The following is a 1,153,433-nucleotide window of genomic DNA, read 5'->3' on the forward strand; positions in this document are numbered from 1 at the left end:
GGTAGGTGGCAATAACCTCTGTTTTACCCTCTTCCTCTACCTCTTGGGCTTCCTGCCTCTTCTTTGGTGGGGGGTACATTACACTAACTGTGAGTGCTGCTGGGGATATCTGTATCCTCATAGTAGGTTGGGTAGGATTGATTGTTGTATGGAATACTTGATCTTATTTTGACTGACTGTATTTACTAATTTTCCAGCTCAGGTATTTTGTATTATTCTCCTAAATAAACTATATTTCTGATTTCACTCTTCCACTCCCTCTTCCTTCCAAGTTTATAGTGGTGTCTTGACACGTAGTCAGAAGTTCTTGTTTGTGTGGCTCCCAGTCCAAATTTGGGACATTCCTTTAAACTCCGTGTCAGTGGCTCCTTTAGCATAGGCAGGAGGAGTCTTTTCTTCCTTTGTTCAAGCCATCCAATCCAACTCAAATTGGAAAGTGGACATTTACATCTCACATATACGAGCCTTCCTGAGCATATATAATAACAAAGTGTTTTGTTCGCATTAAGGATGCCAACTATTGGTTGGGAAATTCCTGGCGATTTGAGGATTGAGCCAAGGGAAGGTGGTATTTGGAGAGGGACTTCAGTAGGATATAATGTCATAGAGTCTACCCTCCACAGCTGCCATTTCCTCCAGAGGCACTGATCTGTTTATTTATTTATTTATTTTATGTCATTTATATTCTGCCTTTTTCACTGAAACTCAAGGCGGATTACACAGTGTGAGATTAGTACAGTCAGTATCAAGGACATTTCCATACAGTATCAAGGACATTTCCATAATCAATGCCACAGAGTAAATAAATACAAGTTTACAAAGACATAGCATTAGCAAGGATCCAATACAGAATTGAAGAAATGCTGAAACAGAACGTAATCAATTCTAGGACTGACCTTAGACAACATGATGCATAGGCAGTACATTGGAATACATATTTTTTAAAAAAAGGTAAAGGTAGTCCCCCTGTGCAAGCACAGAGTCATTACTGACCCATGGGGGGACGTTGCATCACGACGTTTTCTTGGCAGACTTTTGTTACAGGGTGGTTTGCCATTGCCTTCCCTAGTCATCTACAATTTACCCCCAGGAAACTGGGTACCCATTTTACCGACCTCAGGAGGATGGAAGGCTGAGTCAACCTTGAGCCGGCTACCTGAACCAGGCTTCTGCCAGGATCGAACTCAGGTCGTGAGCAGAGATTGGGCTGCAGTACTGCAACTAACCACTCTGAGCCACGGGGCTCTATATTTAAAGCAACAGATAATATGTAAGGTAACATAGTGGTGAAGCCTATGGTTCCTAACTCGTTAGCCGATGAGATCCCCTCCCTACAATGCAGCCCTCCTATCTGAGGGCCAAGCTACACATGACGAATGACACTTGAACGGCAAGTGGATTGAGTGGAGGGCAAGTGAACAGGGAGAAATACACTTGCTGTTCAAGTGTCATTCGTCACTTGTAGCTTGGCCCTCAGTAAAAAGCTTTTTTTGAATAATTTGGTTTTGCATTGTTTGCAGAAAGCCAGGAGAGCAAAGGCTCTCTTGATCTCATCAGGCAGGCCATTCCACAGGGGGCCACCACAGAGAAAGCCCAGGTACAGGCTGCTGTTGATTTCACCTATGTGCAGGGTGGCACCTGCAGGAGACCTGTTTGGATGAGCGAAGCTGCCATGAGGAGCATAGGGAGGGAGAACAGTTGTAATTCTGGGAGATTTCCAGGCCCCAGCTGTAGTTCCCATGTAAACCTGAGGATCAGAATTGGCCCTGAGTATGAATGGCTCAGTGAAGTCTTCTTGCCCTCTGCCTCCAGGAATTTGCTTATGATTCCACAGAGAGTCCAGTCGCATACCTTGAAACTTCTGGGTCAGCCTCCTAGCATCTACTACAGTCATACACATTTTATGCAAATGGTTTTCAGTTATGGCGAAAAAGAGCAGATTATGCAGATGCAGCCCCTCAGGTCACCATGATCGTAAAGCCCAGCAATTAACAATTTGTCTTTTTTTCATTTTTAATATGGGTCCGGTGCTTTTTGTAAAACTTCTCCAGTTTTATCCCCTTCTCACAATTCTTTTCTTTTAAAGGGCGCTATCTGTCTTGAGAGTTAAAATTCATTTAGTCCCCCTGCTTCAACTATTGAATTAAAATGCTCCATTCGGCTCTGCATTTTTGGATGTTTTTCCATTGAGATTCAGCTCTTCGAGCTTTTTGACCTTTTCAAGAAAGCCTGCTTCATTGTGAATTGTGGGTGTTAGGAAGGTAAACATATTCAGTAGTTGTTATTCAATGAGTTTAGATTTTGAAAGTCATTGTCAATAGGTTAATCCTTTTGTACAGACACTCTCGTTGGCAAAGAGGCATCTTACACAAATAAAGGTTTTACCACAATGCTAATTTTGCAGTCCTTCTGTCAATTGTCAGAGAATATTTCTCAGTAGAGGTCTTAAAATTGGTTATTTGTCGTTTGCATTCACCTTGTGTCAGCATAGTTCAAAGAGTGCTTCTGTTGCAGGCGGCTTCTAATCTTGACCAAGAAGTCATTAAAACCCCGGGCTTCTGTGCACTATTTTATGAGTTGAAATTTGTTCTTTCAAGTCTCTTGCAAATATTTATAAGTGTCACGGAAACAGAGCAGTTATGTTTTCCTGGGAGGTAAAAAGAAAGGAGCAAATGCTATTTAAAGGTCCTTTGGGAAGAAAAAAATGCCTTTCTCTGGTGCAGAATTTTCTTTAAATCAGCGAATTGGGAGTTGAGGCTTACTTGGAGAAGGATGGATGTAGAGATCTTCCTTTATCAACATAAGATGATTGCAAAGTGGGGCCATTTTCACATGGCAGTTTTATATACAAAAGTTTACACAGGCATGCAGATGTGACATCTCCCTTACCCTGCACATCGACTCGGCTAGCAATTTCTGATGAACATCCTATAGGTTCAAAAGAAGCTTTCGCTAATATACACTACAATTTCATCACATGTTTTGATTATCACCGGGGGGGGGGGGCGGAGGGGTGGTCCAGGTCTCAGACATGGACCATATCAGCATTGACCATTGGATTATGTTTCCATAACGGAAACTATTTTTACTTCCAAAGCAGTAACTCCAGTCACTGCAAATATAATCAAGGTTTTATATCTATAATGCCCTGACCTGGATAGCCCAGGTGAGCCTGATCTCATCAGATCTCAGAAGCTAAGCAGGGTCAGCCTTGGTTAGTAATTGGATGGGAGACCTCCAACAAAGACCAGAGCCACTATGCAGAGACAGGAAATTGCAAACCTGTTAGTCTCTTGCCACGAAAACCCCACCAGGGGTTGCCATAAGTCAGCTACGACTTGACAGCACCCTCCACTACCAATATCAGAACTGCTAATAGGATTGCCAATTCCATGTAGGGAATTTCCTGCACATTTGGAGGCAGAGCCTAGGGAGGTGGATTTTGGGAAGGTCAGGGATCTCAGCAGAGTTGTAATGCCATAGTCTGCCCAACAAAACTGCCATTTTCTTCAATGGGGGATGATCTCTATAGACTGGAGATCAGTCGTAATTCCAGGAGAACTTCAGGCTCCACCTTAATTAATAATATTTTTAAAGCAATGTATATCCCACCTTTCCAGAATCTTGTTTGAAATCCATGATAATGGGAGCCTTCCACCTAAACCCCTGGCAGCACGGAAGACTAGGTGTTCATGTCTACAGGTAGACACAACTCATTTCTCCACTTGCAAGCCTGACTTGTGCTTATTTTAAAGTGAGTTGCTGAATAAAACATTGAATTTTGCAACTGTAGAAACAGAAAATCATTATAGGCACTACGTCTTAACCTGTGGTGGATTTTACTTTCACTAAGAATACCAAAGTCTATCTTTTTTCCCCTAGGTGTGTTATCCATGCAGATAAACATGCAGGACAGACATTTGGAAACCTAAATAGCAATGAAGTGCCAAGGAACAGGCGCCCCTGCAGCTATTTATGGTGGTGTGGAATCTCCACATGTGATCCTAGAAATGACTCTTCCTCATATATGCAGCAGGGCATAACACTCCCAGAAAAATTGCAAGTTTTGTTTTGCAGTTGTGTGAAAATATAAACATTTTTATTTTCAGCATTTAATGTTTCTTATCTTGATGTTACCAGTCATTAGGTATTCTGTGGTCATCATTATTACTTGCATTTGCCATTATACTTTGCAACACATTTACATGATAATTTTATGTACTTATTTCAAAGAGTATTCTGGATATTTCCATCTGAATGCTAAGTCATTGCTTTCTGATGTAGCCAGTAATGTTATAAATTGTGTGGCAAAGTGAAGTAACTCAATGAAGTAAAGTGCAACCTCAACTTATGCTATGTGTATCCAATTATCACTATTTTTAAGGTGTAGAAGATACTGGCTGTTCTGAAAACACAAAATTTACTGTTAATGTTAATTTGTGGGGGGGAGCAACCTTCAATATTCCTTCAGGCTTGATTGCTAATTATCTCAATATTTTTGTTGTTTTTTTAAAAAAAAATTAAAATATTTCCAAAATAAAGAGGGTACAGAAAGAAGAGGGGGAGTTGCAAGGTCAAAGGAGGGGTAAGATTTTGCACTGCAAGAGTTATTAAAATACAGAGTACTCAAAACATATCTTAATCAGAGTTAATCAATATTAAAATAAAGAATACATATACTATTCCAGCTACTGAGTATTTTCACATTTACCTTCACAAACTAAATACATTATGCAATCTACCTCGTCATTAATATTTGACCATTTCCGTCTAATCATAGCTTTATATTCAATATTTATCAATATATAAACCTCATTCTGTAACTGCCGCACTATTTCATCTTAACTCTTTATATAACTGATTAATATAGCAATCCTCTCTACTTGTCCCTAACGTTATCAATGTTTCCAAATCTCCAAACTATTTTAGCAATTAGTAATAAAATATTTAATTATATATTCATACCTTTCTCCCCTTGTTAGAGTATAAGCACTAATAAGCTATATACAATAGGTTGGTTCTTTATAAAACGGCCACCTCTTATTTATTTTATTCTTTATAAGCAAAATAATTCCCCCATTTCTCTTCAAATTCACTTATTGGTCTTCTGTTTATATAACCTGTAACTATTTATATAACTCGTCAGTTTTGCTGTCAGAGTGTCAGTTTGCTAGTCAATTCTCAAGCCAAAGCTACGCCATGTTCTCCTGTTATAATCTGTAGTTGTTTAGTTCTCTCCCTCCAGGCCCAGGTGCTGCCCAGGCCGCATATATCCATGGGAGCGAAGAATTCTCATCAACCTGTTCCGGCCGACCTTCAGGTCCTTGCCTTCCCAGGCCTTCTAGACAGGACTAAGGGAGGAGGCTGGGAATGGGTGTTTGAGGTATTGTCGAAGGCTTTCACGGCCGTAGAACGATGGTTGTTGTGGGTTTTCCGGGCTGTATTGCCGTGGTCTTGGCATTGTAGTTCCTGACGTTTCGCCAGCAGCTGTGGCTGGCATCTTCAGAGGTGTAGCACCAAAAGACAGAGATCTCTCAGTGTCACAGTGTGGAAAAGATGTTGGCAGGTCATTTATATCTACTCAGGAGGGGTGGGGTTGAGCTGAGTCATCCTGTAAGAGTTTCCCAGGGTGTGGAATGCTAATGGCAGGAGGCTTCACTGTATCCTGAGGAGGTTCTTTTGCATATGGATTGGTGCTTGGTGTGCTAATCTTCTCTGCAGGGCTATTGTCGGGTGTAGAGTGTTTTGTTAGCCTGGTGTTTTTCAGAACTGGAAACCATGCTCTGTTCATTCTTAAGGTTTCTTCTTTCCTGTTGAAGTTTTGCTTATGCTTGTGAATTTCAATGGCTTCCCTGTGCAGTCTGACAAAGTAGTTGGAAGTGTTGTCCAGTATTTTGGTGTCCTGGAATAACTAACTCAAACAGGGCACAGTATCTTATTCCAGGACACCAAAAAAAAGGTAATTGCTATCACACTACAGTGTTAGATCTATTGTCATGACGATCTAAATATTCCTTAGAATTCCCATGTCATCTTTTTAAAGAAAGGCTCTAACAGTTTTCATTGTGGGGATCTAACAGGAAAGGTGTATCGTTGTAACAAAAGTTGCATTGTTGAATCTTTGGGGCTGCCATTGCTCTCCTAGTATTCTGGGTTGTTACAGCCTTCTGAAAAAAATGAAAGCTGAGAATTCAGAGGAATCAGTAGAGCAAGGAAATAGATCACTATAATGCTACGCTGATCTAGAAATTATTGATTTTTTGGTAAGTCTGAAAAAGCTCTCCAGTTACACAAAGGATGGCAGCTGAGGAGGGCTGAGGCAAGGAAAATAGCACCAATGTAGCCAAAAATATGTACCTTCCCATCCACATGGTATGCAAACACTCTTTTGACTGAGATCTTTCCAAAAATATCCTATCTACTTAGTCTTGGGCAAGATTAGAGGAAAACAGGAAAACCCTTAAAGTGGACTATTAGGAGACAGTATGGATGCTTAAAAAAAAAAATCTGCTTCAGTTTGGATGGATACCAAACAGCAGGGGGTTTTTTTGCTGGAACACAGTAGAACGGAGTTCTGGAACCTTTTGAAAATGGTCACATGGCTGGTGGCCCCGCCCCCTGATCTCCAGACAGAGGGGAGTTTAGATTGCCCTCTGCGCCGCATGGCAATCTCAACTCCCCTCTGTCTGGAGATCAGGGGGCGGGGCCACCAGCCATGTGACCATTTTCTCCGAGGGCAACCCACTGAGTTCCACCGCCTCCTTTCCCAGAAAAAAAGCCTTTCCAGGAAGGCAAAGAGGGGCCTTATCAGTGGAAGCTGTTGGCCGGGAGGGCTGTAATCTCTGTAGTCTGAAGATCATTTGAAATTCCAGTAGAAACCTGTTGCCCAATCTCACTCTGCTGTAGGGTTGCTGGTTGGACTGCCCATAGGGTACACTGTGCTTTGGTTGTTCAGCTCTTACTTGACCAATTGATTCTAGAAGGTGGTGTGAAGGACTACTCCCATACTATGCAGCCTACCCATTAAGATCTGACTCTTGAGGCCTGCTTTCTGTGTCTTCAGAAATGAGATGGGTGGCAACTAGAGACAGGGCATTTTCTGTGGTGGCACTACACTTTTGGAACACCCTCCCCCTTGAGGCTTGCCTGGTGCCTAATTTACTTTCTTTTAGGTGCCAAGCTACAGTTTATCTTTTAACCCAGGAATTTTATCAGGTTTTTTTTTAATGGTCTGCTTCTGTTTCAAGGATAGGTTTTATGATGCTTATATCCAACTGCTTGTGTTTTAATATTGTGTTTTTTAATTGTAAGCCACTTGCAGCAGGACTCTGAAGAGGCGACATATAAATATTCTAAATAAATAAATACATTTATTTATGTCCATCACAAATTTGGGTAGGCCTGTGAGGTGGAAATACAAATTTATGAGTAAAAGTCTTTTTTTTCTGATTCCATCAAGACATGCTCCTTGGCTTATATGAAAGAACTAGATGTTCTTATCTTTAGAATTAATACGCCTTTGATAGGTATTTTACTGATTACTTTGGAGACAATGTTCCAAAGGACATACTGAATTGGATCATGTCCTCCAAATGTAAGCAGTGGAGGTTTTTCGTTAGGCTACTACATGTCCTTTCATTATTGATGGAAGCAACCAAGCTTGGTTTAGATAAATCCGAGGATTAGGCTGGAATCACAGGAAACTTGTTCAATAGTTTGAAATTTGTTCTAGGGCACAGGAAGGGTCATATTCTATTGGCAAGACGAGGAAGAGGTCTGAAATCTGAGACAAGAGCGCAGTTGGCAGTGGAAGGCACAGTTAAAGCACGATTCTGCCAAGATCCGTGGGGGAAAAGCTATAGATCAGTGGCAGAGCAGAGCACATTCATTGCATGCAGAAGACCCCTGGTCCAGTCTCTTATATCTTAGGGAGATGGTGCCCAGAAAGACCTTGGACAGACACTGCTAGTAGACAAACGTGAGCAAGAATGGTTTGGCTCAGGTTGATTCCACACAGAGTCCCTGTTTGGCAGGGCTTTTTTTCTGGGAAAGGAGGTGGGGGCTCCAAGGGGTCAGGTGACAGTCTCTCGACTCCCATGTTTAGGTTCCTGGGTTGTATCGCCTTGGCTCCTGCCTTTCAGTTTCGCAGTTTGGCCACTGGGTTGTTGTTTCTTGACTCAGTCCTAAAGGGACAATCATACAGGGAGCAGCATGTTGGGGGTTAACTTTCCTCTTCAGGAAACGGAGGAGAAGGATGAGGTGGACCTAAGGAGGGGACAAGTAAATGAAACTTTAAAAAGTTTACTGCACCTGGGCCAGTCGGCTGCTAGCTGGCCTTTCTTTATGGGAGCTCCAGCTGCTGGCGGGGCACTGAGGCTTATCTCCAGGGTGTTGGCACATAGAAGTAGAGTTTCCTTGGAGTTTCCGCTGCCTTGGCGGCCCAGTGGCTTCTGGGTTTAGTTCAGGGGCGCTGGTGGGCTGAGCAGTGGAGTTTCCTTGGGGTTTCCACTGCCTTGGTGGCCCAGTGGCTTCTGGGTTTAATGCAGGGGCACTGGTGGGCTGAGCAGTGGCCCATTGACCAGTCAGTACAGGAGTCTTACTATAAACCATATATGACTGGAATTTCCCAATCCTCATGGCAGTTGGATTGTGGGGGAGGGAACTAGATAACCCCTCAGCCCACTTCATGTGGACAATTAGGCAGTGGTGCCCATACCTAACCCTCTTTCATCCGAGTGGCATAGGATTTTGAGGAGGGTTCTGGAGACTGGTCATGGCATTTATTTTTTAAGGCAGCGCCCAGTCTTGCCTGCAGATGGAATGGGGCAGCTTGTCCCTCGGATTTCCTCTGAGCAATGCCTCCAGGGAGGGCTATTGATTCTTGGCAACCGGGTGTGGCCGGCAGTCTCTAGGCTGGAGTACCAGTTGGTCTGTAGGAGTTATGGCTGAGCTGGTGGTTCTTTCCCAATTATGGGGGAGTGGACTGTTAGGGGGCTTGCCTCATATCCAGTGGTAGCCATCAGGCAGCTTAGGTGTATTTAGGTTCACCAGTAAACCTCCTAGTTTGATGTAAGCCTGGGAAGCTTCCGGGTTTGCGCGACATTACTGGTGGGCATGAGAGTTAGATCCTGAGCGTTAGCACAGTGATGACCCACATGTGCCAATAAAGGCTTGCTTGACTGACTGACAGTGATGACCCAAGCCCTTAAGGAAGGGTCTGGTTGACTCCGCATTATCCATGAGGAAAGTGATGGCTGAGCCACTACTTCTGTTTGATGGGATGTGGGGTCCTTTGCCTCACTCCTGGTCATTCACCTGGGGCAAGGCCGGATCGAGGGGGGGCAGGGTAGTCTGCCCCCAGCGCCACCAGGGTGGGGGCACCGGGAGCAGCTGCCAGCTGCCAGAGGGCGCAGGCAGCAGCGCGGGCAGCCTCACAGCCCGGGCAGCCTTGCAGCCACCCATGCTGCCTTTCGCCTGCCCCACAGGACAGAGGGTGGCCAGCTTGCCGCACACCCCCTGTCCTGCAGGGCAGGCAAAAGGCAGCATGGGGGGTGCGGGACCACCCACACCATTCGCCTACCCTGCAGGACAGGGGGTGGCCGGCCGCCCCCTGTCCTGCGGGGCAGGCGAATGGCCAGGGTGGCCACGCTGCCTTTTGCCTGCCCTGGAGGGCAGAGGGTGTGCGGCAAGCCGGCCGCCCTGTCCTGTGGGGCAGGCAAAAGGCAGCGTGGGGGACTGCGGGACCGCCCACACCATTCGCCTGCGGGGAGGCGAATGGCGCGGGCGGCTTCACAGCCCCACACGCTGTCTCCGCCATTCCGCCCTGCATGATGACATCAGCGAAGTGATGTCATCACGCAGCATGGGGACCGCGTGCGCGAAGTGGTTGGCCTAGGGTTGCCCCAGGTGCCGGCAACCCTAGATCCGGCGCTGACCTGGGGGTAATGAGCTGGGCTTCCCAAGGGCACAGCCCTTCCATTACAGGCCCCACAGATGTGCACGCATAGGCAAGGGTGGCCCAGTGTTCTCAAGGGGAGCAGCAGTCCTCCATCATTCACTTGGGCAGTAATGTCCTTGGCTGTGGGGCATGGCTGTTGCAGTATAAGCTTACGCAGATTTGCACACATAAGCATGGTGCTTGTGAGCTGGAAGGGAGGAGTGGCCTCCGTTTCATGTTCAGGTCATTCACTTGGGTGGTATGACCTTGTCTCGTAGGGCATGGCCCTTTCCTTACAGGCTCGCACAGGCTTGCAGCGCCCAGGCAAGTAGTGGTCTGATGGTTTGAGGGGAAGTGCGGTCCTCCGCCTCACGTTGGTCATTCACTGTATGGTAATGACCTTGGTTTGCTGGGCATGACCTTGGCTGCAGGGCATGGCCCTTTCGTTACAGGCTCATACAGACTTGCAGTGCACAGGCAAGTAGTGGCCTGGTTTGTTGATGATTGGTCCTCAATGCTTCCGTGTTGGTGCGGTGGGAAGCTTGGGACTCATTAGCCCCTGAGAGGGCTAGGTGAAAGGCTAACAGAGCCAATGAGAAAGCTTTGGGGGAGGGTCTGGGCATTTATTTGCCACACCCCTACATACTAGGCTGAATTTGCCAACCTCTACCGAGGTAATGGGGTTCACCTGGCCACTGAAAGCAAGGACATCTTCCTCAATGACCTACAGCAAGGGCTGAGGTTGGCACTAGGCCACCTGTGGGGTGCTAGGGCCTAAGCAGAGGCTTGGACCTGGCGGTGGCAGGATACAGTTTGGAAATAGGCCGCGGGCCAGTGAGTACCCTAGGCGCTTCTCCACTGATGGGAAAGAGGGGTCTGCCAGGAGCGAATGGTACTGCTTGTGACAGATGCCATGCTGCATGGGCAGACTGCCTTGGGGAACCCCACGTGCAAGTCCTTCCCTCACTGCTGTACGGCTGAGGCTTAGGAGCTTGAGCTGATCCATTTTGCCAGCCAGCCGGGTCTTAGCCATCCATAGGATGGCTCGCACCTGGGGCTTCGGGGCTCGCCCAGACAGGTCAAGGCGGAGGTCCAGGGGTGATCCTGTGGCTTGACCTGTACCGCTAGTTGGCCCTTGCCGTATTAATGGTTGATGTTGTGTTTAATAAAGTGGCCCTTTAGTTCCAAGCCTTGTGTCTGTCTCATTATTCCGACTAGGGTGGCAATAGTTCCCCTGGAGAAAACGGCTGCTTTCGTGCATGGACGGTATGGGATTATACTCTATTGAGGTCTTTCCTCTCCCCAAACTCTGCCCCTAAATCTCCAGGGAATTCCCAAGCTGGAGTTGGCCACCCTAGTCTGGAGGGGCAAGGACTGGAAACCCAGGATGCTCACATGCTACAAACCGGTTGGGGGTGGGCAGCACACACACTGTTATTGGCTCTGTTTGGGAAAACATGCAACCAACCTCCAGTATTTATTTATTATATTTATATTCTGCTCTCCCTGCAGAACAGGCTCAGAGCGGCTTACATCACAATATAAGAACAGGTAGCATAATAAAATCAGATTCAATTTATAAAACCCAGCAGCACTCACATTGTCTTTCCCTCACTAAAACCTCACTAAAAGTTTGCGCGGGCAAGGGGGGATTAATGTTGGAAAAACAAAACAAGTGCAAAGAGTTAACACACACACACACACACCGCACATACGAATACTATAACTCCAATCCAAATTAGTGGACCCTGCAGTGGTTCAGAAATGAAGAATGTGCTGAGGGCCTGGTCACGGATCTTCCAGCATCTCTTCTGGGTTGGCCGTGACAATTCAGGCGGCTGTGCTGGCGTCTTGGTTGGCATGCTTCTGCAATGCCTAATATTCCGTGTAATAAAAAGTTTGTTCCCACTGCATTTGTGTTCAAATGTCCTGTCCTATCTTTGCCCGCAGAAGATATTCCAAATGTTGCTGTCTGTAATCTCACAGTAGTGACCGATATTTATACGGAAGGACAGCGGGTCTTTCAGATTGCTACCAGGACAGGAGCTTTTTCTAGACAAATAATTATATGGCACAATCAGGGAGAGTCAATAAATACTCTGCAATTTTGCAATTAAGACTCTCGTCGAAGACACAGTTTACCAATCATATCAGCTCTTCAGCAATTTGAAAAGCCCTCATAATCTAATTAATACCCAGCAGAAATAGCAACTAGTCTTTATGTAAGTTAATGCATGTCTTTTTGTCCTGATGTTTTCCATCAAACTGTAACTGATACAGGAAGCAGGGGGGACCTAAATATCAACTTGTTTACTTCAAGATTGATTCCTCATCCAGAGGTACATCAGCCAACACTGTATTTGTGGTGAATTAGCTTGGAGCATACCGCTCAAAATCGTGGCTCTGAGAACTGAAGAATTTGCTGAGCTTGAACTATATAGCAAAAGTCTATAAAATGTATTTTATTTGTTTTAAAATATGCACTTACAGGCAGACCCAAGGACTTTTATATATCCCTTCTTCCTGTTGACCATTTTAACAAAACTGCCCTTATGATAGCAAGATTCTGTAGACTGGTGTGTTCAACAAGGAAGCAGTTGGTCTAGTATTTTAATAATCTTACCATTACCACTAACATGATTCCTACACAGAAAGCTTTTTTAATGTATTATTTTTATTTATTATGTACTGTTGACTTTCGGCAGTGTTTAGCTGAACATGGGTCATAATAAACTATGAGTATGACTAAGATACGGACTATATTCCTTGGCCCACTGTGGGGTGGGTGGGGGACTAAACCGGTTTCCATTAATCAGTAAAATGGTATAAGTTGTAAGCACTATAAAAGACATTGTTATCTATTTTTATCATTTAAAATACTATCAAAATATAATGGTTTAACTTTTTAAAAATCCAAACAAATATAGCACATTTTAGCTCCACCTGCCTTCAAACTGCTCTGGGCCTCCTCATATAGGCTTGTCCTCTCCCATTTCATCATCACAAATAGTAGGCAAAATATGAAAGGAGATTAGATTGAGAGTGTGACTAGCCCAAGGGTACCCACAGACTGGGTTAGGATTTGAACACAGGTCCTTGCAGCACTGGCCTGAAATTCCAAACCACTGCGCCATCCTGGTTCTTAATCTGATTCTTTGAAAGTATGGTAGAAGCAAATATTGTCAAAAGCCTAACAACAACAACAACAAAAGAACATGCTTTCTTGGTATGTCTAAAAGCTCTCATTAAAAGAGTTTAGTGTTCCTCCCTCGAGAGGAAGCTTCATAAATAACAGGAAAAGATGCATCTGACGAAGAGAGATATGGTTCTTGAAACCTGATGATGCATCTGACAAAGAGAGCTGTGGTTCTCGAAAGCTGATGATGCACATGACGAAGAGAGCTGTGATTCTCAAAACCTGACGATGCATCTGACGAAGAGAGCTGTGGTTCTCAAAAGCTTATGCTACAATAAAGTTGGTTAGTCTTAAAGGTGCTACTGGACTCTTTACTATTTTGTAAGAGAAGGAGACAGAGATATGTATTTGCTCAGCTTCCGTCCAGGCCCCTGGTTCCACCGCAGAGGTGGGTGATCTAAAGAAGGCTGGAAGATGTCTAAAAAGATAAATCCAGTAAAGCCTGGTGTTAAGCCCATTGGAAGACCTATGAAGTAGTGATGATAGCAGCAAAGAAACATTATTTGTCTACAACTGTTGCATCAGCTGGTTCATGTCCATCCCCCAACTAAGATATCTTAACATCTTTTGACTACTCACTGGCTCAAATACAGAAAATCAGCTGTGACACCTTTATAATTTTTTTTGCTTATAAAATAGCTTGAATATGCTCTGATCTGGATGCCAGTTGTAATATAGGAGAAGCAGAACTAATTATTTACACATCATCCAGTCCATTTCTGATTGCAGCCTAGCACTGAAGGCGGGGGAGGGAAGGAGGCAAGGCAACAAATTCTGACCCACTCATTGGCTGGAATGAAAACTGGCCACGACTTTTATTGAAATACAGCATATAGGAGCATTGGCGATGCATACGCCGGCCAGAGTGAAGAGCAGGGAGCCGGGGCCCATCATTCCTATTATCCCAGGCTGCTGGACTGGAAGGAAAACTGCGCCCCTGCAGTCTGGAGCCTGGCCCTGCCCCACAGCCAGCTCACCCCCGGCTGCACCTGATAGGGTCGCCAGGGATTTGAACTGATTGGGGCTCAGGATCTCCCACGGGAAGCCAGGCGAGCCCACCAACACAGCGGCTGCCATGCCATCTCCAACTGCCCATCGGCAGGTAAGTCTGGTGGCCGTAGCATCATTTTGAGTCAGTTTCAGTGAAGCATGTTGACAGAATGCTAGCATCTGTGAAGGCTGGACCCCTGCCCATCCAGCCTACTAAAATTTTGTAAAGACCACATAAGGGAGTCCTTAATGTCTATCATAAATCAGCCGCTAACTCAATGCACCTTCCTTCAGCCTCTCAAAGAGGCGGTCATCCACCTACTACTTAAAAGAACCATCCTGAGACAAAAATGACGTAGCCAATTATCACCCAGTGTCTACTCTACCCTTTCTGGGCAACGTGGTTGAGAGAGCAATAGCTAACCAACTTCAGTCCTTCTTGGACAATCCCACCCCCCACAGAATGTCTCTTGTCGTTCTACTCAGCTCAATGAATATTCTGCTTCTGGACTGTGAATGCAAAGACACAGTTGCCCTTCCCTTGCTCAAAGAAGGTAGCAACCCAAAGTCGGATGTGATCTCTCTCTCCCAGCCATCAATGATGTTGCATCTTTTGACCTAGACATTGCAGGCAGATCCTCCCATGCTTTATGACTACATAGCTCATTCTGACACATATTTCCCAGTTGTCAGGTCACCCTGTCGAAGAACAGATTCAATCTAGTGGCTTGAGCGGTGTGAAGAGACACCCTTGCTCAGGTTGTGTCTCAAAGCATCACTGATATTTTCTTTTTCCCCTTCCCTGTATTTCTGATATTACTAAGCTTCTACCCAGAGAGCTAATCCCTCCTCTTTGACCACTCTAAGGGGCACAGGTAGTCTCTTGCCTCTACTTTGTCATCAGAGGCTGGGGAACGTTACTTTCACCTAGACCAGTGGTGAAAATGCGGGCAAGTGATGAGAAAACAGCTTTGGGGAACACTCCAAGATGATTGAAAAATCCTATTAGAGTGGACTTTGCAATCCAATTTTGGTTCACCTCTCCTCAAACTGGTCTTTGGATCAGAGCTCCATCTTTTGGAATTTTAATAATATGTCTGAGGAGGTTGCATTTAGGAGTGTCCGCCCCCCTCCAATTTTCTCCCCTTTGTCTGCAAATACCATACACTGTAGGAAATTATTTTTAAGTTCCAAAAGTGCACAATTCCACAATGGCAAACTTCAGGGATCTCAAAAAAAAAAACATACTTAGAAATGGGTGTGTGTGTTTGTGTGTAGAGATAACCACTTCAACAGTAGCCCGCAAGTCAAACCTTTCTATCAATTTTATGTCAATATATTTTTCCCATTTTTACAGTGCAATCCTAAGAAGAGTAACTCTTTTTAGGATTGCACTATTAATAATAATAATAAAATTTTATTTATATATTGCCCTTCAGGACAACACCCCCTCAGAGCAGTTTACAACATATGTTATTATTATCCCCACAGCAATCACCCTGTGAGATGGGTGGGGCTGAGAGAGCTCCAAGAAGCTGTAACTGACCCAAGGTCACCCAGCTGGCTTCAAGTGGAGGAGTGGGGAATCAAACCCGGCTCTCCAGATTAGAGTCCTGCCACTCTTAACCACTACACCAAACTGGCTATCTATTAAAAATCTTCCAAGCACTTATATTGTTTTGTGAGCCCTTTAGAGTGGTGTGTTTAATAATCAGCAACCTATGCTGGCTTTATGGAATAGAGTGGGAAGTAAATGAAGTCTCCTTTCTGGCTTATTGCTTATTATCATACTAGATTTTCAGTAGATTGAGCTCAGTATCACTATTTCTAATGGTAAAGTGACTGGTTCCTTTAAGGATAAAGAAAACTACACAATAGGGCCACCCACAAGCAAGGCAGGAGTTTTTACCTATTAAGGGGACTCCCTAAGCATGGTTGTTTCCACACATCCTGACGTCGCACAACACTCACAGAATGAGGACCTCTTCCTGGTGCAATTTCTTTTTTTTTTTAATTTTATTGGATTAGAAATCAATCTATATTATACTCATTACAATCAATTTCCTTTAAATATTCCAGTTCTAACCCCCTCCCTCCCCCCCTTTTGTTGACTTCCAACAGTTTTCCAACCCCTTATCCATTTTCCCCCCTACTCATTTCAAACTTATATTATTCTATTAAACATATACTTTCACTCTCTTCTAAGCTTATCTATTATAACACAGTGCTATCTCTGTTCCCTTTCCCACTTAACTTATCAACTAAGTATTACATTCCTGGCATATATCCTTTAATGATAATAATCATTTATCTAATTTTTGTACTCTATACTCTATCTTACGCATTCTAATCTCATCAATATGGGACAAACAATTTGTCTCTCATTCTACATAACTTTAAGTACTTCTATAATCATTATATATATTCAATATAAGTCAATCAATTTAACTCATACTCTATATGTTACTCTTTACTTCCTTCTACATGTCTTATATTCATTCTATTTTGATTATATAATTTCTCCATTATCCAGTTGTCTGCCTGTAATAATCAATCAATTTGACCCATACTTTGCATGTTTCTAAGTACTTCTATAAACACGATATACATTCGGCGTAAGTCAAACAATTTAACTTATATTCTGTATGTTACTATACATTTCTTTCCCAATTATCTGCCAGAAATAAAACTAGTTAATCTCTAATTACTTAATACTATATGTAATAGTCAAATAAAATAGTTGCTTAGAATTTCTCCTTTAACTTTCCTCCCCCCGGTAAAGTCACTTCCCGCTTCTTTTGTTATGTTTCAGTAATTTTCAAACTGCCACAGTTCTCCTCCCACCTCCCATTTTTTCACCAAATATTGTTTCATCTTCTCCCAATCCATGTTAAATTGTCCTGGATCAAGGTCTCTCAGTTTCCTTGTCATTCTGTCCATTTCCGCCATGTACAGCAATTTATAAATCCAATCCTCGATAGTTGGCACTTCTTGTACTTTCCACTTTTGCACATACAAAAGTCTAGCCGCTGCTGTCATGTAAAATAACAATGTCCTATATTGTGCTGGGATGTCTTCCATTCCCAAGTTCAGTAGCAGCAGTTCTGGGTTCTTATTAACTTGAAATTGTAAAATCTCACTTATCACTCTAGTTATTTCCCCCCAGTGCTGCCTAGCTACCTCGCAAGTCCACCACATGTGATACAAAGATCCTTCATGCTTTTTACATTTCCAATTGCAATTTCTGATGTCAACGTGTCACGATTCCATTTTCGTGGCGCGATGATGTCAGAAATTGCGCCTGGAAGACATCTTCGTTCCATGAGTGTTGTGTGATGTTAGGACATGTGGAAATGACCCATGTTAAAGACAGCCCTTTGGTGGTTTCCATCTTTTCTGTCTGAGCAGACACAAAGAGTCTCCATGGAAGGTGTGGAACCAACTGGGTTGGATTTGTCTTGTGAAGTGCCACAGGGTTCGATTCTCTTCCTCTGTGTGTGTGTGTGTCTGCCAGAGGTTGTGCAGAGCTTGGGGGTTTGATGCCCTCAATATGCAGATGATACCTTATCTCTGTATTTCATTATCCAAGCATCCAGATGCATCCATCTTGGTTCTGAACCAGTACTTTGAGTCTGTGGCCTGGTGGCTAAGGCAGAACAATGTTTTAGAGAGACTGAACCCACTTCTTATAGATGGAGTGAAGTAGGCTTTCTCCAAGCGGGTCAATGACTCATGGGTGCTCATGGATGCTGCCTTGCTCTTTGAAAAGCCGGTTAGCATGGTGCTCTGGGGCGCCTTTCACCAGCTGCATCTGATGCACCAACCCTCTTGCAACCTAGCCGCAGCTGATCTGGCCACCATGATCCATGCTACTGTATCCTCATGGTTGGATTACTGTAATGAACTCTACATGGGGCTGCCCCTAAAAACAACCCTGAAATGACAACTGATCTGGAATGCAGCAACGTTACTATTGTCAGGGGCTAGCTGTCGGGAACATATGTTACCCATTTTGAAACAGCTACATTGGCTACCAGTTTGTGTCCGAAATTGATTCAAGGTGCTTCTCATGACACTTAAAGCCTTTCACAAACTGGGACCCATAAATTTGAATGACCATCTCCTTCCATATGTCCTAGTGCATCAACCACGATCCTCAGACAGCCATTTATTGGCAGTCCCACCATTTAGGATGGCCATTGATCATCAATTAGAGTCAGGGCCTTTTCCATCATGGACCGTGCTCTGTAGAACAGACTCTCTGAGGAGATGAGGGGGATGAGCCTAGGGTCCCCAGGTCCCTGCCATTGGGGAGCAAACTCCCAGCGATTTGCCTCTGGAGCTGGCAAGCTGCCCAACGATCAACATCCACTAACAGGCAACCTGGACAAATGTGTGGCACATCTGGGCACGATGACATCACTTCTGGAAGTGATGTCATCACACATGAAGACAGAAGACCCAGTGAGTACCAGGCCTCCACCTCCTGCCAGTTGCCAGTGAGACCTGGCAACACTAAGTGGGGAACATAGAGATTCCCTGGGGCTCTTTCAAGACAAGAAAATGGTGTGAGGGTGAGTCTTACATCCCCTTTCTCTCTGTGTTGCAGTCCTAATCCCAACTGAGCCCACATGTACCTAGGAACTAAGTTCCAAGCACAGAATTCCCAGAACATGGTTGTCAACAAGACCTGTGGTGGCCCAATAAGGAAACATAAGGACTTTGTAATGCATGATTTGGCCCAAATCCCCCTGTTCCCCGATGTGTGAAAACATGGTGGTGATTCTACAAAGCAAACTTCGGGGGATTCCAGACTCATGCGGGCTCTTACATCAGTTTCTACAGGAAGAATTGAACATCCATGGCAACCAGCAGTATTAACTTCTTGCGTCAGCGCTTGTTCATTCAGTGAACTCTAGGTCTCAGTTTGCTTTAATGTAGCCACCTGAAAGGAATTGAAAGATGGTTGTATGCAGCCGTAAGGGAACCGTTTTGTTAGATGTTCCAGTCATAGGTCACTGAATGGGTTAATTGCATGCACTTATCTTTTAAGGCTGAGATATGATGTTTAGACTAAACCCTTTTAAACCATTTAATCCTTGGGAACAGTGTTACAGCTTTTACTTTCTAAATGTACAAGGGCCATCAAATTTTATGGTATAGCAAAATTAAGGTGTCGAGCCTACCAGTGGGTCTATGCTTATTTTTACTTCTCTGAACTATAAATACTTAAGATAAAATTAAAGCAGAAGAGTCTTTCCCAAGCTATAAAAATAGCTTCTGATTTCAGATTTTAGAATGGACTTAGTATGATGATGTGGTATTTGGGAAAGTACTCTGTTTATTTATTTTAAAGCCTTTAAGGCCATCCTGCATACAGCTGGACTGTTTAAATCTCCATGACTTCAAAAGGATTTGAGTGGCTCAGTTATGCACAGGATTGCCACATCTTATCTCAAAACCCTATTTAGGCTGAAATGTGAAGTCTAAAACCTTGTAAAGATACAAATCTTGTTATATAAATTGTAGTTTTCCCCACCTCTACATGAACAAATGCAATCGGTATAACCTTGAACATTAGAGCCAATTCATGAAGTTATGAATCAGCTAGGATTAGTTTGAATAGCAGGTAAAATAAGTGGTCTGCTCAGGTGGGGAATGTAAGGAAGGGAGGGAGTACTTGTAGGCTTTGTTCAGATGTCGTAGATAAATGTGGTTTGTTCTTTACAAGATTGAGCCTTGCAGATCTTCTGGCTTGTATCTCCCTCATTTCTTCCCATTCTCCCCTAGAGTGCAGCTTCCATATTGATTTCCTAATTCCAGCAGTTCTCATAAGTTTTCAGAAGGAGCCCCAGCCTTGCTGAGTTTTTGTACAGTGTTGGGATTTTGAGAAAGAGTAGCAGATACCAGCACAGAATGACTGCCAAGTGGTGAGCCAAACTGTTGGGAAGTTCCAGTCCAAACATACCTCTTATAACTGGCAGATGCTTTTGAATGAGCAGTCCCTATATTTTCACACATGCTGAATAATGCACATTTGATCCACTTTCAGTGCACTTCCGCAACTCAATGAAAGCAGCAAAGACTCTTGGTTCTTGGTTCTTGGTTCTTCCTGCATTGTGGAGGAAGACTAAGATTAACTCCACCAATCTAGCCAGATTGCCAGGGAAAATGTGACATGAGGGCCATTTCCACACATCTTTAAAGGGATGGCCCAATCACCAAACACTGGCAGCTTTTTTCCTTCACTCCACGCGTATCCAATTTCAAAATTGCAGCAGGCTGTTTGGCTTCCATCTTTTTGGCACCTTTTGGGGGACGCAGGAAAGTGCGTTCTCAGCAAAGGCGCCAAAAAACCAGAAGCCAAACAGCCTGCTACCATTTTGAAATTGGAGATGTGTGGAGTGAAGGAGAAAAGCCCCCAGCATTTGGGGAGTGGGCCGTCCCTGTGGAAACAGCCAAAGTTAGGCCAAACTGAGGGCATATGCCTGTGATCCACCTGCCTGAGAAGTATGCAGATCACAGCTGGACTTTGTTAGATGTCAGCTGACAAAGGGTGAGCTGAAGCTCCATAATTTCCACCCCCTTCCATTCTGTTTTATCCCCAGGATGTGAGAGATGCCAGGGAACACTTTGTGTGGGGGGGGGGGGCCTTGGCCCTCCTGCAAACTATGTTGGAGGTTGCTGCTTTAGAATATTGTGTAGACTAAATTTTATTTTTAAAACTATTCTCTCCTCTCTCGTTCCTAAGATGACAGAGAGACATTAGCTGGTTTCCCCCAGCTATTTATTGTCAACCCACATTCTTAATGTAGCAACTCACACAAAACCAGCAAAAGTTGAGATATAGATTGGAAATTGAGTGGATTTTGTGGGAGGTGCCACAATTATAGTCTCTCTCTCTACTCAAATACAAGTGCACATAATTGACAGTGTTGTTCAGCCCCAGCTGTGTCATGCCGTTTAGTATCACAGAGGCTTTCCAGTCCTTTTAACTTCCTAATATGTTCCAAAGATACTTTTTCTTAGGCATTCGGCAAAATGAGTTACACTGAATTATTATAGTACAAACAGCAAGTGGCATGTAATTCCAAAGAAATTATGTGGTGTTTGAGAATTTAAAAGACCTTTCGTGTTTCTCTCTTTTTGTAAGTTTGCAGAAGTAAAAGGCAACCGTGGGGTTGGAAATGAAACTGTAATACTAATATGCTACTTGCTCTTGTACTGCTTCATGAAACTTGTTCTGTGCTCTTACTCAGATGCAGCCTAAAAGGTACATTTAGTATATTCCCGGTTTTTAATGGGATGTATAACATAAGTACTTGTTACATGCATTTATTTTTGTTGTTGCTGTTATGTATGAATTCTTCACTTGGCATTCTAGAGGCTGTGTAACCCATAAGTCATTGCTAACTTTCTAATGGAAGTGGTAACAGGTATATCCAAAGCTTTTACTCTTATATAACATGGCTACAATTCAATACGTTAATAGAAGAAAAGGTGATCTCAGAACAAGTGTTTGTTCCACTATTTGAAGGAGAACAATAGATATATACAGAAGGCTAGACAGTTTTGATTCTTCAAGGTCGTCTGAAATCAGAAGTTCAGAACACAATACTTGGCAGATACGTGGAGTCACTGAAAGCCACATATTCTAAGATCATCCAAATGTTCATGAAGCTGTAAAACCAAACAAATACTCCACAATCCCCCTCCCACCCTCTGCCTGGATTATAAAGACTCCTTCATTTTTCCACTTCTTGTATCTGACAAAGGTCGTTTCCACATGGCTTACCTTGTTCCGGAAAACAGCAAAATCTCGCAAAAAATCACACGAGAAGATGCTGTTATCTCACGAGAAGGCACAATGACAGCGTCTTCTCGCGAGATTTCACGTGAGATTTTTCTGTTTTCCGGAACAAGGTAAGCCGTGTGGAAACAGCCAAAGAGAGCTTTGACTCTCAAAAGCTCATACCTTGGAAATCTAGTTGGTCTTTAAGGTGCTATTGAACCCAGATCTTGCTGTTCAATAGTAGACCAACACGGCTACCCAACCGAAATTATCCAACCTCTGTGGAATTTTTGAGGATGATTCCTAAGATGCCAAGCTGGCAATTCAACGTGCCAAATGAATGTGGTAACCTTTACAAATGAAGAAAAATGCCATGTGGAACCAGAAAACTTCACATGGTAAGATCAAGATGGGTAGCTGTGTTTCTCTGTGTCAGGCTATGGCATTCCAGCTGGCTAGAATCTGCCTTACTCCCTTTTGCAAGAAGACAAGGTCTTTTGATTTCAAAAGGTTTTATTAGAAAGACAGCATTCAGGCCCAGGTGTCCATATTACAGGACCAAGCAGATCCTGGCTGAGCAAAGCTTTGTTAGGAATGAGTTACAAAATGAAAGTTGCTACACTTCAAACTCCCAGATCCCAGCCTCCCCCCAGAGTTCACATAGCAGGAAGCCTCTCTGTGGGAACGCTGGTTCATCAAGGTCGACTAAGAAGAAAACAGATAAGACACAGCATCCTCTCCCATGGAAATGCGGTCCTGGCGCTTGAAGGGACCTAGAGGGGGAGAAAGACTAAACAACTACAAGAATTAATATGGCGTTACACAGGTTACGCTCTCCCAGCATGGCAGACCCCGACACTCTGTAGCAGTAGAAAAGAGCAAGAGTCCAGTAGGACCTATAAGACTAACAACATTTGTGGTAGGGTATGAGCTTTCATGAGTCATAGCTCACTTGGTATCTCAAGAAGGACTCTTGCTCTTTTCTAATGGTAAGGTAAAGTTAGATTAGATTACAGATTTGTTATATGTTTGATGTAAAGAAGAGTCCTTGTTATTAAAGCAATCTGTAGTGGTTAGAGCATCAGATTAAGATTAGGGTGTCTGGGTTTCAAACCCTCAGTCTATCATGAAGGTCATTGAGTGATCTTGGGCCACTTGCTCTCCTTCAGCTTAATCTACCTCACAACACTGTTGTGAGTTTAAAAACGAAGCCTTGAGCTCCTTGTAGGAAAGTTGAGGTAAAACTGTAATAGAAAGAGAGCATATATCCAAACTATGGAACAGAGTTAAAGTGTGAAAGATATACTGTTTTTAATCACTCTGGTTAACCAAATATTAGTGCTTGTTCTCACATTCTTTTTGCTTATTTTATTCTTTTCTCAGTTTACTCAAGATATTCATCAAGGATAAATCAGACCATATGGATGCTGTTTTTTCTAGTTTGTATTTCGTTATTGTTATTCTTACAGCTTGCTTGCTTCAGTAATAAATATAGAAAGGTCTAGCATTTCTTTTAAAAAGTGAGGGGTTGTGTGAAACTTCCATGAGAAATATCTGCTTCCTCCCCACCCCGTTTACCAGATGGGAGTGTAGTTAGGCAGTGAATGTCACTAATTACCATCAGAAGGGGTTTTCTAGTAAAGATAAACAAAACACCCACATTTCATTCCTTTATTTTATAAATTGTAATCCACCTTGAGGTTCATTGAGAAAGAACAGCTATAAATAAAGTATAAGTTAGTAAATAAATACGGGTTCATGCATTTCTGTCTAGTGATTTTTATCCCTCCCTCCTTCTTCCCCAGAGCTCAGGACCTATATCTTGTTCCCTGTATCAAACTGTATATTTCCTATACCCCACGAGCAGCACCTCCATTTGTCAGATAAAGCTTTGCGGTTTTTAGCCTTTATTCATTCCAAAACTGCTTTCAGGCACCTGTTCACAATTTCCATAGCCTTCCTGGGATCTGCTGGAAGCTCGAGGTAGAATTGAGTGTAATCTACATATTGGTCACCACTCAGTCCAAACCTCTATGTGACCTCTCCCAGAGGCTTTGCGTGGATGTTGAAAAGAATGGAGGACAAGATGGAAGCTGGTGGAAACCTGTAGGCCAGAAGCCAAAGGAGGGGAGCAGAAGTCCCCCTAGGTTTGCCAGGTCCCCTTACTCTCCCGACAGGAAGGGGGGAGACCTGGCTCTTACCTTCTTCTTGCGTTCTCCATGCTTTACTTGTGCTCACTGTGTGCACATGGCTCTGCAGCTGCATGAAGATGTCAGTTCTGGTGACATCACTGCACCGGTGCAGGAGTGCACGTGTGCTTCACAGCAGGCTGATTTGGGCCTCAAACAGGCCCAATTCCATGCGTTTCAGGCCCAAATCAACCTGTGGAGAAGCATGGGAGTGCTCTTGGGGTGGCGCAATGATGTCAGTGATATCATCACACCACCCCGGGAATGCACCTGAGAGGCCCATTCCCATGCCTTCCTCCACCGCCAGCCAGGTAACTGGAGGCTGGGGGTGGAGAGCGAAAGTGGGGGATCCTTCACTCCCGTCAGGGGAATAGGATCCCTGTGTCCCCCAGCACTATAGTCTGCAACCTACCGCTGAGGCAGGACCAAAGCAACTGCAGAACAGTGCCTCTCACCTCCAATCCCTGAAAGGCAGTTCAGAAAGATATACATATGTAGCAGAGGTCCATCAGTGGCTATTAGCCACTAGGTATAGATGGAACTCTCTGTCCAGGGCAGTGATGCTCTGTATTCTTGGTGTTTGGGAGGGCTTCTAGTGTCCCTTCCACACTGGCAGACCTCCTGATGACACCTGGTTTTTTGGCCAGCGTGTGACACAGAGTGTTGGACTGGATGGGCTATTGGCCTGATCCAATATGGCTTCTCTTATGTTCTTAAAGATGCCACAATTGATGGTATCAAAAGCCACTGTGAAGACCAGGAGTATTAATAGGATCAGACTCTCCCTGCCCATCTCCCAGCACGTGTCAAACAAGGCCGTTTCAGTCCCCTACCCAGACCTGAAACAAGACTGAAACAAGAAATCTGCATCACCTAGAAATCCCTGGAGTTGCCCAAACTACGGTTGCCAACCTTCAGGTGATGGTTGGACATCTCCTGGAATTACAATTAATCTCCAGGCGACACAGTTCAGTTGACCTGGAAAAAATGGCTGCATTAGAAGTTGGACTCCATCACATTATACCCAGCTGAGGTCCCGTCCCTCACTAAACCATGCCCTCCCCAGGTTCCATCCCCCAAATATCCAGGAATTTCCCAACCCAGAGCTGGCAACCCTATGCCCAACCACCACTTTGCTCAAGAGTGGTATGTTTGAGACTGGATAATAGTTAATTGCCTCTCCTGGATCCAAAATAAGTTTCTTTAGGAATGAACACATCACTGCCCACTTCAAGGCAAGGGTGACCACCTGTTCTGGAAGACATTTACTGTCTCAGGTAGGCAAAGCTTTGTAACAGAGTAGAGATTTGGACCCCATCTTTATAGAATGTAATTTGACACTCTAACCACCACACACATGGACTCTTACTTGGCTGCACTTGACTTTCCCTTTCTGAATTCCTCTTCAAACCAGAAGCATTCCATAACTGGACTGTGCATAGTTTCCCACACCTTCCAGTTCCTTCAGTTCATTTGCATCCCTCTCATCACATGTGCCAAAAAATGCACGGCTTAAACACTGCAAAAGAGCAATCGGTATGATTGGATGCATTAACATTCTTTTTGTGTAGCATTTTACTAGTAAAACACTGCACACAAAGAATTTTGATGCAATCATATCAAGACTTGACAGGGCTGCTGTGAGGATCACAACATTATGGAAGTGAAGTGCTCTGAATACTGAAAGCAATATATATATGATAACTATTGTTATTACTGGTTAAATAATGTAGTAGCTGGGGGGGCGGAAATCACCCAATAAATTCCAATAACTGCTGGAGAAAATCCCCAAGTTTGCACACGCTCATTCCCCCTGCCCAAGATGCTCAGCTTCTAAGGCTGGTCTTTTTTACAGGGCAATCGAGGGGCTTTCATTGAGTTGAATGCATTTACTCTCTCAGTTTTGGAGTCGTCCTTCATTTATTCTTTCCCTTTGGAAGTACTGTCGAGTGCACATTGCTGCTATCAGAAGCCTTGAGCTGAGAGGCTATTATTCTCCATGCTCAGATTAAATTAATTTTGAACAGTTTAATGCAGCATGTCCGAGCTTAGAGTCCAAGTGGTGTCAAATCTATTTCTCTGCTTTTTTAAGCTGCACCTTCAAGGGCAGTTATGATTCACTGCCAATGTATTCTAATTTTTTTTTTTTTTTGCAAAGCACTATTATTTTTTTCTTTCATTTGCAAGTCATCAGGCTACTAATATTAACCATTTTCTTCCTGACGTTATATAAAAGAAGGCATCACATGAAACCACAATTAAACTCCACATTGGAATATTTTCCTCATTCTCTTGCTATCCAAATGGGGAAAATAAGCACCATCTTAGATGTATAAAAAACAAATGGAAAAGAGAGAAATTTAAGCAACAGCTTTGGTTGTTTATATGGAGAAGGAATGGTCTTAGACGGAAGTATATGTAATAAAATAAAGAGCTTTTTAATGAATCACTAGGTACTTCTGTTGGTTTTGTTGTGTTTGCCGAGTTGCAAAACAAAATCCCTAAAGCTCTCATAAATCTACTTGCTTTTACTCTTCAGACTGAAGCAATTGTATGTTTTGTCCATTCTCTCTAGCTGAAGTGTCATTCAGATATAATAATGAAGTTTCTTTTGTCCGTAGTCCAATACCTGTCCTTTGATAGGCTTCCAAGTGCCTTAATTTTTTGGAGAACAGCACAGTGAACAAATAGGGGAGAAAAAACACTGCATCACCTAGAAGTTTTTGGAAAGTAAATTTAGCATTGCCAACTCCAGATCTGGACATTTCCAGAGATTTGGGGGCGAAGCCTGCAAAATCTGGGGAGGGAACTTAGCGAAGTGATACCATTTTCTCTAAGGGAACTGATCCTTGTAATCAGGAGATCACCTGCAATACCAGGAGAACTTCAGCCATCAGTTGGAGTTTGACAACCCTAAAAAATATCTATTTCCAACTGGTTTGTGTGGGAGGGGGCCTGCAGCACTTGTGTGAGTTCTACAGATGTCCCTTGCAAATTGACGGGACCTGGAAGCAGTCTGTTTCTGCTAACTTGCAGGGCTGCAAAGAAACTCCTGACAAAGTTGCAAGTTGCACCATGCTGCATATTAAGGATGAGCTTGGGGGCCTAAATCAGCCCAGCGCAAAGCCCAGGAGCACTTCTGGGTCCTGAGCAATGATGTCGTTCCCAGAAGTGACATCATTGCACCATGCTGGGAGCACGCTTTGCCTGTGCGTGAAAATATCAGAAGGATAAGTGCCAGGGTCCACCCTCCTGCCACGAGGGTAAGGGGATCTGGAAACCCTATGGCCCTGCATGGACAAAAAGTATGCAAGATAGACTATGGCATTGTAAGGAACAGAATTTGGTGGGACTGAGAGCCAAGCTACAAGTGACAAATGACACTTGAAGGGCAAGTGAACAGACTCACGTGCATTCCTCCCTGCTCACTTGCACTCCACTTGCGCTCCACTTGATCACATAGTGAACAGGGAGGAATACACGTGAGTCTGTTCACTTGCCGTTCAAGCAGGCTGCCAGTATAGTCTTTTTTAGTACATTTCTTCTTGCACAGGGGCTCCGATGTACACAGAAATCTTCAACCCAACCATTCTGTTGACTTCTTGGTAATGTGTACATTTAATTCAAAATGTTCTGGAGAAAAGCAAAAACAAAATAATGAAGGGAGACAGCGATCCCTTCTACAGTAAAGACTGAGTTTTGTTTTTTGTTTTTGCTTTAAGAAATGGGTTTTTCTCCTCAACCCCCTCCTTTCCAAATGCAGAAGACAGTTCAAGTATCACAACTCACCTTTCAGATTGCAATTCTGGGATCGTAATTTTTGCATCTTTAACTCGTTGTCTTTAAAAATTAACATCATTTATGTTACAGTCCAATAAGTGCCTTTTAACATTGATATCCTGAGGGGGGGGGGACTCTCTTCAGCATCAACATCTGATTTATCTACACAATCAAGGACATAAATTCAGTGCTGACGTGAGTTAAAAGCCAGTGACGGGAAGCTGCGTCCTCAGCTCTTTTGTCATCTTGGGATAATAGACCATAAACAAGTACCAGTGTCAGCATCTGGGGTAGTTAATCCATTTACAGCACTGACGGTCTATGAGGGTTGAGCAAACTGGTTTTGCGCTACACTGTCTCATAGGGACAGTGCCTCTGTTCCCAGTGTAATTCCCAGTTGGAGCAGCAAGCTTTTCACAGGATTTTCAGAGTTCAGGTTAGGCATGAGTGAATAGTCCTTAACTTGTCTCTTTCTACAAAAATGTATATTTTCATTAACTATTTCAATTCTCCGTTTTTAGCTGACACACACAAAATATGTGCAGTAAATCAGCAGTATGCATTATACAAATTATATTGGAAAACGTATACATTTTATGGGGAAAATCCAGGGCAATGAAGCCGAAAATGAGGGAAGGGAGGCAGCATGGTTTAGCGCGATCTCGTCAGATCTTGGAAGCTAAGCAGGGTCAGTACTTGGATGGGCACCACCAAGGAAGACTCTACAGTAAGAGTGAAAGGTTTATTGTATTCAGCCATAGGCCTTTACATGTCACAAACAACAAACAAAACAGAAACACAAGCTTGAATAAAAGTGATGTGACATGGTCAAAGCATTAAAATTTAAAACTAGATACAACCATCAAACCATTTCCGGTTGTCAAATTCATATAGGACAATAAAAGTATACACAGTTAAAACAGTAAAAACAGTAAAAACAGTAAAAATCCCCCATGTTCAATGTTAATGTTACCCCTTAAGCACAGCATTAGCCCGTATTTTTTTTGCAGCCGGGGCATATAAAGCCATTTTGTAGAATATGTTAGCATCAGAGTCGGCTAATAAAAGTGCAATCTTCTCAGGATCTGAGTGGGTACAAATGTTGGACAACATCTCAGAAAGAAATTTAGTCCTAGCTTGGGCATACAACGGGCAGTTAAGAATATAATGAGGTAAGTCCTCAATTGCAGATGTTCCACAGGGACAGCAGCGCTGGTCCTTAGGTATTTTACTGTAGTGGCCTGCTAAAACTGCAGTTGGCATTGTTTCAAAGCGTAGGGATGTGAAGGCTGCTCTAAGATTATAGTTTGCAAAACTAACTAAGGAAGATGCTCTAGAATTATTGCGCTTGAAGAGTTAGGAAGACTGTACAGAGAAAGGCAAAGGCATACACCACCTCTGCTTCTCACTTGCCTTGAAAGCTGGGGTGGCCAGAAGTCTGTTGCAACTCGACAGCATGTACTCACACAAGCAGAAAATGGCATGACAATTATTTAAGTATTAGTTTGTGCAAAAGAAACGGGCTAACAGTAGTACGGATGAAAAATTTTAAATCATTCCTCATTTCAATGCGCTAGATCATCTTCTCTGAGCCCCGTAAGACATCTTCAGAAGAAACACTAGATGATTAAAGCAAACTTGATTAAGGATGAAAAAATTTAATAGTATGTTCTTGGGAAAGTATTTTAAATATCAACACATGTTCACATGTATGGTAAGTCATTTCTATAGTTAGATGTTTCCTGTTGGCAGGGTTCAAGAAATAATACAGTCCACGCTTTGGAATTTGCTTTCAATGAGTTTAGTGCAACAAGATTTTGGCCCAAGACAATAACTGACTTTGGGCCATTAATGCAACAGTAAGGCCTTCAAAACACAAGTACTAACACATACTAACCCACAGCACAGAGATCAAAACAACAAGAGGTAGCTTGAACTGCAAGAGAAAACGTTCAATAAACCCTAAACACTGGAGAATGCTCCACAGCTCCCCCTAGGGTACAAGTGGACTAAACTACTTTTCAGCAGGATTTACCAGGGCTCATTTCGAGGGGGAACGCTCAGGAACGCAGTTCTGGCAGTTCCCCAAAGAAGTCACATGGCAGGTGTGGCATATGCAAATCAGTTGTACTAATGACACACTTCCGGTGATGGCAAGGGGCGTGGCATATGCTAATGAGTTATGCTAATGAGTTCCTCCAGCTCTTTTTCTACTAAATGACCCCTGGTATTTACAGTAACTAGACTCTTAGCAGGCTGTTGTTTCTCCAATCTTTCCTTCCATGTTAAATGCAAAGCTTATTTATGTCACAAAGATTTAAATAAGGTTTGCACTGTGCATGAAAATATACAAATTTATGTCTGCTTGCTGTTGACTCGGGATGGCCAGTGGACGGTCCAATCCAATGGACTACTTATGTTCTAATTATGTAAAGGAGTTTCTGAAATCTGAAATATCTGAACAGTTCGACACTCTGTTCTGCTTTGCTTTCTCCATGCTGGAAAACTTTCCTGCATCGTACAGTAAAATTTATATCCTAAGTTTTGACTATTAACTGCAAAACAGGTCCAGTTGTGAGGCTTTCCTATTATCAAGGATATTTGGGGGTGCCTAATATCAGCTTTCTTTGACGTGTTAACTAGCTGGGAGTAGACTTCATAGACTTGAGGAACAGATATGCTGGATAAGTTCCATTTTAAGACTTTTCCAATGATCAGAAGCCAGAGTGTTGGATTATATGTGTAGAGGATTTCAGCTTCCTCTCCATTGTGGGAGTAGGGTTAACATACTTTGGTCCATTTCAAGTCTCATGCTTGAAGAAGAAATGTCCCATGCTTTGAGAAGAAATGTGCAAAATAAATATCCTATCCTGGTGCTTTTCTAGTAAGCATGGCATGTTGAACTGTGGGTTTTCCATGTTTCAACTTTCTAGGTAGTATGGGATTACCATAAGCATTTGAGGATACATTCTATTGAGGGAGAAATATATAAGTATATTGGATTCAATTCTACAGCTCTATTGAGCTTATGGAAGAATCTTGCTCTGGAAGAAAGTGTTGAAGAAAGACTCTTCCTCCAGATTTAGACTCCATTTTTAGCCGAACGAAGTCTTGTTTTTTTGTTTAACAAAATTTATACCTGTCTTCTACCCTCATAAGAGGTCCCAAAGCAGGTAACAAATTAAAACATATATAACAACAACACATCTTAAAAATCATTAAAATCAACAAAACTCATGACTAAAACAATTAAAACTAGTGCTAAAATACATGCAAAAACATCAAAACAACAATTAAAACATTAAGCAGGAAGGGGATAACCCAAAGGAAATGAAACATGATACAAGAAAAGTCTTCACCTGCTAATAGAAGACGGCCACAGAAGGGGACAGACCAGTCTCCCTGGTCCAGTCCACCATTTTCCAGTAATTGGGGTCTGTTGAACTATGTGGGTACCACATTTTGTACCCTGAAGAAATACCATACCAATTTTGATACAACTATTATGTGTGATTGAATGACTCAAGACAGATCCATGCATCTTTATAGATGAAATAATCTTCACACATGGACACACACATATGTGTGCACAGACATATGCACAAATTCATACCTAATGGTATCTCTTTGGGAGGGGGGGTTGCTGTTGCAGAGCATCTGCGGGAGAGTGATTCGGTAGCAAACGATATTACAAAAAAACAATAAACACTAAACTAAATAACAGCCTATTCCCTGTTAAAATAGCAGAGTTTCTTACGAACACTCTCAGCATCTGGTTAAACTATATTTGCTATGTGGTCTGCACAGCTCATAGTAGATACTACTAGAGTGAGGGAGCATCTGGTTCATTCAAAAAGCAATTCCTCTGGGCATTGGAGGAGTTTATATGATGAGCTTCTAGAGACGGTTCTTAAATCTCAGGTGCCTCAAGATGGAATGGGGAATCAGAAGGAAGAGCAATCCGAGTCCAGTAATGAGGTGTGCCCGCCTCTTCAGACGAATGCAGCCAAACCCACCCAATGTGAAACTAAAGCAATAATGTTTTATCTTCACTCAGGCGTACCCTACAAAGGCATTGTCTAAAAACCCATAGATGTCTAACAACATAACCTCTTTATTTCTATAAGCAAGTATTCCCTTCAGGGATTCATGTCGTATCTTTGTACAAAAGCTCTTGAGATTTTGTCTCTGTTCATACAAGAGTCTCTGCTTTGTGGACAAATCCTGCTTTGGGCAGCAGTGGATTAGGTAATGTCCCTTAAATTACTCTGATCTGGAATGGACTTCTCCAACATTATTTTTTCTCATATACCAGATCCTAGTTTTTGTTGTGACCATGATGCTCGGAGAGCAGGATTTCAGTCTTCCTTCTTACACCATTTCCCTGACTTGAAGTAACCCTTCAGGGCTATTTTGTGACAAGCAGGGCTCATTTTGAGGGGGAACGTGCAGGAACACAGTTCTGGTAGTTCTCCAAAGAGGTCACATGTCAGGTGGCCTCGCCCACCTGACTCTGCCATTTTGGGCTCATTGCGGTCTTGATCAGGGCCGAAACAGCCCGAATCGGGGCCGAAACAGCCCGGATCAGGTAGGTGCCAGGCAGAGGAACCCTCCCCTGCCTGGCACCGACCCGGTCCCAGCCGTTTTGGTCCTGATCCGGGCCCAAAATGGCCAATTTCAGCCATTTTGGTACCAAAACAGCCAGGATTGGTCCCCAAACAGCCCAGATTGGGCCTCTAATGGGTGATGGATCCTGACCATTTTGGGCTCCTTTTTGGCCATTTTCAGCCCCTTTTTGCCATTTTGGGCCCAATTTTGGCCCTGAATGGCCAGGATTGGGTCCAAAACAGCCAGGATAGGTGATGTCAGGGGGTGTGGCACATGCAAATCAGTTATGCCAATGACACACTTCCGGTGATGGGAAGGGGCATGGCATATGCTAATGAGTTATGCTAATAAGTCCCTCCAGCTCTTTTTCTATGAAATGACCCCTGACAAGCATACTGGGAACCAATTGCTGGAACCAATGCACATAGTTTATAATTTGGCAAAGGTATAAGAGTTATTAAGTTGTTATTCAGGTGCTTTTATTGATGATTTAATTTGATTTTGTAAGAAAATATGTCACGTACTATACCTGGTAAGCTATGGATGCATATGCAGAACGGTGCTCCTCCATTATCACTGGCCTTTAGGCAACCTAACAGTGAAGTCTTAAACAGAATTAATTCCTTCTGAGCCAATTGACTTTAATGGATTTAGAAGGGTGTAACTCAGGTTGCGCTATAAGCATACCACTTGCCTTCCCGACGTGCTTATCTCTTTGCCTTTTCTATTCCTTTTCTGCATCATACTAGAACCAATCAAGACAATGAAAGTGGCAGGGGATCCAATCAGCACCATTCCCTATCTTAACTTCAATTTCTTCACACTCCAAGTGCTCTTAGTGCCAAAACATTTATACTGCGATTACAAAAGAACATGTGGGAAAGAACTGGCCTACACATATGCGCTTTCCCACTGTGGTTTTTTTTTATCCAGTCCAGGCTAAAATGTTTTGTATGGTGTGAGATTCACTTTTATCATATTTCTATTTTAATCTTGGCTGTGCCTCTCATCTCCCTTATCACTATCTTCTGTTATATTTGATACAGAGTTATTGTCTTGAGAGACATGTATTTTTTATAAACTAGAACCAAGCTACTCTCAGTCAAGGAACTTATTGTTTTATTTTTAACTTTTCAAGAGAAGTTTTAAAATAGTCTTTGTTTTGAATCATCATTTGACCACAAATTGCAAGCGGCACTCACAAACAATTGAAAAAACTTGGGCTTTTTATTGAGCACTTGACATGGTTCTAACTTCAATTGAAACATTTTTGTTCGTGTAGATTCTCTAACATCTTTCCCTATCCGTCTGAAAGAAAAGGAATTGTTTAGTAAAGAAGTGTTTTCTTTACTTGTCCTGATTCTGTTGTATGTGGTAGAAATCAAGTAGCTGTTCTCTCTTCTCTCCCAGCCTTGTTCCTCGTTTCTTGCCTGGTTCTGAACACCAGCTGTGTATGTTCAAAATGATAGACAAATTCTTTTGTGTCTGTATGTCCCTCTGGGAATCATTGTTTGTATGAGGCTTCTCCCTCACTGGCATCCCCACCTGACAGTCTGCCATCCTGCCAGCTCCCCAGGCAGGTGTCCTCCAGCCTCAGTTGGCCAGGGAAGGGGCTTGCACCACCGTGCTCCTTCTGCCCTGGGAGTGACAGCACCCTCCAGTTGCTTCTCCCTGCAATTCCCCCTCAGTCTTCACGGCGACCTGACCTTAAAGTATCCCTCTTGCTCCTCCTCCGTGTGTCTCCCCCAATCCTCACCCAGCCTCCCTGAGTGGCCCTTCTCTCAGCCTATCCAATGGGAGGGCTAGGTAGACTCGGCAGTCTCGTGGCCCATCCACTCCATCCCCGCCTAGGGCGGGGCATTTGGTCTGCTCTCTGCCTGGCTCACCCCTGCTGCTTCTGAACCCTCCCCAGTGGCTCCCTTGGCAGCTTGGGGCCTGGGCCCGCCCGACTTGTGCTGCTGGCAATCTCCTGTGGGCCTGACCGAGGTGGAGCTGCCTGGGCAATTGCAGGAGAAGGGTGAGTTAGGTGGGTGGCTACAGGCTGTCCCCCAGGGTTGTACATGGGCATTGACTGCTGCTGTCCTAATAGGGAAGGTGACCAGGGGCTCTGTAGAGGCACCTGCAACTGAGGTACTGACAAAGGTGGTCCTGCAAGGCCTGAGGATGGTGTCTGCTGCCACCAAGATTGCGGGGGGTGGTAGACATGAAGATGGTGTCGCTGGACAGTTTATTCCAGTTAACCTTGAGCATGTGCCAACATAATGGGCCTCTGATAGGGTTCCCAGGTGCCTGCTGCTGGTGGGTAAATTCCTGAGGGTTTGCCCCTTTGCCTATCGATCCACTAGTGATTGGCGAGAGGTGGCAAGCCCCCAGAGGCCATTAGCAAACACTCCATGAACATGCACGGCATGCACACTCCCAGGGGGTGTGATGATGTCACTTCCAGAAGTGGCATCGTTGCACCAACCACGGGAGCACTCCTTCGCTTCATTTGGGGCTGATTTTGGCCCCAAACGTGCTGAATCGTCCCTGCATGGAGCACGGGATCGCTCCTGTGGCTGGTGTGATGATATCACTTCCTGGTGTGATGACATCACTTCCTGGTGTGCTGTCATTGCACAGCCACTGAAGCATGCAGACACAAAGCATGCATGCAAACAGCGACCACGCCACGAGTGCAAGGTAAGTGCTAGGTCCTCCCCTACACCGGGAGGGTGTAGGGACCTGGTGGGAACCCTAGGCTCTGACTCAGTGGCAGGGCATCTACTTCACATGCAAGGGGTTCCGGGTTCAATGCCCTTTAAAAGAGTCAGATGGCAGGTGATGGAAAGACCTGAGATCCTGTACCGCCACTGCCAATCAGAGTACGCCAGACAGACTTCAATAGGCTGAGGGACTGACTCAGTGGAAAGCAGCTCCACGTGTTCATGATGAATGCCACCAATGGCACAAATGTAAAAGGCAGACCCCATTCCAAACACGACTGATTTTCAAGTGACCTGGCTCATTCCCGGCTGGTGGCATTGCTGGAGGCAACATGTTTAGCATATATCTGACATACATTTATAAATATTTAAAATGAAAGGTAATATACTGTGTTAACTGGTGCGAGAGAATTGCATTTTAGGGTGGATAGAAGGAAAGCAGTGAGGAGTTACTTTGCAAATAGATCCTGAAAGGTAGAGTGAAACTAGGAGGGGTGTCCCACTTGAGGACATTCAAGAACTACTGGTCTACAGTAATGCAGAATGATGGCATCTGTGCACCATGTATCCACGTAAGACTCTTCCTCTTAAATCAAGCATGACAGCAATGTGTTTGATCGGGTGTTCAACTGAACATGCCGCAGCCAAAGTACAGCAAGTTACGTTATTTGCAAAAATCTAAAGCTCAGTCATTTGAAATTATTAGCGAGTTTGGCAGTACTGCAAAGCATTTGAAGGAAGGAGAGCGTATTTCCAAGGAAGAATGATATGCCATGTACTTGCAGTCAAGACTTGCTGACTGCAGGCTCAGCATAATATTTCCTGCACGCACACATAACAAAAGTGTGGGTGGAGGGGGGTAGGCAGTTTGAGGAAAGAAGCTTGAATCTGGAGTGGGAAAATTGCGGGGCAAAGGGAACCATTCCGAAGCTGTGCCCCCCCTTCAACAAGACACATCACTTTTTGTTACATATATTTACATGCAATCTGAATTTCTGCTCCATAGCACAGCCATGAGCAGACTTTTGCAACAGAGAAGTAAATTTCAAATAAGAGAAAGGACTAGAGGGGAAAGAAGCTGAGGCAGTTGTGTAACTGGGAATGGGTCTCCTTGCAAGTAAATGGGGGAATTAGCTGAAAGGACAAAGTCTATATGAGAGCGGTAACTGCGGAATAGCTCCACCAGTATTTATGAGCTATGAGGTCCCTTCCCCAAGGAGGCAAATGAGACCGGTGATCTTGAATAAAATAGTATTTTTAATTAAAGAGATTGTTTACAAACACACAAGATGCCTAGGAAAAGCAAGGGTGAAGGTGGAATAGATTTGAAGGATTTCAGGGAGATAATTACCTATCCAGAGAGTAGGGTAATCCACGGAGGAAGAGCTTCAAACATCTTACATTCTCTGCCAGGAGAGGGAGTCTTAGGGAGAGCAAACCTAAGGGAGCAGCGCTTGGATCCAGAAAGCATGCACAATTTTAATGGGGCCAGAGCCCTAGTTCTTATAGGACAAAACGTGTCCTGAGGCTGGGGAGCCCCCTCAGCCATTGGAACAAAGATCCTAAAGATCAGTTCCTGGGAATTACAAAGGTTTGATTACTTTGATTACTTACTGCTGGGGAGTGTGCAAAGTCTCTTCTGCTGCCTCACAAAGGGGCAGTTTGCTAATGAATCTCACCGGAGCTGAGATGATGAAGTTAGATAGAGATGGCATCATCCCAGGAACAAATTATAAACTTATCAGTGCTAATTGATTGCTCCTCTATCTTGGAGGGGGGATTTCATCACAGAAGGAGGGTATCGGAATGTGCTAAGAGGGGTGACTCAGCGAGACCCTGTCTTATTACAGCTCACGTCCGCAGCTGGGAAGGCAGTAAATGCAATCACTGTGGTCACTCTGTATGTGCATGAATGTCCTATTCATGCTTGATCTCCCAGGCGGGACTCAGCAACTCTGTCTGGGATTTCCCCCTGCTGCATTAATCCAGGGGCCCTGTGATTTTTATATTACAGGCAGTAATCAAACAATTATTAAATATGGCGGAGGCCAGGGCCGACTACTTACAGTGGTAGACCAATTTGATGGCAGCAATGAAAAGCAGTTTTTGTGAACTGGGAGTACACATACACATACAAAGAAAAACCCTCAAATGAAATCAAATTACTGCCAATCACATAAGGAGATGAAAGAAAATGCAAGCTACCTTGCTGATACTGTAGTGAGGCATAATGAATAATGCAGAAATAGACATCTCTGCTTATTTATTCTCCTTATTATATTTGATAGAGTGAGTAAATAGGCACAGGCAGCCAACGTGGGGTAAATTTATTTTGTGTAGAAGGTTGAAATATGCACATCATTCATATAACGAGCCCAGAGATTATAGATAGAAGTATAATGATGCAATCTTTGTAGTCGTGTCTTTCACCAGTAATTCAGTGGCAAGGTATCATTGGCCTCTGAGCCACTCCCTAATGCCTGCAAAAGCTACTGCTTTAGAGCTCTTGGCTATCGACCATTTCACACATAACACAAGCCTGAATTTGCTACAAGAGTCTGTCTACATGAGACACCTTGGCACGTGTTTGTCAAGTGTATGGAGGTGCATGTTAGCTGGGAAGCATAGTTTTAAAAGACAGAGCCGGTGGAGATCACTCCTCAGAGGGTTTGTTAATTTCATCTTCACCTCCCCGAAGGCTCAGTCAATTTCACCTCTCCAGTCTAATACTATGTGGAATTGTTACCAGAATGCAGTGAGGAATGGAAATGGGCTGGAGCTGCCTTCCAGAGCTGGGCTTGGACCTGGAGAAGGTATAATGGGGTGAAATTTCCCTTCTGGCATTTCATAGCCCCTTCACACAGCTCCAGTGTATAGCAAAACCTTTGCCCTGCCGCTGGCTCTGTCTTTTTAAACTACCCTTCCCTTCTAACATTGCACCTCCCAACACGTGCCCTTCATGTGTCAGATGTCTTGTTTAGAGAGACTCTAGGTGTTCACTTAACAAGGAATTTCATCCAGACTCCCTGGTAGGTGTACCTGCATGATGCATTAAGTTTGCAATCATACATTTGCTTCTTAATTAAAGAATTTCTGTCTTGCCAAGAACTCAAAATACTTTACAATATATTCAAGTGTGTGTTTCATTGACAACTGACAATTTTCTGTGAATTCTTCTAAGTGCATACACTTAAAAACGTCATTTACAAAGTGACATTTGCCAAAAAGGTGAGAAGAATTTCTCTGACAAGTTTCTCACCTTTTAGCACAAGTCAATGATTGTATTGACTTATACTGTGTAATCCGCCTGCAGTCTGAGCCAGAAATACAGACTATATTGTCTGGTCATTATTCTCAAACTCCTATAGCACAAAGGTTCTGTATTAGTAGATCTCACACACCTCATTATATCCTTTTTTGCTCCTTATATTCTGATCCCAGGTCTAAATTGTTGGTGGGGATTTTGGTGGTTTCAACTCTGTTTTTTGCTCTCTGATACTGATGCGTATATTTCATATACAGTATCACTTTTTGCTTTTCCTGCTTTGAATATAAGGTCTAATGCAGCAAAGAAAGAGGTCGTTACCTGAACTTGCAGTTCATCTATTGATTTCTGGTTTTAATTGACTTCTGTTTTAGTGGATTTCTCCCTGTGATTTGGTAAATTTGTCAGGGCTTTTTTTCAGCGGGAACACGGGGGAACAGAGTTCCGGAACCTCTTGAAAATGGTCACATGGCTGGTGGCCCCGCCCCCTGATCTCCAGACAGAGGGGAGTTTAGATTGCCCTCCATGCCGCCTAGCGGTGCGGAGGGCAATCTAAACTCCCCTCTGTCTGGAGATCAGGGGGCGGGGCCACCAGCCATGTGACCATTTTCTCCGAGGGCAACCCACTGAGTTCCACCACCTCTTTCCCCAGAAAAAAGCCCTGAAATTTGTATTGTGTACATAATTACATTTTACTTAATTTTTATTTTACTTAATGGGGTCTTTGTAATCCTGTGACGGCCATACACAATAAACAAATACTACTAACATAAATTAATTAAAAATAAAATAAATAGTCATCACACTAGTATGGAATGAGTCAGTACCATCATGTGAATTTTCCTGCCTGGAATCTGTATCAATGGCATTTGGAGGAAAGTTACAACGTAGTGAATCCAGCTGATGTAGTGAGTTGTACTGCACGATGCAGTTACAGGTGGAAAAGGCCAGTCTCTTTTATGAATGGACAGTCTTAGTGTCAGGCTATGGATGACAGGATACAGCAAACAGATCTCTGGACCATTGCATCAAGACACAGGTTCTTGGTCAAAATGTATTTTATTCAGAAATCAGATCTTTTCCATATACAAGTCCATAGGACTACTTAGAAGCAAGGTAGACATCTAAGCAGCATGAATAGAAGTTGACAGGAATGACATCGTGTGAGAGAAACTTCTCTTTTAACATTCTAGTTTACTCCTTTCTCCCCCCTCCCACCTGTAAACATTTCACATATTTGTGATATCACATTGAGTTACTAGGAAGCAAGACACAGCACTGTCTGGGAATGAGCACAAGGTCATAAACACCGGAAGCTGTTACAGTCCAACAGATAAACCCCTGTGAAAGCCTGAGAAAAGAATGGTTATGACACTAGCAAAGTGATATTGAACTATAGTTAGATACACTGTGTTCAGCAAAACAGAATCATAATTGGCATGGATGGGGCGCAGACATGACACTTAGGCCAGTTGTGCCTCATTTCTTCATGACTGAAAGGGAGAATTGGGATTCTCCATCTGCACAACACTGTGGCACAGTTCCAGATGAGGAGGTAGCCAGCCTACGTGCCTTGAGTCTCTTGTTGGAAACGGAAGGACTAAAACTACTCCAGCTAAATGCCTGGGGTGTTCAAACTTCAAGTTGATTGACTCAGTCGATGGAATGTCTAAACAAAGGAAAAATCCTGCGCACAGAAAATGAGGAGTCAGGAAGAACTTTGAATTAGAACTCTTCCCCCAATTTCTTTGTGCAGGAAATATTTCTGTATGGATGAGCCTTTGATACATACGGTTTGTCTTAAGGAGCAGCCTCCACCAGTAGCCTAAGTGGGAAAACCGTTGACCATTCTGCTACAGTTCCTTCCTCCTCTCCAATCCCTTCATGAACTTCCTTTCCACATTTCCACAGCAATCCCTTGCTGTTGCCTTCATGGCATTGCCCTTACCCTGCCTTTCTCCCTATATTTCCCCATACATCATTCCCCTGTTGCATTTCCTACCCAAGAGATCAGCCCATATGGCTGCTGTATTCCTTTTGATTTCATATGTTGTCATTTTCATCTGTTTTGCTTTGCCTCCCCTTTATTACTGCCATTGAGGATTCTTCTTCTTTGACATCATTTGGTGCCCTTTGAATGTGAATGCTGCTTTTCTGCCTTTTATATGCCATTATCACATAAATAATGCTGGAAAATTCATTGAATTGGATGGGACCCATTTGGGATAAGAGAATATGAATTTGCGTGAAAGTAAAGATCCAATGGATCCAATGGATCTGTTCCACTAACAGTGGCGCTTCCCCCTTGTTGTAAGGAGCCTCCCCTGAGCCTCTTGTGACAGTGCCACCATTACTTATTTATTGTATTTATATACATTATTTATAGTCAGCCTTTCTCCCTGAGTCTCAAGGCAGATTACAGTGTCAGTCAATGTGATCAAAGGCTGAGAGTTTCTATAAACTGTGGAATAAGGTATGGATTGGAGACATTTGAAAACAAGCGGAAATCTGATACAGAGTTGAAACAAAGCATAAGCGATGAAACATGATGTATTAAACAATGCAGAAGCTACCCAGTAGGAGCATACTTACAGACAGGGCTTTTTTTCAGCACGAATGCGGTGGAATGGAGTTCCGGAACCTCTTGAAAATGGTCACGTGGCCGGTGGCCCCACCCCCTGATCTCCAGACAGAGGTGGGTTTAGATTGCCCTCTGCGCCGCTCAGCAGCATGGAGGGCAATCTAAACTCCCCTCTGTCTGGAGATCAGGAGGTGGGGCCACCGGCCATGTGACCATTTTCTCCGAGGGCAACCCACTGAGTTCCACCACCGCTTTTCCCAGAAAAAAAGCCCTGCTTACAGAAAATTACAGTACACCGTAGAGTCCACTGTTCACTTTACCTGACCATCACTCTGAACCATTATAGTTATAGTACCTGTGTAAAAAAAATCCCCCTGAATAAATTTTACACAGTTTGTGGAAAGACAGGAGCATGGGAGACCCCCTAAATTCATCAGGCAGGCCATTCCGTAAGGTCGGGATACAGCAGAGAATGTACATGTATGGGCAGCTGTTGGTTTTGCCTGTTTGCAGGGTGGTGCCTGCAGAAGGCCCTGTTCAGATGTGTGAAACTGCCTGGGCAGAGTACAGGGAGAGAGGCAGCCCTGCAGATATGAGGGACAAGGGCCATGAAGGGCTGTGGATGGGAGAGCCAATACCTTGGATTGGGCTGGGTAACTGATGGGTGGCCAATGCAGGAACTGCAGAAGGGGCGTAGTATGCATGCTCTGCATAGCTCCTAATAATAATCAAGCTGCAGCTTTCGGCACCAACTGAATCTCTGAGCTGACTTCAAGGGAAGACCTGTGTAGTTTGCATTACAGTAGTCTAATCTCATTGTTACCATGGTGTGGATTCAGATGGTCAAATTGGTTGTGTCAGTGTAGGGGACCATCTTCCAGGCTAGTCTGAGTTGGTAGAAGGCATTTTTTTCAGCTGCATTAACTTGCTTCTCTAGCAACGCTGAATCCAGTAAAACTCCCAGACTCTTCAAAGAGTCTTCAAGGGTCAACTGAACCCCATTGAAAGAGGGGAGCACAATGTCCCTTCAAGATCTCCGCCTTCCCAATCAGCATCACTTCCATCTTGTCTGGGTTCAATTTCAGTTTGTTTGTTTCAGCCATTTGATCACAATTGTCGGGCAGTAACTCAAGACCTCTACAGCAACCCTTTGAGTCCATTCCATGAGGAACAATTTAAACCAGTCCAAGGCACATCTTTTGATACGTACTTCTGCCTCCAAATGCCTCAACAGGTTGGAATGATCTACTGTATCAAAGATTAAAGCTAACTCCAGGAGACGCAACAAAGAAGCATGGCTTTTATCTACATTCAGAGGTCATCAGCTAAAGTCACTAGACCCATCTCCATCCCATAGCCTGACCTGAACCCAGACTCAAAAGTGTCCAGAGCACGGGAATAATGCAAGAAGACTTGGAGTTGGCCTCCTTACCCGCCCCCCACCCCCAATCACTTTGCCTAGAAAGGGCAGATTAGAGACTGGGTGATAACTTGCCACATTAATTTTGTTTAGGGATGGTTTTTCAAGTAATGGATAAATATCTGCCTTGAGTGCCCAAGGGAAGGTGCCTTGAGTTATTGACTGATTTATAAGAGAATCACATGCTCCATTATTTGGTCCTTGCATGATTTTGGCAGCCAGGATAGGCAAAGATCCAGTGCACAAGTAGTGGCTTTCTGCGATGTCAAAATCTTGTTGATATCCATCACTGTAACTGGGTCATAACGGTCCATAAGTGGACCAAGTTATGGATTAAGCATTTCTTCTGCATCAATGGTCTTACAACTGGCATCTAGATCAGAGTGCATTCCTGCTATTTTATCAACAAAAAACTTTGCAGTGGTGTCACAGCTAATTGTCTGTTCCTGAGCCAATAATGGTTCAGATTCAGGAGTCTGAAGATGTGGAGATACCTTAAATAATTGGGATGGCCATGAACTAGATGATGCAGTGGTTGCAGAAAAATAATGTTTATTTGCTGCTATCATTGCCACTTCATAGGTTTTCCAATGGATTGTATAGCATTCTGTATCAGGTTCAGTGTGAGTTTTCCACTAGTGTCTTTGTAGATATCTTCCAGCCCTCTTTAGGTCATTGAGGTTAATAGTAAGACACGGGGCTGATTTCCTCTCAAAGGATAGCAGAATTCAATTCAACGAAGAGCAATTGTGTCAATGTCTTCGAGGAGCTTCATGTTCCATACTCCCACCATAGTCTCAACAGAGGATGTGTTTGGAATACCCCTAGAGCATTTTGGAATCCAGAAGGATCTGTGGACAGATCATTGTAACAGGTCCTCCCCACCCCCACCCCACCCCCACCCCAACCACACTTTTGCAGGGTGTTAAAGCTATATTCACCCTTGCCTTCAGTAGATAATAGTTGGACCGTGGTTCAGGCTGATCTCCAATCCCAAAAGAAGACCTCCCCTTAAAGGCTCAGTCTGGGGACAGGACCCAGAGCGCCCCCCCCCCCCAGACTCACCTGCCAGGGCCACAGCAGGCCCTGTCGATGGGAGGGAGCCCCCAGCGTGGGAGCCTCTGGAGCGCTGGCCTCGGGACTGATGACCCCCAAGCACACAGGGAGTGCAGAAAAACCAAATGGGACCGCCAGCAGGCGAGGGGAGCCGATGAGCGCTGTGGAAGGCTTGGCGGCAGCCCATGCTCGAGCTGCAGAGGCCATCAACGGGGCGACTAGACTTACCAGCTGCACCTGGATAGGTGCAAACTCTCCTCAGGGCCGGCCCCAGCTGTCACCTCCGAACCAGCCAAACAAGGCTGGAGAAACCACACCCAGGGGGTGGGAAGGGTGGAAAGGGGGCAGGGCCCAGGATTAGAGGCATCGGCTCCATATGTTCGCTCAGCTGGCAACCAGAGAGGGAAGAGGGAGGGAAAGTTCCAGAATGAGTGAAGCCTGGGGGAGGTGGGAGTCTGCTCCAGGGTGGCCCCATAAAAGCGGGCAGGAAGGGGAAGCCAGTGAGGAGTGCTGAGAGACAGAGTGGGTGAGAGAACATGAAGCAAGACAAGTGAGAGAGAGGGAGCAGAGCATGTTCTGTCTGCCTGATGGAGGGAGAGAGGGTGAGGGTGCTGTAAACTCCCCTCCTCTCCCCAATTCTACCCCAGGAACTGCTACAAAGGGGCCATCCTGGAGGTGCACCCCCCTCAGGCTCCAACGACCCCGGCCCAGAGCCCGACAGGCTCAGTGCAAAAGATTTTTCAGAATAAAGGAATTCTGTTACCGTATAGCTGCCACCACCCTACACGCTGACCTCTGATTTATCCTCTGGCTAAATACATGCAACAGAGGAGGAAACATAGCCCTGATCCCATTAAGTCAGCACAAAGATGTCCCCAACTTTCCTCCCCTTCACATGACATCTGTTTAATGCTGATTTCTTTTCATTCCTTGTCGGTATGATGTGGCATTCCATTTGGGGGCCATCCATGAGAAAGTCTGAGATGTCATCTTTCTCTGGAGCACGCCCAACAAACAATATCAAGACACCATCACTACATTCAAGAGCACAGCAGTCATTTTTCTCCCTTGAGCCGTGTGGATTACCTTGCACTTGTCCATGGAAAACCTCCCATGACATCTTACTGTCTGGTTTCTTATTTTCCTGTCCTTCTGGATATTGTCGCAGCATTCGTTTGTCATGTGCCTGAATAATTGGGGTTGTTCAGGGGACAGGCAGTGTGTGTGATTTCCCTTTCAGAATCTTAAAGCAAGAAAATAAGCACATTCTACCAGGCTAACTATGCTACGTTCTCAAAACAGATGTGACTATGGGTGCTGCTTTGCTGTTTTTCAGTATTGCTCTGTGTGTATGATTTAGGCTCTTGTTAATTATACATTCCAACAGCATGGAAACAGGGGGCGCCTACGATTCATTTGCATCACATGGACTGGATAAATGCATAAAAATAGGCTGGAGCAAGATATAGGAGCCCTGAGATTTAGAGGAGAGCTCAGCTGTGCTCGCAACATTCTCTACCAGTTTTGTGCATTCTTTCCATGTTGCATTAGCGCCGTGCAGGCAACTAAAATGTATGAATAAGAAATGAATGGAGGGGAGAGCAGGATCAGGTCCACTGATTCCATCCTTGACTTCCACATGTTGATTGAATCTCCATGCAGAAGAGCCAGTCAGCTCATGGAGGTCAAAATGGGTCCAGAGGGTGCAATCTTGCTTTCTCTTCCCCATATATTGTAATTCATACACTAGTAATCTTTACAGGTTTACTGGTATTCTTTCCAGATTCTGTGAATATAATTCAGTTAGAAAAAGGATTGGCTAAGTACATAGCATGAGAACATAAGAAAAGTCCTACTGGATCAGACCAGTAGTCCATTTAGACCAGCATCCTGTCTCACATAATAGCCAACCAGTTGCTATGGAGGGCCAACAAGCCGGGCATAAAGGCCAAGGTCTTCCCCTGATGTTGTCTCCTTACAATGGTGTTCAGAGGTTTACTGCCTTTGAATGTGGAGGCTCCCTTTAGTCACCATGGCTAATCGTAGCCCCTGATGGACCTCTTATCCATTGCTCCATGGTAGTAGTAGCAGCAGCAATACCACTCTTCTAGACAGATTAGTGCTTCACCTAGAGCAGTGAACAAGTTAGTGTTATTATTATCCCCACAATACAGCTATGGAGCTGGGGCTGAGAGGAGTGGCTTACCCAAGGCTACCTTCTGGGCTCATGGCAGTACTGGGATTCAAACCAGTGGAGTGCTGATTTGCAGCCGAACCACTTAACCACTGTGCTACTGCAGCTCTCCTTCTTTGGAGGTTTTTAAGGGTTACATCAGTGCTTAGTTCTTATGGCCCTTCTTACATGCTCAGAGTAAAGCAGATCAGGTAGCAATTTTTCCCAGACCAGTTTGGCTAGGGATCCTGACAGTGTTTTGCCATCTTCTGGGCATGGAGCAGGGGTCACTGGGGGTGTGGGGAGGGGAGATAGTTGTGAATTTCCTACATTGTGCAGGGGGTTGGACTAGATGACCCAAGAGATCCCTTCCAAACCTATGATTCTATTATTCTAATCTGTCTAACCCTCTTTTAAAGCCATCTACACTTATGGCCATCAGCAGATGCACTGGCAGTGAATTCTGCAATTTAAGTACTCGCTGAATAAAGAAGTATTTCTTTTTGTCCATCCTGATCTACTGTCCAACAACTTCACTGTATGCCCCTGAGTTCCAGCACTGTGTTATGCGATCCTCTCTGACTTTGCCGACCCTTAATAAATACAAGGCATTGGAGGGATTTTGTTCACAGGGCAATTGGCTTAATGGAGACAAATCTCAGAATGTGAATACCTCCATCACATCGGCTGAAAACAACCTGTTGCTAAACCTTTGAATTAGAACCGTGGAACAGATACAACGAAGATCGGAGAGAGGGGAGATTTCTTCCTTGATTCTTCTTTCAGCCATCAGGTTTTTGTATCCAAGGGTGGGAATTGTGCAATCCACAAGCTATATAAGCCTGTGTACTTATACTGAGGTGCTGAATTAGACTTAACAGGACATGTGGATCCATGCTTTTGTAAACTTGCTATTAGTTTACTGTAATGGACTTTGTGTTGAGAAGCCCTTGACATGGGATTTTGAACCCAGCGTCCCAGGTCCTGGCCTGATGCTCTTATCTCTTGCATTGTGCGGTATAATACAAACTGTTGCAACAGGCTGTGGACTGCATTCACACAATGCTCTTCATTTGATATTGCATTCTGGAGTTTGGTTTCTAATATTTTGGGGTTTGTTTCATCAATCTGCAATTTAGCCAATTTGTATTATACCACACAATACATGAGATAAGAGCATCGGGAACATTTGTATACTGGTTTCTGAATGTGTGGGTGTATTTGTTTACCGTAACTATTGTACAATTGACCACTGAGGAAGGCCTTAGGGCTGAAACACGTACGGTCTGTCTTTGTGTTGGTCACTGAACTGTATCATCATCTGTGTATGGAGAATGCTTTACCTATTTTTAACATATGCATGTAGCCTGCTATTCAGGCTCAATGTTTTTAACTTGAACTCTGTGTACACTGAAAATGAAAATTCCTATTTGGAATATATTTTACTCTGTAACTTGACCCCTGTATTTCCCCCCACTCTAACTATTATACCACACCGACTGTCTTCAGACACTGGCATGTTCTGGTTTGTTTGTACGGCTCATGCAACGCTGTGTAGGAACACCTTCCACTCTAGTCCCTTGTTTCCCAAAAACATCCTTCACATGTATCAGTTTGTAGTTCATCAGGCAACGGTGATGTCTTTTTAAAACATGCATTTGTTAAATGTCACAAAGGAAGTGGAAGCCAATTGTATCGATCACATTCAGGGCTAGAAAAAGGTAATCCAGTTAATACAGTTGCTAGCAGAAACCTGTCAATGTTGTGAATGTGTGAGAATGTCCTTGCATTGATGGCAGCTTTGCAGAGCTCCCTTGCATGTTACAAGGCTGTGCAACCCGGCATTCTCAGAGGAGTTCCAATTAGATGTTTCTCATTTTGGTTTGTTGATTACTGTGGCCCCATAGAAACTGTCTTTGGGTGTGTGCATGTAATACAAACAAAAAGAAAGGAATGACTGGATTTCTGAAGAGCTCCTGAAGAATTCAGATTCCAATGCTGCAGGAAAAAAGTTATAATAGAAGTGGTTTAATTATTGTGCCAAGCTTTTTAGAACTCCTTACAGTAATTGATAATAGAAGTTTATTTTTAATGTTGACCTTCACTTGATAGACTTCTTGTAATAAAGTCCTGGTCGGCCCCAGATGACTTTCCAGGTTACGGTGCCTGTTAGATTTTTATATTAACTTATATTGAGGGTTTTATACAGCTGGTCTAGGAGGCTATTTTCTCACTGGATTTAGATATTGAGAAATAAAAAACCCTAAATATGTAAATATAATATACCCATTACCAAGGAATTAATTTCAAAAACAGATGTGTTTCAGAGGGGCAGTTGCCAAAGATTTTAAAGTTCTTGTACCCGAGGGCTGTTTGCTCACAACAGAGAGAAAATTGATCCCATTAAACTTGTGGTGGCGGCGGGGATTCTTTCCCACTTCCCGAATAGTCTTTTTAAGGATCATTGGAAACATGGGAAACAAGTAACGGCCGAGTCCTACACCCTTGGGAGGACTGCGGCTTTCTCGTGTGAGGTTTCTCATTCCTCCAAAAGCAAAATAGGTACATGAAAAAAGATAGTCACTTTAATAAACATTACCCTGCCAAAATAAATTAATCCCAGCTCTCCCTCTTGAGGCTAAGAGCTCAGTGCTTGCTTCTGCCAAGCACATAAATTCCATATAAATGAAGCTGGGTTTCATTCGATGAGATGTTTTTTTGAAAACGGAGATACTGACTGAGATAACTGAGTGAAAGGCTAGTGGGCATGGCCGAAAAATCACCCTGCCCAATGACCCATCTAGCGGTACCCCATGGTCATACCTCAGAAGGGAGGGGGTCTTCTTCCCCTGTTTCCTTCTTCCCCTGCTGCCCTTTTATCAGGGCCTTTCGCATTTTATCTGTCGTTTCACATTTTTGCTCCCTTCTCTCTGACTTGGCTGGTGAAGATTGCAGAGGATTCCTCCTCGGCCTCTTCAGGCAAGGACTCAAACAGTTCCTAGCATGTCCTACAGTTCTGCCTTTCCCACTCCCATTTGCGGGGCTGCAGGCTTTTCTGCCCTCAGAAACCAGGACAATCACTTCACTAGCTCTCGGCTACTCTGTCAGTTGCTCAACTGGGCGGTGGGAATGGATCTCTCCCAGATGCTAGACCCAAGTGCCAGTTGCGCTTGGTTCAGCTACAAGCGTACGCTCTGGGCTGGGTGCAGTCTTGGTGATTCATTCACGTGCCCTCAGTAAGGCAAAAAAAGTCCATTCCTTTGATCACACTGTCACAGTCTCTCTTCATGAGACATCTGACACGTAAAGAACACGTGTCAGGAGATGCAATGGTAGCCAGGAAGGGTAGTTTAAAAGGGCAGAGCCGGTGGCAGGGCAAAGGCTTTGCTATACACTGGAGCTGTGTGGAATGCCAGAAGGGAAACTTCAGCTCATTATCACCTCGCCAGGTCCAAGCCCAGTTCTGGAAGGCAGCTCCAGCCCATTTCTGTACCTTACTGCCCTCTGGTTGCAATCCCACACAGTTTTAGACTGGAGAGATTAAATTGGCAGAGCTTTTGGGGAGGCAAAGATGAAATTAACAAACCCTCTGAGGAGTGATCTCCGCCAGCTCTTTTTAAATTATGCTTCCTGGCTAACATTGTGTCTCCCTACACTTGACAAACACGCACCAAGGCGTCTCGTGTAGAGAGACTCGTAGGGTGAGGAAGGAACACATATGCACATGAGAGGACCTGTCCTACCAGATCCTCCTCCCACGGCTATCTGAGGTCCGTGCCACCACCCAAGCTCTGCTGGTTTTATCTGGCCTACTGGTGGCTTGATGAGCCGGCAGGGGTTCAATGTGTTCACATTGGGGGAGGTTCACACCTCCTAGCTCCCACCCCACTTTCTCCTGCCTGCTATCCAACCTAGCCCAGCCTGAACTCTCTAGCCTTTAAGTGGAAAAAGTGGCCAGGCAGAAAGGTGAGAATCTTCAAACACAGTCCAAGCTCTTTAAAGAGGGAGATCTTTATTTACTATAACAGAAATTTTATCTAGAGCACAAGTACATAGGAAAAGTACATGACTGTTGTACAAGGTATTACAGAACTATGAAAGAAAAAAACATAGGAGGCTAATGTAAGCTTTACTGCTATTAACCATGGCACTACTCCTTGGGATGGACACAAGCCTACTAGAACATCAAAAATAGGAGCTGGTCAAGATGGAGCCACTCTCTTCCCTCCCTTGTTCCTGGTTCTGGCTTGAGCTTGAGTTCCTTTCACAGGGTGTCACGAATTTTTAACTCTTCCTATTCCAGCTGGGTGGCTTTCTCTTCACCCTATCACAAGTTTGGGAGTGAAATTCCACGATTCACTCCACACCCTTTTCACCAATCATCTTAGGGTACATGGCATGTCTCAGCCTTTAATGGCCCAACTGAGGTCATTCAAACAACCATCCATCTTGCCCCTTTCTGGCAGTTGGGCAAATGGTCATTTCCATGCAGGAAACTCATCTCCTACTCAGCAGGCCATTTAAACAACATATTATTCCACTACCTAGAAAGAATTCTTAGATTGAGGTCTCCTGGGTGTAAATCAAGGCATCTTGTACCTCCCTGTCACAGCAGATGCTACCAAGTCCTGTCGATATTGATATTTTTTCAGTCCATCTCAAATGTGGTCTGAGAAAAATAAGATATTTATTTTATTTTGATAACAATATCAGAGCACTTGGGACCATCTAGACACAAATCATGTGAGTCATGCCCTAGTTCATAAAAGAGCTTGCAAAAGTGTGTGTTGGGAAGGGAGTGAATGATTTTGGCACATTCTCCCTTCTCGGTACTTCTCCCTCCACCACATCTAATGCTATCCCCAAAGAACCTTCCATGGTCACAAGCTGTTTTGGGCCTATGGCAGGGTTCAGTGGTGAGGAGCTGGCAGCAATGGCCGCTCGGGCATACTTGCTTTGATTGTGCCAATCGAGTGGGTTTCCCATGAGCTGTTTACAGACTCGGTTCATAATTCCTTACACTACTAGAAAAAAGGAGGACCAAATAAGGACCAAATAAGCAGGAGGCTGGGAAAAAAATTCTTGGAACAGTTTTCAGTCATGAGACAAATATTCCATTGTTCATCTTAATATCAGATTTCAGTAATGGATATTGTTTGGTGTGAAAGCAATAACAAACCACAAGAATGCCGATGGTTTGATACAAAGGATTAAAATAACAGAGGGATGCAGAACACTGCAGATTTCATTGTGGCTTTCATGGATGGGACTATGGTATCTGCCGCCATTTATCGTTTTTGCAACAAATCTAATCAAAACCTTTTTGTTGTTGTTTTTATTGCTACTTTATGGACTGAGATAGGCACATTTCATTTGGTTGTGAAGCCCTGGATGTCTGGTCACACAGAAATGCAAATATTTGGCCACATACAAATATTAAAATGAAAAAAGGTTAACAAAATAAGACACAGAACCTGATGACTCAGTGACTCCATTCACGTGGGACAAGCAACCAAAACTTCTCTTTCTCGTGTGCTTGGATTCCCTCTGTCAATCTCTTTTTCTGGAAATCAGGCGAACCAGGATTTGTGCAAAACCCATGCTTTGCCTACAAGCCAGAACTGGAAGCCATGATCAGATCTATGATTCACCATTCTCTGGTTTGCATGCAAATTATGATTTGTAAAAACCGCCATTTGCCTGGTTGAGATGTAATAAAAACAAAAATTGCAGAGGAAGAAGAAGTGGTGAAGGATGGGAAGAAGAAAGGTGCTCAGAAGACCAAGTGTGGTCACATGTAGAGATGGGTATGATCAGCATTACGATAGAAAAATAACCATGATAATGGTGTTCGTGTGATCGGGACCCAGCGGATCGGTGCCGTCCACGGCGACCGATCCAGCGTTGGGGGGGGGGCTTCATTGGAGCTTGATTCGGGCCATCGGGATCTGATCGGGGATGCAGACAATCAGGCGCCAGTAATCTATTCCCGGGGCAACGGAGCCAGGGGAATGCCTGAGCTGTGTTTGCCCTCCTTCTGTTGCCCTGGAAACCCGAATGGAAGCCCAGCTTTCCTTGATCAGCAGGGCTTCCTTCCAACCACAGAGCAGCAACACACTCACCACCAGTTGGGAGAAGAGACCCAGGGGAGGAAGGGGGTGTTCTGTAGCCATGGGCATTCCAACCGTTTTTTGCTTTTTAAAAAAACGGGGCTTTGTAGGCGGAATGGCTGTTTTTCTATCTGTCACTCTCTGTTTTTAACCTGCTTTTAAAACACTGTATTTTGTGGGAAAACCTCATTCACAGCTCTCTGTGTGTGTTTAAAATATGCTTTTGGAAGACGGGCTGCTTGCTTTTAAAATCTGGTGGGGAGGAATGGAGGATTCTATCCTTGCTTTTTTTTTAAAAGCTGGCTGAAACATGTTGACGGGGTGTCTCTCTCTCTCTATTTGGAGAGGCAGGGACGGGTTAAAAACTTTCCCCCCCTCTGTTCTAAGTGTGTGTGTGCGTGTGTGTGTGTGTGTGAACGTCCCCTCCCTGAGGGGAGGCGGCTCATCACCGGGTTAAAAACATTTTTCCCCTCTGCTCTAAGTGTGTGTGTGTGTGTGTGTGAACGTCCCCTCCCTGAGGGGAGGCGGCTTGTCGCCGAGTTAAAAACTCCCCCCCCGCTCTGTGTGTGTGTGTGTGAACGTCCCCTCCCTGAGGGGAGGCGGCTCGTTGCCGCCTCCCCGTGCCCGCCAGGCCTGGCAGTCACCGCCACCACCCACCTTCCCACATAGCTGGGAACAGCGGGGCACCCCTCTGCTTTGGCCTCCCCGATTCGATCCACAGATCGGAAACGGGAGATGATCGGTGTGGATCGGTGATTTGAGGTCGTCACCAGCATGGATCCACGATCAGCTTGATCGGTAATTTTTTTAGAATCGTGCCCACCTCTAGTCACATGTTCAGATCTCAATGTAAACCCAATACGTACCATGTCAAAGAACTTGTCAGCACTCAATTCCAGGATGGACTGGGGGACTTGCCTTGTAATTATGTGCTTTAGAGTTTGATAGACTTTATCAAAGATTTGCTGTTCTGGGTAAATAACCATATGAACTCCCCAATAAAGTGGTTGGTCTTCTTGGGTAAGAAGAGACAAAGATCTTTACATTTGTATGTAACCATCGGGGCTTTTTTTCAGCTGGAATGCAGTGGGACAGAGTTCCAGAACCTCTTGAAAATGGTCACATGGCTGGTGGCCTCGCCCCCTAATCTCCAGACATAGATCTCCATAGCAGTGCGGAGGGCAATCTAAACTCCCCTCTGTCTGGAGATCAGGGGGTGGGGCCACCAGCCATGTGACCTTTTTCAAGAGGGCAATTTAAATGTTTAAAACCTCCCCCCTTGTTCCAGCTGACCCAAAGTGATGTCATTGGCCCTGGGAGCATGCATGTACTTTGCGTGCGCACATGTGGTACCAGGGGCACCACCTCCTGCCAAGAATTGCCCCCTGTGCTGGCCACCCACTGAATTCCACCACCTCTTTCCCCAGGAAAAAAGCCCTGGTAACTGTGAATATTGGCCAGCAGGACTTCCTCAAAGTTTTCTGTTTGCCTGGCTTAGAAAATCACAGAGCATGCATCTCTCTAGGAAACTACAGACCTTTTCTCAATACCTCACTAAAGATTACCACCAGAGGGTTGACTATAAAACCAAAGTGAATGTTTTGTAGCATTTGATAGGGTGGCCATTCCCTCTTGGTGTCTTACCCTTCATAGGTTTTTTTTAAAATGACATTGGAAACTACCTACTCAGCTATCAGTCTATTTAAAAACTCTTGCTGTTGATCTAAGAGGGTTTGATTAAGGAACTAGACGGACAAGTACCATTTTCCCATGAATATAACTTCATAGACAAGTCTGAAAAGGCATTAACAACCCAATTGGACCTGGAAACCACACACACAACCACTTTGTGAAGCTCATTAAGGCTGTAATGTGGCCTCCCTCTTGCTCCCTGAGCTTTGACCTCTATTAGTAGAAAAATCAATTTTGGTTTTCTACCAGTTTTCGGTCTGGAGGCAGCTTAAAAATAATAAGTAAATCATTCGAGCTAACTATTTTTCTCCATGCTGACTTCTGCATTGTTCAGTCTTTTTGGTACAGCTTTTGGACATTTTTTCCCCAAGAGCCCAACGAACCACCAGTTTTATCAGAATTGTTCAAAGCAGTGGAAAACTATGTTGTTGTGAATGGTATGAGGCATTCTACATGCCTTGTTAGCAGTTCTTTCCTTTGCTAAACCACAGTAATGAGAAGGAAAGACCAGTGAGAGAGGGACTGTATTGTGCTAAGTGTAACTGTATTCATATACCAGCAATGGATTCCTCAGTGGCCTTGTTAAAATGCATAATCTTTGTTCCTTAGTTTTACTTACCTGTTGAATGGTAAGAGTAGCTAAGAACCTCCTAGGGTTGTCGTCAGACCCAATTAGTTGTGTTGCATGGGGCCAAAGTGAAGGACTGCCCAGATGTGAGGAAGAAAAGAACAAATGGATAAAATTGGAGTGGAAGTTGAGAGCAAGGTGAACCAAGAAAAAAAAAGCAATAATGCAGCTACACAGAGAGAGCCAGGCAAAAGAGCATCCCGGGAGATAACAGGAAGGATGTACAACAGAAGGAACAATTACTGCAGAAGAAAATAGATAAGATGGAAGGATATTTTTTCCCAAACAATAAAGATAATGGACAGAAATGGGGGGGGGGGGAACAGGACCAGAAATGAACTGAAGGTGAGTGAAATGACACCAGCTGTAATTCTCTGCAAAATGCCTCAGGGGATCGGTGTCTTGGAGGGAAAGAACCAGAGCCAGAGGCCTGCAAGGGCTGGGTATAATCCTGCTTCAGCCCTCCTGACTGATAGACAACAGGTCCCAAATGTAAGTAAGAGAAAGCCTCTGCCAAACCCCTGAGCCTGGCGCTGGGCCCTGGCTCTCCTCCTGGAGTTTGAAGGTAGCAAGCAGGGGAATAGCACAGCTTCTCCAAGGCAGCGAGCACTGCATAACCATTAGGGCTTTGGAAAACAGCCTCAGAGGAGCTCAGCTGAGAGAGCTTGAGACATGCTCTGCTCAGGCCAAGCCACTCTTCCCAACTGCGACTGGGCAGGGTGGAGCAGCCTTCCAAGGCCCTTGTCTCTGCCCTCCCAGCCAAATCCTGGATTGAAAGGAAGGGGGGTGCTGCCCCCCTCCTTCTAGGGCAGCAACTAACGGCCCCCAGCTTTAGCAGTATAGCTGCATGCCGGGAAGGGGCCATATTGTCCTACGGAATCTGCCAAAAGCCCAAATACTTAGAGGTAATTTTTTCCCCTGAAGGCCTTAGGTACATTTTTTTTTTGTATGACAGCTGCTCTGGGAAACCACATTCAGGGAGGCATTGCAATTATCAACTGCAAATCTGGAGGATCTAAAATGTGATGCTGTTTTAATATATGACTAGAGAGTACTTTCTGTGTGATTCTCTGGTGTGTTATAATTTAATATTACACAGAGAATCCTACCACTGAAGTTGTTTTGTGATGTAAACTGTATCACATACGAGAGGAGCATCTAATTAATAATAGAGTATCTCAGTGAATCCCTTGATGTGTTTCCCCAGACATGCCTTAATTGTGAAAATGTGTACTTGGGGATGTCAAGGTTTCCCCCTCACCCCAACAGGTACTGCCAACAGAGACTGCAGAAGTACATGAATTGATACTTTTACAAAATACCCCTGTTCGCCATGGATACTGGGTAATTATCCACATATACTGGGCAACTATAAAAGAGCCATGGGGACGTTTTTGCTAGCTTTCAGCCATGATGGCTAAATGAACTCCATGTTCAGAAGCAGTATACTTGTGAATAGCAGTTCCTGGGCAGCAGCACAGAAGGGAACTTGCTTCCATGCCTTGCCATCAGGGCTTCCCACTAGCATTTATGGGTCCACCAAATGAAATAGGATTCTGGTCTAGATAGACATATGAAATTTACACAAACAGCAATAGTATATAAGTATTCCGGTGAAGCCCCTTAGAAAAATGTTAGATCTCTTCATTGCAGAGTTGTGATTAATGCAACTGTGCAGAGTAAGAGTGTATTATGAATTCTGTCTCATTGCAGACGTTTTGCCTAAATGAATATGCAGTTTCCCCCAACCTTGAATTGGTTATTGTTCTAAATTTAAAACAGAAGTCTCCTCTGAGAAGATATTAGAAATGGATATTAAAATGGAAGAGGAAACTTGGCCATTTAACATTTTCATTTGAATGAAGACACACGGAGGAAAGTTAAATTCTTTTGACTGACTGTTACCAACATTTTTAAAGGTAGCCGTGTTTTAAAGAAATATGGGAAGTGGATGCAGAAAGGACAGATCTCTTGGGACGAATATTAGCACAAAAAGTCCTACTTATATAATAACAACAACATTTTATTTATATACCGCCCTTCAGGACAACTTAACTCCCACCTAGAGTGGTTTACAAAGTGTATTATTATTATCCTCACAACAATCACCCTGTGAGGTGGGTGGGTCTGAGAGAGCTCCAAAAAGCTGTGAGGAGTGGAGGATAAAACCTGGTTCTCCAGATTAAAGTTTTGGGCTGTTTCCACACTACTCACCTTCATCCTGAACGGGGCGCAACGTTGCGAAAAAAACATGGAAGATAACATCTCGCATGAGTTTTGCACGACGTCATGCAAAATTCGCACGAAGACGCTATCTTCCGTGTTTTTTTCGCAACGTTGCGCCCCGTTCCGGATGAAGGTGAGTAGTGTGGAAATGGCCCTGCTGTCACTCTTAACCACTATTCCAAACTGGCTTGACTTGTTGGTCAAGGGTACTTTTGAATTTAATATCAGTGGATATCAAAATACAATTAAATCTTGTTCTATTGGTCCAACTGAAAACCCTCCTAATATTTGAAGCCAAGCTATGCAAGATGAGAGCAATCTTTTGTCTCTGGTATGTCTGCCCCAGTCATTCTTTGCTTGTGCAGTGAGCAGAACGTAAGCCGTATACGGATGTGTCACATCTGGTGACATCTTCGTGGCTGAATCAAGGATGACGCAAAACTTGAAGTAAGTTCGCACCCCTTCTTTGTTTTCAAAAAAAGGTTGGGTAAATCTTGGTCTGGGATGTTTTTGATCTGGGTTTGTATCCCAGGGTTAGCAGCTGGTTTGTAGATTGACCTCTTTTAACTGCCAGTCTTTTCCACATCTGCATTCGAAATGGAGAACGGCTGACTGCTTGGAGGCAAGAAGCTGTAGTTGCCTCAAGGAAGGCATAATGTGTCTTCTTCCCCCTCCATCTACCTGGACACAGCTTGCCAGTTGTGTATTATCCCTTTAAAAATAAAACAAGCTACTACCTGCCTGAGGGAAAAGATTTGGCTGGTTATTTGAAATCAATAGGTGAACTTCAGTTGTCCTCCACTCTAAAGCTTTGTTTTGTATGTTTCAATTTTGTTATAATCTTTTATTAGAATGTAATTGCTGTATTTAACTGACTTTAAAGGCCTGTATTTGGACTCAGAAAATACATGTAAACATTATGGGAAAGTGAAAGGGTAAAGGCCGAAAGCAAAATTGTGACTCATAGCATCAATTACAGACAAACTTATGAAACTGTCTCAGAGGACGTGAGATCATGATGGAAAACATTGTGACAAACTGCTTCTTTCTTCAGGATCATGTCCAGTTCCAGGAGGTGGTGAAGACCTCAGAAGAATGTGTTACCTCCCCACCCACCCCCAGTACAATGGCGTACTTTAGGGATCTCATTTCCCCGGTGGGAATGGGGGATCCCTCACTTTCACCCTCTGCCCCCCGCCTCTACTTACCTGGCCGGCAGGGGAGAAGGCACGGGAACGGGCCTCCCGGGCACACTCCTGAGGTGGCATGCCAACGTCACTGACATCATCGTGCCACCCCGAGAGAGCTCCTGTGTTTCACCACAGGCTGCTTGGGGCCCATTTGAGGCTGAAATTGCCCCCCCCCCATGAAGGGCACGTGCACTCACGCACCTGCATGATGACCTCACCAAGAGTGACGTCACTGGAAATGATGTCATCATGCAGCCACAGGATCACACAGTGAGTGAAACAAGAAGAGGGGAAGAAGGAGGTACAAGCCATGTCTCCCACCACCCCTGCCGTCGGGAGGGTAAGGAGACCTGGCAACCCTCGCCTACTTCCACCTCCCATCAGTAGGGCAGCCATCATGGATCTGCTGGGGTGAAGCAAACAACCTCCCCTTTCCACCAGTGGCTGGGTTTGGCTCACTTTCTCTTTTCCCACGAATGGTACTTTCTGGCCAGCCAGACTTCCTGTACTTTGGTGCAGTACTTTTGGTGCTGCTGCCGTTTGCACCCGTCCCTGGCAGCAGTGTCAGGTACACACCAGCCCCTTTTGTGAGGACCTCCCTCGCAGGTGTCAGTAGCAATGATCTGTGCAGCTGCTCTGCTCAGAGGTGGCACGCGCCCTCTGCACTGGTCAGTTGTTGCTTATTCTCCTGGCCCCTAGCTGCACCAGGCAGTGGGTAGAGAGGAGGCACCATTTCACTCGAGGGTGTGGCCAGTAGTGGCAAGGGGCAGGCAAGACTGCTTTCTGACATATTCTTCCATTCCTTTCTCCATTGGGAGCAGGCGGAGAAGAGTCCAGCCTAGCTAAGTGCAGTGCAGAATAAGAACAGGCTAACCTAAGCAGCTCCTGGCTGCTCCCTGGAGGAGTGGCAGCGGCAATGGGCCCTGTAGTGACTCACTCAGAGCCAAGCTACAAGTGATGCCTGACACAGGTTGGACACTTGTCAGTTTCCCTCAAGTTTTGATGGGAAATGTAGGCGTCCTGGTTTTACAGCTTGGCTCTCCATTACAGCTGCAAGACCAGGATGCCTACATTTCCCATCAAAACTTGAGGGAAGCTGACAAGTGTCCAACCTGTGTCAGGCGTCACTTGTAGCTTGGCTCTCAGGGTGCCTGCTCTTGAAGCTGTGTACCCTGTTTCCTCTCCCTTGCTTCAAGGCTCAGGCCTGCTCGCATTGCCCTCTGTGAGAGTATAGTCGAACACATCGCTGCCGGAAGCCTCATCTTCCCCGCTGCCACAAACTCCCTAGTGGGCTAGGATATAGATTTCAACTTGTATTGGCTTTAATTACTGTCTGTCTGCAGCAAATGCCCAATTAATTGCCACTGCACTTTGTGAATCTGAGTCTGTGTCAAAGAGAACCATATCTGGATGTTGTAGGGGGGTTTTTGGTCTGATGCGACTGAGACTTAACTCTATGGAAATGCCGTTTGAGCTGGACATGCATCTCTTCCTGCTTTCCTTCTGCTACCTTTATCGAGGCTCAGTATAAATAAACTAGTTCCAAAATCATCAGCAAATATATTCAGATTCCTGCTTAGATGCACATTTGTGGAGGAACTGGATGTGTGTGTGCTTAGGATGCAAAAAGAAATCTTATTATTTGCTTTATGATGAGCAGGAACTTACCAAAAGAATCTCAGGGAATGGGTCAAGAATTAGATTATTTTAAACATTCAAACAATTGATAATCCCTTTTTCTTTAGTTGTTATTCGTGCCTTTTCAGAAGGAGCAAATCTTCAGTTTATTTCTTTATTTATAGGCAAAATAAACCAGAAAACTCATCTTCAGCTGTTAATTTCTTCATGGTGGAAAACATTTCTACACAAGTTCTATGCAGAGTTCATTGTGCCCATGAGAGCCAGTTTGGTGTAGTGGTTAAGAGCAGCAGAACCTCAATCTGGAGAACTGGGTTTGTTTCCCCACTCCTCCACTTGAAGCCAGCTGGGTGACCTTAGGTCAGTCACAGCTCTTCTAGAGCTCTCTCAGCCCCACCCACCTCACAGGTTGATTGTTGTGGGGATAATAACAACATACTTGATAAACTACACACTAGATGTAGATGTGTAAATGACTGGGGAAGGCAATGGCAAACCACCCCGTAAAAAGTCTGCCAAGAAAATGTGATGTGACGTCCCCCCATGGGTCAGTAATGACTCGGTGCTTGCACAGGAGACTACCTTTACCCTTTTTTACCTACATGATAAACTAAGTTGTCCTGAAGGGTGGTATATAAATTGAATGTTGTTATTGTTGCTGTTGTTATATTAGTTTACCTGCATGAAGGATGGAGAGGAGGATGTGAGGGACTGAAATAATAGAATTTACCATTTAAAGATATTCCCTTATATTTTACATGAGGGGTCCCCAACCTTTCTGAGTCTGTGAGCACCTTTGAAATTCTAACAGGATGGGGGCCCAACCACAAAATGTCAACCATGAGAGGCAGAACCAACCACAAAAAGGTCACCATGGGAGGTGGAGCTGCGCACACACAATGCGCACAGAGAAAGCCCAAGTGCAGAGGACACGAGAAGTGATTTTTAAAAATGCACTAAGTGAGAGGAGTGTGAAAAAGAATAAAACCAAAACTGTAGTGGAGGCTTCCTCCCAAACAATGTTATTTTAATCTGCCCAGCCAATCAGATCTTCAGTGGCCAATTAGAAGCCCTGCTGGACAACGGCTCCACTTTGTCCCACCCACCCACTTTCTAAAAACACTTGGTGGGTGCCAGGAAAGGTGTCGCTGGGCACCATGGTGCCCACAAGCTCCATGTTGGGGACCCTCGTTCTACACAGATGAGGAATTGATAACTTGTGGACCTGCCCTAAGATCATACGGTCTTAGTTTGTCTAGAGAATAGATTATATTAAAGCTGTTTTGAGCCTCTGCTCATTCCTATAGTCTGTTTGAAGAGCCACAAACATTACAGGGATGAACATCAGAAGTATCGGGGGGGGGGGGGGATGGGAGCATTTTGAAGACAAAATCTCTCCACTGCTGAAAGATGATCCCAGATCTATTGGAGGAAACCTCTTCCAACCAAAATCTTAGAAAGAGTAAATGAATGTATTTAAAAACTAGCTTGATACTCATGCTTCGCTATGGTATTTAACTACTTTAAATCCAGTTATAATACTTATGGGTATGTAAGTATTATAGGTATGGGAGGTGCACTTGACCTCAGGACACGTTCAATGACTCCCAATAGCAACTGCATACTGTTTAGAATGGAAAGATGGTTAGGGAGGACCAATCAGGCTGCATACGCAAATAACCTCTGTGTTCCAACTGTCTACAGGGGGTGGGGATGAGGTGTGGAATGTTGTGAGCCCCAATCAACCCACATATTCAAATGTCCTTGAAAGGCTGGCCCAATCTGGGAAGAGTGGCCAAGCTGGCAGTGGGCAGGGGCGCAAGCAGGCAGTAGCCTGCCAGCCACACATTAAAGCTGTATCCCTTTGGGAAAACACATTTTATCCTTTTTTATCCCCTTAAAGGTGAATTTCTTAAAATCCCTTCTTAGTGGGTATTTTCATCACAAAAGGAATGTTCTCCCCAAATTTCATGTTTCTAGGTCCAGTCAGGACACTTCTCTTTGTGTGTGTTTGTGTTTGTGTGTCTGTGTGTACATAGCCATGAGGTTCCTGAGGGGGCAAACAGCACATATAAAGCCAGCCACATTCAAAACAAATTCAACACAACTACGTACACAAAGGATAGGATGACAGATTTTAAAAATTCAAATGCCCAAATGGAACCGAAATCAGCCCACCGAGGAGCACGGGAGTGCTCCTAGAGACGGCACGTGGCCTGTGCAATGATGTCATTTCCTGAAAGTGACATCATCACATAGCCCCGGGAGCATGCACATGCAAAGCGCGCACACGAACACATCTATAAGATGAGTGCCAGGTATCCAACCTCCCGTCCAGAGGGTAAGGGGACCTGAAAACCTTATTATGAATGCCCTCTTACTTCAGGTGATGGGGCTTCATTGCCTGGCTCATGCACACAATGTTGACATGTTGGTTCCGGCCTAACCATGTAAACATGTGGTAGGACCACCTAAGTATCATCACAGTTACACAGGTTCTGGTAACTCATAGGCCTTGGGAACAGTAGAAATTATCTTTTTGACTTTGGGCTGCAGCTCTGCAAGAATCAATTAAGAGCAAAGGATATACGAGGGAGAATTCTTTTCTAAAAGAAAGTAGACTGCATTATATAACTAATAAAATGACCATTGATCTGTGAAAGTTGCAGAGCTGATAAAGCAATCCTTCACTGGGGTTCTGGGAGAGTTTTGTCCTATGAAGAATGTACTTCAAATCCAGCAGGAAACATTTTTCTGTGCTGGTGATAAATCATGAAATATATTTGCTTATGGTCTAAAAGTTCCTTACAAAGATGAAAAGTTACCCGCCTCCAAATAAAGCCCAATATTTAATTCTCTTCTCACCACTCCAACGCAATGCCATAATTTGGGTAATGAATGATTGACATTTTAAGGAAACAAATTTGAAAATTTCAAATTATTAAAAATGTTAGATTTGTTTCCCCCACTACCTCTATTTAACAGAGCCAGTTTGGTGTAGAGGTTAAAAGCAGCGGGACTCTAATCTGGAGAACTGAGTTTGATTCCCCACTCCTCCACTTGAAGCCAGCTGGGTGACTCTGGGTCAATCGCAGCTCTCTCAGAGCTCTCTCAGCCCCATCCACCTCACAGGGTGATTATCTCAGCCCCACCCACCTCACAGGGGATAATAATAACATACTTTGTAAACTGCTCTGAGTAGGTGTCAAGTTGTCCTGAAGGGCGGTATATAAATAAAATGTTTATTATTATTATTATTATTATTATTATTATTATTATTATTATTATTATTATTATTATTATTATTATACTTAAAAGTAATATTGGTTGTGCTAATTTGAGAAATATATGATTTAATTTGTAGCATTTTTCCATAGTCCACAGATCTCATTGGCAGAAATAACATATATTTAAGAACTTTGTCCTAACATTTGTTTAATTATTTAGATATTTATTTAGATTATTTAGATAATTATTTAGAAAAGCACACTTTTCTCTCCAGTGGGGACCTAAAGCCACTTACAATATCAGAACAACAACTCTCACGCTAAGTAATCCACCTTGAGTCTCAGTGAGAAAGGAAGACTATAAATAAAATAAATAAATAAATTGGTGAGGTAGGTTAGACTGAGAGAGAATAACTGGCCCAAGGTCACCCGCAGGCTTCCATAGCTGAATAAGGATTGGAACTCGGGTTTCCCAGATCCTAGACCAACGTTCTAACCACTACTCCACATTGGCTCTAAGACTTCACAACAGAATTCAGTTCAAAGCATTTTTGCTGATATTAGGGGATCTATTCTAATATAAATGGTTTGAGAGTTTAAGTAAGGATACTTTTGGAATTATTGCTGAGATTTCTCTCAAGGTTTTAGAGTTCCAAATTACCTGCTATTGCTTCTGAAGGGGGGCATGATTCAGTGGTATAACTTTGCATGCAGAAGGTCCCACGTTTAATCTCTGGCAACTCCAGTTTTTTTTAAAAAAGGGATATAGCAGTAGGTAACATGAAAGACCTCTACGTGGGAGGACAGCCACTTCCCAACAGAGTGGACACTTGATAAACCAACAGTCTGGCTTGATATAAGGCTGTTTAATGTGTTCTAGTGGAACTGAGACATACCAAAATTTCAATTGTTCCATGTTTTATTTATTAATTATGGATCAAGCATTTTAATTTTATTTTTATTATAAAAAATGTATAGCCTGTCTTTTTGCTCTCATAAGGTCTTTTTGCTCTCATACACAATAAAATAGCATCTTAAAAACCATGAAAACCAACAAAGAGCATCAATAAAATAAGAACTAAAATGCATACAAAGGCATAAAAACTACAATTAAATATTGTTCCGGAAGGAGGGATCACCAAGGGAATGTTAAATCAAACAAAAAAAATCTTCACTCACTGGAAGAAGATGGCAACTTAAGAGGATAGACAAATTTTCCCGGGGAAAGATTTCGAGTTTTGGTGCCACATCCAGGAAAGACTTCTGGCTGAGGTGCCAGAACTCCGTTCCACCACATTCCAGCTGAAAAAAAGCCCTGATGGTCGGGTAGATTCATAGGGTACAGGCATTGTATATATGTGGTTGATTCCCTTTTTTAGTTTGCCTCTGTTTGCCTTCCTTCGCATTAGTGATGTATGTGGATACAGCACTGCAAAATATAAGATTGTACAAATATGTGAGAAATGGAAGCAACTACAGGAAACAGTTAAGTTGGAATTAAGGAGCATGATACAGAGAAAAATATTATAACAATTTAAGTAATGTAACAGGAAAATTGCTTCCATCTCTAGCTTGAAGCCAGTGGTGTTAACATACTCACAAGGACTGGGAAAATAATTATTGCATATCTGTGGTTGTGCCCTGACATCTTCATAGTTTTGACTTCTCAATTAGGTTATGTCCTTGTTCCATCCCCAGGGCTCCCTACTGTAAATATCAGAAGTCCCTGAGTGTTGCAGTGACAGTAATTAATTTCTTAAGTAATTATAACATTTTGAAATGGGATTGCTGATTCTGGCATAGGACATTTGTAGTGAAGCATATGAAGTGACAGGTGACGATGGTTTATAGAGAAGAGTTTTGTACACTTGCAACACAAATGCCTTTCATTTATACCTTTGAAATGCCGAGGGCAAGGAAGTGCCAATTGCTGTTACCACCTTTTATAGCGAGCAAGAATAAAATCACTTACTTTCCCATGCAGTAGTCAAGATATTTTGCAGAACCAAGATGCAACAACTTTGCCCTACATATTAATTCCTTATGTGACCATCACTGGCAGTTTGGCCATTAAGGCCACCAGGTGGCCTGGGGGAATACCACAACTGCAGGGTGGTACGCACAGGGCTTTTTTCAGCTGGAACGTGGTGGAACAGAGTTCCAGAACCTCTTAAAAATGGTCACTTGGCTGGTGGCCCCGCCGCCTGATCTCCAGACAGAGGGGAGTTGAGATTGCCCTCTGCACCACTGGAGCGGCGCGGAGGGCAATCTAAACTCCCCTCTGTCTGGAGATCAGGGGGCAGGGCCACCAGCCATGTGACTATTTTCTCCAAGGGCAACCCACTGAGTTCCACCACCTCTTTTCCAAGAAAAAAAGCCATGGGTACACACGAGCCGGGTGGGAGCTACCATGAGCTGATGGCCCATGCCTCAAGAGAGGTGGGCAAGAGCGGCCACTGCTGCAAGCCAGCACCCCCCCACACACACACACCCCTCACATAAGACCAGTGAGAGCTGCAGCCATTGCAAGCTGGCAGACCCTGCTTCACACAGCCACTGCGACCACAAGCCAGCAGCCCCTTCCTTGCATGGGATGGGCATATGCAAGATGGCAGCTCTCGCCATGCATAAAATGGGCAGGAGCTGCTGTGAGTTTGTTTATTCTTTGCCCCCTCAAATGGGGGGGTGAGATTGGTGGCAGGTGGGTGTTGGGCCCTTCTTCCAGGACTGTTTTGGCCTCCCAGTCTGCTCCTGGAAACCATCCTTGTGAAGTCTCCTGGGAAAGGTGTGAGTGCAAATATGCAATTTTAGAGAAGGGAGAAGAAAGAAGAGTCATTGAAAGGAACACAACAAAATGGGAGGAAAGGAACAACTATTACTCTTCTTTCGTTTTTTAATTCATGAACTGGACGTATTGTTTTCACTGGTTCTGATTATATGTCGTTGAGTTTTAATTTTTTTAAAAAAATTAAGAACTGGGAGGAGAGTGGGTTCTTTGAAGGGAAGGAGAAAGGCAACAGATGTGATACTAAATGGTGAAGCCAGAGTCGTCTGGACTAACAGCCTTCTGTGCCCAGATTTTACTCCATATTCTCTCTCGTGCATTCAGAACGGATAAGAGAAATTACCGTTTCTTGTTGATTTTCTGCAAAGAACTGACGTTCCTTTGGGGAAAGTACAAGGTGCACCTTGGTTCTGACTTCTTTATGATTTGTGCCTCATTTCCCTAGAAAACAGTACTGTGTCATCTGAAAAACTCCCTGATTTTGTCCTTGTATATATTATTCCTGCCCTTCTATATATGGGAAGGTAGCCCAAGAGTAAGAGCTGTTAGTAGATCCTGCCGTGGTCTGAGGGCACGAGGCAGCACAATTCCCATTGATTCAGGGTTGCTGTCACCCTTGTAGGCAGGTGTTGTACATCGTCTTCAATGTTGTTGCTGAATTTCAGAATTGGGAGCGGGTGTGGCTCTGAATATACAGAGCGTTGGATTCAATGAAAGAGTTCAGGGAAGGTTTTCACAGAGGAGATTTTCCCTTGTCTTCCTGTCTTTTTCAAACAGCTGAACATTTGTCCCAACATTTCTGTCTGGGGACCAGCAAAGCCTACCAAACAAAACAGGACAAGAGGCTGCAACAAGAGGAAAACGCCTCTTTTTTAGGTTGTTGTGGGTTTTCCGGGCTGTATTGCCGTGGTCTTGGCATTGTAGTTCCTGACGTTTCGCCAGCAGCTGTGGCTGGCATCTTCAGAGGTGTAGCACCAAAAGACAGAGATCTCTCAGTGTCACAGTGCCTCTTTTTTAGGTTTGGCAGATGCTAGATCTGAATTGAAGAGGGAGAACAGGTGATTTTACTTGATTTCCCCTCTTTGTTTCACCCCTCCTCCTCTCCTGTGGCTTGACAAATGCCAGGATGCCTGGGGATGGTGGGGAATATCCCCTCTGTCCAGAAGATTCAGCCAGGAGTTACCTGCAATTCATGCCAAACCCCCATTGAATTTTGGCTTGACTTTCTGTCCACCAGTGGTGAAGAGTGGAAGGGGGGCAACTTCTCCTTGAGCTTCCATCATACCCTGAAGCCTGTTCATTAGATCTCAGACTGCAGATCTCTGTCTGCTTCCTGTTAGTAAAGCTTTTGGGTCCTTTGTACTACTCTATTATTGCTGGAAAATAAGCTTTGGTGACATGGAATGTGGTGGGAGCTTGTAAATGGAAAAGGGGAAACAGCTTGGTGTAGCGGTTAAGAGCGGCTGGACTCTAATCTGGAGAGCCAGATTTGATTCCCCATTCCTCCGCTTGAAGCCAGCTGGGGGACCTCAGGTCAGTCGCAGCTCTCTCAGAGCTCTCTCAGCCCCACCCACCTCACAGGTGACTATAGTTGTGGGGATAATAATGACATACTTTGTAAACCGCTCTGAGTTGTCCTGAAGCAGCATATATAAATCGAATGTTGTTGTTGTTGTTGTTACCAGAGAGCAGGGGTGGGCAATTGTTTTGGCTTGGGGGCCACTTTGTGGGAGTGGAGGTTAGCGGAGGGCCGTACCTTTTAAAATGATTGCATTCATTAGTTAACTTTGCATTTCAGAAAAGGTATAAATTGTATCATAAAAATCACTAAAGTTTCACTAAAGTTGGACATTTATAGATTTACTGTTGCAAAGACAAAATTGAAATTAACCAGATCAGCCGGAAAAGCACGTATCTACACTGCGCATGCGTATTGACGTAGCCGTCCTAGTGGAAAATACGAGACGAATCTTCGGTCGCGCACGAGAAGGAAATCTCGGTTCAAGGCGGATTTTTCTGACTGTCTTGGCGGGCCACAAAAAACTCTGCAGCGGGCCACATGTGGCCCGCGGGCCGCAATTTGCCCACCCCTGCCAGAGAGGATAAGAATAGTGAAGGACTGGGAAGAAAGAATTTGGCATGAGATAAATGTTTCCGTGGAATTCTCTGAAAAAGTTCAGAAGGAAAGACCTAAACTTGATTTATTCATTTACCTCATTAATAACTCACCTTCCTCCCCAAAGAGGACTTTGGCTTACATTGTTCTCCTCTCCTCCGTTTTCTCCCACAACAACGCTGTGAGGTAGGTTAGGATGAGTGTGTGTGACTGGCCCAAGGTCCCCCTGCAGGCTTCCATGGCAGAGTGGGGATTCGAACCTGGGTCTCATGTTGAGAGGAGTTTGCCCATCGCAAATTGTGATGTGACCTATTGACATCATTTGACTGTTAAAGAAAAAAAAACCCAGCCCAGCCTATTTCTTCCTACTAGCAAGAAAATGTAATTTCTATTAATCAGTTATCCTATTAATCAGTTATTTAAAATTACATCGTCAATCTCTTTCTCACACACACACCCCAAATTTTTACATGTCCATGGAATGGAAACTTAACGTTTTTTATTCTGTGCAATCAGGGAACCAAATCAGAAAGGACTATAACGTGAAGTAGCTGACCAACAGGATGTATCAGGGACAAAAACATCCGTCCCTCGGAGTCTTTTGCTGTATCAGTAAATTTAATATAGTGTGATGCTGAAAATGTACATACTCACCTTGTGATGTGATTCATGTTGACACTAGGAAAGACAAATCTGCAAATTCCAGATTATCCCACACAAATCAGAATCATCTAATTTACAACTTGTCCCGACCATTGCATTAAAAAAAATGAGAAATGGGCCAGACTCTGTGTATACAGGGTTGTAATAATTTGTGGGAAACCGCTGCCGCCAACATAAAACTTGAGAACACAACCTTGGGGGTGTAAACATGAAAGGGAGATACTTAAGAGTAAGTTACACCTCTGACACCAGTGGCTGGCAAAGGACTGAATTACATAAACCTGATCCATATAGAGATTCTAACTCCACAGAGGGCTGGTCACTGGTGTATGTTATGTGCCATCAAGTTGCCTCTGACCCATGACGACTGTACAAATGAAAGATCTCCAAAACGTTCTATCATTCACAGACTTGCTCAGATCTTGCAAACTGGAGGACGTGGCTTCTTTTACTGAGTCAAGCCATCTCGTTTTAGGTCTTCCTCTTTTCCTTCTGCCTTCCGCTTTTCCAAGCATTATTGGCTTTCCTAGAGAATCTTGTCTTGTCATGATGTGACCAAAGTAGGATAGCCTCAGTTTTGTCATTTTATTGCAGTTTATTGCATATTTATTGAATTGTCTATCGTGTTTTTAATTTTCTTATTTACATAATTTGTAATCCCTGCCCTTTTCTATATATATACTGTTAAAGCTATATGTGTTTGTTAGGCTGCCAGTCCCCTAGTGGGAGTAGGGGATCCCCCACTTCCAGCCTTGCCCTCCACCACCATTCACCTGGCTGGTGGGGGGGGGGAAGCCCAGGGAACTGGCCTGTACACAGCAGGCATGCTCCCACTGGTCACTATGACCCCACCGGGAGTGCACATGCACCTCTGGTAAATGCCAGGTCCCCCCCCCACACACACACACACACCCACACCAGGAGGGTGAGAGGATCTGAGAACACTAGTATTTGTGAGTTTCCAATTAATAAGATTTTGTTAAAGTATACTATAAATAGAAGAAAATAGGGGCAGTGTCCTACCCACCAAGGGCTTTTTTAGAAACTGGGCAGGGCCAGGGAGAACGTTTGTCTAGCAGGGCTTCTGATTTAGCATTACAAATTGCTTTGGCAGCAGCTGCCATCACAGCACAAACTTCTTCACTGTGTTACCGTAGGCAAGTTGTATGTACACGACGAAATATTTTTAAACAATATAATGCACCCTGTTAAATCGAACTTCTGCTTGAAACGTTGAAGAGTTACTATGAGAGTTATGCATAACCTCATTCCCTCATGTTTTGTGGCTGGCCCTGCCTCCTGTGGCAGCCATTTTTTGGCTGGAACCTCCTCCTTCTATTGCAGCCATTTTGTGGTTATATTTACTACCCTGTGTCATAAAGGTTGGAGACCCCTGATTGATACAAGTGACGATGAAAACCTTGGTTTGCAAAAGTCCTAAAATTATTGCCCAGCGCTATACCAAAGGCTTTTCTTGCTTCCTCCTTTCCATCTTCAACTGGACAATCTCAGCAATCTTGAACAGTTCCACTGCTTTCCATGTTTTCTTTTGCAAGTTATACAGCAGACACACACCCTTCTGATGTTAACATAATTCCTGCAAACTTGAGCAAAGTTATGATTTTATCTGTCTGTGTTTTAAGGCCTTATTTCATTATTTTAAATCACCCTGGGAATGTTTGAGCAATGTAATTTATATTAATCCTTAAAATAAATTAATTGAATAATAAGATGTGGACAGCAGCTATGCCGTATAAGTGATGCTGAATGCATGCTGGAGGCAGTTGAGGGGTGACGGCACATTAGTGGGCATGACCCTCCTTCCCTCTCTACAAGCATTGACAGTAGAGGCAGGCCTCTTACTTTCTGTGAGTTTCCTATGACTATAGTGTGGGACAAGATAGTATCTCTCAACTTCACATCAAAGAATATCCTGATGGCAAGAGACAAAGATGGTTGCAGCGTGAAAAGTGCTTTGCATGCTATGGAAATATTACTATAATATTAGAAGTATCCATGGCTTTTTTTCTGGGAAAAGAGGTGGTGGAACTCAGTGGGTTGCCAGCACAGGGGGCAACTCCTGGCAGGAGGTGGTGCCTCCAGTACCACATTCGTGCGCGCAAAGTGTGTGCATGCTCCCAGGACCGCACAATGATATCACTTTGGGTCAGCTGGAACAAGGGGGGAGTTTTTTAAAGTTTAAATCACCCTCGGTGAAAATGGTCACATGGCTGGTGGCCCTGCCCCCTGATCTCCTGACAGAGGGGAGTTGAGATTGCCCTCCGCGCCGAGTGGCACGGAGGGCAATCTCAACTCCCCTCTGTCAGGAGATCAGGGGGCAGAGCCACCAGCCATGTGACCATTTTCAAGAGGTGCCGGAACTCCGTTCCACCACATTCCAGCTGAAAAAAAAGCCCTGGAAGTATCTGATTTTTTTTCTTTTATGACCCACACCTATGAAGATTTACACTGTGTCGAAGTGTTACATCTACACGATTGTATTACTTTTTTCCGTCATAATCTGTCCATTTAGGTGCATATGTCAAATTTACTATAGGAATGACTTTAAAACTTTGTTGTTAGCTATAAGGTTGGGACTTGATTTAGAACCTGTGTATTCTGATTTGAATCCACTTCTATGTGTTTGTGTCATAAATTACACTGGAAGCCGTAGGCATTGACTGGCTTTCAGCTTGTGCTGGATAGCTGCATAAAAACCTGAACATCTTTGCTTCAGTGCAACACTTAATACATTCTTGACTTCAAACCATTTCTTACTGTAATAAAGTGATCTTTAGATTTGTCCTTAGGGCTGTGATCAGATCACTTCAGTAGGCTGTGGAAAAGTGAAGACCTCTTTTATCATCATCTGTATTCATGCGCCAGATGTCTGCATATACATGGGTCCATCTGCCAATCTTTGTCCTCCTGGACAGTTTTACTGGCACGAGCAGGATAGGAACTGTCATAAAGTTGAGGGGGAGGAGAAGGCAACAACCACCCTATTTGGAAAATCTATGAACTTTTTACTGTAGAACCCCCTCCACTCCCAAATGCCACACATCCTATGAATCCCCAACAGTAAAAAAGTTTTCACTTCGCAGTGAAGTGTTGCTGTGACATCACTAGCTAGGATGATTCGTCTTCTGTCTGTTTGCATATCTAAGCTCCAGCACTGAAGCTGCCTCGTGCTAGAAGTAGAACATTTGCAGTTCAGTCATTCAGGAAGTTTTAAAAGGCCTAGGGTGATGAATAAATCGTATGTAGGCCCCAGAAATCTAATTAAAGGATTCCATGTTTGGGCCGTTAGAAGAGTCTATCATTTAAAAGAGAAAGCTTGATTATAGATGGTTGTGAGTTGGTTCAGCTGTGCAGGAGAGAAAATAACAAATCATACACTTGCTTTATATTTAGAAAAGAAATGAGTTCTTTATTGTAGGAACTCCATACTCTGATAGGAAAGGAGGAGAGACAGATCCTAACTACCTATCTAGTATGAGGATGGACATGGATGGCAGGACAAGGCCTGCATCCATGTTGCCAAGATGGAGGGAGAAGGAGAGAGGGGTTGCCTGGAACAATGCCAGGAAGAGAAGAAATGAGAGGGAGGAAGTCAGGAGGAGGAAATCCTGAGAATAGCGATCTACATATGAAAGAATAGTCAGAGCAGTAAACAGTTAACAGAGTGCCCTGACCTCTCTATCTTTCTAACTCTTTGGTTTTCCCCCCTCTGAAACCCAAGAAAAGGGACACCGGTAAATCCTCCTCTTCCAACATAAGGAGACTGCTAGGGAAGGGAAACAAGAGCCAAGAAAACGGAATAGGGAACAAAGTCAGTTCAGCAGGTCATTAGGGGCAGCCACTCGCTCTCTCTCTCACACACACACACACACTCAGAGCCAAACTACAAGTGACGCCTTACACAGGTTGGACACTTGTCAGCTTCCCTCAAGTTTTGATGGGAAATGTAGGCGCCCTGGTTTTACAGCTTGGCTCTCCATTACAGCTGCAAGACCAGGATGCCTACATTTCCCATCAAAACTTGAGGGAAGCCGACTAGTGTCCAACCTGTGTAAGACGTCACTTGTAGTTTGGCCCTCACACACACACTCACATGCAGATGATGAAGAAGAAGAGTTGGTTTTATACTCTGCCCTTCACTACCCAAAGGAGTCTCAGAGCAGCTTACAATCACCTTCCCTGCCTCTCCTCACATCAGATACCCATGAGGTAGGTGGAGCTGAGAGCACTCTGAGAGAGCTGTGACTGACCCCAGGTCACCCAGCAGGCTTCAAATAGAGGAGTGGGGGATCAAACCCGATTCTCCAGAATAGAGGCCTGCCGCTACACCAAACTGGCACAGATGCAGCACATCTGTTTATCTTCTACATTCAAGAAATATTTCAAAGGTTTAATATCTAGTTAAACTGATCACTGCAGTTAGATGGTCCAGCAATTCCCGTGTGAACCCAAGAACATTAGAAGAGCCCTGATGGATCAGACCAGTGGTCCATCTAGTCCAGCATCCTATCTGACACACTGGCCAACTAGTTACTCTGGAGGGCCAAGAAGAGAGTACAGAGGCTGTGGACCTGCTAGGAGTGCCTCTGGCTTTTATTTGTCGTCTCAGGCCTTGTTTTATGTGTCTTTCCCCAGCCCACCTTCAAAGATAAGCTGAATGGACTGGACTTTTTTTAGTTATGGCACCTCTGTGGAATAAATAAAGGGTACTTTACTTATCCTTTCTTCTGGAGCCAAATCTTGCTGAGTTTCGGTGGAGAGCTTTTTATCTTACTGGGTAATTTATAGTTGTTGCTGTTATTGATGCTTTACTCTTTCCACTACTAAGACTGGGTCTTGTTCTAATTTGTGTTTCATGCTGTTTAAATTGTATTAGTGGAGATTCGAATGCTCTGGGTTGTCTCCCAGGCTTTTTCATTTTTATGTCAATCTTTAGAGGAGGTGGTCTGCAGCTTTGGTCTGGAAAGCCATCGATATGACATTCTCCACTTTGGTGGCCCTAAGTTGGGTAGAACGGCAGCTTTAAAAGGTTTTAAATAAAATAAATCAAATATGACACCCGGCTCTATATACTTTCCCCAGAAGCAGCTCTGGTCACATGGCCAAGCGGCTGAGGGCACCGAAGTTGAAGTTGACTTCTGATAAGATGAAAGTAATGCTGGTCAGTCAGGCTGATCAGGTTGCCAACTATGGGTTGGGAAATTCCTGGAGACTTGGGGGAGGTGTATCCTGGGATGGGCGGAGTGTGAGGAGGGGAGAGAGCTCAGCAGAGATGTGATTCCATAGGAACTACTCTGCCATTTCTTCCAGGCAAAATGAGCTCTGTAGTCTGGGAGTTGTAATCCTGGGAGAACTCTAGGGCCCTTTTCACACTACATACCTGCTTCCAGAACATCGCAAAATGCAGCACAAAAACAGTGGAAGATAGCGTCTTCTCACGAGAGTTTTGCACGACGTCGTGCAAAACTCTCGCAAGAAGATGCTGTCTTCCATGGTTTTTGCGCTGCGTTCCGCGATGTTCTGGAAGCAGGTATGTAGTGTGAAAAGGGCCCAGGTCCCTCCTGGAGGCTGGCAAGCCTAAATTCTAATGTCTTGGCAGTGTTTGCACTCCTTCCATTTGATGGGGGTTCAATTGGCCTGATCAGATTCAGCGAGGAGCCTAGGAGTCATATTGGACCCTACGTTGTTATTGGAGACACAGGTCCGTTCTCGGGCTAAACATGCTTTTATCCCCATCTCCCTTCGGCACAGACCGTGTGGCCTTGATTCAGCTGACCTGGCTGCACTGATAGATGGCACAATGATCTTGACCTGAACTACTGTAACATGTATTGTTACAGTAACATGCTCTACATGGGTCTGCTCTTGAAGGCAATTTGGAAACTTCAGCTGGTACAAAATGTGGCCACTTAGCTACTATCTGGAGCTAGGCGCAACACACATACTGCACTGTACTATAAGCGCTGCACTGGTTGCCTTTTAATAATAACAACATTCGATTTATTTACTACCCTTCAGGACAACTTAATGCCACACCCAGAGTGGTTTACAAAGTGTGTTATTATTATCCTCACAACAATCACCTTGTGAGGTGGGTGGGGCTAAGAGAGCTCTGAGAGATCTGTGACCGACCCAAGTTTACCCAGCTGGCTTCAAGAGGAGGAGTGGAGAATCAAACCTGGTTCTTCAGATTAGAGTCCTGCCTGTCTTAATCACTACACCAAACTGGCTCTCTCTTTTAGTATCTTAGTTCAGATCAAGGTATTGGTTATTACAAATGAACATAGCCTAGCACTTGCATATCTGCAGGACTGCATCAGCCATTAAAGCAATCTCCAGTCGTTAACTTGGCCTTATTTGTATGCCTCTGTATGCCTTGTACAGGAAGCATGTAAAGCCAGATTCACAATTTCAACTTGAAATATGGTTTAGCTAGCTCTTCTCCTGCAGTTGGTATCTGCCTGTGAAAAGCAGAAACACTTGGGCATATATCAGTTTTCTGACAGGTGAGAAACAAGCAGTTTTAAATGTACTTGTGCTATGTGTCTGAATCAGTTCATGGTCATGTACAAAGGTTGTACACATCAGTGCATTATCTAAGAGCAAAGAATGCACAGGGAGCTCTTTTATTTATTTATTTTTGCTTCAGAACCATTGCTTATACTCGCATGCAAATGAGATTGATTAATTTATCAATTAAAACTGATGTGGCCAATTGACATAGATTGCTTTCATTGATTGATGGCCCAACTCTTAATACATATAGTTTGGAGACAAATTGAGCTGTTCCCATAATATTTTTTATCCTTGCTAGGCTCTCACCCATATTTAGAGGCATCCTTTCCTTCTTTTTCTCATTCTTTACGATGCTTCGTAATATGTTTCCTTTCTTATAAGAGTGATCACCATCCTGCCTGCCACGTCTGATCCAGTGAGGCGTCTTGCTGCGTTCCTGCTGTTGCTTTATGGCTGTTTTGCAGCAGTCTGTAGGGCCGCGAGTCAGCAGGGAAAGACACTTTCTGTTTCAGCCAGTGAGCTGTAATCTTCTGCAATACTCTTAAGTATAAGCCCCAAACCAGATGGGATATAGATAGTATACACTCCAACGGTCACCATATTGGTGGTGGTGGAGTGCCCTTAAGTCATAGCTGACTTATGGCGACCCCTGGTGGGGTTTTCATGGCAAGAGACTAACAGAGGTGGTTTGCCGTTGCTTGCCTCTGCAACCCTGATCTTTGTTGGAGGTCTCCCCTCCAATTACTAACCAAGGCCCACCCTGCTTAGCTTCTAAGATCTGATGAGATCAGGCTCACCTGGGCTATCCAGGTCAGGGCACTGTCTATATTCCCTCCCAGTTTCAGTCTCTTGTGAGGATGGTTTTGTAACCTTTTAGCGAGTTTGTGGTCCTCTTTACACATTACACGAACCCCAGCCAACCTGATATTTTAACTTGTGACCCCATGCTTGCCTTTAAAACAGTGGTAGGGAGCTGGTTCCTGTGTGTGCAGAGTGTAGGGATCCCATTCCCCCAGTGAGGGGTGGGGGATCCCCTGCTCTCACCCCCCCCCTCCGCTTACTTGGCTGGGAGAAAGGCGAGGAATAAGCCTCCTGGGCATGCTCCCAGGGCCAGCGCAATGACATCACCAACATCATCGCACCACCCTGAGAGCGTGTGCACACTTCGCAGCAGGCCAATTTGAGCCCCAAACAGGCCGAATCGGGCCCATTTGGGGCCCAAATCGGCCTGCGGCGAAGCATGCACACGCTCCTCAGTTTTGAGCAGTGACGTCAACGCACTGGCCCCAGTAATGTGCGCACGCAAAGTGCACATACGAGGAGAGTCCCTGAGCGACAGGAAGGTAAGCGCTGGGTCCGCTCTCTCCTGCCAGGAGAGTACGGGTACCTGGCAACCCTAGCACAGTGGGAGGAGGAGCATCTTCATTCCTTCCTTTGCACTCCACACATTTTAACTAGCACAGGAGGGCTGTGGGGGAAGGGCTCTTGATCTTGCAGCTTGTTCCATTTGTCTGCTGGGGGGGAGGAATTAGACAGTAAGGGCAGGTCATGGGTAGGTGCATAGAATCTGCTGTAAGACAAACTTCCTTCCCCCCACAACCTTCCTCTGGTAGTTAACGCATGTGGGAAAGAATGGAACAAAGATGTTCCTTTGGCCTCTGCACGTGCACGGGAGCCGTTCCCCCCTTCCACACACACACATTCTGTCTTAAAGGGTAAGCATTAAACACGAGGTGGGTTGGGGTTTCCCCTAACCAACTCACATTTGTGTAATGCGTAAAGAGGCCCGTGTCGCTTGCAGTGCCATGCTTCAAAGTACAGCTGCCCCCGCTGAATCTGTGGCAGTTTATGGGTAAATTAATCTTGTTGCTTGTGCACAAGCGGGCCAATGCACGTGCATGAATGATAAGACACCTTGCAGAATACAGTCTGCCATTTTGTACCCTGAGATGTCTTTTGATTGGTGGATACTACCATATGACAGCTATGCTTCATCACCCCCTGGCTTTTAAATCCCCCTTTAGGAAAGCAATTCGTGAGCCAAGCTACAAGTGAAGAATGACACTTGAACAGCAAGTGAACAGACTCACGTGTATTCCTCCCAGGTTTTTTTTTTGTAAAAATTTGTATTGGATGGGTTAACATATATTTATTATACATCTTATCAGATACTCCCCATTATCTTAATACATGCACCCCACCCCCTGCCCCCTTTTCTATGTTGACTCCCAACAGCACTATAACCCCTTTATTTCTTATCATTAACTCTAGATCTCGTCTGTCCCTATTATTAAAGGCAAAGTTCTTACTACTTCATTCTTAATTCTTAGTAATTATCAAGAGACCACAATTGTCCTTTTACATCCCATTTCTTTTCTAAATAATTTTTAAATTTCTCCCAGTCCATAATAAATTCCTTTGGATCTTGTTCTCTTAATTTCCTTGTCAATTTGTCCATTTCAGCCATGTACAACAGTTTTTGAATCCAATCTTCCACTTCTGGCAATTCTTCTTGTTTCCAATATTGTGCATATAGTGTTCTAGCTGTTACTATCATATAATATAACAATACTCTATTTTTACTATTCATTTTCTCCATGTTCAAACTTAATAATAACATTTCAGGGTTCATTGACACACTTTCTTTCAGAATTGATGAACATTTTCGCACAAATTTTAGACCAAAACATCCTAGCCTTGTGTATTCCTCCCAGTTGACTTGCACTCCACTTGCGCTCCACTTGATCACTATGCAAGTGAAGCGCAAGTGAACAAGGAGGAATACACGTGAGTCTGTTCACTTGCCATTCAAGTGTCATTCGTCACTTGTAGCTTGGCCCTGTGTCTCCTAGTATTCTTTTTCTAGGTTGTCCTATGCTCAAAAAAAAAATTTTTTTTAAAAGCACAGGGAATAATTCCAAATAATCAGCTGGATATTAAGAAAAGTGTCTTTCAGTGAAAAGATCTTCGGTGCCAATAGCATTGAACCCTCGGTGTGCTTCTTTTCATCTCTATAATATGACTTAAGGTGATTTTTCAAAGCCTGCCTCATTCAAGGGAGGGAGGGGGATTCTGATTAAGTACGCTCATTGTATCACCTGCAATGAGATACTTTAATATGTATTTTCGCTAGTTAGGCCAAAGAACAAAAATTAACTTGACAGTCCCCATAATAATAACTGCTTGATGTCAAGAAATGGACTCAGAAGGAAAAATGTGCGCTCGTTTTTTTTAAAAAAGATCTGTTTGGCTATGAACACCTTAAAAGGATCAGAGGATATAGCAATACTGTATGTAATGAGTTCAGTCTCCCACAGCTCCTGGCTGAGGTTGAATATGCTATTTGACATATGTCCTAAAGAAGATTGGAACAATTTTAAGAGTAGCTTAGGAAAATCCAGAACTCCATTTCACAGTCTGTAATACAGGCAGATGACGAGACCATTTTACAGGGCATTTGAGTTGAGATATTGAACCACTCTTAGCACCCTCTGGTGAGCTCAAACAAATGAAATCCTTTTTGCCAACACTTCAAGAAATATCTATAACTCTTCTTTCCCCTTCATTTATTTTACCCTTCATTTAATTGCAACTTAAGACAGCTGGGCATAGAAAGAGCAAGAGTTCTCAAACTGTATCACAGTCATCCTCCCCAAGCTCAGAAGGTGATATCTTTATATAACATATATTTTCAGGAACTGCAAGACAAAACAAAACATCACAGCTATGATGCAAGTGGTCCCGTCTTGGACTCAGGAGGACAGAAGATTGTTGTGGCAGTCTGCAGGATGCTTTAAAAAAGGGCTTATGAAAGTTAATTAAGGCAAAACTTCCTCAAGTCAAAAATAAGGCCATTTCCACACACCCGTAAAGGGATGGACCACTCATCCCTTTCCCCCAAGCTTTCCCCCAAGAATCCAGATGTCTCCATTTGCAAAACAGTTGCAGGGTGTTTGGTTTCCATTCTTTCGGCGCCTTTTCTGGGAACGTACTTTCCACGGTCAAAGAAAAGGCGCCGAAAAAACAGAAGCCAAACAACCCGCAAACATTTTGCAAATGGAGACGTCACCAGCATTCCATGAGTAGGCCATCTCTTGAAGGGCATGTAGAAATGGCCTAAATAGTGATGAAATGGCCTAAATAGTGATGAAACAAAGCCTCTATTGGTCATTTGGCAGAGGACACTATTGTCCTGATTTGACTGGCAATGCTAAAAAAGTTATCATTGCAGCTGTGCAAGAGTCTTGCTCAGTGATACTCCACAGCTCATGGAGAGCCACATTCTTAATTGTTACTTCCATCTAGTCTTGCCAGGTGCCCACTTATGGTGGGCAATCTCCAGGAAATTTGTTCCTCCCGTTGATCAGCTGATCACCGGCTGATCAGTGGGAAGAGATGGGCCAGCAAAATGGGGGAGATACACATCCATCATGAGAGCCAGTTTGGTGTGGTGGTTAAGAGCGCTGGGACTCTAGTCTGGAGAACCAGGTTTGGCTCCTCCACTTGAAGCCAGCTGGGTGACCTTGGGTCAGTCACAGCTCTTTCAGAGCTCTCTCAGCCACACCCACCTCACAGGGTGTTTTGTTGTGGGGATAATAATAGCACACTTTGTAAACTGCTCTGAGTGGGCATTAAGTTGTCCTGAAGGGTGGTATATAAATTGAAGGTTTTTATTATTATTATGTTAACAGCCCTGGCCAGTCCCTGGAGTATCCTACAAGTGACAGCCTCACACAGGGCCGATTCTTTAACAATTGGCCAAAAACATCAAGGAGATGCAAAGTTGCACAGGTAAATCATTTTACTTTGCTGGCATCAATCAGAGGGAAGAGCCACAAAGTAATTCAGAGGAATAGGAAGGATCTATGTGGATTCCTTACATACGTCAAGGCCTTCTAAAGGAATACCTCAGCTCTGCTTCCAGAGTGTTTTTTTTCAAATGTTCCATATGAAGTGCTCTCATTGCCTTAATTGTCCCATGAACATAACATTGAGCTCGAGATATCTTCCTTTACACCTGATCCTATGATGAAAGACTCGTATACAATTTCTCTGTCTCAAAAAGGTGTTTTTGTGCATATTTTAACTAGGTGAGCTGGCTTGGTCGAAAGACAGGATGTAAACAGAATGATTGAATGGGCAGATATTGGTGTCACTGTGTGTGTGTGTGTGTGTGTGTGTGTGTGTGTGTGTGTGTGTGTGTGTCATCAAGTTTCCGCTCATCTATGGCAACCCTATAAATGAAAGACCTCCAAAACATCCTAGCATTAACAGATTTGCTCAGATCGTTCAAACTGGAGCATGTGGCTTCTTTTATTGAGTCAAGCCATCTCATTTAAGTCTTCCTCTTTTCCTACTGCCTTCTGATTTTCCCAGCATTATTGTCTTTTCCAGAGAATCTTATCTTCTCATGATGTGACCAAAGTACAATAGCATCAGTTTTGCCATTTTAGCTTCTGGGGAGAATTCAAGCTTGATTTGATTTAGAACCCACTTATTTGTCTTTTTGGCTGTCCATGGTATCCACAAAACTCTCTTCCAACACCGCATTTCAAATGAATCGATTTTCTTCCTGGCTGCTTCCACACACGTTGGATAATCCACTTTCAATACTCTTTAGTGAACATTTGAAACTGATTTTCCATGTGTGGAACAAAAAATCCACTTCAAAAGGATTGCGAAAGTGCATTGAAAGTGCATTATTCAACGTGTGTGGAAATGGTGCCTGTCAACTTTCTTCACTGTCTAACTTTCACATCCATACATCGTAATGGGGAATACCAGAGTTTGGATTATCTTGATCTTGGTCCCCAGAGAGACTTCTTTATCTTTAAGGATCTTTTCTAGTCCCCTCACAGCTGCTCTTCCAAGTCTCAATCTTCTTCTGATTTCTTCACTGCAATCTCGTTTTTGGTTGATGATTGAGCCAAGGAATAGAAAAACGTGGACTATTTCAATTTCCTCATTGTCAACTTTAAAATTGTGTAATTCCTCAGTAGTCATTACTTTTGTCTTCTTGATGTTCAGTTGTAATCCTGCTTCAGCACTTTCTCCTTTAACCTTCATCAGTAGTCGTTTCAAGTCTTCACTATTTTCTGCCAGTAATGTGATGTCATCTGCATATCTCAAATTGTTACTAGAGGCACTTGAATTTTGACAGTAACACCCTCTAATCCAATATAATCTGTAAAACAGCATTGCATGCTACAACTGCCCCAGCTATACACCTCCAGCGTTCCCTATTTGCAGGGACCTATTGCAAGGCTATCCTATGGCAGGAGGTGCTGTATGCTTATAAGCATCTCTCTCTACCCACCATTGGCAGCATCTCTCCATACAGCATGACCAACTGTGGCTCATGTCCAGGGCTGGATCGAGGGGGGGCAGGGGGGGTAGCCTGCCCCTGGCACTGCCAAAGAGGGGGCGCCGGGCGCGGCTGACAGCTGCCCGGGAGGCTGAGTGCAGGGTTGGGAGACCCTCGCCAGCCCCGCCGATGGGGTGGCTGGCTGGCTTGCCGCGTGCGCAGGACCTCCCAGCCCTGTGCTCAGCCACAAGTGCGGCAAGCCAGCTGTCCCAGCACACGCCCTCGCCGCCGCCAGCTCCGTGGCTCACCGTGCGCTGGGGTGGCCGGCTTGCCGCGCAGGTGGCACAGGGCAGTGGGGCACGCTAACTGCGCGGAGGGCCTCCTAGTCCTGCACTCAGCTGGCCACGTGGCAAGCCGGCCACCCTAGCACCTGGTGAGCCGTGGAGCTGTCGGCAGTGAGGGCATGCGCTGGGGCATCTGGCTTGCCGTGCAGGTGGCTGAGCGCAGGGCTGGGAGGTCCTGCGCACGTGGCAAGCCAGCCCGCCACCCCAGCGCACACCCGCGCCGCCACCAGTTCCATGGCTCACCGGGCGCTGGAGCGGCTGGCTTGCCGTGCATGGCTCCCGCCCTGCGTGATGACATCACAAAAGTGACATCATCATGCAGCGCCGGGAGTGCGCGTGCTGCGCGCATGCGGAACACCCGGGGAAGGTTTGCCCCGGGCACCCACACACCTGGATCCGGCGCTGCTCATGTCTCATTTGAAATGTATGGACTGGTACCATATTATTAAGCAGAGTCACAAGAGAGCACTTTGAGGAACGCTGTCACAACAGATTCTTCACAGGAATGCATGGGCCTGCTGCCACTGATCTGTCAGGGTCAGAATTGTTTATTCTGACTAGTAGTGGCCCTTCAGGGTCTCAGGTAGATGTTTTTCACATCATTTACTATGAGATCCATTTAACTGGAGATGCTGGGAGTTGAACTCAGGACCTTCCGCATGCAAAGCAGTTTTCTATCACAGAACAGCCCTGGAAGTGGCTAAAGGCATATCAATTAATGGTTGAGAGTATTTGATTACCAATCTGATGACCAGAGTGTAACACCTGGATTATCCAGGAGGCAAAGTAATCCAGGAGTCTCCAACCGTTTCGAGCCAGTTGCCACCAGGTGGTGGGCACAACCACAAAATGGCTACCACAAGAGGTGGAGCCAACCTCTCCCCCACACACATAGAGGAAGCCTAAGTGCAAGGGACAAGAAGAGCAATTTTTTAAAAAATAAACTGAGAAAGAGAAGTGAAAGAGAGAATAAAAACAAGACTGGTGGCAGCTGTTGCCAAAACAACATGATTGTGATCTATATAGCCAATCAGAAGCCCTGCTGGGCAAAATCTCCACCTGGACCTACCCTTTTCTAAAATCGCTTAGTGGGCACTAGGGAAGGTGTCTGCAGGTGCTATTGTACCCACAAGAACCACACTGGGGATTCCTGACCTAAACTATGTCACTCATGGTGATGTAGTTAAGCTCTGTCCTACTTTGCTGCCTTTGGGTCTTGGCTTCATGTGACATGTCAAGAGTCCTATATCAAGATGTGGGGAGGGGAGAGAAATGTAAACCAATATGAGTGTAATCTGGCATCAAAGGGGACAATCTCTATTTGGCTGTGGGATTAGGCTTCCCAGGTGCCCTCCTGGGGGTTTGCCCCGGCGATCACCCATCCCCTGCATGCAACCTGAGAATGCACACACTGGGCACGCTCCCAACACAGTGCTACATCACTTCCCAAAGTAACATCTTTGCACCAGCCACGGACGTGCTCCCATACTTAGTTGGGGCCAGCTTTGGCCCCAAACAGGCTGAAATGGCCCTGCATAAAGCGCAGGAGAATGCCCATGGCCAGCACTATGATGTCACTTCCTGGAAGTGTTGTCATCAAGAAAGCAGTGGGAGAAGACTCGGAGATGTGCAAGGTAAGTGCCAGGCCTCCCCCCTGCCAGGAGGGAATACAAACCTGGCAACCCGAGGTGGATGGGGGCCCCCCGGTAAATTCACTGTGCCTCCTCAATCTCCCTTTGGGTTTGTCTCAGTTGCTAGAATTCTTGTCAGGGTTCAACTCTATCCCTAAGATCCCTAGAAGTTATATTTCTGAGAGGTGTTAGACGTGTCTTTTCTCTGATGAATATGAACACATGTACATGACCCATAATGTTCCATTCATTGCACAGCCTGAGACATATTTGCAACTGATGGACATAATTGTCGATGTTTTTTCTATTCCACTCCCAAAATAATTGTCATTAAATGGGTAGGAAAATAACAGATACAGCCTTCAGCGATGTGCAGAGAGGAGTAATCTTTGATTTGCAAATCGGGCTGTTTGAAGTCTGTCCTTAATTTCAGTTGTGAAATGTTGAAGGGTATGCCGCCATCACATTATCGAGGGTTGCGCTGTGTCAGCCGCAGCTACTCTGCGTGTGTGGTAGAGACTTGGGGAATCTGTAACGAATTCTCCCATGTTTTGCATAAGCCATCTCTTCTCTCTGTGGGTTTTCAGAGATTTAGCAGATCTTGGCAGTCCGTCAGCATGGGGGCTACAAACTGATTTGTAAATGCTGCCTATAAGCGGCACTTTTCCATACGTTTCCATTTTCTCTTGGTATGATAACTGCAATTATCAAACAGTAGGCTTGTTATCAAAAACTTTCATCATGAACGGGCTATCAGGGGTTGCTCAAATAGTTGTCTTCTTCACCGCGTGAAGCACTTGTCATGGAGATGCTATTGCCAGGCACACCTGTAGTGCAGATTTGCTTTGGGGACTCATATGACAAACAAAGCAGGTGTATTTTTTTTCAAAGTAGGATTCCTGTTCATTGTTATTGCTTCTTGGCAACTATAGATGGCATCTGCATTTCACTTCGGAGACTCGTAATATGCCAAGATGGGACCATCTGAGGCAGGATGTCGTATTTATGAGTAGAGCATGTTTTTGTTTCGCTGTCACTAGCCAGGAAGAGTTCTTCCTCTCTACAACAGCTGAGTGATAAGAACATGAATAATTATTATCCAAATCAATCAGTGCTATGACTATATGAAAATCATAGTGACACTCGAAGGAATCATTTGGCCTGTGGTTTTTATGCTGGAAGCGGGAGTTGCCTATTAAAAATAACAAACTGAATCATAATACCTTGGAAGGCGATTAGACACATTCACAGAGGAAAGGGTCCATAATTGCTATTGGCCACAATGACTAAATGGAACCTCATTTAGAGGTAGTAGATCCAGAGGAGTTAGCCCTGTTAGTCTGTAGTTGCAAAATACTAAAGAGTCCAGTAGCGCCTTTAAGACTAACCAACTTTATTGTGGCATAAGCTTGCGAGAACCACAGCTCTCTTCGTCAGATGCAGCTTTATTGTAGCAACTTTATTATAGCATAAGCTTTCGAGAACCAGAGCTCTCTTCGTCAGATGCAACCTGGCGGTTGCATCTGACAAAGAGAGCTGTGGTTCTCGAAAGCTTATGCTACAATAAAGTTGGTTAGTTTTGAAGGTGCTACTGGACTCTTTACTCTCATTCAGAGGTAGGGTTTGAGTCCACTGGCACCTTAGATACCAACTAAATTCTCAGGGTATTAAGCTTTCGATAGTCAAATCTCCTTTCTTCAGAGTTTGACTCTCAAAAGCTTATACCCTAAAAATGTTGCTGTTCTCTAAGGACTCAAAGCCTGCTATTCTACTGAAGATCAAAATGGATACCTACATGAAACTATCATTTAGAGGCAGTGAATATGCATTCTAAGGGGTGACAATATGGGAGAGACTTTCGCCTCTTTGCTTGGCTCGCAACCTTTCCAGGGGCATCAGATTGACCGTGGTATAAAACGAAATACTGGAGTAGGTACCCATTAGTACAATCCAGCATGGCTGTCTTACGTTTTTACTTGGAAATAGATATCCTGAGGCGGCACGTACAAGCATTCCCTCCTCTCTTCTCCAGACACTTTTTTATTCCTCCCGCTCACCAGGATGAAGACTGAACTGTAAATTCATAGCGATCAAAAAGTTAACAACAATGATATAATGTGATTATTCAGAGTTTCTTCTGGTATAATTTTGCATCACCCTGAAACATATTTTTTTTCAGAATTTAAAGTTTTTTTAGGAATTGTATATTTATCTCTTTTTATTGTTATTGTTTTATTGTTTGTTGTTATTATTCAAAGGTTAAATACGATGCAAGGTTCTTCTCCCTCATATTTTAAAGGAAATAGCAGCTGCTAGGGCTAATAATAGCTTGGGGGACTATCTATCTTTTTCTGTTTTTGAAAATGCTGGGGAGATCCATTAAGAGATCTCTGTCTCACACCTAACCCAGTGCAAAAAGAGAGAGAAAACTTCAATAAGCTACCAACTTTTTAAAAAATACACATGCAATAGGAAATGCGAATAGGAAATGAGAATAGTACAATTCTTATCTTTTACTTTCAACACTCAAGAGTGCTTCATGTATGCCTTCTTGCTGCAATTCATGTAACAACCTTGGAAAAGAGGCAGCATTTTTGCATTTGGGGGAATTAGGCTGGGAGGGAGTGGCTTGCCTAATGCCAGCTCTCGAGCTTGTAGCAGAGATGAGATCTGAACAGATGACTGTGATGATTCCAGGGTTTTTTTAACATTTCCACTTAAAAGAATAAGGTAGTGTATCATATGAAAGACCTCTGTCTGGGACCCTGGAGAGTAGGGATGCTAGGTCCTGTTACCTTCCCAGAGGGAGGAGGGGTGGACCCGGCACTCCCCTTGTTTCTTCCTCTTGCGCACACACAAAGTGCATATGCAGCACAATGACATCACTTCGCACCGAGTAGATTTGGGCCCCAAACGAGGCCTGTGGGAGTGCTCCCTGGGCCTATGCAATGATGTCACTCCTGGGAGCGATGTCATCATACCCCACTAGGAACATGCCCAGAAGGCCTGTTCCCTTGCCTTCCCCCCCCCCCCCGCCCACCAGCCAGGTGAGTGGCGATGGGCAGCAGAGACTGGGAGTGGGGGACCCCCGCCCCCCACTGGGTGACCTACTGGAGAGCCTCCACCAGTCACGGTACACAGCACTTACCTTAATAGACGAAGGGTCTGATTTTGTATAAACCTGTGTCGTGATGAGTCCACACGTGTCTTTTTGGGGCCCAAGCAGGGCTTTTTTTGGGTGGGGGAAGAGGTGGTGGAACTCAGTGGGTTGCCAGCACAGGGGGCAACCCTTGGCAGGAGGTGATGCCCCTGGTACCACATGTGTGTGTGCAAAGTGCACGCATGCTCCCAGGGCCAATGACATCACTTTGGGTCAGCTGGAACAAGGGGAGAGTTTTTAAAAGTTTAAATCGCCCTTGGTGAAAATGGTCACATGGCTGGTGGCCCTGCCCCCTGATCTCCAGACTGAGGGGAGTTTAGATTGCCCTCTGCGCCGCTGGAGCGGCGCAGAGGGCAATCTGAACTCCCCTCAGTCTGGAGATCAGGGGGCTGGGCCACCAGCCATGTGACCATTGTCAAGAGGTTCCAGAACTCCGTTCCACTGCGTTCCAGCTGAAAAAAACCCCTGGGCCCAAGTGTGGTCAAAGAGGTTTCCGTTTAGAATGCCTGCCCTGAAAACAAATGCCTCTGAATCAGTGAGTGTGTACTGAAACTACTTCCACCACAATTTAAAATATCTCTTTTTTCATCCTTAGGTTTTTGCAGTCAGAATGTAACTGGGGGGGGGGGGCAGGGATACAGATTAATACTTAAAATGACTTCATTCATATATGACAAGTCTACCATTATGGACTTACAAAGTACTTCAGATCACGTTTCTGCTGTTGTCAGAAAAGGCTCTGCATTTGTGGGTGTACTGCAGGCTTTGTTCGTTTGTGAAGTTTTTAGGCGCTGCAAGTTATGAATATTATAGCTCCATCACAATTGACAACTCTATTTAGTTTTTTAAAAATTCTGTTACCTGGGTAGCAGCTTTCTAACGAGATCGTGCTAGAAGTCAAGGTTAAGCAGCTTCTGCCAAAGGTGGGAGGAACCATAGATCAGTGGCAGACACATGCTTTGAATACACAAAGTCCCAGCTTTAGTCCTTGGCATAGCCAGGCAAGGGCTCTCAGACAGCAAGGTTGGAAGCTGGTAAAGAGTTTAGAAAGCAAGTCCATGGTGGCATAGTAGCCAAAGTCAGAAAGGAGGAAAGGGGAAGGCTGTCAGCTGGCTGCTTTGAATCTCCACTGGGGAGAAAGGCAGGGTATAAATGAACTAAAAAAATATGGAAACCAACACTAGTCTAGAGAAATCAATGGTCATTCTTTCTTGGAAGGCTTGGCCTCAAATTCTGGAACGTTGGACCAAGATAACTCCATAGCCCTGCCTGACTAACCCCAGAGAGGAAGGCAAGTTGGATCAGCAAGTACTCCTGTTTGCATATTTTTGAGGGGGCATGTGAAATATTTAGGGCCATGAGCTTAGCAGGGCTCCACTTGCTGAGACTGCCCCCATCCCCGAATCTAGGTGAATTTCCGTGCTGTATTGCAGCCATTGGCCAGTAGAAGCATACAGATACCAAATGGCTTTTCCCCCTGGGGTTGGCAAGGGAAATGTGCTTTTAGTAACGTATCCCTTAGTATTTCAATCCATTGATTGATACCAAGGGTTCTGTCCCATAGGAGAGCAGATAATTTGCTCTTTTCAGCAAGTTGGCATCAGGCTAATAACATATAGGTGACGAGCAAGACATAACCTTTTATGCTACTTAATGTTAGCCAGTGGAGAGTCAGCAATATATCCATACAGAAGCATGGTCTTTGCTGAAAAGGAAAAGTCTCTGAGCCAAGCAACAAGTGACGAATTACACTTGCATGGCAAGTGAACAGGGAGGAATACACGTGAGTCTGTTCACTTGCCATGCAAGTGTAATTCGTCACTTGTTGCTTGGCTCTCAGTAACACCATTTCACTCTGGTGGAAGAAGAAAATGCATCGTGTGTAGGCTTAAAGGACTGCAGTCGCTTTCACCTACGCATAAAGCAAACACATAGTCACTAAGCAAATGCAAAGAGGGATTTGTAGTACTTGTTAAGAAGCAAACAGCTGTGCAGGTGAATCTAATTACCTGTAGAATAATTGGGTGCAAAATCAAAAAAGGATAGAAAGAGGAAATGCTTCTGCCAGCTAGATATATAAAGAAGAGGAAGATTGCATAGGAGCTGCTGGGGAACTGCTGAACATCTGGAAACCTGTGATTGAAAGGATGAGGCTAATTATGTCATTGACTTGGGTGGCATTAAACTTTCTTATGATGTGATAAATTAGGTATAACTCCCTGGTAAGGGACATGGCTGGCAGCACGGATGCATGAGGCCACGCTGTTTTCTCAGACGGAGGTAGGTATGATATTGATGGAAGCTGAATAAAGCTACATGTTGACTTTATCAGACAGTTTGCCATGCTGTGCCACAGCAGGAATTGCTGCTCAAATTGGATCCCAACAGTACACTAGTCTAGGACTTGACAGATCCTAGGCACCAGGTCACCATGGTGCCTAGAAATTTCATTCTAGTACCTGATATTTTCAGTCTTTATTGGCAATCCTCAGTAAAAGTACAACACCTGCAGAAAAGCGAAGCATTTATACTTTTCAATGCCAAATAGTAAAATTTTATGCTCTTTAAGTTCTAAATTGTATACTGATGATGTTAAAGCAGTATAATGTTTAGTTTTGATAGGAAAGTAAGTACTGCATCTATTTCCATGAAACTCCAAATTTCCGTTTTTTCTGTGGCTTCAAAATTTCCTGAAATTTTACATCTCGAGCAATAACATGGTCATTAAAGTACAAAACCCTGAAGGCTGAACGATGACTCTGGCTCCTAGATTTTGTGGGCTGGCACTTACAGTTAAAGAAAACTTGTCAAGGCTTGCACTAGCTAGCTACTTTTCAAACTCCTAAATTTATTAGCTCATTATGCATGTTCAGAACGTTAGAAGAAGGGACTGGCGATATCTCTTGCTCAGGCCTTTAGAATCGCCAGCCGAGAAGGAAGGCAACAACCATAGAGTCAGTTCGATAGATAGGCTGCTATCAGTCTCCTTCCTGCCAGGGGAACTTCCTTCCTTCCCTTCTTTCCCCCTCCTCTCTCTCTTCTTCCCTGCATGCATCAGGGGAGGCAGCATGCTGTCTCCTCCTGAGAGAGATGGCCTACTTTCAATCTAAAGCCATCCTAACTAGTTAGATCAGTTACTAGTTCTTTCTCTCCACTAAGCTTACGTAAATATATTTCTTTAGATAAATAGTTACTGGTTCTCTAACTTGGATGAGACCTTTCTGCATGCAGTTTGTTTAGTTAACATGCCTTAATTAAGACCCAGTACAGAATGGGTTTTAGATATAAAACACATGGAATATGTGAGTGGGATATGTGAGTGTCCAATGCTCCTAACCTCCGCACACTGATTAACTTTGTGCACATAAATCCTATTGCATGAACAAGCTGTACACACGTAGGATCTTTCCATACGATCAGCAGTGCTACATTTTGCCAATGTACAACATGTTCATGCATTGTACACATAAAATTATGCAGAGGTTAAGGCGCAGAGACGGGTCCTGCTTCCCCCCTACTCAGTCTATATAATGAATGTGTCCTTGTTTGTACCACCCCTTTCAGTGTACTGCTAAGCCAGAAGTCAGTTGCATAAAATCAGGAACAAGGGTAGTATTATGGGATTGTCTTAATTTGGGGCATACTTAGTATAGCCTCTTCTTCATGAGCAACAGCCTAAGACAAACAGGCCAGCAATCCCACCGCCCCCAGATGCAGAAAAGCATCCGCAAGCAAGGCCCTTACATGCCATTGATGGCACATACCTGATGTTGGGCCTAGTCTGGCCTAGTGCTCCTAAAGGAATATACTGATCACAGGCGGGTACCGGAGGACATGTGCTCAACTCAACTTGTTTAACTCTTTAGACACACTTGTGCCTTGAACTTCATACTGCACCATTGAAATAGGCCAATTAGCTTGGATTACCATATATGGAATAAAAAGAGTCCAGTAGCACCTTTAAGACTAACCAATTTTATTGTAGCATAAGCTTTCGAGAATCACAGTTCTCTTCGTCAGATGCATGGAGGGCCAACAGAACATTTGACCAGTTTCTGTTGGCCCTCCATGCATCTGACGAAGAGAACTGTGATTCTCGAAAGCTTATGCTACAATAAAATTGGTTAGTCTTAAAGGTGCTACTGGACTCTTTTTGCTTTCGCTACTACAGACTAACACGGCTAACTGGACATATATGGAATAGACTGCCCTTAGTATAAAAGGGGCAGGAGCTTTGTTTTCTGAGAGGAACCTGAGGTAACTTTCTTTGTGTTAAGGACCTGTTCCTCCCTTTATTGCAATAAAGACTTTCTGTACTCCTTCTACTCCACCTGCCTTCTCCTTAATTGGGCCAGGAGTGGGTGGGGCCCTTTTGGGCTAACACCATGGTCACGGTTCGGAAAGTGTAGTAGAGTGGCCCATGGAAGGGATCCAGGGACTCCACACACCATCCTCTTGTCCACGATGGAGGCATTTATGTTTTGATGTAGTCCCACTGGTAGCATGAATTGCAGCCACCCTGTCTGTACAGATCCATGGGAGATTCTTGCAGTTGATAAATGTATTGTGATTGCTTATTGGAAATAGAACTTTATAGAGGTGTCCTTAATAATCCACATTGTCTAAATATATTTACCAAGAGAGCTGGTGAGTGTCTTTGGCCATAGATCTGCTAACAAGAGATGAACTCCGCCACAGCTACTCACCCTTTGAGGGATAGTTGATCTATCTATCCATCAAGGGGTCATTTCGTAGAAAAAGAGCTGGAGGAACTCATTAGCATAACTCATTAGCATATGCCACACCCCTTGACATCACTGGAAATGTGTCGTTGGTGTAACTGATTTGCATGCCACACCCCCTGACATCACCTATCCTGGCTATTTTGGACCAATCCTGGCCATTCAGGGCCAAAAAGGGGCCCCAAATGGTCAGGATCAGGCTGCTGCTAAACAGGAGAGTGATCCACCACCCATCAGAGGCCCAATCCAGGACGAAATGGGCCCAAAATGGCTGAGAGTCAGGTGGGCGGGGCCACTTGACGTGACCTCTTTGGGGAACTGCCAGAACTGCGTTCCTGCGTGTTCCCCCTCGAAATGAGCCCTCTATCTATCTATCTATCTATCTATCTATCTATCTATCTATCTATCTATCTATCTATCTATCTATCTATCTATCTATCTATTCCCTTCTTGCTTTTCACATCCTGGGAATGAGGCACTTGATCTCAGTCTTTACTTTCCAGTGTAAAATGTAGGTTTGCCAAATATATCGTGGCCAATAAACATATTTTGGTGGTCTTTGTGTTGAACAGTTGTTAGATCAGTGTTCCTAAACAACATTCAAAATGACACTTTTATTAAGTTGGCATGGGGCACATTGCAGAATCACTTTTAATATGATAAGGCTTGCAGTTTACAGTGCTGTTAAGTGCAGTTTGGCAGTTGTGTTTACATGAATATTTCATCCGCTTAAGTCCAGGAGTCCATAATTATAAATAGGCTTCCTCCAACAGAAGGAGACAGATGACTCTGTTGCCAGTAATTTTCAAAGCAAGCAATAAACTGGTTAAAGACCAAGAGCCAATATTTTTCAACTGGACAGAGGCATCTGTAGATCATTTTGAGGAGTTAAGAAATTTGTGTTGAAGACCTTGGTCAAATAATTCTGACCACGCATGGCTTAAAATGGATTACAGATTCTTTGAATAATCACTCTTGCATTTTGAAAAGACTAGCAATTATGTGCAAACGGGCAAATTACTGATACCCAGGGCTTTTTTTCTGGGAAAAGAGGTGGTCGAACTCAGGGGTGGAACTCAGGACCACACAATGACGTCACTTTGGGTCAGCTGGAACGGGCGGGGGGTTAAGGTTTAAATTGCCCTCGGTGAAAATGGTCACATGGCCAGTGGCCCTGCCCCCTGATCTCCAGACAGAGGGGAGCTTAGATTGCCCTCCGCGCCGCACAGTGGTCTTTTCCACATGGGGCTTTTTCATCAGTTCTAGCCCCATACTGCAATTTCCCTACAGACTTACTTCTGCACACACAGTATCTAAACTGCTTCCCACACTTCTTTGCATTCCACATGAAGAAAGGCTGCAACTGCCGCAGAATCGATCTTTCCACGTCTTTTCTGCAGCTTTTCTCCCTGTGCATATACCCTGATTTTTTTCCCCAGAAAAGTCAAACTAGGTTTTTTTTAAAAAGTGCAAAATGCTATCTTCCGTATGAAACCCTGGCCCTGCCTTTTGCCCTCCCCTCTATTCCCCTGCATCCTGATGGGTTGAACAGCAACCAATCAAGTTTTTTTCCTGATTTTTTTTAAAAAAAATGAAATGGCAACATTGCCACATCAGTGCCATTGTCCTTCTGCATGAGGACGATGTGCTCTGCCACTGAGCTCCGGCCCCTTTCCGATTGATAGGGTGGATGGCAATAGTGGATGGGTGGCCTGAAACAGAAGTGACAAATAACGGATGGGTGTGCCTGGATACTGGCCCAGACATGGACTTACTTCATTATTCTGGAGTCCGTTTACAAAGTATGTCATTATTATCCCCACAACAAAACATCCTGTGAGGTGGGAGGGGCTGAGAGAACTCCAGAGAGCCGTGACTAGCCCAAGGTCGCCCAGCTGGCTTCAAGCGGAGGAGTGGGGAATCAAACCCGGCTCTCCAGATTAGAGTCCCGCGCTCTCAACCACGACACCAAACTGGCTCTCATGGTGCTGCTAGGATTTATGATGATCTTGCTGTAGTCAATCTGTCTGATGGCGCCTGAATTTTAATGTGTTCATGTATTAATAAGGTTTTTGTTGTATTTTAACAGTATATTTGTTGGAAGCCACCCTGAGCCCGCTTGCGGGAAGGGCGGGGTATAAGTTGAATAAAATAAATAAATAAAAAGTAAAATCTGTCTGGGTCGTTGAACCTATGAAATCTAAAGTCAAGTTTCCAGTATCCGAAAGCAACGAACGATCCGATTAGCCCATATTGAGACAAAGGGATAAAATGAACCCTCCTAACTGTGTTATATCAGGACATGGTTTCTTTCCACATTCTTGCTGCAAGTTCTTGGGAAACATAAAACGGTCAGATGTTTTCTTTTGAAATGCATCCTAGTGGCTTTTCTCTGTGCTTGAAAGGGATTGGTATTAATACCTAAACTTTTAACACGAAGGGCTAGTGCCACTAATATGTATGCTGTCGGAAAGCTGATAGATAGTAACAATATCCAAAGGTACTCTGGGGCATTTAAAAAGCGTGGTTCTTTTGGCCAAATGTTCCGACACAAACGCAATTGTAAGTTCCCTAAATTGCTTAATGTGAGGTACATTAATAATACTATTGGCTATAAAGAGATAATACGGTGTGATTGAGCCTTCTGCTTCATCTTTTTTGCTCCTTGAATGCCTCTGAGACGCTCATAGTGCCATCCAGAGCAGAGTTTTATACCCTTCTCAGTCTACTGAAGTCAATAGGGTTAGAAGGGTACAGCTCGGCTTAGGATTTCAGTGTGAGAAATAGGACTTTCCGTCATGTAATCTATTTCTTTAGTCAACATCACCAAGAGGAACATTATCAGCCCAGACAAAGTCTCCCTTGATGGCCGACAAAATTGCTGCTTCTAGTTTTCCAGTAGCGAAATTTCAGCTTCTTCTTTCCAGATTCCATTTGTTCAGGATAAATTGGGGCCAGTTTTCTCTAGACCAGGGGCCAACTCCCTTAAATTGGGCATATTGTCCTATGTAAGAATGTGAAAATACAGACTGTAAAAGGTAACACAAGTGCAGAGAGGAGTATTCTCCAGTATCCACATTTCAGCTATGTAAGGGTGCCTCTTGGTGTCCCTATTAGGATTTGTGGGAGTATTTGCATTTTATTTTGCAACATGGATTTATTTGCTTTGATGTGTGACAGCATTCAGGTGACTATTTTTATTTCGAGGTTGTACTGCTACACCGATCATCAGTAATAGATATTAGTTAGAGGTTGGGAGGGGTTCTCCTGAGTTACATAATCATGTTCTTATTCAGGCTGTAGTTATCAAACAGGGAGCCCATCAAGGCGGAGCATAATAAGTGAAGGAACAGGGGTTAAAGTGGAAAAATCTGCTCTGCGATTTCCAAGTATTTGTGGGCGGGGGGGGGGCAGCAGCTGTGCACATTTCATGTTCAGCGTGCTGTATTCTCTTATATAACCAAACAGCCTATCAAGACACTGCTCCGGTGAACCCATTTCCTCCGTTTCCCCAATCAGTAATGCATATTTGTAGATGCAATTATGTGGCCACCAATGCTGATGGTAAGCACTGATCATTATGTACTCATATGGCTTTGTTCTGAATCTCATGCAGTTTTGAATTGTGCATTTTGCATTGAGGCATCTGCTCCTCCCTGTGTCCGCATAGTCTTCAGCCTTCAATTACAGTTGAATTTCTCATTTATTCTAAGTATGTGTTAAACTACTGGGATAACAAATTTGTAATGCAGGCAGTGGGGCTGATACCGAGGAATCTGTGCAGCAACAGATTTCTCCTAGCTGTTCCCCCACCTAACATCATTAGATCAACATCAGCTTTCTCACAAATATAGTTGGCAATGGTGCCATCCCTGTGGAACATCCTCCCCAATAAGATTGGGAAGCTTTAGGAAAGACCACACCCTGTCCTGGATAGCCCAGGTGAGCCTGATCTCATCAGATCTCAGAAACTAAGCAGGATCAGCCTTGTTTAGTAATGGGATGAGAGACCTCCACCACCTCTGTTCATCTCTTGCCATGAAAACCCTGCCAGGGGTCACCAGAAGTCAGCGATGACTTGACGGCACTCTTCTCCACCACCAGGAAACACTGCAAAGCGGTACTGTTTAAGATGGCCTTTGAAAGAGGCTGAAAGGTCTACCCACCAGTTACCTTCGGGGTGTTGAGAGAATGATGAAGTAGCTGATCATTATTGAACTTCACCTGTGCCTGTTTTCGAACATGCGCTTTTCTTAGCTGCTTCAAACCTCCTTGAATTAGGGGGTGGAGGGTGGGCTAATACTTTTTATACTACGGCTTCTTTCTTCATTAAAATAACAGACGTGTGACACACCTATGCATATACTAAAACATTTCCCTCCTGTTCACTCCATTCTGTTTCAGACTTTCCTCTCAACTTCTCACTTATTTTGTTTTTTAAGGATGGGTGTGCCAGTTTAGCTGTTTGCCTTTGCAATCAATGTTATGAATGAAGCCAGCAGGGTGCGTTGGTTAGAGTATTGGACCAGGATCTGGGAGACACAGGTTTGAAAATGACCTTGAGCCAGCCAGCCTCTCTCTTTCAACCTAACCTACCTCATGGGGTGGTTGTTGTAAAGGTAGAATGGAAGCAAGGAGAACAACGTTGTAGGCCGCTTTGGTTCCCTATTGGAGGCGAAAGAGGGATATAAATACCCAGGGCTTTTTTTCTGGGAAAAGAAGTGGTGGAACTCAGTGGGTTGCCCTCAGAGAAAATGGTCACATGGCTGGTGGCCTTGTCCCCTGATCTCCAGACAGAGCGGAGTTGAGATTGCCCTCTGCGCCACTGAGCGGCGCGGAGGGCAATCTCAACTCCCCTCTGTCTGGAGGTCAGGGGGCGGGGCCACCAGCCATGTGACCATTTTCAAGAGGTTCCGGAACTCCGTTCCCCCGTGTTCCCCCTGAAAAAAGCCCTGTAAATACCTGAGCGAAGAAGAGTACTGAAAGGAGGCATTCGTTCAGGAGGACTAAGCAGGTGGATCATTTTTTCTAACCTGCAAAGAATTCTTTTATGTGTGGTTTGTGTCCTAGCATTCTGCTCAGCAAAGTGTGAAGGTTTCATCAGACAGAAGTGGCTTTTCCACCACAGGAAGGCTTCTTAGGTTGGAGGAAGTTTTCAGACTTTGCTGAATGGTAACACACAACCCATTGTTTCCTTGGAAGCCAGGTATTTCCCTTGCACTTTCACTTTCATGTTTTTTAAAGGGCAGTTCTTTGAAAACTTCACTTGCAGCACAAGAAAATGCTAACCTGCTATTGTCCACTGAGAACGGAAGCAACTCAGCAAGGTCTCCGATCCTTTTAACTTTGGAGTGCTGGCACTGAAATTGGGACTTTCTATATGAGAACGCACTTGTTCTGCCAATAGACCACAGTCTCCGCAGTCACAGGCTATAATGAGAAAAGTATTTCTTTGGTTGAAAGTAGACAAACTATTGGTTTTCATCAATTGAGGGAGAATATAAAGGTGACGAACCTGTAGATTACTGACTAACCCTTCTCTGCTTTCTTAGCTGGGAAGTCAACTTGTCACAAATGGAGCTGGAAAATGTATTGAGAGAGGAAAGAAAACAAAGCAAAACAGACTACCATTCAGTTTTCCAAGGACATTTTTCTTGCCCTACTAGAAGCTATAGGGACCTGCTTAGGTGATGGTTACTGGAGTTGCCACCAGTTGCCAAACTACATGATACTTTTTTACATGCATTGTGTTTGGGTTCCCCAAACCCAACTGGCTTTCACCTCAGGGCCAAGCTACAAGTGACGAATGACACTTGAACCGCAAGTGAACAGACTCATGTGTATTCCTCCCTGTTCACTTGCGCTCCACTTGCACTCCACTTGATCATGTAGTGATCACGTAGTAGACATTCATCACTTGTAGCTTGGCTCTCAGTCACATGGCAGCTGCAGGGAATGCAGAGTTGCCGTCCCCCAGGAAGGCCTGGAGTTCTCCTAGGATTACAATTGATCTCCAGACTACAGAGATCAGTTCCCTGGGAGGAAACGGCGGCTTTGGAGGGCAGACTCAGCACCACGTCCCAGTTGAGCTCGCTCTCCGAACTCCACTTCCCCTTGACTCCTCCCCAAATCTCCAAGAATTTCCCAAGTCAGAGCTGGCAACCAAATGTCGCTTTCAAAGCCTGCAAGAGCCAATTTGATTCAGGACAATGACGTGGGTGGGAGGGGGCCTCCTGCCTCCCATCCCACACCTTTTTCCTGGGGTGAAAAGCCTCCCTTGGGGAGTTATTTGCATCACTTTGGAACTGTGTGTTCTCTGAATGCTCCCCATGCAGTTCCAAAGTGATGCAAATAACTCCCCACTGAGGCCATTTAGGCTCAAGAAAAAGTCATATGGGGAGAGAGGTAGGAGCCCCCTCCTCCCCCCACCCCATGCCACTGCGCAGAGTCAAATTGGCTCCTGCAACCTTTAAAAGTGACACTCCCTGCAGCTGCTGTGTGGCTGAGAGCTTCTCTACACGAGCCCTCTTACACAAGGATGCTCAAGTGAAGGGAGACGCAACGTTAGCCAGGAAACATAGGAATTCAAAAGATAGAGGCGAAGCCTTTGTCACTTTCACCTCCTTACAAAGAGGTGTTCCTGAAGGCTATGTTAATTTCACCTCACACTCAGGGAGGCAAAGAAGAAATATACAAACCCTCCGAGAAGCGATCTCCGGCTCTTTGTAGAGAGGTGAAGGTAAGGAAGCCTTCCGCTCCGTCTTTTTCCCAGTTAACATCGCCTCTCCCTTCACTTGAGCATTCTCCAGTAAGGCGTCACTTGTAGCTTGGCTCTGAGGCGAATGCCACTTGGGTCAGGAGAACACAGACTCAACTCATTAAAAAAAAGTACCATGTAGTTTGGCCCTAAGCATAGGCCATAAGAGGATGATAGGAAAGTACCTCTTAGCAGAAAGGCAGCCTGTTTTTTTACATGAAGAGGATCTGCTTGAGGGAGGGGAATCGGACCTCTTGCCTCATGTATTGTATCTCACTAACGGCCAAGCTTAATAGGACTCTGTCTTTATGTCCACCTTGAGGATGCCCTCACATTTAGTTCGGTTTTGAGTTCTGTGACTTTAAGTACTTTGCTTTCTAAGCTGGTACACTTCTACTATGGGGGGTGGGGTGGATAATAACCCTCAGTGCTGTTCTCACCTCAAGCTACTGAGTCTGTGGGGCTCCTCATGAGGTGGGACTTACCCTGCAGGTGTTCCCTGAAGAGGGTCCAGAGCTGGATTTAGCAGGCAAGGGCGAGGCCCTGCCAAATGGATGATCCAGCAAAGGCTTGATTTAAGTAGCCTGGGCGGGAATTGGCCCCAGCTGCACCACTGGCAGGAGCTGGGGTACCTGAGGCTGCTGTGTGTGTGCTGGCCAGCATCCTGCAAGGAACCACCCTCAGTGCACTGCTCCAGCAATACCGTGGGGTTACGAGCAGCCAGGCGGGCGCTTTGCCTCCTCTGTGCCACCTCTTCTGCCACTGGTGCACCTGCAAGCTGGGAGAGGGTCCCGAGGGATTATGGGCCCAGGTTTGAGTCCTGCCTGGCAGAGGCCTGGCGACTCTCTCAGGGACTGATGGTGACGTTTCCGTCACAGGCTCTGACAGGGTGGCCTCTGGCACTGACGAGACGTCTGCAGGCACCGCTGCAGTGCTGGGCCCTTCCTGGTCCTTCTGGTCCACCAAAGTCATTGTTAGGGTTGCCAGCTCCAGGCTGGGAAATTCCTGGCGATTTGGGGAGGGGGTGGAGCCTGGAGAAGGAGGGATTTAGGGAGGGGAAGGACTTCAGGTGGGCATAACATCACAGAGTCCACCTTTCTCCAGGGGAACTGATCTCTGTGGCCTGGAGATCAGTAGTAATAACAGGGGATCTCCAGTTACCACCTGGAGGTTGGCAACCCTAGTCACTGACCCTGACTACTTGATAGGGTTGCCAGGTCCAGGTTGGGAAATTCCTGGAGATTTTGGAGGTGGAGCCTGGAGAGGGAGGGGTTTGGGGAGGGGAAGGGCCTCAGAATGGTATAATGCCATAGAGTCCACCCTCCAAACCAGCTATTTTCTCCAGGGGAACTGATCTCTGTCACCTGGAGATCAGCTGTAATTCCGGGAGATCTCTAGTCACCACCTGGAGGCTGGCAGCCCTACCACTTGAGCTCTTCTCTAAGGATTCTGATTCACTGAGTGGGTCAGAGGGGGGCACAGCAACACAACAGTAGGGGCAGGAGTTTTCTCCACTCCCTCCATGTGTTCTTTTTCCTTCCAGTATAAAATATACCCTATCTTCCCTTTCATTTATCAATAAATACAGACTAGTCCCCCTCTCTTCTAGTTCAGCTGCAGAGAGGCAGCCATTCCTGGAGTCTGGCGGCAGAGACATTAGCAGCTTGTATCCGCCAGTGTTGTTTCACAAACCAGGGGAGAAGTCATTCGTTATCCTCCTTGAAGTTGCCACAAACCTTTAAAGATTGCCTCAGAAATCCATGGAAACAGACATTTATGTAGGAAATCCTGACAGACTTCTACCTGGTACAGCACGAACATGTCACTGTAATTATTGATTGAGAAGAAAAATGAATTATCGGGGCCAATTTCAGCTGGGAGTTGGGATGGTATATACTGTGAGAGACAGCAACAAATGCATCATAATGTTATCTCTTACTAAGCCACCTGTACCACGAACTATTCCACTGTTGTGGCTAACAGCCATTTTCAGTCTTAGTTTGTGGTTATGCTATTTGCTTAGCAAAATGTTTGGTGTTCCATTTATGTGTACATTTATTTGTGAAGATTTTTTTTTATTGCTGCCTGTAACGAGGATATTCTTTCCAGTTTCCAGCTGAAATGGCCCCAGATAATAATTTTTTTCTTCTCAGTCAATCATGTGCAAATGTTGTAGCACTGGTTGGGTTATCTATATCCAAAATGGGTGAAAGGATAGAACAGACAAGGCAGTGCAATAGTTGTCTTGGAGAATGAGGTATTGGAACGAAAATTGGTGTATACTTTTAGGACATTCTCTGTTTTAAGTATGACCCAAAGTTTCATTCCTACCCCTTTTTGTTTTCAAGAGGAGAAAGATGGATGTAACATGCACCATAATTGAGAAAGATCATGGATTTTTTTTTTTAAAAAAAATTTTTATTGGGTTAGAACATTAATATTTTTACATTACATTACATTCAATTTTCCCCTAATTTTTCGTTTCTAACCCCCTCCCTTTCCCCCCCTTTTGTTGACTTCCAACAGCTTTCCCACCCTCTGTCCCTTTTCCCTTACTTCTATTAACTTCCTCTGTCTAAAACAAATATATATTCTCCATTATATTAAGCAGTACATCTTTAACTCTTTTACTTATTATACATCCAAACTATACTTCTTTAGATAAACAATTTATCCCATTTTCCAGTTTTGAGTATTTCTATATATCATAAACCATAAAAATTTCCCACATTTAAATCAAACAATTTGATTTGTTCTCTATATATTAATCATTTCTTCTTTTTATAGTATTTCTATATAACTCATCACATAGTCAGTCGTTTTAACTCTTCTATACATTCAGTTTGGTGCATATAAGTCTTATCAAGTAAAAAAAAAAAAATATTGTTAATTACTCAATCCTCATGTTTAAACCGTTAATTATTCTCTATCAATATTCTATCAATTAACCTTTACATATCTATATATATCTCAATCAATTAATTAATCTAACTGCTTATAAATTCACATTTCTTTTCCTCCCCCGGTAAAGTCACCCCTCTCTTTTATACTTTTATTGTACTTCAGTAGTTCTCAAACTGCCACAGTTTTCCTCCCACCTCCCACTTCTTCTCCAGATATTGTTTCAGCTTCTCCCAGTCTGTGTTAAACTGCCCTGAGTCCAGATCTCTCAGTTTTCTTGTCATCTTATCCATTTCAGCCATATACAGCAATTTGTAGATCCAATCTTCAATAGTTGGCACTTCTTGTACTTTCCATTTCTGCGCATACAAAAGTCTAGCTGCTGCAGTCATATAAAATATCAACGTCCTATGATGGGCTGGAATTCCCTCCATTCCCAAGTTTAGCAGCAGGAGTTCTGGGTTCTTATTTATTTGAAACTGTAAAATTTCACTCATTTCTCTTATTATTTCCCCCCAGAACTGCCTAGCTACCTCACACGACCACCACATATGATAGAGGGAGCCCTCATGCTTCCTACATTTCCAGCATTTATTAGAAGTGTTCAAGTTCCCTAGCGCAATCTTCTTTGGTGTCATGTACCAACGATAAATCATTTTGAAAATGTTCTCTTTAATATTAATACATGTCGTTGTCTTCATTGTAGTTTTCCACAAGTATTCCCATGCCTCCATTGTTATTTCTTTATTAAAGTTTATAGCCCATTTCACCATTTGTGTTTTAACTATCTCATCCTCGGTATACCATTTCAACAGTACTTGGTATACCTTGGATATTCTTTTCTTGTCTTCTTTAAGAAGGGTCTGCTCTAGTTCCGAGTCCTCTGTTCGTATGCCCCCTTTTGCAGAGTCCGAATTGTATAAGTCTCTAATCTGTCTGTACTGGAACCAATCATAGTTAGGTGATAGTTCCTCTTGCGTCTTTATTCTAAGTTTAGATGCTTCAGTTTTGGTTATTTCTTTGTACGTTAAACATTGTTGTTCATTATCAACAGCTCTCAGATCTATCACCTCGTATGGAACCACCCACCAGGGGGTTCCTTCTTGTAGGTAAATTCTGTACTTCTTCCAGATTGTATATAAACTTCTCCTTACAAAATGATGCAGGAACATCGAGTTGACCTTTACTTTGTCATGCCATAGGTATGCGTGCCATCCAAAATTTTTTTTATATCCCTCTAGGGCTAATAGTTTCTTATTCTTTAATGTCATCCACTCTTTTAACCAAACTAGGCAGATTGCATCATGATAAAGTCTCAGGTTGGGCAGTTGCATTCCGCCTCTTTCCTTTGCATCTTGTAGAACTTTTACTTTCACTCGAGGCTTCTTGCCTGCCCAAACAAAATCTGATATTTTCCTCTGCCATTTTTCAAATTGTTTAGAGTCTCTGATGATTGGTATTGTCTGTAGCAAAAACATTACTCTTGGTAACACATTCATCTTAACTGCTGCAATCCTGCCCAACCATGACAAATTCAGTCTATTCCATTTGATCAAGTCTCTCTCTATCTGAGTCCATAACTTTTCATAATTGTTCTTGAACAAATCTATATTTTTTGCAGTCAGCTCAACTCCCAAATATTTCACCTTACTAGTTACTTCACAGTCCGTTATTTCCATTAACAATTGTTGTTTCTGCTTAGTCATGTTTTTGCATAATATCTTTGACTTCTTTTTGTTAATGAAGAAACCTGCCAAGTCACCAAACTCCTTGATCTTATCTATCACTTTTGGCATGTTCTCCAATGGATCTTCTACAATTAACATTATGTCATCTGCAAATGCTCTAACCTTGTATGAATAGTCCTTTATTTTTATTCCTCGTATTTCCTCATCTTGTCGTATTTGTATCATCAGAATCTCCAATACTAAAATGAACAACAATGGAGATAACGGGCAACCTTGTCTTGTTCCTTTACTAATCGTCAATTTCTTGGTCAGTTCATCATTCACTACAATTGCTGCAGTCTGGTCTCTATAAATTTCTTTAATTGCTCTGATGAATCTTTCTCCCAGTTGTAGCTTTTCCATAGTGGCAAACAAAAAATCCCAGTTTAAATTGTCAAACGCTTTTTCAGCGTCTACAAAGAAGAAACCAACCTCTTTATCACAACGCTTGTCATAGTATTCAATAGCATTGATCACTGTCCTTAAATTGTCTCTTATTTGTCTGTCCGGCAAAAAGCCTGCTTGTTCTTCCTCTATGACTTCCGAGAGCCACCCCTTCAGTCTCTCCGCCAATATCTTCGCAAAAATTTTATAATCATTGTTAAGTAATGATATAGGCCTGTAATTTTTCACGTTAGTCAGATCTTGGCCCTCTTTTGGGATCAATGATATATTCGCTTCGCTCCAAGTGTCTGGAATTCTTTGATCCCTGAAAACTCCGTTCATCACCTCTTTTAGGAATGGTGCCAGTTCGTTGGCCATTGTCTTATAAAATTTAGCCGTAAGTCCATCTGGCCCTGGCGCCTTTCCTAGATTTGCGGATTGTATTGCCTTACTTATTTCCTCATCAGTTACTTCACTGTTCAACTTATTTCTCCAAGCTTCCGAGATCTCTGGAAGTTTGGTTTTCTCCAAATATGATGCTATTGATTCTTTGGTTACTTCTTTTTTATTATACAGCTTAGCATAGAATTTATAAAAGGCTCTACTAATGGTAGTCTGCTCCAGGTACGTTTTATTTTCTTCACAGATTTTATTTATTATTTTCTTTTCCCTTTTCTTCTTCAATTGCCATGCCAAATATTTCCCAGGTTTATTAGCACCCTCAAAAGCTTTTTGATTCAGTCTTTTAAGGTTCCACTCCAATTCTTTATTACTCATTGCTGTTAACTGTTCTTGAAGAATTTTGATTTCCTGATGTATTTTCTTTTTCCCTGGTCTCTTTTTTAACTGTGCTTCTTTGGCCTTTATTTTCTCCTCAATCTCTTGTCTTTTCTCCTCTTTCTTTTTCCTTGCTCTGCCATTTAAGTCCATTAGTATGCCCCTTACAACCGCCTTGTACGCGTCCCAAACTTTACTGGTTGGTACTTCTTTATTCACGTTGTATTGTATAAAAAACTTTGTCTCTCTTCTCAATATTTCCATATTCTCACTTTCCTGTAACAAGTCCTCATTTATTCTCCAGGCTTTCCTTTTTCTCCTTTTTCCAAATTTCCACATAATTGGATTGTGATCTGAGCCTACCATCGGCATTATTTCTACCTCCTTAGTCCATAACGCTAAGTCCTTTGAGGCCCAGATCATATCAATTCTTGATAATGTAAGATGCCTTGCAGAATAAAAAGTAAACTGTTTGGTTTTAGGATATTCTCTCCTCCATACGTCTTCGAGAGTCTCTTGTTGAATCAACTCAAAAAAAAGCTTTGGCAATAGTCCTCTTTTCTTTTGTGCTGTTGTAGTCTTTTTGTCTAGTTCCAAATCTGTCACTCCATTGAAGTCTCCAGCAAGAATTATCTGGTCATATGCAAGATCGTCTAAATGCTTCCTTAAATCCTCAAAGAAGCTTTCCTTTGCACCGTTAGGTGCATAAAGTCCGACTACCAACACTCTCTTTAAATTCCAATTACATTCCACTGCTACAAATCTAGCTTCAACATCTCTCATAACAAATTTTGGCTGCAGCTCCTCTTTTATGTACAACACCACTCCTCTTTTTTTCGTGTTTGAGGCCGCTACAAATTCTTTGCCCAATTTTCCAGATTTTAAATATTTTACATCCTGTTTTCTAATATGGGTCTCCTGCAAACAAACAATATCACATTTTTGTTTTAGTAGCCAATGAAAAATATTTTTCCTCTTATTCGGTGAGTTTAGTCCATTTACATTCCAAGATAATACTTTACACTCCATATTCATGGTTTTGTTGGTAAGTCTTTTTCATTGTCCTTGATAAATCTCTCCATCTCCCGCTCAGATCTGATGCGTTTTTTTGCCCCTCCAAACTCAAAGGACACTCCTTCCGGTAACTCCCATCTGTATCTAATATTCATGTCCTTCAAAGTCTGAATTAGCACTCTATATTTTTTCCTGTCCAGTAACACTGATCTGGGCAGTTCCTTCATTATGATAATCGTCTTGCCATCAATCTCCAATGGATCTTGAAATTGTTTTGTCACAATCCTCTCTTTCATGTTTCTAGTTGTAAACTGCACAATCACATCCCTTGGCAGTTTCCTCTGGGTTGCAATTCTCGAGTTCACACGGTACGCCACATCTAGGATAGCCACAATTTCCTCCTCCTCCTTCCCCAGGTAATCAGCCAACACCTCAGTCATCTGTTCTTGCGCTGACTTCCCTTCCACCTCTGGCAGACCACGAAAACGAAGCTGCTTCTCCATGTGTTTAGTTTCTGCAACTGACATCCTCCCCTTCACCAGTCTCATCTCTGTTTGTTGCGTGTCTATTAAATTCTCCATCGCGTCTTCTACTGTTTTAACTCTCTGCTGCGTTCCTTGTAATTCACTACTAATCGTTTCCACGCCTTTTTTCACTTCTGACAGCTCCGACTTTACTGTCTGTGTAACTTCTTTGACCTCTTTAATAAGCTCCAATTTCGTGTCCTTAAGTTCTTTCATCATGTCTATAAGTTTTTTGTCCAAATTTTCTATTGCCGATTGCCACTCTTTTTTCGACATCGTGGGGCTTGCTTTAGCTCGCTCCCACGAATCTGCTCTCTTCCTTAGCTCCGTGGCGTATATTTAAACGTTTAATTTTTTTGTATCCAAAATGTCGGGCGTCTTTTCTCTATGGTTTCTCTATGTTATTGTAATCCAAGATGGCCTACTTCCTCTTCCGCTGAAGCCGCGACCCTTCCCCTTTCAAAAATGGCGATTCCCTACTTCCTGTCCGTCGGCAAGGGCCGCTTCCCTCCAGCCACTCTATTGTTGTTACGCACTTCCTGTCTCCCGTCTTCCCACAGCAGGTCTCGCGATGGTGTCTTTTTCCCACAGCTCCAAAACCACAGGTATTCAAAACAATAGTCCGATTCTTGCAATAACTTCTTTAAATTTAGTCTCTTTTAAAATACAACTCCTGCCGAGTCTTCGCCTCCTTTTCACTAGTCTGTTGCAGTTTAAAAATCTACTTTCTTTCCTCTCTGTTTTTATCAATCTGTCCCGTTTCAAGAGATAGCGATCTTTACCTTCTCTTCCACTTTCTCGGGTTGTAATCGCTGTTTCGATCTTAAATTCTCCTCTCGACTTCCCTCCCCGATCGAAGCTTGGGTATGTAGGTCTTATGCCAGCCGAATTGGCCCCAAAACTGCCGCAGAGATTATAGCCGACCCGTCGCAAGGTGGGACCTCAAGGATCGGGGGGGAGACTCCTTGAGTAGAGCCCCCCCTCGTCCGAGATCTGGCTCACCCTAGGGTCTTGAGCGTTCTTTGCCTGCTCCCCGCCTGAGAGCAGTCGGCCGCGGGTTATTTTCACCCCTCCGGCCGGTTAAAACGGCAGTCCGGTCAGCTCCGCAAATGGAGCTGCGTTAGACCTCCATGAATCCCAAACCGGAAGTCCCAGAAAGATCATGGATTTTGAATCACAGGCTCATGCCAAATAGTAATGATAATTGTGAAGATAATTTCAATTTCAGTTCTCCATTCTGCAAACAAATCTTTTTTTAATTCTCATGCTCTTTTCTGTTTCTTCGTAATTTCCCCATGTTTTAATATATAAGCATTATATACAATATATTCTGTTAATGATGCATAAATACCATATAAATTTCACATGAAGACTGTATAACACAACACAAAAGAACCTACAAAAGCAACAGAAAAAGTGGGAGGAATGAAATCTTTGACCAAAATGTAAGCTGCTACCAAAAAAAGAAATAAAAAATTGAGAGCATTTACTGATTGCTAATTACAATTTGAAGTCTCCACCAAGTCAGTTAGGAAAACAAAAACTTGTGTTGGTATGCATCATTCTATGTATTAAGCTAAAATGCCTATCCTGTTGTGACACTTTCAAAGGCTGCAGAGAAGATCAGTGATGTGACCCAAAATTGAAATAATAACAACATTCAATTTATATACCACCCTTCAGGACAACTTAATGCCCACTCGGAGCTTACAAAGTATGCTGTTATTATCCCTACAACAAAACACCCTGTGAGATGGCTGGGGCTGAGAGGGCTCCTAGAAGCTGTGGCTAGCCCACAGTCACCCAGCTGGCTCCAAGTGGAGGAGTGGGGAATCAAACCCGGCTCGCCAGATTAGAGCCCCGCGCTCTTAACCACTACACCAAACTACATCCAGGATAATTCCAATTTGGTGCACTAATAATACGTACCACTATTCTGAAATGAGTTTTCTTTTCCTAACAGTACTTCTCTAAACCTGAAAAGAGCTCTCCTTTCCTCCCTGAGAATGCTGGGAAATTAGGAGACTGTATTTAAGATTTCTTGGTACCTTTATTAGAACTCCAATGCTGAGGAGAGAGGCCTCTACTGAGATCTTCCTCCCAGCCAATACAGTTACTGCTACCAGGCAAGTAGAAAGAGAGTCTCTCAACACAAGATGCCTCAATGCATGTTTGTCAAGTCTTGGGAGATGCAATGTTAGCCAGGAAGCATAGTTTAAAAAGACAGAGCCAGTGGAGATCGCCCCTCAGAGGATTTGTTAATTTCATCTTTGCCTCTGGAAGGCTCTGTCTGTTTCTCATCTCCAGTCTAAAACTGTGTAGGATTGCAACCAGAAGGCAGCAAGGAATGGAAATGGACTGGAGCTGCCTTCCAGAACCAGCCTTGGACCTAGAGAGGTTCTAATGGGCTGAAGTTTCCCTTCTGGCATTTCACAGCCCCTTCACACCTCCAGTGTATAGCAAAGCCTTTGCCCTGCCGCTGGCTGTCTTTTTAAACTATCCTTCCCAGCTAACATAGCATCTCCCGACACATGTTCTTCACATGTCGGATGTCTCGTGTAGAGAGACTCAGAAAAGGAAGTTAATGGAGGGTTGGTTTACAAACTGCATTAGGAGTTTGACAGTTTTCTGAAGTTCGGAACTGGATTCTTAAAGGAACATAGCTCAGTTTTGCTCAGATTCAAACAAAGCATTTGCCCGTCACTAGGGAAGATACAAAATCGATTGTACAGCAACATCTGCAGAGAAGCCTCTCAAATCCTATGCTTTATTAGCGTATGATTAATAAAATTTATCCCTCAGCCATGCCTGTATAATCCAGAGATAATTAATGGAAGTTCCTCACAGAAATTTTCCAGCATACTTCAGAATGAGAATAACACAGAATTTTTGAAAATGCAGCCCCTGGGTACAAAATTGACTCTGTTCAAAGGGCCCCAATTGGAACAAAAGCATCTGTTTCATTTTGTGAGTCGGGGAAAAAAATAATTGAGTTTGTGAACTTGTGAAGGAAAGCCCACAGGAAATGACAGTATATGAAATAATAAAAATAGATGTGATCAGTGTTGGTCATGTAGTCATTGTGCAGTCTAATACACCACAAATTCCTAGGAGTGAGTTAAAACAAGAAAAAGTTAACCAGGAATCCAAATATTTGTCAAATATTTGTCATTTGAGACTTGCAACCCGCAAACACTATTCTTGAGTTGTGAGCCAGCTACAGCAATGATGCTCAGGATAGCAGCCACAGGCCTGGTGGTGTCACTGCCAATTACAGTTTTCCTGGTGACCATTAACTTGTTCAGGAAAGCAAAGTGCCAATCCTGTCTTCCCACCACCTCAGTAGAGCAGAATTTGCTTCCAAAGGACTCAGAAGTAGACATGGGCATGAAACGGGGGGAAAACCCGAAATGAGAGGTTCGTGTTTCATCATGTTTCACGAATCATGAACCATGAATTTTCACAAAATTGACCTGTTTCACAAAACGATTTGTTAGATTTGTGATTCGTCAGGACCAGGGGCATTTCAATGGCCCTCTTCACCCAGAGATGCCAGAGAAAGACAAGCAAAGAATAAACGAGGCCTCTGTCAAGCTAGGCCCCAGAGCCAGGCACAGGCCTGAGGATACGGGGGGGGGGGGGCGGGGTTGGAACTTGGAGGGGAAAAGGCCTCCTCAACCAAATGACATTCCCAGCAAGCTCCCAAATCCTCTCCCCCTCTCTTCCTAAAAAGCCAAATGCTTCCCCAAAACTCTCCACTCTACTCTCCCCAAAAGCTCCCAAATCCACTCTCCCAATTCCAGCAACAATTTCTCCCTCTCCCTCTGTCTACTGGAACTGAACCACGAGGCAGAGAGAGCTGTGCCTTAAATAAGAAATGCTCACATAGAACAGAACAGGAGCTCTCTGGTGGTTTGCCAACAGACCTGGCCATCAGGGTTTGGATGGAAGAGATTGGTGTTCCCATGGCTACGGAAGTCCCATCTCCTCAGTTGCCTAATCTTCTGCCCCTTGTGGTATAGGGCAAACTGGGAGATTTTAGCAGGGAGAGCTGCCTATCAGGGTTTTGAGAGCTAAGATTGGGGTTTCCAGGGCAATGAAAGGTCTGCAGACTTTCCTGTCCTCTGTTGCCTAGGGAATCACTAGATTGGCCCCAGTCTGTCTGGTGTTATGAATCAACCACAAAGCAAGTCAAGAGCAAATAAAATTTGATGTAACAAAATGTGATGTAACAATGCAAGTTAAATGCAAAATTTAATATCATGTAAATATGTTATGACCGTATAATCTTTAAAAATAATATAGGAGTAGAGGTATGGCGGGGTGGGAGGAGAGCTCATATAGGGCTCCCATTTATTTTTTTTACAGTTCTTTAAGTTTGGTATATATTTAGATACCAATAGTCTATAGGGTGTATCTCTTGGGCTACAGGGAACTGTTTAGCATAATTTAGACCATAGTTTATTTATTAGTATGTAAAATATTCATTATTTAACCGATCTAGGTATTAATATCATTGAAAAAGAGGGGGATTAGGGTTAAGTGTAGGAGGGGGGAATAAAGGAAGGAATTATCTTAGTTAATAAAAGTTCTAATAAAAGCTACATATCAATATTTTTCTTTTAAGAAGGAATAGAGTTAAGAGAGGGAGGGGGGAAGGGAAGGAGGGATTAGTTAAGAAGATTAATAAGTGTTTGAATAATGGTGACAAATAATTGTTTTCCTTTTTATATATTATTTTCGGTAACCAATCTACTGAAGAAGATCTGGCACTATGACAATCCTTATTTAATCACCTTTAAAAAAGAATCTGTTTTTATATATTATCTTTACCAATATACTGAGTATCATCAATATAGAAATAGAGCCTTATATCATTATAAAGATTTTTCAATAATAATGTCAGGCCTTTGGATAATGCTTAAGAAAAAAAATTACTCATTTATTTAACTATTTTTTATAGGTAGTAAACATTGGAAAGAAAACTAATAATATCATTGTATGCTATCTTTAACATCTGTAATAGAATACTTATTTGACATCATTGTGTAATATCTACCTTTATTACATTTGTAACTGTTCATTAAGCATAATTTAATTAAAAAATTATTTAAAAAAAAAACAACGAATCAACCACAAAGCTTACGAATCAGCCAAAAAAGTCATGGATTTCATGAAAAACATGGCCCCACAAATTACATTTTCGTGAAGCATGAAACGGCCCAATTCGTCACGAAATTTGAGTCGTATTTCGATTTGTGCCCATGTCTACTCAGAGGCATCACCTTTGGGTCCGCACAGAGCATTCAGGAGTTGTTGCTCCCGCCATTATTGGAAGATGCTTGTCTTGCAACTTCTCAATATTTTGTGATCGGCTGCAGCACCCCTGCAGCACAGGGGCATTGTTTTCTCCACAAGAAAATTATTCAAAACTGTAATAGATTGCGTTGAAATTTCAACCATAGCTTAGTCACTGTAGTAGACTACAAATGTTGTGTGCCGTGCCTACTGGTCACATGTACATGATTTGTGTGCCATGTGTGCCGTGCTTACTTCCCCCCCAGTTGGTTGAGCTTGCAAGGAATTACTAGGGCATTACTGATGCTGGAGAACCTACGTGTCAGAGCTTTCAAATAACCCTTGTTATTCTTGCCACTTGTGATATTACATCTCTGCACTGATATATATGAAATCTTAGCTGGGAAGAAAACTAGGTTCTTTCCTCCCATGTTATCCAGACATTCACATTGCAATCCAAACCATAGTCTATATCCTTCTAAGTCAATTGAGAGCTGCTGTGGTTTCATCATCATCATCATCACCACATTCGATTTATATATCATTCTTCAGGATGACTTAACGCCCACTCAGAGCAGTTTACAAAGTATGTTATTATTATCTCCACAAGAACAATCACCCTGTGAGGTGAGTAAGAGCTCTGGAAGAGCTGTGACTGACCCAAAGTCACCCAGCTGGCTTCAAGTGGAGGAGTGGGGAATCAAACCCGGCTCTCCAGATTAGAGTCCTGCTGCAAGTATCAGGCCAGGATGTGGGACAACCGGGTTTTAATCCCTATTTTGCCATGGAAGCTCATTGGATGACCCTTGGTCTGTCACAATTTCTCAGCCTAACCTACCTTATAAGGTTGTTAGAAAAGAGGATGTGAAAAGTTGTTTTGGGTCCCAATGAGGGAGAAAGGCGAGGTATAAATGTTCAAAATGATATAACTCTGTTTTGAGGCCACACTGCTGGTTCTTCGGTCTGCAGTAAGCTGTAATCATTAGTTAAAACAGGTGTCCATAGAGACTGAGCATTCGTGTGAGAGAGAACAGTGAATAAAGTGGGACTGTTTGCATTGCAGTCTCTATGGTAAAGGTAAAGATAGTCCCCTGTGCAAGCACCAAGTCATTACTGATCCATTGTGGGGGACATTGCATCACAACGTTTTCTTGGCAGACATTTGTTATGGGGTGGTTTGCCATTGCCTTCCCCAGTCATCTAAACTTTACCTCCAGGAAACTGGGTACTCATTTTACCGACCTCAGAAGGATGGAAGGCTGAGTCAACCTTGAGCTGGCTACCTGAACCTGGCTTCTGCCAGAATCGAACTCAGGTCGTGAGCAGAGCTTGGGCTGCAATAGTGCAGCTTACCACTCTGCGCCATGGGGCTCTTTGGTACTGGGTGACAATTTTTGGAGTGGCAGACGTTCTCAAATCCATGACGTTCTCAAATCCATAACTTTCTTCAAACAGAATGCAGTGCTAATGAAACTGTTCCATACTTTTAGAGATATCATGGATGCCATCTTTGTGACGTCTCTGTGTACGAATAAATCTCACATCCCAGGTTTTTTCTGGGTTTTTTAAAATTCTTTTTATAAAATGAAGACACATTTTAAAGCAGCAGAGTTCCTTTTGCTGTTCCTAAATATTGTTGTCAGAATGGTTGCAATATAGTAAAGCTGAAGTATGGAACATCTTACTATGTGACACTGTTTGTGACCTGGAAATGTATTCCAGAATTGGCGTCTTGCACAGATGTATTTGCTAGATTATTTTGTCTGATCAGATGATTTCTGTCGACGCTGGGACTTCTAAGATCAAGAATCCTTGAGCATCATGTTCATTTAACTGTTCTATAAGGTAGTGATTACTCTTCTTTAGCTATTACATCTTCACCCACCTTTCTAGGAAAGAGAAAAAGAAGCATTTCCTTTTCTATGTGACTTAAGGAAGAATGTATGAACAGCATTAGCCAGAACTGAAAAGCAATTCAGGTAGAAGGTGATTGGGAACTTGAGAAGTTCTTGCTTGAGTTCCCTTTGAAAATGAACCTCTTTATCACAATTTCTTTTGCTGGATTGTGGCCATAAACTGTATTGATGACATCTTTGCATACATATATGCAATATGTCTGTGCCTTCCATCCAACATGCTTGCACACAGGGCTGGTGCCAGGGTTTCTGGCGCCTGAGGCGATATACCTACTTGCGCTCCCACCCCGCTAGCCAACTTGATATTGTAGGCTTAAAAATGATGAATTTTAAATACATCTCCAAACTTAGACCTTTCCCAGCTTTCCCAGCCTGCTTTCAGTATTCTTGGTGATTGGGAGGGGCAGCAGTGTTATTGTGTTCGTGGGGCTCCTGGGGCAGGAGGTGGCAACACTTGTGATGTCATCATGCAGGAGCATCCCCTTCACCTGAGGTGGGCGGCAGCAGCGAAGGGACAGGGAGGCAGACCGCTTCCCCCTCGCTTCCCTGCTCACTGCAGCGCCGCCTGGGCGCCAAGCTCACCAGGAGCCGAGCCAAGGCAGGCGGCAGGCGGTGGCAGCGAAGGGGCAAAGAGGCGAGTGGGGATGTGGCCTGCTTCCGAGTCAGGGGGGTTGACGGGGGCCAGCACGGCGCCTCCTTCAGAGTTCAGCGCTCAAGGTGGCTGCCGGCACCGCCTCCATAGATGCGCCGGGCCTGCTTGCACACTTCTCTGTCATGCAAGGGATAGAGTTGTTGCATTGAAAATGCTGAAAGGTCACATTCATGCCCGCCCACAGGTTCATTATCCTTCTTGTTACAACCAAAGGCAGGCCAAGATTCCTAAATGCACCAAAGAAGCGTGGATTAATGGGGTCACTCAGCTCTCTTTGAGGGATGCAGGGCTTAGTCAGTTAATAATCAATGTTTTTAAATGAAAGCTTAATTTACAAATTAACGCACAAATGCTTTAAGTGGGGAAAATCAGTGCTCAATCGATTTCTCACCTAGAGATGACTCTGGTTAGTTTCAAAAGTTCAAGTCCCCACCCTCACACACACCCCATACATGCATTGAGAGGACACGATAGCCATTATTTTCACAATCTCTTTCAGAAAATTGACTCCCTTTTTTACGCCAGTTTGGTGTAGTGGTTAAGAGCTGCAGGACTCTAATCTGGAGAGCCAGGTTTGATTCCCCACTCCTCCACTTGAAGCCAGCTGGGTGACCTTGGGCTACTCACACCTCTCTCAGAGCTCTCTCGGCCCCACCTACCTCACAGGGTGATTGTCGTGGAGATGATAGCAACATACTTTGTAAACTGCTCTGAGTGGATGTTAAGTTGTCCTGAAGGGAGGTATATAAATTGAATGTTGGTGGTTGTGGTGGTGGTGTTACATAATTTACAGGGCACCTTTCTTGTTGAGACTCAAGGCAGATAACAAATTATATATATTTTAAAAGGTAATTCAAAGAGTGTATGATATCCAGTAAATAAAGCAGAAGAGTTAGGAATAGAGAACTGGAAAACAATGAAAACAAACCAAAAAAACCTCTATCTGCAGCATAACATACCATAAGTCAGAAAGTGGGTTACAACTGCTCAGGCATTCTCTGTTGTGGCCCCAATCTTATGAAATGGCCTGTCTGAAACAGTCAAAAATGCTTCCAGGCTGTAAACTAGAATTGTTCAGGAGGGCATTTTAATAAAGGTCTATATTGTAACAATATGGTTCAGGAAGGCATTTTTATTATAGGAACAGGACTGTGTAAGGCATTTTGAATCTATTGCTATGCAATCTGGGGATGTGGAACCTATTCCAAAACCACATTCTTTATTTTCATAGTGATTTTCAAGAGAAAGAGCCACTATTTTCTGAAGATGAATCAGAAACCAAAGTGAAGAGCAGTGCCTCTGAACAAAATAGAGGTAACCTTGTACTTACCTTTATGATTAGAACTTGAAGTGGTTTCAGGTTGAAATATGAATTATGTGCAACATACTCATTTATTTGAATGTATGTTCTTGTTGCTGATGATGATACTAACATGAGGATATTTTTCGTTTCAACTTCATAAAACACTTCTGTAATACATGTGTAACATCTATATATGTATATAGATGTTACATGCAAAGGTTTTTTTCTGGGAAAAGAGGTGGCGGAACTCTCAAGAGGGAAATGAGGAAGAAACACACAGGATTCTTTGAAATAATATTATTTTCACGCACTATTGCTGAGCATTTTCAAGAGGTGCCGGAACTCTGTTCCACTATGTTCCCCCTGAAAAAAAAGCCTTGGTTACATGTATATAGATGAGATGGCATTTTTAAAAGGTGTTAAGAAGGAATGTTACGTCCGTAAGAAGCGGAACAACTTTTAACAACTTGACTTTTCCCCTTCAGCTTCTTACTTAATTCCTAAAGTAAACAGAAAGAAAGAAGAAATCAGAGAAAGAAATTGCAGAGGCAGGCAGGCAGGCAGATAGATAAGTTAACCAAGGTTGGGTACAAAGTGAGACATTTTAAATAATGGATAACTGTTGGCAATGTGACAGATTTATTAGCAGTAGCATGCAATTAAAGTTGTAGTTTAACAGGGATACATCCTAAAGTGCCACTCTGCTAGGTTTGGCAGAGCGGGGGGGGGCTGGAGTTCACGCCAACTGTCGCTGTTGCCCATTGTTACTCTGAGCAGCAGCAGAGAGAAAATATAAATAAAAATGCTGCCAGTCTCTGTGCCAGTACATCACTTCAGGGTGAAACCTGGAAGTGACAATGAGTAGCTCTAGGAATTGATGGAAACTCTATGGCGAAACCATAGCTAGAGCTACCCACTATCACTTCTGGGTTCTACCTGGAATTGACATATTGATGCTAGCAACATCACATGTCCCTCTCCATGTCTTCTCTTCCCTGCTAGTTGCCAGACTCCTCGTGGCAACTTAACTCTGCACAAGGAAGACAACTTCCAGTCGTAAAGACCTGTTGTACACCTTGCATGAGCCCTGCATGAGAAAAGTAATGCTAAACATGATGGTCTGCTTATACAAGAACTTCTACAACCTCTTGCATAAACGGAAACATGAGAACTGCTACGAAGGTTTGGAACCTTTCAAACTGGTCCAGGACCTCCTGCTCTCAGATAGGTCTGCTTTACCAATGTGGCTGTTACTGTGGATGCTTTTACATGTGCCAAGGGAGAGGGTCTCCTCTGTGGCAGCAGAACTTTGAAACTCCCTCTTGAGGGAGGTTGCCTCACCCTGCCGTTGTAGATGATCTGCCTGATAAATAAATGGTATGCTGGCCACAGAAACTTAATTAAAGAATTCCGTGTTTGGGTCATTAGCAGAGTCTATCGTTTAGCAGAAGAAGTGTGATTCTAGGTGGAGGTGAGCTGGTTCTGCTGGCTGGTGTGTGTGCCAAGGGAGAGGAAAATAACAAAGCATACTCTTGCTTATATTTAGAAAGGAAATAAGAGTTCTTTATTGTAGGAACTCCATACTCTGATAAGAAAAGAGGAGAGACAGATCCTAACTACCTATCTAGTCTAAGGATGGGAATGGATGCTAGGACAAGTCCTGCATCCATGCTTGGAAGATGAAGGGAGGAAAGGTGAGAGATGGTGCCTGGAACAATGCCAGGAAGAGAAGAAGTGAGAGGGAGGAAGTCAGGTGGAGGAAATCCTGAGAATTGCAGTCCACATATCAAAGGGACAACTGGAGCTGTAAACAGAGTGCCCTGACTTCTCTATCTTTCTAACTCTTTGGTTTGTCACTCTCTGAAACCTGAAGAAAGGGACAGTACTGAATCCTCCTCTTCTAACACTGCCAAAGCTCAAACACATCATTCTCCTGTGGTTGGTTAGTAGTTCCAGTTTTCCAGTGCTAATTTTAAATTCATCAGGTGAAATGATTATGGTTTTTAACCTGACAATAGCTTTAAGGCAAATCACTAGCAGAGCTCAAATCAGAGCTGGGGAAAGTGCAGCCACGATGATATTAAGGAGTTACAGAACTTTTTCTACAAGGAAAGGCTAAAGAGTCCAGGGCTTTTCAGTTTAGAAAAAGACAACTTGGAGGACATGATAGAAAGTTATATGAGCTGCTGTAGCAAACTGGTTAAGTGGTTTGGCTGCAAATCAGCACTCTGTTGGTTCGAATCCCACTCCTGCCATGAGCTCAGGAGGTGGCCTTGGGTAAGCCACTCCTCTCAGCCCGAGCTCCCCAGCTGGATTGTGGGTATAATAATAACACTAACTTGTTCACCACTCTGGGTGGGGCACTAATCTGTCTAGAAGAGCAGTATATAAGTGCAGTTATTATTATTATAAACTTCTCTATACACCAAGCTGAAAAAATAAAGTTAACCACATAAGGGCATTGAAGAACTAAATTTTATGAGTATTTTGAAATCTCTCCCCACCCCGGGAAATTCCGAAATTATGAAGAGTGTGATGCCTTCTTGGAACAAGAGAACAACGTACCTGATGTCTATAGGGTCTTGACAGCAGTCTAATCACTGGACACTGACCAATCCAAGGGCCTGTAGGCGTGGTTAGCTTCACCCACCTGAGGGTTACAATGCATCACAAGGGAGATAAATCACATTTCGATAAATGGAGCACCAGCTGTAGAGCACGAAGTGTATGATCTTTGTATCTGGGGCTGTTTTCACATGTCTTAACCGCCACGCAAAATCGCCCCAAACTCATGGAACAACGGCGTCTTGATTCTGTTTCGTGGTGCAATGACATTAGAAATCGCGCCGCAAAACGGAGTCATGACAGGAAATCACGCCATGAAGACACCGTCGTCCTGTGAGTTTTGCGCGATTTTGCACAGCCATTAAGACATGTGCAAACAGCCCCTCCCTATTCTAAAGATCTTACCTGGGCCGTTTCCAGATGGCTTACTTGCCTCCGGAACGTTGCTCCATCTTGCGGGGAAAACGCAAAATATTGCGTTTTCTCGTGCGAGTTTTGCGTGCCGACATGCGCCATCGCGCAAAACTCGCGCGAGAAAACACGATATTTCATGATATTTCGCGTTTTCCCCGCAAGATGGTGCAACATTCCAGAGGCAGGTAAGCCGTCTGGAAACGGCCCTGGATACTGTAAATTTTTAACCGTTCTCAAATATAGAATACTTTTTACTAAGGACAGATTATTATTACTACTGATCTACTGATCTACTTGTATGCTCTACTTTTACCACTGTAATATTTTGCTGGTCTAGGACCATAATAAATTTGATTTTATTTGGTTTAGCCAGATTAAATGTTCTGCCACTAGGGGAGTTAGCAGTCAGGCTTTTAGGGATTCCCTTTTCTGACCATTTCTGTGACTGTAAATCAGAGAATCTAGATACTATTTGGCACCGTTTTACTGACTGTAAGAAGCATGCACTTGCCAGAGATAAATGGATCTCAGTACACATCCAGAAATGTGGGCACGTTTTGAAACATGAAGTAGTTACAAAGCTTTTAGCTGATACTGACCCAAGTGTAACTCTTGTTGTGGCAAAAATTTTATCTACGGTTTTTAATTATTTTTTCTCCTAATGACATATTTTATACTTTGTATTTAGCATTTTGGTTATTTGGTTAACCATTTTATTGAATTGTATCGTTCTGTATTTTGAATTACTGAACCTGTCTGCCTATGACCTGTTGGTCTGTGAGCATGAAATAAAGGACTTGGGCCTGGGAAATGAACCAACCTGCTTCCTTGCCTAGGAATCGCTCTGAGACACTTCCCTGCCTCACATAGCACATAAAGGTGTACTTTTCAGTATGTTTATAAAATATTAAACTGGTATAATTGAGCCTATAGTTAAACAGTGTTAGAAATGAATCTGCACGCTGCTGTAATCCAAGGTACTTAAGTGCATCTTAGTTTTTGCCATTGGGGGCAAAACAGAAATAGCAGAGCAAGAAACAAAAGACATGTTAGATTATCTGGGCAATATGCCAGCCTCAGTATTATCATGTGGAAGAAGTTCATGTTTCTGGAGGAAAAGCTTGGAAAATATTCATCCTTAGTTAAGGTGTAGAAATAAAAGTCAACCTCCATTTAAACTTCAAACTAAGACAGGACTGATGGTTGTTGTGGGTTTTCCGGGCTGTATTGCCGTGGTCTTGTCATTGTAGTTCCTGACGTTTCGCCAGCAGCTGTGGCTGGCATCTTCAGAGGTGTAGCACCAAAAGACAGAGATCTCTCAGTGAGAGATCTCTGTCTTTTGGTGCTACACCTCTGAAGATGCCAGCCACAGGTGCTGGCGAAACGTCAGGAACTACAATGACAAGACCACGGCAATACAGCCCGGAAAACCCACAACAACCATCGTTCCCCGGCCGTGAAAGCCTTCGACAATAAGACAGGACTTTTCAGTCATTATCAGATTCAGCAAGGCCACTGTCTTGTACACACTTACCTGGCCGTACGCCGCGCTGAATTCAGCAAGACTTGCTTCCGCATGAACTTGCGTTGGTTGGGGTTACCAGTCATCAAAAAGAAATGGCAGGTTGCATGAATGGAAGAAAACGTCTTTACTCGTGTTAGTTTGTTCCCACTTTTATGTCTGCCATGATATTTCTTTTAGTTGATGCAGAAGGGGAAGGAATCTGAGGACAGCAGGATACAAGTGTCCTTAGAAGTTGTGTTGCTCAACGTCCTGCCTCCTTAGAGGTTGTGTTGCCAACATCTTGATGGTGCTGCTGTAGCATACAGGTTAAGTGGATGGATCCTACCGCTGCCATGAACTGGGCAGGTGGCCTTGGGTAAGCCATTCCTCTCAACCCCAGCTCTCCAGCTGCATTGTGGGGATAATAACAATAACCTTGTTCAGCACTCTGAATGGGGCACTAATCTGTCTAAAAGAGCTGTATATATGGGCAGTTGTTAATATTATTGTTAATAATAATAATAACAACAACCAATTTATATACCACCCTTCAGGACAACTTAATGACACGCTCAGAGCGGTTTGCAACATGTGTCATTATTGGTGTAGTCGTTAGGAACAGCAGGACTCTAATCTGGAGAACTGGGTTTGATTCCTCACTCCTCTGCTTGAAGCCAGCTGGGTGACCTTGGGTCAGTCACAGCTTCTCAGAGCTCTCTCAGTCCCACCCACCTGACAGGGTGATTGCCGTGAGGATAATAACAACACACTTTGTAAACCGCTTTGAGTGAGCATTAAGTTGTCCTGAAGGGAGGTATATAAATATATCATCATCATCATCATCATCCTTCTCCTCCTGCTCCTCCTCCTCACAACAATCACCCTGTGAGGTGGGTGGGTGGGACTGAGAGAGCTCTGAGAGAGCTGTGGCGGACCCTAGGTTAATCGGTTGACTTCAAGCGGAGGAGTGGGGAATCAAACTCTCCAGATTAGTGTCCTGCCGCTCTTAACCACTACACCAAACTGGCTGTTGCTGTTGTTGTTGAACAATATACTCACCAGATTCTCAGGAAGGAACAACATGTTACATGCAGTTCCATGGATCTTTCCCCCAACATTTTATAAATGGGAATGCAATGTAAAACATGAGATGGGTTGGTGGAATGGATACCAATTGGACTTCTTTCCTGTTTCTCATTTTATTTCAAAAAATCATCACAGTTAAGCTGCTTTGAAACTCAGGAAAATTTATGGATACTCATATTCTCCCCCTCCCCTCCCAGGCAAACGTACCTGATTTTTCAGCAGAATGTCAGCAAGCAGAGGAAGAGTAAAATCGTATCCCTCCCACTCTGCCCTTCTTTGAACTGCGGCTTCCGTGACTGCATTCTATTAAAAATAATCATCAAGGGGAAGAAAATCTTCGCTGGAATGTATTCTTCCACGCTCAGAAAGCTCCCCTGCCCCAAATACCTGATGGTGATCTGTAATCCGGGATTTTTGAACGTCTTTTTTCCCACATGAAGTCCTTAAAATGTTTCTTGCTCAGTAATCCAATCAAATGTAGTAGCCATATAATCCTCATTAATGTGACTAACTTTGAATTTTGAATGGAAATTATTTGCAGCAGCACGAGCTAGCCTGGACGTTATTTTAAAGCACTGCTTCGGAAACTGTTTCATTTAAGCATTCTGAAGGAGAATTTTCCCCCCAGTTTCCCCCAAAGATTCTTATTTCCCATACCAGACTTTGGAAAGAAATCGGGGTGGGAAGGGAGGGAATATTTAGTGTTGTGTTCAAGCTGTCTCCTTTGGGGAGAAAACTCCTCTGGAAATGAAGTAAGGTGGACTCATGTGGAGGCTCTAAGGAGGCAGATGCTGATCTCTACCTTTGTGCAGTTTGGCTTCCTAGCGGTAAAAAGGGCCACTGATTGACAACATACTTCAAACTTGAATTGACTGAGATGGCTACAAAACACCATGGGCTCAATTCATGTTTGACTTGGTTTAAACCCCAACCATTTAGCCATTAAATAACTCCTATGCAGGGCTTTTTTTCTGGGAGAAGAGGTGGTGGAACTCAGTGGGTTGCCCTAGGAGAAAATGGTCACATGGCTGGTGGCCCCGCCCCCTGATCTCCAGACAGAGGGGAGTTGAGATTGCCCTCGAGGCCATCTAAACTCCCCTCTGTCTGGAGATCAGGGGGCGGGGCCACCAGCCATGTGACCATTTTCAAGAGGTTCCGGAACTCTGTTCCACCATGTTCCCGCTGAAAAAAAGCCCTTCTCCTATGCATGAATTTAAACTATTCATGAATTGTTTTTCTACTCAAAGCTGAAGGTTCAAGGCGACATAAAAAATAAAATTTAGAAATGACCAAATAGCAGTCTTCTAAGAACAGAGGGCCTTGGGCCTTAACTGCTTTCTGCTGGTATAAATAGGAGGAAAAGCCCATTTTGACCCCTGAAAAGGCTGGGGATCCCCGGTGCCCCCTGGTGGCAGGCAGTCTCCCAGAGGTTTAGCTGCCAGCAACTGGTGGGAAAATGTTTGGCCATCCAGAGCTCGCCCATCACTGGCAGGCACCCCGGAAACATGTGTGATGTGCACATGTGCAGACACAACGATGTCACTTCTGGAAGTGACGTCGTTGTGCCAGACGCAGGAGTGCTCCCGTGCTTTGTTTGGAGCTGAAATTGGCCCCAAACAGGTCAATTCTCAAAGAATCGGCCCAGTGCAGACCATGGGAGTGCTCTTGCGGCCAGCATGATAACATCACTTCCTGAAGTGACATAATCATGCAAGCATGAAAAAAGACATACAGAAGACACAGATAACTGCCAGGCCCCCCTCTTCCACCAGGAGGGTGCAGGGACCTGGCAACCATACCGCAATCTCAAAGGAGATCCTTGAATTTAATTATTGATAAGTTTTGCAACTTGTTTTTATATGCATCACAAGCCATATATTTTATTTATATTAGAGCTTGCAGTCTCAGCCTAGGGGTGGCCTGGGTCTCTGGGCCTCTGACAAGGTCTGGCCGCAAGAAACGTGCCTGCTGGCTCTTCCTGGGCCAGTTTGGACCAAGTCAGGCCCAGGAACGGAAGCCTTATTGCCTCCTACACTGCCAATGACCAGGAGCAAGCCAAGCCCTTGTGCAGCATCACAGCACCATCTTTGTTCCACAAGCAATTGCTCAACTGGAGAACCAGCTCTGTCCACCAACAGAGTGTTTCTGAAACTCAACCCTCTTAAATTCAGATTTTGCACAGTTTGCAACAAGAAAGTCTGCAGCTTAATAAGGAAAATAAATCCCCAAATTACTGCATCTCTGACTTTGCTTGTCTCTTGTGCAAAGGAGCATTTTAAATACTGGAAGGGTTTTTTTATGATAGCCATGGAGACACTTTTTTCCCCCTGGGGAAAGAGCAGATGACACCATGTGTTGTGCCCATTAGTTCTGAGGAATGAACAATAAAGGGGAAAAGGCTGGCTAACTGTGGGGGGGTTCTTTTCTTGATGAAATTTCTCCCCTGGCAATCATAACACTGAGGCAACCATATTGCTCTGTGTTTTGTCTTTTGACAGGTGGGCATTGCAGCGGGATCTTGGGAACAGAACAATGAAAATGATAAACAGGAGTGTGATCTTCGCTGCCTCCCATACAATGGCCAGTTCTCTCCAAATGTGTGTCGTACCTGTCCAATGGTCAGGCAGTGTGCCTGGGATGTTTTCTTTTTACAAAGGAGATGTGCTTTGTTTCTGATCATTGTTGCACATGTTAAATTATACATTGTTTAGCAGAAGTTTTAGCAAGGATTAGAGAACTCTTTCAACTCTGCTAGGGCGACAGAGCAGCTGTTTGCTGGATTTATGAACTAACTTGGAAGGACAATAAGGTCTCTTGTTTCCTTTCCCAACACAGTATGCTTTCTCTGTTTACCCACTTGGCAGTTAACATTTTCTACTGAGCGATGATGTTTTTGAGCTGTAAACTGCAACCACATCCTAAGTTGCTGTGGTCTCCTAAGTAGGGATGCTTTGGGATTCCCTCCTTAACAGGGATTCTTCCCAGAATGCACCATTGTCTCCTGACCTTGTTGTGTTGAGGGACTCGGGTCGCTGGGCTCCTCGCTATGGTGGGATGCAGCAGCAGCAGCAGCAGCAGAAAAATATTTAAAATGCTGGCATTGCACTCTGCATAATGTCAGTTCCATGGAAAACCTGGATGTGATGTCACAGTAGCTCTAGGAATCACCAAAAATGCTGGTTTTACCGTAGAATTTTCAGTGATTCTTAAAGCAATGTTATGTCATGGCCGTTTTTTCCTGGAAGTGATGTCATAGCACATGCATCATTGCACACGACCCCATGTCCCCATCCCCAAAGCTCGTGCCAGTTGCAGTCCTACAGAGGACAGAACTGCAAGGGTAGTCTTTCATTCATTCATTCATTCGTTCGTTCGTTCGTTCGTTCGTTCGTTCGTTCGTTCATTCGTTCGTTCGTTCGTTCGTTCATTCATTCATTCAATTTTTATCCTGCCCTCCCCACAAGCCTATTTTCTGATTGTGTGTTCAATGCAACAGTATTTATACTCTGTGCATACAGGGATGCTTCATGGACACGATTCCTCTCACCCACTGCCTTCAAACTTGTATCCTGTGGCATCGATCCTCTTCACCTTATGTTTGGTTCTTCAGGCCAACTCCCTGGGCCCCTCTGTGTGGCTGCCCCTCCACTCTCTCCCTCTTTGGCTTCCTCAGCGTGGGCCCATCTTTGTCTGTCACTCTTTCCTTATCCTCCTTGCTGTGTCTTCTCTCTATTACTGTCTACAACACATCCCGTTTTCTGTCTTTATACTTCCTGCTACATCACCTCCTCCTTGTTGCTGTTCTTGACCCCTCCCACCCCAAACCTAGTTGGTGAGGGGACATAGCTCAATGGCAGAGCATCTACTTGGCATGCAGAAGGTCTCAGTTTCAATCATTGGCATCTCAGGTTAAAAGGGCCAGGCAGTAGGTAATGTGAAAGATCTCCACCCAAATACTCTGGAGAGCTGCTTAATTTCACAAACAACCAGGGCTTTTTTTCAGCTGGAACGCAGTGGAACGGAGTTCCGGCACCTCTTAAAATTGGTCACATGGCCGGTGGCCCCACCCCCTGATCTCCAGACAGAGGGGAGTTTAGATTGTCTGGCGTGGAGGGCAATCTAAACTCCTTTCTGTCTGGAGATCAGGGGGCAGGGCCACTGGCCATGTGACCATTTTTGCCAATGGCGATTTAAACTTTAAAAAAACTCCCCCCTTGTTCCTGCTGACCCAAAGTGACATCATTGTGCGGTCTTGAGTTCCACCACTGAGTTCCACCACCTCTTTTCCCAGAAAAAATGCTGTGGGCAAACAACAATTGTGAAAGCTTACTAAGATGTCTAAGTCAATGCCACTTAACCTTCAATAAAATAATTACTACAAAAGTGTGCCTGTTTTATGGGTATAAGTCATATGTCCAAAATACACATTTGTGGAAAATACAAATCAGTATTCAACTCACTTTCCAACGAATCCCTCTGTAACAATAAAGTGCTAGTACTTGACATACGATAAATACATTTCATAAATTCAGTTCATAAATATATCAATAAATAATTCAATATCACACTAATCCATACACTATTATAGTCTCGAAATCCAAAACAGCATGCTAGGAAATATATGTAATTAAAGATCCACATTTTCCTCAGAATCTTCAGTGGATCATATCAAAGTCCAGTTTCAGTTCCCAAGCTGCTGTTGTATATTTTTGTCCATTCTTTCTTTCTTTGGAGAGCCCAAAAGACAATCAACTCTGACTAACTAACGGGTTGTCCGGTGCATTTGTCCCGTTTCATTGCTTTGAAAAAAAGCATTGATTTAGATCAGGGCTTTTTTTCTGGGAAAATAAGTGGTGGAACTCAGTGGGTTGCCCTCGGAGAAAATGGTCACATGGCTGGTGGCCCCGCCCCCTGATCTCCAGACAGAGGGGAGTTGAGATTGCCCTCCGCACCGCTCCAACAACAATCTAAACTCCCCTCTGTCTGGAGATCAGGGGGCGGGGCCACCAGCCATGTGACCATTTTCAAGAGGTTCCAGAACTCCGTTCCACCGCGTTCCAGCTGAAAAAAAGCTCTGGATTTAGATATCTTAGTAGGCCAGCCTGAGAAAGGCAGACTATAAATAAATACTTAGATACTTACTTGTTTATTTAATTACTTATTTATAATATAGAATGGAATGAATGAATGAATGACCTGCATTGAGCCCCAAAATAACATTTATATATTTTCATGTACAGTCTGCCCTTCTCACTGGGACACAAAGTGGATCACAAGTACATATCAGGTGCAAGTACAAGTAATAGCGCCAATGTTCTATGCAGTACCGCAAGCATTTCATAAGCACATAGTAGTGACAGAGTCATCGGAATTAGTAGCAGAAAGCCTGCAAAGAAGCTTCCAAGCTAAATCATGCCAAGAAAACATGATTACTCCTTAATACAAGCCAGCACTCAATACACAGGGAAAGCAGAAGGCAAAGATAACGTTTCTCATGAATAGATTATGGCACAAACCTTCTAAATATAGGCAAGAGGAGAATATATGGTAGAAACATTTTGTAGCAGAAAAACAAACCATGTGTTACAGTTAAAAGTGTTCGTGGTTCATATGTTGTCTGTCTTGCAGTCGTTGCCTCCTTGAGACTTTAATTATTGATTTGGTTAAACTCGAAGTGTGTAAGATGGTGATAAATATTGCAGATGGTACAAAATTCAGGAGACTGGTTCAGCTCAGAAAGATGGCTCTGGTTTACGGTGGATCCCTGGCATCTTTGTACAAAGATTTGAGAGGCAGAATATCAAATGGAAGAGGATCTAAATGATGCACACGGGCAGAGTAGACCATAAGTTGAACCCATTAATAGAGGAGAGGGGACAAATGCATTTGGATGGAAGCGTTTAAGTACTCATCCTGGTGTGCAGAAGGCTCATTTATCCAGAAGATAAATTCATATAAATGGGCATTAAAAATGCAGCCCTAAAATTATGGTGTTTCCTGTGTAACAAGTTAGGCAGGCATTCCCAAGATTCTACTTGAATTCCTTACTACAGCCAAGGGACAACCAGCTTGTGGCTGAGATTTATTGTATCGTATGCTCCTCTGTTTCCCAGGAGCAGTTCTCTTTTTCTCGTATCCATCCCTGGTAAATCACTGCCCTGCTTTTTGTCTTCGGGGATGCCTTTTCAAACAGTTTCTAGTCTGAGATGCCGGAGTTCATGAGTGTTCACCATCTTCCCCAGAGTCTCTAGAAGTTAAATCTCCGAGTACAGTAGTGGTTAGGGGTGCCAGGCTGCGGTGGGCAACGCTCTGCCTCTGCGCTCAAGTGCCTGCTGCCAATCAATTCGGCAACTGGAGGGAAAGGGGGTGTGTGGAAAACAATGTTGGCAATGCTGTGACATCATTTCTGGGTGAAACGCTGGAAGCGACATTATATTGTCCCCACCTCAGCAACACTCTAGGAAGTCCAGTGGACTCTATATTTTCCGTAGAGATTTTTGGAAGCATTTTTAGAGGATTCTGGGAGATGGGCTGGATCAGTCGTGCTCTTTTCCAGACTCTGCCCCTGGAAATCTTCCAGAGGTCACCAGCAGTGGGCTGTAATTTGTGGATACATCTTGTTTCTAATGTACCCACATGTGGCTGCTGTGGCAGCATGGACACCTCCTAGGGTGCTGCAGGACTTTCCCCTGCTCCCTGCATCCAGCATGATCAGGGTGGAAGGGATGGTGGAACACCAGTGGCAGGGCGGGGTCAGCTGCAGGGGCTTTAAAAGGCCCCGCCAACAGGCAGGAGGGAGGAGGAGAAGCGGAGGGCAGAAAATGTTGGCCTCAGACAAGGACGCTGACTGGGTGCTGTGCTCAAAGAAGTGAGGGGGCAGCGGCTTCCTTGCTACTGTGAGGACTGCCCAAGAAGACGGGCCAGACCCAAGAAAGGGTCAGCAGAATGGGCATGTGGGCATTGTACCCAGCTGCACTGTACCCAGAATGGGCATGTGGGCGCTGTACTCACTGAACCCTCCCCCTCCAGATTGTCCGCCAACCCTCCTAACAGGTATACCATCATCCATCCCATGGGATTTATGGGATTTATCTGATTGGGCCGCCTCTTGCACTGATTTGTATGATTTTTATGATTTTGTGTAATTAATGTATGTTTTAATGTAATTTTTATATAATGGATTTTATTGTGTCTTGATTGTTGTCTGCTGTTTTGAGCCTGCTTGCAGGCAGAGCAGGGTACAAATGCAAAAATAAATAAAAATAAAATAAATAAATATATATTGAAACTTTCTGGTAGAGTTTCATCTCTCTATCGGTGTGAGCCATCAAAGTCCATCAAGAGCTGGCCTTTGAAAGCATCTTGCCCAAATTCAGGAGGGTGGGAACACAGATATCCATGCAGTTGGGGATATTATCAAGGTTATTATTCTTTTTTAACTTTTTATTTATTTATTTATTTTAACAATAAATAACAACAATAATAGCCAAAAACATAAATGAGGAATGAACTTGAACTGTTAAATATTATAGCATCATATAGTAACAACATAAGTTTAAATTAAAAATTATACTAGAGATTACAATATAGAACTTTTTGTTTCTAAAATGCTGAAGAGTATTGCTGTATAGCAGCTTATACAGCAAATGCATTAGATGGGCATCATTTGTTAAACTTTGTATTTGATTTAGTCATATAACTGACAGCTGGGTTCCCATTCATGCATAACAGGAATGTATACACGTGGAAACCACGTTGCCCCCGTTGACATAACATGGCGACTGTATGTATTTGGGGGGCTGTGGATTGCACGTACTCATGTTGTGGATAGTTCATATACTCCTGGTGTGCATGACTGCAACATCTGAAAATGATTTATGCTAACTCCCTTTGGACAATGGTAGCCAGTTCCTCGCACCCCTCCTCCTAGGAGTGGTAGCATACAGCAATCATTGCTACACGCCTGGGCCCAAAGCGTGACCTGAACCCAGTCCAGACTCTGTATTAAAATTTCTGGACATATAGTAAGTAGGATGCTTAGGAAGTTAATCAGCTTCCTCCAGAGCTTTCTTTGACTGATCAGGACTGAGTTCAGCAACCACTACAACATCAAGACCAGACCTTCAACACAGATATTAAATTTCAGCTGGGGAATTTTGCTAAGTATTTGCACTTGAATGTTCTGCTACGTAGTCTATTTTAGCACCTAGAGCTAAGATCTGAGCTGTTGTGCTCTTCAATGGTATTTTACCATTCGCTCCTAGTAGAAGCCTCCAGCATTATATATATTTGCAAGTACAAACTTTTGGGAATTTTTATACACTGTTTCCTTTTATAACATCGAGACATAATAATGATTTCTTTTTCTATAAATTCTTTCATATATAATCTCACTGATGCATGGTGAACTTAGGGCCAAGCTACAAGTGACGAATGACACTTGAACGGCAAGTGGATTGAGTGGAGCACAAGTGAACAGGGAGAAATACACTTGCTGTTCAAGTGACATTCGTCACTTGTAGCTTCGCCTTTATTTAAGCAATGATGGACAAATAAAGTTACCTACAGGTGACTATTGTTTCCCAAATAATGCTAGGAAAAGTGGAAGGCAGTAGGAAAAGAGGAAGACCTAAAACGAGAGGGCTGGACTCAATAAAAGAAGCCACATCCTCCAGTTTGCAGGATCTGAGCAAGTGTGTTAATGATAGCATGTTTTGGAGGTCTTTCATTCATAAGGTCGCCATAGGTCGGAGGCGATTTGAGGGCACATAACACACTCACAGGTGACTAGTATCAACCTTAAATAAATACAGTGTCAGCTCAGCCCAGGAACTATAGTACCTTAGCAATGCAATTACATGCGGGGACCTATTATCCCAATTAATTAACTGATTGATGCTCTCTCTGCACTTTACGTGAAACATTTTGGAGGGCTGGCCTTCAACTAGCCATCAGCAAAAACGGAAAATGTAACATATAACTAGCTTTCATTTATGTAGATACATGCCATAAAATTATACTTTTAGCATAAATAGGCAGGCCACAGAGATGCCTATCTGTATTAAAGTCATCATACAAACAAAACGAAAACACAACAGTGCTTTCTATTTTTTCTGTAGGCTCTGTTATTTTTGCTTGTTTGTTTGCTGAGTTTTCGTTTGGTTCGTTTTGGGGTAACTGTCTTTTTATGCTTTTTTATGATATAAAATTCTTAATTTAAAAAGTCATCATAAAACTATACACTAAAGACCATGGAAAATACACCTATCTACTTTCCAGAGCCCTTTGGAAAACGGCAGCAGCATATCTATTCTGTTTATTGGCTTTCCTGTAGCCTTTCTGTAGTTCTTTTGGCAAAAGGTTAATCTTGATTGTTGTTAATTGTGTTCCTAATCCAAAGCCCAGGGAGAGAAAGAGCTGCCACCAAGGGACTTGGGCCGTGTTGGACGGGTGAACAAGAATATAATGGCTGGTTGTGTTGCTACTTTGTAAAGTGTCAGCCCTGGGCTACGCTTTATGGTTCTGGAATTTGACCACGAGAGTTTACCTTGACTCCCTCTGGTGGTTTCCAAAGCTGAACTGCCAACGCTATAAAATAAAACACAGTAGTAATTCTTCTCCTTATTGTAAGAAGCATTGATCGCCTCTGATTGTATATTATAGCAAAGGGGCAGTCCATTACACAAATTTATTGCATTTTCTTCCTGATAATTACTGGAAGTTATTGAACAAGGCAGGGAGTTATAGCCAGTAAGTTCTTGCTCTAGCTGAGGAAGCAAATCCAGATATTTAGTAGAACTGAACTGCTGTAAACAACACACCCTGCTTGTAACAAATTTAGAATTTACAAGTGCGTTGTTTATACACACAGAAAGAGAATGTGTGTGTGTGCAGGTATGTCTTCCCATTTTACGAATTCGTACATGGAAACCGAAAACTGTTGACAACGGTGCATCATTCTTACTGTTTTCTGCCAAGATCATTTTCGACCATTAGTCATCTCTTGAGTTCAAATGATGGGTGTAACCTATACTCCACACACCAGGATCAGGTTGTGTGGGTGCGTATGCACATGCCAGCAAAATCCACAGTAGAAAGGGGTAGCACTAGGGTGCAGGGGACCACGAAACCCCTAACGGGATGATAGTTTCAGGTGGGTAGCCATGTTGGTCTGTAGTAGAAAAGCAAGATTTGGGTCCAGTAGCACCTTAGAGACCTACTAGATTTTCCCGAAAATGAGCTTTCGCGAGTCAAAGCTCTCAATGGGCTTAGACTGGAATAACTCTGCTTGGGAATGTTTTGTTTATGTAGGAATCTTGTTATCTTAGTCATCAGATAGAAATCTTGTCGGGATGCTGAACTTCTGTAAAAGTATGCATTTTTCACAGTATTTGTTCATCAATATATATAATATTTATATGATACATAAATGACATGCATTGTATATATAAACGCCATATAAAATGTGTGTAAAAATTATTCAGAGTGCATACACAATGCAGACAAATCTGTGAAACCAACAGCAAAAAGTAGAAAATTGAAAGTGCTGATTAAAAATAGAAATGAATATAAAACAAATGAAATAGGAAGGAATTACTCATCACAGTGATCTGGCTGTTGTTAGCATCAGACACACAAAAGAAGGGAGACAAGATCTGATTCCAGAGAAGAGTGCACAAGAGGAAAAAAAATACTATACATCCAATAAAAGTATGATAAATTCAAATTATAGATAGTCACATATTTAATAGCATTGTGTGGCTGCACTGTGAGGATACAAAAATCTGCAAGGAAGGCCATCCATGGCTAAGATAATTTCTATAAACCCCTAGGTTTAAGGGGTCTCACACACACACACACACACACACACACACACAAAGCACAACAAGTCAAGTCTGTGCACATGCAGGCAATCTCGTGAGAGCACCTTGCAAGATCTCTAAAACACTGTGAGCCAAAAAGAGGCAAAGGGGTAGAGAAAGTGGGAACAGGAAACAGAAGAAAGGAAGGGAGACAGACATGGGGTTTTGTGAGTGAGGAGAGGAGGTGAACTGAGGAGAAGCGGTAAGAGGAGATTGAGGGGGAATGGAAGCAGAGCAGGATGGGGCCAATGAACAAAGTAGAAACAAAGGTAGCAGAGGACAACAAGAATGGTGGAGGAAAAGCAGGAGTAATAACAGTTGTAGTAGTAGTCGTAGTTGTAGTAGTAGTAATGTAACAACAACAACTGTGCTTATATACCACTCTTCTAGACAGATTAGTGCCCCACTTAGAGTGGTGAACAAAGTCACGGTATTATTATCCCCACTGTATTATTATCTAGGGCCGAGAAGAGTGACTTACCCAAGGCCACCTGCTAAGCTCATAGATCCAGAGGAGTTAACCATGTTAGTCTGTAGTAGTAAAATAGTAAAGAGTCCAGTAGCAACATTAAGACTAACCAACTTTATTGTAGCACAAGCTTTAGAGAGCCACAGCTCTCTTCATCAGATGCTAAGCTCATGACAATGGTGGGATTCAAACCAGCAGAGCTCTGATTTGCAACCCAACTTTTAACCACTATGCTCAGAGGCTAGGTTGGAAAAAGTTTGAGATGGCAGCTGGCAGGGAGGGATATGATAGGAGGGCAGAGAGATCCCAGTGGGTTCCCTTTATTTTTCATTCGCTATACAGTCAATATTGGCTAATGCTGTTATGGAGAGTGGAATTTCTTTTTCTGAAACTCCCTTTTTAAATACAGCCATTAATTCTTCTTATTCTCTTTTTCTCTGTCAAAAGAGGAATTTCTCTTTAATTTCTCTATGGATTTTCTGCCATACCACACAGTGATGCTCTATGACCCTTTTTGTAACTTCCGTTCTTGAAGGCTGGTTTTGTTTTGTTTTTTGATGTTATACTTCACAGGCTGGTGTGATGCTGTAGTGGGAGGACAGGGAGGTTTAGGAAGACTGCCTGCCTTTAAGCATCTGCAGAGTGAAATTTTCTGAAATTTTGCCTTTCCCAGCCTCTTCTCTTCAAATTTCTCTTTTGATTTAAATTGAACTGGTTTGAAACAGATGCCAAATTCCTAAAAAGAAGAAACTCATTCTTGGATTTCAGGGGGAAATTGGTTAAAGAGGAATACCTCTTAACACTAGCCATTTACACACATCTTAAACATCACAGAAAATCGCTCAAAACTCACCGACTGAGGCATCGTCATGGTGCGATTTCTCACATCATCGCGCCACAAAAACAGAATCGTGATGGGACGACATCAGAAATCATACCATGAAGACGCCTCGTTCCATGAGTTTTGCACGATTTTCTGTGATGTTTAAGACGTGTGTAAATGGCCAATGTTAATACTGGCATATTTGTCTGGCAATTTCTACTGAGATTCTGCTTGTTATATATTTATATCTGGTCTGATCTCTGTCTGCCTTCTTTGCCCCACCAAATGACAGCACCCATTGCCATGTAATCATCATCCTAGATGTATAGGATGTATAGGATTGTCGGAGAGCTCCCAGAATTACAGCTGATCTCCAAGCTACAGTTCCCCTGTAGAAAATGGCTGCTCTGGAGGTTGGACTCTATGGAATTATACCCTCCTGAGGTTCCTCCCCTCCCCAAACCCTGCCCTCTCTAGGTCCCCCATCCAAATCTCCAGGAATTTCCCACCTTTGAGGCGGCAACCCATCAACCATGTCATCTGAATCTCTGAAGCAGTAGAACGTTTTTAAAAGATCTGGGAGCAATTTTATGTCTACTTGGCAGGAAGTCCCATTTTTAGCCAACAGGACTGACTCTTAAAAAGTCTCTTTAGAAGTACAGCCCATGTATCATTTAGCTTGTGATTATTCTGGGCTTGAAGTTCCTGTATCGTTTTGCTGCCTCATTCTTGAGTAACTTGACCTGCTCTGAAGCCTGACATAGACCACAGTGGGAATCACTCCCTGACGGGTACCAGAATTCATTTTTGTGTGTGTACATACCGACGGACTAAAAATATCAAGGAGTGACTTACTAAGTCTGAATTTAGTAGTGCTAAAACAGGAACCCCTAGACACTTACCAGACGGCCACCATGCTTGTGGCAATTGCAGAACCTGTCCGCTTGTTATGGGTTCACAGGACTTTTAGAATCCTTACATTTAAAAACTTTGTATGCCTTTACTAATTGCAACACCCCAAATGTTGTATACCTGATTAAGTGCCAATACCCTTTCCTGTATGTAGGCAAAACGAACCGGGCTGTTAAACTCAGAACATTAGAACATCTGTCACGTGTTAAGAATAAAGTGGTTGAGGCTCCCTTAGCCAACCACTTTTTGGAGGCTGGACATAGGGAATTGGACCTGAAATATATCATCTTGTATATCTCAAAAGAGAAATATCTGGAAGCAATTGATATGGATTTACATAGGAAGGAGGCTTTTTGGATATTTAAGCTCAATGCCTTGGCCCCCAAGGGTTTGAACCTAAATATTGACTACACGTGCTTCCTCTAGTGGAGTTTCATTCCAGTCATTGTTACTTTAAGACAGTTAAGTTATCCACTAATTATCATCTGAGGTTTGGGCGGCACGCCACCTTCCTAGGAGCTTTTCTGGCGTCTGGGTGATTGAAGCTTGAATATGATGTAAGTGCATTATGCAACTCACATTTTTTATATCAAATGTACATATGTATCTTAATGTTGGATATGGTTCTTTGTGTAACGTAGTTGGAATAATGCAACTGATGTCGGTCTAACCATCTTTGACAAAGCACGGAAACGGGACCTTCCAAATGCCCGTTAGATGGTTCCTCCACTCTGCTCCATCGGACCTATACTTCGTTTTGCTCTTATGAACTTCGTTAGTGTATAAAATGGCTTATTGAAAAATGTACGAATATAGTTCATAGGCATTTCCATCAAGTACACTGTATGCATTTAGCACTTTATGTATAGGCCTGCTGCCTAGATTGTGTGCCTCCTTTAGGAGTGTGGATACTCTGCACATAATTTATGAAACAATATAAAAAATCAGTTTTGTAAATGCTTTATTAATTTATTTCATTAGTATCTCGCGATTTTTGTTACAGTTACTCCAGAGCAAGGCTGGAAGGGTCCAAATAGGCACATATATACTTTCACATCCCTCGGAGCATTGAACATAGGCTGCAAGCCATTACCATAATTTGATCTGGTTCCCATTTCAGAAGTAGATTTTTTTCCTTCTGTTACTCATTAGTTTATGGGATGGAATTGTGGGGCAGCATATTCCATACTTATGCTGAGCCTTGAGAATTTATGCTTGAGTATGATCTTCCTGTAGCTGCTGGTATTGCTGTTTAGACAGGTGGTGCTCACCTGGTTGCCTTGAACCGAAGGTTCCATTTTTGCAGAGCCTAGGGACATGTTAATAACAGGTAGTGGATGCCCACAAAAATGGGAGGCGCAACCACAAAATGATGGAATGTTCCAAGCCAGTCATCTGCCTTCAACGGATGCCGCTGTTTTCAAGTGGGCACTCCTTGCAGACCCAAAGGCAGTACCTCCTGGGTTGTCCTGAAACACCTCCTGCTCAACTGAGGTGGAAGTAAGATCTTGGCTTTGGGGAAGAAGCAACTGGGCACCAGAAGGCACAGTGCTGGGCACCCCCGTTGGGGATCACTGACTTACAGTACAGTCCTAAGCAGAGAGTTACTCCTGTCTAAGCCCACTGAAATCAATGGGTTTAGACTGGAGTAAATCCACGTAGGATTGCACTGTTAAAGTATTTTATGCCTGTTTGTGGGAGGGAAGACAGCATAGTATAGCCTGATGTCATCAGATCTCGGAAGCAAAGCAGGGTCAGTACTTGGATGGGAAACCACCAAGGAAGACTCTGCAATGAAAGGCACTGTCCAACCACTTCTGCTTCTCAGTTGCCTTGAAAGTCCCTTGCTGGGATTGCCATAAGTCATTCTGACTCGATTGCACTTTACACACTCGTCTGTTCTCATGTTATCCACATGTTTGCTCCCCTCTCTTTGTTTGTGTGTGCACGCGCAAATGTAAGCCTGTCAGGGCTTGCCGCGGCTGCCGCTGGGCGTGGCACTGGGCGGTCTGCTCCTGACGTCACAGGGGGGCCAGGGACTCTGCAGGACCCTGCTCTGTGGAAGGAGGGGCGGTATACCTCACCCAGACTCCCTCTCAGTCCACTCGCTGGCCTGCTCAACCTGGCCTGCTTACCCTCTGCGTCCTCCTTCATCTCCTCCTTCCAGAATTCTCCTCCAAGCCTCCACCCTTGCATTCTACTGCTCTCACTCCACATCATCACTCATCACTCACACCCACCACCCCAGAGCTCTTCCCAGCCACCCTTTATAGGGTTTCCTCTCTCTGCCCCGCCCTCCTTCTAGGCTTGTTCCTTCTCCTGACCGGGCCCAGCTGTGCGTCCCTCCAGGTGTTTCCCTCCAACCACTAATCCCTCCTGGGCTCCTTTGCTTTGCTGGTAGGGTGGGGTTGAGTGCAAGCCATCCCCAGCTGAGGGCTCCTTGGCCTTGCTCACGAGGAGCTGTCCCAGCCAGCCTCTGTGCTATTGAGCTTGCCTGGCCTTGCTCACGAGGAGCTGCCCCAGCCAGCCTCCGTGCTATTGGGCTTGCCTGGCCTTGCTCATGAGGTGCTGCCTTAGCCAGCTTCTGCGCTGCCAGCTCAGCAATGCTGGGCGGGGCTACCCATCTCCTCCCCCAGAATGCCTGTGGCAGCCCCCCCTGGAGAGGCTTCGCTTCTAGCAACTCCTGAGCCAGGCTGCTGTCTTCTAGCCATGGTGTGGCTCTGGGCTGTAGAGGCTGCTTCCTCTCCCTGCCAGGTAAGGGCTCTGCTTGGGTTGCTGCTGCTGCTGCTGCTGCTGCTGCTGCTGCTGCTGCTGCTGGTCCCACACTCCCCCTGCTGTGGCCCTTTCCCTCTGGCCTGCTTAGCCCCCTTTCTTCCCCCTGGAAGGTGGGACTGGCTGGTCTCTCCTTGCCCCCTCCACCCCTCTGGGGTTCTGGCCTTTTACCCCTTCCCCCTGGAGTAGGTAGGTTCTGGCCCTGGTCGCCGGCTTGGGGGGTGGGGTTGCTGCCACCCTTTTGTCCCCTGCTGTTCCCTCTTGTCAAGTCTGGGGGCTGGGGCTCAGACCCCGGACAAAGCCTATATGTCATGGGTCCCCAACCCCTCTGACTCTGTGGGTGCCTTTGGAATTCTGGCCCAGGCCAGTGGATGCAACCACTAAATGGCTGGCAACCAAATGGTGGGTGCAACCAAATGGTTGCCACAGGAGGCAGAACCAACCTCCAAATAGTTGCCACAAGAGGCGAAGAAAAACACAAAATGTCTGGGACTGAGGGCATGCAGAACTCTATTAGTAACTCTTAAACATTTTAGTCAGAAGCTCTGTTTAGCAGTATTAGGTGAGTAGAGTCCAGTGGCACCCTAGAGACCAACAAGACACCCAGGGTATGGGCTTTCAAAAGTCAGAGATCCCTTCTTCAGATACAGGAGCTCAGACTCTCAACAGCTTAAACCCTGGGGGTCTTATTGGTCTCTATGGTGCCACTGGACTCAGGTCCTTCTGTTTAACTGGATGCCTTTTAAAATGAACATATTATTTAAACACATTTTCTTGCACACACATAGCTTACCTCCAGTCACACAGTGAAGATCCTTGTGCTACGGTGGCAGTCGCTGAAGCTATTTTTAAAAAGTCTGCTCAGCCAATCAGATCTCCAGGGAACAATTGGAAGCCCTGCTGGGCAAAAGCTCCAACTGGCCACATGCATTTTCTAAAAACACTTGGCAAGAGCTAGGAAAGTTGTTGGCAGGTGCCATGGCACCCGCTGGCACCATGCTAGGGACCCTTGCTATATGTGGCCTGAGTTTTCTGGGAAGTCTTGCTTCCTAGTAATTGTGCATGGCATTGGAGCTTTCCTTGAATAGCCCATTGAAAATAATGAGATTTACTTGTGCATAAACATAGGATTGGGCTTCCAGTATGCCCCGATGCTCTGCAGCCTGAAGAAACGAATCAACTCTTGCATATTATTCTGCTACTGATTTAATATTTACCTTGAATAATCTTACCATTTGAAAAGAGCTGGTCTGATCTATTTTTAACTACCTAGTAGAATGAAAATTTGACTTTTAAATGATGAAGATGGCTCCAATGTTTGCCAATGAATATAGCTTTTATAAAAGAAAATGAACTTCACCGCCATGCCATTATTTTAATCAGCTTTGTCCAGGAATGCATGGAGATAGGGTGCCACTTCTCTTCGATAGCTTAAAGCCAGCAGGGCATACTTTTATTATACCAGAACATCTCTTTGTGTGTAAATAAAAGAGGAGTGCACCCAAATCTCAAGCTTTCTTTGTTTACTAAGCACAACAGAATCAAACACAGCCGGCACAAGCATTTAATTAAAGAGTGAAAAAACCTCGTCAGTTGCAGATAATATTAACTATGGGATAAGAATGCTTATGATCAAGTAGGCCTTGAATCTGGCAGAATGAGGAAAGGAGCTTTGAAGGGAAGCTGTACAACGTGAAGTTATTGAATATGAATTCATTGACACTTTTAGTTGTATTAGCCTGGGCTTAAATTGAAACAAAGCATTTCTCACCCATCACCCACGTAGCTTCACTAAACTAGAGTCTCTCTACACAATACTTTTGACAAGGGCTTTTTTCCCGGAAAAAGAGGTGGTGGAACTCAGTGGGTTCCCCTCGAAGAAAATGTTCACATGGCTGGTGGCCCTGCCCCCTGATCTCCAGACAGAGGGGAGTTCGGAGGGCAATCTAAACTCCCCTCTGTCTGGAGATCAGGGAGCGGGGCCACCAGCCACATGTCCATTTTCAAGAGGTTCCAGAACTCCATTCCACTGCATTCCAACTGAAAAAAGCCCTGCTTTTGACATGTGTTCTTCACATGTCGGGAGATGCAATGTTAGCCAGGAAGCATAGTTTTAAATGACAGAGCCGGCAGAAATCACTCCAGAGAGGATAGATTCTCTCACAGCCCTCCACCGCCTCTGGCGTGCTAGACTGTCTCCCCTTCCGAAGCCTTTGCCTTGCCAAGGCTCAGTTAATTCAAAGTTTTAAGCAGCAAGGGCAGCAGGGTAAAAGCTCCGGAAGGGGATACAGTCTGTCACGCCAAAGGTGGTGGAAGGCTGTGACAGAATCCATCCCCTCCAGAGCGATCTCCACCAGCTCTATAATTTAAAACGTCGCCTCCCAGCTAACATTGCATCTCCTGACACTTGACAGACATGCGTCCCAGCGTCTCTGTGCATTTCTTGTATCTGAATGCTGCATACAAACAAGGCACATGGTCTCTTGCATCATGGCATTTTAATCACCCATTTATACATTTTACTTTATGGCTGATATTTTTTTTCATACAAGAGGGAGAATCCAATTCAACCATCTGATGATGCCTGCGTTAGATCACAATATGTCACAATACATCGGTTCATTTTGAAGATGCCGCCCAACTCTTTTTAGTCTTTGCTGCCACTGACTAATGCGGCTACTGCAATAAACCGAAATGGCTACTTCTCTGGAATTTGGATCCTTTGAGAAAGATATGCGAGTTTGCAAGATCTGAACTTGTGAGTTAGCACTTTGATTATGTCTTCTAACCAGGGGTTTTTTTTCTGAGGAAAGAGGTGGTGGAACTCAGTGGGTTGCCCTCAGAGAAAATGATCACATGGCTGGTGGCGCTGCCCCCTGATCTCCAGAGAGAGGGGAGTTTAGATTGCCGCGGAGGGCAATCTCAACTCCCCTCTGTCTGGAGATCAAGGGGCGGGGCCACCAGCCATGTGACCATTTTCAAGAGGTTCTGGAACTCCGTTCCCCCGCGTTCCAGCTGAAAAAAAGCCCTGCTTCTAACAGTGCAGTCCTAAGTAGAGTTACAGCTTTCTAACTCCATTGATGTCAATGGACTTAGAATTGGGAATGTATACTGGACCCCTGACCTGAATAGCCCTGGCTAGTCTGATCTCATCAGATCTCAGAAGCTAAGCAGGGTTGGCTCTGGTTAAGTCCAAGGTCCCTATACAGATGCAAGCAATGACAAACCACCCTTGTCTTGAAAAAGGGGTGGAATGATGTGGTAGAATTTGGAGGGGGTAGAATGGGCTGTATCATTTCCGGCTTCAGGCAGGGAAGTCACATTCTTAACATTCCCTCATGTAGAAACTCCCTGGAAATAATACTTGAGCCCATAGGGGCGGGGATTCTAGGCTAAATCCATCACATGCTGTGCTAGTTTTCTACTCAAAGGCAATTATTAATGTAGGGAAACTTGGAAAGTGTTACCCTACCCCTGCAGTCTGAAATGGTACAATCCATTCTGTCACCTCATTACTCTTTTTCCTGCCGCAAGCCTAGACCAGGTCTTAATTTCTCGTTGCATGGAAAGGCATGGGTTCTAAAAGTTGTCCTCGCTTCTAGAAACCTCTGGGCACTTGAACTGGAATTAACTAGTGTTTTAGTTTTTTTATTGTTATTCAGTGTGATTTCATATAGATCCTTGTCATGATAAATTAGAACTACTGATTAACATTACTCCTTTAGCCTTTGCCAAAACAATTCACAAGTGTTGACAAGGGTAAAAAAAAACTCCACAGTTACCAAATTAGTGTGTGTGTGTGTGTGTGTTTTAGTATTCATGCATGTGTACAAGAGCAGCCCAATAAGGAAAAAATTCATGAGTAGGGTATCAGAAAACATCACCATTAGACATGAATACCTGTCCTACATTCTTTCACGATACATGAAAGTTCTGAATTTTTAGGTTTAGGGGACCCCAACAGGGAAAAATGTTTTGAGACTCTGTGTGTATGTGTGTGCATGCGTGTGTGCGTGTACATACAATGTGTGTGGTGTTCTGTCTGCACAATTAAATTTTGTATGCACAGTTAAATTCTGGTTACTAATGCAGTTTGACAGAAGTCATGAGCAATATATCATGTCTTATTTTCCACAAGAGAGAGAAAACATTGTCAAGGATTATATGACAGTTAAAATATATCCTGCTAGGTAGCATAAAGAGGACTCTACTCACAAGACATCAAAGTCTACAAAAAGCAGTTGTCAACAAAGGTTTTTCTTTGTACATGAATACAATTAAACACCATCAGAATATTGAAAATGAGATTAGGACTTTTCCTGGTCAGTCCAAGGCAAAGAAAGAAAATAAGAAGGGCGCTGATGGACTCTAGCAGTGGCCCATCTCGTCTAGTAGTATCCTGTCTCACACAGTGACGGACAAGTTACCCTAGATGGCCAACAAGAAGGAACAGAGGCTGAGGCCTTCCCCTGATGTTCCCTTCACAGCAGGATCAGGCAGCCTACAAGAACAGGATCAGGCAGCCTACAAGCCAAACAGTCTTCTCTGCAAACCTCCTCCGTATATTTAATCCTTTCACAATTTATATCACAGATATGCTGTGGAAAATAAAGTACAAAATATATTTGTCTATATGCCTGCACAAAGCATCTTGACAAGCATTTCTTTAAAAAAAAAAACTTTAAAACCTCAGAACCGTTCCAGTACCCTGAAACAATATAGGACAGGATAATGGTGGTGTTTTCTGATAGCCTACTAATAATAACATTCATTCAACTTATATACTACCCTTTGGGGCAACTTAACACCGCCTCAGAGCAGTTTACGAAGTATGTTGTTATTATCCTCAGGACAATCACTCTGTGAGGTGGGTGGGGCTGAGAGAGCTCTGGGAGAGCTGTGACTGACCCAAGGTCACCCAGCTGGCTTCAAGCGGAGGAGTGATGAAATTCTCGTTAGGATTGCTCTGTTATTTCATTTTCTGATGGTTAATTTTGGGGTTCTACTAACTCCAGTCTGTTTTTCTAGTAAACACTAACAGCCCAAGAAGGTCAGTGACGCCCCTCAATAAAATCCTGGCTTAGTAGGCCTGTAGCTATGGTGGAAACCAATGCTACATTCACCTGTTAGCCAGGCCTTCACCAGCCAAAACAGGCATGGCAGAGATCATGGATTTTTTGCCAGTCGGTAAAAGGTAAACTGTGTACCCACACAAGCACAGCTGGGATTGGGCTCCTGTGGGAAGGGGGATTTAATCTCTCAAACCTCCCCCCCCCCCCGCTGCGGCCCCGTTTTGCAACTTGAAACTGGACGTTGCTTTCTTTTGTCCTGACCACATGGAGACTCCAGTTTTGATTAACAAAACACCATGGCTTGAAGAAGGGGTGTGCCTAACAGGAAAAACGAGCCAAAAATACAGACAAAAATCACTGGTTCATCTCGTGGCATCTGCTTCTGGAATGCCAGAACAAAACTGGGAACCCAAGCTGTAGCAACTTATCCCCACAGAAAAGCGTATATGTTTCATTTGGGTTCAGTTCTTGCTGTGCAGTGCGCAGACAGACAGGCAGTAGTGGGAAGGTCGGGATGAAGAATGAGCATAGTATGCAACTGCATTAGCAAATAGCAACTCGCAAGTGTAAATTCTCCCCTTCCCGCCTCATCTGCTCAATTGAACTCCCTTGGAGGGGAGAGGGGAAGATGAGGTTTTTTTCCACCCACTTTCTGAGCAACTGCATTTGCTTCCAGCCAGCAGCCAACCACCTTCAGAAAGGCTCAGTTTCAGGAGTCCCACCCAGGCAGCAAAAAGCAACAAGCAACTGCACACAGCAGGATTAAAAGGCAAAAATGTATTTTCTAAGGCAGCAGACTTCTTATAAATGTTGTGTGGGTCGTTGTAAAAGGAAGTCAGGGAACAAGGGGAGCCACAATAAGTAAGCAAGGAAAGCTAGCAAGCATGCCATTTCTCTCCCTGCAGCTTTCAGGAATCTCTCCCAGGCAGAAACAAGCAACAATATACAGCAGGATGCAAAGGTAATAATCTATTTGGTAAGACGTGAACAGCAGACTTCTTATAAATGTTGTGCTGCACTGATTGGATCATTTTGAAAGGGAGTCCGAGATGAGGGACTGCAGCCGCACTGCATATACAAGGAAAGCTAAGCTAGTAGCAACTTGCAAACATGCTGTTTCTCTCCCCACAGCTTTCAGAAGTCCTTCCCAGGCAGAAACAAGCAACAGCACAGCAGAAAACTTGACAGAAAACTTGGTGGGTAGATGCTTCAGGGAGGAGGACTGTGTTCTGGGCAATTTTGGTGCTATAATATACAAGCCCCATTTCCTATCCCCATCTAGGGCTGCCAGGTCTGTATACCCTCCCGGTGGAAGCGGGGGGTGGGGGGACCTGGCACTTACCTCATGTCGCTTGCATGGTCATTTTTCACACAAAGTAAGGGTCATTGTGTGGGGGGGAGGTATTTGGGAGTTTCCAGAATTTTGCAGGGGGTTGGACTAGATGACCCTAGAAGTCCTTTCCAACCCTGTGATTCTATGATTCTATGTGCCCTGGCGCTCCCACGATGATGTCACTTCCAGAAGTGATGTCATCACACTGACTGCAGGAGTGCTCCCACGCTCTGTGTGGAGCTGATTCAGGCTCATTTGGGGTCCAAATCAACCCCGAATGAAGCCTGGGAACACTCCCATGGCTGGCACAACAACATTGCTTCTGGAAGTGATGTCACCATTTCCTCCTCCTGAGAGTATGCACACTATGCATGTTCCAGGGATGCTGGCCGGTGATGGCCTACCTCCGGGGGGCTTGCAACTTCCTGCCAATTGCTGGTAAATTGGTGGGTGAGGGGACAAATCCCCGGAAGTTTGCCCACCACCAGCAGGCACCTGGGAACCCTATCCCCAACCCCCAACCCCATAAGAATAGAAAGTGTCTGCAGAAGCATGGCTGGCTATTCACTTGGCCAAACTTCATGATAATGGGGAAATCCAAACGGATTACATCCCAGCTGGCTGTGGCTCTACCTGGAACCAAACAGATTTCATTTGGAAGCTCCGAATCCAATTAAAAATGACAAAATTCAAACTGCACCCCCCTAGCAATTTGCACCCCCCCCTAGCAATTTAACCCATGAAGGGTTAAATTAATTTTTCCTTCTTACAGAGCCCCAATCCAAATAGCATCTGCAGTCACATGCACAATGAACATTCTCATGAACAGAGTTGTGGTTTGTAGTCTTGCCAGGCAAGTCCCATTGCCTGAGAAAAAAAAAACCCAGTCAATTCCACTATTACCATAGAGTTTCCAGCCATTCCTAAAACTACCCCTTGTCACTTCTGGGTTGTACCTGGAAGTGACATAGCCACATCGCCAATGTCACACACACACTTTCTTGTCCCCACCCCAGGCCTTCCCACCAGTTGCCAGGCAACCCTAGTTATCTGAATGACAGCTGTCTTGGCCCTGAAGATCCTCTACCCAAGGAACTTTTTTAAAAAAAAATGGCTTGTAATTGTAATTTGTTTCTGATTTTGATTCCTGTGAGCCTTTTTTAGGATCCAGTTTTTGGCTGGAAAACAGGATACTGCATAATCAAGTGTGGATTTAATAATTGCCACTGTAATAAAATGATACATATTCTGAATATGTACAACAAGTTGTACCTGCCAGGAAAAAAAACACACACACATGCATAAAAAGCATTTGTTGTGGTTTAAGGGTATTTTTCTCCTGTTTGTTTTTTAAAAAGAGGATCGTAATGAGTGGCCACATGTCAAAATGGAAATCGCCAGGAGCAACGAAAGGCTCATCACCAGCAGAATGATTGCAAGAGGTGCGGTTGAGATATCCAGATGTTCTTTTCAGCTTGCCTCTGGCAAACAGCCCAATTAATATAAAGCAATTTGTGGCAGGTATTAAAAACTAGGGGAAAGATAAACATTTTAAACAAAATTTCCCTTAGGAATCTCATTATAATTATAATCATGTCATTAGCAATGACCTTAATGCGCCTTTGTAAATTAAAACGCACACACACACACACACACGACAGCAAAACCAAATAAAACAATAAGCCATAAAGACTGCATAGATAAACAGAACGCCGAGCTTCATATACATTCCTATATGACCTTAGTAAGACTCTACAGATATCGTGCCTGCTTATAATCGGCATGAGCATAATTATGCCCATGTGCTTGATAGAGGCATTGCCGCGCTTGTATGCATAGCTGTTTTATGCAGATGGCTCTGAAACGTCATGTTGGTTAGTTAATTTATGGTTCTTGGAGTCTTGAATGATCCAGGCCTGTTGGCCAATCAAGAGTCCAAGAACTGAAGTCACTGTTCCTAGGTGCTTACGTGCGGAAGGAGGACTAAGGCCAAATCTGCAGGTTTGGGTGCCACAGGTGCAAAATGGCATCATCAGACAAGAATGTTAATTGGCAGGAAACTGTACCATGGAAGGTCTACTTCGCTTGCAAGCTAGCACGTTATCTCATCTGCAAGGTCACTGAGTACCAGGAGTTTTTGTAAGCTCTATAAGTTTCTTGGGAGGATTTCAGGAAGGCCTGAAAGCCTGAACCAAAGTTTTAAGAACACGGCTACAGTTTGAATCAGAAATGCAAGCATGTTCTTCACAGACCTTAGTAAGACTCTTCAGACATTGTGCCTGCTCAGTATATGACAGTTTCATGTTCAGATCCATTCAAGGTGAGTTTTCCAGTGTCACCTTATATGGCGAGATGAACACACCTGAGCTCAATTAGGATGGCCCACCTTGAATGCACTGAAATGTCCATTCAGAGCAAACTGAACTGGAATGGGATCAGGCTGTACAGGAGACAGCAGCTTGCAGCTATTTTAAGGCTTTGCCTCCAGGCACATTTCCTGCAGCTGATTACTAGTCCTTATCCCACTGGGATCATTTAAAAAAGAAATCCTGTTACAGTTTTTGTGTGTTTTTCACAAGATGCTTAACACATTCTTTAATGCACTTCAATCACACTCTTTTCAGACAAACAACATGTGGCCAAAAGACTAGCATTCCCTGCCTGTTCCATTCCCCTAAAAGATTTTTAAAGGGCAGCAATTTTGAGGAAATGTCCACGTAATCAAAAGTAACACTTACAAATGGTAAAGAATAAATTGTACAAATGTACATAGGGCTCAGAACATTCTGTGCATTGAAAAGGAGGGGGAATTCCATACTTCTGACTTTTCCTATTTGTATGAGGAAGGTGTCCTGACCTGTGTCATTTTAAGGTTGTGATCCTGGGCATTGCCATCCATGTGGCAGGTTTCCACTTGTCACAAATGCATGTTATCTTTGGAATTTGACCCAAAGTGTTGAACAACCCATTGAGCTTCTGTATACCTCTGCTAAGTAAGCAAGGTTTAACCTAGGGCCACGCTACAAGTGACGAATGACACTTGCCTGGCAAGTGAACAGACTCACGTGTATTCCTCCCTGTTCACTTGCCATTCACTTGCACTCCACTTGATCAAGTGGAGTGCAAGTGGAGCGCAAGTGAACAGGGAGGAATACACGTGAGACTGTTCACTTGCCAGGCAAGTGTCATTCGTCACTTGTAGCTTGGCCCCTATCTAGTTCAAAAGAGATGTTGGAAATATTCGCCCATCCGAACTTCTATACATGCAAGAAGCAGCTGGTGCATCAAAATCAGCCATAGCTTCTTAGGGTGGAAATGCTAAGCACCTAGGGATGCTCAAATGAACCTCATTTCACGTGTCTCCCCTCCAACTTCTCATGCACTCGCTCGCACAGTCACACTTCAGTTTGCTCCATGTGAATACATTCATGCATTTGATATCAGTTCCTCCTCAACTGCTAAAAGTATCCCAGTTTCCCCCACCTCCCACACCCATTCATAGAAATGCAGATCTTGACACTCTTGCAGCAAAACCAGAGCTGAATTGGCGCTCTGCCCTCCAGACTCACTTGCAGATGCGATCACCCAAAGGGAGCTCCTGTGAAAGTGGCATGCATGTGCAACGAGCAAGAATAGCCTGCGTGTGAATTGAGAATCGCACACAAAATCCTGCCCTTGAGATCTCCAGGTAATTTGCAATGTATATTTCCACTCTTAGTAAAGGGAATTCTATTGTGGTGCAGCCTCAGCAGCCACCCTCCTTGAGGAAATTCAGGATACACCAGGAGAACAGATGCTATCAGGGGTAATTTCGTAGAAAAAGAGCTGCAGGAACTCATTAGTATAACTCATTAGCACGATTCATTAGCATATGCCACACCCCTTGACATCACCAGAAGGGTGTCATTAACATAACTGATTTGCATACGCCACACCCCCTGACATCACCTGTCCTGGCTGTTTTTGACCCAATCCTGGCCATTCAGGGCTGAAATTGGGACAAAAATGGCAAAAGGGGCTGAAAATGGCCAAAAGGGGCCCCCAAATGGTCAGAAATGGGCCGCTGATGAGCGGGAGAGTGATCCAGCACCCATCAGAGGCCCGATCCTGGCCTTTTTGGGACCAATCCTGGCTGTTTTAGGCCTGATCCTGGACATTTGGGCCAAATCCAGGCCAAAATGGGCCCAAAATTGCCAAAAATCAGGTGGGCAGGGCCACCTGACCTGTGACCTCTTTGGAGAACTACCAGAACTGCGTTCCTGTGCGTTCTCTCTCAAAATGAGCCCTGGATGCTATGCTATGCTAATACTTGAACACACAGCGCTGTATTATACTGAATCAAACATCAGTCCATTAAGGTCAGTACTGTCTTCTCAGACTGGCAGAAGCTGTCAAGGGTCTTAGGTAGAGATCTTTCACGTCGCCTACTGCCTGATCCTTTTTAACTGCGGATGCTGAGAATTGAACCAGGGACTTTCTGCTTGCCAAGCAGATGCTGTACTGCTGTGCCCTCCTTGTGTGGGAAACTAATGTAGCATTGAAGGAGACCAGCGTAATTCCGTTCCGGAGGGTTGCTGTGATTTTCCCCCCAATGTTGCAGCAGTAAGAGAAGGCAACAAAAAACCTGTGCCTTGTACATGTGTGTGTGTGTGTGGGGGGGATTTCTTTTAATCTTTCTGCATATTAACTGAATTAGATTAAACTCTCGTGGACATTATGACCATTACCTGTGGAGAACACAGTAGTAGTTAAAGTGGTGCATAATCAGAGAGGTAGAAGAGTCCAGTGCAGGGAACCTAATGTATCATTTTGAGACCTTAATTTTTCAAGCTGTCTGCTTTTCCTTTATGCTTTGAGTAATGCATGCATCATGTGAGAACATAAGAGGAGCACTGCTGGATTGGGCCAGAGGGTCTGTCTAGTCCAGCATCCTTTTTCCAAAAATGCCCAAGTGCAGGAGTATGCTACCACTGCATGTGGAAGTTCCATGTAGTCATTGTAGCTGATATCCACGGATAGACATATTTTTCATACATTTGTCAAATCCCCTAAAGCCACCATCTAAGCCATTCATTGCTATACCTTGTTCAATGCTATAGCTTGTTCAATGAGTTCATAAGTGCTTCTGTGAAGAATTATTTCCTCTTGTCTGACCTGAATCTAATGGTGCCGGTATCATCCCCTTTAGTACATTTCTTCTAAACTGTAAAGTCCAACATTCATTAGCTTTTCTGTCTACTATGTTTCTTGTGCATTAAATATTTGCTGCTGTCTCTGTGATGTCCTTCACATTCTGAGGTACGGGCCTTTCCCATAGAATCAACACCTCCCCTTTACTACTTGGGTTGCCGATTGAGTTTGTGCTTCCTACCTCGTGACAAACTCAGCAAAGCGACAAGATTCACGCAACTTCCTGACCTGCCTGGCCAATAACTTCCTTTTTCAAATGGTGGAGGAAGCTTCAAGGGGCTCGGCCACACTAGACTTAATATTAACCAACAGGGAAGAATTGGTAGATGGGGTGAAGGTGGTGGGGACCTTAGGGGGAAGTGACCATGTCCCTCTTGTATTCCAGTTGCTGTGGGGGGCCAAGGAAGTTCGTAGCCAGACTCATAGGTTAGATTTTCATAGTTCCAACTTCAATGAACTCAGAGGCTTGATGAGAGTCATTCCGTGGGGGAGTGTGCTGGAAGGGAAAGGAGTGAGTGAAGGGTGGGCCCTTCTCAAACATGAGCTTTTGCAAGCTCAATCCCTCACTATTCCAGCAAGACAGAAACAGGGCTCGGTTTTGGGCCCAGTACTTTTCAATATTTTTATCAATGATCTGGATAAAGGGGTAAATGGGCGACTCATTAAATTTGCTGATGATACCAAATTGGGAGGAGTGGCAAACACCTCCGAAGATAGAGTTAAAATTCAATAAGACCTGAATACTCTGGAGAAGTGGGCAGTTGCGAACAGGATGCAATTCAACAAAGATAAGTGCACAGTATTACATCTGGGCCACAAAAATGTGAAGCACAAATACAGGATGGGGGATACACTTCTGGGTAGTAGTATATGTGAAAAAGATCTTGGAGTAAGAGTGGACTGTATAAATATGAGCAGTCAGTGTGATGCAGTGGCAAAAAAGGCAAACTCAGTCTTGGGTTGTATCAAAAGGGCCATTGCATCTAAATTGCAGGGGATCATAGCCCCTCTCTGTACTGCCTTGGTCAGGCCACACCTGGAGTATTGTGTGCAGTTCTGGAGGCCTCGCTTCAAAAAGGATGTGGACAAAATCGAGAGGGTGCAGAGGAGAGCGACGAGAATGATCAGGGGTCTGGAGACTGAGCCCTACGAGGAAAGGCTGAGGGCCTTGGGAATGTTAAGTAGAGGAAGTAGAATGGACTAAGCCAGTTCAGGCTGCAAGCAAGAGATGACCATTTTTTTAGTTACCTTTCATTAATAATTCTCTGAAAAACTTGTACCGAGTGTGAAGAGTTCTGTTTGTTTCTGGAGGGATTCCCCCCCCCCAATAGGGAACCATTATAACCATGACACACTCTGAAATAGTATAGCCCATTTTAACACCCCATTCTGCTATATGTGTAGGTAAAGCTTGTGTCCATGTGGTATCCAGCACAGGGCAGTTGGGTGCACCACCCTTCCTGAGACGCTCATTGAAAGGAGAACTGTCTCTTTGCACAGTGGAATTCATGGTGGACCGAGGAACAGAGAGAGAGAGAGAGAGAGAGAGAGAGAGAGAAGTGACTGGAAGGAAGGAAAACCTAAGAATAGCATTCTGGGTATGAAAGGAACAGTTGCAGGAGCGGGCAATGTCAGGAAGCAGCCTATCTAGCCGTTTACTGACTCTACTGCCCTCCCCTGTGACTCTGATGTCCGTGCTGGCGTTGTCATTGCACAGTGCATTCCTTCCAACACTGATCCACCCCACTTGTTTAAAAAAACAGCTGTGGTCTTTTTGTCCTGCAAAACTCATGGTTGTGACTTGGCAACCCAGAGCATGCTGAGATCTGGGCTCAATTTTTGTTCCTCTTCTGTTTCCAGATATTCAGGGCTTTTTTTCTGGGAAAAGACGTGGTGGAACTCAGTGGGCTGCCCTCAGAGAAATAGTCACATGGCTGGTGGCCCCGCCCCGATCTCCAGACAGAGGGGAGTTTAGATGGCCCTCCAGCTGCTGAGCAGCACAGAGGGCTATCTCAACTCCCCTCTGTCTGGAGATCAGGGGGCGGGGCCTCCAGCCATGTGACCATTTTCAAGAGGTTCCAGAACTCCGTTCCCCTGCGTTCCCCTGAAAAAAAGCCCTGCAGATATTAAGCTTGGATGTGGGTGGCCAGAGGCACGAGAAGTTTGTTCATCATCTGTGTCCCTGAGTGAACTGGGCCAGCCCATCCAGGAGAAGTCCCCCCCCCCCATTTGTTTTCTGCATCAGAACAAAACAGCATGCTTATGAGCGGGGTGGGGGAGGATTGTGAAAGGCATGGCCGTCCTGTGGCAAAGACCTGACTGTCAGAGCAGGGACTGTTCCCTTTCTCAGAGCTCTTCTAAAGCCTCATTTTAAAAAATGCAATGTGTTGCTAAATGCAAAAAAACCCCACCCTGTTACATATCTCAGCATTTTTAAAAAGGCATGAATAAATTGTAGCTGTAACTCACGTGCTTGAAAAAGGATAAAAAGTACAGAATGCTTTAAAGTAGCCAGGCTGTCAGTCACAATTCCCTAAAGCCCCAGTCACTCCAAAATGTGGCACAAGGCTAAGGAATTGTACATTATTAAATGGTGAACACATCCATAATAATTCCCTCGGGAATCCGGAAGTTGTGACCAGTTAATGAGAGAGGGAGTGATTCTCTGTTGTCTTATGGGAATTAGATCCCTAGCTTGTAAATACATAGATAGATAAATAGACTCCGTCTGGTTCTCAATGAACTTCCCATTTACACACCCACACCCCAAAAATCAATATTCCTGTGCAGTTCCTCCTGCTCCCCCAACAGTTTACTAACTTCTGTGTCTGTTGTCCCGTGAGATCCGAATCAGAAGCATCAGCTGGTATATGTATGCAGATGTTTATTGGATTATGTATTGCTGTCACAGTCCTTGCAGAAGAGAGGGAAGAAGAACTAGTATGGGCCGGGGGGAGCATTTATAGACCAAATCAATTCCACCATGAGTCTGTGTAACAATCATGCAGGAGGAAAAACATCCAAGCTGGTTCCTGTAATTCTGTATTTTGGTGGACTCAGAGATGCATTTGCTCTTCAAATGCAAGACTTTTGGCATCTCCTTGTGTTTCTCCCTATGGAAAGGGGTGAGGCAGTTCTATCTGTGATGCTGTGGTATTTATGGCTGCCACTTCCTTTAGGAATGTTTGCCTCAAATTTCTTTTTTACCCATTTCCTGGGTTGACTTTTTTTAAAAAATCCCCTTTAAAATGCTGAAAAACTAACAATAGTTGTGTATGTAATAATTGATATCGCAGGCACCATCCAGTCAGACACCGGCTAGCAGTCATTCAAACAGGGAGCAATGCTGGCTGGACAGAACCATCAATCTGAATTGGGGAAACAATGTACATGCTCACACACTCTTTCTCTTGTGCTCACACACTTGCATTTCTGAAAGAGAATAGACATGGATGCCTGTATCCAGGGCTTTTTTTCTGGGAAAAGAGGTGGTGGAACTCAGTGGGTTGCCTTTGGAGAAAATGGTCACATGGTTGGTGGCCCCGCCCCCTGATCTCCAGACAGAGGGGAGTTTAGATTGCCCTCCGCGCTGCAGTGCGGAGGACAATCTAAACTCCTCTCTGTCTGGAGATCAGGAGGCGGGGCCACCAGCCATGTGACCATTTTCAAGAGGTTTCAGAACTCCATTCCACCATGTTCGAGCTGAAAAAAAGCCCTGCCCGTATCCCTACCACCACAAAACTGATCATACACATTCTGGTAGAAGAGTCAGAATGGCTTTATTGGGGGGGGGGAGGATTTGAGGGAATTTACCAAGACAGTTTTAAAGGAAGAATCAAGCTCAGGTAATTTTAAATTCTACCTCGAGGATCTGGAAGAAATTCCGTGAGAGAAGATAGGAGGCAAGCCAGGATATCTGTGGGTGATTAATAGGGAAAAGCAGTTCCTTGGGAGGTTTCTCCGGGAAGGGGGTCCACATATCTCTACGATAACACCCTAGGAACAAGGAAAAAACAAATCACGTTTGTCATTTTACAGCTTGAGGCAGTGAAGTGGCAGCCGGCCCATCCCTCCGGTGACATTTCCAGAATTTGTCGAAGATACTAAAAAAGCCCGAAGACACTTAAATGGTCGATATTTTAAAAGTGAGTAGTGCTTTGTGTGTGTTTTTTTACAAAACTTACAAGTACTTTAGCAGATGGCTTTTTTGTTTCCTATGAGCCAAGTTGCAATATGAAACTCCTTCTAGAAAAAATCCACTGTTCAGTCTGCATTTAACACACAGAAATGATATTGGATATTAAATGGGGGAGGGTGCTCTCCCATTAACAATATCTTTCTTGTCTCACATATTTATAATCGAATAATGAGAGAATGTCCTCTGCCCGTATTCAGATGTAAATTAGATGTCCTGATTATGTTTGGGGGAAATGATGTGCAATGCAATGCTATGCTATGCTATTATAAGATTAACACCCCGCCCTTCTGCCCTCATCAGGGCCACTGGGGCTAACAGATAAAAAACACATATAATAAAGACACACCTTAAAAACCACTAAAATCATATAAAAACACATCATCAAAACAATCAAAACCAAAGCTAAATGCACATACAAAGCCAGGAAATGTATGACTGATTTTTTTTTTAAATGGCAAGATGGTGGGATTAAGTCTAAAGTGTTCCTTTAACCTATATCTTTGTGTCCTCTAATCTGTCCCTTATCCCAGGATTGTTAAGGTTAGAGTTGTTAGGGTTGTGTGGGCCAGTTGTTATAATTTTTTGGGTAACACCAGAATTTATGGCGGCTTTCCAGATGGCTTTGAACCCAGGGCAGTCGTGCTGTATTTAACAGTGTGGTGATGGAGCTCCCCTGGGCACTCTGGAGTTGGGGCAAATGCTGGCCCAACTCTGATCCCGTTACTGTGAAATCCTAAACAGAGTCTTTATTGCTTCCAGCTGGAAAAGAACACTTAGACAGAGGGAAGTCTAATACACATGGAGAGGCTACAACCAACACCAGGCATATGACTGAAGTGAGAACCCTCCTATACAGGCCATACGGGGGGGGGGGGGGAACTAGTTCTTGAGGGCTTACTTACAGTTATACACACCTACATACATCATATTGAGCTGGTAGAAGTAGTAGAAGAAAAGTTAGCCCCAGATGAAGCCTGCAGAAAACTGGCTCTGCACTATAATGCCTTAGTGTTCATGTGCATGCATTTACATAAATGTGCCTTAGAGTTCCATGCATCTCCCCCATTTCTGCTCAGAGATTTAACTTTATGGTCAGGGAATTGAACTCTTTAAAAAATGGTAGTTCTACTACCAAGTCCCACAAACAACATGCCCAAATTGAGAGTGATTTAGCAAGACCAGCTACTGGAAAATTGTTCCTTGTAAATCAAGATTGTTTCTTGTGAACAGGGACAGTTGGAAAGTATGGGAAAACCTTGTAAAAATTACAATATTAGCGATTTACATGGAGGTGAATGGGTGTATAGCACCTGCTCCCGTTTTTAAGGCCAAGCTTATGGCTAAGATGCTGCAACTTAGGGAAGGTGATACGAACTGTGTAACCCATTCATGTACATTGAGGAATCATGGTGTGTACTTACATCCATCCAAAAGAAGGTGACACCGGCAGAGGATCTTTCACTGACAACGGCAGTGTCACTTCAACTAACCCTGGTTAGTACTGCGAAGCAGAAGAAGGCAATGGTAAACCACTTCTGCTAATCTCTTACCTTGAAAATCCTATGATGAGAAAATCCAGAATGAAAAAAGATACAGCTCTGGAAGACAAGACCCCCAGGTCAGATGGCACTCAACTGGTTACCGGGGAAGAACCAAGGACAAGTATGAATAGCACTATTCCTAATGATGGGACCAGATTAAAGCTGAAAGGACATACAGTTGCGGACATGAATAGATGCAAAAGGATTGTGTGACACATACAACAGGAACATGGAATGTGAGAAGTATGAAGCCAGGTAAGCTAGAAATAGTAAAACAAGAAATGGAACATTTAAACATTGCAGTCCTGAGTGTGAATGAACTAATGTGGACTGACTCAGGACATTTTCAGTCAGAAAACCACAAGTGTTTTACTGTGGAAATGACAAACGCAAAAGAAATGGTGTTGCCCTCTTACTGAGGCGAGACATAGCACAAGCAGTCAAGGGCTACAACGCAAAGTGTGATAGAGTAATATCAATCAGATTTCAGGGAAGGCTTGTTAACATAACCATCAATCAAATTTATGCCCAAACTACAGATGCTGAGGAGAAAGAAATCAAGAACTTACGCAAGTGTCCAAGATGAAATTGATTACACATCTAAACAAGATATGTTGATAATCATAGGTGACTGGAATGTAAAAGTAGGAGACAAAGCAGAATCAAACATTGTGGGAAAATTTGGACTAAGATCACAAAATGAAACAGGAGAGCGACTCATAGAATTTTGTGATGCCAACAACCTGTTCATTGCTAACACATGCTTCAGGCAACCGAAAAGATGATTATACATGTGAAAATCACTGGGTAACAATACAGATTACATAATTGGAAGCAGAAGATTGACAAATTCTATTCTGTCTGCTAAAACAAGACCAGGAGCTGAGAGTGGTACAGATCATGAGTTGCCAATATAAAAAATTAGAATAAAGGTGAAGAGAAACACTAAAAGAATCATAGTTCCAAAATACAATCTAAAGGATATTACTGAAGAATTCAAAGTCCAGGTAAGGAATAGATTTGCAATACTAAGTTTATTGATTATGAACCAGAAGAACTGTGGGCTAAAACCAGAGATATTATCAAGGAAGAATGTGCAAAGACTATTCCTGCAGCCCAAAGAAAAGAGAAGCCTAAATGGATGACAGAAGAAACTCTTAAAATTGCTAAAGACAGGAAGCAAAAGCAAAAGGTGACAGAAATAGCGTCAGAATTTTAAATGCATGCAGAGACAAAGAAATCTATTATAATAACCAGTGCAAAGAAATAGAAGACAACAACAAAAAAGGAAGGACAAGAGATCTATTCCACAAGATCCGGGAAACCAAAGGGAAATTCAAGCCACGGCTTGGGATGCTGAAAGATCAACATGAAAATACAGTATCTGATCAGGACAAAATAAAGGAAAAATAGAAACAATACACTGAAGAACTATACAGAAGAGATGGAAGGATGACAGATATTTTTAAAGAAGAGTCCTTTGATGAAGAACGAGAAATCTTAGAAAGTGAAGTAAAAGCTGCACTCAAAGCAGTTGGGAGAAACAAAGCACTTGGAGTAGAGGGGATACCAATAGAGCTATTTCAAGCTACAGAAAGGGAGTCCATCAAAATCTTAAGATCTGTCAACAAATATGGAAAACAAAGCAATAGCCTACAGACTGGAAACACTCAGTCTACATTCCAATTCCAAAAAAAGAGGATGCCAAAGAATGTAGCAACTATCGGACTATTGCATTAATTTCCTACGCAAGTAAAATGATGCTCAAGATTTTACAGCAAAGATTCTTGCCATTTATGGAACAAGAAATACCAGATGTTCAAGCTGAATTCAGAAAAGGGAGAGGCACTAGAGATCACATTGCAAATTTATAATGGCTAATGGAATGCACCATGGAATTTCAGAAGAAAATCAGCATGTGTTTTATAGATTACAGCAAAGCTTTTGATTGTGTCGATTAAGAAAAGCTAAGGAGAGAGTCTTAAATGAAATGGGGGTGACACAGCATCTGATTGTCTTGATGTGCAACCTGTATTCTGGACAAGAGGGTACTGTCAGGACAGAATATGGGGAAACAGAATGGTTTCCAATTGGCAAAGGTGTCAGACAAGGATGCATATTATCTCCCTACTTGTTCAACCTCTGTGCAGAGCATATCATAAGGAAAGCTGGATTAGATTTAGAAGAAGCTGGAGTAAAAATTGGTGGAAGGAAAATTAACAATTTGAGATATGCAAATGACACCATGTTACTGGCAGAAAATAGTGAAGATTTGAAACAACTACTGATGAAGGTTCAAGGAGAAAGCGCCAAAGCAAGATTACATCTGAACATCAAGAAGACAAAAGTAATGACTACTGAGGAGTGACACAATTTTAAAGTTGACAGTGAGGAAATTAAAATTGTCCAACATTTTCTATTCCTTAGTTCAATCATCCCCCCTTATCCTGCACCGGCTCAAAGTGCCAAGGGGGTGGCAACGTATGACTTACCATTCGTGGCTGTCGTACGGCTAAGTGTGTTGGGCTGGGGAAAGCGATGGTGAACTACCCGGTAAAAACTTCACTGCGAGACTCTGCGGATCTCTCTCGACGCGCTAGAGGAGAGAAAGGCCTGGAGGGGGACGATCTACGGAGTAGCCGAGGGTCGGACGCGACTGTGTGGCTTGGATCGGATCGAGAGTTCGATCATCAACCAACAGGGAGACTGCAGTGAGGAAATCAGAAGGAGACTGAGACTTGGAAGAGCAGCTGTGAGTGAGCTAGAGAAAATCCTTAAAGATAAAGACGTCTCTCTGGGAACCAAGATCAGGATAATCCAAACAATGGTATTCCCCATTACGATGTATGGATGTGAAAGTGGGACAGTAAAGAAAGCTGACAGGAAGAAAACGGATTCATTTGAAAAGCCGTGCTGGAGGAGAGTTCTGCAGATACTGTCGACCACCAAAAAGATGACTAAATGGTTGATAGATCCAATCAAGCCTGAATTCTCCCTAGAAGCTAAAATGACAGAATTGAGGCTATCGTACTTTGGTCATATCACGAACAGATAAGATTCACTGGAAAAGACAATAATGCTAGGAAAAGTAGAAAGCAGTAGGAAAAGAGGAAGACCAAAAATGAGATGGCTGGACTCAATAAAAGAAGTGATGTCCTCCAGTTTGCAGGATCTGAGCAAGTCTGTTCATGATAGGACATTTTGGACGTCTTTCATTCATAGAGTCGCCATAGTTTGGAGGCGACTTGACAGCACATAACACACACTTACCCCCATCACACCACGAGAAATTACAAGTTACATTTGTGTTTCCTCTATAGCCACTGTAATTCTTTCAAAGTAAATGCCTCAGATCCCCAGAACTCTCAGAGCATCAAGGGAGTGCTAATAGGCAGCCACTGGAACAGGCAGTACCTCACTTTGCAGTGGACAACCAGTTTGATCCCAAGATTCAACTACAAGCTTTATGGGGCACAAAACTGTCTGCACTAACTGATGTGTCTACTCAGGCAGAGGCCTTTTGCTGTTCTGCCTTCTGGGATCCTTTCAAACAGAGATGCTGGAGGCTGAACCAAAAGCTGCTTATATGTAAAGTGCATGCTCAGTCACAGACTGCATGCCCCTTCTTCACAGGTAGCGTTTGGCTGAGAGAAGGAGGTTGGAGTAACGTAGCAACATGGAAACATGGGTGCGCTGAATCACCTTTGCAAAAATATGTCTAAACCAGATTTATGCAGACACCTGACCACCTGCAGTGGGAAGGGTTTCTCTTTAGTCTGTAAATCCTGTTGAAGAGGTGGAATGGCCGTGGTTCATGGGTACAGCATGTGCTTCACGTACAGAAGTGCCCAGGTTCAGTCCCCAGAATTTCTAGTTAAATAGCTGGTGATGTGAAGGACCTCCACCTGAGACCCTGGAAAGCCACTGCCAGTATGAGTAGACAATACTGATCTTCTCAGCTCCACCCACCTCACAGGGTGATTATTGTTGTGGGGATAATAATAACATACTTTGTAATCCGCTCTGAGTGCGTGTTATGTCATCCTGAAGGACGATATATAAATCGAATGTTGTTGTTAATTGACCTGCCACGCATTGAACTCCTGTGTCACATGCAGTTTGGCCCCATAGCTTGTGTATAACAGAGGTAAGAGATCTAATTGATTTAGCTCTAGGCACCAAGTGACATAATTACCCATAAATCAGAATTTGTATATTTTGATTCAGTTCAGATGTAATGCAAAATCTGAATTCAGTTGAGCTAACTGTTGTTGTTACTGTGATGGTCTGAATGCGGGCCACTTCGATGACGATGGTTATTCTTGTCTTTCAAACAAGGATATAAAACCATGGTTTGAAGTTTGTTCATTAACCACTGAACGTCTTAATTATAGTTTTGTGCAATGTTAAAAAAAAATACATCCCAACAGTTATTCTCATTTGCTCATGGGCTGCAAAGGTGCCTGATGAAACCCGGATTTGTCAATGTTAACTAGGAAGTACACAATCATCTGACAGCTGATTCTGATTTCAGGCTAATTATAGTTAGAAATAAATAATATTTTCATGTTATGTTTGAACAGAGGCAAAATCACAGCCTGTAATAATACTGAATAGGAATTCCTGACACCCACTGCTGTTAGCAGTCGAACCCGTCCTCCCGCTGAGGGGCAATTTATAGATATAAAATCATAAACCCCCTCCCTCATATAGCATAAGTGCAAGGCACTGCCTGGCCTGGAATAAAACAAAATGGGTGCCAGCCAGGTGTCGACCTCTGGATGACAGGATATGGCAGACAGATCTCTGAATCATTATAGCAAGACACAGGTCCTTGGTTAAATGACTTTTATTCAGAAATCAGATCTTTTCCATATACAGGTCCATAAGTCTACTTAGGAGTAAGGCAAGCATCTAAGCAGCTCGAGCAGAAGCTTGACATGACAACATGGGAAAATACATTTCTTTTCTACCCCATTTTTCCTCCCCCTCCCAATTCTAAATAATCTCTTGCCGCTCTTTCTTTGTGAGAACATTTTACATATTTGTGCTATCACAATTCATTGCTAGGATGAAAGACACATCCTAGTCTGAGAGGAAATGCACGGTCATAAACATTGGAGTCCATCAGATAACCACCTGTGAAAGCCTGAGAAACAGTTAGAGCACTAGCAAAAGGAAATTAAGTCACATTAAAATCACATTTACAATAACCAGACTAAGCTTCAGAGTCAGAATTAAAATTTGCATGGATGAATGGGTATACAGGCATACATGACACAAGGTGAGAGGGCCTCAAAAACTCCCAGGAAACTCTTGGTTCACCTCATCAATGCCCGGCCTCATTTCCCCTCACTCATTTACCCTAATCAAACACCCAAGCTATTCAGCAAACCTAGTAACTTTTCCTATCTGGTACTCAAAGGGTCATCGAAGCACCATTCACACCTATAGTTCACCTCAAGTAGACCCATTAATCCTCTCCCAACTGCATTGTCCACCTTCAGAGACAGCCATCAAGTCATTGTTTTTGGAGCAAAGACGTTGTCAGGCCTGGCTAGGGGATTCTCTCAGACTTGTCCAACATGGTTGCATTTGTTAAAGGTCTTTATTTAGATAAAACTCCCTAGAAGTGCACTGATACATAGTAATTGCCTGCAATGCTGCAGCAAAGTCCTTCCCAAGAAGTTGTATCTCCAGTCCCCTCCCCCCAGTTCAAACAGGTCAGTTGAAGTCAGCGAAAGTCCTGAAAAAGATGCAAAGCTGAATTTCCCAAGGCCGGTTCCCAGACTTTCCCAGCTGTGCTGATAACCCCTCTCAGCAAAGCGTAGCCAAGATACGGTGAGGGAAGAAAGCTACACTATAGGAAGAAAGCCCATTCCCGCCCTGCCCCCCCCCCCCGCCCCAGTAGATATGCCTTCACAGTGATGGCAGGCAGGCTGGCTTGCCTGCCTGCCAGACGTCAGCTTGCCCCAGAGAGCATTTTGCTCTATATCTGAGCCCTCTAGCCACCAGTATGTGTATCTTTGGATCCAAACACACGCCCCAAATCTGTTTGGGCCTCTTCTCTTCTTGAAATGCTGGTCGTTTGCTGCTTCTGCAGACCCTTATCTCCAAGATGATAACTATTGTCCTCCCCAAAACTACGTTCTCCCCCTTACCTCCCTGATTTTCTCTTAGTTAGCCTTGTATGTTGGCTGTGTGCAGTTTTCTACGTTTCCCCTTTTATATTCTCTTTTAATTAAAAAAAACATTTTTGGTTGAAGATCTGCTTGGCTTATTTGAGAGTTCTCTAAGGGAATAATCCCTGTAAACATAGGTGGACAATCTCAGTTACCCCCTCTCGCTTCTCTCCTTTAAAACTAATTCCACCACTGCAACGTGGAGATTTGCTGCAGTATATCACATTTGTGTGTGTGTGTTCCAAGTTGTTGTTATTTTGAAAAAAATTGCCTTAATTTTACTTCCCTTCTCCCTCAAAACATTTTCCATGCTAAAGGGTTGTAGAACATTTCCTTTTTGTTTCCGCCTGGTTGGTAATTATTGTGACTAACTCCTCTGATGCAGACTTAGTGTTAATTCAAATACTAAACTGCATGACTTTTTATACTTTAAAGTCTTGCCTAATTAGGGATCTCATTAAGAGACATATCGAGAGATATTCAGGTAATGTGTTTGCTCAACAGTTGCTTGAACAGTTCTTCAGTTTAATTTCTGTAAGACAGATAGTTATGTTTATTTCTTGGAGAAGGAAAGGGATTATTACATCACTTGTGCTTCCAATCTCAACAGTAAACAAGGCTCACATCATTTGCTGCCAACTAAATAAGGAACTAAACAAATCTCCAGAACCAAGACTCTAAAGGATATGGCAAAACAAAATGTCTTAATCCACTTTTTCCTGTTTCATCTACTTGTTCAAAGGGTTAAGTTAACAATCTAGCTAGTTTTTGAGATTAAAAATCCATAGTCTCATGTCATTTCATCTAGGAACTTTTGGCTCCATCTCTGACGCCTCTGCTTCTCTGTTCTTGCAATTGCTTTGTTTTACAGTAGTTGCAAAAATATCTAACTTGGTTCTTTAAAAGCTAGTGTCCGGCTGAAGCAAGTTGGCAGCCTTTGGGCAAAAAGGCTTCTAGGACAACAGCATCTGTAGCTGCCATACTGTTACTTTAGCTTCCATATAAAATATTTACTTTTTCCGCATAAAATGAGCTGAAGAAACATTCACAACGTTTAAAAAAAAAAAAACTCCAGACGAATTCACCAGGCCATGGTTTGCAGATGTTACTTTTGTTGACTGAAATATATTTATTAGTAGTAATTTGCTGCTGTTTGTGTATCCCGTGTGAAATACAGCAAAGTAATTTGAAACAATATCTTTAAAATGTCAATAAAAATGAACACAACAAGCAGATTAAACGCTAAAATCCATAGTACTGTGATGCTGCCAGGCTCTTGAGGGTCATCCCTGATTAGCCAGGATGTCTATTTCCACAATGAAGACACATTTAAAACACACACACATACACAATACCCAAATGGTAGCTGATTGAAGAACAAAGGATAGTTAAGTTAAATGGTGCTTTGGTTGGATCGGGAAATATTTTGACCATTCTTGGAAGTACTATTAGTGCTCTAGAAAAACAAAATGGGTGGACAGGTGTAAGGGAAAGGACATTACAACTTGCACTGACGTACAGATGTCCAAAGCCCTCCTCTCCCAGGAAGAACAACATTTCCAGAGAGTGATTGATGTGGCTGATGTTACTGGATGAGCAGCCGTAGGAGCTTTGGTTCCCCCATCCCCTCCAGAAACAGCTCTGCTGCTCTATCAACCAACTGCCCAGAGACGTCGGCCGAATCCACACTACCTATTTGATTCTGCGGCTTTTTCACAATTGGCGCGCTATTCATGCAGATACTCACGCACTTTCCCATTCCGCGTGTTCCCCGCCATCACCGCACCACTATTGCGCCTTCCCTCCAAACCACATGATATTCGCGGAAATCCATTTTCTTCCCTTTTTTTTTAACAGTGCATAATGGTCGGTATACCGGTAAACCAACTGTAGTGAGCAGCAGTTTGCACAAGAAAAGAAACGGTCACCAGAGCATGCGCATGTCACACAGGGACCGTTTCCCTATTGAGTTCCCCAGTTTTCAAGAGTGCGAGGTGCTAAGCTGAGCAATCCTGTATTGTAATAAAGTGTTCTGTGACGAGAAAAAATGAGCCAATCAAAGATAAGGGGGAGGGTACATTGCCACTTCTCAAAAGTCAAGATATCGGTATACCAGATAATTGAACCTTTTTTTTAAAAAAAGGGAAGTGACGTGCGCCATCAATTCTGACAGCAGAGGATGGAACCGCCCACGGTAACACTTTACTCGGTGGCGTGTGGAGAACTGATTGCGCCATGAAGACGCACCAGAAGGGTGGATGTGAGGATGCACAGCCTGGTAGCGGAATGAAGGCGATTGCCACGACAGCGCAAGATAAGTGGAAGATGAATGAGTGTGGATTTGCCCGTAATTTTTGTCTCATGGGTTATCATGATAATGGCATCCAAACTGGAGTGGATTGTATGTGCAGCATGCCTCCAGACATGTAGGAGTTGGCCTCTGATACTTGCTCTTCTCAGTCATGCAAACAAGGCTACAAAAATAGCTATATGGTTTGGAGCACCTTTGCTGGATGTTGTGTTGCAGTTACAGTCGTGGCAATGAGAAAGTACTTTGATGCCATTTCCATAACCAGGGCTTTTTTTCAGCTGGAACGCAGTGGAACGGAGTTCCGGAACCTCTTGAAAATGGTCACATGGCTGGTGGCCCCGCCCCCTGATCTCCAGACAGAGGGGAGTTGAGATTGCCCTCCGCGCCGCAATCTCAACTCCCCTCTGTCTGGAGATCAGGGGGCGGGGCCACCAGCCATGTGACCATTTTCTCCGAGGGCAACCCACTGAGTTCCACCACCTCTTTCCCCGGAAAAAAAGCCCTGTCCGCAACACATTCCTTTTGCCAGACTCTCAGAGCAACCTCCCGCACCTGCCCTTTCCCCAGCCAGTCTGAGAACAACACCTCAATAAAAGGAGGGGATAATCTAAAACAGTCATAGCATCCTGTGGGAAGGATAAAGCAGCTCCCCAGATCTCCCATTGGCTCAACTGGACATGAGACTACTTCATAATGGAGAGGACAGCTGATCAGGCGGCACAGATGGAACACCTTAACCATAAATCAGTCTTCATGGAGAAATGGCTCCCAGTGATTTAATACCTTACAAAAAAAGATTTAGCTAACAAGCATGTCTCATCTCAGGAATACTATGATGCCTTGTTTTATTTATAAAAATTCTCTTACGCTACATAGCAACCAAGCCATACACAATTTATACCTTTGCTTATGGAATTTTTGACTGTTACCATTTTCATGTAATTGCTTCTACCTGATTACTCTTTCTTGTTGGGCTACTGTTGGGCTACTGTTTATGTCCAAATTTGTTCTCTTTATATTGCAACCACAGTTAAATAAAGTTAAAAAAGGAGGGGATAATCTCACACCCTGCCCCCCCCCGGGGGTCTGGCTTTTGTCCTTTGTCCTCAAGAGCATGACCTCTTCCTCCCCAGCTTCTTCCACATTCCTTTTGTCATAATAAAGAGTTGCCTGAACTCCTGCCAATGGCCTCAGGCCCTGAGCTGAAGCCTGCCACCTGATGGGCCTCCAGCCAGTGGGTTTCTAATCTGATCCTCCCTCTTTCCCAGGCATTTCTCTTCCCAGGAGGTTTCAAAAGCTCCCGGTTTCCCTAGCCCATTAATCCACCCCTTCCTCCTTCCCAGGTGTTTCTCTTCCCCAGGTGGTGTCAAAGTGTCCTCCTTGCTTCTCTATCCTAGTGCCAATCTAGGCCTGCTGGGCTGCTTGGAAGCCTCCCATCACTGGAGTGGTTGTTCCAGACCTGCTGGATTGCACAGGGGCTGGTGAGGGCAGCTACAGGTGTGGCCCCATCCCTGGACACCTTCAGGTGTGTTCATGTCGGCTGTTAAATGTGGCCTGAGGAACAATTTTCAGATTACATATCCTGTTGATCAGATGTGTACCTTGGAGCTTTGTGCCCCCCTCCCCCCACATTATAACTTACTCTGCATGAGGGAAATATACAGCTTTGATGCAATAGCATTCTCCTTTTCTATCCATCACTAGGATGTGTGTTTATGCACATGAGAAGGAGGAAAGGCAGATGGGAAAGAGTGCTGGTGCTATCAGTTCTCCATCCACAGCAAAGGTGTGCATATACTTTTCCTTTGCTTGAAAGAGAAAGAAGAGAAAAGCTGCTGCAGTAGCTTTAAAGAAGGTGACTACAGTGACACTGGAGGAGAGATGCAGAGTAAATTACATGGAGAGTGACTGCTTACTCCTAAGTAACCTGCTCACCCCTGATCTAGGGAGTCTGGTATGCAGTGTGGTGGGTGATGTGTCTATAGAAGTTTTAGTTTTTCACTCTGAACAGGAATAGACTCCAGGTTGGTTATAATTTTTCTTGTCTATTAGTCTATCCGTCAGTGGTTTCTCCATATATTTGCAAGAGTAACTTTGAAAGGGAAAGACCAGTTGTAGGAGATCTCTCTAGCATGTGGTTGTTTGTTGAGCTTTCTTGGAAAGTGCTTCTCCTAAGAATTCTTTAAAACAGCTCCAAAGATCTGAACACCTTTTAAGGTGAGTTGACGGGAGCTCCCCAAATTGCACCTGATCGCCATATCACATAGATCAGTTCTCCTGGAGAAAACGGCTGCTTTGGAAGGTGAACTCTATGGCTTTATACCACCGTGAGGTCCCTCCTCTCTCTAATCCCACCTTTCCCAGGCTTCACTAACAAATCTCCAGAACTTTCCCATCCTGGAGTTGGCAACCCTAAGAGAACCCCACTTGAATTATATCTTGCTGGTTTTATGGGGTAAGTGGCATTTGGATGTTTGCTGGGTATAGCATGATTTCTTTTAATTTTTTTCTGCCCCTCTGTATTTTATGACTGCTGTGTTCTTTTGAGTTTTCTTGCTGTTCTCTTGTCTTTTCGTCTGATTTTTTTACTGTTTCCTTATTAGCTGGGGTTGCCTTTGGCTTGCTTACCTTCTCTCCTCCAGATTAGTTCCTTAGAGGCCAATCCCTTTTCTGGGTTGCGTGCATTTGGGAGTAGAGATGGGCACGAACCACACAAACACTGAACCATGAGGTTCGTGGATTTTCACGAACCAGGAACCATGAACTGGGGCCAGGTTACGAACCGGTTTGTGGGGTTTAAATGGCCCTTTCCAGCCACTTAGCAGAGGCAGGGAAAAGGGCATTTGACAGTTTAAAGGGCCCTTTCCTGCCTTGCAAGTGGCAGGTCCCCTTAAACTGCCCAAACCCCATTTGGCAGCCATTTGAGGGGCAGGAAGGCCATTTTTGGCCTCCTTCACTGCCCTGTGGGCCCACGCAGGAGTGGAAAAAACGGCCTTCTCGCCCCTCGCGGGAGATGAGGGAGGACACTGCAGGCCCGCAGGGCCCTTTAAACTATCAGCTGGCAGGCGGCAAGGGGGGGAGGAATGGCCATATAAACTGCCCCTTTACGACCCAAACGAACCAGTAGACCAGTTCATGGAAGTTTGTGGAAAGGAGCTTCCATGAACCACTGGTTCGCAAACCACAAACCAGCCTGGTTCGTGCGTTTTTGGGGGTCGTAATTCGATTAATGCCCAACTCTATTTGGGAGTTGTCTCATCTCTGAAACTACAGTAAATGCAGTCCCCTTACAGACCTTTTAAATGTTCAAATGCCACTTCTGTGAGGCAAGCTCTGAGCAGAGAGGTGGCAGCAGGAGCAGAGGGATATGGGGCAACTGACTCTTTCCTCATCTGCCATTTCCAGCGGCTTTTCCAGCCATGATGTGCATTTAAAAGTATAGGAGTGGGTAGTAGTTGGGCAATTCGAAACCCTCTACTATTCCCAATCAAGCTTACAAAAATGGTTTTCTACTTTTAAAGGCACTGCATGCATCTGCATTTAAATTCTGTAACCTTTGGGTATGGCTGTGTATTCATTTTGGAAGCGCAACTATAAGCCACTCTGAGCCCAGGGGATGCAGTGGGATAGAACTCTAATCCGTTGATCAACCAATCAATAACGTGTGTTTCAGGCCCAGTCTTGGCGGCGATGAACCACATTCCATTCATCAGGCAGCGTCCCAATCATACCTAGGTGGGCTACAGCCTATTACTCGAGCTCAAACAAAAAATCCACCCTCTTTTGTTGGAAACTTACTAATATTTCCCTCTGTCCTTTTGTGATGCTAATGTCCTTTTAGCATGCCAGTCTCTTCACTCCTTACAAAATGAAAAGAATCTTGATTTTCTTTTTCTTCCCCCAAGTCCTTTGTTCTCCGTGTCCCAGTGGGAATTAACGTTTGACTCTTTTTTGTCAGGATAAAGTTTCTTCAAGTAAATAGTAGGAGAACTTAACTGCTGTCTGGAGATGAGATTTTATTTGTGTTCCATCATGGCAGTGTTCATCATCACTACTGATTGTTGACAATGTACCATCCTGTAGTTTCTCCCTTTAATGAAAAGTTAGGTAACTGCAATTTCTGTTTAAATTTTCACTGGTACATGACAAAAGTTCATTTTGGCTTTTCAGAGCTCTCTAAAGTACATCTTATAAGAAGGCTCTTTTATTATAAGTATAGAACAAAAGATGAGGGGGGGGAAACTGTGTCTAAAATTGTTCTGTTGAGAGGAGGTTCTCATGGAGGTGGGTGATATTTTCATCTATATCAAAGACATTTGTGACCAGTGGAAAATGAGCTCCTTGAAGTAGTCTTCATCAAAGACACTTGCAGCGAGCTGAGAACGAGCTCCTTGAAATTGTCCCCCTTTTCCACCTGTGATTATGTGAACATATGATACCTCTGGAATGGCTTTCTTTTAAGCTTTCAGTTGTATATGAACATGTGGTAGACAGAGACAGTTTTGTACCATCTAGTTCAGTTGGGGATATTTTGATACTCCAAAAGTTTACTCCAAGTTATTGCTTGCTGTTATGGGGACTTCGATAATTAAGTTTTGTTTTGTATTCCTGTGCGCTAACACGGAGCGTTGCTTGTTTATTGAGGATGATTGGTTTGATACTGTTATTTGTTTGTAGCTATTAGCTGCTGTCTTTTTTAGGTATATTAATCAATAGTTTTTATTATTGATTGTTTTAGTAATTATGGATCTATATAAGACGCATTAGAAGTTGTGAGTTGAGTGCGTGCTTTTAGATAATGGATTATTCATTGAAAATGGCAGCCAGTGTCTCCTCCTTGCAGTCTTCCTTGGCAACATGTAGTAGGATAGCAAGTATAGCATGGCATTATCAAACTGGAAGTGGGGTACCGTAGTGCCAGGGAAATTTGGAACTTAATAAAAACCGGCCATTCTCTTGTGTTATGGATTACAGAGAGAGGGAGGAGGAAGAGACCCAAAGCTGCTGCCTTTGGTGCCAGCCGTGCATCTCCTATAAAGTGCAATTCTGCCCTAAAATTAAGGCAAAATAAGGGAAATTGGGAGAGAGGGAGAATGTGAACTGGATGCTGGGATGAGTAATTGTTTTGCTCACAACAATGCTACGAGGCATGCATAAATAGTAAATCCCACTTTGATTTGTTGCAGTAATGATTAAGTAGGTAAGCATATGAGGCTGGTGCGACAACTAGAGACAGGGCATTTTCTGTGGTGGCAACTCACTTTTGGAAAGCCCTCCTCCCTGAGGATCGACTGGCGCCTACTTTACTTCCTTTTAGGTGCCAGGCTGAAACACACCTTTGTACTCAGGTTTTGAATTAGGGGTTTATCTTACCAGCTTCTTAATAGTCTGCTTCTGTCTTATGGATTGTTTTTACACTGCATATGCCCAAGTGGCTTGTGTTTCAACATTTTGTTTTTAAATCGTAAGCCATCTCAAGCAGGAGGTTGAACAAACAGCATAGAGAGCCAATTAGGTGTAGCAGTTAAGAGCAGCAGGACTCTAATCCGGAGAACCAGATTTGATTCCCCACTCCTCCACTTGAAGCCAGCTGGGTCAACTTGGGTCAGTCACAGCTTCTCAGAGCTCTCTCAGTCCCACCCACCTCACAGGGTAATTGTCATGAGGATAATAATAACACACTTTGTAAATTGCTCTGAATGGGCATTAAGTTATATAAATCGAATGCTGTTATTGTTATTGTTGTTATATACTAAATAAATAAATGGAGCATAGTACATGAATCCATTCCACCAAAAAATGCTAGCCAAACTGGGCATCCCCTGTTTGTATCATACATCAGCAACGAACCCTCTGGCTAGCTTTAGAGTAGACTAGTGGAGAATGCCCCCAACTTAAAGCCAAGCTAAAAGTGACAAAAGACACTTGAACAGCAAGTGAACAGACTCACGTGTATTCCTCCCTGTTCACTTGCGCTCCACTTGCACAAGTGGGAGCGCAAGTGAACAGGGAGGAATACACGTGAGTCTGTTCACTTGCTGTTCAAGTGTCATTTGTGACTTGTAGCTTGGCCCTTAGAGTTGACTTATGGAAACCCTTGGCAGGTCTTCATGGTAAGAGACTAACAGAGGAGATTTGCCATTGTACACAATCTTTTTTACTTCCATTCATTCTTATCTGTAGCATGGAAGGAACAATGTGATCCTTCCTTATATGGTGGCTGTCAGGAGATAATTCATTTGACCTATAAGCATGTAGGGAATGGCTGATGATAATAATTATAGTTGTAAGCATTTAAGAAAATAATTTGGTTATTGTTACTATTGCTCATGTTCCTTTAAAATATGGCAAAAGTGAACCGGCATATGTTTTATATTGGTGCTTACAAGAGACACTTTAGCCAGTTTGGTGTAGTGGTTAAGAGTGCGGGTTTGATTCCCCACTCCTCCGCTTGAAGCCAGCTGGGTGACCTTGGGTCAGTCACAGCTTCTCAGAGCTCTCTCAGCCCTACCCACCTCACAGGGAGTTTTGTTGTGGGGATAATAATGACATACTTTGTAATGTCCACCGCTCTGAGTGGGCATTAAGTTGTCCTGAAGGGTGCTATATAAATTGAATGTTGTCACCTATGTGCTATGTTAGACTGAGTTGAGGCTAAGAATCACACCAGACACTTGCTTGGGTTAGAAATGGCCACAACTTTATTGATTACAGCTGGATGGAGCATTGGCCTGGCATCTGGGCACGGATTCTTGTTGGCATCGTAGGCCTGGCTGCTGACTGATGCATCACCTGCCAGCCTCTCGCTGGCTCCTCGGCACACATGGTTCCGTTGCTGGCCCTGCCTGGCGACCCTTGCTTTCAGATCTCTCGGGGTGAGCAGACACAAAGGCCCACTCACCCTATTGGGATCTGGCCCAATGCCTCAAAAACTGCCAACCCATAAAGTTGTGACTGCGCCCCCCCAACAGTCCTGAATCAGCAGAGGGTGGGAGGGTGACCAGCTGTTCCTGTGGATGCTCAGGTATGATGGCGCTGACCATGTGGCTGGGCCAGCGCAGAAAGGACGCTCCTCCTCCTTTCTAATCCCGCCTACACTCCATCTTGCACCCGGTGCCAACCCAGCTTGGTGGTAAGTCATCAGCTTCCGTAGTTGTTGTTGTTGTTGCTGTTATGCTCACTGGTGTCACCAAATTTCATAATTCCAGGGTTCAGAATACAAACTTGGCCAGCTCATAGTGCTTGAGCACTATCCAAATTGAGCTTCATTTCTCCAAGAAGTTCTTCTGTGGCTCGTTGTAGGAAATGAGATTCTGCAAATGTATGGTGATCAGCATTCACAATGCTCTGTAGCTGAATTGTATGTATTGATATGCAGTAGAAAAGAACAAGAGTCCAGTAGCTCCTATAAGACTAACAACATTTGTGGTAGGGTATGAGCTTTCATGAGTCACAGCTCACTTCTTCACATACCTTTCTAAAGATATCTGAAGAAGTGAGCTGTGCTACTAGACTCTTGCTCTTTTCCACTGCTACAGACAGACTAACACGGCTAACTATCTTGATCTATGTATTCATATGTATTTCCTTTATTTGCACATATTTTTGGACCATCTCCTTTCAGAAGTTCTTGAACGCAAAAACCATGTTTAAAAATCCAATTATACTAAATATCAATAAAACAACATAAAATTACCAGCCGTTTTTAAATTCCTGGCAGTCTAACAAGTAACCATATGTTAATATTGAGCTATCTACTACTGTTCCGTGCAGACTTCAACCTGATCAGTGTATACGTTAACTGAGGTTCTTTGGAGAGAAACTAGCTCACTCTAGAAAGTAATTATTCCTCTTCATTGGTACACTATTTATTTATAACAATATTTATATGCCACCTTTCTCTGAAGCCTGAATAGCCCAGACTAGCTCGAGCTTCTCAGAGTTTAGACACTAAGCAGGTTTGGCCATGGGTGACCACCAAGGATAACCAAGGTTGCTGTGTGGATGAAGGCAAAGGCAAACCACCTCTGCTCTTCTCATGTCTTAAAGCTCTATGTGGAGTCATCATAAGCCAGTTGTGACTTCATTGCAATTAATTAATGTTCCCCTGTAACTCAAGGTAGCTTACAATTCCAAAATTAAAAGCATGGGATAGTTCAATGAAACCTGTTAAATCTCCTTCCCTCCCTCCCAACCCCACACAAGCTTAAACCCTTTAAAAGCCTTTGCAAATAAAACAGCTTTGCAGCTTTGTCAGTTTATTACTAGTGGGGTGTGGGAGAATGGTTCACACTCGCTGAGATGGGACTGCTTTCACTTTTGAATGCCTCTTGCTTTTAGTCCTATTCAGTATGTGACATGGATTGCTTGACCTTCTGTTAATCTGTCACATTTTTATTCTGCCCTTCCTCTACGATTCTCCCTTCCTCCATTTTATCCTCAATGATACACGAGGTATATTAATCTGAGAAGGACAGAAGAGCAAGCCTTGCTGAGAAAGGACCTGAAATAGGATTGCCAGTTCCAAGTTAGGAAAATCCTGGAGATTTGGTGGCAGAGATGGGGAGGGTGCAGTTCGGGGAGGGGAAGGACTCCCAGGAATGATGTCATTGCGCAGGCCCCAGGAATACTCCTGCTCTTTGCATCACACCAGTTTGGGCCCCAAATGAGGAGAAGAGAGAAACAAGGTGAGTGCTGGGTTCCCCCTCCTTCCAGGAGGGTAAGGGGAACTGGCAAACCTATGACAATATTCACATCCAGTAGGACCTTAAAAACCAACAAGATTTTTATAGTATAAACAAACAAGCACAAAGCACATGGCCCACATACAAGGTAAGCGACGAGAAAATTAGGAAGGAAAGTGGAGAAAGCAATTGCAGGGAGGGTGATACTGATAATTGCCAGTCTCGAAGAGGAAGGTATGCAGAGAAGCTGCAAAACAACCAGCATTTCATGAAGAGAAAGCACAAAATGCATTGGGGGGTGTATGTATAAATCTCAGGAGGACACACACAAACTGGTGTCTAGGAAGTCCGGATATAGGGCGCAATATGCCTTGTGGCTGGATGAGGTTTGGGCCTCAAAGACTATAACTTAATTTCTGTCCAGAGGTTGGACAATAAGTTGAGAGAGGTTTGATGAGTTTATCTAAGGTAGACTGTAGGTGAAAAAATTGCTTGATAACCCAGCAAGTACTGGATGGGAAAAGCTACCAGGTTTGCTGAACAGCTTTGATTAGAATAGGTTGGTTTGGAGAAGTAAGATAGGGTGTTGACAGGATTAGAGATGAGTTTCTTGGGAGAGCTCATTTTCCTGAGTTAAGAGCAGTTAGCCATATTAGTCTATAGTAGCAAAATAGTAAAGAATGCAGTAGCACCTTTAAGACTAACCAACTTTATTGTGGCATAAGCTTTCGAGAGCCACAACTCTTTTTGTCTGATCTGACGAGAGCTGTGGCTCTCAAAAGCTTATGCTACAATAAAGTCAGTTAGTCTTAAAGGTGCTACTGCACTCTTTACTATTTTCCTGAGTTAAGCGTTTCTCTCTGGGATGGGGAGGGGTGTCAGTTAGCCAGCTGCTGTGACTCACATTCTAGTAGTTTTCCAAGCTCCCACCTCAGTGGCATCCACTGTGGGCCAGGCAGTGGCTTGGGCTTATGGCATATGAGGAAGAGGGGTTTATGATATTCCATTTATAAACTGCCCTCTTAGCGTGAGGAGGGTCTGACTGCAAGCAACAGGGCCATTTATGCTGAGTAAAATGGTGTGTGGGGAGAGGCAGGAGCTCCTTCTCCCCCCTCCCCATGTCAAAATCCTGAGCCAAATTGGGCCACCCCGGGCTTTAAAAAAAACTGCGTCCCGTGGCTTCAGGAAAAGTGTGTTAAAAACATGTGGTGTAGCTTGACCCTGTAATTTGGTTATTGTGAGTTTCTGATGGGCGAGAAGTCAACCATGTATACTGCCCTAAGTTCCTTGTAAAAAACAGTATAAAAATACAAATAATACTAAATAAAACTAAACTTTCCAAGTGACTTAAAAACAGAAACTAGGCTGGTATTCATACATCATCCTCACAACGTCCTTTTCTTGTTATTTTTGCCATTTCATGGGTTATCTTTCAGTCCTTCAAAAACAAGCTAATATTAATGATAAGCTAAGTATTTTATTTAAAGAGTGAGAAATTCACATTCGAGATGTTTAAGAACTTTGGGATGAACGCAAAGAAAAAAAAACATAATAAAATTATATATTGTATTTCATTACACGTAAAAATTCTATGACATTAAGACTAGTAAAATTTTATAGGCGACAAGCAGAAAACAAGCTGCATCTCGTAAGAGCCCTCTGCACTTCTGTGGTAAATTATACCAATAAAAGAAAGGGGGAAATGGCGAGATGGAAGAACATGAAACTGTGTCTCTTGCCGAGTCAAATATCTTGATGAAACACTCAGTTAAATCTCTGATTGTGAATGACTCTTTCACTCTCTGCATTGAAGAAGCTCTTGAATAAGATGAAATAGAATGCCCCAGACAGAACAATAAAGATGTCCAAGCATATGCTCCTCAAAAAAGGAAACTCTCCAGAAATCAAGAATCACAATAAAGGAACAAAGGACTTTTTAAAGGATATTAAAATCAAGGAACTGAACAAAGTCTGCAATTCACAAACTAAGTACACTTGTCACTTATCACAGTTCTCCTTTTTTTAAAAAAAAATTCCCAACTGGATGGATTAGCACTTCATCAACACACACAATGCAGAGAAGGTATTTGCCATTGCAATTGCTTGGTGCAGTGATTCTTTTCTGGAAAGCTAGGGCAGGGATATGTTGCTCTAATATTTCTGTGTGTTCGGTCCCAAACTCAGTATGCTTTATGCTGGGTATATCTATGTTAAAATCTTAGTTGCAGAAGATGATAGGAAAATGTCTTGAGTCTCAGTGGGTGATCAAGAAAACAAATTTAAACACACAGATATTATTTATGTCTAATAGTACCTTAAAGACCAACGAGATGTCCAAGATATGAGCTCCTTTTGCTAGATACAAGGAGTGGAAAAAGGAAGGAATCTTTATAATCGAGGCAAAGCTTTAAAGTTCAAAGCCGTCTCTCATTGGTGGTAGCCAAGTCAGCAGGTATGAATGTGTCATAAGGAAGTCTACAGTTTCTTTTTGCTTTTGAATGCAGTGTAGCAGAATGCCTTTTAAGTGCACCACTTACTTAAGTGGTTTCCCATTGCCCATCGCAAAGTGATAAAGTAATTATGCTTGCTTTTTAAAAAAGCACACAAAGATGGGAGAATCCTTGGTACCTATCAACACCACTCCCTGCTGAAGATATTTAAAAGTCTAAAGTATTTAAATTGACAGCAGCCTTTTTATATGATCACCTGGTAAATCCAAAGGAAATTTTACTACTTACTTCAGTCAAGCATTTTTTTTATCTTTTATGTGATATGGTGCCAGATCTTTGAGTCCAATTATAAATTATAGCTGCCATTTTTTCTCAGAAGATGAAAGAGTCTGTGGCAAAAAGGAGAATTTTGATGATGTGCAGAGGAAAAGATTTTAAAACATGCTGAAAGAAATATAAGTGTAACATAACTTTGAAAAAAAAATAAATATTTATTTGGTTTTAGCATCCGTAATCTAAATTATGGATATGGTAACAATAAATATCGATAATATTTAAAATGTTCACACATTTTATTTCTCCTACAGAGTGCCATGAGTAAACATGACAAAGCAGTAACAAAATGTTTTAGAGAATTCTGTTCATGCTTTCAAGGGTAATATAACTATGTAACAAAGATTGGAGGCCTAAATAGCTACTACAAATAATATACAAATCTTAATGATTTTCAGAGGCCTATTTGGTGATGTACTCTTATGGCGCCTGTATGTAGGGCCAAACGTGGTGGGCGGATGAGACCCAAGGGGTTAGAGAAATGATGCAGGACAGGGAACGTTCACCTCCCCAGGGGCCATCCACAAACCTGGGTGACATTCGATTCTTTTTGACAAGAAATAAAATAGATCTGTTGTGCTTTCATGACTTCTAATATCTGGGATGGGATTATGAGTGGGAGGGGGAGGGGAAAGCTATAAGTTTGTATGAGGCTCGGAGAAATGATGCCCATATGTTTCCCCCATGAAATTAATAACAATTTTGCAAGGGGGTAATTTGCATTGGGACACTGATGGAGGAGAAAGTATTAATCCACTTCCCAGTATGTACCCAAACTGCCCTCCCTATTTGGGGCCATGAGTGAGACCTAAACTACATGAGACGAATTACATGAGGACACTCAAGTGAAGAGAGAAGCTATGTTAGCCGGGAAGCATAGTTTGAATTTCATCTTTCTCTACAGAGCCGGGAAAGATCACTCCTCAGAGGGTTTGTTTATTTCACCTCTCTACAGAGCAGGCAAAGATTGCTTCTCAGAGGGTTTGTTAATAATTGACAGAGTCTTCAGGGAGACAAAGAGGAAATTAACAAACCCTCCGAGGAGCAATCTTTGCCTGCTCTGTAGAGAGAGGTGAAATTCAAACTACACTTCCCAGCTAATATTGCATCTCCTTTCACTTGAGTGTTCTTGTGTAATTTGACTTGTGTAGTTTAGCTTTCAGTGGTAAAGCATTTGCATTGCATACAGAAGGCCCCAGGTTCAATCCATGGCATCTCCAATTAAGATCAGATGGTAGGTGATGGGAAAGACCCTGACCTGTGGCCCTGAAGAGCTGCTGCCGCTCAGAGTAGACAGTACTAGCCTTGATGGACCAATGGCCTAACTCAGTATTAGGCAGCTTCATGTGTTATAAGCTTTTCAAGGAAGAGCATGAAGTCCTGTCCAGGATATTCCACCATCACCTCCAATGTGACCCTCAGTCTCCTTGTAGCCCAGATCAAACTGAGAGCAAGCCTTGTAATTGTCACTTGTTCAGAGAACAGGCTGCACTGGGTTTGCAGAAATGTCACAGTTCTGGAAGGGTGTGATCCTCTTGAGTCCTCTTTAGGCTCCCTTTTTAATTATTGGAGGTATATTAGATGGCAGTTCATACTGTATCCTGTAGAGCCAGGGGAGTTTGATTTAAAATATAGCCTGAGGAAGGAGGATGCTGGATCTTTCCTTTGCTTGTGCCCCCCCCAAACCTAGTCTGGGGTGAACATAGACTTGGGGCCCTCCTTCTAGTCACCATGTACCAAATGTTGTCAGCAGGTAACATATTTAAGCACATGGAAAACTAGGAACCAAACTATACGAGACACCAGACATGTTCTTCACGTGCCAGGTCTCACAAGGTTCCCTGAGTAGTGTAGTCGTAAGCCGAATCCACACTTCCTTTTTGTTTCCGTGCCTTTTTCGCAAGCGGCGCTGTTCATGCAGATACTCACACGCTTTCCCATTCCGTGTGTTCCCCGCCATCACTGCGCCACAATTGCGCCTTCCTTCCAAACCACGTGATAGTGGTGGAAATCTGTTTTCTCCCTGCCTTTTTTTTTTGCACAGTGCAGAAAGGTCAGTATACCGGAAAACCAACTGTAGTGAGCAGCGGTTTGCGAGGGAAAAGAAACGGTCACCGGAGCATGCACATGTCACATGGGGACCGTTTCCCTACTGTGTCCTGCCATTTTTAAGAGTGTGAGGAGCCAAGCTGAGCAATCCTGTATTTCCTACAACGTTCGTCTCCAATAAACGGCAGGTGCAGAAAACAAATATATTCCTGAAAGCTTAGGACGCAGGTGGGAGATTCTACCATGTGCGAAAGACAGAATGCATCATCTCGTGGTGTCGCGTGGCTGTGCTGCGAAGTTTGCCAACCACAATCTGAGCCATCATCACAAATATCACGCTCTGAGCATCCATGTTGTTAACTACTAAAAGCAGAAAACCACTCTGAGCAGCAGAATTTCCGGACAATGCCTTTAATGCAACAATCCAATTTCAAATTTGCCTGCCATACCAACCAGCCAATTGTTAGAAAGTGGTCTGTGACGATCAAAAAATGAGCCAATCAAAGATGAGGGGGAGGGTACATTGCCATTTCTTAAAAGTTGGAATATCGGTATACCAAAAAATTGACCTTTTTTTAAAAAAAAAGGGGAAGTGATGTACGCCGTCAATTCTGATGGCGGAGGATGGAACCGCCCACTGTAATGCTTTACTCAGCGGTGTGTGGAGAAATGATTGCACCATGAAGACGCACTGGAAGGGTGAATGTGATGATGGACAGCATGGTAGTGGAATGAACCCAATTGCCACGACTGCGCAAGATAAGCGGATGGTGAGTAAGTGTGGATTTGGCCTTACAAAGAACAGCTGCTCAATGTGATTCTCCACCAGGAGAAGAGCGATGGGAGGGATTCTGTCTCTTGCAAAAAGCCTTGTCTTGGGTTTGCTTCTGGGAGCTCAGGGGCAGGGGGAGGAGGGGTGGATATAATAGGAGGTGGGAAATCCAGGGCAGTTTTTTGCAAGAGAGAGAGAGGGAGAGATTCCCCCCCACACACACTGCTCCTCCCCTTAGCAGACTATCGCATCTCAGATTCTCTTTCTCTCTTGCAAAAAGCTGCCCTGGATTTCCTGCCTCCTGTTACATTCACCACCACTGCACCACCTTCAAGCTCCCAGAGGAAAATCCAAGCCAAGACTTTTTGCAAGAGACAGAGAGAGAATCCCTCCCATCACTCTTCCCCCAGCGGGGAGTTACATTGAGCGGCTGTTCTTTGTAAAACTACACTACCCAGGGAACCTTGCAGGACTTGACATGTACCCGGACATCCCATGTTGTTTCCCCCTGAGATGATACATATTGCTTAGTATTTAATGATGACACTCATTAGTATCTATTGACTAAATAGTCAAATCGGCTTCATTTGATCTTCCCTGAAGGTCAAAGGTGAAAGGTCAGATAGAAGAAAAGTCATTGAAGGAGGTGGAAGTAAGCAAGCAGAGATTGCATCCAGTTAGCTCTTCATTGGAGATTACGTTTATGGGAACAAAAATGGAAACAATTGGAAACAAAAATTGAACCGGCACATATAACGAGAGCACATGCCATTAGCGATTTGCCTGATATGCATGATCACTATGTTGTGTGAACAGGGACATTTGTATTTGCTGTGTGTGCTTGAAGCCTGTTGAGAAAGATAGCAGTGATATGAAATTTAAATTACTTTCATTCCTTCATAGTATATGCTTAACATGCACTTAAAACATATACCATACAGGTACATTTGTTAGGGAACAATGATCAGTCGCAGTTCTGACGTACACTCCTTGGCAATAGATCAAGATGGGTAGCCATGTTAGTCAGTCTGTAGTAGTAGAAAAGAGCAAGAGTCCAATAACACCTATAAGACTAACAAAATTTGTGGTAGGGTATAAGCTTACATGAGTCACAGTTCACTTCTTCAGATACAGCTAGAATGATTTCTTGGCAAGCCTAGTTTTTTTTCTCTGTGAAATGTGTGAAACAGCCATTATTATTACTGTAATATTATTATTTTGGATTGTCAAGGTAAGAGATTAGCAGACGTGGTTTACCTTCTTCTGAGCAGTACTAACCACGATTACCATTGCCTTCTTCTGCACAGTACTAACCAGGGTTAGCTGAAGTAACACTGTTGTTATCTCTGAAGGATCCTCCGCCAGTGTCACCTTCCACTACTGCTGCCGCCCAGTGGCTAGCCTTCAGGAATTGTGTCACACAGCTTTGGATGTTCCTTTTGGATCTATTCTATTAAGTGGAAGGTAGTAGGAAAAGAGGAAGACCCAAAACAAGATGGCTTGACTTAATAAAAGAAGCCATGTCCTCCAGTTTGCAGGATCTGAGCAAGTCTCTTAATGATAGGACATTTGGGGGGTCTTTCATTCATAGGGTCACTCTAGGTCAGAGGCGACGATGGCACATAACACACATTATTTCTATTAATAACAATATATTTTTATTTCACTTGCCTTCATCCTAGGAACTCAGTGTTGTATTCAAGGTTTCTCTTTTCCCACTTTTGATCCTCTGACTGAAAGTTGATATCCCCAAATCATGACTTGAGTACGAATATGAACTCAGGCCCCTCCCAGTCCTACTCTAGAAGTCTCACCAATGCACCATATTGGCTGGATTTGACAATGCAGTTTTTGCTTTTTTTCTACCATTCTGATTCCCATAAACAGCTGCTCAGACCACGCCCAAGTACAGGGAATGGACGGCAGCGTAATAAAGCTTAATTTCAGTAATAAGGTTCCGCAACTCAGACACTGCATCCCGTTCAGTTCTCTTACAATAGAAGGATAGTTGCATCCATTTAGCCTCTAACAAGAAAAAGAGTAATGTATGAAAGACGATTGCTAAGAGCCTTTTCAATCGCTCTCATATAATGTATAAATACAAGGAAATGGGTATCCGGAAGATCACAGAGCATTAGTCTTTTAATTCATACACAGCTTATTATCAGATGAAAAGCTGTGGATTTTAGAATTTGATTTTAATCAGACTTGTTCCATGTGGAAGGATGTTCACTGCAGAGGGCATTTATAATCCATTTGTGTGCATCACAGGTAATGTTTGAGATTACTTTTTTTCCACCAAATGATAAATTGTTTCTCTGCTAGCAGAAATTGCTACCTCCATTAAAAGACTCTCCAAAAATAAACACCTCTATTCAGATACTGTAGTATTCATGTTGAGAAGCAAATTGGTCAAAAACGAGAGAAATGGGTTAAAAGCAGTAAAGCAAATGGATTAAAATCTGGAGTGGTTAAGGAGCCATAGGGCACAACCTATGAAAGGGCATCAATGCACAGATATTTTCTCCCTTTCCTGTTCCCCTGCCTGGGTAAGTAGATGATTCCTTGCAAATCCCGGGTCGGACTACATGACCCAGAGACTGAATGGTTAGAACAGTTGCAACCAGGGCTTTTTTTCAGCTGGAACGTGGTGGAACAGAGTTCCGGCACCTCTTGAAAATGGTCACATGGCTGGTGGCCCCGCCCCCTGATCTCCAGACAGAGGGGAGTTTAGACTGCCCTCTGCGCCGCTGGCGGCGCAGAGGGCAATCTCAACTCCCCTCTGTCTGGAGATCAGGGGGCGGGGCCACCAGCCATGTGACCATTTTCTCTGAGGGCAACCCACTGAGTTCCAGCACCGCGTTCCATCTGAAAAAAAGCCCTGGTTGCAACTGATCAAAACCAGGGAATAGGGTACCATAATACATTGCAAGTCCCTTTGGGGGGCTTGTGGCAACTCTTCCTACAAGCCACAATAGTAGTGCAAGCATTGTAACATGCAATATCCCGATATCAGCTGTTTGCTAGGGATTAGGGGCTTCAATGCAACACTGGGCACTGCAGCTAAACAGTATATAGGACGCTTAAAGTGCCAGATACCATTGCTAAAGTGGATGGCTGGAGAAGCATCCAAAACGCCAGTTCCAGATCTCTCTGTAGACGCCTATGCAAAGTTTCTCCCTTCTAACCCCATTTGTTTTGATGAATTTAGAAGGGTGTAACTCTGTTCAGACTGCTCAACCGCCACTCTCGCAGAGCAACATTAAGCATCTGCATTCAAGTGATTGCTCTTTAAAGCATGAATGGAATTCATTCCGTTCTTTAATACATAATGGTGTTTAGAAATACCTAGAAAACAGCTGGGTTTGTCTATTATTCAGGTGCGAAGCTAGAGTTAAAGCAGGGTGATGAGGCTGAAGAGAGAACGATGCAACAATGTGTAAGCGATGGGCATTTACTGCGGAGTTAACACAGAGATCTTGCCACCAAAAGGTTCCCTGGTCTGTGTTTCTAAGCCCTGAGACAGTGTGGCTACTGTTTACTTATTGTTCTTCTATATCTCAGAGCGGAACTACAAGTGACAAAAGGCACAGGTTGGACACTTGTCAGCTTCCCTCAAGTTTTGGCGGGAAATGTAGGCAGCTTGGCGGAATGTTGGACAAGTGACAGTTGAAAAGTCCATTGGACAGCAGTCAGAGAGCCAAGCTGCAAGACCAGGATGCCTACATTTCCCATCAAAACTTGATGGAAGCTGACAAGTGTCCAACCTGTGCCTTTTGTCACTTGTAGTTCCGCTCTCAGGCAAATGTGCTTGAACATGCTAACGTGTAGGCAGAAGATGCTGCAGACTGGGAGGAAAGGGATGGAAGCAAATGGTCCACTTGCCCTTTCCTTGGGGATAAGCAAGTGCAGTATAGTGGTTGGACTAGAATTTGGGAGACCCAGATGAATCCCCACGCTGCCATGGAAGCTTGCTAGGTGACCTTGGTCCTGTCACTCTCTCTGTCTAACCTACCTCACAGGATTGTTGTGAAGACAGAATGGGGGAGGGGGGAACCATGAGCACTGCCTTGAATTCCTTGTTTGGTGTAGTGGTTAAGAGCGGCAGGACTCTAATCTGGAGAACCTGGTTTGATTCCCCACTCCTCTGCTTGAAGCCAGCTGGGTGACCTTCGGTCAGTCACTTAAGAATGGCAGGACTCTAATCTAGATAATCGAGTTTGATTCCCCACTCCTCCGCTTGAAGCCAGCTGGGTGACCTTGGGTCGGTCACTTTAGAATGGCAGGATTCTAATCTAGAGAACTGGGTTTGAATCCCCACCCCTCCACTTGAAGCCAGCTGGGTGACCTTGGGTCAGTCACTTTAGAACGGCAGGACTCTAATCTAGAGAACTGGGTTTGAATCCCCACCTCTCCACTTGAAGCCAGCTGGGTGACCTTGGGTCAGTCACTTTAGAATGGCAGGACTCTAATCTAGAGAACCAGGTTTGAGTCCCATCTCCTCCACGTGAAGCCAGCTGGGTGACCTTGGGTCAATCATAGCTCTTCCAGAGCTCTCTCAGCCCCACCCACTTCATAGGGTGATGGTTGTTGTGGGGATAATAATAGCATACTTTTTAAACTGCTCTGAGTTGGCATTAAGTTGTCCTGAAGGGCAGTATATAAATCCAATATTGTTGTTATTACTATTATTATTATAAAAATATCGACTAAAATTAATATCTGTGCAATATCACTCTGCAGAGGCAAGCCATGGTCAAAAGAAGCAGGATGCAAGAGTTCCGCAAGAAGGATAGTTCTTTTTTTTTTTTTTTTAAATTTTTTATTGGGTTAGAACATTGTTATTTTTACATTACAATCAATTTTCCCCTAATTTTTCGTTTCTAACCCCCTCCCTTTCCCCCCCTTTTGTTGACTTCCAACAGCTTTCCCACCCTCTGTCCCTTTTCCCTTACTTCTATTAAATTCCTCTATCTAAAACAGATATACATTCTCCATTATATTAAGCAGTACATCTTTAACTCCCTTACTTATTATACACCCAAACTATACGTCTTTAGATAAACAATTTATCCCATTTTCCAGTTTTGAATATTTCTATATAAACCTATATATCATAAACCATAAAAATTTCCCACATTTAAATCAAACAATTTGATTTGTTCTCTATGTATTACTCATTTCATCTTTTTATGGTAATTCTATATAACTCCTCAGATAGTCAATCAATTTAACTCTTCTATACATTCAGTTTGGTGCATATAAATCTTGTCAAAGAAAGAAAATATTGTTAGTTAGTCAATCCTCATGTTTAAACCTTATCATTAATTATTCTCTATCAGTTAACCTATACATATCTATATATATCTCAATCAATTAATCTAACTGCTTATAAATTCACATTTCTCTTCCTCCCCCGGTAAAGTCACCCCTCTCTTTTATACTTTTATTATACTTCAGTAGTTCTCAAACTGCCACAGTTTTCCTCCCACCTCCCATTTCTTCTCCAGATATTGTTTCAGCTTCTCCCAGTCTGTGTTAAACTGCCCTGAGTCCAGATCTCTCAGTTTTCTTGTCATCTTGTCCATTTCAGCCATATACAGCAATTTGTAGATCCAATCTTCAATAGTTGGCACTTCTTGTACTTTCCATTTCTGCGCATACAAAAGTCTAGCTGCTGCAGTCATATAAAAAATCAACGTCCTATGATGGGCTGGAATTCCCTCCATTCCCAAGTTTAGCAGCAGGAGTTCTGGGTTCTTATTTATTTGAAACTGTAAAATTTCACTCATTTCTCTTATTATTTCCCCCCAGAACTGCCTAGCTACCTCACACGACCACCACATATGGTAGAGGGAGCCCTCATGTTTCTTACATTTCCAGCATTTATTAGAAGTATTCAAGTTCCCTAGCGCAATCTTCTTTGGTGTCATGTACCAACGATAGATCATTTTGAAGATGTTCTCTTTAATATTGATACATGTCGTTGTCTTCATTGTAGTTTTCCACAAGTATTCCCATGCCTCCATTGTTATTTCTTTATTGAAATTTATAGCCCATTTCACCATCTGTGTTTTAACTATCTCATCCTCAGTATACCATTTCAACAGTACTTGGTATACCTTGGATATTCTTTTCTTGTCTTCTTTAAGAAGGGTCTGCTCTAGTTCCGAGTTCTCTGTTCGTATGCCCCCTTTTGCAGAGTCCGAATTGTATAAATCTCTAATCTGTCTGTACTGGAACCAATCGTAATTAGGTGATAGTTCCTCTTGCGTCTTTATTCTAAGTTTAGATACTTCAATTTTAGTTATTTCTTTGTATGTTAAACATTGTTGTTCATTATCAACAGCTCTCGGATCTATCACCTCGTATGGAACCACCCACAAGGGGGTTCCTTCTTGTAAGTAAATTCTGTACTTCTTCCAGATTGTATATAAACTTCTCCTTACAAAATGATGTAGGAACATCGAGTTGACCTTTACTTTGTCGTGCCATAGGTATGCGTGCCATCCAAAAAATTTTTTATATCCCTCTAGGGCTAATAGTTTCTTATTCTTTAATGTCATCCACTCTTTTAACCAAACTAGGCAGATTGCATCATGATAAAGTCTCAAGTTGGGCAGTTGCATTCCGCCTCTTTCCTTTGCATCTTGTAGAACTTTAACTTTCACTCGAGGCTTCTTGCCTGCCCAAACAAAATCTGATATTTTCCTCTGCCATTTTTCAAATTGTTTAGAGTCTCTGATGATTGGTATTGTCTGTAGCAAAAACATTACTCTTGGTAACACATTCATCTTAACTGCTGCAATCCTGCCCAACCATGACAGATTCAGTCTATTCCATTTGATCAAGTCTCTCTCTATCTGAGTCCATAATTTTTCATAATTATTCTTGAACAAATCTATATTTTTTGCAGTCAGCTCAACTCCCAAATATTTCACCTTACTAGTTACTTCACAGTCCGTTGTTTCCATTAACAATTGTTGTTTCTGCTTAGTCATGTTTTTGCATAATATCTTTGACTTCTTTTTGTTAATGAAGAAACCTGCCAAATCACCAAACTCCTTGATCTTATCTATCACTTTTGGCATGTTCTCCAATGGATCTTCTACAATTAACATTATGTCATCAGCAAATGCTCTAACCTTGTATGAATAGTCCTTTATTTTCATTCCTCGTATTTCCTCATCTTGTCGTATTTGTATCATCAGAATCTCCAATACTAAAATGAACAACAATGGAGATAACGGGCAACCTTGTCTTGTTCCTTTACTAATCGTCAATTTCTTGGTCAATTCATCATTCACTACAATTGCTGCAGTCTGGTCTCTATAGATTTCTTTAATTGCTCTGATGAATCTTTCTCCCAATTGTAGCTTTTCCATAGTGGCAAACAAAAAGTCCCAGTTTAAATTGTCAAACGCTTTTTCAGCGTCTACAAAGAAGAAACCAACCTCTTTATCACAACGCTTATCATAGTATTCAATAGCATTGATCACTGTCCTTAAATTGTCTCTTATTTGTCTGTCTGGCAAAAAGCCTGCTTTTTCTTCCTCTATGACTTCCGAGAGCCACCCCTTCAGTCTCTCCGCCAATATCTTCGCAAAAATTTTATAATCATTATTAAGTAGTGATATAGGTCTGTAATTTTTCACGTTAGTCAAATCTTGGCCCTCTTTAGGGATCAATGATATATTCGCTTCGCTCCAAGTGTCTGGAATTCTTTGATCCCTAAAAACTCCATTCATCACCTCTTTTAGGAATGGTGTCAGTTCATTGGCCATTGTCTTATAAAATTTAGCCGTAAGTCCATCTGGCCCTGGCGCCTTTCCTAGATTTGCAGATTGTATTGCCTTGCTTATTTCCTCATCGGTTACTTCACTGTTCAACTTGTTTCTCCAAGCTTCCGAGATCTCTGGAAGTTTAGTTTTCTCCAAATATGATGCTATTGATTCTTTGGTTACTTCTTTTTTGTTATACAGCTTAGCATAAAATTTATAAAAGGCTCTACTAATGGTAGTCTGTTCCAGATACATTTTGTTTTCTTCACAGATTTTATTTATTATTTTCTTTTCCCTTTTCTTCTTCAATTGCCATGCCAAATATTTCCCAGGTTTATTAGCACCCTCAAAAGCTTTTTGATTCAGTCTTTTAAGGTTCCACTCCAATTCTTTATTACTCATTGCTGTTAACTGTTCTTGAAGAATTTTGATTTCCTGATATATTTTCTTTTTCCCTGGTCTCTTTTTTAACTGTGCTTCTTTGGCCTTTATTTTCTCCTCAATCTCTTGTCTTTTCTCCTCTTTCTTTTTCCTTGCTCTGCCATTTAAGTCCATTAGTATGCCCCTTACAACCGCCTTATAAGCATCCCAAACTTTATTGGTTGGTACTTCTTTATTCACGTTGTATTGTATAAAAAACTTTGTCTCTCTTCTCAATATTTCCATATTCTCACTTTCCTGTAACAAGTCCTCATTTATTCTCCAGGCTTTCCTTTTCCTCCTTTTTCCAAATTTCCACATAATTGGATTGTGATCTGAGCCTACCATCGGCATTATTTCTACCTCCTTAGTCCATAACGCTAAGTCCTTTGAGGCCCAGATCATATCAATTCTTGATAATGTAAGATGCCTTGCAGAATAAAAAGTGAACTGTTTGGTTTTAGGATATTCTCTCCTCCATACGTCTTCGAGAATCTCTTGTTGAATCAACTCAAAAAAAAGCTTTGGCAATAGTCCTCTTTTCTTTTGTGCTGTTGTAGTCTTTTTGTCTAGTTCCAACTCTGTCACTCCATTGAAATCTCCAGCAAGAATTATCTGGTCATATACAAGATCATCTAAATGCTTCCTTAAATCCTCAAAGAAGCTTTCCTTTGCACCGTTAGGTGCATAAAGTCCGACTACCAACACTCTCTTTAAATTCCAATTACATTCCACTGCTACAAATCTAGCTTCCACATCTCTCATAACAAATTTTGGCTGCAGCTCCTCTTTTATGTACAACACCACTCCTCTTTTTTTCTTGTTAGAGGCCGCTACAAATTCTTTGCCCAATTTTCCAGATTTTAAATATTTTACATCCTGTTTTCTAATATGGGTCTCCTGCAAACAAACAATATCACATTTTTGTTTTAGTAGCCAATGAAAAATATTTTTCCTCTTATTCGGTGAGTTTAGTCCATTTACATTCCAAGATAATACTTTACACTCCATATTCATGGTTTTGTTGGTAAGTCTTTTTCATTGTCCTTGATAAATCTCTCCATCTCCCGCTCAGATCTGATGCGTTTTTTTGCCCCTCCAAACTCAAAGGACACTCCTTCCGGTACTGTCCAGTAACACTGATCTGGGCAGTTCCTTCATTATGATAATCGTCTTGCCATCAATCTCCAATGGATCTTGAAATTGTTTTGTCACAATCCTCTCTTTCATGTTTCTAGTTGTAAACTGCACAATCACATCCCTTGGTAGTTTCCTCTGGGTTGCAATTCTCGAGTTCACACGGTACGCCACATCTAGGATAGCCACAATTTCCTCCTCTTCCTTCCCCAGGTAATCAGCCAACACCTCAGTCATCTGTTCTTGCGCTGACTTCCCTTCCACTTCCGGCAGACCACGAAAACGAAGCTGCTTCTCCATGTGTTTAGTTTCTGCAACTGACATCCTCCCCTTCACCAGTCTCATCTCTGTTTGTTGCGTGTCTATTAAATTCTCCATCGCGTCTTCTACTGTTTTAACTCTCTGCTGCGTTCCTTGTAATTCACTACTAATCGTTTCCACGCCTTTTTTCACTTCTGACAGCTCCGACTTTACTGTCTGTGTAACTTCTTTGACCTCTTTAATAAGCTCCAGTTTCGTGTCCTTAAGTTCTTTCATCATGTCTATAAGTTTTTTGTCCAAATTTTCTATCGCCGATTGCCACTCTTTTTTCGACATCGTGGGGCTTGCTTTAGCTCGCTCCCACGAATCTGCTCTCTTCCTTAGCTCCGTGGCGTATATTTAAACGTTTTCCTTTTTTTCAAATGTCCCAATCTTTGCCAAAATTAATTTTTTTGTATCCAAAATGTCGGGCGTCTTTTCTCTATGGTTTCTCTATGTTATTGTAATCCAATATGGCCTACTTCCTCTTCCGCTGAAGCCGCGACCCTTCCCCTTTCAAAAATGGCGATTCCCTGCTTCCTGTCCGTCGGCAAGGGCCGCTTCCCTCCAGCCACTCTATTGTTGTTACGCACTTCCTGTCTCCCGTCTTCCCACAGCAGGTCTCGCGATGGTGTCTTTTTCCCACAGCTCCGAAACCACAGGTATTCAAAACAATAGTCCAATTTTTGCAATAACTTCTTTAAATTTAGTCTCTTTTAAAATACAACTCCTGCCGAGTCTTCGCCTCCTTTTCACTAGTCTGTTGCAGTTTAAAAATCTACTTTCTTTCTTCTCTGTTTTTATCAATCTGTCCCGTTTCAAGAGATAGCGATCTTTACCTTCTCTTCAGCTTTCTCGGGTTGTAATCGCTGTTTCGATCTTAAATTCTCCTCTCGACTTCCCTCCCCGATCGAAGCTTGGGTATGTAGGTCTTATGCCAGCCGAATTGGCCCCAAAACTGCCGCAGAGATTATAGCCGACCCGTCGCAAGGTGGGACCTCAAGGATCAGGGGGGAGACTCCTTGTGTAGAGCCCCCCCTCGTCCGAGATCTAACTCACCCTAGGGTCTTGAGCGTTCTTTGCCTGCTCCCCGCCTGAGAGCAGTCGGCCGCGGGTTATTTTCACCCCTCCGGCCGGTTAAAACGGCAGTCCGGTCAGCTCCGCAAATGGAGCTGCGTTAGACCTCCATGAATCCCAAACCGGAAGTCCGCAAGAAGGATAGTTCTGAAACCTCTCAGTACCTTTGATTTTTTAAAAAGCTGCTATGCCATTCCCTCAAGAGAAATGACATGCAAATAAATGTGTGTTCTTAGCTCCGGTACTGGAAAAAGAGAATCAGCCTCCTGTTCATGTGTTAAGAAAATGGTGTAACTGTGTGTGTGTGTTCAACCAAAAGGCATATCACATAAGCAAGAAGAGCGAATTTCTACACTCTCCTGCCCCTTCCCTCATTGTGTGGTGGTGCTTTGAAATTTTCCTTTCAAACTTTTTTCCTTCCAGCACTGGAGCCAGACTGGGAGGTGGGGGGGGGAACATTTCAGGCACTGGAGCACAGTGAGGTCGGAGGAGGAGGGAGTTGGTTTAGCTACTGTCACCTGTGTACTCCATTTGTGTTTAGAAACAGACTCCATCCCTTAAGATACGTACCAGTAAATACATACAGGTATAGAGGCAGTGAGCATGGTTCCCGGGTTGAGCCCATGCTTTGCTCAAAAATTGCTTGGTTCAGGCCCTCCAGTTAAAGTATTTTATCTAGTAAGAGTTGGGGAAGACCCAGGGCTTTTTTTCAGCTGGAACGCGGTGGAACAGAGTTCCGGCACCTCTTGAAAATGGTCACATGGCTGGTGGCCCCGCCCCCTGATCTCCAGACAGAGGGGAGTTTAGATTGCCCTCCGTGCCACTCCAGCGGCGCAGAGGGCAATCTAAACTCCCCTCTGTCTGGAGATCAGGGGGCGGGGCCACCAGCCATGTGACCATTTTCGCCGAGGGCGATTTAAACATTTTAAAACTCCCCCCTTGTTCCAGATGACCCAAAGTGACATCTTTGTGTGGTCTTGTGCTGGCAACCCACTGAGTTCCACCACCTCTTTTCCCAGAAAAAAAGCCCTGGGAAGACCATTCCCTGTGTGAGAGACTGGAGAGATGCTGCCAGTCAGAGAAGAAAGTACTAAGCTAGGTTGGCCAATGAGCCAGTTTAGTATAAGATTTGTATGTAAGTCCTCCCTCTTTGCCTAGGAATTGCTGGCTTAGATTTTAACACTGGTGATAGCCCAGAGTAATGACTGGGAATTAGGATCTATTACCACAACCTTACAAGGGACAAAAGCCTGATGGCTGTGTTGGTGCCTCAGACGGGGAAATAATATTATGGGATCGCCTTCCCCAAAATGACAGAAAAATTCAAGATGGCACCAACAATGAGATCAATGAGTCTTTTTGTGTGTGTGTCAAGACATTCTCTATAACTATTTATCTCAAACTTTTTACAGATTAATGTACAACTCTTTTCATGGACCTGGGAACCCTAGGTCCCCATCCTCAGAGTTAACACTTCCATTTAAATCTGTATCGTCACTGAATAAAGCAGGATGTTGCCTGATAATGTCACTTAGGTTGTTTTGTAGATTGAGTTCGGTGAAAGACGGTGGCTGACAGATTCCTTATGTAAGAATCTGCTCGTGGCCTCTGGACTTGGGAGAACATATCCCACCTTTCTATAGCTGCTGGATGGCATCCATGAAAACTCATTTCATATGATAAATGAAGTGAAAGTATGTTAAAACCTAAAACCACATCATCTCCACCAAACACAGAATATTAGTCCTCCATACCAGCTGTAATCAAAAGGCCTTTTGTGCTGAATGGAAAACACGGCACAAGGCCAAGGTGTTTGGCCAATGAGACCAAAGTATGAGGTCTGCACGGTTCAAATGTGACATAGTTCAAAAGTTTGGGAAGTTGAACTATATACAATATACAATGACATCCATTACAAATTACATATGAGTGATTAGTGCCCTTTTTCTGAGAGGCTGTTCTGTTTAATAACAACAACATTTGATTCATATACTGCCCTTCAGGACAACTTGATGCCCACTCAGAGCGGTTTACGAAGTGTGCTATTATTATCCTCTCGACAATCAACCTGTGAGGTGGGTGGGACTGAGAGAGCTCCGAGAAGCTGTGATGGACCCAAGGTCACCCAGCTGGCTTCAAGTGGAGGAGTGAGGAATCAAGTGGACGAGTGGGGAATCAAACCCAGTTCTCCAGATTAGAGTCCTGCCACTCTTAACCACTACACCAAACTGGCTCTAAATCTGAATACTTAAAGACTGCAGTCAAGGACAGTTTTCAGGAAGCATTTAACTCAGTTATATTATTTATTACACTTACTCTATTTTTAAGCCAAAGAACACTGGGTAGTGACAGCATACATGGGATTTGATCACCTCCCTCCTTTTTTATCCTCCCATCAACTCTGTGAGGAAGCTTAGGCGAGTGGCCCAACATCATCTGTGCGCTTAACAGCCTTCTGGGTCTCCCTGGGCCTCAACACCACCCAGGCTTTCATGGTTGTGGGAGAAGAAAGACATTTCAGAGGAAGAGACACTTAAGCTGGAGGAAGGCTCCATAGGCTGGAAGAAGGCTTCCAACTGTGCTGACTGGAGTGGGAGGGAAGATACAGGCTGGTGCATTCAAGATCATGCTGCAAGAGACATTCCGGTGATTAAGTTTTGCTTCCAAACAGTCTCGAGGAAGTTCGGCATCCCACGTGGCTAAGCAGCAGGACTTCATTTTCTACTCTCAGGCACTTAATACATTTCCCCAGAGACTCTTGCAGGTTGAGGTGGTGCTCAGCTTCCTACAGTAATTGCTTGTATACAAAGTACTGTGGATATATAAAAAAGTATATATCAAGCAAATTAGATATATGTCAGAAACCTATAAATAATGAATTAAATATTGGTGCACTCATAAATATTGCAGAAAAGAGCAATAGATTCAAAAAGAACACTTCCCTTACGAGTTCTGACTTGAGCTGCCCAGGCATCTTGTGCTCAGGAGACAGGATTATACATTCCTAAGTATACAATTAGCCCAATTGTCAGGCTTTTAAATTTATCTGTAGAATGCAGAGCACTCGATTGCATGAGCAACGGCCATCGGAATAATGACATCCATCTTGGGCCTTTTAAAGACTTCCTTACAGCACATCTTTTCCCAAGTATGTTCTAATTGGCATTTCTAGCAGAAGCAGGGCTGATGTGAGATGGAAATGTCAAAGCTTCACATCCCATGGAGCCACACACTCTACACAGTGATTACTGTTATGGAATGGGCTCCTGTGGTTCTTAATCATCACTGATTAAGAACCATCACTGGTCTGGGGAGCTCGCATGTTGTAAGTTTACAGCCGCTTTAGACTTCGGCTTAATCTAGGGATCTCTTCAGGTTCACAGGTTAATGGCATTTGTGTAAATGCTTCCCCACATGTGATTTTAAAGAAAAATGCTTGAAAGAGCCATAGATTTCAGTTTCTCCCTCGGGATACCCTTTCTGGGATGAGATGTGAGCAGAGAATTGGATCTATGTGGAATTAGTTTATTAGCTTTTATCAGGGCTTTTTTTCTGGGAAGAGAGGAGGTGGAACTCAGTGGTGGAACTCAAGATTGCACAATGATGTCATTTTGGGTCAGTTGGAACAAGGGGGAAGTTTTTTAAAGTTTAAATTGCCCTTGGCGAAAATGGTCACATGGCCGGTGGCCCCGTCCCCTGATCTCCAGACAGAGGGGAGTTGAGATTGCCCTCCGTGCCGGCACGGAGGGCAATCTAAATTCCCCTCTGTCTGGAGATCAGGGGGCGGGGCCACCGGCCATGTGACCATTTTTAAGAGGTGCCGGAACTCCGTTCCACTGCGTTCCTGCTGGAAAAAAACTCTGGCTTTTATCAATCAGAACTTCTATCAAAGCATAAGAAGACTGCTTCCCTCTATTTGCTGCCTGTAAGGAGGGGCATACCACCTTAAATCAACAAAGGGAAGAAATGGGAAATGTGTGTGAATCTGGGAAAGGGTTGAAAGGAAAACTGCTAGCAGAATGAACCATGATATCTAGGAGAACAGAACAATAGAACCCAGGGAGGAAACAAAGAGAATATAGATATCTAAACAAACAACCATGTCAAAGAGATCCACAGGGAACTGATACCAGTGGGACTATAACCTCAACATAAGAAGAATGTATAAAGTGTTTCTTATTGAGTGACAGTCACATATCTTATAATATTCCACAGCTGACAACAGGAAACTCTTAAATGTGTGTATGTACACAAAGGATCACTTCTGACACCAAGGATCACTCCTTGAGCTCCCTCGCCTCTGCCCATTGGTGAAGGTTCTTCTCAGCTGCTTTCTTCTCTGCAAAAGCCCCTCCTCTGTTTACAAGCCCAGAAGTTTCTTTTTTTAATGCTTAGAAAAAATTAATGTCACACTAGTTGTGCCAGTTGAACTGGACTTAAACACATTTGAGAAACATTTAATATTTTACTTGATGGTTATAGGGTGGTGAAGAAAAATCATTAAAAGACATTATCTATGCCAGGAAAGGTAGAAGGCAACAAGAAAAGAAGATCCAAAACGAGATGGCTTGGCTCAATAAAGGAAACCCCACCCTCCAGTTTGCCAGATCTGAGCAAGGCTATTAATGGCAGGACATTTTGGAGGTCATTCGTTCACAGGGTCACCATCAGTTGGAAGTGATATCTCCAAAAAACCACCAAAACACAAAACAGGGGCAGTAATAATAATGCTACCACAAAATAGAGATTTCTCCTAGTAAATTAAGAGATCTGCAACGTAAGCAATCAACCTCATGGGAAATGTGGATCCCATCTTAAACTGCTCAAGGAAGTACATCTATATAATGGTTTGGATAAGGAACTCCAAACGTCCCATGGATCTTACTCTGTTCACATTCCAAAAGGGTTGCCCCATTCTTGTCAACATCACCGGAATCTACTCTGCATGTAAACCGACTTATGCAGCTCATTAAATAAATAAATGTCTTTGTGTAAACAAGAGGAGACCTGTGGGAAAGAAATTCAATTGGCGCATTTTATTGCTGCTTCTGTTTTGTTTATATCCCATTCTTCTTCCCTGCCTTTTTACTTCACATAAAACACAACGTTCTTTTGATCTTAAATATTGCTTACAACTTCTGTTTCTGTTGACGCTATATGAAACTGTTCCCCACATTTGAAAACTCCACTTTCACTATGCTGCTGTTACACTGAAGTCAGCTCCTGCAGAAAAAAAGAAGAATGCGCAAATATCATCTAGAGTCCAGTAGCACCTGTAAGACTAACAAAATATATGGTAGGGTATGAGCTTTCGTGAGCCACAGCTCATTTCAGTGGCTCAGCTGTGTCTCACGAAAGCTCATACCCTGTCAGACTGTGGCTAAATAATGCTCTTCCTACAGATTCCCCTTTACAAGCAAACAAGAGTCCATTGTTTGAATAAGGAAACTTTACTGCAGAAAAAGTCCATTATAGTCCACGGTCCTGAATAGAGGACTCAGGATGGTACACGATCATTGTTACCAATGAAGGGCAAAGCATGAGGTACAAAGTAACAGTTCCCAGCTGCACCAGCCTCCCCCCATAGTTCTCAAAACAACATCTTTCAGTCTTGGGAAGTTGCTCTCTCTCAAGGCCAATCCTTGGTGGAACGGTGTTAGACACAACAATCTCATCCGGTGAGAAATCTGCTTGGGAACTGGTGCACCTGTGGGGAAAGCACTTAAACACTAGAAGCATTAGAAAATGGAGTCAGTACAGTTTATATATATACTGGACCTGACAATACCCTACCACGTATTTTGTTAGTCTTATAGGCAGGGCTTTTTTTCAGCTGGAACGCAGTGGAACGGAGTTCCGGCACCTCTTGAAAGTGGTCACATGGCCGGTGGATCCGCCCCCTGATCTCCACTGGCCATGTGACCATTTTTGCCGAGGGCGATCTAAACTTTAAAAAACTTCCCCCTTGTTCCAGCTGACCCAAAGTAACATAATTGTGCAGTCCTGAGTTCCACCACTGAGTTCCACCACCTCTTTTCCCAGAAAAAAACCCTGCTTATAGGTACTACTGGACTCTTGCTCTTTTCTGTTGCTACAGACAGACTAACATGGCAACCCGTCTTGAAATATCATCTAGGAATGACATCGAAGTCTTGGCCATTAGCATGGCGGGCCATTTTCCACCTCTGTCTCTCGTCTTAAATGTTTGTCTGAAAAATGTTGATGCATATGTACCAAACAGTGTACATCAAAACGAGTGATGTGTTTGGCATTCTGAAATGCTCTGGTTTTTTAATATGCAAAGGTATTTTGCATGCTCCAGTTACACTCTCAATAAATTCTATCCCACTGCAGTTTTCTGTAATTTTATTTCTTATCTCTGCTCAATGAGCAGGCATTTGTTCAGAATGTTTCCCTTTGTAACATTCATTTCTGTGATAAATCTGATTTATTTTACAATGCTTTGCCCTGGTCTGTGGTGTCTGCAATGTATATATGTATGCATACCTCAGACATTCTCTCTTCTTTGCCTTTTGGCATTTCCTGATTTTTTAAAAATAACTGCACTATGTGTGTCTCGGTTACCTTAATGCCTGTGTGGGTAATTCATTCCATAGTACAAATCCCAGGTGCCAAGATACCATGGTGCCTCAAAATTTCATTGTGGCATTGAGTATTTTCAGCAATGATTTTATTTATTTTATTAAAATATTTTTATTCCACCTTTCCTCATAGTTCAATGCAGCTTCCAATAATAGATTAAAAACATTTACAGTTAAAATAAAAATATTCCCTAAATCCTGCCCCCCTCCCAATTAAAGATGCCTGTTGTTAAAACTCCTCAAATGTCTGGCAAACAGAAAGGCCTTGTAGTGACTTCTAAAGCTCTTCAAGATGGAAACTCCCCTCATCTCTTCAGGGAGCCCATTCCACAGAGACCACAATGGAAAAGGCCTGAGTTCAACTGGTCTGGTCAATGCCAGATGGGACACCCTAAGAGGTGGGATTGCCAACAGATGGCTGTCTGAAGACTGTAGTTGGCATACTGGGACATTGTAGTGTCTCTCGAATCTCAGCGATCCTCTGCAGAAGTACAAAATTTATTCATAATTTCACCTCAGAATGTTTCGCTGCATGACATAAAAATGCATGTGCGTGAAGTTCTTGTCATTGCTTATTTATACGTTAACTTTATACCCTTCAATTGTGGTGGATGTATTCATTTCTTAACCAGTTGCTTTCTATTCTGGCTCCAATATAAAATTAAATTGAGCCTTATAATGCAATAATGAAATAATGAGAGATTAGGGAGAGGTTAGGTTAGGGTAAAGGATATAACTCTGTACTCAAGCATCATTTCTTTGTGCCGAGTACAAACTTGGCGCACCCTATCCCATCCCATCCTAATGAGTTTGCAAAGAGAAGTGTCTGTGTTGCTTCTGAAATTGCATGTATAGATAACACCTTATTAATGGGAATGCATTCTCGGCACTGCCTGGTATACCCATTTTAACTCTACCCACACTTGATTCCTGAAGTTGTTATACGTGTATGATGTATCTTTCCCAACACAGTTTCAAACATTTCTTTTAGTTTACTTCAGAAAATTTCCTGAATTGTGTTTCTTTTATTTATTTACATATTTGTATCCTGCTTTTCTTGCAGGTGGGACCCAAAGTGCCTCACAACAGCAAAAACAATAACAAGTATAAGTAATTTTGGATTCTGAATTTCAGGATCCTGTAGCTGGCTTATTCAAAGGTACTGGCCATGAGACATTGTACTCCAGCCACACCTAGAATACAATAGGTAGGAGACAGAACAGGAACTCAGAGCCAAGCCACAAGTGACGCCTGACACAGGTTGGACACTAGTCGGCTTCCCTCAAGTTTTGATGGGAAATGTAGGCATTCTGGTCTTGCAGCTGTAATGGAGAGCCAAGCTGTAAAACCAGGGCGCCTACATTTCCCATCAAAACTTGAGGGAAGCCGACTAGTGTCCAACCTGTGTAAGACGTCACTTGTAGTTTGGCTCTCAGCTGAGATGTCAGGGAATTGGCTGGATATTCCTCCAACAATTCCCTTCCCTGTGCTCTTCTTTCATTCATCTTTGTCACGGTACTTTCAACTGTTATTAATACTTGGTAATATTTAAAACAAACCCGGAAAGGCACAAGAAAGCTAACCAGAGAATTCAAATAACTACATAAAAATAATCCAAATGCCACTATGCAAACAATCAAACAAAAGAAATACAAATCCAGTTCACAACTTCACCAAAAACAAAACACCTGCAAAAAAACAGCATTTCTCATCTTTAAACAACATTGTGAAAACATTATACTGATTGAATGTGGGGTATAGTTCTACCCCAAGCCAAATTCTATTATATCTTGGGGTAGAAACATTCCCACAAAACCAAAAAATTGTTTATGTTCTCAGAAATCATTGTGTTTCATCATACTAAACTATCCATAGCTTGAAAACACAGTTTGACATGAGACAGAAGTTTTGTTTCATGTAGATCTACCTCTGCCCTTTGGCATATTAAATAATTCACACTGGTATGATTCTTTTCAAATCAATTTTTTTAAAAAAAAATTGAAACAGCAAAAACCACATTTTGAACTTATATTAGACAACTTAAGATACACTTTCATAATTTTAAAACAAAACATCTAAGATTAATAATTTTGAATCTTTGGGGGGGCGGGGGCGTGGAGTGTTTCTGTGATGAGGTAAATATTCTCCAGGTTGTCAAGAAGGACCTTCAGGTTGTCACAATCTCGCCAGAGCACTTAAAATAAAATGGTTCTCTAAATCAGTGTTTTGTTAATAAAACACTGAGGTATTTTTTACCCAATAGATTAAATAGATTTGGGGTGGAAGAACTGCCCCAATGGCAAAATACAGAGATTTCTGGGGTTTCTTTGCACCCTGGGTATGTTTTTTTTTACTGAAAGTACACTGTAAAGGGTAATTGGCCATACTTCGGGGTCACCGTTTACTACTGTACAGGTGGCAATGTCCTAAGAGGTTGAAGTTGTACAGCCACTTCTCTATGCATTTTGCAAAAAAAAACAAACACAAAACCCCCCTGACAGGATAGCAAATTCACCCTCAGGTTAGTTTCAAAGTACAGCAAACATCACTGAACAGCTAAACATATTACCCCAAATATTGACAGGAAGCCCTTTGAAAAAGAAATATCTTCAGGCGCTCCTGAAAGACTAAAAGGATGAAACCTCTGTGGTACTCAGGCAGGCTGCTCCAAGGGCCTCGTTTTATACAAGGAAAAAAACCAATTTTGGATGGAGGCTCTGTGAGCAAAACAGGGGAAAGGAACCATCAGCAGAGAATACTGGATAGATCAAGAACTGGATAGAACTTGCTTTACCACTACCTTGTTTGTATTTTTCTGACATTTGGAAGGCTTATGGGTGTCCTATTATGCCTTTTTTCACTGTGGTTTTGGTCTCTGTTTTAAAAATATACACTATATTCTTTCATCAGGTTTATTTCATTACAATTATTAAATGTTAGCTGCTCCTTTTTTAGAATAAAACAGTTTAGAACAGTTTGTTTATATGTGGGACCTCCCACCTTCCAATTGGTGTATAAAGGCTCAGGGATTGCCATTCATACCTGCATCTGACGAAGGGAACATTGACTTGCAAAAGCTTATACCCTGGAAATGTTCTTGGTCTTTAAGGTTCGTCTGGACTTGAATCTCGCTCTTCTATTGAGGCTGAACGTATTTCTTCTCCTGGAACCTGTGGACAGTTCTCAAATGCGGCTCACTCATCTGAAGGATCTTCCAACTTCACAGTTTTTCCCATTTCATCTTTTTCAGTGTTGTTGGCTTCCCACCCCCACCAAATCTTCATTTTTCTTGCTTACCTTTAGGGTTTCCCCGATCAGCAGTGGCCGATATGTGTTGTTTTCCCTGAACCTATTTTGGTGCCTGTGAATACCAGAATATTCACATTACTAATACAGGGAGAGATCTGTGAGCTGTGGGATTCTGAGTTTTATTTCTATCTACTTCATTACTAGCAGTGTATTTTTGGTGAAAGGACAAGCTTTTATCCTAAGATCCATCCTTTCCTATGACATTCAATTCAGTTTATATACCACTCTTCAGGACAACTTAATGCCCACTCAGAGCAGTTTACAAAGTATGTTGTTATTATCCCCACAACAACAATCACCCTGTGAGGTGGGTGGGGCTGAGAGAGCTCCGAGAAGCTGTGACTGACCCAAGGTCACCCAGCTGGCTTCAAGCGGCGGAGTGGGGAATAAAATCTGGTTCTCCAGATTAGAGTCCCGCACTCTTAACCACTACACTAGACTGGCTCTGAAGCTCTGATAGAACATCAAATTAGTGATAAGAGAGATTGAATTTGTGATAGTTTTTTATCTGCTAGTATAACCATCTTTCCAAGGCAGGGGGAGTCCGCTGCTTCTCTGAATAGGTCAGATTATTTCAGGGTAAGCACATTCCAGACCCTCTGTTGTATGGGACAGGAGGTTATCTATAAAAATTATTTGGGAAAGGTTTAAAATCCTCTTGATAATTTCCACGTGGAAAATGATAGGAAGTGACATTCTGCACTAGATCCAGCTTTTAAATATTAATATTTTAATATTTGTTTTTAATAATGTTAAAAACTGCACTTGGTGGAGGGCTCTCCTACTTGGGAATGCCAAGCCCTGCTATTCTACCTATCAACACCTTCTACAGGTACGTTGTTGTGTGAGTGTGTTATTGTGCTTGGGGAAAAAACTCAATGGATCAATCGTTTAGACCAGGAGGGGACTAATGGTTGATACTGGTTTTGGTGAAGCATGAAAACAGCCACCCCAGAGCCTTGTTTCCCTACCACCCCATTGAAACGAACAGTGTGAGTTTATGCATGTGCAGCTAATTCACACGCAACAGAGCAAAACTCATGACAATGGGGGGGGGGAATGGATCAGTTCCAAGCCAGCACCAGCCCACCTGGGACAAACTGTAATGGAACCGAGTGATTCTGGAACTCCCTGGAACCAAAACTGAACTTTTCTCAGTGCATGCTCCTACTACCCACTCTGTGTCTACTTGAAATCCCTCCCCAAAGACTTCTTGCAAGGGCAAGTGGAGGACGCCTGCATCGTGTGCGAACTCTCCATTAGTGCTTCGCTTGCATTGGCTAACTGGATCTTCCCTGAAAACTTCTGGAGTAGAGATGCGAATTTTCATGATTCCCCGTGCCCCCCTCAAGCTCATTGACAAGCTATGGAGAAGCATCTGTAGTGATAATTATGCAAAATCAGCATTTCCCTAGCTTGTCTGTTTTCACGTTGGTGTCTTGTACAAATCTTTCCTCTTATTTTTTTAAAAATGGGAAAGACCCTTCCAGATGGGACGTGACTCCCTGTTTGAAGCTTGACTAGCACTCATTTGATTCCCCATTTTGAGCCAGCTTGAAAATATTCACCTGGTTGTCCATTTACTAACCTCTCCAACTTGCACATTCAATGTAGATTCCCAGTTTTCAGGTGGCAGACTTGGATCTGGGCTGTACCACTTCTGAGTGCTCTTGGAGGCTCCCATGACTGAGTGCTCATCCGTACAAAAAGTCCCTGCACATAGACAAATGTCAGGAGAACCTGCTAAGCTAGAGCCCGTCTCCCCGACATCTCATTTTCTCTTCATAGAGAATTTTTCATACTTCGGAGCATTCAGTAAAGGAAGCCCCCCCCCACACACACACACACACCTGCAGTCTAAAATGATATAGCCCAGCATAGGTTTTTCATCTTGGTGAGAATTAGGCCAAAGACTTCTGAAGTGTTGCTAGGGATTTTTCCAAGTGTAATCATAAAATGTGGGCTTATTTTAGAACTGTACACCATTGCTCCACTTCATTCTTCCATTATAATTGGCTGCTGGCCTTTTCTCGTGTTATTACTTGATGACTGCTCTTCAGATGTGCTACTTTCCCCCCTCAAAGCTCTGAAGGAGGAGAGGAAGAAAATCTTATTTTGTGCTTTTGAAGCTGCCAGACATGGTCAAGAATTGCCGGATGGATTGTAATAGGGGGACTGGAAGAAAGACACACAGAGAGGGGGGAGCAATTAAATGTGAGGTAGAGAGAGCCAGGTTCAAATCCCTGCTCTTCCAGGAAATTTCCTCAATTTCTCTTTCTTATGCTAGCCTACCTCACACATTTGTTGTGAGGATTAAATGCAGGGCTTTTTTTCAGCAGGAATGCGGTGGGATGGAGTTCCAGCACCTCTTAAAAATGGTCACATGGCCGGTGGCCCTGCCCCCTGATCTCCAGACAGAGGGGAGTTTAGATTGCCCTCCACGCCGCTCGGCGGCGTGGAGGGCAATCTCAACTCCCCTCTGTCTGGAGATCAGGGGGCGGGGCCACCGGCCATGTGACCATTTCCGCTGAGGGCAATTTAAACTTTAAAAAACTCCCCCCTTGTTCCAGCGGACCCAAAGTGACATCATTGTGCAGTCTTGAGTTCCACCACTGAGTTCCACCACCTCTTTTCCTAGAAAAAAAGCCCTGATTAAATGAAAGAAAGAGTAGCACAGCCTGAGCTGCTTGAATGAAGAGAGATTTAATTTTTTAAAAAGATGCTGCTGTTGTATTAAATACAGGCATTTTATCCAAAAAAGTAGTTACTTTCAGTCTTCCAACAATTGCAGTTGTTGTGAATGCCTAAACTTTTGCTTTTGTAGTAATGCACAGTTGGACATCATTTGCTTCCATCACTGCCCACCCCCCAGTACAACAATATTTTTTTCCTAACATTATGCTTTTCTGTACAATGTATATCATTGTACAGAACATTGTAACCAAAGTGCATATTATTCCCTCCCTCCAAATCTGTTTAGCCTTTGAGCATGCATGGAAAAGGGCTTTCTGGTGTGGTCTCTGACGTCCCATTCATCCCATCACAAATCAATCCATAGGAAAGCTTCTCAGCCTCATTTCTGTTTACAGCTGTTATAATAAAAGGTATCCCGGTCGGAAAGGTAATGTATGATTTCTGAAAACAACAGCAATAAGGGTGGGAAAGTGATACCCATATGGGAGTGAGGAATGTGCATGCCATTCTTTTAGTAATCCTCTTTTAACTTTAATGGGTTTGAGAAAGGAAAAGATTGTATTGCTTGATGTTCTTTCTTAAGGGTATTAATTTGAGAGCCAGCATGTGCAATGGTTAATGTCAGATTAGCACCTAGGAGACTTAGATTCAAATCTCACTGGATAATCTTTGGCCAGTCACTCTTTCTTTGCCAAACCTACCTCACAGGGTTGTTGCTCTAAGGATAAATTGAAGGAGGAATGAACAATGTTTGGTCTGATTCTGCTCGGGGGCAGCAGTAAAATTGATATGAATGCCATAAAGAGTGTGTGTGTGTGGGGGGGGGAACCTCAAATGATGAGAGCATCTTAGAAATGACTTAAGAACATAAAGAGTAGCTATGCTGGATCAGATCACTTGGTTTAGCATCCTGTTTTCAACAATGGCTAGTCCAAAATCACAGGAAAGCCGTTACTGTGCACAAGTGTTGTGCAGTGGTTAGTGTGTCAGCCTAGGATCCAGAAGACCTGGGTTCATATCCTCACTCTAAGATCTAAAACACCCGAAACGAATTCCACGTGGACACTCAAGTGAAGGGAAACGCAATGTTAGCTGGGAAGCTGAGTTCTAAAAAACAGACGGGAAGGCTTTGTCAATTTCCCCTCTCCACAGAGCCACAGAGATTGCTCCTCAGAGGGTTTGTTTATTTCATCTTTGCCTCCCAGAAGGGGAGGAGAAACTAACAGAGCCTTTGGGAGACAAAGATGAAATAAACAAATCCTGGGAGGAGATCTTCTTTGCCAGCTCTGTAGAGAGGTGAAATTGACAAAGCCTTCCCATCTTTCTTTTAGAACTCGGCTTCCTGGCTAACATTGCGTCTCCCTTCACTTGAGTGTCCTCATGTAATTTGTCTTGTGTTTTAGCTCTGAGTCTCTCTAAATGAGACAAAGTACACATGGAAGTCTCAAGTGAAGACAGGTGGAATGCTAGCCGGGAAGACAAGTTCTAAAAAGACAGATCGGAAGGCTTTGTCAATTTCCCTCTTTACAGAGCCAGCAAAGAAGATTGCTGCTCAGGGGATTTGTTTATTTCCTTTCCGGCTCCCAGAAGGGGAGGTGACACCGACAGAGACTTTGGGGAGGGCAATCTAAACTCCCCTCTGTCTGGAGATCAGGGAGCGTGGCCACCAGCCACGTGACCATTTTCGATGAGGGCGATTTAAACTTTAAAAAACTCCCCCCTTGTTCCAGCTGACCCCAAGTGCTGTCATTGTGCGGTCCTGAGTTCCACCACTGAGTTCCACCACCTCTTTTCCCAGAAAAAAAACTCTGCTTGTAGGTAATTCTTGGGCAGAGAAAATGACCTCACTTGAGAAATACGTGATGGAGGTGTCAAATTTGGTTTTTCTACATTTTTATCCCACTCTTCCACCAAAGGACTCAGGAGGATGGCATACATCCCATTCTCATCTTCGGCTCAGAGAGAATATTTGGGCTAAGGTCTCCCAGTAAGAGTAATGCCAGAGTGGGGATTTGAATACAGGACTCGATGGCCCTACTCCAACACTCCAATCAGTATTTTTAAAATTTTTTACTTGATTAATATTCTGCCTTTCTCTGCAGTGGGGACCCAAATTGGCTTGCCGTCCTCTTTTCCTCCATTTTATCCTTACAACAACTCTGTGAGGTAACTTAGGCTGAGAGGGTGTGACTGCTCCAAGGTTACCCACTGAGCTTGCTTGACAGAGTGGGGATTTGAACTGGGGTCTCGCAGCTCTTAGTTCGACACTCTAACCACTACACCACACTGGCTTTCCAAATAACATCCAGGCACTTATCAAGAAAACTTTGCCAGTCCTTTCCTCCTCTTTCCCAGACGATGCTCTGAAGAGCAGTGAGCAGATTCTATTTAATATTCCATTTCCTACAAACTAATGTTACCAGAAGAAGTTATTTGAAAGAGCTGAACCAAAGGAAGTCTTTTATCCCTCAAGAGAGCAAAGGGGTACTTAACTGACTGGTTTTTTAAAAAATTGTGTCCCCCCCCCCCAATAGAGCTGTACGCTCCACCATTATTACTTCTTGCTAAAAATATATCTGTGCATTTATTTCGGGGAGAGTGTGGAGAAATAGGGTGAGAAGGGTGTTGAAATTTGGTTATGTAGAACAGGCCTGAAATATATTTTATAAAATCTCCACCAAAACAAACAGATTCAAAAGAAACATTTTTTCTGTGAAATACGAAATATATCACAAGTTACTGATGGTTATTTTAAATTATCAATAAAACCTCCAGTATGATGAGGGAGGGATTGGGTCTATCTACTGAAAGTCCTAGGATTACAAGCCAAGCCACTCACAAAACTGGAACAGCCAATTGCCGTGATTATGGAGCCAGTTTGGTGTAGTGGTTAAGAGCATAGGACTCTAATTTGGAGAGCCGAGTTTGATTCCCCACTCCGCCGCTTGAAGCCAGCTGGGTGACCTTGGATCAGTCACAGCTCTCTCGGAGCTCTTTCAGCCCCATCGACCTCACAGCATGATTGTTGTGAGGATAATAAGAACACTCGTTGTACACCGCTCTGAGTGGGTGTTAAGTTGTCCTGAAGGGTGGTATATAAGTTGATATTATTATTAATATAACATTGTTATTGTCATTGGTGGGTCTTTAGAAGCCATTTTGATATGACTGAGGGTCGCACTACAAGTGATGAATGACACTTGCCTGGCAAGTGAACAGACTCACGTGTATTCCTCCCTGTTCACTTGCCATTCACTTGCACTCCATTTGATCAAGTGGGGAGCAAGTGAATGGCAAGTGAACAGGGAGGAATACACGTGAGTCTGTTCACTTGCCAGGCAAGTGTCATTCGTCACTTGTAGTTTGACCCTGAGCCTGCCTTCTGCCATGCATCACCCAAGGGCTGAAGCAGTCAGATATGCTCTTCTCTCCCTGTTCCTCAGGCATTTCTGAACAAAGCAGTGGATGCCCAATAAGGCTTCCCGAATTCTGGTGTCTCAGAAGAGCTTGCAGTGTTTAAAGATGCCTGGAGAAGACAGAAGGAAGGGAAAGATCTGCTCATGAGCTGGGGATGAGCTGATGACGGGGCAAAGATGGCTGTTGGGGGAGAAGAGACTCCCAAATCCACTGCCAAGCCTTTCCTCATTGTAGAGGCCAGGTGTCTCAATGGTCTGACTCAATCTGAGGCTGATGCTTCTGTGTGTTCACAGCCTGTTTCTGTGGCTTTTTCTTCTTCCTTCTCAGAGCTCTCTCAGCCCCACCCACCTCACAGGGTAATTGTTGTGGGGATAATAACAACACACTTTGTTAACCACTCTGAGTATTGTCCTTAAGGGTGGTATACAGGGGTCATTTCGTAGAAAAAGAGCTGGAGGAACTCATTAGCATAACTCATTACATAACTCATTAGCATATGCCACACCTCTTGCCATTACCGGAAGTGTGTCATTAGTATAACTGATTTGCATATTCCACACCTCCTGACCTATTCTGGCTGTTTTGGACCCAATCCTGGCCATTCAGGGCCAAAATTGGGCCCAAAATGGCAAAAAGGGGCTGAAAATGGTTGAAAAGGGGCCCAAAATGGTCAGGATCGGGCTGCTGGTGAGCGGGAGAGTGATCCCCCACCCATCAGAGGCCAAATCCAGGCCATTTCAGCCCCAATCCAGGCTGAAACGGGCCCAAAATGGCCAAGAGTCAGTGGGCGGGGCCATCTGACATGTGACCTGTATAATCATACCTAAATATTTATAACAGTGCACCTGTTCTATGCAAGTCTCATTTAGATACCATGAATATCTCCTAGGTCTCTCTGCAAAGGGCATTATTTTGGTTTTATTATAATTAATCTTCAGCTGATTTTGTTGACAATAGTTAGTAAGTGTACGCAGTGCTCTCTTTAGTCCAACTGGTGTCCTCGAGAGGAGCACTGCATCATCTGCATAAAGTAATATGGAAATATGCTTATTTGCCAATTTAGGAGAGTGATAATCTGGGCTATTTAAGCATTGCACCAAGTCATTTATATAAAAATTAAACAATGATGGCGCTAGAATGCAGCCCTGCTTTACTCCTTTCTTTGTTTTTAATCGGTGCTGTAAGATGGCCTTGTGGGTTACATCTGATTCGTATTGTGGTGTTTTTATATAAAGCTTGAATCAGAAATAACAGGCGTCTATCAATGGAAGAAGCCTTCCATTTTCCCCACAGTATGTTTCTAGAAATGGAGTCAAATGCTGACCTGAAATCAATGAAGGCTGTATCTAAGGACACTGATGTTCTTGTAGGATATTTTGCAGTTAGGTGATCCAGGATTATACATTGGTCTAGAGTTCAGCGACCCTCTCTAAAACCCGCTTGCTCATTGGCCAGGCACTGCTCCTGTTCAGTCCAGTCTCTTAATTTCCACTGCAAGTGCCTTGCATATAATTTGCTCAAAGTGCTGAGTAAGCTTATCGGTCTATAATTTGATGGCATATCTTTATTACCTTTCTTGTAAATGGGGACAATAACTGACACCCCCCAGTCTTTTGGTATTCTGCCCGTTTTATCAATTGCTGTAAACAAGGATGTTAATATTGGGACCCACCATTCACAGTTCTTTTTTATTAATTCTGGAGGAGTTAGGTCAATACCTGCTGCCTTTCCTAGCTTCAGAGTTTGAATAAGATTCCTCACTTCTGTAGCCCCAACTGGTGGCCAGTTTATTAAGTTTTCCATATTAAGGTCAAGTTCTTCCCGTTCATTGCTGACATACATTTCCTTAAAATATTTCTCCCAGTCTTCAGGTAATATAGAACTACCTGTATACTTAGAAGGCCTGTTAGAGCAATCAGATATAAGTCGCCAAAATAAAGAGGTATTCTTAAACTTAACTGCCTGTCTTAGCTGTATCCAGCCTCTTTTGATATTTTCTTTTTTCTTTCGGCGTATGAGTGCTTTATACTTTTGCTTTTGCTGTTATAAATGAGGCAAATAAAAGCTACACCAGACCCTCCAGAGGGCATGCCACCCAGTGGTTTGATAGCGAATGTAGAAAAGCAAGAAGGTGCTTAGAGTAAGGGATATTATGATTATATGTGGTAGGAAAAGTATAAATGAATAGATTTAAGTAATAAGAAGGGTTACGGGTTGGAAAGCTGTTGGAAGTCGATAGGGAGGGGGGAGGAAAAGGGTGGGGGATAGGGTTAATTGGATATTAAGGGGATGTATGTATTAAATTTTGAATTTATACTCACCAATAAAAAATTTTCAAAAAAAAAAAAAAGCAAGAAGGGAGCTGAGTGATAATTATAATAGATATAGGTATAAACCAGAGGATAATATGCTGATAGTATTAAAACAGCAAAAGCAAAAGACATGTGACCTCTTTGGGGAACTGCCGGAACTGTGTTCCTGTGCATTCCCCCTCGAAATGAGCCCTGGCGGTATATAAATCATTTTTTTGTTTACCTCCACGGCTTTTACCCCACTTGCCTCCATTTTCTTGTTCATGCTAGGGTGTGATAGAGATGGAACTGAGAAACTTGGGCATTTATGTCTATGAAGAGCACAATATCAGATACAAATGCCTTTACCTTAGCAATGATCAGGGCTTTTTTTCTGGGAAAAGAGGTGGTGGAACTCAGTGGGTTGCCCTCAGAGAAAATGGTCACATGGCCGGTGGCCCCGCCCCCTGATCTCCAGACAGAGGGGAGTTTAGATGGCCCTCCGTGCTGCTAGGCGGCGTGGAGGGCCACCTCAACTCCCCTCTGTCTGGAGATCAGGGGGCGGGGCCACCGGCCATGTGACCATTTTCAAGAGGTTCTGGAACTCCGTTCCCCCGCGTTCCCCCTGAAAAAAAGCCCTGGCAATGATACAAGAGTAAATCCTGAGCATTGATATAGCACAGAGGCTGGAAGACGGATCAGGCACAATCAGTCTGAATTTCGCCCCCATTGCTACAGTATCACTCACAGTGGAATCTTAAGTAGAGTTACACCCTTCTAGGTTCACTGCCTTCAATGGACTTGGAAGGGTGTAATTCTGCTTTGGATTGCACTCTAACTGGCCTTGGACAAGCCAGTATTTCTAAGCCTGCAAAGTGGGAATAACAATGCTGATCTACCTTACAGGGTCATTGTTAAGGATTTCAGCAGAATGCATCAGATTTCGATTTGAGCACTCAAAAATACTGTGTTGAACTAAAAAAAACACACGAAAACACACGCTTTCTGAGGGTTTGAATACATGTTAAAGATGACAACCCCTTTGTATGAGTACAAGGACTTGTAGAGTGTTTCAGCTCTGCCCTTGCTGATTATTTTGAGTCTTTTATGGCGAGAATTCACGAAGTTTGCCCACTTGCACTCAGCTAGGGAGAGCAATCGGCTGATTTTTTTTAAGGGTAACCGACGAAAAAGGCAAGCTGCTAATGCCTGATTTTGCTAGAAGCAACAACTGAAGGAGAGTCGCTCTCCGAGCCGGCCCTTGAAGTGTGTAAACACACACGTCTGAGTTCAGTCAGACAGAGTAGCAAGTCAAAGATTTCTTCTCCCAGGATAACTCATGCTGTACAGTGGCCCCTGGCTTTGGTACCTGGATACTCATTTTCCAGCGTTCATTAAGACAGCTTTGCTGCTTGGCATCTTCCAGTTTTACAGTTTCCTATGGATGAGGTTTACGGGTTCATTTCACAGCATGTACAAAAGCACGCAGTAAAACACACACACCCCACACAAAAAAACCCTTTTCTTGTTTAAAAAAGTATATTTGGGAAAGGGCCAGGAAAGGACCAGAGAAGCAGATTGGGAGGGGGGGGGGAAGAAGAGATTAACCCTTTCTTTGCCAGTCATTTTTCCACTTGAGGTGTCCCCTCATGTTTTTTTACCAACTTGTGACATACAAATTGATCTTTACCATCAAACAGGTATTTGGTGTAGCTGTTAAGAACCGCAGGACTGTAATCTGGAGAACTGAGTTTGATTCCCCACTCTTCTGCTTGAAGCCAGCTGGGTGACTTTGGGTCAGTCATTGCTCTCTCAGCCCCACCCACCCCACAGGGTGATTGGGGATAACAACAACACACTTTGTAAACTGCTCTGAGTGGACATTAAGTTGTCCTGAAGAGCGGTATATAAATTGAATGTTATTATTATTATTATATGAGGTGCAAACAGGCAGGAAAAAGTATGTGTAAGAGTTTGTAGGTGAGAAATATCTGGTGTAAAGAAGCAAACTTACTCTTCACCTTTCAAGTCTGCTGTAGTAGTGGATAAAACGGCGAGGCCTGGGGGTGGGGGAATCCCCCAAAACTCACACCAAGCTCTTCCTTTGGGATTATATTCTGGTGCCAGGTTTCCAATGTTTCTGGATGTGTATCATCAATCTGTAGTTCCAATCAACTTGCCAAAGGTGTGATTGCAGTCACCATGTGAAGTGATCCAAGGCCTGCTGCAATAATTTATATGACACCACACAATGTAAAAGTAAGAACATCAGGAACATTCTTATGCATGTTGATTTCTGGATGTGCGGGTTTGTTTATTACAAAAATTGTAGGACTGACCACTAAGGAAGGCCCTAGGGCCGAAACACATATAGTCTGGTTCAGTGTTGGTCATTTGGCAGTATCATCAACTGTATTTGGAGAATGTGATACCTATTTTAAGCACCTGTGTGTAGTCTGCTATTCAGGCCCTATTTTTTAATTTGAGTACTGTATACACTGTATAAAAAAAGGTTTTTGAATATATTTCAAAGGTTTTTAGCTTGACCCTTGTAGTATCTACAGAGTCCTACTTAGCCACAAAGCTCACTGCCATCTTAAACTAGTAACTATTAGAGGTGGGCACAAACCGAAATACGAACCAAAGTTAGTCACGAACTGGGCTGTTTTTGGTTCACGAATGGGCGGTTTGTTGGAGGGCATTTCTGACGAACTGCGATGAACTGCGATGATTTTTAGGCTGGTTCGTTTGGTTCATTTTTCAGTTCGTCACTGCAGACAGCCGGCATCGATCAATCAGTTTCCTAGGCAACAGGGGGGTGGGCTTTCTGCAGACCTTCTGCTGCCCTGTAAGCGACATATTCATGAACTAAACAAACTGATTCACGAACTGGGCATTTTCATGCGGGTATGTGGTTCGTGAAAAGTGACAAACCATGAACCACAACGAACTGCCATTTTGCTGGTTCATGCCCATCTCTAGTAACTTTGTTCTATATTGCAAGGTTGTTGTGAGGATACAGTGGAATGTACTTGCCATACAGTAACCTAGGCTCATTGAAGAAAAAGCAGAGTAAAAACATAATAAAACTGTGTATTAAAATGCTTTGACTGACATTATTTAATAAGCTTATATCCCATCCAAATGTTGAGGTTGGTATGTAGGTCTTTTAAAGGTTGTTTTATGCTGTTTTTATGTTTTCTTATCTTGTTGAACTGCTGTAGCACAGCGGCTAAGTAGTGCAGCTGCGAATCAACACGCTACTGGTTCAAATCCCACTACTGCCATGAACTTAGTAGGTGGCCTTGGGTAAGCCCCTCCTCTCAGCCTCAGCTCCCCAGATGTATTGTGGGGATAATGATAACACTAACTTGTTCACCACTCTGGGTGGGGCACTAATCTGTCTAGAAGAGGGGTATATAAGCATAGTTGTTATTAACAGCTTGTATATTATTTTATGCTGCCTTTTAATGGTTCTACTGTCTGTGGAATGAGTGTCTAGAGAGTCAACACATACATTTTCTGAATAAAAAATAAGAACTGGGACACAGCAGTGGGGAGGGGGCTGCTTCTCACTCCAGATACTAGAATCACCCCAGGTTGGGGGTGGGTTTTGTACCTACCCGAGTGGTAGCTCCTAGGACACATTTCTACTTTCTCCCATAGAAGTGAATGGCAGGCATCCTACTATATAAAAGGCTAAGCATGTTCCAGACAACTCACTTCCTACCCTGGTGCACCTCCAGAAGCCCAGAAGAGGCAACCTGTCTCTCTGAGAGCGCACTACGGCAGGAAACCCAGGCCGGGATCAGGCACAGAACAGGTGGCAATGCGCGCCCCATGCATTCACCTAACTGGGATCAGGAACGGAGCATGTGGCAATGCCTGCCCTCTGCATTCACCTAACTGGGATCAGGAACGGAACATGTGGCAATGCCTGCCCTCTGCCTTCACCAGCTGGGATTAGGAATGGAGCAGGTGGCAATGCCTGCCCTCCGCCTTCACCAGCTGGGATTAGGAATGGAGCAGGTGGCAATGCCTACCTTCGCCTTCACCCAGCTGGGATCAGCAGCAGAGCAGGTGGCAATGCCCACCGCTGTTCATCTGGCTGGCATCAGCAGAGGAAGAGGCAATGTCTGCCCCCCTTCACCCAGCTGGGATCAGTCACGGAGGAGGAGGAGGCAATGCCCACCTGCCCGCCCTCTCCTTTCTGGAGCCGGTTGTATTTCCCCCCACAATGGGCTTTGTTACTAGTGTGAAATGATATACTCAACAACATTGCAGGGGCAGCAGCAGGAGACAGAATGTTGCAGTGACCACCAGCAGGGACCCCATGTAGGGGGAGGAAGCGATGATCCCCTCCTGCTCCAGAAGGCAGTGGGAGCGGAGAGGGAATATGCTCCTGACTCCGCTCTGCGGTCCAAGATTCCTGTGAGTTCAACGAAAGAGGAATCCAATGGCACTTCAGGAACTAACAAAATATATTTCAGCATCAGCTTTTGTAAGTCAGAGCTGACTTCATCAGATGCATGAAGGGCACATCCATACAGTCCATGCATTTATATTAAAGGCTGCAAACAATGGAAAGTTACAGGTGGAATGAACAGGTTTGGGAGAAGGACGGAGTGAGAGACTATGCGGGAGATTGTCTTTCATCTCATGTTTCCAGAACGCAAGCTCAGTCGAGACTATTAATCTTGCGGGCTGTAGATCCTGTCTGTGTATTATATATTTAGCACCCAAGCAGGTGTCTAACTCCTATAACAATTTACCAATATATCTTAATTAATAAAGTTAAGTGATAAAAGAAATTCACAGTAGCATTAAAAGATTACAATATAGAATCTATACAAAATAGAAAGAGTAGCAATAAAAGATTACAATTTAGGTTTTTTAAAAGGTTGTTTTATGCTGTTTTTATATCCTATCTTGGTTTGTGTATGATTTTATCCTGCTGTTTTTATAATTTTATTGTCTGTGGAGCGGGTGTCTGGAGAGGCAACACGTACATTTTCAGACTACAAAATAATTACTGGGATGCACAGAGAGAGGATGAGGGAGAGGGAGAGGGAGAGGGAGAGAGAGAGAGAGAGAGAGAGTGTTTCAGGTGGGTAGTCATGTTGGTCTGCAGTAGAAGAGCAAGGTTTGAGTCCAGTTGTACCTTAGAGGCCAACTAGAAAAATAGAAAGAGGTAGAAACAAGCAGTAAAAGTTTCAAACAACAGCAGCCAGTCAAATATTAACCCCTAGCCTCCTCCCTGTATTTGAAGATAGAAAATAAGAAGTCAGGGAAGCATCCTAGGGCAAGGAGTTCCACAGTTCAGGTGCAACAGCTGGAAAATCCTGTGCTGTATGTGTCCACCGATCTCACACTTTTCAATGTGGACATGCAGAGGCAGGGTCTCAGCTGAAGAAGACCTCAGACCATAGGCAGGTTCATTTGGGCACAGGCAATAGGGCAGCATTTTAACTTTCATGCAGAAGCCACGTGCAGTTGTGGGGACAAGCAGAGTCAGGCTTGGAAAAGAAGACATGGTCCTGCCCCTTCCTCAGTTGGCAGTGGTCAGAACAGGATGGAAGGACGGATAATTTCTCTCTACCTTTGGTCCTTCAAACCCATAAAGATTTAGCTAGTAAAACATAATGACCGTTTTCACGTGTCTTGGCATAGCACTAAACTCACAGAACGAGGGTGTCTTTGTGGCATGATTTCTGATGTCATTGCACCATGAAAATGGCATCGTGGCGCAATGATGTCAGAAATCATGCCATGGAAGACGTCATCATTCCGTGAGTTTAGAGCTATGCTGAGATGTGTGAAAATGGACGATATATAAAGTACTGTTACTACTCAAGTATAAAAGTTCCCAATTAAGTTTACATTTTTTTATTATTTGCATTGTGTGACATTCTGTACATATTGATGGAGATATTATTCTTCATAAATTGGTACCTATGCTAATCCTGCAAGGGTACTTTATGTGTGGTTTGACTGTTCTCTACCGTTCCACTGATTTCCATCATGTGCCTGGCTGTGTAACATGAAAGATCACCAACAGGTAGCCACTGGGCCCGGTCTGGCACCCGGAGAGAGGTTACCCGCCTCCCAACCAGCAGTGAAGGATGGGTGGCTGGGAAGGGCTAGCTGTGTCTCTGGGAATGGCAGAAGACAGGGAGGGTAATCTTGTCCTGTTTGTAAAACTAATTGCCGAGAAGAAAAATCCCTAACTACCATCCTTTCCCCTCATCTCATGTATTAATAATACACAGACAGTATTGATATTCCTGCCTTGTTAAAAAGAGACAGATTTAGGGTGGTGTCTTCCCTCCTCTTAAAAAAATAAACCTCCGTTCTACAGAGACAAAACGAAATTATGCAGGCAGGCAGATTTCTTTTTCTTTGCATGTTCTCCATTTTCCTGTTAGATTATCTACGAATTTTAGATTTTCTGAAGTGCACAAAGGGATTAGGGGAATGTCAGCGGAGATATGTCCTAAATCTGTCAGTGAAGCATCGTTAGGGTTATGCCTTCCTAACCCCATTGACTTCGGCGGGCTTAGAAGGGTGTAACTCTGGGACTGCGTTGTACACGGTCTGCCCGAGGATGAGATGATCTTTTATTTATTGTTGGGTCCTTTCATTTGTTCCCCACACAACATATTCTACAGAGAAGAAAGGATGATGATAGAATGTCGGGACAGAACACTTCCCGTTTTTGATTTAAAAAACCCAGTTTGAACGAAGAGATGGAGGGGAGGGAGGAACACATTTCAAGGGGGGAAATGACAGATCTTGGTCTTTTGCACATACAGATGTGGACAACCAAATGAAAAAGGAATGCTACACATTCTTTTTATTTTTACTTGTTACAGAAATCAAGGTGGTGAGGACCCCCCCCCCCAATCCTTTGTATTTTTCAGCAGTTAATAGTATTCGTTTTTAATTACTCTTATGCTGCTCTGGGATCCAATTTTTTGGCCAAAAAGCCCGGCAAAAAACGATCTCAGGAAACCGAAAGGAAAGCAACAGAAAGTAACTGTTTGGCTGGGAAAGGACTAACCAGGGCGCCTTGCAGCGGTTCCACCTTCATTGAGCTGCCGTCTCTTGCGGGGACTTAGGCGGGGACCAGCTCGGCGAGGTTGGCTGCAGAGTCCCGGTCCGGGGCACGGAGGCGCGTCCTCGGCCGAGGCCAGGAAGGCGCCCCCCGGCTCGCCGCGCCTGCTTCTTGCACCAGGGCGGGGGCCTCCCGCTTGGATTTCCACCCCGCCCCCTGGCCGGCCCCGGCTCTCGCCACATCTCGGAAGCTAAGCAGGGTCGGCGTCGGTAAGTAATTGGATGGGAGACCTCCCAAGGACTGCAGGGGCAGGCAAGGGCAAAGCACTCCTGTTAGCCTCTTGCCACAAAAGCCCCAGCAGGGGGCGCTGTAAGTTAGCTATGACTCGACGGCACTGTCCCTGCCGAGAAAGCCCAGCCTGTTGCTCCTCGGTGAGTCCGCCGTAGGGAGAAGGCTACAGGGAAGGCGTCTCTCGCCCGCCCTCCTCCCCGAGGTTCTTCGGCCGCCCAGCCCAGCCTCGCCCGTCTCTCTGCGGGTGGGTGGGGAGGAGAGGCGCCGGGGAAGGCGGGCGGGCTGGCCGGAATTCGCTCGCTCGCTCGCTCTCCTTCCCTGGCGAGCCCGCGCCTCTCTCTCCTCGAACGGGCAGCCCCGCGCCGCGCCCGCCTTCCCGCTGCCTCCTCTCCGGGGCCACCTGCGCAGCGCCCGGCAACAGCGGCAGGTGAAGGCGCGGCGGCGGCGGCGGCGGCGCGAGCTGCAGCGCGCATGCCCTCCTCGGCTGGCGGGCATGCTCATTAGCAGCCCAGGCGCCCCAGCTGAGGCGAGCGGCTCGCGGGCTGCCAGTTGAGCCGGCGCGGAGCGAGCGGCCGGCAGGAGGCGGCGAGGCTCTCGCCCGGGCAGCCTCTCCGCCTCTCCCCGAGCGCAGCGCAGAGCGCCCGCCGACGCTGAGGGAGCGGCGAGGGATGCAGGCGAGGAAGCGCCGCCGCCGCTGCTGCCGCTGCGTCGCCGGCGATGTGGATTTATAGGCGCCTTGAGCGGAGCCGGCGCGCCGGGGAGAGGCAGGGCGAGGGCAGCCGGGCGCGATGGCTGGCGAGCGGGCAGGCGCCGGAGGGAGGCGCCGGTGGCGCGGCTGCTGAAACTTCGCCTCGGCACGCAGGTGAGAGTCGCGCGGCGGGGAAGGCTGGGGCGGCCGGCCGAGGGGGCGCCGCTCGCCTCTGCGCCCCGAAGGCCGCCTGCTGGGCGTGTGTGTGTGTGTGTGTGCGTGCGTGTGCGCGCCGCGTCGGGCTCCCTGCGCGCCCATCGGCGCGTGTGGGGAACGTCCTTGCCCGCGTCCCTGGGGCGCGGAGGGTCGGGACCGAAGGGGGGGGGCGCCGTCCCGTCCCCCCCGCCCGCTGAGGGGGATGTGAGGGGTGCGGACTCGGGCAGCCCAGACCGACCCTTCCAGTGCAATCCTAAGAACACTTTCCTGGGAGTAAACCCCATTGAATCTATCCGAGTAGACCTCCTTAGGATCGCGCTCTCCTTGGGGCCCTCCGCGATGAAGCAGCCGAGGCGAGAGTCCGGAGGCGCCTCGGGAAGGCTGAGGAAGCGGAGTCCGGCTCCTGTGCGCCGGGGCGGGCGGGCGGGCGGGCAGGGGCTGTGCGGTTGGCGTCTCCTCTTTTCTTTCAATATGGAAGTGGTCGGCTCTTGAGTTGGGCGCACTCGCGCAACTTCTGCGTTGTGATGTTTGCCCGCCACGGTGCACGGATTCGTTGGCTTAAGATCCGTTCCGGCTCCCTCTACAAAGCTACAGTAGCCCACCGAGGTTTATTAGACTGTTAACCTGGGTTCCGAATCTGGACATGGCAGTATTTATGACACTAATTTCTCTCTGCACGTAAGGATTCTACCAAAGAGATATAGTGCATGTTTAGTGAGATGAAAACTGGAGGGACACACATTTGTTTTGCCTATAGGGGGTCTCCTTTGCTCACAGTTGCTGTGTTGTCCTTTTATTACTGTAACAAGTGTGTCAGGTGCAGCGCTGGCTTTCTTCTCCGTTATTTTTCTCCGTTCTGGGGTACCCCCCCATATATGTTCTCCTGGGCCAGGTAGGTTATTTGTTTAATTGATGGTGTGATTATGATGGCGAGGATGACAGTACTTGCATTTTTATAGTGCTTTTGTGTGCCTGGTTTATCAGTTCTCGGTGTTGAGTACAACGGTCCTGTAAGGTAGCTCATTATTTTTATTCTCACATGGCAAGTGAGGTGACGAGGTGAATCCTTGCCTGCATAATGAGTTAGCAGCAGAGATGTGAGCTGAACGCTCTCAGAATTAACATTTCATACTGTCTAAATCCTGGCTGGTTTTCCTCAGCCTGTCGGTTCAAAAATGGTGGGAAATCGAGCCTTTCACCTAATTTAAATGGGTAGAAATGCAATATGTTTCGCTGGCAGCTTGTAGGTGATGGGATGGGGGGGGGATGAGTTTCGGTGTCTGCTTGCATGCTTTGCTGACTGCTAAGACTGGTGCTTAAAAACCAGCGTTTCTTCAAGGTGTGTTTAGCCCAGATCCAGGCCCTTTGTGGAGTTCTAACAGAGGTGAACGAGGGGACACATTCTGGGTCATGAGGTGACCCCTTTCTCTCCCCCCCTCTGTCCCAGCTGCCTGTGTTCTAGGTTTCTTAAGCCCCGAGTGTTTTCCTCTCATAGCTTACTATCTGGTCATCTTCATTTAATTCTTAAAATCCATCAATCCACATAGGTGCTATTTCTCTTTTCTAGCTACCTGTTCTGAGTCTGGAAAGCAGCCCAACGAACTCATTATTTGAAATGAATTACGAATCGCTGCTGTTCTCTTTATCGTGTTAGGGAGAGCACACATGAACATGCCAACAAATTTGTATTTTGTCTGTAGAAGGGGATAGGTACACTTTCAGGGTTCTGTTAAGCAACAGAAACAATTTTGGATTTTTACTTCAATGCTTATTGCTCAAAGGAGGAACAGAATTAAGTAATATTTCATACGTTATGCTCATAGTAGATCAAGAGAGAGAGAAATCTATCTTGACTGTTTGGAGCTTTTCTGTGTCATTTTAATTGTCAAGACGAAGACTGTGGTGCAAAAAAATAAAGCTAGCTGCTAATGTCACTCAGAAGAGGCATCAAATATATCTGCTTTGTCTTGGAATGTGTTTGTAGAAACAACCCCGAACCGCCCTTTTGTGTTTGTATTCCTCTGGTTATTAATTACTGAGCTTAACAGACATAGAGCACAATTGATTTCATATTGGCCCTTGTAACTCCAGCATTGGCAAAAAAGAAAAGCTTATGGATTCTATATAAATAGTGCGAGAGGTGGTGATGCAGTGGGGAGGAATGAGTTTTACCCAAGTTTCTTTTCCCCCTCTCAGATGCTGTTCTTCTTCCTTATCGTTCAATTTGCACTCTATAGATTGATCTAGTGAAGGGAAAGCAAACCATACCATTTTATCCTCCAGTCTCCTACAGGCAGATGTGAAGATTGGTGGAGCATGCGTGCACGTAATATATTTAGGATTCAGGTGCCAAATACGTGTTTGTGCGTGAATTATATGGAGCATGGAAGGAAAAATCCTTTCTGTCCTGTCCTGTGCGTGTGCGTGTGTGCGTGCGTGTGTGCACGCTTGTCTGTGTAAATATTATTTGAGTACACTCTATTAAATCTCTCTTGATACTGTCAAATTATAGCAGTACCACTAGGAGAAGTTCTGCAGTTGAATTAATTCACAAGGATTTGGAATGCGCATCTGATCCATAATATGTTTAAAATGAGAGGGGTGAGGTGGCGCCCAACTTCTTTCAGGTAATGTCAAGGTGTGTGAGGGAGAATTTTGCATTGCAGCCCTGCTAACATCCCCTGTTAACCTTTTTCCTGGAGATGTAAATCCTTGTTAATGTCACCAGTACTTCAAGCTAATGTGCTCAGCTGCTGCACCTTAGCCCATCAAGCTAGCACTGCCTGCTTTCCACTTCAGCATTTCTTGGCGGAGAACATGCTCGAGGTCTGTGATCGTTTTTTGGTCATATTTGATTTATATATACAAGCAGAGCATTGGTGGCAGCAAAGAGGCACCCCTGCAGGGCTGTAGGTCCATCACCCCACGTCAGATGCCAGAGAGAGAGAGAGTGAGCCTGCAGACCTCGAAAGGCTTCAGACGGCTCGTAGCAGCCGCTCTCTGCTTCATTCCCTGCCTCTGCTGTTTTTTCTTCACACAAGGCTGCAGGCAGTCATTTGCCTACTCCCTTCATGGGCAGAGGAGTAAACAAGCCTAATAGGTGCTTCAACTGTGGACCAGTTCTGGCACTTTAAACCTTCCCACCCAAATCCTGCCACAATAGTAAAGAAACATCAGCATTACGTTGCCTGAATCCTGCCCTTTCTGATCTCACTCACTTCGATCATCAGGAACCAATCTGGCACCCTTCTTGGCTTGCCTTTTCAGTCGTTTCTGGTGACGGTGGAACGTTAATTCTAATCCATAGAAAATCACATTCTTCCCAGGTGAGAAACCACTCTATTTTACAAGGATATCTCCCCCCCCACACACACACACTTTTGTGGGGAGGGTGTGTGTGCCCTTTTTTTGCACTATTAACTTTCTTTTTTTACTTTTGTATAGAGAGTCTGTTTTTTTCGAATCCCTCCTCAGTTGTCAGTTCCTATTGCAATATAGTTAGTAATTAGTGGCATAAATTGCTTTGATATGTAAATGATCAGAGGTGTAATCTGTAGTGGGTTTTTGAGGCTGTATTTGTATAATTGTGATACAGCTGGCTGTGAAGCTGTAATATAAAGCCTTCTAGCTCATCTGGGAAAAAAAGTCTATTTTGGGAATGGATTTTAATTGAGGAGAAATGACTGCCTGTCCTTCTGAAGTAGATTATGAAGACAAAACGTTTTCAGAGAGAGAGATATATAGAGAGAGGGAGTGTGTGTGTGTGTGTTGTGTGTGTGAAAGGAGATACATAACAAAGATGAATCTCCCTCTCTTAATACGTCTGCAATCTGGTTTTTGGATTAGTGCTGCGGAAGAGGCATGTGCGCTCGGTCTTGCGAGTCATTCTCCTTTCCACTCCTGTGTGGGTCCTGCACAATGCTGCTGTTACATCCGAGTCCATATCCTGTTTGTAGTGAGTTTTCTGTTGGTCTGTCATTTTCCTACACGGCTGGTTCGTCCCATGTCCTCTGGCATTTCTTTGAGATCGTGCCCTGGCAGGCTGGCCTCTGTGGGAATTGGCAATTGTATTTCGAGTTCATGGACCTAAATACGAGCAACTCCGGTTCTCCCATCTTCAGCCCGTATGTGTGAAAGGATACTGGCCTGTTTTGAAGGGCTGATGTAAATATTATTGAGAATATGAGTATTTTGAACTGCTTAGGAAAGACTCGGTTGAAATACAAGGTGATAGATGAATTTGTCAAGCATCAGAGTGTAGCCTAGCACATTTTTCTCCCCACCCTTACTCAAAGGAGGTCTCCTCCCTCCTTGCAAAGTGGGTTAGGCTGAAATAAAGTGCCTGGGCCAAGATCAGCGGGTGAATGTCAGGGCTGAGCAGGGTTTTGTACCCAGGTCTCTGGGATCCTAGTCCAACACTGCGGGCACTACCTTGCATCTCTCTCAGACTCGAGCCGTGGCACCACATCTTCCTGCCCCTGTTCTGACTCGCGTAGATGCGCCGCTGATTCATACATCCCGTGATGGGAAATCTCCACTAATTTTGGTTGCTGAACTTCTGCAGTGCTCTGGGAGAGCCTGAATGCATCATAACTTGTGAAATTATAAGTGGCTCTTGCACTGAATTTCTCTCCGTTCTGCCCTTCGTAGTTAAGTCAGAGACTGGGCTATACTGAAGGTAGTGCTTCTGAGCCTATGGATTCAATTGTACTGACGGCTGCTTGTGAGTTTTCTGTTTTTTAAATGAAAGTCAGTTGTATTGGGATTCCAGCCTCATCTGTTTGAAACTTCGTTGCCCTGTCTTGCTTGCTGGGGAACGCTGGGGGTTCCTTTCCCCCAATTTTGTTAGAGAAAAATATGCAGCCAATGCAACCTGGTCATTATTCTGGGATGAAAACGAAAAAGCATTGTCATGTTCTTAGACTAACTTAAATCTTATGCTGTCTTCAAATTCTTTCTAGTCCGAAATGTGTGTCCACCCTAGCAAAATTCGAAGGACTCCTCCACTAGCTATGAAACCAACATTTCTTACAGATGTATGGTCCAAGATGCCCTAATTATTGGTGAAATCTGAAAAGTGTACATGTAAGCGGGAAGAGAAGGAATTGTTTGTTCACCAGTTGCTAGTGAAAGGACTAGCACAGTCCTATTTTCAGTCCGTCAAAACTTGGGGCAAAACTTGAGCCAGTTTGGTGTAGTGGTTAAGAGTGACGGGACTCTAATCTGGAGAGCCGAGTTAGATTCCTGCTCCTCCGCATGAAGCCAGCTGGGTGACCTTGGCTCAGTCACGCTCTCTCAGAGCTCTCTCAGCCCCACCCACCTCACAGGGTGATTGTTGTGGGGATAATAACAACACACATTGTAAACTGCTCTGAAGGGGTGTTAAGTTGTCCTGAAGGGTGGTATATAAATTAAATGTTGTTGTTTATTATTATTATTAAGCTTACCTCTGAATAAAGGCTACAATTCCAGAGTGGAATAGGTGGTCCAGTTGTATTTTTAGAATCAATTTGGTATTGTGGTTAGAGCATCAGACTCTGGACTTCTGGAATAATGAGATTTAAACCTCTTCTCAGCCTTAAAGTCTGCTGGGTATCCTTGGGCCAGCCAGCCTCTCTCTTAGCAGCATCTGCTTCACAGTGTGGTTGGAAGAGGGGAGAACAATGTACACCACCTCTGAACTCCTTGGAAGAAAAACGAGACAAAAATGTACTTAACACAGAGATTGTCATTGGACTTGGATTTGAATGAAGAGGCACTCATGTGCTCACAGAATACCAACCTCCTTTTTGTGCCTGTGTACATTGATTAAATGTTCTGATGCAAGCAATGAATATTCACAAAAAAAGTTGGCCGTTGTTAAACCACCTGCACCATCTAGCCGGTCGCCTTAATCTCTCCTATTGAAACCGATTGGATTTCAGCGTTCCAGCCTCTAGATGGACTGAGCCTAATGTAGAGGGAAGAAGTTAGTTTGCGGCTGGCTAATTGGATCTTATTTCTCATGGAGGTAATTCACAGCAGTGAGACAGAGCAACCAACACTGAATAATTTGTATGCCTGCTTTCCCATAGTTTAAACAATGAAATGCTGAATGTCAACGATCTTCATTCTGCTTTTTGTTTGTTTGTTAAACAGTAGATTCAGCGTCATCATGGAACTATACCGATTGGCAAAGTATTGGTAATTTTTTGGTATAATATATTCTGTGAGGTTATCCTTATTTGGAAGCAGTGCACAAATCTTTTCTGGTTCAGGACCGATATACGCAAAACGGTGCCGCGTATGAGAGGAGAAGCTTGTCTAGTGTGAGTGACTCATTCTGGGTTGAGACCAAGCACGGATTGACAGCTCTTAAGAAAAATCTGTGCTGGCCAAGACCAAACATAATCTAAGGACCATAGACTTCACCACTGTGTCGCCTGACGTACCACCTGTTGTCTTAAATATGTGCTTCTATGAGCTACTTGTGCTTCATGGGGTCTACTGTCAGCCATAGAATTGCTTATGTTCCATTTCAGCACTTCTTCAGTTCTGTATTGGATTCTTACTAATGCTATGCCTTTGTAAACTTGTGTTTATTTACCCTATGGCATTGGTTATGGAAATGTCCTTGAAATCGACTGTACTAATCTCACTCTATGTAATCCGCCGTGAGTCTCAGTGAAAAAGGTGGACTATAAATAACATAAATAAGAAATAAACAAATAAGTACATAAACAAGTCTCTACCATGCATGCTGGCAAATACCACATGTAGCGCAGCCTGCTACTTCATGCACTGGCTACCAAGGCATATTTTTCAACTTCCTGGTAATCATTACTAATTTTTTTTTTACCTGAATATGCTTTGAGGCCAAGCTAGAATTGGGTTTGAATCCCTTCTCTGTCACGGAAACTCGCTTCATGACCTTGGGCCAGTCACAAATTCTTAGGCTAACCTACCTCGCAGGGTTGTTGTGGTAATAAAATGAAGGAAAGGAGAATGATGTAAGCTGCTTTAGGTCCCCATTGGGAAGCAAGGTGGGGTATAAATGAAGTAAGTGAATGAATAATACCTTGCTTTAGTTTTTCAGGCAGCATGAGACAGGCTATTGCTAGTGATCAAGTAGTGCTAACAGATTATGTTCGAGAATGGAGATCCTAACATGAAAAGCATTCCTTTAATTTCAGTAGTTAAATTTTGGAAGAGATTGAGACCATCATAATATCTCTGCTTGGTGGTGGAGAGTGCCCTCAAGTCATAGTTGACTTATGGCGACCCCTGGTGGGGTTTTCATGGCAAGAGACTAACAGAGGAGGTTTGCCATTGCCTTTCTCTGCAACCTTGGTCTTTGTTGGAGGTCTCCCATCAAGGCTGACCCTGCTTAGCTTCTGAAACCTGATGAGATCAGGCTCATCTGGCCTATCCAGGGCAGGGCAATATCTCTACTTCAGTAAAACCTAATCTTCTATTTAAAACTTCTGGTCCCCCTCCCCTCCAGACAACCCATGAAAAGTTTAGATTGAAGACACCTGAAACTTGCAATACTTTATAATAGAACTTTAATTTTGCCAAAATAATATCAGTCTTTTCCATCTGCTGCTTTACTCCTTGTTACCATGTGAACGGTGAGCAGAACGAGGAAAAATAGATTAAAAAAATTGAAAATAGGGTAAAAAATTTAAGTCATCCCTATTTCCTTCTGTCAGGCCCCGTTACCATGGGAACTGATTCAGAAAGGCAGCGGGTAGTCAGCAGTTGAGTGAGAAGAGTTACCCATTACTCTTAGATGCTGACTGCCTGTTGAGGGAGATTACAAGCCCAATGAAGCGATTTTGGGATAAAAATTGATTTTTTAAAAAAAGAGTGCTGCTGTCCCTGGTTGGGTAACCCAGATTCAGTGCTAGGGAAAACCAAATATTTTTGACAACATGTGCCTGCTAAGATCTGCATGGATTACTGTGTTTGGGGTAATTTGTTCTGCTAGTGTTCAAGAACACTAGCAAGTTATTAAGGGCTCAAATCCTATCTGGTGATCATTGAAAAGTCTCTTTAGTCATCTGCTGGTTTCCAAAATCTCATCAGTTAATACCTCCAGCTTTTCAAAGCTTTTCTTCACAGCCTTGAAGGGGAGACACATGTCTTGCGTGATTGTCAGGATGTCCTGGTTCCATGCTTCCGCAGTGTGACTGGATACAATCCAGCATGGAATTCCAAGCTGCTCAGTTTCTGTCTGGTTCTATAGAATTGAGAAATTTGCAAGCAGTTCTTATGCAGTGACTATCCTTAGGCCCCCTTCAGTATGGATGCTGACAGTACCATATGTGGAGAGGCCATGGCTCAGTGGCAGAGCTTCTGCTTTGCATGCAGAAGGTACCAGGTTCAATCCCCGGCACCTCTGGTTATAGTGGTTGGAAAGTAGGTGATGGGAGAGGCTTCCACTGGAGATTCTAGAGAGCTACTGCCTGTTGGAGTAGATGATACTGACTTTCATAGACAAATGGTCAAATGTTGGCAAGAAGGGTTGTGTAAAGAAAGCAAATGCTTTTCTCTGCCCAGATTCATTGGAGGCCTAGCTCAGAATCTCCCTACAGAACACATCTTACATGGGGAAGCTCAAGTGTAGGGAGATGCAATATTAGCTGAGAAGCATAGTTTAAAAAGACAGAACCGGTGGAGATCACTCCTCAGAGGGTTTGTTAATTTCATCTTTGACTCTGGGAAGGGTTGATGAAATTGACAGAGTCTTCGGGAAGTCGAAGATGAAATTAACAAACCCTCTGAGGAGCGATCTCCACCAGTTCTGTCTTTTAAAACCACATTTCCATCTCCCTACACTTCAGCATCTCTGTGTAAGATGTCTTGTGTAGAGAGACTCTATCCTCCGGTGTTTTTTAGATCAGTGTGGTCAACTGGCTGAAATGAGAAACAGTCCCTTTCAGCGGATACAGTTTTGCAGTAGCTGCAAAACTGTCCCAAATCAGCTGCTGAACATGACAGCGAACAAAACACTGAATTGACGGAGTTTTATACATTTGAAAGGAGCAACTAATTCTGTGCGTCAGGCGTCTGCGACTCTTGGAGGATCATTTTCGCCAACTGAACCTCTTCCAAGGGGTGGAGAAGGAAGAATTGAAAGTGGTAGTTGAGTGATGCAGCTGTCTTAATATTAAGTAATTACTAGATCAGTAATTTTTTTAAAAATCTGAAACCTCAATCAGTTTGTCTCCAGTGTAACATATGCCTCTCAGCGACACTAAAACGTCATGAAACTGCCTGTTAATTTAAATAATTTGGAGGTAACATGATCCAGTTGATTCCATCTTTATTTCTCCCAGGACTCTTCCTATGAAGGTCTAGGGGGAAAAAATGGATGATAAAAGGGTCATGTGTGTATTTCTGTCTTCTCCCCCCTCCATTTTTTTTCTCTTAAGGAATTAGGAGAGGAAAGGAAGGATGGGGGCTCAAGACAGACCTTTCACCCACCCAGCCCCCTGCTCCAAGCCCCCTGAATTTGTGTAGGCCTGTGTGCTTCTGTATCCCCTTGGCATTCCTTCCTACTTTTTCTTCTCCATTATTATCCAGTGTGCTCTCTCTCTTCTCCTGCTTTCACTTCCCTGGTGTCTGATCACATTTTTAGCCGTTGGGCAGAGTCACACCTTAATTTTTGTATGGCACATATAGGTGGGCAAAAGAAGGGAAAGCTAGGAGGAGAGGCTTCTGGTGAGCCAGGTTGCCCCTGGGAGCTAAAAAAGGTGACCTTTGTGAGTGCTGGCTGTGCAGTCAGGTTTGGGCAGGGCTGACAAACCCTCCAGAACCACCTCCTGGGGGCCTTGACGAAGAAGAAGGGGTTAGCAGAATCCTAGGTCTTCCTCCTCTCTTTCTACTGCCCTTTCGTGTAGCCTGTTAGATGGCAGGAGAGCGAACATGTCCACCCCGGCCTGAGTCCTTGGCCCTTATGAGGGAGACTCCGTGGGTTATGTACGGCTCTTTCTGCCTCCCTAAGGGCTGCTATACCTAACTGGGTTGATTGGCAGAAGCTATTTATTTATTTCATTTGTAGTCCGCCTTTCTCCCTGAGACTCAGGGCGGATTACCCGGTGTGTGATTAGTACAGTCAGTATCAAGAACATTTCCATAAACCGTGCCATAGAGTACATAGATACAAGTTCACAGAGACATAGCATTAGCAGGAATCCAATACAACCTAGTGGTGAAGTCTGTGGTTCCTAACTCATTAGCAGATCATCTAAGATCAGGTTTGGGATGGCCAGGCTGTCCTCCAGCCCCACCCTCACCTCCCTTAAATGGCTGCCCCATCTCTCCCTGGCCAGCTGATGTCCGAACATTAAGGCTCAGAGCCAAGCTAGAAGTGACAAATGACACTTGAACGGCAAGTGAACAGACTCCCGTAGTGATCAAGAGGAGCGCAAGTGAACAGGGAGGAATACACGTGAGTCTGTTCACTTGCCGTTCAAGTGTCATTCGTCACTTCTAGCTTGGCCCTCAGATCAATGGCAGCTGTTCTTTCCTCCCCAGCCCTGCTGAGTCAGTCATGCCACTGGCATCGTGGGCTGGCCCACCTTCGAGGGGACTACCATATGGAGGGTGGGCTGCCCTGTTGTGTTAGCTGGCAGGGGAGGGGCCATGTCCTGCTGTAGGCCAGGCAGGATGCTCCAGCTGACCCTCTCCCCTTCACCTCTGTGAAGCATGAGGGTGCCACCCCAGACATACTGGTATGTGGCTGTAAGTTCAGCATTGAGGGGGTAAGAAGGGAGAATTATTACCATGGGTTAGTCATTGTCTCTCAGCTAAAACTCCCCCGCAGGGTTGTCGTGAGTATAAAAAGGAAGGCAGTTTTATACAAAGGCTTGCCAACGAACTGAAGAAAAAAATATCCTGACCTGTGGACAGAGACTTAATGGGATTTTATTTACCAGGTGATGTTACCAACCTCTGTGTCATGAAAAAATCCAACTGCCCATTTCCACACATCAAGCCTGTGTTAAAGGGGCAAAACATCTTTGTTGGTGACCCTGATCATACACGATGCCTTGATCTCTGAAGATGAATGATGGGGAATATGAATAGTAGAATGGGGAAAACAAAACTTACGATGTATGTAGAGAATTATTGGCCTATTCATGCTAACAGCAGGATTCGTTTTCATAGAGTGCTGGAGTTGAGTCTAGGTGGCCTGTGCCTGTGCATGAAGGGAAGAATCCTGTCTGGGTGCCTGTGGTGTCTTTTGACAGTCCTGTGTAAAAGAAAAAAATAATTGATCTAATAATCGAGAGCCTGCGGGACTGAAACTGGCTGTGCAGTGTACCTGCTGTGCAGTTGTAGAAGTTTCTATTGATACGGCGATGCACTAAAATAAATTGCATTGCAAGTATGGCAGTGACAAAACCTTGAGCACTGCTTAGTACAGCTGATGCGGTGTCTTGGAATCACCATGAACATTCTTTGTAATATATAGAATGTTCAAGGATGTTTTCCTCTAAGCAAAGTGTTGAGCTGGAATTAAATCCTCACACTGACTCCTTGGCTGAGTGAAGTTGAACAGTGGAGAAACAAGGGATCAGTGATTGGGGGGAGGGAAAGAGTGAGTTGGGGCGGGGAGCTCATACACTGTCTAGGGTAGGAGAGTACTGGTCTAGAATGATGCTGGTTGGAGACCAAAGCGGGTGAAGGAAGCAAGAACAGCAACAGAGCACAAGGAAAATGAAGAAATCATGGCACGTGGCAAATGGAGCTGAAGAAAGGAAACATAAAGGTAGGGCTAGGAATTCTGGGAAGGGAGGAGTGCCTTGTACAGAAGCCGCCCTGCTGGATCTGCTGAATGGTCCACCTAGACTAGTATCCTATGTTCTGCAGCCGTCAACTAGAAACTTCCTGAGAGTCTACAGTTGTGGAGTAGAAGCTAGAGCCTCCCTCCATTGCTGCACCCAGTAAAATGTTTTGAGAAATATTCTCCCATTTGAACACAGAGGCTCCGTTTAGTCTGATAGACGTTGATGTACCTGTTTTCCCTGAGTTTGTCTCCTAAAGTCATCTCAGTGTTAACAAACAGAATTTCTCTTCCAAGACGTAAAACTCCTGGATAAATTTCAGGGGCTCTTTCAGCCTCGGAGCAAGAAAGGAAAGTAATTTGAAAAAGAACTGGACACAGATATTAGACATTTGTATTTATCTTTTTTTACAGCAATACATGGAATAGTTAATCACTTCTACATCATGCATTGAAGGGATTCTTGTGACACTGAGGCTAATCCAGGAATTTCTTTGTTACTGAACTCAATCTAACACTCTTTTTAAAAAGTAATTCTTCACTGCAATGATAGCCTTGCATAATATAAGACTGCCCTAGTGCCTGGCCAGCCTGTTTCACAGTGTCACTCGCTCTCTCCTGTCATCTCATACATAAGGAAAGCATATGGTCAGTATTGCTTCCCGTTGATTGGAAATCCTGTCATACAATGCAGCACCCTAACATCTTCATTTGGGAGTCCAATTAGCCAGATCTTGGCATATGCCCATCCCTTTTGGTACCAAGACCCTATTTGGTTTCAGTTAACTAATTTCTCTCATTACGATCAACCTGTTTGCCACTACTTCAGTGGGATGTTCTCAGTCTTGCTGCATTACAATGGGGTGAACAAAGAGGCAGGGAAGAATAATTAAACCAAAGAATCAAACCTGTTTCATATAAAGTCCCCATGCATTAGATTTAATGGCCTTGAAACTACATATATGAGTACAGTACAGCTGGGTAGATTCCATGGAATCTAATGTTGAGTTATTGGCCATTGCTGCATCTTGTAGCAGTGAGTTCCACAAGTGAATGATGTGTTGTGTGACGAAATACTCCCCTAATCTCTCCTGAATCTAGTATTCATCATCTTCACCTGCTTCTACTATTTCAGGTAGGGTTGCCAACTTTTAGGTAGGGCCTGGAGATCTCCTGGATTTACAATTGATTTCTGGATGACTGAGAACAGTTCCTCTTGAGAAAGTGGCTGCTTTGGAGGGTGGACTGTACAGCATTACACCCTTCTGAGGTCCCTCTCCAAACCCCACAATCCCCAGGCTCCACCCTCAGATCTCCAGGAATTTTCGAATCCAGAGCTGGCAACCCTAATTATGGATGGGGGTGGTGGTGGTGGAGTTCACTTTCTCCTCTCCATGCTTACTTACATAACCCTGTATCTAGATTGGCAAATTAAAAGCAGAGAAACATTCTTCTAATTTTTAGAACATCGTACAAGGGAAATGGTCTGATTCTTTAAAACGGGTTTTCTCGGAATCTGATTGGAAACTTATATGGAATCCCCTTCCAACAAATCTACTTGTTGGGATATTAAACTCCAATTTTACAACCTGTTGTCCAATTGGTATTTAACGCCACATAAATTGAATCAGATGAACAGGTTGTTGAGCCCTCTGTGTTGGAGACCTTGCAAGCAGGAAGGCACAACCCTACCTATGTGGTGGGAATGCCACTTTGTTCGGGAATTTTGGAGAGTGGTTCACAAAGAGATATTCAGCATGATGGGTCTTTCATTGCCATACTCCCCAGAGTTTCTTCTATTGGATTTTTGGACCAACTCTGTATTAGATAGGAATACCAGAACTCTTGTCTCGATATTAGTTGCCTCTGCTTGTCTGGTCATTGCTGGGAACTGGAAATCCCTCAAAGGCCCATTGCTAAAAAAATGGTATCAGAAAATTTGGGAGCAATATCTGATGGGTATCTTATGCATAATATATCTTATGCATAATCCGTTTTTTGGGAACTTGCATATGGCAGTCCCTTTATTTGAATACGATGAGATCTGGAAACCAATCTTAGATGTTTTAAATGCTCCAAAAGTAATCCCCCCAATGCAACAAAGTTTAAATGCATGTTTATTGTAATTCTTGGGTTTTTAACAATTTGCCAAGAGTTGTTTTGATCATTTCTTTTTTGATTTAATTTTAATCCCTTTCTTGTTAATATTTTATGGTTTTATCATTTCTTGTATTAAATATTTTTCTTCTTTATTAAAAAAATAAAATAATTTTTTTAAAAAATACAAGGGAGTTTTCAGACTACAACGAGAGAAGTCCCAACTGGGAAAGTGTTCACTTTTGTTCAATGCTTGCAGGTCAACTGGCCATCCTGAATCCATAAGAGGCAGAGGAGTGGCAAGGCCATACCTTTGCATGCTGAAATTATCAGTTTCCAGCTTTGGTGTTCCCAAAGGCAATGTCTCAAGTAGAAACTGTTAGGAAAAAAAAACCCTTTTCTACCTGTGGGCCCAGAGAGCTCAGCCAGTCGCAGTAGACGATATTGATATAAGTAGACCCAGTAATCTGATTTGGCGATGAAGCAGGCTTCTTATGTAAGATACCTGTAAAATCCACCTGGATCAAATTGCCAAGTCTCCTGCAGAAGAGGAAGTGCACGGAAGGGTCACAAGTCAAGCCTGTGTGGCTCCCTTCTGTTTCCCATTGAACGGATGTGGACACGGCCTGGCTTTGCCTCCTTGTATCTTGATAGTGAGTCAAATTGCTTGTAAAGCTGGATTGAATCATTCCAGCTCCTTGCAGCCAAAGGAGGGGGGGAAACAGATGCTCAAAGACAGTTGTGGTCCTTGGAGTTGGAAATGGAAACTAGAAGAATGGTTCCATGCACTTGTTTTATAGCTTTAGCTCTTTCTCTATATGTAGCAGATGCATTGAGGGTAAGGGCGGGTGTGCAGTGTCAGGAATGTGCCAGATCTCCTATCACCTAATCTGTGCATTCATCTGATCCTTTGCAAAGAGCCTACACACTAAGCTCTCACCAGAAAATTAGAGGAATGCACAGAAGATGGGAGTAAGTGGTGTAATCTACCCCCTACACACATGTGCGTGCACACGCACAGGCACATGCATGCACGCACGCATGCATGCACACATTCATTGAATGTGTGAAAACATGAGCTAGGGCAGTATACTGGGTGTGGTGCTGGATTAGGCCTGGGGAGACCTAGATTCATATTCCTGCTTGCTGTGAAGAAACTCACTAATGGTGCCATCCGAAGCAAAATTATTCCAATCTAAGCCCATTGAAATCTGTGGGCTTAGACTGGAGTAACTCTCCATAGGATTACACTGTAAATGTTCTTGTACCTGATTAGTGTACCTTACAGGGATGTGTGTGGATAAAATGGAATACTGAGAATGATACATGCTGTCCTTGGAAGAAAGGTAGGCATAAAGTACAGGAGTAAATAAATACAATAAAGTCTGGTTGGTAGGTTGCAGAAATCAAGTTAGTGCGTTGATGCCCATGTTACACAAAACAGGAGATGACATTTTTGGAAACTCTTTCATTGTCCTTCTTTACTGGCTACTTTTTTGTATTTCCATGTCTAGTTAGAGTGGATCTACCTCTCCAACTACCAGTAACATCTCAAGGAACTGGTATCAGGCTGGAAATAGGGAAGCTGCCCCAGGGATCTGATCATTTAAGATCAGTAGAGGTCTACAGACTAAGCCTTGATAGGTGACCTGTGATGCCACATTTCTTTCTTCAGGAAGTTCAACAGCTCTTCTTCCAGTGGATGGGCAATCAGCAGCTTGCCCACACACTCTGTTCAGATAGCTGCCTAAATGTCTAGAAAACCTTTGTGATGTCATGGTTGGAGTATCATTCAAGGATGTGGGAGACCAAGGATTGAGTCCCTACTCTGCTGTGGAAGGTCTCTGGGAAATGATAGGCCAGTCACAGTCTGAAGCCTTGTGTTCCTGGCATTCATCTACTTCCCAACTGTGTGTGGCTCATGGAAGTAAACAGAGGTGTTAATCTGAAGACAAAGCTGATGTGCCCAGCTTGGCTCTGCTAATTCATCCAAGTTTTTGGCAGTGTTGGAGGACTCAGCTGTTTGGGCCAGCTCCTAACAGCTGAAACGAATCAGGGGTGGAGTAATTCTGCATTTAATAAACATGAATTCGGGGGCATGCGGGGAGTTGTTTAAATGAGTATGAAAGTTCAAGCCCCGCGAAGAGGTGTGATACAAATTGAAATATATAAAATAAACACAAGACATTAATCTCATAGAGTCATGGTTTTTTGGGCAGTCCCAATAACCTGGTAGGATTAATGGAGTAGTTGAGTGAAAGGCAGATTAGTAATATGTTCCCGAGAGTTGTTTCACTTTGTGTGTGGGCAGGGCTTTTTTTTCAGCGGAGAACGCGGTGGAATGGAGTTCCGGCACCTCTTAAAAATGGTCACATGGCCGGTGGCTTAGCGGCGCAGAGGGCAATCTAAACTCCCCTCTGTCTGGAGATCAGGGGGCGGGGCCACCGGCCATGTGACCATTTTCGCCGAGGGCAATTTAAACTTTAAAAAACTCCCCCCTTGTTCCAGCTGACCCAAAGTGACGTCATTGTGCGGTCTTGAGTTCCACCACCTCTTTTCCCAGAAATAAAGCCCTGTGTGTGGGGAATAGCAGCTGCTCCACCTAACTTGCCTTCCGAATCTTAAAATGCTTCAAGTGCTATTCAGATGCTTATGTTTAAAATATTTGCTTGAATGGAACCTTCTCCTTTAACAATCATTTCTGTCTTCCTTTCCTAGATTAGCTTCATCTTAAGTGTTTTTTTCTGTCTTACCATCTTTAAAGAAACTAGTGTGGTGTTTCTTGCCCTCCTTGATGGAAATAATTAAAGCTGGGTGGGAGGTAGCAACCCAGAATGGAAAAAGAAGACCTCCAGCAACTAGACTACTTAACTTTCATTTTGAATATATTACTCCTATGTTTAAGAGCTGTTGGTATGAGGAATGTCTATTTTGGGTATAGCCCGTACATGCAGACATTTTTCCTTCTGAGGGTTAATGACTTGAACCATAGCACCTCCTTTCAGCTAGCTTAAAATCTTGGGTAATTACTAATTATATTGCAATTGTATTGCATTGCAATATTTTCCCCCTTCTCCCCCTTGAATTATAGAATGACTCTTAATGCATAAGTAACGGAAAGTTGATATGTTAAAATGACAAGGCGATGATTAAAAATTATAAGCACAAACAGTACTTTCAAAGCCAGGCATAGGAAGCGGAGTTCGTTCAATTAGGCATGTTTACTTGGTAGAAGATTGGGTGGGGGAGTGTTAATTGCCTTGTTGATGTAATGTTCACATGGCTTTTAGTGGAGCAATTCCCTGTGTTGGTAGCGTGTGCTGAAAGTATCTAATGAAAGCCAGTGGATGTGTTTCGAAGGTTCCTCATCAGTGCTGTTGAGAATGGCATTGTGCAGAAGCTGTAGTGACAGGTGTACTGGCCTGGTGCCATGGCCGGGTGTGTGAACTGGGAAGTCGCTGGTTCAAATGCCACCTCAGCCATGAACTCGCAGTGTGGCTTTAGGCATGCTGCCGCCGCCTCTGTCTCAACCTTGGGCTGTAACATTGGGGGCAACGTCTGCTGTGCAAAATTATTTGTATGGACAATTGATGCTGGGGCCAACATGTCAGGGCCTCTGCTGGGGGCCACCGTCTGATGGAGGACTCATGGCAGAGCAGACACTCTTGGTAGTCTGCTCCCGCTGGGATTGGGAGACTGCCCTCTGGCTGTTTTCCATTTCATGCTGGAGAGGCACCTGGAGGGGCCAGAATGTCACTTTCCTGGGCACCTTTTATCTTGTAGTCTTGAAGTAATTAAGAGTCACAATCTGCAGGGGTGCAGGTGGTGTGCTTAGGCAATGATATACTAGAGGGCATGTTATCAGTTTGATGTCGCTGTTAAGAGCGGCAGGACTGTAATCTGGAGAGCCGGGATTGATTCCCCACTCTTCTGCTTGAAGCCATCTGGGTGACCTTGGGTCAGAGCTCTTCCAGAGCTCTCTCAGCCCCACCCACCTCACAGGGTGATTGTCGTGAGGATAATAATAACACACTTTGTAAGCCACTCTGAGTGGGCGTTAAGTTGTCTGGAAGGGTGGTATATAAATCATTTTTTTTTTAATTTTATAATTTTTTATTTAGAAGAAAAGAAACAAGAAACAGTTGAAGCATAGAAACTTATACAAAGTACTGTAAGATACATCTAAAAGAGTATATATAATATATAATAATAAACTGAATAATAATAAAGTGAGGTACATGCAAGATATAATTAAAATATATAAGATACTTTTGCTATTCTCCCTCACTTCCATTCTAAAAGGGAAAAAAATGAGAAAAAGGAACAGATAAGCCAAAGTACTGCTAAATATAATTTTTAACCTATTGTTAAAACATATATATTCCTCATACCAACAGCTCTTAACAACAAAAATGTAACTTTGAACATTTTAATGAAATTAATATCAAATGTTAATATCAAATATTGTGTGATAGAATATAACGTAAATATAAAATATAAAAATCAAATGTTGTCGTCGTCCAGAGCCTCCTAATATCTGGAGATGGCCTTGTGTGAATTGCTTTGTATACACCGAAATATAAATGTATATTTATATAAATATACATTTAAATGTTGTTTTGCTGCATGTTTGAGGATGCACCAATCTCTCTGCAGCTATTCCCATCTTGATACGCTGCAGAGCTTGAGAGACAAATGTGAAGTTTCACTTTTCTTACCAAATCAACATTATGGGGAGGCTGGCTGGAACACACGGCAAAATGGTCTGTCCACAAGGCTCCACTGGTTGCCAGTTATATTTGATTTAAACCCTGAGACCAGTCTCTTCTGGTTTAAAACAGAAGTGACATCATTGGGAGTGCACTTTGTGAACACGCAGAAGAAGAGCAGCGGCACTTCTAGTTTCAGGGTCGGGGGGGCATGGCCACCCTGCTTTCCAGGCAACTGTGTGGGGATGAGAACTGCTTGAACCTGTTTTGTATAAGAAGTTAGTCATTCAGTCTGAGGATGCTAAGGACAAGGAGAGAGGTCAGTGCTCTTAGAATCTTTGCATTAACACTCAACTCTAGCTATTACCAGTCCAGCTGTATCTCTCTGCTGGTTTCATTTGCAGTCCCTTCTTTTGAGGGCGTCCCCATTGACCAGCAGAGGTGCACCAGACCTCCGGCACAAGGCCAGTCGTAGTAGCCATGAGGAAAGAACAATATTGGGTTGGGGCAGCCCAACCCAGGATCCTGTGAGGGAGTCCGCGCAGTATCTTGGAGAGGGCTGAGTGCTGCCCCGGGGAGCTGGGCCAACTGCTGTGGAAATGGATCTCTTGAGATGCAGAAATATTGTGAGGCTGGGGGGTGGGGTGGGGTGGGGGATGTGGTACCTACAGAAACTATTTAAACCCTTACAGCTTGAGACTGAGGCAGAAGGGTCAGGCTGACTGCAGTATTTAGCGAGAGAGAGCAACTTGGAGAGAGGAGGAGAAATGAGGTCCAGGGAAACCTCCTACCATCCCAAACGGAGACCTTGTGGGGCTCTCATTGAGGCAGGGAGCACTTGGGAGGCCCTTCCTTCCCAAACCCCAATGACTGCATACTCTCTCTGTACATGCACATGCATGCATTCCACAGGATGCGTTAAAGGAAGACTTTCAGACAATTTCCGATGGGTGTGTGTTGTGTGATAGCTGTAACGTAGGTTGATCAGCCAATTAAATGAGCAAGAAAAAGCATAATTCAGGACATTTCAATTACAGGCATGCCTATATCCCTCTTGCTTCCTGTTTTTGAAGGTGTGATATTGTAAGCGCCTAAAAGCTTCATTGTGTTAATTTTGGTAAAAGCCTTCAGCGCTGGCCGTCCAATGGCCATTCCGGCTGTCGACCCACACTGCTTACATTCTTGTGAAAAAGCATGTATTTATATTTCTGTGCAATGCTTTTAATCTGCAAAGTGCTTTTCATTTGCACTGCATATTTTATATAGGTAAAAAATCTTTAGGCCTTAACTAGTGGTCTTGTGAGAGTGTAAACGTTATCAGGGTGGTACTGCATGAGATAGAACATTGAAATTCGGTACCAGCGTCACCCATCTTACTGGGTTCAAGTTTGATTAATATTAAACCTGCACAAATATTGATTCCAGCCCCTGCAATCCCCATTTTGGAATGTAACCTCAAGACTGCATGTGTGTGTGTGTGCGTGCGTGCTTGCATGAGTGAAGAGACGTGACTTTTCCATATCTCCCCTTTCTCCTGTTTGTGCTGTTTGTTCTTAATGAAGTAGATAACGCTGGCTGTGACTATGCTGTTGGTTTATGGGTGATTATTACCCTCAACAGATAAGTCTGTCTCACCCCCAAATTCTGTTAATCCATGCGTTTGGGGAAATATGATTGCCCAGTTTCCTGAGGCTCAGGGACCAAGATAAGAAGTGGTGTTTCAGGGCAGTACCTAGTAGATAAAGAAGTTGGTTCTAGTAGCTTATGAATAGCCCAGTGGAGCCAGAGAGAGAAGAGACATTGAAATGTAGTGGTTGGGAAGGCAGACAGGCTGTGCCGAACCTGGCAAGGTGGTAGGCACGTGGTAAATCAACTCATGTTAAGCGGAAAATATCCCCCACCCCCATCTCTCCATCCCTGAGATTTTATTCCTTTCTCCCTAGAGGCCTGGAAAAGGACTAGAGATCCAATGTGGTGATTGTGGTTACAGTGCCGTACTAGATTTGGATTCGAATCCCAGTTGGGTATGAAACTTTCTGGTTGACCTTGGCCAGTCATTCTCGGTCAGCCAAACATACCTCAAAGAGTTGTGAGGCTGAAAAAAAGGAAGAGGGGCGAAATGTGTACCTTGTGTTCCGTGGGCTATAAATTTACTAAATAAATAAAGCTGAAATTCAGGCACTTTAAATAAACCTGGCTATCCTAACAGAGTCAGGTATCTCCAGCCAGTTGTGGTGCTTGGGGGAAAAAAATGAAATCCTGAAATCCAGGGGTGTCATATGGCTACTCCTGGTGGGATTTTCATGGCAAGAGGCTACCAGAGGTGGTTTGTCATTGCCTTCTCTGCAGCCTTGGTCTTTTTATGGAGGTCTCCCATCCTATTACTAACCAAGGCCGACCCTGCTTAGCTTCTAAGATCTGACAAGGGCCGTTTCCACACGCCCTTAAAGGAATGGCTCACTCACTAACCACTGGCAGCTTTTCCTCATGAATCCAGACGTCTCCGTTTGCAAGACAGTTGCAGGCCATTTGGCTTCTGTTTTTCAGTGCTGTTTTTGGGAATGCACTTTCCACAGTCCCAGAAAAGGCACCAAAAAAAAAAAAAGTTGCCAAACAGCCCACATCCATTTTACAAATGGAGACGTAGCCAGGATTGTGTTTGTGTGCTATCCCTTTAAGGGCGTGTGGAAATGGCCACGATCAGGCTCTCCAGGTATATATTTTAGCTCAAGTCTTTTAGGGCCCACTAGGTGCTTTCCTTTGTTATGAGATTTAGGTCTTCACAGATACTCTGATTTTCCTCTGCCAGTTGCAGGACTGATTTTCTTTTAAAAAACTGGTTCTGTTTGTGTCATCTCAATCCTTGGCATACCCTGCTTCCCGCCTCTGAATTACAAGTCCATCCTCTGTTGTTTGGATAGCTCCCTGTATAAATAGTCCCACACAATGAACTGTGGTGGTTGGCACTTTACTGCTTAGCACATGGACTTTACTCACTTGTAAGAGCTCGTGGGTTGCTTGCTTGCTTTCACGGATGCTGGAATAACATGGGTGCTGAAGAAGGATGTGTTGCAGCTTTTCTCCTAAATGCCTCAACTCGATATTAGTGTGTTAATATTAAGAAATGTTTCAAGGTGGATATTCCAAAGCAGGAATATTCTTTCCTCTGGCACAGAAAAACTTAGGGAGTGTAAGTCTATTGCAAGGTCACAAATGGTTAGAAGCTTACCATATGCAAATTTTATAAAGGCTATTTCTATTAAAAATGTGACCTCCATTTAAGGGTTGTTCATTCTCCCTCCCCCCCATACATTCTTGGCAGCTGAACTGCTTTGTCAGCAGATTAAACAAGGAGATATTCTTCTAATCGTTATTCTGGGAGCTTGGTTCTACATCTGAGTAGGCAGACATGGTCCCTTAATTAATGGAAGACTCAGATTGTAGTGGCTCCTCTTTAAATGTCGCCTACGAAAAGAATTTTTTTCTCCCAAAACGTTGACCATGTTTTAATCACTTCTTGCCACTGCTTCTCTGTAGCAGGTGGAATGGATGCTGCAGAACCAATAGTGAGCAGAATGTGTAATAATACCGGCCTGGGTTTGTAGATGGCCCGGCTAAGCACAGTCTCGACAAAACAGTTCTTTGAACGGATTGATCTCTTGCATGTCTACAGGAAGAAACAAGCTGACGCTTGTCACCACAAGTGTAAGCGATCATGTCTGCCCAGTTAATTTCACAGTGTCATGTTTTGTGGTGTGTGGTTGGAGAGGCTAGACGGGAAGTGGCTGTCCTGTCTCTCTCTACCCCCCCCCCTTGCTGTCAAAGCCAGGTCCATTTGTATGCAGGGGAAATGCCCCCATCAGTGCAGTAGTGATGCTTTATTATCTTACTTCCTGTATAATAGACTGCACGCTAGTTGCCAGAGACCTGCCTTTTCTGTTGACTTAGCTGCTGTAACCACATAACAGTTTTTATGAACATTTTGAGAGGAAGACTTAGTCATAGAATGTTCATGTTCAGCGCTGCATTGTTTCTCGGAGGGAAGCAGGAGGTCAGTTTTTGTTGTTACAGCTTCACACGAAGTGTAGATTCGGTCGAAGCTCTGCATTGGTGGGAGAGAGGAGAGGGTAAGTAAAGAGACCAATGGTTGTAAATCTGAGTAAAAGTGGGGGGCCTGGGATTTGACGGGATGAGATCTGTGGGTGGTACAAGGGGAGAAGAAGCCACAACCAAGGATTGCAAAACATGTACCTAAAACAGGGGATGGATACAATCTTAAGAACGCTTTACTAGGACTAAGTCCCAATTGAATAGATCTTAGTAGGATTCGGAATAGATCTGCTCCCTGGGGAAAAGAACAAGGAAGTAGTAGAACAGGTGACTGGAAAAACCCCATATTGATTAATTCATTTGATTATACAGCTTTTCCCCATGGAACTTGAAGTAGCATATGCAGGATTCCCACTTGTTCTGCATCCAGGTACTGACCAGGCAAGGTCTCGGAATGGAAGAGTCCGGAGATATGGTATGGCTTGATGCTATTTCAACCCACACATCCGGAGGCATGTTGGTTGTGGGGCTAGGAAAATAAGCCCTTCTCCAGTACTGATGTTGTGTAATTCCAGGTCCATTAATACCAGAACACTGCATGAATATTTTGCAGTGAATAATATGGACCTGGTATGTGTGACCAAGACCTGGGTGGGGGAAGACGAGACAGTTGCCTTGAAAGAACTGCCCCCCCCCCCCCGGTTTCTAGGTCTTTCACCAGTCCTTGACAAGTACTGGTGGGGGGCAGGAGTGGCGATGCCCATTCAAGAGTCTTTCTTCTTCAGGCTGTTCCTCACCCCAAAGATTGCTGGCATTGAGTATGTGGGCCTGATGTGGGATGCTGAAGAGCATTTGGCTATTTGTTTGGTGTACAGGCCACTTAGCCACACCAGCAGCTACCCTGTCGGAGGTGGTGGCTGGCTTGGCCTTTGAGTATCCCAAGCTCATGGCTTTTGGGGGGTTTCAATGTCTATGCCAATGATGCCACTTTCTTACAGGCTGCGGACCTGGTGTCTTCAATGACAGCACTGGGACTTTCTCAGTTTGTATCAGCTCCCATGCATCAAGTGGGCCCCACGCTGGATTTGACCTTTGAGATGGGGATTCATGTGGACCTGGACATGAATGAAGCAGTGCCGTGGTTGACTACTTCATCCTGAAGGCTCATCTGGGTGTACCAGCCCCTGCCCCCCACATAGGTAGCAAGGGGATTTATGCTTGCCCATGGAAACTGATGGGTCCAATTGGTTTCCAAACTGCTTTGCGGGATCCAATGCCCTGGTGGTTCGTTAGATGTGTTGGTGGAGGATTAGCATGTCTGTCTTTCCGAAACCATCAACGAAATTGCTCCCCGTTGCCCTCATTGCTCCTGTGCCAAGTTGGCCCCTCGGTACGTTGAAAAGTTGCAATGAATGTTTGTTAATTCAGACATCAGCCCTGAGTCTTTGGGGAGATCTTTTGTGGGCCAAAATTTTGTCTCTCCGCTGTGACCTGTAGGCCACAATTGATACGGTGAGGGAACTAGAGGCCCATCTTCTGGATCTACGTTAGATCAATTCAGGCTATTCTCCCAGGACGAGGTTGACAGTGTCCTGCAGGCAGTGAGGACCACCACCTGCCCCTTGGACCCTTGCCAGTCACAGCTGGTGAAGGTCAGCACTGATGGACTTTGGATTTCCCTGGAGGCCATTTTTAATCTCTTCTTAAGCCCCAGGGTGTTGAAGGAAGTGGTAGTGTGGCCTCTCCTGAAGAAACTATCTTTGGACCCTGCCGACCCAACCAGTTACTGCCCCGTCTTGAACCTCCTGTTTCTGGGTAAGGTGACTGAGCGAGTGGTGGTGGAACAGCTGCAGGCATTCCTGAAGGATTCTTCTGTCCTGGACCCAATCCTGTCTGGCTTCTGCCCTGGTTATGGGATGGAGATGGCAATAGTCACCCTCACAGATGACCACCACAGACACTTGGATTGAGGCGGGTCAGCATACCAACCCTGCATACCAAGCCAGCTCTTGACTTTGAGATAGGGGAGTAGGTTGTGTTTCTTGAGTTAGATCACCACATTGTGTTGGCATGTCTCCTCCGCTCTCAAGGCAGCAGAGCTGGACCCTCCACAAGCCCTCAGTGATGAGAAAAAGTCAGTGCAGGGCGAGGATGCTGGTGCCCTTCAGCCAGGGAGGGGTTAGTATAACAGCAGCTGATATAAACCTGGATCAGCTACCCCACTGGGAAATGCTTCTGCCATGCCTTGAGTGCTACACTATGGCGGTGGCAGCAGGGGTGGGGTGGGGGAGGAATAGGCTAGAGTCCAAAAGGTGGTCAAGAAAGCAGATTCTGAATTGCACATCCAAATCTGTGGATGAAGTTTTATAGTATGATGCAACCTTTGCTGTGTGTTAGGGGAGGACTCTGCTTCCAATGTATAAGTCTCCTGCTACCACTAACCCATATATATTTCAAGACACCAAACACAGTGATTACAGAGGAAAAATGGGTTTATTTATTTATTTCAATAACCTCACGACACTGCCTCCATTAGGGGGAGACATGTGCAAAGAGCTGTAGCATTGGAGGGCTTTAAATACCCTTAAGTACTGATTGTTTACAGAATAATTGCTATTTGTTTACAGAATAAAAGATCAGAGGTTAGGATGAAACCCTTTCAAAATGACACATTTTCCCGGAGAACATGACATCTGACAAGTTTGAATGATAAATGAATTAAACAAACACTTGAAAAGCTGGAGCCATATGTCTGAAATACTCTCGGGAAAGGAATTCATTCAAGGTTGAATTTTACTTTATTTAATTAGAATAATCAAAACAAAAAATGTTTACACATTGCTCCAGTGACCTGTCTCCACCAGAGAAGACACACGTAACAAGCAGGATATCTCAGAAGAAGGAATGTGACACTTAGAGCAAGGCTTTTTTTTTTACTTGTTCACAAATTTCTGTATGCTGGTAGCATGAATGTATGCTCAGAACAAGATTTTATAAAATGGGGCCTAAAAATTCCCTAACACTGTGTGGTGAACATAGAATGTTACATTCCCTCCTTACTGTTGTGGCCAGCAGGGTTGCTGTTAGGAAGAAGTTTATCTTCTCTCTTACCTTCAGATGTCTTTTCTTTCATGGATACAGAGGAGTTAGCCGTGTTAATCTGTAGTCGCAAAATAGTAAAGAGTCCAGTAGCACCTTTAAGACTAACCGACTTTATTGTAGCATAAGCTTTCGAGAACCACAGCTCTCTTCATCAGATGCATCTGATGAAGAGAGCTGTGGTTCTTAAAAGATTATACTACAATAAAGTTGGTTAGTCTTAAAGGTGCTACTGGACTCTTAACTATTTTCTGTTCATGGAAGACAAAGGCCTCCTTCATAGTGCTGCCCATCTATCTGTGAGCCTCTGATCTCTTGAAGTGAAGGTATGTGGAGCTTGTCCCCCTGGCTTATTTTGCTCAGGGGAGAGATTCATACAGACCACCCCACCCACATGGTTGTGGCATTTCTATGTGCATTGTGGCTGTATGGGGAAGTGCCACAAGGAAGTGGTGCCTAGGATAAATGCAAAAGTGTATGAGATGCTTGTGACGCAGGGGTGGGGGGAGGAGATAGGAAGCCTGGAAGATTCCTTCAAGAAGTAGACGCTTGACTGAATGAGGGGGGAAAGGCAGAGACTCCAGCAAAGCAAATATAAGGCAAGCAAAGAAAGAACTTGGCAATTGCTAGGGATATTAAACAAATAAGAAAAAATGTGTTTAAACACTTCAGAAACCGAAAATCAGCCAGAGAAACAGCACATTAATTAGGTGGCAAGGGTGTGACCTGAACTGTTTCCCCTAGAGAGCGCACTTGAAGAGCTGTGCTCCAGTGAAGCTACAGAAGGAGTACGCTTTGTAAATCAAAGACGGCTTCTAACCTAACGAACACTCAAATGGGAAATGTATTCATTCATCACATCAGTATCCTTACTCCTTCCATGGAGCTCAGAGTAGCATACGTGGAATGGGGAGGAGGAGATTATTTTCTGAGGGAAATATGCTGAGGGAGAATAACGATCAACACCATCCAGTGAGTTTTCAGCCTGTTACGATCCTCTATTTTTCAGTTAGATTTTTTGCCTTTAACCCTCTTCTTACCCCCTGTGGGCAGATTGCTGCCACCAGGAATTATATTCCAAATTAGTTCATTTAAATTTCCCCTTTAATAATAATGTCCAAGCATCAGGTTCTTTCATGGGACTATGTGGCCCTGAGGAAAGGAATGAGATATAGGAATAACATACACTTTTGGAAGGGAAAAAACAAAATACACTTATTTTTACAAGAAGCATATCAGTTTCACACTATTACTTAAGCTTGATGGTTTCAAATATAGTTCTTAGTTCTTAAAGTTTCTTTACATAGGCTCAGTCACACAGATATACATACACTTTCTCAGGCGCACACACAATTTGCTTGCTTCAGATAGAACAATCACTCACTGAAATGTACATAGACTTTCTCTCAGAAGCACACACAATTAGGATTGCTAGCTCCACATTGGGAAATTTCTGGAGATTTGGCAGGTGGGACCTGAAGAGGGCAGAGTTTGAGGATGAGAGGGATGTCAGTGAGATATAATGCCATGAAGTCCATCCTACAAAGCAGCCATCTTTTCTAGGGCAACTGATCTATGTGGCCTGGAGATCAGTTGCAATTCAGGGAGCTCTCCAGGCACCACCTAGAGGTTGGCAACCCTACACACAGTTTGCCTGTCTAAACCAGAAAGCCCCCTCCCCCCTTTCTCTCTCTCTCAGGCAAACAAATAATTTGCCTGCTTTAGATAGAATTACAATATTTTTGTAAGTGAATCTGCCATTAGGGTTTGAGCTTTCTGCACTAAATGTATAATGGTCACAATCCAGCTACATTTAAGCACTTCTAAGCTCCTTTGCTATAGATGGTGAAAGCTAAAGTTAAGATCATGTCTAACTCTTCCACTGAAACAAACACAACTTCAAAATACTTAACTTTGACTAGCTCTTGTCCAATATACGGTAAACATTTTCATCTCTATTCTTTCATCAAGGACCTCAAAGCAGCGTAAGTGGGGACTTCTTCCTTTATCCTCACAACAAATTTGGTATGACAGGTTAGTCTGAAAAACAGTTTAAGAGCACCTAACAAGCTTTATAATTGAGTGGGGTTTTGAACTTGTGTCTCTCGAGTCCAGTGCATTACGCTGGCTTCACTTGGCCAATTAATCAAATGAAAGAGCCACACTTACAGGAATGTGTGATCTGATAAAATAAATAGTCCTTTTGGCTTGTTGGGATTGCATTGGTAATGTTGTGAATTTGCTGTCTAATTAACAGTTTGACTTATAGGGACTAGAGCAGGGTTCCACAACATAGTGGCCGTAGGCGCCATAGTGTTTGCCAGTACTTCCCTGGCACCTGCTGGCTTATTGATTGATTGGTTTGTTTGTTTGTTTGTTTGTAGTCTGCCTTTCTCACAGAGACTCAAGGTGGATTATACAGTGTGAGATTACTGCAGTCAATATCAAGGGCATTTCCGGAATGTGAGATTAGTACAGTCAGTATCAAGGACATTTCCATAAACAATGCCATAGGGTAAATAAATACAAGTTTACAAAGACATAGCATTAGCAGGAATCCAATACAGAGGATTCCAATACCATGAATCCAGAACATAAGCAATTATGAAACAGAACATAAGCAATTCTAGGACTGACATTAGACAATGTGAAGCACAGGTAGCTCATAGGAGCACATACTTAAAGCAACAGATAGGAGGTAAGGCAACATAGTGGTGAAGTCTATGGTCCTGAACTCATTAGCGAAGCATCTGAGGCCCCCTCTCTACAGTACAGCCCTCCTGTTTGAGTAAAAAGCCTCTTTGAATAATTCAGTTTTGCATCATTTGTGGAAAGCCAGGAAGTGGGTGGGGCCATTGTAAAGCAAGGCTTGCTATTGGCTACCCTTTTTTTAAAAGAAAAGGCTTTCTACAGGTGCAATAGCATCATCATCTGCCAGAGGATCAGGAGGACTGATATAAGCACCCAGTCTTGTGTTTCCACTCCCCCTTCAAGGCTTTCTTCCTTTCACCCTCCTCCACCTGGCTTTCCTTCATTTCTCATGCCCTGATTTTGGGAGACCAGAAAAGCAGCCCTGAATCTGTTTGTTAGGTCCTGTTAAATTCATTGGGAGTTATTCAGAGTAAGACATTGAAGTTCAGGGCCTTGGATGATTAGAGGACATTTAGAAAATTCAAGGAAAATACAGCAGTATTTTTAGCAGGGCTGAGCTGAAAAGAAGTAGGAGGCATTTTTTGGTGAGGCTTTTTCGTGTGAAGAATATTCTCTCTGGAAAGGAAAACATTACCTCAAAAGGAGGTGGTTGTGGTCGTCCATTTACAGTGACATCAGTGTTGGTCCAGGAAGAATTGCACAGGCTCTCTCAATTAGATTATTAACATTAGCTCACGTAGTGTTGTGAGGTTTACTGTAGGATCTCTGACCAGCTTCAATAACTCTTCCTGCAAACAAGACACTTAAAATCCCCACACAGCAAAAGACGAGCACAAATATTGGTGAGCAGGTTAAATGAGGAGTGAGGAGCCATCAGGGAAAGTTTTTGGTTCCTTCTGAAATCATCATGATTTCCCCAAGAAACCAAAGTAGAAAATAGAAGTGAGGGGAAACACACTCTAGCATCTGCCACTGGGCCAAAGGATAGTTGGGCCACCTCCCTCCAAGTAAGAACTTTGGATTGAGAGTATCAGTGCAGTCTCCCTTCTCCACCTTTCCCTTCATTCCTCTTCCCTTTTGTGACTTGCTTTTTTAGTTTAAAGGCTTCTGACTACAGATGGGCACGATGTTCGTTGTTCGTTGCCATCCACGAACAGGGATTCACAAACATCGTGGGAGCCAGAACGGCCCCCTTGGGACTTAGCTGAACTTGAGCCAGAGAAAAGAGAATCCATGGGTCTCCCCCTTTCAAGTCATTTTCTCTTCACAGTGGCAAAAACTGGACTGTCTGCTGGAAGCTTATTGAGGAGTTACAAACTGATCTTCTCAATGTCCAATACCCACCAAATTTGCAGGGTTCATAGTCCTCACTGTCCTCTGAAGACCCCCCAAGTTTCAGAGAGATTGCACCCTGGGAAAGCCATGATCCATGGGTCCCTCCCTTTCCTGTCATTTTCTTTTCACAGTGGAAAAAACTGGACTGTCTGCTGGAAGCTACTTTGAGGGGTTACAAGCCAGAAGGGAAGCCAGAAGGAGTTCGGACAGAGTTCAGACAGTCCATGCCTATGTTGCCAGGGGAATTGATTGAAAGGTGCCAGACTGTCTGGCTTTACGAACGGCTGATGAATGCCACGAAGAGGACTTGGAACGAACTCATGTTCGCCGGGAATGGGGCCTCACAAACAGTTTGTTCGCAAACAGCGGATTGGGCTGTTCGTGCCTTTTTTTTTTGTTCATATTGCTGTTCGTGCCCATCTCTACTTCTGACTGATGTAAGTTGCTTTGGAAGGCAGTTGCTTAAAAGTGGGTATAAAATGAAGTAAAGATTTTGGGCAGCCCTAACATTTTTATTGCTCCCAACTCTCAACAAGGTGTCCACTCCAGTCGTTGCTGGTCGTGTTTAGCCTGCCTGATGTTTGGTCCCTCATTAAAGTATCCTTTTCTGTGTAGATTGACAAGTGAGCTGAGAAGATTTGCACCAGGTGAAGCTTTTGAAATATTAGCAATATTGGAAGCTCTTGATAAAGTATAAGGTAGAAGTCTGTACAATAGTCATTTAAGGTAGTGGAAATAAAGAGTTTGTGTCTTTCTCTATCTGCATTCCCAAGGGGACAACTGTACTTGCTGTCATCTCAAATGCAAAGTTGATTAATACTCAAAATATTAAAGCCCAATCGATTTTTTTTTTTAAAAATAAGATAATATGAAATAGCTAATTTGGGCCTTATTTCATGAGAAACGTATATTGATTTGATAGTTAGTAATAAAATAAATATTCTTCTGCAAGACAGTCCAGTACAATTTTTTTTGTCCTTTTAAGAGCTCATTCAGGGAACAGCTTTTAGAGTGAAATGCCTCTTAAAGTGCTCTTCAAAAGCAGAGACCCCAGTTGTTAATGTACAGTGGCTGTTAGTAGGTTAGCAGTGGGATTATTCTGAATGTATTCAGCAATTGACCCTGTAAATTTGACTGTTGATGTCTTAATTTTTGTGTCCAGTTTACCTGCTCAAACACAATCCTTCCTTTTTGTGATAATTAGTTAAGGCATTTCTTAACCGCTTCTCCATAAGTGGCTTCCTAGAAACAAGCAAAAAGCAACACAACTAAATGCAACAGCTTCAACTGGCACAATGAAACAATCTCATCAAGGGCCGTATAAAATGTAAACCCAGTCAATTCATGCTTTTAAAAATAGACACATTTTTACCTGGAACATAGAGCCAAGCTACAAGTGATGCCTGGCACAGGTTGGACACATGTTAACTTCCCTCAAGTTTTGATGAGGAATGTAGGTGTCCTGGTCTTGCAGCTTGGCTCTCCATTTCATCGAAGTTTACAGAGCGGCAGTCTATGAGAGGGAGAAAATGCGGTCGGGAAGGGAGGGCAGGCATTGGGCTCTCACCGGGTGCCCCCTTCCCCTCTGCTGTGTGTGTGTGTTGGGGGGGGGGTTCTGTAAACTTCAATTAAATGGAGAGCCAAGCTGTAAGACCGGGACGCCTACATTTCCCATCAAAACTTGAGGGAAGCTGACAAGTGTCAAACTGTGTCAGTCATCACTTGTAGCTCGGCTCATAAGAAAGGGCACCCAGCAAACTGCTGTGGGGAGGGCCTGAGGTCTGTCTGATGGTAATGAGAATGGCTGAGATTAAGAGTCTCTCAATACAAAATACCTCGACATGTTTGTCAAGTCTAGGGAGATGCAATGTTAGCTGGGAAGAATAGTTTTAAAAGTCAAAGCTGGCTGAGATCGCAGCTCAGGGGGTTTGTTCATTTCATTTTCACCTTCCCAAAGACTCTGGCAGTTTCACCTTTGCAGTCTAAAACCGTGTGGGATCGCAACCAGAGGGCAGCGAGGAATGGAAATGGGCTGGAGCTGCCTTCCAGAGCCAGGCTTGGACCTGGAGAGGTTATAATGGGCTGAAGTTTCCCTTCTGGCATTTCACAGCCCCTTCACACAGCTCCAGTGTATAGCAAAGCCTTTGGCCTGCCGCTGGCTTTGTCTTTTAAAACTACCCTTCATGGCTAACATTGCATCTCTCAACACGTGTTCTTCATGTGTCAGATAAGGAAAGAGATCTTGGGGTTGTAATGGATTTGTGTGTAAAGTGCTATCAAGTCAAAGCCAATGGCAACCTGTGGGATCTTCAAGGCAAGGGACAAATAGAGGTGGTTTGCCATTGCCTGCTGCTGTATAGTGACCTTGGACTTCCTTGGTGATCTCTCATCCAAGTACTAGCCAGGGCTGACCCTGCGTAGTTTTTGAGATTTGATGAGATCAGACTAGCTTGGGCCATTCAGTAGTGGACAGCTAAATGAAAATGACGAGTCAATATGTGGCAGTGGTGAAAAAGGCAAAAACTATGCTGGGAATTATGAGGAAAGGAATTAAAGATAAAACTGACATTGTAGTATATCAGTGGTGTAGAGTCATTTGGAATACTGTATGCAGTTCTGGTCATCACCATTTCTCTCAAAGGACATGGCAGAGCTGGGGAAATGTGGAAGAGGGCTGGGGAACCTTTCCTGTGAGGAAAGTCTGAAGAGTTTGGGGCTTTTCAGTTTAGACAGACAACTTAGGGGCTATAATAGAGGGTTTATAACATATGTTATGGGGTGGAGAAAGTGGATCGAGAGAAAACCCTCGAGAGAACCCTCCCCTCCCCTCCCCAATACCAGAACTAGGGCAGCAGCCAATGAAGCTGATGGGTAGTTGATTCAGGATAGACAGAAGATTCTGCTTTTCTCAACAAGTAGTTAAATTATGGAATTCACTGTCCATGAGCTTAATGTTGGCTTTGAATATAGACGGCTTTTAAAGTGGGTTGGGAAACTCATGGTGGAGAGGTCCATCAGTAGCTACTAGAGTTGGGTATGAACCAAAATATGAACCAAAGTTCGTCACAAACCAGGCCTTTTTTTTTTCTTTTTTTTTGGTGAACCAGCGGTTCGTCGGAGGGCATTTCTGACGAACCATGATGGTTTGTATGCCGGTTCGTTTTTCGATTTGTCACTGCAGATAGCCTGGTACCAATCAATCAGTTTCCTAGGCAGTGGGGGGATGGCCTTTCTGCAGACCTTCCTGTCCCAGAAGTGACGTGTTAATGAACCAAACGAACTGGTTCGCGAACCAGGCAATTTCATTCCCGTCTGTGAAATGCGATGATCCGCAACGAACCACCATTTTCCCGGTTCCTGTCCACCTCTAGCCACTAGTTTTAATGACTCAAGGGAGCTTCCATAGTCCGTGGTAGCAAACTTTTGAACACCATTGCCGAGAGGCAGTGTCAGTCTCTCTGTTTTGTTTGTTGGCCTTCCAGGGCATAGTGGTTGGCCACTATATGAAAAAGGATGCAAGGTTAGATGGATTCTGGCCCAATCCAACAGGGCTGCGCTTATACCTTTATATTCCTATGGCATTCTGCAACCAAAGCACAGCCAGAGATGGCTCCATCTATGGTCGCTACCCGGCAAACCTCAAATGCTGAAGACATGCAGAGAATGCCAGTTTTAATTGGCAGACAGGTGGCAAAACGGGGAACAACTAGTTCGTTAGGGTTGTGTTGCATTTTATACACTCCTTGCTTAATAGGTGGATTTGTTATGTATTTAACTGCACAGAAATACCGTTCTTACGGGCAGATGGGAGAAAACTTGGATACTGTATTCTTAACCAACAAAGCAATAGTACTGTTGGGAAGCATATTAAGCAGAAGGAGCCAAAATTTGGACAGTTGTTTTTGTGCTGTGTTTGGCTTACATAACGTGGAACAAAATTAAATCCACAGTTAATTGGATTTCTGTTCTTTTTTTGTGCATGCAACACTTTAGATTATCTTTATCAATATGCAATAGAAGTACAGCTTTGTGAACTGGAACTTCAGAGGCTTAAATCCTCTCCCTCCCTCCCTCTTTTTTGGAGAGGCTAATATTTTATTTAGTTTGCACACCGTGCTGAAAATATGTCTCTGTGTGCCAAAATGTAAGCTTGTGATACCATTTATCTGCTTCTTTTGCAGAAGAAATCACACAGCAGGTGATATAGGATGTGGACTTGGATAATTCAGAACAGGATGTCTGTTGCCTGACCCTATGGAATTAGCTTTTTTCTCCTTAAGTCTTCGAAGCTGTGAGTCAATCCGTTGCTCCCTTGCTCTGTGCAATTTTAAGTTTATACAGACTCCTGCAAAATGTCCTTCTTAAATGGTTGTTTTCATTATAGTCTTTCTCTTTTAGAGGAAGCTTGCAAATAGTTGTTGGCAGGGCTTTTTTCTGGAAAAAGAGGTGGTGGAACTCATTGGGTTCTCCTCGGAGAAAATGGTCACATGGCTGGTGGCCCCGCCCCCTGATCTCCAGACAGAGGGGAGTTTAGATTGCCCTCCACGCGGTGCGGAGGGCAATCTAAACTCCCCTCTGTCTGGAGATCAGGGGGAGGGGCCACCAGCCATGTGCCCATTTCCAAGAGGTTCTGGAACTCCATTCCACTGCGTTCTAACTGAAAAAAAGCCCTGGTTGTTGGCCTCCCTTAGTTGGTTGATTTCTGATTGTACTTTTGTCATCTCTAGGGTTGTCAGGTCCTCTTACCCTCCTGGGGCAGGGGGGAGACCTCCTCCTTCCCCTCTTGAATGTTTACTCTCTCTCACTGTGTGTGTACTGTCTCGTAGCTGTGTGGTGACATCACTTCCAGTGATGGCACCATGCAGGTGCAGGGGTGCGCGCGTGCTTCACAGTGGGTCAATTCTGCCCGTTTAGGGCTCAAATCAGCCCACAACGAAGCACGGGAGTGCTCCCGGGGCAGCACAATGATGTCAGTGATGTCGTCACGCCACCCTGGGAGCAGACTCTTGAGGGCAGTTCCCATGCCTTCCTCTCCCGCTGCCTAAATAAGTGGAAGCAGGGAGGTGGAGGGTGAAAGCAGGGAATCCCCCGCCCCCACTGGGGGATAGTGTAATGATTCCACAGCACCAGGTACTAAAACAGTCCAGAACTTTATTTGAACTTAAGCAAGGTTACATCTAGCAACCAGCATAACAAATGAAAACTGAAATAACATCAGTTTGCTTATATATTGCTCTTCTGGACAAATTAGTGTCTCGCAACAGATTAGTCTCAGGACTCTAATCTGGAGAGCCGGGTTTGAGTCCTCATTCCTCCACTTGAAGCCAGCTGGGTGACCTTGGGTCAGTCACAGCTCTCTCAGAGTTTTCTCAGCCCCACCCACCTCACAGGGTGTTTATTGTGGGGATGATAATAACATAATTTGTAAACTGCTCTGAGTGGCTATTGTCTTGAAGGGTGGTATATAAATCAAATGTTGTTGTTGTTGTTGTTATTAGTGCCCCACTCAGAGCAATGAAGAAAATCACTGTTGTTGTTATTGCCATAATACAGCTGGGGAGCTGGGGTTGAGAGGAGTGGCTTGCCCAATACCACACATTAAGCTTATGGCAGTAGTGGGATTTGAACCAACAGAGTGCTGATCCACAGCCCAACCACTTACCGTTATGCTACAGCAAAGGCCTATTCCTTAAGGGATCATGTTAAAATAACTGTACAGTACAATAAGGGAACATCTCTAAATTCATAGCATCCCATAACATAACACATAGAAAAGCCATTCAGTGAAGAGAGAGAGAGACTGTGGGCCTGCCTGTAGCCTCCAAAGCAGCGCTATGGGTGCCGCTGAACACAGGCTCATATAGTCCTGCTATAGAAGCTGAGCGTCATTTCCCTTGAAACTCCAAGACATCAGCTGAGATGCTGACAGAATAACAGAAAACACGTTTTTGGTGTAACTGTGCCTCAGGAGAGTATTGGGCTCTGTGCCCCCGTTCCCCCCCCCCCCCCGAGGCAAGAGAGAAGTGTTGGGATGAGATAAAACAGAACATGGAGAGAATTCCTCCCAATTCTTTCCCTGTCTTCACGGATGCTATGATTGAAGAACAATTGAGGGGAGTAGCAATGGTACTGTGGGGAAAGATAATGGAGGGTCGATCAAAGATGAGTGACCAATGTCTTCCATCTTTATATAACTTGCAAGAATGCTTAGGAGTCAATAAACCATATCCCATTCTGGGGACCCTATGAATTGTAAGTCTTGGTTGTCTAGACGGAGAATTTGAATTTCAGACAGTTATCTCCCCAAAGTGATTTGTGTGTAATGAAAAGTATGGAGGCTCATGCTTTCAGACATGTAAAGTAAAAAGCCACAAGGGAAGGGAAATGAGGAGAAATAGGAGAGTAGGGAGATCGAGCAAGTGACAGCTGTATTCTTTGCAGGAGGAAGGGGGTGCAGCTTCCAGATCATTCTCGGATCTCTTTACTATCAGATGCCTTTTCCTTTTCCATCCCTGGGCATCTGATAGTAAAGCCCAGTCCTGAAGGGATGAGGGTTCTCCTACTCTCTCTGATGGCTTGGACCACTCTCTCGCCTTTCCCTTGCAAGTGTCAGTCCCTGGCAGTTAGATCTCCAAGTTCTCCACAGTTAACACACAGGTGTTCCAGATGAAGTAACTTTATTAGAGATCCATTCAGTACAAGGTGCTCAGACAGTGGAAATTGGCAGAAGTGACGTAGGTGGGGTTATCAGTATAGGGAATATACCCGCCTTTGGGAAAGAGGACCATTAACTGGGGGGGCGGGGTTGGAGTGAGACATTGTTTTGGAGTAAGTGAGAAAGATGAACTTATCTTTGGTTCTCAGGAAGAATACATCTTGAGCCAGTTTCAGCTGGCAGTCAAGGACACTGGCTCAGCGGAGCGAGAAAGAAAAAGTAACCATTTGCAAGATAACCTGCTGGCTTTGCAGCAATAAAGAACTTCCCACACTCTCAGAGACCCAAGGCAATGCCAATATACATTCATGGCAAATATGCAGGAAGCATATATGACAGCAAGACTGTTGCGGGGGGGGGGGGAGTGCTACCTTCAAAGGGCTGGGGGCAGAAGTTTCAGTAGCCCCAGGTGAGGATCGAGATCAGATTGACAGTTTTGTTCCTGCAGGAGAAATAAATGGGCCATCTCTGCCTTTTTTGGAATGTTAATTGGGGGGGGGGAGCAAGATAAGAACCAGAATAGGGGACGGGCTGGGGGAATATGCCAGGACTGCTTGCCCCTCCACCTTGCTGTGGCCTCCCTGAGTGGAGAATGAGGAATCAGCTCCACTTTTCTCAGATTGATAGCCCTATCAAAAAGCATATCAGATGAGCTCTGGATAAACCTCTGATTTTTATCTGTAAAATCAATAACCATAAAGCAAACTTGACTGTTCTTTGGTAATTCCCCCCCCCCCCCCAATGATTAGTTGGGACAAGGTTTTTAATAACAAACTGCAACTCAGCTACAGCAGACCCAGTGTGATACTGGGGATGTAATTTATACACTTCTGTTGCAGCACTGTCATGTCACAATTATATTTCATTGTCACTCAAAAACATGTAGTGTTGATTTGGAAATTGTAGTGAATAGTTTGTTTCTCTGAGCAGTAACATGTTCCTGCCCCAACACATGTGCTATTAAACTCTTGTAACAATCACTCACACAACTGTGTCTTGTTTTAGTTCTCATTTAATCTCTTAGATTTTCCCTAATCACATTGTGCTCCCCCCTATACAAGTGATTGCCTATAACAGTGAATTAAAACCTTGTTGCGGCTGTTGTGCTCCTTTGCACAGAGTGGTGTAATTAAAACCTGGTACTGCCTGTTGCTCCAAACACATGGAGCTCCTTATTGTGTGTTTACAACGGGTTTTATTTTAATATGAAGGTGGATTGTTAATCAATGCAGCTCAACCTTTTGTTTGATCAGTACTATTAAAATTGGCTTTTTAAAAGGCCAAGCAGTCTCTCTCACCGCTGAAAGATGAATGTGCATGCCGTTCTGGGGAAGCTGTTTCCTGTGAAGACAGATTCACGTGAGGTGTTTGTTTAGTTTTCTATTCTCTGTAATTAACTATACATAGCAGATTTTAATGTTTTTGATTAGAGATGGGCGCACGCTGAAATACAAACCAAAGTTTGGCATGAACTGGGCTGGTTCGTGGTTCGTGAACCGGCAGTTCATCAGAGCCCATTTCTGATGAACCGCCGTTTATCAGAGCCCATTTCTGACGAACCGCTTTAGGCCAGTTTGTTTGGTTCATTTTTCAGTTTGTCACTGCAGACAGTCTGGCGCCGATCAAACAGTTTCCTAGGCAGTGGGGGGTGGGCTTTCTGCAACCTTCTTCTGACTTGGAAGTGACTTCCTGCTGATCCAGAAGTGACCTTTTGCTGACCCGGAAGTGATGATTTGCTGACCCGGAAGTGACGTTTTTATGAACCAAACAAACCGGTTCACGAGCTGGGGCAGGTTCGCAAAAGTTCATGGTTTGTGAAACGCAATAAACCACGAACCGCACAGTTGGTTTTTTCCCCAGTTTGTGCCCATCTCTGTTTTTGATTTCATATCCAGAATTCATCATTTCTCTCACATTTCTAGAAATATGGCAAGCTGGAAACGGGAGTTCGAGAAGATCCTGGTATTTGCTAAAAATAAATAAATTTCAATAGCTTGTTTGACTCTGAGCCCTGTACCAAATTCACAGAGTGCTATAAAATCATTCTGCAATCACCTCTCTTCTTCCCTTCCACTTATGGTGATGCCTGTCACTGTTGCCGCAGCAATAGGCTGGTGAGTAGCAGCCTGCAGCAGGCAGCTAATCAATGGGCAAGCAGAGAATCTTGCACCCACCTTGTATGTTTTTCCTTCCCACTCTGGATTTGATTTCCTTGGGGTGTTGTTTTGATGAACCCTGGAAAATTATGTCCCCAAAGAGCCTGACATAAGACTATATTTTCTAGGGTGCACCAACACACAGGAGAGAAGCGGGGGTGTAACAGAATGCTTATTTGCGTCTCATTAAGGCTTCCAGCTGTGCAGTGTAAAGATTTTATGTTTTATTCTGAGCAGCGTTCAGACCTTGAAGTGAGACCTGAAAACAGCTTTCACTCCTTTTAGAGAAACTGTTTGTCAGTACTAATAATTTATAGGGTTCTTGCAGTACTTTCACCACCAAGACACAAAGACTCTTCTTAAGAGTTTAATGACTTCTTTTATTAAAATAAACTCTAGTCTTTTTAATAAAGCAAGGTATCAAAATATAAATTCTTATTAAGATAAAACCTAAAAGATGGAACAGATAAAAGTAACAAGAATAAACAGTGCAATCCTAAACAGAGTTACTCCAGTCTGAGCCCCTTTGTCTTAGTCAGTGGGTTTAGACTGGAGTAACTCTGTTTAGGATTGCACTGAAAGTCTCCAAACATTTCTCAGTTAAATCAAAGTTTAAATCCATCAGATTTCCTTTGAAATGCATTGAAGTTCCCCGAACACACATTACAAAAGTAAGTTTCTCACCTACATCTTCATGAGATTTCTTTCAGCCAAAACCCTATCTGCTATCTTGGTTAGTACTTTTATATGTTACCTTATGCTGAAATTTAAGCTCTTTTGCATGTGATACCATAGATAAACTTTGATTGATTTGAGATTTAATTAATTATTCATATATTCAGTCATGTGACATTCTATCTAGCCAAAAAGTGACACTGTGTCCAGCTGCAAGATAAGAGATATAAATCAGTCAACACGACAGGAAAATTTAAGTGAGCAGATCATCACTGGTCTATTCTAACAATTAGAGAGCGTTTATCTGATACTGTCCACTATTTATAATTAGCTGTCAAATTTATTTATTTATTTATTTATTTAATTCGATTTAGATTCCGCCCAAACGCATAATTTCAAGCACAGGAAAACTTGGCTCGTATGACTAGTTTCCACATACAATATATCCTAGGTCTTTTTTGTGGTTAGATATAATTTTATTCTTGACTTGTGTGTTCTGTCATTTTAGGAATTCATTTCATTTTGTTTCAAGAAGCCTCTAAAAATAGGTATCCTCCCCCCACAAATTTAACTTCTGCTTAGCACACCTTGTTTATAACCATATACTAGGATTTCAGCATGACTTCATAGCGCAGTTTTTATCCTGGACTGAATCCACACTTCCCGGCATAGCGCTAAACCGCTGGAACGATAGCGTCTTCCTGGCATGCGATGACGTCAGAAATCGTGCCAGGAAGACGCTATCGTCCCAGCAGTTTAGCGCTATGCTGGGATGTGTCGAATCAGTCCTGGAATTAGACTTAATGGCATGATTGCCAAGGGGACTTTGTATTGGACTTCAGTTGTATCCTAACATGCTGTTACATCAGTGGAGGAAGGGAATTTCTGGTGATTTCTACCCTTCTGCTGCAGGCTCACAATTTGCTCCCTCCCACCCGCCCCATTCCTTCATCTTCACTGATAAGTAGCAACTTGAGAAGAGAGGCCGTGAACTTGCCTTCCTCTAATGTGACGAAGTTCACACTGTTTAGGATCTAAGGCATGATTTGCAGTAATTCCTAATCAGCTGAGTGTTTAGCCAAGACTCCTTTGTGCCTTTGCTTCTAAGTTAAGTATCTTTAGTCCCCAGGTACCAGCCAGTTTCCTCTGCTTAGGATGGTTATGGCTTGTCAGCTGTGAGATTAGGGCTGTGAAATTGTTTTTACTAGCTCAAGTTTGACAGGTAGAGAAAGGCTCAACTTCCACTCAGCTTTGCTTTATAAACATATTTGCGCTATCTGTTACTCCGGTTGAGAAGCTGGCCTCCCCACTCCCCAGCTTCTGTAAAATGAACACTAAGCAGACGTTCCTTATTCTGTTTCTATTTTTCCCTCCCCCGTGTTCTGTTCTTCCTTCAGGGGCTCAGGGCAGCTTTCTCCTTTCTTCCATTTATTTGTTTGACATATAGTCAAAGCAATTTCCACTCATCAAGATACCTAATTATCAAAATGTTCCTATCTGTGGGGACTTCAGTCTGAGGGTTGGAGCCAGGAACAGATAAGACACATCCTTCTATAAACCTGAGAAAAGCCCCAGGTTTGTGTAAAAATCTGAAGCCCAACAATCCCCCCCTTTTTTAAAAAAATCCAAAATAAAAGAATCAGCACCTATAGCTTTAAGAAAATAATGCTCTCGGTGGCTGTTACTAGGCAACCACAATTGTATTGCTTGTCTTCAAGCCTTTGTTGCTGTCAGGAAAAGACTGGGGGAGGAGCAGGACACTCTCCTGAGCCATTTTGGCCTACGAGGGAGACACTCATCAGGGCCAGGCTTGGCAGCAACCACCACCAAATGACTTCCAGGCCCAGCTACTCTCTGCTGTTCAACAGTGGCCACCACACAAAAGCCAGTGTGATATAGTGTCTAGCAGGGCTTTTTTTCAGCTGGAACGTGGTGGAATGGAGTTCCAGAACCTCTTGAAAATGGTCACATGGCTGCCCGGAGACCCCATTGTGGAGGAAGGTGGGGTATAAATAGGGTTGCCAGCTCCTGGTTGGGAAATTCTTGGAGATTTGGGGGTGGAGCCTGAAGAGGGTGGGGCTTGAGGAGGGGAAGGACTTCAGCTGGCTATAATGCCATAGAGACCACCTTCTAAGGCCGCCATTTTCTCCAGGGGAACTGATCTCTGTCCAATGGAGATCGGTTGTAATTCTGGGAGATCTCCAGTCATCACCTGGAGGCTGGCAACCCTATGTATAAATGAAGTAAATAAAAGTACAGCTGAAGATGTAGGGGGCAGATAAAAAGTAGAAGAGAGGGAAACTAACTATGGGGGTTGCCGGCAGAAGGAAAGAAGGAATAGTAGAGGAGGGGAAACGAGTGGCCTCCAACAAATGCTCATGGGTCCTCTGCTTGTACAAAGTTCCTATCAGACAACTAAAATGCCATTAATACATAATCAATGGAATGAAAGCAAAACACTGTAAAATCATCCATGGAAAGGCAAAATAAAACCCATCCAAAGCCTTTGTAAACAGTACTGCCTTACACTGACTTCAGAACCAAAACAGCTAAAGAGGGGCAAGCTCTCGCATCGCTTGCCAACCTGTTTCACAAAGAAGATAGAGAGGCCCCTGAGAATATGCTGACCCGCACAGTCATTGACTTCTTGGGTAGGGGACAGAACGCCGAAATTCACAAGGTCCATCTGGGCTCAAATGGGGAGAGGTTACTCCTTATATATGTGGATCCCAACATGGAAAGAGTTTTAAAGGTCAAAGCCAGCTCCAACAATAAGACTCGGAAACAAACTTGTAATTAATCCCATTGTTTAATATTGTTGCAATACAGTTAGCCCAGCTTATTCCCCAGCTGCATTCTGAATCATTGATCAGCAAGGGCAGCCCCCCCCCCCCCACACACATCACATTCAGGTTGTTTTGTCTACAGGTTACAGTAGCATGGATCTGTCAAAAAGGGTAGAGTTTTTTGACCCCTGTGAAGCAGAAAGAAGTGTCCGCACCAGCTGTGCCAGCCAGGATTTTTGTCTGAAGATCTTAACAGAATCTACTTTCATCCGTGCTACCTGACCTGAAATGTGTGTGGTTTGTGCTAGTTGTCAGATCTCAGAAGCTAATCAGTGTTGATCTTGGTTATTTATTTTTTATTATTTATTTATTTATAGTCCGCCTTTCTCACTGAGACTCGAGGCGGATTACATAGTGTGAGATTAGTACAATCAGTAGCAAGTACAAGGGCAGGCATTTCCATACAGTGTCAAGGACATTTCCATAAACAATGTCTCAGGGTAAATAAATACAAGTTTACAAAGACATAGCATTAGCAAGGATCCAATACGGCGTTGAAGGGTTTCTGAAACAGAACATAATCAATTCTAGGATTGACATTAGACAACATGAAGCACAAGCAGTATATACGAGTAAATATTCAAAGAAACAACAGAATGGTGGAGCCTGTGGTTCCCAACTCATTGGCGAAACATCCAAGACCCCCTCCCTACAATACCACCCTCCTATCTGAGTAAAACAGCCTTTTTGAATAATTCAGTTTTGCATTGTTTATGGAAAGCCAAGAGTGTGGGAGCTTTCCTGACTTCCTCAGGCAGGGTGTTCCATAGGGTAGGGGCCACCACAGAGAAGGCTCATGTACAGGCTGCAGTTGATTTTGCCCATGTGCAGACTGACACCTGTTGAATGAGGGACTGCCAAGGAAGTCCAGGGTTGCTACCCAGAGGCAGGCTATGTCATACCATCTCTGTTCATCCCTTGCCTTGACCTCGACAAGGTTGCCAGGAGTTGGGTGCAACTTGATGGCACTTCACACACACACACAGACATACACAGAGCTTCTAAGACACTGAAATGAAATTGAGACATCATCTTTTGAGGGGTGTGTTCGAGGCATAGTAATGTATTTCACATTTAAATGCCACATTGAGTTCTACATCTGCATTCCCAATAACCTTCTCTGATGTGTGTTATGGTGTAACACCTTTAACTTTGGGAGATCAAGTTGAAATTTGGTAGCATGTTTACTGCAATACTGTATGGAGGCTGAGCCCCCTGAAACAAAGGAAAGAATCCTTCCACGGCCACATTTTTTTCCTGGGACTACACTAACAGTGCAATCCAAAGAAGACTTAATCCAGTTTAAGCTCATAGATTTCAATGGGCTTAGACTGGAGTAACTCTGCTTAGGATTTCACTGTTAGTGTGTTAACCTACAGTAAATGCCCCTCTTTGGTATTTCCAGTAGCCGTTGCTAGAATTCCACATAAAGCTGCCTTATATTGAATCAGACTGTTGGTTTTTCAAGGTCATCACAGTCTAGTTTAACTGGCAGCAGCTTTTCACAGTCTTTAGTTGAGATATTCCACATCATTTACTACCTGATACTTTTAACTGGAAATGGCAAGGATTGAACCCGGGGCCTTCTGCATGCAAGGCAAAAGCTCTGCTACTGAGCCACAGTTCTTGCCTATAACAGCAGAATCATACAGCAGAAACTTGACAGTCTTGGTTGTGCTGTTGCTCAACCAAGTCCTATTTTGAATTGTTTCATATGGTTGAAAATATTGTAGTCAGTAGGCAGACTCAAGGCGCCCTGGTCATGCACATTGAATGTAGATGACACAGTAGAGCGGCCCTGTGAATTTAGGGTCTTTCGCCGCTGTTATTTTGCTGAGAGAGTGCATGCTTGTGTGTGCGTTCCTCTTTTCAGACAGCTTCCATGAATTTTCTGAGTTGCATTTCTTCTTGCAGAATATATCGTCTTGATACTTGATTGCATGGATTTTGTACTTGGGCAGAGAGGCGGGGGAAAGAACATTAATTGCTGTTGTGATTGCTGTGTGGCTGTAGCTGAAGAGCGCAACAGGCTCCTGGTGACTGTGATTACTTTTTCCCTATCACTCACTGTCATGATCTGGCTGTGCCAGGAAGGCCTAGCAAGGCCTCAGAAGCCTGTTAGCAGTGAGAATAGGCCTGCCTACACTTCCCAGGAGCCCCTGGGCCATTTTGGTGCCCTTTTTGGCCAATCAGAACACAGGGGGCTAGTGCTATATAAGTCTGGGAGAGAAAAAGCCTGTGTTTTTTCTCCCAGGGAGCAGGCCAGAGGAGGTTTCTGCTAGGGGGAGAGGCCCTCACCCAGGTAGGGTGAGAAGACAGGCCTGGCAGACAGGGACAGGGAGTTCAGTCGCGCTAGGGCCTTTGGTTTATTTGGCTTCCACCCATCTGTTGTTGCTAAGGCACCTTGCTTGTTTGTTTGGTATTAACTGACCTCCTTGTAAATAAACTCTTTTGTGTGTTGTTACTCTGCTGGGTCCTCATGCCTGTTTATTGGCCAAGCTACGGTGGTCAGAAGGGTTGGGAGGGTACTCTGGGCCTTCCCAAGGGACCCTGAATCCCAGAGTGGTGGCAGCGTAAGGTGGCTCACCCCACCTGAGGCATAACACTCACCCAGTATGCTTGATCAGCTTGGTGAATTTTTTAATTTTAAGTTCTTTAATTCTTTGGAACCGTACAAATTCAGCATTGAAGAATCAATGTTAATTCCACTTTCCCCCAAGCCATGGTAGCATTGCACCATTTTGTGAATATCAAGCTCTCTGTAATGCTTTGAGTGAGTTTTCCTCTGCTTCTGTATTGTTGCTGAGGGCTCAACTTAATGTATCCCTTGAGTTCCACAACGTATGGAGCTATCCATGGTGTTGGAAGGAGATTGTGATGCTGAGGAATTAGGAAAGCTTAAAGAGCTTTCCTAATAACACAAGAGCTCCTTGATTTGGAATGCTCTTTCTGGAAACATATGAAAAGCCTCAGGATTGCAAAAAAATCTGAAATCTAAAAAAAAATGCATTGGTTTTAAAATAAAACAAATAATTAAAGCTGTGCCAGTACCTCTTAAAGAAGGAGTTCTCAGTGGCCGTTGTGGTCATTGCTAGGCAACTACAGAAGTGTTGTCAGTTTTCAAGGCAGGGGGAAGGGGGAGGGAGTCTTTTCTATGGTGGTTTTGGCCTCTGAGGGAGGATTGAGCAGGGCCAGGCCTGCCAATAACCACTGCACAGCTTGCTTTCATGAGGCTTGTATGACTCATGCAGGCCTGGCAGCTTGCTTCTATTCAACAACAGCCACCTCATGAATACTAGTGTGGTGAGGTGATTAGATTTTGTCAGATTAGGAACTGATAGACCCAAGCTTGAATCCCCACTTTACTATGAAAGCTCACAAGGTTCCAGTCACATCTCTACCTCATAGGGTTGTTCTAAGAATAAAATGGAAGACAGGAGTATGATGTAAGCTCCTTTGGGTCCTGATGGTGGACAAAGGTGGAGTTATAAGTGAAGCAAATAAAATTGAAGGCGGGGGGGGGGCAGATAAAAAGTAGATTGGTCGGTGTAGGGCGGGGAGGATGAAGCAGGGACAGGTGAGGATATGGGACTACCAGGTGGAAGAAAAGAGGAAATAGTGTGGGGAGGGGGATATAGGGAAGTGAAGTGCCCTGCACGAGTCCTTGCACAAGTCCTGTACAAGTCCAGAAGGCTGCATGCAAATGGTGGGAATCTGAGGTGCAGGGACATGGGGGGTGCTGCTGTCATTTGATGGAGTGACATCACCCAGCAGTAATTTTTAAAATTGTTTTTCTCCTGCCAGCCATAGGAGCAGTGGTGGGAAACAGGGATATTCCTGTGTCTGGTGGGAAAATGGCAAGCCTGTGTGAAACTGGGCCCAGTCCAGCAGCTGGCACCTCACAGCTGGGCTTGGCTGAGCCTTTTGGCTGGCGCTACACAGAGTTTACCTGGGGAGAGATGCAAAGGGGAGGGAAATGGGAGATAAAGCTAGTACAGCTGGTAGTTAGGCAGGAGAGAAGGAACTGGGGAAATGGGTGAGGTTATGGTGACTTTCTGGGAAGGGAAAGAGGAAATAGTGGAGGAAGGGAAAATGAGATGCCCACTGCAAGTTCTTGTGGGTCCGCCACTCTTGTTTGTGTGTGTGTATACTTTTAAGTGGGATGCACAGTAGGTGTCCCTGCACCACAGGAAAAGTTCCTGCCTTCACATGTGACAATGGAACATTGTGTTGTTGCTGCTGAAAAGGGACTAGTAGGATATCATGTAGTGAGGCATTACTTTGTAACACTGAGATACATTCTTCCCTTTGGTAACCTGGGCCAGGTTTCACATGCAGGGTAACGGCCAATCCAGATGCAACACCAGGCAGTGGCTAGAAGTTACGTAGACGTTGGGGCTGGTGCTATTGAATTTGTTCATAAATGCATGCATACATGTGGTATGACAAAGTAAAAGCGGACTCGATGTTCTTGCACCACTATATTCGGAGAAGCCTCTTCACAGTCTGGAAAAAATATAAGGTTTACATGGAAGATGGAATTCCTTCATGGGTGGTTCCGTATGAAGTAATAGATCCGAGAACTGTCGATAATGAGCAGCAACGTCTAACCTACAAGGAGGTAACACAAGTACAACACTCAACGTTAAGAATAAAAACAGAAGAAGAGTTGTCTCCTTGTTATGGATGGTTTCAATATAGACAGATCAGAGATCTTTATAACTCGGACTGCTTAAAAGGAGGTATAAGAATGGAAAATTCTGAACTAGAAGAAGTGATGCTACAAGAAGGCAAGAAAGAAATATCTAAGATTTATAAATTACTTCTGAAATGGTATACGGAGGATGAAACAGTTAAAACCCAGATGGTGAAGTGGGCAATAAACTTCCATAAAGAAATAAAAATGGAGGTGTGGGAACACCTGTGGAAAAATACACTGAAGATTTCAACTTGTACGAATATTAAAGAGAATGTATACAAAATGATCTATAGGTGGTACTTAACACCAAAGAAAATTGCGCTAGGGAATACGAATATGTCAGACAAATGCTGGAAATGCAAAAAGCATGAAGGATCATTGTACCATATGTGGTGGACTTGTGAAGTAGCTAAGCAATATTGGGGAGATATAATTGGAGTAATTAGATTTTACAAATCCAAATAAATAAGAACCCAGAATTGTTGCTACTGAACTTGGGGATGGAAGATGTTCCAATGCAGTATAGAACATTGCTATTTTACATGACTACAGCGGCAAGACTTTTGTATGCGCAGAAGTGGAAAGTACAAGAAATACCAACTGTAGAAGATTGGATTTACAAATTGCTGTACATGGCAGAAATGGACAAAATGACAAGAAAGCTTAGAGATCTTGACCTAGGACAATATATTGCTGACTGGGGAAAATTGAAACAATATTTAGAGAAAAAATGGGATGTGAAAGGAGAACTGGGGCAGTTTGAGAATTTCTAAAGGGCGGTGTTGTAAATGGAGGAGGGAAGTGACTTTACCATTAAGGGGGAAATTTAACTATAATAATCTAAGCTAATTTTATGGACGCATTAGAAAATTTATACTATACACCATAGATAATATACTATGGTGTATGGTGCTAGTATATTATACTACATACTATATTGGGATGTTATGATAAATTATATTATAATGCATGCTACGTTATATTGTATGAAATAGTATATAACAAATACTATATTGATAGTATATTTGATAGAGAATATGTATAAAAGAACTAGAATATGTTTAGAGTAAGAGATATTATGATCTATGCGTTGCAGATAAATATATGTTATGTTATATTACAATGCATGCTATGCCATATTGTATGGTATAGTATATAATAGATACTATATTGATAGTATATTCGATAGAGTATATGTTTAAAAGAATTAGAATATGCTTAGAGTAAGAGAGATTATGATCTATGTGTTGTAGAAAAACATAAGCGAAATAGAATTAAGTAAAGATAGGGGGTAAGGGTTGGAAGTCAATAGGGAGGGGGGGAGGAAAAGGGTGGGGAACAGAACTAATTAGATATGAAGGGAATGCATGTATTAAATTTGGGAATTTAAACTCACCAATAAAAATTTTTTTAAAAAAGAATTTGTTTATAAATGATCTGGAACGGGAGGTGAACAATGTAGTGGCCCAGTTTGCAGATGACACAAAACTATTCAGCATGATGAAGACCAAAGCTGACTGTGAAGAGCTCCAGGAAGATCTCCACCCTGTCTCATAATCCTAGAATTCAAGGGCATCTGATGAAACTCTTGGGCAGGGCTGACAAAAACAAATGCCTCTTTACAGGATGATTGAGATGTGGAAATCACTGCCCGAGGATGTGGTGACGGCCGCAGGCGCAGGCAACTTTAAAAGGGGATTAGACAGGGCCATGGAGGATAGATCTGTCAGTGGTTACTAGCCATGGAGACTAAAGGGAAACTCCACATTCAATGACAGTATACCTCTGAATCTCAGTGCCAGGAGGCAACATCAGGGGAAGGCCTCATCCCTCATGCCCCGTTGTTGGCCCTTGGGAACAACTGGTTGGCCACTGTGTGAGACGGGATGCTGGACTAGACGGGCCAGTGGTCTGCTCAGCACAGCCCTTACGTTCTTACATGAATTAGCCTTGGGGTTTGTGCACTCCCATCTCCCATTTACACAACTGCAATTGCTTTCCTTCTTTATGGCAAGCTATAGGTGGCCCTTGCATCTAAATTGTTTAACTCTCTGTGGGTACCTGGTGCCAAGAGGCTTAAGAGCTGCTGGTTTTTTTTTTCCTTTTAAAACAGAGGCTTGTTAAGTCACGATTGTCAAGAAACCCTACCAGATAACACCTTGCTCACAAAAGGCTTTTATTTCTGATTCCCATGCATATATTTGGTAATTATATGTGTCTTTCTGCTTTTTTAAAACACAAATGGTAACTTTAAAAACTCGCCTGCTGTTCTTTATTCCAAAGCATAAGTCAGTGTTATTATTCAAAATATTGTACACTTGAGATGATGATAATGGTATATAATCATAAAGCATTGTAAAGAACAGTTTTATGCTGTTGGTATATACCGTTGCAGATTTGGTAATAACAGCTTCTGCTCCCAATAAAATTAACAGGGAATAGTTCCAATCCAACCAATTTATTTTATTTAAATGAAAAGATAAAGAGTTCAGTACAGTGGAGATGTGCTTCTTTCTCCTTCTGGAGACTTATGAATCACTAACAGGTTCAGGTTGTACAGACCCAGAGGTTTAAAGCCAGGCCTCTCCTGTTCCCTTAGGAAGCAAGGTGGTGCTCTGATCTTCTCTCTCTTTTTCTTTCTGTCTTCCTTTGGAGCAAACAGTGTGCATGGGTAAAGAGACCTCAGCATTCTCTGTCGCCATACCTTAAATTTTAATAGCCTTCAGCCACTAACTCACATGCTGGTACCAGAAGATGGGAGAGAAGTCCTGAGGTGTAGACAGTTGGTAGTAAAGCCACGGGTGTAGCAATGTGTGGTTTGGTGCTCTCTAGGGTGAAGAATTCCTTATTAAGCAGAAAAGTGATGATCAGAAAGCGAGAAAGGGGAGGGATGGAGGTACCTGATTGTACTCTGGTACTTGATAGATATCTTGGTCGACTTTTAACAAACAAATTTGTTTCTTGCACCTTCTTTCTATCCCAGTTTTTAAAAAAATCTTAGCCTTTTCCACAGGCCAGTTTGGCTAGGGATCCTGGAGGTGTTTTGCCATCTTCTGGGCATGGAGCACTGGGGCAGTCGTGGGGGGTGAGGTAGTTGTGAATTTCATGCATTGTGCAGGGGGTTGGACTAGATGACCCTATAGGTACCTTCCAACCCTATGATTCTATCCAAGCAGGTCAGGGTGGTGTTCTCATAGTCCCCCCCATGTTATCCTCACAACAACCCTTTGAGGTAGGACAGGCTTGAGGTCACCAAGTTGGCTTTATGGATAAGCGGGGATTGGAACCCAAGTTGTTTTAAGGCCAAGCTAGAAGTGACGAGTGACACTTGAATGGCAAGTGAACAGACTCACGTGTCTTCCTCCCTGTTCACTTGCACTCCACTTGCACTCCACTCGATCACGTAGTGCAAGTGTAGTGCAAGTGAACAGGGAGGAATACATGTGAGTCTGTTCACTTGCCATTCAAGTGTCACTTGTCACTTCTGGCTTGGCCCTCAGCCGAAACATTATGCCACAATAGCTGTTCTTGAGCTTTGCCTGTCTCCTTCCTGCCTGAGTCAGCATGCTGTGCCCTCATAACTGGTTTTGCTGTAAAAGTTTGACACTCACTTGCTACTTTCTATGTGGTTGCGTCAGATCCGGGTTTTAAACAGCTGTATCTGCTGCCTTGGCATCCAGTTTGGCCCTTGGAGGCTAATTCATATTATTAATAGCCATACACACTGCTGGAAATGTGAAGCAACAATCAATTTGTTCAACCCCAGAAGGACCCAGAGAGATAACTTCTTGTGCTTGAACAGTCTCTGCATGACTCTACCATTTTACAGCATTGTAAAGAATTTTCTGACACCCCTTCCCCACCCCCCTTCTGCATCCCACACTGCTGTTTCCATCTTGAGTTGCATCTGCTGCCGATGTCCTTTCAGGCATCTTAATTCTGTGGGCGGCTGCTGGTCCAAATATAAAGTAGCAACTGTTCCTGGTGTTTTACATTAGCCCAGTGATCTACTCCTGTTTTTCCTAGGCATAGGCCAGGATCTAAAGAGAACCCCTAAAGAAGGGCAGTCATATGCTTGTTTTGTTTTGGCGCACTGCGTCACACAGTGGAAGCTCAGGAGCTGTGATTTGGCATTTGCAACAAAATGGAAAGAGCATCCGTTTTTGTGTGTTTTCAATTCTGGGTCAGTGGTTGTTCATAAGCTTGTGTTGATTCCTGTATTTGGAGGCAAATCTATGCCAGCAAATTGTTAGAATTAAGGAGATTAGAGCTGTGTGTTATATGGTTATGCCTGCAGCTTGACTGTGATTCTGAACTGCTGCTAAATTGCAACAGCTCGGCAAGTGTAGATTAATGCCCTCTGTGATGAAACAGAATCATCTTGCCTGCTAAAAGCGCCTCTGTTAAAGAGAACACCTTTGCGCTTCAGTGGAACTCTTTTTTTGTCACCTTCTATTCAGTCTCTTGCATTTTGGTACCAGCCCACTTGGAAAGCACTGTTATATTCGGTCACAGTCCACTTTGTGTGCCACTTCCTCATAATACAGTTAACATTATTCTGTTTGGCAGAAATAATTTTTGGGCTTGCCATTTGCCTGCCTGCAGTGGGGTGCAAGGTTTCGTGCCAGTGCTTAGAGCAGCAGGGGGACAAATGTAAAATTTCAAAAAATGGCCATGGCATGACATCACTTTCAGGTTTGCCCGAGAAGTGATGTCAAGCCTCTCTAGGAGTTGGCTGAAAGTCTGTTGTAAAACCAGAGGTTTTTGGTGACTCCTAAAGAGGGCTAGTGCCACTTCTGGAGGAAACATGATGTCAGTTCTGTCTAGGAATCTCCAAAAACTCTGTGATTTTACTAAAGAGTTTAGGCCAATTCTTAGAGAGGTGTGATGTAATCTCTGGGTTTTCCCAGAAGTAAAGTCACGCTGATGGGCAGCAATCTCCCCATGTCCCCAACTCCTCAACCCACCCCACCCCCAGGCCTAGAAACCCTAGCCCCTACCTTACCCTAAAGAAATTGAGCAGCAAGAGAAAAAAAAATGGCTGGAAAGTGATGTTCTAGGGATAGTGATGCTTTAGGCATTTGCCCATGTCGCTATGGTTTTTACTATAGAGATCATGGTCTTTAACACAGAGATTAGCAGAAATTCTGAGGACATCACCGGGAATTAACACTACATCCTTCCCAAACTTCACTTTCCCCAGGCACTGCCCTCAACAGCTCCCAGCATTTGCCGAGCTCATGCTTGTGGTAACCCTAATGATTTTATTTCTTTAAATGAAAGAGCTCTTTCCATATTTACCATTTTTAAACATCATCTATATCCTGCCTTTCTCCCCAGTAAGGACCCAAAGCCGCTTACAACATTCTTTTCTCTTCCATATTTTTCTTCACATGTGAGGTAGATTAGGCTGAGGGAGTGTGACTGGCCCAAGGTCACCCAGCGAGCTTTCACGGTGAGCATGAATTCAAACCTGGGTCTCCCAGATCCTAGAGCTGCGGATTGATATATTTTTTTTATAACACAGAAAACTACAAAAAACTACAAAAATATAAAGGAAAAAAGGGGACTGAGGAAAAGGGAAGAGCAACATATAAACAGAAAACACACACTACATCTACATGTCTTGTATTCCCTTCATACTGCAATTTTTCTTTAAAGTTAACTTTCTAATATGCTATCAGATTGGTAGATCTTATAAAATACAGACTACGTTCAGGATCAGGTCTTCTTCCCCCCACCCCCCTGCGTCTCGGTCTCAGTTCTCTCTGCGCAGCTACAATAGCTGCGCTCGTTCCCTCCCCCCCCCCCCCCCACTCTCCCCTTCAGACTTTGGACTTTCTTCTTGCTGGAACTCCTGATGGTTAAACAAAAAGTCTCTCAGCTGTACTTCCGATATTATCTTGTAGGTTTGATCCTTGTATCTGAACCAGATGCCTTCCGGAAACAACCATTTGTATTTTACATCACATTTCCTCAGGAAAGCCGCAAGTCTTTTATACTTAAATCTTCTTTTACGAGCCAAAAATGGAACATCCTTCAATATTTTAACCTTGTTGCCCAAATAATCCAAGTCCACATTGTACGAATTATATAAGATGGTGTCCCGAGTCTTCTTAGATGAAAAGTCAATAATAATCTCGCGAGGCAGCTGACGCTTCATTACATACTTTGAAGATGTCCGACGGACTTCCAAAATATCGCTTTTTAACTCTTCTTTAGTTGCCTTTGCAAATGACGCCAAAAGTCCCGACACCAAATCTTTTTAAATTTTCACTTTGCTCCTCTTTTACATTCTGAAGACGCAGTACCGCTTGGGCACGGTCCACTTGCAATCCTATTATTTGATTCTCCAAGAGCTTCACTTCTTTACTTGTTGCTTTCATGAGTACTACGTTTTCGCGTGCAGACTGCTCTGCTCCAGACGCTGTTTCTTTAATGGTTTTCACTTCGCTTTCCACTGAATCAACCTTTTGCCCCATTTCATTTAACTTCGCTACAAAGGGCTGCATAGCTTCAAAGACCGCTCGTCTGACCATCTCTTCCAGGGTTTCCCCCTTCCCCTGTAACATCGCCATCACCGATTTACTCATCGCAGGGCTCTGCTTTTTCGTCGCCATCTTGGGGGGGGGGGGCGCCAGCTAAGTTCCGAAACTCCGTGAAGGGGAAGAAATCCAAGCCTTCTTAGCTTCAATTCCCACCAATCCTTCGCAAACGCTTAGAAATCAGAAGGGATTCGCTTACTTACAGGTTTTCACCTTAAATCTGCTTATTGCCGTTCTCCATGGCCTGGCAGCACGCGATGTGCTGCGCAAGTCTGCCGGCCTCCGTTGGAGCAAACGGGCAATTTACCCCCTGCATTGCTTTCAGGGGGTTCTTCCCGCCGCGCTCTGGACCCTGGCCCCTTCACTGGGAGTTATGGGGGTTAACCCTCGCAGGTCAACCGCCCGGTCAGGCTGCTCGGACGATTCCTCCCGGACCTGCGGAGAGGAGCATCCGACATGGCTGGGAAAATGAAACCGAATCCAAGCTGCAGATTGATAAATAGATGACAATTTCAGAGGATGAACCTGGGTCCTTTTGTACACTATTGATGTTTCTCAACGCTGTGAAGGATACTGGTCTTTAACTACAAGGCCTATCATGACCTAGATCCCACATACCTGTGGGGCCATCTCTCCATCTGTGTTCTACTGTGGCAGCTTCAGTCATCTGAACAGAATCTTTTAGAGGTTCCTCAGTGCATATTAAGTAGGATTGGCAACTCATCTATGTTCTCTTTGGTGGCATCTAACCTTGTGGAATGCCTGCCTGAGGAGGTCAGGAAGGCTGCCATAATATTGTAGTGCCATAGTACTATCATTTTGCAAAATGTGCGCAACATTCAGGAGGGCTTTTTTTGTAATGGAATTGATCTGTAATGGGACAGAATGGTCCAGAAGGGCAACTTCATAGAATCATAGAGTTGGAAGGGTCCATACAGACCATGTAGTCCAACCCCCTGCCCAGTGCAGGATCAACCTAAAGCATCTCTGACAAATATTCATCCAGCCTCTTCTTGAAAACTGCCAGTGAAGGGGAGCTCACCATCTCCCTAGGCAGCTGATTCCACTTTTGAACTACTCTGACCGTGAAAAAGTTCTTCCTAATATCCAGCCGGTACCTTTGTGCAAGTAATTTAAGCCCATTGTTTTGGGTCCTACCCTCTGCTGCCAACTGGAACAGCTCCCTGCCCTCCTCCAAATGACAGCCTTTCAAATACTTAAAGAGAGCAATCATGTCCCCCCTCAACCTCCTCTTCTCCAAACTAAACAATCCCAAGGCCCTCAGCCTTTCCTCGTAGGGCTCAGTCTCCAGACCCCTGATCATTCTTGTCACTCTCTTCTGCACTCTCTCGATTTTGTCCACATCCTTTTTGAAGTGAGGCCTCTAGAACTGCACACAATACTCCAGGTGCGGCCTGACCAAGGCAGTATAGAGAGGGGCTATGACCTTCTGCGATTTCGACGCTATGGCCCCTTTGATACAACCCAGGATTGAATTGGGCTTTTTTGCCACCGCATCACACTGACTGCTCTTATTTAGTTTACAGTCCACTCTTACCCCAAGATCTATTTCACATATACTACTGCCCAGAAGTGTATCCCCCATCCAGTATTTGTGCTTCCTCACTTCATACGGGAGTGAGTATTGTATTGCCTAAAGCTTTTTAATCCCATATTCTGCAGTGCTCACACTATGCTAGCCTGGGTAGTTGACTTATTCATATAATTAATTTTGCATTCCTAGTCCAATTGCATTGTTTGTTGTATATCTTATGCTGTGTGGTTTCACTGGCTCACTTTGTTCAGTTTTGTGCTCCTTGTCTTATTGCATTCCATGTCCTATACATTATGAATTAGGAGGGCTTTTTACTCAGGCTGTAGGGCTGTGCTGGAAGGAAATGGTTCAGAAAGATGCTTTGGTAAAGGGACAGGACTGTAGACTAGACCGCTGCGTGCTGTGTGTTAATGTTAATGCACTTCTACTAGGTAGTTGCTGTGTCATTTAAAATTACATAAAATTACTTACATTCTGTCTCAGTAGTGTTTCATTTCTGTATTCCTGTATTCAAATTGATGCTTCTTTTCTAATTTCTGCAATACAAACCCTATTGTATAGTTTGACTGTCTCAGCTGTTGTTCATATTGACTTACACTATGTAATCCGCCTTGAATCTCAGTGAGCAATGTAGACTATAGATATCATAAAATAAAACAATTACCAGAACCAGTTTGGTGTAGTGGTTAAGAGCAGCAGGACTCTAATCTGGAGAGCTGGGTTTGAGTCTTCATTCCTCCACCTGAAGCCAGTTGGGTGATCCTGGGTCAGTCACAGCTTCCAGGAGCTCTCTCAGCCCCACTCACCTCACAGGGTGTTTATTGTGGGGATAATAACAATATACTTTGTAAACCGCTCTGAGTGGGTGTTAAGTTGCCCTGAAGGGTGGTATATAAATTGAATGTTATTATTATTACATTTTTTCCTCTCTGTCTGTGCTCTGTAATCCACTTTAAGTCCTGGTGAAAAAGGCAAGTGGGCTATAAATCAGCTAAATAAAACAACACCGTGCCCTCTCTTGCCTCCTTATATTATGCTTTGATGCATGAACCATTGTTTTCCAAATAAATCTCTTTTCTGATACTGAATCTTGACTAGGGAGTCGATTACCAAGATTTAAGAACTTTTCTATACTGACTTGCAAGGCACTAACTGTCCTTGCTGGGGGAGCTTGTTTTTAATGTCACTCTGGGGGGGGGGGGGAAATCCGGAAGATTTCTAGTATCTATGTAGCTAGAAACTAGGGCTACATCTAATTGAAAAATTGTTCCTTTTAAGAAACTTTTATTCATTTATGTACATTATCATCAATGATCTGTAATGATTCTCAAAGCCATTAATAAAATATCAATTAACATCAGTTTAAACTAAAATATTAGCTAAAGTCTATTATTTTGACACAATTGCCTGTTCCAGATTGGGAAATTCCTGGAGATTTTTGGGGTGGAGTCTGGAGAGTTTGGGGTCTGGGGAGGGGAGGCAACTCAGTGGGGTATAATGCCACAGAGTCCTTCCAAAGCAGCTGTTTTCTCCAGGGGTACTGATCACCGTGGCCGGCGCTCACTTGTAATTCTGGGAGTTCTCCAGCCACCACCTGGAGATTGGCAGCCCTAGACACATAGCAAAGCAGGTAAAACAATGGAGCAGTTCTATGAGTAAAATCAAACTGAAAAGGTAGGGTGAAAGTGTCTCCCCTTCACTTTTGGAAGGAAAAGAGAGAGGATATGTACCAACCGGACCTCAAGAGGAGGAGAGTTCCACAGTTTAGTGCCTGCCACCAAAGAGACCCTGATTTCTGAACTGATAGAGTAATGAACAGGTTGAAGTGATTATTTCCAAAAATCCTTCACTGGGGACATGGCAGCCCTCAGTTCCTACAGAAACAGCTTTCTTGTTTATGCCATGGTGAGAAGCAGTTGTGGTCCCGTGTAAAACAAGCGTAGCTAGTTTCATCTGACAAGTGTTGGAAGGCACGTTACTGAAACATATGTCCATCGATTTTGAAGCGGGATTGGCTGCCAGCATAGATAAAGCCTGCTTTGACAGATCTGTTAACACTCTAATCTGAGAGAACATCAAACTCAAAACTTGCAGAATTAGGGTTTGTGTGGCTTTAAAAAATATACTACCCACTCTCCTTTAAACATGAACCATCTGCCGTTTACAGATGCGCCACATCTTGTGGTGGCATTCTGGGGATTTGCCTGTACCAACAAAGGCACAGTTTCTTACTCCTCTGCATCATTCTCAGGCGAGTTGATTTTTTGGACTTTTTTGGTTGCTGGTTTAGTCGCACTTCTGTGTTGATAAGACTGTGTCAACAAGGCTTGTGAAGTTTCTGCCTTTTTTTAAAAAAAGAAAAGAGCAAACCTAAGACAACCTGCAGCTCTTTCCTGTTCTCTGTGGATTATTGGAGAATTGGTGCATTCTGAAAAAAGGGAAGTCTTTTATGTTTTATGGATTCCCTGGCATTCAGGAAGAAGACTGGGCCCCATTTCAGTTGAAGAGTCATTGTACTGTAATCTCTGAACCATCTCTAGATTTGTATTTTAAAACTGATTTTGGAACAGTGTCTGCTTTGTTTTGGTAGCTAACAGTTCTGGAAAAAATTACAAAACTTATGGCTGAATAAGGGAAAGCTTCAAATTTTATTTTTTTTCGTGTGCATTTTGAAAGTGCTTTACGTTGTTCAGACTACTTAATGTACCTTGCTTGTGACCGGGATAGAACCTGCGACGGTTCAGTTCCATAGGATTTGGCTACATGTTAGACTTCTTCTGGGACCGATAACTGACTGAGAGGAAGTGACTTTTCTGCTGCCGCCTTGTGATATTAAGCCAAGATGGAATTGGACCTTCTGACAAGCTATTAGCTGTTACTCTGTACTCACTTGTATGCACAGTGTTTCAGTGCAGTTTTAAAGTTGTGAATAGCTTTTCAGCTGTGGCTTAAGTTAGCAAAGTTGGAGGCTGCAGAAGTATGCCTTTGTGCAGTGCTCTACCCTAACCAGTGGCTGTCTGTAAATGCCTGGATGTCGACTCCGTCAGGACCACGGCTTGCCTCATTAATACCACCGGAACAAATTATTGCTTCACAGCCCAGGAATTTTCTGTAGCAGTTGAGGTGATTGATGTAACAAGGCTAAAAAGTAATGATGAAGCGCACGTTCCAGTAGAGGGGATCTTCAAAGGCAATTAAATGTGACACCCAAGGAGAAGCTTTCTAAAATAACCTCCCCCCCTACCCCGAAAATAAATGGTCAGATAAGTATGATCTACCTTTTACTTTTATTACTCTTAATTACCATTTGTGTGCAGTAATAATCTTGAGTAAGAGAGAAGTCAGTTAAGTGAAAAGCCGTTAACTTTTTTTCGTTGTTTTTACTGTGGGCAGAGAAGGAGGTGGTACAGATGACTGTATTAGTTCTGCTTCTTGTGTCCTGGCCTGGGAATAGGCAATGTGTTGCTTGCAAACCATGCCAGAGTTAGAGCTTGATAGATCACCTGTCAATACCTCTGTCCTATGCTGTGTTTATGTAAGGTGGCAAATGCTTTTTAGCCACATCCTAGAAAGTATTATTGCTGTGTCAATGCACATAATTCTTACTGCAGTCATGTAAGCAAATCAACCTCAGGTGTTTAATCTGAAGAAGGCCACAGTAGAAATAAAGTCCCTGTTCCAAGACCTTACAAACTATATTAAGATATGGGTGACATTCTCTCAAGTTTCACAGATGGAAAATAGGGGTACATTATATGACCATGTGACTAGGTACAATCCAGGCTGACTTTTCCATAAATGTAATACGGCTATACTATAATAGAATAGATCGGGAAGGTGCTTTATGAAAGGAAAGGGACTGCAGACTATATTATTGTGTTTTAAGGCATGTTATCTGTTTGATTAAGCAATATTTTCTACTGATGTATTACTATTTTTGTGTGTTATGTCTGCTATACATATTCAGATTTCTATAATCTTACTCTCAGTACATTGTTTATTGTGGTGGAAAGTGCCATCAAGTCATAGCTGATTTATGGTGACCCCTGGTGGAGTTTTCAAGGCAGGAGACTAACAGAAGTAGTTTTTCATTGCCTGCTTCTGCAGCCTTGGTTTTCTTTTGAGATCTCTCACCCAATTACTAACCAAGGCCAGCCTTGCTTAGCTTCTGAGATCTGATGAGATCGGGTTTGCCTGGGCGATCCAGGTCAAGGTACATTGTTTATTAGAAGCCTCTAATTGTTTGTATCATATTGTTTGTTTTACACTGTTTAACCCACTTTGAATCTCAATGAGAAAGGTAAATATAGTAAATAAATAAAATTGAAATACAGCACTTCTCAGTCCAAGGGTCATTACCTGAAGACTTCTATAAATGCAGGCTTTAGAAGATTCTGTTGTGCCTGCTGTTTTAAATTGCTTTGCAATGACCAGCCTTTCATTGATTTTTTTAAAGCCAAACTATCAAGTGTGTGGGCTAGCTGACAGTCCTGAGATTTCAACCTGAGGTTTTGAAACTGAGGCCCAGAACTTGAATCTTGGGACCAAAGTATGCCTACGTTGATGAATTGCAATCACAGCATCTCATGCCACCAAAATTTTAAGAAGGCATCAACTAAAGGTTCAAACAAACAAACAAACAAACAAAAAACAGACGCACAATAGGAATTGTGCAGAATTGACAAAGTATGCCCTTTGCCCCTTTCTAGATGATACTTCAAAACTATGCTCTTCAGAGGGCCTTCAGCAGGGAAGGAAATGGATTATTAGTAAATATATGGTGAGGAAGTACATTTGCTGAATTGATAAAACTAAAGAATATATAAAGACTATTCAGACATTGTAATGAACCCTGCTTTTATACAAGCCTAGCTACAGATCAAGATTGGTAGCCGTGTTAGTCTGTCTGCAGAAAAGAGCAAGAGTCCAGTGGCACCTAGAAGATTAACAAAAAATTGTGATAAGGTATGAGCTTTTGTGAGTCACAGCTCACTTCTTCAGGTATCAGGTATGTGAAGAAGTGAGCTGTGACTCTCAGAAGCTCATACCCAACCACAAATTTTGTTAGTCTTCTAGGTGCCACAGGACTCTGGCTCTTTTCTGAGTCTAGCTATGACACCTGAATGTAGCTGATCCAGCAAACTGTGGTTTCTCAGTTAGTGCTAAACCAGGATTTCAAACTAAAGTTTGTAGTTGGTTTAACTATCCTCTTGTATGAATAATGGTTGTTTGGAAAGTGTTGCAGCTCAATAATGTCTGGACAAAGAGTGTTGGGGAAATGTCCTTCTTGTTTGGAGGGAGAAGGGAGGCCAGAAGCAGGCAAGCTGAGGATTAATATGAACTGGGGCTTGTTCCTTGTGCGTGGCAGATTAGTCAGGGTTTATTGCATAAACCACAGTTTATGGTGACCTTTGAATGCAGCCTGCACCCATGTGTTAACCACTCAGATAAAGGACTGATGGAAGTCCGTGTAATGCTGTGATGCTTGTATCAGGTAGGGTTGCCAGCTTCCAGATGGTGTCTGGAGTTCTGCCAGACTACAGAAATTAGATCCCCTCGAGGAGATACTAGCATCAGATAACAGATCTTAAGGCATTAGATACCCACTTTCCCCAGGCGCTTTTCCCAAATCCTTAGGAATTTCTCAAACTGGTGACCTTACTATCAAGATATTCGTCTTCAAATTTCAAAGCTCTTCACCAGTGGACTAACTGCAGCAGTGATATACCTCCTCTCCGTTCTTGTTTTTTAATCATTCTTTTCATGTTCAATATGTGGTTTGTGAGGGTGAGATACAAGTTCATGATTAACTGTGCCCTGAAACAGAAGTTCTGGCCCTTTTTAATTTCAGAAGAGCCTAGGCCATCTGTTGTGTTTGAAGCAGAGAGATTTAGTAATCAGCTGCAGTGGTAAGAAGGAACTTATCTAGGGAGGTTATTAATTAAGAAACTTGGATGGGATTCAGCATCTTCCAGACTTAAGGTCAAGCCACTCCAACAAGTCTTTTGAACAGTTAGTTTCAAAGTCAGGCTTAGTCTAATCAGAGCTTATCTTTGCATTGACCTTTTGAGTTACTGTGAAGGAAGTGTAAGGTTTTGTATACGCCAGCTGTCCATTATTGGCTTTTTTCTTTTTAAAAAAGCACCTGTAAATTTTCCTTAGACACATTTGTAACAATTTTAAGGAAACAAATGGGGAATAAAACTTTTGAAACTTAAGCATGTTTTTATTCCCTCCACTGTTTCACAGATAAAATTGGGAATATATACCTGCTCTCTCATTCTCTTGTCTGGGAACATACACTTGTTCTCATGCTAATAATCTCTGCCTGACCGATCTCTCTCCCCCTGGTATTTGTTTGTTATATATATAGTCTGCCTTTCTTCCACAAAACTCTTTATCTCTCTATATAAAGACAAGTGTCCTGACTGACTCATCAACGCCCAGCCCATACCCCTGGACCTAGAAACATGAAATTTGTGGAGAACATTCCTTTAATTATGTAAACACCCACTAAGAAGGGATTTTAAGAAATTCACCCCCTAAGAGGGTAAAAAAGGGTAAAATGTGTTTTCCCAAAGGGATGCAGCTTCCCTGTGTGGCTGGCACGTTGCTGCCTACTTGCACCCCCGCCCACTGCCAGCTCTGCCACTCTTCCCTGATTGGGCCAGCCTTCAAGGTCATTTGAATATGCAGCCTGATTGGTCCTCACCCCTCACATTCTAAACAGTATGCAGTGACTAATGGGAGTCATTGCTCGTGTCCTGAGGTAAAATGCACCTCCCAGTCTTCCCCTAAAAGTTCACTTGGTTTGCCAATCTCCCTGTGGGGCCTGGCTTCCCTATGTTGCTGGTAGGCTCTTGCCTTCTCTCTGATTGGTCAGCTGTGGAACTCTGTGTTCTGAGGTAAAAATTAGGTAAAGGAAATTGTAGACAGTGGAAGAAAGGCAGTAAGTAGATTTAAAGTAGTCAAAGCACGGGTATCAAGCTAGTTGAGTGAATAGGTTTCCCAAGAAGTCTTTCAGCCAGGTGCTGACGTTCTTAGCTTCACTCAGGTAACTTGCTGCATCATGCCTATATATTGCATCCATTTTCTGTGTCTTACATTGTTTTTTTTTTAAAGGGTACACTAACAAAATAATCATGAGTTTATTGAAAACCCTCCAGAATATTTCATAGAACATTTCATCTGATTGTGTTTCTTACTGTGTATCTATCTGCAGGTCCCAACATATGCTGCACTATTTGCTTCCTGCCTAGACAATTAAAGGCTGTGTCAACGTATAAATGTATGTGCACAAAAAACAATGCTGCTACCTTTCTCTATAGATGTGTGGCGGGACTGCTGGTTACTGTGCTTGGGGGCTAGTAATGGCTCAGGATTGTTGATGGCCAGGAGAATGCAACCCAAAGAACTCTAGCACGGACATGTGAATGCTAAGGAAATTGCACAGAGGTATCCCTGTTTCTTCCTAAAAGGTAAAATAGCAGTCGTCGCCATCGTCGTCGTCGTCATCATCACCACACTCGATTTATATACCGCCCTTCAGGACAGCTTATCGCCCTCCTAGAGCAGTTTACAAAGTGTGTTATTATTATCCTCACAACAATCACCCTGTGGTGTGGGTGGAGCTGAGAGACCTCTGAGAGAGCTGTGACTGACCCAAGGTCACCCGGCTGGCTTCAAGTGGAGGAATGAAGACTCAAACCCAGCTCTCCAGATTAGAGTCCCGCTGCTCTTAACCACTACACAAAACTGTCTCATGAATGGATACTAGAAAATAGGGCCCATCCTGAATAAATCGGGAGAGTTGGAGAGCAAGCCGTTCTTCACAACCCCTGGAGAGACACTGTTGCTGTCAAGGGCAGAGCTTTTACCTCTTGCTCTGTTCCCTTTCCTTCCCCATTGGATTAATTTGTTGTTGCTAGGTACATTTGTTACATTTATGGTCTGCTGCTTTGTCCTGTTGAAAGCCGCTCTGAGTCTACGCTCAGTGGAAAAAAGTGGGATAAAAGTATCCAAATACAGACAGACTGGTAATACTTAGCCACACTGTGTGTGTGTTATGTCTTATAGGTAGAACAATAAAGGAGTCCTGTGTTACCTTGAAGACTGATGAATTGATTGTAGCATAAGCTTTCATGAGACAGAGACCTTTTCTTAGAGTTACTTCATGTATCTGTTGAAGAGGGCTCTGCTTCACAAAACACCGTAAAGGCAACTCTGCCTTAAGCCTGGAAGGGTGATGCATTGCTGGTTCTGGAGCTGCACCTGTGTAACTTTTGCATACCCTGGTCTCTCTCCAGAAAGAAACAAAATGCCTCCCCCCTCCAGTCCCAAGGAGCCAAAAGCTCAGCAACTGCACTGAAAGGAGGCCACTGCACCCTCCAATCATGGCTGCACCCTCCAATCATGGAGTTACAGGTTGACAACACTCCCATGCCAGCCATATATGAAAGCAGTTTCAGGTGAGTAGCTATGTTGGTCTGCAGTAGGATAGCAAGATTCAAGTTCAGTACCACCTTGAAGACCAACTATATATGAAAGCAGATGACCAACATACATTGACACTGACACACCTCCTTGAGGTCAGCCTGCCCCGACCCACCTGTATAACACAACAAAAGAAAGGGCAGAGGAAATATAGTACAAGAAAGGTATGTTGGTCAAAGAACTGCAGGGCAGGACAAGACATTTGGCAACCCCACAGCAGGGCAGCTACATGCACACTCATTGCGACAGTTGTTGGTTGTGTTGTAGACTCGTAGGCGGTTGTTGCTGGGTTGTGAATGGGTCCATCTTACCCTGTTGGGGGCTTCTTGGAAAGAGTCAGAAGAGACACAAAGGAAATGAGTCACATGGCCCGGTGACAACAAACACAAGTGAACTTTAATTGCTGTGTTCATGGTATGAGCCAGAGATTTGACAGCATGGCACCACCTAAGAGTTCCTGAACCTCCCAGTGGGGTTTCCCCACATTATAAAATGGACCTGGGGGGGGGGGGAATAATGATGGGCAGATAATTGCCCATCCCTTCTAGGAGTTACACTGGAACTCTGCTCACCATTTCTTTAGGCTACTCTGTGGATTCTGAGCCAACAAGGCCAAAGCAATCATGGGTGTTTGGCCAACAAGAGCAAGAAAAATGTGGGACATGCACCTTGTTGCCCTGGATTGGCAGGAAGCAGGGGTGGAGCTGCTTGTTTTCAGCGGCCTTTTCAGCGGTTCTCAGCGGCTGCAGCCGGAGAGTGTGGGTGCTCCCCTGTCTTCTTGATTTGACCCTCGGCATTTGTGAATAAAGCTTTGGATTGCAGCCGCGGTCTTTTGGCGTGTCCTTAGTGTGCCTTTGCCTTGGAGTTTGGGACCATTTCCCCTATCTTTTTGCCTTGAACTGGGAATGATGTCAAGGAATGGAAGGCCCCTTTGCCAAAAGGAAGAGCTCTAGAGCACGCTCCCAGGCCCATTCCCCACACTTTCGTGGTCCCACTGGTGGGCAGGTAACTCTATATGCTGATAGTGGCACATGGCCTGAGGGGGCTTGGGATGTTGATGCTCTGCCCATTTCTGCCCCTCCTCTGAGTTATGCCGACACGGTCTCAGTTTAGAATTGCATGGTAAATCTGTTAGTCTTTTAAGGGAGTGTTTCTCCATCGGTGGATCAGGACTCAAAAGTGAGTCACGAAACCTCTGAAAGTGGGCTGCAGGCTGACCAGCCACCTAACGGCGGCTCCTGCCCTTTGCACCCTTCTCTTCTTCTTCCTTTCCAGCTCCTCACATTCTTTCCAGCTCCTCACATTCCCCCTTTGCAACAATAATGACGGGGATGGAAGCTGTTTGGCAAATAGTAACTTTACTGTTGGAAGTGGAAGAAGGGTAAGAAGGCTGGAGAGTAGACGGGAACTGTTTAGCACGTGGAAAAGTGAGAAAGAGATGTGCATGAGCGTAGGCTCTGTATTGGTGCTGCTCTTTTGGCAGCTCAACCTCTTGTCCAGCCCCCTGAAGTTCCTCACTGGCCTCTACCCGCAGTGAGCCACTTGCCACCACCTTTTTGCTGCAATCTGCCATCTCCTCAACTCTGCCCCCTCTCCGCAGCACCCATGGTGACCCGTCCCGTCAGCCCGGGAGGGGTCACCATACAAAGTAAATTTGGACTTGTGGGTCACCGTATCAAAACAGTTGGGTACCACTGTTTTAAGATGCTGCAATATTTCCCCACCCACACACACCCCGTCACTCTGGCATCCTCTAGTATATTAGGTTAGGTACTTTTTTACAGGGTTTTAGTATAATTCCTATGTGTCAGAAAGTACCCAGCAGCAGCAGTGAGATTTGAAGCTCACAAGCTTCTGGCCTCTGGCCTAGAATGTATGCTGAATCAATTTTTCCAAGCAAAACTGTGTTTACCTTTCCCCCACAATATTAGAGCTCATTAGAACAGAGTTAACCAAACTCTGATGTTTCTCCTCCTGTTGGCGCACAAGTTTTCTATTTTAGATTAGCTCAGTTTTTAGTTTATGGTTCAGGTTGGAGCAATAGAGTTCATCATATATATTTTTTAAAAAAAGAAAACTAGCTTTTCAATTTCGAGCTTCAAAAATCTTATTTTTATAACGGAAAATGTAAGTTCCAATCAGGTTGGGTGTCAACAAAAGGACTAGTTGGCCTACCATGATATAAATCTTTGGGGTAGTCGCATTTAGAATATTGCATCCCGTTCTGATTCTTCATTATAAAAGGGATGTTGAAGAGCTGGAATTCTATGGAAACAACCCAATCTCTTGATGTTTATTGCACTATCCCTGTGTAGAGTAAAAGGAGGGGCCTATGAAATCATGAATGCTATAAGGAGAGTGGCTGAAGGATTTTTATTCTCAGAATACTAGAAGTTGGAGTTAACCAACACAATCAGTTGCCTCTAGATGTATGAAGTGCTACTTAACACATTGGACTGTCTTAACATAATTTCTAAGAACCAGAGTCCAGTAGCGTCCATAAGACTAATAAAATTTGTGGTAGGGTATGAGCCTTCATGAGTCACATCTCACTTCATCAGATACCCACAAAAGCTCATACCGTACCACGCATTTTTGTTAGTCTTATAGGTGCTACCGGACTCTTGCTCTTTTCTACCACTACAGACAGACTCACATGGCTACCCATCTTGATATAATTCCTAAGATGTTCCCTGCTGGATCATGCTACAAGTCCACCTATCCCAGCGTTTCCTAATAGTCAACCTGGTGCCTCTGGGAAGCCAGCAAGTCAATAATGCTCCCCGCCCACTGTAGCCCCCCCCCACCTCTGCAATTGGTAGCTTGGCATGTACCTTGGCCAGCAGCCACTGCAGGACAGCCGGCTCAGCACCCAGCAAGCCAGCCGCCCTGTCGGCCGAGCAGGCGACCAGGGCACAGCAGGCAGCCTCCTGCAGATGCAGCGCAGGCTCTCCTTGCCGTAGCATCCCCTAAAAATTACGTGCCTGGGGCAACTGCCACTCTGCCCCCCATGCTACGCCACTGAATCAGTATAACAGTCCAAAATGGATGGATGGATATATAAATGATGTGATAAAACAATTGCTGCTAATTTTAAAAAATCATACTCTATAACTAAGATTGAATTAACTAATTGAAAGGAGAAAGTGAAATGGCTTGCTCAGAATAAGGGTATGACAGTGCAGTGCTGAGCAGTGTTTTGGTTCTAGCGGGATAGGGGCAAAGTCTGCTGTTTGTGTTTATACCCATTGTGTCCATGTAAAAGCACCATAGTCTATACTTTCTGAGGCCGACATCTGGAGTTGGGAGACTGCTGCCCAGATCATTATGTGAAAACGGTTCCAGGGGCTCGGACTACATAGTAAAATGGGAAGGGGAAAGGAATAATAGAATTTAGTGTAAAATAATTTTATAAATGATCTTTTTATACCTTAGAACACCAAATTGTACAACTTTTGTATATTTAAAAGTTCAGGAGCTTTCTGTGTAGCAGAAAGAGTACATATTCCTACACTTTTAATGTATATGCTTGCTATAATGTCTTGTAAACAAATGCCCCATGTTTGTGCCTTTTAATTAGTCTGTCTGAATAAACATAAAAAAAAAAATTACTGTTATTCTTATCGGGGCGGGGAAACATGTTTTTCCCTTTTAGTCTGACAAAAGCTAGCTATAAAAGTTGCTTTTCTCACTTGGCGTTAATAGTGTGGCAATTGATAGGAGTACACGGAGCAGAGCATGGCCTTCTAAACCTAAATATTGGTTTCTGCAAAAAGCTATCATGGTGATATTGTTTAGCAATGTATAAAAAAAAATGTTTTGTGAAAAGCATTATGGATGTCTTGTCGGAAAGCAACTCCTGAGGTTGAGGCAGTTAGCAATATCTGCAATTTAGAATGAAATGGGAGGAAGAATGATATGATTATTTTAATTGATCTGTTCCTGGAAGGCCAGTCTGCAGAACAAAAACACAGTATCTGTTTCTTTAGAGGCATTATTGAAATCAACTAGCAAGCACGGGTGAGCACTTTGCTTTCCCTGGCGTTCAATTACACGGCGCGCTCCCTGTGCCTCTTAGACTCATAGATTGGAAGGTGGAGCTTTTAAATGAAAAGTTGTACTGCGGATCTAAAAAAGATTAATTCTGTTGTAGATGTGAGAGCTGAAAAAACAGTGGCTCTCTTTAGACATGATGGCAAAACATGAAAGCCTTGAAGTTCATGGGCTCACACATTCCATTGTCAACAACCCATAATTTCCCATGATGTCCCAATTGGGTGACAAATCAGAGTCTGAGTCAATTTTTTTTTTTTAAGGAACATGTTGAAACCAGTAGCCTCTGTTCTGTGTGCTGATTAAATTGTAAAGGTGGCTGCAGTGCCTGCCCCTGCTTTTTTTAAAAAAATATTATTATTTAAAAAAAAATTCAACAACTTTTATTAATTATAGAATGGAGACAATAACAATAAACATTAAATAGCAAATACATGGAGTAATATAGTGGTTATAGAAGATTGCAGGTTTTGAAGAAAAACATTTAAAACACTTGTTTATTGTAATTTGTAGTTCACACACCACAAAAAAAAAGAGTCAATTTATTTTGATACAAGGTGAGCTTAATTTTTTTTAAAGCTATATAATTACCCCATACAATAAAGGGATAACATCTGCCATTATATTCAAACATTCCAAGATTTCAACACACATATCACAGTGTGACTTAACTAGCTGCTATTGTATTACACATCCCATTGCACAGAATGTTGCTACAGGAGTCTGAAAGAAGAACAGAAGTGTAAAAATAGCTCCAATCTTTTTGGAAAGTTTGCTATAGTCAGGGTAATATATTGATTGTGTATTTCATCATAATAAGGACACTATATTAGTGCGTGGTCAACTGTCTCTACCATTCCCCTTTAGCAAGGGCAAACCCAAGGAAGGAAGAAGGAATGCAAAGGCTGAGGCGTAATAGTGTACCAGAGTGAAAGTTCTCCGGTGCTTTCGACACTCTAGAGCAGTGAGATGATTTTCTGGCAGGAAATTTTTAGTGTGATGCACTGCGATAGAACATAGTTGTCACTGGGTCCCTATCTGATTGAAGGGCCAAATCTGAGATCCATTTCTTAATTGTGAAAAGTTTTGCTGTGGAGCTAAGAAAGATTACTGCTGTTGTAGATGTGAGAGCTGAAAAAAGAGTGGCTCTGTTTAGACAGGATGACAAAGCATGAAAGTCTTGAAATTCATGGGCTCACATGTTCCTTCTCCTTTCACGTTGAAGACTATCAGCAACCCAGAATTTGTCCATGATGCCCCCATTGAGTGAAATAACCAACCCAGGTTGCACTGTGGTTTGGAATCCTGGTTTTTCCTAACGAGAGAACAAATGACTGTTGTTTGGAATGCAAAAGACCTGAGCCATACGAGGAGAAGAGAGGGGGTATGCATGTGAGCAGCCCTATTACGACAAACTTGTGTTTGTCGATATAAAGATATGTAGCTAATCCATCCAGCTAGCTCAGCAAACTATTCTTTAGAGTCTAAATCGTGGTTTGGGTTTTCATGCATAGTTTTAGAGTTACTTTTCTGTTCAATGCTCCTGGTTTCTGTAGTGTCAAGTCTTGCAGGCTAGAGAGATGGTGACTACCATTTCAATGGTTTACCATTTCAATGGTTTACCATTTCAAATGTTGCACATAGCCCAAACTATGGTTTGCAGATCTACTCTAAACCTTAGTTCCTGGTTTGCTGTCCAGTTGCAAACATCCATAGTGAAGGCTCCTTAGCCATGGCTTGGCACTCTGTCTGAATTGAGCCAATATGTTTACTCCATAACAAGATCTTTGCACCATCAGGATAGAGTGTGTAGGGAGCAGTTGTTATAATCTTCATAGGGAAGGTGCAAGAAGCTGTTTTCTGAAGCTGCTTTTGTGTGATACACGGCTGGATAAGACGAAGCCACAAAGAAGCCATTTGAAGCCGGTGCTGAGCTCAAATGGATGGTCTTCCGAAATATACCAGTCAGCCGTGAGATGCTCAGTGAGTCAAAGCAACAGATGATATTTTGGCGTTGAATGTAATTGGAGTTGTCAAGGCTAGGATGAAATCCTGAAATTATAGATATTAGCATCTGCTCCCCTTTATCTAATGGATAGGATTCCATATGTATTAGTTTGGCAGCGGAACAGAGAAGAGGATGGTAAAGCTCTTTGGCAAAACAGAAATGTGGACACGCAGACGGAGATCTAGAGGCAGAAATAGGAAGGTGATCAAAGTTTTATATGCAGGAACAGTGAAGAGACCTGCGCACAGTGTATCTGCTTTGTGATGAGTTAGCAGCTGCTGACTTCAGTTTTCAGAAATGCTCTCTGTTAATATGAAGGTTGGGAAATGTTGTGCTCTCTCAGTTGTGGGAAGCCTCTTTGAACCACGTTAGCATTAGTCTTACTTTTCTCATGCCTCTGTCACAAAGAAAAAATTATATTATGATGCTTTTAATCTTAACCTGCCAAACTGCTTTGCAAGTGTATGCTCAGTCAACTGAGGTATCGCTCTACTCTGCTCTGGCTAGACCTCACCTAGAGTATTGTGTTCAGTTTTGGGCACCACAATTTCACAAGCTGGAACGTGTCCAGAGGAGGGCAATGAAGATGGTGAGGGGTCTGGAGACCAAGTCCTGTGAGGAAAGGTTGAAGGAGCTCGGTATGTTTAGCCTGGAGAGGAGATGACTGAGAGGCGATATGATAACCATCTTCAAGTACTTGAAGGGCTGTTATATAGAGGATGACACAGTTTGTTTTCCGCTGCCCCCAAAGGTCGAACCAGAACCAACAGATTGAAATTAAATCAAAAGAGGTTTCGGTTGAACGTTAGGAAGAACTTCCTGATGGTTAGAGCGGTCCCTCAGTGGAACAGCCTTCCTTAGGAGGTGGTGGGCTCTCCTTCTTTGGAAGCAGAGGCTAGATGGCCATCTGACAGCAATGCTGATTCTGTGAACCTAGGCAGATCATGAGAGGGATGGCAGGAAGGGTTACACCAGTGCTTAGTTCTTGTGGCCCCTTCTTAAATGCCCAGGGTAAGACCAATTGCCACCTTGGGGTCAGGTAGCAATTTTCCCCAGGCCGGTTCGGCTAGGGATCTTGATGAAGTTTTGCCATCTTCTGGGCATGCAGTAAGGGTCAATGGGTGTGTGTGTGGTGGGGGGGGGAGGTATGTTTGAATTTCCTGCATTGTGAAGGTGGTTGGACTAGATGACCCTAGAGGTCCCTTCCAACCCTATGATTCTAACTGTTAACATGATATAGTGGTTAGATCATCAGCCTAGGATATGGGAGACTCAGGTTCAGATCCCTGCTGTGCCATGGCAGGTTGTTGGATGAGCTTTATTTTATTTATTTATTTAAGACATTTCCTCCTCTTCAGAGTCCTGCTTGAGACATAGTGCAATTAAAGGAATGTGACCTTGGGCCATTCACATAATCTCAGCCCAACCTCCTTCACAGGGTGTTTGTGAGAATAAAATGGAGGAGAAAGACGGTATAAATGAAGTAACTGAATCTGCTGGTTGCAATCAGAGCAGCTGAACGTTCAACACACTCTTCAGTGTTCAGTTTGCATATGTTCCATTGTGCAAAAAAGACAATTGCGCGTGTTCAGTCTCATACTCTGCCGCAGTTCCCACTCATCTGCTCCTTCTGCTGCCTCCTCCTCTGCTGTTTGCTTTAAGCTTTTAAGTGTACAAAACATTGACATTTCACATTTAGTGACTTAGAGTGGTGAACTGTCTCCCTTATGGTGCTTGACTCATTTATTGTTAATAGCAAGGCGAGACACCTGTCCAGGTCTAGATGAATTCAGGCATTTCTATTTTTGGGAAATTCAGATTTTTTTAAAATGCCTATCTCAAAATTCTTGTTGACTGACGAATGAAATTTGATTGTGTCTTGGCGCGTGCATGGCTTCTTTCTCTATATTCATGCTACTTCATGCCCACATAATACAATGTTAATATGAAAGGCAGGGACATATGTGGATCAGGAATAATTTGTGAGTGAGCATGCTTGCGCTGCCTCATGGTGGTTGGAGGGTTCTTTTTAATCATCCACAAGTGGTGGACTCTTGCAAGCTGGTACCCTGGAAATCTAGTTGGTCTTTAAGGTGCTACGGGGACCCGAATCTTGCTTGGCGACCCACCTGGAAGTAGCTCTGTGATTCCCATCCTGGACTGGGGTGAAGAGCCGCTCAAATTGGCTGGCTTCTGGTGCTTGTGACCCTGCAGCAGAAGAAGCAGCATGCACCGGGAAGCCTGTAGATGCAACTTCTGTGCGGGCCCAGAAGCGTGGGGCTTGCAGGCGTGGGGCTTGATTCTGAACACGAAATGGAGGGGATTGGGTGAGAGGTACAGCTTACATGTAAACCAGCAGCTTGTTCGTAGTTAGTTTGGACATCGATTGTGTTCATTTCAAAGTTCTCAGCGCCCCTGTCTGGAAGCTAGATCCTCCAGTGGCCATCAGAGAAATCTGTCTACAAGTACTGGCGAATTTATATAGCCTCCTTGAGAGTAAGCCCTGTTGGACTTGGGGCAGGGTGGGTCATACTTTCAAGCAGGGCTTTTTTTATGGGGAAAGAGGTGGTGGACCTCAGTGGGTTGCCCTCGGAGAAAATGGTCACATGGCTGGTGGCCCCGCCCCCTGATCTCCAGACAGAGGGGAGTTGAGATTGCCCTCCGCGCCGCCAAGCGGCGCGGAGGGCAATCTCAACTCCCCTCTGTCTGGAGATCAGGGGGTGGGGCCACCAGCCATGTGACCATTTTCAAGAGGTTCTGGAACTCCATTCCACTGCGTTCCAGCTGAAAAAAGGCCCTGCTTTCAAGTTAACATCAGGCTGCAAATCTTCTTGCAGTTGTTCCTGTGTGGCAGTTTTTTCTTTGGCTGGTGTACTTCTGTTGAAGTCAATACCTTTAGAAATCTTCTGAGGTCACAGTAGAGTTTAAGAGTTTGGGAACCTTGAAGTTCAGTTAGTCCCAAATTAATTCACCATGCCTGCTATATTTGCTGTTCTGATCTTATCTGATACTAGAAGACTTGTAGTCAAGTGGAAAAAGTAATTAACATGTAAAGCCAGAGAGCTCTCATGTTTTCTAAAGCAATTAGGGTTGAGGTAGGACTTGCCATGATTTCTATGTATGATGAAGCACATGTAGGCTTTACTAAATGTGGCTGGAGGCCACGCTGAGTAAAGTCGCCACGAAGCTTTTCTGAGCTTTTCAGACTATGTCCTAGTTACCTCCTGCCCGCTGTGCTTTTGTCCTTGTTTGCGTTTCAACCCAACCTGGATATAATTTTGCAATGTGGTTGCTCTGCAAAGCAGCTCTCCTGTGGCCAGATTTCACACTGCATCCGTAGGTTCGTATTGGTCATGCGAGGAACCTGGAATGCATGGCTTTTATGTAAATCAATCAATTGATCAATCAATCAATTCTTTATTTATGGTCATTTGACCAATCTTACAACGTATTTGCACTGAAAAAGAAAATTCAACGAATGCAGTGGAGCAAATAAAACAATTTAAAATTAAGATCTTATCATAGTACAATATATCACAGTACAAGCAGTCTGCCTACTTGATGGGAAATTGTGGCATTCTTATCGGATAAGAGATAATCAAGTCTAACTTTTTCAGTAAGACCAGAGATTTTACCTAATAACGGTGTGATCATCTCATCCCGTGCTTCCTTATAATATGGGCAGCAAAGAAACATGTGCTTTATAGCTTCCACCTCTCTTAGGGGACGGGAGCAAAGCCATTTACATCTGCACCAGAAGCCCCTTTGGAGGGGGAAGTACATGACTGTCACCATAAGAAGCTCATTGGTGGCCATTCCTTCTGATGTCCGTGCAGGGGGTGAGTCTCTTTTACCCTCTGAGCACCTTAGGAGGAAAGAGAGAAATGGCTGGCCTGAGATCATCCAGTGAGCTTCCTGGTCTGAGTGGGAAATAGAACACTGTTCTCCCCCTCTGACGCTCCCTAACCACTACAGTACACAGTGATCAGTAAATAGTGTGACATAGAAGTCCATCAGTGGGGGGGGGGCGGGCGGAGGGAATGGGAATCCTCTGAATATGCGTAGAGGCACTATTCTTGACTCATGTCGCCGGGGTCAGCCTTGCAGTTAAAACAGCTTGTTCTGTCACACTGCTCCAAAACCGTGTGTAGTGTTGTTTTAAAGCCCAAGAATGATGGTCAGGAACCATGAAGAGAGCCAGTTTGGCGTAGTGGTTAAGAGCGACGGGACTCTCATCTGGAGAACTGGGGTTTGATTCCCCACACGAAGCCAGCTGGGTGACCTCGTGTCAGTCACAGCTTCTTGGAGCTCTCGCAGACCCACCCATCTCACCGGGTGATTATTGCTGTGGGGATAATAAGAACATGCTGTGTAAACCGCGCTGAGTGTTCTGAAGGGCAGTATAGATACTGAATGTTGTTGTTGTTGTTGTTGTTGTTGTTGTTGTTGTTGTTGTTGTTGTTGTTGTTGTTGTTGTTATAATAGAAGAGATCACCAGCAGCAGCCTTGGGGATTTTTATTGTTAGCCGTAGCATTTCTTGTATTTCACCCATTAGAAAGGACCTTGCATAGTCCATATTTGTTTTGGGAGAATTTCTTCCATATTTGGGAGAATTTCTTCCCTTACTTCCTATTGCTCCATGTATTCCATCAGTCGTGTAAATCAAAACTAGCAAGAAGGCTTGTTCACATTCACATTTGAGGAATAACCGATAAGAAGTTGGCAGTAAAAGGAGTGATGTAAGGCACAACTCAGTGCCTAGTGCAACGCTGTCAAAAAAATACGGCACCGTTTAATGTTAACAGCTGGCTGCTTCGTTCAGAACCGCATCCTCCCATGATCAGTGTAGGAGCTTGTCGAACCATTGCTGACCAGACTGGCATGGGTAGGAATGCTAGCCATGTTGGAAGAACTGGGGATGGGAGCTGGAGCCCTAGTGAAATGGCATCACTTCTGACTGCGTAATTAGAAATCTGGCCACCACATTGTGCAACATGTTCTGGATGACTCTGGTCAGGCCTGATTCTGATACAGCCATGCACTTATGAAGCACCGAGCATCTAGTTAGCTTTCCTGTATCAAATCATTTCACTCCTGGAAAGAGGTACCTCATGGATAAGTCCGTTACCGGGGGTTGCATACCGGGGGTTGCATACAAGTAATACAATTACAGAATCTCTGCCTCCATTCTAACCCTTTACTAATAAAACATGATCATTCAGCATTCTTGATATTAACGCCATCAACAGAAAATCGTACCATCCATTATAACTGCATAGATCTTACCTGAAGACACACAGGTCATAGGCAAGGATCCCCTTCTAGGAAGATACTCCTGATCTATTCAACTTCTCATATTCATAGAGTTCTCCATCCCCTAACAATAGCTGTGTGTCTCACTTCAAAAGCTCACATTCTTGGCTAAATTATTATCTTATAACTTCAAACACCAGACAAAATTATCTGTATTTGAAACATCATCTTAAAATATATAAAAATTGTTAGTTCATTCTTGCTACTTCTTGTTTTAACAGAGTCTATGTGAAATTGTTTACAAGCTTCTTATACATATGAAGATCTTTTAGCCCTCTGCCGGTATATCTGTCCTTGAGGAGTATCTCAACTTCTGTGAAGTTATACATTCTTGTCATTCTCAGATGCTCTCTGCACCTGGACCTTAATATATTGTATATATTGATACAAGTTAGATGGCTCTTCTAATCTACAGAAGACCATATAACTATGTTATTCCTGTTTGGGGCCCCTCTCCAAGGTAGTTCTATTCTAGGCCTCTAGACTCCCTTTCTGGCATGTCTAGTTATATGGCTGGGCTAGCTCTGCTTCTGTCTGCAGAGGCATTTGCTATGACTTCCTTGGTCAAATCCAGCACTTGTTCTCCTATATTTCTAGCTATACCTGTCACGAACACACCAGGATTTCATTGAAACTCTATGGTAAAATCTACAGAGACTCTGTAAATTCCCAGAGCATCATGTGATCCAGCAACATCATTTCTGGGTTCCTAGTTGGAAATGGTGTTGTGGTGTTGTGCAGTGCCGTGTTGCCTCCCCCTGCCCCTCTATTGAGTGCCAGTGGGTGGTCCCTCGCTCCTAGCAGGCATCTAATATAGTGGTTAAGTCTCTGGGCTGTGAATCACCACTCTGCTGGTTCAAGTCTCACTACTGCTATGAGCTCAGCAGATGGCGTTGGGTGAGCCACTCTTCTCAGCTCCAGCTCTCTAGCTGTATTGTGGGAATGATAACAACACTGACTTTGGTCACCGGTCTGAGTGGGGCACTGATCTGTCTAGAAGAGCCATATATAAGTGCAGTTGTTGTTGATGTCGTCGTCATCATCATCATCTGTCAACCCTAGGCATGGGGCCAGTTCATGAGATCTGGTGCTTCTGCTTGGACAGTGTATTTAAGGCATCCCAGGTTGCATGATGGAGAGAGAGAACACTTTTCAAGCCACCACCATCGGCACAATAACTGGTTACTACTGGTTCACCTGGTTCTCTGGCCAAAGCCCCTCACATTTCTTAGATCACACAGGACCCAACTCATGTACAAACTCACCCACAAATTGCAGCCCTTCCCAATTTTTTCAGGGAAAAAGGGGGCACATTGTAGCTGCCTTGTTCTTAGACAATGGACCATTTTGTGAGCTCTGTTCTTCTGATGACAGCCATTGCTGAAGGCTCTTTATTGCCTCTTGTGCTCTTGCTTATTTATATCCTTTGCAATCACCTTCCTGGCACTGCTTTAAAAGCCAAGAAGGGTTTTGTTCTTGACACTAAAATACACTAGAAAAAACCATAGTTGTCCTAGCATAGGTTATCAGCAGTGCAAAATATATTCCAGCAGCTGCAGTGTGTGAAATGGCTGGCTGTGCACCTTGTGGTGCCTTAGTCTGAAAACACATGTGCCTTGTGAAGTGCAGGGAAATCTGAAATGCAGCTGCCAATCAGTCTTCCTGCATAGCTACCAATCAGCTCAGAAATCCAATACAAGCACATTTTAAAATTGGCTTTCTTTTTTTTGTAAACATGTACAAGAGCGGAATGGGTGACAAGCATTTGCAGCTGGCATGTGTGCATTCAGCCTGTTCAGTGACCATATACAATCACCTACACATGAGTTACAAGCCCCCATTCAACCACTCGGTGGCAAACTTCTAGACTTCAAGAAGTGTCCATGCAAGCAAGTCATGCTAACCAGTATTAACAATCCCCCAAGGGCCTGTGGTTTACCAGAACACAGAACAGAAAGTAGGGCCAGTCCCTACTGAAAATGTATGAAATTTCATTTGGGGATTATTTAGAGTTTGGGATCTTGATTCCCCCCCCAATAATTCAGTCATTCTCATAATAATAACAACAATAACATTCAATTTATATACCACCCTTCAGGACAATTTAATGCTACACTCAGAGTGGTTTACAAAGTGTATCATCCTCACGAAAATCAGCCTGTGAGGTGGGTGGGGCTGAGAGAGCTCTGAGAGAGCTGCGACTGACCCAAGGTCACCCAGCTGGCTTCGCGCAGAGGAGCAGGGAATCAAACCCGGCTCTCCAGATTAGAATCCTGCCGCTCTTAACTACTACACCAAACTGACTCCCAGTTTAGTGATTTATATGGTGTTGGAAGAGTGAAGTACCTGAAAGTTGAAGCTTACAAATTAATTTCAGCCCTAATGCAAGCAAGGAGGTTTCTACAATAAAACTGTAATATGGCCATGCATTTGCAATGCATCTGCAATGAAGGAAAAGGTGGGGAGGGGGAAGTGGTAATTTACAGGCTAATTTATGAGCTTGAAAACAAATTTCATCATGTGCCATGGATAACAAATACCTGTTTCGCCCCTGAATGTAATTACCAAAGCAGGGTCTGGTGGAAATGGAGCAGAATGCATTTTGCATTCAACATTGTTAACCTATCATTAGTTGCTCCCATAAATATTGTTATACGGTCCTGCTATTTCAGCAAACTTTTTAATGGTAATTTTTATGCCAGCCGGTGGCTTTATCATTCAAGTTGTTAGCCATTCCCGTGCAAGTGAGGGTGTTCCTGGGTTCAATAAGAATGAAAATTTATAGTTTTATTTAAAGCGCCTGATGATATTGTAATGCCAGAATTCATTAACCTTTGAAACACTTCTGAGATGCAATAAAGTTGCATTATCATCTTCTCTTTTGGGATGCATATCCTGCAAGGGAAGCCACAGATCTCTGCCCATTCTGGCCACATGAGTTGGGGCTGTGAGTGTTTTGCATGTAGAAGAACCCTGGTTCTCGCCATCTCTGGGGCTTTTGTTAGGTTAACAGGTTTTGCTCCATCCATTCTGTACATGTTGTACCTGGAGTTTGTTGCATTAAGTACATGAATTGAGTTTTGCAAAGATAACTCAAGTGAGCTAAGCTGTAGAGGATAGATCAAGTCACACACGTGAAGAATTTGGTAATGGAATTAAGTGTGAGTGCACATATACAGTATATAGACCTGTTGTAGCATAGTGGTTAAGTGGTTGGATGGTAAATCAGTACTCCGCTGGTTTGAATCCTACTCCTGCCATGAGTTCAGCAGAGGACCTTGGGGAAGCCATTCCTCTCAGCCCAGCTCCCCAGCTCTGTTCACCACTCTGTGCGGGGTACTAATCTGTCTACGAGAGTGGTATGTAAGTGTAGTTGTTGTTGGCAGATGGGCAATGCTGAGAGATTACTCGTCCAACTGTGCAATCCTAAACAGAGTTTCATCCTTCTAAATACACTGAAGTCAATGGCTTTAGAAAGGTATAACTCTGCTTTGGTCTGCACAGCAAGTGAACCAGTGGAATTCTCAGGATAGCATGCAAGGACAATCAACTGAAAAAGTCAGCCAGGGGCAGACAGCCCAGCACAGAGAAAAGAGAGAGAAAACCGGAGCGGTCCTTTTTGATTCTAATTTTTTTTTTTACAGTTGACTCTGGGGAACAGATTCTTACCCAAAATCTGTTAGACTACAGCAGGTCATTTCAGTGAGCTGGTTCCTAGGATCTTGGGGGAAGCCTTTTCTCTTGTTTCAGCAGGAAGCAAGTTGCACGTTAGTGAACACTCTGAAAATTAAAAAAAGGTAAAAGTAGTCCCCTGTGCAAGCACCGAGTCATTACTGACCCATAGGGGGATGTCACATCATGAAGTTTTCTAGGAGAAATTGTATCTTCCCAAAAACTCCTGCAGGCACCACCGTTCTCCCAATTTTGTAAAATTTGAAGCAGACCTCTACTGAGAACATTCTCTCCCTTTTCCTGTATTTAGGAGAGCCATATTATCTTGTTGGTTGCTCCATATTAAACCTATTAAACAGCCCGGAAGACTCAGAGCCAGTTAGAAAAGCTTGACCTGTAGCCTTTTGCCTACTAGCTTGGACTGAGATTCAGGTCCGGTAGCACTTTAAAGACCAACTAGATTTCCAGAGTATGAACTTTTGAGAGCCAGAGCTCCCTTTATCAGTATCAGACGAAGGGAGCTCTGACTCTCGAAAGCTCATATTCTGGAATTCTACTTAGTCTTTAAAGTTCTGTTGGTCCTGAATCTTGCTCTTCTACTACAGACTAACATAGCTACTCCACCTGAAACTAGCTGGGAATGCTGCTTTATGCTGACATCTGAGTGTTGACGGAACGCAAATTAAACTTCTCCCAAAGTCGTAATTGTTATGTAAGTTACCTGAGGGGGATGATGGTTTTCACAAAAAAATGTGTCTGTGAATAAGTACCGAATGTGCTATACCTACATATTTGACTAGATTTACAGAACCCTTGATCTGAAGTTTTCATTGCCATATGACGTTTCCCATTGGAAGTAACTGGTTGTCAGACAATGACAAAATCAGTTCTCTGAAACTCAATCCACAAGACATACTTGTCAGTTTTGATGTTGTATCCCTGTTTACCAAGGTTCCAGTAAAAGACACTATTGCACTGATTAATCAGATTTTCCCAGAGGATGTAACAGCCTTATTCCATCATTGTCTGACAACCAGTTACTTCCAATGGGACAACGAATTCTATGAACAGATGGATGGGGTGGCCATGGGGAGCCCACTCAGCCCAGTTATAGCAAACTTCTACATGGAACATTTTGAAAAAACAGCTCTAGAATCAGCACCCCACAAACCCAGTGTATGGTTCCGGTTTGTGGATGATACATTCATCATTTGGAGCCATGGGGAGGAAGAATTGAGGGAGTTTTTGAATCATCTCAACAACATCCACCTGAACATACAATTCACAATGGAGAAAGAAAGTGAGGGAAAACTCTCATTCCTGGATACCTTGGTCATCCGCAAAGCAAACTTTCAGTTAGGTCACAAGGTCTACAGGAAACCAACTCACACTGATCGGTACTTACACAAAAACTCCAATCACCACCCCCGACAGAAAAGAGGCATAATGAAAACATTAGTGGATCGTGCAAGACGGATATGTGAGCCGCGCTTTCTCAATGAGGAAATTAATCATCTAAACCACGCACTTCAGGCAAATGGCTACTCCAGAAATGAAATCCGAAGAGCAATCAAACCCAGGACGAATCTAACAACCAAGGAAAAACAGTCACCTACAGGAAAAGTGTTTTTGCCATATATCAAAGGAATTACTGATCAGATGGGAAAGCTTATGGAAAAGCATAACCTTCAAGCAGTATTCAGACCCACCCGAAAAATACAACAGATGCTACGATCAGCAAAAGACAGCAGAGACCCCCTCACCTCTGCAGGAGTATACCGTATACCCTGCAGCTGTGGACAAGTTTACATCGGGACCACAAAGCGTAGCATCCAGACAAGAATAAAAGAACATGAAAGACACTGCAGACTTGGACAGCCTGAAAAATCAGCAGTGGCTGAACATAGCCTAACTCAAACAGGGCACAGTATCTTATTCCAGGACACCAAAATACTGGACAACACTTCCAACTACTTTGTCAGACTGCACAGGGAAGCCATTGAAATTCACAAGCATAAGCAAAACTTCAACAGGAAAGAAGAAACCTTAAGAATGAACAGAGCATGGGCTCCAGTTCTGAAAAACACCAGGCCAACAAAACACTCCACACCCGACAATAGCCCTGCAGAGAAGATTAGCACATCAAGCACCAATCCATATGCAAAAGAACCTCCTCAGGATACAGTGAAGCCTCCTGCCATTAGCATTCCACACCCTGGGAAACTCTTACAGAATGACTCAGCTCAACCCCACCCCTCCTGAGTAGATACAAATGACCTACATCTTTTCCACACTGTGACACTGAGAGATCTCTGTCTTTTGGTGCTACACCTCTGAAGATGCCAGCCACAGCTGCTGGCGAAACGTCAGGAACTACAATGCCAAGACCACGGCAATACAGCCCGGAAAACCCCCAACAACCTTCGTTCTCCGGCCGTGAAAGCCTTCGACAATACATCTGTCTGAACTCCTGCTGTTGCTTGATAGGCAGGTCTTCCTTTCAAGCGTGGATCTCCAAATTTGTTACAAGGGAACAAAGACCGGGGGAGGGGGCTCCCAGCTCTGGCTTTGGAGAGGGAGAGACAGCTGCTGTTGGCTAGAGTGCATTGGAGCTTGAATTTTCTTTGTGTGTGGTGGGATAGGGATTGACCCCTTCAAGTTCCAGGGCTGCTGCCAGGCTCTGGGCAAAACTATTATTTATTATTGGTACCTTTCCTGGTGCCTGCTCAGGTCAGGTTTCTGGGAGTGGTGCAGTAGGGATCTTGACTTGGATGATGGCTAGAGGAGAGCCTGCTGGCCACCACAAACAGCCAACCACAAACATGTTCATGAACATGGCCATGTTCGTGGTTGTTCATGAGTCCCTGTTCGTGGATGGCAATGAACAACAAACATCATGCTCATTTTTTTTCTGTTCGTGCCCATCTCTAGTCTAGATCCAGCCCACTGAACACAGCACAAACTCCTTATCAGACTTTGAGAAAATGAGGATATGCTTAAATTTGAGAAGTTGCCCAAATAAGCTGCAATCAGGACTCAACAGTTTAACTCTGGTTTATGGTGTCACCCAATAAACCTTTTTTTGTTAGACAGCATTGAATAAGCATTGTAAACCACAGCTTGTTTGTCATGACCTCCAGATGTAGGCATAAAAAAAGAATGGTGATTTTCAGAAAAAGGACAGCGTTGTGGATCTATGGCTCCCTTGATTATTGTACGCAGAAGACCTATTGAAAGATTCCAGATGGCTGCATAAGAAAGTCCTATTTTTATATTAACATTTACATTCTAAATGCCTAACTCCCCCCTCCCAAATTAGAGAGATTACTTGCCTTTTAATTTTTTGCTTGAATCAACTCAGTAATGGTATTGTTAGTATTCCGCATCTGTGATGGCTTCGTCAGAAACAAAAATAATGTTTCAGTAATGGTCTGTAAAAATATCCTGAAGATACAAATATGATTTTTGTACATAATCTTAGATTGCAGGTCAGATCACCATCCTGGATAAAAGCTGAGGAAACTCTTAAATAGAAATTCAAACCCTTGTGGATCGAGTATAGTATGTTTATTATTTAATATCTTAATATCCCATAATTCTGTTGCTGTTTTGTAAAACACTGAAGTCTGCCTATGTTCACTGGGAGAGCGACAGCATGAGAACATCCCTGCATGCGCTCCTGTACTTCTTGGAAGTTTTCAGTGCTGTAAATCATGATGACCTTCTAGAATAGCTGGCTGAGCATCTAGTAAGTGGCAGCAAGCTTTGGTGGATGCTCTCCTAACTGGCCTGCCACTAGGGGTGTGCACGGGGAACAAATTCGGTTTTCCTGCTTTGGGTTTACCCGAAGTGGGAAAATGATTTGTAATACCCCAAAAGCCAAAGCAGCAAGCTGTTTCGGCTTCAGATATTTAAATTGCTTTTGGTATGCCAGCTGGATGGTGGTGAAGCCTGGAGCAAGTGCCTCCGTGGCTCGTGCCACCGCCTCCGCTGCTGCCACAGCTAGCTGGGCAATGGGGAAGGCCAGAACCGGTGCCTGCACATCCCATGCCACCTCCTCCTCCACCACCGCAGAGGTCAGCTGGGCGGCAGGGAAGGCCAGAGCCACTGCCATCACCACCAGGAAGGCACAGGTAAGTGGGGTGGTGGGAGGGAGCCCTTTAAACTTCAACTGGCCTGCAGTGGGTTGGCATTCCCCTGTGGGCCAGCTGAAGCCCAAGAAAGGCCCTGAAGCTTCTGGAAGCAACCTGAATCACTTCAGGAACCTTTGATTCAGGGTTTCCAAATTGGGGCCAGCATGCTGGCCTTGATTTGGAACCCCTGAATCTTTACGGATCGGGTCCAATTTGGGTATTTTCCTCAAATAGGAAACCCAAAGCGCACACCCCTACCCACCACTATCAGAAGGTATTGCTGGGAGACTGTTGCTTGACCCTGTGGGATTTATACTGTGGGTCCTGCAGTAGGTTGAACTTGCCTTGCTATGTTGCTTGTTATCTGCATGAAACTGTTGGACAAAACCTATTCTGTGTTGGTGGTAGATCAATATGGGTAGCCATGTTAGTCTGTCTGTAGCAGTGGAAATAAGTCCAGTAGCACCTATAAGACTAAGAGAATTAGTGGTAGGGTATGAGCTTTCGTGAGCCACAGCTCACTTCTTCAGATACAGCTAGAATGTGAGTCCACTTATATCTTGGACAGTGGAGTGATTACAGAAGCTGAATTATAATAGCTGGTGAATGACAAAGGTAGGTGTGATTGGTGAATAACAAAGGCAGGTGTGATTGAGTAGGGTGGAGTATGCAGAGGGGTAGTGGGTGTGCAGAAATCAGCGTTGGTGATGAGACAGGAAGTCTAGATCTCAATTCAGTACAAGTAGATGCATAGTCGACACCTGAGCTTCATTATCAGTTGCAATTCAGCAGTCTCTCTAATCTACCTTTGAAATTCCTCTGCAGGAGAACTGCTACTTTTAGGTCAGCAACAGAATGTCCTAGAATGTTAAAATATCCCCCCACTGGTTTTTGGATGTTTTGGCTTCTGATGCCAGACTTATGTCCGTTAATTCTTTGTCAAAGTGGCTGTCCAGTTTGTCCAGTGTAGAGAGTGAAGGGGCATTGCTGACATGTGATGGCATACTGAGATGGTATGGCTAATGTTGTTGGGTACAATGATGATGTTGCTTGGACTGATGTGAGAGCAAACTTGGCATCATGGTTTGTTGCAGACCTTGGTACCAGAGTCCATGTTAATGTTAAGTTGTTTATCATTGTTGATGAGTAGTTTTTTCAGGTTAGCAGGCTGTCTGTAAGCAATACATAAAATTGGGTCATTTCATAGAAAAAGAGCGGGAGGAACTCAATAGCACAACTCATTAGCATATGCCATGCCCCTTGCCATCACTGAAAGTGTGTCATTAGCATAACTGATTTGCATATGCCACACCCCCTGGCATCACCTATCCTGGCTGTTTTGGACCCAATCCTGGCCATTCAGGGCTGAAATTGGACCCAAAATGGCAAAAAGGGGCTGAAAATGGCCGAAAAGGGGCCCAAAATGGTCAGGATTGGGCCGCTGCTGAGTGGGAGAGTGATCCACCACCCATCAGAGGCCCGATCCAGGCCGTTTCAGCCTCAACCCAGGCTGAAACAGGCCCCAAATGGCCGAGAGTCAGGTGGGCAGGACCACCTGACATGTGACCTCTTTGGGGAACTGCTGGAACTGTATTCTGGCGCGTTCCCCCTCAAAATGAGCTCTGCATATAATGCTAACCTGTACTGTTCTCATCTGAGACAAAGCTCTGAATTTTTGCTTTCAGTACTCAGCATAACTTAACACAGCTTCTCAGAGTAACTAAACAACGGTGAACTGCTTATAGCAGACACATAAGAAATCACTGCTTGTATTAGGTCCATCAGCATAGCATTAATTGTTATTTATTATAATTGAGCTTGGCCATGATATCATAATTGAGGGCAGAAGCTTAGTAGCCACTCCCGTTGATCCCTGCCAATTGTATTTTAGCTTGTGCATGTTCCCATAACAAAGTTCGACAAGCAGACATCACAATTTATGTGAAAGTAAGCCCTTATAGTACTGTGAGATCAAACCATTTCAGGCTTTAACAATTGAACCGGTACTTTTAATTGAGCCTTCAGACACACGCTGGAAGCCATTGCAGTTGATAAAGCATTGGTGGTACTTTTGTTGCAGTTTGTTGCAGTACATCTGTTCAGTGCCTGGATGGGAGATGACTCGGGAGCCATACATACCATTTATGGTTGCCAGTTGTCAGTTCCTGGCAGGTAGATCCCTCAGCCCCTCTCCAGTGAACACACATTGATTCCAGTAGAAAAGCTTTATTAGGATCTTTACAGTTCAGGTCTGAACTCCATCACGGAGCTTGGTAGAAGTGATAAGGCAGATAAGCATTGTTATACTTGATTTTCCCGCTCCCAAATAACTGTCAGGATTTTGGGCATGCAACTCTGCACGAGTCCTGTGAGAACTCTTTTTAGTTATGATTAAACAGTGAGTACACAATAACAGGTTCCCAGCATCTGAGCAAAGTAGCAGGCGTCTGGAGTCTCCAAGGTCATCTCTGGCTTGGAGACGCATAGTTCTGTAAGGTAACGTGAGAGGCCTGCTTTAGTTAGAAGTCTGGAGAATTAACAGTTATAATATGGGAAGAACACGGCTAAGGAGAGAACACATTCAATTAGCATCAAACATTCAATATATTGTGGCATCAGTGACATAACAACCAAACAATCATGGCATGCCTGTACACAGACATGTCACCAACTCTGGGTCAGGAAATACCTGGAGATTTAGAGGTGGATTTTGGAGAGGGTTTTGAGATGGGGAGGGACCTCAAAGGAGTATAATGCCATGGAATCCACCCACAAAAGCAGCCATTTTCTTCAGATGAACTAGTCTCTGTTATCTGGAGAACAGTTGTAATTCTGGGAGATCTCTAGGCTCCTTCTGGAGGTTGGTAACACTAATACTCTTTGTCCTATAATGGAAGAAAGGTTTGATATAAACACATTAAGTAATCTTCTGTTGATGTTGGAAAAGGCAGGGTGAAAATATTTTAATAAAAATAATGAGATAATCAGTGCTGATGTAAAAAAATATGAAATTGCACATGTTCGTGTAATATCAGAAATATTTTTAATGGTAATAGTGGGGTTGTGAAAATAAGGAATAGCCCCAAATCTTTTTTTAAAAAAAATAGCCCCAAATCTTTATAGGTATGTGCTCACATTCTTTAGGGAACATGCTGTTTTGAATTTTAGGAACGGTATTTTGAAAGATGCAAGAAAAAAATGGACCCCGTGTCTTTGTCTGTAGTTAAAGAATGAATGCTGGAAGCTTTAGTTCTAAATTTTTATGGTAGTATATGTAAGATGTGACAGAGGTGTGAGAATGGAAATGCAGAATATATAATGAAGAAAACACCTCTGAATTCTTGGCTCCCATTCAATGTCATTCATGCCGGGTCGGGGAACATGCCCCCCCCAGCAAAATTATGGAAATTGCCCATTTCAGGACTCCAGTGTGAAAACAGGAAGAGTTCTTTGATTGCTAATGCTAAGTCATCTCAGTATGGACTGAACTGGAGGAGAAAACACTATTTTGATTATCACCGTATGGCAGCACCTTTCCTTAGCATTTCGGGTGGATTACTTGGTAGCAGAGTTTTAAAATTTAATTTTGCTTGGCTATTCCAGAGACCTTTAGTATACTGAATGTTACCATTATTATTTACAACAGTTTAGACTGGGTAATAATGAGGATAGCTGATATCCAGATAGCCAGGCCTTGAAGGGATCTTTGCCTGTCTGGTCTCTCATTTGGAATAGCAGGGTCATGAACTGCTTGTGCAAGACACTCAGCTCCTTCCTTTAAAAAGGGTACTGCTGAAAATCACAACCTGTAACAACGAAACAAGAACGTAATATAAAGAAGGGGGCGACCAGGTTTCCTGAATCCATCTGTCTGCTTTTTCCTTCAGCCAAAAATGTCTATTTTGGGATCCACTTAGAATGCTGGCATTTTTTGGTCTGAATGCTTTCTGCGAAATGCCTTGAAAGGATAGCTGTTGGACAGATCCTCTCAGGTCTTCTCCGGTTGGTCTTTCAACATTCTTTTGGTAGCCAGTCCACGGTATCAAAATACATGTAAATTAAATAGCAAGGAGACTCGTACCACCTTAACTTCTGACAAATGTGAATTACTGATACCCAAATCATACTTTTGGTCGATCTAATCTAGTTTGGTTTCTTCTGACTGGCATATGACTTTCCTAAAGTCTGAGAATTTCCTGCTACTGAGATTGTTTGAATGGAGATGCCAGAGGATAAAATTGAGGACCTTATGTCCCAGTGAACTGTGTCTCCTTTTAATTACTATGCTGTGACCTTGAGGTTAGATATCCAGCGTCCTGAGAGTGGAATATTTGCTCACTTCTGGCTTTTGTTGTGCATTGTCAGTTCCATTATCTGATTTCTGTCTGTCTATTCCCTTTTGCAGATGTTGTTTTGTTTGTCTCATGTAAACTGTAGAAGGATAATGTTGGCAATTGATGGCATAGATCACATTGGGTGGGTGATGTGCAGGTGCGTAATTGATATGAACATACTATGCAGTACTGTAGGAGTGTTGCGTGAGTACTCTGAGCACAGAGTTGACAGTGTCTTGTTTTGTTGCCAAGACTTGGCTCAGTGGTCCACTGTTAAGTAGCTATTTCAGGATAAAGGGCCATATGTAAGTGAAGACAGGCTTATTTGCCTAAGGGCTCTGCAATAAAAGCATGACTTTTCATGATAGATTGTGGATCCTTAAGAATCTTTGGAGATAAGTATGTGTGCATAAAGAAAGAGAGAGAATAACTAGATTGCTGATTTGGATTTTTATGATAACTGATGCTGTTGTTGTTTTCATTGTAATTGTAATATATAAATTGAAATTGTTGTAACCCGTCTTGAGCCTGCTTGTGGGGGTGGTGGACTAGAAGTTTAATAAATGAATGATGAATGAATGAATATCTCTTGGTCATAATTTGAAAATGTGGCTCATGCTTAATATATTTCTTGGTAGCTTGCAGTATAAATTAAAACCAACAAAATACTTGGCAACATCTAAAATGCTGTCGAAGGCTTTCACGGCCGGAGAACGATGGTTGTTGTGGGTTTTCCGGGCTGTATTGCCGTGGTCTTGGCATTGTAGTTCCTGATGTTTCGCCAGCAGCTGTGGCTGGCATCTTCAGAGGTGTAGCACCAAAAGACAGAGATCTCTCAGTGTCACAGTGTGGAAAAGATGTTGGCAGGTCATTTGTATCTACTCAGGTGGCGTGGGGTTGAGCTGAGTCATCCTGTAAGAGTTTCCCAGGGTGTGGAATGCTAATGGCGGGAAGCTTCACTGTATCCTGAGGAGGTTCTTTTGCATATGGATTGGTGCTTGATGTGCTAATCTTCTCTGGAGGGCTATTGTCGGGTGTAGAGTGTTTTGTTAGCCCGGTGTTTTTCAGAACTGGAAACCATGCTCTGTTCATTCTTAAGGTTTCTTCTTTCCTGTTGAAGTTTTGCTTATGCATGTGAATTTCAATGGCTTCCCTGTGCAGTCTGACAAAGTAGTTGGAAGTGTTGTCCAGTATTTTGGTGTCCTGGAATAAGATACTGTGCCCTTTTTGCGTTAGGCTATGTTCAGCCACTGCTGATTTTTCAGGTTGTCCAAGTCTGCAGTGTCTTTCATGTTCTTTTATTCTTGTCTGGATGCTACGCTTTGTGGTCCCGGTGTAAACTTGACCACAGCTGCAGGGTATACGGTATACTCCTGCAGAGGTGAGGGGGTCTCTACTGTCTTTTGCTGATCGTAGCATCTGTTGTATTTTTCGGGTGGGTCTGAATACTGAATCTAAAATACTTTCGGGTGGGTCTGAATACTGAATCTAAAATACTTTCAGGTGGGTCTGAATACTGAATCTAAAATACTTTCGGGTGGGTCTGAATACTGAATCTAAAATACTGTCCTTAACATTTCCTGCAGTTTCCTTCTGCAGGTGGAAAGAAGAAGGTGGGCAGCTCTGCGCTTAATAAGCAGTACAAAAAAGAGCAATTTATATCTGAGTGAATGATAGAAACCAAAATTGCCTGATATTTATTATTCTCTTCACTATACCAGGTTGCTTTGAGTGGTTGTTTTATTTATTGATTGGTTAGGTGGATTAAAAATATTTAACATAAAACTAACACACATCCTTTTCTTCTTGCTCTGGATTAGAAGGGCTGTGTTTTCTTTCTGATGCTGTGTTTGAAATAGATAAATCAAACCATGGTTTCAGCTTGTGTTTAAAACGACTTATAAAGATAAAGAAATGTACACCCAGGACGATCCTATGCAGAGTTACGCTGCTGGACTAGAGTTACCCTGCATAGGGTTGTGTTGTAAATTGTAGCCATTACATGCTCTCATGCCAGCATTCCCTTTGAAAGAATCCACCACCATTTTTCTAATTCTTGACTGCATGGAAATGTACTTGATACTGATTGTACTAATCTTATACTGTGTATTCTGCCTTGAGTTTCAGGGAGAAAGGCGGACTATAAATGACATACATACATACATACATACATACACGTCGTTATATTTAATTTAGGTCCGAGGGATTCAGAAAGCACATTTGTGGGCTTATAATTTCATTTGGTAATTCATTGTTTGTTTACAACCTTGCAGGATGTATGCAGACAAACGTTGTAACACATTGACTGTGTAGCAACACCCTCCCCCCCCCTTTTCTGGACTTGCCCTCTTAACCACGAGCCGATTTAGATGAGAGAATTTATTTTTTCAGAAACTCCCGCAGCTTCCCCCATCTTCTCCTAGCCTCCCTTCTGCCTTGTACAAGGCTTTGCTTCTGGCCTGTTGGCCTCTTCTCTTAGCTGCGAGTTCTCTCCGACTGCATCCAAAGATCACTGCGTGGTCTCTAGCAGCCATTCTTGAGGCAGCGGTCCAAGAAAACCGAAAGCAACCGCCTGCCTTCTGTTACTTAAGGCATAACATGTAGGAAAGACGAAGCCGTGCCAGACATCCCATGTCGCATCAGCCTCATGTTTTTATTTCTTTACCCTGAGATCTCCCCAGATTTCATTTCTATCCTGACTCAACAATCTGGCAATTATGACTTACTGCTTTTTTTTGTTTTCTTTTTTTTTTACAGCTAGGCAGATGACACGTCGTTAATTTAACCACATATCTTCATAAGTTGGCTCTCTGCAGGTAATCTTGTAAATTACCGACAATAAGCTGCAGTTGCAATGCTTCTAACACAAATAAAAGAAATTGAGTGCCATATTGTCCAGTTTATATTGATCTCAAAGCCATCAGCCGATTGATTTTACAATCGTGGCAGGATAGAATGAATACAGGGGGAGGGAGAGGCTGGGCATTTTGTTTCCAGTAACGAAAGCATAAAAATAATAATAATAAAAAAATGCTTGTTGACAGCTCAGTTTCTAATTTTAAAAAGGTCACACTGCCACTGATGCATTATTATTTTAGCATTATGGAGCTGGAGATCATATTGTGGGTTCCACTAAATGGAAGCTTGGGCTAAGAAACATCCAGATCATTTTCCAAGTCTTTCTGTGGACATGGAAAGTTTCAACCGGCAGGGAAGGGGTCAGGCAGGCCTCAAATTGGCATTTTCCCCAAAACATACCGTAAACTTAATATCCTGCCCTCTTGCTTCCCTAATAGGTTGCGCAAATGCATTTCCTTTATGATGCGGGAATATCCTTGACCTCAGCAGTCGGTGCACGTTGCCCTTCAGCTTCCTTTGAGGCACTTCCTTCTGGTGACCTCTTTGGGGCCTAAGTTGCTTGAGCATGTTGGGAAGGGACTGTGGCTCAGAGGTAAGGTATCTGCTTGGCATGCAGAAGTCCCCAGGTTCAGTTTCTGTCTTCTCCAGTTAAAAAGATTGGGTAGCGGGTGATGTGAAAGCTTTCTAACTGAGAGCCTCTCCACATGAGACCTCTTACACGAGGACGCTCAAGTGAAGGGGGATGCCATGTTAGCCAGGAAGCATAGTTTAAAAAGGCAGAGGCAAAGATCACTGCTCAGAGGGTTTGTTTATTTCCTCTTCGGGCAGGCAAAACTGAGGCTCTCACCACACAGTGATGCGCCACACAGTGACGCACATGCTGTTTAAGTGTCAGCTTTCGCAATTTTACCTGGGAGCTGTAGTTTTAAAATAGCCGCTGGATGCGATCGCTGTGGACTGGAGGGAAAAGGATTCACAGATGGGAGGGAGGGGTGAAAAAAGAAACGAAGCTTTTGGCTAGCTCCCTTAACTCCTTAGTTGCTGAACTATACAGTCTCTCCCCCCCCCCCGCCCCTGGCAGATTCCACCCAGAGGGGGCAGGGAGGGAGAGGCTGTAGCTCAGCAACCCCTCTGGGTGGGATCTGCCAGATATTAAAATAAAGGGGGTGGGGGAGACGGTGTACTTCAGCAATGAAGGAGTTAAGGGCACTAGCCAAAAGCTTTCTTTCTTTTTCATTCCCCCCCCCCCAACTCTTAAAAAGAATTAATCCTTCTCTATGTGGTGAGACCCTGACTGGGCCTTTGTGAAGAGGAAACTAATAGATGCTCTGAGGAGCGACCTTCGTAGGCAATGTAGAGAGGGGAAATTGACAGAGTCTTCGCCTCTGTCTGTTTGAACTACGCTTCCTGGCTAACATTGCACCTCCCTTCACTGGAGCGTCCTCGTGTGGGAGGTCTCGTGTAGAGAGGCTCTGAGACCCTGGAGAGCGGCTGCAGATTGAGGAGACAATACTGATGGACCAAAGGTTTGATTCGGTATAAGACAGTTCCGTGTATTCATGTGTGTTCGTGCTGAGACGTCCTTGGTGCTCGGCTGGATCTTCTGCATTTGGCTTGGCCTCAGAAGTGTCTCTCCCCCCCCCCCCCCCCGACACACACACTGCTTCTCAGACGAGTCCCCCCCCCCCAAAAAAAAACCTGGTTTGTTTCAGAGGCAAGGGAGAAATCCTCCCCCCCCCTAATTTCTTCATACACCCCTCTCTGTCAGCACGTCAGTATCGGGAAGCTGCAATAGAAGGCCGATGAAGGGGTGGATCGTGCCCACTAACTCCTCACTGGGTAGACCAGCCACCACTGGCAGCATAGAGTAGAACCTTTTCTGAAGAAGCCCAGTCTCCAGACCTAGAAAGTAGAGACTGAAATTTCACACCCTACAAACAACTACAACTACTACTGCTACTAGTGCTGCTGCTGCTTCTACTGCTTCTATAATACTTACATTTTTATAATTGAGGCTTGTGGGACCTCTTAGCCTTCTAGTCCTCAAAGACTTGGACTCGAACTCCACCCAACATTCACTTGGCTTATGAGAGGATTATGGGCTTGAAGGACCCACACCGCAGCCTTGATGAAAACAATTAAGAAACAGGTTTATTTCAGTGCTATGCATGACATGGCTGTCTCTTTGGCCCTTTTAGTATTACAGTAACAAAGTTACTGAAGAGCTGGAGCCCAAGAAGGCATAACAGTTACAAAGCAGGTTTCTTGTTTGACTGATGTGGATTTATAACAGAACAGAAAAGCTTTTTAACTTGTCACTGTTTTTGACAGGAGCAGTACCCAAACCCTTATAATGCAGAGCAGTTGGGCCTTCCCCTTTTCCCAGTAACAGCCCCCAAACCCTACTTGCCTTCAAAATGCCTAAGGTCCCTCATGGACTCTCTGCCTAAATGGCGTGGCTCCTAATTTTTCTCCCATTAATATCCAGCTGCCCTCAACTGCATCCATTGGCCAGGAGTTAAACTGAGAAACTCCTCCCTTTTTTCTTTTTGACATTCCAGTCTAGCATTTGAAAAAGACTGGCTGAGGCTCCTGGAAGGTGGAACTTAAAACCATTCGTCACACCTTCCCTTTATGAAAGAAGCGTCTGTGGTGTTGCAAAGGATGTGTAATCTGTTTCCATAGTTCTGGGAAAGGGCAGGACAAGATTGGGTGGGGGGAGAGTCTTACCTCACTGTTCTCTATGACCAGTCCAGTGGCCTCAAGGACAGATGTGAGCGAGAGGAGTAGTAAGGTTGCCAGCCTCCAGGTGGTGGCTGGAGAGCTCCCAGAATTATAACTGATCTCCAGGCCATAGAGATCAGTTCGCCTGGAGAAAATGGCTGCTTTGGAAGGTGGACTCTATGGCATTATACTCTGCTGAGGTCCCTCCCCTCCCCAAACCATGCCCTCCCCAGGCTCTACCCCCCAAATCCCAAGGAATTTCCCAACCTGGAGTTTATTTATTTATTTTATCGTATTTGTATTCCGCCCTCCCCGCGAGCAGGCTCAGGGCAGATAACAGCATTAAAAACATTTAAAACATTCCATATAAAACATTTAAAAGCATCCTACAAAAATATAAAAGTAGCAGCACTCTTTTTCCTGATGGCGGCAATACAGTTAATAACAAATAATGCAACAGTACAGTTGAACATAGCAGAGATGGCAACCCTAAGGAGTAGGGAGGGATCCATTGAGGGAGGACTCGAACTCTCTGTCTCTTTTGCACTCAGCAAACTTGATGACCTTCAGCTAAACACTTCCAGTCATCGTATCCAAATTGTGTAAACACAAAATATTTGAAGATCCTGTTCCATATCTTTACGTTTCCTCCAAAAGTCTCATTAAAGATTTTTTTTTTTGTTACAAGGCGGAAAATGTAACTAAGGGATAAGCTTTCTACCAAGTAATCTATTTGCAAATAGCCATATTTTCTTCTCTGTCAAAAATGGGTTCTCATTATCTGTGTGCCCATCTATTTTGGCCGTTTTCACATGCCTGTAACTTCCAGAAAATCATGCAAAACTCACGGCAAGATGGGGTCTGCATAGCATGATTTCCCTTCATGATCCCGTTTAATGGCATGATTTCTGACATCATCGTGCCATTAAACGGGATCATGCCGGAAAATCGTGCTATGAAGACGCCGTCGTGCCGTGAGTTTTCCGCAGTTTTCCAGAGGGTTTACACATCTGTGAAAACAGCCTTTGTCTAATATAGTTGAATGATCAGCACTATGAATAATACCTCTTTTTAGATATTCTTAATGGGTGGGGATGAATGTGTAGAGGGAAGGAAGGAATGCAAAAATGCAGAGTATAATTCTGCCCAGTTCTTCGTGCATTCACTGGAGTCTAGGTCTAAAATCTTTCCAGACACATGCAGCTCTCGCTCGCTATGGGAAGCCTGAACTACATATTTTTAATTCATTTCACATATTTATATACTTTTTCTCTGCAGCAATATGCATGAGACAGTTCACAGTACAATAAAGTAATCAACAACCCCCCCATAAATCCAACAACTAGCAATATACATAAAATCATTTTAAAACAGCAGCAGCAACTTAAAGTTAACAGCACTGGTAAAACCAAGTGAGACAGAAAAAAATAACCATTCCAGGGGTATAGCAGTCAACCAAATTAATTAAAAACTTGCTGTGTGTGTTTTAAAGGGGTTGTTTTGCCTACTGCTAGAAGCAGTTCAGCAATGCTGCTACGTGCAGAGAGAGATCATTCTAAGACTTGGACAGGAGAAGCACTGCAGACAAAGTCCTATCCTTTGTGACCACGCATTCACTTGTGAAGGCCAGGGAATGTGAGGAAGAGTTTGACTATATAATCAAGGTCAGTGTTCCTGCTAATGTGAGCACGTGAGCAATCGCTCACAGATTCTGACTCCTCTGCTCACAGCTTCTCAGATGTAGCTCACAGATACTAACCCTCAGGCGGCCCCGCCCTCCCAGTCAGCCAGCATCTGCAGGTGGGCCCTATAGGGATGAAGCAGGGATCGAGCCTCATCCCACTTCTCTCCTCCCTTCCTGGCTGTGGCTGGTTTGGCCCCCAGCGTGGTGCCAGAGAGCGCCTCCAGCCACTGCTGGCTCTCTAGCTGGGGAACAGAGCAGAGCTCAGTGATCGGGTCTGGCCTGACCCATGAAGCCTGAAATCGCTAGGATCCCCTCAGCCCCAGAGAGCGGAGGAGAGGAGGTAGCGCCTCAGCCGCCACCGTGGTGAAGGCGTCATTTAACTTGGCCTTGGCACAGAAGGAGGCTGAAGGAGTAAGCACTGACTCACAAAAGCTCATCTTGACATAAACGTGCCAGTCTTTAAGGTGCCATTGTGTGTCTGCTTTATTTTGCAGCAGCAGACTAATACAACTACCCCTTTGTAATCAGCATGGACATATCCATTTTTATACAGAAGTATACTCTGATTTTTGTGGCCCTTTCACCTAATGGCTTTTATTGTTAAATTGTTTTGATTGTAATCAAAACAATTTGATTGTAATTTTTTTTAAAAAGGAGGTGCACTCAAAACTTTAATGAAAGTTGTTGTTTCAGCTCACAAAGTAGATTTTTAGCTCACAACTCTGCAAAGCTTAGAGGGAACATTGAGGGTGGGACTATATGGGAGCAGAAAACCCGACTATATAAGGCTTTGTAGGTTGAAACCAGCACAATGATACATTCCTTCATCTTGGAACCTCTTGATAGGACAAAGTCTCTGGATCTGACGGTGTTAGCTAAACTAATAATTCTTCAAAAGTAGAAACCTGTGCTACATGTTGAAATACAAACTGAAGGCATGTTAGACATTGCAAAAGAGTTGCCTTTAATAGACAAGAAATAAATGTGGGCTAATCAGGACGTTTGTAAGATTGCCAGCCCCCTGACATCCAGTGGGGGGGTCAGGGGAACCTACCTGATAGGGGCTCTCTGGTGATGTCATTACATCACTGGTGATGCACTGACATCACTCCCTGTATTCCTGCATTGATGAGTTTTGCCTAAATACCAGCGAGTCCCTGGTGTCCCTCAGCTACACCGTGACATCATCTCCGGGCACACAAGGAGTAGTATCAGTGTGCTGGGATGCTGCTGATGTCCCCCCCCCCCACTTCCCACCATTAGGCAAGTGGAGGCTTAGCAAATCCCTGGATATTGGGTATGAATGTGTGGATTTATTTGGACACTAATATGTGTGTGCATTAGACTGTATTCATTATAGGATTAACAGGTCACTTCATGGCCGAGCCAGAGTTTTGGGGGACTGTCTCTGACTATGAAAGAGTGCCTTTTTTGCTTGATTCTTACTGTATCAGGGAGCTTAAGTTTATTGAAATATACCTGTTTGGAGCAGACTGATCACTGAGGGGGCCAGTACGAACATGGCCAAGTCTGGAGCCAAGGGTAGATTCAGTCAATATTTGGAAAGACCTATGGCTATACGTCAGCTTTCAAATGCCAAGTGAGATTATAGCCCCTATAGAACGTATTACAATAAGAAAACTTTGAAGTGACAATAACATGGGTTACCACTGTCAGATAACACTTCTTGAAGAAGGGTTTGTATGATAATGTTGAGCCGAAGTCAGCTCCCCTGTGTGTTTTCCAGTCACCACACAGAGACAGGAGTAGGCAGAATGATACGAAAGCTTTATTGCAACAAAGAAGAGGAACAGAGCTCTCAAAAGCAAGCCACCATGCTCCTCTGACTTGGTCAGAGCATCCATTGCTTTTATAATGCTGCTACAGCAAGGCATACATCGCTGGTGATGCACTGACATCACTTCCTGTTTTTCTGGAAGTGACATCATCACATTGCATTGATGAGTTTAAGTCCACCAGAGGGGTTTTTTTTTTTGCAGGCAATATCTCTGGCTGTGGGGAGTGACTTTCCTGCCTCCCCCCTCCTGTGGCCAACCCAAATGCCCCCTGAAATCCTTTTCCTGGTGGGAAAAGTCCAGTGGCTCTAAGTGTTCATCTTCAGGGGGAGTAAATCTTTACTTCTTCGGGTGTCATGCTCCAAACCATGGACTTCCCCTTTTGCTATGCGTACCACCCCATGTTCAGCTGGGGTTTTTTGTCACATCTTATTGCAAAGTTTATTGCCATCATAAACCGTTAGCTTAAAGCAAGGCCGTTTGTCACTACATATTACTGTTAGCTATGTTGCAAAGCAAAGCTGGTTGCTAGCACATGTCGTAATTATTGCTACAAGAGTAATTGTGATTATTGCTACACTGGGTGACTGCTGCTACACCGTATCGACTGATGGGTGCTGGTTTATCAGGTCCATCAATAATAAGCATGACTGCATGGACGGTTACTTGCGAAGGCTCTAAACATAGATGGGCAACTCTTGATCAAATCCCAGGAGTCAGAGGAACTTGATATATAAAAATGCTGACAAGTTGGGACTTAAGGTTGCCAAAACAGGGGTGGAGGGGGTTAGGGGGCAGAGGGCAGCTGGGTACTCACTTCCCATGCTCCCTGTTTGAAGGTGATTTTAAATGAATTGGTTTTCAGCTTCCCTGTCATGCCAGAAAATGATATCATTTTCCAGAGTGATAGAGAGTTTGGGAGCATGTGTGCACGCACGTGCTCTCCCCCTCCCCCCCCCAGCCAGGTAAAGGGAGCAAGGAGGCTGGTTTTTGGGACTTCAGTGCCTTCTGTGTAGTATTTTGCCTACCCATGACTATCAGGCCCACGATTATTCAAAAAAGTAAAAATTGTGGAAGGATGCAAAGCACACTCACTCCAATTGTGCATAAATTATGCAGTCCTTGGAATTCACTTGTGCTCATAGAACTTTGATTACCTTTGCATTTGAATCTTGATTCCCCCGCCCCCCTGTGCTAAATATGTTTAGCTCTGCTTTGCGCCACCTCCCCATGAAGATTGCAGTTTTTCTTTCCTATAAATCAAAAATAAATCTCAATTCTGTGGTTGTATATGTGCATCTGAACTTTGGTGTCATCAGATACAGTTCCAAAGTAATGTAACAAGGTTGCGGCACTTAGAGATGATTTAATGTGACTCGAGTCATTTCGCATGCTAAGGCCTTTAAGTCTTTGTTCAGCTATCGACTTTTCTAAAACAGGTATTTTATCCTTATTATCCCAAATATCTCCTTGCTCATTTGCCAGAAGATTTTTGCTGAACGCTTCTTAGCCAGCTCAGAGGAATGTTTTTTAAAGGAATTCCCATACATCTGCATTGCAGCCGGGGATGTAAATCTTAATGAAGATTCATGTCAGTCTTCAGTTGCAAAGCAGTTTCTTAATGAAGTTACTTAAATAAGTGCAATGTTTGGCGTTGAAGTTAAGTAGCGTTTCTTAAGATTTTTCTAAAACTCATCTGCCAGCGCAATCAAGAAGACTCAAGTGGGTTTAGTGGAGATTTTGTTTTTAACTTTGTGTGGGTGATTTATTTAACTTTAAACCCCAAATGTTAATGACTACCTCTCTTTGACCTTGGATTTCTGAGCAAGAGAAAGCTAACACATAATTGCTGCATAAAAATTGGACTTGCGTAAAACAGTGAGTGTTGCACAGCATAACAGAGGTGGCGTTTTCTAGTGTACAAGTTCTGAAGAGGGGCAGAAGTACACTAAAAAGGAAAATCTCCAGGGCAGTTGTCACTCTGGTTATACTTCTGTGCATTCTGCCAGAAAAGAAGCGTCTCTACAACGTTGTCCTTTTAGAACAGTGGTACTCATACTCACTCTGCAGCCCATTGAGAGCCACATTTGCAATTACCACCTGCCAAAAGAGCTACGTTTACTTCCATCTCTCTCAAGAGGATTGCATCTCAGGGAAACTCACAGCTTATCTATTCCTCTGGCAGATGGAACCACCTGCCAACCATCAACCCCACCTCGCAGTGGCTCTGCCAACTTCCCTGAAATATGAGGCAGGTACCACTTTGGGCAACGGTGCTTAGAAGAGCCTCTGCGGGCTCCCAAGCCACTGGCTGAGGTTTGCTGTTTTAGGAGACTGTTACTGGCACATTAGTAAACAACATCCTCCCCAAAGGGCGCCCACATACAATTTTTCATCTGTAAGCAGGAAGCCCCATGGCATATATAAGAGCCCTAGAAATCAATTGCTTTTGCCATCGGATTGCTTTTTTAGCACAGGACATGCAACAAATTGGGGCAAATGTGTGTGGATATGTATTTTCGTTTGTTTTGCCAAGGAGAAGTGATTCAGGGAAGCATTATTGTTAGTAGGTTGGTTCAAACAGTGGGATTTCCCTGGAGAGCATTCATTCATTCATTCATTCATTCACTCACTCACTCACTCACTCACTCACTCACTCACTCACTCACTCACTCACTCACTCACTCACTCACTCACTCACTCACTCACTCACTCACTCACTCACTCACTCACTCACTCACTCACTCACTCAGTTTGTCACTTATAGTCCACCTTTCTCACTGAGACTCAAGGAGAAATACACAGTGTGAGATTAGTACAGTCGATTTCAAGGACATTTCCATAACCAATGCCATAGGGTAAATAAACACAAGTTTACAAAGGCATAGCATTAGTAAGAATCCAATACAGACTTGAAGAAATGCTGAAACAGGACAGAAGCAATTCTAGGACTGACATTAGACCACATGAAGCACAAGTAGCTCATAGGAGCACATATTTAAGACAATAGGTAGTATGTAAGTTAACATAGTGGTGAAGTCTATGGTCCTTGACTCTTTAGCGAAGCATCTGAGACACCGCCCCCCCCTCCACCTCTACAACACAAAAGCCTTTTTGAATTAGGAAGTGTTAGCATATGAGACTCTCTTTGGCCTATTGGGCAGTATATCTGAAAAGATTTGAACTGGCATTCCACCCATTTAAACTTACTTTGAGACCCCCTTCTCCTGTTACTGGCTCCTCATAGAGAAAGAGGGGCCAATAGAAAAGCTGACACAAATGGTTGAGTTCAGATGCCATAGCAAACCAAATTGTTGCCACCACACAAATGACACCCAGGCACGGTCATTCTGTGATTTCCAGTGCTGTTGGGGGGGGGGACTTCAAACTCTAGATTGCTGATTCACATGAAACTTGAGAGGAAAACACACAAACCTGTTCACACAACACCCAGTTGCAGTTTGGCATGATGTCTGAATCATACCAAGTTATGTCAGTTTATATTTTGGGTAACTATTCACTGACTAGTTGGACTTGCACTAGAAGATGCCAGAATGTGCGAGGTTTTTCGCCACTTATTTTATTTATGTCATTTATAGTCCGCCTTTCTCACTGAGACTCAAGGAGAATTACACAGTGTGAGATTAGTACAGTCGATTTCAAGGACATTTCCATAACCAATGCCATAGGGTAAATAAACACAAGTTTACAAAGACATAGCATTAGCAAGAATCCAATACAGAGTTGAAGAACTGCTGAAACGGAACATAAGCAATTCTAGGGTTGACATTAGACCACATGAAGCACAAGTAGCTCATAAGAGCACATATTTAAGACAACAAGTAGTACGTAAGGCAAGTAATGGTGAAGTCTATGGTCCTTAATTCATTGGCGAAGCATCGGAGAGGCCCTCCCTACAGTACGAAAACCTTTTTGAATAATTTGTTTGCAGAAAGCTAGGAGAGTTGGGGCTCTCCTGACCTCCTCAGGCAGGCCATTCCACAGGATAGGGGCCACCGCAGAGAAAGCCCGTGTACGGCCACAGACAGATACGTACTCAGGGTAGAAAACAGTGCCCCTCTCCAGTATAAAAAATGTTTTTGTGAATAACATATTTTCCGTCTTTTTCAAGGCATAAGCTTTTGAGGACCACAGCTCTCGAGAACCAGAAAGCTGTGGTTCTCGAAAGCTTATGCCTCAATAAAGTTGGTTAGTCTTAAAGGTGCTACTGGACTCTTTACTATTTTGCCACTACGGCTAACTCCTCTGGGTATATTTTCCTTCACAGGCTACGTTGGTTCGCTAACCTCTTGATTCTGACGTGTTCACTTCTGCTTCCGCAAACATAGACTCGCTTGGGATTGGGGATCGTGAATATACCACAAATACGTTTTTCACACTTGTAACGGATTAGAACTGATTTACATTTACAGCTTCTCAATTGGACACTAATTTATTCAAAGTGACACTGTTTTGGGGTTGAGAGCCCAAATTGTTTTTAAATGAATCGATGTTGGTCACATCATTAATATTGAAATGTTGGTATTTTAAAACTCTGAAAAACATCACTAATTGAATTTAAGACTTGTGAACTTTAATTTCAGAGTTTATCAGTCCCAAACCGAATTTCAATCTGTGGCTACAGGGCCATCAGTATAAAATTAATGAAGGATATTTACTTTAGATTTGCACCCCCCCTTTTTTTTTTTGCTTTATGTCCAGTTTTATGTCTTCTGAAAGCTAAAATTCCAGTTTATAAGATTTTCAAAATGCTGGTACTTAACCCAGGCAGGGTTTCACATAGCTCCCCTCTCATTTTTTTACCCATGTACACTGTGTTTCTGTACACCATTACTACATTGGTGGTGCTTCACTCTAGCAATGTGTGCAAAGATAGTGTACACAAATAAATATTGTTATTAAGGTGCGGGAGTGTGTGTGGAAAAGTGCTCTCCCTTCCATCCTTTGTCATACACAAATTATTTCTAAGGTCCAGTGTGAAGCTGTCAACGTTCATTTTGCATTTACTCTGGAGTGGCTTTCCCAAGCTGAGGTTGGTTCGCCTGCTGCATACTCCCCAAAGAAAGGTGTGTTGATCACAGTCACACATGAACCCTGGTAACATTCGGATTTGAGTGTTGTCACGGTACTACTGTGCAGAGCTGCCAACTATCCTTCTTAGGACATGCCTATAACAAAGATATCAAAACTATGCTTCTTTGTTTGCATTGGCATCTGGTTTGTTTCTGAGCTCAGTTCAGAGGGTTGGTTTAGATGTTTATACCCCTAAACACTACCTGAACAGCCACCTCAATATTTATCAACCTGCTCAAGTTTTCAGGTCAATGGATGATGTCCTGTATTCAGTCACATTCCAAAATTTTCTAAAACTCACACTCTTATCCATATAAAAATGTAAGGAAACCGAAAACAAGGGTAATTCAATTGAACTCTTCAGAATGCTGTGTTGCTAACAATCCTTAACAAGGGGTTGTGCCATTGGCAGCACGGATGTATTAAGGGAGAAGGCTCTGGGACATGTGGTTGTGTGCTGTTTGGAAATTATGGCGGGATTGTGTCCAGTGCTAAATATTACAGGATGCACTGGAGCAGCAAGTTTCTTGCCCTTGAAAAGTAAACAAAAATATAAGGTATCTGAATATTTCTTCATCTCCACAAGGGATTCTGTAAAGCAGAAATAAAAAAAAATCATAGCAATCTGAGTGTTAGCTGAGCAGGACATAGGCTAGGGTTCAGAATTGACAGGAGCCAAATTGAATGGAAGCCACGTCTCTTCCTCTTCAAACTGCTCTGCCTTCATAGATGGTAGATTATCTTTCTCCAGTCGTACGATTTTCCTCCGGTTATCAGCTTACCATCATGTACTGCCTATCTTTGCTTTTCCCAGTTCATTTTTTATGCATAAACTATTCAGTTATGATCAATACATAAACGCTTTATGGTGCAGTCCTAATAAGTCAACTATGACTTGAGGGAGGATTTTATTTTCAAATAGCGTTGTATTCTTCTAAGTCCGTAGACTAACAGTGCGGTCCTAGATAAAAATTACTCCAGTCTAAGCCCATTAATGAAAAAAAAATGTGGTTTCTCTTTAATGCTGCCCTTTAATAATAATAACATTCAATTCATATACAGCCCTTCTGGACAACTTAATACCAACACAGAGCTGTTTACAAAGTGTGATATTATTATCCTCATGACAATCACCCCATGAGGTGGGTGGGGCTGAGAGAGCTCTAGAAGAGCTGTGACTAACCCAAGGTCGCCCAGCTGGCTTCAAGCAGTGGAGTGAGGAATCAAACCCGGTTCTCCAGATTAGAGTCCTCCCACTCTTAACCACTACACCAAACTGGCTTTAAAAGTACGTAAATATAGTTGACTATGAGTTTGTGCTACTAAGTGGCCCCAGTACACCTTGGACGATATGTGCACCCTTTTAGTCCTTTCTGTCTTGGAAATCTCTGGCTCTGCTTTGCCCTGTTCTGAGTGGAATGAGAAACTTCTGTGTTCGCGGCAGTATGCTTGGAGCACCGACAACCACAGGGAAAAGTGGTTTGCTTGGCAACTTGCTTTTGACCCTCCAGAAACATCTTGTTGGCCATTGTGGGGAAACACAGTGCTGGACAGGATGAACCTTTGATCTGGTCTAGTGGTAGATTGGGGCATTTCATTGAACAATGAAAAGATACTTGAAACATTAACAGTTTAGATAATTAGGCTGATTATGAAAACTAATTGGCCAGCTGATGGTTTCCAAATGATTAGGAACAAAGATGATAACCTATATTGAATTATAACTTTCCACCAAGGTTATAAAGGCTGCAATCCTCAAGATACTTCCCTGGGAATAACCCCCTGGAATCACAAGGAGTTCACTTCTAAGTATCCCTGCTTGAGATGAATCCCACAGTGACCTTTTCCATTGGGGACAGTTCCTATCTGAAGATGCCTGCGAGGGATTGAGGGCTCTGATACATGCCTCAGTTTGCCCCTGGCTGTTGCTTTGCTAGGGAGGGGAAAGTGGCCCCCACGCATGCCCTTATTAACTAGTGAGACCGTCATGGAATAAAGCTAGTAGGCTGCCACTTACCCAGTGACATTTTTGGTTATTTGGGGATATTTGCTTGCAGTCAGACAGTAGGCTGTTGACTAATTTCGTGGGCTAACCCTTCCCAGCAGGACTCTTCTTAGATCCATGGGAGCCTGGAGCAGAGCTCTTTCGATGGTGTTGTTCGTCTTGCAGATCATCCTGCCCAGAAGAGTCCCCAGGACGCCTTTCGTTTCCTTTGACCAATCAGTGTTTTCAACCGATATGCTTCTTTTGCCTAACTTAAATATTTTTTCTCCTTTTAAGTTTTCATATTCCTGCATTTTAATCTTCAAGGGCTTCCTTTTTTCAGCTGCTTGACTCCCAAGTGGGCATGGCTGAGACGTTTTGCTGTACACTTCGTGTTTGCTCAGATGAGCCTCGCCTCCCCCTTTTTTTTCTCGGCAAAATATTTTTTATTTCCACTTTTCACCATGGGAGCCAAACTGGCTTGTGCTCTCCCTGCAAACCAGGATTCCAAATGGTGTTTTGTTCCTAGTTTGGGTTCCAGGGTTGTAGAGAAAATGCAAGCCCCAGTTTGTTGGTTGAGATATACCGGCAAAAGTGTGGTTTACTATAAAAGCTGCTAAGTATCTTGCTCTTCATAAGGGAGCAGGCAGTCTTATGGTCATAATAACCTATAGCCAGAGGCTACTTCAGGGATTGTGTATATAGAGGCGACCAGTGGTCCCCCAAGCCAGTTGAGCCACGCCTTTGTATCCGTAATGGTCTGATTTATTATGCCAGATTTTGTTGGCATGTCAATTTGTGTTGTGTATGTGGAATGTCTGCTGCAAACTGCATTAACTTAAAAGACATCTGCAAGTTAGTAGGGGTCATAGGGGACATTCTGTAACGAGCTTTTGCCCGTGTCTGAAACTAAGCTTCTACTAGCCAAAAGAAAGATGTATCTTTCTCTTGGAAAGCTTTCAGCAATTAGTTCTCAGACCTGTCAAGCAGCTAAGTTCTTTGAACCACCTGTTTATCAGTGCATTTATTTTATATAGGGTTCGATATTGCTTTGCAACTCTTTATCAAACACACAGACACCTGTCTAGAGTTTATTTTACTTTATTGAAAATACACCCTAGTTTTTTGATGAAGCAAGTAATTAAAATATAAATGGTTATTAATATAAATCCTATAAAAACAGAACACAGAAAGGCAATAAGAAATAAGTTTGCTAACATTTCTTAGTAAATTCCAAGTTTAACATAATCAAAGTTTCTGTGAAATGCATACGTAAAGATAAATTCTCACCTAAATTCTCTCAAGGTATTTCTTCCATCAGAGCTCTGCCATTCTATCTGAATTTGCAATTTTATAAGTCATCATATGCAAATATCTAAGAGCTTTTCACGTGATAGCACAAACAAATGATAATTGGTCTGATGCTCCATTGAATATTCATAGTTTCTATTGTATAACCTTCCAATTAGTAAAAAATTACGTTATACTCAAACTTGCAAAACAAAACTATAAATCTCTGAGAAGTGTCAGAAAAAGTTAAGTTGAGAGATCACTATTGGTTGCATTTCTGATAGAGAAACATTAATCTTGATAGAGTCCACTATTATAATTAACTGTCAAAAGATTAAAGCACACCTGTTAGAATTACCTAACACAGAAAAAAAAACAGATGGTTCATGCAAAGTTTGAAAGTTCATCTAGAATACAAGTGCTTGGCCTAGTATTGCTCAGTATTGATTATTGTCATGTGCTTTTATCTATACTGGTGCAACAATATGAACAGACAAAGTTGCCCTACGTTGGATTCACAACATCAGATCATCTAGCTTAGTGTTGTGCTTAACTGGGAAGGCTCTTCTCCAGCACCTGCTTCCTGAGATCCTGGAGATACGAGTGAGTGAACTTGGGACCTTCTTCATGCAGCGCCTGTGCCCTGCCACTGAGCTCTGTTCTTACCAGTTTCTCATCCGCTGGAAGATGCCTTTCAGAATCCTTCAATGTGTATGCTCAAGGTGATGGTATCTTTTATTACCAATTAAACTTTGAGTGCTCTAGCAGTCTGGCACAGGAGAGCACGCATCAGCTGAACTAGTCAGGATTGCTTCTAGAAACTGAGGGCATTTATAGCAGTAAAACTGAAATGAAACATAAGCGCAACATTGGATTGAGAGTACAAAGTCAGCTGTGTGAAGCATGTCTTTGCTCGCTCGCTCGCTCGCTCGCTCGCTCACTCACTCACTCACTCACTGAGGGTTCATGCTTTTGAAGAATCTGAATTTCTGAGACGGCTTGTAAGCTATTTGAGATCCAGTTGAGTCAAATGGTTAGACTGTAAGATTAGGACTGGGAGATCCAGACTTGATCCTCCACTTTGTCTTAGCAGCTTGGTGGGTGACCTTGGGCTCATCACACATTCTCCGCCTAACCTGTCTCCAAGAGTTGTTCTGTGGATGAAATGGAGGATGTTGTAAGTCACTTTGGGTCCCTTTTTGGGGAGTAAAGTGGGGTATAAATGAATTAGATACATAAATATCCCTTGAACTGTGTTTACAGAGAGGATTGTAAGTCTCCACTCTTGTATCCCTGTTCTTTGCTGCTCCTGTTCCATCACCCAGAACCATCTGAAGGTGTCTGGCTTCCTCAAGTGGTACCACTCTTTCTCCTTGCTGATCCTATACCAGGAACTGCCTCTAACGACTCCTTCCTCTTTGACTCCCATGAAATCCCTCCCTCTCTGTGAAGCCTCTGCCACAGGCTTCCTTCCCTACTGAGACAAGCACAGTTATCCATGCTCTTATATCTAGAATAGAGTACTACGATGTTCTTTCAATGGGGGTGTCTTTGAAGACTATGCAGAGGGCCTTTCTCAGAGTGGGAAGCCAAAGCAGACAGCCAGAAGTCCTGCCGAGACAGGGCCCCAGCCATCCTTTTGACAAATGCCAGGAATACAAGAGTGGAGAATTGCAATCCAGGAAAAGTTGGTGTTTACAGGCACTCCGTTAGGAAAATAGTAAAGAGTCCAGTAGCACCTTTAAGACTAACCAACTTTATTGTAGCATAAGCTTTTGAGAACCACAGCTGTTTTCGTCAGATGCAGTTACAGACTAACACGGCTAACTCCTCTGGGTCTATGTCCATTAGGAAAGGTTCCGTACATCCATTCAGCCATTACATCATGTTTGTCCAGTCACGTTGTAAACATAACTTTGTAAATAATGTGACTGGACATTCTGCTGGCCAAACAAGTACTCTCAGCTGTAAAATATGGACAACTCATATAAATGCTTCATGATGTCCAGCCAACCAAAGGTCCCCTTAAAGAGAATCGCCAAGTGAGGGAGAAGGAGGGCAAAGTAGTGTCACTGCAGCCCCTTGAAGAGAAGGCTCCGCCTGATCCTTGAGATCACCAACCCATCCTAAATGCCCCCACCTAAAGCTAAAATCAGAGGATCAGAGGATTTTAGCATTCCCCTTAAGTACTAGCACCCACTGCATTGCCTAGATAAACCTGTGCTATCCTCCTTGTTTTTCAGTCATGGATTGCCAAGGTCAAGCCAAGCTGAGGTCCTTTTTCATCTCCTCAGAATCCTAGAGCCTAAGAGAATATTACTTTTACATTTAGTATTGACAGCTTGCATTTACCACTTTTTGAGGGCAGGTTTCTGCTCAAGAGGAGACTGCTTTGACTGTGCTTGGGTGGGAAGGGGAAATAAAACTGGAGATGCCTTGAAAAGCATGGGGGACACTTCCTCCTCCAGATTATTTGAGGATGAGATTATCTCCCTTCCCTAAACTGTGTTTCAGTACTGAGAAGCCCATCTTCCACTAAAGCATAACTGAAAGCCTGATCCCCTATTATAATTGTTTTGCCTCTGTGACAAAATGGTTATCGACCCTGCGCAAAACTGTTGAAGATTCTGGGTCTGTTTCCTCTGGCCCTGATTAGTACTTGAATGGGAGACCGCCAAGGAAGTTTGGGGTTGCTCCACAGAAGCAAGCAATGACAAACCACTTTTGAACATCTCCTGCCCTAAAAACCCTACAGGGTTGCCATAAATTGGCTGTGACTTGACAGCACTTTCTTTTTTAAAAAAATTTTTATTGGTGAGTACATAGTTATTACATACACTCCCCATCATACCTAATTTATTTCAACCCCCAACCTTTCCCTCCCCCCTCCTTATAGACTTCCAACAGCTTTCCAACCCTTAACCTATCTTATTACTTAACTTATTTTCCATTAAATTCTTCTAAATCATATATGTATTAAATCTCTTACTCTAAGCATATTCAAATTCTCTTATATATCAAATCCACTAATATATCCATTCTCTACATCACTGTTTAAACTGTATATTTTTGATAAAGTCTCTTAATAGTAATACTAGCTTAGGTTAATTAATAGCTAAATTTTCCCATTAATGGTAAAGTTACTTCTCTCTTCTATTTAAGAAATCACAAATTAATAGTTCTCAAACCGCCACAGTCCTCCTTTCACATCCCATTTTTTTCTAGATATGGTTTCAATTTCCCCCAATCTGCAATATATTCTCCTGGATCAAGGTCTTTGAGTTTTCTTGTCATTTTATCCATCTCAGCCATGTACAGCAATTTGTAAATCCAATCTTCTGTAGTTGGTATTTCTTGTACTTTCCATTTCTGCGCATATAAAAGTCTTGCTGCTGTAGTCATGTAAAATAACAATGTTCTGTACTGCATTGGGACATCTTCCATTCCCAAGTTCAGTAGCAGCAATTCTGGGTTCTTATTTATTTGGGTTTGCAAAACCTCATTAATTACTTCAATTATATCTCCCCAATATTGCTTAGCTACCTCACAAGTCCACCACATATGGTATAATGATCCTTCATGCTTTTTACATTTCCAGCATCTGTCTGACATATTAGTATTTCCTCGCGCAATTTTCTTTGGTGTTAGATACCACCTGTACATCATTTTATATACATTCTCTTTAATATTTGTACAAGTTGAAATCTTCAGTGTATTTTTCCACAAATGCTCCCAAGCTTCCATTGTTACTTCTTTATGAAAATTTATTGCCCATTTCACCATCTGGACTTTTAACTGTTTGACTTGACAGCACTTTCCACCACCTCCAAAACTGCGGAATTGTTGCCTGTTGAGAGGAACTCGTGTCACAATGTAGACAAAGTTCTTCTGAAATAAGGCGTAGGGCACAGACTAAAATATGACCGTACATCTGTCTTTCACTTGGTTTGTCCGGTGGCACCGTGCCTCTTGGCCTGCTTTCTTTAGTCTGTAAAGCCTTGTAGTCTCAATCTAGGAGCTGTAATTGTTGTTTTAGGAAGGAACTGTATCAAACTTGAATCTTCCTGAAATATAGTTATGGATGATGGAAGTCATCTTCAAGGGTTGATTCTCCAGGATAGGGAAGGACAAAACTGATACTGGCAAATGGGAACAAAGACACCCCCCAAATACTAGGAATTGTAGAAGGACACTGCAGTGGCTTAGTCTATGCGGCATCTCCTGTTATGATTGAGAGAAGGAGGTTGGCAGAGGAGAGCCAAGGCACTGTCACAAAGAGCTGCCTGCCTGCTTGGCTTGTGTGTTGCCAGGCTACCTGCTGAAGGGCTGGGCAGGAAGGAGTCATCATTTCAGGGGCTGAGGAGCAGCTGAAGACATAATGTTGACGTGTTCATCTTCATGGGAGAGGGCTGGGGGCATCATGGCACAGCTGAGTCATCTTTTTTCTGTGTGTGTTTTGTATTACTATGTGAAGGTTGAATATTTACATCCACTGGCTTATATCCTGCCACTCTGCTCAGCGGAGTTGGAAGCCATCTTCTAGCCTAAGGAGCTGACCTATGTTGGGGAAGCCATTTCTGTCCAAGGAAGGCTCCTTAGGGTGGAGGAAGGCTTCCAACCGTGCAGTAAGATGCACGCTCCTGTTTTAAGCCAGAGACCCTTGACCAGTCAGTGCCATCATATATGTGATGGTGGAAAGTTCTGTCAAGTCATAGCTAACTTATGGCGACCCTTGCTGGGGTTTTCAAGCCAAAACACACACAGAGGTGGTTTGTCATTGTCTGCCTCTGAAACCCAGGTCTTCTTTGCACAACTCCCATCCAATTTCTAACCAAGGTCGACACTTCTTAGCTTCTGAGATTTGACAAGATCAGGCGTGCCTGGGCTATCTACATTAATGCATAAGTTTATGGAGCTTTAAAGGAAGCAGTATGCATCATTTTTTGTTTCTTTTTATCTATTTCGTATCTGTTTATTTTTATGAAGTTCTGTATGTTCAGGTACAGGAAAAACTTACTTCACAGCATTTTTTTGGCAGTCAACTAAATATGTCTAGATTCATGTAAGAATAAACTATGCCATGCAGTAGGCTCTCTAGCTCTATGCTGCTTCCGTTTAAACTTTTTGTTGTTGTCTTATAAACGGTAAACAAGATTTCACATTTTAAAAAAATCTCAAATATAGGAGGTCACTTATCACTTTCATAAATACGCCATATTCACGATAGATCGTAAAGCAGGGAAATTGCATCGGAAGACATAACACTTAGGTAGAACAATAAAAAGTGCATTTTCCAGGGGGCTGCATAATATAAGATTCATTTTCTGTATAAGAGACAAAAGTATACCACTTAGTGTGGAGGGAACGCATCAAGTTTGGTCAGTCCCCTGGGGAGCTGATTTTGATAGATGAATGTTTCCATAGTTACCCAGGCACACGCCCTCCCAATGCCGAGTTGCTAAGCTTGGATGTCTTTTTGGTTCTGTATAGAATTCCTCACTTGTACTGCTTTATGTTCCTCTCAAAGCACATACCAACAGTTGAAACGCTGGGATAAGTATTTGCATTCTGCATCCCTGCGGTCACCAACAATTCTATAGGCTTTGCCAATAAAAGCCCTTTTTTTTGTTCACCTTTTTATTCACATGCTTTTAGTTTTGATCAGAAACCCTTAAAACCCGAAGTAAAAACATCTAGCATTCTAGGGGTGCAGGTTTTTTCCTTTTAAAATAGAGAACAAAAAAGCAATATATCTGGCATTTCCCCCCAACCTTGATATAACTGGTATATCTTTACAAAAGAATGGAAAAGATCATACGGGAAAATTGCAGCCACGTTCGCACTGAGGTCTTGCATTCATGGAATCTGAATATATTCTAAAAAGATGACAACAATATTTAATCTTTTAAAGCACGCGTTTCTGTAGTGAAGAAATATGTAGCATTTAGGTCACAGTAGATGGTCTCTGCCTTATTCTAGCTTAATTTAAACCATAGAGGCCTGTTTTTTCTTCCAGTGCTTCACACAGGAACGTTAAGCAAGAGCAGGCTCTGAGCATGTATGAAGAGCCGCTTTCAACTCATTGCAAAAAAGGAAAAATTGCTCGGCAATTAGATGCACAGAAAGGCTGTTCCAGACAGGCACCGCAATTCCTTCAAATGTCACCAGCTTGCAAATCACAACCCTTTGCTGTTCAATCCATTACCAGTGACATGACCCCAGCGCAGGAAAAGATGGAAGGTGACTCAGACTCCTTCTTGAAGAGGCAAAGATTTTGCATTCATCTAAGAGAGGAGCAGTAATTGCCAATCCCTGGGCCATGAGAAGACCTTTGGGAGATGGGCTGTCTCTCAGACCTTTGGGAGATGGGCTGTCTCTCAGATCCCTCTGAATTTCCAATTTCTGTTTTATAAGAAAGTAACTTTCTAGACTGTTCTGTGAGTAGGGAGGTGTAGCAACAAGTGCACTGGCAGTATTCTTCCATTACGTATGTCGGTATGTATGTGCCATCCAGTCACAACTGACTTACAGTGACCACAGCAAGGGGCTTTCAGGGCAAGGGAGAAGCAGAGGTGGTTTGCCTCTGTCTTTCTCATCCTCTGCACAGTCTTCCTTGCTACTCCATCCAAATACTGACTCTGCTGAGCGTCTGAGATCTACCAAGCTCGTTCTATATCATGCCTCCTTCCATTCTTCCAGTTAGTAATGAGTAAACCTTTCCTGCCTTTTAAGAATCTGGCCAAGGTGTGTGAGGGTCATAAGAATAACAGGCACTTCAGCGCCCCCCTCCCCCCAATTTTAAAAATGTTCATTTCACTTTATTATTGAATACAGTGAAATAACTTTACATGTATTTGGCTACTTGTACTTGGATTCTGAGTTGTCTGCAATGATTCCTGTGTCCCTTGGAATCCCTTGCTACGAATTTTTGCCTGTCGTCTGGGGCAGCAACCAAGTCTTGGCTAGGCACGAAAAAGATTCCAGCCGTCGTGCTGTTTGCAAAAGGAAGCAGGAAGCAAATGCATGAGGACCAGAAACACAATCCATCCTGCACAGCAGTTTGTTTGATTTTTCAATAAGGGCTAGGATTCTAACTGTACAGTAGACCTGGAAAGGAGCTGCAGCGTTCCAGGCAGTAATGTCAGAATCCTAAATTAGGAGAGGTTGGGGTGAGATTAATTTCCAAGCACTGCAGTTGTGAAGGTGGCTCTGCTCCATCGCCTGCTGTGGGAGGGGGAGGGGAAATGAGGTTCTTGAGTTAGCACACCAGCCTCCCACTCCTATCAGGCCAGCATGCTTGGATCTTGCGTGGTCAACTATGAGACAGTTTCTAGACTGGAAAAGTTCAGTGCTGGATCAAGTTCCTTGTTTGTTTAAAAAAAGAAATACAGGAATGGGAGTTGAAAAGGTTTAAAACATATTAGGATTCTTTTGAGATGTTAACAACAACAACAACAATCAAATTATATACCGCCCTTTTGGACAACTTAATACCAACACAGCGGCTTGCAAAGTGTGTTATTATTATCCTCGTGACAATTACCATGTGAGATGGTGGGGCTGAGAGAGTTCTGGAAGAGCTGTGATTGACCAAAGATCACCCAGCTGGCTTCAAGTGGAGGAGTGAGGAATCAAACCCAACACTCCAGATTGGAGTCCTGCCACTCCAAATGGTGAGCCCAAATGGCTATACCACTACACTAACCACTACACCAAGCTGGTTCTGCACATTGTAAAGTTCCAAAGATCAAACTGGCTGGTAATCTCAGATCTCTGTCAAGTTTTGGAAATCAGATTACACGGTTGCACAGCCCTGGTTAGATCAGGGCTTCACAGGGAACCAAGAGGGGTTGAACCTGTGCAGTTACTGCTGCTTTAAAGTGCAAGAGACAGCTTTCTCTTCTATGCTGGTCATTTTTTTTTTTTTTAGAGAACTATATTAAGGGGGAGGGAGTTGATTTTAAATCCATGTGAAAGTTAAAATTCCTCCCCGAATATCCTCAATTTTAGCTGGGGTTGCCCTTATATGTTAGTTTATTTGCTTAATTTATCACCTGCCTTTCTCACTTAGATTCTCGGCAAATTACAGAATTATAAAAACCAACACCATACATAAAATAAAGAATACAATAAAACGGAATTTAGGCTGTGTCCACACATCCTTAAACGGATGGCTCACAGAACCTAATGATGTCTCCATTTGCAAAATGTTTGTGAGCCGTTTGGCTTCCATTTTCTCAGTGCCTTTTTCTCAGACCACAGAAAGTGTGTTCCCAGAAAAAGTGCTGAAAAAACAGAAGCCAAATGGTCTGCAACCATTTTGCAAACGGAGATGTCTGGATTCCTGGGGGAAAGCCGCCAGTGTTCTGTGAGTGGGCCGTCCCTTTAAGGGCAGGTGGAAACTGCCTTACACCATTAGGCAATTAAAAATATGATACAGTTGCTTTACCATTAGAGAAGAATGAAATAAAAACAGTGCAATATATCTAATCAAGAACGCAGTGGTGAGGAGGGGAGAAAACTGCTGATAAGTTTTCACAGACCATAAAAGCGGCAACTCCATTCTCAATATTAAAAAGTGCCCTATTTGAGCAAGCCTGGTTTTACCACACATGTATTCCCTTTATAAAAAGGAGGACCCTTTAAACAGCTCTGTTTTTATATGTTCTGTGAAACAGAAGAAGTGTGGGAGCTTTCTGGACCTAATAGCTGCAGTTGAAGTTTAGAAAATGCCATGAGAGTCTTCTTGACCCAGATCTCCCGAGTATCTCCTGTTTTGATTCTTAACATTTGTGTGTGTGTGTGTGTGTGTGTTGGACTCACAACTGGGGCAGAAAAAAATGCACGCTGGACAAGATTGAAAGGCATTGGTTCACTGCTCTGAATTCACCTTCCTCTGGTCTGCTTTTTGTTTGGCAAGGTGGGGACAGAGTTTGGGCTCAGTTGCACATCTTTGTGTGTAATTCATATTTCACCTCTCAATATTTCAGCATCACGATCACATCCCCAGACAGATGCGTCTTTGTCAGATGCATCTGAGAAAGAGAGCTGTGGTTCTTGAAAGCTTATGCTACAATACAGTTGGTTAGTCTTAAAGGTGCTACTGGACCCTTTACTATTTTGCAACTACAGACTAACACAGCTAAGTTCTCTGGATCTACCCCCCAAAATCCGTGGCTCATTGTCAGAACATTATTTTCTTTTGTAGAAGAGGATGGACAAAAATGAATGCATTTAAACAGATCCCCAAGTTTATTTCTGTGCTCTCCTTGGAAGCAGATAGATCCATTTATTGAGCTAATTTATTAAGTGTAAAGGACTGCTGGCTCTTTGCTAAAATAGTTCTCTTGAGCTGCTTCAAACGTATAGCCACTAAAGAGCTGCCTGGTGACATCTTACATTACACAGCCCCCCCCACCCGCCCCTGCCCCGGTAAATCAGAGTTGAAAAGCAAAATGCATCATTGTGATTTCTAATGTACCTTTTGAAGACTTTGTATTCATCTGCATGTCAAAGGTCAATCACACACATTTTTCTTGCTTTGCCTCTCTAAAATATAATAAGCATTTTTTATGTTAAGTCATTTATAATCTGAACAGGCATGTACTCCGTCCTTCCCCCCCATATCTTCCCTTCCAGTATTCTCAGGGCATTGTGAAGGTCAGTTTCCCCATCTCTCTCTGCTTCTGCCCTCTCCTCTTCTCGCTCTCAACATTCTGTACCTCTTGGCACATGCCCAGTCGCCTTTATGCTATTTTTGAGGCATTCCTTTTTGGTTAACATCCACATTAGTATTTTGCTGCATTCCTCAGGAGTGTGTAGAATCCTCTACCTGTCTATGGATGATGTGCTTTTGTTGCTTTCATAATTGGTACTAGCCGCTCCATAGTGATTGCTTGTATCTTTCATGTAAACTGCTAGATTACCCAGTCATTTTGCAAAAAAACCCCAGAAATGTTCAAGAGGATATTATTATAAAGGGATTAGAACTCTAGTACAGTGGAACAGCCCGGGAGGATGCTTTGATAAGGGAATAGGTTTGTAGTCTATCATAGTGTTTATTGTCCGTATCGCCTTGTTTTTTACTTCATTGTAATCCACTTTCCTCATTATGGTATGTCATGCCTTGGACAGCTTTTTGTTTTGTAATTCTATAATGCTAGTCCTTGTGCATTGTTTATTGGATGTCTTAGGCTGGCCGTTTCCACATAGCCTTAAGGGGATGGCACAATAACAGAACACTGGCGACATCTCCGTTTGGCTTCCGTTTTTTCGCCACCTTTTCTGGGACCATGGAATGTGTGTTCCCAAAAGAGGTGCCGAAAAAATGGAAGCCAGATGGCCTGCAGCTGTTTTGCAAATGGAAACATCTGGATTCATGAGGAAAAGCCCCCAGCATTTGGTGAGTAGGCTGCCCTCTTTAAGGGCGTGTGGAAACGGCCGCTGTCTGAGTTAATTTTATATATATAACCACCTTAACAACAACAACATTCAATTTATATACTGCTCTTCGGGACAACTTAATGCCCACTCAGATCGGTTTACAAAGTATGTTGTTATTATCCCCTAAAGTATGTTATTATTATCCCCTGTGAGGTGGGTGGGGCTGAGAGAGCTCCAGAGAGCCGTGACTTGCCCAAGGTTATCCAGCTGGCTTCAAGCGAAAGAGTGGGGAATCAAACCCGGCTCTCCAGATTAGAGTCCCGCGCTCTTGAGTCTGAGTAAGAAAGCTAGGCTATAAACAAAGTAAATAAATAACTAAATAAAAATTGGCTTAATTGTATAATGTAATGTATAGATTCCTCCCTCTCCCCAAATAACAATGGCTGGTTTGCTTCTGTCTTTGGTCATGTAAGTTAGAATGCCGTCTGCCATTTAAAGATGCTTCTTTTGATAGGTACATGGGTATTTTTTTTCCCTTCTGCTCTTTTCCTGGCTCCCCCCAGTTGTTATTACTTGCAAAGCTGGTACCGTTGCAGGTTCCACTGCAGTGTTCAAAAGATCCCCCTAAAATCACAAGGTGTGGAAACGGAAAGGGAGGCGCCTGAGTGATGACATCACAGCCATCAGAATCATGCTGGGATGTGCTTATGCCAAATGCGAAGTGACTGACTTGCCAAGAGCAGGCGGCAGCAGCCAAGCCGACTGGATGTTGCTGTGGCAAAAGCTTGCACTCCCTTTCCAGTAGCCCCTGTTATAGATAGACTGATTCGCCCCGGCTTACCCAAAGGCTCACAGAAGCCTAGCGAGATTAAGAAGCATTCTATCAAACGAAATGACGTGCCTGGTGCATGAATTCAATCTTGTACAGTAGAACGAACAATCTTGTGGTGGTGAAGCATCGCTGCAATCCATGTGTGGGGAAGAGGAGGAAATAAATGAAAGAAGCAGGAGAGGAGGCAAGAGAAGAAGAGTAAACCCAGGCTCGTAAACTGATGGCATTAGAAGCTGTAGTCACTATCTTAACCCCCCCCCCCCCAAGAATGTAAGCATTGCTCCTTGGCAATGGGAACTTTTGGCCTGGAGTTCCTTAATTCACAGATGAAAAAGGCACACCTCCCTCACCATATTATGGCACAGGCTGAGACCCTGCCGGTTGTGCATATGTACACATGCCTGCCTAGCTGCACATCTTTCTTACGACTTGGGCAGAGGCTATGTATGGAAGAGAGGGTTGGGATGTTTTTCTGGCCCTGCCCCAGCCTCCATACGTTAATCTGAAGTGCACAGAACTTCACCTTGGTCTGTGTGATCTTTCGCCTACAAAAATATAGATTGTGTGGACTGAAGCCGTGCACAATTTTGGATGAATCTGTGGAAGTTGGAGATAGGGCTCGATCTTGATCTGTGCCTTCCCTGTGTATATTGACGGTGGAACCGTGAATACTGTGAACACAAGGATAGTGTGTGCATGAACAAGAGGTGTGCATTGGAGTACAGAATTTTTTACCTTTTTACCTTTTTTACCTTTTTTACCTTTCTTTTATCAGCAAACAGTTTTAATCGCCATATTGTAGAGACAAACAACTAGGTGAAATTATTTTCTTGGTGGATACGAAGTGTTGCAAGACCTCTTTCAACACTTCCTTGCCTCTTGTAACAATGCAGAATCTTCATGCAATGCTGTGAGCTTTGGCCTCACTTCCTCATTTATTTGTGCAGTGTAGATTTACATACTAAAATTGAGAATTACTTATTGCATGGACATTTGTGTATTAAACAGCTACTCAAGCCATTGCTGCAATGTCCAAGGTCTTTTAAACTCTGTGTGTGTGTGTGTGTGTGTGTGTATATATATATATATATATATATATATATATATATATATATATATATATATATATAAAGCTAAGCTTTATAGGCTTTTCAACAACGAAAGGTCCGGTATCAACGTCATGCTCCAGTAATGATACCTAAATGAAAGAAGTCAGCTTTAAAATAGTGTCTCCAACCTTTTTTGATTGCTGCCTCTTTTTCTTCCCCTTTCTCCCCAATATTCCAGTTGAACAAGTCAAGATTAATCAGCTGTCCATGAGAAATCATGCAGCTTGGCAAACTTTATACATGGCATCCCTGCAGAGTGGTATCTAAGGTAACAGAGAACATTCTTTGATGCCACAACTAGATACCAATTTAGGGGAGAAGATTTTTTTTTCCAAATAATTCTTCCTGTTTGGCTTTTGTTACCAAGACTCCACAATATGTTTCCTGTCGCATAAGAATGCACATTTGCTCTGTCTTTTATGTTGCTGGCAGAATAGCCCGAAAAGCAGGTAAATATAGCAAGGGAATTATGCGTTAGAAATTAAAATTCAAGTATATATGTCCGGAGGCTTTGCTGTGCTTTATAGCTAAACTATGACATGGTCGCCCAGGCAAGCCTGATCTTGTCAGATTTTGGAAGCTAAGCAGGGTTGGCTTTGGTCAATAATTGGATGGGAGACCTCCAACGAAGACCGGGGTTGTAGAGGCAGGCAATAACATACCACCTTTGTTAGTCTCTTTCCATGAAAACCCCACCAGAGGTCACCATACGTAAGCTGTGACTTAACAGCACTCTCCACCACCACATGATATGGCAAAATGTTGGTTCTGTCTTAGCTACACAGCTCTGTTTATTTATATGGAATTTGCAGTTTGGTTTTATCTTTTTTCTTTTTTTTGCAAAAGCTTTTATCGGTGAGGCCTGATCACGGAAAAGAAAATGCCCATTACTGTGATTGACAATGACAATTCAGAAGTAGTGCGTTAGTTGTAAGAGCTACGGTGGTATAGTGATTAGTGGGTTAGACCCAGGATGGGAAGACCCAGGTTCAGATCTCCACATATTTCATGGTTGCTGCCAGTCACCCACTCTTTTAGATAAACTGATGGAAAGAATTTTTTAAAGCTAGAGTCTCCTTTGAGCGTCAAAAAGGACATGCTGAGGATCATAGATAAGACTGGTGTTGACAAAACCTACATGGTGTGCAATTAGGTGCCACTGAGTGAAAAAGCTGGCAGGGTCCTACCGTGTGTGCATGAATTTCAAGTTTGTATTGGATCCAGGGAAATCATACTTCGTTGCATAGTAGCTTGTAGAACTCATTCCTCTGTTTTGTAAGCATGCAGATTCTTCTAGGATATTGGCCATATCTCAGACTTAACTGGAAAGAAACAAATACTAGAATGTAGCCTGCAAATGAAAACCCTTATTGCAGTGTTTTGTGCAGAGAGTGACTTGTAACCTGCTAAGCTGAAAGCAGCCTGCCGGCTGTGTGCATCCAGCTTGACAGCCTCACTGTCTTTTCAGCCCCGGCAGCAAAGCCAGAGAGCTCATTAAGCTGCCGCCGGTCTGCTGCCATACATGGTTGGGCTGCATTCGGCTTTCTGGGGTGCATGTTGTGCAGACTTGACGTACCAGGATAATTTGTGAAAATAATTCTTAGCTTAACTATTTTAAATTAAATGCTTCAAGTCATTTTTTTTGTATACGACTGTTTAGTCTATTTTTGATAAATGTGTTACAATGAAAATTAGCCATAATAAGCAATGTAGTGGAAAATGATATGTTAGTACAAAGAGATCTTTTTATGGGCATTTTAAAACCAAGGGACTTTGTATTAAACATAATTTGGTCATGCAGTGGGAGAAGGAAGAAAGGAGGAGGGCCAGTGCACAAGGCTAGGGTTAGGGCAGGATCCATTGGTGTTAAATTAATCCCGTTGTCAAGAACAGCTTGGCCTCTAATAGCCACGGAGCCATGCAGCCCACTTATTGGGAGGAAAAGGGTAGTTATGTAGTCCAGCACAGACCAATAATTGTGACTCCTTCAGGATGCTGCATTTAAAGCTTTTGTGCACAAAGCCTGTCCTCCACCCCCCACCCCCAGCTTTTTGCCCTACCCTCAAGGATCCTATATGTCCCCTTCCATTTTCGGCTTTATGCCTGAGTCCTGATAGTTGTTAAAGTAGCACTGGAGGTAACCAGCTTATGGACTATTTTAGTCACTAAGTAAAGAAATGTTGCTGATGTTCCATTCAGTAGAGCCCTCACGGTTTTACCATCCTGTTCAGCTTCATGTTCTGGTCCTAAAATATGGGGTTGTCCATGAAGACATACAACTCTTTGTCGAATTTTCGGAGAATCCCATTGATTTTTTTTAGGTTGTCCAACTATTTTAATGACTTTTAAAGATTATTATTGATTTTATGGTTTTGATTGATTCACTGTGTTTTATGAAGGTTGTTAGCCGCCCTGAGCCCATTTGTGGGGAGGGCGGGGTATAAATCAAATCAAATAAACAAAGAAACAAATAAATAAAACAAAACAAAACCAGTTTACCTTCAGTAATAATGAAGTTACAATTCTAGGCTTCACTTTGCTTTGGAAAGAAAATTCTCCCCCAGTTGGTTGGTGGTAATGATGGTGGTAACCATTGCGGCAGTGGATTTTGGGACCTGGGTATGGCAGAATGACAGAGTTTAATTCTTACGGAATCTTCCAAAAGACTGCATCAGATTGCCCTAAACATTAGGGAATCTCAGTCGTTTTCCTACGTTGTCTTAAGATTGTTGCTGATTTTATAGTTTGTATGATAAATTTATTGCATTTTATGGATGTTGTGAGCCGCCCTGAGCCCATTTGCGAGGAAGGCAGGGTATAATTCAAATAAATAAATAAATAAATAGATTGATTTGGCTGTGGAAGCTTCACTTCTTTCCACAGATATAAACATTGGCTTAGATTGGTTTTACTCTTGTATTCTTCAATGCAAACAATATTCAGCTATGCCTGATGAGTTTTAATTTGCTACTCCGTAGTAATAAAGTGGTTCCCATGTAATATAAACTCTGGTGTAACAGTGTCAGCAGTTTATGATACCCACATGGCCATGCTTGCCCGTCACTCGTCAGGAGTTGACGGCAAAGCATTTTCCTTGCTTGTTCATTATGTTAATCATGGATTGGCATTCAAGTGGAACTGATTAGGCAAAATGTTTTTACTAATATTGGTGTAGAACGGTATTCGCCTGGAAGCTGCTTCCCTGGCCGTTTTCACATGCCCATAACCCCCAGAAAATCGCACAAAACTCACAGCACGAAGCGTCTTCCTAGCGCGATTTCCCGTCACGATCCCGTTTAATGGCGCGAAATCACGCTAGGAAGATGCTTTGTGCTGTGAGTTCTGTGCAGTTTTCTGGAGTGTTACGAGGGTGTGTGAAAAGGCCTCTGTGTAAGATAAGTGACCTGTACCTAAATATGAGAACCTTAAAGTCTGCTACCGTGATTTGTCAATCAAAGCTATCTATCAGGTGTACCAAAGCTCTTTAATTCCTAATTGACTCCATATCTAGATCCTTTTTCCTGCAAGTTCAGCAGAGAACGCTTTGCAGGTATACTGGTGAGGCTTCTGGGGATAACCATGGACTGGCAATACTAGTGAGGGCAGGAAGCCTGCTACCATTCCTCAAAGATACCAGTCCAGTTGCTAACAGTCTCATGAAGGTGTATTTGTATTGGGAAGGCCGGGCAGTAATCTATCGAGCAACTGTCCCAATTGGACATCAGAAAAAAATTCACCTTGGCGAGGATGTTCCCGTTTCCTAACAGGAGATGTACCTATTGGCTGTGGTACAAACAATACACAACTCTCGTACCTCCCTCCTTCTTGCAGACTCATCCCAGGAGATAACCAATAAAGTTGTGAAATGTTGCCTTTGGACATACGGGATATGCAAGTGACTGAGCCTCAACAACTTTATTTCTTTGTCAGAGGAAGGTATTATCTCTCCCCACCCCACCCCAACTGTGATCACTGCTCTGAGCTTGTCATACTGCACATGCCCTCCCTATTTTTATTTTATTTTCAATTTTTTATTTATTATTCTTACTCTATTTCCATTATTGCTGACTTTTCAGAGCTGATCTTGCATCGTATTAAACTTGCAATGTGCCCTCTTTTTGGCCGTGCCAGCATCGTCCTCCTTGTTTCTAAAGTATTCCTGAGAGAAATGGGGTATCACCCCAGAGGCCTTCTGGGGGTTGCTGAAATGATCTCTTATGGGTCAGGCATCTTGATGCAGCAGCAAACAATTTTCATATGCTCCATTTCTTCCTGTTTTCTTTAAAGCACTTCAAGAATGATTTTAAAAGCAATGAAGCCAGCATTGGCATGGTGAAAAGGAGTGCACAAAAACTGTGTTTTGTTTGTGCTGTGCTTTGCTTGTTCGTGCTGTGCTTTGCTTGTGTTTTGGGCATTTGGCCGACGTTATATGATTGCAAATAGCAAGAAATCTCTCTTGGTTTTAGCACATGGCCGAAAGTGGAGGCTTCTGTAGGGAATGGCCATTAAGCTTCCACATCTGGTTCCTCATGAGCTGACGGATAAGCTTTAAACCTGGAGACTTCATTCAGGCAGAATGGAAGCCGCTGAACCCTCTGAAGAGCCCTATCTGGAAATAAGCCCCTGCATGTGGGGTTCTGTTGTTTCTGAAGCCATTCTGGGTTGATAGTGTTTAATGAAAAACTTAGTTTGTATTTCATTTTTAATCTGGATTTTCTACCAGGTTGCAAAGCATTTCTGTAGACATCGACTCGAATCATAAAATCCTCTTGCGTTGGATGGATATGGGGGAGCCTTTGCTTATCTCTTTCCTGCCTTTATTAAAATGCTGTTGTGCTGTGAGAGTTCAAACTTCTACTCTCAATTTGAGATGTAATTATTTAATTGTGAATTAAACAGCATTATTGCAGCATTCAGGTAGGTGGGAAAACATTGGTTTCGATCTTCCTGCCTGTGCTTTGTAATGAAATTTAAAATTTATACTGCATAAGGACCAATTTAATAAACGATTCCTTGGGGATTTCTGTATAGCTGTTCCCTCCCCCTCAGATGCTGAAACGATTGCAAGTTGTGATTTAAGCAAATGGACGGCTGTGTCACCTAGCCTCATGTTTGGACATTCACTGAAGCATTCCCTGGGAGGATTCATTACACCCTTGTGGCCCAATGTGGGCTTGGGTACGCAGTGAAGATTTCACATGACCTCTTCATCCCATGCCCGAGGTCAGTCCCTGAGATAACAATAATAATTACAATCGATTGATATACTGCCCTTCAGGACAACTTGACACCCACTCAGAGTGGTTTACAAAATGTGTTATTTATTTATTTATTTTATTATTATTTTAATTTCATTTATAGTCCGCCTTTCTCACTGAGTCTCGAGATGGATTACACAGTGTGAAACCAGTACAGTCAATTTCAAGGACATTTCCATAAACAATGCCATAGGGTAAATAAACACAATTTTACAAAGACAGAGCATTAGTAAGAATCCAATATAGAGTTGAAGAAATGCTGAAACCGAACATAAGCAATTCGAGGGCTGACATTAAACCACATGAAACACAAGTAGTTCATAGGAGCACATATTTAAGACAACAGATAGTACGTAAGGCAACATAGTGATGAAGTCTATGGTCAATTCATTAATGAAGCATCTGAAACCCCCCTCCCTACAGTACGAAAGCCTTTTTGAATAATTCAGTTTTGCATCGTTTGCGGAAAGCTAGGAGAGTAGGGGCTCTCCTGACCTCCTCAGGCAGGCTGTTCCACAGAGTAGGGGCCACCACAGAGAGAGCCCATGTACAGGTTGCTGTTGAGGTGGGTGGGGCTGAGAGAGCTTCGAAGAGCTGTGACTGACCCAAGGTCACCCAGCTGGCTTCAAGCGAAGGAGTGGGGAATCAAACCTAGTTCTCCAGATTAGAGTCTCACCGCTCTTAACTGGCTCTTACACTAAACTGGCTGTTAACTTATATTTGTCTTGCCAGATTTGTTCCTTGCTCCATAGAACCCATACAGAAAGAGATTATACTTACATTTTGTTTGTTTAACCAATTTTATTGTAGCATAAGCTTTCGAGAATCAAGTTCTCTTCGTCAGATGCATGATAAAGAGACTGGTCAAATATAGAAGAGGAGGAAGGAGAAGGGGAGGAGAGAGAAGAGGCAATTAGGGGGGGGAGGGTGCAACCAAAACATTCATTTGCTAGTATATGTAAACATCTCCTTTTGGTGTGAAGCCAACTGATCCACACACCAAAAGGAGATGTTTACATATACTAGCAAAGGAATGTTTTGGTTGCACCCTCCCCCCCTAATTGCCTCTTCTCTCTCCTCCCCTTCTCCTTCCTCCTCTTCTATATTTGACCAGTCTCTGTATCATGCATCTGACGAAGAGAACTTGATTCTCGAAAGCTTATGCTACAATAAAATTGGTTAGTCTTAAAGGTGCTACTGGACTCTTTTTGATTTTGCTACCACAGACTAACACGGCTAACTCCTCTGCATTTTGTTTGTTTGTTTTCGATTTATATTCTGCCCTCCCTGCACAGGTAGGCTCAGGGTGGATTACACTCAAATCAGCATGTCCTGCCATCAAATGTGGCCACTTGCTTCCTGATACTAATCTAGAGCCCTAGGAAACTCACACCACAAAAGGAGATGGTAACCAGCAGTAAAGATGCGGCTATGCTAAACAATCATGTTTGCAGTTTCTGCACTATCCAAATTAATATGTAGAAGCAACCTAACCCAAATGAATTTGCAAACATTAGACAACTTCAGCATTTTCCTGCACCACCTCAGCAAGTTTGATTCACAGTTGCATAAAATAATACGAAGCATTTCTAATATTCCTTTGCAAGGCACTAAACATAGAGCTTTGGAGAGGAAATGAGTATATACAAAGGGAATTAGTGAGAGCCTGAAGGCTTCTTTTCTGGGATTGGAACATCTGAAATCTTAATCTTCAGTTTCATCATAAACCGTCCCCCTCCAACCAATGCCTACAGCAAGTATCTAGGAATGTCTGACAGGCAACATAACTCAATATATGTTGCTGCAGAAAAAAATTCAAAACTCTCTCCAATTATGTTGATTTTCCATGTTAAACTATTAACATCAAAACCAAGTCCCTCAGGAGAGAACAGTCTCACTTTCTTCGGGTCAGCCGTTCCTTTAGGACGTATTAGGGTTGCCAACCTTCAGTTGCAACCTGAAGATTTCCCGGAATTACAACTGATCGCCATCCAACAGAGATCTGTTCCCCTGCAGAAAATGGCTGCTTTGGAGGGTGGACGCTGTGGCATTATACACTTTCCCAAACCCTGCCCTCCTCAGGCTCCACCCCCAAATCTCCAGGAATTTCCCGTCTCAGAGTTGACAACTCAGATTTGTGCTCACAATCATTTAGATTTACCTAGTTATTCAGAAAACCCAATATAGCCTGCTTTTCAACACAACACCTCTCGAGGCTGGATACAACAACTAAAACCACAATACACAGCCCACTGTCAGAGAGTCACTATTTACTTACTACATTTTATCTCACCCTTCCTGGAAGAAGCTCACAACATACACTGGCCTCTCCTCCTCCATTTTATCTTCACAACCAGCCTGTCAATACATTTAGCCTGAGCGAGAGTGACTGGCCAAAAGTCACTCACCAAGCTTCATGGCAGCATGAGGCTAGTGTTGCTAGCCTCTAAACCTCACGCGGCCCCAGGGATTGTAGTGTAAGTATATCTTCAACCGGCAGTGCTGTTAAGTGGTCGAGATGCACTCTGCTGGTTTGAATCCAACTGTCGCCATGAGTTCAGCAAGTGGCTTTGAGTAAGCCTCTCCTCTTAGCTCCGTGAGGGAACCCCCACCAGGAGAAAAAAAAATTCAATATATTCCAATCAAATAAACTTCTTATTGCACAAGTTAATGTGATCAAATATTAAAGTGCTTCATACAGTAAACATCAAGTACAAAAATACTTAGCCCCAGCTGTATTCTGGAGATAATAATACTAACTTTGTTTACTGCTCTGAATGGGGTGCTAATCTGTGGTATATACACAGTTATTGTTATTATTACTACTAATAATAACAATAACTGCTTAGGGTTGTGTGCTGGCCCCTCTATTATTTAACCTGTACATTAATGATACCAATGAGACTCTGTCTGGTCCACAATTTATGCCGCCCTCTCTAGGACAACAGAAAATTTCAGTTCTCCTTCACGCGGATGACATGGTCCTAACCTCCCTGACCAAGATTGGCTTGAGGAGACTCTTAGATCAGTTAGGCCATTATTGTAATGAAGAAGCTCTCAATGTCAACTACACAAAGACAAAAGTAATGGTTTTCAGGAGAAAGTCAAAAATTTCCCGCTGGAGCATCCTTGGCAACCCAATCCAACAATGAAGCTTGGGGTAACCTTTAAAGACTCTGAATTGGAAGACACACCTGGCGATGGTTAAATCCTCAGCATTAAGGATTGTAGGGACAATCATACATTTTTTTCATACAAAGGGGGGGGGGGGTCGACTGATAGAGCCAGCACTGAAATTGTTTAAGAGCGAGGTCGTCCCACACCTCCTATATGGAGCCGAAGCGTGGGGTTGGAAGGAAGATATTCTAACCAGTCTTGAGGTAATACAAAATCAGTTTTTGAGACGGATTTTGGCTTTACCCAAAGGCACTCCTGCTGTCCTGATGAGAGCCAAAACAGGACTCCCCTCCCTTAGGGCGCGGGTACACCTTGCAGTTTTAAAGTACTGGAAAAGGATCAAATTTTCCAGTTCGGACTCCCTAAGCTGCCGATCAGCAAATGTATTGCTCTCTAAAGACCCCACATGCCCTGGCTTTCTTTCCACCATTTGCTAAAGGTACACCATCCCTGACGACCTGTTAGGGGTCTCGGCCAACAACTTCCCACTTATGGAGTGGATTTACAAGTCAGATGCAGTGATGGACCAGCTATCAATATTAAATCCAAGGCAGCTCCTTGGTATAAATTAATTACATTTGATCACTTAAGATCCACCTCGCTAGCCAGCATTTCTCATAATCTCCGAGTGTCTTTCAGTGCTCTGCACTTTCACATCCCTATGGAACACCGCAGCTGCATTTGTGGATCATGTACAGTGGAGAACCTTCCCCACTACCTACTTTACTGTCCATTATACAGTGTGCCCAGAGCTAAATTCTTGGCCAGAATCCTACCAGCCACAAACACATGTTCTGAAATCGAGAAGATTGTGTTCTTGTTATCGGACACAGATAATCATGTGTCTTACAGAGTCTCTCAGTTTGCACTTGCAGCCAAGAAGATAGGATCTAAGGTGGTACCGAATGAGGTTGTTTCATGACTCCTGGGATAGTACTGTTTTAATTAATTTTAATTAACCTTTTAAAATTGTGATACTGGAATTTAACTGTTTATTAGTTGATGTGATGTTTGGAAAATTTGTGACGGCCTATAGCTATAGACAATAAACTCTGCGACTACTAGGAAAAGGCTTGCTTTTAGATCCCTGTAGAAATAACAAAAAGGTGGAAGTCAGCTTGAAATAGGGATCCCATTCCCCCATTGGGAACGGGGGATCCTCCACTTTCACACTCCACCTCACACCTCCACTTACCTGGCTGGCAGAGGAGGAAGGCATGGGAACAGGCCTCCCGGGTGTGCTCCGAGGGCTGCGTGACAAAGTCACTGACGTCATTGCACCGTCCTAAGAGCACACACTTCTGCGCTTCACCACAGGTCAATTTGGGCCCCAAACGTTTGAGGCCCAAATCAGCCTGCTGAGAAGTGCAGGAGCCCTCCTGAGCCCGCACAGTGGCATCACTGAAAGTGCCGTCACCAGAACTGACGTCATCATGCATTAAGAGGGGCGAAAGGAGGTAAGAGCCAAGTTTCCCTCCCTCCAGCTCAGAGGATAAGGGGACCTGATAACCCTAGCTCGAAATGCAGATAAGGTACCATTGAAGCCTGCTCAGATCACATAAACCTTCATGTTTATACTGAGCAGCACTATGCTTATCCAGTCGGATCCAAAAAACAGTAATGTGTAAAAGGTTCCTGAAGTATTCCAGCAAAAGGCACCATTTTCTTTGGAAAGAGGACACAAAGCATAAAGAAACCTGAATTAGGGACTCCCCAAAGAGACTTTCCTGTTCCCCAATGAGTACTATTGAACAAGCACTTTCCCCTTATCTTCATGGCTTTGCAAAGCATGGGAAGAAATATGGAGTCTACTTGCCACTGAGGGCCAGTACTTCAAGCTATTTGCTAACCTTTACCCATCATTCAGAAACCACCCCTTTGTTCAGCACTTTCTTCCATTTTGCTTCCTTTCAACTGCCACTCCCTCATTTATTTATTTCTGAATTCTTTAAAAGTGTGTTGGTCCTAAACTGAAAGACGGTCGAAAGGGTCTTTGAGTTTTATAATCTTCGTGAAGGTGGCTAAGATAAAGTTGAGCAAAGTAATTAATGCTTTGCAACCTGCTTTAACAAAATTATCTTGATAGAGTTGGAATGAGGTTTGTCTTAATTCTGGCCTTATGAAGACTAGAAACTCACTCTCAAAAGCAGTTACATATAATTGGCATCCATTTCTCTCTCCTTACAACTTGAATAAAACAACTTAGTCTTGTTTAGGTACAACATTCTAACATTCATCAACACACCACTTGATTATGGTTTTGAGGCTCCCATTACTTGGCACCATTAGGTCCAGTCTACAGGAAACTCCTTCTGCACAAACCCATGTGGGCTAAGATCTTAAGAGAGCCAGTTTGGTGTAGTGGTTAAGAGCAGCAGGACTCTAATCTGGAGAACCAGGGGTTTTTTTTAAATGATTTTTTAAATATATGAAGCATTTTATTTAAAAGAAAGTAAAGTAAATACATAATAAGAAGATTATACAGGTCCCAGATTAGACATTAAATTGAAACTTTAATGTTTTATACAATCTCGTATAAACAATAAGTATGTAAACAGTACATATAGAATAGTTTTGAGAGTTATACAAGCAATACAAATAACCAAAAATCTTGTGAGACAAATATAACTTGTGAGACAAATATAAGTTAATAGCCAGTTTGGTGTAGTGGTTAAGAGCATGGGACTCTAATCTGGAGAACCCGGTTTGATTTCCCACTTCTCCACTGGGTCACAGCTCTTCTAGAGCTCTCTCAGCCCCTCCTACTTCACAGGGTGATTGTCATGAGGTTAATAATAACATAGTTTGTAAACCGCTCTGAGTGGGTGTTAAGTTGTCCTGAAGGGTGGTATATAAATCAAATGTTGTTGTTATTAATGTTTTGACTTAAAAACCTTTAATATTCAGCACACTACAAGATCTGTATAGCTAAACACATAGATGTAACAGAGAACAAAAATGTCCAAATTCAGTTACCTAACTAGTTGTTGCTTAATAGAACTTCGTGGTGAACTAAGTCCAACTTTTCTGGGCAACCCAGTGCCAGAATCTTCCAATATAGTCCTCTTGATAGAAGGGACCAGACTTCTGCCTTCAAACTGAAAATGCAGCCCTGCAAACATGGTATGATTCCAATAATAATAATAATACCAGTCAAACTAAATTTAACCCGCTCCCACCTTTACTCATTAATTGTCATGTACAGATTTTTCCGGTTACCTTATTCAAGGTGATAAGAGCACAGAAAATTTTATTGAGCTCCCCAGCCACTAGCCTCTTCCTCAGCTGCTCAGCTCCAGACATGGGGTTTACATAAACTGCCAAACTTTTGTCACAATTCGTTGTTGTGGATTTTCCGGGCTGTATAGCCGTGGTCTTGGCATTGTTGTTCTTGACGTTTCGCCAGCATCTGTGACTGGCATCTTCAGAGGTGTAGCACCAAAAGACAGAGATCTCTTAGAGCTAAGCTACAAGTGACGCCTGACACAGGTTGGACACTTGTCAGCTTCCCTCAAGTTTTGATGGGAAATGTAGGCATCCTGGTCTTGCAGCTGTAATGGAGAGCCAAGCTGTAAAACCAGGACACCTACATTTCCCATCAAAACTTGAGGTAAGCTGAGAAGTGTCCAACCTGTGTCAGGCGTCACTTGTAGCTTGGCTCTCAGTGTCACAGTGTGGAGTGCAAGTGAACAGGGAGGAATACAAGTGAGTCTGTTCACTTGCTGTTCAAGTGTCATTCGTCACTTGTAGCTTGGCCTTCAGCTTTCAGGCTGCCTAAGTGATTGTTGCAGTGAGATAGGGTCAGACCTGTGAGCCTTCTGGACGCAGATTTTCTTTCCCATCCAAATCTCAGAGATTTGGGGGGGGAGGCAGCAGATTCCTCATTTGATCTTTGAAATGTTTACCTTTAAGGTGTAATTAAAATCTAGCTTCTTCAGTCATAAAATACAGTGTTTTAGAATGCCGCACGGTGATTTTGGAGATGAGAGTTATAAGCTTGCCTTAGGCAAACTTCTGTCATTTCTGTTCTTTGGCTCCAACCTTCCACAAAATTAAAAGTTCTCAGTGCCATTTAACACACTTAAAGTGTTTGTTTCTCCCTTTCCCCCTTTTTTGCAAGAGTTAAAAAATTTCTTATAAGAGGTTTTGAGAGAGACCACGAATAGACTTCTAGTGCAGAATAAACGTAGAAGCCTCGCGAGGTGCTGACCTAAAGATCCGTTTGCATTTCCCCAAATACACTTGCCTTATATGAACATACCGAGGTACCTCTTACTGACTCAGAGTTGTCTACTTTGGCTGGCAGCTACTCTCTGTGGTCTCAGGCAAAGAAATGAGGGCAGCTGAAGACATTCTGCTGCCCCACTCTCTGTCCTCCCTACCATTTTGCACCTGAGGTCAGCAGCAGAGACATAGGTATGAGCGCAAGGTAAATTGCAGGAGTAACTGCCTTACACTGGAGGCCAGAAGCAGCTACATAGTTGTGGGGGTGGGGAACTCCTGCTGATTGGGTGCCCCAACACGTTACTTGGGTTTTTTGTCTGTCAAACTGGCTCTGTAGAGAAATGTCTTCCCCAACACTTGCCACCAATAACCTTTTCATGGGAAACGCTTGAACCTGGATCTTTCTGTACATATAGCAATATGTGCTGTATCGTTGAGCCAGGGCCCTTCCCCATGTATGCTGGTTTTTATGTAGGGTAAGAATGGAGTTCCTAGGGCTCTTTATGCCTTGCTTTTAAAAAGAAAGCAGGTGGCTTGGAAGTTTTCTCCCTATAAGTTCTCACTGAACCGGTTGTGGGGGACCAATTAAATAAACAACCCAACATTTCCAGAATTTTCCGGCGGGATTTTATTGTGGCCATACATGCCTTTGTGTGTTTAACTTGGTTGACATGGAAGAAGCCAATTTTTCATGACCACTGTTGCATCTGCACAATACCATCCAGCGGAGCTGTTCTGAATAGCGAAGCAGTCATTACAGTCGAGTGACACAGGCAGCCACCCTGTGAAAAAGAAAAGCTCTTCAGTTGCCCACTGTGACCAATATACAAAAGTCTTTGCCAACGTCTCTTACATGCATTCTGACTTGGATTCTCTAGTTACAACCATACCACAAATGGAGGCCTCTGATCTTGCTGCTTCCTGAATTATTTCATAGCAAAATGAAAGACCGCTTGGGGATGCTGACAAAGTTCTTTGGTGAACTGTAGTCTAGTGCCTGCTTGCTAGACCCTTACCCATCTTGTCTTGTCAAAGCCAGCTGCAAGAAATGGGCCCTTTTTATCATGCTGCTTAATATAAGCTTTGACCATTATGTTCTGGGATTGAAAAGAAGCTGTGATCCACTCTGTTACCAAAAAGAACCTCTTGCACAGCATGGTTCATAATAATTGTTAGTGACAGTTGTGTTTCCTTCAGCTAAAATTAGCTGCCAATTGCATGCTTTGTATGTGGGCACTCAGGAAAATAGTTATTTTTTCTTGAGGGTTCTGAATTGGCTCACTTTGTGTATTTGTGCGCATGCTGATTTTGTTTATTTGTTTACTTCATTTATTCCCTATTTTTCTCTCCAGTGGAGAGCCAAAGCAGCTCACATCATTTTCTTCTCCATTTTCACAATAACCTGGTGAGATAAAGTATTGAGATTACATTACTGGCCCAAGGTCACCCAGCATGCTCCAGAGGCAGAGTGGAGATTTGAACCTAGGGGTCCCGGATCCTAGTCCTACATTCTAACCCTGGGCAACTCTGCCTTGCAGTGTCTCCTTGAAGACTGCAATATGAAAACTGGGCAGGGAAAGGAACACATTTCTTATTTGTTGTCCATATTTTGCATATATTATTCCTGGGCCAAATCAATTGAGAGAGACAGGAGCGAGAGTATAATTTTTGTAAATTGGGTTCACATTTTTTTAAAAAGTTCTAATCAATATAAAAAATCTAAGATTGCGCCATCAGACTGAGTGGGGGGGGGGTAAATGATCCACCTCTGATCATGTGCCATCAGTGGTTATTGGCGTTGAGCTAGTCTGGTTGCCAACTGTGCAGGTGCAAAGTAGGCCCAGATGCCTGTTATGTATCTCAAACGGATTGAAAACCGTAGAAGAAGGTAGTTTGATTAGTGATTGAACTGAATATTGTGAAAGATAGACATTATTAATCCAAGCTAATTATTTTCAGTCATCAGCTACAGTAGGCCTGTTGCCGATTCCATTGCGGAGGAAAGCGATTACACGGGGGCAATTGTGGGGCAGCTCCAGCATCTCTGCAAAATAGCAGTGTCATTCAGGTTCAGCTTTTGATCATCAAAATTATGTTGGCTGCCCTTGTCAGTGATCATCTATTGGTTAGAGATGAGATGATCTTATAATTCTCCTACATTTTTCCTGGTCCTTGGAGAATCAGGGGATTGCAGATTTGCTTTACATCCTTCCCTTTACTGGGATGGCATCTGGAAGAGGATGTTGCTCTGGTAACTGTAATCTCTAGACTAACTTGGCTAGCAAGGTCTACTTGCCAGCCTCTGCTGAATATTTTTCTACTATGTCTATTTGCCTCATAAGTTGTTCAGCAAATGTGCAGGTCAACAACAGTATATCCGGTTCAAATGAACTAAAAGAACATGAGAAAGTTCTGTTGTCATAAGCTCTATTCCTTTGATCACATTGATTCTCCTTTAGCAGGTCTCCTTCCTTCCCTGGCTTGGGAATCCTTAGAAAAGATGGATTTGAGTCCAGTGGCACATTAGAGACCAACAAGATTTTCAGGGTGTAAACTTTCGAGAGTCAAAAGGTGTCTGAAGATGGGAGCTCTGACTCTCAAAATCGTATTCGTCTCTACGGTGCCATTCGACTCAAATCCTGATGTTCTACTACAGATCAACATGGCTACCCACCTAAAACCATCCTCTTGGAAAAGATGGAGAATGACGGTGCCTTGTGTGGATTCAAGCCATAAGTCCACCTTGCTCAGTATTGCCTGCCCTTACTGGTGGTGGTTCTCCAGGATCTGAGGCAGACGGAGGTTTTTCCAGTTCCTGCTCCCAAAGAACCTTCCACTGCAGATGTGAGGGACTGAACGTGTGACTTTTTCAAGGTTGCTTTACCAGTGAGCCGTGTCCTCCCCCACCAGAGCTAGACTTGGTGGCTTCTGCTTGCCAAGCAACACATGACAAAAATTAGAGTGGAAACTAAAAGGACAAAGCACAAAAGGACAGGTAGTGGAGGAAAGCAACAAATGAAATGAACATTTCAGTCCATTTGGGTCAGGCTGGTCTTTCCTAGTATGTAGCTTTTTAAAAAAATGTCAGCCTAATATTCATTATAGTAAAGTAAAAGTAATGTCACAGCCAAGCCCACAACTGGCAAGTAAATTACACATTTTTCTGTTTCTGGACATATTGACGTACATTATATATAATATATCCTTACTTTTTTTTTTAAGTCATCCTAATTCATTGTGTTTCAATAATTTTTGTTCTGTTGCGTTTGGTTTCCAGAGGCACTGAGTAAAATGAACAATATTTTAACTTACCTACTAGCAGCTAAAATTAAATACTATCTTGATTAATTTTAGATGAAGGCTGTAATTTAATATTTAAAAGAAGATTATCCATTTTACATCTGGTGAGATGAAAAGTCTACATATATGGCTGAGAGTAATCTATCCATTGCTTTATGAACCCAAAAATCCTCCAGGGAGACAATGTCAGATCCATATTACATCCCTGAGTGTTAAGCTTTGTCTTTGCATAACTGATATAGTCAAAAGATGCTTAAGAATCCATGTAACATGTTGCCTTTTTATCTATACATCTGCTCTCCTTATTGTGCATTCATTAATCCACCTCACAGCCAGAAGAAATGATATTTGAGAGAATTGCATCATTTACTCTCATCCGTTAGTAGGACTTGAAAACGTCTGTTTCATTGTTGTAAGAATATTGTGTTGGAAGTGTTGCTGACCGCTGTGCAGAGAATAATTTCCTTTAAAAAAAAAGTGAGTGAACTAAGCACACATTCTGCATGTTTTACAGTGCAATCTTAAGCAGAATTACTCCAGTCTAAGCCCACTGGAGTAACTCTTCTTAGGATTGCAATGTTAACAGGTGAGCTTGCAGATCATGGTTTGCCACGATATGAGCAAGGCTCCAAGGAGCCTTGGCATGGCTTGCCGTGATCCCAGCTTCCCTTCTCCCCCCCGTCAGATACATGGCAAGTGATGTGTATTGTATATTTATTCCTTGTGATTCTCTGCCACCTTTCCTCCATCGTGGATCTGAAGGTGGCAACCATGAGACTTCCAGAAGATCTATCATCCACACATTGGTCATCCCCATCCTTGATCTGCTTTGCTTCAAGAATGTAGTTGTGTGTCATGTGTCTCCCAGTTATGAGAACCAGTGTAGTTAGAGGTTAGAATTAGAGATGGGCACGAACGGGGAAAAAATAAACTATGTGGTTCATCAAATTTCACGAACCACGAACTTTCATGAACCTGTCCCTGGTTTGCGAACCTGTTCGTTTGGTTCATGAAAACGTCACATCCAGGTCAGAAAATCATCACTTCTGGGCCAGCAGAAGGTCACTTCCAGGTCAGCAGAAGGTTTGCAGGAAGTCCATCCCCTGTTACTTAGGAAACTGATTGATCAGCACCAGGCTGTCTGCAGTGATGAACCAAAACACAAACCAAATGAACCAGCCTAAAGTTTGTGGCGGTTTGTCAGAATTGGGATCTGACGAACCGCTGGTTCACAAACCGCAAACTGGCCTGGTTCGTCATGAATTTTAGTTCATATTTTGGTTTGTGCCCATCTCTAGTTAGAATGTCAGACAAGGGTCTGAGCAACCAATGTTGAAATCCTCACTCTGCCAAGGAAGCTTGCAAGATGACCTTGGGACAGTCTCATGCTCAGTCCATCCTATCTCACAGGGTTGTTGTGAGAAATAATGAGAGGTAAGCCACTTCACAGTATGCTGTCAGGATTTGTATTTCTGGTGTATCCTCTTTCCTCTTGGTACTGTAGCCCATTCTTTGTCTTGAACCTAGCACTGGGAAACATATTAGTTCATGACTTCTATGATAACTCCTTTTTCTAGGAGTCATCTCAGAACATTGCATACAAGTTTCCGCTGTGTGTATAAGAGTATCAGGGATTGTTGTACAGTGTGTGTAATGACAGAACACCACCAGTTGTTCCCTTTACTGATGTAAGTTAATTTTCTTATGCTTCAGACTGCTTCCTCTTGCATTAATTGTTGTTTATCCTACTCACTTACACTTTGTTCATCTGCACCCCTTTAGAGAGAGACCTGGACCCCTGTCACCTCTCTCATCATCCATTATATGTAGCAGCTTTATCCATTCCAGTCCCTTACATACAGAATCACACTTAACGAATTTATGATGGGATCACACCAAAGCTCTACTACCCCCAACTCCTCCCCTTTCTTCTCCCTCTTTCCCTATTAAAACATGGGATATCATTTCCTCTTCAAAGCATCTAAAGAAGTGAGTTCTGACTCACAAAAGTTGGTGCAAAATGTTCTTAGTCTTTAAGGGGCCACTGGCTACAGAAGACTAACACAGGTACCCCTCTGGATTATCAAATAGGATTGCCAGCCATAGCTGGGACACCCGGGGGGAGAATTTGGGGGGCGAGGACAAGGTATTTGGTGTTGCACCAACATGTAATGTCACTTCCAGTACAAAACGAGAATTTACATCATTGTATTGGAGCAACACTCTTAAGATTCATCTAAAACTCTATGGTTTAACCGTAGAGTTTAACCATAGAGTTTTCAGTAAATCAGAGGGTCATGCTGATGTGATGATGGTGCTTCCAGTTGTGCACTGGCAGTGACATCATGATTTGGTACAGCATTGAACACCCTGTTCCATTTCCTCCCCACCTTCCCTGGTGAGCAGTGATGGGAACAAAGGTCAGGCTCCCTTGAGCGCCATTATCAAAGAAGTTAAATAAATAGGAAGTGCTTCCTTCTTTTTCCATGCCAAAAGAAGTCATTTTGGCTGCGGTCTGAAGCATGCTTACTTTTAACCCATGAAGACTCTTGAACAGCCTAGCATCTGCTTTGAGCAGCAGCAGACCGCAGGCAGAGAAAGATCTTTCACCGTGCCTGCTGTCTTTGACTGGAGATATCAAGGACTAAACCAGAAGATCTACATGCATATAGCTTGTGCTCTGTCATGTAGGCACAACTCTCCAGTTTGAAGAAAGCATCAGTGGATAATGAGGGCATTTTTTTTTTACCAGGAAATGGAGACGATACCTAATGAAATAGGCAGAGTTGAATAGTAGGCAGCTGTAACCAAATCTCACTTGGACTCAGCATGTGAAAAATATATGGTCTTCAATAGATGGAAAAGAGATGATCTTTGGATACCACCACAGAGGTGGGCACAAACTGGGAAAATACCAAACTGTGCGGTTCATGGTTCATCAAATTTAATGAACCACAAACTTTCACGAACTTGCCCCGGTTTGCGAATCAGTTCATTTTATTTATTTAAAGAAATTTTTATTGGTGAGTACAAAATTAATACACATATTCCCCATCTTACCTATATTATATCAACCCCCACCCTTTCCCTCCCCCCTCTTTATAGACTTCCAACAGCTTTTCAACCCTTAACTTATCCTATTACTTAACTTATTTTCAACTAAATTCTTCTAAATCACATACGTATTATATCTCTTACTCTAAGCATTTTCGCGAATCAGTTCATTTGATTTGTGAAAACGTTACTTTTGGGGCAGCTGAAGGTCTACAGAAAGCCCCTCCCCCCATTTCCTAGGAAACTGATTGATCGACACCAGGCTGTCTGCAGTGACAAACTGGGAAATGAACCAAATGAATCGGCCTAAAGTTTGTAACGGTTCGTCAGAAATTGGCTCTGATGAACCACTGGTTCATGAACCACGAACTGGCCCGGTTCGTGATGAACTTTGGTTCATATTTCGGTTCATGCCCATCTCTAATCTAGGACAACATGCGGGTGAATGCAAATTTCCCCCATGACTAAGGTGAAAAGCAATAGAAATTAATATGTTTGCCAATATATGCGGCATACCATTTATATTTAGAGAGAACAGTAAGGAGATAGTTTTGTCTGTTTTGAATCCTTCATATCTTTTCTTCAAGCTGACTCATGCAGGTGAGACAAGCTTCTTCTCTCCCCCACCCCATCTTGAGTCTGGTTCATTTTCAGTGCCGCTGAAAGGCAAGCAAGGGATAATAAATCCAGCCAGAGACGTACAATAATTGCAACCTCCTGAATTTCACAGTTGAAAGGAAGGAAGACATTTTCCTCTATTAAGAGGTGCACCTGCTTAATATTCTGTTAAATTCAATACACATATGGCTACAATTTTCCTTTATCCATTTAAAATAGAAAGGACTCTCCCATAAAAATAATGCACTATATTCTAAATGCTAATTAGGCCACATGTAAGATATGGGGTTGCATCTAGCTAGCTGTCTAATCCCCTCTTAACTCTGTCTGTGCTTGTGGCTATCACTGTCTCCACTGGTAATGAATATCAGTGGATATGAATCATATAAGTGACCCCTTCTTGGACTAGCTACACAATCACAAGGGTTCAAAGGCCGCTTTGGTGGCTTCAAGATCTTCATCCCATTTGTCATGGGACAAATTCAGGAGATGCTTCTCCCTATGCCAGCTGTCTATGGCACTTGAGCCACCTGCGTAGCTAATGGGACATTTTCAGATTGCATCAGATACCCCAACATGGTATATCTTTGCAAGATACCTTTGGACCAGTCAGGTTGCTCTGGATCTCTAAGATTTGTCCCCTCCCATCCCTCCATCAAGCTCTGCCTTGGTGGTTTTCTGTTTTGTTTAGCAAACCCTGCCTTCTCTCCGAGTGGCTCAAGGTGGAGTAGATAGTTCATTGTATTTGGCAAATTTACCTTGCAATATATAAACCAATCAAAGGTATTAAAGCCTCAAGAGTGAACTCACATCATCAGCTGGGTAGACCTTAACAAGTCTACGTCGGAACATAGCAGTGTAGACAACAAATTGTGTAACATCGTTTGTTACAGATCTAAGTTTGCTTTCCTTCATTAGGGACAGGGCATATAATGGCCAATGGCTACTAGATCTTCAAAGACAAAACCTGACGATGTATGGCATATTACTTCAGCCCGTGTTTGTCACCAAGTCAGAAACTGGAGTGAATGGTGAAAGATTTACAGTTTTTAAGTCCAAGAGAGAATCTGCACAGCAAAGCAACTGGCCTCTATTGTGTGTCCAGATTGACAGAAAAATCCTAAACAGAGTTACTCCAGTCTAAGCCCACTGAAGTCAATGAGCTTAGACTGAAGTAACTCTGCTTAGGATTTCACTGTTAATGTCAGTAGTCTTATAAAACTGGCCTTTGAATTTTCTTGATGGTTCCTTTTTCTCCTAATTACTTGAAGAATTTGTGCTGCCTGTTTTTGTGCTGTTCTAAGGTTTTGTTTTCTTTTTTAAATATACTTTTTGCCATTTTTAGTGAGAGTCTGGAGATGCTTGGTGTATGTGTGGTCTTCCTACCATGTATGTAGTTAAACTGTCAATGGCAGATCAAGGGGGGGGGTTGGGGGGTCTTTGTGGTTTTCAGAGAAACAGGCATTTTAGCAGGGGGTATATTCTTTCAGTTGCATCTTGCTAAAAAGATAGTTCTCTGATACAGCATTGATCTGTGCGGTTGTAATCTTTGTGTTATCCCTGTGTGAGGCTGTCCTTAAAGATAACACAGAAACGTTGGTTTGTGTAGGAAGTGGCTACCCAGTTACTCTTTACTGCCAGCTGATTTGATTGTATTTGCCACGGTTTGGGAAGACATCCAGACTCAGTTTAAGGTGCCAATGTTTACCTGTTACCTGAGAGCTGCTCAGTGGTTAAGTGGTTGGGTTGTGAATCAGCACTCTGCTAGTTCAACTGCCTTGAGCTCAGCAGGTAGCCTTGGGTGAGCCTCTCCTCTCAGCTCCCCGATGTAGGATAAAGGTAAAGGTAGTCCCCCTATGCAAGCACTGAGTCATTACTGACCCATGGGGGGATGTCGCATCACAACATTTTCTTGGCAGACTTGTTACGGGGTGGTTTGCCATTGCCTTCCCCAGTCATCTACACTTTACCCCCAGGAAACTGGGGACTCATTTTACTGACCTCGGAAGGATGGAAGGCTGAGTCAACCTTGAGCCGGCTACCTGAACCCGGCTTCCGCCAGGATCGAACTCAGGTCATGAGCAGAGCTTGGGCTGCAGTACTGCAGCTTACCACTTTGCATCATGGGGCTCTTCCCTGATGTATTATGGGGATAACAACAACACTGACTTCATTTACTGCTCTGAGTGGAACACTGATCTGTCTAGAAGAGCCATATATAAGTGCAGTTATTACTATTATTATCTGGCAACCCTAGGCATGGGGGCCAGTTCATGAGATCTGGTGCTTCTGCTTGGACAGTGTATTTAAAGCATTCCAGGTTGCATGATGGAGAGAGAGAACACTTTTCAAGCCACCACTGTCAGCACAATCACTGTGGTCCGCTAGTATGGGAGAAGCTTGAGTCTCTGGCCACAGCCCCTCATGTTTCTAAGATCACACGGGACCTGCCTCATGTACAAACTCACCCACAAGTTGCAACCCCTCCCAAATTGTCTCAGAGAAAAAAGGGAGGGGACGTTGTAGCTCCCTTGTTCTTAGACAAATCTCACCAGCTGTATTGTGGGGATAAAAATAACACTGGCTTTGTTCACTGCTCGGAGTGTGGCACTGATCTGTCCAGAAGGGTGGTATGAAAGCACTGCTGTTGTTGTTATTTATTATTAAGCCCATTACTACCTGGGGGCAACATTTCTCCCTTTATGGACCTGTCCTTTCCACCTTTGCTTTTGGTGCTTTCGCAGGGATCCACTTGTTCCAGGAATACCTGAAGTTATGCATTTGGGGTTATTGGGCCAGTATTGTAGAACAGCTTGCTCAAGAAGATGAGTAGGCCACCTTACTTGCTAAGTTTCAGGACTAGTAAAGTAGTTCTGTTTCAAAGGGTTTTCTGAGTAGCTATGATAATTATCAGGCAGGCTTTTTAATCCATTTTGATATCTGATGGAAAACTTTTTAAAAAAATTCCAGACACGCAGGCGCTTTTATAAAAAAAACCCATTGTCGATTCTGATGGCAAACATGGTTTTTTCCTCCCATTTCAGAAACCTTAAAAGAGAAAGTGTTGTCCCGTTTTTTTTTTATGAAGGTTTTGTCCATTTTTGGTGAGACTATGGTCGTTTCCACGCGGCTTACCTTTGCTCGTAACGACCCGTAAGATTGCGCAAAAAACGCGGAGGATCGCGTTTTCTCGCGCGAGAAAATGCGATCTTCCGTGTTTTTTGCGCAATCTTACGGGTCGTTACGAGCAAAGGTAAGCCGCGTGGAAACGGCCCATTTTTCTTCAGGTTTTGTTGTGGGAGATACCGCATCACAACCAAGCTATTCATTCTAATCTAAAACATGCATAAAATCATTCTCTCCTGGATCCTTGCCAGACAGGCTTTTCCCAAGCAAAGCAGAAGAGAGACACGTGAGGGGTCTGCTGGGGAATAGTTCATGAATGCTTGAAGCCTGGGATTTTTCCTCCCATGGGACAGAATAGGTCTCTGCTGATTCCTTCATGTAGCTGCAGCTGCACCTGCTCTGGGCTAGCTTGTATTATGTGTTGTTGTTTCTACCCCATGCTGAAATGTGAAGATGTCCGAATTCCAGGTGTTAGCATTTGGAATGCCAAGCGTTTTAGCATATCCATAGTGTACGGATTCTCACACTGCAAAATGTCTTTTAAATTCTGCCGCTGGGTTTTATGTGTGCATCTGGCTTCTGCCGTACAAGTATTATATAACCTTTACAATGACAACTTCTTATGTGCCTTCAGAACAAATTGGACAGTTGTGCTCTTGCTTGATTGATGTTCCCCACACAGCCCGACTTTGTTTACCCTGTTGTACAAAGGGACCAGAAAATTACATCAGCTTGAAATCTCTCGATAACATTCTTGCGGTGTGCATTTTCCCTACTTTCTCCCTACTGGGTGTATGCAGGCGGTGATGCGCCCTGGCAAGAAAGTAATTTGGAGTCGCTAGAGGTAGGGCCATCTGTAACAGCATGGGAATTTACGGTAGAGATCTTCCTGCTCATGAATCCAGTGGGATGTAGAATGAGTTTAGGCAATTGACTGACAGTCTATCTCCATTTTGTTCTTCCCTCTGAACAAAACAAAATACATATTTGATTTTCCATGTATTTTCATGGGGTAGAAATTAAAAGCTATGTTGTGAATATATAGCAGACTAGGGTAGCATTTTGCGTTTGCTTCCTGAACAGTTCTGATTAGAATCCAGTCTTTTCAGTATTTGGATCCAAAAGGGTACCTGCTTCTGTTGTGGAAACATTGACTGTGGAAGTTTACATCCAGAGCTGAAACGGAAAACCCGTATGGTTTTCTTTGGAAAGATCTAGGAATCGACAGGAATCCTGCTCAAGGATTTTTTTCCCCTGGAACAATTCACATGATCTTTCAGTTAAGCACCTTATTTGTTCCTGTAGAGCAGGGTTCTTAAAAAGATTTTGTGCTGTGGACCCCTTTGGCAGTCTGGTGAAGCCTATAGATCCCTTCTCAGAATTATGTTTTTAAATGTGTTTGTAAATACATAATTTTAGTTAGATTAGTGAGAATAAAAATGTAATTTTTTAACCATCCAAGTTCACAGACCCAAGGTTAAGAGCCAGTTAGGTGTAGTGGTTAAGAGCAGCAGGACTCTAATCTGATTCCCTGCTCCTCCGCTTGAAGCCAGCTGGGTGACCTTGGGTCAGTCACAGCTTCTCAGAGGTCTCTCAGCCCCATCCACCTCACAGGGCGATTGTTGTGGGAATGATAATAACACACTTTGTAAACTGGTCTGAGTAGGCGTTAAGTGGTCCTGAAGGGCAGTATATGAATCAAATGTTATTATCATTGTAATTATATTATAACACTTGCTCTGGTGGAATTATTGTGAACACAGTCTGCTAGAAATGGCATTTACCCAATGCCTATACTAGTTGCCAAGGGCTTGGTAACAGTTGCTCTCCTCTTGATATTTTCAAAATGTCCCCATCTGAACCACCCCATGATGCTGAAGATGGACATGCACATCCATCTGCTTTGCATGTATGCTAACTTCTGGCCAATGGTGTACAATCGCCTTACATCATCAGCCAGATTTGGCCACCTCCAAATCCAAGTTTTTCTACCACTAGATGGTTTTTTCAGTCACCTGAGAAGGAGGATATTCACTTTGCAATCCACCCATGTGATTATTGCTGGGTATATTCAAAGTGTAAGATATCTGACATTAAGGAGGCTTGATGGGGGGATATGTATTGTTTGGCCTGTGCTTAACATTGATATGATCATGAACAGGGCCAGTGCCAGAGGTTCTGGCGCCCGAGGCGGGGGGCGCGCGCTCTGCGCATGCGCGCACACCACGGACTGCGTGATGACATCATCACAGATGTCATCACGTGCCGCAGGGGGGCTGGGCAGCTCGCAGAGCTCCAAGCAGAGAAGCTTCAAGCTGCTGCTGGGGCAGCGCGCGGAGGCTGCTCCGTGCGCCGCCCCAGCAACAGCTCACGGCTTCTGCGCCTGGCTGGGGCAGAGGAGCGTGCAGCAGAGCTGGCGCAGCTGCAGCCAGCCAGCCAGCCAGCCCCGTGCCGCCGCCACCACATGCCCCAGCCGAGCGCGGAAGCTGCAAGCCACTGCTGGGGCGGCGCGCGGAGGCTGCTCCATGCACCACCCCAGCAACAGCTCACGGCTTCTGCGACCGGCCGGGGTGGAGTAGCACACAGCGGCGCTGGCGTGGCTGGCTGCAGCTGCTGCTGCTGCTGCTGCAGCCAGCCAGCGTGCCGCCACCGAGACGCGCCCCAGCTGGGCTCACAAGCCACGAGCCGCTGCTGGGGTGGCGCCCGGAGGCTGCGGCCAGCTGGGGTGTGTGGCGGCGGCGGCAGCAGCACGGAGCTGGCTGGCTGGCTGCAGTAGTAGCTGCATCCCAGTCATGCCAGCTTCGCTGCGCGCACCTCCGCCCCCGACACCCCCTCCAGCGTCCCTCCAAAGCCCGAGCGCCCGAGGCCACCGCCTACCTGGCCTCCATGGGCGCACCGGCCCTGATCATGAATATCTACAATCAGGATGAAATCATTTTGTGAAGTTTTAAAAAATGGCTCTGAACTAGAGATGGGCATGAACCGAAATACGAACCAAAGTTCGTCATGAACTGGGCCGGTTTGTGGTTCACGAACCAGTGGTTCATGGGAGTTCATTTTTAATGAACCGCGACGAACTTCTGTGATTTTTAGCATGGTTCAGTTGGTTCATATTGTCAGACAGTGGCTTACTAAAAGTTGCAATCCAGCCTATCTCTTGCAATTAGGCATGAGTCCAGTGGTTCCAAAAGATTTTACTGAATATAAACAACCATTATAGTCCACTGACCAAGATGCAATATCTTGGCTGGTACACGAGTATTGTTACGAATGACAGGCAAAGGTTAAGGTACAGAATAGCATAGCCCAGCAAGTCCCATCCTCCCCCCATAGTTCTCAAAACAAACGGCTTGAAGCTGAGAGAGTGAAACTTTCACAAGGCTGGAAAGGTTGTAGTCATAACATTCCTCTTCTTTGAGATAACTGTTACTGGACTGCTTGTCACCTGCAAAAGAAGAGCTTAAAACACTGACAGGATTAAAATGGAGTCTCTCTGGTTAGATCACATAAGAAACATAGTCAGCCCTGACACATATTTTAGTTCGTCACTGCAGACAGCTTGGCACCAATTGATCAGTTTCCTAGGCAATAGGGGGATGGGCTCCCTACAGACCTTCTGCTGACCCGTAAGTGCTGTTTTCATGAACCAAACAAACTAGTTCACGAATCTGGCAATTTCATGCTGGTTCGTGGTTCATGAAACACTACAAACCATAACGACCCACCTTTTTTTTTCAGTTCGTGCTCATCTCTACTCTAGACTGTAACTTTATTCTTGGGCACAGGGATATTATCTCAAGGGTATTGTCTGATGGAAGTTCTTGTTTATTGTTTAATATTTTTGTACTGCTAACTGGCCAAAATATCTCAGTATATGTGGTCATTGTGCAAATATTTGTTTCCCTCTAGAAAGCCTATTAAACCAATCACTTGAAATTGAGGAAGACAGTCAAATATTCCCTTTGCTTAAAAGTGGTATTTTTCATTGAATATTCTCTTTCTTCCAGGATTGTTTCCTTAAGGAGCCGTCACTCTTTGTTTTCATGACTTTGGGCCTAATTAATCAGCAATGGAGCAGATGGACTGTAAGCCCTACCAGCCACTGTCAAAAGCTAAGCATGAAATGGATCTAGCTTACACAAGCTCTTCAGATGAAAGCGAAGATGGGAGAAAAGCAAGACAATCTTATGAGTCCAGAGAAACTCTCAATGACTACACCCAAGAACTAAGACTGAATTACAACAGCCACAGCAGAAAACGGAAAGCTGTTGATGAGCCCCCACAAGGTACTGTTACTCATTATGACAAACATATTGAGATCATGTGCATGTTTAATTTTATGGTGATAACCCACACAAATTTCCTACTATCCTAAAATCATTTTTTAGCAGACACAGTCATTTTGCTATATGTTTTCCAGGAACGAGAATCGCTGTAGGATTTTGTAGCCACTAATACAGCAATTGTTGATTAAGTATGACCTACATTCAGTGATAATTTTACTTAGATATCCTGATTAATAATTTTGAAACATTTGTATAAGCTAAGTATTTTTCCCCACATATCAAACTAACTATGGATTTGTAGGCTTTCTCACAAGACTTACTTAAATTTTGTCTAAGATCAGATCTCACCTCTCCAGCTGAGATTTATGAGTTTTGAAGAAAGGATTCCAGGTCTTAGAAGATACCTAGCAGGCAAGGTAGAACCCTGACATTTATGCATTCACACATTAATTGCTACTTTCTGTGTGTTTGCCTAATTTATTTTTCTTACATATTTGGCTATTGTTTATGTTTGAAAATAATGGAAAAGGGTAATCAATATAATTGCATAAGATCTACTGATGTCTGTGCCTTCAGAAGCCTGTCTCTGGTGCGCAAAGAATTACTTTGTCCTTGTTCTATATGGAGTTGCTTAATTAGATGCATGGGATTAGATCCAAAATACTAGAGTTCAGAATTTACCTTTTAGGATCTCAGGGCCAAATGCATTGAAGGGATCTTTAAATATTTAGCAAGAGAACAATGATTTCAGAGAAAGGGACCAGATGCCAGATAATGAACAACTTACTCTTATTTTATTTAGGACATACAAATCCCCGGTCTCCAATATAGGAGACCTCTGATATCATGCTCTTACAATCTTGACTGTATGTAGCACAATATTATACAATGATAATCTTATCAATTCTAAGAAAGGATACAAACAAACAAGATAGGTTGACCAGTTATTGTTTGCTTGGAGCAGTCAGGTTGGGAGGGCCTGTAGAAGTGACAGCAGTCCTCTCAGGAGAAAATGGAGGATCACTAGAAAAGAGAAAGAGGTGAAGGAGAGACCATAGAACCCGTACTGGCATAGTTCCCCAGGGGCCAGGGGCTGGAATGCAGAGGCCTGTAATGCCCAGGAAGCAAAGAGTAACAGAGTCCAGTCCAAGGGTCAAAGTTCCAGAGAAGTCAAGAGTCAGGTCCAGTCCAAGGGTCAGAGTTCCAGAGTTCGAGCAACAGCAACGACTTTGAAGCAGCCGTAAAGTGTACTAGTTGCGTCCACAAACTGCTGTTTCTTCCAGCCGTTTTTATGGCCCAGTCCTAATGAGCGGAACTATCAACCACTTACTGGGCAGACATCCCTAAACTGCTCACCCATCTTGGTTGTTTGACAGTTGCCGTTGGCTCATGAGTCGTGCACACACCTCCTACTTTCTTGAAGCTCTACCCGTCTCTGACAGCATCGGCAGCGCTGCAAGGATGTTGGTGAAGAGGGTGGGGAGGAACAAGGTTCTGCAGCCTTGTTGATTGAGTCAGAGTTCCCTGGTGCTGGGTCTGTTACAGCTGAAGGCTGTGCTCTTTGATTAGCCAGCAATTGGATCTGTTGTTGCTCTTCCTCTGACTCGAGGTCAGCTGCAGCTGGGTCAGTTTGAGGGCAAACTGCAGGCAGTTCTTCGTCTGATGAATCTTCACTGAGCACAGGACAAGGCTGACTTACGACAGAACCATCTCCTGGTACTGCTTCTTTTTTTATAATTTGTTCAGAATCCCCTTCCTGTCACCCAATGGCTCACTGACAAAGAAATATCGGGCACGATCAAAACTGATCATCTGGCCAATTTATTTAACAGCTAATCTTGGACCTGCAACTAGAAATTTTTGGTAGGACATTCAAGGTATTCAGGGTCCCCCAACTGATAACTGGCCATAGGAAACCACGAGATGATCAGACTGATAGCACTGAAGCATTATGGGTGTCTTTATGTCAGATGATCTTAAAAATAAGAGACAAACTACGTGTATCAAAAAGTTGTCCAAATCAACCTGAAACTTATCCAACCCCCCTTTTAAGACAAGAAAATGCCTGTAGCACAGAGCACTATATTATCTCCCCATAGGTCCCAAAGGCTGTTCCTAAAGGTTCCCAACCACATTACCCCAGCACTCCTTTATCTTGCATTACATCTTTTAAAAAAACATGAATTGCATCTGTCTGCATTGATTACATTGTCTCGGAATAACTACTTTGTTTGTTAATTTGTTTTTATTTATAGCCTGCCTTCCCCACTGAGATCCAAGGTGTATTACACAGTGCGAGTGAAAATACAGTATCATGGACAGCTCGGATATTCTCTGAGTAAAGTACAATAATGAACAATGGTTAGGACATTCAGGGAAACATACAATAGGGAATAGTAGCAGACAAAAAATTTAAACAAGCATAAAGCTGAGCACAGAGGTGAAATGCCTCTGAAACAAAGTATAACTAATTTCCATGGCATGTTCAGCAGTGTGGAAATTTCCAAGTAGGAGCATATCTACATCAGCAGACAGTACCCAATAGCCTAATCTATAGTCCCTGTCCCTTACCAAGGTAGCTCTTTGAGCTGTTTCTTACGACACAACCCTATAATCTGAGAAAAAAGCTCTCCTGAATAATTCAGTTTTGCGCAGTTCGTGGAAAGCCAGAAGAGTGGGAGCTTTTCTGACCTCCTCAGACTGGCCATTCCATACGGTGGGGCTGCCACAGAGAAAGCTTGTGTGCAGGCAGCTGTTGATTAGAACATCGAGTTTATCTCATCTTTCCTGTTGACCTTCGTTTCCTGTAAAGTTATACAGTTACCCAGGTACAGACCGGTGAAAAGCTTTCCCATCCATGCCTTCAGTCTGTCGAGACCTGATTGTCTCTGTATGAATAGACACTATTAATTATTGATTAATTAAGGTAACCCCATCAACTCAAGCATGCTTTTATAGCGGCATCTCTCTGTCTCTCCCCCTTCCATCCTAATTTGGCAACCTCTTTGCTTGTAAGTTGGCTTTCTTTCAGGCCATTGCCCGGGACTTGTTTGCATTCAGACTTCTTGGAAATGCCCGACTTGTCCGGCTTCTGGCCCTGCTCACTGTACATTTGGGAATTTCCATCTACCGGCTTATTGTCTTTCATAGAACGAATTTTTTCTGGGCTTCTTGCCCGAGCAAATACTTGATAGTCAAAAAGGAGCACAGACAATCAAGGGACAGTCCTGCAGCACGCCGCTTCAGGCATTCTTATGAATCACAGAGAAGTATGGATGTTAAAGTCCATAGGCTGAGCAAACCCTATACTATGGAATCAGATTCATGGAATGGAATTTTCCTACCTTCCCTTTCCCAGTCTTGTCTACTGACTTCCCAAAATGCTGCTCTTGGTGAACAAGGGACCCCAGGGAGCAGCATAGGGTCTGCCGTGGGAGGGGCAATGAGCCAAAAATGCCCCCTTTCTACTGACACGTGTCATCTTTTAGTGGAATATGTATCCCTAAGCAAATGAAAAGCAGAGCTTTACCTGTTTTTGGCATTGAGTGATTTGACGGGGAGGGGGACCTGCAGGGAAAGCCCGTACGAAAGGAAATGAAGCAGTGCCCTGTAGCCATCTCAGTCCAACTTAACAGTGCACATATGAAAACCAGGCAGAATGAAGATGGATGATTATGGGTTGGATCCAGCTTGAATTTTCCGGTGGTGGTGGAGAGTGCTGTCAAGTCATAGCTGACTTAGGGCGACCCCTGGTGGGGTTTTCATGGCTAGAGACTAACAGAGGTGGTTTGCCATTGCCTGTCTCTCAACCCTGGTCTTCGTTGGAGGTCTCCCATCCACTTCCTAACCAAGGCAGCCCCTCCTTAGCTTCTGAGTTCTGATGAGATCAGGCTCACCTGGGGGATCCTGGTCGGGGCAGATTTTCCAGTGGCAGAAATTTATTTATTTATATTCGATTTCTATTCTGCCCTCCCTGCATCAGCGGGCTCAGAGCGGATTACATCATGTACATTATAAAAACTTTAACGTTTCAGCTTTAAAACCAATAATAATACGTAATTTAAAAGCTGAAAATACAGAGTACAAAATGGGATTTTCCTGCCTTCCCCCTCCCACTGCAGCCTACTGATGTCCACAAAATGCTGCTCCTGGAGGATAGGGGACCCTGAGGAAAGACTTGGGAGGGGTCTGCATCAGGGGGATTGGTAGAAATTGCCAATTTAGTCTGGATCCAACCCTCTGATAGCTGTCTGGCACTACCAGCTATGGTGACTCCTCTGCCTTGATTTCTTAAAGGTTCTGGGAGGGATCCTGCCCTTATCCAACCACTCAACAGAACGAAGTCAATTTAATTATTAATGTGTTTATACCCCAGCTTTCCTTTTGGCTCAAGTTGGAAGCCTTCCATTGGAGGAAAAGCCACTTAAGCTGGAGGAAGACCCCATTAGGCTATGGAGGAAGGCTAGCAGGAGGAAGGCTGGATCCACTCTTCTCTCTTAAGCACTCAGCTGCATTGCAGCTGTGAGCCTCAGGGCTAGGTAACCCTGAGAAATCGAAAGCCGGGTACATCCAAAGCACCTTTCCTCTTTTCCTATCTGTTTATTTTTCTGCAGTATTCTGGGAAGTAGAAGTTGCTCAGGGTATATCAAGACTCAAGGCCTGATTACTAACTGAGCCCTTAGTTGGTTAGCGAGGGCTAACCACTTGTGAGCAATTACTTGAACTTAGCAGGGCTTACTTCAGAGTAACTTTGTAAATAATGCGGGCTGTCCTTAATTATATCTCTTTTGCATGAAACAAGAAGCGTCTCTTTTAAATGAGACATTCTGTCTTAACAGTTTGGGACCATTCCAGACAGTGTGAGCAAGCTAAGCTGAAGCAAGGAGTCATAGCGAGAAAAGGGTTGTCTAGACCAATAATTTTGCATAACTTTGCTGCTTGAAATTGTTAGCAGCCAAAGTTGTCTCTTAAAAAAAACAAAACTATCAATGTCACAAAAGGGGTTAGGTGATATATAAATTACATCCAAGCAACGTGTGAGACTGAGAATACAACTGGGTCAGAACAAGAAGTGATAACAACATACTTACCCTGAAGTCTTTAATGAGGCAATATGAGAAAAAGCAGCATCTTTGCTGAATAGTTATCAAAGAGCTGGAAGCTTTGATGATGATGTTTAATATTGTTATGTGCCAGTGATGTATCACCAAACGTGGAAACGTAACTGCTGTTTTACCTGGGTTTGGACAATCTATTTGGATCATGTCTAGTGTAGCCTGACTTGTTTCTGGGCTTAATGGAACTTCCCTGCCTCCCCCTTTTGCTTCAGCCCACAGCCCACTGAAAATGCTGCTGGTGGAGGGATAGGGAACCCTAAAGACCAGGGAGTCTCTTCCCCTTTCTTTGGCCATTTCCACACAGCCGGTCGTTCCCACCCTTTGCCTGCTTTTTCGGTGTGTTTTGCTGAGTCGCTCAGAAAATGCAGAGTCCGACTTCCGGTTTGGGATTCATGGAGGTCTAACGCAGCTCCATTTGTGGAGCTGACCGGATTGCCGTTTTAACCGGCCGGAGGGGTGAAAATAACCCGCGGCCGACTGCTCTCAGGCGGGGAGCAGGCAAAGAACGCTCAAGACCCTAGGGTGAGTTAGATCTCGGACGAGGGGGGGCTCTACACAAGGAGTCTCCCCCCCGATCCTTGAGGTCCCACCTTGCGACGGGTCGGCTATAATCTCTGCGGCAATTTTGGGGCCAATTCGGCTGGCATAAGACCTACATACCCAAGCTTCGATCGGGGAGGGAAGTCGAGAGGAGAATTTAAGATCGAAACAGCGATTACAACCCGAGAAAGCTGGAGAGAAGGTAAAGATCGCTATCTCTTGAAACGGGACAGATTGACAAAAACAGAGAGGAAAGAAAGTAGACTTTTAAACTGCAACAGACTAGCGAAAAGGAGGTGAAGACTCGGCAGGAGTTGTATTTTAAAAGAGACTAAGTTTAAAGAAGTTATTACAAAAATCGGACTATTGTTTTGAATACCTGTGGTTTTGGAGCTGTGGGAAAAAGACACCATCGCGAGACCTGCTGTGGGAAGACGGGAGACAGGAAGTGCGTAACAACAATAGAGTGGCTGGAGGGAAGCGGCCCTTGCCAAAGGACAGGAAGTGGGGAATTGCCATCTTTGAAAGTGGAAGGGTCGTGGCTTCAGCGGAAGAGGAAGTAGGCCATCTTGGATTATAATAACATAGAGAAACCATAGAGAAAAGACGCCCGACATTTTGGATATAAAAAATTAATTTTGGCAAAGATTGGGACATTTAAAAAAAAGGAAAACGTTTAATTATACGCCACGGAGCTGAGGAAGAGAGCAGATTCGTGGGAGCGAGCTAAAGCAAGCCCCACGATGTCGAAAAAAGAGTGGCAATCGGCAATAGAAAACTTGGACAAAAAACTTATAGACATGATGAAAGAACTTAAGGACACGAAATTGGAGCTTATTAAAGAGGTCAAGGAAGTTACACAGACAGTAAAGTCGGAGCTGTCAGAAGTGAAAAAAGGTGTGGAAACGATTAGCAGTGAATTACAAGGAACGCAGCAGAGAGTTAAAACAGTAGAAGACGCGATGGAGAATTTAATAGACACGCAACAAACAGAGATGAGGCTGGTGAAGGGGAGGATGTCAGTTGCAGAAACTAAACACATGGAGAAGCAGCTTCGTTTTCGTGGTCTGCCAGAAGTGGAAGGGAAGTCAGCGCAAGAACAGATGACTGAGGTGTTGGCTGATTACCTGGGGAAGGAGGAGGAGGAAATTGTGGCTATCCTAGATGTGGCGTATCGTGTGAACTCGAGAATTGCAACCCAGAGGAAACTACCAAGGGATGTGATTGTGCAGTTTACAACTAGAAATATGAAAGAGAGGATTGTGACCAAACAATTTCAAGATCCATTGGAGATTGATGGCAAGACGATTATTATAATGAAGGAACTGCCCAGATCAGTGTTATTGGACAGGAAAAAATATAGAGTGCTAATTCAGACTTTGAAGGACATGAATATCAGATACAGATGGGAGTTACCGGAAGGAGTGTCCTTTGAGTTTGGAGGGGCAAAAAAACGTATCAGATCTGAGCGGGAGATGGAGAGATTTATCAAGGACAATGAAAAAGACTTACCAACAAAACCATGAATATGGAGTGTAAAGTATTATCTTGGAATATAAATGGACTAAACTCACCGAATAAGAGAAAAAATATTTTTCATTGGCTACTAAAACAAAAATGTGATATTGTTTGTTTGCAGGAGACCCACATTAGAAAACAGGATGTAAAATATTTAAAATCTGGAAAATTGGGCAAAGAATTTGTAGCGGCTTCCAACAAGAAAAAAAGAGGAGTGGTGTTGTATATAAAAGAGGAGCTGCAGCCAAAATTTGTTATGAGAGATGTGGAAGCTAGATTTGTAGCAGTGGAATGTAATTGGAACTTAAAGAGAGTGTTGGTAGTCGGACTTTATGCACCTAACGGTGCAAAGGAAAGCTTCTTTGAGGACTTAAGGAAGCACCTAGACGATCTTGTATATGACCAGATAATTCTTGCTGGAGATTTCAATGGAGTGACAGATTTGGAATTAGACAAAAAGACTACAAAAGCACAAAAGAAAAGAGGACTATTGCCAAAGCTTTTTTTTGAGTTGATTCAACAAGAGACTCTCGAAGACGTATGGAGGAGAGAATATCCTAAAACCAAACAGTTTACTTTTTATTCTGCAAGGCATCTTACATTATCAAGAATTGATATGATCTGGGCCTCAAAGGACTTAGCGCTATGGACTAAGGAGGTAGAAATAATGCCGATGGTAGGCTCAGATCACAACCCAATTATGTGGAAATTTGGAAAAAGGAGAAAAAGGAAAGCCTGGAGAATAAATGAGGACCTGTTACAGGAAAGTGAGAATATGGAAACACTGAGAAGAGAGACTAAGTTTTTTATACAATACAACGTGAATAAAGAAGTACCAACCAGTAAAGTTTGGGACGCGTACAAGGCGGTTGTAAGGGGCATACTAATGGACTTAAATGGTAGAGCAAGGAAAAAGAAAGAGGAGAAAAGACAAGAGATTGAGGAGAAAATAAAGGCCAAAGAAGTACAGTTAAAAAAGAGACCAGGGAAAAAGAAAGTACATCAGGAAATCAAAATTCTTCAAGAACAGTTAACAGCAATGAGTAACAAAGAATTGGAGTGGAACCTTAAAAGACTGAATCAAAAAGCTTTTGAGGGTGCTAATAAACCTGGGAAATATTTGGCATGGCAATTAAAGAAGAAAAGGGAAAAGAAAATAATAAATAAAATTTGTGAAGAAAACAAAACGTATTTGGAGCAGACTACCATTAGCAGAGCCTTTTATAAATTTTACGCTAAGCTGTATAATAAAAAAGAAGTAAACAAAGAATCAATAGCATCATATTTGGAGAAAACCAAACTTCCAGAGATCTCGGAAGCTTGGAGAAATAAGTTGAACAGTGAAGTAACTGATGAGGAAATAAATATGGCAATACAATCCGCAAATCTAGGAAAGGCGCCAGGGCCAGATGGACTTACGGCTAAATTTTATAAGACAATGGCCAATGAACTGGCACCATTCCTAAAAGAGGTGATGAACGGAGTTTTTAGGGATCAAAGAATTCCAGACACTTGGAGCGAAGCGAATATATCATTGATCCCAAAAGAGGGCCAAGATCTGACTAGCGTGAAAAATTATAGGCCTATATCACTACTCAATAATGACTATAAAATTTTTGCGAAGATATTGGCGGAGAGATTGAAGGGGTGGCTCTCGGAAGTCATAGAGGAGGAACAAGCAGGCTTTTTGCCAGACAGACAAATAAGAGACAACTTAAGGACAGTGATCAATGCTATTGAATACTACGACAAGCGTTGTGACAAAGAGGTTGGTTTCTTCTTTGTAGACGCTGAAAAAGCGTTTGACAATTTAAACTGGGATTTTATGTTTGCCACTATGGAAAAGCTACAACTGGGAGAAAGATTCGTCAGAGCAATCAAGGAAATCTATAGAGACCAGACTGCAGCAATTGTAGTGAATGATGAATTGACCAAAAAATTGACGATTAGTAAAGGAACAAGACAAGGTTGCCCGTTATCTCCATTGTTGTTCATTTTAGTATTGGAGATTCTGATGATACAAATTCGACAAGATGAGGAAATACGAGGAATAAAAATAAAGGACTACTCATATAAGGTCAGAGCATTTGCAGACGACATAATGTTAATTGTAGAAGACCCACTGGAGAACATGCCAAAAGTGATAGGCAAGATCAAGGAGTTTGGAGATTTGGCAGGTTTCTTCATTAACAAAAAGAAGTCAAAGATATTATGCAAAAACATGACTAAGCAGAAACAACAATTGTTAATGGAAACAACGGATTGTGAAGTAACTAGTAAGGTGAAATACTTGGGAGTTGAGCTGACTGCAAAAAATATAGATTTGTTCAAGAATAATTATGAAAAATTATGGACTCAGATAGAGAGAGACTTGATCAAATGGAATAGATTGAACCTGTCATGGTTGGGCAGGATTGCAGCAGTTAAGATGAATGTGTTACCAAGAGTAATGTTTTTGTTACAGACAATACCAATCATCAGAGACTCTAAACAATTTGAAAAATGGCAGAGGAAAATATCAGATTTTGTTTGGGCAGGCAAGAAGCCTCGAGTGAAAGTAAAAGTTTTACAAGATGTAAAGGAGAGAGGCGGAATGCAACTGCCCAATCTGAGACTTTACCATGATGCAATCTGCCTAGTTTGGCTAAAAGAGTGGATGACACTAAAGAATAAGAAACTATTAGCCCTAGAGGGATATAAAAAAATTTTTGGATGGCACGCATACCTATGGCATGACAAAGTAAAGGTCAACTCGATGTTCCTGCATCATTTTGTAAGGAGAAGTCTATTTACAATCTGGAAGAAGTATAGAACTTACTTACAAGAAGGAACCCCCTTGTGGGTGGTTCCATATGAGGTGATAGATCCGAGAGCTGTGGATAATGAACAACAATGTTTAACGTATAAAGAAATAACTAAGATTGAAGTATCTAAACTTAGAATAAAGACGCAAGAGGAACTATCACCTAACTATGATTGGTTTCAGTATAGACAGATTAGAGACTTATACAACTCAGACTTTGCAAAAGGGGGCATACGAACAGAGAACTCGGAACTAGAGCAGACCCTTCTTAAAGAAGACAAGAAAAGAATATCCAAGGTATACCAAGTATTGCTGAAATGGTATACTGAGGATGAGATAGTTAAAACACAGATGGTGAAATGGGCTATAAATTTCAATAAAGAAATAACAATGGAGGCATGGGAATACTTGTGGAAAACTACAATGAAGACAACGACATGTATTAATATTAAAGAGAACATTTTCAAAATGATCTATCGTTGGTACATGACACCAAAGAAGATTGCGCTAGGGAATTTGAATACTTCTAATAAATGCTGGAAATGTAAGAAACATGAGGGCTCCCTCTATCATATGTGGTGGTCGTGTGAGGTAGCTAGGCAGTTCTGGGGGGAAATAATAAGAGAAATGAGTGAAATTTTACAGTTTCAAATAAATAAGAACCCAGAACTCCTGCTGCTAAACTTGGGAATGGAGGGAATTCCAGCCCATCATAGGACGTTGATTTTTTATATGACTGCAGCAGCTAGACTTTTGTATGCGCAGAAATGGAAAGTACAAGAAGTACCAACTATTGAAGATTGGATCTACAAATTGCTGTATATGGCTGAAATGGACAAGATGACAAGAAAACTGAGAGATCTGGACTCAGGGCAGTTCAACACAGACTGGGAGAAGCTGAAACAATACCTGGAGAAGAAATGGGAGGTGGGAGGAAAACTGTGGCAGTTTGAGAACTACTGAAATATAATAAAAGTATAAAAGAGAGGGGTGACTTTACCGGGGGAGGAAGAGAAATGTGAATTTATAAGCAGTTAGATTAATTGATTGAGATATATATAGATATGTATAGGTCAACTGATAGAGAATAATTAATGATAAGGTTTAAACATGAGGATTGACTAACTAACAATATTTTCTTTCTTTGACAAGATTTATATGCACCAAACTGAATGTATAGAAGAGTTAAATTGATTGAGTATCTGAGGAGTTATATAGAATTACCATAAAAAGTTGAAATGAGTAATATATAGAGAACAAATCAAATTGTTTGATTTAAATGTGGGAAATTTTTATGGTTTATGATATATAGGTTTATATAGAATTATTCAAAACTGGAAAATGGGATAAATTGTTTATCTAAAGACGTATAGTTTGGGTGTATAATAATTAAAGGAGTTAATGATGCACTGCTTAATATAATGGAGAATGTATATCTGTTTTAGACAGAGGAATTTAATAGAAGTAAGGGAAAAGGGACAGAGGGTGGGAAAGCTGTTGGAAGTCAACAAAAGGGGGGGAAAGGGAGGGGGTTAGAAACGAAAAATTAGGGGAAAATTGATTGTAATGTAAAAATAAAAATGTTCTAACCCAATAAAAAATTTTTCAAAAAAAAAAAAAAGAAAATGCAGAGTCCACACGCACTCCTCAAAAGTGCTTACCTTGCAGTTTGGGAGGGGAGGTCAGGCACTTTCATCATTGTCGCCCCCCCCCCCTTTTCTTTCTTGTGCGATTGCATGTTGAGAGTTTCGGGGCAGAGACTAGGCTGTGATGGGGCGATTCTTTAGAGCGCTTTAACCATTCACATGCCCAAGAATGCAGAAGCACTCTGTCAGCCCATGGCAAAAGAAAAGACCAGAGCACATACGGTCCCAGAAAAGGCACTGAAAAAACCAAAACCATGCAGGCTGCAAGCCTTTTGCAAATGGAGATGTCTGGAATCGTGGGGGAAATCTGCCAGCATTCTGTGAGTGGGCCACCCCTGTAAGGACGTGTGGAAACAGCCTTCCTCTCCCTTGCAGCTGTGCACAAAAGGAAGGGAATACTTATACATAGCAATATGCCAGATGGGTGCCTATTGCCAGCAAACTAAGGTTTGTTGTGACATTTGAGTATAACCTATGTTAGATGTAAAACACAAAAGAACAGCTATGTTTCTTGGATACCAGTAAATGTGTTCAAGCTCCTATATGATCAGGTACAAAGTGCTGAAAGTCCTTTTATCACTTGTTTGGAATGTGTTTTCACTGTGGCTTTAATAAATGGTGTGTGTGTGTGTGTGTGTGAGCACGTGTGCACGTGGGTAGACAGATTTTCCTCATGTTCTTGCCACAGTCTAAGTCAGGGGAAGGTGAAGTGGAAAGTTTGGTATGAAGCTTCAGAGAGGAACAGATTTCTGTATTTCTCTCTCCTTTCAAATCTTAAGGAGCTCTCTGTGTAGATATCTCCCCAACGTCTCTTGTTTGGAAGCAGGAACCATCAAAAGAGATTCGTTTTCCTTTTGCAGTTCAATAAACCATCTGTTATCTCCCACTGCTGAATCAAAGAATATGTTTGTCAACACAGAATATTTTTTAAATATACTTTTTAAAAAATAGCCTGCAATACTCCAAGTGTTTAATATTGGCATCCCTATAGTATGCTACTATTCGCGAAAACAATCTTAGAAAACAAATTGCATACATTTATTTAAATGTCTTTTCCCTGTGCCTGGAACAGATTTCTTTGTTTCCCTCCAAAAACTTTTTTTTGAAATGTTCTGCAACATTTTTTTTTTCCTGGCTGCTTTCTACCATGCTTGCTGGTCAGAATTAAAAAAGAATCAACATTGAAAACAGAATTGGTCCACTGGGAGAGCATTATTTAAGTTAACAGTTCCACAAGAGAGTTATCAAGGATCAAATGCTGTGCTGCTTCTCGAGTGCCCAACTCACAATAGACGAAAGCTTTGAAGGAGATTTCATTGGAGACTCAGCACGGTTGGACAAGCCAAGACTGAGCAAATAAGGAAATGACATGAAAGGACTGTAAATATTCCAGTAGGAATGTACAAGAGCCGAAGGCAGAAAGCACCGTGAGGCAATTGAACCTTGTAACACAAATTAAGAGCTGGCAGACCATTTTGTTTTATTTTCCTTGAGAATTTCAAAACCTGACTAAATACAAGCAGAGATTCAATAGTGAACATCTCCAGAGTCATCCTGAGCCATTGTCCGCTTGACCACAGTAAAGAACTCAGCTGATTGATTGCCGTTATAAGCAAACCCAAGCAAAAGCGCTTTGGTTGCCTGGTACAAGGGATGTAAATTATGCCAAGAACAGGGAATTAAGATAAGGAAGGGCTCAGCATGCACTCCTGCACACCAAGAACATCCCAAGATGGCAATGAAACTTGGAGTTGGCTTATGCTGTTTTGCTGGGGAGGGTGAACAAGTAGCATAAATATTAGAAGTCCTGTGAAGAAAGGTTGAAGGAGCTCAGTATGTTTAGCCAAGAGAGGAGACAACTGAGAGGTGATATGATAACCATCTTCAAGTACTTGAAGGGCTGTCCTATAGAGGATGGTGTGGATCAGAACCAATAGGTTGAAATTAAGAGTTTTCAGCTAAACATTAGGAAGAACTTCTGACAGTTAGTGCAGCCTCTGGGTGGAACAGGCTTCCTCGGGAGGTGGTGGGCTCTCCTACTTTGGAGGTTTTTAAGTTGCCATCTGACAGCAATGCTGATTCTGTGAACCTCAGCAGATCGTGAGAGAGAGGGCAGGAAGGGTTCTCATGGCCCCTTCTTACATGCCCAGGATAATGCCAATCACCATCTTGGGGTCAGGTAGCAATTTTCCCTAGGCCAGTTCAGCTAGGGATCCTGATGGCGTTTTGCCATGTTCTGGGCATGGAGCAAGGGTCGCTGGGTGTGTGTATGGGTGGGGAGGTAGTTGTGAATTTCCTGCATTGTGCAGGGGGTTGGACTAGATGACCCTGGAGGTCCCTTCCAGCCCTATGGTTCTGTGATGCTTGTATGTACTTATAACTATGCAGATGAAGAATACCACCTGGTAGGATCCCTATGTCTATCCAGCCAGGTAGACTTCTGGATGACTCCCCTCCCCGCCATAATTGATTGTTTATTGGTTCAATGAACAAATGCCGGCATTCACCAGGGCAAATGGTTTTGGTGTGCTTTTTTGGTGAGCTTCAAGTAGGGTTGCCAGGCCCCTCCTGGCAACTGGCGGTAGGGAAGGAGGTGGGGGGAAGTACCTCTTGTGTTTTTCTTATTAGAAGAGCAGTGTATAAGTGCTATTATTATTAATTAATAATTAAAACATCTGTATACCACCTTTCCACCCAAAATAGAGTTCCCAAGGTATCAAACAATAAAACACTAAAAATCACTTTTTTCCTTTGTGTGCCAATGACATCACTTCCAGTACAACCAGGAGCAACATCACTGAGTCCCAATCAGTCCAAAACATAGTGTCGGCATGATGATGTCACTTTCAATCACGTTGGAAGTGACATCATCAGTGGGAGCACACGTGCAGCCATTTTCCCAGCTTGTTTGCCGATGCTAGGCAGTCTCTGGGTGGCAAGCCCCCTCCCATTGATTGTCAGCGATTGGTGGGCAGAGGCGGGGATCCACAGGAGATTGCATATCACCAGTGGGCACCTGGGAACTCTAGCTTCAACTGAGATAATACCTAGTCTCTTAATCAGAAAAATCATTGCATTGAAGTCCTGGGATGGTCAAAGTTTTATTATAAGCAATTGTATTCTGAAAATATAGGGCATTTGTCAAAGCAAATCTTACCAGAAGGCTTGCCAGTTTTCAAAGAAAGCTATCGTGTTCTTAGGTGTATATACTGATCTGCTCCACAGGCTGGATTTTCATGTTCATTTTGGGCACGGTATGCCTGACCATTCGGCTTGCCAGGTGCCTACTAGAGGTGGGCAAACTCCTGGTGGCTTTCCCCTCTGCCTGCCAGTTGCTGGTGATCAGCGAGAGGTGGCAAGCCACCTGGTAGTTGCCTGCCACCAGGGCAGATGGGCGACGTGCCCTCCCAGCTGTCATGTGATGATACCACTTCAGGAAATGATGTCATTCCACTGTAGGGCTGAAATTGTTTGGGGCCAAAATTGGCCCTGTGCGAAGTGGGAGCACTCCCATGGCCAGCTGATGGTGTCTCTTTTGGAAGTGACATCATTGTGCACCAGCCAGGAGTGCACGTGCACAAAGATTGAAGCCCAGTAAGTACCAGTGCTCCTCCCACTGGTGGCCAAGTAGACCTGGCAACTCTGCTTACCATGGTTTGCCCATTATTGCCCCATTGCTTCTGAATACACCCCAAATGAAATCAGAAGTTATATTACATGGAGGCATCATCTTTAGAAGGAACATTAATACCAGGAAAATGACCAGTTATTCTCACAGTCATTTAAAATGGCAAAGCCGTCATAGGAGAAGATGGTCTTAAACGGTCATTGATCATCTCAGTTCTGATTGCTTAGGCCCTTGGCCTGTTGTGATATTATTACCCCACCCTCATTTATTACATGATCACAGGATCTCCCATCTTTCCCCCAGCCTTCCTAATAGAACGTTGACCAGAATTAGGACAGCAGACTTCTGTGTGAAAGCTTCACATTAAATCTGGAAGAAAAGCACCAAGGAAGAGAGAAAAAGACCAAAAAAAAAAAAAACAGAGAGAGGTTCCAATTTAAACAAACGACTGCTTGTAAATCAACTAGCTACTAAAAACAAATATGTAGTGTTCTCTCAGTGCAATGAAGAATGGGGACATGCAGAACAAATATTATGGATTTTCATTGAAGGGTATGTGAAGCCTAAAATACTAACATAAATTAGTTTCACAATTTTTGGCTAAAATGAACTGGGTAGGATAAGAATGAACCGAATGCCCCAGTACAGCATCAGAAAATACTGGATCGGATTAAATGAATTAAATGGGAAAGAAGGTCCTGGTCCAGATGGTATAGCGAATTATAAGAAATTCATTTGAATTTTAGATTCACAGTTAACAGAACTTTGGCTTGGAATACCACCTAAATCCTAGATAAAAGCAAAAATAGTTTTAATCTGCGAAGAGATTCAACAAAAACTGATTCCTTTAGACCCATACTCCTGTTAAGTACTTATTTTATAAAATATTAACAGAATTTTTTAACTAGGAAATTAAATGAGATGGGAAAGAAATATATCCATGGAGACCAAGCATGATTCATTCATAAGGGAAATGCTTTGATAATATACCAAGAGCAATTAACGGGGATTAAGGGTAAGTAATGAATTATGGGTACCCCTACATGTTTCTTCGTAAATGCTAATAAGCATTTTATTAGGTAGAATGACCACATTTTGCTTGAAGTGGTAGAGACCATTGAAATTATACATAGAAACCCGATCTAAGTGATACATTCCATTTAGTGGTAAATGAGACACAGACAGAGATATCGGCATTCCTTATCAATTGCTTTCACCATTGTACTATCTAGGGTTGCCAGCCTCCAGGTGAGGCCTGGAGTTCTCCTTGGTTTACATCTGATCTCTAAGACTACAGCTGATCTCTAGACTACAGAGATTAGTTCTCCTAAAGAAAATGGAAACTTTGGAGGTGAACCCTGTGGCGTCATACCTTTCTGAATCCCTTTCCTAGGCTCCACCCCCCAAATCTCCAGGAATTTCCCAGTCCAGAGCTGGCAACCCTATCCCCTGTTTTCATTTGTTTTCTGAATAAAAGCAAGCAGCAAGGGAACGAAAGCAAAAAAACTAGCACATAATGTTAACTGTGGAGCAGGCAGTATTTCATTGCCTCTGCAGGATTTTCTGAATAATTATTGCGTGACACAAGGCAGTGTATGAAGCAGTGTATTCTAGGGTTGCCAACTTCCAGGTAGAGGCTGGAGTTTTGCTGGGATTACAGTGGGTCTCCAGACTAAAGAGATCAGTTCCCCTTGAGTTAATAGTAGCTTTGGAGAACAGACTGTATGTCATCATATCCCTTGAGAGCTCCCTGTTGGCCCTGAACTCCACCCTCCTTAGGCACCAACAGCTGGTCTCCTGGAATCTTCCAAGCCAGAGCTGCCAACTGTAAATGAAGAGTTTCAAATAAAATTAAACCACTAGACTCCTTATAGATTAGTCTAATATCCCCCCTCCCCCTTAGATACACACCTTAATATGGTGATGGGATTTGAGTGTGCCGGTGAAACTGGGAGCAATACCATCAGGAATACTCAGTCAGGAGTTTAGCTGCTAGCAGGAAGAATGGTCAAAGAGGTGACACCGAACGGAGAGCTAACCCATACGAGACAAATTACCCAAGGACACTCAAGTGAAGGGAGACGCAATACTAGCCGGGAAGCGTAGTTTGAATTTCATCTCTTTTTACAGAGCCAGCAAAGATCACTCAAAGGGTTTGTTAATTTCCTCTTTGCCTCCATGAAGGCTTAGTCAATTAATAACAAACCTTCTGAGGAACCATCTTTTCTGGCTCTGTGGAGAGCCAGCAAAAGTGACGCTTGGCGGAAAAATCAGAGCCCTTCTCAGGTTGAGCCTGGGGGCAGATATTCTGTCCAGAACTCCTGTAAACTTCCCTGATGGTTGGGAAATAAGGACTACACTGACTTAAATAAACAAAAAAATAACAGTAACACGGGCACAGGACCCTGCCTTTTTCACCCTTCAGAATTTTAAGTTATTTGCCATACCGGCACTTAAGATTTACTCTAAAGGGTGGGGTAGTGGTGGCCTGGCAATGCTAGTCTCAGTCGACTTGAAGGTAGAAAGTCAAGCTATTGCACATCCTTGCTCAAATTACATACAAATAGTATCAGTCAAGGGCCAACATATGTTTACATACCACCAAGATGTTCTAAGGCACAGGATAAGGGGAAAATGTGGGATCACCTGTTTATCACCCTAGAGGATTTAATGTTCCACTACCCTGGTTATAAAATGTCCTTAGGTGGGGATTTTAATGCCAGGATTAGCTTGGGTACCTTTAAGACCCAAACTGACATCAAAGACCACCACTTTTTCTGGGACTGCCCTCGGCCATGTCCTATGCTCATATGTATGCCTATATACGGTCTCCCGACTGTTTATTTAAGTAACCTGTGGATACGATATCTGGAATATTGTAATGACTGTTTTAAGATGATTACTGATTTTATAGTTTTATGATTAATTTATTGTATTTTATGAACATTGTGAGCTGCCCTTAGCCCATTTGTGCGGAGGACAGGGTATAAATCAAATAAATCAAGCAAACAAGCAAGCCCAGGTTACTGACCAATCTTTGCTATTAGATCATTATGCATTAGAATCTGTAATTAGTAAGGCCAGTTTGAAGTTTCTAGAGCTACTTTCCTCATTTAACTTGTACAGTCTACATGGGACAAATTATGATAAGTCAGGGGGTTCTTATACGTATCTCTCTTCTCACTATGCTTGCAGTAGTATGTGGATAACCAGGGCTCATTTCGAGGGGGAACACGCAGGAACGCAGTTCCGGCAGTTCCCCAAAGAGGTCACATGTCAGGTGGCCCCGCCCACCTGACTCGGCCATTTTGGGCCCGTTTCGACCTGGATTGGGGCCAAAACAGCCTGGATCGGGCCTCTGACGGGTAGTGGATCACTCTCCTGTTCAGCGATGGCCCAATCCTGACGATTTTGGGCCTTTTTTTGGCCATTTTCAGCCCCTTTTTGCCATTTTAGGCCCAATTTTGGCCCTGAATGGCCAGGATTGGGTCCAAAACAGCAAGGATAGGTGATGTCAGGGGGTGTGGCATATGCAAATCAGTTATGCTTAATGACACATTTCCGGTGCTGTCAAGGGGCATGGCATATGCTAATGAGTTATGCTAATGAGTTCCTCCAGCTCTTTTTCTACGAAATGACCCCTGTAGGATAACAGACATGTTTGCCAACTGCGGGGCTTTGTTGCTTGGCTCCAAGTAATTAATGCCGATGAATGCCGCTCATCATTTTTATCAGTAAATGGGCTGGTACCTGTGAGGATGACAAAGCTTCAAAAGTAGATCACTCAAACAAGGCAGGGCCTTCTCTGTACTTCACTCCCTTCTGCCTTCTCAGGCTCGGGCCTTTTATGGTGACCCATGCTCACCCCCCCAAATTTATGCATCTGGGGAAAAAAATTAGCTCCCCGTGTATGGCAATCACTAGGGATGTGTGGGGCAGCTCACACTGGAGAATCCTGGATCAGTTCCAAGAATCTGGACTCTGACGGGCCAGGTGATTCAGCCTCAGAGGCCGAGCAGCATCAGCAAGCAAGAGGGCAGCAGGCAGTGCGAAATGGAGGCAAGCGCCACACAACTGCAGGAGAGCAGTGCGAGGCTGGTGGGCAGGAGAGCGGGAGGAAGGCAGGGGCCAGGAGGCGGCAGGCAGAGTGGATTCCCATCTCGTACTGCTCCCTCCACTCCTACCCAAACTCCAAAAGAGCCCTTCAAGCCACCACCAGACACTTTTTGAACTCTGGTGAGCCTCTCTCCGCTTGCTTCCGTTCGAGAGGATTCTCCGTCTTGTCATTGGGGTTCTCTGGTTTGACATCAGTTCCCGTGCCTCACTTGGGTTCTCTTGGGCTTTGTTGCTTCATTGTATTGTGAAAGGCTTTGAGCCAGGACTTGCTTTGCTTACAATTTCCCTTTGCCTGGAAAGCCTTGGAAATGTTTTCCCCATAGGAAACAACGGAGAGTGGCTTGGGGCAGCTTATTCGGGGGCCCAAAGAATTGGACTCTGGGGACACAAACTTCCTGAAACTTTGGGGGGGTCTTTAATGGACAGGAAGGAGTGGGTTACTTGCAAATTTGGTGGAGATTTTTTTTAAAAAGCTCCCCAATCCCTCCTCCCCGTGAAGTTTTCCTCAGAAGAAAGGATGGCTGAATAAATTTGGGATTCTCTAATTGAATTAGATAATCTGAAACAGATTTCAGGGGTACTGAACTTTTTGGGTATCCCTGAAACTCAGATCTCCTGAATTGTTTTTTGTTTTGCTTTGGAGCACGCCCCTTGCAATCACTCCTTCCAGTAGAGCCTGGCCCCTTTCAAGGTAACGAAAGGAGGCCGCTCACAGGCATATGCAGCAAGATAGGACAGTAAAGAAACCATGCTGGCTCCAGGTTTGGAATTTCATAAATATATTCTCTTAATGGCGTTTTATGCGATGTCTTCATAACTGCAGCTGCAAGAAAGGCCTTCTCCTGACTCAGACTAGCCTGGAGGATGGCCCTCTCCCTTGAGGGTGGCTAATATTCCCACACCATGATTGCATCAAGACTAGTGTATAGTAATGCCCTCTGTGTAGGTCTCCCCTCAAAGTTACCTTGGGGACTCCAGCTGGTGCGGAATGCTGCAGTGCCTTTATTTTCAGAAGCTGGGTGGAACATACATATTACTCGCTCTGCAGTCACTTCACTGTCTTCCCCTTAGTTACCAGGCTCAATTCAGGGTTTTGACTGTCACATGCAAAGCCCTTCATGACCTTGGTCCTTAGTATCTGTGCAACTGCCTCTCTCCCTATGTTCCACCATGGCAGCTTTGCTCATCTGAACAGGGCCTTCTGCAGATATTCCCTGGCAGTTGGGCAAAATCAACATCCATACATACATGCACTTTCTGTGTGGTAGCCCCCACTTTATGGAATGGCCTACCTGAGGAGGTCAGGAAAGCTCCCATGCTCCTGGCTTTCCACAGAGTATGCAAAATTATTCAAGAGGGCTTTTTTTTACTCAGGTAATAGGACTGTGCAATAAGAAACAGCTCGGTGCCTTGCTAAGGGATAGGAACTGTAGACTATTCTACTATGTATTCTCTACTGATGTCTTGAATGAATGAATTTATTTATTTATGGTCAGGGACCATAACAGTGGCAATACTGATGTAGTTATGCTTCTACTGGATAGTTTCGACATGATTAAAGATGTCATGAATAATTACACTTGGTTTCAGAAATGTTCATCTCTGTTGTTCGGATTTATACTTTTTTCAGATTTTTGCAACCTATGCCCTATTGTATTTATTCCCTGGATGTCCTGTTGATCACATTGTATTTTTGTTCATTGAATGTTCCAACTATTGATTATCTTGACTCCCGCTGTGTAACTGGACTCGGGGATGAATAAAATTAAAGAATAAATATTGTGGTACCAGTTGCTAAATAAACCAACAAAAATATTGAAGGTGGTCCATTAATGACAATGTGAAAGGAGAAGAAAAAGAAGCCAGTGTTCGAAGGAGTCAGATGACTGGGGAAAAGTGTTAACTGGTAGGAGACAGTAGATAATGAGTTCATAAAGTGCTAATGAGTCTCCGGTGACCCCTGGAAGCTTGTACAGAAGTGAGTTATAAGATAAAGGGAAATTTTCCTGGATGGATTGAAAAGGGCAGTTATGGATGCCCAGACAGAAATGGTAAGAGAATGAAGTAGAGCAGTGGTAAGCAATCTGTGACCTGCAGAGAGCTGCATTTGCGTTTATCATCAACCCAAAGAGCCACATGACTACTGTGTGCCACCCTACTGAACACTCGCACATACAGTAATATAAGATTTAGGTATGAATATTGAATATATAAGTATAACCTTTTAAATTACCAGAATACTTCTGGGCATATAGGGTTGCCTCTCCCCACCACTGATGAACCTTCCTAGAGTATGGGGCAGGTGCCGCACTGAATGAATGAATGAATGAATTTATTGTATATGGCCATAGGCCTTCACAATCCAAAACCATTAAAAGGAAAAAAATACAAGAATACAGATATAATTACATACATACAAATAAAATTATTATAAAATGCGTTTTACCTAAAATGTAAAAGTTAAAACCAAATAATTTCTAGCAGCTTATAAGACAATCTGTATCAGATGTTTACTCTCCTGGTTGCCTCATTTGCCCTTATTTTCCTAGCAGCCAGGGCATAAAGGGCCATCCTGTTCGAAATAAAAGGGTCTGTATCTGAAAGTATAAAATTTAGTTTATCAAAATCAGACCGAAGATGGAGACCAGGGCCGATTCCAGACGGCCTTCCTCGTCCCGAAATGTCGCGCATCGTTGCGCGGAAAATGCGAAATACCGCGACGTTGTGCAAAACTCGTGCGAGAAAACGCAATATTTCGTGTTTTCCGCGCGACGATGCACGACGTTTCGGGATGGGGTGGGCCGTCTGGAATCAGCCCAGGTAAAATATTCGCGAGAAATTTCCCCCTTGGTTCCTGATATAGGTGCCGCATTGGAGACTGTCCTCAAAAGAGCCACAGCGGGCATGTCAACGAGCCCCATGTGGCCCCTAAGCCGCTGAGTGAGTATCTCAGATACTGAGCCTTGATTCCAAGGCACAGTGACGGTGAAGAGCCCTGAAATGTAAATTCTCGGGGCTTATCGCTGATGTGAAATCCAGCAACTTGGCTTCAGTTGTGAGCCTTGCAGATAAAACAAGATCTACATGACCTCACCGGAGCTTGTATTTCTGTTCCGAAGATTTATGTGTGCAAGTTGAAAATCTGTGGCCCTACCAGAGTTCTTTCTGGATCAATGCATATTGCTGCATCAAAGTAAGCTGAAGGGAATGTTTTCTGGTAGGACGATATTTGCATCTGTGCCGTGACAATCTTTATTGATCTGTAAGAAGATAGACATCTGGTAATATATTCCTTAGAAAAATGTTTCTGATTTCTGCAAAAGCAGTATATTGTCCTGGACTGGAAGCCAACCATATATTTGCTTTTGCCATCTCTCAATCTCTCAAGGATAGGTTTATTAGAAACCTGGAAGATGAAGACCCTTTGAAGAAAGGTCTGACCTCTCCTCCTCCCCAGGGTTTCTTGTTGAAAGACCACCCTGTGTTCTGCATTCTCTATGCCTCTTGCCACTTTTCAGTCATGAGAAGATTATTATTGGATTGTTTCTGGGCAGCAATGGGAGTTTCATGAATTCCCCAGAGGCACATCTGTCACCTGAGCTAAGTTTAAATGTCCATAATGCAGGTAAATGACTTATTTGAACAAACTTTCCTCTGAACTTATTCATTCAAGAGTTTCCATGTACTATGGAAGCCATTTCTATGGACTCACCTTTAGCTGGACGAAACATCCGGCATATAAATAGCTACAGTTTTTGTGTTTTCTCTAACAATTCCTTTTTCATCAAGCTATGCACATTGGTCCCCCTGTCCAGCAATTGGGGCAGCATCCACGCGTAACTCTGTATTGTAACAGAAGCTAAAATCCTGCCATTCAGCTGTGAGTTGACCTTGGAGTGAAGTCAGTTTTGTTCGTTTGTTTTATTAGATTTTTAGTCTGCTCTCCTCACAAAGCAGACTCAGGTCAGAGCACAACATAGTAATGTATAAAGGATAAAAAAACAATGGTAGCAGTTGCATTGTGTTAGAACATCATAATGGAGTGCACATAGCGTGTTGCCGTTCTCCAAACATCAGGGCCCATGGGGCCTGGTGGCCATCTGCCTGATAGCAACTTAAATAGGGAGGGCACATGTTCCTCCCCACACTGGCGCGAAGCCAGTTGGGGAACCCACCCGCCTCAGCCCCCATAAGCCTGGTGGAACATCTCCGTCTTACAAGCCCATCGGAACGATAGTAAGTCCCGCTGGGCTCAGGTCTCCAAAGACGGAGAGTTCCACCGGGTGGGTGCGAGAGCTGATAAAGCCTTGACGCTGGTTGAGGCAAGACGACTCTCCTTGGGGCCAGGAAGCAGCAGCAGCCCATGCCACTGATCGAGTTGGGTGCGCTGGAACTAGGGTTGCAAACTTCCAGGTGGGGCCTGAAGAACTCTTGGAATTACTGGTCTCCAGACTGCAGGGATCAGTGTCCCTGCAGAAAATGGGCCGTTTGGGACGATGGACTTGATGTGTGATACCCTGCTGAGGTCCCTTCCCTCCTCAAACCCAGCATCCCAGGCTCCACCATCACCTCTTCAGGAATTTCCTGACTTGAAGTTGGCAACCATAACTGGAACCCTTTTCATTGACATGCACCAAGTGGTTGCTTGGGTGGCTTTGCTGGAAAACTCTCCGAATCACTCTCAGATTCTATTATCCTAACAGCAGAAAAGTTTTTTTTTTTAAGCTATGACTCTACGTTATCATGTAGAATTCATATTCCAGATTGTAAAATGGAGTAGCCAGACTGGTTTATCCCTGCATATTAGAAGACGAGCTCTGTCTTAGGAAAAACAGAAAGTGGCTTTTCCTCCGTTGGCCAAATTTTTGCATTGAAAGTGACATTGTTGTAACCATGTTAACTATTGGAAAGAATTAGTATTCCTCCAAAATCCCAAGTAAACATAGTTTTTTTTAAAAAAAGAAATATGTTCAGCTAACCCTGGTCGGTTTATTTTCTGGGAACTAGGTGAGGTTATTAGAAAATTATGTTTATTACATCAAAGGCAAGAATGTTGCAAAACTAAATTTAAAGTTGCTGCAATAACTCTGGATTAAGTCAGACTGCTGAGGGGTTGCTGCTTAACAAACATTGAGAGACTCAGAATTGTCAAGAGCCTCTTTGAAGTGCAAAATTTAAAATCAATACAATAATGTAATTTTAATTGAATTTAATTTTGGAGAGTTTTAGAGCTGAAACGGATGATGGAAGCATACCTAAGGCGGGATTACACCTTCCTTCTTTATACTGACCAAGAAGTGTTTTAAAAGGTTGTACTTTAAGATCAAAAAAGGAGTTCAGTGATCAGAAATGGAGGGAAATTACCTAAGTTTCTTGAGGATTTGGTGCTTGGCTGAGTGGGAAGATGGAAACTTAAGAGATTGTTTTTGATCTCTTTGTACCGTGGGTGCTGTTGGCAGCATGGCTGTCTTCCAGAATAGAAGGGTTACAGTAGATCTCTTGGGCTGTGTGTGACAAAGCTATGCTGCAGTTCTTCCTCTCAGCAGTTTCTGGGAGGAGCCACATTCGTGGAAGAAAAAAGCACGGCAAGGGCTCCTTCCATGTAGCCATAGGATTCTGGTGTTACTTCTTGCAATATGTGGGAAGAGTCCATGGCTCAGTGATGGAGCGTCTCTTTTGCATGTGGAAGGTCCAAAGTTCAACCCCCAGCACGATGTATGGGCTGAGTAAGAGAGGATGCACTCAGTACATGCTCAGAAATACTCATCTGTATCGTCACATGTAGTCCAAGTGTTCCAGTTTTTACGGTATTTTTTAAAAAAATTCTCTCACTTTTAATTTTCGAAGAATCCTGATATCCCATTTTTAACCACTGGTGCTCCCCCCCCCCACTGCCAGTACGCTTGCGCAAGAAGCGCAAAAGAGCAAGCGTCCAGTAGCACCTATAAGACTTACAAAATTTTTGGTAGGGTATGAGCTTTCATGAGTCACAGCTCACCGCTGGTATCTGAAGAAGTGAGCTGTGACAGCTCATACCCTACCAAAAAATTTGTTAGTCTTATAGGTGCTGCTGGACTCTTGCTCTTGAGAACTATAAGTTTGTGCTCATGTTTGTCTCCCATTTTGTGCATTCTTGTCTAACAGTAGCAATAATTTCTTACCTTTATTTTCCTCTTTATGTAAAAGTTGACATGTAAAGACAGACTTCTCTGTTTGCCAGAAATCAAGAAAAAGTTAGGCTAAAGCAGGAGAGGCTATATAATAGACTTTCCTGCCAACAGTTTCATAACACTTCTAATCTTTCGTTTCACATCCCCTAAGCAAAATTACTTATTCAAATCCTGGTAGCCTTCTCAAAACACTTGTGATTTAATTGTCAAATGTACTAGGAAAAAGAATAAAGAAAGTCTGAAGACAGGAGGAGTAGGAGAGGGAATTTACTGATGGTTTGTCTGCTTAAACATGGGGCCAAAGTGCATTTCCATTCTGGCTAGCGGAAACAGAAGTCCAGAATGAACAACGGGGCCTTTGTAGTGGTGGCACCTCATCTTTGGAACTTCTTTCCTGCAGTCATTCAACAAGAGGTACATCTTCTGAGCTTTACGTGTCTGGGGAGAAAAAAAAATCCAGCTGTTTGTATTTTGCTTTTTTAATTGGTATCTGCTTTTTTCCCCAGTTTTTCTGATTTCTTTTAAGCTCTTCGTATTGATTGATTTTAGCTTTCACTCTTATTTGCTAATACTTAATGGCTTTCTCTATTAAGTATAGGTTTAATGCTTCAATTGGTAGAATTATATCATTTTATGTTGGCTCTTTAATTTTACGCTGCTAATAATATTTTTGCTCTCATAGTGAGTTTTTGGTTGTTGTTGCTTTGGGGCTTTTCGTTGTAGTATTTTCTTAACTGGGTGTGGAATAACAACATTTTCATTAATGCATTCTATGCCGTTTTCATCTCTAAATAATAAAAGCTTGGGATGCAGGAAAGCTGAAGAAACTATGGTATAAGGATGGCTTTCTCTATAAAGAAGCCAATTGAGATAGTCACTTAAGGAGGCAGCTTTGGAGGGGGGGGGGTTACCACCCTCCCATCCCACCTGCCCATCACCAGCTTCCCCTTGCCAGCTAGCCTCTCTCTTGCCCCCATGTTTGCCTTGCTCTAGTTGCCCCCACATCGCTGCCACCCTTGCCTTGCCTTGCTGTCCCACCTGGGAGCTGCATCTTGTCTCCTCACATCCCCCAGGCTTCTTTGAAACCAGAATGGCAAGTATTACAAGGATATGTGCAGCCAACTGCACTGTAAGGTAAATTAGCATCTTCTGCTCCTGGGCAGGATGAAAGCAGTGAGGCGGGGTAGGCTTGCCAACTCTAGCTTGGGAAATTCCTGGAGATTGGGGGAGGCGATCATGGAGAGGGAGGGCAGCTCAGCGGGGATGTGATGGCATAGAGTCTGGTGGACTGGGGGAGAATGGCCCTGCCTCCCACCCCATCCTTCCTTTCCCGTCCAAAGCAGGGGGGCAGGCCCAGACACAGCCATCCCATTAGCCAGGTGTGGCCTCCCCATGTGAAGCTAGGTTCAGTCTCCCCACTTGCCACCAGCCCAGGCGGTGGGGGGACGTCAGCTCACCAGGAAAAGTCCCATTGGCCATAATGGCCAATCTGTCTGTAGAATCTGTTCTCTGTCTGAAGCTACCATTTCCTGCAAGAGAACTGATCTCTGTTGTCTGGAGAGAAGCTCAGATACCCGAGGACCTCCCATGCACCACCTGGAGGCTAGGAAACATAGGTGGTAGCAGCACCAGTGTGCAAAATGTCTGACTGCCACAAAGGTACATTTCTTTTACAGCTGCTGTTCACGAGTATAATTGGTCAAAACGTATACCACTAACTACCCCAACCACTGCCTAATGTTTTAAAAGCATCTCCAGTACTGTAGACTTAATCGTCTAAGTTGAAGGCCACCCTAACAAGCTTTACAAGCCCATTTTAGTTGAAAATTCTTTCAGCAACCTTCACCCTGTTCCAAATGAGCCTCTCCAATAATCCTAATCTTATGAACTGATGGGCTCCAAGCCAAGCTGTACATCTTGGTTTAGAAAGCTATCTCTGAGTATGTCAATGATCTCAGAAAATCTATAACATGCCATTACTTAACCAAAAAGTGCACTGACATTTTGACACTTCTAAGTGCTTTGGGAAGAGATGTCAGAAATGGAGGTAGAGGTCTGAGCTAATGTAGGAAGAGAATGACAAAGAACTAACTAGCTGACCGGGTACAGGGCACAGGAAAAGCGAGGGGAAAAACATCTAAGTAGCGTTACCAATTTATCATACTTCTGTGCTAGTTTCCCTTTCTGTCAGTGTTCTGGGGGGGAAAGCAGACTTGCTTCATGAAACGTGGAATGGAAGTCAACTTTACTTATTTTCATCAGTAGCTTTTCTTTCTCCCTTTTTCTCGATTATTTACTTGTGAGATATTTTGCTTTCTCTGCATTTTCCAGTTTAGTGTTTGCAACACCAAACTCGAACATAGTGGAGGGAGCTTCTCAGAGCCCAAATTAGCATTTCTTCGTGAAGTTTTTTATTGCTTTCTTGTCTTTTCCAGCCATGGAGTCCCACGGGGGCTTAACAGTGTAGAATAACGGTGGAAATTTCAGTGGGTGCAAGCCAGCAAAAAACAGAGAGCACAAGAGTAGCTAATGATCTGTTATCCCCATTCAAGTCTGAGTCTTTACCTTCCTACTAAATACAATAATAATATTAATAAAGGTGCCTGCTAGTGCTTTGATTTAAAATCCTAAGCCCTTTTTAGAGTTCCTTGGTTGTAGTTTAAATGCCACTTGAAATTGCTGTGTTCTCATATATGTGATCTCCTGTCAGCTATGTGACTCACTAAAAAATGAACAAGTCCTGTGGCCTCGTAAAGACTAACACATTTATTATGGTAAAATTTTTCACAGACTACAGCTCACTTTATTAATGCATTAACATGGAGCATGTCTTCCTCTGACAGATACCTGGAGGTTTTCCGCACGGGTATTTTCCTTCGGTTCTGAATCTGGAACCTTATTGTTTCCAGGGCTTTTTTTCAGGGGGAACGCGGGGGAACAGAGTTCCGGAACCTCTTGAAAATGGTCACATGGCTGATGGCCCCGCCCTCTGATCTCCAGACAGAGGGGAGTTGAGATTGCCCTCCGCGCCGAGTGGCACGGAGGGCAATCTCAACTCCCCTCTGTCTGGAGATCAGGGGGCAGGGCCACCAGCCACATGACCATTTTTTCCGAGGGCAACCCACTGAGTTCCACCACCTCTTTTCCCAGGAAAAAAGCCCTGATTGTTTCTATATATCCCCTAATTTCCAAGCACTTTTTTTTTGCCTTTAGTTTTCACTTTCATTTTTTTTGGTTTCCTGCATTTTTTCCCCAGTTCTTTTGAGACCACTTTTACCGTATTCTTTTTCTGGAAGCTGATTTTGAGTCTATTTTTTCCCTTGTGCGTAACATTTCTTTTGGTTTTGTTTTTCCCGCCCACTCCCATCCACCTCCAACCCATTTTTGATGACTGGACATTCATCATTATCAAACCACTTCTCTCCCCCTCCCCATCCTTCCTTTCCTCTCTACCTCCTCCTGGTTTTGTTTTCTCTCTTGTCGTTTTCATAGTGTTATATCGACAAACCGTTGTAACAATACAAGCAGCAGATTCTCTAAATCTCCAGATTTCTTTTTTTTTTAAAAAAATGTCTCTAACCAATTTTGTTGCAGTGATATACCTTTTTCTTTATAACTCTGCAAGGAGAAAGGGATAGAGGCTTACTTTTTTTAAAACAAATGAAGGATGAGAATTCAAAAAATCTTCTGCATGTATTTTAGAGGTAGGTAGATATAACACTATGAAAATGATTTTAAAAAAATGCAAAAGCCTTGGGTGCACAGGGAAGGGGGGGCACTTCTGGCACCAGAAAAAGTGGCATGGTTTGAAAAGTGCTTCACTGGTGCTGCTCCAGCCTCCGTCCCAACAGAGGTCAGTTTGCCTTGCTGTGGGTCAGCCCAGGTGAGGCTTTCCAGTTTGGACCATGGTGGGGGGACTTCATGAAGCTGTTTCCTTTTTAGGCTTCTCCATGCAAAGACCTCCCCTTTGTGGTCATAGATCCAGAGGAGTTAGCATTGTTAGTCTGTAGTTGCAAAATAGTGAAGAGTCCAGTAGCACCTTTAAGACTAACCAACTTATTTGCAGCATAAGCTTTCGAGAACCACAGCTCTCCTCATCAGATGCTGGACTTTTTACTATTTTCACCCTTGTGTTTATTTTTGATCTTTTAAAAAAATCAGCCCTTATATTGATATAACATTATAAAGATGCACAAAAAAATAAAAAGGGTGCTGTGACATCATTGATGACGCCACTGATGATGACAGCACCCTCACTTGGAACTCCAGATTATTTAAGGCATGTATAGAACAAAATAAACTGACTCCACAACTGTAAAAATGCAGACTCAGGGAAGACCTGTACCCAAACCAATTCCAGTGTCTGGCCCTCGACTGCTTAGAAAATCAAGAATAAGCTGAGTGTACAGGAAAGTCTCCGGGCATAGAGTGAGGACAGAATTGTCAACAGTGGAGCCCAAAAGGTTGTGAAATGTAAGACTTCCATTCAGAGCCTTACCAGATTGTGCTGGGAGTTCTGTGTGTCAGCGCTTGCCGTTGCTGCCGCTGGGCGGGGCACCAGCCAGGCCGGCCCTGATATCAGAGAGGTGCCAGGGATGCCGCAGGGCCCTGCTCCGTGAAAGGAGTGGCAGTATACCTCTCCCAGACTCCCTCTCAGTCCACTTGCTGGCCTGCTCAACCTGGGCTGCTCACCCTCTGTGATCTCCGCCATCCCTTCCTCCAACAACCCTCCTCCAAGCCTCTGCTCTCACATCACTCCTCCTCAAACCCACCACCCCAGTGCTCTGCTGAGCCATCCTTTATAGGGCCTTCTCTCCCCGCCCCGCCCTCCTTGCAGGCTCCACCTGCCAGGCCACACCCCTCCCTGGCCTCCCAGCATTGTTCTGGACTGTCTCAAGCTGCTGCAGCTGGGGTAGTTGGCTGGGCTGCACAGGTCAGCAACAGCTGTGTCTTGTTGGCTGGCTGCCAGGCCTCTCTGGCTGAGCTGGTTGCTGAAGTCAGGCCCAGCTGTGGCCCCTTGGCTGGCTGCCCCACCTTTTCAGCAGAGTGCCTCCAGCAGCTCCACCTGGAGGGGCTTTGCTCTTGGCATCTCCTGAGCCAGGTTACTGTCTTCTAGCTGAGGTGTGGGCTGGGGTGCGGCTTTGAGCCGTTGTGGCTGCTTCTCCAACTTGGTTGGTAAGGGCTCTAGTTGGGCAGCTGCTGGGTCCCTATTCCCCCTGTCTTTGCCCTCTCACTTCATTTTGCTTAGCCCCCTATCCTCCCCCTGGAGGGTGGGACTGGCTGGCCTCTCCCTGCCCCTTCTAGCCCTCTGAGGCTTTGAACCTTTGCCCCTTTCCCCTGGGATGGGCAGGTTTTGGCCCTGGCTGCCTCCCATTGCTTCCTCCCGGTGAGGCCGGGGGCTGTGTCTCAGAACCCAGACACAGTGTTCTTAGCACCCACTGATGTTTTTTAAAATGTAACTTTCAGGAGTGTATGAAGGGAGTTATAAGTCTGTCCCTGAATCATTTTTGTAACTTTAGATGGCTTTGTGAAGCTGTTGTCTGGCCTGTCAGACTGGACCCTTGATTCCCAATGTGGCACCCACCACTGTGTCTCCAAGTGCCCATTTCCTTCTTCCCCAAAACAAGAAGCCAATCTTGGCTTTCTTTCACTATGTTGGGTTTGGGGGTGCTTCAGAAAGCCCCAGAAGCATCATCTTTGTATTTTCAGAGAGCACCCATTTAGAAACAATTTCCTCTGCCACAACAAGGATATGAGGCTTGCAACTTGCCAGTGTTTTGTGATTGGCCTCAGCTCCCCATGGCAGCCATTTTGTGGTGGTAGGTAGCTACCACTTGTTCACAAAAACTCCAGTAGCATCCACAGGCTCAACAAAGTTAAGGTCTCCTACGTTAAACATGTATGTACCCGTTAGCTTAGCCCAATGGTGCAGTTAATTACTACCAAGAACCATTTCATCTCAGGAAAAAAGACAAGGGGGGGGGTGCACTTAAAATCCTTCTTGTGCCTGTCTGAAAAGTAAATTTTATAATTTGCTGGGAGTTCTGAAGGTGGAATTCCCAGCATGCATTTAGTAAAGTTCTCCATTACGTTATGTTTCTATGCAAGGCTCAAATGTGTGCAAACAGAACAGTCGCAAAGATTCTGGTGCCATTCTGCATTGGTTGAAACAGCTGAGTTCCTAAACTTATGAATAAATGGACACAAATCTGACATAAAAAACTGGCAATATTAAAAAATGAGTAGAAAAGCGTTACAGTTCTCCAGGTCGTCTGAAAGTCAGCGCACTTCAGCGACAAGAGGGGCTTCAGAGGGAGGCTGCAGCTTTGGAACTACAGAATTAGAAAATACCTTGAAGTTTGATGGAACAGTAATGGATTCCTCTCACATGACAGGTGTTAAATTAGTGGAATAAGTCTAGCCAGATTGTGTTATCGCCTATTACTGCTTTTGTGAATGGCTGCTGTGTTTAGTTCAAAGTATGTAAAATTTGCATAGCCATTTCACATTAGAGGTGATGGAGAAATCCTGCTAGAATGAGTTGTGTCATTACATACTGGATGTTCTCATTAATTTGGACCGATACGCAGTCTTTGGGAGTTCAGATGAGCAGTTGGAAGGAGCATGGAGTGCAAGTCTCTGCCCTCAGGCTTAAAAACTGGGGGCGGAAATCACAAGGGAAAAGGAATAGAAGGAAGAGGTAGAGAAGAGAGATCAGTAGGGCAACATTGGGAAAAAAGAGCATTTTCTGTCCAGTTAGGATTAAGCAGGTCTTCCACTGGTGGGAGTTATACTGGAAACAAAGGAGAGCAGTCTCTCAGTGACATTTGAATCCTTGTCCGAAAGTTGGGTGTCTTTCCCTTCTGTAGTACCTAGGTAGTTATATATTATTATGCTAACAGTAATGATCAAGTATCATAACCTCAGGAAAACACACACTGTCATCTATAAATAATGTTTTTATCCAGCCTATTTTGTCGTCCACATCTTTATATCTTGTCTTCATTTTTCCTTTGAATCCCACAGTGTTAATTTTATTAATATATGCAGGGACCCATGAGACTCGTTGGGGGGGATTCATCACACACAGAGACCACACACCTCTGTTTTAGGGGGAGTCAAACCCCACCGTGTTTACTTGAGTTGGCATTTCTCTGAAAATATGAGTGTTCCCCTTGGTTTGTAGTAGGCTTGCCAACCTTCAGGTGGTAGCTGGAGATCTCCCGGAATTACAACTGATCTCCAGGCTGTAGAGATCAGTTCCCCTGGAGAAAATGGTCATTCTGGAGGGTGCACTCTATGGATATGCTGCTGAGGCCCTCCCTTCTCCAGACCTTGTCCTTTCCAGGATCTGGCTCCAAAATCTCCAGGAATTTCTAAACCCGGAGCTGCAACCCTAGTTTGTAGGGAAATGAGCTTGGCCCCATTCATTGGCTCTGTCCGACTGCATGGGGGCCAGGTTCAGAAATAGGTATGTTAACTTTATGTATATGAGGTAACAAACCCTTCAAGCTTGCTGGTGATGGAATTTGTTGAAATTGTGACTTCTGCTATAGACTGTAATTTCCTCAGAATAGTGTATACAAAACAAATTAATTTGATAATATTGAAGCTGCAGAAATTGTTCTAATCTCAGTATTACTAATTCATAGGAAATAAAATTCTTAAAATGGAATTTTCCATGTTTATAGTCCATTTGCCTATTTGCAAAGTAAAAAATTGCTTCTAATTCATACAGCATTGAATTCTTGTTGATGTAATGCGGTGCAATAGATGATAATGAACAGCAAAATTGATACTCTGCTTGGTCTTAGTATTGCTGAAATGATAATATTACCCCTAGTTGTTACAGGCAAAGATGTGTCCTTTACTGCTAAAGAATATTCAAAAGTACATTAGAGATCGAGCTTGCTTTCTGTAAGCGTTTTGTTTTTGTTTAGATACGCAGCACTGCTACACTGTCTCCAGATGAATATATCCATAAAATTGTTTGGTTATCTCAAGAAGGCTTATTGCTCCAAATGTTTCTATTTATTACTGACGGTATTTGCAGGATATGTCAATGAAATTGTTGAAAAACAGAAATAAAACTTTAGCAGTGCCATTCTCAGTCCCAGATATTTACCCTATTCAAAATCAATTTGAATTGCTCCAGACATTTATTTATTTTTATTTTGAATTGTTTCCTAACGTCTTCATGATTGTCCTTTATATAAACTTTTCTTATCTTAAGATCCCATTAATCCTATTAGATCTATGACAGTGACAACTGTCATAGAATATTATGAAGACGTGTACAAGTCTGAGACGGCACAGTCGAACCCGAGCTCTGCATTTGCGAGTCATTAGATATATTAAAGATATACATTAGAGTAAGATGTTGTCACTCGGGAATATGCTGAGGGTCTTCTTAGCTAGTATAACATTATTCAGAATAACCTTTGAGAATTTAATTGAGAGAAGACCTTCAGAAACTGCCAAGGATGCGACTTCCTGTTTGGGATCCATGGAGGTCTAACGCAGCTTCACTTGCGGAGCTGACCGGACTGCCGTTTTAACCGGCCGGCGGGGTGAAAATAGCCCGCGGCCGACTGCTCTCAGGCGGGGAGCAGGCAAAGAACGCTCAAGACCCTAGGGTGAGCTAGATCTCGGACGAGGGGGGGCTCTATACAACGAGTCTCCCCCCGATCCTTGAGGTCCCACCTTGCGACGGGTCGGCTATAATCTCTGCGGCAGTTTTGGGGCCAATTCGGCTGGCATAAGACCTACATACCCAAGCATCGATTGGGGGAAGAAGCTGAGAGGGGAACTTAAAATCGAAACAGCGATTACAACCCGAGAAAAGTGAAGAGAAGGTAAAGATCATTATCTTCTGAGACGGGACAGATTGATAAAAACAGAGAGGAAAAAAAGTAGATTTTTAAACTGCAACAGACTAGTGAAAAGGAGGGGAAGACTCGGCAGGAATCGAATTTAAAAAGAGACTAAGTTTAAAGAAGTTATTAAAGAAATGGGACTATTGTTTTGAATACCTGTGGCTTTGGAGCTGTGAGAAAAAGACACCATCGCGAGATCTGCTGTGGGAAGACGGGAGACAGGAAGTGCGTAATAACAATAGAGTGGCTGGAGAGAAGCGGCCCTTGCTGGAGGGCAGGAAGTAGGGAATCGCCATTTTTGAAAGGGGAAGGGTCGCGGCTTCAGCGGAAGAGGAAGTAGGCCATCTTGGATTACAAAATCATAGAGAAACCATAGAGAAAAGACGCCCGACATTTTGGACTCTTTAAAATTTAATTTCTATAAGAAGACCGGGACATTTAAAATAGAAAAACGTTAAATTTTACGCCACGGAGTTAAGGAAGAGAGCGGATTCGTGGGAGCGAGCTAAAGCAAGCCCCACGATGTCAAAAAAAGAGTGGCAATCGGCAATAGAAAACCTGGATAAAAACCTGGACAAAAAACTTTTAGATATGATTAAAGAACTTAAGGACACGAAATTGGAGCTGATAAAAGAGGTTAAAGAGGTTACACAGACAGTAAAATCGGAGCTGTCAGAAGTGAAAAAAGGTATGGAAACAATACGAAGTGAATTACAAGGAACGCAGCAGAGAGTTAAAACAGTAGAAGACGCGATGGAGAATTTAGCAGACACGCAACAAACAGAGATGAGATTGGTGAAGGGGAGAATGTCAGTTGCAGAAACTAAACATATGGAGAAGCAGCTACGTTTTCGCGGCTTGCCAGAAGTGGAAGGAAAGTCAGCGCAAGAACAGATGACTGAGGTGTTGGCTGAGTACCTGGGGAAGGAGGAGGAGGAAGTTGTGGCTATCCTAGATGTGGCATACCGTGTGAATTCGAGAATAGCAACCCAGAGGAAACTACCAAGAGATGTGATTGTGCAGTTTACAACACGAAATATGAAAGAGAGGATTGTGACAAAACAGTTTCAAGATCCATTGGAGATTGATGGCAAGACGATTATTATAATGAAGGAACTGCCCAGATCAGTGTTACTGGACCGGAAAAAATATAAAGTGCTAATTCAGATTTTGAAGGACATGAAAATTAGGTACAGATGGGAGTTACCGGAAGGAGTGTCCTTTGAGTTTGGAGGGGCCAAAAAACGCATCAGATCTGAGCGAGAGATGGAGCGATTTATTAAGGACAATGAAAAAGACTTACCAACAAGATCATGAGTATGGAATGTAAAGTATTATCTTGGAATGTAAATGGACTAAACTCACCGAATAAGAGGAAAAATACTTTTCACTGGCTACTAAAACAAAAATGTGACATTGTTTGTTTGCAAGAGACCCATATCAGAAAGCAGGATGTAAAATATTTAAAATCTGGAAAATTGGGCAAAGAATATGTAGCGGCCTCCAACAAGAAAAAAAGAGGAGTGGTGTTGTACATAAAAGAGGAGCTACAGCCAAAATTTGTTATGAGAGATGTGGAAGCTAGATTTGTAGCAGTGGAATGTATTTGGAATTTAAAGAGAGTGTTGGTAGTCGGACTTTATGCACCTAACGGTGCAAAAGAAAGCTTCTTTGAGGATCTAAGGAAGCATTTAGACGATCTTGCATATGACCAGATAATTCTTGCTGGAGACTTCAATGGAGTGACAGACTTGGAACTAGACAAAAAGACTACAACGGCACAAAAGAAAAGAGGACTATTACCAAAGCTTTTTTTTGAGTTGATTCAACAAGAGACTCTTGAAGATGTATGGAGGAGAGAATATCCTAAAAGCAGACAGTTTACTTTTTATTCTGCAAGGCATTCTACATTATCAAGAATTGATATGATCTGGGCCTCAAAAGACTTAGCATTATGGACTAAGGAGGTAGAAATAATGCCTATGGTAGGCTCAGATCACAACCCAATTATGTGGAAATTTGGAAAAAAGAGAAAAAGGAAAGCATGGAGAATAAATGAGGACTTGTTACAGGAAAGAGAGAATATGGAAATACTGAGAAGAGAGACAAAGTTTTTTATACAATACAACGTGAATAAAGAAGTACCAACCAATAAAGTTTGGGATGCTTACAAGGCGGTTGTAAGGGGCATACTAATGGACTTAAATGGTAGAGCAAGAAAGAAGAAAGAGGAGAAAAGACAAGAGATTGAGGAGAAAATAAAAGCCAAAGAAATACAGCTAAAAAAGAGACCAGGGAAAAAGAAGGTATACCAGGAAATTAAAATACTTCAAGAACAGCTAACAGCAATGAGCAATAAAGAATTGGAGTGGAATCTCAAAAGACTGAATCAAAAAGCGTTTGAGGGTGCTAATAAACCTGGGAAGTACCTGGCATGGCAATTGAAGAAGAAAAGGGAAAAGAAGATAATAAATAAAATTTGCGAAGATAACAAAACGTATTTGGAGCAGGCTACCATTAGTAGAGCCTTTTATAAATTTTACGCTAAGCTGTATAATAAAAAAGAAGTAAACAAAGAATCAATAGCGTCATATTTGGAGAAAACCAAACTTCCAGAAATCTCGGAAGCTTGGAGAAATAAGTTGAATAGTGAAGTAACTGACGAGGAAATAAGTAAGGCAATACAATCTGCAAATCTAGGAAAGGCGCCAGGGCCAGATGGACTTACGGCTAAATTCTATAAGACAATGGCTAATGAACTGGCACCATTCCTAAAAGAGGTGATGAATGGGGTTTTAAGGGATCAAAGGATTCCAGAAACTTGGAGTGAAGCGAATATATCATTGATCCCAAAAGAGGGCCAAGACCTGACTAATGTGAAAAATTATAGACCTATATCGCTACTCAACAATGACTATAAAATTTTTGCGAAGATATTGGCGGAGAGATTGAAGGGGTGGCTCTCGGAAGTCATAGAGGAGGAACAAGCAGGCTTTTTGCCAGACAGACAAATAAGAGACAACTTAAGGACAGTGATCAATGCTATTGAATATTATGACAAGCGTTGTGACAAAGAGGTTGGTTTCTTCTTTGTTGACGCTGAAAAAGCGTTTGACAATTTAAACTGGGACTTTATGTTTGCCACTATGGAAAAGCTACAATTGGGAGAAAGATTCATCAGAGCAATTAAGGAAATTTATAGAGACCAGACTGCAGCAATTGTGGTGAATGATGAATTGACTAAGAAATTGACGATAAGTAAAGGAACAAGACAAGGTTGCCCGTTATCTCCATTGTTGTTCATTTTAGTATTGGAGATTCTGATGATACAAATACGTCAAGATGATGAAATTCGTGGAATAAAAATAAAGGACTATTCATACAAGGTCAGAGCATTTGCGGATGACATAATGTTAATTGTAGAGGACCCATTGGAGAACATGCCAAGAGTGATAGATAAGATCAAGGAGTTTGGAGACTTGGCAGGTTTCTTCATTAACAAAAAGAAGTCAAAGATATTATGCAAAAATATGACTAAGCAGAAACAACAATTGTTAATGGAAACAACGGATTGTGAAGTAACAAGTAAAGTGAAATATTTGGGAGTCGAATTAACTGCAAAGAACATAGATTTATTCAAAAACAATTATGAAAAACTATGGACTCAGATAGAGAGAGACTTGATTAAATGGAATAGATTGAATTTGTCATGGTTGGGCAGGATTGCAGCAGTTAAGATGAATGTGTTACCAAGAGTAATGTTTTTGCTACAGACAATACCAATCATCAGAGACTCCAAACAATTTGAAAAATGGCAGAGGAAAATATCAGATTTTGTTTGGGCAGGCAAGAAACCTCGAGTGAAAGTGAAAGTTTTACAAGATGCAAAGGAAAGAGGCGGAATGCAACTGCCCAATCTGAGACTTTATCATGATGCAATCTGCCTAGTTTGGTTGAAAGAATGGATGACATTAAAGAACAAGAAACTATTAGCCCTAGAGGGATATAAAAAAATATTTGGATGGCACGCATATTTATGGCATGACAAAGTAAAGGTCAACTCGATGTTCCTGCATCACTTTGTTCGGAGAAGTCTATACATAATCTGGAAGAAGTACAGAATTTATCTACAAGAAGGAACCCCTTTGTGGGTGGTTCCATATGAGGTGATAGACCCGAGAGCTGTTGATAATGAACAACAATGTTTAACGTATAAAGAAATAACTAAAACTGAAGCATCCAAACTTAGAATAAAGACACAAGAGGAACTATCACCTAACTACGATTGGTTCCAGTATAGACAGATCAGAGACTTGTATAATTCGGACTCTGTAAAGGGAGGTATACGAATAGAGAATTCGGAACTAGAGCAGACCCTTCTTAAAGAAGATAAGAAAAGAATATCCAAGGTATACCAAGTACTGTTGAAGTGGTATACCGAGGATGAGATAGTTAAAACACAAATGGTGAAATGGGCTATAAACTTTAATAAAGAAATAACAATGGAGGCATGGGAATACTTGTGGAAAACTACAATGAAGACAACGACATGTATTAATATCAAAGAGAACATTTATAAAATGATCTATCGTTGGTACATGACACCAAAGAAGATTGCGCTAGGGAATTTGAATACTTCTAATAAATGCTGGAAATGTAAGAAGCATGAGGGCTCCCTCTATCATATGTGGTGGTCGTGTGAGGTAGCCAGGCAGTACTGGGGGGAAATAATAAGAGAAATGAGTGAAATTTTACAATTTCAAATTAATAAGAACCCAGAACTCCTGCTACTGAACTTGGGAATGGAGGGAATTCCAGCCCAACACAGGACGTTGATATTTTATATGACAGCAGCAGCTAGACTTTTGTATGCGCAAAAATGGAAAGTACAAGAAGTGCCAACTATAGAAGATTGGACTTACAAATTGCTGTATATGGCTGAAATGGACAAGATGACAAGAAAATTGAGAGATCTGGACTCAGGGCAGTTCAACACAGACTGGGAGAAGCTGAAACAATACCTGGAGAAGAAATGGGAGGTGGGAGGAAAACTGTGGCAGTTTGAGAACTACTGAAGTATTGAAGTAGAGGGGGGAGACTTTACCGGGGGGAGAAGAGATAAATGTGAATTAATAAGCAGTCAGATTAATAGATTGACATATATATAGATATATATAGGTTAACAAACAGAAATAGAGAAAATAATTAATTATAAGGACTAAATATAAGGAGCGATTAACTAACAATATTTTCTTTTTTTTCTGACAAGTTTTGTACCAAACTGAATGTCTGAAGATATAGATGGGTCAAATCGATTGACTACGTGAGGAGAGATATATAGAACTATTATAAAAAGATAGAATGAGTAATATATAGAGAGAATAAGTCAAATTGTTTGATATAAATGAATGTATGATCTATATGGTTTATGATATATAGAAATACCTGAAATTGAAAAATTGGGATAAATTGTTTATCTAAGATGGAAACAAAGGCTTACAGTTTGGGCATATAATGTTAAAAATAGTTAAGGATGTACTGCTTAGAATAATGGAGAATATATATTTGTTTTAGATAGAGGAAGCTAATAAAAGTAAGGGAAAGGGGACAAAGGGTTGGAAAGCTGTTGGAAGTCAACAAAAAGGGGGGGGAAAGGGAGGGGGTTAGAGATGAAAAAATTGGGGAAAATTGAATGTAAATGTGGAAATAATGGATTCTAACCCAATAAAAATTTTTCAAAAAAAAAAAGAAACTGCCAAGGATGCCAGGGTCCTCGCCTTAGTGGGTAATCACAGCCCCTGGCAGCCTCCATATCCTGCCACTGCTCACCTGGCTGGTGGGGGAAAAGGTTTCTGGGAAGAGGGAAAGCAGGCTGGCCGACTTGTGCACAAAATGATTGTGTCCTTCATATGTTCCCTGGAGGGCCCTTCGTTTGGCAGACCAACAGCCACGGGTGGTCTCTGACCCCAAGGAGGTTCGCCTCACCTCGACCAGGCCAGGGACCTGGTGAAACACACTCTCTCTGTGGAAACGTGGGCCCGGCAAGATCAACTATCCTTTCGCTGAGGCTGTAAGACAGAGAAGTTCAGGCAAATGGTGGTTGAGGTGAGTGGACACCCCCCGCCCCCCATCGACCTCCTGCCAGGAAGGGGACATTGTTCTCCCAGTCTGCACAACGTCTAACTACTTGCCACCCACTCCATGGGTTTTGGATTTTGAGGGACTGCAGTGTGAATGCTGCTGGGTTTTATTCACTGGAATTGTTTTTTTTATTTATTATGCTGTTTTGTTTTATATTTTTGATGTGATCCACTCTGAGTCTGTTTTACAGGGAGAGCAGAATATAAGTGCAGTAGATAAATAAATCAGGGGCGATTTTTAAAAAAAAAATCGTTCCCAGCACAGAGCATTTTGAGCTGGCTTTTAAAGAATAGGCTCCTGAGATGTCTGATCACTTCCAGGTGGTCATGGCAATGATATAATCACCTGAGACCTAAATGGTCCTCTGCTCCTCGGTTTGGAAGTGGAGGGACTTGGCAGTCCTAGAAACTCCAAATCTGAGGTAGAGAAAATTCAAACACGTTTAGAATGAAGTGATGGAATACACTTATCTTCTGTCTAGAAGCAATTAAACATTATTTTTTTAAAAAATATATTATTATTCAACTATATTCTTTTTTAATCTCTAGGAGCAAATTAAATGGATGTCAAAAATTATTAAGGAATTACTGTGGTGGGAGATGAACCTAGATTCAGTTTCTCAATACTTTTTAAAATAAGAGACGAAGAAGAGACGTTAAAGGAGCGTATGGATACCAAATGTCATATTATTGCATGAAGCCATGGTTTTAACATACCTCGAAGGTCAATTTATGCATGAAAAAATGCTGGATTTATTTGTTACAAGAAAGAATATCAATTCCTTCTCACTGTGTTCTGTGAGTGGGGGGAAATGCTATTTTGCTGCGTACTTAAAGTCTTATTAGAAACTTGGAATAAATATAAAAATAAAGCAAGTCCTGGAACCTCCATATTGGAAGCATTTATTTTTCAAAAGAAATTTAATCCAGATAATTTCGTCAGATTGGGTTCATTAAAGCTGTTAAGAAATCAGAGATTTTATTAGTAGTAATTTGACTCTGATGAAGTTAGGGTGGGGTTTTCCAGTACTTTCAGACTTCAAGTTTTCTAATGAAATTTGTCACAAAATAATGTAAACAATGTATTGTATAAAATTCTCTTTGTCCAAATCCAAGAGAAGGGCAACTAAAAAATTATAGATGGTATCTGACCTCATAAAAAGGGAATAAATGCAGTCCTATGCAGCATAACTCCCACTTACAGTTATTGACTTCAGTGGGCTTAGATTGGATTAACTCTGCATAAGATTGCACTGTAAAACTAATAGGTTTAGTGGTTAAAAATGTCACACTACAGATGAATAATTTGAGCATACACTGTGGGTTAGTTTCAAGGTTGCAGATTATTTAGATGTTATCATACGTTACATAGATGAAATTGCAGCTCGGAGAGTTTGCAAGAATATGCAAGTTATATTGCTTTGTATGTTACCTGACCTTTGTTTGAAGGACAAGCCCTTTCTTGAGTCTGTTAGCAGCAGCCAAAGTGGTATATGTGAAACCGTGGGGATTAAATATTGTGCCAGATCAGAAACAGTTTATGAGGAAGATATTCTATTGTAGCAGAAATGGGGGGGGGGGGAATGCCTTGGATCAGACAAGCTCAAACCAGTGGAGAATATATTCTTGCAATTCCACCCCCACCGAAGACTGGGCTGTAGATTCTACAGCATTGGAATACGCTATATGAATACATTCCAGTTTAGGTTCTCAATATATTATAATTATTTGTTCTGACATTATATGCGCACTTTCATTTTTGTTTTTCTTTTCTCCCTTATAAGCTCCTTCTGCACCGGGGACATGACACCTCGCTATCCCTGAAAGGCATAGAATCGGCTTGCATGTGGCCATTCTCACCTCTCATGTTTGGTCTTACTGCCCCCCCCTCCCATTTGGTCATATTTGGCAGCTCCGTTCGTTCTGGTTCTCAGATTAAGAACTGAGGGGTGGGCATGGGCGATGACAACCTGCCTGCTCTCAACAAAGAGGTAGCTTTTTAAAAACTTTCTACTCACAAGTGTAGATGGAGACGGGGTGAAATTGATTGGCCTCCTCTACTTATCTAGGAGGTGAAATTCATGAAGGTCAGTCAATGTCAGTTGTATGGCCTCTCTGCAAAAAGAATGAAAAGGGAACTTCCCTCTCCTTGCTTTCAAACCAGTGATTCATCAATCCTACAATGGCCTTAACCAGGGCTTTTTTTCTGGGAAAAGAGGTGGTGGAACTAGTGGGAGGTGGTGCCCCTGGTACCAGGTGTGCGCACAAAGGGCACGCATGCTCCCAGGACCAGTGACATCACTTTGGGTCAGCTGGAACAAGGGGTGTTTAAAGTTTAAATTGCCCTTGGCAAAAATGGTCACATGGCTGGTGGTCCCACCCCCTGATCTCCAGACAGAGGGGAGTTTAGATTGCCCTCCGTGCTACCGAGCGGTGTGGAGAGCAATCTCAGCTCCCCTCTGTCTAGAGATCAGGGAGCGGGGCCACCAGCCATGTGACCATTTTCAAGAGGTTCCGGAACTCCGTTCCACCGCGTTCCAGCTGAAAAACAGCCCTGGCCTTAACATTTAAAAATAATGGAATGAGAGGATGGGAGGAGAGAGGGAGTGACTGGATAGACAAGAGTAATCTATCACAATGAAGTGGGCTGGGAGGGGACTGGATGGGGGGGGGAGGGTGGAACACCTCAAAATGGAATCAAGAGCATGCATGGGGAAACAGCAGACCACAAAGTGGATATATATTTTTTAAAGTCATGGTATAAGTGCTCCCAGGTAATCCACGGAAATGCCACATGGTGGCTGGAGTAACCTGGTGGCAAATCTGGTGTTGACAGGAAAAAAAATGCTGCAGTATGGGAACTGAACTGGCAAAATAGACCACTGGGATCCACTGGATTCATTCTGGTAACAGTAGTGCTCAGAAAGGTTGAGTAGGTGCAATGGCTCTTCTGATTCTTATTACTCCTATAGATAGATAGATAGATTACTTTGCTGCATCTGATGAAGAGAGCTGTGGTTCTCGAAAGCTTATGCCTCACTAAAGTTGGTTTATCTTAAAGGTGCTACTGGACTTTTTACTATAGATAGATATACTCTTAAATTCCCCAGCAGTGCATTCCTAAGCAGAGTTGCACCATTCTGCATCCATTGCACTGCAAATGTCCTAAAGAAGTAATTATCGGGCAGTTTCTGAGCAGCCTATTGTTCCTGCCTTTTCCCGCTTTAGGTCAGTGTTTTTCTGAGTCGGCCCGACAACTCATCCTCCACATGTAGTACCCACAAGTGCCTAGCTTTGGTTGTGAGGTTGCAGGAAAAGCTCCAACCCCCCAACCCGTTTACCCTTGATTTCTGATCAGGAATTCCTCAATTCATCCCGACATGCACAGAAAACTATTCAAGACAGAAGCACAGCTCCACGACTATATGGACTCCCTAAAATTCATAAGGATTCAGTCCCACTCTGACCCATCATGAGTGCCATTGGTTCACCAACATATGAATTAGCTAAACATCTGGCCAATTTTCTACAGGACCACATTGGAAAAACCACATCTTACATCAAAGATTCAGCACATTTCATCAACAAAATCAGTCCTCTGAAACTCAGTCCACAGGATTTCCTGATCAGAAATTGAGGGTAAACTCCCATTTCTAGATACCTCGATCATCTGCAAAGCAAACTTTCAATTAGGTCACAAGGTCTACAGGAAACCAACTCACACAGATTGGTACTTACACAAAAACTCCAATCACTACCCTCAACAGAAAAGAGGCATAATGACATTAGTAGACCGTGCAAGACGGATATGTGAACCACATTTTCTCAACGAGGAAATTAATCATCTAAACTACGCACTTCAAGCAAGTGGCTACTCCAGAAATGAAATCAGAAGAGCGATTAAACCAAGGATAAATCAAAACAGGAAAAACAGTCCCCCAGAGGAAAGGTGTTTTTGCCATATATCAAAGGAATCACTGATCAGATGGGAAAACTTATGAAAAAGCACAACCTACAAATAGTATTCAGACCCACCAGAAAAATACAACAGATGCTACGATCAGCAAAAGACAGTAGAGACGCTCTCACCTCTGCAGGAGTATACCGCATACCCTGCAGCTGTGGACAAGTTTACATCAGGATCACACAGCATAGCATCCAGACAAGAATAAAAGAACATGAAAGACACTGCAGACTTGGCCAACCTGAAAAATCAGCAGTGGCTGAACATAGCCTAACTCAAACAGGACACAGTATCTTATTCCAGGACACTAAAGTACTGGACAACACATCCAACTGCTTTGTCAGATTGCACAGGGAAGCCATTGAAATTCATAAGCATAAGCACAATTTCAACAGGAAAGAAGAGAGTTTAAGAATGAATAAGTCATGGTTTCCAGTCCTGAAAAACACCAGACTAACAAAACATCCGACATCTTACAATAGCCCTGCAGCTAAGATCAGCATATCAACCACCAATCCATATGCAAAAGAACCTCCTCAGGATGCAGTGAAGCTTGCCCCCATTAGCATTCCACACCCTGGGAAACTCTTACAGGATGACTCAGCCCAAACCCACCTTCCTGAGTAGATATAAATTACCTGCTAACATCTCCACACATTGACACTGAGAGATCTCTGTCTTTCGGTGCTACACCTCTGAAGATGCCAGTTGCAGCTGCTGGCGAAACATCAGGAACTACAATGCCAAGACCACAGCCATACAGCCCAAAAAATCTACAACAACTAAATGTATAAAGATCATTTCTGAATTCACTTAAATCACTAGTCAGATTTTTTTAATCTCTCAAGTGAAATCAATAAATAAACAAACATACAACCCTCAAAGCACTAACTCGGAGTAATCTCATAGAAATATTAAATAGGGTTGCCCGTCTCCCGGTGGAGGCAGGGGCTCCCAACTCCCACCCTCCACCCCCTGCCACCACTCATCTGGCAGGTGGTGGGGGGAGACGGGGGAATGGGCTCCTGGCACGGTGTACCAGCGTCACTTCCAGGAATGACATCATCACGCAGGCTGCAGGAGTGCTTCCACACTTCGCTCCAGTCGGATTTGAGCCCCAAATGGGCTGATTTTTAAAGAAGACCTTCGACAGGTGAGTACTAGGTTGCCCACCCCTCCTGCCAGGAGGGTTAGTGGACCTGGCAAACTTAATCTTAATGAAGTCTGTAAGATTGTTCTGGGTGAACAGAAAAGCTGGTGATTCGTACTCTTGGAGGCACCATGACTTACTTTAAAGGGTTTTCCGTACATTTGGGCAGTATATTTCTGTTTCTGAGAGCAGAGGCTGTCAGAATTAGGCTTTTTCTAATCATTGTTGTTTATTTTTATTTGTCTTGGGTATTACTGGAAGAACCACACAATGTAATTTTCTTCAATCCGTCTGTGAAAAGAGAGACAATCTGGCTTCTCAACCTTATAATTAGGGGGAAACCTGGTGAGGATAAATTGAAGGCATTAAGAAAATTAACATACCAGTAAATGACGGATCATTACAATTTACTGAATTTGCATTTCTAGGAATCCTATTTTTAAAAGGAATGCTTTTTCAGTCTTTTTCCCATCTGGAGGAGTCAGTATTTTTAAGATCTTCCTATGTGTGAAGCATAATATTTTACTGTCTTATTTGAGGTGCTGAAAATGGTTGATTTAATCTATGATTTTTGAACAGCCCATAGGAATGGTACCAAGTGCAGTTATTTGACGAGGAATTACGCATACGGCCTCCCCTTCACAGAATCACAGGGTTGGAAGGGGCCATGCAGACCTTCTAGTCCAACCCCCTGCCCAGTGCAGGATGAGCCTAAAGCATCCCTGACAAAGACTCATCCAGCCTCTTCTTGAAAACTGCCAGTGAAGGGGAGCTCACCACCTCCCTAGGCAGCAGATTCCACCTTTGAACTACTCTGACCATGAAAAAGTTTTTCCTAATGCCCAGCCGGTACCTTTCTGCATGTAATTTAAGCCCGTTGCTTTGGGTTCTATCCTCTGCTGCCAACTGGAACAGCTCCTTGCCCTCCTCCAAATGATAGCCTTTCTGTTGGATCTTCATTCCAGTCAGAGCAGAACATGCCATCACTCCAAAACGAGGGGCTACCCATAACAACTCTTGTCATTTTCTATCAATGGTTACAACAGGTAGAAAAGAAAGCTGTCCTCTTTTTTCTTCAAGTTTCTGTGGCATCCATTGCAATTAAGTGTGGCAGATAAATCCTCAAGCTGCCAGTGACCTTTCTTTTCCCTGCCTATGCAGGTTAACCACAACATGGGCCCAGGCTTTAAATCTCTCCACTCTGCGAAGGAAGCTCACTGGGTGACCTAGGGCCGTCACCCTCTCTCAGCCTCACCTACCTCGCAGGGTTGTTGTGAAAATAAAATGGAGGCAGGGAGAACAATGTCATAAGCTGCATTGGGTTCCTGTTGAGGAGAAAATTGGGATATAAACATCTACATAAATATATAAAGACACACAGACTTCAATGTCCTCTCAGGTAGGCAGTGTGGATATGTTTCGTTGGGTCCATCATTCGCTTGGGGAATCTTCATATGAAGGAATATAACATTTTGGTACAGGGGACACTGGGATATCTAGAAAATAATATTATGATGCCTTCAATCTTGTAGTTCATTAAAGTTTCCAGAGCTTTATATGGATTAGAAGCCATCTCCCCATTAATCTCTGGTGCCATGTTGACGGAGATAATGGGAAAATGGATAAGTTTAGACTTCTTGATTGAATGGAGCAATATTGCTAACAAACAGATATGCATATCTCAATATAATTTTATGACGGCTTCTGAGGAATTTCAGGGAGTAAAATGTCTTTCATTTTTAATGTGTAATAAATTCTCCAAAGGAAAAGAAGAGTAAATAATGTAGATCCTTTGTACAAATGCTACATTATCAAGATTAATAGGAGCCATAAATAAAAAAGCAACAGTAAAAGCAATGCCATTGATAAATGGAGATCAATTGCCATGTGTGAAAAGAAGCTCACGATTCAATATAAAAATAATCTAGCCAGTTGATGCATTCATTTCATGTTCCAAATTGTTTTGTACCCTTGCAAAAATTCATAACATTCCAATTGTTTGTAACATCTTCTTTCCAGCCAACCTTGTATTGCAAATGTGCCAGATAAGATAAAGACAATTCTGTTCACAGCAGTGAATCTAACTTTTATAGACCAAATTTTATAGTGCTTTTTAAAAGACAAAATGGCTGTTGTAGGGTGTAAAAACGTTTTGTCCATTTGAATGAAAGCACTCTCATACTTGTAGTAACAGGTTTGAAAGAGATTGGTAACCCATAACTGAGAACCTGTGTCCACAAGTCTGTCTCACCTGACTGAGAAGGAAAGTGTTGAAATCCTGAGATTTTATGTAGCTTCATATAATAACATAATAAGATTAGATGTGGTCAACAAGATCAAAGTATGGGTTCATGTACTCTCCTCTGGAGGTTCTTAAGCAGAGGCTAGATGGCCACCTGACAGCAATGCTGATTCTGTGAACCTGGGCAGATCATGAGAGGGAGGGCAGGAAGGGTTACACCAGGGCGTAGTTCTCGTGGACCCTTCTCACTCACCCAGGGTAATGCCGATCTCCACTTTGGGGTCAGGAAGCAATTTTCTCCAGGCCAGTTTGGCTAGGGATCCTGATGGTGTTTTGCCATCTTCTGGGCATGGGGCAGGGATCACTGGGAGTGTGGGGGGAGGTAGTTGTGAACTTCCTGCATTGTGCGGGGGGTTGGACTAGATGACCCTGGAGGTCCCTTCCAACCGTACGATTCTGTGATTCTATGATTCTACTCCAGCTTCCTGCTTCCAGCAGTAGCCGCCCAGATAGATCTGTTTAATCCATCCTTCCTCAAGGGACCTCAGGGTGGCATACATTGTTTCCCCTACTCCATTTTATCCTCACAACAATGTTGTGAGGTAGGTTAGATCCAGAGAGAGTGTCAGCCAGCAAGTTTAGTGGCAGAATGGTAGATGCTTCTGAGAGATGTACAAGTAAGACACAACAATACCTAGCTTTTACTGTCATGTAGCACAGAATTTATCGCTTTCAAAAATTCAATGTTTCACACAGATCATTACAACAATCCTGTAAGATAGGTTAATGTTATTCTTCCCTTATAGCAGATGAAAGGGTTGAAGTTTAAGAGATAAAGTGCTGCCTTTAGTCTGCCTGGCAGGCCAGTGTGGTGTAGTGTTAGAGTGTCACCCTAGGATCTGGGAGACACAGATTCAAATCACGACTATCATGGAAACATGCTGGGTGAACCACATCCACTTAACCTACTTCACAGGGCTGTGGTGAGGATAAAATGGAGGAGAGGCGAACAATGTAAACTGCTTTGAGTTCCCATTGGGGGGAAAGGCAGATTATAAATGAAGGAAATGACTTTATGGAAGAGCTGAGATTCCAACCAGGGATTTTCTGATTCATAACTTGGGCTCTTAGCCAATTTGCAACAAGAGGTCAATGCATTTCCCATGCACACCCTTCCCTGCGTGTTGGCCCTGGGGACTTATTCTCAGTGGCACAGTGCTTTTGTCCACGGAGAGTCCATTTAGCTCTCGAGGCTACTAGGCATGAATTTGTCTAATCCTCTTTTAAAATCACCTTGACTAGTGGCAGTTTCCACATCTTGTGAGAGCAAATTCCTGAAGTCAGTTGTGTGTTTTGTGAAGACGTGCTTTCTTTGCTTCACATGAATCTACCACCAGGCATTCTAGTATGCCCAAACTGGCACCAGAGGTCGCTGCTGATGAAATGTTGCCATCCCCCAACCTATAAAGCTGGCCTGATTCAGCAATCCTTGAGTCGATGAGAGAGAGGGAGAGAGAGAGAGAGAGAGAGAGAGAGAGGGTTAACTCTACATGCTCTCACCAGCTGGTAGCATCAGAAACCCAGATTGCTGTCTTCTCATTTTAAGTATCCCCGAACAGATGATTGTGTGGACTTTTCTGACCAGAAGTCTTTAAAGGTCTTTTATTCCACTTTAATGTGCACTTGCTCATTCCTATTAAAGGTCAGTTTCGGAACTGCTGCTCAGCCCTCGGGCGCTTTCCCAGCTCTGAGCGTTCTTTCTTTTGGCGGAACCCCCCCCCCCTTTCTGATCACTTTTTAATTACATTTCCAATCCCTTCAATGCCGCTATCTCTGCTGTCTCAATTAGTTCACCTCCAGCTGTGTCAAATTTTTATGAGGTGGGACTAAGTACGGCTTGTGATGACAAACTCCCGGTTAGCTTATCTGCTCGCAGCAGGCCTGCCTGCAGGGCAAAGATGAGTTTACAGGGCTAGTGCCGTCTAATTTGTTAGTGAGCTCCCTTGCCCTTTCGGTCTGATTTATTCCCTGTTAAGTACAGCTAGTTGTCTTTGCTGCTAGAAGGAGGGAAATCCTTCCCCGTTCTTTCTTTCATTCCGTTGGTTCCAGGGAAGTTACTTTGCACAATGAAAAACTGCTACAGGTTTGCAGGCCCCAGCATCTGAGAACAGAGCTCTGAAAACAGAGTGGTGATGGATCAGCCTCTCTTTCCTGTCTGGCATCCATGTTGCCCAATATCAGACAGTTTTAAGTGTTGTCTGGCTTCCATCCTAATCCATTATCCATCTGTCCTGCGCTTGTCTGGTACATTCTCGACAAGTTTCCACTTTGATTAGTCAAGGTCGCTGGGGCTAACTCATTTGAATGGCTTAGATTGGCATTTCTCAAACTTTTCTGGACTCCAAAACCTCTTCTAAACTTGCTCTGTGTTCTGAGCCCCGCAGCAGCTAAATCTTCATCAGGTGACCTCGCAGAGTTTTCACCAACAGCTGCAGACATGTGAGGAGGTAGCCCTGAGCACGTGACATCGCCACATGTTCAGTCAATGTCCAGAGAGGGTGAGATGGCACAAGTGCACCAGCCCTTCCCCCTGTCTCTGTTCGATTGCCCACGTGTCAGCACTGTGCCTACAGGTGGAGGAACTGTATGTGTGTCTGTGTTTGATCCCCATTATTGTGAATGCTGCTTTATGAACACTCCTGATAATGGGGAGGGAGTGTATACTTGCACACTTTTTCTACACTTCGGGACAGTGCTGACAAACCAGGGATTGCACAGAGGCTGACAAACACAGTGATTGCCCGCGCATTTGTGCTCACTCTTCCTCAGCATGCATTCATCTAACACACAGGGGTTGCATGGTCGGGGCCATAGGGGACTGGAGAACTCTTCCAAGATTGCTGTTGGAATGTGGTATCTCAGACCAGGGATGTACGAAAATGCCCTTGCTCATTTTGCTTCCTTATACATTATCGGCATGACCCATCTTGTTCCATCCATTTTCATTTTTGCGGTGTTCCCAAGGTTGTTAATTTTTTAAAATACCTTTTTAACATTGTTTATACAAGAAGTCATGCAAAAGCAATATTAAATGCATTCTCTTTAGAGGGACTGGAGAAGGGCACGCAGCGGTAAGATTCGCTGTTTGATTTGCACAAGAGATGAAACCCGATGAAAACGATGGGGTTGCATAACATTGCACTGAGGTGGTTCTCCTCTCTGCACACAAAGCCTGGGTGTGCCCAAAGGTGCAAGCCCTTAGGCACAAGTCAGAGTTCAAGATTCAAAAGGCACTGGTCCATCAAGCTCTCAGCCTGAGGGATGGACCTAAAGTGAAACAAAAGGTCAGCCCACAGAGAGAGATCTACTTGACCAGGAAAAACCTCCCCTTGCTTTCCTGTTTGGTTTGTTTTCTCTCTGCCCTGCAGCCCTCCCTCTCCAAGAAAAGAGCAATACAAAATAAATAAATAAATAAATGCCATGCCCTCAAGGGGTGGCAGGGAGAAGGATGCACTACCCGCGCTTGGCAATCCACTGAGCTAGACAGTACCGGGATAGCTCCTTCTCCACCCAACCTGTAAATGGGTCCTATCTCTCTTGTACAACTGCAAAACCATCCCTAATTTGTTTCAAGGGACTGCCCTTTGTTTAGACTAAGCGATGGGTAAATCAGTTCAAATTAAATGTGGGATCTTGCAAATAGAACTAGAGAATGCTTGTAGGGGAAGAAGTCATCTTGAGAGTTCTAAATTTGACTTAAGATTGCCTCTCCCCCGTGAGGTTTCAGTGTACTTTACTGTGGGGAGTGTCTCTCGGATGACAGGTAGCCTTGTCTGAAATTGCCTCACCACAGCCTACAAACTCCTCAATGCCTCATTCTGGACATGATTCAGCGTCTCCCAGTGGATTGAACAACATTGTGTTGGAGTCAGGGATATTTGCTGCTACAGTGGCAGTCAGAAGCTAGTTCAGATGCCAGCGGGCTGGTAGGAAGGGCCTTCCGTAGCCTGTCTTATAAGGAGTCCAGATGGACACATTCTGAACCAACTGACGCTTCTCTACAGCCATCAGTCACAACCGGAGTTTTTTGAGGAATGGAGCTTCTCTATAAACTCTCATCATTTAAAGCAAAATGTTTCTGGGGGCTCCTGTCAAGCAAAGCAGCATGACGTGCATCAGGTTAAAGTTCTGGGTTTCCATGAATTGATCCTATTTCTTAGAGTCTCCCTACACAAGACATCTTACATGGGGATGCTCAAATGTAGGGAGACACAATGTTAGCTGGGAAGCATAGTTTAAAAAGACAGAGCCAAGGGCTCTGTCTATTTCACCAGCGGCGTAGCTTGAGTTGAGAGTGCCCCTGGCAAGGCAAGTATCGTGCCTTGGTTTTTGCTTTCCCAGGCCTGCACAATGATGTCACTTCTGGTGATGTCAACACACAGAGCGCACCCACCCCTCTCCATTGCAGCTGTCCCCACCACCCCAGCCAGCTTGGCTGCTGCCGGAAGGCCAGCTTGGTACCCAGTGAGCCAGCCACCCCATCAGCGCGCAGGCAGCACGGGCAGCCTCCCCACGAGCATGACGCAGTCTCCGCCCACCTCCACCGCAGCCACCTGTTCCGCCACAGCCAGCTCAGCGCCCAGCAAGCGGCTGCTCCATCAGCACAGGCAGCCTCCCCACAAGCATGGTGTCGCGCACAGGGCTGGGCACAGCAGGCAGGAGGCTCACTGGTACTGCAGGGCTGAACACAGCAGGCAGGAGTTCAGTATTGCAAGACAGCAAACCAGGGTCCAGGAGTCAGGCCAGGTGCCAGGGTCAGGCTATCAGTCAGGGAGTGAGAGAGCGGCAGGCAGAAGAGTGGTCAATAGGCAGGCCAAGGTCAAGTCCAAACAAGCAGTAGAGCAAGGTACACGAACGTCCAGGTAGCAGGGAGTGGCGAGCTGAGTTGCTTCCACGCTTGGTCTTCTCAGCGTCTTCCTTTATTGCTGTTCTAATGAGGGCCAGCTGTTGCCTCTCCCTCGAACAGCTCTGCCCGGCGTTGTGCTATTAGCCGGCTACTCCTCCGCCTTTCCAGAAACGCTGCCTTATCTCTAAGTTTCCTCCTTTCAGCTGGCCCCAGAGGCTCGGATTTCGCTCTAGCCCTGGGGGAGTCTTTGTCTCTTACAGCCTCTGTGGAGGTTTCTGGCTGTTCCTCGTCCCTGACAGTCTCTGCAGAAGCTCCAGGCTGTTCCTGCTGAATTCCCTTTGGAGCAGCAGCAGTAGTTTCTGACTGCTCCTCCTCTCCCATAGCTTCTGCAGGGGCTTCCGACTCCAGAGGAGATTCTGCTGGCCCTTCCTGCTCATCCTCTGAGGAGGACTCTGAGGCAGTAGGTAAGGTGGCCAGTCGGGGCTGGGGCTGACTCATGACACCATCCCCCCTCCCAAGGCCCCCTCCACCCAAGGGTCCGGGTTTGCTAGGGTAGGTCCGATGGAATTGGCGGATGAAGCGGGGTGCGTGGAAGTTCTCGGCCGGTTCCCATGATCTATCCTCGGGTCCATAGCCCTTCCATTCCACCAGGTACTGCAGACGGCCCCGGTGCCAGCGAGAGTCCACGAGCCGTTCTACCTCGTACTCTTCCTGTCCGTCCACCAGGACCGGGGGAGGCGGTGGTACAGGTTCACGGAGGGGGTGTGGAGGTGCTACCGGGGTGAGCAGGGAGCGATGGAACACGGGGTGGATCCGGAGTGTTGGCGGGAGCTCCAATCGGTAGGCAACAGGATTGATCTGGGCGGTAATTCGGTAGGGCCCGATGAACCGGTGGTCCAATTTCTGGGAGGGCCGCTGTGACCGAATGTGCCGAGTGGAAAGCCACACCGAGTCCCCCACCTTCAAAGGGTCCCCTTCCCGCCGTCGCCAGTCCACGGTTGCTTTGTAGGCCCTTTTGGCGCGGTCTAACTGTTCCCGCAGAACCAGGTGTAGGGCCTGCAGCTCCTGGACAAAGTCATCTGCTGACGGTACTGATGAGTTTGGCGTTGTTCTGGGAAAGTAACGTGGGTGGCGTCCGTAGGTGGCCAGGAACGGGGTCTGGCGTGTGGAGGCGTGCACTGAATTGTTATACGCAAACTCGGCCATGGCTAGGAGGTCTGCCCAATCATCCTGCTGGTAGTTTATATAGCAGCGCAGGTATTGCTCCAACGTGGCATTGGTCCGCTCCGTCTGCCCATCGGACTGTGGATGATGGGCCGAGGACAGGTGAACCTGGGTTCCGAGCAGTGTCTGGAGGGCCTTCCAGAAACGTGAAGTAAATTGCACCCCCCGATCTGAGACCAGGTGCCGGGGAATCCCATGGTGCCGGAACACGTTTTGGACATACTGGTATGCCAAATCTTTGGCTGTAGGCAGCGATGGGCAAGGTACGAAGTGGGCCAGCTTGGTGAATAGGTCAACAAACACCGCAATGCATGTATGCCCTTTAGAGGGTGGCAGGTCCGTGACAAAATCCATGGAAACAGTTTCCCAGGGCCCCTCGGGTGTGGGCAGCGGTTGTAACAGTCCTGTTGGCTTCCCTGGAAGGTCTTTGGCCCGCCGGCATGTATCGCAGGACTGCACGTAGCGAAACACGTCCACCTGCATACGGGGCCACCAGAAATCCCTGGACAATAGGTGCAAGGTCTTGTATCTCCCAAAGTGACCAGCTGCTAGGGTGTCATGAGCAAGCTGCAGTGCCTCCCCTCGTAGAGCACCTGGGGGAACATAGACTCGGCCTTCATATGTAAGGAGGCTCTGTTGCAGGAGGTAGCCTGGGGGGTCTGGCTGCGCGGGGTCCTGTAGTCCCTGGGTGATGCGTTGTGTCCAGGGGTCCGTGCTTTGAGCTTGCCGGATCCGATCCCGCAGGGCATCTGGGGCATTGGTGGCTGCAAAGCACTCAGGAGCCAGAATGGTTGTGGCTGGTGGCTTCTCTCCTGCCTGCCGGCTGAATTCAGGTTTCCGGGACAGGGCATCCGCCAACTTGTTCTGTGAGCCAGGGATGTATTGGATAGTAAATTGAAAGCGGGAGAAGAACAACGCCCATCGGATTTGGCGTTGCGTTAGGTTTCGGGTGGTTTGCAGATGTTCTAGGTTACGGTGGTCTGTATATACCACCACCGGGTGCCGAGCTCCCTCCAAATGGTGCCGCCAGGTCTCAAAGGCAGCCTTGATGGCCAACAGCTCCCTCTCCCAGATAGTGTAATTCCGCTCGGCTGGGGTGAGCTGTCGGGAGTAGAAGGCACATGGTTGGGACACCTCGTGGGAGGAGCGTTTTTGTGCTAAGACTGCCCCCAAAGCGGTGTCAGAGGCGTCAGCCTGCACTATGAACGGGAGGCTCGGATCTGGGTATACAAGGACCGGTCCAGTCGTAAACCGGGTCTTCAGGGTTTGAAAGGCCTGTTGGGCTTCCGGGGTCCATTGGAATGGCAGGCGGGGCCGTGTCAATCGGGTCAAGGGGACGGCTAGTGCAGCAAAGTCAGGGATGAACTGTCGGTAGTAGTTTGCAAACCCTAAGAAGCGCTGAACCTCTTTACGGTTTCGGGGAGCCTGCCAGGAGAGTACCGCCTCGACCTTAGCGGGATCCATCTGTACTCCTTGGTTGGACACTCGGTGTCCCAGGAACTCAACTTCTTCCCGGTCAAATTCGCATTTCTCGAGCTTGGCATACAACCCATGCTGTCTAAGTCTCTCCAACACAGAACACACATGCTCCCCATGCCTGGCAGGGTTGCGGGAGTAAATCAGAATGTCATCCAGGTACACGATGACATAGTGGTCGAGGAGGTCCCGGAACACGTCGTTGATGAAACGCTGGAAGACCGCTGGCGCGTTACATAGGCCAAAGGGCATTACCAGGTACTCGAACTGGCCGTAACGAGTCCCAAAAGCTGTCTTCCATTCATCCCCTGACCGTATCCGGATGAGGTTATATGCTCCCCGCAGGTCTAGTTTAGTGAACCGAGTTGCTCCTCGGAGCCGCTCTAAGAGGTCAGGGATCAGAGGTAGTGGGTAGCGGTCTCTGACTGTAATCTGGTTAAGGGCCCGGTAATCGTTGCATAACCGCAAGTCCCCTCCCTTCTTTTTGACAAACAGGACTGGTGCAGATGTCGGAGAGGCTGAGGGTCGGATAAACCCCCGCGCTAGGTTTTTTGCCAAAAAGTCCTTGAGGGCCACTCGTTCTGGCTCCGACAACGAGTACAGGCGTCCGCTGGGGAGGGGTTTATCAGGAATCAGGTTGATGGCACAATCGTAGGGTCTGTGCGGAGGTAGTTGATCAGCCCCCTTCTCCTCGAACACGTCCGCGAACTCTGCATAGCGGGGCGGCAGCAGGGATCCCTGGACCTTGGCATCTGCGCTGGCGAGCAGCTTCGGGAGGGGATCCGGCTTCCTGGTCGGGAACTGGACGACTTGGCGCTTCCAGTCGATGAGCGGGTTGCTGCCCACGAGCCAGGTCAGCCCCAGCACCACCGAGAAGTGCGGCATGCAGACTACATCGAACTGGACGCGGTCCCGGTGGCCTTCCACAACTACCTCCACCAGCTCAGTCTCGTGGGTTACTGGACCGGATTTCAGTAGCCGCCCGTCGATGGCCTCCACTAGGGCAGCAACGGGTTTTTCGTGCAACGGGATGTGGTGCTGATGGGCAAACTGCCGGTCCATGAAACTCCGGGAAGCGCCGGAGTCGACCATGGCGCGGGTTTCCACGCGCCGCCCATCTGGCAACTGGATTTCTAGGTGGAGGAGGAGGTGTCCCCCTCCAACGTCAAGGGCCCCATTGGTGTAAACCTCTCGCCCCTGTCCGCGTGGGTCCGCGAGCCTGGGCCGGTCTTTTGCGGCACCTTCTGGGTGGCGCTTTTCCGGGCAGGCGTTGGCATAGTGGCCGGCCCCGCCGCAGTACAAGCACAGCCCCTGGGTGCGTCGCCTTGCTTTCTCTGCGGCCGTAAGACGGGGTCGGGCGCCGCCCAGCTGCATGGGCTCCTCCCCTTCCGCCCCCTTAGGAGCAGTGGGGGCGGAGGAGGGGCCTGCAGGTACCGGCCGGGGCACCCTTCCCCACCAGGCCCCTTCACTGCGCACCTGTCTCCGGGCTTCCAGGCGCTGGTCAATGCGCTGGCACAGCACAACAAGGTTTTGAAGGGAACTGGGGCGTTCTGTTCGGGCTAGCTCATCTGCAACCTCATCAGACAAGCCCTCTATGAACTGGTCCTGCAGCGCTGCCTCGTTCCACGCAAGGTCCTGAGCCAGTAACTGGAATTCCGTCGCGTAGGTGGCCACGGACCCCCGTCCCTGACGGAGCCGTCGGATGCGCCGGTTGGCGCTCTCAGCCTTAACGGGGTTGGCGAAAGTTTGCTGGAGCCGCTCCACAAACCCAGTGTAGTCTTGCAGCAGCGGCGATGATTCCAGGAGCAGAGGGGTAGACCATTTGGCCGCCTGGCCTTTCAAGAGACTCAGGATGAAGCCCACCTTGGTCTTATCATCAGGAAAGTCTCGGGGGCGCAGGCTGATGTACAGCTGGCACTGGGCTAGGAAGACAGGAAACTCCTCCACATTGCCCGCGAACTTTTCTGGTGGACTCACCGGGCACTTGGGCGTGGCCGGCGGCGGCACTGCCGCAGCTTGCTGCTGAAGCTGTTGCTGGAGCTGAGCCACAGCATTGCTCAGTTGGGTTACCGTCTGCTGCAGCGTCTGGTTCTGAGCTACAAGTGCAGCAGCTGTGGCTGCATCCATGCTGCCAGTAGCTGCTGAGTTGTGGGTGGAAGCAACGTGTCGCGCACAGGGCTGGGCACAGCAGGCAGGAGGCTCACTGGTACTGCAGGGCTGAACACAGCAGGCAGGAGTTCAGTATTGCAAGACAGCAAACCAGGGTCCAGGAGTCAGGCCAGGTGCCAGGGTCAGGCTATCAGTCAGGGAGTGAGAGAGCGGCAGGCAGAAGAGTAGTCAATAGGCAGGCCAAGGTCAAGTCCAAACAAGCAGTAGAGCAAGGTACACGAACGTCCAGGTAGCAGGGAGTGGCGAGCTGAGTTGCTTCCACGCTTGGTCTTCTCAGCGTCTTCCTTTATTGCTGTTCTAATGAGGGCCAGCTGTTGCCTCTCCCTCGAACAGCTCCGCCCGGCGTTGTGCTAATAGCCGGCTACTCCTCCGCCTTTCCAGAAACGCTGCCTTATCTCTAAGTTTCCTCCTTTCAGCTGGCCCCAGAGGCTCGGATTTCGCTCTAGCCCTGGGGGAGTCTTTGTCTCTTACAGCCTCTGTGGAGGTTTCTGGCTGTTCCTCGTCCCTGACAGTCTCTGCAGAAGCTCCAGGCTGTTCCTGCTGAATTCCCTTTGGAGCAGCAGCAGTAGTTTCTGACTGCTCCTCCTCTCCCATAGCTTCTGCAGGGGCTTCCGACTCCAGAGGAGATTCTGCTGGCCCTTCCTGCTCATCCTCTGAGGAGGACTCTGAGGCAGTAGGTAAGGTGGCCAGTCGGGGCTGGGGCTGACTCATGACACATGGTGCAGTCTCTTCCCCCCTCCACGGCAGCCACCTATGCCGCTGCAGCCAGCTTGGCCTCCCCGTCAGCACACAGGGGCTGTGGGCTGCCTCCCCATGGGCACGGTGCAGTCTCTTGCACCCCTACAGATTTTGCGTCTGAGGCAACCTGCCTCCCCACGCTACGCCACTGTATTTCAATTCTCTACACGAAGGTAGTTTAAGAAGACAGAGCCAGCAGAGATCGAGCCTCAGGTTTGTTAATTTCATCTTCATCTCCCCTATGCTCTGTCAATTTCACCCAGTCTTAGGGGAGGTGAAAATGAAAATAACAAACCTCCTGAGGAGCAATCTCCAGCTCTGTCTTTTTAAACTATGCTTCCCGGCTAACATTGCGGCTCCCTACATTTGTGCATCCCTGTGTACGATGTCTCATGTCAAGAGACTCTTACTGATAAAATGCATCAATACAAATCCTGGACAGATTGAAGAAACATTCTCAGCAAGTCATAGCCCCAAGATCAGACTAGCCGAGATATGTGAATATCTCTGACGTGATCCCCCCAACATTTTATAATCGGGGGCCATATGGGGAGGGGCTGGTTGGCATGGAGGCCATGCAAGGACGGAAGACCTGTGTGGTTTTGTTCACTGAGAATGACCTTCCCCCCTCCACGATGCTGTTTGTTTGGAATATTTCTGCTCTGCTTTTCTTTTGTACATGCGATTCAAAGCAGCTGGATTAATGTCCTAAAATGCAGTCCAGACATAAAGGTGGCAAAGAAATCCCATACAACAGGAGAGCTCAAGAAATCTGCTACACTTATCCTGTAACAGTTGATTCATATGCTCTCAGTTGCTTTTATATAGCTCCACGTTACATAGCTTCCTGAAAAATTGGAGGGGTCTACCTCTGGTAAACAATTTGGCAAAACAGGTGTGGCCCTGGAAATGGGATGGTAGTTATTGCCACCTTATGAGAAGTCCTGAGATGATAAGCAGAATTGTTGTACGTATTCATCTCACGATTAAGGATGAGCAGTCATTTTTTTTTCTTTTGAGTGCTAAGTGGGAGGAGAATCAGTTATCAGTGGAGCTGCATGGGTGGGGTCAGCCCCCCTCTTCCCCCCACTGAGTAGCCCTGAACTGAATTGTGCCCCCCCTGCCCCACCAAGGTTCCCACTGGCATTTTGAAGACATCGGCTTGTATTCTACCACACCGTTCAACAAAGTTTAAAGCTTTCCTCTAGCCAAGGGAGTTTTCCTTTAATGGAAGCAGCTCTTACTCAGCGAAGAGTCACATTCATTGGAGGAAAGCATCTAACTGAGCACCAGGATCGAGGCCTCGGGGGAATCCAGTTATGGACATTGCTGCATCCTGCCTGTTTTCACCCTCAACATCATTCAAAAGAAAACTCTTGTCATTAAAATTTTCTGGTAAATTTTCAAGTTCTAATGCATTCCTTACTCTGGTTTAAACACAATGCATTTGTTCTTTAGTTAAAGGATAAGTAAGTTTTAGATTATTTCAGACACTTCAAAATACCTTTTCTTCCAAATATACCTTGTTCAGTTTTTGAAATAAGTATGCGTTATATATGGTTCTCTCTTTTGTACCTTCTTTTACAAATGTTTTCAGCTTACAGGCCTAACACATCTTTTTTTTTTTTTTTTGGCCTAACACATCTTTGAACTTTTTAGTGAGTGATATTTTAAAACGAGACCGAAAAGGAGAACGTTGAGTGACCGGCTTTATTATGAGCTGCCTAATCAGAGATAGCAGATGTGCCTGGATGGCTTTTATCCTGTTGCACTGATGTTAAGATAGGTAACAAGATGTAATTTGATGAGAGCCGAGAAGAAGAGTCCAGTTCTACATGTGTGTGTGTGTGTGTGTGTGTGTGTGTGTTTATAAAAGGTATTTATATGAGTGTGTGTCTTTAAATCAAACAAAGAAACATACCAGATTCAGTTTTCATACTGGGTGGAATAAGCTGAGCTCTGTTTAGTCTGTGCAAGAGTGGAGCCATGTGTAGGTGTCATTGTATGGAATTCTCACCTGCTTTCAAACTGAATGATGAAATGGGAAATAAGCTGATGTGTAGATTAATGCAGATCACAAACCCTGCCTATAATTCAAAGGCTCTCTCTGCTCTCTCTCCATTATAATTTAATCCATCTGCCTTGTACATGGGAGGTACATTCTACACACATTTCCACTTTGATATATAAACATAATGTGAGGAACCTCCCAGCTGTGATGTCACACTACCCTGGGCCTCAGACCGGAAGTGTGAGAAGGGGTTGTTGCAGCACCTTGTTCCTCCATAGCTAGGGTTCCCTGGTGCCCGCCAGGGGCGGGCAAGCTCCTGGGGTTTTTCCCCCTTGCCCGCTGATCACCCAGCGATCAGTGGGAGGTGGCAAGCTCCTGGAGGTTGCCCACCACTGGCAGGCACCCCAGGAATGTGCGCTGCACGTGCGCCCCCAACAGGCATGACAGAAGTAACATCACTTAAGATGTCACTTCAGGGAGTGATGTCATCGCACAGGCACCAGAACGCGCGTGACGGAACACCATGCTTCTGGCCCAAGGTAAGTGCCAGGTCCCTCCCCCTCCTGCCAGGAGGACGTAGGGACCTGACAACCCTATCCTAGGACTCCTGGCCCTCTGGGCCCTGGGCCAACCACTCCATTCTGCTTCCTGGCCTGGTATGGAAAACCTCCTTTTATCCACCGTCTATCCCTTAATATAGCTAACCTCACCCTCCTGGCTACATCCCCAGGGCAAGTGCCTCCACACGGGCCAGTGGAGGAAGAATCACTTGGCCCAGAATGTACCCTTACCCCTCCTGGGGCCTGCTAGGGCTCTCACCAGCCTGCCTCTGGATCGCTGTCTGCACCCTCTGTTGCATTGGGCCTCACCCTTAACCCTGTCACTTTAAGGCTGTCAGAGCAGGGGCTAGTGCTCCATTATCTCAGGGCCTTTCCGGGCTTTCCAGTCAGGATCTTGAGGACCTAACAACAACAACATTTGATTTATATACTGCCCTTCAGGACAACTTAAAGCCCACGCAGAAGGATTTACAAAGTATGTTCTTATTATCCCCACAACAATTACCCTGTGAGGTGGGTGGGGCTGAGAGAGCTCTGAGAGAGCTGTGACTGACCCGAGGTCCCCCAGCTGGCTTTGAGCGGAGGAGTGGGGAATCAAACCCAGTTCTCCAGATTAGAGTCCTGCCGCTCATAAGCACTACACCAAAATGGTATAACTGCTGGGTCTTGTCTGGAGCCCACCCTCATTGGGAACACACGGATGTGGCTGGTGATGTGATATTGGCCAGTGCAACTCTTCCTGCTGTGAAGGGTTGCCGACTGGTTGATTGCTCTTTCTCTCTATCCTCTATCCTCTGAGCTCCAGGGCTTCCTCCTTCCAGCCATTGTCCCCAGCCTGCCACAGGGTGAGTGGGGCTTGCTGAGGCCATCTCAGCCTGGCACAGTCCCAGGATGCTGGAGCTGGTGGATGAGGCAGCTCCAAGTCGGGGCTAGTCTCCAGACACGTAACACAGAAATAGCCCTGCTGGATCAGACCAGTGGTCCATCTGGTCCAATATCCTGTTTCGCACAGTGTCCAGCCAGAGACCCTGGAGCATCAAGGCCTCTCCCAGTGTTGCCCTCTGCACTGGTTTTCAGAAGTTCACTGCCTCTGAATGTGGAGGTTCCTTAATTCCCCATGGCTAGTAGCCGCTGATGGACCTCTGCTTCCTGAAGCAGCCCAACCCCCTATCAAAGCCACCTACACTCGTGGCTATCAGTACATCCACTGGCAGTGAACTCCACAACGCAATTACTTGTTCAGACTCCTTTTGTCTCCTGAGTTAATTGCCCATCATTGAGCAAAAGATTCTGCTCTGGTTAGACCTCACCTAGAGTATTGTGTTCAGTTTTGGGCACCACAATTTAAGAAGGATATACACAAGCTGGATCGTGTCCAAGGGAGGGCAGTGAAGATGGTGAGGGGTCTGGAGACCACGTCCTATGAGGCAATATTGAAGGAGCTCGGAATGTTTGGCCTGGAGAGGAGATGACTGAGAAGTGATATGATAACCAACTTCAAGTAATTGAAGGGCTGTCATATAGAGGATGGTGTGGAGTTGTTTTCTGCTGCCCCAGAAGGTTGGACCAGAACCAGTGTGTTGAAAATAAAAGAGTATTTGGCTAAACATTAGGAAGAACTTCCTGACAGTTAGAGCGGTCCCTCAGTGGAGCAGCCTTCCTCAGGAGGTGGTGGGCTCTCCTTCTTTGGAGGTTTTTAAGCAGAGGCAAGTTGGCCATCTGACAGCAACACTTATTTTGTGAACCTAGGCAACACTTATTTTGTGAACCTAGGCAGATCGTGAGAGGGTGGCAGGAAGGGTTGCATCAGTGCTTAGTTCTTGTAGCCCTTTCTTACATGCCCAAAGTAAGGCCAATTGCCACCTTGGGGTCAGGTAGCAGTTTTCCTCGGATCAGTTGGCTTGGTATCCTGACATTGATTTGGCAACTTCTAGGCATGCATTAAGTGTCACTGTGTGTGCGGGGGGGGGGGGGAGTAACTGAATTCCCTACATTGTGCGGGGCGTTGGACTAGATAACCGTAGAGATCCCATCCAATCCTATGATTCTGTGATTGGCAATTATGAGGAAAAGACACAAAAGTGGGATCCTCTGGTGTGTTACTCCAGTCTAAGCCCATTGAAGTCAATGGACTTAGACTGGAGTAACACTCCATAGGACTGCACCAAAAGTTTTCTCTATCCATTTTCTCCACCCCGTACATAATTTTATAAACCTGTATCATATGCCTCTTTAGTTGTCTCTCTTCTAAACAAAAATGTCCCAGACTCTGCGGCCTTTCCTCACGGGCCGTTTTCACACTGCTTACCGGCCACGGAACATCGTGCCAAGCTCCTGGAGCGACAGCGTCTTCCTGGTGCGATTTCATGCGAGAGCTGCGGTTCTTGCGCGGAATCGTGCTAGGAAGACGCTGTCATTCCTGGAGCTTGGCGTGATGTTCCGTGGCTGATAAACAGTGTGAAAACAGCTAGGTTTATTATTTACTTATTAATAACAAGATTTTTACCCCCGCTTTCTGCTCGCATAGGGCCAGAAGAGAACAAGAGGGATGCCGCAATTACAGAAAAAGGAAAACAGGCAAAACTACTGGTGCAAGGGAAGAAAAGTATTTTATTATCCAAGTAAAAAAAATCCTATGCATTTTGCTGTAAAGTTTCTTCAGATGAATCTGTAACATAATACGTCAATATAAGTATTAATTTCCCATAATCTTATAGAAGTCATTTTTAATTCTCCATATAAAATTATGCTAAAATAACCCAAACATGCTGTTAATAAAGATTAAGAAGTAACTATTTGGAAAAGCAATTAATTAAAACATTCTGTTCTTAGATTGTATACAGATGGGAGAAGGGAAAAAATCAGTGAGAGCAGAAGAGAAAAGATAAACAACCCTGTGCCAGCCAAGATCCAGCGCAAAATAGGAGCTGCTGCAGCATAGTGCTTCGGTGGTTGGGCTGTGAATCAGCACCCTGTTGGTTCAACTCCCAGTCCTGCCATGAACTCTGCAGGTGGCTTTGGGCGAGCCACTCCTCTTAGCCCCAGCTCCCCAGCTGGATTGTGGGGATAATAATACACTGATTTTGTTTGCTGCTCTGAGTGGGGCGCTAATCCATCTAAAAAAGTGGTATATAAGTCCCATTGTTGTTGTTGCTGTTAACATTTAAATAGTCTTTTGTTGTAGTTGTTAAATTTTACTAGCCTGCAAATCTTTCAATTTTCTTGCAGCAAGAATACAAAAACAGTCGTAGTTATTCAGTGAGATAAACCATTCAATTTAAATCTCGGTGCAAGATGATGCAAGCCTCTGCTTCATAGAAGCTGATGTAACTCCAAGGACAGATTTAACCCATTTTGGAACAGGGTCTGGAGTCGTGTAATGCAAGCTGCCTCTTTCTTCAGTAACAGTTTCTCATTCTGATAGATTTGTTTTTGTGTGACTTCAGACCCTGGTTAAAATGAGTGGCATGCGTCCTTGGAGTTACATCAGCTACTGTGCCTTAAGATTTTTCATTATGTATGGTATGTATTATGTTACAGATTGCCTTTAAGAAGCTTTATAGTGAAACACAAAAGGGATTTTTAATTGGATAATGAAATACTTTTCTTCACTTCCACCACTGATTTTTGCCTGTTTTAATTTTTCTGCCCTCCTGGGGCCATGAAACTGACTAACAAATGAAAACGTGAATTAAAATCTCATCTTAGAAACCTCATCTTGTAGGAATGGTGCTCCAACTTCTAAATCATTTTGTTTGTCCTTTTCGGTACTATTCCCAGCATATCGATGTCCTTTTTTAGTTATGACATCCAGAAGCGCACACAGTACTCCGTATGTGGTCTTACCATAGAATCAAACAAAAGCATTATATGCTTTGGTCAAGGTTTCTCTGTCTGACTCATTTGAATGGCTAAATCCAAGATAATCATGTTTAATGTGAAGGGCTGTGACTGGGGAGATCCAGGTTCAAATCCCCACAGCTATGAAACTCACTGGGTGACCTTGGGAGGCTCTCAACTAGCCTACCTCCCAGGGTGATTGTAAATATAAAAATGAAGGAGGTGAGAACTAAGTAAGCTGACTTGAGCTCTTCAGATGAGGACTAGAATAAAAGTATGCTGGATGGTTTGGCGTGACAGTCCATGTGTGTTCCACTCCTTTCGCTGGAGGAAAGCGCCACTGCAGAATACAACCTATGGAGTATATTCAAAGGAGAAAGAAAGTTTCTCCCACACCAGATAAGACTACAAGAAGCAGCTTGGATTTTTTATACTTGTATAAGATTTTTTTCCCTCTCCCCAACATCCTTGAATATATTCTTATTTCTCCCTTTTACTGAGTAAATAGTGTAACCCTTCTTCTGTTTAAATTGTAAAAACTCCATTAAGTGCAGTTAAAAGTTAGAATAAATTAAATGCTAAGAAGCAAAGGAGAATGCAAAATTGAGCCACTCCAGGGATAATCAGATGGACCAAAAAAAAATGGTTTCTATAGGCAACTCATTCCACCATTTTGTTAATTAAACACCACGTTTCAGATTCACAAAGGACAGGATCAAACGTTTTAGCATTTACTTTGGTAACAGAGTATCCATTAAAGAAGGTACACATACTTTAATTTTATATTGTTTTTTTCTTTAACATTTACTGAATTTTCTCCGTCTTGGAGAGGTCTCAGTTCTGTTTACTGTCCTTATGTCTTGGCAGATATATAAAGATACCACCATCGAAGACAGGAATTGCTCGAGTTTTCCATTTTCTCCCCTTTTGGCATATAATTTGTCCCAGTATTGCAGTTTAATGGTTGCTTTTTGGAGTTGAGCTTGTCTCAGAGTTAAGCCTCAGCTCTTGTTAGTGATCAACTGCATTAGATGCAAGAGCCAGATTGTGCAAGTGGATCCATGGGGGGCAGCATCATGCACAGGGCAATGGGGCACGTTTGGCCCACCCTGGCTCTGCCCTTCGCAGGCCAGGTGGCATTGAAGTGCCGCTCTGGCCATGTCTTTCCTCCTTTTTTCCAATTCACTTACACTAATCCATTCAAGGACCTGATAGAAGCTCTGGTGACTTCTCAGGTAAACTTCTTCACACAGATTTTCTTGTTCCCCTTTGTTAGTACACATCTCATTGAAGAGTACACATCTCATTGTAGAGAACGTAGGTTCTACGTTATCCAACCTCTAGTAGTTATTCACCTGGGTCAGTTGAAGGCCATAGTGCCGGACACCTTGCTGTGGATAATTGGGGAGGGGGGGTCCCATTGATACTCCACATCTTGGCATTCAGTGACACACTTGGTCATGGGTAGCAATGGTGAGAGGCAATTTTTTTGTATGCACATAGTGACCTTCCAGGAGGGCCTCACAGTTTGTTTGTATGCAAAGTTTGTTTGTGTGCACAGAGACCTTTATGCCTTCTACTCCATAAATACAAGGGGACTGGATCGTGGACTGAGTTCGTTCAAGTTATTAGCTGTACGGTTATCTTACAATGTGGTGGTTGTATTTGGAATTCTCTCTACATACAGTTTCAGAAGGGCTGTAGAGATTCTTTTTGAAATTGTTGTCTGAAGGGGTGTAATTAAAATATTTGATGGTGAATACCTTGATATTTATAGTAAAATTAATATATATACATGGTGGTGGTAGCAAGTGCCCTCAAGTCATAGCTGACTTATGGCAATCCCTGGTGGGGTTTTCATGGCAAGAGACTAACAGAGGTGGTTTGCCATTGCCTGCCTCTGCAACCCTGGTCTTCGTTGGAGGTCTCCCGTCCAATTACTAACCAAAGCCTACCCTGCTTAGCTTAGATCCGGCTCACCTGGGCCATCCAGGTCAGAGCAGTATATATACATAATGACTGAATATATTTTAGGGGGGAAATTCTGGTTTTGCCTTGGAAATTCAAAAAGTCAACCCTGTTTTTAGAGGCTGTACCTAATTGATGGCTTACTATCTAGGAATGTAGCATATATGCAAAGGCAGAGGCCATCACAGAGACCCTTATATAACCTACAGGAAGGAGCATTTAGATTTATTTATGCATTTTAATAATATTATTTTAGTCTGTGGTTTATTATAATAACTTAACTTATAATAAGCATGTTTGCTATTGAGTATTATAAGTGAATAGTCAGATTCTCGAGTCTGTATTGTGATGACAGAAGTGCTGCCAGCTAGAAGGGGAGACGCACAGTTAGGATAACTGTTGAAGGTCTGGCATGTGGACTTGTCCTGTTGCTTTACCCTTGTAACCGGCAGGTCGGGGTCAGACTCTCCCAGGATTAAGGTCTGGTTTAGATGGTTTTGTCCTTAATCTGACTGGTGGGGAACGTTGCTTTTCTGCTGAGGTCTAGTTGTAGTTAAATATTTATCTGGCTGAATATCAATGACGCATAAAACTCTCAGAAATTAGCACAAGAATTTGAATTCTGCCACAGCTGTTGCCTTTGTAGTGCCTAACTCGATCACGTAGTGGAGGGCAAGTGGAGTGCAAGTGAACAGGGAGGAATACACATGAGTCTGTTCATTTGCTGTTCAAGTGTCATTCGTCACTTGTAGCTTGGCCCATTGTCTCTAGATACATGTGAAATAGTGCTGTATTGGTGATGAAATGTTCCCAGATTCTGTTTCATGCCTGCCTTTCCTTATGTAACCTATGTGTTCAATGCATAGGGTTGCCAGGTCCCTATTCCCTCCCGCTAGGAGTGAGGGGGACCTGGCACTTACCTTGTGCTGGCAGGAAGGTCCTCTTCTGCATGCACACTGTGGTGCCTGTGCGATGACATCACTACTGGAAGTTATGTCATCGAACCAGCCATGGGAGCACTCCCATGCTCCATGCAGAGTGTATTTGGGGCTCAAATCAGCCCCAAACGAAGCATAGGAATGCTCCCATGGCCAGCATGACAGTTTCACTTCCAGAAGTGATGTTGTTGTGCCTGTTGGGAGCGTGCGCATGGTGCGTGTTCCTGAGGTGCTTGCCAGTGGTAGGCAACCTCTGGGAGCTTGCTACGACCCACTGACCACTGATGGGGCAGCGGACAAGGTGGCAAACCCCCTTGGTGGGCACCTGAGAATCCTATCAATGCAGCACGAGCTTCTCCCCAAAGATCAAAGATGAGCGGGAAATTCAAACATTCAGTGAAATCAGTGTGCTTTATATGGTGTCTTGGAGGTTGCTGGGAACAACAACATTAGATTTATGTACCGCCCTTCAGGACAACTTAAACCCAGCGCTCCAGATTAGTCATGCCGCTCTTAACCACTACACAAAACTGGCTCTCAGACTGTACCCAAAGTAACACATTCTGAATAAGGATTCACAATTACGCCCTTTTGGGTGACTTTTTGTTTAATATATTCTCCTATCTTAAATGTTAGCCTCTTTATTTTGCTCATTTTTGCAGCTGCTGATCTCAGTTTGCGTCCTCCTTTTGTGGCATTTAGCTACAATTCATACCAAATTGCATATCAATTTTTAACAGTAATATTTCTGTTGAATTTGGTATTGTGGGTGGATGGGGGAGGTGATTGCGGTTTTGTCTCAAACGGGAAGAATTCGTGTTAGAAACTGGAATTTTTCCACTTGAAATGTTGTGGCCTAAACATTCGAAAGCATCCCCAGTGCTCTTTGCTCCTGCGCTCAGGGGAGACAGATTTGACAGAGAGGTCTTCCCTTCTGACCTAAAGTAAATGTTGAATGTGCGCCACCTGACCCAGTTTGCCAGGGTTAGTCCCTATTTCTGTGTCCTGGGAAATCTCTTACCAGAAGCCTTGTTAAATTTCCATTAGTGCAGGTTGTTGGGTAGTCGTCCTCGACAGAGCCTCTCTAGAAGTGTCATGTCTGGAATGGAGTGGCAGAGAGATGCTTCTTATCTTTAAGGGCCAAACCAGGTGATCCCGCATCCCTGAGTCTGCCACAGGGACACATTTTAGAGCTTGGTTTTTAAGTTTTCGATGAAGAGGGCAGGTGGCATAGAGGCCTCAGTCATGCATAATAGAAGTAAATAAAGTTCTGCCTTCTAAGTCAATTCAAGCCAGGAGCCTTAGAAGGGTGTAACTGTGCTTAGTATTGCACTGTAAATATGTTAAAAATGTGTCCCTATCTTCGTAAGTAAAATATCAGAGGGTACTAAACCAGAGCCTTTCCAGGTTCTCTTCTTTGCTTCCACAGAATAAGAGTTTTCCTCTGATAGACAGCATAGCTAGAAATAATTCAATCCCCCCTCCCCAAATCTATCTGTCTATTTAGTTGTTGGAAAAACTGAGGATGAAATAAGTAAATCAGACTCTAAAACATTTGCTTGTTTGCTTGTTTTGGAGCAGCATCAGTTTTTATCCAGTGCTGGTTTTGCTAAGTGATAAATAGTAGCTATTCATATGGCGGTGGTAGAGAGTGCCCTCAAGTCATAGCTGACACATGGCGACCCCTGGTGGGGTTTTCATGGAAAGAGACTAACAGAGGTGGTTTTCCATCGCATGCCTCTGCAACATCGCATGCCTCTTCATTGGAGGTCTCCCATCCAATTGCTAACCAATGTCAGGTGCTCAGGATCACCTGTCATATTCAATATCCCCCTGCAGCTGAAGCTGATGCTGCTGGGGTGATTCTGTTATTTGAACCCGGGGTGGGAAACTGAGAACAGGGGGTGTTTGTTCCTGTTGTGATCTTTCCCAAGTCTGGGAGCCGCCTGTCCTTGAGCAGTCTATGAATCACACAGCCTGTTTTCCTGCTTGCAGAGTTAGAGAACTGTTAGGAGAAGGGGGGGATTAGCAGTAGCTTTGGGGAACCTATATCTGCTTGATACTTGTCTGTAGCTGCCAGTCCTCGCAAGGATGGCGTAAACATATGATACTGCCATCTTATCAATAAAGATCTTTTACTCATGAAGTGAAGTGACTTGAGAGTTGCCTGGCATCCTTACAACCAAGGCTGAGATCTGATGAGATTATGAATAATAACTATTCATATAGTAGCAGCATAGGTGCCTTGGCAGCAAGATGTCCAGGATATTGACAGTTTTGATTGCTGTGGAAGTGTCTGTGAATAGGACAGTTGTAGTATAATGGTTAGAGTGCTGAACGAGGACCAAGAAGAACCCGGTTCTTCCATAAAGGTAACTGATTAACTGGGCTAAGCACTCCCTCTGTCATCTGAGCCTTCCTCATCACAGAATAAAACGGGAAGGATCTACCTTCATTGGAAGATTGGATTGGAAAGATGATGGACTTAGCTGAGATAGTCAAACTTACAGTGTTAATCAGAGACAAAACACTCTCTATATTCATGGCAAATTGGTAACCCTTTATGGACTCTCTGCGCGAGATGAAGAAAAATAAATTAATGATTTGTGGTTTTGATTTTTAAGAATAAGGATTCGGGATATCAAGAAGATGAGATATAGAAAAAAAATATTAATTAGACCACAAGCTGATTGACACTAATGGAGGAAGTGTTGTAGGCAAAAAATGGTAATGAATTAATATTCTTATTATGCTTTTTACTGTTTTTTTTTTTTACCTTGTATGTAGGTCACTGTTGGCTCTTGATAGTTGTGTTTTTATGTTTAACTTTACTTCTTTGCTCTATCTTTTAACTTTTCTGCAATATTTTTTTTTTAAAAAATCATAGAATAAAATGGGGAAAATCCCATTGTACGTCTGGTACAGAGATGTATTCATATTAGACATGGGCATGAAACGGGGGGAAACGAACCACGTGGTTCGTGGTTCATTCATTTTCATGGAACATGAACCATGAATTAGCCGAACTTGAGCCAGTTCCAAACCAGTTTGAGATTCAGGGGAGCCCAGAACGGGCACCTTCACGCTCACATCCAAACCAAACAAGACTTTCCCAGGAAAGTCATGATCCGGGAAAGGCATGATCCATGGGTCTCTCTCCTTCCTGTCTTTTTTCTCCTCACAGTAGTAAAAACTGGAGTGTCTGCTGGAAGTTACTTTGAGGGGCTACAAACTGACCTTCCTAATGTCCAATACCCACCAAATTTGCGGGGAACATAGTGCTCACTGTCCTCTAAAGACCCCCCAAGTTTCAGAGAGATTGAACCCCGGGAAAGGCATGATCCATGGGTCCCCCCTTTCCTGTCATTTTCTCTTCGCAATGGCAAAAACTGGAGTGTCTGCTGGCAGCGACTTTGAGGGGCTGGCCCTTTTTCTGGCTGGATGGGTCAGAGTGGGAGCTCTCTAGTTCGCAGGGACAGTTGCCAATCAAGTGTGGAGGCCTCGATTGGGGGCAACCAAAAGACTGCCACCGTTGCCTGGGCGATGGGTTGAATGGCACAAAGTGTCTGGCTTACCAAACCAGCAACAGAACGGAACGGAATGGAACAGTAGGAAAAGTCATTTGTTCCGTGAAAATGCGGCCCCACGGAATGAGTGTCTTTGAAAACGAACCAGCCATTTTGTTTGGAATTTTTCTCCGTGGTTCATTTTGTGCCCAGCTCTAATTCGTATAGATATGCAAAAGCAAAGTGGGGTTTTGGTAGGGCAGGACAAGGGGCCCTTTACCCAGCTGCATTTGTTGTTCAGTGTCAGCATCGTTCTAATGGTACAGCAAGCACAAATATTGGTACAGACGAATTAAAAGCGACTATGGATAAGCCCCATTGGCCTTTTGCTTAGGAATGGATGGGCTTGTGCTTTTGAACACTTCTACAGCCTCTTTGTGAATCAGTTCAACTTAGGGATGAGCTCAAACTGCTCATCTGCATTGTGTTTAATTTGGGGGTGTCTAACAGCATGTCTTGTGTTTGTCAATTTCTCTGTCTCCATCTTCATTTGACTCCATTACCCTTTGATTAGATTGGCTAACCAAAGCTGACCTGGCAGGCCCAGGTGAGCCTGACCTCGTCAGATCTCAGAAGCTAAGCAGGGATAGTAATGGGATAGGAGATCTCCAAGGAAATCCAGGGTTGCACAGGCAGGCAATGGCAAACCACCTCTTGTTAGTCTCGTGCCATGAAAATTCTTTCAGGGGTTGCTGTAAGTCACCTACGACTTGAGGGCACTCTCTGCCACCACCAGGAGCACCTCTGTGTTGGGAGATCTCTCTGTTTTCATCTTTGTTTGCCTCCATTACCCTTTGATTGGATTGGCTGTGGTGACACACATGCTTTTCCTGATGGTATCATGATGCTACATTTGACATAATAGTCTAATGGACTATTTGTAGTTCAATCTCAGTCCGATCTCCTCTTCACTACAGCCCTGGTACTGCATGGCATTTGTCTATGCTTTTTTTGGGGGGGGGGTCACCCGTTGAAAAGAGGGTTGGATCCATCCCAGTGTTCACAAACAAAATTACACTGTGTAATCCACCTTGAGGTTGGAGTGATAAAGGTGGACTATAAAATAAATAAAAAATAAGAATCATGTGGGTTGCCAAAACCATTGGAATAAATGCAAACGGAGCCGAGAGCCAGGAGAGGAAGCTTCCAGGAATTGAGTGAGGTATTTTGACACAAATGCTTTCTCCCCAGTAATTTGGCTGATTTCCGTATCCTCATTTCAAGTCAAACGCTAATATTAGAGAATCAGCAGTGCAGCGGGAGTACAATTGACAACCGAACCACTAAGATGGCACCCAATTCAAAGTGAAATTACAGCTTTGTAGCAAATTCTAGTTATATTTTGCTAAAGCTGGAATTGTGTTACATTTCCAAAAGGCAGAAGCGTGGATCGTTTTTGCTGTCCAAACTTTTGTTCCCACAAAGTGAAAGATACCCATCTGAACCTATTGGACATCTTTGTAGTCTTTAAAAAAATACAAAGTTAATGACATTCAAGTGAGATGAGTGAGGTTGTAATTTATTTTGGAAATGTTGAGAAGTGTTTGACCTGTTAGTTTCTCTACTGTAGGATTTAGCCTTCTTTACAAGTGCTGTCTGCCTGGCTTCATACATAGATCCTTCTGAAAGAATTGTGTTTTATACCCTCTTTTTTTGGAAAATGCAAGACACATTTGTCTTGTAATCCCCAAATAATTTACAGACAGAAATACTGCTCAGCCATGTTGCTTCATTCATGTCCTTCCCCTTTGCAAGAGCTTGAAGTGAATAAGAACAGTTTAAGCAGGGCTTTTTTTCTGGGAAAAGAGGTGGTGGAACTCAGTGGTGGAACTCAGGACCACACAATGATGTCACTTTGGGTCAGCTGGAACAAGGAGGGAGTTCTTTAAAGTTTAAATCACCCTTGGCGAAAATGGTCACATGGCTGGTGGCCCTGCCCCCTGATCTCCAGACAGAGGGGAGTTTAGATCACCTCCGTGCCGCTCAGCGCGGAGGGTAATCTAAACTCCCCTCTGTTTGGAGATCAGGGGGCGGGGCCACCAGCCATGTGACCATTTTCAAGAGGTGCCGGAACTCCGTTCCACCACGTTCCAGCTGAAAAAAAGCCCCGAGTTTAAGAAAACCAATAAAATAATGCCAAAGTAGCATAATTATATAAAAATTAAGCCTCAATCTTAGGTCTGCTTAACCTTAGCTACTGAAAGCTACCGAATGCCAGAACAAACAGGAAAGCACAACAGCCTTTGATGGAGCTCTGGGGAAAGGGAGTTCTCTGGTTTTGAGCTGTCTCCTCACTTGGAAGATTCTCTCTGTATTTCTTCCTCTTTGAGAGGACTTGACCCTTGTGGTAGATCTTCAAAGTGCTAATGGAAAAAAGAGTGCAGGTGTATGTCTCTGCGGTGTGTAGCTCTTGAGGACCTTTTAGCTTGAATGCTGCTTGAAATGCAGCCTGAAGATGCAGTTGCAATGAATGTGTTGCATTTTAACATATGTTGCTGCAAGTGTTGTTGACAATTTTTGTAAAAGGTCCAGACAATCCACATGTCTGGTTTACTTGTCCGGATAATCATATCTGTGTCGCATTGTCCTTCATTCCAAGTTTCTGCAGCTCGTCTCCATGCCAGGAGCAGCAAAACACTGGGCGCCCACTGCCTGGTGTCATGGTGGTACGCTTCTGATGGGCATCATTAGAAAGGCAGAAGGGCTGAGATGCTTTGCAGCTTGCTATGCTACTCCTGGTGCAGATCAGACCATCTCTGCTGCCTCCCTCACCTTGGGATGCTGATCATGTGAGAAAGACCCACACAGTTGGCTTTGTCTGTGTGATTGCATTATTTTCATACACCCATCAGATTGCACCATGCAGAAGCAGTTCCCATGGTGTATGTGAAGCAGGCCTATGTGTATCATCAATACAGTTGCGTTTTACCTCCTCTAGGGAATATGCGGTATTGTTGGCAACAGGTTTAGGTGTGCAAAGCTAAAAACTACCATTTATGACACTAGAAGAGCTTCACAGAAAAGACATCCCATGGGAGTTGGAGTGCTGCGAACGGATGCATAGTTAAAGGACTAGTCAGTGTGCAGTGTTCAGAGGGAGGAAAATGTTTCTGAATCGCCCATAACTTGTTACGTGCAAAGCTTGTTTGCAAATATATTGTTGCTAGCTGCCTGCAAAATTAAAATGCAAATGGATGTTCCCAGTCTACTTCCTGTACAGTGTGTTATCAAATTATGTGCCATTCATCAGATTTACTGGGCTGAAGTCACCCTGTAGCTTTTTCTATAGTAGATAGAGATGACCCTGCCGGTAGGCAGAAACTGCCCAGAATAGGTTGAGCTGCCCAAAGCCCTTGGCCCCAGCTGGCAGAGTGTGCACCGTTAGCTCCAGGGGAAGTTCCCAGGACTGGAAGCTGGATTGGGGGTGGGTGGGGAAGACACTGAACCACTTGCAAAGATAAAGATGGGCCATCAAAATACGGATGAACATTTTGAAAGCCAAAGGCCCGTTCCTCTCATTCTTAAACCATTTCTTTCTCTCTGTCTGGTTCTCTTTTTTTGCAGAGATGGAATTCTGTGAAACTCCACACATTTTGTGTACTGGCTACCAAACAGACCTGCATGCTGTTTCTCAGCATGGCTATCCGATAGAAATGGGATCAGATGCCGATACTGAGACAGAAGGGGGCGCCTCGCCAGATCAGGCCTTGAGGATGTGGATGTCTGGGATGAAATCGGAACACAGTTCCTGTCTATCAAGCCGTGCAAACTCGGCGTTATCCCTCACGGACACAGACCATGAAAGGAAGTCTGATGCAGAAAATGGTAATGTGGCAACCTGGATGATGCATTGAAATGGAACATATACGTGCATACATACATACATATGTGTGTGTACCCAGTTATGTGTGAAACGTGGATATTCGCTGGGCAGCAGGTGTAATTTTTATTTCAACAGATCCTTAAAGGGACAGCCCACTCACTGAACGCTGGCAGCTTTTCTTCTTGACTCCAGATGTCTCCGTTTTCAAAACGTTCGCAGGCTATTTGGCTTCTGGTTTTTTGGAGCCTTTTCAGGGACTGCGGGAAAGTGCAATCCCAGAAAATATGCCGAAAAAACAGAAGGCAAACCGAGCTGTGTCCATTTTGAAAAGAAGATGTCTAGAGTCAAGGGGGAAAGCCGCTAGCTTTCAATGAGTGGGCTGTCCTTTTAAGGACTTGCAGAAACAGCCATGGTGGTAGAAACAGAAATGAACAGACAAAAGCACATCCTAATAACAAACTGGAGAGCCAGTTTGGTGTAGTGGTTAAGAGTGCGGGACTCTAATCTGGAGAACTGGGTTTGGTTCCCCACTCCTTCACTTGAAACTAGCTGGATGATCTTGGGTCAGTCACAGCTTCTAGGAGCTCTCTCAGCCCCACCCACCTCACAGGGTGATTATTGTTGTGGGGATAATAATAACATACTTTGTAAACCGCTCTGAGTGGGTGTTAAGTTGTCCTGAAGGGCGGTATATAAATTAAATGTTATTATTATGCATCGTCAGATGCATCTGACGAAGAGAAGTGTGGTTCTCGAAAGCTTATGCTACTGTAAAGTTGGTTGGTCTTAAAGGTGCTACTGGACTATTACTATTATTATATTATTAATACCTTTCTGAAGCAGTGAATTAACACTGATTCATTTATGTATTACTGAATCTGTCCTGCATTTACAATGTTCAGTTAATAAATAGGTGTTGAATTGTGGCTGAAAAAATTGAAAATAGTGTAGGGGGACTCCAAAGGGGGAAAAACAGCAGTATTGAGTGGCGTGTCGAGACTAATAACATCTGAGTACAGATGATATGATAGTGGGTCACATTAGACGCCTGCGATTTTATGTCTTTTCAACAGTTTTACTTATGTGTTTTGACAGTGGTAGAGAGTGGGTCAGATGTAAAGTTGGTAGTGTAATTTTAAATATGTCCCACAATTGCCCTTGTGTGTCAATGACAGTATCTCAAGGGCATTCAGATCCATTAGCCCTTTTTGCAAGCCTTTTTGCTCTGATATGATCTTCAGTGACGCTTTGGAAGGACTCTGTCGACCGACCTTCTAGTTCTCTGTTACTTAACAGGTAGATGGTATTGCATCAATAGCAGCTCTAATTAGGTCCTGAGCAGGAGAGCAGCAACTGGTGTATTTTATTGGGACCCCAGAGGGGACTGGTCTGGGTTGCAAACCCATCCCTGTGATATGGTTCCCATCATTTTAGAAATCACACGCACTTTACCTTTACCTATATGTATATTAAGAGCTGTTCATGTTTGCCCTTTGATGCTGATCATGGAGTGTTTTGGGGGGGGGGCAATGCACAATTCATGAGGATTTTTGTTTCCCTTTGGGTTTTGCTTATGAAAGCAAACAGAACTGTGTCACTTTTCCCTGGACTGGCATTGCCTCTGTCCCCTTTCAGTTTCATGTTTATCTCAATTTCCATTGATCATTGCATTGATTGGGGGGGGGGGGTATACTGGTTCGTTCTCCATCCTGGGACTACAATTTCTATAGTTTGCTTCCTCTAAAGCATGTATCCAGCTGCATTCAGCTGTATGCTTGTCATCTGATCACAGCTGTATGGATTTCTCCATGAGAGCAAATATGCTAGAGTGCTTAAGAGTCCCTTCTGTTTTTTACAGGCTTCCCCTCACCCAATATGTTGTCTGATTACTGCACTACAGTTCTGATTTTTATTGGTATTTATTGGTATTGGTTTTGAGGTGAGGTCTGAGGAAGGTGGGGCTTGGGGAGGAGGAGGGACCTCAGTGGGGTATAGTGACAGAGTCCACCCTCCAAAGCAGCAAGCTGTTCTCTGTAGTCTGGAAATCAGTTTCTGGGAGATCTCCTGACCCCACCTGGAGGTTGGCAACCCTAAATCCTGACCTACTTACGCCTGATGGAATTGCTGCATCACTTGCCCTTCAGCCATATCCTGGGACCTACATATACCAATGCCACTGCATAAACAAGTAAACAATAAATAATTTGCACCTAAACTTGCTTTCCATGACCTTGATAGCCCAGGCAAGCCCAGTCTCATTGATCTCAAAAGCAAGGATGGGAGAAGTTCAGGATTGCTACAAAGAGGCAGGCAATGGCAAACCACCTCTGTTAGACTCCTGTCTTGAAACTCCAGCAGGTGTTGCCCTATATCAGCTACTACTTGACTGCACTTTCCACCACCACCATCACCAAGTTTTTTTAGTTGAACTTGTGGCTGAGCAAAATATATATTGATGGCTAATAATAAAAAAAAACAACCAATTCCTTGAATAATCACTTTCCATTGTAGCTTTTCTATGAATAGCTGTTCTCAGACATCAGGGCTTTTTTTCAGCGGGAACGCAGTGGAACGGATTTCTGGCACCTCTTAAAAATGGTCACATGGCCAGTGGCCCCGCCCCCTGATCTCCAAACAGAGGGGAGTTTAGATTGCCCTCCGCGCTGAGGGCAATTTAAACTTTTAAAAACTCCCCCTTTGTTCCAGCTGACCCAAAGTGACGTCATTGTGCGGTCTTGAGTTCCTCTACTGAGTTCTACCACCTCTTTTCCCAGGAAAAAAGCCTTACTGTGTAATGTATGAGCAAAACCCTTCAGCAATTAAACTTCAAGATGTCTGCACTGGCTGTATTACAGAAGTGGGAGGGGGCAGATATTTTGTTAGGCAAGATTAAGTTAGTGCCTGCACAGTGCATGAAAGAGAATAAGTGTATCTGTTTTGACAATACGTGCTAACACCGTTTTAATACATTGTTATTCTATTTTCTGTTGGCATAATATTCTTACTAATGGAATCTGGCAAAGCTTCTGGCATAGGAAAAGGCTTCAGAAATAAAATGATACCTTATGTGTGATATATTTCAGTTATTGCAAAGATCTTTCTAAAGGCATACTTGCCTGAGTTGTTTTTGAAATGTTTCATTCCAGAATCTCAGGAAAATAATAATTCTAACTTCTTTCCAAATGTAACAGTATTAATATTTCCCCAGTGAATTTGTTCCACATAGCCATTCGCACTTGAAAAACTGACATAGCATTTGTGGGATTGATACGGTAAGTCATAAGTGCACGAACAATCATGAGGAGAATTTGTCCTTTTAAAAAAAGTTTTCATTAAAAATATTCCCCATGTCCACTGGGCATACGGTGACTTCCTAAAACAGTAAACACATCAAACAATTAAATAAAAAATAGTATATCCCAGCCCCTCCCCACAATTATCCCCTAAAGCCAGTTTGGTGTAGTGATTAAGAGCGGCAGGACTCTAATCTGGAAAACTGGGTTTGATTCCCTGCTCCTCTTCTTCAAGCCATCTGGGTGACCTTGGGTCAGTCACAGCTCTCTCAGAGCTCTCTCAGCCCCACCCACCTCACAGGGTGTTTGTTGCAGGGATAATAATAACATACTTTGTAAACCGCTCTGAGTGGGCATTAAGTTGTCCTGAAGGATGGTACATAAATCAAATGTTGTTGTTATTATAAAATACTCAGCCTTCAGAGTGATATAATTTAGCAGACTAACAAAAAATGAAAGAAACCGTGAACCAAGAACAACCAATTTTGAAGCAGTAGGCTGTCAGCAACAGCAGCGCTTGATATCCATAAGATTTATGTCCAAAGGATTCCTGAAATACGGCAGTCCCTTCCAGCTTCCAAACCTTGCTAGAGAAGGTGCCTTATTTGGGTTGCCGGCCCTATGGCAGGCTGCCAATCCCAGGTGTTTTTGGAAGGTGGAGACCGGATGGGGGGAGCATCATAGCCCCACAATGCTGTAGGAATTCCCAGATCTTGATGGCAGAGCTGCTAGAAATTAAGGGAGGATTTCTGGAGCACCATGGATGCTGTGGCATCATCCCCCCACTTCACAGAGCAACTGATCTAGGCTGATTTCGCGCGAGAACTATTGTTCTCGCGTGAAAATGCACCAGGAAGACGCTGTCGTTCCAGGAGCTCGGTGCGATGTTCCTTGCCTGGTAAGCAGTGTGAAAACGGTCCTAGTGTGGTTGATTGAAGGTAGGGGCAGGAACTTGCCTGCCATGCGTGCACAGATGGTAAGGCTGTGCCTTCTGCATCTCGTCTGGAAGGCCATTTTCAAAAAGTGGGAGGTGCCCTAAATCTTGGTGATGGTGGAGAGTGCCCTATGGCGACCCCTGGTGGGGTTTTCATGGCAAGAGACTATAAAGACGGTTTGCCATTGCCTGCCTCTGCAGGCCTGGTCTTCATTAGAGGTCTCCCATCCAATTACTAACCAAGGCCGACCCTGCTTAGCTTCTGAGATCCGATGAGATCGGGCTTACCTGGTCCAGCCAGGCCCAGGTGTCCTAACTCTTATAAAGGCCAAATACCTGCCTTTAGGGAGGGGCATCTCCAATGTGGTATTGGGCTAACGTAAATTGGGATGTGTCAGAGTATAAATATTTGGGTCTTGGGAGATGACTAGCTTTAAAAACTCAAACCCTGAACTGATTTGGCAACAAATAGGCTGTGCAGCTGAATTACAAAGTGAATTTTTAAGATGCCACAAATCGCACCAGTGACAGCAGCAGAGGAGGAATATGTCTGCTCCAGCGCAGACTTGCAAGGCTGGTTCTACTCCTACATCAGAGTGTGATGGGAATAAGGTGGTAGAATGAGCAGTACACTTCAGACTGCAAGTGGGTGATACAAGTTTTAATGCCCCGCCCATCAAAACTCCCTGCCAACAGAAAACTTGCATGCCTGGTACTATCATGTACTTTTGCCTGCTGCGTAAGATCACTTTTTTGTAGGAAGTATTTAAGATCAAGAAGCATTACAAATATTTGTGCGTGTTAGATCAAGATGGGTAGCCGTGTTAGTCTGTCTGTAGCAGTAGAAAAGAGCCAAGAGTCCAGTAGCACCTATAAGACTAACAGCATTTGTGGTAGGGTATGAGCTTTCATGAGCCACAGGTCACTTCTTCAGATACCCTGTCGCAAATGTTGTTAGTCTTATAGGTGCTACCGGACTCCTGCTTTTTTCTATTTGTGTGTGCGATATGCTGTCAAGTCACAGCTGACATATGGCAACCCCTGCTGGGGATTTCAAAGCAAGAGACTAACAGAGGTAATTTGCCATTGCCTGCCTCTGCAGAGCAACCCTGGTCTTCCCTTGTGGTCTCCTATTCAAGTACTAACCAAGACCAACCCACTTTAGCTTCCAAAAGCGAATGCAAGCAAGCTCAGCTGGACCATCCAGATCAGGTCACAAGCACGCATGTGTGTGTGTGTGTGCGCGCGTGCACACACACCCGCGCGCGCACACACACACACACACACACACACCCAACTGACAATTGTTTATCTTCTCATACCTGGACTAGCTGATTTCTCTCCCACTGCAGGGTCCTTGAAATACGCTGCCAACCTTTCCAGACAATTCTTTTAAAACATTTCCTCCTTGCAGTTGCACCAATAGAACGGTGACTGCATTACTTCATGGATGTTATAGGGAAACGCAGGCTGCCTTGCAGAAGCAATACTCAGACCGTTCTTGATGCATTATGGATTGTTTTCATCATTATGCTACAACATTTTAGAGGGAAACAAGTTTTAACTGCTCCCAACCGCTGTCATTCAAGGCATTTCGCTTTATAGCCACAGGAGTAACTCTCTCAGAACAAATTGCTGGCAATATTTAATATTTTTCAGAAGAGCTCATTGAAACAATGTCTTGAACTGAAAGGAAATATGTTTTGATTTTTCCATCAGCCAACTGACCTTTGCCTACAGCACTGTGAGTGCAACAATATTTCCCGTTCCCTTTTCTTAATAGAAGTCTGCAAAACCTTACAGTCTTGGGGGGGGGGGCTTATGATGCAAAAGGAATTGGATTAGAGTTTTTTATTTGTTCCTGAAATTTATATTCTGCCTGTCCATAGTTCAATGCATAAGGCAGTGAACTGAACCAGAAGTAGAAATTGTAGACAAATAGAAAATTATGAAATCCATAATATGTCCAGCCTGCTTGACAAAATCTCAACTTGTGGTGTGGAATGGCAATAAAGGTGTCAGGCTCTGGCAGGGGCACGGCTGCACAGGGCGCTGGTGTGCCTGAACTGTGGCTCCTAAACACGAACAGGGACAGCAGAGGGTCCCGCTCCATGGAAAGAGGGGAAGTATGCATCACCCTTGCTCCCTCTCTACCACTCGCGGGCCTGCTCAACCTGGCTGGATCCCTACTGCCTCCTCTTCTTGCCTCCTCTCCTCGCCCTCCTCTCCTATCTCTCCTCTCTCCCCTTCTCTCTTCACTCACATACTCCCCCCCTCCTTCAGCACTCTCCTCCACTCTACCACCACTCCTACACAACCCTCCACAAGCTCTCTACTGATCCTGCCTTTATAGGACTTCTCTCAACTTCCCCCTCCCTTCCTCCCAGGCTCTTTCCTATCCCTGACGCCCTCCAGCTGGGTATGCCCTCAGGTGCTCCCTCTCTCGTCCCAGTCTCTCCCTACTCTCCTATTCTTTCTTGCAGGGTGGGGCTAGATGTAGCCCAGCTAGGAACACCCTCAGGTATTCCTCCTCTCATTCCTCCCTGCTCCCTTATCCTTTCCTGCAGGATGGAGCTGACAGGGCCTTTCCAGGTGACGCGGCTTGGCCGCCTCTCCCTCTGATCATAAGCAGCCACCCTGGCCTTCTGGGTGCTGGCCAGTTCCTCAGGGTAAACTTTGCTGCTGGTTCCCCCTAGGACTTGGGCAGGGGCTTCTAGCCCATCTGTTCTGGCATCAGCATCCCAGGTAGGCGTGCGTGCCTCTTGCCCTTTAAGGCTTGGTTGGGCAGCGTGCGCCTGGCTGGCTTCTCCAGCTGGTTACTTTTCCTCCTTCCTCTCTGCTGCGTCGCCTCCTCTGGGCTCTCTGTGCCCACTGCTGGAGTGCCATCGGTCTGCAGGTAAGGCGTCTGTGGCAAGTCCAGGGCGCTTGGGGTGCCCCAGACAAAAAGCATGGGTTTTAGTGGGAAAACATTAAATAAAATGGTAGGAATATGTGCCATGTAACATGCTTCTACATAGAAAACTCCCCAGATGGAGGGAAATACTCATTTATAAATGAATAAAGAAGATTTCTTGTAAGAAAAAGACAGATGAGGGCTGGGCATCCTCATGAAGCATGGAATATTGAGGACTGTTTATATATATATATTTTTAAAAACTGCTGAGGTTCCATGAAACTAAGTGCTGTTGTAATATAGATGACTGTAGTCATAGCTGCCTGAGGTCATGAGAGGACTGTTGTGAAGTTCTGCCGAAAGGCCCAAGGTGCTGCATTTGGAGCAGAACAAATGCAAATATAAGGTCAAAAGTTGTAGAACTTCTATGAGATCCATGACAACTAGAGATGGGCACAAACTAGTGGTTCGTCCGAGCCCATTTCTGAGGAACAGCCATGAACTTTAGGGCGGTTCGTTGGGTTCGTTTTTTAGTTTGTCACTGCAGACAGCTTGGCACCGATCAGTTTCCTAGGCAGCGGGAGATGGGCTTTCTGCTGACCTTCTGCTGACCTGGAAGTGGTGATTTGCTGGCCCGGAAGTGACATTTTCATGAATCAAATGAACTGGTTCACGAATCGGGGCAGGTTCATGAAAGTTCGTGGTTCATGAAATGTGACAAACCACGAACTGCATGGTTTGTTTTTTTTATGCTTCGTGCCCGTCTCTAATGACAACACAAGCAGTTTCTAAGGGGAAAGAACCTGGGTAAATAGGGAAGTTGTGGTATGCTTTCATGGCACAGCCCTGCTAATCTGCCCAAACTTGAAAAAATAATCTCTGCTGACATCAGTGAATGGAATAGGAAGGAGATTTCACAATGCAGCAAAACACCCAGTGTGGGTGGAAAAACAAACAGGTAAATTATTTCGGTGTAGCAACATACAGCAAAATGCATACCCTGCCTCGTAATTCCATATACATTGAGTGCCAGATCTGCAACAAATTGTGGTGAATGGCCCCAGTGTAGAACCACCCTGGGTGTTAAAATTGCTATGGAATACTGGTGCTTGATTTTGCAGGGATAAAGATGTTGGAGTTCCAAGCAAGGCATGGAAAGTTCTCCTTGGGCTACAATTTGTAGGGTCTGGTATATCTTAGGAATGATCTTGAGTCTGATTAAGGAGTGAATGAAGAGAGTTTACAACATTGATAGAAAGCAGAGAAATAGAATAGATACTAACTAACTTACTAAACAAGGAGAGAGGGACTTCCGGGAAGAAGCAGGAAGTCGACTAAGAATACCAATCTGGAGACATGCAAGAGGGGCAGAAGAGAGGCAGAAATTGTCAGATCTAATTGTCAGATTTGCTGTCCCCTGCAGGTATTCTGTTTCTTCTGCCTTTTCTGTACACAAGACATTGGCTGTTTTCACAAGACTATAACCCTCTGCAAAATCGTGCAAAACTCACAGAACGACAGTGTCTTCATGGCGTGATTTCCCGTCATGATCCCATTTCGTGGCACAATGACATCAGAAATCGCACTAGGAGATGGAATCATGACGGGAAATTACACCATGAAGATGCCATCGTTCCGTGAGTTTTGCGCGATTTTGCAGAGGGTTAAAGATGAATGAAAATAGCCATTGTATTTCCAACAAATTGAAGTATTGTAGAAGTACAGCATGAAAACTTACCTGAAGTAGGCAGTTTTCCAATCTACTTTTCAGTTTGGGTGCTTTTATTTCTACCTCTGGAAGTCTAACTCAGGGCCGGATCTAGGATTGCCAGTGCCAAGGGCACCCCAAGTCTGGTCGCACACGCGCACTCCCAGCGCTGCATGATGACATCACTCCCATAACGTCATCACACACCGTGGAGTGCGCTGCCCCTGCGCGGCAAGCGTGGGTGGCTGGGAGGCTGCCCGTGCCATTTGCCTGCCCTGCTGAGGAGGTGGCCGGCTTACCGCGGGCCCCCTGTCCTGTGGGGCAGGTGAATGGCACGGGCGGCCTCCCAGCCACCTGCGCTACTACCACCAGCTCCGCGGTGCACCAGGGTGCGCTTGCTGCATGGGTGGCACACTGACGGGGTGGCAGGCATGACACGTGCCCCCTGCTCTCACTGCAGGCGAATGGTGCGGGCAAGCTCCCACTGCCCTCTGCTCAGTCGCCCGTGCGCTCCCAGGGGCTGGCAGCTGCGGCCAGCACCCCCTCTTCGATGGCGCCGGGGGCAGACTACCCCCCTGCCCCCCCCCACCCTGTTGATCTGGCCCTGGTCTAACCCATTGAAAACATAGCACTGCTTTGTATTTTTGTCCTGCAGTGTAAAATTTTGTTTCTTACATCCATCATTTCTCCATTTTTATTCTTTTGTTATGGGTACAGTTTGAAATAAGCTAACATTGGTAGTGCAGAGAGGAATTCACATTTTGTTGGCCTACCCTTCTTAGGAAGTATCACTTCCTGATATTGATCAGCTGTTAATTTGGGTTTAACTGTTTTGAACCTCATTACTGTGATGCATTTGAATGCTGCTCTGTGTAAATTTACTTACTGCGTGTATGTGTGTTACATGCTGTCAAGTTGCCTCCGACCTATGGTGACCCTCTGAATGAAAGACCTCCATAATGTCCTATCATGAGCAGACTTGCTCAGATCCTGCAAACTGGAGGACGTGGCTTTTTTTTATTGAGTCAAGCTCTCTCGTTTTAGGTCTTCCTCTTTTCCTAGCGTTATTGACTTTTTCAGAGAATCTTGTCTTCTCATGATTGGACCAAAGTACGATAGCCTCAGTTTTGTCATTTTACCTTCTAGGATTGGTTTGATCTAGTACCCACTTATTTGTCTTTTTGGCTGTCCATGGTATCTGCAGAACTCTCCTCTAGCACCACAATTCTAATGAATCAATTTTCTTCCTGTCAATTTCCTTTCCATACATAGGCTTTATCTGAGTGGCCAAAGCTTAATTGAGAAGCCAGTGTAGACAGAAGTACCAGTGTGACATGCTTGTGAATCTTAAGTGTAATGATCTCTATATGTAAGTTTCCCCAAATGGTGCAAGCAGCAGCTCTCCGTGGTCATTTAGTATAAGGAAAACAGTGCCAGTAAAGAGGGGAGCTGAGGCAATTCCTAGAGAGATGGGGTTCCCCCCAAAATGACAACACCGGTGGCTTCTGCCATGACCCATCCCCCCGTCTCCCACTGGTTGCCAGACCCAGCCTGACAACCATAGCTAGTAAAATCCCTGAATACATATAGGGTCTCAGCTTTTAAAGACAGCAATGAAATGTGTTCCCCACTGACTGCTTATGCTTCAGAAGATAGCTATAAAGGCCCTGGCAAAACTAGTAGTTTTCTTGGTTAGCCTGTGGAATTAAACCACATAAACATACATGTTCCTGCTTAATTGGTTTTGTGGGCTGGCAGAGAAATTCCAGAAATTAGCATATCATACAACTTGTTTTCAGTTATCCAAGGAAGGGATTGTCGACTTGCTATATATAATTGTAGGAGCCCCGTGGCACAGAGTGGTAAGCTGCAGTACTGCAGCCCAAGCTCTGCTCACGACCTGAGTTCAATCCTGGCGGAAGCTGGGTTCAGGTAGCCAGCTCAAGGTTGACTCAGCCTTCCATCCTTCTGAGTACCCAGTTTCCTGGGGGTAAAGTGTAGATGACTGGGGAAGGCAATGGCAAACCACCCCGTAACAAAAGTCTGCCAAGAAAAGGTTGTGATGCGACGTTCCCCCACGGGTCAGTAACGACTCAGTGCTTGTACAGGGGACCTATATGTATATTAAGAGCTGTTCGTGTTTGCCCTTTGATGTTGATCATGGAGTGTTTTTCCGGGGGGCAATGCACAATTCATGAGGATTTTTGTTTCCCTTTGGGTTTTGCTTATGAAAGCAAACAGAATTGTGTCACTTTTCCCTGGACTGGCATTGCCTCTGTCCCCTTTCAGTTTCATGTTTATCTCAATTTCCATTGATCATTGCATTGATGGGGGGGGGTGTTATACTGGTTCATTCTCCATCCTGGGACTACAATTTCTATAGTTTGCTTCCTCTAAAGCATGTATCCAGCTGCATTCGGCTGTATGCTTGTCATCTGATCACAGCTGTATGGATTTCTCCATGAGAGCAAATATGCTAGAGTGCTTAAGAGTCCCTTCTGTTTTTTACAGGCTTCCCCTCACCCAATATGTTGTCTGATTACTGCACTACAATTCTGATTTTTATTGAATCATTTTAGGGTGTAATTTATTTCCGATCTTTAGTGCCTCTCATCTGTGTCTGAAGTGTCCTACATTATTTCAATCACTCCGTTTTTGTTTACATCTTTCTTCCCTAGTCAATCTCCTTTTCTTTCTTTTTTTTAACTCTGAGTGTCCTCCTGGCTTGCATCTGTGTTAAATCTTGTGGCATCCAATTTCCCTCAAACACAGAAGTGAAATAGCATATCATTTCCAGCCCTTTAACTACCTAGCCAGTTTCTCTGCTTTTTAAGCCTGTCTCCCCCGTATGTATTGCTGAAATAAGGCCTTAATCATGGTGTAAAGATTAAATGAGGTGGCTCTATTTTAAAATAAAATAAAATGACTATCTGGCGAACATGGTAAAAGAACATGATGGTAAGCAAAAAGTGGAAGGCATGCATCTTTACGGAATTAGGTTTTACTGCTGTGTAGTGCACAACAGACCCTTTGCGGCAACTCGAGGGGCATTCTAAATAACGCCACGGTACAACGGCACAGTGAGCTGTTTATAAGCTATAGCTCCTATTACCTGGGGATTTTCAGAGTGTGTTCTCACCCCGCTATATAATGGGTCCTAAAACCATTGCGCAATAACCCGTTAAGAAGCCAAGTTCAAGTATAGTACATAAAGCTAAATATCCCTTAGCTCTTCTTGAGGAACAGTGCCGGCGCTGCTGCCTCATTTATACAGAGCTTTTCTGGGCTGTTGTACAGAGCTTCCTTGCTGTTGCTAGGGTTCTGTAGTCAATTGGATAGTGCTTCTGCTTCACTTCCAAGTATGGTTGCCAATCTCCAGGTGGGAGCTGGAGAGCTCCCAGAATTACAGCTACACTCCACCCCACAGAGATCAGTTCCCCTGAAGAAAAAATGTCTGCTTTGGAGGGTTCGCTCTCTGGCTTTATGCTGTGCTGAGGCCCCTCCTCTCCCTAAAGACCTCCCTCCTCAGGCTTCACCCAAAAATTTAGGTATTTCCCAACCCAGAGTTGGCAATCCTACTTACAAGAGGTCTTGCTTATGTTAATATGGGCTTGGCATATTGCTCTATCCTGACAGTCATTATTATAACAACCTCTTTCAGCTCTCTGGTGTGACTCATTATCCTCTAAAATGGTAAAGCAGAACATAGATGGCGGAGGTGGGGTGGGGTACGCTCAGGGCAATTAGGGAGCTTTTCTGTTCAGAAAAAAGTACATCTCGGGGAAAACATGATGGAATCTAAGGACACGATAGACATCTAAGGGGCATCACAGCGTGCTACACTGATTGGCTCTGCGTGTCGGGTAACCCGTTGAACCCCATTCGTAGTGGGAATCAAGGATTACAATTATTCTACATGAATAAGCAACTTGTTAGAGGGACAAATGGCATTCAGGCACCCAAGATTGAGTAGTAAGAGGTCTGGGATGCCCTTAGATGTCCGTCGCTACATGCACGCCATACTGACTGGCTCAGCATGTGTCTACCCAATGCTGACAGGTGCCGAAGGGGTAACTCTTTGAACCCCATTTGTGATGGCCATCGGGGATTGCAGTTATTCCCCATGAACGAGCAACTTCTATGGATGAAGGTTTAAAATAATAATGTTAATAATAATCCCTTCAGTGGCAGCGGGGAACAAGTTCTGGTGAAGTATTTCACCCCACATGTAATATTTATTTTTATTCATTTATATATGTCATTTATAGTCCACCTTCCTCACTGAGACTCAAGGTGGATTACATATTATGAGATAAGTCCTGTCAATATCAAGAACATTTCCATAAACAATGCCATCGGGTTAATAAATACAAGTTTACAAAGACATAGCATTAGCAAGAATCCAGTACAGGGTTGAAGAAATGCTGAAACAGAGCATAAGCAGTTTTAGACATTAGACAACATGAAGCACAGGTAACTCATAGGAGCACATATTTAAAACAACAGGAAGTGCATAAGGCAACACAGTGATGAAGTCTATGGTCCCTAACTCATTAGCGAAGCATCTGAGACCCCCTCCCTACAATACAAAAGCCTTTTTGAATAATGCAGTTTTGCATCGTTTGCGGAAAGCTAGGAGAGTTTGGGCTCTCCTGACCTCCTCAGGCAGGCCATTCCACAGGATAGGGGCCACCACAGAGAAAGCCCATGTACGGGCTGTTGTAGATTTCGCCCATGCGCAGAGTGCCACCGGCAGGAGACCCTGTTCAGATGAGCGAAGCTGCCGTGGAGGAACATAGAGAGGAAGGTGGTCCCATAGGTATGTCGGGCCAAGGCCATGAAGAGCTTTGTATGTGATAACCAGTTCCTTGAACTGAGCACGGTAGATGATAGGTAACGAGTGGAGTGACTGCAGAATGAGGCTGATGTTCATACTCCTGCTTGCTCCTGATAACAGTCATGTCATAGTATTTTGCACCAACTGGAGTCTCCTGGTAAACTTAGGTAGGAGACATAATTCTAGTGTGGCACTGCTCAGAGCCGAATAGGCTGTATGAGCAGTATCATTAAAGTAAATTAAGATGTTACTATAGTATGGATCCAGCATCCGTAAGGATCAAATCTTATGACATTAAAGGAGGGGTAATAATGAATGTGGCTAATGTCTGCAGCTATTACAGAGTTACTAAGTTCTGTTTGAAAGGATCAGCCTATGAGACCTATCAGAATCAAAAATTACTTCAAGCTGTCAAGAATAAAGCCCCCTGAGGCAGATTATTTCTTATATTTTGAATCTTTCCTCAAATGCTGAACAAACTGTCAAACTTGACTATCAGTACCACTACAGTGCCACTGCAATGAGCAAAGTTTGTTTATTAAAATATTTATACTTCTTTCGTTTCAACTGAAGCTTTCTGCCTATCTAAGTGACCTTACTCCCAATTAAGTGGCTCTTCCATTGGAGGATGAGACACTTAAGTTGAAAGAAGGAAACTTGGAGGGTGGGTGGGTCCACCTCACTATTGGAGGTGGAGCAAAATCCCAGAAAGCAAGTTCTGACTTTGGGTTTCACCTCCCCTGATGGTTGCTTTAAGGATTGAACTCTGACCTCTCTAGAATCGTATTGATACATAGTGGATTTGGCTCGGCTGGTGGAGGTCCTCTGCATTCCCCCAAGTTATCACTCTTGTTCCCAAACTGGGTAGCAATGAAAAGGGCTCCCAGGAACCTCCGTTAAGAGTCTCCAGCCTGGGTCAGTGCTGTAGGAAAGTGCAGCAACCTCCAAGTGAGCTGGTAATCATGGGAAATGGTGGTACGGAGGGTCCCTCCCCACCAGCACCCCTCCCCACTTCTCCTTCAGTACATTTGAAAAAAAAGGAGGGTTGAAGAGGGAGAATTCAGGGGGCAAGGGTTACAGGGATGATTTAAAGCTAATTGTAGCCCTGATGTCTTCACTGGGTGTCTGTTGGGATCTAGAAGTCTTACTGATTAAGAATGGGTCTCATTTTCAAACTGGATTTTAATTTGGTTGAGCTAATGTCCACCAAACTGGACATTTTCATGGACTCCTTCCTGAATCTTTTCTCAATTCTGGTGCGTGCATAACTCAATTAACAGGGTGGATTAAAAGGAATAATCTAGTAACCTATTTTTACCTGGATTCTTTGACATGTAATTGTTTCTAAACCTTAGAGAACACTTTGTGTTCTGTCTTAGTGAGAGCTTAAAAAATCCTTTTCTTTAAAAAAAAATTAAATATTATTAACATACATGTTAACAGAACAGTTTCCCTGGTTTGTTTCCATATCAGATGATTTTTTGGCACACTACATATTTGGCTGTTAAATTTAACTAGGCAAAAAGACAGGGGGAAACGGTCCCAAACTCCAAGGCAAAGGCACACTAAGGACACGCCAAAAGACTGCTGCTGCAATCCAAAGCTTTAGTCACAAATGCCAAGGGTCAAATCAAGAAGTCAGGGGAGCGCCCTCACTCTCCGGCTGCTCCCATCGGGAGATTGGCAACGGGTTTGCCTGGCTAAATTGTCCCGTTTCGCAAGGCTCACAGCTTCATCAAAAGCCACAAATGAATTCTACAATGAAATATACAATACATATGTTGGTTACATCACAAACTGAAACAAAACAATGTACATTTTATTTTGAAACAGTATAACAAAGTTTCAATAAAGATTGCAACCAAACATTACCTTAGTATGAAACGTGTTTCTTTTACTGAAAAATAACCTGCTGGACAAGAATCAAGTTTCTTCTTAGTTTTAGTTGAACAGAATTTCCTCTCTTGTCAGCAGTTGTGTGGGCGGGCAGCAGTTAAGTAGCCCGCCAAACATCCAATTTGTAACTGAAGGAGTCAGATTTAAAGGGAAACCAGACCAATTTTGCATTAGAAAGCAAAATTCAGTTTCAGTTTGTGATGTAACCAACATATGTATTGTATATTTCATTGCAGAATTTATTTGTGGTTTTTGATGAAGATGTGAGCCTTGCAAAACGGGACAATTTAGCCAGGCAAACCCGTTGCCAGTCTCCCGCCGGGAGCAGCCGGAGAGTGTGGGTGCTCCCCTGTTTTCTTGATTTGACCCTCGGCATTTGTGAATAAACCTTTGGATTGCAGCCGCGGTCTTTTGGCGTGTCCTTAGTGTGCCTTTGCCTTGGTGTGAAATTTAACTTCATTTTGGCTTCTCCAACTATTAGAAACATGTCTAGGGATGCTGTCACTTTCTGTGATCTCTGATCTCTTAAATGCTGCTCCCTAGTTCTTACCATCTTCAAGTAGGATGCAATTATATATAAAATGTGTTTTCTGTATTATTGTTTTGCCCATCTCTGGAGTATCCTTTTATTTTTTTGATCAACGATTTCCTTGCCCTGCAATAAAGTATCATCCCAATATCCTTTTTCTTATATTTTTTAGGGGGAAGTATGGTGGGGATGCTGCTTCACTTGTAATTTGCAATCTCCTTACTGATAGATGATGGGGAAGTAGAAGACGGATCAATTCTTTAGTAGCTATTATTTGGCTTATACATTCCATTTCACCAAACGCTAGTATCTGCAGGCATCTATTAGCTTCAAGTGTTGCAATCCAGCTTTGCATAAAGGTCCTGAGGATTTGCATTGCACTTTACTTCCTGTTCTATGCCATTCGCCTTCTGTAACTGCCTCCATATCTTCACCTAATAGAATTTCACCTTCAGCAAATGCAATCTACCTTTCTGATCATTTCCCATAGAAGGCTTTTTGTTCTGTATTCAGAGCATGTATACAGTCCTGAGTTTTTTTTTCTTCCTCGCATCTGTATGGTACGTTCAATAGAATGAATCTTCCCTCCACTCTCCAGATTTTTATACGGTATCTGCATCTCTCTCACACTAGTATAGAACTACCACTTCATGTTTTGAGGAAGCTGATTTCAAGTTTCCTGTCTGCTTCTTCCTTATCGAATGCTTGTTGGTCTGGCTAATGCACGCTCCATACAGCAAGCATGTTAGCATTTTCTTCATATAAAAAAAAGTTTTGTTTTTCTCTTGTTCATGTTTACGGATGAACATTTCAGCATCCCCACTTCTAAAAAGTTTACTGAGGAAGGGAGTTGTGCTTTTCCCCCATGTGTGAACCCAATGGTATGTGTCTTTGGCAGTTGCATACAATACTTTCAGCCCAGAATACACACCCTACCCCAAAAGTTGCCAAGCTCCAGGCACATCCTGGAGAGCTTCTGGAATTTCAACTGCTCTCAAACTACAAGGATCAGTTCCCTTGGGAAAAAATAGCAGCTTTGGAGGGTGATCTCTATAGCATTATACCATGCTGAGGTCCCTCCTCTCCCTAAACTCTGCTTTTCCCAGGCTCCACCCACAAATCACCAACCCTAGCAAGGTATCCCACCAGAACCAGCCTTCCTGGTTTCTAAAAAGGTGTTTGGATCAACCGGAATTATACTCAGAGGGCTGGAGAGGCATGTGAGGATGATGGCTTCTTGGAGATTAGGAACGCCTGTCTCTCACAAACATGATCCCTGCCTGTATAATTTTTTTTAAAAAAATAGTAAATACATGATTCCTGTATTTATTATTTTGTTTTACTTTATTTATACTGGCTTTTCTCCCCGGCTGAGACTGAAAGCTGCTTAGAACATCATTTCCCCTTCCTCCATTTTCTCACAGCAACAATGGCAACACTGTGAGGTAGGCCACGAGCTTCCCAACAAGCGTGGAGACCTGAACCCAGATCTCCCAAGATTCTGGTCCAACGTTCTACTGACTACACCATACCAGTTCCTATGGCTTTCCTGAATAGGAGCAGGGACCAGCCAAACCTTCCAGTGTAGACTTGCTCTAAATGTATCCCGAGAGAAAGAGAGAAAATTGATTTTAGAAAACTGTCTAAGCCCTCGTTTTTCTTCTCAGTTCTAGTGGATTTATATATTTACTTAATTTATACTCCTCCTTTCTCGTTGAGACTTAGGGTAGATTATGGAATTAGAAAACAATGTAATGAAGATGTATAACAGTCTAATGAAATTGGATTACAAAATTTGAAAACTCTGAAATAAAAACAGTGTCATGTATCCAATAAACAATACAATAGGAGAGGAAACTCTAATTTTCCGGACATTAACAGTGCTATCTTAAGAAAACTTTTCTGAGAGTAAGCCCTATTGAATAGACCAGAGTTAGTTTCTGAGCAATCCTAAAACATTCAGGAAAAGCGTTTTTAGGATTGCGCTATAAAACTAAAATCCTATTCTGTGCATAAAAAGAGCCCTGTTGAACAATTCCATTTTACTGAACAATTCCTTTTTTACTACCATGTTATTTGAATCCAATAATCTTGCAAAAAATAAAGTGCATACAGAGGCAATTTTCTTATGGAGGAGAGAGATAATATAAAGTATATATATATATATAAATTACACAAGGCAGTTTAGGAAACATCTGACAGAAATTTCTCTAGGGAGAGAATTCTACAGATGTGGCAAAGTTAAAAAGTCGAGCGAGCTGGCTGCTTCTGTTCGAAAGGACACAGACCACTTCTAGAGGTGGGTGAGGAGAGCTTTTAAAACATCGGCATTTCATGAAAATATTAATTAAATCATTTAGATAATCCTATTTAAAATATATCGATTCCCTTCAGTGTTAAGATATGAGTGACAGATGATAGCAAGGTTTTACTTTTTTTCCATCCGATGTTCCCTTCTGTATTCCATATCGTACCGTTAGCAGCTGACAAGTTAAAGATAACCAGGAGCTGCGGCTTACTAAATGTACTTTGATTAGCATTTGATATTAAATTCATGGCAAATATGATGACATTTTGATAAGTCTACATCCTTGAATTTGTGTCTTCTCTTTTATCTTGGATGCCAACGTACGCCTTATCTCTGCTAATCGGAGGACTCCCAGGGGGATTAGTTAGAAATGTGCTCTTCGGTCACCTTCACTGGCACGATAAACTGATAACTGTTGTTCGGATGTGCACACACTGAAAGACAAAATGCAGAAGAATGAAAGCAATGGCTGAGCTAAGAAGATCAGGCGTTATATCCTCCAGAAACCCTGATCCTCCATTTGTTATTTCATCATCATAATACTTGCCTTATTCGGACAGACTCTGCCAATGTGATTTGAGAAAGGTTGACACCCTGTCCCGTATGATGTTGGAATGTCCTCATTATAACTTTTAACACGAATTATGGATTGCCCCTATTATTTTAACTAAACTGCTTCCTACTGTATTAAAAGATAATATAGTTCCCTACCTGCCGATGGATAGTGACCCATGAATTATGCTGGCTGTGGACAAGTATCTCTCTACCATATTTTCCTTAAAGAGATAAAGACTCCCTACCCACTGCTAAAGATCATTGGATCAAAGGAGCTTGAAAGGAAAAGGAAAGGACAATAATACTGTTACAATAATAAATAATATTTTTATCCCACCTTTCCTCTAAAGAGCCCAAGGCAGTGTGTTTCCTAAACTTTTTTTCCATTCAATGTTCCCTTCTGTATTTACTATTTACTATATTTACTATGCTTTTACTTTGGACATTATATTTTACTTTTTTTCCCCTTTGGAGAATTGAATATCAAAGCAGGATATAATTTTTTTTTTAAAATCCCCCAACTCGCCTTGATGCTCTTCCTTCTTTGCTCCTTAATTTGCCTTTGGTTTTCTTATCAACAGTTCCTCAAGTGTGATACAAGCCGTGTGCTGTGGCTTTCAGCTGGGCTGTTCTTTGCGCATCCTCTGATTTTGTGGAAGTTTTATCAGCCGCACATTTGAGAGGCATCATGGTGCAAGAGTTAGTGTATCCAACTGTGGCTGGGGGTCACCCTGCTCCAAATCTCCATTCCACCATGAAGGGTACTGGGTTCAGTTCCCATAGAGCACAGGTGGGGTCCATGATCCCTGTCTTGCATCCAGTGTAACAGTTACACATGATTGGGGGGGGAGGGTTCTCCTCAATGAATGTAGTACCCAATTCAGTTTGTGAATATAAATAAAGAAGGGCTTCACACACACACACACACCATTTTACTGCCCAGAAAAGGTCTTGGGGTGTCTCATTTGGGCAGTTGGGAAACCCCACAAATGTACATGAGGGATTCCCTAGCAGGCCAAATAGCACACTTCCAGGACTTTTGCTGGTCAGGAAAGTGGCACAGTAGGGAAGCTTAAATCCCTTATCTGTACATACAACAACTGTAGTGTATGGTATAGCTTACAAATGATCTTGAGTCTGATTGAGGAGTGAATGAAGAGAGATTATTCGGGAATTACAGCTTTGACAGAAAGCCGAGAGAAACGGAATAAATACTAACTGCCTCACTAAACAGGGAGGAGGGACTTCCGGGAAGAAACAGGAAGTAGCCTAAGAATACCAATCTGGAGACATGCAAGAAGGACAGAAGAGAGGAGGAAAGAAAGATCTTAAACTGCTATCTGTCTAACTGTCAGAACTGCTGCCCCCTGCAGGTATTCTGTGTCTTCTGCCTTCTGTACACAAGACATTGTATTTCCAACAGCTGCCATCCAAATTAGGCACTGAGTATGCAGGAATTAAGAGACCTTATAACTAGGGTTGCTAACCTCCAGGTCGGGCCTGGAGTTCTCTTAGAATGACAGCTGATCTCCAGACAATAGAGATATGTTCCTTTGGAGAAAACGACAACTTTGGAAGGTGGACTCCATAGCAGCAGATCCCTGCTCAGTTCTCCCCCGCCCCCAGGCTCCGCAAACAGATCTCCAGGAACTTCCCGACCTGGAGATGACAACTTTATTGACAACGCACATGTTACAGGACGCAGGATGGAGATCCCAGACCCAAGCAAGGTTTTCTATGATGTGTGAATAGTATTAATAGTAGAGTGTATTGTTTGTGGCCAAAAGCCATTACAAACCGGACACATAAAACAGTCTAACGTATATAAAAGAGTTGTATATACAAATCAGCGATTAAACATATATTGACAGATTAAAATGATCTAGGCAGAAAATACCAATCAAATAAAGGTGGTATTATCACTGGAAACAGCACTAGCCCGAATTTTCTTGGCTGCTAAAGCGAAAAGAGAGACTCTAAAAGAAATAAATGCAACAGTATCAGACAGGAGAAAAAGCAGCTTCTCAGAGTCTGAAGAGGCATTTAGACCCATTCAAAACTGTGCTAGGAATTTAATCCTTGGCTCTGCGTAGAGTGGACAGGATAATAGGTAGTATTGTTGTAGGGATAATAACATACTTTGTAAACCGCTCTGAGTGGGCATTAAGTTGTCCTGAAGGGCGGTATATAAATCTAGTAGTAGTAGTAGTAGTAGTAGTAGTAGTAGTAGTAGTAGTAGTAGTAGTATGGTATATACTCCACAACATAGAATTGGAATTAGCAAGATGGGAGCCAGTGTAACTGAAGCCAATAGTATTATCCCCATTTTGCAGATGAGAGGCTGAGAGACTTCCCCTGAAGGCCACCTCATGACTTTGCTGCATCAGTGAGATTTGAAATGGATACTTTGTTCTTTCCCCTGCTGTATGCCGCACAGATTCAGGGCCGGGTTTCTTTCCGTTTTAATGCCTCTGTGAGGAATTGCTGTCTTTCTCTGCACACTCAGTCTTTAGTTTTCATTGGACATAATTTGAGTTTAAGAGGTCTTGTTTTACTTTTGCTATCCCTCATGGGAGGGGAGGAAAGGAATCAAACGCCGATCTTTCTTGCCTGTGTCCTGCTGTGTCATCTCTATGATCCACAGATGGATCACCTTGAAACAAACACGGCAAATCAGATGTGGTTTCTGTTCGCTGCAGGCTAAAGAAATGGAACTGAAATGTGGGAGTAAAATGGCACGTTAACTGTACTGCAGCATATTAATGTTTAAGTGAATTTACACAAGTGACTAGAATACATCAGGAGGCTGCTGCTCTTTTATCTCTTTGACCTGTGTGGCTGTTGGCCTTTTTGTAACTCCAGCAAGACATTAAGGAACTGACAGTTAAAGAACTCTCAGTAAATGAGAGCAAACCCAGGACAGCATGAATAACATTGAGACAAAGTTCAGCAGAACAGGAATATGGAAATATCCTGTAGCCATAGATCTACCAGTGGCTGTTAGCCTTGGTAACTAAATGGTACATCCATGTTCAAAGACATTGTACCTTTCGGTGCTGGTTGCTGGAAGGGTAGGGCTGTTGCCCATGGGAGAAAAGTTATCAGCAGCATTTGTGCCACTATGTCACTTCTGAGGAAAACCTGGAAGTGACGTAGGGTAGCTCTGGGAATTGCTTGAAATTCTGTGGTTGTACCAATGTAACATCCGGGTTTTCCCCACAAGCAACGTACTGGTGTAGACATCATCACAACCCCCCCCCCCATTTCCGCATTCTTGAAACTTCCGCTAGTTGGTAGGTATAGCTTGGAAAACAGTTTGTGAGCTTGTGTTCAAGAGGATGGATAACATTTATGCAGCTTTACTTGAGTTCAATTTTCTCAGCCTGCCAGCAAGATTACGGCAGAGATCAGGATGAGGAAATCAATAACCACTGGGATCATCTTAGTTTGTGGACTAACGGCACAATCCTAAGCTGCAGACTAACACAGCTGACTCCTCTGAATCCTAAGCAAAGTTACTCCAGTCTAAGCCCATTCATTTCAATGGGCTTAGACTGGAGTAACTCTGTTTAGGATTGTGGTAAAATGTGAAATTCTTGGAGAGATCCTTTTATGGAAAAGAACCAGAAGAAGAGAAGAGGAAACTAATACAAGAAGAGAAAGCTTAAATGACTACCCATATATAAAGTTTAAACTTTCAGGGTTCTGCAAGGAGACTGCTGCCCCTGCAGGGCTGACCACCCCCAGCTGCCACCCTCCGCTACTGTTTTCTTGGCTGGCAGGGGTAAAAGGCACCTGGAAATCGAGGAGGCAGGCCCGAGGCTCGTTCATGAAGTATGAGTGCACCCACAACTGACATCATATACTGGTGCCCCAGGCACACACATGTACACGTAACTGGCTGCGACTGTCCATAACGCGCCCCCCCCCCCTCCCCAGTTGCGAGGACCTGGCAACTCTATTCCTTTGTGTATCTGCTGCCAGAGGCCTGAACATTTTCCTGCGTAAGTCTTTAGAACAAATGTTACTTATTACATTGACAAGTCTTTTCAATTAGGCGTATACATGGATTTTGAGGGAAGCAGGAACCCAATTAGAATTATGACTGTGATCTAAGAAGTGGGAGGCTTAACGCCCCCCCCCCCCCATTTTCCCAACATGAACTGGTCTCAGAGAGCCCCTGTTCGCCAGAAGCAAGCTGAGAGACAGTGTGATCAGTTCAGCGTCTGTGCTACATGCTCAAATTCCCTTATACCGGCAAGCACATAGATGATTGCATATTGCACTTCCTGAAGTTTCTGGGTTACCTTCAAGGGCAGCCCTATGTAAAGTATTTTACAGTAATCTGCCCTTGAGGGTTAAGTTTAGAGATGAGGACTTTTTCTTTAACCAAATACAGCTGGAAATGCACTCTACTTGACCTGTATTTCTTTTTCAAAGGATCTAAAAACACTCAAAGAGCTTTACACATGGGGATAAAGGTTGCTTCAGGCTATCTAAACATGAAGGTCAGGTCCCGTAGAATCTCATCTGAATTGACCAACATCACCTTCAACTAGTCTGGATTCCATTTCAGTTTGATCCCAACTGTCAAGGTCGTTTGCTCAGATGTGATTGCCTCTGCCCCTTCTGGTAGCCCCTGGCCATACTTTTGGCAGCATGGAGAGTACTGAGAAAATGAATTCACAGGTCTGTCACATTAATCAGAATAAGGGTAAGAAGTTTACGTCCACATACAGGTCTTGGAAATGTGACTGCTTGCCAGGGAACAGGGAACTGCGACCCACTGGGCAGTGCTCCGAAGGCAGGGTAGTTTTATGCTTTACTACGGATATCATTTTGCAGCACCGTGAATGCCCCTAGTGCATGATGGAGTAGTTCAGCCAAAAAAATAAAAAGGCATGGCCCTTCCCCATGGTGCTTATTACAATCTTACATTTGACAGTGAAGGATGTAAGAAAGTAAGGGGTGTCAAGACAAGGGGGAACAAGGGATTGGAATCATAGAATCATAGGGTTGAAAGGGACCCCTAGGGGCATCTAGTCCAATCCCCTGCACAGTGCAAGAAATTCACACACACCCAGTGACCCTTGCTCCATACCCAAGAAGATGGTAAAACACCGTCAGGATTTCTGGTCAAACTGGCCTGGGGGAAATTGCTTCCTGACTAGACATGGGCACGAATGGGAAAAAAAACCCGAACAAGCTGTTCGTTGCTATCCATGAACAATGAACAACAAACAGTAACGAACAGGACCCTGTTCACAAACATGTTCATTGTTCATTGTTCGTGGTCCTTTAAAGATCCCTTTAAACTATCAGCAGGCAGGTAGCAGGGGATTCCCCCCCTGCTGCCTGCCAGCTGATAGTTTTAAGGGCCCTTTCCTGCCATGTGCAAGGGGCAGGGCCCTTTAAACACCCCACAAACTGACCTTCCCAATGTCCAATACCCACCAAATTTGCAGGGGACATAGTCCTCACTGCCCTTCGAAGACCCCCCAAGTTTCAGAGAGATTTCACCCCAGGAAAGGCATGATCCATGGGTCCCCCCCTTGTCATCTTCTCTTCACAGTGGCAAAGATGGGACTTTCTTCTGGAAGTACTTTGAAGGGTTAAAGCCAGAAGGAGTTCAGACAGAGTTCAGTCTCTGCCTCCGGTTGCCAAGGGAATTGAACGAGGCTTGCAACAACCACTTGTTCATTTAGAATGGGGCCTCATGAACAGCTTGTTCGTGAACAGACGAACGGGGTGTTCGTGGTTTTTTTCCATTCGTAATGCTATTCATGCGCATGTCTATTCCTGACCCCAAAGTGACAATCAACATTACCCTGGGAATTTTACGAAGAGGCCACGAGAGCTGAGCACTGATGTTTCCCTTCCTGCCCTCCCCATCATGACCTGCCCAGGTTCACAGAATCAGCATTGCTGTCTGATGGCCATGTAGCCTCTGCTTAAAAACCTCCAAAGAAGGAGAGCCCACCGCCTCCTGAGGAAGCGTGATCCTTGATTAATACAAACAAAGGCAGTTGCATATATTTATGTATGATTTTAATTGGGTGTGATTTTGCTGAAACCCGAGACATCAAGGAAGAGAATACTGGCTGCTGAATGCTCATGTATCTGTGCACACCTGTGGCCTGTAAGATAAATAGCAATGGCACCCATCAGCTCCTTGACTGAAAAGGGGGAGAGTAAATCTAGCCCTCTAGTTCTCCACCTGAATTTAGTCTCCATTCCCAGCATTCAGCCATTCTAAAGACAGGCTATCAGTGGGCCACGAGGCTTCTATTAGATTCTTCTAATCAAAACTAGCTTCTGTTTACTCTTCCATTATACACTTGCTCAAGAAAATAGAGATTTACTTTGTTAGCCTATTGCTGATTACCAAATGGGGCTATTTGTGCAGCTGCTGGACGGGGCTGTGGAACTGGTGGTGCTCTTGGAATGAGGAATCGACAATAATAGATTCACGAGAGAGATGAAAGAGCTTCTTTATGAAACCCGTAATCGACTTACGGAATTCAAAAGGTTGCAATGTGTCTAAAATGTCATGCACTCGAGGGTTTCTGTGCACGGAAGCATGACCTCCCTGCTTTCTCCTGCCACTGTAGCTCAAAATGCACCCCCCATGCTGCTTTTGATGGATGACAGAACCTCAAGAGCAGTAGCTGCCCCTCTGAAGACTGCCACAGGAGGGAGGAATCAGCTAGGGTTATCCTTCCCATGCACACATGGATCTTTTTGATGGGATCCAACCCCATGCTTTGATGGCCACATTTAGATCAAGACACACCGGGGAGGGGGTGAGGCCAGTGTGGTCATGAGCCAGGTGTGTGGCCAGTCTGCTTGCTCCCATGTTCAATTCATGCTAACTCTGTGCACGGATATGTTGTGTATGGTGGTGACAGAAAGTGCTGTCCAGTTACGGCCAACTAGCTTCTTATAGTGGCCAATTTAAGGTGACCCCTGCTCAGGTTTTCAAGGCAAGAAACTAACAAAGATGGTTAATTGTCATCACTTACCTCTGCATAGCAACCATAGTCTTCTTTGGAGGTCTCCCATCCAATTACTAAGAAATGCCAACCCTGCTTAGCTTCCAAGATCTGATGAGATCAGACTTGTCTGGGCTATCCAGGTGAAGGCAAAGCCTGCAGCACCCATTATTCCCAAGCAGTCTCCCATCCAAGTACTAAGCAGGCCTGTCCCTTCTTAGCTTCTGAGATCAGGCAAGACTGGACATGTTCAGGGTGGTAAGGCTATATATAAGGTCTTTAAAATCCCAAGTCTCACAGTATGCTGCTTATTGAGGCATAAGCTTTCCCACTGAGACCAAGTCTGATTAAATTCCTCTGCAGATTGTGAGGATGTAGCTCAGCTGATATATGCCTTGTCTGCTGGAGGTCCCAGGTTTTGTACCTAGCACCTCCAGCTGGAGGATCTCCGGGCCTAACCAGATGATGCCCTGTCCCTGAATCTCCTGTGGGGACGTGGCGCCATTTGAGAGTCTGGATTTTTACTTTTCAGAACACCATGGGGGCCCAGTCCTTCTGGGGACTGCAGTGTGGAGGAATGAGGGGCTCCTGTCCCAGAAGCTATTGGGAGAAAATCTTTCTTTGCCTGAAGCCATGGGAAAGCATCATGAGAGAAAATGGAGCTATGTAGACAAAGTCCGACTTGGGATATACAGATCTAATACTGTCAGACATGGGCTCATTAGGAGCCAACAACATCTGCCATACTGTCTCGGGTTTATACTCCTGCTCATCTTCCAGTGTGATTTACGCCATCACATGTCAGCAATGCCCCTCCACTCTCTACACTGGGCAAACTGGCCAGTCCTTTTGACAAAGAATTAATGGAAATAAGTCTGACATCAGGGACCAAAACATTCAAAAACCAGTGGGGGAACATTTTCACCTTCCAGGACATTCAGCTGCTGACCTAAAAGTAGTAGTTCTCCTGCAGAGGAATTTCAAAGGGAGATTTGAAAGAAAGATTGCTAAATTGCAACTGATAAAGAAGCCCACCTGGACTGCATCAAGACAAAGGCTTCCTGTCTCATTACCAAAAAGAGTCCAGTAGCACCTTAAAGACTAACCAACTTTACTGTAGCATAAGCTTTCGAGAATCACAGTTCTCTTCATCTTATTACCAATGCTAATTTCTTCACACCCACTACCCCTCTGCATACCCCACCCTATCCAATCATGCCTGCCTTTGACATTTACCAGGTATTGTTATTCGGCTTCTGTAATCACTCCACTCTCCAAGATATAAGGACAGATAGACTCACATTTTAGCTGTATCTGAAGATGTGAGCTCTGGCTCACGAAAGCTCATACCCTACCACAAATTTTGTTAGTCTTATAGGTGCAACTGGACTCTTGCTCTTTTCTATAGTTTCATCTGAGGCCTGAGGGGATTTTGATGCATTGAGCAACCGAGACTGTCCTTCACTAACAAGATCCAGAGGAGTTAGCCGTGTTAGTCTGTAGTTGCAAAATAGTAAAGAGTCCAGTAACACCTTTAAGACTAACCAACTTTACTGTAGCATAAGCTTCCGAGAACCACAACTCTCTTCGTCAGATGCTCGAAAGCTTATGCTACAATAAAGTTGGTTAGTCTTAAAGGTGCTACTGGACTCCTTACTTTCTTCACTTGCAAGTTTGCCTCATATTGCATGGCAAAAGTGACTGAAACAATGTAAGGCGGAGCTTCTTCTTGTAAAGGCTTCTTTTGTAAAGAGTGCAGAAGTAAAGGTGAGACCTTCAGCCTCAGGCCCTGTCTTTGTAGCAGCTCACTTGACATCCTCGTCATCCCCAACTTCTTCCCACTCAAATGGCAGAACCATTCCGGGCACCGCATACATGGAGCATTTTCAAACAGCCTAGCATTCAATTTCCGGTCAAAGTTCATTGCCTAAGGTTGAAAGATCCTGAAAAACTACACTTTGTTCCTTAATTTTATCCTCCTTGAAAATGATAACAATGCATTGCATCGAAGTGTCGTTATCACTACTACCCTGCTGATTGTTCTCCATAAATAAATGCTTTTCTATATAACAAGGTCTTTCACATTAATACGTGCCATTAACTTGAATTATTTATGTAAGTAAGCCTGGCCAATAATCCCAAAACAACACTCCAACCCTTGAAATAATCGCCAAAACGTATCCCGTTGCGCATAGGGTGAGCGAGGACCTCCATTCCTGAGCATTAAAACTGAGGAGGCTAACGGTCCAGCACGTTAAGTGCCTACGGCTGGAACTGGATTTCAGTCCAATGTATGCATTTATTTGCTCTGTATGGGGGAAAAAAACCCACTGCCAGTCATGCAAGCCAATCCCATTGTCACTGCTATTACTGCTCTTTATCATCAAAAAGCTGTAGTTTGCATAGGTGATCTTTGGAATGGGATTTTGAAATGTGAGGAATGCAGAGAATCGGTTGTACAGCATTGCTTCATCTGACTTGCCCCATCATACAAACTACAGATCCCAAAGCAGGCTCTGACTTTTGCAGCGGACTTTGTTTCCTTGCTTGTTTCGGGCTGTAGATTTACTCGCCTCAGTATTTAGAGTCTCTCTACATGAGACATCTGACACGTGAAGAACACGTGTCGGGAGATGCAATGGTAGCCGGGAAGGGTAGTTTTAAAAGACAGAGCCGGCAGCTGGGCAAAGGCTTTGCTATACACTGGAGCTATGTGAAGGGGCTGTGAAATGCCAGAAGGGGAACTTCAGCCCATTATAACCTCTCCAGGTCCAGCCCATTTCCATTCCTCACTGCCCTCTGGTTGTGATCCGGTACAGTTTTAGATTGGAGAGGTGAAATTGACAGAGCCTTCCAGGAGGCGAAGATGAAATTAACAAACCCTCTGAAGAGCGATCTCGGCCAGGCTAACATGGTGTCTCCCTATACTTGATGAACCCAGGCCGAGGTGTCTTGTGTAGAGAGACTCTTAGTAACTTAAGTTTCTTGGGAAAAGTCTATTACTGAACATGCCAGTGACTTCCAGCCCAAATCCCACCAACTGAAGTCCAACATATTCCAACTCTTTTTAGTTGGTTTGTATTGCTGCTTGTCTGTCACCATTTTGTCTCTTTTTTGCTTTTTTTTGCATGAAAATACATACCACCTGTCCTAAAACATCTTCATTGGTTGCCAAGCTCAAATTATTGTGTTGGTTCTTACTTTCAGAGCTCTGTATGACTATGGAACATACCTGAAGGACCCTCTCTCATTATATGAATGGGGGCACCAACTTTTCTCCTCCCAGTGATTTTAACTTGCTGTTCCACCAAACTGGGTTGTAATATCTGCACTAGCCCTCTGTGAGCCTTTCCCATCATTATTCTATAATGGCCTCCCAAAGGAAGTGAGGTGGGCCCCTTCTTTGCTGGTTTTAGAAAGTGTAGCAAAGGTTTGCTTTATCAGACAGGTTTTTGTTCAGTTTGCTGGTAACACTGGTAAGGTGTGTTGGCATCTTCCTCTGTGAATGAATTGGTGATAACGTTGGACAAGAAGGTACCCACCCAAGGCTGTGGTTAGCAACTTTTTTGAAGTGGGATCCAGTTTTGAACTCACTGTACTTTTGAAGAGCCACTCTGAAAGAAACCACATCCCCCCTCCCCCCGGACATCACATTTTACCAGGGCTTTTTTCCATCAGGAACACGGTGGAATGGAGTTCCAGAACCTCTTGAAAATGGTCACATGGCTGGTGGCCCCGCCACCTGATCTCCAGACAGAGGGGAGTTTAGATTGCTCTCCGTGCTGCCAAGTGGCATGGAGGGCAATCTAAACTCCCCTCTGTTTGGAGATCAGGGGGCGGGGCCACCAGCCATGTGACCATTTTCTCCGAGGGCAACCCACTGAGGTCCACCACCTTTTTTCCCAGAAAAAAAGCCCTGCATTTTACTGAAATGAGATGTCTACATTTTCACTTCAGTTCAAACTTGGATTGTTTAGATTTTATTTCTTTCATGTTTAGTGTTTATAAGTATATAGCATTATTAAGAAGCAGGTTGTGTTTCTTGGCCATTTTGTACATTATGCAGTGACAAACCTGTTGAGTTTACCTGAGCCTCCTCTCCCTGTTCCCTGTTTTTCCTTTGGCTGATGCTCCAGCCCAGAATTCTGTTAAAACGTCTGCAACTCCACAAATCAGAGTTCTTGTGGGTGGTCTGGTAGCAAAGTGGCCCAGCAGGACTAAACTGGACCCGTATCATAAAGGTTAATGGATTGAAACCATCCTGTGTTATCCTCCCGCTGTGACTTTTCAGCACGCCTCAAAGAAGGGCTCCTGCTCAGTGGCAGAACACCTGTTTTGCTTGTAGAAAAATCTCAGGTTCAGACCCTGATAACCTCCCTTCTGTGCCTGCAGCTCTGTAGAGCCACTGTCAGGCAGAGTATGCAATACAGAGTTAGATGGACCGGTAGATGGACTTAGTATAAGGCAGGTGCATATTTTGCATCAAAAGACGTACCCCCAATTCTGGCAACCCTCCCTGTTGGTGCTGATTCTCTCACACACTCACACTCTGTATGCACACATTCCAGTATCTTTACTCAAGTCTTTGTAGATTATTGTGGAATTGCTCAGCAAGGGAATCTGCGTCTCCCATGAAGTCTAGGAGTGCAAGACTGAAATATGATCGGTTGTACTGTTGGAGCATATTCTGCTTTAAGTGGAAATATGTCAGTTCTGGTGGTTTAAGTACACTGTGGAGATGCACAGCTAGAGTGGGCCTCATCCACCAACAGTGCTAGTGATTTTGGTGGGCTTAGGGCCAAGCTAGAAGTGACGAATTACACTTGAATGGCAAGTGAACAAACACACGTGTTTCTCCCTGTTCACTTGCACTCCACTTGCACTCCACTCAGTCAAGTGGAGTGATCGAGTGGAGTGCAAGTGGAGCGCAAGTGAACAGGGAGGAATACATGTGAGTCTGCTCACTTGCCATTCAAGTGTAATTTGTCACTTCTGGCTTGGCCCTTAGAAAGGTATAACTTTGCTTAGGATGACACTAAAAGTTACTGAGTTCCTCTTTCCCTCCAGGGTTCCCATTAAGCTTCTGGTATGCTTTAACGCTCTTGAAGGGAAATGAAAGATTAACTGCATAAGGTTAATATTAGAGATGTCTTTGTTTTCCTTTTTTAATTACACCATGAAAGCATATGTGTTTAAATGATTTAAATCACCCACTGATTCTGCCAGTCTGTAAACCGTAATTATTTGTTCTCTGATGTTGCTAAGAAAAACAAGTGTTAAAAATTCATGCAATCACTCTGCATCTTTTATTATGCATAGTGACTAATTTTTTTATTATTGTTTCGAGAGTGTAGGCGAAGCCCTAAGGCAAAATGTACATACCCTAAGGTGCTTTAAGCCTTTAAAATGACAATAAGGAATAGCAGCTTATTAGATAATAATATAATGGGATGTCATTTGGATATGCGTATTTGGTTAAGTCGGCTTCCCAAAGTTCCCCTGAAATTGAAGCCGGCTCTCTTTTCCTGGATTGAAATCAGAAGCACATCCGCGGCACACCTCTAGGACTGAAAATGTTTCCGTATGAGAACTGCCCTCCATGAAAGGAGCCCAGTCCCCCTTTTCCTCCTGTGTGGATCAAACCTTCCTCCTCATTACGAATCGAATCGAATACCTTTATTGGCATAACAGGACATACATATGCACAGTCAGCAAGGAGACAAAAAAAAAACCCCTTCCCCATCACTTAAACCATTCCTCTCCTCTTCGATGCACAACAAAGACATTTAGCCACAGACTCCGTGATCCCAGGGTTATGTGTGGATAGTAAAAGGCGTGTCTTTCTGTCGTCCGACTGACCTTCATGATTTTGAAGCAAAGGTTCTAGATAAATGGCGTGGATATCACAATACAATTAGCAGTACAGGAGAACATGTTCAGTACTTTCTATATCCCTCAAGCCACAGGCACAATACCTTGTGGAGTAAGGAATTTTCTTAAACCTCCCATGGAGTACTACAGAAGGAAGAACATTAAAGTGCGCTAACATAAATGCTCTCCGAAGGTGAGGGGAAGTCAAACCAGAAAAATACTCTGCCAAAGGACCATTAGAGGAAATCCCCCATCTCAGAGGGGAACATCTACCAGAGGTGAGGCGCCTAAGTTCTTGCATCTCAATATCTACAAGTCTCTGTTTAATCAAAGTAAATGCAGACCTCTCGAAAAGAAAATAATCAAGGCGAAGCCCGATTACAGAGATTTTTTTTCCTATATCAGCTAACCATACAGAAGACTGGGATTCAGTTAACATGTATGCAATAAGACTATTGGGGCTGCTCCTGAAGTGCAAACGCAGCCAGAATTTAATTGTTAGAATCCAGGCTTTTGTCTCTAGGCATCTTTGGTTGGTCTCCAAACAAATAGCTGCATAGGGCACACATGATGGAAGGCCTAAAATTTTCCTCCTCATTACAAGGAGACAACCATGGGGCAGTAACTCTTGCAGAAATTTGGTTGGCAGGCTCTTTGAGGGGGTGTGCAGGGGAGCGTAATTCCTGGAGTGCTTGGAAGTCACTGGCGAAATAGAGCCTTCCTGTGCAGTGGCAGTATACCTCTCAGTTCTAGTTGCTGGGGTCAAAGGGAGGTTTTGCTTCTATGCCCTACTTGTGGGCTCCCTGAAAGCATCTCTCTGGCCACTGTGGGAAATAGGATCCTGGAGTAGACAGATCTTTGCTCCTCTTTTGGTATCGTTTAGCAGTTTGGGTGTTGGATTAGAAGGACCCGGGAGATCTACGTTCAGATTTCTGCTCTACCATAATCCATTCTGGGTATCCTTGGGCCAATCACATTCTCTCAGCCTCCATAAGTGAGTTGTGTTTCCTTATGAAAATGTCCCAGTTATAGCCAGTGCTCGCATGTTGAAGAATTTATGCACGCCCACAACTACCTTAGTGGAGGCAAATTAAAAAAGAAGTAAGACCCAGGGCAGCCGATTGTGAAGGGCCTTCTCTGTAGACAAGTCCTTGGTCTGCAGCACCAGACTTGGGGGGAATGACTGGTGCGGAGGCTGGTGATATGGCTGTTCAAGGTATATGTTTAAAGAGAGAAGGCTTTCGGTTCTGCAGCACAGATTCAAAGAGGTTGGAGCATTCTCTGCACCACTGTGCAGTTAGCCAGAGATTTAGACAATTGGTTGAAAATTGTGGAATTACGTAATCCATTGTCCCATTGCAGTCTGAAGCCAAATGTTTAATAAAACTCCCACCCAATTCCCTTTGCTGTGCATTTGTTTCTCGCAACCCAATGAAACCACATCTGGAATTGTGTGCACATTTGGAAATGTGTGCACAGACTTGAGAGGCAAGCTGGAATCTGAGACAGCTCTTTTTTTAAGAACCTAAAGTATATTCAGGGTGAAAAACAAGTTTTCACCAAAGACAAATGTGATTGTTTCTCTTTGTTGACGTAATTGGTTAATTGGTCTGTGAGATGGAGACCATCCTTTGCGGCTTTGCACCGCTTGGCTTGCGCGCATTATTCTGCCATTTACTGCCTTTCCTTTTTGCTATTTCATTCGAGGTTTGCTATTTAAAATGCTTAAACAAACAAAAGACAACAAAAAGAAATGCTAAAAAAATTGAAACAGTCGAACTCTGGCCATTAGCAGTCTGTTCAGGCAAAAAAGCCAGCCCGGCCGCTGCATCTCCTAGGAAGTCAGGCAGTAAAACGGTTGTTATGGGCCCTTGGCATGGAAAGTGCTCACAAAACAGGCATCAAGATTCCGTACTGCAAAACCACAACTGGCACAACCGAATGTTCCCATTGCTAGTTTCAGCAAACAGTCCATGGATGGAGATGGAGATGGAGGGAGGGTCACACTTCATGGGACACTCAATCCCATTTTGCTTCGCAGAAGGTGGCTTGCAGAATGAAGAGGAAAGCTGGGGAAGGGCTTTGAGCTCTTCTCTGATGCTATTTTTTGCAAAAAAGTTGCAGCCCAGGTTGCTTCTTCAAGATTTTCAGGTTGATTGTGCAGAAATTAAGGCAGTTCCCCCCAAACTATATGCAACAGAGGCCAAGTAACAACCAAGGCTTAGGGACTAAAAGGAACACTGACATTATGTTGCTGTTGCATGTAGTTCAATGCCTAACTAAGGGCCAAACTAGACGCTATGGCAGCCACAGGTCCAACCTGTGTCTGCCGACCCCATTTTATAAAAGAATTTGACCATTTAAAAATGCCACAGGGGCCTGTGGTGCAGTGTGAGTAGGCAGTCTTGTTCCCCTCTTCACCTTTTCAGGTGCAATAACAGCCATGATGGGGCTGTTTCAGTATTTTAAAAGGCATGGGGGGGGGACACAAGATCACCAGGTCCCACTGCACTCTGCTCCTCATCAGGCCCTTACGGTATTTTTTAAATGACCAAATTCATCTCTAAAATTGCATTGGCAGCCACAGATTGGACCTGTGGCCACGCAGACATCTAGGTGGCTCTTACGTTCCGTGAAATTGCAAAGAGTAGGTAGGATCCAGCTAGCTTTTTTGCTGAAGGTCACCCAGCATCCCTCTCTGCTCCAACCTACACGTAGCTTTTGTCCGTGCAGGTCTCGGGCTCCCCAGCATAGCTTCTTAGTAGTCAAACAGGACCTTGCCTTCCCTTTCTCACCAGCAAGAAAGTTGGTTGAATCCAAGCAAATATTTACAGACAATGATAGGAAAGAGAACAAGCAAGCCATATTGGATGATGCTGTCCTGGAAGCAAAGTCTCCACTGACATTGGCAATAGGGGAAGTTAGTCTCAGGCATGTAGGCAGGCTTCAGGCAAAGTCGCAATGTGATTGATAATCAGAGAAAAACAATTAGACATGACCCAATTTGAAACTGAGCTCTCTTTCCTGTCCATTTTAAAGAATTACATTGCTAGCAAACAGTGTGAGGATATTCTTCACAAAATATATCTAAACTGGTTCAGTCCTACAGCTGAATCAGAACTGAACCCAGTTTTAATGGCTCGACTCCCTGCTCTACAGCTGCATTTTGCCAAACACAATAAATCGGGAAACTGCTTGTGACTGAGTCCAAAATGCCTGTCGTACCTGCTGAGGGTTTCATTTGGCCTCTTTCACCAAGAATTTGAAAGCAGTCGGTAAGACAAAAGGTGGGGGGAAAATGCACCCTTGAGCTATGCTCCCCCCGCCCACTGCCCTCAATTTTGGCCAATTTCATAGCAAAATAGAAGATGGGATTTGTCATAAAGACTGCGTAATAATATTAGCAGGGTTTTTTTCTGGATTTATTTTCATTTATTATTTCAAAGTATTTCTCTCCTCCTCTCCTTAATCACTTCCTGTCTCTTCTTCCAGAATGATGCCAAAGATGATTAAATGTTAAATATCCAGATTAAATTTATTTTCTTGAAATTGTATCCACTACAGTCGTTAGTAAGCGAATGTTCTGGCAGGCGTTCTCCGTTCAGTTTCTCTGCTGACTTCAAATCAGATTTTGCTACACGCACCATGCAATTCCAGTCTCTCCTTTCTGAAACGTCGTATCTTTCTTAGCATTCCATTATCCTCCATTTGCAGAATTAATGTAAGAACTTTTTTTTATGTGGGCAAGCATTTAAGAGTGTGGATTGTGAGGGAAAGAGTAAAAAAATACAAGAAAAGTATGCAGTAGCGACCAGATTTAAATTAATAATTTACCCAGGAGAAGTGATTGCTTATCAAATATAATGTTACAATATAATTGCGATGCGGGCACTCCTTAGTAACCAGGACCGATATATTCTGCTTCTATCCCAATGCTGTCCAACTCCATCCCTAACACTTATCCTTACACCTATCCTTCCAAATCGAACAATCTCTGGATTACCAACTGGCAGGGCTTTTTTTCTGGGAAAAGATATGGTGGAACTCAGTGGGTTGCCCTTGGAGAAAATGGTCACATGGCTGGTGACCCCGCCCCTTGATCTCCAGACAGAGGGGAGTTTAGATTGTCCTCCGTGCTGCTGAGCGGCGCGGAGGGCAATCTAAACTCCCCTCTGTCTGGAGATCGGGACGGGGCCACCAGCCATGTGACCATTTTCAAGAGGTTCCAGAACTCCGTTCCACTGCATTCCAGCTGGAAAAAAAGCCCTGCGAACTGGTCTTTCCACACTTGGCAGGATGTTGACTTTTGTAATGTGAGTTGTTCAAGACTTTACAGTCACTGGAAACACCTGACGAGGCGTTTGTTGCTTTCTTAAAACTGAGGACTCAAACTGTATCCCTAGATTGCGGTGGTATTTCCACGCCAGCTATCCCGTTGAATTTGCTCTGTCAGTAGTGCAATAATAAGTTCCAGAATAAGGAACTGACCTGGCAGTTGACACCATTGCTGGTGCTCTCCCACCACAAAAAGGAGGGAGCTCCATAGTATTTGAACTGTTGCTAGAAAAGAAATGTGACGGGCGATTCCTTGAGCTGAGCTTAAGGAAAGCCAGAACGGCCAAGCCTGGTTTCGAGAAAATTTGAAGGCTTTTTCTCTAACAGTGTTGATGGGCAGCAAATATTACGGAGATCACATTGCCTGCAAAACCCTATGCTGTGGAACTTAAAAAAAAATTTTTGACAATGTTCATAAAGCGATATAGGCTCCCCCCTCCCAGTTGTGGATCTGTTCAAGCCATCTGTAGACCACTGAGGCTTAGAGTCTCTATACATGAGACATCTGGCATGTGAAGAACACGTGTTGGGAGATGGAATGCTAGCCAGGAAGGGCAGTTTAAAGAGAGAAAGGTAGTGGAGGGCAAAGGCTTTGCTGTACACTGGAGCTGTGTGAAGGGGTTGTGAAATGCCGGAAGGGAAACTTCAGTGCATTATGACCTCTCGAGGTCCTAACCCAGCTCTGAAAGGCACTCCAGCCCATTTCCATTCCTCACTGTCTCTGGTTGCGATCCCACACAGTTTTAGCCTGGAGAGGTGAAATTGACAGAGCCTTCAGGGCAGCGATGATGAAATTAACAAACCCTCTGAGGAGATCTCTGCCATCTCTGTCTTTTTAAACTACCCTTCCTGGTTCATATTGTTTCCCCCTACACTTGACAAACACACACTGAGGCATCTCATGTAGAGAGACTCTAACCTGCAGAGCCCTTGATGGGTAAAATTGCTCGCATCTGCTCAGAGTTTGACACCACCCTGGCACTGAGACCTGCACTGGAATTTACCTTCAATTCTGCCAACTGAAGTTGTTAGGTGAGTTTTAGCTGGCCCTGTGAAGATGCCAACAACATTCATTGACTGTATGCTGTGGCAGGCTGTGCTGTTGGTCCTTACCCTTTCACAGCTGAATGAAGCCAGCACAGTACGGTCAGCAGGAGGAGAAGGTGGCCATCCATCCCTTGTTGGAAAAGCTCTTTGGACCCTACTTACCCAATCAGGTATAGGCTTCTTTCCAGCTGATTTTTTTCCCAGCTAAGCACTCCAAAGGGTAGTGGCAGGTCAATTTTAGTTACCCATGAATGAATCTGATTAACTAGCTATATTTTAAGTCAGTTTTGGGGTTGGGTTTTACTGCCCAAACTGCCTTGTGTGACCTTTACCAGGAGAGAAGCGTGAAAAGCATAGCCTGTTGATTCACCTGGATCTCTCAACAGTATCTGATCGTGCATGGTACCTACTGGAATGCCCCACAGGCAGGACTTTTTTTCAACAGGAACGCGGTGGAACGGAGATCCGGCACCTCTTGAAAATGGTCACATGGCCAAGCAGCGCACGACCGAGTGGCACAGAGGGCAAGCTAAACTCTCCTCTGTCTGGAGATCAGGGGGTGGGGCCACTGGTCATGTAATCATTTTCACCGAGGGCAATTTAAACTTTAAAAAACTCCCCCCTTGTTCCAGCTGACCCAAAGTGATGTCATTGTGCGGTCTTGAGTTCCACCGCTGAGTTCCATCACCTCTTTTCCCAGAAAAAAGCTCAAGTCACATGGCTGGTGGCCCTGCCCCCTGATCTTCAGACAGAGAGGAGTTTAGATTGCCATGCGGCGCGGAGGGCAATCTAAACTCCCCTCTGTCTGGAGATCAGGGGGCGGGGCCACCAGCCATGTGACCATTTTCACCGAGGGCGATTTAAACTTTAAAAAACTCCCCCTTTGTTCCAACTGACCCAAAGTGACGTCATTGTGTGGTCCTGGGAGCATGCACGCACCTTGCGCACGAGCATGTGGTACCGGGGGCACTACCTCCTGGCAAGAGTTGCCCCCTGTGCTGGCAACCCACTGAGTTCCACCACCTCTTTTCCAAGAAAAAAAGCCCTGCCCATAGGACAGGAGATACAGAAGATAGTGCATGGAAGCTGTTGGTCCTCTCCGTGGGGTTTGTTCCATGGAGATTGCAATGGGGCATTTCTACATCAGACTGTTGGAAGGAGGGGCATGAAATGTCCCTCCTGACGGTTGCAGTAGTTGCTCAGCTGCTGCAAACCTGAAATGTGATGCACCAGTAATGCGAGACAATTCAGGATGACTAGAAAAGGCTAAAGAGGAGGCTCTTTTTATGCCTGATGGTTTAAGCTTAGGACATGACTCTTTAACACACAGCAGTAGTCACCATTCCAGTGCTGTGCAAGGTCTTTTTTAAAAAAAAGTACTCATCTGAAACATTTGGATGCTGCGTCTCCTGGCACTTGAAGTGGCTCTTGACAGCCTCAGCATCATCACCAGTAAAATATGCAGATCCATTAACTATTAATGCAGATATTTAAAACAGCAACTTTTTAAAAAGTATGTATAATTTTAAAACGCAGTGTGGCAAACAGCAACTGTGGCAGAGCAACAAACTCAGCTCCTTTCCTAGTAGCTCCTAAATGGCAGAATAGACATGGAAGCCTTAAATTTCTTCCCAAAGGCAAGTGCTGCCCCTATAATACTAATGCTACCACTACTACTTCTAATAACAACAGCATTCGATTTATATACCACCCTTCAGGACAATTTAATGCCCACTCAGAGCGGTTTACCAAGTATGTTGTTATTATCCCCACAACAATCACTCTGTGAGGTGAGTGGGGCTGAGAGAGCTCCAAGAAGCTGTTACTGACCCAAGGTCACTCAGCTGGCTTCAGGTAGAGGAGTGGGGAATTAAACCCCGTTCTCCAGATTAGAGTCCCGCTGCTCTTAACCACTACACCAAACTGGCTCTCAACTGTTTGACGCAAAACATTGAACATCAACCTGGCCCTGGCAGGCCTTTCTGAAGTCTCGAAGCCCTGGATCTCAGGAGCATTTGCTCCTTGCTGCTGTCTGAAGGGAGGGGTCTGTGAGTTTAGACATTCATCTAGATGGGTGAGGTTTGCCCTATCAGAATTTTCTGAACAGGGATGGATTGTGAAAACTGTGTCAGTCATACAGAAGTTGCTGCACCCGGCTCATATGTCACTTCCTTTGCAGGCCAGCATGTGCTTGCCACTCATTACATAAGAGATTACTGGGATAACTCATGCATGTACTAGTCTGTAGCAATCCTATGACAGAATACCTACAATTTCAACAATTTTTGAATTAATATACACTATTATTTCTGAGTTTATTGCCGAACATGTAGACATTTTACATAATCAGTTTGTTGATGGGAGTTTTACTTTCAAAGATTTTTTAAAAAAATTATTCATCCCATTCTTTCCCATGTTGCTATGGTGCCTAGAAATTTCATTGTAGTGCCTAATATTTTCAGCATTGATTTTATTCTGGTGTTTCTCAGTGATACTCAGTAGAATTACAATCTTACCATTTCATATCAGAGTAAGGTTTGCTGTATGATGGATGATACATGTGCATGCAGTTCTTAGAATTCTTTGTTTATGTATTAACTTTACACCATCCAGTGGTAGTAAGTAAATACACTTTTTAACCAGTTGCTTTCTAGGTTGACTTCTATGTTCAATTAAACAGAGTTTTTAAAGCAACAATGAAGTTGCTTTAAAATGAACCACGAGAAATTGGGGAGGAGTTAGAGTTAGATGTTAGCTTTCTGTTGTGATGACAAACATAGTTAACCTTATATTTATTTATTTATATATATACCACAAAAATTGTCATAGTTTTAATAAAATTGTCATAGTTTTAATAAAATTGACGTGTTTAGGATTAGTTTTTGGAGAGAGCAATATGTTTGTTAAAATATAAAATCCTTAAGGCTGAGAAATACGTCTGAGACCTAATTGTTTGGGCTGGCTCCTAGAGCCAAAGAAAAATTGTCAAGGCCAGACATACATGGTGTCCTTGTTTCATCCATTATAACAACCCTGTAAGGTAGGTTTGGTTGTCCGTGACTGGCCAAGTGAGAGGTGGGGGGCCAGAGGCTGAGGGTGGGGGTGGAGGATCCCCAGGGCTGGCATCTGAGGCATGGGGGGGCAGCTTCAGGACTGCTCCTGCCACGTGCACCTGAACTGCGGGGCAGCTGGGCGAGAGGGCTGATTGGCTGCCGGCCCAGTCAGGCCCAGCGGGTGGCTGGGGAGGTGCACATGTGCATCCTCCCAGCCCTCCCACTCCGTTGCTCCGCGCACTGCACTAGACGCCTGCCGCATCTGGCCCATGACTGCTGCTCCTGGCCAGGGGTGCATGTTGGCGGCCACGGCAGCAGCACAGGAGAGCTGGGAGGCTGCAGTTGCTGTGGGCCAGGCGTGACAGACAGCTGGGGCGGTGCGCGGGCAGCTTCCCATCCCTCCCGGTCAGCCACCTGCACGCTGCTGCTGCCAAGTCCGCAGCACACGCCCCCGGCCCTGGCGCCCCTTCTGGCACCTCAGCGCTGGAGGCAATCACCACAGTTGCCTCAATGGAGGCGCTGGCCCTGGGGATCCTATTGTCCAGTAAGCTTCAGGACTGGATGAGTATCTGAACATGTATCTCCCCAACCTGAGTCTGACACTCTCTGTTACCCTCTGGCTCTCTTTACAGCCAGAAGAATGTGGGAAATAAGTATAATGAATTATGGCTATTTTTGGAAACAGACGACTTAGAACATGAATTCTCATAGGGCCAAGCTAGAAGTGTCGAATTACACTATGTGATCGAGTGGAGCGCAAGTGAACAGGGAGGAATACATGTGAGTCTGTTCACTTGCCATTCAAGTGTCATTTGTCACTTCTGTCTTGGCCCTCAGTTGGAGAATCTCCGGATCATTATAAGCTGAACCACAAAGTTTCAGTTCAGCTTGTAGTGTCTTGGTGTCATCTCTTGACCAATGCTAGATTTCCCTGCTTTTAGTTTCCCTCCTTTCCCACACTATTCTAAATTTAAGAAATCAAAAGGGCAAGGGAGGGAAGGAGCAGGCGGTTGAATGAACGCAGTAGATTCTCTAGTAGGGTTGCTGGTGGAAAGCTTGTGTAGGAGGGGCAGCATCCCAGGAGAAAAATTAAAAAGAAAAATTCTCATAGGAAGTTCTTATCATAGAGCTCTGGTGATTCCCAGAGCTAATTGGAAACTATGGTAAGAACGTCCAGCTTTACCATAGATCATTACCTGGAGCTACCCGTTGTTACTTCTGGGTAGTTCTAGGAATTGCCCGAACTCCATGCTTAAGAAACCGTTAAGTAGACAAGGCCTTATTTTTCTTCTAATTTTTCTCCTGCTACCGTTTCAAGCAGCAGCAGACAACGAGACCTGGAGGTGGAAGATTCCCTGCCTCCATCAGGGGCTTGGCAGTCCCCCAGGCAACCTTTTTCTGATTTTAGGAGGAATCCCATAAAACTGCCAATTTTTTCCTGAGAGTTGTTTCAAATGTATCAGAGATACTAATTCCCAGGGCTTCCAAAAGCCTCTTTGGGCCCCCCATACTAAGATCCTCTTCGGGCTTATACCACTGATACCCAAACCAAGCAAAATGTGTGTGTGGGGGGGGGGGAGGGGACATGACTTGCCTAGTGTCATGAAGGCCTAGGATGTTCAGGGCTTCAGAATCTTTTTCTCCCTTCTTGGTAGCTCTGACTAGACCAATCGTGAATTGAGATTATAGGAATTTCATTCATCGCTAAGCGTAACGGCAGAAGAAAATGTTGTCATATTCTGCCTGTATCTTTATAACACAATGAGCCAAAGGAAGTGAACCCTCTCCCATCTTTTGCTGGCCCAATTTCATCAGCATCATCCATCAGCAGATGTTTTGAGAAAATGCTCAGCACGTACACAGAGTAAATGTCTAGTGCGGATCATGCTTGCTATGCAGTGCCAAACATTCAAACCATCTGATCTCCAAGGCCCACATCGGGCAAATGTTTTGGAGGAAAGTTTTTTGGCAGACAAATGTCTCATTCAGCGCCGATGCCTATATTCTTGTTCACACATGCATGCTTTCTCATTATGCTCGCTGCTCAGTATATTACTGTGGATTTTTAAAAAATCTGATTGCTGTGAATTGATCTGGGGCTATGGGTCTGGGCTGAAGTTTTACTAAGGGTGGGAGCCATAATCTTCTGATGCAAGAATGTCAATGTTCCCCAGTGGGCACTAATTGCTAGGAAATGGTCCCCTGATCGTTCTATCCAGTATCCAACAGATACTGGATAGAATGGAGAATGGACAGGTTTACAGTTGAGGAAAGTGGGCAGGTGTTTGTGTGTTTAGAAATGGATTGTTTGGGATTTGTAATAGTTGGAAATACAATGTCTTGTGTACGGAGAAGGCAGAAGACACAGAATACTTGCAGGGGGCAGCAGGTCTAACAGATAACTTCTTTCCTCCTCTCTGTCCTCCTCTCTGTCCTTCTTTTATGTCTCCAGATTGGTATTCTTAGACTACTTCCTGTTTCTTCCTGGAAGTCCCTCCTCCCTGTTTAGTGAGGCAGTTAGTATCTATTCTGTTTCTCTGCTTTCTATCAAAGTTGTAGTTCCTGCATAAACTATCTTCATCCGCTCCTTAATCAGACTCAAGATCATTCCTAAGATACACCAGAGCCTACAGTACCAACCGAAGAGAGAAACTGACCGAGATAAAAGGTTAGTTTGGCCCAATCAGGTCAATTTCTCTCTAACTTTTCACTAAGCCAGGCTTACCTTTTTTTCAGGGTTTGTAAGCCATTCTTGACTGAAGTGGGCTACTCCTGCCTTTTCCTGTGCCCCAAAAGGGCTGTCCTTGTCACACAAATAATCTTGTGAATGAAAACCAGGGTTAGCCAAAACTTTCTGGATTTTGATAATACGGGAAGCTGATCACAGATCAAACATTTGAAATAGATGCCAAGAAAATGGAGGCTGTGGGCTCGCTGAAACAAGAGCTGTCCCAAAGGGAGCCAACACAGACAGTGCTACTCAGATAAGTGGGGAACACAATAATATGAATGGATTCCTTGGAAAAGCATTGTGGGTGAGGTGTGGTGAAAAAATCTCTTCGTGTTGTTTGACCAATGAGGCTCATTCTCAAATCCAAGCGACCATTAGATGCTATACATTTCAAGAGCACAAGCACATACTTGGATGTGTGCATTACCAATATGCTAGTACATTTGAAATTCTCTACAAATTATGAAAAATAAACTCATTCCAGGAAGTGTTTGATTGTCTACAGGGAAAAGAGAATTAAGCGTGTGCAAAAGTATACTTATCCTATTAAGGCAGATCAATTATTGAAGGTTTTTTTTTCTTTGTGGGGAAATTCTGCTCTTATAATAATTTATATAGTACTTCCACAGTGTAAAATGATGAACAATGTTTCTTTATGCTATTGTGGCAACAAAGATCATGGGAATATTGTATTCCAAAGCAGCGTTCCTCTATTATCCTGACTATATGCCTAATCAAATTAATTGCTTGTGTTGAGCCATGTACAGCTCCATAGGCTTAGATCCCCTTTTGTATTTCAGTAGAAAAGAGCAAGAGTCCAGTAGCACCTACAAGACTAACAACATTTGTGGTGGGGTATGAGCTTTTGTGAGTCACAGCTCACTTCTCCAGATGGAGCATTTCAAGAGACAGAAGGATATGTGCTCAACTTTCTTGCCTCCTCACTTGTAGCAGCCTGAAATGCTCCCCTCAGACCTGTTCCTGTGGTCCCCCTGTTCCCCAAGAGCAAGATTTCAGGGAGCATTTCAGATAGCCATGGGAGAGGGAAGATGAGAAGATTGCACCCTGTCAGCGCACATATCCTTCCACCCATGAAAATATTCCAGGGGATCTAAACTATAGACTTTATCCCAGGATGGGTGTGGGGTTTTTTATTGCTAGGTTTGGCTTTCAAGATCAGTACGTAGTTGAGCTAACCAATGCAGTGTGGCATCTTTGGTAATCATATTGATTCCCTTATATCCATTCACCTACTAACTCTCCCATCTCCTCACCAAAGGAAATATTTTAGGTAGTTTTTTATGTTGATCATTTAACATTTCTGACACTTTCACATTCAAACCAAAATTAAAGATTCAACTCGTGTGGACCGTGTGGTTTGTAAATTCCACTCTGTCTCCCCGCCAATGTTATGAGAAAATATTAGTAAAGAGCACCGTACAAATGGAGGGATACTTGGCTGGCTTTTTAGTCAGGTAACTCTCTTGGTAACCAAAAGCATTTTGAAGAGCAGCTAGCATTCCGAATAGCGGTCTGAAATGAAATGGCTATGCCTGAATTTGCAAAGTGATCGTGTCTATGAGCTTCACACCCTGAGCTCTCGCAGACGTTCTCTGGATCAATGGAAGCCATTTAAATTTTCACTGAGCTGCTCACTATCTGTCTTTCTGCTGCTGAAATGAGGAAAATGACAAGTCCTTCATGTGGCTTAGGTAAGCCCAAATCTTGCATGTGGCTTAGCAAAATAACATTTGGGTCCATTAGATAGCAGTTGCTGTACCGGATCATATTTTTGAAGCTTGTGAGTGGCCTAGTAAATTGGGTCTTAAGTAACTTCGAGTGTATAAAATGCTGTACTTGGAGATTCTGGGCTGTGAGTGGTAAATTTCTCTTTGTGAGAAAAGATTTCCCATTGAAAAGATCACAGCATTTGTTTATGTAACGTTGATGTTTAAAATAACACGGCATGAACTTTAGGTTTAAACAAGAAGTGGATTGGGTAACAGAGAAAGGGTGGCTTTTCCATTGCAACCTTACCAATTGTGAAAAACAGTACTTTCATCATTTTCAAATGGATAGCAATGCAAATGGCAAAGTTCATTGCAAGGGTGATAAAGGCCTTATCAAAATCATCTACTGCTGTTGAGACGGATGGATAAACTTGTGTATTTTGCCAACCACCTGACTGAATTGCTCACATTGTTGCTGGTTTTAGTTTAAATTTGTTGTGATTTTAATGTTTGTTATAAAATTGTAAGATATATTAGAGTTTTTACTGTGACTGTGGTTGTATTATAATTGTGATGTTGTTGATGTCAAATGCTAAGGCTGTGAGCTATTGCAATAAAGCTTATGATGATGATAATGTTGATGAAATCACGATGGAAAATCCAACGTTTCAAAAATAAGAAGCTTTGCACAGAGCTTATCTTCTGCGGACTCCCAGTGAAATTCATGGGGATGTGGGAAAATTTTCCCAAAGATTGAGTCCAAGAGAACGAGCCCTTCAAGCTCTATTCACGGACAGCTAGGCATGGAAGGGAGATAAGAACCCCTGTCTAAACCAACTGAGACATCCAATGGGATCCAGGATGGGGTCCAGATGGCCATTGTGTGACAGGTGCTCACAGATGTGTGCCTGCATCTGCAGGATCAGGTAGTACAGAAGGCTACCTCTGTGTACATTTCCCCCTGGCTAGACCAGGCAAAACGAAAGACTATTAATAAGGGTCTGCATTTGTTATATACATGATTAACAGTGCAATCCTGTGGAGAGTTACTCCAGTCTACGGCCATTGACTTCAATGGGATTAGACTGGTGTAACTCTGCTTAGGATCGCACTGTAAGCATGTCACTCGTGTTGCTCTTTAAATGCCTGATACAGTTGCATTCTGACAAACCCATTTGAGAATCTGGGAGATAACTATACAGCATCAAATAAGGGAAATCCACTTCAGACTTCCATTTCTGGTAGGCAAGAAATTAGAATTATTATTTGCTGCTCTTTGAATGATATTGGTGAGTTGGTAAGAGTTTGTAAAAAAAACCCTAGGGAACAGTAATAGGCAAGGAAACTTATGTGTAAATATTAGGAAAATCATTTTCTTCTATAGGGAAATTCAGCCAAAGTACTCCTTTTTTGATAATGGTGTTTATACTTTAAAGGTAACTCTTTTTTTAAAGAAAGTCCCCCAGTATTGTATAATTCAACAAAATACTGCAGTCGGTTGCTTTCCCTCCTATTCTTAATGTAGCTGGTTGGGATTTCAAAAAGAGCTTTCACCTTCTTAGGCAAAAGCCATCAGTACTGCCTTTTATATCTCCAAGTATTATTCTCCCAACCTATACTTTTGTTTCCCAGGCCATGAAATTAAACAATACTATACTTAAACTAGAAGTGACGTTGTCTGTGGTTTTGCTCATCTTTGAAATGTCTTTGCAGCTGCTTATACTAGTTTTCCCATCAGAATTGGGAAGAGAGAGTACAGTCATGCCACTTTTATGCATGGGAACTGGTAGGCTAAGAGAGATTGTTGAGCAAGCCCATGGCCCATAGCCAACCCATTCGAACAGGGAGCTTGCATCTCGTTCTTTATCCCCTGCCCAGTAGACACTGCTGCCCTCCAAATCCCGAATAATCACATGACAACCAATTGCAATTCAATGTAACCAGGGCTTTTTTTCTGGGAAAAGAGGTGGTGGAACTCTGTAGGTTGCCCTCGGAGAAAATGGTCACATGGCTGGTGGCCCCGCCCTCTGATCTCCAGACAGAGGGGAGTTGAGATTGCCCTCCGCGCCGCTGAGCGGCACGGAGGGCAATCTCAACTCTCCTCTGTCTGGAGATCAGGGGGCGGGGCCACCAGCCATGTAACCATTTTCAAGAGGTTCCGGAACTCCATTCCCCCTGAAAAAAAGCCCTGAATGTAACATGCCACCATAAGTTGAAAAAAGCCATTAGAAGTTCATATATCTCCGAATGACTCTGTTATGGCTGTATGGGGGGAAAGAAATGTTGGAAATCGCAATGTCTGGTATACAAGAAGGAAGAAGAGAAGAAGACCCTTCCATACAGGGGGCAGCAAGGATTAGTTAGATAGGAATGTGAGGGCAATACCTCTCTTCTCTGTCCTTGTCTCTTATTGTGCTAAACAGGGCAATCTCCTCCTCCTCTCCTCGACACACTCTCTCTACTATGTAGTCAGATAGACAGGGTCTGTCTGTCTCTCCTCTTTATTATATGATACTGTATATAGTTCCTACATAAACTCTCTTTACACCTTTAATCAGTACCGCGTAACTACCGCTGCTTATTTACCACTCTGCCAACAAGAAAACGGGTCTCTCCTATACTGTTTTGGTGTTGAGCTTAACGGGAAATCTTCTGTTCTGTTTTCCATCAGGACCATCATACCAGTTGGTGATTTTCATTACTGTAATGGCTATAGAAATGACATTGGACCAGAGTAGGCATAACATGAAGCCATGGTTTAATTAAATTAAGCATACTTAGTTAATCGTCTGAACGTGGACAGCAGCACACCTTACGGTTAGTTAGGGTCTGTGAACCCCAGGCCTGAAGTTAGTATTGACTGTGATTTTGCATCACATACAGATGTGGGATCCTTAATCCCTTCCTGCCAGTATTCTGTGCCCTCCCCAGCTGCAGAGCTACCTGGTAAGACTGACTTAAAATTGGAACAATTCTTGCTTTCTCCCAAAACTCACTGGTAGCTCCCCCTGCTGTCCTCTTCTACTTGGTAATAGACTCATCTCTTCACCCCTATCTCTACTTTCTTAAAGGCTCGGCAATACGGCATGCCTTTTTCATGAATCACTGGGTGAAAAATACCAGTGAAATCTTGGTTTTCTTAATAGCTCGTACCCCAGCAACAAGTGGCTATCCTTCCCAACCTGCACTGTCACCCCTGAAACACATTTTTAGTCATGTTTTTTCTCCCAATGGGATTCTGAAATAACCCTCACGGAACCAGGGCCTCCCCTGTTCACTATGAATAAGAAGCATTGCTTTTGGTTTTGATGCTGATCTACAAGAGCAGGTTCTATCAGGTGTTTCAAGATTCCAGTCTTGCCTTACATGCTGTTTAATATTCACATGAAATTACTGAGTAAGGGAAGGTCTCGTGAGTTTGGGGTGAGGCACGCTGGTAACTCTGAGCACTTGTTCACATCGAATTCGAGTGAGGTGGTTCACATTCTGAACAAGTGTTCTAGAGTCAGTCATGGATTGGATGAGTGATAACCAAACCGAAGCTCCACTTGTAGAAAATGGAGGAAGGGGGTGAAGTTCCTTCCACTGATCCTTGTGTTGGTGTTCGGCTTGTTCTAGGTGTGATTGCAGTCCTCTTTACATGTTTACAAGCTTGTGTGGGTGTATTGGGTAACTAATGGACTGGACTTTTCTCCTGGATTTCTAGCTAGTGTCTGTGACCAGGATGGAACAGCTTTCTTCAGCTCAGGTGACGTGCCAACTGCACCATCTCCTGGCAGAAGAAGCTCTTACCCTTGTCGCCTATGCCTTGGTATCTTCCAGAGTGGACTACTCCAATGTACTTCATATGTTAATGCATTTGAAAAGTGATCAGAAGTTACTGTTAATATAGAGCAGCAGGAATTGAGTCCAGTGGCACCCTAGAGGCCAAGATACCTTCAGGTTGGTCCCTGAGGTGTCATTCACTGGACTCAGTTCCTGCCGTGATACTGCAAACCAACATGGCTACCTGCCTGTTAATATATCATGTTGTCATGGACCAGCCTAGCCCAGCAGAGCAGAGAGACACAGGGGACTCTTCTGAGGAAAAGGCAGCTGGCGAACCTGACCCAGATCCACAGCCAGTGGGAGAGGCACTGTGGCAGGAGGGGGCAGTCTCTGAAGGATCAGACATAGATCCACAGCCAGATCCCAGCACATCGGTCCCTCACCTTCCCAGCCCTGGGCCAGCAACAGAGAGCCAGGCACCAGCCAGCTCTCCCCCTCAGCTTCCCAGCTGGCAACAGCATGGGCTAACTCTCCCCCCATCATCACCAGAGCCTCAGGACCATTGTCAAAGGAGGGCAAGGAGAGCCCTCCAAGCCAGAAGGCGCAGGGTCCGGCTAGCAGCACAGCACCAGCCTAGCATCCACTGTGATGATGAGTGCTTGCAGGAGCAGGGCTGAGACAGCTGGCAGGTGCCTGATGCAGCACAGGTGGGTGAGCAGCGTGAGGCTTAAAAGCAGCAGAGAAGGGTGTGGCTGTATGGAAGCAATGTGCCTGTGTTGGGAACTGATTCCCTTGTCGCTGACCTCAGCTGGGTATTGTGGACTTGATTCTAAAATACCCCCTTTGGACTCAAAGCTGTGAGTGTTGTCTAACCTGTGCCTTGGAACCATGATTTGTCCTGTTCCGGGAACTTTCCCCCTGCCTGCTGCCTGTGTGAGTCTGTAATCGGGACACATGTGCAGTCAGCTTTTTGGGTGGGTCTAGTAGCAAAGAGCCACCATGGTTACAGATACTTGCTGATTTACGGTTGGTTTCTGGATTCAATTTAATATACTGGTGTTTGCCTTTCAAGCCCAGAGCAGTCTGTAGCCAGAATCCCAGAAGGGGCCACCTAGTGCCATGCAAGCTTTGTCACGTGCTAAGCTCATCCTCCCGCGAGTCCCTGCTGTAGGAGTTTCCGTTGCCAGAACTGAGATTATTGACCAGGGATAGTTCCTGTCTTGCAGTGGTACCAACATTTTTGAATGCTTTCCCCCACTTGGCCCCTTCCCTCTTAAGCAGCAAATTAAAATAAGTTCTCTAATCATACCTTTGAAGGGAGAGGAGGGGAAATGACCTTTTAAAGGTTAATAGCCGCTTTGTATGTTTAACGAATACTTTATTGTGCTTGTAATTTTGTGTTTGTATTTGTTGGAACTGCTTTTATTAACTACTTTGGCTACTTTTGATAATGAAAAGCAGTTACAAATACTATTTAAAATGCTGGCTGTATGATGGGGGTTTTTTTGTGAAACAGAAACCACTGACCCAAAGCTTGAAATACTGTGTATTAATAACAAAGGTGAGTGAACATCGTATATCATTTCATTGACAGCAAGCTTCTGAAATTAAGTAGGAACTCATTTTAATTTATATTGAGTTCAAATAAATCCAGCTATTCCTCTGAGTCAAGCTTACCTAGTTTGAGAGGGGCCCATTATCTTACTTGCTCACAATTCAGAGATGAGATTAATTCCCTCCCACCCCCATCCCCAAAAAATTCTCCCCTGCAAATGATTGGTTGAAGCTATTTTTTTTAATGCTTGAACTCTCGCAGTTTTTTTTTTAAAATCACCATCTGTATGTGGCTAGTGATGTTTGATAGTTGCCATGCAATGGTATTTAGGATTTGACAGTGTTTGATGGCTGACATTTAATGGTTTTTAGTATCTGACAGCTTCTGATAGATAATATACAATGGTATTTACTGTATGACAGTTGATAGCTTATGACATTTTGTATTTGATGCTTGCCCAAATCAATTTATCACATTATTTATTTATCACATTTATATGAGCCATGGTAATAAATCTGAGTTCTTAGAACACCAGTGTTTCCATGTTTCCAAGTTTCTTGTGTAGCCTTTTATTTTGCTTCAGGTTGTTTATTCACCCATGTACATGCCAAAAATTTGATCTTGCCATTTTGCTAACATTGTTAATTATGGCTTTAAGGTATGGTATTGAGCACATAAAACAGACATCAATATGAAGTCTACCTAAAGTTACCAGCATGATCCACCTTCCCTTGTCCACATGAAACCCACCACCTGTTGAGCAAATTTTTATAGGCAATCCACTCCTGGCTGTCTCTTATCAAAGCATCCTGCTACTGTGGTAGAAACCCCACAACATACTCTGCCTTTGCTGATATAATATGAGCTGCTTCTAACTTCATATATTGGGCATCAGCATCTAGCATAATGGTAGGCTTCATTGACATGAGTAATAAGGAGAATAAGCAGTCCTGGAGAACACATGGGAGGCAATGAATAGCCTTACATTATTAGCAGTAATCAGGCACAATGCAGTACACATGGAAAATAGGGTTGCCAACCTCCAGGTGGGGCCTGAAGTTCCGCTGGAATTACAAGTGATCTCCAGGCTATAGAGACCAGTGCCCTTGGAGGAAATGGCAGCTTCAGAGGGCATATTCTATGAAATCACATCCCTGCTGAGTTTCCTCCCCTCCCCTAAACTTTGACCTCCCCAGGCTCTGCCACCAAATCTCCATAAATGTTCCATCCCAGAGCTGGCAACCCTACTGGAGGAGGGCCCTGTATACAGGGTTACTGAAGATCTCTGCATGTGCATAGAAGGAGGTGATTATGTATCAGTGGTTCAGGCTTCACCATATTCAGAGATCTTCAATCAAGAAACTTTCATTAATGGTGAGAGTAGAGGTGGGCACAACTAAAATATGAAGCAAAGTTTGTCACGACCCAGGCTGGTTTGTGGTTTGCGAACCAGTGGTTCATGGGAGCTCGTTTCTCATGAACCGTGATGAATTTTAGCCCGGTTTCTTTGGTTCATGTTTCGGTTCGTCACTGCAGACAGCCTGGCGCCGATCAATCAGTTTCCTAGGCAATGGGGGGGGGGACTCTCTGCAGACCTTCTGCTGACCAGAAAGTGACATTTTCTCGAACCAAACGAACCTGTTCACAAACCGGGGCAAGTTCGTGAAAGTTTGTGGTTCGTGAAACGCGACAAACCACATGTTTCATAATTTTCCTGGTTCATGCCCATCTCTAGTGAGAAGCTATTCTCATAAACATTTGTCTTTTGTTGTTTAGATCTGCAAATTTCAAGTATGTTTGGCTGCACAAGAAAGTGTGTGTATTGATTTTACGACATGGTGATCTTCATAATCTTCAGGTGTCCCCCCCCCCTCTTCAAAATGACTTTCAGTGCAATCCTAAACAGAATTACACTGTTCTAAGACCAATAACTTCAGTGAATGGAGATGATTGTAGAAAGGTATAACTGCTTAAGAAGATGGAATGTGAGAAGTATGAAACCGGATAAGTTCAAAATTGTAAAAACAAAAACAAAAGCTTTAAACATAGTAATCCTGGGTGTCAGTGAACTAACATGGACTGAATTAGGAAATTTTCAGTCAGAAAATTACAAAATGTTTTACTCTGGAAATGACAAACTCAAAAGAAATAGGGGTTGCTCTTATAGTGAGGCAAAACATAGCACAACTAATATCAATCAGATTTCATGGAAAGCCTATTAACATCACCATCATTCAAGTTTATGCCCCAACCACAGGGGCTGAAGAGAAAGAAATTGAAAGCTTTCATGCAAATGTACAGAAAGAAATTGATCATGCATCTAAACTAAATGTCCCCACTCATGAATACCAAAGAGAACTGAACGGGGTTTTGAAGGAATTATCCACACACGCACAGGAACAAATCTATATGGAGACACCACAGGAACCTCGAACAGATACTTTCTGTCTTTTGCCTGATGATCCAGGACATCCTATTGTCTTTGGCATAGGAGCCATCATGGTTGGATTGTCTGGGTACATGAACTCAGTTCTCAGATCCTGTGTCATCAATGCCCCCAGTCATGTTTCAGACACCACAGACTTCCTAAGAAAAGTACAATTGGTTGACAATCTACCAGGTAGTGCTATTTTGACAGCCATGGATGTTGAGTCTCTGTACTCCAGCATCCCCCACAAAAAAGGACTACAAGCCATAAGGAACACCATCACTGACCATACAACAAGCTGACCTTGCTACTATGCAACTGCCAGTTCGTTCTCACCCACAACTACTTCAGATTCAGTGAAGATTTATTCCTTCAAATCAACGGCACATCCATGGGCACATGACATCTTATGGAATCGCAATACACCAACATTTTCATGGCTGACTTGGAACAGCACTTTCTCAGCTCCTACCCGCTAACGCTCCTCCTTTACCTTAGATTTATTGATGACATTTTCATCATATTGACACATGGGACAGAAGCCCTAGAGGAATTCCGCCAGGCCTTCAGCAACTGCCACCCCACCATCACCCTGACCATGTAGCAATCCACACAGGAAGTACATTTTCTAGATACCACTGTATAAATACATGATGGATCCTTAAGGAACCACCTTATACCAGAAACCTACTGATTGGCAAACGTATCTACACGCCTCTAGTCACCTTCCCTAACACACCAAACAGGTCATCATCTACAGCCAAGCTCTACATTACAACCAGAATCCCTCTGACAGAGATTCTCACCTGCGGGATCTGCAACAGAATTTTTGGACTGACAGCACCCACCTGATATAGTAAAAAAACAGATCGACAAAGACGGAATGATACCAAGGGATAATCTGCTACAAGACAGGCCCAAACAAAACAAAAATAGGACACCACTGGTGGTCACGTACAGCTTGTCAGATCAAATCAGTTCGACGTATTATCAGTGACTTGCAGCCTATGCTGGACAATGATACTCTTCTTGCCCACAAACATTGGGAGGCAAACCTTTTCTTGCCCACAGGCAGCCCCCTAAACTTAAACAACTTCTCACTCATAATAATGTACTTCCCAACACTGATGAAGACTCTGGGACCAGAGCCTGCAATCAACCAAGATGCCAACTCTATCCCCATATTTACTTTGACAGCACGATCACTGGACCTAACACCACTGGTTATACCATCTCAGGATAATTTGCTTGTTCATCTTCCAGTGTTATATATGCTAGCAATGTCAGCAATGCCCTTCTACTCTCTACATTAGATAAACAGGTCAGTCCCTGTGCAAAAGAATAAATGGACATAAATCTGACATTAGAAATCACAGCACTCAGAAACCAATGGGAGAACATTTTAAACTTCCAGAACATTCCATTGCTGACCTAAACATGGCTATCCTCAGAGAAACGTCAAGAGGAGATTATAATATGAGATTGCTGCAACTGAGTTTATTCACAAATTCAGAACAATGCCCCCCCAAGGCTGAACAGAGATTTAGGATTCTCACCTCACTACAGATGCTAATTTACATCCTGTTGCTCTCCCTTGTAACACCTCACCCACTTTTGGCTGGTATATAAAGTCTCAGGGATCTCCATTCCTACTCATGTCTGAAGAAGGGAGTTCTGAGTCTCAAGAGCTTACACTGTGAAAATCTTGCTGGTTTCTAAGGTGCCACGGGACTAAAATCCTGCTGTTCTACTGCAGAACAACACGGTTATCAACCTAACTATCCAAGATGGGTTGATAATCATAGGTAATTGGAATGTAAAAGGAGACAAAGCAGAATATTGTTGGAAAATTTGGACTAGATAATGAAATGCAGCAGGAGAATTTTGTGAAGCCAAGAATTTGCTCATTGCAAACACATGCTTCAGGCAATCAAATAGACAACTGTATACATAAAAATCACCAGATGGCCAATACAGGAACCAAATAGATTACATAACTGAAAGCAGAAGATGGAGAAGCTATGTTCTCCCTGCTAAAACAAGACCAGGAGCTGACTGTGCTATAGACCATGAATTGTTGGTATCAAAAAATTAAAGCCAAAGAGAAATCCATAAAAATTATAGTGCCAAAATTTAATCTAAATAATGTTCCTGAAGAATTTAAAGTCCACAATAAAGAACAGATTTGCATTATTAAGTCGAATTGATTGTGAACTGGAAGAGCTGTGGGTAGAAATCAGAGCCATCATGAAGGAAGCACATGCAAAGACTATTCCTGTAGCCAAAATAAAGGAAAAGCCTCAATGAATTACTGATGAAACTCTTAACGTTGTTAAAGATAGACGAGAAACAAAAGTTAAAGGTAACAGAAATAGAATCAGAACAAGTGGTAACCAGCAAGTACTTGTGGGGGACATCTCATTTTTCAATCCTCTGCCCTGCCCTATATCCCTTCCTTGTCCCATGTAGCCACTCCCCTTTTCCTGCCTCCTTCTCTCCTTCCCACCCACTTTTGTCCCCCTGTCTTCACCTTTTCCCCTCACCCCCCAGCACCCTCTCCCCTAAGGACCAGTTGCTTAGTGGGAAACCTGCAGTGGGTACTTCACTTTTCCCTGTATCCTCTTTCCCACACTATTTCCTCTTTCTCTTCTCTTGGCAGCCTCCACATACTCATTTTTCCCTATGTCCTTCAAAACCACTAAACAACTTACCTTTTTTCTGCCTCCCATCTTCAACTGTATTTATTAATTTACTTCATTTATATACTCCACAGCAGGGATCCAAAGCAGCTTACTTTATTATCCTGAGAGGTAGGTTAGGCTGAGAGTGTGTGGCTGAATCAAAGGCTCCGGTGAGCTTCTACAGCAGAGTGATGATTCGAACCTGGGTCTCCCAGATCCTGCTCTGAAACTCTAACCACTATACTACACTGGCTTTTGTGAGAAGGGGTGCTGGTGAACAGTAGCATGCAGGTGAGGTATGTGGTTTCAAGTTACCCAGTGGTTGCTTCTGGGCCTGTCCCCAATGAGTCCTCCCTCAAAGGCAAAAGAGCCCTGGAGAGGGCCCTACCTCCTCCCCCTGCCTTTTACTTACAGAGACCAAGCTGATACTGAATAAACGATTGTAGTTGCCAAGTAACAGCCACTGAGGGCATCTGCTTAAAGCTACAGGTGCTCCTTTTATCATTTGGGTTTTTAAAAACACCACTCCAATGTATTGTTTTAGATTTCAGATTTTTGTGCAAACGTGGGGCATTTTTCAGGTATATAGGAAGATCTATATTGTCCTGTCGAAGGCTTTCACGGCCGGAGGTGTTGTATGGTGAAAACCCACAACAACCATCTATCTTGTCTGTTCACTGCTGCAGTCTCCATATGTAAGTATCCTCAGATCAGGGCTACTTGGCTATTAGTATATAAGATTCTGAATGCAGCTTTTCAGAAAGTCCTGCATTCAGAGACAAAGAGAAAGTTTATAATAACCAGTGCAACAAAAAAAAGAAGAACAAGAGATCTATTCCACAAAATCCAGGAAATCAAAGGGAAATTCAAACCATGACTAGGGATGCTGAAATAGAAATAGATTATCTGATCAGGACAAAATAAAAGAGGGATGGACTCAATATACTTAAGAATTATACAGAAAAGTTGAAAGGATGACAGATTCCTTCAAAGAAGAGTTTTTTGACGAATAACCTACAATTTTAGAAAGTGAAGTTAAAGGTGGATTCCAAGCAATTAGGAGAAACAAATGACCTGGAGAAGATGGATTATCAATAGAGTTATTTCAAGCTAAATAATTACATTGCAACAAAAATATGCCCACAAGTATGGAAAGCAAAACAGTGACGCCCAGACTGAAACCCTCAATCTACATTCCAATTCCAAAAAAAGGAGAGGTCAAAGATTGCAGCAGCTATCAGACCATCGCATTAATTTCCCATGCAAGCAAAGTGATGTTCAAGATCATATGGCAGATTTACGGTGGGAACTGGAGAGTACCAGAGAATCTCAGAGGAAAACCACTTTGTGTTTCATAGATTACAGCAAAGCCTTAGACTGTGTGGATCATGAAAAGCTATGGAGAGTGTTAAAAGAAATGGGGATGCCACAACATCTGATTGTTTTGATGTGCAACCTGTACTCTGGACAAGAGACTACTGTTAGGACAGAATATGGGGAAACAGAATGGTTTCCAAGTGGCAAAGGAGGCAGAAAAGGATGCATATTATTTCCCTATCTGTTCAACCTATATGCAGAACATATCATAAGGAAAGCTGGATTAGATTTAGATGGTGGAGTGAAAATTGGTAGAAGGAACACCAATGTGAGATATGCAGATGACACCACATTCATGGCAGAATATAGTGAGTATTAATGGTGTTCTCCTGCCCCCCCCCTCCAAAAAAACCCTCTTGATTCCTTGAAATCTGTTGTGAGAATTCGCTCTTAGTCTGGGGTAGCCTCACGACAAAAGTCGGTTCGTTGCTCTGTTATCCCCTTACCAAGGCATGTGTGTGTGGTGTCCCTGGAACTTCTTATTCTAAGTTAAGCCCTATCTCTGCAAAAATAAATTTCTACATCAATGTGCTGAACTAGTCTAGTATTGTTTATTTAATACAAACAAAACATGCAAGAATTCTTAGTCAAGAGGCGCCTCGTGGGGCCTTGACAAACTAAAATAATAGCAAATGGAAACCCTTAGAATAAGCAAACCAGCCCCAAAGACAGAAAATTCCCCTCCCACAAGCAGCGAGAATTCTCGGACTGAAAAATGCAAGTCCCTGGAGCTAACAGCACTCCTAGGGGCTTGCATGGTCAGCCCCAATCCTCGGGGACACTACTCTTTTATGGGAAAAGATCAATGGTTCTAGGAGTTTACTGCATGTGTAAATTGCACTTTACTTTGTTCTTTTGATAAAAGGGAAACATTTCCAGTGCAGAGGATGTTCCCATACGATCCATCAACACATCATTGCTCACAAGACTGTCAGTTACTTTTGATATACAAACATTTGGCAATGTAAATTACAGCAAGACTTCACACTTCTCCAAGACAGACTTTGTTTCTTTTGTTTTCCCAATCCTTTTGAGATAAGCCAGAGCCGGACACCTTATCTCATTTTCGTAGAGCAATTTAGTTGCAAGAGGCCAGAGGCCCTGCATGTGTGATGTACAAATTAACAATTTGTCTTCTCACCTCCCTTTTGGCAAATTCCCAGGGGAAAGACTTCTTGCCGGCAGCCAGAAGAGAACACAGCCTCATGGCCCATTGGGAATTTGGCCAAGGCCTGTCTTGGTTCTGTGCTAAGCCTTTACAATTTTAGCAACTCCATTTTCCGATCGAAACCAGAAAAATTCTCACAACAAAATCCAAGTAAGATTCTCTAATCCAGTTTGGCAAAAGAAGAGAATCCCAGATTTATTTGGCCATTGTCTATGGGGAAACCTAACTGGGGGCCACATGGAGAGGCTGGGTGGTCCTTTTTCAAGTAAACTACCAAATCTGTAGGGAACCTACTCCTGACTGTCCTTCCCCCCCCCCCAAGTTTCGGAAAGATTGGACCCTGGGGTCCAATTCTACGGGTCTCTGAACAAGGTGCCCCCAGCCACTCTACATTGTTTCCTATGAGGAAAAAGTCAACGCTGATTCCCACTGTAGAAACAAATTGGGGCAAGGCTGCCATCGCTAAGGAACACTCTCAAATGTAAACTGAACCCAGAGAAGATGATTTAATAGAACCAAAGTGAACCAAGGGAATGGAATCCCAACCCCAGAAAAAAGCTAAGCAAGAGCAACATCAAATCTAAAGAACCACGTCAAACCAGCTAATTCCAGCCAAGCCATACTAAAAGAAGGGACCGTGTTGCAACTTAGCCCAGCTGAACCAGTGTTACTCACAGGAGCCAAGCAGACAGGAGAGCTCCTGAACAGGGCCGATTCCAGACGGCCCTCCCCATCCCGAAACGTCGTGCGTCATCGCACGGAAACCATGAAACATTGTGTTTTCTCGCGCGAGTTTTGTGCAACATCGCACAAAACTCGCGCGAGAAAACGCGGTATCTTGCGTTTTCCGCGCGACAATGCACGACGTTTCGGGACGGGGAGGGCCGTCTGGAATCAGTCCGGGTTGCTCGCGTACTCCCCCCTCCCTAACTCACTCCCCCGCTCTCTCCTCCCATTTTGGAAAAAAGAAAACATGGGAGAAGTCCAGGAAGGAGCCAGTCTGAAACTGAAGTTTTCTGGATTTGCCCAGATTAACCTGGGCCTGGATCTGGGTTCCTAGATCGGATCCAGGATTCTCTGGTTTTATTTGGGAAAGCTAGATTTAGCTGGATTGGCAAAAATCCTGCTTTTCCCCCAAATCCTATACTTGGATTTTAAACCCCAGTGAAGACTTGAAACAACTGCTGATGAAGATTAAGGAAGAAAGTGCCAAAGCAGGATTACAGCAGAACATCAAGAAGACAAAAGTAATGACTACTGAGGAATTACACCATCTTTAGAGTGACAATGACAAATTGAAATGGTTCAAGATTTTCTATGCCTTGCCTCAATGGCCAAGCAAAAGTGAGACTGCACCCAAGAAATCAGAAGGAGATTGAGACTTGAAGCTATAAAGGAACTTGAAGAGATTCTTAAAGATGAGGATGTGTCACTGGGAATCAAGGTAATACATACTGTGGATTCCCCATTATTATGTATGGATGTGAAAGTTGGACAGTGAAGAAAGCTGACAGGAAGAAAATTTATTCATTTGAAAAGTGGTGCTGGAGGAGAGATCTGCGGATACTGTGGACCACCAAAAAGATGACTAAATGGTTGATAGATCCAATCAAGCCTGAATTCTCCCTAGAAGCTAGAATGACAAAACTGAGGCTATTGTACTTTGGTCACATCATGAGCAGACAAGATTCACTGGAAAAGACAATAATGCTGGGAAAAGTGGAAGGCAGTAAACAAAGAAGAAGACCTAATATGACATGGCTTGACTCATAAAGGAAGCCTGCAGTTTGCAGGACCTGAACAAGGCTATCAATGATAGGACATTTTGAAGGGCATTCATTCATAGGGTCACTGTAATAGAACCCAGAGAAGTGATGCTGGTTGGGAAGCCAAAGATCTTGAAGGATTTGTGCTCTCCTCTTTCGATGGGTTTCAGTTTTCCCTCTTCATGTCTCAGATGTCTTGTGCAGAGACTCTCAGTCAGTGGGTTGAATCTTTCCTCTTATCACAATGCAGGCACTGATGAAAGTCTACACCCACTCTGACAGTGGTTAAAGGTGCTTTGCGGGGTGTATGCCCACTCACGGCCAAGTTGTAGCTAAAAGTTCATCCTGTTCCGTTTCAGACGGGCTTGCCTGCTCATCCAAGGGGTCTGCTGCAACAAGAGCTTCCTTACTCCAAATTACGGCTGCCTGGAACCATTTCTCTGGTGGGTTTATAAGTGTGATTTTATTCAGGTTTGTTATCTAGCCTTGAAAAAGATTTTCCTTAAAAAAAAAAACCTTTACCACATATATGGTGACTTAAATGCTGCATTTTCTACTTTTATGATTTTGAGTCTGAGATATTTCCAGATAAAGTTATTTCCTCTGAGGGATAAAATGTATTTATGTACCCCAAACAGTAAATTTCAGGAGGAAAAAAATGATTAAGTACTGTAGCCTTCCATAAGAAATATAGCTATGCCGCTATACAGAATACTCCAGCCCTGTGTGATTCATGTCCCATAAAACTTTATTTGTAGTTTCAATCAGATTCAGGTTGTGTAAGGCAAAGAAGTGTGAATATTTGTGTGGTCACAACAGTATTTGAAATGGCGTGTAATAGTTTAATTTGATTATCCAAGGGTCTATTTAATTCCGAAATTTTCTTAGTTAATAATATGTACATGTGTGTGTACGCACGTGCTTGAGGCAATTTACCTTCCAAAGAGGGGCTGTTCTTAAAAATACTTTAGCGACAATCTACAGAAAGGTTATCTTTACCGCAAGCAATCACAAGGCAGTTCCCATTTTACATGCATCTGAGGCCTTCCTAGAGTTTAGGTCAAATAATTGTAACCTAGTTATGCTTTCTCTAAACGGAGCCTAGAAGTATGAATGTTTTTCTCAGATGTATTCGCCACCATATGTGCTCTCAAACTTTATGTGTATCTTTCAATATCCACATACAGATATTGTGTGTTCAGTTGGTTCTAAATCTTAAGCAAAAAAACCTACTGGCAATTTTGTTGTAGATACCTATGTATAACTTAAAAATATATAAGCTTTATATAAAATATATTGATTAAATATATGAAAACATGATAAAATACGTAATAGTATATGCACATACGCGCTCCCGATACTATTCCGATATCAGTGTCCTTGTTTTGTCTGTAATTTTGTGATTTTATAAATGGCAGCAGAAAGAATCCCTGAGAAATTACCTGCCATAAGCAGGTGCATGGTAAGGCAAGAAATAAGAGAAATAATAAGAACTGGTATCAGGATGGAAGAATGGGACCCCACCCAAAAGACCTGCATATTAAAAAGGCAAAAGTTTCAGTAGCCATTTGTTGAGTAGAAGAAGCTTTTATTTTTTCCCCCTCTAACATATGAGGACTAGATACTTGGCATGGAGCACAGAAATAGTAAATTACATGTTCTGGTACAACGAAATTGGTTCTATTCTTGTACGAGAAACAGAAATGACTGATGGTTTTAATGCTTCTGCGTATGCGAAAGGATCAGGATGCCGATGGAGGAAGGAGAAATGAAAATTCTCAAGGCTAAGAGGAAAGTACAGAATTCCTTACCAGACAGTTTAGTTGTTTGTTCCACAGTTATTGCTATGTCTGGCTTCTTTGCAAACACAGTACATTTTATTTAGCTCTGACAGCTGCTTATATTAAATAAAAAGTGGTAACTTGTCAGGTCACTTACTAAGGCCATCATTTTCTGCTTATATTAAATTTAAAAAAATGGTAACTGGACAAAGTTTATCTACTTTTTAAGATTGCTTCAGCATGGAGACAATTCCCCGTTCTGCTCTCATTGTCACTGTAAATACAGAGGCTTCCATAGTGACAATATAGTTTCCTCTTGCGGGAATTCCCTGCAGCATCCCTTCATTCCCCCTGTTCCCCACCTTGCCCAGTATTCCCTCGCATTCTGCATTCTCTCCCTTGCCTTTGGCCCATTTTTTTTAGTGCTATAATGTAACAACGCTACAGCGATATAGCAAAGACCAATTTTTTAAAAAAGCTGGCAGAAGCCAGCTGGTGTTCAGTGTGTGTGAGAGAGAGGCGGGGGGGGGCGGGAGTGAGGAGAAATGGTGCTAGTTTTCTTCCCCTTCCCATCCACAGTTTTCACAAACCAGCTTTTGTTCACAGAATCACAGAGTTGTAAGGGGACATACAGACCTTCTAGTCCAACCCCCTGCCCAATGCAGGATGAGCCTAAAGCATCCCTGACAAATATTCATCCAGCCTCTTCTTGAAAACTGCCAGTGAGGGGGAGCTCACCACCTCCCTAGGCAGCTGATTCCACCTTTGAACTACTCTGACCGTGAAAAAGTTTTTCCTAATATTCAGCTGGTACCTTTCTGCATGTAATTTAAGCCCGTTGCTTCGAGTTCTGTCCTCTGCTGCCAACTGGAACAACTCCTTACCTCCTCCAAATGACAGCCTTTCAAATACTTAAAGAGAGCAATCATGTCCCCCCTCAATCTCCTCTTCTCCAAACTAAACATTCCCAAGGCCCTCAGCCTTTCCTCGTAGGGCTCAGTCTCCAGACCCCTGATCATCCTCGTCGCTCTCCTCTGCACCCTCTCAATTTTGTCCACATCCTTTTTGAAGTGGGGCCTCCAGAACTGCACACAGTACTCCAGGTGCGGCCTGACCAAGGCACTATAGAGAGGGGCTATGACCTCCTGCAATTTCGATGCTATGGCCCCTTTGATACAACCCAAGACTGAGTTTGCCTTTTTTGCCACCGCATCACACTGACTGCTCATATTTAGTTTACAGTCCACTCTTATCCCAAGATCTCTTCTGCATACGCTACTACTCAGAAGTGTATCCCCCATCCTGTATTTGTGCTTCACATTTTTGTGTCCCAGATGTAATACTGTGCACTTATCTGTGTTGAATTGCATCCTGTTCGCAACCGCCCACTTCTCCAGAGTATTCAGGTCTTGTTGAATTTTAACTCTTATTTTCAGGAGTGTTTGCCACTCCTCCCAATTTGGTACCATCAGCAAATTTAATGAGTAGCCCGTTTGCCCCTTCATCGAGATCATTGATAAAAATATTGAAAAGTACCGGGGCCAAAACCAAGCCCTGTGGCACCCCACTGGACACCTCCCTTCAATCTGATGAAACGCCATTGACCACCACTCTTTGGGTGTGGTCCTCTAACCAGTTCCCTATCCACCGAACTGTCCTATAGTCCAGTCCTCAGTCTTCTCGTTAACCCATTAGAATGTCATGGGGAACCTTATCAAAAGCTTTACTGAAATCCAGGTAAATCAAGTTGAAAGAGTTCCCATGATCCAGTAAGCTGGTAACTCAATCAAAGAAGGAAACCAGGTTGGTCTGACAAGATCTGTTGGGGACCAAACCATGTTGACTTCCCTGGATCATTAAGCGGTCCTTCAGATGCTCATATTTAGTTTACAGTCCACTCTTACCCCAAGATCTCTTTCACATACATGACTACCCAGAAGTGTATCCCCCATCCTGTATTTGTGCTTCACATTTTTGTGGCCCAGATGTAATGGTCTTTCAGGAAAGATTGTGCCAACGCAGGTTTGGGAAGACATACAGCAGAGGCAAGGAAAACCTGGAAGGCAGATTACTGTGCTACAAAACCATGTGGAAGTCCCAAAAAGAACCACCACAGTGGGGTGGGGTGCGTGCAGTGGAGCAAGCGCTTAAAGTGCAATCTTAAGCAGAGTTACTCCAGTCTAAGCCAATAGATTTCAATGGGCTTAGACTGGGGTAACTCTTCTTAGGATTGCACTGTTAGTGTAGAACCAACCTAAGAGGAATTTCTTCTATGTTTGATAGTGGGTTTTTATACAAAGGGGCAGAATAAAGCTAAAGGGTCGGAATAAATTAAATACAAAGAGCAATACTAACATTCATGCAGACAGTGTTTGTTTTTATCTTTCACTGTAGATGGTGATCTATTTAAAAAAATCATTCTACTGTGAAACAAGACAAAATCCTTAACCAGTTGACATTTGCTAAGTGATGGGGCTGCAGCATCAGGTGCAGAAAGAGCAACTCAAGAGGTGTGGTTTATAGACATAGATGAGTCATTAAAATTGATTTTCCGATGAATAACACTGGGGAAGTCTTCCTCTAAGAAGTTTTTTTTAAAAATCAGTTTACTTTGCAACGCCATGTCCCTTAAACATAACTGCAAAGTACATCTGGCTCATTAGATCCAAGACACCTAAAGCCAAAATGTCTGTCAAAGAACAGCTGGAAGACAATTGTCTGGCATTCCGCTAAGGAAATTGACTTGTCAAAATATGCCCTGTTCTAGCAGCTGTAACTCCACAGCTGTCTCTGTTGGAAGAAGCAGCTCTTCTCCCAATTCTTGAGGGTGGCCAGCAGAGTTAAAATTAATTCTCTGTGCTGTACCACAGATTAGCACATGGAAAGTTCATTCAAGTGTATTATTTTAAAATGTCTAAAGGCTCTGCATCTGAGTCTCAAATGTTTGGAGCAGATAACAGCCAATTGGGGGAAAATACACCTAGATGATCTTACTAAAATTAGATGCAATAAATACTGAAGCATACAGCTCCATTTCTTCCCCCATATAGCATCAGCGAGTCAGTTGCTGGTGAGTCACGGAAACAGCATGTGCATAGTTACCTGCTAATAACTCAAGCAAGTGAACTGTATGATACTAGGGAGAAAAACTGCTGCTGCTGCTGAACAAACAACCTAGGTCAAGATGGGTAGCTGTGTTAGTCAGTCTGTAGCAGTAGAAAAGAGCAAGAGTTCAGTAGCACCTATAGGACTAACAACATTTGGGGTAGGGCATGAGCTTTCGTGAGTTACTGAAGAAGTGAGCTGTGACTCACAAAAGCTCATACCTACCACAAAATTTGTTAGTCTTATAGGTGCTCCTGGATTCTTGACCTTTTCTACTGCTTCTGGACAACCTGATTTCAAGAAAACTCCTTCCTTCCAGATATGGTAACCAGCCCGAAAGTAGAAGAGCAAACACCCATTTGTAAAAGCTACTTGTATTGTCTTTAGATTAAGGTTGCAAGAGAATTTATGGGAGCAGTCGCAGGCCGTCCCATTATGGAACACTGAGGAGTTATGGGAAGGGGGGCCCCACACCGCGGTTCACATCAGCCAGGCCCCGGCTACTTTTCTCCTGCACCACTCGCACTCTTGCTTCTCCTCCAAGCCTGGCAGATTGCACTCTGGATTTCAAGGGTGCTGCTGTCTCTACAGCACTAGCTCTTCCAGAGCTCTCAGTCCTAGATACCCATCCACCAAGCCTTACAAAGACATAATCTCCAAGCCTGCTTCTCAGTTTGAACCATTTGTCCCTTGGGTGAGGATGCTGTCTGGAAAGTTTCTGCTTCTGCCTCAGAATATAGCTTCTGCTCAGTTCTGGTGACGCGCCTGCCTTTGGCCCCTTTGATCCTGAACTACTGCCTCAAAAACTGAATTCAGCTACTAATGGGGCATACTATATATACTATATATAATATATTATGTTAGTGGATCAGATTGTATATTATATAATGACTGTGTAATATAGTGTTGTGTGCTGTGCCACATTGGTGGTGGGGCACGCAGTAGGGGTTTTAATACGTATTATACTGACAGTAGTATATTTGATAGAATATATGTTTAAAAGAAATAGAATATGTTTAAACTAAGATTTTTGTTATATATTATATTATATTATATTATATTATATTATATTATATTATATTATATTATATTATATTATATTATATTATATTATATTATATTATATTATATTATATTATATTATATTATATTATATTATACTGGTCTGCTATATTGAGGGGTATAGGAGGTATACTATATTGATAGTATAACTGATAGATGTATATTTGATAGTATAATTGATAAAAGTATACTATATTGATAGGATATTTGATATATATGATAGAATATCTGGAAAAAAAATTTAGAATGTGCTTAGAGTAAGGGACTTTATTAAGTAAAAAGAGGGGTTAAGGGTTGGAAAGCTGTTGGAAGTCGATAGGGAGGGGGGAGGAAAAGGGTGGGGGTAAATTAGATATCGAGGGAATGTATGTATTAAATTTGACAAGTATACTCACCAATAAAAATTTTAAAAAAAGAAAAGAAAAAAAGAAACTGAATTCAGCTGTGGCCTCGTTTCAGCCACACAACTGCTTCTGGCCAACAGGATCAACAGACAGATCCCTTCAGGTCTCAGAACCCAATTGCCTAGTACCTGCCTCTTGCTAAGGCGTGACAAGAACCATCCAAGTCCTCCTCTTCCAATCTGTATTGGGGTGCAGCAGCCCTTATCCATAGTGAAACTGTGTTCACAAAATGGAGAACGTGGGGTACAAACAATTAAATAAATGGGCATTACTATTTTTTTTAAAAAGACAGTTCCATTCATAAATTTGTTTCACAACTTCATATTAAAATCTCCTGCCAGATAACAGAAACGAGTGTCGTAAAAACTTCTTAAAACTACAAAGCTTATCCCTGTTTTGGTGATCATTAAAACAGTACAACACTTGCAGTGCAATCCTAAAAAGAGTTACTTCAGTCTAAGCCCGTTGGACTGGAGTAATTCTTCTTCGGATTGCGCTGTAATTTTCATAATATGGTCAGTTTTACTGTTTCGGCCAAGGTTCCACCCTTTCCAGAGCGGTGTATCTCTTCAAGCTCTCATCCTATTGAACTGATGGACATTATTTGTACTTCAACCTTGAAGGGGAAAAAATTTACTAATAAGTAAAATGAAGTGTCACCCTGTCAAATGGATTCGTATTATTTGTTTTTCAATTATGTAATTATAGATCTTGATATGAACCCGAGCATCCATATATCCCTCTGAAATTGGCATTCTGACAAGATAAAATCATTAAACAGACATTACTATAAACTGATGTTGGCCTGTAGTTTTTTGCAGTTAACGGGGGAGTTGATGCTTGATGAACAATCCAATTAAAACTGGCAACAAAAGACGTAAAATGTCAGCCAAATTGCTTTTTAATAGTAACGCAACCATCGCAATACATAAACATTAAAATCCCCATAGAATCATAAAGCTTCCTTGTGAAACAATTCTAGGAATGAATAATAATTACAGCATCTTGAGAATTCTTTTAATAGATATGCACTCATTAAAAATGTTTTCTTGGCTAGCTTTATATGAAAAAATATGTTTCCCTGGGTATTTCTTTGATGCCTTTGTTACTGCGATGATTTTGTTTGATATTGTATAGATGTAACACCTAGTATTTTTAAAAAGTAACTTGATTGGGGTTGTTTCTCAAATCAGTGCACTAACAAGCTCCTCTAGAGCGGACAGTTTTGCGTGAAATTGAGGTGGGGTAACTTAAGAGTGTGATTTGTTTTGTTTGAGAATATAGATGTTAGGAACATTTTTTCCACTTGAGCACTATTGAAGGGTTGGCCAATCACCATAATATATAGGTGTGTTGTTATGAGAGTTGTAATAGATGATTTGCAACTTCCATAGCTCATTGTAGGGAAAAAAGTTTCAGTGGATTGAAGGGAAAAAATGCTCAGATGAATCAGTGATTAAAAAAAAATGAATGACTGTCCCCTCTAACTATCTATCTGTTTCAAAAGCCACACAAATTAATTTGCCTTCTGCTTAGATGTCTCCTGTGACAACTGATGTGGCATAATTCCTAGCCAGAGTTAAAAACATTTAATGGGCACCTGTTTAAATTATTGAATTGATAGGTAAAATAAATTATTGCTTTGGTTGGTTTATGTTAGCACACATTGAATCTTGATGACACAGTTTTATTTTAATTTACGCTCTTAAGAATGAATAGCATATGGGGGGAAAGATCTCTGCATCTTTCAGGTATAATTAACAAGCCGTGCATTCAAGTCATCATCTAAATAATGCCGCCATCAGAGATGTTTCCTGCTGCTCAGGTTGGTCATTTTGGTTTAAAAAAACACAAAGTATATCCATTTTGATTCTTTTGAGGGCTGTTTATTTTTAAGAGGCATTTTAATTAGAGTCTACACATTCCCTTTCTTGGTCTTTTGGATTTTATGGAGAACTGTTTATATTTATTAGCATCTCGTCAAATTCTAGGAGTTTTGCATTAATGTAAAGCAGGGAAAAAATAGAAAAACAAAAAATAGAAAAATAGTTGATTCCTTCTTTCCTCCATTTTTTTAAAAAACCAAACTTGTATAAGCTTTGGTGCATAACATAACATAAAAGCATAACTTGATGTATAAACTTTGGTGCGTTAACTTTTGACCTTCTATACATGTTTTCTATCACTTTTGAACTACTTGTCTTTTATATGAGGAATAGTAAATAACTACCCTACCTTTTCCCATTCTGTAGTAGACTGCAGTCTACTAGGAAAAGTATTAAAACTCTCCTGGGGTATTCAGCATCTCAGACTCACTTGTTCAGGTAGTATTCTCCTTGCAATAGAGGAGGCACTGCCATGGGAATCAAAGGGGGAGCTCCTGGCCAAGTTAAGGGTCCTTAATAGAGATGGGCACGAATCGAATTACAACCCAAAAAAACCGCACGAACCAGGTTGGTTCGTGGTTCATGAACCAGTGGTTTGTGGAAGCTCGTTTCCACAAACGTCCACTAACTGGTCTACTGGTTCGTTTGGGTCGTAAAGGGGCAGTTTAAATGGCCATTTCCCTGCATCCTGCATCTTGCAAATGGCAGGTCCCTTTAAACTATCAGCTGGCAGGCGGCAGGGGGGATCCCCCCCTTGCCACCTGCCAGCTGATAGCTTAAAGGGACCTGCCGCTTGCAAGCCGCATTGCCCTTTAAACTGCCCAACCCCCCCCAGCTCCAGCCCCAGCCCCAGCCCCACACTTACCTTGGCCTGTGGGCCCATGGCGTCCTCCCACTCCTCCTGCAAGGGGCATGAAGGCTGTTTTTTGCCTTTTCTGCCACTGCATGGGCCCACAGGGCGGCGGAGGAGGCCAAAAACGGTATTCCCACCCCTCAAATGGCTGCCACGGCCACCATTTGAGGGGCAAGGAGGCCCTTTTTGTGCAGTGGAGGAAGCCAAAAACGGCCTTCCCGCCCCTCAAATGGCCACCTCCGCTGCCCTGTGGGCCCATACAGTGGTGGAAGAGGCCAAAAATGGCCTTCCCGCCCCTCACGGGAGGAGGGGGAGGACGCTGTGGGCCTGCAAGTGTGGGGCTGGGGCTGGGGATGGAGGGGTTGAGGTGGAGGTGGGGGCTGTTTGGGCAGTTTAAAGGGCTCTGCTGCTTGCAAGCGGCAGGTCTCTTTAAACTATCAGCTGGCAGGCAGCGAGGGGCGGATCCCTCCCTGCCGCCTGCCTGCTGATAGTTTAAAGGGACCTACCACTTACAAGGCAGGAAAGGGCCCTTTAAACTGTCAAATGCCCCTTTTCCTGCCACTGCTAAGCGGCAGGGAAGGGGCATTTAAACCCCACAAACCATGAACTATGAACTGGTTTGTAAACTGGCCCCAGTTTGTGCCAGTTCGTGGTTCCTGGTTCGTGAAAATCCACAAACCACGAACCTCCTGGTTTGGTTTTTTTGTGGTTCATGCCCAGCTCTAGTCCTTAACCAGAGTGGCTCATTTAATCAACAACTTCTAAAATGTATTTTCATTTGCAGGCTACCATTTTTCTTTCCCAGAAGGCAATAGGTGGAACTTAATACTAGCCCCACTCAGCATTACTTCATCTGTCCAAATAAGCCTCGCCTTCTATCCATGATGCAAACGAGGCCTTAAAAATCAGAACTTGAAATGTCTTTATTTCTCACCATCCCTTTATTCATTAAATAATAATAATAACAACCTAATGAAGAGTTCTGCAGTACTCAAAACCATGCACATTTTTTGGTGTTGTTTTGGTTGGTTTATTGAAAGCCTTTTTTTTTTCAGGCTTCACATTAGTGAGAGAAGGAAGCAGCCTTCCACTGCATCTCAACAAAGACCTTACTAAGATTATTTTAGATTTCTTTTTGCATTATGCTGTAAACTACTTTGGAAATAAGTACTTGTATGGGAGAGGAAGCAGTCTATAAATGAACAATAATAATGTTATGTGGAATCTTAAATAGTAGTACATCCCAGACTCACATCACTCACTTACTGATGTATACCTAACTTAGAAACTAATATCTGCAATCGCTACCATAAAAGTTTAATAAGTTGTCTGGCAGGATACCATTTTTCCCTATATTTGATTAATCTGGGTTCTGGTTTAATGCTCTTATTTATTTTCACTTAAATGGCTTTTTGTAGTGTTATATATAAAAGCTTAATATCCATTAAACCTTAAAAGATGCAGCTTGTGTGCATGCATGTAAATGGGTATGCATGAACACTAAGACACCATGAACACTAAGACACCATGAACACTAAGACACATCCTGTTGTTTTATTTACTGATCTATTTTAAACAGTTGGTAGCATAATGTAGACCACTTACGTTTTTCTAGTACATCTTTGACCAAAAGACTAAATAACCAGTTTTGCTTTTAAGTTACGCTGAATATAGCAGGTAAAGTAAAGCTCTCAGCAGTAGAGATGGGCACGAACTGGGAAAATTCTGAACCGTGTGGTTCGTGGTTTGTTGCATGAACCACAAACTTTCACTAACTTTCCCTTCTTCATGAACCAGTTCATTCAGTTTGTGAAAACATCATTTCCAGGTCAGTAGGTCTGCAGAGAGCTCATTCCCCCCCCCCCACTGCGTAGGAAACGGATTGATCGGCACCAGGCTGTCTGCAGTGATGAACCGAAATTTGAACCAAATGAACTGGGCTAAAATTCGTCACGGTTCTTGAGAAATGAGCTCCCCCAAACCGTTGGTTCACGAACCATGAACCAGCCCAGTTCATGACAAACTTTGGTTCGTATTTCAGTTCATGCCCGCCTCTACTCAGCAGTACTGGAGGTGGAAGTCTTGTGTGGTCATCCTTGGTATGATAATGAAGTTGCCAAATTCCTGTTGGAAAGTATGATAATGGGAAGATAATAAGCTATCGGCATGAGACTTCCAAATGGGCAATCAGGATGGTTTTACAAAACAAAAGAGCCTCTTTGGAAGTGAGATTGATGCATCTTGTTCTTACTCCACATTCATGTAAATGCAATGCATGCTCCTGTAACCTATTTCCCATGCTGCAGCTGCTGAGGTTTATTCTGAACTATTGATAACAGACTGTAGGGGTGTGTGTTTCTTCTAGTGTATTGTTAACCAAAAGGACAAACACCTTCTTGGCTTTTTAAACAGTGCAGGACAAATTACTACGGAGTACATGATTAATTTGTAGCCCATGGAATAGAGTCTTCTTTAATAATGTGTAGGTATAGCTTGTGCAGTGATCTTTTGTATGGAAATAGCATATTACAAATACTTCTCGATTTTCATGTGTGCCATATTGGAAGTTATATACTCATTGTTAATGTTGTTTTGTCTTTCCCCCTCTCCTATCGAATTTCTCATCCTACCTTCTTAACAATATGTTGCTATTTAATTTATCAAATAATGAATTTCAAGCTAAATCCTGTTTTTGTGCAAAGCAATACCAATAAATAATGAATTTTGGGCACAGATGAATCAGAATGCCTTTGGAGTCCTGCAGATTAAATGCAGAACTTTTAAGGTTCATTACTTTTTAATATCTCCTCTTAAATGGGTAGCTTCAATGTGTAACAATTCTGGCAGTATTATAGCTCTGTCAAGAAATGATGAAACAGTTTGATTACTTTCTGGTTTTGTGGATGCAGAGGAGAGAGCGAGTCTTCCGTTCTTCAAATGTGATATGAAAATGATTCCATTAAAGCCTTAGCTAGGTTTACATATAATTTGCAGTTAATTAATATCAGGCAATGCAAGAAACATTCTTTAATTAATTGCTGGAGGGCCTTTATTTTTTCCAAAACAAAATTATGTGGAAGGATAAGAGAAGAGGGAACATTTTTTAAGCACGGCGTTGACTTATTTGAACTAGTGGATGACGTTGATTCATGGTTATTTATAAATACAAGGAAATATATGAAAGTCACAATGCGTTCAAATCTATGCACATGAGAGCAAGCACTGTTGAACATTGTTTCATGGGCCAGAATACAGACTCCTCCTTGTCAGATGAAGAGACCAAAGATTCAGAGGAAGAGGAGGCACCACAGAAGGAGGCAGTTTGGACGCCTCTCCAGAAGTGTCCTTTGTTGTGCAGGAGACGTCCCAAGAGCCACAGTCAACCTACCCGACAGCTCCATTCCAGAGCCTGCTACTGCACCAGATTCCTCCACCCGATTTCTCAAGCCTCTTGAAATCCCGAACCACCTTGGCCTCACTGTAACTGGGCACAGCACCTTTAACTACAGGCAGCTTGCTTTTGGAAGCGAGAGGCTTGTAGCTCCACCTCTTTGCAATAGTATTCAAGGTTCCACTTCACCTCTGCGGGAACAATATGATGCATTGTTGGCTCCAGCTTCTTTCTTGACTCACAAACATCAGCCTAGAGCAGGACACATTGCAGGACTTACTTCTGAGTAGACATTCCTAGGATTGCACTGGAAGGACAGTATGTGGCCAGGAAAATTGACTGTAAACTTCTCAATTTGATCAGTCCCCATTTTGCAGTGACACCTGAACGCAGGTGTCTCGGAAAATGAGATTTTGTTTATTTGCTGCAAAGCAGGACTCTAATTTGAGATTTACTGGAGTTTGGAATCCTGATTTGTCGGGGCAAAACAACTCCGGTTGCCAAAGCACCTAGATTTGGACCTCACAGTAAACTGCTCAAACCAGGAAGTCTTCAGTAAAGTTCTATGCAGAAGAGGAAGTGGAGAGAAGAGAATGTGAGCACAAAAACAAGCTACGCCCATGTCCAATCATAGTTTAATTACAGCATGTTTGTATTCAGTACAGACAGTGTTGGGAGCCTGTGTTCAAATCCTCATTTGGGTATGAAGTTCATAGGGTGACCTTGAGATAGTCCCTATCTCTCAGCTTAACCTATCCTGCCTCTAGCTGCATTTTCCGACAATATACTTTATTTATATATTCTTTATTTTAATTTATTTGTATATACTTTATTTATATATGTTACTTCATTTCTCTGCTGCCTTTCTCCCTCAGACTCAAAGTGGATTACAGAGTTATAAAAGACAATAGGAAAACCATATGTATATACAATGAACAATACAATAAAACTGGGCTATACAAACTAAAGAATAATGAATTAAACAGTATAATATGTTGCATAAACTGGGTTTCACAGTAGAGAACAATGATACTATAAACTGGATATGTGGCAGCTTTACATTTTACAATGATGTAATTCATACAGTAGCCAAATGCTACTTTCATCTAAATGACACAGGGAGCATTGCCAGCCTCCAGTTGGATCCTGGAGTTTTCTCAGAGTTACAGCTGATTTCCAGACCACAAAGATAAGTTCCGCTTGAGAAAATGACTTTTTTGGAAGGTGGAATTATACACCTGCTAAAATCCCTCCCCAAACCCCTAGCCACCTTTGAGGGTTGGGGGAGACAGTAGACAGTGGGGGAGGGAATAGAAGTCGCTAACTGCCAAATCATTCTAAATTATTGAGCTGGGTGTAAACTAGTGGACACAATGGAGGCGGAAAAGCAATTCCTCTTTTCTGCCTTCACCGCCACTTCGTAGGCCTTCAGCTGAGCCTTATAACATGTTCTCATAGTCTCGTCACAAGCCTAGGTGTGTTAATGATCTCTTAGCCTCTCTTAGATCCTCATTGTGAGGCTCCTCCCTCACTGGCGCCCCCACCTGACAGCTTGCCATCCCACCAGCTCTCCAGGCAGGTGTCCTCCCAGCCTCAGATGGGCATGGAAGGGTGTTGCACCATCTTGCTCCTTCTCCTGCCCTGGGAGTAACCCCACGCTCCAGCTGACTCTCCATGCCAAATCCTCCTCGGCCTTCACAGGAATCTGAATTTAAAGGCCTCCCCTGGCCCCACCTCCCTGGCTCTGCCCCCAATCGTCACCCCGTCTCCCTGACTGGCCCTGCTCTCAGCCTATCTGATAGGAGGGCTGGGTAGACTCTGCAGTCTCCTGGCCCCACCCACTCCATCACCACCTAGGGTGGGGCATTTGGTCTGCTCTCTGCCTGGCTTGCCCCCTGCTGCTTCTGAACCCTCCCCAGTGGCTCCCTTGGCAGCTTGGGGCCTGGGCCTGCCTGGCTTGTGCTGATGGCAACCTCCTGTGAGCCTGGATGAGGTGGAGCCATCTGGGCAACTGCAGGAGACGGGTGAGTCTGCTGAGTGGCTGCAGGCTGTGCCTGGGCATCGACTGCGACTGGCCTAAGGGTGAAGGAGGCCTGGGGGCCTGTAGAGGCTCCTGCAGCTGAGGTACTGCCATAGGCTGTGCTGCAGGACCTGAAGATGGTGTCTGCTGCTGCAGGGCTGGTGAGGTAGGCAACAGAAGGATGGCATCGCCGGACACTCATTATACCATGGAGCCACCAAGGGCGAAGAGCGTGTCGGGGAGCAACTCTATCAATGGCCTCCAGAACACTCTTATTCCAGGTCTTAGTAAGCCCATTGAGTGAGCTGCCAGCAGGTCCAGAGGAATCCCACAACGTATTCCAGAATCCATTAGGGTCCATAAGTCCCCACAGGGCGAGCATAAATCAGTACATTGCCCAAGCAGGAGAGGGCAGCTAACTTCAGTCTTGCCCTAACAAGGAAACGACGCAATCAGGGCACTAGTTTACAGGCAACTGCAAAGGCCAGATCAACTCCTGCACAAAAGATCAAATCTAGCGTGTGGCCAGCTTCATGTGTGGGAGCTGACACAACTTGGGAGAAACCCAGTGTCGCCATGGCAGCTATAAAGTCCAAGGCCTCTGTTTGGATGTTGAAGTCCCCTAGGACCACTGACCCTGGGGAACCACAGCAGCCATCAGCCACAGCCTCTGACAGTCTCAGTAGGATGTCAGCTGGTGAGTGGGGTGGATGGTACACCCATTCTCTCCCCAGCTTCCCACACCAGGCCTACACATTCAGTGCCAGAAATTTTTGGCTCAGGGACCCCTTGGAAGGGAAAAATAGTTAAGTGAGAAGCTACTGGAAGACCCTTTTCTGTGGTTGCACTCTAGTTATCAAACTCCCTCCTCAGACATAGTCATCTGGCACAAGTAATGACATATTTTGGTCTCCAGACAAATTCTGTTCTGTTTCCCCATGTTTTTAGTCAGATTTGTTACCTGCTTTTGTTTAAAGTGCTGTTTTTAGTAGAGTTTGGTTGTTTTACATGTGAGGTTGTAGTTGTGTGTGTGTGCTTATCTTGACAACTTCCGGCTAAAAATATTGTTAATTTTAATCATCATTTTGTTCTATATTTATTTTTTATTGCTGCTGTTAGTATTTCTTGTGTAGCCTGCCCCGAATGCCAGTTTTTGTGAAAGGGCACATTTCTAACTAGTAAAAAAAAGGATGGAGGGTCTCTTTTGACGAACAAAAAGGCTAGGAATCAGGGACCCAAATGGACAAAAGATTAAGTGAAAAAAGCTGGTTGGATACAACGCAATAGATAATAACACCAAATGGAGATGTAAATTCTCATCGAAAGATACATTGAGCAAATTCATTGTTACCTAGAACAGGAGGATTTGCTCTGACTCTCAGAAGATCATACCCTGAAAATCTTGTTGCTCTCTTAAGTGCTGCCGGAATCGAATTCTGCTCTTCTCCTGCAGACCAGCATGGCTACTCACCTAAAAGTAGCTGATGATAACATATAGTGATTATATAAAGATCAATAAAGTGTGCCATCTAGTCAAGTCACAGGGTTTTCAAGAGAAGAGATAAGCAGAGGTGATTTGCCGTTGCTACCTTGGCTGTTCCCACGCGGCTTACCTTGTTCCGGAAAACAGCGAAATCTCACATGAAGACACGATAACAGCGTCTTCTCGTGAGATTTCGCTGTTTTCCAGAACAAGGTAAGGCACGTGGAAACAGCCCAACTGTACAGTTGCTCCAGTCTTCCTTGATGGTCCCACCATCCAAGTACCAATGCTACATAGCTTAGCTTCCAGACTTTGATGCAATCGAGCTGATCTGAGCTGTTACTATAGAATGTCTACTCCACATATGTTATCTTGATAGTTTTTACACATCTTGCAATATAGATAAATATATTTTGTGCATTTATTTGGTTACTTTCTATGATACCTTTCAGCCTATCCGGTACTTTCCCCCATATTGCAAATGGATCTGAGTCTGAAATGGAGCAGCTTGGCTAAGATCACTTAGTGAGTTCGTGGCAGGCTACTGTGATATGGGTGTATCAGCTGGAAACAAATGTAGCTTCTGCGTGGAGCTGTTCCATTGCCGTTTTAGGGCAAAGATGTTCATTAGTGTGGAAGGACACTCAAGTTACGAGCTGGCAGAAGCTCTTTGTTACCCAGCCATTTCAGCCACTTACTGAACTGTTACTCGCTTCTTCATCTTGAACAATTTGAATGCTTGTAAAGTTTTCATGACATGAGATGTCAGGGATTTCACTCTATTCCTTAACTATCGTCCGTAGATGGTTTCTTCGCTAACTTTACTTTCCCTCTACTACTAGAGCTAATTATGCTCACCGCTGTTAAAATAATGAAAGATCATGACCTAGAATTTCCAAAAATATGTGTTGACTGAACTACTGATCAATAGTCAATCCTTTGCTAATCATTACCATTTAACTACAGAGTCTCAGATTGCTTAGGAACAAATTTCCATTTTAAAAATTGGCATTATATTCCAAGGTCAACTAAACAATCTTTATAAAAAACATCTCTGTTACTGAAGTTCAGTTTTCTTTATAGACAAATGACTATAGGCAGCAACTAAGTGAAATTTAAGACTCCCTTTCCCAGTCATAATTTCCCCAGTAAAATGTGTGGTATTAGCCAAAAGCTGTAATGTAAGACAGACTGAAATCAAACATTTTGTTTGTTTAAAAATAAGCCTCTGGTGATAGTTATGATCCTTTCTCCTGTCTAAACTAATGTCTCACTTCCCACACAGAAAAGCTGTGCTATGTAGCAACCTTTGCTGTTGACACCTTCACCTTGGGCAATTAGAATGTCTGTGAAGATTCCATGACATCACAGTAACTTAGCCATCAGTTTTAGCAAGGATACAGATGACAAGATGACAAGCCAATGACAGCCAGATTCTATTCATAAAATGACATTTACCACAACATATATATGAAGCTGTATAATCACACTAATAGGGTGTAGGCTTATTTCCAAAATAAGTAACCACAAAATTGTTTGCAATTCAGCTCAAGAAGCAGTTGAAGAGTGGACTCATAGGAAACACCCCAGTACACATTTTCCCAAGTCAAGATAATTACTAAAGACAGGTGAATGTATATGCCCTTTTCCCTTTGTTTCTGTAAGTTGTCATTGGTAATGGATTCAGACTGTCCACTTTTTTTACTGGAACTGAAAATGTATTTGTGTCTTTCAATCAGTTTTTATAAAACAGAATACAGCATATCTGTTATGAAAGAGAGAGAGAAAACAAATAATGGAAATTTATTGATGCAGAAATAATGTCCAATGTGTGTACGTTTTCCAGATGAAATTCAATGTGAAGAATCAGAAAATATCCCCCAAAAGAAGCAACTGTAGGTTTGTCTTGCAGTAAAGTGAGACAAAATTGAAATGGGATTTTTAAAACTGAACCAGTAGGGATAAGACATTCAAAACCTTCCCATTTACTAGATATAATATTGAAATTCTAAAAAGATAGCAGTGACAGTCTTTGTAGATAAACAAACAAAAACAAAACCTGTCCAATGGCTTGGTTAGACTTCCCTCAGATGTAATAGTTTAGTAAAATTTCAATAAGTGCAAGTGTGTGCAAGTATGTATGTGTGTGTGTATTGTACAGACACAGACACAGACACTGGTACACAACAGATGACAATAAGTGTATTTTAATCCTATATGGAACACCAGTTAATTCAAAATCTAGCTTAGGGTAAGTGTATGCATCTGTCATAGGACACTGAAAAAGTGTCCCTCAACAGGGCATTTTGTATCAGGGCTTTTTTTCAGCTCTGGCTCCTCTTAAAAATGGTCACATGGCCGGTGGCCCTGCCCCCTGCTCTCCATACAGAGGGGAGTTTAGATGACCCTCTGCGCCACTGAGCAGCATGGAGGGCAATCTAAATTCCCCTCTATCTGGGATCAGGGGGTGGGGCCACCGGCCATGTGACCATTTTCGCCGAGGGCCATTAAAACTTTAAAAAACTCCCCCCTTGTTCCAGCTGACCCAAAGTGATGTCATTGTGTGGTCCTGAGTTCCACCACCTCTTTTCCCAGGAAAAAAGCCCTGTTTTGTATGGTGGGAAAAAATTGGTCCTAATCACTGTTAAATCCAAGGTCATTGCTGTTAAACATATTAATGAATTCAACCACTGAAGGTCCAGTTTCCTCAAAGTCCTGGTGAATTGAAACAGTCCTGTGCAAGTTTCTGAATGCTGCCACTTTTTGTTACTAACTTGCATCCATGAATTCTCTTGCAGAATTTGACCTGTTCATTGTGTATCAACAGGAGAGGTGCATTAACATGCAGATGAATTAGTGTTGGCAGTATGATAGTTTTTTAGTTAAACTTACGAAATTTCTTATGCATCCATCCCCAGAAAACTGAGCAAGCCAATCAAATCTTTACTTGGGGTGGCACGTCTTGGGTAGGGTGAACAGCATAGGCTGAGTGATGAATATGTACATATGCATGCATGCCATTTATTATCCTCTTTTCTCAATGATACTCCAGGCATATTGTAAAATTATGGGAACAATGCAGTAAAGACCAGTGTAATGCATGCAATGAACATACAATGTAATAACACTGGATTACAGTTGAAAACAATAAAATAGAAACAGTAGAATGCATCCCAAAAAACAGATTTCACAGTTAGCGAACAAACACATCAGTCTTGTGTGATCTGGGTTTTTTTTTCTTTGCTAGATTCCCAGTGCCTTTAATTAATTAAATGGCATTACGTTGTCAGCTTCTCTTTGCATATCAAAATTAAGTGGTTCTGAATACACACTTCTGCTAACAAACTTAAGAAGCTCCTGACTGCACCTGTCTAAACCCGGCATTCATTTGCAAACAACCGGCAGGCATTCAATGGGGGAAGGGTATGGAAGTCGCTCGGCTGGCCACAGCTTCATTATACATCTTTGGCTTCACACTTTCATGTTTGACTTTCTGCTGCAGAAAGTGTAAAATGTAAACTGAGAGCCTCGCTACAAGTGACATGTTCCACGCGAAGGGCACTTGATCATTTTCGCAAGTCTTTCTGGGTACTGAAGTCCCTCTCCCACACCCCTTTTCCTTCTGTTCCTTCCCCTCTCCGTTAGCACGGCTGCCTGAAGAGATGGAGAAAGCCTACGAGAGCAGCTTTTGCAAATCGTCTTGCTGGGGGGTGGGGAATGCTCTAGAGAAAGCTGACATGTCGGTGAAGTCCTCCCCTCTCTGTTAGAACTGTTAGGATCACTGCCTTAAAAGTCAGAGAAAGCCTGCGTTTGCAAATCGTTTCTCTAGTCGCAAGCCTGCTCTCAATGATCTTTGGGGGTGGGCAGCTGCAACTTTCTTAGCTTTCTCTAGAGTATTCTCCCCCTCCCCGAGCTGCCCGCTGCAACTTTGCTAATCGTCTTGCTCGGGGAGGTGACTTCTTGAGGAAGTGCTAGAGTTGTGGAGGGGAGGTGATGGTGGAAGTCTTCTGTAGGGAATTCTTGAGCCAATGATCTGAGTTCCCTCCTTGACTTTTGAAGCAAATAAGGCCATTTTGCGCATCTGAACTTTCTTTTCATTCTTGGGGCCACAAGAATATGATTCGATTTTCCAAGATATACTAATTTGTCCACAGGGGCATTTTTACAAAGGGAATAGAGGAATTGAATGATTCACATTCATAGCATATTTCCAGGAACATTATATGCGTTATTTGCAATTATGTAACATACTAAAGACTCATTCCTGATAACCTTCTTGCTGTCACAGAATTACATCACCGTCACTCCTCTCCTTATATTGGTCATTGATTCTTTAATGGGAATGTTTGCTAGAACTTTTTAACAATTACCTGAGTACAATATCTGAATTTTTATACCCTTATTTTACAGAATGGTTATTGCAATAGTTTATATCAAAAGCAAGTTTAATAGAACCCAATGACAGTATATTGTTGTCTAGTTTAAAATGAATGATGTTTCTTTTTGCAACATTACCACTCCTTTTACAGGTATTTTCCTAAATGGGATTTACAGATGATAAAATCAAGTGGTGCTTGAGTTGCAATTCAGTGTCGTCCTGTGATTTATCTGTGTTTATTCCAAAAGGGAGGAAGGGAGGAGGGAAGAGAGAACCTCTTCACAGTTTGCATATAGATTCAATTCCACGCAAGCATAGTTTGCATAGGCTCATAAGTTACAATTATACCTCAAAGAAAAAGTGATGTGAACACCCTAGCAAATCAGTGATTCTAATCCTGTTAGATATTCTGTTTTTTCCCTCTTCTTCTTCTTCCCTTGCTTAAAATAATAACTAGATCTGTTCTTTATTCTTCTTCCTGATTTCTCTTTGCATCTAGAAATGCCAGGCAGCCCACGCAACCAGTTCACGTTCAGACCACTCCCGCCACCCCCTCCACCTCCCCATGCCTGCACCTGCAGCAGGAAGCCAACTTCATCAGCCGACTCTCTCCAAGGAAGATCAATGACGACCCGCAGCCAGCCTAGTCCGGCTGCTCCACCCCCTCCAAGTAGTACACAAGATTCGGTGCATCTCCATAACAGCTGGGTCTTGAACAGTAACATACCGCTGGAGACCAGGTAGATACGAATCTTTATTTGAACCTGTTTGTGAGCTAAAAGTAGGGATATATGTTGACTGGAGAACAATGTAGCAGAATATAAAGTCTAATAATTTGGATTTTTAATAATTTTATTAATGTTATTATGTTATAATAATTATTATAATTTATATAAAATATACATATATAATTTATATGATATATTTATATAGGATATATGATTTATATATAATATGATAATTATATTATACATAAATCATGTATCATATTATATGATATAAATCATATAAATCATATCCAAATTATAACAGTATTATAATAATTATAATTTATATATAATATATAAATGTATAATTTATATAATATGATATATGATTTATATATAATAATTGTGTATTATATATAAATAATATATAATATATGATATTAATCATATCCAAATTGTAACAATAATTGTAAAATAATAATAATATAATTATATTACAATTATTATTTTTGGTAGGATATGAGCTCACGAGAGCTCATACCCTACCACACATTTTGTTAGTCTTATAGGTGCTACTAGACTCTTGCTGCTTCTACTGCTATAGACAAATGAACACGGCTACCCATCTTGAATTATTGGTATGATTTGGATTTTAATAATTTGGATTCTAACTTGTTAGAAACAATTTATCTTCTTTATCATTTGGGTCAAAGTACTCAGATAATGGATTTATGAGCTGCACTTGGCTGAGTTCTTGGGTATGCCTGATTGGTAGCTCTTCAACTGCCCAGTGGAAGTCTAGAGAAATCTTGGATGGGCTTAGAAAATACAGCCAATTGGCTGCCAATATTACTTACTAATCAAGAGTGACAGGGATGGGGTATATTGAGGAAAAAATTGATAGAGAAGAATGATTAACACAAGGTTATATATGTGTGACTACAAACAGCAGATGACAAAAATGGGAATGACTTCTTGAAGCTCCTTTGTTACCAGGGTAGTATTTAACTGCTGTTAAATACCAAGAAGGGAGTGGGGAAGAAACGAGTGAAGAATGTACCTGGGAAATGTAAGGAGTAGGATCTTGGAGTGAACGTTGTCTCTCCCAGGAACTTCTTAGCTAGGGTTTAATTCCTGAGCTGCATCACTTGCTAGCATAACAACTGAGCTGGTGTCTTCCAATGGGCCATGTGGTGAAGTGATCATCTGTATTACTCATCCAGCTTTGCAATTCAGTTTGACATGGATGACTTAGCCCTTGGTGAAGCCTGTCCACTATAGTGCTGTAAATCAGCATGAATATCACTGATCCAGGCCCTCCTGTGCTTGTATTCCTCCCTCGCCTAGAGTTATAGCAGGCAGAGTCCAGCACAGCCTCGAAAACCTGAGAAGAAAACTTTTCCTAATTTTCTCTGCTAGTTCAAAATATTTTGGGCCTGTTCTGATTGTCTATAATCTCTTCAACGTCAAGTCACTCTGACCCATTTTATTTGTAACTGTAAACTGGGATTTCCTCCTACTTGTCCCAGCTCACATTCTCCCATGACACACTCCATAGTTTGCTGCTTGCACTCCTTTCCAGACCCTTTTCTTATGTGTTGTGTCCCTTTTAGATTAAACACTATCTTATAATGAATCAAGCAATATGGTGGACTAGATGGACCATTGGTCTGATCTGGCCATGTTGTTTTTATACTCAGGGCTGGCCCACCCATTGAGGCTGGTGGGGCAGCCGCCTCAGGGCGCTAAGATGCCAGAGGGGCACCGGCCCTGGGGCAGGGGCACGTGCCACAGAGCTGCCACCGCCACCACCAGCCAGGAGGCTGCGCCTGGCCCACAGAGCAACTGAATGGGGGGGCTGGAAGGCCCCCCATGCGCGCACCCAGCCCCTGTGTGATGATGTCACACACACTGACATCATCACACTGCCCTTAAGATGGAGGAGACTTCTGGTCCAATTCTAAGCAGAGTTACTCCAGTCTAAGCCTACTGATTTCAATGGGCTTAGACTGGAGTGGCTTTGTTTAGGATTGTACTTATTTGCATGGTCCTTTTCATGCAACAAATAATAGAACACCTCTCTCCTTCAGTTTGTACGTGAACTGGTTGGAAATGTGAATTCATTCTTGTCTTCACTGGCTTCTTGCATGAGAGAAGAGAACCTTGGTAGGGAAGAAGTCTCCATAATTAGCTGAGCAGAGTGGTAGGCTACAACCCAGTGTGTCTAGTTGGCTCATGTGCCTTTATTGTGAGCTCGCTTAGGAAAGGTGGTAATATCAGTTACTGGGCCTTGCCAGTTATCCTCGACAATCCATCATCTTCTTGTTAAGGAATATGGCAGTGCAGATTCTATTTAAGTAATGCCCTAGTTTAGAGGTTCTTACTCAATGGCATTTTTTCTTCATGGATCAACGAAGCACCCGCTTATGTCTCCATACTTTTTCAAATACGTGATTGGATGGGGAAATCCACGGATCAAATATCAGTGACCTTTTCCCCTTCTAAAGCGACATGTCGGGAATGAAATTATTACACAATCAAAGGAGGTGCATTGGGTGGCAGCTGCATCACTGGTCTAAATCTTTCTTGTATAATAGCTCTGAAATCTACCTAATCAGTATAAGCTGATTTTTATTTATTTAGAACATTTGTAGTTTCAAAGTAGATTTAGAAGCATTAATTTATGTCCCACTGTAATAACTAAAGATAATTCGCAGTGCACATGTTGAGTGCTTATATCCCACAAAATCTCATTCTAAGTCTTAGTTCCACCAGTTTGTAACAGATAGTTTTAGGGTGGAAAAAGAAAAAAAAATTAGCCCATGACCAGGGCTTTTTTTTCTGGGAGAAGAGGTGGTGGAACTCAAGACCGCACAATGACATCACTTTGGGTCAGCTGGAACAAGGGGGGAGTTTTAATCACCCTCGGCAAAAATGGTCACATGGCCCCCTGATCTCCAGACAGAGGGGAGTTTAGATTGGGCGTGGAGGGCAATCTAAACTCCCCTCTGTCTGGAGATCAGGGGGTGGGGCCACCAGCCATGTGACCATTTTCAGGAGGTGCCAGAACTCCATTCTACCACGTTCCATCTGAAAAAAAGCCCTGCCCATGACCATTGTTGCCATCAGTGGCAACATGGTCTGCAATTCCTGTTCAGCACTGCTTATCAGAAATGCAGTTAGCGTCTCAATCTGTCCTTAACAGAAGAATGCACAATAAGGCAATTCCTCCATGTTTCTGAAATTACATTCAGCGTAATGGAATTACAAATCCACTGTCCAAATCCCCTTCAGTCACGCATTTTCTGAGTGACCTTGGGCATATCTGTCTCTCATTGCTCAAACTTATCTGTAGTATGAGGATAGTGCTGTCCCCCCCCGACAGGCCAGAGGAACCACTGTCTCCACCAGTCACCATCTGGTCCCATGCACCTGGGTGATAGTGAGGAAAGTGGGGGGGGGGAATGTGTGCACATGTTCCCATGTACCCCCGTCACACTGGCAACAAAGGAGCCACTGGGTATGCTGAAGCAGAGCTCAGTAAAAATTGCCTCCAAATGGGCAATTTTTACTGAGCTTGGCTTCAGCATACCCAGAAACTCCTCCGTCGTGCCAGAAAATGATGCCATTACAGTATTAATTGCTGATAGCATTTCATGTGATCACATTGATGATCTTTGGCAACCTTTAAAAAAAATCTGCACAGTTAGCTAGTACTATTATCTCCGTATACTTAATAGAGGCTGAGGGAATAGTGACTCAATATTACCCAGTATATTTGTGACTGAGAAGAGATTTAAACAGGCACTTCCTGGCTCCTAGTTCATTCTCGGCCAGTGCTCTGTGCTACTGACTTCAGCGGTCCTATACTCTACTAGGAATTGCAGTTGGCATATAAAATGCAGATGCTATCATTTGTATGACTTATACATGAGATGTAAAATGTGCAAAGCTTTGTTACTGAACTCATTGCTTGCTTGTTACCATGTGTCTAATAAGCGGGGCGAACTCCTGCACTCAGCAAACTAGATACGGTATGATGTATATTTATTCACACACCCATCTGTTCACTTATACAGCTTATGTTTATGTTATTTTTAGCAGAAAATTAAGAGTACAAGTATGAGGGGCTAACCTGTACTCTTACCCTTCCTCAGTGCATTATCACTAGACATGGGCACGAACAGCATTACGAACGGAAAAAACCCATGAACAGCCTGTTTGTCTGTTTGCGAACAAGCTGTTCATGAGGTCCCATTCTAAACGAACAAGTGGTTGTTGCAAGCCTTGTTCATTGCCTTTGTCAGCCGTTCATCAAACCAGACAGTCCAGCGCCTTTCAATCAATTCCCCTGGCAACAGAGGCAGGGACTGGACTCTGTGTGAACTCCTTCTGGCTTTAACCCTTCAAAGTACCTTCCACCAGAGAGTCCCATTTTTGCCACTGTGAAGAGAAAATGACAACAAAGGGGGAAACCCATGCATCATGTCTTTCCTGGGGTGCAATATCTCTGAAACCTGGGGGGGGGGTGTCTTTAGAGGACAATGAGGACTGTGTCCCCTGCAAATTTGGTGGGTATTGGACATTGGGAAGGTCAGTTTGTGGGGTGTTTAAAGGGCCCTGCCCCTTACATGTGGCAGGAAAGGACCCTTTAAACTATCAGCTGGCAGGTGGCAGGGGGGAATCCCCCCTGCCATCTGCCAGCAGATAGTTTAAAGGGATCTTTAAAGGGCCACGAACAACGAACATGTTTGTGAACAGGATCATGTTCGTTATTGTTCGTTGTTCGTTGTTCATTGTTCGTGGATGGCAACAAACAATAAACAGCTTGTTTGAGGTTTTTTTTTTCCGTTCGTGCCCATGTCTAATTATGATCCTCTAAGCATTTACACACACACCCAACCACCCCCCTGCGATACAGGAATGGAGCCATACTGTAAGCAAAATGTTTAAAGCTGTGGCAGGTAGAGAGACTAGGTAGGTGAGGGGGTAGGCTTCAGGTCCCCTCATCCACATGTTGCACAAAGGGTGGAACCCCTCGCTCTTTTCCCAATGAGACGAGAGGCTGAGGACTCTTGAGGAACGTGATTTTATTTATTGCAACAAAGAAGGGAGCATCACAAGCAATCTTGCAGAAGGGTGTGCTCTGCTCTTACAGCACCAAGCACAGGTTTTATGCATTGATCAAAACAACATATGTCATTTCCTTTACATGGCTGACTTATACATCATTAATTGGTTATAGCTTTTTCCTAAGCGAGGTGCTTGTTTCTGATTGATTGCCCTGAGTTCATATGGTTAGTTGCTCTATATGCAAACATTAATTGTTCAAGCATATCATGCCTTTTCCTGTTTCGGGGATTTCTAACTACTGTTACTTTCCTTATAAGATTAAGAAGCCTCTTCTCAGCATTTCAGGATGTCAGAGGCTTTGTTTGCTGACCTTGGAATTTCAGCAAGCAGGAGACCTACATTGCTCACCCTAGTATTTGATATTTTCCCACACACACAACCAATTTCCACACACATCCTTACTTTTATACATGAACAGGAAGGCACTGGAATAAACTCTCATGCATCTTCCACAAGAGTTAAGTCTAGTTTGTCCCTGTTATGAACCTGGGCCAATGTAGTGAGGCCTAGTGGTTCCAGGGAAGCCTGCACTAGAGTAATTACAGAGCCTACATTTCTCAGGTTCCCTTTGGACCCTGTGATTGGTTAACAGAGGATGTGGAGGGAAAAATTGCACCAATATAGTAGGGGGGGTGCCTGAGAAGAAAGGATAAAAGGCCTTGCCACAGTGGGAGGGGGTTCACTCCTAGAGAGCAGAGATAAGGAGAGGCTGCTACAGATGGAGAGACCTCTTATCCTGAAGGAGTGAGGTTGCTTGAAGCCAGTCACCAGGAGACAGCTATGAACAGCCTAGATAAATGTGTTAGAGTGTTTAATTTTGTTTGTTCACCAACCTTTACTATTCTCTTTAATCTACAAATTTTTGAACACCAGTTATTACCACACCTTTTAAATAAAGTTGCTTATTATTCTGCTGGTGTCCTCACGCTGTCATGGCCCAGTCTGAGAGTGAGGTCTCCTCTGGAGGAGAGGAGCCTCGTGTAGCCAGCCAGGACTCCTCAGGAGAAGAGGAGCCCTGTGTAGCCAGCCCTAGCCCTGATTCAGCAGAAGCCAGCAATCAGGAGCAACAGCTGCTGGCTGATCAGAGCTTGCAGCCAGCAGCTGAGACACCAGCACCCTCTAGCCCCTACACCACAGGGGAAGCTCAGCCAGGGACTTCTACAGGTGCAGCGCAGCCAAGAGCCTCCACCCCCCCAGGCTCACCCACGCCCAAGGAACGCCGCAGGCAGCGCCAGAGACTGGAACTGCAGGAGAGACGGCGCAGTGCTCGCCTCTTGAGCCAACGCCAGCTGCTGGAGAGTGATGATGAGTAGTGTCAGGATGGAGCCCCAGCAGCTGGCTGAAAACCACGCCTGGCTATAAGAGCCAGTCTGGAGGAACTGCCAGGCGTGGAAGCAACGTGTCTATTGCCTGCAACCACTCCGTGTTCTGTGAACCTTGCCCGTGCCTGTGCCTGCTTTTGGACCTGACACTACCGGTAAATGACCTTGGATTGCACCTGACCTTGCTCTTGGACTCTGGACTCACTCCTGGCGTTATCTTGTGCTCTGACCACTGGTTTGACCTGGCTTTTGCTCTTGGAACTCCCCTCAGACTCTGCCATTAAGGTTTGGACTTGAACCACCCTGCTTGGGCTGGCCCAGCCCGTGACAGATTGCTTCCACCCAAACTTCCCGGCATGGATGCGGCAACGCCCACCCCGGGGAGCCTGGCACTGCTGCAGGACCAGGTACTGCAACTAACTCAAGCACTGGTGACTCTGCAGCAGCAGATTGCTGCACCTGCTGCACCTCTGCCTGTAAAGTGCCCAGTGAAGCCTCCTGACAGCTTTGAGGGTGATGTGGAGGAATTCCCAGCATTTCTCGCCCAATGCCAGCTATATATTGAACTCCGGGCCAGAGACTTCCCCACGGATAAAGTCAAAGTCTGCTTCATCCTCAGTCTGTTAAAGGGGCAGGCAGCAAGATGGGCCACACCCTTGTTACTGGCCAAATCCCCTCTGCTAGGGGATTTTCCAAGCTTTGTGGCTCACATCAGTGCTGCCTTTGCTAACCCCCTGAAAGCCATCAAAGCTAACCAGAGGATCCGTGCCCTCACCCAGGGGGATGGGACTGTAGCCCAATATACCACCGAATTTCAGTTACTGGCACAGGACTTGGACTGGAATGAAGCGGCCCTGGTTGACCAGTACCTGGAAGGGCTGTCTGATGAAGTGTTGGATGAAGTGGCCCGATCCGAACGGCCAGGAGGACTGCAAGCGCTCATTCTTCTATGTCTCCGCATAGATGGACGGCTGGAGAGCCGGAGACAAGCACGTGCGCTAAGGCATCCACCCCCACCCTGGTCCTTGCCTGAAAAGCCGGCTGAGCCCACGCCAGTGGGGGTACCTTGTAACCGCTTGCCCCCAGAGGAAAAGGAGAGGCGCCGAAACCACAACCTCTGCTGGTATTGTGGTGGGGTGGGCCATTATGCTGATGGCTGCCCTGCCAAAAGAAGGACCCTAGCCATAAGCCTGGAGTCGGCGCACCCTAAACCACTTGTGGGAACAGCCAGTGCCTCCGGTGACCCCCCAGAACCATTCCTCGTGCCAGTCAAGTTGTGCCTGCCTGATGGACGTTGGCTATTCGTGTATGCCATGATAGACTCGGGGGCCTCCCGCTGCTTCATGGACGCCAAGTTCGCTGCACAACACCAGATTCCCTTGCGGGCAAAGAAGAATCCCACTGTTGTTGAGGCCATCGATGGGCGGCCCCTGCGTTCTGGGCCAGTGGTTGAGGAAACCCAGGACCTCCTGTTGCAGATCCAGCAGCACCAGGAGCGGCTCTGTTTTGATGTGGTGGGCATTCCCCAGTTTCCGCTGGTCTTGGGACTTTCCTGGCTCTGCCGCCATGATCCGATTGTTCGGTGGGGCCAGTTAGACCTTCGTTTCCGGGAACCATGCCCACATGAAAATCCGTGCCCAAGGCCTATGGTGGCCGCTGCACCGGAGGTTTCGGCACTGCCAGAGGAATACGTGGATCTGAGAGATGTGTTCGAGGAAAAAGGAGCAGACCAACTCCCCCCTCATCGGCCATATGACTGCACCATTGACTTGATTCCCGGCGCCCCTCTGCCGGTGGGACGCCTGTACTCGTTGTCTGAGCCAGAGTTGGCAGCACTCCGGGACTTTCTCACCACCAACCTGCGGCGAGGGTTCATCCGCCCCTCTACCTCACCTACCTCTGCCCCAGTCCTCTTCGTTAAAAAGAAAAACGGGGAACTCCGGCTGTGTAATGATTACTGGGCCCTGAACAAAATCTCCATCCGAGACCGGTATCCGCTGCCTCTGATCCCTGACCTCTTGGAGCAAGTCAAAGGAGCCCAGATCTACACCAAGCTGGATCTCAGGGGAGCCTACAACCTAGTGCGCATCCGGGAAGGTGATGAATGGAAAACCGCCTTCAGTACCAGATATGGGCAATACGAGTATCTGGTAATGCCCTTTGGCCTGACTAATGCACCAGCTGTGTTCCAGAGACTGATGAAAGACATCTTTCGAGATATCCTGGATCAGTTCGTCATCGTTTATCTGGATGACATATTAATTTATTCACGTGACGCGTCGCAACATACTCGGCATGTGCGCACGGTGCTGCAAAGACTCCGGCAGCATGGCCTGTTCGCCAAATTGGAAAAGTGTGCATTCCACCGGCCTACTGTGGAATTCCTTGGCCATGTATTATCACCCCACGGAATCCGAATGGACCCAGCTAAAGTCAAGGCTGTACAGACTTGGCAAGCCCCCCGTTCTCGGAAGGATGTACAGCGGTTTCTGGGGTTTGCCAATTACTACCGGCAATTCATCCCCCAGTTTGCCTCCATAGCCGTCCCTCTCACTCGACTTCTCCGGCCTCGAGAACCTTTCCGTTGGACACCGGAAGCCAGCGAGGCATTCCTGACCCTAAAGACTCGCTTCACCACGCAACCAGTCCTGCGATACCCGGATCCCCAGCTACCCTTTCTAGTCGAAGCAGATGCCTCCAGCACCGCCATCGGAGCAGTGCTTTCCCAACGGGCAACCCCCTCCAGCACTCCACAGCCTTGCGCTTACTACTCTCGCCAGCTGACCCCCGCCGAAAGGAACTACACCATCTGGGAGCGGGAGCTGCTGGCAATAAAGGCAGCCTTCGAGGTTTGGCGGCATCATCTGGAGGGGGCTCGGTACCCAGTCCAAGTGCTCACTGACCACCGGAACCTTGAATACCTCCAAACTGCCCGCCGCCTCAACCAGAGACAGATTCGCTGGTCGTTGTTCTTCTCCCGTTTTGATTTCAGGATCACCTACGTTCCCAGCTCCCAGAATAAGAAGGCCGATGCTCTGTCCCGGAAGCCGGAGTACAACACATCCCCCGACCTGGAACCACCTCCGATGACCATCCTGGCTCCAGAAACTTTCGCCGCCACGCAACCCCCTCCGGGGCTGGTGGAGGAGATACAGACTCAACAGTTACTGGACCCAGTTGCCCAGAAATATCTCCAGAACGTCCGGGGGTCTCCCCAGCCCCAGGCAGATGAATTTGCAGAGGAAGAGGGGCTACTGACCCACCGAGGCCGGATTTATGTACCCCCAGGCTCATTACGAACAAAGGTACTGCAGCTGGTCCACGATTCTAGACCTGCCGGGCACTTCGGCCGCCACAAGACAACCCACCTCTTGACCCGTGACTTCTGGTGGCCCCAGGTGCAATCGGATGTGGCCCGGTATGTGGCAGCCTGTGAAACATGTAGACGGGCCAAAGACGTCCCCGGCAAACCTTCTGGTCTCTTGCATCCACTCCCCACACCCACTGGCCCATGGAGGACTATTTCCATGGATTTCATTACAGACCTGCCCTGCTCCAAAGGCCACACCTGCATCCTAGTGGTGGTGGACTTGTTCACAAAGATGGCTCATTTCATTCCCTGTTCTGGACCCCCCACTGCTCAGGAAACAGCACACCTGTACCTTCAGCATGTCTTTCGACTCCACGGACGTCCAGATCATATAATTTCTGATCGGGGAGTTCAATTCACCTCTCGGTTCTGGCGGGCCCTGCACTCCCTCCTTGGCACCCAAGTTCACCTATCCTCAGCACACCACCCCCAATCTGACAGGCAGACAGAGCGCACCAATGCGACCCTGGAGCAGTATCTGAGATGCTACACAAACCATCAACAGGATGACTGGCTAGCTCTACTGCCTTTGGCCGAGTTTGCATATAATAATGCAGTGCATTCCTCCACCCAGCAGACCCCCTTCATGGCAAACTATGGTCACCACCCTCGTTTCTTCCCTACCGCAGCAACCTTGTCGGGAATCCCAGCTGCTGATGATCACCTCCAAGAACTCCAATCCATGCATGAGCTGTTACGGGAGCAACTCCAGCTTGCCAAGGAAAGCTACAAGGAGGCTGCGGATCGGAAACGGCAACCTGGTGTTCCCCTGTCCGTGGGCGATCAGGTCTGGTTATCCACCCGCCATATCCGCAGCCAACGGCCCTCCAAAAAGCTGGATGCCCGGTTCCTCGGACCCTTCGTAATCACAGACCAGGTGAATCCTGTGGCCTATCGCCTGCAACTACCACCAACCCTCCCAATCCATCCTGTGTTTCACCGGTCCCTTCTAGTCCCAGCTTCACCGCCAGACCCGCACCATCCCGGGCCACCGCCCCCTCCGCCTCCAATTACCATCGAGGGGCACGAAGAATATGAGGTTGCCCAGATTCTAGACTCCCGTCGCCGGCGGGGGCGAGTACAGTACTTGGTGGACTGGAAGGGGTATGGGCCGGAGGACCGCTCTTGGGAGCCTGCTGTGAACATCCATGCCCCCCGCCTAGTCCGACAATTCCATCAGGCCTATCCGCAGAAACCGGGGCTGCCTGGACCACAGAGGAGGGGGGGCCTTGGGAGGGGGGATGGTGTCATGGCCCAGTCTGAGAGTGAGGTCTCCTCTGGAGGAGAGGAGCCTCGTGTAGCCAGCCAGGACTCCTCAGGAGAAGAGGAGCCCTGTGTAGCCAGCCCTAGCCCTGATTCAGCAGAAGCCAGCAATCAGGAGCAACAGCTGCTGGCTGATCAGAGCTTGCAGCCAGCAGCTGAGACACCAGCACCCTCTAGCCCCTACACCACAGGGGAAGCTCAGCCAGGGACTTCTACAGGTGCAGCGCAGCCAAGAGCCTCCACCCCCCCAGGCTCACCCACGCCCAAGGAACGCCGCAGGCAGCGCCAGAGACTGGAACTGCAGGAGAGACGGCGCAGTGCTCGCCTCTTGAGCCAACGCCAGCTGCTGGAGAGTGATGATGAGTAGTGTCAGGATGGAGCCCCAGCAGCTGGCTGAAAACCACGCCTGGCTATAAGAGCCAGTCTGGAGGAACTGCCAGGCGTGGAAGCAACGTGTCTATTGCCTGCAACCACTCCGTGTTCTGTGAACCTTGCCCGTGCCTGTGCCTGCTTTTGGACCTGACACTACCGGTAAATGACCTTGGATTGCACCTGACCTTGCTCTTGGACTCTGGACTCACTCCTGGCGTTATCTTGTGCTCTGACCACTGGTTTGACCTGGCTTTTGCTCTTGGAACTCCCCTCAGACTCTGCCATTAAGGTTTGGACTTGAACCACCCTGCTTGGGCTGGCCCAGCCCGTGACACACGCCTCATTTGGTCACACACAAAAGAAAATGTACTGTGAAAGAGTAAACAAAAGGCATTGGTGGGGTGCTCTGGGCCCTCCCGAAGAGACCTGTACTGGAGTGGTGGCAGCCTACAGAGAGCTTCCCTGGGCCCTGCCTAGGGGTGCCGTTCCCCTGCCCAGGGCAGGAGATTCCCTGCTCCCAACCTTCCCCCCATGCCCACTTACCTGGCTGGCAGGGGGGCACTCTTCCCAGGGTGCGTCCCCCGGTGATGTGGCACACTCCCAGGTGGTGCGGCATGCTCCTGCGCCCACAGTGGCCCAATTCGGGCCAAATCATGGCCGCAGTGGGCCGATCCGGCCCATCGGTGAGCATGGGAGCGCTCCCAGGCTGCCCTTTGACCCACACAATGATGTCACTTCTTGGAAGTGATGTCATCATGCAAGCCAGGAGCATGCACACCAGGACCCAGCGGTATAGTGAGGTAGATGCCGGGCTCCCAATCTCCTGCTGGGGGAGTCAAGGGACCTGACAACCCTAGCCCTGCCTCCTGTGTCTATCCCTCAACTGCCAATACATGCTCGCAATGTTAAAAGCAACTTCCTTTTAAAATGCAAGGATCCAATTACAGCACACAGCGATAGTTCATTGTAACAAAATATGGCAAAGGTCTAGGATGGCATTAGAAAGAGCAGGCCCCTTTTGAGTTTTCCTTTTAGCAGCACAATATTATTGCACTGATTCATAAATTGATTTTTCCCCTCCCTCAAGTTAAAGCATTCGCCCCCAACCTTCAGCTTGTTCCCTTCCTCTCACTAAAATAATTATGGTTCTTCAGGTTTTATAGATACTTTGCTTTAATCGTCCAGTGCTGGTGATTTACAGGACTATATATTGTCATTAGCTTTGACAGCCCTATCTCTCTGCAGCTTATTGTTTTTTATATGGCCCTTAAAGCTCAGACAACTCAATAAAGCATGTTTTCCTCTCCTCTCTGTGCCTTACCAGTTATTTAAGGGTGTTAAATGTGCACTCTGATTATTTTGGGTTGCTTGTTTTTTCCCCCCTAGAGTCTGTGGCATTGCTTTCCCTCAGCTAGGTCTGATGTGATCAGCAAAGACCCGTTAACTGTAAGATACTAGAATAGCAACTTATAAATCAGAACCCAGAGAGGGAGTCCAGCTATCCAAGCAATAATTTTTCCCTTGAAAGGAAACACATCCTCACACTCCCATTGCTGGTAAAAGGAGCTGTGTACATGTGTCTTCTTCACCACTGTTAGTGGTTTGAGGACTGTGTTGTCAGGCAGCTTTTTATGTAAGAAACCAGGGCTTTTTTCTGGGGAAAGAGGTGGTGGAACTCAGTGGGTTGCCCTCGGAGAAAATGGTCACATGCCTGGTGGCCCCGCCCCCTGATCTCCAGACAGAGGGGAGTTGAGATTGCCTTCCACACTGCTCGGTGGCGCGGAGGGCAATCTCAACTCCCCTCTGTCTGGAGATCAGGGGGCGGGGCCACCAGCCATGTGACCATTTTCAAGAGGTTCTGGAACTCTGTTCCCCCGCGTTCCCCCTGAAAAAAAGCCCTGTAAGAAACTACTTCTGGTGCGAGCGTCTCCTTAGAAGCAATAGCCCACTTTGTTTCTGAGTCATCTTGCTATTCTCTTTATCAGAGTAGTGAAAACTCGGCTCTTTCTCCAGTCCCGTTCAATGCATGCGTCCCTGTGAAATGGGGATGCTAATCTGCATTAATGAGGGTGTGAGTACAGAACTAGAGGATGATGCTTAATCAATATGGAGTACAAAGGGGTAATCTTGTATATATTCAGGCACTACCCTGCCTGAATAATAAATGGAAAACATCTCAATTTAAAGACTTCTTTGTACCATGTTGCGAGACTTGCTTTTGCTTATTGTTGAGTGTCACTTTTAATGCTGAAGTTGGTTAGAAATTATATAAGTCTAGGGTATGGTAGGTTTTTTGTTTGTGCAAGGGATGGTAGGTTTTCTTGTATGTTCAGGGTATACGTTGTGTGTCTGTGTGTCTGGGTTTCTTTGTAATTAATTCTGATGACTCAGTGTTATAATTTTGTGGAATGTTTTCAAATAATCGTCATTGTTTTTGTGGGGGCTTTTTTTGGCTTGGCTTCTTTAGCTGTGTGTTTTTGGAGAGCAGGCAATTTTTAAATGTCAAGCTTGGCTGATTTTCTCAGATCTTGTCAGCCAAAGGCAACATCAACTGTTTCTCTTGACTGCATTCAGACATTGCTTTTAACCAGTGTTTAAGCTGGGCTGTGCACAAACCTAACTAGTTACCATGCTTTGCTGCTCGCTCCCCTCCCCCTTCCTTCCTGTGACATAAAAATGCAAATATGTGGCTTACTAGAGTTAGTTTCCTGCACACACACACACAAACTGGGATATTTAACCCCACATTGAAACACTGTTTGTGGAGGGGAAAAAGTAAGTTCAATTAACCTTCATGTCTGCATTCATGTGCCGTGAGTAAATGGTGTTAATCTCTCACTGGGATTCTCTACATAAGAAGAGTGAGGAAAGAGGCAAGGAGCCAGTGTTCACACATTCCAGTGTATTGTAAGTTGAAAGTGACTTCTGAATGAAGCTCTTGTGTGTGTCTGTCCTCCACCCTCCCCCATGGCTTGGTATTCAGAGGTGTTAGAGACTTTGCTATTTATTTATTTACATCATTTATATGCCACCTTTCCTCCCCAATACGGAGCCAAAGCAGTTTACTTCATTTTCATCTCCTCTATTTTTATCCTCACTACAGCTCTGCAAGGTATTTTAGGCTGGGAGTCCTGACTCCTAAGGTTACTCAGCTAGTTTCAATTAGACATGGGCAGGAACAGAAAACCCCCCCGAACATGGTGTTTGTTGTTCATTGCCATCCACGGACAACTAACATGACCTGTTCACGAACATGTTCATTGTTCGTGGGGGCCAGCAAGCTCTCCTCCAGCCATCAAGATCCCTACCACACCACTCACAGAAACCCTACCTGAGCAGGCAGCAGGAAATGTACCAATAATAAATAATAGCTTCGCCCAGAGCCTGGCAGCAGCTCTGGAACCTGAAGGGGTAGATCCCTACTGCACCACTCTCAGAAACCTCATCTGAGCAGGCAGCAGGAAAGGTACCAGTAATAAATAATAGCTTGGCCCAGAGCCTGGCAGCAGCTCTGGAACTTGAAGAGGTAGATCCCTATCCCACCACACACAAAGAAAATTCAAGCTCCAATGCACTCTCCCTGTCTCTCTCTCAAAATGCCAACAACAACTCTCTCCCTCTCCACTGTCTGAAAACTAACCAGAGCTGGGAGCCCCCCTCCCCCTGCTCCTTGCTCCCTTGTTGTAACAAATTTGCAGCTCCACACTTGGAAGGAAGACCTGCCTATCAAGCTAAATTGGGCTTAGATTGGGGTTTCCAGGGCAACAGCAGGAGTTCAGACAGAGTTCAGGCAGTCCCTGCCTCCGGTTGCCAAGGGAATTGATTGCAGCTGCCAGATTGTCTGGCTTGACAAACGAGGCTTGCAACGACCACCTGTTCGTTTAGAATGGGGCCTCACGAACAGCTTGTTCACAAACGGCTGATTGGCTGTTCGTGGCTTTTTTAGTTCATATTGCTGTTTGTACCCATCTCTAGTTTCAATTTCAGAGGGGAATGTGAACCTGGATCTCCCACACCTTGGCCTGGCACTCTAATCTCTACACTGCACTGTCTTACATGTGGAACACTGAGTGTTCCACATGTAAGAGCACAGGAGGCCAGCTCCTGAGAATCTCTGTGGTCAACTTGAACTGTCTTTTCCTTGGCATAAACTCAGTACCCAGTCCATGCATGGATACTGACTTCAATCATATGGGTAATCTGTGCTGATGCCCATGAAAGTACTTCTCATCCTAATTAAACAACATGAAGCCTCCAGCTTCTCCAAAGTAGACAATCCATAGATAATCCACTCCCAACATGTGAAAAAATCCTATGTATCTGTTACAGGAATGCACAGTCTGTTGTGGTGCAGCAAGGGTCACATACTCAAGACCAATCTTTTTGAGTTACAATGCAATCCTGTGCAATGTTCCTCCAGTCCTAAACCCATACATTTCAATGGGCGTAAACTAGGGTAACTCTGCATCGGATTGCACTGTTGCACATCAACAGCCTTTAAGCATCTATGGTATTAGCAATCAGGAGAATTTTTCATGGGCTCAGTAGAGTCATTTAGAGCTAAATCAAGGCAAATAATAGGGGGATTAAAAGAGAAGAAGATTAATATGAGAAAGTAAAGGGTGCAATGGGACAAGAGGCAGGAGGAGATATGCTGCAAACATTTTTAATTTTTTAAAAAATGCAATAAAGTTTTGTCCAGAGTGCAGGATTGTCAGTATTCCTCATGATCAATATGAGACTCTATTTAAATGTAATTTATTTGTTCAACTTTGGACACACTTGACTTCTTACTTAAATTTGACTCCCAGCCTTTGTGCTTGCAATATTAGCATACCGCTTTTTCATAGATGGCTTTTGTGCATGTGTGCTGAAGTTGCTTACATAGGAAGCTAATATGCATAGTGGCCCAGTTTGGGTAGGTTCTTCTTGCATACCAGCATCACATTGAAATAGGACTAGAGACTAGCCTCACCAAGGGATTTTAGCACATGCGCGTCGACAGCCCATTCCCTACTAGAGTTAAGGTGGTATGTCTAATACCACCACCTGGGGAAAATGGAAAGCCTGAGAGCTGTTATAACAACCCAGGCCAAGCAAGAGAACCTGCTGAGCAAGAGTAACTTCTGAGGTGATTCACTGCCTTTAATGCCAACACTAAAATTAGATGAGGCAGATGGGTTCCCAGCCTGGTATCTTTAGCTGCTATGTATTTCTGTGTATCCTCGTGACATGGAAGATCCTGATCAGAGATCTCATGGGTTTTTCACAACAGTAAAAGACATTGGATATTTGTTGCTGGGTCATAAGGGAAGAGCTCAATTAATCTCTTCTTCCCCCCCCCCCGCCCCCGGTTTTACAATTCACATACAGACTAGAACTGCTGTTTGTCCCAATGGAGTTGCCTCTTGGCTACTCCTATGTTTTCTTCATCTGAGAAGATAGGACCCCAGGCAGTGTGGATTGTGATTGGAGATGAGGAAAGGATGGCCCCTCCCCATACGCAAGCCCTGACCAAAATTCCCCCTTCCCACCCATGGCTCCTTTTACGAAAGACTTGTGGGAGATCTTGATCACGGATTTCCCTTATCATGCGCACTTTGACTCCAGATACTTCGATTAGTGTCTGGAGTGGAAGGGGGACTCTAATCGCACAAACCTAACCAGAGTGTACCTTTCTGAGCCCATAACAGTCTACACAGAAAAGATCACCAATAACGCTTTCCTGAAACGGTAGCTATGAAGACAATTATCAGATAGAGACAATGCTTAGTTAATGAGTCATTACTTCTGAGTTTAACGTCTTTAATATCTTGAAAGAAAAAAAAGTCATGCTGTTTCAAATTTCAAAGCTTTTCTGCTTGATATCTGACATGCCTCCTGGACATGCCATTTTCTGTTTAATTAAACAATAACTCTAACCTCTGTGGAGATGCAATTTAAAAAAAAAAGGAATACCAAAGCTTAGCAATTCAGTTTGACAGTCCCGCCATGACTATTTCTTCGCTTTTTGCCAAACAGCAAAAATATGGAAATATTCCAAATGGAATAGTATGAAGGAGAAGCTGTAAATAAGTCTTGTCATTTAAAATAATAAATATTTTTTTAACCTGAAACATATAGATAAATATTTTGTCAGCTATCTCAGTTAAACACAACATCATACAATTCCCTTTCTTTGTCTTGAATATTTCATAGTTCATCCAGCAGGAACACAAAATTGTGCATTTTTCATGTGTCCCAAAGCAATTTTTCTTTGGGAAATAAGGGGGAAACCAAAATTGGGGCAGGGTGTGTGTGTGTGTGCTGGATGCAAACCCAAAATGTTGTTCCCTTTTAAACTCATTGTTGGACAGCTAATATTATATATATTAGAAACATTTATACGCTGTGAACATGTTTTTAAAAATTATTTTAATTTTATATACTTTGTTTATAGTCCCATCTTTTTTCACCGAAACTCAAACCCAGATTACAGGATATAAAACAGTACAGATAACATAAAATAACCAATGATCAATGCCATTGGGGTAGGATTACAGAAGGTAGAGAACAATGCAAGGCACAAACTGCCTAAGGTAAAGTATACTATAACTAGAGATGGGCACAAACCGGCAAAATGGCCGTTCATTGCTATTCCTGGTTGCCTAAGAAACTGATTGATTGGCACCAGGCTGTCTGCAGTGGCAAACCAAAAAACAAACCAAACGAACTGGGCTAAAAATCAGAGCAGTTTTTCACGGGTTGTCAGAAATGCTCTCCAATGAACCGCCAGTTCGCAAACCGAAAAACAGCCCGGCTCGTGATGAGCATTGGTTTGTATTTTGGTTCGTCCACATCTCTAACTATAACCAACATAGAAGGTCTGTTACAAAGCATAAGATAATGCAGTAAAAGCAAGTGATAGTGGATTACAGTTGGTATTGTAATCAATTTTACACTGATGTTGTCTGGCTTCCTGGGTTTTATTGTTCCGGATGTGAGGCTATTACATCAGCTAATCCCAAAAGAATGTTATAATAGACGGATGATGCTTAATATCTTTATTAACTGGTTTTATAACTCACAACGGAGTTGTCTTTTGGTCTCTTAAAACTGCACACAGTTCCTGTGTGTTAAGAATCCTGGAGCGGAGCAACTTTAGAAGAGGAGAAAGAGGAGGGGATTCAAATGAGTCAGAGAAGCTGTTTTAAAATGATTTTGTTGGCACACAATAAAAGGAAGCATTTCTTTTGATGTAAACACACACTATATCTAAGTTTTATTTCATAGGAGAGATGCCACGCAAATCTATTTAGGGTAAAATGGATTTTTTTTGTTATGCAGAATGCTGAAAATTATAATTCAGAACTATATATGCGAGCATTGCATAGAAGATGGTAAAATTATAAATGGATTGATAGGGAAGGGAAATCTTCAGCCCCCTCCCGTTGCAAATTTCCCCCTTGTTCTCGTTGTATGCAATTTGTTCCACGGTGTGTAGAGGGGAGGACTGAATATAGGAGGTGCTTACAGACCTCCCATTCTCCAGACTGCCTTGGGGAATGGCTTGCACCTTGCATGTAAGGGGAGGGGAGTAGATGAACAGGGCTCTCTTGGTCTCCACTGAGATGCTTCCATGTGCGTACATTGCACCTTTGTATGTGGCAGGATTGTGGTGCAGATGTTCAAGCAAAGCTGGCTGCAGTGCTCATAAACTACTCATTCATGAAACATTTCTGTAAATCAAATTAGTAGCGGTGTTTGAATATTCCCTTTAATTGTAGGCTGGGAGGTGGGCAGATCTTCCGCTATATACAGATCTTGGCCATTTTCAAACTGCTTACTGGCCATGGAACATCGCGCCAAGCTCCTGGAACGACAGAGTCTTCCTGGCTCAATTTCATATGAGAACTGCTCACATGAAATCACGCCAGGAAGATGCTGTCATTCCGGGAGCTTGGCACGATGTTCTGTGGTTGGTAAGCAGTATGAAAACGGCCCTTTAGTCCTCAGCCTCCCATTCCCTGTTGCTGTTTGAAAGCCTGGCAGGAGAAAAATGAGAGGAGCCCTTTGGTGTTGAGCCAACATGTGTGGTGGAGAGTGTCCTCAAGTCAGAGTTGACTTATGGCAACCTCTGGTGGGGTTTTCACGGCAAGAGACTAACAGAGGTGGTTTGCCATTGCCTGCCTCTGCAACCCTGGTCTTCATTGGAGGTCTCCCATCTAATTACTAACTAAGGCCCACCCTGCTTAGCTTCTGAGATCTGACAAGATCAGACTTACCTGGGCTTGCCAACATGTAGCATCACACAAAGCTGGAAGAGACATCATCATGTTGGGATGATGTTCTAGGATTCACCCACAACTCATGTTTTTGGACAAATCCTAGAGTGTTGCCCCAATGCAATGATGTCACTTCCAGTTTTGCACCAGAAATGACACTGGGCATTGGTGCAACACCACTGAGATATTTCCTGCCCCCTAACTTCTTCCAGAGATGTTCTAGTTACAGCTGGCAACCTTAGTGTAAGCACACAGATACCACACACATGAATCTAGTTTACAAGATATACAGGAAACAGTCACCATCAAGATACACACATGATATCAACTGCGTCTTAAGAAGAGGCTATATTCTCCTGGCGATGAGGTGCCTATGCTATACCATAAGTGCACTTCTGCAAACCTTCACTTGTCATTACTTTGCTGGGAGACATCAAATCATTAACTTAGATTTTTCTAAAAATAATATGTATCCGCTATGTTTTAGCAGCATGTGGGACACTCTGTTTTACTACACATAGAGCAAATTAATTCCAGATCTTTGTGCCTTCACAGGCCATTGTAGTTCAATTCTCTTTCCTGTGTGGAGCTGTTAGTGCTCAGCTGCGAGCCTCCATTTTAAAACCCTTCTGTAATTATTGCCAGCGATTGATTGCAAATGGTAATAGCTTTAATAATAGATTCCAGCTTAGCATTTTGTTGCCTTTTTACTCTGGTCTTTTTGAACACAACAGTTAGTATTGCCGACCGTTTGTGCTAATGTTCAAAAATCCAATAGATGGCTTGTTTAAAAGGAAAACAGGGAATTAAACAGTTTTGCCGTTTGTATCCAGAAATTGTTGAAGCGTTTTTTAATGTGATCGGGAAGGAAAGACCCCCCCTAAAAATTATTATAACGTTTTTGCTTGTTCCCCATTGTGGTCCCGATCCTGCTCCCACAGAAGTCAATGGGGGATTTGCTGGCCCTTGGCTGTGGAATTGCCTTCCACCAGAAATCAGGAGGACCATGTATCTTCCCTCGTGCCAAGCGAAATGTAAGACCCTCTTTTTGACAAAGCCTTCCCTCAACAGCATTATTAGTCTGGGGGGGGGGTTGAGAATAAAGGGTGGGGATGTGGGGGCACGACAGGGGTTTCTACAGTTGTGCATGACATGGAGAAAGTGGGTAGAGGGACTTCTTTTTCCCTCCTCCATAGTACTCAAACTAAGAGGCACCCAATGAAGTTTGTGGACAGGTAATTCAGGACAGACCTAAGAAAGTACTCCTGTGCACAGTGCTTCATTCGTTTATGGCTGTGAGAGGTGGTTGCAGCAGGCGGTGGCCAAAACAGGGCATGACAAGGATGCGTCATTTTTATTGGTCTGTAAAAAATAACTTGCATGTGTGCGCAGCTGCAGTTGGGGGTCACGGCTGCATAGGAAGGGGAGATTTAATGTTCTGTGATCCATTTTGCCAAGCGAAGCCAGGTTCTCCATGCTTTTATTAGCATGATAAGGGGGAAGAGACATAGTTTTACAGGTCATGTTTCTGTTTTTCCTTTCAAAGATTAATTACAGTGTGGGGAATCTGATTTGATTAGCAAAACTGAGGAGCAGCTGAAGGCGTAAATGCTCCCATCCCCATGTGGAGAGAAACTAGGCATTACCTTTGAGTTCATCACAGAGCCAACTCGTGTTCTTTACAGCCACATATCAGCTGCAGGGAATGGCTCCTTAAAAAAAAAAAGGAAAGCCCAAAGAGGCTCGGAATGCCACCACGAGGGGGAGAAGGATCCTTCCTCCCCCCCCCCAAGCTATTTTCCTTTGCAAAAACAGTGCACGGGAATTATTTCCCCATTTTTGTTGCTACACATGCACAAATACACCATGTGGAACAGCAAAAGAATGGGGAATTAACTCTCCCCAGGCTGTTTTCACACAAGAAAAAGGCTTGAGGGGGAAGGTGCAGGAGCTGTTCCTCTTCTTGCAGTGGCATTCCGAGGCCATTCGGGCTCTCCTTTTTCTTTAGAAGCCGCTCCTCACAGCTGCTATGCTGCTGCAGCCGAAACGAGTTGGGTCCGTATCGAACTCATGAAAAATGTAATGTTTAGTTGGCTGTGTGGCTCAGGGCTGTAAATCTATGCATTTTACAGACTGTCACAGATATATTACCTTTGTCATAACTGTTTTTACCCATTGATTTCTTTAAAAGGGGATTGGGCAGAATTACTGGAGGATAGATCAGTCAGTGGCTGTTAGCCATGATAGTGAAGCAAAACCTCCACATGGGGAAGCAGTAGGCTACTCAGTGCTAATTGCTGGGGACCAGCCATAGGAGGGATTCATTGCCTTTGTGTCAAAGGTTCCCAAAAGTTTCTGGCAGAGTGCAGTATACGCAGGATGGAGGGATCCTTGGTCTGATCTAGAAAAGGGGCTCATATTCTTATTAATGTCTTGATATAAAGGCGTAAAATTTGAACACCGAATATATTGAAGAATATTAAGATCAAAAGAGGGAAGAATATATTGGAATCAGATCCTTGATATAATCTTAGTTACTTATTCTATGTAAATATTAGTAACACCTCCTAAAAATAATGATTGAAGCTTTAAAATGCAGTCCTAACCATAGTTACTCCAGTCTAAGCCCACTGACATCAATGAGCTTAGACTGGAGTAACTCTAGTTAGGATTGCACTGTTAGATGAGGTACCTATGGTCACTTCTGTAGTTTTATTGGTCTGGTTTTGCAGTCAAGAAGAGTCTTTAATACTAATTCTGTATTAATATTACTAAACCAATAACCTATTTAGCTAGAAAGAAAACCCCAAACTTTCAAATTCTGTCCTAGAATTTTGCATTCTGCCTAGGCTAATGACCTGCCTGTAAGCGAAGCACTAAATCTAGACCTCTGCTCTGGGAATCATTTCACAAATGCATGGCTATTAGCGAAACACAAAGTCATGAACACCTTAAATCTTTCCCCCTCTTCCTATGTGTTAAAAGAAAAGCTCCAGTTTCCCGGGCACATCTTGCCTAGAGGTCTGCATCCAAGGGTCAGTTCAAATATCATATCCCCCAAACCAGTGGTTTGAGAATGTTTAAGATGCCACAGGTCTGTGCATGTCATCCCTTCATTGGCAGCCTCTAGTTTGAATGTGTAACCAGGTACTGAGAACATAGATTGAAGTCAGTTTAAATCCCTAAATTTGAAGACAAACTGTTTGTGCATTTGGACATCTTAGCAAAATATAGTTTGCTCAATCTACCGAGGAAGAAAATTGAAATGCATGAAGAGAGGGGAAGGAGGAAGCCTGCAAGCCCCTGTGGCACATCCCTGATACTTCAAAGCAAAGATACACAAGGGCAGTGCCAAATATAAACCTACTATTGAGTTTACCCAAAACATGTTTTTGTGCAAGTCAGTCCCACTAGAAATTGATCTGTGGGATGTACTTCCAAAATAAACATGTTTGAGACTTGAGAATACAGTGCTGCTTCCAGCTAGCATCCAGATATGCTAAGAATGAGCCATACCAGAGTACCTGAATGAAAGAAGTAAAACAGTCAAAATTAAGCACATTTAAGCCCCAGTGATTTCATCAAGGAAATTTTAAGATTGGATTGACTTCAAAAGTAGCACTATGCGGCTCTCCAAGATCTTGGGCAAAGAAATGTCTTTCCCAACACAGGGTGACCTGAGATGCCAAGGACTGTCTCTCTCTCTACACAAGATCTTTCACGGGGACACTCAAGTGTAGGGAGACACAATGTTAACCAGGAAACATAGTTTAAAAAGACAAAGCCAGCAGAGATCGCTCCTCAGAGGGTTTGTTAATTTCATCTTTGCCTCCCTGAAGGCTCTGTCAATTTCACCTCCCCTTCAGGGAGGCAAAGATGAAATTAACAGACTCTCTGAAGAGATCTACGCCAGCTCAGTCTTTTTAAATTACCCTCCTGTAGAGAGGTGAAATTGACAGCGCCTTGCAGGCTAACATTGCATCTCCCTACACTTGAGCATAGCTATGTAAGATGTCTCATATAGAGAGACTCTGGGGCCCTCTGCATGCAAAGCATAGGTTCTGTAACTGAACCTCGGTCCCTCCCCTGCAGTCAGGCATTCAGCTGTTTGGCTTTATTTTTCATTGTGAAAAGGGAACAGATGGATTCCAGAAATGTGTACATAGCTGTGGAGAATGTGGATAAAGTATTTTGAAGCAGTATAAACTCTTTTGAAAAAAATACACACACTGAATGGCTGCCATTAAAATAGTCTCACAGAACCTTATCTTAATTAACACAGTCACAGCAATAGCATGTGTCGGATTTGGGAGGACATGAAGGATAGCTGGAATACATCAAGCGCCAACATGTCGCTTGGACATGTCTACAGGAGTATTATATTCCTCTTTGTCTAGGACATCCTGTCACTGAGAGAGTCTGTAGCATTCAATCTTTGCCGGTTCATTAGGGCTGCCCACTGACTAGTTAGTCAATTCGCTGTTTTGTTTTAAACCAGTAAATCAGCCAAGATACTTTATTAATTGTCTTGTGAATCAGGACAAGCAAAATGTGGCTTGAATCAGGACACACACACACACACACAAATTATGCCTTAAGCTCTGGACCTTTGAAAGCTTTTATGAAAATTCCCCATGTTAATATGCTACCAAAAATAATCAAACAGCTGACTTACTCATTTTTCTAGCCCCAGGAGACACCCAACATGTTTTAATGCTTTGTTTTAATGCTTGCTTAAGTGAGTTTGTATACAAGTGTGCTATTTATCCCATAACACATACAGGCCCGGGGTGTCCATGGAGCAGATGCCGGTAGCTGCCTCGAGCGCTGAACTCTGAAGGAAGTGCCACGCCAGCCCCTGACGACCCCCCCCCCAACCCAGAAGCGGGCCGTGTCCCCGGTCACCTCTCCTCCCCTTTGCCACTGCCGCCTGCCTCGGCTTGGCTCTCGGCGAGCCAGGCACCCAGGCAGCGCTGCAGTGAGTGGGGAAGCGAGCCGCCTCCCTGCCCCTTTGCCACTGCTGCCCGCCTCAGGTGAGGGAGACGCTCCTGCGTGATGACATCACGACTGACGTCATCGTGCAGGGCCGGAACACATGTGCGCGAAGCGTGCGTGCACAGGGCGAGGGGCGCAAGTAGGTATCTTACCTCAGGCACCAGAAACCCCGGCCCTGAACACATACACACAAAAATATATAGGGTTAGAGCCAGCCAGCTTTTCTCTTGGTAAGAGAAGAAAGAGTGGTGCCTCTGACCACCCGCAAGTGCTACTGAGGGATCTAGGAGTTGTAGTAAGGAGCAGGATTAGGGGAAACTGAGTGGAAAAGCTGGCTGTATCCGTCCCATATTTTTCATTACATTTACTTACCACCCTCTTCTTTTTCTGGCCCTGCACTGGTTTTCAACAGCAGCTTGACATGCTTGACACGCTGAGTGTACAAAGGTGTCCCGTCCCCACCCTACAGCAAGGTAATAAAGTGATGGGAGATTCTGTATTTTCTTACATTAGTGGATGACAAAGTAAAATCGGGGTAATCAGTTAGGGTTGGCTTGCCTGCCTTTCCCCTGCTCCCCCCCCCCCCCCCGCACGGGCCAGGAATAGGCTCCAGTCTAACCTGACATGGTTCTGAGATTTGGATATACTAGAAAACAGCCTTCTTCAAGGGCCTCCAAAGCTCAGTGGAGGGTTAGGGATGACTACCGCTCTCCTCTCTAGTTCCAGGCTTGGGGAAAGAGCCTGCCTCACCTCTAATATCACACTGCATTTAGAGGTATTTGATGGCAGCAGTGGGGCCTCGCTTCTGTGCAGTGCCTGATAAATCCAGTGCCAGGTCAGAGGCAAATTTCCTCCCATCTGTTCCACTTCGTATTCTAGATCAGTGGTCACCAGAATAAGAAGATACAGTCTCTGCTTCTTGTCTGGCAACTGTGTTTGTAGAATGCCATGCTAATGGCACTATAGCAGGGCAAGAACTAAAAACTGAAAATTCAGATAGCATACATGTTATGTAGGTAAATCTTGAGCACTGATCTGGACATATCTGTTGTGCCTCCAAATCTAAGCAGGCAAAAAAAGGGGAAAGGACTGTTAGATTCTTGGATTTGTCCAGAATTGCCCAGTATGGCGCACTGTATATTGCCTCAGCCAAAGCTGAAAGGCCTTATTTCAGCCAGTGCCTCAGTCGATGCTTGGGCATGTGGTCCAAAGGTTGAGGTATCACAGTTCTCTTGTAGGTGTAGAAGCCCACCCTTCGAGATGAAAGTCACCAGGCATAAGTGTCAAAAACATTGATACAGCTGTAGATACAAATACAGCCTATACAGCTTTCTGTTCCATGACCCGTTTTGGACATTACAAGCGAACAGTGCCAACAGAGCTGGTGACACTATGAATCCTTCCAACAGTGTTTATCACATGTTTTACTCCATCCTTCCCCCGAAGAGCGCAGGGCAGCAGGCATGGTTCTCCCTTCTTAGTTTTATCCTTGCAAGAACCCAGTGAGGTAGGCTAGGCTGAGAAATCGTGACTGCTCCATGATCACCAAACAGGCTTCATGGCAGAGGTCCTCCTGACCGTATATTTGGAAATGTTATGTACCAATTCCATAGGAAAGAATTGCATGATCAGGCTTTGCCCCACTTCCTTAGTTCCTTTAAACATCATCCAAGCCTTGAGGGAGGCACAAGGGAAAAAATGGCTAGGATGGCATTTGATGCGCCCTTGCGTCAAGTTCAAAGCTACTCTTAAGAATGCATTTCTTGGCTACCCAAAAGCTTAGGATCAGGCCGAAACCATGTTGTGTGAGGATTTGCTGATACACAATTTTATGCAGCACTCGGGTTGACCCAGTAGTTTGCATGCTTAGGCCGTTCCATTGGCAGCCCTGCTTTAATAAGTGCTCCTTGGCACCTCTCAGCTTTCCAGAAATCTATTCTTTATGAAAATTCGTTCTCGTATTGTAAAAATGGATTATTTGAAAACGGTAGCATGAGAGGAACAGCCAGCCTTTGGACTGTTGTTATTTAAGGCTTTCAAATGATCTATCCATTCTTTTCTGTATATCTAGGAACCTTATGAACTCTTGTCTTTTGAAATGTTCTGTTATGAAGAACGCCACACTGTTAGGAACCTGCATTTGTCCTCCATTGTCTCAAATAGACTTGTCAACGTCCAATATGGTTTTTCATGGCAGGAAAGGTGCACTGAAGGCCAAACAACACAGCCCATGACGGGACCTTCAGTTGTGTGATTTGACCTGATTGAGCAGCTGTGGGAACAGTCAGGCTACATTGCTGGAGAAGGGGGGGGGAGTTGAAAAATGCAAAAGGGAAGCAAATGAGGGGTTTCATAGTTTTTAATAATACAGCCAGCACTAGAACATCCGTTTCCAGATAGGTAAAGGAGATGGTTAAACTGCAGTATTTGTTTGTTGCTTCTTCCTTGTGTGGTGGGTGAATCTTGATTTTTTTTTAACAACATGGCTCTCTTATCTTTTTTCCCCATAGGCACTTCCTATTTAAACATGGATCGGGTTCTTCAGCTATCTTCAGTGCAGCCAGTCAGAACTATCCTTTAACTTCCAATACTGTTTACTCACCACCTCCTAGGCCACTTCCTAGAAGTACTTTTTCTAGACCGGCTTTCTCTTTTAACAAACCTTACCGATGTTGCAATTGGAAGTGCACTGCCTTGAGCGCCACAGCGATCACGGTCACGCTGGCACTGTTGCTGGCCTATGTGATTGGTAAGCTTTGTGTTTGCTTTTCTTCCTACTAAATCCTCTCTCTCTCTCTCTCTCTCTCTCTCTCTCTCTCTCTCTCTCTCTCTCTCTTCCTTTCTGTCCATTTGCTTTTATGGTGATCTGATGAATTGGTTTAAATCTGGGGGGATCCAGAATCTGTAGAAAATAAGTTAATAGGCTCTGGTATTTTTTTAAAAAATCTCTTCAGGATGAGGGTGAGAAGGTGCAAAGTAGACACTTTAACTTCCCCACTCCCCTGTACAGTGATTGCCTAGTTTTCTTCCTAGTCTGAAAGAGAATTGAGTTGGGGGGGAGCAGTTGGCTACGAACCAGTGTGGTGTAGCGGTTAAAGTGTAAGACAAGGTCTGGGAAGCCCAGAGTAGAATCCTCATTATGCCATGGAAGCCTGTTGGTTGACCTTGGGCCAGTCAGGGACTGTCAGTCTAATCTACCTCACAGGATTATTGTTGTGATAATAAAAAAGAAGAGGAGAATAGGTCACTCTAGGTCACCACTGGAGAGAAATGTGAGGCATGACTATCTAAATGAATAATAAATAGAAAGTGGGGGGTTATGTAACTCTAGAAATGGCTTGGAGAATAGATTCATTCTTTTCTCTGACTGTCCTGAAACTTCTAGGCATCCGGTGAAGTTGACTGGCAGTTGCTTAAAGGCAGGCAAAATAATTTTCTAAGCACACAACTTGTGGAAACCACTACCTCAAGATGTGGTTGTGGCTCTTCTCTGAGATGGATTTTTAAAAGGGTTCAGCAGATTCACAGAGGACAGGTCTATAATGGAGCTTCCTTGCTCAGAAGCAATAGTATATGTTGGGCATCATCAGTAGTGGATGCCCACCACCTTCGTATGCTGTTCGTGATTCTTAACAGGAGGACCAGTTCATAAGGTCCATGGAGGCATTCGCAGAAGACTTCCACAGGGTTTAATTGCTGTTAATCTTCCAGTTTCCAGACCATTCGGACTAGTAATACGACATGTGTTCAGGCACTAAAATTATATTCTGAAGCCCTGTTTGGTGAAAGTTGCTTTGCCAGCAGGTTGTAGGCTATTTTCCTGTTTCCTTTAAACTAAATGAAGTGGGGTTTTTTTTGCAAAAATAGTCCAGCAAAGGCCTGGGCCCAACATGGCTGCTACTTGCTTTCTCCTCCCTGCATAAATGTAATTATCCAAATGCCGACGCATGCTCTCACACAGCCCCCAAAAGCACAAATCACGTGCAACCCCAGAAATATTTCACTTCCGTCAAGTTGTTGCACTCTAGGGCTTAAGTGGGGTTGCATGGGGGCAGCAGGAATGCTGAACTTGCAAGAAGGTTTTCCTGAGGTCTCTTGACACTTTCCTGCCAGCATTAAAAGGTGTGGGGGGGGGAGGTGTAGGCTGTGGCTTTTGTGGAGCTCTGAAGGGAGGAGAATGAGGTGATAAAGTGTTGGTAGAATGGGACTGCACCATTTCAGAATACAGGAGGACTATCATGGAAGATCACACTATGCTCCCCTGTGTTGGATGTGAGGGTGATCTGGCCTCAACATCTGTCACCCTGTTGATCACCACGGTTGATTTGGCTGGTCTAGCTGTCGAGGCAGGTGCCCCCTTACTCTCTTACCGCTCTATGAAAATGTGTACGTGTGTGTGGTGCCCTCAAGTCATAGCTAGCTTATGGCGACCCCTGGCGGGGTTTTCATTGCAAGATACTATCAGAGGTGGTTTGCCATTGCCTGCCTTTGTAACCTGGTCTCCATTGGAGGTCTCCCATCCAATTACTAACCAAGGCCAATCCTGCTTAGCTTCTGAGATCTGACGAGATCAGGCTCACCTGGGCTATCCAGGTCAGGCTACGAAAATGTGTGTTTGGTGGAATTCTGCCAGGGGTATACTATAGTTGTGCTCCCCTACTAAGCACCTTCAAGCTCCCCTGTTAAAACAATTCCTGCAAAAAGAAACCTAGTACAAAAAGCCAAGAGAAACGATAGAAGCTTTCTCGCTTTCAGACTAGTTTTCTATCTGTATGATTTTTTTAAATACAAAAGGACATTTAGAGCTTGAAGCCATCACCTGCTGCTTTAAGGAATGTATTCCATTCCACCACTTCAGGGATCATTGCCCTGCATGTGTGAACAACATGTAAGAATCAAAAGGGATGGATCCAGTCTAAATTTTCCAGGGGCAGAATGGAACTTCCCTCCCACTTCAGTCCATTCATCTGTACAAAATGCAACTCCTGAAGGATCTAAGATATAACCAAAACAGGGGGGGAAACCCCATATTATATAAAATACATTCAGTCAATGCCTTTGACTGACAGACTGACTAAAATACATTAATACAAAGTAAATTACCAAGCAGCAAAAATAATGTTCTTCCAGATAAAAATAATCAAAAAAGGAATCCACTTATACGCTCCCCCCCCCCCCCGCCATCCAAACCCTGAACTTTTAAAGGTGATCTGATATTTCCTTTGGGGAAGAAGAGAGCACAAAGCAGATATTTATATATAAATTCTCCCTGACATCAACGTTCAGCGATAAGAGGGGAGCCCTTCAAGCAAATACTGTTTTTGTTCTGCTTAGACTTATGTAGGCATTACATTTGTACTTGCTGAAGTTTACATCTTCAAATAGGGAATATTATCCATTTTAATAATAAATCTTTCATCTCATTATAGTTATGTAAGATTTGTTTGAATAGCCATCTAATTGCATTGGGTCATAAGCAGGGCCTTTTTTCAGTGGGAACGCTGTGTTACGGAGTTCCGGCACCTCTTGAAAATGGTCACATGGCCGGTGGCCCCGCCCCCTGATCTCGAGACAGAGGGGAGTTTAGATTGCCCTCCGCACCGCCGAGCGGCGTGGAGGACAATCTAAACTCCCCTCTTTCTGGAGATCTGGGGGCGGGGCCACTGACCATGTGACCATTTTCACCGAGGGCGATTTAAACTTTAAAAAACTCTCCCCTTGTTCCAGCTGAGCTGACCCAAAGTGACGTCATTGTGTGGTCCTGAGTTCCACATGAAGCTGCTTTTTACTGAGTCAGAGCATTGATCTATCAAGGTCAGAATCATCAACTTGGAGTGGCAGTGGCTCTGGAGGGTCCCAGAGCTACTATAGCCTTTTAATTGGTGAACCTGATACCTTCTGCATCCAAAGACGAAGCTCTACCTCTGAACCATGCCCCCTCTCCCCAAACCCTTCAAGTTAAAGGCATGAGACGCAATTCAACTATGGAATAATACAATCAACCTTTAGTTTTTATAATAATAATAGATAGCACTTTGGGGTGCATCACGTCAGTATGTTATTTGTAATTTTTACAAGAGCTCTGTAAAAGAAAACTGTAAGAGGTGCTTTAGTGGTTAAGTGGTTGGGTTGCAAATCAGCACTCTACTGGTTTGAATTCCACTACTGCCCTGAACTCTCAGCCCCAGCTCCCCAGGGGTATTGTGGGGATAATAATAAGTCTGACTTAGTTCACTGATCTGAGTGGGGCACTAATCTGTCTAGAAGAGCAGTATATTAAGCGCAGTTACTGTTGTTCATAGAATCATAGGGTTGGAATGGACTTCCAGGGTCATCTAGTCCAACCCCCTGCACAATGCAGGGAATTCACAACTATTTCCCCTTCCCCCACACACGCAGTGACCCCTGCTCCATGCCCAGAAGATTGCAAAACACTGTCAGGAACCCTAGCCGAACTGGCCTGGAGAAAATTGCTACCTGATCCCAAAGTGGCGATTGGCATTACCCTGGGCATGTAAGAAGAGCCCACAAGAACTAAGCACCGATGTAACCCTTCCTGCCCTCCCTCTCATGATCTGTTGTTGCTGTTGTTGTCATCATCATTATTATATTTCAGACAGGAGAGTTTAGTTTGCCAATGGCTTCCTGGTTGGTTCTGGGAAAAGAGGTGGTGGAATTCAGTGGGTTGCCAGCACAAGGGGCAACTCTTGGCAGGAGGTGGTGCCCCTGGTACCACATGTGGACATGCAAAGTGCACACATGCTCCCAGGGCCAATGACATCACTTTGGGTCTGCTGGAACAAGGGAGGAGTTTTTAAAAGTTTAAATCACCCTCGGTGAAAATGGTCACATGGCTGGTGGCCCTGCCCCCTGATCTCCAGACAGAGGGGAGTTTAGATTGCTGGAGCGGCATGGAGGCCAATCTAAACTCCCCTCTGTCTGGAGATCAGGGGGCGGGGTCACCAGCCATGTAACTATTTTCAAGAGGTTCTGGAACTCCGTTCCACCGCATTCCAGCTGAAAAAAAGCCCTGGGTAAGATTTGAACCAAGGCATTCCTAAATTGCATTTGTTTCTTAACCCTGCCATCCTGCGAAGCTGAAGTTAAGCACATTTGATCCAGTTAGCTGCCTGGATGAGAGGCTGCCTAGAAAAGATGCATAGGCTGTTGAGAGTCCTGTGGAGCAAGAGTGAGATACCTGTATAAGAAATACATTGACTAAAGCTATCAGTTCCTTGCACATCCAAACTTCTGATGTTCAGTGTAACAAACCATCTCATCCATAAAAAGAATAATTAAACCAGAAGGAACAGAACTCCTCTGAATCAGTTCAAGAAGCCACTCAAGTGAATAACATAGAAGGCTAGAAAATGCTGATAGCGTAATAAAGATTTTGTTGTCACTTCCGCATTTTAAAATGCAATCCAGGTCCCACTGAATCAAGACACATGTTTGTGCCTATATGGAAATGGGAGTGTTGAGTCCCTATTACATGTTTTCTTTGAGTGTAAAATATATGATTATATTAGGGAAATATATATCAAACCTATAATTGATGGTCTTCTGGGGGAAAAGAGAAAAAAAACTATATTACAATCATGTTAGCAGACTGGAATAGGAAAAGGATGCTAAATGACGCTCCAAGTGGCAAAATATGGCTGGATGGTCATTAATAGGAGGAAATCCTGGCTTAGTGTGCAGAATCCTAGATAAGTATTGTTATAATTTGATAATATAAGGTAATTTGAATTTTAGGTATTTATATTATGTAAATTATAGTAAGCTGCAATTTTAATGATTGCCTGGATATTTTAAGTTTATATTGTTGCCAAATAATTATGCTTTTAGGACTGATCAATTTTATAAGTAATTTTTTAAAGGTAGTAATTTGTTGAAATATGTACCTTTTAAATATTTATTTTAAAATGGCGTGTGTCTCCCTGATGTGCAATCATGTAATTTTGAATTGATTTCAAGAATGTGATGGCCTCTGGCTAATAAAGTTTGTTGTTGTTGTTGGAATCAAGACACACAGTATTGCTGGTCTCACATTGACTCATAGTTTGCATGGAATAATTCATAGTTACGGGCCACTAAGTAAGCTTCTGAAGTTTGCAAACGGGGCATTTGAAATAAGAGGTAAGAGCCGACCGTCTGCCCCAAAGCAGGGCAATATAAGGCTATGATGAGTTAGAAATGTTTCCGAAAGGAATTGTGGTAGTTTTGTTACATGCAAAGACCCTGACCAATCTAAATAAGCAGTCGGTTGGTTTCCTGAAAATGGGGTTGCTAACAAAGATTTACTAAATTAATGGAAGAGCAAGATCTGAGTCCAGCAGCACCTTAAAGACCATCAAGATTTCCAAGGTATAAGCTTTCAAGAGTCAAAGTTCTCTATGAGGAAGGGAGCTTTAACTCGTATACCCTGAAAATTTTGTTGGGCTTTAGGGTGCTACTGGATTTGAATCTTGCTTTTCTACTGCAGACCGACACCGCTACCCACCTGAAACAAAATTAATGGAAGTAATTCAAGTATGTTACAGTTGTCTGATGCAAAATTGAAAGCTGAGTCCAGCAGTGATTTGTATGTGCTTATTTGTACATAGAAAGTGAGTCGCCCAGCCAGGTCAACACTAGCATGTCGCTAATGTGGAACCTGAGGGCTTAATACCCAGGGCCAAATGCAGTCCTCAGAGCCTGTTCTAAGCCTTTCTTTCCAGATCCTGTTGCTGCTCAGTCCTCTCTGCCCAAGCTGCTTTCCCCCCCCCCCTCACAGAGGAAAATACATGGCTAGAGGAGGAAGAATTAAGCAGTCGCATCCAACAGCTGAAAACTAAATTATTGTATGTTTAACTTCCAACAGCAAGAATGCAAAAGCATTATTATTACTGCAGAGGCATTAGCAAAATCAATGTAATCAGGACCCTGGGTTGCTCCTAGGAGCCATACCGTGATGCAGCTCCTAGGTGTCCCTCTCCAGCCAGTCGCCGCAGGCAGCCGTCTGCTTATAACAGGAGGCTCCAATTAAGGTCCAACTTTCCCCCGTGCTTTAGGCACGTAGGAGGCAATGCAGGTCACAGGAGCCTTCATGCAAGGTACTTAAAAAAAAATTCATTTAATTTTTCTACTGTTTATTGCCGGTTTCTTTTCTGCTCTTTTAATTCATTTCCCTCATTTTCGTTAACCTTTATCGTGTTCATCTAAAGGAAGATAGAAAAGGCTTGGTCATTCTGTATTGATTCATAATATTGAATCATTTGTTGATGTCATTCAGAAAGTGTCATGCTAGAACAGAGGAGAATACTCAATCATTAACTCAATCCATACAGCTAAAAATGGTCCCAGGAGGAATCAAAGGGCAGGTGTAATATGAATGAATGGTACAGCAATTCCTTGAGTGAAAAGCACTACGCTGTGCCCGAACCCACAGGATCCAATTGCCCAGTCTTTATGCTCTTGTCCATGAACACATTGCTGAGTTTCTACAGGATACTGAGGTCTTTTGGTCTTTGTTTTTTCTATCTTGCCTTCAGATCTGATTAATAGGTATTGAAAGAGTCTCCCTTTTTTGTGCTGAATATGTTCGGGGTTAGTTCTTTCTTATTTTCCTTTCTGCCCCTCGTAAACTTTCCCCAGAGTCCAGCAAAAGAATCTCACTGATTGGCTAGCTGCAGATGTTATGTGCTGTCAAGTTGCCTCCGACCTATGGTGAGCCTAGGCCTCCAAAACGTCCTATCATTAATAGACTTGCTCACATCCTGCAAACTGGAGGACGTGGCTTCTTTGATTGAGTCCAGCCATCTCGTTGTATGTATTCTTTTCCTACTGCCTTCCACTTTTCCTGGCATTATTGATTTTTCCAGAGAATCTTGTCTTCTCATGATGTGACCAAAGTGCGATAGCCTTAGTCTTGTCATTTTAGCTTCTAGGGAGAATTTGATCAAGTACCCACCTATTTGTCTTTCTGGCTGTCCATGGTATCCGCAAAACTCCCCTCCAGCACCACATTTCAAATGAATCAATTTTCTTCCTGTCAACTTTCTTCACTGTCCAACTTTCACATCCATATATGGCAATGGGGAATACCATAGTTTGGATCTTTATCTTTAAGGATCTTATCTAGCTCCCTCGCAGCTGCTCTTCCATGTCTCAATCTTCTTCTGATTTCTTCATTGCAGTCTCCGTTTTGGTTGATGATTGAGCCAAGGGATAGAAAATCTTGAACATTTAATAAACATTTAGTTATAAGGGGTCAGTAAGGCTACTTATTGAGACAGCTGGGTTATTCATTGAAATTACCTAGTGGATCTGGGGAAGGCAGCACTGCTTTCTGAGGTGACTTGTACTTCCTCCCTCCTCCTTTGGACTCACACAGACACCTTCCTTTAATAAAAATTCATTGTCTCTTCCACAGAATTGTTAAAGGCTTGTTTTCTTTGACAAGTAAGATGTTGTAAAAGCCTCTCGCTTTTCACAGCTGAACTGTGTCCCAGTCAGATACATGAGGCATCTTACGTGAGGACGCTCAAGTGTAGGGAGACGCAATGCTAGTCAAGAAGCATAATTTAAAAAGACAAAGACAAAGGCACTGTCAATTTCATGTATCTACATAGAGCCCACAGAGATCGCTCCTCAGGGCTTTTTTTTTAATTTCATTTTTGCCTCCGCAAAGGGGAGGTGAATTTCACAGAGCCTTTGGGGAAGCGAAGATGAAATGAACAAACCTTCGGAGGAGCAATCTTTGTAGAAGGCTGAAATTGATAGAATCTTTGGCTCTGTCTTTTTAAACTACACTTCCTGGCTAACATTGTGTCTCCCTACACTTGAATGTCCTCGTGTAAGATGCCTCATGTAGAAAAACTTTGAAATATTACGGCGTCACCTCCACCCACAGGGTTACAGAGCTGACCAGGCTGTTTCTCCTGGTGAGAGAGGTGGATTGATTTAATCTGGGAAAGACTCACTAAACCCTGGGATATCTGATCCCTAGGCTGCTACCTTTACCACCACAATGACAGAAATATCTGAAGTGTGAACTTCACCAGGGCAATCCCCACACTTCACCAGTCCAGTCACCCCTGGATTCAGACTCAGGACATAAGGTTAGGTGATCTCTGGATCCTGCCTTGAAACTCTCATGAATTCCCAACCTACTGTATACCCAAAATAACCTGCCTACCAGTTTGGTGTAGTGGTTAAGAGCAGCAGGATTCTAATCTGGAGAGCCAGGTTTGATTTCCCACTCCTCCTCTGCTTGAAGCAAGCTAGGTGACCTTGGGTCAGTCACAGCTCTCTTAGAGCTCTCTCAGCCGCATCCACCTCACAAGGTGATTGTTGTGAGGATAATAACAATACACTTTGTAATTCGCTCTGAGTGGGTATTAAGTTGTCCTGAACAGCGGTATATAAATCAAATGTTGTTGTTGTTGTTGTTTTGTTATCACTAATTTTGCTCCTGGCTAGGCCATATATGAGGAGTCTGATTGCCTATCTTCCCCTCTAACTCCTTTTCCTTCCCTGTTCCCGAGGATCCACAGTCTTTCATTGACTGGAGTCTCTAGTGGCACACAACAGCAATAAATAAATAGATGAATAAATGCAATATAAAGAATAACAACAAAAACAACAAACTGTCTTGGTTTGCTGCAGGATTCAGGAGCTGGCTCATCTGAAGGCACTGGCTGTGAACTATGGCCCCAAAACTCCTTGACTCATGCTTGCATCTCTGGCCACCCCAAAGCTTTATGATACCGAACAGGAAGAGAAAAATAAAGGCTGTGCATGATGTTGTAGCTGGCCTCTGTGCTCTTCCCACTTGAGATGGGCACAAACCGAAATATGAACCAAAATTTGTGATAAACCAGGCCGGTTCATGGTTCATGAACCAGCAGTTCGTCAGATCCCATTTCTGACGAACTTCCACGAACTTTAGGCTGGTTTGTTTGGTTCGCTTTTCAGTTCATTACTGCAGACAGCCTGGTGCTGATCAATCAGTTTCCTAGGCAACAAGGGATGGACTTCATACAGACCTTCTGCTGACCCGGAAGTGACATTCTGCTGATCTGGTAGTGGTGATTTGCTGGCCTGGAAGGGGCATTTTTCACAAACCAAAATGAACCGAATCGTGAACTGGGACAGGTTCGTGAAATTTCTTGGTTCGTGAAATGTGATGAACCACGGACCGCATGGTTCGGTTATTTTCTGGTTCATGCCCATCTCTGCTTCCCACCATTTTTCTCTCTGCTTCTTAGCAACGTTTCTTTGCTACAGTGAAATTGCCTTACTTTTTAATGGTTATCTGGTCCAAACACTAATCGGCATTCTAGCTTGTATTATAAACTCTAATTCATCCCTGCATGACCAAATTTGAGGAGAAAAGCCATCTTTTTAATTACCTTGAAGCTAAATTGCCAGGAGCCAGCAGTCCATAGCTTGATGAGACAGAAGGTGGTGAGTCTTGAGGTCTGGGCAAATCTAGTTGGGATGCCAGAGTCTTGAAAGTGGGGTATTTCTGCTCGCCTGACTGGGCCCATGTCCGATGAAAGAGAGAGACAGGCATCAGAGGGTGTCTACAAGCAGGGGTTACCTTGTGTGACTTGTACACAGCTGGCTTTGGTAGATGGCAGTGATTCATGAGGACCGAATAGCTGAAGTTTGAGATCAGCCAATTATATATGCAAAGCAGTGTTGTGCTTGGCAGAATTGCGTCTGGATAAGATGCAATTGTGTATAAATTCTTAAATCTGTCAATCTGGATGCCAATCAGGATACCGAGAAATCCTGGAGACAACCTATTTCAATCCAATTCCATAACTCAGGCAAGATATGCTGTGCCAAACCCAAATCTCTACCCAGGCTTTCCTAAAAGTATCTAAGAAAAGTAATTCTGCATGTTCCTTGAGCCCCTTACTTGGTTGATCAACCCCCCATTTGGGTAAGGTGTTTTCTCTGAACTGTACTTTTGTGTAGTTTAAATCTCTTTCATGTGTCCATCTTGCAAGAGAGAAAGAGAAATTATTCTTGACCCCCTTCGATATATAATGCTCTGACTCTAACGCAGTCCTAGAGATAGAACTTGCTTCCCAAGTAAGGATGGTCTTTGTTTTGCTGTACCATCACTCAACGGCTGAGGGTGCCATACCTGCCAGTGGACTTCCATGCATCACAAAAGGTATGTTTTATGTTTGCATTGCAAGGATGCCACGTTGGGAGACATGCAAATGTTTAGTACCTTTCTACATCAACAAGCAGGAGAGAGGACCTATTTCCTATTTTATTCTCACAGCCAATCAAGGTGAGTTAGGCTTGGGAGATACTCATTGGCCATAGCTGAGTAGGACCTTCTTGAACTCTCAGGCACACCAAGTTCAACCCTTCCTGCCCTACAGCACACTAATTATGTGGCCATTTTTCAGATCACTACACAGAGATAAGACATGAGCGGTCATCTAGCCAGAGCCACTGTCTTCTCCTTAAAAACCAATGATGATGTGCTCTGCCCTTTCATCACAAATTGCCACAGTGGTGGGTCATGTAAGGGGGGGAAATGTGTTCTGCAAATTAGTACATCTCCTTTCAATTATTGACTGACTGAGTGATTGTAGTTATGGATCACCACTCTGTTAAAAAGGTACTCCCTAATGTACAATAAAAACACCAAGAATATGTATGTCACACAGGGAACTTCGTTTCCAGTAGCTGCGTTCCATGCTTGCGACAGTCAAATCGATGGCTTAAATATATGTTTTTGCCTCTTCAGTCAGCTTGTCTGACTGACCATTCTGTCATTTCTGTCCTCCCCTTGGGACAGAATGATTCTTAAGTGGCTTGGCAGAGATCTGCCGCTCGTTTTCCTTGTTCCAAATGTCAAGCGTTTGGGGGAGGAAGGAATATCTTAGCTGGAATTATTTGGAGCTGGATAACAGGCTGATCTCTTCAGCCATTTTCTGCCATCTTCTTAGAAGAATAGGCTGTGTTTTAATTTGTAGCTGGAGATTAATGGAAAAAGAGAGGAGTTATGGTATGGATCCAATCCACCTTGATCAGCCAATCTGTTTTTCACTTTCAGGAATCACCTGCTATAATAGCATTTGCCAATTATAATTCCCAGACTTTTGGAAAGTTTAGTATGAGATGCTAATGCCAAAAACATGCCCATAGGAAGCAAAATGGGGACACGCTTGGTCCAGGTTGTTCATTTGAAAGTTCTTGACATTTCTGTTCTTTCTGTTCCTCCCCTAGAAGATGTTGTGCATAGGCTTCAAGCATACATGCAGCACTTCGTTTGGTTGTTGTTATTCACCAATCCACTATAGAGAGTTGCTTGTGTTTCAGCCAACACTCACACTTTGTTGACTGCCAAACTTTGCAGAACGCAAGTTGACAAGCTGTGCTTACACAGAAGGTAGATAAGAATAAATTCAATTTAATCATTGGCTTTGTTGCAGTTGGTGGGTTAATCCTGTTTTTAGAATGTAATCTGCAAACACACACACATATTCCAAACTGCCACAAAACCTCAAAAACCTTGTAGGATTTTTCAGAGCCATTGTCCAAACGTATGATACAAATCGTAAGATAAATAGTGTTATCTAGATGAGCTAAGTCCCTCCCTTCCCACTTCCATCACAAACAACACAATGTAATGATGCACTGCCAGTGTGATGCCTGTCGCCCAAATGCCCCAATGGAAAGCAATGAAATTGTGTCCTAAAATGAGAGGTGGACTTTTGGGAACTCTTTCATGGGCATCTTCCCCATTCTGCCACATTCTTTATTGTAAAGTGACAAGGGCCTTTGCAGGTTCTCATATTTTGTTTTTGATGTACTTACTGTGTAATGTTACTTTCTATTACATAGTTTGCTTTTGATATTCTTTCTCCAGTCCAATGCTGTCTTCTGTTTTAATAAAATATTTTTTAAAAAAAGATTCAGGGCTGTTGAACGTAGTTTGAGTCTTCAGCTGATACACTGTGTGATGCATCTATTCATTGATCTTAGCTGGTGTTCCATAGTAGTCTGAGTAACCGGAGGACAGAGAGCATTCTGGGAAGCAGGGGAGAGGTGGTTTGTCTGTATCTGTGTCCGAGACCTAAAATTTTAGAGTAGAAAAAGGCATTTAGGAATGGGGTCAGGTGCCTCTGTATCAATCTCCTGAAAACCAACCAATCCAATCCTAGCCATTTAATCGTGTCCGATCCTTGGCTACTCTGTAGATCGTATCCCTCCAGGCCTTTCTGTCTCTGACTGCTTCTTTCAATTCCTTCATGTTCAGTCCAGTGTCTTTCATGATGGTATCCAGCCAGCGGGTTTTTGGTCTTCCTCTCTTCCTCATTCCACTCACCATTCCTAGCATCATTGATGTTTCTAGTGAGTTGGCCCGCATTACATGCCCAAATAGCTGAGCTTCTGCTTTGTAATCTTCCCCTCCAGAGACATGTCAGGTTTTATGCGTTCCAAGACAGCTTGGTTTGTTACTTTTGCTGTCCAAGGGATCCTCAGGAGTCGTCTCCAACACCACAGTTCGAATGAGTCAATTTTTCTCCTGTCCATTTTTGTTAAGGTCCATGTCTCACATCCGTAGGTTGTTATAGGAAACACAATGGCTGTGACCAGTCGGTGCTTGGTGCTTATTGTGACATCTTTGGATTTCCAGATTGAATCCATGCTGACCATTGCTGAACATCCAAGTGTGATTTGCCGCTTTACTTCAGGTGTCCAGTCACCCCTGTTATTGATTTGTGAACCTAGGAAGACAAAGTTGTCAACCACGTCGATCTCATCATTGTTTATCTTGATATGGACTCGTTTGTTAGTGTTGGTCATGATCTTTGTTTTTTTGATGTTCAGCTGAAGCCCCATTACTTCACTTATTGTCTTTAGTTTCATGATCAGAGTCTTCAGATCTTTAGCCTTCTCTGCTAGCAGTGTAGTCTCATCTGCATATCGCAGGTTGCTGACTGTTCTGCCACCGACCTTTACCCCAATGTTCATCTCATCCAGGTTGAGCTTCCTCATGATTACTTCTGCGTATAAGTTGAAGAGGAATGGGGAGAGAACACAGCCTTGTCTGGTGCCTTTTCTGATCTTAAACCAATCTGTGTCTCCATATCTAGTTCGTACTGTTGCTTCTTGGTCCTGAAAACAGCAAAAGGGAAATGGACTCATTCAAATATATTTATAGTATTGTTACATTTTCTTTTTTCCATTTTTTTAAAAAAATAAACACAGTCTGCCTCCTTATCTTTGACAGCAATAGATTTTGTTTGTGATGGTAAAGAGAGTTGCCCATTCTTGGTATTCTTTCAACTAGCTTAAAAGCTTGACAGGTTAAATCAAACTATACTGTGGGGCTGGTATTTTGCATTAGCAGGTGGACTGAAGCTATAGGAATATACGTGAACCAGAGCGCGGACTGGGGATTCAAAGTCTGCCTCATTTCTCTTAGTCTTGATTTTTTTCTCTATAATCTGGGTTATTCACAGGAGTGTCATCTAGGCAGGACGGCCACTTATAGGCTTACCATTTGCCCGCTTGTGGTGGTCAAACTCCATGTAATTCAGGCTGTTCCCTGCCGATCCTAAGCTGATGGGAGGATTGCAGGCTTGTGAAATGGGGGAGCGTGCGATCGTCATCCCCAATGATGTTACTTCCCCCACAACCTGGAAGAAATGGCATTGCACCACGACCAATTCTTTCGCATTTGCCCCAAATGTAGTGATTTTGGCTAAAAGCACTGTGCTTTTGGCCAAGTGCTAAAGAATTGGCCATAGCACAACACCAGGTTGTGCCAGAAGTGACATCATTGTGCAGGGACAAGTATCCCGTGCACCCTGGAAAGTCCCTGCCATCCCCCCACCTAGGCCAGCTGGCCTAGGTCTCAAGTTTGGGGGGGAGTGTCTAAACATTAAAATACTTGTTACATTTTTGACATTTGCTAAGTTCTGCAACTTAGGTAATCTTTTTAAGAACTTTTTATTATAGCTGGATGCCTCAAAAGTTGGAAGTGGCCCAGGCCTTTCTGAACCTCTGAGAGTGCCTGACTGGAATTACTATAGATATTGACTACCTACTGCTTGAAGTAGCTGCTTTTGAAATAACCTACAGACCTCTAAGCTATGGAGGAGCAGGGTTTCCTCTGGGAAGAGAACAGGACTCCTACCTATGCTAGAGCATTAGCATTTTACTGATAGAACTGAGAGAAAAAAGAGCAACTCCATGGATCAGATTTTTTTCTCTGCTCCTGAAGCCTTTCAGATTTGAAACAAATTGCAGTCTGTCATGATGTTCAGTGCAGGTGAAACACCAAACTGTGTTATGTTCTTTTCCCCCTGCATATCATGATTAGAGATGGGCACGAACCGGGGGGGAAACGGAACCGTGTAGTTCGTGGTTCATCGCATTTCACAAACCACGAACCATGAACTTTCACGAACCTGCCCCAGTTCGCGAACTGGTACATTTGGTTCATGAAAACATCACATCCAAGTCAGCAAACCATCACTTCCGGGCCAGCAGAAGGTCTGCAGGAAGTCTATCCCCTGTTGCCTAGGAAACTGGTTGATCGGTGCCAGGCTGTCTGCAGTGACAAACCAAAAAACAAAACAAACGAACCAGCCTAAAGTTCGTGGCAGTTCGTCAGAAATGGGCTCTGACCAAGCACCGGTACGCAAACTGAACTGGCCCAGTTCATCACGAACTTTGGCTCATATTTCAGTTTGTGCCCATCTCTAATCATGATTCTAAACACATTTTATTTCTCCCTTAGAATCCTGGTTGGTGGGCAAGAGAACAAAAGTGTGTTTTGTCGTTTTGCCTCCTTCGGATGTCACAATAAATGTTGGTTTAATGCAAGCCAAGAAATCTTCAATCTGCAAGCTGTGTGAGATTGGAGGAGGGAAGACTTGTGAGCTGAAAGACTCTGGTTGATCCTTATCACAAAGAAACTAAGAGCTCACTTCACTTGGCTGGAAAAGGATGTCAGTGAAGGGCTGCATTCTGACCAATTTAGCCCTAAAGAGGTATTCTTTTCCAGGCAAATGAAAAAGGTCTCCAGTCTTTGCCCCACACACTTATTGCCTCACTTGCTTATTATTAATATTAACCACTTTTCAGCAGAGTTTACAAGGTAATAACAATAGCAACAGTAATAATATACAAATGCCTTAAAATCAATGAAAGAGAATGTAAAAGTCATGTAAAAAATAAAGAATAGAAATATTTAAGTATTAGATTTTTATCCTGCCTTCCTCAATTTTATTCTCTGTCTGAGAGGTAGGCTAGGCTGAGAGCATGTGACTGGCCCAAGGATACCCAGCAGGGTTCATGGCAGAGTGGAGATTTGATGTGGTTATCCCAGATCCCAATTCTGACACACTAATTGCATATCACACTGGCTCTCAACAACTGCAATATGACCTCAGTTTCCAAATTAGTGGAACTTTATTACCAAAAAAAATGTAAAGGGAAGAAGTTTCTTGAGTGAGAGCATTCTATAGCACTTGGCTGAATCTATATAACTTCCTTCTTACCAGAGGTCATTTCATAGAAAAAGAACTGCAGGAACTCATTAGCATAACTCATTAGTATATGCCACACCCCCTGACATCACCGGAAGTGTGTCAGAAGGCAACACCAACCCTTCAGGCCCCTTTCCTCAAAAATCTCCAGGTATTTCCTGAAAATAAAGCAGAATGAACTCAAAGCAGCTTACCCTCCTCTGGAGAGCCAGCCCCAGCAGCCCTGCTTGCATGCACGTACTCACTCACGATTCACGAATGAAAATAAAGCAGAATGAATTCAAAGCAGCCTACCCTCCTTTGGAGAGCCAGCCGCAGCAGCCTGGCTTGCACTCACTCTCTCACTCACGAGTCACGAATGAAAATAAAGCAGCAGAATGAATTTAAAGCAGCTTACCCTGCTTTGGAGATCCCGGCCCATTAGCCCGGCTTGCACTCACTCACTCACTCACTCACTCACTCACTCACTCACTCACTCACTCACTCACTCACTCACTCACTCACTCACTCACTCACTCACTCACTATTCAAGAATGAAAATAAAGCAGCAGAATGAATTTAAAGCAGCTTACCCTTCTTTGAAGATCCAGGCCCAGTAGCCAGGCTTGCACTCACTCACTCTCACTCACGAGTCACGAATGAGAATAAAGCAGCAGAATGAATTTAAAGCAGCTTACCCTCCTTTGGAGACCCAGGCCCAGTAGCCTGGCTTGATCTCACTCACTCACTCACTCACTCACTCACTCACTCACTCACTCACTCACTCACTATTCAAGAAGGAAAATAAAGCAGCAGAATGAATTTAAAGCAGCTTACCCTCCTTTGGAGGGGAGGCAGTGGGGAGGAAAAGGAATCATATGGGCGGGGCCAAAACCCACATGACCTCTTTTCAGATATACAGGAATGCTGTTCCGGCACATTCCCCCTCCAAATGAGCCCTGCTTCTTACCATTTTCAGCTAGCATCCTCTTGACCTAGCACCTAATTTTGCTTATACATGTAGGCCTTGTCTGCATGTGTAAGCAAAATTAGGTGTTATGATCCCAAGGAGATTGACAAGACAGTACTATTCCTCACTGTTGGTGGGAGACCATTTTGCTATCCTTCCTCTCTCCCTACAAGAATCCCTCTCCCTGCAAGAAATATTATACTAGCACCTCAGGAAAAAAAGTTTCTGTTTCAGCCCTTTCCTTGTTTTGCTAGTTTTCTACTGGCATTTGTTTACATGGGGGATTCTGAGCTTCGATTCTCAGAAGCTCATAGCTTGGAAATCTAGTTGGTCATTAAGGTCCTACTGGACTGAATCTTGCTCTTCATAAATGAGTTCCATTGTCAAATTGAGTTGTCTACAGAAAAGTGGAGACGAATCTGATCATCCAACATCTATACCTCAAAGTCAATTGTTACTAAATTACAAACTTATAAAATAACTGATGGTACATAACCACCCCCCAAATTATCCCAGATCTTGTCCTCAACTTCACCTAACTATTGGAAAAACTGTGGAGAGGAAGGGAATTTTACTCCTTGCTGGTGGAGATTCCAATACATAGAATTGTTTTGGAAAGAGGTCCTAAAATAAATTTGACAAATAACAGGATACGAAGTTCCACTGTCTCCAGAAATTCTTCTCTTAGACCAATGGGACACATACCAAGCCCATATACCCAAGTTAAGGAAAGACTTGATAGCAACTTTACTAGTAGCTGCTAAGAGTGCAATAGCTACTCTATGGAAATTGAAATCCAGCCCTACAATTAACATCTGGTACACATAAATTTGGGATCTCTTTATCTCAGAAAAATTACATGATAAAATTTATCAAGTAGAACACTTTCCAAAAACTACAAATTTTATAGAGAAATGGTTTCCATTCTTTGAATATCTTGAAAGTAACAGTTCTTTACCTGGCCTAAAACTCTTTCATAAGTATGCTAATATGTGAGTCATCATTATGTTAGATCTTGTAAGAATACTCTCCTTATAAGCTGTAATTAATTAGTTTATAACTTCTTGTATTTTAATAAGTTGTTGTTTGCTTCATTGTTATCTGTTAACTAATTTTGACTTTATGTGTTTTGTAATGTTTTTTGTGTTATACAGTTTCAATAAAATAAAAAAAATAAATAAACAGGATGCAGGCAAAGAGACCTTTAAAAAAAATGTGTTCCACCATCTGTCATCTGAAGACTCCATTTTTACCACCGTAACTCTACCACTATATCAGGGCCATTTCCAGATGGCTTACCTTCACCTGAGATGTCGCACCTCATTGCAGGGAAAATGCATCACATTTCCTCGCGCGAATTTTGCGTGACGTCGCGCAAAACTCATGCGAGAAAATGCGATATTTTGCATTTTCCCTGCAACGAGGTGCGATGTCCCGGGTGAAGGTAAGCCATCTGGAAACGGCCCAGTTTGCATGCATACACCACATACCACTGTAATGGCAGCTCTTTTTCTACAACAGTTTAATAAAATGGAATCCTCTAGCTCAGTTCCTGGGTGTCTTCTTGCCTCTGAGCTGGAATCTTAGCCCTCAGTCTAGCACTTTGATGGTTTGCCATTGCATAAAATGGGACTGTTGAACTGCTAATTAAACGACTGAGATGTTGATAAGAGCATCATGATACTATCATTTCAACATAACCTAGCAGTGAGGGGTTTATTTCCTTGCTTTTCTTTTTTGTCAGATTTCATATGTTTCCGGATCCAATTCAAAATACCTTGTTGATGGAGAACTGAGGAATGTTATAAAGACTTGCTTCAAAGATGATTTTATCAATAGCCTGGCCGAACCCCTAGTGGAGAAATTTGGAGATGCTCCTCCATCCCCCTTTCCACCTGCTTCTTCTGCCCCTTTGCTCAGGTGTCCCACTTATGTCAAGGACATCAGATTGTGTTTACCTGGTTGCCCGTTATCTCCATTGTTGTTCATTTTAGTATTGGAGATTCTGATGATACAAATACGTCAAGATGATGAAATTCGTGGAATAAAAATAAAGGACTATTCATACAAGGTCAGAGCATTTGCGGATGACATAATGTTAATTGTAGAGGACCCATTGGAGAACATGCCAAGAGTGATAGATAAGATCAAGGAGTTTGGAGACTTGGCAGGTTTCTTCATTAACAAAAAGAAGTCAAAGATATTATGCAAAAATATGACTAAGCAGAAACAACAATTGTTAATGGAAATAACGGATTGTGAAGTAACAAGTAAAGTGAAATATTTGGGAGTCGAATTAACTGCAAAGAACATAGATCTATTCAAAAACAATTATGAAAAACTATGGACTCAGATAGAGAGAGACTTGATTAAATGGAATAGATTGAATTTGTCATGGTTGGGCAGGATTGCAGCAGTTAAGATGAATGTGTTACCAAGAGTAATGTTTTTGCTACAGACAATACCAATCATCAGAGACTCCAAACAATTTGAAAAATGGCAGAGGAAAATATCAGATTTTGTTTGGGCAGGCAAGAAGCCTCGAGTGAAAGTGAAAGTTTTACAAGATGCAAAGGAAAGAGGCGGAATGCAACTGCCCAATCTGAGACTTTATCATGATGCAATCTGCCTAGTTTGGTTGAAAGAATGGATGACATTAAAGAACAAGAAACTATTAGCCCTAGAGGGATATAAAAAAATATTTGGATGGCACGCATATTTATGGCATGACAAAGTAAAGGTCAACTCGATGTTCCTGCATCACTTTGTTCGGAGAAGTCTATACATAATCTGGAAGAAGTACAGAATTTATCTACAAGAAGGAACCCCTTTGTGGGTGGTTCCATATGAGGTGATAGACCCGAGAGCTGTTGATAATGAACAACAATGTTTAACGTATAAAGAAATAACTAAAACTGAAGCATCCAAACTTAGAATAAAGACACAAGAGGAACTATCACCTAACTACGATTGGTTCCAGTATAGACAGATCAGAGACTTATATAATTCGGACTCTGTAAAGGGAGGTATACGAATAGAGAATTCGGAACTAGAGCAGACCCTTCTTAAAGAAGATAAGAAAAGAATATCCAAGGTATACCAAGTACTGTTGAAGTGGTATACCGAGGATGAGATAGTTAAAACACAAATGGTGAAATGGGCTATAAACTTTAATAAAGAAATAACAATGGAGGCATGGGAATACTTGTGGAAAACTACAATGAAGACAACGACATGTATTAATATCAAAGAGAACATTTATAAAATGATCTATCGTTGGTACATGACACCAAAGAAGATTGCGCTAGGGAATTTGAATACTTCTAATAAATGCTGGAAATGTAAGAAGCATGAGGGCTCCTTCTATCATATGTGGTGGTCGTGTGAGGTAGCCAGGCAGTACTGGGGGGAAATAATAAGAGAAATGAGTGAAATTTTACAATTTCAAATTAATAAGAACCCAGAACTCCTGCTACTGAACTTGGGAATGGAGGGAATTCCAGCCCAACACAGGACGTTGATATTTTATATGACAGCAGCAGCTAGACTTTTGTATGCGCAAAAATGGAAAGTACAAGAAGTGCCAACTATTGAAGATTGGACTTACAAATTGCTGTATATGGCTGAAATGGACAAGATGACAAGAAAATTGAGAGATCTGGACTCAGGGCAGTTCAACACAGACTGGGAGAAGCTGAAACAATACCTGGAGAAGAAATGGGAGGTGGGAGGAAAACTGTGGCAGTTTGAGAACTACTGAAGTATTGAAGTAGAGGGGGGAGACTTTACCGGGGGGAGAAGAGATAAATGTGAATTAATAAGTAGTCAGATTAATAGATTGACATATATATAGATATACATAGGTTAACAAACAGAACATAGAGAAAATAATTAATTATAAGGACTAAATATAAGGAGCGATTAACTAACAATATTTTCTTTTTTTTTCTGACAAGTTTTGTACCAAACTGAATGTCTGAAGATATAGATGGGTCAAATTGATTGACTACGTGAGGAGAGATATATAGAACTATTATAAAAAGATAGAATGAGTAATATATATAGAGAATAAGTCAAATTGTTTGATATAAACGAATGTATGATCTATATGGTTTATGATATATAGAAATACCTGAAATTGAAAAATTGGGATAAATTGTTTATCTAAGATGGAAACAAAGGCTTACAGTTTGGGCATATAATGTTAAAAATAGTTAAGGATGTACTGCTTAGAATAATGGAGAATATATATTTGTTTTAGATAGAGGAAGCTAATAAAAGTAAGGGAAAGGGGACAAAGGGTTGGAAAGCTGTTGGAAGTCAACAAAAAGGGGGGGAAAGGGAGGGGGTTAGAGATGAAAAAATTGGGGAAAATTGAATGTAAATGTGGAAATAATGGATTCTAACCCAATAAAAATTTTTCAAAAAAAAAAAAAGATTGTGTTTACCTGGAAGCTATCTATGAAATGAACTTCGCTTCCAAGGTGGTAAATAGTGTTTTTATCCACCTGATCCTGAGAACCTGATTCTCGCAGATTCAGGAAATGTCATGGATTGGGAAGTCAAACATTACTCTGAAGCATTGACTGGTATTTTAAATGCCATGGTGGAGGATAGTTCCTTTGGCTGAGTGTGAATGTATTGGACTTCTAGCTGTGTGTGAAATGTCTTTGCCTGTTGAATTGTGAGAATATAAAGAGGCTGTCAGCGGCAGCGCATGCCCGCCACCACCTAATAAGGTTCACTATTCTTCCTTAAGGCTTGTGCATGGAAAACACTTGTACTAATTGATGCAAGAAGAGTGGCAGCCTCATCAATAGATTGAGATATGTGAAAAGAATCATGTGCCATCTACAAAAAGTGGGTTACCAGGCAACATGCTGCCTAAACTTGATTTCCTTGATACAATTAAGAGAGTGAAGAGAATGGGAGAGAGGCAGAGATTGGAAGGAGGATGTCAGCTTCCCTACTAAGGATCATATGGACATAGAGTTTACTTGGACTATTAGTAAGCTTCCTTCCAAGTGGTTTGTGTGTGTGTGTGTTATGTGCCATCAAGTCACCTCCAACCTATGGTGACCCTATGAATGAAAGACCTCCAAAACATCCTCTCATTAACAGACTTGCTCACATCCTGCAAACTGGAGGACGTGGCTCGTTTTAGGTCTTCCTCTTTTCCTACTGCTTTCTACTTTTCCAAGCATTATTGACTTTTCCAGAGAATCTTGTCTTCTCACAATGTGACCAAAGTACAATAGCCTCAGGTTTATCATTTTAGCTTCTAGGGAGAATTCAGACTTGATTTGATCTAGTACCCACTTATTTGTCATTTTGGCTGTCCATGGTATCCGCAAAACTCCAGCACCACATTCCTTCCTGTCAACTTTCTTCACTGTCCAACTTTCACATCCATACATGGCAATGAGGAATACCATAGTTTGGATCTTTATCTTTAAGGATCTTATCTAGCTCCCTCACAGCTGCTCTTCCAAATCTCAGTCTTCTGATTTCTTCAGTGCAGTCTCCCTTTTGGTGGATGATTGAGCCAAAGAATAGAAAATCTTGAAAAATTTCAGTTTCCTCATTGTCAGCTTTAAAATTGTGTCATTCCTCGGTAGTCATTACTTTTGTCTTCTTAATGTTCAGCTGGTCATATAATGGTATTTGTTGAACTTGGGATGGGATAAAGAATGTTGAGACAGGGATAATATATAACCGGGGTCCTCAGCGTTGTTGAAATGTAAGAACTTTTGGAATTTTGAGAAAAGCTAGTGGATACGACCTCAAACTGGCTGCTGTGGGAGGCAGAACCAATCAAAAACTGGCTTCTATGGGAGTCACTTACGAAATATTTGTACTTGCAAGCCAAGCTTCCTCCTATTATGGGGGCAGCTATTTTCAATGGGGCATTCCCTGCAAAGGTGATGCCTCCTGTGGTATTTTCACCTTGTCTTCTGAACTACCTCCTGCTCCAGTGAGGTACAGGAAGACCAAAACTGGCTCTTTGTTTTGAGGAAGAGGCATTTTGGAGAAGAAGCAGGAAACACATTGGTATGCCAAACATGACTGTTAGTGATAACAACAACGTTCAATTTTTATGCCACCCTTCAGGACAACTTAACGTCCACTCAGTGGTTTACAAGGTATGTTGTTATTATTATCTCCACAACAATCACCCTGTGAGGTGGGTGGGGCTGGGAGAGCTCTGACTGACCCAAGGTCACCCAGCTGGCTTCAAGCGGAGGAGTGGGGAATCAAACCTGGTTCTCCAGATTAGAGTCCTGCTGCTCTTAACCACTACACTAATGCTTGATGGCTGCTATATATACACAGTCTATATTGGAGTATTATGCTCAGCTGTTGACATCTGAGGTTAATGGGACTGCTTTATTGAAGAGCGGGACTTCAGAGGGGATAAGTTCCATTTGGTATTCTTGAAACAGCGCTTGCATGGTAGGAGGCTGAGAAGAATCCCAAGAACAAGAAAAAGATCAAAGATGATAAACTGGAGTATTCTGTATCATCCACATGGCTGTACATGTTCTGGCTTTCCAATGTGGTGACATTTCAAGGTGATGCCTATGAAATGGGATTATAATGGAATAGTATTCCATTATATTAATAATTCTTCTGATTCCATCTCCATTCCATTTTAATCTCAGTATGGCCCTGCTGATCCTGTCTGCTTTTGATTATCTGGTTCTTGTCTACTTCTGTGCTTTGGGACATACAACATTTTGTGATGACCTTTGAACAAATAAATACGATTGACTAATTCAAAAGTAATTAGATCAGAGGAGTTTGTCTCATTTACTTGCATTTTTAAAAGGAAATAATGCAGCCATTAAAATAAAGACCTAGATTGGGGAACAAATTATCTCCTGGGTCTCACTAGCTTGGCAACCTTTTGTTGCTTTTCATTGTTCAAAAGGTACACAATATTTGCATGTGCCAGCTCAGAATGTTTCGTTTGAAAGACTAACCTAATTAAACATGGCCTGTGTGACTGTGTCACCTTATGACAAATATTAGAATTAAATAAATGCATTGCAATAAAGTCTTTATTTTACTCCAGCAAGGAGCTTCCCTTGCTTTGGCTCTCTGCTTGCAACACGCTTTGGTCTAGATCAGGGGTCTTCAACATTTTCTGACTCAGGAGCACTGGAGCTGCAGACATGTAACAACAGTGATATGACAGAAGAAGGGGTAGCCAAAGTGTCAAAGCCAGGACCATGTGCAACAGGCCTCGATGCCCCTCTGCTTCCCGTCCCATCCCATCCCAGATCCACAACTTGTATTTACAATGATCCAGAACCTGAGACGGGTGAAAAACAACTTGTACGAGCAAGGGATATATGCCGTTGGGGTGACGGGAGTCCTTCTTGTGTCCAAAATATTTTTTTCTTCTGCACAAAATGTTATTCTAGCTTGGAATTGCATAGAAAATGCAGAAGCTAGGCTTTAAAGACTCAAAGTTGAGTACTCCTCTGGAGCTGGTGTCTGGGGAATGTGAAGAGACCATGGGTTTGCCAGAAGTAGCACATGATGGGAATGTGGGTCTGTTTTCAGAGATGATCCCCAAATAATTATATTACTCAAGAACCCATCAGAGTTTGGAGAACATGGGATATATCCACTTCTAGCAGAGGGGACTGCACATGTTAGTATGTATGAGAAATCAGCAGGTTTGAAGTCTGTGACAGAGAGAGAAAGAATACATTCACTGGAAAGTAAAACACCATGGGGAATGTGTGGTGAGTTCCCCCATCACCGATATGATGTGGGATAGTAGATCTGCTGCCCTGAAAAATTGCCTCCTTGAGTCATCCTAAATACTCCAAAAGGTACCATAATTCCTCAATCAGCCCAATTACCCCAGGACCTTCTCCCAGTTTGGGGAAATGGGAAGAATCTAGCAGGATGTTGATTGTGCTCATAGATACAGTGTTGTAACTTTCCATGCAGTATTTTACTTCCAAAACGATTGTCCTTTGAATAGCAAGCATTTCTGTTAATTGCTGAAGAAATTCATCATCCAGTATTGGCTCATCTCCAAAAAAATGTGTGGAAACTAATTAAACATTTAGTTTAAGGTGAAATTAGCATACTTAGAATTCCAATTTATTCCAAACACAGGCATATAATAATTGACTTCTGCAAAAGCTGGCCCGGCTGCCTTCTTTCTTTGTATAATAAAGGTGCCACAATGTAGGCATAAATTAATTGGTGTTCTTTTTTTCCTCTTCTTCTTTTTTTAATAGCAGTACATTTGTTTGGCCTAACTTGGCAACTCCAGCCTGTGGAAGGGCAGTTGTATGAAAACGGAGTCAGTAAGGGAAACAAAGGCACAGAGACCATGGATACGACTTACTCGCCCATTGGAGGAAAAGTTTCAGATAAAACTGAAAGGAAAGGTACATTTCTATCTTTCTCTATGCAGTGAGTGTCTTCCTTTGTTTTGTTTTTAAATTAAGGCAATTTCTCCTTAGTATTTTTTTTAATTATCAAAAGGATATATCATGATATTGCATTTCCCCCTTCTTGTTAATGTAGGTTTTTGGGATGTGGATGTATAGGGTAGGCCCCTAGAGCTGATATATCGAAATTAGATGGCTAATTTGCGATAGGGGGTTAAAGCGCATTACATTTTGTTTATTTTGACTGCCATTTGCTGTAAAAGAGTTTATTATAGCCCCTCTAACATTGCTCAGGTAGAAATAAAGACACGTTTGCAACTCCTCTATTATCTTGCCAATTATAACTGCTTGTGTCGGTGTGTTTGTGCCCCAGTGATTAAACATTCCTAAAGCCTCAGATCCACCTAGGGGTGCCAGCCTCCAGGTGGTGGCTGGAGATCTCCCAGAATTACTAGTGATCTCCAGGTGACAAAAATCAGTTCCCCTGGAGAAAATGGCTGCTTTGAAGAGTGGGCTCTATAGCATTATACCCCACTGAGGCCCCTCTGCTCCCAAACCCCACCCTTTTCGGACTCCACCCCCCAAAAGTCCAGGAATTTCCCAACCTGGACCTGGCAACCCTAGATCCACCTAATACAGGTTGTTTTATTTTCGCCTACCCTGCACTGATATAAAAAACAAAAAGTCTGTCCTTTTGATTAGAGATATAGAAGGCCCATGCACAAAAGGAGAAAGGGGTTTGCTACATCCAGCTTCTTCTCCCAGTCACTGTCACTCTTCCCCTTTGTGTGTGTCATGAGACCAGGCCAGGGCATCCACTTTGGCCCGGAGCTGACAAGGTTTGAGTGCCTCCTCACAGCCCCTGAAAGCTCCACCCCCTTGCTCCTGGCTCTACAAGACTTGCCGTCAGTCTCTCAGGAACACACCTCCCTTCTTGGCGTGGGTTACCATGGCACCAGCCTCTTCTCCCAGTAGGCCAAGCTGTGGCATCTGGAGCCACTGAGGGAGTTAGGGTAGTGCCTCAAGATGGCAGCAGTCAGGGGTGGTTTCTTCTAGCCCTGCTTGGAGTTTGGGGGCTGCTTGGAGTTTGGGGGTCTCTGGCCCACCATCATCAGTGGGTTCAGGTGTCTTTGTGGCAGGATCGGGCCCCAAATGCTCAGCGGCTATGTTATACAAGCTAAGTGTTCATGCACATGTATTTATAGGCATTACAGTCATGCTACATCTCTTTCCTTACTTGTACATTTCACTTCCAGAGAGCCCAGAGAATGATAAAAATTGTAGGTTGCTGTTTTGGTATGGTAGAGGGGGGCAAGAATCTGAAAACTGTAATAGTATAACCCCTCTTTATGAGGATCAAGCACCGTCTTGCAAAACGCAAGCTCCTCAAAACTCTTCATCAGACTGAATGTTAAGCATAAAATGGGGAGGGGGAGAAAAAGAAGTTTTGGGGCATGATGGAAGAGCCCAAAGCCAGTAGAGATCATTAAATGAAGACCGTGGGGAGTCTGCAATGCCTCTTGGTGAATGACAATACTAGCAACTTAACACTAGTATGAATATAACACAACATTTCTGAAGGCAAAAATAGGGCCAAATTAGGACAACAATTTCCCATGAAGTCCCCCCCCCTCCACTCCACAAGAGATCATCCAGGGTACATAAGAGCAGTCTTACGAACAAAGACCTGGGAACTACCTTCTACTTACGGTAAAGACTGAGAGCTCGCCAACACTGACACCTTCCTGGCATGATAAAGTGAGAATACTACTAGAGATGGGCACAATCCAAAAAAAATTAACGATCCAGCTGATCGTGGATCGGCGTCAGCGACAATCCCGAATTAACGATCCACACCAAGCATTTCCCATTCCTGATCCGTGGATTGTGGAGGCCAAAGTGGGGCACGCTGCTATTCCCAGCTATGTGGGAAGGTGGGTGGTGGTGGCAGCCGGCGGGCCTGGCAGGCATGGGGAGACAGTGACGAGCCGCCTCCCCTCAGGGGGTGGGGGGTCTGGCTGCTCGCCAGCGGCACCCTCCATGTGCCAGCCTGCCAGGCCAAACTGGAGTGCGCTGGTATTCCCAGTGATACATGAATGGTGGGTGCTGGCAGCGGCCACCGGGCCTGGCGGGCACGGGGAGGCGGTGACGAGCTGCCTTCCCTCAGGTCCCATTCAGCAACACAGGAGATCTGTGTTTGGCTGTCAGAGCTGCCTATCAGGATTTGCAGGGATGAGATTGGAGTGCCCATGGCTACAGAACACCCCTTTCCCCCTTCCTCCCCTGGATGTCTTCTCCCAGCTTGTGACTGCTTTGCTGCTCCGTGGTTGGAAGGAAGCCCTGCTGATCAAGGAAAGCTGGGCTTCCATTCGGGTTTCCAGGGCGACAGAAGGAGGGCAAACAGAGCTCAGGCTCTCCCCTGGGTCCGTTGCCAGGGGAATAGATTGCTGGCGCCTGAGTGTCTGGATCCCCGATCCGAGCCCGATCACAACAATCCAGGCCTCTCCTGAGCGCTGGATCGTTGGCCATGGATGATCATGATCTGCCAGGTCATGATCGCGCGATCGCCATTATCGTGGGTTTTTTTCGATCGTAATGCAGATCGTGCCCATCTCTAAATACTGCACACCTCACCAGTGGTTTTTTTACCAAGTAACCACATTAAGGATGTCCCCAGCTTTACAGTTAAAATACACTGTTTTCACTCAAAGCAAAGGAGAACAGTGTATGTGTGCGAAAAACCTATCTAATGTAGAACTGACCCCTCCCCTCTCCCTTTGCGTTTCTGATTCACAACTGATCTTCACAGCCAACAGAGCCTGAGTTCCACAAAGTTCATGCTTATTTTTCCCTTGTTGAGTCAATTCATGATGACACAAAGATGAGCGCTGTGTCTGGGCTGGTTGCCAGAGCTTCTGAGGCCGGTCAAAGGTGTCAGGAAGGATTTCTTAGCTAGCATCAGTAGGAAGTGCCACTTCATTTGAAGGCAGTAATGGGTGTCAGGCAGCTAACTCTCCATTCTGTGTGAGTCTGTACTGGCCAGGGCTGGAACCCCGGCACTTTTGCTTAACAGATATGAGGGATGACTATGAAGGATTGTTCAAGACTTGTGGCCTCAAATACATAAATATCAAGTTCCTATGTTGACTCTGTTCAAAAATCACATGAAATCATGATTTAATTAATCTGAGTCAAATTTACGTATGAGTTCCAATTCAGCAGCTTCCCGTTGGATTTTGTTTTTGAAAGGTTTCTGTTGAAGTATGGTGTCCTTTAAGCCCTATGGTTTCTGTCACCATAGTTCAACAGAAACCTTTCAAAAACAAAATCCAACGGGAAGCTGCTGAATTGGAACTCATACGTAAATTTGACTCAGTCGAATGAATGGTATGAATGGTTATCTCATTATCAGAAGTAACTGATTTCATTATCAGAAGCAAACTGATCCCATTATCAGAAGCTACTGATTGCATCTGCTCCCCCCTCCCCTCACCACCTATATATATCTGACCAGTTTCTTCATACCCTCCATGTATCTGGCGAAGAGAACTCTGGTTCTCAAAAGCTTATGCTACAGTAAAGTTGGTTGGTCTTAAAGGTGCTACTGGACTCTTCTATTTTGCTATTACAGACTAACATGGCTAACTCCTCTGGATCTATTACTGTAGTAGTATAAACATGATAATTGTCTGGAGCCACACTTTTTGTTATGGGTATAGAACCTGAGAGACTGCTTATTCAAGGCTAATTCTTGATTGCAAAAAATGAAAACAAGAGAAATTGTTGACATTCCTTCCTTACTGTAGGGCCACCATGACCTGCAACTTAATCTGAGTGAAGGAATATGCCCACTGAGACAGACTTTGCCTCTTGTGTCAGAATTCAGTTTCAATATAGCTCATATACGTAAAGGGTCAGAAAAATCCCTTTACAATGGTTAATTGAAACCATGGCTAAAACTAGTTGAACGCCAACTTCTACATACTCAAGAAATACTAAAACATTAGTGATAGTTCCACAGCTAGAATCAGGCTTTGGCTCTAACCTAGCATAGTATGGTGCATAACAGGCTGCAGTAGATTTAATATTTTTTATTCCATCGCCTGTCTCAAACTATTCAAGATGGTGTCCGCCTGATCCACCAAAGCAGGAAAATAACCTAATCCATGCCTACAAAAGTAGGGTTATATTTTTTGTTCTGTCCAAAGGTAGGATTTTGGATATATGGAAATAGCTTCTTAACATATTTGAGAGAACGTGTGGATATATTACTTTAATATTAGCTATAGCTCTAATATTTCAACAATAGGGAAAATATGCAGGAGAGACTAATATATCCAGTAAGCCTGTCACTCCTATTGATGATCTCTTTGGTGCTATGGTACCATCATTTCTGGGGGAAAGATGCCAAGCAGAAGTAAATGTAGATGATGCAGTAGCAAAATTATGAAAGCAGCTGATCGGAAGGCTTCAACAAATAATAGTAATAGTTATAATAATAATTTTATTTATTTATTTATTTATTTATTTATTTTCGATTTTTATTCTGCCCTCCCCACATTTCCAGCAGGCTCAGGGCAGATTACAAAATACATAAAGGTTAAAATATATAAAACAGTTATTATAGTTAACATTCTAAAAACATCCATAATAAAGAAATGTGTTAATGTTGGAGTTGGTGAGAACTTTAACATCATCCCATTTTACTCTAGCTTTATGTACTCTGCAATGGTGTGTGAAACAGACCTCAAGAATGTGTTTATATATGAGTTGGTACTGATGGCAGCATCGTACTTCAATGACGAAGATGTTACAAGAGTTACGAAGAGAAAGTTGTTGTTGTTGTTGTTTTTAAAAAAGCAATCTTGCAACTGAACATTCAGTTCAAACATTACAGAATTCACAATTTAACATAGTGGACGGGTGTTCAATTCTTTAGAATATCCATTAGCTGAATTGCAATGTAAGATTACGTTGATGCATTTGTCATCATTAAGATACTAGCACAATGTAAAATCTTCGACAGATGCTACTAGTATTAGGAGTGTCAGGATAAGCAATGCTGAAGCCACCTGAGACCGACTATGGAAATCTTTGCTTTTGATCAGAAGAATGTACTTGCAGTTCCAGAAAACAAAACTCAGTTTTGTTTGTGAACAGCTTCTGATCAAAGTTGAGCAATTCCAAGGAGCAGAGACCACCCTGTATGCAGGGCTTTTTTTCAGCGGGAACACAGTGAAACAGAGTTCCGGCACCTCTTGAAAACGGTCACATGGCCAGTGGCCCCCGCCCCCTGATCTCCAGACAGAGAGGAGTTTAGATGTGGCGCAGAGGGCAATCTAAACTCTCTGTCTGGAGATCAGGGGGTGGGGCCACTGGCCATGTGACCCTTTTCACCAAGGGCGATTTAAACTTTAAAAAACTCTCCCCTTGTTCCTGCTGACCCAAAGTGATATCATTGTGTGGTCCTGAGTTCCACCACTGAGTTCCACCACCTTTTTTCCCAGAAAAAAAGTCCTGCCTGTATGTATTACTTCCTAATATTAACAAGATCACATCCTGTTCCCAAATCTTTATTGTACTGTTCCAGCAGCAAGCTGACTATATTAATCAGTATGTACCAGACTAGAATGTATGCCTATAGTTTTAAGAGAAGTGCATCTTGGGAGTTGTAGTGCCTTACCCCACAGGTTCAGTTCCTGGGGCATTCAAAGCCCACCAAAACTTGTTAAGGCCATTTCCTCTTTTGTTCATTCACACCTCAGCAGGGAGAGGAGCAAGTCATCTCTCTTTTTTCACCCCATTCACTGGGTCTACAAAGCTCCATCAAGTGCCTTTTTGATTGAAAGATGCACTCTCTCCTTTCGTTATTTAGAAGAATTGTGAGTAGAGATTCCTTACGTGTATGAAGAAGTTAAATAAAACCATTTAAGTTGGTAACCCGTGCGTGTGCGTTGACACTTGACGACAAAGGGTTGGGATTCCCTCCTCACGTCAGAATATTTATCATATGGCAAAGTAGGAGTCTCAAGGCCATGAGTATTCTCAAGATTTCCCCTTTTCAATATGATGATTGTTGATATATGTAGATGAAATCCAGATCTCATATGCTGGGAACAGAAGATATTGGGGGATTCCGCATGATCAATTTTGATCGGACTTTCTGAGCAGTCATGCCGCGGTGGAGTCCTACGAATCCACTTCTCCCTGATTCCACATTAGGCTTTGGTTTCGCACATTTCATCGGCTCAAAGTCCATCATGCGGAATTTTTGACAGGATAAAAATCGATTCCTCATCACTTTTTCCGGGGGAAGTGTCGAATGATGCACATCTTCCTTTTTTAAAATTCCCCCCCCCCAAAAAAATGTTGCTACACATAAACGTTGCATCAAACCAACACTTTAGAAAAAAATTTCTCACAAAAAAACGTTGCTACACATAAAGGTTGCATCAAATAAACATTGGATAGGCCAGAGCACTTCCCGCCGATATTGTGGAAGCGTATTGGCTATTGACATTTGGAGGGAAAATTGTTACCAATGACCCAGCATCTATCTTTCCCGCTTTCTTCGTGAGTGGTGTGGTTTAGTGATAGGTGTTGTGTTGAGGACGGTCTCTTTCTCCCTCCATGAAATGCCTAGACCACTAGGTGAATGCTGAAGTTCCTCCATCACACTTTCACTCTACCTCAGAAGCTATCAGCTGTCAGCGAGCAACAAGTAACAAATTTGGCGTGTTGTAAAATGGACCCATTATTGGTCAGCTGTTGTCATGTGACACAGGATATGTTTCTGCATAGATTTGTAGAAACGTTGCAATGTTTTTTTACATTTTTTTTTTTAAAAAAGAGGGGAAGGGAAAGGGTAGAGCTTAGAAAACATGATTGGCCAATCAAATTAAGTTGATTCGAAGGGCGAGAGAAAAGAGCAAGGGTGGGGAGAACATCGGATAAAGAATTCCGCATGATTAAAATCCCTAATCTGCTGCACATGGACAAATAAGTCGGGGGAAAGCAGGATGGGAAAAAAACGGACAAAACGTGCAGTGACTTCGAATCTGCTGCTAGGATTGCCTTCCCACGTGTGGAAACACAAGAAAAAATCGAGGTCATTTAGAAGCTAAAGCAGGGAAAATCATTCGTGCGGAATCACCCATTATCTGTATCAAGACTATTTGCTCTTATCCTGATCTTTTCCTGTTGCTGATGCTTTATTATCCTGAGCTGCAAGCAGATAGTGCAACAAGAGCAATTATTATTATTAAGGCATCAACAATTTTTTTAAAAAGCTATCGTGCCATACCGTCTGCTAACACACGCTTTGCTGGGATTTGGTTCCACTGAATCCTCTTAGAGAACTGGAAAATTGACAGTTGTCAAAGCACTACAGAAAAGCATGATGGTTTCTGCCACTGAGAAGACTTGTGCCAGTTTTTCAATATCATTGATGAAATTACTGCATTTCTGTCTGCACAATGAAAGTCCAGGAAAGAGTAGCATTATGATTGAATTAAGGTATAATGTATGGTTGGCTAAAAGCATGTGTACCACTAAAACCGAAATCTTTACTTCCTAATTTACCCACTTTTCAGGAAGACTTTAAAAGAACAAAATATTCAGTTGTGCATTTGGAGAGCTGTACTGAATGAAAATTCTCCTGATATGGGTCCTGCTCGCTATTGGTATGGGGGCGGGGGGTGGATAAAATAAAATCCCTTGCCTCTCTTTGGATGCCACCAAGGACTGAGCCATCATCCAGTGAAGTGTAGGACATAATGAGTTGTAACTGTGTGATGGAACAGCAGTGGTCAACCAGAAAGTGTTGCATGGTATATGTCAGCGTGCTTTCAGTGATCTTTGCTAGACAACTGTAGAAAAACATATCTAGAAAATACACCGTAATCAAGATTTGTAGTCATTTTTGCACAGGTTTCTGCGTCATCCACCATTGCATCTGTAGCTACAATTGTAAAACTAATCCTCTTATTTTATAGTAATGATCTTTTAGTGCTTATTTTGCCTGCTTCATACTCTGATTGTGTGCATCTGCTGGTATGAAGCCTGATGGTTAATGGTATTCCTTACTAGCTATACTTTATTCTTATTTAAGGAATTATGTTGGGAGATTGCCCAAAATTGATTCTTTATATCTCTACACCTAAGTTTATGTACACCAATTCTTGCCTTAGCTAATAGGAGGTGATTTATGTCTACGTCTTGCTAGACATCATTTTGAAAATATGAAATTCCCCATGAGTAGCGTTCCTCAGATTCAGAATCAGCACACTCAAAATGCACAAAAACAGCTGAGAATAGAAGAGAAACCCTTTTGGATCGGACCAGAGACCCATCTGGTCCAGCATCCTTTGCCCACAGTGACCAACTAATCCAGAGGAGTTAGCCGTGTTAGTCTGTAGTTGCAAAATAGTAAAGAGTCCAATAGCACCTTTAAGATGAACCAACTTTATTGTGGCATAAGCTTTCGAGAACTACAGCTCTCTTCGTCAGATGCAACTTTATTGCAGCATAAGCTTTTGAAAACCACAGCTCTCTTCGTCAGATGCAACTTTATTGCAGCATAAGCTTTCGAGAACCACAGTTAGTTAATCTGCTACTGGACTCTTTACTAGTGGCCAATTAGATGCCTCCGAAGGCCCACAGTATGGCCATAGAAGCCCAAACCTTCCCCTGTTGTTGCTCTCCCTCATTGTCCAGGTGCATACTGCCTTTGAACCTGGAGATCCCAGGTAGCCCCTGCATTTTGATGGACCTGCGCTCCATGAATTTATGTGATTTCATTTTGAACACATGAACGCATACAGCTGCCTTGTGCTGAATCAGGCCCTTGGTCCATCAAAGTCAGTATTGTCTACTCCGACTGGCCGCAGCTCTCCAGGGTGTCAGGCAAAGATCTTTCAAATCACTTACTTACCTGATCCCTTTAACTGGAGATGGCAGAAAATGAACCTGGGTCCTTCTGTATGCCAAGCAGATGCTCTAGCACTGAGCCGCTGCCCTTCCCCTGAATCCATGTAAGTTAGTAGCCACCATTACAAGCTGCGGCAGTGACTTCCACAAGTTAGCCAAACTGCATTGCCTTTTGCCAGCAAGTCTTTTTTGTTTTATATGTTAACTTTTTCACCTCTATTTTTCAAAGATCTCATTCCTTGAGAACAATGTGTTAGGTGAGGGTGTAATGAAGACTGCTAAAAATAATACATCTTTTTTGGTTAATTCCCTGCCTTTCATCAGTCCCACTTACAGCTTTTTTGCATTCTATGGTACAAGGTACAAAAATATTTATCGTTGTAGCTGTGGGCCATAACATCCTAACCCCATAGCACAGTACGTTTCAGTACAAGTTCGACAGGCTATCATAACAAAATATAAGTTAATAAAATTTAAAATATCTATACAAATAAATAATACAATAAAACTCTGGAATAAAATATATTTATAATTTGGCTAAAATTCTTGTGGAAGTTAAACGTTTTGTAGGGGCAGCCAGGATTAGTCTCTTCCTTATGTTTGTTGATAGAAAGATAAAGTTACCTTCAAAGTAACATCTGGGATGGTATCAGCCAATAAAAACTCAATGGGTTCCTCCTCTGAACCAGAGAAATCTTCCAATGAGGTGGAAGAGAAATATCTTCCACCTCACTGGAACTGCAAGGGCAAAGGCGCTGAGCCTCTGGTATTTTTTTATATCTACCCTGGGTATATGCTGATGGCATGGTTGGAAACGCGCGTGGGTAAATGCCTTCCTTAAAATGAATGTTAGGAAGGTCAGCTAGGTAACGCGAAAGAAATTTATTTTTCTGCTCTCGGCATGAACTCTTTCTCAATCTTGGATTAATAAAGGAAGAAAGATGGGAAAAAAGAAATTTATTTTTCTTAAACCTAGGGTCAGGGCTGGTGTGTCCATAGAGGCAGGTCCAGCAGCCGCTTCGAGCGTTGAGGCGCCGGAGGGGGCGCTGGGGCGGGGGGGCGCACCGCGGAGCTGGCAGCGCTGGAGGGCTGGGAAGCCACCCATGCGCTGCCCCAGCTGCCTGCCACGCCTGGCCCGCAGCTGTTGCAGCCTCCCAGCCCTCCCATTCAGCTGCCTCATGGTGCCACTGCCGCCAGCATGCACTCCCGGCTGGGCGCAGCAGCTGCGGGCCAGGTGCAGCAGGCTGCCAGGGCGGCGCGTGGAGCAACTGAGCGGGACGGCTGAGAAGACGCATGGCATCCCAGCTGCCTACTGTGTGACATCATCATGCAGTCCAGGTGCGTGCATGCATGCTTTGCGCATGCACACATGGGGGCAGTGACTGCACTCAGGCACCAGAAAACCTGGCACCGGCCCTGCCTAGGGTACCAAAGAGAGAATTTAGAGTGGCATACCTGGTTAATATCACATAAAGCATCCTTACCAAAAATCCGGGTTGTATCTGAATCCCAATGTTTTACCATCTCTAGAGAGGTACATTCTATGGAGCTACTAATGGTAAATACAAAATTCCAAGTCCTATTATTACTTTATGGTAACTGGAGAAGGAAGCATTTACAGGAGAGCATTGATGTATGGGTGAAAAGGTTGGCTTCACCTCTGCCTCCTTTCAAGTGTTTCCCTCCGAATCTCTTTGTACATAAGGCCTGCACAAAAATGCACACACAGTCCATGTACACATGATTTTTCTGTGTACGTGCATTGAGTGATGTTTATATGAGTTCCAAGTGTGTTTGGTTGAATGTATGATTTAACCTGCATGTTCATCCCTGTACTGCTCCTCAGTTTTATTTTGACAGCAGAAACGAACTGGATCTTTATTCCAAACAGAGGTACACATGTATACACATGTACGTACAGGATGTATGTACAAGTGAATTACCAGAAATGCACCTAGGCTAACAGGGGCGGGGGGGAATGTGGGGTGCCCAAATGTCAGAGGAAGTTGAGGATATGAGAAGAGACTGGCTCTGTTCTGCACCTGTGTTTGTGTTGCCTTAGCAAATTTGGGTTTGGACACCAACATTTTCAAAAGTGACATGTAGTTCTACCTTTAACCATGTTAGCATTTTTCACCTGATTGGTTTGCACCTTTTAAATATGCAGTATGCATTTTATCTGAATCTAGATTATAGTGTCTTTAAATTACTTTAGGTTTCCTAAAGCAACTTGATCTTTGGCATCCCCTTCAACTTACTTTGACCAGTTTGTCCCATTTTGAAATTTTTTATTACCGTGTTAGTCTTTCTGGGCAACTGAGTAACCCTCCAGTGCAGCCCTTTTCTCCAGCGGAAGTCATCTCTGTAGCCTGGAGATCAGGGGTAATTCCAGGAGTTTTCCAGCCCCCCGCCCCGCCCCCACTGGAAGCCGATATAACCCTTGGGGCAGGTGATAATTGCGTCCTCACAGAGGTTCTAAAGCACAGTTACTTACCACATCTAGAAATCGGGTCTCTTCATCTTGACCTAAATGTTTATTTACTCAGACAATTGGAAGGCATCATAATGATATTTTCTGTGTTGCGTACGTCACTTATTTCTAGGCAAATTAAAATTGCAGGTAGCCATTTTGGGCCACTAGAAAAAGAATTCCAAAAACAGTTACCAAGTAATATGGACACTGACTAAAACATCATAGAGTAAAGAATTGACTTTCTAGTTTACAAGAAACTGTGGTGGGTGATAGGTGAAGGCTTAACTGCACCCATCTGGTTTAACAGTGGGAAATGGCAGGTAGGTTATAGATAAAACTGGATATTTTCCATTGTGCCCGTTGACAAGTTTCCTTCCCCCTGCCCTTTTCTTTGTTTGCTTAATTTTCTACCTTGGCAGGATAATTCTTGTGACTTCAAAAGGTTGCTCATTACTTTGCGATGTTTTTGTTGGTTTTAATAAAGACATCATCCTATTGCTGGTTTGGAGTTTTACTTTTCACTAATTTTCTGTCTCTCAAGATCACTATTCAAGTTTTGATCAGGGATTGATATTTTCTCCCTAGGAATACATGGTTGCTTTGGCATGGCCTGCCCATAGTGTTTCTGTGGATAATAATATTTCTTTTAAGAGTTCAATTTATTGGATTCTGAGTCTTTGACACACAGAACAACACCAATATGATGTACTACATCCCTTCCCATAGTTTTCTCTGCGGTGATAATTGTCTTCCATTGATTTCCACTTTCTTCTCATTCATCCTTTGCTAACCTTGTCTCTTCTTATTGTTAAATTTAGATTGTAAGGTCTGTGGAGACAGAGGTCTGTCTGTATTTTTTAGAAGATTCTGTAAAGCACAGTGAACACTGATAGATTGAAAATTAAGTAACTTTTCTGTACATTTTCTGATTTTCCCACTATATCTAGAGTTTCTTTTAACACAAGGAATTTCAAATGGCTTTTAGTATTATTTTATTATTATTTATTAATCTTATATTCCACTCTCCCTGCTTGCATGGGCTCTGAGCAGGGCCGTCGTCACACGGGCATCTCTTCCGTTAAATTTACAGCATATAGCGTCCTACCTGTTATCGGCACAGTAACGTTTCTTTGGGTCACCTAACGGCTCTTCGCGCCACCAGCTCTCCACACCAAAGCACTCTGTTCTGTTCTCTCTAACCGCGCAGAAGCAGCTCCTCCCCCCCCCCTTTTTTTATTATTCTGGCGTTTAATTCCGCTTTAACGGAATAACAGCATATAAACATTCCGTTAGAGCAAAACATTACGACCCTTTTGTTTTACCAACTTTGAAATTATATAAATAGCCCTTTGCCTGCAGAAAACTCCCTGTCTGGCGTGATCCCCATCGCTGAAGACTCTGCCATGGTGATTGAGTCATTTTTACTTCAGCAGAAAGTTTGCATTGTGTTATGTCGTTATGGCGTTATAAGGACATAATAAAATAAAAAAAAAGGGGAGTCGCAGGAAGAAATGGATTCTGGGATTGAAGGGAGGGCATAGGACGTTGCGAGGCGAAATACATCGATGTGAGGCATTCTCACTGAGGCACAAAATAGCGCGACTATCAAGCACAAAGCAGAAGAGAGAAAATCGCTACAGTGTTGGAATAAGGTGGGTGTTTGCCGGGAAATAGCGCCATTTTAGCGCTAAATAAAAGCCCGTGTGACGACGGCCCAGGTAACAACCATGGATAAAATCACATTGAAATAAATAAAGATATACAAATTAATGAACATCTCTTGACTGCAGATCCACCTTACCCAGCCCCAAAGCGAACATCCCATGGGGACGGGGGATGGAGAAATCAGGATAATTAACTAGTGGCAAAAACTGGGCTGGTAGGGCACAATACTCCCCCTCCCGCGGGAGACTGGCAGGAAGAACTCTTCCAAGCTTTAAGCATTAAAGTATAAGCACCAATACATTGTGCCAGTTTATCTCTTTCTTTTTTGTGTACATTTTTTTCCTGCCAGGGTTACCAGGTCCCCTGGGGGCCAAACTGGGGAATGAGGTGCTGGTGGGTACTTGCTCTGCAAATATACCCTTCCACGTCCACCTGTTGTGCAAGAAAATGATGTCATTTTTGGCATAATTTTGAAGCTCCAGGTTACACTGGGGGCCAGTGCTGTAAAAAGCAACCCAAACATAGTGTTTGGGGCGAGTTTTTACAGAATTGGCCTCTGGTGTAACATGTCACTTCTGCATTGCGCCAGAAATGATGTAACTTTCTGGTGAGCTTTGCAGGCATGCTACGGGCTTGCCTCCGACCTTTCCACGTGCTTCTTCCCACCACTGGTCAGGTGAGCACAGCAGAGGTCAGAGACTGGCGGAGGGTGGGGACAGGGGATCCACCACTATAGTGGGAGATCTGGCGAACCTGTTTCCTGCTGTTCTTTTTTTTATGACTAGTTCAATGATTTATGAGTTCCACAGAACTCTTCCTCAGGCTGAATGGTCAAACAAGGACTGATGATAAGGATATATATATAAATCTCCTAGTCCTAATTGGACACTATAACCACTACACTGGCTTTGTACACTACCTTTCCCCCATGTCTATAGCCAGGGGATAAACAAGATAAGCATTATGTCCTGACTCCATTTTTCCTCTTTCCTTTTTCTTCCTATTGTCCATGAACATCTAGTCTGAGGAAAAGTTCTGTATAACGCACCAATTTGAGTCCTGAATTTTAAGCATTCTAGATAAAAGATATTGCTTCACATTCTCTTTAGTAACTTAAATTCTAGACAGACAGAGATTGGGTAGCTGTGGCAGATCCCCTGTAAATCCTTCATTTGTGAGACTGAAAGAAAGAAGCAGATATCAATGCAAAGCTGTAATGACAATTACGCAGTTTTGTAAATTAGTTTTTTAGGATGCCATTTTAGAGCTGTGGTTCATAACTTGGTCTTTTAATAGGTGCACTGTGATTAAAAGTCGAGGCATCCTATTGATGGCTGGTATTTACCAGGAAAGCAAATGAGATTGAGTGTTTCAGAAATCAGTGGTGATCAGCACACAGGCCCTCGCCTGGGAGGATAATTGGAGCCTCGGTGCTTGGATTTTCGATTTCTCGAAGCCATAAGAGCCCAGTGATTAGGGGGTCTGTTGTTTCGCTCTTAGTGTTGCAGAAAACCATGTACCAAAACAAAATGATGCATTTGTACCAGGAATACATTTGAAAATGTTTGAAAGTCATGATCATCAGGGTTTTTTTTTTTTTTAATCATGGGCAAGAGATGCATTGAAACGAAGGCAAAAATGTCAAGATGATAATAAGCATTGCCGTTTTGGAAAGCTTGTCACTCAGCGGGCATTTTGAGCTGTCGTTTTTAGCATGGCGAGTGTGCTCCTTGAGTTACCAGACACGCAGCCCAGGCCTATAAACATTCAGTTGGAAGTAAACTGATGCAGATGGTCTCAATCTGAATAGTTTGCTTACGATAATTTGACTTACAAAATTTGTGAGCCTACCCACAGGGCACAGAAACGCAGGGTCTTGGCATGTAGAGTGGTGCCCTGCCCGCAGCAATTTAGCCAGGTCTATACAAAGAGCGAATATTTCTCTCTGCTCTATTTTTTTTAAATGTAAGCATTCAAAAAGGGCATCTCCCATGCCGAGCCTGTAATCGTATGGTTCAATTTATCACCTCTGCATTTCCATCTTGCCGATCATTCTGAGCACGATTACTTAAGAGCAATCCCGTTTGAACGGTAGGTGGGACTTTGCTTGCAAATAAATGTGTATAAGATTGGGTGCATATTGTTTTCTCAGATAGGCTTGAAAATCACGCCCATGCAACCTAGGGCTGCGAAGTCCCCCAGTCGAGATTCCCCACTCCCAGCCTCTGCCCCCCGCTGCCACTCAGTGAGGGGGAAAGGCTCAAGGAAGGAGTCCAGGAGGCAAAAAAAACCCTCCCAGGCCAGCAAGTTGCATGTCCACTCCTGTCGGGCACAATGACATCACTTCCTCAAGTGCCAGGTTCACTCCCCCCTCCCACCAGGATGTGTGGTTCTGGGGATGTTTTAATATATCTCCTGTGGGATCAGGAGGACTTCCAAGAGCCGCTAAGGACCCCTTGGAAAACTATCCCCCCCCCCCATCACAAACAAAGGAGGTTGACAACCTCCAGACGGTGCTGAGAAATCTCCTGGAATTACAACTACAGAGGTCAGTTTCTCTGGAAAAGACAGCTGCTTTGAATGGTGGATTCCATGTAATTATAACCCACTGGAAGTCCTTCTTCAGGCCCCATTCCCAAATCTCCAAGAATTTCCCAACCCAGAGTTGGCAGCCCTGGGCAGAAGGAAGGGGACCCACTAATCTTAATGGAACGAAGTAGTGAAAAGCCTCCCTTCTAATACATAACCAGTTACTTCAATTCTTCTCGTGGTTAGAAAACATGGCAAGGGTTGTCTTTCTGCAGGAGAGTATTTTCTGTTACTTCAAGTCAAAGAAGTGTTAAAAAGACTGATTTTGGGTTCCTAGAGAGGCTTCTAGTTGTTGATGAAGTCCCACATCATGCCTAGTGAAAGGATGAGAAGAAAGTCAAGAAGATGGGCTTTTCAGAGCGACTCCGGCCGAGGGAATGTTGTTACCCGCTCTTGCAGCCCTGCACATATTTCTTCTGGATTGCATGGAAATAAGCTGTCAGCACTGCAAACCGACATGGAAGTAAGAGTCCCGTGTTCTCACAGCTGATTGGAGTCACAGCTATATGGGAGCAGTCTTTAGTGGCTGTCAAAATTCAGGGAGACTTTGGGATGGGATGTCAGAAGGGACGCATGACTGACTTGATTGTCGGCAAAGGCCCTCTTCACGCCGCTTTTGTAAAGCATTTTGGCTGCTGGTTCCTAGTGGATTTTTGGTGGCATTTCAAATCCAACTGGTTTGACTGCTGGTTTCTAATGGATTTTTCCCTACCTTTTCAGACAAAGCTGCGGATTTCTCATTTACAATGTGAGGTTGGACCATTTTTTTAAAAAAAAAAATCTTATTTTTCCTGTTCTCAGGTTTTCGATGCGTTTCACATTTGCTTCAGAGTACTGTTTGAAATGTCAACCACTCTTCCAACAGCACCACCTATTTATTTTCCGGCCCATTCCAGTGCATTCTCTCTCTCTCTCTTTTTTTTTGAATGCTATAACTTAACTCTATAGTGTAATGAGAGGTGTAGTCGGTTCTCTGAATTCCCAGCTTTTATTTTCCAAAAAAGTAAGTCTCTCACCTCTTCCATTGCGGATATACGGCTTTTCCCTTATATCTCTGCAATGGAAGGGGCTACATCTATCATTACAATGCTTGTGGTGTTATAGCAATATTTTTGTGCTGATTCTTTTAAAATGCAAAAGCCCTTGGAGGAGGAGCCACCATGTCCTCTACCAGAAAAGCGGCGCTGTTTGAAATGGTCACAGTGATTCACGTATGGCTCTTAAATGGTTATAATTGCTGTTTGAAACGGCTGCCCCCACTTCACTTTACACAAAGTCAGGGCAGCAATGGATAACAAGCGTGTTAAAACGGAAATGTGAAAGGGGCCTGTCTTCCCACAGCCTGTTGTGAGATGAAAAAATTGAGCTGGACTGCCTGTTTGCTTCCTGCATGAGTGCTTACTGCTCTGCCTGTGGCATGTGCAAGCCACACTTTGCATGCCCCAGTCCCACGAATCTGTGTGCCACAGTAATGCAGATGCAGGGCTAGGGAAACCCCAATTTGTGTGACCAAGACACGGATTGCATTTTGTTTGTTTACAGTGTATGGGTCTCATATTTGACACGCGCACAACGCACCCCCAAAAAACCCATTCTTGTTCAACAGAATGGCATAGGGAAAGGAGCAGAGATGAGTAAAACCTTCAAAAGGATTTTTGTAAGTAGGGTTGCCAGACTGAAAAGAAAAAAAACCCAGACCCTAGAGATACTCTCACACACGCTCCTGGGCCTGGTGTGATGATGTCACTTACAGAGTGATGTCATCACTAGCCACTTCTCAGGAGGCCAGGTGGGCAAGCAGGGCTGCATCTTCCCAGGGGCTGAGGAGACTGGCTGGACCGGCTACTTCTCTGGCACCCGGTCAGGCCCATTGCTGCCCAGATGCTGCAGAGGAGGTTGGCTGAGCCTGCTGCTTCTCTGGTGCCCAGTCAGGCCTGCCACTTCCTGGGCACAGAGGAGGAGGCTGGCTGGGCTGGGACCTCTTTTGGCACCTGGTCAGGCTCACTGCTACCCAGTGCGGTGGAGGAGGCTGGCTGGGCTAGCTGGGCTGGGCACTTCTCCAACACTCGGGTGGGCCTGCCACTTCCCAGGCAGACTGGAATCAGGGGAGGAGGCAGAGGCGGTGCAGGAGGCTGGGCTACCTGGAAGCAGGGGGAGGAGGCAGATCCAGTACCAGAAGGCCTTCTGGTACTGCTTGTGGATGCCAGCAGCCAGCTACCTCTCCTCCCTCACACTCAAAAATACTAGACATTTATATGTCTGGTATTATAACTGTGTTGCCCTCCGACAGTCCCAGAAAAAACCGGACTGTCCAAGGGAAAACCAGACACCTGTTTTTACACCTATTTATAAGCCTTCTAGGCACTCTTTAACTTTTCTCAGAATTTGTCAGATGTTTTGTCTGAGCAGTATCCACTACATTTTCCTTCAATTCTGCTTTGAGTGGAGTTCAGTGTCAGCCTGCCCTTCACTGGGCTGATTGCAACCTTTTTTGGCTTCTCTCAAAATTCTTCAGATAGATTGCCCATATGAGAACCTATAAATTCATCTCAAATTTTGATTTTGGGCAAAATTCTTGGATATCTGTGGAGAAAAGGGAAGTTGAGATTTGCTGAGGGCAGAAATTGAAATAGGAGCAGTTTTGAGATACGAATGGATAGACAGAGATAAATCTGTGTCGAGCTTTACCAGAGTTAGTCCCAGAACCTTCCTTGAGGGCTAGGCCTCAGTTTGAATTTTTAAAAAAGGAACTGGTTGCCTTTGAGCCTGTAGAGAGTACCAACTTCCTCCTTCACAATTACGTAACTGTAACCAAACATTTCAGAGGAGTAGAGGAATTCTGCATTAGAGCAAGAAATGGATTCCAGGGCTCACCTGAATTGTAATCTTGTTGTTAAAGTTTCCTTTGCACATACTCTTTCGAAGATACAAATGCTTATACTAGGTGTAAAATCCGTGGCTTGTTTTTCTGAACAATCCCATTTCTGCGGATAAATTCCAGTAGAATTGTGCATTGAGTTTTCAGTGAGGTTCCACATTTGCAAAGGCCATTTCATCTGTATAGGTGACGGTAAGGCTGTTGCCCTGGGCAATGAATACTCGACACAGGAAACAGGCCACAGTTTTATTGATTACAGCCATTGGACCATTGGCCAGGCATCGGGCAACAAATCCACTGCATCAAAAGGTCCCTTGCCACTCTATGGACATTTCCCCAGCACATCTGCTGGGCACCATGGGATGGCAGGGAGTGTACTCTCATCCAGACGAAGCCCAGGCAGCCCCTGCCTCCCAAGTGAAGCCTGCAGTGGCCAGCTGAAGACCATGTGGGGGGGGGTGCTCCCAGCTCTGGCTAGTCTTTGCAGACAGTGGAGAGGAAGAGAGACAGCTGCTGTTGGCATTTTGATAGAGAGAGTGCATTGGAGCTTGAATTTTCTTTGTGTGTGGTGGGATAGGGATATACCCCTTCAAGTTCCATGGCTGCTGCCAGGCTCTGGGCCAAGCTATTATTTATTATTGGTACCTTTCCTGGTACCTGCTCAAGTCAGGTTTCTGGGAGTGATGCAGTAGAGATCTTGACTTGGATGATGGCTGGAGGAGAGCCTGCTGGCTGCCACGAACAGCCAACCACGAACATGTTCGTGAACAGGGCCATGTTCGTGGTTGTTCGTGAGTCCCTGTTCGTGGATGGCAACGAACAATGAACATCATGTTCATTTTTTTTCCTGTCCGTGCCCATCTCTAATCACCAGAGACTGCTGGATAGGAGCCATGTCCTTCCTGCGCTCCTCCTTTGCTCCTCCAGGTGGACCTCCTCACCTTGATGCAGCATTTTCCCTCCGCTCCAGACTCGTTTCTCAGCTGCAACTTCTCCCATCAGTGAGACTGCAAGCCCCTTTTTGGAGCCTTCCTTTGAGCATCTTGCCATGGTACTTGCAAGGCGTTCTACTGAAGACTCTTTCCGTGCAGTGACTGTTGTATACTTTCCGTGAGCCTGAGCACAATGTCTTTGGGCCAATCAATCCGAGGCTGGGTTGTTTATGTAATGGTAAAAATCTGCCAGTCACATATAACGGGGCTTTGCAGAAGTTAATGCTAAAGTGGATTTTTGGGGGAATAAATGTGATCTGCTGTCAGGAGAATCTATGAAAAAGGCTCATATGTAACTACTTTTTAGATCTTACTATTGTATTGTATTGTCAGATGATGGTGATATTACAGCCAAACCTAAATAACTAAATGCACATAAGAAGTTGTTTACACAAGAGCTTCAGTGGACGTCACATGCTCTGTGTTCTTCAACTTGTTGAAGATGAATGCCAGCGGCCTGCTTTATTCAGAATCAGACCATTCGTCTGTCTTGCTCAGTATTATCCCCCTTGGCTGGCAAGAAGCTCTCCAAGGTCTCTAGGTAGAGGCCATTCTTGTTCCTGTTTCCTCTTAACTGGAGATGTCAGGAATTGAACCTGAGACTTTCCGCATTCAGAACACATGTTCTTTCACTGCGCCATAGCCCTGCCCTTGGCTAATTTGTTTGGAGTCATGCAATCCAGGAATCTCTGCATCTCCAATAAGAATAATTTCAGTTATGGAAATGAATGCATAAGCTTCAAAATCGGCACATGAACTATCAGTGCGTACAATGACTTGGACCCTAAGCAGTGCAAGCGGAGTTACACTTGAGGAAAGCAACTGCTTCAATCTCTCCCCCTCTGCGGCCATCTGCGTCCTCTGAAATTGTGATTCTGCAGATCACAACAGTAGGGTGCAGAATCAGCAGAAACTGGCATTCCTGTTCTCCACATATGGAAATGTGATCCGTTGGAGGAACTGCTGTAGCACTGAAGAAATAGCATCTTAAGATCTGAACCATTAAGTCTGCATAATATCGTACGTGGGCTGGGGTTGCATGGAGAAACACTGCACTTCTTGATTGTGTGAACTAGTCCATAGAGAACATATGATACATTTTACTTTGCAATAGTACAGCAGAACTCGTCGTAAACAGGATGGATGTTGAACGGTTCTGCCAAGAGTATACCATTTTCCCACAACTGCATCATGTCATGCCTGAATAATATCATCCGATGATATATTTTTTCATCTCCCGTGGAACAGCGAGTCTTTCAGCTTTCATAAAAGTATGACAGTTACAATCTCATTTAAAGGCTATCAACACTGACCAACATTACCATTACCTTTAAACACATTGCTGTGTCCTTGTCTTTGGAGTTACTGCTCTAAAACAATGTAATTCAGTGTACTTACCGTATACTGGTATCAGCAAAAAGATCTTTTGGTGTTTTCCTCAGCCTTATGGAGAGTGACGATGCCTGAAAAGCATTCGGAATGGGGTGGGGGAGGGGGCTTTATACAATTGTTCAGAGTTTAATTTCAGGTGAGGTTCACTAGAGTTCAGAAGACTCCAACCTGACTTTGAGCCCAGTGTTAGGGCCGTATGAATTCACATTGAAGGATGAAGGACAGCAAAACCGTCACAGTTCATGAACAATGTATGGGTCCTGATGGGGGTCTTTGTTATCTAATATTGTGTTCTGCTTGTGGGAACGAAGCCTTATATGACGTTCCCTCATCCTTAAACCACAGAAAGAGGTGTTTTTAAAATTCCAAAAATCACTGACTAGTTTATTTACTTTAGAGGGGAAAGGTCAGGTGAAATCAAGGTTTCAAAAATTCTGAGGTGTGTGTGTGTGTGTGTGTGTGCGTGCGTGCGTGTGTATACACACACACAGACACACACACACACATACAAGCCTTTTAGTATCTGGGAAGAGAATAAGAACTAATGCTCGTGCATGTTCTGACTTTACTTCAGATATATATATATATATATATATCAGATATATACTTTATATACCATATACTATACTTCAGATATATACCCCCCCCAAATGCCTTTCCAAGTGCCAAAACAGCTTCCCATTGCTGTTTTGGTACCTAAAAAGGTGAAGGGGTTAGAAACAAGTGCTCCTGCGGCTGCTGTGGCATATGTAGGCTCCAGATGGGGGCCTTGCAGCAACTTTTAAAAAAAACCAACAAATGCTTCTAAAATGGCAGCAGTGGCCACAATATAGACCTGTGACCGCTGCCACTAATAGTTCGGCCCAAAGCCTTTGGAGTTACGCTGTGGCTGTATTTAGAGGTTCCACTCCCCCAGTGGGGGCGGGGGATTCTCCAATCCTATCCTCTGCCCCCCCCTCACTTCTCACCTGGCCGGTGGGGGGGAAGGGTATGGGGACGGGCCCAGGAACCCCATAGCACACTTCCATGCACTCCAGAGCACTTCTGCATTGCGTCAGGAATTACATCATTCCCGGCGTGACACAAAAGCGTTCCAGAGCACCTGCTTGTGAGGTAAGTACTCGCATTGCCATTTCTCGCTTTGAAGCTCTGGGGGACCTCGCTGTATTCCAGTCATGGGAGGTTCAAAAACTATCATTTGCTGCAAGGACTGAACACACGAAGCTGCTTTTTACTGAGTCAGGCCATTGGTCTGTCAGGATCAGTATTATCTGCTGTGACTGGCAGTGGCTTGTCAGGGTCCCAGCTCAGCTCAGGTCTTTCTCAACACTCTTTTTAGCTGGAGATGCACAGGATTAGATCTGAGACCTTCTGCATGCAGAGCTAGTGTTGTATCCCAGTGCCGTGATCCCTGCCCACGGACTGATTCCCTGGAACTGAATAGATCTTTATACTTAACAGTCATTTTTACCCAGCATGCTTATCTTTTCTTCCTGTGCCTTTTAAGTGACAGCCAACTATTTTGTTTCTTTTGTTTCTGGAGAAATAGTGTTTCAGAAAGGGCAGGCAATAGACACGGGCGAAGTCGAAATCGGAGACCAGGTGATGCAGACTATCCCGCCAGGCCTCTTCTGGCGCTTCCTGATCATGATCCATCACCCAGTGTATCTGAAGTTCAATGTTTCCTTGGCAAAGGACTCTCTGCTGGGAATTTATGGGAGGCGCAATATTCCCCCCACTCATACACAGGTAACAGTTTTTTCACCTGTTCGGTGTTTTCTGATGAATGACACTTGCATGGAGTTGCGTATGTATATTTGTGTGTGTGTTGCGTGTGTGTTCATGACTGAGTTTGTGACAAATGCAGAGGTATTTTATGGTAATCTATTACAACAAAAAATTTAAAACAACAAAGAGTCTTGAAAGAGTAACAGAATGTTTGTGGGATAATCTTTCATGTGCCAGGACCCATTTAATCAGATGTGTGAAATGTGCAACTCAGACGTGATAGGCACTGAGATTAGTTAGCTCACTACAGCAAAAAAAAAAAATGGTCCCTCCTTCCAAGTTTTATTTATATCTTATTTTGCCAATTCGTCACAAGCTGGGAGTTGTTCACACCTGCTCTGATTGGATCCTTGGCTTGGTTCTCACATCTGCTCTGCAAAGGTATATAACACGCTGCCTTTGAATATGAGACATTCTGGCCTCGCAGTCTATAGAATTCCAACCTCTCCTCCTTTCATGCTTTTGTCTGTACCTTGAAGTATGTTTATTTCTGCCCACTGAGTGCAACTCTTCATGCGCCTGATAAGGTGGACGGTGGCTCATGAAAGCTTGTGCCACTATAAATTTGTTCACTTTTAAGGTGCAAAAGAGCTATTTATATATTTTTCAATATTAACCTAACTCTTATTGTTTCTTTCATGGAGGGCCATTTAGTGTTAATTATCAGTTCAGCCTTGGCAAATAGGAAAATCCAGGATTTTTTACTCCCTATAACTTGTCTGGCATAGAGATTACACACATCGTCTTTGCTGAAATGTGACACATCTCCAGTATCATATATAGTTCCAGTGAACCAGACTCTCTCCTCATTCATAGCTATATTACACATCTTCCTTTATGACCTCCTCTCAGCTTTAGTGCAGAAACACCGATCTTCTGGTCACAAATTGCCATAAAATAGCACCCCAGTCTGGTTATTTTCTGCTCTAACAAAAAACTATTGGTGCTGTTCTTCCTTCTGTAAAGGAACTATGAACCAACACCCCTAATCACCAGTTCCTAGGGGGGCATGAGCACAGCGGATGACCGTGAAATCCCAGGAAATGTTATTCTCTGCTTCCCAGTAGGGATATACTCAGGGCTTTTTTTCAGCTGGAATGCAGTGGAACGGAGTTCCGGCACCTCTCAACCTCTCAATTTAAACTTTAAAAAACTCCCCCCTTGTTCCAGCTGACCCAAAGTGACACCATTGTGTGGTCCTGAGTTCCACCACTGAGTTTCACCACCTCTTTTCCCAGGAAAAAAAGCCCTGGATATACTGCTTGGAGGCATCTGCTTGACCAGCAGAATAAGGAACTTGAAAACATGATGGGTTTTTTGACAATCTAGATATGAATAATGGATGATGATTGTCCCATTGAATAATTGGAAGTGGATGACTCACACATGCTAATATTTTGAACAATGGATTTCAGATAGCAATCAGTTGTTCTGGAAGGGAGTGTTTCTAAGAGGGGATATGTCACAAGGTAGAAGGGAACAGCTCCACCACCACCAAGAGAATTCTGAAGAGTACAGAATAGGCTTCTGCCCAGGTGAAACTTTTCAGAATCCTACAAGGAAATGTTAGAGAAGACCCTTCCCACCAAGAGCAAACACTTTTGAATTATGAGTACTGGGAATGGGAATTAACTGGCTTATTCGTTGACGTTCACCATGTCACTGAAACGGGCAGCAGAAAAAGAGTTTAGATATCTCAGGACACCCTGAGATATAATTCAGAAGCGTTTAAGTTGTGGATAATTAGAACTATATACAGGACTTTTTTCTGGGAAAAGAGGTGGTGGAACTCAGAGGGTTGCCAGCACAGGGGGCAACTGCTGGCGGGAGGAGGTGCCCCTGGTACCACATGCGCACGCGCAAAGTGCACGCACACTTCCAGGACCGCACAATGACATCACTTTGGATCAGCTGGAACAAGGGGGGAGTTTTTAAAAGTTTAAATCTCCCTCAGTGAAAATGGTCACGTGGCTGGTGGCCCCGCCCCCTGATCTCCAGACAGAGGGGAGTTTAGATTGCCCTCCATGCCAGTGGTGTGGAGGGCGATCTAAGCTCCCCTCTGTCTGGAGATCAGGGGGCGGGGCCACCAGCCATGTGACCATTTTCAAGAGGTGCCGGAACTCCATTCCCCTGCGTTCCCCCTGAAAAAAAGCCCTGACTATATATCCTAATGGGTTTACTGTGAACCGCGTGCCTTTTCTGAAGGCAGCAGACTATTTACAAGAGCATCTGTTTCAGAATTTTAAGTTTTCAGACTTTCCATAGAATTTAATTAGAGTTTATTTGGATCTCTTTCAGATCGAAATTCAGGCATAATGTAGGGCTTTTTTAAAAAAAAAATTTTTTTTGATGTTTTTCCAACTTTTCATTCTTTGGTGCTGGATACTCCAATGCTGCAGTAGCTTCATAATTAAATATGTTGATGTGTTTCTCCTGCCACTTATAATTTCTCTTTCTCTGACACATAACTTGCTTCCACCATTTGTTCATGCTAGCCTTTCAGTGTAATGTGCCCTCTTGCCCTATAGAGGGTGCACACACTGGCAGGGCTGCAGCAAGCCCTGATGACAGAAGACACTCATTGGCTGTGATACCACATCATGATGCAATCACAGTGGTATTAGAGGTACAGAACGAAGTCCGCAATCCCTGAGTATGTCCTGGTAGGGGTGCGCGTGCACACAAAAACAATATTTTTCAGATTTGGGTATCCAGAATACCATAAATATTTGGTATTCCCAGTATCTGGGTCCAAAACTACTATTATAGTATTCAGATTCAGGTTTTATTTGGAATTATAATTTGGAATTCAGCTTCATTATTCCCTGTGGGGAAAACTCTGGGGAGTTGGAGAGGCTGTTTTTCAAGCAAATTACACCAAAATTCTAGGGAACTTAGTTTAGCCTGTCTACTAAAGCCCCTCATATTTATTCTACAGGTCTCTGAACAAGGTGCCCCCAGCCACTGCCCATTGTTTCCTGTTGGAGGGGTTGGGTGGGATCCAAGGCTTTCTTCAGGACACAGGAAGCCTTAGTCAACACACAACAGCAACCAATGACCAAAAGTCTCACAATGCAAACAGAACCAACAAAGCCCACCACAACCAATGTCAAACCAGAGAATCCAGCAGAATCAAATTGAAGCAAGGGACACTGTTACAAGCCCAACAGAATCAGAGTCACTCACAGATGCCAGGAATAATGAAGGGCCAATGCACACCCAAAAGAACCGACATCAAATTAGAGAATCCCAGCGCCCAACTGGGCAAGCCAGTAGTTCTACCAAAGCAGCCAGCCAGACCTGGCAATGGCAGATGGCAAGCAAGCAACACTGACACAGACATACACACAATAACGTGTGCCCCCCCCCCCCCCCGGTTACCTGTGAAACTTGCAAAGAGGCATAAAAACAAGCTGCTGCAACCTTTTAAATGCAATTTGCAGATGTTTTCAAATATGTCTGGATTATTTATGAATGTAAATATACCCAAGTAAGACAGATACATCCTGATAAACCCAAATAATTCAGAAAGGGTATTTTTCAAGTATATTTTTAATGGGATATACTGAATCATACATCCCTATGTCCTTGCTTTGACAGCCTCTGCAATGTATATCTGTGCATAAGGCACATGGAAGATCATTTTCCCCATTGCCTGCTGGGTTCTTGTAACCTGCAGGCCCTTCTTTCCCATACTGCCACCTTCCCTAATCTAATGAAAAGCATGTCAATAGGGCTTGTGCTAAGAGCTAAAGAATAAAACCTTCCAATTGTTGGTTTTGAAATCATTGCACAGCCACAATGTGTTAAAGATGAGAAAAGCTTGTTGCTTTGCTCACAGCTCCCCCTGCACCTATCTATGTTGGATGATCAGCCAAATAGTTTCCCTGAAGGAATTTACTCAATTGGCCAAGTATAATTACCTGCATTTTGAGCACAAACCTGACAGCCAGTTAAAGCGCTTGTTCAGGTTGATGTAATTGCACCCATACCTCAATTCCAGTCCGATCATCTGCAGAGAACACTGAAAAACAGTTTATTTCAACTGTCTGGGGGTGGGGAGGAAATGGGCTGCCTTGTAAAGTTCCTAAACGGTTTGGCCAGAACCAGCACTGAAGAGCTGAAAACAGCAAAGAGCATACCCACATCTGCCCAACAAGCAAAAGCTCTTATTGGGTCATTTTTATTTCAGTTCGATTTCGTGAAGCTGATGGATGGGAAGCAGCTTATTAAGCAGGAACCCAAACATTCGGAGGAATCTCAGCAAGCTCCCAGGAACCTGATCTTAACATCAATGCAAGAAACAGGGTTCATAGAATACATGGATCAAGGAGCTTGGCACATGGCACTTTACAACGACGGGAAGAAAATGGAGCAAGTGCTTATGTTAACAACAGCCATTGGTAAGATTGGTTGGATTATTTATTCATTTCCTAATGGGGGAGAACTGAACGGGTAATAAATTATTCAGCCAGATGTTTCAGCCCGGCATCTATTATGCAGAATCACAAACGGAAAGCAACAGCTCACCGAGGACCACCGAACTCTTTTTGGTGTGAGCATCTGGCTGTCAGGTCAGAAATTCCTGATACTATAGGCCAAAATAAATTGGAAGAAACTGTCACTTGCTGCACAGCTTTTCATGCAGGAAAATCTGGATTGTAGCCCTCGTGTTTTAGTTTTTAGTTCTTTCTTGAATTCACTTTGGGGAGTGGCTTTTTACATATCAGTGAACTCAGCGATAGCATTGCTCAGATGTAGGGGATACAGTTTTCGGTCTGATACTAACTCACTCGGGCGATAAGTAGAGCTGATTCAGAATTATTACACAAATGAGAGGGATGGAGATTTGTTTCTTTGCTTTCGGCCTGAGCAAGATCTCAGCCGCTAAACCTTCATTCGCTGGATCTATTTCAGATAAACTTACAGGCTTTGTGAGAGGGAGGAGTGGAGTTGTTTTTGCTCCATATGTGTACATTTCCTTCACTGTAGGACTCCTTGAGCATCCATGTACAAACATCATGTTTGCATTTAGCCTACCTGTGAAATATGGAAGGAGCATCTGTTGGAATACAATGTGGACTGTGCAAGGATTTTCATAAAGTAATCAGAGAGGCAGGTGGAAATATCTGTGATGAATTGTGTTAAGTAATGGAAAATGACAGTGGCCTTCTAACACATAGTGGAATACAGTGAACCCCACTCTTTAAGAGTCGTGCCTCTAGACCCACCATCTGTGCATGGCTGACCCATTTCTAAAGGATCGGTGTGCAAAGATCCAGTATCTATGGGCCTGAACCATGTGGTTAGTAGGTGATATTAAATTCAGATCTTCACTACATGATTTGGGCTGCTTGGATTTTTTTCTGTATCGATTTTTTCACAAACATAACATCTATGTATGAATGGCCATGGGGCCCGGTCAGGAGGCAGGTATGTGTCCACTGGAAAGAGCAGACATGATGCATCCCTCCCTTACACAAAGCCTAGACTGGGGTGCCTGTGTAGCTGCTGCTGCCTGAAGCAGGGACTGGGGGGGGGGGGTCTTCACATGGTAATTAATCTGTGGAGCTGGCAAAAGCAGTGAATTCATCTTGTATTCCACTTGCTTGCAAATGCAAGTGTGTGATATGAGAAAGATCTCCCTGTCTGGGGTCCGAGGCTCAGCCCCCGGACTTGCCAGGAGGAGGGAATAAGGGGGGTGAAAGGCGCACACACCTACCAGGGACACCGATACCAAGCCAGAGGGGCCAGAAACCCCTGCCCATGCCACAGGGGGACCAGCAGCAACATCCACCCTGGGGAACTAGCCAAAACCCAGGAGGCCAGGGCAGCACCTCATGCGCAGAGGCGGAGACAGCCAAACCGCGTTGCCTGGAAAGGCTCTGCCTGCCCCACCCTGCAGGAAAGGATAAGATTTCAGGGAGGAATGAGAGGCACGTGAGATACATGAGAATAAGAGACAGCATAGTGCCTTGGATAGAGCGTCAGGCTACAACCATGGCGAACCAGGTTCAAACCCCTCCTGTGCCATGAAGGTCACTGGGCGACCTTGGGCCTGTCATTCTCTCTCAAGCTGTCCTACCTCACAGGGATATGGTCGGGATAAAGGTGGCGGGGGGGGAAGGGGACCATGTATGAGCCTCAGTGCGGAAGGATAAGGTAACAGATTATAATAATAAACAGTAAACAGCAACATTTTTCATCATGGTCAATTGCAGAATGAAACACCGCTTGTGTTCTGAGCTGTCAAACAGAACGTAGTGAGTAGGATTCCATGGATCCATTCCACTAGCAGAGGAGCTTTCCTCTGGTTGTGAGCAACCTTTTCCTAGTGCAAGATACTTACAGTGCAATTTTAAGTGGAGTTACTCCAGTCTAAGCCCATTGGAATCAACGGGCTTAGACTGGAGTGACTCCACTTAGGATTGCTCTGTTAGAAACTCCTTCAGCCAGTGGATTGTGTCTCTGCTAGTGGAACACCGCCAGTATTTCAAAGACACTTTACTTACGTGAGTATTGTGAATGTCGTTTCTTCTGCTTCTTCTTACTCTCCTCTGAAGTTGGAGGAATCCCTTGCAAAGCAAGGGGTTGTGCTCCAGGTGCCTCCTGCCTTGTTCACTTTTTGTATGCTTTTCTCTCTTTTTGTGTGTGTGCCATTTCTTTGCATAACAGAAATGATGGACGACTGCTCCACTAACTGCAATGGAAACGGAGAGTGCATCTCTGGCCACTGCCACTGTTTCCCAGGTTTCCTTGGGCCCGATTGTGCACGAGGTAGGGCGGTGTAATTGAAACATGAAAGAAGAGCATAAATGGGTTTTGAATGAGCCTTCGGTTATTGTGAAAAGTGGCCAACCGGCCAGGATATTAGCACTTGGACTTAGCCGGTGGGTGAGGATGCCAGCGTCAGCAGTTTTGAAATGACCCCTTAATGTCATCTTCCCAGCTACTGAACAGGTTACAGCAGAGATGACTATGAGCTGGAACATAAAAATCCAGTTTAAAGTTAAGGCAATTTAACGAAACAAGTTTGAATCTGCACGTAGTATTTGGATCGCTCCCCAGATAAGCATGTTCTATTTCATATTGTTGCTCACTGAGCCAAGATAGACATGATGGCATCGGCTCATTTTCTCCAGTGTTTAACTGGTTCAAAGACTGAGCATAACTCTGGCTTTGCTTCAGAATAGAAATGGAAACACAAGCCCGAAGAACAGGGTTGCCACTTAAAAGTTGGGTGCATAAAAGCTCCCAGCTCTTTGCAGTTATGTGGCCTGAAGCACCTACTGTCAAATTTCAGGCACCTATGCTGAGCTTGCTGCTCTTGGTAACTGGAAATTTTGTCTTGATGAAACTGATCAAGATGCTAGTTAATGTTTCTAGGCCTCTATCTTTTGTTCTGGAAAACTGACACAAAACTTCTCCAAAGCATTATTATAGCCTGTAGCAAGCAGTATCTTGGAAATGTATCTTTAAACGTAGTTTCCAAAATGCATCTTGTTATAGCTGTGTTCAAACATCACAGCCACACTGTGGCTTGTCCATTAAGGGAGCAAGTCTTGGAATTCTTTAGGCTTGCACATTCCCTCTTTTCTCCATTTGTACTGTGCTTGGAGACTGAAGAATCCCTGGTTCCCAAGAAACCATAGCTTATTGTCAGGTCGAAACTGTGATTTTTCCAATTTTCCTGCAAACTAGGATCCCAAGCCAGAATTAAACTGTGGTTTGGATTCTGACTTTGTGGAGAAAGAACAAACTCCAGTTTGTCCAGGCTCCCATATTCAGACTTATGATTAACTGGGGCTACTTGAAAATACCTTCCATAGCCACATGCTGTGTGCAGAGAAGGAGGACAAGCCTAAAAACATGACTATTAATTTAGTTTGGTTAATATCACAAACAAACAGTGCAACCTTGTTCTTGTAAAAAGAAGCTACTGTTCGTCCTTGATTTCTGAATGCAGCTAGGTACACACTCTGGCCAAATTGTAGCTAAAACTGTATCAGAGAGGAACATTATTTTGCAAACTACTGAATGGAAGTAGATGCTAGGGGTATGCACTAAAAATAATTGTATTTTTCACATCCAGGTATTGGGAAGGCCATAAATATCAGTATTCCTCTATATTTGGGTCCTCCCATACCAGTTTGGGGGGCGGGCAGGATTCCCAAATTAACTGGGTCTATTGTTCCCTATAGGGGAATTTTTCCAGGAGGCTGGAATGGCTGTTTTTCATGCAAATTACACCAAAATTGCAGCAGAGCAGTGCTGGTTCTCCACTAAAATTTCAAATAAACTCCACCAAGTTTCAAGTAAATTATGTCAAGGGGTCCAATTCTACAGGCCCCTAAACAAGGTTCCTCCAGCTACTCTCTGTTGTTTTCTATGAGAGGTGGCGGGGGGGTGGGGGAGCCAATGCTTTTTGCAGGGCAAAGAAACCTTAGCCAAACACACAAGAGCCACCACTGACTAAAAGGTTCCCAATGCAAAAGCAACCAACAAAGCCCAACAGAACCAAAGAATCCTAGCAGAACTAAGCTTGCAGCAGGAAGCAGAAGTGAGACACAGACAGACCAGAGCAGCCAAAAGCATGTACTCCAGAAAATCTCCCCTGGAAGCCACCTGCAGCCGGGCCAGTGAAATATTGGTATATCCAGGAATATTGGATATCAATCCAGATTCTCAAATGTACCCAGAAAATACTGATAAGGTATCTTTCAGGTATATTTTTAAACTGAAAATACTATTGGTTGTTGTGGGTTTTCCGGGCTGTATTGCCGTGGTCTTGGCATTGTAGTTCCTGACATTTCGCCAGCAGCTGTGGCTGGCATCTTCAGAGGTGTAGCACCAAAAGACAGAGATCTCTCAGTGTCTGAAGATGCCAGCCACAGCTGCTGGCGAAACGTCAGGAACTACAATGCCAAGACCACGGCAATACAGCCTGGAAAACCCACAACAACCATCGTTCTCCGGCCGTGAAAGCCTTCGACAATACATTGAAAATACTATTGCGTACATCCTTGGATGCCTTAAATGCCTTGGAAGCTCTGAAATAATAAAAAGAAGGATGTGACAATGCAACGCAGGAAACAGAACTAGTGAAATCTTTGTATGAAGCTCTTGTAGAAGTCATAAACATGGACCTGTTCCATCATCTGCAGATTCCTGCCCAGTGTTGTGCAGCGGGAACGGGGAGTATGAAAAGGGCCATTGTGTGTGTCGCAACGGATGGAAAGGGCCTGAGTGTGATGTTCCTGAAGAGCAGTGCATTGACCCCACCTGCTTCGGCCATGGGACTTGTATCATGGGAATTTGTATCTGTGTCCCTGGATATAAAGGAGAAATATGCGAGGAAGGTATGTGCCTTGCGTGCGTGCTTGCTCTTGCGTGCGTGCTTGCTCTTGCTTGCTCGTTTGCTTACTTTCTTCCTTGGACTGTAAACCTGGACTTTTTAAAGAAGAAGCCATATGTTCTACAGTGACACTGCCAAGGAAGCACACCTGGTTTTTATCAATAATATTAAACAACCTTCAGAGTGATGGAGAGAGCACATTTGTAATGTCAGAGGATACGTCTCTGTCACAAAATATTGGTTATACGAATGGACACATTTAAATTTTATAGTGTTCGCTTGTAAATGAGAGAAGTTCTTGCTCAGTGCTGAGTGAGCATTGGGTGGCAAAGGCAGTTGAAACAAAAAGAGACCAAGTTTGGTTCAGGGTTTCATACTGAGACTGTGGACAGCAAGGTCCTATTCATGGTTTAGCCTCCATTCTCACTGCATGGCATTGGGTCCATCTTCTCTCAGCTTAACCTAGCTCTGCCTTTCCTTCCAAACAGGTAAGCTTTACATCAATATAAAAATAAGCAAATACACAGTTAATAGTTACAGCGTCTCAAGTGTCACCCAAAATAAGAAGGTCGTCTGAACCTTGGCAGTAAGGGAGCTAGAAGTTTAGGTACCACTGAAAAGAAGGCCCTTTACTGTGTAGCCGCTCACGACAGCGATACAGTGGGCAGAAGAACATGGAATGTTATGGTATCCCGTAGGCCTGAAGATAATGTTTGTGTAAGTCTTATTCAGGCCATGGGTCATGCCAAACCATGGTTTAAGGAAGTTCCTTGGTATGATGTCGGAGTTTCCCCACCATGGTTTCTAATCAGTTAGAAAACCAGAGTCACAAATGATAATTTGAAGTGAGTTTGTCAACTGTGGTTTGTGCTACCTATGGTTTAAGGTGAGGTGATGCCTGAACCAAGAAACCATAGTTTTGAATCATTGATCCAGGACTGGTGACTGGAAGGGAAAACAAACATAAGCTGTTTCTAGATACTGGTTTGCCCGTGCAGCTGGAGGTTCAAACCGTAGTTTGGGTTCTGAACTATAAGAAGTGCAAAATATTTGGTGTGCTGCCCAAATTGAGCCATCGCATTATATAAAATAACCTTTTAAATCTAGGCTATATATGAATTCAATGCAAAACATATTTATTTTTCACTTTCCTGGTTTGCATCATGTAATTGCATTATCGCCTTCCTTTCTCTCCAGAGGACTGTTTAGATCCTATGTGCTCTGGCCATGGAGTCTGTGTCCAAGGGGAATGCCATTGTTCCATGGGCTGGGGAGGAGTCAACTGTGAGTCATCCCTTCCTGTCTGCCAAGAACAGTGCTCAGGCCATGGCACCTTCCTTCTCGACACTGGCATGTGTAACTGTGACCCAAAGTGGACCGGTTCCGATTGTTCGACAGGTAAAATTAAGATTTCCTCCAGTCAATCCTACCCATTTATACAAGATTAGACTTGAGTTTTGACAGAAAATAGAGATCAATGTGCGCTTTCAAGTTTGGTTGCCGCAATCAGTTCCTAGTTTTTGTTGAGAAAAGAGAGGTGAAGGAGACAGCTCTGTATTTGATGTGAACAAAACCTTGAAGTATTGATAGCCTTTCACAAAACAAGGCTTCTCTTTATGCAGGAAAAAACAGATTTTCAGAAAGAAGCACGGGCCAAAAGATGAAGAGCAGATAACACGACTTATTTGCTAAGGGTTTCAGAGCATCCATTTATCCTCACAACAACCTTGTGATGTAGATTAGTTGGAGAGCAGCTTGCTCAAGGCCACCATTGTGCTTTATTTCTAAGTAGGGACTTGGTAAGGATTCTCACAGCTAAACTTGAATCTTCTAGGAGGCTATCGCACTGTGCTAGTAATAATTCCAGGTTCCACAAAGAGATGAGCTGACGCTTCTCAGCCAAACAGCCACTCAGTTATTCCAGCTGCTATTTTATCTAAACAATCTGAGATAAATAATTCAGATGGAATAATATACTGGGGGAAATCATGGGGCCAAAAGAATTTGGGGTGCAATCGGGCTCTGTTTAATTTCAGTAAAAGTTGTGCCGGTGACATTGAGGGATGTGAATTGCTCTATTTCTGTATTCTAAGAGTGCTCCATCTTACTCTGCTTCTCTTGGTTTGAGAAATATCCTCTGTACTTAACATGGAAAATAATTCTAATATTGACTGTCTTTAATTAGAAAAGACTCTTTGCTGACTATTCTTGATTTCATTAAGGAAGGGTGGAAGGAAGATAAAGCTAATGCTAATTGCCTACACTCGAGCAGGCTTTTAAAAAGTCTTTGAAGCTTCTTTCCTTGCTGATTTGAGTACTTGTTTGCCTCTAAAGCTTTTGCACATCCCTAATCAACTTGTCTACATTTTGTATTGATTTGTATAGCGGAAAGCAATCCCGTGATTACTGGCCCAGAGTCTGTTTCACTTAATTCTGCAAAGTTTTTGATGAACTTTTGAGAGCCTAACCTACCTACAGAAGGAAAATGGAGGGTGGTTATCGTTCCATCAGAAACATGTTTTAACTTAGTAATGAAATAGAAAACTTGAACACTCTACAACCAAGAGCAGCTTAAGGCTTAACTCGGCTCGTGCCATAAAATATATTACTTCAATCATTAGTTCAGGGCTCCTTTGCACATCCTTTGGATGGTTAATCTCTTGATTATATTTTCTTGTCTCAAGTTCCACAGAAGATTAAAGACACAGTCTTTCCTCCTCCGCAGGTGGACAGTAGTGTGCAGAAGAGGTGTCTGTCAGAATCTCCTCCTCTCCCCAACTGGGTTCCTTCTGTGCAGACACACTGTTGCTGGACCCAGGTGTATTTTCCACCTTTGGGACTTTATTTGGGTGGAAAGGTAGCGTAAAGATATTTTAAATAAATATTGCAATGCACTTGTTAGGCAAGTCTGTTCCTGGCTTCACCTTATTTAGATGTGCACTTTTCTCTGGCAATACAGGGTCACTCTTGATCGGTGTAATCCCAATTTAGAATCCCAGGATGTAGTCAAGAAATAATGTTTTACAGTATCTGATGTGGCCTCCGAATAAATTCTGCCAGTAAGTCTTCGATCTTGGCTCCTCCATGTGCAAGGGGAGCAGAGAAGGACATATGAGTCCGATGATTTAAGGCTAGTCCACATCACATCATATGACCTTTGGAAAGTAGTCTTCGGCTGAGGTCAAATCATAACTGGAAGCAGTGGTTCCATTCACCCATTGAAGGCACCTCAGGTTAAAAATCCCCGATAGAAAAGAAACGCTTCAAATAGGCCTCACTTGACCCAATGATGTGAGAAGGATAATGAAGGACTAGATGTTCCTTAAAGAATGCTTTCAGCGTTGTTGTATAATTAGAAACTGGAATTCTCTGAGTCTTGTCAATATTTCTTGGGCTGTTCATGCAAATGAGGTTGTACTGTCTTCAAGCTTGTTATGGAAAACTGAAAAGGCAGGCACATTTAATAATATCAACATATGTATGTGGCTAGCTGTTTTCATAGATATTCAGAATGTCTCTTTTATTTGTACCCTTCATGGCATTGAAGAGACCATATTTTGCAGAAGTAGGTGTGCACACTTCCTTCTGGGCGCACCCTGGGGCTGCTCCAAGATCATTTTCCAATCCCAGCACTTAGGGTGGCCATAGGAACCCGGAGGGGGCAGGTTGTGGAGCCCTCCATGGGGCCTTTTGGTTCCAGTGTACAGATATCACAAGAAAAATGATTAGGAAGAAAGAGAAGGAGAGGGACTGGGAAAGCCGTATTAAACCTTATGCGTATTCCTGCATGCCTCCAAAATTCAGGCTGTACTTGCATGTTCATGGGACTTGTTAAAAGATGGGTTTGGAAGAAGATGCAGAAATATTAATATTCAAATCCCACCTTCCTCGTTACAATCCCTTCCCAATGGATTTTTCCACATGTTCATTTAAAATTATGCTGATGGTATTTCAGGGTAAAATTCATTGTTCAAGAATATTATTGCCCTTGATGGACTCCCAGACTCCCTGCCCTTCCCCTGCTGGCCCCATTGATGGCAGTGGAAAGTTGAAGGGAGAAGGGCTAGTTGGAGCTGGATGCAGGCCTGAGCCTATGATAATGAACCATTGGGTTTGTCGCAGCAGGCAGGGGACCAAGGAAGCTCTCCGCAGGCTGCCACCACTCTGATACAGGTCTCCTCGGGAGGGCCCAGAGCACCCAACCAGCCCTTTTTGTTTACTCTTTCCCAGTAGGTTTTACTTTATGTGTGACCGAATGAGGTGTGAGGAGGACCCAGGCAGAATAATAAACAACTTTATTTAACAGATTTAGCAATAACTGGTGTTCAAAACTTTGTAGAATAATGAGAACAGTAAGGTTGGTAAACAAACAATAAAACACCCTAACACATCTAACTAAATTGTCCCTAGCTGTCTCCTGGTGACTGGCTTCAAGCTGCCTCACTCCTGGATGAGGGATCCCTCTGTCTGCAGCAGCCTCTCCTCACCTCTGCTCCCTAGGAGTGAACCCACTCCCCCTGGGGGCAAAGCCTTTTATCCCTTCTTCTCAGGCACACCCCCCCCCCAGGGTTGCCAGCTCCAAGTTGGGAAATTCCTGGAGATCTGGGGGGTGAAACCTGGAGAAACCTGGAAAAGTGGGGTTTGGGGAGGGAAAGGACCTTGGCATGGCATCATTCCATAGAGTCCACCCCTCAAAGTAGCCATTTTCTCCAGGTGAACTGATCTCTGTGGCCTGGAGACCACTTGTAATTCCGGGAGATCTCCAGCCACTACCTGGAGGCTGGCAATCCTACCCCCCCTTTCTCTATTGGTGCAGTTTTCCCCTCCAAATCCCCCGTTAACCAATCACAGGGTCCAAAGGAGACCTGGGAAATGTAGGCCCTGTAGTCACTTCACAGAGACACTAGGCCTCACTGTGTAGGCCCAGGCTCATAACAGGGTTTAATAAATACTGACCTCCATAATGTATGAAGACTTCCAGATACCACTATAAAATCATGGGGCATGTGGAGTTTTTGACAGTCTTGTCCTTGGTCACATTCCAAAGCATAAAAGCTTAAATCTGCTATTCCTTGGTTTAAAGTAGGGTTGCCAGCCTCCAGGTAGTGCCTGGAGATCTCCTGGAATTACACCTGATCTCCAGGCCACAGAGATCACCTAGAGAAAATGGCTACGTTGGGAGGTGGACTCTATGGAATTATGCCATGCCAAGGTCCTTTCCCTCCCCAACTCTGGTTTCTCCAGGTTTCACCCCCCCCCCCTCCAGATCCCTATTCCAAATTTCCCTATTTGGAGCTGGTAACCCTGGTATACAGACTGTTCTATCTCAAATTCCCACCGATTGCCTACAATTCCTAATGCCAACATCAATTCCGGCATCTCTGTGCTGTTCAATTTAGGAACTTGCATTGCTGTTTCCTCCCATGAATCCTCCAGGGCTTACTTTCATAGCTTTACTATGCTTCCCCCTCTCCATTCATCCTCTGCTTAAAATGGACTGCTTTTTGTGTGACTTCCTTTTCTTTGAAATGAGTCACAGGCAAAGATATACCCTGAAAGAAATTGCCTTCTTCGGTAGTCAGATTATTGACAAATACTTCTACTGAGCCTCTTAACCTGAAGTATAAATCTCAAATGACTGTCCTGTAGCTGCTCCGTGTACCACATGGAAACCAAGTAATTCAGATGAATATGAAAAAGGACATTTTTTGACCAGGTATTTTTATAGATATTTGCTACTAAAGCAAAACACAGACAAAAAGGTTCATGTTGGTCGATGACAAGATTGTATTTTCTTATCTTGCCTGCGTCTGGTGCATTTTCCCTTCTATTTTGTTATACTTTTATTCCTTCTTTTTTTTTTTAATGTTGCCTACAAAGACCTATTTTGATTTACCAGCATAAGCCTAAGAAAAGGAGGAAGAGAAAGGAGTGGGGTGTGTGTGTTTATTTATTTTCTAGTCTGCCTTTCTTACTGAGACTCCCTCCTTCGGCCATAAACGAGTTGTAGGTTTTTCCAGAATATTAATACCATGGACAGGTAAGCAGCACTAATACATGGATAAGGAATCCTTTACAGGGCTCTTTGTTTCAGAAACTTGGGCCATGCGGCATGTGTGTATGTGCATCTCAGTGGATTATTAAGGTTCCTTTCCTACTACATACAAAAATACTGTGTTGGGTTGTGGTGAAATCAGTAGGCTGTATTTAGATCAGGGGGCAAATATGATTAATGTGTCTCAACATAAAAATTGAAAATAAAGTAGAAACTCAAATGACAGAAAGTGAACGCCTGCGCCGCCATTGTTTCAACATCTTTGGAACCTTGTGCTGGACTGACCTGGTGCAAGTTTATTTTTAAGCAGAGAGAAAGAGTTAGCAGAATAACTGGTTATATATTATCCAGGGAGCAGGTGTATTGTAGTCTTAACAAAAAAAATGTGGTTTCACTGTTCTGCTCAGAGTCTTAGGGATTATCAGGGTAGTTTCAGAGCCAAACACAATCACAATATGAAACATCAGTGATTGGATCTTCTGATTCTTTTTTTTTTTTCATCTTTAAAATAGACGTGTGCTGGCTCTGAATTTGATCAGAGTAGGGCTGCTTGGGAAATAAATGCCTCCCCCGCACATCATTTCCCCAATATAAATCACTCTCAAAGTGGCTATTAACCCAACCTGGGAAGGGGCAGGGTAGAATATTAGATACAGATGCCAGTCATGGATCTCCCGTATCACAAAGAGAGATGTGCGTTTTGGAGAAACGTGCCCAGATAGAGCTAGGCGGTCATGTCTTCTGGGAGCTGAAGAAAAACTGCTTATCAGAGTAAGAGTTATTCAGCTGCATGCAGTATTTTCTGATTACCTGCTCCATATTGCTGGAACATCATCATCTCTGACATGAGCCTCTGTCAATCCATCATGAACTTAGAGAAGCATTTAAAGACTCTTGGAGCCTATCCGCACGGGATTTGCTGGGTCCGCTTCCCATCCCCTTTTCCTTATGGACCATGACACTGCTCAGCCTGCGGACAGTGACTATACATGTTTAATCTTGGTAGGGCTCCCAGGCAAGCCGGATCTCATCAGATCTCAGAAGCTAAGCAGGGTTGGCTTTAATAAGTGGATAGGAGACCTCTAAAGAAGTCCAGGGTCGCTATACAGGGGCAGGCAATGGCAAAGCACCTCTGTTAGTCTCTGGCCTTGAAAAACCCAGCAGGGATTGCCATAAGATAGCTATGACTTGACGGCACTAGGGCTTCTAGAGTGCTGTCCTAAGCAGATTTACTCCCTTCCAGTTTCCATTGAAGTCATTGGGCTCAGAAGGATGTAACTCTGCTTTGGACTGCATTGTTAGCCTGTTTTCAGTCTCCTGCGAGTTTTTTCTCTCCGTTTATTTTGTATTGTTCATGTATCTATATCTATCTATATATATAAAGAAAAGTGTCCTGACTGACTCATCAATGCCCAGCCCAAACCCCTGGACCTAGAAACGTGAAATTTGGGGAAAACATTCCTTTTGTGGAGGCTCACTAAGAAGGGATTTTAAGAAATTCGCCCCCTAAGGGGGTAAAAAGGGGTAAAATGTGTTTTCCCATAAGGATAGAGCTTCCCTGTGTGGCTGGCAGGCAGTTGCCTGCTCCCCGCCCCCACCAACTGCCAACTTGGCCACTCTTCCCTGATTGGGCTAGCTTTCAAGGTCATTTGCATATGTGGCCTGATTGGGGCTCAGTCCAACATTCTAAACAGTATGCAGTTGCTAAGGGAACCATTGAATGTGTCCTAAGGTAAAATGCACCTCCCAGTCTTCCCCTAAAAGCTCACTACAGTTGCCAATCTCCCTGTGGTGTAGAGTTGCCAGCCTCCAGGTGGTGGCTGGAGATCTCCCAGAATTACAGCTGATCTCCAGGTGACAGAGATCAGTTACCCTGGAGAAAATGGCTGCTTTGGAGAGTGGACTCTATGGTATTATACCATTCTGAGGCCCCTCCCCTCTCCAAACCCCATTCTATCCAGGCTTCACCCCCAAAATCTCTAGGAATTTCCCAACCTGGACCTGGCAACCCTACTGTGAGGCCTGCCTGCTTGCACCCCCCTCTCTCTGATGGGTCAGCTGTGGAACTCGGTGTTCTGAGGAAAAAATCAGGTCAAGGACACTGCAGACAGTTGAAGAAAGACCGTACAAGACTCCTGAATAGGGATTTTATATAAAAGTCAGTATGGCAACTGAGTTTTTAAACGTTCATAGGGAGATGGTGCATGACCTTTCTAGGGGCCATTTCAATGCGAACTTCTCACATGAACCTGCCAAAGGGCCCACCATATCACCCCTCCCTCAGTTCAACTCCACCTCACACCTCTCGCCGCCAAAAAGCCTTCTGACAGAGGTTGTGAAAAATACACTGATGCTAAAAGGAGGAAGCAACTTAGAGATGTGGCAAAGAAATATGCACATCCTACTCCTGTGGTGCACTGAGCAACAGTGGCCAAGTACCAGCAAGATCACCCCGAGGTGCACAGAGCGGCAGAGTCTCTCTGTGAGCAAAGCAATCATGGAAGATGAGTAGAAACATCCCTGTTCAGCATCTCAAAATAAAGCAAAATTGCCCAAGTGCTGTGGAATTGTAAGCTCATTGTTTGGGATGAGAGCACCATGGTGCACAAGGAATGTTTTGAGACACTGAGCATAACCCTCAAAGATGTCAGGGGCAACAAGAGAGTGATGGGGGGAGTCACTGTGCTGCTGGCTGGAGACTTCCAGCAGACTCTGCCAGTAGTCCCAAAGGGAACTCGAGCTGACGAGGTTACTGTGTGTGTGTGTCAAGGCATCATATCCGTGGCCCCTCATCAGGAAACTCTCACCAAGAAAGAATATAAGGGTCCACTTGAGAGGCGAGGTGTCTGCTGGGGAATTCTCTGAGCTCCTACTAAAAATAGGTTACAGAGAGTATCCTGAGTCCAAGGGAAAGGTGACCATCCCTGCAGGCCTGGGCACAGTAGTGATGATCCTAGCAGACATAACAGCCATGACATACCCTGATATCACCGCTATCACGGAGAAGTCCATGGACTGGCTGTGCAAGCGTGCCATTGTGACCCCCAAGAATGGCAAGGCTGCCATCATTAATGAAACAGAACTTAACTCCCTTGAAGGGGCAGACATGGAGTACAGATCTGTGGGCTCAGTGGTACAGATGGATGATGCGGTCCACTACCCTGTGGAGTTCCTCAACATGCTCAACCTTCCTGGCTTCCCAGACCACAAGCTTCTTCTCACAGCGGAGGCTCCAGGGATGCTGCTCCAGAACCTCAACCAACCCAGACTCTACAATGGCACCAGACTACGAGTGAAAGCCCTCCACAGGAACATCATCAAGGCCACATTGCTCACTGGCAGTGCTCGGGGGGAGTTGGTGTTTATACCACGCATACCATTCATACCATCAGATAACCTCTTCGAGTTCAAGAAACTGCAGTTCCCCCTCAAGGTCTGCTTTGCTAAGATAATCAGCAAGTCCCAGAGTCAGACACCGAAGGTGGCAGGAATTGAGTTGAGGGAGGACTGCTTCTCACATGGGCAGTTCTACATGGCCTGCTACAGAGTGTGCTCACCCAGCAACCTGGTGATTCTAGCATCTGAGGGGAAAACCACCAACAAGGTCTACAAAGAGGTCCTTCAGTAGGGAAAAAAAAAAGATTGTACGTATTTTTCACTTTGTTTATTGCACTACAATCTTTTCCTTTTAAAATCTCTTCAATAAATGTTACATTTTGAAATTCAATTCATCAGTTTTCGGCCTCAACATACTTCACTTTATTCAAACACTTTTGTGACCTTCGGGGACTATGCTGTTATACTACTCAAACCCTGCCCCCCCCAACCAAAAAATGTTACATACTCATAAATATTATAACTGGATTTAAAGTAATTAAATACTGTAGCAAAGCTTGAGTATCAAGCTACTCTTTTTATAAAAACAAGTGACCTAACTAACTCATTAATGCTCAGGCCAAACCCCTGGACCTAGAAACATGAAATTTTGGGAGAACATTCCTTTCATGATGTAAACATTCACTAAGAAGGAATTTTAAGAAATTCTCCCCCTACGGGGGTAAAAGGGGGTAAAATGTGGTTTCCCAAAGAGATGCAGCTTTCCTGTGTGGCTGGCAGGCTACTGCCTGCTTGCGCCTCTGCCCACTGCCAGCTCGGCCACTCTTTCCTGACTGGGCCAGTCTTTCAAGATTATTTGTATATGCGAGCGGATTGGAGCTCACGACATTCCACACCTCACATACACACACTGGCGACAGTTGGAACACAGAAGTCATTTGCATATGCGGCCTGATTGGTCCTCACCCCCACATTCTAAACAGTATGCAGTTGCTATTGGGAGTCACTGAATTTGTCCTGAGGTAAAATGTACCTCCCAGCCTTCCCCTAAAAGTTCAGTAGGGTTGCCAATCACCCTGTGTGGCCTGGCTTTCCTGTGTGGTTGGCAGGCTCCTGCCTACTTGAACCCCCCCCCCTTTCTGATTGGTCAGCTGTAGAACTCTGTGTTCTGAGGTAAAAATCAGGTAAAGGAAAGTAGTTAAATACTATAGCGAAGCACAGGTATCAAGCTAGTCTATATATATAAAGACAAGTGTCCTGACTGACTCATCAATGCCCAGCCCAAACCTCTGGACCTAGAATCAAGAAAATTTAGGGAGAAGGTTCCTTTCATGATGTAAATACCTGCTAAGAAGGGATTTTAAGAAATTTGCCCCCTAAGGGGGTAAAAAGGGGTAAATTGTGTTTTCCCAAAGGGATACAGCTTCCCTGTGTGGCTGGCAGGCTGCTGCCTGCTTGCACCCCCACTCACTGCCAGCTCAGCCACTCTTCCCTGATTGGAACAGCCTTTCATGGTCATTTGCATATGCAGGCTCATTGGGGCTCACAATATTCCACACCTCATTCCACCACCACCCCTCGAGACAGTGGGAACACAGAGGTCATTTGCATATGTGGCCTGATTGGTCCTCACCCCCCACATTCTATACAATATGCAGTGGTCATCCCTCCCAGAGACAGTTGGAACACAGATATAACTGGATTTAAAGTAGTTCAGTGCTGTAGTGAAGCACGGGTATCAAGCTAATGTGGATATAAATATACAGAGAGAGGCTATCAAAAACTACCAAACAGAATTCCACAGGAACAAATAATTCTTTGAATAAATAGTAATGAAATTTCATTTGTGCGGTACACTTTTTGGTGGGTTTTGACTGTGAAGCCAATGTGCAATACAGAGGCTTGAATCCACTGAGCCATGAGTGTCTGTCTGTTTGTAGGAGTGTGGTTTCCTGCCTCCTCTTTCCTGCTGCAGTGCTTCTTCCCCCCTCAACAAACTTCAGGAAGGGTGTAGCAGATGGGTGGCAGAGGTGAATAGCAATAAGAGCCAGTTTGGTGTAGTGGTTAAGAGCGGTAGGACTCCAATCTGGAGAACCAGGTTTGATTCCCCACTCCTCCGCTTGAAGCCAGCTGGGTGACCTTGGGTCAGTCATTAGTTTCTTGGAACTCTCTCTGCCTCACCCACCTCACAGGGGGATTGTTATGATGATAATAATAACATACCTTGTAAACAGCTCTGAGTGGGTGCTAAGTTGTCCTGAAGGGTGGTATATAAATCAAATGTATTGATTATTATGTTAATATTGGCAATAAATGGAAATTGCTCACAGAAGGGCAGTTTTGGATCCAAGCCAGGGAGCTGTCCACTGAAATCAGTGTATTTAGTTTGTTTATATCCTGCTTTTCGAGCAATCATTTCCCAAAGCAGCTTACGTCAGTAAAGACCCCAGTAAAGTCCTCCAGTTTACAATCCAAAAAGACAAGATGCTCAAGAGAAAGAATGGAGGGGGAAAGACCAGGAGATCAGTGGGACAGTTAGAATTTGTTAGAATGTGTATACATTTGAGGCAGGGTGATATTCCCTCTCTGGTTGGCTTGCTTAGATGAAAGTGACAGAAATTATCCCATGATAGGTGTCCTTTCTTCTTTCTTCTCCAGCCTCAGGGCAACCAGCAGGGGAAAGCAAGCTCCCTGCATCTGCCTCTTCTTCAGTGACTGGCACTGGCTGGTCTTATTTTGCTATAAATAAGCAAGTGCCATTTGTCTTCCATAAAGGGGTATACCCTGCCAGCAGCCATGTTGGTGACTAAAGGCAGGTTTGCCTTCCCCTGAAATCTGCAGTCCAGTTTATGGGCTCACCTCAGCATTATACTGTGCCCAGTACATGCAATAGTGCAGACATCGAAGAAATGGTATACAGTTTGGTTAGGAGGATATGTTTTGCTGAGAACTCACCTTAAATTGGCAAGTGTATACAAACAATGGTAAACAAATACAGACTACCATTCACCCATCAGTAACTTACCATAGTGTTTAGCCAGCTCATATTTCTTATCTTGTCAAGTACTGAAAAGGATATTGCCCCTTTATGGGTTCTCTAAGGGCCAAACTACAAGTGACGCCTGACACAGGTTGGACACTTGTCAGCTTCCCTCAAGTTTTGATGGGAAATGTAGGCAGCTTGGCGGAATGTTGGACAAGTGACAGTTGAAAAGTCCATTGGACAGCAGTCAGAGGGCCAAGTTGCAAAACAAGGACGCCTACATTTCCCATCAGAACTTGAGGGAAGCTGACAAGTGTTCCAACCTGTGTCATTCGTCACTTGTAGTTTGGCCCTATGTTGGATGAGTGCAAGCAGGAAGCGATTTCTGTTTTATTTAGAGAACTAGTGCAGTGACTTTGGAAATGGCTTAACCTGGAATCAAAAGGGGCACCAGAAATTCGTGATTAAAAAGACAGGAGATCTTGTTTTTGTTTTAAGTTAAAAACAGCTGCAGTTGAAGTCATCATGCTGTCTGGGGGTTAATCTATTCCCTCATTGCCATTTGTCCCTCAGAGAAAAGCAAGAAGGTACATCTCTCCCCGCCCCACCCCAGAAAAATGACAACTTTAGGGTACAATATATCCACAACGTTGATTTAAATCTGGGGAATGGTGCCAGCCACGGTTGGGCTCCATAACCTACATAACCTTTTGCCGTTTCCTTCATTGAACCCCTGTAGGGTGAAACGGAACATGGGGTTCAAGAAAGCTGGTTCAGTCTGCTGGTTACTAGAGTGGTGGGAAAGCTGGGTTGAAATCACTTCCATGGTCATGAAGCACACTTGGTGACCTCAGTTGTTCAGCCTGCTCTACCTCATTGTTGTGATGATGAAATGGAGAGACACTGCTCTGAGGTCCTTGGAGGGTGAGTGGAATGAAGATGTTCTGGAGAGATTTTAAAAAGCATTTGGAGATCCAGTGACAGATCTCAAGTGTAATGTATGGTTTAGCCCTAAGATATTAGAAACATAGAGGAAGGGGTTGTAGAAGGTAAAGGAGGTGTACCAATGTGACAGTCACATTTTTAATAGGCATTTCAAAACCCGAAAAAAGAAGGAGGGGAGCATGCTCCCAGTGGCCCTTTGTCCTCTACAGCAAAACCGTTTCCCCTTATTGTGAACATGAGTGCAGTTGCTTAGCACAGAGCTATTAAGAATGCAATAAAGATTCATTCGACACTTTAAAGAGATGGGGTTGCATCCAGATTAAAATCCCTGCCTCCCTCCTCCCATTTCAGCCCACTGGTCTCCACTAAATACCAGTCCTGGGGGATAGGGAACCCTGAGGAATGACATGAGGGGCTGGCGTATCCTTTCCCAAGGAAGGGAAGTGGAAACAGGAGTCTCTTCTGTGGAATCTCATGCTGATTCCTGAGTTTATCCTTTTGCATAGGGGTAGCTGAAACTCTGTGGGGCCTCAAGTTTTCAACTTAAATTGACATTAAGTTCGCTTATGTGATTAACGGTGCAGTCCTAAGACGAGTGACTGCAGTCTAAGCCCATTGATTTCAGCGGTAAAATGATAAGTAGGTAAAATGTAAGTAGGTACATTTTGCTAGACCTACATCTTAAGGCTATACAACTTCCTAATATTTATTATAAGATATTTATTAAAATGGACAGAAAAGTGATGGACAGGACATAACAAAATACAGAAGTTTGTGGGTCCAAGCTTTCTATTAAATATGAAAATATGTAAAATTGCTGCTTAAAATTAGGAAATTTAATTGTAATAATAGATACGTTTTAACAAATGCACCATCAGAGATATGATCACACTGTGTTGTGATCTCATCATACAAAATGATAAAATATTTAGCGTTAATTTTACTTTTCATATATTGCACGAGTAGAAATTTATAATTGGGAAAATACCTAAGGGTTTTTTTTGTTGACTTAGGTAATTAAAATAAAGAATCCAAAGTGAATTTTTAATGTTCCTTAAATTAGTGTTGGAACGATCAACTCATTTTTCTCCTTTTGGAAAAAAGTTCTAACCAAGACCTCTTCAAAGCCTGTATTTGTCTTATTGTTATAGAATTAATGAGCATTCAAATTTAGAATGCATGAGTAATAAATATGGACAGGACCCAGCAAATGTATATTCCATGTACTTTCATGTTCAGGCTGAAGTAACGTTCTAGAAGCTTCATTTTTGTCCCCTTAAAAACACTTTATTTATTGTAAAGTGTTAAATATAGAAAATGAAATAAATCTCCCAGGGGATAGAATGAGGGACATATTGCTAAAAGAGAAGAACACAATAATTAGTTGGTGAAGAACAACCTTCACTATTCCATGTATTTGAAAAACTGAGCCTTCTTTTTTCTATATCTTATTTGCATTTATTTATTTATTTATTTACTTCGTATGTAACCCTTCTTTCTCCCGTGGAGACCCAGAGCAGCTTATCTCATTCGCCCATCCTCTACTATATCCCCACAACAATCCTGTGAGGTAGGTTAAGCTGAGAGTGTGTGGCCGTTTCCACACGGCTTACCTTTGCTCAGAACGACCTGGAACATCACGCAAAAAATGCGGACGATCTCGTTTTCTCGCGCGAGATTTGCATGACGTCGCATGAGAAAACGCGATCTGCCGTGGTTTTTGCGCAGTGTTCCGGGTCGTTGCGAGCAAAGGTAAGCCATGTGGAAACAGCCTGTGAGTGGCTCATGGTTACCTAGCAACCTTCCATGACAGAGTGGGGATTTGAACCTGATTCTCCCAAATTCTAGTCTGAATCTCTAACTGCTACACCACACTAACTTCTCAAGAACATTTACTTCATATTTGTAACATTTACAGTGCACTTCTGAGCACAGCTACACCTTTTAAAAACCGTTGACTTTAAATAGTCTTAGAAGGGTACAACTCTAGTCACGATTACATAGTTATAGTGCAACCTAAAAAGAATTACTCCAGTCTAAACCCATTTATTTTCAGATGGTTTAGACTGGAATAACTCTGTTTAAGATTGCATTGTTAATATACATTGCCTTCTGTTGTCAGTCTAAGCCCTGAACTAGTCACTGCTGTCACGGTACAAGTCCTAGCACTAGCAGCTGCCGCGTGTCTTCTCCTTATCTCCCATTAATAGTCACTGATGCACAACATGTGAGAAAGCATGGAAAGTTTTCCCACCCCTGTTCCATATCTTTGGTTGCTGCTCCATGTCATTGGTTGCTACTCATGGTACTAAGCGATACCATGGAAGAGAAGGAGGAGGAGAAGTGAGGTTGCATCTTAATGACTATGCGGTACCTGTACCATCTACTTCTAGCTTGAGAGCTGGTCTAAATGTTGACAAGAATCATGTTGCTGAGAAAGATTGTAATCTAGGTTTTTCTTTGATGGCATAGTTTTCTATATGCATGTTGGGACTAGGCATGGGCACAAACCGCAAAAAAAACAAACCGTGTGGTTTGTGGCTCATGGCATTTTCATAAACCAAGACCCATGAACTCATATGAACTGGGGCAAGTTCACGAACCAGTTCATGGCTCATGGTTTGTTGGGTTTAAATGCCCCCTTTCTGGCTGCTTAGCAGCAGCAGGGAAAGGGGCATTTAAACCCCCGGTTCAGCTGCTTGTTGGGGAGATCCCTGACAAACAGCTGATCATTTAAACAGGGGCTGTTTAAATGGCCACTCCTAGCAGTGGGGAAATGGCCGTTTAAACAGCCGGCCAGCCAAGCCTCACCTGCTCTTTAAATGGCCATTTCCCTGCTACTCCAAGTGGTGGAGTAATGGCCATTTAAACTGTGGGGCTTGCCTAGTCGGCCGGGAACTCCCAGCCAGCTAACCAAGCCTCACCCGCTCTTTAAATGGGCCCCATTTAGATCAGGTTGATCTAGTAAATATAGAGATGCAATCTCTATATGAGATTGCATCTGTGTTCTACACTGGTACAGACAAATTCCCTGAAGTGGCGAGAAAATGGCCATTTAAACTGGGAGTGGGGCTTGGCTAGCCGGCCAGGAACTCCTGGCTGGGCTGCCAAGCCCCACTGTTTAAATGATCAGCTGCTTGTCGTGGATCTCCCCAAAAAGCAGCTGATCCACAGGTTTAAATGCCCCTTTCCTTGCCGCTTTGCAGCGGCAGGGAAAGGGGCATTGCTGTTTTAAAACGAACCAAACAAACTAGTAGACCAGTTTGTGGAAGTTCATGGAAACGAGCTTCCACAAACCACAGGTTCGTGAACCACAAACCGGGCTGCGTCGTGGGGGTTTTTGGGTTCATATTCAGGTTCGTGCCCATCTCTAGTTGGGACCTTGGTTTTTCCATGTAAGAGAAGAACCAAACATATGAGATTGCAGAAAAGAGCAAGAGATTCCAGATCTGAAGAAGTGAGCTGTGGCTCACAAAAGCTCATACCCTACCACTAATTTTGTTAGTCTCATAGGTGCTACTGGACTCTTGCTTTTTTCCACTGCTACAGACAATCACCGCTACCCATTTTGATCTCTATGAGATTGCATTTGTGTTCTATGCTGGTACAGACAAAAGACAGCTGTACCACATGTACATGATTTTTTCTGAAAGTGTAGACTGTCTCTGAGAGTGAAAACAGAAGAAAATTTGAGGCATGTGAAAGCTGAACTGTGTGATTTTCATGAATATGTTTACTTTTCTATTGTTTTGTAGCTCTTCTCATGAAGGCTATAATTTAAATTTAGCAATGTACTCAGGTTGATCTAGTAAAACCTGTTGATTTTCTTAGACATTTTCTTTTTTAAAGTAGCTAGTACCCTCTTCAGGTAGTAGCTACCATTTTATATTAAATATTCCCCATTTCATCTCTCTCATAAACATTGTATTTTGTCATTGTTCTTTCTATAAAAATGATATATTATATTGATAAAAATAAAAAATACACATATGTAGACTGCATTGTTTCAAAACAATTTCAAGATTTGCTCATATATTTCATGATGCCTTTTAATAATAATAATAATAATAATAATAATAATAATAATAATAATAATAATAATAATGTTCAATTTATATACCGCCATTCAGGACAACTTAACACCCATGCAGAGTGGTTTACAAAGTGTGTTATTATTATCCTCCTGACAATCACCCTGTGAGGTGAGTGTGGCTGAGAGAGTTCCAAGAAGCTGTGACTGACCCAAGGTCACCCAACTGGCTTCAAGCGGAGGAGTGGGGAATCAAACCTGGTTCTCCAGATTAGAGTCCTACTGCTCTTAACCACTACGTGAAACTGGCTTAAGATATAAACCCTGTGCTTAATGGCAGCTATTTATGTTTACAAATTTTGTATACCACTATATATCAGGGATGGAGGTGGACTAGGCCCCTGAATGCTGCCAAATGTCTATCTGCCTTAGATAGAGTCTTGAGCAGTGCCTTGCTAACAAATCTTACAGAGTGGGAAAGTTTGTATCGAAGTAGATGTTCCCTCAGGTACTCTGGTCGAAACCGGAACTTTGAATGTGAATCCAAAAATTCCTTCCTACTAAGACACAAATCTCCCATTGATAGGAGCCCTTCTGCTAGAGGAAATTTTGTAATCGAAAGTTTCAGTGATAGAAGGGGGGGCAACAAATACAGCATTTCTTCCATTTATGGAAGGGGACTGTTGGTCTCAACCCATTGTTATTTATGGGTTGAGTCACAGGATGGAATCCTGCAGAAAATCCCTACAGATAGAAAGGATTTCCATCATTAGATATCAAAAAGAGTCCAGTAGCACCTTTAAGACTAACCAATTTTATTGTAGCATAAGCTTTCGAGAATCAAGTTCTCTTTGCGAAGAGAATTTGATTCTCGAAAGCTTATGCTACAATAAAATTGGTTAGTCTTAAAGGTGCTACTGGACTCTTTTTGATTTTGCTACTACAGACTAACACGGCTAACTCCTCTGCATCATTAGATATATGTTTCTTACTTCCCCTATCCCCCTACAACAGGGCCCCCTGAAATGGTGAGACCCCAAGGACAGCATGAGAAAGGAATTGGAGGTCTACAAGTGGGAGAGCAGAATCAGCAAAAATTGCTGCCACTTCTGTAAGCAAAATTTTCCCTCTGGATCAAAACCATGGTGTGCTCCCCTTTTCCTATTAAATTACAATTGTCCAGAAGTAGCAATTGGAGATTTTTGATAGTCATCAAGAACAACTCATGAAATCTAATCTAGAAGTCACCAAGGCAGGGATAATGGTGGCAGTCTCCTTTTTGTCCCAATAGTGGGCTCAGTTGGAGAGTCACGGTCAGTTTGAGTTTCTAGAAGCAAAGCCAGATCCAAGAGGCCCTCCAGACCGTAAGGTACTTCTGTCATTCGAACGCAGTCTGTTACGTGAATGTATATATATTCTTTGCAGCTAAATAAAGAACATTATGGAAAGGAGAATTGCTATTTATGATCCCTAAAAACAAAACTACGTATGGCATAAAATCTCATAGCTGTCAGCACCTTTTGTGTTATTGCATCATTCTGCTTTTATTTTATTTGTGCCTTCATAGTAAAAAAAAATACATTGTATAAGTGATTTGGTTCAACATTAAAAAATAAAGTGCTTTGTATGTACAGTAGCTATTTTGCCAGTGCAAATATTAAAATGTGATTAAGAAACAATCATTTGTTGCTAACAAAGCAGGTGGGGAATTCTCCTTTACTGGGTCTGTGAAACCTGCACTTTAAATCAAAACAGTCATTATTTTAGATTGCACTTACAGTATTGCCATAAATATGTGTCTGGCAGGTTGACTACAGAATAAAAAGACCAATTGTGCCTCCTGTTCATTATTGAAAACAAGCTTGAATTGCAGAATGAAGCTATTCTTGACATATTGACTTTATTTTATTTATAATTGTCAGAGCAACTTGCCTTAATTAGTTAATCAGTAGAATTTGTCCTCACTGACTACATTTGGAGACTACCAACCCATCATCAGTAGACGTAGCTTTTCCAAAAATTCTGAAATCATGGGGAAAACCCCTGCTTTCCCCCTTATTTTTTTCCAGAAAAAAATAGAGGGAAATTGAAATATATGCAATATTTAATATAGTTTCTGTTTTGAGGGGGGGGATGAATCTCCCTGGGCAGTTTGATGCCAGTTATAAGGTAATTATTTAAAAAATCATGTTGATTTAAGGAGAAGACATTGGACCCTTAATATGTATTTCACCCCAGAGTGAATCATTGACACTTTATTTTATTTTAAATACTTTGAACCTGCCTTTCCACCCAATTTAGGGTCTTCAAGGCAGCAAACAATCAAAACATTAAAGCAAGATTAGAATACATATATCTATACCTGTATCTATGTATATAAAAAAGCCAAAGGCAATTAAACAAATCGCATAATGGGAAGGAAGGGGTTAGTGAAAGTCTGTAAGAGAACACTAGACAAAATAGGAACGCCTCTTCATCCACTGACAGAAGACAGTGATAGAAGGGGCGGGGGGCAGACAAATACAGCATTTCTTCCATTTATGACCTAGATGTTCTTACAGTACAATCCCAACAAGATTTCAAGGAGCTTAGACTGGAGTAACTCTTCTTAGGATTGCACTGTTAGTTACTTAGAAGTATACAGTAAACATTAGATTAAGTGCCTTTCCATTTCAATTATTTTTAATAATAGGGAAAAGAGGTGGTGGAACTCAGTGGGTTGCCCTCGGAGAAAATGGTCACATGGCTGGTGGCCCCGCCCCCTGATCTCCAGACAGAGGGGAGTTTAGATTGCCCTCCGCGGCATGAAGGGCAATCTCAACTCCCCTCTGTCTGGAGATCAGGAGGTGGGGCCACCAGCCACGTGACCATTTTCAAGAGCTTCCGGAACTCCGTCCCACCATGTTCCAACTGAAAAAAAGCCCTGGGGATACTAAAGTTGGATTTTGTTCTTGGATTTTCCTACAACTGACATGTGACAATATGGGGGAAGGCAACATCGACCAACTGCAATCACATCACTAAATTTAGTAAGATTGTGGTGTGCCTAAATAGATTTATCACCTGAGAGGTGAATTATGTATTGTTTAAAAAAGGAACTAAGTTTACAACACACAATACATTAAGTTAAGTTTGTCCCAAATTTCCAGAAATGAGTAAATACCAGGATAGGGTTTAAGAAGTGATATTATCTTAGTAAATAAAACATCATAATACAGAGGCAGGTACTTGCGTGGAGTTGTAAAGCATTTTTGTGTAATAAAGTACCAAATGCAATCAGACTCCAAGTGAATCCATTAAACTAAACATTGTAAGTGTGAAGTATAATCATACAGTATATTAAGATTTTTTTTCCAAAGGTGCCAGATCAACTCTAAGTTTATTTCCTCAAATATCCCCATTGTATTTTCTACTATTTTTGAGGCTTACTGTAGAGAACATGGGTGATAATGCTGTTTATTACTGATAGCTCTTCCCAGTTTGTGCCAACCAGAGAAATATAATTCACCCGGAAAAGATCCACAGATTTCTTAGCTAATAATCTAGGGGAATATTCCACCCCAATTATAACATTATTTTTGGCAGATAGAATGTAAATGTCATCTGCTCTTCTTAATCACGTTACCTTTGCTCCTAATCCCTTGCTTTAGTTAACTAAGAGCTTTCATTTGAGGACCCCGAGAATTAAGTGTCCACCATTTTGGTCTGGCTTGCCTCTTCCCTCCCTGATTCAAGGTTCTTGTCTTTTTTCACTACTGGAGTTAATAGCAGCTCAAGGGAACCCATTTAGTGTGGCAGAAGAGTTAAATATTCCCTTACTCTCAGTGTCCCAGTCCAAATCCCCCCAATAAACCCTGCCCTAGTTCAAATCCAGCTTCCCCCCACCCCAAGAAATCCAATGAGTTCAGGAGCACATTGAAGATTCCACAGATCTCAAATTATTGCTGTGTCCTGTTTTCTTTTAAAGTGCTGCTATAGCTAATTCTTCATCTTTCTTTTAAATCTACAGTGTCCCATTTTCAGAACTTTGAGTTAGTAATGACTTAATGCTTTATGAATTTTGCTTGAATGGATATTAACCCACCCACCCCATGTGCTTCTGTGTCTAAAGGCAGAATATGAGAGACAAGATGTAAAAAGCGCTCTCTGCAGAACCTCCATTTGACCGAAGTTTAAGAGACCCCATAATCCATCCCCATATTTTACTTATGCCATTATTTTAACAGAAAATAATTTAACAGCAGAAAGGATTAAATTGCCACCCCTACTGAGCATAAAGTGCAGTAGAGCCTTAACAGACCTTGAAATTTAAAGTTTAATAGCTAACAAATAAGTGGACCATGAATGATTTCCAGAGAAAAGAATCCCATGATGTTTAACGTGTTGATTTGTTCAGCAGAGGTAATCACCAAGGTACCACTTATGACTATGACGATGCCCACCAAAAATGACAACCTTCATCTTAGAAATTTAATTAAAGATTTTTGGAAGCTAGTGTAATAAAAAAAACTAATCTTCATACATTATTCTAAGATGGATCTGTGAATGAGATATGAATACTGCATCTTTCTTGCACATTAAAACTGACACACAGAAATGTCTGTAGTTCCATTGTGACATGATTTGTGTGCAAATTAAAGGGGTTCCAGTATACAACATTCACGGATCAGGATGCGCTCGTTCTTGATATGAGGTTGCACAGTTGGCCATCTAAAATTACCCTTATGGCCCCTGTAATTGTGTCAGTAAATTAACATTTTAATTAAAAATAGGAGTTGCCTTTCAATATTTTATGTAATAATTTGGGGGACCTGGCAACCCTAGCCTGGCCAAATTTAAGTCTACAACTGTTACATACCAATTTCTTGTAGGGTTGGGGAAGGAATCTTTGTTCCCAAAGATCAAATGGTCCAGAACAAAATATCACTCAACATATTAATCTCTCCTCCTGATCTGAAACCAGCCTGTTCTTGTGCAAGCATCCCATCTTTAAGCTTTTAATTCATTTATTAAATACCTGTAATATAATTCAGATATTATGTCCAAGAATTTATATAATTGGGCTATAATTACTTAATGCATTTTTCTACTCAGTTCTCATGTACATATTGCTGAAATATATCAGGCCTGGTTATCCAAAGAGGGCTCATTCACTTACAGTCCAGGCCCATTTCTGCCAACACAGCAGCTGATTCACTCTTTATAAAAGATGAACATGTGCATGCTGGATATGCATATATTTTGGATGAACATATCAGATGTTATAAATAAAGCTTGGTCAGCTTTATTCAGAAGGCTTCATTCGGAGAACAGGAAATAAAAGCACAGCTTCTTCTTACAGTATTTTTCAAGTTACACGATAGTTTTGTCTTTTGATAAATCATACAGAATATATTGTCGCTTGACTTATCTGGGGCAACCCTGCCTGTACAAGAAGACTAAATGGCACCAAATCTGGGATTCATAGATTCCTCAAGACAGCTGAGTTTCACTGGTCTCAAGTCACCTGTGGGTTTGTGGAGCTAATCATACAGGCAGTACGTCAATATTTATTTATTAAATTTGTATGCTGCTACTCCAGACCTGCTTTACACAGATGACAACTTAATAAAACAAAAACAATCAATACAATAAAACAGGTAAGCAAAACAAAAAGCAAGACATAAAAAGAACCAAACTATTAGGATAACTTCATTTAAAAAGATCATATTGTAATATGATGGGCTGATACTAAATGCAGATTCATATATGAAACCTTTTTGTTTAAATATTTGATATATTTATATAACTCCTTTCTGCCACAGAACGGAAGGCAGTTAACAATTGAAAATAGCTCCTACAACAATGTATGTATGTGTTATGTGCTGTCAAGTCACCTCCAACCTATGACGACCCTATGAAGGAAATACCTCCAAAACGTCCTATCATTAACAGACTTGCTCAGATCCTGACTTCTTTGATTGAGTCAAGCCATCTCATTTTAGGTCTTCCTCTTTTCCTACTGCCACTTTTCCTAGTATTATTGATTTTTCCAGATAATCTTGTCTTCTCATGATGTGACCAAAGTACAATAAACTTTTTTTTGGTCGTTTTAGTTTCTAGGGACAATTCAGGCTTGATTTGATCTCGTACCCACTTATTTGTCTTTTTGGCTGTCCATGGTATCTGCAAAACTCTCCTCCAGAGAGTTCCCAAAGAGACATCTTTAAGGATCTTTTCTAGCTCCCTCACAGCTGCTCTTCCAAGTCTCAATCTTCTTCTGATGTCTTCATTGCAGTCTGCCTTTTGGTTGATGATTGAGCCAAGGAATAGAAAATTGTGAACGATTTCAATTTCCTCATTGTCAACTTTTAAATTGTGTAATTCCTCAGTAGTCATTACTTTTGTCTTCTTGATGTTCAGCTGTAATCCTGCTTTGGCACTTTCTCCTTTAACCTAGTAGTTGTCAGTAGTTGTTTCAAGTCTTCACTATTTTCTGCCAGTAATGTGGTGTCATCTGCATATCTAAAATTGTTATCCTTCCACCAGTTTTCACTCCACCTTCTTCTAGATCTAATCTAACTTTCCTTAGGATATACTCTGCATAGAGGTTGAACAGGTAGGGAGATAATACGCATCCTTGTTGACACCCTTGACAGTTGGAAAACCCTATGATGAGACAATAATGTATACAACACATAAAGGAAAGGAGACAGAAAAAGAAGCAAATTTAGGCACCAACTCTCCGATCATACAAGCAGGGGCCCTTCATGAAGTTGTAGGGTGGGGAGAAAATTCATTCCACGCCGCCCAGCTGATCCTCCTCCCCAGGTTTTCTTATCCTTCCCTGCTCATAGCCATGGCAGCTTCTCCCTATTCACTGTTTCTTTCCCTCCCATCATTCTCAGTTCCTGTCAGTCCCTGGCAGTTGGGTCCCTCAAGCCCTGCACAGTCAACATGCAGGTGTTCCTTTTGAAGTAGCTTTAATGAGATCCATCCAGTACGGGTGTTCACTTGAAGGTGGTAATTAGCAAAAGTGTCAATTCAAACAAAGGCATTACTAATTATAGGGAAACTTCCTGCCCTCCGAGGTCCGTTGACATTCTGGTGTGAAACCCCAAAGAGGTTGCATGGGAACAGATTAGTTTAGACCACATGAAGTACAAAGGAAAATATCCCAGTCTCTGGGAAAGTTACAATGTTCACTGCTAGCAGCTCTCAAGGACACTTGCTGGAAGAAGTGAAAGTACATATTTTCAACAGATAACGGAGGGTCCCACTGGCTCTCCTGCAATTAATATCAGAAGTTATGACACTCTCAGAAAGTCTACACAGATCTACACATAATACAGCATATAACTCTGGCAAACAGCATTGACTAGTATAAAATGCAGAATACAATCATGGCAGGTGTGCTGGCCTACATGACAGTTCCCATCTCATCTTCCCCTTTCCCTCTAATCAGGGCCAGCCTGGTCACTAGGCTAACTTAGGCAATAACCTAGGGCACCAGATTTTGAGGATTGCAGAAGTAGCAATGGAACAAAAGAAGCACTAAGGTGAGTGGAGACCATGGTGGCTGCAGCATCCAGTTTGCCTCTGCCTCACCTTAGGCCCCACAAGAATACGACGGCAAGGTGGTTGGAGAAGAAACAGTAGCATGTCTCCAAGACCTGAGTAATCACGCCCACAGCCCTCTCCTCCTCCCTTTCCCAGCCCTCCTCACGCCCATACTGAACAGTAAACTCAGGCGGAGCACCTCCTGAGAGAGCTCCCAACTGTCAGGTGCTCAGGATCACCTGTCTTGTTCAATACCCCCCTGCAGCTGAAGCTGATGCTGTTTACATGTTTCTGGGGTGTTTGAACCTGGTCTGGTCTGTTATTTGAACCTGGGGTGGGAAACTGGGCACGGAAGGTGTTTGTTCCTGTTGTAATCACTCCTGTGCCTGTAATCTCTCCCAAACGTGGGAGATCTCTGTCTTTCTGTGCTACACCTCTGAAGATTCCAGTCACAGCTCCTGGCGAAACGTCAGGAACTACAATGCCAAGACCATGGCCACACATCCCGGAAAATCTACAACAACCAACGTTCTCCAGCTGTGAAACCCTTTGACAGTATATCAAACACCTCTGTGGGGAGGAAATGTTTCAGCAGACCCAGAGATTGGAAACACTTCGAAACAAGAAAACACATCTACTCTGTTCTTTAACTTTTATCCTATGCTGCAGGGACACGAGAACCAATTCCATCTTTTCTCAAAACAAAAAGAATCTTCAAAACTCCACAGGCTAACCTCATTTACGACCGTCTCAAACAGGCTGTCTTACGTGAGAGAATCCACACTACCCGCAGAGAACTTGCTGCCACAGACGAGGCACTGTTTTCCTTGCATATCCATAAAATGAAAAGTCATGATTGGGACAAGGTCGATAATCTCACCTGCCAAAAAATGGAACATATGTTAACCAACCATACTTCCAGACAGAAGCAGAAGTTTAACAAATTACAAGATAAAAAGCAGACAAACCCAATGTTCGACAACGCATGCATTGTCATCAATCTGACGGACCATCAACTCTCACTGGAAGAAACCTCCATCTTGGCTAAGGGAGGAAACATTGCAGTTGTCCCCACCAAAATTCCTGTGGAAGGCATGATTGCAAATGTAGAAGCTGCCATTCGTCATCTACCTGAAGAGGAAGCTGAGGAAATACAAGGAGAAACGGCCAGGATTTTACGAAAGGCAAAGCTTCCCACCAGAAATATAACACGCAAGGAGAGGAATGCCGTTAAGCGTCTCAATGCAGATCCAGACATCATTATTCTACCAGCTGACAAAGGCAATGCCACAGTGATCATGAAAACAGAATACAAAAGGAAGATTAAGGAACTTCTGGACCCTTCCATATACAAAAAACTAAAACGAGATCCAACCTGCAAAATCACCAGGCGCTGATCAAGAATTCCTCACTTCATCCCGCAACACACAGAAAACTATGCAAGGCAGAAGCACAGGCACCACGACTATATGGACTCCCTAAAATTCATAAGGATTCAGTCTCACTCCGACCCATTGTGAGTGCCATTGGTTCACTGACATATGAATTAGCTAAACATCTGGCCAATTTTCTACAGGACCACATTGGAAAAACCACGTCTTACATCAAAGATTCAGCACATTTCATCAGCAAAATCAGTCCTCTGAAACTCAATCCACAGGACATACTCGTCAGTTTTGATGTTGTATCCCTTTTTACTAAGGTTCTGGTAAAAGACACAATCACACTTATTAATCAGATTTTTCCAGAGGATGTAACAGCCTTATTCCACCATTGTCTGACAACCAGTTACTTCCAATGGGATAACGAATTCTATGAACAGGATGGAATGGCCATGGGAAGCCCTCTCATCCCAATTATAGCAAACCTCTACATGGAACATTTTGAAAAAACACCTTTAGAATGAGCACCCCACAAACCTACAATCTGGTTCCGTTTTGTGGATGATACCTTTAACATTTGGAGCCATGGTGAGGAAGAATTGATGGAGTTTTTAAACCACCTCAACAATATCCACCCGAACATACAATTCACCATGGAAAAAGAAATCGAGGGTAAACTCCGATTTCTTGGTCATCAGCAAAGCAAACTTTCAATTAGGTCACAAGGTCTACAGGAAACCAACTCACACGGATCGATACTTACACAAAAACTCCAATCACCACCCTCGACAGAAAAGAGGCATAATAAAAACATTAGTAGACCATGCAAGATGGATATGTGAACTGCACTTTCTCAACGATGAAATTAATCATCCAAACTACGCACTTCAAGCAAATGGCTACTCCAGTAATGAAATCAGAAGAGCGATTAAACCAAAGATAAATCAAACAACTAAGGAAAAACAGTCTCCCACAGGAAAAATGTTTTTGCCATATATCAAAGGAATCGCTGATCAGATGGGAAAACTTATGAAAAAGCACAACCTACAAACAGTATTCAGACACACCAGAAAAATACAACAGATGCTACGATCAGCAAAAGACGGTAGAGACCCCCTCACCTCTGCAGGAGTATACCGCATACCCTGCAGCTGTGGACAAGTTTACATCGGAACCCCACAGCGTAGCATCCAGACAAGAATAAAAGAACATGAAAGACACTGCAGACTTGGCCAACCTGAAAAATCAGCAGTGGCTGAACATAGCCTAACTCAAACAGGACACAGTATCTTATTCCAGGACACTAAAATACTGGACAACACATCCAACTACTTTGTCAGATTGCACAGGGAGGCCATTGAAATTCATAAGCATAAGCACAATATCTACTGGAAATAAGAGAGTTTAAGAATGAATAGGGCATGGTTTCCAGTACTGAAAAACATTAGACTAAAAAATACTCTATATCTTACAATAGCCCTGCAGAGAAGATTAGCATATCAACCACCAATCCATATGCAAAAGAACCTCCTCAGGATACAGTGACGCTTCCCCCCATTGACACTGAGAGATCTCTGTCTTTCAGTGCTACACCTCTGAAGATGCCATTCACAGCTGCTGGTGAAACGTCAGGAACTACAATGCCAAGACCATGGCCATACAGCCCAGAAAATGTACAACAACCAACGTTCTCCAGCCGTGAAAGCCTTCGACAATATAAGATAATTTCTGACAGAGGGGGTCAATTTGTTGCTAACTTTTGGCGGGAGCTTATGAAGGTAACAGGAATCTATCAGAGGTTACCCTCCAGTTATCATTTAGAGACAGATGGACAAGTTTTTAACCTGAATTGGGCCCAATTTGGAAAGATTCAGGAATCCCAAAGCATAGCTTTCCGAAGCAATTTGTATTGCCAAGGGAAGCTTTGGGCAAAGTGGCAGCAACCAGCCTGCAGCACTTTTTTAGCTACTTACATTTGCAAACAGCAAGAAAAGTTTCAAACTTCCTGCCCCATTGCTTTTTTTCAGCTGATGGGAGGGGGAGGAGGGACCCCCCCCCTCCCCCTCTCATTGGCTGAAAAAAGTGGTGGGTGTTTGAAAGCAACAGCACTTCCCCCTCCCATAGGCTGAAAAAAAAGCAGCAGGTGTTTGAAAGCAACACTTTTCTTGCCACTTGCTATCAAAGTTTCAAACTTCCTGCCCTGCCGCTTTTTTCAGTCTATAGGAGGGAGAGGAGGGAGACCCATCAGCTGAAAAAAGCAGTGGGGCAAGACGTTTGAAAGCAGCATTATACTTCCTATGTGCAAATGGCAAGAAAAAAGCTGCTTTGAGCTTTGGTGTGCTCTGTAGATTCCCAAATCTTTATGGAGTATACCAAAGCATTTAAATACCCAAAGCTGCTTTGGGATTCGAGTTATCCCAAATTGTTTTCCCACGAAGCAGGAAACCCCAATGCTTTTCGAGTGCACCCCTAACCCCTCATGCTGTCTATTATGGCAGGCAATGCAGGTGCTCACAGCACGGAAATTCATGCTGGGAAATTCCTGGAGATTTTGGAAGTGGAGCTTAGGGAGGAGTTTAGGGAGGGGAGGGACCTCAACAGTAGGGTTCCCAGGGATTTTCACCCTTGCCCACCGATCCACCAGCGATTGGTGGCAGGTGACAACCGCCTTGGAAGTCACCCACCACTGGCAGGTGCCTCTGAGGGTGTGCTCCGAGGCTGCGCGGCACGCTCCTGCGCACAGCAGTGGCCCAATCTGGAGCAAAATCAGGGCCAAATTGGCCTGAATTAGGCAAGAATCAGCCTGGATCAGGCTTCTGCGGAGAATGGGAACGCTCCCAGGGTGTCCCACGGCCCACACAACGTCGTCACTTCCCAGAAGTGAGATCATCACACAGGCCAGGAGCATATGCACAGCCAGTGAAGAGAAGATAAGTGCCAGGTCTCCCACCTCTCGTACGGGTGGTGGGTGGACCTGGCAACCCTACTAACAAAATATGTGGTAGCAAATGAGCTTTCGTGAGTCAGTGCTACCCGCCTCTTGCTCTTTTCTACTGCTAAAAGTGTAGTTGCTGTAAATACTGCTGAAAATGTAGTTTAGTCCACTTGTATCCCAGGTGGAGCTGTGGAGCATTCTCTAACGTTTAAGGTTTATTGAATGTTTTCTCTTGCAGTTCAAGCTACCTCTTGTTTCCCTCTCCCTGCTGTGTGTTAGTATGTTTTAATGCTTGCACTATGAAGGCCTCTCTGTTGCACTAATGGCCTGCAGTCAGTTCTTCTCCTTTGCAAAAATCTTCTTGCAGTAAATTAATTGAAAGCAAATTCCAAAGCGTGGGTTGGATTATTTCCTGAACTCTGCCAACACCATCTTCCTCCTCCTCCTCCTCCTCCTCCTTCTTCTTTGACTGTCCATGTCTTGTCCCAACCTGCAACTTACCAACCCTACAGCAGCAATTTTGTTTTACCTAGGCAGTGTCTATGGTTGCCTAGGCAACCCAAAATCATTGTTGAGGTCTTATGAGCTGGTTGCCAGGCCACTTCTGGCAACCCTAATCTATTTACTGTACTGATCTCCTCCGTTACTGCAGTCCTCTAAGGTGTTCAGCCTTACTACAAATCAGCTATATACAAGACCCCTGGATACAAAGCTGCTTTATTAAAGGAACAAGCTTCAGCAGATACCTTGCTATGTTTTTGTACTCCTACCTTTCTTCAAAGGACCCAGGACAATTGCCTCTACAGCTTTACACAAATACATTAGTGTAGATAACAGACTTAGCTAATTGCATACACTGATATATCTTCTACTGCCCAGTTAATCAATAAAAACCAGGTTGATGAAAGAAAATGTTCTCCGCCCCCCACAAGCCTCAGTTCTCTGGCTAAGGTTGCCAGAGAACTATTTCTCAATTTAGATTTAGAATGAAGAAAACTGTTATAAGAGCAGGGCTTTTTTTGAGCTGGAATGCGGTGGAACAGAGTTCTGGAACCTCTTGAAAATGGTCACGTGGGCTGGTGGCCCCACCCCCTGATCTCCAGACAGAGGGGAGTTTAGATTGCCCTCTGTGCCATGCATTGTGGAGGGCAATCTAAACTCCCCTCTGTCTGGAGATCAGGGGGCGGGGCCACCAGCCCATGTGACCATTTTCTCCAAGGGCAACCCACTGAGTTCCACCACCTCTTTTCCCAGAAAAAAAGCCCTGTAGAAGAGGTATCAATGTTTAGTGCCCCTGAGACCCAGTATGTGTTGAAATTGCTCTACTGATTTAGGAAGTGAGCTGGAGCACTTTCAGCCCTTGCCTCTTTGCCTGTGCCTTGCCAAGTAAGACCTGCACGTGGCAGCTTGGTGGGCTGTTACTAGTCCAGATATGTTTGTGTTTTATTTGTCTTATTTGTTTAAACCATTTTGTAATGAAGAACATCCTGTAAGCTTTATCCAAGAGAAAAGCAGCATAGAAATGCTTTTGTAAATAAGGAATGTTCTCAGGGATATATTTTCTGGGTGGAAAAGCAAGAACGATTTTTAGCTTGCAATTAGGAGCCTTTCTGAGTATAAGCATGTTTGGTAGAGTTGTCAGCTCCAAGTTGGGAAACTCCTGGGGATTTGGGGAGTGCAGCCTGGGGAGAGCAGGGTTTGGGGAGGCACCTCCACTGAGTATAATGCCATCGAGTCCACCCTCCAAGGCATCCATTTTCTCCAGGGGAACTGATCTTTTCCATCTGGAGATCAGTTGTAATTCCAGAAGCTCTCCAGCCACCACATGGATGTCTCCCTGGCAACTGGCGGGATGGGGGGCTCGGTACTTACTGGGCACTGTGCAATACCGACTGGTGCATTGTGACCACTTCCAGATGTGATGCCATTGCCCTGACTGTGAGAGTGCTCCGGTGCTTCGCGTGGGGCCAGTTATTTAAGAATTGGCCCGGTTCAGCCGAAGTCGGCCCTTCACAAAGCATGGGAGAACTCCCGTGACCAGCACAATGGCATCACTTCAGGAAGTGACATCATCGCACCCAGCCAGGAATGTATGTGGCATGCACTTGCCCAGGATGTACCTTCCCTAGAAAGAAAGGCAAAGGACAGAGAAAACTTTTTCTCCCTGTCTCACGGTACTGGAACAAAGGGCTGTCCAATGAAGTTGATAGGCAGTTGATTGTAAAAGAATTTAAACAGATTCAAGGAGGTCAGAGCTCTCAACAGCTGTTATCCGTGATGGCAGCTAAACAAAGCCTTCATGTTCAGAGGAAGAAGTATGCTTGAGGGCAGCAGCAGGGGAAGATGGTGGCCTTCATGTCCTGCTTGTGAATGTCCCTGGGACATCTGGGTGGACATTTGGGGACTAGAATACTGGACTAGATAGGCCTTTAATTGACCCTGTAAGACTTCCCTTTGTAATTTTCCTTTTTTGGGGAAAAAAATACAAGGGAAACATAGTAACTTTGATGATTTTTCAAAATAAATACTAAAATAGAATTGAGACCAAAATAGAATTTGTTTCTAACCAGCAGATTTAAAAATGTGTCATTGAGAACTCATTTCTTGCAATCATCCCTGAACTATTGCACAAATTGGGGGAGCTTTTGCTGCACTGAATGTGCAGATTCTAGTTTTGAACGACTGGCTCAATATCACTACAAGGGAAGAAGGGCTGCTGCTTGAATTATGCAAGAATTTAAAGGCAAGGCTTATGCTGAGAAAGGAGAATTTGATCTTACATGTTGGATTCCCTTCTGATCCTTTAAAAAAAAAACTTTCAATTTATCAGCAACTCAAGATAAAAATAGATCACACAAGTCCAAAATACAGAATGATTAAGTGGCCATTAGTGTCAGTCGGTTTGGTCCTTGGCTGCATTCGTTTCAACAGTGGTATGTGATGGAGAAATACTTCATCAAACCAAAGTGCATCTCCAAGAGAACTGCTTTTTTCAGCCCTAAAGTTTCAGTCTAACAGAGTGTTTTAAACAAAGTACAATCAAAGCACAGAACACAAGGATGCCACTGAAAATATCAGGCCTGCACTGAATTCCTCTTTTCCTTGCATCTTGCCCCACGCTCTGATCAGAGATCCTACCAAAGATTGTATTCCCTGGGCTGAGAGTATGAACTTTGGTGGTTCATAACGCTCCTCTTCAGCATGACCGTGAATTGTATGTTGGATATCCAGGACAGAAAATAATTCCTCCTCTTCCTCTATCGCGGTTTACCTTGCTGCAGCTGCTGTCATGCTAGTGCCAGCTTGCTGACTAGATAGGAAACAGGACGAGTATCTAATGTAACATCGTATCTAATGTAATACATCGTAGGGACTGCATTTCACAATGTCCAGGGTGTCTTGGGCAGGGCTTTTTTTCAGGGGTAATGCGGGGGAACGGAGTTCCGGAACCTCTTGAAAATGGTCACATGGCTGGTGGCCCCGCCCCCTGATCTCCAGACAGAGGGGAGTGGCCACCAGCCATGTGACCATTTTCTCTGAGGGCAACCCACTGAGTTCCACCACCTCTTTTCCCAGAAAAAAAGCCCTGGTCTTAGGCACTGATGAAATATTGTTCAGTGTGCTGGGGAGAAAAGTACACATGGAGAAAGGAGAGTAGAGAAAGATCCTTCAGTTTTCTTAGCTGGTCACTGCAGCTTTTGTAACAAAGTACATAAGTGGGGCTAGGTTAGGGGCTTATGGGAAGAGTCCAGCATTATGATTGATTTAAATATCTCAGATATTTTCCCCCCTGAGTATGCTTTGCTGTTGGCCATGATTTGCATTCCTGATTCAAACATTGGGAAGTTCACCTGTCACTAATACTGACATCGTCACAACGTGTGTTTCACTGTCTCTGCCAGTGGCAACCAACAATATCAAGGGGGTGGTAGGAAAATGCATATCATCATGGTATTACGGCATATGATAAGGTGAACTAGGTTTGTGGAGGGAAGGTTCAGCATGGAGCTACGATTTTCAGCTGCTGTCCCGTGTCTGTAATACATTATTCCACTTTGTATGGGAGAGGATGAGAGGAAGTAATGCTGGCCATTATGTGATCAGGTATAACCTTTATGGCAAATCCTGAAAAGGGGCAAGAAGTCCTTTTCTGGTGCTTCATCTATGATGTAGAGAATCAGCTTTCTATTGAAGTGTGGTGGTGGGGAGTGCCCAAAATTCATAGCTGACTTATGGTGAACCCTGGTGGGGTTTTCATGGCAAGAGACAAACAGAGGTGGTTTGCCATTGCCTGCCTCTGTGACCCTGGTCTTCGTTGGAGGTTTCCCATCCAATTACTAACCAAGGCCGACCTTGCTTAGCTTCTGAAATTGGATGAGATCAGGCTCACCTGGTCTATGCAGGTCAGGGCCTGTTGAAGTGTACCAATAAAAATATTTCCAAAAAAAGAAGCTGCCTTTGAATTAGCATGAGCCAAGGTCCAGAGGAATTGGGGTGGGGGTGGGCGGGCTACTGCTATTGGTTGATGATAACAGAATATAAATTGAATGTGATTAGGTTTTATCTTATTGTGGACTGCTTGGGCTATGTTGTAAATTGATATGGAGCAGTTAAAACATGTTGACATGATAGAAAATATCTACCGTACCTCTTCGTTGAGGATTCATTTTTAAGCATCTCCATCATAACTGGCCACCGTAACCTGCTGCTTTCTTATAACTATAGGTAAGGTAAGCAGCTGTGTTTTGGAAGAAGCTCCTTGGCAGCACTCCCTTGTAATTCCCCTCTAGTGCCCAGCTCTGCTGAGCTGTACCTTGTTTCACACGTTGTTCAAAGTTTGCAAGGCTTTATTCCTATATAGACTTTTTGTAATTAAGCTCCAGTGACCACAATGGGGCTTTCTTCCATGAAAGCATTTTTTAATTGTTCTTTTTAAAATGAATCCTAATATTTAGTTTTGGGTTTGTTTTTTAATCTTTTGCAGAGCTTTGTACCCTGGAGTGTGGCAGCCATGGTGTTTGTGCAAGAGGCATGTGCCAATGTGAAGAAGGCTGGGTAGGCCCAACATGTGAAGAGCGTACGTGTAATTCTCATTGCACTGAACACGGGCAGTGCAAAGACGGCAAGTGTGAATGCAGCCCTGGATGGGAAGGGGACCATTGCACCATTGGTAAGATTGGTGTGTACACAGTTCTGAGGAATTTTTTTGGTAGCGACACTCTCGGAAATAGAAATTCTTCTGGAAATTCTTCAACCAAGTTTGGGTTCAGATAAATGGGTTGCTTTATGAAGTCACAAAACATATCCCAATTTGATGTAAGGTCCCGAAACTATAAATGCAATGGGCTGGATTCGAAGTTCCTTCCGCTAAACTGAACCCTATGACTCTCCTCTGCTAAGTCTTTCTTTGGAAGGAAAGACTTTTTCCAAGGCTTTTTCTGATGGAGAAAGCCTTCTTGGTAGATGCGAGCCATCGTATCCAGCCGATTATAAATTGAAATACTTGAGTTGTATCTGAAGCAAACAGCTGAATTCCGTATCAGGGATAAATGAAAGTTACCCATCTATAGCCATCATACAGGCATCAAAACAGTTTGTCAGCCCCCAGGCAGGAACTGGACATGATCACGGTGAGATATACACCAGCCAACCTACTGGCTATCCACCTGGGAGCCAGCTGCATTCCGGGGAGCCTGCTTTCCAGGAACAGACTGTTACTTGTCTACTGCTACCATCCCTTCCCCAATTGACGCTGCTCATCGGGACATTGGCTGTGGTGGTGTTCTAGTTTTAGTTCCCAAGTGTATGGTGGGCATTTATTGGATCTGCAAGCACTATTAGATCTTCTTCCCCAACCCTTCTGACTTGTTTGGGCCCCTGTATAAAGCAGGAGTCCAACTTACAGAATAATGCTACTCTTAACTGTAAGAGCAGGTGGACCAAACTGACAGTAAAACCCCTTTCCTTGGAAGTATTTAAAAAGGAAAAAAGCAGTCAGACAATGGCTGTCAGAAACGCTTTAAAATTTTCAGCAGTTGTGAAGAAGTCAGGTTTTTGGCAAGTAGAATTTGTCATACAGCTTATTAGAAAAGTTGTGCCCATAGAAATTCCCCTTCTTACAAGTTGTGCAAGGTGCGGCTATGTACTTCGTTGCATCTTGGTACCTTTAAAAAATTATTATCTATTTTTTTAATTTTCAAACAGAAAAGAGGGTACAGAAAAGAAAAGGAAAAGGGGGCAAAAATTCAAAGAAAAAATCAAAGAACTATGTATTACAAGGGCTATCAGAGAACAAAAATGTTACATTTGATACATATTTTCAAATAAAGAACACATACAAAATTCGAATCTACTTCCACTCCTCATCTTGGGAGAAAAAATTCATTATTACCCTTATCTTATCACTGCCTTATATATTTCTTAACAATATTTCAATAATGTCTATAATAAATTGTATTCTACTAATTATCTTACACTGATGAAATTGAAAAACGTATGTATATACTATATATAATCTTTTGTTATTTAACATGTTTATCTATTCTCCATCTCAAAAATTTAAAGTTTAAGACAAACAATATCTCAGTGGCCTCTAATAATCAGAACTCATAATCATAATCAGATTTACAGGGCTAATTTGTCTTATTCATTTCTTTCCAGTTTTTATCTATTATAAGCAAAGTAATTTTCGCATTTCTCTTTGAATTCTTTAATTGGTTTTCTGTTTATATAATTTGTCAATTTTGCCAGTACTGCATATTCTGACATTTTATCTTTCCAGGTTTCTCTGCATCTTGGTATCTTGAGGGAGTAAACCTAAGCAGGGCTACTCATAAATGAGTCCTGTTTGATTCAATAGGGCTTACTCCTAGGAAAGTGTTCTTAGGCTTGCAGCCTGAGCAAGCTGCTTTTGGCCCCATGGCTCTCTGATTTTGTATCATACGATACTGACCTAAGCTTTAAAAAACTATATATCCTGCTTTATATTTATTAGCAGAAGCTCCATCAGAGTATAATCATTATTCCTGTATCTGGCTGTATTCATTGTGGGTGGGGGATAAAATACTGAGTTTGTTAGTACAAACCCCTTCACCCCAAGGTTAATTTCAATTAATATTTCCAATAAGAAACTATTGGAAATAGTTCCAATAGTTCTTATTTCCAATAAGAAACTAACTCTCAGGCCTTAGGCAGCTGGAAGGGCAGGACAGAAATGTTGATATACCCAGGGCTTTTTTTCAGCAGAAATGTGGGGGAACGGAGTTCCGGAACCTCTTGAAAATGGTCACATGGCTGGTGGCCCCGCCCCCTGATCTCCAGACAGAGGAGAGTTTAGATTGCCCTCCGCGCCACTGCAATCTCAACTCCCCTCTGTCTGGAGATCAGGGGGCGGGGCCACCAGCCATGTGACCATTTTCTCCGAGGGCAACCCACTGAGTTCCACCACCTCTTTCCCCAGAAAAAAAGCCCTGAATATACCTAAATATTTTCAGAAGCCACTGTATAAATGTAATTTTGGGATTTAACAGGAAATGAAACATTTTCCAAGAGGAGTTTCTTGGCAAAGTGTCATTAGATGTTCCCAAATAAGTGTTTTAATTGCATGTTGTAGACTGGCAGCATGTTCCTAAACATGCAAATACACAACCCCAGACACAGGTTGTATGTTTTGAGTGGAGAGACCCACGCCTGGATTTCACTGCTGTGTGCCTGTATAGCTGGATTGGGGCAATAATATTTTGGTATTTCATGTGAATGGTATTTCATGTCGAATGGTGATAAAACAGCCCGTAACCACGGCCATTAAAAATAACTGCAAGCATCTTTGTTTGTATCCTACTTTGTTGCCAGTAGAAATATCTTCACCTGGTCATTTAAATAACGAGAGGAGATTTGTGTTATCTTTCATCCGTATCAGTAGAAATAGCCCCCTTTTAAACTATAGTGGTGGCACTTTATCTTAATCAGCAGATGGCAAATTAATGCTGAAAGGGTTATGTATTTTCATTTTGGTACATAAATTCCAATGGCCCTAGTTTCGGTTCTTGTGTGTTTTTTTTAAAAGCTCGTTCAAGGTAAGCTTTTACTGTGTACACTCAAAAAGGGGGAAATGAGAAGATACAAACCCTTTATGCAGAGATGTGCTTGTTTCTGTGGAGATATGCTTTTTTTTTACCTGCATCCGCCTGTGACCCAAATATACGAAACTGAAGTACAGCTCTATTGATATAAACAAGGTTTTGGAGTGCTGAAGGGGCATGATTTAGAAAATGGTGTGACTGTTCTTCAAATTCTTTTGTTCCCTTTAGTCAGTCCATTGCCAAATCACGTCACTACTCCTTGGTATGAGTGACTTGAAAATCTATTCCCTTCTTCTTACCTCATCCTTTCCATTGTATAACTAACAGTGAAATGGTAAGCACTCTAGTCTAAGCCCATTTACCAGGATAACTGGTAAACACCCAAGCTTGTAATTCCATCCCCCCTTCAAACTTTCCTTCTTTTTGTTCCCCATTATGTCCCCCCCCCACACTTTCCTTTGTTTCCTTTTATTCCTCCCCCTCCCCCCGCCCCTGGCTTTGGACTCTACTTCACTCATTTTTATTCCCCTTCTCTTAACTGAGAAACGTTTTTTGTATAATTTTTACTGGATGTTTACCACCACCACCCCAAAAATACAAGGCTTATTAACATGAGAAGCCCGAGAGAAATTTAAAAGGCATGTTACTGCATAGAATGTCGTCAAGAATATTTGCCAGTCAGAGGAGAGACCAGTTGTCTTTATTCAGTATGCTTCATGTGCTCCCCATGGAATAATATGTGGCAGAAAGGGTGAGTGGGGTGGCATGGATTTTGTGACCTGACCAACTGTTGCCATGCAGTTATTTTGTGAAGCAAGGGAGCAGGCATTGTTTTTGGCTCTGTCTTCTGTGGCAGCCATTTTGGGATTGTGCTCACCTCTCAAAGTTCCACAGGTGTCCACAGGGACAAAATGGTTGGGGAGGCCAATAAGGGCACATAATCAATGGCGAGCTCTCTTAACAGTGCAATCCGGTGCTGAGTAACATCAGTCTAAGTCTATTGATTTTCATTTGGTTTAATTTGATTTCATTGGAGTAATTGCATAGGATTGTTTTCTTAGTGTATGAATTTGGTGTGGCATAGGGCCCCCTATCCTGTTCCTATAAACAGGTGTCCTGTTTCCGTAGTGAACTCTTAGCACTGAAGGGAGACATTATATTACAAGCATGCTTTACATCTTTCACAGCCCTCTCTCTGGAGGTCCAAGTGGCGTCAGAATTGTCCTGGAAGTTACACACCAATTTTCAAGAGCCATTCATTCTTCTCATTTAATAATAACAACAGCAGCATTTGATTTATATACCGCCCTTCAGGACAACTTAATGCCCACTCAGAGCAGTTTAAAAAGTATGTTACTATTATCCCCACAACAATAACAACCCTGTGAGGTGGGTGGAGCTGAGAGAGCTCCTAGAAGTTGTATTGTCGAAGGCTTTCACGGCCGGAGAACGATGGTTGTTGTGGGTTTTCCGGGCTGTATTGCCGTGGTCTTGGCATTGTAGTTCCTGACGTTTCGCCAGCAGCTGTGGCTGGCCTCTTCACCTCTGAAGAGGCCAGCCACAGCTGCTGGCGAAACGTCAGGAACTACAATGCCAAGACCACGGCAATACAGCCCGGAAAACCCACAACAACCATCTCCTAGAAGCTGTGACTGACCCAAGGTCACCCCGCTGGCTTCATTTATTTCCTGCCCTGTCCCTAAGGAGATTAGAATGGTGTTGATACATTGGAATATCCCCTATTTCACTTGCAACAGTCCTGTAAGGTGTGTTGCACTGAGAACAGCTGATGGGCCAAACAGTACGCTTCATGTCCCCAGCAGGGATTTCAGCCTAGGATACACAGATCCAGTCCAGCATTCTGACTGCTACACTGCCACACTGAGGGCCAAGCTACAAGTGACAAATGACACAGGTAGGACACTTGTCAGCTTCCCTCGAGTTTTGATTGGAAATGTAGGCGTCCTGGTCTTGCAGCTTGGCTTTCCGACTACTGTCCAATGGACTTTTCAACTGTCACTTGTCCAACATTCCGCCAAGCTGCCTACATTTCCCGCCAAAACTTGAGGGAAGCTGACAAGTGTCCAACCTGTGTCTTTCGTCACTTGTAGTTTGGCCCGGAGTCTCATGCTACAATATATTTTACATACCCCTCCCTCCTATGAAGAAACTACATACTGGATTTAATCGATCATTTCTTTTATTGCATTGATTTTGTGTAAACTGCTTTGAGACCCTGGTCTTGGTTAGTCTCTTGCCTTGAAAACCTCAGCAGGTCTCGCCGTGAGTCAGCTATGACTTGACGACACTTTCCACCACCATCAAACTGTTTTGAGAGCCCTGGTTATAATATTGAACATTTGAAAAAAGAACATTTGCTTGCAAATGTTGTAATGTTTGCATGTCAACATATATGTTGCAACATATACACATCTTTTAGCACAGGTCGCGGTCATAGATGATTACAAGTGATGTACTTATTCACCTTCATTGCTTCTGATCCTAGCCTTCTGGTCATTCTACTGCTCCTTGTGTGGGGCGGCCTTGTTTAGACAATAGTTTATGTTCCTACAGCAGTAGCTAATTCCCACAGCCGTACTAATATAAGGGCTGTTCGGCGTGCAGTACGAATGCTGAGGGCTTGATTTTTTTTTTCCAGACGCAGCTGCTGGCTCAGAGCTTGTTGCCAATATTTGAGCTCACCAATCAATATAACATAATTAAGGAGCTTCAGAAAGCTGCAAGCAAGCCCGGTTAGAGCACATCTGCTGGCTGAAAGGCAAGCTGTGCTGAGAGTATCACGGAAGGAAAAAGAATTCAACCCATTTAGGCATCAAGGCAGACATTCTAGGCACACTTTCTTGGGAGCAAGCCCTGGTTTAACACAGTAAGCCTTGATTCAGAGTAAATACCAACAGGACTGCATGCCACACAGATGATTCGCTCCAAGTTAGCAGCTACCATACGAGAAAATCCAGAGTGATTCCTCTGCAACTGTGATTCTTTAGCCTTTTGAGTCATTCACGCTGGGCTTATCCCAAGGAAGTAGCAAACTTCATCTTGTTTCCTCTTGGGCTTCACTTCATCCTCTGCAGAGCACCTTCCTCTAGCACTAGGCACTTTTCAGCTCCTTCTAAGGTATCGGCCTTGCATGGGCAGAAGTGCCTAGTGCCCGAGGAGGATTCTCCAGCAGCAGACACTGCAGTGGACAAAGAGGAGCACCAAAAGAAACGAAGTAGAGGATCCAAGCCCAAGTGTTACGGGCTCGTGTACTGCTTTAACACCCGAGAGTTTAAAAAAATCTCCTACATTAGAGTTTGTTATTTTATGTGTGTGTGTCTCTCTCTGTGCAGATGGCTGCCCAGGTCTGTGTTACGGAAATGGAAGATGTACCCTTGACCAGAATGGGTGGCACTGTGTCTGCCAGGTGGGCTGGAGCGGAATGGGATGCAACGTTGTCATGGAAATGATGTGTGGAGATAACGTGGATAACGATGGAGGTACAGACACTGTTTATGCCTCTTGAATTTTGTGTAAGCAGGTCCTCTGTGTTATCGTTCAACAGAACAAGTAAGAACCCACAAGGAATTGTGAGGGCATCTCATTTCCCCTCCCCAACTATTTCTTATTTCCCTTCCCTGAAAGCCCCCGTGGCCTCTCCTCTTTTCTTGCCTCATTCTTGCCTTCCTACCCACCTGCCAACAGACTTTTATTGGCTGGTCTTCAGCTTTCCCTGCTTCCTTTGCACGGGGCTTTGGTGGCCCGCGCTCAGCCCCTTCTGTCGCAGGATCAGCATGGCCAAGGCTGGGTTGGAGGCCATCAGCCTCCTCAGTGTTCTTAATGGCTAATCTGCCCTGCCTGTGAAGTAAATTAGGATGAGGACATGTACCTGGCCCAAGGTCACCCAGTGAGTTTCCATGGCAGCATGGGGATCCCAGATCCGCATCTGAAACTCTAATCACTACACTGCTGGCTTTTGTGGGGTGGCTGTTAAACAGTAGCAAGCGGCCGTGCTTAGGTGAACGGCACAAGTTGGGTGGTAGCAAGTTTCCTGGTGGCTGCTCCTGGGTTCCAGTGAGTCCTCCTATCAAAGGCCAAGAGAGCCCCTCCACTGTTGTGGTTGCCTAGGCCACTTAAGCACACACTTTCTGCACTGTGTCAATTTGCAGAATGCTGATTTAGTGTGGATTCCAACAGTAGTCATAATAATAAGTCCTCCCTACCACCCATGCCACAGCACCTCCGTGCTCTTCATCTTTTACAACAACAACAACACACACACACAGAGATTGTTCTATGTCACAGCTTCTGGCTAAACTGCTTTTCCAACAAAAACTATGTAACAGATGCGCGGCCACAGAATGCTCAGTTGAGCTTGTGGAGTGCATCTGTGTCATGCTGGCAGGGTTTGCCAGTCACATAATACTGGCATCTTCAGCTGATGCCCTTGGTGGTGTGCCTCTCACAGTGTGCAGTGAGATTGCCACATTCTTTCCAGCTCTCTCATCTTTCCTCATTCCTCCCCCCTCCCATTGTTCCAGCGGCGTCTAGAAGACGACCCTTCAGATCAACTGAATGGATAATTCCTCCCCTCAACTGCCCAGCTGTTGTGCATGAAGAGGCAGTAATTTTTTTCCCTCACAGAAATGCCAAAAGCTTGTGTTGAATTCTGTCTCGGACTGGGGCCTCGGGCTGCCTAAACATACTACAAGTTGTTTGCATGGGAACTGTGTTGCTTCTTACTCTTTTTCTGTACGGCACATTCTGGCTCAAAAATAAATGCATATTTGATGTGTCCAAACCCTTAAGCAGAAATCCACTCTTTATTCCAGACATATTTAACAGCGCAACTCACTTTTAGATAAAGGCAGATGCATCCCAGATTGTATGTGGACCCCAGTACTGCCACTGAAATGGGCAGAGCCTCACACCCCTCCCCATTATAGCCCTTCCTTTGATCTTACCTTTTGATCCCCCCCCCCTTATGGATGCCACAGTTTTTCGGACATTTTGACAGATGTTCTCGTATACAGTGGGCAGTCTCTAGGACGCAAGCAGCAAAAAGCAACAGCAGCCACACAAACGCTGGCAGCAGTGGAGATTAGCGGGCAGAGCCAGAAGTGCACTGGAACGGGTTTCCTTCATTTCCACGTGGGTGTCCAAATTTAATCAATGTGCAGCTGCATCCCTCGAGTGCAGTTCTCCTACATGTTACAAACATATACATAAACCATCTGAAAACAACCAATTGCTGTTGTGACAAATGTATTCTGTATCAGTCTCTTCAGAAAAAGCAAATCCGGACCAACAAACTAAAAACAAAAAGGGAAAAGGCATGCCAACTTGTTTATTTTAAACTATTAAAAATATCAGCAGGGTTTTTTTTAAAAAAATGAAATGGACTGAAGAGTCAAAATCAGTGAGAAAAGCAACCTTGGAGGCTGTAACCAGCAGAAAAGCTGCGGGGAGAGGGGGGGAGAGGGCTGCTTAAACCTTTGTTAATCAGTACCTCACCACACACAAATGAAAAAACAGCTGGGGAGGTGTGATTTGGAACAAACAGGGTTAAAGCCACCTCTCTCACTCCTTCCCCAGCAACTGTCCTGCCCCCAGTTGTAACCTCTGAGACTTCTTTTCATTTTTTTAAAAAAAAAATAGAGGAAAGAGGCACTCATTGCTTATCGCATCTGCTTTGGCCTAAATAAAACCAGGTAGATCTTTTCAATTGTTGACTTCTTGTACCTCTTGCCAAATAGCTGTATGTCATAACTTGAGTACTTGGAATGTATTTTAGATTTCTGCATACAAATAAGCCCTGGAAAACTCATTAGTAGCATTGCTGCTCACTTTCCCCTTCAGTTAGGCTTTGATGGTGTTATTTCGGATTCCTAGCCAATGTAATTGGGCCTTACAAAGCTTGTTGTGAGACAAACCAGAACAGGAATTATTTAGAAGCTGCTGTTTGGAAGAAGTGCCAAGAAGAGAAAATGAATGTCAATGCAAAAAAAAAATGTTACTATCATGTTAAACAGGGGCAGGAGCTGAAACAAGATGTACGTGAACTAGAGGAATGCTGGTTTTTTTTTTTTTTTGCTGCATTATTTAAATTTTGACAGGTGCGACTGGGAGACCTACATGGAATATGGTGGTGCAAGGAAGGGGCAAAGGGGGGAGAAAAATACGTTGCTCTCCTGCCATTTCTTCCTTCCCTCTTGCTATATATATATTCCCTCTTGCCTCCTTGCTTCTCTTGAGTTCTTAATCCCTCTAGGGCCTAAACATCATGGATACATTTTACTAGAACCTGGAGAAGGGAGACCTTGGGCTTTTCCACATGCTCTGTTTACTCCGGATTTTCTTGGCAGTCGATCCCCAAGTATTGAAATTGGTTTCAGTATGGTTCTTCCGCCCATCAGCACTCATTCTGCATTTTAACAGATGTGGGCCGATTCCACATGGCTTACCTGAAGCCGGGATGATGCGGATCATGCCGGAAAAAACGCGGAAGATTGCGTTTTCTCGTGCGAGTTTTGCACGACATCGTGCAAAACTCGCACGAGAAAACGCGATCTGTGTTTTTTCCGACATGATCCGCAATGTTCCACAACGTCCCGGCTTCAGGTAAGCCGTGTGGAATCAGCCGTGGAGTTGGTTCATGTTCTTCCTCACATGCCTTAAATAATCAGGATTTTTAAGAAAGGATGCGGTCATCATTGCCGGCATCATCAGTAGCATCACAGCAAACTCCTGTTTTACTTTTGGGGGATGCTTATATTGATACAGCTAAATAATGGTTGGATTTTTAAAAAGACTGAAAATGACCACACGCTTAGGGATGAATAGAAAGAGCGGGGGGGGGGGGTCCATTGACATATGCAAGGCTGTGGGGGGGAGGAGAGTATTCCGGGGGAGCTGCAGCTGGCTATTTGGGATGGTTGATACAAGCCCCCCCCCCTTCATTCAGACAGGAGACTCTTTCACTCAAAAATCTCCCCTGCCTGCCTTTTTTTGCAAGGGGGGGAGCCTAAAAAGGGAGCAGCTCTGCCGCTTATCCCCCACAGTCCAAACCAGAGCGCCCCTGTCCAGGCACCCAACCAAGAGAGAGCAGGCGAAGGCCAGCACTGGCTTCTTCATCCTCTCGCCTTCTCTGCACCTGTTGCTGGCTTGGTGGAAGGAATACCTGGCTTAAGGCTGCCACCTTTTGTCCCCTTCTTTCCCAGATGTACAATCTTTTAAAATATCAATGCTTACATTGATACAATATAAACATGCACAAAAAATAATACCACTCCTTTTTACAGCAATTCAACAAAGTATGCAGCTCTGCAGACTCTGGGGGGGGCAACTTTATGCCCCCCCCCACATTTTGTTTTGTTGGATTGCATGTTTATATTGCTGCACTGATGTAAGGGTTGAACTTCAAAAAAAAATCACTCATCTTCAGGGTGTGGGTATAGTGATTAGACAATAACAACAGCCCAGTCATCACAAAGGAGGTTGGAGATGGATGGGAGTGGGAGCGACAAACAAAACTGAAAGAAACATTATTTATGATGAACAAATTGACTCAAAATCAGAGTAGAATCAGGTATCAAAAGAACTGGGGGGGGGACAGAATGGGAGAATGAAATGAAAACCAAAGACACAAAAATGTGCGTGGAAATCACGGGATAAACCAAAGCAGTATGGAGTCAGAAGTGATGGAAAAACCCCGTGCGGAAAAGCCCACTGTCTTAGGGTTGCCAGGTCCAAGCCAAGTGAGAGAGGGCGCTGTAGCCTTCCCTTCATTGTTGTGCATATGAAATGATGTCGTTCCAGGACTAACGTCATCCCCAGTGCAACAACTAGGAACAACTGGCGGGGCGAGGATCCCTTACTCCCATTCTCCACCACACGCCACCACGCACCTGGCCAGCGGGGGGAAAGGCGTGGGAATGGGCTTCCCGGGCACGCTCCCAAAGCGATGCAACGATGTCACTTCCCAGGAGTGATATCCCAGGACTGACATAACTTACTGGGAGTGACATCGTTGCACCACTGCCTGAGCTCTCCTGTGCTTTGCAGTGGGCCGATTTGGGCCCCAGATGGACCGAATTGGGCCCCGTTTCAGGCCAAATTAGCCTGCTGTGAAATGTGCATGCTCCTGTGCCTGCATGATGATGTCACTTTCTGAAAGTGATGTCATCAGATGCAGGACTGCACGCAGCCCACACACCCCAAACTCCACCAGGAGGGTAAGGAGACTTGGCAACTCTAGCAATAACAAAGGCTCTGAAGCACGCTTTAGCGCACTCCAGAACTCCTGGGCCAGTTTCCCACACCTTTTCCCCTCCACTGGCCAACTAAGAGACAGTGGGGGGCAGAGGCTGTAAGCTGGGGATCCCCTGACCCCTCCGGGGGACAGGGAACCCTACCCTGTCTGGACTGCAAGCTTGTTACATTATAATGGTCTGTTTATGTCCTTCAAGAAATAAAATACCCCCCTATGATCTAGAAATGAAGTAGAAAAACTGCAAAGCAGAAAAAAATAGAGGAAAACAAGACTTAACTCTGACAGAAAGGTTAAAAACAGAAAGGCCAAGGTTTTGGTGCCGGCCAGCATGGAAAAAGGTCAGAGAGCCATGAGAGAAAGTTTCAAGAGTATCAAGGTCAGAAAAGGACAACTGTTATTTCAGGCAATGCGAGTAATCTGAAAAGATCCTTTACTTGCAGCTTTATTACCACACAGGCTGGGACGGCAATCTGACTTTGGCCGTTTCCACACGGCTTACCTCTGCCTGTAATGACCCGGTAGATCGCGCAAAAAATGCGGAAGATCACATTTTCTCGCGCGAGATTTGTGCGACGTCACACGCAAATCTCGTGCGAGAAAATGCAATCTTCCACGTTTTTTGCGCGATCTACCGGGTCGTTACGGGCAGAGGTAAGCCGTGTGGAAATGGCCTTTTTCTCTTGTGGCCTGAAACAGTCCTTTGTCACTGCACTTCTAAACTTTACAGCTTTTATAAGAAACAGCTCAAAAGTTCTGTTTCTTTTTTACATGCTGCATTCTCACTTTTGCTAACTTGTTCGAACTGACACTTATACTAATGCCTATAAAAAAGATTAAGGAATCGTATTCCCTCACCCAACATCTTTTTTTGTACAATTATTAACAAGATGAGGCTTCAGAAATGCTGAGTCTTCATTTTCGTGCAGTTGATTTCCCTTGTGCTGTATAACTGGAACACTCGGGTGGCTCCACAATGGTGAGACATTTTCAGCCCATGCTTGTAATTTTTTTTTGCTTACAAAATCTCAAAAGATATTTTAATTTTATTCACAAATATATACAAGGCATTCTCAGTTTGTACAACAGTGCCTCCTTTGAACACTGAGATATCAAAATGGAATGTGTATTTTCAGGACCCAATTCTACAATTCAGGACTGAATACTGAGTTGACTCCCACATCCACTTTCAAGGGATTATTTATTTAAATATTCCTATCCTGTTTTTATTTAAATATTTAAATATTTTTACCCTGGTAAAACCAGAGAGTTTCTGGCAATTCCTAGAGCTACCTGATGTAACTTCTGGGTTATCCTTGGCAGTGACATCACAGCCTCCTATGCCACTGACTTTTTAAAAAAAACAATTCTCCCACTGCTAATTCCAAGGGCTTGCATCTCTGGTCACACCCAGCCCATATGCATGCAAACCAGAAGGAAGAACAAAACATAGTTGAATTGGGGCGCAGCTGGCAAAACCTATCTAAGGAAGATACATTATGCTACTTCTCTTTAAGTTTTGAGAAGTGCTAGTATACCAATTTTTGTGACGCAGAACCAAAGGTGTCCTTCTATATGCAGTCATCTTGTGGGAATTTACCCTTGGATCCTTCTGTCTTTTTTCTTTTTCTGCTTTTCTGTAGGCAAAATGGGCCTTCTGTTCCAGGTTCTTCACCCTCTGTAAATTCTTCTCTCTCCTCTTTTCGTCATTTCCTTGCCTCACTACTTCCCTGATCAAAATACACCACTTACGACTTCTCCTTTCAACCCAATCCTTTCTCACCACCTTCTTTCCATTTTACCTTTTGGTTTCCCTTCACTTGTTGACAGTTTTTATCTCATCTTCTGTCTTCTGACATGGGTCCATCTAGCTTGGGTAGCTTTCAAGTCTCCTGTCCTCACTCACGATCCTTTCTTCCTTCCTTACAGTCAGCTTTCTTCTCTCCTGTCCATCATTTCTAAGCTACTTTTATTCATGTTGACTTGGGTTATTCCTCTTTTTACCTTCTTCAATCACATTTTTGTCTTGTTCTCCCAAAACAACCCCATCTAAAATGCATAAAGATCTTCTTCAGCCCAAGTTCTTTACCTTTTCCAGCTTTTGATTCTGTTGATGCATTATCAGTCATTCTCTGTTCTTTGGGCTTTCATGGTAACACTCAGTCTTGTCCTGTATCACCACCTTCAAAACCTCTTCTAAAGGTTCACTGTCACCCTCTTTTTCTCTCTTCCAATACATGTTGTACAGGTTTCAACATTTTTTGGTCCTTTCCTCTGCAGTCTAACTCATCTCATTCATTCTTCTGTTTTCATTATTATTGTTTTGCAGATTTTGTTCTCTCTCCCTTGCCATTTGCTGATCAGTTTTCTCTAACATAAGTTATCATCTTTATGCCATGTTTCCTTCATGTCACTTCAGACTGCCTCAAGAGCTATACTGAGAGGAGTATTTTAAATAAATAAGACAATAGACTAAGCAGATTCCAGGACTTTAATCTTTCTACCCACCCCCTTATTAGCATCTTCTCTTTCTCTTCACTAAAATAATCTCATCCTTCATTGTTCTCAGTTGGTTCAAAGTCTAAGCATTACTTTTTATTCCTTTGTCTCTTTCTATTCATACATTGATTCTCTGTCCGAGCCCTGTCATCTCTTCCTCTCAGATACTACAAAATCCATCTTTTTGTTCCTACTGACTCAGATAAAACTTTTCTCAGGTTGTAATTCTTTGGATATATATAGGTGTACTGTATTATTTACTGGTTTCCTTGTCCCTCATGGTGTAAACCTCTTATGTCTGGACTTAATTTTTTCTCCTATCTTACTGGCCTTGCCGAGCAGTTCACAATGCCTCTTCTGTGTTGTGTGGCTCCTTATTCTAGTGTGTACTGAATATAAGATGCTTGCTTTCGAAAATATCGGTGGCCTTTCCCCTCTTGTTTACCTTTCTGCAAATAAATATTCTCCACCCATTCATGTGCTTTTCCCCATTTCTTCCTCTTCCCCCCCCACCTTTTTGCTTATACTTTATGCTAGGAATCCAGTCCTCAAAATATATGCCTGACTTCCCCTGTTTAAAGAATACTCTTTAAAGACTATCTTTCCTGTTTTCTCATCTTGATTCATCTTCTGTCCTCTGTTCATTTGTTTCTGTTTTATCCCAGTCTCTCTGCCCTCTCTCTTTTTACACTTCTTTCCATTTCATGTCTTGTTTTAAAGGCTGTAGGCCTTTGAGCAGACCTCTCATTAATTTTCAAATATACAGTGCCTAGTCCACATTAGTTTTCGGTGGGTAGCCGAGTTGACATATAGTGGAACAGCAGGATTGGTATCCAGTGGCACCTTAGAAACCAACAAGGTTTTCTGACTCTCATAAACTTACACTCTGAAAATCTTGTTGCCACTGGACTCAAATCCTGCTAATCCACATTAGGCACTTTTAGAAATATTAAATAATGGTGATAGTGGTATGTGCAGATGCAGCATATTTCATTTCCATAAAACATTTAAAAACATTATTAAAATAAAAACATTTCTAATTATGAAGTTAGCCTTACAAACTAAAACAGGATGGTGGACAGCCTTTGCAGAGAGGGTTCAATTTTATACACCCCTTGTTGTTTCAGGCCGGTGGAGGCCCAGACCTCAGCCATGTGCCTGGCGGAACAGCTGTCTTACAGGCCCAGCGAACAGATAGTAGGTCTTGCCGGGCCCTGGTCTCAGTAGACAGAGCGTTCCACCAGGTGGGAGCCAGGACCGAGAAGGCCCTGGCTCTGGTCAAGGCTAAGTGGACCAACAACAACTGTTTATCCCCTGATCGGAGTGTCCTCTGGGGAATATATGGGGAGAGATGGTCCCGCAGATATGCTAGTCCCAGTCCACATAGGGCCTTATAGGTCAGTACCAAAACCTTGAATCTGATCTGATACTCCACAGACAACCAATGCAGCTCGTGTAGTATCGGTGTTATATGTGCCCCATTTGGCACTCTCATAATAGCATGCACTGCTGCATTTTGTACCAGCTGTAGAGTGAGTTGCAATAATTAGTCTAGAGATTACTGTTGCCTGGACCACTGTAGATAAGTCATGGGTTGATAGGTACAGGACAAGTTGCCTGGTCTGGCACAGATGGAAAAAAGAGGACCTGACAACCACTGCAACCTGTGCCTCCATTTTCAGAGAGGCATTCAGGATCACCCCCAGGATCCGAACCCTCGGAATTGGCACCAGCAGTGCCCCATTGAGGGCTGGGAGCCGGAGTCCCGAACCTAACCTCCCATGGCTCAAGTACAGGACCTCCATCTTTGTCGGGGTCAATTTCAGCCAACTGTCTTTCAACCAGCCAGTCACAGCTGCAAAAGCACGTTCCAGGATATCTGGGGCCAAGTCGGGCCGGCCATCTATCATCAGATACAACTGGGTGTCATCTGCATATTGATGACACCCAAGTCTGAAACTTTGCACCAACTGCAAAGTTAAACCCTAATGGGGAGAGTATTGCTCGCTGCAGGACCCCGCACACCAAAGGGTGGTAGGATGACAATTTATCCCAAAGTGGCACCCTTTGTCCCCAACAATGGAGAAAAGAGACAAGCCACTGCAAGGCCGTCCCTCGTATCCCCACATCGGCGAGGCGGTGAGTCAAAAGATCATAATTGACTGTATTGAACGCTGCTGAAAGATCCAGTAATATCAGCAACGCCGAGCCGCCTTGGTCCAGATGTCTGCGAAGATCATCTGTGAGGGCAACCAGCAATGTCTCTGTTCCATGTTCCGGGCTGAACCCGGACTGGAAGGGATCTAAGGCCGAGACATCCTTCAGAAAGCCCCACAGCTGTTCCTCCACTGCCTGCTCAATCATCTTTCCTAGAAACGGGAGGTTCAAGGCAAGGCAGTAATTGACCAGGTCAGTGGGGTCCAGCGATGGTTTCTTTAAAAGAGGCCTCACCACAGCTTCCTTTAATGGCCCAGGAAAAACTCCAGAGCCTAAGAATAGATTGGCAATGGCCTCCAATGAGGACCGCAGCCCATCAGCACTGGCTTTCACCAACCACGATGGGCATGGGTCCAAAGGGCATGTGGTGGGCCTAACTAATCGCAGAGTCCTGTCAATCTCCTCCCCAGAGAGTGAGCTGCAGTGTTCAAATACTGGCCCTGAAGATGGCCACGGGGTCTCTAGCTCATTTACTGAATCAACCGTGGCTGGCAAGTTGCGGAGAGAGAAGATTTTATCAGCAAGGAAGCTCCCAAAAGCCTCACAGCTAATGTCCGAATTCAAAATTTGATGGCCTCCCTCCGGCAGGGAGACCAATGACTGAACCACATTAAACAATTTTGCTGGGCATGAGCTAACTGAAGGTTGGAAGGGCACTGAGAAGAGTATCTCCGTGCCCTTCTCCACCGGTACCAGCTCCCACTGTCCTACCTCCCACGTCCCTAAGGGACTGGGATCCCTGACTCCATGCTGGTCCCCCCCCCCCCATGTCCACCATCATCCAGTTTACTCTTTGCTCCCTTTGTGCCATGCTTTCATGCACTTCTTGCACCCCCTGCCATGGTCATGATGAGAAATGTGATGTGTGGTTAAAAAGGAGAAGAAAAAACAGGTCATGTGCGTTTTATTTATTAGCATCTCTAGACTGCTTTTCTCCCCAGATCCAGAGGAGTTAGCCATGTTAGTCTGTAGTCGCAAAATAGTAAAGGGTCCAGTAGCACCTTTAAGACTAACCAACTTTATTGTAGCATAAGCTTTCGAGAACCACAGCTCTCTTTTTCAGATGCATCTGATGAAGAGAGCTGTGGTTCTCGAAAGCTTATGCTTTAATAAAGTTGGTTATTCATAAAGGTGCTACTGGACTCTTTATTATTTTTCTCCCCAGAGACCCAAAGCAGCTTACAAAAAGGGGGAAGGAATCCAAAGTATAGAAAGATTAATAGCAGCAACGAAACACATCTGGTCAGGTCTAGATCTGCCAAGCTGTGTATCAGAGGGGAGGGGGAGTTATGGCTTGGTGTATGGGAAAGTGGGAGGACTTGGACGGCTGCATGAAGGGAGGGAGAAGCAGTAAAGCTTGTTATATAGAGATAAGAAAGAAGGAGAGTAGGTACCCATCAGAGAACTGGGGAGACGGCAGGGCAGACAGGTCAGGTATTCCAGGAGCCAGAGAGGTAGCACTGGTATAGGAAGGAGATGAGTAGCGCCTGTCTCTTGATGTCCACAAACTCAGGGTTATCAGGTTTGCCAAAATGTTCCTTCATATCAGTCAATTCTGTCTGTCTGTCTGTCTGTCTGTCTGTCTGTCTGTCTGTCTGTCTGTCTGTCTGTCTGTCTGTCTGTCTATCTATCTATCTATCTATCTATCTATCTCTGCTCATACGGCTATTGCCTTAAGCAGAAATTAAAATGGGAAGAAACTTACCTGCTATCATGTCTCTGATGTTTAATTATTGCCCCTGTATATTTTGCCACAGAAAGAGTAACAGAATCATTTGTATCTGATAGTGACCATGTCACCTGCGCTCTTATTCCATATTTTTAAGTAGAGGGATGATGAAGCTAGCCCTCAATTCATTAAATGTGGGACACTCTAAACGCATATGTTCAATGGTTTCAATTTTATTATATAGTCATGGTCATGTTCTGTTAACATATGGTACTTTCTTGTATCTACCCTCCAAAACTGCTGAGGGAAGAGCGTTCATTCTTGCCAGAGTAAAAGCTTTTCTGAGCTTTGGTCCTGTCTAGGGTTTTTTTCCTGGGAAAAGAGGTGGCACAACTCTCGAGAGGAAAATGAGGAAGAAACACATGGGATTCTTTGAAATCATATTATTTTCAAGCACTATTGCCGAGTATTTTCAAGAGGTGCCAGAACTCCGTTCCCCCTGAAAAAAAGCCCTGGTCCTGTCAAATGATAAAAATACTTCAGCAGTTGCATTGGGAGGGCAATACCTAAGCAAAGAGTTGAACATACCCTCTACGCCCTATCATTCAATTTTGGTTTTTAACTTCCCTTGTGAAATGCCAAAGTAAATATGGGATAGATTTACATAGAGTCTGTCTGTCTGGGTATATTTACGTCCACAGGTACCACATGTACCTGGTCAGTCCTGCTTCCCAGCAGCAAACACTTTGGCTCCCATGACAACATTGTTCATGTTTTATCCAATTCTTTTCTTTTTTTCCCCTCAGATGGTTTGACAGACTGTGTAGATCCTGATTGCTGTCAGCAAAGCAATTGCTTTGCAAGCCCTCTCTGCCAAGGTTCCCCTGATCCCCTTGACCTCATCCAGCAGAGCCAGCCTCCGTTCTCACAGCATCCTCCAAGGCTCTTCTACGACAGAATCAAATTTCTTATTGGCAAAGAAAGCACTCATGTAATCCGGGGAGATGTCTCATTTGACAGCAGGTAAGTGCATCGTTACAAGCAAGCGTTTTCTGAATGCAGAATATCCTGCTGTTATAATGCAAGTGGGAGTGGAGGTGGGGAAATGTCCCAGGTGTCTGGGGGATTTTGTTTGGGTTGCTTCCTTCCTATTACAGATATGTGGAGAAAGAAAAAACATTGAGCATCTCCTGGCCAGATTCTAATTGGCCGTTCTTGTTTTTTTTATTTTTAGGTGAAGTAGTTGAGCATGTGGTGGCCGGCTGGCTTCCTGCATGGTGCACTAGCTATATTTTCTGTTTCATTGTGGGGGGGCTTTAATTCACTCGGAGGGGATGGCTTGCCTTGGCAGAAGGAGAGGGGAAGTGTGGCTCTCTTCGTTGTCCCAGATATGATAGCATTTACCATGGCCGTTTCCACACGGCTTACCTTTTGTCGGGATACAGCGTCTTCGCGCACGAAATCGCACCAGGAAGACACTGTTATCGCGCAATTTCGCACGAGATCATGCTGTTATCGTGCGATTTTGTGCGAGAACACTCTGCATCCCGGCAAAAGGTAAGCCGTGTGGAAACGGCTCATGTTATTCATCTGGATTAATAGTATGAATTCAGTCCACTGCTTTGTGGTGGTTATGCACCTACTCTAGAAGCAGATGCCAAGAGGTAATCCTGGGGAACTGTTGCTTCTTCCTGTAGTATATACACAATTCATTTCCCCCCTCATGCTATTTAACATCGAGCCAAAGGGCCAAGCTACACATGACGAATGACACTTGAACGGCAAGTGGATTGAGTGGAGGGCAAGTGAACAGGGAGAAACACACTTGCCGTTCAAGTGTCATTCGTCATGTGTAGCTTGGCCCAAAGTTGTTCCGTGTCATTATTTGGGGATCTAGATTAAGGAGTTACCAGGATGTTGAGGACACCAAACTCTTTTCCTTTTCTTTTTTTCATTTTCATCAGATCCTAAAGTGCAATAGATTCCCTTAACAATGGTCTGGATTATGGTTAGCTGCATGAGGGCAGATATGCTGAAATCCAGTCACCAGAAGAGGGACATATTTATGGTGGGGAGACTTAACCCAACAGAACTTTAAATGTTTTCTCAGTTCTGGGTGGAGTCTCATTACCTCTTAAAAAACAGGTATGCCGCTTTATGACAAAATGGAGGCGATCATACTTTGATCACATCATGAGAAGACGAGATTCTCTGGAAAAGTCAATAATGCTGGGAAAAGTAGAAGGCAGTAGGAATAGAGGAAGACCTAAAACGAGATGGCTTGACTCAGTTATGGAAGCCACATCCTTCAGTTTGCAGGATCTGAGCAAGTCTGTTAATGATAGGATGTTTTGGAGGTCTTTCATTCATAGGGTCGCCATAGGTCGGAGGCGACTTGACAGCACATAATACACACACCTTGTGAGTGGACTGTGGCTCAGCATTCATTTATCTATTACATATTCTTCATATATTTATTGTGGGTGTATAATGAAATAGTTCTAGGTGAAGAGTATATTACTCCACCATGTGTTTAGGCACTTGCCCATGGAGTCACTGTCAGCTCTGTTATGAAACTTGCATGCAGCCACGATTTAAATTTAACTTTAACCAGAGGCAGCACAAGGCAAGGCACACCCTGGCCTCTACTTTTACCATGCCAATTTCCAAATGTAAATTAGCATTCAAAATGAATAAAGTAATAGGAGAGCAGCTCTCACGAATTTTGATTGCATTCGTTCCAGAGGTGCAAAACATGAGGAAGTTGGCCCTAACAAGGTCTCATATAGTATCTGTGCCCATATTTTGGGCTGAAATAGCTTAAGAGCAGGGCTTTTTTTCAGCAGGAACGCGGTGGAATGGAGTTCTGGCATCTCTTGAAAATGGTCACATGGCTGGTGGCCCCGCCCCCTGATCTCCAGACAGAGGGGAGCTTAGATTGCCCTCCCCCCGCTGAGCGGCACGGAGGGCAATCTAAACTCCCCTCTGTCTGGAGATCAGGGAGCGAGGCCACCACCACCAGCCACGTGACCATTTTCTCCAAGGGCAACCCACTGAGTTCCACCACCTCTTTTCCCAGAAAAAAAGCCCTGCTTAAGAGCCACTGGAATATCATCGTAACCACCCTTTGTGCAAAGAAATTCTTTTCCCAGAAAAAAAGCCCTGCTTAAGAGCCACTGGAATATCATCGTAACCACCCTTTGTGCTAAGAAATTCTTTTCCCAGAAAATAAGCCCTGCTTAAGAGCCACTGGAATATCATCGTAACCACCCTTTGTGCAAAGAAATTCTTTTCCCAGAAAAAAGCCCTGCTTAAGAGCCACTGGAATATCATCATAACCACCCTTTGTGCAAAGAAATTTGATTATGTTACAGGCAGATTTTTGTCCAGCATTAGCTACGTAATCTCAGTGGCCCTTCCTGGAACCAGAAGCTTTTGTGCCACCCCTAAATACTTAACACTGGTGGCCACCTGTTCTATCCTGTGAACATTTATCATCCACACTGGAGTTTGGGGTCTCCTCCCAAATGCCATGATTTTGGTTTTTTGATAGTTTATTGTCAGATGATCTCTGCTGCAGTACTGAGCAAGCTCCTCTAATGCTCTTTTTAGTTCTGTTGGGGTCCCTGATAAGATTACTGTATCATCTGCGTGTAATAGCACCAAGAGTTCATGATCCGGTAACTTAGGGGGATGAAAGTCTGAATTGCTTAAATAACTAACCTATATAACACATCGCTGTTACAAAAGATTTTTTTTAATGAACTCAAAATATATCCCTGTTTAACTCCATTAGTAGTATTAATTAAGCTTGAGAGGTGCACATTCATATTACATCTAACTGCAAGGGTGGTATTAATGTATAATGCATGGATTAGGTATGGGAGCCTATGATCTACTGAAGTCCTCTCTAGTTTTGCCCACAGTTTGGTCCTTGAACATCGGATGTAAAGTCCTCATCTCCTCACCCCACAAACGTAAGGACTTTGTAACGTGTAAGGAGGCTCTCAGAGTCTCCCAGAATGGTATGGCACCCTTTATCTTAGGAGAAAACAATGGATCACAAACCTCCTCCTCCTCCCATAGTTTCCCGCCTCTCTAGAATTGTCAGGGGCCTAGTTAACAACGGTGTGTATATTGACAGAGAATATTGCAACAGGGTGCTGGGATTTTGGATACCTGAAGTAAAACGAGGAATTCCCACCCACCCCCACTCCATGTCTGCAGCATGTTGGGATTAAACCAAACTTTAGAATCCCAGTTCATGATGTCAAGGAAGAGTCGAAATTTGCCAAGGTGTCCTGCGTTCAGAAGTTAGGGCAAATTGGAGCTGGATTCCAGGCGCTGACCTTAAGGGGAGGTAAAAGGGGACATGCAGTCTGTTCCTACCCATTACAAACATTCAGGTTTGTTGTGATGTCTGAACGCAACGTCGTTCTGCCAAGAGTACATAGGAAAACGTTGGGTAAACCTCCTTAGCTTCAGTTTTCCAGAAAGTAAGGGTGAGATACAGGGTGGTTGTGAAAATGACTGATGTATCTATGAGCCTGTGATGCTTCTTTGTCATAGAAGGACAAATGATTGTGGAAGAGCAAATTTTTGCTCTGAAGACAAGGTTTCATAGATTTTCCTCCTGAAAAGTCAAGTTCATTTGAAATATAGAGGTACATCTCTCTTTTTTTTTAAATACACTGGCCTACCTCAGGCAGTTGTAATTTATGTACTTGTGATGGCAGCCACAGATCATCCATAATGCCAAACAGTATCTGGGCCTGTAAATTAGATCTGGCCACCATAAATTCGATCAGTAGTTCTCAGGTAAAAGCTACACATTATGTGTGAGATCCATGAATGGACCTCATGAGGGTTTTTTTTCCATAACTGAAACGAATTGGGTGGGAGAGTTCGCCTTTTTCGTCATTTTCTAATCATTTTACAATCAAGTTTCACACTAATTAAAATACACAAGACAAGAAGCCTTCAGTATCTGAGGGATACATGAGTGTAGGAGGAACAGGGAGAGAAAGCATATGCCTGAATTTTGTTCTTGTAATGAACAAACCATGCTTCTTTTTGTGTGAATTGAACCTGGGAGGCAGTAAATGCAGGTTTGCAATAAGCACAGTGACATGCTGTATATGTTTCCAAATGCAGGTTTTTCTCATTCATGTTACGTAGTTAGATGCACACTTAAAAAATCTCAAATGTACATCTAAAACAAACCTGTACAGTCTCCTGGTATGCAGCTAGATGAGCGAAACCCCATTGATTTTGATGGACCTGGGGTGGTTCTGCATAGGATTGGGCTGCATGCAAGAAGTATTCCTGAAAAGCCCTTTTTGTGTAGGGAGGCACAATGTTAGCCAGGAAGCATAGTTTAAAAAGGCAGAGCCAGCGGAGATCACTCCTCAGAAGGTTTGTTAATTTCATCGTTGCCTCCCCAAAGGCTCTCTATTCAGTCTAAAACTGTGTGGGATCACAACCAAAGGGCAGCAAAGAATGGAAATGGGCTGGAGCTGCCTTCCCGAGCCAGGCTTGGACCTGGAGAGGTTATAGTGGGTTGAAATTTCCCTTGTGGCATTTCACAGCCCCTTCACACAGCTCCCGGGTATAGCAAAGCCTTTGCCCTGCCGCTGGCTCTGTCTTTTTAAACTACCCTTCCCGGCTACTGTTGCTCCTCCCGACACGTGTTCTTCATGTGTCAGATGTCTCGTGTAGAGAGACGCTGTATGGAAGGGGGCAGCATAGAGAGTGATAGAACTTACTCAGTAGTCAAAAGTGTCGTGGTATTATCCTGGGCGACTGTGATTGTTATTCCCTGGTGATGGCAGAGCCCCTCTGTGTATGTTCAGGGTAAAAGAATGATTTCAGAGGTTTATAATTTTGTAAATTCATTCTTCTGGGGATTGATCCCATTCAGCGACTTTGCTGTAACTGTGTCACTTTGATCATAACACAAACTTATGTACAACTTCTTAAATATTTCCACCTGTTAGAGGAACGGGAGCCCCTCCCAGCCAGTCACGTGTCATTTCCTCTACTAAGCAATCTCTTTCCAGCCGTTTAAACAACAAGAATAGTCATTTCTTTCTTTTGAGACACACAAATCTGAAAGAATCATATATTACTGAAGGTAAAACTGCTAATTAACAAGAACTAGTAAAAGAAGTAATTAACTAACTGTCCAAATTAAACAAAATGGGTGGAGGAGCCATAATAGGTCCCTTACATGTATGCAGGGCTTTTTTCCTGGGAAAAGAGGTGGTGGAACACAGTGGGTTGCCCTCAGAGAAAATGGTCACATGGTCGTTGGCCCCGCCTCCTGATCTCCAGACAGAGGGGAGTTGAGATTGCCCTCTGAGCGGCGCGGAGGGCAATCTCAACTCCCCTCTGTCTGGAGATCAGGGGGCGGGACCACCAGCCATGTGACCATTTTCAAGAGGTTCCGGAACTCCGTTCCCCCGCGTTCCCCCTGAAAAAAAGCCCTGCATGTATGATTCCTCAGTGGGGCAATTAACATCTTCGAGGAGAGCAAGATTCGGGTCCAGCGGCACCTTAAAAGGCCAACTAGATTTCCACGGGATGAGCTTTCAAGACTCTTAGCTCCCATTGTCTGACAAAGGGAGCTTTGACTCTCAAAAGCTCCTATCTTGTAAATCTAATTGGTTTTTAAGTTGCTGTTGGACCTGGATCTTGCTCTTCAACTACATGGCTACCTTCAAGGATTCGGATTGGTGTGAAAGGAAAGGATTACTGATTCTTCACTACCCCCATGGCCCTGTTCTGACAGCCAGTTTGGTGTAGTTGTTAAAAGCAGTGGGACCTCGAGAACCAGGTTTGACCAGTTACCTCACAGGGTAACTGTCACAAGGATAATAATAAAACAGTTTTGTCGAAGGCTTTCACGGCCGGAGAACGATGGTTGTTGTGGGTTTTCCGAGCTGTATTGCCATGGTCTTGGCATTGTAGTTCCTGACGTTTCGCCAGCAGCTGTGGCTGCATCTTCAGAGGTGTAGCACCAAAAGACAGAGATCTCTCAGTGTCACAGTGTCACACTTGAATGGCAAGTGAACAGACTGTGACACTGAGAGATCTCTGTCTTTTGGTGCTACACCTCTGAAGATGCCAGCCACAGCTGCTGGCAAACATCAGGAACTACAATGCCAAGACCACGGCAATACAGCCCGGAAAACCCACAACAACCATCAATAAAACAGTTTGTAAACCACTCTGAGTGGGCATTAAGTTGTCCTGAATGGTGATATATAAATCGAATGTTGTTGTTGTTCTAATTAGCTCACATACTTCCATGGCTGCTGTTGGGAGATCTGTTCATGGATCTCTTGTTGTTTCATTTATTTTGGTACTAAGAACAACCAAATTCACAATGCAGTAGATTTCAAACTAAGCAGAATTATGAAGCTGGATGCTTGAGGGGAAAAAAGAAAGGCTACAGGGTGAGGTGGGACGGGAAGTGTTTCTGATTGAAGAAGTCGTATTTAAGATGTATCACAACTTGTTTCAGTTAAAATGGTAACATTTCTAAGAGCTTCTTTTCAAGAACAATTCTGCTTTAGGCTAAAAAAATCTTGAGAAATAAAAATACTGGGACAAAGAAGCAATGGAGGACTCCATTATTAAACAATAAATAAACGAACTCTGACTTGCATGCTCCTCATTTGGAAAACATACCACTACCCCTTTATTGGATTTGTGACCTATCTGTGGACTAAAAACTTTGGCATTTTTTGGCACATCTGATGGCCCACTTCACTCCAATTTGTAGATACATCTCCCCTGGACCCATTTTTGATCTGTATTCTGAGGCAAAGTTCAGAATAAGATGTATCATTTCGCAAAAACAAAAACTCTTGCCATCTCTTTTAAGCAACTACTACAGAATTGAAACTATAAGATAATATTTATGAATATGTAGATGGGAATATTTTATTTAGAAACGAGTGGGGGGAAATGCAGCCTTTCCCCCCCCCCCTGCTATTGAACTGAACTGGTTCCAGCAAGTGTGTAGCACACACACACACACACACAGTTAACAGGGTTTCCAGGTCCCCACTGAGGGAGGGGGATCCCCTGCTCCCATTTCCTATGGTCGCTCCAAGTGGCAACGGAGAATTTTTTTTCATGTCCATTGGGTCAACAATGTGATGTTACTTCTGATGAAAGCTCAGAAGTTATATCAGTTCATTCTAGGAATTGCAAAAAACTCTGTGGTTTTACCATAGAGTTTCCAGCGATTCGTAGAGAGCTATGACACCACCTCCAGGTCTTTCTGAAAATGCTGCCACTGACAGCCATCCTTCCCATGTTTCCCCCAGTCTCCCTAATGGTTAAGGAAAGTGAATATAGCACTTCTGAATGCGAGAGTGTTGGAGTTTAGAGGAGCCGTAGATGAATTAGAAAAATAATTTGGAAGATATATTATGAACACATTTCTTTGTTTCCTGATGAAAGGGGCTAAAACACAAGAGAAATGTATTTCATATGCCTACCAAAGTGAAATGTGTACTGAAACTATATCATATGTTCTAATGGCAGTTTTGCAACCCTCAGAGATCTGTATCGGTCGTTTAAGGGAATATTTTAAACCTGCTATATACAGTCAGTGAGATGCAGAGTTGAATAGTAGTTAGAGGCTAGAATCTGGGAGCTCTGAGTTCAAATCCCAATTTGCCTGAGAAGCTCACTTGGTGAGCCCTCAATCTTTCCCATCCTAACCTACCTCAAAGCATTGAGGAGAGGATTGTATATGCTGCCTTGAGCTCTTTGGAAGAATGGAATAAATAAAATGATAGATAGCATTTTCTTAATAAACTATATGAATAGTAAAGTGTGAGAGTGCCAAAGCGTTCACACAGTTGTGGCAAAGTTAAATACGTTTTTTTCACACTGGCATAAATATCATATAGAATAAAGACGTTTTTCTTCATGCTTTATTAATGCAGTCTATTCCACTGCAGGCGCGCCTGTGTCATTCGAGGCCAAGTAGTGGCGGTGGATGGAACCCCTCTGGTTGGAGTGAATGTGAGTTTCCAGCACCACAGTGATTATGGATACACCATCAGCCGACAGGATGGAAGGTGAGAGTGAATTTGCGCCGTGTCTTCTGGTTGTTAAGGAAATGCGTCGTTTCAAAGCAGACAGACGTTTGAGGTGCTTATGTCAGTCCTTTAGGGAAAATTCCAAAGCAACGGGTTAATACCTTAGTAGATCCAACCATACGAACATCTCTCTTCCTTCTCCTCCTTTTTTGCTTAACAGTCAGTCTGAAGAAGAATTCAAAAGAAAGCTTGCCCTGTACTTCATGCCATTTTAATTGGGCCCAATAATGTTTCATACCTACTGTTGTTTGTAGATTCGGTTAGTTGCTAGGAAAAAATAGGCCGTCAACTGAGTTAAATAACTTTTAACCATTGACTTCCGTAAAATTTCTTATCACCAAAACCTCAATGAAAATGCTATTTTGAAATAGTTACCAAACAAAAGTGACCAATATTTATTCATACATTTACACACACATTCTCTAATGCAGTGATAGTATGTCGCAGGGAATGTCCCAGCCCCACTTCTTTTTTTTTTTTTTTTTGAAAAATTTTTATTGGGTTAGAACATTTTTATTTTTACATTACAGTCAATTTTCCCCTAATTTTTCGTTTCTAACCCCCTCCCTTTCCCCCCCTTTTGTTGACTTCCAACAGCTTTCCCACCCTCTGTCCCTTTTCCCTTACTTCTATTAAATTCCTCTGTCTAAAACAGATATACATTCTCCATTATATTAAGCAGTACATCTTTAACTCCTTTACTTATTATACACCCAAACTATACGTCTTTAGATAAACAATTTATCCCGTTTTCCAGTTTTGAATATTTCTATATAAACCTATATATCATAAACCATAAAAATTTCCCACATTTAAATCAAACAATTTGATTTGTTCTCTATATATTGCTCATTTCAACTTTTTATGGTAATTCTATATAACTCCTCGCATAATCAATCAATTTAACTCTTCTGTACATTCAGTTTGGTGCATATAATTCTTATCAAAGAAAGAAAATATTATTATTTACTCAATCCTCATGTTTAAACCTTATCATTAATTATTCTCTATCAATGTTCTATCAGTTAACCTATACATATCTATATATATCTCAATCAGTTAATCTAACTGCTTATAAATTCACATTTCTCTTCCACCCCCGGTAAAGTCACCCCTCTCTTTTATACTTTTATTATACTTCAGTAGTTCTCAAACTGCCACAGTTTTCCTCCCACCTCCCATTTCTTCTCCAGATATTGTTTCAGCTTCTCCCAGTCTGTGTTAAACTGCCCTGAGTCCAGATCTCTCAGTTTTCTTGTCATCTTGTCCATTTCAGCCATATACAGCAATTTGTAAATCCAATCTTCAATAGTTGGCACTTCTTGTACTTTCCATTTCTGCGCGTACAAAAGTCTAGCTGCTGCAGTCATATAAAAAATCAACGTCCTATGATGGGCTGGAATTCCCTCCATTCCCAAGTTTAGCAGCAGGAGTTCTGGGTTCTTATTTATTTGAAACTGTAAAATTTCACTCATTTCTCTTATTATTTCCCCCCAGAACTGCCTAGCTACCTCACACGACCACCACATGTGATAGAGGGAGCCCTCATGTTTCTTACATTTCCAGCATTTATTAGAAGTATTCAAGTTCCCTAGCGCAATCTTCTTTGGTGTCATGTACCAACGATAGATCATTTTGAAAATGTTCTCTTTAATATTAATGCATGTCGTTGTCTTCATTGTAGTTTTCCACAAGTATTCCCATGCCTCCATTGTTATTTCTTTATTGAAATTTATAGCCCATTTCACCATCTGTGTTTTAACTATCTCATCCTCAGTATACCATTTCAACAGTACTTGGTATACCTTGGATATTCTTTTCTTGTCTTCTTTAAGAAGGGTCTGCTCTAGTTCCGAGTTCTCTGTTCGTATGCCCCCTTTTGCAAAGTCCGAGTTGTATAAGTCTCTGATCTGTCTATACTGGAACCAATCATAATTAGGTGATAGTTCCTCTTGCGTCTTTATTCTAAGTTTAGATACTTCAATCTTAGTTATTTCTTTGTACGTTAAACATTGTTGTTCATTATCCACAGCTCTCGGATCTATCACCTCATATGGAACCACCCACAAGGGGGTTCCCTCTTGTAGGTAAGTTCTGTACTTCTTCCAGATTGTATATAGACTTCTCCTTACAAAATGATGCAGGAACATCGAGTTGACCTTTACTTTGTCATGCCATAGGTATGCGTGCCATCCAAAAATTTTTTTATATCCCTCTAGGGCTAATAGTTTCTTATTCTTTAATGTCATCCAGTCTTTTAGCCAAACTAGGCAGATTGCATCATGGTAAAGTCTCAGATTGGGCAGTTGCATTCCGCCTCTCTCCTTTGCGTCTTGTAGAACTTTTACTTGTTACCAAACAAAAGTGACCAATATTTATTCATACATTTACACACACATTCTCTAATGCAGTGATAGTATGTCGCAGGGAATGTCCCAGCCCCACTTCTGAGCCTTACTGATGCAGAAGGGAGCCCCCCTTAAATGATTTATTTATTTATTTACTTCATTTATACCCTTAGCTTTTCTCCTCAGAGGAGACACGAAGCATCTTACATTGTTCTCCTCTGCTTCATTTTATCCTCACAACAGCCCTGAGAGGCAGGATAGGCTGAGAGTGTGTGGCTGGCCTAAGGTTACCAGCAAGCCTCCATGACAGAGTGGGGATTTGAACCTGGGTCTCCCAGATCCTAGTCTGACATTCCATCAAGGACTTAAAGGTCACCATAGTTCAACAGAAACATTTCAAAATCAAATGCCAATGGGAAGCTGCTGGATTGGAATTCCTATGTAAATTTGACTCAGTCAGACTTGGATTGAATAGAGACTCTGGATGGTTATCTCATTATCAGAAGTAACTGCCTTCAGGCATTCCATTCAGGTTCAGCAGTGAAGGAAAGGGGGTCACACCCAGCCTGGATTGCACACTCCACCTCTTTCATGACTTTTACAACTAATTTACATTTACATGGCCCTCCCTCCCTCCTCCCCTCTCCTCACCACCTGTATCTCTCTGGAGTTTCTTCCTACCTCCATGCATCTGATGAAGAGCGCTGTGGTTCTCGAAAGCTCATGCTACAATAAAGTTGGGTTAGTCTTAAAGGTGCTACTGGACTCTCTATTATTTTGCAACTACACACTCCAGTTAACAGTGCTAACTCTTCTGGATCTTGTCTGACATTGTAACTACTACACCATACTGAGTGAAGAAAGTGGTCGTGGAGTTGCTGGGGCTCCAACAACAGGCTCCTGTGTGACTAGAATAACTTACACCAGCGTGTGACGTCGTTACCTGCCCATGCATGAAACTATGCTAAGCACTTAGTGGTTGCATGTCCACATGAAGCTGCTTCTGTGGCGCTTGTAGCTCCATTGCCGCCTCCTGCCTTCCACAGGTATGGCGCCACTACCCATTCCAGTGATTCCACTCCCCGTGATCCACCATGAGAGCCACTGCTGCTCTAATGCAATAAAATATTTCATCATAAAGTAAAAAGGTGTGTCCTTAGCACACTGCCTCGCGTATTTAAATTTGCACTTAGCAAATTCAATTCGCCTTCCGCTGACTCAACTGGAAGAAGCTGATATTTATCATTTCGTGCGCATGGTTCAGGTTCAGAAGCACCTTAAAGACCAACTAGATTTCCAGGGTGTGAGCTTTTGAGAGTTAGAGCTCCCTTTGTCAGATATTTGATGAAGGGAGCTCCGAGACTCTCAGAAGCTCAGACCCTGGAAATCTAGTTGGTCTTTAAAGTGCTATTGGACCTGAATCTTGCTCTTCTACTGCAGACCAGCATGGCTACCCACCTGAAACTATCTACATAATTTCATGAGTTCACTTCCCCTTACTGCAGCAGTAGCAGCATAAATAATGTAAAGCTGTATGTAAATAATCGATTGCAGTGCTGGGACATCTAAGTAATAGAGCTAATGTAACACCTTAATTTTTTTTCTTATTCTAAATTGCCAAAGTTGCAAGCTATCTTATTATGACTTCTGATTTACCTAGCTCTTTACAGAGCTGTAGCATATAAATGTGCTCCTTATATATATTTTCCCCTCTGAGTATAATATATAAAGTTTGGAGAATGTGATGGAATGTGCATAATTAAGTCTGACGCCCAATCACGCTTCATTACCATCAAAGGCTTCAGTAATAGATGCATTCAGTAACAGAATGTAGTGTCTATTTACATTGCCTTACGTTACATGACTATAGATGTTAAACTCTTAAGATAATAGGAAGCCATATCTTTTCCTCTGCCTAACACAATTTTATGTCCCTTACCTCTTCAGGGAGGCAGAGAGTTCTCTTCTTTCACAAGTACCAGTGCAACACATAACAATAAATATATGTAATGGTGTGGGTAGGCAGAGAAATACCTTTTCAAAAATGGTCTGCAGGCTGCTTTCAAGGGTAGGATCCCAGTGGTTACTGCCACCAGTTTCCAGATAGCCTGGGATATAGCAAGGCTGGTTGGCATTACCAGGGACACACGTTTTTAAATTCAGTGGGCTTTGAAGGGTGCAACTGTACTTAAGGACCAAAATGGCAGTTGTGTGTATTATTTAAACACATAAAACATTTTTATGCTGCCTTTCGATCCAGTTGAGGGTGCCTAAGGTGGCAACTGTTAAAACAGTAGAACAGATTTTAAAATGCACATATATAAAGCAATAGAGAACTATTCAGCAAAACACAAATACATAGAAAAACACCCTTAAATAAATCACACTGTAAATAGGATCAATGAGAGTTATTGAAGGAACACCAAACAAAACAGAAAAGCCTTCACCCACCGGCAGAAGACGGCAATAGAGGGGTCTAATGAATCTTCCTGGGAAGAGGATTCAATAATTAGAGTACCACGACTCAGAAGTGCCATGGTGGGGTTGCCACCCTTCTAACCCCAGGTGGCGGAGGTACCCAAAGCCGGGCCTCTGATAAGTGTCAGGTAGTTCATGTGGGAGCAGGTAGTCCTTAAGGTATACTAGCCTGAAGCTGTATAAAGTTTTAGCAGCACCTTGAATTGGGAGCCAGCGTAGGCAGAACAAGACTGGAGTGATGGCATAAGCTGGTGCTCTGCTCATGTGGCCCTTTCTTACTCTAGGTAATGCCAATCACCACTTTGGAGCCAGAAAGGAATTTTCACCCAGGTCAGACTGGCCTAGGGATCCTGGAGGTTTTTGCCTTTCTCTGGGTATAGAGCAGGGGTCAGTGGGGAGGAGTAGCTGTGAATTTCCCGCATTGCGCATGGGTTAGACCAGATGGCCCCGGCGGTTCCTTCCATGTCTGTGTTTCTATAGGGCCTCTACGACACACTCCAGTCAGCATTCTGGCTGCAGCATTCTGTACCGATTGTAGCTTCGAAATACTCTTCAAGGGAAGCCCCATATAGAACACATTGCATTAGTCTAATCTAGATGTTACCAGGGCATGCACCACCGTGGCAAGATCTTTTTTGCCTGGGAAAGGCCATAGCTGGATCATGAGCCAAAGCTGGCAAAAAGCGCCCCGGGTCCAGCAGCATTCCCAAGCTACAGGCCTGCCCCTATACGGAGAGGGCAACCCTGTCCAGAGCAGGAGATGTCCTAATTCCTAGGTCAATCCTTCCTCGACCAGCAGCTCCTCTGTTTGATTGTTTCAGGCTGTTAACCCTCATCCCTCCCAAAACCGCCTCTAGGCACAAATGCCTCATAGCACTGTTGTTGTTGTTGTTTTTTAAGTTTCTGACTTCCAGTGCATAGCCTTCGCTCCCACTCTGACCCAGCCTAGTTTTATTGGGTGCTAGATAGTTTATTTCTGAATACAGATATTTTTTTTTTATGCAGAGTTAATACTGGAGGGTTCCCTGCGGTGCTATTATTTTAAAAGCCCTGATTCTGCAATCATTATGTGGAGATAAGTTAAACATTATGGAGATTGACAGCAGTCTTGCTGCTCCCAACTGAGCCCAGAATGATGCTCAGTCAAAATGAAGTTCATACCCCATCATAAAATTAATTACGGTGTCTATCTTTTCCCAGCGTTGCTAGGTCACAGAACAGTCCTGCCACGCATTTGGAAATCAGCATTTCTTGAGAAATATATCCAGCAGTAATAATTATGGTTATATGTTTTACTACTATGAATTAAGATATCAACATAGAAAATTCTATACATTTTTCTTCAGATTAACACATGGGGAGGATGCAAGTTCATTAACGAAACATTTCTCTCCAAGATGAATCTGGGAGAATGGAGAATGGAGAAGGGGGGAACAGTGTGCTAAGTCCCCTTGGGTCCTGGTTCAAGAGGAAGGCAGGGCATGATGTTCTTTAAAGCATAAAATAATTTAGATAGCTTAGTTCGTCCTTCTATGAAGCTGTTACCCAAACAGCTGTTATTCTACAAAATAGCACAGATCAGAGATCCCCAAACTTTTTGAGCCTGCAGGCACTTTTGGGATTCTGACACTGGGTGGTGGGTGCAAAGAAAACTCCCTGCCTTTTTCACCAGCCAAAATGGTGATTGAATCCAACCCACTGAATGTAAACCTAAATTCCTATGGATTGTTTTCTTATGATTTATACTGAAATAATTCTTTTTTGTTATTTGTAAAATTGTTGCGATTATCTGATAGATATCTATTTATCTAATAGAATAATATGATAAAAGAAAAAAAATCTTGCAAGCAGGCTCTCTTGTGGAGGAAAAATGCCTTTTCATGTATTATTGAGACTACATTTGGTAATCTCTCCCTTCCATCTACAGTTGCCAGGAGGAGAATTTGGGAGCAGGGACAATTTCATTGGTATCAGCAAGACACTGTAGGGATCATCCAAAATCCTATGATTTAGGCACAGAGTTTGGAGTGAATCCTAGATAGCTGCATGTAGCGATGATGTCACTTCCTGTTTTGCACCATAAGTGAAATTGTGCATTGGCACAATGAGCCAGGAGGTCTCCCACTATAGCGCAGGAGGCATGGCTCCCCTACACTCACCATCACACAAATTTTCCCCTTAAGAATTCTGTAAATCTTTTTTTAAAAATATTTTTATTAGTTTCCATTGGGGATAGGGGAAAGAGGGGAACAAATTTCAAAAGTATCATACATTCTGCTTGAAACATCACTCTACTTATCTACATTTTCCAGGGCTTATCATTTAACTGTGATTATTAATAAAAAGTTACAATATTGCCATCATATAATTACAACATTCAGGTCCTTATGTTTATTTCTCATCCAGTTGTAGAATGGGGTCCATGGCGCAGCAAAGCCTTCTTCCATTTGTCCTTTCATTAGTAAAGTCAATTTGTCTAGTTCCACATTTTCCATTATTTTCACTATTAGCTCCTCCTGCTGGGGTATTACTGGTTTTTTTCCAATAAAACGCTGGTAGAATTCTTGCTGCTGTCACTGCATGCCTTGGCTCCCCTACACTCACCATCACACACATTTTTTCCCTTAAGAATTCTGTAAATCTTAAGGAATTGAGTAAACCAGTTTCCTGATCTTTCTTTTTTCTTTTAACCGTTTCGCTGTTCTCAGCATTCCACGCTTTTGGTGCATATCCATTCCTCATTAGCTTTCTTTTTTCTTGTTAGTTTCCTTTGGTTAAAGTAATATCTGGAAAGTCAGTATGTAAAGACCCTTAACTTGGCTATGGGTACCGCAGCTATTGCTGCTTTTGATTAGCATGAGGCCCCGCCATTATATTATTAGAAGCAGTGATAAATTTTAGTGAATTAATAGGAAAATCTGAGAAGTGATCATACCAAGACACCCTTTTTATTGAAATGTACATCTGTCTAAGCCAGAGGTCTCCAGTCTTTTCGGGCCAGTGGGCTACTTTGGAATTCTGACACAGGGCGGAGGGGTGCAACCATAATATGGCTGCTGCAGGAGGCAAAGCCAACCACAGAAGGCCAGGGAATGAGATTATGCACAACTACAATTGAAACTTTCCATCAGTACAGGCAGAAACTCCGTTTAACAGGATGCCTTTTAAAATGAATATATTGTTCAAAATATTTCCTTGCATACAGATACAGTAATACATGAGATCCTGCATTTCACCAAAATAAGGGGGAGAACTATCCAGGAGCGAAAATGTCTGATTGACAAGCCGGTTCAGGGGTTGCGTTATTAAAATAAATGGCTATTGACAGATTAGTTGTTAAACCATCAGAGACTGGATAGCATCAGCACCTCTGCAGCAGCGCTGCTCAGTTCTTGCAAGCTCATCTCTCATGATACTAAACGGATGGGAAATTTTACAAGACATGCTTACTCATGGGGAAAAGGAATCCACTCAGATCTGAACGAGGTCTTCATAGAGTCAAGTGAAAGCCAAGTTAGGGCAGCCGTATTGTTCCCCCGTTGTGCTTTTCGGTTTAGAAGCAAGTGTGTTGTGGATGGATGTGATCAGGGCTTTTTTTCTGGGAAAAGAGGTGGCAGAACTCAGTGGGTTGCCCTTGGAGAAAATGGTCACATGGCTGGTGGCCCCATCCCCTGATCTCCAGACAGAGGGGAGTTGAGATTGCCCTCGCGGAGGGCAATCTCAACTCCCCTCTGTCTGGAGATCAGGGGGTGGGGCCACCAGCCATGTGACTATTTTCAAGAGGTTCCAGAACTCCGTTCCACCACTTTCCAGCTGAAAAAAAGCCCTGGATGTGATAACGGAAACCCCTACCCCAATGTATTTTATAATTTATTTATTAAAACATTTTTAACCCTGCTTTTCCTCATGATTTACGACAGCTTGTATGCCTCTGTCCACCTTTTTGGTACCTCTTGCTTTCTCTCTGTGCTGTTGCTTTAATGCGGCTTCATCGTGGTCACATGGACAAGCCCAGTCAATTGGAGATCGCCTGGAGATTTTGATGACATCACAGTGCTGAGTAGCCAATCATATTTACCTGTGGAGCAATTTCATTGGGACAAATTAAGCAGATTGAAGGGGGGAAAGGTACTTTCTGGTTCAGCATTGCCTGCAGTTTGAATGGGCGAATGCTTTTGCCCTTTTCAGAGCAATCTTGAAATGTCATTAAGAAGTGTTTGTTCAGCACGGCTAGAGCTTTATCAAAAATGCCATATGCCATTGAAAATGACAGAATACAGAGTAAGTCTTCATACCCATACCAGGCAATGTGGCGGCTACTTGAATATGGTGCAGTCCTTGCATAGTGATGTGCAACCAGATCCACGTGATCCTTTATTCCTATATAGTTGTAACATCACACTACACTGTTGCAGCAAGGGACCATACCATCATGAACCAGTTTCCATCTAAATGGAATACCTGTGAAGAGCGAGAGAGAGATTGAGAGACAGAGAATATTTATAACAAGTGTAGTTCAGTTTACTTAAACAACCTGATCATGACGTAAATTGTTTAGCAATAGTTTAGCAACGCTTTGCTCCTCAAAGCCAGGTGGAATAATTGAGCCTTGACTTCCTTCCTTAAAGTCATCAGTGAACTAACCCTGTGGAGTTCCTGTGTGAAGAAACCATTCCAAGGAGAAAGTTACACAAAATGGCCGTTCCTCTGATGGGCATCGTCAGCCTGTTCTCTGAGAAGTGTTTAGCACCAGTGGCTCCTCTTAATATATGTGGAGGTTATTTAAGAGGAAATGCTCTGAGAGGTAACCAGATGGCATAGGTGATTTCCCTTTATACAATAGTGGGAAATATATATTAATAAAAGGAGAATGGGAGGATACTGGCATAAGAGCTCTAAGGTGCTGGTTTACCTTTACCATATTTTTGTCTTATTTCCTCATTATTTACTTACTTTGTAGAAGTGCTCATACTTGGGTTGCCAACTGTGGGTAGGGAAATTCCTAGAGATTTGGAAGTGGGGCTTGGCATTCAGTGGGGGTATAACGTCATAGACTCCCCTCCTCCAAACAGCCATGTTCTCCAGGGGAATGGATCTCTCTCACCTAGAGATCAGTTGTAATTCCAGGAGGTCTCCAGGCCCCATCTGGAGGTTGGCAACCCTAGTAGGGCTGGAGAAAACTAGCTGCTTAGGAGTAAGAGGGGTGGGAAGGGAAGTTAACACATGATCAGGAGTTCTTTTACAGTGAGTCTTCAAAAATTCAAATAGTGTTAGATTTCTCCATATGCAAATAAGACAAAATGTAGGGTGCTTCCAAGATGTCATGGCAGCAGCAAACAGTATGGAAACAAGGAGCAGTGGCCATTCCCATGCCACATGCCGTTCCCATGCTGCTTGCTGTGTTGCTACCCCCCCCTCAACCCCCCTCTTCCCTATCAAACTTGTGCATTGCACAGGGAAGGAACCATAGCCTATAACCCCCTTTCAAGCCTTTCAAAGGGATTTTTAAAATTTGAAGGTTGTGTGTATGGTGAAATTTGGTGACAATGCTAATTTTAAGTTATCTGAGGAGATACCGTATTGTATGTTTGTGTTCGGTTGGCACTAAATGGTAAAAAGTGGTAAAAACAGTCCCGCCTCGCATTAGGAGAACCTCATTGCTAGATGGAAGAAAAATGGTAGCCATGAAGATACTTCAGACAAATTACACAGACACACAAGAGGAAACAAAGCTTTTTCAAATGAGTATTTATCAACCAATATAAGCTCAGAGTAAGATGAAATATTTTGTTTTGTCTTTTCAGTTTTGACCTAGTGGCTATTGGAGGCATCTCGGTCACCCTGGTCTTTGACAGATCTCCTTTTCTTTCTGTGAAAAGGACACTTTGGTTGTCCTGGAATAGGTTTATTGTGGTAGACAAAGTAATCATGCAAAGAACAGAGGTGGAGCCACCATCTTGTGACATCAGTAGCTTCATCAGCCCCAACCCCGTTGTGCTTCCTTTTCCCCTGACAACATTTGGAGGATCCTGCCCTGAAAGAGGAACAATCATCCCAGAACTGCAGGTAAACACAGAATGTATAGGCTGTTAGGAAAATGTTTTCTTTCATGTGAAAGGACAAGTCTTTTAAATTAATATTTTGATAAATGCTTCATTTAATTTTAAAACCGTGGTTTGGATCCAGCCAGCGTGTTCGCTCAACCTTGCCCAATTACCCTCCTTACTAAAGCCACCGTCACATAATGGCTTTTTGTACATGTAAATCCCATGATCCCAAGCACGGCCTTTTTTTGGTGGTCAAAGGCAACCCCTCTTCCCTTTTTCACCAGCAGAAAAGCTGGTTGGATCCAACCCCATCAGTAATGGTAAATTTTTGAACGGGCGCTAAATCTCTGCAAAAGTGTAAGTCAGGTTGTAATAATCAAACATGAATGAATATACTTTTTCTCATAAACTTTTGACATTTAAAAGGTATTTTGCATATGTACCAGTAACTCAAGAAGACTAATTTAGACCCAGAACCAAAACATATGAGATTTTCACCCACGTTTGTATTAATCAGCTTTTAATGGCATTACTGAAGTTCCAGTTTCGTCGACACAGAATATGAACCTCAGTTGCTTGTAATGTTCACCTTCAAAATGAAAGTGAACATCATTGACCTGAGTTGTTCTGCACCCCTCCACTTCTATTTGTCTCTCCCTCCATTCTCCCTTCACCCAACCTCCCCACCATGTATCTAGCTCTTACCCTGAGGACTACATTTCCCAAGGATCACCTAGCATGTCATATACTGCCAAAACAATAGTTGAGGCATCGGGCTGGAGAAGAAGGGAAGGCAGGGACAGAATCCACCATTCCTCGTGCTGCCTACTTGCCACCAGTCACACGACACCAATACTAACTGCAAGCACTACAGATATTTTGATTAATGTTGCGTTTGATTTGATAAATGCAACAATGAATATCCCTCTCCTACTAAGGACAGCCAGTAAAGCTGATGGACAGTAGGTTAAGGGCAGACTAAAGGAACTACTTCTTTACTCAACAAGTAATTAAATTGTGGAATTCAGTGCCAGTGAATGTAATGATGGCCACAAGCAGGGTTTTTTTTCAGCTGGAACGCAGTGGAACGGAGTTCCGGAACCTCTTGAAAATGGTCAAATGGCTGGTGGCCTCGCCCCCTGATCTCCAGACAGAGGGGAGTTGAGATTGCCCTCCACGCCACTGGAGCGGCGTGGAGGGCGATCTCAACTCCCCTCTGTCTGGAGATCAGGGGGCGGGGCCACCAGCCATGTGACCATTTTCTTTGAGGGCAACCCACTGAGTTCCACCACCTCTTTTCCCAGAAAAAAAGCCCTGGCCACAAGTGTAAACGGCTTTCAAAAAGGGGTAGACAGATTCATGCAGGAGAGGGCTAGTAGCCATGATGAGTTACTGAACTTCCATATACAGAGGCAGCACTGTGAATATTACTGCTGGGAAGGGTTTTTCTGAACAGTTTACTGAGCCCGAGTCCAAATCAAACCCAGGACTGTTGATCCAGCTCTATTAGGAATGCAGGTGTGTGTGAAAATATCATTGATATCAACATTTTATGCCACTTCATTTACAAGTATCTCTTGGTAAGAAAAGTTCATTCTGCTGGAGATGATGGAATAATAGAACAATTTTATGCAAGTTTTGGAAATCTCCAGAATCCCAAGTAGTTATTATTTTAGAACAGAATGTAGCAAGAAACTGTGCAGGAGGAGAATGTGGTATAAATAAATGGCTTAGTTTTTGAATTATTCTATGGTTGAAAGTCTTAAGAAGCAGGGTAAGGGAGGTTCAATTATGCAGTGTATTTTAATGATATGTGCATGCCCTGTCCCCTTCCATAGCACTTTGAAAATAGTATGTGGCTCCTTTAAAGCATAGTGTGTTGCATTTTGGGGGGTTGTGCAGGTGCAGGCACACACGGTTCATTGTTGAGCTCATTTACAACAACTGTTGCACAACCGTAATTGTTCCCAGAATAACCTGCCTGCTGTTTTCCACCTAAATCCTTCCCTTGTTAACGCTGATGAAATTTTTATATTTGGAAGGATTTAGTTATAGTAAATTACATAAGCAGAGGAAAATACAGAAATGACTTGTTGTACTAGTGCTTTTTGTGCAGTAAAAACACAGCTGTGTGTCCATATCAGGAGGGGAGAAATGAATGTTCATACATTCAGAAACACTCAAGTGGGTCAGCAGGCAACCAAAAGGAACTCACACGACATCCTTTGAGATGTACTCACAGTTAGTTTTTAATAATAGAGGAATCAAAGGGCCAAGTGCTGTGTTCGGTGAGTGCTTTCAGATTCATGGAGATTAAATTAGTTTCTTCTTTGGAATAAGTGAACTGAGAACACGAGCCAAAGGGACCGTTGTCACTTCTTCAGGGATGTTCCTGCAGCTAAAGCAGTATTATGGTTTTTAAAAGAGAGAGAGAAAAGAATCTGCCGTACGTCCTTGCTGCTCCTCCTGAGTTCCAGTGCAAACCTGTGCATCCAAAGTGTCGACACTTAAGTTTTAAAGCCCCAGAAACTTTGGGGTCAGGGCACCTGGAACGTGTTCCCTGTTAACAATAGGAAGTTGTGCAGCTGACTCTGATTTGCAGTGGGGAGAAAAGAGATTCAGAGGTACCTTCATCTTCTGGCTCAAATCAAGGTCTGCCGATAGGTCTTTGAATCCAAATAGACTCTGCCCCACTTTGCCACCTGCGTAAGAACCCTCGTGCATTGTATCATTACTGGCACATGGTTGTCAGGGTCCAAGTCAGGTCAAAACCTAGCACAAGGGGGAGAGGATCGCTTCTTGCAACCTGGTCTCATGTAAAGATTGACTAGAAAAAAAAACACACACACACACAACTAACTGGTGTTGCAATTTCCACAAGCCCTTATAAGGACAGCCCATTCATGGAACTCTGGCAGCTTTTCCTCAAGAATCCAGACATCTCCGGAAGCCAAACAGCCTGCAACTGTTTTGAAAATGGAGACGTCTGGATTCCTGGGGGAAAGCTGCCAGCATTGCGTTCGTTGGCCGTCCCTATAAGAGCATGTGGAAATGGCCAAAATCAAATTGTTAGTTGCTGCCATCATGGAAGAGGTTGGGATATACAATGGAACCCTCCTCCTCTGCCCCGGATTTTGGTGACAAAAGGCAAAAAAAAAACCTCCTTAATGCTTTGCTCAAGACTTTCTGGTTGCATGAGGAACTGAACTCTTGTGGCACAAGTTAACGCTACACAAAGCAACCTTGAGTTGCCACATGTTTTGTTGTGCAAGGCCTTAATTTGTGTGAATGTAATGAAAATCCACGCACATATACTGACAGATTCTTTCAGAGTTGGAAAAGAAAGTGCCCAGATGCGTGGTTATCAAGTCATGACTGTATATCCAGGGCTTTTTTTCTGGGAAAAGAGGGGGTGGAACTCAGTGGGTTGCCCTCGGAGAAAATGGTTACATGGCTAGTGGCCCTGCCCCCTGATCTCCAGACAGAAGAGAGTTTAGATTTGGACTTGGGCTCAGTAAACTGTTCAGAAAAACCCTTCCCAGCAGTGGTATTCATGGTGCTGCCTCTGTATATGGAAGTTCAGTAACTCATCATGGCTACTAGCCCTCTCCTGCATGAATCTGTCTAGCCCCTTGTGAAAGCCATTTACACTTGTGGCCAGGGCTTTTTTTCTGGGAAAAGAAGTGGTGGAACTCAGTGGGTTGCCCTCAAAGAAAATGGTCACATGGCTGGTGGCCCCTCCCCCTGATCTCCAGACAGAGGGGAGTTGAGATCGCCCTCCACGCCGCTCCAGCGGCGCAGAGGGCAATCTCAACTCCCCTCTGTCTGGAGATCAAGGGGTGGGACCACCAGCCATGTGATCATTTTCAAGAGGTTCCAGAACTCCGTTTCACTGCATTCCAGCTGAAAAAAAGCCCTGAGTATATCCATCTTCCTGCTCTTTGAGAGAAAAATCAGGTCTGGGAGGGAAAGGCCATTTTCACACTGCTTACCAGCCACAGAACATCGCACCAAGCTCCTGGAACGGCAGCGTCTTCCTGGCGCAATTTCACGCGAGAACATCTCGCGCGAAATTGCACCAGGAAGTCACTGTCGTTCCAGGAGCTTGGTGCGATGATCCGTGGCCGGTAAGCAGCGTGAAAACAGCCTAAGTGAGTGGGTAAGGGTGGCAGATGCATGTCAGGGAGGGCAGCAGAAAGGAAAGGGAGTGAAGAAAATCAGAAATGGCCATGTGGTCGCAAATTCCCTTCCAGCCACACATTCTATATCCTGAAATAACAGGCAATGGCATCCCTTTCTGAGTCTCTACCTAAGAATATTTGATTGTACATGAGGCTGCTTCTTAGAGTCGCTCTACACAAGGCATCTTACACGGGGATGCTCAAGTGTAGGGAGCCTCAATGTTTGCAGGGAAGAGCCTTCCGGGAGGCGAAGATGAAATTAACAAACCCTCTGAAGAGGGATCTCCGCCCGCTCTGTCTTTTTAAACTTCCCTCGTGTAGAGAGGTACAATTTAAACTACGCTTCCCAGCTAACATTGTGTCCCTGTGTAAGATGTCTTGTGTAGAGAGACTCTTGCTCTGAACAGCTAAGTCTGTTGTGACCGATATCTCAGTAGATGTGACTCCAGCTCTCTGCCTTCTTTGATACCGTAATGGTAATACTTATGTTCCCTCACAGGGCATTATCACAGCCGCTAAAGAAGCCTATGCCAGAGTAGCTTTCTCAGACATGATTCTCTGTGACATTAACATGCACAACTGTTTTTCAGGTGGTCCAGGAGGAAATCCCTCTGCCTTCTAGCTTTGTGAAGCTCAGTTACTTGAGCAGCCGTACTCCAGGCTATAAAACACTGCTGCGCATCATCTTGACACATTCTACCATCCCTCCTGGAATGACAAAAGTACATCTTACCATCACCGTGGAAGGGCGGCTAGCTCAGAAGTGGTTTCCTGCTGCCACCAATCTGGTCTACACCTTTGCTTGGAACAAGACAGATATTTATGGGCAGAAAGTCTCCGGCCTGGCAGAAGCAACGGGTAAGCCCTTTTCAAAACTATGAACGTGACATGTAACACAGTATGCTAACAATCCCTTTCTGAATGATAGTCTGTAGAAATGTGGCCGTTCGGTGTGAATCATCTGGTAGATGTCCACTTTCCTCTTCCTTTGAGCAGATGCAGCATTAAAGGTGGATATTTTGGGTCACCAGTAACCAGCTGTCTTTACCACGGAGGAACCATTTGTGCTGTTCCCTATGGCAACACAGCTTCTCTCACATTAGAAAACGATGTGCAGGAGGGCTTTTTCCAGACATCTTGAAAGTAATCACATGTCCGGTGGACCCGCCCCTTTCCTCCCCGATCAGCCCAAGTGTTGCTGCTTTCAAAGCTGGCAGTTTTTTTCCACTGATGGGGGATTCCCCTCCCATCTGCTGAAAAAAGCTGTTTTAAAATGCTGGAAGCTTTTTCAGCTAAGGGGAAAGGGAGGAGGTACCCCCTCCTCTTCCTCTCCTCAGCTGAAAAAAGTGCGGGCCTTTGAAAGCAGCAACATTTTTCTTGCCATATAAGAAAACTATTGCTGCTTTCAAAGCCTACAGCTTTTTTCACCTGTCAGGAGGGGGATTCCCCTCACATCAGCTGAAAAGCAGTTGGCTTTTGAAAGCAACACTTCTTGCTGTTTGCCTATGGCAAGAAAAGTGCTGCTTTGAGCTTCAGTGTGCTCCATAAAGCGTTTAAATACCCGAATCCCGAAGCGGCTTGCCGCTTGCGAGTTCCACCACCTCTTTTCCCAGAAAAAAAAGCCCTGGTGTGCAGTATTTGTGATAACCTGGCAAGACAAACATTTGGGAACAATCCAGATATATCATTAACTGGTAATGCCGTTATGGTATTCATGTTTTTTTAAAAAGATCATCAGAGCATCTCAAAGTGTTGCAAAACTGACAAATAGTTTGGAAGGTACCTCCAGGGTCATCTAGTCACAAGGCAGGAAATTCACAACTACTTCCCCCCCACACACACACCTCCAGGGACCCCTGCTCCATGCTCAGAAGATGGCAAAAAACCTCCAGGTTCCTATTAAACAATCCTATTAAACTCATAAGGATTATGAAAACTGTACTAAAAGAGAATCTTGAGATCTTGTTTATACAAGAAATTCGTCTTAGACGTGTCTCTTCCAGTTCTAAAGGGCAGTCATAAGGAGTTATAATCCTAACTTCTAAATATGTACTGTGTCACTAAAGGTGTCAGATACAATGATGTCTAAAAGGGATAGATATATATTTCTTTTTTTAATTTTTTTTAAAATTTCAATAGATTAAAATCTCATTAAAGGGATAAGGAAAAAGGAAATACATATAAGAGGAAAGAAAGAGGGGAAAAGAAGGATAGTTATATATTTCTGAAGTGTATTCTAAATGAGAACAAAATCAGCCTAGATTCACTATATGCTCATTACAGTGGACTGTTATTGGTTATAAAATATGGTCACATTATGCCTGGCAAATAATGAATAGAGAATAAAGGATGAGGGCAAACCTAAACTGGGAACATAAAGCCTTGAAAATCTCAGATCTAAGCTACAAGAGACAAATTACACGAGGAGGAGCACGTGAAGGGAGTCGCAATGTTAGCCGGGAAGCTGAGTTTTGAAAGAGATCGGAAAGCTTTGTCAATTTCCCCTCTCTACAGAGCCAAGGAGATCCCTGCTCAGAGGGTTTGCTTATTTCCTCTTCTCCTCTTAGAAGGGGAGGTGAAACTGACAGAGCCTTCCAGAGGCAGAGAGAATGAAAAAAACCCTCCGAGCAGCGATCTCCCTGGCTGTTCGTGTAATTCGTCCGTTACAGCTTGGCTCTCAGTCTCTGTGCACCACTTTCCAATCAGTGAGAGACATTCGTAGTTCTACACTTACTTCAGTCCATGTCTTGCCTTAGAGATGTCCCACAAAGAGAATAAATGGCATAACAGGCATTTCCTCAGACCTTTTTATTTCTCTTTCTATAACTTGACAAACATTTGTTTATATTCGGCCTCTGGAGTGTGTTCAAAATGGGACATCCATGAACCAAACATCGCACAATATCCACTAGTCTACACTGGCTCCTCTCATCTAATGCACACCTGTTTATGCACACCACAGAAGTGATAGAACATTCCAAGTTGGGCAAAGTACTATCTCCTGAGGGAAACTATAAAAACAGCACAAAACCTTTAGAATGAGGAAACTAACAAGAAATTGAAGGTGGAGGAGTTTGTTTCCACTTTATTTCCTTCTCCCTAGTGCCCAATCAATTCGGGAGGAGAGGGAAATTAATTTAAAAAGTCCTTTGCCCCCTTCCTTCCTTCAGCAATTCCATCACCACCCAAAATGATCTTCAGGTGTAAAGAGAGAGCTCAACCTTCCCAAATGGTCACTGGAGGAAAGGGATTTGGGCTCAAGGACTGCGTGCTTTCTGGCGCACAGTCTCTAAACACAATTTCCCATCCCCTAAAGCCTCTTGAAGTCAAAACAAAAAGTGGTTACTATATCTTAAACCAGGGCCAATTCCAGATGGCCCTCCGCCTCCCGAAACGGCGCGCGACGTTTCGGGAGGTGGAGGGCCGTCTGGAATCGGCCCAGGGCTTTTTTTCAGAGTGAACGTGGTGGAACAGAGTTCCGGCACCTCTTAAAAATGGTCACATGGCCGGTGGCCTCGCCCCCTGATCTCCAGACAGAGGGGAGTTTAGATTGCCCTCCGTGCTGCTCAGCGGCAGGGAGGGCAATCTAAACTCCCCTCTGTCTGGAGATCAGGGGGCGGGGCCACCGGCCATGTGACCATTTTCGCCGAGGGCAATTTAAACTTTAAAAAACTCCTCGCTTGTTCCAGCTGACCCAAAGTGACGTCATTGTGCAGTCTTGAGTTCCACCACTGAGTTCCACCACCTCTTTTCCCAGAAAAAAAAGCCCTGTCTTAAACCCAAAGGTTGGGAATGAGGAGGAGGATGGGGGGCGGGGTTTGTGCTAGAATCTTTTAGGGCTGGATGAGTACGACGGTAGGATTTGGGAGAAGGTGGAGGAATGTTGTTCCGATTTCTACAAAGGTACATGGTCTTCTGTCTTTCTTTGACCTCCCGTCTCCAGTTAGACACAGTGGATATCCTCATGGCACTTGCAGGCATTCGCTTTAGAATCTGTTTCATGGGTAACTATGGAACAATTAAATGAGATGTGGGGACACCTGTGATTGGATCCTCTCGTTTTGTTTTTTATTTTTTAAACGAAGCTTTCAAGCATCCGCTTGGGATCTTAAATTGATCCAGGGGAGGATTTTTTTCACCTCTTTGACAGCAAGATTGGCGTCCCGTAGCACCTTAAAGACCAACGAGATTTCCAGGGTATGAGCTTTCAGGAGTGAAGCTCCCATCATCAAACACAAGTCTTGTATCTGACAAAAGGAGCTTTGACTCTCAAAAGCTGATACCCTGGAAATCTTCTTGGCTTTTAAGATGCCGTTGGACTTCCTCAGTTTAACTCCCGCAGCGTTCTTGTTTAGATTTTGCAGCTTCTTTTAAATTTCACAGTGTTATTAACTTCTCTATTACCATCCATTATGGCTTTCAAAATGTAGTGGTAGTTACATTGTTATTGAATATTACAAGCCATTAATAATACAAACCATGTTAATATTATGGGCTATTAATTATACAGTGTTTCAGTGGTTTCAAACTAGCTGCCATAAAAGAGGATTTAATTTGCAACTCTGTACATTTGTGTGTGTGTGTGTGTGTAGAGAACACATATATTTGGTGTTTTTTTTAACATTTAGGTTGCAGTTTATATTTGTTCTACAGTCAATAATTTGTAGAGTTGTTTTGTTTATTGAACATAGATGCAGCCTTAGCAAAAAGATTTGGGAAAATAAGTAAGAGAGCCTAATTTAATTTTTCTTTCCAAGGAGAAAAAAAATTAGTTAAATACTGTATGACTAAAGACTCAAAATGCCTTCACGATTAAGAAGTCATGGCATGATATTAAGCCAAGTAATCTGTCTGTCTGTCTGTCTGTCTGTCTGTCTATCTATCTATCTAGTACTGCTCATACGGCTATTGCCTTAAGCAGAAATTAAAATGGGAAGAGCCTTACCTGATATGTCTCTGATGTTTAATTATCGTTCGATATATTTTGGCACTATATAACTATATAATAACAAGCCCACCCTGAAACAAATTCAAAATAGCAAGTTTCATAAAAACTTTTTGTCTTCAAGAACTCTAAAGGGAAGGAGATGTGGGAAAATGGAGAACCCTATCCTATTCTCTCAGTCTCCACCCAGCAAAATCTATTCCTTCTAAAGCGATGGATTAGTGACAGTGAGGTTAGGGAGCAGAGGGGATGGTAGCTCTCTCATAAAGACGAAATGGGAAGTTTATTTGCCCCAGGTATGCTGAATGGAGACAGCGTCGCCTTCCCCACCCTTAGGAGCTCTGCACTGTTAGAGCACTGACCTAGGAGCAGCATTCTCCCAACCCAGATGAATTACTAGAGCAAGGAGGAGCAGAGACACCTGTGCTTAGTCAAAGTATTCCCTCCAGGAGAACTCTGTTCCCAGGAAGCCAAATGGTGCCATGGCAAATTCAGTGCTGATATTCATTGGTGGGATGAAAAATCCATTCAGTTATTTACACCAATAACTTGATTACAGTTATAGTCAGATTTAGCAGTAACAGACCTCCTGATCTCTTATTTCTCTTCACAGATACAGTTGATTTGGTTTTGTTTTTTTAAATAGACATTCTTGTATGTGCTCAGAGTATAGGCATCCTCCCCCCCTAATTGTTAGACTTCACAAGTGCCCATGGCAGAAGTTGGAATGCTTATTTACAGCCTGAGTGGTTCCCTCCAGGAGAGGAGAGCAATTATATCCTTTTGTTTTCAGAAGTGTCAAGTAGGGCTGTGTTTCCCCCCTTGCACATGGGCTCTTGTATCTCTGCAGGAGCCACGTTACTGGCAGGCACACCGTGGCAGTCTTGGGATCTGCAATACGTCAGCTCCAGCGGCAACAATTTCCTCTGTATTCCTCACGATAATGAAATAGGAAAGTCTGGCAAACTGAAAACCATTTTGGTGACTTAGACCTGGAATTAAGGGTTGCTGCTGTGAGGGCTGATTTGGGAAGATTTCACCACTTTTTCCTCCGTTTTCTATGGGATGATGTCTCAGCTGATTGCTAAGGACACTGTAGATAATCATATTTTTTGCTTTCAGCACCTGACTGCCTGCAGTGTCAATTTTCCTGGTCATTAAAAAACACAGTTATCGACAAAATTTGCTTATTCATTCTTTTGGAGGCCCTTGATGCATAAACTGCTTGTTTTTGTTTATATCTTATGCACACATATTTCCCCCCACTGCAGCATGACACGGCTGCAAATATACCTTCGGCAAGAGTTTTGAACTACAGAGAATTTGCAGGACGTGGCCTTTAGCTTTCTCTTGTCTGCCTCCAAAAATACAATGCTGCACAGATGCAGCTTCCCTATGGGGAAAAGAATTGAGATTTGAAATTGTTTTTGTGGTGGAGAGGGGGAAGCTGTTCTTTAGAAATGGAAACTGAAGTCTATCTCATACCTACTGTCCAGCGGGCCTGAGAGGACTTTCTGATCTGGCTTCATTTCACTATCAACAACTCTGTGGCTGCCTTTCATGGCTCTTCTGATTCCTGCTGTTGGGATGAGAGATTTTCCCAAGGGGAAGTCAGAATGGCCGCTGGAGGGCCAATTCGCACATTGCAAATTCCTCACGTCTCCCACATTATCCACCCTCCAGGTCTCACCACACAGTGATGCCTGGCACGTGCTCTTTAAGTGTTGGGTTTCGCAATTTTATCCAGGAGCTGTAGTTTTAAAAGAGCTGCTGGATAGAGGAGGATTCACTCTTTTAGTAAAACAAAGAATGGGGGGGGGGGTATGAAAAAGAAAGAAAGCTTTTGGCTAGTGCCCTCAACTCCTTCATTGCTGAAGTACACAGTCTCCCCCACCCCCTTTATTTTAATATCTGGCAGATCCCACCCAGAGGGGTTGCTGAGCTACAGCCTCTCCCTCCCTGCCCCCTCTGGGTGAAATCTGCCCGGGGAGGGGGGAGAGACTGTATAGTTCAGCAACTAAGGAGTTAAAGGAGATAGCCAAAAGCTTCATTTCTTTTCCACCTCTCCCTCCCAAATCTTTGTTTTACAAAAAGAGTGAATTCTTCTCTCTCCACAGCAACCTGATCCAGCGGCTATTTTAAAACAATAGCTCCCAGGTAAAATTGCAAAACCTGACACTTAAACGGCACGTGCCAGGCATCACTGTGTAGTGAGGACATGGTTTAGGAGGTCTGTACTTGGAATGTAATTCCCAGGTATGCATGGGCCCCTTTCAGATCAGCCCTAGGGAGAGTGGGCTTAAGCCCCCCCCCCACTGTGTTTTCTAGCTGAAACATCCCCACAGAACTGCTGTTTGCCTAATTAAGAAAACTTACCAGCTAGCAAGGTCCACCTGTATTACGTCATCAGGTCCAGTTTTAGGTCCACTTTATTCAAACATGGTAAACTCATTTCTCAGAGCCATATGGATTCCTGGGGGAAAGCTACCAGTGTTCAGGGAGTGGGCCAACCCTTTAAGAGCATGTGGAAATGGCCATGGAGACACATTTCTTCATGTGAGCATTCACTTGTAGTCCAAAGTGGTACAGTCACCACCCAAGTTTGCCATCTCGTTTGTCGTTTGTGAGAACTAGGCCCAAGTTGAATGGGCATGCTTATTGGGCCACCTCGTGATTAAGTGAATGATCATAAGCAGGACTGCTCAAAAGTAAGTCCCATGCTCTTCAGTGGGATTACTCTCAGGAAAGTGTTTTTAGGATTAAACAGAAAGCTTGCCTAATGGGACATGCTATTGCTCCACCAAAGACAAAACCAAGCAAGACTGTGTGGGAATTATATTTGATCCATGAATCATAGAATTGCTGTAGGAAACTCAGCGTTATTGTTTTGTTTGTTATCTGTTTCCAGTATCAGTAGGCTATGAATACGAGACTTGTCCAGATTTTGTTCTATGGGAGAAAAGGACCGTGATACTGCAGGGATTTGAGTTGGATGCTTCTAATCTGGGTGGCTGGTCATTAGACAAACACCATATTTTGAATACGCAGAGTGGTAAGTACATTAGTTATTAATTAGACAACATGTAAAAGCCGTTTTCCCCCCAGAATGGAAACTGGAAGTGTTTATAATACATTTTAATTAATGTTATAAACTCACCTTCAACATGTGTTGGCATCTAGCCAGGAAAATCTCATCAGAGAAACTTCGTCCTTCAAAACATCTAGTTAGCAAAAGAACAGTTTCTGCTGGAATGTCAGCATCGTGGTCTCGTTTATCTGAACTCTTAAAAAATAGAGGGAGGGAGGGAAGCACAGAAACTGTGCAGAAAGAGAACAGAGCTTGTACTCTCAAACTTCATTAGCTGAAAGGTCAAAAATTATTCACCACTTGATCTCGGCTAAAAGCTGAAAGAAGAGCTCTCTCCAGTTTAAGCCATGAAAATGTATATTTAAGGTTAACACTGTGATTCAAGGAAGGCTAAAAAACAAATCACTTTAAAAGTTCAGCCGTGTAGGGAAATTAATGGGAAGCACTTCTCAATTATGAACTTTGTTCTTGAAAAGTTTGTAGATGTTAATTAAACCAAAGAATTTTTTCCTGTTGGGATATCGTCGCTTTTGCAAGAGGCCAAGCGATGTCATCTGCATTTGCAGAAATTGCAACAGGATTGCAAACTAAAGAACAAATTGATCTCCACGCACATGTTCAAATAGCATGTTTAAATAGTCACTGTCCAAAAATTCTTTCTTAATATCCCTCATTATTATGTATGTATGTGCCATCAAGTTACAATCAACTTACGGCGACCCCAGCAAGGGGCTGTCAAGGCAAGTGAGAAGCAGAGGTGGTTTGCCACTGCCTTCCTCTGCAAAGTCTTCCTTGGTGATCCCCCATCCATGTACCCACCCTGCTTAGCTTCTGAAATCTGACAAGACTGGGTTACACCATGTCGACTTCTCTTCTCCATTAGTGTTATCCATTTGTTTATAGACTCACATACAACACACATACCATTTTCAAAACCAAGTTTATGATAAAAATGGGACATTTTACTTCATTTGTTAATTACATTTATATCATGCCATCATGGAAATCAAGGTGGCGTAGACAGAATTCCCCGGAGGTCTTGACATCTAGGGAGCTGCTGTAGCATAGTGGTTAAGTGGTTGGGCTGCGAATCAGCACTCTGCTAGTTCAAATCCCACCACTGCCACCAGCTCAGTAGGTGGCCTTGAATAAGCCACTCTTCTCAGCCCCAACTCTCCAGCTGTATTGTGGAGATAATAATAACAATGATTTTGTTCAACACTCTGAGGGGGGCACTAATCTGTCTAGAAGAGTAGTATATAAGCATGGTTGTTGTTGTTGTTGTTAGAAACTAGCCAGGCCAGATCTGCTTAGTTTGAGCAAGGCTTGCTGTATGAAAAGCCTTCCAGAATCAGATGCCATGGTTTGAAATGGGTCTGCATACCATAGTTTGTACAAACTATGGTTTGGTGTGATATGTGAGTTGACAAACCATAGTTATGGCAATATTTATGCCTCTGGAAGTGCATTCTGTATGGAAATGTCAGTGCTGAATGGATAGCAACAATAGAAGAGAAACAGCTTTAAACCATGCTCCGCATTCTAAACTGTAGTTGGTACAAATTGCAGTTTGGTGTGATGTCCTCACTGAGCCCCACTGTATCTGCAGAGAGAGTATAGCAGATCACCATTAAGAGACCTTTTTTCTGGACTGATTGTTCTCTCTCTGGGCTAAGCAGAGAAATATCAGCAGTATTTTTATATGGCAGAGTTCTGCTGCATCCTTTACAGGCACAATAAACTCTGGTTTCATTGTAGTGAAATATTTGATTAAAGCATAGACTAATTGATTATATGGTAAAGTTTCTGGACTTTGTTTTTTAAAACCTGCAAGGTTGTTGAGGGTTTTTTTAAATACACATCAAAATACAAGACCAGTATCTTGTTTGTCTTTATGGCTGAACATCAAACAAAAGCCCCTTTTATTGTCAGTCATAAACAAAGCCTTTTCAAATAAACATGTATTTCAAGGGAAGTTGAGTCTCCAGGGCCCTAATTATGCATTGTTACTTGTGAGTGAAAGATGAAAGATTGCTTTTACACATTTAGCCACTGACAAAGTCCAACCACACCTGCCACTTCAGTGGGTTTTTACTGCCAGGGGAGGACATGTCAGTGTCCATTAGGTATGCTGGTATGTTGCCTGGCTGCTCTTATAAACCTGTGTTAAATTCCAGAGAGAAATAAGCATTCCATCCCTTCTTGTTGATAAATAAGTTTAAAATATTATTTCCTCTTTGAATTTAATATGAAGCTCCAGCCACTATTTATCTTCCAGGAGGAGAGAGAATTTTTTAAAAATGCTATACAGTGGCATCTAAAAAGTAGAACTGGAGGTCGTACTTTGTAACTCTGTTGTGCTTTAGGGAGAACTTAGAAGTCGAATGGTCATTTTGCAATTTGGGGCCAATGCTCTTTATTTTTCCAGAAAATAACAGACAAGTCATTTACTTTAGGGGATATTTCAGCATCGTATTTGCCTTGTGGAAGTTTGCTATAAAATATTCACAGACTTTACTCATCTGCGTTCGCTCAGTGCTACTCCTTGAAACGCACTGCCTGAGGTTAACAGCCTCTTCACAGACTAGTTCCAGCTGCTCTTCTTCCGTGTAATTATGTGCAGATCTATAAAAATAATAAAACTTGTCCGTGAACCCCGAAAAGGCAAGACATGATGGGATATCATCTAGGAATTCATGGTTTGGACCTGATGAGAACCCACCATCATGTTACCAGTAGATGAAAAGAACATCTGAATAAATAAATAAATGAATGAATGAGTGAATAAATAAATAATGCCATTAGATTGTTTTGCAAATGAAACAATGAAAAGGGATCCTGTTTCATATATAATTGTTAATGGGTTAATGTATAACTGAGTGCAAAATTTTATGTACTAATAGCCAAGTGGCACTGAACTGAGGATACATAAATCTGGAGATTGGAGCCATGAACAGACAAGATGGATCTTCCTACACACCTGAAAAATGTTCCAGGTTTGCAGAAAAATCTGAAAACTTAAAAAAAAAGTTTTATTTTTAAAAAATCCTAAAATGATAAACAGAGCCTCTGTAGCTTTAACCAGATGCCTTCAGTGGCTGTTGCTGGGCAGCCATAACCGTTAGCCAGTATTCCAGGCTTGGTTTCTGCCAGAAAAAGCCAGAAGTAGGGGTTAGGGCCCTTTCCGGGGCTGTTTTGGCCTTTGAGGGAGGACTCATTGAAGCTGTGGGCCCAGAAGCATCCACTGGATGAGTTGATGCCACATGACTTGCACAACTCATCCAGGCCTGACTCCTTGGTACATTCAACAGCATCCCACCCACCCCCCAAGCCTGTGTAGTGTAGTGACTAGAGTTTCAGAGTAGGATCTGGGAGACCCAGGTTCTAATCGCCACTCTACTAGAGAAGCTCACTAGGTGACTGATCCGGTCACACACGCTCAGACTAGGCTACTCCTCAGGGTTGTTGTGAGGATAATGTAGAGGGGAGGAGAATAATGTAAGCTGCATTGAGTCCCCATTGTGTAGAAAGGCAATATAGAGATGAAGTAAATTAAGAAATATAGTTGGGGGGGCGGATAAAAGGTGAGTTTTTTTAGTGGGTTTGAAGGAAAGAAGGATGTAGGGAAAGGTGAGCTTCCAGGAGGCTTCCTGGAGGAGGGAAAGAGGAATGGTGTGGGGAAGAGGATACAAGGAAGAATGAAGTACCCACACAACTCCTTGCAGATTCCCCACCATGCTGCTGGGCCGTAAGGGAGAGGCCACTGTGCGGGGGAGGGTGAAAAGTAAAGACTGTGGCAGTCAAAAGTGGGTGGGGAGGAGAGAAGGAAGCGGGAAAATGGGGGAGTCTAGGTGGGGGAAGGGAAATAAGGTGCCCCCTCACAGGTCCTTGCTGTTCCCTCTCTTGTCATACATCTAACTCTGAAACTGGCCCCTGTGCGGATAGAAAAACCCACAGAATGCAGCCAGGTTCACACAGGGGCATTCTGCTGCAGACTTGGGGGACCCCCTAAGTTTGCAGAAAAATGTGAAAAGTTTTTTTTAAAAAAAGGAGGGGAGATTAAATCTCCCTAAAGACATAAATGTTTGGACAATATAAAAGAGTGTCGCAATGGGCTAGAAGTGGGCAGAGGAGGCAAATTGAGAACTGTTGCCTGAGACAGGGAGTCAGGCATGCAAGGATGGGAGGAGGTGAAGCCACTATTGTATGAGCCAGGCAGGTGGGCATGCGGGGTGCAGAGAAAGGAGGAGCTGGAGCCACTAGTGTTGTCCTGCTCTCCTCTCCCTGTTGCTCGAGCCAGGGAGCCATTGGCAGCAGCGCTGCAGTGTGGGAGGCTTGCCAGTGTGTGTGTGGCCCAGGAAGGGGGTGTGCAACCTTGCACTGGACTTTCTGGAAAAACTCATTATTCCCAGCTTTGAACCTCTACAGTGGCATGATGCAGGGGTCCCCAGCCCCTGGTCCATGGACCGGTACCGGTCCGTGGCCTGTTAGCAACCGGGCCACACAGGAGGTGAGTAGCGGGCGAGCGCAGAGCCAGCTCCAGGGAGCAGGCGAGGTAGGTGGTCACCTATCACCCCCAGATTGGGCCATCTGGTTGCAGGAAAACAAACTCAGGGTTCCCACTGATTCTGCATTGTGGTGAGTTGTATAATTATTTCATTATTTATTATAACGTAATAATAGAAATAAAGCGCACAATTGTATCATTCCGAAACCATCCCCCCATCCCCTCCCCCCAGTCCATGGAAAAATTTTCTTCCACAAAACCGGTCCCTGGTGCCAAAAAGGTTGGGGACCGCTGGCATAAAGCAACAAGAAGAACTAAAATTTATTCCACATATTTGAGGAAAAGTAAATTGATTTATCCGAGGAAGATATACTTGAAATGTTTTGCAAGCATTTGTCATATATTTCTTTCCAGACTTTCAGCTACCGGCTGTTAATATAACATCTGGCCTTTTGATCATCTTTACACACAGTTATCAAGGTCACTATTGTTTATACTTTCTCTTAAGGATACATTGCAGGGTAATCTCATGTATGTCCATTTCTCATTAATTGCTGTTGTATAACATGGTGGCTTGCGAAATTCTCTAATAGGTTATGTATTTTCACTATATTAGTGGCTGGATATATTCTTCCCCTTAGTGTCTCTCTCTTTTTTTAGACAGTAAGATATTTGACGTGTGTTTCTCAAACAGTGCCCTCCCCATGCTAACCCCAGACGATATACTTCTTTTGAAACATGGTTGAGTTTCACAATAATATTTCTTCTTTCTGTACAGTACTTAAAAACTAAGTACAATAACAGACGTTAAAATGAGATTATATTCCCTACATGCTCATCGTCTAATACAGGCAGACAATAAGAAATTTATTTATTACTTTAACTTATTTCTGGGCCATGGTCTCAGCCCAAAGGCTCCTGAGTTGGTTTACAAATTATTATAAAGAATAATAATTAAGCTGCCAGATTTAAAATATAAATACTTTCTAAATTTTAGCAATGATAAAATATAAACGGTCACACTATGCTTATCTTCACTTGTACAGAATAATGGCCCTTTTCACACTGCTTACCTGCTGCCGCAACGACGCAAAATATCGTGCAAAAAATGCGTAACTTTGCATTTTCTCATGCGAGATTTGCGCAACGTTGTGCAAATCTCGCGCGAGAAAACGCGATGTTCCGTGTTTTTTGCGCAATATTTCGCGTCGTTGCGGCAGCAGGTAAGCAGTGTGAAAAGGACCAATGTCACACACTGTACTTCCGCTGTTTTTTGCTGTGTTTCTAACAGTTTTTATCTCTGTGTTAACTATGGTTCTGTACGTGCACGCACATTCATGCCTTCCACCTGAGAATCCACTTTATGTATCTATTCATGCTGTTCTAATCCACCAAACTTATGCAACGATAAATCTTTAAGGTGCCCCCCCCCAGATTATTGTTTGTGTTTGGAGCAATAGACTAGCAAGGCTCCTCCTCTGGAACTAGTAAATCCATGTCGCCTCCAGCCTTGGCATGGAAAGTTGTCCGAATGATGAAACTATCAATGCCAATACTAAGACAAAGGGAGTATTGAGTTAAAAGGCTGTTTCCTAATTTATTTTCACACTCATTGGCGAGAAAAAAATCATTCTCTGGTAACTGTTCTTCCCTTGGGAACTGTGCTGTATCACAGGCAGAAGTTTCCATACACTGTCGATCAGCTTTTATTCCAATTTGAATATTGATTTTATGCTGCAATGCAGTGCCCTTTCCTGAAAATTGCAGGGTCATCCTGCTATTAATTTCCCTTTGTTAAATATTAATAGTACCATACATTCGTGTTCTCCCTAATAGAATTTGTGGGGGGAAATAAATATTTAACTACCAATCCCAATCAAGTTAGTGTGACTATTAGCAGCTAATTTACTTGACCAATAACCAATCCTGATATTTTGTTAAAAACTCAGTATTTCCCCCCCTTAAATTGCTTCTAACTACGAATCAAATTAGTTTCATTGTGTTTGAAAATGAACACGTTTGAGCCTGGCAAGCATGCCTAAATAATTCCAGAGGGGCAGCCATGGTAGTCTACTGTAGTAAAACAAAACAGAAGTCCAGTAGCGCCTGGGCTCACAACTTTTATTCCAACATGAGCTTTCTTGTGTCAGAGCTCACTTCATCAGATGCATTTTAAAGCCTAAATAGTGTGGCTGCCTTTAGACATTCCATTTAACTACAAGTAATTTAAACTGGATTAATGTGCACAAGAGGCAATATAGCTTTGGCCGTTTCCGCACATCCTTAGAGGCACAGTTCACCCTCGGAACTGTGGCAACTTTTCCCCAAGCAGGCACACATTATCATTTGCCAGTTGTGTGCATATTGGCTTGTTATTGGGTTTTTTGCATCTTTACCAGGACTGCACTTACTCTGATGTTTTCTTTTGTTGCGGGTTTCCAGCATTTTATTTTTGTTTTTTGCATTTTCTGGCATACGAATTTGAAGTGTTTTGAAGAAACCTCCTACTCCTCTCAGAGCCAAGCTACAAGTGACGCCTGACACAGGTTGGACACTTGTCAGCTTCCCTCAAGTTTTGGTGGGAAATGTAGGCATCCTGGTCTTGTGGCTGTAATGGAGAGCCAAGCTATAAAACCAGGATGCCTACATTTCCCATCAAAACTTGAGGGAAGCTGACAAGTGTCCAACCTGTGTAAGGCGTCACTTGTAGCTTGGCTCTCAATCTTCATCCTGTTCTTCCCCCAAAGTTCTTTCCCTTCTTTCTCCACACTTCTGATCAGCCACAGAAGCCTGGTTGCAACAGTAGCTGTGTGTAATCACACATGTACAAAGTAAAAAAAAAAATTAAAAGGGAGACGGGTGCTTTTAATCTATGAGGACGAAAATGTCCGACCTCTCCTCCAAAACCGCTTTTTTGGGAGGGAGACTGTATGGAGGCTTTCCTGTGACCTCACAACCAAAAGTAAGCGCTTGTGGGTACTGCATGTGGAGGATGAATTGTTGGGGCAACTCAGCAAAACACAGACCTAAAGAGGGGAAAGGACAGGAACAACAGGCTGTGGGGAAATGGCCTTTATCACACTGCCTCTTCTTCCTTTCCTCTTGCATGGAATTAAGATTCTGAAGACTTCCTGGTTGCTGTGAACTGCAATGTGTTGTTATATCCAAATTTGTTTATTCTCTTTTCTATAAACCAGGATTTCAAACGAGAATTAAACCATGGTTTGCACCACTGGCGCCAGGGTTTCTGCGCCAGACTGTGTAATGACGTCATCATGTGACGAAGTCATCACGCAGCAAAGCCGGGCCCGTTAGCCAGCAGATGGCTGGGGCAGCACGAGGAGGCTGCCTGCACTCTGCACACCATCCCGGCCGCCTGCCGTGCCTCGCCCGCAGCTGCTGCGCCCAGCCGGGGCGTGTGGCGGTGTCGGTGGCGCAAGGCTGGCTGGCTGCAGCAGCTGCCATAGGCCAGGCACACCAGCTCCATGGCATGCGCCTCCACCCCCGGCACCCCCTCCGGGGGGCCCTCCAGCCCCGCGGCACCCGCCTCACTGCCTCAATGGTGGCGCTGATCCTCATGGTTTGGAATCCTGGTCTGTAGGAAAGAGGACAAACCAACCAGTTTTATCATTTCATCTGATTTGGAAGTTGCAACAAACTGTAAAACCAAAAAGTCTTCCCAACATTTAACACGTAATTCTGTTGTAATCTTCAGGTTTACATTTCAAAACGGTTTCCAGGGACAGATAATTCAAAGGTTCACTTAATGTTATACCACCTGAGAGTCAGAGAATACAAATGTAGCCCCTTTCACAAGGCATAAGCCATGCTCGTTGTGCATTTACAGCAAATTTACAAACTTCAACTTTTCCAGAACTATGAAGCTTTGCTTAAGGTGGTAGTTTCATAATAGGTCACCCACAGACATCTGAAAGGAGCATTCAGACCTCCTGTCTAGCAATGACAAAGGATCATCAAACATCTGGTAATGTTGGCAATTCATTGTTGCTTTGTGATTGGTCAATTATTCTTTTTTTTTCCTTATGGTAATTTTGGCATAGAATTCTTAGACCTTGCAACAGTGGTTTTATAACCTTTTGATTAAGGAGCTTCTTTGTTCTTGGGAACAATGTAAAAGCAATTTTCAGAAGTAGCTTTAGAGCGAGGGCAGGCAACTCCTAGCATGCATGCTAAATAGCAGAAAGCCTGATCGTTGTTCTCAACGGAAAGGGAAAGTTTCTCAACTCAAGCAATTGAAGGCAATTGGCATGGCTTTGGTCATTGGCCAAAGACAATTCACATCCTTCCTCTGTTTATCTGCCAGCACGTCAACAACTCAATCGACAGACGATGCATTCTTTTTCCCCCCCAGCACTCTGGCCAAAAAGATTATCAAACCCTGCTCTAGATTCTGCATGTTTTCCATCAGAAATAAATAACCGCTATCTTCCTACTTTGTATATGTAATGTGAGAACGTGCCGAGCCATCCAGAGTTTGTGGTCCAAGATCACTTGAACTTTTTTGTGTATATGATTTAGGAATACTTACCGATGGATTTGATTTAGCACACTTTCTTGGTAGAGGATCTAATCCAGAAGTCCCGAATTCCTGTTGAATGCATACACTAACACAGTTCATCTCATAATCTTCCATAATGTTCAGGGCCAACAGCAGTGAGAGATATATGATATACCAAGGTACGTACTCTGTTTAAATGTATGTGTGCATTTCCAATTAGGTATCGTACACAAAGGAAATGGAGAGAATATATTCATCTCCCAGCAACCACCAGTTATTTCAACCATCATGGGCAACGGGCACCAGAGAAGTGTCTCCTGCACCACCTGTAATGGCCCATCTCAGGCCAGTAAACTCTTTGCACCAGTCGCCATGGCTTCTGGGACTGATGGCAGCATATACATTGGCGACTTCAATTTTGTCCGAAGGCTCCTTCCTTCTGGGAACTCTGTTAGCATCCTAGAGTTAAGGTAAGATATTTTGATCGCATGAGGAATCAGACTTACAGCGAAGCCTGCCAAGATTTCTGGACTGTAGGAACATGGCATTTCCTTCAAAGGAGTACCATTAAAGAAAGGGGACAGCACTTTGCTTTTTGTGTGTTTTAGACCACGTGTGATTGTTCCTCAGGAGATAATTCATTAATGCGGTGCATTGAATATTGTTGGCTAAACGGGCATGTGTATTTGGCTAACATCTCAAAGGCATAAATCCTTGCTTTAAAAGAAAAAGTTGATGTGATTGTTCATATATCAACAGAGGAACCTATCTTATACCCAGTTAGATTATTGGCCCATTTATCTCAATATTGTCTACTGAATGGCAGAGTTTCAGAGAGAGGAATATTTTTCTAACATTCTCTTACCAGAGTAGCCAGGGATTGAACCAGAGACCTCATACATGCAAAGCACATGCTCTATCTGGGAGCCACAGCCCCACGACAATACTGTGTTACCATTCTAGTAGTTATTCTAAAGTGTAGAAAGCAATCACAGCAAATGGAGTATTACTTTTTGCAGTTCAGTTTTGAATGTATCCAACAATGGGGCTGTAAACTGTGAAGCCATCAAAATACACTCTAAAATCTTAAGTGGTATCTCTGATTGCCTTGCTAAGGATTAATCAGACCCATTTAAAGATGTCTTTGGAATATATTTTAGAAGTATGATTGGAAATGCTGCAAATGCAATAGTCTTGGCAGGCGTTCATGTTATAGCGATAGTTACTGAGTGAGTACCATAGTTGTTGATGAACATGTCCGTCCACTGAGAGATGTAGCATTCATATGATAAGAAAATGCCATTCGGTAATAAGTGCTATTACCAAGGGGGAGACGTAGTTGTGAGATTTGACCCTTAGGTATATATCTTGCAACATCCTTTTAAAAATGTTGATGTTCCGATTAAATTAAGTGTTTGTATCAGCCTGTTTCCCTTATGTTATCTCTTGAATGAGATTGCTGCATATGTAACTTAGATGGGTTTAGCATGAGATTCCCTAAGTGACAAGAAGCTCAAGGGTAAGTGCTACTAAGTTTAGCTTCCTTTGGATGAGAGAGAAGTGTACAGTGTGTTTGCAATATCTGTTTTATTTATCGATGTGCAAGCAGAGATTCCTAAAAACTGGCTGCTCATCTGTTACTGCTTTGTTAGCTTCCCGAAAGCAACTGCACTCCCTGGATGCCGTGGTTGTCATCAGCTCCTGCTAAAAGCTCCCAGCTCTTTCTCTCCTCCAATTCACGCTGCAAAATCTGCCACCTTTTCTCTATCATTTACTCACATGCAGGCCCACGCATGCCTTGCAGAACATGGTTCACAACCTTTTTATTTTAGGTAAATTTAGCTCCCGTTCAATAACATCAACACATCACTCCTGGCTGTTCACATGAAATGACCTTAGCAAAGGACAGTGTGTTTATCTACTTGCTTTGAGCATTGTTACTAACTACTTTTTCATTTTTCTTTTGTTGTGGTTGTTTCTGGATGAATCCTCCATTGAAGGAACAGAGACACGAGACATAGGTAAGAAAATTATGGTGCAGCAGTTTGTGGTTGGAAAGTCCAGTTTTTTAGCTGGCCATGTAGCCTTTTGATGGCTTCCATTTCTGTGCTATGACACAACCCACTATGGTGAAAAGAAAAGGGCCGAATCCACACTTCCCTACCTTCTGCTTTTCATGTGCATTAATTGCGCTGGATTCTATCCCGCAATGTCCCAGTCTGTGTTCACATCCCTTCTCTTACTGCCGTTGCCTCATGCTATACTTCGTCCACATCCCTGATAGAATCGCGCAATACAGGGCGGGTTTAGATCCAAAGTCGCCAATGATGACATCACATTCATTTTTTTTTTCATTTTTTCCTCAGATTTCCGCTATAGTGATTTTTTGCTAAATTGCTATGGAGAGGCCACACCCCTATGATGCTTGTGATTGGTTAATGTTATTCTATGCCTTCTTCTTTGAAATCCATTGGACCATTATTCTGGCGGGCTAATTTGAACTGATATTTAAGGTGGGGGTGATCCAAACTCTCCAAACGGGCAGACTAACACTTGAATGTAATGTTAGAATGACGGATTTCCGCTATAATGGTAATTTCAACAGTTAAAAAATAATAATTTTAACAGCCACCAATATTTCCGACTGTTCGGCATCCTAAAAATGACACGGAAAGGGAAATGACGCCACCCCTTGATGTCTCCACGGAGATTTTGGAGCACCCCGATTAAGATTTATGGCCGGGATTGCGCAACAATGCTGTGGAAGTCCCCTTTTTAAAAAAAAAAGTGGGGGGGAGGGCGGGCAGGCAGGCAGGCATGCTGTGGAGAGAGTGGAAAAGCTTGATAATTGCACGGCAAAGAGGGATGGTGTTCCGGAAAGGCTGCAAACACAGAAGTGGGGTGGTTTGAAGGGGGCGGTCTCCTTGTGAAATGCTTCTATTTGTCCACATCCATGGGGAGAACTGTGCAAGAGAAGCATTTGGATGCATGACAAATTCGTCTGAGGTGCAATGCAAAAGACGCGAGAGAATGGCGGGATTGAGGTAAGAGTATGTGAACAGCCCTCTGAGAAGCGAATAATGGGCGGGAAAAAAGCGGAAAACTTGAGACGTGTGGATTCGGCCAAGGTTTCACAAAAAGGTTAGATTGAGCAACTTCAGAACTCTGAAACCTAGGCTCCCTCCAAAGGTTTTTTATGCCTCGAATTTGAAATTTAGATGAAGGAATATTTATTCATTTACCTTCATTCTGAAACTTAAAACCTTTATTTGCCTGCATCTCTCCCGTGAAAACCTCACTTGTAAAGCAGGATGAAATGCTAGTCAGAACTTACTATGGGCAGGGATGGAGAGGAAGGAAGTTGCAAAGTCAGTATGAACTACGGCTGGAACATGCCATAAACAATGCAATAGGTTCCAGCAATAATCAGTACCCAGTAGTATAGCCTGCAGTCCCAACCCCCTTTCCAAAGTCTCTCTCTGAAGCAGCCCGCCTACTTGCATTCAAAAAGGCCCAATTGAATAATTCAGTTTTGCAGAAAGTCGGGAAGCCATTCCACAAGATGGGGCAGCACAAAGAGAATGTGCTTATGCGGACAGTTGTTGATTTTGCCCATTTGCAGGCTGGTAGCCGCAGAAAGCCCTGTTCAGATTAGCAAAGCTGATGTGGTGGGGCATAGGGAGAGAGGCGGTCCTGTAGATATGAGGGCCCAAGACCACGAAAGGCTTTGTATGCCATAGCTAGTACCTTGAATTGAGCTCTGTAACTGATGGGTAGCCAGTAGAGTGACTGCAGAATGGAAGTGATACGCATGCTCTGCCTAGCTCCTGATAGCAACCAAGCTGCAGCATTTTGCACTGATTGGCATCTCTGAGTTGACTTTGAGGGGAGACCTACGTAGAGTGCATGTTACAGTAGTCTAATCTCAGTGTTACCATGGTGTGGATTCAGGTGGCTAAATAGTCCACGTTAAGGTAGGGTGTCATCTTCTGGGCTAGACTGAGTTGGGAGAAGGCCATCAGCTCTCTAGCAACATTTCTAGTCTCTTAACCTGTTCAGCAAGGGTCAATTGAACCCCCTTGGAAGTGGGGAGAAAAATGTCTTTCAGGATCTCTGCCTTCCCAACCAGCATCACTTCTATCTTGTCTGGGTTCAGTTTCAGTTTGTTCACTTTCGAGCAATCAATCACTGAATAGCTTAGGCAGCTACTCAAAACCTGTGCAGCATCACCTGGGGATTTGGATAGGGAGATATAGAGCTGGGTGGCATCCGAATATTAATGACATCCAGTTCCCAAGCTACGAATGATTTCTCCTAAACACTTTACATAGAGGTTGAATCATATGGGAGAGGAGATTATACCCTGTGGAACCCCACAAGATAATTCCCCACTGAGGATAGCTGGTCTCTAGCAGTCACCTTTTGAGTCTGTTCCGTGAAGAACGATTTAAGCCCTTTCAAGGCACATCCACTGATACTGGTTTCAAAGATGGCAGCACTAATGAAAACTGCCTGATTCAAAGTTAGCCGTTCCCTTGAGGTTTAAATTAATTTCAGATTTAGAAGGAGTTCTGTTGCCATATGTTTCCCTGCTCTGGGAGCAGGTTCATGAGAATGTATAGTTCTTCCTTGAGGAAGAAGTGGACTGAAAAGGTTAAGACAGGCCTTACAGGCCACCAGCTGAGGGAGACTTTAGCTCTATGACCTTTCATGGTCTATGCGAACATACTTGATTTCCTCACAAACGTAAAGAAATATATCTAACAGTGTCTTATTTATGGTATAGCACAGTGGCTAAAAGAATGAGCCACAATCTCAGAAGCTGCTGTTTCAAATCTTGTACCTGTCACAAACTCACTTTTTGGCTATAGGCAAGCCCATCTCTCAATTCCCCACCAACACTATGAAGATATTAATCCTGACCTATATTGGAAGACTGTTGTAAGGATTACATCTAGATGATGTGCTTGAAGCACATGCTGAAAATGCCGTATAAAATTCTAAACAGACTTGCCATGACATAATAATAACAACAACTCTGCTTATATACCACTGTTCTAGATAGATTAGTGCCCCACTCTGAGCCGTGACCAAAGTCAGTGTTATTTTTATCCCCACAATACAGCTGGGAAGCTGGGGCTGAGAGGAGGGGCTTACTCAAGATCACTCCTGAGGTCACAGCAGTGGTGGAGTTCGAACCAGCAGAGTGCTGATTCACAACTCAACCACTTCACCACTATGCTATTCAGGTGTCATTTTGTAGAAAAAGAGTTGGAGGAGCTCATCAGCATATGCCACACCTCTTGCCATCACTGGAAGTGTGTCATTAGTATAACTGCTTTGCATATGCCACGCCCCCTGACATCACCTATTCTGGTTGTTTTGGACCCAATCCTGGCCATTCATGGCCCAAAATGGCAAAAAGGGGCTGAAAATGGCTGAAAAGGGGCTCAAAATAGTCAGGATCGGGCCGCTGATGAGCGGGAGAGTGATCCACCACCCGTCAGAGGCCCGATCCAGGCCGTTTCGGCCCCAATCCAGGCCAAAACGGGCCCCAAATGGCTGAGAGTCAGGTGGGAGGGGCCACCTGACACGTGACCTCTTTGGGGAACTGCCGGAACTGCGTTCCTGTGCATTCCCCCTCAAAATGAGCCCTGATGCTATTAGAATGTGGCATCTGTGTCAGTCACCATTTTTGTTCTCCGAAAACTTATTGCCCCTTTTCATGGCCTCCTCTTTGCTTCTGTTCCTCTGCCTTCAGCCTCACCATCTTGCTCTGTTCTTTATTCTCCTCTGCTTTGTCAAATACTGTGACCAGGGTCTGCCCTACACTAGCTAAGCTTGTAACTAGATACCGCAAGGGGTTGAGATGTCAATGGATGATAATAAACACCTTGCAGTATCAGTCTCTAATTAGCAAACTCATTATCTCACAAGCTTCCTCTAATCACTCTTCATTACGGAAGTTCAAGATCCTGCCTAACCTTCTATTAGGGCTCTTATGACAACGGGATAAATGTAAATGATGAACAAAATGTGCACAGCGTTCAGTGGAGAAAAAAAATCAAAATGTCTGCTCACAAAACTTACTGTACGAGACTTGAAAGTTTACTGTTTGTAGATTTAGTCAGTGAAGTAAGACAATCTAAAGTAATGCTGTTTGTGAGATAATACTGAAATCTCATGTGCTATATTGACATTTGGAGTTTGCTGCTGCCAGCCCTTCCCCATTGTGAGTGCCTCCATTTTCTCAAAATTTACCCTTGAAAAGTGGGATGGGGGTGTCCAACAGAGAAAAACACTTGCAGCTGCAGCGAAATCCACATTTTAAAAGCTTAGAGGCTACTGTGAAGTATCTGTCATCACTAGGGAGCCTGGGAAATTGAGTTCTCGATGCCAACCATGTCAATTGATCGAGCTGGGAGACGTTGGGAAATCAATGTCCAAGACTGTCTATTGTCAGTGGATGCTGTATGTGAACATAACAGGCTTATAAGAAGGCACCCGATGCTCTTGGAAACCCTCCTTGCCTTATAGTGGTAGGTTTGGGGAGGAACTGATGGGGAGTTCGCCGAATATGCCAGCATTATGAACTCAAGATGGGTGTGTGTGTGCGCTAAGATATTTGCAAGAGTTCCCTATGGAAGTCAGGAAATACTGAGCTTTTTATAAGATGATCTGGGGAAGCTCAGCCTTCAGCATGGGATTGCAAAGGTTTGATACTAATCTTAAATGGATCTCACACTGTAGATATGCAGAAAAATTAGAGGTTGCCTTCAGAACCGCCTGTGGTCAAAAGTTCCTTACTGTGTCAATTAAGTTGTATAAGTCTGACTTCATTAAAACCAGTAATTTAAGATGAGGATAAACTTGCTCACAGGAAGCAAAAATGAAGGGCATAACAAGATAAGGGGAGGAGATCATGTAAAACTGTTGATGGATGGAAATGCCAATTTTAAAACAGGGGGAATAACCAGGATTAATGGAAGCCCCGGGTGAACAGAACCTTCAGGTTTTTCATGCTGTTTATTCTCGTAGCTGATTGAAAAGATCTTAGGAAGCAGAACATTCATGAGAATTCAGCTAATTTCAACACCAACTTTCTAAATATTGGAAGGGATAAAATCTTAAACTGATGAATGAATCAACAGAGCACATCCTCAGACACAAAATGCACAGCCTGTAGAAATGTATAAACAGTTCAGAAAAGCTTTAAAAAATAAATTACATCACACTTTTTTTTTAAAAACTCGCAATTTTACGAAGCATAATTTTTAAAATAGTGTCAAAGATGATAAACTGCTAAGTTATCGGATAAGAACAGAATGCCAGAAAGTGTCTTCAATAAATACAAGGTGCCTTGCCATAGAAAATATTATGGTTTAAAAATTCTCTGAAGTATTATGCATGACAAAAAATCCATGAAAACAACTTAAAAATACAAAAATTTCCTTCTCTTTGGAGGTGGTGCTGTTTTGTTGATGTAGTGATTGGCATGGGACCATCTACTTCACTATTAGAGAAAATTATGGAGGATATGAGAGAAATCTAGTCCAAGGTCGAATCCACATTACTCATTCTAAGTCGCATGTTCCCCGCATTCCCCACGCAATCCCGAGTGCCGGTCACATTACCTCATTAAACAGACGCATTTCATTCGCATTTCTCCCGAATATGTGGTCACAGGTTTTCAACGGGAGTTTCACGGTGGCCGTGAACGGGCCAGTGCGCAATTTACGCGTTTTTTTTAAAAACCACCCCCCCTTCCTGTCTCTCCGGCCGTTCCGAGAGTTCCTATTGGCTGATTCAACTTGCAAGTGCTCCATAGCCTGCAAAAGACTGTTTTTGACTTCATAGCTTTGGATTTATTGATTATGCTGTTTCTGAATCAAATCTGGTAGTTTGAAAAATCATTTTGGGGTGAATCCATCCTCAGAACGAACTCGCGAAACTTCCTTTTTAACTGTTTTTTTTTAATTTTATATTACTGTAATATCGAAATTACGAAATATCGAAATAATGACACTCCAAGGTAGTGAAACTTCAGTAAAATTCAGGCACTGAACTGTCCTGCATAGGAAATGCCCACGAAAGCTCTATCACAGTGTTTGTTATATAAGGCACTGCTCTCTGCCTCCTGCTTTCAGTTTCAGCACAGACAGTGGGAGAGTAAGAGGACTGTTGCTGCCGGCATTGGAGGGAGAGGGAGGGAAAGTGGAAGCTTGGCTGCTGCTTGCTGGTTTGTAGAGAAGAGAGACTGAAAAGCCTCTCCAGTTCCACTCTTGGCATTCCTGGGATGGGTGCCTTTTCCTCCACCCCATTCCCCCAGCCAGGGCCTGGGGCCACTTGGCTCTGCCTGGGGCCTAGCCTGACTGAGGCCTACCCTTTTTTTTCTGGGATTTTCTTTATTTTTCTTTATTCTTTCTGGGTTTTATATTTTGTGCACCACAGTCCTGCCTGCAAAGGTCAGGTCAGATGCTGTCTGTGTGGGGTGGTAGAGCTCTACCCCCCCTCCCCGGTCTCAGGGCCACTGCCAGGCTCTGGGGCCAAGCTCAGTGGGCACATATTGAAGATGGCTCACACTCTTTTTGTTTTTCCTAGTTATTCGTGTTTAGCAGCACTGTGAGGCTTAGTGCAGGGGCTAAGGGTGGTCATGGAGGGAAGTGCAAAAGTTGTCCTGGTTGCCCATTGGCCATCACAGCTGAGGGGGAAGACTTGGTGGCACCAGAGACTCCCACTAAAGAAGATCTGCTTATGGGGGCGGTGGATGAGGCAGAAGCGGTCTTACCATTGTGGGGAGAGGAGGATCTCCAAAAACTATTTGAGGAGGAAGAGGGATCTCAGGAGGAATGGCAGGGCTTCACCTCCACCACCCCTCACATCCCAAACCCTTGGGGATGTCCCTGACGGAAGTCCACCCGTCACGCCATCCTCCCAGCCTAGCTCCACACCGCAGCCGGTAATCCTCAGTTACCCATGTGACCCAGCTCCCGGTCTTCGTTTCAATCTCACCATCTGGAAGCACTTTCAGACCATTCCCAACGACCCCTGTGTGGCACAGTGCCACTCCTACGATGGCATAGTGCATAGGGCCTGTGCCCCTAAGCACCTGTCATCCTCAGCCCTGCGCAAGCACCTGCAGAGGCACCACCCAAGCCTGTTGCCTCCAGCCTTGCCCTGCAAAACATCTGTCGGGGGGGGGGCAAAGAGGGCAGCTTCTAGTTCAGATCAGGGAGGAGTGAGAGAGGAATGGGAATCCACCCCTATCAAGAAGCCTTGCCCCAAGGTTGCGGCGGGTGGGAGTGGGATGCCCAGGAAGGCCTCCCTTGCAGAGGTTGTTCCCTCAGGGTCGGGGACAGTGCCCCTGAAAAGGGTGAGGTTGAAGGCTCAGGAGGCAGGTGTTTGCATAGTGGTTGAGACAATTGCCCTGGAAGGACTCCCTTTGTCCATCGTGGAGGGTGTGGGCTTTCGCAGGCTGCTCCATCACTTCACCTCATGGTTCCAGATGCCTTCGTGGCGCGCCATTGGCTGGCGAGTCATGCCCGCTCTCTGCCAGTGTGTGTGGGACATGGTCTATAGAGTGCTGTCGGGTGCCAAATGCCGGACCGTGCCCTTCACAGCAGATATGTGGAGCGGCTGCCATCATGAGTACCTCTGCCTCACAGCACACTGGTGGCAACCGGAGGACCTCCGCTGCCCCAGGCCAAGACCCGGGCCCCTGAACGAGGTGCCACCCTTGGGCCGGGCTATAGGGTGGTTCTGCTCCAGGCACAGGGGATGGATGATGTTCATACGGGGAAGAACATCGCCAACACCATTAAGGCAGGGCTGAGGGAGTGGGCACCTGCGGGGGGAGTTTGGGCATGGCTTCATGGTCACCGACGTGAGAAGCAACATGCTGACAGCCCTGTGAGAGGCCTCCCTTCTAGGCCTTGTCTGCTTGATGCATAAGCTGCACCTGGTCATGAGGGATGCTCTCAGGCTAGGTAGCAAGATCAGGGATGCCTGAGACGAGGGAACATTGGCCATGCACCAATTATTGGACAGCTGCCGGCATGTGGCTGCCCACTTTTCCTGCAACGAGCTGCTCCAGAGGCGGGGTCAGGGATGATCCCAAGCACTACCTGTTCGAGGACATGCCCACCCACTGGAACTCCACCTACAACATTTAAGGACACCACCGAGGTGCTCTACTTCCACCAGGCCACCCTGGGTCAGGTCATCCCCCTGATCCACGGGCTGGCCCAGTTGCTGAGCAGAGAGCTGGAGTGTGAGGAAGCTCTTCTCCCCAGGGTCAGGGACCTGGTCAGGAGGTTGCAGGCGGGCATGGCTGCCCACTTCCATCCTCTCTGTCAGAAGGCGCCGTACAGACTGGCCTGCCTCTGTGACAGAGGCAGCATCGCCATGCGGGAGGGCAAACTGCAGCAGTGGAAGAAGGAGCGCCGCAGACAGGTGCGCAGGTTCCAGGCTGAAAATGCAGGATGGAGGGAACAGGGCAGGGGCGAGCAGGAGGAGGAGGTAAAATGAGCGAGGCCATAAGAGCGCACCCCAGATGAGCTCACTCAAAATCTGGTCGTCGTCGGTCAGCTGGGTGGTTGGCGATGTGTCTGTCACAGCAGAGGACTCTGCGGGGGCCATGGTGCGTGAGTACCTTGCCGAGCCCACCGAGCCCCCCACCCCCACTTGAACCCCCTGGAGTATTGGGCCAGAAAATCTGCTGTCTGGCCAGACCTATCTGTTGTGGCCACCAACATCCTTTCCTGCCCTCCCACCAGTGTCCAGAGCAAGCGGGTGTTCTCCCACCTGGGAGACCTCCTCCATTTCTGCCGCGCATGCCTACACCCGGACCTGGTGGACATGTTGTCCTTCATCAAGGTCAACCTCCACCTGCTTGGCTATCCCTCCCTGGACCTGGACTTCTCTGGGCTCTGAGCCACCCCAGTCTATTGAGGTCTTAATTTCGAGGTCCAAGCTCCTCTGCTGCAGGCTCAAAATCTCAGGGCTACTGCCAGGCTCTGGGGCCAAGCCAAGTGGCCACCTCGGCTGAGGGGTCACCTTCTTTCCTTTTTAAGTTTATTATTCTGCTCTTTGTTATTTTGTACACCTGTCCGGCTTGCTCAGATCAGGTCTCTCTGTGCATGGGGAGGTAGGGCTCTACCCCCTGGGTCTCAGGGCCACTGCCAGGCTCTGGGGCCAAGCCAAGTGGCCACCTCGGCTGAGGGGTCACCTTCTTCCTTAATTTTTGAGTTTATTGATCTGCTCTTTTAAATTTGTGCTCTTGTCCTGCCTGCTCAGGTCAGGTCTCTGTGTGGGGTGTGGTAGGGCTCTACCCCCCTGGTCTCATGGCCACTTCCAGGCTCTGGGGCCAAGCTTGGTGGCCACCTCAGCTGAGGGGTCACCTTTCTTTTTGAGTGTATTATTCAGCTCTCTTTTATTTTGTGCACCTGTCCTGCTTGCTCAGGTCAGGTCTCTCTCTGTGGGGTGGTAGGGCTCTACCCCCTTTATCTCTGGGCCACTGCCAGGCTCTAGGGCCAAGCTAAGTGGCCACCTCGGCTGAGGGATCACCGTCTCCTTTGTTGTTAAGTTTATTACTCAGCTTTTTTATTTTTGTGCACCTGTCCTGCTTGCTCAGGTCAGGTCTCTCTGTCCATTGTGTGGTTGGGCTCAACTCCCTCCCCGGTCTCAGGGTCACTACTGGGCTCTGGGGCCAAGCTCAGTGGCCACCTCGGCTGAGGAGGGTCACTTTCTTCTTTCCTTTTAAAATCTATTATTCAGCTCTTTTTTACTTTGCACACCTGTTCTGCTTGCTCAGGTCAGGTCTCTCTGCGTGTGGTGGGGTGGTGCCCTAGGAATCTCAAGAGGAATTACATGGGTTTGGAGCAACCTACCCCCGCCCCCCAACATCTCCTCCTTCTGTGCCTGTCCCTGCCTGCAGTCAACCACTCTCTCCATCAGCCCCAACTCCACAACATGGCCAGTAATCCTCAGATCTCCCTTCAACTACCGTTCCCCTTTTCCAGTCTCCCACTCTGGTAGTACTTCCAGATCTTTCCAAACTACACCTGTGTGACATGGTGCCGTTCCAGAGGTGGCCTGATGCGTAGAGGCTACTGTTTCTTATTATGTCCAACTCTCCTGCCAGCTTGGTTGGGTGTCTGTGTGTGGCAGGATAGGGCTCCCACGCAATGGGGATTGCTGTCACCGTCCCTTCTGGGAGCAACTTGCCCCTATCCCTGGGAGTTTGTCTCTCACCCCCTGACGAGGGAAAGGGGTTCAGTCCTCGCTGCCACAGCTGGCAGGTGGGTCATGTCCCTGATGCTTTGTACAAGGAACACTATTGCACATGTATTGTGCAGGACTGTGGAAGGGCCCCCTCTCATGGTACCTGGTGTATCCCTCCCCCATACCTAGGGGAGAAGGCATTCCATCATCGCCACCACGGCTGGCAGGTGAGTGATGTCCATTAACACTGCTCCTCAACAAGAGGGACGTCCCTGCAAAAGAAATTGTAGAACACGGTGGGAGGGACATTGATACATGGGACCTGCAGTCTCCTCTGTGTCGGGGGAAGCAGTTCCGTCCTTGCCGCCATGGCCGGCAGGTGGGTCATGTCTGTGGCCGCATCCTTCCACGGTCCCTACCGGGACTGACTCTCTCCTCTGTGCCGGGGTTAAGGGGCTCCGTTCTTGCCGCCATGGCTGGCAGGTGGGTCATGGGGTAGGCGTCAGTATATCTGTCCATCTGTCCCTCCCTTCTCCAGATGGCGGGTTTTGGCTGTCCCTGTTGGTCTCTTACTGGGGGTGGGGGAAGGGGCTTGTTTGGCTGTGTTGCTCCTTGTTCTCCCTGTGGTGGCCTTATTTTGTCAATCTGTTCCGTCTGCCACTTCCAGAAGGTGGATTTTGTAGGTTCCTATTGGTCTCGGTGCAGAGGCTTTACCGGGGTGGAGAGGGGTCTGCGTCATTGCCATCTGTCCGCCACGGCCAGACAGTGGGTTTTGTTGGTGGCCACGTCTTCTTGGGTAGCGAGGGGACCTGATGCTGTTCTGAGCATGTTCTATGTTGTCCCGGTCACTCCTGCCACCCACCACGGCCAGGCAGTGGGTTTTGTCGGCGGCCGTAGCCTTCTCAGGCACATGGGGCCTTATTTTGTTACCCCGTCTTGCTTTGCCCAGGGTGCATCAACCCCTTTCCCCACTGAGGTGGAGGGGAACCTCATTTAGGGACCGTGTCCTGCCTTGCTCATAGGTTGCCGGCCACTCTCCCCACCACGGTGGAGGGGGTCTGCATCATTGCTATCTGCCCACCATGGCCGGACGATGGGTTTTGTCAGTGGCCGCAGTCTTCACGGCCCCCATGCATGAGATAAGAGGGCCGCAATCCCTTGGTCTCAGTGTGGGGCCCTTATTTTGTGACCCTGTCCTGCTTGGCTTCGGGTCCGTCACCCCCTCTCCCCACCGGGGTGGAGAGGGGCCTTATTTTGTGACCCTGTCATGCCTTACCCAGGGTGCGTCAGCCCCTCTCCCTGCCAGGGTGGAGAGGATACTTGTTGGGTGGTCCTGTCCAGCCTTCCTTCTTGGTAGTTTGTCACTCACTTCCTACTGTCCGCCACGGCTGGACAATGGGTTTGTCTATGGCTGCGTCCTCCAAGGGCCCAAGGGGCCTTATTTTGTGACCCTGTCCTCCGTGCTCAGGGGTGCATCTGCAGCCCCTCTCCCCAAGGGGGTGGAGAGCAGCCTTCTTTTCTTTCCCTGTCTTGCATGTTCATGGGTGCATCCTCAGCCTCTCTCCCCAACAGGATGGAGAGGGGCCTCCATTTGTTTCCTTGTGCTGCATGGCCAGGGGTGCATCCGCAGCCCCTCTCCTCAACAAGATGAAGAGGGGCCTCCCTTTCTTTCCCTGTGCTGTGTGCTGTCTGTGCAGGGGTGTGTCTGCATCCCCTCTCCCCAACAGGGTGGAGAGGGGCCTTCCTTTGTGACCCTGTGCCGCCTGGCCAGGGGTGCGTCTGCAGCCCTTCTCCCCGATGGAGTGAAGAGAGGGGCCTTCCTTTGTTTTCCTGTGTTGCCTGGCCAGGTGTCTGTCAGCAGCCCCTCTTCCCGTGCCCGCACAGAGAGGGTGGCCACCAACAAAACCCATAGTCCTTCAGTGGTGGTCACCCGTAGAGGTGGGCAGGTGGGTGGGGGTGCCACCAGTTGGCAGCGAGCCCACACGGAGAGGGTGGCCACCGACAAAATCTGTGGTCCTTCATTGGTGACCACCCATAGAGGTGAGCAGGCAGGGGTGCCACCACTTGGCAACGAGCCCGCATGGAGAGGGCAGCCACTGACGAAACCCCTTGTCCTTCAGTGGTGGCCGCCCGTAGAGGTGGGCAGGCAGGTGGGGGTGCCAACAGTTGGCATTGAGCCCACACGGAGAGGGTGGCCACCGACAAAACCCGTAGTCCTTCAGTAGTGGCCACCTGTAGAGGCGGGCGAGCGGGGGGTGCCACCAGTTGGCAGTGAGCCATCACAGAGAAGGTGGCCACCAACAAAACCTGTACTCCTCCGGTGGTGGCTGGCTGCCCATAGGAGCAGGCGGGCATGCGAGTGGAGGGTGCCAACAGTTGGCACCGAGCCCAGCTAAATCCCCAAAGGCAGCCATCATATAGGACAATAACTTTAAACCTGTGAAAAACGGAATCCTTTATTTGATGAAGAAAATTGAATTTGTATAGATACCTTTTTCAAGACAGTGACTTCTTGAATTATGAAGGAATTAAAGTGCCGGTGGCATATCAAAACCCATCATGGTTTGAATTCTTATCAATAAGATTCTACTTGCACAAGATAAAAAAAAATCATGATTTTCATTTATGAGAACTAACAGATATCAAAAAGAATAATTATAGGCAATGAAAAGAGACGCATTGTGTCAAAAATCTACAAGAAATTCCTACAACAGCAATGTAAACTGGAAGAGCGAGGGAGGGGGGATCCAAATGATAAATTGGGCATAAAATAGAGGTAAACCAGCCTCTCTTTTGATGAATAGAACTACATATGAAAACTCAGTAATAATTCTTGTTTATGGTCCATTCTAAGAATGAATTGTAGAAAGTTTATGACCTGTAGACGTGGTGTGTGGCTCTGAATTTATGTCCTTTTGCCATGTATTCATATTATATTTTAGGTTAATATAACATTCTAATTTGGATGGCAGCAGTTTGACTCAAAAGCTAACAAAAACCCCTTTTAAAAAAATACCCCAAAGCATCCAGGATGTTGAAGCTGGAATTTCTGACAGGCATATGAGATTTTCTTGTCTGTATAATAAAAGTTCACTTTAGCTGAGGATACTTTTTGCAAAAGTGAGATTCTTCTAGCTATTCTTGCAGAATAGTTGTTCTTGTGAAGAACGCCCAAAGCAATCCTCCGGTCACATCTTGATCAAAGATATCTTTGGGGACAGGAAATGTAGATTCTTCCCACTGAAGTATTTTTTCACCTAGTGAAGGAGTTGAGGATTCTTTCACTCCCATCTCCTGAGTTGAGAATAAAAAAATCCTGGTCAGCAGGCATCATTGTTCAGGCTTCTGGCGGAAGACAATGCTTGTTATTTGCTAATGATCGCTCTTCGAGTTGACGGTTTCTTGCACGCGCTTGTGTGGAACCTGAGTCCCAACTCAACTGAGATATGTGCTGGCACAAAAATATGGAAATAATTTATTGTCTTCCTGCTTTAATAATGCTGGCCAAGTTTTATCCTAATTGAAAAGAGTCTCTGCTGGTGTGCTCATCTGTGGACGTGCATTTCCGTAAGGAAAAGGGCCCTGTGGCTGTGCACTGGGCTGCCGAAGGGACCCTGAAACCACGAGAATGTGCTATCCTTTCTGACAGCACGTCTCTCCAAATTAGCTTTGCAAAACGGCTAGGGGTTATAATACTACTTTCTGGATGTGCCAGAAAGAAGTAGGTACTTTCCCCCATCTATGGCAGTCATACACAATAGCAGCTGATTTAATTATCAAATATTACGACGTTAGAATTGCAGGGCTACATCTGAGTTCAGAAGAGATACTGGTTCTTCTTACATAATGTAAATAAATATAAATAAATAGATAAACGTATACTAAAAATGAGAGAAAATGGCTATAATTAATCTAGGAAGAACACTCAATGCAAAATGTTAGAGAACACATAATATTCCCATTGTGCATGGTGGAAACACAAATGGGAATACACTTGCCATTATGACATGCACGCCCTGGTTTATCTCTTTGAGCTTTCCATTATAATGATTCTAACAGATGTTTATTTTTATTGTATTTATTGTTTTTGCCTGCCATGGGTCCCTGACTATGGTGGGAAGAAGTTGGCATGTATTTGTATGATGGTAGAACTACTGAGCTATATGCTGTTAAAAGAAGGATTCCAGAGAAAAACACTTCTCCCAGCCAGTGGTTGCCTCACATGGTTTGCACAACGAAGCCAGAGGAGATGTAGATGGATTACAGGCATTCAGTATAATATCATAAAATCTACTAAGTAGCCAGATGTTCTGTTAAGGCAGCTATGCATCCAAGTGGTCTTGCGAGGTATTGTGTGGAAGAAAAAGTTTTCATGTGAATTTTTAAAATTTCAAAATAAAACTGCATGCACCAAGAAAATAACACACATAAATAAATATAAAATTAGAGAGAGTATTGAATGTTCCTTACAATACAAAATAACTAAAGCCAGTTTGGTGTAGTGGTTAAGAGCAGTAGGACTCTAATCTGGAGAACCGGGTTTGATTCCCCTCTCCTCCACTTGAAGCCAGTTGGGTGGCCTTGGGTCAGTCACAGCTCTCTCAGAGCTCTCTCAGCCCCACTCACCTCACAGAGTGATTGTTGTGAGGATAATAATAACACACTTCGTAAACCGCTCTGAGTGTGTGTTAAGTTGTCCTGAAGGGCGGTATATAAATCGAATGTTGTTGTTGTTGCTGTTGTTATTATTATTAAAAGCTCCAGAAATGGGAGATCTCACGTGTTCCAATTCTGATTGCTTGGCAGTGGGGACTCCGTCTTGAACAGCCCTTCTCACCTGTCTTAGATTTTCAGAAAAAATGCACGGCGGGTAGGAGGGGCTCCTTTATAAATCGAAGGTGCTCTTTGGTAGGTGTAATAGAGCCCCCAGGCCATGGCCTCTTTGAATGCAAAGAGAATACGGTGACTGTGAGGGGCTCTAACTGTGGCCAAGTGATTACATTTTTTTCAAACTTCCCCTCTTTTCACACATTCCACTTTTTTCATGGACCTTTTGCACAATGTCAGTGTGGAGAATATGCGTTGTTGTTTTTTAACATAAAGAGCATATGTGAAGGGAGCTAAATTCTCCTCCCTGTCATATCTTACCTCACTGCATCCCATTGCTTCATGCTTCCCCCCCCCCAGCCCATCTCAAGCCCTGTATGGAAGTTCCATTTGAGAGAAAAAAAGTGCTTGAAGCCACAAGGAACAGTGGAGTGAGGAGGAAGGAGCAGTGAATATTTAGCTCTGTTGACTTGCACACTCTTTTCCATGTGAAAACAGTCCCTCTTAATGCCACTTCAGTGATTAATAGAACGTTGATGTGAAGCCTGAACACGGGGCTCTCCCTTCAGATCTAGTTGGTTCTGAGCAGAGTTTCTAAGGCCACAATCCTGGGTGTACTTGGGAACACAATGGGACTTACTTCAGAGCAGGCATGTATAGAATAAAGATGTAAATTGGCTGAGCAAGTAGTGTTCTGTAAATGTATACATGTAGCCAGTTTTATTACATTTTTATACATCGCTACAAGGACTCCTACTATATTAACAAATACTAAAAATATAATTAAAGGTGATTTTAAAACTAAAAATAAAACATTATTGACTAGCACGATGTATCACAGCTCAGTGACCATAATTTTAGAGCTTACCGCTCAAATATGTAAATAATGTGATTTTTTTTTAAAAAATTAAATCTTCACAGTGAGTCACTTTGATGTGCGAAGTATGTCGTGCTAATTCACACCTAGGTGTTTTGACAGTCTCCTTTTTTCTTAGCAACTTATTGTGTGAAATACTTCACCTTTTTTCATACTCTGGAGTTTCTTACAAAAGGACCAGAACTGTTGAGAGCGTTTTTTCAGTGCCCACTCAGAAATCCTTGTATTTATTTGTTTTTTTACTTCATTTATGTCCTGCCTTTCTCCCCAGTGGAGGCCCAAAGCAGCGTACGTCTTTCTCCTTTCCTCCATTTTACCTGCATAACAATCCTGTGAGGTAGGTTAGGCTGACTGTGTGAACAAGGCTAGGGTCACTCAGCGAGCTCCCATGGCAGAGTAAGGATTTGAACCTGGATCTCCCAAATCCTCGTATGACATTCTGATCACTACACCACACTGGCTGTTGTAGTGCTTTAGATTGTAACTTTTGTACAACTTACACATTTTATAATTTGGGTTTGTTAACATACGACATTTGCAGGGGTCATTTCGTAGAAAAAGAGCTGGAGGAACTCATTAGCGCAACTCATTAGCATAACTCATTAGCATATGCCACGCCTCTTGCCATCACCGGAAGTGTGTCATTAGTATAACTGGTTTGCATATGCCACACCCCCTGACATCACCTATTCTGGCTGTTTTGGACCCAATCCTGGCCATTCAGGGCCGAAATTGGGCCCAAAATGGTCAGGATCAGGCCACTGATGAGCAGGAGAGTGATCCACCACCCGTCAGAAGCCCGATCTGGACCCTTTCGGCCCCAATCCAGGCCGAAACGTGCCCAAAATGGCTGAGAGTCAGGTGGGCGGGGCTACCTGACATGTGACCTCTTTGGGGAACTGCCAGAACTGCGTTCCTGTGCGTTCCCCCTCGAAATGAGCCCTGGACATTTGTATAAAAAGCAATTGCTTTTTGAAAAATCTTTTGTGAGGAGGTGAGGCAGTGTATTTAAAGCTCCAGGAGGAAAAAAAAGAATGTTAGATGACTATTAATTTCAGACTTTCTTCTTCTCTGCCTTATTAGCACAAGTCCAGCTCACAAATACTACCTGGCTATGGACCCTGTGTCCGAATCTCTTTACTTGTCCGATACAAATACCAGGAGAGTTTACAAAGTGAAATCGCTCAGTGAAACCAAGGATTTGGCCAAGAACTATGAGGTGGTGGCAGGAACAGGGGACCAGTGTCTTCCTTTTGACCAGAGCCATTGTGGAGATGGAGGACGGGCGTCGGAAGCATCACTTCACAGTCCCCGAGGTAAGAAAATAACAAAGTTATTCAGTCCAAATTTTTAAGATTCTTATTTGGAGTACCTCGGTGTATACCCAATGCTATGCTTAGACTTGAGGCAGACTTGGTAACATTCGAATCGCGGGTTTGGTTGCAAGTGATATGTTTCTGGTTGAAGTTAAATTGGCACCCTCCCCAGATTAACTTCTTTAATTTTTGTGGATAGTTTTTGATCAAGGTGAGTGGGAGCAATAGAGGACAGGCTCCGTTTTTTAGGTTTCTCTAGTACAGCGCATTTACATCAGGGCTATCAAGGAAACAAAACAAGAATTAAACAGAGATTACAGGATATGTCTGTCTAGGTGGACAGATCTCAAACCCATCTTGTCCCGGCAGTGGGGAATTACAACCAAAATTTTGTTCCACTTTCATACCTCCATATGTAGAATTCCCTAAACACTATAGACCTTTTACCCTTACTTGACTTAATGCTGTTCTGGATGGGAGATAAATTCGCATTCCATACAAGGAGTGTCTCTGTCAATACCATTCTGGTATGGTAGAAACAATGGAGCGTGTCCTCTTATGCTATTTTACCAGAACATCCAGAATGTATATATTATTCCACTTATGCACAATTATCCTGGTAGATCAATTTTTTTATTTCACACCTTCTTGGTGATTGTTGTAATGAAATCTCTTTTAAAGTAGCTAGATTTTATGCTCTGGCATGTATAATTAGGCAGAAGAACATGGCTTGTTTTAGCTAATTTTAATTAAGACCTGTATTTTATGCTTAGTACATTTTATATATTTATAACATGTATTCAAATGTGTATGTCTGTCGATGATTTTGATTCCAAATTCTGATCTTGGATCGTAACAGTAATCAATCAACCAACCAATCAATCAATCAATGTCAAGTGAACCAGTTGGCCTTTTACTGCAGCATATTTTTTTCCAATGTTATAAATGAAATTGTGGGAAATATGTTGAATAGCTCTATATTTTCCTATAAGAGTTACAAGAAACATTCATGATTTATTCCAGTGGGGTAGCTGTATTTGTTTGAAATGATAACAAAGCCTGTGGCATCTTAAAGATGAATATGTTTATTGTGCCATATACTTTCATGATTCAGAGCCCGCCACACCTGATATATGAAGTTCATATGGGAGAGAGAGGTACACCTAGAGCGACAAATGGAAAGCCCTGACCTGGATGGCCCAGGCTAGCCCAGTCTCATCAGATCTCAGAAGCTAAGCAGGGTCAGCTCTGATTGGTACTTAGATGGGAAGTCCAGGGTCTCTACGCAGAAGGAGTCAATGGCAAACCACCTCTGTTCATCTCTTGCCTTGAAAACCCCAGCAGCAGTTGCCATAAGTCAGCTGCAACTTGATAGCATTTTCCACTATCACAAAAGGTAGAAAGACTGTCTTGGGGAATTACAAAAAGAGGTCAAAACTTCCCATTTCTTAGGGCAAGTTGTGTAACATATTTCAAAGTCCAGATGAAAGCAAGATGTAGTCAGAAAAGTTAACGAGCCACTGTTGAGGAATTGTCAAGTAGGATGAATCTGAAGCACGTGCATAAAACCTGTAAGGAAGAACGATATTTTTTGTAGCATGACCTGACTGCCTCCAAGCCCCAGTTGAGTCTGTCTGGCAGTGCTGGATCTGCGTATCAGTTCCAACTCAACAACTTTTTAACTGAAATTTCCTTCTAACATTTTGTGCAGAAGTACTGCATCCTTTAGGCCCGTTCCCAAATATCCAGGGAGACTGTAATGCTTGTGACTTAGCAAAGGTCACTGATGTTTGAATCTTTAATTTAAAACACAGTGTCACAACTTTCCCATTCTTTAACGTTTCCTTTGGCTGGCAAATAGAGGAGTCTGAGGACGAGTCCTTAAAACCCACAGCTTCTGTGGAAATTATCCTTCGGCTGCAGGATGGCGGTTCCGCATGCTTGTAGATCCACTTCCCTTACAATTTTCCATTGTAACTCACCTGTTCTTCATGATGAATTATCAAAGGTACATAACCATATAAAGCAACCGGGATATTCATCAACATTCGGCATATAAAGATCCATCACTGTTGGCTGTCGGCTGCAGATTGTTCATTTGTCATGTCAGTAAGACTTTACACCACTACAGTTCCATTAACTTCTGTCACTGAACATGGTAATCCTCTGAAAACATATTTGTACTAAAGAAATTGGCATTATTTCTCTACTATTTATTTATTTAGCTGCTGGAGCTTTGTGGCCTCAAGATACTACCGTCATAAATTCATGTGATGCTATGAAGCATCAGTTGTATCAAAATCCATCCTTATATTTAATGTTAACCATAAACAATAGAAACCATGATACCTTTCATGCAAACTGGAAGTTTGTGGAAACTACAGCCATGCCTCAGTCAAATATGGCAGTGTTGTGCATTGAAATATGGGACCAATCCACTGTCCTAGGAAAGAGGATGGGGTGGGGGGGTTAGTTTCAAAAGTTTAAGGGCATACAGACGGAGTTCAGAATCCTCCCCATGGATTGCCTCCCCACAAGTCCTCTTCGTTCAGGCTTCTTTCCCCCCTCCTAGTTGATGCCAAAATATCCTTGGCTGGGCACAATGAGCTGCAGAGTCTCTTCTTACTTGTGCACCCACTTTGCTTTTCAAATCTGGCCCCCCACCTCTGTCCCCTCTTTCTGTTTGGGACAGTTCTGTGTTTATCTACTGTTACTATATCTGTGGCATGTTTATCCCATGCTTCCTCTGTGGAGCATACATGGAAATAACCCTGTGAATGGAAGTGATGTTGAGTGTTGAGTTTGGGTTTCATAGCTGAATGGAATGTGATGTTGAGTGTTGAATAGCTGAATGGAAGTGATGTTGAGTGTTGAATAGCTGAATGGAAGTGATGTTGAGTGTTGAGTTTTGGCTTCATAGCTGAGAGTCTCTCTACACGAGACATTGGGAATGCTCAAGTGTAGGGAGATGCAATGTTGGCTGGGAAGGATAGTTTTAAAAGACAGAGCCAAAAGCTCTATAAATTTCATCTCTACACCATAGTAGTTTAAAAAGGCAGAGCCGGCGGGGATCGCTCCTCAGAGGGTTTGTTAATTTCATCTTCACCTCCCAGAGGCTCTGTCAATTTCACTTCCCTTTCTGGAAGGCAAAGATGAAATTAAACCCTCTGAGGAGTGATCTGTCCCTTTAAACTACCCTCCTGTAAAGAGGTGAAATTGACAGAGCCTTTGCCTCTGTTTTTCTAAACTGTGCTTCCTGGCTAACACTATGTCTCCCTATACTTAAGTGTCCCCATGTACGATATCTCGTGTAGAGAGACTCTGAGTGGAGACTCAAACGTGTGCAATTACTGCCATCATAGCAAGTTTGGCCTTCAGTCTGTATACAAATAAGGTCACATCGCAGAGCCTTAGACCAGAGAATACATGTGTGTGTGTGCATGCATAAACACCAACTTTAGATCAACTCATGAACAGCAAATTTACCTTGAAATCTGTGACTGCAGACACCACAGTTTCCACGCTGTTCCATGAATGGGCCCCATGGATGCTAGAAAGTCCGCTTTGTGTGAGGTTGACCAACAGTGCAATCCAAACAGAGTTACTCCACTCTAAGCCCATTGTAGATTATGACCTTATATTAAGTATAAAGTAAGTATAAAAATGGAAAGATTCTTAATCGGTTTGAGAAAATTTAAGAGTAACCAACAGATTGTTCTGCTATGCCACATTTCAGCATAGAGGCCATTAGTATGACTGCAGTGGGCTGTTGCTGCTCCTTTGCATGTAGCTCCTACTGGCCTCCACTCCTTCCACTTCCACTTCTGCTTGTAGCATTAAAGTATGCTTTTGTTAACCTCTTTTACTGTCATGCAGAAGAAGTGCAAAGTCATTTATATCTACTACTGCAGCAAAAGTAGCAAAATTCCAGAACACTTACCATATGTTAGCCTTCTGTTTCCCGAACAACCAAGTTTAAAGACTAACACATTTATTGTGGCCTAAGATTACATGTGCCAGAGCATGCTGGATCTGAAAAAGTGGGATCTAGAGGATAAAATAAAGTGTGCTAGTTTTGAAGGTGCCACAAAAGTCTGTTGTTTCTGAAGCAGCAAACATGCTGCCCCAGCCAAGTGCTTTTCAGATAGATATCTGGCTCTGCATATTGGTAACTAGAGATGGGCATGAATCCAATTACAACCGAAAAAACGCAAGAACCAGGCCGGTTCGTGGTTCGTGAACCACGGTTCGTGGAAGCTCCTTTCTACGAACTTCCACGAACTGGTTACTGGTTCAGGTTCGTTTGGGTCGTATTGGGAAAGGGAGAGTGGCCATTTAAACTTTTCCTGCAGCTTGCAAGCGGCAAGTCCCTTTAAACTATCAGCTGGCAGGCAGTGTGGGGGGGTCCCCCCCTTGCTGCCTGTCAGCTGATAGTTTAAAGGGACCTGCCACTTGCAAGCGGCAGGGCCCTTTAAATGGCCCACAAACCCCAGCCCAACCCCACACTTACCTTGATGACTCCTGTGACTTGCGGCCTCCTCCCCCTCCTCCAGTGAGGGGCGGTAAGGCTGTTTTTGGCCTCCTCTGCCCCTGCGCAGGCCTGCAGAGGGACAGAGCAGGCTGAAAATGGCCTTGCCACCCCTCAAATGGCCGTGCGGCATGGGATTTGGGCAGTTTAAAGGGCCCTGTCATGGGCAGGTCCCTTTAAACTATCAGCTGGCAGGTGGCTAGGGGGGATCCCCACCACCACCTGCCAGCTGATAGTTTAAAGGGACTTGCCACTTGCAAGGCAGGAAAGGCCCCTTTAAACTGTTAAATGCCCCTTTCCCTGCCACTGCTAAGCGGCCAGAAAGGGGTATTTAAACCCCACGAACTGGTTCGTAATTGGCCCCAGTTCTGTGCCAGTTCATGGTACCTGATTCGTGAAAATCCATGAACCAAGAACCTTATGGTTCGGGGTTTTTTTGGTTCATGCCCATGTCTATTGGTAACTGTAATGATTTTAAGTGTGTGTGTATCTTTAAATGCTTAGTGTGTTACAGATGAAGAATGAGGGTGAAAGAGAGGGAGGAGTGAGTAATATGATTAGTTGAGGACTGAGAGTGTGGGCAGAGTGAACTGCAGTTTTTAGTTACTGAGCAGAGAGAGAACATTCGGTCTGGGCAAAGCAAGTGAGCTGTGTGCAGCCCGAGGGTGTCTATGCATTTCTAAGAGAAATATTGATTCTGGCTTAGGCAGGCAACCTGTGTATGCACCTCAGAGAAAGTCTATGTACATTTGAGCGAGTGAGTGATTTATTTGAAGCAGGCAAACTGTGTGTGCCTGAGAGAGAAAGTTTATGTATATCTGTGAGACTGAGCCTATGTAAAGAAACTTTAAGAACTGAGAACCATCTTTGAAACCATCGAGCTTAAGTAATAGTGTGAAACTGATATGCTTCTTGTAAAAATAAAAGTTTGTTTTGTTTTTTCCCATCCAAAAGTATATGTTATTCCTATATCTCATTCCTTTCCTCAGGGCCACATAAGTCCCACGAAGAAGCCTGATGCTTGGACACATTATTAAAGGGGAAATTTAAATGAACTAATTTGGAATATAATTCCAGGTGGCAGCAATCTGCCCAGAGGGGGTAAGAAGAGGGTTAAAGGCAAAAAATCTAACTGAAAAATAAAGTGGATCGTAACAGCAACGTCACCCATGATCATTTTAGTCTCTTTGAGCTATTAGGCAAAAGTGCATCCATCACCTCCATTTTAATCCTGCCCCTTTCCCAAAGAACTCAAATGGACCTGTGTGGTTCTGCCGTCCTTCCCCTTTATTGTCACAACAACCCTGTTAGAAATAGGTGAGACTGAGAGAGAGCAATTAGCTGAAGAGTAGCCTGGAAGTTGAAAGGCTGGATGGGGAGCTGGACCCATTTCTCTTTATCTGATACTCTAACCATGATATTGGCTATCAAGTTCGACATTCACATACAAGGTCGATGCATGAAAGACGTAATACAAATAACTAGCAAAACCCCGTCATAAGTTTGAACTGACTTTGCAAAACAAGACAATTGTGAAAAAGTTGAGCACCATTAATACTCAGTACAAGACGTGTGGAATGGAGGGTGCTGAAATCCTTGCAAAACTGAACTCTTAACTGTTCTGCTTCTGGCTTATTAACCTTCTAAGGTACTGCAAATGCCTAATTAGGAGCTGTGAGGGGAAGTTTGATTTTTCACTCCAGCTCAGAGCTAATAAAGGAAAGCTGTGCAGATCAGTAGACGGTCCAAATGAGCTGTCAGGCAGTTGGATGTCCACAGCACACAAGAACCCTTTTTTAGACACCTAGCTTGCAACAGATTGTAATTATGGTCAGTAGCTTTAACATGTCTTTAATGATGGAAGGTAAGTGTGGAGTAAGCACAAATGAAAGGTTAATCTTCAGACTGCTAATTAATGTGAGAAATCAACTCTAAAGATGGGTGAAATCTGAGGGTATTTTTTTAAAAGATCCTATTGCAGGAAAACAACAGTCAATATATTGTTGGTGACTGAAGTTGATTACATCCAATTAACCAATAATTATCTGTTGGGTCTTACTTACTTATTGGCAGTAGTAGTTAGTGGTGAGAGGTAGTTTTTTCAAAATTACTTGTGTAATTTCTGACTACAGCCTTGTAATCAGTTGAGTGACACTGAAAAGTTTCATGATGGTATTGTTGTTAGGGACAAACCGGTGAGCTGTGGATGCTCACTCCGTCCAGATGGCCTGGGAGAAATTTACAGTATTGTAATAACGAAGGACTGAACATCCCTGTTTACATGGGTCAAAATTCCTGCTAATCGCGTCTTGCAGCAAAAAAAATGTCCATGCATCTCCTCAAATGTCCTTGGAGAGCATAATAAATACTGTCTTAAATTCTGAAAAAGTAAAAAATGACATTATGAAAACATTACCATTAAACAAAGGTCTAGACAAGTCTTGGAGTCTCTCTACACGAGACGCCTTGGTGTGTGTTTGTCAAGTGTAGGGAGACACAATGTTCGCTGGGAAGGATAGTTTAAAAAGACAGAGCCGGCGGAGATTGCTCCTTAGAGGGTTTGTTAATTTTCATCTTCACCTCCCTGAAGGCGCTGTCAATTTCACGTCTCCAGTCTATAAAACTGTGGGATCGCAACCAGAGAGCAGCGAGGAATAGAAATGGGCTGGAGCTGCCTTCCAGAGCTGGGCTTGGACCTGAAGAAGTTACAATGGGCTGAAGTTTCCCTTCTGGCATTTCACAGCCCCTTCACATAGCTCCAGCATATAGCAAAGCCTTTGCCCTGCCTCTGGCTCTGGCTCTTTTTAAGCTACCCTTCCTGGATACATTGCATCTCCTGACATGTGTCCTTCATGTCAGAAGTCTCATGTAGAGAGAATCTTAAAGAGCAAGGTATGTTATCTGGAGGATAAGAATTATACACACAGTTAGGGACTGACATTATCTCAAATACAAGACTTTCAAAAAGCCTGATTTTGTTGTTGTTATTCACATTTTATGATATTTGCTTACTTAATGATAAACAAGACACCTGAATGTATTAATCATACATCAATCCTACTTTAAATTCCTCAGATTTAAATTCCTGCAATTCTTATTTGTGTTAGTTTAGAAAGGACTAGTCAAACGATCTCAAATATGCCAAATCTCTCTAGCCTTGGAATCAGTTAATTAGATACATAATGTATCTTAGCTAATGTACTTTTGAAAGCATCGATGGAAGAAAACTTCCTGCTTTAAAAGATCCATAAGCAGGCAGTAAAAGCTAGTGCCATCATGGTTAAAGTAGTTTTTGCCAACATCAGTTTCCTTTCTATGGCTTTCTGAGTCTGGTTCTTTCCTAGGATAACAAAACAACGATACAAAACTCTTTGACTAGTACAGAGGTATAAAACAAGGTATATATTCCAGGGTGAACAGATTAGGAGGGGGGAAATGAACTATTTAATGGGAAGAAATAGTCTTAGCCAGGGTGGAGCTAGTGGGTACACCCCTTCTGATAGCTTTCTTTTTTTAAAGAGCCTTTTGATTTGTGAGATGGGATAAAGAACACAAGCTTGTTTTAGGAAACTTCCTTATCCAGGTGTGTGAAGAGGGTAAAGGGTAACATAAAGCAGGGATGACCTCAACCTCTTCAGCCTGGGGGCTGAATTATTCCCGATCGTTCTTCCCTCTCTTGCCAATTGATTTCAGAATTTTTCTGTGCCTAGAGGAGGGAAAAATGCATAGCATATCAAGGTCAGCTTTTGTAATGCAAAGATCCAGGCAAGTGTGTGTTGACCCACAGGACAGGATTTCATGTGTAGAGAAACAGGCTAGGAATAAACATCTCTTTGGAAGGTACCTATAAATTATCAGTATGGATCCAGGTAAGTAGCCCCGTGGCACAGACTGGTAAGTGCCAGTACTGCAGCCCAACCTCTGCTCATGACCTGAGTTCGATCCTGGCGGAAGCTGGGTTCATGTAGCCGGCTCAAGGTTGACTCAGCCTACCATCCTTCCGAGGTCGGTAAAATGAGTATCCAGTTTCCTGGGGGTAAAGTGTGGTTGACTGGGGAAGGCAATGGCAAACCACCCCGTAAAAAGTCTGCCAAGAAAACGTCGTGATGCGACGTCCCCCCATGGGTCAGTAATGACTCAGTGCGTGTACAGAGGACAACTTTTACCTTTTTTTTATGATACAGGTGTGCACTTGGGTATGCCATCCCAAAGCACTCCCCAGATTTCTCTTAAAGTGCCTGGAGGTGTCAGTTAGCAAGATCCGAGTCCAGTGGCACCTTAAAGACCAACAAGATTTCTGTGTAAAAGCTTTCAAGAGTCAAGTGCCCTTCTTCAGATACCTGGATGTATATCTTTGGACGTGTCAATTGGTGATATTGGGTGTGACTAATTACCCATGACTAGTAAGTCCATTATCCTGACCTGGTCCAGGTAGTCTGATTTTGTCAGATTTCAGAAGCTGAGGTGGGTCAGCCCTGGTCAGTATTTGGATGGGAGACCACCAAGAAAAGCTAGGGCTGCTAGGCAGAGGCAGGCAATGGGAAACCACTTCTGAAGTCTCAGAAACCCCATGGGGTCACCATAAGTCACCTGTGATTTGACAGCATAAAAAACAGTACATCCATTAATGCAGAAAACATGAGAAATTGGAAGGTCTTTTTTAATGCTAGGAGTGGAGGAAGATGGAGGCCAGCAGACACAATGAGCTCACATAGTATTGTGCAGTATTGTGGCAAACTGCAGTTTAATTGTGGCTTAACATGTTGTCCAATTGTGGTCATTGTCACAAATACTAGATTTCATCTGATAGACTTTGGATAATATAACATCATGGTTTGCGTAGCCCAAATCTACATACAAAGTCATGTTAATTCTGAAACCTGTATTTTCAAGAATGTTGTTTGTTAATCTATCCTATCTTCAGAGATACGGTCATTCACCTTTTAACTGTATCTTATTTTTAGTTTTGTATTATAGTAGCCTATAAATAACTAATTGCATAAAATTGCCTTGTTAGTCTCTAGATGGCAGATTTAATTAAAAGCACCAGAGATGTTTAGAAGCTTAGAAATAGACGACATGTAATTTTCCCTTTTACAACCATAAAATTAACCAATTTGATTCACTTTTCCTATTAAAAGTTTCATGAGAAACTGCAAGTTCTTTCCAAACAAGTTGACATGTTTTGTTTTTCTCTGTAGTTTGAAATGTTTTTGTTCTTAAGAAGAATTGGGGGGGGGGAGTTTCATGTAAAAGTGACTGATATCTTGGAAAAGGACAGATAGACCATTTGGAAAGCTCCATTGTTGTTGTTACCATCGTTACCTAATAAATCCTGACAAAAGAGTAAACATCTAATGAAACAACCGTATAGGTTTAGTTCCTGGGTGGCATGTGAAACTTAAAAAAAGAAGAAGAAATAGATTAGTAATAGAGCTCACTATGTACATTGGATGAAGGAGCCCCGTGGCACAGTGTGGTAAGCGGCAGTACTGCAGCCCAAGCTCTGCTCATGACCTGAGTTTGATCCTGGCGGAAGCCGGGTTCAGGTCACTGGCTCAAGGTTGACCCATCCTTCCATCCTTCCGAGGTCGGTAAAATGAGTACCCAGTTTCCTGGGGGTAAAGTGTAGATGACTGGGGAAGGCAATGGCAAACCACCCCGTAACAAAAGTCTGCCAAGAAAATGCTGTGATGCAACATCCCCCCCATGGGTCAGCTATGACTAGGTGCTTGCACAGAGGACTACCTTTACCTTTTTTAAATGTACATTGGATATCCCACATGGTTAGGGCTGCCAACCTCCATGTGGGGCATGGAGATCTCCCAGAATTACAATGGATCGCCAGACTACAGAGATCAATTCCCCTTAAGAAAATGGCTGTTTTGGAGGGTGGGCATTGTACCCTCCACTGAGGCCCCTGCCCTCTCCAAACCATACTGTCCTCAGTATCTGCCCACAAATCTCCAGGAATTTTCCAAGCTGGTCTTGGCAACCCTGGGCTCTAGGAGACCCCAGTTCAAATCCCTACTCTGCCATTGAAGTTTGCTGGGTGACCTCAGTGTAACCTGCCTCACAAGATGGTTGTTATGGTGAGTGTCATGGGGTTCAGTGAAGGTGAGGACTCCTCGGGAGAAGAGGAGCCTTGTGTAACCAGCCAGGCCAGCTCCAATACAGCAGAAGCCAGCAATCACGAGGAACAGCTGCTGGCAGATCAGAGTCCATGGCCAACAGCTGAGCCAGAAGCCCCAACACCCTTCAGCCCCAACACCACTGGTGAAGCCCAGCCAGCAGTTACCCAAAGCTCTCAGTCAGCAACTGAGCCAGCAGCACCACTGCCCTCCAGTTCCAACACCACTGGTGAAGCACTGTCAAGGACACCCAAACCTCCAGCTTCACCCAGAGAGCGCTGTAGACAAAAGTAACGAGTGGAGCTGCAGGAGAGGCGGCAAAGCCAGATGCCAGCTGCTTGTTGAGAGTGATGAGGAAGTAAGCACAGGATAGCTCCCAAGCAGCTGGCTGCCAGCCCAGCCTCTTTATAAAAGCCTGCCACAGACAACCAGGAAGCGTGAAAGCAACACGTCGGAATCCTGTTCCTGCTGCAGCCACGCCACTGAACCTGGCCTTACTATTGTGACCTTTGGACCGTGCCTGGACTCTGCCTTTGCCTAGTCCTTGGGACTTGCTGTTAGCTGATCTTTGGACTGCCTGGCCTTGCTATCTGGACTCTGGAATGGACTCTGACCTTGCTACTGGACCAGCCCACGACAGTGAGGCTAAAATGGAGAAAGGGAGAGGCTGCTTTGAGAAGAAGAATGGAGTATAAATACTGAAATATATTTTTAAATTGTGAGCTCCCATACCCATAGGAACACACTTTCTGTGCTCACAGAAAAGACTTCGAAAAAACAGAATCCAAACGCCCCACAAACCTTTTGCTAACTGAGACATCGCCAGTGTTCCGTCCCTTTAAGGGTGTGCAGAAATGGCCATAGACCAGTTAAGTCAAAGCATTTAGATTATCAGTGCATCAGGCTTAGACTGGAGTAACTCTTCTTAGGATTCCAGTGTATATTGTTTATTTCCACTGAAGTTGAGGGTGGTACTTTATATTTTAAAACTTTGGCTGATTCCACACACATTGGATAATGCACTTTCAATGCACATTATCAATCGTTTGAGGTGGATTTTTTGTTCCGCACGCAAAAAAATCCATTCCAAATGATCTATAAAGAGGATTGGAAGTGCATTATCCAACGTGTGTGGAATCACTCTTTGACAGGTCCATAATAATCAAATAATGTAACTCAACATTAGATTTTAAAATAATGTTTAAAAAGCTAAGTATTCACTGACTTCCGCAATTTTACATATGAATGTAACCATAACCAACTGAATGATAAATTATATTTTATATAGGTGGCTTTTTAAAGGATTGAACGACTTTATAGGATGAACTGAGAATTTATCAGCCATGATAGTTAAATGGGATCTCACAGCAGACTTCTGGATATTAGACGTCAGTAACAAGCAACTAATAATGTTATCCTGACCACCATTACACCCTCCTAAGTCCATTGAAGTTAATGTGCTTGGAAGGGTATATAACTAGGCTTAGGGTGGCGCTGTAAGCAATGCCGCCATCTTGCTGAGCCTTCAGGGACATGTGGCTGCCTGGCGCCGCACAAGAAAGCGAGGGGGAGAGAGAGGTTTGAATTAGCAGATTCCTAGAAAGGCAGAATAGACATTTTCTAAATAAATATATTTTTTAATTATTTAAAAAGAAAAAAATATAACAATAGAAACTTACAGAGGCACTACATTTAAAATTAAACTAATAGAAAAATACATTCAAAGTATGTAACAGAACAGCTAAATTATATAATAGCTCTCATTCCCTCTCCTTAGTTGTTTATACCCAGACTTCAGTATCAACAATTTTTAATTAATCATTTCTCCTTTGTTTTATCTTTTGATCTTTGTATCAAGTTACGTTAATTGAGCTTAGTTTTAACCTAAGTAATCAAAGAAATCTTTCCATTGTTTCCAAAATTCAGCTATTGGTCTATTATGCATGTAAGAAGTTAATTTGGCCATAGATGCACATTCATAGATCTTGTCTGTCCACTCTGACATGTCAGGACACAGATCTGTTTTCCATTTCGCTGCATATAGGACTCTAAATAAATAAAATCTGAGATGCTTGCAGAAAGTAAAAAAGATAATATCAACATACCGTTATGCCTATGACTTAAATAAAACAAAAAACTGTCCATCTTTTGTAGTAATATTTACAAAGATGGAAAGGTTGAAATTACGTGAGTCAACTCCGGCAGGCGCTCAGTGCTCTTCAAAACTGGGCATCCCCATCCTTTTAAAATTCTCAAGTCTCTTTGGATTTCCAGTATTTCTCCATTTCAGCTGCAATCTTTTACCCAGAACACCTTCATGGATGCCAATGAAGTGCAGTCCAACATGAACTTTACAAGACAGGCAGCTTACAAGCCATAAAACGTCCTGATTTTCATCGAAGAGAGGCGAGTTCCATTTAGCAAGCTGCCAGGTGCGCACGATCCTTATTCCAAGTAACTAGGCACTCTAAAATGTTAGTTCTCGCTGCAATTTTTTTTTCGAATGACTCAAGTAGTTATATATATTCCTTTTAATTAAGTAAAACACCACATTTACCTAATTTGCATTCCTCATGGCAAGTTTCCAGAAGTACTCACTATAATTCAGCCTGGAAAACGAATGGAAATTCAAACCAACCCACCATGAACATAATTAGTATCCTTCTTGTTAAGCTCAGGAAAAGTATTCACTGATTTAGAACATGTCGTTATTAAGGGCGGTTGATTGCTTCCCAGGCCTGTATAGACAGCACTGTGTAGCCAGGAATTGGAAGAAGCTTTATGTAATCACTTTCTGTGAAAAGTTTAATAAAAACAACCTTTTCGGCAAATACACTGTGAAAAGCCAGTGTACACTGACACACCCCCAATGCAGAAAATGGTCTATAGATCCAAAATAATTCACTTAAAAGAAATATTATTCTTTATTTATATGTGTTATAAGAATACAAGTCTGGTTTCTCTTTTGCAACTCTGGCAAGGTCTTCTGGATGACAAGCAATAGAGCAAGGCCACTACTTTTTTTAAAAAAATTGCTAGTATTTTGTTAAAACAGAAAAGGGGATACAGAAAAAACAAGGAACAAAGAAGGGACAAGAAAAACAAATACAAAGCTGAGCACTACAAGGATTATCAAAATACAGAGTATAAAAATCACAACCTTTAAAAATATTAGAATAACATTTGAGACTAAGGTATATATTTTCAAATAAACAACACATGCAGAATTCAAAGCTATTTCTACTCCTAAAGAATGAAAATGTCATTATTACTCCTATCTTATCATTACTTTTTACTTACATAAAGGCCATCACTTTTAGAGCCTAATATATATGCCAGCAATTAAAGTGGGCATGAACCCATCCAGAAAGGATGCTTGTATGTCAGATTTGATGGGAAAGGACACTCTGTCCTCTGTTGGAGGAATCGTGGCTCCTAGATAGTTATACCATTTTCATGCAAGCAAGATAAGCCTGGAATAGGAGTGTGCACCTGAAAAATATTCGGAAAAAGCCCCGAAATCTGAAGCAGCATGTTGGCGCGGCTGGCCAGCAAAGAGGGCCTTCCCTGTTGCTGTGCAGCCATGGCCATGCAGCCGTGGCTGGCCAGCAAAGAGGGACTTCCCTGCTGCTGTGCAGCCATGGCCATGCAGCCGTGGCTGGCCAGCAAAGAGGGACTTCCCTGCTGCTGTTGCCGTGCGGCCATGGCCGGCGCAGCTTGCTGGCAGAGAGGGCCACTGCTGCCGCCACCAAAGACCAGTGGGCAGGAGGGAGGTTGCCTCCTCCAGCACGGTGCCAGCGGTAAGTGGGGATGGGGAAAAGCGGGGGTGGGGGTGGTGGGGTAAAGGAGGGAAAGTTTAAAGGGCCCTGCCACTTGCAAAAGGACCCTTTAAACTTAATCCCCGGAGGCCCCGAAGTTTCCTGAAGCATTATGAATGTTTTGGAAAGCTTTGCTTTGGGATTTCTGAATCAGGGCCAGCATGCTGGCCTCAATTCGGAAATCCTGAAGCTTTCTAAATCGGGACCCATTCAGGTATTTTACCCAAATCGGATACCCAAAGTGCACACCCCTAGTCTGGAATGCTCTGCCTGGCTCAGTTATATATCTATTCTATCAGGCTGATCCCCCCACCCCATCTTTCTCCCCGGTGTGTCCGGTCTTTTTTGATTGGGAAATACATATAGGATGTAAAGGGTGTAACTCAGGTTAAGATGCAAGGTCTTGCATCTTATTCCTTAAGCTTACTTTTATTGTCTTATATTTACAGTTTCTACCAGATGCAATGACAGGCATAGAGGTTTTTTTTTAAGAATTAGAGAAATAAATGGGCTTTCACTGACCATTATAGTGGAATCTCCATAGTCGGAGGTAATTGTTTGTTTGTTGCATTTATATTCCGCTTTCCCCACAAACAGGCTCAAAGCAGATCACATTGGAGTATAAAAACAAGGTAGCAAAATAGATAAAACAATTCCAGCTAATAAAACTCAGCAACATTCATATTTCACAGTCCCACAACAACCAGAACTCATGGGCTAGCTGTCAGTGTTATACAGACCGGGGGGACAATGTACCCCTGAATATCAGTTGTTAGGGTTATGAACAACAAAGAAGGACTGTTGTCTTCGTGCCTTTTTGGAGGGCTTCCTCAGTGTCTGGATGGCCAATGTTAGAGCCAGGATACGGGACTTCATGTGCCTTAACCAGATCCTGCAGAGATCTTCTTACATTCTTAATATGAACATTCAGGATTGTTTGTTTCCCGCATTGCTTTCCTCATTTGTGTCTTAAGCATGCAGAAGGGAGGGGGGTGAAGAAAAAGCCACACAAATACCTCTGAAACGACCAAACACAGGCCGTCACAGCTGGCAGGCTGCATGTTTCCAAAGAACTAAAGTAGGACTTTCCATTCCTGCCTGCTTGAAATTCAGATAGATAAAAATGGCACCTTTTTGTACGTATGGCGCCTTTTTGTATGTTTGTTTCTTAGGTATCTCAGGGTAATGGAAAGCACAATGTTGTCAGCTGTATAGATTGTAGCAATTCAGCTAGGGCATGAGAACAAAAACATGGGAAGAGAAGTTGCCTGCTGCTTCAGGCTGCAATCCATAAAACAATTGCACATCAGTTGTCTCTCTTCTATTGACTCCAGTGGCACAGTGACGGCTTCAGGCAAGTGTGCTACATTTCATGTCTTACGGATTTCAGCCAGATGCTCATGTATATCTGTTGCATTTTGTGAATTGATGGTCGGGACTTTGCTAGGAACGCAATTATATGTTTTAAGGAATGAAATGAGAGGGGAAAGCAGCTTCTAAGAAATAATACAAGATTGATCTTTGGTCTCCTTTCGCACCATTTCATGGAGCTGCTTTCCCACGGTGGATGAACGCCTCCACAGCACTAATTTGATCACCCTCCTAACTGTGGGTCAGTATTGGCTCTGGAAACGATACGGTATGGGAGTGCACATATGGCTCACTTCTTTCTGGCGTGGGCTGCCTTTATAGAATCTCAAACTGATGGGAAATGACAGGAAGAAAGATGAGGTTTCAGTGTTTGGATTTTCTTCTATGTAGATGCCCAGGCCAGCCCAATCTTGTCAGATCTCAGAAGCTAAACTGGGACTTCCTTGATTACTAATTGGATGGGAGACCTTCAAAGAAGAAGACCAGGGTTGCTATGCGGAGGCAAAAAATGATAAAGCACCTCTGTTAGTCTCTTGCCTTGAAAACCCCAGCAGAGGGTCACCATAAGTCAGGTATGACTTGACGGCATTTTCCATCACCACCAGATACTGACTGCATTTCTTCAAAAGCCGATGAGAGACTTAAGGCCTCTGTGTCTGTCTGTGTTTAGCGACCGTCCCATTGCTGTTGAAGATCTGTGGGCAAATTTTGTTGACTGTTCTTGGTAGTCTGGCATGGCATGAGATACGACTGTACCGATTCTGTTTGAAGCATTGCATGCTAACATAAACGGACAAGGATGGTCGAAGTGTACAAGCACAATGTCTGATGTAGTTGATTTATTTGAGTGTGAGTGTATTGGGCCAGCCTGGGCTCAGTGACAGCGACGACTCCTTGGGAGAAGAGAAGCCCCATGTAGCCAGCCAGGACTCAGAAGAAGAGGAGCTGCCGGCTGATCAGAGTGCTCGACCAGCAGCTGGGGCAGAACAACCAGCACCTCGCAGCCCTGAGACAACAGGTGAAGCTCAGCCAGTTGTTTCCAGCCCTCCAGGATCACCCATACGCTTTGAGCGCCACAGACGGAGAAGAATGGAGCTACAGGAGAGATGATGCAGTGCACGTCTCCTGACCCAACACCAGCTGCTTGCTGATGACAGCAGCGAGTAGCTGCAGAATTGTGGCCAAGCAGCTGACTGCTAACACGGCCCTATAAAACAAGGCTATAAAATCAGTCGTAAGGGACTATTGGGTATGGAAGCAACATGGCAGAATCCTGCTACTGCTGTGACCACTTCACCAAACCTTGCCTTGTTTCTGTGACCTTCAGACAATGCACTGACTCTGCCTGCATCTAGCCCCTGAACTTGCTGGTAACTGACCTTTGGGCCTCCTGACTTTGCTATTTGGGCTGCCCTCTGACTGCGCCATAGACAACTCTCAACTCAGCACTGACCTTGGAATGGACTTTGGCCATGCTACTGGACTAGCCCATGACAGCGAGAGAGCCGTTTCATAGTCACACAATCAAACTCCAATTTTTGATCATTCTGTCAGAGAGGACAAAGGATACTTGCTCTGGCACAAATCAGTTATTGCAATATACAAACTCTAGAGCTGGTCTAAGCTGAGAGGCATCCTTTGGCTGCAGAACATCAGCGATATGTTACGTTCCAGCTCAATTTTGAGGGTTCTGTGTTGAGCTCCTCTTTGGTGTTGTATCAAACAGGACACAGTTATTATCAGACAGCACTTTGTTCTTGGTGTATCTTGCAGAACTCACTCCCTCGCCTATTTCCATATAGCAAGAGCTCAAGTTATTCCAGGCTTGTCATTGTGGCACAGGCTTTTTCAGCAGTGGTGCAAGGTGTGCTTTAGATACTCTTTCCATCACCATCTGCAGATAGGCCTGTGACAAATAAGTCCTGCTGACCCCCTTTCCTCCTATCAGTCTGACAAATTCGTCATCAGTGTGTGGTAGTGGATTCATGACTGGATTTGTGGTAGCATTTAGGTCACATACTCACATACACATGTGCATACAATTGGACTTGCCTGCACACTCCATTTGCCTTCTGAGAGCATGAGTTCCTTTTAGAAACAGTTCTATACAGTATCTACTTTTGGCCAAATCCTGTGGGAGACAGAGAGCCAAACTACACAAGACTCCTAACACGTGTTCTTCACGTTTTGCGTCCCACAAGGTTCCATTGGTAATGTAGTCTTACAAAGAACAGCTTCTCCATGCGATTCTCTGCTGGGGGAGGAGTGGGGGGGATTCTCTTTCTGTCTCTTGCACAAAGCCTCTGATCAGGTTTTTCTCTGGGAGCTCGGGGGCAGGGGAGTGGACATAACAGAAGGCAAGAAATCCAGGGTGGCTTTTGCAAAAGAAAGAGGAGGAAAGAGAATCCCTCCCACCGCTCTTCTCCTTGGTAGAGAATTTCATCACGGATTCTCTTTCTCTCTTGCAAAGCTACCCTGGATTTCCTGCTCCCTGTTACATTCACCCCTCACTCACCCCTGAACTCCCAGTGGAAAACCCAAGTGGAGGCTTTTGGCAAGAGACAGAAAGAGAATCCTCCCCCCACACCGTTCTTCCCACGATGGAGAATTGCATGGAGCAGCTGTTCTTTGTAAGACTACATTACCCAGGGAACCTTGCAGGACCAGACATGCACCTGGGCATCTCATGTAGTTTCCATCAGAGTTTAACTTAGCAAAACATGAACTGTACATTCTGTGCTACTGATTTTTTTTTGCCCTTAATATGTTTAGTGCTTTCTATGCCATCCTTAAACACTTCTGATGTCTGACTCAATATAGTTTCCAGTTGCTCATTGACTCTTGTAATGGGTCCTGGAAGAAATGATGGCAGCATCTTTATAGATTTCCAATGGAGGGGAAGTTTATTTACCCCATAAAGCTGGTTTCCCCTTTCTCAGCGACATTCTAATTCAGCAAATGGTTGTTTACAGATATGCTACCCGTTAACTTCTATCACCCCCATGGGCACAGCAATGTCTTCTTTAGTTTGAAATCTCAAACATTTTCTCCAGTGCTTCATGTGAATGGACAGGTGCAGCAGCCTTTGCATCTAGTTACCTCTTGAACACGATTCCAGCCACCCTTCAGAGGCTAGCAACATCTTAACTATTTCATTAATTGATTAGGGCCACACTACATTGCCCCTGGAGTTCCGTAAGTGGAAGTCTCAATACATAACTTGGCCCCCAAAATGCATTGGAAGGGGGGGGGGGAGAAGAGTCAAAGCTGCATTGGAGGGCAAAGAAGGATTTGACTCTTTTCTACCCTACCTGTATTGTGCCTGTTGTCCCCCCCCCCCCCCGCTGTGCCTAAAAGCAGCCTGAAATGTTTTCAATCAAGGAAATGGCAGAGGGGAAGAATTAACCACTTTTCCCACAGCCCTAATCCAGACACCTCCACCCTGCAGCTACATTTTAGATCCAGATTACATGTCTGGAATTCCAGTCACAGACAGATGTGTACTTTGGCTCATAGTGTGAAGTCGAGCTACTCAATTTAGTGGGGAACCATTGACAGATCTCTTAATGTTTTTTTTTTAATATTAAAAAGCAGCCACAGGGCAGGAAGTGTTTATATTGAGGCTGATCAGGTTGTTCCAGACTTAAATTTTCTTAGGGTTTCAGCCCGTTCCAACCTCCTGTTTCTCTGCCCCTCCCAACAAAGTTTCCACTATTGTTTGCCCCATAGGCCTTGGCAGGAAAAAGACGGGCCTGTGATGTACTTGTTTGTTCCCTAAGGTAGCTAATATCAACTCAGTGAGGATGATTTCTATCAGGGAAACCATATGGGTCTTTCTGATCTCAATTTTGCTCTCCTAATCCCAATGAGATTGCTTTTTAACCTTTTAAAATGAATTGGCAGATCCGGTCGTGGACTTATCTTGAATTGCTGCTGTTTGCATTAAATAAATGGACACTGGTGTTTCTATTCGGGTTGCCAGGGCTCCCTGCCCTCCTGGTGGGGGGGGGGCACTCTTTGCACACACGCACTCCTGAGGCATCGCGATGAATGAATGAATGAATTTATTTGCGGTCAGAGACCGTAACAATGACAATACATCCTTATCGATTAATAAAATAATTAAATCCAGCGTAAAAATGTAAAGGGCATAAAAATACATTTAGCATTTAAAATCTTATCTTAAAATGTATATAGTTCTCGGAACCGCAGGAATTCTAATATTTAAAACATTTAAAATAGTTAAAATTTAAAATAGTTAAAACCGTAAAAAGAACAGGAGACTATGTATGGCTATTCTTTTTATTATGGAATTTAACCAAATAGAGTCAGAATTGGGTTATTTGCCTGGAGATAGTTGGATTTTCATCAATTAGGAGTTTCTCCAGGCAGGCCTTATTTGCCTCTGCAATTTCCCCTCTAGGAGTGGGAAAATAAACTTGTCCCTATAGACTCGATGGAAAGGACAACGAAAGAAGATATGAATAAGTGATTCCACTTCACCAATGAAGCAACGGCAGCGTCTATCCTCATATGGGATCTTTCTATACTTCCCTTCAATGACCATTGAAGGGATAACTTCACATCGGGCCAGGGTGAAAGCTCTTCTATGAGATGGGACATCCAAACGAGTGAGATATCTGGCCATACCCATAACACGCCTAGATTCCCTAGGGGCCATAAAATGAGGAGATTGAGCTAAATCTCGTTGGCACTCTATGTCTCTCACCCTTTGTTTAACAATACTTTCTGCCTGGTCACTGCCCTGAGTCAGTAGGTTGTCGGGCGAGAGTCCCAATCTTTCTAGGTTGCTCTTAACCATCCGCATCCACCTAGGCTGGTAAGGATCTTGGTTTATTAGAGGGAGGAGGGCTTTTTGATTGTTACATATCTTGAGCCACTGATAAACAGAAGATAGCAATATTCTGGCTTCAATTCTCATTTGGCCTGTTTCTAGCCGTAGGAGGGCATTTGGCACTCCTGGGGGTACCTGTAAGACAGCACAGATAAATTTGGACCGAATCTTCTCAAGAATTCGCAAATTATCAGCGGATATGCCCAAATTAATACCATATAGGAGTTGCGCAAGGGCTTTAGCGATGATGTCACTTCTGGGAAGTGCAGGCCCGGGAGCACTCCTGTGCTTTGCACGGGGCCAATTTGTGGCCCAAATCGGCCTGGTGCAAAGCCTGCGAGCCCTCCCAGGGCAGTGCGATGACATCACTCCTAGGAGTGACATCGTCGTGCCACCCTGGAAGCGTACCTGGGAGTCCTGTTCTCCACCTTTCCCCCCCCCCCCATTGGCCAGGTGAGTGGAGACAGTAGATGGGAGCGGGGGGAATCCATCCTAATTTCTCTTGATACGTTGTTTAGGTTTTTCTGACTTCCTTGCAGCAACCACATTCCCTTAGACTATGGCACATCTTGTTGCACTTCTTCCATTTTTAAACATCTCCAGGGGATGGAAGTCCCCTTCCTCACAGATATCATAAGCCCCTGAAAGAAACCATTTTGTCTTTTTTTGGTAAACATTTTTTGCATTTCCCCTCCTGTAATTCTGTTTTGAACTTGCGTGGCGTACCTTACTAAACCTTCTTTCCTGTGCTCCTCTGGTTTGTTTGAAAGCAAAGCTATCTTTAGTTATAAGCCTCTTTTGCATACTTTCACTGTGAAGTTCATGTACAGATTTGCCTCGTAGTGCATCATTAATGTCACAGTGTTCTGAAAGCTTTTAAAATCCTGCTGCAAATGGAGAAACATTTAGCTTCAAGCTGGTTGTCCTTGTGGAACCTGAATCTTCTTGCTGTAATCAGAGACTTTGGATAATAGATACCTCTTTAGAAGAACCAAATGGCATAATACGAACACAGCACCGTTTGAAATAAAGCTCAGCTGACTTTGTCACAACTCGGAGTCAAGTTAGTTTTGTGCTTTCTGGATGGATGGCTTAATTGCTGTGGTTTGTTTTTAAAATGATGTGTGTATTAAAGCCACCTCAGACGGTTGGGAGAGGCATGGTAGAAATATTTGAAATAGATAAGTAGGTAGATAGAACATCATTGAGTCTCATGGGACTAAATTAGTTTTTTCTCCAAGGATTAATTTGTTTTTATTTTTGTTTTTGTTTTTTTGAAAAAAAAATTATTGGATGGTTCAACATATACATTTAACACTTTAATAAACATTAATTCTTTGCTTTATGTATCCTGTCCCACCCTTTCCCTCCCCCCTTTGAGTAACTTCCAACAGTTTTCCATTCCCCATTTTAATCCTACCTATCCCTTAAAAACCATTATTCAAATAGATCACCTATCACCTATCCTTATCTAAGATAACGTATCTACTTACATGCTAAACTATATCATTCCAGTGCCTGTAAATAACATCCAACATTTCATCATTATACTTTATTTCAGTGTATCCATTCTATTAAAAATATGGTAGAGCTCTAACCTCCCCATTAACATCTATCCAAAGACGACACATTGCCCTTCAAATCCCATTTTTTTTCTTATTTCTTAAATTTGTCCCAGCTTCTCGTGTATTCTTCTGTTTCTTGTTCTTTTAATCTTCTTGTAAGCCTGTCCATTTCCGCCATATTGAATATCTTTAAAATCCATTGTTCCACCGATGGTATCTCTTGTATTTTCCACATCTGTGCATACAACATCCTAGCTGCAGTAATCATATAAAAAAACATCGTTCTATCCATTTTGTCAAACTCCTCTAGGTTCATACATAATAACAATATTTCTGGGCTTTTAACAACATTTTTCTGTAAAATATCTGACATAACATTTACTATATTACTCCAGAACTGCTGAGCTTAAGGATTGATTTGTTGACTAGACTGCCATTTGTGATTTTCAGCAGCATCAGTGCTTTGGCCTACTTCCCCCATGGTTATTCACAGATTTCCTGTGACTGTAAAAGCATGTTGATGAAAATACAAAAATATCACTTGGGTGTCAGTGGGTCAGAACCAAGCTTGGAGTAAGTAAACCAGTTTGGTATAGTGGTTAAGAGTGCGGGACTCTTATCTGGAGAACCAGGTTTGATTCCCCACTCCTCCACTTGAAGCCTTTGGTCAGTCACAGCTTCTCAGAACTCTCTAGGCCCTACCGACCTCACAGGGTGTTTGTTATGGGGATAATAATGACATATTTTGTAAACTGCTCTGAGTGGGTGTTAAGTCGTCCTGAAGGGTAGTATATAAATCGAATGTTGTTGTTGTTGTTATTTGAATTATCCAAAACACAATCAACAATAAGCAGAGGTCACGTTATTATTGATTGGCCTTGCTAAGTTGATACAGATTTCCGCTGGAGACCTAAGTATAAACCAGATATCGGCGTAATATATACGCTGTTCCAAGTAGCACCGTCTTTTGCAGTTCTGTATATCAGAAAGCTGCAGTTTTTCCATATGAACTGCAAAGTTTTTCGAGATGGTTCCAAGTGCCCCGATGACAGTGGGGACTACTAGCACCTTTTCCACCTGATGTTCCCATGCATTCTTTGATACACAATGACTAATGAATCAGCGTTGCAACCCTATCATGTCTAGCTTTGTAGTCTGTCTGTGCAATTTTATTGCATTCAGAGATAAGGTGGGACACAGTTTCATCTTTTTCCTGGCAAAGTCAACATTTTGGATTTTCACTGATTTTCTGAATTTTGGCTTTCATGACATTTGTTGTTGTTGTTGTTGTTGTTGTTGTTGTTGTTATAACAACAACAACATTCAATTTATATACTGCCCTTCAGGACAACTTAATGCCCACTTTGAGCAGTTTACAAAGTATGTTCTTATCATCACCACAACAAAACACCCTGTAAGGTGGGTGGGCTGAGAGAGCTAGAAGCTGTGACTGACCCAAGGTAGGGGTGTGCAGTTCGGGTTTTGGAAAACCCGAACAAAACCGAATCACCCCGATTCGGGTTGATTCGGAGAAACCCGAATCGATTCGGAGAAACCCGAATCGATTCGGGTTTTCCGAATCACCATAACCTGAATCGATTCGGGTTGATTCGGGTTGATTCGGGTTTTTCGGTGGGAAAATGCCTCCGTCTTCCCGGACGCCTGGGGGAGGCATTTTCCCACCAAATCAAGCCAAAATTGGTGGGGACCTTCCGCTAACTCCCCTCTAACAACCCCCCAAGTTTCAGACCGATTGGACTCAGGGGCCCTTCTCCCACCTTTCCTCCCATCCCCCACCAAGGCTCAGCCTTCTCCCACTTGCGGGGGCCATTTCATGGCCTCCCCAAGTAGGTGCTCTTTTCTCTACTACAGCTGGGGGAGGCTTGTCTTGCCAGGGATACTACAGCTGGGGGAGGCTTGTCTTACCCTACCCTCAGGGGCCCTTCTCCCACCTTTCCTCTCACCCCCCTCCAAGGCTCAGCCTGCTCCCACTTGGGGGGGGCATTTCATGGCCTCCCCAAGTAGGTGCTCTCAGCCCCCAAAGTCCACCCCTTACAGCCCCACACAAACCCAATCCCCCCCAGCTGCCACACACAGACCCAAATCCCCACATTAGCCCCTCACAGACCCAAATCCACCCCCAGCAGCCCCACACCCATAACCCCAGGAACAGGCTGGCAAAGGCCAGCCCTCTCCCTTTGTTCTCTATGCTGGGAACTTCTAAACTCTCTTTCCCTGGGCAATTCTGCACAGCCCAGGGGTGCCACAATGGTGGGCACACTTCTGAGTGCCAGCTGGTCCCTGTGAAAGAGCACCTGAACCACAGGCACCCTCCCTCAAATTCCCCCATCACCTACAGATATGGCTGGCCAGCCAGCCCCATTGTTCCCTATGATGGGAACCAACTGCACAACAAAGAATAAAACACGAACAACACAAAATAAAGTTTTTAAAAAATTATTTTCTCCCTTTCAAAGTACAAGTAGGCAAAGCATTATGACACATTACACCAGCAGTCCCCCACGCAGAAAAATAACACAACTCACTTAACATCAGAGAATCACAAAAGCACAATTCCTGTCAAAAACACTTTATTTCTTGAACAGCTTTAAGTTACACAGCAGGGGGCATACCAAAGGCCATGGCAGCAGTATCTTACACAAAAATAACACAACTCACTTCACATTAAAGAATCACCCCAAAAAATTGCTGTCAAAAGCACTTTATTTCTTTAACTGCTTTAGATTACACAGTAGGAAGGCACAACAGGGCATGAAAGCAGTGTTATACACAAAAATAACACAACTCACTTCACATCAGAGAATCACCCAAACACAATTGCTCTCAAAAACGGTGAAGTGGGTTGTATTATTTTGTGTAGTACACTGCTATCATGTCCTGTTGTGCCCTCCTACTGTGTAACCTAAAGCAGTTCAAGAAAAAAAGTGTTTTTGACAGGAATTGTGTTTTTGTGATTCTCTGATATTGAGTTGTGTTATTTTTGTGAGGTGGAATGCTGGAATGCCCTTTGGTGTGCCCCCTGCTGTGTAACCGAAAGCTGTTCGAGAAATAAAGTGTTTTTGACAGGAATTGTGCTTTTGTGATTCTCTGATGTTAAGTGAGTTGTGTTATTTTTCTGCGTGGGGGACTGCTGGTGTAATGTGTCATAATGCTTTGCCTACTTGTACTTTGAAAGGGAGAAAATAATTTTTTAAAAACTTTATTTTGTGTTGTTCGTGTTTTATTCTTTGTTGTGCAGTTGGTTCCCATCATAGGGAACAATGGGGCTGGCTGGCCAGCCATCTCTGTAGGTGGTGGGGGAATTTGAGGGAGGGTGTCTGTGGTTCAGGTGCTCTTTCACAGGGACCAGCTGGCACTCAGAAGTGTGCCCACCATTGTGGCACCCCTGGGCTGTGCAGAATTGCCCAGGGAAAGAGAGTTTAGAAGTTCCCAGCATAGGGAACAAAGGGAGAGGGCTGGCCTTTGCCAGCCTGTTCCTGGGGTTATGGGTGTGGGGCTGCTGGGGGTGGATTTGGGTCTGTGAGGGGCTAATGTGGGGATTTGGGTCTGTGTGTGGCAGCTGGGGGGGATTGGGTTTGTGTGGGGCTGTAAGGGGTGGACTTTGGGGGCTAAGAGCACCTACTTGGGGAGGCCATGAAATGCCCCCCCCCAAGTGGGAGCAGGCTGAGCCTTGGTGGGGGGTGGGAGGAAAGGTGGGAAAAGGGCCCCTGAGGGTAGGGGGGCATTTTGCATGCAAAATGCCATCCCTGGCAAGACAAGCCTCCCCCAGCTGTAGTAGAGAAAAGAGCACCTACTTCGGGAGGCCATGAAATGCCCCCCCCCAAGTGGGAGCAGGCTGAGCCTTGGTGGGGGGTGGGAGGAAAGGTGGGAAAAGGGCCCCTGAGGGTAGGGGGGCATTTTGCATGCAAAATGCCATCCCTGGCAAGACAAGCCTCCCCCAGCTGTAGTAGAGAAAAGAGCACCTACTTGGGGAGGCCATGAAATGCCCCCCCCCAAGTGGGAGCAGGCTGAGCCTTGGTGGGGGGTGGGAGAAAAGGTGGGAGAAGGGCCCCTGAGGGTTGGGGGGCATTTTGCATGCAAAATGCCACCCCTGGCAAAGGAAGCCTTCCTCTTCATTTTTCCCCCATAGGAAAAAATGAATGAAGATCAGCAGCAGCAACCTAAAGCTATGGCTTTTTTAAGAGAGGATAGGGTGACCTGGTTTGGGGGGCCATAACATGGCCCCCCAAATTCCAATCGTTCTGAAACTTGGGGGGTTGTTAGAGGGGAGTTAGAGGAAGGCCTCCACCAATTGTGGGGTGATTCGGTGGGAAAATGCCTGGGGAGGCTTTTTCCCATTAAAAAAACCCGAATCAACCCGAATCAATCCGAATCAGTAAACCCGAATCGGCTGGGCGATTCGGGTTTCTGCTAAACCCGAATCGGCCTCTCAATTTGGGTTTAGCAGATTCGGAAAACATGAATCAGGGTTCCTTTGCACACCCCTAACCCAAGGTCACCCAGCTGGCTACAAGTGGAGGAGTGAGGATTCAAACCCAGTTCTCCAGATTAGAGTCCCGCACTCTTAACCACTACACCAAACTGGCTCTCAAACTGGCATTCGTTTGCAATGCTTGTTCTTGTGCTGCAAAGATCAGACCTTACGTTTTTTTCTTGATTGTACCCATCTTCATCCATGCCCAAGTTAGGCTGTTGTCACTTTTTCATCATCATCATCATCATCATCATCATCATTTCTCTGGGTTTGATACAAACTTTTACAATGCCCCACTCCCTATTCCTCCTTACTGTCATCTCATGAATAATGAAATAATTTCCATTTTCTTTCTGAAATGCATAAGTAAATCATAGCATGGTTGTTGTGGGTTTTCCGGGCTGTATTGCCGTGGTCTTGGCATTGTAGTTCCTGACGTTTCACCAGCAGCTGTGGCTGGCATCTTCCAAGATGGCACCATGATTCGGCATCTTCCAAGATGCCAGCCACAGCTGCTGGCGAAACGTCAGGAACTACAATGCCAAGACCACAGCAATACAGCCCGGAAAACCCACAACAACCATCGTTCTCCGGCCGTGAAAGCCTTCGACAAAATCATAGCATGTTCATAGGGGGTTTACCCGGGAAGTATCTGTACCCCCTACACGGTCCCTGGCCTAGTGTAGTATAGCCTTTCCTTCTCTCAGGATTGGGGGGAAAGTTCTTTAAAGAAGCATTCAGGGGTTTAAAAAAAAGAAAATGAAAACAATAAGGAGAATACAGGGGATATACACACATCACTGTTTCTAGTTCTATCCTGTGGTCAATGCGGCAGTTAAATTTTCTTTCCTCTTTGCCATCAGGTATCACTGTCGATAAGCATGGCTTCATTTACTTTGTTGATGGCACCATGATTCGGAAGATTGATGGGAATGGAGTGATCACAACGTTAATAGGCTCCAACGGTCTCACATCTACCCAACCACTGAGCTGTGATGCAGGAATGGACATTACTCAGGTAGACACTAATAGTTTTCATACATTGCTACTGTTCAGTATGAAAGCAAATTTCATTTGGTATGCTGCAAATTAGACATTAAAGTGCACCGTTTGAATTAATGGAAAGGAAAAAAGCATGTTTCCTGGATCGTCATCAAATAGTTGAACAGAGGTCTTCCTCTGAGGGCATGAACATTAATATACAAGCTAAGGATCCCCAAGGAATTGCAGAAATAGGGAGGGATGTAGAATATTTCTTCCTCAATTCAAAATCTGCCCCTCCAAGATTCTATAAACTTTCAAGCCTTCTGCAGGTTCTTTCCCCTCTTGTCTCTCTCTCCCACCCCACCCTTTAAATGGCTCACAATATTTTTTTTTCCTCCTGGAGTTCAGTCAGTCTTCACCAGGCCATTTTTGAAGAGCATTTCCCTCTTGGGGGGGGGGGATTCCCCACCCTTATGAAGCCAGGCCATTTGGGGGCATTTTTTTCCCTTTGAGTCAAGTAATGAACTCATACTTTTCTGCTTATTTGGAAAGCCCCCACAGCGTGTTGCAACCTCAACCTTCTCTGTGGGTTTTGTTTTTGTGTTTGGCTTGAGCTACCCAGTGCAGTATTGGAGATGGTGGCTATGAATAATTATGCAGGGCAAATGTGTTTTTAGCCTGAGCCTTTAATTATGAATACTTATTTCAATTATATGCAGGGCTTTTTTCTGGGAAAAGAGGTGGTGGAACTCAGTGATGGAACTCAGGACCACACAATGACGTCACTTTGGGTCAGCTGGAACAAGGGGGGGAGTTTTTAAAAGTTTAAATCGCCCTCGGCGGAAATGGTCACATGGCTGGTGGCCCTGCCCCCGATCTCCAGGCAGAGGGGAGTTTAGATTGCCCTCCGCGCCACTCCAGCTCGGCGCGGAGGGCAATCTAAACTCCCCTCTGTCTGGAGATCAGGGGGCGGGGCCACTGGCCATGTGACCATTTTCAAGAGGTGCCAGAACTCCGTTGCACCGCGTTCCTGCTGAAAAAAAGCCCTGGTTATATGCAATAACTAAGTTGCGATATGTTTCAGGATTTGCTTCTGATGAGAGTGGGTTTTTGTCCTCCCAGAATTCAGCCACAGTTTAATCTTTACGTCGTAAGCTTCCCTGAACAGAAATTGCAATGTTGAGATATAAATGTTCATAAATTCATAAGATGCTAGAATATAGAGACTCTGTTTTTCCTGGGATGTGGCTACCCCTCATATTTATAGAGAAGCAGATTCCAACAGGAAGCTTGTGAGCTACTTGTAGTTAGCCAGCTGCTGAAGAGAAGCTCACACAGTTCCTAGATGACCAGGGAAGGATTGAGAGAGAGAATGCTTTCTCAAGACTCAAAGACTTGGGAAAACTCAATCAATTGACCTGTGATCTCTACCTTTGTTAAGAGAATTGGAGCAAGTCCTGCCTTTAGGGGTTGAGAAGGAGCAAATGTAATGCAATATGTGAATTGGGACTTATATTAGTAACCTGAGATATTTTCCATGAATCAGAGTTTGTTCTCATTAACAAAGAGTTTAGGATACCAACCTCAAGGTGGGGCCTGGGGATCTCTAGGAATTACAACGGATCTCCAGGCTACTGAGATTAGTTTCCCTGGAGAAAATAGCTGCTTTGGAGGGTGGCCTCTATGACCTTATAACCCTGCTGAAATCCCCCCTCCCTAAACTCTGCCCTCCTCAGGCACCACCTTCATATATCCAGGGATTTCTCTACACAGAGTTGGTACCCTAGAAGAGGTTGGCAACCCCCATTTTGGAGTGAGCCATTTCAGGACTTCCCAAAGCCCAGTCCAAGAATACCTTAGCCCTTTTCCAACATTACATCCCCAACAACCACACACATCAGTGTGTGCCCTTTACCTGTGATACTTCCAACACACATGGTCACCATATCCATCCCACCCACCCCAGTCGGAATGAAGAGGCAGACACAAGTGTTGGGGATTAAAGGACCGCTTTATTAATTTATAACAACATATTTGTCAACACGGCAAGGGCCTAACCAGCGGTACAGGTCAGGCCCTGGGGTCACTCCTGGACATCTGCCCTGACCTGTATGGGTGACCCCCGACAGCCCCAGTGCGAGCCATCCATGGTATGGCTGGGCCCTGGCTGGCCTGGCTAAGTGGTTCACCTCCTTAAAGCTCCTCCACCCAGCCATACAGCTATAGGGGGGGACCAGATTGTCCAGGGGTTCCCCACCAGGGCATCTGACCTCGCGACTGGGCTGTACAGCAGCCAGCCACTCCTGCCAGACCCTGATCCCCACCAATGGGGATATGCCAAGGGTGGTCACCAGCCAGCTCAATTTTCCCAACTCCTAACCTGCCAACGCCAAGGCAAAGCCTCTGCTTAGGCCATAGCGCCCCACAGGTGGCACACAGCCACCCACCCCCTTGCTGCATCTCCTCCAAATTGTTGTTACTTCCATCCCCTCAGTAGAGGTCAGCAAATGCGGCCCTGCTTTGCAGATGGTGGGGGAAGGCAATCCCCCTTTCCCAATACTATAAGCAGAGTCTAGGGCCTCCGCCCAGCCCTTCAACCAATTCCAATCTCCTTGCACAGGAAAACATGCAACCTGGGGCCCAAGCTTCTTGCACACACCTGGCGAGAAAGTCTTGGGCCCCAACAACTACAGACATCCCGCACAACAGGCAGGTAAACTTGTGCACCCAGGCATACCGGCCATGGGCCCCAAACAAGTCCAAGCCTCTTGCACACACCCGGTGGGGAAGCCTTGGAGCATACGCACCCATGTCCTGCCACCACCGCAAGAGCCACAGGCACTGAACCTGCAACAAAACAAAGCCTCAATAGGCAGTCCGGCTCTTCAGCTGCCCCTAGGAGAAAAAACCAACTATTAACATCCAAACCAGGCAACTGAACCGAAGTGCACTCCAGCCCCAACAAAGTGCACTCCCGCCCCCGCATTGTGCCGAAGGCCCATTACCTGCCTTCTGCTGAGAAAACCCAGCACCGTCAGGTCCATGCCTCTTGCCTTGCCCTGCCTGCTTGCGCACTGTGAAGGCACGAGGACCCGCACAAACAGGGCAAGCATGGCGGAAATTGCAACGTTCCCTAGAACAAAACCCTTGGGACACAAACTCCCAGCAGAGCATGCATGCTGGTGTGGCCTGATCCCCAGAAGGGTGTGCACTAACTAACGTAGAAGACCATTGGACCAGGTGACTGCTATCAGATCGGTCACCTGCGTTGGGCTTGGCCAGGGACATCAATTGCAGCCAAAGATGCAGATGCACCTGGTCCCAAGGCGGGGAAGGATTAAGCGCAGCCTGCATGTGGAACTCTTCGTCGTATTGCAGCCAAGCTGCACCAGTGAAGTCTGTATACCCCCCTGTATATGATGTCCATATACTGAAACAAGGGTGCCACGCTCCAAGGCTGGGTGCGGGCTGGGTGCCTGCAAAGATAAGAAACCCAGGCAACCAATTGGCCCAAGTCCTATCCACCATACGGCACTTAAGCTGTTCCTTATCCTGATCCTCAAGGTCCTCTTTATCTTTCTTCTCCAGCTCCCTGAAGAGAAGGGTAAAGACATCCATGTACCCGCCCTTAAGCATCTTTTCCCTAGTTGCTGGGGTCAAGTGGTCCCCAAGAGGCATTGCCTTATCCCCAAAGGGAAATGCCCTGTATGGAACTGAACCATAGCTACCCCAAGGGTACCAGTAAAAAGAACCCCATGGAGCCACCAAACCCATCCCCATCTGGGGTGCAATAGGTGGCCATCCCACCACCCCCGTGAACTGCCCCATAAGAGATGGCTGACCCCAATGCAGCCACACACTACTAGAAGTCGCCGATTGCAATGTGCCAGGCTCCCCAGAACCACCATCATATCCTTCTGCCAGGCCTGCAACGTCCAGTGCTTGACTGGCAGATGCTCTGGCAGCCGATGCGCTAGCCAGCCCTCTGCGGCCAGATGAACTCAAGAGTTCTTAATACTCTGGCCTTCGATGCCACCCTAACAGGCCTCTTACCCTTTGCCTCAGGATCAACACTAAGGACCCCTCGAGCTTGCTCCAGTGATGCTAGGTGGTCTAACAGTTCCTGCCAACTCGGAACTGTTTCACTCTCGTCAGAGGATGATAAGGCCAGAACTGGCTGTCGGGGGGGGGGGGGGGCAGGCCGCTTCACAGGCTGTTTGTCCTTAGACTGACCAATGCCTTTCTTGGGAGGCATTTTAAATTCCCATACTAGGACTGAGAAGGGTGGCTATACCCCAGGCAACCCACAGAGCAAATGGCAGTAGTGGGAGGCAAACTCACACATGTTGATACGCAGAAGCAAATGGCAGTAGTGGGAGTTGAACCAGCAAGTGTTGATATGCATCAAAGACCCACTTATCCACCCTGCCGCAGCAACCACAGACTGGTGCGGACCCCAACTATATATTTATTAGTACAATTATAACTGTTACTATTACTATTATTGTTGTTGTTGTTGTTAGTGCTATCCCCGCAGTAAACAAAATGGCCGCTGGTAAAGCTCCACGAAATGGACGCCCCAAAAGAGGGAAGCCAATCTATGGACCCGCTTTAACAATGTTCAGCCTCCCAAGCTGATGGCAAAGGGGTAGGGGAGAACCTAGGCCTTATGACCCAAAATAGAACAAGGGAGCAAGAATCCCCCCAACTAAAGCCCGCAGAGCATAAGAATGGACAATGCTGTCCTCAACTAGGTGTCACTAAGCAGGCCAGGAGGCCAACTAGCCAGCCGCGGGGGGTGGGGGGGGACCCACCCCTACTCACCCTGACAAAGGCCCGGCAAGGCCAGGAAAGAGAAGGGAGGGGTGGCATGCCAGGAGGGAGAGAACACACCACAGCCAGGCAAAGGCCTGCCTGCGGCACAGCTGCAGGCACCCACACCAGTTGCGCAAAGACAAGGGAATACTCACAGCCAGAAACAACCCGATGCTCCGCAGCAGAATGCTCCAAGCCACCCCAACAATGCACCAAAATGGCGATCCCAGCCAGGCCTGGGAGCAAGAGACACGAATGCTCCGGTCATCCCAGCAGTGGGTCCAAGTCGGCCGGTAGAAAAACCTCTCACCCTCCAAAGGCCACTCGTGCTGGGAGAGAAGGAAACACATCCTCTTTCTGCCCAAGCACGAGGTGCACTAAGACGCCAAAGGGCAGAGCAGCCAAAAGAGCTCGGCAAAGCTCCTCCTTTCACATGCAGCCCCGGTTACAGGGAAAGTGACGTTGCTGCCTCCTCCTCCTTCTGGAGGGGCAAAAACACAGCCCCCAGCCGCAGCAGCTGTTTGCCGCCGGCCGGGAGTGCCACATTGTCTGAACTGGGAAACATGAAATTTTTCATGCATGCCTATACAGAAGCACAACCACTGGATTTTCTTGGGTTCTGGTTCACACATACCAAAGCTGTATAGGCATGCAAAACATGTGTGCTCAGACAGTATAGTGACCTCATGTACAGGGAGCATCATAGAGAGGACATACACTTGCTTTTTGTGGTTTCAGTACTCCTGAACATAATGTCTGAAAAGGGCTCTTATTTCTGTATACTGTGTTGCTACAGTTACTTTTCCAGATTTATTTATTTATTTTATTTATTTTATTCAATTTATATTCCGCCCTCCCCGCATCAGCAGGCTCAGGGCGGATTTGCCAAGCCATATCAAGCCATGCATTTCAGAACTGATCTATGATGTGATACTTCTGTCACAAAACATCTGGAATGCATGTGTTTCGAAGAGGAACAGTCAGCATTTGGAATACTGTTTTGGAAAATGAATGACTCATAAGAAATTGTAGTTCCTTGGATCCCCCAGTCCCCAAGATTTGTTGTCCCATAAGTTTCAAGAAATTCATCATACATCTAAAAACCAAATTAATTCAAGCTCACAAAGTAGACTTCTGCATAAAGAAGACATTGCAGAAAACATAAAAGGGTAGTCAGCATTTTCTTCTAAATAAGGGAAATGGCAGAACTGTGCTAATGGCAGAACTGCGCTAACAGCCAGGGCTAATAATGAGGCTCTGGCATGTTTTTATTTTAAGATGAGCAGTCACTAAGGTTTGCAGCTTTGAGCCTCTGCTAGGCTCATTACTGTGTCCAAAGGCCAAACTGCATGTTGCAGTTCGCATCTCAGAAAATGGGTTGCTCCAGACCACCATAAAACAGTGAGGAGGTGGTGAAGCAAGGAGCATGGAGATGAGATGTTGAATCCTTCCTCTACCTGATGTTTTTCCTTGGACCCCCACATGCCAAGCTGCCTTCCCCTTATCTGGGCTCTGAATCCAAAAATAAAGCCAGCACAGAGAAAATGATTTGGGACACAGGATAAAGTAGCAAGTGGCAAACGACCCAGCATTACTATGCCTCCCTTTTTGAAACCACCGTATTCTACCACTTTATAACTGTCTGGCACAACCCACCTTGTATGACTCTGACCTATAGATGTAACATCTAAACTCAGCACTAGAAATTCCATGTATTGCCCAAAAGAATTCCGTCTTTAATAGCTGTGATAATGTAGTGGTTCAGAAAGGGAAGATGAAGGAGAGAAGGAGAGAGTGCTGTGATCTAGAAAGTCCCCTGTCTAGATCTTACTTCTGAACTCCCAAAATGGCCCTAGGCAAAATATTTGTTGTCAGATTCAGTTCCTCTATACACATTAAGAGCAAAGAAGTAGTAAATATTAGAGTGAAAGATACATTCCTTCTTTTAGGATCCAGATCTTGCAATTTTTAATCCTGCTTCTTAAACACTGAGGCTGGACTGCTGTAATGCATTATCTTGGGTCTTCCCTTGAAGAGTATTATGAATACAGGCCTGGACTGAGACTGATTCAACATGCTGTTTATACATTGCTGGCTATTAGCCTCCCGCATAAGTTCCATATAATTTGATAGGCAGCTAAAATATGTAAATGAAACCTACAAAGGTAAAGTGCTGGAATGCATGATTTTGTTCGGTGTATATTTTACAGCTATTTCAGCTCACATGCTTATTGAGTGTGAAGTAGAATCTCACAGATCTTTGGATACTTCTAAGAGTTCTGTCAGGCTTTATCCGTCTTCACTGTGCTTGGATGTGTGCACATAGAGCCAAGCTACAAGTGACGAATGGCACTTGAACGGCATTTGAACAGACTCACGTATATTCCTCCCTGTTCACTTGCGCTCCACTTGCGCTCCACTTGATCACGCAAGTGAAGCGCAAGTGAACAGGGAGGAATACACGTGAGTCTGTTCACTTGCCATTCAAATGCCATTCATAGCTTGGCCCATAGTCAGGGCCTGATCTACGGTTGCCAGCGCCCAGAGCCGTGACATCATCACGCAGGGCGGCGCGTGCTGCCTCACAGCAGGCCAGCTCTCCTGGTGCACTGCAGAGCTGGCAGTGGCAGCACGAGTGGCTGGGAGGCCGCCCGCACCATTCGCCTGCCCCGCAGGACAGGGAGCATGCGGCAAGCCAGCCGCCCCCTGTCCTGCGGGGCAGGCGAAAGGCAGCGCGGGTGGCTGGGTGGGGCAGGTGAATGGCGCGGGCAGCCTCCCAGCCACCCACACTGCCTTTCGCCTGCCCTGCATACACAAGGAAAACATCTACTCAAAATTGGCTTCCAAAAAAAGATCAGGGTAAAAGCAGTCTCAAAAGAACCAGAAAAAAACCCGGGGAATACCCCAAAAACATGAAGCAAAAACAAAAGGCAAAAAAATGCATGCAGAAATCAAGGGATAAATCAAAGTAGTATGGGGCTAGAACCAAAGGAAAAACTCTGTAAGGGGAAAACCCTAAGACTGGAGAAAAGCTGGTTCACATCCCCACTCAGCTGTGAAGCTTTTCGATTGACCTTAGACCAATCACACTAACCTAGTGTTGAGGATTGAATGGAGGACAGGAGAACCGTGTATGCCACCCTCAGCTCCTTGGAGGAAGGGTGGAGTGCAAATGTGATATGTTCATATATCAAACCACCACCACCACCACCCATCGTTGTACAATTTTAATGTAATTCTTCCAAATGTGGAATGATCCCGTGCAAGCAATTATACCTGGAGTATCCGGGAGCCGTATGCAGCAAGGACACTTCTTGATTTCCATGCAAATCTGGGCTGATGCAGTCGTAATGAAAAAGTGTTGAATGCAAAGAGTTGTCCTTAATCAAAGAGCTACATATGACAAATGTGCAAACCTTGTTTTTGTATCTCATACTTCACAACCCTTTCCTTACACCATAGAACAAAATCGTCTTTGACTGAATTAATTTCAGATTCATTAGCATATGTTCTGCTATTACATCTGCTGGGTTAAACCACAAAGTGATCACACTGTTATGAATAATGTCCATTTGCATGAGAGCAGAACCTAACCCCACTTTTAATACTTTCCATTATTGCCAACTAGATTGAAGTAGCAGAATTTGCCCTTGCCAGAAAGATTAAATTGCTTTTGGCTAAATATTGTCCTCCTGGGAGTTCTTTTATTTAAGCTTGCCTCAGTGAGGCAGCAAACCGGTTTGGGAGGCTCTATCACTTGAGACCACAAGGACGGGCTCCTGCAATGCAAAAGAGTTCATACAAACAGAAAACTACCATTTCAGGCAGAAAGATGGACTAGAACTGGGGATCTAGTTTTCTGAGTGCAGGAAAGGCTTTTGAATGGAGATTCATTCAGTTATGTGAATCTGTAGCTGCAGTCTGAAACTAGGGTTGCCAGCTCCAAGTTGGGAAATTCCTGGAGATCTGGGGGGTAAAATGTGGAGAAATCTGGAGAAAGCGGGGTTTGGGGAGGGAAAGGACCTTGGCATGGCATCATCCCATAGAGTCCACCCTCCAAAGTAGCCATTTTCTCCAGGTGAACTGATCTCTGTGGCCTGAAGACCAGTTGTAATTCTGGGAGATCTCCAGCCACTACCTGGGGGCTGGCAACCCCATCTGAAACAGTAGAGTCCAGACACAGGTTAACTCAACTCAGAGTATTGTAATCTCTCAAATCCTGATTCCTGACTACTGTGAAATTACCTTCCCCTTTTTGTACAGGGATTGTTTTTTTGGTTTTGTTTTTTTGGTTTTTGAGGATAGGATTGTGTTGCAACAATATCTGTTAGTTTTAGGCTATTTGAAACATTTCTAATTGTCTGAGCTGCATAGGGTTGTCAGCCTGCAGGTGAGGCCTGGAGTTCCTGATCACCAGGAACTGGTGAGGCCTGGAGGCCTGATCACCAAGTCACAGAGATCAGTTCTCCTGGAAGAAATGGCTGCTTTGGATGGTGGACTATGGCACTGTACCCCACTAAGGTCCCTCCCGCCCCAAACCCTGCCCTCCCCAGGCTCCGTCCCCAACATCTCCAGGAATTTCCCAACCTGGAGCTGGTAACCCTAGAACTGCAGGTAAAAATAATTCTGTCATTGTGGCACTCAATAACCAACTTGCTCAGTTGCAGGGCAGCAGAAGTGAAAGATAGATAGATGAGCAACCCAGTGTCATTCTTTACAGCTAGTGACACAAAGTGTGCAGTTATCAGCCTTAAAATAAATATTAGCATAGTTCATAATGCTCACAGAAATTGCAAGTCAAATATTTCCCTAAACTTCTGACTTAACTTCTAATAAAAAACAAAATTCTATCTATCTATCTATCTATCTATCTATCTATCTATCTATCTATCTATCTATCTATCTATCTATCTATCTATCTATCTATCTATCTATCTATCTATCTATGTTATGAGCCTGGGCCTAGTGTGGCCTAGTGGCTCTGGGGAAGCCTGCACTAAAGTGACTGTAGGGCCTACATTTCCCAGGTTCCCTTTGGCCCCTGTGATTGGGTAAGAGGGGATTCTGAGGGGGAAATTGCACCAATAGAGAAGTAGGGGGGCGGTGCTTGAGAAGAAGGGATAAAAGGCCTTGTCACAGTGGCAGGGTGTTCACTCCTAGAAAGCAGAGTGGTGGAGAGGCTGCTGCAGAGGAGCGATCCCTCATCCAGAAGCGATGAGACAGTTGGAAGCCAGTCTCCAAGAGACAGTTGAGAACAGTCTAGTTAGACATGTTAGGGTGTTTTAGTTTGTTTGTTAACCAACCTTTACTCTTTATTTTACAAAGTTTTGAACACCCGTTATTAATAAACCTTTTAAATAAAGTTCTTTATTATTCTGCCTGGGTCTTCACGCCTCATTTGATTACATAATAAATCAAACCTACTGGGAAAAAGTAAACAGAAGGGGTTGATTGGGTGCTCTGGGCCCTTCCAAGGAAACCTGTACCAGGGTGGTGGCAGCCTATAGAGCGCTTCCCTGGGCCTCAGCCAGCAGCTGTGACAATAACTGGATCCGACACTAACCACCACACCACTTGGGTTTAAACAGGTGAATGAACCTCTTCCTAAGAGGGAAGTGTTTGTCACAAGCAACCACTGACCCAACAGCATCTGTGTGACACGGAGTAATTCATAATTAAATAATTTTTTAATGTTCCTCTTACGCCATTTATCTGAAAAAGTTCATCTCTGAAAAACACTCAGAGCTGCCTTTATGTAACATCACAGTAATCCGTATCCACCTTGTGAGTCAGCCTTGAGGAAGAAGCTGCAGGAGGACTCCTTTTATTTTCTAGATTAGACTTTGTGCATGTTTTAATCCAAGTGCACGACAAGGAAAACCTCTAGTTTACTCGTTTTCATGACTTCATGAGTAAGAGTGAGATTCCTCAGACCGCTTAATATGAAATAATTTTATTGAACTGCCAGAGTGGCTTGAGGGACTCTTTTTTTTAACTTGCTGCTAAATCCGCAGATGGCGGGGGCTGACATAACTTTTCAAACTTATTTGAATCAACTGCAGTTGCTATAGAGTTTATGCAATCAGTCTCAAATAGCTTTAATCTTTCTTCTGTCTGATTTAAAAATATCTGACATGCCGATGTTCAAGAAGAAAAGTTTCATCAGTGCTAATTTGCAATCCAATCAAATTATTCTGTCACCCAGTGGGAAGCCCTGATCACAGAGATCTCTTGGCTTGGCTGCAAGTTGTTTGGAGCTGGCAACAATCAACAGAATTCTTCTCTAAAAGCCTTCCAGAGATTCCCAGTCATAGTCACCTGTCAAATAAATTACCTTTTAGTTATGCACTAAGCAATGAATTGTTAATAAATTAACTTGCTGCATTTGAATTGGTCTCAGTGCAAAATTTTGCCTGTTTCTTTGTTACAAATCCATTTGCTGTCCTGAAAAATCATCATGGGGTAGATGGGATTTTTTTACAGAACTCACGGATTTCATCTTCGCTCCTAGGCCTTGGGCTTTGAGGTTGGTAATAGAACAGAGAGTGAACACTGCCCGTTTAATCTTTTGCTTAGTTTCACAGATAACCTCTTTCTCAACCCTTCACCTGATCTTTCAGAAGGGTGCCAGACTGGTAAAAGAAGGCTAAAGTGGAATCCAGAGCTCCATGCCAACCTAGCTCACTTATTGATGAAGCAGAGAAGTTAGCTGTGTTAGTCTGTGGTAGCAAAATCAAAAAGAGTCCAGTAGCACCTTTAAGACTAACCAATTTTATTTTAGCATAAGCTTTCGAGAATCAAGTTCTCTTCGTCAGATGCCTGATACAGTCTTAAAGGTGCTACTGGACTCTTTTTGATTTTATTGATGAAGGATGATTTATGGTCCTTGCGAAAATGTTACTACAGGCTGGCTCTGATGCTATTAGACATTTGAAGGTATTACTCAGCTTCTCCAATCTCTGCTCTCTAATGCTAGGCTTCCTAAAAACAACCTATCCCTGTAGTGAATGGTTTGATAGAGAATGCAGAACGGCTAGGAAAGAACTAGTATATTACATCCATCAGGTCTGACACTGTAAGAAAGGTTCATAATTAAAATACCTTATGTTAATATCTGCCTACAGAAATCACAATACATCGTATAGGTGGGTAGCCATGTTGGTCTGTAGTAGAAGAGCAAGATTCTGGTCCAGTAGCTCCTTAAAGACCTACTAGATTTCCAGGGTATGAGCTTTGGGGAGTCAGAGCTCCCTTCATCAGATACTTTGTCAGATCCTGATGAAGGGATCTCTGACTCTCAAAAGCTCATACCCTGGAAATCTAGCAAGAGTTCAGTAGCACCTATAAGACTAACAAAATTTGTGGTAAGGTACGGGCTTTCATTAGCCACAGGTATCTGAAGAAGTGAGCTGTGGCTCATGAAAGCTCATGTCCTACCACAACTTTTTTTTAGTCTTATAGGTGCTATTGGACTCTTGCTCTTTTCTACTGCTATAGACAGACTAACACGACTACCCATCTTGATCTATCTCCCTGGAAATCTAGGTGGTCTTTAAGGCACTACTGGACCCGAATCTTGTTAAATCTGAGTATGGAGTCTGGGATTCCTCAACACAAAATGTGTGGGTAAAGCCTGAGCATGATGGTGTTCAGCTATCCTGCTTATATACATACAACATTTCTGACAGAACCACTCCTTGATCCTAGTTAAGTTTCCAGAAATTCCTGATTGCAGACCAGCCTATTCCAAGCCTTCTACTTACAGTGAAATCCTAAGCAGAGTTACTCCAGTCTAATTCCATTGAAATAAATGGGCTTAGACTGGAGTAACTTTGCTTAGGATTTCTCTGTTAAAGTACTAGAAGTAGTAGCCCTGGAATGGAATGGACCTATATTGGATGTTAAACTATCCAGTGTAAACTTCTGCTATTTCTGAAGGTTCCTCTACAGGGAGAAACAACACTGTGCAGATATACAAATTAACATATCTACGTGAACCGGGCAATGAAATAAAATGGTTGTTCTTTACTGTGTGTTAGTAAATATAACAACCGAAAGAGAAAAGAATTTCTACATTAATTTAGTCAATGTAAAAAAAAGTGGACTTTGCAATGACCTCTTGGCATATTTTTGTTTCTCTCTGTGGCTGTGGTAGTTATAACTCATTCCCATTATATACAGTATTTATTTATTTGAAATATTTATATGCTGCATTTTTAATTAAAGATCCCCAAGGTGGTTTTCAGTAAGCAATAACACAAAAAGACAGTGGAGCGTGCCAAGCGTGTTCATATGGGAATAGACAGTCTTTTAGAGAACAAACAGTGCAATCCTATGGAGAGTTACTCCAGTGTAAGTCCATTGACTTCAATGGCCTTAGACTGGAATAACTCAACATAGGATTGCACTGACAGTCCACTCCGACTTTCTCTTAAGCGTGCTCCGTTGTCATGACTGGAACTTGTTCTTGCATTATGGGACTTGTTTAGGAGAAGGTCCAGATGAATTGGGCCCATACAATATTTAGCAACAGGAAGAGTCTCCTTTTGGTTTTGTTGCAATAAATTAACATGGCTACCCCTCAGGTAGCATTCTTTTTCAAATTTATATAGCGCTTCACAGTAACCTTACAACAAAAGTTTGTAAGACAGGTCAGTGTTACCTAGGGTTCCCAGTCCCCCGCTGAGGACGGGGGGGGGAGGGGGGATCTCCTGCTTACCTGGCTGATGGGGAGAAAAGGTGGGAGAATGGCCCCCTCCAGGGGTGCACTCCTGGACAGTGTGGCACGCTCTTGCACTCCGCAGTGGGCTGATTTGGGCCACAAACAGGCCCAATTAGGCCCATTTGGGGCCTAAATTGGCCTGCTGTGAAGCGCAGGAGCACTCCAGGATCTGTCGTGCAGCCCCAGCAGTGCTCCCACACTCTGCAGAGGGCTGATTTCAGCCCCCAACAGGCCTGATTTGGCCCTAAACAGGCCCAAATCAGCCTGTTGCAGAGCACAGGAGCGCTCCCAGGGGTGGTGCGAGGCCTGTGTGATGGCGTCAGCTCCTGGAAGTGATGTCATTGAGTAGTCCCGGGACTGCACGTGCACAAGCGCAAACAAAGATGACTAAAAAGGTGAGTGCCAGGTATCCCGCCTCCCACCTGCAGGGTAAGGAGATCTGGCAACCCTAGTGTTACCATATTATCCTAAAATGGCAGATTGGGAGGAGTGGTGGAGGGCAAGCATCCTTGATAGGTTGCCAGCCTCCAGATAGTACCTAAGGATCATGCATCTGACGAAGAGAACTTGATTCTCAAAAGCTTATGCTACAATAAAATTGGTTAGTCTTAAAGGTGCTACTGGACTCTTTTTGATTTTGCTACTACAGACTAACACGGCTAACTCCTCTGGATCTAAGGATCTTCTGGAATTACAATTGATCTCCAGGCTATAGAGATCAGTTCCTTGGGAGAAAATGGCTGCTTTGGAGGGTAGACCCTATGGCACTATACCCATTGAGGTCCTTTCTTCCTAAACCGTGCTACCCCCAGGCTCCACCCCCAAATTCTACAGGAATTGCCCAATCTGGAATTGGCAAGCCTAATCCTTAACTATCTTGTGAATTCCTGGTGACGGGAATACTTGCACCAAAGACATCCAGGTCCACAGTCAGTTTTTCGAAACACGATACACTGTTTTCTATTTCCTCCCCCAAATTAAGGCAAATATCGTATAGCTACTTGTTACGTATAATGTATAGGATTCCACCACCACCACCCCTTTCATATTGAAAGAGACTGTTGAGTTTGTTGCCAGCGGTTTTGCATTTGGAAATATCACAGTGCTGCTGAAACGAAAGAGGCTGCATTGCACATTTGGCATTCCAAGTTGGAAATACAATTATCCTCAACTTCTGGTCACATTTGTCATTTCTACTGACATTTTTCTCCTTGTAGGGAAACTATATTACTCAGGGTTTTGTGTAAATTAGGAATAAAACCGGGTGGAAGATTTATCATCATGGAAAGGTGAATCAGGCCTGAACACCCCAATTCTATAGCGATGCGTAGCTCAGGCAGCACAGAGGGTGGGCTGTATCAATAGAGCTCCAGCTGCAACTTGAGCTTGGCAAGGAAGAAGTTGCCATTCCAGTTGCATTGATAAAAGGTTAGCAGCTGTGAGCCACGGAAGGGAGTACCCATGCAGAGCTGAAAGGTTTTAAGATGCCAAGTAGATTGATCGTTCCCAATAATGCACTTCACACACACACACCCAACCTGTTGATATAAAAGCATTTAGGGTTGCCAACTTCCAGGTGGGGCCTGGGGATCTTTCAGGATTGCAACTGAGCTCCAGACTAGACATGGGCACGATCCAAAAAAAATACCGATCAAGCTGTTCGTGGATCCACGCTGGTGACGAGTCCAGATCACCAGTTCACTCCAATCAAGCCCCGTTTCCAATCTGGGATCGGAGGGGGCCCCCCCCACACACACACACTTAGAGCAGATGGGGAAAAAAGTTTTTAACCCGGCGACAAGTCGCCTCTCCTCAGGGAGGGGACTTTTCTCACACACGCACACACGCACTTAGAGCAGAGGGGGGGGAGTTTTTAACACGTCCCTGCCTCTCCAAATAGAGAGAGAGACACCCCGTCAACAAGTTTCAGCCAGCTTTTTTTAAAAAGCAGGGATAGAATCCTCCATCCCACCCAGTTTTAAAAGCAAGCAGCCAAGTCTTCCAAAAGCATATTTTAAACAGGAAGAAAGTAAAACCAGGATCCACACGGACCCTCGCGGATCCTATGGTTTTTTAAATAGGAAAAACACAAATGAAACATCAAATCACATACCACCTTCTTGCAAAAAGTAGGCACTGGGCTGAGAAGCCAGGAGGAGAGAGATATCTCTTTTCAGTTAACTCTTTCAGCACTGAACGAACTCAGGAGATGAGTGCAAAAAAGCTCTCAAAGCAAGGGGTTTTTGAAAGAGTTAACACTGAGAAGAGCTTTTCCTCGCTAGGGGAAATATTATCAAGTTTCAAACAGAGCTCAGGCATCCCCCTGCCTCCGTTGCCAGGGGAAAAGATTGTTGGCGCCTGAATGTCTAACTTCCCAGTCCTATCACGATCACCCCAGAGTCCCGACTGCTGGATCGTTTGCCGTGGAAGACAACAATCCACCAGGTCACGATTGGGAGATTGCCATTATCGTGGGGGAGGGGGTATCGTAATCCAGATGGTGCCCATCTCTACTCCAGACTATGGTTCCCTTGGAGGAAAAAAAATCTGCTCTGGAGGGTGGACTGTATGGCATTATACCCACTGAGTTCCTTACCCTACCCAGGCTCCACCCCACCCCACCCCAAATTTCCAGGAAGTTACCATCCCAAAATTGGCAACTCTAGGAGCATTTGCCACTAATATGGGGTTTACTGTTGGAAGTTCCTTTACTTTGGATGTGTTCACGTTTGTCCTTTGCTATATTGTGCCACATTGTTCTACCTCCAGGGAAGTTATTCATTGCTAGGTGCGTTCCAGTGTTACCTGAATGGCTATCCAAGTTTGCCGCTTGTCCTCTAGTGGCGCATCCAAACTTGAGCGCATGCAAAGTGCAAATTGAACAATGCCACCAGGGTTAACATATGTGCAGGGATCTTTCTGCCTGTCTATACTAGGATTCTGTGGGAATGCTGTCCCTCATAACTGGGAGAAGGATATTATACTAGGGAAGGAAATGCTCTCATTTTACAACCCAATCTAGTGGGGAATTAATATCACCTGACCAATCACAAAGAAATCACCGAGCCAATGCATTCAATTATGATAAAAAGGTGGTTGTTGTGGATTTTCCGGGCTGTATCACCATCGTCTTGGCATTGTAGTTCCTGATGTTTCGCCAGCAGCTGTGACTGGCATCTTCAAAGGTGTAGCACCGAAAGACAGAGATCTCTCAGAGTCAAACTGTGGAGAAGATGTTAGCAGGAAGAAAACCACTCAGGAAGGTGGGTTTGGGCTGAGTCATCCTGTAAGAGTTTCCCAGGGTGTGGAATGCTAATGGAATGCTAATGCTTCACTGTATCCTGAGGAGGTTCTTTTGCATATGGACTGGTGCTTGATATACTAATCTTATCTGCAGGGCTATTGTAAGATGTAGAGTATTTTGTTAGCCTGGTGTTTTTCAGGACTGGAAACCATGCTCTATTCATTCTTAAAGTCTCTTCTTTCCTGTTGAAGTTGTGCTTATGCTTATGAATTTCAATGGCTTCCCTGTGCAATCTGACAAAGTAGTTGGAAGTGTTGTCCAGTATTTTGGTGTCCTGGAATAAGATACTGTGCCCTGTTTGAGTTAGGCTATGTTCAGCCACTGCTGATTTTTCAGGTTGGCCAAGTCTGCAGTGTCTTTCATGTTCTTTTATTCTTGTCTGGATGCTACGCTTTGTGGTCCCGATGTAAACTTGTCCACAGCTGCAGGGTATGCGGTATACTCCTGCAGAGGTGAGGGGGTCTCTACTGTCTTTTGCTGATCGTAGCATCTGTTGTATTTTTCTGGTGGGTCTGAATACTGGAAAAGTGTTTTTGCCATATATCAAAGGAATCACTGATCAGATGAGAAAGCTTATGAAAAAGCACTACCTACAAACAGATTGTATGGGTGGTGGTAGAAAGTGTCCTCAAAGAGTTGACTTATGGTGACCCCCTGGTGGTGTTTTCATGGCAAGAGACTACCAGAGGTGGTTTGCCATTGCCTGCCTCTGCAACCCTGGTGTTCGTTAGAGGTCTCCCATCCAATTACTAACCAAGGCCAGCCCTGCTTAGCTTCTGAGAGCTAATGAGATCAGGCTCAACTGGGCCATCCAGGTCAGGGCGAGATTGTATGTAGGGGATCTGTTTATTTAAAAACATATATACCACTTCTATATACCACTTCCCCCAAAGCTCAAATCCATAAAACAATCAGGGAAAGGTCAAGCAAGATCCATATTTAGAAAACTAAATGCTAGGTGGAAAATAAGTGTTTTGTTATCCCCAGTGGTAAGCCAGAAGAATGGAATAATAACAATAATAATAATAGCCCAAAGGTCACCCAGCTGGCTTCAAGCAGAGGAGTAGGGAATCAACCCCAGTTCTCCAGATTAGAGTCTTGCCTCTCTTAACCACTGTACCAAACTGTTTAGCACTTCTTCTGGTAGATTATTCCACCACATGCATTTATTTAATATATTTATATTCCACTTTTTTCCTGATCCACAGGATGAGAGGAGCTCCTTAGATATGATGCTTTGGCCGTAGCTCGTTTGTCTTGAGTACTGGGGTGGGGTGGGGGGAGACACTGCTCTTTCCCTTGAAGCAAATGGCTTTATGAGTGGGTGTATGAGAGAAACTGTTCTGATGACTAGTCGCAGAAAAGCAGTGTGGCAGCCATTTTGAGAGATTCCTTTTGATTGTTCATTGTTTAGTAAAGTATATTCTTTTGGTGTTATTTTATGAAGTTTGCAACTGCACATATTCCTACAGTTTAGGATAATCTTCTAAGGAAGAATTTGATGTTAACTGCAGTGAAAGGTCCTCAAGTTGATTCCTTCCACTGGTCAAGAAACTGGTGGCACTGCTTGGCCCCCCTGCACTGGCCAGAGTGGGTGTGTAGTCCCTGATGTTGCTCATCAGGGTTGCCAGGAGTCGACAGCTACCTTTTGTAGCTCTAGAAAAGAGCAAGAGTCCAGCAGCACCTAGAAGACTAACAAAATTTGTGGTAGGGTATGAGCTTTCATGAGTCACAGCTCACTTCTTCAGATACTTTCGTAGCTTTGTGCAAGAAGTGCAACAGCCTCTTTGCAACAGCCTTGTGCTGGCAACCCTAGAAAGAAGAGATGTGAAGTTGTAAGAACTGCCTCTGTCCATGGTGCTAGATCAACGATGGATGACCTAGATATGCAATCATGAAGTGACTGACCTGTGCATTAAGAGAAGCAAGTCAGAAGTTTTGCTGGATGCTTTGTTGCCAATAACGGCTCTATTTGGAAAATGACATTTCTGATGGTAATAGAAGGAATGGCTCAGCCCATCAGCATGGCATTGTCAAAGTAGGCCTGATCTTGAAACTTAAATCCCCAAAGCTTAAAATCTCAGGGCAACAGGTAACCCATCGACTCACTGTGATATTTTGGCATGAGCACCTTCGGACTGCAAAAAATAGTCTCACCTCAGAGTAGTAGATTTGTGTAACAGCGATCTCACTTTCGGTTCAAGGCCTAAACGTTTAAACAACTAACTACCAAAAAATTTCAGGTGCTGCTCATCTCATTCCAATAACCGAGTGATTGCAATATAAATTAGTCTTTCTGCGATTGCAGATTAGGAACCAGACACATGAGAGGTTCCTTGGAGTATCACGAAATATTATTACATGCTTCCTATTTCGCCAAGCACAATGTTACTGGATTTGGATAACAGAGCTCTAGAGATTTCTGGCATTTTTTGAAACATCTGCCATATTTAAAAATATTCAAGCTGAACATAGAGAAACACAAAAAAGCCATCTTACAGGGTCCTTCTTACCCAATGCCAAATCCCCAGACAGAGAGAGACTTCCCACACCCAAGGAGGCATCACTTCAGCTAACTCACAACTCTCTCTGCTTGAAATTCCAACCAGAGTTTCTCTCTCTTTGCTTTCAGCTCAATGTGTGTCACCTTCTCCATTGTCTGAGTCCTTGAATAAGATGGCTAATAAGAGAGTCAGTTTGGTGTAGCTGTTAAGAGCGGCAGGACTGTAATCTGGAGAGCTGAGTTTGATTCCCCACTCTTCCGCTTGAAGCCAGCTGGGTGACCTTGGGTCAGTCACAGCTTCTAGGAGCTCTCTCAGCCCCACCCACCTCACGGGGTGATTACTGTTGTGAAGATAATAATGACACACTTTGTAAACCACTCTGGGTAGGCATTAAGTTGGCCCGAAGGCTGGTATATAAATCGAATGTTGTTATAAAACCCATCTCCTGACAATGAGCTTCCATGGAGGAAATATCTACAGCCATTAGGGAAGAATAACAGAAACCTAGTTAAAAAATACTTGTTTTTTCATCATCACCTCTTATAAATAGCATTGCCATTTCTATTTTCTCTCACCTATTTGCATACAAAGGTTTTTCATTCTCTTGGTGTCATCACACACATGTACACATAAATATTACTTTGGCTTTTTAAAACTAAGAATGTGTTAAACTCTGTTAAGATTCTTAAGATAAGTTTCTAATATTTTCTTTTGGGAAAAAAAGCTTCTTTCTGAGCATATTCCAATAAAGGGAGTTGCATGTTATTCAGTCATACACATATATTACCAATTCTTATGTTTATATATGTGTATTCATATATTACCAATTCTTACTCATATTTCTGCTGTAGTTAAGAGAATTCAGGTCCCCCCCCCCTCTTAAAATCCATGTCAAACACTGGAAGTAGGCACAATGTCAAAACATACATTTTTGCTACAGGAAAGTGCAAAAAAAATCAAAGCATCAGTAACTACCTGCCCTGCTAGTAAGAAGAGAATGTATTGATTCTCGTAAAGGTTTTTATGGCAAAATCTCACCTCAGTTTATATGGGGAGTTGAATTCTAGAACCTTTCAACTCAGAGTAACTTGAAATTTACAGATATGACTGTACGCTAAAATATGTTTGTTTTGTAGTGATACACAATTCAGCATTTTGTTCTCTTTACCTGTACAGAAAAGAATATATATTTGGGAATCAAACTTTTTATTTATCAAAAGTTTCACATTTTGAATCTATATGGTATCATTATTAATTTGCACAGTAAAACTCATAAAATACATTATAATGCATATAATATACATCTAATTTGAATAATATAATATCCTGGTTATAAAATGTTTAAAGAACTGCCTTGTCCCTTGCTGCATCTGACCGGCATGGGACCCTGTCTTTTCATTATCACAAAAGCAACAAAACCAGATCACCCAAAGAAAAAGTAGAGGCTACTATGAATCCAGAGGACTCCCCCAGTGTGCAGAAGAATATAAATTCAAATTATCAAAAAGAAAAAAGAGGAAACAAAAAGGGCCGTGAATACTGAATATTCTTCCTGAATGTTAAGAACAGCTGAGAGTCAGTTAAAGGGGGAAAGGGAGGGTAGGGAATTAGCCAGCCAAAGGCCCTAATAATGTATGGAATCTTGGAGATGGAAAGCTAGGGGAATTAGAGCAACTGTGGCTCAGCGGTAGAACATCTGCATAGCATGCAGAAGGTACCAGGTTCAATCCCTGGCACCTCCAGCTAAAAAGATCTGGTGATAGGTAATATGAAAGTCTTCTGCCTAAGACACCAGAGAGCCACTGCCAATTTGAGTAGATAGTATTGACTTTGATGGACCAATGATCTGATTCATTATATGACAGCTTTATGTGTTTTCAAATACCCCTCCCCCCAAACTCCTTTTGGGTGCCCAATTTATCTCAGATTCCTGAGCCTATTTTCTTTCAAGTAATGCATTGAATCCAACCACATGTTTTACTGGTGAACAAGGAAGTCTGATTCCACTTTGACCATTATATTATATTATATTATATTATATTATATTATATTATATTATATTATATTATATTATATTATATCATATCATATCATATCATATCATATCATATCATATCATATCATATCATATCATATCATATCATATCATATCATATTATATTATATTATATTATATTATATTATATTGGGGATAATGGGACCAAAGCCCTAACCCGGATCGCCCAGGTGAGCTTGATCTTGTCAGATCTCAGAAGCTAAGCAGGGTCAGCCTTGGTTAGCAATTGGATGGGAGACTCCCAATAAAGACCAGAGCTGCAGATGGCAAACCACCTTTGATAATTGCTTGCCATGAGAACCCTGTCAAGGATCACCATAAGTCAGCTATGACTTGAGGGCACTCTCCACCACCAAGGGGATTAAAACCAATGTGGATTGGGGGCTCTAGTATGGAGGGAAAGTGAGTGGGAAAATGGTTGGTTGCAACTCAGAGAGTATATATTCCTAACCTTTTTTTTAATATTTTCATTTAACCATAGTTATTTTCCATACTCTTCTAGATCAATCTTCTATTGAAATTGTGTCATTTATAATATATCTCGGTTCTTGCGTTAATTATGAGCTATGCTATAATCTCTCCTATCTTCTTTCCCAACATCTCTTTTAATATAGTCCAAGAGGAACAGCAAGTGGATACAATCACATTTCCTAACTATTAATAACTTAAAACAGGGTTTCCCAGCCTGTGGGTCCCAACCCAAAAGCACTTGTGAAACCCATGAAAGTGGGTCCGCAGGCTTTTGCAGTTTCCCAGTCCATGCTCTGTTTTTTAAGTGGGTCACCATACCAAGTAAATTTAGACTTGTGGGTCACCAAACCAGAAAGGTTAGGAACCACTGTCTTACACTATTTTTGCATTTATACCTTTCCAAAAAAAGAGGGGGCTAGTCTTTGAATCATCTTTAAGAGTATATTTTAAAAACTGAAAAACCGTATGAGAGTTATCTCCGTGACTTAACATTTCCACTTTTACATAGCCTTTTGCTGTCCTTGACTATCAAGCAAGAGCTCTTTTCAGGCATCCTAAATTGGGAGCATGACCTTTCTGGAGGGAGGGGCAGTCATGGTGGCAGCTCCATCCCAGTCCCACATGCATTCTTTGTCATACCTATACAGACCCAACATGTGTAGCATTCTCAATACCCCCCTTGGATAAAGCAGGGCTCCCAGTTGTGTGGAAAGAGCCATACAAACATACCTGTATATGCACCTAAACACTATAATGCATTCTGGTGAGTGTGCATAGCTCACGAGAAGAGTTTGCCCCTTCACTCCACCTCCTCCCCATGTGTGTTCATCAGAACTCTGAAAATGGCCGATGTTTTCCAACAATTTGAAAGGGAGATGTGCTAGTCGTGGTGCAGTTGGGTCATTTTGGACTCTGGACTTACGGCCCTTTAGCTTTATTTATTTCTGTCATTTATAGTCTGCCTTTCTCACTGAGACTCAAGGCGGGTTACACAGTGTGAGATTAGTACAGTCAGTTTCAAGGACATTTCTAAAATAATGCCATAGGGTAAATAAACACAAGTTTAGAAAGACATAGTGTTAGTAAGACTCCAATACAAAGTTGAAGAAATGTTGAAACAGAACATAAGCAATACTAGGGCTGACATTAGATCCCGTGAAGCACAAGTAGCTCATAGGAGCACATGTTTAAGACAACAAGTAGTACGTAAGGCAACACAGTGGTGAAGTCTATGGTCCCTAACTCATTAGTGGAGCATCTGAGAGCCTCTTCCTACAATACAAAAGCTTTTTTGAATAATTCAGTTTTGCATCATTTGCGGGAAGCTAGGAGAGTGGGGGCTCTGCTGTCCTCAGGCAGGCCGTTCCACAGGGTAGGGGCCACCACAGAGAAAGCCCTTGTACAGGCTGCTGTTGATTTCGCCCATGTGCAGGGTGGCACCTGCAGGAGACCCTGTTCAGATGATTGAAGCTGCCATGGAGGAACATAAGGAGGGAGGCGGTCCCACAGATATGCCAGGCCAAGGCTTCAAACATAAAGCATGTGTTTTATGCTTTATTCCACAAGCTTGTTTCATTGCACCATCTCCACAGATTATAAATACCTCTTCCTGGACATATTTCTTCAGAAGTAAATCCTACTATGCATTTGGGGGGCTTTTGCCGAGCCTGTGAGCTGGGGCCCTGGACGTCTGCCCTAAAGCCTGGCTTTTGTGGTACTACTGTGTGTCAGGATTCCATACGGATGTAGGCTTCATGTTTACAAGTAGCTGAGAATTTAAGGATGGTTGTCATTTACAACGCATTCATCTGCAGAGTTATACCCGACTTGATTTCAAGAGTGTAATTCTGCGTAGGATTGCACGAAAAGTTTTATATTGTATTCTTCCTAGGAAGAAATATTGATTGGCCCTTTATTGCTAGACCAACTAAGGATCTGTCATAGGTAAACTTTATCACTGTGATCCAGCTGAGCAGATTTGGGTCAGAACCTGCAGGTATGGTTGGAGCGTTGGACCAAGTTCAAGACCCAGAAGGCCCGTTTTCAGATCCCCACTCTACCATGAAGCCTAATGGGTGACCTTGGGTCAGTCGCTCTCTTTCAGCCTGCTTGACCTCACAGGGTTGTTCTGAAGATAAAGTGGAGGATGGAAGAATGATGTATATTGCTCTGAGCTCCTTGTCGGGGAGAGCAGCATAAAACTGTATTAAATAGATGCAGGTCTATTTTTCTGGGAAAAGAGATGGTGGAACTCAGTGAGTTGCCAACACAGGGGGCAACTCTTGGCAGGAGGTGGTGCCCCTGGTACCACATGTGTGCGCGCAAAGTGCACGCATGCTCCCAGGGCCAATGCTCCCAGGGCCAATAACTCATGACGTCACTTTGGGTCAGCTGGAACAAGGGGGGAGTTTTTAAAAGTTTAAGTCCGCCTCGGCAAAAATATTCACATGGCTGGTGGCCCCGCCCCCTGATCTCCAGACAGAGGGGAGTTTAGGTTGCCCGCCATGCCCCTGGAGCGGCGCGGAGGGCAATCTAAACTCCCCTCTGTCTGGAGATCAGGGGGCGGGGCCACCACCCATGTGACCATTTTCAAGAGGTTCTGGAACTCCGTTCTACTGCGTTCCAGCTGAAAAAAAGCATTAGAGTGCAGAGGCCATCTTTCCACAATGCATTGTTTTCAATGAGATGCACATTTTGGCATAACTAGTCTTGCATTAAGTACCTGTTTCAGATTTAACCGTAGAGTTGGAATGGGTCTTGCTAAACAATCAGTATAATACTGCCGAGGCAGGTTTTGTGTGCAAGAGCTACTCTGAAGGTTTGATGCATTTTGTGGGTTGCGGTGGTGGTCTGCTAATGGTTGAATCTGGCGGGATAGATTTACATTCATGAATTCTGAATAGCTCATTGATAATTTATTTCACCCATTTGTCAATTATATAATGATCTTTAGTTAGATAAATAAACATATTGATTTATTCTTATCCATCTGGGAGACATACCAGCACGGAATCGTAAATGGATGAGGACTTTAGCATGCAAACAGATGCCGCACATCTGGTTCATCCCCTGATCTTGATAGCATGGGGCACGCAGGTATAGTACCTATGGCAGAAAGCAGGAAGAAAAGGAAGATCCACAGCCTCTGAGTGTGTGGAGAGTACTTTTTACTACAATTCCAGATTGGATGTGTCTCCTTTCCTAAAACCATTTAGCAGCTGTGATTTGGATTGTTAAAGGCTTCCAAAAACATGAGCTCAATATTCTTAAAAACAGTCATAGAGTGCCAACACTAATTTTAATCGAATGACTAAGGTGAATGGCCACAGGCAAAAATTGTGCGTGAGGACGGGGAGGTAATTAAAGATATTTCTTTAAAAATGAAATAAGAAATTTACATGACATCTTTTAAAAAAGGGAAATTAGAAACTTTGTAAAAATGTAAAGGCAACAAAACTGAAACAGTTTTGTTCACTGGTTGTGCTATAAATCCAGCCAGCATTCTAAACTTATTTGGTTTTCCAGTCCTTTGTTGTTAGAACATTTCCAGGATGGCTTCAGACCAGCCTCCGTTGCACAAAGACTACTCTGGAAGGACAGCTGTGCCATCGTACATCTAATGTGTGTGCTTTCATACATCAGAACTTTAATCTTCTAGCCAATAAGAGAAAGAGGTCGGACATCTTTTAGCCAATAAGAGAAAGAGGTCGGACATCCAGTTGCCGTGAGTTAGGCACAGGAAGGCAACTGAACTAAGCACCTCTGAATGGCTGGCTGGGCCATCCATCTGATGATCCAATTCATGCCTACCATGGACAGGAAGGTCTTCCCAACAGCATTAATGCTTAACTAAGAAGGGCTGCTGAGAGCAGAAAAACAGAAAATTCAACATTCACATGTCAGTAAACAGGTTGCCTGACATGGTGCAGGGGGAGAAAACTTTGGCCGTTAGGGGAAAAGATGTTGGATTCATTTGACCAACGTGAGATAGCAGCAGATGGAAGCTAATATTCCTTCTACTGCAAGACCAATCCGCTCTTCAGGAGGGGAAGCAGTGAGTGCGGTGGATTTAGATTCCTCCACTCCCTGCCAGGCACCTGATCCGTTTCTGATTTTCTGATAGACTGTGGATGCGTGGCACCAGCTAAGGTCATGCAATTGGATTGGGGCTGTTCCCTATATTTAACCAATTTCTGGCTTTTCATAAAGAACTTGAAATAATACAATTTCCCGCCTATCTGCTTCCTTACTTTAATGGGAACTGAACTTGGAAAGGTACCACTAATCTACATAAAAGAATTTATGCAATAGTAACTGCTAACATCTCCAGCCCTCCCTCTGTCTTATTTGCTAAGCGGATCTTGATGGCATTATGAGAACTTTCAAATTCCACATAAATATCATTATAGTGGTATTTGCTGTTTCTTTTTTTCAGAAGCCATTCCTCAAAACTAGTTGAAATCATATGAAAAAGGAAGTTACATTTCCTCTAAGGAGCAGCGCAGTGGCCCTTTTCCTAACTTGGGTTATTTCTTAACAACCTTTTGAGGTGGGCTAGGCTGAGAGAGTGCCATTAGCCCACGATAGCCCATTTAAGTCATGACAAACAGGGATGTGACCCAGTTCCAAATCCAGCCGCTACTCCAGGGGTCCCCAATGTGCTGCTCCGGGGCACCAGAGCACCAACTTACACCTTTCTTGGTGCTACCAAGTATTTTCAGGAAGAGGCTGGGGCCGGGTGGGGTTCTTGCCCAGCAGGGCTTCTGATTTGCACCTAAAGATTTGATTGGCTATGCAGATTAAAATAACGTCGTATCAGTGGTAGCTACTGCCGCAGTGTTTGTTTTATTCCTTCTTGTCCCTCTTTCTCAGTATATTTTAATTACACCTCTTCTCCCTTGCACTTTATTACATTGTTGTTGTTATTGTTTATTTCTCACTGAGATCCAGGACAGATTACATACTGCAAGTGAATAGCTAAGACATTTCACAGCGTAAATACAATATGAACAAGAGTTGGGACATTCAATGAAAACAGATACAGTAGGGTATGGTAGCCACAAATTTGAAAACTAGCATAAAGCCAAAAACTATAGATGAAACCTTTCTGAATTAAAGCATAAGTGATTAATACGATGCCTTTAGCAAAATGAAATTACCCAGTAGGAGCTTATCTATATCAGTAGACAGTACCCAGTAGCCTAGTCTATAGATCCTACCTCTTACTAAGGTATCTCTTTGAGCTTTTTTAATAACATAGAAAGCCCTCCTCTGTGTGGGGGGCTCCACCTCCTGTGGCAGCTATTTTGCAGTTGCACCCATCACCCTCTGTCAGGATTTCAAAGGTGTCCACAGGCTCAAAAAGGTTGGGGATTCCTGCACTATGCCATACTGGCTCATTCATTCAGCCAGAGCTCATTTTGTAAGGGAAACTGAAATAAGCACGTTTACAAACCAGCATCTGCTTCCATTTGGTTCACTCCATCTATCTTCATTTTTGCAATATGGCTACCACCATGGTGATCCCAGCCATATTCATCTTAATGCTAGGTAGCAACATTGTTTTGAAAAATGGATTGGGTCAAAAGGGAGGGGGGGGGTTAATCAATGAGTACTCTTAACTTTGCCATGCATCCAATTTAACCAAACAGGTTGAAAAATAATCATCACATTAGACTCACTTGGTTAAGACCAGGGCTTTTTTTCTGGGAAAAGAGGTGGTGGAACTCAGGACCGCACAATGACATCATTTTGGGTCAGCTGGAACAAGGGGGGAGTTTTTTAAAGTTTAAATCACCCTTGGCGAAAATGGTCACATGGCCAGTGGCCCCGCCCCCTGATTTCCAGACAGAGGGGAGTTTAGATTGCCCTCCGCGCCAGTGGCGCGGAGGGCAATCTCAACTCCCCTCTGTCTGGAGATCAGGAGGCGAGGCCACTGTCCATGTGACCATTTTCAAGAGGTGCCAGAACTCCATTCCAGCGCATTCCAGCTGAAAAAAAGCCCTGGTCCATTACCTGAAGTTTCACAAATGGAGGCTGCACTAATGGAGGCTGCACAGGAAGTAGCTGATCTGGAGAGGTCGAACAGCCCTGGCCTCCAGCCAATGAGACACATGGCTTAGAGCTGTCAGTTTCTGAACTGTGTGTTGATATATGTTGTATCAGCTTCTTCGGCCTCTGCTTTCTCAGAAGGGATTTTTAAAAAATGCACTGGCTACATGAGTTCCAGCAAGGAAAATGTACCCTAGGTTAAGACGCATTTCAGAAGATTCCACATTGGGTACTTCCTACCTAGGATTGAAAAAAAATCACACTGAGAAAGGACTACTGTGAAATGAAACTAAGCACAACACATATGAAAAAGAAGGTCATTATGCAGTGTGTTTGTCTCTCTCTTTCTCCAGGTAGGAGATTTTCCATAATGTCTTAGGTTAAATGTCATCTATGAGCCAAGCTACAAGTGACGCCTAACACAGGTTGGACACTTGTCAGCTTCCCTCAAGTTTTGATGGGAAATGTAGGCATCCTGGTCTTACAGCTGTAATGGAGAGCCATGCTGTAAAACCAGGATGTCTACATTTCCCATCAAAACTTGAGGGAAGCTGACAAGTGTCCAACCTGTGTAAGGTGTCACTTGTAGCTTGGCTCTAACTGTAGCTTAAATGAGGGGTAAAAAAAAAGGTAAAGGTAGTCCCCTGTGCAAGCACCAAGTCATTACTGACCCATGGGAGGACGTCACATCACAAGGTGTGGCCAGGTGCATAATTCTGAGGGGCCAGGTTCTCTCTCAAATCCAAAAGCAGGGCTGCTGAGAGACACCAGAGGCCCCAGAACAGGAGTCCCTCTGCCCCTCCCAACACTGGCCAGATCCAACCCTGGTGCTTCCAAGTGCAGAGGCATTTACGATGACAATGAAGCATTCATATGGAAGTTTTCTTCTCATTTTCTTTGCCTGAGCCCCCAGTGGCCATCATCCCCCCCTCATTTTAAAATTTAATTGAGAATTATCAGATCATAATAACATTTTAACTTTCTGTTGCCATGATCTACTAGCTTCCAGCTTTTAAAGAAGTTTCAACCTCTTTTTCTTGTGGAGTTGTAAAAGAAAATGTGCCACCTGTGCATTTCCCTTTATAACTCCACAAAGAAAAGGACTAGAGAATTTTTTTTTAAATCATCATCTGGAGCAGTTGGGGAGGGAGTGTGAAGGGGAAGGCTGCACGTGCTTCTACTCATGCATTTCAGTCACTAGGACTCTTCACGTCATCATTCATGAAGCACAAGGCCAAGTGTAAATTGGCCCTTATCTGTGATAAATGTTGCAAAAATTGCCACTGGAGACTGAGAGCCAAGTTACAAGAGACAAATTGCATGAGGACACACCCCTGAAGGGAGTCGCAATGTTAGCCAGGAAGCTGAGTTTTAAAAGAGATCAGAAGGCTTTTCAATTTCCCCTCTTTACAGAGTCAGCAAAGATCGCTCTTCAGGGATACCAGCCTACCTTACAGGGCTATTCTAAAGATTGCTGGGGTTATATATTTGAAATACCGTGCAGTGAAAGCGTTATGCAACTGCTAAAAGTACTGTATAAATAATTACATTCATCAAGTCAAGCAATTTACAAGTGTCCAGCAGAACAAATGTTTTTACGTCCTAAAATTCAAAAGTGGCAAATCGTGACAGATGATCTTAGGGAGAGCTTTTAATAAGCACAGCGTTGAAAGTGCACTTAGCACTGGGCCGCTGCAGACCAAACTATATGGAAAAGTGCCATTTGGACTAGGGAAGTAGGTCGGATCCTGAGATCTTCTAGAGGCAGTCATACAAATATGCTGGACTAAATGGTTTAGGGCCTTAAAGGAAGACACCAACACCATGAAGTGAGCCTGGAAATAAAGCAGCTGCCCGAGCACCTGGATTATGCTCTTTGTATAGGCTTTAAGAGACAAACTGTATCATTCTGCATCTGTCGTAGCTTCCAAATTGTTCAAGGGGGCATCTCTGTTCATTCTCCATACATAATCTTATCGTACTGTATCTATATTCAGTGAATATTCTCTCCAGGAGATCTTGCACTGTATATATTGTATATTTCTTTTTTTCCCCCCTTTGGGGACACCTTTTGGAAGTAATGAAAGCCTGGGATCCAAATTTCTGTTTATCAGTGTTTGAGGATGTCAGTGCTGGCTGGCTAGGACATTTTGAACAGTGGCAAGCATGTGTCAGAAATGTCTGATGGATGCTGCTTTGCCAGGATTTGTTTTTTGTTTATTTGCATAAGTTCCCAATAGATAATGATGTGCCCACCTCAACAGACAACTGAACCAAGCGTGCTTGAATGTCAGTGGAAGAGAAAATGTTGTTGGCATTCAGTATTGCATACAGATAGTAGGAAAGGTTATCCAAATCTCACTGACTGCGGTATTTTTGTGCCCAAATAATTATCCCCAAAGCCTTAGTTACAGTAGGAAAACACTGATGCTTAAGCACTTGGGTTAATTTCCGTGGCTGGTGTAAGCCACTTCATATTGTCTAAGATTTCTAGCGCATTAGAATTGAGAACAGTTCCATCCTAGGTTTTATTTATGGCTCAGTCTCTCCACAGACACGGGCTTGGTCTGAGTTTACGCATGGAGCAGAATGAAATGATAAAATGGATAGTATCCCTTAAGACTGTAAATGGGGGATACCAGTTTGAATGCTTCCCACTTTTAAAATAACTCCCTGCTCATAGAAAATTAGTACGTCATGGGGAAAGAATGTCACGTACAGCTCTTTCAGCTGTCCTGATTTGTAGGGTGTTTTTAGCACAGGGACAGGTTTGAAAAAAATATCCCCCACCTGCAGTCCAAAGTAGAAGAAGAAAGTAGTAGAAGAAGAAGTAGTTGAAGACAGGGCTTTTTTTCTGGGGAAAGAGGTGGTGGAACTCAGTGGGTTGCCCTCAGAGAAAATGCTCGCATGCGTGGTGGCCCCGTCCCCTGATCTCCAGACAGAGGGGAGTTGAGATTGCCCTCCGCGCCACTGAGCGGCGCGGAGGGCAGTCTCAACTCCCCTCTGTCTGGAGATCAGGGGACGGGGCCACCACCCATGCGAGCATTTTCAAGAGGTTCCAGAACTCCGTTCCACCGCGTTCCCATTGAAAAAAAGCCCTGGTTGAAGAAAAAAATGTCCTCTCCTTTGAATAAGGGCTTAATGCATGGAAATGGACAGGGGAAGGAATTTTTAATATTGTATGTTCTATTTTGCCCATCTATGTCTGTAATAATTAACTGATAGATTCATGGCAAAGAGGTAAATAGCAGTATCCGGAAAATAACATCCCATTAAGCGTCCGTTAAAGGGATTGGACATTTTTTCCCCAGGCTGTTGGAAACCTTAGCTTCATTGTATATATTTGTTGGTCCTTAAATTGCTTCAGGGTGCAAGAAAATCTTCATTTTCTTGAGGCGATGACAGATTTCACAGCTGCCTTCTTCCCTATTGAATACCATGCAGTTTGAGGGCCTGGGTGAGAACCGGTCATACTGTTCCACTTGGAATGGATATGCAGAGGTCAGGTAGGAAGCACCACTGTCCCTTCAAGAGTGCTGGACTGACAGGTACTCCAAAATCTGTAGCAAAACCTAAAACACCAAAAAATCACCCTGAGACTCCTGGATCTATGGCCAGTTCAAGTCAGAGCCATTTCAGGCCATTGTACCAGTAAAATATGTTAATGTTTTTATTGCTTTTAATCTTTATGTAAAAATCGTATGTTGTCACACCGCCCTGAGCCTGTCTGACGGGGAGGGCAGTCTAGAAGTGTAATAAAATAAATAAATAATAAATAATAAAAGGGGACAATTTGCAACTGTAGGTCAAAATTATATGTACTTACTGTAGAGCTTCATTTGCTGTATTGCAGCTGATGAACATTTCTACTAACTCCATAAAGAAATCTATCCAGGGCTTTATTTCAGTTGGAACATGGTGGAATGGAGTTCCGGAACCTCTTGAAAATGGTCACATGGGTGGTGGCCCCGCCCCCTGATCTCCAGACAGAGGGGAGTTGAGATTGCCCGCCGCACCGCTGGAGCAGAGGGCAATCTAAACTCCCCTCTGTCTGGAGATCAAGGGGTGGGGCCACCAGCCATGTGACCATTTTCACCAAGGGCGATTTAAACTTTTTTAAAAAAAAACCTTGTTCCAGCTGACCCAAAGTGACATTATTGGTCCTGGGAGCACACTTTGCGCACACGCATGTGGTACCAGGGCCACCACCTCCTGCCCCCCTGTGCTGGCAACCCACTGAGTTCCACCACCTCTTTTCCCAGAAAAAAAGCACTAAATCTATTAAAGTACTTAGAGAGCACTAGAGAAATGACATGTTCACAAATTTTGATTTGATTTTTTTTTTTAGAAAGAAACAAATTTGGGAGAAGTTATAAATATATGCAATATTTTCCTATCATGCTTTAACTTCTTTTACTGCTTGAACAGCATGGAACGCATAATTTATGACTTAGCATATGCAACTGTACTATATGACATATTTATGGAATTCAGACGTATAAATGCGTCCGTTTTCTACAAGCAAAATTGCAAATATGTCAAATACTTCTGAGAGCTTAGCATCTATATCTTATTTTTTGCCATTTAAAAGATGGGGTGGGGGGCATTTAAGCTGAAAACAGAAAAAAAACCTGTGTTATTTGCACAGAAGCAGTCTCATACAGTCTACCAGCATATTTGAATATTGAGTTGTAACACTGAAACGATAGACCTATTCTGTGATGTATAATCATCATTCATATTATAGCAGGATTTGAGTTCAGTAGCACCTTAGAAACCAACAAGATTTTCAGGGTATGAGCTTTGATGCTTGAAAACTCATACTCTGAAAATCTTGTGGGTCTTTAAGCAGACTTACCTGAAACTATTCACATTATAGTGTTTTAATTGTGGAAAAACTTGATCACATTTAAACAATATCTGCTTGAAAATATGTTGTTTATATCTAAAAGTAAATATAGGAATTGAATTGTCTAATGCTCTTTACTTAATACTTGGTGGTGGAGGAAAGTGCCATCAAGTCACAGTTGATTTTTTGGCAACCCCCAACACCCCCCGCCCCCAACTGGGGTTTCCAAGGCAAAAGATTAACAAGGGTGGCTTGCCGTAGCCTGCCTCTGCTACTTGGTCTTTGTTGGAGGTCTTCCATCCAATTGCTAAATACTTACACAAACATTTTTTTCATATTATACATTCTAAGTAGGGTTGCTAACCTCCAGGCAGGGCCTAGAGATCTCCTAGAATTACAACTGATTTCCAGATGACAAACATTTTTTTCGTTGAAGAAAATGGCTGCTTTGGAAGGTGGACTCTATGGCATTTACCCTACTGAGGTCTCTCCCTTCTCCCAAACCCCACCTTCCCCTCGGTTCCACACCCAAATATCCAGGAATTTCCCAACCTGGAGTTGGCAACCCTAGTTCTGAGTAATACCTCTTAAAAAGCATTTCACTCATTCTAAATGAGAAAATATCTCATGTTTTTTTTTCTCTCTCTCTCTCAGAGCTCTCCAACAGTTTTCCCCACTTAGTTTTTTTCTTTAAGTCACCAGAAAAAAGATTAGAGGTGTTCCTCCTCCCCAAAAAATCCAGCTGTTTTCTGGGCCTTTACATATCTAAAGAGGACAGAGTAGGGGCTCAGGGCCCACTAGCCCATTTACTTATTAGAATGTATGCACACTGCCTTTTCCAGAAACCATAGTAAGTCATGGTGGCTTACAAAAAAAAAGAAATCCAACCTGCAGGCAACAAACAATTACGACCAAAACCCAGGCAGTAAGAAAGAGCACTGAGGTTACTAACTGCTTCTAAATTAGCTGCCAAGTGCCTTCCTTAAAAGGACTGTGTGACAGGTAAAGCACAGAGATGTACTCCAGAGACAGAGAATCCAATCAGGGCTGTGCTCTGAATTAGTAGAAACTGGGTACTGGGAAAATTAAGATCTGACGGGTGGAGATTTTTAGTCGGAAGGAATTAGATTTTGAGGGTTGAGAGGGAAAGGTTAATCTAACAAGTGTGAATTAAAGATCTTGGGAGATATCAGACAGTTGGTTAAGTTTCCTTATTTAGGGAATGGGGTGTACAAAGATGTTGCAGGAGGCCAGAAGGGTTTTGCTGGGCCAGTTGTGTAACTTGGAGCTATATAAGAGACGAATTACACGAGGGCGCTCACGTAAAGGGCAACGTTAGCCGGGAACCTGAGTTGGAAAGCGATCAGAAGGCTTTGTCAATTTCCCCTCTCTACAGAGCCAGGGCAGATCACTCCTCAGAGGGTTTGCTGATTTCCTCTTTGCCTCCTGAAGGGGAGGTGAAACTGACAGAGCCTTCAGGAGGCAAAGAGGGAATTAACAAACCCTCTGAGGAGCGATCTCTGCTGGCTTTGTAGAGAAAGGAAATTGACAAAGCCTTCCAATCTCTTCTAAAACTCAGCTTCTCCTCTAACATTGTGACTCCTTTCACGTGTGCGTCCCTATTTAATTCATCTCTTGTAGTTTATCTCTTAACTGCAGCAGGGGCCTATGATAACATGTTGTAATCCTGCCTGGAAGACTGTTTTCATGAGGCATAAGGCCTAACATCTCACAACTCCTGGATGAGTGTTAATATTTACCTCAGTTGTGTGCTTTTTTCCTGCAATAAACTTTGTTCTTGTTCACACTAAGAAAGCAAACGATCTCATGCCTGTCACTTTACCTGAGTTATCCATTAATCCAGGTTTAGGTGGGTTTGTACTCTAAGACCAGATCCTGTCTCCTCAAACTTTTTTTTAAAAAAATGTCGTGCTTGGAACCTCGATGCAGTGGGGTAGGTTGGAGATTGTATTGTACTGTGCAGTGGTTTCTAGCCCCCAGAAAATCTTATCACAGGAGACTTTATATTTCTTATGAAAAGGAGATAGCATGGTATACATTTGCACATCATGATGTAACTGCTCTGCTCACAAAAAGTGGCAAGGATGGAATAATTTTAGTTGTTTCGTTTAAAACATTTATATGTACCCTTTCTACCCAAATAAGGTTCCCAAGGTGAGACCTCTGTTCCTTGAGTGTGTTCTTATCTCTTTGTAGGTCCGCTTAGAGTGGCCGACAGACCTTGCAGTCAACCCAGTAGACAACTCCCTGTATGTTCTGGACAATAACATCGTACTTCAAATTTCTCAAAATAGGCGAGTACGAATTATTGCGGGTCGCCCTATTCACTGCCAGGTGCCGGGCATAGACCACGTTTTGGTCAGCAAAGTGGCAATTCACTCCACACTTGAATCTGCCAGAGCGATCACTGTGTCTCACAGTGGAGTGCTGTACATTGCCGAGACGGACGAAAGGAAGATCAACCGAATACAGCAGGTCACGACCAACGGAGAAATCTCTATCATTGCTGGAGCCCCGACAGATTGTGATTGTAAAATTGACCCCAATTGTGACTGTTTCTCAGGTACTTATTTCTTTCTACGGTATTGTTCACAACAGGATGCATTTTTGTTTCCAGCCAGATACCTCTGGGAAAAGGGTGACTCTAGAAAAAAATTAGCTAGAGGGAACAAAGGGACAGTGAAAGCTACTGAGCAAAGATTTTTCTGTACACATTAAATACATATTTTATAGAATAGTCCCAAAGTTTTAGTTCACATTATAGAACCCTATTAAAAGGAGCCTGGAAGCTGGGAAGTGAAGCAGGAAATAACTTTTGAGGGGATATCCTGCCACCTGTTGCTCTAGATTAGAACCGCCCCTGCTCTGGAAGCTTAACAAGGAAGGGATAAAGATTATGGCTGTTCCCTCGTGTTTCTTCCCAGCATAAGGGATTCAGAGATATAGTACCGTTATACATGGAACTTTTGAGTTAGCTATCTTGGTTAATACCCATTGATGGTCATGTGTCCCCTGTGAATCTGTCTAATCCTTTCTGAGCCATTTAAGCTAGTAGGTTTCTCTCTGTCTTACGGTAGTGAATTCTACAAAATTAATCGTATACTGTATGAAGAAGTGCTTGCTTTTGTCTATTCTGAACACAGCGCGAGTCATTTTTATCGGGTTTCTGCTTTAAAACACTTTCCTGTGGACTGTTAAAAGGACAATAGGTTTAGACCAGGGTCCTTGAACCAATGACTCTTAATGGTCATGAAGCATAATCATACATCAGATACGAAGCGAGGAGGGGAGCGTAGAAGCAATTGGATCATCGTACTGAGGTTTTAGACAAAATACCAAATCCAGCTACAAGAGGGAAAAAGCCGACGGCGTTGTAAGTGAGAGGCAGAGAACCTTTCAGGAGTGTAAAATTACCTAGCAGAGAGGATCTTGAAGAATTCCTTGGCCTCAAATAGATTTTTCTGAAAACAGGTTATCCTGGTAACAGCAGTGTTTTAAGATTAACAGCACAAGTTGTACCAGTTGAGTGTTATGCTGATGATCTAATTGGGTAGAAACGCAGCGTGGGGTGGGTGGGGTGGACTTGGAATCCTACCTGATGGCCCTTCCTTCAGTTCTCCCCTGCACTGATCATAATTTCTGCTTTTGCATATAGGCTCACAAACTGTGATTCATCACTGCAGAAATTAAAGGTAAAGATTGTACATTCAGAGCCTATATGCGTACAATTTCAGAGCCTATCTGTGCTGTGTGCAGAAGTTATGATCAATGCATGGAAAACAACCGCCGGAAGCATGACTCGCCTTGTTCCGTCCCTCCCATACTGTTTTACTCAGTTTGGCGTCTGTACAGGACTCCGGACTCCATTCATCCAGAATCCTGCCTTGGCCTCGCTTCTTCCATTTTCTGCTTTCAAATGACAAACCAAGACATTAATTTAACACAAGCTGTTCATCACTGAACACTGGCTGGTGAACGGTTTATGATGGATCTCAGGGCACGTAGACGACCTCCAACTTTACATCAGAATAGGGATGATTAAAAGAATTGAATATATGATTATTAATTATACCAAACAAAGCCATAATTTGCTAAGTATGTTGTTTTTAAAGGTCTGCCTAGAGATGAGTGTTGTAGCAATTCAATGCAACTTGAAAGTTCAATTGCTATATTGTACTGACTGTTACAGCCTCCAAAGGGAAAGGGCATAATATGACCCTGTGGTATGTATTCTGCTAGTATAGCTGCTGGGGCAGAAATCCAAGGCTGATGGGTGGACCGGGAAGCCCTCCGCAGGCAGGCTGTAGCTTTGCATTTGAAGTACGCTTTACTATTGCCCCCCACCACCACCAGTATGTCAAGACTCTAAAATTACCAAACTACACCAATTAAATTCCACTGGCATGTGAACACAGCTTTAAAATGCAAGAGGCTTGGATTTTATGAATAGATGTTGATTAAGGAAAGTGATGCGTGTTTGCCTATATGACAAAACTGGCAGGGAGAACATTTTTTGGCTCTAACCTTTTTGCATCGGCATCTTGAAGTATAATAGCTTTGCCTGTCAGAAGGGTTGTGGATTTAGCACAAATGGCATAACAGGATCTCACTATTGAATCGTCAGTTATATTATTTCAGAATGGCACTTGTTTCAGATAATGGGATTTAAATCCATTGGAGGGAAATATTGGTTTATTGATTGTCTTACCAAAAAAAAGTATTCTGAAGATAGAATATGGCTCCTCATTCTATGACAGGCTAAAATATAGAGTGAGTATTAATGAAGTTGTTATTTTTTTTTCTTTGTAGGCGACCGTGGGTATGCCAAAGACGCAAAACTGAAAGCTCCTTCTTCCCTTGCTGTATCTCCTGACGGCACGCTGTACATAGCCGACCTTGGCAACATCCGCATTCGTGCAGTCAGTCGAAATAAGGCTCATCTCAATGACATGAATATTTATGAGATCGCATCCCCAGCAGACCAGGAACTGTATCAGTTCACAAGCAACGGGACTCACCTGCACACGCTCAATCTAATTACGAGGGACTACATGTACAATTTCACATACAACGGGGAAGGTGAACTTGGCACCATTACCAACAGCAATGGGAATTCGGTTCACATTCGCAGAGATGCCAGCGGTTTGCCTCTGTGGCTGGTGATGCCAGGAGGCCAGGTGTACTGGCTGACCATAAGTAGCAATGGTATTCTTAAAAGGGTCTATGCTCAAGGCTACAACTTAGCCTTAATGACCTATCCGGGCAACACAGGTCTTCTAGCAACCAAAAGTAACGAGTATGGATGGACAACTGTTTATGAGTAAGTTATCTTGAAATAGTTTTCCTAATAATTTAACCAGTGTTTTGAACTGTAAGCCACACTGAGTGTTTTTGCAAAAAGAAGGTGGCTGTCTAATATGTTTATTTTGCCTTTTCTTCAAGGAGAACAAATAGTACATACGGCTCCTCCCCTATTTTATCTTACCCCAGAGAGAGAGGGGTCCAATGACAGACCTCAGGTCACCCAGCGAGCTTTATGACAGAGTGGATGTTTCAGCCTGAATCTTCCAGGGTTCCCCAACTTTTTAAAGCCTGTGGACATCTTTGCAATGTTGAAAGGGGGTGGTAAGAACCACCTCAAAATGGCTGCCATGGGACATGGAACCAAACCCAAAATGGCTGCTGCAGGAGGCAGAGCCAACACAATAAGCTCCCTTCTCTCAATGTAGAGAATCATATGGCAATCTCACTGAACGCCCAAAGCAGCCTTATTCAGAGTCCAGTTATTCATCTGTCAAGATTAGTGCTATCAGTACTTTGGTGAGAAGAATACTTCAGCCACTGGGAGGACAGCAAGCCCTGGAGAAGGAGGGGGGGTTGGCTTCTAATCTGGGATGTTTATCTCCCCCATGCAACATCCCAGCCCTCTGGATTTTAAGACCGGAACACAGTTTCCTTTCTGCTTTGCCAAAGAAGCTCATGGCAACAGTTGGCCTGGCTCAGAAAAGCAGGGGAACTTACTAGTCCTCCTCATCCTCCAGTCGCTGTGGCTGCTATTGCAGCTGTGAAAAACCCTTTTGTTTGAAGGAGGGTAACCAATAACTAGTCTGGCTTTACAGTAGCCCCGCCCACTTTTGAAAAGTGCAACAGGCACCACATGGGGGAATACTGATCTAGTCTAGTAGTCTAACTACTACACTATTCTTGTTCTGGTATATAAATGTAGCAAATGAATAAACTCACCAATTGCAACTACTTGGCTTGCAAATTGAGGTTTTCCCATTTTCAAATTCAAGTTGTTAGCATTGCATGTTTCCGGAACTATTGCACGATCAATATATTATCAAAATATTTCATTTTTCATTTCATTTATTCGATTTTTTTTGTCTGCTCTCCTCATGGCGGGCTCAGAGCAGAGTAACAACCAGATTAAAACATTAAAACATACATAAGACAGTTCATACAGCAATAAAACTCTGGTGGGGTGATCCCCAAAATATGCCCTGCCCCATTAACATTCAAGGGGTGGGAGGTGGAGAGAGCAACCAGTCTGATGGAAAGCCCCCTTCCGGACAGGAGGCTGGCGGGGAGGCACCAATATATCTCTTTCTAGGAACTAGGCCAGACTTTTCCCAGGGACTGCTAGAAAAAGCTGAAGCTGGGGAGGGCAGATAAAGGAAAGTTGGCTGATGGATGAGCAGAAGAATAAACAGGAAGAGGACAGTATGAGAGCTGCAAGAGAAGGGGAAAAGGAAATAGTAGTGGTGGGGAAATAGGAGAAAATGAGATCCCCCCCCCCCGGCCCGTCTGGCAAGTCCTTGCAAATCTCCCACTTCTTCATTCTAAAGTTTTGTGATACACAGTGGAACAAGATGCAGAGGAGTTAGCTGTGTTAGTCTGTAGTAGCAAAATCCAAAAGAGTCCAGTAGCACCTTTAAGACTAACCAACTTTATTGTAGCATAAGCTTTCAAGAATCACAGTTCTCTTCATCAGATGCATGGAGGGCAAGAAGAAACTGGTCAGATATATAGGTGAAGAGGGGAGGGAGGAGTATCAGTTACTTCTGATAATGAGATAACCATTCATAGTCTCTATTCAGTCCCAGCTTGACTGAGTCAAATTTACATATGTAAATTTGACTCAGTCAAGCTGGGATTGAATATAGAGTATGAATGATTATCTCATTATCTCATTATCAGAAGTAACTGACTTCCTTAACAGAAGCAAACTGATCTCCATATCAGAAGCTACTGTTTGCATCTACTCCTCCCTCCCCTCTCCACCTATATATCTGACCAGTTTCTTCTTGCCCTCCGTGCATCTGATGAAGAGAACTGTGATTCTCAAAAGCTTATGCTACAATAAAGTTGGTTAGTCTTAAAGGTGCTACTGGACTCTTTTTGACAGTGAAACAACAGGTTGGAATGCTTCAGGCTTGGCAAAACATCCCAAAATTACTAAGGAAGGTTTGGTATGTTTCTCGATCTTTGTTTAATTAAGGCTGTATATTTTAATCAGTTTTGGAAGACAGGTTAACGAACTAAAGCTTTAGTTAGTAGAAGCCAATCACTTTCACTGATTTAAGTGAGGGCAGTTGACGGGTGATGGATTGAGAGTTAAGGTTAAACACATTTTTAAAAACCATTTGAACTACATCTGGCATACTTTGGAGATTTTAAAACCATTATATTTCAGAGAAGTACACAAACCGTATGTATTTCAATAAAGGTTTTTTTAAAGAAATGAAACTTAAAAGGGCTAAAATATCAAAAGTCAGATGACATATCAAAGAGTGGGGAGAGAAAATATATAAGAGAGAACGCAGAATATCTAGCCCAAGTGATTGTGTATGCTTTGGAATACGGGAGGGAGTTTAATCTGTGTGCATGTCGTTGCTGCCATGTCTCGGGAAAAGCCGGGGCTGTCTGCCCCTTAGCAAGTTTCATCTGACATGAGAGTTTTTCCCTAAGGGCAGCTTGTCATTGTTTCATGCGCCAAGGCTGGATGTCAGAATTGCACTTGGTTTCCCAGAATTAGGTTCTGATCAGCCTTAGCTGCTAACATGAAAAAAATAATTTCTTAAAAAACCAAGTTACTGGCAGGTTATTTGAACATTCCTATGAGGGGTCCAGAGACCGGTTCCTTTGGATTATCTTATTAAATGTAGAGAGAACTTTTCCCCCTGAAATTTCTTGTGCATCTGGGCAAGACATCTACTGATAAATTAAAGAGACTTTATCTTAACAATCTTTCCAGTGATTTCAAGAGAGCATTTTGTTGATACCTTGTAGTTTTAAGGACTCACATTTTGAAGCTGTTGTGGTTTTGTTGTGTTAGGGGTCTTCCATACAGGTTATCTGCCCTGAGTTCAGTGCTTTGGAGAAGTGTTTTCCCCCGTTTCCTCACAGTATCACTGGGCATTTGTGCCCCTCCAGAGTTTCCTTGGCTTTTCTTCAGTCTTTCTCAAGCTTGCTTTATTCTGAAGTTTGGGGAAAGTTTGCAATAAAGCCAGGACAGCTGCTGGTGGGGGAGGGGAGGGATTTGGACTTTCTTGCTCACTGGCAGCCATTTTCCCTGAGCCTGTCCCCAGATTGGCCATTTCCCCCTCCCCACACACACACATACACATACACCACCGTAGGGTTGCCGTTCCCCCTGTGGGGGCAAGGGATTCCCTCCTCCCAGCCTCCCTCCCTCGCCACCACTCACCTGGCTGGCAGGTGAAAATCACGTGGCTGATTTGGCCCATTTGGGGGCCCAAATCAGGTCTACGCAAAGCCCAGGAGCACTCACAGGCCCTGTGAGATGATGTCACTCCCAAAGGTGACGTCATCATGTCGCTCAGGAAACACACGCGTGACAACGTTGAAAACGTAAGTCCTTGATCCCCTCCTCCCACCAGGAGGGTAAGTGGACTGGGCCACCCTTCGCCGCCATCACCGGTGTACTAGAATCTCTAAATTCCCAGCTTTCATTTTTTTAAAAGTAAGTCTCTAGCCTCTTTGCTTGCAGAGATATGAGGCAAAGGGCATATCTTTGTAAAGGGAAGGAGCTAGAGACTTTCTTTTTAAAAAATGAAAGCTGGGAATTCAGAGAAAATCCCCTACACCCATTGCTACAAAGGTATATCAATATAAAGACATTCCTGTGCTGATCTTAGAAAATTGCAACAGTCCTGGTGGCTCAGGGGAGGGAGCTGGTTTGGGGGGATCGGGGCAGGGAGACCTGCCATGTGGCGGCCATGTTGCTGCTACACTTAATTTGCAGCTGCACCAGCAATGGGGAAACCAAAAATGCCCATCTCCATGTGGAGAACCAGTTTGGTGTAGTGGTTAAGAGTGCGGGACTCTAATCTGGAGAGCCGGGTTTGATTCCCCACTCCTCCGGTTGAAGCCAGCTGGGGGACCTTGAGTCAGTCACAGCTTCTAGGAGCTCTCTGAGCCCCACCCACCTCACAAGGTGTTTGTTGTTATAGGGATAATAATAACATACTTTGTTAACAGCTCTGAGTGGGTGTTAAGTTGTCCTGAAGGGCAGTATATAAATTGAATGTTATTATTATAATATTATTATTACTGTAATAGGCAGGATTCTATGTATGCCACAACTATGAAATTGCAGAAAGACTCGCAAGGTGGTTTGGGTCTAGAGTCTCTCTCCCTCTGTCTTCCTCTTTTACTAAGGAAGTTCCAGTCTTTGTAAGATATGCTTGAAAATAAATGGCAATTCCTGCTGTAATTTCAGAAGCCGGAGAAGTGGCTGGTAAAGACTGACTGAGCTTGGGAGCATGGCTTCAGTGTCCTTAATCCTCCCCACAAGCAATAAAACCGTAATAAGCTGTACAAAACATTTTGTAGAATAAGTAATGCAGAATAAGAAGAAATGGTGTACATTATCTCGGTTTACATAATTTACACGTTACAGGTCACAGCTTTTCTTGGCACATCACTTGGAATGCTGGGGTGCAGAATTTTAATATTTTTTGTTTAGCACAGACTACTCATAGGGAATGAAAAGAGAAAGATTAAGGGCAGTTTTTCCCTTCAAACAGCTTGGTAATTTATGTTCATGAAACTGAAAACGTGTACTTCTTTCAATACCTCCAAAAAGACTTCTTTTGGTTTTGACTTCAGGTGGGTAGCCATGTTGGTCTGTAGTAGAAGAGCAAGATTTGGGTCCAGTAGCACCTCAGAGACCAACTAGTTTTCCAGGGTGGGAGCTTTCGAGAGTCAAAGCTCCCTTGTTTAATTGATTATAAGGCAAACCAACTAAAAATGTTTCATGCTATTGATCACTGTGCTTTAGATAGAAAGATGCAGGTCTTTTTTTCAGCAGGAACGCGGTGGAACAGAGTTCTGGCACCTCTTGAAAATGGTCACATGGCCAGTGGCCCCGCCCCCTGATCTCCAGACAGACTAAACTCCCCTCTGTCTGGAGATCAGGGGGCGGGGCCACCAGCCATGTGACCATTTTCGCCAAGGGCGATTTAAACTTTAAAAAACTCCCCCCTTGTTCCAGCTGACCCAAGGTGACATCATGGTGCGGTCCTGAGTTCCATCACTGAGTTCCACCACCTCTTTTCCCAGAAAAAAAGCCCTGGACAGATGTATCTGAAAGGGAGAAGGCTTATGCAGAATGATAGGGATCACTGTCAGCACTGGTGTGTAACTAGGAGGAGCTACTGTGTGTACTTGGAACGCTGTTTCATCCTAAGATTTTTCCAAAAAGCAGCTCTTAATTTATGGCACGGCAGTTTTGCAGTTCATAAACAGGAGGTTGTTTTCGGGTACGTTTCTGTTAAAAGAAATCATCCTTTTAAAGTGCTGTGACTGGGATCAGGGCAGGGTGCTTAAAAGGAGTAAGAGAGCATAAAGTAAGGATGGCCAATTTCTTCCACCCTAGGGCTGAAACCTCCTCATGCAAACTGTTCCGGAACTGGACTCGCCAAGGCATAATGCTACCGTTCCCCCAGCCCTTGCTATGTGGTTGGAGCAATGTCTGTCCCTACCTGGAAATGTTACAGCCCCACCTAGTGAGGAAAGCTGGCTACAGCCCTAAATCTCACGTACAGATGCTGCAAATAGACAGAGCAGGGCTGCATTCAGACAACACTGAATATTGCACTATTCTTGTACTGTACCAAAAATTGTCCACTTTGTTCAGCTTAAACCAATAAGGACACCAACACTTTGCCATCTGCATATAGAAGAATTGATATTTTCCGACCCCCAGCAGCAGTTAGAACCGCAGACACTGTGAACATGACGTTGTTGGGGCCCTTAATACTCTGCTGAGCCAGCTGGTAAAGACTGCTATACCAGTGATTCACAACTGGAAGGCTTTGTCCACACAGGTCAGCCCAGTGATGGATGGATGCAGCCCTGAACGGCTTCTTGGAGAAGAGATCCCAGATTAATTTATGTACCTAAAGTACCTTCATCCCACTTTGGGGACCATTCCGATCCACAATTATTTAAAAACAACACATCATCAACTTAAAATATATATATATATATATATATATATATATATATATATATATATATATATATATATATATATATATATATATATATATATATATATATATATATATATATATATATATATATATATATATATATATATATATATATATATATATATATATATATATATATATATATATATATATATATATATATATATATATATATATATATATATATATATATATATATATAAACAGGATCTGCAAGATGAATAAACCCCAAAGGCAAAAGTATTGGGGTTTAAACGGATTGAATTCCCATTGGTTCACAGGGGACGAAACAGCTTAAATCTATTTTAATGGGAGTGCATCCAAAATTCTGTCCCCAAAGGACCAACCTCTCATGCAATAGCCTAATAAGGGAACCCGTGAAGCTGCTTTATGCCGAATCAGACCATTGCTCCGTTTAGCGCAGTGTGATGTGACTTACAGGGTCAGACAGACACCTGTGATTGTTCCCATGTCTGTTAGCTGGGATCCTTTCAAGGGAACCGAGCAAGGATTCGGCCTGGGTCGTTCTACATGCAAAGCGTGTGCTCTGACATTAAGCCACAGTTTCTCCCTTAAGGGACTTCTTTATCACTTACTGTATCTACCTAGTTTACAAGGTGTGAAGATGAGAGGACTGACAGCACACCTGGCCAAACACACATGTCTAGCCTTGGGCCAGCGCAAAGTGTCCATTCTGTCAACAGGCCAAAGATTGGTCTTGAGGGCCCTTAGTGGGATGTAGCCCAAAGAAATGAAGGTCGGTGAGCAGAGCCCTCAGGTAGGCCAGATTTCTTCCTCGTTTTGCCAGTTTCCCTCAGTGCTACGATGTTTGTGCCCCTCAGGAGGCAGAGCTACCCCTATCACAGAGGGAGGGCAGATGAGGAAGCAAGCCCTGATGCTGTTGCACATCACACCAGTTTCTTACACTTCACAGAGGAAATCTCTGTGACTTCTCTTTGCCATGGTAGGCTAGTGAGTTCAAACCCTTTCCTCAAATTCACCTCTGCCTCCTGGGCCTTACTGCCCTCTGCTGTTAGTGTTCACTAGGGCCAGTTCTTTGAGGGCTTCTATACTTGGTCCGTGGAATTTTACCAGGTGCTACTTTTCGTATCATGGTGTTGCAGGGACTGGAGAAATTGTACTCGGTGAAAACTTTCCTCTGTTCGTACCTTAAAGGTACAAGAGCCCCTTTGTGGGGTGGACCCAGTAACTAAATGCTCCAGATGTATTGTCGAAGGCTTTCACGGCCGGAGAATGATGGTTGTTGTGGGTTTTCCGGGCTGTATTGCCGTGGTCTTGGCATTGTAGTTCCTGACGTTTCGCCAGCAGCTGTGGCTGGCCTCTTCAGAGGTGTAGCACCAAAAGACAGAGATCTCTCAGTGTCACCACTGATCTCTATCCTTTGGTGCTACACCTCTGAAGATGCCAGCCACAGCTGCTGGCGAAACATCAGGAACTACAATGCCAAGACCACGGCAGTACAGCCCGGAAAACCCACAACAACCATCCTAAATGCTCCAGACTTGCCTGTCCACTCTCTTACTGCCAATAACTCACACAGCCTTCCTTGTTGCAAAACTTTAATGAGTTTTAGCGGATGGAATGGAGGAAGCATCAAATATGGAAGAGAGCAGTTTTGCTCCAAAGTATCTGGTCAGTTTATGGCTTTGGAGGGGGGGGAGTGTTTTGGGAGAGGTCTTGCAGAGGTCTTGCAGATATGATCGTGGGCCAGAGTGGTTCTTGTACATTTAATGGTCATTTCAGCAGTTGCAGATGGAGAAACTCCTCAGGCTTCCGATGCGCTGCATTTCCAAAATTCCAACTCCTTCCTAACAATTTAAAGGAGCCCCACCCTCCATCAGAGCGAGGTTGCTTGAACACAATGATTATAAATCAGCAGGATACCCGTCCTCAGCTCAATCTGTTAATCTGACATTCTTACAAGAGTGTCTAGAACTGGTGGTTTCATGAGCAAATGAACCAGTGTAGTACAGAGAATACTTTTAAGTGGCCGTGCCTCTGATGAAGAGAGCTGTGGTTCTTGAAAGCTTATGCTACAATAAAGTTTGTTAGTCTTAAGGGTGCTACTGGACTCTTTACTATTTTGCAACTACAGACTGACAGCTAACTCTTCTGGACCTAGTTGAACAGGGGTGCTCAAGACGAAAAGAGCACACACTGTTTTTTTAAAAAAACATAAATCTTTGGAAACAAATCTGGATAAAACACAGTGTATAAAAACATCAAATAAACCATGAGACTGTTTTAATTAAAAATGTTTAAATAACATTGTGTACATGAGTAACTTGAGAAAAACGATGAGGCCAGTGCATAAAACACAAAAACATCTAGTTACAATGTGATCCATAGCACTGCAAAATAATAATAATACTAATAACAACAACATTCGATTTATATGCCGCCCTTCAGGACAACTTAATGCAAAGTATGTCATTATCCTCACAACAAACACCCTGTGAGGTAGGTGGGGCTGAGAGAGCTCCTAGAAGCTGTGACTGACCCAAGGTCACCCAGCTGGCTTCAAGCAGAGGAGTGGGGAATCAAACCTGGCTCTCCAGATTAGAGCCCCATGCTCTTAACCACTACACCAAACTGGCTTTGTATACCAAGATGTACAAATATATTCAAATAAATATATTAAAAGTAGATCAAAGTCGGTATATTTGGGAGAAAGAACGTGAACTGATCCTGTTTATGTAGTTGCAGAGATGAAATGAGAACAGTGTGTAATAGTGTGGCAAAAGATTAGGGAATTGCAGGAACATCGGTCAGTATGATGTAGTGATTTAGTGTGTCAACTAGGACTAGGAAATCCTAGGTTCGAATCCCTATTCTGCTCTGAAGTTCACTGGATGACCTTGGGCAAGTCACACTCTCTAAGACTACTTGTGAGCACTGGGAGGAGAATAAATAGAACTGTGTGCAATAGTTTTAGTGCTGTAGCTAGTGTGTTAACCGGCCTGACCCCTTGCAGCCCTGCATCACCCTTTGGTGAGCCTGGTAAGCATGCCACTCCCGGTTAAAGGCTGCAGTTCTCACTGGCAGTCTTGCTGTATGTTTTGCTTTGCCCTCCTAGTGGATTCAGCTGCAACCTGCCTTTGGCTAGACCATCTCTCAGCCTGAGTAAGAAAAACCTGCTCAGCCAACAACCTGGATTCCATGCTAAACGACACGCAGGGCTGCCATTGCCTCTTAATTATCTGCTCTGCTTATTCTCGCCCTGGGCAACTTTATGTGGAAAAGATAATCCACATCGACCCAGGCCCTCAAGGTGGGATGCAGTGTGTACAAACAGCCATGGGAGCCAAGTATGGGTGATGCACACGATTGCTGATGCATTTTGAGTGTTCAAACCTTTTCAAGGGATAAAATGTTACAAGAAAAATACCAAGTTGATTATTCAGTAGTTTGGGTTTCATTTTTCCCCTGAATACAGAGTGACCTCTTGTGGTTTCTGTGATACATTGCATCACAGTAAATTAAAGCACCAAATTCTATAAAAGCGGTATACTTTGTACTAGTTTCAGGTGGGCAAACATGTTGGTCTGTAGTAGATGAGCAAGATTCGGGTCCAATAGCACTTTATGGACCTTAAAGACCAACTAGATTTCCAGGGTATGAGCTCTTGACAGTCAAAGTTCCCTTCATCAGCTACGAAGAGAGGAAGAAGGAAGGATTCCTGATAATCCAGGCAGAGGATGGGAGGGGGATTGTAAATTACAGTGTTAGGAAGCTAGCTATATGTTGTAATTAGCTTGACAGAGCATGGGTGTGAAGTGCAGAAAATTAACATCTGTAATGTGAGAAAAATCAGATATCCCAATTCTACCCTGGAGGATCCATTCTTCCAAATTTGCAAATAAACTAAATTCCAGCAATCTTGTGCTGATATTTCCTTTGAAGTTTAATAATAATAATAATAGAACAGAGCACATATACTACTCTTCTAGACAGATTAGCGCCCCACTCAGAGCAGTGAATGAAGTCAATGTTGTCATTACTGCTGGGGAACTGGCTTACCCAAGGCCACCTGCTGAGCTCATGGCAAAAGGGGGGTTCAAACCAGCAGAGTGTTAATTTTGCAACCCAGCCACGTAACCACTATGCTAAAGCAGACTGCTATTCTTAGATCAGTGATGAGATGTCCTGGCAGATTAAGATGTTCTCCTGCTAGTTTTTGAATGTTGTGCTTTTTAATATCAGATTTATGTCCATTTATTCTTTTGCGAAGGGACTGACCAGTTTATCCAATACAGAGAGTTGCAGGGCATTGTAGACTCATAATCAGTGAATTCAGCCCAGATTGTTTGGTTCTTTCTTTCCATTATTTATATGCCACCTTTCTGACACCTTACCCAAAGGACAACGTAAAGCAAACAATTACCAATAAAATCATATTTAAAGAGCAATAACTGTATTTTAAAACCACGCAAATATGAGTCGAAGCAAAAGAGAAAAGAGAGTGGTTCAAAGGTGCAGTGAACGGAAGAGCCTTCGATAAACAGCAGAGACGAGAGGTAGGCTTCCCTGACTCGGAGGTCAGGAGGTCAGGCACGAACAGCAATACGAAAGAAAAAACCCACGAACATCCCATTTGTCCGGTCGTTCGCGAGTCCCCATTCCAAACAAACAGGTGATCATCACAAGCCTCGTTCATCAGCTGCTGTTCTGGAAGCTAGGCACTCAGGCGCTTTCAATCAATTCCCCTGGCAACGGCAAGGACTGAGCTCTGTCTGAACTCCTTCTGGCTTTCCTTCTGGCTTTAACCCTTCAGCTTCCAGCAGACACTGTGAAGAGAAGATGACAGCAAAGGGAGTGGCACCGGCTCTCCTGGTGCGAGAGGGACAGAGAGAATCTCTTCATCCTGCTGGCACCGGGAAGGAGCAGCCCCACAGCACTGGCTCTGCCTGCTGTCAGAGGGATGAGGAGATTCTCGTCTCTCTGACAGCAGGCAGAAGCGGTCCCATGGCGGCACCAGCTCTGCCCGCTGTCAGAGGGACCAGGGGAGTCTCTCCTCATCCCTCTGACAGTGGGCAGAAGCGGCTCCACGGCAGCACTGGCTCTTTCTGCTGTCAGAGGGACGGAGAAAATCTCTCCGTCCCTCTTGCACCCGGCAGCAGCAGCCCGGCGGCACTGGGGTGGGGCAGGAGGGTGGGGGTTGTGGGGTGTTTAAAGGGTCCTGCCCCTTTCATATGGCAGGAAGGGCCGTTTAAACTATCAGATGGCAGGCGACAAGGGGAAATCCCCCCCGCCACCTGCCAGCTGATAGTTTAAAGGCATCTTTAAAGGGCCACGAACACTGAACATGTTCGTTAAGGTGACATGTTCGGTTCTGTTCATTGTTCATGCATGGCAACGAACAACGAACAGGGTGTTTGAAAAAAAATTTCCCGTTCGTGCCCATGTCTAGACAGGAGGACTTGTGTAATTAGAGCCACTGTAGGGGAGGTTCCACTCCAACTAGAGAGGAGCCAGAATATCTATTTTTATTTCTCTTTGATGTCCTGTGTTGTTATTGCCCTTGCTTTTGGCTCACCTGTTCTTTGCTGCCCTTGCTATTTTTTGTTTATTGTTTTTTATGTCATTTTAACTTATTCTGCATTTTTACTCCATTTATAAGATATATGCTCTTTACAAGTGTTTGATATAAAAAATAACATTGAATAATGTGTTAATTTCCACGGGGAAAGTTCAGCATCAGGAAAGAGAAACTGGTATCAAAATAAAGGCTTACAGATTCATTTCCCACCAGGGGAAACGAAATCGAAATGAAAATATTTGAATTGCTTCAGACAGCATTTGAAATTTGGTCTTGTCTTGGACTTCAACAAATCTTATTTCGCAAAAGGAAGGGAAATGGGAAGCCGTTTCTCAAATTGCTGGGAAGTAGAATGAGGTCCATGTTGGCAGCCCTTCCTAAGATATCTTTGGCCCAATTTATGTAGAGTTTTAAAGAAATTGTCAGTACTCGGTTGGCCATGGAAGACAATAAGCAGTACCCCCCGCCCAGTTCACGATGAGGCTCCATTTTCAGCTTAAGGCAATAGCCATAGGAGCAGTACTGATAGATAGATGGATGGACAGATGTGGATGGATGGATGGATGGATGGATGGATGGATGGATGGATGGATGGATGGGGCTCCATCTGAAGCTCTGGGGTCATTTTCAAAGGCATTACTGCATTCAGTAATCCAGTTTAGAGGTTACCAAACTGGAACAAGCATGGTTTGAATGCCAGACCTTGAAGAAAGGCTTGCAGATAACTATTGCAATAAAATTAATTTGGAGTTACCATGCCACCAGCTGGTCCTTTAAGAGCAAGGCAGGGACCCAAAAACACCCTTGTGCTGGGAACTTATTCCTTTAGCAGCGCCAAGCCCCAGTAAAGTTTAGTTACCTCCACAAGGACCTGTCCGCAGTCAACAGTTTTGCCATCTTCTGAGCATGGAGCAGGGGTCACAGGAGGTGGAGGGGAAGGTAGTTGTGAATTTCCTGCACTGTGCGGGGGGTTGGACTAGATGACCCTGGAGGTCCCTTCCAGCCCTATGATTCTATGATCCCTTCTGCCTTGTCTGGGTTAAGCTTCCGCTGGGTTTCCCACATCCTGCAACATCCCACAGGGAACTCAGTGGAATTCCCCAAGTAGACATAAAGAAAGAAAAATGAACATGGGTGCCATTAGCATAGTGCAAGAGGAGTTAGCTGAGTTAGTCTGCAGTAGCAAAATAGTAAAGAGTCCAGTAGCACCTTTAAGACTAATGAACTTTATTGTAGCATAAGCTTTCGAGAGCCACAGCTCTCTCCGTCAGATGCATCTGATGAGGATCTGACGAACAGAGCTTTGGTTCTCGAAAGCTTATGCTACAATAAAGTTTGTTAGTCTTAAGGGTGCTACTGGTCTCTTTACTATTAGCATTTATTTTTTATTTTATTTTATTTATTTATTTCAAATTTGTATTCCGCCCTCCCCGCAAGTGGGCTCGGGGCGGATAATAACATATTAAAATACAGTTAAAAATTCATATTAATTAAAAACAGCACATTTAAAACAAGATGGTGGACAGCCTTCACAGGGAGGGTTTTATACACCCCTTTTTTCCAGGCCGGCAGAGGCCCAGCCTCAGCCATATGCCTGACAGAACAACTCTGTCTTGCAGGCCCGGCAAAAAGATAGTAAGTCCTGTCAGGCCCTGATTTCAGCAGACAGAGCATTCCACCAGGTGGGAGCCAGGACTGAAAAGGCCCTGGGTGTAGTCGAGGCTAGGCGGACCTCCTTGGGGCCAGGGACCACCAACAGCTGTTTGTCCCCTGATCGGAGTGTCCTCTGGGGAATATATGGGGAGAGACGGTCCCGTAGATACGCTAGTCCCAGTCCGCACAGGGCCTTATAGGTCAATACCAGAACCTTGAATCTGATCTGGTACTCCACTGGCAACCAATGCAGCTTGCATAAGAATGGTGTTATATGCGCCTTATTTGGCACTCTTGTACTAGCATGCGCTGCTGCATTTTGTACCAGCTGTAATCTCTGGGTCAGGCTCAAGGGCAGCCCTGCATAAAGCAAGTTACAGTAATCTAGCCTAGAGATGACAGTTGCTTGGATCACTGTAGTTAAGTCACGGGTTGACAGGTAAGGGACAAGTTGCCTGGTCTGCCGCAGATGGAAAAAAGAGGACCTGACAACCGCTGTGACCTGTGCCTCCATTTTCAGGGAGGCATCCAAGATCACCCCCAGGCTCTTAACCCTTGGAACTGGCACTAATGGTGCCCCATCGAGGGCCGGGAGCCGGAGTCCCGAACCTAATCCCCCATGGCTCAAGTACAGGACCTCCATCTTCGTGGGGTTCATTTTCAGCCGACTCTGCTTCAACCAACCAGTCACAGCTGCAAAAGCATGTTCCAGGACATCTGGGGCTGAGCCGGGCCGGCTGTCCATCATCAGATACAACTGGGTGTCATCTGCATATTGATGACACCCAAGTCCAAAACTTCGCACCAACTGGGCAAGGGGGTGCATATAGATGCTAAACTATAATGGGGAGAGTATTGCTCCCTGTGGGACCCTGCACACCAAAGGGTGGCGGGATGACAATTTCTCCCCAAGCGCCACCCTCTGTCCCCAACCATGGAGAAAAGAGACAAGCCACTATAAGGCAGTCCCTCGTATCCCCACATCAGCAAGGCGGTGAGTCAGAAGATCTTAATCAACTGTATCGAATGCTGCCGACAGATCCGACAATATCGGCAGCGCCAAGCCGCCTCGATCCAGATGTCTACGAAGATCGTCTGTGAGGGCGACCAGCAACGTCTCTGTCCCATGTCCCAGACGGAACCTGGACTGGAAGGGGTCTGGGGCTGAGACATCCTTCAGGAAGCCCTGCAGCTGTTCCATAGTGATAACCCTTCTTTACAAAGCTCTGAAGGGCATCACTCAGGAAGCGCATTTACATACTGAACAGCACTGGAAACAAGGCATAGCTTTTCAGGGAGTAGAAACTTCTTAAACATCCAGCTAGGTGTGAGGGAGACTACTCTGAAAAGCATTTAAACGATGCATTCTCATGCCTGTAAAATAGAATGCCCCACCTTCTCTGACTACCAGACCTGATTGATACACAAATCTGTGTCCTAATCTTGGCAGTTTTTAAAAAGGGCTACACTAGCCGTTGATTGGCTTCTGGTCCAAATTCAAAGTGCTAAATGTTACCTTTAACGCTATAAAGAGTATTGGGATACTTAAGGGCAGGGGTCATTAGCATAACTCATTAGCATATGCCACATCCCTTGACATCACCAGAAATGTGTCATTAGCCTAACTGATTTGCATATGCCACACCCCCTGACATCACCTATCCCGGCTGCTTTGGACCCAATCCTGGCCATTCAGGGCCAAAATTGGGCCCAAAATGGCAAAAGGGGGCTGGAAATGGCCGAAAAGGGGCCCAAAATGGTCAGGATTGGGCCGCTGCTGAACAGGAGAGTGATCCACCACCTGTCAGAGGCCCAATCTGGGCCATTTCAGCCCCAATCCAGGATGAAATGGGCCCAAAATGGCCGAGAGTCGGGTGAGCGGGACCACCTGACATGTGACCTCTTTGGGGAACTGCCGGAACTGTGTTCCTGCGCGTTCCCCCTCAAAATGAGCCCTGCTAGTAACAAAGCCCATTGTGGGGAAAATATACAGCAGGCTCTAGAAAAGGCAGGGCAGGTGGGCTAGGCATTGCCGCCTCTGCAGCCCCCCAATCTGGTTGGGGGCAGGGCAGGGTGGCCGGGACTGGCATTGCCACCTCCCCTGCACCCTGATCGGGGTCATGAAGCTCATGATCAACTGTATTAATCCAGAAGATCCAAGAATTCATGAATCACTTCAGAATGAAAAGAACGGTTAACAACCACATTACATTTTGGATAATTAAATGTTGCTCTATCCTTCTCTTGTTTGCATAACATCGCCATTCAATATTTAAAATATATGTCCAAAATGTTGTCTTTTCTACTGGATTTTGTGTCTCTATGTGTGTTATCAATCTTTTTCAATGGTTTATTTTACCAGGTACGACTCGGATGGTCATTTAACCAATGCAACATTTCCAACTGGTGAGGTCAGCAGCTTCCATAGTGATGTAGAAAAACTGATGAAAGTTGAACTCGACACTTCGAGTAGGGAAAATGTGATCACAGCTACAAACTTTTCCGCTACCTCTACTATTTACACACTAAAACAAGGTAGTTAAAAGTACATCTGGCTTTGCCATATTTGAAAGTCTAATGTCTTGCGGTTTTTATGTTTGCCGAATGTATTTAGCAGAGCTCTGCCCATCTGTTTTATATGGCATTTAATGCCAGCCCCTGCTTGATTGTTGTAATGCTGATAAGAGTGAACTGATCAGACAAGTTTAAAGTGAAGGGATTGTACGCAGTCTCTGAGATCCCAAGCTACTACTTTTATTTTAACATTGGGCACAATCCATCCAAAGTTAAGCATTTATCAGTCTCATTGATCTTAATGGGAGAGAATTAAGCACAGAACCTATCACTAAAATCAGTCTCCTTTCCTGAGAGTTGGAAGGTAGCCAGTGTGACACCAATTTTTATAAAGGGAGCCAGGGGATTTAGGAAATTACATTCGTCAGTCGAGTGTCTCTACCAGGGAGAAGCAGAATGCATTTGGTGGGAATTACAATGCATTCGGCAATTTGCAGCTGTTGCCAAATTAGTGAAACTGGACTCTGGTATAATGCTAGTAAAAACCCTAGGTCAGCTTGCAATGCTATTGAAGTGTAAGGCTGTGACATCTCTTCCACAGCTGCTATTGCACTCTGTTCTACTATTCATTTAGAAAGTTTATATGCTGCCTGTTTTGGTCTGATGCTTGAAGGACAATATAGTAGCACTAGGTAACACTCAAAGGGGAAAGGCGTTCCAAAGGCAAGATGCCACCTGCCTCTTAGTCACTACCAGCCTCACATCTGCAAATGAGTAGACAGAGATCAAGGCTTGGGAAGATATTATCTGGTGGGCTTAATGGAAACCACTGGGGTTGTTTTCTCGCACACCCATTGGATGCACATCTGTGTTGTGCCAGTGTAGCACTGTGGACTAGCCCAACGAGAGTGTAAGAATTGCCTTCCCGGATCAGACTGAGCTTCACTTAGTCCAGCCTCCCGTTCCCACCATTCTGTGTGATAGTTTAGCGAGAACACCATGAACCGTCAATTCAGAATTATGAATATATAATAATAATTTTTGAACCACAATAGATTATTTACATTTTTGTTATACCTTTTTTATAACAACAAGAGCTCATTTTATTGCAAATCAGATTAATTCCATCCTTTTTCTAGTGAGTGTGTCATGTGCCGTCAAGTCGTCTCTGACCTATGGTGACCCTATGAATGAAAGACCTCCAAAATGTCCTATTATTAACAGACTGGTAGCCCTCAATTTTCTAATAGCCTTCAGTTATTAAGAGAGTACAATATGGCAAACCACCTCTGTTATTCTCTTGCCATGAAAACCCCAACAGGGGTCACCATAAATCAGATATGACTTGAGGGCACTTTCCATCACCACTACATTCTCTGGCAGCGAATTCCGCATTTTAATCACTCGTCATATAAAGTATTTCCTTTTGTCTACTGACCATCTGTTTCATGGCATGCCCTCGAGTTCTAGTATTTGGGGAGAAGGGGAAAGTTATGTCTGTCCATTCTCTCTATCCCATGCCTAATCGATCATGCCCCCCGTAATCATCTCTTTTCTAAACTGAAAAGCCCCAGACATCTGGGTTTTTTCTTTCTTTCAATATTAGCTAATCACCATGATGGTAGCGGCTCCATGAAGTTCATAAATATGAAGTCTCCAAAAAGCTAACTTTAAAGTTAATCTCTTGAAAAGTGTCTGAAAATGGAAGGCCTTTATTCAAGATTCAGTAGATCCATAATCCGGTCAATACCAGGCTCCAGACATCATAAGAATACATCTAGAAGCCCTACAGATTTTTGAGTTTTGAAAACACACCGATGTCAGCAATACCTATAGGCATCCAAACTATAGATAAATATGACTTTTACACACACAATGTTTGCTTCATAAAGCTGCCGAGCTGAACTCTCTCCTCTTCCTTGTTTCGTTATGGACAGACAACACTCAGAATATCTATCGGGTCAGCCCAGATGGGTCTCTCCGAGTCACCTTTGCCAGCGGAATGGAGATCACTCTGAACACAGAGCCGCATATCCTAGCAGGTGTTGTCAACCCCACTTTAGGAAAATGCAACGTCTCTCTGCCTGGGGAGCACAACTCCAATCTTATCGAGTGGAGGCAAAGAAAAGAACAGACCAAGGGCAACATCTCAGCCTTTGAGAGACGGTTACGGGTAAGAGTTCTCTTTTGTCTTGGGTAAAGTGCAACGTTTCTTTGCAAAGCAAAGCATTTTGATGTCTTGCTAGAAAAGATCCTGGTAGATTCGTGATCAGTTCCTTGCAACTTTTTTTTTTTAAAGGCCAGTAGCACCTATGTGGGCATTCAACCCATCCATTCCCCAGTGAAAACCAATACCTTTGGCCAGGGCTTTTTTTTCTGGGAAAAGAGGTGGTGGAACTCAGTGGGTTGCCCTCGGAGAAAATGGTCACATGGCTGGTGGCCCCGCCCCCTGATCTCCAGACAGAGGGGAGTTTAGATTGCCCTCCACGCCACCAAGCGGTGCGGAGGGCAGTCTCAACTCCCCCATGGAGATCAGGGGGCGGGGCCACCAGCCATGTGACCATTTTCAAGAGGTTCCGGAACTCCGTTCCCCTGCGTTCCAGCTGAAAAAAAGCCCTGCCTTTGGCTGTTAGTAACTCTGGAAGAGAAAAAGACAGTCCCTCATCTTTGCTTTCCCTCCCTTTCTTTATAACAACAGTGCGAGGATTTGCTCCACTAGGCAAAGCTATGTTGAGGTGGAAGGTTTAAACACCTTCTCCACTCCCCCACCCCAGGAAATTCTTCATGCCAACGAGACTTCCCATGCTAGTTAGTCATGAGGAAATGTGGGCCAGTGGGTGCTGAGGAAAAAACAGTAGGTCTAATCTTTAAACAAGTGCTGTGAGGATTATGTCTCCAGCAATAACTGAGATCTCTTCTCACCATCATATGGCAGATGCAGTTAGCCATACTGTACCTATGATTGTGTGACTCGTTCCTATGCAGATCCTGGCTTGCATTCTAAGCCTTGCTTCTGTTTGTACCCATCGCAGTTCATGGTGGTTGTCTGTTGTGCAGTGCTTTTTCTTTGTCCTTTGTAACTCATTGAAAGATGCTGGGGCTGCAGGAATGGAAGATCCTACTGCCAGCAGAGTGTGTTCTGTGAAGAATTACCTCCACCACAGGAAAGAGTGCAGCTAAAGCAAGGTTTAAGATCCATGTTCCTGTATTTCCCTTACAATTTTGCTTTGACGATGACAAGCAATAAAAGTAAACTGGAAAACCTAGATTCAGCAGTAGCAATGTCATGCATGCAGGGCTTTTTTTCAGCTGGAACGGGGTGGAACAGAGTTCCGGAACCTCTTGAAAATGGTCACATGGCTGGTGGCCCCGCCCCCTGATCTCCAGACAGAGGGGAGTTTAGATCGCCCTCCACACCACTGAGCAGCGCAGAGGGCAATCTAAACTCCCCTCTGTCTGGAGATCAGAGGGTGGGGCCACCAGCCATGTGACCATTTTCTCCGAGGGCAACCCACTGAGTTCCACCACCTCTTTCCCCAGGAAAAAAGCCCTGCATGTATGTCAATATAAGCCTGCCCAATTTCGCGCTAAAAGAGTGGATTGATTTCAACAGTAAAAGGAGAATTGCGGCAATGGCTCCCCAGCTGGACTCTTGGGTTAGGAGTGAAATCAGCTAGGCTGAAAAGTGCCTAAGGAGAGAAGCTACAGATACGTGTGCTGGAATCGGGTATGGCGGGTACAAGTCCACTCATCCAAGCACCCCTTTCCCTTTCAAACCAGATTCCGTCCTGCATTTGACTTGATTGGGGCAATTCCATGTTTAAATAAAGATCTGCATCCATTCTGTCTGTTTTGGCCCTTGGACTTGTTTCTAGCTGAAGTATTAACAAACCTTTGTGGCAAGTGGGCTGTTTAATTAAGACTTGTTTAAGGCTCAGAGTCATCAATAACTTGTTGGGAAAAAAATGCTTTAGGAAATCTGTTTTCCATTTGACAAAAATACTCCTTTGGGAAACCATGATCAACAGAGTGAATATTTAACATCCAGTCTAATGATCTACCAACAAGAAAGCACCTAAGCAGTGATTATTATAGAAAAGTCAAAAGACCTGCCAAATTTGACGAGCCAGAGAGAGATGGAAAAATGCATTCTATCTCCAGGGTTGCCAACTGGCCTGGAGAAAAACATCCTGTCCAGGGCTTTTTTTCTGGGAAAAGAGGTGGTGGAACTCAGTGGTGGAACTCAGGACCGCACAATGACTTCACTTTGGTTCAGCTGGAAAAAGGAGGGAGGGCGCAGAGGGCCATCTCAACTCCCCTCTGTCTGGAGATCAGGGGGCAGGGCCACCAGCCATGTGACCATTTTCAAGAGGTTCCAGAACTCCATTCCACGGCGTTCCAGCTGAAAAAAAGCCCTGATCCTGTCCCTTTAATACAAAGCTTAATGTCTGGAAATGGACAGCTAAAGTTTTCATGGCCTAGGGGTTAATAACATCATCTGGTAAATAACATTATATTAAGTCTCTGTTAAAGGGAAAGGACATTTTTTCTCCAGGCAATTGGCAACCCTAGTCCACCACCACCACCACTGCTCTTTCTCCTTCACTCCCCATCCTCTTATCCACCACTGAGTCTGTTGCCTCAAGCAGAGGAAGGGGCGGAAGCAGACTTATCACTGTGAATATGATCCTTCTCCCCCCACCCCTCGCATTCCTCCAAATAAGTCAAAGGGGCAGAGGAAAGGAACACTCCCCTCCCCTCCAGATGTTGTATTTCAGGTGGAAGAAGCCATGCTCTATCATGCTTCCTCTTCCTTCCCAGATCTAGTTCCAGGCTTTGGGGGATGATGCATCAAAAACATATTAACTCTTCCCACCATATTGGCACCACCTTCATTGATCTGCCTCTCAAATATACTTCTTGGCCTACACGGCATGTGGGCAGGTGGGCACTTTATGCTCCCTCCTCAGTGTTGTCTCAAATTGTGATATTTTACTCCTCTCCCTCCCACGTTTTGTGATCTCAAACTTGGGATCAGTGATCCCAAACTTGTTGCCCATTGGGGCCACACTACCTGCTGTTGGGTTTCCTGGCAGCCACTTATTTCTCCGGGAGAGGGGTGGTGGCAGCAGCAGTGAGTGGACCAGGTTGTCTGTTTTTCACTTTTTCTCACTGTGCTTGCTGCTGCTGCTTCGGCCACCACCATAAAGGTGTCATATTTTCACACCCTTGTGTAGATGCAAACTATCTTTTGCTTCATTGCTGTGTTTTTCTCTGCATTTCCTTTATTAGTTTTGAATGGCAAGAATTTGCCAGCTCAATATCCATGTACGGCTAATGTTACCCAGGGGAGAAGACATTCTTGTCTATAGACGAGCACAGAGAAAGATTGGGAGTACCTTGCACGGAGGGCTAGGGGCTTCTGCCAATGATTCATCACCTGAAGTACATTTTGAAAGATATTCCTTGTCAGGGTTTCTGATCCACCTGTGGGAACTTACAATAGAACTTAACCTTTTCACTATTTTTACGGCTTTACTGAGGTGGTAAACCAGGGTCTTGGCAGAACCCCGTCAAATTGTAGGCGGGGGCTCACCTGACTGAGTTCTTCTCCGGACAAAGGACTTACCTGCACACAGAAAAGCACACAGAGGGAAACATTCTGCCCTGCCTTCTTCCATGACTTGCAAATTTTCGATGAGTTTGGCTTTGAGGGTTTTTTGTGTTTTTGCAAACCTGTGAGCCCTGTGCAGACTGCAGGTGGCAGAGACTGAATGAAAACTACGGTTTTCCATGCAGGTGCAGCTTCCATTCATGCAGGCCCGAACATTAATTTTCTAGAGTTCTGTATGACGTGAATGGAAATTATGCCTGTATGAAAAATCCACATGTTGCACAAATCACACAAATTCATAACCAGGTAGCTAGAGTTAATCACCAGGCCCTGCATGCTTGGTGGGTTTCAACTTCCCATGAACAGAATAGAATTGAACAAGTGGGGGACCCGCAAGGACTTGTGGGGGGAATTTCATTTTCCTTCCCCCCACCATGACCTCTTTCCCCTCTCTGCCCCTCATAGCCTCTTCCCCTTTTCCTGCTATCTTTTCTCCTTCCCACCCACCTTTGTTGTCTGCCCCCATTTTCACTTTCCCTCCGCCCTCCCAGGCAGTCTCTCCCCTATGGCCCAGTTGTGTGGTTCTGGCTGAGCCAGGCCCAGTTGAAGGTTGGCGAACCTGCAAGAATTTGTGGGGTTACTTCGCTTTTCCCAATATCCCCTTCCCCACTCTATTCCCTCTTCCTGGCAGCCTCCATAAGCTTACCTTTCTTTGCATCCTTCTCTCCTTCAAACCCAGTTAAAAGTTACCTTTTATCTGCCCCCCCATCTTCATCTATATTTATTAATTTACTTCATTTATATATATGTATTAATTTACTTCATTTATATACTGTCTTTCTCCACAATGGGGACCCAATAGGCGTGACAACATCACTTCCCGAAGTTGTGATTCGAACATGGGTCTTCTAATACTCTAACCACTACTCTACATTGGCTGTTGGGGAGGTTGGGGACTGCTGTTGAATAGTAGCAAGAAGCTGGGCCTGAGTGAGCCATGCAAGTCATGTGGTTTCAAGTTGACCAGTGGATGCTTCTGGGCTTGCCTCACTAAGTTCCTTCTCAAAGGCCCAAACAGCCCTGGAAAGGCTGACTAATGGTCACCTAGCAACAGCCACTGAGGGCATCTGGTTAAAGTTGCAGGCACTCCTTTTATCATTTTGGGTTTTTAAAAAAAAACAATGTATTTTTTGTAGACTTCAGATTTTTCTACAAACCTGGGGCATTTTTCACATGTTTAGGAAGTTCTGTCTTGTCCGTTCGTGGCTCCAGTCTCTGGATTTAAGAATCCTCAGAGTGGAGCCACTTGTCTATTCATATATAAGATGTCTGCAGTGGGCAACGATGGCCAGGAAAGGGGTTTGGGTTCCAGAACCCTTTATGAGAGAGTTCTAGATTGGGATTCTCTGGGGGAAAAACAGGATTCCTGTCCATCTAGTTCCAGTGAGTTTTATCCTGAAGCTAAACCAATACATATTGGGAACTGTGTGAGTGTGAAGGCACTTATATGAAATTTGCACTGATAATGTTATATTAGGGGGCTGCTTTCTTATAGGTTTTACTTGGTTTGATTCCCACAGACTGAAACCTATAGTAATACATAAAGGTCATGGGAAAAGAGAAATACCAATTTCAGGTTAACTAATTTAGTGGAAATGTGTTAGAATGTAAAAGTTACTGTGTGTTTTATAGCCTGTGAAATATCTAATCCTTGCTTGATTTCTCACCTCCCCAATCTGCTATAAAAATAAAGTCAAAATCAAGTTTCCTTCATAGCAACATAAATCCTCTGGATTTTTGTGATGAACCGTGCTACTGAGATTACACTCAGCGAATACATCAACCATAGACTCCATCTGAGGGCATCTGTTATACATCTGCCTTACTCTGAAAAGCATTTAAACGATGCATTCTCATTGTCCATGCCTGTAACATAGAATGCCCCACCTTCTCTGACTACCAGATCTGATTGATACACAAATCTGTGTCCTAATCTTGGCAGTTTTTAAAAAAGGCTACACTAGCCGTTGATTGGCTTCTGGTCCAAATTCAAAGTGCTAAATGTTACCTTTAAAGCTATAAAGAGCATTGGGATACTTAAGGGCAGGGGTCATTTCGTAGAAAAACAGCTGGAGGAACTCATTAGCATAAGCATATGCCACACCTCTTGCCATCACTGGAAGTATGTCATTAATACAACTGATTTGCATATGCCACGTCCCCTGACATCACCTATTCTGGCTGTTTTGGACCCAGTCCTGGCCATTCAGGGCCAAAATTGGGCCCAAAATGGCAAAAAGGGGCTGAAAATGGCTGAAAAGGGGCCCAAAATGGTCAGGATCAGGTCACTGATGAGCAGGAGAGTGATCCACCACCCGTCAGAGGCCTGATCCGGGCCGTTTTGGCCCCAATCCTGGCCGAAATGGGCCCAAAATGGCTGAGAGTTACATGGGCGGGGCCACCTGACATGTGACCTCTTTGGGGAACTGCCGGAACTGCGTTCCTGTGCATTCCCCCTCAAAATGAGCCCTGCTTAAGGGGCTACCTGTTCTCATATGATCCTACCTGCCGTCTAGATGACCTTCAGATGCACTGTTTCATGTACCTCTACTAGGCATGCCAGTTTCTTTTCAACCTTACATGAGAATAATAATATTCTTCCACCATAAAGACTACAGAAGCAAATTAAGCGAAATATTTGGAACTTGAAAGGTACTACTAAGTGTGATTCCATTCTGGCAGACAACATGGGGCACATAATTTAGCTAAAAAATCTTCTTGGAGCAGTAAATAATGCATACATCCCTGAATGTAATTGTATCGCTAAGAAGAGTGCACTTTAAGAAGTAGTCTTGGCCTCATCTCTTAATTGGTTACTGTCCTCTGTTCTCTGCTTTATATCATATTGTAGATAGTCTCTAATGGTCTCCAGACAACCATTACATAAAATATATGTATCAATGCCAAAAGCATATTAGCGAAGTTCCATTTCTCACTAGCTTTTGAAGTTATGTCGTCTCAGTAAGTTTACAAAACATGCGGTTTAAATTAGCAAATGTATTTTGTTGACTATATAGTTCAATCTCAGATTAGGGAGGGGGCGCTCTTTATTTAACTATCAGTAGACGTTGCAGCAATCCCTGGGAGCGTTGCCACTTTTGTAAATGGCTGGTATTCAATTTCAGTGAAGCACGTGGACCTAAAAATGTAGCAACGTGAGCTGAAAGAACAAACACCTGCTTTCAGAATTGTTTGTATCTAAATATAGGGAAGGACATATTCTGCCTTGCATGAATTCACAGCTTGGGTAGTAATTACAGGTATTAAACGTTCTGAGCCCAATCTAAAGGGGGGAAAGGTACCTGAAATGCTACTGAAATCAGTGGGATGTAATGGTTTTACTGCCTGCCTAAGACCAGCTGGATTCAATGGCACTTGGTCATCGTGGCTACTTTTTTGTAGGATTGTATTCACTGAGTAAACATTCTTTTTGCACCTATAAAATCCCCCACTCTTGGTCAGAGGTCAGCAGGGCCAGACACTGTATACATTGCAAAGGTATACATGAGGTTAACAATGCAATTAAAGTCAAAATGGGCTTAAGAAGGGTGGAACTCTTCTTACAGTGGCGTTGTAAGTCTGATCTTCCCATTCACCCAAGGCATTGAAGACAACCTGTGCTAGTGTCTGCATAATATAAAGGTGAAGATGTGCATAGCTTAAGCATCACACTCTCTGAAAATCCTCAGCCACCTCTTTTGGAGCAGAACTGGACTGGTGTGTTGTTATTATCCCCACAATCAGGGGGTTTTTTTCTGGGAAAAGAGGTGGTGGAACTCTCAAGAGGGAAATTAGGAAGAAACACACAGGATTCTTTGAAATCATATTATTTTCAAGCACTATTGCCGAGTATTTTCAAGAGCTGCCGGAACTCTGTTCCCCCACGTTCCCCCTGAAAGAAAGCCCTGCCCACAATACAGCTGGGGCTGAGAGGAGCGGCTTACCCAATGCCACCTGCTGTGCTCATGTCAGAGTGGGATTGAAACCAGTAGAGTGCTGATTCACAGCTGAACCACTTAACCATTGTGCTACAGCAGCTCTCAGATCCTAGGACTGAGCCTAGGATCAACGGATTCTCCCTGTGCAGAGTGCTGATTGAGTAGCGCTTGCGTCAGTCATTAAATGTCTCCAGCCTAACCAAGGTTGGCTTAACCATAGGGCCTCTGGAGCAATTGCCTTGGACTGGGCAGGGCCCCGGCTGTCCATAGTCCTGCCCCCCTGGATGGAGAGGGAAAGAAAAGAGAGAGCAGGCCCCTGCGCCAGCCAGTGTCAGGCAGCCAGCTCAGCAGCAGCTGCACCCGCCCACCCTCTTAGCCGCTTGCTCTGTGGCAGCAACACATGCCCGCCGCCTCAGCAGCAGGCTAGAGAGCCACTCCTTGCTTAGACCTGGGGTAGCCCTAGCGGGGTGGTGGCGGTGCAGTGATTCTGGGGCACCGCCCCAGATTTTTGCCCAGGGCCCTGGAATCACTAGGAGCTGCTGTAGCATAGTGGTGAAGAGGCTGGTTGCAAATCAGCACCCTGCTGATTTGACTCCCACTCCTGCCATGAACTCTGCAGGGGGCCTTGGGTGAGCCACTCCTCTCAGTCCAGCTCCCCAGCTGGATTATGAGGATAATAACAACACTGACTTTGTTCACTGCTCTGAGCGTGGCACTGATATGTCCAAAAAGGCAGTATGTAAGCATACTGCTATTATTATTCTTGTGGTGGTGGTCATTGTTGCTGTTGTTATTGAACCACTTCTGAGCCTAGCACAGAATGGGAAGTTGTTTTGAAACTGTAGGAATTAAAGGGTAAACCCCCTCCCCCAGCTCTGCATTGTCCCAAATCAGGCCTCCCCACACCTGCAATTTACCTTAGAAAGTCAAATGTAAGTCAGATCTGTGATTTTTGCTCCCTCTTTGCCCTAATTAGGCTTCCCAGTTCCCCCAGTCCCTGAGGGCAATCTCCCTCTCCCAGCCTCTGCCCTCCACTGCCTGTTACCTGGCCAGTGGGGGGAAAGGTGCAGGGAACAGGCAGGGCTTTTTTTCAGCTGGAACACAGTGGAACGGAGTTCCGGAACCTCTTGAAAATGGTCACATGGCTGGTGGCCCCGCCCCCGATCTCCAGACAGAGGGGAGTTGAGATTGCCCTCCCGCTCTGCTGAGCGGCTCGGAGGGCAATCTAAACTCCCCTCTGTCTGGAGATAAGGAGGCGGGGCCACCAGCCATGTGACCATTTTTTCCACGGGCAACCCACTGAGTTCTACCACCTCTTTTCCCAGAAAAAAGCGCTGGAAACAGGTCTGGGAGCTAAGGAGCGTGAGCATGCTCCAGAGCCTTCCTTGTTGCACTGAGAATGACATCATTCCCTGTGTGACAACAAAGGGAAGCCCCCTGCCTGAGGGTTTGTTCCTTAAAGTCAGGTGGAAAATGCCTCCATGCAGGGGCCTTCCCTTGATTATCATGCAGATGACGTCATTCCTGGCATGGCAACAAACGCTCCAGATCACGCACGCTCTTTGTGCATGCACACAGTAAGTCCTGCTCCCCAAACGCGCTCCCTGAAAGACACTCCCGTCCTCTAGTTTGGACGCCGAGGGGCCTGGCAACCCTGGCCTTAACGGAAAGAACTTTTTTGACCAGTCATGCTTAGGATTGTTAGATGCTCTCTCCCTGAGATATGTAGGACCTAGGAATTGATGGCTTTATTGCGAAGTCTTGCAGGAGTCGCTGTACTCATGAAATTATACGACTCATTGACTCTTACAGAAACTTCCAGTTGGCCAGAGCTGCTCCTCCCCTTTGCTGTGCATTTGCTCTGCAGATCCCCTTTTGTGGTGCGGCTGCAGTCTTTGACACACTGTTCTGTTGATGCGCTGGAGGCTCTTTGGGGAGGTTGGTGTCCCTGCCGGCTTTGTGCTTACCTGCTTTGTCATTTATGACACTAAACCCCAATTCACACATGCTGCAAAAACCAGCCGCGTGGGCACAGTTCCCTATTGCAAGGCTTTTGTGCAGATCAGCCCTTAGCAGAATTACAGTGATTTAAATACTATGCCACTACAACTCTTTTTTTTAAAAAAAAAGAGGGTTGTCAACTATTTTATAGAAGATCACTGTGGGAATAGCTGTACTTGTGAATGATGCTCTTTGAGATCCTAACATTTGCCTGCTTTCAGATGTTACTGATGGTAAGGCGGGAATTTTGGGTTTGCAGACCATCGCAAACCTTTTCCCCACTAGCAAAGTCTATGAGGTAGCTTTTCTTCTCTCTTTCATATCCTGGGCCAGCTGGTGCTTGGAGAAATTCCATTCCGCCGCTGCTCATGCTATGTCCTTAATGTGTGGGTGGAAGACAGCTTATTACAAGGTAGCTTGTGTGCTTACAGTGATAGAGCAGCAGATGTATTTTCTGTTAGTAACAAGTCAAAAATACCCAGAATGACAGCTATGGTCTGACAGACCATCAACGAGAGTCTGCCGTGTAACCAACCATCAAGTCAGCTGAAGTGCAGCCCTCTCGGATAATTAGCAATACTTCCGATCAGTTGTCTGGGTGCAAGAGGAGTGGGCGGTATTATGTCCGTCTGCTTCTTTGCCCATGTTCCTCTTTATGCACAGTTCATCATTGTTATTGCCAGTTTTGGGGGGCTGGGAACTATGGAAGTGCCTGTGGCTGAATCAGGCCAGGAACCGTACTCACAACTCTTATTTATGCATGTGGTTCCTTTTCCAGCTAGGGAGATGCACATGGAAGACTACTGTTGTGTGCATATATCCCACATCTAGATTGGGGCATGTATCTGAAGGCACTTTTTAGTTTACGACTCACTCCCTGGTTTCTTTTTATTTAAAGTTTTCTGCTGAAATCTAAAAACAGGAATTTATGCAAGGCTGCCTATACTGGGATATAAACCCAAGGTAAATATGAATAGTCCGACAAACCAGTATCAGCAAGACTATGACACAAACTGGGGAATCGTCTCTGCAGCTGATCCCCCCCCCCCCCGTCCTAGGAGCATGGGCCTCAAAATTCTTAGACCCTCGCAGAGGGCTGTGGAAAACACAGACCCTGCGTGGGATGTCCCCCCTCCCATGGGCTGCAGTGACCACATGCACTTTCTGCCCTGCATGCAGATGGGCTGGGTCATGTTGTTTGTTTGCTTAGACTGCTGCAATAAAATGGGATGAAAACATTCTACAAAGGCATCTAAATGGCTAATTCCCAGGCAATATGCTGCATATATATACATAGGACCTAGATATCTGTGAGTTGGCTTTCCTACTTGAAATACTTGTACTCCATGCATTTATTAGTTCTTGCATGTCTGAGGCATGCTGATAATCTGAATAATGTTAGGTTGATCTCTGAGGGCAGGGAGGCCAATATCACATATTGATTCGGCAGCTACGCAGCAGAAAACTTATGAAAATTTTTGTGACCAAAATAGCAGCAGTTGAATAATATGCGAGTTGATATTATTTGTGTTGTCGTCTGTTGATTCTTTTTATTTGTTTATTTATTTAAATATTTTCCTTCATGTTTTCCACGATTCAGCCTTGCTGCTGAAAATAAGATTGCTGAGCCTTGGCCAACTTCATCATAAACAAAGTCCTTGATAGCAAAGAATACCAGGAAGGGACTTTTGAAGGGTGGAAACACTGCATATTATCTTCCCCTTAATTCTATGTGGGGAAGAGAGGGGAAGGCAGTTTGCACAGATCTCTTTGTATTACATCTGTAATGCATTCAGTACATATTTGAATATTGAATTTAAGGGCCATTGCTGTGTAGTGGGGTGATCTGGAATGAAAACCCTGCTTGAGCTATCAAGCTCACTGTATAAGGGTCAAGATAGACATGCAGGTTTTTTAAGAGTTGGGTCTGGAGAAGCTAGACCCAATTCTAGTTCCCTGCAGCCACACAGCTGCTTTGGGGAATGGCTGTTAAAAAATAAAGGAGAGGCAAAATGGCCTCCGAGTGCCTCTGTGGGGGGAGGAGGGGCTTCCCGTGTCAAAATAACACCAGTGAGAGGGTTTCCCCCCTTTTTGCTCCAAGTAGAGAATTCTGTGCACATTGAAGAACTTCCCCCTGTGCTATTGTGACAAGGGGGAAATTGCTTGAGGGGGGAGGGGAAGCCCCCCTTCCCCTCGGGGAGGCATTCTGAGGCCATTTTGGCTCTCCTTTATTTTTTAGCAGCCATTTCCCAAAGCTGCACATCTAGCTTGATCCTATACTTTGGCCAATCACTCTTCCAAGCAGCCTAATATACAAGGTTGTTGTGATTAGAGATGGGCACGAACCAGGAAAAAAAGAACCATGTGGTTCGTGGTTCATCAAATTTCACGAACCACAAACTTTCACAAACCTGCCCCCTGTTAGCGAACTGGTTTGTTTGGTTCATGAAAATGTCACATCCAGGTCAGAAAATCGTCACTTCCAGGTCAGCAGAATGTCACTTCTGGACCAGCAGAAGGTCTGCAGGAAGTCCATCCCCTGTTGCCTAGGAAACTGACTGATCAGCACCAGGCTGTCTGCAGTGACAAACTGAAAAAACAAAACAAACGAACCAGCCTAAAGTTCGTGGAGGTTCGTCAAAAATGGGATCTGACAAACCAGCCTGGTTCATCATGTATTTTGGTTCGTATTTTGGTTCGTGCCCATCTCTAGTTGTGATTCAATTCCAAAATGAATCGCTCTATCTGTGTATGCCACCCAGAGCTCTGAGCGGTAAATAAATATGAGGAATGAATACATGCATGGTGTGCAGGGACAGAAAAGTCAGTCATATAGTTACGGAGAAATCAAAAGTTACAAGGACATTTTCTTCTCATGTTCCAGCATTCAGGCCTAGGCATTCCTGTGTAATAAAACTAGCATTGCCAGCCTGCCCCCAGCTGCTACCCCCCCACACACACTGTCACTCACCTGGCCAGTTGGGGGGGGAGGCACCTGCATGGAGGAGACAGGCACCCAAAGCTCTCATGCTTTTCCCTGTTGCACTGGAAAATGATGTCATTTTCTAGGGCAATGTGGAGGCAACAAGTCATGCCGGGGGCTGATTTGCTAAAAATTGGCCCCAAACACTTCCATTGCAGCAGAGGAGTGCAGGAGCACGGATGCGCAAAGCATGTTAATGTAGGTAAGTGCCTGCCTTCCCCCCCCCCCATTTCTCCCACCCCCCGTTTGGCCCCTGGGGGAACTGGCAACCCTGTAAAAAACCCAAATAAAACCTAGGAAATCTGATATGACTGACAGCTAGTAGAGAAATATTAGTACTCTGAGTGTGACATTCAGATCAAAAGAAATTCTACTATAGCAGTGTTAAATTGTCTATTTAACTAAACAAGGCGTGGTCAAATATGTGTCAAACAACAGAGATCAAATGGAGATTGGGTGGTGGGAACTGAGAGCTTGAATTTACCAGTATCCCCATATTCTTTTTCCTGTGGAAGTAATTCAGTTAAATATAGATATCTACATATAAGATGGAGCTGTGGTTCATTGGTAGAACATCAGCTTTGTATGCAGAAGGTCTTGTTCGGTTTCTAACATCTTTAAAACGATCAGATAGTAGCTGATGTGAATAGCCTTTACATGAGACCCTGGAGAGCCAGGGTCTTCTCAGTCTGAGAGCGGGACCACAAGTGACGCCTGACCCAGGTTGGACACTTGTCAGCTTCCCTCAAGTTTTGATGGGAAATGTAGGCATCCTGGTCTCGCAGCTTCGCTCTCTGACTGCTGTCCAATGGACTTTTCAACTGTCACTTGTCCAACATTCCGCCAAGCTGCCTACATTTCCCATCAAAACTTGAGGGAAGCTGACAAGTGTCCAACCTGTGTCAGGCGTCACTTGTGGTCCCGCTCTGAGAAGACAAGAATGACCTGGATAGAGGGTCTGATTAAGGCACACACGTCACACCATTCTTGCTAATTTCCATATTTCATCTTTAGGCTCATAACAGAAACCTGTTATCGATTGATTTTGACCACCTAACCAGAACGGGGAAGATCTACGATGACCATCGGAAGTTCACTCTTCGGATTCTCTACGACCAGGCAGGCCGCCCCATCCTTTGGTCCCCCATCAGCAAATACAACGAAGTCAACATCACATACTCTCATTCTGGATTAGTGACCTATATTCAAAGAGGAACGTGGACTGAAAAAATGGAATATGACCCAGGGGGGAAGATCATTTCCAGGACCTGGGCAGACGGCAAAATATGGAGCTACACATACTTAGAAAAGGTAAATCCTCTTGAAAAGGGACTAGGATAGAGATTATGTTGCTAATGTGAATATGATGTAGGCCTAGCGTTTGGAAAAGCCCTACATGGACGGGGCTCAGGAGTCCTTAAGAACTTCTGTGTGAACTTGTCTGATCACCAGCGGAAGCCCTAGTGAATACACCACTGTTTACTGTAGCAAGGCAGGTGGGGTTCAGCTTTCTCTCCATCTGCTAAATGGCCTCCTCCTTACTATATACCTAGAACCTTTTTGGCAAAGTCTCAGCTGCAAAGTGAAAATGCTTTTTATTGTCCCGATGTTCCAATGGTTAATTTTTATATGTAATTGATTCTTTAATTTCTTTGAACTGCTAGATTTAACTGCTGCCCAATAGATGTTTATGTTTTTTTTCTCTGCTCTTTCATTTAAGTGCTGCAAACTGCTGATTTTACTGTTGCAAAGTGATTTTTATTTCTTGCTAAGTGGTTTAAAAATAATTTAAACTGCTGTTGTATGTTCATAGATGCAGAGAAGTTAGCCGTGTTAGTCTGTGGTAGCAAAATCAAAAAGAGTCCAGTAGCACCTTTAAGACTAACCAATTTTATTTTAGCATAAGCTTTCGAGAATCAAGTTCTCTTCTTCAGATGTTATTTTAATGTTTTTGTTCACATCTTCAAGAACCTTTTGGTTATTTTGGTGTTACACAATTGATTTAGATGAAGTAATTTCTCCTGCTTTGGAGCCTCACTGAAAGTAGCGTGAATATGCCAAAGGCCAGCCAGAAACAGGGAAGGTGGGAATGGAGCCCCTCTTTTAACCCACCCACTCCTATGCAAGCATGGACACTGCTGTATAGCTTTATTTTCACCCAGCTTAACCTTTTGTGATGAGGCAGGGCAGACCAACAAATGGATACAGATGAGAGAATACTGCATTATATAATGCTCTGCTAAAGTTCTCACTTTTCAAAATACTTAAAAAATTAGCAGGTATATATTTAGCTCAAAATGTTGGCCAGGTTTCACTCACTTAAAAGAAAAAAAACTGTTGCGAGGTTTGTGCTTGCCGATGAAGCCTCACCGGGTCACTCTTCTGTTCCGGATTAACAAGCACATCTCCATTCTTTAAGAGGAGGCTTGTCAGTTTGAGAAGTTAATGCACACAAAATCATCTTAAGAACTGCAAAATTGAGCATTAACACTTTGGGACAGGGACGGAAACAAAAAGTCGCTTTCAAGGGCCCACTGTAGAGACGACCTGGATTGCAAAGAAGCTGCAGTGGAAAGCTGCATAATGTCTTCCCATCACTGCAAGGTCTATCACCCAAAGCCCGTTTCATCCAGTATGAATTCCTTTCGGCGGAGATCACACCCTGTGTGAGGGCCAAGCTACAAGTGATGCCTGACACAGGTTGGACACTTGTCAGCTTCCCTCAAGTTTTGATGGGAAATGTAGGCATCCTGGTCTTGCAGCTGTAATGGAGAGCCAAGCTGTAAAGCCAGGATGCCTACATTTCCCATCAAAACTTGAGGGAAGCTGACAAGTGTCCAACCTGTGTCAGGCGTCACTTGTAGCTTGGCTCTCAGTTGCTGCTCTCAGGTACTAACACTCGTCTGTTCGTTAAGAGCGGGATACATAGGAGAGGACCGACTCGCACGGGCACCTCCTCACTGCCAATTTCTCAGCTGCGTATAATGTCGGACTCTCATGACCCTCTTCCTTCTTACTTTATCATTCAAATAATAGGCTTTGCTTTTTAGTATGGATTTTTAAAAATCCATCCTATCCCCAGGAACTAAATAACAGCCTTTCCAAACAGAAACAAATTAAAATTTTAGAAATCTGTCATTTACAATACTGAACATTTATATAATATTTTCATTGTTCAAAGTTCTTCATAACTATTGTCCAGTTTCACACCTTACAAGAACCTGTGATGTAGGCTGGAGCCGCAGTGCCCTTGCTGCTGATGCTGGGGGGGGGGGACGGGGGCAGGCGGAGGGTGAGAAGAGAGTGGCTCACCTTGCCTTAGGATTCATGAAGAAGAGGTCCGTCCGTCGCTACCAACCGTGATGGCTAAGGGGACTTTCATGTCCACAGGCAGTAAAATTCTGAATACCAGTGTTAGGAGGCAACAGCAGGGGATGCCTTGACTCTACAGGGCAACTGGTTGTGAAACAGGAGGCTGGACTAAATGGACCACGGTCTAATCCAGCAAGCACTTCTCATGTTCGTCTGTAAGGCCACCTAATGAGGTCATGAATGAGGTGAGATTTGAACCAGTGACTTCTGGAGTCACACCTCATTCTCTTAAGAGTCTCTCGACACGAGACATCTGACACATAAAGAGCATATGCCGGGAGATACAATGTTAGCTGGGAAGGGCAGTTTAAAAAGACAGAGCCGGAGGCAGGGCAAATGCTTTGCTATACACTGGAGCTGTATGAAGGGGCTGTGAAATGCCAGAAGGGAAACTTCAGCCCATTAGAACCTCTTTAGGCCCAAGCCCGGTTCTGGAAGGCAGCTCCAGCCCATTTCCATTCCTTGCTGTCCTCTGGGTTGTGATCCCACAGAGTTTTAGACTGGAGATGTGAAATTGACTGAGCCTTCAGGAAGTAAAGATGAAATTAACGAACCCTCTGAGGAGCGATCTCTGCCAGCTGTCTTTTTAAACTATGCTTCCTGGCTAACACTGCGTCTCCCTATACTTGACAAACATGTGCCAAGGCGTCTCATGTAGAGAGACTCTTAGTTACTATCTTCCTTCAGCTCTTGCTCCTACTGTCTCTTTCTCATCAATTTTCCAGCCCCAATGCTTGCCCAAATAACAAGTTTTTGCAGATTAAAGCATAGAAAGAAGGCACATAAAAGGTAGTGATTTCCATTAAAAGCTCAGAACCACCATTACAAAATACTATTTAAAAGACCTGGAGCCAAAAAGATAGTAATTATGGTGGCAGATTAACACGTCTAGAGGAAGAGTTCCATAACTGGAATGCCATCAGAGAAAGGGTATCTACCTCCTTGACCGCGGAAAAAAGGGAACTTGGAGAAGGGGCCTCTGAAGATGATGTCAGTTGACAGGCCAGGCCATGCAGCGCTTCCATGAGGAGACCACAAGAGTTTGCCTTGTGTAGAAGGGCCTCTGTGTGTCCAGACCAGTGTTCCAAACTCCCAAGGCTGCTTTGGGGTGTTAAATTTTCGAACTCAGAGATTACCCTCAGGATTGGAAAATACCCATGCTCTGATCTATATGAGTTCAGAATGAAATTTGTGAGGTAAAGGCTGGCATTTTCACTATTTAATGTGTGTGGCCTCACCTCCATGTTTTTCCACATTTTAAAAAAGAATTATGTGTGGCAGAGCTGCAAAGAAATGGTTGTAGCAACAGAAAACATAAAGCTAGTAAAGAGGGTGACAGCCAATGCAAGAAAGACTGTAAAAAATACACAGAAGATTTACTGAGCTCACAAAATGTTTACAATCCCCGCTCATGTTGGACTATACAGCCTTTCTTCGGGGAACTATCTCCAGAGAAAAGATACAATCCTTAATAAAATTATTGTTACAGCAGAAACACACATTTCAAATATACAAATGTGTATATAATATTTGAAATAATAATAATTCTCAATCTTGCTTCAAGAATTGAGGTTTTAAGAAACTCTCCAAAGACCTCAAAATGTCTATATTGTATCTTTTTATTCTCCAGAACTCTTCACCAGGCTGGATGTTTGTTATTAAAAACTCTCACCAAATGGGAAGGATGTCGGAGGCCATGAAGGAGAAGGCCCCAAGGTCACGGCCTGAAACATTTTCCGCTTCCGTTCATCCAGACTGATGAAGAGTTCTGGAGAACTCAAGAGTGCGTTTCCATTGTTTCAAGACTGACAGATTTGCAGTGCAATCCTTTTTAAAAAGTCTACTTATCTCCAAAGTGGAGGAGAGGCAGTAGGCGCCCCTGCCCAAGTGAAGCCAACAGCAGAGACTAATACTAATCATCATCATCATCATCAAAATAGGCAGGGAGGGAGCTCAGACATGGGGGAGGGGCTTCAGCAACGGTGCGATGTCACTTGCAGGAAAAACCCAGAAGCCGTATCGTGCCTCTCTAAATGATTCCTAGAGAGGATTGATATGATTTCCAGGTTTCTCCAGAAATGACATCACGCTGACACTGGCCGTTTCCAGATGGCTTACCTGCCTCCGGAACGTCGCACCATGTTGCAGGGAAAACGCAAAATATCACGTTTTCCCCGCAACATGGCGCGACATTCCGGAGGCAGGTAAGCCGTCTGGAAACGGCCACTGACTTTTAAAAATGTTTATTTCCTCCCGCTGGCTATGGCAGCAGGCAACGGGCGCCAGGAATGGGGGGGGGGGAATGCCACGTCCCAGGGAGAGGGCAGGCAAACCTAATTCAAAATGGAGCCAACCAGTCTGTTGTAGTCCAGTTCCCAGCATCCACAGCAAGAGGCCTCCAATTTCCAAGTCAATTCAATTCAGCAACCTTTATTGGCATTACAATTTCCAAGTCTTTCCCTGCAGGTCCACCAAGCAGGAGCACTTTCGGGGAAACGGCAAACAGGCTCCAGACACTCAGGCTCCAGACCCCTGAGTCCTCATCTTGGCCCCGGAAGATTGCCTTATTGGCCATGGTCGATTCTTGTGATCTCTCTCTGGGATCAGATCGGGTAGAAGAGCTGCCTCACTTTCCCCGCTTCCTCCTGTTTCTCGGGAATCACACACACACAAACCACTGAAACAGAGCAGCAACGGAAAGGCCTTGCCAGTATTCCTGAAACAATCCTGAAATTTGGGGGATGTAGGGTTGCCAGTTCCAGGTTGGGAAATTCTTGGGAGATTTGGGGGAGTGCAGCCTGGAGAAGACAGGGTTGGGGACAGAAGGGACCTCAGTGGAGTATAATGCCATAGAGTCCATCTTCCAAAGCAGCCATTTTCTCCAGAGGAACTAGTCTCTGGCCTGGAGATCAGTTGTTATTCCAGGAGATCTCCAGCCGCCACCTGAAGGCTGGCAACCTGGGAGTCTTGGTTAGGCTATTTTCGAAATGAAATGGGAAATGTTGGGAATTGTTTTGGATCAGAAATATTTGAGTGTACGCCCCTCTTTTCTGCTATCTATCAAAAATTTGGCCCCTCTAAACCGTGCTTTGCCAGTTGTTTGGGAGTTCAAAACCTCGTTTGGCAATATATTTGCATGGTGCCTCAAACCCATTGGTGTCTCCTATAGTCTATACTGATATGCATGTGGGTATTTCCCTCAGTTGAAAATGTAATCCAGGTTTGAGGGATGAGTAAGATTGCCGGCAATAGTACAGATCATCTTTCCTGAGGCAGGAAGAGGAAGCGGGGCGGGGGGGCACATTCAGTCACCATGGCTCTCTTCTCAGAAGGAACTTTTAAGCCTGGAAGGAAACAAATACAGCTAAGAATAGTTGCATGGACGCTGTACAGTCCGAACTGGATTGTAGCAGATGTCTCTCCTAATACGATGTTGAATGGTGAGAAGGACTAGGAAATTCTCTTTTAAGCCGCTCTCTATAATAAACATTGAAAACTCTGGTTTATATGAACATCTCCCATCTTTGTACTTCCATTTTATTGCTTTAGACAGCAGTCTAGGAAAAGTAACAATGCCGCAAAGCAACTTGCTCATAGGGGTAGTAAAGTTATATTAGGGAGGCTTTTTTATTTTGGTATTCATTTTCTGTCTATAGCAGATAGCTTAAAATGGGCCTGGTAGCTTATAGTGCTGGGGGAGGGGAGAGAGGATATTGCATTAGTACTGGTAGATTCACAGACAGCAGTTTATGGTGGACCAGAGACTGGTGACTTAAGGTGAGACTAAAACACTGTGCGCTCTATAAAAGTTTTGACATGCTAGCTGTAACCCAGACAGATGTTTTGTTGCAGTTGAAAGGTCTATTAAAACAGAAAGGTCTTGAATATCTTGAATATGTCTCATGTTGGCATTATTTTTGCCTGTATATAAGTGACAGACATCTTTGACCAAAACAAGGCACTTGCTAACAAATGGAGAAAATCTCACAAGTGCCATGTGTTTGTCTCACCCAGCACCACATTTAAATCAAGCCTAACAGGCAGAGCTCCCAGTTGCCCACCATGGTGGACAGCCTCCTGCCTCCAAGCTCTGGGCTCCTGCCACCCCTCTGTGGGCAGGAAGAGCAAAAAGGAGGAGGGGGGCTAATGGTGTTCGATGCCATGATGTCACTTCTGGTTATGCACCTGGAAGTGATATAACAGCATTGTAAAGTGCTCTATGAATTTCGCCAGTCTCTATGGTTTTACCCCATCATTTCCCACAGTCTTCCCCTCCCAGTAGGGCTCCCAGGTGCCCACTGGTGGTGGGCAAACTCCCAGGAATTTGCCCCCTCATCCACCGATTGCCCAGCAATCGGCAGGAGGGGGCAAACTCCTGGAGCTTGTCCGCCACTGGCAAGCACCTCAGGAGTGCACGCTGTGCGTGCGCTCCCACCCATCGCGCCAACCGTGGGAGTGTCCCCATGCTTCATTTGGGGCCAATTTAGGCACCAAACCAGCTGAATCTGAGCCATGCGGAGTGTGGGAGCACTCCCACGGCCAGCTCGATGACAGCACTTGCGGTGACATCACTTCTAGAAGTGATGTCATCACACCGCGGCCGGAGCATGCGCGTGCATGAGGGTTCAATCCTGGGTGGCGAAAGGTAAGTGCCAGGTCCCAACCCTCCCACCGGGAGGATAGAGGGACCTGGCAACCCTTCCTCCCAGGGCTCCTGAGGATTGCCAGCAGAGGCCTGGCAACTCTACTAAAAGGCCAGGTGCAAAGGGGGGGCCATAACTGAATGAGGAAGGGCTTGAAACAACTTTAATATGAAAAACACCTAAACAGCTGGTCCTGCCATCACTATGCCTTATTCTAGAACAAACTCAGGTCACGGGATCTTAGGGCATGTCCACAAACGACTAATGCTTTAACACTGTAAAATATAAAGAAATGTCTCTGAATTGTGAATTCTGCCTCTTCAGAGGGAACACGCAAAAGTTGTTAGTGTATGAAGTCACACATTCCCTCTGCCCCACTGGCCTTTCAGGTGTCTTAGCAATGGTGTGTTGAGAATGCTTGCGCAGCCCCAGCAGCCTCTCGGTTCTATCGGTTTTATTGAAGAACAGAATTAATTATGAACGTTCAGTAATAGCTAAAGCAGGATTGCATGAAATGAAGGGTGTACGTGATGACCAATAACTATCCTACTGCTTTGCACTCCTAAGATGCCATATTCATTGGCTACATATTTTCTGAAGCCAGTTGACTATACGTTGTATACAAGATTATATGTATCTCGTAGTGGAATACTCATCAGCCTACCTTTGATTCATATTGTTTTCCAATCCATCCTTCCTATTGTTTCTGGCTTTTCCTTTCAGTCTGTGATACTCCTCTTGCACAGCCAACGGCGCTACATCTTTGAGTATGACCAATCTGACTACCTGCTCTCTGTCACCATGCCCAGCATGGTGCGCCACAGCTTCCAGACAATGCTTTCTGTTGGGTACTATCGTAACCTTTATTCGCCACCGGACAGCAGCGCGTCTTTCATCCAGGATTTCACCAGAGATGGACAGCTTCTGCAAACTCTTTACCCAGGAACAGGACGTAGGATTCTGTACAAATACACCAAGCAATCCAGACTGTCAGAAATACTTTATGATACAACGCAGGTCTCCTTTACTTATGAAGAATCATCTGGAGTTATTAAGACAATACATTTAATGTATGATGGATTCATTTGCACCATCAGATATAGGCAAACAGGTGGGTTAAAATTATAGTTCATATTTTTTTTCTCTCTAGATTTTTTCTGTCTGATCCAGCTGATTCTGCATTTGTAATGTTATTACTCTCATTAGGATTTATTGGTCACTTTTATATATATATATATATATATAAAAGAAAACTCAAGTTAACTTACATAAAAAATATACAAGAATGCAATAAAACTAGAAAATATTTAAAACCGCACAAAAGTGAATCGTGAGCAGCAACAGAAATCAATTAAAATTATGTATTATTTTCAGGGCTTTTTTTCTGCCAGAATACTCCAGAACAGTGTTCTAGCAGTTCTCAAAACTGCCCCCCCCACTCCTGGCCGTTTGGGGCCAAAATGGGCCTGAAACGGCCAGTATTGGGCCCAAATAGACCTGGAATAGTCCACTGTCGGGCGGGGGAACACTCCCCTACCCAGCAGCGGTCCGATCCCAGCCATTTCGGACCCAATCCTGGCCCCAAATTGGGCCCAAAATGGTCGAAACAGGCCCGAAATGGCTGAAAAGTGCCTGAAATGGCCAGGATTGGGCCTCTGCCTGATCCTGGCCGTTTCGGGCCCTTTTCAGCCCAATTTGAGCCCTAAATGGCCAGGATCAGGCCCAAAACAGCTAGGATCAGGCCATTGCTGGGGGGGGTGCTCTCCCATGTGGCAGCAGCCTGTTCCAGGTCAATTTGGGCCAGATCCTGGCCTTAAATTGCTAGGATCGAGCCCGAAATGGCCAGGATTGGGCAGCTGCCGGGCAGGGGAGTTTTTCCTCTGCACTGCAGCGGCCTATTTCAGGCAGGTTCAGGCCTGATCTACACCAAATCGGGGGGCCCCGTGGAGTACGGAAGCGCTCCCAGGGCGGTCATGGCCTGCGCAATGATGTCACTTCCTGGAAGTGACATCATCGTACAGTCCTGGGCATGCACAAGCACTGCACACATGCGCATGTAGTAACAGGGGCCACCTCCTCCCAGTAGTTGATCCAGGTGAGAGTTCCCCCACCTGTTTCTCCAGAAAAAATGCCCAGAATTTTACTTAATTTATACCCTGCCTTTCTTCCCCAATGGGGACCGAAAGGGGCTTACATCATTCTTCTCTTCCATTTTATCCTCATAACAGCCCTGTGAGGTAGGTTAGGCCAAGAGTATGTGATTGGCCCAAGGTCATCCAACTAGCTTCAATTGAACATTGGTTTCTCAGATTCTAATCTGTTACTCTAGCCACTATACTACATTGGCTCTTGTGGTGTAGAATTGTAGAAAAGCATAGGGGAAACATTTCATTTTTATCTGTGGATGAAGAGTAAGTAGATTTCCCTAGGCGGGGCATACCAAAAACTGGGAGCCACCACAGAAAAATCCCTGCTCTTTGCTCTTGTTAATTTCACCTCAAAGAAGGAAGGTATATGGAGCATCGTGGGATTTTTTTCCATGCAGAAAACTGGAAAGAACACACAGGAAAGATATCTCTATAAAGTCAAAAACAGCCCGTAAGCTTTAGGCCTTTAAAAAGAAATTATTAGTACCTTGAATTAAGACCAGAAGCTATTAGGAATTTGATGCTTTTTGTGGCCGTTCTACTTAAAAGTGTCCATGGCATTCTGGAATGATCACAGCCATTCTTCCAATTTGGAAAAAGATGATCCCAGCTACTCCTGCCATGTTCACTTCAAGGAGGAAAGTGGGGTATCCTTTGACTACATACTTGCTCCTTCAGAGGAAGTGTGATCCCATCAACTAGGTGCCTAGGTCAGTAGCATTAGATCTGCACACCATCAACACCTCTTTCATGTGGGAATTCAGCTTCAACCTGATTACTCTCCTTGGCATCCAAGTAGTGATTCAGGGTGGCGACCACTGCTCCTGGATTGGATGTAGATGAAGAACAGAGCGCAGTTTCATCACCATGGTGATGAAACTATATTCCAACACACCAAAAGCTCTTTTCTGGAGCTGCAGATGTTAAATGGGTCAGGGTTGGGGCGGGGGGAGTCTTCCAGTATTCCACAGGGTAATGCCCAGTGAATCAGTCTTTCAGCATTACATTTTGGGATTTCAGACAGGTAAGAGTGAATCCACTGCAGACGAATGGTTGTTCTCCCCCTGCCCATCCCATTAAAGGGATTTGATGGTTCACAGTCTCACAAGCCATGGTGACAGCTCCAAAGATACAACTCTGCCTTTTTCTATTTTTGTGCAGTCAGACAGTGCACTTAAAGCTGCTTCTATTCCAGCCTAAATCCCCATTAATATGGATCTAGGAAATCAATATAAACTGCAAAACAAATATCTCTTCAATATATCACCAGGCTGGTCAAAATTAGAACTTTTGTTTTATATTTCTGAAGGTAAATAAACATGAAATAAATATATATATATATATATATATATATATATATGCATGCGCATGTATATTATGTCCACTCATAAACCGTTTTTCATGTGTTACAAAATACACATCTTTAACGGCAATAGATGCTAACACCTGATCAAGTGATTTTGGTTTTGGTTTTTTGCATTTAACCACATTATCTTGCCACAGAGCGTACCACTCAAAAAGTATTTGTACTGGATAGCACATTAGGAATGAAAATTAGTTTTGCATAACAAACATATAAAACAAGAGGAATAAGACGTAAGTTAGAATCAATTTGCCAGCTAGAATAAATTGTGTTCAGTGGATTTAGAAGAGTGTAATTTTGTTTAGGATTGCATGTGATCTACTTTTCACACTGAATAGCATTACAATAGTCTTTGAATACAGTAACCCAAAATAACGTTTCCAGATTTATTTTCTAGTTATTTGTATAATGTTAACCTAAATGATGTATTCATTTACTCCTGGGGTATTTCCTTTCTCCTGAAATATCTGTGCAACATTAATACACAGGTCCGCTTATTGGTCGACAGATATTCAGATTTAGCGAAGAAGGTCTTGTGAATGCCAGATTTGACTACAGTTACAACAACTTTCGAGTGACCAGCATGCAGGCCATGATCAATGAAACCCCTCTCCCTATAGACCTGTATCGCTACGTTGATGTGTCTGGTAAAACTGAACAATTTGGGAAATTCAGTGTAATCAACTATGATCTAAATCAAGTTATAACCACCACTGTGATGAAGCATACCAAAATTTTCAGTGCCAATGGCCAAGTGGTCGAAGTGCAATATGAGATTCTGAAATCTATAGCCTACTGGATGACTATTCAGTATGACAATATGGGTCGTATGGTGATATGTGATATACGAGTCGGAGTAGATGCCAACATAACAAGGTATTTTTATGAATATGATGCCGATGGCCAGCTTCAAACTGTTTCTGTGAATGATAAAACCCAGTGGCGGTACAGCTATGACCTCAACGGGAATATCAATTTACTTAGCCATGGAAATAGTGCCCGACTTACCCCTCTGAGGTACGACCTTAGAGATCGTATCACACGACTAGGAGACATTCAGTATAAAATGGATGAAGATGGATTTCTTAAACAAAGAGGAAACGATATCTTTGAGTACAGCTCCAATGGTTTTCTGAATAAAGCTTACAACCGGGTTTCTGGGTGGACAATCCAATATTGCTATGATGGGCTGGGTCGACGGGTCGACAGCAAATCAAGTCTAGGACAACACTTGCAATTCTTTTATGCTGATCTCTCCAATCCAGTAAGAGTTACACATTTATACAATCATAGCAGTTTGGAAATAACGTCCTTGTATTACGATCTTCAGGGTCACTTAATAGCTATGGAATTAAGTAGCGGGGAAGAGTATTACGTTGCCTGTGACAACACTGGCACACCTTTGGCTATCTTTAGCAGTCGAGGTCAAGTGATAAAAGAAATTCTGTACACCCCTTATGGGGAGATCTATCAAGACACAAATCCAGATTTTGAACTCATTATTGGTTTCCATGGAGGACTGTACGACTCACTTACTAAACTGGTGCATCTGGGGCAAAGAGATTATGATGTCATTGCTGGACGCTGGACAACACCAAACCATCACATCTGGGAGCAGCTGAAGAATATCCCAAAGCCATTTAATGTGTACGCATTTGAAAATAACTATCCAGTTGGCAGGATCCAAGATGTGGCCAAATACACAACAGGTAAAATATTAATTAATGGGGGGGAAATCTGGTCCAATTTTAACTGGTTCAGTGACAATGAAACTTGCACATATTTGACTGTAGACTTTCTTCTTAGCATAAAACAGTCCAAAGGGTTGTTAGTCATCATAGGATAAAAAAATCTTGCAATACCTGAAAGAATAAGATTTGTTGCAGTGTAAGCTTTTATGAACTAAGCAATATGTGCAATTCTGTCAATAAATACGGTCACCATTTTATGTAAACATGGTAATGCATGTATTTTCCAGCTTTTATACACATGAAAGATCAAATATCTGTGTTTCCAATCACACGACATGAAGCTGGAAGATACGCACATTAACCTATTCACATAAAATGGTGATTGTACATACTGAGAGAACCGCACATAGCATGCTTTCCTGGTACACACGATAGGGGCACCAAAATAATTAACACTGAAAAGGGTTCTGGAGTACACTACATCAAATGTACAAATCATGTCCTTGACTGGCAGATGTATACAAATGGATATAATGATTTCCTTTCACACTATAGATGTCAGAAGCATAATATGTTTACTAAAATTGTGTTATCACTTCTGAACGGTCACTGTACTTGTCTTGCATACATAGAAGTGTCACAGACTGGACCTTTTGTGTATTTCATTGCTTTTTGACTCCACTGTTCACTTGGATACTCCTTTGCTGACTGAGTACACACTTCTGTGCCCATATTATTATTATGCCATGATGCTTTATGGTATGTTTGTGTTCCGTAACAGGTGTTAGGTTGGGCTGATCAGAAAAAGGTCATCTATAAATATAATAAATAAATAAACAATGAGTTGGATCTTACGTGACTCTAGCAGACTTGCAGTGCATAGATGGCAGCTTTCTGCCTTCCCTCTTCCTCTGCAGTTATCTGTGCTCTCCAAAACTGTTCCCCCATGAGTCACATCATGAGAACATGATGCAGGTCAGGGAGCTGAATAAGAGTGGAGAATCTGTGGCACAGTAGAAGTCTCTCTGTGTGCAATGTGCCATCAAGTTGCCCCCAACTCATGATGACCCTATGAATTAATGACCTCCAAAACATCCCATTGTTAACGGTGTCGCTCGGAGTTGCTCAGATCTTGTAATCTGTGAGTCAAAAGGCAGCCTAGGATCCAAGCTGATATATTTAGCTTTGCATAATTGGGAAATACTTTCCCATATCCTTATTTTCTTCCTGTAAATTATCACCCTTTCTGTTACATGTAATTAAGACACGCTAATTTCAAACGGTGCTTATTATTGTCCAGCCTTGGATTGCTGAGCTCCTGTAAAAGAGTACAGTAGCTAAACAGCTGCTGCTGAAACCATCGTGTTTTCTTATAGCAATGTGTTTTTTGGCCATGTTTGCTATGTTTCCACTGATTAGTTCTAGTTACTGGTTTTATCAGATACTGCCTGAAACAGATGGTATACTATGACTTCTTTCAAGTGCTTAAGAAAATTTACTTATTTACTTTATATGTAAATCCCACCTTTCTCCCTAGGGGGGACCCAGTGTGGCTTACGTAATTCTCCTGTCCTTCATTTTATCCCCACAACAACCCTGTGAAGTAGATTAGGCTGAGTGTGTGTGACTGGCCCAAGGTGCCCCGGCAATTTTCCATGGCAGAGTGAGGATTCAAACCTAATTATCCCAGATCCTAGCCCTACACACTAACACTCTCAAAAGGAGAGGTTACGACAAGGGAATGCAGCTGAGATGAGAAAATGTGCTTGCGGGCAGGTTCTGCGTGCTTGCTTGGCACTAAGCCCCATTGATTTCAGGAAGCACTTACACCTTCCTTTGCACAGGCCTGCAACAGTTTTATAGCAAGGACTTTTCGGCCTTCCGGTTGCAGGGTAAAGACTAAATACAAGATTTTTGTTTGTTATGATTCCTCACCGTATCCTAAGGGCTTATGGTGGGTACAGGATTTTCACAACAGTCACAGTCCTCAGAGACTTGTCTTGTATTTTCTTGTCTCTATGAAACCCTGGCCATTTCCACACTACTCACCTTCAGTCGGAACGCCGCGGAACATTGTGAACAAACCCCAGAAGATAGTGAGCGACATCGTGCAAAACTCGCGCGAGAAAACGCTGTCTTCCGGGGTTCGTTCACAACGTTCCACGGCGTTCCGACTGAAGGTGAGTAGTGTGGAAATGGCCCCTGTTGGGTTTGTCTGTCTGTCTCGATCATGTTTTGCTCAAGACGACACACACAGTTCTTCCCTCTTCCACTTTATCCTCATAGCACTATGAGGTAGGTTAGACTGTTGTGTGTGACTGGTCATCTTGTGAGTTCCTTGACTGAATGGAGATTTGAGCCTGTTGCTAGTCCAGTACAGGTATCACTGCACTAAACCAGTAATGTAGCTGTACAGTGCCGTATTAGGATCCCGGAAGTGCAGTCTCAAGTCTCATTCAGCCCTGAGACACTCCCTGCAGCCTTCTTTAGATGCTACACTGGTGTTCTGTTCACACAAAGTGGAAGCCTGCCAGGTATGCATGTCAGGAGTTCACCATTCCCTATGATGAAAAATTAGGATTCTTGTTCACATTAATGAAACACAGAAAATCCACATTGTCCAATTCACATGTTATGTAAATCTCACTCCCAAATACCAGCATAATGTCTGCAGAGGGCTTATTTCTCAGCCTAATATTCTGAGGAGAAAATGGGAGGACATAAACTGGCGAGGGAGAAAGAGCTATGTACACTTTGCTGAGATGCTTGGAGGAGAGGAAAGATGAAAATATGTAACTAATACTCAAACATGAGTCAAAGTCCGCTGATGGACACTTTTTTAATTAATGAAAAACACCTTATGGAAGGAGTGTTTTTTTAATGAGCCGAGGCGAGAGCAAATGCTTAATCACTCTTGCATTATTTTTCCCCACTCCAAATCTCACTCCTCCAATCTTTCTTCCCCCATACATGGTTTCTGATGTGTGATTGCATTTGCAAACCTACCTATCTAGAGGGAGCAGTTCAGGGGACCCTGTATGGACTGGGGGAAGAATCAAGCGCTCCCTTGGTAGCCTTCCCTCTCACCTTTCCACTCAACACTGCCCTCTTATTAAGCTGGTTTTCTTAACACAAAGTGCCCTCTGTTGTGAAGGGAAGAGCTGCTGTCACTTTTATGGTGCATGGCTCCTAGATGTTGAGGCAGCCTGGGAAATCGCTCTCTCTTTCTGGAGGGATGTTCCATAGCATCTTTGTGCCAAAACAGATGGACCCTTTGATCTGCAGTCCCCTTGGGATTGGGCAAAGAGGAGTCCCTGGACTTTTCAGGTCCTGAACCTAACAGCAGGTTGGGTAACTTGTCGAAGAGCCTGGATGGGGTGCCTCTTCAAAGGCTGCTCTTCTTCCGTGCACTTGTGTGAATGTGTGTGTGGCTATGTGTGTGCCTGTATGCTCCTCACCCATCAGTTCCCATCAGGGCTTATGTCCAGCACCTGTAAGTTCCTTTTAGCTAGTACTTGTTCTGTCTTTATTTTCCATTAGTCTGTAACCTTTAGACTGTGTCTGCATTTTGTCTAGAGTTGCGGCAGTAGCAAATAAAGTTATCTAGTAGAGATCTTTTGCACCAATTCATTCTCACATGCCCAACTGTCAAGCCAGGGCTATCGTAATCCTCTAGGAGGCCAGTTGTTCCCCTTGGTAACTTCCCCGGCATAAGTAGGGACTCCCAAGATACAGGGTAGGTCAAACAGCCGGTGGGAGCAGACAAGAGACCCCAGCATCCTACCCCACAAGGTTGCTGGAGAGAGATTAGACCACATGCCTTCCCAACCACAGTTTCCTGGGCAGAGGCACCGTACCAAAGAGAGAGAGAGAAAGCCTCCCTGGCCAGCTGGGGCAGGGAAGGACATGACACCCTCTGGTGTGTCTTTTAAAGGAATTTGCATGTAACACGCAGCTTGTTCTTCAAACCACACCCTTTGCCCAAATTCCTTTCACCTTTCTCCCTAACCCTCAATCACAGGCCATCAACAAAAAGATGGGTGTAAAGAGGATGGAGGAGAACACAAAGTGGAGATCACAATCTGAATTTATCTTGTAGAGGCTCCTGAACACAGCAGATATTTAATCAATAAAACAAGTTAAATGTTTCACCAACCTTCATACAGTTGCTTTTCTTGTTCAATGCATTAACTTATTTTTACGTATCTTGTCTGCAGACATTGGAAGCTGGCTTGAGCTGTTTGGTTTCCAACTGCACAATGTGCTTCCCGGCTTTCCCAAACCCGAGATGGATACTTTGGAGACAACATATGAACTTGTACAGCTTCAGACAAAGACCCAGGAGTGGGACCCTGGGAAGGTGAGCAAAAATATCGTTCTGGGTTGGGTCGCCTCTAGTAAAGGATAGGGCATGTTTACTTGCCATTCAAAAGGCAGCTACCATTGCCACAGTCCACCAAGGGAGCCATACAATGTGCAAAAGCATCCCTAGCCAAACAGGGAACCATTCTCCGCATCTTGAAAAAGCACCCCCAGCGGCTGCATTTGGAAAAGAAACAAACATCTTTTAAAATGATCACGGCGCTAAATGTAATGTGTAGTTTCCCCTATGGGACTCTTAGTGTACATTCAGTAGAAGCTGTGTGCTTTCCTGAACTAGAGCTGAATTAGAGAACCCTTTGCTTTACGATATTGTTGCTCTTTTCCAGACTATCCTTGGCATTCAGTGCGAACTACAAAAACAACTCAAAAACTTCATTTCCTTAGACCAGCTTCCCATGACCCCCAAATACAGCGATGGGCGATGTGTAGAAACAACGAAGCAGCCTAGATTTGCTGCTGTCCCTTCCGTTTTTGGAAAAGGCATCAAATTTGCCATTAAGGATGGCTTGGCAACAGCTGACGTTATTGGTGTAGCAAACGAAGACAGCCGGCGCATTGCAGCCATCCTCAACAACGCCCACTATCTAGAGGACCTGCATTTCACTGTAGATGGACGAGACACACATTACTTCATCAAACTCGGGTCTTTGGAAGAAGACTTGGCACTGATTGGGAACACAGGAGGACGACGCATTTTAGAGAACGGAGTCAATGTCACTGTGTCCCAAATGACTTCCGTCATCAATGGGAGGACTAGACGGTTTGCTGACATTCAACTCCAGCACGGTTCTTTGTGCTTTAATGTTCGCTATGGGACTACTGTGGAAGAGGAAAAGAACCATGTTTTAGAAATAGCCAGGCAGAGAGCAGTGGCTCAAGCCTGGACTAAGGAACAAAGACGGCTCCAAGATGGTGAAGAAGGTATTAGGGCTTGGACAGAGGCGGAAAAACAGCAGCTTTTAAGTACAGGGAAGGTGCAAGGCTACGATGGTTATTTCGTTTTATCTGTGGAGCAGTATCTAGAACTTTCTGACAGTGCCAACAATATTCACTTTATGAGACAGAGTGAAATAGGCAGAAGGTAACAAAAAAAAAAGATCTCTGCCTTTGCATCACCAAAGACTGCCTGTTTTTAAAACATTAAGTAAAGGTTTATTGTATTGGTTTTTCTAGATCAGAACTCTGTATATATAAATATAGAGGGGGGGAACATATCCAACTGCCTTTAAATGTGACAGAAGATGGTATTTTAATATAGTTTGTTTAAACTCTTTGGGAGATGGCGGTGATTTTTAGTTCTAGTGTGGCTGTATTCGAAATTCAGAAGCCAAGATCTCAGAATCGTACTTCATTCGAAAACAGTTCACGTGGGCAAAACGTTTAGTGTACTCTCTCTGTCCTTCTTTGGCAGACATTTTTATTGATTTTAATAACTTGCATACAGCATTTTTAGTAGCTGAAGCAATGTCCTTTGTTTCTTGATCTAACTCCTTATATCACCAAGCAGTATTTTATTAGCTGTATTTTTTACGGAGTTTTCAGGGGTGACTTTAGGGTACAGGTACCCCCAAATGGTTTTTTCCCCTCAGTGCCAGCAAGAAAGAAACCAGCCCTCTAGTCTTCATATCTACAACTTAGGGAGTTGTTATGCCATTACCCTATTAATACATTGCAGATCAGTCATTTTAAACTTTGTTTTACAAGTTTAATAATTTCATTGTGTGGGTGATAAAAAATGATGGATCAAGATTTGAGGAATCTAAGCATTGCTAATAATTTTATTTACAAGAGCGTCACTAGTGGAAGACGCACTTTCACCATTAACTGGAGAGCTAGTTCAGACAATGCTCAATCCTATGTGTGGTGAGAAACAGTTGAGAGGGGAAGAGAAAATCTTACTTCTCCACTCACCCGGTTCACCAGACCCAGGTGTGATGTCAGGAGTCATCCACACAGTGAGGCTTAAGGTCCGGATGGGGCCAAACCCTGTGCATTTAGTTTTGCATAGTGTGACTGATTCCCAGGTTTTGTCTAAGGGACCAGCTGTGCAATGTGAACTCACATACATAGGATTTAGTGTCATTCTGACATTATACACCTTAACATCGGCTGTGTGCTGGGTGGGGATACACTTGCTTTTGCCTCCATCCCGCACAGCAAATTGACCTATCCCCAGTGTATATTAAATAGGAGAGCATAGGCAAGAATGTCACTTCATGGACATTCTTATTATAGCGTTAAAGTTTCACAGAAGCCACTTTATATGGGAACAACTGAATACAGATAGGGTCGAGGTAATGATTATAATTTGCATTTAGGGTAGAATGATATGTGTTTGCAGATTAGGGTTGCCAACTCCAGGCTGGAAAATACCTGGAGATTTTGGAGTTAAGCCTGGAGAGCGCAGGGTTTGGGGAGGGAAGGGACTTCAACATGGTATAATGCCATAAAGCCTACCCTCAAAAGCAGCCCTTTTCTTCAAGTGAACTGATCTCTGTGGCCTGGAGATCAGTTGTGATTCCAGGAGATCTCCAGCCACCATCTGGAGGCTGGCAACCCTATTGCAGATAACATGTGATTGATGTCATCATACGTTCTTCCCATGATGGCCTTTCCAAACACTTGCAGGCAGATGCCACCCACAGGGAGGAAGTTTGCCTATGAAGAACCTATCGCTTTGCTGAGGAGGCACCAACTATTCTCTGAAATCTGGTATTTGGCAAACTTCAAAAACTGAGACATTTTCCACAATCTAACGGTTGTGTGTGTGTACGTGTGTGTTCTGCCAAAACAGACTTGGGCCCAAGGTCTTAAGCACATTATTTATTTATTTTATTTATATTTAAAATACTTATATACCTTCCTTTCTTTGATAAACTTGGCACCCAAGGTGGGTAACAATATAAAAACCACTGGGTAAAAAGAATAAATATTACAATAACAGATAAAACATATGGAAACCATACTTTTTTTTAAAAAACAAACCTAAAAGTACACTATGCCCTTCGGAGGTTATTCCCGTTTTGCCCAGGCTCTAGCTGCCCCCAAAGCTCTTCGGAATGCCTCTGTCTTGCAGCCTCAGCAGAAAGGCAGTAGAGTAAACCCCAACCCCATATTTTCCGGCAGGCTGTTCCACAAGCACGGAGCAGCCACAGATAAAGTCTGAGCCCCGACCATTGCAGAATGTGCCTTAGACAGAGGGGACCCTGACACTAGACCCTGCTGGGGAACATGCAGGGGGAGATGGCCCTTCAGATACGTAAGCCCCAGGTCACGAAGGGCTTTACTCGCAATCCGTTCCCTTTCAAATCATTCATGGCACAATGGTGATTCTCAGCTCACTCGAGGAGCAAAGTGAATAAAACTACATGGAGGCTACTCTGAAACAAATGGTCCAGGGCCAGCTTGGTGCAATCATAGGGCTCGTTCGTATGACAAAAACTGAAATGCTGAAAAATGGGAGTGAAAATGCGTAGAGTCCAGCGCACAATTAAGTGATCGTGCAAATGTCCCCTTTGATGTGCAGCTCAGACTCTTCACCAATATTGGAGCCATTTCTGGCCTCTCTGAAGTTGTCTGAATTGAGTTGCCGGCTTGGATCATTTCACTGCACGTCAGAACCATCTGGCTTGCATTATCAACAATGCCAGCGTGGCCATATGAAATAGCCCTTATGAATTAATTTTGTAGCACAAGTGCCCAAAGATGAAGATGTGTATGTACTAAACAGAATACACAACGTTATATTGAATATTCCAGTATTCCGTATTCATAATGTCTAGTTTCTTTGGACACCCAATCACTTGCTATTGTTAGAGAGGTGAACCTAATGGTGGAAACCAGCTGTGAACCTACCAAATAATGAGGAGGCTTACTTTCTCCTCGCTTGTTGCCATTATCTGGTGCATACACTGCTTGTTCTCCATCCCCTGGTCATTGGTAGTAGAATCCTCAGTCCCTTTTGTAGGTTGGACATTACTGTGAAAGACAAAACACGTTAGTGGATCCTATTAATGCAGTCTGACTTACTAGACTTTGATCTCTCTGTATTGGTAGTTATGATCTAGTAATATTTTTCCTTGTGAAATCATGGAGAATTTGAATACCTCCACACCAGTCTAGAAGAGATTCATGATTCATGATTCTGCACTTTTACTCCACAGAAAGTAATTTCTGAACTTTATATATAGAAAGTGTATTCAAGAAGATACCTTTTATCTCTTATCCATCCACAGCAGAGTCCTGCATATACTTTAAGCACTTTTTTTGCAGTTCACAAATAAGGTTGTCATTTTTAAAATGCTTTAAATCCCTAGAAAGGTTTAATTAGCTTGAATGGTGCATTTCTGGTATGTAATACATATTATGTTAGCTTGTGCCTTGAGTCCCTTACTGTTATATTTGTATTATATGCAGGAAATGCACTTTTGGTAACCTACCACTGAGGTTTTTTAATATTTTCATTATTATGCCAAAAGCTCATAGAGTAAAAAGGATTGCAATTTTGTTTTTCCTTTGGCCAACTACCAAGGAATGGGTAGAATTGTTCTGGTACAGAGAGCCAGTTTGGTGTAGTGGTTAAGAGCACGGGACTCTAATCTGGAGAGCGGGGTTTGATTCCCCACTCCTCCACAAAGCCAGCTGGGTGTCCTTGGGTGAGTCACAGTTCTCTGGAGCTCTCTCAGCCCCACCCACCTCACAGGGTGATTGTTGTGGGGTAATAATAACACTTTGTAAACCGCTCTGAGTGGGCATTAAGTTGTCCTGAAGGGCGGCATATAAATTGAATGTTATTATTATTATATTATTTTACAGGCATCCAAAGTATAGAAATATGGATATGAAAAACAGTTCCCCAGTTTCTGGCCATAGAAAAGAAATTCTTTTATTATGTCTGCTTCTGAAACGCAGAAAAAAAATCACACTTGTTGCCATGTACATGTCAAAGGTGAGCTCCACCTGCCTCTGCTCCTATACACACCTTTGAAAAAGTAGTTGTGCAGAACCACAATCGGATGGATTTTACCTTAATGCAATGTTTTTAAGGTGCATCCATACGTTAGCTTTTTGGTCTCCTGAAAAGAACATGGTCCTCTAGTTAGAACAGTGCGGTCTAAATACTGTTTCCCGCTTACTGGCGTTTTGCCTGTCTCATAGGCAGTATACTAAGCAGTATATCTATGTACAACTACTACAATTGCACACACTCCAACTGTTCCTATTTCCCAGGGCGAGTCCCTAGTTTCTGTCCTTTATAAATCACTGGCCGTCTCTTCTGTGGATGCCTTTTTAAAATGTTGTTAATGTGAGTTGCTAGCATCATTCTCCTTGGCTGAGTACCCTGTTCTGTGTTCCTAGAAGTAAAATCTCTGAGTGGCTGGATTCATCTTGTATCTAGAACACCCCCATGTGCGCAGGAGCAACATAGCACTGTTTAATATGCAGCCTGCCATTTCTCACGCTGTAGCTATTAAAGTATGTTTTGAACTGTTCCTAACAGATTGTGCTTTTCTAGAAAACAAATACCATTTTGATGTTTAAAACTAGGCTATGGCAGAGTAGCAGAATAAACATATGGCAAGGAGGGTACAGACTTCAGCAGTATCTAATGAGGCCAATCAAGCAGTCATCCTTAGTATGAAAACAGGGATGTTGCGAGTGTGTCTAATTTTCATCTGTAAAAAGTTGGAGAGTATGCAATTGCCAGAAAACGCTTTTCTGCCATTTCTGAACAGGGACTGGGATTCTCTCTCCTATACCTAGCAGAATGTATCACAATACGGGCATAGTGGCTGGCCTTGATACCATGCAGCCCCTACACTTCCCTCTTTTTAATGCGGCAGCACTTCTGAAACTTTTTTGTGGCCAAAAAGAAAAAGGCAGCCATGTGCTAGGCAGGATTGCTTTGTGTGTGCTTCACTGCCAAACACATTTTACAAAGTAATGCAATTAAGAGCCTGTGTAGAAAAACCACCACTGCTTTCTCTTGCTCTATTCTACAAAGGAAGGAGAAGGAGGCAGACCATCATTTATACCCACTGTGGAGGAAAGCCATGATCCACAAGCAAGTTAGAGAAGAAATGGGCTGAGGAGGTGCACCCTAAGCAGGGCTTTTTTTCTGGGAAAAGAGGTGGTGGAACTCAGAGGGTTGCCCTCGGAGAAAATGGTCACATGGCTGGTGGCCCTGCGCCCTGATCTCCAGATAGAGGGGAGTTTAGATTGCCCTACGCGCCATGCACGGAGGGCAATCTCAACTCCCCTCTGTCTGGAGATCAGGGGGTGGGGCCACCAGCCATGTGACCATTTTCAAGAGGTTCCGGAACTCCGTTCCCCCGTGTTCCCCCTGAAAAAAAGCCCTGACCCTAAGAAATGTATACATTACTTCAAGAGACCTTCAAGCTCACAAGCTACTTAAAAGCTGCAGTATTCAGTGAATCATAGCAAAGGAAGAAATGTTGACTTTTTGCAGATATTTCAGTGGAAGCAGGTTGTGAGTTCATGCTTGTTGGTGCATTCAGTCACCAAGCCTGTTTCACTTCATTTTGCACTAAAGCATGATGACCCAAATGGAAAAAATATTAATAAGTGTTTCTAATGAACATTTAAATATTGTAGTGCACTAAGGGTTTTTGTGTGGTCAGGGTGGCAATTAAGCCTTTGGTTACTATCGGCTGATGTCCTGGCAGGTTTATGAACATTGCTTCTGTTGAAAGACATTCTCAGCCAAGGACTTTTTGCGTTGCTCCAGTTTCATCAGCTAAAGTAAGATTCCCCACATAGCATTTTGGACAGGAGCTCCCGTGTGGGTGACTAAGGGAGATGTTTTCAGGGGCCAAGAGCCACAGACTGATCACATCTCCTTACTTCCCCCCACCCCAATAACAATGGCAGCTTTGCTTTAGAAAAGACACCACTGAAAACTCTGGCCAAAGTAAAGAGAACCCCCTGCTGGCTCACAGCTCACATCTCTCAATTCACAGGCAAGCTGCAGGTTTCAGACTTATACCTCTGGTCTACATTGTAAGGAGTTTAGAAGCAAGTCATCTGGGGCAGGAGTGAAGCCCATAGCAGGGGCACTGACTAGTTAAACTGATGTGAACATTCCATGCGCCTGGCAACATCAAAAAAATTCATCGTATCTAACATAGCCTCACGTAACATGGGCTGTGACTGTGAGTATTCTCAAACAATTAAACTGTGAACTTCACTACTACTGGATGTACTAATGGGCATGAGTGTGGATGGCTTTAAAAGTAGGGGGACGAGAGACAGATTCGTGGGGGAAAGGGCCATCAATGGCTCCTAGCCACAGAAAGTTACAGGAACCTCCATATACAGAAGCAACAAACCTATAAATATCAGTGTTGGCAGGCAGCAATGGGGGGAGGCCTCGGCTGTACGCCCTGTTGGCCTCCATAGTAACTAGGCAGCCACTGTGTGAAACAGTATGGTAGACTACATGAACCACTGATCTGGTCAAGCAGAGCTCTTCTTATGGAAAGTTCCCCCAAGAAAAGGCTGAGAAAGCGAAAAAGAATCACAGGCAGCAAACACACCAGGGCCAATTCCAGACGGCCTTCCCCATCCCGAAACATCGCGCATCATCGCGCGGAAAACGCAAAATATCGCGTTTTCTCATGCAAAACTTGCGCGAGAAAATGCGGTATTTCGCGTTTTCCGCACGACGATGCACAACGTTTCAGGACGGGGAGGGCCATCTGGAATCGGCCCTGGGAAACAGGAGCCCCCCTGCCATTATTTATCTCACGTGCTAAAGGTGAGAGAAGATAAGCAGCAGATGGACAGAGGAAGATGGCCTGAGATTCCTGCTCACTTGTGCGTTTGCCTCTAGCTTTACATCTCAGTCATCAGACCTCGTTTTACGTGGCTGCTTTTGATGTGATGCATGTCATATGTAGCCAGGCCCTTAGTTGCTGGAGTAGAGAATCAAAACAGGTATTATGGGATGTCTGTCTGAGGAAAGAAAAAGGCAGCATGGCTGAAACTGACTCCAAAAATCAACACAGAAAAGATTTCATTGGCAAAGCAGATAGGCTGAACAAGAAAAGGTTCCCCCAGAGGAAGAGGGAGCCGGGGATGGTAGCATCCCAAACTGAGTTGACTGTAGCCTACAGGCAAGGAATATTATTTCAGCATGCACCCTGCAGGTTAAAAAGACCAACAAGTTGAACAAAAGGTTGTACCCAATATGCTCCCTGCATTGTGCTAGTTTTCTATTTGCTAGAAGGTCCCTTCCCTCCCTGCCTCCATTTTGCTAATGCCTAAATCAAGCCGGAGGCATGACACGTCTGGCAGGAATGTAACAGCTACCACTTTTCCCGCCAGCTGGTTCTATCAACAATACTTGCTGCCCAGCACTCTTGCAACTTCACCCCTTTTCCTGCCATCACATGAATACAAACACAGATGCCTTCGACTGAGTCAAACCTTTGACCCTTTGAGGTCAGTATTGTCTACGTTTAATGTGAGCGTCTCTGTAGGGCAGGGCTTTTTTTCAGCAGGAATGCAGGGGAACGGAGTTCCGGAACCGCTTGAAAATGGTCACATGGCTGGTGGCCCCGCCCCCTGATCTCCAGACAGAGGGGAGTTGAGATCGCCCTCCGCGCCGCTCAGCGGCGCGGAGGGCAATCTCAACTCCCCTCTGTCTGGAAGATCAGGGGGCGGGGCCACCAGCCATGTGACCATTTTCTCCAAGGGCAACCCACCGAGTTCCACCACCTCTTTTCCCAGAAAAAAAGCCCTGCTGTAGGGTCTCAGTCAGAAGTCTTTCACATCACCTACCTGATCCTTTTTTGGCAGGGAACTGAACCAAGGACCTTCTGCCACTGAGCCACGGCCCTTCCTCTATACTGCTTCTGCTTTTTAGGTTCCACGTAAGATCCTCCTCTCTCTTGTATGGAGCACTCCCCCCTACCCTGCCTTCTGTTTGTATCTCCTCTACTAACTCTTCCCTCAGGGTCCAATATTGCAGTTGCTGCCATTCCCTCTGTTAGAGTTACCAACAGACCTGGAGAAAAATGTCTTGTGTCTTTAATAAAGGCTTAAGGTACAGAAATGGGCTGCTAAAGCTTTTTTATGACATGGAAGTAAATAACATCCCATTAAGCCTCTCTTAAAAGGACAGGACATCTTTTTCTCTCCAGACAGTTGGAAACCCTGCCCTTTGCAGGAGCCTTTTCTCATTCAGCCTGTCACCTTTTTTTGGCCACCCCCCTGCATCTTTGTCAGTGTCACAATAAAAAATAATTAAACAGGTGAGCAGAGAGGTTAAAGGATAAAAAAAGCCATACCTGGTGGAATCCTTACTTTTGTAGGAATATGGTGAAACTTCTTCCTGTGGTGTAGACCTGAAACCTTCAGGGTCTAAGAGAGGTGAATTTCACAAACGAGCCTGTAAAAGTGGCTATTGAGTGAGGAAGACGAAGTCAAACCTAGGCCAGGCCATGCTTAGGTAGCTCTACCCGGGCTGCTTCTGTAAGATGTGCGTGTCCCTGTGAGGTGGGCAAGCATCACCTTGCCTATGTTCATCCTTTTCTGGCAGCAGCTTCTGCCTGCTGAAATGAACAGGAAGGAAGACCAGCCAGGTGAGAAGGAACCCTGATACAGCCCAGAATTCACCATACGTCTCTCCCTGGTTACCACATACAGGCTAAAATCAAGGCTGTAGGCTTCAGAACAGACCACAATAATAGTCCAAGAATTCCACCCTGAAAACTAGATCTGGAAGTTTACAAAACACCACAGCAACATCCCTACCAGGAGAACTAGGTCCTATATTTTTTTTTATGGCGGTGAAAATAGTAGTTCAAGAATTATTCAGAAAATTTAGAGCACTTTGGTCTTATGTATAGAGATATATCTAGAATAGAATCGATACTAACTAGAATACATACAGCCTTTTGTATTCACCCTGTTGAAGATCCAGATCTTCTCCATCAGGCACTTGCTAGAAATGCTGCATCCTTCCTACATTATAGTTGGACATTATTAAAAACGGGGGCTGTTGGGGAATAGGGTGGGTGAGTTTACTTTTTTAAAGAAAAACTTACCAAGTGTGCTTTAATATTACTGTTCCTGAAAAGGAGCCGGGCATAAGCGGGGAAAGGCAATTTGAAATAGTCTGGAGTAGTTGTTAGAGCCTTGACAATAATGGAGTCCAGAGAGATATTCAATATAGAAAAGAGTGAGAGTATATTTAACACAAGAAGACGGATATTACAACATTTATGAGATCTAATTGTTTGGTAGTCTGCACTCTGACTCTGCTCCATCCCCCAACCCCAATATAAACATGCTGGCTTATAGAGACCGTAACAGAAATTGGTAATATTCCAAGTTTAATTTACTGTAGGAATGTTCTTGGTCACTTTATGTTACCGGTCCAAGAGAACGTGTTTGCCAGTTACAATCTTTTCTTAGATGTAGTGGTGAACTTTAGCCTCTTAATAAACGTTAGTATATCAAAGTGTGTCCTTGACAATATTTACTTGTATAATGAGAACCAAGACAGAAAGCTGAAACTTTAATTTTAAAAAGGTGTCAATAAAATACAAACAGAGAAGCCTCTAGCATACAGTGTTATGTCAATTACTAGTCTTTTTTTTTTTTGCTTTTTCATGAAAGGTAATGTTTACAGTGTATGCCAAGATTTTCCATTCCTAACTAACAGCAGTTCTAATCTTAACTGAAAATGTAGTATAAGCAGCCTGACACCTGTTGCTAGGAAACAATAGACTCCACTTTTGTATTCCTGCTCTGAACACTGGCTGGATACTGTACAGGTTTATGTTCAATGGCTGCAGTTAAATGGTTTGTTGCATTTTTGCTCTGGTTTTCAGACCAGAAGCATGTATTTTCTACCAGACCATTACAACAACCTGCTGTAAATAGTAAAAGTTAATATATGACGTGTTGACATTTGAAAGACAAAGTACTTTGAATATTTCATTTTTAAAAAATAAAGTTGCAAACGATTAAGCCGAGTGACCGTTCTTTTGTTGTTTGGCTTTGTTCTTTTAAAAGGACCAGGTGATGATGTTTGTTACTATTTTCAATTATTCCTTAAATAGTATTTTGTCAATCTTTTGTTGCTTGCTAATTTATTCCTTGCCTACCCTCTGCCCCTCTCCCTCTGGTTCAAAGACAATAGATGAAGATTCAAAAACATGGATGAGGATGGATGATGCTTATCTGATGTTGGGAACACAACATCAGTCACAGGTGAGGACCGTCCTTATCCCTCACCTATGCTGAGATTCAACACAAACCTGCTGTTGCAGAAACACAACACGTGAATCTCAAACTGAGATGAAATTCAAACTGGCAGCCTCCTGGATCACATCTCATTTTTTTAGCCACAATGCTATACTAGCTCTGAGGTTATATACAGGATTTTCTTTCATACTTTTTTCTTTAAATTCATGGAATGGGAAAGAACTGAACAGTCCTTGCATGGTATTTTAGATATTAGCAGATTTACGCTCAGGAAATGCATATTCTACAAACTCCCTCCAAAAAATGAGATTTGATCAAATTTGGGGCCATAACCTGTATAATGATATCATCTATACTGGGTACTCAAAAATCATGGCAGGAGCACAGAACCTAATGAATCAACATTTGAAAGGCAGAGGCCACTTGGTGGAACCTGTATGGTGTAGTTCAGAAATAACATTTGAGGGACTCTGAATCTTATTTTCTCCTGATCTTAGAGCATTGATAGAATTTCCCAATAACTTTTTGACAGACTGAAGGCTGTCAAGAAGCATGTTTTCTTTTTACAACTGCTCTACTGGAATGTCTTCTCTGAGCACTGAATTTTGCAAGGAGGTTCGTTCAGCATAAGCCCATACAGAAGCCAATTCTGTTGTCCAGTTTGAGTACACTTGGCTCTGCCTGTTGCATGGGTTTAATTATGCCCAGCATAGAATGAATCTCCTGTTCAGTATCTGCTGTCTCTTCCAAACACAGTATCGCCACAGCTATCTTTCCTAGTGACATTTGCATTTCGAATGGTGCCAAGTGTGCCCTCGGCAGCCTTCATGTGAGCAAGGGGACAAACTCCTCTAAAATTTCCGTTATGCGTGCTTGATCCCCCTGCTTTGCAGTCAGAGAGGCTTCTATATGAAGTATACTGGAGTCATTTCTTAAGGTGCTACTTTCCTGCCCCATCTTCTATACTGATTCTGCATCACAGCCACACTGTTGTGTCACATCCACCAAGTGTATCTTACTCATGACTGGTGTGTTGATGGCATAGGGTTGCCGACTCCAACTTGGAAAATTCTTGGAAATTTGGAGGCAGTACCTGGGGAGGGTAGAGTTTGGGGAAGGGAGGATGCTCAGTGGGGATCTGATGGCATAGAGTGCACACTCCAAACTGCATTTCCTCCAGAGAACTAATCTCTGCAGTATCAAGTTCTGCTTATAGTTCTGGAAAAACACCAGGCCCCACCTTGAAGTTGGTAATCCTATGCTGGCAGGATCTGGTTGGCTCGGGCTTCCACAATGCACCTTTGCCCAACCGGGTGACCAGGGCAAGAGGTCTGGCCTGCATACTCAGATACACTTGTCTTGCAACTGGTGTACGGCATTGGGCACTAGAGTCTACTTTCATTTCCTGAGTGGGTTCAACTACAATTTGTCCCAGCGAAGGGAAGGATAGCATTGGAACTGCCCCATAACCACCAATCCCACAATAATATCTACTAGATCATCTTAGAAAATATCTAGTGCTTACCTCAGGTACACCCTTTTTACGCACACGGAGCTGATCCTGGGATCAAATCTGTGGAGAGGAGCAGAGTCTATCTTGTGCTTCAGTGAACAGTTAAGTAAGGCATTGGTCTGTGGTTCATAGGCAGAACTGCTGAGGAGATAATGAGCAATTAAAAGACTGTCTTGTTGTTTCATGAGCCAAACAGGCATGCACAATGTAGGGAACTGGGTCCAAAAATGAACTAGTGAACAGTGCAAGGCCGGTCATGTGCTCCACTCAGATCGTATCTTATTAATACTCTGAAGATGCTCTCTGGACCCAAAGAATTTTCCAAGCACTTTTCAAAGGCAGCCACACGCAGAGTGAATTACAGTAATCCGATCTGGAGATGACTAAAGGTATTCATTATGGTGGCCAAATCAGAGTCTTCGAGGAACTGGGTGCAGTTGGCAAACCATCTTTAGCTGATGATAAGCATTTATGGTCAGGAATATCATCAGAGAATCAAATATTAGAACTGGATAAAGGAAAATTGGCAAATTAAGTAACACCCTGGGATGGGAGAGAAGACATTTCACATTGACCTCGGCCCTGATGCCTTCACTGCTACTGGTAGGAGCCAGCTGCTCAGCTGAGGAGAAACCCTGTGCCCTAGGAATGAGAGTATCCAACGTTGCCCAGCTTAGGTTGCTTGGTAGCACAGTTCCAGGGCAGGTGTGTGTTTCTTCCAAGGACGATGCAGAATTTTAAACAGCAATAGGTGAACCAGCAGCTTCAGCATCTAAAGACTTTGGAAAGGACTTTTTGTACCATTTCTCCTTACCACCTTAGCACCTTCATCAATCACCCTAGGGTTGCCAACCCTCAGGTAGGACCTGGAGATCTCCTGGAGCTACAACTTATCTCCAGATTATAGACATCGATTCCCCTGGAGAAAATGGCTGCTTTGGAGGGTGGACTGAAAGGCCTTATACTCTTCTGAGGTCCCTCACATCCTCAAACTCTGCCCATTCCATGTTCCACCCTTATATCTCCAGGAACTTCCCAGCCTAGAGCTGACAACCATAATCACGACTGTTTTATTTTTTTAAAATTAAAATGTTTTTTTTTTATATTGTCAGTTGCATGAATGCTTGTTTTTAGAGAAAGAGGTGCCATATAAATAGATAAACTGTGGACATGTTCATTAAGGAAGAATGTGACCCTCCAGAACAGGCCATAAGCCACCTCCAGGCTAACCCAATTGCCACCTTCAGATCCATGTTACCTGGACTGAAGTTTGGTTTGTTTGCTTTCATCCAGTCCATTGTTAAATCTAGTCACTACTCAAGGAATGTCCCAGCTCACAATCACCTGAAGGAAGAAAAAAAGTAAAATTATTAGATGTCCTGCACATATTGAAGACCCAAGACTCTAAACCCCCTCATGACCTCCAATAATTTCATGTAGATGTGGAAGAAGAGGAAAGGTGGAACTCTGAAACAGCTCACTGAGTAACTCCTGTTATTGCAGGGGCAGCAGATCCTGATAACCACCTTCTGAAACCTATCTTCATAAATGTTAGGATTGCTGACCTGGAAGCAGTAGGAGACGACCTGGATTGTGGAGCTGTCAGAGTAGTCAGTCTGTAAGCAAGCCAGTCTGTTCCTGAGAAGTAATTTGTTCAGACTTCGGTGGTGGGAGGGGGGGGGGGAGAATAGTCAGCAGTTTTATGTATTATATCACCTGACCTGTGCTGGACAAGTAATTGCCATATCATCCTTTGCACTGTCCTTTGCACTCTACTCAAATTGACCGCATTGTCAATCACTTTAACCTTCTCACTGTCCTCCACTTTTCTTCTGACTCTGATGTAGCTGTTAGCATTGGTTCTGAATTCAACAAATATCAAGGTCAGAGACCAGATTTGGAGGATCCATTCTGGAACATCTTACATCAATTCCAACCACCCGTGTTTATCAGGAACAGTCCTTGTGCTTTGTTTCTGTTTCTTTTTTGTCCCTATAAATCACTGGTCTTTAGGGATGCCTTGTTAAAATATTTTGGTGTATGTTGCTTGAGTTGTCCTCCACTTGTAGCCAGCTGGGGGACCTTGGGTCAGTCACAGCTTCTAGGAGCTCTCTCAACCCCAGTCACCTCACAGGGTGTGTTGTTGTGGGGATAACAACACACTCTGTAAACCACTCTGAGTGGGTGTTAAGTTGTCCTGAGGGGCAGTATATAAATCGAATGTTGTTGTTGTTATTCAGAGGCCAATCCCTTGTCCCCAGAGCATGAGAAATTAAATATTGGAAGTGTATCAGTGTCATATCTGAGGGATGGGTGCATCTTGTCTCTACAGCATTCATGAGCATAAAGACACCATGCAGTGACAGCCAGCCATTTCACACTATAGCTTCTGAGGTATATTTTGAATTGTAGATGGCATGTTGTGTTTTTCTAGTCTCTTTCTAACCCACAGTACTTGCATTTTAATAACTGAAGGATAGGTATAACGTCTGAGTAAATGAATGTGTTCTATGAGAGTAACTATGTGTGTTTCAAAGAGGGAGTCTCAGTGTTAGATGTAGACAAAATTCTCTCTGTTTCCATATGTAAAATGCTCAGGCAAAACGCTCATGTCTAAAATGGAGCTGAAAGATCCAAAAAGCCCTCAGCTGTCCTTAAGCTTCTAGTTCCAGTCAGCTATCATAGATCAGAGACCTCCAATTTTATTATCCAGAGGAGTTAGCCGTGTTAGTCTGTAGTAGCAAAATAGAAGAGTCCAGTAGCACCTTTAAGACTAGCCAACTTTACTGCATCTGATGAACCGTGGTTCTCGAAAGCTTATGCTACAGTAAAGTTGGTTAGTCTTAAAGGTGCTACTGGACTTTTCTATTTTGCTTCAATTTTATTCTTACCGCGTCCTTTCCTGTCTCACCAGCCCCCACCTCATGCACCAAAGATGGTTGGTGACACCATGGCGACCCACGCAATCACTGACTTCATTCTAAAATTACTTAATTGCATCATTTCATGATGGGAAATGCATCTTCCAAGATGCACAGGCCTCTTTGACACTTGATGCATGTACAGTAGTCCTAGGTCTCCCTTATATATATAAAACCTTTCTGACAAGGATGGTGTGTGTTTTTCTGGCTATGTTTTATGCTAGCTTTAATCTAATTTTTCAGCAAGTCAACAGTAGCAAGTTACTGTTTTGATCAAAAAGACACCAGACCACAGGAGGGCCTTGAACTAAAAAGGAAATTTAAAAACCATGGTGTTTGTTTCCTCCTAGACTATTCTGGTAAATAAATACTTCATCATGGAAATGTCTTATCACTAATGCTCTGCTATATGTTTTTATTTTAATAATGTTTTAAAATGTTTTATGAAAATGGAATTTTATTGTATTTTAATGGGTTGTGATCTGCCCTGAGTCCACTCGTGGGGAGGGCAGAATAGAAATGCAAAATAAATAAAATGGTCCCTTTCCACTATGCTGATCAAAACATCCACAATGGAGGAACCTAGGGTTAGTAGGATTTGAGTCCAGTGGTACCTTAGAGACCACCAAGATTTTCAGACTTTAATCCAGCCTTTACATCCTGATTTCCTTCTTTGCTTTGTCACACCCACCTCCTGTCTGGGATGTAAAGGATCAAGGATCTCCACTCTTCCCTGTATCTGAAGAAGGGAGTTTTGGCTTTCCAAAGCTTATACCCTGAAAATCCTGTTGCTCTCTTAGGGCACTACTGGACTCAGCTCCTGCTGTTCTGCTGCCTACGGCTACCCCCCTGAAACCAGGGCTAGTGTAAGTGCTTCTACAAACCCAGCACAGACCTCGAACGAATAAATAAACGGGGGAAAGGTAGGGTTGCCAGCCTCCAGGTGGGGCCTGGAGATCGCCCAGAATTACAACTGCTCTCAAGACAACAGATTATCTCCCCTGGAGAAAAAGGCTGCTTTGGAGGGTGGAAAGCATTCCCAGGCTCCCTTCCCCCCCCCCCTGCAGAAATGTCTAGATTCAGCGTTGGCAACTGTAGAGGGAGGAGGAAAGAGGGCGGATTAGAGATTCGTTCCTTCCAAAACGTCGTTTCTCTTCACTACTTTGTTCATTTTTTAAATATACCGAAGCGCGCCCCCCCCCCCTCCAAGTTCTGAACCACAGAAAAGGGCCCAATGTCGTGGCGCTGGGGCCGGGCCTCATAACTGACGGCGCGCGACCAACGACCACTTTCCTCGAGCGGAGGCGCTAAAGACTTCGTTTATTTCTACAATCCCATTTTTAACCGGAACCGGAATCGTCGTTATGGTTACCAGCGACGTGAGGACGGCCGTTCCGACTTGCCCGCCGCGGCGATGACCTCATGACGCTCCCCCCGCTGCGTGAGGCGATGAGCTCACCGGCCGGCCTCCGGAGGCGTCGCGCGACCGCGGCCGGGCGGAAGTGACGCGTGCGGCGGCCGGGCGACTGGAGCGTTGTTGTCGGGCTTTCGCGGCGCCTCCGCTCCCGTCAAGTCGGCCCGGCGGCTGCTCGCCCTCCCGCCCCCTTCCTCCTCCTCCTCCTCCTCCTCCCCTCGGCCGCCCCTTCCGTCCTTCCTGCTCTCCTTCCCCCGCTTCCAGCCCTGCCATGTCGGTGCCGGGAGGAGCCGGCGGCGAGTTCGGCAACCCGCTGCGCAAGTTCAAGTTGGTTTTCCTCGGGGAGCAAAGCGGTGAGGGCCGGGCGGCGCCCGCGGGCGGGGAGGGGGGAGGGAGGCTGGGGAGGGAGTGGCAGGCAGGACGAGCGTTGCCAACCTCCAGGTGGGGCCGAGAGATCTCCCGGAATCACAACTGGTCTCTAGGCAATAGAGATCGGTTCCCTTGGAGAAAATGGCTGCTTTGGAGGGTGGACTCTGTGGCATTATACCCTGCTGGGTCCCCACACTCCGCAGGTTCTGCTGCCAAATCTACAGGTATTTCCCAATCAGGAGTTGGCAACTGCAGTATCCAAGTGACAGTTCCCCCCCCCCTTGCCTCATGAGGACTTTTGTTTGCAAGATCTCATTGGGAAGAGATTCTCTCTTCCCCCAGTAAAACCTACCACCACTCCAGAGGAGGGGCCCTGGTTCAGTATGCTTTGCACACAGGAGCTCTGGGGTTAGATCTCTCTCTCTTTTGAATTTATTCATTTTAAAGCTCAAGTTAAAGCTGATATGAAAGTCAGCATGGTTTTGTTCCTAACAGATCTTGCCAGGCCAACCTGGTTTCCTTCTTTGATCAAGTGACCAGCTTACTGCATCAGGGGAGCTCTGTTAACGTGATTTATCTGGATTTCAGTAAAGCTTTTGATAAGGTCCCCCATGACATTCTGATGGGCAAACTGGAAGACTGTGGAGTAGACTGTAGGACAGTTCGGTGGATAGGGAACTGGTTGGAGGACCGCACTCAAAGAGTGGTGGTCAACGGCGTTTCATCAGATTGGAGGGAGGTGTCCAGTGGGGTGCCGCAGGGCTCGGTTTTGGGCCCAGTACTTTTCAAAGTTTTTATCAATGATCTGGATGAAGGAGTGGAAGGGCTGCTCATTAAATTTGCTGATGATACCAAATTGGGAGGGGTAGCAAACACCCAAGAAGATAGAATTAAAATTCAACAAGACCTGAATACGCTGGAAAAGTGGGCAGCTGTGAATAGGATGCAATTCAACAAAGACAAGTGCACAGTATTACATCTGGGCCACAAAAATAAGAAGCACAAATACTGGATGGGGGATACACTTCTGGGCAGTAGTATATGTGAAAGGGATATTGGGGTAAGAGTGGACTGTAAACTGAATATGAGCAGTCAGTGTGATGCGGTGGCAAAAAAGGCTAATTCAATCCTGGGTTGTATCAAAGGGGCCATAGCATCGAAATCGCAGGAGGTCATAGCCCCTCTCTATACTGCCTTGGTCAGGCCACACCTGGAGTACTGTGTGCAGTTCTGGAGGCCTCACTTCAAAAAGGATGAGGACAAAATCGAGAGGGTGCAGAGGAGAGCGACAAGAATGATCATGGGTCTGGAGACTGAGCCCTACGAGGAAAGGCTGGGGGCCTTGGGAATGTTTAGTTTGGAGAAGAGGAGGTTGAGGGGGGACATGATTGCTCTCTTTAAATATTTGAAAGGCTGTCATTTGGAGGAGGGCAAAGAGCTGTTCCAGTTGGCAGCAGAGGGTACGATGTGAAGCAAGGGCTAAAACTACATGCACAAAGGTACCGACTGGATATTAGGAAAAACTTTGTCATGGTCAGAGTAGTTCAAAAGTGGAATCAGCTGCCTAGGGAGGTGGTGAGCTCCCCTTCACTGGCAGTTTTCAAGAAGAGGCTGGATGAATACTTGTCAGAGATGCTTTAGGCTGATCCTGCACTGGGCAGGGGGTTGGACTAGATGGTCTGTATGGCCCCTTCCAACTCTATGATTCTGTGTGAGCTCTTGGAGAGCAGGTACTACTGGCTTTAGTTTCAGGTGGGTAGCCCTGCACTAGAAGGGTAAGATCATAATGTATTTTTGTCCTGTGAATGTTCGAGTTATTGATTATATTGCATTCACTTGCAGTCTGTAATGTCCCTCAGATCTCAGTGAGAAAGGTGGACTATAAATAAACAACAATAATAAAACTAAATGTTTAGATCCAGTAGCACCATAAAGACTAAGTAGATTTTCAAGGTATGAACTTTTGACAGTCCAAGCTCCCTTTGAGGACAAAGAAAGGAGTCCTCGTGTCTCCTTTTTTTACATTTGTATCTGTGGAAGGGAACTTTGACTCTCAAAGGCTCACACCTGGGAAATCTAGTTGGTCTTTAAGGTGTTGTTGGGCCTGGATCTTCCTCTTCAACTTCAGACCAATGTGGCTACCCACCCGAAACTAGATTTGTTAGATAGGAGAAGTGGGAAAATAATCCAGGCAGCAAGTGGGAGGGATACTGCAAATTAAGAGTGTCAGGAAGCTAGCTATAGTACATGTTGTAATTAGCTTGATGGAGGAGCATGTATTCTAGCTAGCTTTCTGACACTCTGATTTTCGGTACCTCTCCCAACCTGCCTGGTTTGTAAAGATTCCTACTTTTTCACACTGATGAAGGGAGCTTTGACTCTCAGAATCTAAGACCCTGGAAATCTAGTTGCACCTGAATACTGGCCTTGTTAGACCAATGCTCTGACTCACTAAAAGGCACCTTCATGCATGCTCATCCTCCCCCAGTATGAGGTAGTTATGGGTCGGATCCAGGCTGAATTTTTCATCAGTGGAATTGCACTTTTTTGCCACTTCCCTCTCTTTGCAATCTGAGAAATATTGCTTCAACAGGACAAGCGACTTTGAGGAAGGCCATGAGAGGAGACTGCAGTGAGAAGGAATTGGTGGAGATTGCTGGTTTAGTCTGTATGCACTCTGAAGACAGTCAGAACAGCTAGCTGAATCAAGCCAAGAGTGTCTAGTCCAGCATCTTCCCTCCCCTTAGAAGACTTGCAAGCAGGATGTAGAGATGGAAGTCTCTCCCACATTGTTGCTCCCAGCATCTGGTGTTCAGAGAGTTACTGCCTCTGAACACATTTGGCCAGCGTGCCTAATCCCCACAGAGTGTGTCCTGTTCCCATTTGAACCGAGGGGCCATCACAGCATTCCTTGGTGGTGAATTCCACGAGTCAGTCTCTCTTAGAGTGCAGAAGTATTTTCTCATTATTTATTTATTTACTGTTGTTTCATTGAGACTCAAAGTGGATTACATAGTAGAAGTCAAGTCAAGCATTGTCTGGAACATGCAATAAACAATACAATGGGGTAGGGATAGTGGAAATTTGAAATCAAGCAGAAACCCAATACAGAGATGAAGGGAAATAATGCTGAAAGAAAACTAAAAACAGCATGGAACTGTCCAGTAGGAGAATACTTACAGCAACAGATAGAATCACAGGGTTGGAAGGGGCCATACAGACCTTCTAGTCCAACCCCCTGCCCAATGCAGGATGAGCCTAAAGCATCCCTGACAAATATTCATCCAGCCTCTTCTTGAAAACTGCCAATGAAGGGGAGCTCACCATCTCCCTAGGCAGCTAATTCCACCAGTACATAGTACATAATACATAGTATTATAGTCTGCAGTCACCAGTGCATCACTCTGGGCCATTTTGCTCCAGCCCAGACTGATCACCTGTGTAAGAAAGCCCTCCAGAATAATTCTGTTTTGCACAGTTTGCAGAAAGCTAGGTGAGTGGGCGCCATCCTGACTTCTTCAGGAAGGCCATTCCATAAGGTGGAGGTCACCACGGAGAATGTATGTGTGGAGAGCTGTTGATATTGTACATTTGCAGGGTGGTATCTGCAGAAGGCCCTGTTCAGATAAGCAAAGCTTCTGACACGGAGCACAGGGAGTGAGGTGGCCCCACAGATGAGAGGGACCAAGCCCATGAAGGGCTTTGTATGTGATAGCCAAAATCTTGAATTGAGCCCAGTAACTGGTGAGCAGCCAGTGGAGTAATGACAGAACGGCAATAATAATGCATGCTCTGCCTAGCTCCTGATAATAATTGAGCTTTGGTGTTCTGCACCAACTGGAGTCTCCAGATTGATTCTGAGGCAAGGCCTATGCAGAGTGCATTGCAGAAGTCAAGTCTTGATGTTTCCATGGCGTGGATCTGGGTAGCCAGATTATCTGTGTCAAGGTATCAGGCCATCTTCCAGAGTCTATTGAGACCTCCAGTCTGAAAAGCTACCTCCCAGTGAAACGCATAATCCCTGGGAGAGGGGAGCAAGGCTTCATTAATAGTCATTTCCATTTTATTTTTAAATTGTTCGCTTACACTATGTTATCAATGTATATGGCACCTTCCCTGAATAGTTTGTAGAAAAAAGCTATAGATGCAGAGGAGTTAGCCGTGTTAGTCTGTGTCAGCAAAATCAAAAAGAGTCCAGTAGCACCTTTAAGACTAACCAATTTTATTGTAGCATAAGCTTTCGAGAATCAAGTTCTCTTCATCAGATGTATGGTACAGAAACTGGACAAATATAGAAGAGGAGGGGGGAGGAGGGGAGGAGAGCGAAGATGCAATTAGGGGGGGAGAGGGAGGGTGCAACCAAAACATTCCTTTGCTAGTAAATGTAAACATCTCCTTTTGGTGTGAGGCTTCAAAGGAGTTTGCCGTGTTAGTTTGTAGCAGTAAAACAGCTAGACCATCCAATTCCAATGCAGCATAAGCCTTCAATAACCACAGCTCTCCCCGTCAGATGCATCTGACAAAGAGAACTGTGGTCCCCGAAAGCCCATGCCAGGTGCCACATAGCTAGGCCTCTCTGACCCAGAGAAGCTAATAGTCAAATGTAGATAGTGAAGAAAATGATTGGAGTGTATAAGATGAATGTAAAATTTGGGAAGGATTGGAAGAGGCAATTCATGGTTGAATGGAGAAGCTCAGTTTGGAAGAGGCCTTTGGAATGAGAGAGAGAGGTGTAGCCATGTATCTGAGATGACTTACCTGTGATACTGTAACAGGCTCTCTTGCCTGTGTCTTAAGCTTCCATTACTCCAAAGGAAAGATTTATCTTTTCTTTTGGCTAGTGTCCAGCAATTAGTTCAAGAAGACCGGTCAAGCAAAATTGTTCTTTGAACTGTTTGCTTATCAGTACATTTATTTGTAAAAAAGTTCTTTGTTGCTTTGCTGCTTCTAATCAAAGTACTCAGACACCTGTTAGAGTTTCTTTTATTAAAAATACACTCTATTTTTTAATGAAGCCAGTAGTTAAAAATATATGACTATTAATTTAAGTCCTACAAAAATAGAAACAGGCAATCAGAATTAAATTTGCTAACACTTCCTAACAAACTAGTTTAAAAATAATCAAAGTCCTTATGAAATGCATTAAGATTTTCATAGCCTACATTACAAAGATAAGAATCTCACCTAATCTTCATGAGATCTCTTCCAGTCAGAACTCTAACTCATTATCTAGATTAGCATGTTTTATAGGTTATCATATGCAGATATCTAAGATCTTTTCACATAATAGCATACGCAAATTATGATTGGTTTAATGTTTCATTGAATATTCATAATTTCTATTGTATAACCTTCTGATTAGCCAAAAATGACATTATAGCTAACTTGCAAAACAAAGCCATAAATCCGTGAGAAATGACAGGAAGAGTTAAGATACTAGATCACTATTGGTCCAGTCTCTGATAAAGAAACATTAATCTAGATGGAGTCCACTATTTTTAATTAGCTGTCAAAAGATTAAAGTGCACCTGTTTGTTATCTAACACTAAAAAAATGCATAGACAGTTCATGAAAAGTTTAAAAGTTCACCCAGAATACAAGCCATTACTATGTATTAGCTTAGTATTGATTAGTAAAATGTGCTTTAATCTATATTATTACAACAATACCACAACTGTCTGAAATGTCAGGCAATCAGTTGCCCGTGATGGTGGTTTGCCGTTACGATCACATGCCCTACCTGTCTGTGGAGTGGCAAAATTGTTTCCTCCTTTCTCACCAGGTCACATGGACTGGTTCTTACTGTTCCAGATGCCTCTTAGTACCAAAAACGTAAATAAGTTAAAAATATGTGGGGAGATGGGTGGGTTTCATGTAGATTTTGCTTCAATGCTTTGAAATAGCTGGTTGGATAATGCCTGAAGTCCAGTGTATTGAAGCATGATATAGTTTAAGAAGATGTCTGAAGACAATTATAAATACAGATCCAGCTAGAAGCATAGAGCAAGTACTCTCTCAGGGTTTGTCTGTATGTGCCAGAAATGCTTGGCGAGTATAAGCCAGTTCTGCCCACTAACGGTATTAGGAATGCAGCCTGTTAGTGTCGTCCTCCATTTTGCATACTTGCAAATTCATGTGGATGTTGCCACTGGCCCATTCCCTTCATTTTACATGCTTGCAAAATCATTTTCTTTTGGGGGAGTAGAAGAAATCTTAATATAGAAAGATGTTATTATTCCAGCGGACATAACAGTCTGCTGTGCTGGCTAAGAATGACTTCAGATGTTACGAAGTAAAAGCTTTATTGAAATAAATAGGACCATAATCTATAATAGGTTTCTCATAGAGTGCGGTGATTACAGTACAGGTGCCTGTGCATGGAGCAGGCCTACACCCTTGCTGAATAAACAACCTACACTTCGGAATGGGACATACAGATCCTGCTACAGACCATGATTTCTCCCTGTTGTTTGTCTGACTAGGATTTCAGTTGCCATTATTTGTATCTGGTTCATGTTCTGTTTTATCCCCTTAAGTTTTGCCCATGCAGTATCTCAAACAAAATTCATTTAAAAATTAAAATGTCTTGCATACAGTTTCTAAAGCATCAGATCCAAACTCTCATGTTGGGTAGCTGGATTTTTAAAAAGGAAATTATAGTGGTGTATTAACTTGGTGGCCATTTTGGATAGCTCAACTGCCATTTCACAAATGAAGAGTAACCTTTCCTTTTCCCCTTTCTATAGTTGGAAAGACCTCCCTGATCACCAGGTTTATGTACGACAGTTTTGACAATACTTACCAGGTAAGAAGGAATCCTAAATTCACAACATCTAAAATTCATTCTTTTGGAGAAAAGCCAAAGGATGATTACATGTACCCCATCAGTGCGTTTGCAGTCTTTGGCTGTTAAGATAATGAATCTCTGGTGGACTCATCTGGAACCACTGGTTAGATGGAAGTAAGCAGTTGTGTTCTAAGAAGCTTCCAGACTTTCCTCCACCACTTGTCCAATTTTGCTGTGATAAAAATCCCCTATTGTGAAAACTGTTCAGGTTTCCCTGTTTATGGCAAAGACAAAGCAAAGGTGGGCCAAAATAAGCTGTTTATAGAAGTGTACAGTGCAGAGAGAATCAGTATTAGTAAGCCAACTTCCTTAGGTGTAGATCACATCCATGGTTTTTATCTTATTGTTTAAAACAATTATGTTAATAAAAGTAGTGTGGCCATTGAAATTTTTTTTTTTTAGAAAAATTTTTTATTGGGCTAGAATATTATTATTTTTACATTACATTCAATTTTCCCCAAATTTTTCATTTCTAACCCCCTCCCTTTCCCCCCCTTTTGTTGACTTCCAACAGCTTTCCCACCCTCTGTCCCTTTTCCCTTACTTCTATTAGATTCCTCTATCTAAAACAGATATACATTCTCCATTATATTAAGCAGTACATCTTTAACTACTTTTCTTATTATACACCCAAACTGTACGTCTTTGGATAAACAATTTATCCCATTTTCCGATTTTGAATATTTCTATATATCATAAACCTATATATCATAAACCATAAAAATCCCACATTTAAATCAAACAAATCAAACAATTTGATTTGTTCTCTATATATTACTCATTTCATCTTTTTATGGTAATTCTATATAGCTCATCACATAATCAATCAATTTGACTCTTCTGTACATTCAGTTTGGTGCATATAAATCTTATCAAAGAAAGAAAATATTGTTAGTTACTCAATCCTCATGTTTAATCCTTATCATTAATTATTCTCTATCAATGTTCTATCAGTTAACCTATACATATCTATATATATATCAATCTATTAATCTAACTGCTTATAAATTCACATTTCTCTTCCTCCCCCGGTAAAGTCACCCCTCTCTTTTATACTTTTATTATACTTCAGTAGTTCTCAAACTGCCACAGTTTTCCTCCCACCTCCCATTTCTTCTCCAGATATTGTTTCAGCTTCTCCCAGTCTGTGTTAAACTGCCCTGAGTCCAGATCTCTCAGTTTTCTTGTCATCTTATCCATTTCAGCCATATACAGCAATTTGTAGATCCAATCTTCAATAGTTGGCACTTCTTGTACTTTCCATTTTTGCGCATACAAAAGTCTAGCTGCTGCTGTCATATAAAATATCAACGTCCTATGATGGGCTGGAATTCCCTCCATTCCCAAGTTTAGTAGCAGGAGTTCTGGGTTCTTATTAATTTGAAATTGTAAAATTTCACTCATTTCTCTTATTATTTCCCCCCAGTACTGCCTGGCTACCTCACACGACCACCACATATGATAGAGGGAGCCCTCATGCTTCTTACATTTCCAGCATTTATTAGAAGTATTCAAATTCCCTAGCGCAATCTTCTTTGGTGTCATGTACCAACGATAGATCATTTTGTAAATGTTCTCTTTGATGTTAGTACATGTCGTTGTCTTCATTGTAGTTTTCCACAAGTATTCCCATGCCTCCATTGTTATTTCTTTATTAAAATTTATAGCCCATTTCACCATCTGTATTTTAACTGTCTCGTCCTCGGTATACCATTTCAACAGTACTTGGTATACCTTGGATATTCTTTTCTTATCTTCTTTAAGAAGGGTCTGCTCTAGTTCCGAGTTCTCTGTTCGTATGCCCCCCTTTACAGAGTCCGAATTGTATAAATCTCTGATCTGTCTGTACTGGAACCAGTCATAATTAGGTGATAGTTCCTCTTGCGTCTTTATTCTAAGTTTAGATGCTTCAGTTTTAGTTATTTCTTTGTACGTTAAACATTGTTGTTCATTATCAACAGCTCTCGGATCTATCACCTCATATGGAACCACCCACAAGGGGGTTCCTTCTTGTAGGTAAATTCTATACTTCTTCCAGATTGTATATAAACTTCTCCGTACAAAATGGTGCAGGAACATCGAGTTGACCTTTACTTTGTCATGCCATAGGTATGCGTGCCATCCAAAAAAATTTTTATATCCCTCTAGGGCTAATAGTTTCTTGTTCTTTAGTGTCATCCACTCTTTCAACCAAACTAGGCAGATTGCATCGTGATAAAGTCTCAGGTTGGGCAGTTGCATTCCGCCTCTTTCCTTTGCATCTTGTAAAACTTTTACTTTCACTCGAGGCTTCTTGCCTGCCCAAACAAAGTCTGATATTTTCCTCTGCCATTTTTCAAATTGTTTGGAGTCTCTGATGATTGGTATTGTCTGTAGCAAAAACATTACTCTTGGTAACACATTCATCTTAACTGCTGCAATCCTGCCCAACCATGACAAGTTCAGTCTATTCCATTTGATCAAGTCTCTCTCTATCTGAGACCATAATTTTTCATAATTATTCTTGAACAAATCTATATTTTTTGCAGTCAGCTCAACTCCCAAATATTTCACCTTACTAGTTACTTCACAATCCATTGTTTCCATTAACAATTGTTGTTTCTGCTTAGTCATGTTTTTGCATAATATCTTTGACTTCTTTTTGTTAATGAAGAAACCTGCCAAGTCTCCAAACTCCTTGATCTTATCTATCACTTTTGGCATGTTCTCCAGTGGGTCTTCTACAATTAACATTATGTCATCTGCAAATGCTCTGACCTTATATGAATAGTCCTTTATTTTTATTCCTCGTATTTCCTCATCTTGTCGTATTTGTATCATCAGAATCTCCAATACTAAAATGAACAACAATGGAGATAACGGGCAACCTTGTCTTGTTCCTTTACTAATCGTCAATTTCTTGGTCAGTTCATCATTCACTACAATTGCTGCAGTCTGGTCTCTATAAATTTCCTTAATTGCTCTGACGAATCTTTCTCCCAGTTGTAGCTTTTCCATAGTGGCAAACAAAAAGTCCCAGTTTAAATTGTCAAACGCTTTTTCAGCGTCTACAAAGAAGAAACCAACCTCTTTATCACAACGCTTATCATAGTATTCAATAGCATTGATCACTGTCCTTAAATTGTCTCTTATTTGTCTGTCTGGCAAAAAGCCTGCTTGTTCCTCCTCTATGACTTCCGAGAGCCACCCCTTCAATCTCTCCGCCAATATCTTCGCAAAAATTTTATAGTCATTGTTAAGTAGTGATATAGGTCTGTAATTTTTCACGTTGGTCAGGTCTTGGCCCTCTTTTGGGATCAATGATATATTCGCTTCACTCCAAGTATCTGGAATCCTTTGATCCCTAAAAACTCCATTCATCACCTCTTTTAGGAATGGTGCCAGTTCATTGGCCATTATCTTATAAAATTTAGCCGTAAGTCCATCTGGCCCTGGCGCCTTTCCTAGATTTGCGGATTGTATTGCCTTGCTTATTTCCTCATCGGTTACTTCACTGTTCAACTTATTTCTCCAAGCTTCCGAGATTTCTGGAAATTTGGTTTTCTCCAGATATGATGCTATTGATTCTTTGTTTACTTCTTTTTTATTATACAGCTTAGCATAGAATTTATAAAAGGCTCTACTAATGGTAGTCTGCTCCAAGTACGTTTTATTTTCTTCACAGATTTTATTTATTATTTTCTTTTCCCTTTTCTTCTTCAATTGCCATGCCAAATATTTCCCAGGTTTATTAGCACCCTCAAAAGCTTTTTGATTCAGTCTTTTAAGGTTCCACTCCAATTCTTTATTACTCATTGCTGTTAGCTGTTCTTGAAGAATTTTGATTTCCTGGTATATTTTCTTTTTCCCTGGTCTCTTTTTTAACTGTACTTCTTTGGCCTTTATTTTCTCCTCAATCTCTTGTCTTTTCTCCTCTTTCTTTTTTCTTGCTCTGCCATTTAAGTCCATTAGTATGCCCCTTACAACCGCCTTATACGCATCCCAAACTTTGTTGGTTGGTACTTCTTTATTCACATTGTATTGTATGAAAAACTTTGTCTCTCTTCTCAGTATTTCCATATTCTCTCTTTCCTGTAACAAGTCCTCATTTATTCTCCAGGCTTTCCTTTTTCTCCTTTTTCCAAATTTCCACATAATTGGGTTGTGATCTGAGCCTACCATCGGCATTATTTCTACCTCCTTAGTCCATAACGCTAAGTCTTTTGAGGCCCAGATCATATCGATTCTTGATAGTGTAAAATGCCTTGCAGAATAAAAAGTAAACTGTCTGGTTTTAGGATATTCTCTCCTCCATACATCTTCGAGAGTCTCTTGTTGAATCAACTCAAAAAAGAGCTTTGTCAATAGTCCTCTTTTCTTTTGTGCTGTTGTAGTCTTTTTGTCTAGTTCCAAATCTGTCACTCCATTGAAGTCTCCAGCAAGAATTATCTGGTCATATGCAAGATCGTCTAGATGCTTCCTTAAATCCTCAAAGAAGCTTTCCTTTGCACCGTTAGGTGCATAGAGTCCGACTACCAACACTCTCTTTAAATTCCAATTGCATTCCACTGCTACAAATCTAGCTTCCACATCTCTCATAACAAATTTCGGCTGCAGCTCCTCTTTTATGTACAATACCACTCCTCTTTTTTTCTTGTTGGAGGCCGCTACAGATTCTTTGCCCAATTTTCCAGATTTTAAGTATTTTACATCCTGTTTTCTGATATGGGTCTCTTGCAAACAAACAATATCACATTTTTGTTTTAGTAGCCAATGAAAAATATTTTTCCTCTTATTCGGTGAGTTTAGTCCATTTACATTCCAAGATAATACTTTACACTCCATATTCATAGTTTTGTTGGTAAGTCTTTTTCATTGTCCTTAATAAATCGCTCCATCTCTCGCTCAGATCTGATGCGTTTTTTTGCCCCTCCAAACTCAAAGGACACTCCTTCCGGTAGCTCCCATCTGTACCTGATATTCATGTCCTTCAAAGTCTGAATTAGCACTTTATATTTTTTCCGGTCCAATAACACTGATCTGGGCAGTTCCTTCATTATGATGATCGTCTTGCCATCAATCTCCAATGGATCTTGAAACTGTTTTGTCACAATCCTCTCTTTCATGTTTCTAGTTGTAAACTGCACAATCACATCCCTTGGTAATTTCCTCTGGGTTGCAATTCTCGAGTTCACACGGTACGCCACATCTAGGATAGCCACAACTTCCTCCTCCTCCTTCCCCAGGTATTCAGCCAACACCTCAGTCATCTGTTCTTGCGCTGACTTCCCTTCCACTTCAGGCAGACCACGAAAACGAAGCTGCTTCTCCATGTGTTTAGTTTCTGCAACTGACATCCTCCCCTTCACCAATCTCATCTCCGTTTGTTGCGTGTCTATTAAATTCTCCATCGCGTCTTCTACTGTTTTAACTCTCTGCTGCGTTCCTTGTAATTCACTACTAATCGTTTCCATACCTTTTTTCACTTCTGACAGCTCCGACTTTACTGTCTGTGTAACCTCTTTAACCTCTTTAATAAGCTCCAATTTCGTGTCCTTAAGTTCTTTAATCATGTCTACAAGTTTTTTGTCCATATTTTTATCCAGATTTTCTATTGCCGATTGCCACTCTTTTTTCGACATCGTGGGGCTTGCTTTAGCTCGCTCCCACGAATCTGCTCTCTTCCTTAACTCCGTGGCGTATAATTAAACGTTTTTCTTTTTTCAAATGTCCCAATCTTTGCCAAAATTAAATTTTAAAGTGTCCAAAATGTCGGGCGTCTTTTCTCTATGGTTTCTCTATGTTGTTGTAATCCAAAATGGCCTACTTCCTCTTCCGCTGAAGCCGCGACCCTTCCCCTTTCAAAAATGGCGATTCCCTACTTCCTGTCCTTCGGCAAGGGCCGCTTCTCTCCAGCCACTCTATTGTTGTTACGCACTTCCTGTCTCACGTCTTCCCACAGCAGGTCTCGCGATGGTGTCTTTTTCCCACAGCTCCAAAACCACAGGTATTCAAAACAATAGTCCGATTTCTGTAATAACTTCTTTAAACTTAGTCTCTTTTAAAATACAACTCCTGCCGAGTCTTCACCTCCTTTTCACTAATCTGTTGCAGTTTAAAAATCTACTTTCTTTCCTCTCTGTTTTTGTCAATCTGTCCCGTTTCAAAAGATAGCGATCTTTACCTTCTCTTCACCTTTCTCGGGTTGTAATCGCTGTTTCGATCTTAAATTCTCCTCTCAGCTTCCTTCCCCAATCGAAGCTTGGGTATGTAGGTCTTATGCCAGCCGAATTGGCCCCGAAACTGCCGCAGAGATTATAGCCGACCCGTCGCAAGGTGGGACCTCAAGGATCGGGGGGAGACTCGTTGGGTAGAGCCCCCCCTCGTCCGAGATCTAGCTCACCCTAGGGTCTTGAGCGTTCTTTGCCTGCTCCCCGCCTGAGAGCAGTCGGCCGCGGGCTATTTTCACCCCTCCGGCCGGTTAAAACGGCAGTCCGGTCAGCTCCGCGAATGGAGCTGCGTTAGACCTCCATGAATCCCAAACCGGAAGTCGCCATTGAAATTTTTTTTATGCTTTTAAAATTTTGTCCGAACACTGTCATTTTTGTAAATCGCCATACATGAAATTTGAAGTTGCAATTTTCAAAAATAGGGTTTAAGTCTTTTTTCTTGTTGTTTTTGCCTTGCCTTTCTTTCTGTGTGCATGTGTTTCTGCCAGTTCAGCAGTGTCTAGTCTTGATTATTGTAATATTCTGTAGCTGGGGCTTCCCTTAAAGACAATTCCGGTAGCTCAGGAGATGCAAAATGCAGCAGCTAGGGCTGTGCTATTCGGGTTTTGCTTCAGGTAAAGATACCCGAAGTGGACCCAATTCAGAAAGCTTCAGTACTGCCGAAGCTGGCCCCGCTTCGGAATACCAAAGCAAAGCTTTCCGAAGCATTCGGAAATGCTTTGGGGCTTGTTTAAAGGGCCCCGCCGCTGCTTGAAAGCAGCGGCGGGGCCCTTTAAACATCAACCCCCCCACCTACCTTGCGGTGGCTCCGGGCCAGCTCCTCTGCTGCCGCCACCCGAGCCTGCAGGGTGGTGGGGAAGGCCAGAGCTGCCTCCTCCGGCTCTTCCTGCCCCTCAAATGGCCGCAGCGTGCTGGTGGCTGGCGGCCATTTGAGGGGCAGGAAGTGCCAGAGGAGGCAGAGAAAGCCCTTCCTGCCCTTCAAATGGCTGCCAGCCACCAGCACGCTGCGGCCATTTGAAGGGCAGGAAGAGCCAGAGGAGGCAGCTCCAGCCTTCCCCACCACCCTGTAGACTCAGGTGGCGGCGGCAGAGGAGCCGGCTGGCTCCAGGCAGCACTGCCTTGTGCCACCGCTGCCACCACAGCGGCAGCCCGCTGCCCAGCTGATGACCCTCCCACCGCCAGGTGAGTCGGTGGGGGTTGGAGGGGTCTCCCCAGGGGGGTGGGGGTAGAGGGGTTGCCCCAGGGTGGGTGGGTGGTGGTGGTGGGGAGTCCCCCCCTTGCTTCAGTATGCTCCGAATCTTTATGGAGCATACCGAAGCGATTCTCGAACCCCAAGCTGCTTCGGATTTGGGCGTATTCCGAATCGGTTTCCAGCTTCGGGTAAACCAGAAGTGGGAATACTGAATATCCCCACCCGTGCACAGCCCTAGCAGCAGCTCATTTGTTTGTTTGTTTTAAAATTTTTATTAAGGGAAAAAAATACAATAAATAAAGAAATGATCGCTTTACCGTACAGTGTTATCATAACAAAGATCATATAGCTAAACAGTGGTGGTGATAAAATTTCCAATACAACACTGTAACTAGATTGATACAATTACTACCGATATAATACTATGTTTCATTCAAAAAATTAAATTTCTGGGTTTACAATCTCATAATACGGTAGCTTTGTAATGAGTAGATTTTCCTTAGAGAGGAAATCCAGGAAAGGAAACCACTTCTCATAAAAATCTGAAGATTTGGCAGGGTTCATTTGTAACTGCATCCTATCTGTTATTTTCTCCATGATCAAATGATCCCATACCTTCATATACCACGTAGTGAGATTTGGGGGGAAATGTGATTTCCATCGTGACGCAATCGCATTTTTAGCTGCTGACAACAATATTAAAATTAAATCTTTCCTTATTTGTGGTATTGGATAGTTCCCCCAGATATTCAAAAAAATTAATTCCGGTTTAAAGGGAATTGAATAAGATGTGATTAAAAAAATTTGGTGAAAAACCGAATGCCAAAATTCTGCAACATAATTACATTTCCACCAGCAATGTGCATAAGACCCTTGTTCACCACAACGCTTCCAGCAAAGAGGGGATCTATTTGAATAGATTTTAGCCAATTTCTGTGGGGTAAAATACCATCGTTGAAGAATTTTGTAAGTCTGAAGTCTTATATTAATAATTGGAGAGAGAACTATTTTAGATTTCCAAATTTGTTCCCAGTCTTTATCTGAAATAGTGTTTCCACAATCTTGTTGCCATTTTTGCTGTAATATTGTGTTAAAAGATTTTATATTACAAACAAGGATATTATAAATCTTGGACAATAAGCCTTTACGAATAAACTCTGGTGCTTTTAGAATTTGCTCTAATTCCGTTTCAGACCTTTTCATAACATCTTTAATTTTAAGTTCGCTTAATAGATAACTTAATTGAAAATATAAAAACCAAGGTATATCTCTACCGAGTTTTAACTCTAAATCAGACCTTTCCATTAAGCCATTTTTGGTAGCTATATCCAGCAAGCGTAAAGATTTAAAATGTTCCCAAGTCTTAGAGCACAAGAGGCTATATTGGATGGGAAAACTCTTATGTGATGTTATTGTTGAAAATCTAGATATTTCTGGTAATAATTTTTTTTTATATTTGTCCCAAGTTTTAATAATTGCTCTAAAGAAAATATTGCTATTAATAGAAAGTGGACGAATATTATGTTTAGACCAAATTATATCAAGTGTCGTTTTAGGATAATGCAATGCATTTAATATATTAATCCAATCGGTTGTTCCTTTCTTTTGTACTATCTGAATAATATCTACCAATCTGGAAGCGGCATTATAAAGTTCCAAATCTGGATAATTAAAGCCTCCTTGCTGTGTTTGTTTTCTTAAAACTTTAAAAGCAATTCTTGGACGTTTAAATTTCCATAAAAATCGGTTTAACATGGTTTGCCATTTTTTGATTAGTTTAAGGGGAATTTCAATAGGAACTGTTCTAAAAAGAAAAAGAATTTTGGGAAAAATAAAAGATTTTATTAGGTGAAACCTTTCAAACCATGATAGTTGTTGTTTATTCCATTTATGTAAAATGTCTTTGATTTCTTTCATTTTTTGGATATGATTAACTCGAATTAATTGATTCAAATCAGAAGGGATTTGTATACCAAGATAAGAGAATTGCGAAGTAGCCCATTGATATTTATATTTTTGTTTAAGTAAATTTTGAGTTGTTCCTTCCAAATTAATGGGTAACATACTAGATTTACTCTGATTAATTAGTAATCCTGAAACTTGGCCAAATTTCGATAACTCATACTGCAGATATTGCAATGATACAAATGGTTTTGTAATATATAAAAGGATATCGTCTGCAAACAAATTTAATTTATAAGTATTATTACTAAGGACAATACCATGAATTTGAGTGTTATTTCTTATTGCCTCTGCCAGTGGTTCTATAGCAATCACAAACAAAATAGGGGACAGTGGGCAACCTTGTCTTGTACCTCTCTGCAGTCTAATGGGTTCTTATAACATACCATTAGCTTTGATTTTAGCTTGAGGATGCGAATATATCGCCCTTATAGCTTGTCGAAAATTATTACCAAAATTCATATGATGGAGAAGTGCTTTTAAATAAGAAATTTCCAATGAATCAAACGCTTTTTCAATATCTAATGACAAAAACAATGTTTGAGTTTGATGCAATTTACTAAACGAAAGAATATTGAGGGCTTTATAGATATTATCAGATATATCTCTTTTGGGTATAAACCCTACTTGATCATGATGTATATAATTCCCAACAAATGAACTGAGACGTTTAGCTAATATGGACGTAAAAATCTTATAATCTACGTTTAGAAGTGATATTGGTCTATAAGAACCAGGTTGTAAGATATTTTTACCCTGTTTGGGAATCATTGTTATAGTAGCCTCTGACCAAGAATGGGGAAGTGTACCTGATTTAAATATGTTATTACACACAGACACTAATGGAGGGGTCAATATCGTTGCAAACTTCTTATAAAACTCAGATGAATAGCCATTTGGCCCTGAAGCCTTATTGTTCTTTAAATTTTTAATTGAATCTAATACTTCTGAACTAGAAATTGGATTTTCTAATATTTGACGATGTGCTTCTGTTATTTTCCTAATAGCTTTATGGTTTAACAAAAATTCTTCAATCTTTGTCTTATTGGGATTACTAGATGAATATAATTTAGAGTAAAAATCTTTAAAGACCTGCACTGTTTCTGCCGGCTTAGTATGACATTGGCCAGTATCATCTTGAATAATTCTAATAGATCTTACAATCCTCTTTTCTTTTACTTTCCAAGATAAATAACGTAAAGTCCTTGGAGAATTATACCAATATTTTTGTTTTAAAAACAATAGATTTCTTTGAATCTGATTTGTTTCCAGAGAATCTAACAATTTTCGTTCATTTAACAGTTGTTTGTAAATTTTCTTACTACCCCTTTCTTTATGCAGGTTTTCTAGACATAGAATTCTATTCAAGATTTCTTGTTTCTGAAGTTTTTTCTTCTTATTTAAATATGCTGACAAAGCTATTAATTGACCTCGAATCACCACTTTAAGAGCGTCCCATACCAGATGTGGAGAGATTGTTTCAGTTTGATTTTCTACAAGATACTGATTAATATATTGTTCAATCGCTTTTACATTACTTTCATTAAATATCAAATTTTTATTAAATGTCCAGTGTCTTTCCTTTATAACATCTGTATCCATAGATAATACACATCGTACCCAAGCATGATCAGAATACTCAATGTTTCCTATTTTAACTTGTTGCGTTTTTTTAACCAGATTATCAGATAAGAGTATGTAATCTATTCTAGTGTAAATATTATGGCGAGGCGAAAAATAAGTGAAATCTTTTTCTAATTTGTTTTGTTCCCTCCAAATGTCTACTAAATGAAATTGATTAAATTTTGCAGGTAGTCGTGTGTCTTGTTTAGAATTTTTAAATTTCCTATTTTTGAAATGAGATTTATCCATAGTATAGTTTGCTATATAGTTAAGGTCTCCACCCACTATGACAGAACCCTCCTGAAATTTTTTTAATTTTTGAAATGTATCCTCTATAAATGCCAATTGGTTATCATTGGGTGCATACATCGATACTAAGGTGTATAAATGACCATTGATCTGCCCTTTGACAAATAAATATCGCCCTCTCATGTCCTTTAATGTAGCTTTATGGAAAAATTGAATATTTTTAGACAGCAAGATTGCAACTCCCCTAGACTTTGAGGATCCTTTAGCGTGATATTGATATTGCAACCATGCAGCTTTAAGTTCTGCTTCATTTGTCGCATGAAGATGAGTTTCTTGTAAGAAAACTATATCCGTATTAATTTTTGACAGATTGGACATAATACGTTTTCTCTTAACTAAATTATTTAAACCACGAACATTCTGAGAAATAATATTTAGATTCGAAATAGTAGCCATTCCTATGTATTCAGACCCTGATATAAGGCAAATCAAATGCTTTCCTTGTTATATCAACTACACACTGTCTCTAGCCAATTGACCTTTCTTCTCCCCCTTACTCCTCGCTTCTCACTCTCTCTCTCTCTCTCTCTCTCTTTTTTTTTAGGGTTTTAAATGAACAAATTTAATTCAGCAATCGTGAATTAACAACACCAAAAAAGTCTTTAATAAACAAAATCCTTAGTCTGATATGACAACACTTATTCCAAATATGTTATAACCAAAATTCTTAACAGTAAAGTTTCCCCCCCTTTCTTCCCCCCTTAAGTTAAATTTGTCTATGTAACTCTGAAAAACTTCTTAAAAGTGGAAATACTACCCCTAATGTGTGTAAACTATTACAATTTAACAAAGCTACAATTTGGAAAATCTTAACAAACAAACAAAAAAAAGAAAAAAAACTTATCTAAAGGATTTACACCTAATCTTAAGAACACAACTTAACTACCTTATAAATTCTAAATATAACAAGCTAATAAACTACTATATATTAATTACTTATTAAATAACAGTATTATCAATTTGTGTATATAGTTATGAAATCTAAAGAAAATACTAAACAGCCCTTAATAACCCAGCAAGAAAGTCTTCTCACTGCAGTTATCGTATAAAAACCTAACAAAAAGGACTGTCTCTTCAGAGGCTATTAGGCAGGCTTAAACATCTCAACCCACGAGCCTCATGATCATACAAAGCAAATTAAAAGAGTCACGTTCCATTTACATTCTTATATCCACAGACATCAATAGTAAGTATTAGTTATTAAGAACTGGAATTTTACTACCCTTCTGAGGGGTTAAAGGCTGGCTCCGTTTTCTTTTTTGAGATGTAAGTTCCAGTTCCATTGCAGGTGATATTCCAACTTGTTGTAAGAGAAGAAAACCTGAATCCAGATCAGAAGCATAAAATATCTTGCCATTAAACTTGACACGGAGATTACAAAGATTCACCCAGCGATATTCCATATGGGCTTTTTGCAGCTCGTCAGTTATTTGTTTAAGTCTTTTCCTTTTTTCTAAAACTTCCTTGGGTAAATCAGTATACACAGACACTCTCATTTCCTTGTACGTTAACGATTTCTGTGCCCTTGCCATCTCCAACATTTTCTTCCTTAACCTCCAGTCAGTAAAAACCGCTATTATATCCCTAGGGCCTTTTTGTTTTTCTGACTTCACAGGACCAACCCTGTAAGCCTTAGATATGACTGGAACTGCACCCTCCTCCAGCTGCAGCAATTCCGCCAGCCAAGTAGATAGAAAATGGGAGAGATCGGACTTTGCAGTAATAGATTCATCCAAACCCCTGAACTTCAAATTCTGGCTCCGGACCTGGAGTTCAAGATACAAAATCCTGGACTGAGCACTGTCACTTTCTTTTTGTAGCACTCGTATATCTTCTTGTAATGCCACGGATTGATCTAACGCACAGTCCGTTTTTTGGATAACAGTATTCATTGCCACAGTAAGCTCGTTTATTTGTTCAGTTAAGGGGTTTAACATAACTGATATTTTATCCAAAATGCTCTTTTCTAAATCCTTCAGCATAACTTTTAATGCTGGATCAGAGGCGAGGACTTCTTGAGCAGCTGCCGCGCTTCCCGCGGCCGCCATGTTATCTGCTGCTTCCTCTGCCTCTCCCGTAAGAGCCGATTGCTGTGACGCTGTGAAAAAGCTTTGTAAGCACTTTGTAGCTTTTAAATTCTGTTTTTTAGTATTCTGATCGTGCTTACCCTTCATATTAAGATGTTAGGAACGCAAACCATGGAAGGTTAAAGAGGCTTCAAGGTGGAGCTGAGAGGGAGCCCGCGCTTCAAGCGTCCATCCCTGTCGGAGCCGACGCCACGCCCCCCAGCAGCTCATTTGTTGACATCACAACCTTACATAGCTGATTTTAGAGCAGCTGTGCTGGCTACCATTTCACATCCGGGTTAAATTCAAGACCTCACTTTTAATCTTTAAAGCCTTTTGTGGCTGAAAACCCATTTAACTGAAAGACTTCTCTCTACTTGATCTTATTTGCCAGTTAAGCAGGAGAAAGCAGATAGTCTTGTTGGTCCACTTGGAAATGTTATCAGGGGCTTGGAACAGACTTTTTTCAATAGTTGCATCCACTATTTGGAACCAAGAGTTGATCTTCAAGGAGATAAGGAGAGAGAGAAACTTTATAGAATAATTGATTAAGTGAAACTAGCTCTCATCCTAGAAAATATTATAGAAAGCCCAGCTTCTTTATGTCATCATGTAGAGGGCATAAAACCTTATTTTTCTGGCTGCCATTTAGTTGTCTAGGTGGTATTTTAATTATGGTATGGGTTGGCTTATTGGCTGTTGTGAATTTTTGTATGTGTTATTGATGTATTTTAAATCTGGATGAATTTATATTTTTATTATGCTGATTCTTTAATTATTTGAATTTGAAAAAAAATGGCTTATAATTTTCTTAAATTAGAAAGTTTTACCTAGCAACAACTAGTGCCTCTTAGGAAGGCCTGCATCATTTCCAAATCACTGGCTTGACAACAAAGAAATTTGTCTCTTCAATATTTAACATCATCTGCCTTCTCTCAAAGGATGCACTTAAAGAAGGCAGACAGAAAACACTGGTCATTCAGAACCCAGTCTTGGTTGAAAGCCACCATATGTAGAGTAGAAGCACAGTGCTTTCTCATCGCACACCCACACTAAGATGTTCTGTCCAGTTCATCTAACATTGCTAGCTTGCAAAATGGCTGCGATTTGCTCGTAACCAGCTAACATCTGCGCAGTCCCTTTAAAAAAAATTTTTTTTTTATTGTACTGATGTATGCATTAATATTACCTCCACATACAATCTATACTTCATGTACGTATACATATAGAATAAATTTAACTATCCATACATCCGATACAAGCTTGTTTCCCCCCTTTTCTCCCTGCCCCCCCAAGAGGAACGACCATAAGAATCATCTGCTTTAATATCTTTAACCATGAGCACACTCTTTGGAGTTCTGTTAATATAATTTGGTTGGTCGCTCCTCCTCTTACCCATCTTGTGTATCTAGACCATTTCTTCCTTATCGTTAACATCTTATTTTCCCATGTCTTACCCTGTTTTAATATCGATAATATGTCTGATTGAATCCATTTGTATAGATACCAATTCCATCTTTCCAAAGTCCATTTAGAGGCATCTTTCCATCCATACGCTGTTACAACATGGGCAGCTATAATCATGGCTTTTAACAAGTGCTGTCTGTTTTCCTGTACTTTATTATTCCCCCAGATGCCCATATATAGGATCTCCCCATTTAAATTTATCTCAACATCGCGAAGCTCCTTTACCTTTCCCAATATCATCTGCCAGAAGACTGTTACTTTAGAGCATTCCCACCATAAATGAGCATAATAGCCTTTTATTCTATTACAATGCCAACAATCCGGTTTCATTCCCTTGATCATATAGGATAATTGGGAAGGAGTCCTATACCACTTCAATATTACTTTCATCTCCAGTTCTTTAAATTTTTCCATTTTTATTACCCTTATATCTTTCATTAATTTATCTATCTTCTGATCTGTTAGTTTTAGCTCTTTCTCCCATTTAGATTTTATCAACCTGGTCATATATTCTCTATCCTTATTCATTAAATTATATAATTTCCTTGCTATACCCTTCTTATTGACATCCTTTATACTATATAATTTTTCAAATGGGTTGTCCTCCATATTTACTATTTCACTATATCTCCTATGTTTCGTAAAATTATATAGACCCATAATGCACAGTCCCATTGATACCAAGATTTTGATTGAAAACATCCGAAGTTTATCAGGTGACTTTCTTCCTTTGTTTTGGTGGATATTGTGCATTTGTTTACATTATTCATTAAATCTCTTTGTTTGTGTGGTTAATCTTTGTCTTGTGTGTTATTAAAGTACTTTAAATACTTGAACTAATGCCTCTTAAATAGAAGTGCACCACAATACAAAGTAACTTATGATTCTTCTTATTTTTCAGGCCACTATTGGAATTGATTTTCTCTCAAAGACAATGTATCTAGAAGATCGCACGGTGAGCGGGGATATCTGTACGCTTAATTTGGCAGGGCTATAATCTCCACAAGTCTGTAATGTGTGTATTTGATTAATGTAAATCACTGTCCTTTAATTCCATGGCAATCCATGTCAACCATGGTCTTTAGCAAGAAGCAGCCAGGCTATGTATTTCAAATGCGCTATGGTATTTGGGGGGGGGGGGGTGACAGTGTGTGCAAAAAAAAATCCCATCACGTGACTTGCACAGCCTGGTCTAGATGATACACAATTTACTACATTCCTGGCTGGTGCAGTGACATCTGGCAAGATTATTTGTAATGATTATTGTAGATCTGCATTGCGTGGCGTAATTTTTTTTTTTAAAAAAAAGTTTTCTAATACAGTTTGCTCCCAAGAGATTTAGAGTTTCCATATTATTATTTAATTGTTATTGATGTCATTTATAGTCTGCCTTTCTCACTGAGACTGAAGGCAGATTAGTACAGTCAGTATCAAGGACATTTCCATAAACAATGCCACAGCATTAGTAAGAATCCAGCACAGAGTTGAAGAAATGCTGAAACAAAACATAAGCAATTCTAGAGCTGACATTTGACAGCATGATGCACAGAGGTAGCTCATAGGAGCACATATTTAAGACAGCGGGTAGTACGTAAGGCAACATAGTGGTAAAGTCTATGGCCCCTAACTCATTCGCGAAGCATCTGAGACCCCCTCCCTACAATACAAGACCCTTTTTGAATAATCAGGTTTTGCATTGTTTGCGGAAAGCTACGAGAATGAGGGCTCTCTTGACCCCCTCAGGCAGGCTGTTCTACAGGGTAGGGGCCACCACAGAGAGAGCCTGTGTATGGGCTGCTGCTGATTTTTGCCCCATGTGCAGGGTGGCACCTGCAGGAAACCCTGTTAAAATGAGCAAAGTTGCCATGGAGGAACATATCCCATTGCAAGTCACTCCTGACTATTTAAAGGAACTTGTAGAAGCCATTATTTTGAAGGAGAACCATAAACACATAAATAGCTAGATATTCCGTGATAACTCAGAACACTTTGCTAGCACATACTAAAAGCCTATTTCCCAGGAGCAAACATTTTAACTGCCACAGACCAAAAAGATCATGAGAAAGCATTAATGAATTTTTAGTGGCAAACTAACAACTCATCATGCCAAATGTCTACAGGAACAAATATGTCATATAAAAACAAAAACTCCCTGTGGTGATTGTACTGCGTGGATTAGACTTGTGTTCCCAAGCATTATTATCCCTGCCCACAAGGAATAGGAATGTACTTTTAAAAAAGGGAATGAAAGAGGAGAATCCATACTGTAGCGCTATACAATCCTTACCTCATTTTTGTTACAAGGACAGTGTTTATTCTGGGGAAAGAGAGATTTGTCCTAAGCGCCCCCCCCCCCACACACACACAGCTTCATAGTTATGCCTGGGCCAAACCTGGACCACTGAGGTCTGACCCAAACACTGTCTACAGAGCTACACTGCTTCTCACTTTGTGATATGACCACATTATGACTGTGGTCTGTAGCACCTAGGCTGTGCCTCTAGTATTGTCTTGCCTTTGACTATCAGGCTTAAGACAAGCTTGTCCTTTACTAAATCTGTGCCCCGCCTTTCACTGTCATTAGGTCCTGAAATGACTGACAATAACCATAGCAATATGCAGTTCAGTTAGCAGCAGCAGTTCTTGCCACTGAAGCAGCTTGCAGAGCTCTGTGGCTGATGAAGTTGCAGAGTTTTGCCTTAGGACACGCGAGCCCTTGTCTGTGCTGGAGAGACGTCATTATTCAGAGGACTGATGCACTGGAAATGAGAACTGATGGGTAATAGAAGGCATGTTTGCCTTCACTGTAAGCCTGCAATTCTAATCGTGCAGTCCGGGTTGTTTCAGCTGCCGTTATTGTACTTTTTGTTATCTCTCTCACTCTTAACAATAGTGTGAAAACCCTTTATCCTTCAGGACTTAGGGATTTGGTTTATAGCACAGGAGAATTCTTAGTTTCAGATGAATCTTGGCCAACCAGGCTGGGGACTTTGAGTCAGCCATTAGTTTAAAAAAAAATGGGCCAGATTTTGAATTGAGTCAGGGATGGCAATACTCACTCGATTCACAGACTGGATCCCATAATGTAGGCATAAGTAAACGACTGTTTTAACCCCTTTCTTCCCTTGTAGGAACAGTGTGTGTAATAAGAGGAGCAGGAGCTAGGGTGCCAGGAACAAATGTCGTCAAGGGCTGAGCATCCAGGCTCCTTGCCGCTTTGATCTGCTTTATGTAATTGTTCCTACTATGGGTAAAAATGGGGTTAAAAGCTTGATTAAACCTGGTGGTTAAGACACGTGAAGAGAACCCGTTACTGATTTGCGCTGTTGAAGAGAACCATTGGAGAAAGAGACAAGGTATCTTTTGGCAGACCCTTTTTTCTTTTGCACTGCATTTTTGTTTCATTTAACTTTTTCCTTTGACGCTTGCATTGTTTTGCCTCAAGAGTTTGCACCTTTTTATTTCACATTTTTTTTTGTTTTCATTTTGTTTTCCATATTCCTGCTCTTCCTTCCCTCCCCTTCTTCACCACTTCCCCCTCCTCCCTTCCCGTACACTTTCTGTTTTCCCAGATCAGGCTGCAGCTGTGGGATACAGCAGGCCAGGAGAGATTCCGCAGCCTCATTCCCAGCTACATCCGGGACTCTGCTGCGGCTGTCATTGTCTTTGATGTTACAAGTAGGTATTGGGGCTTAGGCTCTGTGAGGATGGCCTTGCTCTGAAAGGAGGAGAGGATCTATTCCTGCCATTGCCACTAAAGAAACAAGAGACTCAATCCATCAAGGACGATGTGGTAGAACCTGTCATGGCTAGGGAGGATGACTAATCTTTATTCGGACCTTTTAAACCCTATTTAGGAGTATTTTATTATGTTTATAATACAGAAGAGAGTCCTCCTTTGGGATACCCAAATGCAAATTCTCAAATACCTGTTTTGATAAAACCTGTTGAGTTTCCCTCTTCACTGACTGCAAGATAATTAATTTTGACGGCTTGGCAAATCCCGTAATTTTTTAATACATGCATTAAATGCTGTTAAATTATCCTGCTTTTAATGTGACATGTACATTTCTTGCTGCTGTAGTGGTATATGCAATAACTTTTTGAACTCTTGTATTCATGTGTGTCAGCAAGAATGAGCAAGTTGATTTTCACATCCTGCCATTGAATTAATTTAGGAGTAAATACGTCCTCAGTGTTGGGGGGGGGGGTTCAGTGCCCAACTTCTCAGCTTTTACTTTTTCCCAAAGATAATTCTATAGATGTATAAATGTTTGTGAGTTGGGGAAGGGAATATTTTGCATAGAATTAAGTTTGTATCTTGCCCCAGCTTTATCTGTGCAACTACCCTTTGAAGTTGCCTAAAGGTGGCCTAGGTCACTCGCAGAAATTCCTAACCAACTGGAGTTTAAATCTAGCTTTCCCCAGTCCTTGTCCAGCATTCACCACTATCATGTGCTGGCACTAAGGCTTAACCTTCGGTTGGCTTGTGGGAGAATTGTTTGCACCGCTTTCATTCTCTAAAGATATTCTGCAGGCATTTTTGAAATATTTTTCTTGTTTCTTGCATGATTTATATAGCAACAATGATAGGCTAACTATGAATAACTGGAGAGCTAGCAAGATAATGTGGACATAAATACTAAATAGATATTACTGTGGCAGAGGGAGAACTGTAGCATCATTTAAAACACTCAAGAGGACAACCTTCTCAGGGGCATCAGCCCACCTTCCAGGCAGTAGCCGAAGTACCATGCTGCTTCTTTTAGCTAATACCTTCAGTTTGAGGTAAGCTTTCACAGAGACCTGAAAAAGATTTGGGGAGACAGTCATTGCAAGTCTAAGCCTCTTGGCATGCATGCACGGAGATGCTGGTACCATGCCGAGTTCTTGTGTGTCCCTGGCAGTCCACATCGCTGAATGAGGAGGTCATCAGTACCGGAACTTCCCAAGCAAGTTGTTGGCAGCGGCATTGGTCCAAAAGTAAAAGACAAAACCAGCATCCCTGTAATCTCTTCATTAGAACCAACCTAATGAAACATAACAGTGTGCAAGTTTTCAAGCTCCCCGGAACTCTTCATTAGGCGAGACGGTGCAAAATAAAAAAGAGGGGAGGAAAGCAGATTTTAAGAAGCCTTTCTGCTTTCAAGGTGGGGTTTGTTCATTTATTTATTTATGTTGTTTATAGTCGGCATTTCTCACTGAGATGCAAGGTGGATTACACGGTATGAGATTAGTACAATCAGTATCAAGTACATTTCAGTAAACTATCAAGGACATTTCCATAAACAATGCCATAGGGTAAATAGATACAAGTTTAAAAGAAATAGTATTAGCAAGAATTCAATACAGAGTAGAAAAAATACTGAAGCAGAACATAATCAATTCTAGGACTAACGTTAGACAACATGGAGCACTGGTGGTACATAGGAGTACATATTTAAAGCAGCAGATAATATGTAAAGCAACATAATGGTGAAGTCTATGGTCCCTAACTCATTAGCGAGCCATCTGAGACCTCATCCCTACAATACACCCCTCTCATTTGAGTAAAAAGCTTTTTTGAATAGTTTGGTTTTGCATCTTTTATGGAAAGCCAGGAGAATGGGGGCTCTCCTGACCTTCTCGGGCAGGTCATTTCGCAGGATAGGAGCCACTACAGAGGAAGCCCATGTACGGACTGCAGTTTACTTCACCTGTGTGCAGCCTGGCACCTGCAGGAGACCCTGTTCAGATGAGCGAAGCTACCGTGGAGTAACATAGGGAGGCGGTCCCGTAGGTATGCCAGACCAAAGCTGTGAAGAACTTTGTATGTAATAGCTAATGCTTTGAACTGAGCACAGTAACTGATAGGTAGCCAGTCGAGCAACTGTAACACGGGAGTGACGTTCATGCTTCTGCTCACTCCTGATAACAGTCAAGCTGCAGTGTTTTGCATCATTTGGAGTCTCCTAGTCAACTTAGTTGGGAGACCTATATATAGAGCATTACAATAGTCAAGCCTTGATGTTACCATTGCATAGATCCAAGTGGCCAGGTCACCCGTGTCAAGATAAGAAGCCATCTTCCAGGCCAGAGTGAGATTGTAGAAAGCATTTTTTGCCACTGCCTTAATTTGTTTTTCTAGTAATAACACTGGATACAGTATAACCTCTTGGCTCTTGTGGAACACACATGAAAGTTGAATATGTTATGCCCTGTGCAATATTTTGGTACAAGCTAATGCTCCCCTGCAAATGTCTACTTGATATTGATGTAGACAGGAATCGGAAAAGCCAGATAGGTTTGAGTCCGCTTAGATGCAGCTGCTGAGGGAAGAATTGGGTGGGGAATCACCCTTTGCTCTGTCATGGGTTGTTTACCACGCATATGAACTTCTCAAAGGAAGACCTGATGACGTGGCTGTGAAAATGATAGACAGTAATATTGGCTCATTTCCCAGTTTCCGCCCTTGTAACTAGAAATGGAGGCTCTAGAACATCAAATCTAGAGCTGATGCCCCCAATTAAAAACAAACTGTTTTGAAAATAATCCCTTGTTCTGTGTTTATAGTTCTTCATGCAGTGGCCCCATTCCACAGTATGAGGTTCTTGGTTCAATTCTTCGTGTTCCTCCGTTCCCTGTGTCATTGATGGACCAATTAAGAAGGGGGTTTTTTCCCCAAAAACTTCCCAGTGCAAATTCATTGGAGTTTAGCTGGTTGTGTTCAATTTGCACTTAAATTCAAAGGGTATTTGCTATATCATAGCTTAGAGTTTTTCTAAAAGGAGTCGAGCAGAAATGTTTGATCAGGAAAACAGATAAAATAAAGCACATTTAGGTGGCTACGTGTGAGGGGCAAGTGTGGCTGATACCAGCAGTTCAGTTATTCTTACCCCTCTTTTGCTTCCTGTTTGGCTGCCCTCCGTTTCTTCTTCCACCGTACTGCTTTTGTACTTCTCACCTCCACTTCTTTCCTTCCCTGTTCAAACTTTTGAGAGTTTTAGATGAGAAGCCACCTGGAAAGGAAAGGGCAAGTTCTCCTTTCCCACGCTTCAAATAATTTGCATTTTTTTAAAGCTTTTTTGATGTAGTAGATGGTAATGATAGTAGAATATATGCCCTTGGGTTTGTCTGAGTGGAGGTGCGCTGGTTTTGAGCATGTGACATGAGAACAATACTCTTCCTTCTTTCCTTCGCTGTCATGTGCCGTCTTGAGTAGCTGGCGCCCAGCCTCTCCAGAAAAAGATGTAAACAGCCGGATAAGTCCCCACAAAATCCAAAAACAAGAACAAAATCTGTGTAATACTTTTTTTATTAGGACCAGCCAAATTGACACAAAACAGTGTGCAAATCTCTGCAGAGATTTAGGAATCGGGTGAGGGGTGAAATACCACTTCATCCCAGCCATGTGTGTAAAAATTTACAACACTGCAAGGAGAATGTTAAATTTGCACTCTGAATGCTCCGAGGCTAAGCTAAGGTTGTCAAAAAGGGGAAGAAGCAGTTCTTTTCCTTTCAAATTCTAGTTTGCAAAGAGCAGGATGGAGCTGGGGTGGGGGGTGGATTGTTCCTTGCTGGTAAAATCTGAATGTATTCGGTGGCGGCTACCAGAATGTCTAGGTTTGAGCTGATAGCAGGGAGTCGTCTGTGGGCTATATAGATAATCTCTGTTGTTCATGAGAAAATTTAGATATTTGGCATGAGACCAGAGCACATGGTCAGAATACAGAAAACCCCCCAAAAAGGCAGAGACAAGCACAAAGTGCAAACCAGCAATCTGGAAAATGTAAAGGTGGTTGTGCCTACCTCTTTAGTTACCGTCTTAGGGGGTAGGCTTTAGACGTAGGGAAAATTACAGCTTTTGAATGCTCTATATTTGCCTTTGCTCACATGCTGTTAGTCCACTGTATGCTTTTTCTTTTTGTAACTAAGTGCTTAAAAAGATTTTTTTCCCTTTTCCTGAAATTGGTGGCCTCTGAACCCACACAAAGCTGAGCTTATGCTTACCAAAATACAAAGAAAGAGCAGGAAGATGCGTGCTTAGTTTTGAGATTACCAGAGTTTTCCCCACCCAAGACTCCCCCTTCCTCCCCAGCTCTTAGAAGAGCAAATGTTGAGGGGGCATTTTCACTGCCTGTTGAGATAGGTAGACTACTGATCTGACTCTATACAGCAACCTCGTGTGCTGGAATAAAACAAATTCTTGGTGGTGGGCATGTTACATGCTGCTTGCTCCGATAGCAAATTTCAGTTTTTGCTTTCCATGCTCTCTTTATGGACACGTTTGTTTGTTGTTTTCAATTAATTGTTAAGCTTGGTTGACTGTGTGTCTGGACAACGATCTTCATTGCTGAGCAAGGACTTTTAACCTAAGATTGTGTGAGTTCAAGTAGTGTTCTAAACATTGCATATTAACTTCATTACATTGGATACTGTTGGTGTAGGGTACTCATATTCTCTTTTATGAGTAGGGCTCAAGTATCAAATGAATGCAGCTTGTGCTCCACCAGGGAGGACATAACCTCTGTCCACTTGCTGAAAATCTGTTTGGCTTCATACTTAATGGAAGGTCAAGCCACGAAACGAACCAGGTGTACTGTCTTTGTAGAATAGCTGCAGTATGCTTTCCCGGTACTTCCACTGATGAACATGCCACAGAATAGTTTTGAGAAGAGCACAGCCTTTCTACAGGCTGCCTTCTTCACCCCCTCCCCAACGTCTACTGTTGTCCTCTAAAATGCAAAGGCTGCAGTTGAGTGCCCTGGACAGATTCGCTATATCTGTACCGTTGACTGGGCCGGTAGCCTTGTTTAGTGAGGTTGGGGCAGGAGTTTGTTCTGTGATAACAAAAAAACACCATGGGCAGATCTCAGATCTGTTTCCCTGATGGTGGCATTTTCCCCCAGTGCCAGGAATTTTTCCCTGTTTGAACCTCTTGCAGGACATGAAAACACCACCGTTAGCAGTGTGGGATCCACAAGCTGCAGCCTCATGCTGTGGGGTGGTTTTATTTCTTCCTCCCCAGTGGGTTGTCTGCTTGAGCTGTGTGTATGGTTTGGATTTCTGTTCTGCAAGGCACATCTTTGCAGTTCTATAACATTCTTTCTAACACCCTTCTCTCTAAAGAATAGTTTTCTCTCTTTTCTGTCTTTGTCTTTCTGTTTCTCCCTGGACTGGTACCAGCAGGTCCGACTTCAGCTTTGGGACACAGCGGGCCAGGAGCGGTTCCGTAGCCTCATTCCCAGCTACATCCGTGACTCAACTATTGCGGTGGTAGTCTATGACATTACAAGTGAGTGATTTGTTTTGTCTGTAAAAAGATTCCTATTGAGGCAGGAGCTTAGCGTACAGAAATTCTCGGTTCATTTGACTAAAAGGAAACCACTTGACCTTGCTCTGTACTGTGCTGGCAAACTGTTAAGTCCTCGAAGTGTACAAGTACACTCTTCTTGCAAGTTACAGTGTTTTGTCCTTGCTGAATTTTTTCTCTTTACATTACAGATCTGAATTCCTTCCAACAAACTTCCAAATGGATTGATGATGTGCGAACAGAGAGAGGAAGTGATGTTATAATCATGCTGGTGGGGAATAAAACTGACCTTGCGGACAAAAGGTAATTTAATGAGGTAGAAAGAAGACTTTTTTCTTGCATTAGCCAAAAAGCTTTCTGGCAGGCTTTCTGAATGCTCAGTGCAGGAGGACTCTGTTCTGACCCTCTTCTGCAGTGAAACAACTGGGTCATAATGCAGCTGAAAGCACCCGAGGACAGTTTGCTGTAACTGTTGTTGCAAGGAATCCCTCCCCCCGAGTAAGTAAGAAGGTTCTGTGGGAACAACTGAACCTTTACTGTTAGGCTGGTACTCCTAGAGAGACAGTGGTTTGTGGCCTCTTGTCCAAATGTGGTGGCATTCTCTGAGGACCTTAAGTTGGCTTGCTTTCTCTCATGCTGTCTCTTAATTTCTCATGAGTTTTTACATTAGTAGCAGGGCTCACCTTGAATAGCCAGAGAGCTGATGTGCCTGCATGAAACAAATCTCAAGAATAAGCTCTTGATCTGCGAGCAGAGTGGGGATGTCCTACCCTTTGGTCCACCTTGTGCCAGTCCTACATTTAGCTTGAATGCCCATATTCTCAAATGCTAGTCAAACCTATCTGCATGCACCACATGGACTAAGTCTGTCTCTTTGGGAGAGTTTGCTAAACAGTTGTACCAGAAGTCAGTTGGTTGACTGACTAATCATAATAATAATAATAATAATAATAATAATAATAATAATGTTTATTGCTTTCCGACCAAAGCCATAAGCCATACAAACACCAACAAAATATGAACTGTACACTTGAACATACCCAATTCACATAGACATAACTCGTCATTATCACTTTAAACTATCTAAACTCATGAAAATCTTGTTTCTTTATCACCGTGGCTAAAAAGGAAGCCACTATAGCAGAGGTTTGATTGTCAGGAAAGTTATCAGACAATAACACTGAGATTGCCCAAGGAAGGAAGGGAAGCTTTTCTTTTAACACAATAGGGACTGACACATAAAAGGAAACATGGCGTGAAGTGTAAGTGGAACTACAAGGTGTAGCACCTCATTGAAACGTTATTTGAAGGATAATAACATTCAATTTATATACCGCCCTTCAAGACAACTTAATGCCCACTCAGAGCTGTTTACAAAGTATGTCATTATTGTCCCCACAACAAAACACCCTGTGAGGTGGGTGGGGCTGAGAGAGCTCCGGAGAGCCGTGACTAGCCCAAGATCACCCAGCTGGCTTCAAGTGGAGGAGTGAGGAATCAAACCCGGCTCTCCAGATTAGAGTCCTGTGCTCTTAACTGCTACACGAAACTGGCTCTGGATGACACAATATGACCTGAATATCGCTGTGCTAGAAAATGTGACTTGTGGAAGGGATGGCTTTAGGGTTGCCAGATCCCCCGAGGCTGAAAAGCGGGGGATGGGGAGGTTGTTAGGGGTGTGACAGGAGTATTCACCTCATGCACACAGCGCATATGCGCTCTTGAATGCTTCCACGTTCATTACCAACATGACACGGAAGCACGGAGTCACTCCAGGGGCCAATTGGGAGTTTGGGGCCAATTTCTACCCAGTTGGCCCCTGACGCAACTCACACTTTCACGTTGCAGTGGGAATGATGTAATTCCCTGTATGACATGGAAGTATTACTGAGCGTGCAGGAGCACCCTCTGGGGGGTTCTTGCCTCATTCCCTCACCTTTCTCCCCACTGGCTGGTGAGAGGTGGCAGGCGATGGAGGCTGGGAGCGGGGAATGGGATCCCTATGGCTTAGCATAATTTGGAGGAATAGCTTCCGCTGCTGCAACACAGGAGATGTGCTTTTGTCATTCACTCATTGGCCATAGTTGGAGGCAAGTCTTGAAACTGAAGGCTTAGGTCATGGCAGAAATGGCTTTCTATTGTGCCATTGCCATGTGACAGGGGTAATCATAAAAGGATATCAGAGGATATCAGAAGTGACTTGTTCTGTTAACAGCTTATATGTGCATCTGGAATTCAGATTTGACCAAAACAACCTTCTTTTGTCTTGTCAACATATTTACATCACAGGATGACTTTTCCAAATAAAGCCTACTACGAGATCAGTTTTGACTGTTCCGTAACATGTCGGAATACTGTCTCTCCTGGCAGAATCAGTTGATCCTCAGCACGTATCTGTTTGCTCCATGTGCGGTTAAAACTTCGAGGAACGTATTCAACATCATTGATTAAAGAAAACATTTTTAGGAGTTCAAAACGCTGTCTTACAGCTTGAGTAGAGTAGCAGTAGGCGGCTTTTTCTAAGAATAAACACTGATGCAGTATCTTCATCTCCTCAGTTTGTATTGTGAGGTGGTCTCTTAAAGCTGAGATGATGGCAGGTCATGTAGGTTCTGAGACCTGGGAGTCTTCTAATCCTCACATAACTGATAGGAAATAGGGGGAGCTGCAATGATGGGCTCTCGTCTTTAAGATCTAGTGCCCTGTTATCATCTCTCTCATTTACATCTTTCTCTTCAGGCAAATTACTACAGAAGAAGGTGAACAAAGAGCCAAAGAACTGAGTGTGATGTTTATTGAAACTAGTGCAAAGACTGGATACAATGTGAAACAGGTAACCCCTTTGCTGCACCCAGAGGGTGAACTCCACATTTTTTCACTCTGCTCCATGCTGGATTTCAGCCTCCAGTCTGTTTCCATTTGCCTTTCCTGGGAAATCTTTGGCTTATCCAATTAAAATTCTAATGTCCTGTTTAGAAAAGGCTGCAGTAAGGATTCCACCTGGAGAGGGAGGATAATAAAGATACATCCTTCGTCAATGGAAACGGAGCTCCTTGTTTCTGGTGCTGCAGATAATAGCCGTATGGCTCCGGAAAGGAGGAGACTTTGAACTTACCTTTTCACTGGCCCTCGTGTCTAGTACAGGGTTTGATGCAATTCTGCTCTCACTTAAAATGTGTTTTGCTATTACAACTGCTTAGATATACTTAAATATGTAAGAAATTCCTGCTGAAATCATACTGCTTTTTAAAATCCTGCCGTTCAAGGAAAGTGCAACAACCAGGGTCACAAAAAATCAAGCACTCAATGTAAATATATTGTTAGTGTGTTTTTCCAAAAAGTGCAAAAGTGCAAACGTGCAAAGATATTGTTACATAACACAATATAACAACAATTTAAAGTGCATATTTCATCAAAGCATGGGTAGTCTATCGGATAATTAATCAGTAGATAAATTCATACAATCCCAAAAGTTCATCACTGGTGGTGAGGAAGTGCAAAAAGTGCATGGAAACTGTCCATATGTCCAAAGCTGGAATGAGAACTAGCCGACGGGCTTTAGCTTGCTGTTACCAATTCCCATTTCGGTGTTTCTTCTTCTTGGGCTAGACTCTATGGACTGGAAAAAGAACTTCCCCCATCAGTATTATGAAATATTATATTGTACAAAAATTAAAACATTACAAAAAATCATTTCCTTACTGTCCAAAAGCAACTCTTCTCACAGCACACACCATAGCTTTGGACATATGAAATATGCACTTTAAATTGTTGTTATATTGTGTTATGTAACAATATCTTTGCACGTTTGCACTTTTGCACTTTTTGGAAAAATACACTAACAATATATTTACACTGAGTGCTTGATCTTTTGTGACCCTGGTTGTTGCATTGTAGTTTTGTCTTGTGTCCCCAGGGGGTTCCCTGTGTTCTTGCTGTTCAAGGAAAGTGCTCAGGGCAGGATACCCAGTTCTCTCTTCTTCTGTTATACCCTGTTATGCCTTGACAACAACCCTGTGAGGCACATGAGGATGACTGGCCAGTAGTCACCTATAGCGTCTTCCTAATCAAAATCACACCCTTTTTAATCCACTGAAGTCAGTGGTCTTAAAATGGTGTGACTCTGCTTAGGATGGCACAGCAATGAGTTTCATGGTAAGCGTGGATTTGAACCTGGCTTTCCACAGCCATAGCCCAGTACTCTGGCCATATACCCCTCTAGTTCCATAAAGAAGTCAGGGCAGTAGCTGGATCACATGTCCAGGGGGTGATGCATTGCTCTGAGCAGTTCTTTGCTTTTTCCCATGGCTGACACATGATGTTTAATATGTATGCATGATTTGAACAGGATGCCAGATCGAGCCTTTCTTGCTGCAGAATTAATAATGGGATTGGAACAAACTACAGTGTAGAGTTTGTGAATGGTTATTTAATGTCATGATTAGTAGCATCATGGCCTTTGCCGAGAAAGACAGAAATGCCCAGTCTCCTTCAGCAAGGCTAATTGAAAGATGCAAAAGAAATAGATGGAGCCGCTCACTCCTTAGGGCTGCCAGCATATGTTGATGAGTGATGCTGATTTGGGTTGTCTGTTTGCTATGTCATGTTTGCAATGAAGACTAAATGTGCCACCAGTTTAAAGAGGAAGAGCTTAAAATTTATTATTTACTTCATTTGTACCCCTCCTTTCTCCCCAGTGGAGACCCAAAGTGGCTTATATCATTCTCCTCTCCTCCATTTTATCCTCACAACAGCCCTGTGAGGTGGGCGAGGCTGAGGAATTTGACATCGGGTCTCCCAAATCTTAACCCTGCAGTTTAACCATTACACCCCATCGGCCATGAAGAGCTTCCCTTTTGTTGGCATCCCTCAGAGTAAATGTATCTTTTCAAAATGCCCAGTTCCTTGGAATTCTAGCGCCTGGCATGGCTCACTGTTATTTGTGGCTTGCTTTCTCTTCCATTTTTTGGGAAAAGAAATTACCCTGCTTCTGTTCTTAAAGTCAGCAGTTCACACTGCTGTGACTCTCAATGAAGGTGCTGAACTTCCCAGAAGTTCATGTCTAGATTTTGGAATTGTTGTTGCTGGGTGCATCTTCCATGCCTTCTCACCAATGTCTGTCTTTGAATTCAGAACTAAGAGCAAGTGTTGCTTTCATTGATGGCTGTTGTGGGTTTTCCGGGCTGTATTGCCGTGGTCTTGGCATTGTAGTTCCTGACGTTTCGCCAGCAGCTGTGGCTGGCATCTTCAGAGGCGTAGCACCAAAAGACAGAGATCTCTCAGTGTCACCTCTCTGTCTTTTGGTGCTACACCTCTGAAGATGCCAGCCATAGCTGCTGGCGAAATGTCAGGAACTACAATGCCAAGACCACGGCAATACAGCCCGGAAAACCCACAACAGCCATCGTTCTCCGGCCGTGAAAGCCTTCGACAATGTTGCTTTCATTCCTTGTTTAGCTGTTTTTTGTGCAAATTACTGCAGCGTTGACATGGGTGCATCCCTTGTTTGTGTGTATGTTAACCTGATTTCCATGTGTTTCCTATCTCACTCTTTTTGTGTTGCCTTTCAGCTTTTCCGCCGCGTGGCAGCTGCATTACCAGGAATGGACAGCACTCCCGAGAAGAGCAAAGATGACAGTATCCTTATTTCAGGCCTTGAAAAATTTTCTTTGGCTTTTGGAGCCAGACTTATTTTTCAGCCTTCAGGTTTATATTTTAATATCCATACTTTCTAATTATTGCTTCCACAAAAGCTAATCCTAAACTCTAATAGTTCCTTTCTGTTTATAGCTGTAACAGAAGTGCTGTAGCATATAAATTAATATGAGGTAACTCTGGTGGTCATCACAACACAAAGCCAACCTATAAGCTTTGTACTTCTACCAACAATCACCAAGAGGCACTTAAAATAAATGGCTAATGAAATATTAGGCACTACTGTGAAATGTTTAGGCATCATGGCATCCTCGTGCCTGGGATTTATTGGGCTCTGCCTTACCCTCATTCCTATATGGAAGGTTTCAGCTGTAGCTTTGCTGATGAGTCCTCTATCCCTGCCTTGCAAAACTTGGGGCAGGAACATAAAAGTTGCCACTGTTAACGCTTACCGATGCTTGAGCTGTTTAATCTTACTTCTGTTGTGGCTTAGAGGCCTTTACAGTTCTGAGCTGTGAGCGTCTGTACTTTAAATCTTAGGAACTTACTAGATGGCTTTAGCCAAGCCACTGTTCTCAAGGCAATATGAGGATGATACATACCTGCTTTGCAGAGTGGTCCTAAAGATTATAGCAATATCTGTGAAACACTTTGGACTTCGTATTACCATCGCCATCTTCAAGGACAAGCTGCCTGGGTTGAATCCTACAACTGCCAGGGAGTTTGCTGCCTCCCTCTGGCCATGCTGAAGGTTGGGGACCCCGCCCCATGAAAGAACAGTCAGACAATGGGGGTCCGTGTTGAGAAGGGGGAACTGGAGAACAAACTGCCTTTCCTACTTTTTGTACTTTACTTCCTCTGCAAGAACTCCATGGCACTTTGTGGGATCCATCCCATAGTTTTCAGATTTTTCAGGTTTTCATACACAGCATGCAGTGCTAGTTTCTTGGATTTGGCATGCAGTCAGTTTTGTGCCCCAAAGCATTGGAAAGTAATACTGAATCCTCCAAAGCAGGTGGGTCTCTCCCATGTGCCTTCAGACACAGCTAAAATCTAAACAAAGAGCTTTTTATTAGGGCTGCAATATAAAGGAATATAGCCCAGGAAAAGCTCAGTGCCTAGATTCTGTTGACCTTATGATTTCTTTACCTTGTGGGATCTCTTTTCAGTGTTCAGTTAGAAAAGCAGGAAAACAGGACAAACTGCTTCTGCAAGAGATCCAAATGTGTTTTTAAAACAAGATTACAAAGTCATTGTAGTGTTGATCTGAGCCATCCCCCATGCCACAAGAGGTGTTGAGCCTTGCAGTGCTGAATGCTGCAGAGCCTAGGACTGCATCGTGAGTGTCCAAGGCATAATTTTGGAGAGCTGACCCTGTTCCCTTGGCAGAAGAAGGAAAGGTGGGTGAAGGTTAGTCTTCCCACCCCCTTGCTCCATGGGCAGGGTGGTGTCTGGGCAGATCAAGTGATAGGTTATTGCCCTCCTGTGTGTTTGTAATCTAGCTATAACTTGGGTGGTGACTTCTTGATACCCAGGTTTTGCCGCTGTTTAGAGCCTGCGGTGGAAAAGGAGGGGGAAAAGGAGAGGGAGTCCATACCAGCGACCAATGGATGCTGAAAGCCAAAGATAAAAAGGTGCCATAGTTGCTTAATGGGTCATGCCCAACTTATTTTGCTCATCTTTATCTGCGGAGTTTATTCAGTAATGTAAACAACTCATTGTGTCTCCTTGTGATCAGAATGAAAACCGGAGCTGCTGCTCCAAAGAGCTTCAGCTCTGCTATGTGTGTCTTATTGGGTGGAGATGTGGTATGTTGCTAGTGAGATGTACTGGAAACGGCTTACTAAGCAGCTAATGTTTTTGGCCGTCCTTTTCCACCCATGTATCAAATAGTTTTGTTAGAGGTCTGTTTTGAGGGTGGACAGGTGAAGATTGGTCAAGGCTCCACTCCTATCCCGCCTTTCCGACCTACACACTGTCTGAAACCGCTCATTACTGTTACATTGCCATCTAATTCTTTGAACGGTCTTTCTGGCTCGCATGTATTGAGCTGCCTGGTCGTGTGGTGGATGGGGGCGGGGAAAGAGACTTCTAGAATCGCTGGGATGGTCAGGGGACATGGGCAGCCTGTTGTTGTCTCCTCCATTTCCCCTGCACTTCCCTCGTTCTGAGGGGAGTGGTGTTGTGCTTTGGGTGATCTCTTTCGGCCTGTTTTTAGTGTCCTGGTTGCTTTCTTTAACCTGCCATCTCCAGTGATCGACATCAAGCTAGAGAAGCCTCCTGAGCAGCCAGTAACGGAGAGCGGATGCTCCTGCTAAAGGAGCTGCAGTTTGGCAACCCCTTCCCAATTGGCTACTCCAGTCTCACTGAAGAGCATCCCTTTTCATTGACTAGAGAAACCACTTTCTGAGGGCTGCGAACCCAGCCTCGTGTGCGATTGAGCCCCTTGTTCTGTGGACAGCTCCAGCTGCCCCCTCCTACTGCATGGTGTGAACCTCAAATGTGTCCTGTCCCTTGTTGGTTGTTGCACTTTGGTGCTGTGGCACCCTTTTCTCGGTTTCCTACCTTGGGCGTGCACGCCTAAATGTGTTGTCCTATGAATGCAAGAGGAGGAGCTTTTCCCAGGTTAGGAAAATACTGATAAACCTACAGCAAAGGGGGGTAGCAGGGTAGGGAGGGGTCCTTATTCTTTCCTGCTTTTTCTTCATCCCCCCCCCCCCTTCCAGAACCTGCTCCTTTGGTTTGGTGCTGCCCAGCCCGTCTTTATGGTGCAGACATACTCCAGGGCTTGCTTTCTGCCGAGTGTCCTTACCGCTTACTTTTCCTCTTGGGGGTTCTGTTCTATCTTCCTGGAGGAGGGGAAAGAGGTTCCGATTATCTTATCCTGGCATTAGATATTTCAATTTCCAAGTCACCCTAGACCTTTACAGAGGAGCTGGCTGTCTTTAACTAAAGGTGGTCAGCTCTTTTCCTGAAAGATGGTGCTCAGTTAACTGTTAAATGTGAATATGGAAGATAGCCAAAGCTGGGCTGGCTGTAGTGGGAAACCTTGTTCTGGGATGGGAGGTGTCTCCACACTGGGAGGGAATTCTCAAGCATCTTTTTGCGCCTCCCATCCTTCCCTTTGATTTCCTCCTTACCTTCCATCCCCACGCACACACTCGCAAGATCTTTTTCTAAGCAAATCTAAGAGCTGCAGTTGCTATCTGGATTAACAGAAACCCGTAAAGTGGACTTGTTCCAATGCCAGGCGCTGTTATTTTTGTATGGTTTATCATTTATACAGCAATTTTAATATGCAAAGCGCTTCACAGTTACCTTCATGCTTGCTACGACTCTGGATAAATCTGGGAAGACAGAACTCCCTGTTACGCTTTTATCACTTGAGGGATTGGAAGTGCTAACAGCAGCCATCCAGGAGGAAAACCACGTTGGGCCCTGATTGGAGCTTGAGTTGTGCTCTGTTGGGTTGAGCCTGGCCTTGGTTCAGCCACTAGGTCTGAAGATCTTTTCTGCTGTTGTTTTCCCCATACCTGACTAGTTCCCAAAATCTCGGCAGACAAAATCAGGATAGCTCAATTTTTGCTTAATACACCAGGGAAGGTAACTTTTCATTATTGTCTGTCTAGTGGATCTGAGTAAGAATAACTTGTGTCTCTAAGTTGTTAGAGGAGGAGGAACCTATTTAGTAGATTTATGGTTTAGCACATAATGCTTTTTCAAATACCTCTTTTTGCATCTGGTGCAAGTTTTGCTAATGTGCACACCGGTCTTGGGAGATGGGTGATGTTGGATTACTGTTTTTGGTCCTTCTAGGATAATAATACCCTATTTTGATTGGGTTGAGGTAATTTTGTGTATGATGAAAGCCAAAAATTTGAAGCCTCGGGTGCGTGCTTGCTCCTGTAGTTCTGAAATTGCCTTTGAAAAACGTGCATTCTTGTCTATATGCATGGGACCACGCTCCTCTTAGCTGGAAGGCACGTGGTGCGTAGTCTATAGACACAACTATAAGGCATAGCTTAAATCTGGCAGGGAAGTGAGGGCTGTGTAGGGTGTCAAGAACATAGTGCTTCCCTTCTCTCTAGTGGTGTTTGGGGAGGTCTTATTCACGATAGAATTAAAGGGAAGAACTGTCTTGTTCCTTATTTGGTTCTGCTGAGACCTGGATTTGGAACAAGAAAGGCTTTGTGCCAGAGGAGTCTTTGAGAAGGAGTGGCTGAAAGGAGATCAGTCTCTTTGTCTTGCCTTTGCACATTCTAAACTGCTTCCCTTGAACTCTCATGCCTAAGAGACAGGAGAGGTGTCTCTTTGCAAGAGAGGGAAGCCTCCCCTTAAGGATGTTAGTTGGATTCCACCAACTCCCCCCTGCCTCCCCCCGTTTGTTCTCCTTTCTCAGCTCTTGGCTGTTCACATGCATGAGTGGTTCATTCCTCCATTTCCCAAGGGTTGGCCTGGAGAGGAGTGCTTCCTTTCGTTTTCCTTGTGAATTTCCCCTTCCTTCCTTGTTTCCAGCTCAATTTATAGGCTGTCCCTGTAACAGCCCCACATCAGGGAGAATCTCAACGGGGCGCGGGTCATCCCCACCCCAAACCTGGGGGGTGGGAAACTCTGCTTGTTGGGTTTTTTATTGTTAAAGCACAGCTGCAAAAATTGGCCAGATGCAAGATAATTATTCAGAATGAAGAGAAAGATCCTTCATGAATCCCATGGCTGCATTTTGGACGTGTTAACATTTCCCCCACCCCCAGAAGTCTCTAGTGCTCTTAGCTGGAGAGAAAAAGAAGCCACTATTTCCAGGGATACAGAAGTTTTATTGGTTTCTCCGTTGTTAGGTGATACCAGTTTTTTCCTGCTGGCCTGCCAGGTTGGGCACTGCTTCCCTTTTTTGGAGTAGTTGCAAGTATTTAGATTCAGTTATTATAGTCACCAATCTGGGACTCTCGTGCATCTGACTCTCACACGTACACTTATTAACACCTGCACTGAGCTTCTTCAAGTACCAGCCAGTTCCTGGAGTCCATCCTCTTGGTTTTAAGATGAAAGAATCATGGTAACACGAACCATGCCTGCATGACATGCATTTGCACCCCCCCCCCCTCCACCTTGATTTGGTAATCGGCGAGCATTAGTGAGCCCCAGCAGCAGGAAATAAATGAGTCTTCATGTTTAAAATTCTGCTTCATGGATTGGAACATTAAGATCAACTCTGGCTCGCTTGTTTGTTGCGTCTTGAATGCTTGGGATAGAGCAGATGTTTTTAAACTAGAAAAACCTCTTAGAGAACAGCCTCCATCCCACCCTATTGAAAACCAGCCATCAGGAAGTCTGCTGTCCGTCGTGTCTTCTGTGCAGTTCCCAGGTGTGCCTGCACAGAAGAACACTCCATGAACAACAGTTAAAAGTAGATGCAACCCTTTCTTCATTGTCATGTCTTCTGTGCAGTCCCACATGGGAAATGCACAGGCCAGCCTGCACATGCACAGTTCCCAGGTGTGCCTGCACAGAAGAACACTCAACAACAGTTACAGGTAGGTGCAACCCTGTTTTGACCCCATGTAATGTTTGAGCGCTCAGGCACCCCATCTGTGTGTGTTACCTCCTCCCCAGAAGCTTTCCCAACAGAGTTGGCAGTCCTTCAGGCTTGACCCAGTCAGTTTTGAAAGCAAAGTCCCCCTCCGCGGCACCCCCCATGTATATATCCTCCCTGTTGTGTGGGAATTGCTGATGTCCTGTCAGTGTGTCTCTTTTTCTCTGCAGTTGATCTGGTGCACTGTCCCTTCTCTCACTGGCAGATCAGTCCTGCCTCTGCTGTTGTGGTTTTTTCTCAAGACACACTGGAAATGTGTTTCTTTTCCAGCGAATAGGGATTTAAAAAAAAAAAGAAGTAAATGTTTGTGGGGAGGGATGGGGGTGGTTCAGCAGGCAGGGAGAAGAATCTAGTGAACAGATGAAGTTCACGTTTCCACTGCCTTCTCTGTGGGTGTGCATATTTGAGTGTGTCTCTCTGGCGCTGCTGTCTCCTAGCTGTTAGCCAAGTAAGTGACTCTTAATATATGAATATTGACTGTCAGATTACAGCCATGTATCACACTAAATAAAGTTAATTTCACCACAGTTCTGTCACTTTTGTGGGGGGTTTTTTACGGAAGGGTCTGTTGCATCTATTTTATCAACCAATTTTACTTACGAAGTAAAGTGCTTAGGAGGATGTGTGGAGAGAGAGGGGGGGGGAGGAACTGAGGCCTGTGCCGCTAGGGCCAGGGTCCCCAGCCTTTTTGAGCCTGCGGGCACCTTTGAAATTCTGGCACAGGGTGGAGGGCGCAACCACAAAACGGCTGCTGCAGGTTGAGAAGGAGCCAAGCACGAAATGTCAGGGAGTGAACTTGCGCGTAATTCTAATAGTAATTCAATATTTTGGGCAGAAGCTGTTTAACAGAATGCTCTTTTAAATGAACATGCTTAAAAATATTTTCTAGCCCACACACTGCTTACCTTCAGTCACGCAGTGAAGAGCTCTGCTGTGGTGGCAGCTGCTGCCCAAACAATGATTTTTTAAAATCTGCCGAGCCAATCAGAAGCCCTTCTGGGCAAAAGCCCCACCCACTTACTGAAAGCGCTTGGTGGCCACCAGGAAAGGTGTTGGCAGGCGCCATATTGGCCAACACGGAGCTGGGGAAGTCCTGGTATTTGGGTTTTCTTCTGCGCAATACTAGAAATCGGAACGTGGAACCCCAGACATCTTCAGCAGTGTTGACCTCTTCAGCCATGCTTATGAGTTGCATTAGAAAAACACTGTACTTTGGAGATGTATATTTGTGGTCATAAATGCTAGCGACCTAGTGAACTGTTCATAGCGGACACTGGGCTTCCCAAGATCGCCCTCGGTACCCAACATTTGCATGCTGTGCTTCTCATCCTGGTCCGTGTGTGTTCTCCCAGATTCTTGATGTGCATTGCCTTGTTATACTTGGAACCATAAATTCCTACGGTTGCAATGTTTTGGTCCAACTGGAAGCTGCACTGCCCGCTTTCTCACCCCCGTAAGAATCCTGGCATACTTGAAAAGAGAGGCTGCATAGATGGCCCTGCACTTGGGATATGTAGCATCCTCTTACTTGGAAGGCTTGAGACTTTGGTGGCCTGAACGTGGCTTATGATTCTGGTGTACCATGTTTACCATGAGTATTTATTTCTCTGCAGAGTGTAAAACTATTCAGGACTGTCCTTACAAAAATACGATTTTGCAAGTAAACACATAATGCTTGGTCCTGAGAGAATGTGGCTCTCTCAGCTGCCAGGTACGTTGATTCACCTTACTGTTTCCTGGCAGTTGTGCTGATTTCTAAATTGGGGCAATGGGGAAAGAAGAGTTAGGGTGGCCAACAACTGTAAGGCAGCCCAAACAATGGCTCCAGCAAGTAGTTCTGGTCTGTTCTCAAAAGTTCTGGAAAATGCTGACTATCATCACGGCAAGTAACTGCTCAGCCCAACAGGGCCTGTAAAGCTACCTGGCCCTAAAGATTCCTTTTGTTGTTTTTTTCCTATCCTAGCTGCTGTTTGAGAAGGGTGGGGCTTTTACCATAAACAGTTTAATATGTGGGTTTGCACTTTGTCTGGGGAAATCATTTATATAGCTCTGCCAGAGCGACTGGTTTAACCTGCCCTCAGCTGCCCCTCTTGCTTAGTTTTTAGCAGGACTTTAAGCCAGGGAGTGCACACGTCATTCCTTTGTTTACATCCTATTAGTCTGGGAAGTTTCTGTGGTGAGACAGAGAAACGATCTTCACATAGTAATTATCCTTATCTCACAGGCATCGTTGCAAAACTCACTGTTATCTAGCACCGTGCCCTTTTTAACAGAAGCAAGAAGTGCTCCTTTACAGATACATACAAAAGAATTTGTAAAAAAAAAAATGTGCACTTAAAACATGACAGAAAAAAGTCCAGTAGCACCTTTTAAGACTAACCAACTTTATTGAGGCATAAGCTTTTGAGAACCACAGCTCTCTTCGTCAGATGCAATCTGATTCTCGAAAGCTTATGCCGCAATAAAGTTGGTTAGTCTTAAAGGTGCTACTGGACTTTTAACCTTTTTGCAACTACAGACGAACACAGCTAATTCCTCTGGATCTTAAGACATGATAGAATTGTTTTGATCTGTGAAGTGCTGACAGTAACCATGATAGTAGCTTATGGGCTAGTTTCTTTTGAATGTTGGAACTTTTGCACTAGTTTTGTGTAGTGCTCACTGAGTGACTTGCCTCTGAATGAGCCAGTGTGGTAATATATTGCTAGGACTTCTGTCCCAATGGGACTGTATGATTCATGATGGCTCATTTGAACATTATTTTGGCAAACGAGAATAGCTCCCTGTGTCTCATTGAAACAGTGCTGCTGTGTGCAGTGCTGCTCCGGGTACAAGACTGGCACAGTGGTGCAATGCCTGGCTGGCTGTGGAGCACCGCATCCTTAACGTGCAAGCAAAGTAGCAATACATCCAGTTTAAATAAATTGCAGGACAGGCCAAAGTTAGCTGCCTTTACCAGCTAACTTACCAGCAGGCAGCACTAGATTTAAGTCAGACCTCAGCTGCCTTAAGTCAGCTAACACAATTTTGTTTTGAGAGCTGCTCAGCTCAGTCATTTTTTTTGGGCCTTGCATGTGTGCAGGCTGTAAAAACAGGCTCCCATTGTGTGTGCATAGATGGTGTATGCTGCCCTCATTTCTTTGGAGGAAGTGTGTCACAAAAATATACTAGATTTGGGCTAGTCAGACCTGCAGCTGAATATATGAACAGAACGGACCTGATCCAGTTTCCCTTCTACATGTGGACGGTGTGAGATTTTTAATCTGTGTTAAGATAAAGCTGCCCAGTGTTGGCTACTCCAGGTACATACATGGATGTTACTGTTTTTCTTTCCTCATACCTGCCACTTCCTGTACCGCCTCCTGTGGGCTATTTTTAAAATCAGGTAGTGTTGCCAACTCCAGATTGGAAAATTCCTGGAGATTATGGTGGTGTAGGGGAGGGTGGGGAAGGGGAGGGACCTCAGTTGCGTATAGTGCCATAGAGTCCACCTTCCATGGTAGCCATTTTCTTTAGAACTGACCTCTGTTGCCGGGAGATGACTTGTCATTCCAGATCTCCAGCCATTACCTGGAGGTTAGAAACTCTGTGTATCCCTATAGTGTTACCTCTGTAGGGAGATACCTACTGCCTGTAATATAAAGTCCACAGATGGGAGTAGAATAACATGGCAGGTGTCAAGTGGTGCCAGATGTGGAAAATCACCCTTTTCACCAAAGCTGCTCTGGTCACCATCCTCTAGGAAAGATGGTACTAAAGCTAGTGTGGGAAAGTGAGGGTTGGGGGGGGGGGGGAACAGAAGAAAGACTGAAGAGCTGCTGTAGCATAGCAGTTAAGTGGTTTGTCTGCAAATCAGCACTCTGCTGGTTCGAATCCCACTACAGCCATGAGCTCAGCTGGTGACCTTGAGTAAGCCACTCCTCTCAGCCCCAGCTGTATTGGGATAACTCCAACTTGTTCACTGCTCTGAGTAGGACCCTAAACTGTCTAGAAGAGCGGTATAGGGGCCAGAAGGAGCTGCTGCAGCAGAGTGGTTAGGGGGCTGGGCTGTGAATCAGTACGGTCTGGGTTCGACTCGCACTACTGCCTTGAGCTCAGCAGGTGGCCTTGGGTGAGCCCCTCAGTCCAGCTCCCCAGCTGCATTGTGGGGCTAATGGCGCTGACTTTGTTCACTGCTCTCAGTGGGCATTAATCTGTCCAGAGGGGCGGCATATAAGCAGTTACTAAAACTATTATTATGCGGAGTAAAACTTCTGCCTGGAGGCCGCGATAGATTTTGAAAATGCCGCCCCTGGAAAGTTGACGCCGAATCGCGCCTGGCGGATCTCTGGGCTGCGAGCGCTGCTTTGGCCCCCTGCGAGCGATCCGTGCTGGGGCTGCGGCTCCCCTCCCGGGTTCGATGCCCCGCGCGGCCGTCGCCGCCGCGGAGCTGTTTGCCTTGGAACGCGCCGCCTCCCCTTTTTCAAACCCCGCCGGTTCCCCGCCGGGCGCCCCGTCCAATGGGAGGCGGCGGGCGCCGGTTCTCTCCCCGCCCCGCCCCGGCTGCCCAGCGGCGGGGCGGGGCGGGGCGGCCGAGGCACCTGCCGGCTTCTCGGGGGCGGCGCGCCGGGGAGCGACTCTTACGCGCCGCGGAGGCGGAGGCCGGGCTGGGCTTTGCACCTGCTGCGCCCGGCTGGGAGCGTCGCCGGGTCCCTCCTGGCCCTATGGAACCCGTGCAGCTGCCGGACGAGGCCGCCTTCCGGGCTTTCCGGGCGCAGTGCGAGGCGGAGCAGGGCTGGCAGTGCCGCTACAACCGGGAGGGCATCGGCGTCTGGGGGCAGCCGCCGCCCCCGGGCATCTTCGCCGTGCATCGCGTCAAGGTGAGTCCCGCCGCCCCTTCGAAGCCTCCACTGGAGCGGTGCCTCTTGGGCTGGGGTTGCGTAGCGAGGGGCAGAGGTGATGCAGGCTCAGGGGTCTTATGCCGGCAGGGCGGGGGGGATATCTAACATTTCCTGAAGAAAACCACCACATCAAAAGTTCGGCTCTCTCGGCTTGCCATTCTCCAAGTGGGGCCTGGAGATCTCCCGGAATTACGACTGATCTCCAGGCGACAGAGATCAGTTTCCCTGGAGAAAACGGAAACTTTGGAGGATGGGCTTTATGGTATTCTATCTTGCTGAGGTCTCTCCCTTCTGAAGCCCCCCCCCCCAAACCAGGCTCCACTCCTAAGTCTCCAGTAATTTCCTAACTCAAGAGTTGGCACCCTAGCCCTGCCTTTTCCTGGTAGGCTATTTTTCTACAAGGAAGAAAGGATTTGGATTGGGGGTATTATAGTATCCTGCCTGAAGTGGTATAGTCGTAAAGAAAAAACTGTTGATAACCCTGAGAGTTCTAGTCAGTGTAAGTTAACTTTTGTAGGTGAAACCTACAGACAGAATTAAACACAAATGTAACGTGATACTCCCTTGCAGCAAGCCTTTTAGACCAAGGTAGAGAATTCTCTGTTTGGGGGCTGATGGCTAAAGTTCTAGCCCCTCCCTGTGGGCCATTAAGTTTGCCTTTTTGAACCTCTTGTGCTAATTGTGCGTGAGAGAAAAAGAGAGAATGAAAGTTGATGTGAAAATTAATTTAACTTCTAACCCGTCCCTTCCTAGGGGCTTGGGTCAAGTGGCAGTTAGTTGAGGGAGGAGCACACAGTAGAAACAAGATACCAAGCATAGAAAGATGAACACTTTTAAGCCCTGTGTGATCTTGCGAGGAGAGACTTGAGCCTGTGCTTAAGTCCAACACTGACTTAAAGGGCTTCAGTGACCATGAAGTTTTAATTTTTGAAGGCTAAGGCTTTGTCTGGAGCATGCATCCCAAAATTAAATATTCCAGAAATGGACTTACATTCTCAGCCTAGCAGCACGTCTTTGCAGCCTTTCTGAGACTTATTTAGAATCCTCTTTTTGGTAGACCTTCTAAAGAGACATTTGGTGCACAGAGGGATCCACAGACGGGCTGGTGCGAAGGTCAGGCTCCGGGGCTGCCTCTCCAGCTCAGCCACTCTGGCACCTGCTGGGGGCAGCTTAGGGGTGAGAGTGGGTCTTGATCACTCCCTGACATCAGCAACACGAGAGGGGACTCCTGGTGCCACCACGCCCCAGCCATGTCCAAGCTAAGTCCAGGCGGTGATACTGGCGGGGTTTACCTGGGCCCCAGCCTTTGGTGTCACAGGTCCAGGAGCTGATGAGTGTACCATGCTTGGGCCAGCAAAATACTTTCAGCTGGCCCTGCATATGCCTTGCCTGTCTCAGACCCTTGCAGGCATCAAATGTGGCTGACGGGACAGAACATACAGAGCTATCTGCTATACTAAATGTGTGTTCTACCTGCTGTGCCTATGAGGCCCAAATTATTAGGTTACCTGGGAAATGCAAAGGTCACTTGTGAAAACACCTGCCAAAGGAGAGACTGCCCTGAAACCAGAGTGCTCGCTGGCCCAACTTCTTGCATGGTTTGGAGTAATAAAGACTGGCTGCCACCCTGCCGTAGAGCCCTTGATATGCCCCTCCAGAGGTGTCACTTTCTTTTTCACCTGGCTTTTCTCCCCCTTGATCTGTAATAATTCAAATGTGCAAATATATATTGGTGATACACCTTAAATTTGAGAGGAAAAAGAAGTGGAGGTGGGAGGCTTGCTTCTGCTTTCCATAGTATGTAATGATAACAAATGTGCATGAAGGGGCAGTATAGGAAGGGGGGGCTGTGTCTCAGTGGAAGAGCTTCCACTTTGCCTGCCAAAGGTTGCCGAGTAGAAACATACAGTCACAGAGCTGTAAATGCAGGAAATTCATAACTCCCCACTCTCCAGGATTCCCAGCCATCTGGGCTGGAGGAAAATTCCTTCCAGGCCTCAATAGGCATTGCTCTAGACACGTAAGAAGGGCTGTGAGAACTAAGCACTGGCCTGTCCCGCCTCACCGTTCCTCTCCTGATCTGCCTAAGTTCATACTGAATTGTAGAATCAGCTTTGCTGACGGATGGCCATTAAGCCTTTGCTTAAAAACCAGCAAAGGAGAGCCGTCAGCATAATATAGAGAGTTAGATAGTTAGAATCTTCACTTCTAGCATGACACCTCGGTGGGTGACCTTAGGCCCGTCACAAACTCTCAGCCTTATCTACCTCATAGGGTTGTTGTGGGAAAATGGAGGAGGGGAGAATGAAGTTCTAAGCTGCTCTGAATTCTCAACTGAGGAGAAAAATGGATTATAAATAAGTAAATGCATCTTCTGAGGAAGACTGTTCTGTTGAGGAACCACTCTTGTTGTCAGAAAGTTCTTCCTAACGTTTAGCCCCAAACTCTTTTGGTTTAATTTCAAGGCATTGGTTCTGGGCCGACCCTCTGGAGCAACAGAAAAATCCGCTCCTTTTTCTTTGTGACACCCCTTCAGGTATTTGAAGGTGGCTGTCGTATCACCTCTCAGTCATTTCCTCTCCAGGCTAAACAGACCCCAGCCCTTTCAACCTTTCCTCATAGCACTTGGTCTACAGACCTCTCACCAACTTTGTAGCCCTTCCTTGGACACTGGCCGTTTTCACACTGCTTACCAGCCACGGAACATTGCGCCAAGCTCCCGGAATGACAGCGTCTTCCTGGCGCGATTTCGCATGAGAACTGCTGTTCTCGCACGAAATCGCACCAGGAAGACACTCCCGTTCCTGGAGCGTGGCTTGATGTTCCATGGCCAGTAAGCAGTGTGAAAACGGCCACTTTCTGAAGGTTCAGTCCCCAGCATCTCCATTTAAAAGGACTGTATAGGAGGTGATGCAAAAGAGTTGCTGCTTGAGTCAGTGAAGCAGACCTTGCCTGACTCATAGTCTGACTCTGTATAAGGCAGCATCATGTTTACGAGGTACTTGATGTTGTTCATGGAATGCCCTGGAGCTGTGTGTGAGAGATTGCTTCATGCAGGTGGGTCACCTCTTCCTTCTCCTGCCTGAAACCACGTCTTGCATGATCGGGACTGATAGTCATGAAATAAGTGCATGTGAGCATGTGCAGTGTTCATGGGTATGTGCCCAGCCCTCCGGTGCAGGGAGAGTGGTTTCTATGGCACGTGGCCATGCTTGACATCTCTTTAAAAACTATTTAACTGCCACATTCGCCATAATAGTTACAGTGACTCTACAGTGGATTTTCTTACTCCATTTCAGTAGCAGTGAATCTTTGCTCAAGGTAGTTCCTTGCCAAGGAAATTATGGAGCACAAGATGTCCGCGTCTTTGTTGTTCTTGTCGTTTCCAGTTTTCATTGGGCTTCACCACAGTGGAAACTTCCTTGACGTGGGGTTCTAGTTAGAAAGCTTGTCAAACCAAAGTAGAATGCACGAGTTGTTCCCATCGCCAGCATTAACCTGAGTCATCCTTTTCCTGGCCAACCAGGAAGCTGGTGAACAGATCAATGATTTACTAAGCACCCAAGCCTGCCTGACTCATTCAGGGACGAAGGATGAAAGTTATGGAGCATTGCTCTGTTCTTCATCTTTTCTTCTGGGCAACAATCCCACCACAGAAGCTTATCTGTTCAAGAATGTACAGCTAGAACTTAACTGACAAAACCCTGTCTCTGGTTTCTGGTCACTGCCTGCCTTACCTCTGCAGTTGAAGGCACAGAGAGCAGCTTGAGAAAAGGATCTCAGCTGGTAGGCTGGACAATATGGGAGCAGGCAGTCCTTCAAGTACCCCGTCCCCAAGCCATTTAGGGCCTTTTTGGTAAGAACTAGTGCTGTGAATTGTTTCCAGAAATTGATGGGCAGCCATCAGTTGGAGAGTGCCCTCAAATCATAGCTGACTTCTAGCGACCCCTGGTGGGGTTTTCATGGCAAGAGACTAACAGAGGTGGTTTGCCATTGCCCGCCTCTGCAACCCTGGTCTTTTTTTGTGGTCTCTCATCCAATTACTAAACAAGGCTGACCCAGCTTAGTTTCTGAGATCAGATGAGATCAGGCTCACCTGGGCTATCCAAGTCAGGGCAACTACATGGTTAAGCTACTTTTATTTACTGCTATAGTTCAAGTACTGTAATAAATCTCTATTCTTGGGGTGGGAGCCCTAATTTAAATCCATTATTTATTATCATACTGAAAACCCCATAGAGATAGAAACAAAAAGACCAAATCAGTCACTGAAAGCAACGCAGTGTGTATGGTAAATCTCCCACCCAAAAAGAGAAGACCTACAGCAAATTAGGAGCATGCTCAGTAGGTAGCATTGCTTGGGAGAAGTGGCTGAACCCACAAAGTTCTAGCAATTCAGCCTGGCCAGGGAGAGAGAGAGCAATTATACGCAAGGAATGGAAAGTCCTGCTCTTTAAAAGCCCACATTATCCTCAAGTGTCCAGGAAAGAAGGTTCTGTAACTTTCAGGGTATATTTTCTTTTTCTTTATAATTCATCTTGCACCAAAAACTTTGCACGGGTTGATTAAGTAAAGTCGGTCTAAAATCCTTAAAACTCTAGTCAATTGTTTTATTTTGACTTATTTAATAATCTTTTTAAAACCTAATTTTCAGCCTTGCAAGGGAAGGTTGTCGCTGAAAATAACCTCTTCAGCACAGTTCTATAAACTGAGTTGCTTTTACTTTTTATATGTTCATTTATAACCCCACCTATCTCCCCAGTAGGGAGGGACCCAAGGTTGCTTACATTGTTCTCCTCGCCTCGATTTTATTCTCACGAGTTGTGAAATAGGTTATTCTGAGAGTGCGTGACTGGCCCAAAGTCACCTGGCAGGTTTCCATGGCCGAGTGGGGATTTGAACCTGGGTCTCCCAGATCCTGAACTAGCCATTTATTTATTTATTTTATTTCAAATTTCTATTCCGCCCTCCCCGCGAGCAGGCTCAGGGCAGATAACATGTTAAAATACAATAAAAATTAAAACATCATTAAAACAGCAGTGTATTTCTATTAATACACATTTAAAACAGGATGGTGGACAACCTTCACAGGGAGGGTTAAGATTTTATACACCCCTTTTTTCAGGCCGGTGGAGGCCCAGCCTCAGCCATATGCCTGGCGGAACAACTCTGTCTTGCAGGCCTGGCAGAAGGATAGTAGGTCCTGCCAGGCCCTGATTTCAGCAGACCGAGTGTTCCACCAGGTGGGAGCCAGGACCGAAAAGGCCCTGGGTCTAGTCGAGGCTAGGCAGGCCTCCTTGGGGCCAGGGACCACCAACAGCTGTTTGTCCCCTGATCGGAGCGTCCTCCAGGGAATATATGGGGAGAGACGGTCCCGTAGATACGCTGGTCCCAGTCCGCACAGGGCCTTATAGGTCAGTACCAGAACCTTGAATCTGATCCTGTACTCCACTGGCAACCAATGCAGCTCCCATAAGATTGGTGTTATATGCGCCTGATTTGGCACTCTCATAATAACACGAGCTGCTGCATTTTGTACCAGCTGTAATCTCCAGGTCAGGCTCAACGGCAGCCCCACATAGAGCAAATTACAGTAATCTAGCCTAGAGATGACCATTGCTTGGATGACCGTTTTAAATAATAGTAGGCGGTAGTTAAATAATTTTAAAGTAGCTAGTGGCTATGATTGGTCTCAAAACACATGAGAAATTCCCCTGCAGCTGCATATTACAGAAAGATTTAATGATCTTCTCGTTGAGGTGTCTTCCAAGGGATCCCAGGTCTTCCTGGAACACCGCTGAGAGCTTTACAGTACAATCCTATGCAAAATTATTCCAGATGAAGCCCACTGGCTTCTGTGACTGGTGAATTTAGACTGGAGAAACACTGATATGGTTTGGATCCTGCGCAGCTTGTGCTACGTAAGTGTAACTTTCCTGCTCTCCTTTCTTGCTGTCTGTGGCACCTGAAATTGTTAGGTGAGAAAAATGGTGAGAATGTAGGTGAGGTCTACAGAAATGCATACCTTCCCATCCAAACAGCATACAAACATGGTTTGAATGCAGTATTTACACAAAGGTCACGCCAAGCATGGTCTGGGAAGAATTGTGTGAAAGCAGCTGAGTTAGGGGACAACTTTGTGGGGATGCTCCCAAAAAAACCTCATTTGAGTTTGGTGTCCAAAGTGGAGCAAAAACCTCATGTGAAAGTAGCCTATGAAAAGTTGTATAATGTGGCTGTAACGTCCCCAACAGAGATGATTAAGGATGTGATGGAAACATCAGTGGCTTTCCCGATTCTGTATAAGTAAAGGCTCCAATTTGCCTATGTTGTTATTTTTTCTGGAACTTTCCTATTTCAGATGTGAGGCCCCCCCACACCTCCCCCAGCCTTGCCTTGAGAGACTTCATTACATTCCTGGAGACAAGCACAGAGAGATCTCAGAGGCCAGACAGCACTGCAAGTTGGGGGGAACGGAGGCAAATATTTTGCTTACAGTTCCTGGACATCAGCTTTGCCATGTGGCTGAGAGCCAAACTACAAGTGACGTCTTACACAGGTTGGACACTAGTCGGCTTCCCTCAAGTTTTGATGGGAAATGTAGGCATCCTGGTCTTGCAGCTGTAATGGAGAGCCAAGCTGTAAAACCAGGGCGCCTACATTTCCCATCAAAACTTGAGGAAAGCCGACTAGTGTCCAACCTGTGTAAGACATCACTTGTAGTTTGGCTCTCAGATTCACAGTGTTTCTGGCTGCTGTTTTTATGTTCTCAGCCCTCCCATATACAGACAAATGTAGGAGAGAATGGACACAAAATCCCCCTGGGACTCAGGTGCTGTCCTCTTTGCCTGTCTTCTTTTATACGGTGGAGGATTTTGTTTCTCACTCAGTGGGGAACCATTGGCTGGCTGGCGAGGGGAGCTGATCTCTTGGTACATTTTGTGATAGAATGTTTTGTGCTGAGCATCATGTTCCTGAATCCTGACACAGAGAAAAGAGAGAACCCACTCCTCTTTGAGTGGTTCAGTTGATGGAACTCACACGTCCTCTCCACCATTCAGAAGCTTCTCGAGGGCGCTTGTGTATAAGGGCGCTTGTGCATCAGATCAGGATGCCACCAGCAGGGGTCTTGGCACCCACAGCATCCTCCTTCTCTCTACAGTGCCGCGTTGACATGCCGGGTGTGTCAGCAGCGACGGCGTACGATGTGCTGCACGACGCTGACTACCGCAAGAAGTGGGACCCCAACGTCATTGAAACGCATGACATTGCCCGCATCACCAACAATGCCGATGTGGGCTATTATTCATGTAAGTGAAGGGCGCCTAACCCCCAGTTGGTGCAAGGTGTAGCTAGGTGAAGAGACTGAGCTACAAATTGAGAAGAATCTGAATTTGATTTTGCTAGACTAGGAACATTGTAGATAATCTTAGGCAACTGCTGTCTGTCAATTTCATCTCCCCCCACCCACCCTTTCCTCCGTCCCCATTATGAGAGTGATAAGACTATACTATCCTACTGAGCTGGTATGTCCCGAGTTCAAATCCTCACTTGGCAATAGAGTTTGCTGGGTTCTCTTGAGCTAGTCACTTGACCTATCTCACAGGGTTGATATGTGGATAAAATAGGTGAGAACCACCATGAACACCACTTTGAGCTCCATGGAGTTGGGTGGGGGGGTGAAAATATGATACAGTAGTGATAGGATTGTTGTGTGTATATATGATGCACTTGAATACCTGAGAGCAATGAACCATTTCCATGTTATTGTTGAGTAAGGGCATCTAAAATATTATGGCGTGGATCCTGCTGGAAATCTCTACTGATGGAAAGACTTCCATCGACTTTGCTGCCTCCCCCACCACTGCAGCCCAAAATGGCTCCTTGAAATGCTGTTTGTGAGGGTGGTGGAGTCAAAGGTCTGCTATGGGAGGGGGGAGTCAGCCAAAATCCACTCTCCCCTTCAGCATGCACAGAAGTGATTGGCTGGTTCAACTTCCGTTCTAGTTACTATTTAGTCTCTCTTCTAATGTGACGGCCAGTTGTCCGGGCTTCAGGGATTCCTCACACAGTACTTAGTGTGGGGTACACAGGAATCTGTGCTTTAATTCAGAATAGTTTCTTGCCCTCAAGGCTTTGAAAATGTGCATGGTTGGCAATGCATGCAGAAAGTTCCCTTGCTCTTCTCCGTCTCTAGCTGAAATAAAACCAGCTGTTTTTGCATCCCCTTTTGCTTCCTCACTTGACTCTGGAGTTAACCTTTGCAACCTAGATGGTTAAGAACCACCTTTTGCCACATGAGCCAACCGGAGTTTGGGGTAAGCTGGTGCCCTTTTCCTTTCAAGGCCTTTTTTTAGGTGGTTTCTGGAATCATCTTCCAGAAAAAGTGCAGAAGGCCTCCTTCCCTTCTGCAGAGGATGAAATATGTTTTTATTTCAACTAACTGAAAAAAAAAATTCTCTGGATTTCCCCTCAGATGACTTTCCAGCTGTTATTGAAATCACTTTAGTGTATTCCATAGATGGTGATGTTGCTGAAATGACTTTAATGCATTCTATAGGTGTTTCATTGATTGGATTTTAATGGTATGGGTGATTTAATCTTTGGTTAAATCACCTAAAACAAAGCAAAAAAGCAGCATAGAAATATTTCATATAAATAACTGAAATGGTTTTTTTTCTTGGTTTTTTAAAAACAGATCTCCGTTTTGTAATTCATTTTTTTTAAATCCATAACATGCTATTGCTAGGAAAGCAGAACTAAAGAAGGTTTCTCTGCAGGCTGAAAAGGAGCCTTAAAAGAGAGGTCAGATGCCCCCACATTCCTAGATAAAGGACAGCATAGGGCAGACATGGTTAACATGTTGCGGAGTGGGCATTTGTCCGGGTGCCTCCTGTTTGGGGCAGTTGGTTGCCTCATTTCTGAAGGTGAAGTGGTGGCACCCTGGAAGGCACTGCTTCAGCAGAAGGTCTTAAGTATCAGATGGGTTTGTTTGGAAGCAGGTAATCCTTCAGTGCTGGATTTATACAGCCTTGGTGGGCATTGTTTGGAATTTGTTTCTCTGAGCACCTGCACAAATCACAGGTGTCGGCATAGTGACCACTTCTTCTTTATCTTCTGCATAACTTGCTGTGAGTTAATTTAGCTAGGGCTAGCTTAGGATTGCTCTCTTACAGACAATTAATAGGTTATATGAATTTGTTTAAAGATATCCCTGCATTAGTCAGGCAACATGTTTTTAAAATGTTGCTTATTTTTGACACAAATATTTATAGCAGATAAGCACATGGAACCTTAGAAGAGGCATTCCTATTTCATTTTCTTACAGGAGAGAATACCTCCTCTAAGATGGTGCCTGTTGTGCTGTATGTATCTGTCATCTTTGCAAATGAATAAAACAGTTGTTTAAGGGGGGGAATTCTTTGGCTAGCACTTGTATATGCAAGTCTTAGAAGAAGCGTTAATTCTGTTCTGTGAGAAAATGAAGGAATGCCTCTTCTAAGAGCTCCTGCTTTCTGCAGCATCGATAAATATTCATTTCAATAATCAATTGATGCATACGATGGACTAAATGTTCCTTAACTGGGCCACAGGCGTAATTACATGAGTTTCTCTAGCGCGGTATAGTGCTGGACGTGAACTGGGAAGAGCTGGGCATGAAGGGAAGGGCCATGGAATAGCGACAGAGCATCTGTTTTGCTTACTGAAGATGCCATGTTGACTTTGTGGCATATTCAGTTAAGAGTCAGGTAGTAGATGAAGTGGATGACCTCCTGCTGAGACCCTGGAGAGCTGCTACCAGTCTGGGCAGACAATACTGACCTTGATGGACCAAGGGCCTGACTCAGTATAAGGCAGCTTTGTGTGTTCTCTCTGCTTTAAAGGTCACCAGGTGACTTCGGGGCAGTCAGTCTGTCTCTCAGCCTAACCTAGCTCACGGGGCTCTTATGAAGAATGGGATAATCCTTTCCCTATGACCACCCTGAGTTCTTTGGAGAAATGGTGGGATTTAAATCTGTGGAGCGAGTGAGTGAATTGTAAGCAGTAACTGAAAAGCTAACGATGTGTTTGGTTGCTTGCTTGAGCTGCAGTACTTTGCACGCTTACTTGGAGAAAAAAAATCCTACTGAATTAAGTAGGGTTTACTCCTGACTAAACATTTATCAGATTGCTTCATTGGCTTCCTGCAGCCTGGAGGCTGTTGGGCTTTTAGGATAGCAAGAAGCCAAACAGAAGTATGTGGAGAAGAAGGTTCAGACTGGTAGAACACTATGTAAAGCTATCACTACAGAACAGTGGGCGCCTTGGGTTTGATCACCAAAACAGCCACTGGCACTGAAATACCCCCTGCTATAGCATAGTGGTTAAGTGGTTGGACTGTAAGTCAGCACTCTGCTGGTTCAACTTTCACTCCTGCCATTAGCTGTGCAGGTGGCTTTGGAGAAGTCATTCTTCTCAGCCCCAGCTCCCCAGCTGTATTGTGGCGATAACAACACTGACTTTGTTCATCTCTCTGAATTGGGCACTAATCTGTCTAGAAGCATGGTATATAAGCACGGCTGTTATTGTTGTTATTATAACATTAATTCTGATTACTGGGCATGATGCTGAGTCATCTTTCTTTCCTTTGTGGCTAGGGAAGTGCCCAAAGCCCTTGAAGAACAGAGATGTCGTGACGCTGAGGTCCTGGTATGTCCTGGATAAGTCTTACGTGATCATCAACTTCTCTGTCAAGCACCCGGTGGGTGGACGAGGAAGTGGGGGTGGCTGGAGTGGGAAGGTGTTTTATGCTTATGGAGAGGATTTAATCTGAGAACAATTCCAAAAATATCCAGAGAAGCAAGCAGTGGCAAAATATTGCTTCCTGTCTCGGTGGGTGGAATTGTCTACCAAGGTTGTATGTGTGACCCCCTCTGATGGTAAAAGTTGGAGGGTCACTACTGGACCCAGGTCCAAAAGTCTTGGGATTTTTACAAGCATCATTCTCTTCAGTCATGAAATTTAATTTGTGTTTTGTTAGAGACAACTAGTTTGCATGAGACCAGTTAGATGTCGAGCTGTTTTTCCCACCAGGGTAAAAGGAGAGTTGCATGCTTAATGAACAGATTGAGGATTGATTATTGCCTGACCATTTTATTGAGGGGCAATTGACGTTCTTTCCTATTCTCAGGACACCACTGCTCTCCAATTAGTTAGACCGTTAACCTTTAGATCATCAGGATGTAGGAGCTAAGTTAGCTATTCTTTATCTCCAATGTACCTTATTTCTCCCTATATGTAGTAAACATTTATTCTAGAAGCTGAACATACATGAGTCTGTGATTCTTTATCTGCTGTGCAAATAATTTCTGCTCTGCGGCAATACTTATCCAACAAATTGTCCATTCATTGCCCTGATGAGCTGTCTGTCCAGTGGTGCCTCCTGCTTTCATATCAAAATTCAGTCTGACAGTTGATTGTCTGTCTTCCCTTGTGCAGAAATATCCTCCACGCAAGGACCTGGTGCGGGCTGTTTCACTCTGGGCTGGGTACTTGGTGCAACCAACTGGGAACAACAGCTGTTACTTGACTTACCTGGCCCAGGTTGACCCTAAAGGTAAGACAGGTGGACCCAGTGGGGTTATTTATATCCTAAACAGAACCCTGTTGAATATATGGCAGAGCAAAAGTCCTGAACCAAAGTCTCCATAAACATTTCTTTTTTGGCCCTTTTGCTTCAGCTTGTTTTATCACCCAAAGGGATATCGATTTGCACTAGAGCTAAATGGAAGCGGGTGGGAGTGGGAGAAAGAATCCCTCATCTTTTAAAATGCAGTTTAAAACGATTCAAACGCAGCATATTCCCAGGGTGTTTTCTTAACCAAGCTTCTTATGCAGTTGCTTGGAATTCAGTTTTCTCATTGTCAGGACTGCAAGGCGGGGCTGCAGGGGGAGGATTTCAGCTCCTTTGCCTTGACTAGAAAAAAGACAGGTGTTCATATTTTGTCTGTCTTTTTCAGTGCCCTGCCAGGGTTTAAAGCATCTGAAGGGGAATAGTTTTTAATCAGGCAAGTGGCATGTGAGGAGGGAAAATTAATCCACTTCCACTTCTATCTACACCAAGCCCCTAATCTATATCCCCCTGCTTTGTGGCTGCTTTTAACAGCCGAAATAACATCTGAAGTCCTGGTGAGGCAATTCAAGCATAAAATGTAGGTTTACACCTTCTTGCCAAATGGTGTTGAACTTGTGTGCATGGTGCTAGGATGTTACATCGCACAACTACTGGTATGACCCCTAAGCATGTGTCATAAGAGCGTAGAGTAAGGAATTTGTCCTAGTATTTCTGAGAAGCACATTCCCCCTCCCCCCTCCATGGTGGCTGAAGATGAGTCCAGAGTATTATGCAAGAGACATGAGTGACAAAATTATAAGAAAAGAACCACCAAAGGGCGTTTGTCTAATGTTACCCAGCCTGGGAGGACATTTTGGTTTGTAAGTGTAGATCAATGAAACTGGTCTTCCTGTCTCTCTTCTAAACTAGGATCGCTGCCCAAGTGGGTTGTGAATAAATCTTCGCAATACCTGGCACCGAAGGTAAGCCTGTTCTCTGCGTGAACTTTATAAGGTCGTATCAAGTCATCTGATGCCCATGGATTCAATGGGAATAGATATTATTATGAGAGAGGGCAACATTTTTTTGTTTCCCAAGATAGGCTTTCCCACACTGTGGGTTCTGTGTTTAGCTTCCTACATCAAAAACAAACTGTCCTGAGTTGGGGCTTTGCGCACTAAAATACCGTGAATTCTGCAACTTGAACAAATTTCTTGTGTAAATTTTTTTGGCTTATTTTTGCTAAGAATCACGAAGAACACTGAAATCCCACTGCAGTCTTTAGGGCTAGAAACTTGGGTACTTTTCTTTTCCTAAAGAACTCTGAGGTTCTCAGTACCTTGTGCCCCTTATCAATTTTGCACTGTGTGACTTCTTACAGTATTTTATTGTATAGTTAATAAGTGAAGCTTTTGGCATGGGGACTACTGCTGCATTCTTCTTCCATAGTTGGGTGGTTTCTGTTGCCAGATCTCTATATTTAATTATTTTTTCTTGTTCTTTTTCTTCGACTCTGGCATGCATCCCCAGGAATTCCAATGTCGATTATCCAGACTTTTCGATTTTCCACGACTGTTATGTCTGGTATATTATGTTCAAGGTGCCGATCAGTTTGAATTCTGTAACCCCACAAGATCTTGACTTGTTCATTTTCTAGCACCTTTTCCACCTGATGTTCCCATGAATTCTTTGATACTGGCACGTTATACTTTTTACACAATGACCAATCAGCTTTGTAGTCCGCTCTCCCCACAAGTAGGCTCAGAGCAGATCACATCAATTTAAAATACAAAAATAACAATTAAAGCTGGTAGCATAAAAAGCAGTTGCAATTTCGCAACCCACCCTCAGTAGTGCAGATTGCACAATCCCGCATGTAATCATTTGGACCCACCGGTGGCTGACGGCAAACAACAAATAAAGAGGAAAGGCTGGGAGGGGGCAATCCCCTTCTGGTAGGCGGCTGGAGAGAAGGCTTGTCTGCTTCATCCACCAAAGGCCTGGCTGGACTTCACTACCTTATGTAACAAAAGAACATAAAAAGAGCTCTGGTGGATGAGACCGGTGGTCTAGCCGCCAGCTAGTTGCCCTTGAGGACCAACAGGCGAGGCAGTGGAGGCCGAGGCCTTGCTCTAGTGCTGCTTCCTACCTCTGGGTTTCAGAGATTTACTGCCTCTGACCTTTGATGGGCCTCTTCTTCATGAGTCTGTCTAATCTCCTTCTAAAGCCAGCTATGCTCATGGCCATCACTGCACCCACTGGCAGTGAATTCCACAACTGAATTATATGTTGAACGAACAAGTACTTTCTTTTGTTCATCACACATCTGCTAGAGGCTGGATGGTGCTGATTTCTGAACAGGGATTGGGCTAAGATGGCTTCATGGTGCTTTGGTCATGTGAAGCAGCCTTATGCTGAACTGGATCTCTGGTACGTTCGGTCCAGTTGCATCTCTGGCTAGTGGCATCTCTCTAGAGTTCCATGTACAGCTCTTCCAACTGAAGATCCTTCCATTGGAGATGCTGGGAATCCAACCTGGGACCCTTCTACTGCCCTTCCAATGCAGGGCTTGGGTTCATAAACCTCTCTGCCCCAAGGGCTTTAGGGTAACATTTCCAGATGTATGTTCTTTTGTTATGTAGTGTTTGTTAGTAGTTTTTGTTATGTAGTGGTGCAGATCAGTCCAACTTGGGAATTTTTTAAAAACTTTCTCTCTTTATGGCCAGATGTTGAAGAAGATACACAAGGCATGCTTGAAATATCCCTCCTGGAAGCAAGAGCATAACGCAAACATAAAACCTTGGCTGCATCCCGAGCAATGCCGGCTCCCAACCATGGTGCTAACCGACCTGACTCTCCAGCACGCTTCCTCTCTGGAAACCATAGATGAAAGTGGCTTAATGGAAGCCCGGGAAGAGAGGGGGGACACCAGCGAGTCAGAGAACTGAGGCTACTTCGGCTTCTCCTGCATTGTGAGATGGCGCGCTCCATCTGCTGTTGTGCCTTTTCCAGTTGGTTTTACAATAAAAGGTGGAAAATCCATACATTTATTTGTTTATGGCCACTGTTTCTATTCCAAGTGTCCTTTGGCAGTTTAGAGGAGGAGGAACACCTGTCCATTGAGACCAACTTCTGAGCAAACTGGAGAGAGAATTTTGCAAAAAAACCCACCCCAAATGTTAGTAAGGCATTACAGGGCAGGTGGAGTTCCATCTGCCTCAAAAAGATGAAGAAAAGCATAACAACAAAAGGGGACTTTTGCCTGACATAATCCTAGACAGATTATGGTCTATATGGACCATGAATTGTAATATGCAAGCCCAGAACATGATTTGTGGTGCAAATGCAGCATTAAGTCATGTTTCCAGCTCTTGTGGAGGTGGACTTAGTTTGGAAAAGCAGTGACTGGTAAATTCTCAGAAGTCAAAATTTGTGTGCGCGCACTCGCACGCACATGCTAAACAGAATTTCCGTACATAGAGAGCAGGATATGAGTGTACTTCCAGACCAATCAAGTAGAAAATTTGCTTAATTAGTGTTAAATACTAGAGATTGCTGGTTTCAGCCTGTTTTGCTGCTAAATTTTAAACACAGCAATTGTATGTAGTGTCGTCATTCTAGTACAGGCACCCATAGCTTTAGTGGTGTTAGGTTTTCTGCTTTCTCTTGAGAAGTGAAGCGGTTTGAGCTTCCTACGAAGGGACTTGCTTAAATCGTGCGCGGGTTTGTGTGTGATCATTTCTGGGATGGGATGGGTGCAGATGCATATTGTGATGTGATAGCCAGGGTTCATCTCAGCGACTGCTGCACAGTTTTGCAATTTCCTTCTCCTGGTGCACAAGCATAGTAGCATCTTAAAGACTCAAGATTTTACCCCAAAATAAGCTTTTGTGATCTAAAGGAACAGACTAACAGATTGCCCCTCTGGAATGCATTACCCTGCAAAGACCAAGCGCCTTTTGTTAGATTTTGTGAACCTGAGCATCTCTTGTAGGACATTCTGAGTGGCTGGGGCCTGGCTTGATGGCCACAGTTACTTCCAGCACAGAAGGCTGTGTAATCTGCCTTGAGTCTCAGTGAGAAAGGTATAAATGACATAAATAAAATCCTTTTATATAATGGAACTGGATAAGAAGGCGCAGAGAGAATGTATCTGCCCTTTGTTTGCATTCCTGAAAGAAGCTCCAGACAACACAATGGTGCACTCTTCTGCCATTTATCCTCACAACAACCCTGCGAGGTAGGTTAAGCTGAATGAGGCACCCAGAGAGCTTCATGACTGTGGGGTCCTGATCTGTGCCTCTAGCCACTGCACTTGCATGTCCAATTCTGTGGGTTCTCTGCTTCTCGATGAAAAGTCTATTAAAGGTTGACTGCAAATTCTTTTGCACATTCAGAGGCGTGGGGTAATGGCTGAATATGTTTGGATTCAGATCTCTTGTCAACTCCACATTGCTCTGATGAGATGTAAATTCCCAGTCAAGTGGCAGTATGCATGTTATAGTGGACGGGGTTTTCACTATTGTTTTTTAAGAGAGAAAAAACTTACAAAACCATGCAGAGATGTTCAGACTAGTAAAGACATCCAAGATCTTGGAGATTTGTGCGTATGTTTGAAAGCATGAGATGAAGTGGAAAACTGCCAAAATGAGAGACAGTCAGGTTTATTTCATTGCAGAGGTGGCCCTCGCACTAACGGTTGCCAACAGACCTAGAGAAAAATGTCCTGTCCCTTTATTTTCCAAGTGGCCAATTGGAGCTTTTCATAGCATGGTGGTTAACATCACCTGATAACACCTCATTAAGCCTCCATTAAAAGGCGGCGGAGTGAGTCATCAAGTCATAGCTGATTTATGGTGACCCCTAGTGGGATTTTCATGGCAAGGGACTAACAGGTGGTTTGCCATTGCCTGCCTCTGCAACCCTAGTTGTCGTTGGAGGTCTCCCATCCAATTACTAACCAAGGCAGCCCCTCCTTAGCTTCTGAAATCTGACAAGATCAGGCTCATCTGGGCTATCCATTAAATGAGAGGGCCCATTAAATGAGAGGATGTTTTCTCTAGGCCAGTTGGCAACTCTACCTCCACCCATCCTAGCATATGGAACAAATAGTAACTCCTTCCAGTTTGAAAACTGTCATGTCAGGGAAAGGGGGTCCAGCCCAGTCTTCACCTATATATAAGGTTGCTCATTGCCTGGCCTGGAGAAAAATGTCCTTTCATTTTAATGAATTCTTAACCAGATGTTGTAGCCCAGGTGATGTTATTTACTTCCATGCCCTGAAAAGCTTCAGCTTCCCATTTCCTCACATTAAGATCCCATTCAAGAGACAGGACCTTTCTCTCCAGGCATACTGGCAACCCCAGAAATGCTGCTGAACAGGGTGGATTTGATTTAAATCAAACTGATTTAAATCACGATTTAAATCACTAGTCATTAAGGCTTGATTTAAATCATAGTTTTCTACATAAAGACTAATTCTTGCTGGTATAACTTTAATATGCAAGTAGATGCCTGCCTTACCGATAGGTAAAGGAACTTCATTAAAGTATTCCTAAACTGGGTCTCTTTTACGGCCTGCTGCCATTATAGGTTTTTTCCTCCAAGGAAAGAATGTGATAAACCTCAGGTCATACACACAAAAGATTCAAAGACTTGTGCAGTATTGTGCTCAAAAAGTTTCACTTTCATTTTGTACTGCTTGCCCCTCCCTCCTCACACTTAGTTTCTTCTTGTGCAGATCTATTCCACTCCAAACAATCAGAAAAATATTGTTTCTATTCACTGAACTTCTTGAAACTTAGCACTGGAGGGGTTGATTCTGTCTTCATAGGTTTGTAGAACAATAGGATTAAGGTCTTTTTCTCAACTCTATTCATGTTATAACATTTTTGCTGTGAAGAAGAGGCATGTGATCTCTGCTGAGCTGACACAAATTCAGTTTTGAGAACTTCAAAACCAAGCATCTGTGATAATATCTTGTAGGCAGAGAAACTGCCCAATAATCTTACAAAAACCTCTGGAAGAGCATGACATTGTGAATGGATTAATGGAATTTATTTACCAAAAAAATTAAACATATACAGCCTTATTCTACATAATTAAAAACTAATCTTTATTTCATGATGGAATAACCTTTGGATGGTAATATATTTTCCTCAAAAAGCATTTTATTTTAAAAAATCCAATTTAAATCAAAAAAATCCAATTTAAATCCAAAAAATCCGATTTAAATCAATAAAATCCGATTTTTTTGATTTTTTAAAAAAAATCATTGATTTTTATCCACCCTGCTGCTGAATGAACCATACTGTACAAAGATGCAGAAAGTGACCTGTTGAGTCTTGAGTTGCTCACAAAGAGCCAGACGGCCTGAGAAAAAAATGTGTCCCCCGGTTCACGACTGGCAAACAGGCCGTGAGTGGAACGATCAGGTGCTCAGCATTCCTAAAGTTAATGCTGGGGGCTGCACTCAACAGAAGGAAGCAGTGACTGCCTGAACAGAAAGATGATGTATCCTCTGAATTACTCAGTCTATACAGGCTGGAGATCAGTTCCCAAAAAGTGATCAAAGGTCACTTGTTAGATTAGCTGACAAGCTTAATAAGAATAACATTCAATTTACATACCGCCCTTAACACCCACTCAGAGCAGTTTACTAAGTATGTTGTTATCCCCACAACAATCACCCTGTGAAGTGGGTGGGGCTGAGAGAGCTCTGGAAGAGCTGTGACTGATCCAAGGTTACCCAGCTGGCCTCAGGCGGAGGAGTGGGGGATCAAACCCGGTTCTCCAGATTAGAGTCCTGCTGCTCTTAACCACTACATCAACCTGGCTTATGTAGATAATAGGGAGTACTTAATTTAAAAAAATACAGGAAAAAGTAGACAAAATCTCATAGTAACTATAGGACCATCTTCATAGGCACTTGATCATCAAGGAAGGGAGCCAGTGTTTGCAGGCACCCAACCTCTTCTGCTAGGGAGATTACTTGCAAGGAGAGGCACACAAAGGGAGCAGTTGTTTTGAGGCACACCAGAGAAAGAGGCCACATTCCCAGCTGTAACAGAGAGGTGTAACAGGAAATGGCTAAGAGCAGCAGGAACCTAATGTAGAGAGCCTGGTTTGATCCCCCATTCCTCCACTTAAAGCCACCTGGGTGATCTTGGGTCAATCACAGAACACTCTCAGCCCCACCCGTCTCACAGGGAGATTGTTGTGGGGATAATCAATCCTACTATATAAAAGGCTAAGCGTATTCAAGACAACTCACTTCCTACCCTGGTACGCCACCAGAGGGCGTTGCTGTGGAGTGAAGCCCAGATGAGGCCCCCTTAACCCAGCCGTGATCAGGCGCAGAGCATGAGGCAATGCCCATCCCCCTTCACTCAGCTTGGATCAGGCGCAGAGCAGGAGGTAATACCTACACTCAACTTCACCTGGCAGGGTTCAGGAATGGAGCAGCTGGCTATTCCCACCCCCTTCACTTGGCTGGGATCAGGCAAGGAGACGGTGACAATGCCCGCCCCCTTCACCTGGTCTGGATCAGACGCGGAGCGGGAGGCAATGCTCGCTTCCCTTTCAACCTGCCGGAATCAGGCACAGGAGGCGGCAATGCCCCCCTCCTCCACTTCACCCAGCTGGAATCAGGCGCAAAGTAGGAGGCAACACCCGTCCCTCTTCACCCCGCTGGGATCAGGTGCAAAGCAGGCGTCAAGGCCAGCCCTTTCACCCAGCCAGGATCAGGAGTGCAGCAGCCCACCCACCCCTTCACCCAGCCAGGATCAGGTGCGGAACAGGTGGCAATGCCTGATCCCCTTCACTCAGCAGGGATCATATGCAGAGGAGGTGACCATGTCTGCCCCCCTTGCCTTCATCCAGCTGGGATCAGTGACAGAGGAGGAGGAGGGAATGCCTGCCCGCCAGCCCTCCCCTTTCTAAAGCCTGTTGCATTTTTTCCCACAACGGGGTTTGTTGTTAGCTATTTTATAAATCTCTATCATATCCCTGCTTAATCACATTCCCTGACTCCCAGGCGGCTGTGAAACAACCTTCTGTTAGAAGTCCATTGATGTGGTATTTGATTCATTTCCTGGAAGTTCATCAAGATCTTTTTTGGTCAGGCTTTTGCTGAAGGTGTCAAGCATTGGAGAAACTTAACCAGTGTATTTCCCTATCTGGAATATTATGGTGACTAGTAGCAGGAATTACTAATGTGATGACCCTGAGGACTTCAGGAAATGAGAAAGTATCAGAAAAGTAAGGCAGACTGACACCAAGCTACGAGGCTGACTTCAATCGAAGACAAAATTTAATTCGAAACAAAACCAAAAGGACGAATTGATCAATGGGTTGCTGCTCTGAATCAAACAAGGAAAAGACCTTCAGTGCTGTCTTCAACAAGGGCCTGAATTTCCATCAGATGCCTTTCAAACTTCATGAGAATAAAGGTGACACTGTTAGGTGACACTGTTAAGAGGCGACTTCCCCTCATCCCTATGAAGAAAATGGCTCTTCTCAGTACATAGTGACCTGGGAGAAAAGATAGTGTGCTACCTCGTTAGCAGCTCCATGGTACAGCTTCCAGGTAATTAACGTTCCTAAACACTCGGCGCATTTTGCACCTGTGAGAAAGGGGCTGGGACCAAAGCTGCAGATTGGTTTCCCTCCTGCCTCTCACATACTCACCCTAGCAACAGTGACATCAGCTTTTGGGGGTCTTGCTTGGCTAACAGGCCTGGGTCACTTAGGCTCCCTAAACCCATAAAAATAGCTTAACAACAAGGAGCTCTGGGCTTTAGCTTTGTTCAAGCTTTCAGCTTCAACTCTGCTATGGCTTCAGCTCTGGCTCCGAATCTGCAAGATGAATGTTCCTCTGCAAACATCTTTTTGCCTGCTGTAATGGATTTGCACAACTGAAAGCCCTGTTTGCCTCTGTGCAAGAGACTTTGTTATTTTGCACCTGTGCCTAACTTCTGTTTTGCCTTCTAGAATTACTGTGGTATGTATAGTTAGAGCTTACATGCTTAGCTTACATGCTAAGGTTTTGCTATTTTATTCCCCACGATATTATTTTGAATATCGTTGCGCCTTGAATAAATTATTTTATTTTTTTATCTTGCGTAGTTCTTGACTCTGAAACCTCAAAAGCTAAACTGGTGTCTTGACCCTTGGACCACCTACCAGGTAAACTTCTGTTAACTCTGCTTGCAAGTCAGCCTTGCAAGGTAGACCTTCTGTTTAGTTCCTTGACAGGCTTGGAGATTTGTCCTTTTGCTCCTGTGCCTTGGGATAGACTAAAAGGACTGGTGGCAGCTTTGAGGCTAATGTGAAAGCCGTCTCTCGTTGGCAAGTTTTGTAAAGTTCTGTCTAAAAAGGAACACTGGGCTCTGTACGTGCTCCCCGCTGCCCTGGTTGAAGCGGTGGACCCTAGCGTCCTTGATAGTTCCATTGTAGGAAAAAACCTCTTAAATAGGGAAATGGTGACCTTTCTCAAATACTTAAAAGGATTTCTGAAAGGAGAAGGGAAGCAGCTGTTCACCACAGACAGAAACAACTCTTTAAAATGCAGGAAGGTAGAAGCAGGTGTCAGGAAGATGGTTAGCAAAAGAACTTAATCTGGAGGAAGGAGTTATGCCGATGATGATAAAGCATACAGGATTGGCTCACAAAATGGCACTCAGAAAAACAGATTTATGGATAATCATACCAAAATAAAGATCCTTCAAGAAGCCAGGAAAAGAGGATTCTTTAACTTTCATTAAAAAAAATCTACATATATCAAGATCTCTTCAGAGGAACATTAGAAGTCAGAAAGCAACTTAAACCAGTCATCAGTAAGCTGCAAGAAGCAAACATCCGATATGCATGGATCTCTTCCAGTAAACGAATAGTTTGGTAAACTAATAGTCCATCTCCTAAGCATCAGTCAGACTGGAAAATATAGAAAGCACCTATACTTCACCTAAAACATTACAAGAAATCATTTGGAATAATCCCTCTGATCGCCCTCCAACTATTAAAAGGAAATATCTTTCTAATAATTGCATTAGAAGTATGGGAAAGGCATAGGTCTAATTTAGCGCCCTCTATCTCCCCGTTGCCTTGCTTTGTGGGACAGAACTGATTCATACCAGCTCTCCACCAAGACACATTTAATATTTGGAAATCAAAAAATCTAACTAAAACAGATATATAAAAAAACAGTTCCTTACTTTCTAAACAACATATTGAAACAAAATTATAGACAAAAATCCCTTGGCACCCATACTTCCAGATAAACCACCTATTTAAACAGCCATCAACACAAAATGCGATGACTTGTACAAAGATGGATTATGAGAATCTCCTAACACAAGATAAATGCAGCAGCAAAAGTGTTCTTTCCACACTTTATAAAATCTTGTTACTCAATTCCAAAACCAAACCATTCTCTTACCAGAGGGCCTGGAAAGCCGACTGCAACATTACTATTTCAGACCCTCACTGGTTAAATATCTGGAAATCATCCGCGTTTAATTCCAGGATAATAAATATTACAACTCAATTAAATTACTGACAAGGTGGTACCTTACTCCCTACAGGCTTCATTGTGTGTGTGTTACGTGCTGTCAAGTTGTCTCCAACCTATGGCGACCTTATGAATGAAAGATCTCCAAAATGTTCCATCTTTAACAGACTTGCTCAGATCCTGGAAACTGGAGGACAAGCCCTCTCATTTTAGGTCTTCCTCTTTTCCTGCTGCCTTCCACTTTTCCTAGCATTATTGACTTTTCCAGAGAATCTTGTCTTCTCATAATGTGACCAAAGAACAATAGCTTTAGTTTTGTCATTTTAGCTTCTAAGGAGTTCAGGCTTGATTTGATCTAATACCCACTTATTTGTCTTTTTGGCTGTCCATGGTATATGCAAAACTCTCCTCCAGCACCACATTTCAAATTAATCAATTTTCTTCCGGTCAGCTTTCTTTACCATCCAACTTTCATTTTCATACATGGCAATGAAGAATACCATAGATTATCTTGATCTTGGTTCCCAGAAAGACATCTTTATCTTTAAGGATCTTATCTAGCTCCCTCACAGCTGCTCTTCCAAGTCTCAATCGCTTCTGATTCACTGCAGTTTCCCTTTTGGTTGATGATTGAGCCAAGGAATAGAAAATCCTGAACAACTTCAATTTCCTCATTGTCAACTTTAAAATTGTGTAATTCCTCAGCAGTCATTACTTTTGCTGTAATCTATAAAAAACAGCCTGATTTTCTAAAGCTATATCCCCAAACTGCTAGAAACAATGTGGAGAAGCAGGCTCTTTTCCCCCACTGCTGATGGACCTGTAAAACGACAGAGAAATTCTGGACGGAGGTGCTTTTGCATATCAAACAAATTACAGGATATGAAGTCCCCCTTAAACCTGAATTAGTATTCCTCAATCTTTGGACAGATCAAACAATCTCGAAGGGACCAAAAGACATAACTTTATTGATAATTGCAGTTAAAGCAACTATTGCTACAATGTGGAGAAGCTCCAAATCCCCCTCTATTGTAATCTGGCATAATAAAGTCTGGGATCATTTTTTCACAGAGAAAATTTCTTATCAACTTATGCTCTCAGACTTACCTAACCCACAGTCCACCTTCTGGGAGAGTTGGCTCCCAGTTCTAGAATATATGATCAATCGAGACATAAAACCAGGTAAACCATACTCGTTAGAATTTTTTATTTTTGAAATCTCTCAGAAATGTGGTGTATTGCTTGAAAAATAAACCCAGAATACCTTTATAACCAAATGAAACAGAGACAACTCTTTTTGTAAATATGTTTAATAACTTGTAATATTCAACATATCTATATCTATATATGTTCAATATTTTCATTGTACTGTATATAGTTGTATTGTTATGTTACTTATTATTGTTAAAAATAAAAATCTCATAAATAAAAAATAAGAAAGAGTGAGCTATGACTCATGAAAGCTTATGCCCTACCACAAATTTTGTTAGTCTTATAGGTGCTACTGGAGTCTGGCTGTTTTCTACTGTTACGGACAAACACAGCTACCTATCCTGAACTACCTCAAGTAGAAAATGAAATCCTTCCCTCAAGTCATAGCCAACTTATGGCGATCCCTGGTGGGGTTTTCATGGCAAGAGACTAACAGAGGTGGTTTGCCATTGCCTGCCTCTGCAACCCTGGTCTTTGTTGGAGGTCTCCCATCCAATTACTAACCAAGGCTGATCCTGTTTAGCTTCTGAGATCTGAGGCTCTCCTGGACTATCCAGGTTACAGCACCTCAAGCAGAAGTTTGTCTATTATCAGAATGGCCCATTCACATAAAGTAAGTTTCAGGTGGGTAGCCAATAGAAGAGCAGTATCGGATTCCAGTGGCACCTTAGGGACCAGCAAGACTTTCAGGTCATGCAAATTTTGAGACACAGAGCTCCCTTTGTCAGATGCATGGATCATGGCTGTCCAAAGATAGCTTTGGGGCACTGATCCAGAGGAGTTAGCCATGTTAGTCTGAAGTAGCAAAATCGAAAAGAGTCCAGTAGCACCTTTAAAACTAACCAATTTTGCTGTAGCATAAGCTTTCGAGAACCACAGTTCTCTTTCGGGCACAGTTTCTTCATGTGCTTTTGTCCTGGGGGCAGCGCACTCTTCCGGGCAGAACCAGCATAGATCCACGTGGACTCTGGACAGGACAGCTCACCCCCTGGACATCCAGGTGGTCTCTCAAGGGCCACCCTGGACCCGAATCTCGCTCATATAAAAGCCTGCGTGGGTAACGATGCACACGGGCATCCCTCTCGGCATGGGCAGGTCCATCGCCACACGCGCCCTCTCATGCCGCCCTTCCTCGAGAGCGCTCGGGGCGGCCTACGCGGTTCTCCTCTCCCCACTTTACAAGCACCCTGCGAGGTAGGCTGGATGGACAAGGTCCGACCAGCCCAAGGTCACCCGCCGGCCCCGGAGCCATCCAGCGCCCGTAGGAGCGCGGGAAGGGGCGGTCCGCATTCTCACGTGCAGGCGAAGCAGCCCCAACGACCCCAGCCTCAGGCCGGGGGGGACGCGACGTTCTTCCTTGCGGCGTGCCCGCGCGCGCCCTTCCCGCCCGCAGCCTGTGAGGGGAGAAGCCCTCCGCATCCCTCCCGCCGCCCAGAAACGGAGGGCGGCTGAAGCGAGCGGCCCTTTCCCCTCGCCCGGCCAGGCCCGCGCCGCTCACCTCGTCTCCAGCCCCGGAGCTCCAACCGCCTCCGCCTCACGCGCCGGTTCCATTGCCGCCTCGCGCGGTTTGAAACGGCTGAGAGGAGAGCGAGGGGGCGGAGGAGCCGTGGAGGCCGCGGGGGGAGGGAGAGGCCACCGCTCTGGCCAATCCGAAGCTGGCTCGGATGATTGACGCAAGCAGCGGTCCCCTAGCCCCTTAAAGACCAAGTAGATTTCCAAGTTAGTAGGAAAGAGCAGGAGTCCAGTAGCACCTCTAAAACTAACAAAATTTGTGGCAGGGTATGAGGTTTTGTGAGTCAGTCTTACAGGTACTTCTGGACTCTTCCTCTTTTCTGCTGCTACAGGCAGACATCTTGATAGATTTCCAAGGTGTGAGTCTTCCAGAGTCAGAGGGCATATGCATAGATATCTTTCGGCGCGGGAGAAGTGTAATACACATGTATTTTTTGTATTTTATACAGATACACATGCACATTATTTATACGTAGAGATGTGTATTTGTAAGGTTAATAGAAACATGAATCCTTATGTGCAGACACATATAAGGCTATATGGATAATGTGTGTAAAATACATGCATGTATGTTTATCATTTATTTATACCCTGCTTTTCCCTCCAAAGGGGACCCAAAGTTGCAATGGCATCATTCTTCCCTCGGTTATATTCTCACAACAACACCCCTGTGAGGTAGGTTAAGATGAGAGAGAGAAGCTGAGAGAGGGTGATGTCCAGGGTCACCCAGAAAACTTCTAAGGCAGAGTGGGGATTGCAACCTGGGTCTCCCAGCCCCTAGGTTTCATTGAGATTATGAGAATAGCAATGAAGAACTTCTGCATAAGCACCTACAAACCAACCGCGGCAAAGTGAAGTGGAGGAGGAGGTTGAGATGGGATTTTACCTTGTATGGTTCTACTAGATAAAACTGAGCGCTGTCATATTGATTTTAGCCCTGGAAATCACAAAGGGACAAGAAAGGCATTCCCCCGTCTTTCATTTCCAGGGCTAATAACAGCTTAGGGAGGGCATTAGTTCCAGACAGGTTAAACTCTTCTCCCCTCAAAGCACACATCATGGCCCCAATCTGAATTGGTGGACCTTTCCCATTGTGGCAGTTTATCTTTAAAAACTGCTGGGAATATCTGATGGTTTGGGCCTATGAAAACACTCAACTGCTCAAACCTTTTAGAAATCTCATGAAGAAACTGGAAATGCTGGAATAAAAGTGGAAATGATAGAACCTGAAGAAGCAACTGCAATCAGAAAACTGATTACTTTGACTAAGAGGCACATAGTTAAGCTATAAAAATATTTTTCCCCATGGAGTTCGAAAGGTCTTTGTTGATCCATAATCATTTTCAGGGTCTGGATCAAAGCGACTAAGATGGTCTTCAAAATGACTTCATGTATATGGGCAGGGCTTTTTTCTGAGAAAAGAGGTGGTGGAACTCAGTGGGTTGCCCTCGGAGAAAATGGTCACATGGCTGGTGGCCCCGCCCCCTGATCTCCAGACAGGGGGGAGTTTAGATGGCCCTCCATGCTGCTGAGCGGTCCAGAGGGCAATCTAAACTTCCCTCTGTCCTGAGATCAGGGGGCGGGGCCACCAGCCATGTGACCAATTTGAAGAGGTTCCGGAACTCCGTTCCTCCACGTTCCAGCTGAAAAAAAGCCCTGCTTGCAACCTTTATCCTTCCCATGATTTATCCCTTCCTCTTCTTTCAATTTTAAGAGGTAACAATATTTGGTGAGGGACTACAGAACTGGCTTTTCTGGGAGGAATAGTGTACATACAAGATAAAATCAGATAAGGAGGGAAAAGATGCTGCTGGCAGCCCTTCCTTTTTGTGCTGTACACAACATAAAGGAGAAGACACTTCTTCCCCCTCCCTGCCCCCGACACTGTCCATGCAAAGTTCCCAACAGCCACAGTTCCTGTTCCGACCACACATTAAAAGGACTAGTCAGCCCTCTGGGCAGTAAGACTGACATTCCATTGAAATCTGCAGGATGAAATTCCAAGTAAGTGAGATGGATTGGTGCAGCAAATTTTTCCTAGAAAATACCAGAAGCAAATCTGGTCTCTCTTGTTCAAGGTTTGAGCAAACATTCCCTAATCTCTTAATAAAAACTATCCTTGACCCCTTCAGCTTCTCTTCTGCTGACATGATGCATGAGAGTAAAGCCATTGTCAACTTCAATCCTTATTAATGTTTATGTCTTCTCATGTGAGATGTCAATTCAGTCTCAGCTTGACCGACAAAGCTGCCTATAACATTATCAATGTCCAGATACTGGCTTTTTTTGATCTTGCATTATACAGGTGTTGCTTGGAGACTCCTGCCTAAAACATCCAGCTATAACAGACAACCAGGAAAAGGTGGCTATGTTAATGTGTTCTTCAGAATCTATTTTCTAATTCGGGATACCATGTCGTTGTAATAAAGCCAATAGGGTTTTCCTATGGATTTCAACATTGAAGTAGATTGCACAATTAGTGAACGGTATATAATCACTCTCTTTGCAGTTCCTAAAACACCACCACATTCTTGCATGGCAGAGAAGTGCAACTATGGATGTACATAGAAAATGACTTTATTTCAATGGCTGGAGTCTTGGCAGGGGGGAGCATATTTAGTGTTCTATCCCATTGCTGATTTTTTACTTTTCCCCATGGGAATGAATGGGTGGTCGCTCACAGTAAGGCACAAAGTAAAGAGCTGCAACTGGGAGCCCTGCCTTTTGCCTCTGATAGAGCTCTCATATCCCCTGTAGAGCTGCCATTATTCCCCACTGGGAAAGAGAAAGAGCAGTGCTGGATGAGGGCCAAGCTACACATGACGAATGACACTTGAACAGCAAGTGTATTTCTCCCTGTTCACTTGCCCTCCACTCAATCCACTTGCCGTTCAAGTGTCATTCGTCATGTGTAGCTTGGCCCTGAGGCTGTTGCCTGCTTTCCAGTTCTCACGAACAGTGAGCAGATCCTGGGGCAATGCTAACTGGGGTCGTCTCCCTTTGGCCAAAAGAGCTTTGGAGATGATGACGCTTAGGTCATCTTTGCTTGGTTTACAAATATATAAGCAGAGCACTGGTAAAAGAAAAGAGGCAGTCTTATGATGCAACAGATCTGAAACCACACAAGAGATAGAGAGATCCTGCACCTTGAAGGCAGAAAGGCCTCTCTGCTTTCTCTTCCTGCTGGACTCTAAAATCACCTTTTTCACATACAGGAACACACCTGCCCCCTCCCTTCAGCTGAGGTGGGCCACCTCCTCCAAGCTCGGATGGGTACTAGAAGAGAGCCAACGCATTGAAGAACTTTTACAGTCCTTAAGAAACATTGTCACTCTGTTTGATAGGAGTTCCACCTTCCCCCAGGCACGTAATTCTACCGTAGGATGGACTAACAGAGAGGTCAGATGGTAAAATGGACTGTGCTGCTTCAGACTGCAGGTGCGAGACTAGATTTTTCAAAGCTGCTCTCTAGTAGTGACTCCCTATAAGTGGAATAATAGCATAGTGCATGATGAACTAGGCTAAAACCTTTCTCCCTGACGTTCTTGTGTGTTTGCTCGCTTGCTTGCTCGCTTGCTTGCTTGCTTGCTTTAGGGAGTTTTCACATGGGAGCATTTTGAATGAGACTGTCTTCTACCATCTCAGGATTCTACCACCTTGTTCTACTGCATGTCTAGACAATGTCTGAGGAGGTCTCTAATTTTTAATAGCCGTATGCCCCAGTCTTTGAACTCCTGCATACCTGTGTAACAGGAGAAGGGTGTCTCAAAGTAAGTTTAAATGGGTGGAATGCCAGTTCAAATATTTTCAGATATACTGCTCAATAGGCCAAAGAGAGTCTCATATGCTAACACTTCCTAATTCAAAAAGGCTTTTGTGTTGTAGAGGTGGAGGGGGTGTGTCTCAGATGCTTCGCTAAAGAGTTAAGGACCATAGACTTCACCACTTCGTTGCCTTAAATAAGTGCTCCTATGAGCTACTTGTGCTTCATGTGGTCTAATGTCAACCCTAGAATTGTCTATGTTCTGTTCCAGCATTTCTTCAACTCTGTATTGGATTCTTGCTAATGCTATGTCTTTGTAAACTTGTGTTTATTTACCCTATGGCATTGGTTATGGAAATGTCCTTGATACTGACTGTACTAATCTCACACTGTGTAATTCTCCTTGAGTCTCAGTGAGAAAGGCGGACTATAAATGACATAAATAAAATAAGTGGCGAAAAACCTCGCACATTCTGGCATCTTCTAGTGCAAGTCCAACTAGTCAGTGAATAGTTACCCAAAATATAAATTGATATAACTTGATATGATTCAGACATCATGCCAAACTGCAACTGGGTGTTGTGTGAACAGGTTTGTGTGTTTTCCTCTCAAGTTTCACGTGAATCCGCAATCTAGAGTTTGAAGTCCCCCCCCCCCCCAACAGCACTGGAAATCACAGAATGACCGTGCCTGGGTGTCATTTGTGTGGTGGCAACAATTTGGTTTGCTATGGCATCTGAACTCAACCATTTGTGTCAGCTTTTCTATTAGCCCCTCTTTCTCTATGAGGAGCCAGTTTGGTGCAGTGGTTAAGAGTGGCAGGACTCTAATCTGGAGAACCAGGTTTGATTCCTCACTCCACTGCTTGAAGCCAGCTGGGTGATCTTGGGCCAGTCAGGGCTTCTCGGAGCTCTCTCAGTCCCACCCACCTCACAGGGTGATTGTTGTGAGGATAATAATAACACACTTTATAAACCACTCTGAGTGGACATTAAGTTGTCCAAAAGGGTGGTATATAAATCAAATGTTGTTGTCGTTGTTGTTATACATTGTTGATCTTGCATTAAAATATAATTGTTGCCTTATTCAACTGACATTGGTGGCCTTTCTTTAAGGTTACATCTTTCCTTCCTTGCAGCAATTAGTTTTTAAAAGCATAAAATTTATTTGTAATTGAGTCTCATTAAAATGGAAATCTGTTACAAGTTATATCAAATACTACATTCTTCTGATTTCTAGGGTTTTTTTTAGCATTGCAGCCACACTTTTTAAACAGACATGCTTAGACAAGAATGGTCATGTAGGATGCCTGATTTATAAATGCAATTCAGCTTTCCTGCACTCTCAAGCTGAGAAGTTAATGATCAGCAGTAATATAAGAACAACAACAATAACATTTGATTTATATACCTCCCTTCAGGACAACTTAATACCCACTCAGCGCTGTTTACAAAGTATGTTGTTATTATCCCCACAACAATCACCCTGTGAGGTGGGTGGAGCTGAGAGCGGAACTACAAGTGACAAAAGGCACAGATTGGACACTTTTCAGCTTCCCTCAAGTTTTGATGGGAAATGTAGGCATCCTGGTCTCGCAGCTTCGCTCTCTGACTGCTGTCCAATGGACTTTTCAACTGTCACTTGTCCAACATTCCGCCAAGCTGCCTACATTTCCCATCAAAACTTGAGGGAAGCTGACAAGTGTCTAATCTGTGCCTTTCGTCACTTGTAGTTCCGCTCTGAGAGAGCTCCTAGAAGCTGTGACTGACCAAACCTTTACCCCAGTGGGAATGAAGAGCTAGCAACAGATACAATACATTAAAATGTTAATGCCGAATCATGTGCTAAGACTTTCCTCATTCTAGATGCCCACAACATGTCATGGAAACAGTGATTTGCTGAGGCCAGCCAGAGCATGCCTGCAAAATCTTTCAATGAATTTCCCCATGTTTCAGAACCACTCAGGTTTCTAGCTATTTAGAGATTATCACACAAATGTAGTGCTATATTACCTCCCAGTGTCAGGCCTGGCTAGAGGACTCTCAGACTCTCTCCACTTGATCAGACACAGCTGTATAAGTTGAAAGTCTTTATTAGGAATCCATACTAGTAAAGCACGGTACAGAGTAATTGCCTGGAATGCCAAAGAAAAATCCTCCCAGAAAAGTTATATCTCCAGTCTCCTCCCCCTAATTCAAAAGACAGTTGAATAGCTTCGAAGTGGGAAACCCCTGAGAGAGAAGCAGAGCCGAGTTTCCCAAGCTCAGTCATTTCTCAGACACTCACTTCCAGATGCACTGATGACACCGTTCCGAAGAAACAGCAACAAAGCCTAGGAAAGACATACTGAAGCAAGAACGCAACTACACTACTTCCCATCCCCACCCCACCCAAGGTATGGCATCCACAGGTGTGGCAGGCAGGCTGGCCGGCTGGCCAGCCTGTCTGACACCCAGTATGATCGCGTTGAATTCACTAGCTTATGGTAGAAACTTTCATGTATGCAGTTGTTTTTAAAAGTGTGTTTAATTCCTTTAATGACTATGGAATTAGCAAATAAGGTCTTAAATGCTTTAGGGATCTTTCAATATACTGGCTGTTGTGGAAGAGTATCAGGCTTTTGAATTCTTCCTCCAACATAAATCAGTTGGAAACATTTTTTTCCAACTTTAAATAAACTTTATTGAAACAGAGGGAAAATTGCAAAATAACAGCTTAAAAACAACATACATCAGAAGTTAGAAATCAAAACATTGAAAGATGCTAAGTATACACAAGAATGACTAATTAAAAACAATGGGTCAACTAAATTTACAATCATGGCTAGAACTACAGCTACAGCTATCAATATATCTACATCATAAAAGTAGGAGCTGTTTAAGGTGGATGAAGTGGATTGTTGCCTCATTCCTTACTATAAAGTCGATTATAGGTTGCCATATTTCAGCAAAATCAGCGATATATTGGTCTGACTCGATCTTAACCTAATAGCATTTTTATGTGCCACAGCCTACTGAGTCGTTGCAGCAGCTTGGAAAAGAAATAAACTCCCTTTGTTATATGATTTGGACAAGAAGATATGGAACATATTTGTAATGGAGAAAATTTTAGATCAGCAAAAGCAGGGAGGCACATACTCCAGCCCTTCTGTGGTATTAGTGCCTCCACTCTACCTGTAGCAGCTTCTTCTGCCTCCTCCAGAAAGAGAAGAGTCTGGAACCTGGACAATATCATATGGCACCACCTGTCACCATCAGAGACCCCAATATCCCAATATTATGAAGCTGAGTGCTGGAAAATGGAAGCACTGAAGCACCTCTGAACTTCTGGTTTGGGTTCTAAAACTCTAGTTAATGCAAGTCATGGTTTGGGATGGTGTCTGAATTTAATTTAGGTTCAGAGAGTGTAAAGCCGTGCCTTTTAGGGAGAGACAGATTTGCATGCTCAAGGTTGAATGTCCTTTGTAGAAGGCGAGGAAATCGTATTTTGGGATGTTTATTTATTTAGATGTTCATAGTCTGCTTTTCTCCCCAATGGGGACCTGAATTGTATTACAAGATTGTTCGTCCTGCCTCCATGTTATCCTCACAGCAACAGCTGGAAGAGAGTGACTGGCCCAAGGTCGTGCCGCAGACTTCCACAGCAGGATGGAGAATCGAAGCCGGATCTCCCGGCTCCTAGTCTGACATTCACATTGCTTTGCTAGCATGTCTGTCAAACTGACCTTTCTACCTTACCAAATGAGAGCCAAGCTATAAGTGACAAATGACACTTGAACGCAGGGCCGGATCGAGGAGGGGAGGGGGTGTAGTCTGGCCCCGGCACCGCCAGGGAGGGGGCGCTGGGAGCAGCTGCCAGGAGTGCGTGGGCAGCAGCGCGGGCAGCCTCACAGCCCCCCACGCTGCCTTTCACCTGCCCCGCAGGACGGGGCAGCTGGCTTGCCACACGCCCCCTGTCCTGCGGGGCAGGCTAAAGGCAGCGTGGCCTGCGCTGCCTTTTGCCTGCCCTGCAGGACAGGGGGTGCGCAGAAAGCCGGTCGCCCCCTGTCCTGTGGGGCAGGTGAAAGGCAGCACGGAGGGCTGCAACGCTGCCCGCTCCATTCACCTGTGGGGAGGCAAATGGCGCGGGCGGCTTCCCAGCTCCGCACGCTGCCTCCGCCACTCCGCCCTGCGTGATGACGTCATTGAAATGACATCATCATGCAGCCCCAGGAGCGCACGCACGCTCAGACTAGGGTTGCCCTGGGTGTCAGCAACCCTAGATCCGGCCCTGCTTGAACGGCAAGTGAACAGACTCGCGTGTATTCCTCCCTGTTCACTTGCACTCCACTTGTGCTCCGCTTGATCACTACATTCAAGTGTCATTTGTCACTTGTAGCTTGGCCCTAAGATTACACAAAAACAGCTGCCTTCGCTGGGGACCTATTCTCTTATTTGGTGTACCTCTCTACAGATGTTTTAGACAGGCTGGGTTAATAACCAGATCAATAACTGGTGAAGACAAGGAGCCTCACAGACGATCTATGCAGTCATGGTTTCAAGTCTACCATTAAAAATACAACTTTCCGCTCTGCAGCATCTGTTGCAAGGAAGCCCTCTTTGGCTGGCGGGAAGGAAGACCCTTTCATCAAGCGCCATTTCTACTGGCGAAACCACACTGGAAAAATTTATTCGATCAGGGCATTCTAATTAGATTTGCAGTATCAAAGAATTGCTTGGGCTTCCCAGGTAACAGTCGATGCTCTCGGCAGATTAAGGAGAAAAGAGGAGGCCTGCCCAGCTGTTTGATAAGTGCACAGTTGATGGATGGCTTTAAAATACTGCTGGATTTATCACGCTCCACTGGGGAAAAGCACTCAGGAGATCAAATTTTCTCAGCCCATTTCCCTGGGAGTCGCAACACCCAGTCGGGCTTTTATGCTTGGCTGAGACTCTTCACTAGGCAAAGGGACATGATGTGTGCTCCTTGGCGATGGCTTTAAAAAATAGTAGCCATGTTGTGTACACGACAGTTCCTTGTGAGCCTGTGTGGGCAATATGAGTGTGCTGCCGACAGCATCTATGGACATCTGCTAATTTACAGAGGGATCTGGAAAATGCTTAGCAAGAAGGTAGAACATTTTTCAACATGTGTATTTCTGATTGTCAGTTTGAACCTTGCATCTCTTGTGGCTATGATACCTATTTTTTTTAACTCTGAAGAATTTTTAATATAGATGTGGGGAAAAAGAGGGGGGGGGGTTGCATCTGCTTTTCTGCTATATGGTAGGAATTCTGGTAGACAATGGATGTAGTGCACCAAAAGAGGAAAAATTCGTTTACCTTATACATAGTTTATAGCTCAATAGAATATTGGTTTAGCATGCACGTTTTTTACCTATAGAATTTGTTTCCTGTGTAAGAGGTTTCACTGCAAAGCCCACAACCTGGCTTTGAATATTGACGGCTTTCAAGAGTGTATGGAAGAAACAGCTGCAGGTAACATTGAAAGGTTGGCTTAGTTTGAGCCAAGTACGTGCCAGCTAAATGAAGAATATTATTTCCCTTCCAGCAAGCCGTTTTGAAGAATGGGTCTGACTGGGTCTTAGATGGCTTCCCTGCAGACTATGAATTTTCATTAATAAGCAAGGCCATTCTTTCAAAGACCCATGAAAGTATGTTTAGTTTGACTTATTGTGATAGTGACTTGCTGAAAGCTAAATCTACAATTATTGCTAGAAATGGCATTTGAATCCACGTCACTTAGATCTAATTTGTACTTGGAGAAACTTTTCTTTACTACTTGATCAAATGATCACATAGAGTCCATGCAATTGAAGAAACCCATGAAGAACTTTTAAACTTATGGTGACCCAGTTATTATTCTGTATAGGAGAAACTGTGGCATCAGATGCAGATTAAATGGTTGCATGTTTGAGTCCAGATAACTAATTTACCAAGCAGTCATGTTCACATCCTGATAAGATGTCCTTTGATGAGTATTTATCTGTATCCAATATCTATTTTATGCCAGGGTTGACTCCAAGGAGCAACAGAGGTTGGGGATTTTCCTTGCAACGTATTCTGTTCCTCCTTTTGCTTCTCCAGCTTTTAGTCACATAATGTCACGGTCATTGAGTAAAGATTGTATGTTCTTCATCTCCATTCTGTTTATAGCACAAATTACTTTTTCTACCGTCACCCCTTGGACTGCACAGTTTCTATTGCATTATGGTTTGGATCCATTGGTAACATCAATGAATAGAAGGGCTTTCTGTCCATGGAGTTAACTTTGCAACCCCAAATGCCCCTTATAATGTGGATCTTGAAGGATAAGGGAACCCAAAAAAACAATATGGGGGAAGTTGGAAGTCTGCAGTGGTACAGAATTGATGACAAGTGCAGAAATCCTCCAGGGGTCCAAACCTGTATGTGTGTTGCTTATGGGATATATTGAAGTTATTATCTTACTAGCAACCAAGCCTGTTTTTTCAAAAATGGGCTCTAGAAAAAGGAGCATCCTCCAGAGGGATGGGACGCCTGGCCTTCCCGTCATGGCAGCACCCTCTGGAGGCGCACCAGGATAAAAGGTGAGTCGTCACCAATATGGCTTGCCTTTTATGCAATAGGATAAGGAGGGGCACAGGGTGGGCTGCTAACCTAATTGAATACATTTTGAGCTCAGATGTCAAATTCCTTTTCCTTCTCTCTCTCACAATAGAAATACAGAAATCTTGTCGCTCTGCTCCATCAGTTTCAAAGGGATTGTCCAAGTTAGTGTCTACAAATTCTACGGGATATTTGATTTGTACAGTTAGACCTAAGCCACGGATCTTTCTTGCGTGGGCATTCCATCAATTTTTGCAAAATATCCAAGCATATGTGATTCTCCACCTGAGAGTAATTCCCATCCTTGTTTAGTAAGAAGGAACCAGGTCCAACTGGAAATGGCTTCCTCGTCATCAAATGACTCTGCTGGAAATGATACAGAGTATTATGAAGACCTTTCTTTTTCCTTATTCGACATTCCTGTTTTGGTGCCTGTGACAATCATTTGCATCCTCTTGTTTTTCTTGGGCATCGCTGGGAATGTGACCATTATACTCATTTTTACAAGGTACAAGGAGATGCGAACGACAGTGAATATGTATTTGTCTAGCATGGCCTTATCTGACAGTCTGATCTTTGTTGGCTTGCCATCTGATTTGTACAGGATTTGGAGATATAGGCCCTACATCTTTGGCAATTTTCTTTGCAAATTTATCATTTACCTCAGTGAAACCTGCACTTACTGCACAATCCTCCACATAACCACCTTGAGCATAGAGCGATATTTTGCCATCTGTTTTCCTTTGAAAGCTAAAGCCACCATCACCAAACGCAGGGTCAAAGGCCTCATTCTCCTCATCTGGCTCTGTTCGTCGGTGACTGCTCTTCCAGTCTGGTTCCTCTTCGGTGTCGAGCACCGCAACGGAAGCCTACCGGAGGAAACAAATGAATGCAAATGCATCGAGCAAGCGGCCCGCTCTGGACTTCTCGAAACCATGACATGGCTTTCCACTCTCTATTTTTTCCTCCCTGTGTTTTGCTTGGTGCTCCTCTATGGACTGATATGTAAAAAGCTTTGGAGAACTGCTTACAGGCTGGAAGGGCACCAAGCTGCAACCAGAGACAAGTACCACCAACAAACCATCAGAATGTTGGGTAAGTGGCGACCTGCTTTAAGCTGGATTCCTGTTAGGTCAACTGAATCAGAATAAAAGGGAAGAAGGGGGAATACAATGATAGGAGATGGAAAATCAGAGCAGTGAAGAGTTTTAGGTGGGTTGCCGTGCTGGTCTGTAGTAGAGGAGCAAGATTTGGGTCCAGTAGTGCCTTAAAGACCAACTAGATATCCAGGGTATGAGCTTTTGAGAGTCAGAACTCGGCCCCTCATGAAGAGAGCTTTGACTCTCAAAAGCTCATACCCTGGATATCTCGTTGGTCTTTAAGGCACTACTGGACCCAAATCTTGCTTTAGCCTTAAAGAGAGTATACCTTATTCCCAAGGTGGCCTGACTGAAGTTAATGGAGGGATGCTAGAACACCCACTGCTTCAGCTCACATCCCGTTCATCAGTTATGAACAGGGAGCCAATCTTTTTGACAGACTGTCAGCTTGTGTTTTGATGGTTCCTAAGGGTGCAATGCAGCACAATTGGCTTTTTGCACATGTGCATTCTCACAGAGCCACATTGAATTCAACTTTCCACCTTGCTATGCTGTTGCTCTGCTCAGCTGGTGGCAATTTGTTTACCCTCTACCCCCAACTGCCACTGCCTGGTCCATGCCAATAAAAATCCATGTGTTGGACAGGACTGGCTCCAGCTCCGCCTCTCCCAAGAAATGGCCAAAGGGAGCGGGTGGACTGTTGAGTCAATGAGAGTTTTCCATGAGTTTCCCAACCTGGAGCTGGCAACTGTAAGTCCTCTGTCCTCTTACCCCCACTCAAATTAAAAGGGTCATATGCGAGCATGGGAACTGCCCCAATCCATTCGCACAGAGTATCTGGTGGCTATCCTGGCCTGTGGGGCGTTCTAATCTGTGTCCATTGAAATGGAACATCGTTCATTCATCATAATTACCTCACTTAGCAGTCCTGATTGGCTTCCAACACAGTTTTACAACAATTAAAACCCACCAGGAGGTTGCAGCGAAAGGGATATTGGGGATATTGAGGTCTCTGGTGGTGACAGGTGATGCCGTATGACATAGTCCAAGTTCCAGACTCTTCTCTTTCTGGAGGGGACAGGAGGAGCTGCAACAGGTAGAACGGAGGGCTGGCTGGTGGTGAAGATGCTAATACCACAGAAGCAGCCCTTATTCTTGGAGGCCTGGAGTATGCGCCTCCCTTCTTGTCCACCTGCCACAACAGGCCTGGAACCTTACCAAGTGCTGAACTGTTCCCCGCCATCAAATGGTACCCAGAATCCTCTCTTTCCTCCCTGTCAATAAAAGGGTTACCCATTATCTGGTTCCCTTTCTTATTTCAGGAGGAGGATATGGGACCATCTCTTCTACGTTTGCAAAACAGAAAGCTTTGGCAAGGTCTAGTACCTCTCTTTCCTCTCCTAAAATAAAAAGCAGCCTTAGGACTTGTTCCTGCTGACAATTAAGGACCTTTGGCTCAAGCAACACCACCGCCATACATACAATGCAAAGGCATTGGGGTTGGCTTGGGTCCCTCTTTCCATACAGACCCAGATCTGGCAGTGATCTGCCATTCCTTGCCCTCCCTCGTTTTCCTCTTTCCCAGCTCACTTCTTCACAAGAGTGCCCACTGGTGTTTGATGGCATTTGAAACAAACCAGGTTAGAGATGAAAAATTTCTGGAGATTTTGAAACCATGGGGAAAAAGTGGAGTTTTAAAAATTTGATTCGCTTACCAAGAAGCATTTAATAGTGTATTACCTTGGAAGCTAAGCAGGTCAGCCTTGGGAGACCTCCAAAGGCGGCCAGGGTTGCTATGCAGAGGCAGGCAATGGCAAACCACCTCTGTTAGTCTTTTGCCTTGAAAACCCCAGGAGGGGTTGCCATAAGTCAGCTATGACTTGATGGCACTTTCCTCCACCAAGCAGCAGCAGAAACTTAGCTGACACTGAAGGGCTAGGAACCAAACAAATGGCGCAATGAAATCCAGGTAGCAAACCGACCCCTACAGCCTGTGGCAGCACTATTTGATCAGTCTCTTGACTGGCTGCACACCTCGGTTCAGAAACATTTTGCACGATAATCTGATCAGGGTTTTAGTTTTAGATGGGGAAAGTTGGTAGTGAAGGCCTGTTACTGAGTCATGTTCTCTCTTTCTCTTTAGCAGTGGTTGTGGCGGCCTTTGTGCTCTGCTGGCTGCCTCTGCATGTTGGCAGGATCCTTTTTGCCCAGGGCAACCTTGTCCTCTACGAGCTCACCCAGTACTTCAATCTCATCTCGATGCTGCTCTTTTACCTGGGGGCGTCTGTCAATCCTATCCTGTATAACGTCATGTCAGAACGGTATCGGAAAGCTGTGTGCCGGTTTTTGAAATACACCCGTGTGGCAAACCAGACACTTCAAGAAGAGTGAAAAGACTTCCAGGGAAGGGGTGGGAAAGAGTTCATTCATGGCAAAGCATTTTTAAGGGTGCCAAAAATCAGCTTCAGGATGCCACAATTTTCCATTTTCTCTCTCGCCCAGTCCAAAGAGGGTAGGTACCCAGGCACATTCTGGACTCTGGAAAGGCCTGGTACTGGAGGTATATACAGCATAGACCAGGGGCAGGCTGCGCTCCTTGTATTTGATTACTGGAGGAGTTGGCTCATCTGTAATAGGCAGGGCCTGGGAAGAGGATGAGCACAGGGGGAGCCAAATCTCAGACACTTGTGGACCGAGAGCCAAGCTACATGAGACACCTGACACATGGCGGGTTCGCGCAAGTTTACCTGGGAAGTGTAGTTGGGCCAGCAGCAGGGCAGGACGGAAAGTCAGTGAGAGGTGCCTGAAGCTGGCAGGCGGTTAGTAACGGCAGGAGGAGCTGCTGAGGCTGCCACTGCTGCTACTTGACCATCCCTTCTCACAGAGAGGGGAAGGAGTCTCCGACTACACCTCCTAGGTAAACTTGCACGAACCCGCCATGTGTTGGGCATCTCATGTAGTTTAGATCTGACTCTCTAGCATTGCTGCTTAGGGCTGATATCTTGGCAATAGAGCCAACCTGAGCTGCCGCAGTGGAGAACAGAGATCCTCTCTGAGTGTCTTTTGTAGAGTCATATAGACAACTCTTTGGAGATATGGATAAGCTCAGTTGGGAGAGGGTAATGAAAAATTGTGGCAAGTCAGTATTCACTTGATCTTCTGGGCAATTATTCAGTGACACAGCGGGATAGGGGAAGGATGTCCTTCAGAAACCTGGTACATTCCTCGTAGCACTGAGCATGAAAAGGAACGAGCCTTTTTTCTCCGACAGCTTGGTACTTATACCTTTGTCTAGAATAGGCAACAGGCCCAGCTCTTGAGAACGTTGCATTTCATATTTTTAAAAAGTTAACTTGTAGGCTGCCGAGGTCAGTTTCAGCCCCTTTTCCTTTCACATCTGCCGTTCCCGCAAGGCTGACAAATTGGCTGTAACTGAACTTTGGTTTAAAAACTTCCCCAATGAGGCCTTAGGTGAGAGATCTGTGATCAGGCCTCTCAGCATTCTTTTTCAAACTGAAGCAGATTTACGGAGAGAGGTTTGAGCTTTCCTCCACGATCTTCCTCTACTTGTCAGCCTCTCTCAGCTATTGGCCTTGAGAACATCCATATTTAACATTAAAAATATGTCAAGAGATCTCATAATGGATCTCCCATGCAACACGTAGGTTAAGGATCAAATCAAAAAGAGGCTGCCCAGGCCCTGCTGTCTCCAAAGTCCATCTCAATTACATAGCCATTTTACAGAAGCAATACCACATAGTGGGCTGGTGCCAGTTTTAAAAAAGGCACACAAAGAATATGCACGGTTCTGTTACTCCCTCCCCTTGTTCAGACTAAACCCCACAACTAAATCACAAACCAGCTGTGAACAAGTTTGTATTTTTATTGGCCATATTAAATATATTATCTATTTGATAGTTACAATTTAGTAATACGATGCCTGGCAGGTTTAACATAAGTATGAAATACAGCAAAAAATTACAATACAGAGAAAAGGAGATCTAATACATTAATGCCACTAGAGTACATCAATCTGGAATGTATAGTTGTAAATATAAAATTCTACATTACATTATGCTTTCCAGTAAGCTGTCTGGAAATATAAATGTTTTGTGGCAATGTACAAATTTAACTTTTAACTTTCTAGGAAGTCATAATTTTGGTTAGTATTTATTCAGAAAAACCTATGTTTTTTAAAAAATGCATCTGACATACTATTGCCAATTACTTGTGATTTCCCCTCCCCAATCTTTTGTCTGAAGAGTTTAGCGAAAAAGAAAAAAAAAAAGGAAGAAAGGAAAAGAAATATCCTTTGGCAACAGAAATCTACCGGAAAGAATCATTTGTTTTATAAAAAAGTGAAATATGAAAGGAAACAGATTGTAAACGTTTCTGCAAACTAAAGACACGAATATTCGTATAAAACTTTTTCAACACTGGAGAGGCTTCCATTACAATAAATGATTAACTTAAAGTTCTGCTACACATAGACAATACATTCAAACATACATTTTTCCAGAATTTTTAAAAAATCAAAATAAATAGATCACAAAAAGGAGTACATTTTTGAAAAAGGTTAATTTCAGATTGCACCATAAATCTACTTTTTGAAGATATTAAGTGATACGATGTCATCATTTGTTTTCTTTTTCCCACATGTGAAATGCGATCACAATGTCACAGACCTTAAGCTACCATTATGAACTAACAGCCAGTGGAGAAACACTTTAATGATGTTCTGCTACCTGGAACAGAGAAGTCGCAAGCTACAATGAGTTACACGTTACATCCACCGTCCCACAGACGAGTGCAAGGCGCTCTGATGTTTGAGAAAGTATAGCTGTCCAGTCCCTATTAGTTTGCAAAACCTAACAAAATACTAATGGCCTTTGAGCTAGAGGATTATTTTCCTTTTTGAAGATGCATTCTAAAACAAAACAGGTAGTTCTCAGCTTTCAAAAGGGAGCAAATGGAAAGACAACACAGCTGTTTACTTCACAGGTAACTACTGTATGGAGGTTTGACAAAGAACAGTCCTATGTAGTGCAGGGCATACTTTTTTTCGTTTTAAAAAGGTGTTCCACTCAAAGCCAGACCAATTGGTGAAGAATTCCATCTCAGAACAGAAGACCATGAAAAACAAACAATGGAATATGAAACTGCTTACCAGAGAGGCAGCAATTTTCTTTAAAACATTGGATTGTTACCTTTTTAAAAAATGCATTTTCACATGCAGCTCGATCATTTGGATTACATTAGAAGGGCATCCAAAAGCAACAAACAAAAAAAAACCAGACTGGTTTTTTTCCTTAAATTTTATGTTAAGAATAGTACAAAAACATTTTGCTCAGTTTGAGCCAAATAGTGTAACATTTATCATAAATGCACTTTTTGTTCTCATTAAAGACAAAAAAATCCTGTGCTTTTCCTCTGCGAAACGCTGCGGCAGTTCAGTTCCGAAGCACAGGGCATTACTGTCCTCTCAGGCACTGAGAGTGAACTCTGGGTTGGGCCGATAGTTGCTTGCCAACAACAGAAAAGCATTCCATTCAGAAATGTACAGTACAGAACGGGGGGGGGGGGGGGCGTTTCACCGTGGGGCAGACCAATGCAACCCCTTTGTCTGCAGGTCAGCCGGCACTTATGGATACAAATTCTAAAAATGTCGACACCTTACAACCCTCAGCTCTTGAAGTGAAAGTTAACTACTGGGCGCCCAACCATTTCAAACAGGAAAATAAAAAGTAGAAGTATTGATAAATTTGAAGTTGATAATATCTTGGTTGCTTCCCCCCGCCTGCCTCCCTGTCTACAGTATATTAAATGTGGTATACTCTAGCAATGTTCTGTATTACAGTACTGTCCTAAGCGTAAGCATCTTTGCTGCTGGCATCTCTCAAATGCCAAGACCTGGGCCGACACCCCCTCCCCACTGTCCTGCTTTGCTATACTTGAAAAATAAAAGATCTTGCAGCAAGAATGAAGTCCAGCTTTCTGAGAATCACAAGTGCATGTTAAGGCAGCGTTTTTTGTTGTTGCTGTTTTAAACAGCTAACCCTGATTACAAGATGCACAATTGTGCTACAATAGGGATTTTCTTCTCTTGGTTTTATGGGGTGACAAGGGGGCAGAGGAGGAGACGGGGGTTCTACCTACCCAGCCTCGCTGTTTATTCACCAGCAAAAATGGAAACGCGTCTCTTATAGAATCATTCCCAGCTAGCATTTTAATTGGAATTTACATAAATACCAAAGGCATAAACTTCCATATGAAAATAATAAGCTGAGCAATTATGTCAATTTTCCAGTTGCCCTACTTGATCACAAAGTATTGAATGATAACAGCAAACAAAATGGCAACTGTTGCAAACCCAATGAGAAGCAGAAATGCAAACTGTTCGTCGCTGAGGGCCCTTCTCCTGCTCTTGGTGAGGTCTGGGCTGGTGTCTAGGCATGGGGAGACGGACTCCTGTTTCTGAGATGAGAACGCTGTACTAGGACTGTATGGTCCATACAGTTCTTGTGATCCAGTTGAATCATGGTACTGGCGTCCAGCACACACCCTGAATCGATATTCACAGTTTGTCTGCATGTTGGTAAAGCAGAATGAAGTTTCTGGTCCCTTGTATACCTGAGGAAGGAGTGGAAGCAGAATCAATCAAATGCCGTACAAAATGGAATCAAAGAAAGACCGTGCTGTGTTCTGACTAACAAATGTCTCTCAAAGGTGTCCATTCTGAAAGCACAGCCCCTGGAGCTTGAGAGCCAGTCACACTTATTGTGGCTTGTTTGACTGAAATATAATGGTCCTGCTCAAAATAAAAATGTCTTGTGCAGAAATCTAACAAAAAATCAAAAAGCTTCTTGCACATGAAAAGCAATTGGCAGTTTTAAGGTGATCTTTTAAAGTGTTATGTTCAATATAACTTACCAGATTTTTAAAAGGCAGGGCTTTTTGTATTTGGTACAAAATCACAATCTAAGTAAAACAGTTCTATAAAAGGTGTGCAGGAGAATGGACCAGCAATGTAATGTGTGTCTAACACTAAGATACCATCTTGTAGTTAAAAAATTGGCATACAAGTGTTTGTCAGAATATAATCAACACTTTCACAATTAAGGTGGCTGTACCATTTCAGTTTATGACAGAATGTTCCCACTCGTGTGGTGTTCCACAAGCATCTGTCCTTTTTGCCAATGCTTTTTAATATCTGCATTAGATTTTTAAGTGAGATCACTTGGAGCTGTGATATTTCCTTTGAAGCAGTAGTCTCTGATCTCAAGCAGTACCTGGATGCTGCAGTTAGAATGAATCCAGGATGATTGTACTTGAGGGTATTGTGTCCCCTCCCACCACTGGGTGAAATGGTACAGGTTCTAAAGAATCTATGAGTTTTGAGATGCTGCACTGTTAGAAAATCAGGTCAACAGAGAGACAGAAAATGTCTCAGATTCAAGTGATCTTACACCATGCTGACCCAGCCTTCTGCAACTTCTAGGCTAGAATGCAGCATACTCTATGCAGTTCCGCCCTTGAAGACAATTCAGACATTTCAACTGGTACAAAATACAGTGATTTGTCTATTGGCTGGATTGTGTTGGTGCAACTGTATCACATTCACTTCTCACAGCTCCACTGGTTACCTATATGTTTTCAGGCTTACTACGAGGGGCTGGGGGTCCTACACCTTCAAAATCTTGGACTCACGTATTTAGGGCAGTTTCTCTTGGAATGAGCCAATGCACTAACATCAACACTCCCAATCATTTCTCTTGACTGCTTCCCCCCTCGTGATCATTACATCAGCTGCAGCTTCGTATGTGGTCCCTGTGGAACCACCATCTGGGGGGATTAGGAGGGCAGCAACTTTTTCAGAGTGTTACAAGCACTGCACAGCAGCGTTGTTTAGGAGGGAGGGAGGGTGACATTTTTGTCTGCTGTTTATTTAGAGGTTTGGGAATCATTTATTTTTATTCTATCAAATTTATACCTTGCCCTCCCCATGAGTGGGCTCAGGGCGGCTAACAGCATACATTATAAAATTAAAAACCATATACATATCTAAAAACCATTAAAACAATACAAACAACTGCCACCATGATCAACTCAGGCTATAAGAAGTATCTTAAAAACCATGTACATAGCTGCGGCACAGCCCAGGGCAGCCGCTAGTGGAGAACAGGATGTGGCAAACAGCAATGGGACAATTCACTGGCTCTCAACTATAGGCCTGGTGGAACATCTTTGTTTTGAAATTGTGGGATTGTAACAGGCCCTGCAGGGCCTGTATCTCAATCGGGAGTGTGTTCCACCAGTCCGGAGCCAGGGCCAGAAACGCTGTCAGTTGACTATTTTGTATTGATTTGGGCTATGCCTTACTACAAGCATACTTCTTTTATAAACTGTTTTGAACCTCCTTGAGCAGGTGGAAAGTCAGGCTAGAAATGTTTTAATAAACAGAGGACACTTACAGGAAACTATCATGCTGGGGAAATAGGCCCTAGCCCAGCTTTCTCTTCAACATGCTACTACTCTGTATGCGAGAATACATTCTGGGGTAGGTAAGAAGCATTCCCAATCTGCAGTCCGAAGTAGTACAGCCCATGTATGTACTACTTGACCAATTACTGTTTTTTCCAAGAACAAGGCCTTAGAGCTCTGGAATTTGTTATAATTCCATACCCATGAATGTCTGCCGAATAAACCAAACTCCTACAAGACTGTTACCATTTTCATAAGCTGTAGGCCATCTTATTCAGAAAAACAAAGAAATATATATGAAAATTGTAAACACCTGCAATCTCAGATTTTAATTATGGGAAAGTCACCAAATGATAAAATGCAAAATCAACAATATTATGTGAAGAAAACATGCTACACAGTGTCTTCCAGACACAAAAAAATGTTAGTCTGGCATTGATTTTGCTACAGATAAGCATTTAGTTGTTCCTCCTTTGAAGAATAATATATGGATCTTTTTTGTAACAGATTATTATTTGACTTTAGGAGAAAGAATTATTTTGAACTTACCTGATCAACTTCCCTCCCATAGGCAAGTTGTAAAATGTAAACAATGGAATCTCCTTTCATTGGCTGCAAAGGTTCCCATGTGACCTCACAGATGTTGTCTCCTAGCAGATGTACTTTGGGTGCTGCAAACAGAGAATCCAAAACCCATGACTCAGAATTTAGGAAGTCATTTTAATACGGGTAACAAACACATGTCTTTTCTCTCACTTGCACCACGATCAAGTAGGGATGTTCCTATTTCCTCACCTGCCTCCTACCATGAATTTATGGACAAAATGTGGACTGAGATGTAACATCTACCACTTGGAAAACAGGGTCAAGAACACTATTTGTATACTGAGACAGTGCAGAAAGTGAATTCTAATGGATTGCAAAGATCAGCCAGTATATGCCGGTCTCAAGCCTAAAATATGTCTGATCATCAGATAGATAATGCTGACTTTTATTAGAACTAGGAGCAGGTACCCTATTGCTTGCAAAATATATAGTCAATATTTATTACACTTTATATCCTGGCTCTTGCAGTGTGTCCTAGTGGTTTCCCATCCAAGAAATCACCTACTGAGCCTCAGCAACGCTGCAGCATTCAGCTCCCAGACCATTCACTAGGTCATTTGGCTTGCAAGGATGTGATAAGTACAAAATATTTTGAGCCAGTTCATACCGGTGGAACATGTGCTCACTTTTGGCTACAGGATCCCTCCTAGGAACAAAGAAGGGCTTAGTTCTCATCTATAAGCTAGCCCTACATATCTTCAACAATAAGCACACATTCATCTCAGTGCTGTGGTAGGCTTTGATTTTGGCATGAAAGCTGCCATTTCAGTGGAGGTGGGCGCTGAAGCTCCTGTTAAAAAACAAGTCACTCTTTGCAGTATCTGTGTCCGGAGCAGCTCCCGACTGCCCTGGACTTAGGGCCAACACTCAATCCAAGCCTGCAGCCGTGCCCTAAGAGGAGCCCAGCAGCCCCGGGCCTGGAGACCCCGCAGGGGGCTTTCTCTCCCAGGCCACACTTACCAGCCACTCCCACACCAGGGAAGGAGCCGCACCGGGTCGAGGGCAAGCCAGAGGAGCCCACGGCACAGCTGAGAGGTGCAGCAATGCGGAGCCCGCTGGTCAGCTAGGCGTGGCGGCAGTGCGTCCTCGCAGTCAGGCAGCAGCCAGGAGCTTGTGGAAAGGCTGGTCGGCATGAAGGCACGAGTGCGGGAGCTGCCGCAGCGACCACCAGGGAGCCAGGACCCAGGCTTGCGGCTGCAGCCCAGCTGGGAGGCGATACAGGGGCCGGCCAGGCTGACCTGGGAGGACGCCAGGCGTGCCAGGACAGAGTCGAGGGCAGAAGGGCTGGTGAAGGGGGTGGTGTCGAGGGAGGATGGGAGTTCCCCGCTGATTGGGCAGAGGCTATGGCAGAGGTGGGGACTCCAGTGTGAGGGAAGGGAGCTTACCCTATCCCAAGGGAGAGCACCATATGGCACAGGTGAGGGGAGTGAGAGGAGAATAGGGCACGAGGGGTGATTGGTGGCCCTGGTAGGGGAGGGGTAGAAGGGTGCTATAAAAGAGGGGCCTTCCCATGAGGCTGGGGATGAGAGGCTGGTGTGAAGTGAGCAAGCCAGAGAGAGAGGGATAGAGTTCATAGCCAGCAGCCAGCAAGAGGATTGTGGTGAAGTAACCCCGCTCCCCTGCCTACTCTGAAACCAAGAGGAAAGGCCTGTCTACGCTCCCGGGAGGACGGCTGAAGCCGGGGTTGACCCGGTGCTGGGGGCAGAGGCTCACAATCTTCTTCCAGAGAAGGCAAAGTCACAGCTACAGTTTCAAAGGGTGTGTGTAAAGGCTTCGCATTTCAGTTAGTCTTCAGCCAACAGCCAGCTGCCTGGCAGCTCTGACCTGTGCTGATGTTACTCTTTTTGTTAAGTTAGCTAAAGACAGATCCGGGCCCATTCTCTGGCCAAGCCACTGCAACAAGCACTTGAGCAGAGCAACGAGGGTAGCGCTGATGCACACGGCAGCCGCCAGTGGCACGGGATGTGGCCGACGCCCCCTCCTGGGCCTGGGCCTGCCATGCCAAAACAAGGACCCAGGTGGTGATGGGGATATTTTGCTGGGGGCAACAAAAGCCCTTGAACCAGCCCAGAAACGGATTTTTAAAATATGTCTGTCATGATGATATTTTAACTTCGCAGTGACAAATATTGGTTATCCTTGTAACCAGCCTGCAGTGGCTAAAAGAAGTTGGAAGGATGTTTTAAAAATAACTACAACAGTTTATGAAACAACCTAGCTAATCAGATCAAGGTCCAGATAACCCGTTCCAGGCAGTATCCAGCAATGCAGGCTCACCAAAACCTCTGGCTTTCCCTAAGCAGCACTTCTTATTCCTGCCCCAACACTCTGTTCTTTCAGGCGGGTAACTGTGCTGGTCTGCAGTAGAAGAGCAAGATTTAAATCCTTAAAGCACCTTAAAGACCAACACAGTTTCCAAGGTATAAGCTTTCTAGAGTTTAGCTCTCTTTTGACAAAGGAAGCTTTGACTCTGAAGCACTTGCACCCGGGAAATCTTACCGGCCTTTAAGGTGCTACTGGACTTGAATCTTGCCACTCGATCCTTGTCAACTGCCTAACCAAAAACGTTCCTCTGCTGTTCCCATATCCTTCCCATATGACTGATCAAAGGCTTTGCTGAATTTTCCCCACGTAAGTCACAAGAGTTCTCAGCACAGCAGGCAATGGATGTCCTCACCTTTCAGAGCAGCTGGCGGAGATTTGGTTGTGGTGAACGCGTAAACTTCAGAAAACTCTCCGTCACCAGCATCGTTGCATGCTTGGATTTTAAAGTAGTATGTGGTGGATTCGCTGAGTCGCTGCACTTTGTACGTGTGACAAGGTCCGCTGTAGACAGTGGAGAACCTGACCAAAAAAAAGTACGTGTGTAAGCTTGTTCTTTTGAAAAGGTAAATGTTCTGAAACACGGCACAAGCCCTGGCTGTACTATCCTGGCAAAGCAGCAGTGCTCTTTTCACTTAATGTGGTTAAGCCAAGGATCAATCACTTGCATTTCCTTTTTAAAAAGTCATTACTGCTGTCACCCAACCAAAGAGAACTTGATTGACCAACTTAAACTCATACGAATGAGTCAGTATTAACTTGGCATGGGGAAAAAATAGCACTAAAGAAAAAACCTGGTTGAAGACAATGTCTGTGTGCGTCAAACCAAACTTATTTTCTTCTCTCGCACAAGGAGATAATGCCTTTTTAAAAGACAGCATATGAAGTTTTTTTTAAGCTTTTGGAACAAACAAAAGTATTTTTTAAAATCAGCCTGCTTGAGTGGGGGACGTCATTTTAGTTTAAAACAAACAAAACAACTAACTGATCAAGCACAAATCTTGCGGCACCTCAACAACAAATACATTTTTGATCCTAATTAGAGGAGGAAAAGCCCTCTCAATGCACCCTAAGCTGACACGGGCTTCTGCCAGTGTTTAGCGTGATCCACATGCTTGTTTGCATTGTTTTCTAATTCTGTAACCTTAGTCCTATTGCATTCTTCACTGAATGTCTTATGTAGCCTGATAGCATGGTTTTATGTTTGTCATTCACCTTGAGTCTAAGTGAGAAAGGCAGGTTACAAAGAAATAAATAGGGTTGCTACTGAATTTACAGCAGTAAACACTTGCAGCAGGCTGTCATTACGAGCACAGGAAACTCTGCCTCCCCTGACAAATGCAAGGTAGAACACTAAGAGATTTCTTTATGTTATGCGTAGCCTGCCTTTATCAATGAGGGTCAAAATGGATTTAAATGTGCTTAGGGTCATTCTCACCTGCCAAACCTGTCCTCCATCTGTAGGTTGAACTGGGTGGGATTGGCAATTAAAGCTCTGCTAGGACCTTCGCCCCATTTCAGTTTAAGGCTCTGGTAACTGAAGACAACACATTCCAGGTGTGGGGGATCCGGAGGTAAAGGCTTCGTTTTCGCTTTGATGGAAGGGCTGAAGGGACCAGCTCCAAGACTGTTGAAGGCCTGAACTCGGATCCTAAGACAGGATGAGAGGAAGTAAGTTACAGTCACATTCAAATGACCCAGATGAACTTTAACATTTTAGAGTCACATGATGGGAAAACATCCACCTCCTTCAGAGCTGTCAGATACAGAGGCCTCTTGCACCTTGAACAGCTGCATAGAAGATAGAATTTGGCTGGATATGGTCCCCGCCTTCTCCTGTGCTTTGCTAAATGAAAAGGCTCCACCTAGTGGAATCCTCTCTCCATATGCAAACCTCAAAGCTACATCAGACCTCCCACCTGCCAGCCAGGAGTTGCCAGTGTTGTGTTCTGGATAAACACAAACAAGGTTGTGTCAAGGGTCTGGATTTGGCCTCTACAGGTAGTGCAACTCCTCCACATCTCCGCAGGTCACCAACGCTGCCTCTTCTTAGCTACACTTCCTATATCTCCCCTGTGACACCCCCAAAGAACTTCCCCTTTCCAACAACACTTCATGCTCCACCCTGTTCTACCCAAGGCCTAGTTCTGCCTAAAGCTGTGCTTCAAACTGTGGGAAGAGGCCCGCATGATGAAGTGCTCCCATGACATACAAGTATTACATACAGATTAGGTGGAACCCCATCTGTCTGTTCACGTGTTCCTGTGTGGATGAAGTATTTTTCCATGGAGGAACATCCAGTCCTGCGTGCTCCTAGCACTTCCATAAGAGTAAGGCCAGATTCTCTCTCCATGCAAGGGGGGCACCCCTTATTTATCCCACTTTTATCCCACCTTTCTCCAGCAAAGCTCCAAGAGGTATACTTTGGATTTTGAAATTCTATCCTCCCAACAAGTTTGCAAGGGCATGTTAGGCTATGATAAGGTCACAGACCAATGTGGATTTGAATCCAGGTTCAGGTCTAAAATACTAGCCACTCTGTCACAGTGGCTCAATTCCCATGTTAGAAAATATGAAACTGCCTGATTCTACTGGCCCAGCTAACTCAGCACTGCCTATTCTGACTGCCCGTGGCTCTTAAGGACCTCTGCCAGGAAGTGACCCTTTCCTAACACTGACTGCACAAGATCTGCTACACTAAATCCTTATATAATCTGCTTGGAGGAGAGTCAGCGAGAAAGGCAGACGATAAGCAAAGGGAAAAAATCTGCCAGGCACGTGCCCCGCTGCTGAGCAATGGCACCTTCCATCCCTTACCTTCTAAGAATTCATAATAACCACTGATCGCTGACCACAAATAAAACCTTCAAGCAGTACGAGGCCCCGAAAACTGTTTTCTTTAAAAAGGATGAAGCAGAAATTTACACATAACTTCAGGGCCAAACTAGGACAGAGTCATGAGATGCTAGAACAATCTCTCTTTCAGAGAATGAAATGAACCTGCAGAAGCTGCAATAGTGTGTGTGCGTGCGTGGGGGGGGGGCAATTCCCCCCAGCAAAGATACAAGATTCTAGAATTCACTCTGCTGCAGGGAGGAAAGTAACAGGGAGGAGCAAGTTTGCCTTTCTGATTATGACGGACACACAACCCTTTTACACTCACACACTGGCTTCTTGTCCACTCCTAGATGCAGTAAAAAACACCTTTCCCTCACCCCCAGAGCCCCACCTCACCTCTCTCCTCCCATACACAGATTCCCCCCTGCCAGAGACTACTGGCCCTTCAGCTTCACCGCTCTCAGCAATGGTCTCTTGCTCCTTCAGCCAGTTCGGTCCTTTCTCCCTTGTCACCCATTTTGCTCAGAACCACCTCCTAGAATTACTAGAGTACGATGCCACCTCCCCAACTTCACTCAAATCTCACTGTTCTTGTGAAGCTCGACCCCCTCTAAACTAAAACTAAGCCTTATCCACTCAGTTTCCTCCTTGCCCCTTCTTTGGCCTTCCCACCTTCAAAAGTTGAGACTGCCTCAGGGCAGTGACTCATCTAATACTCCATAAAGCACCAGGCACACTGATGGTGCTATAGATATGACAAATAATCTTGGGCCAAAAGAACAGCCCACAAGAAAAGCATTAACCACCACCACCCCTGCTGCTCCAATCATATTCTCAACCCTGCACCTCCATTTCCATGATTAAAAAGGCACCAAAAAGTTGAGCGGCTGCTCACAGGTGTCCCACCTCTTGTCTAGTTAGGCCTTCAAGATTATCACATTTCTAGCAGTCACTGGCTGAGTGCTTAAAAGCAAAAACAAAAACCTTCAGACATGCATTTGGCTCAATCAGTCATCTTAATGGTAAATTAAATCTTCTACCTGTATAAAGTGTCTGGTTGCAAGTTCTCCAGAACATGGCTTGTAACTCGGCTGACTGTTAAGAGCTGCTTCTCCCCATACTCAATATTGTAGCCAGTGATCTCTGAGCCATGGCAACAGGGCTCTTCCCAGTGAAGAACAAGGCACGTGGAGAGAGGCAGAGGGGCTTCCATCTGGTCTTCTTTGAGTAAGTGCAATACCGTCACTGCTGCCGGCACTGAAGCTGGCGTGGTGACCATAGCAATCTCCCCAAACAAACCAGCTCCAGCGATATTCACAGCCTAAGGCAGAGAAGAGGTTACAAGCTCGTCACCAATCAAAGGGCACCACAGCGCAGCTAGTTCCGCGTTTGGATTCCTAAACAGATGAGCAGAGGAAGCCACCAAGTAGGGAAGAGGGCAACAACCCCCCCCCCCTTGAGGCTTTATTAATTTTTGCATTTCTAACAGCTCACAGGTTTATGAATTGCTGAACAAACTGCTCAATAGGGCTAGTAATTTCAGATGCTGTAGCAAACTTTGTGTCTTGCCCACAGTTTTATAATCTAAAACAAGACACATCAGAGGGAAAAATCAATAGAGAAGAAGGATAATATCAGGGAAAGCCACAGCAAACCAATGCGTCCTAAGGAGGCAACTGAATGGAAGAGGGGGGAAAGACAGGTCTCTCTCTGAATATACATCCCTTGGCATAATCCACATTTCCTTACCTGTACTCTGCAATAATACGTAGTTGCAGGTGTAAGTCCTTTCACTTCGTAGCTCAGAAGAGGGCCTGAGTATATGATATGCATTGATCCTTCCACCTGGCCCCACTCCAGTCTATATTCACTAACTTCTGCACCATTACACATTGGACTCTGGGGCAAATTCAAACACACAATTAAAAAAAAACAACACTTAAAGCATTGATTGCAGAAGAATACTCATTCATGCAATGCCTGTGAAGAACATATAAGGATTTGAGGCTTGGTGAATAGAAACATGTCAATCTCTATGTCATCTAGGACCTTTGCCTTTTAATCAAAACCGCTGCTCTAATGAACATTCCTTTGCAAAAATTGGGTTTGCAATAAACCTCACTTTAGCTCTTTGAGTTGCCTTTAGAAGTGAAGCATACTTAATATCAGGGCTCATTTTGAGAGAGAACGCACTGGAACAGCGTTCTGGCAGTTCCCCAAGTCAGGTGGCTCTGCCCATTTGATTTTAGGGCAGTTTAGGCCTCGATTGGGGAACCCTCCCCGGCCTGGCACCGACCCAATCCCAGCCGTTTCATCCCCGATCCGGGCCGAAAAGGCCTAAAATGGTGCTTTTGGGCCCATTTCGGCCTGGATAAGGGCCAAAATGGCCCTGATCGGGGCCAAAATGGCCTGGATTGGTTCGGTGCCAGGTGGTAGAACCCTCCCCCACCCGGCATCAACCCAGTCCCAGCCGTTTCGGCCCCGATCAGGGCCAAAACGGGCCAAAAATGGCTACTTTCGGCCCTCTCCAACGCCCGGCACCAACCCGGTCCTACCCATTTCAGCCCTGATCCGGGCTGAAATGGGCCCAAAATGGCAATTTTCTGCCATTTTGGGGCCGAATTGACCTGGATCGGGTCAGTGCCAGGCAGGGGAAGCCTCCCCCGCCCAGCACCAACCTAGCCCCAGCCACTTCGGCTATTTTGGGCCATTTCCTGCTGGGATTGGGGCCAAAATGGCCAGGATTTGGTTGGTGCCGGGCGGGGGAAGCCTCCCCCCCGGAACCGACCCAGTCCTGGCTATTTGAGCCCTGATCCAGGTCCGAAATTGGCCCAAAATGGCCATTTTTGGCCATTCTGGCATGATTCCCTCTGGGATTGGGGCCGGAACAGCTGGGATTGTGTTAGTGCCAGTTGGGGGAACCCTCCACTGCCTAGCACTGACCTAGTCCAGGCTGTTTCAGCCCTGATTTGGGCCCAAACGGCCATTTTTGGCCATTTGGGGTTCTGTTTCGGCCAGGATCAGGACCAAAACCACCAGGATTGGGTTGGTGCCTGGCGGGGGACCCGTCCCCTGCCCAGCACTGACCTGATCTGGGCCCGATCCAGGCCAAAATGTGCCCCAAAATGCCATTTTGGGCCTGTTTTGGGGCCAAAAGGGCCCTAATCGGGCCACTGCCAGGTGGGGGAACACTCCGCCATCTGGCAGCAGCCAAATCCCAGTCATTTTGGCCCAATCAAGGGGTTTGACATACGCTAATGAGTTATGCTAATGAGTCCCTGCATCTCTTTTTCTATGAAATGACCCCTGCTTAGTACAAAATAATCCCAGATTCAAGGGATCTGGCAGGAAGAAGTCAGCAAAAGGCAAAACCAATTAGACAGAAAATAACTTTCCCTTTAGACCCTGGGCTGAATCCTAAGGATCTGTGCCACTAGTGGAGGTGCTTCCCGCCTGGAAGAAGGTTCCTTCCACTTCAAGAAAGCACCTCTGTCAGCAGAATGGATCCAAGAAGGTGATTTAAACATGATGCTGAGCGGCAATAACTTATTTCTGGATGCTGCATATGCCCAATTTCTGGTTTAAACTGAGCCCTCATTGCTGATGTATGCAACGTTAATATGGCAGAAACACAGGCACTGCACTGGCATGCTAACACTGCATCCTTATCACTGCATGTGTGGCAGCACATCTGATTATTTGCTGTATTTATACCCCACTCTCCTATCGGAGCACCTGTGCAGCTAACAAAAAGTAAACCTTTCAGAAATAACAAGATTAGGTGCGAACAGTAAAACCACAAATATTCAGCAGCAGTAAAAACTAAGCAATTCAGCAACAAAACAGTTATACCAGTTCAAACTCAACAAATATAACACCACGTGGATATGTTCTTGCCCACCAGTCATGCCTAAATTAAGCCTTAGGATGCCCGTTGGAAAACTGATGGCCCCCATTTCTCTACAGGGACAGTGTGCCAGTGCTCCATATTATCAGGGGCAAAAAAGGCGAGCACTTAGGATTTCTGCAAAAGTGTATCAGATAGCTCAGACTATCAGGTATTGAAACTGCTGTATTAGATGTGGCTAGTTCTGCCTTAGAAAGATGTAAGAACAAAATATGCTAGCAGCAACCCAGATACACCGGGGCTGAAGCCATTTGTCCATTATTTTTATAACCTTTTGCATTTTGTCCTCACAACTTACAGTGCAGTGAGTCGCCAGTACCATTTTGCAGGTGGGAAAGTGAATCTGAAAGCAAATTCCCACCCACTTCCAACACTGCAGGAAGTCTGTGGCTGGCCTGAGGAACGAAATGTGATTTTATTGTGATTATATGTGATGTTATCCACTCTGAGCCTGCTTGCAGGGAGAATGGACTATAAATTTAATTATAAATAAATAAAATCAGATTTCCAGGTCTGATGCAGTGCCGAGGCAGGCAGTACTAAGCCAGTGAGGAACTTATATTCAGCCACAGCCAGGGGATAAACACTAGATGGGCCCTTCTCTTTCCGTCTCCATCCCTATTCAGTCAGATGAGAATAATCATACTTATCTACCTTTAGAAGGCTGTCTTAAGGATTACTGCAAAATAATGTGTGCAGATGTGTCATATAAATGTTACCTACTACTATTAACAGTTTTATTTAGGTGAGCAGCACAAAGAAACTGAATTGTTCCAGAGTACTTTGACTCTTATTTTTTTTTTGCCTTGGTCACATGATGAATTTTATTATCTAAGTTCATAAATGATCACCAACCACTAATTTCTTCATGCAATTCCCTCGTTTACTTCAGAGGGTTTCCACAACAGCTACTTAGCAAACAGGTATACAGGAAGAAACAATGTACCTCCCACGAGGCTACTACGCAAGTCGCTGTCTTACAAGTTAGATGGGGGGGACAGCACAGATCAGGGGGGCCTGGAGCAGTAGTAATCTCTGTTTTTTCTGAGTAAGGGCCCAGCTGTAGAGGAAAAAAAAAGAGATCTTAAAATCATGGAAAGATAGATATAAACCAATCAAATGTTCATTTTTAAATTGGCAACCATGGAGCATGACGTCGGACTGATTTATGACTTTGATGCATGAATGGATAGACTCCAGGAGTCCCCTCAAGCACGCACAAGAAGCTTTGCTGGACCCAGGCCCACAAGAACAGACAAGCACTCCCCAAATGCTGTCTTCTATGCTCAAGCAGTTATCTAAAGAAAGACTGAAATGCCCAGCCCAGATTCAATCAGGGGCAATTAACCATACTTTGGGATTAGGCTACAACTGTACTAATGAAGATATGTGGGGCAAGTAGGGCCTGTTGTAGACTTGTCCATAAGGCTGTTTGAGTTTTAAAGATCACCACCAGCAGGGGCAACTATAGCGAGTTAGGAGGAGCAAAGATAGTGATAAAGATACAATTTAAGGCATTCAACCAAAACATGACAGATAAAGAAGGGCAGTCAAACCCTCTGAAGGCTCTGAACCGATATGTGGTGATGGGAAAAAAAAGAGGTTCCCAAGTCAACTGCAGCCCCTGCTTTCATTTACACTATCAAAATAAGCTACAAACCTATGCCATGGTTGCACTGGAAAACAACTTATTTCCCAAGTTTTTCTTCCCTTCATCTCTGACAAAAGTTTCCAAAATCATTTGAAACTCTTCACCGTCTAAGCTATTATGTGAAGTTCTCCAGCAAGAGAACAGGAAGCAGCTAGGCACCCTTCCCATCATGCCTGAATCCACCTTCCCACTGCCACAGATGAGGATAGTAGGGGGAGGGCAGAAAGTGGTCCAGGTCATCACCCCACCCTAGCACATGAACACAGCACAGTAGAGCATCTCCTCTCCAAGGAAGCAGATATATTTGACTTGGTCATCTGTATTAGATTTCGATTTATCTCAGCCAATTTGGGATTAAAAAGTGGGATAAAATATAGTAAAGCGCACCAATATATACTTAATTGGCACAATCTACTCTGAGCTCAGAATCTGGGTTTCCTGCCCTATTGGTATTTGCAATGGGAGTTAGTTTTTAAAATGGTGATGCGGTTATATGGATTTGCATTAAACAGGTACCCCAGCTTTGTTGGCTGCTCGTATCCAGAAGCAGTATGTTCTCCCAGGAAGAAGGCCATTCACCGTGCATTCTAGCGCCTGGCCACGGTAGCTTTGCCTACGCTCATCTTGGTCACAGTTTGCCATTTCCACAACGTATTCCGTTACTTCTGAGCCCCCATCTGTGGAAGGGGGATCTGTAAAATATACAGAGGTGGACATGAACAATTCTGGTTTCTGAATACCCTCTACATTTTAACATGAACAATGGCTGGTTGGCTGCTTATCCTAAGAGGGAAAAAGAAGAAAAACTGGCACTATGTTATTTGACTTTGCATACTTGTGGCAAGATACGTATGATTTCATTCACCCCTTTTCGATTTCTTCCTTACCCCACTGAAGAGCAATTTCCCTAGGCTTGGCTTTGCCAGCCAGATGTAGAGACTGGCACGGCCCAGGAGGAACTGCTAATGTTTGAACAGTTAGTACATCAGATGCCTGGAAAAGAACACAAATATTAGTTTGTTAAAGCTACAGATATGGCACTCCAACATTTGTTTCACAAATACAATCTATGAAAGCAGAGCAATTAAGGTGACAGTTCTATGCTAGGGTGGAACCATGTTCTACTCCAAGAGAGTTGAATTTGGCACCTTATTTGAATATCTGCATATGTTTCTTTGGAGTGCATGATTTACTCTAAATATGAGCAGGGCACTGAACGATACCAGGAACTAAAACTCCATTTTCTGACCATTAGAAATTCTACTTGACCATCCTCTGGACTTCAAAGACTTCAACAGGTATCATTCACTTTGAGCTCTGCAGTTATATAGGCTAGTTGTGAAGAAATCGGAAAGTATTGCCTGTAGTTAAACCATTCTATGTTGCATCTTACTCATAACCCTAGGATAGTCTTCTCAGTATCTGAACTACTGCAATAATGGAGATTCCCAGGATAACAAATTCTGCACCTGCTGTCAAATTCTCCAGTTCTCCTGTGCTTACATGGAACAGTCCTGTCCACAATGCCTTGTTTTTAAGAGTCTTTGTTGCTCACCTGACTTTGGCCACCTTTACCAATGCAGGAGACCTTTAGCCAGTAGGATGTACCTGGCTTGAGAGGAGCACAGACATGTTCTCTCGTGGAACCACTATATACTGTTTCCCATTTACTCCCTAAGAGAAAAATCAAATATGAATTGCCGTCTCTCTCTGAGAAAGAAAGAAGAAAGGCAGCTTTGTAACATTACTGGAGAATATCATTCACTAATGTCACATGCTAACAATTGGAAATCAAAACACAGGAATAGTTTTGGTTACATAAAGTGAGTATGGCAGCAGCAGGTTTCTCATATCATTTCGATGCTAATGGCCCCAACTTCAAAAGCTGTATTTTTTTCAGACACAGGCAAATAGTTTAAGATCATGGTTCCCAACCTTTTGGATATGGTGAACCACAAGTCCAAATTTACTTGGTACAGTGACCCATCCAGGGTTAGGCCGAAGTTTTCTGGCACCCTAGGTGAAGTATGACCTTGGTACCCATCTAGTCCAGCATTCCATTTTTTTTACAGTAGCCAACCACATGTTTTTGAGAAACCAACAAACATCACATCCTACTATGAACCCCAGGCAGGTAGCATCCCAAAGTACACAGCCTTTACACATGAGGGCTACTCTCCAGTCTTTGACCACCCTCCTCTTCTCCACTATTCCCTGTAATCCTCTTTAAGATTCTCACTCTAGCAACATCAAGACACATTTTACTTGATTCTTAATCAACGTGCATATGCAGTGAACAAAAAAATACCGACTAATGTATGGCATGGATAATATTGTTTCCAAGGTCAGGTCAAAGGCTTGCTTCAAATTAAACACCATACTTGGTTCTTTTAGGAGCCACTTCACACACGATTTCTTCAGAAATATTATTCTACATAGGAAAACGTGTCTACCTGTAAGGTTACTAGTTGCTGGATGGCTTCCTGCCCTCATTATTGCCACAAAGGGTGAGGGAAGCGAGAATGGGAAGAGCTGGCACGGAGGAAGAGGAGAGCAAGACAGCACTGAACAGGGCAGGGGCAGCCATTACGGAGGGCTGGCCTGAGACCCACTTTAAGAGGCTTCTCAACCCACTTTCGGGTCCCGACTCACAGGTTGGGAAACACTGGTTTAAGAAGTTCAGTAGCTTACCAGGTGAGGTTTCTGAAATTTCTAGAACATACTTAGAGATGTCTGATCCTCCAGTGTCCTTCGGTGGATCTAGAAGAAACAACATGCTTGGTTCAAAGTAAGATTTGCAGGTTCTATTAAATATCCATGCCCAAAAAGAGTCAAACCCGAACATGACCTGTCACTCATTTGAGGAAATTATATAATCTTTCATGTTTAGATCTTTGCTGGGGGCGGGGGGGGGGGGGAGCATGGCGGCACTGCATTAAGTGACACACGGCTGTAGTACAAAGAAAATGTAGTGTGCACAGAATCAGCTTTGGATCCATGGAATAGGGAAGACAGGAAGAGAAAGGAATTCTAAACAATGGCTGATTCCGCACACATTGGATAATGCACTTTCAATTCACTTTAGCATCGTTTTGAAGTGGATTTTTTGTTTCACACACGAAAAATTCAGTTCCAAATGATCTCTAAAGAGGATTGGAAGTGCATTATCCAACGTGTGTGGAATCAACATGTGTATGCTAAACAGGCTGTGATCAAGACAAATGCCAAATCCATCAGTCCAGCTTCATGTGCCTCTCGCTCGTTACTTCCATGCAGTTTATTACATGTCGAAACAGCAAATGCAGAGGGCTGAACCATAGTCAATGCTGCCCTCTTCTGACACAAGGAAGGGGAGAAAAGGAGTTTGGCTATATTAAACAGAAGCTCGCTTACCCCAGGTGACTTTCACATTATGAGAATGGATCTTTCCCTTTACAGATGGTTTACTTGGAGGTCCAGGTTTGTCAGGGCTTGTGCTGTATTCCACCACCTCACTAGGACCGCTTTTTCCTTCAGTGTTGTGGGCAAAAACCTATTGTGCAATAAACAGAATGTCAAAGAGCAGCTTAAATCTGGTTGGGGGACAGAACAGGATCGGGTGGGGGGGGGGCGGAGAGACAAGAGTATCTAAAAGTGGAAATTGTTCAAGGAGAACTTGGAAGATAGGTCTGGGTACAGCCTTTGCTGGGCAGTCTCTTCCAAGATGACAAATGCATTTGACAGCAGTCTTTTTCAGATGTGGTGGACCACAAGGGCTGTTTGCATTTCAAACTATGGCACCTAGCTAGGTGGTTTCTCTGGTATCTTGAGAAGATTAGCTTTCATCCGGTCACCTTCTCAAGATTTCTCTCTCTCTCTCTCTCTCTCTCTCTCCCCACTTAACAAGTACCAGATTTCTCACTGTAGAATTCAGGGCCCATTAGCCTAAAACATACAACTGGCAAATCATCTTTATTCTCACATTGCTTGAATTTGGCACATACCCTGAATTTATAGGAAGTACTCCTCCTAAGGTCTTTTAAAGTGCAAGAAAGTTCATCTCCATTGTACCCTGCTTGAAAACCATAATCCTGGGGGAGAGAGAAAGAAAGGGGGGGGGGAGGAATGAAATAAACATTTCCCACAAATATTTACGAGATCAAAAAATGTATACGCTAAAATCCAACTGTGATGCTTGTTCATTTTCAAGTTGAACATCGGAAGCAGTTCTGTACCGAGTCTGATCATCCCTGCTTCACCTAAGCTCAACGTGGCCTATTCTGAACGACAGCAGTTCTCAGGCAAAGAAAGATCTTTCCCAGCACCTGCATCCTCAGCTCCTTTAACTGACGATACTAAGGACTGAAACTGGGGTTTGCAGCATGTCAAACAGCTGATCCGGCACTAAGCCAAAGCACTTGCCCAATCCTGCACTCAGAACTAGCCTTCACTCTGTTATACGTGAAGAACTGATGTTGAGAATAAATTGCACTGGGCGGCACTGGCTTGAATGGAGCTTTGCACATGTTCAACATGGCTTCAGAGGGCAATGACTGTACAAAATTGCTGGCGACATTTAAGTATTTTCTAGCACTGGCCATTCACTGCCATTGGATTTGGCCCCTACACCTACAGGGCCCATACTTGAAAAGTGATAGTTTGTCAATGAATTATTCCTGGAAGAACTTGACTGCTGCCTTCAGTAGGATGCCTGAAACAGACAGTGTGTAAATTATTCACTGGGTGAGAAGTAATCGATACAAGAAGGCAACTTCGGTTTCCTAGACACTGGCCCTCCAGGTTTCCAAACCCATTTTTTAAAAAACCAGGAACTTACAGAACCTTCCTCCTCCATTTCTAAAGTGTAGGTCAGAGAGTCATCCGAAGATATTCCACTTGGAGGACTCCATTCTAGCGATAAGCAAGACACTCCTCCTTCAATAAGCCGAGGGGGCAGAGGCGGTGGGGGAACAATTCCTATGGTGTAACATACCAATGTCTCACTGAACCCACTGGGGAAGGGGAAAAAATGCAAAAGGTCAGGAAAAGTTTGGGCCATTAAAAACTCTACGGAAACCACATAACAGCACAATTTCCTTTTTACCTCATTCCAATATCATTTTTAGCTGCCAGCCTGAATGTGTATTTTGTAGAAGGAGTCAGCTTTGTTAGCTTGTGCTGCTTTAGATGGCCATAGTAGCATTCCTTGAACGCTCCATTCTTTCCCTTTTCAAACAGATAAAACCATCAGATCACCAAATGTGTATTGTTAAACTAAACAGTTATCCCTAGTCAGGCCAAAAAAGCCAGAATATGTACAAAGGAAACCCAAGTACCGTGCTTCTATACATCTTGCAAATTGTCACTGATTTGTTTCATAGGCATAATTAGTTTTGCTTGTAACTTTTCGGTTTCTGTGGAGTTCAGAAAAGAATCGCAACCTGACTTCACTTCACAGTTACTGCAGCAATTCATAGACAGCTGCATTAGTTTTCCCCACCTGATCAGGTGGCTTTGTGCCAGGCTGGCTATCTTTCAACAATTTCAAGTCTCTTCTCCTTGCCCCTTCACCTGCAGATGCTGTTAACCCTTTACAGGACTCTTTTAAGCCACAAGTGCGTTTGTAATTATCTTGTTCACCGTAAGAAATCTGAAGGTCCCACTATTAGATTTAAGCACTAATGCTGCCGAATTCAAATAAAGCATCAGCCCTTCTTTGGGGGGTTAATATGCTTAGCCTATGTTACCCCTAAACCTCCATGTTTCCATACAATAAGAATAAAAACAGAATTATTATAATGGAAATGCTAATCAAGACAGGAATATATAACTCAAACACAGTAGAGGCACAGGTTTACTTTATAACACAAGGGCAAAGTATTTCAAAAGGTTCTGAGTCACTGAAAATTCTAGAGACGCCATGTCATTTTTCATGCTGGTATTTCTGGGAAGAGATCACAGCACATTCATCTTCACTTAATTGAAGGTGATCTCTCAGCCTTGCACAAACTCTAAGCAATATATTTGTTTGGATTCCTCTAGCAGTCAAGCATCTTGTATCAATAGGTGGGTCCTTACATTGAAGGAAGAACATGGCTGTTAGCAGAATTGATTCATGGTATCCAACCCACTGAGTGGTACAACTGGTGGGATACAAGAAATAAGCAACACACATCTTCACTTCTACAAGACAAGTGCAGTTACAATTTCTAGTCCAAAAGCACAGAACTTACCTCATCCCATTCTAAAAGGTAGTTAGTTATCTTGGAGCCGTTATCATTTGAGGACTGGGGAGGAGGAAAAAAAGAGAACACTGCCTGAATTTTTAACATTACAAATTTTGCCAAGGAAAAGTGAAGTATGTTAAGAAAGTAGTATTGGCTGATATATTTATACAATATTGAGATAAGAAGAGAAAAGTTCAAATTGTACTTGATATTGAAGAGCAAGGGGTTTGATCTCCATTACATATTAGCAAGATTTAGGTCCAGTAGCACACCTTCGAGACCAACTAGATTTCCAGGGTGTGACCTTTTGAGAGTCAAAAGAGATTTGATTCTCAAAAGCTCACACCCTGGAAATCTAGTTAGTCTCTAAGGTGCTACTGGACCCGAATCTTTCTGTTCTACTATAGACCAACATGGCTACCCACCTGAAACATTATATATTATTTTGCTGTGTTTTTATGATATATTATAATGTTTGTGCATTTGATAGTTCCACTGAAAAAGTCTTGAAAAGAAAAAAACTGCTATCACAAATAGTGTGAGTTGCATCAGATAGGATATGCAAAGTGCATTTCACTGGACTACCTTAGATTAAAGTAGGAGTGTGCAGTGGTTTGCATTTTACAGGATTTATCAGGTATTTTCATCACACACACAATAAAAATTCTATTAAACCAAAATACTTGTAAATTGCAAACTGAAGCCAGGCAATGGTCCCTGTTTAGGCAAATCCAACAACTGCCCATGTGGGCATTACTGAACAATGGGCTGTGGGAACACAACCCATCATTCAACATCCCAAAAAAGCGTGCAAGGAGTGTAAGAAATCAGCAAATACATGCCTGCATCGTATGTTGAGCTGTACTTGCAGTTAAGGGTGCACACACAGAATTTAATGAAATCTGGCATAGTGCTACAGCAGAGCCTTCTTCCAGTACGTGGAGGCTCCTTATGCTGGTGAAGGCTCTCCCATGTGCAGTACAGAACCATAAGATCTAACTGTTCCCCTCCACCGCACACTATTTGAAAATAAGAAACTACGGGTTGGATCCTGTAGATGTGTTCTACTTATGGTGGTGCTTTCCCTTGGCACAAGGAGCCCTCCCCGCTGCAACAAGTTCATTTTATTTATTTACTTCACTTACAGTCTACCTTTTCCAATGAGACTGAAAGTAGATTACAAAATATGCTACAGGGGAAGATTTCCTGAGATGGGGAGAAGAGCTGCCATTAGTGGAACAGACACACAGGATTCGATCCTAATTAAACATGAAATCCTGACTCTATCCTGACCCAAACCATCTGGCTTGATTTCTGCAGACCTCCAAGCGCATGTTGCTGGCTCCTCCTGGAAATCTTCTCAAGGCCGGCTCCGTGGTGGGAGGGCCTCGCATATGTTGTTTCGCTTGCTCTGTGCTGGAGTGCGGCTCTCCAGAACGAGGGGAACCACATTCTGAGTCTCAACAGTTACATGCTCAGGGACCCATCATCATGCTAATCTAGCAATCAGCACGTCCCGGGGCTACGTGAATGCCCAATTTCGGCTTGCTGGATGGTCTGGAAGCACCTTTACCGATTGGGTGTTCATTTCACGGACATCATTCCCAGGGAGCGACTCCCTGAAGCTTTGTTAATGGCTAGAACATATAAGTTACCTTCCATTGTAAATTCAGGCTGTTTTTGGTTCTGTTGACTATTTTCGGTGCAGCTGGAGGGTCTGGTTCGCAGCTCTCTGTAGTAAAACTCGCCAGTTCTGAAACAATTTCCTTTGTGGAGCTACTTGAGGCGGAAACTCTGTATCATTGGGAGGAAAAAAGTTAATCGTTAAGGAAATATCCCCGGTATACAATGAAACTGAGATTTTAAGATTTGTGTCTGGTGATAATGCACAGAGACAGTTATCCAGAGGGTGGGATTGGACATATGTAATTCTTCTCCTAGGTCAGCTACCCTGCTTTGAGTAGAGGAGAAAATGCTACAGAGGCAACTTGGGCCTTGTTGAAGAAAGAACATGGGGCAATCCAGCTTTTGTGTACTCCATTCCTGCACAGCAAGCCTGGCCATTACATCACACTGCAAAGCAAGAGTAGCAGCAGCATTGAAACAGTGGAACTGTTTATACTGTAAATATAATATCAAGTTAAAGCCTTAGTTAAGGAAAGGACAAGGCCCAGGGTAAATTTTAGACAGGAAGAAAAAAAAGTACTTGATATTTTGCAGGGCTAGAAGTATTACTCAGCGAACACAACATTGTATATGGTATAGAGAACAACATATACTGTGCAAACTATATGCTTCACTTTCTGTCTCCTAACCCCTACGACCTTGCAAACATTACTTTTGTCTTTCAAGCAATTTCAAAGCAGACTGATATCTGGGAAAAGGTCATTTCAGCAATGGGTCCCGTTTCTTGTGACACTCTCTCTCCATGCTCACCTAACATAGTAGTCCGTTGCTGGTCTGAGATCAGGAACAGTAATAGTCATCTCTTCTCCACTGTGGAGAAACGAGTCCATTAGGCAACAGTTAAATATTTCTAAGCATAACAGTCCACAGCTGACTGCAATCACGTATTTCTTACCACATCATCCTAAATATTTGCCCACAGCAGTGGAATAATATCCTTGCAATGCCAATGTAGTAACACGGCACTGGACTCTAGATACACAGGTACAGTAGTCAGTATGGTCCCTCTCAGCATTCTTCTGTGCTGGCACAATTCAGGGATTTGGCCCTAGAGGCAGGAAATACCCTACAATTTATCTAAAAAGAATTTCTATTGAAACAAAGCTGGAAATCAGTCTGGTGAACACACTGCCAATTAGGGGGTTGGATCTAACCAGCTTTTCCACTGGTAAAAGGAGGAGGAGGAGGAGGAGGAGGAGGGGAAGCCCTCTGACCTCCCGAAAAGGCTATGTTGGGGATCATGGGACATGCATGGATGAAAGCCATGTGGGATGGTGGCTGTAGTAAGGAGGGACACTAGGTGAGACTGAATGACAAAGTTGGCTAGATCCAATCCATGGCGTCAAGCAAAAGTTTTATGGTTGATTTGAGGAACTGAACTTACACGTAAATTGATTTAAATTTTCCGTTTTTACCACTGTTAGAGATTGTCACTTCGAATGTGAATGTTGCTGTTGTGACGTTCTGCGTTTCTCCATTTTGTGATGCAACTGGAGGATTCCAGGATAGGACTGCCGACCTCGCTTGTATTTCAGAAACCTTTGAAGAACAAAGACAGAGGAGTCAGGGAGTTACAGGATTTGGGGGATATGTGTGCCGCAGTTCTTTAATGCAGCAAGTTAGCTTAACATGCCTTTGTATTTAAGTTCTTCTACTAAAACTGCATCATGGCTGATTCCCTCAGTAGCGGCTTTGTTCTGCAATCACAGATGTAATTCAGTGACATCCTTTACAACAGCAGCCTTCTGCCTTTTCAGATGCAGAACCCACTTTTAAGTCTAAACTAGAACATGTGATCTTCTTGACATTTTGTACTGTAGAGGACCATTTTTCCTTTTCTCTTTAGAGTGACTGGATGGAAAATGGTAGCAGAGCTTCGATATTTTTAATAGTTAAAGAAAAGAACTTGGTTTTGTATTTTATTTGCAGAAGTTGGTCAGGTAGGACACAGCTATCAAATCCTCATTTTCTACTTAATGATTAAAAAACACCTTTGCGTCTGGTCACGATTTTCCCCACTCTTCCTCTTAATCTTGACTGCTGAAATTACCATTTGTTTTTAAATTCTGCCTTATCTTTTATCATGTAGGAGAAAGTATATCTCTTTTTTGCTGAAACAATGCATATTGTGAGAGGCCAGCCTATTTGGCCCACTGGTTTACTAGTGCAAATATTTGGAGGCAAACATGAGTACTTCCCATATGATGGTGTACATATTTTGCACACAGATAAAAGATGCAGTAGAAAAACTATCATGTGTAAAGCAGCCCTTGGAATATTTATGATTTCCTTAGCAACAGGTTCTGAGTAGCAGCCCTTCTGCATTACACAGATGTGGTTTTCAGGACAAAAACACTCCACCTACAGTGAACAATGCCAAAGCTGCAGCTAGTTTGTCTTCTACAGCGGATGTGCTAATAGAACGGGGGGATACAAGTCCCAGATAGCTCTAGCTTTTTGCAGAATCCAAGTTTAAAAACACTGTATTTTAATCTACTTAAATATGATGGATCAGGGACTCAGGATGGGAAGTGAAACCTTTGCCTATTTTCACCTGGTTGTGTTGCTTGTGAAACTATTATTCATTTCCTGTCCAACAGTAAAGCTGGCTCAAAGCTAGCAGGAATCTAACTTAAGTAGGCTTTGTGTCAAACCTCATAACTGTCATTCTGAGGATTTCAAAATACTTGCAATCCTGAATGTTGCCAAACTTCATACTCTTTGAGAATTTGAAGCAGTAGAGATTTATTATGAATGGCCAAAGGCCATTATGAGCCTTGAGAATTTGGAATTTTCAGGGAACTTACATAAGTTCAGAGGGATAAACAATATGGACTTATAATAATTACAAGAGGCCATAACTAAATGCTTTGAAATCAGAAGGTTTCAGGTTCAGTGCTTAGCATTTGAGGTTAAAAAAGGTAGCAGGGCTGTGAAAGAGCTTTCTCGGCCCAAGACCCCTGGTGGAGAGCCACTGCCAGTCAGAGCAGACAATACTGAGCTAGATGGAGCAAGAATCTGTCTCAGTATACGGCCATTTCATACGGTCAATGGCAGAACGTATGGTTTGCTTCCAAAGATCCTATGTTTGAACCCTGGCTTCTTCTGAAAGAAAAGACCTTTCGCTGTCCAACAAGTCCATGGAGGGCTGCTGCCAGTCTGAGCAGACAATTCTGAATCAGATGGGTCACACTTTGGGATAAGGCCATGTCATATTTTCTCACAGGCTACTGTACGAATCAGCAGCAGAGATAGCTGGACCAACCTCATTTATCTGATGTAAAGGAGTAGCTAGGGATGGACCCACAGCTCAGCGGTAGAACATATGCTTTAGAAAGTCCCAGGTTCAAACTTCAGCATCTGAAGTTGGTGTGTTGGAAAAACTGTTCTCTGCCTGAGACCCTGGAAAGCTGCCATCATGCTGATGGAACAGTTGTGTTAAGCAACTGCATATTCAAATGGGGACTTTCCTCTTAATGTCTCATTACAATACTGGATACTGAAAACCTGTGAGATGCTATCATCTACGTCATATGGAGTGGCAGCTTTTGCGGCTATTCCACATCTTATGAAAAAGTCCACTTTCCATGGGGGATCCCGCCACTGTCTCACTGTACTAGAAAATCCTTTCCATTTGGGCTTGGTTTATTGAAAACATACAAATGGAATACCATACTGTTTAAAAGAGGCAACTTACTATAGGCTTACTGATGCTAAAGAATTCTTGTGACTTTCTGGATTCTGTGTCAGACTCTGAAAACATATAAGATGTATTAGACAGGGAGAAAGAATTTAACAAAAATGCTCAAATGTTTCTTACAGTATTGCAACTACAATGAAGACAGCTTCATATGAAGCATAGTTATACTGTACAAAGTTGTACAAAGTTCATTGCTGTTATTTATTTTGATCACTGGATCTGGATAGGCAAACTTCACAGAAGTAACAGAGTTGCACAAACTTCCTGTCAGTCCACACCAAAGACCACAATACATCCTTGCTTTTCTTTGGCTGAAGGAATTTTAGAATTCTGGAGTACGAAAATCCCAACAATAAACTTGTTTATCTGCTACTTTATTTTGGAGACAGACTTCAGCCTGTTTTCCTTTTGTTAATAGTTTTTCCAGAAATTGTTTTGGAGAAGTCTTTGACATAAGCTACGTACCACAAGATAAGCAAAGCTTTTCTACAAGGGATGCTTGTCTACCTTGTCATGAGACGTTTATATACAATTGGAGGTTGGTAAGAGGCTTTTAGCATTTGAAAGTTAAGACTATAGGTTTGTAAAGTAATGTTTAAATGATTAAAGGGAAAAGCTATGCATTTACCTGCTCATGTTTTAGGTAATTTCATGTTCGCTTTTCTACTTACCTTTCCAAGGCTCAAAGTTCAAGATACTAATTAATAGAAAGGACGGAATGAATCAAGAGAAGCAGAGAATACTCAAGAGCCTGGGTAGAATGCAGATGAAGAATCTTCTCTTTCCTTTTTCTTATCAATGAAGTTTGCTATTCTTATTACAAACTGTGTAGTTCCAAATCAAGAATAGACTGCTTGTGCTGCATTTCTTCAATCAATGATACAGCAAATTACACACAATTTTTTTTCTTGCAACGGGACCTACGGTGCATTTGCTCCTCTGTTGTCAAACAGTTGTAAGTTACTTGGGAAACAAGGTACATTACCCCAATCCCGTGGGAAGTAAGCAGAGTCAACAATGTGGAAAGCACAGAGGCAAAGTACTTTACCACCAAAGTTAATACTGGAGTATAAATTATTGCTCCAAGTTTATGGTTGAATCTAGAAATGTATGTGCCTTTTATCACTCAAACAACAGCGCACGGACATACTCTCTTGCATAGCACATAGACTGCTGATAAAAAAGATGTTTTGCTAACATCATTCAAATCTACATGACAATTTTGAATTCATATGCTATGACTGATCACATCACCGTGAATTCAAACACACATGCCAAGTGAGCACCTGGCTCTGTGCAAACACACAGACAGACATGCACAAGTCTAATTTTGAGCAGAGTCAATCTAGTAATCAACCCATCAATCCCGGTTGCTGCCTCCTACATACAAGGCTCTAACCTCCAAGGAGGTTTCTCATGCAAGAAACTTCCATTGAATCAAGTATTAACTTTCCAACCCTGATGCAAGCACATTCAGTTCTACTGAATTAGCCTTCTGAAGTACAAAGTCCTACGTTATGAAGAAGAGAGCTTTGACTCTCAAAATATCCTGAAAATCTTGTTGGTCTCTAAGGTGCCATGGGAATCAAATCCCTAAGTATATAGCCACACTACTGGTATCAAACATCTGAAAGGTAAACAGGTTGAAATGTGTTGGGACCCTGGTTATCATTTCCAATCACATTTTGTACACTTTACAACTGTTTACACCTGGTTCAGGTAACACCACCCTTCTCTTGTGGTTTATAACTCTTACTTACAGTGGAAAGGAAAACTGGCAAAAGCTGTGCCCTTACAACCTTCCATGATAAATACAAGGAAAAAAACCCTCTAAACATAATAGTACATTGTGAATCACAGTATTAAGATCAAGAGCCTCTCTCATCCAAAAAAGTCACAATTTTTCAAGTAATGTGTTGCTAACAAACATGTCAGATGTCCTCTAACATCGGCATGCAGAAGTTGATTGGACATTTCCATTACCTAAATCAGCCTGTATAATTTAAAAAAAAAATCTTTTTATGTTATCTCTTTAAATCCTAAAGCAGCAAAGGAAGACACATTTCTCCCTTTCTCTCCTCTTTGCTTTGGTATCCAATTTAATTCCCATCAGAACTTGCACCCGAACGTATGCTCATTCCCCAAACAGTCGAAGAGGGCTAGTATACCTCCAATTTCTGTATCAGCTGTTGGGCTTCCCCTGGTCTTTCCTATTTGCTTCTGCTTTATTTGCCCTACTGCTCCTTGCTGTCCCTTTCCATATCCGTTCTGTACATTGGTGGTAGAAGAATTTTGAACTTTATGAGGTGATGAAGGAGGGCTGTTCATTTTGTTATTTGTATTTCCACTGGCTTGCCGGTCTTTTAGTCTCTTCTTCAAATGCTCTTGCATTTTGAGAGTCCTTTCATCTCGCTGAACAAAATTCGTTCTTCCGTGGGAACGGGACTCTAAAGGGAAAAGAACACAACAGATGAAACTCAAACACACACAGTGCTTTTCTATTTGGAAAGACAGCCAGTCGCAGAAGTTGAGAGCCAGTCTGGTACAGTGGTTAAGAGCGGTGGGACTCCACTTGAAGCCAGCTGGGGGACCTTGGGTCAGTCACAGCTCTCCCAGAGCTCTCTCAGGCCCACCCACCTCACAGGGTGATTATTGTGGGGATAACAACAACATACTTTGTAAACTGCTCTGAGTGGGCATTAAGTTGTCCTGAAGGGCGGTATATAAACTGAAAGTTATTATTATTTTTTATTAAGTAAAGCAAAGAATCTTTTAAAATTACAAATTAATCTGCTTCCTGAGCAGCGCACCTCATGCTAGAGATAGAAGCAAAGGGCCTGTCCTCTCCAACTCTGCCCCACCCCCATAACGCATGTGTTCTAATCCCAACGCTCAAGTAAAACCACAACCACTGCAATCATCCAGGAAAAGTGGATGGGCACAGTGGGGTGAGGAGAGTGGGAAGGAAAGAGCATGCAGGCCTCCCGCTGCAGGAGCCTGCTTTGCTTGTGAAGAGAGGTTGCACAAAGGTGCTGACGAGGGCAAAGCAGATTACTGCAAAAGAAGGCCAGTGTGCTCTTTACTTCCCTCATTCTCATCACGTTCTCTCTACAGCACGAGGCTTCCTGCCAGGGAGAGAGGGAGAACTCAACACACTCAGAAGTCCTCTGCTAGTTAAATTATTACACATTATAATTATATCTTAATAATTATATCTTAATAATCACATTTTTAATATTTTTGTGTGGCAGGGTAAATCTGAAGAGGTGCACAGGGCATGTGGTTCTTTTGGTTGATGGAAATGGCAAATGAGGCACAGACTCAATACTACTGCTACAGATAAATTCATGTTGTGTGTGTGTGTTGTGCCGTCAAGTCGCCTCCAACCTATGACGATCTTATGAATGAAAGACCTTCAAAACATCACATCATTAACTGACTTGCTCAGATCCTGCAAACTGGAGGACTTGGCTTGTTTTATTGAGTCAAGCCATCTTGTTTTAGGTCTTCTTCTTTTCCTACAGCTTTTCACTTTTCCTAGCATTACTGACATTTCCAGAGAATCTTGTCTTCTCATGATGTGACCAAAGCACGATAGCCTCAGTTTTGTTGTTTCAGCTTCACTTTATGCCAGCTCAACTATAGCTATTACAAGCCACTTGAGTCCCACAGTGACTTCAGAAACACCTGGGGCTGGAGTGACAGACCTCGAAGGAAAGGGAGTTCTCCTGTGCTGAGCAAGACATTAAGAATGCTACTTCATATGGCCTTCATGCTTGAACAACACAGTCCAGATAACATAGTTCAGAGATTGTAACAATTTACGAAGTAGGAAACCAGGTCTAGGATATGTAGGACCAAGATGTTAAACCATGAATGCTTGTGATGTCTGGACTGAACCTTAAAGAGTTTTTTAAAAACAAACCAACAGAGAATTCTGTATTGTGCATATAAGACTGAACAAAGCCAGTGCAGATGAAGACCTATGAGTGTAATGCATTGTATTCACTGGATCCCTCCAATCGTGACAGGTCACAGCATTTTGCAAGAGCAAGAGAACTAGCCTGTTGACTGTCAGGTACCACGCAAGGGTGTTGGCAATTTAACTGCAAGATGGCATTGCATCTCATCAGCTAAAAGTAACAGCATTAGTCACGCCTTACCTTGCTCTTGATAAACATGTGGAGAGGGTGGCGGAGGATGCTGATGAATGAACTGTGGCGGCATTTCTCCTGTCCCCGGAACTGGAGGGTACACTGGATGAGGCGGATGGGGAAGCAAAGCGGGGTGAGGGTGCATGTAATGGGGCACATGCGGAGGAGGGGGATGCATGGAGGGGTGGAATTCAGTAGAATGCGGCATGACTACAACTTTCCGAACTCCGTTTTCTTCCACCACCTATAATGCAAAGTGAAAAACATATCCAGTTGTTGATATATTTTTTAAAATCCTAATACAACGATTTTACGTTATTTTGATCAATTATCTCTATCCACCTTTCCAAGCTTATCCTAGATATTTTCAGATTTTAAACTATACATTATGAGGTCTTAGTGTCAGACACACTTTTAAACAAAGAACAGCTAGGGAAAATATTCCATCATGAATGGGAACACTGTTATTCACACCCCCAATTTGTCTTGCAAGACCTACTGGAGCCTGGTTGAAAAACAAAACAAAACAAAACAAAACAAAACACACACACACACACACACACACACACACACACACACAGAGCTTTCTGTGTAACTCTGAAATAGTGCCCCTGCTCTTCAGTCTGATCAGAAAAATCGGCGGATGTTCAATTCCACAATCCATGGCTACTATTAACATGCAATAAAAAAGACGAGAAACCATTAGCCAAAGAACGTTAAGTTCAGATAGGCTCTACAAATAATTGTTGGGGGGCGGGTAGCAAAACCTCAGACTTTGTACCCCCCAGCACAACCTGCCAGAATAAATTAGACGAACTCTTGCCAAGTTTTACAAAACCTCTGAAAGGCCAAACGTTTTAACAAGAGCTTCTGAATGGACTTCAAGGTTCAATGTTTGTTAGCAAATTTAGCTGGGAAGTCAATGAGCTGGTTGATTTCTGTTTTGTCTCGTTATCTGTGCTATAGTCAGTACTGCTCGTGAATGTCTGTTCATATGGTGTTTTCTTGTTTCCTATTGCTACATATTATAATTTCAACTTTTTTGTAAGCTGCCTTGGATCCCTATTGAGAGGAGGGCAGGATAAAAGTTTTATAAGTTACCGCACGTACATCATACAAACAGCCTAATAATTAGAAGCTTGTTGCCACACCTCTGTTCATGTAGATTCTACCAGCCAATGTGAAATTTAAGCCACCCATCTCTGACGCATTGACCTCCTATTGGTATCGATGGGATTTAATATACATATACTTTAAGTCAGGGCTTTTTTTCGGCCAGAACGTGGCGGAACGGCATTCTGGCACCTCTCCCTACAGCCCAAGACTTCCCGTGGACCAGCTGAAGCCAAGGAAGCTCCAACCCAGTGTTAAACCTCAGCTAAGAGGAGGAGAATCCCCCTCCTCCCGGCTGAAGCCAGGGAAGCCCCAAGGGCTTTAAACTTCAGCTGAGAGGAAGGGGATTCCCCCCTCCCAGCTGAAGCCTTCCTTCCTTCCTCCCTTTCTTTCCATGTCTTTCCTTCTTTCCCTTCCTTCCTCATCCTTTTTCCTTCTTTCCATGTCTTTCCTTCTTTCTTTCCCTCCCTTCCTTACTCCCTCCCTTTCTCTTTCTATGTCTTTCCTTCTTTCTTTCCTTCTTTCCCTTCCTTCCTTCCTCCCTTCCTTTCTCTTTCCTTCTTTCCATGTCTTTCCTTCTTTCTTTCCCTTCCTTTCCTTTCTTTCTCCCTCCTTCCTTCTTTCTCTCTCTTCTGGAGAGGGTGGTGGCCATGCCATGCATGATAATGTCACTTCCCGGAAGTGATGTCATCGCATGGTTCCGGGAGTGCACGTGCACTTTGCACACACGCGCATATAGTGACAAGTGTCACCTCCTGTCAGAAGTTGCCCCGGGTGAGAGTTCCCCCACCTCTTTCCCCAGGAAAAAAAAGCCCTGCTTTCAGTTATCAGAGAAATGCTGACCAATGTGTCTCTGCTACAGTATACAAGATGAACTTAAGCTTGCTTCTGCTATATAGGTCCTTTGATAGTCTCCATAAGAGATGTTATACATATAGCATGAATTATGAGCTTCATGTGGTAGGCAGGATATGGCTTCATTCCGAGCCTGGGAGAAAACTGGCTTTGCATGCAGAGGATCCTCAGTTTAATTCCAGTATCTCCCACTAAAAAGCTCTAAAGAAGCAGGTGGCAGAAGAGACAGCTCCCTACCTGAGACCTGGGAGAGCCACTGCCTGCTTGAGTATTAACACTTAGGCAGATTGACAGTGGGTCTCACTGGGTAGGGTTGCTACATATATTTGTTCATGAACAGAATTAATCTGAAGCAATTAATGGATTATTTGTTCAAACTTGACCCAAGTATATGCACAGAACTGTGCACAATAGACCTTCTTCACATCAAGCCATCAATAGTTCTTTTAACAGCAAACTATTAAGTGTGCTTGCTTATCAACCACCTGCAAAACCTTACTACAGCTTGCATCCGGTTCAGAGAGTCTTATGACAACAAAGTAAATCTCCCATTCTGAAAGTTCCTGTTAAAAATAATAGCTCCACTCGAAGCATGTTTAGTTTGGCGGCCTATTAGTTGTCACAAAATTTTCCTAGCAGACCATGCAGGATTTACACAATTAGAACTACTAGTTATGAAGAACGCATAGAACTGGAAAGGTTCACAACTTGAGGTAAGTCAGAATGACGGGAAACAGTTGCCCTTAAAGGAGAAAGAATGTTGCAAGCATGGATTATCATTGCAGAAGTTCACCTGTAAGTGGCCTCAAAGACAAGGGCAATTAACTTATACACTTGTATGTTTAAAGAAACAGACTCCTTCCTTATTTAAACAAGCAACACTATGCAAAACTGATTGTAATAGGCTTCATTTCTTCAGTACAGTTACACTAAATGTGCACACTTCATAAATGGCCCAAATGACTGGATAGTCTCTCTACTGACTAAGACGCAGTGTTGCTTGTTTAAAAAAAGAACTTGTGTTCAAACTGGAATGAAGCTCGTCACTGTTAAGAACCTAAAGCAAACACATAAGGAAATGCAAAGGATGAACCAGAGTGAGTCAAAGCTCCGTAAATAAGTAGGAGGTAAGCCGATGTTTCCATTTTCTCAATTTGTTGCCTCTCAGTCATTCCAACAGTGGGATGTAACAGAGCAGCATCTCATGTACCTGGAGAGATGTAGTATTGTCTGAATTAGATATTCTGCAGCATCTGAAGCACAAGAGGTGACCTCACTTGAACCCAAAATAATGACTGATACAGATAGCTAGATATTAAACTAGCTGGAGATGAGATGAGGCATCACAGAAGAAAAACGCAAAGGGAAAGGCTGATGGGGGTGCGGGGCAGCTCCAAGAATGTGCTGACCAAAGTAACGGCTACTAGAAAACTGATCTTATTAGTCATACCAGCAGGCGACCACTCAGAAGAGATGGGTGGACTCCCTGTAAGGTATCTTCCACAATATTAGCAGATCTTGGAAGCTGCTTTTAGAAAGACTGCAGCCTGTGGAAGCCTTGGTGAAAAAGGCAGTCACTTGGGACCTCTACTTACTTACATGAAAGCCTGGAAAGAGCTTTGTGGTAGACGAGCCCAGCCACAAACCAACATTCAGCTGCGGGATATTCAAGACCCACTCACCTTCCATACAGCGCTCATATTGGCTGTGATAAGGAAGAGTTTACTGATGATTAGAAACCTCGGTGCATGTGGGATCCAAGTCTGTATCTGTTTATTTTCTAGACTTGTTGAAAGCAACTAAGATTCTTCAGGGACACAACAAAGTACTTAGTTGAGTACAAAGCAACCTTGAAATGGTTACTGACCATGGAGCAGCCTTGGATACAGTTGATTCTTTGTCTGAACCATAACTGCTGTCTGCTAACTGATACAGGTGTGTCCATGGGGCACTGGGTAGGAGGCCTTGAGTCCCAAAGCAAACAGAAGGCTCTGAGGAGGCCTTGAATCTCAAAAGGGAAGATAAGCATGCTCCAGGAAGGAAACGCCTGACTTGCCTCCAGGAGTCCAGATTTAAATAGGTCCCTCAACACAGAGAGAGCTCCTGAGGCATTAAAACCAAAAGGAAGTGATGTTATGGCTACAGCCTTCACGGGTTATTGGCAGATGCTCTCCAAGATAAAAGTCTGGAGTTCAAAATGGAATGCAAAAGCCTTATAAAGATGTGGCTGGCCTCCCCTCCACCCCAGCAAATAGGCCTTTTTCGTGGCAAGGACCAATTTGCTTAATAGATTCTCTGACAGTAGTGCTAGCAAAAGTGATCTCTTGTGATGCAACAAAAGAGAGGAGACAAGGAAGAGTCATACAAAAAATCTGAGTAACAGCATGAATTTTGCTGCCATTCTTTCAGGTAGGTGAGGATTGTCCAAAGACTAGGCATGAAGCAACAAGAGGCCACAACATTAAACAGAAGAATACAAGGATCCTGCTAGATCATGCCAAAAGTCCATCTAGTCTAGCATCCTGGTTTCTGCTATGATTGGCCAGATGCTTTTGGGAAGCACAAACAGGCTAGACACTGGAATTTTCAACTTTCTCCAACAGAAGGAGAACTGGCTTTCAGAAAGATATGCCTCTTAGTCCAGTCCCTTGGTGAGTCTCTGTCTTCAAAGAACCTGCCTCCTAGTGGACAGAGAAGAAAATATTAAGTGTTTGGACTACCGGGAGGCAGTAAGTATGAAAGTGTAGGCACATTCTCTCAGCCTAACCTACCTCACTGGGTTGTTGTAAGCAGGGCTCATTTCGAGGGGGAACGCACAGGAACACAGTTCCGGCAGTTCCCCAAAGAGGTCACAGGACAGGTGGTCCCACCCACCTGACTCTCGGCCATTTGGGGCCCGTATCAGCCTGGACTGGGGCTGAAACAGCCCAGATCGGGCCTCTGACAGGTAGTGGATCACTCTCCTGCTCAGCAGCGGCCCGATCCTGACCATTTTGGGCCCCTTTTCCACCATTTTCAGCCCCCTTTTGCCATTTTGGGCCCAATTTCGGCCCTGAATGGCCAGGATTGGGTCCAAAACAGCCAGGATAGGTGATGTCAGGGGGTGTGGCATATGCAAATCAGTTATGCTAATGACACACTTCTGGTGCTGTCAAGGGGCGTGGCATATGCTAATGGGTTATGCTAATGAGTTCCTCCAGCTCTTTTTCTATGAAATGACCCCTGGTTATAAGAATAAAATGAAGAATGATGTAGGTCACTTAGGGCCGCCCCCAGTTGAGGAGAAAGGCAGGGTATAAATACAGTAAATAAACACACCACCTCTGAATGTCTCTTGCCTTGAAAACCCTATCGGGTTGTAATTTGACAGTGCGCGCACACACACACACACCAAAGGATCAGGAACACCCTGTGGGTTTGTGTGCTCCACCCCCCACCCACTTCCCTTCTCTTTTTAAAGCATAGCTTACTCCTAGGTTAACAGTAGCTCCAAGCCTTGAGAACAAAATATGGGAAACCATGGTTATGGTTAATCACACTGGGGATACAACCTACACCATGACAAGTATAGAAAAAGAAAAGGCAGAGGAATTCACTGTGGAGAGAAGGGAGGGAGAGGAAGCACACGGCCCTGGCAGAGTGCTCTTTCTATCATAAACCCCGGCTAGGTAATCTGGGAGCACTGCGTCTTCCGTGAGCCAGAAGCAGGACCCTAAACGTGATGACGAGGGGGGAGACATCCATTTCTATTCTATTGAAAGGCTCTGGGAATGCTGTTACATGGGCAATTATCTTTCTTGAAAACTCTGGAGAGGAGGTCGATTACCTGAGACACATAGCCAGGAGGCACAAATATTGGAGGCACAGAACCATTTGGTGACATCATTGGAACATGTGCTGGACCTGAAAGGAAACCAAGCAACAGTGTGTTTAATGTCTGAACGTAATGGTGGAACGTGTGCAGTCATGGCTCATTGGACAATCTTGATAACCTAAATGGCAATCAAGCATATGCATACAACGTGTAATTTTGATGCAAAAGGCTTTAAGTAATTTTCCACCCTCTATTTTCAAAATGCTGCAGAGATCAACTCCACAAACTATGCTAAGAAACTGTAACGTGGAGATTTAAGAGAAATATGAGAAGGGGTAATGGGATCTGAAAGCGAATGGTTGAAGACGTATTAAAGGAAGTTTTTAAGGAAATGATACACCTTAGAACATTTCCAAACTTAGTGGAAGCCACCATGGAAGAAGTGCGTCTACTCAGTAACATTTCTGAAAAATCCTGACTATGCTTCTGACATCTAATGTCTATATTTATTTGTTTGCTTGACCGATTTTCAAGGGTATCAATGACACAGTAATAATGCTGTTGTTGGATTAGTTTACTTACAATTTATTGTTCCTCTCAACTGATATCAAAAATTGTATTTTCATTTTATTATTTTACTCTATTCATATTTTTAAAATCCTGTTCCAACTGTATTCCCAAGATACCCATTCACAGAAAATAACCAAGAATAAAGAAATAAGAAGATTGTTTTTGAAGCTTTACCCTTTTGGGGTTCAAAGTGTATTTATGCAACTAACATTATAAAAAAATATTTACTAAATAAAATTGATTATGATGAAGATCAAAAGCAATGTGTACAGCAACATTCTGCATCCCCTAAAAGGGCCTAGAAAACAAGCTGTCCTAGGAATGGCTGCTATAAAAGTATTTTAGGACTTGGATGAATCAACCCAAGACAGCCCATAAATTAAAGCCAAAGGAGAGACGAGTCCTTTGTGCCTCTTATCCCCTGGCCTTTCTGCAACACTCACGATCCCTAATTCTTTTCCCACTAGCTCGGCCATGCTCACTTCACCTTGCTTCCAGAACAAACGGTAAGCAGGAAGTGATTAGGAAAGAGCCCAAATGCTTGCTTCTCTGTGACTAGTTTAGAAATGGCTTGATCACTGAAGTAGTCTCTAACTCAGCAAGCCCTGGTTAAGAACAGACACGGTGCTAGCACAACGATATTCAGCCCCGTGGCAAATCTGCATGTTCTACAGTACTCTGTTCTGTTCTAAATGAAATGCGGATCCTGTACTGAGGAGCAAAAAAAAAAAAGTACAAGATTTATAATGAAAAGACTATTTTGACTCACTCCATAAAAATGGATGAAGATCCAGGAAACAGAGTACTGTTTGCTCCATTAAATCCTACTCTTCAACACAAGAGAGCACAACTTGCAATGAAGAGAAAGGAAGTGGCTTTGCCCAAATTTTTTAAAAAACCCAAAGAATGTAGGCCTTCTTTCAGAGGCCTCAAATATGGTGTCTTAGAAGTCAGGGAGCATTTGGCATCCCCCACCTCCCTCCCTTCTTTCTCTGAGGCATTATAAACTGCCACAGCCAAGGACTGAATGTTGAGTATATGGAAATATGCTGAATAAAATTTCCCTTATGAGGTCACAATGGGTGACCTTTCCTCAAACTCAGTTCAACATGTTGGGGGTTGAGAAACAATTTTCCACTAGATCAGATTAACAATATGATCTTCATCCCCCACCAAGTATATTGCTTGGCTTCTTGGCATGGCTCATCTAAAGTTATTTACTCTGTTAGAACTCTTCTGCAGTTTAGAGCTTTTTAAAAAACCTTTAAATGTTTTTTATCTTATACTGTTAGCCACCCCGGGGGACCAATTTTGTTGGCCAAAAGGCAGTTAATAAATGCTCCAGTTAAATAAATGAGTTCTGCATAAGAAATGCTGTGGATGATTTTATTGGCTGATGGCAGGACATATATTTTAAGCACATATTACTTTACCTTGTATACACTGAATGTGTCCATCTTCAGTTCTGATTGTGAAAGTCTCTCCTGGGTTTACTTGTACAAGAATAACCTAAATACAAAAACAGAGGATAAACATAAAAAGCCTACACTTCAGCCTCACCTGAAGAGAAAAGAAAATTTATTGAATGCAAGACACACAAGTTTTGTAGAAGAACAGTTTTAAAACATATTTCTATATTTAACCTTCCAAATAATTCCACAGTAATCAGTAGGTCACAAAAAGTTGTTACGAACTTGATGGCTCACATATGCATTTTAGTCACCTGTGGTATAGTTTTTCTTCTTCATTACATAAACTACTTTCAAATACCCCAGTAAGCAGCAGTTTGTTTAAACCACAGTGCGCTGCTCACATCCTACTAAGTACAGCAGATGTGCCTAACAGATCTCAGCTTGCAGAGGAGTTAGCCATGTTAGTCTGTAGTAGCAAAATCAAAAAGAGTCCAGTAGCACCTTTAAGACTAACCAACATTATCGTAGCATAAGCTTTCGAGAATCACAGTTCTCTTCGTCAGATGCATGGAGGGCAAGAAGAAACTGGTCAGATATATAGGTGGAGAGGGGAGGGAGAAGTAGATGCAAACAGTAGCTTCTGATATGGAGATCAGTTTGCTTCTGTTAAGGAAGTCAGTTACTTCTGATAATGAGATAACCATTCATAGTCTCTATTCAATCCCAGCCTGACTGAGTCAAATTTACATATGAATTCCAATTCAGCAGCTTCCTGTTGGATTTTGTTTTTGAAAGGTTTCTGTTGAACTACAGTGACCTTTAAGTCCTTGATGGAATGTCCTGGTAGATTGAAGCGACATTTTTAATGTCAGATTTGTGTCCATTTATTCTTTTGTGCAGAGGTTGGCTGGTTTGTCCAATGTACAGAGCAGATGGACATTGTTGGCACATGAGGGCATATATCACATTGGAGGATGAGCAGTTGTAAGAGCCAGAGACAGTGTAGTTGACGCCATTGGGTCGTGTAATTGTATTTCCTGGGTAGATATAAGGGCAGAGCTGGCATCTGGGTCTGTTGCAGGGCCTGGTACCTGTGCTGGTGACTCTGCTAGCCGATTCATGATTGTAAGTGAGAAGTCGTTTCAGGTTGGGGGGCTGTCTGTAGGCAAGGAGAGGTCTTCCACCTAGGGCTTCTGAGAGAAAGGCATCATTTTCCAGGATGGGTTGTAGATCACTGATGATACGTTGGATGGGTTTGAGCTGGGAACTAGAGGTGACAACCAGCAGTGTTCTGTTGTTAGTTCCTTTAGGTTTGTCCTGGAGCAGGCTGTTTCTGGGTACTCGTCTGGCCCTGTTGATTTGTTTCCTCACTTCATTTGGTGGGTACTGTAGTCCCAAAAATGCTTGTTGTAAATCTCTTAAGTGTGAGTCTCGGTCGAGAGCATTGGAGCAGATACGATTGTAACGTAAGGCTTGGCTGTAGACAATTGACCAAGTGGTATGTTTAGGGTGGTAGCTGGAGGCATGTAGATATGAGTATCGGTCTGTGGGTTTCCAGTAGAAGGTGGTATTTATCCGTCCATTATGTAGTTGTATAGTGGTGTCCAGGAAGTGTACCTGTTGTGTAGAGTGGTCCAAGCTCAGGTTGATAGTAGGGTGAAAGTTGAAGTCCTGATGAAATCTCTCAAGGGCTTCCTTCCTATGGGTCCAAATGATGAAGGTGTCATCCAAGAATCTTAAGTATAGTAGTGGTTTCAGTGGATGGGAGCTGAGGAAGCGTTGCTCCAAGTCCGCCATGAATATGTTAGCATATTGTGGTGCTTGTCTGTAAATGCTGCAAAGCCTCGTGTCCCACCTCCAAGCTGAATCTTTGAATGGGCTCCCAAGTTCCTTGCATTGCCATGCCCCTTTGCAAAGCTTCACCACAAACAGAGTTCACTTGCTATTGGGAGGCAAAAACAAAAGGGAAGGGGGGGGGAATGTCTAAAGCAAGCCAGGCCTCTTCCTCCTCTACCACCACAACCAGCACTTGTCTCTTGCTCAGAAACAGTTAACTCTCCCTACCGATATCCATCTAACTGCTTCACTGAAGTCCTTTCAACGCTGAACCAAAAATAAACATTTTACAAGCCCTCTCCACCTTTTCTGTCCAGCCTCTTCAATACACTCCCTATACTGTACTCTGAAAGTAAACCAATCTTTTACAGCCACCCTCTCTCACACTGCCCTTTAAACTTCCTCTTGAAAGAGTCTGACGTTTCTCAAGCACATTCCTGCTCAGCATGTTATATGTAGGGAGAGTATGTGTGGACATAAGGCAGTGGGAAGGGGGAGAAAGTGTCCTCAGAAGGTACCACTGAACTTATAGCTGAATGCAGCTGGAGCGGGAAAATTTTCTGTTGGTCTGTGCTTCCGTCACCATGTGCAGGAGGCTAAGAGGGGTGGGTGCAGCTGAACCCACAGGGATTTCTGCATTCAGACATCACAACAAACTACAGGTACAAACCATGGCTTAGAATTCCCAAGCGAGATTTTGCTGGGCAGCCAGCATTCAGACATCAAAACTGTAGTTTATCATAATGTCATGAATGCAGCCACAGACTTAATTACAAACTAGTGGTTACAAGCCTGATACATACCTTCATTTCCTATTCCCCTGCATCGCTGATATGATGGCAGTACAAAGACATTAATTTTAGCTGGCTTCCTGGATTTATAAAAGATTCTAGTTTAATGTCTGCCACCTTAAAAAAGCCTGTATTACTGCTGTTAATGTATGGCTACCGTCACCCATGCACAGGTAACCTCCCATACAGATAAGTACATGGGTTACAATTAGAACCTACCACTAGTGCAGAATGGTCTCTTCTGCATGGCAGAATGGTCTCTTCTGCATGGCACACGTACAGCGGGTTTTCTGGGTATTCAGCCAGTGGGGATCAGATCCGTTTTCAGGTTCTATAATTCTGCGCTTGAGGGACTCGAACCAAAGTGCTGTCTGGTTTTTATTTTTGCACTTTTAGAAATTGCCTCATTTCGGCTGCAGGCTTTCTGGGGGAAGATGAACATTAGCAGTACCACCAGTGCAGCTTTTTTGGTTTGTTTTTTTGTGCATGTGTTGAAACACTGCAGTGTTTCGACATTAGTGGGGGATTATGATTAACCTCTATCTCACTCTGTTTGAACTCCAAAGTTTAAAAGAAAATTCTGTGTTTTGACTGGTTGAGGTGTTCTGGAGGGAAAGTTTAAGCAAGTTTTTTTCTTTTTTAAAACAATGTTGCAACATGGTTATTTTTTTTAAAAAAGTTTTTTTTTCTGTAAAAAAAAATCAGGGTGTGTGCCTAGGGAAAAATAACAGCAGAAATCCCAGGGAAAAATAGGTTTTGTAGCTGATGCACCCCTTCACCTTGCAGAATGCAAAAAAAGTCTGGGAAGCAGTTTGGAAACTGAGTCGGAGTATTTTGACTGTGCATGCAGAACTTGGGAGGATGCACTGATGCCGTAGAGGGACAGAACCGGCAAAAAAAGTCCCGTGAGGAAGAGACCACTGACCAGGTCAGCCTCAATAAACATTTTAAAACCTCACTAGCCCATTTGCTACCAGAATGGCTCGAGGGACCTAAACAGCCAGGGCCCAATGCACCACCACTAGCATCTCCTCCCCTCTGAACCTCTTAATACCTTAAGAGCTGGCCAAGAGGATTTATTCCAGGCTCCTCCTCTTCACCATCATAAGCATTTTCACTGCTCAAAGGGCTTCACTAATTTTCTCCCATTTGTAATGCTGCCTAGCAGCGCATTAGCCTCGTGGGGGAGGCAGCAGCGGTGGCTGTGAGACAGTAAGTTGCCTAAGGCTACCTGGTCAGAATTCATGCCAGAAGCTTTATTTGAACTCAAGTTTTCCAGCTCCCAACTCATTCTCTGCTGCCCTGGCCCAACTCCAAGGGGACCCTTGTTAGGCCTGTAGCAGAGGCTTTCTCTGTGGCAGCACTGCACCTCGAGACACTGCTTCAAGGGAGGTCCAAAAGACCCTTGCATATGGGGGTGGGGGGTGGGATGCAAAATACTTTTAGCTATACAAATGTAAATAAAATGAAGAGTTACACTACGGAGGTGTAATCTCAATGGGTTACATCCAAGATGCTCTTCTACAGGCTCAGAGGAGCAGTTTCACACTTCATGCTAAAGTGCTGGATGAGAGAATCAATACAGGGCTCTTTCTTCCATCTGCAGAAGCAGAAATGTGAACCTGGGTGGAACACCACGTGAACGCCTGTGCACAAATGTTATTTGACAATCACTAGCAACTATTTCCTTTTCACTAAAGGGTTATTTGAATCTTATCTGAGGAAAGGAAAGGAAAATACATGGAGCGGGGGGGGGAATCATTATTTTGGATTTTATCCTTGCAGTCCATTACAACTATAATTCAATTTATTACTTAAAATAAATTTTAAAATAAATATTTTTATCCCTCTCCAAAATTTTGCTCAAGCTCTGACTCAAAGCTATCTGATTACAGAGACAGTCTAAGCAGAATTACTCCAATCTACGCCCATTGATTTCAATGGGCTTAGACTGGAGTAACTCTGCTTAGGATTTTATAGTCTCATAAACTAATTTTTTTCCCAAGGCTTAGGCAGCAGTGTTCAAAGTCAGACAAACACTCTTTGAAGAGTAAACTTTTAAAGAGCCCAGTCTGCTTGCAGTGGAATGTAAAAGCTGGTCATGTATCTGACTGATTTTCAGATTGCTTTCCAACACACTTAAATTAACAAATGCATCCAGAAGATGTTAAGAACCGCAGCATGACACCGCCAGCAATTGTCCTGCTATGCATTATATATTTGTTTCTATTAAAACTGCATCTAAACAAAAGTCTTTAAGAAAAGTATTACACTCATTCAAGCGTCAGATCATATCTATCTGGAAAGTTTTCCTGGTACAATGAATCCATTTTTTTAAGCATGTTCCAGATTATTTAAAGTTAAAATTAATGAGTAGGTTTTCCTAGTTAACTCTTTAGCATCATCAACCCTCCCTGATCAAAGTCTTGAATACTCTCACTTTGCAGAAAATCTTTCTTATCAGGAAATACTGAGAGAGAGGTCTAACCACTTCTAATTTCTTATTTAATTAGTTTCTCAGTAGTATTACAATCATAAATATGCCAAATATGTTCAGGGTTAAAGCTGCTTATTATATAAATGACGTGTATGGTGAGAAATTAAAATTTAAAGCAGGTTAATGTTAGGATGATAAAATTGCATCACCCATCTCTCTTTTATTCCACAAGAGGATAGTAACCCACATTCTAAGGTTTCCTTGTTCCATTTGAAGATATTAATCGGGCTTAGACCAATCTGCCATTGCCATAGGTTTTATAGCCTCATAATAAAAGATACTTTGGAGCCACTTCAGTATTAACACAGAATAAAACCTTTCCTTCCTTTTTTGGTGCCTTTTATTTCGTTTTAATTGGCGTTGCTTCCTTTTGCTAGTTATGGCAGACCCCAGCCTTTCACACATCCTGCCATCCATCCTAAACCTCCCTTCACAGGTTTGGGGCTTCCCAGGCAGGTAAGGGCTGGTCTCCACATGCCACCTCCCTAGCCTCCAATTTAGCAGGTAGATAGCCCTGACCCAAATCCTCACAGGGTCCCCTCTCTCCTCTTCCAGAGGCTCCACCAGACAGGCAGCCCATCTGCTGTATTTACCTCCCCGTACCCAGCCATGCTCAGGGCTACTGGGGGAAAGGAGATTTAGAGGCTGTTCTAAAAAAATTTCCTTCATGAAAGTTATTGCATTACGTTCTTGATTAAATTATCTTTCCATTGATATATAATTTTATGGTATTACTCCAAAAAAAAAAGTGGTACACTTTTCCCAAAAGGTTTCCACAATTTTGGCCACTAGAGTAGGTGTGTGCAAAACAAAATAAACAAGCTGGAAATACACCTGGAAATCAATGTTTTGTTTCATTAAAGCAGCTTCTGGAACAGTGAATCAAACCTGGGAAACCAAATTATAATGACACCCTTCCACCCAGAAGTTTGTGTGCTTTATTTTGGTTTTACTTTGCATTGGTGGCAGCACCTTATCTTCCTTAACAGCGTTCACCAAAGGAAGAAAGCCCTTATGTCAGGGGTCCCCAGCATGGTTCCTTGGGCACCATTACACCCGCTGACTCTTTTCCTAGTGCCTGCCAAGTGTTTTTAGAAAGTGAGTGTGGCCGGGTGTCACTTTTGCCAAGCATGGCTTCTGACTGACTACTGGAGATGCGATTGGGTGTACAGATTTTTAAAAACATTGCTTTGGCAGAAGCTGCTTCCACAGCATAAGGATCTTCACTGTGTAACTGAAGGTAAGCTGTAACAGCCATTTTACGGCTGGCTCTGCCTCCTCTGAAAGTCATTTTGTTTCTGTGCCCACCACACTGTGTCAGAGCTCCAAATATGCCTGCAAGTTCAAAAACGTTGTGGACTCCACCTTAGGTTATTAGTTTTGTTGGCAGGAAGGGAGAATGAGCACAATGTGCATGAGTATCTTTGTCCAACGCATCACAACTTGAGAAATGGCAATGTCTTCTTGTCAATCAGGTCCTCATAAGGGGACAGCCCTCCCTGCCTTTGGAAACTTTGAAAGGGAAAATGAACAGACTTCAATCATAGGCTGCAATTCTAAAGACACTTCTCTGACCACAAACACTAGTGAATAACATGGGACTTACATCCGAGTAGACCTGTTTAGGATTGTTTTCCTAGTCTTTCAGGGCTCTATCTTTTCCTGAGTCAAATAGCAAACATGTACCTACTCTGCCCTTTCAAAAACAATGCTGCTTGCCCTCACAACAAAAAGAAAACTTACTGGGAAAAGCATACATTTGTTTGGGCAGTTTGGGGCAAGGATACAAACAATCGTTCTGCCTGCCTGCACTTAGGTGATGGAGAAGATTGGCAGTAACAATGCCCACTTTGCAGTGGAACGCTGAGCATCGAAAAGGAAGGAGAGTCTCACAACAGACAAGCAAAAAAACTCTGGAATTTTAAATGCACATCATCATTTTAAATGCACATCATTGCCAAATGACTATCTCCAATGTTGATATTGTAGTTTTCAGGGATTACAAAAGATTTGCCCCTCATAGCAGGAACAAAACTACAAAGCACAAAGAAACATAACAGCAACCACAGAATGCAAAGGTAATTATTTATTGACACTACAGAAAAAGAAAAAAGTGAGTATGAAGCAGGATGATGTCACTGTTTTGCACTGGCTGGAGGGCTCTCCTGCTTGGGAACTGCCCCGCTGGCCCACAATCCCTTGGCCAGTTTCCCACCATAACATTCACCCTCTGACACCTGCCTTCTTTGGCGTCCATTGTGCATGTGTTATTGCACTTGAGGGAAAACTCAGTGGATCAATGATTTAGACTAGGAGATGGACTAATGGCTGATGCAGTTTTTGGTTAAACACTAAAACAGCTGCCCCACAGCCTCATTCCTGCACCCTCTTGAAAAGAACAGAGTGCGCGTGTGCAGCCATCCAACGCTCGCCTTGATGCCTTCCTCAAACATTCTTTGGGCTCTATAAGCACTGAACCCCATTGCTGTGTGAGCTCAAACTCAGTGGCTTGTCAGTTTACAGCGAGGACTGTGTTCTGTGCGATTTTGGAGCCAGTAACACCAAAAACAGCTGCCCCAAAGAGCCTGGAAGCCCTCATTGCGAAGAATGAGTCTGAAACTCATAACAATGAAAAAACCCAGACTGATTAGATTCAAGCTAGCAACACCTCAGCTGGAAAAAACAGTAACAGAACATAGCTGGTTCATAAGCCCTGGATCCGAAATCGAAACTGAAATTTTTTCAGGGCACACTCATAGTGAATAGCATTCTTTCTGTACATTGCAGTGATCCATAATGCTTATGAGAACTAACAGCTATAGGGAATTGTGTATACAGTTCAATATCGAGGGTGAGGGTGGGGGAATAAAATAAAAGGAATTGCTCCTTCACAGGTTTTTCATTAAATTCTTGTGTTCAGAAATCGGACATTCTGTTTCAGTAGCTGAATATGCCTCTTAGCAGCTGTTTCTATGGTACTGTGACTTAATGCGGCAGTAGCCACATGGCAGAGAGAGATAAATAATGGACCAAATTGTTTGCTTTGCTAAGAACAGCTGCTGCACTTTACATATAAGGCAGACAGGCATCAGGTAGACAGGAACATGAGCACTTCAAACTGAGATACACAAATGTGATGAAGTAAATTACAGACCATTTGTCTGAGTCCCCCCCCCCCCCATCTGTCACAATAGCTGCAAATAAAATTTGGGAGTTTGGGTTTTTTTTACTGGAAGAAAAACAAACTGAACAGGTAAGACATTGACTGTAACATCAAGGAAGGATCACCATGAAGACCGAGTGCATAATTAACACCATTAATCCCAGTATGTTTACATGGAAGCAAGTTGTGTTTGTCTCCATGAAACTTCCTTCTAAATGAGCAGGCTTTGGTTAGGTAATCAAAGAGATTGTGGCCCTGAGCACCATGGGCAATCTTGCTGGACCACAGTTATCTGAAATGTGAGATATTCTTAGAACTGACACATTCAGACCAAGCCCAAAGATCAAAGCATGCAAAGGAAAGAACACCATGAAGAGAGAGGACCAGTTTGCATGTAAGCACCAAGCCATGATTTGGCATTGCAGGAGCAGCCTGAGGATCACATGCTCCCCCCTTCCCCCCTCCCCCTCATACACTGTAATATCCTCCCTCCTCAGTTTAGAGACAAATCATAGTTGGCTGTTATATCAAAACTAGCAAACTACGGCTTGTGTTTGTCCTCCAAAACAGAATCAAACTACAGCATGCAATTCTGGTTAGATTGGCATAAACCATAATCCCTAATACAGATGTAATTGCAAACTATGTCTTGCCTCCAAACTGGAAGGGGTAACTGCAACATATGAGAGGAGGCAGGAACACATGCCAGAGGCTCCGAGCCAATAAATCAAAACATGTTTTGGGCACTGCATCCAAACTGGACCATAAAATGTCTGTTCTGAAAAAACTGTTGATCGATGGTTTCTTTACTACTGAACAAAGGATATTCTTTAGCTACAACTCTTATATCCAGAGGCAATGAGAATATTGCATGCAATTCCCTCAAGAATGATCGCTGCCTCAAGCCAAATATTCTGAAGTCCCTAATAACTCAGTAGGATGCAGTGTAAGATTGCTATCTGTCATCAGCAATGCACTTTTTCAGCCACTGACTACAACAAGCATTCGAGTCAGCCAAGGAAAGAACTATGAAAGACAGTTTCAAAGCAACGGCCGTAGCTATCTCCCTTTTTTACAAGCATTCAGAACCTGCAGCTTTCTGAAGACTAGTTAATTACTTTTCATTCAAGGGTCTCTGAATCAAACACCTGGGGGTTATATGCCGGAAGTATTTTTGGGAAACAAAGTTCTTCAATTTTAACTTTTTACCCATGTTTTGTATCAGTTTCACAGTACTGAAAGTTCAAACAAATGGCATGTTACAAAATAAACAAACATACTACTTTATTTCTCACTTTGTGTTTTGATTTTAAGCTTGATTACTCTAAACCTTGTAAGGCTGGTTTTTGTGTTCCTTCTTAAAGCCTGAAAGTTACAAAGGGATCAGGACAGCTAATTGCGCAATCCAAAAGTGCCAAGATGACGCATATGTTGATCAGATAATGGGAACAGGAAAGGTCGAAGATGACCTAATACCACTGCAGCCAAAAAGAGAGCCAAGCCATGGGCTCTTACTGGAAGGGCTTATTTCCACAAGCACTAACAAGCCAGAAGCTTGTTTGGGCTTGCCTAATTTCCCAGCTTTTGACCCAATGCTGAAGAGATGCTGCAGCACCAAATTCAAGGTTCAACAAAACTGTCTCATTCAATTCAAAATAAATAAGAGCTTAATTTCTAATGTGCTTCTGCTTCATTTAGTAAAAGATATTCTTATTAATAGCCTGTGGAATATATACCTAATGCTCAGAACCTTAATCATTCTAACAATATAGAGAGCTCATTTTTCATTCAAACCGTGCAAGAGCTCCTGAATTACTATTGTTTATTCTGCAGCTCATTACAAAATGTACTAAAGCAGAACAATCTTGGAAGGAAAAATTATACTAACTAGATTTACTTGAAGACAACCAGTACATCGATTAAGACTTAATGCCAGTCTGGATGTTAACGCTGGTCTCAATGTTACACGCTGTTAGAGATCAGCAGCCTTGGAGTGAGCGGCCCAACCCTCAGCTATGCTTCATGTGCTGGGTCATTCTATATATCATAACTGGAACCAACTGCAAGGTTGCCACTATTAATATGGTCAGTTCTAAGCAACAGAAGCAGAACATGGATGAATTTAGAAAACTTAGCATGGCAAGTGTAATACCTACACTAGCTCTGTGAAAGTTCACAGGAGGTGATTTTTACCCACCTGTTTCACCTGCATAGGGAGGCTTATTCGAAAACAGCTTTTATGGGGAATTTAGTTTCAAAGTGCCCCAGATAGCATTATATACAATTCAAAGAAGTCATAGCCTGTACTAAAGCCTCAAGGTAAACAGACCATTGGGTACTCACCGTGAAGGGTCCTTCTCCTCTGAGGAAAGGAGGACATCTTGATGGGTGATTCCCACCCTCAAGATGTCCTCCGCCTCAGAGGAAGAACTGGGATAGAATTCATTAGGCAACACTGTTCAGATTTTGGTTTGTTCTCTGAATTGGTTTGTCCTCTGGGCTTCAGTCCAGAGATACACAGGGAAAATTTAAGAAGTCATTTGCACTCTCTCAATAGTGGGAAGGTTGGCGGTCTCTTTGTGCATGGCCAGTGCATCTTAGGAACACTCCTGGAATGAGAGACCATTGCATGCTTTGCTGTAAATGTGTTAAAATTCAGAAGCTTTTTCCATTTGACAAAGTTCATGTCTATAATGGTTCAATTATTAATACATTGGCACAATGCATGGGGCTTTTACAGTAATTAGCAAAAAAAGATATTTAATCTCATAAAGTAAAAGCTGAATGGAAGGAATTTTTCCTTAAGAAAACAGCTTTAAGGTGCTGAAGGAATATGTGCCAAAAGACAACCTTCATGGACTTCTGTGCCATGAGATGAAGAGGTGGCGGTGACCATACTTCTGCAGTTCAGACATAAGACTCTAGATACAGATAAAGACTGTACCAGATTATCTCTCTGCAGCTATCCAAAAGTCTTGTACAGTAGACACAGGGCAAGTTAAATTCTCAAGATAGGTCACACAATATAGTGCATATACATCTTTCAATACCTACTTTGATTGGAACTCTCTACAAGTATACTAAACTGAAGCCAATATAACACTTTTTTTGGCTCTTGATGAACTTAGAAATCCTATGTATGCACATCATATCCTTTCTTGAAGGTTACCAGATAATTTTTGCCATGTCTATTACATGAATCTGCAGTGCAATTTCAAAATAAAATTTTTTACAGGAACACTCACAAACCACTTTTCCCAGAACTATTCCCCAGGCAAGAATCAGTGTATGTCTGCTTAAAAAAAATAATAACCAACCACCAGCTGTATGTTTGTTAGAGAATTTAGACAATTCTGAACTTTATTAATCTGGAAAAGTTTTGTTTCACAAAAGCTGTGAGTGATACAGTTTCCGTCAAAATTTTGTAAGATGAGTACCAGACATCAGCTTAAAGGACAACGTTCTAGTGTCCAGTTCATTTGTTAAAAAAAACAGTTGCTACCATTCGTAATACACACAACTTGGCACTATAGGAAAGGAACATCTATTTTACAAAACCGAGAATAATACCTGAAATCTGTCTGCAGTTGACAGTGAGCAACTTAAGGGCAACTGTGAGCATTTTTTAAAACAGCTATCAGTTTCTCCAACATTCAGAAACATGAAATATTACTCCAGTGCCAGGAAATTAACTGGTGGCTTTTCTATTTACAAAGGAGGGACAGTTTTTTGCTTCTCAAAACCAGCAGCTTCTGGTGCACCTTGAAACTCATTTTGTACCACCTGATCTAATTAACTCTGCAACATCACTTCTGTGTTCATTTTAGTAAGATTACATATGGCAGGCTTTGAGCTTTTCTATCTTATGCCCTGAAACGTCTTTTCTACCCCCCACCCCAGCGCCCACCCCCAGCGACAAAGAAGTTTGCTCACTGTTTTGTGACAATTTTGCTCGTTCTAATAAAATTATGGGTTAGATACAGACTAAATTGATCATTTCTACCCATCCCCCCTCCCTGCTGCAGACTCCTTCATGTCGTTCCTCATAGTCCCCCATTTCTCAGGAGCTAGCCAGTGTGGAACAAGGGAGGCAGGTAATTTCCATTCCACTTGGGGGAAATTTAGTCTGGATCCAACCTGACATTATACTGCTGCTTTAAAAAAAAACCCAAACCCCCTATTTCTACACACCTTTTCAGTGGATGTTATATGACTTATTTTCCTTTCTGATGAGAATAGTGGTAATGACTACTCCAGATCCCTTAGCATTAAAAAAAAATTAAGGGACAGTGGTAGCTGGAAAAGGACACTGTGCCCACTATTTTTACCAAAACATGTTATATTCCACACCCAAACTTCATCATTTTTATTAATGTTTCATATAGCAGGCAGTTGCCATAGTTTTAACCTAAGGACCAAGCACCTCACTTTATTATGAAAGTATGACTAAAATAATGCCCCTCCAAAAGATTTTATTGGTGGCACAGAGCCAAAAAACCACACAACTACTTCTGTGCATTGTGCAGATGAGTGGGGGCTGGCACCCAAATTTCTTGAACAGCATCCTACTTGTGCCATGTTGACAAGCCTCTCTTGGAACTTAGGAATGTTTCAAATGTACTCTGTGATTATAAAGCAAGTTGCTTGTGACATATGGATACGCCCCTGGGGTATGCCGAAAGTAGTTTCTTGGATCTGGAGACTGAGCCCTACGAGGAAAGGCTGAGGGCCTTGGGAATGTTTAGTTTGGAGAAGAGGAGGTTGAGGGGGGACATGATTGCTCTCTTTAAATATTTGAAAGGCTGTCATTTGGAGGAGGGCAAGGAGCTGTTCCAGTTGGCAGCAGAGGGTAGGACCCGAAGCAACGGGCTTAAATTACATGCAGAAAGATACCGGCTGGATATTAGCAAAAACTTTTTCACAGTCAGAGTAGTTCAAAAGTGGAATCAACTGCCTAGGGAGGTGGTGAGCTCCCCCTCACTGGCAGTTTTCAAGAAGAGGCTGGATGAATACTTGTCAGAGATGCTTTAGACTGATCCTGCACTGGGCAGGGGGTTGGACTAGATGGACTGTATGGCCCCTTCCAACTCTATGATTCTATTCTATGATCTCAGCCTGCATGTCATGAGAATTCTGCCTAGCTACAAAAGTGATCTCCATTAAGTATCTTCAAATTATCACCTGCACTGATGAATGACAGTATTTAAATTGACTAAACAAAAGTTAAATGGATCAAATGCACCCAGTATTCCACTGAGCAACCCATACAAGAAAAAAGGAAATTAATGAAGGTTATAAGGAGACAACTAAATCCTTTCATGACTGTTAATCAATTTATATCCTGAATTTTCTTAGACACAAATCTGACATGAAATCTGGCAGATTTCTAATTTATACTAATTATCATAAAACATGTTAATGCACAAGCTTCCTTCACAAAAACACAGCCAGTAACTCCTGCTTTTAAGAGATACAATGTTAACAAAAATCTTAAACTTCACATTTAGGCAGGGAATCTGGATTAGAAATTGGCTCTGAAACACCATTCTGGTGCCTGGTAGCAAAAGCCTAGCAGCTCTATGTATTTTCCGTTCCCCATAATAAAAGCTCTAATATTTCAAAACACTGCATCACATACCAAAATACAAAGCCAGACCTACTCTATCTACCACAATACTATCAGTATCAACTCTAACAGGTGATGGCTCCGTATCTTGAGATCCTTTTCCAGTTGTACATGTCGGGGATTGTACAGAGGGCTTTCCACATACCAAGAATGCACTCTACACTGACCTGTGCGCCTCTCTGAGAAAAAGGGGATTAGATAAATTCATGGAGGAGAGGCCCATCAGTGGCAGAACGAGCGCGCCCACAGAGGCCAGGTAGGCGGTGGCCTCAGGTGCGGGATGCAGGAGGGAGCGCAGGAGATGTGGGGGGCGGGAGCACGTACCACAAAGCAGCAGCCGCCTATCCCTCCCGCCCCGTGGCCGCCGCCGCCAGCACAAGCCCCCGGCTGGGCACAGCCGCCGCGGGCAGGCAGCTGTGGCGGCGCAGGCAACCGAGCACGAGAGCTCGGAGGCTGCCCGCCGCAGCAATCGGGCCGGCGGCGGTGCACATGCATGCTCCCGTGATGACGTCACATGTGATGTCATCACGCAGGCCAGTGCGAGCGCGCCCTCTCTCATAATGTTCCTCTCTCATAATGCAGCCAAGTGACTGAAGGAATATTTCATTTGAGTAACATCCTTTGACTTCCAGATTAGAACAAATGGAATCAGTTTGAATCCTGTAACTGTCTGCACATTTCCAATGATTTTCTTTAATCCCTGATCAGTGGCTACTCTCCATAGTGACTAATGGGAATTTACATGTTCAGAGGCAGGAAATCTCTGAATACCAGTGTTATGGAGGCCACATCAGGGGAAGGTCTTGGCCTTTATGACCTGTTGTTGGCCCTCCAAAGTAACTGGTTGGCCACTGTGAGAGTCAGGATGTTGGACTAGATAGACCACTGGTCTGATCCAGCAATGCTCTTCTCGAGTTCTTATGAAACAGGACAGGTGAAGATCTGTGTAAGACATGCCCCACAATTTACATGGTTCTTCCTTTATACTAAAAAGTTTGGGGCAAAAACTAACATTCAGTGGAATGCTTATGTGTATTTCCAACACGCCATGCCTTGCCCTTCGCTGCTACTAGCTCTGCCTCTTATAAAATGCATACGGCCATTATATGGATATACCTGCTTTGTATCTGCCATCCAATTTAGTTTTCAAAGACAACAAGCAGGCATGCTGAGGAGGAGTACAATTATGGCCTCCGTACATATTAACAGTACTACAAGAAGCTTGTTACCAGATTCCCTGGATGCCACCAATTACAGAGGTCATGCTCCAAAGGGACTAGGCATCTATCTGTTTGTAGAATGGAATGACAAACTCCATCAAATAACCTGGAGTTTTTTATACTGTGCAGTTCCACTTGCCTGTTGCGTGGTGTCCCCATTGACCATATGAGGTAGAAGTGGCACTTCATTCAAAATCGGTGTGGCTTCTAATGGAGGTGGCTGGTCTGCCATCATAGCTGAAATGACCATTCGTCAACAGTTTCTCTTGCATCAGCTACCTGGTAAAACAAAAGACATGTCCATCTTTTATTAAACAAAGTAACACACAACTAATTAGTTCTGGGCGTTTGGTTCTGAAACACATTAACCTGACAGTTTTATCTATCCAAATGGAACAGCCAATCTCGAAAACGTGAGAGTAAAAGTCAGATTTCTAGGTTTACAAGAGGAAACAGTAGACACGTTGAACCAACCAGTCCTCCAATTCAGGACTTGGATTAGTTTTTTTAAAACATGCACAAATGAAGCCTGTGGACAACATTAACTAACTTTAGCATCTGCATTCACATTTTATTGAGATTTAACTGTACATGTTCCTCTCTCATAATGCAGCCAGGTGACTGAAGGAATATTTCATTTGAATAACATCCTTTTACCTCCAGATTAGAACAAATGGAATCAGTTTGAATCCTGAAACTGGTTGCACATTTCCAAAGATTTTCTTTAAACTGCTCAGAGGTACTGCCTGATACACCGTATTTACAAATGCTGCAGAACTATTAAAATTTCTTATGGGAATGGTACACAGCCCTTTAACATATTAGACCCCCACAAGACATGGAAGTCTCTGGCTTATCTAGAGGGTAGATGACTACAAAAACATTTCTGGCCCATCTTTCTGACAGCTCAGCGTGGCTTACAATAAACAATGAATCCAAATTTACACAGCAATTTAACACGTAATCAACACACAGCCGCCCTGCAAGCTATCTGACGGTCTTCTGGCTGTGTGACCATAAAGGCATCTGTACAGCTATTTCACTTTCATCCCAATTCTTGCGTCTCATTTTTTTTTTCAAAATAAGCTTCAGATTTTAAGGCTTCAGTCTTTAAGGCTGCAAGTTTAGGTGTGAAGACCTGACCAAACAACAATATTCAGGGCAGGTCTATGAAGATACAGAAGCCGGCCCATCTCTCAGTGGCTCCCAGTGAGTTTGATGGGGAAAGGAAAGAAACTGCGACCAGGAATGTGCAGTTGTGGGTATGCACACACACCAGCATACACACAGCTAGTAAGGGTCAGAACAGACTCTGGCTATCAGTGACTGGAGAGGTTTTGAAAATGTGGTTATTTATTTTAACCATTTCTATGTCGCCTTTCCACCAACATATGCTCCCCAAGGCAGTGAATATCAAGCTATTAAAATGTTTAGAACAGTAAATCACAAATAAAAAGTATATGTAAAATATTTAACAACACAATAAAAACATACAGACATACAAACACAACACAACCAGAGATGAGAAGGGCCAGTAAGAATTTACTGGGGTACACCAAACAGAACAAAAAAAGTCTTCACTTGCTGGTGGAGGACAACGGCGGAGGGAGACGAGGAATCTCCCTGGGGAAGTAGCTCCACACCGAGAAGGCCAGTTCAGGCCCCTTTCCTGAGGGGCGTCATGTTGGGGAGCGAGGGGATTTAGCTCTTTCCCCAATGAGGTTTAGTCAATCAAGGCCAACTCTCTCTTCCTGTTCCCTGTTATTTGTGCTTTTTTCCACTGAAGAGCTAACAGCAGCATGGAAGGTGGCTCAGTTTGGTTCTGATCCATTAGCATTTTAAAAATTCTAGCAAGGCTCCATTCACAACTTTCCCAGTCTCTCATCTTGGGCTGCATCCACACTTTATTGGATATTGCGCTATCACACTATAGCAATAATTCTGAACTGCATCATCCTGGTAGACTAAGCAATCCAGTTGCAAACGATTACCCTAACACAATACCCAACAATGGGTGGAGCTGGAACTGTGAGATCTATGGCAAAAAATAAGGCTACAAGTGCAAAGACTGTTAGATGACCAGGGGCCAGCAAAGCCCCTAGCTTCACATGTCAAGAACAACCCTTAACTTTGTCCACATAAACAGCTGCTGTTTATTTCTAACAGATAACCATCTCTAGACATGGTGCTTAGTTTATCTGCCCCTTCTAGCCCCCTCCCAACACTGGACTGCCAGATCTCTTCTAGCTAGAGGGCAGTTTGCTGTGCCCTTTCAGAGCCTAGAGAAGCCTGCAGTATTACAGCCTTCACCAACATAATCCACGCATCTTTGAAGGACAGTAGGCATTTTGCAAGGGCTAAAGCAAAATAAGTAAACAAAAAGCATACTTTCCTACCACAGTAAAGCCCAATATTAGTATTTATTAGCCAACTTGAATACAAATAAAGACTCTAGGAAAGGGCAGTTCAGGAGACTCTTGCTTTAATTATGCTTCTTTGAGCTTGATCAATACACCTCAATACATAGCAAAACAACACAACAAGGGAAAAGCCCTGTGGGATACAGCATGGTTACTAAACAAGCATTCAAATTATTAGCTTAAAAATAACCAGCTGTGAAAAACATGCTTTAAATCTTTGAGCTGCAGGTGGTTCTGGGGGGGGGGGCGTGGAGGAGAAGCAGGTGGCAATTGGAGAGTTTCCCAAATTCAGGCTGCCAGAAGAAGATGTGTTATGAACAAAAGTGTAATCTTATCTTAAGAATAATTATCAAACTTAGTTTGCTGGTCTCAAAATGAGACAGTGTCTCAGCACAACATCTGTTTAGATCTATTAAAAGCAATATAGATAGCCTTTCCATTTAAAACAGATCGTTCAGTTGCTTGTATTTTCTAAAACAGCTTAAGATCATAAGAAGACTAAGAAAGGATTAGAAAATAGATGCTCTAGAAAAATAACCCTGCATTGAAAACCTTACTAAAAAAGACCTGGTGATTAAAATACGTTAATGAAATCACCACTGTGCAGGCCCTGCAGGGGGGAATTCCACAAGCCTTTAACAGAAAAGGCCCTGTGTCCAGTAGATATCTCCACTTCACCTTTATATGAACCCAGACCATTTATATTAAAAATTAAAATACACTCAAATCTAACTGCTGCTAAAGGTCCCCAATACCCTACCAATGACACCCAGATAAATACAGTCCCTCCAAACTTCTAAAACACTATTTAGTTTATGATGGTTGTTGTGGATTTTCCGGGCTGTATAGCCGTGGTCTTGGCATTGTAGTTCCTGACATTTCGCCAGCAGCTGTGGCTGGCATCTTCAGAGGTGTAGCACCAAAAAGTACGACGCCAAGACCACAGCTATACAGCCCGGAAAATCCACAACAACCATCATTCTCCGGCCGTGAAAGCCTTCGACAATATACTATTTAGTTTAGATGCTGATGTGTTTAAGGGGAAGATGCTCCCTGGTTGCCAGTACAGAAACACATAATCCATCGCCTTAAATGGTACAGCCTTGCTAGAATTATATTATATACTTTTCCTAGATTTATCAGTCAGCTCTGTTATAAGGCCAGTGTACTGCCTGCAACAGTGAAATGTAATAGGAAATTGGAGGGGGGGTGCTTGAATGCATGCAATATTTAACAGGGCTGCAATCCACTAAAAGGTGCTGCTGGTAAAGATACATTTTCCTAGAGAACTGAATATCTAGAGAGAATGAAGTACTGCAAGGCAAAGATCTGTTCCAATGAAGAAAGTTATGACAGGCACTGTCCCTTCCTTTGCATTCAGTAAAGCCGTTATATATAAAAGTAGGTAGACTGCAGTGGCTCAGAGCGTGAGGCAAGAATCAGGAAGCCCATGGTTCAAATTTTACTGCAGCCCCAACTCACTAGGTGGCATCAGACAATCTCAGGCTCGGCTCCCTATCTGCAACACGGAAACAGAAACACTGAACCTACCCAGCAGCTGTAATGAAAGCTCTCACTTAAGCCAATCACTTGAGTATCAGAATGACTCTCTGCTACTTTTCAGCCCATACACTCCTCAAAGAAGTCAAACTATGAATATACTAGGAAACAGCTGTTGAACAGCTGTTGAAGTAGCGTGACTGGGCGAAGGAACCCTATGTCCAGTCCTTTTGATTCTTACACGGGGACTTGTTTTGACTGTAAAATAAGGGCACAGCTCTCAGTTTTTCATGGGATGGGAGAGAGAGATGGGAATCCAAGTATCAAAGGAGCTACGTTACATGGATTTGCACCAATGCTTTATGATACATTAAGCCACCTACTGAATGCACATCTGACCTGTGGCACCTATATGGCACACTGCTAGGTATGTACCCTCAGGTCAAAGAGGATTTTGTATCAGCCTGGCCCTGGAATAAATGGCAGATGCTTTGTCACACCCAGGAACCAAAGTCAGTTGCAGGCAATAGTCATCTGAAATGTTTTTGGAGCCCTCATTCATGTTTCACCAATACAGCCAAAGCACAGCACATTCTGTAATCATGTCACACAAATACAGAATTCAGCAGTGCAAGAATCTCATCTTTCAATTAAATACAACCCAGCCCATAGTTTGTCAGATCTGAAAGAGAAAACACCAAAAGAAATCTCAAATTTGGTGTGTGTATAATGATTCAGTGCTCTTTTGAGCTTTCCTCTTGCTGTGACTGGCAGAAGCAGATTATACAAAATGAACAGAGGCAAATGTATTGAATACACATAACTGACGCAGAATCCAGCAAACAGTTAATCATACGTACAACCATGATCAAAGTTTAACTTATAGGAAGAATCTCACACTGAAACAGAGGCCTGGATATTGTTCCTCATAATATGGATTGAGCCATATGGGGATTGAGCCAGTCCTGTTGTTATTTAAAACTTTATGCCCCATTCCTCCATAATCGATCACGGCAGCTTACAACAGAAAATAATCTCTGTGTTGATGCCTCCTCCCTCCCAGTACACAGGCAATCTTGCATAGTACCCATTCACTATACAACTGCATGCCAAATCTCTTCACAGGCTGGTCTGCTCCTGTAGAAACATGCAAATATGCAAGTCTGTTCTACAAGAATGTCAAGCCCCAAGTATCCCTTCTTGCAGGCCAATCTAGTTAACTCTTGCAAGAAAGGGGAAGGGGAACCAGAGTCCCTCATGAGAGAAAAATGCACTTGACACTGTGCAGGCAATTAATCAATTTAAAGTGCAAAAGTGCTAATGCATTTTATATTATAAATCTCATTCACAATATACAGTATCCCAACACAAAAAGTACAAAGTTCTTCCTGTGTGCATTTGCTACAACCTTACAGATTGAGATGATTCTGGAGGAGAACAATAAAGTCCATTAGATGGAAGCTACTAGTTTTTGTCTGTTTCTTCTTATGTTTTCTTTAACTTGGTTAATTTCCAAGCGTTGTGTGGTCTAACTGAAGGGAAGATCCTTGCTGATCTCCTGTAAAATCATGATGGATGTATGAATTTAATGTTGTCAAATTTGGGTTGTTATGCATTTTAATTCTGTGTTATAGTGGATTGATACGCCCCTGAGGAGGTGATGTACGAAATCTGAGTCAATAATAGCCGGTCCCGGATTGGGCGTGGGACAATGTATTACCATCTTTCCATTGTATTACCATCTTTATAATATAAAATGTATTAGCACTTTTGAACTTTAAATTGATTAATTGCCAATCTAGTTAACTCGGCAGGAATGTATTCATCAGAGAAAAAGAGAATATACTGAGTTATGGGACTGGAGAAAGGAACAGGCAATAATACAACACACACACACGAACTTAAACCAAAATCATGCAACTGAGAAATCCCAGCCCCCAATACACAGATGTTAAGGTTGCAGAAGTCTCTCCTGTAGCACCCTTCAAAGCTATGAGCACTTCTGTAAAACTAAGAAAATTAAATAAAATATCATTTAAAAAAAGCTATGAGCACATGCCTGAGTGCAATCTGAAAGGGGCCACTGTGCCAGCTGCCACTGAAGTAATTCAGCGGATTTGTTGAGTTATTTCTATGTTATGAGAAAATATTCAGAAACATTTGCATTCTTCCAACTATTATCTGACAACTCTTCTCAAAAGGGCTGCCATTTATATCCAGTGACAGTTCAGAAAGCCTATGGGGCAGTGAAATAGTAAAAGAATGGTGCTCATCACGACTTCTAGCCAGAACCAAAGTTGCGACTGTCAAGACTGAAACTGGAAGGAAATGCTCTCTGTTAACACTATTAACTAGGCACTTACTTGGCATTTTATTCTGAAAGCTTTGTAGACATTCATATAATTCTTACAACAATCCTGGAAAGCAGGTCAGCATCTATTTAGAGCCTTCGATATCCACATGCAAATGCTGAAGCAGGGGCAATCTTAGCCATGGGGCAGCTAGGCGAGGTAGGGTCTCTTACACCTATTGCCTTGCTTCCCTGATGGAGGAGAAAAGAACAGGGAGCAAGCTTCCACCGCAATGCAGGCACGCCCCCTCTGGGGCATGGGCGGCCTGCTTGGGGGTGGCACTGTATACGTGCCCCCAGCATCCAGCCTGGTGGCCAACCTTTGCTTGAGTGTGGGATGGTCCTGGTGGGGGTGCAGCGATTCTGGGGCCCCATCCTGGACTTTTGCTCAGGACCCAAGAATCACTAAGACTGTCTCGCCCTGAAGATATAAAAAGGGAAGAGGAGGGGTAGGGCAGGAGAGGATTTTGCTGAATTGCGGAGAGTAAAGGGTCTACTGCTGCATCTCAAAGCTATAAAGGAAGAAAGCTGTATATGTTGCTATGTCAGCAAAGGGTAGTGCAAAATCCTGAGCAGCCTCATAGGTGCAGAGAGCTTTTATTTGCTTGGCCTTTCTAGGTACCTGAACCAATCATTGTGTGTTTGGCTGGGCCTCACAGAAAGTATGCCTTGGAGCACACAATTTCATTTCACACACTATCATTCTAGGTTTGGGATAGCAAGTGGACTGTAGAGCATCCTCTGTCCCTGAAACAACTTGGAGGTCTTAAAGCTGTTGAGCCCCGACACACCTTCGCTAGCTTTTGGGAGAGGAGGCATAAAGCTTGTTAGGTTCTTCTTGCATCAGCAAAAAACCAAGATGTCATCTCTGCTGGGCAAGTGCTTGTTCCCCTCAAAGCACCATATTTAGAAACATTTATATTTTACTACCCACCCACCCCCGAGCATTCAATAAGACAAAGGGAGACTAGCTCATAGGAGGAAAAGGAAGAAAGGAACCAGCAGACTGAGGGAACAGGTGGGGGGGGGGCGAAGATGGGAGAGTCACTTAAGCAGGGATAGCTGTAAAGGGGAGGAGTGGAGAGGGTGCAAAGGGAGAAGGCAGAGGGACATAAGACAGGAGACCAAGTTACTCCACTGCTTTCAAATGTGCTACGCCGGTTGGGATCCAGGCACCTGGACACCCTGCCATGAAACGGGAGTGACCACTGCTGCCTTCCACTCCTTGCATTAATGAAGCAGCAGGCTTCCTTCCCTTCCCCGTTTGCACCGTTCATTACCTTATTATGTACTTCTAAGCTTAAATTCCTCATCATTTGTCAAATGGCACAAGCCCAATTATAATAAATGGCCATCATAATATTTACTGTGGTTATAATTTTCTTAAGAGTTCCCTGTTTGCACTGAGTTCATTATACAAAGATACTTTTTTCCATGAGATGTGGTTCACTGTACCAACTATCAGTAATTCATGACTCAGATAATGACAACTGATACTAAAAGGGGACTAAATTCAAATAATGATTACACACAGCAGTTATCACCTGGCAGCTGATGCACCACCCCTCTGAGATAAGGCTTTTCCAACCATAAATGCCAGCCTGAGTCAGAAGTCCAATGAACTTCGGCTATCGGTTATTTTTGCAGTTACCATGAGAAACCTATCACTTCAAAAAATCCAGCCTGGATTTACCCTACGAGTGGTACTGGGATTTTAGCTGCCACTCTGACCACTAGTTTTATTTTTTAAGGTATTATGCACTTTAACATCAGTAATAGATATGATTTTTTAAAAAGCATGGGATCCCTTTATTCCAATTATGGCAAGAAAAAGTAAGGTACATGCAGTGGAGTTGAATTTTTCCATTTTATAATACATAGTTATTAAATGTAGGAAAATATTATGTTATATAAAACTTTCAGGTATTTTAATATCAATAAATAGACCTTATGTGAAATCAAAAAATAAACAGGAGGTAGCTACAGTGGTTCACAGCAATTCCAAAAATAAAAGCCATGTAATGCTTTTTATCAAGACTCTGCAAACTAACAGAACGAGGGCACAAGGTCTCTTGAGTCCTTTTCATCAGGTATGTCTTAGAGAAAAAAACTAGGACAGAGAAAAAAAAACCCTCAGGCCATGATCTTGAAGCCTGTTCATCAGCATCTGTACCTGAATGCTTTGCTGACTTCAAAAGGCACAGGGGATGGGTAGTGCCAGGCTGCACCCTTGGCATGCCAGGAACAAGCAAAAAATGGAAGCCATCCAAAAGAAAACATAACAACCGTTGATCAAATGCTAATCCAACCAACAGGAATACTACTGTTCTAATACTCTGGAATGCCCTCCACCCCTTGAGGTTCACCTGATGTCTACCTTACTCTCCCCTTTAGATGCCAGGCAAAACAAATCTTTTTACCCAGTCTTTTAATTGAGGGGTTATTTTAGTTGCTCTTATGATTTGCTTCTAGTCTGAGGACTGTTTTACAGATATTATTTCAAGACTGTAGAATGTCTTATGCTGTTCTTACGGCTTCTTCTAATAACAATAATCTTGGGCTTTTTTATGTTGTGAGCTGCCTAAAGCAGTTCTCTGGAGATGTGACATTTAAATGTTCTAACTAAATAAATACTACCACAGTTTGTCTTATGCTGACTTTTACTTAGGGCATCAACAAGAGTTAATTACAAGGATTGTTTCAAAAAAAGATTATCATGCTTCTCCTTTACTCTTGGCCTTTGAAAGGATCTGAGCGTTCCATTTGGTGTCAGACCTGATGAACTATTGGTTGTTATGTTTTCAGTTGGATGGCTTCCATTTTTGGCTTCTTGTTCTGAGCATCCAGAGAGTGCAACTTGATACCAGCCATACCCTGTGCCCATTGAAGTCAGCAAAGCATTCTATACCAGATGCTGACAAAGGCTTGAGATCATGACCTGAGAGACTCCCTCCTTTTTTTTCTTAAGCCACAGATTGATTAAGAGCTCTCTGGAGAACTCAAAAGCCGGCAATTGTACCTTTTTATTTTGGTTGGTCTTACAAAAGCCATACAATATCCTTTCATTATGTTAAGTCAGTTTCCCTCAAATAACATTTTCTCAGGTACAGCCCTTAGCTGCTAATTTTACTGTTATTAACTATATAAAGCTGCCTTACACAGATTTGGACCACTGAACCATCTAGCCCAAAAATATGCCTACTCTAAATGGCTTTCTAATATCACAAATAGAGATCTTTCTCAGATCTGGTACCCAAAATCCTTTAACTGCAATATTCGAAACCAAATCTGAGATCCTATGAAGGTAAGCTATGTGCTCTACCATATGTTGCCCCTCCTGAGCTAATAACATTTTTAAAAACTTTTTAAAAAAATTTATAATACAAAACAATACAAACATTAATGTATTAAAGCTTGAGTAAGTTGCAACCAATGGAACAACATCCTACTTTATAAAAGGCTAAGCATATTGAAGACAAAACGCTTCCTACCCTGGTGTGCCTCCAGAGGGTGCTGCTGTGGAGGGAAGCCCAGATGAGGCAGCCAGACCTCCAGAAAGAACGCCACAGTGGGAAGCCCAGGCCAGGATCTGGTGTGGAGCAGGCCACAATGCCTCCCCCCCCCGCTGCCTTCACCCAGCTGGAATCAGGACTGGAGCAGGTGACAATGCCCACCCCTGCCTTCACCCAGCTGGGATCAGGAGCGGAGCAGGTGGCAATGCCCGGCCCACTTCACCCAGCTGGGATCAGGAGAGAAGCTGGTGGCAATGCCCATTTCCTCTCACCCAGTTCAGATCAGGAACAAAGCAGGTGGCAATGCCTGCTCCCCCCTTCACCTGGCTGAGATCAGTAGTGGAGCAGGCAGCAACGCCCACACCCCAACTTCACCAAGCTGGGATCAGGAGTGGAGCAGGTGGAAATGTTTGCCCCCCCTTTACCCAGCTGGGATCAAGAGTGGAGCAGGAGGCAATGCCAGCTTCCCCCTTCACCCAGCCGGGATCAGGCGCAACACAGGTGGCAACTTCCACCCTTATTCACCTGGCTGAAATCAGGGATGGAGCAGGAGGCAATGCCTGTCCTCCCTTCACCCATCCGGGATCAGGAGCATAGCAGGTGGCAAAACTCACTCTCTGCCTCCACACAGCTGGGATTAGGAATGAAGTAGGTGGTAATGCCCGCCCCTACCTTCACCCGACTGGTATCAGAAGCAGAGCAGGTGGCAATGCCCTCTCCCCTTTAACCAGCTGGTATCAGGAGTGAAGCAGGTGGCACTGCCCGCCCCCCCCTCACCCAGCCAGGATCAGGCAAGAGCAGGCTGCAATGCCCACCCCTTTTCACCTGTTGAAATCAGGCACAGAGCAGAAGGCAATGCCCCCTCCCTTCACTCATCTGGTATCAGGAGCAGAGCAGGTGGCAATACCCGCCCCACCTTCACCAATCTAGGATCAGAAGCAGAGCAGGAGGCAATGCCTGCCCCCCGTTCAACCTGCCAGAATCAGGCGCAGAGAAGGTGGCTATGCCCTCCCTTCACCTAGGTGGAACCAGGTGCAGAGCAGGTGGCAATGCTCATCTCTTCACCTGGCTGGGATCAGGAGCAGGTGACAATGCCTGCCCCCTCCTTCACTCGGTTTAGATCAGGTGCAGAGGAGGTGGCCATGCCTGCCCCCTCCTGCCTTCATCTGGTTGGGATCAGTGATGGAAGATGAGGGAATGCCAGCCTGCCTGTCCTCCTTTCTCTAGAACCCATTGTATTTTTTCCCGCAACGGGCTTTGTTGCTAGTGGTAATATAACCATTAAGTTGAGAATACATAACAATAGCTCAGGTGAGCCTGATCTTGCCAGATCTCAGAAGCTAAGCAGGGTCGGCCTTAGTTAGTAATTGGATGGGAGACCTCCAACGAAGACCAGGGTTGCAGAGGCAGCCAATGGCAAACCACCTCTGATAGCTTCTTGCCATGGAAACCCCACCAGGAGTCACCATAAGTCAACTATGACTTGAGGGCATGATTTCATTCATTCATACACTTAGAGGGCACCACACACACACACACACCGACAACAACAACAAATATTGTATTACAAAATATATTCTTTATATATAGTACAAGTTTATAAAATAAAGGAATCAAGTGAGTAAGGTTTATCTGGTTTCACGCCCATGTTGGCCATATATTCCAAAATTGGAACCAGGTTTTTAAAAAGCTAGATTGATAAGAATCTGAGTCTGGGTCGGTGATTTGATCGTTGATCTTAACCATGAAATAATGGTTCTAGATTTTTGAGCCAATAACATTTTTAATGAAGAATAAGAATTGCTTCACTTGGGCAGGAGAAAGACCTTGTATCTCTGACAACTGGATTAAAAAACATCTTCACATACCAGTTGTCACATTCTACAGAAGTGCTGACTTTATGTATGCCACCATTTCCTTAAAAAAAATCAATAGCAGCCTTACTACCACATTCAGATCGGTTGCTCTGGGAACAAACAAGGTTTATGAACAGCTATATGAAATGAACTACAGTCCAGATTAGCAAAACCAGAAGAAGCATAAATCAGGGAACAGATCTGAATCTTTTGCTCAGACTCCCAACTTCTCCAAAAACAGTATAATTTATTCTTCAATATATGGATTGTGGTGTACACCCCCCCCCCGCCCCATACTTAGTGCTGAATACTTTGTAAGTATAACACAGTCTTATCTAAATTGCTTAAATGGATAAATTGCTTTCAGAAATAGTTTGTGTCATAGTACTGTTGAACATTCAGGAAAGAAAGCAAGACCCCTCAATTTGTTTTTGCTCCCCCCATACCCAATTTACTACTTAAGATATCTAAAAGTCTACATAACTTGCTAATTATGCTTACTTGGTCCCAAAGATTAAAGTCAGCATCTTCAGACATTTTAGGCTAATCTTTAATTATCTTTATTTAATCTTTAAAACAAAACCCTTCACAAACGGGAAATTTCTAGACCCACTCTTCTGTGCTATTCCCCCCCCCCCAAAATCTGCAACACCTTGTCAGACTACTTTTCAGAGTTTCTTCACTGCAGTAGGACCACCCACGAACACTCCAGGTAAACTGGTTTCCATACTGCAGGATTCAAGGGAGGTGAGAAAAAAAGATTTTTGATAAAAACCTATTTATAAAGTTAATCTGGGGGAAGGGGGCACCACTGTGGACCACCATCTCTCCATAACAGCAATCTGTTCATAACTAAAGATATGTTCTTATTAAAGAAATAATTTGAAACATTTCCCAAGAGAACTTATATGTACCTCTCTCTGGTGGATAACATTTGGCTTCTATCCCAAAAAGCACCACATGTTAAATTAAGGCACTGGAAATGTTTCTTAGGCCTTACCCAACAAGTACCCACAGTCAAACATTTTCTGTATGCACAAATGGAAAATATCCACATAATTAATATGTGAAGTAGCTTTGACTGTGGGGGGAATAAATTGCTACAGACTAAAAAACCCATAAACCTTGAATTCCTGAAGTACAAATGAAATGCTCTCTCCAAAAGAACCTTCATATATTGGACAATTCAATAAATTATGCCATCGCACCCTTACTGCTCTAAAGTAAAAACTTTAAGACATTTATGTCTGCATTCATTGGCTTATATATAATCAACACTATAAAGTAATCACATAATGTCAATAAAAGCAATAAAGGGGCCAAGAACTAATAATAAAAGCCATGGGGTAGAATAAAAGAATAATTAAAAGAGAGGGGCATCATTAAAATTAGCAGGCAAGAAGAGAAAACACACACAACAAAAATGTTGAGAAAACAAGTGTTTTCTCCTGGTGGCAAAAATTTAACATGCCAGGAGCCAGGTGAACCACAAGAGGGAAGGAATTCAGTAATTGAATGCTCTGGTGTCCATCAACTCAAAGTGAAGACATACAGAGTTGAGCCTTTCAAGTAGATTGGAAATGATGGGCAGGTTCACAAGGCAAGCTTAAAATGACTACAACTTGCAAACGTTATGGCGTAATAATTAGCCATGTGCCAAGCACAAAAAAATTCACAAGCACAACTCCTGACTTTATTATGAAGTTTTGTGCTAGTTAAATATGGCTTGGGCACCCTTAATTTTCATTATGACATCCTGCAATGTGAGTACATCTCACAGATTAGAATTTGGGACTGTTTGTTCCTTTTCTGTGTGCAACTGCTAAAAAGAACAAGAGCTTGAGCCAGGGAGTCTGCAGTTCAAATCTCTGCTGAAACAAGAACTCAACAAACAGGTGGCTTAGGTGACCCACCGTCTTTAGAAGGCAACAGAGAATATTCAAGAACGAGTGATAAAGTAACCGTGAAATCCTAAAATTGACCTAGGCATGTCTAAGTCTACAGCCATACCAATTTAACATGCCCATAGATGAAAAAGATACCAAGATCCTATCTGTGACTCTGGTGGTGTTTTGTATGCCAATTAGGCATGCTCAATCACCCAGCTGGTTCAGCTCACATTCGGTTCACTGGTCATGAACAGGAAACTAGTAATTCAGCAAACTGTGTCTGAGTTAATCTGGATGAGTCCAATTAGCATGATTCCAGAGCTCTCTCACAACTGCCGCCCTACTGTCACCTGTCTGCCATTGCCTCCAAGTTTTAGAAGACACATGGTAAAAAAGATTTTTGAGTTGAGACTTACTTCTTAGATGTTTCTGTGTGCCTCTGATGCCTGATCATTAGCCCTCTCTGTGGGTCCAGCTAATCTTGCAATCTGTTCTTGAATAATGCCACTGACTGTGCAGGTGCAAAAAGCAGCTAGGGCAATCTAGATGATGTCAGTCATTTAAAGGATACATCCAACTGTGCAGGTGCAACAAGAGGACAGACAGCAAGTAATTCCATGCTTTACACAAGGCTGCCAGGGGGTACATGTTGCTTCTTCAGTAACTGAAATTATTTAGTTCTGGGAAAGACAGAAGCAGCAGTGACAATCTAGTACTGTAACATGCTAGTGCTACACATGCACAAGATTGCTTGGAACAATGCTACGCCGGGGACAAATTTTGCCAGGGAACATTTAAGAAATCCAATCAGGAATGTGCCTCACTTATAATCAAGGAGTTTGAACAACATATGTTTGCCTGGCCATTGTGTCTGTGTTGCAGTTTGCAGCGAGTTTGCTTCAAATGGTGTGAAATTTTCAGAGAATCTCCCACTCCCTCAGAGCATCAGATCTGCCAAAATTCAGAAAGAGGATGTCCATTTCAGATACAAAAAGTCTGTGTACAGTAGAGGCATCCCATTGCTCAAATGGAGTGCTTTCCAGTCTGCTAATCACACTGTTCACTTCCCGCACACCCCACCAATATTTTTTCAATAACCTCTACACACTGCTTGAGCAAAGGTATTCATTGTAAAACACAACCTCTGCATTGCAATACATTGCCTTGTATGTGTGTGTTACGTGCCATCAAGTCACCTCCAAACTATAGCGACCTTATGAATGAAAGACCTCCAAAATGTCCTATCATTAAAAGACTTGCTCAGATCCTGCAAACTGGAGGACATGGCTTCTTTTATTGCGTCAAGCCATCTCGTTTTAGGTCTTCCTTTTTTCCTACTGCCTTCTACTTTTCCTAGCATTATTGACATTTTCAGAGAATTTTATCCTCATAATGCGCCCAATGTACAATAGCCTCAGTTTTGTCATTTTAGCGTCTCGGGAGAATTCAGGCTTGATTTCATCTAGTACCCACTTATTTGTCTTTTTAGCTGTCCATGGTATCCGCAAAACTCTCCTCCAACACCACATTTCAAATGAATCAATTTTCTTCCTGTCAGCTTTCTTCACCGTCCAGTTTTCACATCCATACATAGCAATGGGGAATACCATAGTTTGGATTATCTTGATCTTGTTTCCCAAAGAGACATACTTATCTTTAAGGATCTAGCTCCCTCACAGCTGCTCTTCCAAGTCTCAATCTTCTTCTGATTTCTTCACTGCAGTCTCCCTTTTGGTTGATGATTGAGCCAAGGGATAGAAAATCTTGAACAATTTCAATTTCCTCACTGTTAACTTTAAAACTGTGTAATTCCTCAGTAGTCATTACTGTAATCCTGCTTTGGTGCTGTCTTCTTTAACCTTCATCAGTAGTCGTTTCTATCTCTTACTTGAAACCCTATGATGAGACTGCCTTGCATAGACCATTCAAAAACCAAAATAAAACAGGTTTTAGTAGTTTTTCCCTGTGTCACTAAGTCAGCCTTCAGAGCAGTGATAGAAGGGCAGAGACAGGGAAGAGGTCAAGGAACAAGTTAACAACCCCAGTTCTTCATTCCTGGTGGCTGAGGCTGTAAGCAGCTTGATTTGGCAGGTTGCAAGAAGATGGGAAACTCCAGTAAATACATGGGTGGGAGAGGAGAATATTGACAGATTAAAATGTCTTCAACTGCTAAATGTTTTCTATTGCTCCTTGATTCCACAGGAGCCCGTATTTGGCCCTGGTTGCAGAACTCAGCTTTCAGCACATTCATTGTAAGAAATCAACTTGACAAATCTTATGGCTGTAAACAAACAAAGGCTTAAAATCTTGTGGACAGCATCTGATAAAATTTCAGGAGCTGGCAGAAAGAGAAAAGCAGACTGAAAGGGATTTCTACTGGTCAGTGCTTAAATAATCCTTTTAACTGCATTCATACAATGCAGCTTTTCTTGGTGCAGAAAGTAGAGCTCTGTTGACATGGAAACATTGATTTTAGGCAGAGTGTCCAGATCCCCAGATTATTTATTTAAAACATTTAGATGCTGCCTTTCCACTCAAACAGGATACCTAAGGTGGTGAATATTAAAAAACATTTAAAACATTGAAGACAGCATTTAAAATGTGTGTGTGTGTGTATGACTGACACACACACACACACACATATAAAAGACAACCAAACCAAACATAAAAGTCTTCACCCATTGGCAGGAGACAATGACAGCAGATGGGTAGGTAGCTGTATAGGGCCCAAGTTGTATAGGGCTTTAAAGCTCAATATCAGCACCTGGAATTGGACCCAGAAGCAAATTGAGAGCCAGTGTAGATGTTATAATACCGGCATGATATGTTCCCTGTGATTCACTCAAGTCAACATTCTGCCTGCAGCATTCTGTACCAACTGCAGCTTCCTGACAGTCTTCAAGGGCAGCCCCACACAGCACATACTGCAGTAATCTAATCTAGGTTTACCAGGGCATTTACCACAGTGGCAAGATTATTCTCGCCTAGGAACTGCTACAGCTGGCTCACCAGCTAGTGCGGGTTAAAGGTGCCTGTAGCTACCGTTGCCACTTCCAAACTATAAGCCTGCTCCTTTAGGGGGATTACAACCGCATCTAGAACAGGAGATACTCCAACCAATGGACTGAACTTTCTCCTATGAGTAGCCTGTGTTGTCAGGATTGTTTCAGCTTATTTGCTCTCATCCATCCCAAAACTGCCACAAGGCACTTGTTCACTGTTTCCACAGCTACCTTGGGATCTGCTAGAAGCTTGAGGCAGAGCTAAGTAGCATCTGTGTATTGCTGATAACTCAGTCTGAATCTCTGCATGACTGCTCCTAGTGACTTCCCATAGATGTTGAAAAGCATGGGAAACAAGATATAGATGTAAGTTCTGAAGACATGAAAAACTGGATTTTGTCCTTTTTCCCCCGAATGGAAAACAGAACAATGTCGAAAAAAACTGTAATATCAGCAATACTTTCATATCAAGCCCCAAAGTACTATTTTAACATAACATTAATAGCTTAAAACTTAGTTAGCACATAAAATAAAAAAGGAGTCAGTGGCACCTCAAAGGCTAACAAAAGTTAGTCAAAAAAGAGGTAACAAAAATGTAGGAAAAAATAAATACAAGAATAAATAAAAGAAATCATGTTATTTGGACAGTTTTCTAACACTGACAACACTGAACCAGTCAATAGTCTATTATCATAATCACAGCATATTAACTGCGGACAAAATTAATTTCATTTAAATTATATGCTTGAAAATATTAGTATTACTGTTGCAGACTGTTCTACACACATGCTGAGTAAAATTTCATCTTAAAAAGAATTTTTACTTTCTAAAAGAGAAAACAGGCACTTCAGTACTGCCTTAAACATTTTTTCCATCAGAAAAATTGAAAAAAGGTAAGAAATGAACGGCTCCCCCCACCCCCTGCAAATTTCCCCCGACTTTCACATCACTATCTCAGACACAACAAAGTGGAGAGCCGAGGTGATTACTCCATGAACTACATTTGACCAACAGGACACTAAATTGCTCAACTCTCCTTTCATTCTCATATTTGGTACTACTATGCTCTTTTTCCAGTGCCTTCCATTTGCAATGCACTTACGTTTAAAACCTTCATTCAAAACTGAAACTCAAGGGTAAGTTGACAAATATTTCTACCCCAACTGGAAACTCAACCTTTAGCAGGCACTTCTTCATCCTTCATCAATGAAGCTGCTGTACAGTTGAATGTCATGTCACAAAGCTATTGGCAACTCATTCTCACAGCCTCGAGGGCCCAATATATCCTTTACCAGAGTATCTAGGAATTCTCCACTGAGAAAAGAAGATGGGCCTTAGAGGAGTCTACAAACTGATTTGTTCTCTTGAGTATCAGTCTCAAATATACTTTGAATGTTACCTGGAGTGTCACTGGACGAATGAACCAGTAACATTTGGCTGATGGCACTTCTTTTGACGCTCACTTCCAATGTTATAAGCAGCAGCATCACTAGTTGCATACAGAATAATTATAGTTGATTCATCACACTGGCAAAGTTCTCAAAAAGCATGGCTGATATCAGGTTTGATTAGCCTGTCCTCAGCAAGGAGGCTAAACATTTTGCTGACCTCAGAAAGGGATATATGCAGTATGTATATTTGCTTCATTCACCCTCCTTCTTAAAATATGCTGTGTTCTAGCAATAAGGTTCCCTTTGGGAAGGGAGCTCTGTTGTATGGGATGGTGGCTTGGGAATGGTGAGCCCGTCACAGAAAACAGGTGGGAATTCACTTTTTACGGGACTCATGGATCCATGTATGTAAGTGCAACCTTTAGTTCTCCCGCATGTGACTCTCTATCTCCTTACTCCTACAGAAAGTAATACGACCTGCTATAAAACATAACAAATAAACAGGAGCAATGATGGTAGAAAGCAACCATCAAACACTATAAACTAACTCAGCTCATACCTTTCAATTTGAACATAGTGATACAAAATTTTATTTTTAGAAATGCAATAGTGTGGTCTATACTTTGTATGTATGTGGTTGGTGTGTGTTGTTTTAAAGCTTTTTTTGGTTTGTGTGTGGGGTATCAATTTACATTCTGGGTATACTCCAGGACTGGCACACAAACCTTCCACAGGGTTGAAAAAATCCTGATTCCCAAGCCTGGACACCAAACACCAGCCTTGCACATAAAATAAAAAGTGGAGCGGTCCACAAATCCAGTTGCTAGGTGGCCTACAACACCAGCTCTCCCCTATAAAGGCTCCCTTCCCTGTCTAAAGCTGGGTTGGTTAACAAAGGGGGAGAGATCTTTCACTGGCACTGGAACACGTCTTCCCCCAAGACAATCATCCCTTCTTAGTACATGAAGACTGGGAGGATATTGGAGGAGGAAAGAAACACTATGAGCATTTCAGCGCTTCTCACCATCTGCTAAACCAGGTTTGTACATGGTATTTGCTTGTTGCTCGTAAAAGTTATTTTACAGATGCTTTCAGCTACCATTAAGTCAAACAGAAAATGCCCTCAAATATCAAATTGCGCTGGAAATCCACAAAGAGCTGCAGAAGACAGGGAGTATAACCTGAAAATCCTCTTAGAAAAAGTCTTCTGGCCACAGAAAACATCCTGCTGTATGCAGTGCTGGAAACATTACAACTGTTTCTCTGCCAAAGTGTCCTTGAACCTTTTGTTGATTGTTCCTTCACAGGAAAGGCTACATCTGTTAGCAGCAAGGTTAAGCTTATTTTTACATGCAAGTCAGAGTATTGATTATTTGTATTTACTTACACTGCACCTGTTTCTATCATTATTGATAGCTGGACTGTTGAGGTACTTAGAAGAAAGCTTAATGCCAAAACACCTCTTTCTGAAGTTAAGGTATTTCTGCATCCTTTGTAAACAAAACTGAAGCTAGCTAATGTGCGAGTCTTGACAGGGCTCAACTAAGATGTCATATTTCCCAATAACCAGGACATGCTCTGGGGGTCAGGAATGTTTTGTGGACTGGTATCTTCTCTGCTCAAGCATCAAGTCTACTTCTCTCTTTCGTACTCTTTAATTTGTTTATTTAAAACATTTATTAGCCACCTCTCTAAACCTTACAGGAACTCAAAATCACATTATCACAGCATGCTCAATGACATTATTATAACTAATAATTGAGTGGTTCATTCCAATCACAACAGCAGCAAAAACCAGGCTATCCACAGATGGTAGAAATCTCTACACATTCAAGGTGCGGGGGGGGGGGGGAACACACTTCAACAGAAAAAAAGATATTAACCAAAAGAAGGCGGGGGTACCCAAAGAATGACTTGATGAGGATGTGCCAGGAGTCATACAATACTGAGAGTAGATGGCAGCGAATTAGAAAGGAAAGAATAACAGAGATAAAGGGAAGGTGGCCTGCTCAAGCTTCTGAGAGCTGATAGAATCCTGGGTGGGAAAATTATGGGGTGGTGGCATGGAAATGTCCAAGTCAATTACCACCACCCCTTACATTTTTTTATTGGCCCATAACCGGTTCCTTCTAACAGCTAGTGCCCATCACAAAGGCAGCAAAGGGCCCACATTCAGACAGTCGTGTTTGCTGTATACTTTGGGTGGGAGGGGTGTGTGTCCTGGTAAAGAATTAATTTTCAAATTAAACTACCACTGCAAGCATCCTGATCCGAACTGAGCAAGGTCACTGAACTTAGTGCCGAGACCAGATGAGAATAAGTTAAAGTAAAAAGAAAAAAAAAGGAGGAGAGGAATGGGATACTGAACTGTTGGAGCCCTAACAGCTTAAACATATCCTGGAAGGAGATATGGGGGAGAGGGGATTTCCTTATCATTTATCCTCATGTGATTCTTCATGGGCTCTCGGCTTTTTCAGACGCAATGGGAAAATAGAGTAAATCATGGAAGGAAGAGGGGGATCAGCACACTCCCAGTCTCAGAACTATCATTCAGAGTTCAAGAATGTGACATCTGAATACAGCCAGTGAAGAAAACCTAAAGAAGGTGTACAAGCAAAGCAGATTGGAAAGTGGTAGGCAAAACGAAAAATCTGTTGTGGTTCATTATTATAATGAGCAGCATAAGTTAATTTTGAGTATTATTTAGGGGTGTGCAAAGGCACCCTGGTTCGTGTTTCCCGAATCTGGCAAACCCAAATCGAGAAGCCGATTCGGGTATAGCAGAAACCCGAATCGCCCATCCGATTCGGGTATGCCGATTCGGGTTGATTCGGGTTAGCTTTTTCAATGGTGGGAGGCATTTTCCCACCGAATCAACCCTAAATTGGTGGGGACCTTCCTCTAACTCCCCTCTAACCCCACAAGTTTCAGACTGATTGGACTTTGGGGGTCCATGTTATGGCCCCCCAAACCGGGTCCCCCTATCCTCGCCTAAAAAAAGGGCATAGCTTTAGGTTGCTGCTGCTGATCTTCACTCATTTTTTCCTATGGGGAAAAAATGAAGAGGTAGACTTCCTTTGCCAGGGGTGGCATTTCGCATGCAAAATGCCCCCCAACCCTCAGGGGCCCTTCTCCCACCTTTCCTCCCACCCCCCACCAAGGCTCAGCCTGCTCCCACTTGGGGGGGGGCATTTCATGGCCTCCCCAGGTAGGTGCTCTCAGCCCCCAAAGTCCACCCCCTACAGCCCCACACAAACCCAATTCCCCCCCAGCTGCCACACACAGACCCAAATCCCCACATTAGCTCCTCACAGACCCAAATCCACCCCCAGCAGCCCCACACCCATAACCCCAGGAACAGGCTGGCAAAGGCCAGCCCTCTCCCTTTGTTCCCTATGCTGGGAACTTCTAAACTCTCTTTCCTTGGGCAATTCTGCACAGCCCAGGGGTGCCACAATGGTGGGCACACTTCTGAGTGCCAGCTGGTCCCTGTGAAAGAGCACCTGAACCACAGACACCCTCCCTCAAATTCCCCCACCACCTACAGAGATGGCTGGCCAGCCAGCCCCATTGTTCCCTATGATGGAAACCAACTGCACAACAAAGAATAAAACATGAACAACACAAAATAAAGTTTTTAAAAAATTATTTTCTCCCTTTCAAAGTACAAGCATGCAAAGTATTATGACACATTATACCAGCAGTCCCCCACACAGAAAAATAACACAACTCTCACTTAACATCACAGAATCGCAAAAGCACAATTCCTGTCAAAAACACTTTATTTCTTGAACAGCTTTAGGATACACAGCAGGGGGGGCACACCAAAGGGCATTCCAGCATCCCACCTCACAAAAATAACACAACACACTAACATCAGAGAATCACAAAAACACAATTCCTGTCAAAAGCACTTTATTCCTTTATCTGCTTTAGGTTACACAGTAGGAAGGCACAACAGGGCATGAAAGCAGTGTACTACACAAAAATAACACAACTCACTTCACATCAGAGAATCACCCAAACACAATTGCTGTCAAAAACGGTGAAGTGGGTTGTATTATTTTGTGTAGTACACTGCTTTCATGCCCTGTTGTGCCTTCCTACTGTGTGGAGGAAGTGGGAGCAGGCTGAGCCTTGGGGGGGGGGGTTGGGAGTAGAGGTGGGAGAAGGGCCCCTGAGGGTTGGGGGGCATTTTGCATGCAAAATGCCACCCCTGGCAAAGGAAGCCTGCCTCTTCATTTTTTCCCCATAGGAAATAATGAAGAAGATTAGCAGCAGCAAGCTAAAAAGACGCTCACTTTTCCCTTTCTTAGGCCAGGATGGGGGGACCTGGTTTGGGGGGCCATAACATGGCCCCCCAAAGTCCAATCGGTCTGAAACTTGGGGGGTTGTTAGAGAGGAGTTAGAGGAAGGTCCCCACCAATTTTGGCTTGATTCGGTGGGAAAATGCCTCCCTCAGGCGTCCGGGAAGATGGAGGCATTTTCCCATTGAAAAACCGAATCAACCCGAATCGGGGTGATTCGGGTTTTTTTGGGTTTCCAAAACCCAAACTGCACACCCCTAGTATTATTTAAAGCAGTTTGTAGGACACAGGTAGCTCAGAGTTAACAGAGAAATGTCTATTTTTTTGAAAGACAGCTTTTTATCATGCAAAATTATACACTGGTACAACAAGCAATTTATATTTTAAACACATCTGGAAAAATCTTGAGCTCCTAGAAAGTGACACTGACACTCAATTCAAAATATTTTTTTCCTTTCCTTTAACCTTCCATATCCAGGGAGAACACTCTCTTGCCAACCAACCCTCTCTCTATACACCCCACTTGCCAAAAGAAGCATTGATAAATACTCAAGCTGCAGATAAAGAGGATTTTCTAAGCTGCAATTATAGCAACAGCAAATGTCTTTTCAAGCAAAATCTCTTTTCCAATCATCAATAGCAAGCTATGCTTTAATGCACCTTCCTAGATAAACATTGTTTACGGCACATGGCCAGGCTTCAATGCACGTATTTGGCTTCTGAAGCCATTTATTTATTACAACAATTCTTTCTGTACATATCCCCTTGCCTATGCAGGATGTGCTACTATAATATGGTGTGTCAAATGTTAAGATTTCAGTCCAGTGGCACCTTAGAGACCCACAAGATTTTCAGGGCAGAGTGTTAGCGAGTCAGAGCTCCCTTTTTCAGACACCTCATAAAATGGTGTCGCAATAAGCAAGGACAAGACCATCACCACTCAGTATGTTAACATGCACACTATAGTTGTAGCATCCGCAAGAATCTAAGAATAAAGAAACTAGGTGTAGTAAGAGTTTAATTAAATATATATAGTTCACCCCAGGGTGAACAATGTCTACTCTGGTGAAAGCTCAAGAGAAATGTATTTTAATACCCTATTATTTATGAAACGGATTAATTGATTTTCCAACTCAGCAAGAGCACCCAAGTGACATACAATATAACATGCAGTGTGAAACCATAATTAAAATATACTAGGCACTAAAGATATCAGAAGTCAACAAAGCAGCAAAAAACCACCCAAATTCAGACTACTTAGCTAATACCAGCAACTAAAAACAAAACTTTAAATGATGGCAAACGTTATACACAGGGAACCAGATTAATCTATCATAGAAACAAAATCAACTGAAAAGAAGCATAACAAAGAAAGCCAATGAAATCATCAGCTTCAAAGTTCATTATAAAATAATTTTGATCTGCAATTCCTGAACTGGATGTTGCAAGACCATCATGTTTGATGGTAAAAAGACTTTGCACAGCTACCTTGTTGCTATTTATATATGAGTAGTGATATTATCTTGTGGGAGAAAGGGAGCATCAGCCCCCCCCCCCCCGCCCTGATTTTCTGAGGACTTTGGTAACTTTGGGAAGCCCTGGGCGGGGGGGCGGACATTCTACAAAATATTTTCTCTTTTAGAGAAAAAAATCTTAGAAAGCATTTCACTCCTTCCAAATGTATAGTACAAAGAAGTCTGAAAACTTTAAGAGTTCAGTCAGTGCTTTCAATATTATAAAGTTCAACTTAAATGGTAGTCCCACCCACTTTGACTATATGAGAGCGTTTCTGTACAAATAATACACTCTTCTGTCTACTACAGAATTTTTCTACTTTGAACTTTTACTTTTTCCTACCTCTCAGACAGCTACATTAAGATACATGTGTGATGGTCGCACAGGGTGCAACAGTTCACAACTAAATATTGGGTATACTTACTATTTTTTGTATAAAAATGAAAATATTTATACTTTTAAATTCCATAAACATGCCAAATAGTAATATTTCATATAACTAAGTTATAGAAAATGCATTTATTTTTGTCAAATCGGTACAAATAAGTTTAGGTTTAATAGGAAAGTAAGTATTGCATATATTTGGGTTCCTCATCACCACTACCCTAAATTTCCATTTTTTCCCCTGTGGCTTTGGCATCTCTAGATCTACCACAATTTGGACACAGTTTGTGCTACAGCAAATAGGCACATGGAAATTCCTGAAATATTATCACAGCCCACAAAGTACAGTTCCCTCCCTGACTGAGTAGACAGTGAAGGATACCAAGAGGCAGTATTAACCAGTTATCTTACAGCTGGAAGAATACCCCCACCCTTTGTTCTAGAACTGAGAAAATATTGATTTTGATCCCCAAGTACTAAAAATTTGGGAACATTTGGGTCATTTGGCCAGTGATACTAAATTTGGGTCATTTGACCAGTGATATACGAAAACATATCTGAGTCAAGAATTTCTTATGTGTTGCCAGACCCACTTCTGAGGACAGCAGACGATGCTGTATATCGAGCTTGCACCTGGTAGATTTATATAATGAAATTTCTTTAAATATGCCCAATAATCATTTTTTTGGCAAATCCAGTGTAATAAAAATGAACCAAAACATATCTGTCAAGACTGAGTCGGAGGGGATCCCCAATGCAGCTATCCATATGATAAAATCCATACTACATGACTAAATCACAAAATAGAAGCAATACTCAGAGCAATCAGCATAACTAAATTTATCTGCAAAACAAAAACAAAAACCATAGAAGGGGGACACAAATACCTCAAAAAACAAATGAAACAAGACAGTCTTTGCTTGACACCTGCAGGCCAGAGAGACAGCAGAACTGCCCTAAGGAGGGAGCTCCACAGCCACGGCTCCACTGCTGGGAAACAGTTGTCCTACACCTCCATCCACTGCCCCTAGGACCATGCAGTACTGAACAGGTCCCCTGAGGGAGATCTAAAAGTACAAAAAAATTCATATGAGAAGAAGCAGCTCTTGATGTACCCTGAACCCAGATAATTTATGGCTTTAAACACCAGTTCTTCGAATTGACCTCAGAAACCAACTGAGAGCCAACGAAGGCACTGCAAAATCAGCACTGCACGTTCCATAAGGCCAGATCCAAATAATACTTCGGGGCAAACCATTCCAAAAGCTGTATTTCTCAAACAAACAGTATACTAAACCAAATTAAAGTACATGCAGTAAATGTTTTGCTGCTCATATTTAAACTGATTTTATCCTGCAGCCTCAAGACCGCTTCTAAAGTAAGTTAAAAATAAAATCACTACAGTTAAAAATTAACAAAGCAGCCATAAGAATCAATTAGCAGTAAACTGAACAGACTGAAAACTGCAATAAAGCCAGTGCTGCTGGTATAAAATGAACCCCTCTCTTTTCAAAGCGGCACTTTCCTTGCACAAGAGGCCACAGAACTAGGCTGTGTGTTTTCCATCCATAAACTGACAAGCATAACCTATCTACGTCAAATGGATGTTATTAGAATTACAAGCATGTGACTGCAAGTTGATTCCCACTAGCCATTTCTAAATTGTTACTGGAATAAGGATTAAAAAATCTCACATTCTTAGCTGCAAGCATCAGATTTCTAGGCAGCAGGCAACTAGGACTGGTTCCAGGCTTGACTGTAATTTCTAATTGAAAAGAATAATGAAAATAAAGAGAAATGCAATCAATATTGAAAAAATGCTACTGGTAAAAGAACGGACATTTCAACAAATAAGCAAGCCACCTGGCACACAAAAGGAAAAAAAGACTAGCAATTACATAAAAAAAATACTCTGATTAACCTTTGAGTAAGCAGCCATTACTAAACTATTAATTTGATTCAACTAGGTTCTATTTGAACACCACAAACATCTCAGCTCATGACAGGAACAAACTTTCAACTGCCAGGCTCTTAGGCCCCATTGCCCCCCTCCTCATACTGTGAGCTGAGATTTAAGGCTTCTACCTAATTCTACTTGCCTTTACTAAAAGAAGTATATTTCTATCATAGTAAATGAGAATAGACTATAGCTGAACATCTTATGCTGGAACAGAGGGAGCATTCTAACCGACAAGATCATTTGAGTGCAACATCTGTGCAAATCTGAGGAGCTTGGGAGTTCCAGGGGCAGGGTTTTTTTTGCAGGGCTCAAGCGGCAGGATCCCTAAGAAATGATGTGTCTACACCAACCAAAGTACACAGAAAGGCTTGTGTTAACACGAATGATAGAATAAATTATGGCTGCTTCCACAATAACCTCTTCAAGAATGTAATAAAAGAGTTCAGTGTGCATTCCTCACACAGGAATCCAAAACTTTTCATTTAAAGTCTGGTTTGCAGAAGAGATAACAGCTGAAAGCTACCAACTTGACCTTGGCGAGCTTAATCACAACTTGACTTATGCTACATGCTAGAAAGCAGGTGAAAAGGAAGAAGTGTATTAAGCTTGTTGCTGCAGCAAGTTTATGTGCCATGATAAAGAATGTTCCTTTTGGAAGCCTCCAGTGTCACTTTGATGGAATGGAGTACTACTCTACTCACTGTCCCAGAACAGAGCTTAACACGTTGCCCAGATGTAATTCTTCCTGAGGAAATTTGATTTATAAACCATTTTCTCCAAAAGCTCAAAGTAATAATAATAAAGAGAGATAGAACATGTAGCTGGTTCTGCCAAACAGCTGACAAGTACCCACATAATTTGATTATGTCCGCAGGGAAAGGGACAGGATAGATCTTTAGACAGGGAAGCACTGAGAAGAAATCAGCTGATAAGGTATCTATCTGAATGGTTAAAATGATGTAAATCCACAGTTGTTTTTAAAGACTCAAGTAAGGGGGAAAAGGATCAGCAATAAGTGTTTAAGGCACTCATGCAAAAGCTAGTACCCATTTAATGACTTTAACAGTTTTAAAGTGTGCGAGAGTGCATACATGCGCATATCAAGAACAAACAGCAGAAGACCCTAGGATGCAATGTATACTGCACCTTCCTGCTCACATGGATATCAGTGTTATGCCATTTTTTAAAACTGCATCCTAAAGAAATTATGTTGAAGTCTCATTAGAAGCCTATGGGGTTTACTTCCACTTAATTACCCCCAATCCATAGCATGGCAGAAATGAACACAGGCTTTCTGTGTGATAGCCTAGAATACACGTTTATTCAAGAATATCAAACACAAGATCACGTATTAAGTAATGCAAGGGTTTGTGTATATATGGAGGGTCACGAAGACTACTAGATCTGAACTAGACTACAGTTCTTGCATACAGTTGTAAGTATAAAATGAGATAACTACACATATAAGCTCTGAGTTTCTTAGAAGGAGGATAGGTCATAAATGTTATGTATTACTGAGTTTCTTTGCAAAAGTTATCTTCTCTCTCCAAAATAATAGTATTTCACTAGCCTTTGCATCCAGGAGAGAGCTGACCAACCTGGCTATATTTATTTCAGTTTATGGACTACAGTCTCTGGATCAAGAAAATATTTAGCATCATGGTACACATTCTCAAAAGACCAAGCAGCAGTAGTTTATAGAGAAAAGAGCCACATTTTTACAGTGAATACAAATTTAGTCCTGAATGATCAATTCTTCTTTTTTCTGAGCTGAAAATCATCATAATGCCGTCACCTGTGTTTTCTTATGATGCACACCACCTCCACCCATCTGCAGAGCAGAGGGCAGTCTACAATTACAAGAGCATTCAGGTAACCATTTTGAGCATGGCAACAATGACATTTCCCTTTTGATTACACAGCACAGAAAAGGCGAAGATTAAAGTATCAGACTAAAATAAAAGTAGATATAAGGCAGAAAGCCATAGGTATTGAAAGAATCATGTAACCCACATGATACAAATGGTACTTTACATTCTTTTTTTGTTTGCAATCTCCTTCAAAAAGGATGCATACATCACCAAGGGCAGCGCTACAGGCTATATTACTGTTTCAAACCAGCCTACCATTATACCTTTTGCTAAAAGTGAAGGTGTTTATGGTTTCATTAAAAAGCTACATTTTTACAGACAAAACTAAACCAACAGTAAGCTTAATACTACCAGTATCATTGTGGAGTACAAGAGCAGAATGTTGAGCTGAGAGCAGGAAAATCTGGGGTTCAACTCCCCACACAGCCATAAAGCTGACTGAGTGTCTTTGACTCAGTTGCCAAACTACCTACACAGGGAGAAACAAACAGGATAAACCCAATCAACTTCTCATGTATGTCTGGCAGGATAACGAACATGAGAAATTTGGAAGACAGAAATTAATTGATATATGAATTGTGTAGCAAGATTACTACTACTACCCAACAGTCAAGCCTAACTGTCTGACGAGTAAGCAACTTAGTGAAAGTCTGATAATACATTCCAAGAAATTCAGAGAACACTGCATCTTAGTAACAGTACTAGTGCAAACTGGTGTGGCACAACAAATAAAGTGTGGAAGCTAAATGCAGAGACCTGAAGTTCAAACCTCTGATGAAGCAATCATCAGAGTTGGGCCAAATCACTGTATCTCAGCCTAACTTACCTCAGAGTTGCTATGAACCTTAAAATGCTGCTTTAAGAGACAAATTTAATAAGCTGATTTATTTAGATATTTTCTTAAGCAGTTGAACAGCTTCAGAGACGTTATTACAGTAATAATTACAACAACCCCAAATGGCAGACAGGTCACTGTTAGTACTGCAGTGCAGAAGGAAGGCTGAGAGAATGGCCTGCTTAGAGTTACTCATCCCCCAGTAAATTCATGGATCAGCTGAGACATTAACTAGGAACTCACTAACTTACAGCTTTGTATGTTTCATCAGTTTTTGAATTGTTCCATTTCATTAAAAGGAGAAAATGGTCTTAACACACTGGAACAAGTCTATTTACATATTCATACGAAAATTAAAATGGCCTGAACCAATGACAAGCATTCCAAAGGCTAGTTAAGTCTTGGACTAGTAAGGCAAAATATCAGATTCAAAGATCATACTCTGTTTTTTTCAGCAAGGGCAAGATGTCCTACATTATTATTCTGATCCAAAGAAATACAACTACTTTCCTGTTTTTATGTGTTTATTCCCCTCACCCTGGACTATAAACTGAAGAAGTTATCACTTGTGAGTGCTTGGAAGCACAAGAGTAGTAAAAAACATTAACAATCACTTGAGTTTCTTCTGCCAGATAAGTGCTGTCACGAGTACAGACAGGTATTACTTCCATTTGTTGTAAATTACAAAACTTGCTCTCCTAAACATGTTTATTTATCAGCAAAAATGCCTGAAAACTGAACAAAGGTTATACTATCAGCAATAAAAACATTCCAAAAGTGAATCAGAAAAAGACACTAGCATGAAACTCCTAGAGACATCTTATTAAGGACCCAAATTATAGAGATGAAAAATATAAAGCTTCCTTCATCCCCCTCCCAACCTACTGAAAAAGCTGAGAAACAGAAATGCCTGTAAACAGAACACATCAAAAAACTATGAGTTAAGTACACCTGTCAAGCTCTGCACCCACAACCAACTGGCAAGATTATAGAAGCACACTCTACTTGCCATATGTTGGGGAAGAGGTTTTGCAAAAAATAGCCTTGCTCCAGAAAAAAGGATTCCTCCAACTGAAGCACCCCCCTCAAGTTCACCCTGAATAACTGAGGACAACAATTCTTGGCAGGTACCAACTAAAGAACGGTCACGACAAAATCCTCGCCTTGACTGATGATGATCCCCACACACACAAATGCACCAAAGCAAGATAGCAGGAAAGAATAAAATACCGTCTATTCAGAGCTGCTGCTTATAGCACTTACCTTTTCACCACAAGAAAAAACGGGGGAGGTGTTGGGTATCTAGTAGCTGTGCACTCACTCCAGTCAAAGGGGAATAGCTAGAAGGCTACGTGGCATTCAGATACAGCAGCACCAGGGGAAGGGGGTGGGGAAGAGAGAGAGGAGAAGGAAAGACATCACCTCCTCTTGCCCCTTAACCAATAATTAGCAGGAGCTGTAATCGGAAGCAAGGACCCACTATTTCTCCTAGAGTTAATCCTGCCAAAAAGGGACAGCAATAGCAGGGTTCCAGCTGCCTTGCAAAGAACATGATGGTACATTTGAAGGGGGGGCAAAAATATGCAATTATTTTTTACACTAGAGGTAACTTAGTTGAGGTTGCCTGCTTAATCCACTAAAACAGGGTTTGGAGTTCTAAGGCAAGGATATACTAACCCCCATGCAGCCCCAACCAGCCCCTTCCCTCTAAGTCCCGATTCTCCTTTTATCTACCTGCGTTTTCAGATAAAAGGTTCCACTTCAACCACAAATAGCTCTGACAGTTTTTGCACTGCTCTATCTGCCAGCCCTACATGTAACACCTGGCACTACTGTATCCAAAATCTGTCCACCCCCTCCCCCAAATCATCCCTAAGCATCCAACATGATCCAGCTCTGTTTGCACCCTATTCCCACAGCCCTCTTCTTGTGAGCCCATTTCTCAGAGACCAGGTAGCCTCACCAATTCCCAAGCCACCCCTACTACCCTCCCCGTAACACCACCTGCTATAGCCCCCCATCACCCTCCTGTAAGATTTCACTTCCTTCATTCTGCATGTCCTTTTGACACCCCCCCTCAATCCTCTCCCCACTGATATCCTTCCAACCTCTACCTGAATCCCACCCACCCCAAGAAACCTACCCCTCCTTGTCCTCCAAGCCAACATCCCCCACTCTACCTCTTTCCAGACCTCATCTCCACCCCTACAGATGACCCTCTTACTGCCCTCCTCCCAATCCTCTAGGAAGATCAGCTGAGCAGGGGGATGAGAATGAGGTCGTGGTCTGGGAAGAGCTAAGGGGGTACTTTAGAGGGACCAGCTGGGGATGGGATTAAGAAAAAGGGGGGCATGAGTAGGCTGACTGGGGGGGGGGGTTAATGAGTAAATGGTAGTGAGGGGGTCAAATGGATGAGATTAAGAGTAGGTGGAGAGGGAGGGGATTAGGGAGAGGAGGAATTTGGGGGAGGCTGACTGGCCCCGCCCCCATTCCTGGCTCCTCCCAGGATCCCCCCAATTTCGCCCAATTCCCAGCCCCCCCCCAAACCAGGCCTTCTCCCGCCCACCCCCTTAATTCCCTCCCAGCCCCGCCCAGGCCTGCGAGACTTCCTTCCCCTCCCCAACGGGAGGGACCGAGGCGGGCCGCGGAGCGAGCTGGGCACTCACCGTGCGAGGGGGCGCTGAGGGCGGCGGGAAGCGCGGGGGAAGCCTCAGCCGCCGCCTCAGGCTCGGCGCTGCGACGCGTCGCAGGAGACCCAGTCAGACGGCTCCGCCATGATGGAATGCGGGCTGCGCGCATGCGCCCTGCCGCCGCGGCGCTCGGCTGGAGAAGGGGAGGGGGGAGAGAAGAGAGTGCGGGAAGCTCCGGGGAGAAAAAGGAGCGCGGCCGGGCTCGGCAACCGAATGCGGTTCGTCGCCGCAGGTTAAAGGGAAGGAGTGGGGGGAGAAGCTGGATGAAAAATCTACTCGGGAGGGAGGGATTTAGGGATTCCAAGTGCTTCTCTGAAGCATCCCCCGTGCAATTGGATTTACTCCCGGGTAGACACGCTGAAATTTAGGCAGTTGGGTCCCTCCTCCCAAACACAGAGGAGAGGTTGCTGTGTTCCGGGGTTCGAATGCCACCCACCCACCCCCAAGCTCCTGGTTCAAGAAAAGTGCATCTGAACATGTACAGAATGACTAGAATTTGCTGTCGTGGACAGTTTAGGAGCTGGGTTGTCCTCTCTACACATGAAAGATCTTTGGTAGCAGGTGTGAGGAGGAAAGGTCCGCCCTGGGACCTTGGAGAGTTGCTGCCAGCCCGGTTGTTTATTTTAGATTAGTTGTGTTTTTTCCGAAACTGTTCTCTGGCTAGCAGAGACTATGCCTTTGAAATAATAGGACAATCAAATGCAAGAGTCGACAGTACAGAGCTAGAGAGACCACAGGTCTTACTCGGTATAAGACATCACAGTGAAATCCTAAACCGAGTTACTACAGTCTAAGCCCATTGATTTTAGTGGGTTTAGACTGGGGTAACTCGGTTTAGGATTTCACTGCATATGTTTATCCTGCCCTTTCTCCAAAAAGCTAAGGGTAGTGTACATAATCATGCCATTTCCATTTATTTTCACAACACTCCTGTAAGGTAGGTTCGGCTGATACAGACAGCAACTTACAGCAGCTCAGCAGGTTTTATGATTAAGTCTTTTCTGATTAAAATTTTCAGGGTATAAACTTCTGAGAGTCAAAGGTCCCTTATGAATGAAGGGAGCTTTGACTCTTGAAAACTTATTCCCTGAAATCTTTGTGGTCCTTAGGGTACACTGGACTTGAACCTTGCTGTAAATACATACATGTGTACAGGGGTCATTTTGTAGAAAAAGACCTGGAGGAACTCATTAGCATAATTCATTAGTATATGCCACACCCCCTTGCCATTGCCGGAAGTGTGTCATCAGTATAACTGAACTGCATATGCCACACCTCCTGACATCACCTATTCTGGCTGTTTTGGACCCAATCCTGGTCATACTAGGCCGAAATTGGGCGCAAAATGGCAAAAAGGGGCGGAAAATGGCAGAAAAGGGGGACAAAATGGTTAGGATCAGGCTGTTGCTGAGTGGGAGAGTGATCCACCACCTGTCAGAGGCCTGATCCAGGCCGTTTCGGCCCCAATCCAGGCCGAAACAGGCCCAAAATGGCCGAGAGTCAGGTGGGTGGGGCCACCTGACATGTGACCTCTTTGTGGAACTGCCAGAACTGCATTCCTGTGCGTTCCCCCTCGAAATGAGCCCTGCATGTGTATGTTATGTCAGTGGAAACTTCTTAAGACATTAACCACGCTGACTTGATCAGCACAGCACAATTTGTGTTTGATTGCTTTTCACCAAATGTAACCATTTGGTGACACCCCCCCCCCCATCCTATGTGTTGCTATAGGTATTTGGAAGGTATCCTTTCTATGGTTTCATAGATCACACAAGTCCACTTATTTTCTGTTATCTGCTTTCTAGTACTTATTTATGTGCACTCTGAGAAACTGCGCGGAAATGGTACGCTAACACATTAATGCATGTTCTTCCTCTTTCAACCCCATTTCCGACTCCTTCCCTTCACTTTGATGTCTCCTCTATCTAATTTCAGCTTGAAAGTGCCTTGGGGCAGGGAGCTGGTTTCCGGCACTGCATAAAGTGCTATATATCCTTATGACACAAAGCTGGGGGTCAGGATGGACTTGGGCAGGACAGCCAACCTAGTTATTTCCATCTTGCGGTCTCAGTTCGGTGTAGTGGTTAAGAGCGTGGGACTCTAATCTGGAGAGCCGGGTTTGGTGTAGTGGGTAAGAGCGCGGGACTCTAACCTGGAAAGCTGGGTTTGATTCCCCACTCCTCCACTTGAAGCCAGCTGATTGACCTTGGGTCAGTCACAGCTCTCTCAGAGCTCTCTCAGCCCCACCCACCTCACCAGGTGTTTTGTTGTGGGGATAATAATGACATACTTTGTAAACCGCTCTGAGTGGGCGTTAAGTTGTCTTGAAGGCCAGTATATAAATCGAATGTTGTTGTTGTTATTGAAACTTTTACTTGTGCGAAGGTTAAGAGAAAGCAATAGATAGATTTAGAAAATTAAATTTCAGTTTTAAAAACTTTAAATCAAAAGATTATACATATACAAGCAGGGGATGTGCAGGGACTCATAAGGAAATGTGTACACATGGGAATGTTCAAAATACAAAAGCAGACGGCTAGTCCAAGGTGAAAAAGTGTCCTGGAATTCTGGGAACCGTCTATAGTAAGACAGGAAGAATCCGTCCATCATACCTGGATCTATCTCCAGCTGAAAACCTCCAGCTTCCAATTGTCATGGGAGAGATTGCCAGAGGAAAGCCGTCAGGTTAGCTGCCTTTCTGTCATGCCTAGAACCAGTTCAGTTGATCAAGTACTTTTATTTGGTTTCAGCAGCTGTTGGTGGAATACTTTGAAGACTGGAGAGAGAACATATCCATGCACCAATGTTTGGCATCTGTGTAATTTGTTTTTAGTTTCTTATGCTTTTGAGGGTTTTTATAGGCTGCCTTATATGATGTGGAGACATTAGCTGACTTCCGGTGACCCCCTGTTGGGGTTTTCATGGCAACCTGTGCTTCATGTTGTCTAATATTAATCTTAGAATTGATTATGTTCTGTTTCAGAAACTCTTCAACTCCGTATTGGATCCTTGCTAATGCTATGTCTTTGTAAACTTGTATTTATTTACCCTGAGACATTATTTATGGAGATGTCCTTGACACTGTATGGAAATGCCTGCCCTTGTCCTTGCTACTGATTGTACTAATCTCACACTATGTAATCTGTCTTGAGTCTCAGTGAGAAAGGCGGGCTATAAATGATACAAATAAATAAATAAATAAAATAAAAGACTAACAGAGGTGGTTTGCCATTTCCTGCCTCTGCAAACCTGATCTTCCTTGGAGGTCTTCTATCCAATTACTAACCAAGGCCAACCCTGCTTAGCTTCTGAGATCGGGCTCTCCTGAACTATCCAGGGCAAGGGCGTCTTATTTGGTAGTCAAGGTAAAACAAGCTAATACACAAATTCTCTGCAATGTTGTATGTGAGGAGGGAGGCAAGCTTGTGCTCAGGGCTGGCCATTGCAGAAATATTGGGTGGGTCTGGGTGATTAGCTAATTGAGAATCCTTTCCGCCCCAGAATCAGGCTGAATCCACACACCGCTATTCAGAAATTGCACTAGAAAGACGCCACACTTCTAGGTGTTTAGCAAACATTTAGTGCAATGCCAGGACGCTCCGTGGGTGTGTGGATTCAGCCCCAGTTGCCATAATTTATTTATTTTATTTACTTTATTCGATTTATACCCCACCCTCCCCACAGATGGGCTCAGGGTGGCTAACAACATTAAAAAGACATTAAAATCACAAAAACATAAAATCAACAATAATTTTTTAAAAATCATTAAAATAGTCCAGGAGCAGGCTATTTAGACAAATATTGGGAGTCCGTATACGGGCATAGCAGATGGCCGAGGGCAGCCCCAGAAGAAGTGGAAGAAGGAGGACACCCGCTGGCACTCAGCCGAAGGCCCGGCGGAACATCTCCGTTTTACAGGCCCTGCGAAACTATAACAGGTCCCGCAGGGCCCGGATCTCCAGCGGGAGAGCGTTCTACCAGGCCGGGGCCAGGAAATGGCCCCGGCCAACCCTGGCCCTGGTTGAGGCCAGACGGATGTAGCTCGTTCTGGGACATACTGTCTGTTTGCATGGGGATGCCCTGCAACGTAAGGCAACAAAGATCCTTGAGCCAATCCTCTGTGTGGTATGCATAACTGGCTGCCTGTGGAGAATTCCAGAGGGGAAAGTTCCAGAGGGGAACACTTCCTAGCCTCCCAGTGATGCAGCACAAATCCCAGTTAAAGAGTAGACAAGGCTGCAGTCGAAAACCTTTGCACAAGCGTTCATGAGATTATGGCTCAGTGGATCGATGCAATGCAGCCATCATTGCCTTCCCATAAAGACCCGTTGCAAGCTAAAGGGTGAACGGTTACCCTTTTCTTGTTTTCTTCTTTTTTTATATAATGATCAGAACCAGGGCTTTTTTTCTGGGAAAAGAGGTGGTGGAACTCAGTGGGTTGCCCTCGGAGAAAATGGTCACATGGCTGGTGGCCCTGCCCCCTGGTCTCCAGACAGAGGGGAGTTGAGATTGCCCTCGGCGCTGCACAGAGGGCAATCTAAACTCCCCTCTGTCTGGAGATCAGGGGGCGGGGCCACCAGCCACGTGACCATTTCAAGAGGTTCCGGAACTCCGTTCCACCGCATTCCTGCTGAAAAAAGCCCTGAGATTCAGTACAAATTTCATCTCTATGTGCAGTTTTAATCAGTTTATGCCTTATATCCATATAAAAGTAAAATAGCAAACTCCTCCAACTGGAGTTACTGCTTTGCCCGGCTGAATGAAAAAAATGTAGAGATCACCAGTCTTGTTTTATCCACCAGTCTTCCAAGGATCTCAGAGTAGCAAATATAGTACTCCTCCATTTTATCCTTACAACAACCCTATAAAGTAGGTTATGCTGGAAGAGAGTGACTGACTCACGGTTGTGTAGGAAAGTTCATGATGAGTGAGACTTCTCCACTTTAACCATACTGCCTCTCAAATTATCACTGTATGGGCTTTATATGAAAGAACGTAGGGTTCGAAATCCTTTTGAATTTATTTTGCTTATGGATTTTAACAGGTTTTCAGAAAATCACCTGCTGATATTTTTAGGATCATTGAAGGGAGTTTTGTCTCTTGAAAGCTTATACCTTGGAAATCTTGTTGGTCTTTACTGGACTCAAATCTTGCTCTTACAATTACAATGGCTCCTTTTTAATGCCTCCCTCGTCTGGAATGTACAATTGTTTTGATATCCTGCAGAATTTGCAGAACTATAAATAATATAAGAGAACCATAAATTGCTGTAGGCAAAAGGCATGAAGGAAGGCCAAGTGTACTTTTCCTGGTTGTTTAGCTCTTGCAAATTATTTACCATCTTGGATTGCCAACACAGAGGGAAAAAAGCATTCTATAAACACTGTTCAAAGGAAAGTAAAATCTATGCAGTTATCTGAGATCTTTTTATCACTGAATCTTGGCTCTTCTAATCAAGCCACACGCTCCTCTGGTGTTTCCCTTTGGGTTACTCGTCCAAACAGTTTGTAACATTGGCTTCTTCCGTTTCCAGGATTTGCATGCAAATACTGAGGCCACCCATGTACCTTCAACACTGCCTCCTCCGGTATGATCCATCCCAGCCTTTAAGATCTCCTGGAGGCTCTTTCAAAAAGATCCTATCCAGCTGAGACTGCAAGGGCACAAAGGCATGTACTGCAAACGGGGATTGTCTATATTCAGGCACCGGTGCCTTTTGTAAGTACCTGTTTGGAATGTTGTGACTCTGTTGTTACTGTGCGAGTCTTACATTGTCATTCACAGTTCAGCTCACTCTCAAGAGTTTCTAGAAATTAAGCCTCTGGGTGGATGAATGCATCACTGTTAGCGCCTATGCATGAACTTTAAGGCACAGCCTGCCATTTTCTAGACTTATAGCTGCTGAGATTTTTTTTAAAGAGTTGATAACATAGACGGTATATAAAGTGCCGTCAAGTTGCAACTGCAACTGATGTACGGCAACTCCATCAAGGGGCTTTCAAGGCAAGTGAGAAGCAGAGGTGGTTTGCCAGTGCCCTTCTCTGCAGTCTTCTTTGGTGGTCACCCATCCATGTACCAACCCTGCTTAGCTTCCAAGACGTGACAAAATCAGGTGATACCATGCCATCTTCCCTCCATGATAACATTGATAGAAAACTATTATTTTCAAGTGCTGAGAGGTTCCAAAGACACCCTTGCTGGGGACTGGGAGACCCTTCATAAGGATGTTGTGAGAAAATGCTTCCCATTCCATACAAGAATTAAGTATTCTATCCAATTTGACCTGCCTCATTATCTTAATATGCTGGCAGTTCCAAAACCGATGCAGTCATATGTGATTGCATGTTGCAATGCATTGCCAAAAGCCCAGACGAAGGGCTGTTTCCTCAAGACACCTTCAGATCAGCGCTTCTGTGACTGCCCTTTGGCTGTAGTTGACTCATTGACTCATACTTTTTTCTACTCTCCAAAGCATGCAATAGCCAAGGACTGATTTCTTTAAAAACAGCTACGGAAGTACTTGGCCATTCCAGACTCTTTAAGAGTACAACTACTTTGGACTAGCCTTTGCAAAAGCTGCATTGTGGATGTGGCAAACATTTGTTTTACTGTAATTTTTAATTCTTAAAATAAACAGGCCTATGGGCTGTTAAACTTGAATAAACTGAATTGAACTGACCCTTCCGCTGCCCCTGTTAACTAGGGATAGTCTTGGTTTTCTGGTTAGTGTCCTTAGTAAACTGAAACCCCTGCTTTTTTCGCTTTGGCTTTGGAGGATGTCTTGTTGACATTTTAGTTGACATTCTGCCTTTGTCATTTTTCAGGGTTCATCTCTAGAACTTCACCACATCTCTAGAACTCAAATGTGTGAATGAGGGTGGATGCATCTTCTTCTGAGCACACATCCATGCACTTGTATGCACACATGATCCGTAAAGCTAAAACACCATGCAGTACACAGCCTGATGTTTTGCACACTGTGGCCAGCCAGCTGGGTGACCTTGGGTCAGTCACTTCTTGGAGCTCTTTCAGCCCCACTCACCTCACAGGGTGATTATTGTTGTGGGGATAATAATAACATACTTTGTAAACTGCTCTGGGTGGGTGTTAAGTTGTCCTGAAGGGTGGTAGATAAATCGAATGTTGTTGTTGTTAGCTGCTGGTATACATGTTAAAAACAAAAGCAGTAATAGGTAATGTAATGCTCTTATATTGATATTTCTACTGCTGATTTTTCAAAAAGGCGAACATTCCACCACTGGCATTGGTTAGGGTTGCCAGCTCCCCCTACCTCCTGGGCTGGAGGTTGGAGGTTCAGCACCTACCTTTCAATGTCCCTCTCATGTGTGCATAGAGTGTGCATGTGCACTCCTGATCTGCGCGATGATGTCATTTCGGGGAAGTGATGTCATCGTGAAGGCCCTGTGTTGCCCTGGGAGCGCTCCTACGCTCTGCAGGAGGCCGAATCAGGTCCAAATTGGGCTGCTGTGGAGAATGGGAGTGTGCCGTGCCACCTGGGAGTGAGCCCTGGGAGGCGTGTCCCCCCCCCGCTGGCCAGTTAAGTGGGGGCGGGGAGTGGAGGGTGGGAGCAGGGGATCTCCCGCCCCCAGGGGGGGCCAGCAACCCTAGCAATGGTGCATCTGTGAGGGGGGAGGCATGCGGGTAAATAAAAGAGAAAATGGCGTCAGATGTGGGTAGGAACAGGTGTGGAATCCATACTCCCCCCAAAGATGCTTTGCGTGCCCAAACTGGAGAAGCACAGCTAAGCAGGGAATGCTTGGAAGGTGGAGAGTGGAAGTCTGCAGGCCAAGGTAGAAGTAACGAATTACACTTGAATGGCAAGTGAACAGACTCACGTGTATTCCTCCCTGTTCGCTTGTGCTCCACTTGCACTCCACTCGATCACTTCTAGCTTGGCCCTGTGTGGATGTTGCTTGCAACCCCTCAATTGCCCTGCTTCTTGGAGGGGGCGGGTTTAAGAGATCTGTAGGAGAGTACTGTGATACTGACTGCTCTCTCAAGGTTCATTTGTGTACTGCCAAACTGTGGCCTGATGTTAACATCTGAACCAAACCACTGAAGAAATTGTGAGATTGAGTTCTCATTCAGTGAGAAAGAAAAGCTGTCTCCATATTTCCTTTCTGGATTTCTTCTTGTAGTAACACAGATGTTAACAAGGTCACTTGTACATTGTTTTTGTTTGTTTGGTTTAAAAAAATAAATTAAAAAAAAAAAGGAAAAAAAAAAAAAACAAGGTCACTGTTACTCTGCAGTGTGACTGATTAGTTGCTCGGCCCTCATCAGTTAACCAATTAAGATGTTAATCAATTGCTATAGCAATTTAAAAACCAGAACAAAATCCTCCACTTAGTATCTTTTACTAGGACCTAGCAAAGTAGCAGGGTTTTCCCTGGCTTTGCTCTGTTTGGTTGGGCCTAATAAAAGAAATTTACACGGATTTGAGGTTTTATGTGGTTCAATATGGCTGTACAATTTCTTATACCGATTTAACGATTAATTTGGTATAAAATGTTGTGCAGCCATATTGAACTATATTTTAACCCATCTAAAGCTTGCGGAGTTAAACATTTCCGGAGAGCAAAAATGTAGACCGACAAGTAAAATTCTAAATTATATTTGAAAAACAGATTGCGTTTGTATATTTTTTACTCTGCGTATTGGTTACTGTATCTCAGCAATGGCCAAGTTACACCAAAGTGTCTTAAATATTTGGAAAAGCAGCACGAAAGTACAAAGTTCAGTCCATCATCAAATGAAAACAGACGGCTATACAGGATGTGTTTGTTGACCAGAAACAAAAGCCTGGTTAATCATTTTACCTTCGAGAGAATTCCTGGAATCTTCAGCATTCTGCCTCAGGAATTTTGTAACTCCACAGGGCCCTTAATCTGTATGGATGCAGAACTGCTTTAATTACCTCTTTAAACAAACGTTCCTTTAATTTTACGGGCTTTCTCTCTTTTTAAAAATAAATCATTTGGCTTGTTCTTTCAAACATAATACTAACTACAAAGCATGAAATGTGCAAAATAAATGTGTGGTGTATTGCCTTTTACAAGTCTTTTTTAAAAAATTGGGGTAGAGGGTAAATATTTAAAACCATAATTTTTTTAACAAGGGCATGTAAAAATTACAGTACTGATCAGGGCTTTTTTCAGCTGGAACGCGGTGGAACGGAGTTCCGGAACCTCTTGAAAATGGTCACATGGCTGGTGGCCCCGCCCCCTGATCTCCAGACAGAGGGGAGTTGAGATTGCCGCTCAGCAGCACGGAGGGCAATCTAAACTCCCCTCTGTCTGGAGATCAGGGGGCGGGGCCACCAGCCATGTGACTATTTTCTCTGAGGGCAACCCACTGAGTTCCACCACCTCTTTTCCCAGAAAAAAGCCCTGGTACTGATTATTATTGTGTTGTGTCCCCCTTGTGAATACAAAAGGGGGTCACCAGAACCTGGAATCTGTCAGTGTGCTCTTCAGTTGCAAATCTCAGATGGCATTATACATCCAAAGTTTCTCTACTGTTATTTATTTGCTTCAGTTATATGTTGCCTTTTCATTGAATGGGAATCCAAAACACATTGTTCTTTTCTCTTCCATTTTATCATCATAAGAACCCTGTGAGGCAGGCTGGGCTGAGAGTGCGTGATCGGCCTAAGGTTGGGTTGCCCAGTCCCACAAGGATCAAACTGTGGTGGAGGGCAGCGGTAGGGTTGCCAGGTCCCCTTACCCTTCTGGTGGGGGGGCGGGGGGGGGGAACTGGCACGTACCTTTTTCATTTCCTCGGCCTGGTGTGAAGCAGGGGAGCATTCCCAGGGACTTCACAATGACTTCACTCCCGGGATTGACGTTGTCGTGCTGCAACAGGAACGTGCCTGGAAGGCACGTTCTCCTACCAGTCAGGTGAGTGGGGGTGGAGGGTGGGAGCGGGGGATCCCCTGCCCCCACTGGGGGGCCTGGCCAGCCTAGTTATCTCTCGTGCACACGCAAAGCACATGTTCTCCCACACTGCCCTGTTGTGCTGGAAAATTATGTTATCCCCCAGCATAATGGAGGAGCCATGGGTGACACCGAAATGGGATCCATTTAAAATCACAGCTTTCCCATCGCACTCGAAAATGATGTCATTTTCTGCCATTAGAGGGAAACTGTGGGTCATGCTGAAGCCCGATTTTTAATGAATCAGGCTTCAGAGCAACCTGCAGCTCCTCCATCACGCCAGAAAATGAGGTCATTTTAAAGCATGATGGGGAAGCATGCATACACCCCTCCTGTGCCTTCCCTCCCTGCTGGCCAGGTGAGCGGAGCTGGGGGAGCAGCGGGAGTAGTGGAGGAGCTGACATGTCTAGCCCATGGTCACCAAATGAACTTCCACAGAAAGTGTGGATTTGAACCCAGCTCTCCCAAATCCTCCTTTCTGCGAAAACCGTCTCCTGGATCTAATCCAATATCCAGTGTTCTTCCTAAGGCAAGGGCAACAGCCGTGTGTGTGTGTGAGAGCACGCGCACGCTGTTGTGCTTTTTGTCCTTTAAAATCCTATCATGATCATTACAGGAGAAAGGGGGTGTCCAGCCACTTAAAAGGGTTTGAGGTAAAGGTTGCCACCACCACCCCGCCCCCACTTACCTGGCCAGCAAGGGGGAGCGCACCTTCCATGCGTGCTCCCCTGTGGCGCTGCGTGCTCCCGTGCACTGTAGCTGCCTGAATTGGGCCCATTTTGGCCCAGATCAGGCCTGGATTGGGGCTGCTGTGGAGCGCAGGAGTGCTCCTGCCCTCCACAGTGGCCTAAAAAGCGCCTGTAACAACTCAGATTGGGCTCATTTCAGGCCCGTTTTGGCATGGATCGGGCCCATTTTGAGCTGCTGCGGAGCATGGGAGCACTCCTGCGCTCTGCACTGGCCCAAAATGGGCCTGTTTTTGCCTGGATCAGACCTGTTTCGGGCCGCTGTGGAGTGCTGGAGTGCTCCCGCACTCCACAGCAGCTCAAAACAGGCCCAATCCATGCCAAAACAGGCCCAAAACAAGCCCGATCTGGGCCAAAACGTGCACGTTTTGGACCACTGTGGAGGGCAGGAGTGCTTCCGCACTCCGCAGCATCCCCAATCTGGGCCTCTGTGGAGCGTGGGTGCACTCCCAGGGGTGACATGATGACGTCACTTCCCGGAAGTGACGTCATCATGCTTGTGGGAGCGCACGCACCCCCACCCCCGCAGATTAGTGCCAGGCCCCGATCCCCCACCAGGAGGTTGAGGGCGCCTGGCAACCCTAGCTCCTGCCCATCTCCAACCCACTTTGTGATGGACTGTCATCCTTGTCAAACCACTCCCTTTCATCTGCTCCTCTCAAAGATGCATAGTTTGGTTCTCTTTTTTAAAAAATGCAACCCTTATATCAATATATCGATATAAGTGTGCACAGACACATACAAACTGTGGATTGGTTTAGCAGATCCTCTGAATTCCCAGCTTTTATTAAAAATAAGTAAGTCTTTTGCCCTTTCCATTGCGGAGATATGTCTTTTCCCTTATTTATGTGCAAGGGAAAGGGCTAAGCACGAAGATAATGGATAAAAATGCATGAAGAGATGCAGAAGATTTTCAAGCTTAGGTTTGAGTTGAATCCAAAAAATATGCTATTAAATATTCTACTGAGTAATATTACAAAAAAACAGAGAACTTTTCAAGTATATGGTGACAGCTGTGAAAGTACTAAATGCAGCAAAATGGAAGACAGAATCTTGCCCTGAAATGTCTGAATGGATAGATCAAGTGTACAAATATGCATCGATGACTAAATAAACTTCTTGTGTGCATAACAGACCAATATCAGAATTCCAGAAAAAGTGGAAAGATTTCTTGGTTACCTAGCTCAAAGTTAAGAAAAATTAAGAGTAGTTAATACAGAAATAGTGTTCATAATATAGAGACCTTAACAATGTTATAATAATAATAATAACAACAACAGCAACAACAACAACAACAACAACATTTGATTTATATACCACCCTTCAGGACAACTTAATGCCCGCTCAGAGCAGTTTACAAAGTATGTCATTATTATCCCCACAAAAAAACACCCTGTGAGGTGGGTGGGGCTGAGAGAGCTCCAGAGAACTGTGACTCGCCCAAGGTCACCCAGCTGGCTTCAAGCGAAAGAGTGGGGAATCAAACCCGGCTCTCCAGATTAGAGTCCCGCATTCCTAACCACTACACCAAACTGTTGAGTGTTGAGTATAAAATGTTGCGTATAAAACATGGAAGAGATGACAGTTTAAAAACTATTGATATTAAATTATAGGTATAAGTAATTAAGGAGAGGGAGAACTATCCCATAAGCTAGTTGTGTTGCCACATCTTTTGAATATACTTTTCTGTTGTAATTCAAATGTAATACTTTGTATTCTGTATAAGTTTCTATTGTCATTTCTATTTTTCTTTTCAAATAAAACTTTAAAAAATACATCTTCCCAACATATTTTAAAGGCAAACAGCCACTGCACAGGAGGACTCCAGTTTAGTTTGCGAAATCCACCTCCCTTGCTTTTCATTAATCTTGGAAACAGCAGCTGCCATACAGGGCTGAGAATAGATTCTCTTTCAGTTTAACTCACTCCTGAATCCTTGAAAAAGTGATACAGCACTGGCTATTGCCTGAAAGCAGCATGTGTATTAGTGGATCATAGTGATGCAAAACTGCTGTTAAGCTGCTTGAATTCAGTAATGCTGGCACAAACCATTCTGCCATAAAGCGCTTCTTTCACTGACAAACACAGGAAGATACAACATGCTTCGCCACTTTTCCCTCCCGCAACACCCCACCTTTAAACCCAGCATTGCTGGGTTATCTACCCCAGCTCACCTCCCAAATAGTCTCACTATGTGCTCCTTTGTGGATGCATCTATTTTACATAACTTGACATAACTGTGTAAGATCTAAATGTGAGTGCTACACAATAAAGCTTTCAAGAGAACATTAGGGAGGCATTAAAGCCAAGCACCTTGTAAATGACATCCATTCATACATTTATGGCTATTAAAAGTGAAGAAGGAAAAGGCCCAACATCTGGAATGCTGGGGAAAGCCAGGCACATCTGTTTGATTGCTCCTTTATTTATAATATATAACAGCTTTCAAACATATATGTCACCAAGGGTTCATTATCTGTAAATACAACTCAGAACTGTTTATTTTAGAACTTTGAGTTTATTTTATTTTATTATTTCGATTTATAAACCGCCCATCCTCAGGGGCTCTGGGCAGTGAACAACAGTTAAAATCAGTAAGAACAAGAAAACAATAATTCTAAAATCAACATACAATAAGCAATAATAAAATAAATTAACCAAGTACATTAAAGTGTAATGGTGGGGAGAACCCCCCCCAAAGGTGGGAGTCTGACATGGCACCACCCCCTTCAACCACCGAACGCCTGGCGGAACAGCTCTGTCTTACAGGCTGACGGAACGATAATATGTCCCGCTGGGCCCGGGTCTCCATTGACAGAGCGTTCCACCAGGCTGGGGCCAGGACTGAAAAGGCCCTGGCCGTGGTTGAAGCAAGGCAGGCTTCCTTAGGGCCGGGGACCACCAGTAAACATTTATCCACTGATTGAAGTGGTCTCCGGGGAACATAAAGGGAGAGGCGGTCCCGAAGATATGCCAGTCCCAATCCGCTCAGTGCTTTAAAGGTAAGAACCAACACCTTGAATCTGATTCGGAATTCAACCGGAAGCCAGTGCAGCTGGCGCAGGAGAGGTTCAAGGAGTTCTTATTTTGGGAGGTTTCAAGCTTTGGATAGGTCAGTCCATATTGTTGTTTCATTACTATTTGGTGAGATTATTACATGTTGTAAAGAGTGTAAGGATTCCAGAAAGTTGTAGACTGAATTAAGACTTGAGGTTCTTTTCCAATGTCCCTGCCCCACCCCTCCCCGAAACAACCCTAATCTGTGTTGGATCAGTGTATGGATGGGAGACAACTTGAATGTTTTGTAGGTCCTCTTAAGATCCATAATGGAAAGGCAGCATATAAAAGTAATTTTCTGTTTCTTTTTTTATTATACTTTATTTTCTAAACAAATAATATGCTACAGAAAAAAGGGGGAAAGGGAATAAAAACTGTAATGAAAGGGAAATTAAGATACACCTTACAAGGGCTATTAGAAATACAATTCAATAACTCTATAACATTTATACTTCACATTCAAATTGTAACAACCATTCTCCAAAATATTTCATCTTTCTCTCTCCTAATATCATTATTAAAACAACTACAAGATATTTTGCATTATATTGGGCAGCCCAATCCTAAGAAGGGCACGGAAAGTGAACAGGAACCGAACTAAGGCTTGCGAGGGCGCATCTAGCCCGTACGCCCGCGTAAGTGGCCTTCCGCCCGCGCTGGGACGCGGCGCTGGCCCGCCGGCGGGCCAGCACCGGTGCAAGCCACAGGCGCCCGGGCGGCGGCGCAGAAGTGGCGTAGAGCCCTACGCCGACGCAGGGGGGGGCGGGGAGCAAGGCGGGGTCGGAGTTAGTCCGCTCCCTAAGCTCCTCCAGAAGCGGGAACGCCCACAGCGGCGCAAAAAAGCTACGCCACGGAAAAAGAAGGCGTAGCCCATAGGCGTCCATGGAACGGCGAAAAATCAGCCCCCTCTCTGAGCGCCCCGCCCCGCCCCTATGGCCCGAAGGAGCATAGGATGAGAACTATCCCGGGGACCAATCAGCGTGCGCGCCCGGCGTGGACGAGCCCCCCTCTCTGCACCCAATCACCTGCGACCGCGCCCTACAAAACATCCGGCCAGCGCCGCCCAAACCCCCAGGTAAGTGAGCACTCGGCCGGAGGCTCTGCCCGTCTGCTGAGTGGCATTGCCCCTTTGAAAACCGAAACGGGCTGAGGGCATTCACGTTGGCAGGCGCAGAATGCACTTGGGGGACTTTGCGAAAAACTGGGGGAACTTCGCATAAAGGGGAAGAGGTGCAAATGTCTGCCTAACTCTCTTTCTACTGTGATAGAAAGAATGACTCCACAGCTAACTGATGCATGCTAGTTGCTTCTAACTAAGCACAAACAAACTAACCCTTCCATGGCAGAAGGGAATGACACTTTGCAAATTAACCGCATGCTCTCCCGTTTCCGTGCAGGTGCCCTGACTCTGGCGCTCCCACCTGGTGATGACCGACGGAGCGCTGACAGGTAAGGAGGAGGTGGGGGGGCATTCCGCAGATTAGTGCAAACCGCCCATTCACCTGAACCCACCCGCTCACTTGCCGCTTTGGGTGAGGCCCAGCAGGGGTGGGGGGCAACCATGGCCGCCCCTGGCTGCCTCAGAGGCAGGCGCCTCGAAAACCACATGTGGCCAGGTGTTTGTTGTGACCAGCTCATTCCCTCCCATAAAGGTAAAGGCTTCCCAAGGCTGAGTGCATCCTCGCCAGACCGTCAGGCATCAGCTGCTGCCCTCGACCATGTGCAACCCCCCCCGGATGGCGGAGTGTGGGGCTTGCCTTGCCAGTGGAACGAGGCAAAGCCCACACGTGTCTTTTTCCCCCACAGGCACGTCCAGGGCATGGCTGCTCCCCCGCGCCCCGCCCTCCCCAAACATCTCTGACGGACGGTTGGCTGCAGCCCAGGAAGCACCGTCGCGCCGCGGCCTGCATCCCAGCCCCGCCCCTCCGAGCGGGAAGGAGGGCTGTGTGGAATGCTCCGGCTCCCTCGCCAGCCTAAACGCAAGCCCGCTCTTTCCAGTGCAATAAAACGAGATGTACAACAACTGTTTTCTGTGTCTGCGAGTCTGACTTCGTCCTCCGCCCCTCCCCCAACACTCCCGTCACATCTCCCCACCTGCACATTGCCACAAATGTATCCGACACACCCCGTCTTGCCTCCCCGCCCCCTCCCTCCCTCCTCCTCTCCCCCTCCTCCTCTGTATTTGACCAGTGTCTGTACCACCCATCTGCCGAAGAGAACTTGATTCTCAGAAGCCTATGCCACAATAAAATTGGATAGTTTTAAAGGTGCTACGGGACCCTTTTTGAATTCGCTACCACAGGCTAACACGGCTAACCCCCCTGCATCTATGGCCAGGTAGAGGGTTGGGGCGGGGCATGTGAGCGGGGAGGGGGATCAATCCCCGGTGGGGAGAGTAGCTGGCACCCGATAAGCAAGGGAGAGGGTGGTGCGAGCTGCCGCTGCAAGGGGGCGGGAGATGGCAGGGGAAACGGTCCACTCGCGGGAACCCTAGCCCCCACCAATGGAGAATCCAGGGTGGTGGCAGGCGGATGCCATATCCCGGGCAGGAGGTCTCGCGCGCCTGGGGAGGGTCGCCCCCATCGCAGCCGCAGCCCCAGCAACACAGTCCCATGAGCGGCCGCCTCCCAGAGTGGGTCCAGCCCCTCGGGCGTCTGCAGCAGCCCCATTGGTCATTCCAACACCTTCCACCCCAGGGCGTCCTGCCTCGCATCCAATCCCGTGGAGCAGTTGCCAGCCTCCCACGCCAACAGGCCATGGTTGTTGGGAGGGGTGGGGTGTGTCCGAGGCTGCGCGTGGCTCCGCCCTGGCTCGGCGCCGTCTCCTGCGTTCAGCAATTGTGGCCACTCGCGTTGCCCTGCCGGGGGGGGGGAACCACTCCGAGGCTGCCAGCCCCGCCAATCCTGCAGGGAAGGCCGCTGGCCCCGCCCACAGGGGCAGTGGAAGAGCGCATCAGCTGCGCAAAGTGGCTAAAATGCGGGAGCCCGAGGCCTCCCGGCTGGCTGCCACAGCGTGCCCCTTCCCCGGCCGGGCCATGCAGGCTGGGTGGCCACCCCAGGCCCGGGAGGGCCCCCCGATGGCAGGTTGCGTGACTGCCCCAGCTCAGGGCGGCATGCCAGGCAGGGCAGGTGCGTTAGGGCAATATGGAAGACATGCCAGAGCGGCCCCTGGCCAGTCCTTGTGCATCCTAAGCCCCCCCCCTTGGAAGGGATGCGCTGTCACCGCGGGCCTGGTCATGCGCTCATGGTGCCAGGGCAGGATATGGCTGGCAGTTCACCAAAGTATCGCAGGCAGACACGGGTCCATGTGTAGATGAGCTTTATTCCCAGTCCCACGGCGCAACGTACAGCCAGGCCCAAGGGTTCACGTCCCGCAAGGATGCACTTGAGCAGCACAGCATCCCCGCAAGGGAAGAGGGCCCTGGGGCCATAGGAAGCCAACCACCACGGCCCCCTCCCCTCCAACCCACAGGTCTGAGACGGGGGGGGGGCTGTGCTGAACCTATCCATGAACTATGCAGCTGCCAGACAGAAGATAGGGAATTGTTACATCTCAGACCCTCCAAGGTCATGCCGGCGGGCGGTGTAGTTCGGTGGGCAGCACAGAAACACTATACCCACAGCGGTCCCGGCTGCATGGAGGGCGACGGGTGGCGGGAGCAGTGGGCGGCCAGGCTCGGGGCCCAGCTCATTGCCAAGGCAGCCGGGAATGACCTCCTGGCAGATGAGGGTGCGATGACTGCGCGGCCAGTTTACCTGGAGGAGCTCTTCCCTGGCCGTGCGGAGGAGGCCCACCTCATACGAGCGTGGCTAGACACGGCGCTGTGCGAGGTGGAGCATGACCTCCTGGAAGAGGAGGTGGCTGCGGGCCCCGCGCGCAGTAAGTCAGGGTCCTCGGCGCCATCCAGGGAGCCTCCTCCACTGCCACAGAGGGCAGGCCGTAAGGGCCCGGAGGCGTCCCAGCCACTTCCGTCGAGGCGCAGGTTGCAGGTGCTTGCAGCAGATGCCGGGCTGCCACCAACGGGTGCCCCCCCTCCCTCTCTCCCCCCTCTGCAGGGACCATCAATGACAGGTGGATGGCTGCCATGGACCGGGTTCACGGGGCATTCCAGCAGGCGCGGGCAGCGGCACCATGTGAGTCTCGCCAACAGGAGGGGCACGGGCATGTGGGGTGGGGCGGCCTGCGGCCGCGACAACAACCCCAGAGCCCACAGGGGCCCTGACGCTCCCATCCCCCACCTCTTGCCCCCACAGCGGCGCCCGCCCGGAGCCCCTCGCCAGATGAGGAGGAACTTGGGAGGGGCTTCACCGCCTGGTCTCCACCCCGCTACCCGCCACCCGCTGAAGACCCAGAGGGTGACCCAGTGGAGGGGCCTGGCAGGAAGCGGCCGAAGCTGGAGCCCGTCCCCGCAGACGGCCGGGCAGCTGCCGATATGCCATCCCAGGCACAGGCATCTTGGACCCCAGCCGGGCCCCTGCTCTGTAACGGGGATGCCGTGGCGGGGCCGCTGGCCTCCCCCTGCTCCGACGCGCTACCTAGCCCTCACCCTCCTGGCTGCTGAGGCCGGGGTTCTGGGTTGGCAAGCTGCTCTCTGAGCGCCTGATGCGGCCCTGGAATCGATTGGGAATAAAGCCAAGTTCGTTAACCGCTTTTCCCGTGCAGCCCGTCCATGGGGGGCGGTGGCTGCTGGCCGGGGCGGCTTTCCCATGCTCTCTACATGCAGGGGTTGAGGGAGCGGGGACTCGGAGGGGCCGCCTGGGACACCATAGGGGCGTAAAGGGCGAGTGTTTGGCCGGCCGAGCCCCCCATGGCCAGGCATGGCCCTCAGCGCGCAGCATGCCACAGGTGCTCCGCGACCCTGTCTCGCACAGCTCGGTCATGCTCCTGGGGCTCTGCAGGGGCGTCAGGAGAAAGGCGACCGGCGGGCGGCAGCCAGGGGTCCTCGCCTGGGCCCTCTGTGGCTGGCAAGGGGAGCTGCTGGCGCACGGCAATATTGTGCAGCATGACACAGGCAGCCACGAGCTTGGCGACGGTGAACGGCTGCATGGCCAGGCGGCCGCCCGTGTGATGGAGGCATCTGAAGCGCATTTTCAGCTGACCGAAAGCACGTTCGATCACCATCCTCGTGCGCCGGTGGGCCTGGTTGTAGTTGGCTCTGTCGGCGGGCTCATCCGCAGGGTATGGCGTCAGGAGGTAAGGCAGCAATGGATAGCCACGGTCACCTGCAAGGGGAGGCGGAGTTAGGATCTCCCTTCCCATCCCCGTCCCCTCACAGCTCCCCCACCAACTCCTGACCTAGGAGCCAGCCTCTCCCCTCAGGCCATGATGACAGGAGCCTGTTCAGGCCGGAGGTGGTGAAGATCTGTGCGTCGTGGACGCTTCCCGGGAACTTGGCAACGAGGTCCGTGAAGATCCCCTGGTGGTCACAGGCTGCCTGGACGTTGATACTGTAGAACCGGTGCCGATTCCTGTAGACCTGCGGCTCCTCTCTGGGAGCGCATATGGCCACATGCGTGCAGTCGACTGCTCCAATCACATTGGGGAAGCCTGCAAAGGAGGAGAAGCCAGCCCGGATGGGTGCCAAGTCTGCCTCCGAGGTGGGAAAGTGGATGTGCTCGCGGATCCGACCAACTAGGGCGTCCAGGAAGGCATGCAGGCAGCGGCTGGCGGATGACTGGGAGACCTCCAAGGCCTCAGCCATGACTCCCTGGAAGGAGCCGGTCGCAAGGTAGCGGAGGGACAGCAGGACCCTCTGGAGGACGGGGATGCCCCGGGGAGCCGCAGCTTGCCCCTGAAGGGCGGGCGCGAGCTCCTCGCACAGAGCCTGTATGGCTGCCCTGTCCAGGCGGAAGCGGTCCAGGCAAGTCATGTCGCCCAGGAGCAGGGATGGCACCCTGGCCTGGAACCGGCGGCGGCGTCTGAGGCGGCGCCGCCTGAGGGCCGCTCGGACAAACACGGCTGGCAGGAGGTGGCTGGTCCGGATGGCTGGGAGCCGCGGCGGCAGTGGCGGGCACCAGGCGGGGATGATCAAGGTCCTGCCTGGAAGGAACGCAGGTTGAGTTCCAGCACCCTGAACCCCCCCCCCCCACGCACAGCAGCAGGCCTACCGGTCTCAGCGGCCCGTTGCAAGTGGTGCTCAGGAGCAGGTCCTCTGTCCGCTGCATGGGCCGTCCCAGCCACCCTTCCCGGTCCTGCACCCCCTGTGCCCTCCTCCATCTTGCCGAGGGGATGGGTGAGCACATGACTAGGTGGCTGGTTCCCACCACTTATCTCGGGGACCGGACATTCCAGCGGGCACTACCCCCATGTCTGCTGAGAGCACTAGTGGCGGCGGAAGCCAGCGCCAGGCAAACTGGACAGAGGCCGAGAGAGTGCTGCTTTTTGGGCTCGTGGTGGAGAATGCGGAGGTCGCCCTGAGCACGCACAGGGGCGCCTCGTCCCGGTCTCGACGACGGGCATTCTGGCAGATGGCAGCTGACAGGGTCTCGGCTGTGGGCAACGCGCCCCGCACTGCTCACTCGGCAATGAAGCGCTGGAATGATTCTTTCGGGCCCGCGCGCAAACGAGTGCGCCTCCTCATGTCTCAGGGGGTTCCTTATGAGCGGGCCCTTGACGAGGGGCTCCCAGGCCCAGAGGCGGTCATGCGAGCGGTCATCCCGGAGGCGGTGGTGGGCGGCCTGGGCGTTGAGGTCCTGCCCGGTTAGTATTTGTGGATTCAGGGAGGCGAGGGGGGGGGGGACGTATGGATCGTGGCACATGTGTGACAGGGCCTCTCCCGTGAGTAGGCACGGCCCCTGAGGGTCCAGACCCAAGCCAGGCGGGGGCAGAGGCAGCGGAGTCTGTGCCCCCCCTGGCAGAGAGCGGGGCCCAGGAACCGGCAGCCCTTCCACCGCCACAGCAAGCCCCTGCTGCCAGCGACGAGGAGCCTCAACCGGGCCCGTCGGGGGGCATGGATCCGGAGCACGGTATGTATCTGTGGCCCTGCTGCTGGTGGGGCCAGGGACCGGCTCGGCCGCCGGCCTCGGCCACACATCCAAGGCCACTCATGGCGCCGACCGGTCTCAAGACGAGGGGCTGCGGCCGCAGTTGGAATGGGTGTGCTTGGCCCGGCTCGGTGGCCTGTGGCAGCCCATGTTGGGCCGCTGCTCTTCCCTCCCTGGGGCCTCTTCCCACCCATGTCTCGCTCCAGCAGGGACCATGCGCCTGGAGATAGGCGGGGAGGTGATTGCCCAGCTGCGCGAGCTGCCACCCTCCCGGAGGACCTCTGCTGCCGGAGCGGCTCTCCTGCAGTCGCTCGGCTTCCCTGTGTCGGTGGAGGGTGAAGGTGGCCCTGGGACTCCGCCGGTTCAGGACACCTCATCGACAGAGCCGCTCGAGGAGCTGTCCCAGCCTGCAGCACCATCCCCTCCAGCCCCCCCGCCCCCGGGTGCCATGGGCCGTGTGCGGGAAGGACCTGGCTCCGTCTCTGAGGGGGAGGGGCCCATGGAGGGGATCCTTCCAGGCGCACGGGCTCGCGGCCCCCGCCCTGCCCAGCGGCTTCCCCCGACACTAGCCGCAATGTGGGCGGCGATCGAGAGGGAGCGGCTAGAGGTGCACGCTGCATGGGAGGAGGCGAACAACCGCGGCCGGGAGTTCATGGCTGCGGTACTGGAAGTGGGGGAAGGGGTCCGTGCCTCTCAAGTCCGTGCCGAAGCCCTGCTCGGGCGGCTCGTCGCCATCCTCGACCCTCCGGCCCCACCCGCTGCAGCAGCTCCACCCGCCCCAGAGGCACCCCTCCCTCGGGCCCAGTTGCGTGCGAGAGGCCGGGCCCGTGGACGGCCAAGGGGGTCCGGCCGCCGGCCTCGCCGGTGACTGCCGCTGCCGCCTTGGGGGTGGGGTGGGGTGTTTTGCTGCACAGGCGGCTCTCCTACACGCCTCCCCTTCCTCACGTCTGCTGGGGGAGGTGGGATGATATAATAATAAAGGCTGATTTCTGTGCAATGGGTGTCTGTGTTCTTTGCCTTGGGATGGGGACGAGGGGGCAGGCCCGCTGTGTCTGCCTCTTGGTGGCGGCCTCAGGCCAGCCCTCCCCTTCGGCGCCACTTGGGGGCTGTCCCCTGCTGCCAGAGACTGGCTGCTGCCCTGGATTCCTCATGGCAGGGCGCCTGCCAGTCCCATGCCAACCTCTCTGGACGCGGCCGCCACGGACTTGGTGCTACATTGGGCAAACGGGGGAAAGGCTTCTCAGACTACGCCCACCCCTCTCCTTCCCGACTGCGAGCCCCGCCCGACACACGAGCCGAGGCAGTCTGCCAGCATGGGCGCGGTTTGCCTGCTGCTCTGGGGCCTGGCCGGGATCGCGTGCTGCCCATAGGCTGCGCCTTTCCTGGCCCCTCCCCCTGACGCTTGTCAGGAACAGCGCCCTTTGGCTGCGCCTGGTGGCGGCCGTGCATCAGACCCGCCCACAACACTTTTTGGTTCTCCAAAATTGCATCTCTGCGCCGCTGCGGGCGCCGCTGCGGCCACACTTTGCTGGCACAGGATCCGGCCCGGCGGCGCCGCCACACCACCAGTGCAGCCGCGTCGGCGTTGGGGCCGGCCATAGGATTGCGCTGTAAAAATATTTTATATGACTGTTGGTTATTATTACACTTATCTTACATCCATACTGATTATATATAATCTAAGTAGTTTTTTAATACTGGCTGTAGTAAATTGTGTTCTATTAGTTATATTATATTAGTCAAATTAAATAACATATATATTTATACACTATCCCAAAAATTTAAAGCTTAAAATAAACAACATCTCTTTAACGTCTAATAGTCAAAACTCATAACCAAATTTACAAATTTAATTTGTCTCATTTATTTCCAGTCTTTACAATAGGCGAAATAAGTTTCTCATTTCTTTTTGAATTCGTTAATCAGTCTTCTATTTATATAGTTCGTTAATTTTGCCATTACTGCATATTCGGTCATTTTGTCTTTCCAGTTTTCTCTAGCAGTAGAAAAGAGCAAGAGTCCAGTAGCACCTATAAGACTAAGAAAACAGATGCTATTGGACTCTTGCTCTTTTCTGCTGCTACAGACAGACTAACACGGCTACCCATCTTGATCAGTTTTCTCTAGTTGGGCATTCTTCCTCTTTCCATTTGCTTGCCAAAAGTAATGTTCTGATTCGTAATGTGTCAGTGTGGGAGATCTCTGTCCATAGAAAACTCACAGTCCTAACCTGAGAACAGTCATAACATCCTCTACCATAACATTTTCCCACAAAATCTGATCATTCTGTTCGCTGGAATGAAAACACTGAAACGAACACACCTGCACTTTTCTTCAGCCCTGTCCTATCACGGTAACAGCCCTCGGCTCTCTCAGTGGGATATCAGAACATGCCCACAGGTTATGCAGCCGGGGGTCCAGCCGCTGATTGAAGCGTTCCTGAGTTTGGTTCCAGAGTTGTGTCTTCTTAACTTTACCTTTTTATTGTTTGCAGTAATGCCATCTTGTGTGTGATACAAGATAAAAATGCATTAAACTGGGACTTAAATAATCATGAGTGGGGGAGGACTTCATGTGGATCAATGCTCTGCAACAAAGTTTTGTAATGATACAAGTACTCAGGGCTTTTTTTCAGCATGAACATGGTGGAACGGAGTTCCGGCACCTCTTGAAAATGGTCACATGGCCGGTGGCCCCACCCCCTGATCTCCAGACAGAGGGGAGTTTAGATTGCCACAGTGCGGAGGGCAATCTAAACTCCCCTCTGTCTGGAGATCAGGGGGTGGGGCCACCGGCCATGTGACCATTTTCGCCGAGGGTGATATAAACTTTTAAAAACTCCCCCCTTGTTCCAGCTGACACAAAGTGATGCCATTGTGTGGTCTTGAGTTCCATCACTGAGTTCCACCACCTCTTTTCCCAGAAAAAAAGCCCTGCAAATACTGAATCCTTAGAGGGCCTAGAGTTGTCAAGTCTAGGCTAGAAAATTCCTGGAGATTTGGGGTGAAGCTTGGGAAGGAAGGGATTTGGGGAGGGGAGGGACCTCAGTGGAATATAATGCTGTAGAGTCCACCCTCTGGAGCAGCCATTTTCTCCTGCGGAACTGATCTCTGTAGTCTGGTTGCCAGGTCATGCCCAGCAACTGGCAGGGGCTTGGGGAGGGGACGTGAACATGGGGGACACTGTATCGTATGTAGGGTTGCCAAGTAACCATACCATCCTGGTGAGAGGAGGGGACCTGGTACTCACCAGTGAGACGATCCTCATGCGCATGTTCCCAGCCCCGATAGGATGATGTCACTTCTGGAAGTGACATCATTGTGCTTTGCGCAGAACTGCTCCCACACTTTGTGCTTTGTTTGGGGCAAAAATTGGTTGCCATGAAGTGGAGGGGCACTCCCATGTGAAGCACTTCAGAAGTGATTTCATCATGCCCCACCAGGACAATGCCCACCGCATGGTTGCCCAAGTTGCCTGTCAGTGGCGGGCAATTGCCAAGTGGCTTGCAAAATAGGGCAAACTGCTCAAAGTTTGCCCAGCATTGGTGGGCACCTAAGAACCTTAATCGTGTGTGCTACAATGTAACTTTAAGGGAAACTAAGAATTGGCACCAGGTAGCTCTAGACACCACTGGAAACTCTAAAACCATAGTGTTTCCAGTGAGGCCTAGAGCTACCTTAGATAATTTCTGAGTTTTCTGAGTTTTTCAAGTGGGGTCATTTCTGAGAAGAAAAATGGTACAGAGTAGGAAGCTAATGCCCCCTTTCCTGCATACTGTCGTTCCAGTCCAAATCAGACTCCCACAGACTCGGGAATCTTAAGTTTTACCAAGGAACTAGTGCATGTCTACTTGACCGTCCCCAGGACAAATCTGACGACAGACTGCAACAATGGACAGACAGGACCAATACATTGTCTCTCAATTTTTAAATCAGATATTGCATTATACTGTATTTTTATTCTCTTCTCCCAGTTTGAAAAAGTAGTATTTGAATTGGAAATACAGAATTGTATCTTCCAGCACATTTAAATCTGGTATCTCAGTCTTCAAAGGGGACATCATGTTACAAGCAAACTCACTTATGCAAAGTGTGTTATATCAAAGGCCTCATTTTGACCAGCCAATCCTTTTTCATTTTCTGGAACACAGTGTACAGAAACAAATGAACTGCTAGACTAGGCCTCATATCAAAGAAAGAACATGGGTCCTAGCCAAATATTTGCAATATGTATTCCCCTAAATCTAGTCAACTCTAAATCTAATCACAGCTCTTTGTAATAAGAAGCCAGGTGATATTGCTGCTAAATGGGTTACTGCTGAAATAAAATTGTGGGAGCAGGATTGTCACAGAGGGTGTATTGTATTGCCCCTTCCAGCTTGCCGTACTATGCAGTTCTGGATTTCACCCTCCAACACAAGCAGTTTCACTTTCCAGTTCCAGTTTAGCTTGGCTCTTGTTAGCAGGCAGTTCAATTCAAAATTTCCATTGTCGTGAAAAGAAAGTTATCTCATGGTTATGAACTTCCCATGGGGACTCCGCCTCATGCTGCTTAACAAAACAGTGTGGTGTAGCGATTAGCACAAGTGTTTCCCAATCAGGTTCCACAAGAGATCATGGAATAAAGAATTTGAAAAATTGAAATACTGTGAAAAATTGCAAATAGACCACAAAATATTGTGGTTATTAAGATTATGTAAGCTGACGCACACACTGATGAATAATTTTTTTTGACAATTTATCCACGCCCTCAACTTTTTCTGGCCTGTAAACATTTTCATAGGTAGGGGGTTCCTCAGGATCTGAAAAATTAATTAAGAGGTTCCTTCATGAAAAAATAATTTGGGAAACACTGACTAAGACTCGGGAGAAACAGGTCGAAGTCCCCATTCAGCCATGAAACTCGTTGGGTAGTGTTGGACTTTTCACATCCTCTCAGCCTAACCAAATTTTCAGGGTTTTTTGAAGACAAAATGAGAGTATGAGAAGAACCATGTATGTCACCATCCTCAGCCTCTTAGAGAAAGAAAAGCTGGATAAAAATAGATAAATAGTCCCAACCACTGTCTGTAATGGTTTTAATTCAAAGTAGGGATCTCTGGGGAGGGAAGGTGTCCTGGTATACCTAGGGATCCCAGAACCCCAGTGGAGGCGGGGGATCCCCCGCCTCTGCTCCCCCACCCCGCCCCCACTTAACTAACTGGTGGGGGCCCGCACACCTTGCCTGTGGGCTACCCCATGGCGCTGCACGCTCCCGAGCACAGCAGCCACTGGGATCTGGCCTATTTTGGCCCAGATCAGGGCTGCTGCAGAGCACAGCGTGCTCCTGTGCTCCACAGCACCTGAAAATGGTCCCGATCCGCTGCAAAACGGGCTCATTTTCGAGTTCTACAGAGCACAGGAATGCTCCTGCGCTCTGCAGCGCCTCAAAAACAGGCCCGTTTCGGCACGGATCAGACCCATTTTCAGGCGCTGCAGAGTGCAGGAGTGTCCTCTGCAGTGCCCGAAAATGGGCTTGTTCTGCTGCGGATCGGGCCTGTTTTCAGGCGCTGCGGAGCATAGGAGTGCTCCTGCGCTCCGCAGCACCTCAAAAACAGGCCCGATCTGCGCTGAAACAGGCCCGTTTTCAGGTGCTGCAGAGTGCAGAAGCACTCGTGTGCTCCGCAGCGCCTCAAAAACGGGCCCGTTTCAGCATGGATTGGGCCGTTTTGAGTCCCTGTGGAGCTTGGATGTGCTCCTAGGGGCTGTGAAATGATGTCATTGCGCCTGTGGGGGCACGCGCACACGTGCTTTGTGTGCGCGCACCCCCTCTCCCCCTGGTAAGTGCCAGGCTCCTATCCCCTGCCCAGAGGTTGAGGGGGCCTGGCAACCCTAGGTATACCCCAATTTTGTCAGCTCTCAGACCCACACTACACAAGACAAATTACATGTGTACGACACATAAACGCGCTTACACGTATTTCCCCATTGCTTTCCTGTTCACTCACACACTATGGCCACACTGCACTTGACCTGCACTTGAGCCTGTGCTTGGACTGGTGTGTGTTTCTTCGCCATTCCTCCCAGATGAGAGATGGTATCCCATGATGCACCTTCTCTTTGCATTAGTGAGTTTTTTGTGAGAGGGAGACTTGTTTACTCAATTGGATGTATCGGGGGAAAAACCCACCCGATTTCCTGGGCGAGGGGGCTAAAAATGTGGTTCCACACCTCTGCTGAGATCTTGCAGCTCAGCCTGCCAGGAAGGGGGGCATCTATGCAAAGGGGGGTAGTCAATCCCCACTTCAGGAGCTGCAGCAGCGTTTCTTGTTGTCAGCCAGAAGCAACTGTTTCCTGCCTGTTTGTACCTAGCCATATCCGAGCTCCTTTATTACCTATGGGGGAAACTATGGGGGGTATCCAGGGGGATGGGGGGGCATTTTGCAAAATAAATCTACACAATTTTCAGGGCCCTTACTGCTAACTGTCCTCTAAAGACTCCCCATGTTTCAGGGAGATTGGATCTTGGGGAGCCATTTTTGCCCCCCCCAAAGAAGGTGCCCCCAGCCATCCCATTCATTCCTATGGTGAGGAAAAATTTGATAGGAACTGGGGAAACTCATAGATCATGCCTTTCCAGGGGTCGAATCTCCCTAAAACTTGGGATGTCTTTAGGGGACAGATAGTACTAGATCCCTTGCAAATTTGGTGGATTTTGGACCTTGGGAAGGTCATTTTAGAGCTCCCCAAAGAAAGTGCCCTCAGCCACCCCATTTTTCCCATTGTGAAGAAACACTGAAAGGAACTGGAGAAACCCATAGATCATGCCTTTTGCAGGGTCCAATCTCCCTGAAACTTGGGAGGTCTTTAGGGGACAGATAGGACTAGCTCCTCTGCAAATTTGGTGGATTTTGCTCGCAAAATGCCACCCCACCCCCCTAGATAGCTCTCCTAGTTTTCCCCACAGGGAATAATGGAGACTGGAGGTGGCTTGGGGCACCTTCTTTCGGCGCCTGTAAAAAGGACCCCTGAAATCCAATCTTCATGAAACTTGGAGCGTCTTTAGAGAACAGCTAGAAGTAGGACCCCAGCAAATTCAGTAAATTTAGTCCTAAAATGCCCCCCCCGGCCCATGGAAAGCCCCAAATCGCATTTCCCATTGGAAACAATGGCCAAATTTTACCCAATTTGCTCTGTATTGCCAAGCCAAACTGGAGAATGAATACCCCCACCCTGTCCTTTTCAGGTTCATATATCAGACACGTTTCTGACGTTTTGATCAGATGCTTAATTGTGTTGCCACGTTCTTTCTTCCCACCTCCTCCTTATTCTGACCGAAGACGCTGCATGGAGAGGAGGAGGAAGAAGTTAAGGGGGGAGGAAGGTGCAGGAAGTAGGAGTAGGGAGGCGGCAGCATCAACTAGAAAATGGGAGAATTTAACACATGCCAGATTAAAAGCAAAACAGTTTGGGTTTATGCCGGATCTAAGGGCAAAAAGAGGGGAGAGGGAAGCAGAAGCTGCTCAAAATCAATGATCTGCAATGGCAACTTGCTGATTATGACTGTGGACACTCGCAACCGTGACTACACCAGTTACCCGAATAGGGCTACAGGATATGTGTTCACCCAGGGTAAAATGGACATGGGCAGGAAGGAACAGACATGATTCTAGACACTCACATGAGCTCGTGTAATTCCTCTCGTCTAGTTTGGCTCTCAGAAGCTAAGCAGGGTCTGTACTTGGATGGGGGACCACCAAGAAAGACTTCGCAGAGGAAGACAATGGCAAACCACCTCTGTTTGCCTTGAAAGGCCCTTGGTGGGGCTGCCACAAGTTGGTTGTGACTTGATGGCATGTACGTACATATGTAGCAATCTCAGTGTTTCACAGAGAAGGAAGCAATACATAGCAACACCCAATAAGAACAAGAAACGTCATCTTAACAGTCATCCCTGCCTGCTTGTCCTTCTCCTCCCGTGCTGTGGCAGGCGGGCCAGTGAAGCTGTGTGGATTCCACTGACACTAGCAAGGAAGGGGAGAGGGAAGGAGATGGAGAGTTTCCCAAGTATGGTCCCATATTCTCCCCTTTCCTCTCTGCGCACTCCCCTTTCTCTTCCCCACTGTTAGGTTGTGTCATTCTCAGTTTGTCTGTATTAATATTATTATTTACTTTCAGGTGTTACTTATTAGATTGTATTTATTGCAGAATTTCTATTCTTGCATTAACAAATAAAAAGATTAATGTTTTTAAAAATGAACAAGAAACAGACAGTAGGGACCCTGCAAACTTTGTGGCAAACAGGTTTGGCCTGTGCATGTATCTTGTCTGGCAGCTGAACCACTCATGAGCTGAACCTCAGACGTCCTTGTTGTATCTCCACCGTCTGCCTCAAGCGGATCCTGACAGCTTGTTGGCTGTGCAGAAGCTGTGGAGTTTCATGTCCCTCTATCTTCTGTGCCACTTTGCACCTGCATGATTCTCCCCAGGATCGTGGATCACCACGTGAATATTACAGCTCCCATAAATCTGAGTGAAAACGTGCATGCATGAAATCATTTTGACAATAATGTGGCCTTAAAACCAAACTATAACAAAATATTGGTTGACCTACAAATATGCTCACCAGTTACATGACTGGCTGACAAGCAGCCAGCAGCAATGACAGGTCCGAGTTTGCTAGAGATCCCAGGTGCCCGCCAGTGGCAAGCAATCTGCCGATGGTTTAACTAGTTGCCAGTGACCAGTGGAAGATTGTGGGCTGCCAGATCACCCACCACTGGCAAGCACCTCGGGAGCACACACGGTGAGCAATCTCCTAGCGGGTGTGACAACATCGCTTTTGGAAGTGATTTCATTGCACCGGCCATGGGAGTGCTCCCACATTTTGTTTTGGGTTGATTTCAGCCCTAAACAGGCCGGTTCTCAAAGAATTAGCCCTGTGCAGAGTGCGGGAGCACTCCCATGACTGGCGTGATAATGTCACTTCCCAGAAGTGATGTCATCGTGCAAGCGCTGTGTGTACACGAAACCAAGCACATGGATGGCACAACTGATGCATCTCCCCCCTGCCGGGAGGCTTAGAAAACCTGACAACCCTAGAATTTGCTCCCTCCCAAACAGACATGCCACTGCTGCTTGCTGCCATTGGACTCTGTAGGAAGATGCATGCCTGAAATACTGCTGATTGTCCTGTATTGTATTGTTTGAATGTGGGGAAAGCACCCTGACAAGCAGGTCTGAGCTGCTCATGAACAGTTGAACATCTTAGCATCCTCCCCCCTCTTCCTGGTTCCTTGCTTGGGACCAGTGAGAAGAACATGAACTGAACTGGTGGGTGTTCAAGGATCCTGGCCAGAGCACACTAGATATGTGGATATGAATGTAAAAGTTCATGTGTTAAATACAACACTTTACTGCATAGTTTATGAAGTTTGCAGCAGCAAATGGACAGAAAGAATAATCTTCCTCCTGATAATCAACATGGGGCATGGTACACCAGGAAGATATCCTGCACAGCTCTCAATTATATAATAAGTGACCATGTTTGAGGGCAGCTGTTGTTTATTTAAAGTAGGGGTTGTGGGTCAGGGAAAGAGCATCTTCTTTGCATGCAGAAGTTCGCAGGTTCCATTCCTGACATCTCCAGTTGAAAAGGACCAGGTAGCGGGCGATGTGGCAGACCTCCGCCTGAGATACTGGAGAGTGGCTGCCAGTCGGAGTAGACAATTGTGACCTCGATGAGCCAATGGTCTGGTTTAGTATAAGGCAGCTTCATACACATCCATAACTGGTATTTGGGAACAGAGTTGTCTGCTTTTCTTCATTTTTACTACCTTTGTGGCACCCCAGATCTAACCACCTAATCATGGTCAGGCTAGCTGTGTTTCACAGAATTACTCTTCAGTAATTATAACATAGCCCACAAGGCTTAAAACTGGAAGAGCAGGCACAGTCAGTTGAAAACACATTGGCATTCTGAATGCCAACCCTGCACAGCTTCACCTCCACAATCGATCTGATTGCCCTGTAATCAGACCTGTTATAAACCTGTTAAGAAAACGAATAAGGACCCCTTTGTGCCAGAGAGTGAAAATTTTGACTGTGTTACCTTATCGAGGTTTAATAACACTCGAGCTGTCCTTTTGATCTCGCATGTGAATTTACTGCCAGTCGAGTGTTGCTTGGGAACTGAGAATAAAAACATTTGTCGAAACTGTTCACATTTTCTAGATAAAGAAGAAAATTGTGTGACAAAGAGAGCTAAGCGATGTGTTACCTGTGTCATAAGCAGGGCTTTGTTTCTGGGAAAAGAAGTGGTGGAACTCAGTGGGTTGCCCTCGGAGAAAATGGTCACATGGCTGGTGGCCCCGCCCCCTGATCTCCAGACAGAGGGGAGTTGAGATTGCCCTCCGCAGGAGGGCAATCTCAACTCCCCTCTGTCTGGAGATCAGGGGGCGGGGCCACCAGCCATGTGACCATTTTCAAGAGGTTCCGGAACTCCGTTCCCCCGCATTCCCCCTGAAAAAAAGCCCTGGTCGTAAGGATAAAGGCTGGCCCTAGATATTTTCCCATCTTCCACAGCAGCAGTACACAAACAGGAGGAGTTCCGCCTTGAAACCCCCTGCAATATCAGTAAGGTTGCCAGCTCCAAGTTGGGAAACTCCTGGAGATTTTGTGGGTAGAGCCTGGAGACTGGGGGGGAGGGATGGGTTGGGGACGGGAGAGACCTCAGCATGGTAAATGCCATAGAGCCCACCCTCCAAAACAGCCTTTTTCTCCAAAGGAACTGATCTCTCTTGCCTGGAGATCAGTTATAATTCTGAAAGATCCCCAGCTACCACCTGGAGGTTGGCCACCCTGGGTGCAGTGAACCCCTAAAAGGAGTGCTACTCCAAGCAAACTACTTGGGGTCAAGCTGTGTGGTTGCCCTCAGTATTTCTTTGTGTGGAAATTCATTTCTTGTGTGGCTACCTGAACACGTTTCTTTGAGGGTCCTTGTGGAAATTCATCCTGCATTGGGACTAGAAGGTCTCTGTGGCCCCTTCCAACTCTGTGATTCTGTGATTCTGTGAAATATGGCAGCCCCAATATAAAAATATGTTTTAATCTCTTAATTCTTTATTTAATTGAATTTGTCTGAAATTACTTGCTCTTTAGTGTCCCCAACTTAGGGTTACTCCATCAGATGAAACTCTCACGGAGCAAAACTGGGGGGGGGGGCTCACAGGGAGAGAGAAAAATGCCGGTGTCTGGCCTCTTATCATAACATCATTCAGCAAGGTTTGTTAATCCCTGCCTTTAATAAAAGGTTACACTGTAGATATTTTAAGCCTTTTCCTGGTTTAAAAAAATTGCCCTTAATTCCTGTGCCGTACTGGAGAACCTGTTATGAAAATGAACACTGGCCTTTTGTCTATTGAAGGGCTTAAAGAAAAAGAAATCTTATCTTGCCAACACTGGCTTCTGTTCAGATTCCATGGAGGGTAGCTTCTCATCACTTGGAGCATTCGCCAATATTTTTACACAGGAACATGCAGCAAAATAGGCATATCAGAGTTTATCATAAGCAACTAATAGTCTCTTAAAATAGATGTTGCCATTATGGAAGGTATAAAATATCAGCATTAGGAGTCAGTTTAACAAGCGAGAGGATTTTATGTAAAACTTTGCTTCATGCGAAATGCACTCCGCCTCGTTTTGATAATATTTGGAGGATGGGGGCAGCGCAATGGATCAAAAGTGTCTGTCCGTTCAAACTGAGTGAAGGAAGCCCTCAATCTGTCTTGGCATCTTGAAATCCTCACAAATCTAATTGGTTAGGTGGTGCCTATTGACAGCAAGGGCAACGCTTCCTGCCCTTACTGATTTGGCTCCATGATGTAGTCACACTAGTTGGGGATTTTTGCCCAGCGATTGGCAGGAGGGGGCAAGCTCTCGGAGGTTGCCCGCCACTGGCAGGCACCTTAGGAATGCGCACTGTGCTCCCAACTGGCACGGTGATGTCACTTCTGGAAGTGACATTGTTGCGCCGCCCGCAGGTGCATTCCCGTGCTTCGTTTGGGGCCAATTTGGGCCCCAAACGAGCCAAATCAGCCTCGTGCAGAGCGCGGGAGCACTTGTGTGGCTGGCATGGGCTGTTTCCAGATGGCTTACCTGCCTCCAGAACGTCGCGCAATGTTGCGGGGAAAACGCGAAATATTGCGATATTTCGCGTTTTCCCCGCAACATGGCGCGACGTTCTGGAGGCAGGTAAACCGTCTGGAAATGGCCATGGTAATGTCATTTCCAGACATGATGTCATCACGCTTGATCCGGAAGTGACGTCATCACGAAGGAGGCCCTCGTGCCACAAAAAAGGTCATTGCCAGGGAATCCACCCTCCCGAGGGGAGGTAAGAGGAACCTGGCAACCCTACGTCATACACCAGATCTCAGATCTCACTGGCTGTGGGATGACAACATTTCACATTGTCTATTGGCTGGGATTGCCTCAGGTCAATGTTTTAAATGGGTTTTTTTGTACCGGTACATGCTGGTACACTGCACCATTTTGGGCCTGCAAGGTTTGAGCTGTCTGTGCAGGGACAAGGCTAGGCTCATTGAGAAACCACAGCTTGGCCTGTTCTGCAGCTGAAGTTGCGCCCATTGATGATGTCAGTAGGCGTGATAGTGTGCATCTGCTACACTGGCACCTTTCCCCCAATCTGCCTGCCCTGCCTTCTCTGCAGGCCCACTTGTCCTGCTTCCTCCACCAGCCTGGCCTTCTCTTCTTGTCTCTCAGCTGGTGTTTCTGATACTAACAATTCATAGACATGTAAAGCCTTGGACATAGCGTTTCAAAACGTTTGTGTTCATTATGAGGAAATCTCTGACTTTCCGTTCATTTCTTTGAGGGCCCTTATGGAAATATGGCAACACCAATATAAAAATATGTTTTAATCTCTTAATTCTTTATTTATCTGAAATATTTCTGGGCTGTCTTTTGACCCAAATAGGGTCCCCAAGGTGGCAAATATCACGAATACCAGCACCTTAACACACGCACACAGATGTACACACGTATATCTAAGCAACTGCAAATAATAATAATAATAATAATAATAATAATAATAATAATAATAATATAACAACATTTAATTTATATACCGCCCTTCAGGACAACCTAATGGCCACTCAGAGCGGTTTACAAAGTATGTTATTATTATCCCCACAACAAATAGATGGCAAACAGCGCAAAAAATGATGTAGGGAAGAAGGAATTTATTGAAACTTTTCTTCCAATGCCCCCCTCCTTTACTTAGGGTTGCCAGGTCCCCTTACCCTCTCAAAAACAAAAAAATCCCATGTAAACTTACTAATAGGAATTAATATATCAATAAAGGTACAAATATAAGTTATTTAATCACAATTCACAAGGACTTAGATCCACAGTTCAAGTTTTCAGTATACAAAAATATTCTTACAAGTACTCAAACCCACAGTTGGAGTAGTAATTCATACAAGTGCTACAAGATACAAACCCTAAAACATAAAGTGCTAGTGCTAAAGTGCCCTATAAATATATTATAAAGTGCAAATGCAAACTTAGCACTACAAAACCATTCATATAATATGTAAAGGCCGTAAGCTCTATGTATCCAAATGGGGATGGAGTCCCAAAAATATTTACTCCAACAGAGACCACTCCAAGTGGCTGTGACAAGTTCCAGAATGATATTTGTCCTTTGACAGGTTGTCTAGATCATATTTCACCCCGTTTCAAATTCCATTCTTTCTCAAAGAGTACACAGTCAAGATTTCCAATCAAAACATTATTTAACATAAACCAATTGGCATCTTCAGAAATAATATCAACTCCCAGCAGGAGGCAGAGGCACTTACCTCTTTGCATGCACTTCTGCACCTGTCTGATGACATCACTTCTGGGAAGAGACATCATCGTGCATGCACGGGGGCACGCTGCAAAGCATGGGTGCGCTCTCAGGGTGGCGCAATGATGTCCCTCCCAGAAATGATGTCATTGTGCCACCCCATGAGCACCTGTGTCTTCCCCACCCCCGCTGGCCAGGTGAGTGGTGGTGGGGGTCAGAAGGGAGCAAGAGATCCCTCACCCCCACCAGGGTAATGGGATCCCTACTATGGAGGGAAATATGGCACAGTCCTCTCAAGCATAAGGTTTTAATGGTAATACAGGCACATTACTAAAATTATAACCTTACTATAAGTTCCGGTGGATAGCCGTGTTGGTCTGTAGTAGAAGAGCAAGATTCAGCTCCAGTAGCACCTTAAAGACCAACTAGATTTCCAGGGTATGAGCTTTCGAGTCCAGTAGCACCTTAAAGACCAACTAGATTTCCAGGGTACGAGTTTTGGAGAGTCAAAGTTTCCTTCATCAGGCTCTCCAAAGCTCATACTCCATAAATTTAATTGGTCTTTAAGGTGCTACTGGACGAATCTTACTATCAGCGTATCCCTGTCTGGCTGGTGGCCCCAGACAAGAAGGGAAGAAATTTGCTTCATCTTTATTCTGGTTACCCATAAAATCCTGTAGGAATCCATTTCAGCTGAGCTGCCCTGAGGCTTAAATATCTCCCCAAAGCCAATGACATGTCCCCTGAACGTTTCCCTCCTCCCACAGGATTGTGAGTAGAGATGGGCATGAACAGCAATAGGAACTGAAAAAAGCTGCAAACAGCCCAATCTGCTGTTCACGAACAAACTGTTCCTGAGGCCCCATTCTAAACGAACAGGTGGTCGTTGCAAGCCTTGTTCGTTGCTGTTCGTTGCTGTTCGTCAAGTCAGACAATCTGGCACCTGCAATCAATTCCCATGGCAACCGGAGGCAAGGACTGCCTAAACTCTGTCCTGCTGTTGCCCTGGAAACCCCAATCTAAGCCCAATTTAGCTTGATAGGCAGGTCCTCCTTTCAAGTGTGGCGCTCCAAATTTGTTACAAGGAAGCAAAGAGCAGGGGGGAGGGGGGCTCCCAGCTTTGGTTTTGCAGACAGTGAAGGAGAGACAGTTGCTGTTGGCATTTTGAGAGAGAGACAGGAGAGTGCATTGGAGCTTGAATTTTCTTTGTGTGTGGTTGGATAGGGATCTACCCCTTTAAGTTCCAGGGCTGCTGCCAGGTTCTGGGCCACACTATTATTTATTATTGGTACATTTCCTGCTGTCTGCTCAGGTAGGGTTTCTGGGAGTGATGTGGTAGGGATCTTGATGGCTGGAGGAGAGCCTGATGGCCCCCACGAACAACGAACATGTTCGTGAACAGGTCATGTTCGTCAATGTTTGTTGTTCATTGTTCGTGGATGGCAACGAACAATGAACACCATGTTCGGGGTTTTTTTCTGTTCGTACCCATGTCTAATTGTGAGTCATGGATGAGGGGAAGTCACCATTGCCATAGCAATAGTGATAGTAGTTCCAGTAGCTGTTTCATTCCATCAGCTTGGCCTGGAATCTACTGGATGCTAAATGGGGCATCATTTCTCCAGACAGGGTGAGGCCATGTGGCTCTTCACTTGCCTGCCTCTGAATTAGGGTCCTCAAGCTTGTTGAGCGCGTGCTGTATTTGGAATTTGGAGATGGGGTCATGCGTAATTTTAGAATACTGCTGCCATGGAAGGTGGGACCAATCACAAAATGGTTGCCATGGGGGCTGGGTTTACAAAATGTTGGGAAGTTTCAAGCCAAACATCCTGCTGTGATGGGGACAGCTGTTTCTGAATGCATGCTCCGTACAGACCCAAAGGCGATGCTTTTTGCTCCATTGAGGCAAAGGATAGCTAGGATTGACTTCTTGGTTTGGGAAAGCAATGCTTTGAGAAAGCAGCAGGTAAGTATCAGGAAACATCAGCAGAGACCACTGCACCCCCAGGCACCATGTTGGGATCACTGTTTTAGGTCACTGGCTTGTGGGGTTCCCAGCCCCAATGGCTTTGTCAGTTCACAGCCATTTCCTGCCTTCACTTATTGGTACATCAGACTAGGTGGTGGCCTCACCTGATGTCTCTCTCTGGACACTGCTTATAGAGAAAGCTCCTCCACTCTCCAAAGGGATCCTCATATGATTGGAAAATCAAAAAGAGTCCAGTAGCACCTTTAAGACTAACCAATTTTATTTTAGCATAAGCTTTCGAGAATCAAGTTCTCTTCGTCAGATGCATGTTACAGAGACTGGTCAAATATAGAAGAGGAGGAAGGAGAAGGGGAGGAGAGAGAAGAGGCAATTAGGGGGGGAAGGGGAGGGTGCAACCAAAACATTCCTTTGCTAGTATATGTAAACATCTCCTTTTGGTGTGTGTATCAGTTGGCTTCAAAGGAGTTTGCCCTGTTAGTTTGTATAAGCCAAACAGCTAGACCATCCAATTCCAATGCAGTATGGGCCTTCGGTAACCACAGCTCTCCCTGCCAGATGCATCTGACAAAGAGATCTGTGGTTCCCGAAAGCCCACGCCAGGTACCACTGAGCTCCCCCAGACCCCACCTCTGTAAAGGAAATCTGTTACCTGTGGTAATGTGATAACCATTCATAGTCCCTATTCAGTCCCAGCTTGACAGAGTCAAATTTGCATATGAATTCCAGTTCAGCAGCCTCCCGTTGGATTTTGTTTTTGAAAGGTTTCTGTTGAACTACAGTGACCTTTAAGTCTTTGATGGAATGTCCTGGTAGATTGAAGTGTTCTCCCACTGGTTTCTGGACGTTTCCATTTCTAATGTCAGATTTGTGTCCATTTATTCTTTTGCGTAGAGGTTGGCTGGTTTGTCCAATGTACAGAGCAGAAGGACATTGTTGGCACATGAGGGCATATATCAGATTGGAGGATGAGCAGCTGTAAGAGCCAGAGACAGTGTAGTTGATGCCATTGGGTCCTGTAATTGTATTCCCTGGGTAGATATAGGGGCAGAGCTGGCATCTGGGTCTGTTGCAGGGCCTGGTACCTGTGCTGGTGACTCTGCTGGCCGATTCATGATTGTACGTGAGAAGTCGTTTAAGATTGGGGGGCTGTCTGTAGGCAAGGAAAGGTCTTCCACCCAGGGCTTCTGAGAGAGAGGTATCATTTTCCAGGATGGGTTGTAGCTCACTGATGATACGTTGGATGGGTTTGAGCTGGGAGCTATAGGTGACAACCAGTGGTGTTCTGTTGTTAGTTCCTTTAGGCTTGTCCTGGAGCAGGCTGTTTCTGGGTACTAGTCTGGCCCTGTTGATTTGTTTCTTCACTTCATTTGGTGGGTATTGTAGTCCCAAAAATGCTTGTTGTAAATCTCTTAAGTGTGAGTCTCGGTCGAGAGCACTGGAGCAGATACGGTTGTAACGTAAGGCTTGGCTGTAGACAATAGACCGAGTGGTATGTTTAGGGTGGTAGCTGGAGGCATGTAGATATGAGTATCGGTCTGTTGGTTTCCGGTATAAGGTGGTATTTATCCGTCCATTATGTAGTTGTACAGTGGTGTCCAGGAAGTGTACCTGTTGTGTAGAGTGGTCCAGGCTTAGGTTGATAGTAGGGTGAAAGTTATTGAAGTCTTGATGAAATCTCTCAAGAGCTTCCTTCCCATGGGTCCAAATGATGAAGATGTCATCCAGGAATCTTAAGTATAGTAGTGGTTCCAGTGGATGGGAGCTGAGGAAGCGTTGTTCCAAGTCCGCCATGAATATGTTAGCATATTGTGGTGCCATGCGTGTGCCCATGGCTGTGCCATTAATCTGTAGATATAAGTTGTCACCAAATTCGAAGTAATTGTGAGTGAGTACGAAGTGACAAAGTTCAGTGGCGAGGTGTGCTGTGGTTTTGTCCAGGATAATATTCCGTATGGCTTGCAGTCCATCCGCATGTGGGATATTGGTGTATAAAGCCTCCACATCCATGGTTGCTAGGATGGTGTCATCAGGTAGGTTGTCAATGGACTGTATTTTCCTGAGGAAGTCAGTGGTGTCCCGTAAATAGCTGGGTGTGCTGGTGGCATAGGGCCTGAGGATAGAGTCCATGTATCCTGAGACTCCTACCGTGATAGTGTCTCTTCCTGAGACGATGGGGCGTCCTGTGTTACCCGGTTTATGGATTTTGGGTAGTAGGTAGAATTTTCCTGGCCGTGGTTCCTGGGGTGTGTCCGTATGGATGCATTCTTGTATGTCCACGGGAAGAGTCTTCAATATTTTATTGAGTTCTTTTTTATATTGCTCCGTAGGATCAGCAGGTAGTATTTTATAGAATGTTGTGTTGGAGAGTTGTCTTTCTGCTTCCTGTATATAATTCTGTTTGTCCATGATGATCTCTGCATCATATGATTGGAAAACCTTTGGATATAATCCAGAGTGATCTGTCAACAGTGGGATCTGGTTGCACAAAGTATGGAATATTTTGTTAATGAATAATTTCAGCTCCAAAGGAAAAAGAAGAAAGTTGAATAAGACACAGTATGACTCTAAGCAGGGTTATCTTCTTCTAAGCCTATTGATTCCAATGGATTTACCTGGTAGCTGGACCTCATCAGATTTTGGAAGCGAAGCAGAGTTGGCCTTGGTCAGTATTTGGATGGGAGACCATCAAGGAAGGACAGGGCCTTTGTGTGGAGGCAGGCAATGGCAAACCACCTCCAAACAGCTCATGCCTTTAAAAACCCAGCAGGAGTGACCATAAGTTGGCTGTTTAGGATTCCACTGTTAGGGAGCAACAATACCTATTTGGCAAACCATGAGAAGTGTTATTGTTGAATTAATATATTTATGTTCAAATCAATGATTTGTAAATGTTGAAAATTTTGAACTTCTGGATTTTTTTCAAACGACTAAATATTTTGCTTGAGCCTCTCATGACCTCAAGATGTCAGAGGGTTTGTAAATTTGTCTTTCTTCTGGTTCGATTTTTCTTACTAAAACTAACACATTTTTTTAGTGTTACATTTGCATCAGTTGAGCATAAGAGAAGCAAAGGAATCACCAGTGACGGCTGCCAAAGTGATGCGGATCAAAATGGATGATAACGGTGACCTATGAAATAGCAAAGGAAACAAAAATGACTGCATGGCCGCGTTCCTCACAGAACGTAGTCTCTTGGGTGCAAGATTCAACTTCCTGGAAAGGTTCACTTTCATTCTGGGCCTTATGACTATGACAATATGCTTGAAAATGAGGGGCTTTTTCTGGGAAAAGAGGTGGTGGAACTCAGGACCGCACAATGACGTCACTTTGGGTCAGCTGGAACAAGGGGGAGTTTTTTAAAGTTTAAATCGCCCTCGGCGAAAATGGTCACATGGCCGGTGGCCCCGCCCCCTGATCTCCAGACAGAGGGGAGTTTAGATTGCCCTTCGCGCAACAGTGTTCTACCGTGTTCCCGCTGAAAAAAAGCCCTGCCTGGATAACATCTCCCAAACAAAAAGTGCTGCTTAAACATTAATGATAGTAGGCCTTCCATGGCTACCATCACCCCTTAGGATAGCAATAACTGTGCCAAACATGAAACAATAGATGGGTAGATGAATTTTGGTGGTACAAATCATGCAGGTTGGCCACCTGTTGGTGTTATTAAATACTCCTCTCCTTATACTATTTTGACATGAGAAATGGCTTGTGGGCGGGAGGCAGGAGCCCTTCCTCCCCCCATGGTGGCATTCTGAGGCCTTTGGGCTCTCCTCTATTTTTTAAGAGCCGTTCCCCAGAGCTGCTGTGAGGCTGCAGGGGACCTGAGTTGGGTCTGGGGAACCAGGATCCAACTCTTCAAAAACCTGCACATCTAGTTGGCCGCTAGGACATCAGCTCGCACCAGCCTTGAGGACTGTGTTCACAGAAGGATAAGAAGTAGCCGTTTAAAACTCAGCCCTGGTCATTCACATCCTGTGGCTAGACACTGACATTCCTTCAATTGACCAGACACCATGTAGTACAGGAGACACAAGGCGACTTTTTTCATTAGTTACTTTCTGTTCAGTAGAGATGTGGTTTCTGAATCACTACATCATATCAAGAAACTTCGGGTAGTGTACAACGGCTGCTTCCACATGGGACGGGAAGAGGCATCTTTGCTGTGGAAGCAGCAGGGAGCCACGTGGAGGTGGGTAGGAATGGCATCTGTTTATGCCCATGCCCCTTGCGACCCTACGCCCTGCTCCTCTCTCTTTCACTCATCACTTTGTCTGGCCGGGGGGAAAGGGGAACTGCTCCTAAGGTAACAAACAAGCGTGAGGATTCATCCAGCATCTTCACAGGAAGAGTTCCTGCTGTTACCAGAAGGCCTTTGGGATATATGGGACTCTGTTCCAGGTGTCGCCTCGGGACGAACCCACAGTACTCTCTGCACCCTCTACAAAGTGGAATGTGAGTAGGACTCTGCTCTGGGGACACTGGTTAGTGAACCAGTAATAATAGCTTTGGGAATGTTTTTCACAGTTGTGATAAGTTATATTTAAACTAGCAATAGAGGCCATTTTTTAAAAAAAGGCCCTAGAAATCCCAGGAACTCTGGGCTTCCTGCCGCAGTGGTTCCCTCCAGAGGGGCAGGTGGGCTTGCCTGGTTGTTCTGCAGTGGCAGTGGCTACCTCCGGAAGGGTAGACGGGCTCGCCTGGCTGTCCTGCCGCCGTGGCTCCCTCTGGAGGAGCTGGTGGGCTCCTGTGGTGGCAGCTCCCTACAGAGAGGTGGACAGGCCCTCCTGGCCATCCTGTGGCAGTGGTTCCCTCTGGAGGCCACATTGGCTAGGACACACCAGGATAAAAGTGTGTTTTATCCAGGTGCACCAGGATAAAAGTGCGTCGTCGGGAACACCGTTTCCCTTTTCTATAGATAGATAAATTATGTTTACATTTTGAATTTGTGAACATTACTGTAGAATTTGAACCTGGTTCTCAGGACTCAGGGGGTTACATAAGCATCAACCCTAGTCACAGGCCAATGTAGTTATCATGTGCAATGGCGCTTTCACTAATACCAGTGGCTCACCCATCTGGGCTTCTGATTGTTGAGGTGGGAGTAAAGGGAGAGAGTACAGTGCAATGGTAAGTGCATTGGACCATACCTCAAGTTCCAATCCCCACTCTGCTATGAAGCTCACTGGATAACCTTGGGCCACTCACTCTCTTTCCTCCCAACCTCTCTCACAGGGTTGCTGTGAAGATAACATAGAGACCATGTGCTAAGCTTCTTGGAGGAAGGGTGAGATAAACAGGTCCTACCATATAAAAGGCAAGCCATATTGGCGACAACTCACTTTTTATCCCCACGCAGATGCTCTCAAACATCCTCTACGGGAATAAAAGGTGAGTTGCAGGCAACATGGCCTCCCTGCTGCCTGCTGTGCTCCCCAATCTGGAAGTTGGCAACCCTTCCCTGTTGCAAAATCAGGCCAAAGCCTGTTGAGAGTGAATGCATCAACAACATGTAACAATGGCGATGGGGACTTGACTCAGCCCGTAAGCCATGGTACGTGAACTGAAGTGCTCCAGGTCTATATCTTAATCTGAGAAATGCTGAAAGCCGTGCTGCTCTGGCCGGTCTTCAGTTCTCTTTCATATTTTGCTAAATTGAAGCCTTGCCGGCGAAGGCTTGTGTTGAGTGAGACTGTCCAAAGAGATCTTTGGCACCTGCAAAAAAAAAAAAGTTTGTGAGACGCAAAGACAACAGACTATTTTTATCCCTTGGGACTTTGAGGGAAAAAAACCAAAAAGAAATTCTCTTTTTTGTTGGGGGAAGCTGAGTTTCTATTTAATTCTCAGCAAAATCGAAGGTCATCTTGAAAAACAGCTAGACATATTTGGCGGCATTGCTTTTAAATGGAGGATGCTATTGCTGCATTTTCAGTTACTACTACATGAGAATAAAACAGGAACTGCTCCAAACAATTTGTTGCTTACCTATGGAGATGCACAAATCAAAACAGGAAGACACTTCATATGGAAACAGCATGCAGAAAGAGACCTAATCTATGGAAGATAATATCTGTAACCTGAGAGTGGGATGTTTTTATTGTGTATTTAAGATCAGTTGGGTAGGCTCCCACCCTATGCAGATCACAGCAAGGGGGGGGGCACCTGAAGCTGGAGTATACATTTTTGCAGAGCCAAGAAAGAAAATTAACAAAGGAGACAAAGAACGCTGAAGAAAAATGCAGGTGCAAAAGGATGATTGAAGGGGGTCAAAAGGAAGAAATGGGAAGAGGAATGGCGTTCATTCCTACAAGTGGGAATCTGCATGAAAATGGCATGGACTTTGCCTCTCCCACATCATCTCAATAAGAGTCTCTCTACCAGGGCTTTTTTTCTGGGAAAAGAGGTGGTGGAACTCAGGACCGCACAATGACATCACTTTGGGTCAGCTGGAACAAGGGGGGAGTTTTTAAAAGTTTAAATTGCCCTCGGTGAAAATGGTCACATGGCTGGTGGCCCCGCCCCCTGATCTCCAGACAGAGGGGAGTTTAGATTGCCCTCTGCGCCACTCAGTGGCGTGGAGGGCAATCTAAACTCCCCTCTGTCTGGAGATTAGGGGGCGGGGCCACCGGCCATGTGACCATTTTTAAGAGGTGCCGGAACTCTGTTCCACCGCATTCCAGCTGAAAAAAAGCCCTGCTCTCTACACTTGGTACTGATAATTAGGTCCTGAAAAATTCTGGAAATATTCAGGAATATTCGGGGCTGGCATTTTAAGCCTCCCAAGCCAAAGCTGTTCTTCAGTTTTACAGGTTGTGTTGGGCTTGTTACTATGTCCCTTGCTCAAATTAGTTTGATTTGGATTCTTTGCTTTGGTGTTGTTTTTTGAGGGGCTTGCCACGTTGGCCTGCTGGGCTTATCTGGGTTTGTTGGTTCTGTTTGCATTTGCAGGCTCTTGGCCAGTGGTTGCTCTTGAGTTTTTGGCTAATGGCTTCTTTGCCCTGAGAAAGCATGGCTTTTTCTCCGAATAGGAAACAATGGAGACAAGTTGGGGGCGCCTTGTTTCAAGGCCCATAGAACCTGACCCCTTGATCCAGTTTTCTTAAAACTTGGAGGGGGGGGGTCTTGAAAGGCAGGACTAAGATCATTGGAGTAATTTGCTTAAAAAATAGCCCTTCCAGCCCCCCCCCCCCGCCAAGGTGCCCCATATAGTGTTAAAGGACCAAAATATTTTTTGGAACCCTCACTTCCAATTTGAATTTCAAAATGGTAGTGAGCATGCAAATAACCCAGAACAGATGGTATGGAAACCCATCCAATATGAATCCATTTTTTTCCAGGTGTACATCCCTAATTAAAATTATGTTGGATCTGGTGCTGGAACCCCCCCCCCCCCATCCACACACTTTTCTTGTTTGTCCCTCCCTAGCCACCCCCTCCGGACAAACAAACTTTGCATCCGGACGCATCTCTCAGAGGAAACAGCAGGTGCTGAAACCAAACACAGAGATATTGTGTTCATGTATCACAAAGGTTTTATTTTGCCCTCCAGGAAATCAAATAACTGTTCTCCTTGTGCTAAAAGAAGTCCGATTTGTGGCCATGCAAAGAAACTGAAGAGGTTTCTCTCTTGAGCAGGTGTGAGTATCATGAAGTCTGACTAAAACCAGTTCATGAAACCACGCTCACGAAATTGCTCAGAGACAGAATCAAAATCTAATTAGGTAGCAAAGATCTAATGGACCAAAGGATAGATGGTGCTGTCTCTCGCTTTCTTTCCCCCTCTTCTTCTATAGTTTGGTGAAGGATTTCCCTATAATGTGTGTAACTTAATCGCTGGTAATGTTTTTGTGTATGTGCTTGCAAATATAAATCCCAAAGCTCATTCACACTTCAGCTTTTCTGCCAATCATTATTCACAATTCCTTCCCTGGATTCCAGATCTCAATATTCTTATGACAAACAAATCACCTAAAGACTACAGTTTAGTAGTTATGTAAATAAGAACATTTCCTTTGGCACCAATATGGATATTGAGATTATCATATACACGAATAATATGGCTTCGAACATGAAACACGTCCAAACCCCATTAGTATTATGAGACTTTTATTTAATAGAAACATCAGCATTGACTTCCACAGAAACATAAACACTGGTAACAGTTGTCGGCTTTCACTGTTGGGTCTCCACTGCCTATGATAATCCGGATATCTATATTGATGGCAAAGGAAATGGTCTTATTTACTTAACTACTAAACTGTGGCCGGTCATTATTCACAATTTTTCACTCTCCAAGACCTGGGATATCCAGGTTCGAATTCCAACTGTGCCATGGAAGCTTGGTGACCTTGAACTTGTCATTCTTTCCTAGCCTAACCTACATCACAAGGTTGTTGTGAGGATAAAAAGAGGGGGGGAATAAAGAACTATATATGCCCTATAGATTCGTTGGAGAAAGGGAGGGGTAAAAACGTGATAGTTACTCCAGTTCTTGTTGCCAGAAGGAAATCTGTAAAAGTTTGCTGTAAAATGCAAAGTAGTAGCTTTGAACACAAAAGAGTGTGAAAAATGTATGCATGGGGCTATGAGTGCCCGTGCACATGTGCCGGTGGAGACAACACTGTACTTACAGGATTTTCTATAAGAATTTCCTGAGATAATGTATGTGAAATTCTCTGAACAGTTAAATACAAAAGTAAAGAGCTTTACATTAAATGAAGAGTCACAATTTCTTCTTTCATTATCATCAAAAAGGCATATATATCAAGCTTTTGGTATCATGCAAATATACTTAATGGTGTAATTCATCAAAAGACAGATGATAAATCACCAAAAAGTAGCTGACAGATCATACGTAATAAGAATATAGTATCCTTCTAAAAGAAAAGAAAAAGGATAATCTTAAGTGGCTGCACTGAAACGTTGGTCAGTGTTCCAAGCTGATGTTTGCCACACCTCCTGAATCCTGAATGTGTCATTGGTCAAGTACAGATCACTTTCACCAATAGGATGCATCCAAATACTGTACATTGGCTGAGTTGCAACCGAAAGCAAGAATGCCACGTAGTAAATTGCAAAGAACTCTAGTTGCGAGGCAGCGCCATCTAGTGCCATGTTGGAGCTCTACTCTTTCCGAATACAACAGGCCATTTCCTAAAAGCGTTCTGTATTGTTTCCCAGAACCGTCTGCTCTGCAGGCAAGGATACGAAGGATGAAAGTAGATGGAGACACTGATCCGTGATTGACAGTGCAATGCTGAGTATGTTTACACAGAAGCGAGTTCCATTGAACTCAGTGAGGGTTACTTCCTAGTTAAATGTGTTGAGAATTGCAGCATGAATCTTCTGTTTTTCTTTTTTATAGTTCGAGTCCTGTAGCACCTTAAAGACCAGCTGGATTTCCAGGGTATGAGCCTTGACTCTCAAAAGCTCATACCCTGAAAATCTAGTTGGTCTTTAAGGTGCCACCGGATCTGAATCTTGTCAGCAGCTGTGATCTTGTTTAGCTCTCCGGCAGTGTCCAAAAGAACACAGTTACTATGGTTGTTGTGGGTTTTCTGGGCTGTATTGCCGTGGTCTTGGCATTGTAGTTCCTGACGTTCCGCCAGCAGCTGTGGCTGGCATCTTCAGAGGTGTAGCACCAAAAGACAGAGATCTCTCAGTGTCACAGTGTGGAAAAGATGTTGGCAGGTCATTTGTATCTACTCAGGAGGGGTGGGGTTGAGCTGAGTCATCCTGTAAGTGTTTCCCAGGGTGTGGAATGCTAATGACGGGAGGCTTCACTGTATCCTGAGGAGGTTCTTTTGCATATGGATTGGGGCTGGATGTGCTAATATTCTCTGTAGGGCTATTGTTGAGTATAGAGTGTTTTGTTAGCCCGGTGTTTTTCAGAACTGGAAACCATGCTCTGTTCATTCTTAAGGTTTCTTCTTTCCTGTTGAAGTTTTGCTTATGCTTGTGAATTTCAATGGCTTCCCTGTGCAGTCTGACAAAGTAGTTGGAAGCTGCCTGGATTCTGTAGATCCACCACTACTGGCATGAGGGGAGCCGGGAGAGCTGCCATCTCTAAGCAGTTCTCAAGCACGCTGGGCTCATTGGACGCTGGAGAGGGCTTTGGCTCTTGCTGTATTGGTTTGTCTTTGGTTCTCAGACGCTTGTCTCTTAACACTCCCAATCTGGTGGTGATCGCCAGCTGTTCAGAAGGCGGAAGGGCCGAGAATGAATTGAATAATTCTTCTTCAATTGAATTCTCAAGAGAGGAATGGGCTGGGGCCATACTCAGGTGTGAGGAAGAGTCACTCTGTATGACGTCTGACACCGGATCTGGGGTAGAGCTCTCAGCCTCCATCTGGGAGTGGTCTTTTTGCCAGCATGGTAGCAGAGAGTTTATGATCAAGTTATTGAAAACCCTAGCAGGGAAAATTCTTTTAGTGTGCAAAAATTCCTTCCGGCGAGTCGGCGACGCAGTAGGCTTGGAATTCTGAGGCTGCCAAATGTGAGAAGAACTCTTTGAGCCTGGTATGGATTGTTAAGTGGCTCAACAGATACTAAGTCTATTGCTAGTTGACTCTCATGTAGAAGAGCATCTGAATCTTGTGCTTCTACTATAGACCAACATGATTATACACTAGAAAGTATTTTTAAAATTCAAAAGAGCCACGGGAGGTGGGATGAACTGGATTGGGGGTGCAAGGCTGGAGCAGCAGAGGTTTTCACTCATGGGTTTTTCCTGATCTAAATGTCCCCCTGCACAGCTGATATTTGGCAGCAGGGGGCAACATAGAGGCAGTGGATTAAACAGAAAATTTAATAGCTGTTGAATCCTCTGCACGAAGATCTCTTCAGCAGTGGAGCTAAACCAGATTATTTTTAACTAGCAACAAAGCTGGTTGTGGGAAAAAATACAATGGACTCTAGAAGAGGGAGGGCAGGCAGGTGGGCATTCCCTCATCCTCCGTCACTGATAACAGCCGGATGAAGGTGGGGGTGGGGGTGGGCATGACCACTTCCTCTGCACCTGATTCCAGCTGAGTGACGGTGGGGCGGGAATTGCCACCTGCTCCACGCCTGAGTCCAGCAAGTTGAATAGGGGGCAGGCATTGCCTCCTGCTCCACTCCTGATCCCTGCCAGGTGAAGTCAGGGGGCGGGCATTGCCACCTGCTCTGTGCCTGATCCCAGCCAGGTGAAGGGGAGGTGGGCATTACCTCCTTCTCCTTGCCTGATCCTGGCCGGGTGAAGGAGGGCAGGCATTGCATCCTGCTCCATGCCTGATCCTGGCCAGTTGAAGGAGGGAGGCAGGCATTGCCACCTGCTCCACTTTTGATCCTAGCTGGATCGAGGGGGGTTGGACATTTCCACCTGCTCCGCTCCTGATCCCAGCTGGGTGAAGGTGGGGGATGGGCATTGCTACTTGCTCCATTCCTGATCCCAGCTGGGTGAAGGCAGAGGGCGGGTATTGCCATCTGCTCTGCTCCTGATCCCAGCTGGTGAAGTTGGAGGGCGGGCATTGCCACCTGCTTTGCTCCTGATCCCAGCAGGGTGAAGGCGGGGGGCAGGCACTGCTGCCTGCTCCACGCCTTATCTTGGCCTGGGCTTCCAATCGTGGCACACTCTCTGGAGCTCTGGCTGCCTCATCTGGGCTTCCTTCCACAGCAGTGCCCTCTGGAGGTTCACCAGGGTAGCAAGTGAGTTGTCTTGAACACGCTTAGCCTTTTATATAGTAGGATGCCTTCACCTACTCACTGGTTTCAGATGTTTTGGGGAACGTAAAATATTGAGTAGGTAGCTTATGGTACACTCTCTGGTGTATTCTTTGGAGATCATTCATTGAATCTGACAGGGTGGCATTGGTGTCCAAAGGCTTGCAAGGCCCAGCCTTAACAACCAGAGAGGCAGTGATTACTCAGAAGGGACTGGCTGGCTGGTGGACGGTAGTGAGGGGGAAACAACCTGGCAGTGCAGCAGGTGATGGGTGAGGCATTTGTATACTTCTGGCACAGCTGTGGCTAGGCTCCCACGTGCCGCCAGTGGCGGGCAAACTCCCAGGGGTTTGCCTCATTGCCCACTGATCTGCCAACAATTGGTGAGAAGTGATACGCCTCCCGGAGGTTGCCCACCACCAGAAGGCATCCTGGGAACATGCACAGTGCATGCACTCCTGGGGAGCACGACAATGTCACTTCTTGAAGTGACGTCGTCTTGCCAGATGTAGGCATGCAGAATATAGCTGAATATAGCTGGTTGATGACATCCAGAGTTGCAAGGTTGCAAAAACAGGTGGCAACGAGCTACACCGGTCTCATTCCTTTCGGCTCGTTTCAGAAAGGGTCCTTCGTCAGGCCACAAATATCTATTTCGTCAGGCGAATTCGTATAGAGAATCAATTATCAGTCAATATCAGATGCTGAAATCAGCTACCATATGAGGTCTCTGGACCTTTTTGGCACCGTTTACCTTCGGGCGTCTTGAGCAAAGTTTGAGAGAATTCTACTATATTGGGACTTAATTCTCTCTCCATGCATGTGTATTGATTTGCTGTAGACAACTGGAAACTCAATGTAGATATATTGAATTAATAGCAGTGTGGTACAGATAATATAATTGTACTGAGTCACTCCTTGGCATACTTCCTTTCTTCTTGTTGTTTATCAGTGTTTTTGAGGAAGTATATTCTCCCTTTTGACCGTTCCCCCAAGATGTAGGCATGCCCCTGCGCTTTGCTGGGGCCAATTCTGGCCCCTCATGGGCCAGAAGAAGCCTTGTGCAAAGCGCAGGAGCAAGCCCATGCCCATGGCTGCGTGATGACGTCACTTCATTATGCACCAGGAGCACATGGGCGCAAAAAGGGTCGTGGGCAAGGCATGAGGAGAGTGCTGGGTCCTTCCCCTCCTGCCAGGAGGGTCAGAGAATCTGGCAACCCAAGCTGCAGCCTTGAGCAGCCCTTAGCCGCAAGGGGCCCAGGCAAAGGGAGTACAGCTGTATTAGGTAGGGCTGCTGGGTGGCAATGTTGGCATCGCTGGGAGCTTTGGGGGGCAGGGCAAGGGGAGGAATTGATATCAGGCTACGTGCTAATGTCATGTCTAGAGTTTTGCCCTCATGTGATGTCAACATGTAGCATGATGTCATTTCCACCCAACGCAGCTGGTCTAAAGTGCAAGGGCAGGTGGAGGGCCCTTCCCTGGGGGACTGCCTGCCCAAAGTGGGCACTTGGCAAGCCTAGTGCAAGGATGTAGGGTTGGATCCAGGATCGATTCTCAAGGCCAGAAAGGTTCTTGCTTGAGGTTCAGATAGGTTTGCCCAGCGCCCGCTCGGGGCAGGCGGTCTCTTGCGAAAAGCCCCCCCTCCAGCCACCCTTGCGTCTCAGGCCGGTGGGAGAAACAATGGGGATGGAAATGACGTTGGGCTATGTGCTGACATCAGATCTGTTACATCAGATATTAGCCAACACTTTATGATATCATAGGAACTGTCCAATTGGTGCTGATGTCAATCGTATCCTACATATCACTTACATTATTTTCCCAGTGACAAAATACTGCAGTTTGAAAGGTGGGGAAATGAGTGTGTTCTTCATAATAGGTAGATCCAATAAAGCTGGAGTCTGTGTAATGCCTATGACAGTTACTGTACGGGAAATGAGTTATTTCAAAAATAATGGATTAATGCTCTTTTTCTGTTTCCTATTTATTATGATCCTTGTCCCAGAAAGTATTCTTTAGTGACAAATACTGCAGTCCTTTGTGGAGTTACATACATCCTTTTAAGATGACTGACTTCAGTGGACTTCGAAGGATGTAACTCCGCTTTGGCTTGTACTGCCAATGTACTTGTGCATTCCTATAATATTAAGTCTACAATCCTTTGCTCACTACTTGAGAGTAAATTTGATCAAAGTAGGTAAGATTGAGATATACTAGTATATCTATACCACAAAAATGAGTTTTATATCTATTTCTCTCTTATGGCTTCCCTCAAAGAACTCTGGGAATTGTAGTTTGGTAAGGATGCTTAGAGAACCTTTGTCCCTTTCATTGAACTATAATTGTCAGGTTTCATGATTTAAACCAGTTTAAGTCTGAAGTGTGGATATACCCTAATGCATAACACCCAAATACATATTAATGCATAAGCATTAAAGTAAAGTTTATTTCCATCTTCTTTACCCATATTTTGAAATTTATAGTCTCCTCCTGAGAAAAACAGGAGTCACCCAAACTGCTGTGTATTAACATGTCACAATGAATAGATTTATGCTGTGTGGCTCATTCCAAACTTAATTATGCTATCAAGAAAGATTGCCAAAGCAGATGGATCATGTGGTTTGTTGTGGCCACACACATATTTCTAACGTGTTTCCCCCCTTTACTTCAGCTTGTCATTTTAACAGCTCTGAGAATTCTTTTCCTCTGGGCCCAAATCACAGCGTGGGAAGCCATGTCTCCAGAAAAAAGCCATTCAAATGCCATTTTAGTGACAACTGTGGTTCTCTGTGTGAATAGAGAGCTCAAACAGCTGTTTGGGTGGATACTTCTGTTATCAAGTGTTTCTCTGCTATACAGCAAGAAAGATGGACACAAGATCTTCTGTCTTAACTGCTTTCAGAATGGTTGGGTTTGATAAAAAAGAACAACAAAAATTGAACCACAATATTGACCTCCCAAGAAGAACAATTTCTGAGGTTTCTTTGAGTCTCTCTACATGAGACATCTTATACGAGAACGCTCAAGTGTAGAGAGATGCAATGTTAGCAGGGAAGTGTAGTTTAAAAAGACAGAGCCAAAGGCTCGGTCAATTTTACCTCACTACAGAGCTGGCAAAGATCCCTCCTCAGAGGGTTTGTTACTTTCCTTTCCCCCCTGACAGAGCTTTCCCGGCTAACAATGTGTCTCCCTACACTTGAGCATTCTCGCGTAAGATGTCTCATATAGAGAGGCTCTTTGTGCTGACAGCCCAAAGGACCCAAAGAAAGAAAAGAAAAGGTAGCTGCCTGGTTCTACATGTTAGGGCCAAGCTACAAGTGAAGAATGACACTTGAACGGCAAGTGGATCGAGTGGAGCGCCAGTGGAGGGCAAGTGAACAGGGAGAAATACACTTGCCAGGCCAGTGTAATTCGTCACTTGTAGCTTGGCTCAGTCAGCAAGATTTGGGTCCAGCTAAGTCATACCCTGAATTAGTTGGCCTTTAAGGTGCTACTGGACTCGAATCTTGCTCTTCTGCTGCTGCCCACCTGAAACTATCTTCAGAGTTAATCAGGTTAATCCTCCTTGTAGTAGCAGGGTGCTCAATGAATGGCTTTAAAAGCACAGCCCTGGGCCTCCAGCGAGCACATGCCTGGGAAACGAGGGAAAGCCTTTTTGTGGACTGGCAAAAGATCCGGTGCGGCCCGCCTCTCTGCAAGGCAGAGCCTTTTAAAAGATATTTTGATTGGTGGGTCCAAAGTGCCATTCATCACAGACTGTAGGGGCACAGCCATATTTAGGCTGAGAGCTGGATTCATGTACAAGCTAAGTTTAGGGCCTCAGATGGTGAGGCACCTCTTAATATAAAAAGAAAAATTACTGTTAGAATAATACATATTTTGGGTAAGTAATGTATTTGCGCCTTTTAAACTTGACATAGGTTTGAGGCCTCAATATGCCGTCTTAATATGCCCAGGTTAGGTTTCTTATTAGGCTTTCCAGGTTCCTGCAGGTGGTGGGGGATCCCTTGCCACCAGTAGGTGCTTCTGACCATGTAGGGTTGCCAACGCATTGGGAAATTCCTGGAGATTTGGAAGTAGAGCCTGGGAAAGGGGGTTTGGGGAGCAGAGGGACCTCAGCAGGGTATAATGACACATGCACCACCCTCTAATGCAACCATTTTCTCCTGTGGAACTGATCTCTGTCTTCTAGAGATCAGTTGTAATTCCAAAAGATCTTCAGGCCCTACCTAGAGATTGGAAACCGTACTGCCACTGCTCAGCTGGGGGGGAATGGTGGGAAAACAGGGGTGGTGGACAGTGTACCAACATGCTGACATCACTCCCTGTGCACCCAGAAATGATGTCAGAGCATCACTGGGGACGCTGTGCTCAAATGGTATAGCATCCCTGGTGATGAGATGACACCACTTCCGGGAGCACAGGAAGTGATGTCATCAAGTAGCCCGGAGTGTCATGATGTTGCCAGTGAAGGCTGCCCCCACCTGGGTAAGCCTCCCAGAAGTTGCCAGCCTTGTTCTTGCAACCCAACTTCTTATCCAACTCTTTGTAAGGCAAAACAGTACCCCAGACAGAAAGAGGAAAGATGTACAGCGCTGACAGCTGACATTACGCAAGAATGAAACTTGTAAATGTTGATACAATTACATGGATTTACTGAACATCTGACACGTTAGGTTTTGTTCTTAGTCTATGTTATGTTTGGAGGGCTTTCATGGGGTAGCAGTTACAGTGTCTCCCTGACAGGAAGAAGGCAGGCACTAAGTGGTGGTGGGACCAGAGGCAGCTGTCGTGGAGGAGGCAAGGACTCAGCAGGGTCTTGGACGATGGGAAAGCAACCGGGCCTCTGGGAACCATTTCAGGGGAAAGCAAGTTCCTGTGGTCTGGCAACCCTAGGGTTCCCAGGTTCCTTGGTCAGGGCAGGGATCCCCGCTCCCAGCCTGCTCCCCCTGCTTCCTCTTACCTAGCTGACAGGGGAGAAAAAGTGTGCAAAACAGGAACTGGAGCTCTGGAGCACACTCCAAAGCCTCAGTTGTCATGCTGGGAATGATGTCATTCCCAGCATGAGACTGAAGGGAAGGCCCCCGCAGGGGGCATTTTTGCTTAAAATTGGCCAATTTGGGCCAATTTGGAGCAAAAATACCCCCTCCCCCCATGGAGGCCTTCCCTTTCTTGTTGCCCCAAGAATGATATCACTCTCGGTGCAACAACAAAGACTCCAAAGTGTGCATGTGCATTGCACACGTGCACAGTAAGTTTCCCCTGTGCATGCCCCCATGACCTCCCTGTCCCCTGGTTTGGGCCTCAGGGGACCTGGCCCCCTAGTGGTCCTCCACCAGCCACCAAGCCAGTGGTGGCACCTTCTAACACATTCTCTGCTCTAAAAAAAAATGCCCTGGGCCGATTCCAGACGGCCCTCCCCATCCCGAAATGTCGCGCGTCGTTTCGGGATGGGGAGGGCCATCTGGAATCGGCCCTGGAATGCTGAAATTGTTTTTGTTTTTTTTCTTAACTCAATAGCCACTGATTCCCCCCCCCCTCCTTAAAAAGCCTGGATAAAAGTCCAATGAACTTGACTTCAGACTTGGATAAAAGTCCAATGAACTCCAGATTTTTTTTTAAAGTTTCATCTGGTCTTATTCAGCAGAGATAAAGGACATCCACAAACCGCAGACATTTCTCCTTGTTATTATTATTATTATAATTCACACTTGTTTTACAAAGCTGAACAGAGGAAAATGAAAACAGTGCAAAAAGAAGTCGCTGTTCAACACAATGACAAGATCAACTTGTACATTTGAAGACACATGTAACATTTGGCAATTAAACCGCGTTTATAATGTAGCACAGCTTGCAACAACACTGAGAATTCAAAGCTCACTTTTAACCAACATTTTGTGTAGGGAAGGCAGGACGCTCCCCTGTGCCGTCTGACTTCTTGTCTCTTCTGCAAACTAAATTGCCTTATTTGACATCAACTCTGTAAACTAGGACTGAGACCTAACAGAATCCAGCCCTGATCTCTTTGGAGTTCTTGCCTCTAGGAACGTTTGATTGAGTGCAAATACAAAGCTGGGAATAGATTTGTGGTCCTCTTGTTTCAATTTTTTTTTGTAAGTAAAGAGTTCCTGGTTATGCGCAGAAGAGTCTGTTGCCTTGTGCTGTTCTTACAATGGAATGTATGACAAACGACAAGTGCTCTGCAGAAAGAAAGAATTGCGCTGGCTTCTTTGTAAAAGCAAAATCCCAGTCTGTTTGGGGATTCTGGGCGCATCTTCCTCTCCGTTTTTCAGAAGCTCTGTTCATTCCCACCGTGGCCCGTGTTTACTTTTCCCACTGGCACGGGGATTAATAATGTCTCGTAAGTCTGCCTGATGGCCTTGTTGGGGGATTCCAAGCCTGTTTGCATTACTTTGCCAGCAGGCAAAGCTTCCTGCGGCTGCTGCACTGTAACCTTCAAAGTACCAAAAGAATGTGTGCCGTTTCTCACTGTTGCATTCTACACTACAGTTCACTCACATTTATTTCAGCCTCTGGAGCTTTTTCTTCGATGGCTTCAAATTGGAAAGAGTGCTGATAAAAGCTGCAGAGCATAAGCAACTAAACTTGTGTTTGTGTGTGTATGGGTAAGGCAGTCACCAAGACTAAGAGCCAAGCTACAAGTGACGCCTGACACAGGTTGGACACGTGTCAGCTTTCCTCAAGTTTTGATGGGAAATGTAGGCATCCTGGTCTTGCAGCTGTAATGGAGAGCCAAGCTGTAAAACCAGGGCGCCTACATTTCCCATCAAAACTTGAGGGAAGCTGACAAGTGTCCAACTTGTGTCAGGCATCACTTGTAGCTTGGCTCTTAGCCTCTATGTGACATTTGTAATTTGAGAGGTTTTTTTGAGGGGGACTGCTGTTTTGTTCCCTCCCCCATTCTGTTCCCAGTCACTGCCCCCTTCTCTGCTACCAGGGTTTTTTTTCAGCAGGAACGCGGGGGGAACGGAGTTCCGGAACCTCTTGAAAGTGGTCACATGGCTGGTGGCCCCACCCCCTGATCTCCAGACAGAGGGGAGTTCAGATTGTGCACAGTACAGTTTACACTGCTGTGATGTGAGGAAACCAATAGGAACAGAGACACAAAAGGATCTCTCTCTACCCCTCAACAGTTCCGTACAGGGTTGCCAACTTCCTGGTTGGGCCTAGGGATCTCCCAGAATTCCAATTGATCTGCAGACAACAGGGATAAGTCCCCCTGAAGGAAATGGCAGCTTTGAAGGGAGGACTATATGGCATCGTACCCCACCGATTTATTTATTTATTGGATTTATATCCCACCCTCCCCTCAAGCGGCTCACTTTTCTCCCCTTCCCAAACTCACCATCCCCAAGCTCCACCCCAAACCTCTAGGAATTTCCCAACCTCCAGGAGCCTTCACTCTGTTCCTCAAAGCATGCTAGTGTGTTCTAAAGCACAGTCGGAGAACTATGAAGATTGGAGCAGGCTCAGCAGCTAGGGTTCCCCCTCTGAGTTCTAGGTTCTGCTAGGAACAGGGCCCAAACTGGGCTTTGGTTCAGATGCCCCCCCCCGGTGGCTGTTGGTGTACATCCCCCCCCTTTCTCTATAGAAGTGGATTGCAGTCATTCATTATACAGGGAAAAGTAAAATGCCCGTTTGGGACATTTTCATTTCAAGGACAAACATGTCTGTCCCTTTCTGGCTCAGATAACCTCTTCACACATTATAGAGTGCACAGCTCACATCTGGGGTCCTGACACTAGTCAGATGTAATGCAATCACATGTGAGTTCCAGGTTCCTCTCCATTCCCACATGGGCAGTGCTCAATTAGGATTAGGACCACTGCACATGTCAAGAAGGGGCATGCCATTTTTCCAATCCGAAACAGCTCATTATACAGGGAAAAGTAAAATGCCAGTTTGGGACATTTTCATTTCAAGGACAAACATGTCTGTCCCTTTCTGGCTCAGATAACCTCAGATAACCATTGTTCCAATCCGAAACAGTCCAAAGGGAATATTTGGGGAGACCTGCGTGCCGCAAGGGATATATGGGAGTTTGCTTTGGGCTGAGAGAGGTTCCCAGAGGAGGCGGGGGGGGGGGGCAATGTGTGTCTAAGCATATAATATTCATTGGTTTTTTTTACAAAGTGTGGACCTCTTTCTGATACACCTCTCATAACAATAGGCATTTTGCCAGCCTGAGCCAAGAAGCAAAAGAGGTATGGACCGGTTGGAAAAACTTGGCTGTGGGGTAGCTTGTGCTCTGTAGTATTAACTGGTGGTGACTGTCCAGAAAAGAGCCCTTGGGATTGTTACCTGTGTGTGGTAGTGATAAAAAAGAGCAAATTCTATGGTAGGGACTGGGAGTATTAGCTAAGGAAATGGAATCAAAACAATCCGTGTTGTAACGCTATCTATGAAATGGCAGCATTGGGAATAATGAATGCAGTTCTAGTCCCTGCATCTCAAAAAGGATATTGTGCTGGAGAAGCTGCAGTAGAGGGCAACCAACAAGATCCAGGGGTTGTGGAGTGCCTTCTGTACGAGAAAAGGCTAAGGAGGCATTTTATTAGGAGAATGATGATGGGGGGAGCATAAGAGAGAAAGTGGACAGAAAGAATATTTCCCCCCCTCTCCCAAAATACTAGAACTCAAGGGGCACCCAATGAAGTAGATAGCCTGTAGATTCAGGATAAATAAATAAACTTTTTCACTCATAAAGCTGGGGAATTCACTGCCACAGGGTTTAGTGGCTTTAAAGTAGGATTTGTTTTAGTTTAAAAAAGGACTTTAAAGGGCATCCATCCAGTGTATGCAGGAGGATAGATTCATCAATGGCTATTAGCCATAACGGCTAAACGGAATCTACATGTCCAGGGCAGAAACTCTCCGCCCGTGCTGTGGGGCTACAATAGGCCTCGTTGTCCATGGTCTGCTTATATGTCTTCCAGGGCATCTGGCTGGTGATTGTGTGAAATGGGTCACTGAACTAGATGAGCCACGGGACTGATGCTGCAAAACCATCCTTGCATTCTTCCTTCCTTAGGGTCATTCTAAACATTACTTCCTTCACGAATTCAACCCACGCTCGCGCAGACACACGGCAGCTCTGGGGAATAGCTTGTATAAAAAAGGAGAGCCCAAATGGGCTTGGAAAGCTGCTGCTGGGGAGGGGAAAGTGTCTTTCTCCCAAGAGCTTCCCCCCCCCCTGCATGTAGAGGTATTGGGTGCTCGTCTGGCAGCAGAAATGGGACCCCCCCTGCATTGTTTTTGCATGGGGGGGGAAATGCTTAGTAGAAAGGCAAGAGCTTTCTTGGAGAATTCGTGAAGGAAGTCATGCGTAGGTAGCAGACGTTCAGGATGTTTTCTGGTATGATTGCTGCATCCATGCAGAGGAACTGTGGCTAAATGACAGAGCACACGAAGGACTCAGGTTCAGTCCTTGGCTCTTGCAGCTAAAGGGTCTCCAGTAGTGAGAAATACTTCTTTGTGCCTCGGCCACTGCCCTCAAAGTAGGTAATACTGACTTAGATGGACTTGGTATCAGGGAATATGTATGGGTATAAGAGGTGATGTCTCAGCGCAATCAATGCCTCTGGAGAAATACAGTTCCTAATTTGTAAAATATGCCCTGCGTATGTGTGTAGTTGTACATATGTAGCTTCTGGTTTTGACTTTCAACCACATCGTGTGGAAGTTAGGGGAGAAGGCCAGGAAATGTGATCATCCCAGCTCCCTCCCCCATCTTGCTACACAAATTCACTCATTGTTGGATGTCCTCAGAAGAGGGCTCTTGTCTCTTGAATACCACATTTGTGGATATGTGCTCATGTACATGCAGCCTAGGGTTTTGTTGGTAAAAATGTTTTTGCAACAGTGTGCACCAATGTGCAACTGACTGGCATGGTCTGCATTCTACTATGTATCAGTTATTCCACATACACACACTGACACACAATAGAGGCATATGGTCGGCACTTCAACGCAGAGCAATTCCTTGTGGTGTCACATCAGGAGCCACCTCAGTGCCACATTGTCTTCCATGACCACATTCTTCATTCAAAGAAGAACAATGTAGACCTTAACAGTTTGTCACAACACAGCCGTGGCTTCTGCAAAAGAGGAAGGCTACGATGCCATGGCTTCCTTCATCTTTTCTTTCGCTTCCTCCTCCTCTAAGTTCTTTGAGCACAGCTTCGTCCTGTGCTGCTGTGACATGCTGGAGGCCGAAGCCTTCCGGAAAGTAGAAAGCCTTCTGCGAAAGTTGCCTCCGGAGAAGAAATAGAGAAGTGGATCAAAACAACAGTTCATAGCCGCTAGAGAAAGAGTTATCACCACTGACTTCTGCATATAGAGGAGGTCCTCGCAGACGGCGTCTTTTCTCATCATAAAATGGATATGCACGGTGCGCTGAATGTGGTAAGGAGCGAAACTGAACAGGAAGGCCAATGTCACGATGATGACCATCCAGACAGCCTTTTTGTGGGCTTCTTGCTTCCTGTGCATTTGATTTTTCAGCAAGGTCCTGATGATCATGGAACAACAAATGGTGATGATGGCAAACGGCACAATGAAACCGACAAACAAAGCAATGTAGTGCAGGACCACAAGCTTCGTCACCCACCCTGCCGGTGGCGGCTCATAGCACTTAGACTTGTTGGTCGCCGGATCCGTGTACGATCCTCTCATCAGAAACGGTGAACTCGTCAGCATCACAAAAATCCAGATAGTAGCACAGACCAACCTGGCTCTTTTCTCTGTTAGGAAATGGAGGTTCTGGACCGGGAAAACAATGGCGATGCAGCGGAAGAAGCTCATGGCAGTCATGAAGAAGATGCTGCAGTACAGGTTGACGTACAATGCATAAGAACTGATCCGGCACATGAAATCGCCGAAGAACCAGTTGCCTTTGTAAATGTAGTACACCACCCGTAAAGGAAGGGTGCATACAAAGAGGAGGTCTGAAATAGCAAGATTGAGCATGTACACCTGGAAAGCTGTCCTGTCCTGGTATGTCCTTATCAGGACGCACAACACAAAGCCATTTCCTACCAATCCCAGCATGGTGACAACAGAGTACACCGTGGTGTATACTTGATTTCGGAACTCATCGATGGTGTCATTGCATGTCAGATTGGTTGTGGACAAGCTTGTGATGTTCTGAGAAGCAGCCATGATGGATTCCGTCGGATATGGTAACATCATTTGATTCAAATCCTACAGTCCAAAGATGGGAAAAAAATCAGTTAGATAAATGCATGTATGCCACACTAAAAGAGCCATGGTTCCTATTGAACTTTAGGACCTAGTAAGTATGAGAAAGAGGGAATTAAAATTTTGTCACTGGGCTGAAAATTAACAACAGGGTATGAGAAGTCAATGATCTCAGCAAGTGGGTAAAGATCTCATCCTGGTAATCTATGGATATGAAGAATTTAGGGGGAAATATCAGAAAATGGAAGTGGCCAAGAGACAGGGCTGAATAAGGATTTAAAAAGGGGAAATGCTTCTGTGAAAGCTGTCTCATGCCAGAGTTGTAAGTAAACACTCATATTGACTCATGCAAAATCCAGAAAAAGGAACAAAATTATATAGTATCTTTTATCGACCCAGTGCAACTCAAATGACACCAAATATTGTGCAAGCTTGCAAGATCTGTGGAACCCTTCACAAGACGTTCCAATTTTTTTTAAAAAAAGGGAAGGAGGAAAAAAGCAGAATTTCCAGGTCCAGATCTTAAGACTCCATCTCTTTGATGTCAGATGCTGGCAGGCTTACTGTTTGATTGCTGTAGGTGTCAGGTTGCAGCGCTTGCGTCCTGGGAAGAAGACACTCAAAATGGAGGGTCCTCCTGTGACTCCCCCATTGTTTGTTCCTTCTTCCCAGAATGCAAGGCCTTTCTTTGTGTTTCTTTTTCTAGAGAGCATTGGGCCTCTGGGCTCCTTCAGCCAAGCTAGGAGGGAAATGCCAATGTGGAAATTAATTTCTGGGTACCCAGGTAACTGTTCAGAGCACATATCTTTGAGAGAAGCAAAGCCATCATGATAGTTCCTGTCCTGCGTGATTAATCAGCCACTTATTTCTGGTTTCTCTGTGTATAGAGTTGAACAAACAGCCAGAAGGGGGCAATCCTGGTTAAAATGAGGACTCTCCATCTAAAACAAAAAAATTAACACCAAGAAAAGACTGCTCATTTTCTTTATGTGACTGGGAGGTCATGTCTGGATGGAGAGTGTTTTTTTCTCCTGGGATGTCAAGCTGGGATATGTCCCGTAGAATATGAGGGCCAAGCTAGAAGTGATGAATTACACTTGAATGACAAGTGAACAGACTCAGGGCCAAACTACAAGTGATGAATGACACTTGCACAGCAAGTGTATTCCTCCCTGTTCACTTGCCCTCCACTTGCTCTCCACTCAATCCACTTGCCGTTCAAGTGTCATTCATCACTTGTAGCTTGGCCCTCAGATGTATTCCTCCCTGTTCACTTGCACTCCACTTGCACTCCACTTGATCACTGAGGGCCAAGCTACAAGTGACAAATGACACTTGAATGGCAAGTGTATTTCTCCCTGTTCACTTGCCCTCCACTCAATCCACTTGCCGTTCAAGTGTCTTTCGTCATGTGTAGCTTGGCCCGTAGTGGAGCACAAGTGAACAGGGAGGAATACATGTGAGTTTGTTCACTTGCCATTCAAGTGTAATTCATCACTTCAAGCTTGGCCCTGACACATCCTTTTAAAAGGCAGGGCTTTCACCTCTAGTTTCTTTCTTAACCATGAGGTCTGCTCAGTCTGTGTAGTCCTTCATCAAGCCTTGACATTAGTTGGAAGTGGACTGATTGGAACTAAGGGTGGAAATGCTCGTTATAAATTACCTACGGACGCTCAAATGCACCTCATTTCACATGGTCCCCCCTTACAACTACCTATGAACTTGCTCGCACAGTCACACTTCCATTTGCTCTGCATGAGTACATTCACACATTTGATATCAGTTCCTTCTGAACTGCTAAAAGTTTCCCGGGATCTCTTGCTTTTTTTTTTAATTTATTGTGAGGCTTCAGTATTTTCCATATTCCCCTTCTGATAACAATGTGGTTTGAAATTGATGCAAACTGTTGCATTACATTTTTATAAAGAAATAGCTCTGGCTAAGCCTTTCTTTGCTACCCCTGTAGTTACTCTTTGATAAGAAAGTTCTCTGTTTGCAACTGCAAAAATTCCCAGTTCCCCCCACCTCCTATATCCAATCACTGAAATGTAGATCTTGACATTTTCTCACACCTTAAATAAATGCAAATTGGTAAGTCAGAGGAGCCTAAAGTACTCTATGGTGTCCATCCCTGAAAATTCTATCTGCAAAAACAGAGCTGAATTGAAGCTCTATCCTCCCAACTTGGTGGTGGCATTCGTACTCATTTGCAGATGCAATCACACAAAGGGCCAATCTACAAGTGACAAATGACACTTGAACGGCAAGTGAACAGACTCACGTGTATTCCTCCCTGTTCACTTGCACTCTACTTGTGCTCCACTTGATCACGTAGTGAACAGGGAGGAATACACGTGAGTCTGTTCACTTGCCGTTCAAGTGTAATTCATCACTTGTAGCTTGGCCCAAAGAGAGCCCCCGTGAAAGCAGCATTCATGTAAGCTGAGCAAGAGACAGCTTGCATGTGAATTGAAGACCACACAAAATCTTGCACTTGAGTATCCCCAGGTACTTCGTAACATGTATTTTCATTCTAAGTCCCACTGAAATTATCCAGAGTCAGTCCAATCAGAAGTTTAAGATTGGGGATCCTATCCAATGCATGCGCAGATGGACAGCTAATGAGAGCAGACACACTCTAAACATATGAAATGTGGGATAATTGTGATAATGACACTAATACCCCTTCTTTCTTCAGTCATGGGCCGTCATCACACGGGCTTTTATTTAGCGCTAAAATGGCGCTATTTCCCGGCAAACACCCAACTTATTCCAACACTGTAGCGATTTTCTCTCTTCTGCTTTGTGCTTGATAGTCGCGCTATTTTGTGCCTCAGTGTGAATGCCTCACATCGATGTATTTCGCCTCGCAACGTCCTATGCCCTCCCTTCAATCCCAGAATCCATTTCTTCCTGCGACTCCCCTTTTTTTATTTTATTATGTCCTTATAACGCCATAACGACATAACACAATGCAAACTTTCTGCTGAAGTAAAAATGACTCAATCGCCATGGCAGAGTCGTCAGCGATGGGGATCACGTCAGACAGGGAGTTTTCTGCGGGCAAAGGGCTATTTATATAATTTCAAAGTTGGTAAAACAAAAGGGTCATAATGTTTTGCTCTAACGGAATGTTTATATGCTGTTATTCCGTTATAGCGAAATTAAACGCCAGAATATTAAAAAAAAAACGGGGAGGAGCTGCTTCTGCGCGGTTAGAGAGAACAGAACAGAGTGCTTCGGTGTGGACAGCTGGTGGCGCGAAGAGCCGTTAGGTGACCCAAAGAAACGTTACTGTGCCGATAACAGGTAGGACACTATATGCTGTAAATTTAACGGAAGAGATGCCCGTGTGACGACGGCCATGGACATCAAGGTGGCATGCCTTGGGTTCTCAGCTGGCCTAGAATTGAAAATGCTGAGACAGTAAACTTGATCCCCAACCTCTGAGCCCTCTGAAATGTACTCTTTGTGCTTGAACATCAACTCAGTTCCAAAGAAACCTGAGAACTGAGCAAACAAAAAACAAAGCAAAACCACAAGCTGCGGCACATTTGCAAGCACAAGTGGTTCCCCACCCCCTGCTTAGAGAAAATGCAACCTGAACTTATGCATGTTGACTCAGGGCCAAGCTACACATGACGAATGACACTTGAATGGCAAGTGTATTTCTCCCTGTTCACTTGCCCTCCACTCAATCCACTTGCCGTTCAAGTGTCATTCGTCATGTGTAGCTTGGCCCTCAGAAAGAAATTCAGTAGGAACAGGGCTTTTTTTCAGGGGGAACGCGGGGGAACGGAGTTCCGGAACCTCTTGAAAATGGTCACATGGCCAGTGGCCCCGCCCCCTGATCTCCAGACAGAGGGGAGTTGAGATCGCCCTCTGCACCATTTTCGCCGAGGGCAATTTAAACTTTAAAAAACTGCCCCCTTGTTCCAGCTGACCCAAAGTGACGTCATTGTGCAGTCTTGAGTTCCACCACTGAGTTCCACCACCTCTTTTCCCAGAAAAAAAGCCCTGGTTTAAACCAACAACAACACATCGTTCAAGCAGTTAAACCAGAGCTAAAAACATACACAGACATAAAAACAACAATGGAAACGTTTAAACCAATTAAAAACATTGGTCACAAAGAAGGAATCACTGAGGGAAGGCCTAATGAAACAAACAAACAAAAAGGCCTTTACTTGCTGGTGGAAAATGATAAATAAATTGTATGTAGGCCCCAGAAACCTAATTAAAGGGTTCCATGTTTGGGCCGTTAGCAGAGTCTATCGTGTGGCACAGGAAGTGTGATTACAGGTGGCTGTGAGCTGGTTCTGCTGGCTGGTGTGTGTGCAGGAGAGAAAATAACAGAAGGGGACAGACAAATCTGCCTGAAGAGACAGTTCCAGAGTTTTGGTGCCAGAAGGTCCCCTCCTGCCTTCAGAAGGCAGGGGCACTCGAAACAAGGACTTCAAAGATGACCACAGTGGTCAGGTAGGTTCACAAGGGAGCAGGCGGTCGTTCAGGTTTGATGGCCCCCAAGCTATATAGGGTTTTGAAAGTCAACATCAGCACTTTGAGTTGTGCCAGAAATAAATTGGGATCCCATTCCCCCAGTAAAAATGGGAGATCCCCTGATTCTAGCATCAGCCCCCCTGCCACCTCTTACCTGACTGACGGGGGAAAGGCATGGGAATGGGTTGAAAATGTGCACAAGGTAAGTTATCTCAATGTACCCCCAGTGACCCCCCCTTCCAGTCCCCAGATTTGAGCCCTGGGGAGCCTTGCAATCCTAATTGGGAGCCAGTGTAGATGGGATAAGACTAGAGAGAGATGCAGGGCTGGCGCGCCCATTGAGGCCAGGTAGGCGGTGGCCTCAGGGCGCGGGGTGCTGGAGGGAGCGCCTGAGGAGGCACGGGGGGTGGGAGTGCGCACCACAGAGCTGCAGCCCCCTATCCGCCCCACACCGCTGCTGCCACCAGCACACGCCCTCAGCCAGGCGCAGCAGCCACGGGCAGGTGTCTGCAGCGGTGCAGGCAACCAAGTGGGAGAGCTCGGAGGGCTCGCCGCAGCGATTGGGCCAGTGGCGTGTGTGCTCCCGTGATGATGTCACACGCGATGTCATCCCGCAGGCCAGTGCGTGTGTGCGCGTGTGTGTGCGGGGTGCCCGGCCCACTGGCCAGCTGTGAGCACCGAAAACCCTGGCGCTGCTGCTGGAGAGATGGCACTGACCCTATGACCTGCTCCAGTCAACATCCTGGCTGCAGCATTCTACCCTAATTGAAGTTTCTGAAGACTTTTCAAGGGCAGCCCCATGTAGAATGCATTGCAGTTATCTGATCTAGATGTAACCAGAGCAAGCACCACAGTGGCCAGGTCCCTTTTGCCCAGGAAAGAACACAACTGAATAATTAGATGAGGTTGGTAAAAGATACCTCGGGCCACAGCTGCCACCTGCTTATCCAGAATTAGGTCTGGGTCCAAGAGTTCCCTGAAACTATGGACCTATTCCTTCAAGGGGAATGCAACGCCATTCAGAAAAGGTGACCCCTTAAATCTCAGGTCAGACCTTCCATTCACCAGTAGTACTTCCATCTTGCAAGGACTCACTTCAGTTTTGTAGAAACCAAATAGTGGTTTATGTCTGATTAACAGAGTTTAACAATGGTAAGATCAACTGTTGAACACCATTTGCTGCAAAATTTACGGCATCTCTAGTTTCCAACTGCCTCCCTGCTCGAGTCCTTTTTAGCAGCCTAATATGTATGAATCAGCAGGTGGATTTTTTTTTAAGGCACAGAGATAAGCATTATCAAATGCAAATGTTTGCACGTAAACCAGCTGTCAGGAAGGTCTAAGGCAGAGGCCCAGTAAACAAACATGCAGTGGGAGTGCATTGTAAATACACTGTCAAATACACTGTATTTACTGTGCATTGTAAATACACTAAATGTGTATCTGACACTAAAACCATTTTGATTGTTGAGCGAATCTACAGTAAACATAATGAACTGAATTGCTAGTCACACACACCGGTGCAAAACTTTCCTTCCTTCATGGCCAATAGTAGTAACAACAAGAACATTCGGTTTATATACCGCCCTTCAGGACAACTTAACACCCACGCACAGCGGTTTACAAAGTATGTCATTATTATCCCCACAACAAAACACCTTGCGAGATGGGTGGGGCTGAGAGAGCTCCTAGAAGCTGTGACTGACCCAAGGTCACCCAGCTGGCTTCAAGTGGAGGAGTGGGGAATGGGGAATCAAACCCGGCCCTCCAGATTAGAGTCCTGCACTCTTAACCGCTACACCAAACAGTGCATAATGAATCAGGAAAAGATTTCATGAGGGATTCAATTCAGGGGATTTAATCCCCCCAGATTTTTAAAGATGTGACCAGAGAAAATACAAACAGTTCCTAAACATTTTCTAGTGCTCTAGGTCCATATCTGAGGGCCAAGCTACAAGTGACGAATGACACTTGAACGGCAAGTGGATTGAGTGGAGGGCAAGTGAACAGGGAGAAATACACTTGCCATTCAAGTGTCATTCGTCACTTGTAGCTTGGCCCTGAGTAAGTCTGTTAATGAGAGGACGTTTTAGAGGTCTTTCATTGATAGGGTCACCATAGGTCGGAGGCGACTTGACAGCACATAACACACACACACACACAGAGCTGGAAATACATCTTCCATGGCCAATTTGTGTTCTGAATCAGCAGACTCTTTCTGTGCAAAGAAAAATTTGCTGCAGAGGTGAGGTAGGGGCAACACTGCATTATAACTCCTTATAGGTGCCACAGGAACCTTTTATTGGACATGTGCCTGGAATTCCCTACTAAGAACTCAATCCCCAGACATGTGTGGGTGCAATTCAGATTGGGATTGTGGTATGTGGGGCTTAAACCTCCCTCGTCCCATTTTTCTGACATGAAATAGTCTCAGGGCCAAGCTACAAGTGACGAATGACACTTGAACGGCAAGTGTATTTCTCCCTGTTCACTTGCCCTCCACTCAATCCACTTGCCGTTCAAGTGTCATTCGTCACTTGTAGCTTAGCCCTCATGTGTATTCTTCCCTGTTCACTTGCGCTCCACATGCGCTCCACGTAGAGATCGAGTGGAGTGCAAATGGAGCGCAGGTGAACAGGGAGGAATACACGTGAGTCTGTTCACTTGCCATTCAAGTGTCATTCGTCACTTGTAGCTTGGCTCTCAGAGAGTCACTATTCACTCCACTGGGAAACTGTCCATTTCCCTAATGGGGCAAATAGCAGCTCTCCCAGGAACACTTTAGGTTAAGAAAATGGCATCCGTGGGAAAGCTTAAGCTTGTTCTCACCATGTGCTGCCTGTGGCCCTGATTTGTGGCCCTGATCTAATGGGATACTCCCAGCACACAGCTGGTAGAGACATGTGGATTTTATGATACGTGAATCGGCTCTCAGATATGAGTCTTGAATCTTGGCTGTAGGAAAAGCAGAGTGAGGGAAACGTGGGCAAAATCAGTGGAAGGGAAGGCTGCCACACTCCCTTCACCTCTTGGTTTCAGATTGCCACCTCCTGATGCTGCTTTGCAGAGGAGTTGTGTGGCAATTGTCGTTTCAATGCACGAAGGGACTGTGGGATGCATCGTTCCCAAAGCAAAACAAGAAAAAATATTGCAGAGCTGTTTTTTTAATTTTTTAATAAAATATTTGCAAAAGAACAGCCAAGCTTCTTTTCCCATTTCAGTCTTAAAATGTAATGCAGCGGAAAGGTGCAGGAAAGCCCCCCCCCCCCGTTATACGCCTGGTTCTCCCTCCTGCTCACATATCCCTCTTGTTGGATTGCAGCCATCGAGGAGATACAGAAGCTAAAGCTGGAAACAGAAGTCTTTCAAGAATCCTCCCCTGAGGGTCATATAAACAGTGAAATGCTAAGAAGAGTAACTCCAGTCTATGCCCATTGAAATCAATGGGCTTAGCCTGGAGTAACTTTGTTGGGGATTTCACTGAAAATGTAGCAATCTGCAGTGAATAATTACACCAGAATAACCTAAGGAATGCACGGAGTGTTTTATGCAAGTTCCTGAGGGACATGACCTGTTGAGATTTTCCTTTATTCTCCTGCATGCAAACAACAGGGAGAGAGCACAACACACAACTGTTCAGCTTTGCACAAGCTTGGCTCCTCACACCTGCCTTTCAATGCCTGTATGGGACTACACAAAGGCAGAGCTAACAAAAATTCCTTACCCCTGGTCCACCAGTGAGAGGGCAGGACAGGGTGTGAGAATTAATTTGTTCTCTAAGAGGCACTTGTATGTATATACGTGGGTGTGAGTGGAGAGAAGGAATTTCAGAAGTGGGAGAGGTGAGAAGAAAAAGAGGGGTGGAATTGCACTAGAGCTGAGAGGTAGATTTCAGTCTTCTGCATTTCTTCATCTTGGAAAGCCACTCCTTAACATGGCTGGCACAGTCTTGTGTTTATATGAAAGAGCTATCATGGATATGCTTTGGTGTAGCTGTTGATCAGTCCTAAAACTGCTTTATTTTGCAAAGTACTTTCTGACAAGTGTGTAGACACATGCAAAAAATATTGTAACGACCGCCCCATTTTCCCAAGCAGTGAGAAGTTCCAGGAACTATGGGCCAAGCTACACATGACGAATGACACTTGAACAGCAAGTGTATTTCTCTCTGTTCACTTGCCCTCCACTCAATCCACTTGCCGTTCAAGTGTCATTCGTCATGTGTAGCTTGGCCCTATGTGCTTGCGTCCCTTTAGAGGAGACAGCACTGAAGGCTTACGGTTTCTTTACAGTATTTGCTTTAGTTACAAACAGGGCTTTTTTCTGGGAAAAGAGGTGGTGGAACTCAGTGGGTTGCCACCACAGGGGGCAACTCTTGGCGGGAGGCAGTGCCCCTGGTACCACATGTGCATGCGCAAAGTACGCGCACTCTCCCAGGATAGCACAATGACATCACTGGGTCAGCTGGAACAAGGGGGGAGTTTTTTAAAGTTTAAATTGCCCTCGGTGAAAATGGTCACATGGCCGGTGGCCCCGCCCCCTGATCTCCAGACAGAGGGGAGCTTAGATTGCCCTCCACGCCACTTGGCAGTATGGAGGGCAATCTCAACTCCCCTCTGTCTGGAGATCAGGGGGTGGGGCCACCGGCCATGTGACCATTTTCAAGAGGTGCCGGAACTCTGTTCCACCACGTTCCAGCTGAAAAAAGCCCTGCCTCTAGGCAATACTTTTCGGCATAGGTGTGCACTTGTTTTAATGTGCTCCCTGCAGCCAGACAGCAGCTGTAGAAAAAAAAAGGACAACATCATGGCAAGGAGAAGAAAGGCTCCTGCTGCCCAACACAGTTTTCTTTTGTAAAAGTCATGCATGGAGGCTCCCTTACTGTGACTGCAGATAGCCCATTAAAATGAGTGCATGCCCATGCAGAAAAGCTTCATCTAGAGGTGCCCTTTGGTCTGTGAATCAAGGCAAGAATCAAGACAGGAATCAAATTACTGTGGAGCCGACAGTGTACCATGCACAAGAGACCTCTGGTTCAGTGGACGGTGGAGCCTGGGGAAGGCAGGGTTTGTGGAAGGCAGGGGCCTTAGAAGGACAGAATGTCACAGACTCCACCCTCCAAAGCAGCCATTTCCTCCAGGGGAACTGACCTCTGTTCTCTGGAAATCAGTTACAATTCCAGGTGACCTCCAGGCCCAGAGGAGCTGTGGCTCAGGGCCAAGCTACACATGACGAATGACACTTGAATGGCAAGTGGATTGAGTGGATGGCAAGTGAACAGGGAGAAATACACTTGCTGTTCAAGTGTCATTCGTCATGTGTAGCTTGGCCCTCAGTGGAAGAGCCTTTGCTTTGCATGAAGAAGGGTCCAGGTTAGGGTTGCCAGGTCCCTTACCCTCCTGGTGGGAGGTGGGAGTTCTGGCACTCACCTTTAGTGTGGAGCGCTTTCTCAGGCTCTTGGGGCTGTGTGATGATGTCACTTCTGGGAAGTGATGTCATCACACAGGGTCTCATTCTGCCCCTGGGAACACTCCCGCACTCTGCAGTATGCTGATTTGGGCCCATTTGGGGCTGAATTGGGCCTGTTAGGGGACTAAATTGGCCCACTGTGAGGCATAGGAGCTCTCCAGGTCCCTCCCGGTAGTGCTCCTGTGCTCCGCAGTGGGCCGAATTGGGCCTGTTTTGGGCCCGAAATCAGCCTGCTGTGGAGAGTGGGAGCAGGTAAGCAGTGGGGGGGGGGCGGAGGGTGGGAGTGGGGGATCCCCTGCCCTGAGCAGGGGACTAGTAACCCTATTCCAGGTTCAATCCCCAGCATCTCCAAGTAAAAAGGACCAGGCAAAACGTGATAGTGAAAGGCTTCTACCTCGGACCTTGGAGAGCCAGTGCCAGTCTGAGTAGACATTATTGATCTTGATGGACTGATGGTCTGATTCAGTATAAGGCAGCTTCATGTGTGTGCAGTACCTGGAGGTTGGCAACCATATCCAAATGGAGTTGTCTCAACTGCCTCCTTCCTCAGAGTTGTTAGTTGCCCTGCTGCCTCCTCCTCCTCCTCCTCCTCCTCCTCCAAGTCTTCTACTCTTCAGCTCAACTGAGTCTGCACTCTTGTCCATGACAGCCATAATCTAAAACACACCTCCATCTCAAACGTCTTACCTTCCCCTTCAGCTAGGAGTTAGTAGGTGAGGGGCATGTTTTCCAGGAACTATAACAAAACCAGGGCTTTTTTTCTGGGAAAAGAGGTGGTGGAACTCAGTGGGTTGCCCTCAGAGAAAATGGTCACATGGCTGGTGGCCCCGCCCCCTGATCTCCAGACAGAGGGGAGTTGAGATTGCCCTCCGCGCCGCTCGGCGGCGCGGAGGGCAATCTCAACTCCCCTCTGTCTGGAGATCAGGGGGTGGGGCCACCAGCCATGTGACCATTTTCAAGAGGTTCCGGAACTCTGTGGAGGGCAATCTCAACTCCCCTCTGTCTGGAGATCAGGGGGCGGGGCCACCAGCCATGTGACCATTTTCAAGAGGTTCCGGAACTCCGTTCCACCACGTTCCCCCTGAAAAAAAACCCTGAACAAAACCATTTCCCAACAGTTAAGGACCACTGAGCTTTCTCGTTCCTGTTGTTATTTACTGAGCCACAGGGGCCAAGCACGTAGAACAGACCCCCATTCACACAAGCCAAACTTGGTACAATATCCATAGGCCATGTAAGGGTTCGCATCCCAATGCACATCTCACTGTGAGAGGCTGATCTGCACTGCACCACGTTGTTCTCAGAGGAACACAGAACCAGATGCACGTCTAATTGAGTATTCTATCATGCATGAATCCTAAGGGGGAGTGAAAACTTTTTTAGCACCAACATGGGGCCTTTTGTGGTTCATGCTTGGATGTTACCGACAACAACTTGAATGGGAAGGGAAACTCAATTAAAGCAATTGCTCCCCCTCACCTCCCCCCGCCACTGCTAAGGCCATGCCAAAAATGACTACGCAATTTTGCAAAGGAACAGCCCCAAATTCAGGATTGCCTGTAATAAAACTTATTGAAGGCAACGAACAGGATATGCATTAAGGTGCATTTCCCATTTATTTGAGGTCCAGTTGTGTGTGGGAGTGGCTGTCTGACTTTCTCCAAGGTCAATAATCTTCTGTCTTATGTTTTTTTTTAGCAGTCGGATTGTGGCTTACAAAACCAACAAACTCCTCGTTTTATTTTTTCATCATTGCCAAAAAATAATGGCACCTCCCTGTTTAGCAATATAGCAAAAGAAGCATAATTTCAACAGGACAATGAAGTGTAGTCAACGTTCACGGCACTATTTATATTACAATGTTACAGTGTTTTTATGTAGCTTTTATGAAGGCTAAAAAATCACTTACTACTAATGTGTGTATATCTCAGTCTTCTAGGGTATGTGCCAAATCTCTTATTTGAGTCAACAAATGACAGGCAGAGAGTCAATTTTTGTATGTAAGAGGAATTTTGAATAGCCTCAATTTGTGCGGTTCCTCCCCCACCCCAGCTATTAACATTCCCCATATAATCTCATATCACTTACGTTAGGTGCAAGTTTGGTTTGCCAAGATTTAGCAATTTGCATTTTTTTGCAGTTAAAAGCAGGGATGTTATTTATTCCTTGCACATTTTTGAAATAAAGAGGTCTTTTATATACCACTTTGCAGCTTAAAAATTGGCTGTCATTAAAAATAGATTCCGCTGGGGCCATGAACGTAATCTACCCCCAATCCATTAACCTGCAAACTGCAGTCTGTATGTATAAAGGATGTTGCCTTTCTGTACCTCTATACATAACTTTATGTGTGCTGATATCCCTGCACACAGAAGGCGAGTGGGCATAAGTGTGACAGCCTGTCCCTCCCTATGCATGATTGCTGGCTCATGAGCATGAAGGTCCCAGATTCCATCTCTAGCATCTCCAGTTAAAAGGACAAGGCAGTAAGGGATGTGAAAGACCTCTGCCTGAGATCCTAGAGAGCTGTTGCCAGTCTGAGTCGACAGCACTGACCTTGATGGACCAATGGTCTGATTCTATATAAGGCCGCTTCATGTGAGATCACATGAGTCTATGCACACATGCATGCCGAAGCACTTCCTGTGATCAAGAACGTTGCATATTTCGTATTACCAATCACAGTAAGGGAGCCTACCTGCATATATGGGTTGGCTGTTTTTGTGGCACAGACCAATAAAAAGAGCAACAGTTTTGTGAGTAAAGAGCTGAAGTCTATAAATAGTTCCTATACAGGAAGACTGTGTTCACAAGCCAGCACTGTTGTTGTTGGTCGGTGCAACAGGATTAGGCCATCTTTGACAGGTAGGCAGCTTTTTTTGCCCTGATTAATAGAAAACACCTCCACAAGGGAAAATCTGACAGGAGGCTTTTTGCAACATTTCACTGGCAAGCGAGTGCAGGTGGAGACGGGGGCCCTGCGCTTGTATGCCCTCCTCTCCTACACACATGCACAGTAGGGTTCCTAGTGGGGGCGGGGCAACCCCTGCTCCCAGCCTCTTCCCCCGGCTGCCACTCACTGGCCGGCACGGGGGAAAAGGCCTGGGGAATGGACCCAGGAGGCAAAAAATGGTCATGCTCTCACAGGCTGCAATGATGTCACTTCCTTAAGTGACTTCACTGCATCCAGTGGCTGGCATGCTTTCAGACGCTGCATCTGCACAAGAACATCTTCCTGGTAAGTGCCAGGCCACCCGCCCCCCACCCCCTGACAACAGTCTGTATTGGGAGGAGGTGAGTTGGTTGAATTGAGAGAAACAAACACAACGCGTGTGGGTCCAAGAGGGCCCACACGGACAATGCAGATAATGTCAGGCTGCCCTGCCAGCAACAGGCTTGCAGTATGGACGTGGCAAATATTCTCTCGGTTAAAATTTTTTATTAGGTGAGAATATTAATACATACAACTTTCAAATAACATTTCAATATCATTTTCCACCACCCTTCCCCTCCCGCCCTTTTTCAGGACTTCCCACAGCTTTCCAACCCTATATCTTAATCTATTAACGTGACAAATATTCTCAAGCTGAACACAACATCGGCTGCCCTTCTCATTGCCTCCACGGAAGTTTTTCCTGGAGATGGAAAATGCTGGGTCTGTAGGTCTATTCTGAAGCAAGACCAGTCTATCCACTGGACAAAATGAACGTTGCGTTGGGTGAAAATAACACGCAGTTGCCACAGAAGAAGGGCTTGTGAAGAGCCGCCCATTGTTTCTCCAATGCTTACTTGAAACAAGCTTTGAAATTCTTAGAATACATCTGCAGAATGGAAAGATCATTTCCTCCATCCGCTGCACTAGACAGGATGCTGCCCCCCCGCCCCCCCCCCACCAGGATGGACTTGTGTAAAATGAGAACGGCAGAATGGACAACAAATGCCTTTCATCGGGCCAGCTTTTCAAAACTGCACAGATTTCTTTCTTTGGGCAAAAATGGGAAGCTTGTTAATTCTCAGTTCTACAGAGAGCAACAGTACTTGCGTTGCAGTAGTAACTATGGACAGAGGCACGTTTCACCACAGTGCTGTGTGCAAGGGATTATTCTTGTCAGACAAAAATAGTAATTCTGTCTGATATGCAGTCATTGAGCTATCCTGAATTTGAGGATTGCCAGTGTGAGGGGAGAGAGAGATCGGGGCTGCTAGGTTGCAGCTGAAGAAGATGTCGCTAACAGTTCCGTGGCAAAATATCTCTTTGACTGAAATGGATCCCCCTCTATTCCCCTGCTGGCCCTTTGGCCCCTCTTTTCCTTCTGTTATAGCAAAAATGGGGCTAATAGTAGTTGTGGATGCCCACAGCTGACATTTATACTTGTGCGTTGCCTATTGTTTCATGTATGCTGGCTTGTGTCAATTGCCTTGAGCCCCCTTTGTTGGGGGAAAGGGTGGGACACAAATCTTGAAAGGAATAACTAGGGAACTGAAAGGCATGCACCTAAAGAACCCTCTTCTCTCAGTAATTCTTTCCCCCTGGCGTTGTGCTCTTTGAGTCATTCCTTAAAAACCAATCCTTCTAACAAATAACCCCCCGTTGTCTATTTTTTACAAGGGTGTGAAGGGATTACTCATTAAATCTGCAGATTACATCAAAATGGAAGGAGCAGCAAACATCCTTGAAGAAAACACGATCTGAACACACTGGAAAAGGGGGCAGATTTGAATAAGATGCAATTTAACATTGATAATTGCCAGGTTCTCCACCTGGGTAACAAAAATGTAAAGCATGCATACTTAATGAGGGATACACTTCTGGAGAGCAGTGTGTGTGAACAAGTTCTTGGGATGTGGGTGGATAGGAAGCTAAATATGAGCAGTCAGTGTGATGCAGCAGCAAAAAAGGCAAACACAATTTTGGAGTGTATCAACAAAGGCATAACATCCAAATCACAGGTTGTCATTGTTCCCCTATATACTGCATTAGTCAGGCTCTCCTAGGCCACCTGGGAGTGATGTCGTCATGCCACACCGGGGGGGATCCTCCACCCCCACCAGGGAATCTGGCAACCCTACTACATCCTCTGGCATAGAGGCCGACTCCTTCCCTTCAAGTTGCCTCCTAGCTCCGGTATTCAGAGGTTTACTGCCCCTGAATGTGGATAGTCACCATGGCTGGTAGCCCCCGATAGACCTATGCTCCGTGAATGTCAGAGCAGGACCACAAGTGACGCCTGACACAGGTTGGACACTTGCCAGCTTCCCTCAAGTTTTGATGGGAAATGTAGGCAGCTTGGCGGAATGTTGGACAAGTGACAGTTGAAAAGTCCATTGGACAGCAGTTGGAGAGCCAAGCTGCAAGACCAGGATGCCTACATTTCCCATCAAAACTTGAGGGAAGCTGACTAGTGTCCAACCTGTGTCAGGCGTCACTTGTGGTCCCGCTCTCAGACTCTCTCTACCCGAGACATGTGACACATGAAGAACACGTGTTGGGAGATGCAATGTTAGCTGGGAAGGGTAACTTAAAAAGACAGAGCTGGCAGCAGGGCAAAGGCTTTGCTATACACTGGAGCTGTGTGAAGGGGCTGTGAAATGCCAGAAGGGAAACTTCAGCCCGATATAACCTCTCCAGGTCCAAGTCTGGCTCTGGAAGGCAGCTCCAGCCCATTTCCATTCCTCACTGCCTCTGGTTGTGATCCCACACAGTTTTAGACTGGAGAGGTGAAACTGACAGAGCCTTGGGGAGGCAAAGATGAAATTAACGCCTCCTCTGAGGAGTGATCTCTGCCGGCTCTGTCTTTTTAAACTACGCTTCCCCTCAACATTGCATCTCCCTACACTTGATGAACACATGCTGAGGCGTCTTGTGTAGAGAGACTCTGACTAATCCCCTTTTAAAGCCATCTATATGCCTGTGGCCATCACTACATTCTAGGGTTGTCAAGTCCCCTTATCCTCCTAGCGTGAGGGGAGGACCCAGCACTTATCTTTTTTTGTCAGCACTTCCGGGAATGATGTCATCACACAGGCCCTGGGAGCACTCCCGTGCTTTACACCAGGCCCGATGCAAAGCAATCTATGTATGGTTTTAACTGTATAAATTCATTTTAATGTGTTTTAATATGCTGTAATCCGCCATGAGCCCTTTGTGGGGAGGGTGGAATAGAAATCCAAATAAAATAAAATAAAAAATAAATAAATAGACAGACCCCTGGTCTGGTGCAGCAGAACACGTCTTATGTTCTTATTGTACAGTCTGGCCTGGCTGTAGTGGCAGGGGAGGATATTCCCCACTGTTCAAATCCCATTGAGAGGATCTTTGCAAAATGCTTGTAAGTTAATATTTGGACAAAATTATATGCAAAATATCTCTTGGTAAAACTGCAAGGTGGGGGAAGGGACAAGACAGAACAAGCAGGGCTTAGAAGGGCTAACTGTACTGTGGATAATTGTGTTGGCATTTACATAACTAATCTATTAACACCTTAATTTAAAAAAGAATGGCCTCCATGCTGCTTTGTGAGTGACATAACTGAGAGCCAAGCTATAAGTGACAAATGACACTTGACCGGCAAGTGAACAGACTCACGTGTATTCCTTGCAAGTGGAGCGCAAGTGAACAGGGAGGAATACATGTGAGTCTGTTCACTTGCCGTTCAAGTGTCATTCGTCACTTGTAGCTTGGCCCTGAGTCTGTTCACTTGCCGTTCAAGTGTCATTCGTCACTTGTAGCTTGGCCCTGAGTCTGTTCACTTGCCGTTCAAGTGTCATTCGTCACTTGTAGCTTGGCCCTGACTGAGAGAAACTTTCCAAAACTAAAAAGTGGACTGTTGATATTAATCAAGATATCGTATACAGAGTCAGACAGGGTGCTGGAAGATCCAGGATTGCGTCTTTCACTGGGTTTATAGTAAACAGGCCTGGACAAAAATGCCTTCATGTCATTAAGCCTTTAACGGAGGACTAATGGGATGTTATTTACCAAGTGATGCTATTTACTTGCATTCCATGGCAAGATTCAGTTGCTTGTTTCCACACATTAAGTAAACAGAAATTGTGGAGGCCGCTGCTTTGGATTGGGGCCATACTCAGGTTCCCAACCTCCAGGAGATGGCTCGAGCTCTCCTGGAACTACAACTGATCTCCAGGAGACAGAGATCAGTTCCCCTGGAGAAGATGACTGCCTTAGAAGGTGGACTTTATGGCACTGAAGCCAGCTGAGGTGCCTCCCCTTCCCAAACCTTGCCCCACCCCCCAGGATCTACCCCCAAAATATCCTGTAATTTTCCAACCTGGAGCTGGCAGCCCTAACCATGATATGTGTAGGGTGGTGGAGATCTAGTCCTCACTATGTAATTTTCTCCACACCCTGCACCCTGGAGCTTCTGTTCGCCTTACTGGAGGAATTAAACAGGCAGGGCTGTGGCCAGGATGAGTGCATTGCCTTGCTTGGAGTACTGTTTCACCCCACAAAAAACTTGTTTTCTTTTTTGATTTGTGACAAAGCAAAGGCACAGGACCTTTTTTTTTAGAATAGGACATTTTCTGATTTTTAAAAAAACCCTTTAGCTATTAGGATTGTCAGCATGGCAAAATATTTGGGGACGTTGTCTGCTTGTGCTTTTCACTGATAAATGGCTCTCCTTTTTAGCTGCTTTGCAAAACAGTTACAATATCAATACATTATGCATTGATGATGAAAAAACTAAACCAACTCCTTTCAGATATAAAACTTGGCAGCATGCATGGTGAATTGGTCCACATTAAACTTGAATGATATTAAAACACATGGGGCTCCTGTTTTCTGACGCACACAGGTGAAATAAGTATCTGGATCCAGTTCATCAGGGAAAGAAGCAGGTCTTTTTTTCAGGGGGAACGCGGGGGAACGGAGTTCCGGAACCTCTTGAAAATGGTCACATGGCTGGTGGCCCCGCCCCCTGATCTCCAGACAGAGTGGAATTGAGATTGCCCTCCGCGCCGCTCAGCAGCACGGAGGGCAATCTAAACTCCCCTCTGTCTGGAGATCAGGGGGCGGGGCCACCAGCCATGTGACCATTTTCTCTGAGGGCAACCCACTGAGTTCCACCACCTCTTTTCCCAGAAAAAAAGCCCTGGAAAGAAGTAACTAAAATTTGGGCAGTTTCCACACGGCTTACCTCTCTTCATAATGTCCTGGTAGCTCGCGCAAAAAACGTGGAAGATCACGTTTTCTTGCGCGAGATTTACGCTATGTCACATGACGTCGCGCAAATCTCGCGCGAGGTAACGCGATCTTCCGCATTTTTTGCACGATCTACCGGGACATTACAAAGAGAGGTAAGCCGTGTGGAAATGGCCCTGATGTACTGAAGTAATGGGGATTTTATATACTAATGGTGACATTCGTATTTTAAAAACCTAGAATCTAAATTATACCCATATATCTTTTATGGTGCCAAAATTTAAGGTTTTATAGCCCATCTCATTTGGAGCCATTTCAGAATAAAATCTTAAAAACTATCTTAGGAGTAAACCTGTGATATTACTAAGAATATTTCCGGTGGAAATGAGAATTTATCAGTATTTACTTAATTACTGGCGGAAACGATCTCATATTCCAGAAGATAGTCTCTTGAGGATATGGTTTCAAGAATAACAGCAATAAAATTCACTGAATGAGCCCAGAAAATAGACTGATTCACACATACGGCTTTCCCCACAATTTTTAAAGAATCTATAATATTTGTTACTATATTGAAATTTAAAATCCAGCCGAAAGAGATCTTTGTTCAGAATGATTTAGCCTTAAGGGAAGCTAATGCTGCAAAATCCTTGCTTTCAATCATGAAACTTCATTAAAGGAACATTATTTAGCTAATTTATCCAGGTTGAACAGAAATGGAATGCACGAATATGTATTTTTTCACTTCTTAATTTTTGTGTACGGTTTGAAGGGTCAGTTTTGTCCCACCTACTTTTCTTGGTAAATTTTCCTATTTTTGTTTGTTTCTGTGACATTTCAGTAATATGTAATATTATATATTAGGGATGTACTTTGGACTGGTTCAAATAATTCCTTGCAGACTGGACTCAAATAGTTGTCATTGCAGACCAGTTATTATCGGTGTGGGATCCATCCTGTGGGGTTCCACAGGATGCAATCGAATCCCCTTGCTATTCAATCTCTATGTAAAGCCCTTAGGACAAATCATCCATAGTTTAGAGGTTGGCATCTTTCAATGTGCTGATGACAACCAGCTCTATATCTCCTCTCAGGGTGATGATGTAGAGGTCCTCCTAAATCACTGCCTGTCTGCTGTGGTTAATGGCTACGAGTGAACAAATTAAAACTAAATCTTGACAAGACAGAGGTGATGCTCATTGAGACGATGGAGATCTTGAAGGACCTTGTGGTTCCCATGTCCAATGGAGATCAACTGACCTTTGCTGACTTGCTTAACAGCCTAGGGGTTATACTGAATCCAGTATGACTGCTGGAGAAGCAAGTTCATGCAGCTGCAAAAAACACTTTCTTCCAAATCACTTTAGCCCAGAAAAATGTCCCCATACCTTGACATGGCCAATCGACCCCCCTGGATCCACACCACAGTAACATCAAGACTAGACTACTGTAATATTCTCGAAATAGGTCTCCCCGCAAAGTCAACTAAAAAATTTCAATTGGTGCAGAATTATTATCAAGAGCTAGGCAGAGCATGCATATTACTCCTATTCTGCAGTCACTCCATTGGCTACCCATCAGTTAGCAGATTGAGTTCAAGGTACTGGCTATCACATATAAAGCCCCTCATGGCCTTGGTCAGCAGGTCCACCTCTCTCCCTGTGCTGTGCCATTACATTTTTGCTCATCTGAGCAGGGCCTCTTCAGGTGCCTCTCTGCAAATGGCCAAATCAACACCTGCTTGTACATGTGTTTTCCCTGCTGTGGGTCCACTATATATCTCACCAAGAAGAGATATATATCCCCAGAACATAGCAAAATACTGAGAAGTCATAAAATGACTTTTTTCTTCTGACTGCTGTCTAAATGTAACAAGATATATCATAGAAAGTATATTTCTTTCTCCAGTATTGTAACATGCTGTTCAACTTATGATTCTGAAGCAGCTATAAAAGAGATTTTGCAATATATGGCCCTGTTTTATGGAATGTGCGGAAATAGGCTCCTTCAACCTGTATGAAAGGATGTCACCATTTGTCAGAGCAATGAAAAGCACCATTTCTTCTTGCTAACAAAAAGAAAGAGACTGCCTCAATGTTGACTACTTCTAGCTTGTAAAAGTATGCTTTAAAAGGAGAACCAAGTGTCATAGTCAGCTGTTTAGAGGACAGATGCCCCCCTCCCCCAGTGGGAAACAGAAGATTTCCCTAGAAACCATTGCAACATCATAGGAGGCCTCTGGGGCAATCTCCCCCCTCAAATTAGGAGGAACACCCAGGGGGAAGTACTAGAGCTCTTCTAAGCAGGGGTCATTTCGCAGAAAAAGAGATGGAGGAACTTATTAGCATAACTCATTAGCATGGCTCATTAGCATATGTCACGCCCCCTTGACATCGCAGGAAATGTATCATTAGCATAACTGATTTGCATATGCCACACCCCTGACATCATCTGTCTTAGCTGTTTTGGACCCAATCCTGGCCATTCAGGACTGAAATTGGGCCCAAAATGGCAAAAAGGGGCCCGAAATGGTCAGGATCAGGCTGCTGCTGAGGCCCGATACGGGTGGTTTCGGCCCCAATCCAGGATGAAACGGGCCCAAAATGGCTGAGAGTCAGGTGGGCAGGGCCACCTGACGTGACCTCTTTGGGGAACTGCCTGAACTGCGTTCCTGTGCGTTCCCCCTCAAAATGAGCCCTGCTTCTAAGGCTTCCCTGCCCGGGTGTGTCTCCCAACAGGAAATGGGAGATTTCCCTCAGTAGTAGGCTCTCCTGGGACCCCTGCAACTATGGGCCAAGCTAGAAGTGACGAATGACACTTGAATGGCAAGTGAACAGACTTCCTTTGGGACTCTCTTTCGCTTCAAATGGTTCTTACTATGGTGGCCTGGACTTGGGGAGGGACAGAAATGGGGGTCAAGAAATGGGTGCGATAAAGCCTAACACCTTTCGGTAGAATACTCTAACCTTTCGGTAATGGAAAAAGTCCATTTTGTTTTCCAACTATTTTCTTCTTATTTCTTAAATTCACACTCAGGTGGTCTCTACTCTCTACTTTCTGTGGTTTGCAGAGGGCATTAAACATGCCCAGTCATCACCAGTCCACTATTTTTCTCTCTTTAAACATTTGCAAGTGAGTGTTTTTCTGTACAGAGTCCATAGAATATGCAGAACCCTTGACCTTCTTTGTGGGTGATCCCATTTTGTTACCTTACTAGGAGGATCAAGACCAGTGACTCAGGGCCAAGCTACAAATGATGAATGACACTTGAACAGCAAGTGAATTTCTCCCTGTTCACTTGCCTTCCACTCAATCCACTTGACGTTCAAGTGTCATTCGTCACTTGTAGCTTGGCCCTGAGTTCACTGTTAGAAGAAAAGATTAGAACTGGGAGACCTGCATGGATTTGTGGAGGGCATCTCATTCCCCCTCCCCTATGATTTCCTCTTTCCCTTTCCTGAAAGCACTCATACCTTCTCCAATTTTCCTGCTTCCTTCTCTCTTTCCCATCCACCAGCCCATCTACCTTTATCTGCTTCCCCTGTCTTCAGCTTCCCCTTCTTCCCTCCCTGGCAGCTTCTACTTGGGAAAACTATGGCAGTAGGAAACTTTCATGGACTTGTGGGGGGAGACTTTGTTTTACCCTGTATCACCCACCTCACATTATTTCCTTCCTCCTGCCAACCTTTCCCTTCAACTTTCTTTCTTTCAAACCCATTTGCAACTTATCTTTTACCTGCCCCCATCTTCATCTATATTTATTATTTATTTCATTTATAAACAGCTTTTCCCTACAACAGGGACCCAAAGCAAGTTACATCATTCTCCTTAATTTCATATTATCCACACAACAACCCTGTGAGGTAGGTTAGGCTTAGGGAGTGTGACTGGCTCAAAGTCACCCAGTGAGTTTCCACCACAGAATGGGGATTGGGTCTCCCAGATCCTAGGGCCAAGCTACAAGTGACGAATGACACTTGAATGGCAAGTGAACAGACTCACGTGTATTCCTCCCTGTTCACTTGCGCTGATCATTACGTGATTATGTGGAGCGCAAGTGAACAGGGAGGAATACACGTGAAGAGCCAAACTACAAGTGATGAATTACACTTGCCTGGCAAGTGAACAGACACAGGGCCAAGCTACAAGTGACAAATGACACTTGAACGGCAAGTGTATTTCTCCCTGTTCACTTGCGCTCCACTCAATCCACTTGCCGTTCAAGTGTCATTCGTCACTTGTAGTTTGGTCTCCACTTGATCAAGTGAACAGGGAGGAATACACGTGAAGAGCCAAACTACAAGTGACGAATGACACTTGCCTGGCAAGTGAACAGACTCATGTCGTGTATTCCTCCCTGTTCACTTGCCATTCACTTGCTCTCCACTTGATCAAGCGAACAGGGAGGAATACACGTGAGTCTGTTCACTTGCTGGTCAAGTGTCATTTGTCACTTGTAGCTTGGCTCCTGTATTCTAAACTCTAACCTCAAAACAGCACTAGCTTTTGGGGGGTTGCTGCTGTTGGAATAGTAGCAAGTAGCTGGGCCTGGGTGAGTCATGCAAGTCACATGGTATCACTTGCCTGGTGGTTGCTGCCGGGCTTAGCCCTGATGAGTCCTTCCTCAAAGACCAAAATAGCCCTGGAAAGGGCTCCCTCTCCTGCCTTTACCGACAGAAACAAAGGCTTGAAGGCTGGAAAAAGGGTTGCCTCCTGGTATGTGTGTGTAGGGGAGCTGGCACTTACCTTGTTGGTCTCGTCACACATACACAAAGCATGCGCACACCCCCAACAGGTGCAATGATGTCACTTCAGGAAGTGATGTCATCATGCTCGGCAGCAGGAATGCTCCCACCTTTCACATGGGCCAATTCTGGAGCGTGCCCACCACCAGGCACGATGATGTAACTTCTGGAAGTGATGTTGTTGTGCCCATGGGGAGCTGGCCTGGGAGGTTTTTTGCCTCCAGGGCCAGTTCCCTGGGGCCTTTCCCCCTTGCTGGCCAGGTGAGCAGTGGGGGAGGGGGGCAGAGGCTTGGAATGGGGGATACCCCACCTTCACCAGCAGACTGGCCGCCCTAGCTGAAATTACGATTGTAGGTTTCCTATCAACCTCCCCAAAGGATACTGAGGGGACATTTGTTTCTTAGAAGTACAGGCATGGGTTTTTAAAAATCCCCCCATGTGTTCTTTTTTTCAGATTTCAGATTTTTTTTGAAATCTGAGGCTTTCTTCAGGTTTGAAGAAAGTTCCGTCTCATCTGTTCATAGATTCAGTCTCTAGATTTGAGTATTTGGCTACCTTGAGAATTAGATATACTGATTCCTATGGCTGCGCCAAGTGGGACAAAAATAGAACTGTGGCTGTGCAGCTCCTACCACCGTGGCTTCAAGCTCCATGGTGCCCAATGAGTCTGTGTTGCAATCCTAACCCTACCAGGCCATGTTCTTTTGAGAATCTGTAAAGAAATTTTTCTGTTAATTGACTGTATTTTTCTAATTGGATGTAGGGCCATAAATGTGTGGCTGCCACCAACCAACCTCTCCTCCTGCAACTCCCAAGTAATGTTCAATGAAAGAAGACACACAATATCACACCATTGCACTCAGTAGATTGTCTTCCCTTTACAGGTGGAAGCCAGAGAGGTTGAGCAAGGGGTGGGGAAAACACACAGCGATGCTATGTTGTCCCTCTTCTTTGACTAAATGCTTCTTGGGAGGTGTGATGTGGGTTGGTGGCAGGCCAGCCTTCAGTCTATTGATGAAATTAGGGGGGAAATTATAGAAATCTGTATAAAAGTTTAAATAAGTGACTGTATTGAGTGATTGCTATGTGTGGATCTGTCACTGTTCTCTATAAGAAAACAAATGTTAATACATTGAATACTGTAGATGTTTCTCAAAAACTAATTGTTGGGAGATGATCTTGTTTAAGTCATAGGGCCAAGCTACAAGTGACAAATGACACTTGAACGGCACATGTCATGTAGTGATCGAGTGGAGCGCAAGTGAACAGGGAGGAATACACGCGAGTCTGTTCACTTGCCGTTCAAGTGTCATTCGTCACTTGTAGCTTGGCCCATAGTCAGGAAAAATGGCATTCTCTCTCTCTCTGATGTGGGGTAATAATGAATCTGCTGTCCTGTCCTGAGTGTTTTTCTGCTATCACTGATCTTCTTCTTTCAAATACATATTGCAAAAACACCTGCCATCACTCCCAGGGTATCTCATCTAAAGGAAACCAAATACTGCCATATCACCTCTGGAGCTTCTTGCCACTTGACGCAGGTGGCATGCAGTAGGAACAGGGAGAGGCAGTGAAATCCCTCCACAGCTGTAAGTGAGTAATATTGGGCCAGTGACACTTTCTCAGCCTAATCTACCTCAAAGACTGCTTGTGAGGACAATGTAATGGAGAATCATGTATGCCACCCTGAGCTCATTAGGGGAAAAGTGAGAGCCAAGCTACAAGTGGTGAATTACACTTGCCTGGCAAGTGAACAGACTAAGGGCCAAGCTACACATGACAAATGACACTTGAACGGCAAGTGGATTGAGTGGAGGGCAAGTGAACAGGGAGAAATACACTTGCCATTCAAGTGTCATTCATCATGTGTAGCTTGGCCCTCACATGTATTCCTCCAGAGAGCAAGTGGAGGGCAAGTGAACAGGGAGGAATGCACGTGAGGGCCAAACTACAAGTGACGAATGACACTTGAACGGCAAGAGTATTCCTCCCTGTTCACTTGCCCTCCACTTGCTCTCCACTCAATCCACTTGCCGTTCAAGTCTGTTCACTTGCCAGGCAAGTGTCATTCGTCACCTGTAGCTTGGCTCTGAGATAAAAATGTGACCGATAAAAAGTCAGATTTTTTAAAATGCCACAAATCTGTACGTGTTTTTTTGTACCGCACAAATCTGATCTTCCAAATTAAGAATAAAGTTTATCACCTTTGCATGCCTTCATCCTCCTAAAAAAAATCCTCCTCCCCTCTCCTGGCTAGGTTCTGTTGAGACTATAAAATGAGGGCCAAGCTACAAGTGACGAATGACACTTGAACAGCAAGTGTATTTCTCCCTGTTCACTTGCCCTCCACTTAATCCACTTGCTGTTCAAGTGTCATTCGTCACTTGTAGCTTGGCCCTCAGATTTGAGCTCACATTCCCCCAGTCCGAATCCAGCACTCCATCCACACTGACACTTGCACTGACTCTCGCCGTTACCAATGTTAGGTACTCTTAGACCCCATTGATTTAAAAAAAAAATCACTGAAGTCAACAGAAATTTGGAAGAAGCATTGCAGACAGTAGCAAACTTGTTAAATCCCATTCATAGCAAGAAAGGAAGAAAGGAAAGGTTAAGGAAAAATGATGCGAGGGGTAACAATTCCAGTCATAGATTCCTTTAGATGAGAATACACTGGAGATTTATGACGACTTTATAATATTTGCTTTATTTAAAAATATACAAGCACAGTCTAAGTGGAGGCAAACAGGCAATCCTGCAAGACAGCAGACCTGCTAACCCATATCAGGTCCCCAGAAGGAGATGCTATGAAACCAAGGGCTCTACCCACAGCTCATTTCTCCCTCTGCTTCTCCCTCTGTGTCTTCAAAAACTATCAAAAAGCTGTTTCTGCCGTCTCTGTCTCTGCTGAAAGGCTATTACCGTTTCTGATGAGCATCTCATTTAGTAATAGTAAGATTCTCGGCTATCAAGAAACCATCTGCTAACCATCCATTCCTCATTGATGAAACATCGATGGATTCTCATGGGCTGTTAACCAATCGAGAAAGAAATGGTTGGCTGGTTGACACAGCAAACGGAGAGATGATTGAACATTTTGCATCGCACAGCCAGGGCTATACGGCCATGAGCATTCCCTGTCAAACAAATTCTCCTGCAAGGAAGACAAGCCTAATATGTGATATCTTAATTGTTTATCTTCATGAATGAAAAAGAACCAATACTTGATTTGATAACATGCTCAGGTATTTCTCGGAACAGTCAGAGATGACAGAAATCAGTAACAAAACTGGAGAAAGCTGTAGCGTGGATTTTTTTTTTGCCAAAAAATTTCTGCTTGATATTGCGCAGTTTGCCAGTTGCATTACTACAAGTTGTATGTTGAGAAATCCATTTGAGTTGAAGAATGTATGGGCTCTGATTGGAGGTTGCAAGAACAAACTAGCGTCTCAAGAGGACCTAATTGCCCTGTGGGTTATTTCCTAGCCGCAAAGCCTTTAAAAGGCTATACTCCGAGCATGCTAATATAAATATACTTTGCTTGAATTTAAACACAAGAGAAGCTTACCTGCCAAGCTGCAGTTAGGGCCTTCTTGCTGTTTTCAGATGAAGAGGATGATTACAGTCTTATGCTCCACATTTCCTTCAGAAATCCTCCAAGGTTTTGGCCACAGGATGGAGTCTATTTTTTTGCTGTTGTTGAATAACAATGTTCTTTGGACTGAAATGACTTCTTTTCCATACAGATTATTTCCTCCTCATATGAAGAAGGAAGCATGTGCGTCTCTTATCAGATGTCCAGGAAAGAAGCAGAGAAATGCTGATGAAGAGAGAGAGAAACGTGGGGTTTAAGGGGCAGATTGCAGATAATAAAAGTGCAGAAAAGATTTGCTGCTAGCCCAGGCTTGATTCTATCTCCCTATGAATCCAGCTGCCTGGAGCAGCCAGCTGTATTTAAAAAGAAAACCACCCCACACAAGCCCCTCCCCAGTTGCTTTGGGTAGGAGGAGCTTGGCCCTTGTAAGGCAGTAACAAGAAAATAACTGCCCGGTTCCACAACTATGAAGTGAGAGGAGATTGCTCAGCAGAGCCTTTCTTTGACATTATGTCACTGTCTGATCATAATGCCAAGGTGTTTGGGGGCTTGCTTGCCTAGCATGGGCACATACCGCTCTCAGTTGCAGCTCTACTCTTTCTGTTTTAATTGCATTAATTTAGAATCAAAAGAAATGATCACAGCTACGCCTTCTTAAGAGCCAAACTACACGTTACATTTCATAATGAGCCGGGTCTGGGAAAGCAGCTGAACAGTAGCTGTGGGGAACTTATTTTTAAAGGACCACCACAGGGGCCTAATCCATCTTAGAACTGTGGCATAGGGGGAAGGGGCTCCAGCCAGCCCCCCGCTGCTTTCCCGAGCTGAAATGGTGTCTGTGCGGGGAGAGTTATTTGTTTCATTTTGGAGCTGCGCTTATCCTGTTTCATGCATTCTATGTGAGCCTTCAGAGACACATGCAAAGATCTTGGAACTGGGCTCAGAAAGGAATAAAAAGGTATATAATTAGGCCAAGGCAAACTTCTGGCTAAGCATGCCAATTCTGAATTTTCTTTCTCCACCCCAGAAATAAAAAAGTTTTACTCTTTTCAGCTCGAACATCCATCCATAAAACACAAATTGCAGGCTTGTGCCGCCTTGATTTGCCTTGGAGCCAGGGAAAAAGAAGAGGTTTAACGCTCTGACCACTGCTCAGTTTCAGTATTAGAAACCACTTCCCTTGCTCTGCTATTAGACTTTATCGAACGAGGTATCTACCGCTTGCTGAAAGTTATTTGAAGTCACATCTCATTATAATGCAAGCCTGAAAACAGCGAAACAAATTCCACACAGTTGCACATGTCAAGGATATTAACCTAGAATACCTCTTCTAGAATTAGTCCAGGGTGACTAGCTTCCCATATTCTGTTTGTATCGTGATCTACTCCCAGTATTCTGTCCTAGAAAAACTCAAGGTCACCCAGGAAGCTGGCTGGGGAAGATCTGAGCCACCCCCGCTCCACAAAAGCACTTCTTCAGACAATGCAATATTATTTCATGGAATTGGCTCTTGCGACATCTGTTGTCAGCCACAGATTTTTATAAAAAAGGTTTTGACAAATTCATGGAAAGCCATAAATAGATATTAGCTAGGACAAGCCAAATAGAGCTTCCATGAACAGAAGCTGTGTTTCTTTGAGCCAATCAACAGGGTGAGGCTACGGCACAGGAACACATGAGGCTGCCTTATACTGGATCAGACCTTTCGGTCTATCAGGATCCGCATTGTCTACTCTCATTGGCAGCAGCTCTTCAGGTTGTTAGGAGGAGGTTTTTCACAACCTGCTATCTGATCCCGTTAACTGGGGATACTGGGGATTGAACCTGGGGTGTTTGGTATACCAAGCAGATGATCTGCCACTCAGCCACAGCTCCTCCCAGCCCCTAACCTTATGCGTTGGGAATTTTTCTTTGCATAGACTGTAGGAAGACTCCATAGTAAAGGGGAGCACCCAGATGGCTACTATTTTGTGGCAGTTTCCGTTCTCAAAATTCCAAAAGTGCCCAAAAGGTAGGGTTGCCAACCTCCAGGCGGAGGGTCTGGAGGTCTCCCAGAATTACAACTGATCTCCAGACTACGGAGATCAGTTCCCCTGGAGAAAATGGCTGCTACGAATGGTGGACTCTGTGGTATTATATCCCTTTGTGGTCCTTCCCTTCCCCAACTCTGTAACGTGGAGTTGGCAATTGTACAACAGGCCTCGTCTCACATTCCTAACAGGGTTTCCTGGGCTCTTTGGGCAAAACCAAGGGGTGGTCAGGGAGTGGGGGTGGCGGGTCCTTGCGCATGCATTGCTGCATGCCCCTGCATCACTGGCTGATTACATAATTTCTGGCACAATGCAGAAACAACAGGTTGCGCCGGGGCTGATTATGAAAATCAACCCAAAACTTTGGGGCCAGTTTTTAAAGAATTAGCTAGGGTTGCCAGCCTCCAGGTAGTGGCTGGAGATCTCCTGGAAGTACAAGTCTCCAGGCCACAGAGATCAGTTCCCCTGGAGAAAATGACTACTTTGGGGGGTGGGCTCTATGGAATTATGCCATGCCAAGGTCCTTTCCCTCCCCAAACCCCACTTTCTCCAGGTTTCTCCAGGTTTAACCCCCCAGATTTCTAGGAATTTCCCAACTTGGAGCTGGCAACCCTAGAATCAGCCCCCATAGGGACTGACTGCTTCCACTTTGTACTGGAAGTTACATCATTGGCTGGTGAAGAGTGAGTGCCTCCCAGTTCCCTTCATTGCTCCCCATGCCTTCCCTCCCATCAGCCAGGTGAGTAGTGCGGGGGGGGGCACTGGTGGTGGCTGGAAGGGATCCCCCCCTGAAACTGGCAGCCCTGATTCTTGAAGAACCCCTCATGTACATATGGGGAGGGGGTTCCAGTCTCTTCAGTGAACAATGGAACTAGTTCTTCTTCCATTTGTACTATACAAGGTGTTACAGCCATGATTTCTTAAGCTTTGGGAGATTTCCAGATTGACCTTTGACCAACTTCTTTCAGCCTAGTGAACTTGGCTATGTTTCTGGAGAACACATCTGTGTAGCTGTGTCAACACATCTGTTGGTGAGAGACAACCTTGTTCTTTTGTGTCTCAGAGCGGGACCACAAGTGACGCCTGACACAGGTTGGACACTTGCCAGCTTCCCTCAAGTTTTGATGGGAAATGTAGGCAGCTTGGCGGAATGTTGGACAAGTGACAGTTGAAAAGTCCATTGGACAGCAGTCAGAGAGCCAAGCTGCAAGACCAGGATGCCTACATTTCCCATCAAAACTTGAGGGAAGCTGACAAGTGTCCGACCTGTGTCAGGCGTCACTTGTGGTCCCGCTCTCAGTTCCTTTGCAAGATGTAACCCATGGAATGTTTTGAGAACATTTCACTGATTCCTGATTACAAAAGGAGGAATGAGGGTTGGGAGAGGCAGAGAGCCTAAAAAAGGCACAGAAGAGACTTGCTCTGACTTAACCATACTTGTATATGCTGTTCCATACCCTGCTACTTTATTTTATTCTTATAATAACTATTATAAAAAGGACATGTCCCCCTATTAATTTCTGTATGGGAACATAATTCTCACTGAGAATTCTCCCCTCCTTTTTGATGGGCAAAAGGCTGGCTATCTTAAGTAAAGGGCTGGCTATACAAGATAGTTACCCTAATTCATTAGTGGCCAGGACTTCCTAAAAGGGATGCCTGTGACAAATGTGCTAGATAATATGTACCATTCAGGATGCTAGGTCTGCATATACTGTCCGGAAGTCTTAACCAAAAGATATGCAATCTGAAGAAAATGAAAGGGTTCCAGAGGGAGGGAAGGGGCATAGGGTCACCCCCTCTATTCCTGTTCTTATCCTCCACAGACCCTACAAATGTACAAGTTGTATGTGCTTACTGGCATTCCCTACAGGATCTGAAATATTTTGTTTTGTACTAGTGTAGGCGCTGTACAGAACAGCTAATGAATGTGAGAAGTCAGGAGTGGGGACAAAAGACACATTTCTGCTCCCTGCTCTTTCTCCCTCAATAGGGTTGCCAACTTCCAGCTGGGGCCTGGAGACTTTCCAGAATTACAACTCCAGATTATAGGGTTCAGTTCCCCTGGAGAAAATGGCAGCTTTGGAGGGTGAATTCTATGGCATCAAATCTCTGCTGAGCTCCCTTCCCTCTGCAACCTGTTCCTTCTACAGGCCTCACCCCATATTCTCAGGAATTTCCCAACCTGGAGTTGGCAACACTATCCCCTCATTCACACAGGGCTACAATGTGGTGGTGGAGAGACTTGAGTGCCCTCAAGTCATAGCTGTCTTATGGCAACCCCTGGTGGGGTTTTCATGGCAAGAGACTAACATAGATGGTTTGCCATTGCCTGCCTCTGCAACCTTGGTCTTCATTGGTGGTCTCCCATCCAATTACTAACTAAGGCTGACCCTGCTTAGCTTCTGAGATACGTTGAGATCAGGCTCACCTGGGCTAACCAGGTCAGGGCACAGGGCTACAGTAAAGTGTAATAAAATAATAGCAGTGTGCTTATATATCGCCCTTCTAGACAGAGTAGCACCCACTCATCATGGTGAACAAAGTCAGTGTTATCATTATCCACACAATACTGCTTGGGAGCTGGAGCTGAGAGGAGTGGCTCATCCAAGGCCACCTGCTGAGCTCAAGGCAGTAATGAGATTTGAACCAGCAGAGCGCTGATTCACAGCCCAATCACTTAACCACAGTGCTATATGCTTGCTGCATTCTGAAGCACTGGTGTTCAGACCATTTTAGAATGTTCATTTGTATTCATCCTTAGAACCGTCCCCTATAAACCAGCACAGATCTGCTAAAAAAACACAATAACCTCAGCCATTTTAATTATTCTTCCTTTTCCTGTTGTGGTGATGACTCAGCGTTATGTTTTTGCAGATTTCCTCTGGCCCAATGAGTTTTGTTTAGCTTCTTAACATTAGACGAGAATAATGGTGTTATGAGTGTAGGGTTCCTTGATTACTGTAAGCAATAGACCCATTTATGCCTTGCGTTGGGTGAAACCTGCCCATCTCGATTTAGAGTCATTCTGAGCCCTTTCAGAAAATTTCCAAAGATGCTTTCTTAAGTTAGTAATTTGGTTCTGAGCATGCTTAGAAGATTTCAGTGAAAACTCTTAGAAATAGCTTTCAGTTTATGTTTTGCAGCTATCCTTTCTTGTAGGCAGGGCCTTTTTTCCTGGGAAAAGAAGTGGTGGGACTCAGTGGGTTGCCCTCAGAGAAAATGGTCACATGGCTGGTGGCCCCGCCCCCCGATCTCCAGACAGAGGGGAGTTTAGGTTGCCCTTCATGCCGCTCAGTGGCGCGGAGGGCAATCTAAACTCCCCTCTGTCTGGAGATCAGGGGGTGGGGCCACCAGCCATGTGACCATTTTCAAGAGGTTCCGGAACTCTGTTCCACTGTGTTCCTGCTGAAAAAAAGCCCTGCTTGTAGGGTTGCCAAGCTCCAGGTAGTGTCCAGAGTCGTCCCTGAATTACAAATGATCTCAAGACTACAAAAATCAGTTGCTCTGGAGGAAATGGCTGCTTTGGAGGGTGAACTCTGGTATTATAGCCCACTGAGGTCCCTCCTCAAACCCCAACCTCCCCAGGATCCACCTTGAATTCTTTAGAAATATCCCAACCCTGACCTGGCCATCCTAGCAGGGCATCTGCCCTCCTGCATGAAAAAACACTGGCTAGCCACCTGCAAATGCCCCTGTAATACCTGGAGGAAACCAATATTGGGAACCACCCTCTTCTTTATTTAAACTTTCCATCATTCCTGATTGTCCAAAAGGCTCCCAAGGTGAATGACTCCAAGCCATCTCATGAAAACCACACTGAGATATCTTAAACAAACAAATGCACACACACCAACAGCTGTCTCAAACATTGCTAGCCGATACCTTTCATCCATAACATCTTTGGTGACCTAATTTAAGCAACAGAGGTTGGAACGTATGAGTTTTCATGAGCTCTCTGAAGTTCATGAATGACCGATCCAGTTGGGCTTCCATAGGAAGTGACTCCTGCAAAGAAGAGGTCACCACCAAGGAGTCCTGACCTTTTGAAGCTAGATTGCTGATTACAGAAGCCAAGGGATGCAGATCAGACAGGCCTCCTGCTGTGGTGGAAGCCTCCCGCCAGTAGCCTTCATTGCCCCCTGTTGCTTTGAGCAGGTGGGAGGTGGGAGAAAAAGTGATGTTGGCGGAGTTGCTATGTCACTTCTGGAGAAAACCTGGAAGAAATATAGGGTAGGTTGTTGTGGGTTTTCCGGGCTGTATTGCCGTGGTCTTGGCATTGTAGTTCTACAATGCCAAGACCACGGCAATACAGCCCAGAAAACCCACAACAACCATCGTTCTCCAGCCGTGAAAGCCTTCGACAATATAGGGTAGCTCTAGGAATTGCCAGAAACTCTATGGTTTTGCCATAGAGCTACCATACAACACATCATATGTCACTTCTGAGTTTGCACTCTTTGTGTCATAACAGAAAAGCAAGGTATATGTTTTCTAAAACAAAATTAATTTAAAAAATCCTTGTCTCCTATGTATGGACTTATTCTGGACCAAGGTATGGTGCTTGGATCAGCATATTTATCTAGAAAATTTATATGTCACCTCTCCAAGCTGCTCACAAAGTAAAACATGATAAAATCATAAAAACATCTTAAAACCATTAAAATTAACAAACCATTAAAAACCTATCTGGAGCATTAAAATGACATAAAACATTTAGCAGTGTAAGAAGATCCTCTTATAATACACCTTACAATTCTAACAATACAGAGTTGAAGAAATGCTCAAAATACACCTTACAATAGAAGCAGACTATTAAATGTTTTTTAAAGTTAATATTGTTTAGTTAAAAGCCTGGGTGAAAAAAAATGTTTTATACCCATCTGCCAACTTGATTCTTAATGGAGTGTTTGAATTGAAATTGCATGTTCAAAACTATCACATGGGCACACCTTCTTACAGACTGTATCATTTCAAAATAGAAGTGTGAACTCTGTCTGTCTGTCTGTCTGTCTGTCTCTCTCTCTCTCTCTGTGTGAGTGTAACATTGCAATGAGAGGAAATCTGGTGTTGGGTATCAACCACTTCAGAGGGTACAGCTCCAGTCCGAAGTCCTCAAGTCTGCTGGAACCTCAAGCACCAAGGATTCCAAATTGCCCAAGCCCAGTGGGAAATTCCCTGCCCCCTGCCCCAATCTTCTACCTTGGAAAAATTGAGGAGTCAAAAAAACCCCTCTCTCCAGGGCAGTGCTCTAGGTATTTCCCCTATACTGTATGGTCTTTTCTAGATATGGGCATGAACCGAAAAAATCCCACGAACATGGTGTTCTTTGTTCGTTTTCATCCACGAACAACGAACATCGATGAACATGGCCTGTTCATGAACATGTTCGTTGTTTGTGGGGGCCAGCAGGCCCCCCTCCAGCCATCAAGATCCCTACTGCACCACTCCCAGAAATCCTACCTGAGCAGGCAGCAGGAAAAGTACCAGTAATAAATAATAGCTTGGCCCAGAGCCTGGCAGCAGCCCTGGAACTTGAAAGGGTATATCCCTATCCCGCCACACACAAAGAAAATTCAAGCTCCAACGTACTCTCCTTGTCTCTCTCTCAAAATGCCAACAACAACTGTCTCTCCTTCACTGTCTGCAAAACCAGAGCCAGGAGCCCCCCTCCCCCCTGCTCTTTGCTTCTTTGTAACAAATTTGGAGCTCCACACTTGAAAGGAAGACCTGCCTATCAAGCTAAGTTGGGCTTAGATTGGGGTTTCCAGGGCAACAGCAGTTCAGACAGAGTTCAGGACTTGATATGCCTTGGTCTCAGGGCCGGCGCGCCCATTGAGGCCAGGTAGGCTCTGGCCTTGGGTGTGAGGGCACTGGGGGGGGGCACAGGAGGGGGTGTCGGGGGCGGAGGAGCATGCAGCGGAGCTGGTGTTGGCAGCTAGCCCTGTGCTTCCGCCGCCATCACCACACACCTCAGCCGGGCGCAGCCTCCGGCTGCAGCCAGCCATGCCAGCTCCGCTGCGCGCTCCTCCACCCCAGCCGGGCGCAGAAGCCGTGAGCTGCTGCTGGGGCGGTGCACGGAGCAGCCTCCATGCGCCGCCCCAGCAGCAGCTCGCAGCTTCTGTGCTCGGCTGGGACATGTGGCGGCGGCAGCACAGGGCTGGCTGGCTGGCTGGCTGCAGCTGCTGCTGCAGCCAGCCACACCAGCTCCGCTGTGCACTCCTCCACCCTAGCCAATTGCAGAAGCTGCTGGGGCGGCACACGGAGCAGCCTCCGCGTACCGCTCCAGCAGCGACTCGCAGCTTCTGCGCTCGGCGCTCCTCCGTACGCCTCCCAGCCCCCTGCGATGCATGATGACGTCTGCGATGATGTCATCACGCAGTCCATGGAGTGTGCGCGTGCAAAGCGAGCACGCACACCACTGCGGGCGCCAGAACCTCTGGCGCCGGCCCTGCTTGGTCTGATCTGCAAAGGAAATCCTGATATTTTATGAGAGTCCCTATGGACTGAGTGTCAAATGTGTGATTTTGGCCTGATTGCATGTGTTACTGGACGTATGCAACTGGACTACATGGTGAGCAGTTAATCAACAGGATGTTATGGATTGAGCTGATCAGGTGGGAAGCTCTGGCGATGTTGAGTTCAGAGACTACATTTCCCTAGGGAAGGGGAAGGCTGGAAAAAAGAGGGAAACAGAGAGAGAGATTTAGGATCAAGATAGATGAGCCGAGGGGCGTGGCGTCGCGGGTAGGGGTGTGCAAAGGCACCCTCTTTCATTATTCTTGTTTCGGGAAACCCGAAACGAGAATCTCTATCGGTTAAGCCGAAAGCCGAAACGGCCAGCCGTTTCGGCTTTCGGCTTTTGGCTTTGTTTCGACTTTTTTCAATGGGAAAATGCCTCCACGTCTTCCCGGACGCCTGGGGGAGGCATTTTCCACCGAATCAATTCAAAATTGGTGGGGACCTTCCTCTAACCCCTCTCTAACAAACCCCCAAGTTTCAGACCGATTGGACTTTGGGGGCCATGTTATGGCCCCCTAAACCAGGTCCCCTATCCTCTCATTAAGAAGCACTGCTGCTCATCTTCTTCTTCATTATTTCCTATGGGGAAAAAATGAAGAGGCAGGCTTCCTTTGCCAGGGGTGGCATTTTGCATGCAAAATGCCCCCCAACCCTCTGGGGCCCTTCTCCCACCCTTCCTCCCACCCCCCACCAAGGCTCAGCCTGCTCCCACTTGGGGGGGGCATTTCATGGCCTCCCCAAGTAGGTGGTGCTCTTATCTCTACCACTGACAGCTGGGGGAGGCTTGTTTTGCCAGGGGTGGCATTTTGCATGCAAAATGCCCCCCAACCCTCTGGGGCCCTTCTCCCACCCCCACCAAGGCTCAGCCTGCTCCCACTTGGGGGGGCATTTCATGGCCTCCCCAAGTAGGTGGTGCTCTTATCTCTACCACTGACAGCTGGGGGAGGCTTGTCTTGCCAGGGGTGGCATTTTGCATGCAAAATGCCCCCCAACCCTCTGGGGCCCTTCTCCCACCCTTCCTCCCACCCCCACCGAGGCTCAGCCTGCTCCTACTTGGGGGGCCATTTCATGGCCTCCCCAAGTAGGTGCTCTCAGCCCCCAAAGTCCACCCCCTACTGCCCCATACAAACCCAATTCCCCCCCATCTGCCAAACACAGACCCAAATCCCCACATTAGCCCCTCACAGACCCAAATCCACCCCCAGCTGCCCCACACCCACCATAACCCCAGGGACAGGCTGGCCAGCCCTCCCCCCTTGGGAACTCCTAAACTCTCTTTCCCAGGGCAATTCCGCACAGCCCAGGGGTGCCACAATGGTGGGCACTCTCCTGAGTGCCAACTTATCCCTGGGAAAGAGCACCTGACACACAACCATCCCCTGACACCCCCCCCCCACCTACAGAGAAGGCTGCCTAGCCTGCCCCATTGTTCCCAATGATGGGAACCAACCTCACATCAAAGAAGGGAACACAGACACACAATGATTCAAGTTAGAAAAAACTCTATTTTGTCACTTTCAAAGTACAATATAGGTCAACAAATCACAACATATCACAATAACTGTCGCCCACACAAAAGAACAACACAATTAACTACACATCAGAGAATCTTAAAAAAAAATTTTTTTTGAAAAGGACAAACTCTAAATTTTAGAACATATTCAGGTTACATAGTAGGAGGGCACAACAGGGCATGGAAAAAGAAGCCCACTAGACAAGATTATCATAACTACAGCTTCACACAACCATCCCTCCACAACCAAACTTAATGGGGGGAAACCACTGCAACAAAATGCCAGGCTGCACACTGCCCCCCAACCAGCACCCCCCCAATTGGGGGCCAGGCTGCCCCCCAATTGCAGCCAGCACCCCCCCCCCCACCTACAGAGAAGGCTGCCTAGCCTGCCCCATTGTTCCCAATGATGGGAACCAATCTCACAGCAAAGAAGGGAACACAGACACACAATGATTCAAGTTAGAAAAAACTTTATTTTGTCACTTTCAACGTACAATATAGGTCAACAAATCACAACATATCACAATAACTGTTGCCCACACAAAAGAACAACACAATTAACTACACATCAGAGAATCTTAAAATTTTTTTTTTTAAAAGGACAAACTCTAAATTTTAGAACATATTCAGGTTACATAGTAGGAGGGCACAACAGGGCATGGAAAAAGAAGCCCACTAGACAAGATTATCATAACTACCAGCTTCATACAACTCTCCCTCCACAGTTTGAATGCATTTTCTTCCTGTCAGCTTTGCAAGGCAAAGCACAGGATTCCCTTCCCTCCTTTGTAAGAGGGGTGGGGGGTGACAGAAGGAGTGAGTGATTCACTCCTTCTCCCCCCTCCCCTCTTCTTAGAGCCTGCAGGAAGCCTTAGCTTCCAGCAGGATTTTGCTAGGCGCTTGCTAAGGCAAACGCCTAGCAAAAAGAAAATGGCGATTCTCTCAATTGCCAAAAGAAAGCCGAAAAAGCCAAAACGTTTCGGCTTTCTTTCTTTCGGATACCCGAAACGTTTCGGCTGTCCCCGAAACGTTTCGGATACCCCAAAAGAAGCCGAAAGAGGTTTCTTTCGGCTTTCTTTCGGCATTCTGAATGCCGAATCGCACACCCCTAGTCGCGGGCTCAGGGATGGACGCATGCTGAAGAAGCTCCGCTCCTCCCAACCCCCAAACCTACAAATTGAGCAACATAACCAAATTGCAAATTGTTATATTATGAAAAATCGCACCGCTGAAAAGAAGAAAATCGAACTGGGAGCTGTAAAAAATCTGCAGCCACTTTTCTCGGCCCCAGGAAAAGAAACTCAAGGCGGGAAAGAAGCAAGGGAGAGATCAAAGATGGCAGACGGAACTCCCTCGTTCGTGAGTGAAACGGTATGCAACTCAGAGGTGGTCTTAGACCCACAATTTAACAAATTAAAATCCGACATTGTGGAGCATATATCTAAAATGCTTGCCCCTCTAACGGCACAATTAGCAGATATTAAAATGGACTTACAAGCAACGAGTCTAAAAGCAGACAGAGCTCTAGATGTAAGCTCTACCACACAGATGGAGGTGGGAAAGATACATGATACCATCATTAATCAACAAGAAAGAATTATAAACCTAGAAATTCAAGCAAGGCAACATCATCTGAAACTGAGGGGAATAAATGACCCTTTTTTGCTGAATGAAGATTTAATACCTACACTTACAAATTGGCTTGCAAAACATCTTGAACTAGAGGAAAGGGCAACCCCCATTATTACAAAAGCATATAGAATTGGAACACCCAAGCAGCACAGAAACAGATCGATGCCAAGAGACATCATCATAGAGATACCTGATCAAAAAATAAAAAGGAAAATAATAGAAACAGAAAAAATATCAGGATCAATACCGTTCAATGGCACCCCAGTGCAAATATATGCAGACTTACCGAGGGAGGCCTTACAAATAAGGAAAGAGCTGAAACCTATTACAGACGCCCTGAGAAGAGCAAACGTCAGATATAAATGGTTAAACCACATTAAAATCTTAGTGATCCTGAATGGAAAACATCATGTCGTGACGGATCTAAGCACAGGAACAGAAGTATTGAATAGCATCGGTGTGGAAGAACCCATGGAAACAAGCAAGCAAAATCAGAAGAGGAAATCAACGGACTTGCTCTCTCCCCAAAAAGGGAGCAAAATCCCGATACGGAATGCCTAATAGAAGGCGGAAGACAAACTGTCTCAAACTACTGAATAACTTATGGTTATGTTTCTTATGCTATGTACTATACAATGGAGGTCGGGGGGGGGGATTGAGGGTCTCAGTACTGCTCCTCATATATAGAACTTTTCACTTAGGAATTTAGTTTCCAAAACTGTGGCGTGAATATAACGGCCCAGTTTGTAAGTTCTATAAGCAATTAGAAACTAACAGTTGATTGTTAAAGGTGTTTAAGTTGATTAAGGAAAATTATAGCATTAGTTGATATTCTAGGGGTAAGGGAAGGAGAGGGGAGGGGGAAGTTTGTGACTTGTATTTATTCTCATAAAAAAATTAATATTAAGAGGTGGGGGGAGGATTGTACAGTTTAATCTAACATAGAAATAGCAAGATTCTAAAGAAATTTACATTACAAACAAGTATATTCACAAGTTTAAAAAGTGGTTAAAAGTGTTAAAGTTGATTAGGAAATTCATAAAGTTACTTGATATTCTAGGGGTAAGGGAGTGGGGAGGGGAGGGGAGGGGGGACGTTTGAGGTTTGTATTCATTCTTAACAGAAGTTTTATACTAAGGGAAAGAGGGGGGAGTGTTGTACAGGATAGTTTAGTGCAGGAGGTAGTAAAACCCTAAAGGAACGTAAAACACAAACAAGGATAATATCGTTTTTGAAACTGTGGAAAATAAAAAAGGATAAAAGTACAGAAACAAGTAAGGTTGGTTAATAAGGTATTTATCTAGGGACAAGATTCAAGGATTGGCTGCATGTATATGGGTAGTATGTAAACTTGTAAAATTATATAAAATAATATAGTGTAAACTTATCGCTGTTGATAATATTACAGGAATTCTGAAACGTTATTTTAGTGCAACAGTAGAAATATATTTAGCATAATATGGCTTCCAAGTTTAAAGCAACTACTCTGAATGTAAGAGGTTTGGGAAACCCTATTAAAAGACAAAGAGTGATATCAATGTTAGCTAAGACTAACTCTCAAATAATCTTCCTACAGGAAACTCATGCTAGAAACGATGTTCCATGCTTACTAAAAGCAAGCTGGATTCAATCCCAATATTGCGCAGCAGGTAACTCTAAGTCAAGGGGGGTGGCAATAATACTATCCAAAGGTCTTCCTTTCCAACAGAAAAAAACTCTTAAAGACCCTAAAGGAAGATACATTTTTGTGAAAGGTTTACTGGGGAATCAACCTTATACCTTGGCATCTATATATGCCCCCAATAGTCAACAACTGAACTTCATAGAAGAAACTTTAGTTAAATTGGGAAAATTTCAGGAAGGTCATCTCATACTGGGGGGGGGGACCTAAATTACATAATGGATTATAATTGGGACAAATCAAATTTTGGGAAAAGTTCTACTCAGAAACATAGTAAAACCAAACTGTTACCCATAATAATGAAGCATAATATTACTGATATTTGGAGACAACTACACGAAGGGGAAAGAGATTATACATACTATTCCCAAAGACACAACTCATACACTAGAATTGATTTCATATTGATCTCTAATTCTCTGATTGATCAAGTGACTGATTCAGATATTGGTTCAAGCACATGCTCTGATCATTCTTGGGTCAACGTGTTAATAACAGCAGAACCACATATTCAAGGCTCTAAACAATGGTGTCTGCCTAAGCATTTGATTTATAACCAACAGTCAGCTGAAGAAATAGGTAAAATTTTTAAAAGGACCATAGATGAGAATATGTCAGAAGAAATAGGGGCTAGCACTCTTTGGGACACGATCAAGACTGTGGCTAGAGGTCATATTATAGCTTTGTCATCAAAAATAAATAAAGAAAACATGAAGAACAGGAAGGAATTAGAAGAGTCCATTAAAATATTGGAGGATAAACATAGACTAACAGGAAATAAAAAGACATATATGGCTCTAACGGCTCAACGTAAAATCTTGGAGAGGTTAGAAACAAATAAAAGAACATAGAAGTTTAATTAAGACCAAGCAAAGATACTGGTTTAATACTCCAAAAGCTTTAAGGACCCTATCGAAAAAAATAAAGCAGAGGAACACTCAGAATGATATCCATCTTCTTCAAGATGTAAACAAGGTTAAATTTCACGATTCCAAATCAATTCCAAAATTTTTTAGGGAATTTTACACGAACTTGTACTCATCAACGAACCCTAATCAATCTAAAATTATGGAGTTCTTACAATCCCTCAAAAATGTCAAAAAATTAGAAAGTAGCCATAGGACTCTCTTAGACAAACCTGTCTCTCTGCAGGAAACTTTAGAAGCAATCAATTTGGCAAAAAATAACAAAGCTACGGGCCGGATGGTTATCCATCAGAGTTCTATAAAAAATATGCGGTTCTATTAGCTCAACATTTAACCAATGCATGCAATGTAGTTTTGAATGAATGTAAAATGCCCCCTACTTGGAACATGGCTGACATTATCGTAATACATAAACAAGGGAAAGACCCATTAAATGCAGAATCATATAGACCGATATCATTGCTCAACCATGATTATAAATTATTTACATCCATTCTAGTCTGGTGTCTAAACTCATTCATAAGCAATTATATCCACCCCAACCAGGCAGGTTTTATCCCAAAAAGAGAAATCACAGATAATATCTACAAAACTCTGTCTTTGATAGAACATTGCAATAACAACAAAATTGAAGCCTTATTTTTGTCTTTAAACATTCAAAAAGCTTTTGACTCTGTGGAGAAAAATTATTTGAGTAGCACTCTCCAATTTTTTGGATTTGGGGAAAAAAATTTGAATGCCGTAGGGGCTATATACTCACAAACCTCGGCCAACATCAAAATTAATGGGTTACGATCAGAGAAAATTGTAATAAATAGAGGTACCAGACAGGGTTGCCCGCTATCGCCTATACTTTTTGCGATTGCCTTAGAACCATTTGCAATAGCATTAAAGGAAAACATGTACATACATGGTATTCCCATTAAAAATGACTCCCTTAAAATATCCCTCTTTGCGGATGACATGCTTATTTATCTATCACATCCAGTAGATTCTTTGAAACATCTTCATCCCTTATTATCGGATTTTGGTAGTATCTCTGGCCTGATGGTTAATCAATCAAAATCTCAAATCCTCCCCATAAATATAGCTAAAAATTTAGAAGATCAAATTGGCACACAGTATAAATTCCAATGGGCATCAAAATATCTAACGTATCTTGGCATTAATATTTCCTCCAGTTTAAATGACCTTATTAAATTAAACCATCAAAGGATAGAAAAACAGATCAAGATTGAAATATCTAATTGGAACAAATTACAACTTAGCTGGTTTGACAGATACCAACTAATAAAAGCATTCATTTTACCTAAATTTCTCTTCATTTTTAGGGCAATTCCAGTGGTAATTCCCATAACTCTAATCACTCAATGGCAGACATTAACTAATAACTTTCTATGGCAAAATAAACACCCCAGGATTCCATTCTCTACACTACGTCGGAAATCTAGTGATGGTGGTTTTAATTTCCCAGATTTCAACCTATACCAGACAGCAATCAGGCTTCTCAATTCACTTCAACTTATCTCTGTAAATAATACAGCAGGCTGGGTCACCCTTTTCAAGACTCTTATAGACACATACACTATTAACGATCTAATGTGGAATAAGCAAACAAACAGACCCAATAGCATTCACAAAAATAGGTTTTTATTAGCAATACTGAATTCATGGGATAAATATAAAAATAAACTTGTTCCAGACATATCCAGATTCTCTTCCTTCATAAACCAAACCTGGTTTTCTCCAGGTAAAGATCCAGTTTTCCAAAACATTTTTCGGCAGGCCAACTTGACAAGATTAATTGACTTAGCTTCACCTACTGGTCTGCTGGGAAAATTAGAAGTAGAACGCAAACTGAAACAAAAACTGTTATGGTTCAGATATCTACAGGTTAAAAGCATGTCAGAACAAATAGGTCTGAAGTTAATAATGAAAGAACCATTGACAGAATTTGAAATGGTACTACGTTCCTATACAATGCAAAAAAAGGGAATGATATCGATACTTTATTCCATCCTTTTAAACACGGTGGACAAAAAACAGATTTCATGTCAATCCAGCTGGGCCAAAGATAGTAAGGTAGACCAATCTATGGAAACCTGGAAAAAAATTTGGACATCAGACATTTTCAAGTCAAATGTTATTTCAACTAAATTACAATCTTTCAAGATTGTGCACAGGTGGTATCTTACCCCTAAGAGAATATCACACATATACCCATTGGCTTCCCCACAGTGCTGGAAGAAATGTGGAGAGGTAGGAACGTTCGCCCACTGTTGGTGGGAATGTGCAATTATTAAAAATTATTGGGGAAAAGTGCTCGAAGAAATCAGAGAAATAACAGGGTATACAATCCCGTTAGACCCCAAGATTATCTTCTTGAATCAGTGGGGTAATTTACCTATACCTAAAATTAGGAGAGAACTGATTGCATCTTTTCTTGTAGTAGCAAAGAATGAGATAGCTTTGGTTTGGAAGAAAAACTCAGCTCCTTTAATTGAAGCATGGTTGGAAAAAGTGTGGAACTATTTCTATGTGGAAAAAACACACAACGACCTCTATGTAGCGGAGAAGTTTCCGGTGAGCTCTAACTTTGTGGAAAAATGGTTCCCGTTTTTTGAACATGTTGAAAAACATAACATTCAGCCGAAAGCAAAAATCCTTCAAACAATAACTCTGTCCAAGGATTTCACACTGTAAAGTTCCACAATGTATATAACTTGGTTAGCATGTGCTTACTTTCCTTCTGTAACAGAATTCCATGTATTGAATTAATTGCTTGTTTGTTGTACATGTTCAAGTTTGTATGTTGTAATTGTTTTATTTCAATAAAAAGTCTATTAAAAAAAAGATAGATGAGCCATTGGCGATCTCCTATTGCCTTTTAATTCTGTCAGTAGTAGCCATGTGTGTGTATGAGGATGAATTGTGTGTGTGTGCATGCATGTCTGTGCGAAGTCTTCCTTCATGCCTTCTCCGAATAACTAGTGGGCAGTTTGCTATTACATATTATATCCTTATTTATTGATATCCTATGATGGCATTTACGGCAGCAGGTATGAGATTCTCAAGAGCTCTCCCATCCAGACACTGACCACAGGGCGGGCGGGCCCTTTAACTCACTGGAGCAGTTCTTGGTGGGCCACTGCTCAGGAGTTCTGCAGCCAGCCAAGAGCAAATGAAGCCAAGTGGCCCCTGCAAATTCCGCTCGGTTCAGACCCGCCAATCCACTGTGAGCCTATACTTGTTCATCATTGTGGAGGCCTGGGTTTAAATTGAGCAGTTCCTTCACCACTTGGCTCAGTTTGCTGTAGGATTGTTTTAACATGCTACCCCGGACTGACCAAACCCTATTTTGCATCAGCAAGACTGCTGTACTGTATACCTTTTGATTATCTGCAACCCATTCCCCAATTCCGCCTCCCCTTTATTAACTGGCTTCCTTTGTGGGAGAGGAGAGGAACTAGAGAAGGATAAACTCCTCCCAACCAGGCTTGAAGTGGGCTCCTCTTGGAAGTATTATCAGACGGCATGAAATGGAAAATCCTGTCCAGGTCCTGTATGACTTGACCTTTTGGCCAGCCAACAGAGGGTTAACAGATTTCCTTAACAGAATTTCTTCAAAAAGATGATTTGGAGCTTTCATTATTTCAATTCCTGGAAGCAATTATTTTTGCACAAAACCCCACTATGGGACAACAGGAAATCCAGAATGCAAAGCACTTTTCGGTAACATAATTGAGGATATTTAACAGCCAGCTATGATTACGCTCATGCATTACTAAAGTGCTGCCTTTTTTTCTCAACCTGCTGCTCTGGACGTTTATCTCAATCAATATAGCTCATGCGCTGAATCTATGTCCCTTTTGGCCACTGAGTTTTGCATACCACATGTTGACATGCTCACTTCGTTCTTCCCCTCCCGGCCATGTTAGTAGGTCCTCAACAATGATTTCCTCAAGTTTAAAATGATCAGATAAGGAAACCACAATGCTTTGTGACAAATTGGCAGTGCCGGATGAAATGCGAAGCAAAACCAGTTCTTTTCAGAGGAATAACATTTTTAATGATCATTTCTGCAAGTCCATGTTAAATCTTCTAGACCTGTTATAGTTAGAAAAGGGATATTTTCCTTGCTTCTTTTTCAGTTTCTAATTTCCTGGCCCTCCAAACTGAAATGGTGGTGATGGGGAAAAGTACCGTTAAGTTGGAGGTGACTTACAGAGACCCTGTAAGGTTTTCAAGGCAGGAAGTATTGCCTGCCTCTGCACGGTGCCCCTGGACATCTTTGGTGGTTTCTCATCTGAACACCAATCAGGGTTGACCCTGCTTAACTTCTGAGATCTAATGAGATTGGGCTAGCCTGGGCCATCCAGATCAGTTCCTGAATAGAAATACTGGCAGGTTTCCCATAGTTTTGAAATATCAGTAGGGCTGGCAGAAGGTTTCTATGGACCCATGCACATAAGATGTACAGTATATGTCCCTTCTCTCGCTTATTAATCACAGCCACCTTCCCCAACTTCATTATTGGCTCCCCCCAACACACATTGCAGTTATCCTGGAAGGGGTGAGACTTTGGGGGTGATTCACAAATTACAAAATCCCTGTGCTCATCAGATGAGTCTCTATTGGATGTGTAATCGGAGTTTCCCACTGGGAAATCAATTCTCAGGCACACATGGACCTGATTCTGAACAGCAGAATGCAGGAAGAAAGGGCTTAATCCTTCCCTGTGACATTTTCATGACTTGAAATTGCTCCTGGGGAAGTTATGCGGCACCAACAGTACACGTGGCGTCCCCAGAGGTACACAGAACAGGTGCCTGGGGCCATTTCAGCAAAATCCTATTTACTGCAAATAGTCTGATGACTGAGTAGTCCTGGGCAACAGCTTTGGAGCCATTTCAGGGCAGGAATAGGGGCACCAGCTCCAGGTTGGGTAATTCCTGGAGATTTGGGGAACGAAGCCTTGGGAGAGCACAGCTTGGGGCGGGGAGGGACCTCAGCTGGGTGTAAAGTCACAGACCATCTTGCAAGGTGGCCATTTTCTCCAGGGGAACGGATCTTTTGTCACCTGGAGATCAGTTGAAATTCCAAGAGATCTCCAGCCACCATCCGGAGCTTGGAAACTCAATGAAGGAATGTACTATACGTGTGTGTGTGTGTGTGTGTGTGTGTGTGTGTGTGTGTGTGTGTGTGTGTGTGTGTGTGAGGGAGGGAGGGAGGGAGCTTAAGGCATTTCTCTCATGCGTGACACCATTCTGATCCAAATCAGATCCGTGTGCACCTGGGAACTGAGTTGCCAGCAGGCAACTCCAGGTGCATATCTGATGGAAAGTCCTTGAGCTTTTCTGACTCTCCTTTGCCAGGAGATTTAAACAATTTCTGGCTGCTTTTCTCCCTGAGGGGGTCCAAAACACTTTATAAAAACAAAATATATTCCAAATTACTAGAGAGAGAGAGAGAGAGAGAGAGAGAGAGAGAGAGAACAAAGAAAAAACAAACAAATCTGGACTGGTCTAGGTCTGACAGGTTAACTCTCCCAGGACCCAGGTTGTGTGAGCCATGTCTGGCCCTGTTCAGGTTAAATACCTGCAGGAAGAGGGGGGAAAGAATTAGCCCAGATTACAAGGCCAAGCCTGGTAGACAGTGGGCAGGGATGTGGTGGGCATGTGATGTCAGCAATATCACTATGCCACTTCTGGGCACAACCCAGAAGTGGCAATGGGTAGTTCTAGGAATCACCACAACTCTATGGTAAAACTCTGTGGTTTCACCATAGAGTTTCTGGAAATTCCTAGACCTTCCCATTGTCACTTCTGGGTTGTATCCAGAAGTGACATACTGGCAGAGATGCTGGAATCTTTTTTACTTTATTTTTCTCTTGCTGCTGCTCTGAGTGATGGTGGGCAATGAGTTGAATTACCAGGAGATTGCCTGCTGTAAGCACATGGTAAGCCTACTAGATGGACCTTGGCTGCTGCTAACCTGCTGCAGCAATCCAGTAGAATCTCATTCATTTCCCCCCTCTGCTAGGTAAACTAGGAGAGATGTCTGGAAGAGGCAGTCTAGCATGATCGTCTGGCATTCTGCTTCCTCTGCTTACTTCACCCATTGGGACATGTCTCAGCATCTCCAGTCAGGGAACGGCCGTCTGGCAGACTGCCAGCTTTGGCATCATGCTCTCCCCACATACCAGCCCTGAATATCAACATTCTTCAAGAATCATAGACTTGGAAGGACCCTTATAGGCCTAATTCCCCTGCTCAGTGCAAGAAACCCAAACCTAGAGCATTCCTGGGAAGATTGCTACCCAGCCTCTGCTTGAGGAGACCCAGTTATGGAGACCCTTCCTCAGAGCCTAGGTAACGATCTCTATTGCTGAACAGCTCTCCCTGCTAGGCACTTTCTTCTAATGTTTAATTGAAATCCATCCTCCGGTATCTTAAGCCCTTTGGGTTTAGCCTTGCCCTCTAGAACAGCAGAGGAAATCTCTTCTGTCTTCCGCATGGCAGACCTTCAGGTATTTGAAGCATGCAATCATGTTTGCCTTCCTCTGGGCATACAGCAGGGGGTCACTGGAGGAAGGTGGGCAGGGAGACAGCTGTGAATTTCCTGAATTGTGTACTAGATGACCCTTGGGATCCCTTCCAGCTGTGTTTCTGTGTCCTTTTGTTCTCTTGTTCTGGTAAACAGAACCCGTTCCTTCCATGTTTCCTTGTAGTTGCAGGATTTATTTTCCAGACCCCCAGCCATCTCAAGTGTGCCCCTCTGAACCTGTTCCTATTTGTTTGCCTCCTTCTTAATCTGCAGCCCCCCCTAACTATGTTCCAGATGCCATCTGACTACCATGGAGTATAACAGAACTATACTTCCTTACAGGGCTTTTTTTCAGCAGGAACGCGGTGGAAAGGAGTTCCGGAACCTCGTGAAAATGGTCACATGGCTGGTGGCCCCGCCCCCTGATCTCCAGGCAGAGGGGAGTTGAGATTGCCCTCCGCACCACCAAGCGGTGCGGAAGGCAATCTCAACTCCCCTCTGTCTGGAGATAAGGGGGTGGGGCCACCAGCAATGTGACCATTTTCTCTGAGGGCAACCCACTGAGTTCCACCACCTCTTTTCCCAGAAAAAAAGCCCTGCTTCCTTATGACTTCTCTCAGTACCATTTAAAATGGCATCAGCCTCTTCTGCAGCCACATCGCACTGTCAGCTCAGGTTCAACCACAATCCCAAGATCCTTTTTGCATGTATTACTGCCAAACCAGATATGCCCGCATCCTATTTCTGTGCATTAAAGGCAAAATTCTGTGTGTCTTTCATACCGTTTTGTGGCTGCAGAGCAGGGCTCTTTTGAAAGAGAAACTGCTGCATGGAGTGTCTTTCTTGCACATCTGGTAACGAGGTTTTGTGGGGGAGGGAAGGCAGCATGAGCCATCGTCACACGTCCCCTTATTTCGTCAGTTTTGCACTAGAAATCGTTTCCTCTGTTTTCATTTTCAGAATGGATTCTCCCATCTTTTGACGACTGCTTGCGCTTCCAGTCGGTCACATTAACAGGGAAAAGCGCAATTTGATGGGAAGTCAAAGCGCCTCCAGAAACGGGGCCAAAAAATCTGCCCCCCTTAACCCCCCCCCCACATTTGCGCTATATTGCACTTCCGTACCAATGTTGTGCTGGGCCAACTAAATTTGGCACTAAATTTTTGGCACTAAATTTTTAGAGGAAATGTCAGTGTACTCAATCGGTGTAAACTGCTTCAGTTGTTCTTGCATGGCAGAATATCGCAACAGCGCTGTAAGGCTTACCTTTACAAAAAAATTACTTTGAGGCTTAATTGCAGGTCGTGCTGGGGCTTGTGGGAGTGTGGGGCAGGAGATGATTGGGGAAGTGAGCGCTTTGGTGTTGCAAAGTGTTCACAGTCGATCCAGGGCATTCACATGAAAGTGGATGAGGATGACATAAAGAGTCACAAAGCGTGATTTGGGGAGAATGGCGAAATCGCAACAGAACCAGAATAAGGTGAGCATTCAGCAGGAGATGGCGCTAGTTTGGCACTAAATTTATGGCCATGTGATGACGGCCATGGTATAGCCTGATCTTGTCAGACCTCAGAAGCTAAGCAGGGTTGGTACTTGGATGGGCGACCACCGAGGAAGACTCTACAGAGGAAGGCAAGGGCAAACCACCTCTGCTTCTCACTTGCCTTGAAAACTCCTTGCTGGGGTCTCCATGATTTGGTGGCATGCACTCATGCAAAGAGCTTTTGTATTATTTCAGAATTCAGTGAAGTCTGTGTGACAAAAGCCAAATGCAATCAGAGGTAGAAGTTATGTGTGGACCTCCTGGGGAGTGAAACCTGTCTCAGGGCAGAACTATCCATTCTGTGTATTTCTGTGATTCTTTTAATGGACATATATATGTGCTTTTAAGTCACAATCGACTTATAGCGACCCCAGCAAGGGGCTTTCAAGGCAAGTGAGAAGCAGAGGTGGTTTGCCACTGCCTTCCTCTGCAGAGTTTTCTTTGGTGGCCTCCAGGGCAATCTAAACTCCCTTCTGTCTGGAGATCAGGGGGCGGGGCCACCAGCCATGTGACCATTTTCAAGAAGTTCCGGAACTACGTTCCACCGTGTTCCAGCTGAAAAAAAGCCGTGGTGGTCTCCCATCCAAGTACTGGTCTTGCTTAGCTTCGGAGATCTGACAATACTGTTCTGCCCTCCCTACCTGATTCTTTTAACATGTTCTTAAATTTAGACAACACAGCTGCTGAGTATTCTGTTTAAATGCCAAGTCCAACTCAGGGAAAGAGACACACGTCACCTCAGTTTTTGTTCTGAAAATCACCACCCCAAAGTTGCTGGGGAAAACTTAGAGGTGCAAGCAAATTTTCCAAAGTTGGAGTTGAAGCAGATTGAAGGTGCTTGTTTTCATGGGTAAGCAGGGCAAAGGTGATGTGTTAAAAAAATTCTCCTCTCTTTCTCCAGCATCCTGAGTTCCCCTTTGAATTGCAGACCCCCTGCCTGCTTCGTATAAAATGTTAAAAAAATATCTGAAAAAAAGAATCATTAAAAGCTATTTTCAGCATTCTTAAGAACTGTTTCTTGTTTCCAGAGCAAGACGGATATAGTGGCTAGGAGCACAAGCCAGAAATTCCCTGGCTCAAGGTCAAGTGGACCTTTGGTCCACGAACAGTCTGACCCTCTGGACTGTGCAAGATGGCAGCTGTTCAGTAACTGGCTTGGAGGGGTTTGAAGAACAACCTGCAGCACATTTCAATATACTCGCAAGGGCCGTTTTCACACGCTCCCTGGGAGATCATGCAAACTCACAGCATGAAGCATCTTCCTAGCATGATCTCCCCGCACGATCCCCTTTAATGGCCTGATGACGTCAGAAAAAGGGCCATTAAACGGGATTGTGCCAGGAAATAGCACTAGGAAGACACTTGAGTTTTGTGCGAACGTCCAGGTGCGAGGCCGTGTGAAAATGGCCAAGGTCACCACAACGCATAAGGCAGGCACACTCACAGAGTCTGTGGCACCTTCACAGGGAAGCTGTGGCTGCAGGGGCAGGCCCTGGCAAAAGCAGCAGGCATCAGCTGGCTGGTGAGCGACAGCTCCACTAATATACAGCCCTGTGTCTAGCCATTCAGACACCAACAGTGCCATAGAAACACACACCTCTAAACCACAAAAGGAACAACTGCAGTCCTGAAGTGGACTGGTGTTCACTCCCTCACACTTGCAGGTTTCTCAAGTCAAAATTTACCTCCGTCCCACACTATGTGGCTCTGTTCCTTCCACTGATGTACAAGCACATGTATGTTCTGGTGGGCCAAAGAGTGAATCCACCTCTCCCAGTGTCGCTCTCATCTGAATCAGGGACCCATGCAGCTCTCATTCCTATTTTAAAAGGTATTGCACTGACTGTAGCACCAATTTCCCAGCATCTCTTCTAGTTAGACCCCAAGTATGAAGGGTAAATTTTTTTTTTTAAATTAAAGCTTAAAATTTAGAGAAATCACTGAATTATTCTAAAAAGCTAGGTCCTCCCACTATGGCTATGTGGTTCAGGTGCCACTGTTCAAGCATCTAAAGGGAAAACTAACCCTATTAAGACTTTGCTAAATGGCACAAAATTCTGAAGAGCAACGCTATTCACATGGCTGTTTCTCACCCATCTAAAAATGTTAAGTTCGTTGAAAGTCATAGAATTCAACCAAGATTTCCTGCATAGGTTGATCAATTAATTGACTGAAATTGGCATCTGTAGTGAAAAGATTTCAGTTCTTTCCCCTTCTGTTTTCTGATCAGGCTGTAGAAACCCCAAACTGGTGCTTGGAGGTACTTTTGGAGTGGATGAGAGCAAATAAACTGAAACTTAATCCTGACAAGATGGAAGTACTACTGGTGAGCGGAAGGTACGACCTGGGATTTAGGATGCCACCTGTTCTGGATGGGACTGTAGTCCCTTTGAAGGAACAGGTCTGTAGTGAGGAGTGCTCTTGGACCCAGGCCTACTGTTGAATAAGCAGGTGGCAGCTGTGGCCAGGAATGCCTTTTACAAGCTTTGATGGGTTAACCAGCCGCAGATTTTCATGTGCAGAAAAGACCAGCCACTGTGGTGCATGCCCTGATTACATCTCGATTAGATGGCTGCAATGACCTTTACATGGGACTGCCCTTGACAAAAGTTTGGAAACTTCAATTGGTGGAAAACGCTGCAGCCAGGATGTTGACTCAGACTTAGGCACCATTTCACTCCTGGCTTGGCCTATCTATACTTTGAGTCCGGACACAATTCAAGGGGCTGTTGCTGACCTTGTGAGTGTTATAGGGCTTGGGACCAGTATCTGGGATTGGGAAGCTCAGCTCACCCCGGCTCCCAGCCTCCACCCCTGCCACTGCTCACTCGGCTGGAGGGGGGGAAAGCATGGGGAATGAGCCCAGAGCTCCGGAGCATGTGGGAGCACACTGGAGTTCTTCCTTGTCATACTGGGAATAATGTCTTCCTGGTGTGGCAAGGAAAATAAGGCCCCTGTGTGGAGCTAAGGGCTTTTTTTCAGCCAGAACGCGGTGGAATGGCATTCCGGCACCTCTTAAAAATTGTCACTTGTCTGGTGGCCCCGCCCCCTGATCTCCAGACAGAGGGGAGTTGAGATCGCCCTCCGTGCTGCTTGCGAGTAGTGCGGAGGGCAATTTAAACTTTGACCCTTGCCCCAGCTGACTGGTGCCAGTCAGCTGGAGCAGGAGAGGGGAGTTTAGATCACCCCCGGTGACACTTGCATGTGGTGACAAGAGTGATTTAAACTTTTAAAAAATCCCCCCTTGCTCTAGCTGACTGGTGTCAGTCAGCTGGAGCAAGGGGGGAGTTTAGATCGCCAAGGGCACAGAGGGCGATTTAAACTCCCCCCTTGCTGGAGTGCTCCCGGGAGGTGGCTGCGCCCTGTGAAATGATGTCACTTCCTAGAAGTGCCATCATCATGCGGTCCCAGGAGCGCACACGTACAAAGCGCGCACGCATGTGGTACCAGGGGCACCATCTCCTGCCAGAAGTTGTCCTGTGTGCTGGCAACCCACTGAGTTCCACCACGTCTTTTCCCAGAAAAAAAGCCCTAGTATGGCTATTTTGATTAAAGGAAAGGTCCTCCACCATGACCCCCATGACCCCCCTTCTGCATGTTGGGCTCCAGGGACTTGGCAACCCCAGGCAAGTGAGAACCTGGGTGAGGGCTTTTCAGTTGTGGTACTAAAACTCTGGAGGTTTGTGCTCTGAGAAACTTGCCTGTCCCCCTCTGTTGCTGTCTTCCGCCAGCAGGTGAAGACTTGTTTGTTTCGTCTGGTTTTCCTTCAGTGATCCTTCATTCCTGCCCCATGTTTTAACTGTTGTTTTTATGATTTTGTATGTGTATTTTAGCTTGGTTTTAATGATGTGTTTTTTGTTTAGTTTTAGTGGTTTTTACCACCTGTTTTAATTGTGCATGTTTTAAATCCGTTAACTGCCTTGGTGGCTCTGATGAGAGTAGAAAGCTGGGGTATAAATTTATTATATCTTAAAAATCATATTACATAATGGAGCCAGTAGCAGCTCCATAGGGCAGTTTGCAGATGCGAAATTGTCAGTCTATGGAAGACAGGATACGTTGAAGCTGACTTCCAACCCTTGCAGCAAGAAATCCAGGCTCTTGAGTAAATGGGTTTTATTGAGATATCTTGGCTTCGCCATACATATGTCCATAGGATACACAGAAGCAATTAAAGGCGTCTGGCTGTACACAGGTTCCTTGTTAGGAATGACGCATTGAGTACATGAGACATTATATCTCTCCCTCTACATGTCCCCCCACCCTCATAGTCCATCCAGCAGAACATAATCAGTAGTGGGACAGAAGGAGCTGTCCCCAGGCCGCTGCGGCGAGCCATCCGAGATAAGGGCTCCACTGTACTGGAATCTGGAAAGCAACAAGGGAACAGGTGCACGAGGCTATTGCAACATATATCTGAGCTGGGTATCAATACGGAGGGACTGTGGGCAACGGCCCTGACAGAAATCAGCATGGCAGTGGTGGGAGAGGCTGCAGAACTTCTTCCATCCTGCAGTGGTCACAAACAGAAAACAACTGGTCTGGGATGCATCTGACGAAGAGAGCTGTGGTTCTCAAAAGCTTATGCTACAATAAAGTCGGTTAGTCTTAAAGGTGCTACTGGACTCTTTACTATTTTGCAAAGTCAGAATAACATGGCTAACTCCTCTGGGATGCATGTGTGATGCAAAGTCCTTGACTTGTTTCCCAGCAAATATGAGGACCTTTTAAATGTGTAGTTGCTAATAACCTGTTAATATGAGTAATTAGGAAGGTTTTTAATTTGGCAGTCATACTGACTGACCCGATTATGTTTACATTTTTGTAGTGGGAGGAGTGTAAACATATTTTTAGATTTATATTTCTGGCTTTTTATGTCGATCTGTTTCTTTTTATTGCACTTAATGAGCTGGATGTGTCATCATGTCACACGCATGTCGATCCAAAGCTGAAACTCTAAGTATATTTTTAGGCTGATGTTTTTTAAATTCTCACTTTTGCTAATGATAATCATAGCAAAGCAAAATCTGGCAATGGGCACACATGAATCCACAAGCACTTTTGGATCCCTAAAAGGCAACAGAAATGAATACCTAAGAGGCTTCTACATCAAACTTCAAATTAAACTAGCAACCATCATTTTAAACACTTGAAAGCTTTCCAGGCAGTTTTTCAGTGCGCTCATCCCCCGTTTAAGGGATCAAAGCAGGTTGTCGTTTCTTCAAGGCTGCACTTCTGCTTCAAGGAAATTGTCTTTTAAGGGCCCAACTACACATTGCAATTGTAACTTGTAACTTCCCTCAATGTGATTTAGATGTTGACAGTCAGATGTCTCGCATGTGGGACCTTGTTTTCTACATGTATCCCCCTCCCTCAACAGAGCAAAAGCACCCTCTGGGGATGTCTCAGGTCAGGAAAATGACATGGGGGGAGGGAGAATGAAACTTCTCACCATGTGCCGTGGCCCTGCTTAGAAATTGGGGCCACTACATGCTTTGAGAACAAATTCCCTTACTCCTGATTTCGACCTGTCAAAGACAGGTCAGGAGAACCCAGACTTTACACATTACAAAACAGCAATACCTCCCCTGCAAATTTAAGAATCTTACTCTTTTTGTGAACAAACCAGACAGAGAACCAAACTAAATGTGGCAGCATCCCCAAATTCATGAAAGAAATGGCTTCACAATTTTAGGGATGAAATGCCCAGTTTACATAAGCTGTTGGGGCCAGATCCTGATTAGGAGGACCATGGTGTGGGGTAGAGGAGGGGCTCCTGTCTCCCCCCCCCCACATTGTTTCCAAAAGCCCCTGTGTTTGGGCTTTTGAAGACACACAGCCTGGGGAAATAGGTTGCTCTCCTCCCCCATTGCAGCCCTGATCAGGATCAAGACCCCGTGGTGTTTGCAAATGGAGAGAATTTCATTCCTAAGATGGCAGAAGTGTCCCCGTGGTAGACTTGGATTCCGTGTGAGCCTTGCTGGGAACTTTGAATTTCTCAAGAGATTTTTGAGGAAAAATTATCTATCAGTGCTTTGAGAAAAAAAAGATTGTGTATGGGAATGAGTGATGGAGATGCCTTTTCTTAAGATAGTTTGATCCAAGTCCCTGCAATAGCACACTCCAATCTAGACCTGAATAATAATACCATTCGAATAACATTCGATTCAGAACAACTTAACACGCACTCAGCAGTTTACAAAGTATGTTATTATCCCCATAACAAGAAAGAGCTCTGAAAGAGCTGTGACAGACCCAAGGTCACCCAGTTGGCTTCAAGCGGAGGAGTGGGGAATCAAACCTGGCTCTCCAGATTACAGTCCTGCTGCTCTTAACTACTACACCAAACTGACTCCATTGAGAAGTCCTTTAATGGTTCATTATTTCACTTACAACTGTGAGAGCAATGTTAAACCACGGCGTAGTGTCAGGCTGCAGATAGTTGCTTATCTTTCCAGATATGAACAGTGCTGAACAACTATTCAGCCCTTATGAATTTGGGTCCTTTTCTGCAGCTTGAAATATTGAGCACCACTGTGAATGGGGTGATTAGCACTGCCTTGGCAAATAGCTGGAGATTTTGAGGGCAGGGCCTGGGGAGGGTGGAATTTGGAGAGGCTGTGATGTCACTTCCAGGTGACACTCTAGGAATTTCTCTGAATCTCGATGATAAAGACCACAGAGACATGGGGAAAATCCTAGAGCACCCCTATGCAGGCCATTTTCTAGCTATTTTTCTCATGTTCCTTGTTTCTCATTGGTAAGGGACTGAATCTGAGGGTGGAGGTTCACACGCCATGGACAGGCAAATAGCAAGCCTAACTCTGATGTATGGAAAGGAGGGTTGCTGGCAGCAGGGGGGTGGCATGATTGTTTGCTGATGCATCAGAAAAGTGGGGTGGGGGTTACCAGGGACAGTAGAAAATGGTGCAGGAACACGATGCGCAGGCTATTCGAAATAGTTATATTTTGTTTGGTGACACAGTTACCCAGTCAGAAGTGTTTTCCCCAACATAACAACAACATTCGATTTATATACTGCCCTTCAGGACAACTGAACACCCACTCAGAGTGGTTTACAAAGTGTGTTATTATTATCCCCACAACAATAATCACCCGGTGAGGTGCGTGGGGCTGAGAGAGCTCCGAGAAGCTGTGACTGACCCAAGGTCACCCAGCTGGCTTCAAGCGGAGGAGTGGGGAATCAAACCCAGTTCTCCAGATTAGAGTTCTGCATTCTTAACAAAACACCAAACATGCAGTAATTAATCTCCAAGCTATTAAACTAGAAAAAAGATAGAACTTACATTTATTGAGGTAGCTTCCGTTCATAGCAATATCTTGTAGAAGAGCGAAAGAGAACTAATCTAAAGCATTCCTTTCTCTATACCATGGCCGACTAGTTCAGCACTGGGGCTGTATGAGTGCGAGGGAAATTCCCCATTGGAGGGGGGAGAGAGGTAAATAGAACCTCTGTGTTTGGAGAACATAAGACAAGAGAGAGAATCTCTCAATGGAGACAAAGAGAGACACTGAGTCAGTTGGTATTCCCACCGTAAACAAAGAGAAGCAGCTTACTTATCAAGAGAGTAACACATACACACAGAGAGACAGGCAGTGACCCCCAGTGTCCAAGACATTTTGAGTCACCTGTCTCTCAACACGGATGTCATCCGCACATACCTCCATCCCACTCACTGTTGCTTCCACAATGGAGGGGGACTTTCTCATCCCTAGGGTTGCTAACTCTGGGTTGGGAAATACCTGGAGATTTGGGGGTAGAGCCTGGGGAGGCCAGGCTTTGGGGAGGGGAGGGACAGGGGAGTATACTGTCATAGAGCCCACCCTTCAAAGTTGCTATTTTCTCCAGGGGAACTGGGCCGATTCCAGACGGCCCTCCCCACCCCGAAACGTTGCGCGTCGTCGCGTGGAAAATGCGAAATATCGTATTTTCTCGTGCGAGTTTTGCGCGACGTCACGCAAAACTCGCGCGAGAAAGCGCGATATTTCGCATTTTCCACGCGATGACGTGCAACGACGCGCAATGTTTCGAGGTGGGGAGGGCTGTCTGGAATCGGCCCTGATCTCTGCCGTCTGGAGATTGGTTGTAATTCCAGGAGATCTTCAGGCCTCACTCGGAAGTGGGCAAGAAGCCTCTGAGGGCCAAGCTGGAAGTGATGAGTTACACTTGAATGGCAAGTGAACAGACTCACGTGTATTCCTCCCTGTTCACTTGCGCTCTACTTGCACTCCGTGATCGAGTGGAGTGCAAGTGGAGTGCAAGTGAACAGGGAGGAATACACGAGTCTGTCCACTTGCCATTCAAGTGTAACTCGTCACTTCTAGCTTGGCCCTGATTTTCTGCTTCTTGCCAGTGTCTGAATAGCTGCTTTCCTAAACACACTGATTTCAAAGGGTTAACAGCTTATTTTGATTCTGTTGTATTTTAATAGTTTTTCATTGTTATGCTTGTATTATGTTTTGTAATCCCTAAAACCACTTTTTCTCTCTCTTTTTTGGTTATAGAGTTTCCCAAGGGGAATAAAAAATATTTCCAATATTTTTTTTTGTCTGCTTCAGATATGTTTGCCACTTACCCAGTTCTAGTGGGAGACCTCAGGGCAATACTCCCTGTCCGCCACCCCCACCCCCACTCAATGGAGCATCTGAGTAGAAAGGGAGGGAATAGCTTCAATCGATGTCTGGACATCATTTCCTGTACTGGAAAAAAAAATGATGTTACGATGCCTTAGAATTTTTTAAAAAATAGTAAAAGTGTTATAACATCACTTCCTGTGCTGAAAAAGGAAGTAAAAGTGTTATAATATCACTTCCTGTTCTGAAAATGGAAGTGACGTCATCATGCTGCACTGGGAGTGGCCATGTGCTTTGCGCGAGCATGCGGACATCAGAAAAATAAGTGCCAGACCTCACTCCTCCCGCTGGGAGGGTAAAGGAACCTGGCAACTCTAGCACAACAACAGGACTACTCACTTCAAACTACCATCGAGATTCTGTTGCTGGGAAGATGTGGCTCAGGAATGCCATGTGAATTGAGTGGTGGTCAGAGTTCTTCAACCCCAAACTGAATTAGAAACTTAATGTTGCTGTTCTTGGCCTAGAAAATGCAGTCCACAGAGTTTGAATATTTACTTTACGGGAAGTTTCCACGCTGAGACTTTACCAAAGAGAAAAAGCGTGAAGTTCAAAGAACTTGTCTATGGTGGATTTTGCAACTCAAGTTTTAGAAAATGAAGAAGCGGTTTCTCTACAAGCAGAAAGGATCAAGGAGTTGAGTAAGATGTTTCCCTGCCACCGGACTGTTGCTAGGATGCTTATTTTCAGTAGCGATGGGCACGAACAGCAATACGAACAAAAAAAAAGCCACGAACAGTCCAATCTGCTGTTTGCGAACAAGCTGTTCATTGAGGCCCCATTCTAAACGAACAGGTGGTCGTTGCAAGCCTCGTTCGTTGCTGTTTGTCAAGCCAGACAGTCTGGCACCTGCAATCAATTCCCTTGGCAATTTAGGCAGGGATTGTCTTAACTCTGAACTCCTGCTGTTGCCCTGGAAACCCCAATCTAAACCCAATTTAGCTTGATAAGCAGGTCTTCCTTTCAAGTGTGGAGCTCCAAATTTGTTACAAGGGAGCAAAGAGCAGGGGGGAGGGGGCCTCCCAGCTCTGGCCTTGCAGACAGTAGAGAGGGAGAGACAGTTGCTGTTGCCATTTTGATAGAGAGAGTGCATTGGAGCTCGAATTTTCTTTGTGTGTGGTGGGATAGGGATCTACCCCTTCCAGGGCTGCTGCCAGGCTCTGGGCCAAGCTATTATTTATTACTGGTACCTTTCCTGCTGCCTGCTCAGGTCAGGTTTCTGGGAGTGGTGCGGTAGGGATCTTGACCAAACTTGGATGATGGCTGGAGGAGAGCCTGCTGGCCCCCATGAACAGCCAACCACGAACATGTTCATGAACATGAGTCCCTGTTCGCGGATGGCAACAAACAACGAACATCATGTTTGGGGTTTTTTCTGTTCGTGCCCATCTCTAATTTTCAGTCCTGTAGGTCACCTCTTTGTGACTAGGCTGACAAAGCCAAGCCCATCACTCAGTCTATATACTGTGCCCATTCGACTAATGTTCAGCAAGGCTTAATTATAGTGTGGCCTACATGGAAATGTTGATAGATATTCACTCCGTGTGGCTGAAGAAGGGAGTACTGACTCTCAAAAGTTTACCCTTTGAAAGTCTTGTTGGTCTCTAAGGTGCCACTGGATTCAAATCTTGCTGTTCTCCTGCAGACCAACATGGCTACTCACCTAAAACTATGGAAATGTTCTGGGAAAAGGATAGCTTAAAGGTCATTTCTGGAGTTCAGTTTTACCTAAGTAATGTGTCTCTAGCATTGGCATGTGGGCAGGCGCACGTCCTAGTCTAAGACACAACCATGGGAATTAATCAGCAAGTCACGGATAGACATACTTCCATGGAAGAAGAGAGTTACTTTTACAGAATTTGATCACAAGCAAGGTTGACCTCCAGTCTCAGTGGAAATCTGTTAATGCTTGTAACAGTCTTTATCAGGGCTGTTTATGTTAGCAGTCACAACTTAAGTGACTCTCCAAATTTATCCTGTTTTCCCTCTGGGACATTATAGTTGGAAATATCAAATCTCATATTCAAGGAATAAAAACAGATGTCCAAGGTTAGTGAGAAGTGAGTGAAAGACTGTGAATGTTGAAGGTTGTAAAAAGAGGGAAGTTGTGGGTTTTATTTGCACGAATCGGGGAGAACATCAATGGCTAACCCCTGCCTAAAGATGACACCCAGCCTCATTGTCAGGTGACATGGTAGACAAAAAGGTTCAGAGGCTTACACATATATAGCCAAAACTGAATGTTAATTTGTAATGATTGATAATAATAGAGCTAAGTTTATGCCGCTTTCAATCAATGAATGCCATTTTTGGCCATTTAAAAATGCTTCGACCAGACAATTTTGTGTCCCCTCCCATGCATGCCTTTTCAAGTGCTGAAACAGGACCCCCCAGGACCCCCCATGGCTGTATTGGCACTCAAAAAGGAGTAGGGGGGACGACAATATCATCTATTGTGATTGGGCCTTAACAGCGTTTTTAAATGGACAAATTCTTCTCTAAAATGGCATTAACAGCCACGAGTCAGACCAGGGGCCTCCGTAACATCTAGTTCGGCCCTGAGTGCTATATCCAAAGGTATTCTATTCTCTTGCCTATCTTTCTTGGAGATAGATCAAGATGGGTAGCTGTGTTAGTCTATCTGTAGCAGTAGGAAAGAGCAAGAGTTCTTCTTCGTGAGTCGTAGCTTACTTCTTCAGAGTGAGCTTTGACTCACGAAATCTCATACCCTTCCACAAATTTTGTTAGTCTTATAGGTGCTACTGGACTCTTGCTATTTTCTATTATCTTTCTTGGTCTCCATTCTGATGCTATCTGTAGCCTCCTGAAATCAGTGGGCTTAGACTAGACTAGGATTGCACTATAAGTCAAAGTCTTGACTTATTTCTCTCTAGTCAGGTGTTAAAATCTAAATCAGCATCTTTTGCTAAGACAGACAGACAGAATGACAGACAGCAGAAGAGACACTTTCCTACACTTGGCTATTTTTGAGTGTAGTCTGGGATTCACGCAGGAGTCATGTCTGACATACAGGCCATGCACAGTAACAATGTGCAGGTACTGTTCCTTGCTAGTGGTAGTGTGAGAGGAGGTGATAGATGAGCCTACACCCACCATTGTCTCTGTGGCCCTGATCTGAGCTGAATGGCACCTGCCACACTGCTTGCGCCTGGCCAATTTTAACCTCCCAGTCTGTCACTGATGGAAGATACTGTGGTATGAAAAAATAGCATATGAAATGTAATTTAATGTCTTTCTAAGAATGCCAACTCACAATCCAACCTAAATATAGTTCAACACACAGAACACTTTTTCCAAACATACTTCATCTGTTAAAATAGGACTCTCTCTTAATGGCAGGTAGCTGTGCTGATTCATCAGCTGGGGGTTGGAGGAATTAAAGAGCAACAGTGGTATAATTCTTCATGTTAGGCTGAACTAAGATATTGTAAAGAAGTGAGCAAATGTTTGTGTTCTCAGCACTCTTTTTCAAGCCAGACGCAGAGTAAAAAAAAGTTTAAATTGGGAGAAATAGGTTAAAAAGAGTTTATGTTAAGAGTCTTCAACTCTGTATTGGATTTTTGCGAATGCTGTATCTTTGTAAACTTGCATTTATTTACTCTATGGCATTGTTTATTGCTAATCTTACACTATGTAATCCATCTTGAGTCAAAATGAGAAATGGGGACTATAAATTAAATAAATAAATCAATGCACTGGAAATCAGATTTGCACCTTCCTCTATGTCACCTAATGTAGTGTGCACTGTCAATACATGGGCTTGTAACAAACTGCATATGGGGTGGGGCTTTTCTGTCATGCCCTGAACTCTTTCTTATCTCTCCTATCTTCTTCTTCTTCTTCTTCTTCTTCTTCTTCTTCTTCTTCTTCTTCTTCTTCTTCTTCTTCTTCTTCTTCTTCTTCTTCTATATAGCTAGACTGAACAAGATTTCTCACAAAATCCAAAACTTGGCACTATCCTACTATATAAAAGGCTAACTGTGTTACAGACAGCTCACTTCCTACCCTGGTGCACCTCCAGAGGGTGCTGCTGTAGAGGAAAGCCCAAAAGAGGCAGTCTGTCCCTCCGAGAGCATGTTGCAGTGGGAAGCCCAGGCCGGGATCAGGCGCAGAGCAGGTGGCAATGCCTGCCCCTCACCTTCACTCAGCCTGGAGCAGGAATGGAGCAGGTGGCAATGCCTACCCTCCCTTCACCCAACTGGGATCAGACGCGAAGCAGGTGGCAATGTTGGCCCCCCTTCACCTAACTGGGATCAGGAGCAGAGGAGCTGGCAATGCCCACCCACCGTGTTCACCCAGCTGGGATCAGGTGCAGAGCAAGTGGTGATGCCCACCCCCTGTCTTCACCCAGCTGGGATCAGGAGGGGAGCAGGTAGTAATGCCCATCCCCTGCCATCACCCAGCTGCGATCAGGAGTGGAGCAAGTGGCAATGTCCACCCCCTGCTTTCAACCATTTGGGGTCAGAAGCAGAGCAGGTGGAAATGCCCACCCCCCTTCACCCAGCTGGGATTTGGAGCAGAGTAGGTTGCAATCCTCACCCCCTTTCACCAAGCTGGGATCAGGATTAGACCAGGTGGCAATGCCCACCCTCTGCCTTCACCCAGTTGGGATCAGACATGAAGCAGGTGACAATGCCAGCCCCCCTTCACCTAACTGGTATCAGGAACAGAGCAGGTGGCAATGCCCACCCACCATGATCACCTAGCTGGGATCAGGCATAGAGCAGATGGCAATGCCCACTCCCTGCTTTCACCCAGCTGGGATCAGGAGGGGAGCAGGTAGCAATGCTCTCCCTCCTTCACCCAACTGGTATCAGAAGTAGAGCAGGTGGCAATGCCTGTCCCTGCCATCACCCAGATGTGGAGCAAGTGGCAATGTCCACCCTCAACTTCATCCAGCTGGGATCAGGAGAGGAGGTGGCAATGCCCTCCCCATCATCACCTGGCTGGGAGGAGGCACAGAGTAGGAGACAATACCTGCTCCCCCCTTCACCCAGCTGGAATCAGATTCGGAGCAGGCAGCAATGCCCACCCCCTTACCTGGATGGAATCAGGGGCAAAGCAGGAGATAATGCTCCCCCCTTCACCAGTCCAGGATCAGGAGCGGAGGAGGTGGCACTGCCTGCCCCCCTTCACCCAGCCGGGATCAGGCATGGAGCAGGTGGCAATGCCTGCCCCCCTTCACCTGGCCGGGATCAGGCATAGAGCAGGTGGCAATGCTTGCCCCCACCTTCACTTGGCTAGGATCAGGAGCAGAGCAGGTGGCAATGCTTGCCCCCTGCCTTCATCTGGCTGAGATCAGGCACAGAGCAGGAGGCGATGTCCATCCCATCTTCATCTGGCTGGCTGGGATCAGGAGCGGAGCAGGCGACCATGTCTACCCCCCATCTTCACCCAGCCATGATGAACTGCAGAGCAGGAGGCAATGCCCACCCTCCCTTCACCTGGCTGGTATCAGGCACAGAATAGGCGACAATGCCACCCCCGCCTTCATCCAGCCAGGATCAGGAGCAGAACAGGTGGCAATGCCTGCTCTGCTCCTGATGATGAAGTGCAGAGCAGGAAACAATGCCCACCCTCCCTTCACCTGGCTGGGATCAGGCACAGAATAGGCAACAATGCCCACCCCTACCTTCACCTGGCCAGGATGAAGTGCAGAACAGAAGGCAATGCCCACCCTCCCTTCACCCGGTTAAGATCAGGTGAGGAGCAGGTGGCAATGCATGCCCCCCCTTCACTTGTCTGGAATCAGATGTGGAGCAGGAGGCAATGTCCACCCCCCCTTCACCTGGCTGGGATCAGTAATGAAGCAGGTGGCAATGTTTGCCCTCCCTTCACTTGGCTGGGATCAGGAGTGGAGCAGGTGGCAATGTCCTCCCCTTCACCCAGCCTGGATCAGGAGCAGAGCAGGTGGCAAGGCCCACCCCCTTCACCTGGCCTGGATCAGTCACGGAGGAGGAGGCAATTCCTGCCTGCCCGCCCTCCCCTTTCTAGAGTCCACTGTATTTTCCCCCACAGGCTTTGTATCTAGTTTGTCACATAATAATCAAGTCTAATAAGTCCTATGCTGTTGCCTTTTGAATTTAAATACAAATGGTAAGAAATAGAAATCCTCTTCGTGAGTGCTCTAACTCATTTGCTTCACTTTGTGTTTTATAAAACAATTCAGAGAATGTCAGTTCAAAGTAACTCATCCTATTTAGTTTTGCCTGAACTAGTTTAGTCAAGGGCCCATTAAAACAATTCCAGGTTCTATTATATTAACCAGAAAGATGATGAAGTTAACTCATATAGCTCCAGGTGAAACATTAAAAGGCACTTTTACCTGTAGTACCAAATAAGGTGAAGGGGGAAAAACGGAGTTGCTCTAAAGGGCAAAGGGAGAAAAGTGGTGAAGATTCTGCTGATTTGCTAGCAGCTACTAAATATCATCCAGGCTGATTTTGTTGCTCCTCTTCTTGCAGGTGTTTGTCAGTTTCTTGTCTGTTTGCAGGTACTTAACCTGAGTGTGGCCGGAAGCACGAGCCGTAAGGTGTGAAATGCCAAAAAGCTCTTGGCTCTTAGCCTATAGCTCATAGCCTGAGGCTTCTGTTAGGCAGCTTGCTTGCCCAGAATATGTTTATGTTTTCTTTGTCATGTTTATTTAAGTTATATTGTTTAAACGGGCGGCTGATTCTGGAATTTTTTGCAAGATACTTCAGGTTCCTTCAAGAGAAAACTGACACAGCCACCCCCTCCCCTCTGATACCTACATACTTTTTGGCAACTGGACTGTATTAACCTGACGGCAGCAGTATTCGCTATGTGGAGAGTCTCTTTTATAATTGACATCAGCAACAAGAGTTGGGATGCCAACTCTGACTTGCAAAATTCCTGGAAGTTTTGGGGCAGTGACTGGGGATGGCAGTGTTTAGGGAGAGGAAGGAACTCAGCAGGGACATAATGCCACTCTAGGACTTCTATTGCTCCTAAACAACTTCTCTGAAGTTGTCATTTCCCACCAAATGTGACTTCTGGTGACTGGTGAGAGGTGGCAAGCCACCCAGAGATTGCAAGCCACCAGCAAGCAACCTGGGCAAGAGCATGGCAGGTGTACTCCTGGGAGGTATGACATCACTTCCTGAAGTGACATCATCATGCTGGTTGTGGGAGTGTTTCTGAGCTTCACAGGGGCCTATTTTGGCCTCAAACAGGCTGATTATGAAAGAACAAAGTGCAGGAGTACTCATGTGGCTAGAGCAATGATGTCACTTCAGGAAGTGACATCATGTCACTTCAGGAAGTGACACCATCACATCAAGGCTAGGAGTGTGCTCATGGGAAGACTATACCAGGAGTGAGTAACAGGGTCCCCACCCTCCTACCAGGAACCTATAGTGACTTGGCAACCTACCTTTTTGCCACTGCACCAAATATAGTCACATACAATAACATGAGATATTAAATATTTAACTATTGCCCTATAAATTTACCAGAGTATGTCTGATCATGTGGTTCTCTTATGACACACAACATTGTGCATGCTTTTGAGTTCTCCATAACTCTTCATTAAGTTGGACATTAAAAAATAAATCCTTCCCTGTGTTTAAAATGTTCTTCAATTTGAACGCCAGTATTGCTTTGGTTAGAATCTCTCTCCATGCTAAGTTTTCTACTTATAATAGTCTTACCTTGCCCACTTTTCTGAAACATGGGGCAGGTACATACCACACTTGTCAAGAGTGTTCAGAAGAGCCACAGATGATGCCTGAGCCACTGAGTATTGCTGCCCTAGACTTATAGCCAGATACTCTTTCAAAAAATCCTGATCATGAGCCATGTTTGTTATGGCCCGAAGTGACCAATGCAGGCTTTAGGCCTGATGCAAATATGAGGTTGCGAGGCAAATAGTTTCCTCAAGTGACTTTACACAGGTTCTACATAGGGCTGCCAGGTACCCTGGTGAGGGTGGGGGAATCCCCTGCTTCCAGCCTGTGCCACCTGCCACTACTCACCTGGTTGGCAGGGGAGAAAGGCTCCAGAGAATCGGCCTGGGAGGCAAGAAACCTCCCGGGCCAGTGCACAGCAGGTGCTCTCCCCATGGGAGCGATGATGCCATTTCCAGTAATGGTCAAAATTGCCCCCTGTGAAGGATGGGAGTATACCCACTGCCAGGTGCAATGACATCACTTCCAGAAGTGACATCATCATGCATGCTGGGGGCGCATACGCGCTCAGTCAACAAGGTAAGTGCCCGGTCCCCCCTTCCTCTGCTGGAAGGTTAAGGGGGCCTGGCAACCCTAGTTCTACATTTCATCCAAACGGTGCTGCAGCTCATGCAACGTGTGTCTGTTTTGTGCTCCAGAGATCCGTAATGCTTCCTGGTTTTGTGCTGGTACGCCAAGCACATGTAGCGACTTTACATGGTCGCAGCACAGTTTTAATGAGATCCTAAACCTATGCTTGGGAATGTTGCATCGGAAAGCTCTTTTCCGTCCGCCCACATTGTGATTAAATCAGCCCTAAGGCACATATTGTGAGATAATAAGGAAATGCTTCCCTGTGCCAGCATTCATTAGAATATACAGTCCTTGAATTAAGATGCTTTCGCAGTGACTGGGGCATCCCTTCTTTTCCTGGAATATCTCAGAAAAGAATAAATGAGGGTTATCTCTCTGGTCCTTTGTGGTGGGATAATCCTTTAATTAAAAATGTAACATTCTTTCTTTCATTCCCACCATCATTCAGCCCTAGACCCTTATCTTCATGTGCTTTCTGTGATGTATTTTTGTCTTACAAAACACATTCTTTTATGTTTACAAATACAGCACATCTCCAAGAAGTTACGTGCCGAATTTCCAGCAGCTGCAGTGAAGTGTCAAGTTTCTTCCTTTCTTGTTTCCGGCAGGAATGTTCAGCAAGGGCTCCTTCTGCTCTTCCTCAGCATCCGTCCGGTTCAGTGGTGTGTGCTGCTGTCCTTGGTCATCAAGTTTCCTGCTGCCATTTCTGAGTGTTGAATGAGAAGATGTGGTGAGATGCTTCAAAGTGCATGGAGAACCAAGAGCAGGCCCCATATGTAAAGTTTAAATATAGCCTTGCTTTGCCTGAACAAATCAAGACATATCAGAGGTTCAGTAGTCAGTAACACGTCACAGTACAGCGGCCAAGTAGCGCCCCCTCCTAGTAGCAGCCACTGACCCCCCCCCATTGCTGCTTGTTAGGGTAGTGGTGAGGGAGGAGGAATGTGGCAAAAATTAACATTTATCCAATGCTGTGATGTCACTTCCAGGCTGAACCCAGAAATGACATCATCACATTGACAAGAACTCTAGAATTCACCATAAATTCTATGGTTTTACTATAGCATTGCATCAACACTGACCAGGAAGGGATGCCAGACCATTGGAGTGACATTGCTGCCCATGTCCCCTCTCACCAGGTACCAGCTGCTGGCAAGCAACCCTGTGTTATGCTGTCCTTTCGATGGCAGCACTAAGGTTACAGAACGCTTTCCTCCATGAGGCATGGTTAGCATCTTCCCTTGTGGCCTCTAGGCATCATCAAATCTTACCCTTTTCTGCCTGACCTTTGATTAAAATGGCTGTGTTAGAAATCTGATTGTCTGAAACCTTTTGTCGTGGGCTGGGCCAGCCCAAGCAGAGTAGTCCAAGTCTGGTCCGAAGTCTGAGCACGAGTCCAAAGCCAGGGGTGAGTCGAAAGTCCAAAAGCCAAGTCAGGAGGTCCGTAGATCGATCACCAGTCAGTTTGAGGGCTACACAGAAACGGAGTCAAGGCGCAGTCCGGAGGTCACAGAGCTAGGCCAGGGCAAGGCCAGGTTCAGCGGAGTGGTTGCAGCAGGAACAGGATTCCGACGTGTTGCTTCCATGCCTCCTGGTCTTTTGTTGGCTGGGTTTTATAGACAGACTGGGCTTGTAGCCAGCAGCTTAACAGTTATCCTTTTCCCCCCAAATAACTTCATTAACTTTGAATCTTTAACAATCATTACAATTACAATTACAAGTCAAGCATTCGAAAAAAGGGACCAATAGATTGTGAGATACATTTATAAATCAATAGATCAACATTCAACCTGTAGTACCCAAACACAAAAAATAAAGTAGCTACACAAAAGAGTACAAATAGTTTCAATATTAATCTTTTATCTGATACTAACATTTACAAATTCCAAATCCAATATTTGTAGGAGATAGAATAAACTTATTTAATTGGACTTCCATACTTTATAATCTGAATGATTTGGAATAACGTTATTAATTCTAAATTTAACAGTTATCCTGTGGTTACTCCTCATCGTTCTCAGCTAGCAGCTGGCATCTGGCCAGGAGGCGTGTGCTTTGCCACCTCTCCTGCAGCTCCACATGTTGCCTTAGTCTGTGGCTCTCTCTGAGTGAAGCTGGAGCTTTGGACATCCATGGCTGAGCTTCACTGGTGGTGTTGGAGCTGGAGGATGTTGGTGCCTCTGCCTCGGCTGCTGGCTGAAGACTGTGGTCAACCGGTGGCTGAGCTTCACTGGTGGTGTTGGAGCTGGAGGGTGTCAGTGCCTCTGCCTCGGCTGCTGGCCGAGGACTCTGATCCACCAGTAGCTGTTCCTCCTGACCACCAGCTTCTGCTGAGTCAAGGCTGGCTAGGCTGGCTACACGAGGCTCCTCTCCTCCTGAGGAGTCCTCAGTATCACTGAGCCCCATGACACCTTTGTCTAGAAGCTGGAGGAACGTCTTTTTAATCATGTCTGCCACTGTTTTCTTGCCTACCGAGTTATTTTGTTTTATGGATGTTTCCATGTCTGCACTGCACAAGGCATTTTTATTGTCACTTGAATTAAGATTTTACACTTTTGTAAGCTATTATGTTTAGTACTAGGTCAATGGAAAGTGGCCCCTGAAGTTTTAAACAATCACATTTGATTTAATAAGAGGGAACTTTACAAAAAGAAGAAGACTAATAAGAAAGAAGCTAGAAGAGAGTCAAGTCCCTCCAGGATGCTTGGAAACTATTTAAAACCACAGTAATTGAGGCCAAGATAGAATGCACACCACAGATAAAGAAAGGAAGGAAATGTTCTGAGTTGTCTCAAGGAAGACGCAACCAACAAAATGGTGCAATGAAGCTCATTGCTCTGTGCCAGCCCCTCCAGTTTAGCCCTTTAAAGGTTTGTTTTCTCCTTTTGCCCTCTGAGCTGTACTGTAGGGCAGGGATTCACAACCATTTTCAGCCTGTGGGCATCTTTGGAATCCTAAGAGTGCCACCCCCAAATGGCTTCTGCAGTAGTTTTGCCTGGAAGTGATATTTTACCATAGAGTTTCTAGTGTTTGCTTCCCGTTTTTTTCTATCCAGCTGTAAGCTGGATGGCCATTTCAAAACATTTCCTCCTGCCACAATTCTGAGCAGAAATGGGAGCTAGGGATCCCCTGCCCCCACTAGGGGGCTGGCAACCTTGCTTTGCATAAGAATGACGGGAGGGGGTACAAAGAAATAAAAGATAACCTCAGGGAGAGAGGGAGGGAAAAAGAGATTGGGGAATTTTTTTAAAAAGTAAGGAAACTGGGAGTGGGGGTGGGGATAAAAAGAAAGCTGAAGGGAAAATGGAACCACAATTCCAGATGCTTACTAATCCTTAACAATAGAAAACCCTCTTATTTGCATGAGAGCAGCCGATAATTTTTATTACAATGTCAGGCACCAGGGCTACTGGTGACACCATGGGGCCCTGGCCAATATATTAACTATCTGTTGCTGAAGTTGCTGTGCCTCATGCTTTTGAGAGAGTGAGAAGGCAGAGCGGGAAGCCCTTCTTTCTTTCTTTCTTTCTTTCTTTCTTTCTTTCTTTCTTTCTTTCTTTCTTTCTTTCTTTCTTTCTTTCTTTCTTTCTTTCTTTCTTTCTTTCTTTCTTTCTTTCTCTCTTCCTTCCTTCCTTCCTTCCTTCCTTCCTTCCTTCCTTCCTTCCTTCCTTCCTTCCTTCCTTCACTCCTCTAACCTGTAAGTCTTAAGTAGTGTTTATATATTAACTATCCTACTTACCTGCTCCCGGAACGTTGTGAAACATCGCTTAAAAACCGCGGAAGATAGCATCTTCTCGCGAGAGTTTTGCACGATGTCAGGAGCAGGTAAGTAATGTGAAAAGGGCTAATGCTGAAGGATATTTCTGGGCTCTATCTGAAAGCAGCCACAGGCAGATATGCTGAGCTTGCTCCCAGCCAGTGATGGGAAGGAAGCCTCTCTGCCTTGAGGAATTCTGATGCATGGTTCTTTTCTTTCATGCATTTATACACACAACCCAGACAGGAGCCTTGGCTTCAATGCACTACCAATGTACACACATCAAATCAAAGCAGATGATAAACAAGGAGGCAGTGATAAGGAAAGACTAGATGCAAGAGTAGGGTTGCCGGGAGACAGTAGCGTTTCCAGTGATTACTTCTAGGTTCTTCATTGAAGCAATATCATGCTGTTGGTCTAATGGTCATTTCAAAAAAAGTTTTGAGTGGCAGCAGGAAACAAGAGTTGTGTCCAGGGAATATCCCACCTCTACCAGGCAGGGATTCCATTCTCCTGGTGGGGACAGGGGAATCCCCTGCTTTCACCCTCCAGTCCCCGGCACCACTCACCTGGCTGGCAGGGGAGAAAGGTGCGAGAACGGGCCTCCCAGGCACAATCCTGGGGCGGCGTGACAATGTCCCTCCTGGGAGTGATGTCATCGTGCCTCCCTGAAGAGCACTCCCATACTTCACAGAGGCCTGACTTGGACCCCAAATGGGCCAAATTGGGTCCATTTGAAGCCCAAATTGGCCCACTTGTAAGCAGTCAGCCCGGCCTCTGCCAGTTGTACAGCAGTTTTCATGTAGCTGCGTGTAGTATTAAAAGTGCACATGCCTCTGGAGTTTAAAATGGCTACGGTTTAGCCAGCCAGAGCGCCCCTGCCATCACTACATCCCGCCTGGTAGAACCAGGCATGCAAGGAATGCTGCTCTGGAATGAGGAGTGACCGTGGCTTGATTAGATCTACTATCTCGCCAGCCCCACCGGTGCCCAGAGCAACAGAGGACTTGCAGAGTCAGCCCCACTTAGCACGTTCCTTTCCCTCCTTCCGTGATGAGATCTCCTGTCTGTGATTGAGGAGCTAATCAAATGACATTCATAATATAGACAGTCATTCCTCGCACAATGTATCCCCTCCCTAAAAACACTTAACTTAGCTCCGGTGTAATTCATCAGAAAAACTGTCCCTTTTGTGCAGCGCTGGGACTAGTTTTGCATCTGCATCCACACACCCCGGCAGCTATCAATCAAAGTACTCAAGCCTTTTGTTTAACCCAGGAACTGACCATTGGAGTCTTTGTCCTAACAGCTAGGTGGGCCATTCCACCGCAGGGCACATTTTACCTATAAAGGTTGAGCCCTGGCCCCATTCAAATCATGCTAGCTCCAATATGCTGCTCCCTTAGGGTCTCTTCCCTAAGCCTCTTTTCCTTTGAACACATTTGCGGATCCACAAGCGCTGTTCCCTTGAGGTCCCTCTAAGCCTCTTGCCCTGTTGAGGACACTGGCTGTTTGAAGCTCTTCTCTGTCTCTCCTCACCGTGGACTGGACCCCTTCTCCAGGATAGGTAGATATACTTACTCCCTCTCACTCTATTCCCAAATTGCTGGCTACATTTTCTAGGACTCTGTATGTGTAATTATTTCCCCCAGTAATTGGTGTGTATGCGCATGAAGTTCTTCTGTTCAATAAAAGTTATTGTTTAATATTAAGCACCAGACTCACTTGTTCTATTGTCAGAAGAGACCTGGTATACAAAGGTGATTGATCCCAGTTACCGGCCTCTTGCATAGCCATTCTTCTTGCCAGCTAATTCCCCCATAAATAGTATCTTTTGCAAGGAGACCATTTCCAGTAACACACTGTGAAGCACATGCACACTCCTGCACCTGTGTGATGATGTCATCGGAAATGATGTAACTGGAAATAACATCATGGGGCCGCGGGGCCGCGGGGCCGTATGCACACAGGAGGAAGGAGATAAGAGCCAGGTCTCCCCCTCTCCCACTGGGAGAGTAAGGGAACCTGGCAACCCTCTGTGTGAGTGAACTGCTAATTCCAGATCTGTATTTTTATATAAATGAATTAAATGTGTATACTCACATACATATGCAGGTTATGTGTGGTATGTAGTTTGTGTGTGGTGTGTATGTGCAAATATGGTTCCATCCTGTGTTTTAGTCCAGAGATTTAAAGGCTTTTTGCCCAACTGGTCTGTAATATGGGAAGGCAGATGGACTGGGAAGAAAATGCTGAAAGTAATGAGCATACCGAGGTCAGGTGTTTATGTGTCTGTGTAGAAACGTTAGAGTGTATTTTTAAAAATCCCCAGATTTCCCCCTCAGTTGCTGCATAAGGATTCCAAGAAAGGAGAGAGAAGCTAATTTGTAAATCCTCTGCCCATTCATGTCTGCTGGTTCCTGTCATTATAGGTGGGAATTTTAATTGCCAAGAGAACAGGAATTATTTCCTGTCTATGCCTGAAATTTGAGGGGGGGGGGAGGATCCTTTGGAAAAGGGACAAAATTCCTGAGGTTTTAGTTCCAGTGTGTTTGGGTGGGGTGAGGGATGATAGACACAAAAATGTGTTCTTCATAGCAAAGCTATCAGATGGATTTTGAAAGTCAACCTGCTTTCATTTTGATATTACCAAATACAAATCAATTTTTAAAAAATGCTATATCATCCCAGTCCATAACTAATTTGTGTGTGTGAGTCTGTGTGTGCAAATGGACAATCTAAATGTGACAGCAGATCTCCTTTAAAAAATAAATACTAACAATAGTTGCAAAAGAATTCCATGAGGGCCTGGACTTCAGGAGAAGGAGCTTGACTTCTACCTCCTACAACAGCTTCTAAAATGGTAGTTGCTGCCCCAGAGGGAAAAATGGTTGCCTGTATGTTTTTCTCAATAGGACAAAAATCAGTGCCAGGAAAGCACAATTTAAACTGAGAAAATAGCGCCAAGGGAAAGAGTTAAAATTCTCTCTCCATGGACTATGGCATGAATTTTTCCTGACAAGTTTGCCTTTGCCCCCAAATGGCTTTAAACCAAGAATTTTGACTTCAGTGACCAGCTGACAGTTTCTGCATTGCTTCTTCATGCATTAGGCCTTGGCCTTGGATGTGAGATGTGTTCCGCTTGACATGTACAGTGGACAAGTCACAATCTCGGATCAGTCTTGAACAAGCCACAGTCTCTCATCCCAGGCCTAGTTCTATGGACCAAAAGGAAATGGTTTTCAAAAGCACCATTCAGATTGGGGGCATAAAGGAAGGGGGAGAAGGCATTTAACCACTCCATCCTTTGTCAATTCCTCTAGGTTTGAGTCAATTTTGATATAAAGGTGGAATATAACTAATTTAATCCATCAATCAGATAAATCAAAATATCTAATTCTCAGCACTGCCCTCTCTGTGGATACTTAAATTAGGATACTGGGGACATGAACAGACCAGACAGAGCTTTCTACAAACCTGAGAAAAGTCACAGGTTTGCAAAAAAATCTGAAATCTAAAAACAAACTACTGGTGGAGTTAAAATCCCCTCAAATAACAGAAGCACTGCCAGGCAACTTGTTACCATGCATCTTGCATGACTCACCCAGGCATGGTTGCTTGCTCCTGTTCAACTGCAACCACCCCACAAAAGTCAATGTTGTATAGTGGTTGGAGTCTCAGACTAGGATCTAGTTGACTCAGGTTCAAATCCCTACTCTGTTGAGCAAGCTCACTGGGTGACCTTGAGCGGACCACAGTCTCATCCTAACCTACCTCACAATGTTGTAGTGCAAAACCACAAAGTTTTAAGGAATTCTTAGAGTGATGTGATGTCACTCCTGATTTTTCCTGGAAGTGATGTCACAGTGCGCACAGTGTTGCCACCACCCCGAGACCTGACCCCCAAAGCTCCTGCTAGTAGCCAACCATGGCCTAGCAATCCTAAGGTAGGATGGTGGGTGGGTGGGAAGGAGAGAATGAAGCAGGGAAAGGGGAGAGGATATGGGAGTTGCTAGAAGGAGGGAAAGAGGAAATAGTGTAGGGAGGGGGAAATGAGATGCCCGTCCACAAGTCTTTTACCATTAAAAAGCAATACAAGTATAATGTTTGTAAAGATATGATAGGTGTTGTAGAGAAAAACGGAAAATGATTTCTTATATATGTATTCTTTTTTGTTCTTTTTAATTTTTGTTCTTTTATTTTCTCTTTTTATCTCTCTCTCTTATTTCTTTTTCCTTTCTTTTCATTCTTCTCTTTTTATTGGGATTTTAAACTTATCAATAAAATAAAAAGTATTCATGAAAAAAAGAAAGTGTAGAATATAAGCACCTGCAGTATTATATAATTCCTGTCTATACTGTTGAGATATTTCCAATGAATATTTATTGTTTAAATATAACTAATTTTGGTACAATTAATAAGATTCACTATTGAAAAATTCATTTGTTGTATTAAACTGTTTACCTTAAGATCTGAATATGCTGCTTGCTTATTATGATCATACGACACTGCACCTGTGCAAATAACACGCCTTCCTTTACTAAAAAAATAAGTGAATAACAATAGAAGAAGGCCAGTTGGGAAGGATTAAACCCTCTCTTTCCTTTCCATAAGGCTCTGGTCCATGAAAGGTACCACAAGCACACTATTTTCTTTTTACAGATGGGCAAGTGATATGCTCTCTTTTTCATTTCTGTTTTGGCCGTTTCTGAGGCAGTGAGCTTTTTTCTGGCCGTGCCGCTTCAGTGCCTAGATGGAGGCTGAAGTGACGGAATGCTCCTTCAGTTCAAGTTTCCATTTTGACTCTATAAAGCCCTTCGCCAGGATCGACGTAGCTGAAGGTTTTAGCCAGTTGACCAAGCCCCACTGTAAGAAGTTTAACAGTAAAAAGCAGAGCTTTTATTGTGGTGATCTTGCACTCTGGCTCAATATGACAATATGCTTGAGGAGAGCAGTCCATCTTCAGCTGTTTTCCATGGGCCAAGCTACAAGTGATGAATGATACTTGAGCGGCAAGTGAACAGACTTACGTGTATTCCTCCCTGTTCATTTGCACTCCACTTGCGCTCCACTTCATCACGACATACCCATGCCCCTGGTTGATTATGCCACTTCCAGCCAGGAACACGTAGTGATCAAGTGGAGCGCAAGTGGAGCGCAAGTGAACAGGGAGGAATACATGTGAGAGCCAAGCTACAAGTGATGAATGACATTTGCCTGGCAAGTGAACAGACTCACGTGTATTCCTCCTTGTTCACTTGCTATTCACTTGCGCTCCACTTGAGTGGAGTGCAAGTGGAGGGCAAGTGAACAGGGAGGAATACACGTGAGTCCGTTCACTTGCCAGGTAAGTGTCATTCATCACTTGTAGCTTGGCCCCATAAAGATGGTAAGGCTTTTGAAAACTGTGGTTGGTTGATTTAGTTTAGGAGAGGATTACTATTTTTGCCTTCTGACAGTGTTTTTTAACGTATGGATCTTTATTTTGTGGTAAATCGGGGAGAGGGCTTTGCCATGATCTCTAAGCCCCCACGTGCAGAGCGAAGTGGTACAGTCCAAACACATCATTAACTCCTCCAGGAAAACCAGGCACAGCTCTTTTCACAGGAGTTCTTCTGAAACTGAACGGCTCTGAGCATTTCGGATGAAGAGCAGGCTGACGACAAAACAAATACATGTTCTAAAGCTGAAAATAAATGAAGTCTACGTGCCAAACAAGTAACCCATTTATTTTCCTTCTCTGCTGGCAAATTCCTTGGAAACCATGCAGGCAGCCTGCTGATAATTTTATGAGAAAAAGTCCCATCGGAGGAAATTCCAAACTAAAATGACTCAAGTTGGTAAAGGAACACCACTACAGAAGACCCAGCGAACTGACTTTCTGTGAATCAGATCTTTGAGCAGAGATACCCCCACGGCTGCAAACCTTGATAAAAGAATGTTCTATAGGCTGTAACAATGGATGTTTTTAAAATCTCAGGTTGCCAACTATTTAAGGTCAAACTTTTTTTGTTTGGTAGATCCATGAATGAATCTCCAGCATTTTTCTCAAGGGGAAAGGGCAGGAACCCTAATTTGGATGCTGTTTGTATGTGTGTGAAGTATGGGGCAAGGTATAGGGTTGCCAATCTGGAGATCTCCTGGAATTATTTTCTTCATTCTGGCTCACTCAGTAGCCTTGTCTCTTGCGTGGCAATGGCAGGAATTCTCCTGGTGATTTGGGCCTCTGCTTGCTGATTGTCAGCTGATTGGTAGGAGGAGGCAGGAGGAGGAAATGGGCTTACCCATGCCCCTGATCGATTATGTCACTTCCAGCCAGGAGCAACAAAAATTACAATCAAAAGTAAAGCCAGCCTTAAAATCAGAATAGACAAGCAAGAAAATTCAATAAATAAGGCAATTAAAAACTCCTAAATCCAAGAAACCTATCATTAAAACAAATAAAGAAAATACTACCAGTAATTTTAAAAAATATATTTTATAATCTGCCTTTAGTCATAGCAAGAAATGTAGGCTATAAATGGAGCAAATATGTAAATACATTTTATACATGAGGGATACCAGGGCTGAGAGATCAGGGATTAATCCTTTTTATAGGTTTTTAAACTTGTATTTTATTTCTTATTTAAAGTCTTTCTCACTGAGAATCAAGGTGGATTACAGTGTGTACGTCAATATATGATCAGCAGTTGGGACATCCCATAAACAATGCAATAGGAATTGGGTTGCAGAAATTAAAAAACGAGCAGAAATCTGACACAGAGATGAAACAACGCATCAGCAATTAAACATGACATGTTAAATGATGTGGAAATTTCCTAGTAGGAGAATGTTTACATTAACAGTACGCAGCAGTACGGTCAACACAGTCCCTATCCCTTTACCAAAGTACCTTTCAGAACTAGTTCCTTTCAGTAATGGCCCTCCTACCTGTGTAAAAAAAGCCCCCCTGAATAATTCAGTTTTGCACAGTTTGAGAAGATCTGGGAGAGTGAGGGCCCTCCAAATCTCATCAGGCAGGCCATTCCATAAGGTGGGGGCCACAGCAGAGAATGCACATGTATGGGCAGTTGCTGATTTTGCCTCTTTGTAGGGTGGCACCTGCAGAAGGCCCTGTTCAGATGAGTAAAGCTGCTGAGATGGAGCATAGGGAGAGAGGCAGTGCTGCAAATCTGAGGGACCAAGGCCATGAAGGGCTTTGTGTGTGCAAGGCCGGATCTTGGGGGGGGGCAGGGGGGTTGGCTGCCCCGGGCGCCATCAAAGAGGGGGCGGCAAATGGGCAAAGAGAAGAATCCGAGTTCTCCTCCCCAGCAAACAGCCGCTCGTGCCCAGCTCTCCCTCTTGTTTGTTTTTCTGCCTCAACTCTCAAGAGCAAAGCACACCAAATGGTGGGACAGCCAGCAGAAGGCATGTGTGTGTGAAGGGGGAGGGGAAGGGGAAGGGCTCCACTGCCGCCCCCCCCAAGCCCCGGCAGCCAGCAGGTGCCTCCATTTGCTCCATCAAAGAGAGAGCGGCCTGTGCACCGGCAAGGAGGGGGATCTGCATTCGCCTCTCTTCCCAGAAAATAGGCGCTTGTGCCTGGCTAACTTGCTTTTTTCCTGTCTCTGCATGTGCGCGCTGCTGCCTGGGATGAGAAGAGCTTGAAGTGCCACCGCGCCAAAAGGTGCACATGGAGGGGGAGGGTGGCTCCTCCATCACCCCACCAGCTGGCAGGCACCATTCTATTTGCTGTATTTGCTTAGAGATCAGCACAGAGGGAGATGATCAAACCAAGGCAGGAAGGTAGGGGCGTGGGATACTAATACTAATATACTTTATACTTTTAAATGTAATTATTCCACATAGCACACTTCTATACGCTAAGTTGTTAAATCAATAAAATAAGACATGATTTGTCAGGAAAGTAAGTTAATGAATTGCATACATATCAATTTCCCCCCAAATTTCCAAGGTTATGTAGCAAAAAAAAAGGAGGGGGGACCTTTTTCCTATGGCTTCAAAACTTGTGGAAATTTTACACCACTAGTAAGAACAGTCCTCCTTAGCATCCAGCCTTATGGTATGGTGGTTGCCAGCTTCCAGGCTGGAAATCTCCCAGAATTAGATCTGATCTCCAGCCAAAAGAGATTACCTCAGGTCAGCAATGTATCAGGAGTGTTTGTCAAGACTGGCTATATTGTCTATTGAAAGTGGTGTGGCAAATACCATAAATTATGATGATGCTGTGAGAAGTTTTGCAGGAAAAAAAGCCAGAAAAGTTCACTTTTACTTGAAGTTAAGTAGTTATCTGCATTTTCTCCTAAGGACATGATGCCCTAGCAAGAGAGTTTACTTTTCATATATCTCTACTTTGCATCTGCTGTGGATTCTTTTGGGAGTCAGAAACTTGCCTTGGCTAACCAATAAATGTTATTTTTCTAGAATTAAGAATTTGAATCTATTTTCTTTATTTGGGCAGTGGGCTTCCATTGTTGGAGTTTAAATTTCCCCTGTCATTGTGATTTCCCTACCACATTTGTCTTACTGGAACTTTGACAGCTTGAGCTCGCAATAGCTCTTGTTTTAGGAGAGCCCACCCTTTGCTTGCTCCTCTCCCTTCCAGTATTTTTTGCCATGGAATGACTCTCATCAGGCCTCTGAGTTCCTTAAACTCTGTCTTCCTAATATCTAACATGCATGTCTGCCTATGAACTCCCTTGGCTCCCTACAACAAAAGGAATTCTAGGAGGAATGCTTAGCTAATGATGGATAAGACAATGTAAAGTTGTTATTATTAACAATTCATAGACATCAACACAATTTATTCTGTGGTTTAAGAGTTGTTTATTATATATCTATATTAAAACATTGATCATATATGTATATATAAAGAAAAAATATAAGGGGGTGCCATTTTTCACTTTTGCCCCCCCTCAAAAAATATGTAGATTCAGCCCTGTGTGTGTGACAGCCAAAACCTTGAATCGAACCCAGTCAGGGATGGGTAGCCAATGGAGAGACTGCAGAATGGGAGTAGACATGGGCACAAACAGCATTATGAACAGAAAAAACCCACGAACAGCCCAATCTGCTGTTTGCAAGCAAGCTGTTCATGAGGGCCCATCCTAAATGAACAGGTGGTCGTTGCAAGCTTTGTTCGCAGCCGTTTGTCAAGCCAAATAGTCTGGCATCTGCAGTCAATCCCCTTGGCAACTGGAGGCAGGGACTGAACTTTGTCTGAACTCCTTCTGGCTTTCCTTCTGGCTTTAACCCTTCAAAGTACTTCCAGCAGAGGGTCCCGTTTTTGCCACTGTGAAGAGAAAATGACAGCCAATGGGGAGACCCGTGGATCATGCCTTTCCCCGGGGTGCAATCTCTCTGAAACTTGGGGGGTCTTCAGAGGACAGTGAGGACTATGTCCCCTGCAAATTTGGTGGGTATTGGACATTGGGAAGGTCAGTTTGTAGCCCCTCAAATTAGCTGCCAGCAGACACTGCTGTTTTTGCCAGGACAAGGCCCTTTAAACTATCAGCTGGCAGCTGATAGGTTAAAGGGATCTTTAAAGGGCCAGGGAAGTGGGTTTGAGGGGAGGGGGGGCTAAGTGGGAGGATTTGGGGTGGGGGTGGTTCTGGCCCCCATGAACAACGAACAACGAACACGTTTGGGAACAGTTCATGTTCGTCCATGTTCATTGTTCGTGGATGGCAACAAACAACGAACAGAGTGCTTGGGTTTTCCCCCCTGTTCATGCCCATGTCTAAATGGGAGTAATGTGCATGCTTGGACTAGCTTCTAATAATAACTGAGCTGGGGCGCTCTCCATCAACTGGAGTCTCTGACTTCGTGGGGAGACCTCTCTAGAGTGCATTATAGTAGTCTATGTTAGAAAAAGGGACTAGCTATGTCTCTGGATCAGACGGTCAAGATTACAAACAAAAAAAGGGGGACAAGAACCATAGAGCTAGACAGATAGATAGGCTAATATCAGTCTCTTTCTTGCCTACTTTACTATCACTCGCTTTCTCTGATTGGTAGAATGTAGTCCTAGGGAACTTCCTTCCTTTTTTCTTCTTCCCTTTTCCTGCATGCACCAGGAGGAGCAGCATGGTGTCTCCTCCTGGGACAAAATGAAGCAGATGGCCTGTTATCAATCTGAAGCCATTGTAGTTAGCTAGATTAGTTAGTCACCCTCTGTCTCCTCTATACAAGTTAATGTAGTTCTCTAAATAAATAGACCATTATTGGTTCTTTAACTCAAAGGAGAGGCTCTCTGTGTGTCATCTGTAAGATAGTGTGGTAAATATCAGTTTAGGCCACGCTGCTGCACTGAACCTCAGGAAGAGCACTCTGTTAATAATGAAAGGAAGGGCTGTCTGACTAGTCTAGCCATCTTTAACCAAACTCAACAGTCTACTTTACTATAATGTAGAGTAGTCTATGTCAGCATAACCCCCAGGCTCTT

General features: G+C 44.0%; 6 protein-coding genes and 2 long non-coding RNA genes across 16 annotated transcripts; 4 read left to right on the forward strand and 4 right to left on the reverse strand.

Moving 5' to 3' along the window:
* Positions 1 to 356,231: 356,231 nt before the first annotated feature.
* TENM1 (teneurin transmembrane protein 1) lies at positions 356,232 to 824,337 on the forward strand. Of its 2 annotated transcripts, XM_054996443.1 has the most exons (31): positions 356,232 to 356,448; positions 431,319 to 431,579; positions 511,895 to 512,135; positions 532,768 to 532,860; positions 539,332 to 539,570; positions 564,550 to 564,702; positions 587,166 to 587,371; positions 591,603 to 591,813; positions 594,086 to 594,187; positions 596,575 to 596,769; positions 597,963 to 598,163; positions 630,955 to 631,140; positions 637,405 to 637,551; positions 649,512 to 649,728; positions 657,684 to 657,803; positions 668,455 to 668,716; positions 673,469 to 673,736; positions 680,732 to 680,875; positions 690,158 to 690,407; positions 691,938 to 691,958; positions 708,947 to 709,179; positions 736,806 to 736,960; positions 771,916 to 772,282; positions 774,529 to 775,039; positions 790,817 to 790,989; positions 792,906 to 793,141; positions 806,579 to 806,875; positions 814,303 to 814,690; positions 817,578 to 818,798; positions 822,998 to 823,140; positions 823,490 to 824,337. In XM_054996443.1, the coding sequence occupies exons 1-31, from the start codon at positions 356,232 to 356,234 to the stop codon at positions 824,246 to 824,248; spliced, it is 8,217 nt and encodes a 2,738-aa protein (XP_054852418.1). In that variant the 3' UTR covers positions 824,249 to 824,337. The 2 variants fall into 2 exon arrangements, with proteins under 2 accessions (XP_054852418.1, XP_054852419.1); XM_054996444.1 differs by lacking the exon at positions 532,768 to 532,860 and having other exon boundaries at positions 587,172 to 587,371.
* On the reverse strand, positions 823,047 to 831,219 carry LOC129341317 (uncharacterized). Its single transcript, XR_008598118.1, has 3 exons — positions 830,998 to 831,219; positions 827,019 to 827,141; positions 823,047 to 823,132 (listed from the first exon to the last, which is right to left on the reverse strand). It is a non-coding gene; the product is annotated as an uncharacterized LOC129341317 (long non-coding RNA).
* Positions 831,220 to 832,278: 1,059 nt separating this feature from the next.
* On the reverse strand, positions 832,279 to 836,036 carry LOC129341756 (uncharacterized). The gene is made up of 3 exons (XR_008598140.1): positions 835,924 to 836,036; positions 833,234 to 833,323; positions 832,279 to 832,738 (listed from the first exon to the last, which is right to left on the reverse strand). It is a non-coding gene; the product is annotated as an uncharacterized LOC129341756 (long non-coding RNA).
* Positions 836,037 to 840,212: 4,176 nt separating this feature from the next.
* Positions 840,213 to 882,538, forward strand: LOC129341203 (ras-related protein Rab-6A-like). 3 transcript variants are annotated; one of them, XM_054996255.1, is made up of 8 exons: positions 840,213 to 840,599; positions 847,362 to 847,420; positions 863,192 to 863,245; positions 865,863 to 865,968; positions 871,774 to 871,885; positions 874,322 to 874,415; positions 877,153 to 877,219; positions 879,491 to 882,538. In XM_054996255.1, the coding sequence occupies exons 1-8, from the start codon at positions 840,518 to 840,520 to the stop codon at positions 879,553 to 879,555; spliced, it is 639 nt and encodes a 212-aa protein (XP_054852230.1). In that variant the 5' UTR covers positions 840,213 to 840,517; the 3' UTR covers positions 879,556 to 882,538. The 3 variants fall into 3 exon arrangements, with proteins under 3 accessions (XP_054852230.1, XP_054852231.1, XP_054852229.1); XM_054996256.1 differs by lacking the exon at positions 865,863 to 865,968 and adding an exon at positions 871,456 to 871,564; XM_054996254.1 differs by lacking the exons at positions 840,213 to 840,599; positions 847,362 to 847,420; positions 863,192 to 863,245; positions 865,863 to 865,968 and adding an exon at positions 870,986 to 871,564.
* Positions 882,539 to 887,438: 4,900 nt separating this feature from the next.
* LOC129341363 (START domain-containing protein 10-like) lies at positions 887,439 to 902,342 on the forward strand. Of its 2 annotated transcripts, none has more exons than XM_054996516.1 (6): positions 887,439 to 887,686; positions 894,870 to 895,017; positions 898,345 to 898,448; positions 899,186 to 899,303; positions 900,231 to 900,283; positions 902,027 to 902,342. In XM_054996516.1, the coding sequence occupies exons 1-6, from the start codon at positions 887,531 to 887,533 to the stop codon at positions 902,246 to 902,248; spliced, it is 801 nt and encodes a 266-aa protein (XP_054852491.1). In that variant the 5' UTR covers positions 887,439 to 887,530; the 3' UTR covers positions 902,249 to 902,342. The 2 variants fall into 2 exon arrangements, with proteins under 2 accessions (XP_054852491.1, XP_054852492.1); XM_054996517.1 differs by lacking the exon at positions 887,439 to 887,686 and adding an exon at positions 893,536 to 893,628.
* Positions 902,343 to 923,222: 20,880 nt separating this feature from the next.
* Positions 923,223 to 926,375, forward strand: LOC129341639 (growth hormone secretagogue receptor type 1-like). The gene is made up of 2 exons (XM_054996920.1): positions 923,223 to 923,979; positions 926,128 to 926,375. Exons 1-2 carry the CDS (start codon positions 923,223 to 923,225, stop codon positions 926,373 to 926,375), a joined length of 1,005 nt encoding a protein of 334 aa, XP_054852895.1.
* Positions 926,376 to 927,847: 1,472 nt separating this feature from the next.
* Positions 927,848 to 1,014,024, reverse strand: LOC129341062 (fibronectin type-III domain-containing protein 3a-like). 5 transcript variants are annotated; one of them, XM_054995972.1, is made up of 28 exons: positions 1,013,891 to 1,014,024; positions 1,008,253 to 1,008,323; positions 1,007,446 to 1,007,625; positions 982,572 to 982,711; positions 967,321 to 967,396; positions 965,330 to 965,406; positions 959,545 to 959,779; positions 957,550 to 957,828; positions 955,379 to 955,434; positions 953,066 to 953,220; positions 952,432 to 952,491; positions 951,651 to 951,789; positions 950,002 to 950,055; positions 948,873 to 948,994; positions 948,606 to 948,780; positions 947,773 to 947,859; positions 947,183 to 947,321; positions 946,481 to 946,549; positions 945,345 to 945,499; positions 944,677 to 944,782; positions 944,306 to 944,481; positions 943,085 to 943,198; positions 939,981 to 940,130; positions 939,272 to 939,552; positions 936,832 to 937,044; positions 935,749 to 935,915; positions 933,015 to 933,136; positions 927,848 to 930,614 (listed from the first exon to the last, which is right to left on the reverse strand). In XM_054995972.1, exons 4-28 carry the CDS (start codon positions 982,680 to 982,682, stop codon positions 930,297 to 930,299), a joined length of 3,636 nt encoding a protein of 1,211 aa, XP_054851947.1. In that variant the 5' UTR covers positions 982,683 to 982,711; positions 1,007,446 to 1,007,625; positions 1,008,253 to 1,008,323; positions 1,013,891 to 1,014,024; the 3' UTR covers positions 927,848 to 930,296. The 5 variants fall into 5 exon arrangements, with proteins under 5 accessions (XP_054851947.1, XP_054851949.1, XP_054851950.1 ...); XM_054995974.1 differs by lacking the exon at positions 1,007,446 to 1,007,625; XM_054995975.1 differs by lacking the exons at positions 1,007,446 to 1,007,625; positions 1,008,253 to 1,008,323 and having other exon boundaries at positions 945,345 to 945,463.
* Positions 1,014,025 to 1,069,006: 54,982 nt separating this feature from the next.
* On the reverse strand, positions 1,069,007 to 1,100,194 carry CYSLTR1 (cysteinyl leukotriene receptor 1). The gene is made up of 2 exons (XM_054996885.1): positions 1,099,858 to 1,100,194; positions 1,069,007 to 1,073,417 (listed from the first exon to the last, which is right to left on the reverse strand). The coding sequence occupies exon 2, from the start codon at positions 1,073,403 to 1,073,405 to the stop codon at positions 1,072,329 to 1,072,331; it is 1,077 nt and encodes a 358-aa protein (XP_054852860.1). The 5' UTR covers positions 1,073,406 to 1,073,417; positions 1,099,858 to 1,100,194; the 3' UTR covers positions 1,069,007 to 1,072,328.
* Positions 1,100,195 to 1,153,433: the final 53,239 nt, after the last annotated feature.

Source organism: Eublepharis macularius, chromosome 13, assembly GCF_028583425.1.
Source record: "Eublepharis macularius isolate TG4126 chromosome 13, MPM_Emac_v1.0, whole genome shotgun sequence".
Lineage (NCBI taxonomy): Eukaryota > Metazoa > Chordata > Lepidosauria > Squamata > Eublepharidae > Eublepharis > Eublepharis macularius.

What these genes read in the sequence shown, in the direction of transcription:
- TENM1 (XM_054996443.1), top strand. Translation starts at nt 356,232, where the DNA reads ATGGAGCAGATGGACTGTAAGCCCTACCAGCCACTGTCAAAAGCTAAG. An exon ending in CGGTTCCGATTGTTCGACAG is followed by an intron (nt 598,164 to 630,954) that starts GTAAAATTAAGA and finishes AATCTTTTGCAG; the next exon opens with AGCTTTGTACCCTGGAGTGT. An exon ending in TATTTTGAATACGCAGAGTG is followed by an intron (nt 680,876 to 690,157) that starts GTAAGTACATTA and finishes ATTTCCAATTAG; the next exon opens with GTATCGTACACAAAGGAAAT.
- LOC129341203 (XM_054996254.1), top strand. Translation starts at nt 871,159, where the DNA reads ATGGTGGCATTTTCCCCCAGTGCCAGGAATTTTTCCCTGTTTGAACCT. An exon ending in CTGGATACAATGTGAAACAG is followed by an intron (nt 874,416 to 877,152) that starts GTAACCCCTTTG and finishes GTTGCCTTTCAG; the next exon opens with CTTTTCCGCCGCGTGGCAGC. An exon ending in CGAGAAGAGCAAAGATGACA is followed by an intron (nt 877,220 to 879,490) that starts GTATCCTTATTT and finishes TGCCATCTCCAG; the next exon opens with TGATCGACATCAAGCTAGAG.
- LOC129341363 (XM_054996516.1), top strand. Translation starts at nt 887,531, where the DNA reads ATGGAACCCGTGCAGCTGCCGGACGAGGCCGCCTTCCGGGCTTTCCGG. An exon ending in CGATGTGGGCTATTATTCAT is followed by an intron (nt 895,018 to 898,344) that starts GTAAGTGAAGGG and finishes CTTTGTGGCTAG; the next exon opens with GGAAGTGCCCAAAGCCCTTG. An exon ending in CGCAATACCTGGCACCGAAG is followed by an intron (nt 900,284 to 902,026) that starts GTAAGCCTGTTC and finishes CTTTATGGCCAG; the next exon opens with ATGTTGAAGAAGATACACAA.
- LOC129341639 (XM_054996920.1), top strand. Translation starts at nt 923,223, where the DNA reads ATGGCTTCCTCGTCATCAAATGACTCTGCTGGAAATGATACAGAGTAT. An exon ending in ACAAACCATCAGAATGTTGG is followed by an intron (nt 923,980 to 926,127) that starts GTAAGTGGCGAC and finishes CTTTCTCTTTAG; the next exon opens with CAGTGGTTGTGGCGGCCTTT.
- LOC129341062 (XM_054995971.1), bottom strand. Translation starts at nt 982,682, where the DNA reads ATGGTCATTTCAGCTATGATGGCAGACCAGCCACCTCCATTAGAAGCC. An exon ending in CTCCTGGCTATGTGTCTCAG is followed by an intron (nt 959,780 to 965,329) that starts GTAATCGACCTC and finishes TTTGCATTATAG; the next exon opens with GTGGTGGAAGAAAACGGAGT. An exon ending in TTAGCATCAGTAAGCCTATA is followed by an intron (nt 953,221 to 955,378) that starts GTAAGTTGCCTC and finishes TGTTCTTCAAAG; the next exon opens with GTTTCTGAAATACAAGCGAG.
- CYSLTR1 (XM_054996885.1), bottom strand. Translation starts at nt 1,073,405, where the DNA reads ATGATGTTACCATATCCGACGGAATCCATCATGGCTGCTTCTCAGAAC.